Here is a 1,143,662-nt window from a genome sequence, read left to right on the forward strand (position 1 = left end):
GACAAAGCAAACAAACATTCACAACAAAAGAGGGATAAACAAGGAAACTAACAATATTATATTAAAAGGAACCATATGCAACTAACCAATATCAATATTAAATTTATATGCTCCAAATGCCTTAGTATCCACATTCAGAATGAAAAATCAAACTATAAGAAGACACAGACAGGAATACTACATTATTGAGATTTCAAAGTCCCTTTCTCAGTTTTGTATATCTATCAGAAAGATAAACAAAAGGGAAAATATAGTATTGAGCAAACTGCTAAAGAAACTAAATAAAGGTTTACATTATCTTCTAAATGGGATAAAGACTATAAATACAGGAAAAACATAAATTACTTAGAAAAGAACTCTTTGATAATAATTGCTGGTAAAAACTGGAAAACAGTCCTGCAGAAATGATATTAAGACCAATATGTCACACCATATTACATAATAAATTCTAAATGGACACATGACCTTAATCTCAAAAATTATACTGTAAAAATTTAGAATAGATGTAGATCATATCCCTTTCAAAGTTATGGGTAGGATATATATTCTTATCCAACAAGAAATAGAGGAAATTACAGAAGATAAAACTGATAACTTTGATTATATAAAACCAAAAAATTTCTGCACAGACATTAATGTACCTAGGATAAAAAAGGAAGAGAAAAAGGTGGTGGGGTGGTTGGGATAGGGAATCTATATATCAAATTTCTCAAATAAAAGTTGATATTCAAAATATATGAACAAAAATATGATATTTATTAGAGGGGAGCCTTTGCATCAAATTTCTCAGGTAAGGGTTGATATCCTAGATTTAGAGACAATTAACATATATCTATCTAATATATTTGCATATATATACATATATGTTCACTTCCCCATACTTAAGTAGTAAAAGCATTGAGTAAAAATTTTTCAAAAGAATTAAAAGAATACTCCAAATCACTAATAATAAAAGAAAGGCAAATTAAAACAATTCTATGGTATCACCTAACAAAAGATGGGAATTGTCAAAGTGAGAGGGACCATGAGAAAGGAAGCACATTTTTGCATTGGAGTCAGACTCAGACAGAAAGGAGGTACCATGAAGAGTTCTGCAGACCACATATTGATTTTTAAAAACTACAATCAATATTATATTTTGTTTGTTTATTTTGTTAAATATTTTTCGATGACATTTTAATTAGCAATGTTATGGTCTATTTGACATCTTTGAACTAGTATATTATATTTTTTTTGCAAGGCAAATGGGGTTAAGTGCCTTGCCCAAGGCCACAGAGCTAGGTAATTATTAAGTGTCTGAGGCCAGATTTGAACTCAGGTACTCCTGACTCCAGGGCCGGTGCTCTATCCACAGCATCACCTAGCCACCCCTGAACTAGTATATTATTAATGGAGCTATGAATCAATACAACCTTTTTTGTAAAGTAATTTGGACTTATACAGATAAAGTGATTAAAATGTACATAGAGATTCAGTTACTAGGCTTAAATTCCAAGGATTCCACTGATAAGAAAAAAAATTCCCATATATATATCCAAATATTTATAGCAACACTTTTTAATGATTGTAAAGAATTGGAAATATAGTAGTTGCTCATCAAATGGGGAATGGTTAAACAAATAGTGATACATGAATATAATAGAATATAATTGTGTATAAGAAATGATTAAGGGGAGCTAGGTGGTGCAGTGGATAAAGCACCAGTCCTGGAGTCAGGAGTACCTGAGTTCAAATCTGACCTCAGACACTTAATAATTACCTAGCTGTGTGGCCTTGGGCAAGTCACTTAACCTCATTGCCTTGAAAAAAAAAGAAATGATTAATATAATCAAATCAAAAGAATAATCAAAGATCTACAAAAACTGAAGTAAAAACTAAAGTATCATATTTTCCCCTGTATAAGGTGCACCTTAATTTTGGCACCAAAATTTAAAAAAAAAATATTACATAAAGTTATTGAACTCAAGTTTTATTTGTCATAAAATTCATACAACTCCTCATCACTGTCAAAACTCCCATCCATTAGCTTGTCCTCACTGTGTTTGATGACAAATCACCTTAGGAGAGGCTCTGATGGCTCCTGTCTGCATTCTGGTCTGTGGTTGACCATAAGCTCTCCCTGGGCAAATCTGGTGAGTGTACACATGCTTAGTCCATTCTTTTTCATGAACCTGCTGACCCAGCTTTGTGGACATAGGAATTCCACTGACCTTTTGCTCTACTATTCATCTCTTCAATTCCCTCTCTAACTCAGGCCCTTTGGTTGACTTGTTCCTCATGGCCTTCTTCTGCCGGGCAGTTTCAGGAGGTTTTCTTCTTCCCATAGACAGTCTCAGATTGTTTTCTCAGTTGGAGGAGGACCAAACTGGCATTCAGCACCAGGATTTCCATTCACTTTTGCAAACTGGATCATTTTGAACTGGAATTTAGCACTTAATGAAATATTTTTCTGAGCCATTTCTGGGCAGAATGTGGCAAAATGCAACCTAATATATTGATAACAAATGAGAGATAATGAGTACAAAGACAAGTGCAAAAAAGCAGGAAATGCAAGTAGAAAAAAATCTACAATCACTGGATAAGATGCTACCAGTTTTTAGACCCCAAATTTTTCAAAAAATGGTATGGTGCATCTTATACATGGGGAAAGCAATGCAATTGAGTGCTTCTAACTGCCAGAGCTCCAAAAGACCACCTTTTTAAAATCTTTCCCCCCAACTTGTGTTTCTTCACCTCTTCTCAGGTTCCTCTTCCTCTGCTGCTGCAGATGCATCTGTTGAGATGCATCTTCAGTGCTTTAAATGGGAGCCTTCTAAGTTATCTAATGGGGCAGCTAGTAGGCACAGAGGATAGAGTTCAGGTTTGAAGTCAGGAAGTTGTTGGTGGTTTTTGTTATGCCCCACTCTCTGAGACCACATTTAGGATTTTCATGTTAAAAATGCTGGAAATGTTTGCCATTTCCTTCTCCAACTCATTTTACAAGGTTAAGTGATCCTGTTTGATTTCTTACCTAGACTTGGACCTCCCACCTTTAATCTTTTTTTTTTTTAGGTTTTTTTTTTTTTTTTTGCAAGGCAAATGTGGTTAAGTGGCTTGCCCAAGGCCACACAGCTAGGTAATTATTAAATGTCTGAGGCCAGATTTGAACTCAGGTACTCCTGACTCCAGGGTCGGTGCTCTATCCACTGTGCCACCTAGCCACCACCTAGCTGCCCCCCCACCTTTAATTTTTTTTAATAGTGATCCATGAGCATTAAATTCTTCTGTACCATGTCAATTCTCTTTTTTAGTGCCTATATTTATAACATTTATTCATGAAAAAGTAAGTTTACAATTAGAATTATTTTATTTTGTTTATACATACTTTTATGTCCAACCCAAACTAGTTAAAAATAAAAGTTCATTTTATTCCATTGAACATACATGTATATATGTGTATATACATAGATATACACACACACACACATGTGTATAGAACTGGTGATTTTCCATCAAAGTTACTGGATCTCTGGTACCTTGCTGTCTGGTTACTCTAAGCAGTACAAATGAAGTAGATTGTTCTATGAATACCTTCTCAATCTGCAGTGATGTTTTTCCTTTTTTTTTTTTTTAGTTTTTTTTTGCAAGGCAATGGGGTTAAGTGGCTTGCCCAAGGTCACACAACTAAGTAATTAATTAAGTGTCTGAGGCTGAATTTGAACTCAGGTATTTCTGACTCCAGGGCGGGTGCTCTATCCACTGTGCTACCTAGCTGCCTCAAAGTGATATTTTTCTTGTTTTTTTTTTAAATTTTAAAGTTCTCTTGGTGTATTTTATTTTTACATTATGAACATTTCCAGATTACCCCATACTTTGAGAGATATCTTATAGCAAAGTAAAATAATTAAGTAAAACCAATACAACAACCCCATCTGATAGTGCATGCAACATTCTACATTTGTAGCATTCCCTAACCTTCTATTTTTTTTAAATAACTAGAAATCTCCACATTTCATTGGAAAAAAGAAGAAGAAACTCTTTACAACAAATATGTAAAATCAAGCAAAACAAAATCTCTTAATGGTTACATAGAGAAAATTCTAATATAAGATTTCAGTGTCTTTTAACTGGAATCACAAATGGATATTCTAGGAAGCCTCTAGAGCAGGAGGAGTGACCTGAAATCTTTTTAGGAAACAAGCTAGAGAGGAGAGAGATTGGATGAAAGATCAGTTTGGAGACTGTAGTCATAATTCACAGTTTATAAGGACTTGAGATGGGGTGGTAGAAGTATAAGAAGAGAAAATGAGATAGATATGTTATGTAAGATGGAGATTTCCTCTAAAGATATCTTCCTTCCCAATGAGACTTCTAAGACAAGCTGAAGATCAGGAAGGATTAAAAGACAGAGATATTGAAAAGCAAAACTGAAAGCACACAAATGAAAAATACATATTCCTTGCTCTAGAAAGAGACTGAGATTTGAATTTGAAAAGGCCAGTAAGACAAATTGACAGGGTAAATGTTGCTTACATATCTTTGCCCCTAGTTAATTATCTACATAAGATCACTCAGATGACTTTGGAGATAGAATTAACTGAATTAGAACTGATCTTTATTGAGAATCTTACTGAGGAAAGAGTTTTGAGCCAGGAAGGATTATAGAACAGGAGAGACAAGACCTCTCCTGTCTCTTGCTTGGAGATGACTAACAATGAGGTTCTTGGGAGTCCAAAGGAAGCAATTTCTATTGATCTTAAGCTAAGAACTATTACTCTTGCTATAAAAGCTCCAGTTGACACTCCAACTGAAAAGAACACAATATCACTCAATTGAAGCATAGTAGAATGAACCTGGGGATGGGGGGGGGGGGGGAGAGGACATTAAAATTCTAGATTATAAAAACTGTGGTTCCATAATTCTAAGTTTCTAAGCTCAGGTATGTTCTCCATATGGGCCTCACTGCTATTATACTTTAAGTTCATACCTACTCTTACTTGCTCTGTGTTTGATTGTAATAGTGGATCCCTGGTATTGAGGGGGTGAGGAAAGTTTTGTAATGATTGTTCTTGCTATATTATTTGAGTAAATGCCTTTATTAATGAATGAATTGATTCTACTGGTTGATTGTTAAAGGGAAACACATTTATGGGGGGTTTATAATTTAGCTTTTGGAGAATAACTAATCTAGAGAATCACACTGATAGAGGTTTATAATCTAATTTTAGGAGAATAACTAACCTAGAGTTAACCCTAAAACCTTGAAAGAAGAATCAACCACCTCTTAGAGACTCAACCTTTCAGTGTCTATGCATATTGGGCTAGTGAGCTCAGAGGGATGTGATGTAGATTTATACTGTGCAGATAGCATTGGAAAGACTGTTTGTATATGAGGGGTCAGAGAGGGGGAAGAGTTTGAGAATGTCTTTGGGTGTACAATAATGAGTTTTGTTTTTGATGCATTGAGTTAAAGATTCCTATGGGAACTGGAACTGTTATTGTTGGAAATATCTAATATGCATCTGGTGATCCAGAACTGGAGTTCAGGAGAAAGACTAGGATTGAATAAATAAATCTGGGAGTCATCTATAAGGAGATTATAATTGAACCTATGAGACCTGAAATAAAGTAGCCTCAGAAAAGAAGGTCAGGTCATTTTTTTTCTTTTGTGTTCTTCTCACTCTTGGGAACTAATAGTTCCCAAGAGATTTCTTAGCATACAAGAACAAAGACTTTATAGGGAAAAGAAAATTCATTTGAAGAAAAAAAGAGGAAAAGAAGGAGGAGGATTACTTTCCATTAAATAATGACTGGTTCTTTAATGCTTTGTCACAGTTCACAGCATATTTAAGTACATATATGAATGGCTTTGGATAGCAAAAATATAACTGATGTTGAACTAGTGTTTAAAGGTTTGCACAACCTTTTATCTCCTTTGATCCTCTAAATAGCTTTGGGAAGTGGGTGTTGCTATTATCTTGATTTACAATTGAGGCTCAGTGGGATTAAGTGCCTTGTCCAGGGGTTACCCTGCTACTAAGAACACTTAGTGCCACCAGTTTCCAATGAAAGCCACCATAATAACACACAGAGAGAGGGAGAGAGAGAGAGAGAGAGAGAGAGAGAGAGAGAGAGAGAGAGAGAGAGAAATATGAATGATTCAATAATTCAATATTGTGTTCACATAGATCTAAAAGGAAAGTCACAACTCCTGATGGACATTGTCTTCATAGAGACAGTCTATAATTATGCAGCTTTATCTTCAATATTCAATCAGAGATTTATCTAAAGGAAGTATTTCCCAGAAGTTGTTGAGATTACATTTAGAAAATTCTCCCTTTCTTAAGTAGTTCATAAGAACATGAAGGGATATTTAAGACTAGGAGTACACTCTGTTTCTTTGAGAAACACTATCTCTATTTATCTGTATTTGTCTCTTTATATCTATGTCTCTCCTTGACTGTCTCTCTCTCTTTCCTCCCAAACAAAGTGAGGATTTTGGTTAAAGAAGTTCAGAGTTGATATTCTAGAAAGCAATAATAATGTTCTAATGATGCCATCTCTTGGTATGTCTTTTACTTAAATTAGTGAAATACGATTCATTTATTTGGAGTCAGGAAGAATCGGGGTGAGAATTGAAGTATATTTCAAGCAGATAGAGTACCACACATTTTCACAGTTTCATAGCCTTCCCATGAGTGAAGAAAACAGCTGTGTTTATCTGCTCACGGCTGATGAAATCCATTTGTTGGTACTGTGCTATCAAAGTTACTCTCTCCAAAGCAAATCTGGCAGTATTTTAATTTCTAATTATCACACATGCTTGCACATATCTGTAGAGGGGGAACTGCTGATATTAATGTAATATTGGAGATACTGAAATATTCATCAGACAGGATCTCTGCCAATGAACTCAACAGCCCAACTACTTCCCCAAATCACACATAAGGTGCAGAAGATTTGGGAATGTGGAACACCAGCAAAGTATGAGCTGCTTAGTTACTTCGGCTGATATACAAACAGTGATCAGACAGTAGTAGCTGAAGTCTAGTTTATAGAGGGGATGCTAGGAGAAGCTACCTCCAGAGGGTGAACAGAGGCTGCTGCTCCCTTCTACCTTTATCTCAAATAAATTGAGATTTGTTTTGCACTCAGAATTGTAGAAGTCAAGGGGGAAAGTATCTTCTGAATACTTGTGAGGTATTCTTCTGAACATTTTGGGAGGAAAATTTGATAAATGGCTATTCAGCAATTAGCTTGTAAAGTTATGGAATTTAAAGTTTGGCATTAGACATCCTTTGCAATCTGATTCTATTCCTTCTCCCCTGCCCCACTTTCTCAGATTTATTATGTATCACTCTCTTCCATTTCCTCTAGGATCTGATCAAACTGCCCTATTTGGTTTTCCTTATGTACAACATTCCATCTCCTATCTCCATGCCCTTGTTCCCCAAGCCTCCCTTATCATGTTCTCTCACATTACCTTTTCTCTTAGAATCCCTAGGTTCCTCCAATATTCAAGTACCACCTCTTCCTCCTTTTCCCAGTTGATATTCCTTCATTTTATCTTCCATTTTGTTGTTGAATCATTCAGTCATGTTTGACTCTTCATAACCCTGTAGACCATAGCATACCAGTGCTGTCCATGGGGTTTTCTTAGCAAAGATATTGAAGTATTTTGAATATTTCCTTATCCAATAGAATAAGGTAAAAGAAGTTAAGTGACTTACCCAAGGTCACATAGGTAATAAGAGTCTAAAACCATTTCTTTCTGATTCCAGACCCATTGCTCTATCACCTGTGCCACTTCACTGCCTCCAATTCCCCATTGTCCTATATTTATTTTGCATATATTTTTATGTTTGCATATATATGCACATGTTGTTTTCCCTCATAGAATGTAAGGCACTTGGGGACAGGAATTGTTTCCCTTTTTTTCCTTATATAACCAACATCTAACAAGGTCTGACAAATACTAGGTGCTTCATAAATATTTATTGATTGCTTTTGGAAACTTTTCAAGTTCACTACTATTTTCCATTTGTTTAATTCACAGCTAGAAGTAGCTGTGAAGAATTTACACTCAGGAAGCCCCAGTCTAAGTCCTGGCCTCTCATATTTACCAACTCTGTAATCATGAGCAAGTCACTAAATCCCTTTGTATCTTCGACATTCTTTGGAACGTATCCACAGGTTTGGGACTCTCATTGATGGAGGGATCAGAGATTTTGCATAATGTTATAATTATGTATTTGCATATTTTATGTAGTGTCTTAAATTTTGCACAATAATTTCAATCATGGGCTCATATGATTCTTTTAACAGTCTTGTGAGACAAGTTAAGGGGGCAATGGGATTTTTTAGATTTATTTTTTATTTTATTTTTTTGTTACTTTTTTAGTCTTATGCTTTTTTCTCACTAGAGAAGGCCTATATACAAGATATTCTTACTTCTCTTCATCAGTTCTTTCTCTAGAGATGGATAGCAAGTACCTTTATAAGTCCTTTGTAATTGATCTGAATATTCATATAATTCAGGTTAGAGTCATCACTCACAGTTACTCTTCAAACTATATTGCTTTTACTGTAAACATCATTCTCTTAGTCCTATTCACTTCATTTCCATTATTTCATGCAAATCTTTTCATGTTTTTTCTAAATTCAACCTGGTCATCATTTCTTACAGTACAGTAATATCCCATCATATATCATAACTCGTTTAGCCATTCCCCTATTAATAAGCATCCTGTCAATTTCCTGTTCTTTGCCACTACAAAGAGAGCTGCAATAAATATTTTGGAATGTATAGATTCTTTTTTTTTTCTCCAATAGCCTTGGGAAATGAACCTAATATTGATATTGCTGGGTCAAAAGGTACATAATTAGTAAGTTATATATAATAAATTATATAATAACTCTTTGGACACAATTCCAGATTGTTCTTCAAAATGGTTGGATCAGTTCATAGTTCTATAAACAGTGCATAAGTGTAGTAATTTTTCCATATCCCTTTCAATATCTGTCATTTCCCACTTTTATCATTTTAACCAATCTGATAAGTGTGAAGTGGTTTATCAAAGTAATCTCTATTCAATAATGATTTAGATCATTTTTATATGACTTTATAAGTTTTCATCTCTACTTCCAAAAGCATTGTTTGACCACTTATCAGTTGGGAAATGAATGATCTTCTTATAAATTTGACAAAATTTTCTATATAGAAGACTTTTATCTGAAAAACTATCTATACAATTTCCCCTACCCCAATTATCTGATTTTCTTCTAATTTTGGCTACTCTGGTTTTATTTTAACAAAACATTTTAATTTAATGTTATCAAAATTATCCTTTTTATATCTTGTAATGCTCTTATTTATTCATAAATTCTTCTCCTATCCACAAATCTTTGCTTATGCTATCTCCCTTTTACTCTATTTTGTATATCCATTTTGACCTTGGTATGTATAAAATATTCCCTATAATTAGTTTTTCTTTTCCAGTTTTACCAATGATTTTTACCAATAGTGAATTCTTATCCTAAAATCTTAAATCTTTACATTTATCAGACACAAAGGGAGCTAGTGTTATACAGTAGAAAAAGTTCTGGACTTGACCTCAGAACAAGAATGTTGTGAAGGCTCAAATGAGATAATGGATGAAAAGAACTTTGCAAACCTTAAAGCATTACTTTATTATTGTTGTTGTTTATTATTATTATTATTTATTATTATTATTATTATTAGCCTTACAATCACCCAGTCTCTATTTTTGTGTTGACTTTGTTTCCTGAGCCTTTTACTGGACTCTTGCTGAGCTGAAGCAATGTTTAGAGAGTAATACAAGGGTGTGTAGATCAATATTAAATGTTAACCAGTTTCTGGGAAAGGATGGTGGTGGAAAAAATGTGCATACCCTTTACATTTTAATCTGAATTATTAATACTTTTTTTAAAACCTAAGTTAGCAGTAAAAAAAGTAAATCAAGCCTTGATTAATAGGCCAATTCTGTGGTGTAAATTCTCACACTGAAAATTTAACAATTGGCTCTTCTAAGCCTGCCAGATCCCGCTCCAGCAGACCTCTGAGTCAGGATACTGGACCCTAGTTGCAAAAAGAATATTAACTGGATTTTCTTTATCCTATCTTCTCAAGTTCTTTTTGTAAAAGTAATTTTCTCTCTCTCCTTTTGCTGAAATTTTCCCAATGACTACCCCCTCCCCATTTAGCCACAGTTTTAAAAACAGAATTTGCCTTTACAAGGGAAAAGTACAATTAAGGAAAACCAGTGAATACATTGGCCATCTCTGACAACACCTGTCTCACTCTACATGTCCAGTCCACTCACCTCTGCTGAGAATCAGGTGGCAAGAATTATTGTCCTCTGAAGTTACAAGTGAATGTTTCATTGCCTCACAGTTGTACCTTAGGAACAATGGGAGACTCCCTTGCATCTGTCTTGCCGCTGAAAAGTCCTCTGTGATTGCCTATACATAAAAATTCTCCCAAAAGAGTAACTCCTTGAAAGTAGGTTCTGCTTTGAGTTTATATTTTTATCTCCATGCCACTTAGCACAGACATTTTGTGCAAAGTAAGCATTTAACAAATATTTTTTCATTCATCATCTGAAATCTTTTGAATATTTCATGTCCATTGTGTAAATTATTCTATTTCTGCTTATCTCACACTGCATCATTTCATAAAACTTTTTTCCATGATTCCCTAAATTTCTCAGTCATCATTTCTAATGACATAAGAATATTCCATTATATTCACATACCATTATTTTTTATCCATTACCCAATTAATGGATATCAACTCTGTTTCCAGTTTTTGCTATCACACACACACAAAAAGCATCACTATAATTAATTTGGTATCCATGAGATTTTTTTTCCTCTGCTCTAAGTTTCTGAATCTGTAGAATGATGGTATAGTATTGGATGGTTTCTAATGCCCCTCTGTGTACTGAAATGCTGTTAGTATTTCATCTTTATAGATAATAAAAGTAGGTAGAAAAAGGGAAGTAATTTTCTTCAATGATCACTTTTACATAGATGAGTCTGGAACTTCCATTTCTACCCTCAATCTCTCATCAGAGTTTTTAGTCCTATATTTCCAACTTCCTTATGGATATCTTTATCTAGGTGTCCCACCAATCATCATCTCTTTCCCCAAATCCTAACTTCTCTTAGAACTTTAGAGTTATTTTTGACTCTATTTTTCTCTTCTCATCCCTCACATGTCAGATTCTGTGGGAGTTACTTCCACACTTTATTTTACACCAGTCTTTTCCTCTCCACCTCTATTATTATTCATTCAGTCCTTTATCTATTCTTTGCCTATAGATTTATAATATCTAATGGGTCTTCCCACTTGTGTTCTACTCCATCTCCTATCAATTTTTCATACCATCTTACCCTCCTGTTGATTCACACAACCACCACCCTATTTCAAGTCCTCCTCCCTTCTCTTTTGGTTTACTATAATGACATCCTAATTAGTCTTCCTGATTCATGTCTCTTCTCCACTCCAATTCATCCTTCACAAAGCATACAAATTGATTTCCCTAAAGTACAAGTCTGACCATGCCATTACCCTAATAAATAAAATAGAGTGGTTCCATAATACTTCTAGAATCAAATAAAAGCTTCTCTTCCTTATAAGAGCAATAATATTAATAATAATAACTTCATTTATGTGCATTTTAAGGTTTGCAATGTACTTTATAAATATTGTTTCATTTGTTCTTTACAACAACCTAGGAATAGGTACTCATTATTATCTGCGTTTTATAGATGAAGAAACTAAGGTTGGGAAGTTAAGTGATTTGCCCCCTCCCATACTAATCTCCTTAAGGCTAACCAGAAAAAACCTGGAGAAATGTAGCCTATTTGATTTGCAGAAAATGGGACCAAAATGATTTGTATTATACTCTGAATGAAGTCCCAACTCTGATTTTAATCTTCTGCCTCCATTTTTTCAGATTGGCTTCTCAAACCCTTAAAATTTGGTTTATGATCCCTAGCCTTAAATTGTTGACTTTAAAGTTAACAGAAGTTCTTAACTACTAAATTTGAATCTTTATCTTATTTGATCATTCTTCAGCTTCTGATTCTGTTGACCATCCACTTCCTCCTATATTTTCTCTCCTCCTTTGTCTTTAAAAAACTGTACTAGTTCTCCTCCTACCTGTCTTGCTCCTTTTCTGTGGGTGTCCTCTAAATTTCTGGACTGGGTCCCATTCTCTCCTCTCTGTACTCTTTTTCCTATGATTTTATATATTAAATAGGATTCAATTATCATCTCTCCAGGGAAAACTCTTAGCTCATTATTCCTAACCCTACATCTTTATATCATACTGTGGGAAGACACAGGCATCCCCTGCTCTTTCCCTCAGCTCTCAACTCGCTCTCCCTACCATCTCTGGTGCCCTGGCAGAATGTTCAAATTGGATGATTCTTTGAATTTAAATGTTCTATTTGCTATCATCTATCATCCCTTTATCTGAAATAGAGTTCAGCCTCATCAACTACCTAACTAGATATCTGGTTGTTATTTCATACTTAAATATAGAAAACAGAAGTCATATTTTCATCTAAATTCACTCCTCCAAACTTCTTTATTTCTTTTTTAGAATAAATGCTCATAAATTTCTTTTGTTACATTATCAGAATTTCTCATAAAATCTTTACTACTTCTTTCTCCTTGAGAGCCATTCCAGATGTATTTTTAAGAAAAAGTAGAAGAAATTCAGACATAAGCCAACTAGATGACTACATCAAAAAATTTTGAAACTACATATGTATCTCACCCATGGACTGTTCATTTCCAAAAAGGAGTGTGTGTGTGTGTGTGTGTGTGTGTGTGTGTGTGTGTGTGTGTGTGTGAGGGGGGTGGTATCTTTTCACAGCTCTTTCTTCTTGCTAACCGTGTAACATTCAGTTTCAGTGTCAGGGTTGTCCTTTTCATTTACATTGGTGTGTTCGTTGTTTTATTCATGTTTTCTTGGCTCCAATTGCTTCATTCACTTCCTTATGCAAGAGGTGGCACCTAAGCAGTGCCAGCCAAGTGATTTTCCCAGACTGGCCTCAAAAGAAAGAAATGTCTCATAGAAGATTCCTTCTGATTTAAGTTCAGGGCATATTGAGATTGGAAAAAACAACATTCATGGAGAAAGATCAGAAGAAAGATGGAACTGAGGATGTTGGAGAGATATAATAATTAAGATTATTTAAAAAAAATTAAGATTAGAACCTTTCTTCCCTTCATATGCTTGCTATTATTATGCAATCCCAGAATAATATACTGGTGAGAAATGTGAGATATCACAATTAAAACTCCTCTCCTCTCTTTTGAAAAAAAAAATCATCAGTAATAAGGATTCGTGTTTACTCTTGTATTGGCTGTCATTAATTGACCAACTACCAGTCCAGGCCAATCCCACCGGATCATTGCTTGGGCCCAGACTGGCTCACAATGAGTATATAATGAGTACAAAAACCAATTGTTTCTGTTTTGGCCAGTTACCTCAGAGTATTCCCCTCACAGATTGATTTTTTTTTTACTGTGCATAAGAGGACATTCTTTGCTTCTTTTCTTTCTTATTTGTATTAATCTGGAATGGTTGTTGCCTCAGTCAAATTGAGACCTGGGAAAGATCTTGACATCCAGGGGAATCTCCAGTCATCCTGATTCATCTCTGGCTGCTGAATCCAGATGCTTCAGAGGAGAAAGTGAGACCATTTCTTTGCACAGTCCTCCCTCACTTAAATTCAATTCACTTGCATATCAAGGCATCACTTTCCTGATGCTCTTCAAGATGACAATAACAACAACAATATATTGGCATATTTATTATCTCCAGCTTGTTTTTTTTTTTTTTTTTTAGGAATTGAGTTCCTTCAGGTTCCTTGTTTATAGAAAAGAGCTAATTTGCCTGGAAACATTCACATATTTGCCAGGAAGTATTAATACTTTGAAATAACTCCAGTAATGTCTTTCTCCTAGTAAATATTTTCTCTGTGAGGTGCTAGGTGGTGCAGTGGATAGAGCACAGGCCCTGGAGTCAGGAGGACCTGAATTCAAATCTAGTCTCAGACACTTAATTATAACCTAGCTGTGTGATCTTGGGCAAGTCACTTAACCCTATTACCTCACTCCCCCCCCCCAAAACCCAAAAAACAAAAAAACCAGTTTCTGTGACTATAATGGATTCCTCAACAGAGTAACAAAAATTAATCACTTTGTGATTAGTGCTTAGACTGGGGAAACAAGTTGTAAAAACACACTTGGCATTTCATAGCTCTTGTCATGAAATCTTGGTAAATTTAGTTTAATCTCTTAGCAGACTCAACTATCTCACATAGATGTTGAAAATCTTATACAGCAAATTTCTTTATATAATCCTTCACTGACAAATAATTACAACATTATTTGTTATCATTATTGATGTTTAATGATCATTTTGTATTATCATTAATTATTATATAATTACTTCAAGCTATTAATACAAAAATGGCATTGACTTTTGGAACACTCTGATATTAAAGATTTGCAAAACTTTTTTTTCTCAAAACAACTCTGCAAGTCAGGGCAATTTCTAAGGTCTTCTTGTACCTTAGATTTAGTGATTATTAGTAGTGATTGATTATTATTGATAATTAGCTACAATATATATAATTAGCTATAATTATATAGCTAATAAATACTGAAACCAGAATTTGAATATAGGTCTCTTATTTTAGTTCCTATGTTCTAGCCACTTAATTATAATTGATGTTGCAAAGTTTGCAGAACTCAAGAAGGTTCGGTTTCTGCCACTAATTATTTGAAAATATAATGAGTTAAGATACATATGTAGCAACTGATATGAATGTATTCATGTATTGCCATATACATATAGATCATATAACTCATATCTGTCAGCTTAGTTGTTGACAATGATAATCATGTTGATTATTAGTTCTATTGTATTTAAGAACTGAACTAGACAGTTTTCCCTTCCTTTCTCAACCTTTAACCAAATTTATACATACATGTATTCAAATCAATTATTTTCCTGTTCTCATAAAACAAAACAAAATATTGACCAAGGGAGATATAGAAATCTAGAAATGTTATGACACATCAAAGACTTCTTGAATATGCACCAATACATTCTTACATATAGATGATTAGAATGGTAAGGGAATAATAGGAAACTTAATAGCTGATGAGCTATTTGAGTAGCAAACCATCACAGAAAAGTTAAGTTCTATTTTAAAGATATTAAAAAAAACCAAGTGTGTATGTGGAAAAGAAGGAAAATTCTAACCAAATCAAATTGAAAAAGTTTTTTGATGAAAACAGTGTGAGCAAACTAAGGGAAAAAAAGTTAAGAATTTTTGCCTCAAACATTTCTGATTAAAAATAAAAGTATGATAGCCAAAATCTCTAAGGGATTGATGCAAAATTATAAGACTAAAAGCCATTCCCCAATAAACAAATAAGTGGTCATAGAGTATGAGCAAATACTTTTCAAACAAATGAAAACTAATGACAACTATATGAAAAAGTAATCAGAATAAATACTAAAAATTAAAGAAAGAGGAAAAAAGACAAATGTACAAAAACATTTATAGAGCTCTTTTTATGGTAACAAAGAATTGCAAATTTGAGTAGATGCCTATAAATTGGCATATGGTTGATAAAATCATGGCATATGGTTGTAATAGAATACTATTTAGCTATTAAAATGACAAGCAAGTTGGTTTCAAAAAAAACTTGAGAAAACTCAAATGGACTGATACAAAGTGAGTTGAAGCAGAACCATGAGAACACTGGACAGTCATGGTGACATTGCAATGATTATCTTGGTAGATGGCTTAGCTATTTTCAGCAATACAGTGATAGTAAAGAAGCTCTCATAGCAACACTATAATAGAAAAAATACTATATGGCTAATAACTAACTAGTTCATAAATATACATGAGAGTATTTTATTAATATCTTCTTATTACTGTTATTTGCCTTTTAGTTTCTGTGGTTATATAAACTGAACTGGAAATGAAGAAGATCAAATTTCGCTCACTCTAAAAGTAAAAGAATTTTATTGCTCCATAAACAATGGATATGAAGAATACTATAAAATCCTGGAACACATGTTGTTATTGATCATTTTCAGCTCTATCTGATTCTTTGTGACCCCATTTGGAGTTTCCATGGCAAAGATTCTGGAGAGGTTTGCCATTTCCTTCTCCAGTTCATTTTACAGATGAGAAAACTGAGGCAAACAGGGTGACAGCTATTAAAATGTCTGAGGCTAGATTTGAACTTAGGAAGATGACTCTTCCTGACTCCAGGCCAGACACTGCAACCACCCCACCATCTAGCTGCCTCACAGAGGGATATGATGATGATGATGATGATGATGATGATGATGATGATGATGATGATGTTTGTCCTTTGTTCTCAAAGAAGTATCTGGGTTCAAATCCAGTCTCAGACACTTAATAATTACCTAGCTGTGTGGCCTTGGGCAAGCCACTTAACTCCATTTGCCTTGCAAAAACCTAAAAAAAAAGAAAGAAAGAAAGAAAGAAAGAAAGAAAGAAAGAAAGAAAGAAAGAAAGAAAGAAAGAAAGAAAGAAAGAAGACCATGACATCAGGGAGGTGATGCCATGACAAGCAGATGAACTGGATTTGAGTGAGGGGGGACTGTGTTAAGTCACAGTCTCAGTTTCTCCTCCGGAACCATCTGGATCCAGTGGCCAAATTGACTGGAAATGGCCCTGGATGAGAGGCATTAGGATTAAGTGAACTCCCATCCTCCTGATTCCAAGGCTAGTGCTCTATCCACTGCTACATAGCTGCCCAGAGGGATATAAACAGAATCAAATAAACAATCTACATAATCATTATAATGATATGAATGAAGACAATTCTAAAAGGTAATTAAAATCAGATCAAATAAAATAGACAATTCTGGTTCCAAATTTTTAAAACCAAGTAAAGCAAGAATCCTTCCCATTAATAAATAGTGCATGAGGGGCAGCTAGGTGGCACAGTGGATAGAGTACCAGCTCTGAAGTCAGGAGTACCTGAGTTCAAATCTCATCCCAGAAACTTAAAAATGACCTATCTGTATGACTTTATGCAAGTCACTTAATCCCATTACCTTGCCAAAAAAAAAAAGAAAGAGAGAGAGAGAGAGAGAGAGAGAGAGAGAATAAATGGTACACCAAACAATGAAAAATAGCCCATTCTATCAGTCAAAATCACTACATGAGAGATGTTTTATTTTACTTTTTTATTGAAAGGTATGAGGAGAGAGGGCAGCTAGGTGGCACGGTGAATAGAGCACTGGCCCTGGAGTCAGGAGTACCTGAGTTCAAATCTGACCTGGGACATTTAATAATTGCCTAGCTGTGTGGCCTTGGGCAAGCCACTTAACCCCTTTTGCATTGTAAAGTATAAAAAAAGTATGAGTAGGGGACTGGGAAGGTGTTTATTAGGAAGTAATTTGGTATTAAAATAACATGTGCCAATAAACTTTTTAAAATAAATGTCAAGTAAAAAATAATGTGCATACCCTAATTTTTATTACAGTAATTTTAAGGTCCTATTAAAAGTATGAATTGCATAATCATAAAATTATACAAAGGGGAACTCAAAGTTAGAAAATTCAGGTAGATAAATCTAGGCTTATTGTAAAAGTAAACATTTCAAAGACAAAGAAGAGCAAGCAAACAAAATGCCTGATGGAGCTTTATAAATAGTTGAAGAAAGAAGGAAAGAGAAAGGTAAAGAAAGTTATATTCAACTGAGTGTACAATGGGAAAGACAAGAAATCTCTTCAAAAAAACTACAGATGTCAAGGAAACATTTCATGTAAAAATGATAATATAAAAGACAAAAATGATATGGACTTAACAGAAATAAAAGAGATTAATAAGAGGTGGCAAGAATATTCATAAGAACTATACAAGAAAGATCTTAACATCACTGATAACCACAAGGGCATGGTTACTGATCTAGAGACAGACAGCCTGGAAAATGAAGGCAAGTAGATCTTAGGAAACATTGCTAACAATAAGACTAAAGGAGGTGATAGAATTCCACCTATTTAGAATCCTAAAAAATGATGATGTCAAAGTGATGCTTTCAATAAACCAGAAAATTTGGAAACTAACAACAGTCATTGGATTGAAAATTTCAGTTTACCTCCCAATCCTACAGAAGGACAATGCCAAAGAATATTCAGATTACTAAGCAATTATACTCCTTTCATATACCATCAAAGTTATGATGGAGATTCTCCAAGCTTGATGTCAGCATATGTGACCCAAGAACAAGTAATATTTGCTTAGAAATAAGTGAAAAGGAAGATAACATTTTTCTCATTCAAATTCAAGTGTGCCCTTAAATCATATCAATGTACCCTATTAAGAATGGCTGAATTAGGGGGCGGCTAGGTGGCACAGTGGATAGAACACTGGCCCTGGAATCAGAAGTACCTGAGTTCAAAATCTGGCCTCCGACACTTAAAAATTATTTAGTTGTATGGCCTTGGGCAAGCCACTTAACCCCATTGCCTTGCAAAAACCTAAAAAAAAAAGGAATGACTGAATTAGAATTATCCAAAAATAGAAGAGTTGGACATGCTTGAAATGAATAAACCACAAGTTGTCTGTTGGTCTGTCTACATGTAGGTCTGAGGAAGTCTAGAATTGCTATATCTGCAGTCTCCTCTCTCTGCCCTTCTTTAAGGGGAGAGAAGCAGGACATTGAGGCCAGAATCTGGCTATCCTGCTCTTCTCAAAAAGAAGGGGTATTAAATATTAAATATTGTTGATCTAAGGGGAAGTGATTTCTAGGTTCCAGTTATGCATCTGATCATTCTCCCTTAATGAGGCAGGAGTGTTCCAAATAATAAACATGTATATATGTATGGGGGGCAAGGATGTAGCTAGGTGGGAGAGTGGTTAGAATGCTGAACCTGGAGTCAAGAAGATCTGAGTTCAGTCATTTGCCAATGTGTGACCTTGGTCAAGTTATTTAATCTCTTTGTCTCAGTTTCCTCAATTTTAAAATGGAGGGACCTGAGTTCAAATACAACCTCAGACACATAATATTTACCTAGCTATGTGACCTTAGGCAATTCACTTAACCCCATTGCCTTACAAAAATGTGTGTTTGTGTGTGTGTGTGTGTGTGTGTGTGTGTGTGTGTGTGTGTGTCTCCTTTTGGAGCAGCTAGGTGCTACAGTGGATAGGCCACCAGACCTGGAGTCAGAACGGCCTCATGCTTAATAATTACCTAGCTGTATGACCTTGTGCAAGTCACTTAACCCCATTATCTTGCAAAAAACCAAAAATAATGATAAAATGAGGATAATAACAACACCTACCTCACAAGGTTGTTGTGAAGATCACATGACATAATCTCCCTCCCAAATTTATAGCTTCTATACCTTTCTCCAAATCAGTAATCTGATCAAAGCATCTAATATTAACTATCTATGTGACCTTGGGCAAGTTGGATCTCAATGTTCCCATCTGGAGGGACTAGATTAATGGCTTACAGAATCTCTTTCAGCTGTACATATATGATCTTAATGAAGAGGTGAAAATATGAAAGAGAAATGCCCCCAAATAATTGAAGAAAGTCATTTCAATTGAAACGTTTTTGGTTTGGGTTTGTTTCTTTGTTGATTGGACATAAGATTTCATTGGAATGGAAATTTTCATCAAGGATATTTCCCTTAACAAGTTTAGCCATTAGTAGACCCTAATTGTACCATTTCTTAGAGAAAACACTAGAAAATCCAATGTCTTGGTAACAAATCCAGTGATCAGTCCTCAGATGTACCTAATTAAATGTCCTTTCTAAATCTCTCCATTTCCCTTTTTATCCAGAAAAAGCATCAATGTGTTATTAATGCATCGTTTTCCTCCATCAGCATTCTATTTTGTAGCCACCTATCACAAAGAAAATGTCAAGTCCCTTTTAAAGCACTGATCCAACCCTGATGAAACCAGCCTGGATTTTTAATGTAACATAGCAGTTTCTCCTGACATCCTACATTGCATTTAGCAGTTACATTTTACTTTTCTTTAAGGATGTAGTCACATCCATCTCATAGATAAGGATATAGGCCCAGAGAGATAAAAAGTGATTGGTTTGAAGTAATGAGACAATTCACTGATGGATTCCAGAACCTAGTCCTTTTTGTGTCTGTAATCTATGTCCCAAATCCTGGTGTCTGGGAGACTGGAACCATAAGCTTTGTGAGTCTGTGTTCCCATGTTCCTATATAAGAGAACTTTAGACAAAGGGAAAAGAGCCCTGTGCTATGAGGAATTATTGAATGTACAGTTTTCTGAAATAGCATGAAGAGTGAATTTCAATCCTTTTATAATCATAGGCAAATCACTTAACCACTCTCAATCTCAGTTCCCTCATCTATTAAATGAGGGGATTAAACTAAATAATCTCTAAGATTCTTCCCAACTCTAAATCTATGATCCTATGAGCACAGAAAATTTAAGGATTTGTAGACAAGCCTTTGTTCTTGGTTTTGTTCCTTATTCTTTCTTCTTTTTCCTTCTTCTCCTTTTCCTCTTTCTCCTCTTCCTTTTCTTATGTTTTATCCTCTTCTTCCTTCTTTTTTCTCCCTCTCCCTCTTACTTCTCTTTCTCCTCCTCCTCCTTTCCTTCTTTCTTCTCTTTCTCCTCTTCTTTTTTCTCCTCCATTTTCTTCTTTCCTCCTTTTCCTCTTTTCTCTCTTCCTTCTTTTCTTTCTTTTCCTTCTCTTCCCTCCTCCTTTTTTTCTATCTTCTCTTCCACAAATCCTTTTAAAAGAAGAAAGGAACACAGCTGCAATATGATAATTCTGGTAATTGAATATATCTGTTATGCTAAGTTGTACTACCAGAGAGACACTTCCTCTTTGAGTGGTTTGGGATGGTGTGGGAATGGGAAGGCCCCATATGGTTGGTTCAACGAGCTCATCTATCCCACAAAGATAGCTTTCTCCACAATTCTCTTAATGGTATTATCATATTTATAGTCACTTAAGTGAATAATTTTGGAATTATCTTCAATTTTTCCCTTTCTTTAAGATCCTATCTCTAATTAGTTTATAAGTTTAAAAAATTTTTATTCGTTGAACCTACTACTAATTTTGTCTACCTTTTTTTACTCTAAACCAAGGTTTTACAACACCATTAGGATGTAGATTATCATATTTAAAACCTATGATGACACTGTTCTACCATCTGCATGATTAATCTACTCATTAAAAAAGTACTGATGGGCTGCTCTAATTGGAAAAAAAATTCATTTTATTCTGAACTTAAGAAATAAAACATGCACTTCTATAACATATTAGAATAGAAAAAAGATTATGAATGAAACCGTAAATTTATTATGTACAACTTGCTATTCCTTTGAAATTTGTAATAGGATTATATAAATTTACAAATCTTGTTCTCATTTTATTCCTTTCTTTTCACTTTCATTCACACAGTCTCCCCCCCCCCCACTTAGATCAGACCTTATCACATTTCACCAGGACTACTGCAGTAGGCATCCCATTTTGTCTCTCTGCCTTAAGCATCTCCCCACTCTCAACCATCTTCCAAGTAGTGGTCATATTGATCTTGCTAAAGCAAAGTTCTATGTCACTTCCTGGTACATAAAGTTCTAGTGGCTCTATTAAGGAGAATAAGGAGGCAATAAGACTCTAGGGACAAAAATGCTAATTATGTTAAAGGGAAATTTAAAGCCCTTTTACAATCTAGCTCTGATTTGACTTTTCAGGTCTACCATATATTACTCCATTGAATGGAATAATATAAAATATCCTTTATATGCCTCACCCATGATAATCTCACTTGTGCCCTTGTACAGGCTTTCCTCCATTCCTGGAATACTATCTCTTCTCATGTTTTCTTCTATACTCCCTAACTTCCTCCAAAGTTCAATTCAAATGGCACCTCCTTTAGAAGGGCTTTCCTGATTCCACCCTCCTCCTTCCCCCACCACCTCTGTTACTAGTGCCTTCCCATCTCTGAAAAGTATCAAATTTGTTCTGTACATATTTTGTGTTTTCTTATCTGTGTGCATATCAGTTTCCCCCAGTAGAATGTAAAGGTTCTGAGGGATTGTTTTGCTGTCTTTTTATCTCCTAGCATAGTCCTGTGCCCTAATAACTACTCAATTTGTTGGCTCATTGATTGAAAGAATATTAAATCTAACTATATCCAGATTTGGTCAGCCTCCTCAAAATAAGCCAGGCAAAGATTCATGAACCAGGCCAAGTTAAGATCACAGGGGTGGCAAGAGCTCATTGTCTTTCTCCTGGAAAGGAATCAAAATGAAGTTTGTTCCACAGGTCCTCCTATCCTCCCTTCCTGTTATTATCCCCTAAAGAGGCTCCCTCTTTCCTTGGTGATAAAATACAAACTCAGTCTGGCATTTAAAGCCTTTTACAATGTGGCCCCCTGCTTGTTTGTCCTGTCATTTTACATTACTTTCATTCGTATAATCTCCATTTTTTTTTCAAAACTGGCCTGCTAGCAGTTCCATATATATATTTCTTTGCACAGGTGCTCCTCCATGTCTGTAATGCCCTCTTGCCTATTCTTTGGCTCTTAGAATTCCTGGCTTCTTGCAGAGCTTAGTTGGGTGACTTTCCTACACAAGAGCATTTCTGATCCCTCCTGAATTGTTGGTCAGTCAGTCAATAAGCATTTATTAAACTCCTGTTGTGTGATAAACACTGGGAATATAAAGAAAGGCAAAAACCAAAAAATCCCCCAAACAAAAAACAACCCAAACCACCAATCCTAGCTCTCAAAGCATTCCCACTCTAATGGGGAGACCACATGCAAATCATTATATAAATAAGATATATTCAGGATAAATTGGGAATAGTCTGAAAGGGAAGGCACTGAAATTAAAAAAGATTAGGAAAAACTTCTTGTAGAAGGTGGGGTTTTAGCAGACTGTGTGTTAGGTGGATCAATTTGTCAGCTGATTGGAGGATAGACTTAAGACAAGGAGACCAATCAACAGACTATGACAAGAGTCCAGGTGTTGAGGTGACGAAGGCTCCTAGCAGAGGAGAGAAGGGGCCATAGATAAGAGAAGCTTAGAAAGTGGAAATGACAGGACTTTGACAACTGATTGAATATTGGGCTAAGAGAGTAAAGAGTTGAGGTTAACACCTCAATTTTGAACCAAGATGATTAAGAGGATGGTAATAACCTCAATAATTTTTTTTTAATTTAAAAAGGTAATGAGATTGACAAGTGATTATAAAACAAAATTAGAAGATCCAGGGAAGGGGGAACCAAGATGGTGGAGAGAAGCTAGGAACTTTCTTAAGTTCTCCAGGGCTTCCCTCAGAAACTACATTAAACAAGCCTTTAAACAGTTTTTGGAGCAGCAGAAACTACAAAAGAACAAAGTGGAGCATCTTCCAGCAAGCTGTCAGATAGAACATGAATGTGCCTAGATAGGCAATGGAAAAACCAGTGCAGGAAGCAGAGAGACGCAGGAACCAACTGGAGGTTCTCAGCTACAGGAGAGATCTCCAGTGGAGGCCCCTAGAGTCTGGGCTCAAAGGGTCAACAACACAACAGACCAGTTGGGAGAACTTCAACACAGGTGTCCCAGACCCCCATTCAGCCAAAGCAACTGGATTAGACATCTCAACCCAGAGAGCAAGCCACTAGGGTTCCCAACACAGAAGGGTTAAATCGGTATGCAAGCTACTAGCATTCCTAATATGAATGGCCCAGGGAGAAAACTGTTGGCATTCCCAACCCCAAAGGCCTAACCCAGTGAACAAGTTAGTGGCATTCTCAACACTGGTGGCCCAGTGAGCAACCCTATGGCATTCTCAATGCAGATGGCCCCAGGCCAGAGAGCAGACCTCTAGGGCTCTCAGTTCCAAAAGTCTGTGAGCAGCCCCTCCCCAACCTTGGGACAGTGCCAGTAATAAAACTCTGAGTAAGAAAGGTCAGAAAAAAGCAAGGTCTGTAGAAAATTACCCTGAAGATCAGGACACCTCAAAAGAGAATGGCAGACAATATGACCAGAAAGGACAATGATCAATGTTGGAAGGGATGTGGGAAATCTGGGACATTAATACATTGTTGGTGGAGCTGTGAGCTCATCCAACCTTTCTGGAGAGCAATTTGTAATTATTCCCAAAAGACAACAAAAATGTGCTTACCCTTTGATTCAGCAATACAACTACTGGGTCTATACCCTGAAGAGATTATGAAAAAGGGTAAAAACATCACTTGAACAAAAATATTCATAGCAGCCCTGTTTGAGGTGGCAAAGAATTGGAAATTAAGCACATGTCCTTCAAATGGGGAATGACTTAACAAACTGTGGTATATGTATGTCATGGACCACTATTCATCTATTAGAAACCAAGAGGGATGGAAAGGAAGCCTGGAAGGATTTGCATGAACTGATGCTGAGCTAGATGAGCAGAACCAGAAAAACATTGCACACCCTAACAGCAACATGGGGGTGATGATCAAACTTGATGGACTCACTCATTCCATCAGTGCAACAATCAGGGATAATTTTGGGGTATCTGTGATGGAGAATACCATCTGTATCCAGAGAAAGAATCATGGAGTTTGAACAAAGACCAAGGACTATTACCTTTAATTTAGAAAAAAAAAAGCTGATATCTTATTGCCTGATCTTGCTATCTCTTACACTTTATGTTTCTTCCTTAAGAATATGATCAACCTTAATGGACTTGCTCATTCCATCAGTGCAACAATCAGGGATAATTTTGGGGTATCTGTGATGGAGAATACCATCTGTATCCAGAGAAAGAATCATGGAGTTTGAACAAAGACCAAAGACTATTACCTTTAATTTAGAAAAAAAACCCCAACCCATTATCTTACTATGTAATTCTGTTATCTTTTATACTTTATTTTTCTTCCTTAAGGATATGATTTCTCTCTCATCACATTCAACTTGGATCAGTTTATACCATGGAAACATTGTAAAGACTAATAGACTGCCTTCTGGAGGTAGGGAGGGAAAAGATTAGGGGGAAAATTGTAAAACTCTAAATAAAATCTTACAGAAAAAAACGAGAATGGCAGAAAAAAGCACTACATGTGAAGTTGGTTTCCAGCTCCAAAAGACATCTTTTGTTTTTAGGTTTTTTTTTGCAAGGAAAATGGGGTTAAGTGGCTTGTCCAAGGCCACACAACTAGGTAATTATTAAGTGTCTGAGACTGGATTTGAACCCAGGTACTCCTGACTCCTGACTCCAAGGCTGGTGCTTTATCCACTACGCCACCTAGCTGCCCCCCCAAAAGACATCTTGGAAGAGCTCAAAAAAGGATTTTAAAAATCAACTTGAAAAATTGGGGAAAGAAATGCAAGAGAAAATCAGTGTTTTGCAAAAGGAAGTACAAAAATTGACAAAAGAAAACAAATCACGTAAAAATACAATTGGACAATTGGACAAATGAAAAACAAATGGAAAAACATAACATCTCCTTTAAAAATAAAATTGATTAAATGAAAAAGGAGATGCAAAAGCCAACTAAAGAAAATAATTCCTTGAAGAATAGGCTGGGGCAAGTGGAGGTTAATGATGCCATGAGACATCAAGAATCAGTCAAATAAAATAGAAAAATGAAAAAATATTAAATACCTCATTGTAAAAACAACCACCCTGGAAAACAGATCTAAAAGAAATAATTTAAGAATTATTGGATGGGGCAGCTAGGTAGCATAGTGGATAAAGCACTGGCCCTGAAGTCAGAAGTACCTGGGTTCAAATCCAGCCTCAGATACTTAATAATTACCTAGCTATGTGGCCTTGGTCAAGCCACTTAACCCTATTTGCCTTGCAAAAAACTAAAAGAAAAGAATTATTGGAAATAATTCCTGAATACCTGAAAGCCATGATCAATAAAAGCCTGGACAACATTTTTCAAGAGATCATCAAGAAAATCTGCCCTGACATCCTAGAATGAGAGGAAAATAGTTACTGAAAGAATCCTCCAATCACCTCCTGAAAAGAATCCCAAAAGAAAAAAGTCAAGGAATATTATAGCCAATTTCCAGAATTACTGGATCTAGGAGAAAATGTGGCAAGTAATTCAATATCAAGGAGCCAAAGTCAGGATTACACAGGGTCTGGCCATCGCAATATTAAAGGATTGAAGGGCCTGGAATATGATATTCCAGAAGACAAAGGAGATTGGGCTATAACTAAAAATCAACTGTCCAGAAAAATTTATCATCTTATTTTAGGGGAAAAGATGAACATTTAACAAAATAGGTGACTTTCAAAACTTCCTGATGAAGATACCAGAACTGAATAGAAAAATTGATCTTTAAAAGGAGACTGAAAAAATCCATTTAAAAAAAAGGTACAGGGGGAAAAATAAAAGAACTGTTATTTAACAAGATTAAACTGGTTATATCCCTACATGGGAGAAAGACTCAACTCTTGGGAATTGTATCTCTATTAGAGGGAGTATACTTAGACTGAAGGTATGGACATAAATTGATTTTGATGGAATGATTTTAAAAATTAAGGCATTAAAAAGGGATTGTAATGAGATGGGAGAAAGAGGGAGGCAGAATGGGGTAAATTATATCACTTGAGGAGGCACAAATAACCTATTAAAGTAGAGGGGAAAGAAAGGAGGGGGTGAGAATTGCTTGAATCTTACTCCCATTTGATTTGGCTCAAAGAAGGAATAACACATTCAACTGGGTTTAGATATTTATCTTATTCTTCAGGTATTAGGAGGGGAAAGGAGAGGAGGGAAGGAGGAACTGAAAGAAAGGAAGGAAGGAAAGAAGGGAAAAGTAAATGGGAAAAGGGGAAAGAAAAGTGAGCGGGACAGAATGAGAGAGTTTTCAGAAACAAAACACTGATGAGGAGGGATTGGGTGAAAGGAGAAAGAAAAGTAAAGATAGATAGGAGATAGGATGGAGGATAATAAAGAGTTAGTAATTATAACTGTGACTATGAATGGGATGAACTCTCCCATAAAACAAAAGTGGATTTCAGAAAGGATTAAAAACCAGAATCCTACTATAAGTTTTTTAAAATTTGTTTTGCATATTATGGTCTTTTCCCCTTTTTTATTTGATTCTTTTTTTACAACATGATTAATATAGCTATATGTTTACCATAGCTATACATGTATAAACCTGTATTAGATTTCTTTTTGTCTGGGGAAGAGGGGAGGGAAGGAATGGAGGGAGAAAACTTTACCAAAAAAAGATTGTTGAAAACTATCTTTGCATGTAGTTAGAAAAATAAATAAATAAAATATTTTAAAAAAGAAAAATAAAAGGACCTAGAGCATAACCAATAGTGGATATGACATGGATGAAGAACCAACAAAGGAGAATAAAGCAGAGCAGTTAGCCAGGCAGAAGAAGCATGAGAACAATGTCACAAAAACCAGAAGGTAGGGAAGATCCAGGAGGAGAATGTGGTCAAGTAATAAATGCTTGCAGAGGTCAAGAGGATAAGCATTAACAAGATCTGGCTGTTAATATATCATAGGTCATTTTGGAGAGAATAGTTTCAATTGAGTGATGAGGTTGGAAGCCAGATTGCAGAAAGTTTAGAAGTGAGGAAGAGGATAAGAAATGGAGGCAACTAAGTGTAGACAGCTTTCTGAAGTAATTTAATAACAGAAGTAGAAACGACTAGGATGGTAGATAGTAGTGATAGATCAAGAAAGCATTTTTTAAGAATGGAGGAGATATGGTGTATTTGTAGAAAGAGGTAGTGAGGCTTAAGGAAAGATGGAATGATAAGAGATAAGGGAATTTCAATTGCAAGTACAGCAGACTGTAAGAATAGATCATTGGAAATGAGTAGATTGAGGAAACTGGAAGTTAGAGTATTTTAAGAGAGCATCCACATATAAACTAAGATTTAAGCTCTTTTGGGTAAAGTTTGTGTAAGGTTTGTTTAAGATTCTCCTCATTGTTGGAGAACATTCTCAATGTTCCACCTGTGGTGTTGCAAGGGGTGAATATTTGGGAAAAGAGAGATCTCCTAGGTCTTCTGATTTGATGATGTCTATCTTTGACAGAGGACACATAAAGTTCCAGATGTTTCAGGGAGAGAAGTCTGGAGGGAGGGGAAAAGATTGGAAAGTCAATATGAAAAGGAAGTGGTTCCCCTGATTTTGAGAGTGATATCTCATCTCAATCATAAGTGAGTCTCCAGCTTCATCCAAAGGGAAATTCCCCAACCTGGGGACAGGGAAATATCCCAAAATGTCAAATAATTTACTCAAACCAGTTAAGCCAATGCCTCTTGTTTTAATTCCTAAATGCCTTTCATAGTCTTATATTCCTCCCAAGATTTCCACAGCAATAACCCTGATGCACATACAGTTCTTCGATGCTTCCCAAATTAACAACGTTGTATGATCCAGAGCTCCCATAACACAGAGTGCCTGGGGGCTCACATTCACCACCTCCCAACACTTAATTGTGTAATTGTGTATTCAATTCAACTTAATTAAATTCAACAAGAATTTACTGGGTACCTTTTATGTGCCAAGCACTCAGCATCCTCTAGATTCATTCAAGATTTAGTTCTCACCCCCCAAAAAATATTTAGGAAAAAAACAAGATAAATTACATCAAAAATAAGAGAAAAAAACTCCAATCTCCAAGCCTATCACCCCTCACCAAAATTTATGCATTTGATAGCAATACCAGATGAGCCCCCAAGAAAAACTCACGTGGTGAACATTGAGGGGCCTCTCCTGAGCTCTACTGACTGATGTGATGCTACAGCAAATAGTTTAAAATATGCTAAAAAAATTAAACAATCCCAGATGAGCCCTCAAGATACAACATGGTGGTAGTCAAAGGACATGAATAGAATTTTGAACAGAAGAAATACAATGACTATATGAAATGACCATATGAAAGAACATCCCAAATCACTAATAATAAGAAATATGTAAATTAAAACTACTTAGAGGATCCGCCTCATACCCAGGAGATTGTCAAAGATGACAAAAGATGAAAACAGCAGTTGCTAGAGGGTCTATTGGAGTAATTCCCTACTGGTAGAGCTGTGAATTGATCCTACCATTCTGAAAAACTACTTGGGATTATATTCAAAAGTCATTAAACTATAATACCCTTGAAACCAATAAAATATTCTACTAGATAAGTACCCAAAAGAGGTCGAAGACTGAAGAAAAGACCTTGCATGTATAAAAATATTTGTAGAAACACTTTGGAAGCAAAGTGAATATCCATTATCTGGGGAATGACTGATTAAATGTGTCACATGAATATAATGGAATTTTATTATCCCATAAGAAATTATGAATATGGAGAATTCAGAGAAGCCTGTAAAAACTGGCAGGAACTGGTACAGGCTAAAATGAGCAAAATCAGAATAACAATTTACCTGGTGACTATAACCTTATAAGGAAAACATCATTAAAAGATTGTTTTCACAGATGTGGGCCAAAGGATGCCCAGTTTCCCTGTAAGCACTGTCTATAGGTACAGGACACCTTAAATACTCCATATTGCATCTTTAACAGAAAAATGCAGGAAACACATAAAGAATTCATAGTAACTCATAAAAAGTAAATACAATTCTCCTCTCTTATGATTCACACCTTTTTTCCCAGGTCCTGTGGAATCTTTGAGACTCTGGGCACTCTCCAGTGGTTAGGATTTAGGATTCCCTTTGAAATGGAAACAAACAGGTTAGGTGAAAAGACAACCTCATGAAATTCCAGTGAATTCCACTTTCACAGCAGAGATGCAAATATGACTCCAATTACAAAGTCACCCCAAGATCTAGGATTCCACCCAGGAAGAAATTGAACTTGGTGTTGTTCTCACTCCTTTACTGCTGACTGAATCTATAACATTCTAATAACTCATAGTAAGAATGAAGCGCAAGTCCAGGTCTTTTCTTTCTTCTTGTTTTGACCTAGTTCCTTACTACTACTATTACTAGATCCATTGCTATAAAGTCAAGCATTTGGGTGGCACAATGACTTAGGTTCAAATCTAGCCTTGGACACTAATTGTGTGATCCTGGGAAAGTCACTTAAATGATCTCTGCCTGAGTTTCTTTATATGTAAAATAGGGATCATACCTATTCTCTTAGAGTTGTTGTGAAGGTATAATGAGAAGTTTGTAAAGCACTTTACTAACCTTAGAGTACTATGCTAGTTAGATTAAGTTTTACCAAATTTAGTTGATTGGTTGGTTCTTGTCCTTCTCTATTGAAGAAGACCAAAATGATATTACTATGTTTGAGACAAATTACAGGGTATCCCTACTGTGACTGATCAGATCAATGTGAGCTTGGAATGCTCTACCACAGGTTGGGCACAAATAGTCCATATGAACACCTGGGGTGCTTACTCTAAACTTATATGTGTCCCATTTCCCTTGAGCTACTTCAATTCTGCCTTCCTCATAGAGCACAACAGCTTCATTGATGAGGGCACACCACACTGGGTGGTCTTGTGCCAGTGTCTCCCATGATATTTGAAATAAACACTTTAATAAAATAAAATAAGGTTTTACTGTATTTAAGAAATTTTTAAACATTCTTAGCTCACAAATATTTGCCAAAGTCTTTCAGTTTTGTTCTTGAGAAAAGAATGGGGAGATGTGATCTAGGTAATAGTAGGGCCATAGGAACATAGGCTTTGAAAGGAAAGGGACCTTAGTAGCATTGAGTCATTTTATAGATGGGGAAATTGAGACCCTGAGATGCTAAATAATTTGCCCCAAGGTCACATAGATAGAACTTGAGACTTGATTTGTACCTATTTTCACTGTGTATTGATTAAATGATGAAACTGAAAAACTAGAACATATATGATTTAATGTCTATTTACAAGGATGTTTCTAATGGAAAGTCCCAGGAATCTTTTGCTTAGTTTTGTGTTATTAAAAAAATTTTAATCAATGATTTGTATAAGGATAAAGCTAATATTCTTATTAAATTGCAGATTACACAATGCTAAGAGGAAGAATTCAGGTTTATAATGGGATCCAGAAAGATACTGAGTTATTAGAATGTTGAGTCATAAACAATAAGATGAAATTTAATTTTATCTTTATTAAATTAAAAATTAAAAAAAATTAAAAATTAAAATCTTTCACTTGGGTTCAAAAAATCAACTTCTTCAGTATCAAATGAGGAAATGTAGTTAGATTAAAGTTCATCTGAAAAAGATCTGGAAATTTGAGAGAACTGCAAACTTAATATGAGTCAAAAGTATGGGATAGCATCCAAAAATAGGGGGAGGCTAAAACTTGGGGGGTGGCTAGGTGGCACAATGGATAGAACACCAGCTTTGGAGTCAGGAGTACCTCAGTTCAAATCTGGCCTCACTTAATAATTACCTAGCTGTGTGACTTTGGGCAAGCCACTTAATCCCCTTGCCTTGCAAAAAAAAAAAACAACTAACTAAAAAATAAAAGACAATCTTAGGCTACTTTAAAAAGCATAATGTCCAGGTCTAGAGAGATGATAATCCTCTAGAATCCAGGGTACTCTGCCCTGAAATATTATGTTCACCTCATTTTAAGAAGAACCCTGATCAACTTTGCTTTTGTTGTTCAGTTGTTTTCAGTCATGTCTGACTCTTCATGGCTCTATTTGGGGTTTTCTTGACAAAAACACTGAAGTGATTTGCCATTTCCATCTCCAGCTCATTTTACATATAAGTAAACTGAGGCAAACAGGGTTAAGCACCTGGCCCAAGGTCACACAACTAGTAAGAATCTGAGGCTGGATTTGAACTCAGGAAGATGAGTCTTTCTAACTCCATTTCCAGTACTCTATCCACTGTGCTACCCTCCTGATAAACTACAGTGCATTAAAAAGAATGACAAAGACATTAAAGTCCTATAGATCATGCCATGTGAAAAGAAATTTAAGGAATTAAGGATATGTAGTGTCATAGTCAGTAGGATTGGATCAGGACTCACAGCAGACCTCATAACTGAAGTGGAGGAAGGTCAATGTAGAGAAAGGGGAGACCCAGGTGAGGGGATCTGCTGATATAGAAACCTTGCACCCTGTGAACACTGTGCTTCTGGATATATATCATTATTCCTGTCAGTGGGACAGGGAGGGGGCATCCACTGACCTGGGGAGAGGAGTAAACTGAAAAGAGAACAGTCAACCTCCAGAGATAGATGCAAATTAGTCTGAGTCTTTAAGATGTTTAATCTAAAAATGTCATTTGTTGAATTTGCATAACTTTCTATTTGGTGGAAACAGTAATCTTAGGACTGTCAGTTATAGTCTGAGACCTACCTGAAAACTATTTGGGAAATATCTAAGAACTGTGAGGAATATTGCTTGAGATTTATCAGCAACTGTGCTATATGGCCTTTATTGAAATTTTCAATGTAAGGAATACTTAAAAGAATAGTACTTAAGCTTCCTCAAAGAAATTTCCAGAAATGGGAAGATGGATAGTAGTCAAGAGTCATTAATCAAGTGCCATGTACTAAGCTCTGTGTTAGGGATATAAATAAGGGAAAAGAGACAATCCCTGCCCTCAAGAAACTTAAAATCTAATAGGGGAAGAAAACTGAAAAGGAAGTTGAAAACCTGGGGTTGAGAGAGGAGTTCTGGAACAAAGGGAAAAGAAATCAAAGTCCAAAATGAAAGTAGTCAGTTGGAAAATGAAATGTCAGTCCTGTTCCTCTCCTTCAAATGAGCAGTTTATGGCTCCACACAATACAAGCTGCAACAAGTTCTAAGGAAATGTGAATAAAAAGACTGATTGGATCTTGCAAGATGCTGAGATTTCCCTTTGATGAGTTTACCAGAGACCTGGTAGGGAAACCAAAGAGATACCCAAATGAGTGTCAAATGCAACTCAATTGATTAACTGAGATCAACCAGCATTTAAGTGGGGAGAGTGTAATGGGGACAAACAGGTACCCCCCCCCCCAATTGAGTTCTTACAAGGACCTGGGTCTTGTGTCGGACTCTGTGCTGAAGGACTAAGCATGGGGGATATTACAGCAAACTCTGAATGGATTCCTGATTCTTCCTCCTACCTCTACCCCACTTTGTCTTTGGTGAAGGACTGTGTACAGTTATCTCTTCCACATCAAGGTGGGTTAGGGCATGGCACCCCATGATCTGGAAAATGCAAGTAAAATTTTTTGCTCCTTCCTTTGTACCATTGAAGAAGTCTGATTTTTTTCTTTTTCCTTTATAGAGTGTTTACAATACCTTATTCTAAAATTTGGGATAAGTATTGATCATAGGCTCTATGTCATCTGCTAGTCTTCATGTGTCATTTGTGGCTTCTGCAAAACTTCCCAAAAATTTAATTTCTTATGCCAACCCAGGAGATATCAAAACTGCAACAGGGAAAGGTGCAATGTGGAAGGGATAATTGTCTATGTATTTAAAAGGAAGAACAATTTCCATTCTCTCTTTCTCTCTCTCTCTGAAATACATGACATATAATTCTCTCCTCTTTCTATTTTTTTTCTGGATCTTCCAGTGAGGGATCGATGAGGGTCCCTAGTGGAATGTATCACAGCACAGGTCCTAGATACACTCCCCCACAACATGAGAAATAGTGATTGCTCACATACTACAGTTAGAGAACATATACTGTTTTCAGTTTTTGTTCAACCTGAGTATAGGTGAGCAAACATTCCTGAGATAGATATTCCTAGCTATGATGACATCTCTATTATTTCAAGAGGGTTTAAGTCCTAAGGTCTCTAGTCATAAAAGACTGGCAGCAAAAGGATTTTACGCATTGGAGAAGAAAATTAAGAACAGGAAAAGGAACTCAAGCCCTCACCCAAATGGTCAAATTATTCCTCATAGTACTCCTAAACTAATCAATATGGTAGCCTAGACAGGGAGTATATTACCCCTGGTCTTTGGGCTCAGTAATGGGTAGTACACCATTCAAGCTCAACAGAAAAGACAGCATCAATGGCAGTGGCATTGAAAGAAGAGGCAAGGGCTAGTGCTCAGTCCCAGAAAAATGGTCAGTATCTGGGCCTGGCAAAGAAACAGATTCAGCATCCTGGCCAGCTCTTGGGATCAACAGGAGTATCCTATAGCAACAGAGTGGACAACAGTCACACTCAGGTCCAAGCAGAGGGAGACGTAGCTGTTCAGGCAGGCCCACTTTAGTCCCATCTTTACTGTAATCTGGAATTGCTAAGAGCTCTCCACATTGTTATTATAGGAGATTGGTCATTATTGAACAAAGTTTCCCCTATATTTGAGTCTGATTATTCTCGTTAAATACTTCTTTCTCTGAGTAATTTTGTGGATTTGGCTTTGCTAGTATACTAAAGACCAAAATCAAAACATTCCAGGACTCTTTCTACTTTAATAGATATAGGGGTATAGAAAACTCAGCCACTAATAGAAATTGCAGAGTTGCAACTACCCTTCTTTTGTACCCCCACCCCCTTTTAATGAAGGTACCACAAAAGGTCAAATGACTTGTCTAGAATCACACAAGTGGTCTCAGAGGCAATACTGGAACTCAGCTCTTCCTGACTTCAGGACCAGATCTACCATGTAAAGTCTGCCATGTAACACTGCCTCTAACTTTAATTCCTTCTTTTAAATGTTTACTATAGGGGCAGCTAGGTGGTGCAGTGGATGCACTGGTGCACTGACCCTGGAATCAGGAGGACCTGAGTTCAAATGTGACCTCACACACTTAATAACTGCCTAGCTGGGTGACCTTGAGCAAGTCACTTAACCCTATTGCCATAAAAAAATAAAATAAAATTTTTAATATATTATTTATAGACATGGACTATTGTCTTAGATAGTGAAAGCAGAAATAAAATAGGAATTGAGTTGTTTGGATTTCTCATTATGTTTCCCTTTCTTCCTCTGTTCATCTCAATTAAGCTCCCTCCCCTTGTTTTAGTGTAAAAATTCTGATTGGGGAAGTCTACACTAACCATCTTTCCTAAATCCATTAGATCCTGCAGCCTCCCAGAGAGAAGCAGAGCTACTGGACCATGGAAGGTTGTTCAGTCTGGGTACCACAGAGAACTTGATCCTTTCTCAGGATTTCTGCTTGGGGAAGGGAGTGTTGTTATTCTCAACTCTTAATCCTTCTTGAATAGGCTCAGCTAAGTGGCTAGTAATGCCACCTGGTGGTTGAAGTTACCCAACTGAAGTGTGGAACCTGGATTAGGACACAGGTTTCCTATTCCCAGCCAAATTTCCTCTCAAATTCACTTACCCAAAGTATCCTGTATCCTTAGCCTTCTCCACAAGACCAGTTTTTTTATGGCATTAAGAAAAATCCACCCTTTTTCTTTCTCTTTTAACCCCTCCTCCTCTCAAAAAGAAAAATTCTATGCTTGTTTTTAGACAAACAAAGCTGGAAACCTGAAGCCCCAAAAAAGTTTAACATTGGTTTACTTAAGGGATGCCAAAACTCCTCAAGCCCCCTGGCACTGGGTGGAAGGATTTCCTGCATCCTAAACACTAATGTAAGATGCATTAGCACATAGCTTTAGAAGTTCCAGAACTGCTGGCACCAAGGGGTTATGAATAATCCTTTCCACTCCCATTGACTGTTGGAGACCTTTTAAAATATTTCCTAACCCCCTACCTTCCCATTCTTTGATCTATTCCCACATAATGTCTTTAAAATGTGCAGTTTACACCTTAGCCAGAAAGGTAGTTGCTTGGAGGAGGTGAAAGAAATGATGCATTTTTAACATTCAATTTCAATTAAAAGATTGAATAAAAATCCAAGGGTATGATATCAGCATTGAATTATGAGAAACAAATGCTGAGATAATGGCTCATCAGCTCAGGCTTAACAAACTTTCTGTTTTGTTTATTAATAATTTGAGAATGATATTTTAAAATTGACCAGTTCTTTTTTGGTTATTTGGGACAACATCAGATCTTAAAATTTCAATAAGACCTAATTAAGACATAACAAAGGCTAATTTTAAATATGGTATCAAAAGATCATTGGCACTGAATAGTTTTAGCTCATTTGAGATGATTGCTTTTCAGAGGGCAAACAAGGAGGAAAGCAGAAATGGGTTAAGTCATACAGATTTATTTCCATTTATAAGGATTTCGTTTCTTTAGAAAAGCTGGTAAGCAAAGCACATTATTAAGCTGGAGACCTCACAACTAGTCATGCAGATACACAACACAACTCATATTGCCTCCCCACACCCTCCCCCCAAGATTTCTCCTTGTCTTTCATTTGCCTTTATAGTTTAATATTTACTAACTATTTGTATACTTGTCTAATCCGCTTGATTTGTAAGCTCCTGGAAGGGCAGAGACATGTTCTCTATTTCTTTGTATATCCCACATCATCTAACAGTCACTCAATAAATCTCTATTGAATGATTGAGTGAATGAAGTTAATAGAGCAATCTATTAGATCATCTTCACCAGATAGACTTATAAAGGCATAGAACTGATAAAGATTGGTTGGACCAGATGCCTTCCCCTGGAGGGATGAGGGGGGAATATATATAGAAAGAAACAGCTGGAATGACTGATGAATCTATGAATACAACCAAAGGAATTCTACCAAGCCCTGTGTTTATCTTCATATGATCTACTCATGATTGGCATATTCAAAGGCACATGGTATCTGCCTACACAATATTGGCACATTTATAAAAGCTAAGACTCCCTTTATCTACCTCAATATAAAACCCTACCAACTTAACAATACCCCCTTCCTCCCCACTATGTTACCATCCCTGCCCCCATCTCAAAGTCATTCCTAATCAGGCAAGAGCCTGGATTATACTTAAATATGAGGTTTTCATTCCCAATATCTGTAGCAAGACTTGAACTCAAAGGAAGGGAGAAAAGAAGGAAGGAAAGAAGGTAAAATGGATAGAGTACTGGATCTAGAGTGAGGAAGACTCATCTTCCTGAATTCAAATCCAGCCTCTGACACTTAATAACTATGTGACTCCAGGTAAATCACTGATCCCTTTTTGCCTCAGTTCCCTCATCTGCAAAATGAGCTGGAGGGAAGAGAGGGAGGAAGAAAAAACAATTGTTGAAAACTATCTTTACATGTTGTTGGAAAAATAAATAAAATATTTTGAAGGAACAACAAAAAAAAAATAAATTGAAAAACAATACACAAAAGAGAATGAAGACAATGGACATAGTTTTCAAGCCTAGAGAAGTCAGAAACAGGACCAAGATGGGAATGATGGCAGGAATAATTTGGGCCCCCCCTTCCAGAAAATGGAGATTAACCAAAGGAATTCACCAAAGAGGGAAAGGGAACATGACTTGTGAAGGGATATTCCAGAGTGAGGAGGTCTCCAGTGCTGAGAGAGGTTCCAGATTGACTTAGCAACAGAAGGACATGGATTTGAAGTCCAGAGAAGTAAATTTTAAGTCAATACTAGAGGAGAGACAGGAGCACATGTCTCCTTATACTCTTTTGAGAGAAGATAGTTTGTTTGCTATTAATAAACCCTATGGTATAAAAAAAAGCAGAAAGGTAGATGTACAACTAGACAGATCTGGGTCCAAGTCTGTGAGTCATAGATTCTCATCTGTAAAATGAGGTGAGGCAAGGTGAGGCAGTGAACTAGGTGGTCTGTAAGATCCCTTTCAGCTCTAAATCTAAGATCCTATGATTTAAATTAACTTCTTGATGCAACAAGTAATGCTTTAAGATTCTAAGTTGCACAGAGGTTGCCAATTGTCATTGGTAGAGAAGATTCCTTGCCAGGAGCTCTATACCTTGTACATGAAGATTTTTTTTTTAAAAGAAATATTTTATTTTGAATTTTACAATTTTTCTCCTAATCTTGCTTCCCTCTCCCCACCCCCCCCCACAGAAGGCAGTCTGTTAGTCTTTACATTGTTGGCATGGTATGCATTGATCCAAGTTGAATGTGATGAGAGAGAAATCATATCCTTAAGGAAAAAAAAATAAAGTATAAGAGATAGCAAAATTACATAATAAAAAATTGATTTTTTTTAAAATTAAAGGTAATAGTCTTTGGTCTTTGTTTGAATTCCACAATTCTTTCTCTGGATACAGATGGCATTCTCTATCGCAGATATCCCAGAATTGTGCCTGAATATTGCACTGACGGAATGAGCTAGTACATTAAGGCTGATCATCACCCCCATGTTGCTGTTAGGGTGTACAATGTTTTTCTGGGTCTGCTCATCTCACTCAGCATCAGTTCATGCAAATCCTTCTAGGCTTCCCTGAATTTCCATCCCTCCTAGTTTCTAATAGAACAATAGTATTCCATAATATGTTAAGCCATTCCCCAATTGAAGGACATTTACTTAATTTCCAATTCTTTGCCACCATAAACAGGGCTGCTATGAATATTTTTGTACAAGTGATGTTTTTACCCCTTTTCATAATCTCTTCAGGATATAGACCCAGTAGTGGTATGGCTGAATCAAAAGATATGCACATTTTTGTTGCCCTTTGGACATAATTCCAAATTGATCTCCAGAAAGGTTGGATGAGTTCACAGCTCCACCAACAATGCATTAGTGTCCCAGATTTTCCACATCCCTATATGGAGATATTTAATACAATAATTTTTCCCTTAATCTACAATTTCTCTTCTTATTCTGGTTGAGTTCATTTGTTCATACGAATGCTTTTCAATTTCATGTTATCAAAATCCTTTATATCTTTTCTTTTGTAATTTCATCTTCCTTTTTGGCCAAGAATTTAGCCCCCTCCCATGTAACTATGATCTACTTCTTTTAAATTTATTTTATATTATAATCTTTAACATTTTGATCACATTCACCTAGAATTTATTATGGAATATACTGTAATATACTTATTATAGAATATACTGTTAGTTTAACCCTAATTTTGGTCATTCTGCTTTCCAGTTTTCCCATCAATTCTTGCCAAATAGAGAATTCTTTTATAGGTAATTTAGTTTTTAGGGTTTTTTATTCACCAGGTTATTGAGTTAAGTTATTTCTGATTCTTCCTTGTCTAATCTGATATGCAAAGTCCAAAGTTTTTACCCCCTGATACATACATATATATATATATATATATATGTATATATATATATATATATATGTATATATATGTATATATCCCAAGAAGGTCAAATGAAAAAAGAAGTTTCTTTGTTTGTAGTAGCAGAGAATCAGAAATAAAGTGGGTGTCATTCAGTTTGGGAGTGGTTGAACAAATAGAGAACCATAGAAACAAAAATGAATCAATACAAAGTGAAGTAAGCATAACGAAGAAAATAATATAAATAATGACCACAACCATGTAAAAAATCCACTAAATGTCAAGATATTCTAATGACCAGGCTTGGTCACAAACAAACATTATAAGAAGAGTAGAACAATGAATGAAGGTGAGAGGAAGACTTGGGGCCTGGTTTGAAAAAAAAAAGACTACTTTGGGAGGTATTTGGTTCCCTCTCATTAGAAGTTTCCATGTTGGAGTTGCATTGTGGATTTAAGTGAGGTAGAGTTGAGCAAAGTCACCAACCTCACTCTCTTCCTAGGTCATCAATTTCTGGAGAAAAAACAAAAGTCAAGATGATTGGTGATGGCCCAGAATGCAGTGGACAATCTTAGTGTCTTTGACCAAGCTCTAAGCACTCCCCAGCACCTGCTTTAGCCATCTTCATGGCCTTTGGAACACATTGCTCTCACCCAACCATTCCTCCAGAAAAGGCTTCATTCACTCATCAATGGATATGAAAGTCACAAGAGCCTGGTGTGGCCCCTGCACAAGTTACAGCTTCTTGAAGACACAGGTGAGAACTGGGTGAAGGTGGACATCAGAGGTAGATGAGCAGTCCTTTTTCAGTATGAGGCAAGTTCTCACACCAGAGGAGTTAGTCCTCCCTGAACAATCCTTAAAAAAAAGCTAAAGGTTTGGGTTTTTTTTTTTAATTTTTAGCTTTTTTTGGGGGAAAAAAAGAATAATTCAAATGGGTAAAGATATTTCTAAGGTGGCATGGAATGATGACAATGGATGTCAGAATCTCTTTGCTTTTGCTTTTTATGCTTAGAATGCTCTTAGAACCAAAAGGATTAAATAAAAATCAATGATTATGAGTTGATATCTAAAAAAATGAGTTCTTTATACTCATCTCTCCCCATCTCAAGAAACTATAATTCAAAATTCCCCCTGCATAGTTACCACCACATCCCCCTTGACACTTTCCAACATTTTAACTTTAGTAATATTTAGTCTTGGTACTCTTTTCTATTCTTTATGCCTTATTGATACTCTGTTTTTTTATATCAATATCACTTCTTGATGACTTCCCACCCCCAACTTCAATAGAACCTCCTTTGATAGCAAAAAATGTGGATGGACCTTTTTTCCACACTTTTCTTTCTGCTAAGAATTCTTGTTTTTCAGAGTTGTTTTCTTTTACATGATTGAACTCTACTTATAAATTGTTCTCCTTGTTCTGTTAATTTAGCTATGTATTAATTCAGGTTTTTCTGAATTCTTTGTCATTCCTTCTGGTGATATCTTTTTCCAAAGTTTCATTTACCTTGTTTCACTCCTTATTTCTATCACCATATAGGATATTGTGAAACAATCTAGATCCAAATCAACTTTCCAAACCTATTGCACAAGACCTTTCTTCCCATACTTTTTTTTAAAGTTAATTTATTATGAGCTTAACAGTCACCAACATACAAATATTTCAAGTTACAAAGAACAGGGAAAAGGACTGATTAAGAAACTATGGGTCTGTTTGGCCTTGGGCAAGCTACTTAACCCCATTTGCCTTGCAAAAAAAAAAAAAAACTATGGACCACAGGGCAGCAGTGGATAGAGTACCAGTCCTGGAGTCAGAAGTACCTGAGTTCAAATCCAGCCTCAGACACTTAATAATTACCTGGCTGTGTGGCTTTAGCAAGCCACTTAACCCCATTTGCCTTGCAAAAACCTAAAAGAAAGAAAAAAGAAAAAAAGAAACTATGGACCTCTATTATATGTGGTTGGTTCAGGTTTTTGTTTCTTAAGACATGTATTGGGGGCTCTGACCAATGAGAACCTGGTCTTTATAGAACATGAAACGTTGTTTTATCTCTGGTATCAATCCAGGTGGAGTCTTGGAAAGTCTACCTATAGAAATGCACGATGGAAGGGCTATTTTCTTCCTCAACTGAGAGCAGGCAGGGATATTTTTCTGATTTTTTCCTATCAATTTACAGATCATTAAAAAAAATAAAAGTCTTTTAAATGACTACTAAGCCAGAACTGAATGCGCATACAAAAAATTCTAAGGAAGGACCTATCATTTTTTTTCTTTGATAGCTTTTGACAAGAAAGAACTACAAGTGGCCATCATGTGTCCATGAAGAAAATGGTGCCTCTGTTTTTCCTGTTTCTGTTGTGTTGATTTTTCCTTGATGTTAGATGAATAAATATTAAACACAGAGTGGACCAGCTTATGACCTGAGCTTCAAAAGGTCACAAGAGCTATCAAAGGTTCCCTCAGCAACAGGAAGCATTAGTAGAAGCCAAATTTGGTGAGAAATCATCCCTGAAGAGCAACTTCTCCAATTCAACCTAGCAGTAATTTGACCCAACAGTTGAGATACCATGTCCTACAAGCAAGGGAGTAACATGCCCATTGATTATGCTACTCCTAAAAGTAAATCTAGTGGGGCTCTGAAAAGGAAGAAAAGGACTCTCCTGACCAGAAAGTACCACACATACAGCCCCAAATGTTAGAGGTGGGATAATACTTTATAACAACAACTTTAAGAATAAATCCGAGGGAGGCGGAGCCAAGATGGCGATAAGAGAGGATCCTCTCTTAGGCGCTCTCTTATAAAACTAAGGACTCTAACTAAATTTTCAAGAGACAGAACCCACAGAGGGACCCAGTGAGGCAATTCTCCTACTCAAGGTAACCTGGAAAAGAGCAGAAAGGCTCTGCTCCCCAGGGATGGAGGGGCGGCCTGCCGGAGGGGTGGCCCACCATGGCTCACAGTACCCGGGGAGTTTCCTGATCTATGCTCTGGGGAGCACCGGGCACAACTTGGGAGAACTGGGGGGGGGGGGGCGGGAACCTCTGCCAGAGCTAGCACATGAAGCCCAGCCCTCAGGGCACACAGGCAGCAGCCTGGCCAAGGCAGTCCAGATCCAGGAAACAGAAGCAGGCGGAGCCAGTAAGCAGGAGCCCCCAGGGCATGAGCCCATTGAACCTAGGGAGGGGAGTGAAGAGAAACTGCCGAGCTCTGTGCTCTGTCCCTGGGACAGGACCCTGGGGTTCTGACCACATTCAGATCCTGATCGCAGTCTAGGCCCCCCAATAGAACAGCAGGGACCCCCCCCACCTCAGACCCATGGCAGAGGGGGGCACTTATGGTCATTCACAGACCAGGAGGAAGGACAGAGCTTCATACACTGAGACCCTTGTGGGAGTGTCCCAAAAGCTCAGGAAGCACCCCAAAACCAGGCTCAGGCTGAGAAAATGAGCAAGCAGAGAAAAAAGAGGAACACCATTGAGAAATATTTTGCCTGTGAGCCCAAGAAGGATCAAAATACTCAGTCTGAAGATGAGGAAGCACAAGCTCCTGCATCTAAAGACTCTAAGAAAAAACAGAAATTGGGCTCAGGCTATGACAGAGCTCAAAAAAAGACTGAAAATCAAATAAGGGAGTTGGAAGAAAAACGGGGAAAAGAAATGAGAGAGTTGCAGGTAAAACATGAAAATGAAGTCAGCAGCTTAGTCAAGGAAATCCAAAAAAAATGCTGAAGAAAATAGCATGCTAAAAACCAGCTTAGGTCAAATGGATAAAACAGTTCAAAAAATTATTGAGGAGAAGAATGCTTTAAAAAGCAGAATTGGCCAGATGGAAAAAGAGATAAGAAAGCTCTCTGAGGAAAACAAATCCTTCAGAAAAAGAATAGAACTCAGGGAGATTGATGAATTTACCAGAAATCAGGAATCAATATGTCAAACCAAAAAAATGAAAAATTAGAAGAAAATGTGAAACATCTCATTGAAAAAACAACTGATATGGACAACAGATTTAGGAAAGATAATTTAAAAATTATTGGAATACCTGAAAGTCATGATCAAGAAAAGAGCCTTGACATCATTTTCAAAGAATTACTACAGGAAAATTGCCCTGATATCCTAGAAGCAGAGGGCAAAATAGAAATGGAGAGAATCCACCGATCCCCCTGAGAAAGAGATCCCAAAAAACCAACCCCTAGGAATATTATAGCCAAACTCCCAAGTCAAAGAGAAAATATTACAAGCAGCCAGAAGGACACAATTCAAGTACTGTGGAGCTGCAATCAGGATCTCACAGGACTTAGCAGCAACTACATTAAAAATTTGTAGGGCTTTGAATATAATATACTGGAAGGCAAAAAAGCTTAGAATGCAACTGAGAATCAACTATCCGGCAAAACTGAATGTCCTCTTCCAGGGGAAAAAGATGGACTTTCAATGAACCAGGGGAATTTCAAATGTTCTTGTTGGAATGGCCAGAGCTGGACAGAAGATTTGATGTTCAAATACATGACTCAGGTGAAGCATAGAGATTGGAGGAGAAGGGGAAAATATGAGGGACTTAATGATGATGAACTGCATGTATTCTTGTATAGAAAAATGACACTGATAATACTCATATGAACCTTCTCAATTAACAGAGCAGGTAGAAGGAGATTCTATAGATGAAGCACAGGAGAAAGCTGAATTTGAAGACAAAATAGGGTGTAAAAATGGAGTCAATAGAAAAAAAGGAAATTTAATGGGAGAAAGAAAAAGGAGAGGGGGAATAGGCCAAAATATTTCATATAATAAGATTTTTCATTATTCCAATGAGCTATTGCAATGATATGGAAGGGGGGGGAAGGCAAGGGGGAATGAGGGAATCTTCACCCTCATCAGAGGCTAGGAGAGGAAACAGCATATATATATATATATATATATATATATATATATATATATGTATATATATATATATATATATATATACATATATATATATATATACATATATACATATATACATATATATACATATATACATATATATACACACACTCAATGGGGTATAGACATCTGGAGTAAGAAGGAGAGGGGGTGGAGACAGGGGGAAGGGGTAGGGATGTGAATGAAGGAGGAGAGGATGGACCATGTGGGGAGAATGGTCAGATATAACACATTTTCTTTTTTACTTCTTGCAAGGGGCTGGGATTGGATGGCCTGTCCAGGACCATAGGGCCAGGTGGATGCTGGGCCTAAGGGGTGGTATGGGGGCTTGGGGCCTCTTGGCCCCAGGGCTGGGCATCTGTCTGCTACACCACTCAGCTACCCTACAGCAGAGTCAAAGTGAAAGGAGAGAGAAAATATAGTATATGGTAGTAGAGAAATATGAAAGGAGGGAGTTGCAATAAGCAATGGCAACAGTGGAAAAATATGGAAGTAACTTTTGTGATGGACTTATCATAAAGGATGTGATCCACCCGTGACAGAGCTGGTGGTGTTGGAACACAGACTGAAGCACATTTTTTATTATTATTACATAGCAGGGTGATCTTTGGGTGTCTGAGGCTGGATTTGGACCCGGTGCTCCTGGCTCAAGGGCCAGTGCTCTGTCCGCCACCCAACCGCCCCTATTATTATTATTACTATTTTATTTTATTTTGGGTCTTTTTTTCCTTTTTGTTTTTTGCAGGGCAGTGGGGTTGGGGTGGCTTGCATATCACACAGCTGGGTGATTCTTGGGTGTATGGGGCCAGATATGGGCTAGGGTGCTCCTGGCTCCAGGGCTGATGTTCCGTCCACTGCATCACCTGGCCATACCTACAATTATTACTATTATTTTTAATTTTAATTTTAATTTTTTTTCTCTCCCCTTTATTTTATCACTCAAGTGAGTCTACATTTTGGGGGGAGTGGGTATTTTACTTTTAAACAAGAATATTTTATTAATGTATAAAAATTATTTGTACAAAATGAGAATAAAGAAATATTAAATTTAAACAAAAAAAAGAGTAAACCCACTCTCCCTGGGGACAGAGGAAATGTGTAAAAAAAGAGAGTATGTCTTAGCTAAGAGGTAATTTTGTATTTCTGTGCTTAATATACTTTATTAGTAAATATCTCTTTGTAAAAGGTAAAAAATATTAATTGGATAACATTTATAGGGGAAACACATTGAATGGAGCTCATATATGATTGTAAAAAGGTACATTCATGCTCTTAAGGTAAGTTAGAACCCTGAGGGAGTTAGCAGTAGTGTTGTTTTAGGGCCTCAACTTCCTAATTTGAGGGATGATAAAGCCCAGAATCTATCTACAGTAAAAATCTATCTATCATCTATCTATCTGTCTTTCTATCTGTCTGTCTGTCTTGTCTGTCTGTCTATCTATTTATACACACAGTAACAGACAGTAACAAGACAGTAACATAATGGATTTATTTGCATTCTCTTCTAGACTTCTATTTCTTCTGTACATTTTTGAATGGTTTTTTTGAAGCTACTTTTCATATCTATAATTATGTACTTTTATCCAGTTATCCACTTGTCTCTCCACCCAAGTAAAAGTCCTCCCTTATAATAAACATGAATGGTCAAGCAAAATAAATCAACCTACTAGCCATATCTGAAAACTCATGTTAAATTCTGACTTATTGTTCAAAGATTCTTAACTTTTTTGTAGGTCATAGACTCCTTGACAGTTTGGTGAAGTCTATGAATATTTCTCAAGATAATGTTTTTAAGTGTATTAAATAAAATACATTTAATTTAAAAAAAACTGATTATATTTATCAAAATGTCAAAAACAACCTCCCGGTGAAGACTTTACTGCTTTTTGGTTCATCATCCCTTATCTGCCAAGAGTTGGGAAGTATGTTTAATAATCAACTTTTGAAGTTCCATGCTCATAAACTTAGAACTTGAAAAGATCTTAAAAAACTATTTGAATCCAACTCCATTTTATTGATGAATAAACTGAAGCACAACAAGATTATATAGTTCACCCAACTAGTAAATCTAGGTAGATAGGATTGGATACCCAAATTTTTCTGATCCCAAGACTTAGTCATTACACTATACTCCTTCTTGGTCAATGTTTTAGTTAGAATTCTAAGATTTTTCACAGTTGTTTCCCACCCATTGTTGGTGTATTATTATATAATTTTCCTAGTTCTGTTCATTTCATTCTGCATCAATACATATGCTTTTCCATATTTCTCTGATTTATTCATATTCACTTTTCTAAGAATGTAATGAAATTTAATAAACCATAATTTATCTATCCTTTGAACAGTATTTTCTTGACAAGTCTTTGATATAATTTTTAAAAAGTATGGTTTTATGTAAGTATTCTTTTAAGGATGGAACCTCGAACTTCTTAGCATATGTGGCATACTGAACTTTCTAACCTATGAGCTTATGGTCATTTCCTATACATAACATTCCATTTACCATTTGTATCCATTTTTATAGGTTATTCTCATGCCTAGATTATACTCCCTCTTTGCCCTACCTGATAGAATTTCTAGATTCCTTCAAGTACCATTTTCTACAAAATGTCTGTTCCAATGACCCTAGGAGCCAGAGTATTCCCATCTGAAAATTACCTTAAAACTAACTACAATGTATATCATTAACCTAATTCTGTTTTACTTTTTCTTAAGGCCAAATCTAGATGTCAATATTTGTCCCCCCAAAAGAAGGGGGTCTTCGATATACATCTATATGTAAATGCACACATAGATATATGTATTTTTTATTTCCTTGACTGTATCCATGTTGTTTTTCCTCAATAGAATGTAAGCCAATTGAGAGCAGGTACTTACTGTTTTATTTTTGACTTTGTATTTCCAATATAGTATCTGACAAATAAGTGATGCTTAGTTAATGCTCATTGAATGAATAGATGCATGTATCTTCTCAATCATGAGATAAATTGTATTAGAGGCAGAAGGAAAGGAGGAGGGGCAGAAGGAAGAAAGGAAAAAAGAAAAGGAAGGAAGGAGGGAGAGAATAAGGAAGAAAAGGAAAAAGAAAGGAAGGAAAGAAGGAAGAGCCCTTTTATCAATCCCTTACTATGTGACAAGCTGGATATACATATGCAGTTGAGATAATCCTTCCCCTCAAAGAGCTCACCTTATATATCAGGTAGACAAAACACCTAGAGGAAAGGTAGGGAAAAATATCTTAGTTTGGAGAGTTACTAGGTTAGTGAAAAGTCATAAATGAATCACTCTTCCCAATAGAAATGATAATATTGATTAAAGCTCAAAAGGTGAACTGGAGGTAAAAATGAAGATAGTAATATAAATGGAAGTTAATGCAAAGCTGTTTATTGAGGGAAAGTACAACAGACTGTCTGAGCTGACTCCAAGAGTGGGTAATGAGGAGAACATGCCCTTTATAGGGCATGGGCTATAGGAAACAAGGTGGAATGGTTTCCAAAGGGATTAAGAGTGGCTTAAGACCTCCATAGAGGATGTGGCTTGTTTAGGGGGGGTCTCTCTGGAGATTGAGAGTTGTTGGGAGTTTCTATGGAGGTTCAGATCTGTTTTCTCAGGAAAGGATAATCAATGGGGCTCTACTGGGCAAGAATGAAACTCAGGCCTAGATCTAGCATTCTAGTCTTTTTGTTTTAATTTTACTAAGGGAGGTTGGGGTTGAAGAAGGTCATTTCTTCTGGAGCTGCTTCTAGCTGCACAGGCATGATGATGTCATCCAACATAGCAAAGGGTAAATGGTGGAATTGTTGTTATCCTTGGATCCAAAGTAGCATCATGGATTTGGCCATCTGAGATGTTGCAGTGTTTTCTGTCTTTTGGATGAAGAATATAAGAATCTGGAACAAAGGAAGACCTAAGAAGAGTGCCAAAAAGACCATGATTAGTGGGGGTTAATATGGGAAGGAGCAAAGGGAGTATGTAGGAAGCCGGAAACCAACTGAACCTGGTGTCAGTTGATCTTTTCCTAATACATGAGGCTCTATTAGACAGTTTTTTGGCAGCATCCTGAACCAATCCAGATTGATTAACATAGAAACAACATTCTTTGTCCAGGAACAAACAGAGGCCTCCCTTCATTGGCAGTCAGCAGACTCAGGCCTAGTCTGTTTTGTAAGATTACAATGGCTAGGGAATCCAGTTGATCTTGAATCTGTAGGAGGCTTTTGGCTCCATCATCAAGACTTTCCTGAATTTCTTGTGATAGCTGCTGAAAGTAACAAAGGAGAGGAGGGGAGAAAAAGAGGAGAAGACAGATGCTTTGTTGGCAAAACCACTGGTGAAAAGATGACCAAGGAAAGGAGTAAAATCACAATATGTGAAAAGTATTTACTAAGCTCTTCTATGTGCTTACTGTTCATTTGGGATATAAAGAAGGTTAGGAAACATCCCTTCTTCTCAAGGAGCTCACAGTCTAATAGGGATACAACATTCAAACAACTTTGTACAAACAAAATATATACAGGCTAAATTAGAGATAATCCACAAAGGTAGATCACCAGCATTAAGAGGGACTGGGAAAGTCTTCTTGCAGAAGGTATGATTTTAGCTAAGACTTAAAGGAATGGAGGGAAGGAATTCACTGGGACTGCCAGTAAAAAGGCACAATTTAGGGAAATGAAGAATTGTGAAGAACAATCAAGTCAGGAGACCAGTGTCACTGGTCCTGTAATAATACAGGAAAAGCAGGAAAAATCCAGATTAGGAAGGACTTTAAAATCCAAAGAGAAGATTTTATATTTGATCTTGGAGGTAATAGGGAGACATTAGAGTTTATTGACTAGAAGAGATGACACACTCAGACATGCATTTTAGAAAACTTAATTTGATAAATCAGTAGAAAATGGACTGGATTTGAGCGGCTAGGTGATGCAGTGGATAGAGTCAGGTGTACCTGGTGGAGTCAGGAGTACCTGAGTTCAAATCTGGCCTCAGACACTTAATAATTACCTAGCTGTGTGGCCTTGGGCAGGCCACTTAACCCCATTATCTTGCAAAAAACTAGAAAAAAAACTAAAAAGAAAAAAAGAAAATGGACTGTATTGAATATATATATTTGAATCAGAAGACCAGCCAGGGTAATTATAATCTGAGTATGATGAACAAAAGCCTGTGCCTGAGTGGTGGTGGCATTGCCAGGGAGGTAAAGGAGCATATATAAGACAAATTGCTAAGGTGGAATCAACAGTCCAGTAGAATCCTCTGACTGGGTATGAAGGGGGAGACTGAGTTGTTGAGAATGACCTCTGAGTATCAAGCCTTGGAGATAGGGAGAATGGTGGTGTCCTTTACAATAACAGAGAATTAGGAAGAAGGGAGAATTTGAACTGACAAAGAATGAGTTAAGTTCTACAATGAGTTAAGCTGAGTTTAAGACACCTATGGGACATCCAGGACATAGGAGAGAAGCAATATGTAATTGCACATGTGAAACTTGAGGTTAGGAGAGAAGTTAGATAAAGCATTGCTGCTGAGATATAGTAGCCACCTGAGGTACTTACCAACCAAGACACTGGAGCCCTAGGATGGAGTAGCAGGCATGAAAAAGATAAGTTTTCTTAGATATGGCCTATGATCTTTGGCAAGGCAGATGGTGAAATTAATCTCCTTTTTTATTTTGACAAGGTTACTAGACCAATCATTCAGGGGAAATATGTAAATATAATTTACTATATTTAACAAGACATTTAACAATGACTCCTAAGCTAGTCTTATGAAAAAGATGAAGAGACAATGGGTTAATTGAGAATTACACGGAATCATAACTGGTTGAATGGCCAGTCATTAGTGACTGGTTATCAATTTGGAATGCAGTCTCTAGTAGAGGATTCCAAGAATATATGTCCTTGATGTTTCTTATTTTAACATTGTTTTATCAGTGAGTTGCATAGATATCATGTTAATTGGATATACAGATACTTCAATGCTAGGAGGGATAGCTTAGTACAGAAAAAAACTGATTGCTTAGAATATCAGGTCAAATGTAATGAGATGAGATAAATGAAAAGTCTTATATTTGGATTAAAAAAATCAACAACATAAGTAAAAGGTAGGGAAAGCTATCAATAAATCAGTAATCAGTAAATATCACTCCATTCTGTATCTACTGTTTTAGCTGCCTTCAGCTCCAGGAAACCAGATGCCCCTCCTAGGTTAAGCTCATTACTTCTAATCTTCATCATTTCTAATCTCATCACCACTTTATTAATTCAAATCTTGATTGACCCCCCTCTCCTCAGAATCCTTTCTCCTCTTGATAATGATGATGATCATATTTGTCTTTCATTCTCAAAGAAGGCCATGACAACATGAAAGTGATGCTATGACATACACATGAATTGGGCCCAGTAGCCAGATATGAATCGGGTCATCTGGAGATGGTCCTGGATGTGGGGCAATCAGGGGTGAGTGACTTACCTAACTAATTAGGTTAGTTAAGTAACTAACTTAGTACTTAGTAACCTAAGTCTAGTTAAGTTAACCTTGACTTACCTACTTATCTAGTGTCAAGTGTATGAAGTCATATTTGAACTCAGGTCCCCTTGACTCCAAGGCTGCTCCAGCTAGCTGCCCTTATTGCATCTTTTATTAGAATACTAGAGGATAAAGTACCAAACTCCTTCTTCTTTTATATAGGGCAGAAAAATGGACTTTTTTTTACTCATTCTTTTCTGTATCTGTTGCTTTGTCTGATCTCAACTCCATGTAATAAAATGCCTCTAAGCCAATACCCTTAGCTTCCCTTCACCCTTTCTCCTAGGTGGCACAGTGGATAAAGTACAGGGTCTGGCATCAGGAAACCTGAGTTCAAATCCAGCCTCAGATACTTACTAGCTTTGTGACCCTGGGCAAGTTACTTAATTTTGAGCTTAAGAAGGCAAATTACTTTAGTTTTTTTCCCAAGAAAACCCCAAATGGGGTCACAAAGCGCAACAATAACAACACCCTTTCCCACCTCCTTTTGTATATTGTTGCCTTCATTAGAAGGCTCCTCGAAGGCAAAGGCTTTTATTAATTTTTATCATTTTTACATTTTAATGTCATTTATTGTTATTAATTATATTCCCAGTACTTAGAATAGTGCCTGGTGAACAGCAGATGCTTAATAAAGGTTCATTGCCATGGACTGGAAGTGCTTACTTTGTGCCAAGCACTAGAGAGTATAGGTAGCAGCTACAAACTATCCAACTTTTATAGAGGACAGACGGATGGAGATAGGCAACCAGTGTGACTCAGCATGAAAAAAACCTAGAATAATCAAACTGTGCATCCCCAAAGAGAGGCATAGAGAGAATCTAGGACTGGGAAATTTCCTTGTACCAAGCCCTGGTCAGACCACACCTGGAGTGGAGTGTTTGGCTCTGGGGGGGGTTGAATTTTAGTGAGAACATTGACAAGTTGTTTTAGGGTGATCCAGATGTGATCCAATATGATAAATATATATAAATATATATATATATATATATATATACACATATATAGATATATTTGTATATGTGTGTATAGACAATAGACACTAACACATATATATACTATATACACATATATGTGTATGTATGTGTGTATAGATATATATATATACACATAAATATAAACTTACACTGGTGAAAGAACTAGGATGTTTAGTAGGGAGAAGAGAAGGCTTAGTAAGGGCATGATTATGACATAATAATGCTCATCATGCACATCATAAGATCAGAGAGCTAGAAAGGATCTCAGAGACAGATTAGATATGAAATATCTTGCCCAAGATCACACAAGTAATAAGCATCAAAGGTGAAACTTGAATTTTTGACTCCAGAACCAATATTCTGATGTCCTATAAAAGAAGACTTAGTCTGAATAGACGTAGAGGGCAGAACTAGGAGCAGGGCATAAAAATGGAAGAGAGCCTATTAGAATTGTTCATCACAAACACTCATTACACATAGTAGACTTAATTGGACTTTCTAATGAGGTAGTAGAAAGAAGTGACATCCCAGTGACTCAGTGGATAGACTGCTAGACCTGGAGACAGGATGACCTGTGTGTGGTTGCAGAAGTGTGGAAGCATTGCTAACTGTAGTTACTTACAGGAGAGCAGAGTTCCTGGTTTTGGTCACAGGACAGAAGGGTAAACTGAAGCTTGCAGCCACTGAATGTATCTCAATGGGGACCCTCATATCAGTTCAGGGATAGAGTAGTGCCTGAGGTCAGGTCCCCAGATCTCATAAAACAGCATGAAAAATCTGAAGTCTGAGACATTATCCCCCATACCTCAGGACTAGAACTCTACTCTCACATAACATGAACACTTATGAAATAAGTTGCTAAAAATGAGAAACAAAAGAGAAAGAATCCAACCAAAGATAGTTACTATAATGATTGAGAAGACTGAGGTTCAAATTCAGAAGAATTTAAATTTAAAGCTACTTCTAAAGCTTCTAAAGCTAAAGCTTCAAAGAAAAATGTAAAATGGTTGTAAGACCAAAAAGAGTTCTTGGAAGATCTTAGCAATCTTTAACAAATAAAACTTTAAAAATCAAATAAGAGAGTTGAAGAAAAATTAGGGGGGGGGGGGAGTAAGAGTAATTCAAGAAAATTATGAAAATAAAGCCAACCAACTGGGAAAAAAGACTCACAGAAAAGACCAAAAAAACTCCTTAAAAATTAGAATTGGTCAAGGGGAAGCTAATGACTTGATTCAAAAGAATGAAAAATAAAAGGGAATGTGAAATAACTCATTACAAAAACAACTGATCTGGAAATGAAATCAAAGAGAGACAATAGAACTGTTGGACTATCTAAAAGTCATGATTGAAAAAAAAGTCTAGATACTGTACTTCCAAAAATTATTAAGGAAAATTTCCTGGAAGTTTTAGAATGAGAATGTAAATCAGAAATCGAAAAAATCCATTCATTACCTGAAAGATATCCCAAGATGTAAATTCATAAGAACATTGGGACTAAATTTTGAAGCTCTGAGGTCAAGAAGAAAATACTATAAGCAATTAGAAAGAAGCAATTTAAATACTGCAAAGCTACAGTTATGATAAGACAAGATATAGCAAATTCTACATTAAAAAACCAAAGAGTATGGTATTCTGAAAAGCAAAAGAGCTGGATTTGCAACAAAGAATAATTTACCTAGCAAAGCTAAATGTAATCTTGCAAAGAAAAAAAATAGATATTTAATGAATTAAAAGACTTTCAGATAGTCTTGAAGTAAAGACCAGAGCTGAACAGAAAATTTGACCTATGAGAATCAGGAGAAACATAAGAAGGTAGACAAGAAAGATCAATTATAACAACTTTATTATGTCAGGCTATTTTCTTCTTTCATGGGAAAAATTATCTGTAACTAATAAGAATATTATCATTTCTGGAAGCAGAGCCAAGATGGCAGAGTAAAGGCAGAAATTCCCAGAAGTTCTCCCACAGACCACTACAAATCTCTTTAAATAATGACTAATCAAATTCTAGAGTGGCAGAACCCACAAAAATACTGAAAGAGTTTTCCCATCCCAAGACAGCTTGGAAGATCCACAGGAAAGGACCTGTAGCAAAACTTGGCTGCACCAGAATGACCTAATTCCAGCCATCCAGGAATAGTCCATATGGTACCTGGGCCACTGGGAGCACCTGTGTTGGTAGTAGCAGTGGCACATTCCAGACTTCTCAGCCCAGGATTGCCAAGGACAATTGGGAAGGGCAGTGGGAAAACTCTGCCACACCAGAGTGAGGAGAACCTCAGTGCAGGCTTCTCTATCCCTGAACTGAGACGAGGGTCCCCACTGAGATATATTCAGTGGCTGCAAGCTTCAGTTTACCCTTTTGTCCTGTGACCAAATCCAGGAACTCTGCTCTCCTGCAAGTAACCACAGCTAAAATGCTTCCACACTTCTGCAACCACACAATGCAGGGACTGTCTCAGTGCCCCAGCCTAGAACAAGAAGCAGGCCTGGAGAGCTACTCAACAGGGAAACCCTCAGCAGCTGCTTCCAATGATGGGGAACAGGGGAGACTGCAGAAGTCTCTCTGCTATCCCTGAGATAAGACTCTGTATTTTTGTCTATATACAGATGCAGGTTACAGTCTGGACCCCAGCCTCAAGTAAAGAAGCTTTCCTCATAGTTCCAGGGCAGAAGGGAATGCTTGTGGTCATCCACAGACCAGAGCATAGGCCAGGAAAGCAGTCTGCAAGAACCCTCAAAAGCTTGGGACAGTGTATTCTTCACCTTGGAAGCAGAGCCCCACATTAACAAAGAGTTAAAACCAGGTCATAGGCTAGGGAAACGAGCAAACACCAGAAGAAAAAAAATCTGAACATAGACAATTACTTTGGTCCTATGGAAGACCAAAATATACACTTAGAAAATAGCAAAATCTAAGCTTCTGTGTCCAAAACCTCCAAGAAAATATGAATGGGTCTTAGGCTGTGAAATAACTCAAAAAAGATTTTGAAAGTCAAGTAAGGGAGGTAGAGGAAAAATTGGAAAGAGAAATGAGAGCAATGAGGGAAAATCATGAAAATTAAGTCAGCAGCTTGGTGAGTGTAGGAACACAGGCTATTCTAACGGACCACCACCTGTCAGGAGCTGGCATGCTGCCCTGAGAGATAAGGTGCAGCCAAGTCCTTGGGAGCTGGTCTTTCCACCCCATGGCCCAAGGGCACAGGACACAGCTGTGTTTTACCACCTTCTCCCTAAAATACCCCCTTATCCTGTAACACAAGTGCTGCAGACCCCACTTGCCACATCCCCCCATTCCCTCATTTTAATTTGTTTTACCCCAGAAGACCTAACAGTATATATGCAGAAGCTAAGCAGTAATAAAATTGAGCTGGAGGCATAAGACAGTGTGGCTTGACTCCTTATTCTCAGCTTCCCTCCGGGAGGGAGGTCGTCTCTGATGGGGCCCCAAGGTGAAGCAAGCCACAACAGTGAAGGAATTACAAAAAATATATACTGAAGAAAATAACATCTTAAGTGGTCAAGTGGAAAATGTAGTCCAAAAGACCAATGAGGGGAAAAATACCTTAAAAAGAAGAATTGGTCAGATGGAAAAGATAGAAAAGCTCTCTGAGAAAAATAATTCCTTCAAAATAGAATTGGATCTAAGGGAAGTTGATGACTTTGTGAGAAATCAAGAAACAATAAAACAAAACCAAAAGAATGAAAAACTAAAAGAAAATGTGAAGTATCTCGCTAGAAAAACAACTGACCCAAAAACAGATCCAAGAGAGATTATTTTAAAATTATTGAACTACCTCAAAAATCATGACCAACAAAGAGCCTAGACTTCAATTTGAAGAAATTCTACAGTAAAATTGCCCTGAGATCCTAGAAGCAGAGGATAAAATAGAAATTGAAAAAAATCTACCAATCACCTCCTGAAAGAGATCCCAAAATGAAAACCTCCAGGAATATTATAGCCAAATTCCAGAATTCCCAAGTCAAGAAGAAAATATTACAAGTGGCCAGAAAGAAACAATTTGGATATCATGTAGCCATAGTTAGGATAACACAAGATTTAGCAGCTTCTACATTGGAATATGATATTCTGGAAGGCAAAAGAACTTAGAGTGCAACCAGGAATGAACTACCCACCAAAAGTAAATATACTTTTCCAGGAGAAGGGATGAAATAACCAGAGCTGAACAGGAAGTTTGATCTTCAAATTCAAGATTCAGGAAAAGAAAGAGTACACAGGAAGGGCAAATTAGGAGGGACTTAATGATACTGAACTGCTTATATTCCTGCATGAGAAGATGGATCTTCTCATTTAGTAGGGCAGTTAGAAAAAGCATATATATAATATATAATATATATGTATATGTATATGTATATGTATATGTATATGTATACACACATACAAGGCATGGGTGGCAACAATTTAAAGGTATAATATATTAAAAAGATGGATTTAATGGCCAAGAAAGGAGATAGGGAAAGGAGAGGTAGAATGGGGTAAGTTATTTCACATAAAAGAGACAAGGAAAAGCTTTTGTAATTGAGTGGAAGAGGGAGAAGGAGAGGGGCAATGAGTGAGCCTTTACTCTCATCAGAAATGGCTCAGAGAGGAAATAACGTACACACTCAGTTGGGTATAGAAATATGAACCTAGAGGAAAATAGGAGAGAAAAGGGATGGAAGGGGGGGTTACAGGGAGAATGGAGGGAGATGTAAGTGATAGAAGGGGGGAGCATAGAAGAGGGTAGTCAGATACAACACACTTTTGAGAAGGGACAGGGTGAAAGGAGAGAGAGAATAGAATAGAATAAATGGTGTTGGAGGAAGAGGATTGAGGGAAATACAGCTAGTAATAGCAACTGTAAAAATATTGAAGCAATTTCTCTGGTGGAGTTATGATAAATAATGCTATCCATCCCAAAGAAAGAATTGATGGAGTCTGAATATGGACTAAAGTATACTTTTCTATTTTCTCATTTTATTTTTCTTGGGGTTTTTCTCTGTGGGAGGGGATTGTGTTTACTTTTGTATCTACTATTGTAGTAATGTATTTTCATAGCTACACATTTTTAACACCAAGTAACTTGTTTTCTCAATGGGGGAGTGGGGTGGGAGGAGGGGAGGGAATTTGAAACTGAAGGTTTTGGAATAAATGTTGAAACTTGCCTTTGCATATAGCAGGGGTAAAATTTTAAATAAAATAAAATATTTTCAAAAAAGAATGTATGGAGAAATTTAGAAATTAAAAAATGCAAATTAAAAACAAATACTATCTTTTCTAGGGTAGTTTGATAAAGATACATGCATATAAAGCTTGGGATTGAGTTGAGTATGAGGTGATGAGCCTTGAACATTTTATTTCATAGAAGGATACCTCAAAGAAATGTCTTCGCATTCTGTAAAGACTCAAAATATTAGTTAAGAGGAGAGTATTTCATATAAGACTGGGGACAGCTCAACTGGAGCCTTTCTGCAAGATATTATATGTCTGAGGTCAGCTTAGGCTAGGTTAGATGTCCATAAACAATCTGTAATGGATCAGAGGCCTCCAAAATCTCTTCATAAACCCATAAATAGGGCTCTGCACTATTTGATTCTAGAATAGATTTTGAACCTGTTTATGACATAGACTCCTTTGACGGTTTGGAGAAGCCTATGGGCTCCTTCCCAAAATAAGTTTTAAGTACAAAATAAAATACAGAGTATTATAAAGGAAATAAATTATATTGAAATATAGTCATTAAAATAAATACATATATACACATACGTAGATTATATATATATTATATTTACATATATACATACAAATTCATGGCTTCAGGTTAAGAATCTCTGTTTTGGAGTTAATCTTTTGCTTTCCATAAAGCTCTGAGTATGTCTAGAGCTTCTGCTCCAGGTCTACTTCAGGGCAAGGGTCTAGCCCTTCAATTTTAGGAGCCCTACATATAGGATGGGGATGGCAGCTCTGCAATGGTGTGTATTGCAAGTTCAGAAAGGTCTTGAATCAATGAGATTGATCTCTTTATTGCTGTTTCAGATGAACATGGGCAAAGATCCTTGGAGAAAAGTGCATTGTAACAAAGAAGTTACACTTGCTAACCAAGTCAGAATTCATAGAGTGGTGACAAATTCAAAGGACTGCACAGCGTAGTTAAGTGGTCTTTGGCAGTGGTACAGAGTGAGAGCTTGGGACTGGAAGATCATGAAACAGGTAAGAGAAATCACAGGCTTGTACCTCCTCCAGACCTCTTGCTGTCTCCCTGCTTGTCCCTAACTCTAATCCATCCTCTACTCAAGGTTCAGAGTAATCTTGCTAAAGAAGACCATGATTCAGTTATGCCACCCTTCTATTCAATAAATCCCAGTGGTTCTCTTATCACTTCCAGTAGCATATATATATATATATATATATATATATATATATATATATATATGAAAAAAAAAGGTCCCAATTGGTATTTAAAGCCCTTCATAATCTGACCCCTTTCTGCTTTTCCAGTCTTCTGTCACTTAACTTCCCTGCATATTGTCAATGATCCAGCTGTTATTTCCCTCATTAGATTATTAGCTCCTTGAGGCTAACAACAATTTTTTTGTCCCTTTCATTTCTATATCCTTCAACCCTTGACAAAGAGCTTAGTTTATAGTCAATGCTTAATAAAAGTTTACTGACTGACTAACCAAGTGTAGGCAAAAATGACATTTTGTTTTACCTGGGTCAGTATCCATTCTGGCAGTGAAGTGCCAGCCATAGCACCCCCTGCATTGGCATTACTGCAAAAACCTGTCAGAGCTTGCCCAAGGTCATCTTCACCCCATGGTGGGACAATTGGGGGCTATCTTTGTTTACTGAGTGACTTTATACACGTTAGACAAGTTAAAGGTACACAGGTTCATCTTCTCAATTCAGTTTGGCAGAGGTTATAGTTAGATTGTATGTCTCAGTGGTTCCTGCTTCTGACATAATCCTACCCTAATGTAGTCCCCTTTTTCTTCACTTTTCTGGTCAGAACTCATAGGGGTAAGTAAGGTGTCTTTTGGCTAGAGCTCATCTCCCATACTATTCCAATTCAAAAGTGCAAGCCTCAAAAACTGCCAGGATTAGGCACAGATCCTATTCACAGCTTCCTGAACCCCCATTTTTGGACACATGGCCTTTGGCCAGGGTCTCTGAGCTCCTGGTCTAAGGTCTCCTTATATTATCTGAACCTATAGTTTCTCCCAAAATCCAAAGAATTTTCATAACTGTATCCCTCTCTATGAATCACCAACTCACAAAGATGGTTTGGAGGCCAAACTTACTTTTTTCGAATCTCACTGCCTTCTCAAAAGGTAGCACAAGCATTGATAGATCTAAAACCTGGTTACATTTAAATTACTCCTATCCTATCCTAGTTAGACTGGGTTACTCTCAATTGGGATCTTATTTGAAGTGAAGGAGGGATTATTGCACAAATATTTCTGGAAAGAAGAATACATGGAGTAATTTATCAAGTCCCTAATATTTTAGTGTGAATAAGTTAATCAGATCCTGTACTTCCCTGACAGATTGACAGTATGAGAACATTAGACCCATGAATGGAACAGGTAGGAGGTAAAAACAGGAAGGAGCATTCAGAAATGGGAGGTAGATCTGACTGAAGATAAATTTTACCATCTTCACAATTTTGCCTAGGGCTGTCCCTGAGTATATATTTATATGGAAAATGCTAATTACCATCCTCTCTCTGTGCCTGGAAAACCTTTATTCATTCACTAGTTTGTGTATCATCCTTCTCAAGCTAAAATCCTGTACTCAAGAGTTTTTAAAACAAGTTATTTCTTGTAGATAGGAAGCAGAGTCATGATTGTAGAGGGTAATAACCCCCTCTGTTCACTGTGACACAAACCAGAATAGTCATTTTCTAATACCACCTGGAACACATTCACCAATCAACAGAGATTCCAGGGGAAAACTATACTTTTGTTGTATGCAGTGTTATTCAAACCTCAGAACAAATATGACTGGGAAATAAATTTAGAATGCCTTGGATCTATACAATGCTTTCCATTTGGGGAGAGTCCTCACAAATGTCCTCAAGAAAACAAAGGTTGCCATTGAATGTCTTCTGAGCCCAAAATGGGGGCCCTCTATCATGGATGCCTACAATTAAAGCCAGGATGGTCAAGATAATTTCCACCCCATGACAACACTAAATACAAAATAGGTTTAAACGAGAAAGAAGACACAAAGGAACTTCTAGCAGGAATCTCAGGTTAGGTTAGGGCAAAGTTTTTTCAAAGATCTGAAAACATTTTACTTGAAAAAAATAGTCCATACTATACACAATTGTTATGAAAGTAACTGAAAATGAAGCCTTCTTTCAAGAATAACATTTTTTTCAAACTTTTCCAAGAATCAAGAAAAGTTTTGAAAGAGAAGAAAGAGGCAAGAAAATTATAATGGCAATAACTATGGAAAATGAGGGGGGCAGCTAGGTGGTACAGTGGACAGAGAGCACCGGCCCTGGAGTCAGGAGGACCTGAATTCAAATCCAGCCTCAGACACTTAAAAATTACCTAGTTGTGTGACATTGAGCAAGTCATTTAGCCCCATTGCCTTGACCAAAAAAAAAAAAAAAAAGAAAAGAAAATCAGGATAAAGAACCCACTTTGGAATTAGAAAGACCTGGGTTCAGGTCTCACCTCTTAACCCTCTAAGACTGTAAGGTTGCAGAACAATTACTGATCAGCATTGACAGAGTTCTCCAGTTGAAGCTCCCTATACCCATGAAAATTCCAAGTCCAGTCCAAAAAAAAAAAAAAAAGAGTGGTTTTGACTATAATACTAGAAGATATTAAAGGTTTATCCAATGCTAAATCTTATGATAATAATAGGCAACAGATTTAATTTTCTGAGAATTTTTAAAAGCCCATATAAAATACTTTTTTTTCATGTTTTTTGCAAGGCAAATAGAGTTAAGTGGCTTGCTCAAGGCCACACAGCTAGGTAATTAATTGTCTATGACTGGATTTGAACTCAGGTACTCCTGACCCTAGGGCTGGTGCTCTATCCACTGCTCCACCTAGCCTCCCCTAAAATACTTTCTTAAAAAGAAAAATCTCCCCTACTAAAGATTTACTCTAGTTTTCAAAGGTCCTGGCAAGAGAGTTGAAGTCCTGGTAGAGTTTCCTAAGCTGAAAAGGACTTCAAGATGTTCTAAGTGACAACTGACTATCACAGTTAAATTCCGAAAGGCTTGTCACAAGAAGGTTGTAGACCAGAGGATGATAGAATCCTAGGTTTAGAGCTGTAAGAGATCTTAGAGGCTCTGTAGTCCAGTCCCTTCTATTTACAAAAGAGGTGAGAAACTGAGGCTGACAGAGGTCATATAACTTGCCAAAGCCATGCCAAAAGCAAGGATTTGAACTAAAGTTCTCTGATCCATATCCATACTCTCTTCCCACTGCAGTGCTCCCTCCCTGAGATCTTTTCCAGCTGGCAACCCCACAGTTCTTTGATCTTATGGTTAAGGTTTTAGTCTATTAAGGTTTTAGTCATAGTGAGTATCTATGAAGGTGTAGAGTGTTTGCAATCCTCACTAGTAGGAGGAGGGAGTCACCATAGGGCTGAAACCATAGTTCTATCAAAGTGCTGAAGTAAATTTTTTCAAGAACATTAGTGAATCTATCTATCTATCCATCTGTCTGTGTGTATCTGAGTCTTGTAAAGATTCTCTCATTATTATTCTCCTTGATATTGATGAATTGGAGATAGGTTAGGAACACCTGAATTCAAATTCAGCCTTTGCCACTTCCTAGCTATGTGATCCCAATGGGCACGTCACTTAATCTTTGTCTGACTCAGCTTTTACATTGGTAAAATGGGAGTATTCATAGTACCTACCTTCCAGGGTTGTTGTGAGGATCAGATTAGATACTGTTTGTTAAATGTTTTGTAAACTTAAAAAAAAAACTATATCAGGGTTAGCTCATGATTATAATGTCCTCAAGAATTTGATTATTATGTGTTTTTCTTGGGATCATTGCCTTGGATTGCATTGTCATATAACAGTCATTATTAGTCTGTGGTCCATAACCAGTGCATTATGCTTTTATTATTTTCAACATGAAGTGAATATATTGTCCACTCAATTCCTGTAAAGTGCCATAAATTGCAACTCCTTTTTAAGGCCCTTTCTCTTCAGAATCTACATCATCTTTATTTTTTTTTTTTTAGGTTTTTGCAAGGCAAACAGGGTTAAGTGGCTTGCCCAAGGCCACACAGCTAGGTAATAAGTGTCTGAGACCAGATTTGAACTCAGGTACTCCTGACTCCAGGGTTGGCTCTTTATCCACTATACCACCTAGCTGCCCCTCTACATCATCTTTAAATATTCTGTTTTAGTCTGATGAATCCATATTTCACAAAAATTATATTGATTATAATAAAGAAAGCCAAGAGAGGGTATTGAAGTGTTTTAAAAGGCTATTGACAGGAATGATTTCTAATTAACAACTCCCAAAGTATGGTCAAAACAAATGAATTATCAATTCTCCTTTTCAAAAATATTATTTTTCCCAACAATTCATGTTTTGTTCATTTATTTATTTTTAATTAATTTATTTAATTTATTCTTATTTTTGTACAAATGATGTTTTTATGCATTACTAAAATATTCTTGTTTAAGAGTAAACATAATGCCCCCCAAAATATAGACCCACATGAGTGATAAAGGAAAGAGAAAAAAATTAAAGTAAAATAATAATAATAATAATAAAAAAAATAGGTGCAGCCAGGTGGTGCAGTGGACAGAGCACCAGCCCTGGAGCCAGGAGCACCCAAGCCCAAATCCAGCCCCAGACACCCAACAATAACCCAGCTGTGTGACCCTGGGCAAGCCATCCCAACTCCATTGCCCTGCAAAAACCAAAAAAAAAAAAAAAAGACCCCCCCCAAAATAATAATAATAGTAGGGGCATCCAGGTGGCACAGCAGACAGAGCATCAGCCCTGGAGTCAGGAGTACTTGAGTTCAAATCCAGCCTCAGACACTTAATAATACTCTTGTTCAGTCATTTCATTTGTGTCCAAAGTCCCATTTAGGGTTTTCTTGGGGTATGCTATTTCTTTCTATAGTTCATTTTTAAATGAGGAAACAGGTAAAAGTGACTCACCCAGAGTTACATATCTAGTAAGTATCTGAGACCAAATTTGAACTCAGGAATGTTATTTTGTCTAACTCCAGACCCAGCATTCTATCTACTGCACCACCTAGATGCCCACATGTTAAAAAAAATATTGACCAGTTATTCACTTAATTTTATTTCCCACATTATCTATTTACAAAATTACACATCCAGTCTGATTTGAGGCTGGCACTTACATTTAGTAATTGTTAATAGAATTTGCCTTTTGATACTTTGAAGCAGACAAAAACTAAATGTGTAATGCTTAATAAAATAAATCCATAACACCAACAACTCAGACTTCAACTGCTAGGCTATTTTTTGTAATCCCTTTGTTTTTTTAGTTGTTTTTTTTTTTTTTTTTTTTTGCAAGGCAGTGGGGTTAAGTAGCTTGCCCAAGGCCACACAGGTAATTATTAAGTGTCTGAGGTCGGATTTGAACTCAGGTCCTCCTGACTCCAGGGCTGGTGCTCTATCCACTGCACCACCTAGCCGCCCCTCCCTTTGTTTTTTTAAAATTTAAAGAAACTCAATTCAGTCTAACAAGCATTTATTAAACATCTATTGTTTGCAAGTAAGCTGGATTTATAAAGACAAAAATGAATCCCTGCCCTCAATCCACTTGCAATCTACTAGGAAGAGGAGAATAAAACTATTACACAGTAATTTGGGAAAGAGAGAAAATACTAATAACTAGAGGGAGGGGGTTGAATTAATGAAGATTCCCTGCTAAGAAAGATCAGCCAAGTTGATCCTTGATAAAAGACAAGATTCTGAGCATAGGACACAAGGGGGTATCCATGCCCATAGCCAGAGGGAAGATATAGAATGCATGTGAACATAGCACCATTCAAGAGGTAATATGAGGAAGTTTATGCTCACTTGTCCCTTTCTTCTAGGGCAATTATTATTAATCTTTTGGGAATTTTAACAAGTCATTATTGTTGATATATTCCGTGACCTCCCCACCTCAATTATTAAATGTTTTGGGTTTTTTCCTTTGGTGGTGAGTTTGGGGAAAGGGGAGTGAGGGGGAAGCTTGGAGGGTGAAACATCTTTAGAAATTAATCTTGTTTTGAGAATTCTGTGACACTCATTGAAATAATTGCAGACCTTTCAAGTAAGACAATGAGAAATTCATTTTTGGGATTGTATTATCTAAAATATAGAAGATTTATTCCTCTTCTATATATACTAGTTTATTGGCACATAATTTGGGATATATGGTGACCTCTTATGAAAATGGTTGATTGCTTTTTTTCACAGAATCACAAAGTCAAAAAGAAACTCAAAAGTCATTTATTCCAAACTTTGATTCAAGTCTGGACCTATCCACAGCACCCTCAAGAAATGGAACTTCCAGATATAGGGAACCTTCTGAGGTAATCTCATTGTATATTTAGATAACTTTTATTGCCATTAAATTTTTCCTTCTATCAAGCCAAAATCTATTTCACCTTGTAAAATCCACCTATTGCTCCTAGATCTGCTTTCAAGGTCCAAGTAGTACAAAAGACTAATCCCTCTCCTATGATAGTTATCATGTCTTTCCCCAAGATTTTCAGAGCAAAACATCTCTAGATCCTTCTCCTGAGAGTATGGTTTCTTGCAACCCCTCAACATCCTGGCAGACAGGGAAGTAGACTTAGAGTCAGGAAAACCTTGAGTTCATATCTTAATACTCAACACTCACTAACTTTGTGACTTGATCTAGGTGTGTCTAGGTGTGTTTTCTTCATCTTTAAAATGAGGTGGGACTCAATGCCCCTCTCCCTTCTGGATCTAAACCTATGATTCCATTAATTCCTTATGTCTTGGAAATGTCCTTCTAAAAAGTAATTCTCCATGTTGTATATAATATTCTGGATGGGATATAAGTTGTGGACATCATTTTATCTGGCCATTACCTTCTCCTACTTTGGAGATCCTCTTTGGGCCTTTCTGTGGTTTGGAGTTGACTCTGGACTCTAGAGTTGTGCCAGTACAAATTCTTATAAATCCTACCAAAGTGCAAAGGCTGCAGGGATTAATTTAATGATTGTCTGAGGACTCAAAGATGACTTTCTAAGCCATAGAAGTATTGAAGGGTGCACATCTCTTGGAAGTGTTTGACTCATCACACTAATGACTTACTGAACACAGAGTATAATATAATCTCAGGGCCTATTCCCATGAACATCCTAGCCACAGCCTTCTGAACATCTACCTCTCTTCCAGATTTAAATTCAATATTCAAGTAGTTTGCTTTTTGAGCATAACTGTAAATTTTTATTTTTCCTATTTAATTAAAAATTAAAATTTTCTATTAAATTAAGTTCAAAGTAAAAAAAGATCAGGGTTCAAGTTCAGCTTCTGACACCTAATGTCAGTATGGTTCTCCTGCAAGTCAATTTGTCACTTAATGTCTCAGGCAATTCTCCAAAACTATGAACTAGAGAGCAGTTACTAACCTACTTTGGAAGTAGAGGTAGTTTATTCAGTCCTTGCTCCCTATTCCTATTGTTTGTTCAATCCTTGCTCCCTTTGGCCTATTAAAAATTCATTCATTAACTATATAGTGAAAGATCTTTTGAATGATCACTGCAAAGTTCTAGTAGAATTATCTGTATACTTTCATGATGATCACAATGTCCTCAGCAGTTGTTACAGGTGGCGATTTGCACATATCCTTATGTTGCCTTTTCTGGACAAGTATTCAATCATTCTCTTGATAGTTTAGATTTTTCACCAGAACAAAACACTTGAAAATCATTCAAAAATTAGCAAAAAAATAGATTCGCTTAGTCATTGCAGGAGAAGGATATACAAGAATAACCCAGAGTTGATTCAGCTGAATGAAGAAGCATCCTTACCCATTGTGATCCACCAGCCAAACATCACATCAACTGGAACTCTTTACAGGTATTCCTTACTCAGGTGAGCAGGAAATTATATTATCAAAGCCTTTGGTTTGCTGAGTTACCCAAGTCTTAGCACCTTTTGAGGAAAACTAGCCTAATTTAAAAGAGTGACAGAGTTAGGATGCCGATCCTATTCACAAACTGTAGCTTGGGTTTTATTACTTATTAGCATTTGTAATTATTAGATGTTTAGCACTTTATTCTTTATCTTTGATTTGTACAGGACAATGTGAGGCACACTGAAAGGAATCCAAAAAAAGTAGACAATAAGATTTTTGCTTCATCAGATTTTTAAAGTCTTCTGGATTTGTATTCCAATGTAGGCTTCTAGTTTCTATTATATGGATAACTGGGTAATAAGAACCTAGTAGAAGGGACCCTAGACATCCTCTAACTCAACTCTCTCACTTTATCAATGAGGAAAAAAAATAGTGCAGAGATGTCAGGCAAGCAAGATCACAAAAATAGAAAGTTGCAGACTGAGGATTGAGATTCAGATCACCAAATACAAGAATTGGAGGGTATCCCAGAAATCATCTAGTCCATTCCATACTGACTGAAAATCTTCTCTACAACAGACCTAATAAGTAATCAAACAGCCTTTGTTTAAAAGACCTCCAGGAAAGGGGGAACCCACTATTTTCTAAGACAGCATGCTATAAACTTAGATAATTCTTAGAAAACAATTCCTTATATCAAGAATGAATCTGGGGGTATCTAGGTGGTGCAGTGGACAGAGCACCAGCCCTGGAGTCAGGAGTACCTGAGTTCAAATGTGACCTCAGATACTTAATAATTACCTAGCTGTGTGACCTTGGGCAAGCCACTTAACCCCATTTGCCTTGCAAAAAAAAAACTAAAAAGATGAATCTGCCCTTTTGGGATGTTGGCTCATTACCCCAAGTCCTGTATTCTAGGATCAAATGTAATTTTTCTTCCATGTGGTAGTCCTTCCTTCAAATATTTGAAGATTCTACCATTTGTCCTTCCTCTCTCCAAGTGTTCTCATTCCAAGTTAAACATCCCTGATTTCTTCAATCTCTCCTCATAAAACATGGTCTAGGATTACTTTATTGTCTTGGTTGCCCTCTTATTATTATTTCATGATTGCTTATCAATGTCCTTCCTAAAATATGACACCAGAAATAACATATATTACTCAATATGTGGTATGACAAGAGTAAAGTGGGATGATTACCTCCCAGGTCTTGGATAACTCTTCCTAGGGCAACCTAAGATCACAATCATCTCACACTGAGCTTGCAATCCAAAAAAAAAAAAGTCCAAGATCTTTTCTAGCCTATTCCTGGTCTAGCCATGCCTTGTCACAACTTATATTTGTGGAGTTGATTTTTAAACCTAAGGATAAGACTTTATATTTGTCCTTATATTTTATCTCATTCATTTTGGTCCAACAATCTATGTTATCAAGATGATTTTGGATTTTGAGTCTACCATTTAATATATTGATGATGAATTCTCCAAATCCATTCAGTGCTTTTCACTATACCCATCAGATGTTTGGGCCTGAAAATAATTATGAAATTTATTGCTTTTGCATTCTCTTATCACCCAAGCTAGAAACTCCAGTTATTTTTTATTCTTCTAGGGGTGGCTAGGTGGCGTAGTGGATAAAGCACCGGCCCTGGAGTCAGGAGTACCTGGGTTCAAATCCTGTCTCAGACACTTAATAATTACCTAGCTGTGGGGCCTTGGGTAAGCACTTTACCCCATTTGCCTTGCAAAAAAAAAAACTAAAAATAAAACCCATTTTTTATTCTTCTTTCTCCTTCAGCCCCAAATCCAATCAATTGATAAATCTCTGATTTTATTTCTACAATATCTCACTAGTAGCCTCCTGTCCATTCACTTTGGAACTAGTCAAGGCTTTTATCATCATAATCTTTCTGATTTTATTTTCACAACATCTCTCACAATCAACAACTTCTCTCAACTTATTGTCACAATCCAAACTTAGATCCGTAAACCCTTTCACCTAGATGAGTGTAAAAGTTTATTAATTGGTTGCCCTGCCTTCAGTCTCCTCTATAATTCATCTTCCACACAGCTGTCAAAGTAATCTTACTCTTGCACAGGTCTCAACATGTCATTTCCGTGCTTAAAACTTTTCCAGTATCCTCATTGCCTTCAACTCCTTAACCAGGCATTTAAGGTCCCCTATAATCTGGTTCCTCTATACTTAGCACAGTAATTCCTGCCATACATTTTTTTATTCAAACCAAACTAGATTACCTTACTAGTTGTTTTTCAATTTCCTCCTGAGTTTTCCTACCTCTTTGCATTTGGACAGGTGGTGGAGACTTCCATGTCTGAAAAACCCAGGTCTTCTTTCTAGTTTTCATCAAATAAATGAGGCATCTTGGTAGCATTGTGAAGAGCATTCAATTGGAATCTGGAAGACCTGAATTCAAATGTGACCTCAGATACTGTATGATACAGAGCAAGTCATGTCTCTGCTTACCTCAGTTTCCTCATTTGTAAAAATGAGAATATTAATAGCACCAACCTCACAAAGCACATAGTAGGTATTAAATACTAGTTATTGTTATTATTATTATTATTTGTAGCAAGGAAATGGGATTAAGTGGTTTACCCAAGGCCACACAGCTAGGTAATTATTAAGTGTCTGAGGCTGGATTTGAACTCAGGTACTCCTGGCTCCAGGGCTGGTGCTCTATCCACTGTGCCACCTAGCCGCCCCTATTATTGTTGTTAAATGAAATTTTTTTTGGTCTTTAAGTTCCAGTTCAGATACTTCTTCCTTCATGAAACTTCTTTTTCTCTTTGATAATGAAAAGAGTTGTCTAACCCATCACTAACTTTTCTAGAGTACTTTTTATTTCTTAATTTTATTTCTTAATTCAATGGATTGCTTTATTTTTAGTTTTGTTCATCTCTACTTTGATTATTCAGGATTTCTATGTTGTTGTTTAATTGATTTTTAAAAATTTGTTGGTTTTTCTAGTATTTTAATTGCATTCCCAATTCATCTCTCTCTCTCTCTCTCTCTCTCTCTCTCTCTCTCTCTCTCTCTCTCTCTCTCTCTCTCTCGTTTAAAGATTTAAGTTTTCCCCTCAGGACTACACCACAGAAATTCTAGTATGTTGTCTTATTAATGCCATTATTTTTAATGAAATTATTTATCATTTCTCTAAATTGTTCTATGATATTTCTCTAGACTAAAAGCCTTTCCACACTTTTTCCTCTTTAGGAAAATGGGAAGATCTCCTAGGAAACAGAGTACAAGCATAAATCAAACTTAACTCTTTTTAAGATGGTATGATTATCTTCTCTTTTCCCCATGATTGGCACCATGACCCACCTGGGAACAGTGTCTTCTCTTTTGAAATTCAAGTTTAAGCTATTGATTACAGGAAGTAGTCCAGGAAGGAACTCAGTAGTGGCTTTACTGGATGGACTATTAATCCCAAATTGTATTTTAACATATTATGATCTTTTTCTTGTCCAAGATACTTAGAAATATTACCCAAAATCTTCTTAGGGGCAGAGAGTTTTGTTGGAAGGCATAGGGGACTGCCATTCTTTAACATCTCTACAAACTATAAACCAATAGGATTATAAAATTAATTTTAAATTCCATAAAATTGTTTCTGGTCAACTTGAGTCAGATTTTTTCTTTGACACATCTTTGTATATCCAGAATCTATTACAATAGTTTAATACATTAATGAATTCAGTTATATTAATGGATACAGCTTAATACATTAATTAATTCATAGTATTCAATATGTTTAAAATTTGAATTGGATTGATCTTCTACTATAGATTTAGAATAATATTTGAATTTAAAATATCAGTATTTGAAAATTTTGACTAATTTATTTTCTAGACTATCTACTTTCAATTCAACATCTGAAATCAGATAGTATGTTAGACATTTAGGTTTATCAAAATACCTTAGTTCAAATAAATAATTAGAGATCATCATTATTATTATTACTATAAATTTAAAGCCTAATTAACTAATGGAGGAGCAATGTAGAATAGTAAAATCAGGAAGACCCAGATTCAAGAGCTGCCTTTGAAAACCTGGGTTTTGTGACCATGTTCAACTAGTTTAAGTAACAGTGACAGATGAAATCTGATTTGTATGGGAGTAGGAGTAGGAGTAATCACCTAACAATCCCCCGCCCCAGGCTCATGAAATCATTGATCTAGTCCCCTCCAAAACAATTATAAGCATCAAGTCTAGTCAATGAATTGAATAATCCTTCCTTAAAGGATCTCTAGCCCTAGAAAGGATATTTTTATTATATCCCCAAATATTTCTCCAGTTAAGACTAAGAGCTTTGTTTTTTTTAGATTCTCTATTTTCATACCACTTTGTCTATACCTTACCTTCTGTCCTGTTTTATATCATATATATATATTTGTGTACAGCTTAGCTTCCTTTTAGACCATTAGTTCTTTGAATGCATCATATTATATTCTCCTCCCCCCAACTAAAATACTGTATTGTGTATAAAAAGGTGATTAATGGTTTGACCAAATTGAATATCTAAAATGGAAACTGTGTCACCATGAGAGAAGTATTTGGTCAGGTCCAAATATCAGAACATCTGGTCAGAAAGTGCTGCCCTCTATGATTGACATTCATAGAAATCCAAATATTTTGAATGAATGTATGGATAGATGGATTAATAAATAAAAGAGCCCTTATTATGCATTGAAGATACAGATTTAAAAAGTTGTTAGCCCCTTCCCTCAATGAGCTTCCATTCTAATTGAAAGAAATAACACATCTTGGAGAGTGAAGGTCAGAGAGCCATTTGGGAAATCTTAGGAAAGGTAAGTGAAGAATTAGGTGACTTGATTAATATTCCCTTTTCAGTATAAATACAAATACTGATACGATTATGCTTCCAGATTTGGAAGGGGAAGAAGAAGGGTATATGAGGGATGGCATGGAGAAGAAAATTGCAGAGATGCAATGTGAAGTGTGGCCTGCATTGGTCAAGAAGAGCTTTAAGATATCCTTCTTCCCCACACCCAATCAGGAAAGCTCAAGATTCAAGGTAAAATTCTAGAATTGGGAGGGTCTTTGATCTAGAGGAGGCAAATAGCAAGCCATGTGGGTGACAAGAATGAGATCTAGAAGCCAAGATAAACTTCTAAGAAATAGCTTTCCAAACCACAGCATGATGAAGGTAATTTTATTAGGAAAAGAATGGCATCTCTCTAGACTTCATTTGGAATTCATCTACATAAAAATTCTGTCAGTGGGGAAAAAACATATAAATGAGGGATATGTGGAAATAAAACTAGGTTATGTTGTAGTGATAAATTCAAACAGTTAACAAACGTTCAGAAGCCAATTTACTGAGTATCTCCTGTGTGCCAAATTTCAGGGATGGAAAGATGGATAAGAACAGTCCTTAAATTCAAGGAGCTTACAACTGAAAAGCAAATAAAATCAACACATAAATAACATGCAAAAAGTAGCATGTAGGGGCAGTTAGGTGGCACAGTAAATAGAGCACCAGCCCTGTAGTCAGGAGGACCTGAGTTCAAATCTAACCTCAGACACTTAATAATTACCTAGCTATCTAACATTGGGCAAGTCACTTAACCCCACTTCTTTGCAAAAAAAAAAGAGAGTAGCATGTGATAAGTGCCATAAAGGTATAATTTAAATGGTAAGAAGGTTCAAAGGAGTAAAGTTCATCTTTAAATGGAAGAATTAGAGGGAGCTTTATAAAGGAAGCAGTATTCGACTTACATCTTGAGAGGCAAGGAGATTAAATGGATGGAGATAGAGAAAAAAGCAGACCAGAGAGGACATGTCAAGCCTACTAGGTCTTTGTCTGGGCCTAGATTGACTCAGTGTGAATGTTCTATTTTGGCCCAAAACTCTGAGGGTCTTCCCCTCCCAGCACGATTTCTTTATTTATTTTTTGGGTTATGCAAAAGTGATCATTGTTTGCTTCATTTCTTTCTTACCTGACTTAATCACTGAACAGGCACTGCCTCAATCAGACAGAAACCTGTTTAAAGACTTTAGCTTAAAAAGGTCAAAGCTTCCCACTGTATCCAGGGCCTTAGGGGGAGAAAGTGAGGCTGGTGACTTTGCACAGGTTTCCCTCACTTAAATCCAATTCACTTGCATGTCATAGTATCACATCCCTGATGTTATGTTCCTCTTTCAGAGCAAAGAACAAACAACCAATAACTATAAGGTGTGGAAAATATCCAAAAAACTTAATTCATAGGGTTGCTCTAGAGATCAAATAAGGTAATTAATGTCAGTAAAGTGAGTAAAGAGAGCAACCCCAGGTTTCCAAGAAAAATCAGAGAAGGGACAGAGACAAAGGTGTGTGCATCTACTACCATCTCAAACATCAGGCAGAAGGAAGAAATGGAGCCAAGCAAGGAAACAAATCCAGTTGGTCAGCAAAAGAAGGGTCAGCAAAGTCAGCAACATGATAAGGGAAAGGAAGAAAGTCTCTAGGTTATACAAAGCTACTCTGAAGGCATCCAAGCGCTTTTAAATTAGAATAAAGAAAGGGACTAGTCTCACCAAGCTAATCTCTCTGTTCAGTTTCTCCTATCTTCATTCCTTCATGAAAGGTGGCTGGACAAGGAAAACAAGGCAAAAAAAAGATAGGTACACTGGGGCTAGAGCATATAGGGTAATGAATCCCACTCCCTTGGTAGACCAGCAGGGAGACATAGAAAGTTTAGGATCTAGTGTGAAAAAAGGAAGCCCAGCAGTGCCAGATTTCAAATTCTATTACAAATTGGTGATCATCAAATCAATCTAGTACTGATTAAGAAATAGAATGGTGGGTTAAGAGAATGAATTAGTTATAGAAAACATCCAAATAATCTAGTGTTTGATAGATGCAAAGATCCAAGTTTAGGGGGCAAGAACTCCCCATTTGACAAAAAATTTGCCGAACAACTGCAAAGCAGTTTGACAGAAACTAGATATGAACCAACATTTCACACCATATGCCAAGTTAAAGTAAACATCAATAGACGATTTATATGTGAAGGATGATAGCTTAAGAAAAAGAGAGCATGGAACATTTTGCCCACTAGATCTATGGATAAGGGAAGAATTTATGACCAAACAAGAGATGGAAAAGATTATAAGAAGTAAAATGGATAATTTTGATCTCATTAAATTAAAAAGTGTTTGCACAAACAAAAACAATGTAGCCAAGATTAGATGGAAAATAGGAAAATGGGAGGGGAGGAGAATTTACAGCAAGCTTCTCTGATAAAGGTCTCTTCTTAATTACAAAAAACTGAGTCAAAATTATAAAAATAAGAGCTATTTCTCAATTGATAAATGGTCAAAAGATATAAACAAGTAATTTCCTGAAGATGAAATCAAAGCTAGACATATAAAAATAATGCTCCAAATCACAATTGATGAAATACAAATTAAAACAATTCAGAAGTATCATTTCACATCTATTAGATTGCCTAACATGATAGAAAAGGAAAATGACAAATACTGGGGGAGGGGGGTGTGTGGAAAAATTGTGATTCTAATACATTGTTGAAGTTATAAACTAGTCCAACTATTCTGGAGAACAATTTGGAACTATACCCAAGGGCTATAAAACTAAATATCCCCACTGTTCCAGCAATACCACTTTTAGATCTGAATCCTAAAGAGATCAAAGAAAAAGGAAAAAAGACTTTTGTGTACAAAAACATTTATAGAAGCTCTTTCGTGGTGAAAAAAAAATTGAAAATTGAGATGTCCATCAGTTGGGGAATGACTATAGTTGGGCTATATTATTGTGATGGAATACTATTATGCTATATGAAATGATAAGCAGGATGATTTCAGAAAAGCCTGAGAAGACTTATATGAGTTGAAACATAGTGACGTGAGTAGAACCATGAGAACATTGTCCATAATAGCAACAATATTGCAATGATGATCATGGTAAAAGATTTAGGTACTCTGATCAATGCAATGATCCCAGATGATTCCAAAGGACACTGATGAAAAATGCTTCCTATCTTTATAGAGAGAACTCATGAACTCTGAGTACAGATTAAAATACAATTTTTTCACTTAATTTTTCTTGCTTTTTTTGACAACATGGTTAATGTATAATTGATATCATGTTGCTTGTCTTCTCAATTTTTTAGAGGAGAGAATTGAAACTCAAATGTTTTTCAAAAAAAAATAAATAAATAATGAATTTGGGTTTTTTTAAAGTTTATGATTGGTAAAGTGACATGAGTAGAACTGGACCTTAGAAATATTAATGTGAAAATAATGTGTGGAATAGATTGGATTAGGAAAAGACCAGTGTCAGGAAGGAAGTTAGAAAGTTAGGAAGTTAGGAGTTAAGAAGCTCTTGCAATTATCTGAGTCTAAATTGAGTAATTAAAAGAGGGGATAGGAATTGATTACTGATTGGGTATGGGGTACTAGGTTGGTTCAAGACAGAGGAAAATTGGAGGTGACTTAAATTGTCAGTCTAAGACCCCAAATTCATTATTTATTTATTTAATTAATTATTTTGAAAAGCATTTGAATTTTCTCCTTCTCTAAACATTGAGAAGACAAGCAACATATCAATTATACATTAACCATGTTGTCAAAAAAAGCAAGAAAAATTAAGTGAAAAAATTATATTTTAATCTGCACTCAGAGTTCATGAGTTCTCTCTATAAAAGGTAGGAAGCATTTTTCATCACTGTCCTTTAGAATTGTCTGGGAGTATAGAAATAGGGAATTCAGAAGGAAGAGGTCAAGTTTTTATGTTTAAGGGGTTTGGAGTGGGGCAGGAGAGAAAATATGCTTTATTTTGGCCTTTAAAATGGGTTATTTATCATGAACCCTAGAAAAAGGAGAAATCAAAAGGCAAAATGTGTCAATGCCACTCCTACACAATTGAGAGGAAAGCATGCCCTGACTGGCCAATGTGACTATTCTGGTGTGTGTGTGTGTGTGTGTGTGTGTGTGTGTGTGTGTAGCCACTGCCAGGTCTGGCTTATCTTCCTGAGTTCAATTCCAGCCTCAGATACTTAATAGTTGTGTGACCCTGGACAATTCACCTAAACCTCTTTCTCTCAGTTTCTGCATCTGTAAAAATGAGCAGGAAACCAATTGATAAATGGTCAAAGGATATGAACAAACAGTTTTTAGATGAAGACATTAAAGCTATATATAGTCATATGAAAAAATGCTCCAAATCATTATTAACTAGAAAAATACAAATTAAAACAACTATGAGGTACACTATCAGATTGGTTAAGGTGACCAAAAAGGAAAATGATTAATGTTGGAGAGGTTGTGGGAGGATTGGGGCATTGACGCATTGCTGGTGGAGTTGTGAATGGATCTGACATTTCTGGAGAGCAATCTAGAACTATGCCCAAAGAGCAATAAAACTTTGACCTAGCAATAGCAATATTAGGCCTATATCCAGAAGAAATAATAAAAAAAATGGTAAAATATTTATAGTAGCTCTTTTTTGTAGTAGCAAAGAATTGAAGATTGAGAGGATAGACACCTATTTGGAAATAGTTGAAAAAAATTATGTTATATGAATGTTATAGAATTACACGAACTGCTACTGAGTGAAGGGAGCAGAACCAAGAGAACATTGTATGTATTAACAACAACATTGTGAGTCAATCAACCTTGATAAATGCAGCTCTTCTTAGCAGTTCAGAGATCAAGGACAATCCTGGGAGACTGTTATGAAAAATGCCATCCACATCCAGAGGGGAAAAAACAAACTCACAGAATCTGAATGTATACTGTGTTCATTTTTTAAAAAACTTCTCTTATGTTTTTCCTTCCTATCTCATGGTTTTCTTTCTTTAGTCCTAATTCCTTTTACAAAAATAACTACTATGTAAATATGTTAAATACAAATGTACAACTTTTATCAGACCATTTGCTGCCAAGGGTAGGGGGGGAAGGAGTGAAGGATGGGAGAAAAATGTGGAACTTATGAATTTGCAAATGGATAAATGTTGGAAAACTTTCATAACATGTAACTGGAAAAATAAAATAAAATATCAATTTTTTAAAAAATGAGCTGGAAAAAAGTACAAACTTCATATCTTGGCTAGAAAATCCTAAAATGGGGTCACAGAGGTTCAGACATAACTGAATGTTACATTTTGGCTACTATAATTTAATGAAAACCCCCTTAAGGATATTTATTATTGTGGATCACCCTTTCAAGTTTGTAAAGGAATGGGAACCAGACCTGTGAGTTTTCTACTCTAGAGAACTCCAGATGAGGAAACTTCCACTACTTAGAGCCTTATGTACAATGTGTAGTTTTAGGGAGTTGCCTATGGTATTAAAAGATTAAGTGACCTAATTTGGGTTACACCATCGTTTCTGTATAGTTAGGAAGTGAACGCTGTTATTCCTGGCTCTCTGACTATCTCATACTGCTTTCCCTCCTGCCCCCACTTTGGTAATATATATATTTATGTTAGGTAATTACAAAGTCCACATATAACAATAGATTTCTTTGTGTTGATTCCATATTACCTGACCTCTTGGTTATTACAGGTAGGTTCTCCAGGAATTTTCAAAACCTAGAAGGAAGAAACAATGGAGTCTGGAATGAATGAATGCAAAAAACATTAAGTACCTACTATGTTCTAGGATTGTGATAATCACTAAAGACAAAATACAAAAGTGAGGCAATCCCTGCTCCATCTCGCATTGTGATAGGGAGAAAACAGATAGAGGAAGTTAGTAAATGGGGAAAGAGGCTTTGTTCTGAGGAGTTAGGAGGTCAGTGAGCTGATCCATGGGGCAGCCACTTGACAAGTCATTTTCAGAAGCAATGCAAAATTGACTTGATTATTGCTCCCAGAACAAGGAGTCTTGAGGAAAGGGCTTATATGCAGATGTTCATCTTTCATTTTCAAAGACTCCAGATGACACAATGTTGGGGTAAAATAGTGGATGATGGGTGATGTCTTGACTTGTGAGTGAATTGGATGTAATAGAGTAAAGTCATCAGCCATACTAAGGCATCAGCCATACTGTTTCTTTCAGTCACAGACATCCAGTGGCAAGACAAAAGTCCTGGGATGCAGGGGATGATCCAGGGTCTTATGCAGTACATGTGTAGACATCAGGTGGATGACTGAATGAGATAAGATGGGGGCAGCTAGGTGGTACAGTGGATAGAGCACTGGCTGTGGAGTCAGGAGTACCTGAGTTCAAATCCGGCCTCAGACGCTTAATAATTACCTAGCTGTGTGGCCTTGGACAAGTCACTTAACCCCATTGCCTTGCAAAAAACAAAAGAAAACCTAAAAATTAAATTAAATTAAAAAATAAAAAAAGAATGAGATAAAATGTAAGCATGATTAATCAGAGCTCAGGTAGATGTAAAGGCCTAAGTAAACCACAACCCTGGTTCAAATTCCAGTTCTTCTACTCCCTTTCTTTAGCTTTGGGTAAATCACTTCATCTTACTGGACCTCAGTTCATCCTTCTATAAAATGAGGCCAGACCAGATGATCTCTAAATTCCCTTCTGGTTCTATACTATAAGGTATTATCTGTAATGTCCTCAGTAAGGTATGTCTTCATGGCAAATTAACAAACTAATATTCTGATTTACCAATTAATCTTATTGGTTTGAACATATGAAAGACATAAATTCAGAGGACTATAGTTTTAGAACTGTAAGGGACTTTAGGGACTATCTAGTTTAACACCTTCATTTTACAGATAAGGAAACTGAGGCCCAGAGAGACTGGCTAATATTCCCAAAGTCACACAAGTAGTAAGCAACAGATGTAGCCTTGGAAAGTGTCCTATGATTCCCTGTCCTTTTCTCAAGGTTTAATAGGCATAGAGTAAACTGATCAGTGAAGTTTTTTTTTTAAATTTATTTAAGGCAATGGGGTTAAGTGACTTGCTCAAGGTGACATAGCTAGGCAATAATTAAAAGTCTTAGTCACATTTGAACTCAGGTCCTCCTGACTCCAGGGCCCATGCTCTAGCACTGCACTACCTAGCTGCCCTCATTGAGGTTTTTTTAAACTGCAATGTAAAGAGGCCAGACTTTAGACCCTGATGTCCCCACCAAATTGAAGCCTCTTTTATTATAGGAAATTCTGAGGTAGTTCAACTGGGGTCAGTGTACAGTGTTTGTATCTGGATTCTGAGCCAGCCTGACCCACAAGTAACAGAAACCTGGTTGAACACTCCTCTCTGGGGATCACATGGAGCTATCGCCATCTCAGTGGGTCAGATCTGCAGCACAATGCATTCGCCTGTCTGCAGCCGTGCAGGGTCCTGGGTCAGACCCACATCACCTTGGAGGATATGGAGCTGGGATTTTTGTGGGTAAGGAAGTTATAAATTCCATAAACAGAAATTGGGAAAGCACTGGTTGGGCAGGAACACAGAAGACAGAAATCAAAGAAAGAGAACAGACCACAAGTTGGATATGAGTCAACAATGCAACACAACTGCAAAAAAGACCAAGCTGCAAATCTGATTGCTCAATGGGAGCATTGTTGGGGAGACAATCCTACCTCTCAACTTGTCTCTGGTGAGACTACAGCTAGAGCTCTGTGTTGGGGAACTGTGCACTTGCAGAGAAGAGCCACAAGAATGTGAAAGTGAAATCTGAAAGACCCAAGTGAGAGTGAAAATGCAAGCCATTGAAAATGGAAAGGTATTGTTGCAACCTATAAATAGAGATCAAGTTGGTTTTTAGGAGGTGATAAAAGCAAAGTAAAAGGTCTTGGTCCCTGGTTCACTATGGTAACTAGGAGAGAAGGGGCAATTCACTAAAATTAGAGCAAAGTTTTCAAGTTAAACAATTCATGTTGATAAAGGCCAGGTACTATATTTTATAATTACTATATAATATATTATATATACTTTAATAAGTTCTTCAGAGGCCTCTTCTACAACCACCAGAATAAACCCTTATAATTATCTTTTTCAGTTTTCTATTTGTTGACTGAGGATCAATCAACATTAACCCCTCAAGGATTTAGATTCATATTGGAGAGAAACGGAAGAATTTTCTGATAAGTATACACCAAGTGGTTCAGTTCTCTGCTTCTATGTGAAAACAGGAACCTCTAAAGTCAGTTTGGATCTAAAGAATTAGTTATTACTGTATAAAATAAAAATTTTAGGTAAACAACAAAGTATAATCAGCAAAAGCATTCAATTGGAGTAGAAAAAAATAGGGAAAAAACCTTAATATTTTCAGGAACTAATTCAAAGAGAAAATTCCTTACCTCATTCCATATTCTCACCAGCAAAGTTGGGAAAATAAGGCAAAGTTTTAGGTACCTTCCATTAGTACTGCTGGATCATCATTCCGTCTTCTACCTGTTGTTTTCCTTAACCTTTATATAATACTGACTGACTTAGATAATTTCCTTGACTTTAATGGCCTACTTTTATTGCAGTTTTGCTGGCATTTAGACCATTAATCCCAGAAGTCTCCAAACTTTTTATTAATCACATGCCCCTTTCAGTAAAATATTTTTGAGCAAACACTACCAATATATGTCTATTTATTTATAAATTTATAATATGTACTATTGTACTCATATAGGAGTTGGCTAGTGCCCCAGCTCCATTTAAAGACTCAACATCATTTAGCCTTAGAAATAGAATTATATAAAGTAAACCCTTAATACCAAACTTCCTTACAGAAACTATGAAGCCCAGGTTTATATGTAGAACCCTAAATAAAAGGGAGAGTCAAATAGTCTGAACTGTTTTCTCTTCTATGATTCCACCAAGATTGCTATTATATATGAATCCTATTCCTCAAACATACTCCCACAACTCACTTTCATGACTCAGCTTCATCTTATGGCAAAATTGCTTCAAACCCAAGAATAACTGTGGAATATTCAGCTCACTACCCTGTTTCTATCAGCAGAATAGGGTCCTGAGCATGTATGTTGCGGGCAATGTCACTTGAAAGACTCTCCAAAGTCATTTACTGAATCAGGCTTGGAAGGAGATGAAGCAGGAAGAGTCACTGCTTAGTGGAAGACTTGGTCCTATTTTCCAGAATAGGTAAACCAAGATAAAGGGTTCTGACATTTTTTTTTCTGATTTGTGGATGGCATGGGCTTTTAGAATGGTCTCCTGTAGCCCAAAGCAGCTTCCCCAGTGAGAAATGGTCAATGACTTCAGGATAGCCAGGTAGGGTTCCTCAGCATTTTTTGTGGCTCAGGTAGGAAAAGAAGAGGAAACTATTCCCCTTGAGGATGGTGAGGGGCCACACAAAGTGTGGGGAAACTGATATACTTTGATAGTACAGCCATCGCTGGCTCTCATAATAGTTCCTGATTCAGATGGCAGAAGGTCCCAGAATTGACCACATCCTTATGCTGGAACTTGGCCAGATAGATATTGTGTTAACCCTATTAGTTTCCTGAATGATTACCAACAAAATCCCTGCTGACAGCAAGGAAAATGAAGAAGCCTTCATCACTGGAGGGGTAGAAATGGTGGACCCATATATATTTTCCTTCATTCCACTGCTTCTTTGAAGAAATCTTTTTCATCACCTATCCTTTTTGTGAAGGTTAATTTAATTAAAACAAGATAATAAAAATAGGTAAATCTATTTTACCAGAATCATGTAAACTATAACATACTGAAGTAATGCAGAGCAAATGAATATGTTGTAGTACCACTGTCAATCCTACCATGTTATCAATTACCACTTCATATACCATAGCTGACATATCACCATCTAATTATATAAACCAAGTGAAGATAACAGTATTAATTAGTATATTAAATGTTAATAAAGTTTCATTTCTTTAAATTAAAATTTCTAATATTGTTTTCTCACCTAGGTGGCTACATGGTTGGGTGGACAGAGAGTCAAGAAATCTTGAATTCAGATCTTTCCTCAGATACTTACCAGTTGTGTGACCTGGGCACATACCTCTGTTTGCCTCTGTTTCCTCATATATAAAATAGAAACAATAACAGCATGTACCTCTAAGTCTTGTTGTAAAAATCAAATGAGATAATAATTGTAAAGTACTTAGTACTGTAAATGCTATATTATTATTAACTATTATCATCATCATCATCATCATCATTATTATTATTATTATTATCCCAAACTTCAATGTTTTGTCTTTCCTATGCTAAACTTTGGAGATTGTTTATTTAGTCCCCCCAAAACTCTATTCCTGGTCAATTCCATGACTTGGGAATTCTCTCCATAATTACTACATGATCTGGCTTATACTTTTTTCTCTTTGCTGATGCTGATGATGCTTGTCCTTCTTTCTCAAAGTGATGCCATAAGAAGCACATGAACTGGATTTGAGTGAGGGGGTGCTGTGCTAAAATCACCAGCCTCACTTTCTCCTCTGGAGTCATCTGGGTCCAGGGGTCAGATATGAATCAGAAAATGGTTCTGGCTGCGAGGCAATCAGGGTTAAGTGATTTGCCCAAGGTCACACAGCTAGTAAGTGTATGAGATTGGATTTGAACTCAGGCTCTATCCACTGTGCTAGTCACCAGCACATTATCCCAAAAGAGTGTAAAGTCTCAGGACATGAGGGTAAAACTTCAGGAACCTAGGGATTCAAGGAAAATGTGTCTCCTAATGGGATGGGTGTGTGCTTGTTGAACAACACAATAGTGTTGTGTAGTATACTTTATCCACATCTGACCTTCATTAATCTAAAAATATTGATTAACTAGTTCTGGTTTGCTACTACACTGAAAATAGATGTTGCTAGACTAGATCCTAAGGTCAATCCTTGATCCATCTGGAATCAATACTGGGAAATCTAGCATAGACTTTGCTCCCAAACTCCTTGAACCCTGGACAACGTTCCTTCTTAATCTTTCAAAACAAGACCACATAGATCTTGTAAGGAGGGGGCCCCTATAGCATTGTTTCTTATCATTTACTGTTAGTGAAGGAGTCAAACCAAGAGCAGAGATTCATCAAGAAGGAACCTCCAAAGAGAAGGTTGAGGTCCTGGTGAGTAAGGGGCTCTTGAAGACAATCTCAGTTCTGGCTATGCAATTAATAGAAAAAACTTTTCCAAACCATATGATTAGCAGACCAGAAATAGTCACAGAGTGTCTACACATACTCCCAAGCTTCTCTAAGACAGTTCTGAAATGATCAGATTGATTTTGTCTTTTTTAAAAGAAAATTTATACTATTTACAATTAATTGATTTTGTCTTGTAACTAAGTCATGGTTCTTTGTCTCCAAACTTAGGTCAGAAATTCAGCTGACTTGAAATGAGATTTTTAGAAATTCAGTTCTCCTACTGATCACTGTTCTAGTCATACTGATTTTACCATTCTTCCAGGTATGATGTAGAACTATTTTAACCAATCATACCTTGTTCCCTACCTACAAAGTCCTGTTCTTTATTCTTTACTCCCCAAAACCATAAAACAAAATTGTCCTCAGGGATCTTAACTTTGCTGAGGAATCTGAGATCCTATTTATTAGTAAATGCTTACTACTTTACTAATAAATTGTTCATGCTATGAAATTTATGCCTCAGTTTACCTTATTTTAACTGTTACATTTCCATTGCATATCACCATAGCTCTCCTAGAAGGTGACTCCTTGCTTCTTCCATATGGAGAGTAATATCAGAGGAACCATTTGCATGTTCCAGATCACCATTACTCAAAGAATAAAAAAAATAAAGAGAAAAAAAGCAATTCAGCAAAAATAACCAATAGAGTAATGAAGTCTGACAGTACAGTCAATTCTATCCATTCACAGAGCTCCATTACCACAGAGGAGAGGAAGTTTGGTGCTTACAATCTAATTACCAAAAGTAGAATGTATCAAGGTAGAATTGATAGGTCTTTGCATCTAATTGAAATCCAGATCTAGGGCTCTATACAATGAACCAACAAGTCGACCCTGGACAAATCACTTAATCTCTGTTTGCCTTGGTTGACTGTTGTCCTTCAAGCTGGAAGAGGATCAAAATGACCTCACTGTGTCAGGTTCAAAGTATAGAGCATCAAAGGTGGCTGAGCAGATCAATATGAGCTCAGAAGGCTCTACCACAGGACCAGCATAAATGTAGCATTTGGTGGTCATTCAGCACCTTCTTTGATGTGAGTGCACCATACTCAGAGGTCCTGGTAAAGGTGTCTCCCACATCTCATAAACAGTGAGATTTTGAGAGTGTCCTTCTAATATTTTTTCTGACCTCCTTGTCTTGTGTGAGTTCTCCATAAAATAATTGTTTAGGCAAATGTACATTGGCATTCAAACAATTTCACTTTCTACAGTAGAGTTTGAATGGTTGGCAGTTCAGCTTTAAAAAGGACCTCATGTCCAGTTCCTTATCTTGGCAGGTGACCTTCAGACTCTTCCTAATACAATTCAAATGGGAGTGATTCAGTGTCCTGGCATGGCAGTGGAATGCTGTCAAGGCTTCAGAGGCATACACCTCCTCATAGACCTTTGGATTGCTAGGCAGCCTAATACCTCTTCTCTCCCACATTTATCTTTGGAGCCTCCCAAACACTGAGCTAGCTCCAATCTACCTCATCATCTATGTGGACATCCCTGGAAAGTATACTGCTAGGGGCAGCTAGGTGGGGCAGTGGGAAGGGCACCAGCCCAGGAGTCAGGAGGACCCGAGTTCAAATCCAGTCTCAGACACTTGTTATTAGCTGGGTGACTGTAGGTAACCTCCCCCCACACCCCCAAAAAGTATATACTGCCATTATAAGTGAACTTATACATTCCCTTTGTTGTAATGAATGGTTCCACTTATGGCTGTGCGGTGCTAGCTGGTGGAGACTTTCTGTTTTCTTGTTAATTATAGCCAAAATTAGCAGCAGAGAATTGAGACATATTCTTTTGCATCTCAACCTCAGAGACTGCATTAAACATACAATCATCAGCAAACAAAAAGTCACCCACAAATTCCCTCCATTTCAATCTTGGCTTGTATGTAGTCTTTTCAAGTTAAAAAAATTTACTATCATTGCAGTAAACTGACCCTGATATCTTAATCCACTGGAAAATGTCAAACCCCTCTAGTCTCATAAATTGGACACAATTGAACAAAAACAACTTTCTGACTACAAGCCCAGAACTCTGTCTACTAAGCCACCTACCTGCCTATATAATAGATATAGTACATCATTTATATAGTATATTATTGCATTAGTACTAGCTATTATTTTTATTTTTGTTTAGTTTCCTCTACTATAAAATAAGATTAGCCTCAATAGTCTCTAAAATCTCACCCTTCTACTTTAATCAATGACCCTATGAGTTTCAAAATATCCCCTTTGAGGTAGGTAAGGAAGGTATTTTTCTTCATTTCACAAATAGGCAAAGTGAGATTCTAAAAGATTGAAAGAGTCATCTGCCTAGAAATTCATAACTAAGTATAGTCCTGGCCAGGACTAGAACTCAGGACTTTGATATGTAATCCTATTGTCTTCTGACTATAACTTCTAGAAACAAAGTACCTTACTGTATTCAACTTCAAGTTCTCCATGGTACTCCTGAATATGATAAGTGCTCAAAAATATTTGATAAAGGAATGAAATTCCAAATCCTGAATTCTGAATGCTAAACCTAGATAAAGAGCATATTAATAATATTCCCTCAGCTTCAATGAGGAAAGTGAAGATTAGTCACTTAGTAGGACAGCAACCATGAATTAATGGAAAAAGAAAATGAAAACAAAAGTCTCCAGAGGATAACTGAGAAAGAAATGATATATGTAAACCCCATGCAAATTTTATGCCATTATGCAAATACACCTGTGGCCCTCCTGATGATTACAGACACCTGAGTAAGAGTCCTTTGCAATTTCCTAGAGAGGGACATTGCTTTAGCCATTGGCAATTCAAATCCCTTCTGACATTAATTTTTAAAGTGTACAGCAGGTATCTCAATAACCAAAATGCTCTCTGATGCAACATTTAATTATTTGCATTTCTAAAACCTTCCAATTTATTTCCATCTAACTTCCTTTAAAATAAATCAAACATCAAAGCCCAGCAGGTGCAGCCAGCCATAATGGATAACTGGATGCTTCTGGCAGTGAGGCAGTGATGAAACACTAACAACAATGTTAGCATTTAAATGATAATAATTAGGCTTGGTTAACAGGCCATTGAGATTGAGTTCACCCTTCTCCAAGAGCCATTGTTTTGCCTTTGATGCTACACACACACACAAAAGGGACAAGAGCCTGGAGGTTATCTTCCAGTCCCAAAATGATTGTTTAATATACAAGTTAAACATCCTGAAAGCACATTGGCACAATTTAAAGAGTTCAATTTTTCCTACCAACCTCAGCACTTGGATATAAGGAATATTACTGTCATGGTTAACATTTGCTACTACCACTAACAATAAAAAGCAACAATGGCAAAAACCATTGGAGATAGAGGGAAGCTTGGAGGAGTTTTAGGGAGGTGTCTGATAGAGGAGAACCTTGACTTGGGACTTTGACAGTGGCTCCCTATGGAGACTGTGGACAGGAATATAGTTCTCAGGTCTATGTCAATCATAATTATAATAACCAAGTCCATGAGCTTGAGACTGCAAAGGGGACTCACACACCTTGTCTCATTTTATCATGTTAAAGGACTGTTAAGGGGTCTTTTGAACTTGTTTTTTTTTAATTGCCATATTTTCTAGAAACATTGGACCAGAGTATGCCCTGAACATTTCAAGGACAAAGCACCCTCCAGGTGACATAATTTGGTGTTTGTACCCCAAACTAGACTTCCTGTGTGTCTTTAGAATCAAGACAGGCACCAGTCTGTGCTAGGCTGAGAAACTGCCTGTAGCTTCACAGTCTAGTAGTTCCCAAGGGCAAAAAAAATGTGACTTTTGCCACTGCCTTACTCCTCTCCTTCAGGAGGGGTTTTGTCCTTTTCTCACTTTTACAGCACCTCTCTCTCTCTCTCTCTCTCTATCTCTCTCTCTCTATCTCTTAAGCTATGCCCTTTAGGTGGAGATTTCTGATATCTCCTCCTTCCTTTGTCCTGCTGTATTAAAAATGCAAATTTCCATATGGATTGTGATCTCTTTGGGTTCCACATGCATATTCGTTTCTCTTGTAATAGACCTATTTTTCAAATAAGTTTCATGAAGTTGTGATTGCCTGTTGATAATCATCACAAGTTCTCTAGTTCAGTCCCTCATCACTTCCCAGTTGGATTATTGCAATAGTGGTTTGTTTTTTTTTTTTTTGGTTTTTTCAAGGCAAATGGGGTTAAGTGACTTGCCAAAGGCCACACAGCTAGATAATTATTAAGTGTCAGAGGCTGGATTTGAACTCAGGTACTCCTGACTCCAGGGCTGGTTCTCTATGCACTGCGCCACCTAGCTGCCCCTGTAATAGTCTTCTAATTGGTCTCACAGACTCTTCTCACTATGCCAAACCATCTTCCATACAGCTATTAAGGAGATTTTCTTAAAGCATAGATCTGATCCTGTTACCCTACTCCCTACCCAGAAATATCCAGTGCTCCTCAAACTAGGACCAGGTATAATATCCCTTGTTTGGCCATAAAGCTCTTTAACCATATTACCCTAGGTACTCTGGTTCTGTTGAGCCCACCTCCATGCTGTACCTACCACAGGACAGTCCATCTCCAGGATCTGTGCTTTCTGAAATGTTCTCCCTCCACTTCCTAGAATCCATCAGCTTCCTTCAACTCAGCTCATACACCACCTTCTTCTGCACAACATCTTTCCTGGTCCTCCTTCCATAGACTCTAATGTGTGTTGTTCTCCCCATTCGAATGAGTTTTTTAAGGACAAGAACTGTTTTTTAATTTTCTTTGAATTTTTAGAAATTAATAAACAATAAATATTTTTGATTGATTAGGTGTTCCTTGACATCAGGAACTTTTTTTATCTTTCTTTGAATTCCCAGAACTAAGCTGGCAACATTTAATAAAGGCTTATTGACTTCATTTGCCTTTATCTATTGAGCCTCATGAAGAGGCTCAAATGAAGAGATGGAACTTGATTGTCTCTGAAATTCCTTCTAGTTCTCTATGATCCTTCTATGATCCATGATCTTCCAGTTTGCTATGATTTCTATGATCTCATGATCTTCCAGTTCTCTATTTATGATCTTTCTATGATCCCATGATCTTCTACTTCTCTCTCTCATTCTTCCCCAGGGACTGAAGTCCTAGGCTCAAGTCTCTAATTTGCAAGGACCATTTAAGCAAGTCATTTAACCTTTCTGAGTTTAATCTCTCTTCGAAAATAGGAACATTTTACCCAATGACCTCATAGCGATATTGGGGGGTGGGGTGCAGAATTACAAGATTTGGCAATTGAGTTCTGCTCTGGATATATTGAGCTTGAAGTATCTATGGGGAATAAGTTCTAAATGTCCAGTAGGTAATTAGTGACATGAGACAAGAGTCATGGGAAAGGTTAGGGCTTGTTTGGAAATCATCAGCAAAGAGATAATAATTGATGAAACTCTTGGGAGCTTATGAGGTTACCAGGTGATGAAGTGTAAAGAAACAGGCAGAAAGAGAAGAGAAGAGCCAGAACAAAACTTTGGAGGAGGAACCCACAGGACTCAGGATCCTGCTAAAACTGTTTTTATCTTTCTTTATATTCCCAGAACTAAGCTGGCAGCATTTAATAAATGCTTATTGAGTTCATTTGCCTTTATGATTGAGCCTCAGTTTCCCCAAATGAATGGATGGAACTTGATGATCTCTGAAATTCCTTTTAGTTCTATGATCAGTGAGATGACATGCAAAAGGAAGTCTAGGAATAGTTTTGTGGGATCCAGGCCTGAGTTTCATTCTTAGCCAGTAGAGCTCCAAGGATTATCATTTCCTGAGGAAAAGAATCCTAACCTCCATAGAAACACAGAAACACCTTGGTGACCCACAAACAAAGCACATCCTCCACGGAGACCCCAAATGGCTTCCAGTTCCTATAGAAACCATACCACCCCATTTCCTATATCCCATACCTATAAAAGGTATACTTTCCCTACAACCCACTGTTGTAGTCAGCTCAGACCCAGCCCCACTGTACTTTCCCTCAATAAACAGCTTTGCATTCACTTCCATTTATAGTGCTATCTTCCTTTTAACCTTCAGTCACCTTTTGATCTTTCAAATTTCACAAAACTGCAGAGAGAAGAGAGTATCTGGGAGGAAAAAGTAATTGTGTAAATGTCATGTTATAAAGAGGTCAAGAAGGAAAACAGTTACATGCTTGTCTAAGGTCGCAGTAAGGGTCAGAGGCAGAACTTGAATACAGACCAGTGGGTCCCAGAAGGTAAGTGACCAAACTAGAAGATAGGGAAGATAATGAGGTTGCATCCCACCTTATTCAGAATGATCAAGGACTGTTGTTAGAAATAGTTGGGTTATTTCCAATACAACCACACCTACCTTTTACTCATTTTGTTGTCCTTCAGTTGCTTCTGTTGTGTCTGACCCTCCAAGACCTCATTTGGGGTTTTCTTGGTAGAGATCCTGGAGTCCTCTGCCAAGTCTTTCTCCAGCTCATTTCATAGATGAGGAAACTGAGTCAAGCAAGATTAAGTGACTTGCCTAGGGTCACACAAACTAGTAAGTGTCTGAGGTCAAGAAGATGAATCTTCCTGATTCTTTTTTTCTTTAGGTTTTTTTTTTTTGCAAGGCAGTGGGGTTAAGTGGCTTGCCCAAGGCCACACAGCTAGGTCATTATTAAGTGTCTGAGACCAGATTTGAACTCAGGGACTCCTGACTCCAGGGCTGGTGCTCTATCCGCTGTACTACCTAGCTACTTTTTAACTCATTGTGGCCTAACATTTCTCCACTTTTCACAGCACCTCCATTCCCAAATTCCTTCCTTCTGTAGTACTAGTCAGTCATTGGAAGTTCTAACTTAATGTTACTTGGGCAAGCAGCTGTAGGAGTGCCAGGTGGGAAAATCCAACCCCCCACATACACACCCTCACTACATCCACCCCAGCACCCCCAGATTGCCTCAAGCTTAGAAGGCAGATTCTGACAGATGAGTAAGAGTCCTGCCCCACCTGCTTGAGGTTTTGGGTGGGGCAGAATGAGTCACCCAGTTGTACCTGGACCTATTTAGCCCCTTTCACTGTTCACTCTTCCTACCTGGGCTCTCCCCAGCTGGAGGGATCCCACAAATAAGAAGCTGATCCTCCCATTCCCTTTGCCCCCTTCCCAGGAGGAAACCTGGAGTTCAGGATTCTGAGGCTTATTCTGCTCTAGTATTTTCATCATCAATTAACCATTTGAGATCAATTAGCTTTTACAAAAGATTATTTAGTAAGAACTTATATCAGTGCAGAAGTACAAAAACACCCCACCCCCAACAAAGAACATCCCCTTTCCTTTGCACTTAATGGGTTCCAGAGAAGCCCTGAGTTTAAACTTAAAAGTGGTTGTGTGTGTATGTGTCTGTGTCTGTCTGTCAGCATATGTCTGTCAGTGTCATGTATGTGTGTTGTCTTGTGTGTCTGTCTGTGTGTAAGTGTGTGTCTGTGTCGTCTGTGTGTCTGTGTATATTTGTGTATGTGTGTATACGTGTCATCTGCATGTGTTCTGGCATGGCTAATCACAGTCACTCTCTGCTCAGCTGTCTGAGCTCCCTCCAGACTATTGGTCCAGTCCTTTACTGGCAATCGTTCACACTATGACTGTGCCAATTTACCACAGGACTCACTGATGCCACAGATTCTGGAATTCTAGTTGTCACTGAGCCTTTGGATGGCCAGGATGGCTCTCCCTGTCTCCCCAGTCACTAGGACACTCCCACCTCATTAGCATTCCCCTATGATTAGGAAAGACTACAAACAAAAGTGACAAAAGAAAGAAAAGGTTCATGAATTCATGACCAAATGGTGGGACAGAGGAGGTGAACCAGGAATTTAGAGGAAACATCTCCCCCAATAAATTAACCTTAGAGATAAAGAAGCAACAACAGAGTAGAACAGATAGGGACCCTCCAGCTGGCAAGGGTCAGATGAGCCTTAACAATTTCCATTCTGAAAGAAGCCTCTGATATCTTAGAGATTTCCCCAGGATACTCTGATAAGACTAACCCAGAGAAATGCATTTCCCACTGGAACAAACCTGATCTTTGGCAACTCCTGAGACCTCAAGGTTAATGCATTCTTCCCCCAAATCACCTGATAGCCTTTCCAAAAAAGAGAAAGTAACAGAGAAGTCCCATCTGATTGTTACTTTTTGCCTTGGTAATGTCCTAAGATACAATCAAGATTGGGAAAATTGTGTTTGTGTGTGTGGGGGGGGGGGTATGGGATGTATGCGGTGTGTGGTGTGTGTGGAATGATATGTGTGTGGTGTGTGTCATGTGGGGTATATGTGTGTACACACCCACAGCTACCTTTTTATTCACCTTTGTTTTGCTCTCCATCTGACAACTGTCCATGGGCTGATGCTAATCAACCCTATTCTCTTTCAGCCTGGCCTCCAGATTTACTGACCTTGGATCTGGTGGGGGAGGAATTCCCCTTCAGGAGTTGGAGTCAATGCCTCTTGTCCACTCAGGATCAAGATGTTCGCTCAAACCCTTTGCATGCATTCTGAGTTCCCACTCAGCAGCCAATTAGACTTTCTATTTCCACATGTCTCTCAGGCCAGTTAACTACTCTTGGTCAAACAATGGCTCCCAAACTTCTGCAGTAGGCAGAAAATGCAGTCTACCCTCCAACCAGAAAAGGCAAATCTGTGCAAGCGCTAAGGACTGAGCCCTCATTGGCTGGGCCTCCATTGCTCACTCATTACAAATAGGTAAATACCTCTATTGGGATGCTTTCCCCAACTTTTTTCCCTAATGGGTGCCTATCAAAAGAACTTAGAGAACACCCTGAATCTGGCAATAGAATGTCTACAATTAGCCATAATGTTCTCTGGGTCTCCATTTTTTCATCTGTAAAATGAGGGAACTGCTCTAAACAGGTTTGAAGGTGCCTTACAGCTCTGAACTATTGAAATAGTTTAATAATGTAATCTCATTATAAATTCAATATTTTTAAAATGAGGTTTACTTTATTAAAAAATTGGACATTAAGAATGAAAAATGGGCTTATTCATTACAGGAAGAGAATAGAGAATAATTTTCTTGTTTAGAAAGGTCTGTGAACTCCTTTAGGCACTGCTTTTTCTGCTCTAAAAAGAAGATTGTGATGCAAGTTAAGAAGCCACAATTCTATTCAGCTTCACTCTGATAACCTGCAGCGCACTGCAGTTATGAAAAGTGCTTTCAGTCTTAATACTCTTGCTTTGGCAACCTAAGTTATGCAGAGTTTCTTGGGAAATAACTAGGAATTCAGAGGAACATAGTAAAGAAACCCACCAGGGGAATTAAGCCCTTTTACTTCCTATACTTGGGGTATTGTGAAGATGTGTTTATATAAGATTATTTGGAGATTTTAGCTGACTATGAATTTATCCAGCAATGACTATTTGAAACAGATCCCATTTCATGAAGGATGCCAGTAAAATTGAGTTATTTCATACATATTCATCCTCTTGCTAAGTTATTACTTAAATGTAAAGTAGTTCATTGAATCCTATCTATTTTAAAGTTAGATATTTAATTTTTTTACATTACACTTGCTAATTCACTTTTCTCTGGTTTTTCTCCTTGTTTTCATTTTCAGCTTTGGGGGGAGTGGTGGAGATTAAATGAACAGTGGAAAGAGAGCTAGATTTTTAGATAGAGGACCCAGGTTCAAAGTTTTTGCCTTTGCCACCTGTGTAACCTTGGGCAAATCATTTAATTTCTCTGGTCCTCAGTTTTTCATTGGTAAAATGGGGGTGACTCTAGATGACCTTAGAGGTAGGGTCCAGTTTTAAATCTAATAGCAAATACTTTCAAAGATCTCTGATCACATAAGTGTTGGGACTCCTTGAATCAACGCAGGTGGCAAGATATTCATAACTTTTCAACATGTATGACTTCTGTCCATGTCCTCCCATAAACCTCCAGGGCAGATAGGGTTTTCTAAAACCCTCGGGGTCCACCTCTAGATCTCTTGACATTGAATGTTATCAGTGGTATATGCAGGTTATCTTTCACTCTCATTACATGAAAGACCAACATTCTTTTCCAATCATATATAGCAGAGGCAGAAACTTCCATCCTGCAGGCCAACTGAAAAGGTAATCATAAGTAGGACTTGAAATTCAATAAATCTAGGAGCTTTTTAGGGGTGAATTAATTAAATTTTTGACCAAATACAACAGGCTAATTTTAAGTTGATAATGTTATATAGCCCATGAATGATGTTATAAATATCCAAATGGTCCTTGGCAGGAGAAAGGTTCCCCACTCTTGATTTATAATTATCCCTTCTACATCTCAGGGTTTAGGGGCACAGCATCCTCATGTGGAAACTCTGCATAAAATTTTTGGCCCTCCTTTCATATCAGAGAAGTCTGAATTATTATGGTATTAAAAGATAAAATATATTAATATCATAAAATACTATATATACATATATAAATTTGTATATTCCTAAATTGCAAAACTTTTTTCTGTGTCATATGCTAGCTTTTATGTGACATCTGTGGTTTCTGCAAAATTCCCAAAAAATTCCCATTTAATTTCTTATGCCAATCCACAATATAACAAAACTGTGAGGGAAAAAGTCATGATGTGGAAGAGATTGCTATCTCTCTGATGGCATATGTTACTTCACTTCTTTTGCACAGTTCTTCAGTAGTATTAGGCTACAACCTATTCAGACCTACCATGTGCTTCTCTACTTGCTCTTTTGATGAACCCCCCACCCCCCCCATTCTAATTCTAATAATAAAGTTACAATATTAAAGTATATATATTGTTTAATTTAGAGATCTTAAGTTCTTTGTAAAATTTCTCTACTTCCTCATTCTCTGTAATAGATGTTGGTTCATAAGGTACAATTAATTACTTTCAAAGTGAGATCATTTTGCAAATGTTTTTCATAAGCACTGCAAGAAGAGATGGCATGTCTAACAATTGTTAATGCTGCTAGAACCATGAACTGGGATGCTGCTCTCATTTTTCTCCCTGAGGAAACCTTCCACTTTTGTTCATTTGAGATTTTGTCCTGGAAGAAAATTTCCAAGGTCTTTATGGGACATGGGGTGACCTTGATAGACAAGTTGGGGGGAGGGGGAAGACCCCACTGGTATGTGGTGAAATCTGTGGGAAGAGAACATATCTGGCTCTGACCAGAACAAAGAGCTGCCTTCATTTTCCTTGACCCAGGTTGCAAGAAGAGTTATCTGGAGGGAAGTGGTGTTAAGAGTAACAAGGTAAGGACCTGGAGATGTAACAAAAGGGAAGGGAAGACCCCTCCCATAGAAGACTGTATGAACTCTCTCATTCCCATATCTAGGGTCATCCCATCTATCTGTGGCTTCCAATTTAACATCTTGTCATGGTAAATATTTTTTCTGTTATCTATTGATAATGATAAATGTTGACATTCATTAAAGAAGAAAACCATGATATCAAGGAGGTAATGCCATGACAAGTACATGAGGGGGTGCTCTGCTAGGTCACCAGCTCACTTTCTCCTCCAGAACCATCTGGGTCCAGGAGCCAAATACGGATCAGGATGACTAGAGATGGCCCTGGATGGGAGTTAAGAGACTTGCCCAAAGTCACATAGCTGGTGTCAGTTGTCTGAGGCTGAATTTGAACTCCTGTCTGCTCCAAGACCAGTGCTCCATCTACTGTGCCACAACAGAAGCTATGGATGGAGGAAGGCAGGTTCAAATACACACACACACACACACACACACACACACACACACACACACACGCACACATATCTTCCCAAGTAAGTAGCAGGAGCATGCTAAGCAGCACATTGAGGCCACTATATTATAATATTTATGTATTTTTAACTATTCATCATGTATAAAATTGTTATTTTTTTATTAGCTTCCTATCTTTTTAAAAATTTCACTGTTGTCCCTAAGCCCATTTTCCCCATAAACCCTGTCATTTTTCTTGTGCAGTTTTGAATAGCTCAGTGAATTTTAGGAAGGTATATATCAAGTTAGAGCAGAATTGACTGTATTTAATTCCTATTCACAAAAGAAATGGGACACCAAAGACCTACTACATACATTAATAGGACTCAAGTCATCAGTAACTTATAACCAGTGCTACACTTTGCTTAGAGACTTGACAAAAACGTTACATTAAAGAAGCAGTTTTCTGGACTGCCAAAGGGGCTTGGCCACCTGTGTACCTTGAGGCTGCTCTGTCCAACCAATTCCCAGATATTCTCTTACTTGCAGTCATCTTTTTTCATGAAGAGACTTCCCTTACTGCAATCAATTCAACACCAAGACTGAGGGTCTCTCAAATTCATAAGACCACACAGCCCTCTTGGAAATAACATCATCACCTAATCAGAAAAGTAAATACAAGATAGAAAAGGCAGTCAGAAGCCCAACTGAAAGTTTACCTGGTCAAGTGGCCTCAGGGTAGAGGGAAGTATGGTAACGGAGACTGACCACATGAAAGAGCTGATGGAAGACAAGGGTGGAAGCTGGGCTTCCTTTTTAACTGATGCAGCATCCCACTTCCCTGGCATTGTGGAGAGAGAGAGAGAGAGAGAGAGAGAGAGAGAGAGAGAGAGAGAGAGAGAGAGCATGATCAAGCATAAAATATTACTAAGGCTGAGTCACACCAGGGCTGAAGCTGCTCATCCTTCCCAAAGTGCCCAAGGGCTAAGTCCACGTGTGGTTGGCCAGGTGGAGGAAGATCAGCTCTGGGCATTCTTTGTTTAAAGCCATGTCCCCAGTGGCCTTTGGCAGCACTACTAAGTCTTTGATTAGCCTCTCTGAGGACAACCCTGAGCCATTCTTTAATCTAGCTACAATTTCCTTCTGTGTCCACTTATTGGCTCCTTGGACAAGGATATCACATGCTGAGTATCCACAGCAAAGTTAATGTTGTCACCAAGCAGTTGCCTCCTGGGGATGAGCCTCTCCCAAGTTACCTGGGTTTCTCCTTAGAAATAAACCTGAGGTGAAAAGAAATGAAGTTCTGCCCTACAAAGTATACTGGGCTCTCCTAGCTTGTTATCTTTGTGTAAACTCTTCTCTAGACTTGAAATGCCTTCTCTTCTACTCTTCCCAAATGAATCCTACCCATCCTTTGAAGCCTAACTCTGGACACCACCCCCTTCAAGAAGCCTTCCCTGACTTTTCCACCCCCCAAAAAACCTTCTTTCTCAGACCTTTCATAGTTCTTTCCTATGCCATTTATGAAGTACTATTATTATCACAACCCCAACCCCACCCCCACCTCTGTAGACTATCAGCTCCTTGAGGACAAGTACTGTGTCTTAAATTTTGCCTCTCAAGCCCTTAGTACCTTACTTTTTCTGCATACAAAAAGTGGTTGTGATTGTTAGACTTATCTTTGCTATATTTTATCTCAAAGTGACTTGCCCCAGATCACTCAATTATGTAACTGAGGAGTAGAATAGAATCAAGGTCTATTTTTAAAAGTTATAAATAATTTTAAAAGCAAAGATTCCTATAGTATGAATTAACATACTATAAAAGTATGTATCTTATATACATATATAAAAGGCAATATTTTAGTGTACTTAAGAATATTTAAATATTTTTTATTCTGATCAAAACAAACACACAAAACATAAAAAAGGCAAAACTCAAAAGCTATTTAAAATGTGGAGGGGCAGTGGATAGTATTTAACCTAAGTCAGGTTCAAATCTGACCTCATATACATAATTCTCTGTCTGTTAAGTCACTTAATTCTATTTACCTCAGTTTCCTCATAAGTGATCTGAAAAAAGAAATAACAAACCATTCCAGTATCTTTGCCAAGAAAAATCCACAAGGAGTCTGACATTACTGAAAACTGACATAACAATACTTAAAAAAGTAACTGGCATGTTTCCTCTTAAAATTATGGCACCACCATTAATGTCTTTGATTTCATATTTGCTCCTCAAAAAGTAGAAGGCAGGCTTTCCATCTATTTTATTTTTTTCCTGTCTTTGACTTCAAATTTTTTTTAATTAGGGGTGGAGCCAAGATGTTGGCATGAAGGCAGCATTTCCTGGGAACTCCTTCCCCAAAAACCTCCAAAAGTCATCAAATTATGACTCTAACCAAAATTTAGAAGGGCAGAACCCACAGAAAGACTGAGTGATACATTTTCCCAGTCCAAGACAACTTAAAAGTTCCATGGGAAATGTGTGTTACACCAGGACAAGGGATGGAGAAAGCCCTGGTTGCAGCACACCCTGGCAACAGCTTGAAGGGGCAGTGAGAGAATTCTGTTATACCAGAATGAGTGTGGAACAAGGAGTATCAGCAGCAGATCCTGCAGTGAGAATCGGGAGAAACTAGCCTGCACCTCCAGAGAACAGCCCACAGATGGTAAGAATGTCAGGGGAGACTGCAGAAATTTCTCTGCTCTCCCTGGGGGCAGGACTCTGCTGTTTGTCCACACTCAGATCCAGGTTGCAGTTTGGGCTTCCATACCAAGATAGCTAGCAGGGCTCCTCCTTACAGCTCCAGGGCAGAGGGGAGTGCTGTGGTCAACTACATATTAAAGCACAGGCAAGAGGAGGAATAATGGCCCCAGTGGAGTGTCCCCTCACAAAAAAAACCCCAAAGCCTTGGAAGTGTTGTAAAATAGTCATGGGCTGAGGAAATGAGTAAATAACAGAAAAAGAAGAACTTGACCATAGAAAATTACTTAAGTCACATGGAACATCAAAACACATACTCAGATGACAACAAAATCGAAGCTTCCATATCCAAAACCTTCAAGAGAAATAGAAAATGGGCTCAGACTATGGACGAGCTCAAAAAAGAATTTGAAAAGCAATTAAGGGAGGTGGAGAAAAAACTGGGAGGAGAAATGAGGGCGATGCAGAAAAATCATGTAAACCAAATCAACAGCTTGGTGAAAGAAATACAAAAACTAGGAAAGAGAAGCATCTGGGTGCAGGGGGATGGACTGACCCACTGCTGCTTGCTGCTACTGCTGCTGCTGCTGGTTCCTGGAAGCTGGGGCCTTAGGGTTTCTGTTCCTGGGGACACAAGGGCAGTGATCCCAGGGCTGGCACCATCATTCACAGCATGGCTTCTAGGCAGGTGAACCAGGTATGAGCCCCCTCATCGACTGCAGAGGAACAAGTGGCCTGAGAGACCGAAGAGGTTTTCCAAAGTTATGTCTTCTACCACCATCAACAGGAACAGGAAACTGAGGGAGAGGCTGTCCCTGCAGACCCAGAGATGGACACCCTGCCCCAACAGCTCAGCAGCACCACAGAACAGGTGGGCCACCAGCTAGCCGTCATTAGGGATGACATTAGTCGTAGGTATGACTCAGAATTCAAGGCCATGCTGCAGCATTTGCAACCCACCTCAGACAATGCCTATGAGTACTTCACCAAAATTACCTCCAGCTTATTCGAAAGTGGCATCAATTGGGGCCGAGTGGTGGCACTGCTGGGTTTTGGCTACCGGTTGGCCCTGCATGTCTATCAGCGGGGCCTGACTGGCTTCCTGGGTCATATAGCATTATTTGTGACTGACTTCATGCTCCAGCACTGCATTGCCCGCTGGATTGCCCAGAATGGGGGCTGGGTGGCAGCCCTGGACCTCTCCAACAACTCCATTTGGCATGTGATGAAAATCATGGGTATTGTGCTCTTGGGTCTATTCATTATCCAAAGATTCTTCCAACCCTGACTGCTGCCCAGAGGTGGAGGCCTTTCATGAAGACACTGGGCCAAAGCCTCTCCTATCATTCTTCTCCTGAGCCTATCATCCCCCCCACCCCAGCAGGAAAGGAAAAGCCCTGTGCTTCATGGTGCTTGTAGGCCCTTCTCTGTGGAATCCATTTCATCGAGAGGAGGCTTCTACCCCTTCCCTAACACACACACACACACACACACACACACACACACACACTCTCATACACTCATTCACTCACACACTCACTCACTCACTCCAAAACAGGGCTTTTGACTTTATCCGTCTGGAGGCAGGCAGGTTAAAACTGTTTATCTCAGAGAAGATTTCTTTCATATATTTACATATATATATATATATATATATATATATATATATATATATATATATATTTGTATATATGTGTTTTTTTAGTTTTTTATATTTGTCTAGATTGCTTACAATTACTCATCTTCCTCCTCCTCAAGCCTACATGACTCTTGATGGTGGGACATCATGTTAGCCCATAGTTATCAAGTACAAATATTAATTGTAAATACTCTTCCCAAGAGGAAGCAGGATTAGGACATTATAGAGCTGAGGTACTTTATAGATCAACTGCCAATCTCTTCATTTCACTGAGGGGGGAAACTGAGGTTCAGTAAAGACACCTGAAGATATTCCTTTCCCTGCTTCTGCCCAGTTCTGATCTGGCTGCTCTTCTCTCAGGTTTCTTGGGCCTGTGGGGATTCTACCTCTCTCACCTCACAAAAAGAACCCCCTCCCCCAGAGTCCAACTTGCTTATTCAAAAACCTTTAATCTAGCTTGCTCCAGCCCTCTACTTATTGTTCTGTTTTTTACCCTATCCCCCCAAACTGACCATGACCCAAATGTTATCACTGCAATCTATTGCACTGCCCTGTCCTTTCCTTCCTACCCCACTCCCACCCTGGCCATACCTTTCTGAAGCTTGAATATAGAGGATATTGTATATGGTCCACTGAGGCCAATGAACAGGAAGAATGGGGAGAGATCTCAACCCCAATCCTGTCTCTATGTACCTGTGGAAGATGGGAGTCTACACTAATATACAATTTCTGGGGTATCTCTTAGTTCCCCAGATAAGAGCCAGATTGGCCCAGGGCACAGTGTAATACCTGGAGTGGGGATAGGAGACATTGAAAATCAATCCTAATCCCCAGTGGTTTTAAGAACTATTTTATAATATATGTGCAATCCCATAACTGAATTAAAAAAAAAGAAATACAAAAACTACTGAAGAAAATAATATGTTAAAAACCAGTTTAGGCCAAATGGAAAAAGCAAAACAGAAGGCAAATGAGGAGAATGCCTTAAAAAGCAGAATTGGCCAGCTGGAAAAAGAGATAAAAAAGTTCTCTGAAAAAAATAACTCCTTCAAATGCAGAATAGGACTAAAGGAAGCTGATGACTTGGCAAGAAATCAGGAAGAAATAAGACTCTTCTAAAAAAAGCCAAAAATTAGAAGAAAATGTGAAATATCTCACTGGAAAAATAACTAACCTCGAAAACAGATCCAGAAGAAATAATTTTAAAATTATTGGGCTACCTAAAAGTCATAACCAGGAAAAGAGCCGAAACTTCATTTTTCAAGAAATAATACAAGAAATAAAAATTGCCCTGAGATCCTAGAAGCAGAGGGTAAATAGAAATCAAGGAAATTCACTGATCACCTCCTGAAAGAGATCCCAAAAGAAAAAAACTCCCAGGAATATTACAGCCAAATTCCAAAACTCCCAAGTCAAAGAGAAAATTCTAAAAGCTGTCAGAAACAAACAATTCTACTACTGAGGCTCCATAGTCAGGATTACACAGGATCTAGCAGCATCTACATTAAGGGCTTGTAGAGATTGGAATATGATATTTCAGAAGGCAAAAGATCTTGGTTTATAACAGAGAATCAACTACCCAGCAAAACTGACATCCTCTTTCAGGGGAAAAGATGGACTTTCAATGAAACTGGGGACTTTCAAACTTTCCTATTGAAACAACCAGAGATGAACAGAAAGTTTGATCTCCAAGTACAGGACTCTGGTGAACCATAGAGAGGGTGGATGAGAAGGACTATGAGGAACTTAATGATATTGAACTGTTTGTATTCCTACATGGGAAGAAGATATTGTTAACTCATATGAACTTTCTCATTTATAAGATATATAATATATATATATATATATATATATACACACACATATATACATATGGGGCACAGGAAAGAGCAGAATGTAATGGTATAATATAGTAAAAAAGATGGAGTCAATGGGTGATAAAGGAAAGTACTGGGAGGAAGGGAAAGGAGATGAAGAAGAAGCTAAGAAATTTCATATATGAGTCAAAAAAAAAAAAGGTTTTTCAATGGCATGGAATGGGGTAAGGCAAGGGGGAATGAGTGAGCCTTCATTCTTATCAGAAATGACTCAGAGAGAGTGAGATGAACAGAACCAGAAAAACACTGTACACCCTAACAGCTACATGGGGGTGATGATCAACCTTGATGGACTCGCTTATTCCATCAGTGCAACCATCAGGGACAATTTTTGGCTGTCTGCAATGGAGAATAGCATCTGTATCCAGAGAAAGAATTGTGGAGTTTGAACAAAGTCCAAGGAATATTTCCTTTAATTAAAAAAAAAACTGATATCTTATTGTCTGATCTTATTATCTCTTATACTTTATGTTTCTTCCTTAAGGATATGATTTCTCTCTCATCACACTCAATTTGGATCAATGTGCAACATGGAAACATTGTAAAGACTGACAAATTGCTTTCTGTGGGGAGTGGAGGGAGGGAAGTAAGATTGGGGAAAAATAGTAAAACTCAAAATAAATAAAATCTTTAATTTAAAAAAAAAGAAGGGGCAGCTAGGTGGCGCAGTGGATAAAGCACAGGCCCTGGAGTCAGGAGTACCTGGATTCAAATCCAGTCTCAGACGCTTAATAATTACCTAGCTGTGTGGCCTTGGGCAAGCCACGTAACCCCATTTGCCTTGCAAAAACCTAAAATAAACAAACAAACAAATAAATGAATGAATGAATGAATGAATGAATAGATAGATAGATAGATAAATAGGTTAGATAGATAGATAGATAAGCAAACAAGCAAATGAATGAATGAATGAATGAACAAATAAATAAATAAATAAACAAATAAATAAATAAATAGATGAATGAATGAATAAAAAGAAAGAAATGACTCAGAGAGGAAATAACATGCACACTTAATAGGGTATAGAAATCTATCTTATCCTAGAGTAAAATGAGAAGAAAGGGATGATATGGGGAATGGGAAAGGGAAGGGGGGAATGGGGGGAGGGAAGAGAGGGAAGATTGTGGGATAGAGTACTCAGATACAACATACTTTTGGACAGGGCCAGGATGTAAGGAGAGAGAAAATAGAATAAATGAGAGTGAGGAGGACTAGAGTGGAGGAAAATACAGCTAATAATAGCAACTATAGGAAAAATACTGAAGCAACTTCTCTGGTAGACTGATGATAAAGAAAGCAACTCACCCCAGAGACAGAGCCATTGGAATCTGAACACAGACTGAAGTACATTTTTTTTTTCTCTCTCTCTCTCTCTCTCTCACTAAAAACTCAATCCACTCATTTATTCACCAAACAACATCTTTGGGGGGGGGGTGTTGTTTACTCTTATAACAAAATTATTGTAATAATATAAAATAAAATTTTTTAAAATGCCACAATATTCAGGGATGAAAAGATATTGGGAAAAATGATGGTATGGAGAAATAAATGGAATCATTACCAAAAATGAAAAAAAATTTTAATCCAATTTTTGTTTTATTTTTAATTCCAAATTCTCTTCCTCCCACCTTTCCTTCCCTTATTATCTATTGAGAAAGCAATAAAAAAGAATCATTGTGTATATATATATATATGCATATATATATACATACACACACATATCTATAGATGGATGTGTGTGTATAACCAAGCCAAATAGATTCCTATATTAATCACATCAAAAAAAGGAAAATAATGAAAAGAAAAAAAGATAAGAAAATATGTTTCAATTTGCACAATAAGTCCATCAGATCTCTTATCTGGAGTTAGATAACTAGCTTGTTTCTTATGTGTCCTTTGGAATTGTGGGTGATCACTGCATAGATCAGAATTCTAAGTCTTTCAAAGTTGTTTTTCTTAACAGTATTATTGATGTTGTATGTATAAATTTTTCTTCTGATTCTGTTCATTTTTGTATCAGTTCATAAGACTTCCCAGTTTTTTTTTGAAACCATTCCCTTTATGATTTCTTACAATACAATAGTATTCCATCATATTTATATATCATTAATGGATGTCTCCTCACTTTCCAATTCTTTGCCACACCAAAAAGAGATACAATCAATATTTTTGCCCATATGACTCCTTTTCCTCTTTCTTTGATCTCTTTGGAATATAGCCCTTATTAGCTTTCTGTTTGCTTAAAATGCCAAGTAACTGATTATTAGAGATTGAGGAAAGTCCAGCTGTTGTTCAATAAGCAAGAAGAACAAAATTGTCAACACAGCTTGGAGGAACTGCAGAAAACATTGGGGCATGATTAAATATGTAAACTATTAACAGGATAAATGAGAGTTTTGGACTAGCTAAAGCAGCGAGGTGAGGTGAGGGGGAGGCAGAGGAGGCAGAGCTAAACCTTACCTCTGATTGCCAAGGCTTGATTGCATACACTAAGCACTCCAGGTGTATTCACTCAACACTTCAAAAAAAAAATCAGAGGTGCAGTACAGGTGAGGCACATCTCTGTCTCTTCTGCCTCCCTCACCACATGACCCTGTTCTAAAATCTAACAAGCTTGCTAGTTCTGAAATCCCATGATTATCTACTGTCCAGAAAAGATTTGGTTCAGAGTTATGACTGGGAAGCCTTTCCCCATTCTCAACCCAGTAGCTCTGGTTCTTTTAAGAAATAGTATTCACTAACTTTCTCCAAAGAATTCTCTCTTTTTATAGGTCCATTCCCACAGAATTCAGTTATTGAAGTTCTTCACCATGTATCTTAATTTTTCTGTTAGTTATGATAAATCTTTATAGTTTCAATGGGATGAGTAGAGCTGGTCTTGGATAGAGATGACCTATTGGAGAAAATTATGAATAAAGTCCAAACCTACTTATTTTCTCCTCCTTCTCCAGGTCAGGAGTGATTATATTATAAAACATATTTGCACTGTCTACCTAATCTCTTCCCCTTTATGACAGACCATGACCATGAGTGAGATCAGAGCTAAAGGTTGGAATCCCATCCTCAGGTGAGGAAAGAATGGTGAATAATCACCCAGACATTATCCAGTTTAAACCAGCCTAAACCATTAATCCCATTAAAAAAAATTCTCAAACAAGAAGATATGTATTCTCTGCTCATAGACCCCCCAGTGATACAGAGGCTCACTACTTATGACAAAATCTGAAGAAATTGAATACTATCCAACTCAATCCACTCATTTATTCACCAGACAACATTCTGATATTAATTCAATGTCCTAAGAAGTTACCCTTATGAGAAAGAAAATATGCTGCTATTTGATGTGAACATCATGGCTGACTTGGCAGTTATGGAACCATGATACAGAGACAGAGTTCAGATCTTGGTTATGTCACCTACATAACCTCACCTAAGACTTCCCTATAGCAATGCAGTCAAGAACACTGAATGAGGGAGCAGAGCCAAAATGGCTGCTTGAAGGCAGGGATTCCTGGAAACTCATTCCCCCAAAAACTCCAAAAACCATCAAAATATGACTCTAGCCAAAATTTAGAGGGACAGAACCTTATAGAAAGACTGAGTGATACATTTTCCTAGTCTAAGAAAACTTAGAAGTTCTGTGGGAAAGATCTATTTCTCCAGGACCTGGGATTGTAAAAAGCCAGTATCATTACCAAGAGCAGCCAAAGCTGCAGTGCACCCAAAGCAGATCCCTGGGGGCACCTGGGTCCATGGTAGAGAGGGCAGTTTCCAGACCTCTTGGCCCAGGGATCACTGGAACAGCTTGAAGGGGTGGTGAGAAAACTCTGCCACACCAGAGTGAGTGCAGAGCAAGTGTAGGCCTCAGAGCAGCCCTACAGTGGGAACAGGCAGTGGGAATCAGGGAAGCTAGCCTGCACATGCAGAGCACAGCCCACAGATGGTAAGGGGGTGGGTGAAACTGCAGAAGTCTCTCTGCTCCCCCTGGGTTAGGACTCTGCTGTTTTCTCACACTCAGATCCAGGTTTCAGTTTGGGCTTCCATACCACCATAGCCGAGCAGGGATCCTCCTCACAGATCCAGGGCAGAGGGGAGGGCCTGTGGTCATACACATACCAAAGCACAGGAAAGAGAGCAGTCAGAGCCTCTCATAAGACCTTGGAGGAATTAAGGTCCCTGTGGATTGACCCCCAAACCCTCGGAAGGTGGTAAATCAGTCATAGGTCTGAGGAAATGAGCAAACAAAAGAAAAAGAAGAATCTGACCATAGAAAATTACTTTGGTACCATGGAAGATTCAGAAGATGACAAAATCAAAACTTCTGTATCCAAAAACCTCCAAAAGAAATAGAAAATGGGTTCAGGCTATGGATGAGTTCAAAAAAGACTCTGAAAAGCAATTAAGGGGGCAGAGCCAAGATGGCGACAAGAAGGCATCGAGTCTTAGGAGCTCTCTGATAAAACTCATAAGCTAAGGACTCTAACTAAACTTTCCAGAGACAAAACCCACAAAGGGACCCAGTGAGGCAGTTCTCCTACTCAAGCTAACCTGGAAAAGAGCAGAAAGGCTCTGCTCCCCAGGGGTCGGAGGGGCAGCCCACCAGAGGGGTGGCCGGCAAGAGCGAAAGAACTTCAGCCTCCCGGAGGCAGCCCCAGGGCGCTGGGAGCCGGGGCTCACAGCAGCAGCCGGGGAGTCTCCTGAGCTGCACCCCGAGGAGTACTGGGCACAAAGTGGGGGAACAGCATGGGACTTCTGTCAGAGTGAGCACGTGGAGCCCAGCCCTCAGGGCACACAGCCAGCAGCTTGGTCTTTTGGCAACCCAGAACCAGAAATAGAAGCAGGCAGAGCTGGTAAGCAGGAGCCCCCAGGGCATGAGCCCATTGAGCTCTGTCCTCTGCCTCTGGAACAGGACTCTGGGGCTCTGACCACATTCAGGTCCTGATAGCAGTCTAGGTCCCCCCATAGAACAGCAGTGCCCCCCCACCTCAGCCCCGTGGCAGAGGGGGGTGCTTATGGTCATTCACAGACCAGGAGGGAGGAAAGAGCCTTACACACTGAGACCCTTGTGGGAGTGTCCCAAAAGCTCAGGAAGTACCCCAAAACCAGGACCAGGCTGGGAAAATGAGCAAGCAGAGAAATAAGAGGAAGACTATTGAGAAATATTTTGCAAATGAGCCCAAGAAGGATCAAAATACTCAATCTGAAGATGAGGAAGCACAAGCTCCTGCATCTAAAGACTCCAAGAAAAACAGAAATTGGGCTCAGGCTATGACAGAGATCAAAAAAGACTTTGAAAATCAAATGAGGGAGTTAGAAGAAAAACTCAGAAAAGAAATGAGAGAGATGCAGGAAAAACATGAAAATGAAGTCAGCAGCTTAGTCAAGGAAATCCAAAAAAATGCTGAAGAAAATAGCATGCTAAAAACCAGCTTAGGTCAAATGGATAAAACAGTTCAAAAAAGTTATTGAGGAGAAGAATGCTTTAAAAAGCAAAATTGGCCAGCTGGAAAAAGAGATAAGAAAACTCTCTGAGGAGAACAAATCCTTTAGACAAAGAATAGAATTCAGGGAGATAGATGAATTTACCAGAAATCAGGAATCGATACTTCAAAACCAAAAAAAAATGAAAAATTAGAAGAAAATGTGAAATATCTCATTGAAAAAACAACTGATATGGAAAACAGACTTAGGAAAGATAATTTAAAAATTATTGGAATACATGAAAGTCATGATCAAGAAAAGAGCCTTGACATCATTTTCAAAGAATTACTACAGGAAAATTGCCCTGATATTTTAGAAGCAGATAGCAAAATAGAAATGGAGAGAATCCACCGATACCCCCAAGAAAGAGATCCCAAAAAACCAACCCCCAGGAATATTATAGTCAAGTTCCAGAACTCCCAAGTCAAAGAGAAAATATTACAAGCAGCCAGAAGGACACAGTTCAAATATCGTGGAGCTGCAGTCAGGATCACACAGGACTTAGCAGCAACTACATTGGAAGCTCATAGGGCTTGGAATACAATATACCAGAAGGCAAGAGAGCTTAGAATGCAGCCAAGAATGAACTACCCAGCAAGGCTGAATGTCCTCTTCCAGGGAAAAAGATGGACTTTCAATGAACCAGGGGAATTTCAACTGTTCCTTTTGGAATGGCCAGAGCTGAACAGAAGGTTTGATCTTCAGATACAGGACTCAGGTGAAGCATGGAGATTGGAGGAGAGGGGGGAAATATGAGGGACTTAATGAGGATGAACTGCATGTATAGAAAAATGATACTGATAATATTCATATGAACCTTCTCAGTTAATAGAGCAGGTAGAGGGAGCTTTTATAGTTGAAGCACAGGAGAAAGCTGAATTCGAAGATAAAATATGGTGTAAAAATGGAGTCAATAGGAAAAAAAGGGAAATGGAATGGGAGAAAGAAAAAGGAGAGGGGGAATAGTTCAAGATATTTCACATAATAAGATTTTTTTTTATTACAATGAGCTATTGCAATGATATGGAAGGGGGGAGGCAAGGGGGAATGAGGGAACCTTTGCTCTCATCAGAGATGGCTAGGAGAGGAAACAGCAAATATGTTCAATGGGGTATAGACATCTGGAATAAGAAGGAGGGGGGAGCAGGGGGAAGGGGTGGGGATGTGAATAAAGGAGGAGAGGATGGACTATGGGGAGAGAGTGGTCAGATATAACACATTTTCTTTTTTACTTCCTGCAAGGGGCTGGGATTGGAAGGCCTGCCCAGGACCATAGGGCCAGGTGGATTCTGGGCCTAAGGGGTGGTATGGGGGCTCAGGGCTTCTTGGCCCCAGGACCAGGGATCTGTCTGCTGCGCCACTCAGCAACCTTACAGCAGAGTCAGAGTGAAAGGAGAGAGAAAATATAGTACATGGTAGTGGAGAAATAAGAAAGGAGGGGGTTGCAATCAGCAATGGAAACACTGGAAAAATATGGAAGTAACTTTTGTGATGGACTTATCATAAAGAATGTGACCCACCTGTGACAGAGTTGTTGGTGTTGGAATAAAGACTGAAGCACATTTTTTTGTTATTATTATTTGGGGGGAGGGTGCAAGGGCAAGTGGGGCTGGGTAGCCTGCCTGGGGCCACATAAGAGTGATCTTTGGGTGTCTGGGGCCGGATCTGGACCCAGGTGCTCCTGGCTCAAGGGCCAATGCTCTGTCTGCCACCCAGCCACCCCTACTATTATTACTATTTTATTTTATTTTGGGTCTTTTTTTCCCCTTCTTTTTGGTTTTTGCAGGGCAGTAGGGATTGGGTGGCTTGCATGTCACATGGCTGGGTGATTGTTGGGTTTACGAGGCTGGATATGGACTCGGGTGCTCATGGCTCCAGGGCTGGTGCTTCGTCTATTGCGCCACCTGGCCATACCCTACAATTATTACTATTATTTTTTTAATTTTTATTTTTTTCTCTTCCCTTTACTTTTTTCGCCCAAGCAAGTCTATCTATATTCATGGCGGGAGGGGTATTTTGTTTACTTGTAAACAAGAATATTTTATTAGTGTAAAAAAAATTTGTACAAAATGAGAGTAAAATAATAAATTTTTAAAAAAATAAATAAATCACATCAGGGTAAAAAAAATTTAAAAAAAGTAAGAAAAGCAATTAAGGGAGGTAGAAGAAAAATTGGGAGGAGAAATGAGAGTGATGCAAATAAATCATGAAAACCAAATCAGCAGCTTGGTGAAAGAAACACAAAAATAAACCGGAAGAAAATAATATGTTAAAAACCAGTTTAGGCCAAATGGAAAAAGTAAAACAAAAAAAGGCAAATGAGGAGAAGAATGCCTTAAAAAGCAGAATTGGCCAGCTGGAAAAGGAGATAAAAAAAGCTCTCTGAAGAAACTAACTCCCTCAAATGCAGAATGGAACTAAAGGAAGCTGATGACTTTTCAAGAAATCAAGAAGAAATAAAACTCTTCCAAAAAAAAAAAACAAACCAAAAATTAGAAGAAAATGTGAAATATCTCATTGGAAAAACAACTGACCTAGAAAACAGATCCAGAAGAAATAATTTAATAATTATTGGGCTACCTGAAAGTCACGACCAGGAAAAGAGCTGAGACTTCATGTTTCAAGAAATATTACAGCAAATTGCCTTGAGATCCTAGAAGCAGAGGGTAAAATAGAAATTGAGGGAATTCACTAATCACTTCCTGAAAGAGATTCCAAAAGAAAAACTCCCAGGAATATTATAGCCAAACTCCAAAACTCCCAAGTCAAAGACAAAATCCTAAAAACTGCCAGAAACAAACACTTCAACACTGTGGTTCTAAAGTCAGGATTGCACAGGATCTGGAAGCATCTACATTAAGGGCTCATAGGGCTTGGAATATGATATTCTGGAAGGCAAAATATTCTTGGTTTACAACCGAGAATCAACTACCCAGCAAAACTAAACATCCTCTTTCAGGGAAAAAGATGGACTTTCAATGAAACTGGGGACTTTCGGGGTAGCTAGGTGGCATAGTGGATAAAGCACCGGCCCTGGAGTCAGGAGTACCTGGTTTCAAATCTGGTCTCAGACACTTAATAATTGCCTAGCTGTGTGGCCTTGGGCAAGCCACTTAACCCTGTTTGCCTTGCAAAAACCTAAAAAAAAACAAGCAAAAAGAACTGGGAACTTTCAAACTTTCCTATTGAAACAGCCAGAGCTAAACAGAAAGTTTTATCTTCAAGTACAGAACTCAGGTGAAACATAGAGGGGGTGGACAAGAAGGACTAATTATGAGGACTGTAATGATGTTGAAGAAGATACTGATAACTCATATGAACTTTCTCATTTATAAGATCAGTGAGAAGGAGCATATATAGACAAAACCCAGGAAGGAGTTGAATATAATGGTATAATATAGTTAAAAGATGAAGTCAGTGGGTGATAAAGGAAAGTACTGGGAGGAAGAGAAAGGAGAGCAAGAAGGAGCTAAGATATTTCACATAAATGTCCAAAAAAAGCCTTGACAATGGAGTAGAATGGGGGAAGGCAAAGGGGAATGAGTGAACCATCACTCTCATCAGAAATGGCTCAGAGAGGAAATAACATATATACTTAATAGGGTATAGAAATCTATCTTACTCTAGAGAAAAATGAGAGGAAAGGGATGGGATAAGGGGGAATGGGGGGAGAGGAATGAGCAGTGGGTGATAGAAGAGAGGGAAGATCATGGGAAAGGGTCCTCAGCTACAAGACACTTTTGAACAGGGACAGGGTGAAAGGAGAGAGAGAGTGGAATAGATGAGAGTGGGAAGGAATGAAGTGGAGGGAAATACAGCTAGTAACAGCTGTGGGAAACAATTGTGGGAAAAATATTGAAGCAACTTCTTTGGTGGACTCAGAATAAAGAAGGCAACTCATCTTAGAGACAGAGCCACTGGAATCTGAACACAGACTGAAGTACATTTTTTTCTCTCTCATTATTCTTGAGGTTTCTCATCTTTTTTGGAGGGAGGGGGGTTTGTGTTTACTCTTACAACAAGATTACTGTAATAATATGAAATAAATAAAAAGAACACTGAATGATATTGAATGAATTGAGCAGTTGCACCTTTTTTCCTATCAGTTTTCTTAATCCTATTCACCCCAAGTAAAGGATCTAAACTTTTTTTGATCCTCCTTTTTTCCCCAATATAGCTAAATAAGCAAAAAATCCAAATCTTTTGGCAATACTTTGTTTCTCTCAAGGTTTATTCTGAGCTGTTTATTTCTGACTATTTTTAAAAGACCATTCTGCCCTCTTATATATTCATTATCTATTGCCTATTTTTAAATTATAAGTTGGTTGGCAAGTTCCCTGTATAGCCACCTAGATCTCTTGAGACAAATCTCATTTTTCTTTTTTTTCTAGAATTGTTTCCCTTTGTATCTGTGGAATTTCAGTTCTGTACATCTTGGTTTGATTTTGGCAATTTAGCCCCTGAAATCCCATCCATCTTTCCTCAGAACTCTTCAAAATCTGCTTTCCCCAAATCTAGGCTACATTCAGATTTTATCTGTAACTCCTGTCTTTATTTATCATAAACTCTAGGAAGAATGATCACATTTCCCCTAGGTTCCACACAATTTCCAGCTTAGCAACCAATGAGAATCAGGGTAGAAATTTCCCATGTAAATTCCTCAACCTTTGAAAAATGAGATTGTCATTAAAGCAAACAGTTATTAGCTACTCTGTTTTTGGCAGAGAGAGTTCTCCAGCAGATGTCTGGTTAATTGAAGTCTCCCATCAGTCCTATATCATACCTCTGGGCAAGGTCTTGTCATCTATTTCCCAAACTTCTTGTCTATTTTCTTTTTGTCCAGATGGTATCCTTTCCTAACAAAGTCACTTCTATTTCTCCCTCCATTGACCTGCACCCAGATATATATGTATATGCATACATATATATATATATTTCAAATGAACTACTGGTTAGCCATGCCTCCCAAGTCTTATATTTGTGAAGCAGATTTCTTGACTCCTTGTGAAAGATTTGGCATCTGAATTTGTCACTAAATTTGATCACATTAGATTCAGTTCAATGTTCTAGCTGTCCATTTGTTTCCAGATCCTGATAATGTAATTCAGTGTGTCAGCTATCCCTTCTAGCTTTATGGCATCTGCAAATTTGATAAGGATGTCATCTATCTCTTTATCCAAATCAAAAAATAACAATGTCAAACAGCACAGCCCAAGCACAGATCCCTGAGGTACCCCACTGGGGTTGACATGGTACCATTAATGACTGCTTTTTGAGTTCAGCCAGTTAATCAGTTCAAAATTCACCTAAATGTGAGATTGGTGACTACCTCTATCTTTTTTTCCTATAATAACGTGAAATGTCTTTCCAGATGCTTTGCTAAAATGTAAGCCAACTGTATTTCTTTGTTTTGTTTTGTTTGCTGCAAGGCAATGGGGTTAAGTGAATTGCCCAAGGTCACATAGCTAGGCAATTATTAAATGTCTGAGGTTGGATTTGAACTCAGGTCCTCCCAACTCCAGGGCTGGTGTTCTATCCACTGCCACCCAATTGCCCCAAGCCAACTCTATCCATAGTATTGCCTTCATATACCAGTATAATAATCTTTTCTAAAAATGGTCCCATGGTGGTATTGCCCCCACAAAAAACTTTTTCTAGTTACTGGAAATGGAAAAGACATATTTCCTCCCTTCCTTTTCTGGAATATATAAGTTATGGTTCTAAAAAGTCTTATTCTACAAACTAAATAGAAAAAAAATGTTTCATTACATTTTAATCACAAATCATAGCCAATGACTTACGAGACCCATCATTTAAAATATAACTTGCAGGGCAGCTAGGTGGCGCAGTGGATAGAGAACGGTCCCTGGAGTCAGGAGTACCTGAGTTCAAATCCGGCCTCAGACACTTAACAATTACCTAGCTGTATGGCCTTGGGCAAACCACTTAACCCCATTGCCTTGCAAAAATCTAAAAAATAAAAATAAATAAATATAACTTGGACTGTTTCTCCCTCAATGAAAGCTCTCCCCAAAATGTCATGGTCTGGACCTATGATTTCATAAGAGACCAAGCAGCATGGAAATTTCTTTCATACATGTTGATCAATCAACTGATCTCTAGATGTACTCTTAGAGAACTGGCTGGGACACTGAAAAGTGAAGTGACCTTGCCTATGATTTTCACTGCCAATATGTGACTTTCCAGCCCTATATCCATTATGTCATATTGTTTTGTATGTTTTGGGGACTAAAACAGGAGGGACTAAAACCCACCAAGTCAGAATTCTAGACTTGGGTGAATAAATATCATAACAGTCAACACTATTTTCTTCCCACAATTAAGAATACCAGACTGAATCTTTTAGGCAAAAAAGGCAACAAATGAGGTTTGTTGAGAAGTTAACCAGGTTCACCAAAAATGCTTTTAAAGGAGGCAGCTAGATGTCTCAATGTATAGAATGCTGGATCTGGAATTAAGAAGACCTAGGATCCAATCCAATTCCAGACACTCACTAGCTGTGTGACTCTGGGAAAGTCAGTTAACCTCCAGTATCCTTGCCAAGAAAAACTCATATACAGTCCTGAAAAATCAGACACAATTGAACAACAATAAAGTACTTTTTTTATACCTCTTCCATTTCCTGGTCCTTACAACAATTCTGTGATGTAGATGCTATTATTATTATTCCCATTTTCCAGATGAGGAAACTGAGACTAAAAGTGATTAAGATGTGTGTGTGTGTGTGTGTGTATGTGTGTAATTTATGAGTGCCAGAAAAATATATGTGACTTGAAGAGTGGGAAGAGGTAAGAAAGAATGGGAAGAAGCCAAAGGATAGATTTAGCTAAAATGATGAATGTAGGTGCCAGGGTAAAGTGAAAGATGAAGGCAATTAGAGCCACAGATATGAGAACTGAAAGGTAGAGGTACACCTGGGAAATATGATGTAGGAGATTATTTCTGAACACAACCCTCAATGATTCTTATAGTCAGGGATTTAGCAACCCTCATTTGATCAAATAGAATTTATCCATTCTTTGCTTTAAGAGAAAGTTTCTCCATCCTTACAAAGCACAACAGCTCCCCTCTTCCACTCTAGAACCTATGTGAAGTGCACATTGCAAATTTCACACTTTGAATGCTGTATGAAACACATCTCTTTTTTTTTTTTTTTTTTGCTTTGCTTTCAGATACCTTGAAATGTCAAGCTATTAGAAGTGAGAAACACAGCCTTTTTGTATAACCATAACGTGCTGGCTCAGGAGGTCGTCTGAATCACTGCAGTAATTAGCTAACAGCAAGCTTTGCTGAGTAACACTTCCCCAAGGATTCATGGTGACACTAGAAAATCAAGCCTTTTTATATGTTCTGCCTCTTTTCACCTCCAATGCCTGCAACTTGATCAGGAAAAATAAAGCATTGTAGAGCAGATCATTGATGTGGAAGCAGGTGGTCTGAACTTGCCTTCATGTAAATAAAAGCTCCATCCTCAAATGATTTTACTTAAATGCACAAATCATAAGGTATAAACATGGTAAAGCCAGAAAGCTAATTCAAGGAGTTAAATTTAAGCTCAGGGATACCACTGAACCTTGATAGGCTAAGACCCTTGGCTCTGGAAGGGTATAAAAATCAAAAGGAAGAAAATAAATAAAAGGTATAGCAAGGGGAGTGGGGAGGAAAATGGAATATAGCATTTTTCCATTAAAAATGTATTCACTTACATTATTGAGTTCAAGCACAAACAGAAAAATACTAGAAAATATTTGGTTAAGAGTCGACAGAGATGGAAACAAAACTCATGTAGAGGGGCTTATACTACAAACCAACTAGACAGAAGAAGGAATCAGTTGAGGAGTCAAAGATGGTAGGTGATTCTGTAGTGATGCAGTATTTCAACCATCCAATCATTGGCTGTCACTCCTATGTGAAGCAAGTCAACAAATAAACAGAAAAATTGGTACATGTGTGACCTGGCTTAAAGAGGATTTCATCTTTCAAAAAGAGGAAGAAGCAACAGGGGACTATGATTAAAATCAATGAAGAATTGGGTTTGTGAAGTACAAATGATAGAAACCTTGGAACAAATAAGGACTCCAACATAAAGGTCATGGTAGAAAGGGAAAGGAAAGCCAAGAACAGGTTGATATGCACCCAAGGTTTGGGGAGTGCAAATGACTTCCAGGTTAATGAAAGACCTAAAAGATGTGACTGCTGAGTCACTACTGGTGGCCATTGAAGGAGAATGGAGACAAAGGAAAGGACAGGATGATAGCAAATGTTTTGCCTGTGTTCAAAAGAAGAAAGTGGATAAATAAAATACAGCAATGAGTATGGCACTCTAATTTGACAAAATTATATGATATATTTTTTTAAAGGAATGGTGTATTAACCACTTAGAAAAGGAAATACAGTATTGAAAAACAGATCATATCTGATTAACTTCATTTCTTTTTTTTTTTGGAGAGGGTAATAGTACCCTGGAATTCTGGGAATGTTATAGGCATAGCATACATAGATTTCAACAAAATTTCTCCTGCAATGTTTACAAATCAGGTGGAGAGATGTGGACTACGTAACCATGGAGTAAAAGTGGCTATGAAACTAGTTTAATAACTGGACCCAGTGAATAGTTATTAATGATTTGATGTTATCTGGGAAGATAGTCTCTAGTAGAAAGAGAGAATCCCAGGCACTGAACTGAGCCTGGCCATTCGACATAGGATCATGGGATCATAATACTGCAGATTTGGAGATAGAAGAAACATTAGAGATAGGTCACTTAGTCCAACCCAATTATTTTATTGATTAGAAAACTGAGGCCCAGAAAGCATGTTCCTCCAGTTAGTAAATGTCTGAGACAAGATTCAAACCTAGTTCTTCCTGATTAAAAATTCAGCACTCTATGATTCAAACAAAAGGAATAGTAATATGTTGATCAATGACTTGAATAAAGGCATACATAGTAGATTTACAGATAAGAAGCTAATATATGAAATGATACAACAAACTGAAAAATAAATCTACAGGTTAGACTAATGGTTCAAACTGAAAAAAATTAAATTTGATAGTATAACTAAAGTTCTATACATTGATTCAAAAAATCAGCTTCACAAATATAACTAAATCATTACAGTAGTAACAGCTAACAGTAATAATAGCTAAGTAGTATTTCCCCAAGGATTCAAGGGGACACTAGAAAATCAAATTCCTATAAAATTCTTATCACAAATATAGGAAAGGTATGGTATAGAAAATAGTTCTTGGGATTACAACAGTATAAATAAAAAACAATAAAACTAAAAAATATGTAATTATCATAACCATGTTTGATCCAAGAGAAGATGTGAGAGTATGTATCTCTCTTCTCTTGGAAAGGAGGAAAGCTATGAGTGTGGAGTACTGAATGTATTAGCATACTTGGCTGATGAGCTGGTTTTGCTGAACTTAAAAAAAATCTTTATTAAAAAAGAATAGTTGCTGGATAGAGAAGTAGAAGTCAATTAATATGTATTTATTAAATAGAATGATAGAATGCTGGGCTGAAGTCAAGAAAACTCATCTTCCTAAGTTCAAATCTGGACTCAGACATTTACTGTATGACCATGAGCAAGTCACTTACCCATGTTTGCCTCAATTCCTCATCTGTAAAATGAGCAAGAGAAAAAAACTGCAAACCACTCCAGTATTTCTGCCAAAGAGTCAAACAAGACCTGAAACAACTGAACAATAATAAAATATAATTTATTAAGTGCATGAATGTGATAGGGAAAATAAGCTTTTTAAAAGAACAAACTTTTGAACAACTTTGAGTATAATGAATGCCCTCCTCCCCCACATAAGATTTGTAATCATCATCTCTAGTCTAGTAACGACTGAATTCAAAGAGTCATCATTAATGGTTTGAAGTTAGCTTGGATAATGGTCTCTAGTAGTAGATCCCAACCATGTATTGCAACAGGAAGGAAATTTAGAAGTTGGTCATTGAATACCACCTTGTTCGTTTTATAAATGAGGAAACAGAGACTCAGTTATTTTTATTGAAGTAGGCCTGGAAAAATCTCTGTTAGGAAACTACAGAGGCTGAAGATAAGAAGGCAATAACAAAGAAGCAGTTGGGGTAATTCTAGACTTTCTGAAAAAGAATTGATAAGATTTGGTGACTAGCTATAAGGAAAGAATTAAAGATGATGGGGAACTCAAGTCTAGGTATCTAGGAAAATGATTATACTCTTAGCAAGAAAAATGGTAGGTGGGGGCAGTTAGGTACCACAGGAGATAAAGTACCAGTCCTGGAGTCAGGAGGACCTGAGTTCAAATATGACCTCAGACACTCAATAATTACTTAGCTGTGTGACCTTGGGCAAATCATTTAACCCCACTGCCTTGCAAAACACCAAGAAAAGAAAAATGGTAGGTATATTATCAGTTTGACCTTATGTGTTTTGAGTTTTTCCTAGAATTCATCTTAAAATTTAAGATAGCATAGAAACAGGAGAGAACTAGAGATATAAAGATCTGGGAGTCATTTAATATTGAAGTGATAGCCAAAGCCATGATAACTGATGAGCTTACAAGGGAAGGAATGAAATGAAATCAGTAAAGGATTCCAAGCCCAACAGACTATCCCACAATCAGAGAGCAGGAGGAAAGCAAGGATCCAGAGAAGAAGCTGAAGAGGGTATAAGAAATAATCCAGGAATGCCTAGGGAGACAAATCAGTGGATGAGACTATTTCAAATTTAGACCAATTCAAAGAGATTTGTTTCTTGTTAGTCACCAGGCTAGGTCCTCGGTCTTCCTCCTGATCTTTTCTAATTATCTCTCATTGATTCCCTAGAACAATGTCCATAGCAACTGTTCCAATTTTCCTTCACTTTTCACAGGTCCCAATCCTCTTCTTCCTGGCCCCTTATTGTTTAGATGACCTCGTCTTCTACTTTGCTGAAATCAATATCATCTGCCCTGAATGCTCTCTCATCCATTGCTGCAGCATGGATAACCAGAAATAATATGATATAGGGGAAATAAACTAGGTTATGAGTCTGGGTGGGGTTGGGGAGGGGGGTGTCCTAGCTTCAAAAGCCTGGAAAAGTCCTTAAGTCTCACTGCATCTCAGTTTCTACATTTAAATAGGGGGTTTTATTATCTGATTTCTAAGGGTCTAGTAGGAGTTAATGAAATTTTACCATATTCCTTGCCTTAGATGAGGAGTGGGGGGACGAAGAGTATGCGTGTGTGTTTGTGTGTGTGATGATTGCCTTTATAGGTTTATAACTCTGTTCAGGACTGAAACAAGAAGAATAATAGATTAAGAAAAGATTTATATGCTCAAGTTTAAACAAAAAGTGTCAAAAAGAACAAATTTGCAAGAGAGGATGATAAGCTATTATAGTTCAGCAGTGTTTTTGTAAATACATTCTTTCAAGTCTGTGTAAGTCAGGGTTTCACTTGCCCAAAAGGTTCTATTTCCAAAAAAAAAAAATGAACAATAAACTGGCAATAACCAAAACTACCTTTCTTTGATACATTAATTTGTGAGAGGAGGGTGGGACCTGGGTTTTCTTTAGTTAGTTTTGAGAGGCAGTAGGACATAGTAGTAACTTGGAATCAGAAGAAAACTAGGTTTGATTCCTACCTTCCTGACTTACTAATTGGGTGATCATGGGAAAATCACTTAACCTCTGTGTCTTAACTGCTTCATTTGTGAAATGAGGGTGTAATGCTGCTTGTAGGGATTGTGGGGGAGGATGGAAGGAAGAGATGTCAAAGGGTTTGTGCCAACTTTAAAACTTTGTATATAAGCAAGTCTACAGTTTCTAGAACTGGAATCTTAGAGTTAAAAGGTTCCTTATCAGTCAAATCACAAAGTATTACAATCACTGTGCTATGTACTGAGGATTCAAAGAAAGGTTAAAAAAGTAATAAAAGGGTGAAAAATAGTCTCTCTGCTCTCAAGAAGTTCATAATCTAATGGGAGAGACTAAAATGCAAACAACTATGGTATCTTCCCATATATAATACTTATCTATTTGGGTGCCCAAAATTTGAAAACAATGTATTACACAAAGTTTGAACTCAAGTTTTATTCATCATGAAATTCAGGGACCTTCTACTCATAGCTCTCAGGCATCTTTTGGGCAAGTGGACACATGCTTAGTCCATTTCATTTCATGAACCTGAAGCATCAATTGTGTCCTTTGAAATCAATCACTTCTTTTTCATCAGCAATTCTTCTTGCCTCCTGCTGACACATCCTTGTGGACACAGGAATTCCAATGGCCCTTTTCGGTTCAATTCATCTCTTACTTCCCTCTCTAGATCAAGTTGCCTTGTCCCTCATGGCCTTTTTCTGCTGGGTGTCTTCAGTTGGATTTCTTCTTTCTGTAGCCAGCCTCAGATAACTGACATTCAGTAGCATGATATCCATTCACTATCCATTCACTGGCTCACTTTGAACTTGAATTCGCCACTGGATGAAAATCTTTTCTGAGCTATTTCTGGGCAGAACGTGGCAAAACATAACCTAATATACCAGTAACAAATGCAAAACAGTGAGTGCAAAGATAGCAAGCTTGAAAAAGCAAAAAATGCAAGTAAAAAAATCTACAACCACTGTATAAGATGCTCCCAGTTTTTAAACCCCAAATTTTTCGGAAAAAGGGTGGGTCTTAATACATGAGGGATTTCGATATGTACAAACTGGAAATAATTAGATTTCTTTATCCCCTCCCCAACGGGGGGGTGGGGGTGGGGTGGGCCGGGGATCAGGGAAATCACTAGCCCTAAATAGGATCAAAAAATGCTTCCTGTAGAAGATGGGATTTTAGCTAGAACTTGAAGGGATGCCAGGAGAATCAGATAAAGAGGTACCAGACATTTAGGGTCAGGAGAGAGTGTATCTTTCTTGTTCAAGGAACAGCAAGGAAGTTAGTGTCACAAGATTATAGAATATGTGGGGATAGAGCAAGGTATAAGAAGACTGAAAAGGTAGGAGGGGGTTCAAGCTGTAAAGGTTTTAGTCCCATATCTACTTACTTCAATTCTCCACCCATCATACAACATCCCTGAGTGATAATTTACCTTTTGCTTGAATACTTCCAGTACCTAGGAGCTTACTGCCTTTAAGACTGTCTATTTTCTATTCTATTTTCAGTTAGCTCTAATTACTGGAGAATTTTTTCTTATATTCAATCTAAATCTGCCTCCCTATAACTTTGATATATTAATTAAAACAGGGTTCTGCCTCCCTCCACAATCAGATCTTTCCTATCATGTAGTCATTATCACCCCACCCAAAGTAAAATACCTATGGGGAGCAACAAAATTAGTCTAATGATAAATTAGTCTTTGAGTTTGTAGCCCAGCTGCTTGTTTTCATAAACCTTTGGTAAATCATTTTGCCTGTGCTATGTGAAGAGTCACTAGCAAGAATGAAATCCTCCATGGATTATACATCTGTGATACCAATAGATATCACTAACTTTTGAGAAAAATTCTTGATGAATACTACCAAAATATGCTTTTTTAAAGCTAATCAGTTTATTGAGGTAACAAAAAATTAATTTATATTTAAAATTATCTGAATTCATGCCAGGCATAACTCGAGGAATAATGATGGATGTAAAAAAATCCAACTCATCTGTTATTTAAAATCCCTTTTAACAATACAGCATGAATTATTTGAATTTTTAAAAATTCTCTTCAAGGGGTGGTTAGATGGCGCAGTGGATAGAGCACCAGCCCTGGAGTCAGGAGTACCTGAGTTCAAGTCCGACCTCAGACACTTAATAATTACCTAGCTGTGTGGCCTTGGGCAAGCCACTTAACCCCATTTGCCTTGCAAAAACCTAAAAACAAAAAAACAAAAAACTCTCTTCAACTAGCTTCTGCTAGGATATTTTCTGCTGATTTGGGGATTGTAGTTCTGTTGGAAAATAGGCTTCGGGCAATGATGGCAGAGGAATTCTGGGTAAGGAATCAATAAGTCCCTTGACTGGACAAATATCGGACCTATAAGTAAAAGTCTGAAAATACCATTTCTGAGTTTTAATCATTTTTACTGTTATCCATTGTCCATGGAGAACTCTAAAATAATAAGAACTAATAGAGCAAGGAAAATCTCTGTTACCTCAAGTCATTCATACAAGTCACAGTTACTTCAAGAAATCTAGGACCCATTTCTCAAATACTTAGCATATATGCTACCAACAACTAAAAAATACCACCGAATATTATAAAATATATGGATAACAAATTTCTAACTAATATGACTCCCAGTTGAGTGCATAAGTATAAAGAAATAGAATAGCAACTTCTATAATCAGAAAACCAGAAATGTTAAGGTGACTTGATACCTTAGTATATTTAATAGTATATTCATAGTATATTTAAAATTCACTAGTATGTATATTCAAATCTTTGGAAGAGATCTATATCCCATCTTTTCCTACACAATCCAAAGTAAATTTAAGTCTTTTGTATTCAATTACACAATACATGCAATAGTGAATATGGCTGTGATCAAAATCTGAATGACCTAGATCTAAATCCTTCCTCTAACTCATGATGTCTGTAAGTTTGAGCAAAAACTTAAATTCTCAGTATTCTAGACTAGTGCTGTCAAATAGAAATAGGAGCCACTAAACCATGTGAGACCAACATAATTTGTTTATTAAATATTTCCAAATTAAATTTTAATCTGACTTGGGCCTCACTTGAGAGAATATTGGGATGCATGATGAGGGGAAAAGGGAACTCTACTTTTAACACCTCACAGACTAGAAGTTGCAAAGGTGTCATCTTGCATTGGTAGAAGGAGCTCTAGATTTCTTTCTTAAGTTTCCTTGTGAATTTTAAAATCAGATTGGCTCTTTAGGCAAGGATTAGTTAAGGAATTCAGAGATCCCAAATATATAGTATTAACCTAGAATAGCCTACAGTAGTATAGTTCCTGCCTGGGAAGGTTCCAAAATGGTTGGATAATGTAGAATTGACCTCTCAAACAAAAAGGGAAGTGTGAAGTTTGTTTAAGTGGTGGTTGGACACAGAGGGAGGAGAAAAACATAATGGGCTGTGACTCTGGGAACTACCAGCTCCCAAAGTAAATAAACCATTTAAGTGTGTACAAATGATAAGGACATAATACCAAGAAATATACAAGTATCACATAATGAATGAAAAGTTACCTTTTAGCCCTCTCTTTTAAAAGACTATGGATAGAGTCTTGGGGTTGTCCAACATTTTATCCTTTTACAAAAGAAATAGAAAAAAAATGTATCCTCATTGTACAAACTGTACAAATTAATATGAAAATGAATAGAAAATCCACAACTGCATGTTCTACCTCCTATAAAGGAAGAAGATCAAGGGATTATAGATTTAGAACTAGAAGGGAATGTAGGGAAGGAATACTTAACTTTTTTGGTGTCATAGACCTTTTTCTGAGTCTGGATAATCCCATAGCATCTAGATGGTCCAGTAGATAGAGGGCTGGATCTGGAGTCAAAAGGACCAGAGTTCAAATTTGGCCTAATTTACTGTGTGACTATGGCTAAGTTACTTCAACTCTGTCTGCCTCGGTTTCCTTACTTGGAAAATAAGGAATATAATAGAACCTACCTCTCAGGGTTATTGTGCTGATCAAATGAAATAATATTTGTAAACAGAGTTTTGCAAACTTTAAAGTACTTTATAAGTGTTAGTGATAATTATTAAATGTATGAAATAAAATACATATGACTATAAATAAAACCAATTTTGAAATAGAAAGAGAGGAGAGGGGTGGCTAGGTGACACAGTGGATAGAGCACCAGCCCTGGAGTCAGGAGTACCTGAGTTCAAGTCCGACCTCAGACACTTAATAATTACCTAGCTGTTGTGGCCACTTAACCCCATTTGCCTTGCAAAAACCAAAAAAAAAAAAAAAAAAAAAAGAAAAGAAAAGAAAAAAGAAATAGAAAATACTTCTAAATTAAATTGCAAAGGTGTCATCTTGCTCAGGTAGAAGGAGCTCTAGCCTATGGAAGTTCCATGTACTAATGAAATTAAAGACTGAAATAGAAATTGAAATAGAAAAATAAATTCACAGAACCTGGGTTATGAATCCCTGCCCTAGAGAACATCTAGTCCAGCTGATGAATGAACTACATATGAAGAAACTGAGACCCATAGAGATGAAGTGATCTGCCGAGTCTCACAGGCCAGAGGTAAAATTTGAATCCAAGTCCTCTACTCCAAAATCAACTCTAAGTAGACAAAGACCTAGTCAGATACCAATGCCTAGCATCTGTCTCATTGTCAGTAATTTATTTTTGTTAATTTATTTCATTTTCGAAATGGAGACTTTTTTGGAAAGGTGTCTCGTCCGTTTTTTTTTTTTTTTTTTTGCCTTTTATTGTAGTGTTGTGCTTTGAGTGGAAATTATGAAAACCACAAGCAGTTTCCTTTTCAATCTTGCAAAGCTCCTCAAAGATACAAGTGATTGAAACTTTTTTGTGTTATTTCTAGAAAAAATGCTAATGATGAGTGGCCATCTTAGTATTCCTGGGAAGCCTCATCCTTGCTAATAAGAAGCCACAAGGTAGGGGGCAGCTAGGTGGCGTAGTGGATAGAGCACCAACCCTGGAGTCAGGAGGACCTGAGTTCATATCTGGTCTCAGACATATAATAATTACCTAGCTGTGTGACCTTGGACAATTCACTTAACCCCACTGTCTTGCAAAAACTAATAAACAAATAAATGAATGAATGAATGAACAAACAAATAAACGAATGAATAAATAAGTAAATGAATGAATAAACAACCAAATAAATAAATGAATGAAGAAAGAAAGAAAGAAAGAAAGAAAGAAAGAAAGAAAGATGTGGGGTAGTAGAAAGAACCCTAGATTTGGAGGAAAAAGACCTGGATTTGCATCCCACTTTTCTACTTGCTTCTTGTATATGTCCTCCTTATTGGAGATGTCTCCGTCACACAGACCATGGGCAGATGCTGGGGAATCTAGTTTTTCTGGTCCATTGCCCCATTCAGAGATTATGAGAACTTTATGAACCGGCACTATCCAGTGCTTATTGTCATTTCCCTTTGCAAGTGCAGAGTTCACAAATCACAGAGAATGAAAATGAGTATCCCCCCCACCAAGGAGTTCATGGCAAATAAAACCTATCAGCACCTCATGCCTCTAGCTCCCATCATCTGTAATCATGGGGGGGGTGTGGCAAGATCCCCAGGAGTCCACGGTCCCCATTGGCGTCCTCCACATCTCCTGTGACAGTTCTCCAACATTCCAGCAGGTGGCTCCTGAGGGTGCTGCCATCACAGCTCCCTATGTCCCAGTTGGTTCTGCCTCTGAAAAGTCTTCACAACTGGCACCCAACATCCTGTCCTGAGCTTTTCAGGTGATGATGGTCCCAGAATGGGCCATCCTCAGAAGCTCATACCATAGTGTGGAAGTTAGGAAGAACTCCAGAGATCTTTGTATCCAGCTTTAAAAAAAAAAAGACCAAATTCAAGACTCCCCCACACACTCATTTCTTTAGTTGCTGTTGACTCTGGCCTCACAAAAAGTTGCTAATGATCAGGAATACCCCAATTTGCTAATCTTCCAGACAAATCTTTTTTTCCCCCAAACCAGGTCAGGTCAGGGTGACTTTCACAGCCTAATGCCTTTCCTTCCTATACCCCAACAAAGTAGTATATCTCCCTCCTACTTGTGTAGGTACCTACCTTGAGTCTAAAACGGGTTCTTATGCCCAGGGTCCAAAACAATAAAAATTTTTGATAACTAAATTTCAATATAATTCTTTTCCTTTGTAATCCTCTTTTTTTATTTTATACTTTTACAAAAATTCTAAGAATTCCATAGGCTTTCCCAGACTGGCAAAGGAATGCATAACACAAAAAGCCTTGAGAGCCTTGGCCTAGAGACTTGACAGAGTCCCCAGATCCCTATCTCCTACCCATATTCCTATCCTTCTAATGCCATGTAGGTGACATTTTTCAAACTATTTAAGACTGATAACTTTGAAGATAGGAATGGTACTTCTTGGTGGACAAGGGTAGGGAGCCAAGTATATAATCAACTTTCTAGCATCACTCTGCAACAGGTAGATAAAACATTTTACTTTTGTTATTAATATATGACCTTAACCAAATCACTTTAGACCTTTAGAACAAGATGTTTGGACTACATGATCTCTAAAGTCACTGACAACTCTAAATTCTATGATTCTTTGAATAACTTTTAGTTCTATAGGCAGCAAAGCCAAAGAAATCATTATCAGTCAAATTTGCTTCACTCATCTTTTGCCTAAATAAATGACTTCAGGGACCAAAAGTCAATGACTGACCTATGACAGATCCAGCCTCACATAGTTAGTTAGGTTCTCAGAGTATATGATCAAAGTATATAATATCAAAGATGTTGACTATAATATATGACTTCTAGGAATCTGGAAAAAAAGGCTATAAGATAAAGTTTATTAGGTTTTAATGAAAATTCTTTTTAAAAAAACATCAAAGTGTAGGTTTTTTGAAATAGGAAAATTTAGGGGTGGCTAGGTGGCACAGTGGATAGAGCACCAGCCCTGGAGTCAGGAGTACCTGGGTTCAAATCCAGTCTCAGACACTTGATAATTACCTAGCTGTGTGGCCTTGGGCAAGCCACTTAACCCCATTTGCCTTGCAAAAAAACCTTAAAAAAGAAAAAAAGGAAATAGGAAAATTTGGTGTTGGAGCTTATAGGCACTGATTGATGTCATCATGATGATGCTATCAGTGTTATTATTAAAATTTATAGCTGAGATTTCTACAGCACTTCCTATCTACAGGATTCTTTACATATATATGACTTCATTTGGTTCATATGACAATTGTGAATAGTATATGAAGTAAATATCCCTCATGAAACTAGTTTCTCTAACTGTAAAGTCTATAAGATTTGAGAAATTTTAGACTTGTGATGCAAAATACCATCTATATCCAGAGAAGGAACTGTAGAATTTAAATGAAGACCAAAGCTTATTATCTTCAATTTTTAAAAGTTGTCTTATGTATTATGTCACTTTTTTCTACTCTTATGTTTTCTTTCTTCCATTTGGATCTGATTCTTCTCTTACAACATGTTCAATATTGACCTATGTTTAACATAGTTATAAATATAGAACTTATAACATCACTTTCTGTCAAGGGGAAAGAGAAAAATCTAAAACTCAAAATCTTGCCAAAAAATGATTGGTAAAAACTACCATTGTATGTAATTGGAAAAACAAATAAAATATTTATATAATAAAAGAAGATTGGTTAAAACAAACTATCATTACATGTACTTGGATAAACACATGAATAAAATATTTAATTTTTTAAAAAAATACATAGATTTGAGAAAACTAAATCAAATTTGTACATTCTTTGAATGCTGGATTTTTGACTTTTAATAGAAATTATTTCAGTTATCAACAGTTGGTTCTTTTACATAATTCTTAAAAATTCTTAGGTACAGCTAGATCTCCAGGCAGATTTATTCATAAGATTGATGGCATTTCTCAATGCAGAGGCATTACTTGTTACTGTACATATCATTGCCTTCCCAACTTTCCCATGTCTATAAATCCTTCATAAAAGGTGGAGCCAACATACTGGGATCTGCCCCATATCTCTTCACCTTATGTGGTATTAATACCACACATGTGCTGTCCATCTGTTATCTCTAGCTCTTCCTACAATATCAACCCACCTCCTTTTCCAGATATATATCTCTTTGATGATATCGCTTACACTGCCTTTTGCATGCAACTCGTCATTGTTAATATGCTACAATTTATTTACACCCACCATATGTATCCCTTCCTTTGTCCTTCCCATAACCTATAATTTTTTTTTTCAGAGACTGCAATATTCCATAACTTGTAGCTATAGAGTATCGCCAAAGATGGATGTGGGTTTCAGGGGAAAGTCTAGGATCATTGAGGGCCCTGCTCAGTTTCCCAAATGCAATCTAATCTTCTCACTTGCTCTTTTTTAATTCCAGGCCCTGATTATTATCCATCTCTTATAGCTGTTCAAAATATGTGATGATGGAATAAGTTGTCTATTCAACAACACAGTCTTCTTCCACTTAGTTTTGCCTTTGTGGGTTTGTAGCTGGGCAGCTGGGATTCTCATGTAAAAGGTTCTGTGGTTTTCTTGGACTTGATACAATTAACAAAATGCCGTTCATCAAAAGGAACATCTGGAGACTCACAATCTAAAGGGAATTACTCTTATTTTTGGATTCTGTGGTAGACATATTCTAAGACAATAGCAAGCAACTTTGGAAAATCTACATTTTCCTGTTTCATGCCTCATTAAACAATAATCAGGTGATAGTCAACTAAAACTATCTTGATTTCCCCTACCGTAGTTGGATATGATCTTAATGTATGATCCTTTTGAAGGAGAGTCCTTAAAAATGCATTTTGTTCTACCAAATCAAATGCATTTTAATAGTCAATCAATATGAAGCACATCTTGTATTTTCTGTACCCTTCAGTCAATTGTATGACTGCTATAGGATGTTGTTTCCAAATTCTTCTATTTTCTTCAAGGATGCTCTTGATAAGCCAAATCAACAAGTATTTATTAAATGCCTTCTCAATGACACATACTTTGCTACACAATGGGAATATGAAAGGCAAACAACATCCCTTGTCCCTTGCTTACAATCTAATAAGGGAAACAACAGGCAAACAATCAGGTCCAAAAAGAGACATGTACAGTTTCAATGGGAGACAATCTCAGAGGGAAGGCACTAACATTAAAGGGGATTAGAAAAGGCTTTGCAGAAAGTAGAATTGTAGCTGGGACTTACGGCCAGGAAATAGAAATGAGGATGGAGTGAATTCTAGGCACAGTGATATAAATAATAACTCAGAGTCTGAAGATAGAGGGTCTTGTGTGAGAAGCAGCAAGGAGATGTGTCACTCAACTGTAGAGTACATAGAAGAGAGTAAGGTGTAAGAAGCCTGGAAAAGTAGGAGAGGAGCCAAATTATGAAGGGCTTTAAAAGCCAAACTGCCTCATTGTGCCGGTGAATAACAGTAATCATTACTTCTGGGGGAATCTGTGGCTAATAGATGGCTTTACCTCGGGAGCCCTGAGCTGAGATTGGGCTAAGCCAATCAGGAGTCTGCACTAAGTGGAACAATGATAAGGTGATCCCCAAGGGTGGGTGAGCCACCAGGAAATGGAAGTTGTTCAAAAACCTCTATACCCATCAACACTAGGATCAGACTAGTAAATTGGCTATTGCACTTCCAGCACATGTGGTATGGGAACCATCAGTCTCAAAACAAACAAAAATAGAGGATTTTATATTTGATCTAGTAATGAGGGGTTTTCACTGGAGTTTATTGAATATGTGTGTGGAGCATTTTCATAAAGATTTTTAAAAGGTGAGAAAATAGGCTTATGGGTTAATTTTATGGATATTCTTTTGACTGCTTTTGTCCCCTGATTTTTCAATCATTTGATAGTTTTCTTTCTTTCAGATATTTTATGATTTTATCCCTAAACATATTTCTTCTTTCTTTTGAGCTCCAATCCCACATCTCTAACTGTCTAGTGGACATTTTGAACTGGATATCCTTTAGGAATCTCAAACTCAATAAATCTGAAATAGGATTCATTATCTTTTCCCCAAACCCTTTCCTTCTTTCTAACTTTCCTATTCTGCTAAGGGCACCACCACCCTTCCTGTCTCCCAAGTTCACAGCTTTAGCACCATCCTTAGGTCCCACTCTCACTTACCCATAGAGTCACTCAATTGCCAAATCCTGTCACTTCACATTCACAACATCTCTTACCCTTCTCTTCAGTGACACAGCCACCACTCTATATCAGGCCCTCATCACCTGAAATCTGGACTATTAAATAACTTTCTAATCTGTCTTTCTGCTTCTGCTCTTATTCTACTACAATTCAACCTCCACTCAGTTGTCAAGATGATTTTTTCAAACTCAGGTCTGATCACATCACCACATAAATGCCAGTTACTCCCTATTATCTCCAGGAGCAAATATAAAGTCCACTGTTTGGCATTTGAGTCTCTTTATCATCTGCTCCCTTCCAGCTTTTATGGTCTTCTCTCCCTTTACTCTCATCCACATACTCTCCAGTCTTGTGATCTCAGTCTAGTTGCTTTTGTTTGCAAGCACTTGATCTTTCTGCTGATGGTTCCCCACAATTGAAATGATCTTCCTTTTCACCACTACTTCTTGATATTTCTGACCTCTTTCAGAATTCAATTCAAACCCATATTTACAAAAATTTTATAGTGGCTATTTTTGTCATATGAAAGAACTGGAAAGTGAAGGGGTGGCTAAGTAAATTGTGGTATATGAACACAATAAAATACTGCTTCTCCATAATAAATTTTGAAAGCCAAAGTTTCAGAAATATCTGGGAAAAAACTGTATAAACTGATACACAGTAAAGTGAACATAATAATGAAAACAATATATACAATAATAGCAACAATGTAAAGGCAAAAAATTAGAAAGGCTTAGGAAATATTAATTCAATGACCAACCATTATTCCAAAGGATAAATGATGAAACATTCCACCCATTTCCTGAGTTTCATGATGGGCTCAAGTTGAAGGATAAGTAATACATATTTTTGACACAGACAGCATGGAAGGAAATCTGTCTCAACTGCTCTCATGATAACCTTTTTAACAAATGGTTATCCTAAACCCTGTATGACAAGATGATGAAGCATCCTATGAAAACTTTCTTGACATGTGATGAAGCCAAGTTCCTCAAATCCCTCATTTACCTCTTCAAGGAGAACTTATGAGTTACCTTCCATTCAGCTGCAACTTCTTTACATCTTCTGGTTTTACTTATTTATATTCAGAATGTCAAGATAGCAATGGCTCACTTACTGTCAATGCCTCATCCAGAGGATAAAGACAACTCATTTAGGGTATGTATCATGAGTTAAATCACTGTTGTAGCAGTCTAAAAAGTTTGTGGTTCTTAATATCTTCTTTCCCCATTGCCATTGCTCTGATGCTGTCATCGCAGGAGCAAGAGGAGGGAAACATGGGACTGAGGATCAATGTGCATCTTTCTTTGTTTTATAGGATGCCAAAGAGAAGTAATGGCCAGGTTATTGGTGATGAGTGTCTCCATGCTTATCTAGGCTAGTTAGAGAACAGACATGGTCTGATCGCTGAAGCCATGAAGCTTGCCTTTTACTCACACAGTGTTTGAGAACTCATGGTCAACTCTATACCTCATCAATTGCCTCATCATTGCCTCATCAACAGACTTGTACACACAAAAAAAAATAAAGATTACAGACAGAAATATAGATAAAAGTTCTTTTGTTTGCATATTTAACCTCTCAATGGCTCAAATAAATCTCTGGGATTATAAATTGTATAGCATGTATTCATCTGTATTGGAAGGGAGTAGGTACATTTAAAAATACTTATTGTGGAAGGGTATATACAACACCAGGTACCACTCCCAAACAGCAAAATTCCTATGGATGTTGATAATGCCTCAAACTCAACATCTCAAACAATTATAGGATAGAGGAAAGAATATTGGTTTTAGAACTAGAGGACCAAATCTTGTCTCTGCTATTAACCATCTTTTTGATCTCAGGTAAGTATCTTAACCTCTTCAAGCCTGTTTCTTCATTACTTACTAATGTCAAATATATACATGTGATTCTGGACAAATCAGTGAATCTTTCTCAATTTCCTCATCTGGACAATAAGGTTAATAATAGTACCTACCCCTCGATATTGGAGATGTGAGAAAACTGAGACACTAATGAATTATGGGTGGAGTTGTGAACTGATCCAACATGTCTGGAGAGCAATTTGGAATTAGGCTCCAAAAAAAAGCAATAAAACTGTACATATCCTTTGATCCAGCAATACCACTACTAGGTCTGTATCCCAAAGAAATCACCAACAAAAGGATAAAATGTACAAATGTACAAAGATAGTTATAGCAGCTCTTTCATAATGAAAAGAATTGGAAACTGAAGTGATAACCATCAACTGGAGAATGTTTGAACAAATTGTGGTATATGGATGTGATGGAACACTATAGTTCTATTAGAAATCATGAGGGACAGGACTTCAGTAAAGTTTGGAAAGATTTGTATGAACTGATGCTGAGTGAAGTGAGAAGAACCAGAAGAACTTTGTACACACTAACAACAACATGGGGTGATGGACTTGATGGACTTGTTCATTTCAGCGGTACAATGATTAAAGACAATTCTAAAAGACTTGTGATAGAAAATACCATCCCTATCCAGAGAAAGGATTGTGGAGTTTCAACCCAGATCAAAGCTTACTATCTTCAATTTTTAAAAGTTTGTCTTAAGGTATTGGGCTTTTTCCTCTCTATTTTTTTTCTGGTTTCAATTTGATTCTTCTTTACAACATGATAAATATGGATTTAAGTTTAACATGGTGATACATATATAGCCTATATTAGATTGCTTTCTATCAGAGGGAAGGAAGAAAAATACGAAACTCAAAACCTTGCAAAAATATGATTGTTGAAAACTACCATTTCAAGGGGCAGCTAGGTGGCGCAGTGGATAAAGCACCAGCCCTGGAGTCAGGAGTACCTGGGTTCAAATCTGATCTCAGACACTTAATAATTACCTAGCTGAGGGGTGGCTAGGTGGCGCAGTGGATAAAGCACCGGCCTTGGAGTCAGGAGTACCTGGGTTCAAATCCGGTCTCAGACACTTAATAATTACCTAGCTGTGTGGCCTTGGGCAAGCTACTTAACCCCATTTGCCTTGCAAAAAAAAAATAATTACCTAGCTGTGTGGCCTTGGGCAAGCCACTTAACCCCATTTGCCTTGCAAAAAAAAAAAATAACTAAAACTAAAAAAAAAAAGAAAACCACCATTGCTTGTTGTTGGAAAAAATAATAAAATATAAAAAAAAATTCTGTAGTAGTTTGCTATCTTCTTTTCCCACTCATTTTATAGATGGGGCAAGTTACTTACCCAGGTCACAAGCTAGTTAAGTGTATGAGGCTGGACTGGAACTCATGAAGGTGAGTCTTCCTGATTCTAGATCAGGTGCTTTATCCCTCCTCTGTCAGTTAGCTGCCTATCAGGGCACATGCCTTCTAATTAATTTCTATCTCTACTAATGTTACTCACATCATTTTAAACTTTTTTGTTTTGGAAGGAACCTCAGTGAACTCTATCCTAATCCATATTTGAAAACAAATCCTTTCCACATATCTGACAAATCTATCCTTGGCTTGAAGTCCTTCATTGAAAGAGAATCTCTTTTAGCTCACTTTTAGGTGATCTTCATTGTTCAGAAATGTTTCCTTACATCAAGTCTTTTTTTTTTTTAATTAACATCAAGTCTTAATCTGCCTCTTTACAACTCTCACTAGTTCTTCCAAGATAGTAAGCAGAACAACTCTAATCCCTCCTTCAGAAATTTCCCAAATTATTCTTTCCTTTCTCTGGCCCATCATATTCATTTAGATAGAAGTGATTTCCTTTTGAAATCTCTATCGGATTTGTCCCTTCTTTTTTCATTCACATCATCCTTATTTTAGGGCAGTCCTTTTTCCATGTTTCTTTATAATTCGAAAATTCTTATAGTCAAATTGGTCTCCTAACTGCCAGTCTCTTCTGCTTCTAATTCAACCCACCTCTCATGCTTCCTAAATGTGTGACCTTAGACATTAATTTAACCTTCTTGGGCCTCATTTTCTTCACCCAACATGGACGAAACGTGTTCCAGAGATCCTTTCTAGTTCTAGAGCCAGGATCCTATGATCCTGCACATAGATGGCAGATTAATCTGCTCAGAGTATTGCTTTAAACCTTTCAAAGACTCCCTACTGCCTAGTAAATGAACTCTTTAACTTTGCATGTCAAGGCCCATCAAAATGTTTAACACTATGCATAGTCTTTTCATTACCACATAGGGAAAGTGGTCCCAGCCATCCACAGAAATCATCAAAACATGGTAGCTCTTTGGGAGAGGAGACATCCCTTCTGTTGTAAACCCTTTTCTTACCCAATCTTTTCCACATCTAGACTGAAGGGCTGTAACAAGCTAGTTATAGTCATTTCTTTTAACATTTTTTTTACATTAAGCAAGAGTTGCCTTTCGCTAACAATCACCTGAACCTTGGAAAATATTTATTAAATGTTATAAAGTTCTATGTACTTGGACAAGATTGGGGGTGGGGGTGGGTCCTTTGACAACATGGAATAAAATGTCATAAAAAAGTCGGCTTCTAAAGGCAAGTATGGAAATAACTGTATTTAATGTGATCATCTTTTAGGTCTGGTTCATAATATATAATCTATGGTATACATGAAGATTCCCAGGATATGGCTTACTTTGGTTTCCTAAAGATCACAAATTTCACACCAGGAGCCATTTGTGCCATAAGCTAGCATAGAGATAATTTACCACAGTTAAATGATGTTCATCAGATTCTAAGGCAGAAAGGGATAATCAGAGGTTAACTGATTTTGTGAAGCAACTGCCAGTCATGCCACAATAGTAAGTGATAATGGAGACAAGAGTGAATCATTTTTGTAGCCTTAAAACTTAGTTGGGTATGGAGATGTGGCAGCAAGCTTACCATTCAACTTGTGATAGGAGGTGATTTAGGACTCTTGGTCATGACAGTAAATAGAATCCAGTGTGTTCCTCTACCAGGGTTGGGGCACTTCTTCCACTAGAATCTGGATTCCAACACCTGACTGAAGATCAGGAGCAGGACCATCTCACAGAGTAGAAAGACTTCTTTGATTTATGCAGAAATAGAGATCAAAATCAGGTTTTTGTCATGTTGTGGTTATAGGATAGGTTATAGGATAGGTTATGACAATCTCCATAAATATAAGCTGAAATGGTTCAGAAGATCTTTTGGATATATATTCTTTTTTTAAATTAATTTTAATTTTTCTGGTTACATTTCAAGTTTCGAACTGTCTCCCTCCCTTCCTTCCCACCCCACACTAGGGAAGATCACCATTTAACATACATTTACCTAAATCTATACAATGCATACTTCTATTTATTAGTTCTTTCTCTGGGGGTGGATAGCTTCCTTCACAGGTCTTTTGGAGTTGATTTGAGTAGTTATAATATTCAGTATAACTCAGTCAATCATGGTTGTTCTTTGAAAAATATTTTAGGGTATATAGATAATGCAAACTTTCTATGGATGGGCAGTAACAATAGTAATTCAGGACTGGAAGCAGGACACATTTTAGTGTGGGTAGCAAACAATACAAGCATGTAGGGTCATAGAAATTTGTAAGACCCCTAAAGAAAAAAAAAAGGAAGAATTAGCAAGGTAAATATCAGGGAAGTCAAGGTGACACGGTGAAATTCCCCAATCTTGGAACGATCTCAATATTAGGGTATACAAGAAGACATTTCTCATCCCTAGAGTCATGAGGTAAAAAGCTATTGAGTTCTATTATTGAGAGAATGTGGACAGCAGGCAACCATATATATATATAAGGGGTATCTAAGATTAGATAATTACAGTTTTATCCACAAGCAAAGTTCTAGATACAACTTCTAGAAGATATGGAGATTCAGGGGCAGCTAATAGTGACCCTGGAGTCAGGAGTACCTGAGTTCAAATCCAGCCTCAGACACTTAATAATTACCTAGCTGTGTGGCCTTGGGCAAGCCACTTAACCCCACTGCCTTGCAAAAATCTAAAAAAAAAAGACATGGAGATACAGCAGCACCAGATCCAGAGGTGTGCTAAAATAAGCAATAGTGGGAACCCCTACAAGTTCCTATTAGGCATGAAACAGGTGTCTATGACCAAAATAAAAAAAAAAATGTAAGAGGTTTCTTTAACTCACACATGGGCAAAACAAGCACAGAGGAGATATGAGTCATAAGGGGGACAAAGGACTCCTCAAGTATATCAAGCAACATTATGCAGTCAAGGAAGTTATTCCTAATCAAATCTGTGAGTGGCCTAGTAAAGGCTAAAATGTTAGGGAACTCATTGTCTAAAGTAATTCATTGTTCCCAGGAACATGAGTAATTGGTTTTTGCTTTGAAATATAGGCCCACGTGCAATCTATGGTCAGGATCTTTTGAGTTTGGCAGAAGTGAAGTTTGGGTTTGAAGGTCTTATGTCCCAAACAAGACAAGGCAGTCCATCAGACTAGCACAACCTTCTAACGAGAAGTAACAATAATATCGATATATTGCACAATGATAGATTATCCTATACCAACAAAGTCTTGCCTGGTCTTATAAGGAAGGATTTCATAGAACTCCCAGGAAAGCCAAGACCAAGTTAGAAAAGAGGAACCAAACTGAAAGGCAACCCAATGAACAGACACAGGGGAAAAAAAAAGATAATTGACAGGTCAAGGTAAGTGATATACTTTGTATTTGGAGATGTGTAAGAGAGTATTATGGCTGAGTTCCAAACTGTTAGGTGGTTGTAAATAACAAAATTAGTAACAGCAAATAAGTCTTGGACAAATCTATCAACAAAACTGCGAGGATATGATTTAGTCATTCTCACTTCTGGCAGAATAGAAGGATTACACATAGTGATTTAGTACAAAGATGTCTTGAGCCCTAAGGTCATTAATGACAGTCCTACTATCATCCAGAGACTGACAGAAAGGAAGCTATTGGGTAATAAAGGTAGGGAGAGCCTGGGGTTGGAAGAAATGGGAAAACTGCATTTTTCAAAAGGCCTGAACCCACATTTTTAACCAAAATGACTGGAGGACCTGACTCAGCTAAGCATGTTTCAACAAAGGAGGGCTATAGTATGAGTATACTGAGAGTAACAGGGCCATCAAGATAAATCAAGGAAGACACTTCTGGAATTGTACATTATTGTGACATTCAATTTGCATAAGAGGTCCCCTCCCCATAAATTCAGGCCAGTGTGATCAGATAAAAGTAATGTTTGTTACAAGAAGACTTGTACTGAAACAGGACAAGAGAAGGGACAGGTGAAAAATCTTCCCGCTCACATCTTATTGCCATGACAGGGACCCAAGAATAGAAATCAGAGGAAAATATAAAATGAACCACTCCAGTATTTCTCAGGAAATTTCCAAGTATACCTGATACAATAGCAGACACGTACATTCCAAGAAAGGTAGCCAAAAAAACCCCCCCAAAAAACAAGTGAGTCCCAAATTCCCAAATAAATGTGCATTGGAATCATGGCAGGCAAGAGGGAAACTCAATTTCTAGTGGCTAGGTTTTTTCAGTAGTTATATGCATCACATTTATGGTAATATGATTGGACTGGGTAAGATTCCTTGTGCAAATCTTTTCAGTTTGAATTGGCAGAGCCAACTGTGTCCTGTCCCATGTTGAACTTTTTAACTTGTAAAAGTACACTGTTGCTGCCATGACTTTGGCCATGCATTTTGCTTCCCTTTGTGTAAAGCCTGTTTCCTAGGCTATTCTAGAGACCACTGACAAAGCTTTGTAAACAGCATTGGTTGGGATGATTTCTTTGGGTCTGGACTACTGAAATGGGGTGGTAGGGTTGTTTTTAATGGCAAACATTCTACTGTAGTAAGTCACAAATGTGCTCCTGCTTACAACCTGCTATCTGGTCCCAGTCAGTTGAGGAGAGAAGACTAGATACACTAGGATTGTGTCATGGGGAGGCTGGCATGCATCCTGGAGGCCCAATCTAGTAACTGGCCAATCTGCAGTCATGTTGAAGTTTAAGAGCTCTTCTCTGGGCAGCAATACTGACAGTAATTGTTTTCATCTTCCAAGGTGGGTTGGTATATAGCAAAAATTTGTTCTAACCTGTTTCTAAACAGACCTGTGTTTTCAGGTTTAGGGAAGATACTGGAATGAATGGAATACCTGGACTAAAGCAACCCTCTCCACATCATCAACTTGTCACTGAGGGAGCGGATAATGCCAGAGAAGTGCCCAGTTTGACCAGGTGGATCCTCATCAACGCAGCTATCTGGAGCTCTAGCCGAGAGGGAATTTGTTTTTGTATTGATCATTTCAATGAGGTTCCCCAGGAGTCAGAGTCCCATTTGTTTACCTCCAAGTTGGGTGCTTCCTCTGAAGTCAGGCTTATATCAATTGGTTTCTTTGGGCTTTGAATTGTAACGAAAACAATCAGATTACAGCTTGGCTTGGCCTAGTTCTGTGGTATATAGACACTAGACCCACAAAGAACAGGCAGAGCAGCTGGAGTCCAGATCCAAAAGGTTCTCATTAGTTGTGGCAAAGGCTACTGGGGGAGGCTTTAGGGAGTTATGGATATATAGGGTTCTGATGAAGTAGATTGGGAACTGACAACTTTTGGATCTTTGTTCTTAATTTCTCTTCATTATCTTGAAGGCTAACGATAAAGCTTGGCCGCTTTCATTTCTCTGATTCAGCCTCCTACAAAAGCCATATCTTCAACTGGCTAGGATGATATATTTCCAGATATTTATGGAGGTGTTTAAAAATTTCAAGATTTCATTGGAGAAACTGTACCAGGGATATGTAAGTATAAAAAAATCTATTTCCTTAAAAATCTAGTGAATTAATCTTTAAAAGCTTACTCCTGTACTTAAGAGGGTCCCCAAAAGGGGAGGCTATTAGATCAGTCCTGATATATTTTACAGATAGAGGTTTCTATGGGGCTGGAAGAATCAATTGGAATTATAGTTCAAAAATATGCTTACCATTGTTGTTTCTCCTGGAGTCCTGTTGGTCTCAGTTCTGAAACCTAGATAATAAGGACATTAGATCAATACCAGGAACTATTCAGAAATCACAGGGAATTGCTTTAGGAACAAGCTTTACTACCTAAATAGAGAGAACCAGCATACTGAGTCTCTCGTACTTAAGGGGATATAGACTTTTTAAAACACAAAAAGTTACAGACATATGTAAAATGATTAAAAATGCCTACATGTCCATAAATTACTAGCTAGATGAATTTGTTGGTTAAGCAGCAATCCCATAGCTGCAGAAGTCTACTGATTTTTTTAATGTTCTACTCTAGGTATCCTGATTAGTTTCATTGGTATAGACAAAGAAATTTTTAAATTTATTTTGAATTTAACACCCAAAAGGAACATTTTCTAGATTCTATATGAATTCAAAGATTCTAAATGAAATTATGAATCTTGATGTCATACCACTTGCTTAAAAAACTATCATATATTTTACAGTTTATGGAACTGAAGGTACAAGGAAGAAATGATGTGATGCAGACTCTCTTCTCAGCCTCCTTTTTTCGTGGTGCCAACAAGTCCTTTCATTTCATTTTTTTTTTTAGCATCTTACATTCTAAAAGAATTAAAGATATATACATAAATAACTGGAATAGTAAGATTAAGGCAAAGAAGAAGGTCAGGCAAAATGCTATAAGAAAGGGGAGCTAATTTTCATTAAGGAAATGGGAGGGGGGAAAGGAAGGATGGCAGGAGAAGGTGACACTTGAAGGAAGGATTATAGATAAAGATGGATTAGGAAGAAGGTTTGTATCTAGGCATGAGATGGTATGAGCAAAAGCAAAGAGATAGGAGATAGGAGAAGACAGCCTAAGGGCAGTAAACAAAGTATAAGTTCAGTTTAACTTGAACACATTATACAGGAAGGGAAGTAGTATGAGATAAAACTATAGGTTGAAGTTGAATTGTGGATTGCTTTGACTGCCAGGATCAGAAGTTTTGGCTTTACTTTGCAGGCAAAGAGGAAAGTAGGGTGTTTAATAGAAGAGTGAGTTGATCACTTTGGTGTATTATTAGGTTATTTATCAAAGGAAGAATTTGGAGAGGGAGGAGAATAAAGGCAAACATGACAATCAGATAACTTTTTCCCAGTACTTTACCAGTTAAAAAAAAAAGACATGAGACCTAAAGAATGCTAGCTGAAAATTGAAGCTGGATAAGAGAAATAGAAGTAGAATCCTGACTAAGCAATTGGGTAGAAATAAAGGAAGAGGAAAAGAGAAAAAAATTCAAGATGACCCCAAGGCTATTAGCATGGATAATTGGAAAACTGGAATGGAGAAGTTAGGAGGAGGTTAGACAGGTTTTGGGGAGATGACCAATTCAGTATGGAGAATATTGTTTCAGCAGGGAATTATCTAGCAGATAAAGATATGGATGGAACTAGAGCTTTGGGGAAAGGTTGGTGTAGAAAAACAGATTTAGTAGAACTCTTTATGTTACTAAATAGAACTGGGGGGGGCAGGAAAGGATTTTGACATAATTCTTGTTGGGAGATTTTGGTGAATTCCTTCCAATCTTCCTAATCAGCACTTTCTCTATAACTTCTAGTAATATCTAGTTGCCTGGGGGGCACACTAAGATAAGTTACTACCTGCAAAGTCACAGAGCCAGTATGTATCAGAGGCAGATATTGAATTTAGGTCATTCTGACTCCAAGGCAAGCACTCTCCTCACTTGTGCTATGGCTTCCTCTAAATAAGTAGAAATTGATATAGTACAAATTGAATACAAAGAAGTTACTTTAATACTTCAAAATTTCTGTGATCATATCTAAAATATACTTCCTCCAGAGATGTCCATCACAGCTCCTCTGAACTTAATGGACGATTTTCATGAGCTGCTATGGCCCCCAAATAATTATCACCTAGGATTTGACTTAGGTCTCCCCCAAATTTAGCTGGGTGGTCCTTGGGAAGTACTTTGCTGATTTATGATCAAAGCCTTTTTTAGTTCAGTAGGAACTTTAGGTTTTTCAGGTAAGAGCTGGAACAAGGGCAGGGAAACCATTAGTCCTGGAATTTCTCAAAGGAGAAAAATGTGCCCCAGGGCAGGAAATTTATCTGGTCTTGGACATAGTGTATACTCTTCTAAGGAAAAAGGGAAGTACTGGGAGGTAGGGGAGGAGGAGTAAAGAAGGAGGAGAGAGAATTGTACTAATTTGTAGCTGGGAACAGGATGGTGAGAATAACGGGCTCCTGTTGGAGAAGCAGCCTAACTACATTTTATTCTCCAGATGCTGTTGGGGAAGCAGGGTGAGATACTGTTGTGGAGATATTATTTCCACCTGGAGTTAAGAAAAGGTAGCTTGAAGAACGTGACAGCTTAGCAGGGCCTTGAAGGATGAATAGGAATTAGGAAAGTAGAGTTAAAGGAAAGGAAGTCTCTTGAAGGGGGTGAAGGTCAAGAGAAATTCAGAGAGTTTAAAAAAAGCAACTTTGTAGTTTAATTTACAAGAGAATTTCAAGAACATGGTAGGGGGAAAAGGATTGAATGCTTCAAATGATAAGAAATAGTCATTGGATTCTGCAATTAAGAAGTTAATGGTGACTTTCCAGAGTACAGTATTAGTGGAATGGGGGTGGAAGCCACATTGTAAAGGTTAAGCAGTAAGTGAAGGTGAATGGGGGGGGGGGGGGGGAGGAACCCACTAGTTTGACGTCTGAATTTCTGATTAGCTGCTCATTGCTTATGTTACCTTGGGCAAATCATTTCATCTCCAATTGGCTTTAGTCTCCTCTTCTGTAAAATTAAGGAATCACTTTAAATAATTTCTAAGGTCCTTCAGGATTAAAATTTTATGATGTATGATATGGCCATCCAATTCAAGAGAGGTTCTTCTTCACCTTGAGTCTCAGCTAAAATCCCACCCCCCTTCAAGAAGCTTTTCCTGATCCTCCTTTATGCTGGTGACATCCTCTGTAGATTGTTTCCAATTTATTCCGTTCATATATCTTATTTGAACACAGTGGTTTGCATGGTGTCTCCTCTTTGAGAGCAGGATCTGTTTTGACTTTCTTTGTATCCTTAGGGCTTAGCACAATAACCAGCAGATAGAAGATCCTTACTGACTTGACACTGTCCTTCCCCCCATACCTTATAGTTTCTGTAATAATAATTATTAAATTAATTGGTATTTGAGGCCTGTAAATTGTTTTCCAAGTTATCTCATTTGATCCTCACAAAACCCTGTGACATAAGTTTTATTACATCTGCCAGATGAAGATGATGGGACTGAGAGACTAAGTGATTTGACAGTTAGGCAGTTGGTATGGGATGTAGGATTCAAATTCAGATCTTCCTGGCTCCCAGATCAACACTCTATCCATTGTAAAAAAATCAAGAAATTAGAGATTCTTAAATCAGGGATTCTTGAAATGTGTTTATTACAATCTGATAAAATTGATGCTCTTAAAATATTTATTTTTTTGTCTTTTAAATTCCTGGGGTCTAGCACAAAGTAAGCTTAATTAAAAACTTGTGGATTGATTGCATAATCAATAATTCCTGCCTTAAAATAACCAAGCTTCTAAGCTATCAGGTGTGAGCAAATAACTGTCCTTAGCACCTGCTTATCCAGAATCATTATTTGAAACAGGATAAAAATTAGCTAATATAGGTAGTGTGGTTTTTTTTTTGTTCTTCATTTTGGAAGACCACAACATCAGGGAGGTGATGCCATGACAAGCACATGATTGGGATTTGAGTGAGGGGGGGGTCTGTGCTAAATCACTAGCCTCATTCTTCACCAGAGTTATCCAGATCCAGTTACCAGACATGAATCAAGATGACCTTATATTGGAGGCAAGCAGGGTTAAGTGACTTGCCCAAAGTCACATGGCTAATGTCAGTGTCTGAGGCAGTATTCAAACTCCTGTCCTCCCTCCAAGGCCAATGCTCTAGCCACTTCCTCCCTGAAGAAGCTCTCAGTTTGAACCCCTCCCCCATCATGCCTACCCTAAAATTTGTGATGCTTGATCAAGGAGCAAAAAATCCTGGGTACACCTCTGCTTTAAGAATCAAGAACCCTGCTAATTATTGATGGTAAAAAGCATATATTAAGTGTATACTATATACTAAGGCTAGAGATACAAATAGAAACTAATAAAGTTATTAGAGGATGGGGGCAGCTATGTGGTGCAGTGGATAGAGCACCAGCCCTGGAACCAAGAGGACTTGAGTGCAAATCCTACCTCAAACACTTACTAATTGCCTAGCTATGTGACCTTGGGCAAGTCACTTAACCCCATTGCCTTAAATAAAAAAAAAAACTTTAAAACATTTTCAAAAAAAGAATAGAGGACAAAGACACTGAGTAGAGGAACAGAAATCAACAATCAGATTGTTTAAAGTATGGAAACCCTTTAGTACAGTCAAGTCCTTGATAGGTTATTACATAGGAGGGGGAATCAGTTCACAGAAAGGTCATAACTTAATACCTATTGGTGTATAAACTTCCTGAAGGCAGTTGCTCAGTAGGGAAGAGAGGAAATGGGACTAGGAAGATTTTAGTTATTTAACTAAAATTTATTTTTCTCAATTTTCATTGTTTTTTTTCCCCCTCAAATGAAAAATTAAACAAAAAAGCACCTATGGTAAATGTGTATGGCAAAACAAAACAAATTCACTTATCAGCCTTGACCAAAAATGATTAATATTAATCCATCAATTTGTTTTTAGAAGATGGATAGCATTCTTCAGAATCATGACTGATCATCTTGTTGATCAGTGCTCTTTAAGTCTTTCAAAATTCTTTTGTTTTTGCAATATTGTTGTAACAAGACAAATTCTGGTTATTATGCTCATTTCATTCTACATTATTCCTTCTAGTGTTCCTAGGTTTAACTGAAACCATTTCATCATCTCTTCCAGCATAATGGTGCTTTATTGCATCAATATACAATACTTTGTTCCATTTTTCCCTAATAGAGGGGCATCCCTTTAATTTCTAGTTCTTTTCTACTATAAAAGGAACTATTATAAATATTTTGGTATGTATAGGGTCTTTTCAATTTTCTTTCATTTCTTTGGATTATAGGCCTAATATCAGTCTTAACGAGTCAAAAAGGATGCACAATTTAGTAATGGGAGAGGGAATAATTCCAAAATGGCTGCATAATTCACAGTTCTACCAGTTCAATAATGTGCCTTTTTTCTCACAGTCCCTCCAATATGTCATTTTCCATTTTTGATACCTTTTTCAATCTGAAGGGTTTAATGTAGAAACTTCAGAGTTGCTTTAATTTTCAGCTCTCTATGACTAATTTGGAGCATTATATGGTTATAGTTAGCCTGGATTTCCTTTGGGAAGATTTTAAAAAGAGCTAAAGGGATGGGGCAGGTAACAGTGATCAGGGAACAAATATTTCTTCTGGTAGTCAGGAGTATAAAAGGGCAATTATCCTTTGATACTTTCTAACTTCACAGGAGTAGGTTATGCTTAAGTTTATAGAATTTTAGAGCTACAGAAATCTTTATTCTTTAGAGATGATTTAGTCTAAGCTTGTTTTATTTTGAATTTTTAAACATTTATAAATTTTGTTTTGATATAAAAAAAAAAGACACTTCCCCAAAGCCACTCAAAGTTAGTTCTCTTTCAAGGGAAATAAGTCAGTCCTCAGAAGATTTAATCCCTGAAAAAGTTAAGTTTATCAATTGTTAACAGAGAGTAAGGATGTATCCTTTCATTTTGACTTGTGTCTATGATGACTGTATATATTTGTGTTTCCTGCTCTCTTAGTAATTGTGTATAATACTCACTGGTTCTATTCACTGCTTCATCTCACAGAGGCTCCCCTGCTTCCTATTTGTCATTGCTCAATATTGCAGGGATGTTCCATCATCCTCTCACAAGCATGTGTTCATCATTCCTCAATCACTGGGCACATGCTTTGAGGCTTTTATCACAAATGATGTTCTGGATATTTTTGCAATTATGAGTCGATGCTGATAAGCTCCTGAGTAGAGATGTGATAGAAACAGACAAAATCTAACATAGGTCACCAGGGGGCGCACTGAATAGGGGGCTTCGAAGTTCAGGAAGACCTGAGTGTGAATTCTCCTTCAAATACTTATCAGCTTTGTGATCCAAGGCTAGTTTCCTCATCCCTAAAATACAGACAATAATAGCATCTACCTCAAAAGATTGTGGTAAGGTTTCAAATGAGATAACAAATGTAATACACTTTAAAAGCCTTAGCTATTATTATAATCTCTGGGTCAAGAGGAGCAGAATAATTTAGCAACACTTGTATATTTCTAAGTTGCTCTCCCAAAAGCCAACTCTGGGGTGAGGAAACCCAGGTAGAGTGATTTGTCTAAGCTTACGAAAACAATCCTTTACTTTAGCCCATAATTCCAACTATCAATGTATATTCTTTTTTTCATTAATTTAGGGTCCTCAGAACTCAAATTAAACCCCAGGGTTATGAAATGTTATTACAAATGAACCTGCCCTAGGCTCTGTAACCTAGCCCAGTTCAGTCTTACTCCATTCCTAGTACCCACATTTCACTTTGAGCTCCCTTTATTCAGGCCACTGCTATCAGAGAATAACAACTTTGATCTCAATTCAATTCAATTCAATTCAACTAGTCTCCAAAGAGACTAAAGGCAGACAGGCCCTAGCAGAACCTATTGAAAGAGTGTGAGAAGGAGTGACTCTAATTTCAAAGAACTGAGGAGGCAGTGGTTTCAATTATTCTGCATTTCTTCTAAAGGGAATAAATATGCTGTATATCTCCATACTCCACATATCCTTTTTAGCATCTCTCATGTGTCTTCTCTCCACCCTCAGAAAAAGCTGGAAAGGACTTATAAGCAATTGAGATGTAATAACATTACTCAGACGTTATCATATTCTAAATATGTCTCTGGGTCCTAGGGGAAAGAGAAGATGTGATCATTGAGGGAGGGAAGATTTTAAAAGATCTGCTAATAAAGGGAGGGGGTAGCTAGGGAAATGGATGTTTTTAAAAAGTGTCGATGATGAAGGGACAAATCCCAATCAGTTCAAGAAGAGGAAAGACAATTCTGATAGTGCTGAGGAAAAGTTTTACTAAATAAACTCATCTCCCCTCTCTTTTACCCTGAGCCTTCAGGTCCTCACCACCCTAAACAAACCTAATAATGTAAGGATTTTCTAGAGATCCTTTGAACTGTTGCCCTCAGGGATAGATTCTGTAGATTCCCTTGGATGCTGGGCACCCCTCCAGATCACAGAATCACAAATGGAACTAGAATTGGAAGGACCTTCGGGGTCATCTAGTTCATTTCATGCATGATATTGGAATAATTCTCTAACTTGGAATTCCAAAAGAGAAAACTATTTTAATTCATCACTAAGTGTTTTTCCAGGTAAAAGACCTTCTTAACAGAAAAACTCCCATAGTGGCCTATCTATGCCTATTTTTATTTGTCTCCCTTAACAAGTTTACCTCTTTGAGTTTTCAGTTATTAAAGACTACACAGAAAGCATAGTAGTAACTCAACTTTAAACAACTGTTTCTTTTCTTGGCCTTGAGGCAGCATCAGCAGATAAGTTGAAATATATGTTCCTTCGGTTAAAGAAATAATGGTTAAAAACACAATATTAAGCATTGATCAACCACGTCTGCCAACACTCCCCTACATCTGTCCAATTTTTAAATAACATCTCTAAAACTACTTACTGGGAAAAGCATCATTGTTTGGTAGTCATTAAGAAGCTAACCCATATTCAAAAGTAACCACCCATTAGGTAAATTACTACACTTTTCCACACACACTTATTCCTCCCTCCTCCAACATCCCTCAAAGAATGCCCAATAAAATTTTAAATTCTGGTTATTTGATCCCTCCCCTCTCTTCTCCCCCAACTCAACTTGGCTTTAACTTTTCTTTCCCCAGGGTCTGGTTTCATTTGCTCTAGGCAGTTCCTAAAAATGCAAACCAATTCTGTCCCAAAGTTAGGCTCCCGTAGGTTGGGCACAGACTTTTGGAGGGTGTTGGATTTGGGAAAAGTACTGGCTTGGGCTGAGGCAGCAAGGCTTATTCGATTTTTAGGCTTTTTTTCCCCCTCTTCTCCAGCTTTCCCCCTGATTTAACTATCAACTAGACTCGATTACAGAGAGAGAGAGAGAGAGAGAGAGAGAGAGAGAGAGAGAGAGAGAGAGAGAGAGAGAGTGTGTGTGTGTGTGTGTGTGTGTCAGCCGGCTCACTACAGTGCCCTGGTTAAGAGCGGGTTGAACAGCACCCCAGCAAAGGTGGAGTACTAAAAGCCCGGCGTTTTTCCTCATCCGAGTCTGGAGAAGCCCCTGCCTGCGCCCCCTCCCTCGCCACGCGCTCTGTTGGGTTTTTGTCTCTGTTTCCAAGCTGGGGCAGACCTAGAAGCTCGCTTCTACTTTCCCAGCAGCTACTGCAGGAGGAGAAACGGCGAGTCAAAAATCTGAAAGAACATGAAAAAAAAGAGTTGGATGAAAATGAGGAGAAGCGGCCGCGGCTGGGGGCTGAGGCCGGGCTCCGCGAGCCCGGGGGAGCGATTTTGCTTGGTAACTTCGAAAGCTGCCCAGGGCAGCAGCCCGAGCGGCTTTCGAAGTTACAAAACAAAACATCTCCTCAGTAACAACTGTCCGGGCCAAGGCCTCCCTGCCATTCAGACTGTTGAGTCAGTGTGTCTGGCTGGGCAGGGCCTCACGTCACTGCTCCCGGCCTCCTCCTCCTCCTCCTTTCTCTTTCTTTCCTCCACCCCTCCTCCTCCTCCTCTACCCTTCCCCATGCGCTTAGCACTCCTAGCCGGATATGAGCCACCAATCCCAGCAACAAACAACCCTTTAAATTAAATAAAAAAGAAAACCACCACCAGAGGCCCGCCGAATGCTCGGGCGACTGGTTAACTCGCCTGATTCCAGTCTCCCCACCCCCACCCCCCGGCCCACATCTGTCCCTCGTTCTAGCTACAACAGCTGTTTTATCTCTGGCCCGGGCGGTGGAAGGAACTCTGCTACAGAAAGAGTAGCTTCCACGTTGTGTTGCGGTTTTTTTTTAAAGGTCCTGTTGTTGTCCCCTTGTGCTGCTTCGGCTGTGAATGTTCCCTTCTGTGCTGGGAAGCCCGGAGCCCGCAGGAAGGAGGAGGCTGGTGGGGAGGGCTCCCAAGGAGGAAAGCCTCGCTTGTTCATTTAAAGCGCTGTCACTGGGAAACGCCACCCTGGATTTTTTTTGAACCCCGTCCTCGGGGCATCCTCGGGGTCTCTCCCTCTGCCCGGGGGTGGGCGCCGTCTTTTAATGTACACGCCAAACCTAAAACAGGGGCGCCAAAGTCTGAGGACTTTTTTTTTTCGGGGGGGGGGGCTTGCGTGAGACCTCCGCGGGCTTAACCTTATTTCCACGGAACGGGAGCAGCCAGCATCCCAGTGGGCCCAACCCCAAACAAAAACACCCCAGTGCTTTCAACCGGGGGCGGATCTGGATAGCTTACGTCTCCGCTGGGCCACTTATTTGCGTGTTTGTTTTTGAAGCAATGGGGAAAGTATTACTATGACATGTGACAGGCTTGCTTCAGGAAAAAAAAAAGCGGAACCTATGCAGATAATATATATTAGGGAAAACACTCAATCTCGAGGAGGGGGGAGGGGAGACGAGAGTGGGTGGGCATGCGTTTCTTCAAAATCAGCAAAAAAACAGCATCTGGTATTTAAAAGGGCAATTTCATCAAGGACCTCCTGTTGGAGTCCTCCTAACTCTCAACCAAAATAAACTCGCAGGAACATGTGTTTACTTAATGGCTAGTTTCTGTTTGAAATACCGGGAGAGGAGGAGGGGGCACCCAAGCAGGGGAGTGAGTCCTAAAAGTAGGAACTGTTTACCGAACCAGATGAGCCGCCGCGATGTTTTCGCCCGCTTCCCATAAAGGCAGCAGCTGCCCCGGGGGGAGGGGGCAGCGGGGGGGGGGAGTTGGCAGCGGGGGGGGGAGTTGGCAGGAGGGGGTCCGCGCCTCCGCTGCGGCTGCAGCTACTGCGGCCCGAGTTGAATCAGGACGGGCGAAACGCGCGCGCGCACAAACATACACACGCAGAGACGTTTAAAGAGCATGTGGGCATGACAGAGTGTCTGCCGCCTCCGGCGTGCTCGGGATTTCGAAACTGCCTAGCCGTCCTGGTCCGGGGCTGCCAACCGCAGAGGGCAGACGGGTGGCGATCGCCGCTGGGAGTGTGGGTCTGCTAAGTACTTCCCCAAAGTAGGCTAGCTTTGTTGGGGGAGAGAGAGAGAGAAAGGAGAAGCGCCCAGAGCCCAGGCTCACCCAGGGGGTGAAGGGTCCTGCCCCTGCAGCAGACTTTGCCTTCTCTCCCCGCTCCATTCACAGGCAGCCTGGGGTCCGCCACCGCCGGGAGAGCTAAGTTACAGGGAGCTGTCAAAAAAAAAAAAGTCCCTTCCTTCTAGGGCAGGGAGGAGGAAAGAGAAGGGGCATCCTTTAAAAAAAAAAACCACCCTCTTCCAGTTTGATGATCAAAAGGGAGCCTAAGAAAGAAAGGCCAAAAAAAAAAGTGGGGGAGGGCTCCTCTCCTGACTGGCTGCTCGGTCACCATCGCCACGGTGCCAGTGAAGCGGGTCCCGGGAGCGGCACAAGCGGGGAAGGGTTTGGTTTCTTTTCTTTCCTCCCCTCCCCTTTTACTCCTGCGCCCTCCCCCCTTCCCCTCCCCCTCTTTTCTCTTGCCTCTATCTGTCAGAGTGACAGCAGCGAGGGAGGAGGCAAGAGGCCGCCAGTGCTGGGGCGGTCGGGCCGCGGCCGCTCTCGCTTACTCTCACTTACTCATTGCTGGAAGGTGCGGGTGTGGGGGGGTGGAGAATAAAGGGGGGGAGCTATTGAGGGGGAGAAGTTGGGGGTGGAGGAAGGACCTCCTGTACCTTCTCCCCTTTCCTTTCTCACTCTGACAGGCTGGGGCTTAAGGCGCTGTGGAGCACCGAAGCCAGGAGGGAAAGAACAAAGGACCAAAGTGGGGAGGGGAGGCCGGATTGGGGAGGGGACCAGCCCCCGGCCCGACTTGTAGGGAACGGGGAAGCCCCAAGTGTCAGTTGAATCCCCTCCGACTCGGAGGCGTCTGGGATTGTAGCGCCTGGTGTAGCCCTAACGGCCGCCCCCCCCCCCACCGTCTGCGAGAACTGTGGAGAAGAGGCAGAAAAGGGGAAAAGGGGGAAAGAGGCAGATCCCACCCTTGGCTCTGCTCCCCCTCTCTGGGCATTCAGAAATAAGAGTAACTTCCGCCCGGTGGAAGTAGAAATCAAGAATGAAAACTAAGAAAGGTAAGAGGAACGTGCGTCCGTCTGTCTGCCCGGCTGCTGGTGTGCCCGTCCTCCCCTCCCACTGTGTGGTTCACTTTGTGTGTGTGTGTGTGTGTGTGGTGGGGCGCGGGGGGCTCACCGGGGACTTCTGAGCTACTTTATTTTTCTGCCCCCAAAGTGGCCCAGTCACCATCAGCACTCCCATCCCATCCCGGGAGCCCTGGTGCTTCTTTTCCCTTTGTTGAGGTCCGGTCTACAATGGCAGTTGGTTGATGTTTCACTTCTAGACACAACATGAGGGGCTGTTGTTTAGGGACTGGTTTCTCCATGCTGCTGCTGGCACGTTGTCAAGAAGCACGCTCAACTGCCTTGTTTGTGCTCCTCAAAGTTTCATTGTCTGCCCCGCCGCCCCCACGCTGTTTTGAAAACGGGGAGCAGAAGCTCTCCTTTTGCGTCCACTCGAGACCCCTTCCCTCGGGCTTTCCGAGGCGGACTTCTCCCCCCCCCCCACCACCACCCCGTGATGAGACTTCTCTTTCCCAACTTTCAAAACGAGAGGCTGCGGCCAAACAAAGTCGTCTCTGTTTGGAGTGGGAGCACCCTGGATGGCAGAATCCACTGAGTCTTTGTTTGAAACTTAGGCTTGAAGGGCTCTCACTGAGGCTGGGCTTGGACGAGTCTCCTAGCTCCCCCCTCCTCGTGGAAAGGGGATACTTCTTTGTGTGTTTCTACCACAACTGTATCCTTATCCCCCCCACCACCACCACGTCATTGAAATGTAGTATTTCTTTTTGTCACACTAACTTTCCCCCACGTTGCAATGTGGTTTCTTTTTTGGTAATTATGCTCACTTTGTAGGCAACACTGTATAAACTTTCTCCCCTCCCCCCCAAAAAACTTTCTGGTTTGAAATGTTGGGAGTTTAAAAATGCGCCCCCCCCCAAAAAATTGGGAAGTTTTTTTTGAAGGGTTAAACTGGAGAATGGAAGAATTTTTTTTTAAATGTCAAGAAAACTGCCCCCACCCTTAAAGATTGTTTTAGGTGGCTGACTTTTCATTTTGACAGGCACAGGCTCTACTTGAAGTGCCAAAGTTAGGGGCTGAGATTGTTTCTATAAAAGCGCCCTGGAAGTTTTTTAAAAACTGAAACTTGGCAACAACCTGTCTTTAGAAAACACCCAACTTTTATTCGTGGGTGAAATGGGGTTGGGGGGGGGAAAGTTAGTGTTTTCCCCCTCAGGACTCGGAGGAACGCAAAAAAAAAAAACCAAAACAACTGGGCTCTTCGGCTTGCAGATGCTAGAGCTGAATTTTCAGTTGTGATTTATGTGAGAGGGGTTTAAAACATAAGTTAATCGGGTCCTGGAGCAAATGTTCCAGAGCGAGGTGGGAAGCCTCCTACTGCGCATGCTCACTAACTTCCTCGAGGGATGGCTTTTTTTTTTTAAACTCCACATTCTTTCAGACTGGTAATGCCCAGAGAGCGGTGGGGCAGCCCCCCCACCCCGGGGCTGGGGGGGGGGCGTAGTGTACGTTAAGAGATAGAATTTTGTTGGAACGGAACGCCCGGAGGCGGGGGCTTCTCCCCCCTCCCCAACTCTGACCCCAGGGTTCTGTTAGTTTGATTCTGAGACTTTGAAATCTTTGGCGAAGGTCGCCCCCTATTCTTCCTTCCCCCACCCCCAGATTTCCCTCGGGAAGTTTGGAGGGAATTTAACGTCTACAATTCGGTTAAAAGTGCCTTGGGTCGCCTTGGGCGCCCTCCTTCCCCCCGGCCAGGTTTCGGCATTCATAAGGTAGTTCATTGAATTCATTGATTGGTGATAAGGCGGCAGTTTCCCAACGCTCGCTCCGGGAATGGCGTCCCAGGGCGCCCCCAAAGTGAAAGAGGGGCCCCCCCGGGTGGGCTTGCTGGAGCTCGGCTGTTGCTTTGGGGGGTGGCACGTCCATTTCAGCGAAATTGCCTGCAGTTCGGGGGTCGTCGTCCCCCCACCTTTTTTTTTCGGGTTCCCTTCCTCTCTAGGAGTAGATTTCCGCCTTCTCCGCGTCCCATTGTTCGGGCTGCGCCTCGGGCTAGGGACTGTTGAAATACCCAACTGGGCTGGAAACTTCTCCCTCCCTGCCCCCGCATTCTTCCCCCTGCTTCCCGCATTCTTCCTCGTCCCTCCCCCTTCCCCCTCTCCACTTATAATAAAGAATTGAGTGTGTGAAAATGCTGATATGATTTAGTGTGAGTGTTTGGTAATCGGTCTTGTGAGCTGAAGTTCTGGTTATTCAGCACTGAAATAATGCAAACAATGAAAGGTGACATGTTGGAGGGGAAAACTTGAAGATTATAGGAAGAAGGTCACTGGTTAAGAGTTCATGTGGGGGAGATGAGCCTGTGAGTTGATGGTTGATGTAAGGACAAAAGGTTTTCTTTCTTTTTTTTTTTTTAAGGTTTGGTTGACATTGTATTTGCGGGACACTTCGCTCTTTCAGTTCTTTGTATCTTTTCTGGTTTCTAGTAATCTAAAATTCTTTTTAATTCTCTTTGGGTTGTGGTAAATTTTACTGCTTTGGGGGATGATTAAAGTTCAGGCTGTGGAACAGAGGAACAAAAGCTAGATTGCTTCCCTCCCTCTCTCCTGCCCCTCCCTTCTCTTCCTCCTCTTCTCTCCTCCCTCCTCCTCCCTCTTTCCCTTTGTAAAAACTACCTTAGGGATGAAACGGTTTTCGTTTTCTGTTAACTGGAAGATTTTAAGGATCTCTCGGTCCAACTGTTAACCCATGACATAGTCTGTGGACTGGATTTGTGTTTTTTTTAATCTTCAATTATCTGGCAAATAGTTTATAAAACTCACTTTAATAAAAGTAACTTGGACCAAATTATAGGGAACTGGAGTAGTATAAATGGATTTGCAAATTGGAGGGGGGTTGTACTTCTGAAAAATTGCAGCCTGAAAAAAAACTTCTTTTTAAATGGTTAAAAAGCAAACAGGTTGATAGTCGGATTAGAAAAATTCCAGTAGTTCTTTTAATCCTTGCCTTTTGACAGTGTTCTGTTCTTGCTTGAGAGATTCTGTTGTTTGGGCCAGCCAAACCCAGTTCAATTTGGATGACTCAAGTGTTAAAGATTGCCATTGTATCTCCAGGGAGACCATCTTAACCGGAAACTTCCCATCCAAACTTTTGTTTAATTAAATTAATGTTTAACTTTTTTTCCCCTTTAGGTTTATCAACATGTTTAGATTCTTTGCTGCCTTCAATTTTAGTTTAAGTGACAAATCTTTTTTTAAATTTTTCCATTTGTTGTCATCCTGATGTTGAGAGTTTTAAGCATGCCCAGAGCTAATCTCGCCTCTTTGGGCCCCCTTGTCAAATACTAAGTAACAAGTCCTCCTGACCCTTTTGAGAATAAGGAAGTAGGTAGAGTAAAAGCAATCTGTTCCTTTGTACTAAGCATCATGACCTATGAATTCATATTTGGGAAACAAGTCATCTCTGGGAAACTTTTCCAAATCTATTACAAAAGGAAGTGACTAACAAAGAAAAATAACATAAAATAAATCTGAGCCATAATCAATAGGCATGGTTTCAATGAAAACAGGCTTGACAGCAGCGAACGTGGTTATGCTGCACTGAACATATCAGCTGGTGTAGTCAGGGAACTCCAGTCTCCACTTCCTGTTACTGAAGCTTTTGTGCACATATTGGAAATATTTGTTAAGTTCAGAGGCCTGTCATTCATTTATTTAAATAAACGAGGGATAGAGGAAAGTCTTTCAAGGGCAGTTTGGTGTTGCCTAACTGAAACTTGCTTTTGTGTCAGTGTCACTCACCTATTGGGAAGGGTTTGGGCTTCTTGTCAAAGTAAGATCAAAGGGCAAGCTTTTTTTTCCCCCTTGCTCTTTGTTATGACCAAGTTACAGTTAGGAACCAACTGCTCTAAAAGCAGATTTTCACACTTCATGGCTGGTTTCTTAGGGAAAAGGCACCGATAGTGACAAGCCCCAAAGACTGTCTTTTCAGATTTGGGGGTATTTAAAGCAATTACTTTATTCACATGTATCTTTCTCTAATTGACTTTTAAAAAAAAAAGCTAATTGCCTGTATTAAATACTGAGTATAGTTTCTTCCTTATTTATATGAACAGGGAGCTTGTTTTGTCATTCTTAAATCATTCTTTTCAATGGAGTTATAGTTACTAAAATTGTGTTTTTTAAAAGTTTTAGCTACTTAATAAAAGTCTAGACTGGCACTATCTCTGAAGAGCAACATATTTAAATTCTACTCTCAAGGCCACAAAAGGGTATATAACATGGTTGCAGAGTTTATAACTAGTTGTTGGCTAAACTTTTGAGTCCCTCCTAAAACATACGTCTGTGCATCATCAAGTTCTTTTTCTTTGTTAGAACTTTTCATTACTTTGACTGTTTCCTGAGGTCTCTGGCTCTTCCCTGGATACCATTTTTCCTTTTCTCTTCTCTACACCTCCTGCCCCCTGCAGTCCAAATCTAAATATGTGTGTCAAAGTGAAGCAGTGGTCAATTAACTGAGAAAGGCATTAAGTGGAATCTCATAAACAAATCTTTTAAAAATAGTGAGTAGCTTTCTTGTTTTATTATGCTAAAATATTTAATTATATTCATCTGTGGGGGGAAAACTAGTTGACTAACTTTGAAGAACTGTGTCCTTGTTAGCGAATTGTAAAAGATTTTCATTAGGTCCTGTGTTTTTGAAAAGAGTAGTTTTTTTCCTTTCAGATGGGGACAAAATTCACAAACGGTAGACTTACGAAGAAACATTTAAATTATAGGGATGAAGTTGTTTAAAGAAAATGATTGTAGAAGGGAAAAAACTTATGTTCCTAAATAGAAATGCCAGTTAATGATTTGTGTTAATTGAAGCCAGTCCTATCTGTGGTTTGGATTTTACAGTGGTGTGTGAATTCCTAGAATTATTGTTGGGATTAAAGTATCTAAAACCGAAGTAGGTTTTTCTTTGGGAATTTATATTGTTTAGTTTTCATTGTCCTAGAACAACTAAAGACTGAACACGGAGGCCAATTAAAAGTATTTAATAGTATTCATTCAATGTATAGAATGTACCAGTCCCCAGTTACCAGAGATCTGCTTTGCCAAACTAATCAAATGTGACTATCAGATGTTTAGTGGGGAGGAGGAAGTGATTTTAAAAATATTTTCAGAACCAAAAATGTGAATTGAAACCAGATCTCGTAGCCAATCATATTTAGCTTAAAAGATGATATTAATTTGGTATAGGGATTAACTTTATGTGAATATAGGGTGAGGGAACAATAAAATATCTTGGAATAAAATTGAAATGCTATGTCTTTTTAAGGTATATATAAAGCATTTCTAGTTCTTTTAATCTTCACTCATAAGTACCAATAGAGTGTTTAGGGATGACTCACAATCATTTAAAAACTGATGCAATCAAAGGGAATGAGAGAGTAATGTGCTAGCATTTTAAAATGTATTTCAGAACTATTAGATTTACACTCCACCCCCTCAACTTGCCTCATACACCCTCTTTATTTAAGTGTTCTTTAAAAAAAAGTTGTTAGCCGAATACCGTTATAATGCCCTTCCTGTGCAACATGTGGCATGATATTTACTTTAGATGCAATTTGTCTGGACTGCCACAGCAGATGAAAGGTTTTTCTGGGCACCAGTTAAAAGGAATGTGTGAAGTAAAATCTTTATAGGAAGAAAGTCCTAGTATTAATGGCTTGTTAATCAGTGGGAAGACTATCCTTAATTCACTTGACTCACACATCATTTTAGGCAGCAATGTCCCTTCTGGTGACTTGGGGGGGGGGGAACGGGCACAAAAACAAAAAACTTTGTTATACTTCATCTTAATGAACTGGGTTGATAGGACTGCTCTGACTTTTGACTTTTGTGTTTTCATAGGTGTAGTTCCAGTATCAGGCAGTGAGACTGAGGATGATGACAATATGGATATTCCCCTGGATCTTTCCTCTTCAGCTGGCTCTGGTAAGCGGAGAAGACGGGGTAATCTGCCCAAAGAATCCGTACAAATTCTCCGGGACTGGCTCTATGAACATCGGTTCAATGCTTATCCTTCAGAACAAGAAAAGGCTTTACTATCTCAACAAACACACCTTTCTACACTACAGGTAAAAAAAATTCTCACTTCGAGTTGTTTATTGAAATAGTTTATTTTTTAAAAGCATTTTGATGTGTTTCACGCGTGTGTGTGTGTGTGTGTGTGTGTGTGTGTAGTTCTTTTCTCTTTCCTGAACCTTCCTCATTAAAATTAGAGAACATTTTTATAGTGTTGAAAGGTAATCAGATTATTTAGATTTATTATCTTATCAGGTAACAATTTCTTTAATGATATATCATAAGAGAACACTACTCTATACAGCAAATAAGAAAAGGAGGTTAAACCTTCCTCTATTGCCCAGGAAACTGGTTTGATATTTAAACAGGGACAGATTTCAGTGAGGTAATTCATGTTGTGTCTGTTGACATAGTCATTTGAACAGGGAAAAATCAGTAACTGTGGGAGGAGTGGTTCTTTTCATAGGGGAAAGACTTTCCTGTTGTTTATTAACCTAAATGAAGGAACAATAGGTAATAGGTTAATATACAGGAGAGTTAAAAGGTAAACTTTCTATAAAAAAACATTTTCAGACACCTGGCAACTTTTGTTTCTTCTTTTTGAAGAATAGTAAGAGTTTTCTCTCTCTCTCTTTTTTTTTTTTTTTTTTTTTTGTTACTTGGGCACTTTCCTAGCTGGCTTTTGCTAACTTAAAAAGCAAATTTTAAGTCTAAATGGACCATTTCATACTTTCTAAAAGAAAAGTAAAAACCATTAAAAGGTGTTGTTATATCTCCTAGGTCTGCAACTGGTTCATCAATGCACGCCGCAGGCTCCTCCCTGACATGCTGAGAAAAGATGGCAAGGATCCAAATCACTACACTATTTCCCGCCGAGGGGCCAAGATTTCTGAAGCTAACTCTGTGGAGTCTGCCATGGGCATCAAAAACTTCATTCCAGCTTTAGATGAGAGTTCATTTCATGCCTGTACAACCGGACCAAACCAGACCTTAGGAAGACCGCTGTCACCTAAGCCCCCATCCCCAGGATCGATTTTGGCCAGGCCCTCAGTGATTTGCCATACCACGGTGACTGCATTGAAAGATGCCCCTTTCCATCTGTGCCCAACAGTCAGTGTAGGACAGAACACAGATATGCAGCAGATATCAGCCAACGGTTTCACAGACACCTCTCTCCTATACTCGGAGGACACGGGTAAATCTGGACCAAGTGCAAATACCCAGAGTGGGCTTTTCAACACTCCCCCCCCAACCCCACCAGACCTTAACCAAGATTTTAGTGGATTTCAGCTCCTAGTGGATGTTGCCCTCAAAAGGGCAGCTGAGATGGAGCTTCAGGCAAAACTGATGGCCTAATCCTTTTTTCAAGCAGCAGAATTCTCAAAAAAATGTTTGTTATGGTTCCTTGGGTCATGTCAAAAGACCAATGACTGCGTTATTTTATATATGTTTTTCTATTAATATTTGCACAAAGGATTGCTGAAATGAAGCTTCCTGTTACTGAGATGTCTTCAATGGAATATAGTCATTCCAAGAACTGTAAACTTAAAAGCTACTGTAGAAACAAAGGGTTTTCTTTTTTTTAAATGTTTCTTGGTAGATTATTCATAATGTGAGATGTTTCCCAAGATCATGTGATTTTTTTTTTCTTATTCCCACCTTTCCCCTTTATTTTTGTTGGTATTTCTTTCAGACTGTGCAATACTTAGTAAAGCTATAGTCTTCTTCTCATTCCCATGTGGAACAGGATGCTGACATACTGTCTACTAAAGAAATTTTCAATTTTTTTAAGCAAGTATGAACCTAGTTGATTGGTGTTGCCTTTTTCATGATGTAATAAAATATTTTCTTTAAAGTAATGTACTGCAGAGTATTTTGTTGAGGAAGCACTTTCTAACATTAAGTAGGAGCTTGGATATAATTGAAAAATTATCCCCATGTGAACCAAAATAGGGAAATGTAAGATATATAATTTTTCACTCTGAAGGACCTGGGACCACACCAGGGTAGGTAAACCATTTGTTTCTATGTTATTTGAATGCTGATAGGGATGAGTCTTGGGTAGTATAACTTTTTCTGCTGAAAATTAATCATTTTATTAACCTTTAGCAGCCTAATTAATGTCACTAATTCTGTGCCATTTGAATACTGGTCTAGTGCTCAGCCATGAACATTTTTTTTTAATAATTTCAAATTGCACCAAGAACCATTTTTTTAAAAATGGTTATAACTTAACTGTGAATTTGCAAACTAACTTCTCCCTTTGTCTTCTGTAAGCCTGCTTCTTGATTTAAAATAAACTGTACTTACTGATATGTACACGTTTGCAGATGAAACCAGGTACAAAACTAGAACTCATAGAAAGAAAAGAACTTGAAAAGTGTTTAAGGCCATGAAAGAAACATTGAGACTCTGGCTACATTAGGACTATTAATAATATCTTTTAATCCTATTTTAACCACCTTCAAAGGTTAAGATTACCATACATTATTACATTGCCATCAGCTTTGTAATGGGAAACTTAGGACAGCTGAAAGGAATCTATAATGGCATTTTCACTTAATACCTTCCATCACCAAAAACCCCTTCTTTATAGTCATAAATAACATGGACTGTTTGGTCATTTAAGTGCTTAACTCGTCATCCTTCTCAGCTCTAGAATGAATGCTTAATCTAGATAGATGGGGGGGGAAGAGAAGTACATATTTTCATTAACTTCTAATTGAAACTTAGTATTTCCATCAATCAGGAATATAGGCAACAGAAATTCTGACAAAGGGACCCTTGGATCACCAGACTTGGGGGGGGGGGGGGGATCATGATAAAAAAGTTTAAGTACTCTTTCTGAGCTGTTAGATTCCAAGAGGAATTTGACCAGAGAAGATAGCTGAGTCTGATATAAATCCTTCTTTTCTTTTGATTAATGATTAATTCTGTCATGTTTCAAAATACTGTAGATTCTTTTTTAAGATTATAAAAAGAGGGGCGGATAGGTGGCGTAGTGGATAAAGCACCGGCCTTGGAGTCAGGAGTTACCTGGGTTCAAATCCAGTCTCAGACACTTAATAATTATCTAGGCATGTGGCCTTGGGAAAGCCACTTAACCCCATTTGCCTTGCCAAAAAAAAAAAAAAACCCCTAAAAAAAAAAGCATATTAAGATTATAAAAAGAATTTTGAATGTATAAAGACACAGTCAACTCTTGGGGATTATAACTTCATGCTGGTCTAGCAAGTGTTCAAGGACATCTCAGTTGATCTTAACATCCACTCTGGTTTAGGCAGGTCAGATATTTTCTCCATTTTACAGATGATCAAGCAAGCTCCAAGGAATGACTTGCCCAAGCTTCCCACTCTAGGCACTTGATTTTAGAATCTTAATCCAATGCTTTCTTTGTACTTTCTGCTTGTTGGATTATCTTTGTTACTATAGAGATCATCAAAAGTTAGTTTTCATTCCCAAATTGATGCTATCTTACATAAGTGGCACATGTAAGCTAATTTAAATGTTAACTGAACTAAAATGTAATTCCTTCACTAAAGGCCTACTCTCTGGTCTTAACTTGCCAAGGGACCCTGTGTCCTCCAGGCCTCTCTGCCAGTGAGTCTGAGATCTGTCTGGTTCTACCTCAGGAAATAAAAATGTGTTAGCCATCATTCTATCTAGCTTTAGATCTGTAAATTCAGGAATGGCTAATCACCAGAGGGCTGGTCACAAGCAATGCATTCTTGGAGTTATAACACTTCATGAAGCCTCTGCAGTGTGGAGAGATACTGAGATCTCTAGATGAAATGACATACTTAAAATATTGATAATAAAATTTAAGGTATGGTTAATTAAGCTTGTTACAGTGGAAAGAATACTAGATTTGAAATTAGTAGACCAGGGTTTGAATCCTGACTCTGTTAACAATACCTGAGCAGTGGTATTGTTTGGGCAATGTCACTTTGCAGGTTTGAGTTTATACTCCTATGACAATAAAAACTTGTAAAAGTTAAATTAATCGCCTTTTTCCATACCCTAGAGAAGGGAGTTTATAGCTTCCTACCTCCCTAATTTATAAACAATAATTGTGTTTAGGTATTAAAATAATTTTTAATGTTACTGAAAAGATCTGTTGATTTAAAGCAATTTGCAATGTCATCTAGGTAAACTTGGTTAGTGTTTGAAGTTTCTAGACTAAAATCTTTAAAATTTACTTAAAGTAACTTTGAATCAGTTTGAAGTCAAGGCACTAATGAGTAAACCCTAGGATCTTAGGGAATTGGTAAGTACTCATTTCTGTCAGAACAAAGTGGTTTACCTTTGGAAACTAGCCAGGGAATAAAAAAACAATGATCAGAAACTGGAGTTTGAGGAACAGCAAGGACATTTTTTGATGGTGGGTAACTGGTTGTTAAGCTAATTAACAAGAGGATGTGGCAAGCTTTGACCTAAAGTGAACTAAAAGTGAAATACTCAATAGATTGCTTTTTTGGATTAAGTTAAGGATGCCAGGTCTCAAAGCTAAAGATAAATGCTTTGTAACTAAAAGGGAAACAATGATTTGTGAAAGCTGTAATAGGGCCCATGAGGAAAATTTAGAATAAATAGGTATAAAATACACAAATGGCAATGATTGAGCAAATTTCGATGAAATGAAAGTCTTTAAAATTCTTTATTATTTATAACATTCTTTTAAAAGTGAGTTCCAAATTCTTGCCCTCCCATTCTTTCCCCACCCACTAAGAAGGCAACAATATATCAATTATACACGTGAAAATATTTCCATATTAGCTAGAAAAATTAAGTGAGAAAATTATGCTTCAATTTGCACTCATTCGTCAGTTCTGTCTCTGGAAGTAGCAATTTTTTTTTATCATGAGTCATTTGCAATCGTCTTGGATCACTGTATCGATAAGAATATCCAGATCTTTCATAATTGATCATTATTACAATCTTGCTGTTACTCGGACCAATGGTTTTCCAATTTTTGCTTCACTTTGTATCAGTTCAATATTGTGCTCGTCATATTTTTCTGAAACTATCTCCCTCATCCTTTCCCACAGCACAATCACATGGCACAACTTGTTTAGCCATTCAGATCATTTAGAAATGCCACTTTTGAATGAATGGCTGCTTAGATGTTTATAGACACCAGGTAGAAGGGGCAGACTCTAAAAGGTATTTCAGATCTTAAAAGAAGCCTGAGGAAGATTTTTAACAACAGCAGCAAAATAAGGCTAGAGGCAACCTTTGCCTTTTACCTTAGTAAGTCTCCAGAGGATAAATGGGTACTCTCCAACCCGGTCAAAATTTTTTTGTTTTCATGTTTTCCTTTATTAAAAAAAACTTGCTTTTCCAGGTCAGAATGATCCATGTCTTTGAAGCCTCTAATAATGTTCTTATTTTTGGCACTGTGATACTGATTGTAAAAATTTCTTAGTGGTTAAATGGTTAATTTAGTGCCGGTTATTACCTTTACAGTTTTTGTCATTTGGTTACCAAACACAAACTTGAGAGAGATTTTTTTGAGAGACAGTTTTATGTAATTTAATCTTTTTTTTAGTTCTCATGTTAGTTTGATCTATTAAGCAAGACTGAAACAAAATTGTTGAATTGTGTTGTCCGTATCAAATTTTATATGTGCAAAACTAACACATTATTACATTAGTCACCTTTCCCCCACCCCAGATGGTAGTAAGTCTGTACCATCTGGAATAGCACTTTTAAAAATTCTCTGTTCAACATTCTCAGTTTTATGTCATTATCCGGTTTCACTTGTTTCAGTTGATCTCTTCTTGTAAATCTAGTATTTAAATGAACTTGATGAGAAGTTACATTGCTGCGTTTTCACAGGTTCTCCAATAACAGTATTGACAGAATATTAGAGCTAGAAGGGGCCTCATAGGTCTTGTAAACTTCCCTTGCCTAAAAATACGGTGCCCGATGCCACACAACTAGAAAGTTGGGGCAGACCCAGGCCTAGAGAGCAACCCCTCTAAAACCAGGATCCCTAGACCATCTTGTTCTACAGCTTTCCTTTACTGAGTACTAGGATTTCTTCCAGACCACAAAACCATCTTCTCCACACTCCATTTCAGTTTGGAAAGGACTTTCTATAGGAGGCTTTCAGGATCTGATATACAGTATGCTAGTTTCCTAAATTTTGTGTGGCTGCATATTTGGTAACTGAAATAATCTTGGAATCAACCAATACCAAGAAATCAGTTTTATAGTCTTATGAAGTAAGCATTCATCTAACACTTTTCAATGCGTTTCATTTCCCTTTCTAACATAATATTGTGACCCCTGAACTTTATTTTTGGTTACATCTTAGTCCTTTTATATCTTGAAACAGCACTATTTTCAGAATAGTATTATCCCTCCAGCTAGAGTTTTTCCTAGTTTTAACCCTTCCCTCCCCTAGTTAATTTACTTAGCAATTAACTAGTCCCAGAGGCACTTCAAGCGGGCTGATGGGAATCTAGAACAAAATGAACCCAATAGATTAGAAAAGTGAATAATTTTACAAGGACTTTAGTGTCTAGATTGGTTTTCTGATTTATCATCCTAATCATTAAAAGAGGATTTTTTTAAAAAGTTGAAAATATTCAAATTCTCTTCTCCCTCATCTATTTCTGTCCTTAAGCCTACTTTATCCTAAAGGAGTTGTTAGCATCTTTTAGGACCAAAGATAATTGTTTTTTGCTTCACAGTTAATGATCAGGTCTAAAACAAATAGGACTGTTACCCAAGGATCAGTCCAAAGGAAGGAAACCAGCATTTTCCCTGCTGTGATCAGCCACAGGGGCCAGAATAGCTAGTTTTAGTTTCATAAAAGGGGTGCTACTTTCAAATTTAACTAAAAGATTAGCCTTATCAGGTGAAATGTATTGCTATTAGCAGGCAGGTGCTGCTCTGTTTTTCACAGTCTGGCTGTTAATTTGAAGTCTGTTGAGGTACCTTTGATCAGAGCTCCTCAGCTTCTGTAAGGCCTTGCCTGTGTCCATAGAGGTTGGCTCAGGGAAACATCAAAAGAACTAAGAGCCAGACTCTAATCTCAGTTTCTTCCTGTTTCTCTGCCTGCTCCACTAGGGTCAGAGAACAGCCTTTCTCTGGAAGGCCTGTCCACACTCTCCTCAAGGCCATAAGCTTTAAGTATAATTGGTTTTACAGGGAGTGTCAAAATATCCACACTGTGGAGGGATTACTTTCTTTTGTAATTCTGAGGCCTTGCAAAATGGGGATCATGACTGACAAAGGAGTTGGAAAGATATGGAAATTCATACCTAAAGGCCAGTCCTGGAAGTAACTGAGAGCAAACCAATCTTGGGGGGGGAAGTCCATTTAAATGTTTAAGCTCTTAAGGGATCATTTAATGATGCATATAATTTCACAGTCATATAGAGACACATGGATTCTTATTTGAACCTGTGAGAACTAGGTTATAGGTAACTAGATACTATAGTAGGTACAGATCATAGTGTTATGAATGAATGAATCCATTTTAAGTTTAGAGTGACTTGCCCAGGGTAAAATGCTAATAGCTTTAAGAAGCATAATTGAACATAGATCAACTTGATCCAAAGTGCTATCAATCTATATACAATACTGGAATCTAGTTGGTAGAGCACTGTGCCTGGATTCAGGAGGCTCTAACACTCAGATACTAGCCATGAGACCTTGGGCAAGTCAAATTAATATCTACCTCAATTTCCTCAACTGTAAAATCGGGATAACAATAACTACTTCCTAGGACTTTGTGAGAATAAAATGCAATATTTATAAAATGCTTAGCATAAGGTAAGTGTATTACTACTATTATCTCAGAACTACTTTCCCTATTATGCTCATGGATGTGGTACTTGGGAATGAATTTTCATCTGGTCCAGTACATATCAATCGCTGATTAAGCACCTTCTACAGTCAAAATATGTGCTAGAGGATAGATCAAAATATCTGCCCTCAGGGAGTTTAGACTTACAGCTTTAAGACTATACAAATTATTATGCAAGTTAAAAATATAAGAGTCAAACAGAATGGCATGAGGAAGGAAGATCTCTGAAAAGGCATGGAGGAAGGGAAGGTTGTAGGCAGGTGAGGAGGTGTCACGTGAGCTGGGCTTTTCAAGGGAGGCAAGGATTTGAATAGGTGAAGATTTGGAAAAAAATAATTCTGAGCATGGGTGATGCATTACATCAAGAAAGGACCACCTGAGGCAAGATTGGCGAACTAGGACCAGCCCTGCTTGCCAAGAACATAGAATGAATTAGGGCAGGAAATGTCAGTTGAAACCATATTGGCAAGCTTTAAATTTGAGTCTGTGGTGTTTATATTTTTTTTCAGTAAGGAATAGCCACTGAAGGTTTTTGAACAGAGGTGTGACATGAATAGATGTGCATTAGGAAGATTACTCCAGCTAGGACAGGAATGATGGGATGGAGAAGGAAACTAGCTGGGGACATCTGGCCAATATTCACCACCAAAGGGAGACCTTGCCCAAATGCAGGGCCAGAGAGTCCAGATACCAAGGGAATCGGTGCAGAACGAGTGCATAACAACATTAAGTAACCTGCTCAACTGGTTAAAAGGCAGCTACATCTAATAGCTAACTCAAGATGTTTTATCTGATAGATCCCAAGTCCTAGTTCCAAACAAACTTAAAAAAAAGCAACTGCCACTTTTTTAATTTTATAAGAATTTTGGCTGGAGTCAAAACTCATTAGGATTATGTAGATGCAGTGTATCAGTCCAAGTCTACATGGATTTAAAAGACGTTTCTCCTCACCCATTTCCTCCTGCCAGGACCTCCCTTAACTCTTCTCCCTTTGGTTTGTTTCTTAGCCATGAAGAGGCCAATACTGCTATTTTTCCTATTCTTTTGGGGGAGAGAGTGAAGGTCTTCTTTAGTTAACATTTTGCCATTTTCCTGGCCTTTGTTGTTCAGATAGTGCCCCCACTCCTGAAGGCTAATTTAGAATTGTAGAATGGTGACTTTTTAGGGCTGAAAAGCACCTTCAAGATCAGCTGAGACAATCAGCTTATTTTATAGATGAGGAAACTGATTTCAGAGGCTGTTTGATTTTCCTCCCATCCCCAATTCCATAGTTAGTGAATCATCTGGTAAGGATGTTCACAATCTTTAGTGCTACAGAATAGGAAACATTTAACAAAATTGATAAAAAAAAAATGCCATTAATATTTAAGTCTATATATAACTGGAAGGGAAAAAGGTACAATTTAGTGACCTCATTTCAATTGGAGTTTGACATCACTGTCATTCTACATCATATATGTCTTTAACAATTCATTTGGGTTCAATGAGGTCAGCTTTAAATGAGGTGGGACAGACCTGACACAAGCAAGTGGGGATTGGAAGGATGGTGAGCTTATAAGAATAGTTCTTGGTTCAGGGGGATATTAACCTGGGGTCTGTGAACTTTTAAAAATATCTAAATATTAAATTTAAAAGTAAAAAATATTTATTTGTTGATTTCTGTATTTCAATATAACTGGTTTCCTTTGTAGTTTTGTATTGTATTTTATTTGGAGAAGTCCATAGGCTTCAGCAGACTAAAGAAGAGGTCTTTGACACAACAGAGATTAAGAATCCATGCCCTTGTAGATTAGGTTCTAGCCTAATTAAAGAGAAGCAGAATTACTTTTTTTATTGTAATCCCTAACCTCTTGTCCCACCATCCTTCTCCAAAGAAAGCTTTATTTTCTACCTGGAGAAAAAGCTTGTCCATTGCTCTTCTCAGAGAGACAGTCTGCTGTGGGACCAGAATTATATCTATCTGCTCCATTAAATATTGTTAGTCTAGAGGATGTAGTTTTCAGGTTCAGTTAACTTTTGATCATTATTTTGGTTTTCTTTTCTTTTTGTTTTCTTTTCTTTTTAATTGGGAGAAGCAAAGACCCTAATGTTTATATCCAAAGTTTTACTACTTTCCCACCAAAAACCAGGTCCATAATGAACACTCATAGGAAGTAGCAAAGAAACCCATTCAAATCAATAGCAAAACAGAAATCATAGAAGGTATGCACAGGAGAAGATATACAGGATAATACAGAGAGGAGCTCTTCCATCCGGTGAGAGGTGAGAGGTAACGACTCAACTAAAAGAGAGTACTGGGGGGGGTGGGGGAGAATCTTCCTAAAGTCTAAATAAATAGGGCAATGAGGGAGACTACCAACTCCTCTTACATCAGCTTCTTCCCAGAGTTTTTCCTTCAGCAATCTGAAATGGGGTTGGTATCTTCTATGTTTTCTCTTAAAAGTGGAAGCCAAAAGCATCCTGAAGTCTGAAGCAACTGAAGAAACTTCAAAAGATTGAAGATTTGACTACCCTGTGCCTCATGCACTGGTCTCCACCAGTGAAAGTTCCATACCAATGAACTTGGGAGATATATACATATACAGACAAATATAAATGTTTGTATATTTTCTGTATGTGTGTATATGCATGTGACAGGTATGTGTTTACATATAATCACTTGTGTATATCTATGCAATATGATAGAACAATAACAAAAATAATAATAGCTAATATACTTTTATATGACATTTTAAGTTTGTGTAGCTTATTTATATGCCTTATTTCTTTTGGTCATTTAAATAGGCTTTGCTCTTTACAAAGCACTTTACCTATAATGCTTCATTTGATCCTCTCAACAATCCTGTAAGGTAAATGATGCAAATATTATTCTGAGTTTCACAGTTGAGAAATTAAGTGATTTTCCCTAAGGTCACAAAGCAAGAAAATTGCAGAGCTAGGACTCCAGTCAAAATCTCCTGACTCCAAGTCTAGGACAAGAAGAACATGCATCAAACTTCTGGAAGTGAGAAACTTGAATCTAGAACAGACTCCATCACCAATATGGTAAGTAACCTAGAACAAATTCCTGGATCTTTCTAGCTTATGGTGTCTTTATCTGTAAAATAAAGAATTTAGACCCTTATTTGAATAGGTCCCAGTAATATATAACTCATGATCTACTTAATGGTTTTCAGAACTGCACCAAATGATAATACTATAACCTAGGACAAATTCTTGAATCTTTCTAGGTTATAGTATCTTATAGTGTCTTCACCTGTAAAATAAGAGCTTTAGAGGGCAGTTAGGTGGTACAGTAGATAGAGCACTGGCTATGAAGTCAGGAGGACTTAAGTTCAAATCTGACCTCATACACTTACTAGCTGTGTGACCTTGGGCATGTCACTTAACCCTGCTTGCCTTGCCTTGCCATCTCCAGTCATCCTCTATATCTGGTCATTAGACCCAGATGGCTCTGGAGGAGAAAGTGAGACTGGTGACTTAGCATAGTACCCCCTCACTCAAATCCAATTCATTTGTTTGTCTTGGTATCACCTCCCTGAAGGACAACAGCATAAGGGATTTAGACCCTTATTTGGAAAAGTCCCAACAATGTGTGATTCAGGATATACTTAATGACCTTCAGAACTGCACCAATAAATAATGGTATGATACCATATCTATTATAAATGCATATAAAAAGATTTGCCTTTTTTCTTTTTAAAGAAATTGAAATGACACTTTAGAAAACAAAGATTGGAAGAAGAGTTAAACCAGACTAAATTCAGAGGAAAGAAATTGGTGCTGGAGGTGAATTTTGAAAGTATAGAGAGGGGCAGCTAGGTGGCACAGTGGATAGAGCACAGGCCCTGGAGTCAGGAGTATTTGAGTTCAAATTTGACCTCAGACACTTAATGATTACCTAGCTGTGTGGCCTTGGGCAAGCCACTTAACCCCATTGCCTTGCAAAAAAAAAAAACAAACTTAAAAAGAAAGTATAGAGAGATTAATTTTCAAATTCTTCACCATCTAAACAGGGCAAGAGTTTAAGGATTGGAAGAAAAAAATATCTGTTTTAACAAAAAAAAAGAGTTCATTGGCCTCCCTTCCAAATACCATTATATTAAACTTCCTTGTATTGATTATTTTCTACCTATTAAAATTATATTTATTTTACATGTATTGGTGTTCTTATTGTATCCCCCAACAGAATATAAGTTCCTAAGAGGTAGGAAGTGTTCCATTTTTTTCTTGTATGTCTTGGTGCCCAGCATATGCCTAGAACATAATAGGCCCTGTTGCATGTTGAGTTATTGATTGAATTACTGACTCAAAAACCAACTTTCACATTACTATAAAAACATTTTTTTCTAACAATATGAGTTTTTGGGGGCAGCTAGGTGGCACAGTGGATAGAGCACTGACCTTGGAGTCAGGAGGACCTAATTTTAAATCTGGCCTCAGGCACTTAATTATTACCTGGCTATGTGACCTTGGGCAAGTCACTTAACCCTATTGCCTTAAATAAATAAATAATGAAAATATGTGTTATTAATGGTTTTGTTTTACATCACAGCCCTGATAAAACTTTTTTTTTAAGCACTATCATTCTTCAGATGATGCTACATGGTCATGAGTATGAAACACCTTAATCTCCAGTGAATTGAGGTGTCTCAAGGGCATTGAAGAAACACGTGGTAGATATGGAATGACATCACCAACAGTGACTTGTGCTGAAGAAATAGTATATAAAAGATATTATCTAAGAAGGATAAAACATCTTCATTCAGGATGTGACAGAGAAGCTCCTAAGACTCATTAAACATGATGTTGACTATCCATTTCTGATAAATTCCCAGAATATAAAGTAAATACCATTATGAAGAATTACATATTTTAGAAGCACAGGTGGTATTTTCATCACCACCAATGATAAAAATCTTGTTAGGAAAATGGTATCAAGAGTCCAAGATTTGGATTTGTGGACCACAGTTTAAGTATAGGAATTTTGGGCTCATGACTAGGGATAGACATACCAACAGAGCACCTTGATAAATAGCTGTTAATTGATTGGTAAAACTGTTTTTACCTGAAGTTTTGAAAATCTGATCAACAGAGCTTTGGGGCACCTAGCAGAAAACTGCCTATATAATCTCCATCAATCTGGAGACCATAGTAAGAAGAAAAATAGCATTAATGCTATTTTAAACTAAAAGTAATTTCATTTACATAATACAATTTATTTAATAATAATTAATTTAACAAATTAATTAAAATAGCATTAATGCTACTGAATTTGATAAGCCCATAAATTTAAAGGAGTGTTATATTTAGGTTCAGAAAATTCGGTTTCCCAGGCAAGGGAGGTGTGGTTGGATAGGAGTTAATCTGAATAAAGCTGACTATGAGGCAACAGTTTGACATGGTAGCTAAAAAAGTCAATTTGAGGTATACTCTCCAGGACTAGGTATGTGATAGACGTATTTTGCCCTTGTCTGTTCTATATTCACCTTAAGGAAGGATTGTGGTAAATTGGAATGAATTCTAGGCAAACAGGATTGTGAAAGGTCTTGAGATTATGTCATATAAAAATAGGTGAAAGGATCCAGAGGAGTTTAGCCTAAGGGGGAAAAATCACTTAACAGGGACAGACTAGCTATTGCCAAGAATTCGAAAGGTTGTCATGCGGAAGGATTAGAGTTGTTCTTGGCTCTGTAAGACTCAGGAACGATGGGTGGGAGTTGCAATAGGGCCAACTTAGACATGACGTCAAGGAAACCTTTCTAACAATTGGAGCTGTCCAAAAGCAAAAAGTCCCATCTCTAAAGACTTGTGTTCTGTCTCCCCATCAAGCCAAGACTAGATGTCCACTGGCATGTCATGAAGGGCATGGGTTTTTCAGATTTGGGTTGAACTCTTTGGCTTCCCTAGCTCTTAGATACTGAGATTCTATGATTCAGAGGAAGGCCTCTAGGTTCAGTATTGAGAACTTATAGGAGAACATAGACGGGAAATGAATAGGAAGAAAAGATGCAAACAGATGACAATCTGTACTGAAAGAGGGTGTTCCTATCTGAAAGGTACAAATGCATGTGTGTGTGTGTATTTAAATGCTGGCTATTAGTGCTTTTATTTATTTATTTTTTTGCAACTATTTAGAGGTTGACTTGAAAAGTCAACTTGAAAGTCACTTGAATGAAAAAACTAGAATGAGAGTATCCTTCAAATTGTTAACTGTTTTGTTTCCTGAAGGTAAGTTCAACAGAACTCATCTGCATTCTTATACATTGGAGACTCACTACTGATCACAGGAATCTGACTGGAGCACCAAACTTAACCCTTGACCAGTGCTAGTAGCTCCATTCTTTTGGTCATTTTTCTTTGTGATCTCATTCTTGGCAAAGATACTGGAGGAAATTTGCCATTTCCTTCTCTAATTCTTTTTTTTTTAGGGTTTTTTTTTATTTTAATTTTTTTCTCTCCCCCTTTATTGCTCAAGCAAGTCTATATTCACAGTGGGGGCGGGGGTATTTCATTTACTCTTAAACAAGAATATTTTATTAATGTAAAAAAAACATTTGTACAAAATGAGGATAAAAAAATAAAAGAAAATAAAGAAAGAAAAAATCCCCCCCCCAAAAAACCCTAATTCTTTTTTTCAGATGAGGAAATTGAGACAAATGGGGTGAAGTGAATTACCCAGTTCCTTCACACAATTAGCCTCCTAGCTGCCCCATCATTTCCCTTAAGACGGGACATAATCTAATGGACACAGCCTTGAGTTTGATATTCTATATAAGTGTAGGTGGTGAATGGAGATTTCTTTTTTTTTCTGGTTATAGTCCTTTCAAATAGTAACTTGGATTTGTTAGGAGGTGAAGAAGGCATTTGGCAAGACAGTTCTGTCATAAATGGAAAATGACTATGGGTTAAATAGCCAGAAAATCTCTACAGGCTCTCCTGTTGTGGGGCCTGACATTGAACTACAACTAGTAGAAAGTGCTTTGTTATTTCAATGAAAATAATACAGCTAACATACTTCCCCTAAAACAGGGAAAGATGCCAAAATATTTCTCAATTTTAAGATTTCTAGACTATCTCAACTCTTTACTTCTATTCCAAATGACAGTAATATTTTAGTTTCAAACTGGGAATTTACAGTACTATGGAATGAGATGTTTCATAAGTTTGTGTTTAAACTAAAAGATTTTTTTAAAGTGTCTCTTCCTGTGGGCTACAAGGGCAGGCAATAAGGCTAACTCAGCATGAGATCAAGTCCTTTAGTAACAAGAACAAAGTATAAATTCCGAGGTATATTTTAGACATGGCCATGTGGAAATTTGCTTTGTTTAATTATGCATACTTGTGCTTGCTTTCTTTTTTCTTTTTTTGTTCAATGAAAAATAAAATTAAAATTTTGAAAATGACTTCACTCATTTCTTTGCTTTGGCTAGTTACTGAGTGTGACTGGGTTCTGAAACAACTCCTCCTCTACCTTTCATTACTCATCAGACATTCCATAATATTTATTGACTGAGAGCTAAGGATATATTCTAGACCAAAGGGAGTATGATTTCAAGATTAGACATAGCTTTTAGCCTCAGTGAATTTATTAGATCATGGGGGAGAACAGGAAATATGACATAACATCAACAGAAATAGAGTTAATTCTCAGTTATCCATTTGGGTGCTCAGTTAATTTCATTCTTTTGACACCCTTCCTGGATGAATTCCAGGACAGCTTCCTTGCCACTATGTTCCTGTTGATGGATAATGCACTGGTCTTGGAGTCAGAAGATCTGAGGTCAAATCCATTTTCTAATACATACTGGCTGTGTGACCCTGGGTAAGTCACATAACCTATGTTTAACTCATCTGTAAAAGGAGGATAATAATAATAATAATAATATCTTTTTTAGCCTTTTTAAGAATTATTTAGCTATATAAATGCTCATTCCCTGAGGGGATGAGCCACATTCTAGGAGCCAGGCTTATTTTGTTAGGAGATAGGTCTTCTGAGTCTTAGGCTCTACTGGGTTACATGAAAATCCCCATTTAACCCTGACTTGTGGTTTGGTTTTTCTCCCCTGAAGAAAATCTAAGTATGCTAATTCTCTTCTTCAGTGGGGTAATTCTTTCCCCATCCTGTGAATGAAAGAACACAAAAAGCATTATTAACCATCTGGTATGTGTCCGATTGTGTTAAAATACTGAGGGATACAAAGAAAGGTAAAAGATAGGAGCTTACCTTCTGATGAGAGAAACAATCTGCAAACAACTAAATACAAATTATATGTATAATTTGTATTTAGTGTATATACACACACACACACACAGTATAAGCTATATATAATATATCAATATATGATCATATTGAAGATAATCAACAAAGGGAAAGGGGAATCAGGAAATGTTCCTTGCTTGAAGGTGAGATTTTAGCTGGTACTAGAGGGAAGTCAGGGAAGCAGCAGAGAGGAGGAGGGAGAGAATTCCAGGCATAGGGGATAGTTGATGAAGATGTATAGTTGAGATACAGGGAAGAGTTGGGAGATCACTGTCACCTGGGCAGGAGGAAGGAGGATGAATAAGGTGAAAAAAACTGGAGAAGTAAGGGAAATTTTATATTTGATCCTAGAGGTGATGGAAAACCACTGGAGTTCATTCATTTAAAAAAAGGTGGTTACATGGTCAATCTTGGTCACTCTTTAGGAAGATCCTTTTTGACAACTGAGAGGAGGAAAGACGATAGTAGGGAGAGGCAAAGCCAGGGGACCAACCAGGAAAGGTTGTTTCATTAGTTCAGGAATGAAGTGATCAGAACCTGGACCAGAGAGAAGACAACTAGGAGATATTAAGGAAGTAGAAATAACAGGATTGATAACTAATTGGATATTGGAGATGAGAGACAGTATGGGTACCCTCCACAGATTTAGGCAAGTTAGGAAGAGGAGAAGTTTTTGAAGGGAAGGTTAATGAGTTCAGTTTTGGACATGTTGATGTTTAGATGTCTAAGAGTCACCTGTTCAAAATGTCCAATAGGCCAATTAGAAGTGCAAGTCTGGAAGTCAGGAATGTGCTTAAAGCTGGAAAGATACATATTTGAGAATTGTCCAATAAAAGCATAAGAGGGCATCTAGGTGGTAGAGTGGCCCTGGAGTCCAGAGGACCTGAGTTCAAATTTGACCTCAGACACTAACTGTGTGACCTTGGGCAAGTCACTTAACCCCATTGCCTTGCAAAACCCAAATAAACAAACAAAAACGAGTATAAGAAATGATAGCTGAATGTATTGGAACTTAGGAAATCACCAAGTGAAGTAGTATAGAGGAAGAAGAACCAAGAACCCAGGACAGAGGCCAGGTCTCAAGGACCCTACATTCTAACTACTAAGTTCTGGAGGAAGGAGATATGGATTGTGGTTGAGTTCTCCTATTCCAGGATCCTAGAGAGAATTCTTGAATAGATCAGAAGGAGCTTATAACCTATTTGACCTTACCTCTTACCTATTCTTCTCAGCAGTGAACAAACCTCAGAGTTAATAATAATGCCTTCCATTTATATAACAGCTACCATTTACAGAACACTTAGAAAATTACCCCATTTGAACCTCACCCTAACCCAGAGGGGTAGGGTGCTATTATCATTCCCATTTTTACAGCTGAGGAAACTGAGGCTCACGGATTTTTTTAAGGGACTTGCCCAGGGTCATCCAGCTGGTGGAACCCTTGTGGTTCTTTTGAATATAATTCCAAGTCTCTTTCCAGTAAGCCTTTCATCCATCACACTGCTTAGTCAGGAAGTGAGCATTTATTAAGTGCCTACTAAGCTCTGAGAATACAAAGAGAGGCAAGAGACCGGGGTAGAGGTGGCACCTCCCGAGGCTCTGCATCCTTGGATCTGGTACTTTCAGTAGCCTGTTTCCCCGGGCTATCCCAAGTTTCTTTCCTTTCCCTCTTCTAATCCTAGGCTCCCTAGGGGTTGGGCACTGCCAAGGCCTCCCTTCCCTGTGATCCAGCTGGCTGCCCCAACAGTTCCCGGTCAACTTTGCTCAGCTAGAACTAGGCTGCCCTCTGCTGGCGTCTACCAAGTTAACCCTTCACCTCCGATGCCCTCCAGTCAGACTTTGATGAGTCCATAGGTGACCCAGGAAGTCTGGTGTTACCCCAAAGGCATGAGCCTGGCACCTTCCACGGGCACAATCTGCCTAAAACTGAGAAGAAACTGGTTGAACTAAAGTTAAGAGAGAGGTTCATTTTGTTGACTCTATAGAAATTCATTTTTATTATTTGTAGAACATTCATAGGATTACAGATTTAGAACTAGAAGGGAATTTAGAGATCACTCAGTCTGAAACCATCATCTTGCAGATGAGGAAACTGAAGGCTAGAGATGTCAAGGGATTTGTCTGAATCAAGGGATTTGTAAGCAAACAGAGATGGGATTTGAACCCATGGCTGTATCACATGCCAAATTTATCTCTCTAGTTACCCAATACAAATTACATATCCTGAACTCCACTTCTGTAAACATTTACCAAGAGCCTCCTATACTTAAAGCACTGGGTTCTGGGAATACAAAGACCAAAAAAAAGGCCCTATCCTCTAGGAGTTTGTAGTCTGATAGGAGGAATTAGATATATAAGTGTGGCAATATAAAAGGTGATAAAAGGACAAATAAAAGATTTATCAAAGGGCCCCAGGAAATTTGAGAAGGATCATTTTCATCCAGAGGAATAAGTGAAAGTTTTATTTGAGAGAGTTGAGCTAGACCTTGAGAACGAATAGTAATTTTTAAAAAAATGGAAATGTGACTCAGAGAATAACCTGAACACAAATATGGTGAAGGAAAAGAGCTGATAGAGATTAGGGAATAACTGCTAGTCTAATTTGACTGAATTGTATATTATATGCAAGAAGTACTGTGAGAAGCTAAGAATTCTTGCAGTTTTGAGTCCTGAGAGATAAGCCTCAACAAGTCAAACCACCAGCACCACCTTGCCCACCATCTTCTCTCAGATCCTGAAGGAGACAGTCCAGAACCCTTATCCTAAAGATTCTGGAACTAGCAATGCTTCCAGCCTAATGTTTAACCCCATCATCTTAGGAAAAAACATGTGGCAATTTGATCCTGTAACTGCTTCTGAAGGTGCAATAGCTGTAGCTACTGGTCTCAGAAAAGAAAGTTCTTTTCACTCAAGTCTTTGTTCAAAGTCAGAAACTGATCAAAAGTTTATCAATGGAATGACCCTTCGGAAGAGGCCCAACATCTGTTTTTCTACTTTTATTAACATTTTCAGATTAAATCCCAGTGTATGGACCAAGGTGGCATTTCAAACTCTTCAGTTGAGCTGATATTTGTTATATTAAATATTGTTATTATTTAGGACCTCAATATCTTTTTGTAATACAAATGTTTTCATTGACATTTGTTATCAAAAGACTATTGATTTGCAGCTAGAAGGAACCTTTGAAGTTATCTACTCTAAACTTACTATGATAGTAATAACACCTGCTCCTCCACTTAGAGTCATAGAGTTAAAATTGGGAGGTTCTTTGGAGGTCATGTAGTCAACCTCTTCATTTTTGTAGATTTGAAAACTGAGGTTAAGTGATTAGGTGATTTGTCCAAAATCACATGTGTTGTAAATTCCAGAGCTGGGATTGAACTCGTCCTTGAAATTAATTGCTTTTTTCCCCCTAATCCTTATATTATTGACCTGATAGAGTTGTTTCAAGAATTAACTAACTCAGCAAGCACTTATATGCCAACTATGACACTGGAGCTATAAAGGTAAATTAGTCCATCTCTTTGGGTGAGACAATATGTACATATAATAGGTTGTACAAAATACATATATGTTTTGAGATGGGGAGACATATGAGATAGGAGAGTGGTTAGGGGCATGGATCAGGCCAGACATCTTGTAGGAGGAAGAATATGAGCTGCAATCTGTAGGGAAGTAGAGATTATAAGAGGCAGGGGTCAGAAGGGAGTGCAACTCCAGCCTGAAGGACATCTGAAGAGTTGTAAGATAGCCAGTTTGTCATTTAATAAATTAAAGAAAGTAAAGCAAAGTGAATCTGAAAATGTATATGGAGCCTGGTTCTTCTTTTTGTTTGTTTGTTTTGTTTTTGTTAGTTAATGGGGTTAAGTGACTTGCCCAAGTCACGAATCTAGGTCTAAGTATTTGAGCTGGATTTGATCTTAGGTCCGCCTGACTCCAGGGCTGGTGCTCCATCCACTACACCACCCAGCTGCCTGATTCTAGAGCCTGATTATAAAGGATTTTAAATACCAAATTTAAAAGTCTGTATTTGCTACCACTACAAGGTCTGTATCCCAAAGAGATAACAAGAAAGGGTAAAAAAAAAGCTACAGGTACAATAATATCTATATTTTCATAGTTTCAAAGAATTGGAAATTGAAGGGATGTATTAGTTGGAGAATGGATGAACAAATTGTAGTATATGACTGAGATGGAATACTATTGTTCTACAGGAAATCACAAGAGACAGGACTTCAGAAAAACCTGGAAAGACTTGCATGGGCTGATGCTAAGTGAAATGAGAGAACCAGAAGAACATTGTACACATTAACAGCAACATTGGATGATGATCTACTATGATGGACTTGCTCTCCTCAGCAGTACGATAATCAAAGACAATTCTAAAGGACTTGTGATGGAAAATACCATCCATATCCAGAGAAAGAATTGTAGAGTCTGAATGTAGACCAAAGCTTACTATTTCCAATTTTTAAAGTTTGTCATATGTATTATTTTTCCTCTCATGTTTTTTTTCTTTTTGTTCTGATTCTTCTTTCAAAACATGATTAATATGTAAATCTGTTTAACACAGTTGTGCACATATAACCTATATTAGATTGCTTTCTGTCATAGGGAGGGAGGAAGAGAGGAAGAGAGAAAAATGTGAAACTCAGAATCATAAAAAAATGTTGAAAACTTTCTTGCATATATTTGGAAGAATAAATAATTTTTTTTTTTTTTTTTTAGGTTTTTGCAAGGCAAATGGGGTTAAGTGACTTGCCCAAAGCCACACATCTAGGTAATTGTCTGAGGCTGGATTTGAACTCAGTTGCTCCTGACTTCAGGGCCAGTGCTCTATTCACTGTGCCACCTAGCCACCCCTAAAAAAATAAATTTTTAAAAAAATCAAAAGTTAAAAAAGTCTGTTTGATCTTTGAGGAAGTAGAGAAACACTCTAGAGTTTAATGAGTTGGGAAGGAATATGTTAGCAGCTAGATGGAAGATGAACTGGAGGGGGGGCAGAGAGAGAGAACATGCAAGGAAACCTATTATGATGCCATTGGAATAATTTAGGTGGAAGATAAAGAGGCCCTGACCTTCAGAGTACTAGTGAGGGGTGGAACTAGACCCATATCAGAACTCTAATAGAGATTAAATTTACTAAATGACAACTGATTGACTATCCGGGAGGGACAGAGAGTTAAAAATGCCCCAGAGCATTTTGGGTATATAATCTATTATTGCAATTAAAATAACAGTATTACAACCTGAGAGATTTTATGCCATTGTAGAACCTGAATCACTAACCCTTAAGCTGAAAAAAAAAAGGATTAGGTAAACATTCAACCAGTCTTCTTAGGTAACTAACTGTTTAAGAGTGGTTTCTTAAGGCCTTGTAGCAATCTAGAAAAGTTGGCTTATATTGAGCAATTATTAATGTAGGGCTATAGTTATTCAAATAGAAGCATAGATTTCAATTATTTGTAAATTATAGAGAAGTATGCTATAGATATCTGTATGTGCTATATGTAATATATATTATATATCTAAGTCTTTCCTTGCTGACATGTTCTGATAGTCTCTCTAGACTCTAAGTTTATAGAAAGCCTTTTGTTGCAAGGGGAACAAGAGACTTGTCCCTGGCTGTCAGTGGCTGCCCATGACAGCTGGGGCTAAATCTGGCATCCCCACTTCCTGTCATATGTAAATGCACCTGGGATCTATAAACACCGGCAGAGATACGTTCGATTAGCCAGACTGTCCTCTAGACAGGTCAGCCTAGTAGAGCTTTAGAGACTGAAGGGATCAACTTTTCCCCTTCCTTCATATTCAACAGTCCTTAATTGCATTAACCCTGAAATACAAGAGTTAGACAGAAATATCTGAAAGCTGCAGCTTTGCCAGTAGCACAGTATAAGATCAAAGTGCAGGTTTTCCTGAACAGGGGCTGAAACATTAACCAGACCTTGGGAAACTGTATGTAGTTGCCTGCCTGCCTACTCAAGTCTATGGGAGTGCTTTTCTAAATAGAACGGAGATCTCTCTCTCTCTCTCTCTCTCTCTCTCTCTCTCTCTCTCTCTCTCTCTCTGTCTCTGTGTGTGTGTGTGTGTGTGTGTGTGTGTGTGTAAGAGAGACAGACAGACAGATAGACAAACAGAGAGACAGAGATAAAGAGACAGAGAACCAGTTCAAAAGCATTTCCAGAAATGCATTTGAATTTGTCCTCTGGGACAACCCACAGAGGATGGCATAGAGGTGTGTTCCATCAACCAGGAAAAGGCTGTCTTCCTGTCCCTCTGAAAGCTGCCTAGATCTACCGGTCAGTGGCCGGTGGCCAGAAAGTGTACTCTCCCACTGTCCTTGAGAAAGAAAGACTCCTGTTCAGAGATCAGTGCTTTTTGAAAATGAAGGACAGGTATAGATAGGTAGAGTCTGTTGCAGAAAACAATTTATTTGTCAGGAATCCCCCTGGTTAGAACAACACAACACAAAACAATGCCCCACAGGGGTGGTGGGGAGGAACATTGTTCACTTCCTCATGGAAAAGTCACATTCTTGGATGGAATTCCAAAGGATGCCTGACTTAGCAAAGATTATTTCACTTAATAAAGATATTTGAACTAACACCAAAATGAGAGTGGGGGTGGGAAGCTTTCCTTATTTTAAAAACTTGAATCATAAAGGGTTCCTCCTGGTAAACACTATCCCTTCCCACCCCACCAATCTGAAAATCTATAATAAACCTGTAATACTCTGTAGAGGATCAAAAGAGCAGGAATTTCCATCTGGAATATTAGGTCCTTGAAGGCAGGGACAGTTTTCTTTCTGTCTTTGTATTAGTGTATAGTTAAAGTAGGCATTTAAGACCAATTCAAAATTTTGTGGAGAAAAGTTAATTTAGTATGAAGCTACCAGCGGTAATCTGACTGATAGAAATGAAGCAGTTCATTCTAGAATGTCAATCGGTCAACCGAGCCAACCCTGGGACTTCCAAGCTGTAGAACAACTAGCTTTTTGAATTTTTTTTGGGGGGGGGCAGTGTTTCAAATGGGGCCCCTAGGTGAATGTAGGGCTGCAGACAAAAGCCTACCTTTTAAAATACTAAGTTGTTTCCTGCAGTCTGACCAAACACTCCTCAGTGTGCTATGGTTGTTTTTTTTTTTTTTTTTTTAATTCTATTATGGATGGCTATGGTCAATTCAGTCCATTGATGTGGCAAAAAAGAAAAAAAGATACAGCTTCAGCATGTAGGGGCCTCTTACTCCCTCCACCTCATCCCACCCCATCCCCCTGCTTTTTTTTTGAGGGTGTGGGCTATGTTTGTACTCGGATGCACAGAGAACCTGCATTGATGCATGAACCAATCCCTGGCTAGTTGGACAGAAAGCCTGCCCTCCCACACCCTGGGGCTAAGCTTACTCCCGGTTCAACTTTTGGAATCTTTGTTGTGGGAGTTACATAAAAGATGGGGCTAAAGCCGCCTCCAGGTTTGCTCAGACCTGGAGTTGGCTTCAGAGATGATTAGATTCTCTGGTTTTTTTTTTTAAAGCTTGCCCTAAATCGGTATTTTCCAAAATGATTTGGTTTTGGGGAGCATAATGATAATATATTGTTTGTGGTGGCACATATCTACACATATAGATTACACCTGTGTTCTATAGAGGGAGAAGTGGCTTGGAGAGAAACCACAAACATAAGCTTTCATGTTTTTTAAGAATTTTTTCTTCCAGCCAGGAGTTTGGATAATTTAAATATATTAAACTAATAGGGGTGGTGAGGATTAGGAAATCAGGAGCATTTTTTTTAAGTTTAGAAAAACTAAAGTCCTATTTTGAGGCCTTATCTTGGTAGAGGAATCAACCTGGACTCTAGGAACTATCATCCAGATGGATCCTGGCAGGTACGCAGGCCTTATCAAATTAGGGAGGCTTCAGGTCATATTAGCAGATAGCAGGTCTGTTCAAACTGAGAGATACTCATTACTATAAAGCAAAGGATAGTGCAATAATCTTAAAATCAGAGAGACTTAGGTTCAGATCCAGATTCAGACAAAGCTGTTTGAACCTGGGCAAGTCACCTATCTTCTCTCTGCCTCAGTTTCCTCATCCATAAAATGAGGACATTAGACTGAATGACCTTCAAGATCCTCTTCCCATTCCTAAATCTAGGTTTGTTGTTCCATTGCTTTAGTCAATCCAATTCTTTGAGATTCCATTTGGAGTTTTCTTGACAAAGAAATTGAAATGGTTTGCTGGCTCCTTCCCCAGCTCATTTTACAGATGAGGAACTGAGGTAAACAATGTTAAGTGAGAAGTGTCTGAAGTCACATTTGAACTCAGGAAGATGAATCTTTCCAAATCCTGGTCCAGCTCTCTACCCACTGCACCCTTGAACTGCATAAAAATAACCAGGTTGGCTCTTAGCTAATGAATTCATTTGTTACAGTTACATAGAGATTGTGATCTCTATAAGTGAAGGAAGAACCTTGACCAATTAAATTGACAACAAAAGCATCAAGGAAAAGGAAGCTGCCGAGGATACCAGAAAGGCAAAAGCATTTCTTGCTCTAAAGAGACACTGATCATTTCCTTTACCTAGAAAATATAGATCCCAAATTCTAGAGGCCCACTAGTCAAATAGACCAATTTGAATTTATTAATTATCTGAGTTGTAGAATGTTTCTATCAATAAGAATTGATTCTGTCTGATCTCACTTGGTAAGAGAGTTTGAAACAGTCAAAGGGAAGAAAAACCCCAAATCATCTACCTTTCTTACTACTTTTGTATGTGCAATATAAACTGGTGAGATGTGGGTAAGCCATTGCCCAAGGATGGGCAATGGACCTAGTAAAAGATTTTGCCTAAACTTAGGTACCTTTGGTTCTGACCTTCAATAGGGACCTGTTCTCCACCTCAGCCTAACTCCCATAGAAAAACCCTATGACTTTTGGATCCCATCCTAGTCAGGTGTTTACTAATCTAGCATTATTAAATTATCTATTGATTCCTCTTGCCAAAATTAGCTGTTACCAACCACAATGCAATATAGTACAAAAAAAAATTCATCAAGTACCTTCTGAGTGCTAATCTTTAGCACTGGTGACAGAAATACAGAAAACTACAGTCCTTGCCCTCAAGCAGTTTACAGTCTAATGGGTTGAGGTGGGAAGGACTGGGAGACAACATTCAAAAGGAAGCTAAAATTAGGGGAAAGAAGTAAAGGGTATATTGGTGGAAGAAAAAATCATTAGTGCAACTGGTGAGAAATGAAGTCTTGACTGGGATTCTGAGACCTCTTTATTTTATTTATTTATTTTTTGTTTGTTTTTTATTTGTTTTTTGCAAGGCAATGGGGTTAAGTGACTTGCCCAAGGCCACACAGCTAGGTAATTATTAAGTGTCTGAGGCCGGATTTGAACTCTGGTACTCCTGACTCCAGGGCTGGTTTTCTATCCTGAGCCACCTAGCTGTCCCCCTCTGAGACCTTTTTAATGGAAGACTTTGAGAGTAGTTTTTTGCTCCACCCTCCAGTCCTCCAATCTGAGGACCAAAGGCAACTGTGTTAAAAGTTAATGACTAGGGGTGGCTAGGTTGTCCAGTGGATAGAGCACTGGCCCTGGAGTCAGGTGTACCTGAGTTCAAGTCTGGCCTCAGACACTTAATAATTACCTAATTGTGTGGCTTTGGGCAAGCTACTTTAACCCCATTTGCCTTGCAAAAATAAGTAAATAAACCTAAATTAGTTAATGACTAATATTTTCAATCAGGATTGAGTGAATGCTAATGAGGAGTGAAGGTAAGCTCAGAATAAAATGACTGCAAGTTTTTGGTGAAATTTTTTAGATGGGTGACATCATCTGATTATATAATCACAGAATCTCAGAGCTGGAAACTGTTTTGGAGGTCTTCATCTAGTCCAGTCTAGTCCAACCACGACCAGAATAGGCCCTTGATAACATTGTTATAGGCGATCATTCCACCTTGTCCGAAAGCTTCCAGTGATGTGGTGTCACCTAGGCTTCTCCCTTCCAGACCACACAACCTTAGTTCCTCCAAATGGTTAACCTTTAGCATGGTCAAGTACAGATGGGTATGAAAGGAAAAGAGTACATTAGCTGAGCCTAATTTATATAATGTCAGAAATAGTTATAGAGTATATAACAATAGTTGGGAATGGGACACCAGCAGATTCCACTGAAACACCAGACAAGGTTTAATGTGAAGTTATGGTCCTGTCTCTCTGTATTTAGAAGTGAATCTAAGTCTTTTCTTCTTTCCTTTTGTTTATGGTTAGTCCTTTTTTCCTGTAATCAGTAGTCATTAAGAGGTTATATGATAATGAACCTACAGGGAGTTTCTCTTCCCTTATGTGCAATAGAATCTTTTTTTTTTTTTTTTTAGGTTTTTGGAAGGCAAATGGGGTTAAGTGGTTTGCCCAAGGCTACACAGCTAGGTCATTATTAAGTGTCTGAGACTGGATTTGAACCCAAGTACTCCTGACTCCAGGGCCGATGCTTTATCCACTGCGCCACCTAGCCGCCCCAATAGAATCTTTTTTAAAAAGTATTGTTTCATTTTCTAATAACTCCAGTTGATTTATCCTAATTTCCAAGAAGCAGTTACTCTATAACATTCCTTTGCTAGTTCTACAATTAAAGGGTCTTTTGAGGCCTCTTAGGAGTCAAACCTAACTTTAAACATATACATATACTCATACCCTTCTCCCCTCCCCCCAATACACACAAACACTCCACAAAACACGACAATCCACCTTTCTCTAATAAATAACCCAAGTTTTCCCTGTTGAATCTTTAACTCATTTCCAATGTTCTGCCCTTGCTGGCAAAGGAAAATAGGGGGTCCTTGACCTCCCTATAACCTGTCTCTTGGTGTTCAATAGTGAAATCAGGGTTTTATTTGCTAATGAATCTGGACTGTGGAACTATGCAAAAGAATTCAAATCTCTGAAGCTGTGTTCCTCAATCCTTTGTTTTTTATTTCCCCATAATGTTTTAGATAAGTGCTTCAGTCGCTCTCTTTAACAATGCTTAAAGATTTCACTTATTCCACTTAGTCTAAAAAAACAAAAAGCAAAACAAAACTCTTTTCCCCATAAACCTCCCACTGTCTCATCTTGCAAATAAAGACCCATCACTTTTTCACTCTCTCAGAAGGGGTTTCATGCTGGAAAATATGATCAATAAAAGGAACTCTTGTGCACTGGTTCAAGGACAGCTAAGAGAAAAAATAACTAACCCCTCAAAAATTTCTCTTTTATTTCCCTCAGTGCTTATAATCTCAGTTTGACTAAGACTAAAACAACAGCAGCAGTTTTTCTGTAGAAGGAGGTTTATGGATATAGAACATTGCATCTATGGTCAGACTCAATAGATGTGTTAGCTTTTTTTAAAATGCTCTATTTTTTCCTCTTTAGCCTTAATTATGAAAATAAGGATAATATAGAGAGACAGCATTTATACAGCACCAATTGTTTACCAGATCCTGTGCTAACTATTTTACAAATATCTATCGCCAATATTTATACCTTTACCTGGCTGATTCTCAGAGAGCAGACAATCTAGATCAAGCCCATGGGTTCTTTAAATACTTATGCCATAGAGACACAAGCTCTGGAAGGCTGTACCAAGCTAGACAAAAAGACAAATTTAACAATAGATTGTCTGCTCTCTGAGAATCAGCTTGGTCAGGGATGCAAAGGATCGTCACCAGAAAAATGACATTTTTGGCCATGGAGATCCATGAAATAAATGTTTCCAAAAGTTTTCAGTCTTGTGTGGCTCCTTTCTACTTCCACAATGATGGTGCTGGAGAAGTAGGAAGGACCAAAGGATGCTAAGAATCATATGGTACACAGATCATCTACAAACAATTTAACTGTTGCTAGGTGGCATAGTGGATAGAGCCTGAAGTCAGGAAGATGAGTTCAAATTTGACCTCAAATACTTATTAGTTGTGAATCCCTGGACCAGTCATTTAACTCTTTTTGCCTCAATTTCCTCATCTGTAAAATGAGCTGGAGAAGGAAATGGCAAACCTCTAGAGTATTTTTGTCACAAAAATGCCAAGTAGGATCACACAGAATTGGACATAAATAAAATGACTGAACAAAAATCTCTTAATGCATCTTTTTTTGTTGGATCAATTAATTACTCCAGAAAACCTAAAGGAGTTAAACTAAAGGATGACTCACAGGTTCTCCCTGGAGAAGCAAATAAAAGAGTTGGTCATGTGGGCTTCATTATGTGGCCAAGGGCAGGTTGGTCATTTCACCTTAAAATTCTCATGATGACCCTCATCGAATAGAACCTCAGGAGGAAATCACAATTTATTCACCTAATTTATATATGATAAAGGTTCATAACCTTTTTTTGGTCATGAACCTCATGGGCAATTGGTGCAACCTCTAGAACCTTTCTAAGATTAATGTTTTAAATTCATAAAATAAAATATATAGGATTATAAAGAAACCAATTATATTGAAATTTAATTATCAAAATATTAAAAAAAACAAATTAGCAGACTCCAAGTTAGATTTCTATGTAAAACTTGAAAAATCCTCCAATACAAGTCAATTATACATATATATTCATACTCTGGACATGTGGAAGCACAGCAAAAATTATATCTGAAAATAATTGGTCAGGTCAAGAAATGGAGGAGTTTAAAGGACAATTGATCCTGCACCCCATTCCCCCCAAAAGGAAAATGATTGGTTATTGAGTGAACAGTCATTTCAGAAACTGATGACTCTGATTCTGGGCCATCAGATTGTCACCTAATTTGAATAACTATCAAAATTCATACTAATTTATAAGAAAGGCTAACAATGAGAAGAAGATATTATGAGCAATTATAGCAGCTCCAACCCAACCTGTTAACAGAATGGGGCATGGAAAAATAAGAATACTGACTATGACTATTACCATTTCTAAGTGAGTTTAAATTATGGAAAAACAAGGTCAAAAAAGCCCCAGAAATTAACTGAGCTTTATAAATACTTGATGTTCTTGCTAAACCAGAAGATATGGTAGCCAAAGTCAAATGATATACAGTGGAAATTTGTGAAATAGAAATTATCTTCAATTACAAAAAGTAGCATTTTAACAAAAACAAAAAAGCAATTATTGGGGAAAGAATTTGCAGAGAACTTTGTGAAATTCAACTAGCCATCCTTCCCCAAGGAAATAATAAAAAAATAAAAAATTTTATTTTACTATGTATTAATGCCAGGAAATATGTGGAATTTTAAATGGTATATACAAATATTATATATTATATGTGATATAATATATACTATATATATGTATATATATATGTAGAGAGAGAGAGAGAGAGAGAGAGAGAGAGAGAGAGAGAGGATGTATATGAAAATGAAATAGAAGTGAAAAGGAACATATGTCTTAGTGTTTTTATAGCCATCTCTTTTCTTCGGCAACAATCATGGTTGTTCAGCTTATTCTGCTACCGTGGCATATAATATTTAATGTTAGATTATGGTAATGGGTCTTTAAAAAGATGAAACTGGAAATAATGACTAGATATGATCACATAAGAAGACCTCTTTACTAGACCTAACACAAAATAATGGAGTTCTCAGATTTTCAAGATATCTCAAATAGGGACAGATTTTCAAATGAAAAATTGATGATACCTTTAGCAAAGAAGGGAAAGAAAGGAAAAGGAAAGGAGAGGGGAAGAGAAGGTGAGAAGAGAAGAAGAGAGAAGAAGAGAGGGACTGGAGAGAAGAGAGGAGAAAGGGAGAAGAAAGTTGAGGAGATTAAAGACCCAGTTTAAGTTTATGTATCTGCTTTCTCATTCATATAAAATCTTTATAGGAATGGTCTATGAATTCTTTGTGGACACCCTTAATGAAAATGTGAAAAGCAAATAGGTATTCACAGATGTTTTATTCAAAGCAGACCATATATTCATAGTCAAATAATTATCTGAAAGGCATAGAGAATATAAGAACCCTTTGTGTTTATTTTCCTTTAATTTTTGAAAATCTAACTTGGTATAATGCAATTCAGCTATAAAGTTTTTCTTCAGATAAGGTTTCTCTCATACATATGTTTAAGTCTTATTTTCTGAAACAACCACAGAAAGAACTATGTGTATTTTTATTAAGTAAGCAAGGAAGGCAAAGTCAAAGAAGCATGTGCTCCCCTGAAGATTTATCACTATCTTACACAAAGTCCAACTAGAAAAGGGATTTCCTAGTGATGTAAGGTTTTCTAAAAACTATTCTCATAAGTCATTTCGCTCATTTAAGCAGATCCTACAACTCTCAGAAGCTTCCCCTAAGAGTTCTGTGGTCATTTGAATGATATTAGCTTAATAAAACCAAATGAGTGGAAAAATACTTATTGTTCAGACATATGATGATAGTTTGATGATCAGAGCATTGAGTTAATCTATCAGTACATCTATCTTGGACAGGCACTGAAGACAGATAATGAGCTGTATACAAGAGTATATCAGACTGTATAATATTTGGGAAATACAGTAACACTTTCAATGATCCCTAGCTACTCCACCACAAAGGTCCACCTTTTTTTTGGGGGGAAGGGAAATACCAATATACTCAGTGTTATTATATCCTTGTGAATCATAGTATATAATGTTCTCAGAGGAATTAAAATTACAGGTGACCAAGGAGTCAATGGAAAGATAATGGAAGGAACAGACCAAAAAAAGAATGAACAAAAAACAGGTAAATTAAAAACCATAGAAGACTAGTGAATAGATAAAAGACATAGCATATTGCTGGTAAATATGTGCAAATGAAATGTAGCATAAAAGAAAAACATAATGGAAATTTTGGCTAGGAAAGGATGATAGTGGATCATAAAGTGATAATAAACAGTCCTAATACTGAGCTATTTACTCCCAAATGTTAAAAGAAGCTATGTGGTGGAAAGGAAAAAGGACCAAATTTGGATGCTGAGTGGATTTGATTCCCAAATCTGCTACTGATTACCCCTGTGACCTGGGCAAGTCAGTTCACTTGTTGGGGACACAGACAGGCCCTGCCCCCTAAAAGAGGGTTGGATGAATCATTCCCAGGGTTTCTAATTGTTTTAAATCCTACACCTCCCCCCCCCCAAAAAAAGAACGAGAGACATTAGATGAATCCTCCATGGAGGATATAAAAAAAAGATATAGACAGGAATCACAGAACGAGAAGGCATGGATGGATTATAAGTGATCTGCACTGTCCAGAGGGAGTATACAAAACTGAAGAATCAAATAACATGCAGAAATAGGCCTATCTTGTCTAAAAATATTTCTCAGCTAGAAAATCAGTTCTGATCCTCTGCACTGTATGTCACCAGGAAAACCACAAAAGTGGCTTCACTGGTACAAAATGTCTTTTAACAAGATTTTCCCTCTCTCTTGCCTCAGACAGTAAAAAGCTCATCTGAATCACATCTGATTATAAGGAGCAGGACCTGCCTAAGGACCTCCCCTCAAAGGACAAAGGTCTGATTCTCTATTTTCCATATAGTTTTTTCTGTGCTCATAACCTAGTTTTGGGGCAGCTAGGTAACACAGTGGATAAAGTGCTGAGCCTACTATCAGGAAAATTCATCTTCCAAAGTTCAAATCCAGCCTCAGATATTTACTACCCGTGTAATCCTAGCCAAGTCACTTCACCCTGTTTGCCTCAGTTTCCTCACCTGTAAAATGAACTGGAGAAAGAAATGATAAACCACTTCAATATTTTTGCTCCAAAAAAACCCCAAAGTGGAGTCACAAAGAATTGATGTGATGAAGCAATAATAAATAAACCTATTTTTAGATAAGTCTATCTTGGGAGTGGAGTGGAGTGGAAGAAGACTGCTCTGTTATTTGGGGAAAAGAATGAAGTATCTTTTGCTGGAAAAAAAAAAGAGAAAACAAGATTCTAGTCTGCATTTCTCATTTCTATGATTTGTTCCTGGGCTAGAGGTAAGAGCTAGAGAGCAGAGTAACTAGGAAATACTAGGTTTTACCTCTTTTCTTTGTTTCAGGGCAGATAATAGGAGGGAATCGTAAAGAAATTTAAGACCTATTGTGGAAACTTCCATTAGGAAGTGTGCTGAGGGGTAGGGGCTGGGGAGGTGGGAAGGGCTTTAATTGTGAACAATCTGAGTGCTAGCCAAAGAATTCGATCCAGTTTTGTTTAACACCTGAAAGCAAGCACCTTTTGAGCAAAATTATACATTTCTAGCTCAAAGGAACTTTACCAGTCATTTAGTCCAACCCCCTCATTTTACAGATGGGGATACTGAGTCCTAGAGAAGTTAAGTGGCCTGTCTAAGGTCATAAAAGTAGAAGTGAAACTTTACAGTTTATGTAATCTAAGAAGCAGTGGGATTTATTGAATTATTTGCTTATACCTGCATCAAGTGGAGTCAGGATAGATTTTAAAAGAAAGAAACACTCTAGTGAGAAAGTCAATTTTTTTTTCTCTTTTCCATGCATAATGGACCTTGAATCCCATCTTTTTGGAGGTCTCTTGTGTCAAGGAAGATCTGCTTCGAGATCAACCTGATTTCCACACAAATCCAAATCTTTCGGTGCGTTCTGTGATCAGCAGGTTTGTTTAGAGAGTTGCAATTAAATATAAACATGAATTTGTTAATGTGGGGAGCCCAGAAGGGCCGCCATCCCACCGGCTGCATAAATAGGAGGTGCATTCACTGAAGTAATCTGATCTTCTCTACCTCACCAGCTATTCTGTCATTCGATCATTCCTCTTTTGAAGCATTTTCAAAAGTGCATTGTGTTTGTTGGCTGAGCTGTTGGGGGGATCACATATATAAAGGGCTAGAAGGTTATTTTTCCTCTGATACTTCCCAAGTTTGGATTTATAGTAGACAGTATCTATGAAGTGATGAATTTGCTTATTTATGGATAGAAGCCCTTGGTTTTTTAGATTTTTGCTGTTTTTCGGTCATGTTCAACTCTTCATGACCCTATTTGGAGTTTTCTTGGAAAAGATATGGGAAAGATTTACAATTTACTTCTTCAGTTCATTGTCCAGGTTGTGAAACTGAGGCAAAAAAAAGGTTGAGTGACTTGTCCAAGGTCTCACAGCTCATAAATGTGTGAAGCTAGATTTGAACTCAGGAAGATAAGTTTTCCTGATTCCAAGCCTGTCACTCTTATCTACTACTCCACCTAACTATGCCTTTTCAGTTTTAGGGTACACTTAAATCTAATTTGACTTTCATTATTAAGCAAACAATCATTTCTAATTTCTCTTTTTCCTCATCTTATTTAAAGGATGACCCATAATAAAATCAGGATCAGTTAATTAAAACTTTCAACTATTTCACAGAATTTGAGTTGTAAGGGACGCCAGAGTCAATCAGTTCAGTTGGGTAGCATGGTATAGGGGGAAAGCGGACCAAACTTGGATTTCAGATCTAGGATCTGCTGTTTCCTACCTGTGAGACTATGGGCAAATCATTTCACTTCTATGGACTTTACTTTCCTTACCTATAAAATGAAGGAGGTTGGACTAGATGACCTGCAGTCACTTACAGCATCAGAGCTGTGTTTTTATGATCCTGTGATGGTAATGGTAGTGACTGAAGATAAAGGTAATATCTAACAGTCAAGGCCTGACTTCTAGTCTAAGCTTTAAATAAGGCCATTTTGCAAATATTATCTCATTTAATCCTCACAGGGTGTGGGGGGGTAGGTGTAAAATAAACCCCATTTACAAAAGAGGAAACTGAGGTTGACAAAGGTTAAGTGACCTGCTGAGGAACAGCTTGCAAATCTGCCTAAGGCAGGATTTGAACTCAGGTCTTCCTGCTTCCAGATCTAATGCTCTGTCCACTCTGCTACTTAGCTTTTCCCATTTCTAAGTTTTATGACCCTGGACAAATTACTTAACATCTCTGAATTGCTTCTTGAGTACTTGAATTCAGTTTTTTAATCTGTAAAATGAGAGTGGGTTTAACTAGATGGCCTCTAAGATACTTTCTGGTTCTAATCCTAGGATCCTTTGTTTGTAATTTTTTAGTCAATTAGTAATGTGCAATTCTTCATGGCCCATTTTGGGTTTTCTTGGCAAAGATACTGGTGGTTTGTCATTTTATGGCTAAGGAAACTGAGGCAAAGAGAGTTAAGTGACTTGCCTAGGGTCACACAGCTAGTGTCTGAGGCTTGGTTGCTGTTGTTGTTACTGTTGAGTCATCTTCAATTGTGTTCAAGTCTACATGACTTACTCAATGTCAGTTATGTGAGGATACAGAGAGCAGAGACAACAATATTGTAGGATTTGGAGTCACGGGACCTGAGTTTGAATCCTAGCTCTGCTATTTATTACAAGGATGACTTTGAACAAACCACTTAGCCTATCTTGGTTTCACCATCTGAAAACTGATGGGGTTGTGATAGATAACCTTTAAGGTCTTTCTAGTTCTAATCTACAATGCTGTTAATCAAAAAAATAGGGAAAGTAAACATTTTAAACTGTAGCATAGTTCTTATTTTCTATTTTTATACAAAAATAAATCTAACTTATTTTAAAAAGTTGGTCTCATTTCCATATGAAATTGAGAAAAAAAGTCTAATTTCATAGGATCTTACATTTAGAATTGGAAGGGATCTTTATCCAACTCCCACATTTTGCAGATGAGGAAACCAAGTCAAGGAACATGATGAAGATCATTGTTCATTTGTGTCCAATTTCTTATGATCCCTTTAACCCTACTGTCCTTGGGAAAAGCCCAAGGTTTTTCTTGGCAAAGAAACTGAAGTGGTTTGCCAGTTCTTTCTCCATTGATTTAGTCCTTCATTCTTGAAGAAGACCATGATATCAGGTGATGCCATGACAAGCACATGAATTGGATTTGAGTGAAGGAATGCCATGGTAAGTCACCAGCCTCACTTTCTCTTCCAGAGCCATCTGGGTCCAGTAGTCAGATATGAATCAGGATGACTGGAGATGGCCTTGGTTGCGAGGCAGTCAGGGTTAAGTGACTTGCCCAAGGTCACACAGCTAGTAAGTGGCAAGTGTTTGAGACTGGATTCAAATTCCCATCCTTCTGACTTCAAAGCTAGTGCTCTCATGAATTAAAGTAAAAAGAAGTTAAGTGATTGCGCAGGGTCACACAGATAGTGTCTGAGACTGGATTTGAACTCAGGTCTTCTGACTCTAAATCCAAAAACTATGGCTTTTATGCATCAGATTCCTTCCTTCATTTATTTATTTTTGCCTAGCAGTCAAGCAACATCTATGTTTGATGATGGTGTAGAAACAAAGTAGATAAAGTATTTGCAGATGACTGTCTAAAGCTACTTAAGTGTATAAAACTTTTTTGAAATATATCTGAACTTCAATGTAGTGGTTAGTCTTGGGTTTCATAGAATAAAATGCTTCATGGACTCCCTTAATGAAAGGTGTTTGAAGATCATTTTTGTACAAATCTTCCTAGATGAAATCCAAGACAAACCTTCCTTATATTCAGCACTGCTCAAGAATAAATAGTTATGGCAAGATTACACTGCAGACAAGTAGTATGTTGTTTGGTTTCTTAATTACTTATTAGTTGCTCCAAAGGGTACAAGAATGTCTATTCTGGATGGATTGTCAGTCTCAAATGAAAACCCAGAAACCTTACAAGCAGTGCATTAATTATTTTATTAATTTGTTCTTTTTTACATTATGGGAAACATTCATCTATTTACAATTGTTTTCTGTCCACACACAAACTAGGTAAATAATCCTATGAAAATCCAATTCATAAATCCATAAAAATGCTCCCCACCCCTCCATCTAAAGGCTTTCAAATTTTAATTTTTTTTCAAACCAAAATAATTTTTAAAATCACATTTGGGAATTCTGTTTTGTCAGTGATTTACATTCCAGTTATTTAAAATATGCATCTAAACATGTTTTTAAAAAAGAAATGTTAAATTCACAAGGATAAGGTTTAAATTAAATTGATAATGCACAGCAAAACATTAAGGGAACATCTATAAATAATGGAAATATATTACAAATAAATTAGTTCTATTTCCTCTTCAAATATTAAAAATCTGTAATCCGTTTCATCAGCTTTCTTTACAAAAAGATTTGTGTGAATTTATGGAAACATCCGCAAAAATATAATAAATACTTAATTTATTTAAATAACTTTTGATGTAGGAGACAAAAACTTTCTTTTAAACCCCCCCTCTCAGAAAATGCAAACAACTTTTATACCAAAGTTAAACAAAATAAGTAATTTTTCTGGGTACACATATTGGCCAGGATGAACTGAAAAAATACTATTACATTACTACAAATCACATCAAAAGGAACAATGGAACATATATCCTATGCTTATGGTAGTCACCTGAAAGTGGTAAACAAGCAACATTCTGAGGGACCACAGTTGTCCATCTAGATTTCTTTTTGCTAAATTGTTTATACTGTTCAAAACAAGTTAATCAATGAGACAAAGATCATAATGCCCTGTCCACATGGGGACAAAGAGGCATTCAGCTAAAAGATTTAAAATACATACCAAAAATATCCTATGAATATACAAATACCGTGTTTCATTACAGACAAGATTAATTAACTTCCCCACTTCTCAACATCCTGGATTGTCAGTCTCTGAAGAAAAGACTGGAGACTGGTCTGGAACCAGTTTCTCAATCTCATTCTCTTGGTCCAAAACTTAAGACTACCTTAGATCCACTTAATATCAGTTGTGAGCATGGAACTTGAAGATGCTCCATCCCTCTTGGCACAGATGAGTTCCAAAGAACCTCCAATTGGAATGTGACCAAAAATGATCAGAGGTGGCAGTTGGCACTCTTAAGATGCAAACTTTGCATGAGCTTTCATTGCTTCTGAATGTTAAATAAAAAGTGTGTTCTCTTAAAAAGGAGCAAATCCAGTCCTGTATTCAAACTGAAATACCGACCCTCTGGATGCTCTCATTGCAGGAAGCTCTAGGGGTCGAATTGTACTTCTGCTCAATGTAGTTAAAAGTTGTCTTTTTTTTTTTAGATGACAAGTTAGTAGCCCTTATCTTGTAAACCACAGCAGTAAACATTTGTGCCCTGTGTTCCCCCTCCCCCCCAAAATAGAGTTCAGATATGAATGGCTCTGAGAGGTAGCAAATTCTCTAGAGGTTTGAGAACAAGTCAATGAAAATATTTGTTGTCAAGATCCATTATCTTTCTTAATTTTATAAATAAAATTAAATTAGCACCTGGCTATGGTAGGCTATTGATAGAGAATTAAATGAAAAAAAAAAACTACCCAAAACCTGCCTCTCTGGTATGGTGAACATCTTAATAGATGTTTTAGAATGACTTTTGTTTTGCAATGGTAATTACAAATGCTTGAGCTTGTGAGCAGATAGAAAATGTCAAGGATCCATTAGGGTTGCCATAATCTGAATGTTTATACTGCTAAAAGAATAAGGGCATTTCAAGCCAAGTCCAGCTAAATGCAAAGTGCCTGCTGTCCATCATGCCAGCAGATGGGAATCAGTGTTCTATGTCAACAGACTGTATTTTTTTTCAACATTTAAGAATCACAACTTTTTGTTCCCCCTCCTTTTGGATTCTAAACCTTGTGGGTCATATTTCCCACCTCACCACCTGGAAACATGTCTATTCATGACTTCAAACGAACAATGAAACAACTATTTGTAATGATGCAGCCTTGTCTGTCTTGGAGTGGAAACAGTATTTTATCAGTATAGAACCACTAGGTCAAAATCCTGATGTTTGAAATCATGGAATGGACTATATTTACTAGGAAAAGACTCAACCCCCCTCCAAAAAAACCCCCAAGACAGCTGAAATGTGAAATATTGGGGACAAAGCAGTCTAAACGGTAGATATAATTAGCTAATGGTATAACCAAGAACTTTGCTTTGAAAACTGCTGTGGTCTTCATTTGAAGTTCTCACAAATAGTGTGTGTGTTTGTGTGTGTGTGTGTGTGTGTGTGTGTGAGAGTGTGTGTGTGTGAAAGTGTGAGAGAGAGAGAGAGAGAGAGAGAGAGAGAGAGAGATCTAATAGTCCCACCAGGATTAAAACATTAATAAATGCACAGAACCAAACTTTTTTTTTCTTTCTTTCTTTTAAAACCAATATAATCCTTACAATACAACAGGAATCATCAATACATTACAAATCTAAAAGGTCTTAACACTTGGACAAAGGAAAATCTCTTATATAATATCTTCAACTGTTCATGCTTTTTTTCTCTTCTCTTTTCCTTTCTCCATTTTATTGCCTTTCAGAATAGATTCCCCCCACCCCCCCACCCTGAAGATCGAAATTACAATCTTCTGCTGATTGATTTTTGAACTAGTGATTGATGAAATTAAAATGAGGCAGTTTAAGTAGCTGTGAGTGGTACAGGTCCCTCTCAGAAGATTGTTTTCTAGCCCTGGCATCAAGAGAATTTACTTCTCTCTTTCCCCACTACACAGCAAGGTATGATCCCATCCTCCAACCCAGTCCATTTCACCCTTTTTCTTGTCATTCATTATTTCTGGTGAGAAGGTGTGATTCTGAGGTTCAGAATAAAGTGCTCCATCTGCTTTAAAAAATAATAGCCATTTTTTAAAAAAAAGGGAATCTGAGCCCTAGTTTCCTTTCATCTTGAATGAGGAAGACTGTAGAGTCCCAAGGGATCACCCTACAATACTAAATTTCCAAAATACCCTATGGTTTAATATTGCTGTACACTAGGTGACAAGACTAGCTTTAGAGAGAACGAAGGATTGTGAAGACTTCAATGGTGCATATGCTATACAGGTGCGTTTTGTGTCCTGTCAAGAAAATAAAGGATTGGATACTTCTACAGGAGGCATGTTGACAGCATCAGTACATGAATTAAAAAGCGTGATGAGGAATATGGGTAAACTTGTCAGAAAAGCAAGGGGCCAAAGGGGCATTTATAGGATGTCTCTTGGAAGAGTGGTAACTACAGCACTAGTGGAAGTCATGGGATCCTTAACAGATAGAGGGGGGGGGGGGAGAGAGAGAGAGAGAGAGAGAGAGAGAGAGAGAGACAGACAGACAGACAGACAGAGAGACAGAGAGAGACAGACAGAGAAACAGAGAGAGAGAGAGAGAGAGAGACAGAGAGAGACACAGACACAGACACAGACAGACAGACAGAAGAGAGACAGAGAGGAGAGACACACACAGAGACAGAGAGAGAGAGAGGAAAGAGACAGACACAGAGAGAGGGGGGAGAAAGAGAGAGAGAGAGAGAGAGTTAGAGAAATGGGAATGGGAATGGGAATGGGCATGGGCATGGGAATGGGAGTGGGATACAAATACTGAATGGTGACTCAACAAGGATGTGCATGGGGACTGGACAAGAGGCCTGGTGCCTTCAGAGCCGGGTCTGGGCCTCAGGGATGTAGATCTCGATGCTCTCGGCGCTCTCGGTGGCCGAGTTCTGGCGGACCGAAGCTGCCCGCTTGGCAGCCATCAGGCGTTTGCGGGCCTCCTGGCGTTGCGAGCTTTCCAGGGAGCGCTCCCGGATCAGCGGCACGTGGCCTTTCGCCGGCTTCTTTGGCACTGGAGGAGGGACCCTTCTCTCCTGATCAAAGCAGAAGGTTCATGACATTACACAGCTTCTCAGAGCAAGCTTGGGAAAAACTGGGATAGGTCAATAGTTAGAACACACATTTTTTTTACCTAAGGGTTGTTAGTTCTTAAATCTGCATACTGTATTTTTTTTTCTTCATTGGACTGGCTTTGGTATTCAAAAGATGCATTAAAAAAAAGAATATTGTCAAGCTTAAAGGGAGAGGACAGAGTTGGAATAGCAGAGCTAGTTTTTCTCCAGGGTAACGGTGTGGATATTTAAAACATGCCGAAAAGGCTGAAACTCCCAGCACATCTAACTGTTTAGTGTGGTAGTCTCTGGGGAATCCACTCTTCCTGGTGCCAGAGATGGGGAAAGGAAGCAGCAACAGCTTAGGACTCTGCATCAGTTACTAAAGGTGAGCTCATTTGTGCAAGTTGGCTCGGTGTTCAAAACTCATGGAAACAGAATACCACCCACACCCCTACCACCCCAACCACCCCAACACTTCTGTACCCACCTCCCCAAACAACCAGACCCACTAAACTCCCAACCCTCCAATAACTCAATACCCCCAAAAAAACCCAAACTATCAAATAGGCAGTGAGCAAACTCTTGGAAGAGATTATTTCAAAGTAACCATCTGTTGGGGTGAATTGTGTTCTCTAGATGTAAAGAATGCCACAGAAACTTGGAGTTCTTTTTCACAAGACACAGAGACAATACACCATGCAGGATCACCAAAGAGGGAGGGAGGACACTGGAATTTCCAGGACATATTTCATACTGAAGGTAGAAACTAGCACACTAATGAGTCAAGTCAGCTCCAGTTGATTGCTTTGGAGTCCTAAGATGGAAATCAGAGGCCTGGAGATGACCCGTGGTCAGAAAGGCATATCCACACATAGGGAAACTTGGGGAAATTGAGCACAGTACTGAATGAGAATGAGTCACACCGTTATTATCAGCAACACACTGTAAAACTGGTAGATATTTCCAAAGCTGCTGAGAAAACATACACTATTTTTCATTTTGGCAGGAAAAAAGGCAGTGGCCAATAAGGAATACAAATATCCAAACCAAGATAAACTTTTAGAAAAAAAGGTATCTGTATAAATTGGTTCAACTCAATTGGGAGAGTGGTTTTGTGTATGATTGCATTTAAAGTAAAATTCTTTCTTTCCCCCTCACTCCCAATCCCCCAACTGCATGAAAATGGATTCTGAGAATACAGATTACATTATTCTGCACAGTACACACTCTTTAGACCATTGATCAAGGACTGGAAGGGACTTTGGAGATCATTCAGTCCAACCTTTTCATTTTACAAATATGGAAATGGAAGCCTAGAAAAATTAAGTGGCTTTGCCCAAGATAAAGTTGGGATTATTGAACACTCATGTTTACAACAGTGATTTCCTTCACCTGACTAGATAGAGTGCTGAGTTAAATTTATTAACCTCAAGTATCTCCTCTTCATTTTTAAAGTGTAAGTTTATGTGCCTCAAAGAGGAGAGAATGAGAGAAAACTGGATACTGTTTCACACGATCGACTTGTGTATTGTATTGTTCTTTAAAAAGTGAATAGGGAGCAGAAAAATTATGATCATATTCAGAAGACAGGTTGTTTAATCATTCAGGAATCAAGTCATCATTCCCTATGGTACACATCTCAATAGGTTATATAATATTTCAGTTCTTCAGAGAGTAACTTCTTTTGGATTTGTAAATTCTTGGTCCTAGAGTTGACCTTTTTAATAAAAAAAAATTAAGAAGCGGAAAGACTGGCAAAGAAACAGACACAGGACCCATTGCTTATGTGTTGTAGGAGTATGTAATGTGTAAGTGTATATACACACAACTGTGGATTGGGGAGGGTTCCCTCATGAATAAATTAATTTTAAGGAACATTGACCTGTATCTCAGTCTTAAAAAAGAAATGAAATAGAATTAAGATTGATTATAAATAGCCTCCCTTCTTCTTTTCAGGAAAAATTTCACACATGCATCAGTGACATTTCATGTTTCCCTTTCCAAGCCAAGTACTGGTGAGGGATGGGGATAGGATGGGAGAAGGAGGGAAGAATTATGTTAGCATAGAACAGGCCCTCCTGTTCTTTTGCTGGCTACACACTTGGGATAAGTGTTCTTAGGGGTCATTAATCCCAAGGGCTTATGCTCAATAGCAGCAAATTGAACTGAGTTGCTGTTAACAATGGACTGCCCAGAGGATATGCCAGGACAGGGGGTGAGGAAACCTGAAAAACACCAGGGTCACTAGGGTTACAAGGACATATCCATCAGTACATATTTATATGGTGGATTGTCAAGGGAGTTAGTTGTCTGACCCCTGGGCCAGTACTAGACAAAGGATGAAATAAAAAACAAAACAAAACCAAGACATACTAGTCTAAGAAGGTAGATTTTGTTCACATATAGGAGACTGATGGGTCCATCACAGCCAGGGCTGAAGATTAAGGTTCAACAATTTAAAATGAAAGAATGTGAACCTTTATTTCTATATGACTGTACTTGGGAACCCAGTGAACAATACCTCCCCCAAAACAAAACAAAAAACGCTTGAAAATCCAACACTTGATATATGAAAATGTGAAATTTTCATGGCATTTGTTCTTAGACTTGAACAACAGTGATTTCTTTATTACTGTATTTATGAAATGATTACCAAAGTCAGTGATGTTTTCAGTGTTTCCTAGTTTTCTCAGTAACACATCTTGGTGTGCAAGGAAGTTAAACTCTTATTCTCTGTAACCATGCACTGTTGAAAGATGTCATTTATTTTACTTTAAAAATCAATATGTAAGGCAGTTTACTTTTAATGACTGATCTTCTAATATGATTTAACTTAAAGTTTAATTAACCAAAAAAAAGCAAAGCTAAAACTAAAAAAACAAAAACAAAAACCCAAAAAACCACATACCCATTTTCTGATTCACAAAGACAGGTTTTCTTTAAAAATATGCCTGAAACATGTTACAGATAATATCCCAGATGATTACTATGTAAACATTGTCGTTACAATGAAATTAATCTGATATAAGCTTCATTTCACATTTTAAACGGCAGGACTGTATGCAGAGAGGCCTATTTAGTCTGTCCAGTGTTTGTGCAGGTTTTTAAATGAACCATACAAAATCTACATTGTTCTACCTTCTTGTCAAGAGGATCCATCTGTTTCCAATTATTGGCCTTTAACTGATGAAGTTCATCAAATTTCATACTAATATTTTCTATGGACAACTGCAGCATATCCCAAAACCCTGCTAAATCCTGGGAGGTTGGCCTCGGATGAGCATTGGGATTCTGTATAAGAGAAAGAAAAATATTCAGCTTCAGTGGATGTTAGTGTGAAGAAATTATGAAACTTTTAAAATCACAGTATTTAAGTGGCACTTTCAAAATGTCTTTTACAAAAGTCTAAAATAGAGTACAAGTGGTTTTTGGATTTTCCCTTAAACATTTGAAGTCTCAAATATCAAGGCTGTATTGTAGGACTCTTCCCTTCATCCCCCATTCCCAAAGGTTGGATGATGTTGAGTTGTGTCCGACTCTTTCCTGGCAAAGCTACTGGAGTGATTTACCATTTTCTTCTCCAGTAGATTAAGGCAAACAGAGGTTAAGTGACTTGTCCAGGGTCACACAGGTAGTGAGTAATCTGAGACTAAATTTGAACTCAGGTCCTTTAGTTTCCAGGGCCAGTACCCTATCCACTGAGCTATCTAACTGCCAAAAAAAATCTATATCTTTTTTTGGGAAACCACTGGAATATACAAATGCAAAATCTCTTGGATACTAAAACTATCTAGCTTCTGAATTTAATGCAAAGTTTAGAATGCTCACTAACTAGAGTATTAAATTTTGTGTTAGCAAATAAGATTTTTTATTACTGAAGAACAGCATTCTATAGTTGTTTTGACTATATTCTCTGGGATTTAATTGACTTAAAACTGAGGTTCTCAATTTTGTTTGTGTCCTGGAATTCATTGGCAATATGGTAAAACCTACAAATGTATTTTTAGAATATCTTTTTTTAAAGTATAAAATAAAATATGGATCCCTTATAAAGGGAATTTGATCATATTAAAATTCAATACAATTATAAACATATTTTTAAATCATGTTTATTGATGCCCAGTAAAGAATCCCTGGTCTAAGGGGCAGCTAGGTGGTGCAGTAGATAGAGCATCAGCCCTGGAGTAAGGAGAACTTGAGTTCAAATATGACTTCAGACACTTAATAGATACCTAGCTGTGTGATCTTGGGCAAATTACTTAACCCCATTGCCTAGCCAAAAAAAAAAAAAAAGAATACCTGATCTAAAATTATCTTAATTAACTAATATAGTGAATATATATGAGATTTGGATAACTGATGGCATAACTGACATGCAGCCATACTTCATTTGTTTTTTCACAATGTCAGGAAATTTAGAGAAAATTCTTCAGAGGAATTCCCTGTAATGGTGAACATGGATAACATTTGAATGGGTAGGGGGAATGCATGGATAGGTTGTGATCAGTACTGTTGGAGAATGTAACCCACAGACCATAAGAGTATATAAACAGATATATAATTAGATAACTAGACATTAGTCAGTGGGTATTCTGGGAAAGTGGTCAAAGGTTTTGTGAAAATCAAAATACCCTTTTGAAGTATAATGAATTTAATATACCAGGTCAGTCAAAGGTAAGATATACTCCAAAACCTGATGTTGCCTTTAGCTCCTTGTAAAACTGTTGCCTGTGATCCAGGCAGATTAAGTAGACATAGGGACTTGGAACAAATACCAGATGTTCTACTGAGGGCCTTTGAGTCATTCCGCTCCTGAATATAAAGCAACCTTACATCTGGTGGCAACCTGATAGGTAGAGTGAGTGTGTATTTTTCAAACTACTCCCACCCCACCCCTGTGCCTATTCTAGAAGTAGCTGAACTAACAGGGTGCAGGAAAGAATTTGATCTCCTCCTTCTATCACTAACATAAGGTTGACTTTGACAGTGTAAAAAACATCCTACCTCTATCTGTAATGTAAATGTCTTTTTAAAAATTGTGTGTGTGTGTGTGTGTGTGTGTGTGTGTGTGTTATATAATTCCGTTTGTCTGGCAATATATACAATTATTGAACAAGGAGCTCAAATTTAGAGTACCAACAGTCAAATTAAAGTTTATTAACTGTCTATAAATTATGTGCTTCTTAGCATACCTTACCCCTTTCCCATCATTTTCCTATCAACTCCATGGAAGCAAAAGGGGATTGTAAAGAACTGAAGTCCTTTAATTTTTTTTTTTTGTTTGTGTGTTTGTTCCTTTCCTGAGTGGTCATAGCTGGGGGAAAAAAGTAGCTAACCTAATGTTGATGTGTATCTGTTGATGTAGTTTTCTAGGTTGAGTCATGAAAAATACTCAATCTGTTGCAAGGATTATACATAAATGATATTCTTCATAGCATGACTGAACAGCACTTACATTCTACTAGTCTAGGCTATAAGAATTCTGAGGAATTTTTAGTGATAATTATTGTCCTCTGTTCTTGAAGAAGACCATGACATCATGCCATGATAAGCTCATGAATTGGATTTGAGTGAGGGGTGCTGTGCTGTTACCAGACTCCCTTTCTCCTCTGGAATCATCTGGGTCCAGTGCCCAGATATGAATCAGGATGACTGGAAATGGTCCTGGGTATGGCACACTCAGGGTTAAGTGACTTGTCCAAGGTCACAGTGTAATAAGTATCAAGTATCTGAGATCAAATTTGAACTCAGGTCCTCTTGACTTCAGGTCTGGTGCTCAATCGGGAGAACCACCTAGCTGCGTCTTATAAGGCATCAGAGGAAGACTTATGCAGCATTTTGGGGAGGTCATGGCCAAGAGATGCATAATATGGGCAGGTATGGATGGATAGAAATCTATATTGTTGGAAAGGAACTCTCAAAGTGATGAGATCATAGATTCATTAAAATGAGTGTTAGAGTATGGGTTTGTGTGTGTGTGTGTGTGTGTGTGTGTGTGTGTGTGTGTGTGTGTGTTTGTGTGTATAAAACTAAAGATACTAAATAGTATTGTTACTGACACTTTCTACATTATGATGTAAATGTAGATATATATTCTACACTTTGAAAATATATTTTAAATTCTGTGATTCCTTGAAATGACATAAATTCCATCTAATTATAATTGAGTTCAAGTATTGAAAATTTGTTCTTCAATCTATATTGAATTTAAGTACTAAGACTCATAAAAGTATTTACCAAATCTGATTCAGAGAAGTAGGCATCTTCAATATTTCACATTAATGGGTCATATCCTACTAAGGAAATAAAAACTAAATAGTTTCTATTTTGGAGATCAATAAAATCTTCTAGGCAGGGAACTCAAACCTTTGTACTATATTTGCAATCTCTCTATGATACAGTATATATCCCTTTGTTCCTTTGTTCAGACTAATAGAACTGACAAGTTTTTGGGAAGAGAAATAAGTATTGAGATGATGTTAATATAATAACAATCTTAGAGAAGGTTCCAACTGCATGGGTAGAAGGTCCTCACTTCATTCATAGGAAATGGGCCCTATACCAAAGAAATCAGATCTGGAAAAAATACAATACAATGGGGAAAAAAATACAATGTGGATGAGTTTTAGAAATATATATTGTGACACTAGAGATTGAGTCCTATTTTTCTAGATTTTTTTTTTTTTTTTGCAAGGCAATGGGGTTAAGTGGCTTGCCCAAGGCCACACAGCTAGGTAATTATTAAGTGTCTAAGGTCAAACCTGAACTCAGGTCCTCCTGACTCCAGGGTCTGTGCTCTATCCACTGCGCCACCTAGCTGCCCCAAGTCCTATTTTTCTAGACCAAGTGTTGGTAAACTAAAGCCGATAGGCCATATCTGGTCTGCTATCTATTTTTGTAAGGTCCCTAAGCTAAGACTCTTTTTTTTAAAAAAAAATTGTTTGAAATGCAATAGAACTTTATTTTATTTTAAAATTTGAAAACCATTCTTAGCTCATAGGCAGTCAAACTGTAGGCTGCCAACCTCTAGAACAGTAACCCTTTGCTACTACCTTTGCTTTAATGGTTCTCAAAATTTGATTTTTAAAAATTTAGGCAATTCGGCTACAGCAATTGATTTAGGCTATTACCTGTTATCTAATGAAATAAAATTCTTTAATCCAATTAATAATTGGAAACTGAGGGTGGAGAAAAGGAAGGAGAAATTGATTTCTGGAGGAAAAAGTAATTTTTAAGGCAATTTTCAATTCTTCAAGGTATAATCATTTAGTCTGTATTTTTAGAAGTATAAAGAAACACATAAATGTAAAGGATCACTATTATTATTTTTCTCCTCAGGATAAGAGCTCAGAGAGGTCTGAAAACTTTTTTCTTTCCTGGATCCAGATCTGACCCACTTTACAATCAACAAATATTTTTGGCAAGGCACCATGCACCTTACTATGTAGAGGGTAACGTACCAGGAAATGAGAGTTTCTACCCTTAAGTAGAAGAGAGAGATTTGAAATATATACAGATATAGCAGAGGAAAGGAAAGGTCCAGAAAAATTGCTCTGTGAAAATTTGAGAAGGGAAAGAATACTTAAAACTTAAAAAAGAATAGGGAAAGCTTCATAAAAGCCCTTGGGCTACAAGAAGAGCCTCAGCTTCCAGGAATAAGGAGATGGTGACTGTCCTTCTGTGGTCTGTCCTGGTCAGACTCCCTCTTGTGCATCAGGTTCAATTCTAGACTCTATAAATGAAAGGATACTGATAGACTCAGAACATTCAGAGGAGGCAAAGGAAATTTAATCCATTCCATATGAAATTGGGCTGAAGGAACTGGGGATGTGTAGTCTGAAGAAGTGAAGACTCAGGGGAAAGACATAATTTTCTTCAAGTATTTGAAGGACTAACATGTAAAAGAGGCCTATAGATCTATCCTATTGGTTCTAAAGGGGAGAACCAGAGCAAAGAGTAGAAACTGCAAAGAGGCAAATTGAGGCCTAGTATCGAGCTTCTGCAGGACAATTAGAGCCGTCCAAAAGTGAAATGCATTTCCTTTCGAAGCAGTCAGGTTTCCCTTGCTGGAGGCATTCAAATTAGAAGCTTGGATGACCATTTGCCAGCTATATTTCAAGTGGGTTTTCATTTTCGGTTATGGGATTGACAGACAACAGTTGCTGAAGTCTCTTCTAATTTCAAAATTCTATATTTTTTTGTTAAATAATAGCTCCTTGTGTTATTTTTTATACTGTTGCTTTAAATAAACTCATGATAACATTTTGTCAAACTCTTCAAAATTCATAGGATTGAAGTTGAAAGACATGTTAGAGTATGACCCTAGCCCAACCCCCCTCATTTTTATTAAAAAAGGAAACTGAGGCTTAAAGACATTAAATGGCTTACTCAAAGTCATATAAAACAAAGACAGGACAGGGAATTAATTTTCTTTTGCCACTTATGGGTTGAAGCAGATCAAGCACTGGGTCTGGAGTCAAAAAAGACCCAAGTTCAAATCTAGCCTCGGATACTTTTTGAATTATGTGACACTGGGCAAGTCATTTTACCTATTTGCCTCATTTGTAAAGTAGGGATATTAATAACACCTAACTCTCAGGGCTGTCATGAGGATCAAATGAGATAATATTTGTAAAGTGATTAGTACAATGACTTGCCCATCATGGGGTGCTACATAAATGTTAGACATCATGATTATTATTACTTTGATGGTCCTTGGACTAAGCCCTGAAGAAAGAGAATTCTGGAAGATGAAGATTAAGAAAGACTGTCTTTCGGGCATATGAGAACAGCCTGGACAAATGCATGAATAGGAAAAGACAGGTTAAGCTCAGGAATAGTCAATAGTCTACTTGATAGAAATGGTGCACTCTGCCCTTTCCAGAACACAGATAGAAGATGGTGTTCAATATTGCCTCATTTTAGGAAGCACCATGGTAAATTGTTGTGTATCCAGAGAAGGGCAAACCAAATTAAGGGACTTGAGGCCATGCCATCCAAGGCATCGAAGGACCTGAATGTGGTTAACTTTAAGAAGAGAAGAGTTGGAAGGATGGGTGATATTTCTCAAGTGCTATAGATCTAGAAGAAGCATTATCTATTCTGCTTGGCCCTTGGAAGCAAAAGTAGAACTAAACTGCTACAGATGAAGAGAGAAAGATTTAACTTTGATGTCAAGAACATCCTAATAATTCCTAATAATTAAGAACTTTCCAAAAATTAGAATGAACTGGTCTTCAAGAGAAGGCTTAGATGAGCAAGTTTGAGTTAGCCTAGATGATCTTTTTTAAATTATTTTATATTGATTGATTGATTTTTTTTTTTTGCCCAAGGCCACACAGGTAGATAATTATTAAGTGTCTGAGGTTGGATCTGAACTCAGGTCCTCCTGACTCCAGGGCCAGTGCTCCATCCACTGCATCACCTAGCCACCCCTCATAGATGATCTCTTAAGAGAATCTTTTCAACTCTATGATTCTGAAATTTTGCATAAAGAGGAATAAAGTGACTAAGGCTAGGAAGATTCATGGTAGCCTTATTTAAGGCCTCCATAAGGGAGTTAAAGATAACGAATTTTATCCCATCTGCAATTGTGAGGGGAGGAGTGGCAGAGTCAAATTTGTGCCTTAAGGAAGATTATTTTGGTCACTGTGATTGATGAGGCACAGAGATGTAGGCAGGGAGAACAGTTAGGACATTACTACAATAATCTAGGCTAGTGGTGTTGAGGTACATGTGAGGAAAGGCACCAAATGTGAGAGACAATGTAATGGTAGAATCAACAGGACTTTGCAGCTGATTAGTAATGGTGGGGAGGGTGTGGAAATGAAAATGGAGTCTTGAGCCTGGCTAGCTGGGAGTCATCAAAAGAGAGAAGGAAGCTAGGAGGAATCCAGGTTCACTTTTGTAAATTCTGAGTTTGATGTGTTAGATGGAATATGGAAATATTTCACAGTCACTTGAACATTCAGACCTGGAGTACAGAGGAAAGACTGGGGTTGTAAACACAGAAATAGGTTAGTACAGCTTTTCAGTACAATACAAAAATTCAAAAGTCATGACAAGGAGAGGATATGTGTGGCCTAGGGAAGCCAACTGAGCAAAATAAAAAAATCCCCTTTATTACTGTTTTTTGTTTTGTTTTGCTTTGTTTTAGTTCCTTTAGTTGTTGCCACTTTTGGTTAGGTTATTGCTTCCAATCCCCACTAAAATGGACAAAGGAGAAGAAAAATAGTTGAAACTCAGACTATCACCTGGTTAGACTATCACCAAAGATTCTCTTACCACCTCTCAAATATTGTCCCACACCAGCCCATATCTAGTCATCTGAAAGTCCTAGCAGTAGCAGCCTTCTTTAAGAGATTATTGAGAAATTCTAACTCAGCAGTGTTATATATTAACAAACTCCCTTACTAACATAGACTTGATTAAACCCACTATACTTTATTGTAGAAAAGTTCAAAAGAGGATCCCCCTTCTCTTCCTCCACAAAGGGACAAGGAGCAAAGAAGTTTTGCCTGGGGGGAGGGAAGGTGAACTGGTCCTTTCAGAAGTGAGGGAAGATGCCAAAAAGAGGCAGGGAAGTTAAGAAGGGAATGACAAAGGCATAAAATACAAATTTTCCCTTATTTATAGTTTTGCCCAGATCAAAACCTTGTTAAAAGTTTTGCTAAACCAGTTAGCAGTTTGTTTCCTTGTTAACAACTTTTGTGAAATGATGAAACTCTTTACTTTGTACTGGGTAGATTTCAATAATCCATGTTTTCCTCATCATCAGATAATAGTACTGGCTCTGTAATATTAACTTTCATCATTTTTTAATACATATTTTCTTTTTATCTAGCTTGCTGAGCTTTTCAGAACTGTCTAAATAAATAAGTTTTGGGAAGATATTCTTGTATGAATTTGTTTGTAGAAAAAAGAAAGTTGCTAAAAACAACAGCTTGTATTTTTTGTCACTTTAGAGTTTACAAAGCATTTTCCTCCCAACATTCCCTAAGGGAGATAACATAAGTATTATTGTTTTCTTTTACAGGAGGCAACAGAACATGAATAGAGGAAGGTCATTAGAGTAGAGAAGGCCTGGGTTCTACTTTTGTCTCTGATGCATACCCATTGGTGTTCTATAATTCTGGAATTCTAAGATGACAAAGTATATTAGCTGTGTCATCACAAGCAGATCTCTTAACATTTATTCTTCAGGCAACTTTCTATGGTATAAGTTATAGATGCATAGCTGATCTGCCTTGGAGAGAATTTTCACACCAATCAATGCTCTTCTCTGATGAAATCACATATCTGGAGCCTCCCTTCTCATTTTTATTTATAAATGGTTACAAGGTTATAAATGGTTATAAGACTCACTTTGAAAGGTCAGAAGCAGGAGGCATACTAAAGATCTCTCTGATTCTTTGAGAGCAGGTTCCATTACACTGTCTTCTTAAAGTTAGGCAGTGCTTTCACCATACCTTTTCTAGCCAAAATTTTGAGTGGTTCAATTCTTGTGGTTCAAGGGAATATTTAGATTACACAACTAATTTCTGATTACTGATATGCACTGAAAGTTCAGTTCATTAGGGTAAACCCGATAAATTCTAAAGGAGTATTCACTGTTTTAAACATTTGTGTCTAACTCTCATAAGAGCGATTAATGAGAAGAGGGAGAATGGCTTTGTTTGAAGTGGGGAAAAAGTTTGCATGAATTGTGTCTCCATCACTCCTTTCTAGGCTTCTCTGCCTCCTTTTGCTCTCCTCTCAAGGGATGAGTCATCTAGTAAAATACTTCAATGACAGAGAGTCAGAGCAGTTGAATGAGACCCAGACAAATGGCAAATCTTTCACAATGAAAGGCAAGAAGTAAGGAGCAACACAAAATTTTTTCCTCCATGACCTTCAACTTAATCCAAAGTCAGACGAATCTTGACTCTCTCCCCTGCAGTTGCCAGCCCTGCAATAATAGCTACAAGGGAGTATTACATACCAGGTTTTCTTCACACAGTTCTCTGAACTGGTAGAATTTCTGGGCCATGAGAAGTTGGGCACTGCCTACTGCGGTCCGGATTTTCCCTAGAACTGAAAAGAAAGTAAACATATAACGGTCATTATAGGTTGGGCTTCACAGAATAGATTTAGTCTGGTGAACCGAAGAGGAAGTTACGCTGTGATCAACAGAAGGAAAATGCAACTTAAATAAGTATTCCCTCACACACATACTCACATGTCCCCATCCCCACAATACAACTGGTATATTGCTGTTTGGTTTTAATTACAAAGATATTCCTTGTTTTGATGTTAACAAAAACAGCCTTTATCATACATGTGGGTTTCTTGAGGGAAAAGAGCCTTTCCTTCTTTGAGGTTAACAAAAGATGGAGTCAATACTTTTTTGACCATGGGACTAGATTTAAAGTGTTTATCACCAGCTCTAACAAAAGTAGCACTGGCTGAGAGAAAGTGCCTCTTACCACTGCATCACACCCCTTCTACTTCCTTCAGGCTACTTCCAAGGCTCAGATTTGTCAGGAAAAAGTATGTAAGAAGCTTTCCTAAATGTCTTTCACTCTCAACCCACCAGTCTCACCCAAAGCACACACCAGTTCTGTTGTTAATGAGATGTCTGCTTTCCTGTGTACTGGTGGTGTACTGGTAGTCTCTCATACCATCCCAAAAGGGACCCTCGAACAGCCACTCAGACAACAGCATTATATTAAATTCAAGCTCAAGTCATGTTCAGGTATGAGGATGAACTGGACTGAGAGTCTCCTGGAATGGTTCAGGTTGTTTCAGAGGCCCTGGCCACTGTAGGGTGTACTGTGGAACAGTTGCTTCTGCCGGAGCTGAGCCACTTGACCACTCAGAACCATCCCAACTGCCAGGAAGGAAGGGGAAAAGCCACAAGGCTTCCTCCCTCCCAACCCAAATAGAAAACTGAAAAAAAGGAAGAAAGATGAGAGAGGGGAAAAAAAGAACATGTTAGAACATTTTGAGAAATGTATCCCTAATTCAAAGTGTCCTTGGGGAGGGTAGGTACATGAGAATTGAAGACATGCTTTATGAATTTACAGAGATGGAAATCAGGATGCAGGGTTACCTTTTCCCCTATTTTTATACTATATGTTGTGCCTATTGTCATCCCCTCCTAAGCTCTCTCCAGTACCCTCACTAGTTTCTCTTTCATACTATTTGTTATCCCCCTATTCACAAACTTCGAATTATTCTCCAGTGCTTGTTGAATAAATTATAAACCTTTTCCTTTTGGTTTTTGAAGCTCTCCATAAATTTTGTTCCAACTCGCTGCTTTAGTCTCATCATATTCTAGTCCTTTTCATATACTGTCTGTTAGTATTCATTCACCCAATTCCATCTCTGTGCTTTTACCCTTTCAAGAATTCTTAATTGTTCTTTAGAAAGCTTACAAATGTCCTACCATTTGGGTCATGTGGTTCTCCCTTCCCTGGAGATCATGATGCCTCTACCAGTTCTTTCCTGGGACAAAATAATAGAATTTAGGGAGCAAGGTAGCCCAATGGGCTAGGTCTGTAGTTCAAAGGCAGGCCCCCAGACATTTACTAGCTGTAGGACCCCAGGTGGGTTGATTTACCTCTGTTTGTGTCAGTTTCTTCATCAGTAAGATGAACATAGTAAGATAATTGCAGCATTTCTCCCTCCGAGTTGTAGTGAAGATCAAATGAATATAGTAAGATAATAATTGCAGCATTTCTCTCCCAGAGTTGTGAAGATCAAATAAGATAAATATTTGTAATATACTTAGTACAGTGACTGGCAAATTATAGATATGCTTCATACTTGTCTTTCCCTTCCCTTCTCTTTCTGTTCCACATTCTGGAATGTTCTTTCCCTCCATTCTCTGTTGAAATGCCTGCCTTTCTTCAGGGTCCAAGTGAGATACTTCCTCCTCTTCCACAAAACCTTCTCTTCTTCTCTCACTCTCCTCTTCCCCATCCCCTACATTTCTTCCCTCTCCTCCTCCTACAGAAAACTTACCTGTTCCTCTACAAATTTCTCATAGCATTTGGACTGGACCTCTCCTTTGTATTTGTCATACTTTGCTTTGTTATTTATGTACAAAGCTTTTCTTCCCTGGAGAAGATAAACTTCTTGAGAACATAGTCTATTTCATATCTATCTTTATGTTCCTAGGACCTGGCACTCAGCAAACATTTAATAAGTGTTTGTAAAATGAATTGAACATAAGGAAAAGATAAAACTCCTTCATCCAGGATCTGACTTATAGATTCAGTTCTTTATTCATTAATTCATTAATTTATTTATTTGTCTGCTTTGAACACAGTAGATAATCCAGAGAAGTAAAAGTGGACTTTAGTCCCTGGGAATACACAGTCATTGCCAGCTGGTTGTTTCTCACCTCAGACCCAGAGATGGATCCAGGGTCCCTAAATTCTCAATGCTTTGACCCTGGAGAAGCATTGATAGAGGCATCAAGATCTCCAGGGAGAGGGGAACCACATGGTCCAAGTGGTGGGACACAAATAAGTGTTCACAAAATCTAGTTTTCTAGCGTTTTCTAAGAATTCTTGAGTATCTGAAGGAGTAAAGATTCTGGACAGTGTAATTCCTCTAAATCCAGACTTCTAACAAGCAAAAGCAATACCAATCTTGGACTTGACTCAGCTGGGACCCAACCTTGTAGAGGGAGAAAAAGAATGCTTGGGCAATGTCAATCTCTTTGAAAGAGGAGAGAATTAACACCCCCCCCCAAAGTTGAAAAGGCAAAAATAAACCCTGAGATGGGAGAAAAAAAGATTTGAATTTTGCCCTCTGTTATTAGCATGAATTATTTGGACAGTGCAGGTCTGATGGTAAAGGAACTTGTCTCCACAAGCCCTCAAGAATGTCACCATGAGCCTTTGAGAAAGAAGTGGGACTTACCAAAATAACTTTCTAATAAAGTGGATGGATATCTCTCCCTAAAGAGGTCTAAGTTCTAGAGGTAGCATCATAAGATAAAATGACAGTATGAATTTCTGAGATGGAAACTGGCTAGCTAGTTTGTCAAAGGTTGCCTTGCTAATAACCCCTATAGGGGTAATTTCCCTATCAAAGGGATCCTCTTCGAAGAGGTGGAATTGATTGTTTATGGGCTACTGGGAGATTTTTATTGTTTTCTGCATTTCCATGGAAACAGAATAAAGATTGCCAATATATGTTTCTACTATATATTCCTTGAAAACTTTGTATGGGCTCTGGAGTCCCTTTTACTTACATCTGAGAAAACCAATTCATAAGCCATGTTCAAGCTACATTCTGAGATTTTTTTTTTTTTTCAGAAGAAAACCTGGGGATAGGGAGTAATATAAGCTAAAGAATTATTATTTAGAGGGCTGATCCCAAATATCAAACTCTGATCTGTCCAAGGCCATAGCTTGGGAATCTAAACCATAGAATGCATGTAAAATGGGGATAACAATTTTTGTACTACCCTTATCATAGCATTATTATAAGAAAAATGCATTGTAAAGCACTGAGGGCAGACCTTGGGGGTTAGAAATTTCTGGGTTCGAAGTTTACCCTATTAGCCTTGTGACCCTGAGCAAGTCTCTAATTGTTCTTATCTGTAAACTAAGAGGCAAGAAGTTGATACAGTAGATAGAGAATCAGGAAGATAAATTCAAAAGCTACCTTAGACACTTACTAGTTATGTGACCCTGGATAAGTCACTTATCTATGTTTATCTCAGTTTCCTCATTTGTAAAACGAGATAGAGAAGAAAATTGGTAAATCTTTGCCAAGAAAACCCCAAATTCAAGTTGGGCTTGACTGAAATGATTGAACAATAAAATAAGAGGGTTAGACTCTGTACACTTGAAGGCTCCATCTAGCTCTAAATCTATGATTTCATGACTGTGTTTGTAAAGAGAATGAATAAGTTAAAAGGTTCTCCTTTGAAGGTTTGCTTTTCCACCAATCTGGAACAGTTCACCATTGTTGTTCTTTTTGATTCTAGCATCTTTGTCATCTTCTCTTTAATAATGATTCAGAAGTCAGAATTGCTCTAGAATAGCTTCCGTATTCTATATTTGCTGAGGCCTCTCTGTCTCTCTTTCCCTGAAGCCCAATAGCAGCAGAAATGTTATCTAGGACAGTAAAAAATATGCTTGCTTCACAATGGGTGTGCCCAGTTGTGAGAGCCAAACTTGACTCTGGCCAGAAAAGAAAAAAAAAAAAGGAACAAAGCCCGGATGATTTCAAGTAAGGTGACCAGACGCCCTCGATTGGCTGAGATCATCAGTTTCTGATGACCTATCCCAGTGTCTGGGAAAGTCTCCAGTGAGCATGGAGCTGTAGACAAACTGTCAGCTCTTTTGCCTTATTTGATGAATTACCATAATGAAATTTAAGCTGGTTACAACCTCGCTTCCAAAATAATTCTCAGTGTTTTATTAGTTGCCCTACAGCTTTGACTGGGGAAACCTGGTGCATTCTCCAGCCCCGCTGATCTGCAAGCTGATTTCCAACTGGAGCAGTTCAGACTAAGGGGACTCCCTGGCAAGGGTTCCTGCATATTCCTTGCTATCGTGATTGACACTGGCCCAATCTGGTTGCTACTGGAGAAATCTCTTCTGATTTTCCTTGTTCTTTCTCCTCCAATTATCATTTTAATTTCAAATATGGATTGCAGTTGCTAAGTGTTTTGAAATCATGTGTGAGTACCTTACCTGGGTGTCCCAAGGTAGCTCACAACTCAGTGAGGTAAGTGGTATATAGTCTTATTATCCCTATATAGACAAGGAAACAGGTTCATAGTCACTGTGGTCAGAAAGCTAATATAAGTTTCAGATCTAAGACTTGGACCCAGTTGCTTTTTCCTCTAAATCACAGTTCACAATTAAATATCTAAAACTTTCTATGAACAGTTTGCTAACCTTCAAAGTCCATTGAACAACATTATTCTCTATATTAGGCTATCAAAAGAAGCATTGCCTAGACTTTCTAGAGATTTTTGGCACCTAAGGAGGTAACCTCCAAATATTGACTTTAACCCAGGGATTTATAACCTACAGCCAATGAACCCTCCCAAGGGACTGGTAAATACTATTAATTTGTATTTTTTTATATTTTAGTAATGGTATTTCAATAAATTTGAGGCAGAAAGGTGACACAATGGATTGTTAGTTTTGAAGCCAGGATGACCTGAATTTAAGTTTTAGACACTTACTAGCTGTGTGATTCTGGGCAAGTCATCTAAACCTCTTTGCTTCAGTTTCCTCATCTGTAAATGAGTTGGAGGAGAAAATGGCAACTCACTCTATTGTCTTTGCCAAGAAAACTCCAAATGAAAAAGATTCAGATATGATTTGACTAGATAACAACAAATTTCAATATATTTGGTTTCCTTTGTAAACTTATGAATATTAAAAATATGATTCTGAGGAGTCACTCTATTGACTTCACCAGACTAACAAAGAGGACTGTGTCACAAAAGAAGTTTAAGAACCCCAAGTCTAGACTTTCTATAATAATCTAGATACAACTACTCCTAAAGTGACCCAAGGCACAGAGATCAACAAATAGACAGTGGATCTAAAGGGAATTGGATGGGGAGGTTGGAAAAAGAAAAAGAAAATAATGCAGTCTTCCTTGCCCTTTTCAGGTTCCTATTCCTAAGAACTATTGGGCTAAGGAAGTAGTCATTTTCAATTGGAGAAATTCAGAGTAGGAGTTGAAACTGAATCTTCCCATTAGTAGTTGGTTTCCAGCCCACAAGATTAATCACTAAGAAGGAAGAAAAAGATAGAGAAGAGGAATTATCCTTGTCTTAATAAAATAGAATTAATATGAAATAAAAGGTCCTGCTGAGAAATCACCAGGATATAGTGGTGTATTTAAGTTATAAGATCTGGGTTTAAAGCCTAGTTCAATTAGCTGTGTCAACACAGGCAACTTCCTTGAACTTTTAGCTTCTTCATCTGAAAAATGGGACTAGTAATAACACTGACTATGAGAGAATGTTGAAATACAGTAGTAACTGACCCCTTGCCACTGCAAAAAGATGGGCAAGTCATTAAATCTCATTGTCCTAGTAAATTTCCCACTCATTGATGAAATCATGGATTGAGACCAAAAACAAAAGCAAAATACAACTCATTTTACAGACTTGTGGTGAGTATATCACATTTTGAACCTTTAAATATTAGGGGATGAAATCTGTGATTTTGTCACTTTAGAGAATATCCAGTGAAGGAAATTCCTATTTGTATAGATGGACTCCTCTGTGATTTACAAAACAATTTACAGTCTGAGCATTGAAGGGTTAAGTGACTTGCTTAAAGTTACTAGGCCAGTATATACTGAGGCAGGACTCAAATCCTAGCTTTCCAGGCTCACCCAATAAGTTTCTTAAGTGTTAGAAAAATGTGAATTGTTGGTATTGTATATTATTTTCCTAATAACCACAAATCCTACAAGTTAAGAAAATATTGTTATTTGCATAACAGAGGCTCACAAAGAATCAGTGACTTACCCAGGACTATATAACTAGTAAGATCAAATTTTGAAACATAAGCTTTTAAATCCCAGAACTAGAAAACTTTCAACTCTACCATCCTCCCTCAATATAAGTTTTGCAGTGCTATAGGAGTTCTAATAATACTATCACTGAAAAAAGGAAAAAAGCATAGAGAAAGTTGCATATTACAGAAGAGAATGAAGGACAGAGTAATCTTTGCTTCGCTTTGATAGTGGTCTCAGTTTAGAGGTCAAAACTAATCCAAGGGAGTCTCTAAGGGGTCTGGGCTTAGGGTAGACTAGGTAAAGAACTCCACTATCAAGGGACCTCAGGAAAAGGAGAGATAAAATGGTTGAAATTAAACTTATTGCTTGCAATAATACACATTGTACCTGTATGTGAAACAGCATCTCCAGGGGAACAAGAAACTACTGTGACTATCTGGAAAGTTTACTGAGACTAGAAGACTTGCCTTTAAATATTTTATCACAGTTTTATGAACATTTAAAGAAAATCCTAGATGTAAAAAAATTAGAGATTCAAGACAAGTCTTTTAATTCAAATATCTTCCAAGGTACTTGAAAAATTCAGTTGGTTCTAGAGTACTTAATAAATAAATGTTTGTTGAATGGTTAATCAATTGTTTGAATTAAGAACTTTTGCTTAAATTCAGTTTCTTTGGTGGGGGCAGGAGCATTTGGGGAGGAGAGGAATTGTCTATTAAGGTGTCTTTGCTGCCCTTCCTCTATTTCTCTAGGGTATATATAGGAGAAGAGGAACACAGGAAGTTACTCTATGTACCCCTCCCACACATAAATATTGTTAGGCAGATGAAATTAGGTTAAAATGAATTTTGAAAGGAAAAAAATAACAAGTTGAGCCTGAAAGACAGATTTAGTTTAGAGGAGAAGGAGTGAATTAATAGGATGATTACATTTTATTCAACCTATAAACACATGATCCTCATCTCTGTTATTACTGACCAATTAAAGAAACTACTTTCTTTTCCCTGCCCACCTTCCTCTGCCTCTGTCTATTCATAGCCTCTCTGGAGAGGAAGAGAGATAGGGGTTGAGTTTTCTTGGGGGTTGACTTGAAATATGAGGGAAGATAGTTCTTATCAAAGATAAATTATGGAATCATAAAAATTTCAAAATACTTCAGGGGCCATGGGGTTCAACCAATACTTGATAAAGAAATTTTCTATACCTTTTCCCCCAAAGTGTTAATCACTTAAATAATCTGAATCAAACCAAAGGTCTTTGCTTCTAAGAGCATATAAAGCTAACCCAGAATTTCCTAAACTCTTATGGGAGCTAATAAAAAACAGGATACAAATAGATTTTTCCTACAAATAGAAACTGGGTTACCTCCAATTTACCCTGAATCTACCATGTACATACATAGTTGTTTGCATGTGATTTCTTTTGCTACTCCTTGAGGGTAGGAATTTTTTTTTTGCATTTATTTGAACTCCCATTACTTAGCAAAGTGTTTAATAACAATATTTGTCCTTCATTTTTGAAGAAGACCATGACATCAAGGAGATAGTGTCATGACAAGCACATGATTTGGATTTGAGGAAGGGGGTGCTATGCTAAGCCACCAGCCTCACGTTTTCCTTCAGAGTCATCTGGGTTCAGTGGCCAGAGAGGAATCAGGATGACTAGAAATGGCCCTGGATGCGAGGCAATCAGAGTTGAGTGACTTGCTCAAGGTCACACAGCTAGTAAGAGGCTGAATTCAAACTCCCATTCTCCTGACTCCAAGGTCAGTGCTCTATCTCCTGTACCACCTGGCAATCCTATATGCACACACACACACATGTGTGTGTATATATATATATATATATATATATATATATATATATATATATATATATATATTCCTTTATCCCTTTGACTAGAAGGTAGAACCATGAATTCCAAAACTTTCATTTAAGGAGGGAACTAAATTTATACATTTCATTTCTCACCTGGGATTCACTACTTTGGGACTTCTCTAATTTCTCTACAAGGCTTCCACCCCATTCTGAGTTAGATGCTTTCCTCTCTCCCCATTCTGCCTTTCAACTTTTAGAATACAATAAATGTTTATAAAGCTTGTCAACTGACTACAGAACTTGTAATCTTTCCCTAAACCTGTTAAGTGTAAATAGTGGTCTTCTGCAAGGCCTCTTGACTCTAAAAGTTACTTAGATTAATATGCTTATTAATGTGTTAAAGGCAGTTCAATAAACATCTATTAAGGACTTACTGTATTCTGAGCACATTGTTCTAGATTGAGGGAGAGGCAAAGTACAGATAAAGCCAGATTTCTACTCTCATGGAATTAAGAAGAAACCAGTGGTTGGTTTGCTTTTTTTGTGTCCCCCCCCCAACAAGGCAATGAGGTTAAGTGGCTTTCCCAAGGTCACACAGCTAGGTAATTTTTAAGTGTCTGAGGTCATTTGAACATAGGTCCTCCTGACTCTAGAGCTGGTGCTCTATCCAGTGTACCATTTAGCTGCCCATGTACTTTGTTTTTCTGTTTATCTTACAAAATGAGTCCAAAGTAGAAAGAAAAAACAATCAAATAGGACTGAAATAATTCTTGGTGTTTGTCCCAGACCGGATACTACAGGGTTATATACATGTAATTCAAGGGATAGCCTAGCTAAATTCACAGTGGCTCATCTCCCACTTGGCCAGTACAGAGATGAATTTTTTGGCCATAGCAAGTTTTAACTCATTTACTAATTTATGGAGGAATTTGACTCATGAAAGGAACCCCACACTCTGGCCCTTACAGAGTATTTAAGTATTGAAAAGTCGGTTTACATTCAGTATGGATAAGAAATGGAAGTCAAGTTGTTATTGTGACATGTGTCTGACCATTTTCATTCTGGGGTAACAATTCTGCTTATGTTTCCATTACTTATTCACTTAGATTCTATTTTCTTTTTCTTTTTTTTTTTTAGGTTTTTTTTGCAAGGCAAATGGGTTAAGTGGCTTGCCCAAGGCCACACAGCTAGGTAATTATTAAGTGTCTGAGACCAGATTTGAACCCAGCTACTCCTGACTCCAGGGCTGGTGCTTTATCCACTGTGCCACCTAGCCGCCCCACTTAGATTCTATTTTCAAAACATCTCTCATTTACTCCCTCTTCTCTCCTCTGACACTACTGCCACTCTGATGTGGACCCTCATCATATCACCTTTGGATTACAGCTTTAAAATGAGGAGCTGCATTGAATTTAAAATTTTCTCTGTCATCTTTTTCTAATTAATACCATTTAATAATCAAGAATGAGATTTTCTAATATCCTAAGTGGATTACAAGTTCAATATGAACCAAATGTAATTGTAATATGGTAGCTAGAAAATGGAATGCAACCTTAGCAGGTATTAAGAGAAGTGTAGCATATCCACATTCAGAGGGGAAAAAAACTATGGAATCTGAATGCAGAACAGAGCATACTATGTTCACTTTAAAAAAATTTTTGTATGATTTTTCTTTCTCAGGATCTTTTGCAACATGACTAATAGAGAAACATATTAAAGACAATTATACATGAAGAACCTATTTCAGATTGTTTGTGGCTCTGGGGAGAGAGAGATAGGAGAGTAATAGAAAAACGAGGAACTCAAAAGCTTGCAAAAGGATGAATGTTGAAAACTATTTTTACATGTAATTGGAAACTGGGGAATGACAACATTACAGTTGGCTTCAGGTATTTGATGGGATAGCATCTGAAAAAATGAAATAGATTTGTTCTGCCTTGTTTTACCTTAAGCAACCAAATAAGAAGAAATGAATAGAAGTTGTAGAGAAAATGAATTTGGATTCAATGTAAGAAAAAGTTTCTTCATAATTAGAGCTATCCAAAAATGATCAAAAGACTGCCTTGGAACGCAGTAAGATTGCTCTCTTTGCAGGTCTTCAAGCAAAGACTAGACGACCACTTGTCAGATAAGTTCTAGAAGGGATTCTTATTCAGGTACAGATGTGGCAGCTATTAATGTTCATGTTCATTACCTTAGACTGGTAAGCCTTGAAAAGGTTGCCATTAACATTATCATTCTATTAGAAACCAGGAGGAATGGGAATTCAGGGAAACATGGAAGGATTTGCATGAACTGATGCTGAGTGAGATGAGCAGAACCAGAAAAACACTGTATACCCTAACAGTAATATGGGAGTGATAATCAACCTTGAAGGACTTGTTCATTCCATCAGTGCAACAATCGGGAACAATTTTGGGCTGTCTGCAAAGGAGAGTACCATCTGTATCTAGAGAAAGAATTGAACAAAAAGCAAAGACTATTACCTTCAATTTAGGAAAAAACCTGTTATCTTATTATGTAATTTTGCTGTTTTACACTTTATTTTTCTTCCTTAAGGATATGATTTCTTTCTCATCACATTAAACTGAGATCAGTGTATACCATGGAAACAATGTAAAGCCTGGCAAACTGCCTTCTGTGGGGAGTGGGAGGAGGCAATCAAGATTGGGGGAAAAATTGTAAAACTCAAAATAAAATCTTTATAAAAAAAAAAGGAAGGGCTGTCATTGGGTAGGGCACTCTAATGAAAAAATCTATGTCTTACTGTATGCTGGATGGTGAAATAAGAAGCAATGGTTCTTTCACTGACTTTCTCATTTACTGGGTGACTAATCTTTTCAAATATTAGGCCTCAGTTTTTGATCTTTGAAGTAGAAACATCAGTAATCACTTCTCTCCCCAACTCATAAAAACTACAACCCTAAGTAAAGTAGTATTGTTTGAATCTGTTTCTCCAGTGGTGGCTATGAATTCACTATGTGTGGGGCAAAACCTTCCAGTTTCCTTATTCTCTTAAATGCACTGTAGTATAAAGGAAAAACTGGAGTTGTATCAGGAGACATGGGTTCAATTTCTATGGCGAAAATCTGTTTTGTCATCTGTAAATGGGATAAAGGAGGACACTAATACTTGTACTATATATCATCTTGGTTAAGTTCTATCCCATTGTTCCATGAAGTAGAAGTAATGAGGTGAGGAGGTGGCCTTGGGTTTTTGATGGTTGTACCTAGGTAACACATGCTCTAGCAGTTGTTCCTATCCAGGAGCAGATTATATTTGATTTCTGAGGACTAGACATGCTAAGAAAGGAAAAGCTCATCTCCAGCAGGCTGACTATAAAATTATGGGGCATATTTGGTCATCTTATATTGCTGTACTCATGATATGTATTTACCCATTCTGAAAAAAATGCAACTAATATGATATCAATTGTAGAAGTTAAAGAGTAGAGAATTTTTGCTAAGAACTTAATAAGATCCTCCAAATTAAATCAACATACTCTTTGAAAGGAAACCAAGGTAAGGTGGATAGAGAATTAGCCTCTAAATTGAGAAGACCTGGGTTCAAGTCCATCTCTGATACACACTGACTTTGTGACCCTGGACAAGTCACTTAACTCTTCAATGCCTGGGCAACTCTCTTAGACTATAAGTTACAGAGCAGGTGTTGACTTACATGGGTAAAATGGGAATTCTCATTAGCAATAAAATCACAGGTCAGGGGGCAGCTAGGTGGTGCAATGAAAAGAGAAACAGTCCTGGAGTCAGGAGGAGCTGAGTTTAAATCCAGTCTCTGACACCTAAAAATTACTTAGCTACGTGACCTTGGGCAAGTCACTTATAACCTCATTGCCTTGTAAAAAACAAATACAAAAAAAAAATCACAGGTCAAGTCTTCCCTTCCCCCACACCAAAAAGAAACTCAACAACTAAAATGCACACACACTTTGATATTTGATGACTTCAATGTACTGGAAAGAACATAAAAAATTATTCTGGATAATAAATATGGTTTAATGAAAAGGAATGAAAGAGGCCAAAGACTTGTATCCCACAGGAAAAACCTCACATCTATATTGCATGAATACTCTCTTCATGAAAAGAACTGGTTGATGTTGGATATAGTAAGTAGCAAGAATTACACATATTAAAAGAAAAGATTATATTTTAACATATAGTAAAAGAACTGTTACTATCATAGAAGTCATTCTTGTATTAGTTGTCTTTGTAAAAAGGAAAAGGAAGTGGGATTACAAAGAGCCAGCATGGTTTCATTAAGAACAACTGGTCACACCAGACTAACCTTATTTCCTTTTTTTTTTTTGACAGGATTTCTATGCTGATAGATAAGGAGAATTCTGTAGATATATTCTCCCTAGATTCTAGCAAAGCATTTGATAAAATATCTTATGTTATTCTTGTGGGAAAAGCAGAGAAATGTGTGCTTGATGATAATAAATTAGATGGATTTGGACCTGGTTAGATTGACCCAGTTCAAAGAGAAGTCATTCATTTCTTGCTTATGTGTTTCCTGTACTGCGGGCTCCAAGTTCTCTCTCCTTCTGACCCCTTCTTCTCAGTCTCCTTTGCTGAATGACAGTCCATGGGGCACTTCTCTAGATATGATGATTTACCAAGACTTCCTTCATCTTGGCCCACTTTTTTCTTCACTCTTTCTTGGTGATCTCATGACTTTAACTGATCAGTCATCCTCTCTATACAAAGAACTCCCAAATCTATATATTCAGACCATCTCTATCCCAGAAAACAAAATCCTGTCTTGCAAACTGCCTATTAGAAATGTTGGATAGTATGTCCTGCTAACAATCTGATAGGTCCAAAATAGAATTCAACATCTTTCCCCAAAAACCCATCCTATTTCCCCTATTACTGTTGAGGGCATCACAATTGTCCCATCATGTAGATTCATAACCTCAGAATTATCCTCAATCCTTTATTACACCTTCCATTACTCACTCATCAGCTTTCAAGGCTATCAATTCTAAGTCCTCATCATTTCTCATAACCCTCTCATAACCTTTAACTCCTCTCCCTGTCATCAGTCTCCACCCTTTTCTAATCTAAAGCTGCCCAACTGATATTCTTCAAGTACTTGAGTGAATTTGTTAACTTCTCTGTTCAAGGTTTGCTGGTTACCTTAAATTCTGGGGGGGGGGGGGGGGAAGAATTACAGTCATCTCTTTGGCTACAGTCTGTCTTTCTAGAATGATTTCCCATTATCTTCTCTATATTTTAAATTTCACAAATTCTCTCTCATGCCTTGACTCTTCTTTCTTGCTTTTCTCTCTTGGGATCCTTAGCTCCATTAAAGCATCAGCTCAAGGACTGACTACTAAATAAGGCCCTTTTTTACCATACCCTGCCCTCCACCAACATTGTTAGTGCTTTCTCCCATGTTCTGAAATTATTTTGATTTTACTTTGTGTTGACTTATCTGTGTATGTATGTGTATATATATATATGTGTGTGTGTGTGTGTGTGTGTGTGTGTCTATATGCAGATATATATCTGTATATATATATCAGTATCTGTATATAATATATATGTATATATATGTACATATATATATATATATATATATATGTATGTATTTCTCCTTGTATTTTTAGCACCTGACATATAAAAAAGGTTAGGTTAGTAGACAAAAAAATCTTGACTGCCTAGGACATCAGGCTAAATCTAATGAGATGAGATGAAGTAGAGATAAATGTAAAGTCTTATACTTGGCTTAAAAAAACCAACATCAAAAGTACAATATAGGGGAGGTTATCAACAAATCAAAAATCAATAAACATCACAGTGATAGAGTTCCAGGCCTGGAATCAAAGTTTTCCTGAGTTCAAATCCAGCCTCATATACTTGCTAGCAGTATGATCCTGGGCAAGTTATTTAGCCCTGTTTACCTTAGTTTCTTCATCTGTAAAATGAACTGGAGAAAGAAATGGCAAACCACTCCAATATCTCTTAAGCCTTGACTGACTCCACCTCCCTTAGCCTTTTTCCCTCCTGATTGGAGGGCTGAAGGATAAAGTACCAAACTCCTCCCATTGCCTTCTTTTATAGAGGCAGAAACTAGACTTTTGGACTCACTCCATTCTGTGTCTACTGCTTTGTTTGAGTTCAACCCCATGGGACAAGATATCCTTGCATTGGTTATTCTTTGGCATCCCCCATCCCCATGTTTTTCTGTCTGCTTTTGTGTGTTATTTCCCATTGTTAAATTGTGAGCTCCCTAAAGGCAGGAATTGTTTCTATCTTATTAATTATATCTCTAGCTCTTAACTGGCACATACTTGTTTCTATTTGTCCTTTGGACTCAAGAGAGCCAAAGACATCACAACGTTGGGGTTAAGGTATATTGTGTTTGACTGTGGGTCATCAGTTCAATCAGGCACAAATAATTCCTAAAAATATTTGGGAAAGAGAAGTCTCTAAATCAATGTATCTCACATTTCCTTTGAGCTGTTGTGACACTGCTTTGTTCATAGAATATAGCACCTTCTTTGATCTAGGCACTCCATGTTGGGCACTCCTATACCATGTCTCCCATAACTCACAATCAATACTGAAATTCTTCAGAGAGATCTTGAGAGTGTCTTTGTACTGTTTCTTCTGACCTCCAGGTGAGTGCTTGCCTTAAGCAAGTTCTCTGTAAAATATTCTTTAAGCAAACTTACTTTTGACATTTGGGTTACATAGTCAACCCTCTGAAGTTACACTCTCTTGCAGTAAAATTTGTATGGTTGACGGCTTGAGAGAGGACCTTAGTGTCTTATATCTTATACTGCCAGTTACTTGCCAGGTAAAATTCAAATGGAAGTGGTTCAGTTTCCTGGCATGGATCTGGTATACTGCCCAAATTTCACAGGCATGCAACAATGAAGTCAGTACAATGGCTCAGTTGAGTATGCAGCCTAATACGTCTTCTCTCCTATACTTTCTTTTGGAGCCTTCTGAACACTGAACTAGTTATGGCAAGATATGAACATCTTCATTATGAATGTGGACAACACTGGAAAGTATATTGCCAAGGTAAGTGAACTGATCTATAGCATTCAAAATTTCTCATTAGCTGTAACCAATGGTTCTATGAATAGATGGCATGGTGCTAGCTGATATGCAACTTAATTTCTTGTTGTTGTTAGGTAGAGAATCAATCCATACTCTGTTGCACCTCAGTCTCAAAGGCTGTGTTGAGTACACAATTGACCGTGAACAGAAAGTCATGAACCAGCTTTCCTTCTTCTTTAGTCTTGGCTTGTAGTTTTTCAAGTTACTTTGCCAGTAGTGTGGTAGCTGACCTTGATACTGCTTAAATCCTTATTAAAAGCATCTAACAACATTGTGGAAAACATCATATTCAAGAGCATTGTTCATTATCCAGAACCTGTGCAGGCATGCCATCATGACCTTCTCTAGACAGTCACATTTCACCATGATCTTCCACGAGCTCTATTGACTATTAATATCACAGGCCTTGGTCAATGAATGTTATGGAAAGACCTCTGCTCTGCTCTGAGCATTTCTCCTGGAATTGTCAGGCAACAAACACCACATCAACCATTCCTTGGCCCTTTCTGAAGTCACATTGGTTCTTGAGTAGATGGCCATCTTCTAGGTGAAGGATCAGCTGATTAAGTAGAACTCTGACAAGATTTTTGCCAATGGTGAACAAATTCACCCTCCCCCCCCAGTCCCCCCCTGGATAATTATCACAATTCAACTTGTTACCTTTTCCTTTATGGAGATGGACAATGGAGGAATCTTTGATCTCCTTAGGGAATAACCTCCTCTTGTCATATTAACTGGAAGATTTCAGTCAGCTTCTCTATGAGCAGTCCCTATCTTTATAGATCTCTGCTGGGAAGAAATCAGCACCACCCTAATTTCCATAATAGCATTCAATACTTCTTCAGTTGGAAGTTCAGCTACTACTATGGAAGACTTGTGTATCTCATGACTTCTCATCACAAATACTGTCTTTCATTTACCTCAATGCAATAAGGATGCATTGGATGTATCCTTTCAGCAAGCACTGGCATTTAAAAGACTACATCACTGTAAGAAGAAGAGACAGGCAGGATGTGAGAGTGATGAAGATGTGTGGCATAGAGTGCTGGACCAATCACAGACTTATCCTCTCCAAGTTAAACATTCTCATTCAACAAAGGTAGTAGTCACAAGGCAGGACTGTGGTTAGGAGATGCAACAGAAACATATTAAAACCCATTTCTGTGAACAGTTTATTGCTGACCTGGAGGGAAAATTAAGTCAGCATATAGTTAGCAATATTGGAGCAGAAAAGGAATGGATAGTTTTCAGAGACTTAGTATAAAGCAGTGAATAAATTCTGGACCAGAACAGTTGAAACAATCAGTATTGTCATGATGAAAATGATGAGAAAATTCTAAACAAAACAACCACAACAACTCCACAGAATTTACTAGCAGAACAGTTTTTCTCTCTCTCTCTAAGAAGGCAGCATTTAACACTATCAAAAGTAAAGTGCAAGCAAAGGTTAGAGAGATGTAAGATTCTTGTCTCAGTAAAAAAAGCAAATGAGATTCAGTTTTGTGACAACAGCAACAAACCAAAGAGTTTCTATGATGTTCTGAAGACTTCTGGTGCATCTCAATTACTCAGTGTTGATAGAATCGTACTGATCAGTGACAGGTGATCCTGGAGGAATGAGCTGAACATTTCCATTGTGTTCTCAACAGATTGTCATCAACCAATGCTGAAGTCATTGACCTTATACCTCAGATTGAAGTCACTTGCCTCTAACTGGCACATAGTAGGCACTTCCTAAGTGTTTTTTGGATTGGATTAGGATACTGAGTCCAGAAGGTGAAGGGACTTATCCCAGAAGAGTCCTCTCTCTCTCTCTCTCTCTCTCTCTCTCTCTCTCTCTCTCTCTCTCTCTCTCTCTCACACACACACACACACACACACACACACACACACAAGTAATTAATAGATTCCCAATTAAAATTCATATCCTTTGACTCCAGTCCCAGTTTTCATTCTGTTTGAGTTATTTACATGGTACATACTTATTTGTTACTTCTACATCCTGGTTTAAAAAATAATTCCTTACAATTTTAATTCAACTGGTTTGGGGATATACATGATCAAGCCTTATCCAATACAAGATTCAAGTAGAAAAAAGATGAATCTGTTTCATTCCTGACCAAAAGTTATTAGTTTACACCCAATCAACAATCTTATTTTGTTTTTAAACAGAAATCAAACTGTTAGTTGAGAATAAAGAAAATAATTCCCAGGTAGATATTTCTTTAACCTTAGCTAGAGCTTTCATAATACTAAAACATGGAGAATACTTTTTTTTTTAAAGGAACAAGCTTTCAAGTAGTTGGATAATTTAATGCTGTTTTTTTTTCTCTTTCATATCCCACCAGGATTCTTGTTGGTAAATGGTATCTTCTACCTTATAATTAAATTAGTTTTGTTTTGTTATCAGTCACTTTTTTTTCTAATCATTAAGCTAAAATATCAAATAAGCAAAGAGTAATTTCCTGAGCTATTCAAGACAAGTGTATGAACATAGAATTGTAGATTTAGGGCTAGAAGAAACTGCAGAGGTCATCTAGTCTAAACTCCTACTTTACAGATGAGGAAGCAGATGCCTAGGGATATGAAATGATTTGCCAAATGTCACACAGGTATAATAAGAAGAAGTGGCATTCAAACTCCAGTCTTTTGACTCCAGAGCCTGTGGTCTTTTTTTTTTTTTTTTTTTTTTTTACTGTACTAAATGAAACTAGGGTTTAGTTTTACTTGAGAGATTGGAAGCTAAGATCCTAACTTCAGAGAGTGTTGGAGACCTCAGAGAGCTAGCATATATGAAGTCAGTAGCAACTGTATTTCCCCAAAGTAATTATTATTGAATGGTCCATCAACAAGTATTTGCTGAATGTTCACTAGGCAACCAATGCTGAGCTGGGCAAATATTCTATGAGGTTGAATCTAAAGAAACTTTCCCTAACATTCCTTTTATCCCAGGGCCCGCTCTGACTAATTTGAGTCTCTTCTGCATTCATGAATTCCACATTTCTCTTGGGGCAATAATTGTCTTGGGGGGGGTGAGAAGGTTACTGTAAGAGTTGCATTCAAGATGGAATGAGACTGACTATGAAAAAGACCCAGAATATTTTCTATATCTGCATTCAAGACTACAGAGGTATCTTTAATGAATGGGCTCCTGGGTTCCCACAGGACAGAGCTATTCTCCCTATTCCCTACATCCCAGATAGGAAGGCTATAGGGATACCCTGGGCTGAATCTCAAACTGGGTTGCATGAGCTGGTCCTCAGTGATTCCAATAATATAAAGTCACAAGAACAGTCATGCAAAACTTCCGTAACCAAACCTGAAACTGGGCAAACCCCATTTCAGGTTCCATTACCAGCCCCACATTTGTTGCCAAGTCTCACAAAGCTTCTGGGGGACCTGGGGCCAAGTTTCACTAACTTGGATGCGATTACCAAGTAAAATTAAGGCGGAATTAATCTGCCTCCTGCACACGCTCCAGGTTTATCAGCTAATAGCTTCAGATAAAGCCTGAAAATTCCATATGATAAGTCGTCCTCAATTCAGGAGGCAAAGATAGATTTCTAAGTATGGTATACGGGCATTTTATCCTAGTGTTAGTGAAACCCTAGCCTATGTTTTTTTATACACGAGAGTAGACAGCACTCCTAGTTAGAAACATTCAATCCCATCTGGTAGCTTCTTTCCCAGTTAGATAATACCACACGTATCTATGTAACATGCAGACTACTGTCAAATTGCACGCCCTGAGCCATCTCTCTGAGACAGCTGTTTCACACAAGGGCTGCATTGTCTGAGGAAGGCTGGTATCATTTTACTTCAAATGTGGAGGGAATGAGCATTCTGTCAGCTGCCTTGGCTTGCAGGAAGCTACCCTCACTACAAATTTTCATTATTTTGTTATCAAGCCCAAAACACACTATCGACTGGGTGAGCAGAAGGCTCCGGAGGAAAGCCTTCACTATGCTCCTATCAGGCAGATAAGAATCAGCCTGACTCTTGAAAGCTTAAACAAATAACAATAATGACCACTTTTTATAAGAAAAAAAGACAGTTATTCTTGCCTGTAAGCTTTTATTTTCAGCTTTTCGCATTTATTATATCCAATGCTTTGGCTTCAGGTAAAGTAGGAAACAGCATCTGGAGCAGGAATATCAGATACAAGGTCCTGCTCAGGGAGCAGCTGTCAGAATCAGGAATCTCCCATGACATCATAGACAAAATAAGGGAATAACTAGCAATATTTTTAAAGAGGGGCTCGCTCTTTTCTCTTCTTTGGCATTCAGCTAGAGAAGAGACCCCCAGGTACAGACCTGAGGTACAAAGGTCAGTGCCTAGTTAGCAAGAATAATTAATTAAAACAGGAAGCAGCAACCCCCAGTCCACTCCTCCCAACCCACCCTACCTCTGTGTCCTTGGATCTCTAGCTACTCCTCTTCACCCAGACCTCCCAATCAGTTCCCATGATTTTCTTTTCAATCTTCTAGGGAACAATTTGCCCAGGACTTACAATTTCTGAGTTTGAGCTCTGACTTCAAGATTGAAAAAAGGTTATTATACTTAGGGGAAAAATGTGTCACATGCAATATATACATGAGTCTGTGGTAATAAAGTAGTTTTTTTTCTAGTTTTATTACTTGTTATAAAGCAGATAATCCTAGAAGCTTTTCTGAGGCACCAAAGTACAAACAATTCTGATTCTGACTTTAACTCTATGAAGGTTCATATGGATTTTCTACTGATCTTTCCACAACAACATTAAGGGCTAGGCCATCAGTTACATTTTTCACAGGGGTCCCCTTCTATCTCAATTTGTTCTGAAATATTTTAATCATTCTTCAAAAGTGGTAATTTTTCCTTTCTTGTGTCTTAGAATGGGTTTCTTGGGCAATCTCTCTCTCTCTCTCTCTCTCTCTATCCCTTTTCACTTTATTATTAAATACTAGGATGCAACTACAATAGAGAGGGCTAGACAAGGTATGCTTATTAAAATGATGATAACATGGGTTTCTCATTTATTCCTGAGAGGTCTGGCAAAATAGCTAAAGTCCTGGACTTAGAATCAAGAAACATGGATTCGGAGCAGTTAGGTACCCCAGTAGATAGGAACACTGGCCCTGGAATCAGGAGGACCTGAGTTCACATGTGACTCCAGAGAGTTGACACTAACTGTGTGATTCTGGGCAAGTCACTTAACCCCAATTGCTTCCCACCCACCCCCAAAAAAGAAAAGAAAACATGGGTTCAAATCCAGCCTCTTGACACTCATTGCCTGCTTGATCAGAAGCAAATCATTTACTCTTACTATGCTTTAATTTCCTCATCTTTAAAGTGGGGATAATGATATCTTCAATCCTTACCTCATAAAATTATTGCGAGGCTCAAGTAAGATATATTTAAAAGAACTTTATTAACTTTAACTAAACATCAGTTATTGTAATTACCATTAATCATAATGACTATTGGGATAAAATGATGAGTTAGAATTAAAGAGTTTTAGAAAAGAAAAGAGAAGTCTCCTCCAGCTCTGGTCCTAATAATCAGAACACCTTTATTATTATTCATTTATTATTTATTATCAGGGAGTACAAACATAATATGAGGGTATGAGGAGAGACTGTAATCTTACAAAGTAAAATTATTTTTTTTTATTCATGTATTTGGTTTTAGTCTAGGAATTCTTAAACTTTTTGTGTCATGGTCCCTTTGTCAAGTTGGTGAAGCCTCTTCTCAGAATAATGTTTTGTTTCCTACGTTCATAAGTTAAGGAAATACTAAATTATAGTTTGGAGTTTAGTGAAATAAAGATGCAATTTTTCTCCCCTCTTTGAGTTTATGAACCCTCTGATATTCATGGACTGTAGGTTAATAATCCCTGCTTTATAGTGAAGAGGTTCAATCATCCTGGAGAACTATTTGGAACTCTGCCCAAAGGGCTTTGAAATTGTGCATACCCTTTGAGCAGCCATCACTATGTCTGTATCCCAATAAGAGTAAAGAAAAAGAAAAAGGACCATATGTACACAAATCTTTATAACAGTTCTTTTTATGGTGGCAATGACAAGAATTAGAAATTGAAGGGATGTTCATTTGTCAGGGAATGGCTGAATAAGTTGTGGCATATAAATACGAAGGAGTACTACTGAGTTATAAGAAATAGTTTTCAGAAAAATAGGGCAAGACTTACATGAACTGATGCAAAGTGAACTGAAAATAACTGGTAAATCTTTGTGCACAATGACAGGGATGTAATGACAATCAATAATGAAAGACTTGACAACTTGATCAATATAATTATCCAAGGCAATTCCAAAGAATTCATGATGAAAAAATGCTGCCTACCTCCAGAGAGAGAGAGAGAACTGATGGATTTAAGGGCAAATTGAAGCATAATTTTTTCACTTTCTAAAAAAAAAAGAATTCTTGCCCTAACGAATGGATACATGTATATGTTTAGGGTTGTATCTTAGAATTCTTCCTTATGAAAATACATCTGCATACTAACACTCCATTTAGGTCCCAGTTAGAAACAACAAGGCCTCTAGAGTGGTGCCATTATTACCCTGCACATTTCCACTTTTCAACCACATTTTACATAATTATAACTTCAAATAGTGAAAATTTGAGTACCATGAGTCCACTTTGGGGAATTCATCATTCATACTAATCAGAACCTAGCTGCAAGATCTCTAGCTAGAAAGTTTCAATATAGTTGTAAAATGACTAAAGGAAATGAATGAAGTATGTGTGGTGGGAGGGGTAGAAGTTTATAGGGAAAACACAAACTTATCAATTCACTAAGTATTTTTCAAAGAATAATTACTAGAAATTTCAATAGTCACATAAAACTGCTAATCAGTACTGCTGATAAAATAGGTAACAGGAGAAAATATAAAAGAACTTTCCTTAGGAACTCCTCTCTTTGGCATGTAAAGTCCTTCATGAAATGGTGACACCCTATTTTCCCTTGATGATTATGTATATATTACACTCTAAGTTGCAGACAACTTTGAGAACTACTTGACATTCCTTTCCCTCCCTTATTGAAATTGTTTTAAATTAATTTCATATTTACTTATCTGTGAACACTTTATTTTTTTTCTAGTAAAATATAAGCACCTGGAAGGCTTTGTATCACTGGCATCTAGCACTATGCCTTACACACAAACATCAATAGATGTTTATAGAATTGCAATGTACTAAAAGAATAACTAAAATGAAATGTTTGGAATTTTAAAAGAGAATATTCATCTTTGGATAACTGATTTCATAGCTTTGGATAGCTGATTTGAGAATCAACTGCACAAGAAAATGATAGAAATGTTTAACGTGGTGTTCAAAAAAACCAAAAGAGCTCTTAGGCTTCCTTAAGAAATGCACTGTATCCAAAAGGAAGAAATTTCTAGTTCCAGTGTATTCTGTCCTGATTTGACCAAACCTAATTGTGTTTAGTTCCCAGCACTCTGTTTTAGGACAGATGTTGACAAATTTATTTAAAGGAAGGAGACTGATCAGCTTTAAAACTGATATAGCAGGAAAAGGGGAAGAAACAAGGACTTATCAGCCTAAAAGAGAGAGGGTGTTGTGGGAAGCAAAAGTTGTCATCCAATTTAAAGGGCAGTCATCTGGAAGAAAACTTATTCCACTTAGCTTACTAGGACAAATAGGGAGAAGTTGGAGGGAGGCAGTTTTAGGTTCAGCAAAAGGGAGAACTTCAAATAAATAAAGTTATTCAAAAAGGAAATGGTCTATAATGAAAAGTATTTAGTTCTCTGCCCCAAAGGTCAGTCAGTCAATGAACCAACATTCACCATTTAGTATGCTTACCATGTACTAAGCCCTGGGGATATAAAGAAAGGCAAAATGAGTCCCTGCCCTCAAGGAACTTACACTCTCTTGAAGAAGACAAGATGAAAATAACTAGGTATATGCAAAGTACAGATAGATAGATAGACTTAGAAAGAAAGAGAGAGAGAGAGAGAGTGAGAGAAAGAAAGAAGAAAGGAAGAAAGAGAAGAAAGAAAGAAAGAAAGAAAGAAAGAAAGAAAGAAAGAAAGAAAGAAGAAAGAAAGAAAGAAAGAAAGAAAGAAAGAAAGAAAGATACAGATAGGAGTGTATATGTGTATATATGTGCAGGCATACACACATATATGTATGCATGTATATACATACATATATATGTATATACATACATATATATATGTGTGTGTGTGTGTGTGTGTGTGTGTGTGTGTGTACATACACCCATTTCTTCAAGTGGAGACAAGGTAACTACTTATTGAGGGAACGACAAAAAGTTGAAAGGAGTTGGAAAATTCCCTCTTGTTTCTCAGAAGCTTTATTCAGAGAATAGGGGTACACTTGCTGGGAACAACATTCTCCAAGCAATGAATCTGTTTTATTAAGCTTCAGGGTACAGAACTCGCAAAGAAAGGTAGGGATCCAGAGAAATATGTCTTTGGCTATAATTTTGATTCCATTTATTTTACCACTTGGTAGACTAAAGTAACTGGAGGGTAAAACTGCAACTAGTCGGGGCAACTGTGGCTTGTCTGTAGCAGTACTTGTATCTCTTCAATAAGTTCATACAACTTGTGCTAGCACTTAGAAAGAATCAATCAATTATTCAGCAAGCATTTATTAGTTAAATAGGAAGCTATCAGATAATAATATTAATCTTTAACCCAGGCTGTATCCCAGAGGAGCTGCAACCTTACCTAGCCTCATCCAGCTCCTTACCTTAATGCCAGCCTCTTCCACAGCGATCCTGGGAGTCTCTGATCCATGACCAGCCTCCCAAGGTAATTGATTTTCAATATAAGATTTTTTCTGATTTCAGTATGAGACTAGCTGTTGATGCTTCCTCACTTGCATTTATTTTGCATGCATTTTCTATTATAGGTGTACATGTTGGATTTATCTCTCTCTCCCTACCCCAAGCCCATAGACTGTTAGCTCCTTGAGGGCAGGTATAGTTTCATTTTTGTTTTTCTATCTTCAGTGCCCAGCATAGTGCCAGACAGTAAAGGGAGCCCTTAATAAATAAATGCTTGTTGATTGATTGATTGCTTGCTTCCCCAGGTTCCAGAATTGCTAGTGGAGGCTCTGTTTGGAGGCATTTCTCCTTTTACCATCCCCAAGAAAAAAATAATTCCCCACAGTTTCATTTGTACCAATTAGAGATCAATTGGAATTAATAAAAATTTTAAAATTTTATTATTCAAATTATTCAAATCATTTAATATTCAACATTTTTAAATTCAAAAGGGTAAAATCCTTTCCATTTCTTAGTGTGAATTGCTATTATTGTTCAGTCATGTCTGATTCTTTTTGAACCCATTTGGGTTTTTCTTGGTAAAGATATTGGAATGGTTTACCATGTCCTTTTTCTCATTTTAAAAATGAAGAAACCAAGGTAAACATAGTTAAATAGCTTGCCCAGGATCACAGTTAGTAAGTATCTGAGGTTAAATTTGAATTGTTCTTCCTGTGCCACCAGCACATCACTGCGCTTATGATTGTGAACTACTACAGATCAATTCTTGGCTGATATCAGTAGCACTCAGGGATTGGAATTTTGATAGGGATAGGAGGAGCATCTTTGGAACAGGACAGTGTAAGGGCACTGTATATCTGGGAAAAATTAAGTGGAAAGTGGGAGAGAAGTTCCAAACGAGAGATGAGAAGACATCAGAAATGTCTTTCCAATTTTATCTGGGACCCTAGAAGTGACCATGTATAATTGAAAACTCCAAGAGTAGTTTGCCAATATCTAACTCAAAATATCACAGAATAACAGATTCAGAGCTCCAAAGGACCTCAGATATCATCTGTTCCAATTCTCTTATTTACAAATAAAGAGACTAAGGTCCAGAAAATTGAGTGATTTGTCCAAGACTGAGACAAGTTTTAAGTAGTAGAGTCGGGTCCTCTTTCTCCAAATCTTATAATTTCCCCAATTTTCCCACTAGATTATATTGCCTCCAGATTGCATCAAGATTATTTGGAAGGGGCAGGCTAGGTGGCCTAGGCCAGCCCTGGAGTCAGGAGGACCCGAGTTTAAATCCAGTCTCAGACACTTAATAATTACTTAGCTGTGTGACTTTGGGCAAGTCACTTAACCCCACTGCCTTGCCAAAAAACAAAAAAAAATTTAGTTTGGAAAAGTAAAGCTTCAGGCTTGTCTGTTCCAATACTTCCACCTTCAATTCCAAAGAAAATAGGAAACATTATAGAAAAAAAATACTCCCCTTCCTTCTACCTTTTAATTATGAGTATTCTACACTATAATACTGTGGACTTCCCTATTCTAGAATGCATCTCTACCAAGGATCTGCTTTATAATAAAAGCTTATTAATTTAGATTCTAAACATGTGGTTGTTCATTTGAATTGATCTCCCTTTTTTGGAGCTATTTTCCTAAAATTATAGAATCTTAAGAGCTGGAAGATACATTTTAAGATTTGACCAATATAAGAGAAATTTGTTTTGCACAATTGTACTTTGTACAAAACTGTACTTTTATTGGGGAGAGTGGAAAGAGTCATGGAGAATATGAAGGGATAGTGATGCAAATAAATAATTTAATGAATGAATAAACAAACATACCAAAGAAGAAAGAATGTCCATATTTCTGGATGACTATAAAGTTCTAAATAAAAAAATTTTAAGAGTTATAAAGGAACTTAAGGTCATTTAATCCAATCTCCCACCCCAGGAAGGAATGGTCAATGGCATGATGTTCATCTACTTTCAGGCACTTTCAGTAAAGTTCTATCACCAGCACCCCATATTGTTGTATGTAATTAACTGTAATTGTAAGATCATAGCAAAAGAGCTGGAAGGGACCTGAACCATTTAGTTCTATTCTGAATTTTTATTTAGGTTTTTTTTTTTTTTTGGCAAGGCAATGGGGTTAAGTGGCTTGCCCAAGGCCACACAGCTAGGTAATTATTAAGAGCTGAAGGCTGGATTTGAACTCAGGTACTCCTGACTCCAGGGCCAGTGCTCTATCCACTGAACCACCTAGATGCCCTATTCTGAATTTTTTACAGATGAGGAAACTAAGGAATTGGCTAAGTTGCAAAAGGTCATCTAGTACAATGCCCTTATTTTGCAATAAGGAAACTAAGGCTCAGAGAGTGGAATGACTTATTCATAGTGTAAATAATAGGGTCAAATCCTCTCACTTCAAAGCCTGTAATTTTTCCACTACACCATACAGAAATTATTTAAAGATGGTATGGGTTAGCTGAACTATGATATGGTCTTTTATCAACAAATCTAATATTCTTTCCATTGCACCATGTTACTTATGAAATAACCACTAGTTAATTTACGAAGAAAGTGCATGCTAAACAAATTATATATAAACAATTGTGGAATGAATTACATTTAGAGATGTCAGCCTTTATATCATTTGTAGGGCTGTGCTAGTTACAAATGAATTTTGCAACTTCCTTAAAGCAGACCTTACACATTTACTTTTACCTGTAAACTTTTAGTTAGCATGCAATTTGATTTTTTTCTTTGTTTTTGTCCTCTGATTTCATTGGTAAAGGAAACTCCTGGACAAGGTAATCCCTTCTCCATTGCAGATATTGTAGCACCAATGTAGGCCATTGAGAAGGTGAAGTGACTAGTCTTCCTGAGGTCCTCAATATGTGTTAAGAGGCACTTGAATTCACTTCTTAAGCTCCAAGGCAGCTCTATCCAACTGCTATGTAGTTAGAGGTAAAAAACTAAAATTTTAAAATTTATTTAAAATTCTTTTTAAAATTATGTAATTCAGAAATCAGTTTCCTACCTAATAAGGAAGAGTTTTTTGATTTGTTTGTTTTGGTTTTTAGTATGCCAGATATTTCATACTGATTAATTAGCTGGAAAATTGTGATCAAAAGGTTAGTGCCATGTCCTCCATTCTCAAAGAGGACTATGACATCAGGGAGGTAATGCTATAATATACAGGTGACTTGGATTTAGGGAGGGTGGGCAAAGTTGCCAGCCTCACTTTTTCCTCCTCTGGATCCAGGGGCCAGAATATGGATCAGGATAACAGGAGATAGCCCTGGATGCAGTGTTATAGGTTTAGGCTTATTCTATACATGAACCAGATTTGTTCTGGAGCCCCTGACTGAATTCTTAGCTTCATCTATTTGGAGATAATAAAGATTTGCAATTATTGGGGGAGGGGACTAAAGAGAAAAAAAACTTGCAGTATTATAGAAAGTAGAGATCATAGGTGTAATCAGTGCAAATTTGGTACTGTTACTAGGGAAAAAAGCATCAATGCATACCTTATTAAAAGCTGTGGGTGGGGGTGGAGTAAGTAGCAACAATTTTGAGCATTAAGTACAGTGTATTCCTATTCCCCTTATATGAATTGCTACCATAGCAAAAAATCTGAATAACAAAAATATTTCAAAACCCCCAAAGGATGATCCACTTACTTCAAACAATGCTTAGATACATAAAAATTCCACCACAACAACAGAATTTGAATTATCCCTTGGTGCTTAAATCATGGAAATTTTAGGTTGGAAGGAACTTTAGAGAGATCATGGACTCTAAGTTTATGGAGGAGAAAATTAAGATTCAAGGAGGTTAGAAAACTTATTTATGGTCACAAATTATCCAGTAGAAAACCTGGGACTAGAACTTAGGTTTCTTGTCCAGTGATCTTTTCTATGTATCACTGAATTCAACAATAGGGGATTTTTGATGTATATTTTTAATAATATTAGTCATATTTTTCACAATAATATTATTCCTTGATAGCAATTAATAGATTGTCTTATTATACCCCAGGCTATACAGACTAGGGAACTGGTTTCCTGAAACAACTTTAATCCTCCTTAATGACAAAATATGGCTGGATAATGAACATGTTAACTATGATTTCTGGTATTTAAAAAACAGCTTTATCTTCATTCAATTCTTTTTTAGTTGTCCAGACATTTCAGACTTTTCTTGATTCTATTTGGGGTTTTCCTGGCAAAGTGAAATGATTTGCCTTTTCCTTCTCCAGCTTATTTTATAGATGACGAAACTGAGGCAAACAGACTAGCTCAGGGGCATATAGCTAGTAAGTGTCTAAGGCCAGATTTGAACTTAGGAAGATGAATCTTCCTGACTTACAGGCCTGGCACTAAATCCACTGTGCCATCTAGCTGCCCCATATTCAATTTAATGTTTTATAAAAGCAAAGGCAAGACACAGATAGTTCTGCTGTCAGAAAGATGAATGGATAAGGGGCAGAGACAAGATGGCGACAAGAGAGGATCCTCTCTTAGGCGCTCTCTCATAAAACTTATAACCTAAGGATTCTAACTAAATTTTCGAGACAGAACCCACAGAGGGACCCAATGAGGCAGTTCTCCTACTCAAGGTAACCTGGAAAAGAGCAGAAAGGCTCTGCTCCTTGGGGTCATAGGGGCGGCCTGCCAGAGGGGTGGCCGCCAGAGTGAAAGAACTTCAGCCTCCCGGAGGCAGCCCCAGGACGCTGGGAGCTGTGTCTCACAGCAGTGAGGGAGTTTCCTGAGCTTCGCCCCGGGGAGCACCGGGCACAACCTGGGGGAACAGTGGGGGACTTCTGCCAGAGCGAGCACTTGGAGCCCAGCCCTCAGGGCACACAGCCAACAGCTTGGCCAGGGCAGTCCAGATCCAGGAAACAGAAGCAGGCAGAGCCAGTAAGCAGGAGCCCACAGGGCATGAGGTGAGCCAAGGGAGGGGAGTGAAGAGAGAGACTGCCTAGCTCTGTCCTCTGCCCCTAGAAAAGGATGCTGGGGTTCTGACCACATTAAGACCCTGATTGCAGTCTAGGTCCCCCCAATAGAACAATAGGCCTCCCCCACCTCAGCCCCATGGCAGAAGGGGGCACTTATAGTCATTCACAGACCAGGAGGGAGGACAGAGCCTCACACACTGAGATCCTTGTAGGAATGTCCCAAAAGCTCAGGAAGCACCCCAAAACCAGGACCAGGCTGGGAAAATGAGCAAGCAGAGAAAAAAGAGGAACACCATTGAGAAATATTTTGCATATGAGCCCAAGAAGGATCAAAATACTCAGTCTGAAGATGAGGAAGCACAAACTGCTGCATCTAAAGACTCCAAGAAAAACAGAAATTGGGCTCAGGCTATGACAGAGCTCAAAAAGACTTTGAAAAATCAAATGAGGGAGATAGAAGAAAACTGGGAAAAGAAATGAGAGAGATGCAGGAAAAACATGAAAATGAAGTCAGCAGCTTAGTCAAGGAAATCTAAAAAAAATGAAGAAAATAACATGCTAAAAACCAGCTTAGGTCAAATGGATAAAACAGTTCAAAAAGTTATTGAGGAGAAGAATGCTTTAAAAAGCAGAATTGGGCAGATGGAAAAAGAGATAAGAAAGTTCTCTAAGGAAAAGAAATCCTTCAGACAAAGAATAGAACTCAGGGAGATTGCTGAATTTACAAGAAATCATGACTCAATACTTCAAAACCAAAAGAATGAAAAATTAGAAGAAAATGTGAAACAGCTCATTGAAAAAACTGATATGGAAAACAGATTTAGGAGAGATAATTTAAAAATTATTGGAATACCTGAAAGTCATGATCAGGAAAAAAGCCTTGACATCATTTTCAAAGAATTACTATAGGAAAATTGTCCTGATATCCTAGAAGCAGAGGACAAAATAAAAATGGAGAGAATCCACTGATCTCCCCGAGAAAGTGGTCCAAAAAAAACAACTCCCCAGGAATATTATAGCCAAGTTCCAGAACTCCCAAGTCAAAGAGAAAATATTACAAGCAGCCAAAAGGACACAATTCAAATACAGTGAAGTTGCAATCAGGATCTCACAGGACTTAGCAGCAACTACACTGGAAGCTCGTAGGACTTGGAATATAATATACCGGAAGGCAAAAGAGCTTAGAATGCAACCGAGAATCAACTACCCAGCAAAACTGAATGTCCTCTTCCAGGGAAAAAGATGGACTTGTTTTTTTGCAAGGCAAATGGGGTTAAATGGCTTGCCCAAGGCCACACAGCTAGGTAATTATTAAGTGTCTGAGACCTGATTTGAACCCAGGTACTCCTGACTTGAAGGCCAGTGCTTTATCCACTATGCCACCTAGCCACCCCAAAAGATGGACTTTCAATGAACCAGAGGAATTTCAAATGTTCCTGTTGGAATGGCCAGAGCTGAACAGAAGGTTTGATCTTCAAATACAGGACTCAGGTGAAGCATAGAGAGTGGAGGAGAAGGGGAAAATATGAGGGACTTAATGATGATGAACTGCATGTATTCCTGTATAGAAAAATGACACTGATAATACTCATACAAACCTTCTCAATTAACAGAGCAGGTAGAAGGAGCTTTTATAGTTGAAGCACAGGAGAAAGCTGAATTAGAAGATAAAATATGGTGTAAAAATGGAGTCAATAGAAAAAAGGGAAATGTAATGGGAGAAAGAAAAAGTAGAGGGAGAATAAGCCAAGATATTTCATATAACAAAACTTTTCTTTATTCCAATGAGCTATTGTAATGATATGGAAGGGGGGGGGAAGGCAAGGGGGAATGAGGGAATCTTTGCTCTCATCAGAAGTGGCTAGGAGAGGAAACAGCATATATACTCAATGGGGTATAGACATCTGGAGTAAGAAGGAGAGAAGGGGGACAGGGGAAGGGGGGGATGTGAATGATGGAGGAGAGGATGGACCATGGGGAGAGAGTGGTCAGATATAACACATTTTCTTTTTTACTTCTTGCAAGGGGCTGGGATTGGATGGCCTGTCCAGGACCATAGGGCCAGGTAGATGCTGGGCCAAGGGGTGGAATGGGGGCTCGGGGTCTCTTGGCCCCAGGGCCGGGGAATCTGTCTGCTGTGCCACTCAGCTACCCTAAAGCAGAGTCAGAATGAAAGGAGAGAGAAAATATAGTACATGGTAGTGGAGAAATACCAAAGGAGGGAGTTGCAATCAGCAATGGCAATGGTGTAAAAAATATGGAAGTAACTTTTGTGATGGACTTATTGTAAAGAATGTGATCCACCCATGACAGAGTTGGTGGTGCTGGAACACAGACTGAAGCACATTTTTTATTATTATTTGGGGGGGGGGGGTTGCCTGGGGCTGCATAGCAGGGTGATCGTTGGGTGTCTGAGGCCAGATTTGGACCCAGGTGCTCCTGGCTCAAGGGCCAGTTCTCTGTCTGCCACCTGGCCACCCCTACTATTATTACCATTTTATTTTATTTTGGGTCTTTTTCTTTCTTTTTTTGGTTTTTGCAGTACAGTGGGATTGGGGTGGCTTGCATGTCACACAGCTGAGTGATTGTTGGGTGTACAGGGCTGGATTTCAGCTTGGGTGCTCCTGGCTCCAGGGTTCGTGCTCTGTCCACTGCACCACCTGGCCATACCTACATTTGTTACTATTATTTTTTTTATTTTAATTTTAATTTTTTTCTCTCCCCTTTACTTTATCGCTCAAGCGAGTCTATATTTTTTGGGGGAGGGGTATTTTGTTTACTCTTAAACAAGAATATTTTATTAATGTATAAAAAACATTATTTGCACAAAATGAGAATAAAGAAATATTAAATAAAAAAAAAGATGAATGGGTAGTCTAAGAGACCAGATGGCTTTACCTAAGTTAAATAAGTAGCAAGTCATCAGGAGAACCAGGGCTAAGGAACTGGGGGGAGGGGGGGGAGAGGAGAGTGGAAATAACTCTAGGTCCAATCCATAGGAAGACAGGCACAGCAGTTTTTTGAAACATAACACAAAAAAACAACAGCCTCTTTTACTTAGGCATTCTGTCTGCTAATAATTTAACAAGTGATAGGTATTCCTAGAAAGGGCAAAAGAGAACATGAAGCAATTAGTTTCCTTCTTAATGATGTCTTTCTACCCACTGATCCTTGGTTGGTGAATGGAGCTGCAAACAATTTGCTCTATTCCATTTGTGAATATCTCAACCAGCACAGGAATACAATAAATGAGCTATTTGGCAGCAAGAAGGCTTCCATATCGCTGGAATGACAAAAATAGCTAAACATAGAGGACACTCTATGTATAGATACAGAAAATAATAAAGAATGTTTGGGACCTGAGTCATTATTTTTCACAGGCAATTTTAAATGGGAAAAAAAATCATTGGAGGGGGAAAGGTCTTGGCATGGAGAATCACTCCTACTTGACTATTCATTGTAGATTAAGAAAATCAAAGAAACACTATGCATTGGAATACTCAAATAATGCACAATAGAATCTTGCATTGGGTTTAGAAAACAACCTTACATGTCCATTATAGGAATAGTCCTATAAGGCCAGGGGTCCCAATGGGTATAAGAAGTAGTCAAGGGAACAGAGGGAATATTTGATATATACCTCTATTATGTAATGAATTATTCTAAAAATAGTAGTATTCATAGAAAAATTTTTCTATTAGAGAGGGAGACAGAGTAGGAATAGGAAAAATATTATAGTAGATAAATTTGAAAGTTAATAAAATGTAACTTCTACAAATCAGAACTAAATGAGAACTAAAATAATGAATATGAAATCTTTTTTAAATTTGAACCAAAAAAAAAATCAGCAACGATCTAGAAAAAGATCTCCAGAATAGCCAAACTGATTTCATTCAGCAAAGTCACAAAATTGTTGATGTACCCTTGGAAAACCATATTTCATTCTTACTAAATATGCTTACAAGGCTTTAAGTTATCTCTGTGAATCAGTTCTCAGTCCTGTTCTCAAATATAAAGCAAGAAATAAATAAGGCTGATCAAGATATGCAGGTAAAGACTTCAAAAGCTATACTAAAAATAAAACTATTGGTTAACAAATAGAATAGAGGGTATTGATTTATATGATTGTCTGGCAAATGTTTAACAACTTTGTACTATTAAAAGATGTGCCAAATAAAGTTTTCTTTATGAAAAATCAATCTTTCTAGTTCATTTCTCACTTGGATAATATACATAGTCACTGCTAAAATTTCTTTCCTTTCATATTATCTAGGGAGTATGCGAAGGTTTTCCTCTAAGTAAAGAGGTTTGGGAATTGAAAAAGCTGATAACCCCTTCCATGGAATTAGGTAGGTTTTTAACCTTTTTGTTTTTACTTTTCTATTGACATTTATGAATATAAATTATCACTTTTGTTGTTCAAAGGCCAAACTACCATTTGACAAATGGTTTGGTTAAAAGGTTATTTCCCTTCATTCTCCAAAAGAACCAAAATGTCATTACTATACAGGGTGAAGGTAGTGACTGATCAGACCAATACAAACTTAGAATGCTCTATCACAGGTCTGGCAATACAGTAAAATTTTATTTATCAGACTCCATTAATTTAGAATTTGTGTTAATTTCTGCAGAAGTTGAGCTGAAATTTCCTGTTGTACAATCTTTGAAGAAATGTTTGTTAAACAAATTAATAATGTAAAAAAATTTGCAGGGGAAAATTTATTTTAGATTTGAAACTTTTCATATTCTCTCAATTTCTTTAGAACTACCCATTTCTCTATAAATAAGCAATGTTTTAATTATGATACTTGTATTCATTAAAGCAGAATTCCCAAAGATTGCTACTGGTCAGTCCTATGTTAGCTTAATTTTAGACACTGTATATAATTTGAAAGTAATAAAACTATATTTCTATAAAATTTACTACCTCCTTCCTGATAGAGAGGAGATGGACTCACAATGCATACTGAGACTTTTTTTTTAACATATTTAATGTGGAAATTTGTTTTACTTGCTTTTATATATACATATATATATGTATGTATATATATATATATGTGTGTGTGTATATATATATACATATATACATACATCTATAAGATTGTGACAGAAGTTTGTTTTTCTTATTTTTTTAACAGGTACAGGGTATTAAGTGAGAGGGAGAGGAGGATCTTCATTTGAAAAATATATATAAATATATTCATGTATATATAAAATTAACTTTTTAGAAAACAAAATAAAAGTTATATAGTTATTTTACTAATTCTGGCTAATTGGTCTTTCCCCAAAAAAAATCCACATGGGAGAATTACTGACTAAGCCATTTAATTACATTGTATTTATTTGTCTTTCCTTTCTGTATATTTATTTTATGTGTTTTTATATATATATATATATATATATATACATACATATATATATATATATATGTATGTATGTATGTATATCCTTACTATCTCCTGTACTTAAAATGTAGGGATTCATTGTTTTTATATTTCTAGCCCAGCACAATGCCAGACTTAATAAATGTTTATTGATTGATTGATTGATTGATTGAAGGAGTTTCCATCAGTTGAAATGAAAAGACAAGAGGCAAGCTTAGGTACACCTGGAAGCCAAAAAAAATTGTCACTGTTTGTTAGGAATATTAGTGATCTGTAGAAACACTTGTAGCTAAAAAGACCCATTATTAAATTCTTAGATTATAAGCTTCAGGCACTGTATCAGTAAATATCACAAATTAGATTGGAGAAGTGTTGCATCTGCCCAGTAACATTTTCTATGTATACCCCAATCTATGTTCCCTGTGTTCACAACTGGATTTGTCAGACTCTTCCACATGCTGTCATTTCAAAATGTAAATGTGAGAAGAATTTTCAGGTTAGCTACTGGTCAAAAGTACAATGAGATTAAAAAAACAAACACAATAATGGATGTGCAAATGTTCATTAATACTATTTTGAGCATGACTTACTGTCTTCAGGCAAGTTATTTTCCCGTTCTTCTCTTTCCATCTGCTGACACCAACCTTCCATCCGGTCCCTCTCAGCCTGAAGAAGCTTCAGAAACCAGTGACCATCCCGGTGACACACTGATCTCTGAACAGCCTCCAGGGGGTCTTCGGTGATAGAGTCAATCCAAGGATCCGGCGGAGGCAAAATGGAAGGATCGAAATCTGTATCAAAGTCATCATCTGCGGCACAGGCATGGTAGTGGTTTCCTGACCCCTGAATGCTCACTGTGGAGGTGCTGGCATCCCGGGAAAACTGCCTGGACATTGGGCCTGGGCAGGTATTGTCCTCTATAGATTCCAGAGAGTTTTCCAAGTTCTCATGGAAGTCCAGGTCAGCTTGTACTGCTGCTGTTACGCTGTTGGATCGAGTAAACCTGCGGAAGCTTGGGAAAATAGAGAAAGAATGTTTAGATGGAAAGTATTTTCAAGAGCAAAACTTTATTTTACCTCTCCTAATAGAGGTAACAACAGAAGAACTAATTCTAACAATGTGTTCAAGATTTCTAGCCAAGATGGTGGAGAGAAGACAAGCACAGTTCACCTGAATCTTCTTCTCATCAGACTTGCCTTAAAGTCCACTTACACACATACTCAGTTAACTGAAAAAACATCTAACCTCTCAAGTATTAAAGGGGAAAAGGAGAGGGGGGGAATGGAGGAAGGGGGGGGGGAGAAAAAAGGGGAACTAACAAAAGGAGGGAAGGGAAAAGGGACAAAGGGAAAGGGGAAAGAAAGGGGAGGGGGTGGATATAGGAGGGCAAACACACTGAAGGGGTGGTATTCAGAAACAAAATACTGGGGAATGTGAATAAGGGGGGTAAGGGGAAAATACAAACAGAGGGAAGGTAGCATGGAGGGCAATAAAGAATTATTAATTATAACTTTGAATGTGAATGGGATGAACTCTCCCTTAAAACATAAGCGAATAGCAGAGTGCATTAAAAAATAGAATCCTACAATATGCTGCTTACAAGAAACTCATTTGAAGCAGAGAGATACATATAGAGAAAAGGTAAAAGGCAGGAGAAAAATAAATTTTGCTTCAGCTGAAGTGAAAAAAGCAGAGATAGCAATCCTTATCTCAGACAAAGCAGCTGCAAAAATAGATGGCATTAAGAGATAAGGAAGGAAATTTTATCCTCCTAAAAGGTACTATGGACAATAAAGTTATTTCATTACTGTATATGTGCACCCAATGGGATAGCATCCAAATTCTTAGAGAAGAAGCTGAAAGAACTACAGGAAGACATAGACAGCAAAACTCTACTAGTGGAAGACCTCAACCTCCCACTCTCAGATCTAGATAAATCGAATCATAAAATAAACAAGAAAGAAGTTAAGGAGGTAAATAGATTGTTAGAAAAGCTAGATATGGTAGACTTATGGAGGAAATTGAATGGAGATAGAAAGGAATATACCTTTTCCTCTGCAGTACATGGAACTTATACAAAAATTGACCATGTACTAGGAAAAATCTAATGACCAACTGCAGAAAGGCAGAAATAGGGAATACAACTTTCTCAGATCACAATGCAATAAAAGTTATATGCAGTATTGGGCCAAGGTGATATAGACCCAGAACCGATTGGAAATTGAACAACCTCATTTTAAAGAATGAGTGGACCAAAAAACAAATTATAGAAAGAATTAATCATTTTATCCCAGATAATGATGATAATGAAACAACATATAAAAACCTATGGGATTCACTCAAAGGGCTGTCAGGAGATATAGTATATCTTTAAATACTTACATGAATAAATTAGAAAAGAGGAAATCAATGAACTAAATATGCAACTAAAAAATTAGAGAAAGAACAAATAAAAAATCTCCAATTAAATACCAAATTAGAAAATCTAAAAATTAAAGGAGAAATTAATAAAATCAAAAACAAAAAAACTATTGAATTAATAAATAAAACCAGAAATTTGTTTTATGAAAAAAACCAATAAAATTGATAAACCACTGGTCAATTTGATTAAAAAAAAGAAAGAAGAAAACCAAATTGCTAGTATCATTCAAAATTATTTTGCCCAACTCTATGCCAATAAATTTGACAATCTAAGTGAAATGAATGAATATTTACAAAAATATAAGTTGCCCAGGTTAAATGAAGAAGAGATTAAATACCTAAACAACCCTATCTCAGAAAAAAGAAATTCAACAAGCCATCATTGAACTCCTAAGAAAAAATCTCCAGGGCCTGATGGATTCACAAGTGAATTCTACCAAACATTTAAGGAACAATTGGTTCCAATTCTATATAAACTCTTCGGGAAAGTAGGGGAAGATGGAACTCTGCCTCTTTCTATGAAACCAATATGGTGCTGATACCTAAACCAGGAAGAATTAAAACAGAAAGAAAATTATAGACCTATCTCCCTGATGAATATAGATGTAAAAATCTTACATAAAATCTAAAAATATTACATAAAATCTTAGCAAAATGATTACAACAAATTATCACTGCGATAATACCTTATGATCAAGTGGGATTTATCCCAGGAATGTAGGGTTGATTCAATATTAGGAAAACTTTTAGTATAATCAATTATATCAACAACAAACCTATCAGAAATTATATGATCATATCAATAGATGCTGAAAAAGCTTTTGACAAAATACAGCATCCATTCCTACTAAAAACACTAGAGAGTGTAGGAATAAATGGACTGTTCCTTAGAATAATTACAATATCTATCTGAAACCATCAACAAGCATTATATTCAATGGGGAGAGGCTAGAGGCATTCCCAATAAGATCAGGGGTGAAATAAGGGTGCCCATTATCACCACTACTATTCAATATTGTATTAGAAATGTTAGCTTCAGCAATTAGAGAAGAAAAAGAAATTGAAGGAATTATAATTGGGAAGGCAGAGACAAAACTCTCACTCTTTGTAGATGACATGATGGTCTACCTAGAGAATCCCAAGAAATCATTCAAAAAACTACTGGAAACAATTAGCAATTTTAGCAAAGTTGCAGGTTATAAAATAAACCCTCATAAATCCTCAGCTTTTCTATAGAAAACTAGCAGGATATAGCAGGAAGAGCTAGAAAGAGAAATCCCATTCAAAGTAACCTCAGACAATATAAAATACCTGGGAGTCTATTTGCCAAGACAGACCCAGAAACTTTTTGAAAACAATTATAAAACACTTCTCACACAAATTAAATCAGATTTAAATAACTGTGCAAATATCAATTGCTCATGGATAGATAGATAGAGCTAATATAATAAAAATGACAATTCTACCAAAATTAACTACCTGTTTAGTTCCCTACCAATCAAAATTCCAAAAAATTACTTTAATGAGTTAGAAAAAATTGTAAGTAAATTCATATGGAGAAATAAAAAGTCAAGAATTTCCAGGAGCTTAATGGAAAAAAGTGCAAAAGAAGGTGGCTTAGCCCTACCTAATCTAAAATTATATTATAAAGCATCAGTTATCAAAACTGTTTGGTATTGGCTAAGAAATAGAGCGGTGGACCAGTGGAATAGACTAGGTGCAAAAGCAGGAGACGATTATAGTAATCTGCTGTTTGATAAACCCAAAGAGTCCAGCTATTGGGATTAAAAGCTCCCTCTTTGATAAAAACTGCTGGGATAATTGAAAGTTAGTATGGAAGAAACTTAGATTAGACCAACACCTCACAGCCTTTACCAAGATAAGATCTAAATGGTTACAGGACTTAGACATAAAAAAAACAATACTATAAGAAAATTAGAAGATCAAGGACTAGTTTACCTGTCACATCTATGGAAAGGGGAGCAGTTTATGACTAAGGAAGAGTTGGAGAACATCACCAAAAACCAACTAGATGATTTTGATTACATTAAATCAAAAAGATTTTGCACAGATAAAACCACTGTAACCAAGATCAAAAGAAATGAAGTAAATTGGGAAACAATCTTTACAACTAATGATTCTGACAAAGGACTCACTGAATCATATTTTTAAAAAAAAGCCATTCCCTAATTGACAAATGGTCAAAGGATATGCAAAGGCAATTTACAGATGAGGAGATCAAAGCAATCCATAGCCATATGAAAAACTGCTCTAAATCATTAATTATTAAAGAAATGCAAATTAAAGCTTCTCTGAGGTACCACCTCACACCTCTCAGATTGATCAATATGACCAGAAAGGATAATGATCATTGTTGGAAGGGTTGTGGGAAATCTAGGACACTATTACACTGCTGGTGGAGCTGTGAACTCATCCAACCTTTCTGGAGAGCTATTTGGAACTATGTCCAAAGGGCAACAAAAATGTGCATACCCTTTGACCCAGCAATACCACTACTGGGTCTATACCCTGAAGAGATGATGAAAAAGGGTAAAAACATCACTTGTACAAAAATATTCATAGCAGTCCTATTTGTGGTAGCAAAGAATTAGAAATCAAGTAAATGTCCTTCAATTAGGGAATTAGCAAACTGTGGTATATGTATGTCATGGAACACTATTGTTCTATTAGAAACCAGGAGGGATGGGATTTCAGGGAAGCCTGGAGGGATTTGCATGAACTGATGCTGAGTGAGATGAGCAGAACCAGAAAAACACTGTATACCCTAACAGCAACATGGGGGTGATGTTCAACCTTGAAGGACTCTCTCATTCCATCAGTGCAACAATGGGGAACAATTTAGGGCTGTCTGCAAAGGAGAGTGCCATCTGTATCCAGATAAAGAGCCATGGAGTTTGAACAAAGTTCAAGGACTATTCCCTTTGATTTAGGGGAAAAAAACAGATATCTTATTGTCTGATATTGTTACCTCTTAGACTTCTTGTCTCTTCCTTAAGGATATGATTTCTCTCTCCTCACACTCAATTTGGATCAATGTACAACATGGAAACAAAGTAAAGACTGACAGATTGATTTCTGTGGGGGGTGGGGTGGGGGGGGAGGGAAGTAAGATGGGGGGGGGAATTGTAAAACAAATAATATCTTTAATAAAAAAAATTAAAAAAAAGAAATGTTAGCTTCAGCAATTAGAGAAGAAAAAGAAATTGAAGGAATTATAATTGGGAAGGAAGAGACAAAACTCTCACTCTTTGCAGCCGACATGATGGTCTACCTAGAGAATCTGAAGAAATCATCCAAAAAACTGCTGGAAACAATTAGCACTTTTAGCAAAGTTGCAGGATATAAAATAAACCCTCATAAATCCTCAATTTTTCTATATATAACTAGCAGGATATAGCAGGAAGAGCTAGAAAGAGAAATCCCATTCAAAGTAACCTCAGACAATATAAAATACCTGGGAGTCTAATTTGCCAAGGCAGATTCAGAAACTTTTTGAAAACAATTATAAAACACTTTTCACACAAATGAAATCAGATTTAAATAACTGTGCAAATATCAACTGCTCATGGATAGAGCTAATATAATAAAAATGACAATTCTACCAAAATGAAACTACCTGTTTAGTGCCCTACCAATCAAAATTCCAAAAAATTACTTTAATGAGTTAGAAAAAGTTGTAAGTAAATTCATATGGAGAAATAAAAAGTCAACAATTTCCAGGGATTTAATGAAAAAAAGTGAAAAAAAAGAAGTGGTCTTAGCCCTACCCAATCTAACATTATATTATAAAGCATCAGTCATCAAAACTGTCTGGTATTGGCTAAGAAATAGAGTGGTGGACCAGTGGAATAGACTAGGTGCAATAGCAGGAAATGATTATAGTAATCTGTTGTTTGATAAATCCAAAGAGTCCACCTTATTGGGAAGAAACTCTCTTCGATAAAAAACTTCTGAGAAAATTGGAAGTTAGTATGGAAGAAACTTAGATTAGACCAACACCTCACACCCTATACCAAGATAAGATCCAAATGGATACAGGATTTAGACATAAAAAACAATACTATAAGAAAATTAGAAGATCAAGGACTAGTTTACCTGTCACATCTATGGAAAGGGGAGCAGTTTATGACTAAGGAAGAGTTGGGGAACATCACCAAAAACCAACTAGATGATTTTGATTACATTAAATTAAAAAGCTTTTGCACAGATAAAACCACTGTAACCAAGATCAAAAGAAATATAGTAAACTGGGAAGTAATCTTTACAACTAATGATTCTGACAAAGGACTCATTTGTAAAATATACAGAGAACTGAGTCATATTTTAAAAAAAAGCCATTCCCCAGTTGACAAATGGTCAAAGGATATGCAAAGGCAATTTACAGGTAGGAGATCAAAGCAATCCATAGTCATATCAAAAATTTCTCTAAATCATTAACTATAAGAGAAATGCAAATTAAAACTTCTCTGAGGTACCACCTCACACCTCTCAGACTGGCCAATATGACTAGAAAGGATAATGATCATCATTGGAAGGGCTGTGGGAAATCTGGGACACTTACACTGCCGTGAACTCATCCAACCTTTCTGGAACGAAATTTGGAACTATGCCCAAAGGGCAACAAAAATGTGTATACCCTTTGACCCAGCAATACCACTACTGGGTCTATACCCTGAAGAGATGATGAAAAAGGGTAAAAACATCACTTGTACAAAAATATTCATAGCAGTCCTGTTTGTAGTGCCAAAGAATTGGAAATCACAACAATCAGTGACAATTTAGGGCTGTCTGCAAAGGAGAGTGCCATTTGTATCCAGATAAAGAGCCGTGGAGTTTGAACAAAGTTCAAGGACTATTCCCTTTAATTTAGAAAAAAAACCCTGATATCTTATTGTCTGATTTTGTTATCTCTTATACTTTATGTTTCTTCTTTAATGATGTGATTTCTCTCTCATCACACTCAATTTGTATGTACAACATAGAAACAATGTAAAGACTGACAAATTGCTTTCTGTGGGGGGTGGGGGAGGGAAATAAGATGGGGAAAAATTGTAAAACTCAAAATAAATTAAAAAAATCTTTAATTAAAAAAATAAAGGAATTAGACTAGATGATTTCTAAGATTCTTTCCAACAACAGGTCTATGACATCATATCATGCTATTTGGATTTGCTTGGACCAATTTATTTTTAAGATACTTTTTACTTGTAGAATGGTTCATACATACAAATTACTTTCATATACATTGTTTCAGGTAATATTCACAGTAATTGCCTGTGTAAACAGATCATATGTTATTTTCTTGGAAAAAAACTGAGGCTGAAAAAAGTCTAAGTGATTAGCTCATAAATCCTGAGTGATGGAGCCTAATTTAAAAATCATGCCGTCTAGGGTCTAGTCAAGTCCCTTTACCATATACTATAATCCTTATACCTTTAGAAGCATACACCCCCATGACCCACGTACAGGGACACTGACTTGGGGTACAAAGAAGGAATGACATGTTGCTGATTCTGATATAGTAATGTTTTAGAAATGGCTATGAGAACTCTGACTGATTGCTCCAATCCAACAAATAATTACTCCTCCACTACAGATTGTTTGAACCAGAGAATACAAGATTATAATGCTCAAAGGAAGCTTTGTACAGTGCCCTCATATTTATCAAGTGTTTTGTTCACAATGTTGCTTAGATTATTCATTTTTTTTTCTATTTAAAAGGTCTAGAAACTGAAGAGTTCAAGAAGTTAAATTGCTTTCCTAAGGCCACAAAGCTAGTTAGTTAGTGGAGTACTTGAGACTCAAACCCCAGATCATCTGACTTCAAATTTATCTATCTATTTATTTATTTATTTAGGCTTTTGCAAGGCAAATGGTGTTAAGTGGCTTGCCCAAGGCCACACAGCTAGGTAATTATTAAGTGTCTGAGACCGGATTTGAACCCAGGTACTCCTGACTCCAAGTCTGGTGCTTTATCCACTGTGCCACCTAGCTGCCCCTGACTTCAAATTTAGAGGTTTTTTCTTTTGCTCTGTGCTGTCTGAGACTAATATAATTTTCTAGGGACTTGGATCATAGTAAGTTCTTTATAATAATGTATCTTACCAGACTTTCTACTACATGGGCTTTTTCTTTATCTAACAGGTCTATTCCTGTCCTTTGAATTGGCTTTATTTGGTAGCACAATGAATTTTAAAGCTTTAATATTCTCTAATTTTTCTTCAAAAAACTGCCAGTCTTTGGGAAGAAATCAAAAACTTGGCTTCTTTGATTTTTCCATAGAACCTTGCTCAGGTCTTAGTATGCAGCAAGCACAAGAGGACCTTGATAATGGAGGCATCATTGCTTAACCTCAACCAATGAGTCTTTATGGATTTCATAGGAAAGAAAGAGCCAGTTCTCAAATCCAGTTAGCCTTGGACGTGTAGGCAGTTTAGTGGTATTCTTCTTTCTGATTTGAAATAAGAAGTGAGGTGCAGTTCACAAAAAAGGTAGATCCTAATACCTAAAATTAATATTTTCTCTACCATTAGCCAGACTGTGGGAATTAGCTTTCACTTCTTTTCTAGTGTCCAATATCTTCCTCAGGGTTTGCCCTGAACTCTCCTCTTGCCATAATAACCTCTTAATTTTCCCTGGAATGCTGTCCTTTGTTCTCTTTGCCAAAATTCTACTTACCTTTCAAGGTCCAGTTCAAACAGTCCTATTCCAAGCATCCTTTCCCAGACTCCCCAGATGACAGCTATCTTTTGTTTTTTGAACCTCTTTAAGTACTTTATATCTTTATCACTCATTGGAAATTTATTATTTAGAACCATGTGCCTTTGGTTTTCTATTCTTTTATTCTTTCTCATCACCTACACCCTATATAGGCATAACTTGCCCAGTATCTTAGGATCATATGATTTAAACTTGGAGGAAAACCCAGAAATCTTCAATCCTAGTAGTTAAATTCAAGGACCCCTTGGGCAATCTGATGAAATCTTTCTCAGAAAAAAATGTTTTCAAATACATAAGATGAACAAGGAAATCAAATTATACTGAAATATAATTATGAAAAATTGTTTTAATTAGGATTCACAGAACCCAATTTAAGGACTTTTGATCTAATTCAAACACTTCATTTTACAGGTAAGGAAACTAAGACTGAGTAATAAAGTCTTCATCTAAAACCACAGATTATAAGTAGGGGAGTCAGAATTAGTTTCAATCAAATCCTTTATTCTTTTCATGAAAATATTGCATTCCAAAAGAATATTTCTTTAAAAAAACCACAACTTAACAGGAGAGTTTACTTATGAAGGGTTAATGAGAGTGACAGAAACATTGTGTACATGGGATGACAGTAAATACAAGACTAGTCTTGTATTTTGTAATTCCATTATTTCTTTGTATCAACATTAGTATCTAGCTGGTGCTTGGATTTAAAAGTGTCTGAATAATATTCTTGATGCACTGAAATTATATGTATTTGTTGCTCATCAAAGTTTTTGAATTAATAAGAGACATGCTGACCAATGAAGAAGCAATAATCATACTTTGAGTGTCTAAGTCAACTATTTATTTGTATAAGAACTTTCTTAAAGATTTTTTACTGTGTCTCAGAGACTCCAAAGTCTCTGAGTTCACATGAACTGAATTCAATCCCGGGGGCTGATCCCAGAGAGTTATCTTTTCTCTTTGACTCATTGTTTTCACCCAGGGTTGCTACAGGAAAATTTTATTTTCTCCTTATGAAAAAACTTGCATTTTGGATTCCCAAATGCAAGCTCTCCCATAATGGCTATTGAATACTGTCAGATTTCATTTTATCCCATAGAAAATAAAAAGTACTAAAAGACCTATTGAAAGCCATAAATTGTAAGTCTGTAAGCCAACTAGTATTTCCCAAATGCCTACTATTATTATGGGGGTTAAAAAAAGGAAAAAAAGCAAATATCCATCCATAGTAACTAAAGTTGAGACCTCAGACACTTACTAGCTATGTGACCCTGGGCAAGTCTCTTAACCCTGATTGTCTCAAAAAAAAATTCAGGTGTATTCCTTAAACACAAAGACCTAGAATGAGGATAAATTAAATGAATTAAGGCTTGCTCCTTGGTAAATCCTGTTTAAACTGATACTGAGAAGGAAATATAGCTCTTTGGACCTCCCATTGTTTATTCTCATGAAAGCTGTTAAAAAATTGGGTGTGGTGTAGTCCTTTTGGGAGGAGACCTGGAGAGCTGCACCTGTCAGTGTATATTTTTGTTAGTGTATTTTGTGCAGTGGTTTTTGTTTGGATTTTTTTTTAATTAGCTGCTTTATCGATTCAATCTCTCCAGATCCTAAACTTGCATTTGGGGTCTGCAGGAACTGGATCTCAAATAGAGGGTTAAACTAGGTTATATCCAATTCTGAGACTCCATGATTAGTTGATTCTAGTTATAATTGTGTCCTCATGCCTATGATGCAAACAGAAGAGCTCAATGAAGAAAATGTCCTTAAGAATAGAGATATAGTTAAAAGCACAATTAATCAATCTGCTAACTGTTCTTCCTTATTAGCTAGCATCATGTTGCACCCCATATCAGGGCAAGTTGACTGATGCTTTGGTTGAGTAGTATAAAAAGCACTAGAATAGGTCAGAAGATCTAGCCTCTCAGTCTGGCCTTATTGCTAACTACTTCCAGGACCAAGGAGGAGTCTTTTAATATCTTTTTCTTTTCTACAAAATGGAAAGTGTGGACCATTATATCTTTAAGTGTCCTTTCTTTCAGCTCTAAAAGTTTATGATTCTAATTAGGATGAAATGAATTGGCTTGAAATATGAAATATGAAATGAATCTTAGAGAACACTGAATCCAGAAGTAGTATCATTTCTATTACAGAGATTATGCAATCTAAATAGGGTTTAAATAGATTGGCTCATAACTTTTAATAACTCAGTGGGCCAAAAAACTGTTTTAAACCTGTGTAACCATCAGAGAGCTTTCCTAAAGACCTCTGAATCATATTTTTTTTTATTTTTGCAAGGTAATAGGGTTAAGTGACTTGCTCAGGGTCACACAGCTAGGTAATTATTAAATGAATAAGGTCAAATTTGAACTCAGGTCCTCCTGACTCCAGGGCTGGTGCTCTATCCATTGCACCATCTAGCTGCACCAGGAACCATATTGAATATGCAGATCAAAATTAACACCAATAGGGGCAGCTAGGTGGCACAATGGATAGAGCACTGACCTTGGATTCAGGAGGTCCTGAATTCAAATCCAACCTCAGACACTTAATAATAATCTGGCTGTGTGATCTTGGGCAAGTCATTTAACCCTATTACCTTGCAAAAAAAAGAAAAAACCAACACACAAGATTAACACCAATAAAGAACACTCAGTCAATGTCCAAAGACATGTGAAAATGTGCCAAAATAAAGGCAAAGGTCTAGAAGGATACGTAGTTTAAAATGCTAAGGAGAAAGTCATCTAAAGGAAGGAAAAGTAGAGGAAACAGGAGAACAAGATGACATAGCTTGAGGAGAACAAATTGCCTTGAATCCTTCCTTAATATAATTACCTGTATTCCAGGAGCTCAGTTGCTTGCTGTTAGAAGTGGAGAGCCCTACCTGAGAAAAGATGTAACAAAAGCTAAACAAAGGCTTGCCTTTGGTCATTGCCTAGGTCACTGACCCAACAAAGACTGCAATTTTTACTCCTTTTGAGGAGAGGAAGGAAAAAGATATTTATGGGAAGACATTTCATTTGAAGACTGAGAAATATTGATTCTTACATGTGTGTGTGTCCCTTTCTTTTGAGGGAGAAACAACACATAGACAAGAAATTATTAACCTATCTGAAAAACCTGGTATTTTATGACAGACAACTATGTCAGATATTTTTTGTTTTCTTTGTTTTTGGTGTTTTGAAGAGGGCAAGTGGATGAGAATTTTATCAGCCTTCTGTCAGACAAATTAATATTTTCTCTGAAGATTTGGGGCTCTTCAGTTACTTTACATGAAGTCCAATTATATTTGCAATTTATATTTTAAAAATTAGGGCTATACAATAGTCTATATTTTTAATGAAAAAATAAATTACTTATCTTTTTTTTCTTGTCTTCCAATATGAGGAATGTAAATTTAAATAAAACAAAAATCAGACACACCTGTTGGAGCTGTCACTATCACTATAGTAATCAATTTTCATTAAATTTGAGCAAGTCAAGACATTAGTTCAAACAGCTATTTATGACAAAGCATGATGGGTGATTTGAGTTTTTCAAATGTGACTTATTTCTCTTAGTTATTTTATCATGTTTAAATTATTTTTAACTGGTAAGATCATGTAGACCTTGAAGAGTGAAGGTAAGCTAAAGGAAGAGTTAGTTTGAGGATAATGAAATAAATCAGTGACTGTACCATTTAGACATCATTCTTTGCCCTGGGAATGCTCAGTACAGTTTTATGCCTAATCCCTACTTTCCTTCTTAAATCTAACTTTTACCTAAAAGTTTCTGATATGTACAAATTTCTACAGGAAAATGAACTGTCCAAAAAAGGAGAATAAATAAGATTTTAGGACTTCTATTTTTTCATTTTTAATTATGTTAAAAATTAAACATCCACAAAAAAGTTAGAGAGCTAGTATGGAATAATAGAAAGCTGGCCTTAATGTCAGGAAGATGTGGGTTTGATTTTTTTCTTCTGATACACTTGGCAAGTCACTTGATTAGTCAATGCAAACAACTTTCTGATCTACAACTATCAGTTGAAGAAGAGTGGGAAATCTGCACTGATGGAGGGAGCTTCCCACCAGTAGCTCCCCTTCTGGAAAGTCCAGGGGCAGCTAGGTGGCACAGTAGATGGAGTATTGGCCCTGGAGTCAGGGGTACCTGAGTTCAAATTTGGCCTGTGTGGCTTGAGCAAGCCACTTAACCCCATTGCCTTGCAAAAACTAAAAAGAAAAATGACAAAAATTAAAATGACAACATAGTTTCAATAAAAAAGTTTTTTGTTTTTTTTTAATTTTAATGTTTATGGTTAGTTTTAGAAACATTATTAGAATAGCTTATATTGGCTTAGCATCTATACTAAGAGCACTTCTTATATCTAGTCTTAAGTTCAGGTTTCCCCTTTTGGTGAATGGTAAATTGTTGAAAATAAATTCCTAAAATTTCCTGAAAAGAAAAAAACCCAACTGAATAAGGTGATGATGGTGGGCTTAGAATTAGGACTTAATTCCAGAAGAGGGTGGGTAGACTTTTCTATCTGCTTGGTATATGCCTGGCTTAATAAATACTGTCTGAAATTATATTTTCTCTCCTAACACTGACTCCCAACTAGTCAGCCAGGAGTCTTCTTTTGGAGTTTGCTGGGCCCTCACAACTTCCCAGCTCATCAGAGAATTGCTACATGTTTTCTGACTCCAAAGAAGCAGAATGAAATTTCAACAATGTGATGCCCTTCAAAAACAATTTTTTAAAATAAACTTTGTCCTGAGACTACTTTCATATGCAAAGAAAATGTGCCCAAGGACTATTTTCTCCTGTGAAAAATACCCTGAAATAGGGGTGGCTAGGTGGTACAGTGGATAAAGCACTGGCCCTGGAATCAGGAGTACCTGGGTTCAAATCTGGCCTCAGACACTTAATAATTACCTAGCTGTGTGGGCTTGGGCAAGCCACTTAACCCCATTTGCCTTGCAAAAACCTAATATATATATATATATATACTGGAGCATTTGGAATAGTGTTTTGTTTTGATTTTCAATGAAGTGATCTGACAGGTCTGACCATGTCTCCTCTTTAGCTAATAATCTCCCTTCCTATAGTCTTGTCTTTTAAAGCCTTTTATAACCTAAAATTTCCTGCTTTTGCAGTCTGTTTTCACTTTTTGCCACTCTATAGAGACTATATTATAAGAGATATCCAGCGACACCAACTTTGTTGTTCTTTGAACACTATAGTTCATTGGCCCAGAATGTTCTTTCCTCACCTCAACTTTCTGTCCTTATTCGAAGCTCAGGTCAAATCCCAACTTCCACAAGAGGTCTTTCCCAACCTTCCATATTGCTAGAACTAGAAAGGAATCTTCCTTCTGTGATTACTTCCCATTTGTCATTTTGTTAATTCATTTCAGTTGTGTCTGATTCTTTATGATCCTTTTGGGGTTTTCTTGCCATTTCCTTCTCTAGCTTTTTTGAGAGATGAGAAACTGAGGCAAATAGGCTGAAGTGACTTAGCTTAGGTCACATAGCTAGTATCTGAAATGAAATTTGAACTCAGGTCTTTCTTACTTCAGGTCTAACACTCCTATCTGCTTGTGCCCCTAGCTGCTCATTTACCTCCTATTTCTACTGTAAATATCTTATATGTATAGAATTGTTTGCATGTTGTCTCCCCTATTAGAATATGAGCTCTTTGAGGGTCAGGACAATGATTTTGCCTTTCTTTATATTGATGGTTATCATAGCTTCCAGCACATGCAGAGTATTCCCAAAATCTTAGTGCTAGAACTCTTAACATAAGAATTTTGAGACATTCTATAATAATCATTTAATAAATGTTTGTTGATAAACAAATTAAAGGTTGTCCAAGCTTCTGTTCTTTATAACCTGCCTAGGAATGTACTGTAAACAATGGGGCACAACACAGCTAAAGGCATTTTCCTCTTTTCTGTGTTGCACATGGATAGAAATGAATGGAGAGGTGTTGGTGCGTTTACATCACTACAGTTTTTTGTTTGATTCAAACTCTAATTGATAAATTTGTTTCTCATTTTTCCTACTTTCTTTCATTTCCTGTAGTAGCTATCATTTTCCTTGCCTTCTGGTAGAAAAATAGTGTTTTCCCCAAAGAAAGACTCACTTTATCCTATGGATCATTTTCCAATTGATTTTTCCACAAATGTTTCATGATTATTCTTCCTTCAGAGTTTGACCTCAGTCTTAAAAACTGAGAGGCAATGTGGTACAGTGGTCATGAAGAGAGCCCTTAAATAGCTGTGTGACTGTTGACATATCATTTTATTTCCTCTAAAGCATGGGTGTCCAATCTTTGCCTGTTCTGGGTCACATCACCCAACAAAAACTTGCAAAGGGCTGCATATAGAATTTAATATTTAATTTATGATTACAATATAACCCATATTACCAGTAAGTATAATAATAAAATGTAATGATATAATAAAGTACAACTTTGAGGTCATATGTGGCCTGAGGGCCAAGGATTGGACATACCTGCTCTAAACTTTACTTTCCACATCTCTAAAATAAGAGTTCGATTGTTTTTCTAGTTTGAATTTCCATAATTCATGATTGCCTCAAAGTACAGCACTTTAGAAAATCTTACCAGAGCCTAATGGAATGCTTTGGTCATAGTAGGCTCGGTGAACAGACAGTATTGGTGACTGTACAAGATGCACAAAAGAATTAACAATCCACAACTAAAATAGCACCATTCCATTTAGAGAAATATTTAAAACAAACTCAGTATCTTTGTCAAGAAAATTCCAAATAGAGTCATGAAGTCATGGATACAGCTGAAACAACTGACCAGTATGTCTAAATTTTGTATCTTCTCCAGAGCCCTGACATAGTAGCCTGAATAGTTGCTATTTGTCCTGTGTTTTTGAAGAGGATCAATGGCATTAAAGGGTGATGTCTTACCTTGTTCATGAATTAGATTTAATTGAGGCAGAACTACACAAAGTCATCTGCCTTCCAGTCACTGAAGTCCAGTGGCAGAACAAAAGTCAAGACAACTGGCAATGACCTGGAAAGCTGTGGATGACCCTAGTCTCTTTAATTTCTGACCAAGTTCTAAGCACTCTACGCCTCCTTCAGTCACCTTCTTGACCACTGGAACAAATTGTTCCCATCCTCCCAATCTGCTGGGAGGAGTCTTGATATGTTTGGAGTAGACACCCCCCTAACTCACCAACCACTTGAGGTATATTGATTACCCTTAACCTGGTTTAGCTTATCTACTGAATAGGCTTACCCTCTCCACTATGTCTGCTATGGCTTCTTGGAGCCGCAGGTGAGAGATGGATGAATCAGATGGATACCAAAGGAAGATGAGCAGCTTTGAAAGGAGTTCAGCAAATTATCCCTCCAGAAGTGCTAGTCCTCTTGAACACCTCATTCACCCCTGCCTGAATTGTTAGGGACTGGTATAGAGATAAGACTAGGATTTCATTGGTACAGGCAGTTACCCAGGTAGGGAAACTCCTCTTACCATTTTAAGTTAGAACCTTCTCTGTATTTTAAAAGTCCTAGAGCATGAAGAGGCTGGGTCACATAGCCAGGATGTGTGTCAGAGATGGAACTAAGAAGCCAGATCTCCCATTAAATTGTAAGCCCTATGATGGCAGGGACTGTCTTTTACCTCTTTTAATATCCTCAGCATTTAGCACAGTCTCAATAAAAATTTACTGAATTGACTTCCTGGCTGATTCTCTAACTTCTCCAGGACACTACTTCTTTTGCTCTGTATGTAGTAGGTATTTTAATACATATTTGAGAAACTGAATTACCCTATCATAAACTTATTACTAACCTTATCCTTTTATATAGTAGAAAAGTAGTTATTCACAAAGCTACAGCAATGCATTATCCTAGAAGATGAGGAGGGCAAGAATATAATCTCATCCAATATTTTTTACAATTCTATTTTTACAAGCATAAACATTGTGTTTCCTGTGACTGTTTTTCCTGGCTGTATCAATCATAAGGCAAACTGTCTTTAGTGGGTCTTTTCCTCCATCAGTGCAAATTACAATCCACCCCACTCCTTTTCATCTTATGAAATTCTTGTCTTTGTCCTCCCATTGGGGATCCCTACAATGGAGCCCTTCTTTAAGGTCTTCTTGCATTTTGCAGGTACCAGGACAACGCTAAAGTTCTCCATGGTACCACATCTTCCTTTTCTGATCACTCATTTTCTCAGTGATATGTACCTTATTCTTTGAAGTGAAATTTGCCATTTGTATAGGGAGCCAGTCTAGGAGTTGGAAAAACTGGGATCAAGACATATCTCTGACAGTACTGGTCCAGTCACTTATCCTATTAATGACCACAGGTCACTCTCTAGGATTGCAATTTTCAGGAAAGAGGTTGACCTTCTTTGAGAGAGGAAATTTCTTATCTCTCAGTTCCTTAAATCAATGAAATCACTAGTCCGGTAAAAAAAAATCTCTTATACTAGTTTTGGAGCATAGAACAACACTAGAAACAGACTGTGACTGTCAAATGTACTCTAATATGTTTTCTCATTGTTCTTAGAGTCACCCACAACTTTGATTCTTTCAATTCTGTGGTGTTATAAGACTGGCAAATATGACACAGCACTGGGAACACAACAGCATTTTAAATTGTTGGGCGTTTTTATACCAGGGAACAGCTTGGGACTCAACCATCAAGAGGGACAAAGGGAAATGAATAAGTTGGTGCTTTGGTCTACTTGTTTCATGTCAAATTGCATATTTTTAAAAAACTGTTGTGACTTGCCAGAAGTCAGTTCTTTGTTGTTATTTATATTGTCTATTTGACAGTAACAGTCAGGAATCCCAGTTCATGTGAAAATATGAAATCATGTTTAGAAGCATCATGCCACTGTGGCGAAAGAAAGAGTTGTTTTGTCAAAAGTTTGTTCACACCCAACTCAGCTGGCTGCTTCTTGGAGGAAGAAAGGAAAGAAGGAAAGAAGGAAGGAAGGAAGGAAGGAAGGAAGGAAGGAAGGAAGGAAGGAAGGAAGGAAGGAAGGAAGGGGGGAAGGAAGGAAGGAAGGAAGAAAGGAAGGAAGGAAGGAAGGAAGGAAGGAAGGAAGGAAGGAAGGAAGGAAGGAAGGAAGGAAGGAAGGAAGGAAGGAAGGAAGGAAGGAAGGAAGGAGGGAAGAAAGGAAGGAAGGAAGGAAGGAAGGAAGGAAGGAAGGAAGGAAGGAAGGAAGGAAGGCAGGCAGGCTACTTCTGCACTGCCTTCTTTAAGTTCCTCCCTGATAGGTGTCAGTTATCTTCTGATGTTCACTGGCCTCTCCTGGCTCACTTGGGTATAAGTGGGAAGACAACCCAGCAGTTACTAGCCTTCCCAGTCATACAAAATTCCAACTGTGCAGACATGAAGCTTGACTTACCAAGATGATGTATTGCTAGAGGCATTACATTTCAAAACTTTCATGAGTACTAGTTCCTTATTGTTTTCAGTTCAAGCAAAGGCAGCCACAGACTGATTCCATGCCACATATGAAATAGAATGACCTAGTTTCATATGCCTTTGTTTTGTCCATACAGAAAAAAATAGTACTACCAACAGTCCTGACAGATTGGTCTTGGCCATGGACCCTGTAAATGTATTTGCTATCTCAAGAAGAATGACTTGGCAATAGATTAATAGAAGTTTACAGCTAAGTCACCCAGAAAGAAATAAAAGTTAAGTGAAATTAAAATGGCTAGGGATTAAAGGCTGAGCCTTTGAACCCAGGCAGACCTTTCCAATTTGCCTTGCTCCTGTCAATTTAGTTCCTTAAGAAATTTTCCCTTTACCCACAGCTTTCAAAGAATGTTCCGCTCTACAAAGCATTTGATACCTTTCAAGTTACAATTTCCTCTTCTGAGAGAGGGACAACCAGCATTCTTAGGTAAACCCAAGGAACAAAACAAGATTGGGTTCTTGAGAAAAAGTATGTTATGGCTGTGTCTGTGACCCTCCTTCTCCCCAAGTACCCACCCTCTCTCCCCATGGCTTGGGATCTGGCTTCTGCAACCACTTTTCCCAGACCTGGTGCTGCTTCTTCTCACTCCTCCATACCCCAAAGGCAGGAGGTGTAATCATTCCGACTCCTGCAAACTACCAGCAGATATCTGGCCTAAGGTGCAGAAAACCATGAAACCACAGACTGGATAAACCAGTCTGGAACACAATGCGGAGTCTGTTCTAAATAGCTCCGGCTGTTGGGGTCAATCATTAGCATGCATCTCTGGAGGCTGGTGCTTTGGCTTCCCTTTATGAAACAAGTTTACGTTGCTCATGAGAGGGCTTTTTCTCTTCTCTTTCTATGCTACAGGTTGCAAATGAACATACAGATGCTAAACTGGGGAGCCATTTCTATTCATTCCAGCCCCGATTTGTGCCCTGGCCCCCCTGCTGCTTCTGCCAAAGTTGAGGGCTGCTAGGGAAACAAAACAGCTTGTGGATGAAGCTAAGCAAATTCAACATCATTGACATGTGAGCCTCATACCTGCAAGGTAGTCCTCCACCCACACAGTTTCAAGATTCATGTCATAAACCCAGGTAATAGGTTACACCTCAGCTATCAGGTTTTGAATCTTCTGGCTGCTGGTTATCTTTGCTCGCCTTCTCAGTCACATAATGGTTGCTTTTCAGGACTAAATCTGCCTTCAATGAGGGGAACCTATACAGTTCTTTGTTTGTGAGAGCCTTTAGAAATGTTTCACTGAGTCTTCTGTCCTGGCTGGGTTCTGAAAATGCCACCCCTAAGAATTGCCAAGAGTGTGAAAATGGCTCATTTTGGGGCACATGTAAAAACTCAAGACTCTCCCTTATTTTAAAACAAGGAAGTGAAGGGCTATCAACAATTGTGAATGAAAATTCCCTGAAACAAGGCCATCCTTTGTTAGGAGATCAAGCTTTCAAATTAAAGTGGGCCAAGCAGGAAGAAACACAGGTAAAATGCTTAATCATGCCATCCAGGGAAATGACAAAAAGGAAAGAAAACTGGGTCTGGAGTCAGAGGACCTTGATGTCAATCCCAGCTCTGCCAGCTATGAGGACTGGAGAAAATTTGGGGAAATCAGTGTTCTAGGCTGCAAAAATGAGGGTATTGGATCAGATTACCTAACTCTAAATCTATGATCCTATGGTCTTATGAAGAACACAGAAATAGCAGCAGGAAAAAATTGGGTGTAGAGGAAGCCTTTCTCCCAAACTTCTTTTCATATGTGCTTACTTTTTTCCCCACCAATTCATTCTTAAATATTTGCAGGTTATTTAAAATACTCTGTTTATCATCCTATTGCCAGGGTTTTGTTTCAAAGATAAAAAGCAAAACAGAATTTTTCCATGCAGTTTTCCTCTACTTCAAGGAATTTTAATTCAGGTATTTAATAAGCCAAGGAGATGGGAAGTGACAATTGTCAGACTTTGGAGTGGCCCAGAGTATGTTGGCAGTCTGCTATTAATCCCTTCCAGGCAGGTGCTAACACTGTTAAAAAGTGATCACTATAGGAACCCTTGCTGATACAAAGCAACCATGAACTGAATGGTCCACTGGAAAAGAACCTACTCTCTAGCACATAAACTAGAGGCTTGGGTCGTACACAGGTCAAGTAAGGGAGGTACTTCATAACCAATGCCACAGAGACTTGGGGCTGTTTCTAACACTCGGAATCCAATTGTGATTTTAATTTTCCCAAACTAGAGTTGTTTTAAAAGGGAGAGGGAAAGGAAGGAGGAAAGAAAAGTATGTATGTGGGATATCAGTGAATATGCCAAGTTTTAGGCTTTTGAAATTTGAAACAAGATGAATACCACACCCTGAAAACTGGTGTGTACTGAAAGGAATTATTAGGACAAGGTCATGCTATTGAAAACTTGGCAAAGAAAAGAACTATTTGTTGATTATAACAACAAGGGTGGGTACTAGAGCATGGACTAGGGAGGTATGAAGCTGGATCTAAAGCCCTTGTGCTAACAAAGAAGTGGGCTTTGACTGCTGCAAGTCTTTCAAAACCTATTGCTGAGAAGAGAGCTTTGGAAGAATAATAACCCACATTTGTAGGGTTCTTTCTGTCTAACAGACAGGTGAGGTCAGTAGTTTACAGGTATAACTAGCCTTAAATTTAAGAGATTAAGAAACTGAGGCTCAGAGAAACCTAATTGAGTTCAACAAATATTTTTTAAGGGACTATCATGTCAAGGCATCAGACTCACTCAAAGTAACGAGCTTTTCTGTACTTGATGATCTCCAGAAATTCATCATTCTACAAGATGAAATCAACTCTGAAACTCTCACCTCCTTAGCATCCCTTACCCCAAAGGCCTCTTCCTCCCTCTGGTTGGAGATGGTGGAGGGTGGACATCCTGTACTTTCCTTGATCAGACACCACTGGTAAGCACCAGAGCCAAGATTCAAACTCAGATCTATTAGATTCAAATCTAGGGTCCTTTACCCTGTACTATTCTCAATTTGAATTTTTTATTTGTTAGCATTCTACTGAATTGACAAGACAAATTGGATAAATCCATAGAATAATTCCAATCTCTTTAGAGACAAAGAAAGGGGGTCAGAAGACCTGGGTTAGAGTACTAGCTTCAAGTGTACTATGTGACCTTGAGGAAATTACTTGGATTCTCTGAACTTTAGATTACTGACTTGCTACTTGGGAAGAGCAATACCTTCATTCCTTTGTGACTGGTACAATTCTAAGCAGTAGCCTTTAAAAGTGACCTTTAAAAGGGAACTGACAGATCTAAGAGGCTAGAACTGAGAGATATACTTAGGAAGGGGGAATACCTCATATAGTTGTGGAGAGGAAAGTGACTTAGAAACCATACAGCATTACATAAATATTAGCACTCTTAATGTTGTCAATAATTTGGCAACAATAATATTTAACATTTCCTAAAAGAAAAAGAAATCCTGCCTTACAGTTTGCTACTTGTATTCAATAAACCCTATCTAATTATAAGGACAATAACTAATGCTTCAAAAGCAAAGAAGATTCAGTCTAGAGACTGAGAATAATTAATTTAAGTATTAACGATGAAAGCTAAACAAGACTGTTAGGTAGATAAAAGATTGCATAGTAAAGCTATTATTAGGTGAGGACACTGATAGTTCCTAGGATTCAAGGTAACAGGGAAAGGCTGTTGCATCTACCAGTAGGCTTGCTTTCTCTAATCCTCTCCCCAGAAGAGTGGGATTGCCCTTGGGTCCTGAATAGTGGGGTCAGACTATCCTTTTGTGACTGTTATTAGGAATGTTCATTTTAAATAGATTTTACCCACATACATGTAACATATGGCTCAGAACTGAATCCCCTGAATTATAAAAACCTGGTTTGGTCCTTGAGAGAATCTTATAAATCATACTCTGGCTTGTCCCTCCATCCAAGTTCTCTCTTGGGTCATCAGAATATAATTTATGCCTAGGACCACTATAGGAAATGTAAATAAACCCTTAGCCCCAATGTAAGTACTCTGACTAATAATACATCAAATATACAACAAACCAAACAGAATATGTAAAACAGAAAGGACTTATATTCAGATCCATAATTAAGATAATTTTTCTTCCTCCTTTAGTGAGTCTCATCTCCCTCTTGGACCTATATATATATTCTTCAAGACTTATTGGACTATTTTAAAAGTGAGATTTTCTTAAAGGGTAACTTGGTTATTGCCAGGAAGCAATCCCATTAGAGCACTGGCCTTGGAGTCAGGAGGGCAGGATTTGAATCAGACCTCAGACACTAGCAGTGTGACCTTAGGCAAGTCACTTAACCCTGATTGCCTTGTAACCAGGGCCACCTCCAGTCATCTTGATCCATATCTGGTCACTGGACCCAGATGGCTCTGGAGGAGAAAATGAAGCTGTGACTTAGCACAGCATCCCCTCACTCAAATCCAATTCACATGCATGTCATGGCATCTCCTCCCTGATACTGTAATCTTTTTCAAAAATGAAGGGCAAAAAATACGTTGCCTATATTAGCTAATTCATGTGCTTGTCATCATATCATGTGATGTTGTGGTCTTCTTCTTTGAAAAAAAATAAAGCTCAAGCAGCACTTAGAAAAGACAAAGTAAAGCATTTTTTGCTTTCACATCATGGCTCTTATTACTCCCTTGACTCTCTTCCAGAAGATCCTTAGCTACTCTTCCACTGTGAGCATTGTTGTTATATCTCTGGGTCTATAGATTTTCTGAAATGTTGCACAGATCAGACCTGTAGGCTTCGTCTCTCCCACCTCACTCCTTAGAACCTAAGTCTGCTCTTCCTATATATCCCCTCTCCCATGAACATCTCTAAGAAAAGGCTTCTCTAGATCTTTGTCTTCCCTTTTAAGATCAAATTCAAATTCTAGAATACAAATCATCTATCCTATCTTCAAAAGGATCAATCATTCCCTCAAACCATAGCTCAGTCAATCACCCTTCTTCATTGTGGAGTAAATGAGCATCCAGAACCAAAGAAAATCTTTCATACCCCATCAAGGAGACATCATCAAAGTCTCAATAGGGATGATGTTTACACATATTTATAGGGAGACACCTTCAAAGTGGTTTATATTTCAACCTTCAAGCCAAATTTGACCAATCAGATTCAGCACACATGCTCTATATCATAATAAAAAGAAAGGAGGAGGGGGTATTACAAGGCAAGATTTGTACAGCCTAACCTTAAGGAAAAAATTGGTTCTTCTTGCCTTCCTCCATGGAATAGATTCCATGAAGATATCCTTTGAAGCAGCTTTTGTTTCTATGACTGATCTTTCAGGATAAAGAATCCAGTATATTCACTCATTTCCTTAGTTAAGAGCTATAGTTTGAAAGGTATATATTACCCCACTTTAGGGTTTCATCACCAGTATTAGGCTGACCCTGGGTCCTTAATGATTATGCCAATGGAAAACAAACTCTACAATACTGGAAAAGTTTTGAGTACAGTTTAGATTCAAAGTCCTAAGTTTGAAGGAACTTATCACTGTAAGACTAGTCATCAGGTGAAGAATTTCTTTTTGTGTATGGCTATAATAAATAGATACTATCCGCTATTGGGGGGGGGGGGGGCATAGCTTAGAAGGAGAGGCTGTTTATGTGGAAGGAATATTCAAACATATGAAACTGAAATGCATTTTCACACTCTAGGTTAAAAGGGAGAATGAAGTGTTCCTGAAAGCAACAACAAAAATGGAGCTTCAAAAGTGAAGAAAGAAATCTAAAGTAGTGGAAAGGAAATGATATTTTAGGAGTTTATAGAGTAGAAGAATATCATATAGAAGAAGAAGGTTAGGGAAAAGGATGATTATATGCTTGGAATTAAAAAAAAAGAATAAATGTGAAGCTGAAATTTGGATGTTATGAGGAAGCAGCTGTTTGTCCTCCAAGGAATGATAATGTAGAACCACAGAAACTACAGATAAGGGATCATCCAGTATGGGTCAGAAGAAGAAAAGTTAGTAACTCCCTGGCCAGAGGTCCTAAGGCAGCTATTTATCACCTTGATAACTGCCACAGAGAGGTTGGTTGTCTTCCCTGGAGCAAGTATCTAAGACATAACAAAGAACATTGCTAAAAATGACTAACCCTTAGTAAGTTTTCCTCCGAAGGCATAGCATATGGAAGAGAAAAATTGATTTTGAAAGTGAACAGCTGACAAAGAAGATAGTAATTTGGATTTCAGGACTACTTCTTGAAAATACAGAGATGAAAACTTCCTAGTCAGAAGTAGAATATACCTAACAAAAACTGGAAAGTAAATCTTATCAAAATGATTTTTAAAAAAGACAAAGGAGGGAGATGATTGCCCATATACATATACATATACATATACATATACATATACATATACATATATATATATTCATCAAGCTGGATACCATAGAGAATAGCAATAATGAAGGAGAAATAATATTTAGACTACCTAGAAATTCACAGGAGACAAAAATTTAAGAAAGAAATTGGTAATAAAACCCAAGGCTTCAAAAATCCATAAAGACAGGATCAAAATTTTGACCTGAATCAATAGGATTGAGAGATTCTAAGCAAGGAGGCAATTCAATCACATGAATGTCACTGAGATTTGGGGGGAGGCATATTCCCTTACCTGGAATATAACTGAATAAATCTTGGACCTAGAAGAAGGAAGTGTAGTAGAGAGAGCATTTGGGCAAAGATTGACGGAGAGAGAAACAGAATTGATTTTGACAAAGGAATATTCCACAGATCACCTAAAATGAAAGAAGTAATAGATGAATTTGGGAAATATATTACAAATATATCATAGAGGCATGATATAAAAGTAATAGGAAAATTAAATTATCCAAGAATCTTCTGAGGTTTTTTTTCTTTGACAAAAGAAGAGTACCAATACCTTCATAATGTCACTCTTTCAAAGGAAGTAGAAATAACAAGGAATAAATGTATACTGGATCTAGATACTGTAAATTAGCTACAGGATGGAAATGATAAGAAGGAGCAAGAGAAGAGAATAAGCATTTATGAAATGCCTACTAAGAGCAAGACACTGTGCTAAACATTTCCTCTAACAATGTCAGAAAATGACCAATGCCTTTGATAGAAAGGAAAGCCAAGCACAGTCTGCTCTACAATTAAGACTTGGGGAAATTTGGTTTCAAAAGGTTCAGAGAATGCTAAATGGAATCCTGTGGAATCCAATTCTACAGGGTAAGTCAGCCTGTGAGTGATAGGAAACTCAAGAATGACACAAAGGAAACAAGTCTACTGAGGAAAAAAAGAAAGTTGTCAGAAGAAATAATGCATAGGAACTCATTAACCAACTTAGATTTTAATAAAATATGTGTAGAACATACACTCAAGGGTTAGGTAAAAGAGAATATGAGCATAGTATAATGCAGCATGATCTGAGACTTATTAGGAAAGTTAAAAACAAAAAAAAAGACTAAAAAAAGATAATATTGGGAGGAAAGAAGGACAAGAGAAGAAACAGAGCAGCTATTTGGGAGAGAATGTGATAACTGAGAAGAGAAAGGTCAAGCTATTGGAATCTCATTTTGCTTGTTCTCTTAGCCAAGAATGACCTTTGCCCTGGAAATTACAGAACAAAAATGATCAACAGGAAATTGATCCCCAAGATAGGTAATGAGGCATTAAGAGAGCATCTAGTTGCCTTTAATGAATTCAAGTCACCTGGCCAAAATGAACTACATCCTTGGGCACTGAGAGAACTAGAAGAGATGATCAATGAGCCACTGTCAGTAATATGGGGAAATTTATGGGGAACAGGAAAGGTGTAATAGGACTGGAAAAGGGCAGCAGAGTCTGGACATTACATGCCACTGAGCGTGACTTCAATTCCTGAGAAAAATTTTATCCTGGATCACAAATGTAATGGTTAATGAACATCTAGAAAAGAAAGCAATGGGTGACAAAACTTCATCAAGAACAAATCATTTCAGACTTACTTCCTTTTTTGATAGGGTTACTAAACTTGTAGATGAGGGAATGTACACTAGATAAAGTTCTCTTAGACTTTGGGATAGCACTTGTTAAATAACTGATATCCTATCCTCGTGGAGGAGGTTGAAAGACATGACTGGTCTTAAAGATCAATAACAAGTTAGCAGGAGAGGAGATCTCTAGTATGTTGCCCTAGTATTCAATACTTGGCTCTGTGCTATTTGTCCATTCATCTCTTTGAGAAAGGTATAGATGGCATCCTCATCAAATTTGCAGATGATATAAGGCTGGAGGGGATAAATAACACATGAAATGACAGGATTCAAAAACATCTTGACAACAAAGTCCTGGAAATCTATTTTTGCTTTCTCTTTTTAATTAATCACATCAAATAATTAGAATCTTGAAAGACAGAGAGGATTTCTGGAGCAGAAGCATTTGAAACTGCTGATCTACCCCTTCCTTCTGGATCTTCTCCTTTGTTAAAGTCCATGATAGTACTCCATGGCTTTCCTACCTGTTGGCTACTTCTCTCCCTCTTTTGTTGGCTTATTGTCCTAACTCAGTGTAAGTGTCCCTCAAGAGTTCTATCCTCTCAATATATACCATGGAAACAATGTAAAGACTGACAAATTGCCTTCTGTGGGGGGGGGGGGGGGGGGGAGGGAAGTAAGATTAGGTGAAAAATTGTAAAACTCAAAATAAATAATAAAAAAGAGTTCCATCCTCAGGGCAGCTAGGTGGTCCAATGGATAGAAGACCGGCCCTGGAGTCAGAAGAACCTGAGTTCAAATATGTCAAATCAGATGCTTAATAATTCCCTACTTGTGTGATTCTGGGCAAATCACTTAACCCTACTGCCTTGCAAAAAAACCAACCAACCAAAAAAAAAACCCAAAAAACCCCCAAAAGTTCCATTTTCCATGGTAATTTTCTTCTTTTTTTTTAAAATCTTCCTTCTCCCTTGGCTATTTCATCTACTCCTATGACTTCAATTAAGGTCAGCTAGATGGTGTGGTAGATAGAGTATCAGACCGGGAATCAGGAAGATGAGTTCAAATCTAGCCTCAGACACTAGTTTTGGGACCCTGGACAAGTCACTTCACCATTTTTGCCTAGTTTCCTCATCTGTAAAATGAGTTGGTGAAGGAAATGGCAAACCACTCCAGTGTCTTGCCAAGAAAACCACAAATAGAGGTCAAGAAGAGTTGAACACAACTGAAACAACTGAACAATAACAAAAATGGCTTCAATTACTACCTCTATTACAGATGGCTCCCAAATCTATATAATTCTTCCCAAAGTTCTAGACCTACAGCTCCTTAATTAGCTAATGAATATGTCAACATGGTGGGTATACCACTACCACCGCAAACTCAACAAGTCCAAAACTGAACTTTTCTATCCACCCTCTTTACCCTCGCCACTTCCTTTTAATTTCCCTATTTCTATCACTAATCACGTTTCTATCACTAATCTATTTAGAGAAATTTGTACCTAATATCCAATTAATCACCAACTTCTATCATTGTATAGGATCATAAGCTCATAGATGTTGAATTGGAAAAGGCCTTAGAGGTAATCTAGTGGAGTGTGGGGGAATAAGATCTAAGTTAGGAACTGTGCTTTATAAATATGATTTCATCTAATCTTCACAAAAAGCATATGAGGTAGACAGGTTAAGTGATTTGTTCAAGATGTTATTCTGGGAACACTATCCCATGGTTCTCTTGCCCTTGTGCACGTTAGATTTTTTGGTTTTTGCTCTGTATCATATTTGTATATGAGATGTTGTACCTTTAATAGACTATAAGATCTCTGAAAGTTTAAAGTTTGGACTATGTTTTTTTTTTTTTTATCTTATCTTTAACACCAAGCATAAGGTTCTACACGGATAGGCACATTTATAAACAAACAATAAGCATTTTAAGTGCCTTCCAGGTACCAAAGCAGGAATAGGAGACAGAAAGACAAAAACAGAAACAAGAACTTAAATAAATAAAACTCTCAGAGTTTATGTTGAATTCTAGATAATAATTGTTTATTGAATGAATGGGAGGAACAAGATGGTGGAAGCAGCTGGGAGCAGAAAGTTTGGAAATCAAGGAAACCCAGTTTTGCCCAGGGCCATAAGGCCCAAAGAAAACAAGTGAATAGAAAATTATCTACTCTGGATTTATGTAAGATGCTTGGAGAGCATTTATCCTGTTTCTGAGCCTTCCCACAATTGCACATATACTTACCATTGCCAATGGCAAAATTTCTTTGTGACAGCAAAAAAGAGAACTTTGGAAGTTGCTTTCCCATCATCCTAAACAGTGGGGATAGTCTAGGAGAATGGAAATAAAGCCCAAGTTCCCATGGTATTCTAGGTATCATGGCTACATGCAAATTTTATAAGGACACTTTTTGCTCCCCATTTCTCCAACTTTTTCTTTCTAACCAATCAGTTAATTTAAGAAACGGATAAAAAAAATTAAAAAATTAACAGTGCTCTGCTCCCAACACTTAACAGAATTTCCCTTTGTTTGGTTTAAAGCCAGGAAGAACACCCTCTTTTACAAGGCTAAGCTTTTAGTAGATAAAAATTTAAGTAGCTTTGCTAATATTTGCTTCAGTTCTCAAAATGTACAAGATTCAAAAAGAGATGATGAGAAACTCTTTGTCTCCAGTTGACTAATTCTTGTTGTTAATAAATATCTGGATGCTATCTTTTATCAGTAAGTTGACTAGGGGAGGTGTTTGATGGATAGCTATTTTCCATTCTGGGCAAAAATTATAGCCCTGTCCACTTTACTACCAGGGAATTAAAAACACCCCAAAACAAACAAATGAACAAACAAAACACCTTACAGCAGTCATTAGGTAATGCCAAGCTAGCTAACCCCTGCTGACTTGGATGGACAAAGCTCACAATTGATTGAGAATTATATGACTCCCTCTGGTTTACCTGCTCTCACCAAAGTAGAACAGGAAATCTCCACTGAGTTTTTTAAGACAATGGATTAGCTTCATTTGTCTGGGAGTGCAACAGACATCAGAACCAATTTAAAAATATTCATTCACCTAAGACTGGTTAAGTGAGTGGGGAAGAGTTAAACTCTTTAGAGGGAACTAGTTTTATATTTATGAGGATCTCAGCAATAAAGATAACCTTCCACAAAGTTTAACTCTTTTTCTAACATTCAAGTGACCTTTTAAAGATACAACAAAAATGCTTATTAGAAGTTTTTAGTTGTTGTTAAATAAGAAGCACAAATAATGCAATATTTAGCAATCTTCTAAGCAGATGGGTCAGCATCATCCCATTAATTCTTTAAAAATTGCTTCTACTATGCTGAGAGCAGTAGAAATATTTGCATGAAGGCTGGTTACATTGTTGAGATTTGTTTTTCACCTTAACTCTAACATGCATGGTTCTACAACTGGTTTCTTATATTTTTACTTTAGAGCTGTTCCCTGGTGCGAGGGAGTTGTTTCAGAAAGAAAACTTAAGATGACATAGCAGACATGAAAAATAATAATTCCTTTTGCAGAATCTATCATGCCTTGAGGTATTTCAAATTTCAAAGCATTTCCCTAAATGCTGAATTAAAGAAACATGGGTAAGAACAAATGGCTGAAAGGATTCATGATGAAAAATGCTATCCACCTCCAGAAAGAAAACAGTTGAACACTAAGGGCAGATTGAAGGACACTTTTTTTTACTTTATTTTTCTTTTGCAATATGGCTAATATGGATAATAAATGTTTTGTGTAAGCTCAAATGTATAATCAATCTCAAATTACTTGCCTTCTCAAGGAAGAGAAGTGGGAAGTGGGAAGAAAATTTAGAACTCAAAATGTTTTTTAAATAAAGAACATTAACATTCTTTTCATGTAATTGGAAGATATTTAATGAAATAAATTATATATCTATATATCTGTTCATATCCATGCATGTAGATATGAACAGATATATAGATATAAATATATGAACACATGGATGGCTTAGAAAACAATGAGATTTACTTTAAAATGTTCTAGCCCAGTGGTCTCCAATTTTTTTTTATCTTTTTGAGCATACATTCCCAGTGTCTGTAAATTTATTTAAAAATTATTCAGTATGCCCTAGGAGGCAGTGTGTAACATAGTGAATAGAGGCTGACCTTGGAGTCAGGGAGACTTGGGTTCAAGTCTTGTCCCCACCCCTTACAAAGAAGGCAGCAATCTGTATGGAGAGAGGGATATTACTCACCCAAGAAGTCTCTCTTCCAATATAATCACAGGCCTAGTTTTCATCACTTATATAGGTGTGCCATATATACCTATATATACTATATACACCTAAATTCAGGTGTACTACTGTATTATTAAATACATTATAAAATACATACCAAGACAAATTTTAAAAGGATGAGATAAAGTTAAAATACAATAAAAATATTCTTTACCAATAGTATGCAAATCATTTTTTGCTTTCACTAAAAACTATTATAGTGAGAGCAATGTGAATGAATTGATTTATTATTTTTCAAAATTTTGAAATAAAGTAATAGCTTTATAGGTGTTCCTAAATTTCCTCAAAGAAAGAGCCAAATCTCTACTATCAATCTCTCAAAGTAGAAGTTTCTATTTTTTTTTTTCCTTCAGCATAGCTTGTTGTCATTCAGTAAAGTCTTCACGATCCCCTGGACATGAACACTATCCATGGGGTTTTCTTAACAAAAATAATGGAATGGTTTGCCATTTGCTAGTCCAGTGAAATAAGTGAAACAAAGGTTAAATGACTTGATCCTGGGTCATGTCTGAGGATGAATTTAATCCAATCTTTCTGACTTTAGGTCCAGGGCTCTATCTATTGATCCACCTAACAGCCTCCAGTCAAAGAGCTAGATGACTTCAAAGGAATGAATGAATGAATAATTAGAAATTGAATAAAAATCATTTATTAAGTACTTTTTATATTACAAAAGCAAAGATTGTCCCCGTCCTAGGTGTTTGCATTCTAATAGGGAAAACAACACACATAGGGGAGTGACTTTAGGTTCAGAATAGTAGCGGGGGAGAGTTGTGTGGAGGGAGATGATGAGTAAGAGAGTTTATAGACACATCCCATTCAGAAACAAAGGCATAGTTTATTTGATCAAGGTTCCTAGTTCCAGAATTGGAAGGAGTTGGAAGAGTATGAGGCCACTGGCCAGCAGACTGTGAACAAAGTAGACAGAAAGGAGGGAGTGAAGTGAAGCATATCTGGGGCTTTCCTGTATTAGTGTTCCCGGAAACATGATTACCAGTTTGGAGGCCACAGGGTAAAAGTTCTTCCAGTACTTGATCTCTGGTGACATGTCCAGAGAAGAGGGAGAGAAGGTTGTTTTTCATATATGATCATCAAGTAATGTATGTGACCTGTGATCATTTGATACACAGATCAAATAAGGGCACCTGTGTCAATCTGTATAGTAAATAGTAATTAATTAAATGATAGTTTAATTAAAGCTTAATATCTTTTTTTAAAAGAAAAAACTCCGTACCAACATTTATAATTTGTTTTCTCTCAAGTGCATCAGATATCAATCATACCTTGCTCTAGTCACATCCTGTTAATCAACAGCATCAGATTTACTGTAAACAAAATGCCAGGGCTAATTAGAATCTGGATCTTACCCTTAGCAAGGAAAGTGCAACTAAAGAGAATCTACTTGCTTTCAAAAGTCAGGTTATAAGAATTCTAGATCAGAGAGAGAAATTGATAGGAAGGAACCCCCTTAATTTATCATGGCAGCTATTATCTGAACTACAGAGGTAACCACACTTCAATAACTATGCTAGCATCCTGATCTGAAGGTTCAAAAATTCCCTCTGACTCTGACTCTTGCTTGTATTTCTTGGCAAATTGCTTAACCTCTCTCAGTCTCAGTTTCCTCATCAATACTGTAAAATGAATAACACAGACTAAATGGCTTCTGAGGTCCCTTCCAGGTCTAAATGTGTAAACTTTTCCTGCCTGATGCTGTACCTTGCCCACTTATCCCACTGATAAATTAAAAAAAAAAGCCTAACACAATTCTTCAAGTATTGAAAAGAAAAGAAAATCATTCAATTGAGCCAATCTCTAAGTTCATCTGTAATATTTTTAGATATATTTGGTAGTTGCTCATATTCTTTTCTTCAGTCACAAAGAGTTTTGTAGGAACATTTTGATCTTGGGCCACCTTCCCATTTTCTTGTGTCTGGGGTCCTGAGATGCCTAAGCTGTTAGGTTATTTTTATCTTCCTCTCTTACAGGAGCTTCTAAATTTATCAGCAGATCTAGTTCTTCATTCAAATGGTCCTTGGGTGGCTGCAAAGGGGGAGTGATTTCCTAATAAGTCTCTGAAGAGCCCATAGCTTGAGTTAATATTTACCTGCAGGTAGGGGGCAACATCAGACACCACATCCCAGATTGGTCCAAAGGGCTGTCCCACCTGTATACCCAGCCATCTGCCATGGAATAACTTGGCACCCACATTTAGGCAGTATGATAAAGACAGTTCCTGAAGGATTCAGACCAAGACTTCAAGTTCACATAGAGAAATAAAAGCTGTTTAAAGATGAATTTTAAGGACCTCACTCTTTTTCTTCCAATAGTCTATTAACAAGTATTTATTAAGAATTTGCTATGTACTAGGTAGGGCAGCTAAAATGAACTAGAGAAGAAAATGGCAAACCACTCCAGTACTTTGGACAAGAAAACCCCAAATGGGGTCACACAGAGTAGAGTCTGACATGACTGAAAAACAACATGGGCCAGGCAACATGCTGGGGGCTGGGGTTATAAATTCAAGCAAAAAGAAAGGTAGTCCTTCTCCTTTATTCTAATAGAGGAAGACAACTCATAAAAGGAAAACTGAAAAGTAAAGGTAAGAAAGGGAGCTAACTACATAGAGAAATACTGACTAAGTCTGTAGAAGAGGGGATAGCTGGTTTGGGCTTTTCCCCAAAAGGGAAATTCTGGAATAACTACCAATGAGAGAAGGAGCCCACAGTAGCTGAGATGAAGGAGCAACTGAGGCATGGTATCATAGTTTAGAGAACATTCATCTGTGCCCTTCTCCAAAATAATGGTCTTGGAAGAACTAACCAATAGGAGAAGGAACTTGCAGGAACAGTTTGAGGAGGCAACTGAGGCAAGTGAAATTAAGAAAACTAAACTATGAGGAGTCTCAGCATACCTAAATTGGACCCAGGAAACTATCCCCTCTGATTCTTTATCTTGATTCTCTTTCTCAATATCCTGATACTGATTCCAATCAGAGATAATCTTTTCTTGGAAATAATTTTTCCATTTATTCTTCTTTTCTTCATAGTGTCCTTGGATATTTCCATATTAATAGGTTTCTGTAACACTGATCTCTATTATTGAAAGCCTTCATAATCTGGTCCCAAAACCACCTTTTTTAGCCTTAGGACACATGACATCCTGTCACATACATTATGGTCTGGCCCAACTAACCCTAACATGTGGCCACCATTCTGGCTCCCTTTGTGCCTTTGTATGGACTGTTCCCCATTCCTAGACTTCACTCCTCCTTCATTTCTGCCTTTAAGAATCCTCACTTTCTCTCAAAAGCACCAACCGCTCCGCAAAGCCCTTCTTTCTTGCTCATCTTAGCTGCTAGTACCACCTCCTCCTTTATCTTGTATCTATTTTGTATAGCAGAACAGTACATGTTATCCATCCTCATCTCCCTGTCACGGAGGAGTAGAGGGGCAGTTTCATTTATGCCATTCTATCTCCAGGGCCTTGTAGAGTAATCTATTGATGGGTTGACTGTCATCTTCCCCATCCCTGATGGACCTCACATACTAGCTTCCCTGGTCCCAGGAGTGGCCAGGCTGCTCTGGCCTCAGCCCCCGTTCAGATTCTAGCTCCTTGGCTGTTCCTGTTTCTAACCCTACAAAGTCAGGGTGCTGGCCCCAATCTGGCTGCCGCCTGCCCTGGACCTTTCACTCAGTCTACAACTTGGTCTCTATAGCCATTATTTCCCTTAATGGGCCCCATGCAACACATTTCCCTTAAACCAAGTGAGAATATACTCTCAATCTTATGATACTAATACTTGCATTATCTACCTCACTGGTTTGTTGTGAGGGGAAAACTTCGTAAACCCTCAAGTGCTTTTTAAATGAGAGTTATTACTTTTCCACTATATAAATAATACTCTTCCAGTGTTTCATTTTCTTCATTTAGAAAAAAGGATTAACACCTATGGCTCTTTGGCAAGACCCAGTCCTACAAATAATCTGGATTTTCCTTTCCTAGTAGGGGGGAGCCAGCTGACAAAGTAAGATGGAATGTTTTAGGTGAATTTATGAGGGGCCAGGCAACTGTTCTGCACTGTTCTGCAAGGGTGCAGCTGCTTTGTAACTGCCCTGGGCAATAAAGAAGCAAAAGGGGAGGGAAAAGATTACAACTATTTCTAGTGCTTATTTTAGGAGAGATTTTCTTGTGAAGAAAAGGTCCATACACACTATAAGCATGCAAAGGAAACTCTTTCTCATTTCAGGTCCTGGTTCCTGAGAAGCCTGGGTTGGTAGAGGATGGGCATCCATTGATGTACCCCAGCTTGTACCTCATTACTCTTGGCAAGATAGTGCTGGGGAAGAAGATCAATTACTTCTTTAACCTCAACTTTAGCTAGATTTACTAGGCATAGAGCACAGAGATAGGTGAAAAGTGAAATTAATAATTTGGATAAGACAAGGGGGTTATATTACATTCACATAGAGACTCATAGAGATCCATAAAAAGTTATCCTTAAGGAGAATGTAATTTTTTAGAGTTGGGAGAGGGTGTGGGAGACTTGACAACAACTGAATCAGGGCAGGGTCTTCCTGATTAATGCTGCCTTTAATCTGGGTCAGAAGGGCAGAGAGGATTTCTCAATTGATGGAGAAGGTAGGGAATATATGAAGAGGAAAAGGTGGGCTGGTCATTCAGGGAGGTTGAGAACTGGAAAGTTAGGTGGATCCCTACATCATATTAAAAAACAGAAGAAAACCCCAGGATGTTGGATGGATTCTTTATGAAGGATTTATGAAAGGGCATGGATGAAAGTTGTTGAGAATTTCTGGCTGAGTGACCTGTACATTAGGAGCACTCACAATGAGGTTATCATGGAGCAGCTGAAGGATCAAGATACTAATTATAAAGAGTTTGGTTGGGGAGGGGGAAAGGAAAGGAATAAATATGGAGTAGGGTAAAGGAGAATATACAGAATAGTGTGAGCAAGCCATAGGAAGGATGAATCACATTATGCTTGTTGTTGTTGAGCTGTTTCAGTTATATCTGACTTTTTATGATTCTATTTTGGAGTTTTCTGGAAGGATTAAATGACTTGCCCAAGGTCACATAGCTAGTAAGTATCTTGAGTCCAGATTTGAACTCATGAAGATGAGTCTTCCTGATTATATTTAGTGAGGAGGCATTTCATTTGGCCAATGCATTTAGTAGAGTACATGTGGAGAGGAATAATATGAGAGAAGATTAGAAAAGCAGAATGGCTCCATAATATGGAAGGCATTTGAGTTTTACTTAAGTGTGAAATAAGGAATCACTGAATGGTTCTGAGAAAAGGAATAATAGATCATATTCAAGCAGAGCAGCATGATTATGCATGCAAGTAAACATGAACATGGAGATACATCAGGAAAAAAAAAGAGGAGGAATCTCTTCTCATTATTCACTCCAATAAAATGGGCTACAAATTGGAGTATAGAAGGGTCAGCCATCACCACTCCAGATAAAGAGTCAATGAATTGTAGAGCTGGGGAAATTGGTTTGCTTTACAGACAATCTATCAAAGATTTGCCAAATATTAATGCTAAATAAGAAAGCTAATGGTTATTTACTCACCATTTCTCCTCTTCTACTTGGACTCCTATGGACTGGAACTTACTGGTTACTTTATTTTCCCCTGCATTGACTGGTTCATCAACATCATCAACCTGAAGAAAGAATCAGATGAATGGAGATTCTCAAGAAGGCTCCTCAAACTTAAAAAAATATATTATATTTTCTCATAAAAACCTCAAATATATATATATGTAAAATTCTGGTTTGCTTTCTGAACTTCAGGATCTGAGGAACTTAGATTGAAATCTGAGAGGAATCTCAGAGATCTTCTACTCCTTCCTTTCCATTTAAGGAATCTGAGACCAAGGAGATTAGCTGACTAGCCCAAGGGCGTATATATATATATATATATATATATATATATATATATATATATATATATATATATATATAGAGAGAGAGAGAGAGAGAGAGAGAGAGAGAGAGAGTAAATCACAGAACTAGGATTTGAATCCATTTTCTCCTCTGACTCCAAATCCAACCCTCTTTTCCACTGTACCACACCGCCCATAGTGTTTTGTTGCGAGATCTGTCTTCACATTTTCTTGGGGGTCATCACTTTTTTTTTATCTATCCACAGGTTCCTTCATTTTCCAACTAATGAAAAGTCATTGTTTACTTTCCAAATTCCAGTGAGTTTACAGATAGAGACTGATATTTCTTTCAGACCTTCCTAATGAATGTGCATTTAAGCCTGCTCCATTAAAGCACTATTCTGTTACAGTCTCATGATAGGACTATGATTCTGGATTTTTGAAGGCTAGGCTTAGTAGATAGAAGATAGGCTCTGACAGGTATTAAGAAATTGAAAAAGATTTGAACATAGACTATCACTGGTGTACCTAATAGCCTAATTAATCACTGAAAAGTTTTTTACCAGAAGATTGACCATCAAGTAATGATTATTTTTTTTGGCCACATAAACTCATGGACATGGTCTACTAAATGATATCCTTTTAGCTCTGGATCTATTCTAAGGCACATAAAGATTGTGATACATATTGGTGAAGAGAGTACCCTCAGCAATGAAAACACAGAATCCTGGAATTGCTGAAGTAGTTGAAACTATTCCTTTAAGAATATGTAATTTCAATTTGTCAGCTGTAGATAGACCCTAGGACTCATAGAATTGCAGATCTCAGAGGACTTCATGGATCATTTGGATTAGCCTGAGATCTGCCTCGGAAATGCAGATTTAGACTACAAAAGAAACAAAATCCAACAAAAGGGAACTATTTATAAACTACTTTTGTGATTAGAGTTGGTAGGAAAAGATCTTTGTAGTCAGGGAGACTTCTTTTGGTGGATTCATTTTTTAAAAATGCAAACTTCTCAAATTCCCACCCTTTTTTTTGGTAATAAAGGAATTGTCCTTTAAATATAAATCCAGAGTCACTCAGCAGATATTCAAATGTTGTGGTGCATATATACATACATACATATATATATATATGTGTGTGTGTGTGTGTGTGTATTTGATATCAAACTTGCTCATTTTAAAATAGGCTGCATCTCTAAAAATGGCAAAATGATGACTGCCCCAATTGTAGAGTGTGTGTGTGTGTGTGGGGGGGGGGTGGGTAATCAGGACTATTTAAACTATTTAGTTCTAATTTGGGACAAGTTTAATAAGACAAACCTCTACTCAAATGAGAACTAATTCTATTTTCATTCTTTGCCTTTTATTTCACAAAATAAATTTCACAAAACTTAACTGGTTTACAAGTATTCTCTTAACCACTTTTCCACATTTTTCAGTTTTTTTAGTCTTCATTTAACAAATACTAAAAAAAAAAAGAAAATTTCTACAAAGAAGAACAGAAAAAGATGATTATATATGAAACCCTAGTCTGTTACTTACATTCATTTAAAAGATTTTTGCTGGGGGCAACTAGGTGGTGCAGTGGATAGAGCACTGGAGTCAGGAGGACCTGAATTCAAATTGAACCTCAGACACTTAATAATTAATTACCTAGCTATGTGACCTTGGGCAAGTCACTTAAGCCTATTGCCTTGCCAAAAAAAAATTTGTTTATCACAAATGAGAACCAAAATTTGAGATCTGAATAAATAATGACTTGTCCTAAAGTTTATTGACAGGTCAGTGCTTTTAGATGGTTCTAAAAATCTCTCTATAAACTTATTTGGCCATTTTCCAATTGTCTCATTCCTGAAAATAAACTTATTAACTCATTGAGCTCTAATTTCTGCATTTATATTGCTATATATTTATCAGCTAGCATCACATATTTGAAAATGCTTTTATAGGGTAGCTAGGTGAATGGTTCACTGGCCCTGAAATCAGGAGAACCTGAGTGACAAGTCACTAAACTCCAATTGCCTCCAAAAAATAAAGTTTATAAAATAAAGTTTATAAATAAATAAAAATAAAGTTTATAAACTATAAAGCTTAATATCAACATAAAGTATTAACACAATAAAGAACTTGATATTTTAAAATTATTTCCTTAAAAAATTTATAAAGCTACAGACTACTTTTATAACATGTGAAATATTGAGCTTGAGAAGGTTAAACAGGATTACCTCATCTATTAAATGGCAATATCTATTGGCCAAGTAGGAAGTGAATCAGACATGGTGAGCACCTAGCAAAAGGAGGAGGAACAGAAAGATGGGAGAGTTAAGAGAGAATCTCCATGTATAGGAGACTCATGGAAAGAAGATCTGAGAAGTGATAAACTCGTTTTAAGAACCAAAAAAACAGGTTACCTCCTATTTTGGGAGGAGGTGAACTCTCAGGTGAAGCTATCATTTCTGATGTATTATAATATACTCAACATTACACAAGGTAGAACTTGACTTCAACTATTCTCATCAAAAGTTTTCAAATGCAGTCTATTTAAGGGTGTGTGTGTGTGTGGGGGGGGAGGATCTTTTCTTTCTTGTAGAAATGTATATATCTAATTCAGCCATTGATGTCAATGGATGCTCTTTACAGCCAAGTTTGCCAGCTTGCATCTTTTCTATAATTAGTTCTGTACAGGTTTAAGGTACTTAAGCCTATTGTATTCATTTGCATGTTTCAAACAGATTTCTCATTTAGACTGCTCCTCAAGGGTACAGACTTTCCTCCATGATCCTGTTAGGATCTGCCTTTAATCCTCCCACACATACCCTGGCACTCCTCACTGGAACCAGGTGAGAGCCCACTTACTTGCCTTTACCTGTAGGTCCTAGGTTGGCTACACCTGGGGATTATTTCCTGCTCTAGCATGACAACAGAAGAAGTTTCTGTATGGGAGGTAGCTGGGGAGGTAAAAAAAGTTTGCTTCAGTATCAAGGTTGATTTACTTCAGTTTATTCTAGGTCAATAAGTATTTGTTGAGTGCTTCCTATTTTCAAGTGCTATTGAGATGAGAACGATGCCATCCCTGCCCCGGGCCAGTGAAGATGATGAGGCAAGTACACAATAATTATAATTATAACAGATTGTGATAAATGCAGGATGACAAGGTGGTAAGAGCTATGGATTTGCAGTCAGGGGACCCAAGTTTACATTTCACTTCCCCTTCTGATTATCTCTCTGAACACGGGTGAGGCAAGTAAGCTCTCTGGGACTGTTTGCCCACTTGTAAGATGAGTTCAAAATTTGCTTCCAGATATAAAATGATGATTCTTTGATCAATCAATAAATTTTATTATGTACCTACTATGCATCAATAACTGGGTGTGGTACTCTATACAAATAGGGAAGTTTAGAAGAAAAGGGAGGTTGGGGAAAAAGATAAGTTCTATTTTAGATCTATTGAATTGGAGATGACTTCAGGATGCTCAGTTTACAGCATTTAGATCTCATAGAATTTTTCATGCTTCATAAAGAGTACCTGCATTAATGTGGGATATAGAACCAGAGCCAAGAGCTCTGAGTGTTCAGATGAGGACAATGTCATACTCAGTTTGGAATATTAAAAAACCAATTTAATTGTTTGAAATGAGACTTGCTAGGTAGGTTTTGATAAGTGGAGATAATAAGAATTATCAACAAATCAGTAATTATTTATCTAGTACCTACTATGTGACAAATACTGAGCTAGCTGCTATGAATACAAAGATAAAATTCAGAGTTCTTGCTCTTAAGGACCTTACATTCTGGGAGTGGTAGAGGTAGTGGAGACAACACAATCCTAAATAAGTACATATCTTAGATGGGGAAGCACTAGTATCTGGGGGCATCAGTAAAAATTTCAAGTAGAATGTGGTGTTTGAAGCTGAATCTTAAAGAAAATAAAAGATGCTCTAGGCAGTGCATTGTACACATGGGGTGACAGTCAGCCAATGCATAAGACTACAGAAGTAAGAAAGTGAGTTTGGCTTCACTGTAGACTGTAGGAAGGGGAGTAAAAATCTAGAAATGAAGATGGGGGGGGTCAGACTGTGTTAAAGTTTTAAATGCCAAACAAAGATATCTATATTTTATACTACAGGTAATCAATTTAGCCAGCCTCTACTTAAAGAGCTTCACTAGAGATGGGGCTTCAGTCCCAGGAAAGCAACTATAACATTGTCGGACAACTCCAAGTGTTAGGTTGCTATTCCTTATAGTTGGTGGTCTCTGTGTCTTCTATAAGTCGGGTAGGTGGTACAGAAGTAGATAAAGAGTTCCAGGTCTGATTAAGTTAAGAAGACTCATCTTTTTGAGTTCAAATTTGGCCTTAGACACTTGCATCTTTAATGGTCACACAGAAAAGATGCAAGTATCTGTGGTCATATTTGAACTCACAATACACTCTTCTATCTTTGCCAAGAAAACCAAAAATGGAGTCATGAAAAATTAAATGAAGAACAGTGACTTCTACCAATTGTTCTTAATTCTGTCTTCTGGGGGAGTAAGAAGTTTAAGTCTTCTGGGTGACAGACCTTCAAATATTAAAAGACATTGATTCCTTCTATCATTCAGACTACATATCCTCAGTTTCTTTATCCAGTCCTTTTAAAACCTGTTTTTGAATCCCTTCACTATTTTTCCTTTTCAGTGTCCAAGAGATGAAAGTACAATCTGAATAAAGGACTATGGAATCCAAAGGAGAATTGACTATCAGAGAAGAAATAAACAATTGTTAAATATTTCAGAAAAAGAAAAAAAAGAGTCCCATTAGATTTGTCATTGTAGTTTCAATAGTGTTGGGGAGTGGGATTAAATTTGTCATATATAAAGAAGCAACTGATGAGGAAGGGAAGCCTGTAAATGTGTATTATTCTTTCATGAAATTTCTCAGTGAAAGAAAGGGAAGGTAAACAACAGAGCAATAGTTTCGGTGACTGATAGGATCCAAATGAATTTTAAATTTTTTGAGAACAGGAACTATTTTCTATGTAGTATCTAGGGCCAGTCATTTGGTATGATCACAGATGAATTGATGGACAATACTGTTGAAGTTATCTAGTTCAACCCTTTCATTACAGTTGAGAAAATTGAGGTTAGAGAGGTCCAAGTTGTCTGCTGAAATGACAGGGCCAAAATTTGAAACTATGTCCTCTGACTCCAAATCAAATATACTTTCTATTTGCATTCCATTGCTGATCCATAAATCACAGACTATTTGAATTGAGAAAGACCTGATAGATTACCTCATCCAACTTCATCATTTTTGAGAAAACTTCTCATAGAAGTTCATTTCATTGGCTGACATTTCCTACAGGGTCTACATAATACTTTTATAATAAATTTTTATGGACACATTTTTTAAATTTTTGTTTTGTCCATTTTATTTAGTTTTTAGTTACCCCTTTCTCCTTTCACCTCAAATCTTTCAGAGAACCATCTTTTATAACAGATTTCTTAAAATATCTAAATAATAGCAAATCTGTTCTTTAATCTTCCAAACCTCAAATGAAATGTATTTTATAATAATTATTATGATAATGATAACTACCATTTGTACAGTGCTTACTATGAGCTAGGCCCTGTGAGTGCTTTACAATTTTATCTCATTTGATCCCCAATGACAGCCCTTTACATAAATTGGACAGTGTTATAGACTACTTGGCAACTTCTTCAGGATTTAGGATCACTTTCCTAGTTTTTCTTTGATGAATAACTTGGTATTTTGTTTCTTTTCAACATTCATGCAAGTATTGATTCAGGACAGGCCAAGGTATCCATTAGAACCTCAATGTTGTTATTTAGTCAAGACCAACTTTTCCTGATTCCATTTGGGATTTTCTTGGCAAAGATACTGGAGTGATTGACCATTTCCTTCTCTTATTTCACAGATAAGGAAACTGAAATAAACAGAGGTAAGTGGCTTGCCCAGGGTCATACAGCAAGTAAGTTGTCTGAGGTTGAATTTTGAATTCACAAAGAGGAGAATCTTCCTGACTTCAGACCATCTAACTGATTTATGGAATACTAAATTTAGTTTTATCTAGGCACTGTTTTTGTTAGTGTTTTTGGTTTTTTTTTTTTAACAAATATTCAGGTTGCAATGAAAGTCAACAACAAATAGTGGTTCTGTCCACTTCTTTGCTTAATATTTAATCACAAGGGAGACCCAAGTGTAGATGCTTCTTTGCAATTACTTAACCATAGTGAAGTTTCCCAAAAAGATACCTTCCACCTGTGAAGACACACAGAAAAGTGAAGAGAGAAGGGGCTTCTTTTCAAAGTTATTTGATAATGAGCTCATTATAAGATCATCTGGTTACTGTATAATTCTTTCTGCCTTTGACTTTGCAATTCACTTGCATGTCATAGCATCACCTCTCTGCTGTCATAGTTCTCTTTGAGAATGAAGGACAAATAATAATTCTTTCATATATAGGTTTGTCACCTTTTTCTTTTCTTTTTGCCTTTTCTTATCAATGAAAAGAATTGATAAGATTCTCCACACTGAAAATGCAGTCCAGGTTACTTTTCTGGGGCTTGAAAAGTTTTGTTTTGTTTTTTAATTTTTAAAAAATTGACAGAATGGTTAAATCAAGTAAGTCATGAAAAGACTGGGGGACAGCTAGGTGGCATAGTGGATAGAGCACTGGCCTTGGAGTCAGGAGTGCCTGGGTTCAAATCCAACCTCAGACACTTAATAATTATCTAGCCCTGTGGCCTTGGGCAAGCCACTTAATCCCATTTCCTTGAAAAATCTAAAAAAAAAATGAAAAGACTGGAGGGAGTGGGAGAAGAAATTCCATTGTACTATTCAATCCCTTTTTCCCCTTTGGCTCAGCTAAAAGTTTTCAGGCAAAATTTTACAAAGTGGAGAAAACTGGAGAAATTGGAGAACCTTAGCTTCTAAAGAAACTGGTAGGGTGGTCTGCCTCTTAGAGGTTAGCATTATACTTTTTAGGTCTTGCCATTATTATACCCTATCCAATGTGGCAATATTAAATTATATTGATGAGTTATCATTTTAAATGAGATTATTTATTATTACCAGATGTTGACAATAAGTATTTCAACATCCTGTGGTCCAGAACTGATTAATCAGCTCTTGACAACTTTCATGATTTCTATATTTGTGTACTATTATGATTGTTGTGGGCTTTTTAAAAGATTTTTTCATGTGATTTTTAAAATGTATTGTTGGAAATATATGGCAATAATCAAACTGTCCGTGTACATTCCTGAGCCTAATTGAAATATACAAAGGAACTTTGTACTATTTGTTGAATCAATGAATCCATCACTAAAACCCCCAACAAAAACGGAATTTTTTTTTTTTTTTTTAGGTTTTTGCAAGGCAAATAGGGTTAAATGGCTTGCCCAAGGCCGCACAGCTAGGTAATTATTAAGTGTCTGAGGCCGCATTTGAACTCAAGTCCTCCTGACTCCAGGGCAGGTGCTCTATCCACTGAGCAACCTAGCTGCTTCCAAAATGGAATTTCTTAAGAAAATTTGAAATTATTGCTGGGGGAATAAAGGCTAGGGATGTAGCAAAATATGCTTGAGGGGCATGAGAGTGTGCATTAGTTGAAAAGGCACTGGAGTCTGGGAGATGGGTTCAAATGCCAACTCAGATTCATAACTGGGTGAACCTGGGCAGGTAATTTAATCCCTCTGTACCTCAGTTTCTTCATTTGTAAAATAAAGAGGTGGATACAATGACCTCCAAAGTCCCTTCTTGTTCTAAATCCATAGCAGTATGACTTTCAGTTAAGAATATTGAGGAAATTATCTCAAAGGAAACAATAACAGAAATGATGCTATCACTCTAACATTAAAACTATAACCTTAGAAACAGAAACTAGAAACCACTTCTATTACAAATAAAAACTTTAAGCAAATATTTTTGAAAACAATTTCCCAGAGAGTAGCCATGAACTTGAAGGAAGGAAAATGGCTTAGAGACAGATAACCTGGATTCAAAATAAAAACTCTACCATTTTACTAACCAAGTTACCTTGGCCAAGTCATTCTTCCTCCATGAACCTTACTTTTCTATAAAATTACAGGGCTGGACCAGATGATATCTAAGGCCCTTTCTACCTCTAATGTTATTAATTCTAAGAAAATAGAACATCTTACTTGGGTGGCCATAGCCAATTGTGTGGTCCAAGTAAGAGTGATAGATTTGGAGTCAGAGACCCTAAGTTTAAATCTTGACTCTGCCATTTTCTCCCTATGGTCATAGACAAGTAAATTAATCTCTCTGGACCTCAGATACCCTCTCTGTAAAAAGAGGTGACCTTCAAGGTCTCTTCCAGTTCTAAACTGATAAATAAACTGATAATACTGTTACCTAAAAATCACTTAACCTTTCAGTGCTCAGGCAACTCTCTAGGACTATAAGACACAAATGAGTTACTGATCTACTAAAAGAAGAGAGTACTTAACACCATCGAAAATTTGATCCAGACCAAAAAAAAAAGAAAAATGGTGGTAGGAGGGTTTGATTAAAGTATAATTTTTTTTAATCCTAGTATTACAATTAGAATCTATTTCTGTGGCTTGAAAACTCAGTATGGCAAAGCAATAAACCAATTGATGATAAATGATAAAAAAAAAAAAATTGGTGGAACTACTGGTGCCTAGTTGGCCAAGGAGCTTGTGCTTTCAATAATACTGGCCTCTTTTAGTGGCAATTAGGCCCTTTCAAAATGCCTGTGAAATTCATTAAACTGATCGAGGAACTTATTAACAATAAGTGTAAATCCTTTTGATCCAGCTATCCAAAGAGTTAAAATAAAGAAGAAAGGCTAAATATGCAAAAATATTTAGAGGGGCTCTTTTCTTACTAAACACAAACTAGAAACTAAGGAAATGTCTACCTATTAGTGAAGGGATGAACAAATTATGATATATCAATACAATGGGACATTTATGCCATAAGAAAAGGATAGTTTCAGAGGAAACTAGGAAGACATTTATTATTCAGAGTGAGAAGAGAAGAACTAAAAGTATGGTTTATACCCTTTGACAATATTATAAAGAAAGATAACTTTGAAAGACTTTTGAACACTCACTACAGAGTCCAGAGGACTGGAGATAAAATATATCAACTATCTGAGAGAGAGGTGATGGTCTTAAAATGCAGAACAACATACACTTTTGGATGTAACCAATGTAGAAATTTATTTTGATGAACCATGTAGATGTGTTATAAGAGTTTTATTTTTTATTTTAAAAATAGGCATTAGAGTTGGAGAGATAATAAATGCTTATAGAACAATAAACAAATAGGTAAATAGATAAATATGTAGGTAAAATGTGAGAATAACAGATTTTCAAGTGGTTAGAGTGCTGAAGCTGGAGTCATCAAGACTTGAGTTTATATATGAATTCAGATACTTACCACCTGCATGACACTAACAAATCATTTTAAAAAAATCTGTCTCTGCCTCAGTTTCCTTATGTAAAATGAAAATAATAATAGTGCCTATCTCTCTAGGTTGCTTTAAGGATACAATGAAATAATATTTGTAAAGCATTTGCAAACCTTCAAGGACCAGTTATCATTTATCATTATCAATGCTATTATTATTATTATTATTTACTGGAAATCACCATTTTTATAGGAAATTATTTGTTTTTATATTCCAAGACATATGAATAAACCCATGTCTCATTATTTTTAAGTATTTCACAACTATTTCCTTTAAAAATAAATAACAATTCTTCTTATTTGAAATGTGTTTACTGAATTAGGAATTACCAAGAGTATAACTTGTACAAATGCTCACAAAAATCCTATTCTGGTTATCTGATTGTGGAATAGAGATGACTAGGGATTCTCAAAAGTTCCATTTGTGCTAGCAAAACATAGATCTTATTAAAATGGAAAAGTTTGGAATATGAGCCTCATGGTGGATTGGATATATGTGTGTGTATCTGAGGACCATCCCAGCAAAATTCATTGAGACTTTGGAGATTGGCTGTTAAATGCTGAATTGATTTTGACCACAGTTACTTATGAAACAGAACTTCTGGCTATCTAGGTAGAGAAAGGACTCAGCATAGCAAAATTACAATCTAATCAGTCTAGTAAGATCCAGGACCCAAGGGGACTTCAAGATCCCAACCTGCATGTCACAGTAATAAGCTAAAATTGTTGGGGGGGGGGGGCACAACTAGGTGGTGCAGAGGATAGAGCACCAGCCCTGGAGTCAGGCGGACCTGAGTTCAAATCCGACCTCAGACACTTAATAATTACCTAGTTGTGTGGCCTTGGGCAAGCCACTTAACCCCATTGCCTGGGAAAAAAAAACCTAAAAAAAAAGTTAAAACTGGGTTTTAGATATTAGCCATAACAACAGATGTGTTGCCTATTTCTGATGATGTTCAGGAAAGAACAATGGACTATAATGAATGAGTATGACACAAGCAATCCTTTATTTTGGGGAATATTTCAATAACTTAGAACACCTATGAATTTGATTCATAGCAGTATTTAAAAATGATTATTAGGGACAATGGAAACTGTCAGAGTATCATTTAAAAGTGGGTGACAGGAATTTTAATTGCATATTCAAGTATCTTAAAATTTATAAAATAGAATATCTTCTGTGGCAAAAAAAAAATTCTCACTCACCAAATCATATGTGGACTTGAGAGTAATCTTTCCAGGCTGGGACTAAAGTAAATGCAATAAAGAATTGATTTCAAACACATTAATTTTTTTACATCAAGTGACTTGCCAGCAGAAGTTGGTAAGTATTTATGATAAAGAAAGAAGAGAAACTGGGTATTAATTAAGGTGAGAAGAGATATAAAATTCAGTTTGATGGATAGAGTACTAGATTTGGAGTCAAGATCTTAATTCAAATTCTGCCTTTGGCATTTTTACTACTTGAATGACCTTGGATGTCTCTGTATTTCAGTTTCCTCATCTGTAAAATGAGATGTAGTCTTTGCCTTTTCCCCATTAATTCTTGACCCTAATATCAATTCTAAATTTTAAAAATCACATTAATAGCTAACATTTATATAAATAGTACTTCCAGTGTGAACAAGCGCTTTACAATTATTATCTCATTTAATTTTCAAAAACAACCTTGGAAGGTAGGTGCTAATATTATTTTCATTTTACAAATGAGGCAAACAGGTTAAGTGACTTATCCAGGGTCACACAGTTATTATGTATCTGAGGGAAGATTTGAACTCAGGTCTTTATAATTCCAGGTTCAACTCTCCATTCACTGCACCAGGGAGCAAACTGGTTCTGAATTTTGGAGGACCTATTTGAGAATTTGAGGAATAGCTATGCAGGAAATCATTTAAGTTGAAGATTGGAGGCTCAGGATCATAAATTGAACTTGAAGGTAATTGAGTTTAATTACTTTTTTTTAGCCTAGAATTTATTAAGTTCCTAGTATATGCTAACACTATGCTAAGCACTTTCATATATGAAACCAAGGCTTAGAACATTTAAATGACCTTCCCAAATTCAGATCAGCCAAAGCCCTGACCTCTTAATCTCACTTTCCACCACTCCAAACTATCACAATTCATTATGTAATTATTTGGGTACTCAATAGTCCTGGAGGCCCTGTAGTAGACAAAAGTATGCAGAAAACATTTAAGAAATGTTATAAAAATAATTTGGACTTGGGGTTTAAGAATCTGGATGGTGGAAAAACCCCAATTCTATTAATCTTCAAATTCAATATAAGGTTTCCTTTGTAATCTTTTATATTTTATTTTATACATCTAAAAATATTCTGAGATGGATTCCGTAGGCTTCACCAGGATTCCCAAGGATCCTTGAGATAGAAAAGGTAAAAAAATCCTTGCACTATATAATAGTAACAGAATTTGTAACACAGAGTAAATAAAAGTGCTAAAGATATGGCAATAGTCACTCTATCAGTGCAATAATCAGGGACAATTTTAGGGAATTTGTGATGAAGGATACAATCTCTATCCCGAGAAAGAATTATGGAGTTTAAATGAAGACCAAAGATTATTACCTTCATTTTTAAAAAAGTTTTCTTATGTATTGTATAATTTTGCTATCTCTAATATTTTCTTTCTTCCTTAAGGATATGTTTTTTTCTCTCAATGAATTCAATTTTGATATATGCACATCATGGAAACAAATGGAAAGACTATGGAGAGGGGGGAGGGAAGGGAAAAAGGGGGGGAAATTTGTAAAATTTAAAACCTTGCAAAAAAAATTATTGGTAGAAACTACTGTATATAATTGGAAAACAAATAAAATATTTATACAAAAAAGGAGAAAAAGAAATGGCAATAAGGGAAGGTTTCATGGAAGTGGGTCTTGAAGGAAATATCAAGGGAAGTAAAGTAAAGGAAGGTAGGGAGGCATTCCAGGTGGAGCAAGAAGAAATCAGATACAAGTTGAAATGCTTCATTTAGGTTTGCTATTTCCTTCTCTAACTCATTTTACAGAAGAGGACACTGAGACAAAAAGGGTTAAATGACTTAGGCCTAGAGGAATATCTAAGGCCAGATTTGAGCTCACAAAGTGGAGTATTCCCTACTCCGGGCCCATCACTTTGGGAGAGAGGCCTCAGAAGTCTGTAGTAAGAAGACATACCAAGTAAGGTTGATGGATGGACTTTAAGTAGGATTATTGGATTTTAATGCTCTGATGAAGCCTCTCTGGCACTGAATTTGAGGAAGTGCTAGTTTCCACAGAAGAATGTAAAAGGGAAAAGACCACAGTCTCTGGGGAGAGGTATTGGAAAACTTCTGCATCCTCTTCCTCTCACCCCCATTCCTCAATCTCCCAATTCTCTTGAGTAGTAGTAAGAAAATGATTCACCAATGGATTAAAGTTTTGTTTCCAAAAACAAGGCTAGGTCAATAATTGGCTCCTGTGGCTTTTTTATGGAAAACAAATAAAGTAAATGAGTATGTCCTAGGGCTTGACTAATCTGATTAACATGCAAACACTTCGGTACCACACATAAAGAAAGAAGATTAGGATTGGTTATGTTTTCCTGGCTGCACAGAACTCTCTTCTCTCTTGTCTCTATTAAGTAATTTCTTTTGTCCACTCTTCCCTCTTCCATATCTCCATGCATACCTCTTCTTTTTCACTCTATTCCTGCCAGTCTCACACCCTATTTCCCTAGTTTTAGACTTTCCTTGACTTTTCAAGGTGACAACCTGCTAATCTAATAAATTCATAGTTCCACTGTGCTAATTGTATAAGACTTCCTCAGGGTCCCCCTTCAGCTGGGAGGACAATATGGGGCCAAATTGAATGTCCACAGAGTTTTCCCTGGAGAGGAAGGATCTTCAGAGTTGGCTTGGTTAAGGTTTCCGGTCTCTGCTTCCCTGCTTAGCACATTTTAAAACTGATTGATTCCTCAGGACCTATTTCACACAGCTAGACTATTAAGTGACTGAGGTTGGATTTGAATTCAGGTACTCCTGACTCCAGGGCTGGTGTGCTATCTACTTCACCCCACCTACCCACCCCAATGCATAGATTCTTTAAAAATAAATCTGAACTTCCTTTTAATAATAATAATAATAATAATAATAATAATAATAACAATAATATCAATAACAATGATAAATTATCGAGTACTGGTCTGGAATCAGATAGAAGCAAATATGGTCTTGGATACTTGTAGCTGTGTGACCCTGAGCAAATTACTTTACCCTGTTTGCCTCAGTTTCTTCATCTGTAAAATGAGCTGGAGAAGGAAATAGCCAACTACTCCTAGTATCTTTGTCAAGAAAATCCCAAATGGGGTCATGAAGAATAGAACATAACTGAAATGATTCAACAACAAAGACTAAAGAGCTTTAAGGTTTGCCAGTACTTCATCTATTATCTCAGTTGATCCTCCCCCAAACCCTAATGTTGAACAATTTATTCAAGATGGGTGAATTACAAAATGGAGGTTCAAAACAAAATGGAATCAGTGATGCTAAGTTCTGAAATGATCTTATTAATGTAATATTAAATTCACAAACTTATTCCTACTATTCTTACTGAGGTACTAGATACTCCTGGAAGGCAGGTGGTACTATCTCCATTTTACCATTAAGGAAACAGAGGGAAAGACCAGACTGCACTCACCTGAGGCAGGAGTTATAGTTTTCATGTCTAGGTCCAATAGGCTCTTATAGGACCTGTTTTTTTTTTTAAAGGGGGGGCATTCTACAGAACTAAATGGTTGCTTCAGCAATGTACTCCAGTGTACTGGCTGGATCCCAGGGAGGTTTCTGAAGCTGGTCTGGTGTGACCAAAGTGGTCTGGTGCATGGTCTCTGATTTTCACCCCATTCAAAAATCACCTGCTAGAGGACAGACACCCAACCAGAAGAGGGAGGACAGGTTGACTTCCTTTGTAAGTGGAGGAGAAAGGGGAGGAGATTTCTAGGCAAAGGGAACTATGCTTAACTGACTTAAAACAAATGGGAATCAGATGGATCTTATCTTTTAAGGAAAAGATAGTGCTTTTAATTTTACTATGAGTTCAGCAGAATTACTAATAGTTTGATTCCATGCATGAATAATTTGGGACAATTCTGATAAACTGAATGTAAGATTTTTTCAGAGCTTGGTTTTGCTGTAAATAAATTACTGCTTTGAACTCTCTGATTTACTTTGCTCTGACTTTTCTTGACTTCATTCCTCCCACATGTGTGTGAAGTTATTCCCAAACTTGCTCCATTGCAGCTGCTAAATGAATGGCTCAACCATGAGAATTCAAGGAAATTACTTATTTGCCCAGTGTAAAACTAAGAAAAGTTCACCAGGATGACCAATTTGACATTATTGTTTGGCCACCTGGGTTCACATTTCTTTATTTGCTCTTCATTTTGAGGGAGGTGTTAAATTTATTTTTAATTTATATTGTTATTTTAAGATTTTATTTATATTACTTATATATAAAATTTATGTAAACAAGAGTATTTATAGAAAAATTATCCTTAGTCAGATGAGTACTTACGTTGAAAAATAAAAATAGCAATAATATTTGGGGAAAATTGGAAACAAAAGTTAACACAGCTCTGTATCTGAAAGCCCCAAAATCCAGAAAAGAAGGAGGAAATGCAAATTATCAAATCAGTCAGTCAACAAGTATTCATCACGATCCTACCATGATTAAGTTGAGCGTAGCTAGGCTTTGGTTAGAGATCCAAAAGACAATAGAAATCAGATTTGTTACCTGTATTCCAATAGACAGACATCGGTTCTTCTTGAAGTGATCTTTCTTTCTTTCCTCTGCAGTGACTGTGGCCGTGGTAGTGGTGGTTGAAACAGTGGCAGTATTGTTCCCCATGTGTTGACTGGCCGGTCCATGGATCTGGGCATTGGCAGCTTCGATGGCAGCGGTCAGAGCCTTCATACTATCCAGGCTTTCTGTAGAGTTGCTAAGTCCAGACTGACTGATAATATCTCCCCTTTGTCCCTGTCCATCCATGTAGGCATCCTGGGCAGATTCTGTGCTGCTCTGGGCTGTGATAGAAATGAAAGGTTTTGTGGTAGTTCTTGGTGGGACTGGAGGTGGTGTCTTCTTATAGGTTGTAATGCAAGATGACACTGGAAGACAGTGAAAACAAGGACAGTATGATTTCTGTGTGGGTTTTGTTTTCTGAATTGGTAGCCAACCATTCATCAGGAATTAAGGCACATGAAACAAACACAATAAGACACTGAACATTTTTAGCTGATGAAATATAATGATAATCAGAGCGGAGGGGACAAGAATCAGAAATAGGACTACTCTCCAGAGTAGACACTAACAAGAATCGACAAATAAAGTGTGAGATCAGCCAGGGAATCAAACAACCTAAGAGATCATTTTTAAACATCTCCAAATATCCATCATATGTCCTAAGCTACCAAACCTTAAATTCTCCCTAGGAAGATACCAAGCTAATATAATTAATATAAAGCAGGCTGTAATCTAGTCATTTGGTAAGGTTGTTAATGACAGAAGTTTTTTGGTGACTGATAAGGAATATTAAAAAAAGGAAAGAGTAATATAGTCAAGAATTGAAACTCTGGTGTTGTCCAGTACCAACCAAATGATGCTTTGTTTCGAATGCCGTCATGGACAGAACCAACTCTATAATAATGTGATGGAGAATACCAACCATATCCAAAAACTATGGAGTTTAAGTGCAGTCCAAAGTTTACTATTTTCCATTTTTAAAAAATTGTCTTACGAATTGTCATTTTTTCCCTTCTTCTTGGATGTAATTCTTCTTTCACAACATGATTAAAATGAGTCTATGTTTAACATGGTTATAGATGTAGAGTCTATATTACATTGTTTTCTCTGTGGAGGGGGGGGAGGAGGAAAGAGAGGGAGGGAGGGAGGGAGAAAAGTATAAAAAATTAATTGCTGAAAACTGTCACTACAAGTAGTTGGATAAATAAATATTTCAAAATATATCTTTATAATGGAGAAAGATATTAATGTTCAAATTTATATTGCAAATGTTTCATAAATATAATGAAGTAGGGGTTACTGCATATATTTTTATCCCTCTTTTAGAGTTGTCTATAGTGTCTAGATTTGTGTCATTGTTGTTGAGACATTTTAATCATGGCTGACTCTTGGTGATTCCATTTGGGGTTTTCTGGTCAAAGATACTGAAATGGATTTCCATTTCTTCTCCAGTTCATTTTTTACTCAAGTAACTGAGGCAAACAGGTTTAAGTGCTTGCCCAGGGTCATACAGCTAGTAAGTATCTGAGATCATATTTGAACTCATGAAGATGAGTCTTTCCAACTGCAGATCAACTTGAGTCTATTCATTGTGCCATCTAGTTGCTCACATAGATCTAGATAGTAAAGTAAATATTATCTCATTTTATTTTTCAAAACAGTCCTGATAGAGAGAGAGAGAGAGATCTAAAAGGAACCTTAGAAGACAGCTATTCTGCACAAGGAAGAAAGGAAGAAAATGAGACCTCAGAAGGTTTTGACTTACCCAAGGTAATGAGCATCAAGGGTGGGATTTGAACTCAGTCCTCTGCTGCCTCTCTCTATATAATTAAAAACTTTTGGGCCCCCAAATTTAAATAGGCTCAAAACCAGTAATGAGAATAGGGACTTGAATCCCAAGCTTTCTGATTACAAATTCACTATAACAACATTATCTTGATGTTAATATCTTTTTTTTTGGGGGGGGGGTAAGATCTGGTGTATTTTTTCCTGACCCTTTGTTCTCCAAGTAAGGATTTGGTGATTCCTAATATGCTCTTCTGAATATTTTGAACCATTGTGAAGATGAGGTGCAAAGTGTGTCTAAGTATGTCTGTATTTATTAGATATGTGCAGCTCAGTAAGTGGTGCAGTGGATATAGCACTGGGCCTGGGGTCAGGAAGACTCATCTTCCTGAGTTCAAATCTGGTCTCATGCTTCCTAGCTATGCCACCCTGGGCAAGTCACTTACACTGTTCGCTTCCATTTCCTTATCTTAAAATTAACTGGAAAAGGAAATGATAAACCACTCCAGTGTCTTTGCCAAGAAAACTCCAAATGCTTTCAATGAAGAGTCAGATATGACTGAATAACAATTTAAATACTCTATCTCACTCACTCATACAAACCTAGAAGGTAAATACAAATATACTGAAAGATCTATATGACATACATATGATAAACTAATAAAGTAGAATTCTATCTTATAAATAAGTTGATTGGTGTGATTCATTTCTCCTAGAACTTGACAGCCCTGGAAAATTTGTTAAAATCAAGTTTCTATACCCTTAAGGAACTAAGGATCATACCCCAGACCCAAAGTGAATCTTCTGTCCCTTTGGGTCCAGAGGCCAAGGGAAAAATATGGAAGTTTCAAAAAAAATGGAACTCTCCATATAATCTTAACTGCATTAAACAGACACAAAATAACTCTATTCTGTTTTAAGTTTATAGTAATATAATATAAACTAACAAACATAATAACATTTCCTTTCCCAAATCCATATTCTTGCTAGACTGCTCTCAAATATTGTTCAATCCTTATTCAGTTGTGGCTGACTCTTCATGATCCTATTTGGGGTTTCTTAGCGAAGATGCTGAAGGGGTTTGATATTTCCTGCTCCAACTCATTTTAATAGATGAAGAAACTAAGGTAAACAGGGTTAAGTGACTTGCCCAGGGTCACATCTAAGTTCATGTTTGAGGCCAGATTTGAACTTGGGAAAATTAGTTTTCCTGACACCAGGCCAGCACTTTATTCACTATGCTGCCTACCTACCTCATACTATATACTTTCTAATGACATTTTATCTACAGTTCCTTTAAAAACATGTTCCCAGTAGCCCTCATGAATTTTCCACAGCATAGTCTATGTCCAGGTCTCCTTGTTTTCCTCCATATTGCTAGGGTTGACCCTGAACTACACCTTTGAAATACATCATCCTAACTTAAGTAGTTACCATATATCTTTGAATGTGATATGAGTTTCAGTGTTTAAAATACTTCCTGAAACTGTTCAAAGGAAACATCCTATAAACATGAGCCTGAGTAAATGGTTCCTTTTTTGCTGTGATTGTCCTGTGATTCAGGATTACAGAATGATACTTGGTTATTTACTATCTATACCTTGCATAAGGATTCACAAAACTTAGTGGTCATCATGTCCTTTAAGCTCAGGGAAAAGAGGCAAAATAAAATTGTAGTTGATTTCAGTTTATCTGGTTTTACTGAGCAGAATTGGTTCTCAGATTTGTTGACAGCCTCTAATTGGTTAACTTAATTGCTTGGTCTTTTGACATCTTTTCTCCTGCCCTTTTCTTTACTTAGTATAGGCAAGTCCTTTGAAAATTCAACAATGAACTTTTTTTTTTTTGCTTCAAAAATTTGTTTGATCAAGTGTAGCCTTACTTAGGTAAGTGCTTTGAGGAGTCTCTCCTTCTTGAACTTATTATGTATTACTTTGAAAATACTTGTTTTTTTTTTTATTTATATAGGTACATATTATGTTTGCTAGTTCAGTGTAAACTTCTAGAGGGCAAGGGCTGTTTTGTTTTTGTTTTATTCTCAAAGTTCAGAAGCATCATATTTTGCAAATAGATGCTTTACTGTCCCATCTGACCCCACCTAGCTTTATCCCCATTTGTTGCCTTTATACTAAAACATTTTAACATACGTAATTATGTGCCTTAAAATATCCCAACTTCCTTCTCAGCTCTACATTCCCATGACCAATTCCTCCACTGGACTTTGGAAACACATTTCCTTATCTTGTCCAAACTCAGAAGTATTATATTTCCATGTTTAAGAATTCTAAAATTCCTTCATATCAGATAATCTTTAATCATTCCATCTTTAAATCTTATTACTCCTAACCTTATTCTCCTATCATTATTCCAGGGACCTCTAATCTCTTTGTCTCTCAGTAGTTTCCCAAGCTTTTCCTGAAGCTTTTGTATAACTTTGATTACTAGTGAACCAATTCAATATGATTAACAATCCCCCTATTCTTAATCCCTTACCTCCTAATTTTTATCAAAGATCACTCCATCAGACCCCTCCTTGGATTATTCCCACTATTTAGTCATGTGCTGCTATATCTCTTCTCCTTCCTTTATTGGCTATATACTCTTTGAAAAAACTGTTTACAATCAAGGCCTCCATTTTTTTCTCTTTTGCTTCTAGTCTAGCTTCCAATCTCTTCATCATTCATACTCTTACTCTTTTTTTTTAAGCTTTTTTTTTTCCAAGGCAGTGGTGTTAAGTGGCTTGCCCAAGGCCACACAGCTAGGTAATTATTAAGTGTCTGAGGCTGGATTTGAACTCAGGTACTCCTGACTCCAGGGCCTGTGCTCTATCCACTGTGCCACCTAGCTGCCCCTCTTCATCATTCAACTGAAACATCTCTTTCCAAAGTTATCAAACATTTTCTAGTGGCAAATCTAATGGCTGTTTCTCAATCCTCAACGTTAACCTCTGCAACACCAATACCTTTCACAGCATTTTTTCTCCTCAGATATTCTTTCCTCTGTGGATTTTTCTGATTTTTCAGGTAGGTGGTTCAGTGGATAGAGCCTTGGAGTCAGGAGGACAAGAGTCCGAATCCAGCCTCAGACACTTGACTTTACTAGTTGTGTGACCTTGGGGAAGTCATTTCACCCTGATTTCCTCACATCCAGGGCCATCTCTAGTTATTCTGCTTTATATCTGGCCATTGGACTTAGATGGTTCTGGAGGAGAAAGTAAGACTAGTGACTTAGCACAGCATCCCATCACTCAAATCCAATTCACATATCATCTCCCTGATATTTGTCCTTCATTTTCTTTTTCTTTTTTTCGTTTTTGTTTTTTAGGTTTTTTGCAAGGCAAATGGGGTTAAGTGGCTTGCCCAAGGCCACACGGCTAGGTAATTATTAAGTGTCTGAGATCGGATTTGAACCCAGGTACTCCTGACTCCAGGGCTGGTGCTTTATCCACTGAGCCACCTAGCTGCCCCTGTCCTTCATTTTCAAAGAAGATCATGACATCATTTTCTGACTTTGCTCTCTCAGTTCTCCTCTTAATTCTCAAGCTGGTTCTTCACCCATAGCGATGTTCCTTAAGGCTTTGTCCTGAGCCTTTTTCTTTTTCCTCTCTATATCTTCTCAGTTTTTGAATTTAGTAATTGCTTTGGGTTCAATTGTCACCTCTAGGAAGATCCTTAGATATATGTTGTACATAAATGGACACCCACCTCTCACTTAGATTTCTAATTTATTGCCTTCTTGTTTCTACCTTCATAAAACTGCTTATCTACTTCTCTCTCTCTCTCTCTCTCTCTCTCTCTACACACAAGCTTCAAGCTAGTCCAGACCCCGTAAGAAACTCCTTGGCTCAAATCTCTCCCAGCTGCACTGCAACCTCTACACAGCCCCCAAAGTGATTTTAAAGGCAGGTCTGCCCACGTCCACGTCCCCCCACTCCTTTAAACTTCCCTGGCTACCTATTGCCTCCAGGCACAAATATAATCTCTTCTGTTGGCCACTGAAAGCTCTTTTTATTTTGGGGTTACCATTTAAAGCTCTTTAAAACCTGACTAATTTCTCTCTTGGTGGTCTTCATACAATTACTCCCCTCACACATTTTACATCACCGTGGTTTACGGTTTATTAGGTGGAGAAAAGAAAAACAAAATCAGGGACCTATTCCTCCAAGGGATCACATTCTAATGTGGGAGATAATATGAAAAAAAGTATGTTCAAGACACAAAGAATAAATAGGGAGGTGTTCAGGTAGGAGGGTGGGGTTTGAAGAGGCTAGCAGTTGTCGGGGAAGCCAGGAGATAGAAAAGAGAGTAGTTCAGAAAAGCTTGCTTCCCTCCCCCTCCTTTGGGGTAAACTAATCAAGGGTAATAGAGCATTTTTAAAGATTTTTGAGGGAGGTGGCTAGCAGTGGATAGAGCTAGAGCCCCTGGAGTCAGGAGGACCAGAGTTCAAATCCCACCTCAGACACTTAAAAATTACCTAGCTGTGTGGCCTTGGGCAAGCCTGTTGCCTTGCAAAAACCTAAAAAAAAACCCAAAACAAAACGAAAAAGGTTTCTTTGGGTTTAGTTGATGGCCCTTCTCCAGCAAAGGAACTTTAAAATCTTAATGTCCCACTGTGTGTGTGTGGGGGGGGGGGGGGCAGGCGGTGAGAGGGGAAGGAAAAAAGGGTGGGAGAGCAGGGGAATGGAGGGGAATGAAGCAAATCCTGGGCTCTTAGCAGTCGCCTGCTGCTAGCAACCAGCATTCTAGACGCTTCCTAATGCCAGACGAATGCCCCCGTGCCTGGGCATGTCTGCCTCGCAAATCTATTCAGCTGATATTCAGGAGAGAACCGTTGCTACTCAAACACAATATTGTTCTCAGGAAGGTCTAAGGATGGAAAAGTTGGGTTCACATGCTCCACCTGGAGAGGTGCTTTGCTTTAAGTCTTTTTAAAGAGACAAAGACACCCACGTTGCTCCCAAACCTGGGCTCCCCAGGTAAGGTTACTATGCAAATCCAGGGCGGGGAGGATCTGAGAATCAGCCATTCCACTAGATCAATAAATAGAGGCCCCAGGCACTTGATTACTGGAATTGGGGCGGGATGCTTCCCCATCACAGAGAAGGTAAAACCCCTGCGGGGCCACAGCCCCTCCCTCTGCTGGTCCGACCCAGCCCGGGGCTCGGCAGCTCCCCTTTCCCCTCCCCCAGCCCGGCGGGGCGCCCGCAGCCCCGGGCCCGGGAAGGAAAGCCCTGGGCCTGGGCCTGGGGCTCCGGCAGCCCTGCTCTCTGGGGCCCCCTGGTGGCCGCCGGCGGAGCGCTCCCGATGCGCTTCAAAGCGCCCGAGCCGCGCCTCCCCTTCCCCGGGGCTGGGAGGAAGGTGTCTTGGGGGGGGGGGGGGGGGCCAAGTTTGGGAAGCTTGGGCCGGGCTTCACCTGAGTGCCACCAGGGTGGAACACTGACTCTGCCTGGTGGCCTCAGAAGGATGGACTGCCTGCCAGGGTGGGCCCTGGCATTTTCCATTTTTACCTTCCCTCTAGATTTTGCAGTTTAGCTTCTTGGGACCCTGGCTAATTTGCATACTTGCCCTCCAGCTGGTCTGACCTAAGGAATGCTTAGGTAGGTTTTAAAGACCTCCCCTCCCCCACTGTCACCAGCCTCTGACTTGTGGAGTAAACACTCATTCAGATGCTAATAGATGAGCCAGATTGGTAATCCCTTCCAAATTTAACCCTTTTCTCTCAAAAATTGGGCTTTATTTGTTTGGTGCGGCTGCTCTTTCCCACCTAGCACTATTTCAAAGGAGAAGTCCTGGAAAAGAAGTTCACCCCGGGACTCCCAACTAAATATGCATCTTATTCAGACCTTTATTTCTGTTTAATTAAAGATAAAGTGGGATTTGTGGACAGGTCACTTTTCCAACCCTGGAATAAAGTCTAGGCTTGTTTAATATTCAGTTGGAGTATTTTTAAAGAAGAATAATAATGCCTGGCAACAGGTCAAATAGTGTCAGAAAGAGATAATTATATTTAAGGCTCATTGCTTTCTCCAATGATTTCAAAAAACTACAGTGAAAAGAGGTACTATAGTGGATGGAGCGACTTTAAGCTCTGGAACCCAGTCACTTAACCTCAGTTTTATCCTTTGTAAAGTGGGGGAACAAATCCTTTATTATACCCACCTCACAGAATTGTTATTAAATTATGTAAAATGCTATGCAAACTTTTTTCCTCCATCTTTGTGTCCCCATTGGACCGGGCTTAGAACAAACAGACACTGTTTATTGAGTTACATATAAATTCTCATTTTTAAAAAAGTTAGATTGTATCTTGTATTCAGAAAGTATGTTAAAGACAAAACTGCAGCTCTGAATAAGAGTAGTTTATTGATAGGGTAAGAATCTAAAAATAATACAGTCTTCAATAGGGATCAGAGGGCTGTTTCTAACAGGAACTATGGTCAGGACACTGGAAAAACTCACCTCCTTATCACTAGTGTTCTTGAATTTGAAGGTAACACTAATGATGCCATGTTCATGTTTTGTCTGTAAAGATTTTGCATCTTTCTAAACACTTTTCATTATTTCTAAGAGAAATAATATTTGTATATCATCCAGTACTTAGTAAGCACCTAAGAAAGTCTTTTCCCTATAGAGAAGCAGCAATAATTAGAGGATACTTTGATCGCAGAAGTAGGAAGACCTGAGTTTATAGTGTTGCCCCTGATGAGTACTAGTACATTTAACCTTAGTCCAGTAGGCCAGGAATTGAATTCTTAGCCTATGTGACCTACACTATGGAGACTAGCTAAACCAAATTAAAATGTAATTGAGAAGTATTTAATAAAATACATTAAAATGCAGCAAATCAATGTTAATTTGTGTTTTTCTAAGTCAATATGTGACCTTCAAAGATCCTCATTTACAGTTTAGTGGTCCTATTTCTATTTGATACCACTAATTTTTGAAAAAGGTAGAGGAAGTTTCCTCAGCTGACTGTTTCCTATGTTATTGAAATTTTGTTGACAAATTGAAAATTTGTCACTTGTTAAAGTGAATCAGTCTCTTTCTAGCTTTAAAAATTCTGTAATCAATGAGACAGAAAAATTCTACCTGTTGAATCAGATATATTTCTGGGGTGTATCAAGGTGTTTTTTTGAGCATTGTATTTCCCCAAATGTGGTCTGGAAAGATAGTTTTCAAATCTTCTGTACTTAATGAATTGGAAATTGGAAGTTAATGAATTGGTGACTTCAATATTAACAATCCAGTTCAACTTTCTCAACTGCCATGATCCCCTGATGCACTCATAGGCAGTGGTCATATCTTAATACCTACCATCTTCTGAAACTCTTCCATCTCTAAGACCTTAACTCTGGAATCTCAATCTCTTATTCTTTTCTCATTGCCTCCCTCAATACTCCAAAACCTGATTTTTGTCTTTCCTGCAACATCTATCTTGTTCCTTAGCCTTCTAGTCTATCATCCCCATTTTCTCCTTGCTTTCTTCCTCTTAATGATCTTCCTCTGTAGTAGTCAGTCTTTTTATCCTGTGCCTACTCCCTGGTTGATAAATGCTGTTAGAGGAAGTCAGCAAACTTTATGATCAAGTCTATTACAAACCTGTTCTCTAATCTCAGCTAGACTCTCTGAACTACAATGCTTTCAGTTATCTCCATATAAAAAAAAACTCCTCATGGAGGCTATTCCAAATCTCTTCCTAACTCTTCAATACCATAACACCTCTCTCCCCCAGTGGATAACTGTTTTTCTCACTTAATTGAGAAGATTCATATAATCTACAGAGGGCTCTCTAATTGCTCTTGTTACAGATGATATAAACTTCACTCATGCTCTTTTGTTTCATCCTCAAAAGATAACGTGGCACTTCTTGCCAAAGTCATTGATGCCATTGATCATATTTCCTGTCTTCTTTGGAAGCCTTCCCCAGTGGAGCATGTCCTCTCTTTTTTCAGATTCTCCTAGCTCTCCCTGGCTATTGGCTCCAAACTTCTCCTTGTTTCCCCCTTGTCTGAGTCTTCCTTATTTGAAAAAAAAAAATCAAAACTAAAAGTTTCACTTCCCTTTGCCCTCCTATCCCCTTAGTCAATTGCTCTACAACTTTTCCATTTACTTTCTCTTTTTTTTCCTCTTCCATTCTACCCCTGTTTGTACCTTATCCACTCATTTCTCTGAAAACTCTCAGTTCTTTAATTGTCAAACACAAAAATCTTTTTCAATCTTTCTTAACCTTTCTGCATTTGACCATTTTCACCTGGGTTCTTCTTTCCTTCTAGGCATTCTTAATACTGTGCTTTCCTGGTTCTTCAGTCAAACCCAGCCTGCTTAACCTCATCTATACCCTAAGTATGTGTTCTTCAAAGTTCTGCCCTGGGTCCTCTTTACATTCTTTTCCTTTACTGATCTCACATGGGTATCATGATTACCTCTATGCAGATGATACCTAAATTCATAAATTTCTAATCTTCCTGAATTTCAGACCCACCTGGACAGCTGCCTAAAACTGAATTTATTCTTCTCTAACTCACTAAAGCAGTCTGACATTATTATTTCCTTATTCAAAAATCTTCAGTAATTCCCAATTGGATAAAATATAAGCTCTTAAATCCTTCATTTGAAACCTTTGACAATCTGGCTCCAGCCTACCTTTCCAACCTTATTTCATGGTTACTTCCCTTTCAACCTTATCCAGCTAAACTCTTTTAGTTTGGAACGTTGAGTGCCATCTGCTGCCTCTTGGGATTCTTTCAGCTGTTCCCCAAACTAGAATGCTCTGTCTCCCTTTCTCAGACATTGAAATGAATTTGTGATCTCATGAATTTTTGAGTTTTCCCCAGTGATGCCAATTGTAACTCATCTAGGCCTGTCCTTTCTGTACAACATTAATCCAATTTGTCCTAAATATTCACCATCAGGATTTCACCTAGCCCAGAAGCCTTCCTCAATTTCTTCCAACATTACAAGGATACAGCAAAACACACATTGTCATTCTCTTTTGCAATACCTCCAATCCTATCATAAATTTCTTGATGACGTCCTTTACTTTTATTTGTCTTCAGAGTTCCTTGTCGGCTTTATACACATATATAGATATATACATATCTATATATATCTATATCTATATATCTATATATATATAGAGAGATAAATATCTATGTCACTCATCTCTCCACTCCCTTCTATGTGTAATAATCATCTTTAGTATTTCAGAGACAGTGATATTTCCATTTATTGCCATATGACAACACCAGTAAAATGTTGGCATTGAAAGCAAAATCAATATTTATATCTGTTAAAATAATTTTTCTTCAATCAGGTATTTAATCTTCCAGGAAAGTTTCCTATCTGCTCCCTCTCCTTTGACTCCAGCACATGCTTATCTTGTATCAAATTTGCACATGTATGGGACTATTTTGTACTGCAGGTTTCAGTAGACTTATTTGATTTGTATTAATAGGTTTGATTGAGAAGAGGATTCACTTTGGGTGATATACTGGAAAGGAAAAGGGAGACTTATAAGATAGCACTGAGCCCAGGAGTCTGTACAAGGAGTAGGTTTTCAGAAATAGGAATAAGAGCTGTCCTGGAAGGAAAGAATTCAAAATAAAGGAAACCAGAGGTAAGAGGTGGAAGGAGACTGCCTTAAGTAGGATTTAGGTGGAAATACTTATTAATTCTCTGGAGAACTGTTTCATATATAACTTATACTTTCTATTCAAAAGAACAGAATTAAAATTTAGAATTTAATTCTACCTCTATCTCTAAGTGCTTCCTACCAACCTCTGCCCCAAACCCAGGCCAGTTTGTCCCCTCCCACTTGCCAGGTTGTAGACAGTTCATTCAGCCTTTGATGCAACTAACCCTTCACTCTATTCCCCCAGTCCCTCCCTCCCTCCTTCCTTCCTTCCTTCCTTCCTTCCTTCCTTCCTTCCTTCCTTCCTTCCTTCCTTCCTATTCACTGTCCTTCCCTTATTGCTCCTTTCCTTTCTCTCTTTCCCCTCTATTTTTCCTTCATTCAGTCCTCCTTCCCTTCCTTCTTTCCTCCCCTTTTCTCCCTTTTCCTTCTTGCCTTCATTTTGTATTGAAGCTTTGACCTATATATTTTTTTTCATCCTGGGCTGGTAGCCCACTCTCCCAAGGGCTCAACATAGTGTTGCTGAACTTAGGGAAGATACCCATTTGGTTTTAGTCCTACTGCCTCTCAGAACAAGAGCAATCCATCAACCTCAGCTTCCCCCAAATTGTTGATTTATGAGTATTTTCCCCACATCATCCTCCATCCTTTCAGTTTTGCTTTCCCTCAGATATACCTGCATGTACAGGTGGCTCTGACTGTCTTTTTCTTGATGTAATTGCTATTTAATCTTCTTTCTCTCTCTCCTTAGCTTTTGGCACACCTGCCTCTCCCTTTTCCCTCATTTTCCTGGGCAAGGAATCATAAGATGTTTGAAGGTTAAGAACTCTGTTCACTTTATAACTTCATTATTTCAAGAAAATTGGTTATCACCTGAAAGAGGTGATCTCAAAGCATGGAGTAAATGAAATGATGAAGAATGAAATCATCCCACCTATCCTGACAGCTGGTGACTAACTGAGACTGAGACAGGAAAGGGGTAATGACTAGTCAGTAATGTCATACCATGTGACTGACAACAAAGTAGAAACAACAATGTAGTTATCCCTGCTAGGAGGTTATAATCAATTGTTTCTGGATGATAGCATGTTATAACATACATATTGAAGTTCTTTCTTTCCATCAGGAAAGTGATTATGATGACTTAGAATGACCTCTGTATAAAGCATTATATAATATCTATTGGGAATTCAGGCAGGCTGAAGACAGAATCGAAACTTTATTTTAGACTTCTCTGGAACCTTTGCTCACCGACAAAGTGCCTGTAAACTAATGGACTTTTGGGAAGAGGGCATAGATAGCTCTTGTGAAAGGAGCAGTATGATGTTACATTAGGCAGCTGGGGGAGAGCGGACCTGAGGTCAAACAGGAAGGCTTTTACACAATACAAAGCCAAACCCATACATAAGCTTGGGAAAACAGGATGTTCATGTAGGTAAAGGAAAAAAAAAGAAAATGAATGCATCAAATATTCATCCTTCCTGTTGTTTAAGGCCAAGTGAAATAAATAATTATCCTGCACCAAGCATGGTGTCCTGGACCCAGTATGCTCTTAATAAATGTTTGTTGAATTTAATTATTTGAACTTGAGATGCACAGCTATATGAGGAATACTATTGTATTAAATTACTCTGTTAATTATTTATCCTACTTTTCCTTTATTAGGACACACACATACGTGTGTTTGTGTATGTTTATGCATATATAGGTATTGGTATATATATATATTTTTTTTTGAATCTAGGCCAATAAATGGAATATAATTGATATCTATGATTTAGTCCAGTTAAAATTTTCTGATCCTCAAATAATAGAATCATAGAATTTTATAGTTGGAAGGATAGGGTCTGGATCAACAATTTCATTAGAATAGAATAGAGATGCTTTATATTGGTGTTTGTTTATACCTTGTCTAGGTGGTACAGTGGATAGAGCATTGGTCTTGGAGTCAGGAGGACAGGAGTTTGAATCTGACCTCAGACAACTGACACTAGCTGTGTGACTTTGGGCATGTCACTTAGCCCTCATTGCCTTGAATCCAGGTTCATCTCCAGAGTCATCTCCTGATGTCTAGAGGACCCTGGACCCCTATGGTTCTGAAGGAGAAAGTGAGGCTGGTGACTTAGCATAGCACCTTCCCCACTCAAATCCAATTCATGTGCTTGTCATGGTATCACCTCCCTGATATCAAGGTCTTTTTCAAGAATGAGGGACAAATATTATTATAATGTAACATAGATTTAGCTGCCTTCACTGGAGCACTGACTTGCCAAGTGTCCATTTCCTGTGTGGGTCAGTCAGGACTTGACCTAAGGTCTTCCAAACTTCAATGCCAGCTCTATTTACCACACCCCAATGCCTCTCTATGATAGCTTAAAGAGACCTCAGAAATCAATCTAACTCCTTTATTTTCAAGAAAGATGAAGGAAGGAAACAAGAAATTATTAAATGCCTTATTAAAAACATTACAAACTGCTTTATCTAACCCTAATCTCACAACAACCCTCACAGCAATAATATAGACAGCTGCCATATTATTATTATGACTTTACAGATGAGGAAACTGAGACAGAGGTTAAGTGACTTGTCCAGGTTCACACAACTAGGAAGTGTTTGAGGCCAAATTTGAACTTGGGTATTCTGGACTATGATCTGAACTTCTGTTTTAAGACTATATGGTCTGCTAAGAGCTGCTATTTAAGACTATAATTTTTTGGGGGGTTGGACTGGGGTGGAGAGGGAGGCAATGGGGTTAAGTGACTTGCACCTTCAGCTAATGTCTGAAGCTGGATTTTGAATATGACTACACAGCTAGTGCTCTATCTATTGTACTACCTGCCTAGCCCTGATTCTTTGTCAATGGCAAAATTGTGGCTCTATTTCCTTACTTCTAGGTCTGAGAATACCTCTATGACTCTGGGGCTATTATGTTTTGACATTAGTTAACTGCTAAATTCAGTGTGAGAGACAAGAGTGAGAGACTACTGACACAGCAAAGGTCTGATGCCACATCAGGAAATTATATTTGTCTTAGGGACTCAGAATCCAAAAAAAAAAAAAATTCAAGGTACTAAATAGTGTAGCTAGTGTTGATTTTAATCATGCCTTCTTTAGGAAAAATAAAGGCAAATACATTGAACTTGTGATTTTACTGTTTCTTCTAAAGAAATGAGAACCATTTCACTTTAGAGCTAAAAGTAACTTTAGAGATGTAAATAGCCCAACCATCTCATTTTACAGGTGAAGAAATTGAATCTTAAGTGAATCAGTTGCTCTTGGTCAGAAAGCCAGCTGATGATAGTCAAAAGCAAGGTCTGATATCCTGACATCCTACTCTCTACTCTATTATTTCCTCTTCCTATAGAAATCTTGGTGCATTTTAGAGAAAAGCCAGCCCAGCCCTTCCATTGAGAAGATTACAGAGCTGTTATCTTCTGGGCCAGGGATTTTTAATCTGAAGTACATGAATTTAAAAAAAAAGTTTCTTGGAATGATTTTTTTTTTTTTAGGTTTTCTGCAAGGCAAATGGGGCTAAGTGGCTTGCCCAAGGCCACACAGCTAGGTAATTATTAAGTGTCTGAGGTCACATTTGAACTCAGGTATTCCTGACTCCAGGGCTGGTGCACTATCCACTGTACTACCTAGCTGCCCAGGAATGATATTTCAATATGTATTTTATGCATTTAAAAATTATTATTATAAATAATTAAATAAATATTATTATAATAAACAATATAAATAAATTATTATATTAAAATATTATTAAAATATTACTCTCCCCATTTGCCTTGCAGAAAATGTAAGAAAAATATTATTCTCTGGAATTATGCCCAAATTGTTACTGAACTCTCTATATCCTTTATCCCCACATTACCACTATTAGAATATTTATAATTATAGCAGCTCTCTTTGTGGTGGCAGAGAACTGGAAATTTCAGGTATATCTATCAGTAGTGATGGAACATTATTGTGCTATAAGAAATGATAAGCTTATTGTTTTTGTTTTTGTTTTTTATTTTTATTTAAGACAGTGGGGTCAAGTGACTTGCCCAAGGTCATACAGCTAGGTAATTATTGTCTGAGGTCAGATTTGAACTCAGATTCTCCTGACTCCACCTCTGAACCACCTAGTTGCCCCCAAGCTCATTGTTTTTAGAAAAACATGGAAAGGGTAGGTGGTTCACTGGATAGAATAACAGCCCTGGAGTAAGGAGGCCCTGAGTTCAAATTTGACCTCACACACTTAATTATTAGCTGTATGACCTTGGGTAAGTCACTTGACCTGATTGCCTTGCAAAAACCAAAAAAAGAAAAACACAGAAAGACTTGTTTGAAATAATGAAGATCGAAATGAACAGAGCCAAGAGCATGTTGCCTACAGTAACATCATTTATACCCATATATAGTATTATAAAGATTCCAATCAACCTCAAGGACTTATGAAGAAAGATGCTGACTCTGGTTCTACATCCATCCATCTATCCATCTTTGTTTATGTGTGTACACACACACACACACACACACACACACACATATTTGTGTCTAATAATAGCCATTCCTAGGGTAGGGTGGGGAGGTAGAGGAAAATATGAAAAGTGAATAGCAGAAAATAAAATTTAGAAGAAAACAAAGGAGGTTTGAAAATAGATATGTTAGGAGGCAGCTAGGTAGCACAGTGGATAGAGCACCAGCACTGGAGTCAGGAGGACCCGAGTTCAAATGCAGTCTCAGACACATAATAATTACCTAGCTGTGTGGCCTTGGGCAAGCCACTTAACCCCACTGCCTGGCAAAAAAAAAAAAAGGAAAAAAGAAATAGATATGTAGTACTTACATAGTTTTTCACAAATAGTAAACTGAAATGTAAATTCACAGTTTTATAATGAATCCTTTTTTTCTATTGTGCTGTGTACATGGAAATGTTCTTTTTTTGTCTGTGTAGTTAAGTTCAAAATAGAAAAAATAAAACAACAAAATAAAAATATTATTTTGAGAAGGGGTTGATCATAAGATTCATCTGAGTGTGAGAGGGGTCCATGATACAAAAGAAGTTAAGAATCTCAGTTTTAGGCTATGGGCTTGCCTCTTCCCTGGCCCACCAAAGGCATAGCTATAGTTTCCTCCCTTAATTTCCTATCTAAAAGGGGTTGTAAGTTTCTTTTTGTTTTTTAAGTTAAAAAGAACTGTAGATCAGATTTTAAATTACTTCTGATACTGCCAAGTTCTCATAGAAGGGGCTAGTTGGGCCAGGCAATGAGTATTTATTAGATGGGACTGCTATTTGCTAGGGATAAAAATATAACAACAACAAAAAAAAAAGACAAGTTTTTGCCCTCAGGGAGTTTACCTTCTAATTGGGGAAGCCAATACAAATTGCTAGACAGTTCAACCCCAGCTTGTTTTGCATTATTTAAGAATTCTCAGACTCAGAAACCTCCAAAATTTGGTTCATCCTTTTAGATCTAATAGTAATAGTGTATGCTACATAGTAGTCTTTTTTATGGACAATTGCTCACACCTGGCTCATTTAAAATAAGTTGTAATTGGAATAGTTTGAAGTCCTTATGGATAAAGTCTCTAAATTTACTAGCTGACATTTTTTCCTTCACCTGTTTAGCCCCAGCCCCTTGTCCCCAGGGTACAGAGCCTGTCCTATACTGATAGCAAACTAAATAATGCAAACATTCCTTTCTTTCTCTTAGCCGACCATAAACTATTACTGCTTGTTTGGACCTCTGAGAGGCTGGCTCTACCCAAGACTCTGGCTAAAAGCCAAGACTCATTTCATGTGGCTTAAGGAGGGTTCCTAAAGGTTTATCTGGAAACAGCATTCTGCATTCATTAGAGTTATAGACCTATCAGGCACCTTTTGAACGTGGACTTGGAAAATGCCCCTTTAAAAAAAAAGTGTTGCATAAGAGAAAATTGGCATTTCTGCGCACATACCTTAAATTAAAAGAGACAGACATATGAAGATATATGCCTTTTATCATGAAACAGAGACCCTGGAGCAAAAAGAATTCTATCTGTGGTTGTCTGGTGTTGCTTATTAAGTTTTCAAAAGAAACTATAAATAGTAAGTAATAAATAAGAGAAAACTATAAGTAGCAAATAATAAATAGGAGAAACTATAGTAATAGAGAAACTATAAATAATAAAATTATTAAAAACTATAGTAAATAATAGTAATTTTTTCCAGAAGCACCAACATTTAATAAATAGAATTAAGCCTTTTGAGGGCAGGGCCTGTAGTTATTTCTCATTGGGTCCCCAGTACCTAGTTCAGTCTTAGGGTGGATAAGAGCAATCAACCCTAGAGTCAAGAGGACCTGAGTTCGAACGTGACATCAGACACTTGACACTTAGCGACTGTATGACCTTGAAAGTCACTTAACCCTGATTGCCTCACATCCAGGGCCATCTCCAGTGGTCCTGATTCATATCTGGACACTGGACTTAGATTGGCTCCGGAGGAGAAAGTGAGGCTGGTGTCTTAGTCTCACATTTAATTCATATGCTTGTCAAGACATCACCTCCCTGAGGTCAGTCATGGTCATCTTTTGAGTACCAAGGGCAAACACCATCATACACAATATGTTAAACTGTGCAATGTTAAAAAAAAACAAACACCCAATCCACAAAATTTTATTTAGTTTATGACAAATTTCATTTCCTAGAGGACATTGATAAATTATGTGTTGTAGAATAATGTTTAATTTCATATCATGACAACATTTTATTAGAGTTCTATTTGTTTTTGCATCTCTCATAGCTTAGAGGCCTAGGGTTCTGTCCACTTTGGGGTAAAATAACAATGTGATGTTTGAAAAGGTAAAGATAGAATCCTCATACTCTGCCCAGATAGCAACTATGGAATTTGACTGTTTTCCTTTCCATCAACTATTCCAAGAACTATGGTATAGGAATGAAGGGAGGAAACCCTAGAGAAAATGAGAGCCTCTAATTTGGATTGAAAGGATCTGCCAGAGAGGAGTTGGAGTAGGGGTTGACAGGACTGTTTTGATGGCTGAGGCTCAAAGGTTCAACCCATTTGCAGTTACTGATAACCTTATCTTAAGACAAGTCTAGTTTGCCTCCGGCACCTGGCTGAGAGGTAATAAAACTGTTGCCTTATCTGCTAAGGAAGGAGTTAGTCAAACTTCAGGTCACTATAATTATTGTAAACTGAAATTGCCAGTCATTTACAAAAGAAGAAAAAGGAAAAAAGAAAAACAACAACAACCACTGGGGGTGGAGGTTAGGGAAAAAAAGAAAAAGACTTCAGCAGGAAATTGTATCTACTTTTCGCTTTAGGATGTCAAAAACCTAGCTAACCAAACCACCTAAAGTTTTCCTTGGAGTGAGAAAAACAAGTTGGCTAGTCTCCCCCAGGGTTAACCGGATTGCTGACAGCTCAGGCTCACGTGATGGTCTGGAAAAAGAGGATCAAATCCTTCAGAAAATCCTTGGAGGAATCTTTTTAGGAGCTTTCCTTTCTAAATGTAAATTACTGAGTCATTGCTTAGGAGGGGAGGAAGTTACTATCACACCAAATGACTCATTCATTGCAGTTAGCTCAGGGAGTTTGATAAAAAAAAAAACCTCAGCTAAGAGCAGCAACAAATCAGCTTTAAATACTGGCACCTAAGGAAATTCCCCAGCTTCAGGATGAATACCATCTGCACAAAAGAAGTCCTATTGACATCTCATTTACAATCTCCCCCAGGACACAGACAAGACTATTTCAATAAACCCAGACTCAGAAACACCTATTGTTTGGAATCATCATCTAGCCACGGGGTACCACCACTCCCCATTGTTTTGGAAAGTAAAAGATTTTGACCCGGGAGGATTGAACCTTGAATAGAGGAAGAAAAGAAAATAGCCTCTTTTTACTAAGTCACAAGATTCAACATGCACATGCATACAAATTCACACATACATACATAGTAAAGGTGAAATTTAATGGTGTTTTCCTTTGGGTAAGTATTGTATATTAGAGATGCCTCTTAGTTACAGTCACATTTTGGGACCATAGTGATTTTGAATGATACCTGCCAACATGTTTTCCAAAATTGCAGTTCATATATTCCCCAGTATTATAAAAAGACATCACAGTGACATAGAAAAAAATGACAAAACATAGTTAACTTTTGATTCCTTGTCCTGATCTTTTCCCCCTGAGGATTTATAGATTGTTTAATTGCATCTAAGAAAAAAAAATTAAGGTTCCTTGGCCTTTTAGTCTTCTCCCTATTTATCTTTTTACCACTACCACCATTCCTCATGGATCACCAAATTTAGAAGATACATTAATCTCTCTTTTTGTGGATGGGACACCTAAATAAGTAAGTTACTGAAAGTCATAAAATTACTTAATTCAGTTTTATTCACTAAAACATTGTTAAGTGTTTACTATACTCCAGACTCTTATGTCAGGTGAAAAAGATACAATAACAAAAATAGAAACAATTCAAACCTTCAAGGAACTTCTTGTTCATTTGTTCTGCTGTTTCCAAAAGACTCTTCATGACCCCACGGACAGCAGTCAGGCCCTTCCATCTGTCACTGTGTCCCAAAGTCTGTTCAAATTCATGTTCATTGCTTCCATGTCATGGAAATTATATTATGACAATTAAGTAAAGACAACTAGACTAGAGCCAGCATTTCTTGAATTTTGGGTTTTTTCTGCCTCTTCCATTTTGAACAGAACTTGAGGTTTTTGTTCAAATTTAGGTAAACTTTAAGAACTCAAAGTTTTTTTAAGGGTTTCACAAAGTCAAGACTTAAGTTTCCCTCAAATTTGAGGCATCGGACTATGTCAAAAATTTTCAGTTACTTCATATTACACAAAAGCTTTTTTCTTTCAAGCAATCATGGATATTGATTATGAAAGAAAGAATTTTCCTCAAGTGTTGATTTTTTTTTCCTGCTCAGTTTTGGAACATTAAATCTAGTGGGGTGGGGAAGAAAAGGAAAAAAAAATTACATGATAACTTTATATATTTAAAAGAAATAAAGTATACATAATTGATTTGCAGTTTCATATGCAATAATCCTTTTTGTTGTGCTATGTGATGGAAATGTTTGTTTTATTCTATAAATAAAAAATATACATTAAAAAAGTCCAGTGCATGCTGGACATGTATTAGATGGAAGATTACGAAACTCAAAGCATTGACAAGAGCTGAGATCATCTGATGAATTCATGGAATTGCCTGCATTGGACTAATAAACCAATACCAAAAGGACTTTTGTGGATAGTCACAGGAGATAAATTTAAAAGTAATTTTGGAAGGTTAGACAAGAATTGGAAAAGACTTTAGAGATCTTCAGAGGTCTCTAGAAAGGTGAATCTGGTTCAAGGTCACATAACTGGTAAATGGCTGAGGGAGGGTAACAAGCCAATTTATAGGCAAGTGATATATTTACCACCATGGGTAACATTTTTTAGTGCTTAATGCAGTACTCTGCACATTTTAATACATAATATTTGCTAATAAATGTTATTTATTCAACAAATGCCATTTGACAAATATTGTTGAATAAATATAAAATTGATAAAAATTTTAATAAATGTTTGTTGGTTGAGTTATCAAGTCCTTTCCCTATTTTATTGTAGTTCATTTATACAACTTCTTTACAAACTAACCAGATTAGGAGGGGGAATGATAATTATTAGACTCCTTAGTGTCTCATGGAGTAGACTAGAATCTAAGCCTAAAACTGACATTTATTTGTGATTTACATATCATAGGGAATTATTAAATCTTAATTACTAAATTTGAGGGAGGTTGAAATTTGAATTGGTGGGAGCTACCACCTCCAGATTTCCCCACACAGATCCTTCCTCACAATGAATTGAATATGAAATCATGGAAGGAAGGTGACATTCCTAAGATCCAGTAGAAGGTAAGTTAATAATCCTTGTTAATTGTTGATTGATTTAGAATAAGTAGTTCAGTCTGGTGGCAGTCCCGTTAGTAATAGCAATTATAGAAATAATGATAAAAGTGTGAAGGGTCATTCTCAAAATGTGCCCCACCAAATTGTCTTATATTGACTTAAGTTATCCTAGCCCAAGGGACAGCTCCTTTCCACCCTTTCCCCCCAAATTAGCATTGTTTGTTTGTTTGTTTGTTTTGCTGGCTGTCAGTTTTTTAAAGTAGAAAGTGTGGAGAAGGATCTTTGCATACCCAGATGCTTTCCACAGTTAAAGGCTGGCCTTTTGTTTTAAAAGACAAAACATTCCATGGTGAGCACTAGTCCATTCCAAAGCCTTCCCTGGGATTGAAACCCCACCAACTGGAACTGTTTGTCTAAAAGAAAGTATCAGCTCACCAGGACCAAATTATCTCTCAATTCTCTCTGCAGTTCTCCCCCACCATTCAGGAATGTTAGTCTTTGACCCTGGATACCAGAAACCACACTGAAAAAATATCCTATTCCCAAGGACAGACTTTTTAGTTATTTACTTACTTTATGGAGTTTGGGTTTAGATGACCTGCTCTGTAAAGCAGAAAATCAACTGAGAGAAGCACACAAAGCTTTTTAGAAAAAAAAAAAAGTTGTGGGAGTACTGAACTGTAAATTAGAAAATTTGCCTTTTTTTCTTGTATAGTCTGATTTTTGTTGTTAAAACTCAATATAATTCCTAGTATGGATTTGTTTTGCCCCTTTTCATTTCTCCCTAGCACCAAGAGATACTTTGTAAAAACAAATTATCTCAAGTATACAAAAGCCCAAAAGAAACTTCCCCCAAATGAAGAAAAATGGGAATTTCTGTTGGATTATTTACTTGGCTCCTTGATCTCCTCTGTGTGAGAGGAAGACTCTTTTAAAGTGTCACCACAAGCCTAATCATTCCTGTTGTTAAAAAAAAAATCAGCATAATCCAAATCTTTGTATATCACAAGAGATCTAAGCTTTAGTAAGAATCTTAACCTTACTTCTTTTTTATTTTCTATAGCAAAATTCTGATATTACAGAAACAATCTAGACAGTACCTTGGATTTTGTTATAAATTTTAACAAGGGATTTGTGGATCTAAACATGCAAAAATACGATAAAAATATAGAGCCTTTTTTAAAAAACTTGGTAGGCCTGTGATTTCACTTTAGAAAAATTTCCTTGGGGCGGCTAGGTGGCGTAGCGGATAGAGCACTGGCTCTGGAGTCAGGAGTACCTGGGTTCAAATCCGGACTCAGACACTTAATAATTCCCTAGCTGTGTGGCCTTGGGCAAGCCACTTAACCCCATTGCCTTGCAAAAACTTAAAAAAAAAAAAAAAAAAGAAAAATTTCCTTAAAGGAGACACTTTCCACCAAAACAGATTCGTATTTGTTAGACAATTTTAGAGATTTACTTGGGGTCCAGAGAAGTTAACTAGTTCTTCTGGGGTCTCACTTAGCTATCTGAGGAGGGACTTGAACCTACTTCTCCCTGGCCTCTGAGGGAGGCTGACTATCCATTTTGCAATTTTGTCTCCTAAATCTTTTTTTTTTAGTTTTTGCAAGGCAATGGGGTTAAGTGGCTTGCCCAAGGCCACACAGCTAGGGAATTATTAAGTGTCTGAGGCTGGATTTGAACTCAGGTACTCCTGACTCCAAGGCCAGTGCTCTATCCACTGTGCCACCTAGCTGCCCCTCTCCTAAATCTTTGAAGCATGATTCCTGAGAATTTTAAGCTCAAGTATAATCTAATGGTATCATGAGTTTTCCTGCTTGCCTTCTACATGTTCACTGGAACTTGGTAAGTAGAGCCTTTTGGAGACAGCTTTGTTCTTGTTGGTCCTGTGTTTGAATCCTATTTTTAGCTTCAGTTTCTTCATTGGTTTAAAACTAGGATAACAATACCTTGTAGGACCTAATCACAAGATTGTTACCAGCATCAGTCTTTAGGACTGTTCCTAGTACATTGATATTCAGTCATGTCCAACTGTTCATGATTCCATTTGGAATGTTCTTGGCAAAGTTACTGGACTGGTTTGCCATTTCCTTCTCCAGCCTATTTTGCAATGAGAAAACTGAGGCAAACAGGGTTAAGTGATTCACCCAGGGTCTCACAGCTAGTAAGTGTCAGAAGCTAGATTGAATTCAGATCTGATGATGCTTGTTCTTTGTTCTTTAAAGAGCAACATATCAGGGAGGTGATGCCATGACAAGCACATGAATTGGATTTGAGTGAGGTGGGCTGTGCTAAGTCACTGGCCTCACTTTCTCTGCAGATCCATCTGAGTCCAGTGGTCAGGTGTGGATTAGGATGACTGGAGATGACCCTTGATTTCAGATCTAGTCTCATTCTAGACCAGGTGGTCTATACACTAGGTTACCTAGTTGTCCCTTAGGAGGTAAACACAATAAATACGTATTCTTCTCCCCACAGGCCAATACAGAGAGGCAGAGAGAGAGAGAATCTGTCTGAGCCTTGCTCTTTCCTCCTGCAAATACTTTTTTTTTTTTAGGTTTCTGCAAGGAAATGGGGTTAAGTGGCTTGCCCAAGGCCACACAGCTAGGTAATTATTAAGTGTCTGAGGTTGGATTTGAACTCAGGTACTCCTGACTCCACAGCCAGTTCTCTATCTACTGCGCCACCTAGCTGCCCCTCAATTTTTTTAAGAAAGATTTTAATAATACTTTTATCTTCCACTTAATTCACTAAGGTAAAAACTTTATCCATTTTGTCTTATAATTATTCCCCCCCCCCAAAAAAAACCCCAGCCCAACTCACATTTAAGAAGTTTTGAGGTTTATTTCTCACATTTTTTTGTCTTTGTCTTTTTGTTTTTTACAAGGCAATGGGATTAAGTGACTTGCCCAAGGTCATACAGCTAGGTAATTATTAAGTGTCTAAGGTTGAATTTGAACTCAGGTCCTCCTGAATCCAGGACCAGTGCTCTATCCACTGCATCATGTAGCCACCCCTGAATTGTACTTTAATCCCACTGAAAGCAATAAATACTTGTTGCATGGAATTGGAACATTCTATAATTTGCCCATTCAGTATTCACTTGTGACATATAGCAAAAAATGTAAATATAATAATTGTAACTTATTTTATTGACTAAAAAATGTTTGTCATTTACCCTTTTGCAAAAACAAATCGTTTTGCAAGAGGGTCTATATGGTAGAATAGAAAGAACATTTATTAAGGCCAAAAGGAATTCTCCCCTCATTACAATCCCCTTTCATCCCCCTAGTAAATTAGTTTAATTTACAAAAAAAATTAACTTTATTTTATTTATCTTATTAACCCCAGTTCATTTCATATAATTTGTGCAAAAACCTTTTTTTGATGAGTGAAAGAAAATAACTGAAAAATAATCTTTAAAAATAGTCATACAAGCTTATATTGAATTGCTAATGGGTGGCTATTACTTCCTTCAACTATGATTTCTTTGCTGTCTAGCTGGCACCTAGAAATTTCAGGAATAAGATGGCAGACAGGTCACCAGTGTGATAAGAGGAAGACTCAAGGCTCAAAATGCTTATTTTATACACTCTCCTAAGTGATTTGTTAAGAGTTCAAGCCAAGAGGTAGATTGGGACACAGTCAGATGGTTGTTGGGGAAGATTTGCTACAGATTGAAAAAGCAGCAAAAAAACCTGATAAGATCAGGGCAGCTGGGAAACTGAAGGATTGCCAGTCTATGGGGATATTTTAAAGATACTATCATGAAGTAATACTTAAAGATACTAATATGAAGAAAAGAACATGTAATTGGGGGACGGCTGTCTTAAAGCTTTTTTTTCCTAAGCTGGGTGTGAGTTCTGACTCTGTCCTAAGTGAAATTGGAAATTTAGGAAGTGTCTCACTACTTTAGGTACCCAGCATCATCCTGCTGTCTTCCCTACTTAAGATGGCCATTTGGATCGTAAATTTAAAATCAGAACAAATCTTACAAATCATCTGGTATAACCTTCCCTCATCCTTAGAGGGAGGATGGGTAGCTAGTTGTCCCAGTGGATAGAGCACCACACCTGGAGTCAAGACGTGAGTTCACATCCAACCTCAGACAATTATTAGCTCTGTACCCTGGACAAGTTACTTAATCCTGTTTGCTTCAGTTTCCTCATCTGTAAAATGAGATGGAGAAGGAAATTGCATTAGGTTAGACAGGAAAATACCAAAAGGGGTCATGAAGAGTCAGACAGGATTGAAAATGGATGGATGCTAGGCTTACAATTAGAAAACCTGAGTATAGATGATCCAGTCTCAGTCACCGAGTGACTGGGCAAGTCACCTAACCCCTGTCTCAGTTTCCTAAACTGTAAAATTGGGATCGTAATAATATCTACCTCACAAAGTTATTGTGAAGCTTAAATGAGATGATAACTGTAATGACCCTGGTACATAGTAAATGATTAATAAATGTTTGTTGCTTTCTCTTAAGGTTTTCCCATTTTATAGGCAAGGAAACAGAGGCTCGGGAAGGTTCCGTAACTTGCCTGAGAGCACAAAGGGTATGAGAAAAAAAGAGGGGGGGGGGGGACTCGCGGGCTTCCTCCCTTTTCTCCTCTTCCCTTTGATCGAAATTTTTGTATTCTTTGTCCTATTTTAGGCAGGTGGGCAACCACTTATTCCACCTAAGATCCAGAACAGAAAGCTTAGGTGGGTTTGAGGAGTGAGGGGAGAGTTTCAAACCCCTGGAGCTTGGTGGAGAAAATAATCATAACAATTATATTTCACATTGTATTGTTGATAAAGGGCTTGGAGGAGGGTTGAGGCCATGAATCCAGAATAAGATAAAGCCTTAGGCTGTTCATTATCAGTGCTATGCCTTGGAAATGAAATCATTGTCTAGTAGACTGCCCCTTCACTGAGCATCTAAAGCAAACACTCTTTTATATTTCCACTGTGTCAAGGTGTGTATTGATGGAGTTACTAGGACAAGCTGTAAATTAGGTTTTAAATGAAAAATCTCTGTCTTCTGCTTTCAGTCAGGGTTATCCCCCAATATACTTTCATTGAACAAGTTTTTATTAAGTGACTCTCATGGGCTAGACACTGTGCAAGGTGATGGTTTTACAAAGACAAAAATAGTATGAGCTTTCCCCTCCAGGAGACTACATTCTACTCAGATGATGCCATAAGCTTTTTTTTGGGGGGGGGGGTGAGATTTTTTTTCTTCCCTATTTATCTTACCTTTTTTTTTAAATAGAAAACTGGGACAATTAACTCTTTAGTCACAAATAGCTTTTATTTATGATTTCTTGAAATTTAGCTACAGAAAACCGGTCTTTGATAAAATCTGTTGAGATTCAAATTGGAGTTACTAGACAGCCTTTAAATTCAAATCACTTGACTTTCACTGATTGGTGATTATTTGGCTTCTGGTGTCTCTGAATGTAAATGTCAATTTTTTCTGTTTTGGCTTGAAGGCCTTAATTCTTACTAAGTCTTTAACTACAGAATGGGCATTGTCTCAGACAAACTGAGACCTGGGAAAGATCTTAGTTTGAAAGGTCAAAATCTCTCACTGCATCCTGAGCCATCATCAGTGGCCCTGACTTACGTCTTGCCACGTCTCAGAAGACTCTGGAGAAGAGAGGCTGATGATTGCATTATCTCTGCCTTACTTAAATCCAATTCATTTGCAAGCCTCCTGACTTGAATCACCCTCCTGATATCATTGATCCTCTTGGAGAATAAAAGATGTACAACAAGGGGTCAGCTAGGTGGTATAGTGGATAGAGTGCTGCCCTGGAGTCAAGAGGACTTAAGTTCTAATCTGACTTCAGACACTTAATAATTACCTTGCTGTGTGGCCTTGGGCAGGTCATTTAATTCCATTGCCTTGCAAAAAAAAAAAAAGAGGTGCAACAATAACAGTAATGATGCATTGTAACATTTCACTGACCTTATAGGAAGACACAGTCAATTCACATTTTTAAAATATTTTTTAAATTACTGAGTAATTTCCCAGAAGAGACACAGAGAGGTGACTTGCCCAGGGACATATAGTAACTTGGCCAAGTTGGAACTTATAATCAGATTTCTTTGAATTCAAATCTTTCTGCATATTCTAGGACAAAATCCATGATTGTAAGGGTAGCCAGAAGGTGCAGTGAATAGAGTACTAGCCTTGGAGTCAGAAGGACCTGAGTTCAAATGTGACCTCTGAAACTTAACACTAACTGTGTGACCTTGGGCAAGCCAGTAAATCCTGATTGCCTTGAGTGTAGGGCCACTGCCAGTAGTCCAGATCCATATCTGCTCCAGAGGAGAACCTGAGGCTGGTGATTTTAGCACAGCATTCCTTCATTCAAATCCAAGTTCACTTGCTTGTCATGGTGTCACCTCCCTAATTCTTCCAGAATGAAGGACAAACAACAACCATGATTGCATCTCTCCTCTTCTTTCCTCCCTCCACACCTAATCTATTCAACCAGATCCTATCCAAGGTGTGCATTAACACCTTGTTAGCTTGTAAAGCTGGTGTAGGTTGGGAGTGGGGATTCTTCTCCTGATGTACCTATCATACATTTGAACTTAGGAAGCACCATTGGAAGGTAAGAAAGTTAAGTTAGCAAAATATTAGAGAAAAGTGCATGAATCTATGAACTCTTCAACAGAAGGCCAAACTGGAAGAATTCTTCACTTTTAAAGCTTGGATGCAAATTGACTTCTCCTTGAAATGGATGGTGGTAGATAGGTGGGAATGACATATAATACTCTTTCAACATCCCCCAACTTTCACCCCCTCAAGCCAAAACAGCAAAAGCAAGGGCAAGTATCTAATGTTCTCTGGCATCTCTGGGGTATGTATCAGTTCAGATAAGGCTACTACTAACTAAAGAATACTGGGACAGAGGGTCAGGACTATAATTGGGAGTAGATCCTGTACTGGGGGAGACTCTGGGTAGGGTTGAGGCAAAGGGGATTGTGAAGGCCTGGTCTCTTAGTTCTGGTTCATGTATCCTGATGTAAGTCTAAGGCAATAAGAGGAAGTGCTAATTTTATTACCAAGAACAAAGCAAACCATGATTCATCCTGGGGAGTTTTCTTCAGGCTGATAAACTAGGATAAGAAAAAACTGCTTTGACAGTCTGTCTGACTCTGAGCAATTGTATATATCCCTTCATGTCCCCTCTGGAACTGACTGATTAGAAATGTGGGCCATCCTAGCTTGGCTCTGATTGGCCAGTGCTGAAAAATTGTAAGTACAAACCATACAAGGCTTGTTGTTGCTGTTGTTGGTGATCTTCCTTTCTCAGAGAGGACCAATGGCCTCAGGAAGGTAATATCTTGATTTGTATGAATTCAATTTAAGGAAGGCAGAGCCATCAGCCTCATAATGTGGTCCTGCTGGTAGCCCAGGCAACAGCATTCCTGCCTGGGATTTTTTATGGTACAATTCTCAGTGGAGGAGAAAAGTCCACACAACAAAGTCAGTTTCTATTTCATTGGGTCAAAGCCATTGGAACTTTTCACAGCCATGGGGGGTGTTGAGCCGAGTGTCCTGACCCAGTTCCACTCTTAGTAATTACATTTTCCTTTACTATCTGAATTCCTCTGACTGCTTCAATTGGGTCTGGTATTTTTCCTCATTTCCCAATGTTTGAATACTGCCCTGGCACACTAGCCTTTTAAAAGGCAGATTTAAGTCAACCCATCTGCATGAATGACAGAATTGAGAAATGTGTGACCAAACTGAAGGTGACCAAAGTTTCCCTAAGTCTGTACAATGCCACCTTTCTTTCCCAAAGATTAGCTAAACCTAGGCTGACCAAAAACTGTGTCACAGCTAAGTCATCAACTGTGACTTATGCTTGGGAGTGTTAGTGGAGAAACTAGGGTTATGGGAGGCCATGAGACACTGGCTGTTTGTGCCAGTGTATGTGTGTGTGTGCCAGTGTGTGTAACTGCCCTGTAACTAAGAGGCACCATTCCAACTGGCACTTTGAGGTTACGGGCTCCTTCCTTCTCAGTTACCACATGATGGAATAAAAGCATTCCAGGAAATCAAAAGAGCTGGTCAAGGCTTTGGAATTTCAAAGTAAACAGCTTGGCATGTCTGGCCATTTCTGTTTCTGCAGCGTCATTTTCTCTCAGCAGAAACAGCCTTTTGCTAGGCAGACAATCAACCTGAGTGAGAGTAGTTAGTTATAAGTTGCTCTGTCCCTCGAAGGCAAAAGACCTCTTCCCACTATCTCCTATCTCTAAGGAGAGGAAGCTGATGTGATAGAATCCAAGGGCCCCCAAGAGCTGAGATGTAAAGAGAAAAAAAATGGACCTTCAGGTTATGAAGACTGTAACTTAACATTTAAAAAGAATTGATATCAAGGAAACATTCACTGGGTGGCACAGTAGATAGAGAACTGGAAGATTCCTCTTCATGAGTTCAAATCTGGCTTTGGACACATTAATTGTGTGACCTTGGGCATGTTACCTCCCTCTGCTTCCTCATCTGTAAAATGAGCTAGAGAAAGAAATGGCAAACCACTCCAGTGTCTTTGCCAAGATAACCCAAATAGGGTCACATAGAGTAGGAAATGACTGAACAACAACAAATATTATATCTGCTTTATGTCCATCAATGCCTGAAGTTCTTTGACTATAGGTACAAAATAATTTTAGTTAGAGGAAGAATACTTAAAGAAGCTTAAGGAACCAAATGTATGGTTTTTATTTCAAAAACTTACCAGCAGAAATATAGTCTATCACCAAAAAAAGGACAAAAATTGAAGGAAAAAAAAAGACTCTTCCCTTTGACCCACATTGTACTCTAATGCACAATAAAATTCAGAGCTAAGTGGTCCTGGGAGACAGGGTAAAAGAAAACCTTTTCAGGGTAGTTCTATTTTGGTGATTTTCATCATACCACCCACCAACCCAGTTGTTCCTTCCCCCAATCCCCTAACACACTTTATACCAAGGAATTATTCATTAGTCTTATATCTTTAATAATACTGAGCTGTTGTCTCCCATACCCCAAATTGGAGAAGACCACAGGAGGTACAGAGGTATTAAGAGTCATTCACTATGAGAGGATTAGTGGATGATGGAGAAAAGGGGGAGGGGTGCAACTGTAAATAAAGTGAAACCAGAAAAAATAGCCCAAAACTGGCAGTTTGTCAGAATGGCATGAAATAAAGAATTCTCCATGAATTCAGTAAAGGAAAGGAACACTTCAGTTATGTGGAAACCCTCCAGCATTTGGAGTGGTAGCAAGGGGGGGAAGATTAATAGTAAGGAAGAATAAAGTCTCTCCCAGCCAAGAAAGAACTTTCTAGAAGTTAGAAACAGCCAAGAGCTAAAGATTATATCTGAGAAGCCTTGGTTAGTTGGTTATCAACTAGAAGGAAAGGAAAAGTCTTATTGACTGGTGATGTTTACAATAGACCAGCTGCTCCCCAAACCCAAGTATGGCAAAAGTGACTGGAGCCTGAAGAGGAAGACACAAGGAAAGCAGAGAGTAGATGGAAGTGGGGTGTGGGATAGCCAGTACTTCAGAGGTTAGCAGTGATGCAGCCGTGGGAAATAGAGACTAGCATCAGACACTGACAACAGAAAAGAGTAGTCCTATGATGATGAGGGAGATTAGGTTGGGGCAGAGTTATGTAGGGTCCCTAAGCATTTCATGATGCCACAGACATTTATATTTATGGAGGCACTTCACTGAGGGCAACATTGTGCCATGCTACATGGATTATGTGTCTGTAGGGAGGAAAGGGGATGGCAGGGGTGATGGTAGAAAATTGATATGCCTAAATCAGACATAATAAAACCCAAAGGGAAATTCACTTTATTTTTATTAAGTTTATTAAGGAAAAAAAATCAAGAAAAGGACCATGAGATATTGTGATAAGATTGTAAAGATAAGCTGTTCTGGAACTGAAACAGCTGGGGTTCAAATCCCAGCTCCAAACTGTAATATATGTGGGAAAGTCAATTAACCAGTTACCTTATCCATAAAATGGGGATAATTATAACCACTGTAGGGTTAGTGTTAGGATTATATGAGATGAAGTATATAAAGTCCTTTGTAAATTTTAAAGCACTATGTCAATGACAACTGAATGTCAGAGGTAAACGTTTAACCCTGTGTCCTGCATCATTTACCTTTTCACCTGCAGCCATAGTGATGACTGCAGCAGAGAATAATAACTGATGTTCAAAATGATGACTTGGAGCTAGGAAAATGTTAAATTGGATTCCATATACTCTGAGACAGAGTGTGGAGCACTGGACCACTGGCCTTGTGGAATGAGGATGATCTGGGTTCAAATCCAGCATTTGACACATACTGGTTGTGTGATCCTAAGCAAGTCACTTATCCTCTTAGTGTTGGAAACTAAGTCTTAGACTCTAAAGCTGCAGAGAAGGAGCCTACCTACATGAAAGATAGCTTCTGCTAACAATGAAACCACAGGTCTGGTCCAAAAATAAAAACAACAAAAACTCTGATACTAGGTCAACCCTGGATAAGATACTTAACCTTTAATAGCCTCAGGGTTCTAATCTATAAAATAGGAATACTCATAAATAACTGTAGTACACATTCCTCATGGAGTTTTGTAAGTAAAATGCTCTGTAGGGAAGTAAAGAAGCATTCAGGGGCGGCTAGGTGGCATAGTGGATAAAGCACCTGCCTTGGAGTTAGGAGTACTTGGATTCAAATCCGGTCTCAGACACTTAATAATTACCTAGCTGTGTGGCCTTGGGCAAGCCACTTAAACCCATATGCCTTGCCAAAAACAAAAACAAAAAAATAAAAGAAGCATTCAGCACCTACTATGTATTAAACAGCTTACTAAATGCTTTTTCCCCCTCCTAGTGCCATGCATAGCTTTTATTTTTATTTTTATATGATTTTTCTTTTCTTCCCCCCCCAATTACATATAAAGTTTTCAATGCTCATTTTTGTAAGATTTTTGAGCTCCACATTTTTCTCCTTCCCTTGCTTCCTTCCTCCCCTCAGTAATCTAATATAGATATATGTGTGTGTATGTGTATATACATCTTTGTTAAACATTTTTTCTTATTAATCATGTTGTGAAAGATTTGAACAAAAGGGGAAAAAATCATGAGAGGGAAAAAATATAAAATTAAAACAAATTTAAAAAATTTAAAATAGTATATGCTTTGGTCTAAATTCAGACTCCATAAGTCTTTCTCTGCATGTGGATGGTATTTTCTGTCACAAGTCTTTAAGAATTGTCAACAGGCAATCCAATTTTATTAACCTTTGGGCATATTTCCATATTATTCTCCAGAATGATTGGATCAACTGGATTGGATCACAACTCCACTAACAGTGCCTTTTATTAAGGGCTTTTCAAATAACATCTCAGTTAATCCTCACAACTGAGAAATTACTTAAGTAGCAGGATGAATCTTCACCCAAACTGGTTATAGGAATGAACATAATACCTGAGTACTCAACCTCACCCAGCGAAGTCAAAGAAGCTAGGGATAACTGCACAACCTGCTAACTCCATCACCACATAGATCAGGGTCTTCTAGGGATAGTACCCTTGTCGTACAAAGAACCCATCTCAGTCCTTGTTAAGAATATCTATTGTTCCTCATGCTATTCCATCTCTAGAAGTGATTGGATTATAGTAAGTACTTAATGAAAAGAATTCATTAATGAAAAAGAATTTCATTAATTCATCTCCCTTATCATTGCATAGGTTAATTCCCATTTCTATATAAGGTACAATCCCTTTAAGTCCCTTTTTATATGGATCTTAATTTATTGATGAAGAAGAAAAAAAGTATTTCTTTGTAAAGCAAAATAATATTATTAGACTGTAAATCATTAAGTGAACATTAGTTAAAAAGTATGAAAATATTTTTAATTAAAACAAATGCCAAGAAATATAAAATATGAAGCTTACAAAAGATAGCATTCTGAAGTTTTAGACAGAAAACCTGTAGTGTAAATACAAAAACTCAAATTTCCTTATGAAAAACCTGACTCATGCTTTGCTTTTGTGTGAACAATTTAATGTTTTGAAGAGGCAGAGAAAGATCTTTTATTTCAAGAAAATTGAAGAAATATGAATTCAAAGAAACTTCCCAAGAGACCAAAGAGATATTGAACTATAATATAACCTTCTGAACTTTAAAGGATAATGCAGCTCATTTACAAATAACTATTTCATGACCAAATAAGGTAAAATTGAATAAAGAAATCATAGAAAGATTTGGAGATTGAGTAGGATATGCTTTTTAGGAAAGTAAAGTGTATTAATTTGTTAAGGGAAATTTGGGAAGTTATAACTTTTTGGTTTTTTTTTTTTTGCAAGGCAGTGGGGTTAAGTGACTTGCCCAAAGTCACACAGCTAGGTAATTATTAAGTGTCTGAGGCTGGATTTGAATTCAGGTCCTCCTGACTCCAGGTCCAGTGCTCTATCCATTGTGCCACCTAATTGCCCTGGAAGTTGGGACTCTTTAAGTGAGAGGTAAGCCACTGAGAGCTTCTTATTTAGCCTCTTGAAGTAGTTAGGATTGGGTATAAAAACTGACAGCTAGATGGTACAATGATAGGAGTCAAGAGGACCTGGGTTCAAATATAACCTCAGACATTTATTAGCTATGAGACCCTGGGCAAATAAGCAAGTCTCTTAACTTTTCTTTCCTCAGTTTCTTCCTCTGTAAAATGATCTGGAGAAGGAAATGGCCAACTGCTCAAGTATTTTGCCAAGCAAACCCCAATGGACAGGACAGAACAACAACAAATAAAAACTGAGAGGAAAACCCGAGGTAGGGACCTGAGGAGAAGTGTAGACTTGTTGCCAGGGGTTGGGGTTTGGGTGGGTTGGAAAAAATGCTTTGTTTAAGTTGTTAGTAGCAGTCAGCCAATAGAGAAGAGTTGTTCTTGGTTAGTGGGAAAGAGAAATGACTTCACTCCCTAAGAATGTCAGTGTTATCCATTGCTCTGTAGCACCACCTAGATTGCAGAGAGGTGAAGTTGGCCTTTTGCTTTCTGGGGCCACCTGCAACTTAAGAAAAATCAGAGGAGTTTTGTGTTCCATTGTATTGGCTACAATGTTTATCTGACTTAAAGAGTAGACTTGAGCTGTGATACTGTGAGCTCTATGATGTCTGGACAACCTGAATCTGTAAGTGAGTATCAGCTAGGCTGATCTGTATAGCTTTAGAGCTAGTCAGGCAAATGAATTTTGTAGTTTTTTGCCTTTTTTTTTTAAAAAAAGGAATATTAAACGATAATATTTTTTAGATTTCCTTTTAAAACTGATTGTAAATTTTACAAATTTATAAATGTTTTGTTGGAGCAGAGAAGAAGAGGATTTGCCCAACTGAAGAGTGGTGAAGGCCAACAGAAAAGCAATGAGAAGAAAAGCAGTTTCCCTGGTGCAGATGTTTGGGAATGAATGGATGATAGCAAAGTCTATGGTTCCCTTCCAGGTTCTTGAAAGTCTTTATCACAGATATTATGGGCTCCTGGGGAAGTATAATCTAAGTTTGGATGTGTATTGTGAAATATTTATTATTCATGCATTGACTTTAATAAGCATAACTATAATGCTATTATTTCTTTTGCTTTTGTTAAATAAATGGTCTTTGTTTAAGATTTGAATGTGTCATTATTTTGACTGTCTCTTTATATAACAAATGGTTGATGGAGGGAATGAGAAATTCATTAGTGGGGGCTCAATAGCTAAAGTGGTGAATAGGAATGTATTTCCTTTCAACTTGGTCACTTCTATACCAAAATTATGGTGTAACTGGTGGTCATCTCTGGTAATCAAGACCTTTGAGGGTGAAAGCAAGTTGGAGTAAAAACAAGCCAATGTAAAGTAGTGGGCATTGACATGCCTCATATAAGGGGTATTATATAGTGTATTACACTAATGGGTGATTATACACCTTGCCATACCATGTGCATCTGGTCTTATTTATACCCACCAATGATGCCACTTTTGGTGCTCAACTTTCATTGAACTGGAAAACATTATTAATTATTGCATTGTTTAAATCTAATCTTGTGTGGCTAGAAACCAGACTTGCATTGCCTAGCGACTAGACTTGTTTATTGCTTAAGTCAGGGTGTGTAGGTCATACTGACCCCAGAAACCTTCCAGAGGATCCAAAGATTAATGCAAGGAATTTTCAAATTCCTGAGATATACATTTTAGGCAATCTATGTATGTTATTTGAAAGCTCTTTACACATTGGCCATTTTCCATGCCCCTTTGAATTCTATATAGCACATAACTCATACAGGTTTGAGGGAGCAGGCTACTTATTTTGGTTCTCCCTTCTTCCAGATGACGTAACAAATACCTTTCTAGTCTTCTTACACCTTACTTCTCAACAGGTACTCTTTGATCCAGGGTCACTGGCTTCTTGGGTGTTCCACAAACAAGATGCTCTATCTCTCAGTTCTGGACATTCTTTCTGACTGTCCTTCATGCTCCACTTAAGTACTGATCTTCCTGGCTTTCTTAAAATCTCAGATAAACTTTCATGTTCTACAGGAAGCCTTCCCCAGTATCTCTTCATTTCAGTGCTTTCCCTCTTTTAATTATTATCTATTTACCCTATATACAGCTCTTTCTCTCTATGTGTTTGTGTGTTTGTGTGTGTGTGTGTGTGTGTGTGTGTGTGTGTGTGTGTATTTGCATGTTCCTCCCCCCCAATAGACTATAAGCTCCTTGAGCACAGGGGTTGTCTTTTACCTCTTTCTCTATCCCTAATGTTTAGCATTGGCTGACAGATAGTAAGCATTTCATAAATGTTTATTGAATTGATTCTAAAACTTTTTTTTCAATTCTGGTTTTGTTCTTAATTTATAGTACTCATTCCTGAACTCCACCTAGTGGAATCCCCATTTTCTTTCAAAACTCAGTTCAAATTCACCTCTTCTTTCATGAGACCTTTTCTTATCTTTCATCTGCTAGTGCTTTCCCAATGCCAAATTTCTTTGTATTTATTTATTTTGTATATATATATATATATATATATACATATATATGTATTTTATATGTACTTTTATGTGCATATGTTGTCTTCTCTAATAGAATATAAACTCTTGAGGACAAGAATGGTTTCATTTTTGCCCTTGTACCCCCAGCATGCAGCAGATATTTAATAATAATGCTTGTTGATTGAATTGGTTGAAATGAAGTGATTCTATGAGCAGCATAGAGATGGTAAATAGAAAGTTGGTTTTTGAATCCAAAAGATCTGGGTTCCAGTTCCATTCTGACATATCCTGTAACTCTGGGCAAGTTACTAAATCTCTTAGTAATTCAGGCATGTTTTAAGATTATAAATTGCAGACTTTGGTAGAGGGAGTTTCCTCACTGGGAAAGCTTTTTGCTAATGAAATACTAGATCTTGGTGAAAAAAAAAATATTAGTGAAATGATTATTTACATTCCTGAAAGATTTGAACACAGTAACCTACACATAATAGGTAGGTAATGAATGCCTTTTGATAGACACAAAAGATGCAATTAGGTTGTACTTTTAAGACTATTGGATTTTGACTCTTTTTATGCGTCTGTGTTTTTGTTGTTTGTTGCTGTTATTGCTGTTTTTAAAATCCCTTTATGTTTTCTTACTTTGGCTGTCCAATGGGTTTTCTCCTGGACCTTCAATAGCTAATAAATTTATAAACCTCTACTATATAACTGACACTGTGCTAAGTGCCGGGGATACAAATAAGAAAAAGAAAGAAAGGCCCTGCCCTCAAGAAGTTTATAATCTAGCAAGGAAAGATGGGGGAAGGTGACAGGGGGACCATGCTCAGGAGCCTGATAATCAGAGTTGATAAAACAGAGCAATTGGTGGGGGATGAAAAGCTAGAAATTTAGAGCTCCCTATAAAGGAGTTTTTTGATAGCCTTCTATCCTTCTAGTTGGAGGGGAGGAACAACTGAGGATATTGAGGAGGTACTGAGTACCAGAGCTAAAATACAATCTCCAGAATGATGAAATTCCTGGAGGAAATGAGAGGAGGACATGAAAGTGTGTTGTTGCATTTGGTGAAATAAAGAAATGAACAATTGCTTTCCTCCATATTACTTCATTTGGTGAATTCATCAACTTCCATTGATTTAAGTATCTTCTCAATGCTGATCAAACATCCTATGACTCCCTCTATTCCTCTCTCTCAAGCTAAGAACCTTGACTCATCTTGCCTCAAAAAAATTGAAGTCATTTGCTGTGAGCTTTCTCTTCTATCCTCTTTTTTATTTCCAACACTTAGATGCCTTTTGTCATTATCTCTTCCTTTACCTCTATCTCATCTGATGAACTGGACTTCCTCTTTATCAAGACTAATCCCTTCTACTTGTTCAAATGGTTCCAGTCCATTTTTGTCTCCTCCAACAGATTTCCCTGGCATCTTCACTCTATTAAATTTTTTTTTTAGGTTTTTGCAAGGCAAATGGGGTTAAGTGGCTTGCCGAAGGCCACACAGCTAGGCAATTATTAAGTGTCTGAGCCCGGATTTGAACCCAGGTACTCCTGACTCCAAGGCCGGTGCTTTATCCACTACGCCATCCTAGCCGCCCCTCAATGAATTTTTTTAAGAAAGATTTTATTTATTTTGAGTTTTACAATTTTCCTGCTATTCTTGCTTCTCTCCCCCCACTCCTCACAGAAGATCTTTACATTGTTTCCATGGTATACATTGATCCAAGTTGTCCAGTCAATTATTTTCAAACTCTCCTCTATTGGTCCATTCTCTACTGTCTGTAAACATGTCTATGTCTTCCCCTTCTTGAGAAAAGCTTCACATGATCCTTTCATCCCTGCTATTATCCTCTATCTCTTCTGCCCTTTGTAGTTAAAGGCCACAATAGGTGCCTCTACTTTCTCTCCTCTCACTCTCTTTAAAAATAATCTGACTTCCAACATTATCATTCCACCAAAACTCCTCTCTCCAAATGATCATTCGTTGTCAAATTAAGTGACCTTTTCTTAATCCTCATTTTCCTTGACCTCTGCAGCCTTTGACCATTTTGATTAATCTTTTCTGTGATAGTCTCTTTCCTTTAGGTTTTTGGGTTTCCCTCCTATGAATATGATGCTTCTTTTCTGTCGACATTAAATCTCTATTAAGACCTTGTCCCCTAGATGGACGTGGTCTTGGACTCTCTTCTCTTTTTCCTCTACTTTACTTGGTGATCTAATCAACTCTCATCCTGATCCAATCTCTCTGCTGATCTGCAATTTCCCATCTCTAATTGCTTTTCACACATCTCAAAGTGGATGTCCAGTAGACATCTTAAACTCAACATATCCCAAACTGAATTATCTTTCACCCTAAACCTCCCCCCACCCTTTATTTTCCTTATAACTATAGAAGACAAAACCATCTTCCTAATTCCTCAGACTCACAACCTAGGTGTCCTCTTGGATTCCTCACTGCCTCTTAGCCCCCATATACAATCTTGCCAGCCAATTTCAAGTTTGTACCTTCTATTGAATATGTTCCCTTCTCTCCTCTGACACTGTTAACACTAGAGTAGGTCCTCATCACCTCACACCTAGATTATTGCAATAGCCTGCTAGTGGTGAACAGGTCACTGAACTACCTTATCCCATACAAGGACTTGGTAAATCCCTACCCTGCGGCACTAGACAAACCACATCAACAAAAAACTAAATCCCATCCACCAGGTGCTGATCCTTTATATAAATCTTGGCCTTTTCCCCCAGCTAGCTGCTTATTTCCTCAGAGAATCAGTCCAATTGCAATCACTTTGCAACTGTCCTTAATTTCCCTCCTTATACTGCTCTCTATTAATGCTACTTATTCCCTGTTGGCTGCTAGGGAATCTCCACTCTCAATTATTTTCAAACTCTCCCTCTCTACTGTTTCATTCTTTATTACCTATAAACATGCCAATCTATTCTATCACTAATTACTAAATTCCTGTTACTGTTTAATCCCTTTATTTTGCTACCATAACAGAATAAACCTTTCTTTTGGCCCTAAATACTTCCAAGTTGAGTTGAATTCACATATTCTCGAACCCATAGACTAGATTACCTTCTAAATTTCTCTGTCATCAGTGAGTCAGCCTTCCTTACTCTTCACTGCAATCTATCCTACATTCAGCATCTGAAGTGATTTTTTTTCCTAAAGCTCAGGTTCACCCCCTACTGAATAACTCCAGTGGCTTGCTATTACCTACAAGATCAAAGCCTTTTATAATTTAGCCCCATCTAGCTATTGAATATTTTCATACTTTATTCCTTGAAGCATATTGATTCAGTGACACTGGGCTCTGAGCTATTTCATGAACAAGACACTTCATCTTTTAGCTCTGGGCATTTTTACTGATAGCTGCTCCCCATGTCTGGAATACCCTTCCTAGTCTACTCTGCCTATCCACCTTCCTTTTAAATCCCAACTAAAATCCTAGGAAGCTTCCCCAACTCTACTTAATTCTAAAGCCTTGCCTCTATTTTTTCCTTTTTATCTTGAATATAGCTTGCCTTGTATATATTTGCTTGAATGTAGTCTCCCCCATAGGATTGGGAGCTTCTTGACAGAGATTATCTTTTGCCCCTTTTTGTATTCCCAGTGCTTAATAAATGTTTATTGATTGATGATTCTTAAATCTACACATCCTGTCTTGTCCTTTCTATTGACCTCTAATCATAAATGTCCAATTGCTTTTTAGACATCTCAAACTCTTATGTTCAGTAGACACCTTAAACTCAATATATCCCAAAGGGGACTTTACCCCTAACTGCCCCCCCCCCCACATCCTTCTAATTTACCTATTACATGTTGATGCCTACAGCACCATCCTTCTGGACCCTCAGGTTCAATGGCATTCTTCTCTCTTCACTGTCTTAACACTCTCATACCCAATCTGTTGCTTGGGCTGTTGATTTCTCCCCTCCCCCCTTTTAAAACATCTCTTGAATATGCTCTTTCTCTCTTCTGATATTGCTACTAGTTTGATGTAGGTCCTCATCACCTCATGATTGGACTATCAAAGTAGTCTGCTGTTGGGTGTGTGTCAGCCCTAAGTCTCTTTCTATTTCAATCCTCCATTCAGTCACCAAAGTGATTTTCATAAAGTACATGTTTGACCATGTTATTAGCTTCCTACTGGATAAACTCCAACAACTCCCATTAGTTCTGGGATTAAGTACAAAACACTCTCTTAGGCATTCAAATCCCTTTTTAACCTAACTCCCTCCTACCTTTCTAGTCTTTACACTTTCCTCTCTTACATGTACTTTTTGATCTAGAGAATCTCCTGGTTGTTCCACAAATAAGTCATTTCATCTTTTGGCTCTGGTCATTTTCTCTGGCTGTTTCCTATAACTGGAATATTCACCCTCCTCATCTCTCCTTCCTGGCTTTTTTCAAGTTCCAATTAAAATCACATCTTCTGCAAGAAACCTTTCCCAACTCCTTAATTTTAGTGCCTTCTCTCTCTTATTTTCTCTTTATCCAGTATATAACTTGTTTGTACATATATGTTTGTCTGTGATCTCTGCCGTTAGATTGGAAACTCTTTGAGTGTAATGAGGATCTTTTGCTTCTTTTTGTTTCTGGAATATAATAGATATTGATTGAGGTCTTTAAGTCAGAAATGCCGCTGTTCACATAGATTAGAGATACATTTTAATAGCGTGACCTAGATAGATAGAAACATTATTCCTGGTGACATCTCATAATTCAATTAAATGTTGTAAATAAAGAGTAAATAAAAAGCACTTTTCTTCATTCAAAAGGATATTGAAGCTAAACTAAAGGTTCCAACCTCTTATTTGCTATCAAGTGATTCCTTGTTTAAATCCTTTATCTCTGGGTCAACAAGGATCTTCTGCCAGTTTAAAAAGTCAGAATTCTATCTGAACTCACAATGACTTTCTAGGCCATCAGAGCCCATCTAAACTTCTCCATCTAACACTGACAATTCTTTATCAGCTGACTCCATTGATATCTAATCCAGTCAGTAAACCGACTCTTCTCTTGTTTTTGCTTACACTACTACCTCTGCTTTCATAGTTTTCTTTTGCTTCTTGCTGTCAGAGCATGTCTAACAATATGGTCCATGGGATTTTCTTGATAAAGATACCAGAGTAGTTTGCCACTTTTTTTTCCTATAGATTAGGTCAGAAGTTAAATTACTTGCCCAGAGTCACACAATATCTGAGATGGTCTTTGAATTGAGGTCTTCTTGACTCTAGGACTAGCATGCTGTCTACTAAGCTAACTAGTGGACCCAACTGGTTTGTCATTTCTTTCTCCAAATGAAGGTTTTGACTTCCCCAAGTTAATGCTGCCAGGACTTTTCTGAGGATATATTTAGACTCAGGTTGTTCTTACTCCAGGCTTAGCACTCTATCCACTGAGACATCTAGCTGCCTCTTTTTTTTTTGTGGCTATTTCCTATCATAAACTTTCTTGAGGACCCAACTAAAAATCTTCTTTCAAGAAGACTTTCCTGACTAACTCATCCAACAATATTGTTTCCCTTCCTTTATGGTCCTTCAAAAGTTAACAAAGGGTTTGTTCTCCTGTATATTGTTATTTTTTAATTATTTTTTCTGTCATGTCTCTTTAAGAACCATTTTAGGGTTTTCTTGGCAAGTTATTCTAAGGATTTCCCATTCCCTTCTCCAGCTCATTTTACAGATGAGGAAAATGAGGTGAATTGAATTAAGTGACTTGCCCAAGGTCACATAGCTAGATAGTGTCTGAGGTCAAATTTGAATTCAGAGGAGGAGTTTTTTTTTTTGCAAGGCAATGGGGTTAAGTGACTTGCCCAAGGCCACACAGCTAGGTAATTATTCCAGGGAGCCACCTAGCAACCCCCTAGAGGAGGAGCTTTTGTAAATCCACATCCAGTGCTCTACTGTACTATGCTCCCACATACATATACATAATATTCATTATAATATGATGAGAGCTGAGTTATACTCTTATTTCCTTATTTCTACTAAAATTCTCTCCCTAGTTGTGAGAACAATTTCTCTAGGGCAGGGATTGCTTATCAACATAGTATGTTAGTACATAATAGGTACTTAATGAATTTTACTGTATGCTTGATTCTTCTGAACCTGTGCTACTAAGACCAGTTACATAGAGTTGTAGAATGTTAGAACTGGAAGGGATCTTAAAGATCATCTTCTTTGAACCCTCCAATTGAAAGATGAGACAAACTGAGGCCCAGGGAAGAGCTATAACTTTCCCAAGGCAAGTTGGAACTGGTGGGAAAACCTGGATTAGAATTTTGGTTAAATAATTCCCGGATAGTTAGTATGATGTTTATCAAGCTGAGAATGACATAAGACTAATATAGAAAACATGTCAGCATATGAATGCATAGAATTTTCATTAGCAGTGATCTTCTTTTACATGTGAAATATTTCTGTGCAGCCAAAACTTGTCTCTGCAAAATATTCAAATGATTTTATTTTTTTCAACTTTTAAAAAAATTGCATATGTTAATGAAAAGGGAGAACATTTTGTCTGTTTTCCTGATACCTAATCCTAGTCATTCTGTGTTCTATTTTTAATTTGAAATAAGCATTAAAGAAATGGTTAATGAAATAACTTTGTGTGAAGGACTTTTTTTAAAAGAAGTTTTTTGAGAAATAATCAGGGTTAAATAACTTACTCAGGATCACACAGCTAATAAGTATCTGAGGCCAAATTTGAACTCAGATCCTCTTGACTCTAGGGTCAGTGCTCTATCCATTTTACCAGGAGCGGCTAGGTGATGCAGTGGATAAAGCACTGGCCCTGGAGTCCTGTACTCCTGGGTTCAAATCCGACCTCAGACACTTAATAATTATCTAGCTGTGTGGCCTTGGGCAAGCCTCTTAACCCCATTGCCTTGCAAAAAACCTAAAAAAAAAGGGCTAAGTCTATCCATTGTACCACCCAGCTGTCCTCAAAGAATTGTTAAAAAAATCTCCCCACCAAAAGTGCACCTTTTCCAAATGCAAAACAAGAAAAGTAGGAATAGAAGTGAGTCCTGATAATTTATTTTCATACATTGTCATTTAAGTCTTAAATATTGGTTATAACATTGGATAGCTTTGGATAGCTTTGTTGGATAGCTTTTTTTTTTTTTTAGGTTTTTGCAAGGCAAATGGGGTTAAGTGGCTTGCCCAAGGCCACACAGCTAGGTAATTATTAAGTGTCTGAGACCCACATTTGAACCCAGGTACTCCTGACCCCAAGGCCGGTGTTTTATCCACTGCACCACCTAGCAGCCCCTTGGATAGCTTTTTGCTCCAACTAGATAATATGAATTATCCATCTATATTTTTGCCAAACTTACCTTAATTTTTGACTCTGCCTTGGCAAAACCATGATAGATGGCTGATGTAGTAGGGATAATACTATTCTTAGAATAAGGGTACCTGAATTTTAGTCCAAGTTCTGCTATTCTGTAGCTGTGTTATCTTGGGCAAGTCATTTAAAGTCTTAGTTTTCTCATCTATAATGGGGTGATGATAATGGTATACTTCTACTACCTACTTCACAGAGTTTCTAGGAGATGGTGATCTGCAAACCTTCAAATATTATTTAAAATTTGACTTATTCTTATACTTCAAATTTATGCTAAATTAACACTAAAAGTTAAGACTGACAATTCACAAAACTATAGGGAATTCCATTCTTGGAACTGATAAGAGTTGTGATAGTTTCAGTTTTAGACATCAGTTTTGCAGGATCAGTTTCTACAGCCCACACTGGTCTACAGATAGTTTTAATTATAAAAGGGAGTTATGCGGATGATGGATCTTCTAGGGAGAAAGAATAAAATGCATTGAAATCAAGAGTGATGTATAGGTTAAAACTAGGACTTAGGTGCAAATCCATCTATTGTACACATAAATTATTTCTAGTTTTTCAAATAAAGTAGATACATTGGATTGGAAAGTTTGTCTATGTTTGGTATATTAATCTAATATGCTTTACCTTTGGTTTCAATGGGACTAAATGAAAACACTGCTGTGTGGTTTCTCAACTTGAAGTGATGTGATGATATCTTATGGTAAATCCTCACCATATACAGCTGCAAAACTATTTAGCAAGCATCTTGGCTGAATGCTAAATGCTTGGGGTCAATGGAAGCTCATTTTATAGTTAATCTCAATGGACATTATTAGCAATTTTAAGGTGTGACTTTCAGTTCACACTTCAAACTGCACTATCAAGAGATTTTAAAAGTTACCTAAATTATGCTGTGCTTTATAGGTCAGACAGCAACTTTAGATTGAAAGACAAGAAAGCTATTTTCTGAGTTTGAGAGATTTAAATACCAGAAGTCATTGAGGTTCAAGCTGTCTCCGTTATCAATGCTGAATCAGCAGGGTTTTTTGGGGGGGCAAATTTGTGATTATATGACTGTTCTCTGAAATCTGTTTTAATGATCAATTGATTTTAAATGCTCATTCCAATAAAAAGTTGCTTTCTCAGAACAAAGTAAGAACTACAGAGCCTTATGTAAGTACTGTAATTGAAGTATAGAATTTTTGCGTTGGAAGGTTTTAGAGGAAAGTAATCTAGTCTAACCTTTCACTCAATGAAGTAGTTATTCCTAGGGTATTCTTAATAGATGATCATTCAGATTCTGCTCTAACACTTCCAGTGATGGGGAATTTATTGCCTCCCCTCAAAATCCCATTCCATTTCTCAGTAGTTCTAATTCATAAGAAGTTCTTTAAATTGAAATGAAATATACCTCTCCAAATCTTATGCCTATTATTCTATCTTTTGGAACTATAAAAAAAATTCTATTCCCTACTCTATATGACAGTTCTTTAGTTATTTGAAGATAATTATTATCATGCTCATCCCCTCCCCTCCTTGCCCCACTCTCCATCTCTCTCTCTCTCTCTCTCTCTCTCTCTCTCTCCTTTTTCTTTCTTTTTCTTTTTTTTCTTAGTGAGGCAGTGGGGTTAAATGTCTTGTCCAAGGTCACACAGCTAGTAAATCTCTAGGGCCAAGCTTTGGTGGCTGCACATAATATTTCACATTCAAAAGAAGGTTACTGCTAATGAAAATTTTATACACTGACATATTTTATATACTAGTCTTATGGCTTGGTAAACATCATACTAACTTTCCAGGAAGTCATATTGCCAATCACTGATACCTCTCTTTCTCTTTTTTCTCTCAATGGTGGGTTAAGTGACTTGCCCAGGGTCAAACATTAGATCTTCCTGACTCTAGGGCCAGTGCTCTATCCACTGTATTATCTAGTTGGCCTCACCTTGTATCTTTCAGATTAATAAAGTCTAATTCTTTGTTTCTTTGGTTTTTGCAAGGTAATGTGGTTAAGTGACTTGTCCAAGGTCACACAACTAGGTAATTATTGAGTGTCTGAGACTGGATTTGAATTCAGGTCTTCCTGTCTTCAGGGCCGATGCTCTATCCACTGCGCCACCTAGCTGTCCCTGTCTATTTCTTTCAACCATATAAATGATTTTTAGGCCTTCTGGTCACCATTATGGTTATAATACAGTTTCTTAATTTTCTGTTTTAAACTCTTATGCCTACAACAGTTAATAAAGTTCAACAAAGTTAAGGTTATAGATTTCATATCTATCCAGATAAGTTAGCTGTACATTGTAATGAACTATATTCAAAGGCCATATGACATCACTTTTCCACAAATATGTCAAGGCAAATTCAAGGGGAAGGAATATAATTTAAAACCTGTGACATGGATGGAAAAATAATTTAAAATGCATTTTTTCTGGGTGTAGTCAGTAGCACTGTCTCCATCTATACTAGCTATGCTAAGCTTTATTTGAAAGGTGTTAAGCATTGTAGAGCAATGGAGGCAGAAGTTTTTTTTTTTGAGGCAATGGGGTTAAGTGACTTGGTTGGGGTCATACTGCTAGTGAGACTGTATTGGAACTTAGGTCTTCTTGACTTCAGGGCTAGTGCTCTATCCACTGAGTCACCTCACTGCCTTGGTAAAAGTTTTCAGAAATAAAGACAAAGGAGTAAAAATTTCAATCTGGAAAATGGCACCATCCAACTTTCTAGTGGCGATTTTCCCATTATTTTCTAATTGCCAAAATATTTTTTGATGACCTCCTATTTTTATTGCTTAAACTCTCTGAGTCTGGCTTTCTAATGAACCCTTGAATAGTGCCATGTCTCCCAGGATCACAGAGTGAGAGAGAGAGAGAGAACAGGAAAGGGATCTTTGAGGTCCAAATCCTTAATTTTATACGTAAAAAAAACTAAAGTCTAGTGAGGTTGTGTTTTTCTCAAGGTCACAGGGATAGTAAGTATCTAAGGAAGTATTCATATCCAAATGTTTTAAGTTCATCATTCTATTTGCTCTATTCTGTCACTTGTAGAATTCATTGCTGTGAATAATCAACCTCTGTCTGCTTAGGATGCTTCAGAGTCACATCATCTATCTTAAATTGGAACTGTAGAGTTCATATTTGAAATTGAGTTCTAAGAGAAGTTTTGACAAATTTTAAGGTATTCCAAAATTTCACTTGAAATTTCTAATGATGGGATGTTTTACCAATTTCCTTAGGGACTGAGTGTACTACTGGTCTAAAATAAAACCCTTTTAAATCAGCCCATTCCAATTTGGGAGAATCCTGTCAGTTTCCCTCCCTTAACATTGAGTACAAATCCACTTCCCTGCAACTTCTCCCTAATGTTCTTAGCCTCAAGCAAAATAAGATAAATCCCTTTTCTACCTGAAAGTCTTTAATATATTTGTAGACAGTCACTTTATTTTTTCTAAGTTTTCTTTTCTCCAGTTTATCACCAGTTTTTTCCATATGAATGGGAATATTTTCCCATCTCTTCAATAGCCTGGAATTTTGGAATACCTTAAAATTTATCAAAACCTCTTTCAATGTGGTCCCCAAATTTAGCACAGCATTTCAAATGTGGTCTGACAAGTTCAGAATTTAGCAGGTTTTTCATCTCCCCAGTTTGGTATATTTATTCCTCTTTTAATAAAGCTTAAGAATACAATGGGGCAGCTAGGTTGCTCAGCGGACAGGGCCTGGATTCAGAAAGACTCATCTTCCTGAGTTCAAATTTGGCCTCAAACACCTACTAACTGTGTGACTCTAGGCAAGTCACTTAAACTTGTTTGCCTCAGTTTCCTCATCTGTAAAATGAACTGGAGAATAAAATAATAATAATAAAACAGTCTGGTATCTTTGTCAAGAAAACCCTCAGTGGGATCATGAAGAGTCAGATACAACTGAAATGACTCAAAAATAACAATAAGAACACACATACCTTGTCTTTGTGGATGCCATGCTGTACTTTAGTTTCATTTTGTGCTTGGAGGCTCTTTTCACACTGACCATGTTTGGGCATGATTCTTCTAACCTGTACTTTTGCAGTTGCATTTTTGAAATCAAGTGTATGACTTTGCATGTGCCTATTAAAAGTCATCTCATTGAATTTTTAGTTTATTGTTGAAAGCTTTTTGACTCTAACTCAGTAAACTATCCCTCTCTTAATTTGTGTATGAAGAATCTGCTGTCATCTTTGAATAAAGTGCTGAACAGAACAGGATCAAAGACAGATCTTAAGAGCACTCTCATGATTTCTCTGAGTTTATTTCCTCAACTAGATCAAAATATACCTGACTATACTAAAATTTAGCACTCATCTCCCCATCTTTTCCACAAGGATATCAGCAAAACAAATACCATTCAACCATTGCCAGGGAATTTACTGAAGTGGTGACAGTGGCCTCCTGGATGAGATGCCATCTGGGTTTTTTCCTTCTTTGTCTCTTGGTTTTGTTCTTGCCTGCTCTTAGAGGGAATCTAATGAGCTAGGTTGCAACCTTATGATCTTTGGAAGGTTGGCAGAAGCATCAAGGGTCTAGGAATTGGAGTCCATATCAGAATTGGCCAGGAGGCAAATCAGATAAGATATCAATAAGATTTTGAGTCAGACCTACCTCCATTGCTGTCCTGCTGCACCAAGGGACTCATATTGTCCATGAACTATATTCTATTTGCAAGTGAACTTTTGGGTGAGTGCTTTGTCACTGTTTGGATGACTGATCTCTTTAAGTTTTAGCTTACCTTCTCTTGGGACTGAGATGATATGAGGGAAAGGGTGCTATTTATCTAAAGGGCTTCTGTCAATAAAGATCTCTGTAAAAGCAGATTGATATTAATTAGTTAAAGGAAAATTGGGATGCTAAAATCACTGGGTCAATCAATGCTACAGAAAAAGATATTAATTTTAACTAATGATTGATATGGGGGAGAATATACTGGAATGTGGGCTTGAGCTGATAGAATTAGAAAGATTCCTTCATTCACTCAGGAGTATCACCAGAGGCCTGGGTTTGAAAGGGAAACAACTAGTTTCGTTCTGGAGGACTCAACTATACTATTACAAATGAGGTTTGGGGGAAAAGGTCCTCAGAGTTTATAATATTATTTTACAATAATCATCATATTATTACAAAATATATAAAATCACATAAATAGTTGCATTTATATATGCATAGATGCAACCCACAAATGTGTGTACATGTCTATGTTGTGTGTGTGTATGTATATGTTTATAGATAGAATATTTTATTGCTCACCATGTCTAGAGACTTTTTGTTCTTTTCTTGAATAAAGTGTACATTTATGTATGTGTTACTGAAATTCAGATACATTATGTTGTTAACATTCCCTGGATCTACTTTTTTATTCTTTGACCTCATTTCTTTTTTTTTTTTTTAAGGAGACATTAGGGATTTAAGTGACTTGTCCAGGGTTGCACATAGCTAGTAAGTATTTGAGGTTGTATTTGAACTTAGGTCTTTCTGACTCTAGAGTCAGTGCTCTGTCTATACCACCTATCTGCCCCTTACTTATTCCTCCCCACACCCCAGGAGATGCAATTAAACTTCTAGTTTATGGAAAGAACTTTAGCTTTTACAGATCTTTCAAGTCTCCTAGCTAGATTGTTTCAAACTTTTTGAAACTTCTCTCTCTCTCTCTCTCTCTCTCTCTCTCTCTCCTTCCTTAAATATATCAGTCTACTTTATTCATACTCTCTCTTAGAAAAGGTCTCCTCAGGTGACTGAGGATTGCCTCCTTCTTAGTCTCTTTAAATCTTTCATGTTCAATCTAGGTAACTTTATTTCTTCTATCATTTAAAGTCTTAGAAATGTACTTCTGGTTTATATCGGTTCCCTCAATGAATGAATGAAAATATATTTATGAAATGTTAACTGTGTGCTAAGTCCTTCCTTGAAAGAGTTCACATTCTAATAAAGGAAGATAATACAAATAAAGAAGTTTTGGCTAATTGACTATTCTTTTTTTTTTGACAAGGAAACAGGGGTTAAGTGACTTGCTCAAGGTCACACAGCTAAGTATCTGAGGTCAAATTTGAATTCAGGTCCTCCTGACTCTATGGCTGGTACTCTGTTCACTGCACCACCTAGCTGCCCCTCCTAATTACCTATTTTTAATCCTCTACTTTGTCTCTCCATCCCTCAGTACTTTGTCAGTACATAACAAGACTTTATTGTCTATACATTTTTTTCCCCCAGTTTTGATCCCTTATTGAACCTGTTCAGCTCTACACCATCCTTAAGTCCTTTGTTCCTTAGTGAATTCACTACAAGTTTATATTACCTTATCTCAATGGGTTCCTCATTCAAACAAGGCTAAAGAGAACCCATTATCTTTCCTTCCACCATGTTACTATATAGGCTACCACTAAACTTCCAGTCATCCAGATATCATTCTCAATTTGTCATTCTCCTTCATCCCACACACATATCCTAAAATTGCTTAAATAGTAAACATGAATGAAGATATTTCATCTCTTTTCAGTTGGAATATTAAAATTTGTTCAGTGATAGCTTTATTTTCTACTAATCATAGAATTCTTTTTTCAGTATCTCTGGATTAGATAGAATGTTGTCAAATCATGTTGTTTCCTTTTCTCTCACTCCAATTTCTAAATTCTTTCCTACAACAAACCATTTTCCACATCGTTGCCATACTGCTTTTCCTAAAGTCCAAGTCTGACCATGAAACCCCTCTTCTCAGTAAATGCCAGTGGCTACTAATTACGTCATGGTAAAATGCATATACCTTTTTAATTTTAAGTTCCTCATAACCTATTCTGTTCTGCCTTTTCAGTCTTCTGAAGACATTTTTCCCTTCCATGAACTGTATTGTGTAGTCATAATGTCCTCCTTGCTGTCCTCAACTGATACTCCACCCCCTATTTCCAAATCTTTGTTATTGTTTTAATTATTTTCCATTCCTAGGATGTACTCTTTCCTCTTCTCCTAAAGTCCTTGGTTTCCTTTAAGACTCAGCTCAAGTACTATCAAATACTCGAAACCTTTCCTATTCTAGATAGCTGCTTTAATTCTTTTTTTTTATATTATTATTATTATTACTTTGGCAAGGCAATGGAGTTAAAGTGACTTGCCCAAGGTCACATAACTAGGCAATTATTAAGTGTCTGAGACTGGATTTGAACTCAGGTCCTCCTGACTCCATGGCCAGTGCTCTATCCACTGTGCCACCTAGCTGCCCAGTTTTCACTTCTTTAGAGATTTCAGTGCTCCCTTTTCTATATATTGGATAAGATGAAAAGGAACTGACTTTTCAGACTTGGTTGTTGTCCCATATAGTCTTTTTTTTTTTTTTTTTTTTTTTTTTTTAGGTTTTTGCAAGGCAAACGGTGTTAAGTGGCTTGCCCAAGACCACACAACTAGGTAATTATTAAGTGTCATGAGACCGGATTTGAACCCAGGTACTCCTGACCCCAGGGCCGGTGCTCTATCCACTGCGCCACCTAGCCGCCCCACCATATACTCTTTGAATTGGAATATACTGAGGATTTTTGCCCTGTCCTGCTATTATCCATCTCAACTTCATTGCAACATGATCAGTAAAGGTCCTATTATCTATATCTGTATCTGTATCTGTATCTGTATCTGTATCTGTATCTGTACCTATATCCATATCCATATCCATATCCATATCCATATCCATATCCATATCTATATCATCTATATCTATATCTATATCTATATCTATATCTATATCTATATCTATATCTATATCTATATCTATATCTATATCTATATCTATATCTATATACATATCCATATCCATATCCATATCCATATCCATATCCATATCTATATATAAAGATATATATGGTCAATTCATAGTATATGAATGTAATAGAATGTTGTTGAGCATAAGAAAGGATCTGTTGGGGCGGCTAGGTGGCGCAGTGGATAGAGCACCGGCCCTGGGGTCAGGAGTACCTGGGTTCAAATCCGGTCTCATGACACTTAATAAATTACCTAGCTGTGTGGTCTTGGGCAAGCCACTTAACCCTGTTTGCCTTGCAAAAACCTTAAAAAAAAAGAAAGGATCTGTCTGTCTGTCTGTCTGTCTATCTAGCTATTATCTGATGAATTCAGAGAAACTTGGGAAAGCTTTATGAGAAATGATATAGAACAAATAAAGAAGAACCAGGAGAACAATTTATGTGATGACCACAATGATTCAAAGAAAACTAACATTGAAAGTAAAGTGACCAGTTGTTGCTTTAGAAGAGTGAGGCCTTCCTCTGATCTTCTAGTTATGAAACAGCTTACAGATCAGCCAAAGTGTTGATTAGTGCTGCTTAACTGTGCTTCTTTATTACAGGGGATAGTTCTATGATATGTGAAGAGAGGGAGTCATTGAGAAGGAAAAAAAGAGAACATCAACAAACACTTTTTAAAAATAAGAGGAAAGGAATGGAGACCATGGAATTCCAGAAAAGATACTGAAAGCAGAATTCAGAGTAAATACAGAAGAAGCTTTTGGGGATAATAAAACCACTGCTATTTCTGGTCAAATGTTATCATAGCAGCCAAAAACACGAAATTGCTTAATTCACACTTACCATACAAATAGACTGATTCTCATCTTTGAATCTGGTACATTGTAATAATACTTTGCATTTATAGAATACTTTATAACTTGAAAAGGTCTTTGCATATATGATTTCAATAATTTGTTATTTAATATATTTAACTTCTTTATTATTAATATATTATTTAATTTTTGCAATAACTTTGTGTGGCAAATAGGACAAGTATTATTGCCCCCATTTTATTGAGGAAGAAATTGAAATTCTAGGAAGCTAAATGACATGCCTGTAAGTTCAAAGCCAGTAAGGATGTGATTCTTGGTTTCTTGATACCTGATTCAGTATTTAACCATACCCTAAGATATTTCCATTTACCACAAGGGTATCTAAAATTGTCACTAAATGGTTTCCATGAGCATTATTTACAGATTCAAACTGTGTTTTCAGTCAAAAGACTGAAAGAACATACATAGATAAAATTTCCCAAAATAGTCTGGTGGGGTGGGAACAATTGATGGGATGGAGGTAAGAATGGCATCAAAAAGTCAAAGCAAATAATGAAAAGATATCAGATTATAAATTACTGGGAATATCTGATTTAAAGTTCCAAAGACGGGGGGGCAGTTAGGTGGCACAGTGGATAAGAGCACCGGCCCTGGAGTCAGTACCTGAGTTCAAATCCGGCCTCAGACACTTAATAATTACCTAGCTGTGTGGCCTTGGGCAAGCCACTTAACCCCATTGGCTTGCAAAAAAAAAAAACAAACTTAAAAAAAATAAAGTTCTAAAGACAAAGAATTTAGTCTGGGATTGACTTGCATAATTTTCCTGGAATTTCCTTTCAGAATGGCCATGTCACAAATCCATTAGGTTTCATACTTGGAGGCTCCTTGGGAAACTATAGTTTTTCCGTTAATCCATACCTTTTGTCATGGACATTATATACTGATGCAAGGCAACTGAGACACTTTTTAAGTGAATGGATTTGGGATAGGTTGTTAATTGGCAATATCATTTCTTTTTGATGTTTGATAATGAAGTTTCAAATGAAGTCAGTTTGAGATCTCATGATAGGGAAAGACCACACCAGGCACTTGCCCTTCTCCAACCCCACCCCTTCCATTTTCAGAACAGAGTAGAAAAATCTCTAGAGATTTCGGCTGAAAAAAAAAAAACCTAAGCTATGTCACTTTTGTGAGCTAATATCTAACCCCCAGTTTTGGTATCCCTTATGATTGATTTAAAAATAAATTCAAGGGGCAGCTAGGTGGTGCAGTGGATAGAGCACCAGCCCTGGAGTCAGGAGTACCTGAGTTTAAATCCTACCTCAGACACTTAATAATTACTTGGCTATGTAAAAAAGAAATTCAAAGATTTTTGATAAATGCATACCAGAATTTAATTTTTTTAATGAGCAAAATCTATTTTTTAACCCCTCAGCTCCTCTTTGGAAAACCAAAGAACAAACTACTCATTTTTTACATCCATCATCAAGTATAGTGGAAATAGCATTTGGATTTGGATACTAGGGAACTAGGAGCAGCAGATCTGGAATCAAAGGACTCAGTTCTTTTCTTCTATGAGGGCAAAGAAGTTGTAAATGACTTCACCTTAGTTTCCTCATATGTAAATTGCTGGATTTGATCATATGATCTTTCTTTAAAATTTTTTTTTAAATTTATGGAATAAGCAAGCATTTCTATAACATTTTGATAAAAAGATGTGCATGAAACTGCAAATCTATATACAACTTATTATTTCTTTCAAATATATAGCAAAATTGTCATCTAAATTCTTTTTTCCTTACTTCCCCCTCAAGATAGCTACTATTAGACAAATATATATATATATATGTACATATACACACACACACATATGAAATAAATTGTTTTTTCTTTGGATGCAGATAGTGGCTTCATCATGTTCTCTTGGTTCTGCTCATTTCACTCTTCATTATTTCATGCAAGTCTTTCCATGTTTTTCTAAAATCATTGAATTCATCATTTCTTATAGCACAGTAATATTCCATATTCCATCACAATTATACCTCACAACTTGTTTAGTCTTTCCCCAGTTGATGGACATCCTGGCAAATTCTGGTTCTTTGCTACCTTAAAGAGAGTTGCTATAAATATTTAAAAATGTACAAGTTCTTTTCCTTTCCCCCTAATCATTTTTGGAAATAAACCAAGTAGTGTTATTACACGATCTCTTAAGTTGCCTAGGCTTAGAAATTGGAACACTAGAAAATTATTTATATCTGAAAGAATCTAATGATAATGAAGAAGGTAATGCACTAAGATAAACTGTGGTTTAGTGGAATGAGCAGAGATTCAGAAGTTCCAAGACCTATGGAAATCCTGTTTGGATCTATCGAATGGGCATGTTCTTCCTTATTTGGAAAATAATGGGTCTGGATGAAATAGTTTTAAGGTTCCTCAGAACTCTGGAATTTAGGGCAATCTTTAAAAAAAATCTTCTCAGAAGAAAAGAGATAACAAATTTTCTAAAAATACAAAGATTACCTTTGTAAGCATAATTTATGTTTTATAATTCTCTTTTGTCAATGCAAGTTCTTCTTCTTATTTTTTCCAAGAAAAATAAAATAAGATAGTAATTATAAAATAGTTAACCATGTATGTTAGGGACCTCATACAATGCTCATTTGTAAACAGGATCACCTGTTTGAAAATTTGTAGATGGAATCTGCTAAACACTGAAAAATTTGACTTGGGATTTTTAAAAAAATGGTGCTAATTAGAAATTGACATTCCTCATGTGTTTTTTTAAAAACTCAATAAATATTAATATAAAATTAATTTCCGTGAATTAAAAGTAGAATATGGTATAAGCCAAATAAGATCAGAATCCTACTTCTTCCACTTACTAGCTATGGGATTCACATTAAGTTGAATCTTTTATTTGGCCTCAGTTTCTTCTTTCGTAAAATGAAGAGGTTGGGCTATGTCATCCTTAAGGTTCAATCCAGTTTTAAAAATCAAATCATTCATCAAGCTGTATCCAAAGGCAGTACATGAGGGAGAAAGAGCTCTGGACTTTGGAGTCAAAGTAGACTTGCATTTGAACCCTCTCACTAACACTTATAATTTTCTTTTTTCCTTTTTTTTATTAGGTTTTTAAAAAAATTAAAAAATTTTTTATTAGGTTTTTGCAAGGCAAATGGGGTTAAGTGGCTTGCTCAAGGTCACACAGCTAGGTAATTATTAAATGTTTGAGGCCAGATTTGAACTGAGGTACTCCTGACTCCAGGGGCAGGTGCTCTATCCACTGCGTCACTTAGCTGCCCCTAACATTTAAAATGTTCACAAGCAAGTCACTTCACTTTTAGTTTCCTTATCTGTAAAATGAGGATACCTATAAGACCTTCTTTACAAAGTTGTTGAGAGGATCAAATGGAGTTAATATATGTGCAATGGTGGTAGAATACACTCCAAGGATTATGTGTGGAGCTGAGCTAAGTGTAGCCTTGACCACTTCTGCTGAACCCTGAAAGATGTCTAGAACAGCAATTTCTTTGTTCTTGTGATGGCAACAGAAAAATGTATCAAAGAGAATTGGCCACTTGCTAAGAGAAACCTCTCCTACTCAGGCAGCTAGGTGGCACAATGGATAGAGTGCCAGGCTTGAAGTTAGGAAGACTCATGTTCCTAAGTTCAAATCTAGCCTCAGATACTTCTTAGCTGTGTGACCCAGGGTAAGTCACTTAATTCTCTTTGCTCAGTTTCTTCATCTGTAAAATGTGCTAAAGAAGGAAATGCCAAACCATTTCCAGTATCTTTTCCATGAATGCTTAATGGGGTCACAAAGAGCTGGACATGATTGATATGACTGAACAATAACATCCTACTTTAAAGGGAGAGATATTTCTACTTGAATTCTGTGAGGTTCTCTTAGATTTCCAATGACTCAGACAAAGCATTCTCTTCCCTGGCAGATATGGCAGCAACAGATCACAGAACTGAGATCACATCTGCTGACCAAGATGAACCCAAGGATGACCCTCATGTTTTTTCTGACTCTACTTTTGTGCTTCTTTCCCTAATCATAGGTGAATGCGTAGTGACCCCGTGAAGGGGGAGTTTGGAAGTGGCTGACTTGGGAATCTAGGAATTTATGGCTTCTTTAGTGCTTTTTGGTCACTAACAAGAAAATGGGTTTAATTCATGTCCTATCTTTCCATGGGGTTGTGGTAGTATGGACTTGGGGAGTTATTTAGGCAAAAGAGAACTGAAGTAAAGGCAAAATGGCAGTTGAGTAGTCCCACCAAAAACTTCTTTAAAGCTTTGAGTATGAGCCTTCTGGGAAAGTGTAACAGGCTTTGTGGCTTACTGTATCATATTTTTAGTCTTTGCCAATATGTGCTTATGAGTCTTTTGCATTTTAAGCATTTTTGTGTAGAGAAAATAAATATCTGTTTTATACTTGACCTACTTGAGCACCCTTCTGATGCCCTTTGATGAGACCCTAGACATGAGAGAAAACTAAGGCTGTTTTTAAGTGATTTTTTTTCAGGGCTTTGGGGTGAGAATGGGGAGACAAAAGTCAGAGAATGAGAAGAGCCTGAGCCCATTTTTCAAGTTGCCTCAAGATTGAAGTCCAGACCTTGAGCCATTTGGTGGGAGAAGACCTACTTGCCTCTGGGCTAAGCTGTTCTGTTGTGACATTGGTGAAGTATGTTATAAATCTTAAAGTTAACATATATGCCAGCTACTATCATCTTTTAGTCTTTCTTGTCAGCCCACTTGCAGTTAATCATCAAATTCTATGGATTCTTCTACTTCTGCAATATTTGATTCAACAAATTGAATGTTAAATGCCCATTATATTGTTGTTTTTCCATTTATTTCCAAGAAGATCAATGACATCAGGAGAATAGTGTCTTGACTTGCAAGTAAACTGAATTTCAGTTAGGCAAAGTCTTATTCTTTCCTTTAGTCACTGGGGCCCAGGGGCAAGGCATAGATAGGACAATTGATGATGGACCTGGAGAGTATCAGAGTCAGCAAGCTCTGGGTTCAAGTCCTATGTCTAGCTATTGACCTATGTGAACCTGTGGAAATAATTTTACTTCTTAGGTTGTCTGATATCTCTCTTTTGCTTTGATTGGGCAGTTGGGATTAAGTGACTTGCCCAGGATCACACAGCTAGTAAGTATATAAGACCAGATTTGAACTCAGGTTCTCCTGATTTTAGTGCAGTGCTTTATCCACTCTGCCACATGGCTGCCTCACTTGGAAACTCTCTAAGATAAAAGTGGAAAATATGTATAGGCAAAGGGAGTTTCCTCCCTACAGGAGGGGATTGATTGATTGATTGATACTGATAAAATTATAGGTTTAAAAAAATGTCACTGTACTAGACCTTGGGAAAGACAAAGTTCCAGTTCCCAAGGAATCATTAATATATCTTGAAAGAAAGCCCATGCATGATAATAATAATAATGATAATAATAATAATAATAATAATAATAATAATAGAAATTATAAATGGGAGAGATTAACAAAACAGTCTCTAGAAGTTAATGGAGTAGAGTTCTTTAGTAGAACATTGTTGAAATAAGATCCAGGATAACAATCTTTTTTTCATTTCCAAGACTAGATGATGTATTTTGTGCGGGGAGTAGGGGGAGTGGTGTCACTAGAATATAAAATATTGGTAGGAGAGAAAAAAGAAAAGCAGAATCAAAATCTAATGAGAGAGTATAGTGACAGGGAGAAAAAAAGAAAATAGGAGTGGAAGAAGAGAAAGGAGCAATCTGAGCCAGAGATGAGAAAGAGATGTGATATTATCTATACCACTGAAAAGGGTTTAGTACACACAGATTCTGAGGGCTTTCATACCAAAAAACCTTATAAATTTAAGTGAAGTTTTCTTTACTATCCTTTTACTTTCCATTTTTCTATACTGATCTGAATGCTTTTTTTTATATTCTGTTTTCAAAGGGTCTTTCTTAGTTTTGGTTTTGGAAAATTATTTGATAAACTATCAGATTTTCTTTCTTTTTAAAAAAATTATAAACTAGAAAAGTGTCAAGAAAAATGGATATTTCCGTAAACAAAGATGGACAGAAAATGAGTGTTTTATATATATATATATATATATATATATATATATATATATATATATATATAAGAAATCATTACTTTTAGTTTCTTCTTTTTATTGGAATGGAGACTGAAGATATAATTTCAATTGTATAGAAAATTGGATAAGGTGCTTCACTTTACTGATGTAGGTCAGTGCAGGTCAGTGCCTTATTTACAATTGATAGCTTTAAAGAATCATCCAGAGCCCTGAGAGGTTAAGTTTCAGACTCAGGGTCACACTTGGATTATGTTTTAGAAGCAGGTTTTCCTGTCTCCAGAGTCAATTCTCTTTAACTCCTCCACACACTCTTTCTCTTTGACCTGGTTTTATCATCATTGCTCTGCTTTTCTGTGTTCCTTTGGACTCCCCTTCAATTTCCTCTCAATATTTATATTTTGAAGTTTTATTAACACTTTTTGCTTTCCTTTCTTCTTCTTCTTCTTCTTCTTCATCTTTTTTGGGAGAAAGAGGGAGAAAGGCATTTCTATCACCATACTCCATAATCTTCCCCCTGCCAAATACAAGCTCTTCCTTCTAACAAAAGTATAGTTAGGTAAAACAAATTTGCATATTATAGTTCTGTGTAGAAGAGGTGAGAAAGCTTGCTTGATCAACAATAATTTGGAGTTGTCATTGGTCATTGTATTGATGTGAAACCTTAAGTCTTTCAAATCAGTTTTCCTTTACAATGGCACTGTCATGATGTATATATTGTTTTCTTAGTTCTGTTCACCAAATTCTGCATCAGTTATCCAACTCTTCTCAGGTTTCACTCAATCTATCTCATCAGGTCTTATGGTATAATAGTGTTCCATATTATTTATTTATTATAATTTGCTTAACTATTCCCACATTGATAAGTATCCTCTAAGTTTCTAGTTTTTGGCTGATTTAAAAGAGCTGCTATAAATATATATATTTTGATAGGGGTCCTTTCTCCTCTTTTTTGATTGCCTGGGGCATAGGCCTGAAAGTGGTATTGATGTTTTAAAGCATATTCACAGTTTAGTAACTTAAGTATACTTCCAAATTCCAAATTATTGCTTTCTAGAATGGCTTGACAAAGCTTAGTCACCTGACAGTACATTAGTGTTAGGCTTTTCATTTAAAAAGGGAACTCTTGAAATTCTTGATAAGTTTTGATATCAACAAGAATGAATCTTTAATGGTGATATTCTAGGCAAAGACTTTTTGAAAGGTCAACGTGGTTTCTATTTTTTGGTGGAGGAAGGGTAAGTTGAGATGAATCTTTATCTTTCTAGCTCTCCCTATGCTTATATCTCTTTTTCATCCAGAACCATGACATCTAATCCTTTCATCCCTTAAAATTATCTCAGCCCATTACTTTTGCTCTGGCTACAGTTCCTTCCTTTTCCAGTCTTGAATCATGGATAATAAAGTTACCTCTATTATCATCTTCCACTCTTGAGTCCCTTGTTCTCCTGTCCAATCCCAAATCTTTTCTACTTTTCTCAAGACTCACATGCCATCTCTTCCTAAAACCTCAAGTTGAAGTCCTTGACTAATATTTTACTCAAAAAATTGAGGTCATCTCACAACATTTCCCTATCTGGTTCTCCTCCTTTACTTCAGTATCTAGTGATGAAGTGACTCAAATTTTTGATCTCATCCCCTCTTGTCTCTATAGAACTTTCCCTCACTATTTAGCATTTTGAGACTTTAATTTTCAGTCTTTTTCTATCTACTAATTCCTTTCCTTGCTAAGTTCCTTTTCAGTCATGTCTGACTCTTCTTGGCAAAGAGATTGGAGTGGTTTGCCATTTCCTTTTGTTCATTTTAAAGATAAGGAAACTGAGGCTAATAGGGTTAAGTGACCTGCCCAGGTAAGATTCAAACTCAGGAAAATGAATCTTCCTGACTCTAGGCTTGACACCCAATCCAGTATGCAACCTGGATGCTCTTTGTTCTTTCTTGTTACTGCTTGCAGATAAGCCCAAGTCTACCTTATCCTTAAAAACTCTTACTAGATCTTACCTTTCCCACCATCTATCATCCTATATCTCTCTTCCCCTTTTCAGTTAAACTTTGAAAGAAATCATTAACAATGGTTACCTCCTCTTTCTCCTTCCTCACTTTCTTTTGAAACCTTTTCAAGTCTGTCTTTTCTCATTATTCACAAAGCTCTTTCCAAAGTTGCTAAAGACTTCTTAAATGTCAAATCTAATGATTTTTTTTTCTCAATCTTAATTCTTCTTGAAAATAGCTTCCTCCTGAATATTTGCTCTACTCTGTGTTTTCATGCCTGCCTTCTCTTGGTTCTTCTGCTACTTGTCCAACAATTCCTCATTTAATTTTGTTGGATTTTTATCAAGTGTTCTCACTATCTATGTGTGTCCTCTCAAGGCTCTGACTTAGCCCTCCTCTCTTTTCTCCCTAGACTCTTTCTTTTGGGGATTTATTAGCTTTGAACATCTCTCTGCATATGATTTCCAGAGCTCTTTATCCATCTTTATTCTCTCCCCTGAATTTAACCATGTATCACTATCTGTTTGAAAGGTATCTCATATAAGTATCTAAAATATAACTCATTATTTTTTTTCCTACCCTTCTTCCCTTCCTAACATACCTATTATTGCTAAGGGAATCATTATCTTTCTAGTCATTCACCTTTGCAATATGGATACCACTACCCTCTTTTTAAATCTACATATACAGTAAGTTACAAAATCTCATAATTTGTAATTCTCTTGGATTTTTCCTCTTCCCTCTACTCACATAGTTTAGGTCATCTCACCTCTCATTGGGCATACTACAATAGTCTTTTTACTAGACTTTTTTGCTTCAAGTTACTCCCTGTTCTAATCTGTCCACACAGTTGCGTAAATAATTTTCTTCAAGATATGTCTGACCATGTTGCCCCAAACTCTGTCTCCCTGTTAACTTCAGGATCAAATATAAAGTCCTCTATCTAACATTTAAGGATTTTTACATGCCATTTCCTACCTGTTTACTCTTTTCAGTTACCGCTATTATCATCTTCCAGGTATAGAATTAAAGCATATATTTTCATGGATGACCAATGTATTGATTATTTTTCTTGATTGAACTTGTTTTGTGTCTTTAGGGGTGGTAGACAGTCACTGGAAAGTGTTAGCAATATATTTGTTGGTACAGTATATAGAGTGCAGAGCCTAGAATAAAGAAGGTTCATCTTCCTGAATTCAAATCTGACTTAAGGCATTTACTAGCTGTAAGACCCTGGGGAAATCACTTCACTCTATTTTCCTCAGTTTCCTTATCCATAAATTGAGCTGGAAAAGGAAATGGCAAATCATTCCAATATCTTTGCCAAGAAAACCCCAAATGGGTCAAAAAGAATTGCACATGACTGAAAAACAACTGAAAGTGATGCAAAAAAGAAAAGAGCATCAATAAAACTCTTTAAAAGGAAAAGTAGGTTTTTTAAAAAAAGTAGTAAGTCTATAGATATTTTACCTAGAGCATGATGCAGTTTTGCTTCCTAGAAATATAACTATCAGAAACTTCATTTAAATTTGTTGCTAGCAGTAAACTGATCACAAATAAAAAGATCAATGTGGTTTATGTGATTTAATCTCAATGTGTAGCACTTTGTAAAACAACTGGGGAAATACAATGAGGAGAATCCTTTTCAGGGAAGTAATGAAACTGCCAACTTGAGATTAAAAAAAAATAAACTCTAATGTTGTATTGCCTTGTGGATACATTGCACATAAGTTTGCTGGAAGTGATATGATATATAGGACAGAAGAATGAATGAATGAATTTCTTATTCACCTGGAATACTTAAGGAAATCCTAGGACATGCTAATAGAACACCCAGTAGTTATTTATGACACAGAAAGTCAGTCAGACAATCCTATACGATTTAGGGAACTGGAGGAAAAGGGCTGAGTTAGGTTTTTGTATAGTCATGCTTATCTTCTTGAAGAGATTTCATATGTTGTACTTCAGGGACTGTAAAGGTTTTGAGGAACCCTAAATAGAGAATTTCATGGCAATTGTCAATAATCTCTTTCTCTGAGAGGGGCTAGGCTGTCCTGATAGTCTCTCAGAGAAACAAATGAGCTTTTTCCCCAAAGATTTTCTAACCAGTATTATCAGTAGAATGATCAAACAAAACAGAAACCTGTAGATGCCCAGGGGACCTTTGCTGTTTAGAAACAAAAACCACACTAGGAAACCTGTGGGCTTACTCTGTCAGATGCTGCTGAAGTCTTCAGAGGTATAGCTCCCACAATCTCACTAGGTGGAAGGTTTGGGGTTGAAGAGATCTGCTAACAATTCTATCTGGGCTAGACAAGTGAAAAAATCTCTGCTGATTTCTTCACATAAACTCATCTGTTCCCATTTTAAGAAACATGAAACAGTCATCCATAGAAGCCAAACCCTTCATCTCCCTAGTCTAGGTTTTCAAAGTACTTGGTGTCATTCTGGTATTTTCGATTCTCATCTACAGTGTGGAAAACAAATAGCCTTTCAGGCAAATCTCATCACATAATACAGCCCCAGTTATCAGTTCAAAAGGCTTGTAATCAACTCATCTGCTATTGCTCTGTTTCATCTTGCCTCTCTTGACTTGACAAGTCTCCCTCTTAATTCAGTCTATGCACATGTCTATGTGAACAAAAAGCTTCAGGCTGGGACTAGTTCCTCCCTCCCTTAAAAAGGCAAACCTGTCCACAATATGTTAAAATCATCCTAACATTGCCATGACTCAGATGTTGTATGACCCATGCTCTCATTCTATCTTGATTAAGGCAAGTGTGAGCTCTTAGTTTGAAAAAAAAAAGGATGGATTTTGCTAAGGGCAAAAAATCTTAGAGATAAAATAAGTTTACTATGCAGAAAATCCTAGATTTACAATTATTTTGGCAAGCGTATTTTATCCCCTCTCTAAACCTCACTGCTCTATTATTTAAGAAAATTCAAGTGATCACTGTTTTGAGCAATGATAACAGCCAGAATCCAAAGTACCTACAACAAAGGGACAAAATAAAAATATTGGTAGTAATGGGGGGGGGGGGAATTGTGAAATGCTTCTGCAAAAATATTTTCTGTATTGTTGGTTGATTAGAACATAGTCATGTGTCTCTAGGTGGGTGAGATCATGTTAAGCCTTTTAAAGGATGTAGGATTACTTTTAATCACAATGTCAATGCAATTGGTAAAGATAGTTCTGTTTTGCTTCACACTTCAAGGATTTCAATGAAAATCTTCTTTCTCCGACAAAAGGGAAAAAGAAAAACTGCATGATATCAAATAACAAACTTCTAATGATAGATTCTCTGTTTTGACTCAAGTTATTTTCTGTTTTTGTTTTTTTCCTCCCTAAAAGCAAACAATCCCCAAACCCAAAACTTGCTTGATATTTTCCTGGTTCCAGAGCTATCCATTTCAGAACAATTTTCAGAACCTGCTAATCTGACCAGTTGCTCTTTTGATTTTAATCTTTTTTTTTTTTTTTTAAATTTAGCAGGCTCAATAACACTGGCTAAAATTAATCTTCACAAATGGAGAATATGCAAATATGCTCATTAGTTGAGCACATATAAAGTCTACACAGCAATAGCAATGGCAGCATACTGTGTAGGTGTTGGTTTGGTGCTCCAAAGGAAGCATGTGATCATGTCTACAGAAAGGCTGCCAATCTAATACCTTTCACATGTTTCTTAGCAGCCTATCTAGCTGCTACAACTTTCTGCCAACCAAGTGTTGCTCTGAGGAGTAGAAGTAGATTTGATGCCAGAGGATGCTGTTGTTATAGAGTTCTCTGACTTTACTTAGGGCCATAAAGTGGGCAAAGTGATGGAGGAGGGAGGGACCAGGAAGGAGGTTTACCAAGGAATTAGATTGTTATCCTGACTTTTGCCCTCATTTCTCCCCAGAGTCTTTTTATGAAGAACATTTTATTTTTTGTGGGGGTATAGGCAAGCAAAATAAACATTAGCTTTAAGAAGCTAACCTTTTTGTGACTTTTGGGGGTAAATGATTTATGAAAAAGTCAAGCTGGCAATAAGAAAGTGATTACTTCAAAATCTGTCCTTCATAAAATGTCAAAATAGCCCCAGAGAATCTGCAGCATTAGAATTCCTATTCCATAGCCCAGTTTCTTAACCTGGGTCCGTGGACCCCAATGGCCCATAAACTTGGATGTGGAAAAAAAATTACATCTTTATTTTCCACTAACCTCTAACTGAAATTTAGTATTTCTTTCAATTATTCAAAGATATTATTCTGAGAAGAGGTTCATAGGTTTTACCAGACTACCAATGTCACAAAAAGATAAAACCTTCTGCTCCATAGATAATTAAACTGAAGCTCAGTTCTGAGATCCCTTATCAGAGTTGTTGCTGCAGAATACTCAGTTCCTATACATGAAATGATTTCTGGCCATCAGAATCCAGACCAGGTTTTTAAATTCTTGCTTGACCCGGTTGAACTATGTTATGGAGGACCTATACCTTTCCTGCTTCCTTTCCCTCTGTTCTCATACCCTCTTTACTAATTCTTATGTCATCTTTTCCTTGTTCCCTGTGTAGCAAGAGGCAGTGACAATTTTCCAGTAAAGTTTACTTTGTCAGCATCTTCCTTAAAAAATTACAATTCCAAACTATTCTAATATAAGAATCCCTCCCTTTTGGATGTGGTTTATCCCTTACCCCACTCTTACTCATCTACTCAGCTCTATTCCTTTGCTCTAGGCCAACATAGCATTTCCCCATTCCCATGTCCATGCATTTCCCATTCAAAAAGCCATAGCTGCTTTTAAATGAAAAACTCACCTTAAAGCTCAACACCTCCTCCGAGAAGCCTTCCCTGATTAAGCAGGATGAGGAAACCTCGGAAGCATGACTGACAACACTCTCAGTAAAACAAATACACACACATACAAAACCCCGAACAAACATAAAAACTCACAAAAAAAGAGAAAAGGACATATTCTCTGCTTTTGGATTGTATGCTCCCTTTAGATAAGGATACCGTTTGTAATAATAATGCATCAATCAGATAATGTGGCATAATGGAACTTTTAAAAAGAGATATTTAAAAAAAGAAACAAACTCTGGGGATGTGCACTATCTCCTTCTGGATTTTTTTCCCTTCTAAGTCTTCCCTTTCTTTTTTCCCTTTTTCCTTACCTTGCTTTCTCAGATTCCTCCAAGGGGAAACTAAAGAGACTGATCATTCATCAATAGGGGGAGGACCTCTCTAAATTGATACTAAATACTCATCTTGGGAAGCATATCATGTCCTCTCCACTGTCCGCCCCCTCCCCACACTCTCCATTGAGATCTGCCACATATATCCACTTAGTTATTTTGCTCATTAGGAAGAATAACTAGGTGTTATGCTCTCTGGTAAACAGGTATTTCCAGGGCAAATATGTGTGCTATGTATGAGTACATGCCCAAAGAATTTAGTGGAAGGTCCTGTAGAAAGAACCAAAGTCAAAGTTCCCTGAAAAAGACTCACATAACCATTACCCAGTATGGAAGAGAGCTCACAGAGAATAAAGGACTTCCTGAAGGTCATCTGGTAGGAGTCAATCACAAGAGAAAATAGAAACCACAGTCCTGTTTTGCTGCTTTCTCAGGTTCATGATGATACAACTTGTAGAAAAGTAAGAGACCCAGAGGCATATATTGACTGGAATTAGCAGAGGCATGAGATGGAAAGGCAACGGCTGGCACTTAGGGGAAAATGATCATCAGCTACCCAAAGTGCTCCAGGTGCCCCTTTTACCACTGCTGGAAGAATCCCAAAACCCTTATTTGGATCCCCTGAGCAAAACATTGATTTTTGTGGTTGCAAAAAAAACGTACCTTCAACTGCAGAACTCAGTTTTATGATACCTTGAACAAAAACAAAAAATGGCAGTTATATAATGGCCCCAAATTACCCTTGCAGTTTTCTATAACACATGCTTCAGGTCTAGATTTATAAGTGTTAGTAATCAGAGAGTTTGTTTTAATCAGAATATTGACTTAGAAAATTCAATTTCTTTTAATCCAGGTTAAGAACTCATTAGTTTCCTCTTCTCACTTTTACCCTTCCAAATCAGAATGCTGAGCAATAAAAGATATGAGAAAGAGATCTTAACTGTCTTTGGAGAAAGCAAATCCAAATCTGGCATGAGTAATGTGGTAAAGCACTATTAACCTGGAAAACCCCACATAGCTGGAGGCAACTCCCCAGCAAAGCTTCCTACTTTATAATGTGTTTAGAGACAAGGCTGTATTGATTTTAAATTGTGTAAGGGAAAAGAGAAGGAAATAAGGGTAGGACCTACATGGCTTTTCTCAGGTGGTCATTTGTGCCAGGCAAGATTTTAAAGATTCATTTTGCCTTCTAACCATTTAAAAAAAAAAAGGTTCCTGTTGAAATCTATCAAGGGATCAAATTTTGTTTTATGGTTTAGCAACTTGTTTTTCTGAGGTTGTTGGGTCATGGACACTATTTTCAATTTGATGTTTTCAAAGCCCTTCTGGCTTTATCTCAGAGGGGGAGCCTAGTACAATTCTGGAGGTGAATTTAGTACAATAATACAAAATTGGAATTGCAAGTTACTTCAGACATCAATGTAGCTCAATCCCCTTATTTTACAGGTGAAGAGATTGCCAATAGTGATGGAGGACCAGAACACCCAGGACTCCAGAGTCTTTCCCATCAAATATTCTACATTGTGAGAACACTCTGGTTCTGCGATACATTATATTGTATTCAAGGCTTGAAATATCTTTTGCTATTATACATTAGGTTAAAAATTTGAGGCAACTTCGGTAATCCTATAGTTTTCAAGTATGTTTAAAGTCTGTATAAAAGTGAAGGCAGAGTGTTTCTGGAAAATACTGGACTTGAGAAAATTAGACATAGTCCAGGACTTCAAGGAAAAAATAAATCCTCTGAATTGGTATCATTGGGGAAATCTTTAAAGATTCATGGGATAATCAAAAGAGTGAGGGTCTTGTTTTAGCTCTTTCATAGACTGGAGATGCCTCAAATTCAGAGGGCTCCTAAATTCTAGCAGGTGAATTCCGCATTGGTATGAACCCACCTTGATTTTTAAAGTAGATGATGCTAATTTGTCCTCCATTATAACTTTCTATCACTCTTTTATGATATATTATGTACCATTTAAATGGACTTTCTTCTTTTTAGTGTGGAACTGAGAGGAAAATCTTAGGAATGTAGAATTCCCCTCTCATAAGAAAATCTATATTTAGGGATTTTTATTAAGAGTTGTCATTTTCTGTTATTTTTATAGAGAAAAAAATGTAGCCCTACCCTTTCCTCCCCACATATATTTTTCTTAGGACTTGGAAAGGCACTCAAATGTGCCTTTGGTGCAGGAACTGTGTGGGAAACAGAAGCAGCAGACAGATCCACAGTATTTGCAGCCCAAACAGATGCAGAAGTGACTTTGTTGGAACAAGGACTTTAGACAGCCCAGAAAGCAAGCAGGCAGCGTCACAAACAGTACGTAGCAGGTTCCTTAGGCAGCAACACTGGTTTTGTACATCATGGGAGAGTCTCCATGTATAAACAGGATGGAAAGCTTGGTTAATAATTTTCTTTGTTCTTATGTTTCCTGTATCATTTTAGCCACGTCTCTATATTATGACTGTGGACAAGTCTCTTGATTTTTCTGAACCTCAGTTTCCCTATTTGTAAAATGGAGATGATAATACCTGTAATATCTACTTCATGAGACTGTTATACAGATCAGATCAGATAAGCATGTAAATTCTGGGCAAATATTAGACATTGGCAAATGTTGGCTATTATTATTATCATCATCAAAATACTGACTTCAAAAGGATAATTGTTTCTGGCCTAAGTTCAGAGCCCATTAACTCCCACTAGTCCTTTTTAACTGTCTGAATTAAATCACTTGACATAAAAAACATGACCACAACCTTGATTCCTTTCCACTACTCCTACTGACTCAAACTAACTCTCCTCTTGGCCTTGTCATAATCTTTGATTCCTTTACAAATCGCTACTGTCCCAGAATATCTCCCTCATTCTAACTTTTTTTGCCTTCCTGATTTAGCTTTAACCCTTTGGTTTAGCACTTTTATGTCTCATTAACTATGGTTTTGAGGCCCTTATCCCTTTGATTTTCCATTCTCCCTGAAGGATAAATTCTCATAGCTAGGGAACTCCCACCAAAAGCATATTCTCCACGTCTGACCCATAGGCTGATGAGCAGCCCTAGAACACTTCAATAAATGCAGATGAGTTTATCCACTCCAAATTCAAGGTCAACAACCTGAGCTGAGCTGTCTATGATGCTTACTAATATTTCTGCTTACTTAGCATTAGTTCTAAACTCTCTTTTCACTCTCCTTGCAGAGATCTTACAGCCTTCAACTTCACAGAGAAGATTGAAATCATCCATGGGAATTTGTTCAACTCCCCTCTTCTATTATTCCTGTAGCTAGGTGGTTTACAGGAGAGAGTGCTGTCCTGAAAAAGAAGACATATACTAGTTGCATGACCCTGGACAAGTCACTTAACCCTGTTTGTCTCAGTTTCTTCATTGTAAAATGAGCTGGAGAAGGAAACGACAAACCACTTCAATAGCTTTGCCAAGAAAACCCAAAAGGGGTTATGAAGTGCTGGACATGACTCAACAATAACTACTACCAGACCTATGCCTCAAAGAGATCAAAGGAAGAAGAAAAGTACCTATAGATACAAAAATATAAGTTATAGAGATGAATTATATCACCTGTTTCCTACCAGAGAAGATGATGGATTCAAAATATAGAGAGGACCATACATTTTTGGGCATGGCCAATTGTTTTGCTAGACTATGCATGTTTATGATAAGGATCTTATTTTTTGCTTCGTCTATTTATTTATTCACTCATTTATATATATGTATATATACACATATATTTATTTGTTCAATGGGAGACAGTAGAAGGGACATATTATAAAGCATGTAAAAATAAATAAATTTGCTAAAAAATGACCTAACTACTAAATTTATTTACTTCCAATTTACATTTTCCTTGACTTTCAGTAATTTTAGCATTGTTGAATATACTTTTGTTTCATTTTTTTCCCCACTTGGTTTCAGAGGTCTCTCTAACTGTTCCTGTTTTATTTCTTTTGTTGGTTCCTTAACCTCCTAAACTCTTTTTTTTTTTTTTGCAAAGCTAAGTGACTTGCCCAAAGTCATACAGCTAGGTAATTATTAAGTGTCTAAGATCAGATTTGAACTCAGGTCTTCCTGAGTCCAGCACTGTTGCTCTATCTACAGCATGTTTTAGCCACGTCTCTATATTATGACTGTGAGCAAGTCTCTTGATTTTTCTGAGCCTCGGTTTCCCTATTTGTAAAATGGAGATGATAATACCTTTAATATCTACTTCATGAGACTGTCATACAGATCAGATCAGATAAGCATGTAAATTCTGGGCAAATATTAGAGATTGGCAAATGTTGGCTATTATTATCATCATCATCATCATCAACATATTGACTGCCCTTCTCTTAAACTCTTAAGGTTGGAGTTTTCCGAAGAGTCCTAGACTCTCTTCTTGAAATATATTAGGTACATAATAAAAGTTTGTAGAGTGATTGATGTTTTTCTTTTCTTAGTTCTACCTGTAGAGATCCATGTCTCCATTTGGGAGTTTTCTTCTGTACTTTCTTTCTTTCCATTGATGTATAACACCAGGTTCATTATATTTTCCCCTAAATCTGATCCTCCTAGTGATTTCACTATTTCCATTTGCAATATCATCATTCATCCCATTTTCATAATCACATATATTAGTTACCTTCTCACTCATTGTTCATAATCAATCAGTTATCAATTAGGTTTATTAATTTAAAAAATTCTACAATCACATCTCTTGAATTTTTCTCTCTCTTATATTCACTGTCATTACCTTAGTATAGTTCTTCAATTCTATCTATGTGGACTAATGAATATACTACTAAAATGTCCTTTCCCTAACCTTTCTGACATTCTTCTGTCTATATAATCTTACATGTAAATATGATCATATCATTTCTCTATTCAAATCTTCAAGGGCTCTCTGTTTAAAACCAAGTAAAATTCATGTTCCTCTGCTTGGGATTCAAGGTCTTTCATAATTTGACAATACTTGATTTTTCTAACTTTATTTAATATTTCTTCAAACTCTATCTTCAATTCAGATGGGACAACTCTCTTCCCTTCTGAAAAAGTATAACACATTTTCAGGCTCCTTCCTCTATCTGGAATATCCTCCATTCTTTCCTTCTTCTGTTAAATTTTTAACTGTTAACAATAATAACTAGAATTTCTACAGAGTTTTAAAGTTTACATATTACTTTACAAATATTATCTCATTTTATCTTCACAGTAACCCTGAGAATAGGTATTATGACTATCTCCAATTTATTACTGAGTTTATTGAAGTAGACTCCAGAGATTAAATAACTTAACTCAGGTTCATATAGCTAATAAGCCTTTGAGGCTGGATTTGAATTTAGTTCTTTCTTACTCCAGGACCAGCACACTACCTGCTGTACTATCTAGGGAAGAGAGGAACCTAAGAGGTCATCTAGTTTAATACCCTCATTTTATGGGTGAGGAAACTGAGTCCTAGAGATGAGGAAACTGAATCCCAGAGATGCACACAGACTTTCCAAAGTTCACATACTAAGTAGCAGAACTTATCACCTCATTCCAAATGTAGTACCCTTTCCTCTACCATACCATCTTAATCAAAATTTAATTTTCAAATAATTCTGAACTCAAAAAACATTAACTAGAACTAACATTTTAATTTGGAACCAAAGCAGGGGTTGTACTGAAATTGAGAATATCTATTTTGTAGAGAATGCTATTCTTTTTAAATTACATATTCAATTCAATATGTAACTTTCAAAGTTGTTCTATTTGTCTTTAATTCCTTCTTACCTGCCTTCTGTTTTCATCTTGAGGGAGCCCAGTTTCTGCCCCCTTTTCCCCTATTATCTCTCCCAATTGAAAAGAAAGAAAAAAAGAAAAGCTAAAAAGTTCTCTCAAATATCCATAGTTAAACAAAAACAAATTCTCACATCAGATTACCACACTACTTCTTATTCATCTTTAAAGTTGAATTAAATGCCACCTCCTTCATGAAGACTTCCCCAATCCCTTTAGTTGGTAATGCCTTCTACTATCAGATCTCTTGTAGGACTGTGCTTTGAAACCTCAATGTAATATGGTGTTTTGTAGTTATCTTTGTTATGATCTTAATTTCCCACTAAGCCTTGAGCTGGTTGAGCCCAGAAGTTGGATCTCAAATATGCCATCTGTTATTTAAAACTCCATAGTACCTAATACAGTGCTATATACCTAATAAATATTTAATAAATATCTACCATATTATATTACATGACTTTAATTTAAAAGAGATTATATAGAATTTTCAATGCATGATGGATGTATGAAGCTACATAAGACCAGTAAAGAACTTTGAAGGAGAAAGAGTAAGACTCAGAGTTGTCATTAAAAAGAGAAGATGAATACATGGTATAGATAAAGAATGAAAAAAGGCCTTGGAGAGTCAAGAGTTCTCCACTGCTATCCTAAGGAGAAATCAAGGAAAACTTTCAAACTGTTGGTGGAACATTTCTTGTGAATTCATGGGAAGATCAGGGGTAAGAATTATATAGTATATAGGTAGCCAAGGAAGGGTTATCATCTGTAGAGCTGGAAGGAATTCTCAAATTGAGATCACAGATCCTTTTGTTGAATTATAAAAACAAAAATAAAATCTAGGGAATTAAAAAAATTAACTTAAGTCTTTTTGAAACTTGAAATTAAATTTAAAAAGTAACTTAAAATGACATTTACAACTCAATAAAATATATTTTAAAAATTGCTTCATAGGTCCCTGGTTCAATATTTCCTATGCACTAGGATACATCTTGTTTCTTCTTTTAGTAGATTTTAGACCTTGTAAGGCAGTGCTTGTGTCTTTATCACCTTTGTCTAATACAAATTTCTTCTAAATCTAGATGCTTAATAAAGGGGAAAGGGTAGGGAATAAATATTTCTTAAGCATTTATTATGTGTCACACTGTAACTCATTTGTTCCTCAAGACAACCCTGAGGGAAGTAATATTATTATCTTTTTTAATTGATATTTTATTTTTCCAAATACATGTTATAAAAGTTTTTCAACATTCATCCATATGCCTATGTATAATTTTTAAGTTACAAAATTTCTTTCTACCTCCTATGCCCACCCCCCGATATTGATTATCCTTATTTCACAGTCGAGGAGTCTGAGGAAGACAGGTTAAATGACCAGCCTAGAGTCCCACAGCTAGTCTGTATCTGAAGCTAGATTTGAATTTAGGCCGATTTCATTCCAGGTCTACTCTGAATTAAAACACTGATGAAAAGTGTAATGTGATATGTTTACATTTTCAAAGAACTTATCAATTTAAGTTATTATATTGTTAGTATTTTTCCACAGAAGAGGATTTTGGAGGGAGTGTGCTGAGAGGAGTAAGATTTCCAGTACTTAGAGCTCTTCCCATTCCCCTTCCTATAAATAAAAATAGCTATTCTGGGGGTTAGTAAAAACTATAGGCCAACAAAAATTAGTTATATGAAATGAGTTAAAATCACTTTACAGGAGTAAAGGAGTCATTCTACTTTGCAAGGAAGTCATTTAGTTCAATCTATTATCTATAGGCACAACCATGCCTTACTTAATGTGTGTTCATAAATATTTGATGATAATGGTTATTCTTTTCCAGTAATAGAAATAGTCATCATTACTTATATGTCTGTTTATTAAAAATATTTGTAATAAGTAATTATTTAACTGAATCAAATCCAATAACCAATAGAATCTCAGTTGTAGTGTTAGTGATGGAAATAATTCTAGAGATAATCTTGTTTAGTACAATGTACCTGTTTTATAATAAAGAAACTGAGACTCAGAAAAGTTAAGTGATGTGTCACAGGTCTCACAATATAAGAGTGGCAGACACAGAATTAGGACTGGTATCTCCTGACACTGATTCCAGTAATATTTCCATTATATCATGATGATTAGATGTAGGAAAAAGATTTCTAGGGATGGTCAATTCAGGATAGGCTAGAATAATGGTTAAAAATAATAAGATGAAATATAATAGATACAAATATGAAGCCTTTTATCAAGATTAAAAAAAATTAAGATGTAAGTACAGAGAACAGAGGAGCTGTGAACAGAAAATGGTTCAAATCTGGAGGTTTTAGGAAACTATAAGCCAAAAAAAGTCAATATGGACCTTGATTTCATAAAGAGAAGCACAGTATTCAGAATGAGGAAGCAGATATTTCTACTGTATTTTTCTCTGGTCATATCCAGGGTGCCACATTTTAACAGGATCATTAATAAACTGTAGCTTGTTCAGGGGAGGATAACTGGTATGATGAAGGGACTAAAGACCTATGTGACCTAGAGTTATGAAAACTTTTGAAAAAACTTGAAATGATTAACTTGAAGTAGAGAAGACTTTGGAAAGGGGGTAGAGAGATTGAAAAACTATCATAACAAATTTGGGTTAGTCATTTCTCCTGGACACAAGAGAACTAAACTGCAAAAGTAATGAATAGAAATTATAGTGAGGCAGGTTTAGGTGGAAATTTCTAGAAACAAAAGAAGTTGATCCAGAAGTTAGAAGGTTACTTATTTGAAGTTTTCAAGTAGGTTATTAGTTATAACTAGATATTCATATCAAGGAATAATTGATTCTAGGTAACATTTCTTGTTAGGGAATCCTATAAATTCTATATATCTGTGCAGAAAGATGAGAAGTCCTCAGGTTAATCTTAGACTTCAAGGAATAATTCATTTGTGGGACAACTAGACTAGAAATCTTGAATTTTATTGCACTGGTAATTTTATTTGAAGCAAAGGACCCTGGAAGTCCAACAAAAGACAATATTGGCTCAAAATTAATACTGCTTTTATAGGGTTATTGAGGATATTGGGAAGTATAACAGAAGTTAAATACTCTGTGGATAGTGTAGTGAATTGAGAGCTGGTCCTGCAATCAAAAAGACCTGTTTTCAGATTGAGCCTTAGATTTTTTTTTTGCAAGGCAGTGGGGTTAAATGACTTGCCTAAGGTCAAACAGCTATGTAATTATTAATTATCTGAGATCAAATTTGAACTCAGGTACTCCTGACTCCAGGATCAGTGCTCTATCCACTGTACCACCTAGCAACCCCCAGCCTTAGACTCTTAATAGATTTGTGACTCTGAACAATTCATTTAAGTTTGCCTGTTTTCTCATCTATAAAATGGGGGGATAAATAATAGCATTTATAATACTAAATAAATAATAGTATATATAACAATAATATAATTATAGCATAATAACTCAGGATAGTTGAGAGGATCAAGTGAGATATTATTTCTAAAGTACTTTGTGAATCTTAAAGTACAATATAAGTGCTATCATCATCATCATTATCATGTGAACAATTCAAAAAAAGAAAAATAAGATACTATTCTATGTATATAGCTATATGTAGTCTGAACTTTTCTAGGAGTGGAGAAGTGACATATGGGTGATGATTCTCTATTACTGAATTATTTAAATTTTTTCCTCTAAAAGCTGAAATCTTCTAAGATAGCCAAATGCCTAGATAAGATATATAAGAGCAATTTATTTTGTTATCCAATAACTCTACTAACAGAAAATTCTTGGTTTATACTATACTCATTTCATCTTGATTAATTTTCTGTGGGTATGGAAAAGCATTACTATTTTCAATATTTATTCTCAATTTCCTTTCTTCATTTTAAAGATCCTCCAGTTTTCTTTTTTCTTGTCATTTTAGATTTTGCTTTCTAATATTTAAATAATTTTATTTTTCTTTGTTTCATTGTTTGCCACAGCTAGTCTTTTCTCATTCAGTAGACATAGTGAATTGCCAGAACCATATCTGAAGCATTTTTAGCTTTGTAAAACCTACCAGTACATGCGCTCTATTGCACAGACTGAGAATCTAAAGTTATCTCTATTTTAGATGAAGTACTATCAATCAATAAACTACTCAAATGACAGAAATTAGGCTAGCCAATCATATGGGGGAAAAAAGCAACTGGATGAAAAAATGCATATTGACCAATTAACAACAAACATTTATTTAAGTTTATGCTTCATGCCAGGCACTGTACTGGTATTATAAAGACAAAAATGAAAAGTCCTTGTTTATGAAATACTCTTGTATGATGAAGACTCCACTAAATTAGCTTAAATTAGTACATATAACTTGAACTAACACTGCAAATAGACAGAGTTTGGCCTAGGATCTGAATAAGAGAAGAAGCTTAGTTACATTTGGGAAATAGTATAGTGCTCTCAACAACCTCAAGATACAATAATCCTGACACAAGAAAAACCTGTCATTTGAATACCAGTCTTTCTCCTGGTGGAGGTATATGGCTTCAATCATTGAATAGAACAATCCCTGAATATTAATAATATTTCCAAAGGACAACATCAGGGAGGTGAAGCCATGACAAGCGCATGAACTGGATTTGAGTGAGGGGATGCTGTACTAAGTCATCAGCCTCACTTTCTCTTCTGGAGTCATCTGGGTCCAATGGTCAGATATGAATCAGGACCAATGGAGACGGTCCTGGATGCGAGGCAGTTAGGGATAAGTGACTTGCCCAAGGTCACACAGCTAATAAATGTCTGAGGCTGGATTTGTTTGTGGTCACTCATAGACCAGAGCACAGGTCAAAAGAAAAGTATAGTCTTTGGATCATACCACCCTGAAAGAAATAAAAACAACTGCACAAAATCCTAGAAGTTTGGGACTATTTCCTCTTTCACCAACAAAGAGTTGATTTTTAAGTCATAGGCTGGGGGAAAAAAATCTGACCATAGAAATTTTCTATGGTGACAAGGAAGATCAAAACACACTCAGAAGACTTCAAAGGCAAAGCTGCTACAACCAAAGACTCCAAGAAAAATATGAATTGATCTTAGGCAATGAAAGAGCTCAAAAAGGATTTTGAAAAATCAGGTAAGAGAAGTAAAGATAAAATTGGGAAGAGAAATGAAAATGATGTAAGAAAATCATGAAAAAAAGAGTAAATTACTTGGTAAAGGAGGCACTAAAAAAAAAAACCCAAAGAAAATACTATCTTAAAAACCAGACTAGGTCAAATGTTAAAAGAAATACAAAAAAAACATTGAGAAGAATGCCATAAAAAGCAGAATTGACCAAATGGAAAAAGAGGCATAAAAATTCACTGAAGAAAAAGACTCCTTAAAAAAATGGTAGCTAATGATTTTATGAGAAATCAAGAAAAAATAAAACAAAACAAAAGAATCAGAAAAAAAGGAGACAATGTGAAATATCTCAATGGAAAAACTAACCTGGAAAACAGATCCAGAAAAGAACATTTAAAAATGATTGAATTACCTGAAAGGCTATGATTAAAAGAAGAGCCTAGATATAATTTTTCAAGAAATTCTTGAGCTAGAGTATAAAAGATTGGTTGGTTAGTTCTTTTCCTTCCTAATCAAAGAAAACCAAAATTTTTGTTAGAGACAACTCACAGTATATCTGACTGTGACTGAGGAGGCCAATACACTGGGAATATTCTACCACAGGTCAGGCACATATACTCCATGTGAACACTTAGAATGTTTACTCTAAATTTACAGATCTCACATTTCCTTTGAGCTGCTTCAATTTCTGCCTTTCTCACAGAGTACAGCACCCTTTCTGATGAGGGGCACACCATGCTGGGTGGTCCTGTGCCAGTGTCTCCCATGCTATACAATCAATTCTAAAGTTCTTAAGAGAGACATTCAAGGTGACCCAGTATCTCAGTTAAAATATAAACTGAAAGAATTCAATGATCATGTCCTGAATAAGATCTCATTCCAGAACTCACAGGCCAAGGAGAAAATATTGCAAGCAGCCAGAAACAATCAAGTATCATGATGCTATGGTCAGGCTGACACAAGATTTAGCAACTTCTACATTAAAGGATTGTAGAGATTGGAAGATAATATTCCAGGAAGACAAAAAAGCTTTAATTACAAGCAAACTAGAGCATACTCTTTCAGGGGGAAAAGATGGACATTTAATGAAATAGGGGTCGTTCCTACTTTCCTAATGAAAAAAAACCAGACCTCAACAGAAAATCTAACCTTCAAATACAAGACTAAAGAGAAGCATAAAAAGGTGCACAGGAAAGGGAAATCATAAGGGACTTAATGCTGATGAACTGTTTATATTTCTACATGGGAAGATGATATCGGTAACTCATTCAAACTTTTTCATAGATAGAAGGCACAGGTATGAATTGAGCATTAAGGGATGATATTAAAAACATAAGATTAAGGGGTGAAAGAAGGGGAGATAGATTAGGTTAAATTATCTCACATAAAAGAGGCAAGAAAAAGCCTTTATAATGAAGTGGAAGACAGGGGAGGTGAGAGAAAGTGAATGAACCTTACTCTCATCAGAACTGACTCAAAGAGGGAGCAGTATACACACTCAAATTGATCTTACCCTTACGAAAAAGTAGGAGGGAAAGGGAATAAGAAAAGGGATGGGGAATGGAAGGGAGGACAGATTGGTATAGAAAGTAGTCAGAAACAAAATACTTTTGAGGAGGAGCATGGTGAAGAGAGAGAGAGAGTAGAATAAATGGGTAGGGAGGAAAAGAATGGAGAGAAATAAAAGTCTGAAGCACATTTCTCTGATAAATACATCATTTTTCAAGCATATGGAGAATGGAGTCAAATTTATAAAAATAATAGTCATTCCACAACTGATAAATGATCAAAAGATATAAACATTAAAAAAATGATCTTACTATAGATTGGAGAAATACAAATTAAAACAATTCTGAAGTACTTCCTTATGCCTATTAGATTGGCTAATAGGGCAGAAAAGGAAAATGACAAATGTTGGAGGGGTTGTAGGAAAAAATGAGACATTACTTAATTGTTGGTGGAATTGTGAACTGATCCAATCATTCTGTAGAGAAATTTGGAACTATGCCCAAAGTGCTATAAAACCATTCATACCCTTTGATCTAGCAATGCCACTACTTGGTCTGTATCCCCAAGGAGATGAAAAGCATAAAAAGAGAAGAACCTATATATACAAGAATATTTATAGCAACTCTTTTCTGGTGACAAGAAATTGGAAATTGGGGGGTGATATTCATCAGGTGGGGAATGGCTGAACAAATTGTGGTATGTGATATGGAATACTATTCTGCTATAAGAAATAATGAATAGGGGTGGCTAGGTGGTGCATTGGATAGAGCACCAGCCCTGGAGTCAGGAGTATCTGAGTTCAAATCCAGCCTCAGACACTTAATAATTACCTAGCTGTGTGGCCTTGGGCAAGCCACTTAACCTCATTTGCCTTGCAAAAACCTAAAAAAAAAAAGAGAGAAATAATGAACAGCATACTCTCAAAAAAATGGGAAAGACTTACTTTAGCTGATGCAAAGTGAAATGTACTATGTAAAAAAGTATTAGCAATATTGTAGGATTATCAGTTGTGAATGATTTAGTTTTTCTCAGTGACCCAAAATAATTTTGAAGGACTTAAGATGAAGATTGTTGTCCATTCCCAGAAAAAGAGCTGATGGTGTCTGAGTGTAGATTTAAGCATATCATTTTAAACTTTATTTTTCTTGAGGTTTCTTTTTTTTTGGAGAAGGTGTCTCATGTTTTTCTTTCATAATATGACTATTATGGAAAAAATATGAATTATGAGATGGACAGAAGATGTTGCTAAATATTTAGGGAAAACCTTCAACATATTCGACAAGTCCGCTTTGGAGGATTTAAAGAGTTATGGACAAAACTGACAGAAGATAAGAAGATATATTAAAAAATTAACATAGGATGAGAAGATAAACTCTAGTTATATATCTATATGGATCCTGAGAATGCACTCACTGATGTTATAGACCCACGGAAGTGTTTAAGATATATTATTCTTGGGGCGGCTAGGTGGTGCAGTGGATAAAGCACCGGCCCTGGAGTCAGGAGTACCTGGGTTCAAATCCAGTCTCATACACTTAATAATTATCTAGCTGTGTGGCCTTGGGCAAGCCACTTAACCCCATTTGCCTTGCAAAAAAAAAACTAAAAAAAAAGATATATTATTCTCCATGTTCCTCTGGTTATTTCAGCATTGCACGTATATTAGTTATACATCCTAGCATTATATTGTTCTTTGAAAAAAAAAAGTACTTCCAGGATGCCAGGGTTTCCTACTTTCCATCACAATGATATGTTTTGTTCCTGGTTGCTTTTTGTTTTCAATTAATTTGTTCTTCCTTTCTACATGCACAATACTGCCCAAGTTGTAAAGGTGTTATTTGTTTTAGGAAACAAATAATAGATTAAAAGTGGGAGGTGGAGAAGGAGCAGCAGATGTGAACATACCTTTGATCTCTCACTCTTGGGGGATGGGATGGCAAGCACCTGGTGTTAGCAGAAGTGGTAACAAAGGCCTGGCACTGATGGGGCATGCCCTTGAAGAAGGCTGTATAACCAGTAATGAAAGTTGAATGCATTCTGTGGCCATACAAGGGAAAGGAACTCAATCATAGTGCTCTGGCTAGATTGGTCACTGTTTAAAGTAACAATTTATATATATATATATAAATGTGTCTTGGGGTGGTGATGGTGATGGCGGAGAAAGAGGGGTAGGGAACTCCATGACTGAAAACTAAAATTAAGTGTTTTGGACATTTTGTACACTTGAACCAAATATCACAAAATTCTTCAGCTGGGGATAGATGCAGAAATGCAGTTTTCAAGCTAATTTACAGAGATTTAATTGAAAGGCTTTAAAAAAAAAATTCATGTCCTTAGCAGAATTCTCTTTTTATTAGGGATTTCTTTCCTGTGTTAGAGATACCTAACCAGCCTGCTGTCTATCTAATGAGACCCTCAGGATTTCTTCAGTTCCTTTTGTAGAGCTGCATCTCCCCCTGGTGTTTATCTGATAGTGTTACTACTTCATGTTATTGGCTGGAGAAATACCAGTTAAACTACATGTTAAAAAAAAAAGGTAGCCCCAGTTGGAGAAAAAAATATAAATAGTTCAGATTTCTTAACTCTACAGGGAAAGACTGGGTGCCTGCAGAAGTACTCACTGATTAGAACTCAGACAGTCAGATGGTCCCACCAACATTTTGATCAATGGTCTTATCAGAACCAAAGGATCCTAGAATGGTAGAGCTGGTAGGGGCCTCAAAGGGTAAAGGGGTCATCCATTATTTGCCTGGAGACCTTAAAAGGAGGGGGTCCCATTATCTCTGTAAATATCCCATTGTACTTATGGACAGTTCTTACCTATGCTGACCTTCCTGCAAAAGTTGTTCCTTATTCATCTCTCTGGGATCACTAAGAATGAATTTGATCCTTTAACCACATGGTCCTCTTCAAATACCTGAAGACAACTACTATGTAGCCTCAGGGTCTAATATAATGTCTGGCACATATTAGGTGCAAAGAAATACCAGAGATAGTTGCCCAAAAATATGAAAAGAAAGAAGAGAATTATTGGAACATTTTTAAAAAATGCAAAGAACATTCAGAAGGAAAGGCAGCTGGGCAGAACAGCTCTGAAAGTAAAATTCTTTGATTAAATGACTTGTCCAAGGTCACACAGCTAGTAAGTTTCAGAAATCACATTTGAACTCAGGTTTTCCTGACTATAGGATTGGTGCTCTATCCACTGCACCTACTTGCCCCTATTATTATAATAATATACTTTTTATATATTATTATATACCTTAAAAAGCAAGGTGATTGTAAGAGAAATTTTTTTTACATAAAATATACTTTTTCTGTTCTACTATGCTTATGGAAATGCTCTTTTTGGAGTTTGGGAAGCTCATGTTAAAACAATAAAATTAAAAATTGATTTAGTGGATTTCAGCAGTTGTAGTTCAATATAAAGTTAGAAGGAAAAATAGGAAGATTTGTAAGGAAGAGTTCTAGGAAAGGGAATTATCCAAAAGGATGTTGGTCTATATAAGTATTTACATTTCAGAAATCATCAAATTGCAAATCAGGGCTTTTTTTTTGTCAATTGTCTAGACTTAAGTAAGAGGTTAGTAAAACTAAAGATGTAATTTTTTCCCCCTATCCCAGTTCTTAATCCTCCTGAAATTTATTCAAGGATCCCTCCCCAAGTTAAGTATCTGTGACCTATAAAATGCCTCAGAAATTACAGGTCATTAGATTAAGATAGAAGGATTGAACCTGTGATTACATTGGAATTCTCAGAAGAGGAAACTTCCTTTCCTAATGTACATCAGCAGTTGATAGGACACTGAGAGGTCCAGCATCTTGACTAGACTGACACAGCCAGGATGTAGGGGTGATTGAACCCATGTCTTCCTGTCATTGAGCTTGGTTCTATCTCTACAGATTCCTGGAGATAAGTGCAGATTGGTTGGTATTTTGGAGAGGAGAACATTCAATCTCTTCCTTTCACTGTTGGTTGGGGTGTTATGGAGGGCAGTATACCAGTGTTTTCTGGGAATATATATATGAAGCTAGGTCTCTATTGGTCAAGGGAGAGGGAGGAAGGAAAACTGTTATCCTGGTGATTCTAAATACCTGGTATCAGTTAAGTGCCACATAGGCTGCATTTTTCTTTGGTCTTTTTTTGTATTCTTCTGAAAACAATATTTCCTTTACTTCTCTCTTCCCATCTTTTTTTTATTCCTACACTTAATTACAAAATTAATGACTACCATTTACTCCTAGAGGAGTACTGACATTACGTAGAAAGCATTTTAAAAATCATTGTTTCAATATACTGTTTATATTTTTCCAATGTTTCAAGTCAAATAAAGTTAAATAACAATTACTAGTATTTAAATAGTATTTCATTAATCACTTCCTCAATGAGTATTCATGTAAGTCTCATTTTATATCCTGAATTATGATAGATTCAAAGTACCTGAAGGTAAAAAGAAAAACAAACAACTCTCCCTGCCTTCAAGGAGTTTATATCCTATTGGAGGAAAGAACATGCATATAGATAAATGGATTTAGAATGATGTGCACATAGATAAATAGATATAAAATACATACAAATTAAAGACTAGATAATTTTAGTGGAGTGGTGGGGTAGTAAGGAGATACTATCAGCTGGGGTATCAGGAAAGGTCTCCTTTAAGATTTGGTGCTTGAATTGAGCTTTGAAGGAGGATAGGATTTCTAAGAGTAAGAGATGAGGAGAGAGCCCATTTGTGGCATGGGAACAGTCTACTTAAAGACATGGAAACAATAGTTAGAGAGTAGTGTGCTAGGGACTAGCCACATTACCTAGAATGTAATCTGGTTTGACAGGATCCTAGAGTATGTGAAGAAGGAAGTTTCAGACCACTTTACAGGGATTATATCATTTCACTCACAAAAACCAAGTGAGTTATGTACTTATAAAATTGAATAGACCAGTAATTTCATCATTTTAGAAAGCTCTTAGTGAGGAATTCTCTTTAATCAGTACAAATGGGTACCTAACTCTGAATAGAAGAGAATTGCTGGGGGGCACTAAGAGATTAAATGACAGTCTAAGAATTACACAGTCAGTGTGCTTTAGAGGGGGACTTGAACTCAGGCCCACCCCACTTTAAAATCAGCTATATTAACCGTGATTTACAGAGGGAAAAACTGGGTCTCTGGGAGTAAAGTGATATAGACACAGCTATGGTGTGCAAGATCCACAATGAATCTTGAGTGAGTCAAATGGGTATGTCTCTCTTCAGAGAGATGCAATCAAAATCCTATACAAAGGATTTTTAAAATCATTGGTTTGATTAGGGAATTCAACCAAAGAATTCTAATGGTATGGAATCAAGAAAGACTTCCTGTAGGAAGTGGTACTTGAGAAGAACCGAGGTCTATGGTCCTCAGGTCTAGGTTTATTTTAAAAAATATTTTCATCTCATTTTTATTTCTTCTCCTACCCCCTCCTTCCTTCTTTTTTTTCCCATTTAGTTTTTTTAAGGCAATGGGGTTAAGTGACTTGCCCAAGGCCACACAGCTAGGTAATTATTAAGTGTCTGAGGTCAAATTTGAACTCAGGTACTCCTGACTCCAGGGCTGATGCTCTATCCACTGCACTACCTAGCTGCCCCTACCCTCTTCTTTCTTTGGTTCTCTGTATTCCTCTTCTGTTCCTTCCTCTTGAGACAGGGACTAATTAATAAGAATAAGAGGGTGTGTGTGGAAGAGATGGGTAGGAGAAAAAAAAAGAAAAATATGGGGATTAGACTGAATAAGAAAAGAATGATGCAATATAAATGATGTGTTAGAAGGAATACCTTTTCTTGAGAAGATAGATCAGGGCAATAATTTCCTTTTTGTTTTACTTGGAAAAGGTGAAAGAAAAATGAATAATTTCAATTTTTTATGACAGTCATAAGTTAATCATATTTGATATGGTAATGAAGCTTGCATGGTGTTTACATGATCTTCTTCACTGATATTTGGGGGACTTTTGGCAGACTTTGTTGGCCATTTCTTCTACAGGAGGCTTATCCTGAGGCATTTAATTTTGTTGAATGTAATAACCCAACCCAATCTGCTATTGACCATGTTAGGTCAGGAAAAGACATTGTAATTGCAGCTTTCCCATTTAAAGTATATCTCTTCCCTTGAAATGACATTAAGAGTCAAATACATTAGGGTCTGATTAAAAGGAATTAAAAAAAGATAAATCTAAGTGAAGAGAGAAGACCAAAACTGATAACTTCATGAAATACAGAGGACTAGTACAAAGGTTCCTTTCACTTCAGGATCCTTTGATGTGATGAAGACCTGAATAGTTATGATACTATAATTTTATAATAAAGTACTTATTGAGAACTCATGGGATTTCACTTGGATAAGCTGCCATCATCTCAAATTTAATGCGTCTAAAACAAATTCATTATTTTCCCTGAGCTGAATTGGGTTCCCTCCAGATGACTTTTCAATTTTAAAAATCAATTATCTTTACTATAGCATCAGTTTGTGGAAGCATCTGTTTATTAAATAGAGTTTCAGTTGAGTAAATACCAAGGTTCCCTCTAGTTCTTTAAAAATAAAATCTAATTCCTTTGCTACAGTCTTAATTTCCTATTTCTCATGATAGCACATAAGATGACTCTAGGTTCTTGAAGGCTATTTCTAGTCATTCAAAGATGAAAATGTTTTGAGTGCAGACCCAGCAAAGTACATGTCTATTATCTGAACCAGCTTAACTAAATTTGGGGAGACCCATCATCAGACTTGCTGCAACTGTGAATTTTCCAGCCATGACAATCCTCAAAGACCATCTCTTAGTTATAGGGGGGATGTGATCTGCATAAATGAAGGAAGGAGTACCCACATTGATGAAATGCTAGATTCTTGAAATATTCTTTTAAAGTATCATCACTCTTCCAGTTTTTCAATTGCATGTGACTTTGTAATCTCATTTTTTCTTGGCAAAGATAGTGGAGTAGTTTTTCATTTCTCTCTAGTTCATTTTACAAATGAAGAACTGGGGCAAATAGGGTGAAGAGACTTATCTAGGGTCACACAGCTAGTAAGTGTCTGAGGTCAGATTTAAACTCAGAAATATGAGTCTTTCTTATTTCAAACCCAGTGATCTATCCACTGAGCTATCTATCTGCTCCATCTACTAGCTAAAATTCTTGAAATGATCTTTGCTTCATATTTTTATTTCACACTTTTATGTCCATTTGAATCAGTTACCTTAAAATACTCACTTATTGAATCTTCCTTTAGAATATTTTTCATATAAGCCTTCCATTTTTCCTTCTTCATTTTCTCTGTTCCCACTTTAACAAGGGTCCTTAGTCCCATCCTTCTAGGTCACTGCCATAACTTCCTAGTTATTCTATACTCATAAAATTTAGAGCTGTAAGAAACCCGAGAAATTATTGAATCTAACTCTAAAATTAGAGATAAGAAAACAGGCCAGACAATTGAATCTGTAAATTGCCTGAGGATCTATTATTCCCTTCATATATACATAATATCTATGAATATATATATATATATATATATATATATACTATATGTATAAATACATGTCTATATGAATGTGAATATGTATATATATGTGTGTTTGCATATATATGAAGAAATTGTGTCAAAGAAATTAAACACTTTATTCAAGATTATAGATTAACTCTAGGAAACAGATTTTTAAATGACCATCATGAAGTTCATTGTATCAAGATGGTAGCTCTTTCATAAATATATATTGGAGTTCAGTCAATTCCAATATATAGTTAGGTGGCACAATGGATAGAGTGGTAAACCTAGAGTAAGGAAGACTTGTCTTCCTGACTTAAAATCTGGCCTTAGATACTTATTAGCTGTGTACCCTGGGCAAGTCACTTAATCTTGTTTACCTCAATTTCCTCACTTGTAAAATGAACTAAAGAAGAAAATGGCAAACCATTCCAATATCTTTGCCAAGAAAACCCCCAATAGAGTCGCAAAAAATGGGACATGACTGAAAAACAATTGACAACCAATTCCAATTGTGATTGCTATAGCCTAAGGATATCTTTGTGGCATAAGAAGTTTGCTATCATTGTCAAACACTGTCATGTCCAGTCTCAAGGACTCTGGTTAGTGCAGGTTTTTGGTGGAATATGAAACAAAAGGATTGGAAAATTTTAATTTTTGACAGAACCAGGGGCTTAATTTAATGTGGAACCATTCAGGAGCAAAGAGTGACCTCAAGTGTAGGGCTGATCCCCAGTGCCAGCTCAATCTCTGAAATTTCCAGAATGGTAATATTGATTTAATTGCTGTAGCCAAAGTAAGACTTGGAAAGGGGGGTAATGACAGGGTGGAATGCAAAACTATGCTCCTTGTGGGGTTTCAGTCTCTATATTCAACCCAACATTCTACTCTGGGGTTCTGGGGTTGAGTTTGGTCAGCCTTTACTATTTCTAGCCCAACTAAGACTCACAAGATCTTTATTGAACCATCTTGATTCCAACTTAATGTTCTCCTTTTTACTTCTTGTTATGAGAATAGTAATCAAATTACTTTTAATATAAGAACGTAAACTCTCTGTAGTTGGGGGTCTAACTAGTTTTTGATTAGCATCCCCAGTGCTTAGCATAGTGCCTAGCATAATAAATGCATTTTCATCCATCCATCCATCCATCCATCCATCCATTCATTTTTTTAGTTTTTTTTTTTGGCCAGGCAAAGGGGTTAAGTGGCTTGCCCAAGGTCACACAGCTAGTTAATTATTAAGTGTTTGAGACTGGATTTGAACTCAGGTTCTCCTGACTCCAGGGCTGGTGCTCTATCCACTGCACCACCTAGCTGCCCCCATTCATTCTTTAATTCTTTTATTTATGTGTATTTGAGGGGCTTTAAATCCCTGAGGTTGTTGCTTCTGGGATTGGTTTTCTGTAATGGGAACCCCAGGATAGACTGGGCTTTACTATACCCCACTCTATCCCTAGGAATGACTAGAATTGGATCAACTTTTAAAATGTATGACTGCAGGGAAGAGTATGTGGCACAGTGGATAGAGTATTGTCCTGGAGTCAGTAGTACTTGAGTTCAAATGTGGCCTCAGATACTTAGTTACCTAGCTATGTGACCTTGGGAAAGTCACTTAACCCCATTGCCTTGCAAAAACCAAAAACAAACAAACAAACAAATAAATAGATAAATAAATAAATAAATGAATACAATGTATGAATGCATAACTGTTCAAGTCTGTTGCTTACCTTTCTATTATGACTCTGAAGTCTGGATTCTTAATCTAGGGGTCTGTTAAGTAGAGACTACTGTTCTTTAAAAATAAGTAGGGTCCCTTTGGGTAGTCCTAAAGACCTTTTTTAGGAGCTTGTTTTTAAAAATTGATTCCTTTTATTTTTGTCATTTTCATTCCTGAATATATTCCCCCCAACTCTTGTCCTCTCTCCAGTAAGCCATTCCTTGTAACAAAGAATAAAAAGAGAGTGGGAAAAATACAGTTCAGCAAAACTAAACAAAGTATTAATAGAGTCTTACAGCATATGTGATATTTCATATCAAGTCCCCCACTTCTGCAAAGAAAAGGATTTATAGGGGCAACTAGGTGAATAGAGCACTGGCCCTAGAGTTGGGAGGACCTGAGTTCAAATGTGACCTCAGACACATTGCCTGGCAACCCCCTCCCCCGCCAAAATAAATAAATAAAAAAGGAGTTATATTTTCTCTACTCTTCTCCAGGGCCAAGTTTTAGAATCATTATAATTACAAAGTGTCAATGATTTTCTCTTTGATAATAGTTTCCTGAGTTAAAAATCTATCTGTTGTGTGTACAAAAGTTTTTTTTTTGATGCCTATATCAAATGTCATGCATTGGTCCAATGTTTATGATTGTTTTCATCAAAAGTATAATAGAATGTAAAAGACTTTTTTAAAATTTTTAAACTTGAAGAAAAATGGAAGAAAAGTCCATATTCTTCTAAATAGATAAGACATTTCTAGAATTTGACAACACATAGTGACATTGGAGACATCTTCAAAGTTAACTTCTCTGTTGATATGACTACCTGATTGGGAAAGTTGATGGTGAACTTGACAGAGTACAAATATTTTATACATTGATCTGAGAAAATGGTTAGAGTAAGAGGAAAGATAGTGTTAATTGAAAGGATATTGTGGAAAATTCACTGAAGCCATGAATCCAGTGCTAAGAGTTGGAGAGTAAAAATGAGAAGCTGGTCCTCTGATAGGATCTGTTGATTGAGAACCAAAATGTGAAGGAAGGGAGGTCATCATTCACTCACAGACCTACCTATCTAAAATGCTACCTCAGAATGATAATTCTGTTTTATTTAAGATATGAATATGGGGCAAAACCATGATAAATCAGAAGAATTTCCTGCATAAAGCTGTTGTCAAGGGATGATTAACAATTTTTTTTTTATTCATACATCAATATTGCCACAATGATACAAACCATATAGGCTTCTAGAAGCTTTTTCTTGGGTGTATACTTCAAGTAGAAAAGAGAATTTCAAAGTGAACCAGATGAGCTTTTCAGGAATAAGAACAAATGATTCTTCTTTTTAAATATTTTAGAGGAGGCCCTTTTTTTTAGGTGCTTCTTCATGAAGACAGAGATACCAATGAGACAAGACAAGGATTAGTCACCCAGGAGGTTCTTCCAAGGAACAAGTCATTTAAAGTGGGTTGGGATTAAATTTGACCTTGGGGGAACCTGGTCCAGAGGTCAAATTGGGAGGATGATTTTGGACTCTGAAACTTCTTTGGGTATACCCAGAATATAAAGATTCAGAGTCAAACTGTACATCCCAGGATTTGCTAGAGTCCATTCACATCCCATTCCATGTTGGTCAAATACAATTAAGGGATAGATCAGAATTATGTCAGTCTCTAAGAGCAGTGGAGGAAGTTTAGGTGTTGCCTATATCCTTTCTTCTTGACTGGCTTAATGTCAGAGAACATATTGGTAAATCCTGTAGAAAAACAATTCTGTTTCCTCACACCAGGAACTATGGATTTTTAATTCAATGATAAAGTGAAGGGAGGGTAACATTTAAATGTGTTCATTAGTTTGAAAGAGAATGATGAAGAATAGTGGTGTCAAAGTCAAATAGAACCAGATTCCTTCTGGCTCCATATTGACCTAGAAAACCTCAATTTAAGATTATCTATGTTTTATTGATTTTGTTAAACAATTTTCAATTACACCTTGATCTGGTTCCAGAGCCCTTGGAAGTTTTACGGGTGAGCTTGATGTCTCTGGAGTAGGTTAACTTTAGGATTTAAAATAAATACCTATTTATTATAGACATAGCCAGGATCAGGGGCAGATGAGGTAAGCATCTCTGGATGCTTTGAAACAACAATGAAGGGGGCACAACCATAGAGGACTTTTCAATGATACTCAAATAGACTGGTGATTATATTAATGTGGACATTCTCTTTAGTTATGAGGATTACATTTCATCCATGTCAACCCATCCTGGTTGGTGCTAGTCTATGTCCTCTCAGAAGTTTATCATAAGGGGTCTTCTCAGTGTGTGGGGACCTTCCATACTTTTTCTTATCAATCAGGTCACCAATGGAAGAAGACATGAGCTGTTCACCAGTTATCCCTAACTCTTACTATGTGACCAGTTTATATTCTTTTTTGATCATGTCCAAGAAAAATACAAAGGATTTTGGCTGTATAAGAGGCTGGAGAAGAGAATTGAGAGCTGAACTTAAAAAGAAATGAAGGATTTTAAAGGTTTGAGTTGAGGAAAGAGGATATTTAAAGCATGGAGAAGGGACTGAATGAAAGCTTGGAAGTGGGGAATGGAATATTATATTTGAGGAACAAAAGAGTCAGTTTGGCTGGACCAATGTAAAATGGGGAATAATTCATAATAATTCTGGAAAGGTAGCTTGGTGCTTCATTGAAAGGACTTAAAATGCCAAACAAAAGAGTTTTTATTTGATCCTGGAGATAATAGGAAACCATTGCAGTTTGTTGAGCAAGGAAGTAACTTAGTCTCACCTGTATTTAACAGAATCATTTGGGCAACTTTATGTAAAGTGGAGGGAGGCAATTAAGTGGCTCAGTAGATAGAGTTCTAGACCTGGAGTCAGGAAAACTTGAGTTCAAATACAACCCTAGACACTTATTAGCTATGTGATCATGGGTAAGTTACTTAATCTTTGTTTGCCTTTATACACTGGAGAAGGAAATGGTAAATGGTTTCAGTATCTTTGCCAAGAAAACCCCTTGGAAAGCATTGGTGTATGTGTGGGTCATGAGCAGTTGGACATGACTAAACAACAATGGAAGAGAGAATAAAAGAAGAGAAATTGAAGGTAGGGGGACCAAGTAGGAAGCTTTTATAATAATTTAGGCAAAAGATATTTTTTTAGGGGAACCTAGGTGGTGCAGTGGTTACAGCACCGGCACTGGAGTCAGGAAGACTGGAATTCAAATCCAACCTCAGATATTTAATAATTGCCTAGCTGTGTGAACTTGGGCAAGTCACTTAACCTCATTGCCTTAAATAAAAATGAAAAAAAAAGAAGATGTATTTTTAATTCCTTAGAGACTATAGTGTCCTATTATAGCTATATGACAATACTGGAAGAATATTGGTATATAAAAAAGAGGGACCTTTGTTTAAGAAGATGTTTGGAGTCATGAAAAAAATTTTGAAATTTCTTCACCTTCACTTCCACATATTTTGTATTTCAGAAAATTTGGCTCTCTAGAATGTGTGGGTATTTTTTTTGAGATTTTTTTTTTAGGTTTTTTTTTTTTGCAAGGCAAATGGGGTTAAGTGGCTTGCCCAAGGCCATACAGCTAGGTAATTATTAAGTGTCAGAGACCAGATTTGAACCCAGGTACTTCTGACTCCAGGGCCGGTGCTTTATCCACTGCACCACCTAGCTGCCCCATGTGTGGGTATTTTGTGACAACTGAAATAAAATGAATTACAGTCAAGTCTGACAGCCAGTCAGAGTGGACAATAACACACACAGGAGCCAGTTTTCAAACCTTGCTTAGGAGCACAGAGATGCCTTCATGGAACTCTAAATGAGCCAAAGCACTCTCTTGCATTAATAAGACTATCAGAACTATCTATGATCTTTTCAACTAATTTCTCACTTTTGAAACTTGTTGAGAAATTGTGGGAGATTTGAAACATGCTAGACATATACATCTTTACAAAAGAACTAAGACCAGTCAGTAACTGAAGAGATAAATGATGCTAAGAGACACAAATAATGGTGAAAATTGAATATCCTTCGGGAGTTCCCCCCCCCCCCCCCCCGCCCAAGAGGAGCTAGTACAACTTAATGTAATTTCAAAGGCTTCTAGTAATCAATGAGTTAAATAATTTTGTCATAAAGAAATTTTGGCTTCCTGAGGATTCCATGGCATTCCAAGCAAACCTGGCAGATAACAACTTCCTTGACAGCTGTTCCTCCTATTTATTCCCCCAAATAATCTTTTCCCACATTTTTCAGCTGCATCTTTACATGAGTACAATACTCACTCTGCAGAAATTAATTGTCTTAGTTTACAATTTCTTCAGAATGAGAATAGTCATTCTCTAAGAAAAATGCTAACATGAGCAGCTAGGTGGCACACTGGATAGAGTGCCGACCCTGGAGTGAGGAAGACCTGAGTTTAAATCTGGCCTCAGACACCTAATAATAATCTAGCTGTGTGCTTGGGCAAGTCACTTAACCCCCACTGCCTTGTCAAAAAAAAAATAATACTAACCCTTACAGGTACATGTTAGTAACAGCACTCAAGCAGAATATTTTAATGATCATATGAAAAATTTTTATGTCATTTTTACTTTAATATTCTAGAATTCAGTAAAAGTCTGAGTGGACAATAATGAACTAATATTATGTGAAATTAATGTATTAAAATATCATATAATGAAAGCATGCATATATTTGCCTATAAGAAACATTTTTATAAATTATCTTCAACCTGTCATATAATTTATTGTATATAGCATTAGTAATTAATATCAGGTTCTATTTCAGGTATGCTAATAATTTAGGGAACTAGAAAAATATTAAGTATGAGCTTTCTCAAAGCTTCTACTTTGTTACTTTTGTGAAAAGTAGTGAGAAGTAGATATATTTTAGAGAATGAATGTAGTAGCAGAACTGCAGCTAAGCTTAGGTGCTATATCATTTTTCTCATTACTTAACTTCTTTTTGCCTCAGTTCTCTCAAATGGGTATAAAAATAGCTTCTACTTTCAAGTGTTTTTGTGAGGATAAAATAAAGTAAATATGTAACCTTAAAGCATTAAAATGCCAGCTATTGCTTCAGCAGTCATCATTTCTTTAGCCAAGGGCTTCTCAAATTTTGCTGCTTACTGATCATATGTTGCTTAACATGCCATATTTATAGCATATTTTACATAGCATAAAAGAACTGAATAAATATTTTACTATGGTATCAGGGGATGTCAAAAGGCATGGTAAAGAAAACATAATTCAAAGAAAGATACTAAAAAAGGAAAAATGATTATAGAAGAAAAAAATTGTAGAAACATAAAGGTTTAGGGGTGGCTAGGTGGCGCAGTGGATAAAGCACCAGCCCTGGAGTCAGGAGTACTTGGGTTCAAATCCGGTCTCAGACACTTAATAATTACCTAGCCGTGTGGCCTTGGGCAAGCCACTTAACCCCATTTGCCTTGCAAAAAAACCCCCCTAAAATAAAAAAGAAACATAAAGGTTTAGACTTTTAGAGATCATCTAGTTTAATCCTCTCATTTTGCATAGGAGGAAACTAAGTTTCAGAGAAGTGGTTTATTTAAGGGTTCACAGGCTCAAGAAGTTATAGAACCAGGATTTGAATGCAAGTCCCTCAACCCAACCCTAATTACAGGGTTCTTTCCTTTACATCAAGCTTCCATTCAGGTAGCTTTATGTAGTAGATATGTAGTAGAATGCAGTTCTGAATGTAGGTTGTCAATTTTGATTCTGGCAACACATTATACTGTCTCAAGGCAGGTAACCCAGAAACTAGTCGTAGCATTAGCGCTTTCTGGTTTCCTGAATCTTCCTATAATATGCCTCATTAGATTATCCAAGATGACATGTATTTTGAATATTGATTCTTAATGGAGTAAAATGGTAATAATAATAATAATAATAATAATAACAATAATAATAATAACTACTTGAAAGAGCTATCTACATATTTGATTTTTTTAACAAATAGCTTACTAAAGATTTATTCTAAATAGATTTTAGATGTTATTCATTTTTCAAAAAAGAATAGATCAACTGAGCTGATTAATAATAAATTATTAATAAAATTGATGCAGAGATTATGAGAGAATTGTGAATGTAGGAGAAACAAATTCTTTAATTTTAATGTTGTTAAAATCTGGAAATCTTGTTGAAGGATGTAGAAGGTTTTACTCTTGAGATGTAAATTGATTCCTATTGTTTCATTGTTTTTTTATTTTTTTTTATTTTTATTTTTTTTTTAGGTTTTTGCTAGGCAATGGGGTTAAGTGGCTTGCCCAAGGCCACACGGCTAGGTAATTATTAAGTGTCTGAGACCGGATTTGAACCCAGGTACTCCTGACTCCAGGGCTGGTGCTTTATCTACTACGCCACCTAGCCACCCCATGTTTCATTGTTTAATGTAAAATTTGTACCCTGTTTCCTCGTTCCCAAACCCCAGCCTTCAAACTTCCACCTGGTTTTAGGATTTCCCATTTTGCACTCAGTGCCCAGATAAGGGGCAAGATTATAAAATCTGCGCTGGACCTTTGATTGGGCTGTCCTCTTTCTCTGACCCAGGCAGCTCTTCCTAACTGTCTTGCTTCTTCTCTTTATCTACTTGTCTGTCTACCAAGCAACTACCAAGTGCCTAGGTTTTTGTTATTCACTCTGTCCTAAAGTGCTTGTTGACCCTTTGGGAGGAAAAGTTTTTTAACCTGTTTACTTTTCTATATTTCATAATAAAATCCTGAGCAGTTTAAATCCCCAGAGAGCATGCCAATTCATTCGTCTTTCAATGGTCCCCAATTCCTATGTTTATCTGGTTACCCCTAAATCCACTGACTACAAAATGATTCATTCCTACATGTCTCAAAATAGCAACAACCAAACATTTTACAATTGACAGAGTTATCATATATCTCATATATGTCTGAATTCTCTAAGATTACGAAGTGGGTGTCAAACATGACAGAAAATGCCAGAAAGACCTGAACTTCAAATCCTGGCTGTGTAGTCTTTTGGTAAGTGACATCAACTCTCAGAGTCCAGGCAATTCTTTAAGATTATGAATTGCAGAGATACTTTGTTAAAGATAGCTTTCCTGCTGGCTATCCCTATACCAAAGAAATTATATTTAAAAAAGAATTGTACTAAACAGAATTTAAACTTTGATGATTTAGAACCTACTCCCATGTCTTCAAGCCATTGTTATGAACCTTCTGTTTTTAATGTACTGATGGTATGCATGAATGCCGATTCATACAATGTTCCTGAAGCTAGAAAGTCAGAGCACAGCAAACGTCATTCTGTAGCAAGAGGCAACCATTACTGCGGTCAGCTGGTTTGGTACTACTACTACAGGTTCTAAAAGCTTCAAAGGTAGAAATCTGCTTTTGTTTCCTTTGTAACTCCCTATACAATGCCTTGCACACAATGGGTTTGAGTTCAATATTAGGTCTTGGTAATGTAAGTTTGTTGTTGAGTTGTTTTCAATCATGTTTGAATCTCAATGACTCCATTTATGGTTTTCTTAGCAAAGATACAGGACTGATTTGCCATTTGTTCTCCAGGTCATTTGGAAGATGAAGAACCAAGGCAAACAATGTTGAATGACTTTCCCAAGGTCACATAGCTAAGTAAGTATTGGATACTGGATTTGAACTTAGGTTATCCTGACTCTAGGGCCAACATTCTACTCATTATAGCACCTATCTGACCTGATATCATTAACTTCTACTTTATTTGCTTGGGTAAAATAAAACCCTTTGAGATTCTTTGTCTTATTAAAAGAAAACTGCAATTTAGATAATGAATAATGAAATCTGTTGAGATTCTCTGGATTTTTCCATCTGTAATTTGGCCTTTAATGTATTCTCAAATTTAGGTCAAGGACATTTTCCAAGTCATCCTTAATCTCAGTGCCCTCCTTTGAGATTATCTTCAATTTATCCTAACTGTATCTTGTTTGAATGTTGTCTATCTTGAAAGTAGGGACTGCTTTTCTGTCTTTCTTTATAGCTTTACTCCATAGTGAGTAGTGTCTAGCACACTATTTTATTAAGTTATTACCAAAGTAGATGCTTTATAAATGTCTTTTGACTTGTCTTTTCTTTAGGATTAAGATAACAGTTCATATGGGAGAGATAAAATAAGTAGGAAGGAGAGAGATAACTAATGAAAAGATCTATGACTGAGACTGAAATATAACAAAAATAGAATGAGTTGCATAGTAAAATCTGTGTGAAAGAGGGAGTCGAATAAAAAAAGAAATATTTCCATAAAACTTAATCTAATAAAGTAACTTTAATGTAGCAATAAACTGGATAATCTAGTTGTTAGCCCATACCATCTGGTTACCAGTTTATTCTGCCTTTGCTCTACCCTTGTTATTTTAATTTTAATTTACCAATCTTCATATCATTCGCAATGATTTTGGTACTTAGTTCTCACCATTCTTTCCAATTCATCCATATCTACGTGAATAAACTTCCAAAACTCTGACCTTCTTTAATACCTGCTCCTCCTCCTGACTTTTCCACTGGATTCTCCCATCTTGAAATCTTGGAATAATTTTGACTTTTCCCTTTTTCTTCTTCACCTACATCTGATTTTTTTAAAAAGTTCTGTCTGGTTTGCCTTCTTTTCCATTTCTATCACCACTATCCTAGTTAAATTCTTTATTACTCCCAATGTGGAAAATTTTCAATATTTTACAATTCTACAATCTATTTCTATTCCATTTTCTATACCTCTGATGCAGAAATCAGATTAAATCACTTCTCTGTTTAAAAACTGAAATGGCTTCTCACTGAATAAATTTCCATACTCTTTCGCATAGTATTCAAGATCTCCATAGTAACACAAATTACCTTTCAGACTAGGTTTCACATTACTACCAATATTACCACCACTACCACCACCAAGGCCATTACTACACAGTTTCTACTCTTGCTAAACTAGATTGTTCATCATTCCTCAATTATATACTATATTTTCTCATCTCAATGCCTTTGCTCACTAATTTTCATTCTTGAAATGCTCTTCTACATCTGTTAATCCTACCATTAATGCTTCAAGGGCCATCTTGGCTATTGCCTCTCCAATGGATTTTTTAGATCCTCTCTATTTAGAAGTGATCACTCCTTCCCATTAAATTCATGACATTTTGGTTAAATTTTTTTATTTCCCTTCTCATATTCATCAATCAAATTTAGAATGATTAATTTGATTCCTCAGGGACCAGGAAGTTTGTTTTGGATAGCAAACATAAGTATTTTGGTTTTTGGAGATGTATGTCACCTGTTCTAATTAATTTATTGGCATTCTGATTTATACCCCAGTGTCTTGTAAGCTTGGTCCCAAAGCTGGTTAATTTGGAGGGGTATCCAAACTCTGGCTTCCTTTCTAATTTTACTCTAAACTGATTGGATATAACATGACCCATAACTTTGGAGGTTAATATGAGGTCTGAAGAAGGTTGGAAAGACAGTTTGGGGAGCAGAAGTGAGGGGCAGCAATAGCACCAGGATGAAGTCAATGGGTGTGATTAGGTTAGGAACAGATAGGACACTGGAATTAAATAGATAATAATCTATAATAAAGGTGGGGTCAAAAGGGAGCAGGAAAAGTAAGCCAAGTTGAAAAGAAAGTCAGAGGCAAAAAAGTAGAGGAAAGGAGTAACATTTCTTGCACAACCTGATTACTGAAAACTTATCAGCAGGCTCATCAATGCAACTAAAAATAAATGAGTGATTTAAGGAGGGAGAATTTTTGCAGGTTTATGTGAAGGAAAAAAGAAAATGATGAATATTTGATTGAATAAATATTGGTCTCTTTTTTAAAGGAGAAATCTGGGGTGGCTAGGTGGAGCAGTGGATAGAGCACTGGCCCTGGAGTCAGGAATACCTGAGTTCAAATCCAGCCTCAGACACTTAATAATTACCTAGCTGTGTGGCCTTGGGCAAGCCACTTAACTTCATTGCTGTGCAAAAAAAAAAAAAAAAAAAACCAAGCTAAAAAAAACCTAAAGGAGAAATCTAAAGAATCAAAGGTTAAAATAACTCATAGTTCTGATTGAAATGCCTTGCTTGGGCAAGGACATGGAGTGAAAGGATGACTTATCTCATTCATAGTCAAGGAAAATTGCTTTTAGTGGGTTCTGAATATTATTGAATGGGATTCTTTTTCACCTCATACACAAAATATCTTTTTGTTATTATTTTTAAAAGCATCATTTTATTTAACCATTAAAAAAGAGAGAGAAATCTTCTCTAAGAGAGAAGTCAAATGCTTTGGCTTCATTATTTTTAAAAAATAGTAATAGTGTACATTGTTGGTGGAGCTGTGAACTCATCCAACCTTTCTGGAGAGAAATTTGGAACTACACCCAAAGGGTAACAAAAATATGCATACCCTTTGATCCAGCAATACCACTACTTGGTCTATACCCTGAAGAGATGATGAAAAGGGGTAAAAACATCACCTGTACAAAAATATTCATAGCAGCCTTATTTGTGGTGGCAAAGAATTAGAAATCAAGTAAATGTCCTTCATTTGGGGAATGTCTTAGCAAACCGTGGTATATGTATGTCATCAAACACTATTGTTCTATTAGAAACCACGAGGGAGGGGAATTCAGGGAAGCCTGGAGGAATTTGTATGAACTGATGCTGAGCAAGATGAGCAGAACCAGAAAAACACTGTACACCCTAAGAGCAACATGGAGGTAATGATCAACCTTGATGGACTTGCTCATTCCATCAGTGCAACAATCAGGGACAATTTGGGGTTGTCTGCAATAGAGAATACCATCTGTATCCAGAGAAAGAACTGCGTAGTTTACCTTTATTTTAGGAAAAAACCTGATATCTTATTGTCTGATCTTGTTATCTCTTATATATGTTTCTTCCTTAAGGATATGATTTCTCTCTCATCACATTCAATTTGGATCAATGTACAGCATGGAAACAATGTAGAGACTGACAAATTGCTTTCTGTGGCGGGGGGAGGGAAGTAAGATCAGGGGAAAAATTGTAGAACTCAAAATAAATAAAATCTTTAAAAAAAGAAAAATAGTAATAGTGAGGAGACTGATTCAAGCATGAAAGACTAGAAGGCTTTTTAAAATAAATATAATATATTTATATATATTTTATAAGTATGAGAGAGAGAGGAATGTAGAAAAAATACAGCCATCATTTTAGGTGTATTAAATATCATATAATAAAAATTCAGAGAAGATATCCCTTAACTCCTGCTTCATAGTTAGGAGTTTGGGGAGGAGGGTGATGCATTAAATATAATAAAAATGACAAGGAAAAATTTAATTTTTGAGTGACAATTTAATAGTAAGATTAAAGAAGGAAATATACTCTGCTGGGGTGTTTTTTCAATCTTTGCTTAGTCTAGAAAAGGGTGATGCCATATGCAAAAGGAAAAATAGATCTGGAACCTACCACAGATCAATATCACAGTGGAGCAGAAGCTGCTTATATAACATTAATTTCTAAGTAGCAAACTAATGCTGTGACTCATAGGAGAAGGCAAATGTCAAAAATCTGGTGGCCATGTTGTTAATAAAGATGATCTATTTAATATACAGATTGCTAATAGGTATAGTTGATAATTTGTTACCAAATACTAAAATAGGTGAAAAAATCTATGGGGAGAATGTCCAACTTTATATCTAAAGTGGGTTTCAAGCCAAGAACTGGGGAAAATGATAATACATGAATTTTTTTTGATATCCTTTTGTCAATTGCATATCTGTACTTGGGAGGTTAAAAGTGAGCACCTCACACAGGAATTAGTTCCAATGGCTGCTCATGTTTTTAATCTCTGTCTCTCATCACACATATATGAATAGTTTGAATTACCTACGTATTTTGAGTTTGGATTTAACATCCTTTTCCTTCACTTTTTGCACTTTTAAATTCATTTTCATTGTCATAGTGAGGCAGAAGTCGTTTTATTTCTCTGGGGCCAGAGATTAGCCATTTTTACTTAGAATCAGAAGGAAATTGTAGGCCATCAAGATCACAGTTCTCCAGTCAATTCAGAGAAGGAGCTGATCCCCTGGGAAGCTAAGGTTTTCAGCAGGGCTCACAACCAAGGAAGAATTTCTCACATGAACACATTTAGCTTGCTGAGCTGCTATTCAGACAGATTACTTTGCCTTCGTTCCTATGCATTTCCCCTTTGGTTCATCTTAATCTGTTAAGATTTATTCTTAGAGGAATTCTGAAAGTATACCAACTAATTCAGCCTTTCATCAATAAGATGCTCTAGGGAACAAACACACTCCTGGAAGATTATAGACAGCTTCAGATGATGTTCTTTAGCTTTAGGCCAAAATCTTGAATGCCTTTTCACAAGGGGAGTGAATTAATAATAGGTACTATATGTGGTTTCTGGAGTGATTTTTGTTATTAATATACAATGGAATAGGACTTTTATTCCTATGAAACAGGAACATGCATACCTAAGAGGCATCTGAGACTTCACCAAAGCACCTCTCTGAGTGTCAATTAGAAAGTTTTTAGTCTTCTAGGGATCAAATAAAATTTGATAATTTTAATAAGCACTTTGTTCTCTCATCAGATAGGAGTACCTTCTAACAACACACCCTGTGATCTATCTTTACAATCCCTTAAAAGGAGCCAAATGGAGATACTCCAAGTACCTAAGGAGGAAATCCAGTCCTGAAAGTATGCTTTTGTATTTATTGTTGTTGGTGGGGATTCTGGCATTCAGTCTTGAGCTTTTGAAATATTGAAATGAACTCATCTCCACAGGCAATCCCCAAATGAATGCAAGCCAGACAGACCTAAGGTCTCTAAATGATAACTATTTGATACCTACCTGGGACTTTCAATCTTCAAAGTGCTCTACAATCATTGATTATTCCAATCATTTAACACTCCCTGTGAAATTAATATGAATATTCAACCATGCTGGTAAAGAGAATAAAAGACTCAAAGTTCAAATAGCTTAGCCAAAGTCTAAGAGCAATTACAAAAAATCAGCTAATATAACATAGCCAGGATGCAGGATTCTCAGCCTTGTGGTCTGTCCATGAAGCCCTGCTACTTTCTGGAGGTAGTCATATAGTATTAGCAATTATTTAAAAGGCATTCACAATCTTGTAAAATTTACTCTTTACCTTTTGTCAAATATATTCTCAGAATTCCTCATTCAAGCCAATTATATTTCTCCATTTTTCAAATGTCAAAAAGCAAACATAAAGGCACCTCTATTTTTTCAAATATTTGATTGTCTCTTTCCTACAAGATTCTAATCTGCATTTTGAAGGAATGCAAACTATTTAATTATACTGTATGCTAGAAACTTGTTAAAAACCTTATTTTGATGTGTGCGTAATCAAGCAGTGGATGGGAGCCAGTCAGATTAGTGGTATAGCTTCCTGCTGAATTTGATTAGATCAAGAGAAAATGAAAACTCAGGGTACCCAGAATAATTGACCCTCTCAGCTCTACTTGGGGTGTAATTATACTCAGGGCCATGCATCCTCTGTTATTTCACAGCTGAATTCTGAATGTGCTATGAAACCCAAAAGAGAAAAAAGGCTCACTTTGTAAGTGTGTCTTTCTTTGGAAGAAAGAAATTAAGAAGGTATGTTTACAAAGGACACTGGCTTTATTTAGCATCTGTCTTGGCCAGTGTCACACACTACAGATGCCTTCTGGGAATAACATGAGGAAGGAAAGAATAGGGCAAGAATGTATGGACTATCAGTGATCTCATGGATTTCAATTTTTTTTTTAGGTGAGCAAAATTGATTCTACTAAGTGTAACTGAAATATTCAGATTATCAAAAGTCAGTGTTCACTTCTAAGTCCTTCTTCCATCATTAATAATTCTTCAGTGACTGTGATGCCCTGGTTTATAGTAAAACTTCATATAGTCCATGTGAACATCTGGGGTGGATAGTCTAAACTTACATATATCTCTATATGTCCTTCCCCAATAAACTGAAAGAAAATAGAGGACCTTAGAAATATTTGAGTTGATACTAGGAAATGTATATGTGAGTTTTTAAGAATTCTAATTGTATAGAGACAGGGTATATATTTGTTTGGGATGAGGGGAAGTTGTGGAGTTTTGGATTATGGTAATCTTTTGATTTAATTAAAAAAAGAAAGAAGGAAAGAGGTGAAGAAGAGGAAGCATGAAGAAATTGTTTAAGGTTGCTGAGTTAGTACTTTGAGTCATTCCAGGTTAGTGATAGAGCTAACTGAGGATGGTTTATGGAGGGGATCCATAAATTTGCGTTGCTGAAATAAGTTTAAAGTCAATTTGTAGCCAAGGAGCTGATGTAGTAGAAATAACAGTAGGCATGTCAGAGGAACTGAAGTTGAATTTTTATTTTTGTCATCTGCTATCTGTATTACCTGAGACCATTATTTCACTTTGCTCATTTATAAATGGGAAAGTTGGAATTGATGTTCTTTTAAGGTGTCTTCCCTCAAAGTCTTGTGACCCTAGATTAGTTCTTTGTAACAAAGAGACTTCCAAGTTGTCTTGTTAATGAGGGAAGTGCACTATCAAAACCAGAGTTTTATGTAGTTTAAGTCACAATATAAGTCAGGGATATAAGGGGATTAGTGTTTAGAGGAACTTCCAACATCTGATATCTGATCCCTAGCAAACAGCACAGTGCCTTGGTCATTTTTTTTTGGTCTGGTATGGATCTATGATTTCATCAGGGTAAGGAAATTCCAATGTGGCAACTTTATAGTATCTCTCACATTGGGATCAGCTAGATGACACAGTGGGTAGAATGCTGACCCTGAAGTCACTTACTAGTTGTGAGACCTTGTAAAAGTCACTTAACCCTGATTTTCTTGCAGCCAAGGTCATCTCCAGGCATCGTGATTCATATTTGGCCATTGGACCCAGATGGCTCTGGAGGAGACAGTGAGGCTGGTAACTTGGCACAGTACCTCCTCACTCAAATACAATTCACATGTTTATCGTACCATCACCTTCCTAATGTCATGGTCTTCTTCATCATCTCTCATATGGTTGGTTGGTTGGTTGGTTCTTGTCCTTCGTTATTGAAGAAGACCAAAATGACATCACTATGTTTGAAATAAATTACAGTGTGTCTGACTGTGACTGATCAGACCAATATGAGGTTAGGATGCTCTACCATAGGTGAGCACACATAGTCCATGTGAACATCTGGGGTGGATAGTCTAAACTTACATATATCTCTCATATATAACCCCAGGGGATACTGTGAATATTAGGGGTATAGAAGAAATGCCTTTTGGCTCCCTGAAGTGGTAGCAGTGGAAAGTATCCCAAGAGAAGCCTGAGAGTAGGGGTTTTCTGTTTAGGATTTGGGGATTTCCTATTTTGAGATACTTCCTAATCATTGACCACTAGTAGCTAGAAGGACAGCTGGGTGGTGAGGTATATAGAATATGGACTTGGAGACAGGAAGACTCATCTTCATGAGTTCAAATCCAACCTTAGACATTTACTAACTGCATGACCCTGGGCAAGTCACTTAAGCCTAGTTGTTTGTTTCCTCAATGATAAAAAGAGCTCTAGAAGGAAATGACAAAGTACTCCAGAATCTTTACAAGAAAAACTTAAAATGGGGTCATGAAGAATTGGACACACCTGAAATGTCTGAACAACCACTAGTAGCCAGTGGGACCACAAGTGGATGTTTAGCAGAAGCTTGTAGTGGGGGTGGGGGTGCTTCTTTCAAGGTAGAGGATCTTGGCCTCCCTCTTCACCCTTGCTACAATGGTGGGGTCTGGAAGTGCCTAGAAATGCCTTCTTCTGTGTCTACAATTTAATCTGTTAAATTTTGTTTGTATGTAGTTATTACATATTGTCTCTCCCATTAGAACATGATTTCATTGAAGGGAAAAGTAGATAGATCTGAGAAATATCATAAAGGATAAATAAGTTTAACTTGCTAACAAATATATATATATATATATATGTATATGTATATATATAAAATAGATGGCTATAATTAGCTCAATTTTTGACCTGTTTAAGTAAATAGTGAGCCATCTAGGTTTATAATAGATAGGAGGATTGGGATAGACTTATATTGAACTCTGGACTACTGTAAGTCTGCTGGTTGAACTCCCTGCCTCAGTTCATCCTTTACTGACATTTCAAATTGATTTTCTTAAAGCTCAAGTTTGACTACATCCCTCTCACACTTCCAACCCTTCCTCTCCCTTTTCTTCAGTCAATGCTATGGCTGCCTACTGCCTCCAGGACAAAATGTAAAAATCTCTGATAGACATTTAAAATTTTACATAACCGGACCTCTTAGTATCTTTTCTTTTCTTTTCATTATTTTTTTGCAAGGCAATGGGGTTAAGCTTAGTATCTTTTCAATATTTTTGTACCTTAAAATTCCTCCCACCCTAAATACTCTGAATTCCAGTGACACAGGATCCTTGCTGTTCCTCATATAAAACACTCCATCTCCCAACCCCATGCAATTTTTACTGGCTACCCCATGGTGCCTAGAACTTTCTCTTGCCTCATCTCCCTCCTGGTTTCCTTAAAGTCTCAGCTAATGTCTCATCTTTTGTAAAAAGTCTTTCTCAGTACTGCTTAATCTTCAGACCTGCCCTATGAGATTATTTCTAATTTAGACATTTTTGTGCATGCATGTATAATTGCATGTTCCCCCCCTTCCTCTTAACCTCAAACAGTGAGCTTCTTAAGAGTAATGTCTATCGTTAGAGCAGAGCACCTAGTACATAGTTGGAACTCAACAAATGTTTGTTGACTTTATTTGCTGCTTTAAAAAAATTAAAATATCATTTGTCACGACTTCACAGAACATATTGTATTGCTATTCAGTTCATTCATCTTAGGTCCTTCCCACCTTCTCCTTCTCTTCCCTCAGTACCCCTATCCCACACAGCAAACATCCCATATGCCACTAGAGGGAGACTGAATATATGAGCTTTTAATAGAATGGAATTACTTTGTGGATTAATATGTCCTAGTCATACAAATTCCTTCCCAATTGTCACATACCACACCCTTAATCTTGATGTTTCTTAGAAAAACAGGGATTATATTTAGGCAATTAGGGTTGCAAGAACTGTTTTCTCTGACTCAAAGCATACAGAACAGGTGCTTTTTTATGCTTGGAATGGTAGTTGATCAAACCTTAGGAATTATCTAGTTCTTAACATGTTGCTTCAGTTGGTCAAACTCCTTGGGCATATAAGCCCTAGAAAAGAACTGTCCATAACATGCATCTCAGGAGCCCCAGAGGGTAGCAAGCTTAGGTTTGAAAAGAGATCAAGGGGCAGCTAGGTGGTGCAGTGGATAGAGCACTGGCCTTGGAGTCAGGAGTACCTGAGTTCAAATTCGGCCTCAGACACTTAATAATTACCTAGCCATGTGGCCTTGGGCAAGTCACTTAACCCTGTTGCCTTGCAAAAACTAAAAGAGAGAGAGAGAGAGAGAGAGAGATCAAGCTCCTTTGAGATGGCAATTCTATTTCTTAAATAAAACATACAAATCTCCAAGTCTGCCTTAGAAACAGTCATTTTGGTGATAGCATTCCTGGGTTTTATTTTGAATCTTCTCAAAATGAAAACTTCTGAGAGAACTAAACTGACTCATCCCACTCTGCACTCCCCCGATCTCCAACTGAGTGGCCTGTTGGATCATAAGTATCTTTCAGGGAGGAAAGTATTTTTAATTTGGAGTTTATTCATTATTGAGCCAATGCTATGGGACTGATTCTGGAATGAATGTAATTAGAGGAGGAAAAGAGCACTCTGGAAGTGACTAATATATTTAAGTATTTTGGGGGCGTAGAGTCGTTAGAAAGAAACTTGAGGAAAACTGGGAAAGAAATTCAGAAAACAAAATTTGCATTCAAATTGTGATTTTTTTTTTTTAGGTTATGGATATATAAGGGGGGGGGATAGAAACTTGAAAAGAGAATGAGATTTGGAGAACCCAGGCTTGCATCCTTCTCTGCTGTTTCTTAATATTGACACCTTGGACCAAGTATTTAATTTCTCTATAAATCAAGGGGAGTGGTTTTGATCTCTAAGATCTTTCCTAGTTTCAGGTCCTATGATCTTATAAGATCATGAAGGATATTTATCCTTCATCCTCCTATTAGAAGCATGGATTTAGACCTAGAAAGGATCTTACAGGTCATCTAAACCTATGTATCCAATTTACAGACAAGAAAACTGAGCAGCAGAGGAGAAAATGACTTGCCCAGGGTCACATTGTAGCTTTTGGGAACCATATTTCCATCTAAAGTCACAAAATAGTTTAGTCTATGACTGTTTGAAATTGAGTTCACTTTGAGTCTTAATTCTAACTTACAAACAATATTTTATTTTTTAAGTTAGAGAAGGTCCATCAGTAGTAGTCTGGGTAGGGCCATCATGAGTGTTGGGGGTTCAAATAGATTTTGGAGTTCTAACTATTTGCAACTCTATCCTAAAAGCAAACTGAACAAAAGAATAGGATTCAACTAAAAAAATCTTTTCACATAACTGACAAAATGCTCCTATGGATTTGGGAACTCAGTGATTTAGGATTTCCTTCTTTTGACAGAAATTGCAACCATTCTTTGCTGACTCCTATCCATGTCCTCCCAAAAGTCACTGCAGGGTGTCTACTGAAACTGCTGTAGGTCTTCCTCAATATCTCTGGACATTACAAGGATGCCAGTAGAATGCCACTGTTTTGTAAACCCCTTCTCTCACTAAATGTCTGGCCCCTCTTTTTTCTATTATGTATTTCCTTTCCAGTCAGGAAACCCATGATACTAGAAAAAAATATAAGATTAAAAAAGTCTCAATTTTATCATTATTATTTTTTACAAGATCACAGATTTTGAGCTGGGAGGGACCTCATAAGCCATCATATTACAAATAGGAAACTGAGATAGCTGCTAAGAATCTGAAGGAGAATTTGAACTTGGTTCCTCTTAATTCTATGTCCAACACTATCTACTTTGCCACATGGAACTGATCTGCTGGCTTCAACAAAATGGATATTATTAGTAGCTGAAAGGAGGTCATCAGCACCTAGCAGTTTGCCTAGTAGTCACTCATTGATTAGTTGATTCTTTGTCTTTATTCAAGAAGTACCAGAATAAGGGTTCCTGATTTGGGAGTTGACAAAGAAGATAAATCTCTGCAAAAGAATATAGCAGATACCTAGATAAATATGAGGAATTTGAGAGACGATTTATTGCCTTGTCCCAAGTTGAGTTTATGTAAGAACGCAAGTCATGGAAGGTGTTCAGTTCAGATTCTCAGGTGAATCTTCTAGGATTTACTTTCGTTTGACCTGCAAAGATCACTGAGTATACACTATGACCCTTTTTCCTTTGTGATCATTTTGTTATGAATATTTTTTCCCCCTGTCGTTCCTGAGACTAAAAAAAAAAGTCTAGGACAGAGGCAGAAAAGTAATGAACTGGAAAAATGTGGTTAAATGCTTTCTGCTCCCTCTGGATTTAACATCAACATTGGTTGGATTAGGAAGGGTTCATCAAAATAGAAAGTAGGTTTTGATATGTAAATATTGCTCCTATGGTGGAACAAGTCATGGATCTGTGTCTGTGTGTTTATGTTGCGGAGTGGAGTGGGAAAGTAGAAATTGAGGTGAAAAGTTTAAAGAAACTGATTCATCAAAATCTATCAGTAAGTTTTTGATGAGTTCATTCACTATGCTTAATAAGTTAAGAAGATATGAAAAAACTGGAAGAAATGGGATGATTTATGACTTGATGCAAGCTATTGAATTACATGAGGTAGCCCCCAAAGGAGCACATTAACTGATCAAACACATCTCATCTAGAAATGGAATTAATAGAACAGCCTTTTAGGCAATTTGTTGAGGAAGATAAAAAGAAAAGAGAACTTGACTAAGAGTTTCTGGGAGGAGCACATGGAAGAAGTTCCCACTTAGTTGGACTTTGGAGAGCTCTAGAGAACAATTTTTTAATCTAGAATCACAGGGATGGACTTGGAACCAGAAAGGGAGGATTGAGTAATCCAAGGATCAGGCCTAAATTTGTGTAGTGAACTGGAAGTGATTCACAGCAATAGTCTATTAAATAAGTGCCTGATTAATGAATGAATTGAGTCTAGTTTCTTATGGAGATGAAATACCTATAAACTAAGAAGAGGAAAGAAGTACATAACCATTCCTTTCTCCAGTCTCCTAATTTTCTTGGGTTGTTAAAGTAAAAAAGTATAATAGTAACAAAGAACATCATAGAATTAAAACTGTGCTGGACCTTAAAAGTCAACTAATTCCTTACCTTTAGATGAGGAAACTGAGGTCCAGAGTATTTTAAGTGAATTAACTCAAGTCACACAAATAGTGAGTAGCAGAGCCAAAATTTAAACCCAGGTCTTCTGACTCCAAGTGATTTCAATGCTATTTCAACTTCATCATACTGCTGCAAAGAATTTAAGTACACGTTGCATGTTTATTATCTGGGAACCAACATAGTTAAGTCTAAAGAAGGTTGTCATGAAAATGTTTGTTACCAAGTGATACTGTTTTTTTTTTTTTTTTTTGGCAAAGCAAGTTGGGTTAAGTGACTTGCCCAAGGTCACACAGCTAGGTCGTTATTAGTTATCTGAGGCCAGTTTTGAACTCAGGTCCTCCTGACTCCAGGGCTAGTGTTCAAGTCACTGTGCCACCTAACTTCCCCCAGTTATCTTTTTTGGCAATTGTAATTCATAAAGACCATCTACTAAAGCACAGAGATGTGAATTTCTTCCCATATAGATACTTGAAATATTGATGGGTGAATGATTTCCTATGTCAAGGACTAGAGGTAGAAACAATATGAAATCCTTATCCTCAAGTTATTTATGATTGAATGGGGGAGGGAACAAATGCAGAACTAACCACAAGGAAAGTTCCAATACAATAGATGAATATGGAGAAGGGGTTCATACAGAATGAATGATATGGGTATTGGGGGGAGATCCAAGAAAGTTTCATGGAAGAGTTGGCACGAGTAGGTCCTTAATGAAAAGAAAAAATTTCTTAAGTAAAGACATAAGAGATAAGAGAATTTCATTTGAGGCATGAGGGGCAAGGACAAGAAATGGCAAATAGCTTTTTTGGAATGTATAGGTCATGAATTGATCGACTATGACCCAGAGTAAGCCTGTCTTTGGGTTGCTTTGGGACCTTTTAGTAATTAAAAACAGAGACAGGAAAAAAAGACCCTTAAAATGTTTTCCAGGAAAATAAGTGATTTCTATTGTAGCATACTGTCAGCTAGGTGGTACAGTGAATAAAACACCAGGAGTCAGACTCACAGCTGTGTAACCCTGGGCAAGTCACTTTGCCTCAGTTTTCTCATCTGAAAACAAACTGGAGAAAAATACAAACTAATCCAATATCTTTGCCAAGAAAATTGCAAATAGGGTTTTAAAAAGTTGGTCATGACTAACATGAATGAACAACAAGAAAAACATCCTATCGAGATTACATGGAACTGTCCTGACAATGCTCTCTTCTCAGTCATGGCTGCAATCAGAAGAGAGTGTAGCAACCATGGGGAAATGGCAGAAATGGTTTTCACAATACATCCTTTGATACCAGCCAGATTGCTAGACTGAATGCTTTATGGATCTGACCCAGAATGATAATTCTTATTTTTTTTTGACTCTTTCTCAGTGTTCAAACTGCATGGGATCTTAGGAGAATTTGGTTAGGAAACATTGTTTTGGGGGTTAACAGTGGTTATTCCATGCCTGTGAATTTCCTTGTTAGTAGTGTCAAGACCACAGTTAAAGAAGCTAAAGAAGCTATGACATTTCTTCTTATGATACATTTTCTATTGAGAGGAATACCCATCTGAGGTGTTGTTAAGGGAAGTTAACCTGTGGTGAGGAATAAGGGGGGGCTTATATTTTTCCAGAAAAGATATGGTAGTGTTTCAGAAGGATGCCACAGTGTACCAGTTTGAGCTGCATTTCCTAGCTATATTTCCTTTTTTTTTTTAGATTATTTTGCAAGGCAAATGGGGTTAAGTGGTTTGCCCAAGGCCACACAGCTAGGTAATTATTAAGTGTCTGAGGTCGGATTTGAACTCAGGTACTCCTGACTCCAGGGCCGGTGCTCTATCCACTGTGCCACCTAGCCACCCCCCTTCATTCTATTGTTGAACTGATCTTGCACTCTTGAAGTTACTGTCAGTGGGTATGAGTTCTGTAGATTCTACTAAGTTGGAGAGGCTTCTGGCAAGATTAGCTTCGTATATAGTTCTAGGATGAACCCTGTTAAATGCACAAAGAGGACTTGCCTGAAGATTGGCAATCATCAAGTGATGACCTTTTTGGCCATAGTAACACATGAAGATTGTGTATAAAGATATGATCCTGAAATCACTAACCTTTTGACACACTGAATAAAGTATTAACTTTTAAGTCTGGAGACAATCAGAAATAAAATAGAAAATATTTTCTACAGTAAATTGGTATATTCTGTATTAAACATAGAGTTTGCTTCTTGTTTCACAGTTAAATCCTAGCCTTGTAAATGACATCTCAAATCTCTGCTAGCTACAAGTCCTGAATTTCTCTGTAGATAGAGGAGGAAAAGGCAAAAGCACCATATACCTGGTGGGGGCGGGGCAGACAAGTGGTTATGGTGTCACCACACCACAAAAAATGCCAGAGTTTTTTTTTTTTTTTGCAAGGCAATGAAGTTAAGTGACTTGCCCATAGTCACATAGCTAGGTAATTATTAAGTATTCCTTTGAACTCAGTGCTTCCTGACTCCAGGGCTGGTGCTCTATTCACTGCAAAAAAAGAGTTTTAAACAGTTTTACTAATGGAAGAAGGATTTCTATCTAGTTTATTATGGTTCAGTTATGCTTGACTCGGGGTTTTCTTGGCAAAGATATTGGAGTGGTTTACCATTTCCTTCTCGTGTTCATTGAACAGATTAGGAAACTGAGGCAAACAGGGTTTAGTAACTTGTCCAGGGTCACACAAGTGGTGGACACTTGCAAATGAATCTCAATTGAGGGCTCCTTGATATAGGGAGTTCCCATATGCATGTGCCTTTCTCTTGTAATCAAGTTATTACCAATGTCTTCTGGAGATATGTTTTTTGGTTAACACCATTTAAAAAAATGAACCTCAACTAACATTAGAAGCTATTCAACTTTCTAAGATTAGTCCATACACACACACACACACATATGTATATATATGTACCCACACACATATAACACATTTCTAGAATCTGTGACTCTCAGAAACAGGGTTGCTCCTGGATAGTGGGTAAATGGCTAATGAGTAAGGAGGGAAGGATTTAGTAGAATCCTGGGCACATATGGAGTTAATTTATGTTTAGAATCAAGAACACTCACCATTTCTTCTGTCTTTTCTTTATTCCCGCATCCCAGAGCTTCAGCATTTGAGTTTCCGGGTTTACACAGCTGTGGCTGATTGAGCATTTGATAGCCTTCTCCTGAAGAATTCTCAATAAGAAGGGAAACCTTCAAAGGTTGGCTTAACCTCAGGATTGAGATGATTAGAGATAGAGGAGTGATGGAGATAAGCTGAGGGAAAGGGGCTGAGATCCAAGGTGCATCCCATAGAAAAACTAAGGTCCCCTAAAATTCAGTCAAGAACAAGGGAGGGGAAACCTCAACTGACCATGGTTAATTAGAATAATTTATTCATGTATAAGGAAGACTTTGGTCCAAAAGAAGAGATGAACAAATTATAACAGTGGTTTATGAGGAAGATGACTATAGATTGCTAACTGAGTATGGGAAATCTTGATCTATATTATGGGTGGGGCTTAAAAATAGAATCTTCAAAGAAGATGGAAAAGATGTAGCAAATTAATTAACTGTGTTTCTGTTCATGTTCCTATTGTCAAGGTTAGCTATTTTAGTCATATAATTGATCATAAATTTAGAGCTGCAAGATCATTTAATCTAATTCCTTCATTTTACTATAAGATGAAGCTAAGACCCATAGAAGTTAATTGATTTGGCTAAGGTGAAACAGGCAATAAGTGCTAGAGATCGAGAATCTGAATTGTGTTCTACTGACTCCAAATCTAACATTCTTTCTACTGAATCAAATAAACCATATCCAAATACATTTTAGCACAAGAGGCTTTTTGATAAATCTACCTCATTGATGTGAAATATGTCTCAAATGTATTTTGAAAGAAAACATATGGAAATCATAATGAATAACAATCTTGGTTGTGGAGAATAGTTCAGAAAATGCACATTTCTTTACAAAGGTGGACTCTGGGCATGGAAATAATATATACGCTGTCAGACTCAGTGTTGAATTTGATGAACTTTTCTCTTTCTTTGTTACAGAGAGATGGATCTTGAGGAGGAGGAGGAGGTAAAAGATTTATTTAGAAGAGGTGATATAAAAATAAAAAAGCAATAAGGTTTTTAAAATTTATAATTAAAAAACATAGAATTGGAGAGAGATTAAGGTTATCTACAGCAAATGATTACCCTTGGTCTAAAAACATCATTTATAGATATGTCATATATATGAATATATATCCTCATAAAAATGTGCTTTGTGTAGATACTTGAGTGTATATATCCTTTAAACATTTGCACATGTATCTCTATATGTGCTTTGTATACTTTAAAAGTATATATTTATATATACATAGATATACACACATGTATATACATGAATATACCTTACATATAAATTGATTTGTGTATAAGTGTATATATATATTATATATATATATACTTTAAAAGCTTGCATATATATGTATATTTATATGTGTATAAAGTTTGGGAAGGGTTATACATAGCACACTTTATCTGTATTTGTAGTCTCTGTAGTCTCTGTATTTGTAGACTATCTTCTGGTCTTTTTCCAGGTCTCTGGGACTTAACCCCCTAGGTCTTCCCTTTATCTGGTTCTTTTTTTCCCTGTTTCTCTCCCTTCCTCCCACAAATTTGCTTAGGTTGCCCTCCTCCACCCCCTCCCCATCTCTATCCTTAAAAATCTTTTACTTGACACTGCCATCCTTCATGTAATTGTTCTTCATCTTTCTTCCCTTTCAAATCTCAGTTCTATATTACTTTCTTCCATTCACTTCTTATTTAATCCAACTAGAGAATAGCCTCAGCTAGAAGCTTGAGGATTAACTCACAGAATTCCTATTAAAGCTGATGGAAAACCCCTGAGATGGCATGCTGTAGAAAATGGCCTTTTGATTTGTTGTTGGGGATTTTTAAGTACTTTTACCACACAGGCTCCACTTGAATGCCATACATCTCTTAATAGCTTAAAAAAATGTTGACTTTAAAAAAAACGTTCAGAAGAGGCCTGGGTTTTTCAGTCAGGAGACCTGGTTTCAATTCCATCCTTGCAATTTATTGTTTGTGTGACCTTGGGCAAATCTCTTCAGGTCTCTGAGCTCCAGTTTCCACATCTATAAAATGAGGAGGGTTAGTCCAGATGATCTCTAAGGTCTCTTCTGGTTCTAAAACCCCATGATCCAGTCACTCACATACAACAGGGGTTTGCACGTTTCTTGACTGTGTTTAAATTGCTGCTGAAGGAGCTCATGCTGTTGTAAAAAGCTGCCAAAATAAGGCCTCCTTATGGGAAATGAATATTTTTAGCAAAGAGTAATGGAAGAACATGAACATGAGTTCATCTTTCTGACCCTCAGTTTCTTCAGTTGTAAAATGAGGGAATTGAACCAGATGGCCTCTGTGAGTTCTCTCTCAGACATGTCCTGATTACAAAGGGGTTTATAAAGAGTGACTGTAAGAAAGGAAGAGAGGTCATGGGGAAAAAAAGAGACAAAGAAGAGTCAAAGGAAGAGAAGGAAAGAGGGAACACATACAAAAAAAGGAGAAAGATAAAAAAATAAGAGGTCCCTGACAGATGATGCTGTGGTGGCATCCAAGTTTGATGTAAGCTTTATTCTAAGACTCAAGTGCTATATACAGTTAAAGAGTCAGCATCCTTAGTTTTGTTTCTGTGACACTTTTGCCTTAAAAGAAAGACTCTTTAAAAAAAAGTTTCTGTTCGACAGCATCTTCTAGCTTAATGAATAACAGTGATGATTACTCTAAGTGACTTCTCACAGCTCAAATTTTATAAACTCTTCGATTCATTTTGCTAATTTTTTTCCTAAAGGAAAAAAGACTAAAGCATAAAGCCAGATGGCACAGACTCTTTATAAGAGATCAAGCTGAGGCACAAACCTTCTCCTCTTTCCATAATTGCTTGGGGAGTTTTCTGGCAGGAAGACAGGTAAAAGCTGAAAGTTTGCCTCTGAGATTTAGGCTTTCATCAGAACAAGAACTACAAAAGCATAGATTTATGTTTTTTTTAAGGACATCATAAGCTACTTTTCTGGGACTTCATTCCCTTGGCCTAGCCTCTCTTCTTTCCTCAAACCACCTGCAACTGTGGTTTGCAAATTAATTGCTTCTGACATCCCAAAGAGAAAAGAATGCAGTCGAAAATCGACAAAAACATCATATCACCTGCCATGACCACAGAAGAGGAAGAAAGAGATCTAGTTTCTTTGAATCCTTTGAAAGTTATTTCAGGAAGATTCAAGGATGCAGTGTAGAAGCCATAGATAAATTTATCTCTTGAACAAGATGACAAGGAAACATCTTCTTGGATAATCACCTTCTGTTATGTAACCAAAATACTGATTATCTATTTATATTATCTGGGGAACTTTATTTCATGAAGTAAGAGTCTGATAATGGTTTGGATAAGACCTTGGACATGTAGGCAAAAAGATATAGACTGAAATTCTGCCTTATATACTCACAAGGCATGTGACCCTTCATCGCTCTGTGCCTCAGTTGCCTCAGTTTCCTCTTTAAAATGAAGGGGTTGGATTCCATGGTTTCTTCTAGCTCTAAATCTATGTTCTTATGATTTAAAAATTAAATTAAGACAATGTTAAAATCACTCAATGTGCTTTTAGATTGCTCAGTGGACAAAGCACAGGACCTGGAATTAGGAAGATCAGAGTTCAATCCAACTTTAGACACCTACAGGCTCCAGGCAAATCATTTAATCTATTTGCTTCAGTTTTACCAAATGTAAAATGGGGATAATAATGGCACCTACATCCCAGAGTTATCATGAGGATCAAATGAGGTAATATTTGCAAAGAGCTTAGCCTGATAGATGGTAGGCACTTCAGCAATGCTTGCTCCCTTTCCCTTCTACCTCCTCTTCCTCAAACCTGACTTGCTTCTGAGAAGTTAGGTTATTTTAATGGATAGTGTTTCTGAAACATAGGATTAGGATGGATGTAGAAGTCATAGTGCCTTAAATATAGATAGAGTGTAGGCCTTTCTCGGTTTTCTTATTTGAAAGTAATTGTAAACTTAATCTAAAATCTAAAAGTCAGAGAACTTGTTTGTCCAAACCAGTTCAAGAGTTCAGAATTTTTTTCTGAAATTTAATGGTGCTAAAATGGCTTGGGATCCACTTGGAGAGCCCTAGGGATCTGCACTTATGAACATTTTTATTAATGATTTGGACTGAAAAGAATAAGTCATCTTTATAGATGACCCAGAGCTGAGCTGCAAAAGTGTGCATGGAATGGTACTGGGTAAGTCAGCATGACCTACAGGTGTTGGATTGCTCTTGATCCTTTCCAGGTAAATGTCTACAAGCTTCTGCCACAACCATATCCTTTTAAGCACTTTTAAGGCTGGAAGTTAGAGTTAGGATTTTAAAAGATCTTGATAGTTTAGAATAATAGATACACTCTACTTAAAGATAATTTTTAATAAGGATAATTGACATTCAATCATTTATTAAGTGCTAGCTGAATGCAAAGCAATGTACTAGGATTACAAAGTAAAAGATGAAATCGTCTTTGCCCTCAAGGTACTTACATTCTACTTTGGGAATGAAAATTCCTATGCTTGGATTAAGAAAAATCAACTTAATTTTTTTTGTTTGTTTTTGTTTTTGCAAGGCAATTGGGGTTAAGTGGCTTGCCCAAGGCCATATAGCTATGTAATTATTAAGTGTCTGAAGTCAGATTTGAACTCAGGTACTCCTGACTCCAGGGCCAGTGCTCTATTCACTGTGCTACCTAGCCACCCCAAACTTAATTGATCTTGAACTAAATTGAAAGGAATAAATGTACTGAATAAAAGAGATACTGTCCCTCTTTATCTTGCTCTAGTCAGACAAGGAAAACTCCATTAATTGATCCTCAGAACAACTATAGGGAGAGGGAGAAAGATACCCCAGATACCACGTATTATAGAGGAGAGACCCTGGGATATTACCTCTGTAGTAAGAGATCCCCACATCCCAAGAAACCACTGCTTGAGGACAAAGGGTAAGGAGAGTGGGCATTGGAACTGAGAAAAAAAAATCATTTGGTATATGTAGCCAGTGTGGGAAGAAAGTATATTCTTCTACTTTAGCTAAATATTCTTGCTAAACTAGATTCTTTGCTGCTGAAAGTGTCTTCCAAATATAACTATAAAATTTAAAAATATACAATCATCAAAAGCAATATTTTAAAATTTCCACCCTCTATATCTTGCTTCTGTGGGACTAAGGCCCTGTTTCTCCACCCTGATTACAGCTCTGGTCAGACCACATTTTGAGTATTATGTATAGAGTAGGACATCATGATTTGGGAAGGACATTGACAAGTTACAGACTGTTCAGAATAGGGCAATCAGGATGCCATTTGAGGATTGGTTGAAAAACTAACTGTAGAAAAGAAAATTTAGAGGTATCATAATAGAAGTCTTTAAATATTTGAAAGATTGTCGTGTAGAAAGGACATTAGATTTATTCTGCTTGGTGCCAATAAACAAAATTAGGAATAACAGGGAGAGGTTGTAAGGGAAAAACTCCCAAATGAGTCATTACCTTAAACGGAATAAATTGTTGGAAGAGAGTTGGTTTAAGTTGGGGCAGTTAGATGGTTCAGTGGATAGAGTGCTGGGTTTGGAATCAGGAAGACCTGAATTCAAGTGTTACCTCAGACACTTATTAGTTATATGACCTTGGGCAAGACACTTAATCCTATTTGCCTTGATATGTTGGAGAAGGAAATGGCAAATCAGACCTAGTATGTTTGTCAAGAAAATAACATGGTCAGAATGGCCTGTGGGGTGAAGAAGAGTCAAACATAACTGAACAATAACAAAGGTTAAGAAGTTGGATGGGGGTGGATAATCATTTGTTTGGGATATTAGTCCAGTCAGGCTGGTCTAATTCATCTCTGAGATTGAATGAAAATAATTCAAGAAGTTTAATGTAACTATTCCTTTTAAGGTATATCATCTGAATCTTATTGAAACTATAGAATAAATGGTACTTAAGAGATTTTAAGCTGTTGTTAATAGCATAATGTTCCAGAGAATTGCACTGAAGAATAAGGATGGTAGAAACTTCCAGACAGGTATAAAAAAACTTTTGTAATTTGATTTGAACCAGTTTTAAGATTCAGGAAATTAGGTTTTTCATTTATATGGATTTTTCTTTTAATTGACCATTTTTACATTAAAGAGAATTTGCTTTGATTAAAACTAATTTATGTCCTGAAATTTATGTCCTGAATTCAATAATCTTTTTCCTTTCACTTAATGTAAGAACTGCATAGCCAACAGGTTTACAGAGGATATCAGTGGTTTGTATTCACTCATTATTCATCTATCTATCCATTCATCCATCTAACCTTTCAACAACTATTTGTCAAGTTTCTGTGCCAGAAACATGGGATACAGACAAAAATGAGACAAGACCTACCCTCTAGTAATTTATATTCTAATGAATTCAATTAATATCAAACAGTTCCCTAATTTAAAAATCTAGATGTAAGTCATTTTTTCCCCTTTAAAAGCAAATTGTAGCTATTGGGGTTACTATTCTATCTTGATTCATTTTGGATTGCTTTGTTTGGTTAATTGATCCCTTTGCCTAAAGTGTGAAAAATATTGACACTAATATCCTTCTTTAACAAGTTTGTGTCGAATAAATGCCTTTCAGTACTTTATTACACTGAAAGTCTCATAAATCTTTTGCAACTCAAGGCCAATGTTCTCCCCATATTTCCACTGCATTTTTTTCATAGAAAAAGGATTTGAAGTTTGGGAACAGTTTGGGAATAAAGCCAACTCAGAGTGACTAGATTATAGTTTAAACTAAGAAACCAAGATGTAAATGAGGTCTGAAGAATCTGTGACTTTTAGGGAATTCCCAGTTTTCCCTGAAACACAAACAGATGTCTGATTGTGAGTATTTTATTTGAGTGTCTTAGTCATCATCAATTAGAAGAGATTCTTGATTGTTCTCCTTACATTCCATATTTATTTCTACAGCTGAGCCTTTGATTATACTGTTTTACTGACCTATAATCAATCTCCCAACCCTTTCTACATTGAACTAATTCTAACCATCCTTTTAGAACTCAGTTCAAGTACCATTTTTCTATTAAAGTGTGAGGACTTTGGACTTAAAATAGGACAAGACAAATGTTTAGTAGCATTTTGAATCTTGAGTGGATCTGTGATCACAGCTATTCATGCTAATCTCAGGTTAACTGTGCCTTATAATTCTACTCTATCATTGTCCACACTTTGCCACAGATTCTCCAAAGACAATCAATGAATGAATTAATGTTACTATATGGCAGGCACTGTGTGAGGTATTTAGGGTACAAATTAAAAGAGTGAGATACTTCCTACTTGCAAGGAGCTTACATTGTGATGAGGGAGAGAACAACCTCACAGAAAAATATATACAACATAAATATGATATGAAAGGGAATAAATCCTTATGTTGCATCTTCTGGGTACTATATTAAGTGCTTTAAAAAATATCGTCTCATTTGATCCTTACAATAATCTGGTAAACTCATGCTTGGAGCTGCATTTAAAAAGAAGAGGTGTCTATGAGGGAGAATGTATATGGAACGGAGAGAGAGAGAGAGAGAGAGAGAGAGAGAGAGATGCACAGACAGACAGACATTGACTGAATCATAGAGTTTTGAGAGGAAATAATGTTCAATGAGGCTGGAAAGAGAGAGTGAGGCCAAACTGTGTAGAGTGGGGTTTAATTGAGTAAATTAACCAAAATATCTCACTCCATTTAAGTAAATAATAACTAAATAAGTGAGGGTATGTCTCAGTCAATCAATCAACCAATCAGCTAAAAACTTGAGACTAAGTGGAAAAAGTTCTTAATCAATTTGTGGAATTGCATAGGAAACATGCTCAGATTGGCTAAAAAACACTTGTTGAGCTCTAGGGATCATCTATAAAATAGCAAGTCAGTTCTAGCTGAGTGGTTAGAGTGAACACAAGCTAGGAGAGAGTGTTCCTGCAAAACCCCTGAGGGAGTGTCTCTTGCTCTCTCCCATCCTTGAATGGAGGAAGACCTAGTGGATTTTGGATTTCCTATTTTCCCATTGATATCCTAGTGGGGTCCCTGGAGCAGTTGACAGCAGTATCTACATGAGGAACAAGGGACAGACTGTACAAAGATACACTTCTACCAAGAGTCCAGCAGAAAACTATCATGCTAGGAAACCCCTCAAGGACTTGTAGCAAAAGGACTCCCAGAAGCTGTGAGATATATCTTTGCCACTTATTCTTTCTGATCTCGAGTCTGCTTTCCCCTGGATCCTTTAGGTACTGATGCAAAAGTGTCACAGACCTTTGGGGAAATATTTTGTACCAATTGTTCTTGCTATTACATTAATGTTGAAATAGTATTAACTACTATTAATATTAGTAAATAACTCTATAGCTATTTGAGTCTGGCAGACTAATGATAACAGTCAACAATTATAATATATCTGTGGGCTAATGATTCTTTTCTTTTTTTGGTAAGGCAAACGGGGTTAAGTGGCTTGCCCAAGGCCACACAGCTAGGTAATTATTAAATGTCTGAGACCGGATTTGAACCCAGGTACTCCTGACTCCGGGGCCGGTGTTTTATCCACTACGCCACCTAGCCGCCCCTGGATAATGATTCTTTAGAATGACCACCCTCTTCCCCCTGAACCCTGAAGAGCTAAGAGTAACAAGTTTTGGAGACCTGATTTCTCAGTGCAAAAACTCATTGGGATAGTGATCAAACAGCTTGTGCTACACTTTAAAAGCTAAACCGAGAAGTTTATATTTTATTCTAAGGTCAATAAAAAGCTACTGGAATTGGTTGAGTGGGGGTGGGGGGAGATCCACTGAACAGGCTGATGGCATTCCATTAGCTCGTTTTTAAATTCACAGGTGCCATTGCAGCACTTGGACATCCCTCTTGTTTACCTCTTACTCTGGATTCATGAATGGTACAGTTCTTTTGACATATCTTAGGCTACTTTTTGCCAATTGAAAGATCATCATGTGAAATAAGGCTTTGCTTGCTTATTCACAATTCTTTGCCTTTGAGCTTTAATCTGCACTAGATGAGAGAACTCATATAAAATCCCATTCTATGTTCTCAGGAAAGTTTTCTACGTAAAGATACAAGACTGAAAAGAAGTTAAAAACAATCCTGAATGGTTGACAGGACTACACTGACTTGTCTGGAGTTCAGAGTTGATTTTTCTTATGGAAGGCACTGTTTTGTCACATGCAAGGGAGGTATATTAGCTAAGACATTAACTGATTTTTAGTACAACTGTGGAGTACTTTGAGAATGAAAAACATTCTATGAATACAAACTGCTTTTATTTCTAGACTCATACGATTTTGAGCCATGTTTAACAATTTCAGACCCTTGCATTTTTCTACTGTCAAGAAGAGGTAGCCCAGGGAGAAAGGGACTTAAAACTAGATTTTTTTTTTTTTAGGTTTTTGCAAGGGTTAAGTGGCTTGCCCAAGGCCACACAGCTAGGTAATTATTAAGTGTCTGAGATCGGATTTGAAGGTATTCCTGACTGGTGCTCTATCCATTGCACCACCTAGCTGCCCCTTAAAACTAGATTTTATTTTCCCACTTCACATTTTTCTTTTTTTCTTTTTGCAAAGAAATGGGTACAGTTTAAAACCAGCTATGCAAATATGAGATGAGAGAGATGTAGCTACAAAATAGTTTGTGAAATAGATCAATTTTTTAAAAAAAATTGTACTATAAACTCAATGGGCTAACCTAATAATCACAAAAACTACTCTACTATTAACCAGCCTTAATAGAAACTAGTCAGTAAAGAAGGAAGAGCACATTCAAAATAAACCACTTAATCTCAGGCTCTTCAAATGCAAAGTGAGGAGACTAGTTGAGCACTAAGGTAACTTAAGATATGTTTCCACCTATGATTTTTACATCTTAGGCCCATTTTGGATCCAATTGGCTAAAAGACAGAAGAGATAAAATCCAAACCAATAGTTTGCTATTTACTTGTTGGGCAACTTGTTGGGCAACAAAGATTTCCATTTCCTGAGTTCAAATCTGACCTCAGAAACTCTGTGACCCTGACCAAGTCACTTATCCTATTTTCCTCAATTTTCTCATCTGTAAAGTGAGCTGAAGAGGGAAATGATAAACCATTCCAGTGTTTTTGTCAAGAAAACCCCAAATGGGATCATGAAGAGTCAGATATGGCTAAACAACAATGAGTTAACTTATTAGTAATATTAGGAAAGTATTTGGAAGGGATTCTCTTTGTAACCTTAATCCCCATCCAAATGGAACTGGACCTGAGTTTCATTGATAATAAGGAACTCCCACCACTAACACAGGTCGATGTCTATGTAGTTTGTAATATTAGATAGTTGCATAGAGTAGAGGTGTACGAGTCAGATGCGGCCCTCAGTATTCTCTGGTGCTGCTGAAACAGATTAAAATGCAACCACAAAATATTTAACAACAGAAGTTAAAAAATGTGGTTTTCTAAGGTGATATGTAGTCCTCAGATGCTCATTTAAGGTTTACTGACTTTATTTTAGTTTGATCCCATTAGCCTAGAACACTGATGGGTTTCATGACTTGTTCAGTCATGAACACAAAGGCACTTGTGGCAGGAGCAGGATATAAACCTGATCATTCTTCCTGATTCCAAGGTCAACTTTTTATTACTGAGTGCTTCAAAATCCTTTTTCATTCGTTGAAATTGTAGGTTAAAATTGATTTTTCCAAATTATTTGTGGATTTCATTTATCCATCTGACCTTTTATTCCAGCTTTAGGGTAATGGAGAAACACCTTTATAGACTTCCCCAGAGAGCATTCTTGCATTTTCCTTTTGACCTTGATAGATGTTTGAAGTAAGAGAACAGCTAATCAGTGGAATAGATTTTCAATTTATTTTAAAATCTCTTAGAGCAATATGCCCCTTAATTGATATCATTTGGTTTTTCCTTGCAAAGCCATGTTTTACAGACTGATGAATTTGAGCCCCTTATAGTTCTCTAATGGTTCTAGTCCTCTCTTTGCCATTGGATAACTGGATTATGTGAGACAAGCCATTTAAGTTCTCAGTTTCCTCATCTGAAAATAGGAGAGAATAAGAAAAGACTCCACTATCTCAGAGCTCTTATGATTTTTAATGCTCGAGTGTTCTAGAAAGGACAAAATGCTGTAAAGTATAAGTTGTAATAGTAGTTGATAACCAAGTTCTTGACTTTTTTTTTTCTTTTGGATAATTTTAGTGTAAATCAAAATCTATTTGACTTCTGCAAATAGACTTTTGGATGGGGAGTAATAGATTAAACTCTGTCATTCAATGATATGCTGTGTGACTGTTTTTGCTTGAATGAGCAATAAATAAGTAAGCATGGCTCTGCTGTCATTGTCAGGGAGCAGGTAGTGTTGGCAATCAGGAATAACAGAGAAAACATTTCCTTTTGGAAAGAAAAAACATGTCTTCTGTTCGACAAACTGACAGAGCTATACACAGCAAGGGCACTTGAAAACAGCATCCATAAGCTATTGACTAGAGAACAGACTCTGCATGTGGCCTGTGGGCAGGGGCCCACATATGTACTCACACATGGGTTGTCAACACTCAGTGAGTGGCAAAGAATTCCTTTCTCTATCCTCTCTTTGCTTGCCTCTTGTAGATATCTATGGAAGGAGAGTGAGGGAAATTGTACTTTTACTTCAAATGCTTTTGAACTATTTTCTTAATAAGCAATTAGATTATCATAGAGGCAACCCTTAAAAAGCAATATGCAATAAACGAGTTCACTTACTTTAGAAAATCATATTGCTTCTAAAAGTACCATCACTCTGGAAATAATTATTAAACAGAATGATTTCCATGGTTGATGAAGTATCATTTGACATGAAATTCTAAGATATTCTTCCTACTATTCCCTCCTATCATGACTTAAAAGTATATCTATTTGGGGGCAGGTGGGTAAGGGGTTAACAAGTACCATAGTAAGTAACATAGGTAAAATATCGTCAGGTAAATATGTTAGCTGACAAAAAACAAGAATTTAGAGAAGGAAGAAAGATTGAAATGCTCTCATACTTTATATGTATTTGGCTTCATTTGCAAGTTCCATTAATTACTAAAGTATATTTGAATAGACCAGAAGATCATGGCTCTGGATCTAAATGGAACCTATAAGGCCAACTATTACAACCCCCTCACCAACTTGGGCCTGAAACTGATGCCCAAGAAGGGGAAATGTCTTGACCAACATCACATAGACAGTACATAGTGACATGTACTGTAGTTTGCTATTTACTTGTTGGGCATGGGTTACATGCAGAATTCTTTCTCTAGTCAAAATGGATGCTATTATCTGGTGCTTCTTTATGTATAACTATGTCAGACTGAAGAAATGTATTTTTTCTTCCCAAATAGAAAGAATCATGCCAAAATATATATAGGCAATACCTTTTTCTCCCTCCAGAATAATTCCTTAAGTCATCTACTGAGGCAAGAAAAGATTGTAATCTGAATAGGCAGAGGAAATGAGCATTTTGGAAAGTAGAGGTTGAGTGACTTGCCCGAGGTAGAGAGACAGGATTTCAGTTACAGCTAGTTAGCTCTATTAGACCTCAAGAGTCAGTGTTCTTTCCATTGTACCAAATATAATGCTATTTCCCAAGAGAACTGGATATATTTTTTTTTGGGGGGTGGATTTGCAAGGCAAATGGGGTTAAGTGGCTTGCCCAAGACCACACAGCTAGGTAATTATTAAGTGTCTGAGGCTGAATTTGAACTCAGGTACTCCTGATTCCAAAGGCTGGTACTCTATCCACTGTACCACCTAGCTGCTGGAGAAATTGTTTTTATGAACTATCCCTATCCCTTTCCTTTGACCCTAGAGCCAGTATTCTTCCCATCTCTGCCATATTACTTTCTAAGAGAACTAGATTTAAGATGGTCCCCAAATCGCATTTTTCGCTCAACTTGCAAAAAATGGAGACAAAAGTATTTTCTCTACTTGCAGTCACTGGAATCATTCTTTTACCTCAGCTTTCCTCTTATGCTTCTCTATGGCTTGGAGGAGACCCTCAGTCCTTGAAGAGAGCAACGAGGCAGCACACAGTGATTAAAGTATTAGACTTGGAGTCAGGAAGATGAGTTCAAATCTAAACTCAGATACTTACTAATTGTGTGACATTGGGAAAGTCATTTAAACTCTTCTACCTCAGTTTTCTCTTCTGTAAAATAGGGATGACAATAATAGCACTTACCTCTCTTTGTTGTTATGAGAATTTAATGACATAGTACTTATGTGTATTGTAAACTTTATTTAATTGTTAATTATGATTATTATTGTTATTTTTGTCATTGAATTGCTGTTATATCAGCAAAGCTGGCCAACAAGTATTTATTATATATTATTTATTAAGATTTTACTATGTGAAATCTCTGGTAGATACTACCAAGTTGGAAAGATATCAAGTATGAATTGGGTGATGGACTGAATGTCTGCTGTTCAAGGTCCAGCCTTCCTAAATTTTGGGAAGTTTCTTTGTTAGAAGGTTGCTATTTTTTTTCCTTTACAGTCAAAATAAATTTTAATTTATTCTTTGAAAAGATATTTATTTTATTTTCCCCAATTGCATATAAAACTAATTTTTAATATTCATTAAAATAACTTGAGTTCCAAATTCTCTCCCTCCCTCCCCAAAATAATTTTTTAAACTATTGACTGAGGCACAAAAGAATTGTAATCTGCCCTGTAATCTGCCTGTGCTGGGAGACTACAAATACTTGAAGAACTAAAGTATTGGGATAACCTTTTCAGTTTCCTCCCCTTCATTTTTTTCTAGAGCAGAAATTATACCTTAAATATTTTCTAATGAATTTCTTAATAAACAATTATAATATCACAGAAACAACACTTAAAATATGCTTTATCATAAAAGGACCTAGTTTTACCTAGAATATGTCTTATTTAAACACTCTGCATACTAAATGCATGAATGAAAAAACTGAAAAAAATATGTTGGTAGCTAGGGGAAGTGGGAGATGAGTTGGGGAATGAGAGTTTCACACTTTAAGTTGATTCTAGGTTCAGAGAGAATCCATGATTCTATCAAATACAGTTAATAATAAGTCAGAAAGCAAATAAATCAAATCAAGCATAGTGGTAATCATAATTATTTTCTAATTCAGTTCTTAATTTGCTCCTACTTAAATGGAATGCTTTTAAATTTTCATTCAGCTGATAATAGCTGAGGGGTTCAAAAGGTTAATTTAGAACTTATCTGGAGAGATGGCATCTCATGGTAAAAAAAAAAATCCTGTATTTTGAGCCATAGGATTATAGATTTTCATCAGTGTTGGGAGCCAGGGTCTCTAAGCTGTTTGACAGTCACAGCAAGAAGACTCAAGGCGGTCATACCATCTCACTGCCTGATGGAACAACATTTCCTTCTTCAATATATATAGGGATTCCATGAATACCAATATTTATAGGTCTATTATTGATTGCAATACTTACTCACCCTAATAGTGGAATGACTATAAAGGGAGGATTTCAGAGAAATTCCTTGAATAAAACAGATTGTAAACTCTGTCCAAATTTAACAGGACTGCCTTTCCCTGAGGCATACAAAAGGCTTCAACTTTATGAAATCTCTGGAAAACCCAACACTGGGAATTCCAAGGAGATGTCAGAATATATATACAGGGAAAACAGATACAAGATGGGTCAGATGCAATTCCAGGGAAATTAACAGTTTTGTCCCCCTTACCATACACAGGAATATATGAAAACGATGGTGAGAGAATAGTTAGTATAGGTGACCAATATGTGAACTCTAACAGCCTTGGTTTCATGGGAAAGAATAAAAAAAAGTCACAGTAACCGTGGTTTCTACCAACAAGGCCTGAAAGGAAAATTGGTTATTGTAAGAGTTAATGGATGGGTGGACAAGTATAAAGACCCTCACTATAGATTATTAAGGGAGTGTATCAAAGAACATTACTTACACAGAAAATATAAAAAACTTTCCATTAAAAGAATTGCTTAATTAGTAACTTTAAATGAATTAACAATTATACAATGTAGTAATAAACTAGGTAACAGGTTGAGGTCATCATGGTCTGAGTAGGGATAAAAAAATCAATTAACTATATGATTGTTAATTAAACTTGTAATCACATGATTAAACTTGTAACCACATGAATTATATGATTAATGATGAAAATTGTACACTTTTGTAACCAGGGAAATGATCTCAGCTTGCTTGCTTGATGCATACATGATTCTGAGACTATAAAAATAAATCCAAGCAGCTGAGTCAGTCAACCTGCTTCTGCCTTTAACCCCTATGTTGACTCAACTCATTTCTCGGATTCTATCCCTCCTGTCAGGTTTCAAGGAACCCGCGGAGGCTGGACCCCCGCTCATCAGAAAAGGATTTCAGAGGCTATCTAGGCCTTTCTTCTCATTTTACAGGAGAGGAAATAAGGGCCTAGAGATGTTAGATGACTTATTCAAGGTCACAACTGAAAAGCAACAGAGATTGGATAAACTCAGGTATTCTGATTCCTTTTTTCCTCTTTACCACAATGACTCACAAAATTTGAAGCTGAATCTTAATTAGTCCAATGAGAGTAGGCAAGTAATTACCTCTCTGAATCTCAATTTTATCAGCAATAAAATGGTAATACTCCTTCTTGCATTATCCTTTTTCTAGTGTAGTTGAGAGGTAAGCACTTTGTAAGCTAAGCCAGGATTATATAAAGTGAACTCTTATCAGTGATATACTGATAAATATTTGGCAACTGGTTCTCCCCCCAAAACTGGGACATTTTACAGTTTAATCTGCACTATGAACATTTTCTTCCACCTTTAGACTAGATAATCAATAAAGCAATAAATCAAGCCCTGATTTATTAGGTAGAAATACCAAATAGAAAATTTAACAATCAGCTCTTTTGAGCCAGTATGAGCTAACAACATTATACCCCTGGCTATTATTTTTATTATTACCAACAATGTTATATGACTAATTATTTAAATAATTATTATATGTCTATTTAAAAGGTTATTATTATTAATATATTTCTCTGCCCCTATATTTTTTTTGTTGGTAACATTTCTTTTTAAAAAAATTTTATTTATTTAAGATAATGGGGTTAAGTGACTTGCCCAAGTTCACACAGCTAGGTTAAGTGTCTGAGGCTGGATATAAACTCAGGTTCTTCTGACTCCAGGGCCCGTGCTCTATTCAGCACCACCTAGCTGCCCCTGTTGTTTATATTTCTCTAGTAGGAGGAGAAGAGGAAATCAACAGAGAAGTTGAGAAGCACATTTTGTTAGGATATTGGGACAGATAATTGCCACAAAGATCAAGATTACAGAACATGGAACATGGCTAGCTTCATGGGGGAGTTTTAACTGCTGTATAGGAATTGGTACAAGAAGAAACTGATATAACAGAAGAATAGTAGGAGTAGGTCAGGACAAATAAGAAAACAATAGAAAAGAAATGAACAAGAAGGGAGGAAAGAAAGGAGACATCAGAATTTAAACTCTACTAAATCATGATGAACTTGAGATTTATACCTAGGAAAGAAAAAAACAAAAAGCAAAGACTAAAGCCATAAAAACAAAATTTAGGAAAGAATAAAAGCATTTTTCTTTCCCCCCCCCCCCCACTGATGAGTACTCCTTTTAGAGAATAAGTGGGACCTGAAGTCAATGTATGTATTTTCTCTGCTTTCCACTGAGCTTCGAGGAATGATTAAAAACAGAACATTGTATTGGAGACGGTTTAGGCAGGAAACTAATGGATGAATAAGACAAATGACTCGTCTGATGAGAGAAGGATAATAATCAATTTAGTATTTTTGGTATATAAAGAAAGTAATCTCTGCACAATAATTTTATGAGGAAGGCAGGGCATATACTGAGATGATCAGAGGAAATACAATGATACAGCTAGTGAGCACTGGAATAATTAAGACTTCCAAGTTTAGCGTATTCTTTCAATTCAATCTTCTGTGCTCATATTGGTTGGATCAGCCCTAGTCAAACATACTGTAGTTGACCCCAATATAGTAATGCCATTTTTGTCCTTTTCAAGGATAGAAAACCAACCAACCAACTAACCAATTAACCAACCAATTATTCAAATTCTTCACAATTAATAGACCTGTATGTGAGTGTGCACATAAGGATATTCTTTAGAAATGAATGAAAGCTATCAAAAGACAGGGTTCTTTTTGGGTGGCTAATGGAATGCTGTGATTGAATGACATGACTTATAGCTCAAATGTCAGATTAGATTATGTAGACTTTATAAGTACCTGCTCCTTACTATATGGATTAATCACAAAATCACAGAAGTCAAAAGTACAAGTGCTCTATCAATGAAAGTCCAGGTGAGGATTTACATGGACTATGCCCTCTTTTTCCCACTTTAGATACATTCAAGTCTTGTCTAGTTTCCCCTAGGGCTTCAGGGCTTAGAACAGAGCTTTGCAAATCTGACCTCATAGTTTGTTGCCAAAGAGGTGGATCATGGGGGTGCAGGTGAAGAAGTCACCTTTATATTCATTTAACTAATTTTATCTTCTACCTCCTAGACTTTTTCCAGATGCAGCCAAACCCCTAAGTTCTAGGAAGGAGCAAAGCTCCTATTTTCAGGTCCTATTCAGTCCTTATGGTTCCTTTTAATATCAGGAGCCCTTGGCAATCCAGGTTATATCTGGATCCAGCCTTGAATGCTAGTACTAGGAATGAGGGACAAACATTGATGCTGAGTCCCTGGGAAAAAGTGAAAAATGAGAGCATTAGAAGAATGCAATGGGAGCCTTACATGGACAGAGACATAGGGAGAACATTGCTGTGGGGTAAGGAGATGGGACAATACACTGGAATAGCAGTAATTCTTCTTAAGCCTCTGAGACCACATTTACTGCACGAACAAACATATGTGCACAGATATACCTAGGAATGGTTTACTTTTTGATTTTTCCTTTTCCTAAATGAGTCTTGTTTTGCTATAAATTACTTTTGTGGTTCTTGCCTCTGAATTCCCCTTAAGAGCAAAAATGTGCATCTGGACCCATCAATGTGAGGAATGAACTCAAGCATCTAGGGAGGTCCAGGCCAAATTTTTTTCTGCTTAACAAAGAGGTTATATCCTCTTTGACCAGTGGGTCTGCTCTTGAGCACTCAACCTCTGACAATCTTCTTGCCAAGGCAGGAGAGTTGTCAAAAATGATTGTCTGATTGCCACACTAAATACAGTATAAGATATTGTAGAAAAAATTGGCAGCAGCTAGCTGTAACTACTATCAGAAGCCTTCTGACTCAACACCTTAGTTTATAATGGTGCAAGGATGAAGAAACTCCCAATATGCATTCGCCTGAGGCTTCATCAAATTTACCTTTAGTCCCAAGTCTTTCCAATTGCATAATAATTTACTTAGGTTCATCAACATATTATTTTTCAAGCCTACAGAAGGTTCTAGACAGAATGATTCATAAAGATAATTATTGAAATTATCATAGCAAATAATGCAGTGTTCTTGCTCTGGATCTTTCCTTCTAGATCATTTATTATTTCTTTTAGCTCCTATATTCTCCTCATCTAAGTTATCAGGGATTTAATAATAAGGTAAGTCTAGTTAAGACATGGTAGATTTTCTTTTGGGAACCCCTGTGTTACATAAACAAACACACAGACTTCCAATGTGTACATACATAACCCACAGCTCCATTTCTGTAGTGGACTTAGGTGTCATGGTAACCTGCTAGGCTCATTTCATGGCTTCAGTGACTAAGAACTACCAATTAAAAAAATGCAGCTTGCTTGTCACCACCTGTATACAGTAGTGGGAAAGGAAATGTTCTTTTATTTTTAATGAGATCAGATGCTTTCAAATAAAACAATACTGAAATGAATCTGCCTTCTGTCATAATAAAATAAAACCTGCAACATTCAGGAACAAAATTCCTTTATCATTTCCTTAGTTCTTATTTTCTGGTCCACCTATGTGGTTCTATTGAGTTCTGATTAAGCCTTTTATATTTAAAGAAGGATTAACTGATATTTTGTGAAAGAAAAGATTGGGGGTCAGGTGTGCAAAAGCATAGCAGTCCTAAGGTATCCATCATTTAATTAATTTATTTTTGAGCTCCTCTAGATTCTCTTTTACAATTAGGAAACACACACACACATACACACACACACACACACACACACACACACACACACACAATTCTTATAACAAAGAAGCACAATCAAGCAAAACAGACCCACACATTTGGGTAACCCTCTTTTATTTTTAAATTAAAGATGGAATTGAGGGATTGACACTATTAACAAGTGTTAAATGTATCTGTAGAATTTTGAAAGACCTTCCCACATGCACAACACTCTGATAATCCTTTTTCCCTGGGTTTGCTTCTGTGATTGGAATGGGCAGCAAGGTTAAGAAGACTCAGAGAGGGAAGGGGAGATGAGCTGGGGCAGTGAAATAGCTATAGACTTAGGAGCAATGTTTTGGCACTAGAATCTCTTTTGGAGGAAGGGAATTATTTAAAAAAATGAAAATGATCCCAACCAAAAATTCAGATCTTAAGGTCAGCTGGGTCTAAAGTATATTTCATCAGCACAAGTGGATGTTGAACTTCTCAAGAGCCCAGGAAGTGCATCCCAAGAAATAAGTTTCTAAGTTATGTCTTCCAGTCTGGAGTTCTATGAATTTGCCTCACCAGCTTTGTGAGGTAATCAATCATCCCCAGCTTTGAAATGATCCCACCTTGTTCCCTTGTAGAAAAAATTGGCAGCAGCTAGCTGTAACTACCATCAGAAGCCTTCAAGCCTTACCAGTGCTGCTCTGAATGGTCCTCACGGTGGTGGTTGTTCGGGGTGGGGATGAAGATCTCAGGGACACACATTCATCATCCTGGGAACAGCCCTTCTCAATTGCCCTCACATAGCTGTGGCTCCTCATGCGGAAACATCCTGGCATTGGCAGGTCCAGGGCTTCTACTGCCTGAGATTCCAGTTCACTGAATACAGACTCACACACAGACTCAAACTGACCATTGACTTCCATCTCGCTCACCTGCAGGAGAAGAGAGAGTGTTTACTCTAATTGAGGGGGCACAAGACCCCAGGCCTCCTAAGTCCCAAGCCATCAGAAAGCTGACTCTAGAAGGTTTTTTACCATCTGGAAAGGTTGTGAGTGTGAGCTTAGTGTCCCAGGAGCAGGTTAAGTGACTTTCAGAGACACTGTTCAACCATACAGTTTTCTATGCATTAATGAACTTATTTTGGCCACATCAACCCCAAAAGACTGCCGACTAAGTTTAAAGGGAGTGTAGAATGTGTCTGAGGGGAGAGTCCTAATGAAATTATAGCTCCTTAGGGCAGCTAGGTGGCACCTTGGACAGAGCACTGACTGTGGAGTTAGGAGGACCCGAGTTCAAATCTGAATCAGACACTTAATAATTGCTTAGCTATCTGACCCTTGGGCAAGTCACTTAACCCCAATGCCTAAAATAAAAAAAAAAAAATTATAGCTCCCTTAAATATTGAACTGAAAACATGGAAGAATCAAAAAGGGAGAAGGGATGAAGGGGAAAGGAGAGGAAGAAAAAAGAGGAGGGAGAGATTGAGAAAGGATAGAAGTGAAAGGAAGTGAGGAAGAGGTAGATACAAGGGATAATGGATGCTTATACCATGTGTTTTTGGTAAATTCTAGGTATGCAATACAATTGCAGGCATAGGGACTTGCATAGGGATAATCATGAAAAAGAAAATTAAGTTACTCTTATGCTAAATTAAAAATTTTAAATATAATATTCTCCTTGAAATAAGAGTGAAGATGGAAGGAGATGGAAGTAGGCACTGAAGTGGGGCCCAGGAAGCCATTTTGCATACTTCACCATATTGTCGGACACCAGTTCAAATAGATGGATTGACCTTTTCTTATCTACAGACACAATATTCAGGAAGGTGAAGGCATTTATATATAGCTTCAACTTGAATTTCTTTGTGAATGAGGATAGATGACAAGACTTGAACATTTGAATTTATTATGCAAACTTGTTTGTTCTTTGTTCTCAAAGAGGACCAATGACATCAGAAGGATGATGTCTTGACTTGCAAGTGAATTATATTTAAGTGAGGAAGAACTGTGTAAAGTCATCGGTCTCATTCTCTACTCCAGGATCTTCTGGTTCCAGTGGCAAGATAGAGATCAGAGTAATTGGAGATGGCCCTGGATGCAATGGGAGACCTTGACCTTTTTAAGCTAAGGTCTTTCCCAGCCATTCAGTGTTTTTCGACTGGGTAAGAAATGAGGAAAGAGATAGCTAAGTTTGCCTGTTCAAAAAAAAAAAATCAAACTGGGAGAAGAACCTCAGAATTTCTGACAAGAACAGGAACAATACATTCACTCTGAGTCATCAAAACCCAAACAATGACCAAGTGAGGCTTGGGCTGAAACCTATTATTGGTCAATCTATAAGAGCCAAAGTGTTTTGAGATTAAGGTCTAGTGACTCCATTTGAATCCTAATGGACTTTATCAAGGCTTAGTTTTCCAGAGCTCTATTTCAAGAAATCATACTTGAAACTACATAGAAGAAAAGAATTAATTGTCCCAGTTTTTTTTAAAACGATAAAATAAATAAGTAGGGAAGTTAAAAAAAGGCCAAGGTCTCCTATTGCATCTGGGCTCATCTCAAGTTATCTTGATCTATGTCTTGTCCCCAGATCCATTAGGAAGAGTGAGGCTGATGTCTTTGCACAGCTCTGCCTCACTTAAATCCAATTCACTTGCAAATCTAACATGACCCTCTTGAAGTCATTAGTCATCTTTGAGAAGAAAGGACAAACAACAACAAACAATGCAAATTTAGAAAAAACTTCTTTGATTCTTTATATTTAGTATACCCCCTTAAAGGGGGAGAAATAAACCCCATGATTGGAGGTCTTCAAGTAGAGGGTAGATGACCACTTTGGGGGCATGTTACAGTGGTGAATCCTTTGTGTGTGAATTGTTGCTGAAATTCCTTCACAGAATTCTAGGATTCTCTAAAAAGTGGGGGGTAGCCATTTTATTATCTTAAAGGAAAGGACTTGTACATAATTAGAAACCTCTCCAAACTTCAGAAAGAGGTTGAACTTCAGTGATCCTGTGATCCCAGATATTATTTTTCACTCCTACCACCTACTATTTCAGAACTCTGGTTTTGAATCAGATGCTGGTACCATGATTAAATTGCATAGCACTCATTTTGTATGGGAACCATTTGATTTGGACAAGTCACCATTTTTGGGAAGGAGCTCACTTTGTATTTGGGGCCTATAGGCATATATTATTAACTGCAATATTTTTCACACCCTTTCTCCCTCCATTTTTAATGGGTTTTCTGATCTTTCATTTGCTCCCTCCAGATTTCTTTGCTAAACTTTCCTTGTTTGGTGACCTTGTAATTACAAAATCAGATAGTTTCTCAGTACGTGATAGTTCTCACCCTCTTAAACCAAAGGCACAGATAAAACTGCTATTTGAATAGTTCATAATGGTTCTCGGGGTAGATGATTAGAAAGGGTTTCTTCTTTCCCTCCATTTCCTCTCCCACCTCCAGGATATATCCTCTAACGTTCTGATTCTAAAAACAGTAGGAAGAAATAAAATTATCTTTTAATTGGAGAATGGTGGATGTTACACAACAATTTTTTTCTACCACATTCGCATCTATTCCTTTCCCTTCTCTCCAGCCAATATTTCTTGCTTTTGACAGACAAGAAAACACTGGAAAATAAGCACTAAACTAGGGCCTAGTTTGACTTGGATGATAGCCAGAGATGACTTGCCTAAATATTTAATCCAAATAAATTCTTCTGTTTGGATGAAAGTTATAGTATGCTAGTGAGTGTATGTATGTGTTTTGGTCATTTGCTAAACAGTCTTTTTCAGAAGTGTCTGGTTTTTATGAGATATTGATATAGAAAACAAATGATCAGTTATTTTAGACCAATTTCTTGATTTATAATTCCTTCAAGGAATTGGACACTGCAATGTTATAGAAAATAAAATAAAATGCAATTGAATTCTATATTCCTATTGCTGATGGTAAATTTGTAATATGTTGAGGATGATTGTGGAGGATCTCTATCATGCTAGAAATCCAACTACTTATTAATGAGCCTCTTGGGTGTCCAGTACAACTTTAGGCATGGGGACTTTCACTGGGGCAATCATCCTCTCAGTGATGGTGATGTCACAACTAGGAAAGAAAACAATAAAATCATTTGTGAAATTATTGGCTTGTTTGAAAACTGAATAAGACTGTGAGAATCATTTACCATCACATGCCCATTTAGAATAAACCCTTTTCTTGTATTTTATTTGTGGCACAAATAATTCTTCAGTTGAAATGGGCCTGTCAAGGGCCAACATCATATGTTAATACATCTTACACCATGTATCTCAACACCATCATTTCCTTTATGTCTCATTAACATGTCACCTGAGGGGAAATACTGCCTATAGTAAGGTCAGGAATAACAGTTTATGAAATAATAGCAAGTAAGTGGTGTGGCTAATGTTTCCTAGGGGAAATTGCATATTTTTCTTTGGGGGAAAATATCCCAATGCTCTAAATATAGTAACATAGTCAGAGTTGAGTCATAAAATACATAAATATTTTTCTGAGCAAAATTTCCCAAAATTGCTGATGTATTTTGCAAGTATGCCAACTAGGTTTAGAGGGTCTATTTTGACAGCTTTAGATTATATGTCTGCCCATTGTGTTGTACTTTCTAAAAATATTTAAATGACGTTAATATTTTATTGCACATAAAAAAACAAAGCCAAAACAAAATACATTTATAAATTGCCCCCATATACTCTGACAGTTTGCTATACTTTGGAAGGAGATGATATGCAATAGACAAGATATCTTGGCTAATTGTTAACCAGAAGTATAGCCTTATTTAGTAAATATATAATGTTAAGATATTTTAGTTCAGCAAATCCTCTCATATTCAGCTTATATAGGTACCTTACCTATTAAGTTTTTCTTGGTTCTTTTTTTGTCCTTGGGAACTCTCTCTTGTCTTCCTAGCTTTGCTCATAATTCCTTACTTGGTTGCTCCTATCTCAGATATCAGGGATACGGTAAAGAACAGTGGAGTCTCATTGAAACTAATTTTCTTTTTAAAGGACTTTGTTTTCGGTGCTTTTATTATCATTCCATACATCCCTCTCTGTCTGTCTTTCTGTCTCTCTCTCCCTATCTCTTTCTTCCTCTCTTCCCCTTGTCCCTTCTCTGCTTTCTCTTTCTCTTTGTCTCTGTACTGTAATCCATCTCTCTCCTTCTCCCCACTTCTTCCTCCCTTCCCTTTCCTCCTTGCTTTGCTCTTTACTCTAATTCTGTAGGGACATTCAGTAGCTCCAATTTTTTAACCTCACAAAAGAGAAAACTAAGGCATCCTTCCTATTCTATCCCAATAAATTCCACTCATTTTGGTTTATGCTCTTTCCTTAGTTTGCAATTCCTTTCCACTTTTTTTCATCAACTTAAATTCTTTCTGTCATGTAAAATCTATATCCCCCCCCCCCAATAAAACATTCTCTCTATTCTAATCTACATTGGATCTTTCTTCTTTTTGAAGTCCACTGTACTATTATTTGTCCTATATTTTGGAGGAGGAGCAGAAGGATCTTATTTCTATTGTGTCTTGTATTATCCTTTAGTGGTTTTTCTTTCTCCAACTAGACTGTAAAGATTTAGAGGATAAGAAATGAGAACAGATACTTCTCTTGTGTTTTTCTCAGTTCTGAGCATTATGTATTAGTTTTGGAACCATAGAAAACCTTCAATAATTCCTTATTGAATTGAACTTTAGTTGAACTTTTGTCTTTCTCAACACGTTCAAAGACTACCTGAAATAAGAACCAGGTCAAGGAGAAAAAAGTGTTCAATTTTTTATGAGAATTATAAATATAATTTAAATTAGTGGTATAAATTGAAATTCAAGGCCAGTAAGCAAAATTTTGGAGGCAATTAGGTGGCTCAGTGGATAGAGTACTGGGTTTGAAGTCAATTCTTATGTACTCTCAGACACTTACTGTGTAGCCTTGGGCAAGTCACTTAACCTCTGTTTCCCTCAAATGTACCAGAGAAGAAAATGGCAAACCACTACTATTTCTTTATCAAGAAAAGTTCATGTCTGGGGGTCAGGAAGAATTAGACATAACTAAATGACTGACCAACAGTAACAAAGCAACATTTTGAAAAAAAAGTCTTACTGTATCCCACTGCCCTAGGAGTGACATCCTCTCAGATTTTCCAACATTGTAGGGAGTTGTCAGAGAAGACAGAATCCTTCCCTGAGTCTCTAGCTCACCTGGCTGATTGTGCTCATGGCTCTCATGTAGCTCTCATTTCTAGAGCGAAATTTTGGGGAGGTGAGAAGTCCTGCAGGGTCCAGGCTATCCAAGCTCCTGTTGATTGAGACTTCACTCACTGCTCTCAGGTAACTGTGGCTCCGGATCTGGAGTTTTGGGGAATGTTCATTGGATATCCTGGAAAAGAACAATGGGAAAGATATAATTGGTCATTTCCCCAAATTTATGTAATTACAAGGCCAGTAAATGGTGGCTAGAGTTATAGAGTTTCTGTCATTTGGTACTAGTCCTACCTTAGCCATTTAGGAAGAGGGCTACTCATAGGGTGAACAGGGCTAGGCATCTCAGAGGACAGACAAGAATCTGTCAGATATATTGTGGGGCAATCTCCATGTTTGCACTTTTTCAGCAGGTGAAGGATGGCTCTACTTGGCTTCCCTAAGAATTCTTTTCAATTATGCAAGACATCTTACCATATTAATCATATCGTAAAAGAAGACATAGATCCAAAGGAAAAAATACAGAAAGTGAAAAATAGTATGTTTTGACCTGCATTCAGACTCACTTCTTTCTATGAAGATGGATAGTATGCTTCATCATAAATCCTTTGGAATTGTCTTGGATCATTGTATTGCTGAGAATAGCTAAGAAATTCACAGTTGATTGTTGTACAGTGTTGCTACTTTTATGGATAACATTCTCCTGGTTCTGCTTACTTCACTTTGCAGCAGTTCCAGTTTTTTTTTTTTAATCTGCCTGCTCATCAAGAAGCAGAACTTGATGGACCAAAAAAATACCCTAAACCTTTCTTATGGTTTTTACTTTACATTTATATTAAATAATTTTTTGAAAGCTATCAAATTTAAGTAATGTCTACTGATATTAATTAAATAACATATTCATTAAATACAATCTTTTGGAATATGATTTGGTAGTACTCTAAACACTAAAACTATTACTTAATAGAAGTTGAAAATATTGGGTGTGCATCCTTAATTTCCAAAGACAGAACATAAGAAATCAGTTCTAGGACTATATCACTAAGCATTACCTAATGCAGTAAGGCAATCTTTATGTTCAGTTGCAATTATTTTAAAAAATGAGACTGAAATTGTCATTATTATGTAATTTATGTGACATTTATTTTGGAAAAACACTTTCAATGCTTTGAAAAAACGGAAAGTTAAAAAGTTGAAACATTTTTCCTATTACTTCTAGGATCATGCTGGCATAAAAACTCTGGTCCTGTGTGTGTGTGTGTGTGTGTGTGTGTGTGTGTGTGTGTGTGTGTGTATGTTTATGTGTGTATAATTTCATATTGCCTCCTTTAGTTTTATTTTGAGACCCAAAGGGGAGTAGGACTTTCACAGAACAAAGCTTCTTACAATCCTCAAACATTAGAAATATCTGTACTCAGTTTTATAAAAATCAAAATTAAAAAAAATCCATCTATAATATGACACCTTAAGAAGAAAATCAACTTCTATGTTAGAGATACCAGTCAAATCCTGGCTGTTGGCAATAAACATATTGTTGATATTAATATTAATATCAAAAGGATGATCACATAACCTGATTTAGAACTGTATGGAATTTGAAAGGATTGATTTAACCAAGATCTACAAAGGTAGACATGGAATTTGAATCCAGGACATCTAATTCCAGGACTAATAACTTTTTGACAGTTCTACAATAACACTAAGACATTTCAGTCTCATTTTAAAAATAATTGCAACTGAACATAAGGATTGCCTTACTACATTAGGGAATGCTTAGTGAGATAGACCTAGAATTGATTTCTTATGTCTTTGGGAATTAAGGATACACTCCCAATATTCTTAACTTCTATTAAGTAATAGTCAGTGTTTAGAGTACTACCAAACTATATTCCAAAAGGTTTTATTTAATGAATATGTTATTTAATAAATATCAATAGACATAATTCAGTAGCAATAGTTAAATTTGATAGCTTTCAAGAAGTTATTTAATATAAATGCATTCATTAATAGGCCAATCAAAAATAAAAGACACAACAAAGTAACATCCAAAGTAAACTTTTGCCTATTACTGACATATCAGAAGGACTGATTAATATTAGAAAACTTTCTTCAAGTTCTACCAATGTTCTGGTAGCTACTAAATAAGAGAAACTTTCTCTTATGCCATACAAGTATTTTTCATTCACTAGATAGATATCTTGCAGTGATCCAGACTTAGTTATTGGGTGAGTGGCTATATTGATAACCTATCCTCCTCCCCTTACAAAGCCAAACCAAACTCAACCATAGTCACATAAATTTACAGTCTGCTTTTAGTTTTATATTAAACAAGATCTCAGTTTTGGAAAAATTGACTAGCAGGGGTACTATGTAGAATTCTTTTTCATCAAAGGACTCAAACTTTAGATGATTAAAGTTTCTTCAGTGGTTCTGTCATTTGACACAGAGCTGTGAGAATTCTATCATAAGTAATGAGGTTATTCTGGGTGGGCATGAGGCCAGAAATGATCACAGCCATCATTTCATAAATGATATGTATTACAGTTACAGAAATGAAGGTCACAGCTCTTTAGAGAATGAGCAGTGACCTGATGGATACTGCTATGATGTGCAGTTATAGCTATCTTTTGCTGTAGCTTACCTGTTAGGCAATAAAGCTTAACCCCACCATTTCCAACACAGAAAGAGTTTGAGAAGGATTGAATCCCTCTTCTTTAGAGAATCATCTCTTTTAAAAAGATGTTCACTTAATATATATATATATATATGTATAATAAATTCTTTTTTTTGTGCTTTTAAAGAATGATGCTGGACATATCTTCCTTTCCCCTCATTATTATTATTATTCCCCTTATTATGGAAAAAATGCTTTAAATGCTTTGAAAGAATGGTAAATTAAAAAGTTGAAACTTTTTTCCTATTATTTCTGGGATCATGCTGGTATAAAAAAAAACTCTGCTCTCTCTCTCTGTTTTATACGACCTTGTATCATTTCATAATGCCTCCTTTAATTTTAATTTTGAGAACCAAAGGCCAGTAGCACATTTAGAAGCTGTTAGGATGTAGAGAACTTTTCTATGAGCTTTGCTTTACCAGATTTTGAAAGACATAAAATTTAGATTGGGCAATAAGGGAAGGCAGTGGAGAGGTTTGACCTTAACCACAGTACTTTTATAAAAAATGTGTTGCTTTTCTTGCTCTCTCTTTCTTCCTTTCTCTGCTTCTCTCTGTTCTCTCTCTCTCTCTCTCTCTCTCTCTCTCTCTCTCTCTCTCTCTCTCTCTCTCTCTCTCTCTCTCTGTCTTTCTCTGTCTCTGTCTCTCCTCGCTCTCTTTCTGATTGTCTGTCTGTCTGTCTCTGTCTCTTTCATAAACAACTATGATTTAAATGGAATAGGATTACATGAACTTTCATATGGTTTCTTTTTCATGGTAAAGGGTTTGGAGAATGTGTAACTTGGTTGGTTTATGGTTGTATGTGGGTAGGAGGGGAGTAGAAGAAAAATATGATTTTCTTTCTTTTTCTTTCTTTTCATTTTAAGGTTGCTATTGTTAAAGATACCAGCATCAGGGTTTTTCTATTCTCTTATTTGCTCTTGTGGGAGTAGATTGTGCTCTTTCCCCAGTTATCTAGTGTGTAATTTATTCATAGCTTGATTCTCTGAATTTCTAAAGGCAAAACTTACACTGAAGTGAGAGACTTCTGTTTTTCATTAGGAATGAAATGAGGCCCCTTCTCTTGGACTGGTTCCATCAGAACAAAGCTTCCCAATGATTGGCAGCACAAAGCTGGGAAGACTTCTGTATGGCACCATTGCTGCTGGGATAGGTGATATTTCTTGGAATTGGGATATCACCAGCTTTAAGGGCTAAAACAATTGCACTTCTAGAGTGAGGCAACACATTTTTGAAGATTACAACTAATTTAGCAATATGACCCAACTATTATTCGTTCTAGTTGCATCTTTTAACTGTCTGTGTTTTTTATGTTTAGCTGGAGACTCAACTTTGTGAAGATTATTAATTCATTTTTTTAGATAAGTTCCTTGAGGGCAGGGGACTCTTTCATTAAATTTAATTAACAATATTTATTGAACAGTCACTATTGCTTTTTGTTTAAATTTTTTAAATTTAAGGCAATGGGGTTAAGTGGCTTGCCCAAGGTCATCTAGCTAGGTAATTATTAGTGTCTGAGTCTGAATTTGAACTCAGGTCCTCCTGACTTTGGGACCCGTGCTCTATCCACTGTGCCACCTAGCTGCCCCCACAGTCACTATTGCTAAGGAACAATACAATGGATTCTGGGGGTACATAGACTCAAGTAAAACCATCATTTGCCTCAAAGAGTTTGTGTCCTCCAGGGAATGGAATTTGCAGAGAGCTAGTGAGAATGAAAACTGTGGAGAGAGTGGGTGCTAATAACTGGAGAGAAAAAGAAAGGTTTCAGGGAGAAGGTCTTGAAGAAAGTTAAGGATTCTGAGGGGGGGTGGAGCTGAATTGAAGTTTAGGAATGGAGAACAGTTGCTTAAACAAATTTATAAGGTTGGAAAATGGAGCATCGAGTTTGGGGAATGAATAGTTATTTCACTTTTGAATCTCTAGTGCCTAATCTAGTACTTTATACAGGGTAGATACTTGATAAATGTTTGTGGAATTTTATCTATTCATGAATCCCAAATGGTACAGTGTCAAGAGCACTGCTCCTCAAGTCAGAGAACCAGTGTTCAAATCCCTTCCTGCTCTGTTAAATTTATCTTAATTACTTGTATTATTTTCACATCATGAACTATGAAGTTGATTTGAGAGTGGCTTCTTACAGCTAGCTCTGGAGACCAAAATAGCTGGTTAGGCTTTTGTCAGGATTAGAACTCAGTTCTCCTGTCACATAGTCCATAGGCATTCTTATGTATATAACATTTTACCATGTGTTATATCTGACTCATGAGTCTTCTCTTAATAGTAGACTTTATAAGGGCAAGAAGTATGGCTGATTTTCTTCTTGGTAGTATATATGATGGATAACAGCTCAGTGCATTTCAAACTTATTAGAGTGAATTTACTTGACCACTACCTCTCTGACAATACTAATCATATTCAATCGACAGATATTAACTGAGTATCTGACATGTGCAAAGTACTAATAATGACCAATTTTGGTAATTCTAAGGGTTTTGTCCATTCTGAAGTTTTAAAGAACAAAATGAGGAAAAAAATATATGACTATATATTCAGAGACATAAAATAACATGTTTAGGCAAGGTAAGGTTATCTAGCAGGCAGAAATTTTTTCTTTTTTTCATATTTTTAAGGCAGTGTGGTTTAAGTGACTTGCCCAAGGTCACACAACTAGGCAATTATTGCCTGAGGCCAAATTTGAACTCAGGTCATTCCTGACTCCAGGGCTGGTGCTCTATCCATTGCACCACCTAGCTGCCCCCTAGCAGATAGAAATTTGACCTCAAAGATGCAAAGACTTGGTTTTAGTTTCTGCCTTAACTAGCTACAATATGTAACCTCTCAATATTCCAGATTGCCTCTGAGACTGTAAGGTATATTGTCAGAGAAAAACTGTTCAACAACGAGTTGAAATCACTGGTTCAGTTACTATTCCTATCTACTGCCCCAAACAAAATAAAAGTAAAACAAAACAAAGTAAAATAAAACACCTATCATCCAGCATCTCCTTGAATATTTCCAGTGACAAAGAAATCATTTACCTCATAAGGAAGTAAAGTTCCACTTTATAGCTGATGAATATTTATATAAAGGTTAAATACTTATCTCAGTCTACTCACAGTAACCTGGCACTTTGGGTAGATCTAATCTTCTTTGGGTACCTCAACCTGTACTATTGATAGATCAGTAGATTAGGTGAAATTGGCTTCTCTTTGTGGGCTTGAGAAGGAAATCACATGTTTTACACTCAAAAATTTGTTTGACACAGGTTTCTTTTTCTAATTTTAAAAATATATTTTATGGACATCATGTCTTTATTATCAATCCTTTCTAGATTAAATCTTCTTTTAGACAAATAAAAATAATTAAGCAAAAACATCTGCTACAGAAATATTATCTGACAATGTATATAATATTCTGTTCCAGTGGTTTCCACCTCTTTTTCTCTTCTTTCTTTAACTTTTGGCAGAAGGAGTTAGTGTACACAACAGAGAGCCACATAGCACAATTCTTACAAGTCCCAAAGCGGGAACATTTATGTAAAGATCCTGAGTGTCAAATATCAGAGGTCTGCATGAGTATAGAAGTGGCAATGCTCATAAACCACCATATAGGATTGATAAAGCATCTCATAGACTCCTAGAATAATAGAACTGCTCATTGAAATTGGATCCTAATCTAGTTTCTGCTTTGTCCTTCCAACTCACAGGCTTTGATTTTCAGAATGCAGTCCCAATGAAGTAGTGAATCTGAAGTGCTTTGAAAGCCAGGACATGCCATAAAAATGTAATGACATTTTTATTAAAAAAGCACATGTATTTTTTTTTTACTAAGTAATTTTTAATCTAAGTGATGCAAACCATCACCTTCCCTTTAAATTGTTTGCATTACTTCGTCTCCACTTCATTTTAAAAAGCCCAAGGACAAATGGGACAAAATATAAGGACAAATATGTTTTGCTTTTGATCATAATTGTCTTTTAAAGCAAACAACTCTATTATTTTTGTAGGTTTCCTCTAAACACCGAGCTCTTGAATTTAATTGGATCATAGTTTTTTTTTTAGGTTTTTTTTTTTTAGTTTTTTTGCAAGGCAATGGGGTTAAGTGGCTTGCCCGAGGTCACACAGCTAAGTAATTATTAAGTGTCTGAGGTAGGATTTGAACCCAGGTACTCCTGACTCCAAGGCCGGTGCTCTATCTGCTGCGCCACCTAGCTGCCCCTGGATCATAGTTTTTGTTAATTTGATAAATAAATGAAGGAAAAGAGCAAACTGAGGAAGTCCCAAACAACAGCTTAAGTCGATGTCACCTTCCCCCCTGCCCCTCAAGGAAGGCAGACTCCAAAGTGAGAATGCTACCTGGTGTCCACAGAACTAAGGTAACTGATTTGCATGCTTCTAGAGAGAGGATACAGATTGACAAATATATATTTATAATATCCATGCACAATAGAGTGATTGAAATGACCTTGCCTAATTGTGTTATTACTACTGTGGACAAGGGTGTTTCTAGCATCAAGGAGGTCAGCATCATCCTTCTTTCTGACATGAGCACAATTGTATCTGTTCTTTCAGGTTAATATAAGTAACTGTCAGGGTGCCAAATTGATTCATAGGATTTCAGAGTTGGAAGGAAATTTAGAGGTCACCTAATTCAGGTTTTTACCTAAGTAAAGTAACTGTCCCTTCTACAGTATCATTTACAGATGGTCAATCAAACTCTGCTGTCACAGTTCTAGTGATGAGAGGCTTGCTACTGACATAATAGCCTATTTTGCTTTTTAATAGCTCTTGGCAATAGGAAATTTTTCCTTTCATTGGTTAAAATAATATTCCTTTTAACCTCTACCTGTTGACCCTAATTCTAGAACTAAACAGGATAAGTTGTCTGACTCTTCATGATGCATGGATGATACTATGCCAAACCCTTGTAGCATTTATTATCTTTCACAGTCTGTCCAAGCTCATGTTCATTGCTTCCATGACATTATCTATCCAACTCATCCTCTGCCAACCCCCTCTTTTCCCTCCAATCTTTCCTAACATCACTGTCTTTTCCAATGAGTCTTGTCTTCTTATGTAATCAAAGTATTAAACCTGCTAAGAATAGTTTAAATGAATTTCTTTTGAGTATTGACTGATTTGATCTTGCTGTCCAAGGGACTTTAAAAGTCTTCGCCAGCACCAAAATTCAAGAGTGTTAATTCTGCAGCTCACAGATTTTCTTGTAGTTCAACTATTACAGCCACTACTGGAAATTGCTACTGGAAAATCTTAGTTTTGACTATATGTTGTTGCAAGGTGATGTCTCTGTTTTTTTTTTTAATTTATTTTTTTATTCTCATTTTGTACAAATGTTTTTTTACATTAATAAAATATTCTTGTTTACAAGTAAACAAAATACCCCTCCTCCCCCATGAATATAGATAGACTTGTTTGGGCGAAAAAAGTAAAGGGGAGAGAAAAAAATTAAAATAAAAAAATAATAATAGTAATAATTGTAGGTATGGCCAGGTGGCGCAATGGACGAAGCAACAGCCCTGGAGCCAGGAGCACCTGAGTCCACATCCAGCCTCATAAACCCAACAATCACCCAGCCGTGTGACATGCAAGCCACCCGATCCCCACTGCCCTGCAAAAACCAAAAAAAAAAGAAAGAAAAAAAGACCCAAAATAAAATAAAATAGTAATAATAGTAGGGGTGGCTGGGTGGCAGACAGGGCATCAGCCCTTGAGCCAGGAGCACCTGGGTCCAAATCCGGCCAGACACCCAAAGATCACCCTGCTATGTGGCCCCAGGCAGGCCATCCAGCCCTACTTGCCCTGCACCCTCCCCCAAATAATCATAACAAAAAATGTGCTTGAGTCTTTGTTCCAACACCAACAATTCTGTCATGGGTGGATCTCATTCTTTATGATAAGTCCATCACAAAAACTTATTTCCATATTTTTCCAACGTTGCCATTGCTGATCGCAACTCCCTCCTTTCTTATTTCTCCACTACCATGTACTATATTTTCTCTCTCCTTTCACTATGACTCTGCTGTATGGTCACTGAGTGGAACAGCAGACAGATCCCTGGTCCTGGGGCCAAGAAGCCCTGAGCCCCCATACCATCCCCTAGGCCCAGAATCCACCTGGCCCTGTGGTCCTGGGCAGGCCTTCCATTCCCAGCCCCTTGCAAGAAGTAAGAAAGAAAATGTGTTATATCTGAACACTCTCCCCCCATGGTCCATCCTTTCCTCCTTTATTCACATCCCCACCCCTTCCCCCTGCTCCCCCCTCCTTCTTATTCCAGATGCCTATACCCCATTGAGTATATTTGCTGTTTCCTCTTCTAGCCATCTCTGATGAGAGCAAAGTTTCCCTCATTCCTCCTTGCCTCCCCCCTTCCATATCATTGCAATAGCTCATTATAATAAAAAAAATCTTATGTGAAATATCTTGGACTATTCCCCCTCTCCTTTTTCTTTCTCCCATTCCATTTCCCTTTTTTTTCTATTGACTCCATTTTTACACCATATTTTATCTTCAAATTCAGCTTTCTCCTGTGCTTCAACTATAAAAGCTCTCTCTACCTGCTCTATTAACTGAGAAGGTTCATATGAGTATTATCAGTGTCATTTTTCTATGCAGGAATACATGCAGTTCATCCTCATTAAGTCCCTCATATTTCCCCCCTCTCCTCCAATCTCCATGTTTCACCTGAGTCCTGTATCTGAAGATCAAACCTTCTGTTCAGCTCTGGCCATTCCAAAAGGAGCCTTTGAAATTCCCCTGGTTCATTGAAAGTCCATCTTTTTCCCTGGAAGAGGACATTCAGCCTTACTGGGTAGTTCATTCTTGGCTGCATTCTAAGCTCTCTTGCCTTCCAGTATATTGTATTCCAAGCCCTATGAGCTTCCAATGTAGCTGCTGCTAAGTCCTGTGTGATCCTGACTGCAGCTCCACGATATTTGAACTGTGTCCTTCTGGCTGCTTGTAATATTTTCTCTTTGACTTGGGAGTTCTGGAACTTGGCTATAATATTCCTGGGGGTTGGTTTTTTGGGATCTTTTTCTCGGGGGGCTCGGTGGATTCTCTCCATTTCTATTTTGCCCTCTGCTTCTAGAATATCAGGGCAATTTTCCTGTAGTAATTCTTTGAAAATGATGTCAAGGCTCTTTTCCTGATCATGACTTTCAGGTATTCCAATAATTTTTAAATTATCTTTCCTAAGTCTGTTTTCCATATCAGTTGTTTTTTCAGTGAGATATTTCACATTTTCTTCTAATTTTTCATTTTTTTGGTTTTGAAGTATTGATACCTGATTTCTGGTAAATTCATCAATCTCCCTGAATTCTATTCTTTGTCTGAAGGATTTATTCTCCTCAGAGAGTTTTCTTATCTCTTTTTCCATCTGGACAATTTTGCTTTTTAAACATTCTTCTCCTCAATAACTTTTTGAACTGTTTTATCCATTTGACCTAAGCTGTTTTTTAGCATGCTATTTTCTTCAGCATTTTTTTGGATTTATTTGACTAAGCTGCTGACTTCATTTTCATGTTTTTCCTGCATCTCTCTCCTTTCTTTTCCCAGTTTTTCTTCCAACTCCCTCATTTGATTTTCAAAGTCTTTTTTGAGCTCTATCATAGCCTGAGCCCAGTTTCTGTTTTTCTTGGAGTCTTTAGATGCAGGAGCTTGTGCTTCCTCATCTTCAGACTGAGTATTTTGTTCCTTCTTGGGCTCATTTGCAAAATATTTCTCAATAGTCTTCTTTTTGTTTCTCTGCTTGCTCATTTTCCCAGCCTGGGCCTGGTTTGGGATGTTTCTTGAGCTTTTGGGACACTCCCACAAGGGTCTCAGTGTGTGCAGCTCTGTCCTTCCTCCTGGTCTGTGAATGACCATAAGCGCCCCCCTCTGCCAAGGGGCTGATGTGGGGGGGGGGCTGCTGTTCTATGGGGGGGGCCTAGACTGTGGTCAGGATCTGAATGTGGTCAGAGCCCCAGAGTCCTGTTCCAGTGGCAGAGGACAGAGCTGGGCAGTCTCTCTCTTCACTCCCCTCCCTCAGCTCAATGGGCTCATGCCCTGGGGGCTCCTGCTTATGGGCTCCTCCTGCTTCTGTTTCCTGGATCAGGGCTGGGGAAAGACTATGCTGCTTGCTGTGTGCCCTGAGGGCTGGGCTCCATGTGCTCACTCTGGCTGAGGTCCCCTGCTGTTCCCCCACTTTGTGCCGGTGCTCCTCGGGGTGCAGCGCAGGAGACTCCCCCGCTGCTGTGAGCTGAGACCCCCAGCGCCCTGGGGCTGCCTCCCAGAGGCTGGGGTTCTTTGGCTCTGGTGGGCCACCCCTCTGGTGGGCCGCCTCTCCGACCCCGGGGAGCAGAGCCTTTCTGCTCTTTTCCCGGTTACCTTGAGTAGGAGAACTGCCTCACTGCGTCCCTTTGTGGGTTCTATCTCTCGAACGTTTAGTTAGAGTCCTTAGCTGATGAATTTTATCAGAGAGCTCCTAAGACTCGATCCCTTCTTGTCACCATCTTGGCTCCTCCATCTCTGTTTTTTTAGTATGCTGTCCAGATTTGCTATCCTTTCGAATATTAGAAGCTAGCTAGATATGTCCAAACCAGTACTCTTTTCCAAGGCAAATACTCTTCATTTTGTCACTCATTCCTTATATGACAAGATTTCAAATTCCCTGCCATCCTATTTTCTTTCTTTTAAGTCATGAGAACCAGAGCTAAAATAAATGGTCTGATGAATATATCCTTTATGATCTGGCTTCTGTTCTTACCATTTCATTGAAATTACACTGCTCTTTCTAAAGCTATCAATGAGGGGCAGCTAGGGGGTGCAGTGGATAGAGCATAGGCCCTGGAGTTCAAATCTGGCCTCAGACAGAGGCCTAGCTGTGTGGCCTTGGGCAAGCCACTTAACCCCATTGCCTTGCAAAAACTGAAAAAAAAAAATAAAGTTATCAATGAGTTCTTAATTGCCAAATCTAATGGCTTTTTCTCACTCATTCTTTTTCATTTCTCTTTGACTTTATGGATCACCCTCTTCTTCTTGATAGTCTCTCTTGGTTTTCCTCTTACCTATCTGACTACTCTTTCTCTCTTCTTTGCTGGAACCTCCTCTAGATCATACCTTTATCCTTAGGTGTCCCTCAGGAGTCTATCCCGGGACCCCTTCTCGGGACCCCTTCTCTTCTCCCTCTATACTATTTCACTTGATGATCTCATAAACTCCCATGGATTTAATTACCATTTCTATGTTGATGATTGTAAAATCTGTCCTGATCTAATTTTTATGATGATCTCTAATTTCCCAACTTTAACTGCCTTTTAGATAGTTTAAATTAGATGTCCACTAGACATCTTAAAATCAACATGTCTAAGGGCAGCAAGGTGGCCCAGTGAATAGAGCCCTGGTTCTGGAGTCAGGAGAACCTTAGTTCAAATTCAGCCTCAGACACTTAATAATTACTTAGTTGTGTGACCTTGGATGAATCACTTAATCCCATTGCCTTGTAAAGACCAAAAAAAAATCATCATGTCTAAAACTTTTCACAGGTCAGGACCCCTATTCCCTTGGGACCCTGACTACTCCCTTCTGCCCTGGGATTGTGATCTGGAACTGTTCCTGCTCCCAATGCAGGGAATGCCCTGGAATTTCATTCTTTCCAAGTGTTCAGGCTCCTTACTGTCCTTGGACAAGGCTGCTCCTCACTACCACTTCATAGTTGCACTGTTCTCCTGGCCAGCCCCCACCCCATTGCCTGGAGACCTTTCTATCTTTTCAAGTTGTCCTGGCCCGGAAAAATGACTGTGAACCTCCACCCTCCCTTCCTCCCTCCATCCCTCCTTCCCTCCCCCTCTCCCTTCCTTCCCTCCCTCCTTTTTCTCCTTCCTGCTTTCCTTCCTTCCTTCCTTCCTTCCTTCCTTCCTTCCTTCCTTCCTTCCTTCCTTCCTTCCTTCCTTCCTTCCTTCCTTCCTTCCTTCCTTCCTTCCTCCCTTCCTCCTTCCCACTAAATTCACTATGACCTAGGGAAGGAAAATCATTAGAAACAGCAAAGACTGAGATTGCAAATAACAAAAGCCCAAGGTGGTGGTGTGATGTTACCAGTTCTGGCAATCTATCTACAGGAACCATTTTTATCACCTTATGCTCAGCACATGCACTTAAGTCTTGCAGACTCATGGAATCATAGAATTGGAAAGGCCTTAGAAGATCATCTGATTTCCCTATTTGGGAAATATATATATATATATATATATATAAAATTTTTTTTTTACTATATATATGTGTCTCCTTGCTATAATTGAAACCCATTTTATCTATTTTTTTTCCCCTCTCTGGACAAAGAACAGGAGATTGTATCCTCCTCCAAATACCCTTCATATACATAAGATTTCACCCCTTTTCCTAAACAAAATGGAGTGAAACAACTTCTCAGTTATGGAGAATGTGAGTAAAATGGTTGCGCATCTTGGTTGCTTTAGGAGAATCAGACAGTAGGTAAAGAACAGCATCTGTTTCTATATTCTGACTTGCTCCTACACCCATGAATGTCTGCCAGTACCTCCTTATCACCCACATAGAGGGCCCTGTTGAGAGCTAGAGATGATGACTGAATAAATGTTCAAAAACACACTATCAACCTGCCATATAACATACATACACATAAGTGCATAGCCATTTGCTATATTTTATAGGCAGTTCAGCTACAGAAAGGCAATACTCCTAAAACTTACATGTAGAGAAAATGATTACTCATTCATTTGAAAAAAAGGAAAGAAATGTTAAGAACCATTAACATCATAGATCTTGAATGGAAAGAGTTACCCCCCACATGAGGCAGAAATGGGTTTTTAAATACTTCTCATCAAAATGGAAATAAGTTCACCAATCCATTATCATCATAGTCAAATAGTATTTAAACAACCATGTGTTCTCTAACTAAATCAATTAGCTACAAGGATAGGATCAATTAACAGCTCATAGTTGCCAGCCAAAAGCTTATTCAAAAATGTGCTTAGGTGAGTTCTCATTAAAAAGACCACTTCTATTTAAATTCATTGCTTTTCAGCTATGCTCAGTTACAGTATTTTCTTTTTTCCACACATGACAAATAATTGAAAGAAGATGATTTATTTTCTAAAGGTCAGTTTAACTTTTCAAAGGATAAACACTGGACAATGTACTATCAACAAATGAAAAAAAAAAGATTTTCTGACTCCCTTCTCTTATTGGTGAGTTCTTTCTGGACCAAGTTGGCCATACCTTCTGGCTCTCCTTTTAACTCCCTGGACTTGGATGCCATACCTCAGTTGCCTTCTCACTCTGGAATTTCTTTTAGTTTCTAAGTCCTGGGTGGGTATGTGTGTATGTGTGTGTGTGGGGGTGCTCTTCTCACCCTAAACAATTCTTAATTATTTCAGCTATTTTGTCCTATTGGTGGATTCCTGGTGAGTTTTTCATTTTGAGTAGGGGCTCATGCTGGCCTTCTCTCATTCTCCTTCTGGATCTGCTTCTATCTCTTTAGACTTCATCACCATATTCAGTCCCAACCCCATTCTGCTTTTCTAGCTTCTATGTGTTTGCTTTCTCCACTGGAATTTAAGCTCCTGCCAGGGCAGGAACTGTCTTTCTTTTTGCTAGTATTTATATGCCCTTCATTTATCACAATCCTGGCTCAGGAGCTTCCTCTTACTGACGGTTTTCAGGGAGAAGCTGGATGGGCACTTGTAAGACAAGTTGTAGGGGATTCCTGCTTAGTTGTGGGTTGGATTACACGGCTTCTGAGGAGGCTTACAGCTAGGATAACACCTGGAGGTTGGAGATAATGACTAAAGATAATAAAACAAAGTGAAGTCTTTTCTTACATCTGGCACAACATCCTGGAGGGGGTTGATCTCTCTCTCTGCCCTTCATCTGAGGCTCTTCCTCAATCCCCTCTTTCACTCTACCAAGTAAAAATGCCCCATGCTATTGTACTAATGAGTAAAGAAAAACTGATTTTGTGAGTTCCTCCTGCCAGGTAACCTTGGATCCTGGTATCATTTGACAATGTCCTGCTACAGAAACAAACCAAAGAAATAACAAAAGAAACTGTTTTGCTCAGTGTGAATTTCTTAGAACCAGTCAAATAGGAGGAAGTGGCACATGGCACCTGGGTGAGACCAATACTACCATCAATGATTACTTCCCTAGTAGAGATAAAGTAGGATTCAGAACCCAAGAGCTCTAGGATTTGTATGATCCCAGACCATTAGTCTTGCTTCCAGTTGACCCCCACAACTATTATGGAGGATAGAAACCTTAGTAGAGAGCAAGGAAGGGCAGGGTGTGGAAGGAGACAGGAAGAGAATAAGGATACATGATGCTCAATACATACCAGGTACTATGCATATCATCTCATTTGATTCTCATAACTCCTCAGAAGTAGGTGTTTATTTTATAGTTGAGGAAAGTGAGGCAAACAGAGGTTATGTGACTTGCCCCAAACCACCAAGTTGTTCAGTGACTGAGGCTAATTTGAACCCAGGTCTTCCTGACTCTAGGTCCAGGTTTTATCCATTGAGCCCAACATTCCTGCCAGTGCAAACACCAACTACCACTGATGAGCCGGTAAGACCAAGAGTCCTCAGAATGGAAGAATTGGAAGTGAGTGACCTGTCCACTGTCTGAATAGCTCCTGCCTCTCTAGCAGAAGCAGCTATATATGACTAAGAAATGAAAGTTCTTGTTACTTAAGTCCTTGGCAAAGGGTTCAAAAAACAGAGATAGGCAGAGTTTTAGCAAGAGAAATGAAATTAAAAAAAGATACCTTATCATCTGCTTTGTTGCTGCCCCATAAGGATGACTGGGTCTTTCCCTATGACCTGAAATCTCCCTATTGTGCTGTCTCCCCTATTAGACTTGAGCTCCTTGACAGCAGGAATGATTTACTTTTGTTTTTGTATCTCTAGTGATTAACATACATATTAAGTCTTTAATAAATGTCTTTTTATTCATTATAGTACATAAGTAATTACCTCATCTGGATTCTATTTTCATTTCTACCCCAAATGGTCACTTCACTTTGGATATGCTAATTAAAATTAGTATATGCATTGTATATATGTATGTATGCATATATTTTGAAATCATCGAACCTATGATTTCATCAGTGTAAGTAGTTTCTAGTGAGGAACCTCCTAGAGGATGCTAGATGGTTTCATTGGATAGAGGGCTGGGCCTGGAGTTAGGAAGATCTGAGTTTAAATCTGGCCTAGGTGTTTACCAACTCTGTGACTCTAGATGAGTCACTTAATCTTTGCCTGCCTCAGTTTCCTTATCTGTAAAATCGGGATGATGATAGCACCTACTTCCCAAGGTTTTTGTGAAGATAAAGTGAGATAAAAGCACTCAGTAAAGTGATACAGAGTAGATAAAATAGAAATGTAGTTATTATATAACTAATAAAAGGTATAATATAACTATATTATAGTTAAAGTAGTGATAATTATTATAAATTTTGAACTTTTATACATACTATCTCAGTTGCATATCATGACAATTCTGTGAGATATATGAACAGTCCTATAAGCAATATTCTTCCCAATTAGAGTGGAAACTGAGGCTAAAAAAGAATTAAGTAGATGATCATCCATCAAGTATCAGTGATGGGGCTTGAACTCAGGTCTTCTTGACTCCCAGTCTGTGCCACCTATATATATGAATATTATATATAATTATAAATCTATTATATATTTTAGAAAATACACAGTTATTTTATATAATATTTATCTCTCACTTTCTCTCTCCTTTTTTTCTCTCTCTCCTCCTCTCTTCTCCTCTGATCTTTCCTCTCCTCTCCTGTCCTCTCCTTCCCTCCCTGTCCTTCTTCCCTACTCTCTTCCTCTCTTCCTCTCTCTCTCTGTTTTTCCATCTGCAGAATGGAAATATTGGACTAGGTGATCTCTAAGGCTCTTTCCAGTTCTGATATTCACTGTTTAAGTCATAAACATATATAAAGCAGCCTGATCATGAACAATCAAAGGTAGCTGATTCCAATCTACATTCCTTTGCCATGCTTTGGTTATCCTCCTTAAAGTAATGACAATATTTAATTAGGTTCATAGAATTACCACAGATTTTCCTTTTTATTCTTTTTAAAAATTCTAAACTTAACAAACAGGAACATTTACATATTCATAGGAGTTCAAATAAGGAAAAATTCCATGTGAAATTGGGAATCTCTATTTTGTACATGTTTTTCAAAATATACAATAAATTCAAGAAGTATCAGATTTAGAGAAGTCAATTTAAAGACCAAACTAGTCTAATTCACTGTTTTTTGTAACAATTGAGGAAATTGAGGCCCTGGGAAGTTAAGTGATTTGCCCAGTGACCCATGTATAGTAGGTGACAGAGAAAGGATTTAACAGCATCTGACTCCTAGAATTGTTCTGAGGATCAAAATGAGATATTTGTAAAATGCTTAGCAGACTGCCTAGCACATAGTAGGTACTTGATATTGGAAAAATTATGTTCCCTTCTTTTCAAATGAAGTCATCTAATTCTAAATTCATCTTTCTTTCTACTGTTTGCCTCCTCTGATTTGTAGTTGTTTATCCTTTGTTCTCAAAGTCTTCTTTCTTTCTGTTATTAAGAGGAACTTATATGGTATTTGAAATCATGTAAAAGATGCTGTAAGAGAGCAAAATGTGGCTATAGTACCATGTTAGTCCTATTGAGAATGGTTGCTGGTATCAGAGCTCAGCTAAGTTATTTCCTCACTTAGGGTAGTTAGTGTTTTTTTGTGGAAAATTGTGCAACTATTTAGGAATGTAGGCTTTCAAAAATCTAGAATAGTCTGTTCAAAATTGGCATATTTAACATGGAGAATAACCCATGTTCCATTAAAAATGTTTCATCAGTTTTCTAAGAAGAATATAGAATTTTAATGGTGGAAGGAATCTCTGATATTTTATAGAGGAAGACGTGAGGTCTGGAGAATTTAAAGTGCAGTGCCCAATGTCCCATTGCTACGAACCTATAGAATCAAGATCAGAATCCAAATTTCCCAATCCTTAGATCAGTACTAATTATATTTTAATGAATTCAATTTCCAGGATTCTGCTGAATTAAAAGGAATCTTAACTTGTGTCACATCTAGATAGGCATTTCCAACTAAACTAGATCTGGTTTAACTTTTGCAAAGGGCAAAGGGCAAAATTGACCATTTTGCAATGGGCAAAGGAACAATGAAAGTGGCCAAGATGTAAAAACTTCTGCTTGCTTTTATGCACAATTTGAATGTAAATAAATTTGGTTTTGTATTCTCAGCAGCTATCACAGTATCTGACTGAAAAGTAGGTACTTAAATGTTTGTTTATTGATTGTTGAAAAGCATATTTTCCCTGAAACTGGGTAGCTTTCATGTGAATGACTATTAATGTGATCAAGCCTTGTAATAAGAGAAAAAAGTCAAGTTGTAATGAACTGACAAGCTTATTGTTATGTCTGACTTGCTTGTATCAGCTACAAAGACTTAGAGGAAGGATATCAGGAAGCTGGAGTCCTGACTAATTGGCAACCATCCAGTATATTATCACTACTTTCAGGGGCACACATGTGGGATGGATGTGTATACAAGATCCTGGGCATTTTCAGAATTGAAGACTATTATTCCTCTTCCCTGACCTCCACACCAGCAGGTTGGTTACTTTGCAATGAATTCCACACACTGCCACCAAAGAGAATTGATTTTATGTAGGCAGTGTATAGGGCGGCTAGGTGGTATGAGGGATAGAATTCTGGGCCTGCAGTCAAAAAGACTCATCTTCCTGAGTTCAAATCTGGCCTCTGTCACTTAGTTGTGAGACCTGGGGCAAGTCACTTAATGTTGTTAAATTTTCATTTTTAAAGCTAGCAAAGGAAATGACAGATTACTCCATTATCATTGCTATAAAAACCCTGAAGGGATCGTGAAGAACTGAACATGACTGAACAACAACAACAAAGATAGAATAGGGAAGGTGATCTTGAAGGACTTGCTTGCTTCCAAATCATATGGCTGATCAGTCTGATGTGATGGCTCACATTTTAATTTGGGAGATTAATTCTTTTTGGTCTTCAGGATTACCATGTTAAAATGCACATGTTCCTGATAGGTATAACATGTGAGCAGCACAGTCAGTAGAAACAATACCATATTTATAATAAAAGAATATGGGTTCATCTCCAGTTTTGTCATCTTCTAGTTATATGACTTTGAGAAAGTCACTTGATTTCTTGGGGTCTCAGTTCATTAACCATGTAAAATGAGAGGGGCTGGAATTAGATCATCTCTAAAGTCTCTTTTAGCTATAAATCCTTTGATCTATTTTCCTTTGAGCCAAGGGTATTTTGTTCCCAATTCATTTATCCAATAACTAGCTTGTAATTAAAATTCAATCCAGCCAATATTTTGCTCTGCTTTACATGAAAAATATTGCTCTGGGAACCGGCAACAAGAAGATGAATGAGGTACCATCTGCCCTCAAGGAGTTTATAGCTTCATTGGGAGACAAGATAGGGATACAAATAATTATAATATAAATTAAAGGGGGAAAATATAAGAAGGTAAAAACAGTGTGCTCAGGGAAGATTTCACAGTGGAGAGGAGTGAACAGGGTCCACTCCTGAATTATAGAGATGATGTCAACTAATGGAGATAAGAGGGAGAGCAGTCTAAGTGCAGGGATCACCATGAGCAAAGTCTAGAGGTTCTTGACTGAAAGACAGGTTGCATGAAAGGAAGTTTAAGAAATCAAAGGTAGTCAGTCTGTGGGGGACCTTAGCTGCCAAGGTTGTAATAGGGAGTCATCTAATGTTCCCTATAAGATTATGTTGTAATTGGAACTAAAAAAAGGAGACCATTTTAAGTGGTAATAATAATGATAAAAATGATGATATGATGACAATAACGTTAACAGGAACCATACAAGAGGTCTTTAGAGAACCATTGTTCTCTAAATCTCAGATGATTATTTATATGCAGGCACATTTATATATAAACATTGATGTTTTCCTTTAGCCAATGCAAATTCATCAGTATTCCAGTTCACCAAGTTCCTCTCTTCTTCTGTGTTGTTGTTGTTCAGTAGTTTCAGTCATGTCCCATTCTTTGTGATCTTATGTGAGGTTTTCTTGGCAAAAAACTGGAGTGGTTTCCTTCTCCTGCTCATTTTACAGATGAGTAAACTGAGGCAAACAGATCTAAGTGACTTGCTCAGGGACAAACAGCTAGTAAGACTCTGAGGCTGGATTTGAACTCAGGTCTTCTTGACAGCGGATTCAGTGCTCTATTCACTGGCACCTAGCTGCCCTCTTTTTCTATGCCACCTTTTATTAGACATTAGGCAAATTAATTTGGGACCTATTCCTCTCTTTTGCAGAGGTCTTCAGTCATAGAACCAGCCAAAGTTAACTGAGTCATAGATCCAATTGGTTCCCCCTGAAATGTTGGTTAAAAATACATAAATATTGGAATATAGTGTTGGCATCCTTGACCTCAAGGTGCTGCACAGCATATTCCTGCTACCTGGGGAGCCATGTGTATGTGTGGAATGTGTAGTTTTGGACCAGTCCTCTTTCATCCCTAGCTTCTGTTGTGGCACAGTGGATAGAAAGTTGATCTTGGAACCAGGAGGACAGGAGTTTGAATCTGATTTCAGACAACTGACCCTTACTAGCTATGTGACCTTGGGGCAAGTCATTTAACCCTAATTGCCTCTCTTCCAGGGTATTTCCAGTCATCCAGATTCATATTTGGCCACTGGATCCAGATGACTCTGGAGGAGAAAGTCCTCTTTGGGAATGAATGTCAATGACAAATGTCATTGTCATCTTCTCTAAAAACAAAAACAAAAACAAAAACAAAAACAAAAACAAAAACAAAAACACTTAGCTTTCTGGGTACAAAAATTAGGGACTCTGGTTCAGTGGAAAAAACTCTTACTAGCTGTGTGTACTTTGACAGATTATTTTTGTGACTGAGTTTTCTTGTGTTTAAAAGGAGAATAATAAAACCTGTCCCATCTGTACATAAGCCAAGGTTGTTGGGAAGTTTAAGTGAGGCAACATGATGAAAGCACTTTGAAAATTATAAACTGATATTCAGAGAGATTAAGTGATTTGCCTGTCATGAGCCAAGGATTTGAGTCATGGTCTTCTTACACAGATACTGCCTAGGATCAAACAATCACAGAGCCACTATCCAAATTCCTCTGCCTATTAACTCCAATGGAATAGCAGGTTGACTGAAAGGTGCTATTAAAATATTCAGGCACCTAAGCATATATATAAAATGGCATGGCAAAGACTTAATTAATTAGAATTCAGTGAACTAGAATCTTCAATGGACTGAAATTTTTGAGGTTAAAAAAGAAGAGATAATAAAAATGATTTACTGAAACAAAATCTAAACCCAAACCCACAATAAGGGTATGTTCTGATGTCATTGCATATGCAATACCATCTCCTCTTTCTTTCTTTCTTTCTTTCTTTCTTTCTTTCTTTCTTTCTTTCTTTCTTTCTTTCTTTCTTTCCTTCTTTCCTTCCTTTCTTTCTTTCTTTCTTTCCTTCTTTCCTTCTTCCTTCCTTCCTTTCTTTCTTTCTTTCTTTCTTTCTTTCTTTCTTTCTTTCTTTCTTTCTTTCTTTCTTTCTTTCTTTCTTTCTTTCTTTCTTCCCTCCCCTCCCTCTCCTCCCTCTCTCCCTTCCTCCCTTCTTCCTCCCTCCCTCCCCCCCCCCTTTCTCTAACTGTGTTCACTAAATTCACTATGACCCAGGCAGGGAAAATCATTAGAAATAGCAAAGGCTGAGATCAGCCTTCAGACATTTCAAATTCAGGCTCAGATATTTATTAGCTGTGTAACTCTGGGCAAGTTACTTTATTCTGTTTGCCTTAGCTCCTTAATAGTTGTTCCTCCTTCCTTCTCCGAGAGGACTAGTGCTAGAAGAAAATGGCAAACCACTCCAGTAACTTTGTTGAGAAAAAACACAAATGGGTCATGCATGAAGAGTTTGATATGATTGAACAACAGTAACATCAGTGAGTCAGTAAAATGAACGACACATTTTTTAGATAGTTTTGATTCAAGGCTGGAAATGAAACTCACAATAAAGTTCAGTGAAACAAAATAAACTTTACTCTCATATTAAACCATTTGAATGATAATTTTTATTACCACCTTATCCTGATATCCTTATTCCTTCATTTCCTTAGTTGATCCATATCAACATTTCAGATTCTCTTTTAAATCCATGATTAACCTTAATATTCACAAACCTCATGAGAAAAGTTCAAGTCCTTCCCTCTACAAAACTGTCCCTGACCTACCAGTTCAGAGTGATCCCAATCGTTTCTAATTCAATAGCTAATTTTTTTTCAATGATAAAATGGTGAATGATAAAAGAATAGTTGCCTCCATTTACTCAAGGGCATTTGGAATGTCTGGAGTTAATTTAAGTGCCCATTTCTCTAGGAAATTACTATGTTGTCCTGCAGAATCAAGGCTACTTACTGTTGCTGTCTCTATAGTTTTCTAAAGACCAGAACTCTAGTTTCATGGGAACTTCTCTAGGAGAAATCTCCCCTGACCATTAGGAGAATTTCTTAGACTGGACTGGGGCTGTTTAACCAGAGTAAATGACAGATGATGTTGGAAAAGTGACTCTAATGCCAATTCTCTCTTAGTTTAGGTTAAACTTTTGGAATGAGATGAAGCACTTGTTAGTTACTGAACCTTTACAAAAAGTGTTTTATTTTGCCTAAAATAGCAAGGATATAGTGGCATTGACTATAATAAAAAACATTTGGTCAGCACGTTTAGTTGACTTTTATGTTCTTAGGTGCTGTTAGTGATCCTTGAGGACCACAGCTGTGAGACAACAAGGACACACGTCTCCAAGACCCTCTTGTCCCTCTGTTGCTTCCAAATACTGCTGGCTTGGTATCTCCAGATGTTTTCATTCTCCTACTTTTGTGTTTGCCCAGGAAGGTAACTGGATTATACCAAAACTGTAAAGATAAGGAAGTATGACAAGAATTTGGACAAACAACTTAATGATCTTTTTGTATGGTTGGCTCCCACTGATTAACTGACGAGATCTGTTCGTGCTGTCCAAGGGCATTGGTAAGATATATAGAGGTTAAGGATGCTTAATAAAGTGGGCTTTTGTTCCTACAAAAAGAGGCTCCTGTCTCTCCTCCTTTCACTGTAGCTGAGAACAAATTCTTTGCTGGTCAAAGAACTCAAGGTAGTTGGCCCACTGTTTCATTTCACTTGGCACCCAACATGGTAGGGGAAGATCCTGGAAGGACTTCAACCACAGGGAGGAGCAGCCTCTGTGGATCCTGGAGGTCTCTGGCTACAGTGTATGGACTGGTGAGGTAAGAATATTCTTATCATGGGACAAGTATTAGGGGTTTCGGATAAGGACACACACATAAGATTATTATATAAAGCCTTAAAGAAACAGGGTTGTACAGTACAGATCAGAGATCTTAGGAAATATTTAGAAGTAGTTTATAAAGCATCCTCCTGGGTGCTAGAAAGAATGCCCAGTGACATGAATGATTGGATCATAGTAGGGGAACAAATGACTGAACTTCATAAGCATGAACCTGTCACTGAAGGAATATTTTTTATGCATAATTTGGTTAGGTCTGTTTATGCAGATAAATAGTACTTACAATGCCCTAGGAAGTTTAACACAGAAACACAAACTAGGTCTGGTCAAGAGATGCCCAGCTCTCTGGTCCTTAACAACTTATTGTATCTGGATTTGGGTCCATTTTAAAATGAAAGAGAAAGGGTTAACCAGGAAACAATGGATAGATTAGAAAAAAGAAGTCACAGAATTAGCGGAGAAATGCAGTCAGTTGACTACGCTTTTAATAGGTCAAAAACCAATTAAGAGCATTGAACAAACCCATAGATAGCCCAAAAGGGTTCGAGAATTCATTAACTAGTTCAGAAAATAAGGAATTCGGCTTATCACCTCTTAAAAGGGGGTTATTTCAGGCACTACAACAGGGAGAAAACCTCACAGATTTAGGAATAATAATGTCTGTCTTAGAAGACACTCAAGTGGATCCTAATAAAAGAGTTAAAGAAGGCAGTTAAAGAACATAGGGTGAAATCACCCTATGTACATTTGCAGTTAAAAAATTTGGAAACTTATGTTCTTATACCAAATGATTGGAAGGTAGTAATCAGGGCTTGTCTAACACCTGGTGAAGCAGCAGACTGGATGTCAGAATTTACAGAACATTGCAGAAACGTAGCAGCTTCATTAAATCCGGGGAATCCAATCAATGCTAACACATACTTTGAGCAAATGACAGGAACTGGACAGTATTGTACAGATGGTCAGCAGATCACCTATACTTTGGAAAGTTATTAAAGACTTGCAAAATGTGCAATAGAGGCTTGGGGTAGAGTCCCTGTATCTGGAGAAAGTAAAAAAAGCCTTTGCCACTATGATACAAAAACCTGATGAACCTTTTGTTGATTTTGTGGCCAGAATGCAGGATGCTGTAGCTAAGAGTATGGGGGACACCCGGGGTACAGACACTCTATTGAAACAATTGATAAGGAATAATTGTAATACAGATCGTAAAAAAGCCTTAATAGGGAGCAGATGAGATGCCTTGTTGGAAGAGATGATTCAAAGATGTTCTAGCATAGGTTCTGCAGCATATGCAGCCGAAATCATGGCTCAAGCTATGGCTAGGGGCTTTATTAAAAGTAGCATAAAATGTTTCAAGTGTGGGATTCGACATTTGAAGAAAGATACTGCAATAAAGGAGGAGGGAATAGACAGACCACACCCTGTCCTAAGTGTAAAAGCCAGGACATTAGGCAAGTGAATGCCATTTAAACTCAATGTCAGGCTGCATTGACCCAGGGAAACAAATGGGGAATGTTAGGGGTAGAAAAGGAAGTGAATCATGAGACAAAGGAATTAAGACAGAAATATCAGGAGTTAACCTCTCATAGGGAACAATTTTAATTGATCTCCTTTCCTGAGGGAATTATTTAATCAGGGCCAATACTACAGTTCTTTTACCCATACAAGAAATTCGAACGGATAATGAATATTTAGTGATAAATACTCCAAGTACAGATTATACTGTTTTACATGTTCAAGTAGCTATATTAAAAGGAAATGAGATTTTGGTTTTTAATCCCTTACAAAATCATATAGAAACTGATGATAATCAGGTAGTGGCCCAAGGAGCATTACTTACTAAGATCAGTAAATCACACACCGTAGTAATGTTTACTGAAAGGCTACAAGCCTCAAGACCAATGATTACTATAAAAGTAGGAAACAGAAACTATAAAGGGATGCCAGACACTGGTGCTGATAAAACTATCTTTCCTATTAGCATTTGGCCCCATAACTGGCCTCTGGAGACTACAGATAATCAGCCTTTGGATGTAGGTGGATTACAGGACACTCAGCTATCAAAATATTATTTAGATTGGGAACTTGAAGATAAACAAGATAAAATTAGACCTTATGTGGTACAAGTACTTCCCATGATTTTATGGGGAAGGGACCTGCTCACACAAGTGTGACTCACAGTCTCCACAGATTTTTCATAGGGGCCACTGTAGAAAAGGAACAAAAAGAACAATTAATGTCCCCTAAGATAAAATGGAAGTCATATGAGCCTATTTGGATAGATCAGTGGCCCCTTAGTTCAGAAAAAATACAGGCTCTAGAACAAATTATTAAAGAACAGCTTGAGAATGGGCACATTGAGGAAAGTACCAGATTGGAATTCTTCAAGCTTTGCTATTAAAAAGAACTTGGGAAAATGGAAGATACTTACTGATCTCAAGGCTGTAAACAATTCTATGGAATCAATAGGAGCTTTACAACATGGACTCCCTTGTGCCAATATGATTCTGAAAAACTGGCCTTTATGGATAATTGATATTAAAGATTGTTTTTACTCTATACCCATACATGCAGAGGCTGTTATTAGATTTGCCTTCTTTATACCCTCTGTCAATTTAAATTCACCCATGAAATGGTTTCAGTGGTGGGTATTGCCACAAGGGATGAAGAATAGCCCTATGATGTGTCAATATTTTGTGGACAAGATATTACAGCCTATCCGAAATACTTTCAAGGATATTATTATTCTCCATTCTATGGATGATATACTAGCATCTCATTATAATGTTAATCTTTTAGAGACAGCTTTACAGGAGTTAGAAAAGGCTTTAGCATGTCAAGGCCTCAAGGTAGCTCCTGAAAAGATCCAGAGATATCCACCCATTAATTATCTGGGACAATTGGTCAATCCTACACAAATAAATATTACACCTCCACATTTAGACATAAGTAAGGTAAATACATTGCATGCATTACAAAAACTACTAGGAGAAATACAGTGGATAAGACCAAAAATCTATTTGCCTTATGATAACTCGAAACCCTTATATGGAAATGTTAAAAGGTGATCCAGCTTTAAATTCACCAAGAGAATGGACACCTGAGCCTGTTCAAGTCATAGTTCACTGAAACCCTGAAAAACACTTATACCATAAGGATTGACCACAGTATTCCACTTGATATTACTATATTTAATACTCCTTATATGCCTACTGGTGTCATTCATCAAAGGACAGGAATGGATATATAAGAGTTTAAACCAAGATAAAACATTGGTTATATATGCCACTATGGTAGCTCAGCTCATACATAAGTGTAATTCTTGAGTATTACAAATTAGTGGAAGAACACCTAAACACCATATTCATTAGATATTATAAAAGGATTTATTATGGAAGATCCTTTTTGGCAAATAGTTGTTAATAATAAATTTTGTACTGGGACCCCATTGTTGATAAAGTCATTATTTCAGATGTGGCCTTGGGATGAATCAAAGATAGTGAAAACAGAACCTGTTCAAGGTTATGTTTATACTGATGCCACAAAGAAACATAAGGCCTTTATTTATTGCCCAGCATTGAAATTGTTAAAAACGATAGAAACTCCTGAACTCTATGCTACTATTTTTGCTACTTCCACCCCCCCCATCCCATCAATTTGATCATAGACAGTCAATGTGTAGAAGGTATAATAGCCTGAATAGAAACAAAGTGATAATGTAATGTTACAATTGTTTCATGATTTACAGTCTTTGGTTAGGGCACGATCTTATCCTATGTTCTGCATGCATAATCGTTCACACTCAGGGCTTCCTGGTCCCCTTGCTGAAGGCAATGATATGGCTGATAAATTGTTGGTAGGTGCAGTGGGGGAGGCCTGTGGAGCTCATGAATGGTTTCACCTCTCTGCACGGTCCCTTAGGCTTTTATATCACCTTTCCAAAGAAGAAGTCAGACATTGTAAAACAGTGTGTTCGGTGTGTCCCTTTTCAACCTCCTGATCTGTCCCTGATCCCTAGGAACCCTAGGGGTACCTTCCCTAATGAATTATGGCAAATGGATATATTACTCATGAGCCCTCTTTTGGCAGACAGAAGTATGTTCATATAATGGTGGACACCTTTTCTTCATTTATTATGGCCACACCACTGTCTGGGGAATCAGTTAAGGATGTCATTTGTCACTTAATATCTTGTTTTTCCATTCATGGTGTCCTTGCTTCTGTTAAGACTGATAATGGTCCGGCCTATGTTTCTCCATCTTTCAAGTCCTTTTGTGAGGAATTTCATGTGATACACATAACAGGAATTCCTTACAATCTCCATGGTCAGTCTGTAGTGGAACATGCCAATGGAACCCTAAAGACCTTTCTTCAAAAACAAAAGAAAGGGGAGTTTGGGAATAAACCTAAGATAAGAATAGACATGGCATGTTATACATACAATTACCTGACCTTTAATGAAGACCACATTACCCTGGCCATGAAATATCACTGTTCTCCCCTAAAAAAGAATTGTGCCAAGGGACATAAACAAATTATACAACTGAGGTATGATGAACAGGTTATGTGGAAAAATCATGATGGAATTTGGAAAGGGCCTAACAAGGTACTAACAAAAAAGGGCCAGGTTTTCTTTGTGTTTCTATAGATGAAGGAACTGAATGCTGGATTCTTCAACAGAATGCAAGGACTGTCTTTGAAGGGATAAAGATGCAAAATATGGAGGAGATGATCACATAGAAGGGGAAAAGGAAAACACAAACCCACTATGCAAAAAAATACTTTTGGGGTCAATGGGACATTTTATAATGTCACTGGACAAAGATTCTATTTTCCTTGTACTATGGGATCTAGATACTTGCATCTGGAGTTATATCCACACATGATTAAATGTAGTACACAGTGAGCTACTTGCTTCAAGGACTTTGTGTCATGGCACAATGACTCACTTCCCAATGGAACACTTTATCATGGATTCCCTGCTCCATTATACCTGAATAAGGTGGGAAAGACTTTGGGGGAAGGATGGAAAACAACTATGGTTATGGGATGGAACAAGATCATATGGAGGGATACATCCAACAGTACTACCTCAACAGATGTACTGGCCCCTGGAACAGGACTCTGGAGCTCTGACCACATTCAGATCCTGATCACAGTCTAGGCCCCCCCATAGAACAGCAGGCCCCTCCCCACCTCAGCCCCGTGGCAGAGGGGGGCGCTTATGGTCATTCACAGACCAGGAGGGAGGACAGAACCTCACACACTGAGACCCTTGTGGGAGTGTCCCAAAAGCTCAGGAAGCACCCCCAAAACAGATTTAGGCTGGGAAAATGAACAAAGAAACAAGAGGAAGACCATTGAGAAATATTTTGCAAATGAGCCCAAGAAGGATCAAAATACTGAGTCTGAAGATGAGGAAGCACAAGCTCCTGCATCTAAAGACTCCAAGAAAAACAGAAATTGGGCTCAGGCTATGATAGAGCTCAAAAAAGACTTTGAAAATCAAATGAGGGAGTTGGAAGAAAAACTGGGAAAAGAAAGGAGAGAGATGCAGGAAAAACATGAAAATGAAGTCAGCAGCTTAGTTGAGGAAATCCAAAAAAATGCTGAAGAAAATAGCATGCTAAAAAACAGCTTAGGTCAAATGGATAAAACAGTTCAAAAAGTTATTGAGGAGAAGAATGCTTAAAAAGCAAAATTGTCCAGATGGAAAAAGAGATAAGAAAACTCTCTGAGGAGAATAAATCCTTCAGACAAAGAATAGAATTCAGGGAGATTGATGAATTTACCAGAAATCAGGAATCAATACTTCAAAACCAAAAAAATGAAAAATTAGAAAAAAAATGTGAAATATCTCATTGAAAAAACAACTGAAATGGAAAACAGACTTAGGAAAGATAATTTAAAAATTATTGGAATACCTGAAAGTCATGATCAGGAAAAGAGCCTTGACATCATTTTCAAAGAATTACTACAGGAAAATTGCCCTGATATTCTAGAAGCAGAGGGCAAAATAGAAATGGAGAGAATCCACCGAGCCCCCCGAGAAAGAGATCCCAAAAAACCAACCCCCAGGAATATTATAACCAAGTTCCAGAACTCCTAAGTTAAAGAGAAAATATTACAAGCAGCCAGAAGGACACAGTTCAAATATCGTGGAGCTGCAGTCAAGATCACACAGGACTTAGCAGCAGCTACATTGGAAGCTCGTAGGGCTTGGAATACAATATACCGGAAGGCAAAAGAGTTTAGAATGCAGCCAAGAATGAACTACCCAGTAAGGCTGAATGTCCTCTTCCAGGGAAAAAGATGGACTTTCAATGAACCAGGGGAATTTCAAAGGTTCCTTTTGGAATGGCCAGAGCTGAACAGAAGGTTTGATCTTCAGATACAGGACTCAGGTGAAGCATGGAGATTGGAGGAGAGGGGGGAAATATGAGGGACTTAATGAGGATGAACTGCATGTATAGAAAAATGATACTGATAATATTCATATGAACCTTCTCAGTTAATAGAGCAGGTAGAGGGAGCTTTTATAGTTGAAGCACAGGAGAAAGCTGAATTTGAAGATAAAATATGGTGTAAAAATAGAGTCAATAAGAAAAAAGGGAAATGGAATGGGAGAAAGAAAAAGGAGAGGGGGAATAGTCCAAGCTATTTCACATAATAAGATTTTTTTTATTACAATGAGCTATTGCAATGATATGGAAGGGGGGAGGCAAGGGGGAATGAGGGAACCTTTGCTCTCATCAGAGATGGCTAGGAGAGGAAACAGCAAATATACTCAATGGGGTATAGACAACTGGAGTAAGAAGGAGGGGGGAGCATGGGGAAGGGGTGGGGATGTGAATAAAGGAGGAGAGGATGGACCATGGGGGGACAGTGGTCAGATATAACACATTTTCTTTTTTTACTTCTTGCAAGGGGCTGGGATTGGATGGCCTGCCCAGGACCACAGGGCCAGGTAGATTCTGGGCCTAAGGGGTGGTATGGGGGCTCAGGGCTTCTTGGCCCCAGGACCAGGGATCTGTCTGCTGTGCCACTCAGCGACCCTACAGCAGAGTCAGAGTGAAAGGAGAGAGAAAATATAGTACATGGTAGTGGAGAAATAAGAAAGGAGGGAGTTGCGATCAGCAATGGCAACGTTGGAAAAATATGGAAGTAACTTTTGTGATGGACTTATCATAAAGAATGTGATCCACTCACGACAGCGTTGATGGTGTTGGAACAAAGACTGAAACACATTTTTTGTTCTTATTATTTGGGGGAGGATGCAGGGCAAGTAGGGCTGGATGGCCTGCCTGGGGCCACATAGCAGGGTGATCATTGGGTGTCTGGGGCCGGATTTGGACCCAGGTGCTCCTGGCTCAAGGGCCAATGCTCTGTCTGCCACCCAGCCACCCCTACTATTATTACTATTTTATTTTATTTTGGGTCTTTTTTTTTCTTTCTTTTTTTTGGTTTTTGCAGGGCAGTGGGGATCGGGTGGCTTGCATGTCACATGGCTGGGTGATTATTGAGTTTGCGAGGCTGGATATGGACTCGGGTGCTCATGGCTCCAGGGCTGGTGCTTTGTCCATTGCACCACCTGGCCATACCTACAATTATTACTATTTTTTTTTTAATTTTAATTTTTTTCTCCCCCCTTTACTTTTTTTGCCCAAGCAAGTCTATCTATATTCATGGGGGGAGGGGTATTTTGTTTACTTGTAAACAAGTATATTTTATTAATGTAAAGAAAAACATTTGTACAAAATGAGAATAAAAAATAAATAAAAAACAGATGTACTGATGGGAAGGGCTTATTTGGGGGATAACTATGCATTTATGTCTGGATCTCAAGTAAGCATAACTATGATCGACAATTATTATAATGTATCATACATGAATTGTACTGTATCAGAATGTGTAGGTAGAAAAGTCAAAGGAACAATATTCATAGTTACTAGACCAAGATATGCTATGATACCTGTAAAAGCCCAGGGTTGGTATCAAAGTAGGGCTGATCAAGTATTTTCAGAAATGGAAGAAAGAATATCTCACTCTCCTATAGCCATCAGAGAGAAAAAGGTGTATTTTATGTGTTATCTTAAGAATATCTGTATTAATATCTCTTATTGCTTCATCTATTTCCTTAGCAATGTCTGTAAGTCCTGTAAGAAATGAAATAGTACAGGCTCAGTTTTTGGAAGAATTAGCTAAGAATGTCTCTTTGGGGTTTAAAGAACAGCAAATTATAGATGAAGAATTTTGTAAGGCTATCAAAGCACTAAGGGATACTATTGAAAATGTTGGGGATAAAGTAGATATGATAGAATAAAAGGCTAGTTTAGCTTGTGATTATCGATATTCCTCTTTTTGTCTGATGAAATTACAATATAATGAGTCACATCATTCATGGGACAGGATGAAGAATCACCTCAGTGGGATTATAGATAATGGTAATATTTCTATGCAAATTGAAGATTTATATGACTTAGCTCATCAAATTAATGATGCTTCTAAAAGTGATCTTTTGCCTGATAAGACTGCTCAGAAAAATCATTGATTATTTTAGTCATTTATCCTTTCCTTCTTGGGGACAGCATGCTCTGTATACGATTGGAGCAACTATCAGAGCCACTATTATGGTTTTGATTATCTTGTCATTTCTTGTTCGATTTGTCGTTTCTGTTATACGCTCCAACATTGATCATATGAAGTTGCATATTTGACAAAACAAAAGAAGGGGAAATGTTAGTGATCTTTGAGGACCACAGCTGTGAGATAAGACCCTTTTGCCCCTCTGTTGTTTTGCAGTACTGCTGGCTTGGTATCTCAGGACATCTTCATTCTCCTACTTTTGTGTTTGCCCAAGAAGTGGCTCATCCTGAGATAACAGGATATATACCATAACTGTAAAGATAGGGAAGTAAGACAAGAATTTGGACAAACAACTTTATGATCTTTTTGTATGGTTGGCTCGCACTGATTAACTCACGAGATATGTCTGTGCTGTTCACCAGTATTCGGAATATATATAGAGGTTAAGGACTCAATAAAGTGGTTTTTTTGTTCCTACAAAAAGAGGCTCGTGGTCCTTTCGCTGTAGCTGAGAACAAGTTCTTTGCCGGTCAAAGAACTCAAGGTAGTTGGCGCATTGTTTCATTTCAAGGTGCCAATTGAATCTGAGAGCCTTATGTGGTTGGGACTTTTTATGCCTTAGATGATTAGGAAACTACATTAAGGAAGGGAGGCAAATAAGATACCAGGGGAAGTTTTGTCCTGGACCTATCCTATGATGATGGGGGGGTAGGAGTAGGAAAGGAGAAGGAAGCTGCATCAAGGTAATGTTGGTTTTATCACCATTGTGTTTAATGCATTTAAAAATAATGTATTTAATTGTTTGGGAAACCTCAAGGTGCCACATATATTAGAGTTGGTACTGTTATTTCATTTTCTTCATCTTTTTGATATTAGTGGTTGCTTTCTTGCTATTTGTTCTATTATGTTCAGTACTCTACAGACTATCGCACAGATGGACAAAATATCTGCTTTTGGGTGATTGAACAAAAGTATTCAAGTGTAAGCTCATTCTCTGTAGGTTTTTTGAAAGTATTCTTGGTACAACTCCAGTGGCAGGCAGGACTACAGGAATAATATGTACCACATTCTGTTCTCACATAACTTTCATCTCCTCAGGCAAGAGATACTTGGAAAACTTTTTGTTCCATGTAGTTTGAGTATTATGAGGACTGGGGATGGCATTTTAATTTATTTTTTAAAAATATCATTTATTAAAATATCATTCTTTTTTAAAAAACTTTTTTTTTTAATTTAAGGCAATGGGGTTAAGTGACTTGCCCAGAGTCACACAGATAGGCAATTAAGTGTATGAGGTTGGATTTGAACTCACATCCTTCTGACTCCAGGGCCAGTGCTCTATCCACTGCACCACCTAGCTGCCCCTAAAATAGCATTCTTAAATTTTGCCAGTCAACGTTATGTTTGGAAGATTGTGGGTGAAAATTTGTTGCTAGATTATGAACCTGTGATAATGGTCAGTTAGTCAATAAACATTTATTAAGCAATGGGGATAAAAAGAAAGGCAAAAGATAGTTTCTGTCCTTGAGAAGTATAATTTAATAGGGAAGAGAGCAAGCAAACACATATGTACAAACAATCTACCTACAGGATAAATAGGAAGCAATCAAGAGAGGGAAAGCACTAGAATTAGGAGGGTTTAGGAAAAGCTTCCAGTAGGAGGTGGAATTTTAGTTCAGATAAAAAAAGAAGCCAGTGAAGCCAGTCTCTGGTTGTAGTGTGGTTTACTACTATGTTGTTTAGGATATATTGATGTCTATATTTTTAGTTTAGGGATTTGTCATCAGTTTATGAAAGATACTGAGTTTCTGATCCATAATTCTAATGAGCAGGTCATATAATGATCCGTATTCAGTAGGCATAAAAATCTTATAGTTGTAGTGATATGAAATACTGCTTTCACTATTTCCTTGAATAATTTCCACTGATCACTCTGTTTATACTCCTTAAGCATAATATAGCTTTTTTTTTTTTTTGGCAAGGCAATGGGATTAAATGACTTGCCCAAGGTCACATAGTTAATTATTAAATGCCTGAGGTATGATTTGAATTTAGGTCCTCCTGACTCCAAGACTGGTACTCTATCCACTATACCATCTAGCTGCCCCATAATATGTCTTAATTGGAGAAGGTCAAAGTTATTTAGTTATTTATCTTCATCCATTAATTCAGTGTTATTCTGAGATTCAAAAGTCTCAGTATTTTCAGTGCCTATCTTTCCTTGGTATATATGTGTCAAGAATTTTCTTCTTATGGAACTCAACTGAAATTTTGTTCTTCTAAGAGAAAGATTGCACAAAATCAAGCAATTATTTTATTTTTTTTGTGGAACCATGTAATTTTGATGTCATCCATATACATTAAGTATTTACTAAAATGTTTTCACTCAGTTCTTTTAATTTGGAAGCCTTTTTTAAAAATTTTACTTAAGAGAGAGACATTGAAATTTAGAGGTTGTTGTTGTGTCAAATCTTTGTGTTACCATGGCGAGTTTTCTTGGCAAAGGTACTGGAGTGGTGTACCATTTTTTTTCTCCAGCTCAGCTCATTTTACAGACAAGGAAACTGAAGGAAACAGGTCTAATTGACTTGCCCAGAGTCACACAGCTATGAAATATTTGAGGCTGAATTTGAACTCAGGTCCTTCTGACTCCAAGCCTGGCACTTTATCCCCCTATACCATCTAGCTACTCAATTTAGGGGTAGGCAGAACCTTAATGGGTTTAAATTATTTCCATGGAAAAAACCATGCTTTATGTGATTTGCTTTGATGTTATTGTGTTGGTGCTATATTTTAAATAGAGAACAATTTTCTATGTGGACACTAGCTACTATAGTTTTTTCACTGTGCTTGATTTAATTTTATATATTTGTAATATTTAAATAATGAATTTATAAATATTTCATGTCAATTACAAAACTTATTAGATACTTGTTTAATTGCTTGATACATGATGCATTCTCCTCTATGAACTAACTTAGTTTTATAACAGCTTCTATTTACATAGTGCTTTAGGTTTTTCACAACACCTTGTGAGGTAGGTAGGTGGGACAAAAATATCATCATCACCAATTCTATAGATAAAAGAACTAAGGTATAGAGAGGTTAAGTGATTTGCTCAGGTTTACCATATATTTGCATACAGTGATAAATCTGGTATTTGAACCAAGGTCTTCTTGTATAAATACTACCCAGGATCATGCAACCAGAGACTCATTATCTCAATTTCTCTTCCTTTATTAAGCCCATTGGAACAGTAGGTTGACTCTAAGGTGTCATTAAAATATTCAGGCAGCTAAGCAGGGTAGCTACTTAACAGCAGGAATTGGCTCTTTTATTTGTTCTTTTCAGTGTGTGGGACCCTGATCATTGTGTATATGTTTTTATTATTATTGCAAAACTCCTTTTCTGCTAGGATTTATTTCTAATAATCAAGATGATGCTTTAGTTCTCTGCTAATGAGATGCCTTGTACCATTTCACCGAGTGACTGCATACAAATAATCAAGTACACAGTGGACCAACTTCTACTTCTCATTCAAGCCCAGGTTCAATAATTATGATAATTTTATACTTATGAATCTATCCCCTGGCTTGTGCAAAAAATTGTACAGAGTATATAAAAGACTTAATCCTCACATAGTCCAAATTGTGCATACTTATAAGAAGACTAAATTTAAGCCAATGCCTCTAAATCTGTGATTTAATTTTAATTAATTACAAAAGCCTAAAATGAATCTGAGGTATAGAAAGGAAAAAGAAATCCATGTTATTCAGACAATTTTGTTACTTTTTTTTCTTTAGGTTTTTCAAGGCAAATGGGGTTAAGTGGTTTGCCCAAGGCCACACAGCTAGGTAATTATTAAGTATCTGAGACTGGATTTGAACCCAGGTACTCCTGACTCCAGGGCCGGTGCTTTATCCACCACACCACCTAACGCCCCTTGTTAATTGTTTACAAGCTGTTTTATACTTGTTTATATACTGTTATAAGTGAATTACCAATGAAAGGAAAATCAGCTAGTGAATATCCTGACATAGGTAACTATATACTAAGGAAGCTATACTCAAAGGTGAGGAAAAAGAACCCATCTGCCAAGTGAAATTTTTTATACTGACTGAATGTGCAAATCTCTAGAACAATATTTCTGTAGAATCTTTTAAATCAAAATCCATAGAAAATTCCCATCTGAACAACTGCTTACTACTTTATTTGTGACCCCAGACAAGTCATTTAACTTCTTTGAACCTCTGTTTCCTCATCTGAAAATGAGAAGGCTGAACTAGATGACCTCTAGAGATCCTTTTTGTTCTACATCAATGAGCCTATGGACAATGGTAGAGAGCAGAAGGACTGAGTTGTGACACAGAGCTATACGAATTTGTGATGGTGATGACAGAAAACTGAAGTCATCCTTTTCTGTAAAATAATCAAGAACAAACCATCCAGTAATTAATTTTGGCATATATAAAACCACCAAACCATGTATGTAAATAAAATAATATAATGACTTTGCCAGAGAGGCTGGGTCACTACTATTTTATATTTCTAATTAAGAGCCACACTATAGTTATGACATTCTCTTTAATGCATTTTTAAAGCACAATCCTATGTCAACACCACAGATAAGCCTTCATTTCATATCAAACAGCTATTGTATGTGACCGACACTACAGGTCCTGAGCAACATTATAGTAGTGCTGTGTAAGGCCCAGAGGTGTACATCTCTTACCCTGGTTGGATTTGACTAGCGAACCCACAATTCCTACCTTGGTGTCCCTGTGTTTTAATGAAGTCCAATATTCCATTTAAAGGATGAGAACATTATTGAGTGCTTTAAAATAGGGCCTAGAAGAATAATGGAAAAAAGGAGGTCAATTAGCTCTCCTGACTATTTTTAAGTAGAGTTGTATCTTATGCTTTTTGACACCTCTCTGTTAATGGAAATGGAAAGTTTGACATCTCTTAACAAAAACTGAGATAAAAACACTAATCTTTCAAGAGGCCTTATCCTACAGCACTTGACAAGTCAGGTACAATAAATTGATACATTCATATTTCAGGTTTTCAGGATATAAGAATAAGTAGCAATAAGTTAAGCAGAAGCTTTATTTTGTTCAACTTCTCCAAAAATATTGTATTTCTCTCCAACCCCAATGACTCTTTTTTCTACTCATTGGACCAGTACTCTAGTTCTGACCCTCATCATCTTTTACCTAGATTATTGCTAAAGCCTCCTTATTGGTTTTTCTGATTATAAATCTCTTTCAACTCCATTCATACTCCACATAACTATCAAAATAATCTTAAAGCATAGGTCTGACAAGGTCATTCCTATACTCAATAATTTGCAGTAACTCCCATTGCCTCAGGAATAAAATTCAAACTCTTCTGTTTGGCAATTCAAGCCTTTTATAATTCAGTTCCTTCCTACCATTTCAGACATTTCACACTACTCCCTATCATGTAGTTCTAACATTCCTGTAAATTTAGGTCTATTTGCTATTTTACTATAGAACATTTAATTTCCTTTTTTGAAGGTGGAGTTGTGAGGCAATAGAGTTAAGTGACTTAACCAAGGTCAGACAGCTAAGTGAATATTGAGTGTCTGAGGCTGAATTTGAACTCAGATCCTCCTGGCTCCAGGGCTGGTGCTCTATCCACTGTGCCACCTAGCTGCCCTGAACATTTAACTTCTTTTCTCTCTCTGTGCCTTTGTTGGGGTTATCTCCCATGTCTATAATGGACTTTTACTCATTTTAGCTCATAGAACTCATTGTCTTCATTTTTCAGTTGTGGCTGACTCTGTGATCCCATTTGGGGTTTTCTTGCAAAGATACTGGAATGTTTTATCATTTACTTCTCCAGCACCTTTTTTTTCAAGATGAAGAACTAAGGCAAATAAGGTTAAGTGACTTGCTCAAGGTCATATAGCTATAAGTGCCTGAAGAAGAGAAGTCTTCCCTGACTCCAGGCCCAGAGCACCATCCACTGTGCCATCTAATTGCCTAGAATTCTTAACATCTTTCAAGGCAATTTCACAATACTCTTCTATATATTTTCCATCTCCCACAGGGTTAGTCTTCTCTGTCTCCTCCTCTCTCTGCCTCTCTTCCTCTCTCTCTGTCTTTCTATCTCTCTTCATACTTTCTCCTTTTGTCTCTATCCCTCTCCTCTTTTTCTCTTGCTCTATTTTTCTCTTTTTAGTTCTTTACTTTTTTCAGTCTTTTCTTTGTCTCTCCCCAACACCCCACCCCTGCCTCTGTCTGCTCTTTATTAGTCTTTGTCTCTCTTCTGAAATTAGCTTGTATTAATTGGTATATAATATAGTTATTTTCCTGATAAAAAAAATTCATTCCTGAATGAGTGAATGAAACTTCAAAGAATGAATTCTCTTAAGACTATAATTACCATGAATTTCAATGTGACAAATTAATACCTATTTAACACCCATATAGTGTTTATGTAATTGAAATTCAATGTAATAAAAAAAAGAAGAAAAACCAAAGAAATATATGAACTCACAGCAAATGATATCACATCCTGCAGAAAGAAGAGACCAGAATCACTTTAATATTTTTTCATTTTAACGGCATGATGCATGAAAATAAATTGCAATAATAAAATAATATATTGCAAAAATAAATTACAACCAACCTTGGTACTACACTGAGATAATACATATAGGAACCAGTCATACAATTACAAGAATGACCACATGGTGGCTCTCAATTTGTGGGGGATGAAATAGAAATTGGTCCTCATGAATTTGAAGAAATAACCTCATATGACAAAGTAGATGTATTAAAGCAAACTCTTTGTTAACTTAAATTTTCCTAACCAAATGGGTATGTTTTTATGTAAGATTATATTTGTGTCTGAAAGGCAACATGGCAAATGGATAGAGAACTGGCCAACAAGATAGGAAGAACTGGTTTCAGAGTCAATACTAGCTGTATTGTAACTTAAGTTTTCAGGGACTTAGGTAATCTTCTAAGACAAATTGTAGAATAGTTGCTAGTCTGAATTGGTATTTGGAAAAAAGGTGGACCAAAAAAAATTTGGATTTCATTATTTAATTTAATTTAATTTAATTTCCTCATTTTATAGATGTGGAACTAAATCCTGTTTAAGTGAAGTAAACTATCCATAGCTATCTATCTATCTATCTATCTATCTATATCTATATATCTATATCTATATATCTATATATCTATATCTATATATATACTATATTTTTCTTTTTTTTCTTTTCTTTTTTTTTTTAGGTTTTTGCAAGTCAATGGGGTTAAGTGGCTTACCCAAGGCCACACAGCTAGGTAATTATTAAGTGTCTGAGACTGGATTTGAACCCAGGTACTCCTGACTCCAGGGCCGGTACTTTATCCACTATGCCACCTAGCCAGCCCCCATACTATATTTTTCAATAAAATTATAAATTATTTGAAGGCAGGAATAATTTTTTTAGTCATATTGTCAGCACCTAAAATAGTGCCTTATATATATAGAAGGTCCTTAAAAATGATAATTGAACAGTGCTCTGCCTATCATGGATGTTTAATAATAGTAGCAGGTTATGAATTTATAACTCTGAGACCTCAGAAAACATTTAATTCAACCTCCTCACTTTATAGATGAGAAAACTGAGTCTGGGGAAATTAAATGAGTTGCCTGAAGTCACATAGGTGACAGGCACTGGAGGCAGGATTTTTAACTCTGATCTTCCAATATCACTATTGGCAAATGTTTATTAATCACTGACTTATGTGTAGCATTATTCTGGGTGCCTGCAAGTTAATGTATGCTAGTTAACTACTGGAGAATGATCTGAATATTGTATACAAATTGCCAGAAAACTACACTGAGTACTCAAATACAGACTTTTTGATATATAAAACTATATTAATTCAGATTTTGTAGTATTTGAAACTGAACTAGGACCATTTGAAGTGTCTCTTACTTTGCTATAAAAATTAATAGTGCATACCTGACTAAAAGGAGGCATAGTAAAGATACTTATGAGGAAAAAAGTATTTTCATGACTTTAGACATCAATTGTTTGAATGAAAAAAAGTCATAGAATCATATTATTCTAGAGTTAAGAGAGATGCTAGAGATCATCTGGTTTTGAAACCTTATTTAGTATGTGTAAAAGACTGAAGATGTGAAGTCATTATTTCACATTTTGCTGGGATTTCTGGCAGCAGTAAGGGCATAGTTTTTTTTAATGGAAAAAAAACTCTGGTTCTGGAATCAGAAGAGTTCAAATCCTTCCTCAAATGTCAATTATCTGTGTGACTTTGGATAAGTAACTCAATCTCTCTAGACATTAATTTTGTTATCAGTAAAATGAGATTCAATTTGATGACCAGGGAATCCCATTCCGATTCTAATGTCCATATTGAGATTTTCCCTTTCCTCTGCTTAACACATTTGCTGTCTTTCCTGTTAGCCCCCATTGAAATTCCTTGGTGATCTCAAGGTTTTCAGATATGAAGAATTCTGCCAAACTCTCTGAAGATGAGAGCAGCAATATGAAAAGATGGGTCCAGGTTCTAAGCTTGCAGGGCAGTATCTTATGGGATCCCTTCTACAATGAGAATATACTAACATTAGCTTGAAGGAGCCTTTTCAGAGATACTAGGCAAGAACTCAAGAGGTTTGAGATAATCTAGATTAAAAGACAGCAAAACCCCTTTGGCAGCTAAAGGAGCAAGATCTGATGTAGAACTCTCTGTGGACTGCCCTGGAGAAGCTGTGTTCTGTTAGTCCTTTCTCTTCAGATCATAAAGCTGTCTTGAAGACTGTTTTGACATATCTACATATTCAGAGCAAGGACTATGCCACTCTTCCCTCCTATACTATCTTATTTCCCAAGGTGGGGTATTCCACTATACAATAGACTTGCCTCTAAAGCTCAATACTGTATTGCTCATACCATGAAACTGCAATTAGTACAAAAGACTGTTCTAAGTACAAATGACTTCAGAGAATGAGCAACCACTCCTCTTCCTAAAACGTTAGAAGAGTTCAGATCTAGTTCAACCCTCTCATTTGACTGAAGAAGATCCTAAGATCAAAAGAGGTAGGTGACTTCATTAAATTAGTAGCTTATTGAATTTTGTTTGTGTGTGATTGGTTTTATTTCACCCTGGGAATAATGATAAAGTTAGAAAAATCTTTGTGGTTTCTGGGTGCTCTGAAGGATATACAGAGTTATTAGTAACTTCTGTTTAGGGCTTAAATCTTGGAGTCACTGGTTTTTCCATTTTATTTTATTTTTTGATTAAGTATAATTTATTTTTTTCTCTTTTCCATTCCTCTATTAATTTGAAACAAACAGTAGATAGAGTGCCCTAGGAACAAATATGTAGTCAAACAAAACAAATCCTCCCATCCATGTCCAAAAATATTATGTCTCATTCTGCATCTTGAACCAATAACCACTTTATCAGAGGTGAGTAGCTTAGATCATCAACCAATTTCTGGAATCATGGTAAGTTTTTGCATTGACAAGAGATTGTGTCTTTCAAAGTTGTTTATCTTTACAATATTGTTATTTGTAAGAATTATTCATCTGGGGGTGGCTAGGTGGTGCAGTGGATAGAGCACCAGCCCTGGAGTCAGGAGTACCTGAGTTCAAATTCGACCTCAGACTTAATGATTACCTAGCTGTGGCCTTGGGCAAGCCACTTAACCCCATTGCCTGGCAAAAAACCTAAAAAAAAGAATTGTTCATCTGGTTCTGCTTGCTGGTTCTTCAATAGTTCATATGAATCTTACAAGATTTCTCTGTCTGGCATTTTTCTTTCTTGATATTATTCCACTTGGTGACCTCATCAGCTCCTATGTATTCAATGATCATCTCTAACCCCTTTCCTAACTTCAAGTTGTACTCCAACCGCCTATTTAAACATATTGAGATGAATATTTCATTGACATCTTAAATACAAAAATCCAAATCTGACATCATTATCTTTCTCCTCAAACCTTCCTCTCTCCTCAAATTCCCTATTTATGTGGAAGGTTAAAAAAAATCTTCTAATCACCTTGGATTGAAACCTAGGTATAATCCTTGACTCCTTACTTTCGACATCTAATCCATTGTCAGGTTCAATCATTTTTAACTTCACAACATCTCTCCCCTTTCCTTTGACACTGCCATCACCCTGGCACAGTTTTCGTCAACCTATGCCTAGACTAATGCAATAGCCTAGTGGATGTTCTCCCAGCTGCATATATCTCCCTACCATTCAGTCAGTTGTGTGTGTGTGTGTGTGTGTGTGTGTGTGTGTGTGTGTGTGTGTTCAGTCATATTTATTGGCCATTTTATTTTAGTCTTGTCTAACTTTCCATAATCCCATTTGAGGTTTTTTTGGCAAAGACACTGGAGTGGTTTGCTGTTTCCTTCTCAAGATGAGGAAACTGAGGTAAAGAGGTTTACAAGAGTCACATAGCTAATAAATGACTGAGGCTGAACTCAGGTCTTCCTGACTCCAGGCTTGACAATCTATATACTGTGCCACCCAAATGCTCCAATTACCTTGTATTTGTTTAGTATATACAAATTTTCTATATACTTATGTAATGAAGACCTGGTTTAGTCCTGGGAGTATGCAAGTTGGATGAGCCTGCTTCTGGAAATGATGTTGATATGGGATATTTCTCTCTATTTTCAAACATGTATAACTCCTATATAATCTTTCTAGTCTACTTACTGTGGGGTGAGGAAAAAGACTTTTGATTGGTTAAGTCAGAAGTTGATGTGTGTTCAAAAGGTATTAACCAGCCAAGTCTCTCTTTCTTCTGCCTCATTTTGTTCATAGGAGGAGGCAAGGCTGTCCCAAGGAGGTTATTAATACTAGTGACTTACTCTTCTCAACTAGATTGTTGGGAAGCCATAAGTACATAGTTCTGCTGTTGCTTTTGACCCTATGATTTTCACTTTTTTTTTTCCTCCTTAGAGTATTGAAGGTGGAACAGGTTAGGTTTTATATATATAACTCTGTGAATCCTGAAAGTCAAAAGAGGTCCAGTGATGGGGGGCCTGGATGCACTGTGAGGTATAACCTGCTTCAATAAACCAATAGGGAGCAACTTACTTTTTAGTTTTGTTGCATTTAGTGGGAAAAAAATGCTTTGTAGTAACTGCCTTACGTTGGAGTCCAGTCTCCACAAGGACTCACATGCTGGAGGCAAATGCTTGTTCTGTATCTTCTAGATAGTATCTGAGGTTATTTTAGATATATGAAAATAATAGTAAAAGATAATCACTATCAATTTGTAAAATGATTTGGGGCACTAATTACTAGTGATTTATATATGGAAGAGCATATCATAATGGGTTTCAGCAGATAGCATTAGAAAGACACCCCAGGGGCAGATAGGTGGCACTGTGAATAGAGCACCAGCCCTAGAGTCAGGAGGACCTGAGTTCAAATCCAGCCTCAGACACTTGATACTTATTAGCTGTGAGACTTTGGGCAAGTCACTTGACTCCATTATGTTGCAAAAGAAAGAAAGAAAGAAAGAAAGAAAGAAAGAAAGAAAGAAAGAAAGAAAAAAAAAGAAAGAAAGACACTACCCCTAGAATCAGGAGAGAAAGATTTAGTCTTGCCTTTTGGGGACCTGACATACTAGTGAAAGTGGGGGTTGGGATAAGAACTTAAAAAGGTTATGTTTATATTGTTTTCCCTAAAGGAATATAAACTCATGAAAGCTGGGACTGTTTTATATTTGTCTTGGTAACCTCAGGGCCTCATTTTGCTAAATGGTATATAGTAGATATTCTAATAAATGTTTGTTGATTGACATATCATCCAGAAGTATAATAGAAAAAGTCTTTCTTATGAATTATTAAAGTATTTGGTACATTTTATTCATATGTCAGTTTGGGTGGTTTTCCCCGGAGTCTTATCACCATTTAATAAAGTGATCTTTGAGATTCTAGAACAGTTACACTGAGACACCAGCCCCCTTCAGGGGCTAAGGAATCTTGCTTGCCAACTTTCAGAGAGGTAACAGCTAACTTGACTATTTTCCAATCAACATTTTTCACTTATCAAAATATAGTTGTTATTTGTAGAACATTTTTGAGGGATTGTCTACATAAAACCTTGAGGATCAGTAAATAAACATTTCTTATGTGCTAGATAATAATAAATAATCTCTTCCCTGAAAGAACTCATAATCTATTGGGGAAAATAAAACACAAACAAATACAAATAACATATACAAGACACTTAGGAAATAATAGAAGGAAGGCACGACAACGAGGAAGGATTGGGAAAAGTTTCCTAGTGGGACTTGAAGAAAGACTGGCAAGTCAGGAGGTAGCAATGAAGAGGCACATAATTCAAAGTATGTGACAAAGTCAGTTAAGATATTTAGAATCAAGAGACAGATTGTCTTTTCCCGGGAACAACCAGAAGGCCAGTATCATTGGATCAAAGAGTGCATATGGGGTGTTAGGTGAAGGAAGTCTGGAAAGAAGTAGCAAGGTGTGTATAATTAAAAGAGTACTAAGATTAGCTTCTAAAGCTTGATTTTTCTCAAATTCATAGTGTGACCTCTGGAAACTTACAGCTTTGGACCTCAGATTCCTCATTTATTAAATAGCAGTTTTTAACTAGTTTTCTCTATGGCTTTTTTTAGTTCAGAAGCCTATCTTTGATCTCAGAGCTGCCTTCCAGAACTAAAATTCTATAATGGAAATACATGCTTGTTAACAGATGTGTAGGAATAGATGTATTATTACTCATTATTCTTTGTGTTTTTCTCATTAAATTTGTTGGTTGGTATGTATTCTCATAGGTATCTGGAAGTTCAATTCAATTCAACTCAGTAATCAAATGATAAAAGTGGTTAGTATGGGTTAAGGTATAAGGGTTAGGTGCTGAGGATACAGAGACAAAAAACAAAAGCAGTCTTGCCTTCAAGGCGCATGTACTCTATAGGAAACTCTAAAGAACTAACCTTTGCATCAACCCAAATACAGTTTTTTTGAGGCAATGGATAGAAGCTCTGGAGTCCAGAGGACTCAAGTTTAAATTCAGCCTCAGTCACTTTCTGTGTGATACTAGACAAATCCCTTAACTCTGTTTGCCTCAGTTTACTCATCTGTAAAATGAGCTGGAGAAGGAAATGGCAAAGCACTCCAGTGCATCTGACCCAAATGGGATCATGCAGAATATGCCAAGACTAATCTACAAAACAAACAAACAACACAAAAACCCAGTTTTCTATTTGTTCTTAGTTGGGGAGAAATACAGACTGCTGTGAGGAGGACTATGTAGACTGACAACCACCTTTTAAGAGCTGTATATTTCAGAGTTCAAGTGACAACAGGAACTAATTTTTTTTCCTACCTTGGAAACTAAGTTCAAAAATAAAAATTTCTTGCCTAGTCACCTATCCCCAAATTAGTTTGTTCACATCCCCCAGCATCTCTCAGTAGTTGCCTTCCCACCACACCCTCCTACTTACCGGAACTATTTTTCCAGCAGATGTCTGGATAACACTCCCTAGCAACTATGTGTTTCTGGATTTTAGCAGCACTGATAAGCTATTAGAAGATCTTGTTGATCTACTCTAGGTGAGGGAGAATATATGTACCCCAATTTTTCAACTAAGCCTGAGAAATAACCCAATTAGAAGCCCAAATTTAAAATAGGTTTCATATTCCCCTTATTCCTTTCTCCTCCTTACTGGAAAGGTAGTTTGTTGAGTATACTTGTATAAGGTCAGACATGGAAAGAGGTTTTCAATGTCAACCAATCAACAAGCATTTATTAAGCAAATAGTTAGGTGGTGCAGTGGATAAAACACCAGCACTGGAGTCAGGATGTCCTGAGTTCAAATTTGAGCTCAGATACTTAACATTTATTAACAGAGTGACCTTGGACAAGTCACTTAATCCTGATTGCTTTATATCCAGGACCATCTCCAGTCATCCTGATTCATATATCCAGCCACTGAACCCAGATGGCTCTGGTGGAGAAAGTGAGGCTGCATCACCTCACTCAAATCTAACTCACATGCTTATCCTGGCATCACCTCGCTTGACCACATGGTCGTCTTCATTAATAAAGAACAAACATTATCATTATGTACTCACCATGTACCAGTCATTGTGTTAAGTACTGGAGACAGAAAGAAAGGCAAAAGCAATCTTTTTTTTTTCTCTCCAGAAACTAAGATATAGTTGGGGAGAACTAGGTCCATATGAAATATGCAGAATAGAAGAAAGGTGATTCAGAGGTGACAATAGCATTAGCTGTAGGAGAAAAGTCCCCTACAGAAGGTGGGATTTGAACTAAATTTTTTGCACAAGACACTCATTTCAGGTGTGAGGGCAGTACAAAACCCTTCAAAGTACACTGTCTCTGTGAAACCAGGGCCGGGCAACTTGGGTTACAGACTACATCTTAAAGGAGTGAGGGGAGAATTTCTACCCACTCTTTCCACTATATTCTTGGTATATGAATCTGCCCTCCCAAGAATCCAAGCCAACAGATTCATCTTGGAAGCCACAGTCACTGAGATAATCAGGAATTGTTTTTTTTTTGTTCTCGTTCTTTTGCTCTTAACATGATAGAATGAGTCCATTTACACCTTGCATGACAACCAGAAAAGGTTGACTGAGGTATGTCTTTGATCCATTTCTTACATCTCACTGGATCCTGCGGGGACTATTTTTATTTCTGTCTTTGTATCTCCAGCATCTAACACAGCTGCTGTCACATAGAAGGTGTTTAATAAATGTATGTGGACTGATCAATCTCATTTTACATCCCTAGCCTTTAGTTTCCTAGACTATAAAATTAAGAGATTGAACTAGAGGACCATTAAGGTCTTGTACAACTCGACATCTATAATCTACTGAATAAGTCAGGGAAGAATTATTTATATAGCTTGTCATTTAGAATAAGTATGGCTGTAACTTTTGGGAGGCCTATAATATAGCTGGGGAAACTCCTTGGTGAGAATTACTAGCTATATTTCATAGGGACTACAGTTGGTAAAAAGAGTAAGATTATTTCATTGAAGGAGAAAAAGTATAAAAAGATGTTCTCATTAGAGGACAGGGAACGCTAGATGGATGTCTTCTGTGCTGGCTAGGCATAAACTGTGATGCAGATTTTTGAGCCAGAAAGTCAGAGAATCTAGATGGACACTAGGAACATTAGTAGTTGAAATAGGAAAATTGGGGAGACTACTGCAAGGGGGCAGTGAAGGGAGACAGTTGGGAGATTGCAGAGCAACGTTATAGCCATTCTTTCAGGGATGCAGCTGGAGCTGTGGGAGGCATTCCCACGTGGCCCTAGGAGAGAGGGAAACACAGACACACTGTGCCGACCAAATGAAACTTCCTAGGCAGCTGAGCTGTCTCTGCTCCCGGGGATGAGGAGTGTGCTGAAGAGTTTCATCAAGCCCATTTCAGAACTCCCTCTTTAAAGGTTCCTTTTGCTCGCCCCCCACTTTTAACTTAATCCATCTCCTTCTTATATCATGGAGCTGAGGGAAGCTATGACAAAAGTCTGGCAAGGCATATGCAGTGAGTGAATGACAACAGGCTACTGAAGGATCTGTTCTGCAGTGAATTAAAGAGGGGCAATAAGAAAGCTTTATGAACCCATGTTTTTAATCTTGGTCAGTAGCTTGAGCAATGATGTGATAATTCAGTGATTCTCAAAGTATGAATCCTTGGGAGTCCCTGAGATAAAAAAAATTTTCATAAGAATACTAAGACAATTTAATTTCTAATGCTATAAATATTGACAGATGTAGCCCATATAAACAAAAACTCTTTTTTTGAGGGGTCCTCATTTATTTTAAGAGTATAGATGAGTCCCAAGAATAAAGAGTTTGAGAACTGCTACAAAAAGTTCTAAGCCTCTGAAGAGAGCAAATCAGCTAGTAGTTGGTTTGTGATTACAATCAAATCAGAAGAAATTTGTGAAGGGTGTGGAATAAACCTTTGATCACTAGTCTTTTGGTTATGGTTATACAAACTGATCAATGCCCCCCTCAGTAACTTCTGTTTTTGAGGGGGAAAGGACAGTAAGACAGCTTCTGTGGGGCAGGAGCCTAGGACCTAACAATATGACCAAAGGCAAACTCAGAGAAATGATGCTTTTGCTATTAAGGAAGGAGTGCTCAACAGCATTAAATGTTCAGAGAAAGAGGTAGGATAGTATAAGATCAAGAATGTAGAGGGATTGGTTTAAGGCAGGAGTATGATAGGGTCAAAGAAAATGGAAGACTGAAAAAAAGGTTATTAGAGGGGGGGCCATCTAGGTGGTACAGCGGATAGAGCACTGAGGACCTGAGTTCAAATGTGGTCTGAGAGACTTAAAAATTACCTAGCTGTGTGACCTTAGGTTAGTCACTTAACCCCATTGCCTTGAAAAAAATTTAAAAAAAGATGATTAGATATGACAATATCTAATGGTGGTCTTCAAGAACTATTTTTATAAAGTGATAAAGATAAAAACTTAAACTTCCCAATGAAGTAAGATGCTAGGTCATTTGCTAAACATGTGTTTGGAGGGGTATGTAGAGGAGATTAAGAAAGATTAGGAATCATTGCTATGGGAAATGAGATAGGGAATTAGTAAAAATATAGGAGTATTGTTGAGTGACAGTATAAGGCCTCTACTGAGATTATATGTCATGGATTCATAATGGGTGAAATTAGTTCTATTTAATGGATTTCTTCAGAGAAGGTAGATCATAGGGGTTGATTATAGCATTAACACAACAGGGCTAATGATGATGGGGGCAGGTAAGGTATTCTGGAGAAGTAGGTATTGAAACATTAATTTGGTGAATTATGAGAGCCAGACTGGTATGGAGACAAACAAAGCCTTTGTGGAGGAGATGGATTCTGAAAATAGGGAATGATGAAGGAAAACAAGTCATAATGTGTATGAAGAGTAAGTTCATTATAAGTAGAGTAGAAGAAAATAGAAGGCTATGGTGGAAGAATGGAATTTCTAGGATCTGTGTCTTGGAGGATGTCCAGTTCCAAGATATGATCAGGAGTTCTAAGATATGACATACTGATATGTGTTTAAGATGGGGTAGAGAGGAAGGTAAGGTAACTGGAGTGAAAGAGGTTAAAGAATTGTGCTATCAGCTTGTTAATTTGGAGAAGATTGAGAGAGAGAGAGAGAGAGAGAGAGAGAGAGAGAGAGAGAGAGAACTAGAGTGACTGATAAATATCCATATATACATTCTCAGACTCCAAAGGAATTCTACCTTTAGCCTTATCTGATTTACTAATGATCAGTGTAGTCAAAGATATTTGAGATTTATTTAATCTAGATTGTAAAATTGTAAAAGGTCCTGGCTCCATATAAAACTTTTCAATCTTTAATTGTTGTGGACAATACAGAAATGACTTTTTGCCTTGACAGAGGTGGCTATTTGTAGTTATATGTTTGTCTTAATTTCTCTTTTTTAGACCAAAAAGGGGACTTGGATGTCAAAAGATGCAAGTGTACATGTGTGAGTATGTTCATGAAAATTTGTGGTATAATCTCAATAAACACCAGTCAGGTCAACTTCATTATATTGTTTTCTTAATATTCCTTGAAATCTCAAACCTGACTAACAGAGGAGGCTGTCAATATCAATACTAAAATCCCTGAGGATAAGAGCAATGGATAGGGTAGAGAAGAAAGGTGGGTATCACTTAGCTGGAAAAATGACTTGTAAGTTAGAAGATAAGAGGGATTGATATAAGTGAGTTGTATGGAAATAAATGGTTATTAAGAGATGGTGATAAAGGAATGGTCTGGAAGGCACCATTAGAAAAATGGAATTTTTATCATCAAAACTTTTGTCATTCTGAGTCAGGTAGAGTGAAAGGAATACCTGTGAGGACTGAGAGGGATATGGATTATTTGGGATAGTTTGAATAGTTTTAAGATATAGGGAAGTTTGTTGAGAAAAGAATTGAAACCTTGAAAGGCACAGTAGGTTAACTGATTTGGAAAGAGGAATATTTTGAATAATGTGCTTTTGGAGAGAATAGAACCATAAGGAGTGAAGTTGTGTATTTGAATATAAACTACAACCCCAACCCCAAATCTGGCTGGTATGAAAACTGGACAGAATTAGTTGTGGATTTGTGTATAACTAGTATGGAGACTTCATTTTACCAGAATAATCAGCACCTTCTCAGCACCTTTTTGTCCAAGGTTAGGTCCCTTGTCCTGGATTATACATGTCACAGGAGGGATTTGAATCCAGGTCTCTTTGGCTTTGGGGTCAACTCTTCATCCATTAAATCACACTGCCTCTAGGCTGGGTGCATCTTCTAATAGCTAGTAGTTTTACTTCTTTGTTTCTGTCTCTTTGTCTCCACCCCCCCCCCCATATATTCTTTTTAATAAAATCTCATTTTAGGAAGTGATCTACATTCATGGGTAGACTGTATTGAGACCTATACAGTAATTAATTTAAAGTGAACATTATTTTGCCTGATATAAATTACATGGCTCAGAGTAATCATTTGGAATTCTCTTTTTCTGGGGAAGGGACAGCTTTGAAAGCAGGAATGCAAGTTTCCTTATCTTTCTCTGCTGATATGGTTCACTCTAAATTCAAAAAGTTGATCTCCAGGTTTGAATCTGGGTTTACTTTTTCCTACAAACCCAGTTCTTTTCCTCTGTGCCTAGGGACAGTGGCCACTGTTGGGCTGTGCCGAATCTCAACGACCTAGAAGTGAAAGGCTTCATATACCAATACCAATCTTCAGAGTGAGGCTATTCTCTTTAAAAATCCCACACTCTTCCTTCCTGCAACATAAAGGGGAAAATAGATGATGCTACATCAAATACCATTTCAAAGAGATCCCGTGGTAAAATGATTTTCCATAGCTGTTTAAGAATTTAGAAATCTCTCTGTATAAGAATTAGTTCAAGGTTGCAAACAACCAGTAATAGGTCAGCATGTGATTAGGTGATAAGAGGAAGAGTGGGAAGATGGGTGAAGTTGTATCTTGAAGAACAATGTCAACTGCCTTCTTTCTTTTTTGATTTATCCAAACCTGTCGAAGGAATATAGATAGAATCATAGATTTAGAGCTGAAAGAGAACTCAGAGGTCATCTAATCCTCCTTCATTTCAGATGAGAAAAACTGAGGCAGAGAGTACAAAGATGGCTTGTCTAAAGTCCCATAGATTATAAATGGCAGAACTGAGATGTGAACCCGTGTCCTAGGATTACATTCCTTGGAAGGAAATCAGATTGATCTTATAAAACTATGAAGGAAGTTAGTGGAATAGTGCCAGGCTTAAAATCAACAAGATTTATCTTCATGACTTCAAATCTGAACTCAGACACCAACTGTGTGACTCTGGTCATTTAATCCTGTTTGCTTCAGTTTTCTCATCTATAAAATGAGGTGGAGAAGGAAATGGCAAATAACTCCAGTATCTCTGCCAAAAGACCCCAAATGGGGTCATGAAGAGCTGGATATGACTGAAAAACAACTTATTTACCTGTTACTTTGTTTATTTTTTAAAATTAAAAAAATTTGTTTAAGGCAATGGGGGTTAAGTGACTTGCCCAAGGTCACAGAGCTAGCCAATTATTTAGTGTCTGAGGCTGGATTTAAACTCAGACCTCCTGACTTCAGGGCCCATGTGTGATTCACTGCACCACCCAGCTGCCCCTGTTACTTTGTTTATTAGGAAATGTATTTGTAATCATATTACCTTACTCCCAGTTTTTTTCAGGTTATAAATGTTATTCTATCTGACTTTTAATTTCCATTGTGACTTTTTTTTTTTAAAAAAAGAGTAATGCTGTCTCTCTTAATTTTCTATTTGTTCAAATTATTTAAAATGTTTTGTGTCTTTACAATAATTTTAGTTACAGATTTCATCATTTTGGGATTTCAACTATCCTGACCTGTTGCTTTGAACAAAGAAACATCTCAGTAACTTGAATTATACTAAATTGGACTTTATAGTAACTCTGTGTTTGCACTATCTATGAAAAGCATTTTTAATAAATTAATTTATATGAATACTTGACATGAATACATTGAACAGTATTAACAAGATTTCAGGGAGAATGTTTAGTTTCTTAAGGGAACAAATCCCTCAGATACTTTCAGGAAACATTCTACTTTTCCTTCTTTTCTGTTATCCAATGCTGCCTCCATCTCAGTAGAAACCTTTACCATTTCATTCCAATAGCCTCTAACTTTTCTTCCTGGTTTCAATTATGTCTTCATTATAACTCTTCCTGAATACTGCTGATAGACTGTTATTTCTAAAATCCTGATTCTTTTCTTAGTAGATCATAAACATCTTTTTTTATGTTTTTGCAAGGCAAATGGGGTTAAGTGACTTGCCCAAGGCCACACAGCTAGGTCATTATTAAGTGTCTAAGGTTGAATTTGAACCCAGGTACTCCTGACTCCAGAGCTGGCGCTTTAACCATTGAGACACCTAGCTGCCCCCGATCATAAACATCTTGAAGGAAAGGACTATATCTGATGTAGCTTTATATCTTACTGTCCCTAATTTAGTCACATTTTGAACATTACAGCTCTTTATCAAGTATTTATTGAATGAATAAATGAATAAATCATGTCAACCTCCTCCACCAGCTTTCTAATTGCCTTCAGTTAAAATACAAACTCCTTAAATTAGATTTCAAGGGCCTCAACAATTTGGCTTTATCCAATACAACATCATTTCCCATTAGTCCACAGTAGGAATTCTCCTACATTTGAACCAATCTTATGACTCACACCCATGTTTGCGTTTGTAGATTTTGTTTGTATTGTTCCTCAACCCAAAAAGTCCTTCTCATGAAAATAAAATCACTACCAGTATTTGAATCCAATCTCATTGCCTTCAGTAAACCTTTTTGAATCACTGGCTTACACTGAATTCTGTCTTCGAGTTCCCACATTACCTGCATGACTCATTTTACTATGAAATGGAACTGTATTCCTATTTTAGTGCTTGAATGTTTCACCTTTATTTTTCTCTACATCTAGGTTCCAAGGTTCCAGGGGACAGGAACAATGTTTTCACATTTAACATTATTGTTCATAATGCTAAACAGTATTTTGCATATAGTCAGTGTTCATTGAATACTTTTGGGTAAATTGTTAGGTCCTCAGGGCTCTGTGTCATAGTGGCTAGAGAGGTTGCCTGGAAGCCAGGAGGACCTGGATCCTCTTCTGATCCATATTTACCTGGGCAAATAAATCACTTCACTCTGTTTTCTCTTTTTGCTTGTTCTTTTGTTTATTTATTTTGGATCCAGAGAGGGTAAAGTGACTTGCCCTGGGTCACATAGTGAGAGTCTGATTTGGATTTGAACTGAGGTGCTCCACATTCCAGGGCTAGTGTTCTATTGCCTGCATCATCTGGTTGCCTCTGTTTTCAAGACAACTCTAAGAGCCTAAGTTTCAGAATAGAAGCTGAATTACATTTGTAGAGGGTTTCCTCAATTGAGTTTCTTATATCAATGTAATCACAAGTCCAGTTCTATTTTCACTCTTTTTTAAAGAGCATATCCTCTTAAGACCAGTAATTTTTCATAGACAGTCATTGTATTCTTAGTATAAAAATGCATCATAGTTTCTTTATATAAAACAAACTCATAATTTTTTTATAAAACTCACTTAGACTTTTCACTAACTCATACTAATCTTTATCTTCCATCTCTACCCTAAAATATTCAAAATCACAAATATCTCATTGTACTGAATATCTTGCTGTCCAGTAGATTTAGAATTGGGGTACCTGAATTCAGGATTTGACAGTAATAATGAGTTCCTTGAGAGAAGGATCTGTCTTTTGACAAATCTTTGTATCCTCAGAACTTAGTAGAGTAGGAAGCTACTAAATGTTTTTTTGATCAATAACAGCACATTTTGACCAATAACAGAACATTTCCATTGTTCAAAAAGTTTAGAAGAATTTCTTTCTCACAACTATTATGTGAGATAAGTCGTATATTATTATCATCCCTGTTTTATGGATTAGAAAATTGAAGCAGTTAAAAGAGACTTCCTTCACTTATAGAATATTTACCTATCTGGTAGAATGTTGAGTATAAAAGAATAATAGTAAGTTAGCACATCCCTGGATTGTTTCCATCTAAATGATGAGAACAAAATAATACTAAAAATATCATTATTTAATTTTTGTGAAAACACACTAAAATATAAGGGATAGTTATATTGTATGATGTCAACAGAGGATTTCAATAAATGAAAGTGTGGATTTATGTAGAATGTATTGTAATGATGATTTTATGAAATGTTCCTGGTCAAGGTAATGATAGGGGAGAAACTACAATATAATTTAACTAAATTTTCAGTTAGTCTTCCCCTATGCTTGTTATGCCTTCAAACAATCTTTTCAGTTTGTAAGCTTCTTAGTCAAATTACCATTTTACTTTTTGATTAAGGTTTGACATTAAAAAAAAGACCATTACAATGTTTGTTTGTTTTAATCTGGGGTAGCTAGGTGGCCCAGTGGATAGAGCACCAGCCCTGGAGTCAGGAGTACCTGAGTTCAAATCTGACCTCAGACACTTGATAATTATCTAGCTGTGTGGCCTTGGGTAAGCCACTTAACCCCATTTGCCTTGCAAAAACCTCAAAAAAATAAAGAAGAAGAAAAATCTTTTATTTGCTTATCCTTGTTTAGGAAAGAATATATATGTATCAATTTAAATTTGCCTTGGTATGTTTAAGGATCATATTCTCTTTAGTTTAATAATATCAATTTGATTATTGATAAATTGTTTTTACACTGTAACTAATAGTAATTGAAGCAAAGGGGTGTAGAACAAGAATAAAAGAAATTAAAAAAAAAAGACAGGTTATTCACACCCATGGTCTTCCTATCTTTAAAAAGTGCTTTAAAGTTTGCAATAGTCAGTGAGACTTAGTCTGGAAGAAATTTCTGATCAGAAAACACTATCTAAAGGAAAGACTCTCATATGAATAGTAGAGTCTTGAACTAATTACTAATTGCCTTACGTGACGCATTTTGGAAAAAAAAATAGGTCGTGCCCTGCATTTCAGCATCCTTGGGAAAAAGACTGTTCTTGATTGAGTAATTTAGGTTATAGATAAATAGAGAGAAGTTTCCTGATCATATGAGCTGTTAAACATTGCACTTAGTTTCTGAGGGAAGCTATGCAATCTTCTATCATAATGTTCTAGGGCAGGAGAGACATCAATTGACTGTGAGAATTGGAGAATCATAAAATTTTTGAGTTGAATAGAATCTCATCATCTGTTTCATCCATTACATATCTGAAAAAGAAGACCCTCTACGGAACACCTGATAGGTCATCATCCACTAGTTTGAGGAGGGACAAACAAAGTAATATTTCATCTCTGGTTCTGCCACAGTGAAGGACTTTTGAAGTTGCTTGGCTAAGATTATGGTAAAGAGGCAATATATTATGGCTATAAAGTGAGAATTTATAGGGCTTTCTTAAAGGAAATAGGGAGAATGAAAAAAGTAATCATGAATTCTCTGACACAGCAGAAATGCTTAGGTATGAAGGAGTCTGGAGAGACTTGGTCTCAGGGCTAAAGCATGTCAATGAAATGAGGATAAGTCCCCTCAAAGTTCTCTGCCTGATCCTTTTCTCCTTTCTTCCTGTATACTCTCCCTTTGTATTTTCACTCATTTCACAAACTTCAATCCACTTGTTGAAATTTTGCTGATTCATGTTTCCAGCCTCCCTCTTGATCACCAAATATGTGTTTTTGGTTGATTACTTGACATTTCAAAGATATCTCATTGACATTTCTGATTTAAAGTTTTCAAAGCAGAATTCATTACCCTTACTTCAAAACTGCCTCTGCTCTTGGCTTTCTAATTGTAGTTGAGGCCACCATGATATTCCTAGTCTCACCCCTTTAGAGCCAACCTTGCTTCTATGTTTTTTCCTTCACTCCTCAAATCTAATCTGTTACTGATTCAACTATGCCATTCAGTCAATAAACATTTATTCTCAACTCTGTTTTGGGCCAGGTACTTTGCTAGTGCTGGGGATAAAAAAGAGACAAAATATAGTCCCTTCTCTCAAGGAAGTCACAATTTAATGGAGGAGACAACATGTAAACAACTATGTACAAACAAGATAATGTATGTGTGATATGTATATCTATACACATGCATACATATAATACATATGTAATATAATACTTTAGATTGAAAGCAATATAATTATGAAAGATATGGAAAGATATCCTGTAGAGGGTGAGATTTTTTAAAAAGATTAATGAAATGAATTTAATATTACTTAAAAATCAGCAGGTAGATTTTTTTGAGCATGTAAATTCTCTAGTCTGACCCTGAATAAGATGACTAAACCTTCTAATCTAAAAGAAATAGACTTGAGCTGACACTGTTAGATTATGTTGGATAATTTTTTTCTTAAAAATTGGCATTGATTTATTTTTATTTAAAACTTGAAGGAAGTCTGAAAGTCAGGGGGTAGAGATGAAGAGGGAGAACATTGTAGTGCCAGAGCATAGCCAGTGAAAATGTCTGGTATTGAGAGATGGACTATCTTATTGTTTTTTTTTCCTTTCTCAAATCTCTTTAATGAGAGGCTTAAAAAATTGTTTATTTATTTATTTATAATTTTGCAATTTTCCCCCTAATCTTGCTTCCCTGCCCCATCCCCCACAGAAGGCAGTCTGTTAGTCTTTACATTGTTTCCATGATATACATTGATCTAAGTTGAATGTGATGAGAGAAAAATTGTATCCTTAAGGAAGAAAAATAAAATATAAGAAATAGCAAAATTATATAATAAGATAATTTTTTTAAAAATTAAAGACAATAGTCTTTGGTCTTTGTTTAAACTCCACAATCCTTTCTCTGGATACAGATGGTATTCTCCATTGCAGATACACTAAAATTGTGCCTGATTGTTGCACTGATGGAATGAGCAAGTCCATTAAGGTTGATCATTATTCCCAAGTTTGGACTGTCTTCTTTGAGCAATAGAGAAGGAGGTAACACTTGATCACAGAGTATGTAAAAGAGAATATGATATCAAAAAATTGGAAAGATGTGTATGAGGAGACCGATTATGAAGGACTTTGATCACCAAACAGAGGATTTTGTATTTGATATTAGGGATATTAGGGAATCAGTTTATTGAGTGACATGGTCAGACCAGTACTTTAGGAAGAAAATTTTGATAGCTAAAGGGAGGATGAATTGAAGTGGAGAGAAACTTGTGGCAGGCAGATACATAACGCTATTGCAATAGTTCAGACATGAAAAGAGTAATGGTGGCAGTGTCAGAGGAAAGAAAGGGGGATATCTTAGAGAAGTTATGGAAGTAAAATTTGACCTTGGCAACAGGTTGGATATAGGGGATGAGAGTGAAGAGTTGAACATGACACCTTGGTTATGAACTTGAGGGACTAAGAGGATAATGGTGTCTGCAATAGTAATAGGGAAGTTAGGAAGAGGGAAGGGTTTGGACATGAGTTAAGTTTTGGACATGGTAAACTTAATATGTCTACAGAACATCTAGTTTAGATGTCTAATGGGCAGTTGGAGAAGTAAGACTGGAGAATGGGGAAAAGTTAAGATGTATAGATTTGAGAATCAGCAGCAATAAAGATGTTAATTGAACCCATCGAAGCTGATGAAATCAGATTATATCAAATGATATTAAAGGAACAAAGAAGAGGTCTCAAGAGAGCTATTGGGGACATTTGTGGTGTTAATGGGTATGGTGTGAATGAAAATCTAGCAAAGGATCATTATTCCATTCCCATCATAACTAAGGAATCTAGCATGATTATTATCTCTTTTCTAGACTACTGAAATTCTAAACTGATAACCTTGCCCATCCCTTCTCTTCAGTTTATCCTATAAACTGCTGCCTGATTAATTTCTCAAATATACCAACTATGATAATACAATTTTCAACTTAAAAATCTTCAGTGGTACCCAACTGCCTACTGAATAAAGTCCAAATTCCTTATCCTGACATTTAAAGCTCTCCACAATCTGGTGCTCATCGACCTTTCTAGATACAACTTATTACAAGTGCTCTCTTGAGCCTAAATTATTCTTCAACCCAAATGAATATTTCTCAAACATTCTGTGTTCTTGATGACTTTGTTAATCGCTACTTCTTTCTCATAGAATACTTCTCTATTTCTGTTTGTCAAAATCTCAACTAGCCTTTTAAATCCTGGCTCAAAGCTAGGATCTTTTTGTAATTTGCAAAGTACTTTGTTTGATTTGATCATTATGGCTAGGTAGCCAGTGGAATGAGGAAGTTCTGAGTTCTGGAATCAGGAAGACCCGAGTTCAAATTGAACCTCAGACACTTGACTTAATGCTTACTAAATGTGCTGTGCTAGTCACTTAGCCCTGATTGTCTTCTCCAGGGTAATTTCTAATCATTCTGATTCCTATTTGATCCCTGTGACTTAGCACAGCACTCCCTCTCTCAGCTCCTAGTCACATGCTTGTCATGGAACAAAGGACAAACATCATCATTATAGGAAACCTCTGAAGTAAGAATTTACAAATATTATTATCCCCAGTTAAAAGATAAAGAAACTGAGGTACACAGATTAAGTGATTCCTAAGGTCATTGACCTTTTATATCAGAATCTGAATAAGGACCTAGGTCTTTTCTCTCCAAATTCAGAATTCATTCCACTAAAAAGAACTGCCTCTTGCTACACTTATCACATATTGCCATTTATTATAATTTTGGGGATTCATAATTGTTTTTATGTATAGGACATTCAACTTTGTTGTTATCTCCTTTACTGAAGTTTGACTACAATACCTTTTCATGTCTAATTATAGGTTGTATTTCTGATATCTGAGGACAAGACTACTTCATTTTGGAGAGGTTTCTAACTGGAAGATTAGAATGTTGCTGAGCAATGAATTTTTGAGCTATAACAATTCATGAAAAACCAAGGCTTACAGGGTTGACAATTTGATCTGAAGTAGTGATAGAAATGCACAGTTGATAATATCAGAGATCCTTAATGTATTGAATCAAGTATGAGGCACAGTGGTCTGGGAATCAAGAAGACCTGGCTTTATACTCTGATCTATACTGACTATATGACCATGAACAAATATACTAGTTGGCTTTCTAAGACCACAGTATTTTTTTTTTATCTTGGTCTGATTTCATTAGCTCCCATGGATTCAATTATTATATCTATGCTGATAATTCTTAAAAACCCAAAAAACCAATCAATAAACAAACAAAAAAAATCAGGTGGACCATTTATATTGGTAGCAGAAGTTTCTTCACTGATTTTTGCCTATACCAATGAAATCACATATCTGATTCCCCACCAAATATTGTTCCCCCCCCAGTCTAAACAGCTTATCATGAGAAGAATCCAGAGGAAAACCATAAGAGGATTTAATATAAAAATCCTATAAAAATAGAAATCTAAATTTCATTTCTTTTTCCTTCTCTTGTACCTCTTTCCTTTTTACATATTTATTTTTTCCTCTTCCCAAATCTAATTCTTTCTTTTTTTTTTTGCCTTTTTTTTGCAAGGTGATGGGGTTAAGTGGCTTGCCCAAGGCCACACAGCTAGGTAATTATTAAGTGTCTGAGGCCGGATTTGAACTCAGGTACTCCTGACTCCAGGGCTGGTGCTCTATCCACTGAACCACCTAGCTGCCCCCAAATCTAATTCTATTGAATCAATATTCATTATATGCCTAATTTAAGAAACTGTTAGACTCTGGGGGATACACAGAAGAGTTTTGTCTGATATGATCTCCCTTCTAGGAGATTCTTGCTTAAAGGTATTAGCTTATCCTCTACCCTTAGGCCAGATCATTCTTGATATATTCCAAGTATGGACGAATCCAGCCTGGAGTAAGGGAGCATGCCTTCTCTGACATTCTTACTTTTAATTCTTAGATTTTAGACGATTAGTACAATGCAACTATACAAATCTAGTTATGGGATAAAACTTATTCTACAAGGTAATAGCAGAAATAGAACCAAATGAAAGAGATGATTTTACATCAACATAAGAAATTCTGAACTTTAGAGTTGCTTAAAAATGGAATTGGCTGCCTCATGGGTTATCCAATTTTCATGCTAAAAGGATAGGTTAAAGGAAATGAGTGTGTTTAATTTAGAGAAGAGAGGACTTGGGGTGGAGGTGGTGGAACAATGCAGTTTTGTGCAAGTATTTGAAGGACTGTTATGTGAAAAAAACATCAGATTTGTTCAGTTGGTGCTCAAACGACAGAACCAAGGAAAAGGGGTAGAAATTGCAGAGATAAATTCATGCTTGATGTCAACAGAAGTTTCCTAATAATTGTAATGGTCTAAATGTAGACTGGATTTCCTTTGGAGGTGCTGGGTATGCCTTCATTGTCAGTTTGCAAACAAAGATGACCTGTGGATGTGACCTCTGGTGAGTTCATCTTACTGAAATTCCTTTTGGGTATGGATGGGAGTAGGTGACTGTTGAGATTTTTTTTTTCTCAGTGCTAAAATTCTGTGATTCTGTTATTCCTCATCCCTAGGTTCTTCAAAAAGAGATAGAAAATTATGTATTGGATACATTATCAATTAGATTCACATAGTGAATAAGAGGTTGGACCTTTATGTTTCTTTCCAATTTTGATGCTATGATTTTACATGGTTTGCAGTCCATAGCATTATGCTAATTCAGAGAGAATTTTGGAAATACCCAGTGATCCATTGGACTAGCTGAGATTTTCCAGAGATAAAGGGGCAGAGACAAATAAAAGACCTAAAGTAATAAATCTGAGCTCAAAACTTTAAGTGTGTATAGTTACTGCTTCATATTTAAAGTGACCTGGCCTCCTGAATGCAACACAGCATGGCTAGAACCTGTTTCTGTGATAAGCAGGGAGAAGTTAACTCACCAAAATGATGGGAGAAGTGTCAGAACTCTACCTCCACTCATCTCAACAGCATGAAAACAATTTGTTAAAAAGTAGATTTAGATCTTGTATACCAGGGTAAGCCATGTTAAATTCCCACCCTTGGGTTACTCAACCACTTGAAGTTTCATTAAGTGTTTTTGTCTTCTTTCAGCATGGACCAGTTCAATCCATTATAATCAAATTCTCTGTTTCTGTTTTTATCAAGGCTTGTTCTTTGTTTTCTTTTCCTTCTTTCACAATTCTAACTTGAAAGCTTTTTAGGTTATTTTTGTTTTCAAAAATCTTTGGAAGATTCTTTTTTTAATCCATTTGTTCAGGTGTCCAAATGATTTAAGACACGCTCTCCCAATCAATGGCAACACTCCCACAGTGTCAGTGTGTTCTCTGATTAGGCTCTGTAGTGACGGAACCAATTCACTCCTGGTGCTACTGCCTCTTCACTGCTCCCACACAGTGTTGCTCAGAAGGTGGGAGGAAAAACTGACAGTGAAAATGCATACTATCCCAAACCAGATGTGGATGGAATTCAGTGTGTTTGTAATTTTACTTTATTTCAATTCACAAAGGAAAAAAAGAAAGATTTAAAGGTTAATTGATTTCTCTGCCCTTGGTCTACATCAAAATTTCAAAGCTATTCTGAGCATCAGAAATTCCTTTTTTCAAACTCTCGTTTTCAAAATAGAAAATATATGGCATGGTTGTTCAGTGCCTACAACATAGACAACCCTTGATAAATGTTTTTGTCTGATGATTGAAAGGGAGGATGGATTGTGTATTCATCTTTGAACTTGCCAGCAATAAAGGTGGACCATATTTTGTACTGTACTATTTTTGATATACAAGAGACATCATTACTTGATTATAACAAGCTCTAGTCTTCTTTATTGAATATCAGAGCTGGAAATGGTCCTAGAGGTCATTTAGTCCACTCTCTCATTTTACAGTTGAGGGAAGGAAGAGTTAGAGATGATATATGATCTAGATAAAGTCTCAAAGTGAGTCAGAAGCAGATGTGTTAACAGACTAGAAGCCAGGTTTCCTGACTTGTCTTCCTGACTTTCCTTTTCTTCAAGTCTAAAGGCAATAGCTCAAGAAATACATTAGAGTCAATATAGTCATTCTGATACATCCATTTCATAATTCTTAAAATGTATATACAGATAAATAGAGGCAGCTTGCTGTAGTAACTAGAGAACTGGTTTTAGAATCAGGACTATCTAGATATATATAATCTTCCTCTGATAAATACTTGGATGTGGGCACCTGGATAAATCACTTAATCTCTAAGTACTCTAGGCAAAGTGTCAAGGACCCCAAATTACAGAGAAGATGCTCCCTGCATTGAGAGTAAAAATTCCTCACTGGGAGTTTCCTATAATGAAGAAATCCTAGGTCCAGTTCTTATATCTAGAAATAGATAGAACATTTATTGTTTCTTATGTGCCACTGCCCTGGAGATACAAAAAATAAGAAAACAAAAAGATTGTCTTGACTCTTAAGGAGCTTATATTCTAATAGGGGAAGTCAAAGTACAAACATCCAATTTAAGGGAATACTTTACACCTTGAAGTTTTATACCTTCCCATGCTTTCATTGATGTGGTGACATTCTCGACTGAAAGAGATTGCAATCCTTTCATGCCTTAATAGATGGCTTCATGAATGCTCTGATCACCAACATTGACCAAAGTATAGAGGATCTGAATTTAAATATTGGCTCTCTTACTTCCTGATTATGTGTTGTTGGGTAGGTATGCAGCATCATTTTAAATTATTTAATTGATAAAGTTTGAATAAAAACCCTTAATCTATGCCCACTTATCTTGTGGACTTAGTAAACTACTTAAGTGAAATGTTGCATGAAATGTTACAAATTTGTGTTCTACTGGTTATGCCTACATTTTCAGTTTTAAAATGAAAAGGCTAAGGGCTAAGTCCACTATTTTGCATTATTTAGTACTAAACCAAGTATGGATAGCAGAGAAAGCTAAAGCAACTCCATTTTGTCTGCTGTTCCTCAATCTTGTCCCTGACCCTGTTTGTATTGAGATCCCCACCCTGTCAGTAACCTTCCTTACAACTTGAATAACAAGAACAGTCCTATTTATTAGGGAAATGTTATAAGAGATAACTAATCTGAAGAAGAAGGGCCTTCCCTTTTACTAGACCCAGGAACAGACCCTGTCTATCCAGGGATATCACATCTCCTATTCCTACCTTGCAAAGCTCCAGCAACAATTATTTTCTAACCAATTCACCTCCTGCCTAAATATAAACCTACATAAATTTTGTCTTTTTCTTCTTTTGAGGAGTTTCTGCCCTTGGAGTTAGGGCTCCCTTGCAGGCAAACTCAATAAATCCCTTTTGGTTTGGGTTTGATTATTGTTTGTTTTGGCATGACATCCACAGTTTTACTCACAGAAGTAAGGAGGTTTGAGATTGATAATGATCATAGGATTAAAGAATTTGAGAGTAGTTAAAGTTCATAGTGGGTAACTAATTTAGCCCTTACTTGAAAGGAATCCTTACTAAAACACTCCCCTCAAGTTTCATCAGATTGAAGCCCTCCAAGGACAGAATAATGCACCACTTCTTGAGATAATCTGTTCCATTTTTGCTAACTCTAATTGTTAGGAAAATTTTCCCAATGATAATTGGATAATAACATGTCTAATAATGGGAAGCAATTAGTAGTTAAAATTGACAGTGATAAATTAAAAAAAATAATGACAGAGTGGTTTTTAGTCATATTATTAAAAGGGAAGTTATACCCATTTGATCAGTTATTGGTTAGTCTGTCATTATTTTAGATCAATAGCCAAAATTCCAAAATAATGAAAAGTTTAGAATTGTCCACAGTGATCCTAAATCTTTTTTTCCCCTCTATAAGGAAGATTATAATGATAACACAATTCTCTAGGAGCTATCCAACATTGGAACAGACTACCTGGAGATGTGTTGGCCTTTCACAATAGATCTGTATTGAAACAGAGGTTAGATTATCTAAGTTATATTCCAGTGACAAAATTCTAGTATTTTTATAACAGTTTGTATTTGAATTAATTACCTGCTGTTACATCAGTTTTTCAGGAACAAGAAGATGGATCATGGAAGTAGGTAAAGAGTAGTGGCAAAATCCTCTAACTGCTTTTCAGACTGTTTTTTCATTGTGAAAAAAATCCAATTTCTAAAATTTGTAGTTAGAGAATTTGTGAACAGGTCTAATTTATCTACTGCATAAAGTTGCTGACAGTTTATTATGCACTCGGATATTAACTTGGCTCCCACTCTTATCAAGAATGAGATTTTATTACTTAACCTCTCAGAGGTTTAATTTTCTTATCTGTAGAATGAGATAGTATTTTATTAGTTAATTTATATCCCTGAACTCCAGATGCTTGGAAGCTGTAAAGTGGAAGGCACACTAAGTTTTCCCAATGAATTTTGAGTCATAGGACCTGGAATCAAATCCTAGCTCTGCTACATGTTATCTATAAGAATGTGGAAAAGGATTTAATATCTCTGGACTTCAGCTTCCTCATCTGTAAAATTTGAGGGAATTGAACTGGAAGACCTTTGGATTCTCTTTAAGCTTTAGATCTAAGATCCTTTGATCTGTGAAATGGGCATTGCAATATTTGCACTATGTACTTACCAGGTTTATGATGAAGAAAACACTGTGACAATATAAATTATGAATAATTTTTCTTATTACAAATTTATCAAAATGATATTAATGTTAAAGTATATTTTATAACATAGACTCACAGAACAGTATCTAATGAATACACATCATCTAAGGAGGTGACAAAATGAATTTCTTTGTCAGTCTCTCTCTCTATATATATATGTTGCATGAAACAAAAACTCATTTTAAAAATACTTATATTTTACCACTGTTGTTATATATCTGTATGAGACATGGCATACAACAGACTATGAAGAATAGAAAATGATTCACATATAAGGCAATGAACAGGTGCATGGTATATGTGTATAAGCTGCAACATAGAACAAATAAATATCTTAAAAAAAGTAGGAGTAAATGATGTTATCAGGAAAACATATGACAGAAGATGGGTTACCCCTGCAACTCAGGTGAGGCATATCAGTGATCCTGAGTGTTTAGGGGCATATTCTTGCTGTTATAAGCAAGCAAACCAAGCCCTGAGCACATTGGATGGGTCCCATAAGCTCAACTGAGGTGGGAATATGGACAAGAGTTAAACAGATTGGGGCATGCACTCATCATTTGTAATCTGCATCATTTAAGAGAACATGAATCTTGATGAAATCACTTACATTTATGAGTATTTAAATATAATTCTTTATATTATCATAGATGGAAGCTTTATCAAATAGTTGATGGGGAAATAAATGGCAGAAACAACTAGCACTGCAATACAGCAATTAAAAAACTTTGAGAAGTTTTATTCATGTAAAGTTAAAATTAACCTCAGATTCTAATGGTAATCAAAATATGGACATCACAAAATGTCTCTACTAATTCTGTTTGTCAAAGTCACTGATGAGGGAAAAAGGGTCAATGCACACTCTCAATTTTCTGGCTTTATATTTAGAAGTCATTAACTATAAAGATGCTTAAAGCTATGGCCATTAACTTTTGAACAAATTTGTAAACAAATTGTTTTATTGGGACTCTAATCCTCTTGAAGACTGTTTTTCTTGTCATCTTATACTCTGCAAAATTAAAGGGGAAGTTCTCTAAAGTCAGAGTGATTTGATAATCTTGAAGCCTTTGTGATTGTGAAGTTCTATTACTCAATAAACAAGTATTAATTAATTATTCTAATTATAAGCAACTGTGGTTTACTAGAAATTGGGGCACTCAGCTGAGAATGAGAAAACTTGGTTTGTAATCTAGTTGCTTTTTTGATAAGCTATATGACCTTGGAAACGTTATTTAATTTCTCTGATACAATTTTTCCTCATCTGTAAAATAAAGGGGTTGAATAAAGACAGTCATAGAATTGCAGGGCTGACTGGGATCTCAGAAGCCATCTTGTCCAGTCCAAATTGAAAAGAAATCCTCTCCATAATATTCCTGGAAAATGGTCATTCATTCTGTGCTTCTTCAGTGAGGGAGAACCCATTATCTCCCAGGATAACCCATTCCAGTTTAGGATAGCTCTAATTATTAGTAAATTGGGGTTTTTCCAAATGTGGAAATCTGCCTCCCTGCCACTTTCTTCCCTGACTTCTATGACCTGTGGGATCTAGTATGATAAATCTAATCTCTGTTCACATGACAGCCCTTTAAATACCTGATGACCATTGTCATGCTCTCTCATCCTCCCTCCTCGCTTTTTCCCTCAACAGTCTAACCTTCTCCAGACTAAATATTCCTAGTTTGTTCTTTAAGTGAATGTCATGCTATTCAGTCTCTTTAATCCTGCTCACTCTCCTCTTAGAGTTCTTACTAAATCATGATTCCCAGACTTAGATATAATATTACAGCTACATGATAGCAAACTTTCATTTATCTTGTCTTGGACCCTATGCTTCTTTTTAAACTTGACATTATTTTAAACTCTCCACTCTTTCCCATTCAACATATTCAATCAATTGGGCAGCTGGGTGACACAGTGGATAGAGCACTGACCTTGGAGTCAGGAGGATGGGAGTTTGAAACCAGCCTCAGACAATTGATTCTTATCTAGCTTGAACTTGAATAAGTCATTTAACCCTGATTACCTTGCATCCAGATCCATTACCAGTCACCTTGATTCATATCTGATTCATGTACTAGTCATGGCATCACTTCCCTGATGTCATGGTCTTTTTTGAGAATGAAGAACAGACATCATCATCATCATCATCATCATCATCCAGTTGCTAATTTTTATGTCTACAACATACCACACATTTGACCCCTTCTTGCAACTACCACTCTAGTTCATTTCCAACCACGTTGTCTGAAACTCCTCCCACTCCCCCACTGAATTCTAGTTTCCTCTATTTATTGTCTTCTTTCAGAATGTAAACTTCTTGAGGGTAGAGATTGCTTATATTTATATCTTAGCACTTAATAATACCTGACATGTAGTAATTTCTAAATAAGGGTCCTACCTCCTTAACCTGCAGCCCTTTCTTCCTTTCTTCTTGCTATTCTTTTCTTCCTTCCTTCCTTCCTTCCTTTCTTCCTTCTTTCATCCTTTTTCCTTCCTGTCTTCTTTCTTCTTCCTTTCCTCCTCCTTCTGCTAAAGCCCTCTCTTTCTAACTTCCTCTTACTTAGATAACTTGAAATTATTTTATATTTTTTTTAATATTTCAATTTGTTTGAGTAGAGGGATTCTCTCCATACCTGTGAAATCTCAGGTCCAATCCTCATCCCTATTGTACTTAAATATTAACATATTTTCTTTCTTAAGAGAATATGTGCTTCTTGAGAATAGGGATAATATTTTCTTTGTATTTGTATTTCCGGAATGTTTATTGAGTGACTGATTTACCAAAAAATTAAGATCACATTTGCCTTTTTGGTTACCATCTTGTATTACTAATTCTCAGTGATCTTACAATTTACTAAAACATAATCAATTGAATGGTGAGTGGGATGCTTCTTTCTCTTATATTTGAAGCCTCTTCTTTTTGAAAAGTATGATCAGTAGAATCATTGGAAATTCAATAATAGAATAAAAGGAATAATAGAAAGAAATTGTAGGAAATAGAGCTCTGAATTTTCCTTGTGGATGTGTTACTGAATAGCATATTTTTTATACTTAGTTTTATCACATTAATATAGGGAAAGAAAAGGTTTCAAAGTCAGGAGACAGGGATTTGGATTTTTATGAAATTTGCTAGCTGTGTGATCTGAGGCAGAATACTCAACTACTCTGATAATCTTTATTTTTTTTTTTTAGGGGTTTTTTTTGGCCAGGCAAATGGGGTTAAGTGGCTTGCCCAAGGCCACACAGCTAGGTAATTATTAAGTGTCTGAGGCCGGATTTGAACTCAGGTACTCCTGACTTCAGGGCCAGTGCTTTATCCACTGTGCCACCTAGCTGCCCTTAATATTATTTCTTTATGTTCATAATGGGGGATGATAATCATATAAGTACTATTTACTTTTCATGATTGTTAACACCGTAATCATGAAAGTGATATTTACATATGAATTATTATTATTGACACAGGTAGCTCATAATTATGACTCTACCATGAATTTAATCCCCAGAATTGAGGTGAATGAGATTATTTAAAAACCAAACAGTATGATTCAATTATTATTGTCACTGTTGTTGGTTCAGTCATGTTCAACTCTCCATGATTCCATTTGAAGTTTTCTTGGCAAAGACCTTGGATTGGTTTGCCATTTCCTTCTCCAGCTCATTTTAGAGTTGAGAAAGCCAAGGAAAACAGGGTTAAATGACTTGCCCAGGGTCACCCAGTCATTAAGTATCTGAGGCCAGAATTGAGCTCATAAATAAGATTTGAATCCAAGTGCAGTGATTCCAAGTCCAGTGCTCTATTCACTGATACTTTTCAGTTTTATCTTATTCTATTCTTCTTCTAGTAGTCCAAGATTAAGTCTAGAGAATGGCAGGACAAGCTCACCTCTTCCAGATTGTTCAAGATGATACTGAAACTCAAATGTTACTTTCTATGAGATTTACAAATGATATTTTTTCTTCCTAGCATAGTCCCGTTAAGCTTTCTGATTCTCTGTGGAGATTATAATAGTGGAGGGGTGAGAAGAGAAGTCATTGGGAATTTTCAAAGAAGGTCAATAGACCTTCATTTCATTCCTTCAAACACAACAATTAACTGATGTTACCTTTATAGGAAGAGAAAAAGGAGAAACGTTATTGCTTTACTAAAAATACATTTCTGTTCAATGAGATATTAAAAATAAATTTTACTTTAAATTATTTTTTGTCTAAGGATTACAAATAATTATGAAGACAGTTTTTTTTGAATGGGAATATTTGAGCTAAAATGAGGTAAAGTTTTTCAGTGTCATCACATTTGAGCACAGACTTTTGGTCATCAGTTTCCAATTGGACTGGGAAAACTTTTTATTTTCTTTTTTTGTAAGGCAATGGGGTTAAGTGGCTTGCCCATGGTCACACAACTAAGTAATTATTAAGTGTCTGAGATCACATTTGAATTCAGGTCTTCCTGACTCCAAGGCTAGTGCTCTATCTACTGGGCCACCTAGTTGCCCCTGGGAAAACCTTTTTCTACCATTTCAAAAACATTTTGGCCCGAAATAGGACAGTTCATGTAACTATACTAAAATCACCAATATTAATTAAAAATGAATTCTTCTGTAAAGTATGAGAGAAAAGGTGTTAATATAAGAAATCAATCAAAAGCATTTACTAAAAGCTTTCTGTATACTTAGCATGTGTTAAATACTGGGGATATGAAGTCAAAGGGGAGAATAACAACATGTGCTCCTATATAAATATTTACAAATTATCTTATAAATGATTTATTTCAAATTATTTAGAAGATATAAAGTAGATGGAAATTATCTTGGGGGGAAGGCATTAGTATCTGGGGACACTGAGAAAAGTCTCTGGAGTGAGTATTATAGAAAACCTAGAAGCAAAGGTAAGGGGGGAAAAATAGCATTCCAGGCAAGTCAAACCAATATCTGAGTCAGGTTTTAATATTAAGGGAAATTCTTTTTAGGCAAGCACGTATAGCTGACTTAAAATATCTGAAATGAATTGGTGAATGCCTTATTTTATTTTATTTTTTTAGGTTTTTGCAAGGCAATGGGGTTAAGTGGCTTGCCGAAGGCCACACAGCTAGGTAATTGTTAAGTGTCTGAGGCCGGATTTGAACTCAGGTATTCCTGACTCCAGGGCCAGTTCTCTATCCACTGTGCCAACCTTATTTTTTCTAATTTTAAATAAACCTTATTTATGCCTTTGACTCTTTACATTTTTAGAAAACTCCCCTCTTCTTCCACTCCAAATTGAACTATCTTTCATAACAAAGAAAACAGTTAGTAAAAAAACCCTGAAACAGTGAATGTCTGCCAATACATGCTACATCCTGGTCTCCCACTCTTTGCAGAGTGGAGAGAAGTTTGCTTATTATCTTTCTTTGGTGGGAAAGAGAAGTGTTGATTTTTTTTTCTATTCAAAGTTTAGTTTTATTTTCTGAGTTTTTCATTTATATTGTGGTCAACAGACACATTTTAGTTTTCAATAAATATATATATATATATATATATATATTCATATATATACATATAAACTTTTACTTATATATACATGCACATATACATCCATACACACATATATACATATATACATATATACACATATATGCAACTAGGAAAACTAGATTGTGAAGTTGAGAAGGGAAAAGAATTAGGGAAAAATATGGTTGAAAAAGGCAAAATATATATACATTATATCATTAGGATTTAGCTTGCCTATTGTTCAGGCAGACACTGAAATGAGGCAACATTTAACATTTGATGTCAAAAGCAATTGTAGCAAGAGAGGTTGTTGGTCCTCTAATCTGGAGACCCTCATCTCATTCTAGCTGCTTTGATGAAAACCTGAAAATGGTCTTCACTATGAAGTAACAGAAATAAGTATAGTCCATTAACTGTGATGGTTATTGGGTCAATCTTGCATCATCCTTGTATCCTTGCCCTTTTGTGACAACTATATCCTTACTGGCTAAATAAATATATTTGTACATAGTATAAATGTGTATATGTACATAAATATATATATATATATGTATATGTGAACATATGCACACATTTTGTATGAATATATATCAATACATTTTGTGTGAAAATCTGAAGTAATGTAATTTTTATGTATAAAAGTTAGTCTGAGAAGTGTTTTAAATTACAAAAAGTGGAACTTGCTATATGAAATGGAGCCTTTTGAGTCTGGAATTCTGATTTGATCTTAGTTTGAAGGTAAAATTAATTCATTATGTAAGGGAAGATGTAATAACTCCTTATTGGCAGTGAAACCTTTGCACTTCCAAATATTATAGTGAGTCACATGGATGGATATCCTTAGGAAGATTGGGAAGACAGATTTTTGAAGTTAATAACAGAAACCTCTTGCTTCAGTTTTCCCACTGGGCTATTTTCCCTAGGAGTGAGAAAGGTTTTCATCGATTAGGTCATGGATCTGGTTATGAAATTCCTATGAGTTCTGAACCTGAATTAGTTCTTCTAAGAAATATTGCTGATTTTTACCTGGAATCAAACAGAGCTTGGAGAGTATTGTACTATTATATCTATGATAGGTCAATTTTGACCTTCATGATCAGGCCTGATCAAACGGTTTTGATATTGTTTACAACTACGTGCTTCTCACTCCTTTCATATAAAATTCCTCTGACCATCTAAGTAGAACTAAGAATGTTCTTAAATGAGTCAGCCATGTCCCTGAGCCCATAATAATGGAGGTACAGGAATGGAAAAATTCTAGTATTTGAATTTATACAAATATAGATAAATTTAGGTATTATATGTGCATATATATATAACCACAGTATATGTCAATATATTTTGTATGAACATCTGAAACAATGGTGAATTTGTTGGTATGAAAATTAATTTGAGAACTGCTTTAAGTTATTTACAGTGGAACTTGCCATATGAAGTGGAGCCTTTTGAGTCTGAAATTCTGATTTGATTTTAATTGTATTAATACAACTTCTACATTGTTTTTGGAATCACCAGTTCTAGACAACTGAAATCTATTAGTGGCCCTTGTTCAAATAGATGGCCCCATTGTCTGCCATGAACCATTGATGACTAGCTCAATATGGGAGAATATAAGCCTAAAGATTCTTGAATGATGGCTCCTGCAGTGAAGGGAATAAATAGGTCTACTAAATGTCAGGTTTTCCATTGCTAGTGCACAACCACAATAGCATATATATATATGTATATATATATATATGTATATATATATATATATGTATTATATATATTATATACATATTATTTATGGTGGCTATCATATTGAGAAATATAGTATTTTAATCAGGCAGGGGAAAATAACCTCTGAATTATCCAAAAGATTCCACTCAGTTTCAAATCCCGCCTCACCCCCGGATGATTTGGCCAGTTAAAATACTTATCAAACTTAGCCAAACAGGATATGGTTGTGGTAGAAAGTAGATACCATAAAAATCTGACTAAACTACAGAGGTAAAAACTGTTGATTAGGGAGAGGTGATTATAGAAGGAGTTAAATACTGCCTTCCTCAAGATCCAAGATGAAGGATGGAAGGTCTTAGGACTTTGACAACAAAACCATTAGGGATCTAGATAATAGATACTCCAGGACTGTATTATTTCTATTACTATTATTATTATTATTATTATTATTATTAATAGTATAGTGGTAGTAGTAATAGTAGTACTAGTAGAGAAAGTGGTGGTAGTGAAAGTGCTGGTGGAAGTAGTTGTGGTAGTAGTTGGTGGTAGTAGTAATAGTTTTGGTCAGAATGCTATACGCAGCAACTATCCCAATACACAATATTTGACTTAGAACAGAGGTACTGCATTGCTAAGTGTGATTGGGATCCTGAGAAGATTGCCATGAAAGACCATAATCAAATAGAGGAATGTACTTGTTTTTGGCCAGGCTGTATAACAGCCCTTACTAAGACCCAATTGTTTCACCTTGTTGGTGATGGAAATCATAAGAATTTAACTAATTGAGAGGAGGAAAATAGGGTTGTAAATAGATGGGGGAAATAATCAGCCAAAAAATAAATGTAAAACATAAAATAGACATTCAAATCAGATAGACTCTGTCTTGACAATTGTCCAAGTAACCACTGGGTTGATGCACATCCAGTATTTGGGTTTAAAAAAGCAATTACTGTGAGAGTGACCACTGGTCTCCTGTTCTGGCAAGACCCTGATCTCATGGTGGCTGCTGTGATTTGAGATAAGTCTCATAGCTGTGTAATAGAGAGAAAAGTGAGAAGTCTGTCTACTGACTGCAACTATTATTGTGCCCAATCATGTCTTTGCCTTACAGCCAAGTAAACACATACATATGTGTATTCATACATGTGCACATATTCATATATACATATATATGTGTCTATATACAGACTGTACTTTTACATATAGGCACATACACAGTCTCTGTGTTGTATCAGTATTTTTTTTAATCATCTCAGTACTTGAAGTTAGTAAAGCTGCAGCTACATAACAAGTAGAGTTATTGCATATACACACGTGTGTGTGTGTGTGTGTGTGTGTGTGTGTGTGTGTGTGTGTGAGAGTGTGTTCTGCTTAATTTACTTGTTTTGGTTGGTATAAATCATAAAATGTCTATTATTAACCAAAACATTATGGTTAGATGAGTGAAATACTTTTAAATTCTGGACCATCAGGTACATATTAGAATGAGATCATTTTCCCTTTGTTTACTATAAAATAAATTCGCCTCCAGCTGAATAGAACCTTTTATCAAAAGATTTGAGTCCAGATTATATGCTATTTAGGGACTAGATGCTTTATCATTTTTGAGGGAAAAGTGAGATATTCACTAGACTCACAGGAGAGGAGTAAAGAGACAATGGATTTGATTTGTATATGTGCATAGGTGTTTTTGTGTTTTTCTGTATAATATATAAATCACTAATTGTGAGATTTTCATGATAAAACCTGAGAGTGAAGAAACAAAATCTGCCTCTGATAAATTTGGGAATTAACTTCTTTCCTTTGTGAACGATTAAAGGTTCCCTTTGAAGGTATTGTTGTGAAGGTTTTTGGCAGGCCTGCAAAAACTGTCACATGGGGGATGGTAGGTAGATTTATGTCCTATTCCCAGAAGCCCCTGAACTCCCTTTCAGCATGAGATTTATCACTGTCACTTTATAGACATGCATAGACAAACATGGAGGCCATTTTAGCTTCATTAAAATGAGATAGCCAACCAGGCTCCTGCTGATATGGCTGCTGGCTCCTGAGATGACAAAATCAATTAGTGTTGGCTTCCTACACTGGCTATGCCATGGGCATGGCTTTTGGGCTGAGGGGGTAAAGGCTTGTCAAGTATGATGATGTTTCTGGAGACTGCCTGGGAAATGTGTGGCAGTTAGACAGTCTATGACAAATGAAACAGGAGATACAGAAACTGTAACAATATTTTTGACAGGCACTTTTTTTCTTAGTGACTGTGTAAGGAACAATGATAATTACTAATCAGAAATGATTTTTACCCAGTCCAGTAGTGCTCATCAGAGAGCAGTAGAGATGGGAAGGCTATGATATACAGTAATTTGCTTTTCTAATAATTTCATACACATACTTTATTACAAAGGTTCTGAGGATAAGAGAACTGAACAACAATAGTCTTTACATACATTAGGCTGACTTCTATCCAGACGTATGTCCAAAGTGATTTGTACTATGCCATACAGTTTTATCTCAACTGAAAAATGAACATTATTATTATCTTATCCAATTCTGTAAAGCAATAGTGTCAAACTAAAATAGAAACTAGGGTCACATATTGTCAATTTTATTTTATTTTATTTTATTTTATTTTTTTAAGGTATTTGCAAGGCAAATGGGGTTAAGTGGCTTGCCCAAGGCCACACAGCTAGGTAATTGCTAAGTGTCTGAGACCGGATTTGAACCCAGGTACTCCTGACTCCAAGGTCGGTGCTTTATCCACTATGCCACCTAGCGGCCCCTGTCAATTAAAAAAAATTTAATATTATCTATGTTTTATTGTATTTTTATTTAATTTGTTAAATTCTGCAAAACCATTTTGAGTTATGTAAAAATGTAACTGAACCTTAATCCAGCATCTTACCACTGGGCATATGCTCCAAAGGGGTGTAATATAGAAAGAAAGGTTCTATGATTACTCAGAACAGTTTTCTTCATGGTAGGAAAGAGGTATGCATCAAATAGGTCTCCACTGACTGAAGAGTGATTGAACAAGTGATGGTATAGGAAGGTAATGAAATATTATTGTATAATAAGAACTAGCCAGTATAAAAAATTTTGGACAAACATGGGAAGAGTTGTATGAACTGATATAGAAGGAATTAAGCGAGCCAGTGAGTGCAAAAGAAAGACAAACTTAAGTAACTATCATCAATGATCAATCTTGGTCATGGAGAACAGATGATGAAAGAGCAGTGGTAGTGGAGGAGGGACTTGGGGTTATAATATTTTGAATACACTATCAGATGTAAACACTGTGTTGATTGTATTCCTTTTCCATTTGAAATATCTTTGTGTCACTATAAAGACTTCAGTATAGGTTGCTATCATATCTAGTTTATTTGTCCTTTGTTTTTCCTAATAGTACAATCTATTACAACTGCATCATAATGCTGTTAAAAATCAGATAAAATTCACTATAAAAGTACAGTAAACGATTCAAAAGTTAAACAATGCCAGTTTTTCAAGTGGTGTTGAGGTTGAGGAGGGAGGAAGAAGTGGACAGGCTCTACATTTAACTTGTGCCAATATGGAAGCAAATTTGGCCAAGGCAAGTCATTCTTTAATGAGTCAATGAGTCAGTTAAAACTCCAACTGTTCTTGATTATATTCAGTTAGCGGTAGCAGCATCTTCCACTGGACATTGCTGGCTGTAGGCACCCTTACTCATGCCCTGTCCCCTTTCTTTCCTCAATGTTCAACAATTCCCAGACTTCCTCCAATCCACTGCTGGATTTGTGTGTGTGTGTGTGTGTGTGTGTGTGTGTGTGTGTGTGTGTGTGTGTGTGTGTGTGAGAGAGAGAGAGAGAGAGAGAGAGAGAGAGAGAGAGAGAGAGAGAGAGAGAGAGAGAGAGAGAGAGAGAGAGAGAGAGAAAGGAGTCTGTCTCGATTTGTGTTTTGTCCAAAATTTATGTATGGCTATAAATAAAGAAAATTTGTTTGTGTGTATGCATACATTTACTTACAGAGTGCTGCAGGTAGTATTTTGAAGCTTAAAATAGAGTTAATAGTCTTTTCAAGGCACAATCAAAGAAGTAAGAATTTTATAACTTTGAGTGCTAAAGTTGTTTATCATATGCCATGGCATTTATTAAAATGCTAAAACCTAGAAAATAATAAAATTTTGCTAGTCCATGTTAAAAAAATTCCAGTCTATTTGCCTATGAATGACACATAGGCAATATACTAAACTAAAAGAAATGTTTTAAAAATTGAACAAAAACCCCAAGAAAACCCAAACAAAAACAAATAAAAATTGAACAAAATAATAGAAAGCATAGGATGACTCAATTAAAAAAAAACTAGAGAATTATATTGTCTTGAATACTTATACCACCAGTTAAGAGTCAGAATCTTCCTGAAGTTGAGAATTTTGTTATGGCATTCATTTATGATAGTTTAGCCCTATGGTGTCCTTGAATGAATATGAATTGCTATATGTGCCTTTCTACATTTCCAACTTCAAAGGAATGTTCTGGTGGCCCTTCAGATAGCAAGACAATAATATATATCTATATATGTATAATAAAAATCATTAATTTTAGATATTTCTTATCTTCTCTCCTCTGTTCTCAATTTATAGTATAATAGCCAATAGGCTAAATCAGATTAGGAACTAGAACCTGTGCTTATATCCTCCTGTTTGGCACAGGAGAATTTAACCACAGGAATATAGGATGAGAATTTTTAGTTCACTAGTGAGAAATAAAACTATTTCAGGCAGGAAATAATATGTAAAATAATGTTCTAGGTTTTCATAGACATTAGTAAATGATATCTGACTTTGAAATACATGATATGGAAAACCTCCCCAAAATCCATGATCATCCATCATTATGGTCAGTAGGAGAGGAGATTTAAGGATTTGATGATGAATAATAAAACTCAGTATTCTTTTCTGCCTGTGGAGGTCATTGATAAATCCAGAGGATTAATTTTCTTTACATGCAGATCTTCTTACAACAGTTCCCCTTCCCCCCTCTTCCCCACCCCCAAGATAGGCTTAACATCTGATCTTTAATCAAAATGCAAGAGCACATTCTGGCACTGGCTATGTTTTGAAAGTCAGCACCCTTGAGAGCAGATTGTATATGCTGGCATAGGGATTCCACTTATCTATCTATGGCAACCATGTGGTTCTAAGAGAGGATTACATTTAGCATCCTAGGTATTTTAGCAGCAGAGACAGCCTCCAACAATACCCAGCACACCGGATCTGCTTCATTTCATAACATATGGTGGAGAAAAAGTGCGTCACCAGTTCCCTCTTCAACCACTGTTCAATGTGTAAAACCTCTTCACCTCCTACTGTGGGGACAGCTGTGTGTTCCTGGGTGATGATAATAGCAGCTTGCATTTATAGAATAATATTCATAATAACTTGCATTTATATAGCATGTTGTAGTTTATAAAGTGCTTTTCTCTCAGTAATCTTGTGAGGTAGATTATCATAAGTATCCTTATTCCTATTTTACTGATGAGAAAATTGCTTAGTCATCGGTTAAGTAAATTGGTCCAAGGTCACATAACTAGTGAGTAATATAGACAAGATTTGAATCCAGATATCCTGACTCTATATTTAGTGTTTTTTAAAAAAATATATATCATCTTGAGAAGAAAAAAGAAATATCTATTAATTCATAAGCTGATTTTTAATTTTTTTTAAGGCAATGGGGTTAAGTGGCTTGCCCAAGGCCACACAGCTAGGGAATTGCTAAGTGTCTGAGGCTGGATTTGAACACAGGTCCTCCTGACTCCAGGGCCTGTGCTCTATCCACTGTGCCACTTAGCTGTCCCCATAGGTTGATTTTTAAGGAAAGAAGAAATATTGTCAAATGCCTGGTGTGTTATTCTTTTTGCTCTTTAAAAGAGATTGCTAAGAATATGATATTAGCTCCTTTTGATCATATAAAATCTGTGTCTTGTGATTACCAAATTAAAAAAAATGAGCACGATAAGCAAAATGAGCATCCCTTGGGTTAGGAATGGTAGGGTTCAGGAAATACAAACCTTACCATGGAAATATTGATTCTTGTATATCTGCAAGGTTAGGAAGGGTGAGTAATCATTTAATCTTAATATCATAGGGATCAGAGGATGTAGGAGAGCATGAGTAGTTCCCATTATTCAATGCCTTACATTTTCCATCTTACTAAGTCAATGCTACCTAATAAAAATCCATCTTTCATTTCTCACTGTTTTTCCCTGTTTACTCAAGATTTGTATATGATGTCCAAAAATATGGAGAAAAGAATTCTCAGGACACAGCGAATGTTTGGTCTGGATTTTGCCTTACAGGGATTCCTTAATGATAATTAGGTGGTATGGTAGACAGAATACTGGACTTAGAGTCAGGGAGCCCTAGTTTAAATCCAGTCTAAGAAACTTCTTAGCTGCTGTATCTAAGCAAATCACTTAACCTCTGTCTGCCTCAGCTTCCTTAACTATAAAATAGGGATCATCTACCTCTCAAGGTTGTGAGGCTCAAATGAATTTGCATTGTGAAGCATTTAGCATATTGCTTGATACATAGTAAGTACTTAGTAAATGACTTGTTTTTTTCACTCCTTTCCTTCTAAGATGTAATATCTATTCACTGTGTCTAGAAGAATAGACCACTTGGATTAATGAACCAAAGTCAGAGACTTTCAGAGCTGAAGAAGACCTCTGAGGCCATCTAGACCAACTTAACTAACCTATCAGAGCCACAATTCCCTCTCTACCACTCACTGACAGAGAGCTCACTGCCTCCCAGAGCAGTCTTTTCTGCTATAAAAAATCTATTCTGTTATGAAATTTCTCTGATTATCCGATCGTACTAATATATGAAAATTTTAGGAGAGATTTTCCATAGTAAGGACCCTTGAAAGGAGCTAAGGAGGGTAAGGAGAGTACATTCCAGATTTAGGGGGGAGGAAAAGAATGTTCTAGGGAACTGAAGAAAATGTCATATAAGATTCATGTAACAATTTGACTGGCATAGGGTAGGCACTTAATAAGTTCCTACTGATTAATTGATTTGTGAAGGAGAACTGGGGGAAGAGGGAAAAACTTTAGTTGAACTTCATTATTTGGTCATTTTTTTTTGTACTTAGGAACTAAGAGAGGAAAGGACTTCATCTCTACATTTAATACTTCTGAAATAGCCTTATCTGACCACTAGTGTTCTTCACCTCTCTCTCTGCCATTCCTCATAAAACCTTACTCTGCACCATGACCTTCAACTCACTTGACCCCTCACTACTCTCCCATGATATCTTACCTGCACTACTATTTCCCTCTTCTTTTCCCTAACTTAACTCATTGATGAATTAATTAACTCTATTAAATCCTCTTCTCTTGAATTCCTAACTCCCTTATCATGTCACTGATTGTGCTCATTTGCCCTGATCACTTCTACCATTTGCTGCTTTCTTCTGGAGAAATTTATGCAACCATTCTGACTGGAGTGACTGTAAGTTTATGATAATTGTTTTGTGCAGTTTTTTTTAGTTTATATTACACAACCTCAACTGGGCCATCAATGCTGCTCAGCATTCTTTTTGTACCTTCCTTATCAACTCATTATCCTGCTAATCACTGTAGATCTTCAAATCTTTTTCTCCTTTTACAAACTTCCTCTGGTTCCCTTTCCTTAACATTCTCAGCTAAGGACATTTTCTCATATATTATGGGAACAAATTAAGGTCATTTGCAATGAGTTCCCTCTTTTCCCCTCTTCTTCTTCTTCTGCTATCTCTCAGATACTTTGTTTCTATTTCCTCCTTCACCCTTGTCTCATAGAGAGACCTCACCCCTCTACTTCAAGTGATCCAATCCCTTTTCATCTCTTCCAACAGATTGCCCCCTCATTCATCCCTAGTCTTTCACTTGTTTTCAGTTTCTTCTTTACCACTTATAAACATGTCCACATCTCCCCTATCCTGAAAAAGTTCTCACTTGATCCATCTCTATTAACTACCATCCTATATTTCTTCTGCCATTTGAGGCTAAACTCCTCAAAAAGTCAGTCTAAAAATATAACATTTTATTTCCCTCCAACTCTCTTAACTTCTTACAATTGTACTTTTGACCTTTTCATTCCACCAAAGCTGATCTTTCCAAAGTTACTGATGATCTTTTAGTTGCCAATCCAATGATGTTTTCTCTATATTCATCCTCCTATACCTTTCTGTGGCCTTTGACATTGCTGGTCACTCTTTCCCCCCTTGATAATCTCTTTTCTTTGTGTTTTTGAGATTTTACTCTTTCCTGGTTTTTGTCATCATGTTGTTTCCTTTCCTGGTTCTTTTCCAAATTATGTCCTTTAAATGTAGGTGTCATTCAGGGTTCTGTCCTGTTTCTCCTCCACCTCTAAACTACTTCATTTGGGTGTTTTCATTAGTTCTCATGGATTTAATTACCTTCTCTATGTTGATTACTCTCAAATTTATCTATCCTGCCCAAATTTTCTGCTGATCTTCAATCTCACATTTCCAACTGTCATTCAGATATCTCAAAATGGATTTATAGTAGATATCTTAAATTCAGTGTGTTCAAAATGGAACTTTTCTCCCATCCTCCCTTTCTCATTACTGTGGAAAGTCATGTCATCATCCCAATCCTTTAGGCTTGCCACCTTGAAGTCATCCATCCCTCACCCCCCCCCCCCCCATTTCCAATCTGTTGTCAAGGTCTGTTGATTTCATTTTGTGACATCTTTCAGATCTGTTTCCTTTTCCCCTCTCTAACACTGCCACCGTCCTCATGCAAGCCCTCATCACCTCATGTCTGGACTATTGAACATACTTCTGGTGGGTCTTTGTGTCAAGTAACTCTCCATTATTACCCATTCTCTATTCAGTTGCTAGAGTGACTTTCTTAAGGTACATGTTCAGTCAAGTCAACTCCCCTCCTCCCCATTCAGTAAACTCCAGTGACATCCTATTGCCTCCAGGATCAAAACCAAAATGCTCTGTTTGACATTCAAAACCTTTCATAAACTAGTCTCTAATACCCCACTCTTGCAGCTTTTCTACTCTTCTTACAACTTACTCTCTAATGTATACTCTTCATTCCTTGACATTGGCCTCTTGGCCAATCTATGAACAAGAAACTCCATCTCTCTGCTCTTCTTTGGCTGTCCCCCATATCTGGAATGCTCTTCCTTCTGTGCTACACCTAATGACTTTCCCAGATTCCTTTGTCAACTAAAATCTCATCTTTTACTAAAAGCCTTTCTCAAGTCCTTCTCTTAATTATTTCCTATTTATCCTGTATTATAGCTTGAATATTTGTTTGCATATTGTCTCTTCCATTCGATTTTAAGCTCCAGGAACTGTCTTTTGTTTCTTTGTGTATCCTCAGCACTTAGCATGATGCTTGTACCTAATTGGGGCTTTATAAATGTTTATTGATTGATTGACCCAACAGTTTAAAAAAAGGGAGAGGTTTACTTATACATGGAAGAGAAAAGATACTCAAGAAAGGTATAGTGTTTGAATCAGATGGACCTGACCCTTTTCATCTCCATATAGAATATATGGTCAGCAGGGTATTATGTTGGGATTAGTCTGAAAGACCCTGATTTCAAATGAACAAGTCTTTTTTATGTCTTTTGGTAACTAGGAAGTCATAGCAATTCATTTTGGAGTCATAAGGAATCAATGTCAATAGTGATATGATTTGAGCTTTAAGACTCTTGCACCAACCAAAACTTGGAACTAACTTCCTTGCCTTTTACAGAAGGAATAACTTAATACATATCACAGGTAGTGGGGAGGATACTGGTAAATATTCATATAATCGTACTTTATTCTTGGTGGCAAGGTCCCAGAAGTCTTCAAGGAAAACTTTAAATAGCTTTAGGGGTATTAATGAATAACAATCTTGGAGATGTAAGGAGCCTGTTACAGGTAATAAATGAAAAGAAATGAGAAGAGAGGAAAAACTAAATTGAAAAGATAGCAAAAACAAAGCAACCAAACAAAAATAATCTCCCATTGAGGGGGGGTGATCTTACACTGAGAGGGTAGAAAAGATCAAACACCAAAAAGTCCAGGCTTTCCATCTGCCCTTTGCAAGGACTTGAGATTTGGATCTCAAAGATCTGGTCTGTGTCCTAGGTGATGCCAAATCTTTGCATTTCACAGTATGTTTGGCTTAGTTTGTCTCTGGCATGGTAATCAAGAATTCTTTTTAAACAAATTTTTTTTTTTAGGTTTTTTTGCAGGGCAAATGGGGTTAAGTGGCTTGCCCACTTATTATTATTATTATTAAGTGTCTGAGGCCAGATTTGAACCCAGGTACTCCTGACTCCAGGGCTGGTGCTCTATCCACTGTGCCACCTAGCTGCCCCCTGTGCCATCTAGCCACCCCAATAATTTTTAATAGGTTAGGATTATCTGCAAGTGACCTAGTAAATAAGGTTCATTAGGATACCTGGGTGGGCAGTGAGTTCTTAAACTCAAACTATGCAATAAATTGATGGTCTTCCTTTTTACATTGTAGGAATGCAAATGTCACTAGGTCATTCAGGACAATGCATGGAATAATTTGGTTTCTTTTTATCTACTCTGTTTTCAGATATCTATATGGGAGTGGGCTGGGTTTGCTGGTAGATACCAGTCCTTTTAAATAGACCAGAAACTTGCTCAGCATTTGCTCTCTAGCATATTACTGAAGTTTGGATTCTTCTTCCCTATGAATCCCTTATTCCTCTTTGATCACATTTATGCCTTAGTTAAAGTAAAGCTTCTTAAGGGCAGGAACTGTATTTCATTGTTGCCTTTGTATTACAAATACCTAAATTTCATTGTTGCCTTTGTATTACAAATACAAATATTTGCATATATAAGACATTTAATAAATGTTGAATTAAATCCCATATTCTTAACCTTTTTTTTCCAACTTGAGTTATTTATGTATATGTGATACTTCCTTTACTAGATTGATTATAAGCCATGACGGTAGCAATTGTGTCATTTTTCACTTTAGTATCCAAATTGGACATTTAATTTTTTTAAAGGGGAAGGGGAGGGATATACTGATTTTTTAAAAAGAGGAAAGGGAAGTATATAACTGGGATATAGTGTGATTTAGGGAATTCCTCCTAAGTAAATTTCTGCTACCAAGACAGATAAACATGTGTTTAATAATTTTCAATCTTAGCTATTTGTTTGTGGTACTTAGAATATTAAATTATCTGCCTAGAATCAAACAGTCAAAAATGCAACTTGAAACTGTTTTCCTGATACATAAGCTGGCTGCATAATAAATATTTTACTTAATTGAGGAAAAATAATAAGGGTTGTGTCCCTTGTAAACTTGGTGTCAATTAAACCAGTATATGGTTAGAAGTTGTAATTGTGTCCTTAGTAAAAGTTCTATTTGAAATATTACTCTTGAAATATTGTTTCAGCTAAAATATAGGTGAAAGTGATTTTCTCCAATTTAGAAAGAATAGATTAGTAGTTATAATATAACCCTCTAAACTTCAGATAAACTGGATTCCAGTTTATCCAAGACTAGGGTTCTTAGACAAACTAATGAAGCTAGATATCCTTTCCTCAAGTTCTAAAATTATTTTCTCTCTGGAAGTGATGAGTGCCAGACCAGGCTGTAGTAAATGCCATTTTGTTTTTATATTCTGTCTAGTTATTTAACTTTTTGGACAAGAAAACAACAACTTGCTGTTTATGCTTTTAAATTATTATTTGGATTCAACGGAACTGTCATGAGATTTAAAGAAAATGCTTAGAGTCAAACAGATTAAACACAGAGGATGCTTTTGAGATAGCACCAGAACTAGTCTATGTGCAAAACAGAAGGTTGCTATGGGAAACCATTTAGGGAAAACAATGGACAGAGCTATGGTGGGTTGAGTTGGCATGTTATAGCTTACTTTGGTTTGGAATTCATTTCAACATTTATCAAATGTCTGCTATGAACAGAATACTGTTTGCAGAGTCTTAATTAGAATTGGTCAAACACTAATATTGATTTCCAGCTGGGTACACTGTTTTTTTTTTTAAGGAAATCCAAGGAAAAGGGAAGATCTATGTGTGAGTCTCCTTAATTTCAAATGATTTGACCCAAATTCAAATAAATGAGATGTGTTACTATTTGTAAGAAAGAAGTAACAAATAATGTCAATTAACTTATGTAGGAAATTTTTTTTATTGGTGAATAAAGTTTACCCATATCTGAATTTAAAGATTAACTGTCATAATGCCCCCTTCATACAAAATGTTCTCCTTCCTGGAGGCCAAGGAGAACTATTTTAATGTTCATTTGTGAGTCACATTATCTTAGAATCTGGATACTGTTTGCAGGCAGAAAAAAGAGACATATTTTACAGCTGTGCATTTGCTATTCTGGTGGGTGGAAGTGCTTTTCATTTGTTTCCTTCATCTCTCATGCTTTTTTGTTTTTTTTTCCTTTCTCTTTTAATTTTCAAGAGCTTTGAGATCCTTAAGTCTTTTTGAATATTATTACTATTACTCTTTTTGCTGACTTTAGGATCATTTCTCTACTTTTTCTCTTAAATTCAACTCAAGCCTCTTTTCTTCACATGCTTTATTTACTTTATATGGTACTTAGTTCACTGGTGGTGCAGTAGATTGGGCTCCAGGTCTGAAGTCAGTAAGATCTGGGTTCAAACCCAAGCACTTACTAGCTGTATGACCCTGGGCAAGACTCTTTTCTTCTATCTACCTCAGTAAACTGGGCATAATCATAGTCCCTACAAAGCAGGGTTGTTGTAAGGATCATATGAGATATTTGTTAAAAAAAAGTGTTTATCTCATTGTCTGGAATCATAGTAGGTGTCATATGTAAATGCTTATTCCCTTCCTCTCCCCACTTCTCTCTTCCCTTTTTCCATTGTAAAAGGAGTGGTTAACCCTGCTTCCTTAAAAATTCTTTTTTTTTTAAGAATTTTTAAGAAAACAGGGTTAAGTGGCTTGCCCAAGACCACACAGCTAGGTAATTATTAAGTGTCTGAGGCTGGATTTGAACCCAGGTACTCCTGACTCCAGGAGGAGTCTATCCTCTGCTCTATCCACTGCACCACCTAGCACAGTGTTTATACAATGCAACACATGTGTTTACATATACACACAGACACACACAAACACCAAGAAACCTAACCCTACCTCCCACTTCATATATCAAGGGGTCAGGAATGAAGTGATTGTTTAGCAAAGTAGGAAAGTAGTTATATTACGGTTTCTTTTTCTGTCCCCTTTCAGGCATTAGAATCGGATAAGACCTTTTGATCATCTGTACCCTCCCACTCAGTGCCAATTGTCCAGTTTCTCATTCATTCTGGGTCAGGAATAACATTACAGAGCTGGTGACAATATCCCAGTACAAATGCTAATTAATAAAAATTTACTCCATTCCCTAGGGATGTAAGTTACATTTTTTCCTTTTTAAGAAAAAAAAGTACCAAATTTAAAAAAACCCAAAAATTTGGGTTGAAATTCAGAAGATTGTGCAGTTAAGTTCTCTTTGGAAATTTTAAGGATAAGAAAGCAAAAAAAGCCTTTCTCCAAAACTTTAATATTAGAATTGGAGAGGACTAGAAAGGATGCACTAAGCAGAAGACAAAATGCTCCAAAATCTCTTTTCCCTTCAGTTTTCCTGACCATGAACAGCACTATTCATTACACAGAAGTAAAGAAGGCATTGGATTTGAGAAAATAGCAGAAAGAATGGAAGGATATAGTATCAAACAATTTCGCCCTTTTCAACTTCTGATCTGTTGTCCTTAGGATGAGTTACTAAACGTCTATTAGTCTAAGTTTCTAAATTAAAAAATGAGGTGTGGCTAAGTAGCCTTTTAGATTACTTCCCACTCTAAATCTATGACTCTATAATCTCATTTTATTAGGAAACTATTGTGGTGCAGAAGAAAGAATATTGGAATTGGAACTGGAAACCTTGGGTTGAATATTGGCTCTGGAATTTACCAGCTATGTGATTCTGAGTAAGCTGCTTAAATACAGTGAGACTATGTAGCTTATAGGGTTGCTGTGAGAAAAGAGCTCCATAAGCCTTAAATTACTGCATAAATGTGAGTTCTTGTCATTATTTTGAACAATGGCTGCTATGCAGGCTCCTCCTCATAGTTGACTGCTTCCGAACTGGACCAGGCAGGTTGCTCTGGGCTACCATTGCTGCCAGACTGGGCAGCCTATTCTTCCACTGGGCAGAGAAAGAATGATACTTTATAATCCTAGTTGAAAGCTGTTTAGTTTAAGGCAATATCTATGTTGTAAAGGAAGATCGTTGCTCAGGTTCCTTTCCCCTTCCACACCTAATGTTTTCCACAGAGGCAGAATAGGTTATTGATGTGATTTAATATAAGGGCCCTTGCCTCAAAACTATATTTTGCACAAAATTGAATTTCTACCAATTACATAATCATCTGGATTAATAAGCAAACAAAACAAATATAAAAGGATAATCTGGATGGAGTAAATTATCATAATACCATTTTGCCTTAATCCAATTAAATTTATTTTAATAAATTAAAAAAATACCTCATAATAGAAACCCTTTCCTTACTAGTCACTGAGGGTTTATGGACCCCCTGGACTTTATAAAATGTCATTGTTGGATGTCATGACATAAAGGAGGAGACTTAACACTACAGGATGATATACAGATGACATTTTTTACATGTTACCTTGTACCTGTCAGATAAGAATTCTTTGATGCTCAGATAGCCTGCCAATACCAAGAGGTAAAAGTTGGAAAGAACTGTGATCTATTTGAGTATTTGTAAGTTCAAAAGTAGAGGAAAGGATGAATAACATGCACCTGATCACATGAAGACTTTCACTATAATATAAAGGGGGTGGACCTGGAGTCCAGATACAAAAAGGACCATGTTTCCTAAGGAACCAGGCTTCCTGGCAGAGAGGAAAGAAAGAAGGACACAATTATTAAGTGCCTAATATATGCTAGGCATTGTGCTGAACACCTTACAAATATTATCTTATTCAGTTTTCATGACAACCCTGGGAGGTAGGTGAGAGAGAGTATTCAGCTTGGTATTAGAAATAGAAGAATAAGCAATGAGCAGGAAAGAGTAATCCTAAGGGCTGGGGTAAGAAGTAGAGATTGGCAAGAAAAAAGGAGCCAAAGCAGAGAGTTCCTAGAGGAGGTTGTTACCTAGGCTGAATGAAGTTTATCCCTAGGTAAAGGAATAATTTGAGATGGGATATCTTTAATTTGACTTAGCTACATAGAGTTTAAACTTAGAGATTTACTCTTATTCTAACAAAATAGCTTATATATTTTATAATGGCATATGTAGTATGTTTATATGACATATGAAATAGACAAGGGGAGGCCTCCACTCTCATTGGTTTTATGTTGTTTAGTATTTTTATCAATGATTTGTATAAAGGAATAGATGGTATGCCTATCCAATTTGTAGCTGACAAAATTGATAGGGATAGCTAATATGGATGACAGAATAAGGATGGAAAAAGATCTTTGGAGGCTAAACTATTGGATTGAATCTAATGAGATCAGTTTAACAAGATTAAAAAATCAACATCACAAGTAAATATTAGGGAGTCTTGGTTAGAGAGCAGAGTATCTGAAAAATGTCTGGAAATTTTAATGGACTGTGTGCTCAAAAATATAAATCAACTGCGTTATATATCATCCAAAAAAGATGTGCAATCTTACATTGACTTTAGAAAATCACATTGTCTATACCAGGAAAGTGAGAATTCCTCTGTATTCTGCCCTAGTCAGACCAAAACTAGAACACTATGTTCAATACTTGTACCATATTTAAAGTAACATCATTGATGATCTTGGAGAAGGTCCAGAGGAAAGAAACCAGGATGGTGAAGGGCCTCAAGATCATGACATTTGGGGATTGGTTGATGGAAGTGTAGAGGTTTAGCCTAGAAAAAAGAATTGGGGAGGGGGATGATAATTATTTTGACATAGGTGAAGGGAATAATCATGTATATGACTTATTTTTCTTTGTCTCAGAAGGCAGAACTAGGAATAATGCTTAAAAGTTGCAGAAAATTAGATTGAGCTAACATTTAGAACTATTCAAAAGTGAAATGGGAGCAGTTCCCTGTCCTTCCCTCCCTTCTCCTCCCTTGAGGTTGTTATGTGATGGCTGGCTTCCGTGACTCTTTCCAATTGGGAGATTCTGTTATCTAATATTGCAATAAATTTCTCTTTGCTTCCCAGGGCAGCTAAGTGGTGCAGAGGACAGAGCACTGACCTTGGAGACAGGAAGTCAGGAGTCTGAATCCAGCCTCAGATAGTTGACACTCACTGTGTTACCTTGGGCAAGTCACTTAACCCATCTCCAGTCATCCTGATTCATATCTGTCCACTGGATCTGGATGACTCTGGAGAAGAAGGTGAGGCTGTTGACTTAGCACAGCATCCCCTCACTCAGATTCAGTTCATGTGCTTGTCATGGCATCACCTCCCTAATGTCATGGTCTTCTTTGATAATGAAAGACAAAAACATCATCATCATTTGCTTCCCTACCTCAAGTTTCTTTCTCTTCAAATGTATCCTCCACACAGCTGACAAAGTGAATTTCCTAAAGCAAGTCTCATCATATTATTTCCCTACCCAATAAATTTCAGTGGTTAATTTTTACTGCTAGGATCAAATATTTGGTATTTAAAGTTCTTCACAATCTTTTTTTACACTTTTTTTTTTGCGCAATTCTTTCTAAATTCCTTGGAATTAGCCTGCTTTCTGTTTGGTATATTAAGGGCTTTTTATGTCCCAGGAAATATTCTAAATGCTGGGGATACAAGGAAAGAAAAAAAAACCTTGCCCTCAAGGAGTTTATATTTTAGTAGGGGAAACAATATATATATATATATATACAAAATACATACAAAGAAGATGAAATGAAACTTTAAAAGAAAAGATATGAAAAGCTTAGGCAAGCAAGAAAGATCTATAGAACCTAGCATTGAATCTTGAGGAAAACCTGGGATTTTAAGTGGCGGAGGATCATTTCAGGCATGCAGAACATTCTGGGCAGAGATTGAAGAACAGAAAATGAGCTGGAAGGAGCCTTAAAGAGTATCTAGTCCAATTCATTCAATGTATAGATGGGGAAGTTGAAGCCCAGATAGATACAATGACTTGCCTAGGAACACACAGATAGTAAGTAATAGAATGGAAATTTCAACTCAGATTCTCTTCCCTCATCAGACTCAGAATATATTATTGTTCTTCTACTCCCAAATTGTCCTAATTCCTCTAGAGGACTTAGTTTTTTCTTGCTAGGTCTCCTCAGAACTACAACTAGGAGTTTTTGTTCCTAAAGGAAGGGATGGAGAAGTATCTCTGAGGTGCAAGCTGCATTGGGAAGGAAGTATACATTAGGATGGTATAATGTCTACTTTAGGAAGGAAGCAAACCCTAGTATGGTAGGTGCTTTACTCAGTCAGAACTGAGTCCAAGTTCAAGTCAGAACTTAATAGTTTTCTTCCTGGGTCTGACACTCACCCCTCATTTTCCAAATCAGAACTACTATCCTCTTGATAGATTGAATGGGAGAGTATTCCCATTGGTTTTGCCACTTTCAGAAATCTTTTACAAATCTCTCCTTTTTGGGCACATAGCTTGCCTCCCTTCCACCTGTAATGCAGTTTTCTACTAGGAAGCCTCAAACTGCTCATTGGGCAATCTGACCTCTCTTTCCTATTCTTTTGCTCATATCCTATCTTTCCCTTCCGAATCTTCCCATTTTTATCCAAAGCAAATACATTTCATTTCATAAGCCATTTCTTCTCTTCTAGGGGTACAGATTGGGATTCTGCTTGCATAGTGGCCATTTGTGTCATTTAAGGAGGCTGAATCTAGGCATTATTAACTTACCACAGAGTGATTTTGTAATTCCTAAATTGCATTAAAATCATTCCTATTCTATAAAAATTAAGGTACTCCCAAATCTCACTTATATTACAATCAGAATCATGGAATTTCAGAGTCAGAAAGACTCTGGGGGGAAGTCTTTTTTCTATAGGTGTTATAATAATGAGGGATAATAATTTTTTTATAGGGAAGCATTTAAAGTCATATGAATAAGTTGCTTATTTTACTTATTATTAAGCTGTTTTTTTCTAGAAAAATGGAGGAAGAAGTTTTGGTTTATATCTGAGACAAAAAATGACACTTTTCCCTTATTTAAATTCTTCACCTTTTGCAGCAGATGGTACAGGGGCTGTAGCTAGAGTTGAGTTGGAAACTTTGTCCACAAATTCCAAATCATGGATAATGTCCCTGGAGACTTAAAAAGAAATCTGTAGTTTTCATTTGTGACCTTTAATTTTTTTGCTAATATCAAGTGACATGTGCAACTTAACTAAACCATTGGTGGGAGTAGGAGTAATTAGGTAGAAATAACAGAGAAAACAGAAAAGACTTTTCACAAAACCTAAGATGGACAAAAAGTGGCACCCTCTCTTATCATATGCTTCCCCCCTCCCCCTTCTCTGTCTGGGAAAGAGAAGGAACATGAGGAACAGTAGGTGGGTAGGAGGGAAAGCGTGGCATGTGAAGATCAGTAAAGGATATAGTGTCTCAAAAGAGAGAAAAAAAGAAAAACCCACACAAAGATTAAAAAAAAAGGGAACTCCAGCAAAAGGGCACATTTTCAGGTCCCTGATATTGAGTTTTCTTATTTCAAATCTTTATTGTTAAGAACATTAGAAGAATCCCGAAGAAACAAGAATTTTTTCACAAACATTAAGGCTTTTTGTCTCTTTCTTTTCCTCATTCTCTATTTCCTCATTCCTCACAGGAGTATAAAACATCTGGGCTGGAAAGTTATTAGATATCATTCTCTTCAATTTATTTATTCATTCATCTATCTATCTATCTATCTATCTGTCTATCATCTATCTATCTATATATCTATCTATCCATCTATTTATTTATTTATTTAGTTTTTGCAAGGCAATGGGGTTAAGTGGCTTGCCCAAGGCAACACAGCTAGGGAATTATTAAGTGTCTGAGGCTGGATTTGAACTCAGGTATTCCTGACTCCAGGGCCGATGCTCTATCCACTGTGGCACCTAGCTGCCCCCCCCCACCACACCACCTAGCTGCCCCTAATTTATTTAATTTTGCCAATGAAGAAATTGTGGCCCAGGGAAATTAATTTATCTGTTTAAAGATAGAATTATCAATGGTTCTTCAAATAATTTGGGATTCTATTAGTGTGAACACTCTCTTTCCTGATATTCATCACAAACATTTTAGCAGCTGGTGTAATGATTTACATTGAAAAAAAAAGAAATTATTACCTGATGAACATCCTTGTAGTTATGAGCCTTGCTCTGAACTTAGCTAGACTGGCCCTTAGGCCCATTCTTGAGGCCTTTCCAATATGATAGGACCTGCCTAAGTTTTTGTTCCCTTGGGATAGATCTTCAGAAAGCAAAAAAAATCATGGTGAGGTTCATTGACTAATAGACTGCTACAGTTGGAAGGAAATTTAGTAATTGTTTCATAAATCCCCTTCATTTTGTAGATGATAAAACAAAATCCAGAGTGGTATCATAAATGTACAGGAAAAAAGATGCAGGTGGTTGGCATGGATTAAGAGCATTAATGGACTTCAGAATTAGGGAGGACAAGCTTCCTTCAATAATGCAAAGGCTATATTGGAGACCCATTGGTAAACATTATATTAGTCAAAGTCTAATTTTCCAGAGACAAAGCATAATTACCAATAAATAAATCATAAAAGGGATGATCCCTTGCTGTCGAGGTCAAAACTTTTAACACCCAAAACAACTATCAGGGAAAGCAGAAAATGAACCCACAGGAAATGTTTTCACTTTGGGTTTGAAGATAGAGGAAGAAACAGTACAAATATAAGTTCTTTGAGGGAAAGGTCTTTTTCCCATTTGCATTTTGGTCTATTTCCCATTTGTATCTTGGCCTAACTCTTAGTAGCTACTTAATAAATTTGTTAAATTGAACTAAATGGGAAGAAGCTGAGAAGACTTAGTTGTTTAAGCTCTTAATTGCCTCAGGAATTGCAGAGCTCCGATTTCATCCCAGTGGGAATTATTTCATGATATGAAGATTCAATAGTCAGATTCATAAAACTGGCCATAACATTGGTGATGAGTAGTACTACTTTTGAAGGTTAATATCTATAGTATAATTTGCATTCAATTCTCATGTATATTTCCTAATTTTTGTGATTGAATTGCAGTAGAAATATTTAATATAATACCATCTCTAGGCTATAGGTTCACTGAAGATTTTGATTTTGACTACATAGTACACTTTACTCACTCTCCTCCATTTAAAAAATCTTATTTGAAAGGAAAATTTGGATAAAGTTTTTTGATTTATCAGTGTATCAGAGGAGTGGCAACTTGGTACAATAAAAAGGACTTTAGCTCTGGAGTCAAAGGACTTGAATTTAAATCTTGTATCTGATGTTTATTATTTGTATGACTTTGTTTTAGTCACTTAACCTTCCTTTGTGTCAGTTTCCCCATCTGTAAAATAAGGAGGTTTGAATATATGGCTTCTGAAGTCCCTTCTTGCTCTAAAATTATCCTCAAAGAAAAAGGAAAAAAGACATATATGTATAAAAATACTGACAGAACCTTGCTGTATGCAAAGAACTGGAAACTAAGGGGCTGTCCATCAACTGGGGAATGGCTGAACAAATTATGGCATATGAATGTAATAATGAATGAATGAATATATGATCTTATAAATGATGACTGGGTCAATATCAGAGAAATTTAGGAAGACTCATAAGAACCAATGCAGAGTGAAATGAGCACAATAATATATGTAAAGACAAATAATTTTGAAAGACAAAAATGACCAGTGAGAGAAATGATTACTTCTCTCTCATATTAATAACCAACTATTAAAATGGGAAGGATCCCAGCTGTTTTCCCCTTTCCTATTTCCTTGTCCAATCTCTCAAGGATAGGGCTGATGGAAGATAGACTTCTCCTCATTCTGGGTATTACACTACCTAAATAGATCAGACTTCTAATCTAAGGCAAAACTCCCATCTGCTCAGGTCTAAGTGGGTAATAAGTTCTTGAACAGATTGCTCAAGGCTGGGGGGTAACTTAGAAGCAAATGATAAAATTTAAGTCCATGTCTAGTCCCTTATTGTAATATTCATTCTCTCATTAATTGTTAACCAATTAGAATTAATTTCCATCTTCAGGAACATTCTTCTTCCAAAGGGCATCTTGGTCATAAGCCTGCTGCCATTATTATCTTTAGTTTATTAGAAAGATGGCCAAATGACCATACTTTTATTAAAATGCTGACATTATTAATAAAATGTTTAAATTACCAAGAAATTATGTCTTTCAAATATTTTTAATTACCACAGTAGTGACCAAACATGGTCACGAATGAAGAAGCATGCTATCTATGTCCTAATGGAGAAGTGGTCTCAAGACAAAGAACGATACACACATTTTTAGACATGGGCAATGAAGGGATTAATTTCATTTGACAGACATACTTATTATAAAATTTTTCTAATGGGGAGGAAGAGAGAATATTAATACAGTACTTATTAATTGAAAAAATCCCCTAAAATTCTATGAAATAGTCTTATTTCTGGAAGAAATATTCTATTAGATTTTTCAGTAGGCAATGGCATGGAGACTATAGATAACACTATCTCTCTGGGTTGCTGAAATTCTAGCATTAAAGGTTCATTCTTTGGGGGTTTTTCAAGAATTCCCTATTAAAATGGAAATACCTAATAGGAAAATTATTGCATTAAACAATTATCCAACAACTATCAAGGAATTAGTTGACATATGTTTGAAATCCCAGAAAATGTTTATTTTATAGACTTTAGAAAATAACAAAGAAAAAAGAAAGGAGGGGAAATAAAACAAATCTAATAATACTGTCTCCCCAATATTTCTGATAGGAAATGGGAATCAAAAGACCATAAAAGTTGCCCCAGTCCCACTTTAACTAATTTTAGTTATCATGGTTGAATAAACTCTGAGTCATTAAAGCTGTGAATTTTTGAGGAGGAAGGAGGAAAAAGAAGTTGACTTAAATGTCAGATAAGTAGGAATATAAATATAGTCTTCTCTTTGGGGAAATGATAATTCCTTAGTTATTGAGATCTTTTACTTATGAGGTACTAACTACTTCAATAATGGTTTTCAGTCAAAACATCATTAAGAAAGAAACCCCAGGGGTGGCTAGGTGGTGCAGTGGATAAAGCATGGGCTCTGGAGTCAAGAGTACCTGAGTTCAAGTCTGACCTCAGACACTTAATAATTACCTAGCTGTGTGGCCTTGGGCAAGCCACTTAACCCCATTGCCTTGCAAAAAAAAAAAACTAAGGGGAAAAAAAAGGACACCCCACAGAATTGGTGATGGATTATTCCATCTCATAATTTTATACCTGTAAAATGCACATAATAGTTGGTGTATACTTTTATTGTACTTTATAATTGCAAATTAAAAGCACCTACTGTATCACATAGAAAAATTCAAATTGTATATATAAGGAAACCATTAAATGATTTTGATCAAAACCATTGAGATGATTCTAGAGGCTTAACCTCAGAGTTAGAGGATAAGAGATCATGTATTGGCAAATAAAAAATATTTTTTTAAATGTCATATTAGAAGCCTTGAGATCTCTTTCGCAGACCTAGATCTCCCAGGAAATAGTTGTGTGATCTTGTACAACTCACAACTTACTAGACTGGATCTCAATTTCCTTAAAAACAGAATGAGAAGGCTGGGATAGAAAGGCAACATGGCCTAGTAGAAAGAACCCAAGAGAGAAAGAGAGAGAATTGGGGTGAAGTGACTTTCCCAGGGTCATACAACTAGTAAGTGTCCCATCTGAAGGTGAATTTGAACTCAGGTCCTCCTGACTCCAGGACTCCCGGACAGTGCTCTGTCCACCACACCAACTAAGCTGTTGTTATCCAGATCAATTGTGATGTGCTTTTTATTTTTTTGTTTTATGCCCTAAATGATTTACTGGAGTCTTTGACTCAACAAATGCTTAACCTATATCAATTGAAATCCTATGCTTTCAAGACCTATCTCAAAAGCTTCCTCACCCATAACACTTTCCCTGCCTTAGTGAGAAAAAAAAATCTCTTCATCCTCCAGACATTTATAGAAATTTATGTTTCTTGATGGACTTATGTCTTGTATTATTATATAGTGATCTCTTGCCTTATCTCCTTTGTTAGATTGTTATCCCTTTGAAAGTAGGGACTGGGCTTTGTTATATTTTTGATAGAGTAAGTACTTAATAAATGGTTTTTAGTTGTTAGATATTATTGGGAGAATGTCAGCTTTGGATATCATAAATGTTCACATTTATGTTGCTGCTTTTATGTTTATGTTTACAAAATACTTTACCTACATCATTTCATTTGATAGGAAGGGAAAGGATTCTGGACCTTAAAAATTAATTTAGTCTAAGCCTTTCATTGAGGAGCCTACAGTAGTTATGACATTCAAAGCCTTCTCTCACCTCTTTTGTCCTGCTGTTCCTTTCTGGGGACAATACCTTGCTTCTTGTGTCTAAACCATTAGTGACTCTAATGGTGGAAATTTTTAGCCAGAAAAAAGAACCTTGCTGGTGGGGGACTTTTACATTTCCCAAATCAGTTTATTTCAATTGACCTAGCCAGGGTAGGGAACATGTGTTATTTGTAACTTTGACTAGGCATGCTCATCAGTAATGGTTTGTGGGCATCTTTTGTTCAAGTGGCACTTGGCCTTCATGTTTAGTAATAATACAGATGAGGAGAAAATTAAAGTCATGAAAATAGAAGAGAATCTCCCCCTTTTGTTGTCAGCTTGTAAATGTCAGAGATGAAAAACAGGTGTAGGATGATCTGAAATCAGCTTTACCTTTCTGTCCCTTCCAGGGGACATTCTTGCCATTCAACCTTTTAAAAAAAATTAACCATTTCTGAGTTTTGCTTCTTAAATGAATTCTTGTCACAGTCTATAGCTATTTTTTTTTTAAATAGCTACTTCTCTTATTTTGCTAGTTTTAGCTGGTTTCCCTTGCTTTGGTTGCTGATCAAGTTTTTATTGAACTTCTTTGCTAATATAATAATGTTTTCCTAAGATGCTGTATCAAAACCATTTTACTGTCTAATTTTTAAAAATGCTACTTTTTTAGCAACATATTTTTTCATATTATAATGGAATTTCTCCTCTGCATTCAATGGATAATACTACATTCAAAACTCAATCAAAATTCTAATTTAATGCCACCAAGTTTCTTCCAAGTTAAACCAAGTCTTATTTAGAATAATAAGATTTTAGTTTCATTTTTCACAATTGTTCTCCATTTGTATCAAATATAACTGACATAAGTGCCACTTGTAGCTGTATTTTTGAAAACTGAAAAAAATCTTCACTTTTGAATACTTAATACATTTTCTTTCAAGCACCACACTTGAGGAATACATTTCAAGAACTTTAAAATCTTTTTCAATTACCAAAACAACATCTACATTATTTAAGGTCTTCCTGAATAATCACACTTTTGAAATTAACTGAAATTCTCAAGGAGTCTTGAAGATTAAAATTTAATGGCTGAATAAATTTGGACAATGGAAATATTTTGATTCTTTTGGTTGTCCTGACATTTTATGTCCTTTTACAAGCACTTTGAAAAATGCAAGCCCTTTTGAGACAGGATCCAGTCTATGTTTTTAAAATACACATCACTGTTCATGTAATTCATCCAGTCAGGAACAGGGATTCATGGACATTGTAGATTATCTTATTCCTTCAAAACAGAGAAGAATCATAATAAATATCCTAATATGGGTCCTCACATTTACTTTTTTATTTTTTACCTCTGATAATAAACTATCTGACAAAAAATTCAAGCCTGTCTTTTTGAATGCTAATGACCTAAAATATATTATCTGGATAGTATTTGCTCTTGATGATACCAGGATAAACATGAAATCAGACTCAGGGAAAGGAAAAATTAGTAAGTACATTACACCACCATTTAACATGCCATCACTTTCTCCATCACTTTCTTATTTCCCTTCTTCTCCCACCAAGTATTTTAAATCCAGAATTCCCACAGCACCTGGTATTTTATCAGTTAAAGGTTTTGTCATCTTACTTGAGTGTGGTGAGTTCTGTAAGAGATGGTTGTGTAGCTTTGAGATAGCTCTCTCTTCTGGCTGCAATCTTTGGAGAAGGCTTGGGACTGGTATCTGAGTCACCACTGTCTTCATCTCCCATTGCCTTGATGTAACTGCCACTGCGCATTCTCCGGCAAGGGATTTCATCGTCTTTGCCTCCACGAGGGGTATACCCAGTCCATTCATCTTGAGGAACCTAGTTAAATACATACAAAACAAAATTTATTACTTATAGTGATAAATTATTTTTTGTTTTTAGCTTTTTTTTAACTGAAGGAGAAGAGGAAAGATTTGTTTTTGGTGGGGCTTACTGAAAGATATAGAAAGATACTGAAAGGTAATTTTAGCTTTGAACACAAAGACTTGAGAATGTTCAAACACTTAGAATTTCTTAGCTATAACAGGTTTGATGAAAAATTCAAAACACAAGTACACAGATATATGCAAGTGCAAACATTCCACTTGCCTTGGTTTTAAAATCTTAAGTATTTTAAGAAAAATTTAAGTCATATAATTTTGACTTATTTATACCAGGCTTTTATCTACTTAACACAAAGTCACAATGGTGATGTAACATGTCCTGCACAGGGAATAAATTCCTTTTTGAGGATAGTGATTACCTTTGGATTCTCTATGCATTTAGATTTAAAAGTCACTTGATGTTTAAGAAGGTTTTTCTATGGCATTTTCCCTTGCCCAATTCACAACTCTACTAGTCTTTTTTTTTCTTTTGCTACTAAACTTGGATTAAAAGTCCACTTTTGATGTTTATTACCTGTGTGGACTTAGAAAAGTCACTCAATCTTCCTAGGCTTCAGTTTCCTTTTTCTATAAAATAAGGGGACTAAACTAGATAATTTCTAAGGTTCCTTTCAGCAACAATTCTATGAACCCCACATAACATGCAGTTGACTACAGTTTCCTCTATTTCCTATGCAACCATTCTCGGCTTAGCTATCTGAATTCTTGTGTTCTCCTCCATCACTTTAGTGTAAATACTCTTTAGAAAGTCATCATTGAACTTCTTTTGAAATACCCCATGACCTTAGTTCTTAACCTTCTTTATTTTTCTGTGGCTTTTGATGTTGTCCCCTACTCCCACCCCAGGCAAGATTGGTTGTTTATTTTAAATTTAATTGACATTGTTTTGTGAGATAAGCAGTTAAGAAGTATTCTGATAAGTGCAATTCAGACAATCAAGAAAACAATAAAGTCCTGATCTGAAGGATTTACTATTTCCAAAAGCATAAATACTCACACTGAAAATTTAACAATCAACTCTTGCAATCCCTGAGTCAGTTCTCACTGACTCTTTGGCTTCTCTTATAAAGAATTTTTCTATTAATATTCCATTTTCTTTGGATTATTCCTTCTTCCTAATTGTCTTCACTACTAAAATTATTCTTCTCTTTCCCCAAATAGTGGGTATCTCTTGAAGCTTTGTCCTTGGTTCACTGATTTTAAATTTCTACAAATGTTTCTTTTCTGAAACAATTCACTATTCTGATTTCTGTCACATTCTCTACTTAATTTACCCTGAAATCTTAGGCTTAGAAAGGCTTAGAAAACCTTCTTAATGGGGATCTGAATGTTAGCAGGCTCAAACTTCAACTTAATGTAGAAAGGCACTCCACAATATCCTGGTGAGATGGTCTTCTACACTCTGAAAACTTAAAGGGATGAGAAATTCACATTCCATTCTATTTTCGGATAGTGTTAATTATCATAAAATTTTTCCTTATGTTGGAGTGAAAGTGTCTCCCCATAATTTCCACTCATTGGTTCTAAAGATATAACTTTTCAGAGAAAGCTGTAGTTTTCTCTGATATAGTGCAGATTAAATTTAATATCCTTTCCATATGAAAGCCCTTCAAATAATTTAAAGACAGTAATACCACAACCAAATTCTATCTTTTACATGCTAAACATCTTCATTTTCTTCAATAATTTCTCATATGACATTTTACGATCCTTTAACATTGGTTGTCTTGCTGTGGGCATTTTGCAGCTTGACAATGTACTACTTAAGATAAGGTATATTTGAAATTAGACAGTATTGTAGCAGCGGTCAACCTTGTGGAAAAGATAATTTGTGTATGACGAGTTGGAACATGTTCTATTATTACTATTTAAAATAACATTTTGGGTTAATTGTTAGCTTGTACTGAAAAACATTAAACTCTTTTGCACAGGGTTATTGATTTAGAACTGAAAGGCAATTTAGTCATCAGCTAGTCCAATTTTCTCACTTTGCAGATGGGGAAACTGATGTTGAAAGAGGTCAGATAACTTGTCCAGAGTAGCTTGTTACAGCATACTGAGAAAGGTAGTTGTATATTAAGTAAGAGCTACAGGAACCCAAATCCTCCTATTCATTTTAGAGAACAATCTGGAATTAAGCCCAAATCGTTATTAAACTTCCTTTTGACTCAGCAATGCCATTACTTGGTCTATTTCCAAATATGATTAAGGAAAAGGAGAAAGAACTTACATGTTATGCAACTTTTATAGTAGTTCTTTGATGGCAAAGAACTGGAAATTGCCTTTCAATTGGGAAATTGGCTGAACAAGTTGTGGTATATGATTGTGATGGACAATAGTAATATTCCATAATATTATATCACAGTAGTGTTATAAGACATGATGAGACCAATGATTTTAGAAAAACATAGAAATACATGTATGAAATAATGAGAAATGAAAATAAGTAGACTCAAGAGAATATTGTATACAGTAACAATATTTTAAGAATGACTTTGAGAATAAGTTATTTTTATCTATTACAAATACTCAAATTAACTATATAAGACATATGAAGAAAGATGCTGTCCAGAGAAAGAACTGATAAACAGAAGTATGTATAGAACAATTTATATATATATATATATATATAAATATATGTATACATATATCCATACACAGACATAGATACATGCACATACATACACACACACACATGCACACACACATATATATATATGTTTATTTGTGTCTAATGGTAGCTATCTCTAGGGCAAATGAGGGGGAGGGAAGAAAAAAGATTTTAAAAAAGCAATTTAATTAATAATTTTGTTGTATATTTAAAGAAATAGCAAGTTGTGGAAAGCAGGCTTGCAGTTTCATGTACAATTATCTTTATTTTTTAATTGTATCATGCATTACAAATTAAAAAAGAAAAGAAAATCAAAATGAAATATCCAAAAACTTCTCATTTCAATCCAGAATTATACAAAAAAATTCTAGAATCCTAAAAAAATTGAGACAAGCCAGTCTTCTGATTCCAAATTTGATCTTTCTACCATACAATGTTGTTGTTTCTATTATTCTTCCTTTCTTCTTTCACATAAACTGTTTTTATTTATAAATTCCTCTTATGTTTGTAAATACGGATTGCAAAGCCAAATGCAAGATTTCACATTTATCTTGATCGTGCTCTTCAAAACTTTCACCAATATGCTTCAAACCTACATTTCTAGTTCTATTTCCTATTATTTCCTTTAATGATTAACTGGTGGCTATCTGGCCTAATTCTTCCTCCACATGCCAGCTTTTCAAATATTTGAAGAGCATCATCATCATTTTTTCCCCCAAAGGTCTATTTTTCTTCAAGCTTTGTGGTTATTGCCATTGTTCTGTTATTAGGTCAGGAGATTTCTTCTCTAGTGGATTAAGGCAGATTAAATGATTTATCCTGGATCAGACAGCTAAGTGTCTGAGGTGGGATTTGAATTCATGATTTCCTGACTTGAGCACTGTATCCCCTGAGATGTCATACCTAGCTGCATCTGGTTTAAAATCTCCCATTCCTATAGATAGTACAACTTGTTCTTCAATCTTCTTACAATCCTACTTTCCTTTTCTGGACAGGTTTTATCTTTTTTTCAAATATAATGCCCCAAATCTGACACAGAATCTCACACATGATCTATTGCAATACTTGTCACCACCCTTGTTTTGGAGACTCTTCTTATGCTTTTATAGGATAGTATTAGAATAATTGGTTATGTTACTTTGCTGTCATTTGAAGTTTCATTAAACTCCTGGATCATTTTTCACAAGACTTGTAGACTAGTCACACCTCTTCAACCTGCAGTTGTCCTTCTACCATCTTTAATATAGTTGACTAATTCCTGTCTGGTCCACTCTAATTTTTAGGGCACTCCATTCTTAAGCTGTCCTAAGCTATGAATTCTCTTTGCTGTTCTTTCCTTCCTTGCATAAATTCTTCTAGTTACTCTTTGGTCCTCATTGGATATTACACTCTTTCCTCTGAGGTTCTGCTTGGATTTGTTGTAGTGTTACTCTCTTCTGGGTACAACACAGGGCTTCTTTCAGTACTTAGTACTCATTGAATTCATCATTCTCTCCTGTTCACTTATATCTCTAGTTTCAGGTTTTGAATCAGGATTTTGTGTTTGGGTAGGGTGCTGCTCCCTCTTGTACTCTTGAATGGTGTTGAATGGACCGTGCTTCTTCTTGGATGTGGTAGCAAAGACTAGGACCCATCTTCTGCAGGAATTCCTGGGCTTTGGCTTAGTCTCCTTGTACCTTAACTTAGACTTTGGCTTTGGTTCCTTCTATGTGTCCTCCTCACACAGTTCTGAACTTACAATTAGTGCCTTTCTTTGCTGTGACCTCTACAGACTATAGTGAGATCCTGTTGATTGTATCGGGAGCAGACTTCTGGCAAGACCCCGAGTACCTTACTTTTCAAGTGTTGCTCTAGCTGTTTATCTTATTGTGGTTTCTGCTGTGGCTTAGATATGGGCTGTCTGGGTACAAAGCTGCTCAGATACTTGTCTGGTCTTATTTCTGTTATGGTTCAGGCTTGGAATGCTTGGGCTTTGAGCTGTGCACAGACTGTCAAGAGACTGATTTGGTCATAAATTGTCAAGTTCCTAGTTTGACCTAATCTCTTGGAACAGATGGGGAATAGGCTGCACTGTCCATTAGCTGGGCAGTAGTTTGGTCCTGTCTCCTGTTGTGGGTCTGGTTTATTTGTATGCTTTGCCCTTTACTACTTCTCATAGCTTTTTTTTAGGATTCTAGAAGTCTTTCTGAGTAGTTCTGGACTAGAGGGAGGTTTTTAGTGGTTTTAGTTATTCTCTTTGATTTTCTTTCTCACTATTCCTCTTGGTGTACTTACTTTCTTTCTTTCTTTCTTTCTTTCTTTCTTTCTTTCTTTCTTTCTTTCTTTCTTTCTTTCTTTCTTTCTTTCTTTCTTCCTTCCTTCCTTCCTTCCTTCCTTCCTTCCTTCCTTCCTTTCTTTCTTTCTTTCTTTCTTTCTTTCTTTCTTTCTTTCTTTCTTTCTTTCTTTCTGCAAGGCAATGGGGTTAAGTGGCTTGCCCAAGGTCACACAGCTAGGTAATTATTAAGTATCTGAGGTCTGATTTGAACTCAGGTACTCCTGACTCCAGGGCTGGTGCTCAATCCATTATGCCACCTAGCTACCCCAATGCCACCTAGCTGCTCCTTGGTGCACTTTCAAAGCTTCACTGGAAAATCTGGACTCCTCTAGATCTCAAAATGTTGTCATCTTCACCAAATCCTTTCCAATGACTTTCAAAGATCACTGATAAAAGCTAAGAAAAATCATACCTGCAAATACTATTAGTGCTCTAAGATGTAGTTAATATGGGCTGGATGACTTGAACTAATTGGTTCTATTTGATCTTATTTATCAAATGAAGATTGCTTAAAGGAACTGGGGCTATCTAGCTTGGAGAAGGGAAGTCTGAGGGGGACTACGATAGCTGTGTTCATATCTTTGAAGGACTGTCTGGGGAAGAATTAAATATAGATCCAGAATTAACTGTTGTGTACAGGTCTGGCTAGCAGAAATAGTACCAATGGTTGAAGGTTTTACAGAGCTAAATTTGAACTTAGTATCAGAAAAACTTTCTTAATTAGAGCTATGGAATGAGCAATATCTAGAAGTTATGGAAGTCTTCAGGTGAAGTGTGTTATAATCAGAATATCTTCTTGGTTGGATTAGATCATGCCTCCTAAGATAGGGACCATGGATACCTAAGAGGTCTATGGAGAGACATCATGAAGTGTATGAATCTGGACAGGAAAAATACACTGACTTCTAACTAAGATGTGTTATTTCCTTCAATTATGAAATAGGCAACAAACATTATTATAATAACTTGTCAAAAGCATCCATGACCCAAAGAGATTAAGACTTAGATTAGATGATTCTATAAACTTTCAAGCTCTGTACTTCAAAGATTCTGACTTACTTTCTCATCACTTATTTTTGGTTTTCTGTTTGCTGCTACCCATTTTTGTTCTGTCTTTTCTAGTTTAAATATCAATCTTTATGGAAGAGGGAACATAAATGAGAGTTAAGCCTGAGCACTGGCCCTGTTCTTTCTTTGGCCTTTCTTACCTTTTCCAGAAGTAAAAATCCCTTTTATCTTGTTTAGTGTTCATTGTCAACTTAACTCACAATAGCCTGTGCTCCTGTCCCACTTCTTACAGGACTATTCTTTGCTTTTGTATCCATCCTCAGTTGCCTATCCTAGCTTCTATCTTGTACTTATATTTTTAACATCTGGGTTTGTTGATGAATTCTATGTACATCATAGTTTTTTTGGTGGTAATCTTCATAGAGAGAATAATTAAAAATTATTACATTACATTACATTGCAGGGGAAAATAGGTCTTGAGTTTTAATATAATATTACATCTTATACTATTATGTTTCTATGGAAACTTGGGCAGCTAGACAGTACAATAGAAAGAGCACTGAACCCAAAGTTCAACTCCAGGAAGTTTTCTTTTTCTTTTTCTTTTCCAGAAGAATCATTTCTGTTTGGGTCTTTAGAATTTCTCCCATTCAAAATATTAAGCCTTACTCTGAACTCTTTGAAATCTGCTCTTCAAAAATTGAGCATGCATGCAAAACTATGTAGCTTTTATCATGTAATCAATGATGAAATATTCACATGTTCCCATAGTTCCTGTAATTTTAATTTCAGTATGCAGGCATCAAATATCTATAATATACAAAGTCATAGAAATGTAATATAAGGAACCTAGATTTAGAGATAGAAAGGAAAATAAACATCTGTCTAATACCCTCATTTTTACAGATGAAAAAATTGAGACCCATTGAGATGAAAAGACTTGCCTAGGATCAGAGATGTAATAAACGAAGAAAGTTAGAATTGAAACTTGTGCCTTCTTGCTCCAAATCCATTGAATTTCCAAGAATTTCTTGGTTTTGACTTACTTCAGTGACTTATTGAAAGACAATCATTTTCAGAGTAGATTTTTTTTAACTTAATAGATGCATTCTAAAAATGTATGTTGTACTGTTGAGAATCCTGAAAAGCTCACATACTATTGCACACCTCTTTTCTCTCAGAATTAACTAGCAGCTCCTTATCATGGCTTTGATATCAATCAAAGAAAGATGACTTTAGTGATGAAAGGACAGAAAATTCCGACAAAGTGATGATGAAACCACTATAAGTCTGTTTTAAAATATTGCTAAATTTTTTTCTATGAGGTTTGAAAGTAGGATTCTAATGTAGTTGGCCTTATAATAGGAAATACACAGAGAAAATTGCAAGCATTAGTGGCTATTATCCAGACCAACATCCAGATGATGGATTTGCATATGTTACTACTATAAGTATATCTTAAGTTAACTGTTACTAGACATCTGTTTAGGGAAAATATATTTCTTTTAGACTGAAGAAGAGCAATCCTCTCTTCTGATTAAAAAGGCAGTAGTTTAAATTTTTAAATGCAGGGATATAAGACTGCTTGTTAATTTTTTTCTTTCTTTCAATAGCTTATTTAGCAGTATGGAGAAAGAGAGGGCTCAGGGCAATTGAAGCAACAATAAACCTAGCTGATCTGCAGACTAGAATACAGAGGAAGGCAATTCCTTCAGTGGATTCTTAAAGCCTAGAATGGTAGAGAACAATCTGTTCAAGGCTATGAGGGAGCAAAGCTTCACAGGTGAGAAAAACAACCTAGAGGTTCAATGATGCCATTTAGCCATCCTTGGAAGAGATCTAGCTACAAGAGAAGGTTTTGAAGTGAGTTATAAGGAAGCATCCTCATCATACCTATGCATAACATCAGATTAGGATAATCTGCAACTGATGATGGTTCAAAACTAAAGGTATTCACAGCTCCACTTTTAGGTGAACTATTTAGGAGAATCTTCAGTTTGTGGCAATTTGACAAAACAATTTCAGTTAGTGTCTTGAGAGCTTATCTTAGGAAAGAAATACAAATGTCCCAGAAACCAAATTATAATGATAATGATAATATTAATAATAAAACTAATTAGCATTTATAGATTTATATACTGTGTGCCAGACACTACAAATATTCTCTTTTGAGCCTTACAAATAACCCTGGGATAGATGCTATTTTTCATAGATTTTTTTTTCCCTTTTTTAGAATTAAGGAAATTGAACAGGTTAAGTAATTTGCCCAAGGATCACACTACTAGTTAAATGTCTGAGGCTAAATTTAAGTTCAGGCCTTCCTGAAGTTGAATTTTAGGATTAGTGCTCTATCTGTTGTACAGTCTAGTTGTCTATATTTCCATAGCAACATAATGGTATAAGATATAACTTTCCATTATATTAAAACTGAATACCTACTTTCCCCTTCTCTCCATCTATTCAGAATGTAATAATTTTTAAGGTTTATACTATTCTCTTTATGAAGATTATCCCTATTATACCATTCCCTCTCTGAAACTCTGTAGCATCTTTTGCTTATACCATACAATCATTTACACAGTTGGCCAGTTGGCATAGTGGATAGAATAAAAGGTCTGGAATCAGGAAGACTCCTCTTTCTGAGTTCAAATCTGGCCTCAGACACTTACTAGGCCAGTCACTCAAACCTGTTTAACCTCAGTTTTCTCATCTGTAAAATGAGCTGAGAAGGAAATAGCAAAGCACATCTTTGCCAAAAAAAAGCCTCCAACTGAGGTCATGAAGAGTTGAATATGACTGAACAACAAATCAATCATTTAATCATATGCTCTCTTATTTTGAATACTGTTTCCTATGTGTTAATCTCTTTCCATCTAGATTGTTAATGCTTGATGGGCAGCCAGAATTGTTGTCCATCACACAGGAGATTCCATCCAAGTGTATTTCTACACTTTTTCACAGACTGAGGTCCCTCCACTTAGAATACACTTCCTCTTCACCTTTTAGTGTGAAAATTCCTAGATTTCTTTAAAACTCAAAGTGTTATTTCTAAATAAAGTTCTTCTTGGTCCCTTCAGCTACTTATGACCCCTTCCTCCTTCAAAATTTTTTTGTATTTACTTTTTATATATTTTATATATATATACATGTACACACATATTATATCTATATCTATATCTATATCTATATCTATATCTATATCTATATCTATATCTATATCTATATCTATATCTATATCTATATCTATATCTATATCTATATATATTTGTGCACTTGTCCTGACTTTCCCCTCCCTTGTCTCCCTAAATATTTGATTTTGTATCATTGGTCCCTATCACAGTATCTGATACCTAGAAGATATTTAATAAGTGTTTTTTGCTTGATTTAATACAGATGAACATATTTTAGATGCTAATAAATAATTCTTGAATTTCACTGAAACTCCAGGAGAGAATATAACCTTTTGCCCTTTCTTGATTTTCAATGGTAATTATTAAGGATAATTAGATTTCACAGATCAAGTAGAAACTTCATTTAAATCTCTAATTAATAATGAATTCCTCTATATTCCTAAGTAGAATATCCCATTTTCTGAGCCACACTGTCTCCTTTTAGTGGTCTATCTAAGCCGTAAAGCCCTAAGATTTAAAATTCAACTTCATTCGGATTCCTAAGTGATTTTGTTCTTGTGCTTCTGTTTTTCAGACCTCATTTTTTCCTCTAAGATATGTTCTTAGTTCTACCAATCTAATTATACAGGCCTTTCTGAAGTAGGCTATGTCACTTTTTCTCTGGGTTTTTCCTCACCTCATTGAGTCCTCAGTACTCTTGTTGGGTCAAATGCTCCAGTGAATTCTTTAGGGTATGAGGCACAAAATCAGATCAATGTTGATCCAGCTAATGAAATTGTCCTTCAAGAAAAGCAACTTAATTCGGTGAAAAGAGTATTGAATTGAGAGCAGGGAGAATTGGGTTCTGAATTTGACTTTTCACTTACCCATTGTTTGACTTCAGACAAGCTATTATCTTTTTCAACTCAACTAATAGGTAATGGGGCATAGGGGAAAGAAGTCAGAGGATCTGAATTCCAATCTTGACTATTACTTTCTCATTCGTTTGTTCAATCATTCGTTTAGTCACTTATTCATTAAAAAAGAATTTATTAAGTGCCTTCCCTGTGCCAGTCATTATACCAGATGGTGAATGTTCAAAAACAAAATAAAACAAAACAAACCCAAGCTGGTCCATGTTCTTTTAGGGCTTCATTTTGCTTGTTCTCATTTCCTCAACTTTAAAATGAGAGGGTTGGAATACATGGTTTCAAAGCCCCTTAATCTTAAAATTAAATTTGGTTGACAACTGCATAGGGAATATCCCAATTACTGACTAGTAGTAAATCCATTGAGAGCCACAAAGGTATCCAGAACCAGCTCCTCTTCTTCCCAGTCCCCCTTCTCCCCTAGCCCCCAGCTAATGTCGATTTGTATAAATTGAAAAAAATTTTGTAGAAACTCCAGAGATTAGTCAAAATATGGTGGATGCCATGCCTGAGTAGCTCTTGGACTTACTCAGCTGAGTCAGGTTAATTTGATCCCATATCTCAGATTCAGACAAGTTCTTGACTAGGCTTGCATTCTCTTGTAATTAATTGAAAGACCTTTGCAGACCTTTGAAAATTTATTTTATAATTTATTTTTTCTTTATTTCTTTTTACCTCCTTCCCTTTTCAAAAAAAATTCTTAGAATTTCAAAAATCAGGCTTCATTGTTTCCAATCTTCGAAAATCTGTCTTTCTCATATTGGAAACTCAATATAGTTTCAAATGCTAAGCCCTGAAGCCTTAAGACTTAAGAATTCAACTTCTTTTGGATTCCTAAGCAATTTTGTTTCAGAGTTTCTAATTTTTTTGGACCTATTCTTTCCTCTAAGACTCTTACAAGCTTTACAAATTTGGTTTTGATACAAAATCCCCATAGTCTAATTACTGTGGGTAGCCTCTATTCAATCAGAAATGAAAATGTATTGAATTATTTCAATAAATTTAGTTTACTACATTTCTATTTCTTTCTACTTTTGGGGGGGTAATTGAGGTTAAATGACTTGGCTAGGATCACAAAATTAGTAAGTTTCTGAGGCTGGTTTTGAACTCAGGTGCCCTGACTCTAGGGCCAGTAATATATTTACTGAGTCACTTAGTTGTCTAGTACATTTATTTTTAATAAAGCCCATCTTATTTGCACCAAAATCCTAAGTTTCCATTAAAACCATACTTTGATAATTTCTCCTGGTGAAGATGGTCCTGCTTTCTATGACAGCAGAGTAAAAGGTTCTGCCAAAGCAGGAAAGTTAGGAGAATGGATCTTGTATTTTGAAGGCTAGACAAGCTGGGCATAGACGGGATCCTTCCTGGAGGAGTAGCCACAAGGGATGTGGAAACTCATGAAGAAACACAATTAAATTGAGGAAATAACAGATCCTTGAAGTTTTACAGAATAAAATAGCTGTCACTCTGAGCTTTCTTAAGTAGTATAACTAAACAAGATAATAGAGCTAAAACACCAACAAGATGGTTTTTCATTATATTTAGTTATAGGTTTATATATCATTTGTTTCAACATTCTGTTCAAACTCTTTAGCAAAGACTCCCCTGAAAAAGAAAGCATAGGTCTGTAAAGATACTGTAAGAGTGGGCTAAAGAACTTTTGTGCTTATCATAACTGCTACATGCCAGAAGCCACAGTATATATTAGTAGTATCTTTTGACAGATCAGATAGAAGTGGGAGAGGGAAAAGAGCTTGAAAAATCAATTATAGTTGAGAAGAGAGGCATCAGAGAGAGGCAAGGGATTCTAGACAGTCATGGTAGTAGAATGAATGGTGGAAGAACTTCAAGCAGTCAATGTCCAGCAATGGGGTGTATAACGGATGTGTTGGAGCTTACTCAAGCATCTCACCCTTGTTGATTGTTAAATTTTTGGTGTGAGCATTTGTGCCTAGGAGAATTGACAAATATTATAAATCAAGGCTAGATTTATTGGTTTGTTGATTGTGTAAATAAAGTGATGCAGAAAATATTAATAGTGTAGATAATATTAAATTGTATTAAATTATATCTTACAGATATACAAATATAAATATACATTTATGCAAAAAATGTGCATGTACATGCACACACATGTGTATATGTATTAAACATTTACTAGCACATCACTGTATGGGCAGAATTCAGGTCAGTAATGGATCGAGTGGATAAATATTATGACCAAGGTTGGACCATTTTTATTCTCTAGATAAGAGGGTAAATTGAGTTTCCATAGGAAGCATTTATTCTTCAATGTAACTAACACATATGACTTGATCTATTATAAAATAAAGGTCTGTGTAAGATGAATAGTAAAACTTTTTTTACATTAAAATTGTGACCATTTTTTGAAAAGTTTCCTCATCTATATAATGAGCAGGTTGGAGCAGATCTCCAGTTCTCTTCCAACTCTATGTCCCATGATCCCATATGATTACTTGTCTTCAGATCAAAAGGAAGCGGTACAGAAAATATAATCCCGTCTTTAGTTATCGATACCTTAAAAAATTCACAAGGTAGTTTACCTGACATGTTGAGCTTTCTAGGTTAGCATACACAGATTTTAGATTCAATTCTGGGAACTGTAGATCATTAAAAGAATCTGTAGCCACAGAGATTCATTACATTTCTTAGAAATATCCTTTAAAAATTTCTCAAATCACTTACTTGGGGTTATATTTTGACACTTTTCTTTCGATTGAGCTGTGATTTCATTAGTATGGGCAACTTTCAGTGAGGGCTTCCTCTGTTAATGCTGATCTATGTCTTCTCTGATATGTGTAGTCTTAGAGAACTGCCTGGGATGTGCCAGAGATAAGGTTTGCACCCAGGATTTGTAACCCAAACCAGCTCAAAAATCCACTATGCCAGGTAACTTTCCCCCCTTCAGATTGTTTTTTTATATATTTAGACAATGAAAATATCAAAGATCTAGAATGCTGATATTCCTTTGTTGGGCATGCAGTGCTGTGAGATGCTCAGATCAATCCTACAAGCATTTATTCGGTACCTATTGTGTGCTAGTGGATAGAGCATCTGGACTATAATCCTGACCTTGCAACTAACTAGCTGAATTAGGCTAGCAAGTAAATAATTTATTTTCTCTGGATATCAGTTGCTTCATCCATGTTATGAAAGACAGTGGACTAAAACATGATGATGGTGGTGATAATGATGACAGTGATGACTGGGATGATCATGATAACACTAATAACAATGTTAACAATAAAATCTTGCATTTATATAATACTTTAAAGTTGGCAAAGTGATTTACAAATGTTATCTCCTTTTCAATTCTAAAGTTTTGTGATTTTGTAAAATTTAGAGGCAGCTAGCTGACATAGTGAATAGAATACCAGACCTGGAGTAATAAAGACCTATGTTCCTGAGTTCAAATACAACCTCAGCCTGTATGATTCTGGGCAAGTCACAATTGCCTCAATTTCCTTATTTGTAAAATGAGGAGAAGGAAATGGTAAAACTCTCCCAGTATCTTTCCCAAGAAAAACCCAAATGGGGCCATGAAGAATTGGACATGGCTTAGATGATAACAAAATTATTGGTGTGTATGTCAAATTTTTCAAGACTCTGTGATCCCAACAAAATTATCCAGTCATCCATTGTGTCTGACTCTATGTGACTTGATGAAATTATTCATGGGGTTTTCTTGACAAAGATGCTGGAGTAGTTTGCCATTTCTTTTTCTGGTGTGTCCCCTTTCCAAAGCTGAAGAATTGAGGTAAATAGAGGTTAAGTGACTTGCCTAGGGACATATGCGTATTAGTAAACATCTGAGGCTGGATTTGAATTTAGATCTTTCTAATTCCAGGCCTGTGCCAATCACAATGCTGGGGATATAAAAAAGGAGAGTAGTGAGAAAGTAAAGTAAGGATAGTCAGAAGGCTTAATGTGCCCAATAAATATCTTAAATTACATGTATGTGAATGTATTTCCTCAGAATTTAATATGAAATATGATCTTATGATCAAATTTAGCTTTTTATAACTACTGGTATTGATAATGAATTATAAGTGTCTGTATATGCTGTTAGTATAATGGTGAGAGTCAATGTGGTGTAAGGGAAGAAACAATGGACTAGGAATTTGACCTCCTGAGTCCTATCTCTGCCACCATCTAGCTATTGACATTGGGAAATGACTTTTCATCTCTGGGTCTTTGGTTCCTCATCTTTAAAATGAGTGGATTAAATCACATGAACTTAGTTCACTTCTAAGTCAAAAAGCTTTATGATTCAACCTTAGTTTCTCCTTTGTTGACTAATTTTGGAATCCTGAAGAGACTCTTCTATTAGAACTATGAATTATTAAAGATTCTCACATATTATTAGCTTGAATATTTCATATCAGTTCAGAAAAATAAAGATTTTATGTAAAGTACTACTTTAAGTCCCAGGAATTCCCCATTATTATCTGATTTCTTCTATCACTTTAAATTTACTGGGCAATTTTTACTCCAAATCATATTTCAAAACTACATTGATCCTGAATATTCTGCATTTATATGTTGTCCAAAATTAAGTCCTATGAATCATTGAATTTCAGAACTGGAAGGGACCATATAGATCCTCTAGTTCAAACCCCCTATTTTACATAGAGGAAACTGTGGGCCAGTGAGATTAAGTATTTTGTCCAGGGACAAATATCACAAGTAGTAAATGATTTAATGCAAATCTCCCAAATTTGTCAATAATCTCTTCACTTAAATCATACTCCTTCTTGAATTTCTCTCACATTAATTCAATAAAACACTAGCTTTGATATTGCATGGATTTTGAGGCTTACAAAGAGATGAAGAATGCTTTTTTGGTTTGTTTATGTAAATGTGCAATTAAAAATTCCAGTCTATTAATGATGATGCCAAGTATTTGCACTCTGCCAGGATGCTGTTCATTTCTTCTAGGCATCAAGATTGCTAGACATGGGTAGGAATAATCATATATGTGGAAATATTCAAACAAGTACCACAGCAGCCTTGGGGAAAAAGGGCATTTTAGAGGATAAGAAGCCCTGTTGCAGGCATTAGAAGAACTGACTTCTATTAGCAACTGTACAGTAATCTCTGTGATCATAGGTGAGATCTTAGAGAACATTTGGCCAGGATAATGTAAAAGAAGTCAATGGGCTGGAAATAGAAGATCTTGTTTCAAGTTGTGACACCTATGACCTATGTCATCCTGAGCAAGTCACTTTGTGTCTCTAAAACTCCTATGACTACTCTATAAAATGAGAGACTTGGATTAGATGATCCAGTTCTAACAATCTCTAAATCTACCCCAGAAATGAGGAAACTGTGACCTCAACATCCAAACTTTTGTGATTATCAGGGTAGGCTTTTCCTATACAAGGATAAACTAGAATGTTCTTTTGATAATACAGTCAAAGGAGCCTTACAGTTGAACAAAATGTTGGGATTTTGTGCATTCTAATACCTCAAAGGACCTATAATCTTATTGGCCTGGATACTCTCTCTCCTGGTATAGATCATAACCTATCCATGCCTTCTCATCCTGTGTGTCTCTTGTCTGTTTCCTCATAAAAAAAGGATCATCTCTGCATACTGGAGTCCTTCTCAGAGTCTTTGAATAGTTATGAGACTACAGTAGCCTTGGGGCCATTCCTCTCTTATCTCTCCATCGAGATAACTGGTCCTTGTGGACATTTTAAAAATAATTTTGAGTGCACAAATCTGCTTTGGTCAAGTGCTCTAACTCACATGAACCCTACTTGGCTATTCATTGGTCTTTGGGTATCCTGCAATTAGATTTTTCTCTATGTAAGAATTGTGTCCCCACCCCCCATAGCAGCAATTGTAACACACTACTAAAATAGCTTCAGTATTTTACTTCATTTCAACAAACATTTAAAGCCTAGTTTATAAAGATAGTCTAAAGTACATTGGGAATACAATAAAGAAATATGACATTCCTTGCATTCGTGGTGCTTACAGTCTGATATTTTATGCAATGAAAGAGCTATTTTGTAGATAAGTAATTTTACACATAATATAAATCAAATATATCTGAAATTACAAGCAGTAATTAATTCTGAAAGTTAATTGAAGACAATGATTCTTGATCTAGATGTCAAGTTCTTAGTTCTTAGAAGCAAATATAAAAATAATGAAACTGTGTTCTTGTAATGAAAATGATAATATGGGTGACTGAATTATTCTCTTTTTAATTCATCTATACAAGAGAAAATATATAATCATTTACAATAAACATATAATTTCCTCTTTCTTCATGATGCCTATCCATTCTACCATAACTTACATTATCTTAGTTTTCTATGAATTCCTGTGGCACTCATAAGTTATTCTGTTTGGGTAACTCAGGATTTAATTTCTACTATTATCCATTTCAAACAGGATGGCTTGGTTTCCTCTGTAAACTTCTTGAGGTTAAAGATCTAGACTTAATTTTTTTTTCTAATCCTATAATATGCAATGCAATTAGTTGAGAAGACTTTCAATCACTAGTTGCCTTCACTTTCTCTCCTCTCATTAGATTAAATACTGAAATCAGACTTGTGTAATTGTAACTGGCTTCTCCAGAATTACCAATTATTTCTCAATTGCCAAATCTATTGGCCTCTTCATATTCCTCATCCTTCTTGAGCTCTGTTAAACCTTTGACATTGTCTCTCACCTTGGGGTTTTTTTTTTTTTTTGATATTCTCTCCTCTCAAGTGCTTGTGGCACTATTTTCTCTTGGTTTAGTTCCTTATTTGTCTGATCATTTCTCAGTTTTCCTTTATTGATTCTTCATAGAGGTCATGTTTACTAACCAGAGTATCTTTCAAGGCTCTATTCTTTCCCTCTTATCTTCTCCCTCTATACTTAGTGATCTCATTAGCTTCTATGGTTCCAACAATAGTTTTAATGTAGATGATTGTCTTTAGGGATTCAGACCAGTATTACCATCTGTCTTTTAGACAGCTTGAATTGGATTTCCTGTAGGCCTTTCAAATTCAATATATCTATAAATCTCTCTCTATATGTATATTAATAAATCTACATATTAAATCAACATATCATTATCTTCTTTCCTAACCCTCACCTCTTCCTAATTTCCTTGTTACTGAGGACATCACTGTTCTCTCAATCCCTAGGCTTACAACTTTGGTGTCATTTTCTATTCCTTACACTCATTCTGCGTTATCAAATTGTCATCAAATCTTGTTTGAGGTCAAATATTTTAACTTCACCTCATTTCTCCAATAAAGCCATTTTTTTTGCTACTGTTTTTTTTTCCAGTTACTCCTTCAAACAGGGTCTCATCACTGTTTCACTGGATCAATGCAAAAGCCTTCTGGTTAATCTTTCTTCCTCAAGTCTCTCCCTACTTCAATGTATCTTCTACTGAGTTGCCAAAATGATTTTCCTAAAATGTGGGTTTCACCATGCTCCCCAATTCATAAAATACTTCCTAAATTTTAGGGGGAGGTAGTTGGCACAAGACTGGGCCTGGAGTCAGCAAGACTCATCTTCCTTAGTTCACTGGTCTCAGTCACTTAGTAGCTGTGTGACCTTGGGTAAGCTAGTTAGCCCTGTTTGCCTCAATTTCCTCATCTGTAAGATGAGCTCATGAAGAAGACGGCAAGCTGTTCCAGTATTTCTGTCAAGAAAATTCCAAATGGGTTCATGAAGAGGTTAATATGACTGAATAATAAATTATAGAATTCTTCCATGTCTTCTAAATCAATAAAGTTTCCTATTATCTCTAGGAGGGAAAAACCTCTGACTTTTAAAGCTATTTTCAACAAGACTCCTATATAACTTCTAGTCTTCTTATACTTCACTCCACATACTCTATGATTTAACTAAATTGTTCCTCCCTCACAATTCTCCATCTCCTAACTGCACACTTGCACTGACTATCCTTCATGCCTTCAATGACCTCCTTTTTAATCTCCCACTCTTAGCTTCTCTTTCTTCAAGACTGCTCAAATCCCACTTTTCCTGGTCTCTACTGTTGCTATTCCCTTCCTTCTGACAAGGATTTCTATTTCCACTGCACATAAATGCTTGTTGACAAACTGAATTGAAGTCTTTTTTGCTTTTAGCATAAGGTTTCAGCTGTTACTTTTTCCTTTTTTAAATATTATACCTTTGCATGAGAATATTTCTCAAAAGCATTTTCTCTCTCCAGATATTGTACATAATAAAGACAATAACCTGCTTTTCCAGGATAGCACTCTATTGTTGAAACATTAAAGGAAATCAGTGGTATAAATTCGAGATAAAATATTGTTTTTTAGTTGGAGCAAGTCAGTCTTTCTGATAGAATATGTACAAAATAATGGGCAAACTAACTTTGTGTGTGTGTGTGTGTGTGTAAAATTTATCAGAAATCCTGTGATCAATTTTGTGCTATATGTATATGCCATTATTCCTTTCATGTAATCCATTTTCTGATAAATTTCAATGTGAAAATTTTTTATTCATTTATTAAATCCCTTCCCCCCATTATTCTAATGAACATATTTCAAGTAAGCAATGGACTGTCACTATGAAAGGTTCTGTCTTTATAGCTTGTGGAAGTTTAACTAATATAATAAAAATTACCACAATGAGGTGAAAGAGAATCCAGAAAGTACCTCAGGTAGCAAAAACACCTCTTCTTTGTGAAATAGGAGTCATGGAATTCAAGGACAACATCTTTTTCAAATACAGGCATTTTGAAAGCACTCTTTAGGAAAATGGTGAAAGACTGCTAGTAGTACTATAATCACAAAAAACTGTGAAGAAGGGAAAATAAGGTTCAAGAAAGATTAGCTTGAGACCTGAAACAGATTATCTCAATAGCATTTAGAGCTGAGACATGGATGTCAAAAAATAGATATAAATGGTACATATCTGTCAATATTTTTTCAACAAACTCTTCATCATGGTTGACAGTGAAACAATCATTTATTTTTAACTACATTTCCTAGGTGTTCAATGTGAATCACAGACTGCAATAAAATAGTCAAAGATAAGAAGAGAAGCTGAAGCAGACCAAATATCAAAGGACAAAATCCACACAGGGGGTGATTCAATTGTAAAAAGCACTGAGATTAATTTTCAAGATATCTGAAAAAAGAGAAAGAGGCTGAAAGATTGGGAAAAATCATGGTCTTTATTATCTCTACCCCTAAAATGATTGAAAAGATGTCAATATCTATTGAACCTTATGATTTTTTATCATATCTATAAAATCTTTATGGTGTTTTTTATACATACATACAGATATATAATATATATGTACATGTTTTATATATATATGTATATATATATATATATATGTATATATATATATATATATATGAGGGGTATCCTTGCTGAAAATATAAGAAGGAAATAGTTTGACTTTTACAAATGATTTTCTATAGTGGACTACATTTTCCCAGTCTCACTATTGACAGAAAGATGTGGAAAAAAACATATTCATACTGCATTTATTGTTTGTTAATTTATAAAAAGGCATTTAGCATAAACAAAATGTAATTTTACAATCCCTTATGTAGATAGCACAATGGAGAGAGTGTTGAACTTGAAATCAGAAAGAACTGAATTAAAATCCTGCCCAGATCCTGAACAAGTCACTTAACTCCAATTAAACTTAATATTCAATCTCAGTTTCCTATCTGTAAAATTGGGATTATAGCAGCTACCTCAGAATTGTTGTGAAGGTAAAAAAGAGAAAACATGTGAAATGTCTTGTAAACTTTGCAAACCATAAAGCAGTAGATTGTATTATTATTATTTGATAATATATCTCCCAGAAAATATCAAGATAATAAGCTTTGAGAGATATGCAGGGTACAGGGCTCAGTTCATATAAATGGGCTTTTTGTCATTCAAGAGAACATAAATCAGAGGCTGCTTCCTTTTTTTTTTTACGTTTTTATGAGAAAGACCTTTGGTTTGGACCAAAGACTTAGAAATAAAAGTTTAAATATTGCCTGGTCATCACCTTGGTTACAAGGGATACAATTCAAGGAGGTTACTACTTTACAATGTCAAGTCCTGTTGATCCACATAATTTCGTATCTCTCTACTTCCTTTCATTAACCTCCTAATTGGTCTATCTGATTCCTATTTCTTTAGGGGAAAATACATTGAATTTGGAATTAGAGATCCTGTATTAAAAATTCTTTGTTATCCATTTACAAAGATCACATGTATGACTTTTGACAAATTGATTAACCTCTATGAGTTCCAGTTTCCATATTTGTAAAAGGAAGGGGGCATAGATTAGAGGATCTTTAAAGGTTCCTTCTGGCTCTGAATCTTTGCTCCTTTGACCCTTCATTCCCAACCCTTCTTATTGCTTATTCCCTTTCATGATATTGATGCTAGAACTAAAAGGAATTATGCTGTATTTCCTTAATGGAATATTTGATCACCTGTCTTTGTGCATTTGTACAAGTGGAGACTTGCCTGGAATGGACTCCCTCCTCATGTGACTCTCAGAATCCTTCTCTTCCTTCATTGTGCAAATAAATTCAAATGTTGTGACCTCTGCAAAGCTTCCTCTCATTCCTCATTAATAATGTTTTTTTCCTTCAAAATTTTCCTTGAGTTCTTTGATCCCTCCCTTGACCCCTTCATTTTGTCCTTTGTATTATATGTTGCTATGTACAAGTTCAATCCTCTCAATAGAATATTGGTGGAAATTGTTTCATTTTTTGTCTTTCTATCCCCTATGCCTAGTTTTTTATTTTATTTTTATTTTAGGTCATTTATTTATTTATTTATTTATTTATTCAAGGCAATGGGGTTAAGTGACTTGCCCAAGGCCACATGATCAGGCAATTATTAAGTGTCTGAGGCCTGATTTGAACTCAGGTACTCCTGACTCCAGGACTGGTGCTCTATCCACTGTGCCACCTAGCCACCCCTATGCCTAGCTTTTTAAAAAAAATCTTTCCTCTTCTATTTTCCCCTTAAATTATATGTAAAAACAATTTTAACACTTTTTTCAAATTTTTTGTTCCAAATTCTCTCTCTCCCTCTCCTCCCCCCACTTAGAAAGTAAGCAATTTGACATGGGTTATACATATGCAGTTATGAAAAGCACATTTCCATGCCTTGCCTAGCTCTTAATAAATATAGCCAGGTTTAGCTACATTACAAGTGCTGCTCAATAAATTCCAATGGATTCCTTCAAGATGTAATTTAAAATCCTTTATCCAGCTTTTAAAGCCCTTCACAATCTAGCCTCTTCCTATCTTTCTAGTTTACTTCTTCCCACATTCTCTTGGATCCAGGTACACTGTCCTTCTTGCTGTTCTTCCCACACAACACCTCATCTCTGACTTCTGTATCTGTACTCACCTTTCCCTTCTAACTTCACTGGATTTCTCTAATACTCAACTTAAAGCATCTTTTATAAGAAACCTTTCCCAGGTCAGGATGCCTTCCCCTCCTCCAATGCTAATGCTCCTCTCTGACGTATCCTAATTACACTAATACATCTAGTATGTACATAGTTGTTCACATGTTGGCTTGCCTGTTAGAATGTAAGCTCCTAGAGGATACAGACTGATTTTGCCTTTCTTTGTAGCCCTAGCAATTAGCAGCACCCATAATTAAGGAGGCACTTAAATGTTTTTGATGATGAAGTTGAATTGAATTCAACATTGATGAAAACATTTATTTATTTACAATTTTTAAAAGGTCAAGGGAGACTTCTGTAAAATATTTTGCTTAGGAATTCAGAGTGTGAATTTTTCCTCCTTATCTCTATTTTGGGAACCACAATGCTTCTAATCTCACATATTCACAACCTAGGCATTATCCTTGACCTCTCAATCCTTCTCACAGCACCTGCTTAATCAGTGCTAAATCTTAAATGAATAGTCTTCAAAGATATCCTGCTTAATGCAAAGTTCTGATTTCAGAGAATGTACTCTTTCTTTGAACATTTCCACAGTCAGATTCTGAGACCTAAATGAAGGGACCTAGGCATTAAATAGTCCACTGTGAATAAAACCCAAGTATGTGGCTAACATCTAAGGTTCTCTGATTGCTTTTCTCAAGACTATAATTCAGTTGTTACTGAATTGACAAAGCACAACATTATGTGACTGTACCTCTAAAATTAAGCACATCGCTACTGAATTACAGGCTCTTGAGGAAGGAAGAGGAGGAGATCTTTCCATTATACAAAATAGTTGGGCCACTGAAGCTCTTATAGTTAATTTAGGTCCAGAACACAAACATGTTTACTTAATTCCAACTTGGAGGGTCAGAAAGTCAGGAGGAAACAGCAAATTCCCTAAAATAAATTGCAATAGAAATAGTTGTAAACCATTTCAGATTTAATTGAAAAAAGTGCTTATAAATGTTAGAGAAGTAAAATATTATTAGAGATTATTAAAATTTTGATACATCCTAATACTTTAAATCAACAATAATATTCAGGTTAAAATAACGAAGAAGATCAATTATTAATTTAATCAGCCTCTCTACCAGCAGGGTAGTGCAGAATCTTTTTGATAGTGGTTGTTTATCAAATAGACCGATTGCAGATGAAGCAAGTGTTTAAGACTAAGTATAACAGGATAGAAAGTGAAATAATTCTATAATTATAAATTCTGCCTGGGAGGGAAAAGGGAGGGCATAATGTTAGAGTTGAAAGGAACCATCTGGTTCAAACTCATGATTTTACCAGTGAAGAAATTACGGTCCAGCTTCTCTGGGGCCTTTCATCTACAATTCCATGCTTCTATGAAACAATTTGCTCAACGTCAGTCAGTTGGGGTTGTATTTAAGACTAAATACCAGATCTCCTGATTTAGTACAATGCTCTTTCTAGTACCTGTTGTTGCATTTACAAAACTTATTGATAACCATCAGCATTAGCAAAATGAAAAAGGGATTAATCTATGTTTTAATTTTATTAATTGGTTTATGCAATTATCCTAAAGTTACCTAACTATGTTTGTGATATGAGAAAAGGTAGATATGAGAAAACAATGTTCATATGCTTCAATAATTAGATGACCCTGTGATGTTATTTATGTAGGCATTTCCTCCAATGGTCCAGGTCACACTTATCCATATTCACACTTATCCTTTGGGGTTCTTGTTCATGTCCTCCAAAAAGTCATTCTGCTAGACCATCCAACAATTTGGAGGTTGTTTTCTAGATCTTTTAATGTCATGTGGATATGCCTGGAACACATGGAATGTCCACTGCTTATCTCTTATTAATACTTAATTATTTATACTTATTAATTAATTTTGAGAATGCTTAATTGGTAATTGATTTTTCTTCTTGCTTTTCTTGCTCTTTTTCTTTTGTTCTTCTACTGCTTCTCCTCTTCTTCCTCCTCAATCTCTCCCCTCCTTCTCCTTCCTCTTCTCTTTTTTGTTTTTCTCTTTCTTCTTGTCCTAGTTCTTGTTCTTATCATTGTCTTTACTTCCCAGTGAAGTGCTTTCCCAATATTAGCTCATTTGATCCTCACAACAAACATGAGGGGTAGGGGCTATTATTCTTCTCATTTTATAGATGAAGAAACAGGTAGACAGAGGTAAAGAGACTTCACTAGGGTTAAGAAGCTAGTAAGTATCCGAGACTAGATTTGATCTCAGGTCTTCTTGATTTCAGGTCAAGAACTCTACCCACTCTAACAGCTCACTGAATAAGAGGTAGCAGCAGAAAGATCTGGCATATCCTATCTAAGTCATCTAGTAGCTATGTGATCCTGGGAAGCCACTTAGTTTTTGTTTACTTCAGTTTTCTCATCTATAAAATGAGGGAGTTGGTCTTATGACTCCTCCAACCTATGAAACCCTCCATTTTAAAATTAAGTACAGCGAAGCAAATAAAAACATTGATCATAAGTGAAAATGACAACCACCTTTTGTCAGTAAGTGGGATACATAGCTCATTAAAAATCATCATTGGTTATTTCATTGATCAATATTGAAACATTTTAGTATTTTCAAGGAAACTACTACCTTTGCAGTCATCCAGGTATATAACTTTGATGTCACCCTTGACTCTTTAACTCAACCCTAGTGTCTGGTCAGCTCCCAAATTTCTTTCTCTATATCTCTTGCATATTTTCCCTTTAGTCCACTCATATTGCTAGTTCAGGTTCTTATGCCTAGACTATTGAGGGAATGAGGGAAAGGAAAGAGAAGGAAATAAGTATTTATATAGTTTCTACTAGATGCTAGAAAATGTCTAAGCACTTTAAGAAGTCTGATTTTATTTGATCCTCACAATGCCATGTTTTCCTGACTTCAAACCAGAGATCTGTGCCATCAACTGGCTTATCAACCTATTTTCCCCACACATTTTTCCTTACTCCAATTTATTCTCTAGTCAGCCATGAAAATGGTATTTTTAAAGCAGAGGTCTGACCATAGGTCCCTTAACCCACCCAGTAAACTCCAATGACTCTCTATTAACTTTGGGATTAAATATAAAGTCATTTGGTTGGCATCTAAAGTTCTTCACAACTTGTCCTAATATACAATTGATGTAGGGATTTCTTTTGCTGTAGCATGCAGATTTCTGATGGGGGCTTCATTTTTCTTTTTTGGTTCAGTGGTTGGTAAGGATAGGGATAGATTATAAATCCATGAAAAATGAATTAAGAAATAAATATTTTAAGAAATAAAAATTGTTAGAAATCTGCTTAGAGTTAATTATTTTAAATAAAATATTCGACTTTCACTAAAACTATTATTGTCTATGACTAAATTAATCTTATATGTCTCATTCTCAGGTAAAATTTTCAATTGCTAATAGCCATGATTAAGTGGAATTGTTGCATTTAAGGAAACATTTGTTAATATAATAACATAAAAACCAAATTGTGAATCATGAAATTTCTCATTTTCTTCCATAGTTCAGATATTGGTTGGAATTCACACACACACACACACACACACACACACACACACACACACACACAGACAGACACACACAACTGTCCCTTAAAAAGGTGCTGACTACAGTCATGATATAGCCAAGAGGGTAATTTATTAGGACGTCTGGTTTGAGATAGATGATATTTAAGACTTCTTTTATTTTCTTTAGCTATTTGGAGCTAAAAGTCTACCCAAGTAGGGTTCTCCAAATGCTGAGAGTTCTGTCTCACATTTCTGTCGATTCTCAGCAATCAGTGGGTGATTATCAGTACAAGTGGATGATTGGATACATAAAAACTCTACCAAACTAAAAATAACCTTGTATACAGGACCTACAGTTTTTGGACAGTGAACTACTTTAATTACAAGAAATTGTATTGAATTTTGTTCTACTTATGGTATCTAATTTGTAAAGAATAAATTATAAAATTACAAAAATAATAAATTTCAAAGAATAAATTATTAAAAAATTCCTTCCTACCCCCCCCTCCAGCAAACATAGGCAGCATATCATGAGAAAAGGTTTAGCTGGTTTAGTTTGTGTAATAATAACAACTAATATTTATAGAGTGTGTAAAGTATAGGGAATTGTGAATTATCTTTCCAACAGTTTAGTATTCTTATAGAAGATCAAAAGGGTGCTATTTTTCTTTTGTTTTTAAATTTAGTATGAACCAAAAGGCTAAAAGCAACTTCCTAGAGACATCTGAATACCATAAGAATTTGAAATTTGCAATCTCTACTTTGTGAGTAATCAAGGAAGGTGGGAGTGGAAGTGGGAGGAGGTTAAATGGGATTTTTACTTGGCCCTTTTCTTTCTTATAGCTTCTCACAACTATACAAGTATAATTCAAAGTATAAATTGTGCTTACTGAAATTCATAAAGTAATTAGGAAATTTGATTTACAATTAGATATGGTTCTTCAATTTATAGAGATAACATAGTAGTGAATAGTTGGTCTAAAACCTGGGTTCTCTATTGGCTACATCACTATGGCAGTCATTTAAAAAGCATCTATTTAAGACTATAAGTTTCACAGAGGTTAACATTTTGCATCAGTAGAGTGAGTTTATACATTGGGAAATCTTAATACCAATGAAATCACAGAGTTAGATCAAAACCAGAAATTACAACTTAAAAGCAAGTTCTGCTATTGAGTTTCTCTTTTATTTAAGTACTAAGCATCCTAAACTCAATGAGATGTTATCTTTTATTTCTAATCAAACTGATACTATAAAGAAAACAATGAGACTGAAGAGAAGGTAAGAAGGTAGAAAGGAAGAAAGAAAGAATGGAAAGAAAGAAAGAAGAGAAGAAAGGAGAGCGGGAAGACAGGAAGTTGGGTAGGAGGAAGGGATAGAAGAAAAAAGAAAGGGAAGGTGGGAAGGAAGACACTAAAACTTTAAAAAAAAACTTACAGAAAAAATCTGAAACTTGCAGTAGATACTTTCAAATTTGAACATACATGCATATTTACCGAATCCTTAGATTCTATTTCTTACTTAATAAAAACAATTGTTTCTAATTCTATTTAAATTGAAATGTATTGTAATGAGTAAAGTGTTAGATTGCCAGCAAGGAAGATGAGCATTTAAATCCTGTTACTGACCCTCATTAGCTGTGTGACCTGAACAAACTACTTCCCATCTCTGGGTTAAAGTTGTTTTGTTGATTAGTTCTGTCCAACTCTTTGAGATTCCATTTGGAGTATTATTGGCAAAGATATTTGGGAGTCATTTGCCATTTCCTTCTCCAGTCCATTTTGCAGATGAGAAAACTGAGGCAAAGAAGGTTTATCTGGGGGCGGCTAGGTGGCTTAGTAGATAAAGCACCAGCCTTGGAGTCAGGAGTACCTGGGTTCAAATCCGGTCTCAGACACTTAATAATTACCTAGCTGTGTGGCCTTGGGCAAGCCACTTAACCCCATTTGCCTTGCAAAAAAAAACCCTAAAAAAGAAGGTTTATCTGAACACAGATTTGAACTCAGGTCTTCCCAACTCTAGAGTCAGCACTCTGACCACTGCCCCATCTGGATGCCCTTTCTTTGGGTCAACCTTTCTCAAATATCCAATCTGTGGGTTGAACAATGTTCCCTTTCAGTTCCAAATCCTATGAACCTGAGAAAGTCATGCTTGGCTAGAGGATCAGTAATGAAAAGGACGGCACTTTGCTTTCCTATTTTTTCACTTTAGCTAGAATCTTATACTTAAAGGTAAGAAAATATCTATGCAAAAGGATATGAAAATCCATATGTTCTTTGTCAGTCTTGTACTATGTGTTTTCAATGAGATAAAATAGGTTATTTAAAGTTTGAATTTTCCTATAGGATTTAGGAGCTGTTTATCCAGCTGTATTCTGCTTAAAAATAGATGGGATGACATTTGTGGGTTGGGGTATTTTTATATTCTTTTGAGAAAGAAGAAAAAAATGCCACATTTACCATTGTATTACATAAGAGCAACAAGCTTTATGGGTTAAGATTTAGGCATAAAAACTAACAATTTTTATTTCTAACAAATAACCATGGCCCTTTTGGAGCAGATTAAAATCATTTTTATTAGATAAATTGAAGAGAGTCAGAGTTTGCCCTCTATGCAAAGTTTTTGCTTTTGGGTTACTAAAATTAATTTAATGACAACAATAAAATAGGTCAGAAAGAGTTGAATATGGAGATTTTCTCTTATCCTCTAATATTAGTTATGGAGACACCTTAAATTGAGTCATCCTTTTGAAACTATTTTACAATCCTTTATGAATATGGTTAATTGTGTCTGGACCAATTAACTAATAAATAGGAAGCAGCTAATCTTGTCCTTAACCTTTTTGCTGAATTGTATTGCACCTTATAGGAAAATTAAATAGTACAAACTGAAAATATACTTTAACCAGATATTGCCACTTTCATAGGTATACCAGAGAACTTGTGGTAATCATGACCAAACTTCCAATTTAAAGACAAAATCTTGGCAACTCTGCTAACTACAAAAGATGCCCAAACCGGGGGAAATGAAAAGAAGTAAAGCATTGCTATCTCAGAATAATAATGATTTTATTAATAAAAATATACTTTAAAGGGAAATTGCCTTTACAGGGTATTATTAAAAAGGAAATCAAGGTTGAATGAGTCAGTTAGGGTATGGGTTAGGATCATATCATATTTTTATCCTCACTTTTTTATAAAATTTTAGACTGTCTGGCATTTGCCCAGAGAAAGATAATGTCCATGCTATATACTTTGAATAGTTAGTGTCAGAGCTCAGGAGAAGGGGATTACCTGTGCAGAAATGACACCCTTTCCCCTCATGATATGCAAATAAACTGATTTGTAATATTTTGTGCTCACATCTCCCTTTCCCTCTTCCTTCTCCCCCTCTTAAATTCTTCTGCTTCCCAGAGACTTTTGAGGATGGTGACTGGACAGCCAAAGAGGGAAAGGAGATATAATCAAATAACTCCACTCCTAAATCTCATACAAAGTGATAGAATAAGTAGCCAGCCCACCTACCTGACACATTGTTTTGACCCAACTGCATTTCCTTTTTTCCCCAGCTTCTGTGAATGCTGTTAATGGACCATGTACTCCCCAGAGAGAAAGGGTTTTGTATTTTCTATTGACAATCATTGTGAACTCCTGAGCACCCTGTAGCATGCTAGATAAATGATAAATACTAATGATGACTGAAGAAGCAAACTACTAAAGGCTCCAATTGCTAACCTAAGGAGAATTCTGAATGAGGGGAAAAAATAAATCCATTTTTGACACAAAAGCAGGCTTAACCTGGAGTTAGGACTAACCCCCTAGTTAGCCACTGTGTCTTGAAAGTCTTGGTTACATCTAATGCATATTCTTTATGAAGTGGCGGTGATAGAGTGATTTATTACTTCTCTCGAGTAGAATTTTAGATGTATATCCCACCTGTCCCATCTTTGTAGGATGTAATGGGATTCTTCTAATTCTGTGATAGCTAATTTTCTTTCTGTTTTTCTTTCCTCTCATGTTCTCATTTTCATTTTCTAAAAAAAATTTTAGGCTTTTTTTTTTTTTACAAGGCAATGGGGTTAAGTGGCTTGTCCAAAGCCACACAGCTAGGTAATTATTAAATGTCTGAGGCCACATTTGAACTCAGGTCCTCCTGACTCCAGAGTTGGTGCTCTATCCACTGCGCCACCTAGCCGCCCCTCTTATCTTCATTTTAATATGAAAACATAAGAGATAATATATCATAATATATTTTCCTTTTCAGATGAATGAGATATGCAGAAGTAATGCTGAAAAGGTAACATTATAATCCATATTTTGTGACCTTTTAAAGTTTCACATGTATCAAATTTATAATAGTCTCATAAATGATAAAAATATCAAAATTTGTATTTCCCAAATGAAAATATCAGAGTACCTGATTTTCCAAAACATTGGTGAAAATAATTAATGACTTTATTGAGCTAGGAAGTGAAAGCTTCTAGGTGATAAAAATAATGGGTCAGGTAAGAATATACAAATTATGAACCCTTAGAGTTTTTCTTACTCTTATTTAAGCTTTTTGAGGGCAGAGAGGGAGCTGTTTTGTAATATCATTTGTCCAGTTTCTACCACAAGATCTTGTTAATAAGTGTTCATTCAAAAACTATTTGTTGAATGTAAGGGTTGAGCCAATATGTAATATAGGCAAATTCCCTAGAAGAGGAGATGAATTCAATTCAATGTCATTAAATACCAATGAGGGAAAAAAAACTTCAAAAAAGAAACCTAAAAAGATTGTCCATGAAATGAAATTATCATAGGTGCTGCAGGAGATTATAACAAAGAGCATACACAGTAACTGTTTACAATTTAGATTTTTCTTTAATTTAATAGAATCATAGATTTAGAACTAGAAAAGGACATGCTACAAATGAAGAACTGAGGTCAAATGGTCAATTAAGTTGTCTTAGACTGACTTCATATCCCTTACCAGGATAATTAAGCAAAAGCCATGCTAACTCTGCAGGGTAAAAACAGTCTTGAAGTTTCTACTTCTTCTCAGAAAGTCGTAGGAAAATTGATCTTGTTTCTTGATTCCTCTCCTCACTACAACAAATTGCTTCCCTGGGAGAGAAAACCAATTTTGTTCTGCTTGACTAGATGGTAGCCTTCAAAGAATGAAGCACTGAAGAGAATGGTTTTTCAGTACCTAAAGATTGGCTTTAGAAAACTGGGCAACTGAAATCTCTAGAGATTTTATTCCCAGTCTCTTTGGCTATGAAGAGCAACATCACAATGGTGAGGGTGCCCCTAAATCTATTCTTTAAGATAAGAAGGGTGAAACAGTCTCACTGAAAGACAATTGTGGTGAACAATAAGACATGGCAAGTCATTGACAAAAGAATTTGTTTTTCTTCTGAGTGGCATGCTTTTAGTTTAATGGGATCATTTTCTTTATACAAATTACAGAACTTAAGTGTCCTTTGACAGACATTGATATTAAGTTATTAGCCAGCCACTTGTAAAAGGAGGAAATGTCAATTATCCAGAGTTACAATATGAAGGCTTTTCTTTTTAAAGGAATTAAAATCTATAGCAGCATAAACCCTTTTGAAGTCCCTGGTAGCCCAAAACTATGAACAAATACTTTCTTATTAAATTATTCTGTGGATAACTTTCATCACAATTTATTTTCAAAATCATTATCATTACTTAGAACAGAATGTGTTCCAGTGTCTTAAGTTTTTTTTTTTTGCAACTTTTGTAGTATTTATCCCAGGCAGGTTCTAGATAATAAATGGTGATCAAAAGACTGCATTATCAAACTAATGTTCCTAGTCATTTGACCAAAATGTATTAATAGCTGATTTGTGCCAATTAATTTAATGTATCATTTTGCTATATTATTATTTTAATTATTTTGCATATTATTTCATATAACTTTTTTTCAGTAGAGAAGTACAAATGTCCTTATCCTTTGAAATACATTAATTCTAAGAGCCTGACTAGGAACCCCATCATTTCTAAAATTTTTAATTATTCTAAATGGATAAGAATGAGGGTGAAGGCATTTATTTCTAATTCCAGGATATACTAAATAGATCTTCTGTGTTAGTTTATGGTGGTGGGTGGCTGTTTTAGCTATTTAGAAACTTGTTAATTTATTTATGATTTGCTTAATTCCTACTAGGGGTTTGCCTTCTAAATCTGAATTTGACAAGTTTTAAGTATTATTATTTATTCTAGTAAGGAAAACATAATAGTAACATTAATTTAAAAATTCTCATTATTGAAGACAAAATTGACTATCTTTTTCTTAGGAATATTAAGGGGGGGGTGCAGCTAGGTGGCACAGTGGATAAAGCACCGGCCCTGGAGTCAGGAGTACCTGGGTTCAAATCTGATCTCAGACACTTAATAATTACCTAGCTGTGTGGCCTTGGGCAAGCCACTTAACCCCATTTGCCTAGCATAAAACCTAAAAAAAAAAAGGAATATTAAGGGGGAAGTTTAATTTTATTTGCTCAAACATGGAGTTGAACATTCAAAGATACTATACTAAAGAAATGATAATCATTTCTTTAAATGAAGTTTTAAAAAATTCAAGGTAAAGTTTAATATGCTCCAATGTCTTTATTTCACTAGGTAAAAAGCATTTTATATATAGAGGAAAATAGCAAATTAGGAATGAAGAAAAGTTATATTTAGCTATCTAGTTCTATCATTGAGTTATGTAGTACACTTTAAAAAGAGATTAAAAGGTACTTATTACATATGAGTACAAAATTATGTCTAAAGCATTTGCTAATCTTTAGTCCTTTGATTTCAAAGAAAAGATAAATTAGGATTACAAGGAAGAAGATGTATTCTTTTATTCAACCTATATACTTAATTATTAGCTATTCTTTAAAACCATTAAATTATAATGATTTTTCTCTTTTCTTAAAGATTAGACAACTCCAACTTCACAGAGTGAAACTTTAGACACCTGTTAATGGCTCTTATTCTTTTCTCCTTTTTATCTCTATTTCTGAATCTTTCTTTCTTTAAATCTACCATTTCCTTTTATTTTATCTTTCTCATGTTTCTTTTCTTCTACTTATAACTTAGTCTGCCAGATGATACCCTATTAACATGAGTTAGCATGTTGGTCACCAGATTATTGCTAACTAAAACCATGGTATAATACAATATGTGAGTGGACCATAGAAATGTAAAAAGTATGTTAAAAAAGAACTGTAGATTGTAGATTAGATAGAAGCATTAGAAAGAAGTTTTGTACATTAAGAAGTCATAGAAGCATGTTAGATAGAATGGGAGCTCCTAAAAAGCGGAAGTTTTCTTTATTTGTATCTTCAACTCTTAGCAGAATGCTTTGTACATATTAAATGCTTAGTAAATTAATTTTAATTTATTGATAAAATGGAGAAGAAAAATACTGTGAAGAACATTTTGATAAGAATAATAGTGGAAGAAACAGACACAATACTATGCTAGTACCACATGGCCAAGAGGAAGACATGGATGATGGATTTGAGAAACAGATCACAAAATTGGAATTGAGCCAGGATATAGTAATGCTATCTGACAGCTAAGATGCCTTATTAATCTATTTCTCTGTTAAAAGCTGAGCCAAGATAAATTCTTAACTGATTTTAATGATAATTTTGTTCTTAAACCTGAAGAGAAAGTGACTGGGAAAACTGAACTTTTTATCAGTAAAGAAGAGGTAACTACTGAAATAGAAATGATGGGAAACAGGGGAAGAATGATGGGAAATTTTCCCAGAAAGTGATCTCCAAAGATTATATTCTAGAACAAATTATTATCTGAGAATTTAGAAAAGAAAACAGTGATCACCAAGATGGTTTAATCAAGAATCAATCATGCCATATAAACTTCATTTTTTTTGGAGGATGACAGTTTTTAATGCCAGACCAACTTATTTCAGTCCAGTGATTTAGATTTGACAGCAGAACATGATGAGATACTCACAGACCTTATAAAATTCACCAGAAATAAATTTACTTAATAATAAAAGATTTTTAAGTCCAAAGGGCAATAAATCTTTGCATACCCTTTGATCTAGCAATACCACTACTAGGTCTATATCCACTTAATAATAAAAGATTTTTAAGTCCAAAGGGCAATAAATCTTTGCATACCCTTTGATCTAGCAATACCACTACTAGGTCTATATCCAAAATAGATCATAAAAAAGGGAAAAAGATCAACTTGTATAAAACTATTAATGGCAAGTCTTTTTGTAATGGCAAAGACTTGGAAACTGAAGGGATGCCCATTAATTGGGGAATGGTTGAACAATTTGTGGTATACGAATGTGATAGTATACTATTGTTCTGTAAGAAATTATGAAAATGCAGATCTCATAAAACCTTGGAAAGGCTATCATGAACTGATACTGAGTGAAATAATTAAAACCAGGAGCTCATGATATACATTAAAACAACATTGCTGAAATGATCAACTCTGATAGACTTAGCTCTTCTCAGTGGTACAATGATCAAAGACAATTCTAAGGAACTTGTGAGGGAAAATGCTATCCACATCCAGAGAAAGAATTATGTAGTCTGAAAGCAGACTAGGGTGTACTATTTTCAATTTTATGTTTTAGGTTTTTTCCCCTGTCAAGGTTTTTCCCGTTTGTTCTGATTCTTCTTTCATAACATGACTAATATGGCAATATGTTTAACATAGTCATACTTGTTATAATTCTGTGTCAAGGGGAGGTAGGAGAGAAGGGAGAGAAGAAACAAACTATGAAACTCAAAATGTTACCAAAAAAGAATGTTGACAACTATCTTTCATGTATTGGAAAAATAAATACATTTATGTGAAAAAGTAATAAAAGATGTTAAAATAATATAATCACTGATTCAGGTAGATAAAATTCCCTACTACGTTTGCTATGGTCATAATGCCTAGCCAAAACAAAGCAAAACAAAAAAGCAACTTATCAGCATTATGGAATTTCAACAAATTTGAGGAGAACCAGCTTTTCATAGACTGTATTTTTTTTATCCCTAAGATAATCAGGAAACCATGCCAATAGCCCAAACTTTAATTCTGTTTTGTTATTTTAATTATTTAACATATTATTTATTAATTATCATTATTTCACTAATTTTAATAGAATAGAACAATGGAATCCTAAGACTGGCTTCTCTTCTATTTTAAAGAGAAACCAGCCTAACCTGTCTAAAATTAATGTTGTGTATGTCACAGATAGCATTTCTAGACAGACACATTATTCCTTGCTTTTAGCAAGGTGTTTAACAAAATCTTTCATATTAGAATTGAGGGCAAGATACAGATATATGGGATAAATTATCTCACTCTATAGATTCAGAATTGATAGAATGATTAGATGAAAAAATAATGATTGATGAGTCAGGATCAATTTGGAGGGAGGTCTCTATACCAGTGGCCCAGGGGTCTGTGCTTGGTCCTTAATCATTTAACCATTATCAGTGACTTAAATAAGAGAACAAATAGCCCACTTTACAAGTCTGAAGATAGTACAAAAATGGGAAACATCTAACACACACTGGTTAAAAAATAATACCTATAATGTATATAGCATTTGAAAGTTTGAAGATTTTTACATCTTATCTCACTGAATGGTGGAATAATAGATTTAGAATCATAGATTTAGAGCTTAAAAGACTTTTACAAATTTTACAAATGAAGAACCTGAGGTTAAATGAGTTGGCCAGTTAAGATCAGACAACTAATAATTGCCATATCTGGGAATCAAAGTCAGTTCTCTTGATTCCAAGTCCAAACGTTTTTTCCTTACAACACACTGATGAATAGAATGAGCTACTCCTTGACAGAAAGGGTGATATATCTGGAGTCAGGAAAACATGAATTAAAAATTTAGCCTTAGACACTTAACAACTGTGTGACCCTGTGTGACAACCCACCTAGCTGCGTTGGGAGGTGCACTGGATAGAATGGTGGACCCAGAGTTGGGAAGACCCATCTTCATGAGTTCAAATCTGCCCTCAGACACTTTCTAGCTGTGTGATCCTGGGCAACTCACTTAACCCTATTTTCTCATCTGTAATATGAGCCAAAGAATCAATGGCAAACCACTTTGGTATCTTTGCTAAGAAAACCCCCAATGAAGTTATGAAGAATTGGTTCAAGTAAAAAAATGACTGAACAACAACAATCTCACTGAATTCTCACAATAACTCTGGAAGGCAGGTATTATCTTTGTCTTTATTTTATATAACGATTACAAAGTGATAAAGATGGGAAAACTGAGGCAGAGGTTAAGCACTCTGAGCAAGGTCACTCAGCTAGTCAGTACCTGAGATACAATTCAAACTCAGATTTTCCTCACTCAAGTGAAGCTCTCTATTGTTCTGTAAGAAATTATGAAAATGCAGATTTCATAAAACCTTGCAAAGACTAACATGAACTAGTTCTCATTAGAGTCAAGACCTCCCCCCCCCCAAAAAAAAACAACCTGATATTTTGGCAGGCTAAAAGACTAGAATGACTCTAATATGATAAAATTTTAATAGGGATGGATGTAAAATTTTACATTGGATGTTATGAAATCAATCACAAAGACAAGAGGCATGGTCAGACAATGTGACTGCCTCCTCCTCTAGCCTTGATTTTTACCTCCATTTCAAGATTGAATTATTCTGAAGATGTGATATCCTCTTCTGCTCAAATAGAATCTTTATTAGGTTTTGGTAAAAAATGATTCTTTTCAAAACCACGTGAACTTATGTTCAGCAAGACGCCTGGATTTCGAGCAAGAAATTCCTTTAACCAATTTCTCACCTATGGTCAGTACTTATGTACCCTACTGAGCTCCTTGAAAGTACTCCCACCCCTCCCCCATAAATATGATTCATCATTTAATATCTTTATATAACTCATTTTTTCCCTTAAAAACACAATAATTTTTTTTTTATCACATCACATAGTATTTCTCTTAAAGCTTGCCAATGACATATTAGCACTGGAAAAAATCCTGTGGTAATCCATTTAACCTGCTGTATTACTACATTATCTTCTTTATAGTATTAGCTTCCTGAATAACACACATTGTGTAATTTTTCAATCCAAATTATTTTTTGAGAGCATAGAGACAGTTGGTAGTGGATAGAGGTCTGACCTTAGAATCAAGAAAACCTGGATTCAAATCCTGCCTCTGACCCATGTACCTGTGCAACAATGGACAAGTCCCTTAATTTTTCAGTTTCCTAGACAACTCTCTAAGATACTACATTATTCTTAGTAGGTGGTTAGAGTTTCCATGCTAGCATTGTGAAATCACTGGTCCAGGTCAAAAATATTTAGGGGAGAAAATACTCAGAAGAAGTAGACCTGGGAAATATTTGAAAGACATATTGCAAACTCCTTTTTCAGCTTTACTTCTGAATATTTATTTCACTGAATCATTTCCAAGATGATTATGGGGCTCAGTGGCAACTTGTGGCAATTTGGTTTTTTTCATTAATAGAGCCAATTAAGCTCTCTTCCCCCCCCAATATTCTCCCCCCCCCCAAGCTGAGAAACATTGGAGACCAATACCTAAAGGCTAAAACATTGCTGACATAGTAACTGTAGAACAATACCAGAAAAATAAGACAAATCAAAATAAAACAAAAGTACTATTCTGATCTGTAGGGGAAAAACAATGGAAAAGAAAGAACTCCAGATAATTTTGTTAAGGAGAAAGCTAGGATAGAAGGCTCCCCCAGAAGGAAGCAGGAGAACATGACCACGTAACATAAGGAAAAACACTTATCAGAAAAAAAAGCTTAGAAAAAGAATCTGATTGAATGTTAGAAATAAGCAATACTATGCTTCACAAAGCAAGTTGTCTGAGGAAGGTGTATGTACAAGTTTTGATGGGTCCATTATCTTATCCTTGTGGATATTCCCTCCCCAGATGCATATCATTGTCCATCCATGCCTGTTCATTGTGTTCAATTCTTGTGTTCAATTGTGTACAATATCTTTCTTTAAATCCTCCATAGAAAATTTCTCCAGTAGACTGGAGATTCTTTTATTTTCTGTGTCTAACACTGAACTATTTGCTATGCTTCTATGTTGATCTATTATTTTTCACTTCCCATTTTCTTTCCTTTTTTGGTCATAGATGTCTTTTAATGTTTTAAAAATCTATTTCTTATGTGTACATTTTTTAGGTTTTTTTTTTTTTTTTGCAGGGCAATGGGGTTAAGTGGCTTGCCCAAGGCCACACAGCTAGGCAATTATTAAGTGTCTGAGGTCAGATTTGAACTCAGGTACTCCTGACTCCAGGGTTGGTGCTCTATCCACTGTGCCACCTAGCTGCCCCATTGTGTATACATTTTTAATGATTACTTCAGCCTACTTACACTTACCATGAATCTGTCCATTGCTATGTGGGTCACCTATAATTATGATTCTTCTGAGACAGTGGTATTCTGTGATTTGGATTTATACAGCAAAAAATAATATTGGTGCTAAAAAGATGAGCTTCTTCAGCAATTAAATGTCTTGGGTTAATTGAAAACACTGGACAAAGTTAATGGGTAAGAAGGTGAAAAAGACCAAGGACTTTACAGAACATTTGTCTACTTTTAGGATCATGGCTAAGCAAAGATTCATTTTTTTCTCTGTCAGGTCAGGAGTAATTATATAGAATATTATAGGTCTGTCATAAGGTTGCTAAGGAGTTAACAAGCTGTCATCTTAAGATAGTCATTATTAATAAAAAACATTGTTTACATTTGAGTGGAGAGGAAATGAATTTCTTGAATTTTCTCCAATTAGTCAACACAGAAAGCATTCAGTATCTATCCATTTATCAAAAGGGCACATGCTTTAAACCAAATGGATGTCTTTGGAGTCTGAACCAGTTGAAGAGAAGTGATTGTTAAATTTTCAAATTGGCAAACATTACAAATCAGGGTTTGATTTTTTTGTTTTGTCAATTATTTAGACTTAAGGATGTGATGGAGAAAATAATAATTCAATTAAACTTAAAAGCATGTCATGCATAGTTTTTTTTGTGGGGGGTAGGGAATGAGAGCACCTAATGCTAAACATTCACTAGCACTCTTCCATTTTTGTAGGACTAAAAAAAATCAAACATGGAACCTCTCTTGAATTATGACCAGAAGTCACTTGAAAAGTAACTAGACTGGGATGATTTACATCCTGAGTCACTTAATGAACTTATGAAAGTCATCCTCTATTACTGATTTTTGGGAAATTTTGGAGAATCAAATAAATACTATGGACTTGGAAATCTTTTCCTGATTTTTGAAAGGGAAAAGGCAGTTAATTCAAACTATAGATCAATGAGTTTGATGTCAATTTGTGATAAAATCAGTAGATTGGACTATTTAAGGGACCATTTTTGGCATAAAGTGATTACTTGCAAATTAGCATAGGTTTAATGAGAATGATTCATATCAGATTGATTTCATTTCCTATTTTTTTTTTGCAAAGGCAATGGGGTTTAGTGACTTGCCCAAGGTCACACAGCTAGGTAATTATTAAGTGTCTGAGGCTAGATTTGAACTTGGTCCTCCTGACTCTAAGGTCAGTGCTCTATCCACTGCACCACCTAGTTGCCCCTTCATTTCTTATTTTGATAAGTTTAGTAAATTAGGGGACTATTGTGAAAATCACACATTTGAATTTTAGTAAGGGATTTGAAAAAGTTTCACATAATTTTTGATTGAAAAATTTAAAGCAGAGAGACATTTAAAATTCTTTTTCTTTTCAGTTACAAATTCTCTCCTTTCTTTTACTTCCTCCATCTGATGACTGAACAAAACAGTATCTTAGCATAGACTCTCAAACTTTTGAAGTCATCTGAGTTCTTTGGCAGGGTAAGAGATCCCATGATTCAGTTACCTCAGCCATCCTCCATAGTGTATGGCCCCAAACAATTACTACCTGGTCAACTCACTTAACCTCTGCTGCCTCAGTTTTCTCATTTGCAAAATGGTGATGATAATTTTTTCCAGGATTGCTATGAAGATAAAAATGAGATAAAATTTTTAAAGTTATTTGCAAACCTTAAAGTGCAAACCTTAAGATGCTATTATTATTTGTGAATGACACAAAGCTGAGGGTAGCCAAAAAGATTTCAAAAGGAAGAAATTGTAGAATGAAGTTAAATATCAAATTTAATGGGAATAAGCATATGTTTGGGTTTTATGCTAAAATCAGTCGTATAAGTTGTATAAGTACAAGATGAGGGATAAATGACAAGAAAGCAAAGCAAGGAGTTGTTGCAAAAAAGACCTCAGTGTTAAGGGACTTCATGCTCAACATGACTCTGTCTTGTGAGATAGCAGTCAAAATAGTGATTGTCATCTCAAGCTACATTAACAGAAATATAGTGTTAAGAGGGGGTGAAGGAGCTTCCATCCTGCTGTACTCCAGCCTAGTCAGTCCATATTAAGAGAAGGATGTACCATACTGGGAGCTTTATTTTAGAAGAGTAACAGGTAAATTGTACTGTATCTAGAGGAGAGTGACCTGGATGTGGCGGAAACATTAACTACGATTGATCAAAGGAATTGAGGACATTTAGCCTGGAGAAGAGAAGACTGGCCTGGGAGTTGGGGAGGGAAGATGATTAAAATCTTTAAATTATTGAAGGCTTCATGTAGAAGAAAAGTATGATTTGTTCTGTTTGTCTTTGGGAAGACACATAAGGAAAAACTTTTTAAAGGATTAGGAATTTACAAAAGTGGTACATTCTTTCAATGAGCTTCCTGTCAGTGAAGAACTTTAAGCAGAGATTAGATGACCATTTGGCTTATAAACTCATATATGTATATATACATATATATGCACACAAATTCATACAAACTCATGCATATATATTCAATATATACACAAACACACTGGTTCGAGACTGGGTTAGATGATAGTTGAGGGACCTCCAAAACAAAGATTCTGTTTGAAAAAATTAAACAATATTGAAATAAAATGTGTTTAATTTCACAAATGTTTATGTTAAAACCAACACATAAGATTTTACACTTCCATTTTAAATATTACAATTTCCTTTTCAAAGATTCTTTAAAAATAGTGACATTTTAAATATTTTAAGAAATTTTTAGAAATGGATATTTTTCTATGACTTTTCACTAACCTAGTCAGCTCCTAAGAGGACCCATTCCAAATGGGTAAAATAAAAGTTGATTTCTTTCCCATTAATCATTTGAGTTTTTAATAATCATCTGACAATGACTTTAAAATATAACCTTCTTCCAGTAAAAAAAAAACACCAGAGCTGCCATAGATTTCAGTCATACACACACTCATACACACACACACACACACACACACACACACATATACACACAGAGAAAAACACACACAAACGGGCAAGTGGGAAAACTAGGATTGGGGAAAATTTGAATCCTTTCTATTTTCCCAGGTTTTCCACAAGCTCTTCCTGTTTCAGAATGGACACAGTGAGCTATCTTTTCAGGTCACCTACTTGTGGAATGAGTAGGAGAGGCATTGATTTTTAAATTGCATGGCAATGAGCCCAGAATACCTGTGAGTCGAATCAGCCACCTTCCTTTTTAAAAATTTTAATTATTATCACTCTTGGCTAAAGAAAATCTTCTACAATGTTTTGCTAGCTCTCCCAGCTTTTTCTAGCTTCCGGAAATCTGGGCTCTGATGTGACTGAAATAAACCCATTCTTTCTCTCACACTGAACAGAAACTACAATGCAAAGAGAAGTCAGTCCAGCAATTGGTCCACCCCTTTATTTTCTGAGAATTTGTTTGGTCAAATCAGTAGGAATAGTGGTACTATGGGACTAAGCAACTTGGCATGTTTTAACTCTATGAACTTCAACAGCCAAGTAGGTTTTTTTCTTGTGGTTTTCATTCATTACAAAACTGGTAATCAACACAGTGCTAAACAACAAGAATCCCAATTCAATAGTTAATAGCATGCTGCTAAAATTAAAGAAAAAATACAATTTTACATAACAAAACCTGGATAGCAAAGGCCATGGAATAATTTTAGCAATGGAAACATATTACTTTTGATTCTAATTTCACATATCCAGGAATGAAATGTCTTCCTAGCAAGTCAGAAGACCACAACACTTAGTATGTTTTTTTCCTGCTCTCTTTAAATTGAATTAAATGTAAATCAGCTTGCAACAGATCGTGCAAACCCCAGTAGGATCTTATACCTTAAATGATTTTACCTGCCTTTGTTCCATTGGTAAATACTCTGATCTCTAATTTCACTTTGTTCTCAAGGTGATAAAATATACTATTCATTATCCTGTTTTTCATGGTAAATTTTATTTAGACATTTTTCTGGTTAGAAAAGCTAGACTTCCTTCTCCCCCCCACCCCTTGGTTGTCTTATAGTCTGACTATGCATGCAAAGAAAATAAACCGATATATAGTTATAGGTTTTATCATACTGCACACCCCAGGTTCACCTACATGAAATTAACTCCAGAATGAATAGGAAAAAAAAAAACATTTGTTTGAGATTCGATCACAAAGACCACATTTCTTTCCCTCCCACCACCCAGAATTGTTGTCAACTTACCTTATTAGATGAAAAGCCAAACAGAGTCTCTTTACGGAAAATTAAGTTCATTATTCATCTCAATTTGGATTTGGGTTATTGCAGCTGAAGGCATTTAAACCTCTCTCTGCGAAATGCCAATGCAAAGTGGGTGAGTATGGCAGTAAACACAAGGACTGAAGGGGAGTGGTTGGCCATCACTCACAACAGTAGATTTGTAACTTTAGCTTTCCATTAGCATGCAAATACTTAATGAAATGAAATCACCCAACTCAAGAACAATACTTAAACGGCTACTGAGAGCAGATATCCAAATCCATGCAATTTTGTCTTAGCTGTTAGTATGATTGGGCAGAGTGCAAAGTGTTCCAGCAGAATTCCACTGCTATCTTTCATTATCTGACCATATTCTCTCAGCATCACTGGATATTGATTCATTTAGTATAACATACAATGAACAATTTATATCCTGTCAAGGTGAATGGTGCGTGGGAATATCTAGAATATGCTAAAAAGGGATTGTCTGTCTTGGCTAGTGCTAGCAAAGCATATGACTCCTGGGTAATGAACATTTTATCTACATTCAAGAATTGTTGCAGTTTTAAAAATAAAACTGGAAGGGTACACAATTCAGCTACAATGCCAAGATTTATAATAAAGAGATAGTTGTCCAGGGATCTGGGGACACAACAGTAGTGATAGTGATCTAAACTTTGGTAATGAAATTCTCACAGTCCACATGCTCTCTTACATCTCTTTGCATTTTTCCAAAAGAGGAATAAACACCTCTTGGACTTTTAGGGGGAAAAAATCCCTGGTTTTTTTTTTTTATTGTGTTTCACTATGGAAAAACTTTCTAGAAAACTTCTTTTAGTTAAGATATGCAGCTCATTGCTATATGTGGGCCACACAACAAACAGCTTGACCCACTCCACCAATCACTTTGCTTCATGAGATCTGAGCCAGCAGCATTTATTTTATTTTATCTTATTTTTTTTTTTTAGGTTTTTGCAAGGCAATGGGGGTTAAGTGGCTTGCCCAAGGCCATACAGCTAGGTAATTATTAAGTGTCTGAGGCTGGATTTGAACTCAGGTACTCCTGACTCCAGGGCTGGTGCTTTCTCCACTGTGCCACCTAGCCACTCCCATAGGAACATTTATTTTAAACCCAACTCTATCAAATGAAAACAGAACCAGAAAAACAACATGGGTATTAAGTTATTAATAGCCAAGAGTAACATGAATGAGCAAAGCAGTTTCTTAGCATAGACCAAGAATTCTCAAAGTTTTGAGTCCTCTGAGTACTTTGGCAGGGTGAGATACCCCATGTTTTGGTTACATCTTCCAGTCCCCACAGTGCATTGCTCATACTAAATATTAGATTGATTCATCTATCTATCCATTTAATCCCATTTGTCCTAACAAATCAAAACCACCCCCCCCCAAAGAAACTCAAAATGCTGACCCAAATGAAGAGAAATGGAACTGTTGTCAACAAGTTATTAATTAATTAATGAACAAATCAATGAATTAAACAAATGTTTTATTGAGTATCTCCTATGTGTCTAGTTTAGGAGGATTATATAAAAAAAGACTAAGGACCCTTTCCTTGTCCTCAAGAACCTTCCACAGTCTAGTCAGGGAACATAAAGAACAAAGTCAAATTGTAGAAAAAGCTAAGAGTATTACAAAACTATATTAGTATAGGAATGAAGATATAAAAGAAAATAAATTATTAACTTGTGGCAGAAACAAAAATAAAACCTTTGCTATAAAACATTAATACTACAAGGGCCTAGAATGTGGGACTCTTGGAAGATCTGAGGAAACTTTCGCAAAAAGTAAAAAATGAAAAGAGAAAGATGAGATAACATGATGTTGGTTAGTGGGTCAAGCACAAGACCTGGAATCTGGAGGATTCTAGTTGAAATTTTACCTAAGACACTATAATCTTGGACAAACCATCAAACTTTTCTGTGTTTCACATCTTTTATTTATAAAATAAGGGATTATATCTGGTGACTTTTAAAATCCCTTCCAGTTCTAAATGTATGATTCTCTGGGAAATGTTAACATGATTTACTCTACTGAGAGATTAGATCTCTGCCTTCTTTGAAGGATCACACAGGATCAAGATTTAGAGCTGGAAAGGAAATCAGAGGTCATTTAGTTCAATCATCTCATTTTACAGAAAAGGAAAACAAGATCTGGGAAGTTTAAGTGACTGTCCTACAGTCATAAGCAATTAAGTATCGGATTTGGGATTTGAACCCAATGCTCTTTTCACTGCACCATTTTGGACCAGTTTCTTAAATTTATCTCAGTGATATACCTCAGTAGCAATACTTTGGAGTAAAAAAAGATCTATAATTTCATTAGTTTGATTATTTACTTTCAGACACAGCTGTGATAAAAAGATTCATTTCTATATTAGACTATATTAGGACTATATTAGAAGTATTTCCAACTTGGTAGGACCTCGTGCTCTTTCGGCAATGCCTTTGAATCCCCAGGCTCTATTATGCCACAGAGAAGCACAAGAGTAATATTTTAAGGGAACCAGCTATATAAGACTGTGGCAAAATCTAGACTGATCCCCTAGCCCAGTGGTTCTAAAGGAAGGAGGTGATTATGAACTTCAGGGAAAAGTGGATTTAGTAGGGTTCATAAGCAGTGTCTTAACATGAGACATAGACTTACATTTTCTTAAAAGGCTTTCCTTCATATATTGTACCCAAGTTACTTGAAATTTTTCTTAAAATCTTTCACCACATACCAAATTGCTTGCCTTCTTAATGGCAGAGTAGGGGCTGTAGGGTGAGAATTTGGAACTCAAAATTTAAAAGGAATGTTAAAAATTTTAGAAATGTAAAACAAATAATTGTACTAACTAAATATTTTGGAAAAAAATCTGTGATTTCAACAATGTAGCTACTTCCTCTATTGAAATAAGAGAGGTGAACAATGAGAATAACAAAATCAATTGGATTGGGTAGGTAGAAAGAGAGCTTTATGGTAGTTGATTAATACCATAAGTGACAAAGACTAGAAGGTAACTGACAGTGTCATGATAAGGTACAGTGCAATACACTGAGTCAATGATCTAATTTTTATTAATTAGACAAGAGAATTGTGATTGCTAAAATGAAATTTAGGATGGTGAACTCATCTAGAGTGAGGTCAACAGAAATTGCTAATGTGAAAGCTTTTTTTTCATACTTTGCCAAAAGTAAAGAAAAACTACATTATCCATAGGGACTGAATTTTTCCTGGCACAGCCAAGTGGTCTTGGCTATAAAGGTCAAAGATCATATTTGTGTTATCAGTAGCATGTTCTCCTATTGTGCAAATAAAATACTTTTCCCCTAGAAACTTGCAGGGTAAGTTGAAGAACAATTGAGACCTATGATCATGACTACCTAAAAATATTTTTTTAAAAAGGAATTTACTTCTATAGTTTGAAATCAACAATATTTTATTTAAGAAAAAAGATTTGCCTTTATTTCTTTAAATTGAAAAATTTTGACAAAATTGTTAGAAAATGAGAAATAGGAAAAATTAATGACCAAATTGGAAAAAACATGATGAAAAAGTAACTTACAATGCTAATACAAAGAAACAACATTAAAGGAACCATAAGATATCTATTGTCTTAAGTCAATAGATCAGTTCCAACTAAATGAGTATAGTTCCTTTAACACTTATCTAATGTTCCGTAAATACCGCTAAGCATGTATTGTTGAATAATGACAGATATTTCTAAAGCAATTCAAAATTTATAGAGGAAAGGAATAAGCATTTACATGGTGACTATCATATGCAAGGTACTGTGCCTAGTATCTTTCTTTCTTTCCTTTCTTCCCAATTATTCTCATTTGAGATAATGTACTTTATGTACATTATCTCCCTGAAATATTATCACAAGGCCCATATCCCAAAGAAATACACACACACACACACACACACACACACACACACACACACACACACACAAAGATAATTATACAAGTTCCATTGTGGTGGTGAAGAACTGAAAATTAAGGGGATGTGTATTAATTGGGGGATGGCTGAATAAGTTGTGATTTATAGTTGATGGAATGCCATTGAGCTATAAGAAATGAAGAGCAAGATAATTTCACCAAAAACCCTGGGAAGAATTATATGAATGCAAAGTGAAATGAGCAGATTCAGGAGATCATAGTAATAGCACTATTCTAAGGATGATCAACTGTGAAAGACTTAGTTATTCCTATCAATAAAATGATCCAAGACAATTTTGAAGGTCTTATAAAGAAAATGCTATCCACTTCCAGTGAGAGAATTGATGCAGTCTGAGTGCAAATTGAAGTATATTTTTTCACTTCATTTTTCTTGCCCTTTTTTGCAATAAGAATAATGTGGAAATAAGTAGTTGATATCACATTTCTTGCCTTTACAATGCATGGGGAAGGATAAGGAAGAAGGAAAAAATTTTATTTCAAAATGGAAAAAAAGGAATGTTAAAAATGAAAAAGTTTTAGTAAAAGACAAACAAACAACTGAAGACAGCCCTGGGAGGAAGGTACTCAGGTAGTACTATCTCTGTTTTACAAATCAGAATAAGGTTCAGATGTGTGACTTGTACCTGGCCACAAAACTAGTGTCAGATAAGAATTTCAATACTGTACCATGCATGCCATAAAGGCATAAAAGAGCTTCAAAGGTTCTAGAATGGTATAAAATGATGAATTCAATGTATTTTCCTCAAGAAATATTTATTCATCCTATACTATGCTCAATGAAATGTGTTAATCTTTATTTTCAGAGTTGATAATGATATAGAAAGACAAGATATGTACACAAATAAGTATGGTACAATGTAGGACATGAGAGGGGCTAAGGGGAAGTCTTAAAGTATTTCTCTAAGACAATCTGAGAGGAAATAATTTTTGAGTTTGCAAGAATCAAGGAAAACTTCATGAATGAAGGAGAAGCTATGGGAAAACCTCCTGAGGAGAAATCATTTACTCAAGAGGCTTCCCCTATAAGAAATGGGCTTATAGGTACAGGAAAATGAAGTTTTAAATTTGAATTGGGAAAAAAATTAGTGGATGACACAAAATTTGAAAGTCAATTTCTAGGCTGAAAAACTAATGCCCAATACCCAGGAGTGGAAATGTTGTTATTAATTATTATAAAATCTTGTCTTGCTATGAAATGCCAAGCTGAATAGAGGAAAGACTGACACATTTTAAAACTATTTTTTTCTCAACTATTCCAGTAAACACAACAGTCCATTATGCTTTCAATACATTGTCATATTAAAGGGGATTCTTATGAGATTTCAACATTTCTAGGTAATATTCATATATATATATATATATATATATATATATATATATACTTTCCTGCCATTTGAAGACTCATTTTTAGACTCCATACATTCTTTAATATAAAGGTTTTATGTTTTTAAAAATAAGGGGCAAAGACCAATCATTTGATCTGGGATGCTATGAATTCCCATGAACTTTAAGATTTAAATTGAGGAGGCAGCTGGTGGTACAGTGGATAGGCACTGGAGTCAGGAGGACCTGAATTCCAATCCAGCCTCAGACAATTTATAATTACCTAGCTGTGTGACCTTGGGCAAGTCACTCTTAACCCCATTGCCATAAATAAATGAAAAAAAATTTTTAAAAAAAGATTTAAATCAAAAAAGTGGCTTCCTAAATTTAGATTTGGACACAAATTAAGGCCATGATACTCAGATGAAATTCATTTATATTAAATATCATTGCAAAGAAAATTTAGTAATTTTCAAGCCCCAGACTCATATAAATTTCAAAGGCTATAAATGCCAGAAAACCCTTGTGAGTTCAGGGAGCTCACATTTTATTTTAATTTAATTTTTAATTTTTATTTTTTTAGGTTTTTGCAAGGCAAATGGGGTTAAGTGGCTTGCCCAAGGCCACAAAGCTACGTAATTATTAAGTGTCTGAGATTGGATTTGAACCCAGGTCCTCCTGACTCCAGGGCCGATGCTTTATCCACTGCGCCACCTAGCTGCCCCTCGTATAAATTTCAAACAATATTTGTTACCTTAATCATTAAGGTTTAATGCAATGAGAGGAAATATGGCAGGTCTTAGATTCAAGTTCTATCTCTGAAACATGATGTTTATATAACAAAGGACAAGTATTTCATTGCTTCTCCCCTGCCTCAACAGCAGTCTAAGAATGTAAGTTATAGCCATGTCCACATACCCACACCTCCCCCCACAAGCCCACATACCCACAACCCACACATAAGCCCACATATCCACATCCCACACACCCACACATAAGCCCACATATCCACATCCCACACATCCACACACAAACTCACACACCCACATACTCATATACATATGCCCAACCCTCCCACCCCACATACACACATCAAATGGGTCAAACTACCACCATCTTCAGGACCACCATTCCCTCCCTCTGATCTCAATAGAGACAGCTCCAGACCTTATATTCTAGAACAGAGGTGCAAAACAGACTTAAGTATGTTAGGAAAATGCAATTGTTAAAATACAATTGAATCTGGATAATGCTAAGATGTGGTTTTCTTTGTTATGCAACAGGCAGGGATATTTGTGGATGGTTTCTTCAGCTGTTTTCAGCCATGTCCAATTCTTCATGACCCATTTGGGGTTTTCTTGGTAAAGATATTGGAATGCTTTGCCATTTACTTCTCCAATTCATTTTATAGATGAGGAAACTGAGGCAAATTGGGTTAAGTGACTTATTTAGAAAGTGTCTGAAACCAAATTTAAACTCAGGAAGATAATTCTTCCTGACTCCAGAAACTATGCTCTATCCACTGAGTCATCTAAATACCTTAGGTGTATGGTTTAGTGACCCCCATTCCTATTTGAATTTGATATCAGTGCCCTTGTATTACAGAAACAGCAACATTTCCTCCATTCTTTTCATTCAGCTATACTTCCAGTCCTGTACTTCACAACTTGGGAAGCTGTGTGGAGACTAAACCTGACAATTGCTTCTATGGGTATTATAACACCTCCATCTCCTCTGTAGCTCAGTTATTGGAGACCTGAAAGGAGCATTTCCTTCCTCAAAGTTCTTGACACTGACCAATGATTTAATATTGTAAAGAGGTAGGTTTTTGTCAATGGAAATGAAAGTAAAAAAGATGTAACATGACCTATTTTGCAATTGTACCCTAAGGACCACCACTCTTCTCTAGTCTTCTCTATCTGATTTGTAGCTGAATAAATAGGGGGAACCCGATCAGAATGTGAGCTTCTTGAAAGTAGTCTATTTTCTTTTTTTATTTATACCCCTAGTGATGAATAGTGCTTTGTACATAGTAACCACTTAACAAATCCTTTTTCCTTCTTCCTTCCTTCCTTCTTTTTACCCAATGCTGCTGAGTTCTAGTTCATAGTTGTTAATTCCACTGCCTCTTTTTTTAAGATTTTTTTTTTGCAAGGCAAATGGGGTTAAGTGGCTTGCCCAAGGCCACACAGCTAGGTAATTAAGTGTCTGAGGTTGGATTTGAACTCAGGTACTCCTGACTCCAGGGCCGGTGCTCTATCCACTGCGCCACCTATCTGCCCCTAATTCCACTGCCTCTTAAGATAAATCAGTTTGTCCAGATTTTCTTACCACTATAAGCTCCTTAAGAGCAGTATTTGTGGTGTATCCATCTTTGCATCCCTGATACCTAGCACAATGTCTCACACACAATAGGTTGCTTAATAAAATTTTAATTGCATTGACATGGAGAAATCAATGATTGGAAAAGCTATGCCTAGAAAGCCTCATTTAACAAACTATTAACTTTCATTACCAAACAATTCATCTAAAAGAATCTAAAAAATAGTCATTCTTAATAAGTTATTAAGAAAAAGAAATGGAGTAGGAATTATCCTAATTTCAGCATTTTGGGGATAGGCGATGCATAGAGACATCACAAGGGGACTGATGAGAGTAGTGCTCTAGAGGTCGTGATCAGTGGACTTTAGCTAAACACAGTGGACACCTTGAGCTCTGGTACTCAACTATTCTAAGTTTCATCCTTGACTATACCTCCTAGTAATATCATGAAAGATATAATGACAATAAAGTAATGATAACATTACTTATGGTTTCTATTGATAGAGTGCTTTTGGATTTGTAAGGTATTTTATGTCAATTATTTAGTTTTATTTATTATATTGGTTTTTGAAATCCATTTGTGGGTCTTTTTCTGGGGACTTTTTTCCTATTTGATGATCACCATGTAGGTAACTCTGGCTTGTTTGGCAGAGATCATGAAATAATTGCTAGGCTCCCTTGACATAGCCTAAGTAGATCTCATCCTAGGTAGCAGGATGCAATAGCAGGAAATATCACTTTTCCAGAATATCTCAATAAACATATATAACAAGATATTTCAACTTGATTCTGAGAAAAAAGACATTTATCAAGCATTTATTAAGCAACTTCTATTATTCAGGCACAGAGTACCCAAAGACAAAAATAAAACAGTCACCACTCTCAAGGAGTTTACATTCTAGGGATGAGGGTGGGGTAAGGTCATGCACTTAGAAAAAGACATAGGAAAAATACAAAGTAATGGGGTCACTGACAACTGAGGGAATCAGGAAAGGTATCTTATGGGAAGTGGTACTGGAGTTAGGTTTTGAGGGGAGTGAGGGATTCTAAGAGGCTGAGGTAGGGAAGAAAAGTATTCCAGGACTGAAAGAAGGCTTAGAGGTGGGAGATGTAATGTTGTGTACATCAAATAGGACAGTCTGGCTGGAGCATGGAGTTCATGAAGGGGAATCATGTTCAATCAGCTCGGGGAAAAACCTGGATCCAGATGGTAAAAAAGACTGAAAATCTAAGGCTACAATTTAATTATGCCATAACATAGTATCTTTATAAGCCAATGATATTTTTGATTCAATATGGTCTACACTGAGATATATAAATGTCAATGTTGCTAATTTCTAATAATGAGATGAAAACATTTGAAAATGAGTGCTTTAAACTGAAGATGAGTGCTATAAGACACCACAGAATAAGATTATTCCCCTTTTCACAAGGCAGCTCTTCAAATATCTGAAGACAGCCTTCACACTTCACTTATGACTTCCCTCCTTTAGCCTCTGGGTCCCTAATTTTCTTGACTATTCCTTATAGTGTGGTTTCTAGAATTCTTATAGGGAGAAAAAGAGAGATGCTAGAAAACTCTGTCCTTAATTTGAACAAATATTTATGTAGTGTTTTAAGTGTAAGGTCTTTCCCTACAACATCCTTGAGAGGTAGAAATAGCCAGTATTATAACTCTATGTTATAGATGAGGAAACTGGCGTAGAGAGAGTAAGGCACCTGCCCAAAGTCATGCATTTAATGCACATTAGAGCTTGAATTCAAACCTGGCTTTCTCCCAACTTCAAGCCAATGATATCTCCGCCATGTTGCAACATAATCAATGATGTTCTAGATACACACACACACACACACACACACACACACACACACACACACAATTCCCACCTGTATTGGCCAAAGTGAGGAGAGGAAGCAAAAAATTTGTGACTTGTTCTGGACAGGTTCTATCATGGTTTGCTAATGTGTGAATCCATTTGTATCTAGATGCAGCCCAGTGGGGTGCCAAAATATGATAATCCACCAACAAATACGAGCCTAAAGTTTCTAGACCTGCTTTGTAAAACAGGAGGAAAGGCACAGATGGAATTGTCCAGGACAGAATTCCAACAGCTGCTGCCAAGTATTCAAAGGGCTTAAATCGAGAAGCAATGCTGAGCACCAATAGGTTGGCTAATAACAGGTCAGGTAGAATGTAGAGTACAAAATGAATTGGGCTCTTGGCTTGGGCTACTCCTACGGAAGGAGCCAGGTTAGACTAGCCCAGTGAGAATTTGGGGAGAAGCCCCAAAGGGCTTTTCAATTCTGGGTGGTAATTAATCCCTAATAGTGTCACATTGGATTTTTTGATGACCTTGAAGCTGTGCTGTCATGAAGAGTCACATAGTTTCCTGGTGCTATGGAAATATGACTATCTTATTGACAGAAAGGGCTAAAGTGTTTATAGGTTATTAGAATTATCAAAGTTTAGACTTGGAATGGCTCTCTTCATGTAGAAGTCCTTTTGTACCTTAAATATTCACAGGGTGAGGGAGCTCACTTCTTGGCAAGGGATCCAGTTCCATTGCTGGGTAGCTATAATCATTAAAAAGACTTCTATATTGAGTCAAATTGAACTGATTTGTAGTTTCTATCCATTGATTATAGGTCTGTACTTCATTTCAACTGATAACGAATACCTTAGGGAGGAAGAGTACATTCCTGATGCTATTCCTTCACTATCAACACTGAAAAAAGTCATTCTCCTTTATACAAGACATCTGAAGATAACTATCACACTTCACTTATCCTCCCTTCTCCAGCTTCTAGATTTCCATTTTCTTTAATTGTTCTTCATGGAATGTGGCTTCTGGAATGGCCATCATCTTCATCATGCTTTTTTGGATGCTCTTTAGTTTATCAAAATATTTCTTAAAGTTTAAGGATACTTGGGGCATCTGGGTGACATAGAGGATGGAGCACTGACCCTGGAGTCAGGAGGATCTGAGTTCAAATTTGACCTCTGACACTTAATTATTAGCTATGTGAGCTTGGGTAAGTCATTTCACCCCACTGCCTTATTAAAAAAAAGTTTAAGGATACTTAAGAAATGAATGAAATGCTCCAGTTTTGTACAATGCAGTCTTTTCTTCTAGGTACTCTGTTTTTGTTCATACATCCCAAGATTATATTTTTTAAAAGTCATTTTGGTCATGCTGTTGGTGCTTAATGGGTTTCTGTCAAACAAAATCCCTAGGTCTTTTTCACATTAACTGCTATTAAACCAAGTATCTTTTACACTATTTGTAATTGATTTTAAAAACTTAAATGTTGAACTTCATGTTTATGGTTTTTAAGTTTAATCTTTATGTTTAAACTTGTTTCAGGCAACTAATAACTTCTTAGTTACCTTTTTTCCTTCTAAGCTATTTTTCTTAGCTTTGTGTCATCAGCAAATTTGATCAACATGCTTTTTATGTCTTCATCTAAGTCACATATTAAAAATGTTTAATGTTACAGGACCAGGAATAGAATACCAGTGGAAGCTACTATCAATCAGACAATTAATCAGTCAAAAAATGCCTACCAGGGACTAGGCAATGTGCTAGGTGCTGGTATACCAATCTAAGAATGAAACAAAATCCTTTCTCCCAAGGAGATTACATTCTATTGGGGGAGACAATACACACACACACACACACACACACACACACACACACAAACACACACACATGTATTAAAAGAATAAATACAAAATAAATACAAGACCGTTTGTGAATTAGCTTGTATGCCACCTAGGAATTAGGTAGCATACCTGATTTGCTTAAATCTTCTAATTCTTTGAATATGCTTCTTTATCTACAAATTCACCTAACTTTCCAACCTTTTGGCTCCCATTTTTCCATGTTCCCCACAAAAATATTATGAAATGCTTTATCAAATGTGTCCTTGAAATCCAGCTAGTCATGGGGTATAGTGGATAGAGCACTGGCTTTGGAGTCAGGAAAACCTGAATTCTGATCCAGCCTTAGACAACTTGACACTTAATAGTTGTGTGACCCTGCACTTAACCCTGATTGTCTTGCCAAAAAAAAAAAAAAAGAAATTCACTTACAAGGTCCCTGGTTTCTCCTTTGTAAAATGAGAGTGTTGTATTAAATGGCACTAAAGTTTTGTCTCATGCCAAAATTCTGTGAAAGCCCATATTTCTATGGCATGCCATTATTTTATCAAAAATAGGAAGTAGTTTAATTTGAAAACATTTTCAGTGAACCCATGTCAGATCCCAGAGGTCATTTCCTTTTTTTCCTAAGTGCCTACAAATTATTTAATTAGAAAATCTCACACTTAGACATAAGCATATTAAATTTAATAAAATTATGACATTGTACAGAATATGGGAAAAATTAAGATTCTCATTATTTTTCAATAAAACCATTTAAGAATTATCAGGACAATTAAATCCCAATAATTTGTGCTAAAGATCTCTCATATATTTACCCATACTCTGAACAGTTTGTCCTTTTGTCTCATCCCCATTACCCTTTCAATTACTCACGTTTCCCTTGCAGAGTTTGTAAGGATTTAGAAGTTTGTTGATTGAGATAAATGTTCTGTGATGAAATCTAAGACTCATCCACTGAACCCCTTTTACTCCCTGGGTTTGTTGGTTCTTTTTTTTTTGTAAGGCAAACAGGGTTAAGTGGCTTGCCCAAGGCCACACAGCTAGGTAATTATTAAGTGTCTGAGACCGGATTTGAACCCAGGTACTCCTCACTCCAGGGCCAGTGCTTTATCCACTACGCCACCTAGATGTCCCACTATGCCACCTAGCCGCCCCTTGTTGGTTCTTAACATACATGAAATTATAAATCCCCAGGGTCTCTCAGGCTTCTGATACTTCCTTATATATGGTTCTCTGTCTCTTCTCCCAGCCCACCTCACTCTACCTGATTCACTTTACTGTTTCCTGCACCGAGGAGTCATTTTTGCTACCAGTAATTCTTGGGGACTAATAAGCAACCTGGATCAGCTTTGAGCTCTTGTTGTTTTCTGCCCATAGCTGCTCTTTTTTCACTGACATTTTCAGACTTTGTTCCTAGACCCCACTTTTCCCCATCTACCCACAAGGACAGGTGCATATGAAACATGGAAACCTCCAGGAGGGAATTATCACAGAATCATGAAATTGCCAATTTGGGAGAATGGACTACCAAAGTCATCCAGGGCAATGTGAACTTGAAGAAGATTCACCTCTTCAGTGCTCTCTGTCCATTGGTCATCTAGCTTTTGCTAGAAGACTCTGAGTAAAGGGGAGTCTTCTCCCTCCCCAAGCTTTCCACTTTACTTTGGTATAGCTCTATTCATTGGGAAGTTCTTGCTTAAATTTGCACTTCTACAATTTCTCTCACTCCTACCCTCCACTATTCCTTGTTCTGCCTCCTGGAGCTAAGTCCAGTCCCTCTTCTGCATGGGAATAGTTGAAATTTTTGAAGATTGTTTTATTCTCATCTCTTTCCTCCAAACATAATTCTACAATGCTTTCCATGATGGTTAACCAATATCACACATCCACCAACAATGTATTATCATACCTGTAAATCTACAACCTAACCAATATTTATTATTCTGATGTCTAGCCATCTTTGCCAAATTACTGGATGTTAGGTGAAAACTCAGAGTTGCTCTAATTTGATTCAATTTTTATTAATAGTGATAGGATTTTTAATAGTTTGCAATTTTTAGAGAATTTTTAAATTTATATTTCTGACTACTTATCTGTTAGAGAATGACTATGCTGACAAAACCATCCTCCAGCAAGTTTTTTCTTCCCTAGGTTAAATCTAGGTTCATAGATCTAGGTTCCTAAAACTGGAAGGAATCTCTGAGACCACATGGATCAAAGATCTGTTTTTCATATGAGGAAATAGGCTCCAGGAATCTAAATGTCTTGTCCCAGATCACACAGGTAGTAAGGATTAGAGGACTTGAATCCAGGGTTCTCTGACTTCAGTCAGTTAACTATCATATATTAAACATTTAGTATATGCTAGGAATTGGGGATATAAAAATAAAACAAAAGGTTCTTTTTTTTAGGTTTTTGCAAGGCAAATGGGGTTAAGTGGCTTGCCCAAGGCCACACAGCTAGGTAATTAGTAAGTGTCTGAGACCGGATTTGAACCCAGGTATTCCTGACTCCAAGGCTGGTGCTTTATCCACTACGCCACCTAGCCGCCCTAAACAAAAGGTTCTTTAAGAACCTTTTAGTCAAGCAAAAGAGTTTATAGTTTAATGGACACCATACCTTCTTTCCTCTGCTGATCCTTATATGGTATGATCTTGAGACCCTTGTCATTGTCCTGTGGACATTTAACTTTTCTTTTTTAAAAATTAAAAAAAATTAATTTAAGGCAATGGGGTTAAGAATGATTTGTCCAAGGTCACATAGCTATTAAGTGTCTGAGGCCAAATTTGAACCCAGATTCAGGGTCAGTACTCATCACCTAGCTGCCCCATCCTTTAGCTTTTCCACCAATTACTTTTTAAAGATGAATTTAAAGTCAGTAAGGCTTTGTGTCAAATACTGCCTCAACACCAGCTGTGTCATCTTGGGAAAATCACTTAACTTCTCCATGTCTCAGTTTGTTTACCCATAAAATGAAAGGATTTGATTCAGTGGTATCTAAGGTGTCCAACTGTGGCTGATCAGACCAGTTCAAGCTCAGAAGGATCTACAATAGGTTGTGAACAAATACACGGAACTTATTTAATAACTGCATGAGAGTAATTGTGAAGTCATCACCTTCCACTCATTCACAGAGAATTTTAAAGTATTCAAATAGTGTTACTCTATGGTTGAAACATTTAGAGAGTTCATTTTCTATTGAACATATTGATCATATTATCATAGTCTAAGAGGGCAGCTAGGTGGCACAGTGGATAGAATGCCAGGTCTAGAGTCAGGAAGACTCCTCTTCGGGATGAGGCTAAATCTGACCTCAGACATTTATTTACTAACTGTGATGTTGGGCCAGGTGTAACAGAGGGCCTAGGTAGCATAATGTAGCTGCATTCTGGGCATTTGGGGCCTTGGTCCTCTCTCTGGTGGTCATTTCATCAAAGCCTTCCAGTTAGTTGTTAATATTCCTCTTTTAATATGGCTTCCATGTCAGTACATTGGGAAGTCCCATTTAATATTGTTTGCCTCAATTCCTCAGCTGTAAAATGATCCAGAAAAGGCAAGCCACTCCAGTATCTTTGAATAGAAAATCCCAAATGGGGTTGGACAGAAGTGAAAAACTAAACATAAACAACAACAAAAAAATTGCAGGGGACCTTAGATAGCCTTATTGACTCTAAGTTCAATGCCTTCTATATACTTTCAAGATTTCTATTCCCCCCACTTCATATTTATTTTGTTCATTTTATCATGTTCCATTCTTTGATCTTATTTACTTTTTTATCTTTTTATTTCATGTCTTGCTTCATTCAACTCTTCTCTTCTCTCCTCCCCTGCATCCCTACTGCTTATTGTTTTCTTCATTTCATAGTTTGTTCAAGTCTCTTTTATCCTCATGTACTTTGTGTTCTTTTTCTTCCATTTGTTATTCATCCAGGGCATTCCCAAATATCCTATCTTTCATTTTAATCTTGTTATTTGTTTGCTTCAATCTATATCACAGAAAACTAATTTTCAGGCTTTTGCCCAAAGCTCTGGATTGGAGAAAGTGTTGGCAATTTCCTGAAAGGTTTTCAAGTCTTACAAATCCTTCCTCTTCTTTCTGTTCCTTCTCTAGTCTCTTCTCCTCCCAAAATTTTAAATATGGCCAAAAAAACAAATACAATTGTCTTATCATGCATTTGTCCTTTCATTTGAGGTGCTTTTGAACTTTCCTTCTCATGTTCAGAGTTAAGGTCCTTCCCATCTCATGCTCTTCTCTTTGAGGTAAAAATCTATTCCCCCTCCCCCAACTTCTGCATTTTATTTGGAATATTACTAGTAACTCTTCTATGAATTTGGAACTGGGTTCCTGGTGTACAGAGAAAGAGAATGTGGATCCTAATTCCTTTGAACCTTATTTGGAGCAGGGTCATTGCTCATATTTTCAGGTAGGGGTAGAGCTACCTGCTCTCATGAGCCAGGTGTGACAGATCTCCCTGGGCCTAGGTAGCATAATATAGTTGCATTCTAGGGATTTGGGCCCATTTCATCAAAGCCTTCCAGTTAGTTGTCAATATTGTTGTTAATATTTGTCTATTAATATGGCTTCCATGTCAGTACATTGGGAAGTCCCATGTTGCAATTTGCCCTTTTTGGAATACCTGCTATCTGTGCCAAGGGCATGAGTACTGGACTAGACTATTATCCAGGGAAGTTGAGATTAGTTCTTGTTTCTCATGTAGCAAGTTGAAGACTTCTGGTCCCTTATAAGATAATAGATTTTGGGTAATGGTCGATTTACTCTATAATGGGAAATGTTGCTGCTCTTTGAATTTAAAGTTAAGGCTCTGAAGCTCCTAGAGTTATTTCCTCAAGTTCAACTTCTCTCCTCACCAATCCAGCTAAGTGATGGGGAGAAGGAGCTCCTTCCATGGTAGTTAGGTGATATAATATAGGACTCAGGAAGAATCCAGTTCGAATATTATCTATGACAACAGTGATGTGAATGTGAGTGAATGATGGCATCTCTGTGCCTTAGTTTCCTTATCTGTGAAATGGGGATAATGATATCAAGTAAGATAACATAAGTAATGTTTTTCACATCTTAAAAATCATTATAATTGCTAGCTAGTTATAAGTGTTGGTGAGGGAACTCAGTCATCAATGGTTCAAATGCCATTGGGGTTAAAGGCAATGGGGTTAAGTGACTTGGCCAAGGTCACACAACTAGGTAATTATTAAGTGTCTGAGGTCAAATTTGAACTCAGGTACTCCTGACTCTGGGGTCAGTGCTCTATCCACTGTACCACCTAGCTGCCCCCCCCATGCCTTTTTTGCTTCCTATGCCTTTATCCTTGTGAAAACTATGGGGAACTTTGAAAATTGGTATTTTCAGTAAATTTTATATTAAGAAATCTGATAATTTTTCATTGTGTGTGTGTGTATGTGTGTATGTATGTATGTATGTTAGGAGTCACCATATAGCCCAATTCTTTGTGACCTATATTCTCCTCACAGAGGATCCTGCTAGGATTTTATCTCTAGATTTAATTCAATTAATTTTCTCAGCCCTAATGCACAAATGTATGCAAAAACTGCATCCATACCTTTCCAAACAAATACAAACTCTCCCCGTTTTCCTCCTCTTTCTCTTTCACACTTTAGATAGATGTACAGAGACCAAGGACTTGTGGACACTAGCACTGGAAAAAGAATGCCAATGAACTTTAGCACAATACAAAACAAAACAAACCCAGGCTCTTAGACATTGGTTGCCATCAGTATCTTCTTTCTGAAGAACTGAGAAAATGGAAGACTAGTATAACTATGTAACTGTTGTAGGGAGTTGATCATTTTCTGCCAGGGAAGTCTTTAGGGCAGTACGAAGCTTTGAGACCTGCATGAAGCGTTGGAGTAAACAAATGATCAAGATTTTCTTGGAACTGCCTTTTTAGAAACCTCAGGTTTGTTTTCTATCCAAAGGAGTTCAAACTACAAGGTAGTGTTTTGAGTTTGAAAGACTAGGCAGCTTCCTAAGATGAAGATAGAATTCATTGGAGAGGAAGGGATTGTATTTACTATTCTTGAGCTAGTGTGTTTTCTGTATTCTATCTATAAGATAAAATACTCTTCTGCATCTGGGATGCAGTTATCTTGAGCAATTGCCGGGGATTCCTGGTGCTTAGTTCCACTATCTGTGTAAACATAAGCTATAGTATAAGGTTTTCAGAGGAAACTGGTTGAAAGGGAGAAAAGAAACAAAGAGATGTGATTTTTGGAAAAGTACTCCTCACCAAGATTCAACTCTAGGATTATAAACTAAATTTAGTCTTGGGGGCTGAGAGATGGGGGGGTGAGGAATTTATGTACAAAAATCACATTTCTTTGGATTGTTTTGTCTCTACTACCAAGGAAATAGACCAGTACATTCTTTTTATCAACACAGGAACCCAGAAGGAAAGCAACTTGGAGTTGTTAGGGAGGTAACCCATTTTTTCCCCCCAAAAGATTTGTATCTCCTGAATTAGGTTTTAGTTTGGCTCTTTTTTATTTCTCCATCTCCATGTAATGTGCTTGAGCCTCAGTTTATGAACTCTTAAAACTCCTCTAGAAGACTGGGATTCAGCAGTTCTGGACATTCAGCCACATGCTGCCATCTGTCAGACAAGAAGTTATACTTCTGTTTCTCCATGGCTTGGGTCAGGAGGTGGTGGGAAATGAGGGGTTAGGGCAGGAACTCTCCTGGGACTACATGGTTGAAAGGGCAATCACTTTGACAAATGGTCAAAGGATATGCAAAGGCAATTTACAGATGAGGAAATCAAAGCAATCCACAGTCATATGAAAAATTGCTCTAAATCACTAATTACTAGAGAAATGCAAATTAAAACATCTCTGAGATATCACCTCACACCTCTCAGACTGGCCAACGTGACCAGAAAGGACAATGATCAATGTTGGAAGGGATGTGGGAAATCTGGGACACTAATACATTGTTGGTGGAGCTGTGAACTCATCCAACCTTTCTGGAGAGCAATTTGGAAGTATGCCCAAAAGGCAACAAAAATGTGCATACCCTTTGATCCAGCAATACCACTGCTGTGTCTATAACCTGAAGAGATTGTGAAAAATGGTAAAAACATCACCTGTACAAAAATGTTCATAGCAACTCTCTTTGTGGTGGCAAAGAAATGGAAACTGAGGGAAGGGAATTCCCATCAACTGGGGAATGGCCTAACAAACTATGGTATATATATATATATATATATATATATATATATATATATATATATATATATATATATATATATATATATATATATATATATATGATGGAACACTATTGTTCTATTAGAAACCAGGAGGGATGGGAATACAGGGAAGCCTGGAAGGATTTCCATGAAGTGATGCTGAGCAAGATGAGCAGAAGCAGAAAAACATTGTACACCCTAACAGCAAAATGGTAGTGATGATTAACCTTCATGGACTTGCTCATATCATCAGGGCAGCAATCAAGGCATAATTTTGGGATATCTGCGATGGAGGATGCCATTTGTATCCTGAGAAAGAACTGAGGAGTTTGAACAAAGACCAAAGACTTTCTATGTACCTTTAATTTAATTAAAAAAAATTGTATTCTTCCTTAAGGATATTATTTCTCTCATCACATTCAACTTAGATCAATGCATACTATAGAATTGATGTAAAGACTAACAAACTGCCTTATGTGGGGAGTAGGGGGAGGGAAGCAAGATTGGGGGAAAATTGTAAAAGTCAAAATAAATAAAACCTTTCTAAAACTAAAAAAAGTGCAGTCACTGCCTCTCATTGACACCTTTCAGTGCTGTGGGTGAGAGTACAGGCAACCAAAATATGACTGCTCCAAGGTTACAATAATTGGGAAAAATGATAGGTTAAAGTAGCTACAAAGGCTTCCCTCCTATTACTAGCCCTTAATACAGTCCTGTTCTTAGATGTCTGATACAATGTCAGATTTGTATTTTTATTTGTATCTCTAGCTTTCTCTTTGGAAAAGGGTAAAATCTTTAATGATGACTCCCGTTTATTGGCTCAGCATGGCTCTGTTGCCACCACAATCTTAAGACAACCAAATCATTCCCAGTAGCTGAGTCTTAAGGAGATATTCTCAGTCTTTTCAATGCAATACCAATGTACCAATGCTGTAATGAAGACTCTTTTTTATTGGCTCAGCATGGCACTGTCCCCTGATAATCCAAGTCAACAAAATCATTCCCAGTGACTGAGTCCTAAGGAGCTATCCTCAGTCTTCTCAATATGGTGCCAGTAGACATGCCTCAACCTCCATAGGAAGATAAAAAATCTCAAACAAAGGCTCATTTCCTTGGAAGCTCATTAACTAATCAGAGTACCCAATCAACCCCCTACACTGTTCATATGCAGACTTCATAACTTAACCTAAAACTTTTTCTCTCAGCTTCAAACATCCTTTTTGTTTGACCTCACATCATTTGGTATATTGTAAGTATATCGCAGAAAAGCAAATCACACTGGCTAATATTAGTGCTTAACAAGAGTAATGTCCCCGTGTCATATCTAGGATAGAATAAAATAGAACCCTTTAAGGCATGGATCATCTTGTTTTCGTGTCTAAATGTTCAGTGCCTAGTGTAATTTCTTTCATGTAGTAAGGTGCTTAATAATCTTTGCTGAGCAAATAGTAACACATTAATTATGACTTCATTATGAATAAAAATCATACAGTTATGTAGTTTTCTGATGAAGAGTTAACTCCCTACATAAAGAGCCTTAGGGAAGTACATCTCTTTCAGAACTCTGCAGCAGTAATTAAATAAATGATAATTTAAAGGGGTTGGTACACCTTCCAAAATGGCTGTTGCACTCCAGGGATGTGAGGCTCCTCTACCTAGCAGGTTTTTGAAGCCTTGGAAGAAGACTGCTGTTCTATTCAAAGGTAAAGGGGTAGGTTCTATGGAGTCCCAGTGAGTTATTAGAAAAACTGGGATTCAAGATTTGCTGTTTCATGTTCTCTTTGCCCTACCATTTAGGTGAAATTGCTTCCTGTGGAAGCAAACTTTTCCAAATTTAGCAATGCTGGGAGTTCTAGGTAGGTAGGTAGCAATTACTTGGTCTTAATGATCTTGAGTTCTTGTTAAAAATGTTATGGGACCCTTAATAATCTCAGTAGGGTTCCACAGTCTTACTGAATTGATAGTTCCATATCTTATTTAAATCACCAAAAGGGAGAGCAAATGCTTATTCTCTTCCATAGATTAGGTTATACTTGTTGAGTAGCATAAAATGTATTTTGATTACAAGCCAAACTTTCTCCAATAAAGTCCTATTTCATTGCCTCATCATGGACTGGCAGGAGACCTAGCATCTCAGAGACTATACTAGCAAAGTGCAAGCACTAGCAAGTTCCTACAAAAACTAGAAAATAGGTGAGTATAATCATATTCCCTGAGTATGTATGCTTTGAGGCAGGGAAAAGGGAATATGCATGCACACACACACACACACATATACATCAAATCTTTCAAAAGAAGAAAAGTCCTAACCAACATTATACTTTTCTGTCTCCAAAAGTGTAGTGTTTCTAAATTTAAAATTACTACTCCTTAGATATCTACAGTTTGATTTAGGTATAAATCCAACCGCACACAAATATATGCAACTCTTCAATTTGTTTGCAGTGATTCACAATAATATAGTTTTTCATGGTTACAGAGTATTTGAGATATATTATTTCTCTTTATCTTCATATTATTCTATAAGATAGGTCATATAAGTAATGTCTCCATTTTACAGATGAAGAAACTGAAGTTAGGTTAAGATACATGCATAAGGTTACACAGCTTGTAAATTGTGATGCCTGGACCTTTCCAGAGTTCAGGTTGATGTTCCTTATCCTGCACTGCCTTTAGTTACAGGTATTTCCATGCTATAATATTGTTCCAGAGACTGTTCTTCTGGAAAAATGAGGTCAAGCACATTTAACGCATGAAAATAAAGCTTTACTACACACAAGAAAACATATTACTATTTGTGGAGTAGTGAAAAGCAGATTATATATTCAGATTCATGGATCATAGACTTGGCTGTTCCATCCAGGAATAGGGCAACAGAGCCTGGGCAACATGGATTATATGATCTGTTATCATACATGACCAGTCCACTCTTTGTTCTTTCCATCTCTTGCTCAGGAGTCAATAATCAAATCAATAATATCAATGCTGCTTGAAAGTAGATGACAGCATTGCCCTTTGGCTCCACTCACAATTCCTATAATTGGCTAGACCAAAGCTCCCTTCCTCTAATAGGTACAGTACTCCTCCCTTTGAGATGCAAACTTGAGATTTTGATTTAACTTTCTCTTGTTTCTACTTGAATTTACAGGATCTACAACAGTCTGTGCCTAGCACTTATTTAAATTTTTGGCAATTGAGCATTAGTTTTATTGCCTAGAAAATATGAGGGTCAATTAGAGGATGTCTAAGTGCCATTCTACCTCTAAAATACCAGTATTTTCAATTACTTAGACAAGTAGGGTACAGTGGGTTCTGGATTCTGGAGGGAAAAATATACTTCTCTAAAAAACAAATGGTTGAATTGATCATAAGCATAATTAAAGCACAAAGAACAGAGATAGGCTAGTATAATTACTAAAAAACATTGAAGAAATTGAGCATATAAACATGGCAGAAAATGATCAGAAAATTATGGGGTATAATACAATATCATGTCAGTAATATTGTGACCTAGTTTAAACTGCAACAGATGATAGTTGCTATTTTATAAAGTACTTGTTATAAAATTTATAAAATACTTTGCATAAATTATCTCAACTCAGATCATATCTTAAGTGTAAGGGAATAGAATTTGTGAACTAGGCTAGAGGCCTTGACTTTGATTTATGACATAATTCTCAAACATATTACTAAAGGGATGACTAGTGAACATTCAGAAAAGAAAACAGGGATCATAGTGGTCTATTATGGTTTCATGAAAAACAGGTCACAGAATTACAGATTGTCTACTTCTTTAGTTTCTAATGACACTCAAATACCCTTTATTTATACTCTGAGCACCCTTTGTCTACTAGTTTTTCCCTCCTTTTGAAACTATGACACATGCTCCATGTGTTAGTGGTACCGTCAATAGAAGAGTTGGTCCTATAGATGGTGAAGGAGAGAAAAGAAAGGACATATAAGGGAAGGAGAATGGTAAAAGTGGCTAGTAAAGTATTGACTGGGTACTGATGGAGGTGTTAAGCTTAGAAATAGCTAATCTTGGATCTGTCTAACTTCTAATCAGAATATAGTTATCTCAAAAACTCAAAAGAGATCATTTAAAAATTATGTCAGTTTGTAAAGTAGTAACGAAAAAGCTAAGGCAAATATGATTCAGAAAATGAACTCTAACAGTTCAAAAGATTGTATAAAATGTAATAAAATATTTATTTTGGGAATACAAAGATTATGTAAGACTGAATACGGCAACTGTTACATTACAATATGCATCCTATGGATTTCTCTCTTTTCCCCCCTTAAACCTCATAACATAACATAACCCTACCAACAAGCTCTTGTTACTAGGTAGATTTTGTTCAGTTCTTTGTGAAAGCCTTAGAGAGTAGGCAGCAAGCAGGAAAATCCGCTATTTATAGGTGTTTCAACTAAAAGTGTCTGTTCAATATGCCATGGAAGATTTCCAAGAGGTGGGAGAACAGGAAGCCGCCGTCTAAAATCAACTAGAAGGCTGGGGGAGTGTTATGGGGGAAATGAGAGATTTTATATGGAAACATTTGAGACAGAAAATTGGGGAGTCATTTTCAGAGTTTGGGATTAGAAATTTAAGGGACTTCGCCCAAATCTGTTTCTGTAAGGTCCTTCGCTACATAACAAAGTCAGCTAAACTCATGATAATTTATAAGAGAAGAGAAGTGAGAAAATTTCACCTCACAGAAAACTTTAAGATAAGGATGCGCCTATTTGGAATTGCCTAAAGGGCTATAAAACTTTCATCTAACAATACCACTACTAGATCTGTATCCCAAAGAGATCATAAATAAGGTAAAAGGACCTATATGTACAGAAAATATTTATAGTAGCTTTTTTTGTGATAAAAAATTTGAGATTGAGGGGATGTTCAACAATTGGGTAATGGCTGAACAAGTTGTGGTATGTGAATGTAATGTAACACTATTATACCAGAAGAAATGATGAGCAGGTAGATTTCAGAAAAATTTGGAAACACATGAACTGATGGAAACATGAGGGAAGTGAACAGAACCAGTAGAACATTGTACATAATAACAGCAACTCTGTATGATTATCAATTATGGCAGAATTCTTCTCAGCAATACAGTGATTCAATATAATTCTAATAGATTTGTGATGGAAAATGCCATCCACATCCAGAGAAAGAACTTTGGAGACTGAATGCAGGCCAATTTTTTTTAACTCCTGTATTTTCCTTTTTGTTCTGATTTTTCTTTCACAACATGTCTAACTTGCTGTTTTGGGGAGGTGAGAGGGAGAAAAATTTGGAGCTCAAAATTTTACAAGAATGAATGTTGAGCCACTTAATCCTGTTTGCCTTGCAAAAAAAAAACCCTAAAAAAATGAATGTTGAAAACTATCTTTCGGGGCAGCTAGGTGGTGCAGTGGATAGAGCACCAGCCCTGGAGTCAGGTGTACCTGAGTTCAAATTTGACCTCAGACACTTAATAAATACCTAGCTGTGTGGCTTTGGGAAAGCCACCTAACCCCATTGCCTTGCAAAAAGAAAAGAAAAGAAAACTATCTTCCTATTAGTATTGGCAAAAATAAAATACTATTAAGTGAAAAAAAAGATAGGATCTGTCTGAGTGGTTTCATTTTAACCATCTATTTCCTCAAGAGTTGATAGATATTTTGTCTGGAAAGCTATAATTTCCTGGAGGTTTAGAGTCTGGTCTCTCTTGTATTTTTAAGATGATGTTTCATGTTTTTCTGACCAAGACTGTGAAATTCATATGTGAAGGTTTTAGAGAAATTTGGAATGACTTCTCAAGGAGGAGATCAGGATATCTAGAGAAATATCACTAAGCTAAGAATTGCAAATAGGAGTATCCCTAGTTCCTTCTAACTTAATATTCCCATTTTAACTATAGTGAAATTCAAGTTCTAGGAGTTTCAGTTTCAAGGTAATTCCCAGATCTCCTTAGACCCAGGTCTGACAGGTTCCAGGGCCTTATAATTTGATCCATAGAACTTCCAAGCTCCCTTTGAAGCTCTAGTGAGGGTTTAGAATCAATTTAAAAATCTCCCTCACCCAGAACTACTCCAAACCAATTCTAGACCTTAGTCAACTTCAGAAGGACCAGATAGAACCTCCCTAATCCCAGTATGACTTATGGGGATTCAAGTACCTGGCAAGTCTTGGCAGCTTCTATGATCTGGTCATCATTGTTTTTATAAGGTCTGGTCATCATCTGTAATTGGTTATGTAAATTATTAGCCTGTTATATGAGTAGAGACCATTCCTCATGAGCTTCTACTTCTACATGTCATACTCCAGAATATTTATCAACCTTCTCTTCTTTTTTTCCAGTCTCCAATAAAGAAGTAGGCTTCCTCCTGCCAAGAGTAATCCCTCCACTTAAACTCTTTATTCCATATTCTCTGTTAATTCTGGTATATTGTCCCTTCCATAATTTCTTCTTTTACTTTCACTTTAATTTCTTCTTATCCATTGACTCCATCTTTGCTGACATGTCCAACAACCCCCATTCTTTAAAATCCTTTACTTGATTCTTTCTATTGCTTTAAGTTATCATCCTCTGCATCTTCATTTTATAGCCAAACTCCTAGAAAAAGCTACCTAAATTAATTATTTCTACCCCCCCATTTCCTTCTCAGTTCTCTGCAATCTGGTTTGCTGTCCCTAATGAATCTAACTGGACATGACTACTGCTCATCTCTAATTTCTTAGTTCTCACATTTATTGACCTCACTCCTCTTAGTCACTTCTCCTAGTCATATACTTCTTTAGGATTCTGTGAAACTGCTCTTTTCTGGTTGGCTTACATTTAAGTCATTTTACCCCCTTAAGTGTAGGCATATTCAAAGCTCTGATCTGGGTTCTCTTCTCTCAGTTCTTTTGGTAATCTTATCATTTGCAAAGGGTTTAATTATAATTTCCATGCAAATGACTTCTAAATCTACATATCAAACAACTAGGCATCTAATAAGAACTTATTATAGGTGCTTGATACTTACTATACTTGTTCTGCTAAGTGCTGAAGCTACCAAGAAAAAATAAATTCCAATTTTAAATGTTCACCTGCCCTCAGGATATTATCTGATTGTCCCAACAGAACTTATTATAGTTTCACTCAAACCCATCCTTCCACATTTCTGTTGATGGAGACATCATATTTTCAGACTACCACCCATCTTTAACTCTTCCCTCTCTTGTAACCCTATAATCAATCACTCACTCACCAAATCTACTTCCATTATGTCTGTAGCATCTATCACTTTTTCTCTACCTAGTTCAGGTACTCATTATCTTTTACCAGTCCTAACTGATTTTTCATGCCTCTATATCTTTTTCCACTTCAGTTATCTCTAGGTTAAAATACAAAATCATAAGCCTGGCATTCAAATTCCTTCTCAATATGACTCCAGTTTACTTTTTCAGTCTTATTTTACATAACTCCTCATTCATTCATTTTTTTTGTTTCATTCAAATTGGCCTCTCTACCCAAGAAAAATTAGGTGCGTTGTTCTGGCTGGGGGTGATTAGGATTATTTTGGAGAGAGGATTGGAAAAGTTTCATTTGCCATACTTCAGACAGAATAGTGTAGGGAAAAGAAGTCCTGGACTAGTCAAGAAACTCGAGTTTGATTGTTACTTATTTGCTTGTGACTTTCTTTCTGTTTTTAGCTGAAAAATCAAGGGGTTATATTTCATGATTTGGAATATTCCTTCAGATAATATATGCCCTTCATCCTATTCCTTCCTTCTTCTTCCAGGATCTTGCTTCAGTACTCATCCTCATTCATGTATTTTCAATTATTTCAATTTAATCATTTTCAAAAAAATATCATCTGGAGTGCTAACATTCAGAATGAGTTGAGACTAGTGAGGGAAGCAAAGGAGAACAAAACAGTTTTTTATTATCTATATTGGGGAGGATAGTCAAAGAAGGGATAAGACTTATGTTTGGGATAGATGGGACCATAGGTGAAAATAGAAAGAAGAACTGCTCAATTTATATTTTTCTTCTGCCTTCTTTACCAAGGAGAATGACCTTTGAAGAAATGAGGGCAAAAAATGACTAAGAGAGAGTCAATATCAAGATACATAAGGAGCTATAAGAAAGGACCTGAATGCCCTTGATGAATTCAACTCACCTGAGCCAGAGAAACTACACTGTTAGTAATATTTGAAGGGTCATAGAAAATGGAGCATGCAACCACAAGAATGAAGAAATCCAAATAATGTCCTGAAAAAGAAAAGAGAACAGAATCTGCAAATCTAAACAAGTGAGCTTGAAATTGGTTTCTATGAAAATTCATAAAAAGAAGTGATGGAAGGAGTCAGAATAAATGATTCAGGAATAGATAATATCAGACTAACTATAAATTGATAATTGAAGGGAAGAGTGTAGATATTGTTTAACTTGATATTGGCAAAAGCATTTGATTAAATATCTCTTGTTATTCTTTTGGAGAAGATGGACATGATGATTCAATTAATGGATTAAGGACTGGTTGAATGACTCAATTCAGAATACCTGTTAATGATTCAATTTTAATATGCTAGGGAAATCTCTACTTGGAGTGCTTCTAGGATCTTTGCCTGGCTCTCTGTTGTTCAACATTATCAATGACTTGGATGAGTTGCAAATGACATATTTATTATATTGACAGATGACATCAAACTATGAGGGACAGTAACACACTGGATGGCAGTCAGGATTTAAAAAAAAGATTTTGACAGAATAGAAGATTTGCCTCGATGAAGAGAATCAAGGATCAACAGAGTTACTAAAGAAGCATTTTAGCATGATAGATATGCTTTGGAATAGACCATTGATTTTCAATTCTAACTGTTCTAATTCTAAGCACTAGTCTGGAATTTTGTACTTGTTTACTAGCCAACTCAAGAGCTTCAACTAAACTTTTTATTTCTTCTCAACTGAATTTATTACATCTCCCTCTTCCATCTTAAATCTACTCTACTTTCTTTTTAATTTATTTAATTTATAGAATAAAACAGGCATTTCCATAACACAGCTCCTCCTCCATTATTTGTTTGTAGTATTATCATTCTTCTCTATTGCCAATATTTAGTTCTTTGGTGTTATTTTAAAAGTTTTCTTTCCTTTATCTTTTGTGTTAAATCAGTATAGTCAATTCTTCTGCTAAAGCTTCTTTTGTATCTGTTTCTTCTTCTCAATTGTCACTGTCCACACTTTCATGAGTAACCCCCTGCATTAGTGCAACAATCTCAGAATAGGTCTTCCTTCTTCCACTCTTTCTCTTTTTTATCTTTCATATTGATGCCAGAATGATATGTTCTGCTCAAAGATATTCAGTAGCTCCCTGGAATTTGTACAGCAATTTTCCCAACAGAACTCAACACTTTCCAACACTATCATTGTCCATAGACAAAGTTCAAACCTTTTGAGATATCTTATGTCCGATTCATACCCTGATCATGCTGCAATAATCTACTTCACCTCCTTTCATGCTCTTCCCGCCCCCCCCCACTTCTGCTACTCCCTAGTCTAAATTGCTATCCTTCCTTTGCTTGTTGAATCTCTATTTAAACTCAACACTACTTCATTTATGGAGAACTTCCAGATCCCTCTGGCTAAAATTTCTCTTCATGCTTACACATGTAGCAACAATTCTGATTTTTTCTAATCCAATTATATAATATTTTGTATTATAATGATTTATCTTTATGCCTTATCTTCTTGCTAGCTTGCATGGTAAATTTACTCCATGAGGGCAGAGACAATTTTTATTTCTTTTCAGTTTTTCCTCAAACCACTCAATATTCAAAAGGAATTTAAAAATATTTGCTGAAAGTATAAATGAATTAAAAATCACATGAAGAGGAACTACCAAATTCATCCACAAGAAGGTTTCATGATACAGTGAAAACTGAATGGATGTATCATTGAGAAGATTGATTTCAATTTGGGCCTGGCCAATATTTAGTCATAGGACTTCGGGGAAGTTTCTTCACCTCTATGTATCTCAGTTTCTTCATCATTAACAAGCATTTATTAGGTGTTTACTATATATCTGTCACTGTGATAAGTAAGGGGGATATATCCTTTTTTTTTTAGATTTTTCAAGGCAATGGGGTTAAGTGGCTTGCTCAAGGCCACACAGCTAGGTAATTATTAAGTGTCTGAGGTTGGATTTGAACCCAGGTACTCCTGACTCCAAGGCCAGTGCTCTATCCACTGCACCACCTAGCCGCCCTTATGTTCCATATTCTAATAGGAAAGACAACACGCAAAGAATACTATTCCAAGAAGATAAGCAAAGGTAAATTGGAGATAATCTTTGATGGTGGGTACTAGCATTAAGGGGAGCTAGGAAAAATTTCTTACAAAAATTTGTTTTAGTTAAGATGAAGGAAGCCAGGCTCCTGAGATGAGGAGGAAGAGAATTCTGGCACGGGGGGGGGGGGGGGGGGAAAGATGATGAAAATGTTAATAGTTGATAGAGTGTTTCTCTGCAAGTGAGGAACAGTAAAAAAGATCCAAGGCACTTTTGAGGAATACAAGAAGAGAGAAGTAAGATATAAGAAGCCAGGAAGGGTAGGATAGGACCAGGTTATGAAGAGCAGGACTAGATTAGACTGACATTTAAAGTCATAGTCATCTTATTGGTATTTCCTCAAAAATTGTTTCATTAGCAAAATTTAGGTTAGTGAGATTAGCCCTTCTACTAGCAACACAATAATGGATTTTAAACTGCACCAATCTTGGAAGTAAAGATTAGAGATACCTGGAAGAAGACCAGGTGCAGAAGAAAATGGTTTTAGTTGTAAGATACATAAACTGGAAAGAAGTAACCTGAGGAATGTGGGCCATCTCATCAGGACTATTAAAGAGCATTTGAAAATGTGTATCTTTTGTTTTATGATTAAGAAATTGTCACCTTAAATATTGCCATAATAACAAATGAACTAATTGTTCTCTTTGATTAATAACCCTCTCCCTGTCCCCCCCCCCATCTTCTTGGAAGTACAAGTCTTCCTATTAATTTTAATGAGTTTCTGATTTATTTTTATTTGTGGTGGTAAACATCAATATGATCCATAACATGAAAAGACAGGGAAAAGAGGCTTTGCGAAAGGATAATCTTCAAGTTTAGCCTGTATTCTATGGTGTTTCTCTGCTAGCTTGATAACTAACAGGCAAAACCATTCTACATTTCATTTCAGTTTCTGTAGTCTTATGAGAATAATGCTACTAGGTTTTCAAGCATGATGATTAGTGAGTAAGCACTTACAGGTTCCAGGATTGAAAGATATACAGACTGCCATTATTTTTTAGTTGTGCTTTCTGAAGGATGCTCCTCTTTCAGAGTTGTGGAGCTGAAGCAGTCCCTAGGGAACTTGATGTGCCCTTTTAATAAAGGAGTTGTGGATGGGTGGGTGAGGTCCAGGGAGGAACAGGTCTGAAAAGCTTCTTACACAACAGAAACCCTACAGATGTTCTCATTAATTGAGTCCTATTGACTCAGCAAGTCTTGCTTGAATGAGGCAGCTGTGTCCCCACAGAGCTAAGGTGTAAACCCCAAAGCAGGTATTGTCTGAGCAAACAAAGGTCTTGAAGAAGCTAGAGGAGTTTGTGTTCCCTCTGTTAATATTGAACTATAGAAAACCTGACCCAGTGATTCTTCCCTGTTAAAGATCAATGGCTTTGTTATCACTTCATGCACAGACAAAAGCTTTATTTTGTTTGTTCACAGACTCAAATAGCCTAAGTCCTTAGTTGGTTCTATTAATAGAAGGTCATTTTTCATCACTGAAGCAATTTCTTTTCTCCCAATCATTGTTTAAATGAAGACAAAATCTAGCAAAATAAATACATGCTACATACTTTTACTTATAGGCTAATACCCTTTTGGAATAGTTTAAGAACTATTCTCAAAAGAACTCAAATTCTTTTAAAATATATTCCTTCCTTTGATTTCCTACTTTTTTTTTGTAATTAACATCACACTCTCCCCCAGTGGAAGTAAGTAAAATAATCACAGGTCTATATTATTGGTCCCATTTTGCCAATGGAGAAACTGAAGTAGTAAGCAATCTGTAAGTTGACTTTAGTCACAGTTGAGTAACATGTAGCAGCAATTCTGAATGTTTCTTGTTTGGCCATTCATTCTTCTCTCTATTAGATAACACTGTCATCTTAAGTATTTTAAGTAAGACATTAAGTATCACAATTTCCTAGTCTATTTGGCAACTAAGGGGACATATTCTCTTATATGTGCAGACACAGACCATTGCAATATTATAATTACTTTCACCTTATTAATAATGTATTTTTAGGTAGACACTATATAGCATTTCTTTTCCAGAAGCATATTGACCTGTCAGTTCTCTCACCATTTGAAGACAGAACAAACGAAAAAGCAGAAAGGATCAGTCTTGCTTCTTTAATTTGATGATTAAGAAAATCTTAAGTATATATTGTTTTGACCCAAGATATCCCTGGATAGATTTCAGGGGGTTGAACTTGAATGGGAAAAATGACATCTTTGTTTCCCCTAAATCCTACCTAAAATTTAGCACTTTCTTTGATTTGGATTTTAGATGACAAACATGATTTTGAGAGGGGTCCATAGGACTTATCAGCCTACCATTGGGGTCCATAGTACAAAAGAAGTTAAGAATCCCTGGTTTATGTGAATTAATCAAAGTCAGAGAGTGAGCTGATGGGATGACTTGGTGGTAGAGGGAAAAATAAGAAGGATCTAAATTTCTTTAATATCCAGTCTAGGATTATAGTTCCCTCCCATAATCCAATGGAATGACCATATTCCAAATTGTGGATTATGGTCACATGAATGGATATAATTTATAGTAGAGTGCCCCAAGCTTTTCTTGTATGGAGGAACCTTTTTTTTTTTTTGCTTTTGAATGTGTGGGGTGGAGGGAAGTGGGAAGTCAATGTTGCTAATATGGTCTGAGTAAAAGAGCACTTAGGAGATGAGGGTGGTGGTGGTAATGAAATTATGCTCAGGAAATCCTCACTGGGGAAAAAAACAATCCACTTACTTTATAAGGTTTTCAAAGGGACATTCTCTTCTTGTCACATCCCACTTTTTCCATACTTTCTCCTCAAGGCAATTTGAAATGTGTTCCTTTGGGTCTTCAAGAGTTCTCTTCTCCCAATAAAAATAAAAAACCTTCCATAAGAGAGGTTTTAAACAAAGGTTCTTAACTTTTACTGAGTCATGGAGCTCTTTGGCAGTCTGGTGAAGCCTATGGGTCCCTTCTGAGAATATTGTTTATAAATGCATTTAAAAAATGTAGGATTACAAAGAAAACAAATTCTGTTGAACTATAGGTTCATTTTTACCCATGAAATCTATATGCTGACTCCTAGAAATCCCATGGACTCAAGTTAAGAACTTCTGTAAGGGGATTAATTTATCATCTCTCCAACAGTGGGAACAAAGTGAAAGCTTAGTAAGGGAATGGGGGACAGAATATCAGGAGGGGAGTACAGAAAAGATAAACTTTGGAAAAGTTTGGTGAGAAATTGTAATAACAAATTTCACCATTCTGCCTAGAAAAAACCCTGAATCGAGTTTGGAGGATTGGGCGTGGGTGATTAGATAGTACAGTCCTAAATGTATTTGTTCTATTTTCTTTGTTTTCTCTTCAGGATTGACTTTCTCACAATAAAGCAGGAGGGAGCTTAGAACTGATGGGAAAAGAACTGTGGAGCCATCTTCATTTTAACCTTTTGTTAGTTTAAAATATCATACAGTCATTTGTAGATCTGTATTTACAAATCACAGGTAACTATTTAGGGAATGTGTGTGTGTGTGTGTGTGTGTGTGTGTGTGTGTGTGTGTGTATGTGTGTGCCCATTTTAAACCTTCAAAACCACAAGCATATTTCAGTTTTAACTTTTAACTTATTTTCCGATTCTTTCTCCATTCAAAGAAAAAAAGTAGGATTTTTGATATATGATCATAGATTTAGAGTTGGAAAGAAATTTAGAGTCTATTTTGTCTAACTTCCTCATTTCATAGGTGAGAAACTAAGACTCAGAGTTACTAGCCCAAAATTCATTAATTTTTAATATTCATTTAAAAATTTTTTGAGTTTCAAATTCTTTCCTTCCTTTGAACTATTCCCTCTTCCACTGAGAAGACATCAATCATATGTATAAAAATCTTGCAAAACATATTTCTATATTGGCCAAATTTTGGACAAAAAATAGCAAGGAAAATAAAGTTTTAAAAAAAGGTATGCTTGAATCTGCATTCAGAATTCATCCATAGAACTTTAATTTTGAGAAGGAAATTTGAGTAGTAAAAGGCACCCAGAAATTCACTCCTGACTAGCTGTGTGACCTTTCATAAGCCATATTACTTTCCTGTAAAAGGAGGGAGTTGAATTATAATAATTTAAAACCCCATTATTGAACAACATGTATGCCCAATGGAAATGACCAAAAGGAAAAAAAAAAGATGCAATCTCATCAATCTATGTTGTTGTTGCTGGCTGAGAAAGAACAAATCTAGTTGTATTTTCAGATTTCAAAAAATATAAGTTCGCTGGAACTCTTTGATTCTCATTAAGAAAAATAGGCCATTCTTATTAGCAAATCTATTCTTTGTATGTTTGGGCATTAAAATGATCTGTGTCAATAAAGAAATTTATTATATAAGCTGTCTTTTTTTGTAGTTACTCTTTCTTCATGTACTCTGTGTATGCCTCATTTAAACTGGGAAACTATTTCAAGAAATAGTGTACTAAAAGGACATATATTATTAAAGTGTGAGTGAATGTCTATGCAGGTGTGACACACATTAAAGTATTGTTGTTGCTGTGGTTGTTGCTTAGTTGATACAAATGTCTCCTACTCCTTGTGACCTCCTGGACTATTCTATCCATTGGATTTTCTTGGCAAAGATACTGGGTGGTTTGCCATGTGCTTTTCTAGCAAATTAAGGCAAAGAGAGGTTAAGTGACTCTCCCATACAGCTAGCAAATGTCTGAGATCAAATTTGAACTCAGTCTCCTTGACTCTAGTCTCAGCTCTCTATCCATTGAGGCACCTATGACTCCTAATATATGTATATGCCATCTAAAATATAGCTATGAATGACAACTATAAAGTTCATAGAATGTGTCTTATGAGGCTGTCTATCTCATCTTGAGCTTGAATTTTGATGTTTTCTAACTTGGGGGGGGAACAAAATTTAAGTTCTAGAGAGCTTATATTCATTGAAGGCATAGACTTTATCATTTTTGTCTTTGTTGCAGTTCCTAGTACACAGAGACTGGCATATAACAGGGGCTTAATGAATTCTTGTTGGATGAATAAAGATAGGCAAATAAGGTTCAGGAATAGAAGAATAATGCTATACCCCTGGAAAAAGTATCTCTCTAAGCTCATTTTGTAATGAAATGGAACTGGGGTAGAGTTTCTTCTTATACTTTAGCAAATGGAAAAATCCCATTTTCAGAGATACTCTTAGGAAAATGCCTATAATTAGAAGATCAGGGGACTCATAATAGTTCTTGTCTTGGTCCCAAGGGCTTTCTTTAAGAAGGAACAGAATAAAAATAAGGAGTGTGTCAAAGATAACAGAAAAAACAATGCCTTTGAGTTGCTGTCAGACCTCTCAGCATTCCTATTCTCTCCCCCATTACCCCCTTCCCTAATTTCTTCTTTCCTTCCCCAAACCTTCTGTTCAGTTTGGCAGATACAGAAAGGAGGATGGGAGTGGGGGGGGGTTGGTGGTTAAGTTATATCCTTATTGAAGTTACTGTACATAAGAATCAATATTTGACTGATAAAAGAGACAAAATTTCTGCCTATTAAGAGATTTTACTCTAAACATTAGATAAAACATATGTATAATAAGATATATATATATTATACACTCTAAACTTTAGATAAAGCACATATAAAGATATATACGTGTATCTAAACTTTAGATAAAATACACAGTAAGATAATATACATGTAAATAATGAGATATCTACAGTTAAAAATAAGGTCATTATACCATTTTGAGCTCCAAATGTCCAATACTTAGGACAGAATCTTTTGGTGGAGAGATGTTGGTAAGGAGAATGTTAGATGAGGCAAAATGCCACTGATATGCAAGTAAATAAACCCAATTTACACACATTCTTTCTCAGGAAGGGGAAGCATCTGTGTCTCAAAGTCTTTCAGACCCAGGATACAAGTCACAGTAAGGTTCACTAAAAAACTAACTCTTCTCTTATCTAGTTCATTGGTAATGTTGGATTGACTAAAAAGAATATTTTTCTTTAATTCTTTAACACATTGGTGTTTGTGGTACCACTGAGAATGCCAAGTGAATGACTTGGTTTGATAATCATGAATCTTAGACTTTTCAGGCTAACAAATATCATCTTCTACATAAATCATAAGTAACAGGTTTTTGTAACACCTGTCATTCATCATTGGCTAATTTCTTACTCCTAACAATCTTGCAACATATCACAAAAAATGAATCCTTTAACAGAAGTAAAATCATCATAGCCATCTTACACATCTTTGTCATTAGCTACAGGGGCTTTTCAAAGAACTGTGCACATTAAAAACAAGCAAACAAACAGAAAGCAAATGTATTCTATCTTTTTGCATGCTACCTCCTATTTTAAATATAATGTGAAATAACAGCATTAGAAATAATTAATATCTTCTAAAACTGACAAAAACTGTATTATCGGGGGGGGGGCAATCAAAGAGGAAAACAACTAACTCCTGATACCAAGATATATATATATATATTTTTTACTAAAAGTTAATATTACCCTTATTGATCAGATTGAAACCCAAAAGAATCAACTATAACACATTACATACAGGAAAACGTCTGACTTCAGTTTATCTTAGTTTCCTTTCAACTAGACTAAAATTAATTTCAGATATTGGATTTAGAGATCAACAATAATTCTTACATGGATTGCTTCCAAAGAGATCTTTCCCAAATACTCTTGATCTTTGAGCTATTGCCGAACCTTTCAAAATCCCTGGTTTCCCATAGGATTTGACAATTATCAGAAGATAATATGTAGCCCATGTATGGACAGGACCTTGGACAGGGCTAACAGAGGATTAGAGTGGAGGATCCTCAGATTTCTTCCACTGAGTACTGATTCCATATTCAAACCTACTTTGTAACAAGCAAGCTTATTTTTTATTCAGTAGGAAAGGAGGAAAGAATGTCTCTACCAAAATCATTAGATTGATTTCAGACAATAGTCCACCTAAAGCAAAGAACAAATATATACAAGACCATGACATTAACTTGCTGGGCTATAAAGACAATTTAAATTTTAGATAAGAACATTTATTTATTCAGTTAAAGGCTTTGAAAAAAAGCAGCAGAGAAACATCATTTTAGTCAAAGTTATTATCAGAACTGCTCAACACTGCTATAATTTTCCCAGTAAGTAGCTTCTAACACAATTAGTCTAATTCAAATTGTCCTAAAATGAGATGTGCATGTGTAGTAACAAGGGATTAAGAGGAGGGAGAGAGAAGGATAACTGGGCAAAGATCAGAATTTCCTACAACAGAATACTTTAAAATAGCAATAATTTATATCTGCAGTGAAAACAAAAACCTTGGATCATGTTTGCAATGAAGAATTGTTCAACAATCTTTTGTGATGCCTTATATAAGGAGGCAAAAAAATCCAAAATAGAATGCTTTACCGGGATATTTAATCATATAGCAAAAGAATAGTAAGCATTAAGCTTCCTGCCCTGGAAAGCTGACTGGTCCCGCTTCTATTCCCTAGCACAGATAATGTCCTCTAATGACACTTTACTAGCTCATCTGTGTCAATTAAATATTATCTAAAAGTCTCTGTGGAAATACTGATTTAAAACTATCTTATGTCCCAACTTTTTTTGTTTTACAATCTCCAAACACATTAAGTTTCTAGCTACTTTATCCTGACTAACCCATTAGTTTTAGCAGAAACAAAAATGAAAAAAGACAATATCCATAACAACACATTAACACAAATTGCAAAGGAACAGAAGAGTTTAGCTCAGACCTGGTTATTCCTTCCATTTCTTGAAACGTGAACACAAACCGAGGAGACCCACTCAGCCTTAAAAAGGTCGATCATTTTTCTCTCTTAAAATTTCATCTCTAATAGAGTGCTTTCTCTCCTCCTGTCTCCTTGCTTGCTTTCTCTTTCCCCCCCTCTCTCCCTTTCCCCTCCTCTCTCTACTTCTACCGGAGAGCATTTGTTTTTCTTTCCTGCTTCTGCTGTGGATGAACGCAAACTCCACGATTTGAGGTGATTTTTTTTAAGACTAACAGTTGGGAAATCTAAAATCCTGCTATTCTGAATGGCTTCATATGCCAATTTCTAGAAACATAGTGCTTACATAAAGAGGCATGAGGAGACAAGAGTCCTGCGATTTTTAAGCAAAAAGCTATTATCTTAAAAGAACTATCCTTTTTCCTTTGGTCCTATTTCTATTTACCTTTAGACTGCACAATTATCACTTACCCTGAGATGTGCCATAAATGCTCTATTCCAAATGTATAAAAGCCAACCACATCTCATCTGAGAATTAAACAGTTTTAATGTCTTCAAATCCATGTCCCTGCTCCAGCCCCTGACAGAGACAGTCACTGGCAGCAGTACAACAATTCTGAACACCAGACATCTGATTCTTGACATTTAAAAATAACAATATTGGTAAAAAAGAGGAGCCTTTTTTTAAATTAACTGCAAACAGCTTGTGAGTGAGGACATATTGCTAATTGTATGTGTTAATCGGAACATGTGATGATTTCAACCTTGCAATACTGGGTATCTGAATCGATGCCATAGAGGAACCATAATACCTATGGAAATGATTGGTTTCTTATACAGTCACAGTAAGGGCATCTAGAAGTCTATCTAGTAACTGTACAAAAGAATAAATCATGCCAAGTCAAGTAAAAATCTTACAGTTCTTTTGTTAGTTTGAGAGAGTTTGTATTGGTATTTATATGTATAGATAGACAACTATGCTCCAATTAGTAGGAGTAATGAATCTTCTGAAGTGGTTGCATGTATTCACATTCACACTTTTCAAAGTTACAATAATGTAAAATTTTGCTTCCATCCCAATGGAAAATGTAGTGCAAATCCGAATAATTCAACTACTTCATGAGATTCATTATTTGTATTTGGTGAGATCTGGGGATATGCACATAAAGAATAAAGCAGAAAGAGAAAATGAACAAATTTATTCATTGTTTGCTATAACTATATTTATTTGTTTCAATGACAAAAGCTAAGTATTAGCTCTTTTAAAATACTTATCTACAGAAGTTTGTCCACTTTGTATTGTTGTGTTTATCTCCTTAGTGTGAAATGGAAAACTCGAGAAAAAATGATATTTGTGAAATCTCAACCCAGTCTCAACTAATGATAATTGTTAACATTTATAGACCACTTTATGATTTTTGAAGGGCTTTTTGAATATGTGGATAGAGTGATAGACTTTTGATCCTGTTCTAGTGTTGCCTTCAACATTAGTTCTGTGATTCTGGGCAAGTCATAAAAATCTCTCAATTTCTTTATCTATAAATCAAAAGATCCTTCCCTGCCAAGAAAACCAAAACCAAACTAAAACCTGTCTCAGAAGATTGTTGTGAGGATCCATAGAGATAATAAATATATAATGTTTTGCAGACTTTAAAAGCATTTAGTTAATTAAAGCAACAAACAATTATTATTCTATTATATATCAGATACTGCTAGATCCTGAGAATACAAATAGAAAGAATGAACTAAAGCCTACTATATATGTCAGTTATTATATTATTATTATTATTATTATTAAGTTATTTATTTTGATTCTCACAACTCTCTGACATAGAGAAAACAAGTTTGCCTAGAACAGCCTCAGCCTCCACCTCTGCCAGGATGGATAGGCTAATTAAGCCAGAGACCCCCACAACTTTTTGATGAGTGGATTAGAGAGAGTCAAGTTTTCTGCAACCCTGCCCCTAATTCCTCTCTTTTTATTAAATAAGTCAGAAAACACTCTCATTTTACTGATCTTGATTATATTACTATCTTCCTCTATCCTTAATAGGGCAGTTTCCTGTTGATACCAACTGGCTCTTTGCCTAAATCTCTATATAAGTGTTCACCCCATGGGACTCTGTATCTTGATCAGAGTACAAATATTGTTGCAAGATTCCACATTTGGTACCACCTCACTCCATCCTATCCTTGGTCAAGGGCAAGGGGGGAGCTCACATGCCAAAATTTCTCTCTATTTTCATCTATTCTCCACCTCCTTTGTGATCAGTAGTTAATTCTTTTTAAATTGTTGTCTTTTCATCTGAACAATTCTGCATTATAGTATTATTATTTCCATTTTACAGATGAGTAAATTGAGGGGTCCAGAAAGGTTAAATGACTTGCTTTGAGTTAAACTGCTAGTAAGTATTAGAAGCTTGATTTAAACCCAGATATTTTGCCTGGCTTCAAGTCCAGGCAATTTTCACTATACTGTACTGCCTCCTAATTAATAATACTTGTTAACAGTTGTTAATCTATATGGTACATATTAACTAAAACAAACTATGTATATCCTCTTTCAATATTATGCAACTGGGTTTAAGATTGGAATCAGTGTTTGGAGGCTGGTGGCTATGGGATAAAATGCCCTTATATAGTCTAGAAATGTCATAGACTGAGCCAGGGAGTATCATTGTACCCCTGGGAGAATTCCCCAAGGTGTGCTAAATTTCCTTCCTTCCTTGCAGTGGAGACCTATTGATTATATTGAAGAGAGTGCTCATTCTCCTTGTTATCAGATAAACACACAGTGTTCAGGAAACCATTCTTCAATCTTTTGGCTGGGGAATAGCACTAAAGAGCTGTTATAAATCATTTTACTTTCATATTTTTTCATATAAAGGGTTAACATATACTTATAGCATCACACTGAAATTCTGAAATGTGTTATTAATCAGAATATTGTTTTCAATTTGATCCCATTAAGAATTAGGAAGGTGGGACAGAATTATAGTTTTTGGGTGTTTTTATGCTCTATTCAGGTTTGGTTGCTTCCTAAGTTGGAATTTGAGTTAATGTTTAATGCCTTTCAACAATTGCAGAATTATATGTATATGTATATATATATATATATATATATACACATACATACATACATATATACATATATATATATGTGACATGCTTAAATGAAGGCAAAAATTTGGAAATGGAAAAAATTTTGAAAAATTGGATATTGGAAAAGTTTTGAAAATTTCAAATCTTCATAGCATGAAGTTTTTTTTAATAGCACTGAAATATAGAATCTTTTATTTACTGAAATGTCTGAGACCTTATTTTCATTTCTTTAATGTGCAAAATTTTCCCCCTAAAGTTATATCTCTCCCCACTCTCCCCCACCCAAGATTTTTTCATTCTAATGTAAAAGAAGGGGAAAGGGAGAAGTTTGCATGAAATTATGGAGACATAGGCCTACCTACAAAAGCAGAACTGAAATCCACTTCCAACCTTTCATTATCCTATTAGACTTTTTCTACCTATCTTTTCATTCATTTGCTGAAGCATAGGTACTTATCCAAAGTTACAAAGCTGCTATAGGTAAAATTATCTACTATTTATACATCCTAATGCTTTTATTATCCATTTTCCCTGTCAAAAAGGCTTATCTAGATTACTAACTTCAGGGGTGAACCTGACTTAGGTTCTTAAAGAAATTCTATAAGAGTCTGACACCATATTTAATGGTTGTCCTTGTGTAACACAGTGATTTGTGACAATTGTTTTGGCCACCTTATTAGAACAGTGGGTCCTAATACTGTCAGTGGGTTCTTACTACCAGAAGGGGGACCCTTCCTCCTTGCCTTTTCTTTACCATCATTCTCTCCAGATGGCATGTCTTGGGGTGGGAAAGTGGGAGTAGGGATGGGAATATTTAAATAGGTATGTGACTACATTGCTTGGATAAACTAAAAGTCAATGACACAATTCTTCTAATGAGGTGAAAGACTTCTAGGTTTGCACTGCTCTGATGATATACCTTTCATATCCTTAGGAACTGGCATCTTACCTGATGAAATGTCCTAAAGACCCTTGGGCCTCACCATATGTATCCCAGTGCAGACTTGGGATTTCCAGATAACTCTATTTGCCAGGCAGCTATATTTTCTCATATAGGTTCCAATTAGAGTGTGAATTCCTTTAGAACAGACTGTCTTGCTTTTTTTATTTTCATGCTCAGTACTTTGCTCATAGTTAACTGCCTAATAAATGCATCCTTGATTCATTGATCTTTGCCACTTCCTCTGAATTTCAGAAAGATAGGTCATAATGTTTTCACGATGTGACCCTGAGCTACTGCTGACTGGCCCTAACAATCACCTTTCTCTGGGACATTTACTCTTGGCTTTCCACGGCGGCTTTCCAAAGCATGGTGTCTGCAGGTGGGCCATGATTTCAAAGCAGAAAAGAACAGTCAGGGAGAACACCACAAAAGGCACATTTTCTTGCTTTTCCTTTCACAATGGGAGTGTGAGGAAGGGAAAGAGGAATATATAAAAGCAAAAAAGATAGTAAGTGCAAAAGCTAGCCGTATGGATGAACCCAGGCTGCATGTACACAAGTATATGCATGCTCTCTGTGGGCTGCTGTCTTCTTTTCTCCATACTTCAATGTATGAAATTTATTTAAAATAAACAACAAGGATATGAGATAGGGGAAAACAGCAGGAGCACTTGGGCACTGGGTAGGAAGGTACTATCTGCCTTCATTGCATATGTGTGATTTTAATATTGACATTTATATATATACTGTATATTTGGTTGTCCTTTATTCTCGAAGAAGACCATGATATCAGGAAGGTGAAGCCATGACAAGCACATGAACTAGATTTGAGTGAGGGGGTGCTGTGCAAAGTCACCAGCCTCACTTTCTCCTCCAGAGTCATCTGGATCTAGATAAGAATCAAGTTTTAGATGCAAGGCAATCAGGGTAAAGTATAAATAATGACATCTTGCATTTATATGTATTTATACTTTTCAAAGTTCACTCCCTTTCTTATCTCTTTTGATTTACATAACAACTGAAATACACAGATCAGTTAAATTTTCCTAATTTGACCTGATGAGGAAACTGAGTGAGACACATAGATTTTAAGTAATATTCCCTGAGTAACAGAATTAGCTAACAATAGAGCCAAGAATAGAGTCTATTTCTTTCCACTTAGCCCCATGTTCTTTCCACTATTAGATATTGCAATATTGAAGACAGAACACCACCATAATTAAATTAGTGTTTCTAAGTAGCAGTCACTCCACAAAGACTTTACCTGAAGATATTGGCAGGATCGTTCCTGTTGACAGGTTTCTGACTTCACCAAGGCCTGGTCCACATTAACTGAAGCTTTCTGATAAACTTCACGTGCCCTGCTCACTGTCAAGGTTGAGGACCAAGCACTCTTCTTCAGGAGTGGGGCATCCAGAGTGATGGGAAGATTTGCACAGGTAGAACACTTGACATCATTGTTACTCCTGGAGGCCTTTACTGCATGTTCATTGATTGTATTATAGGCCTCCATGAAATATTGTGAGGCAGAACGGTCTGGGCACCGGCCCATTGTCATCACTGCCGAGGGGGCATGATAGAGGCAGACATCACCATCCAAGTTGTCATCAGAGCTCCACCAACCTGAGGCATTTGAACGTGTTTTGGGTTCTGGCCGTCTTTCTTTGCTCTTGCTTCGTTTGCCATACCTCATTGTCTGTGTGTCATCTGGACTGGCTTTGCCTCCATTGATGCTTCCTTTGGATGGTCCTTCCAGAGAATGAGACTTGGTAAAAAGTTTCTGGACAGAGTGGACCAGGTGACGAATCCTTCCAGGGCTGTCACTACGGTGCTCCACAGCAGTTCTCTTGTATTGCAAGGTGTGGTAACCATCTCTGTTGAGGGGAAGCTGCCTTTCAAATTGGTCCAGGAGGTTGGGAGGAAGGCGATTTGCCTTGTTAGCAAGGGTTCGAGGAACCAGTGCACATTCTTCCTTCAACTCTTGCTGGGAATTATAATGTCTCCTAGGGAAGGTGCTGCTGGCAAGGGGGTCATTGAAAGGGACCACGCAATCAGCTTGGAAGGAGTTCCTCTGAGTGTAGTATGGGTGGTCAGCAGGGTGAGGCTCCACTGGGCTTAATAAGTATGGCTTTCTGTCCGAGTGATGGGATAGAGAGTCACAGGCAGAATCACAGGTCACTCCGTGATGGTGACTACGGCTGCTGGATAATCCTTTCATTTCTGGTTCTAAGTGACTGACAGTGTCATCTACACCATGTGGCTATGTTCCAGACAGGTCTCTGGGAAAAGTCTAGAAAAATAAAGAACAAGACTGATGAGCTATTTAAACTATTCATAGAAGATAGTCATTTCTTAACTTAAATGTACTTTTTGGATCTCGAATCTCTCATAGTAATTATTGTCTAGAAGTAGTAATGATAGTTCACATTAATATAGTATTTTGGGACTTGCAAAACACTTTGTCCACTATCTCATTTGATAATTATAGAACAAAGACATTTCTTTCAATTAATTTCTAGCTTAAATTCCCTATTAAGAAAATATTTACCTTCTAAGTAGGTAAGAATTGATTCTAAAACTTTTGGTGGCAGTCATAGCCATGGAGATTATTGGTCTTTGAAAAATCTGTGGGAGTCATGAAGACTAAGATATGGCTGAAAATGAAGGTATCACAATCTGGATCAGTCCTACTTTAGGCTCTTATAATCAATTACTTCTCTTTATTCACTTTTCTTTCTATTCAGACTGATCAGTTCATCTGTTTCCTCTCCACAACATTTTAGGAATTTACTGTTTACTGCCAGTGGTTTGCGTACTTCCTAAAAAATTATATGTATTTTATATTTATTTATCTATCTATATCTGACTATTCTTTCCTTCCTTCCATCCATCCATCCATCCATCCATCCATCCATCCATCCATCCATCCATCCATCCATCCATCTTTCTATCTAATCTACCTTCCCAACTATCTGATTTTTTTCTTAATAAAATTTACCCTACTTGAGTCTAAATATTGTTTCATTTGTCTTTGAATGTCCATTACCTAGCACAGTGGCTAGTCAGCAGTTAATGTTTCATAAAGATTTGTTGATATATATTGCTCTCTTTTTGACATCTGCTTAGGAGAGGAAAATACCTTAATGTATTTGCATAGGAAAGAGAAATATTGCCACTATGGTCCTTTAGGCTTGCATGATCACAGCTATAGACATACTTTATTCTATGTTTAGCCATGATGGTAGAAGAAAGAAAAAGTTAATGGAATGAAAAATTAAATCCACAGATAACCTATAAACATTATTTCAGACTCAATGAATCAAGAACTTCCTTTCACTAAACATTTTCAATAGCTTAGGAGGAGCAAAAGCTAAATTGGCTGATTTGATTTAGACATCCTTTCCTTTCTGAGATCAAATGGTAGTAGAAATGCAGAAAAGGAATCATAGAAGACATGGATAATCTTATAATAGATTATATATAATAACAATAATAACTAAGATTTATATGGCACTTTAAAGTTTGCAAAGCATCTTATATATGTTTTACCATTTGTTTCTTACAACCTTTTGAGGATATTATCTACATTTTACAAAAGAGAAAACTGAGGTTAATGACTTTCCCAAAGTTATATAATTGGTAAGTATCGAAGGCAAGATTTGAAGTCAGGTCTTTCTGAATCAAGTCTAGGGTTCTATCTATCTTGCTACCTGGCTGCCTGAGCAAATAACCTTTTCAAAATGAAAATAAAAAAAACAAACCCTCATGAAAATATTGTTACACAATTCATACCTGTTTTTTAAATACTCTAACAAGGCACAGTTGGTATTTAAGAATGACCCAATTCATATTTCCTTTTGACTCTTTAACCAACTATGTGTACTTTAATAGTTGGCAGAGTTCAAATGCCTTGCTTCTATATCAGATTCCTACAATGCAAACAATTTTCTTTTTGAGATGTCTTGTAAAGCTAATAAGATTTTCCAAAAATACCATAAACACCATTTTGGGATATTCAAAGGAGAGATCAGTGGTTTCATCAAATAATAGTCCAGTTTAACACAGAAGGATGGTATAGGGAGACTGAGTCTTGTCAACTATTCAGTATGTCTAGGATCTGAAAGTATAATAGGATGTTTTAAGCTTTGTCAGTTTCTCTGATGATGACATAATGTCCTGGAAGAAATAAGAAATTTGAGCACTTGGGGGAATGTCTGGGTTGTGGAAAGTATACTAGACATGGAAATCAAAGAACTGGGTTCACATTTGAGTTCTTTTACTTGTTACCTGTGTGATCTTAGGAAAGTCAAAGAACCATGCTAGAGATAATTTTTTTTTTCACCTATAAAATGAAGAGATCTGTAAAGTTTCCTTCAAATTTTCAAGTCCTATTTTAACTCACAAAATAAATGTTTCCCTCTAAAAAGAATATTCATATTAGGCCTTTGAAAACAGGAAATAGTCAATAGTCCTGGAGTTTTGCTGGTTCCTTCTATATGTATGTGTATGTATGTGTGTGTGTGCATGTGTGTGCACACACACGCACACACACATCTCTTAATTGTCATATCAGGCAACTTTTTTTCAGTCCTCATACTTTTTGAGCTTTCTTCTGCAATTGATGTTGCTGACCACCTTCATGCCCATTTCACTAGATTTTCATAACACTGCTCTCTCCTCATTCTTCTATTCATCTCATAGCTTCTCAGTCTGCTTTGCTGGATATTTATCTGTCACACTCACTAAATTTGGGTGCTTCCTCAGGACTATTTTGAGTTTTTCCTTTTTTCTCTCAATTGGTGATTTCATCAGTGACATGGATTCAATTATACTTTATATGTTGACATATATATTTGTGTATGTGTGTGTGTGTGTGTGTGTGTGTGTGTATACCTAAATCTTCAGTTCTATCCTCCCTCCTGGCTTCTAAGCCTAAAATATCAGATGCCTTTTACAAATCTTGAACTGGATGTCCTATTGGCATCTCAAATTCAACTTTTCCCATCTTCATTCTTTTGCCCTATCCCCACCTCAGTTCTCTCTTCTTTCCAACTTGCTTATTGACACTGTTGGCTACCTCTCAGCAATCCAGGCTTATTACTTTGGTGCCTTTTTCTTCTTCTTTAGAGTTGGAGGGCACCTTATAAGATGTGTAGTCTAATTCTATTTATTTATTTTTTTAAAAATACCTTTTCATGACTTGAAAAATAGTTTTTTCAAGGCCTATTTTTCCCAGAAAAATATTAAAACTATTTATTAACCTCTTAAAGGTAGAATGTATATTAGAATTCATTTTTTACTGTCACTTAATCTAAATGTTGTTTCTACAACATCTCTCATGTAAGCCTTCTCTCTATTCACACATCTACTATTATGGTTCAGGTACTCATCACTTCTATAAAGTGATTTTTTTTTTGGTAAAATATAGGTATACCCACAACACTCCCTTGCTCAAGAAAATTCAGAGGCTCCCTATTATATACAGGATTAAATATATCCTTCTCTAATACTCTCTACAATGTGGCTTCTTTCTTCCTTTCCAATTTTTCTTATACATTAATTCCCACCATTAGTTAGACTAGACTGGTCTGCTTCCTCCTCTGTTTTTACACCTTTTCCTCCATTTTTCCCCATTACTGGGCAACTCCCCCCCCCCCAAAGTTTTGCTTCTCAGTTTCATGATTTTTAAGGATTGACTGAAATTCTACCTGCTACAGATAGTTTTTCCAGGCCCCCAGGTTACTAGTTACTTCCTCTATGAGGTTAGTTTCCAGCTTCTCTGAATACAGGGTGTCCCCAAAGTTTTAGTGCAGTGTAACTGCACTATGTTGTATCTCTCTAGTTACATACATTTTGCCTCTCCTGTTTCCCCAAACCATTAGAATGCACCTTGAGTACAGGTACTCTCTTTCTCTCTTTTTTATATCCTCAGAATTTTGCATAGTAGCTTACACAGTAAATTCTTAAATACACGTTGACACTCACAGATTAGTATATAACAAAGAAAATTGCGAATGGAAGGAGTACTAACAGCTAGAGGGATCAGGAAAGGCTTCATGGAGGTTTAACCTTGGTTGTACCTGGAAGAAAGACAAAGATTCTGAGAAGAGAAGATAAACAAGGTGGAAGATGGGTTTGGGGCAATCATTAGCAGTACAATTTGTGAAGGGGAACAGTATGAAATAATGTGAGAATAGCGAGTGGGAGCCAGAAGACCTTAAATAGAATTAGAATTAGAAGAACTTAAATACCAGACTAGAGAATTTTATTTTATTCTCCATGTAATGATGAAGTCTCACAGGATGGTATGAAGAGAAATGTGTTGATTCAACTCATTGATTATGTATTCGGGGCTTATTAAAATCAGGTAACATAGGGAAATGTAATATTGAGACTGGAATCTTAGGACAACTATTTTAGAAACTGTTGTTGTTCAGTTGTTTTTCAGTCATGTCCAACTCTCTGTGACCCCATTTGGGTTTATTTTTGCCAGAAATGTTGGAGTGGTTTGCCATTTCCTTCTCCAGCTCATCTTATAAATGAGAAAAGGAATGTAAGCAGGGTAAAGTAATTTGCCCAGTGTTGCACAGCTGGTAAGTGTCTAAGGTCATATTTAGACTCAGAAAGATGAGTATTCTGAACTCCAGGTCTAGAACTCTGGAACCAAGACTGGAAGTTCTAGGGAGAAATACAGGAAAAGAGAGACTGGAAGTAGATAGGACAGTTAGGAGGCTCTTCCAGGAAAACAAACAAACTAAAAACAAAACATGCTAGATCAAAACTATGATGGAGTCTTTGTGAGTGGAGAGAAGAGCTCGACATAGGGGTTATTATAGGGGTAGAATTGACAAGATTTGGCAATTTATAGAATTTGAAGAAATGAATTGAAGTAGAAGGAATAATTTGTAACTTTAAGGTAATGAACTTGGATAACTTGGATGACTAAGAAAATGATGATGTCCACAATGGGACAAATGGAAAACTTCCAAATATGAAAGTTGAAGGAAGATGGGCTTTGGGGAAGAATGATTTTGGCTTGTTGAATTTGAGATGTCCATGAGATATTTGGTTCATAGTATAATGCTGAAGTGATGTTTGACAAAGAGATTAGAATTGGATATGAAGATTTAAGAGTCAGTTGCATAGAGATTATACTTGAACTCTTTGTAGTTGATGAGATGACAGAGAGGGATAAAGAGAGAGCCCAATGATGGGACTGGTCAAAGATATGGAAAAATATGGAAATACCAATGCTAAGGGAAGGAATGGATGATAATCAGTAAAGAAGACAGAGAAAGAGTAGTCAGACAGGAAGGAGAGAGCAGTGACATGGAAGCTAAGGGAGGAGTATTCAGGACAAAGCATATGTCAAAAATATCAAAAAGTTGTGGTCAAAATGTAAAAGAGGGCAAGGATTAAGAAAATAGAATCAGATTCAGTTAAGATATTGTTGATGACTTTAAATAGGTTATTTTTAGACTTATTTAGTAGAGGGGTATAACCTAAACAGAAAATGATGGAGAAGTAGGTGAGTGATAAGGAAATGGAGGCAGGAAGAATACCTTCTAGTCGTGTGGCAATGAAAGGGAGGAGAGGAAAAAAGATGATAGCCTGATAGAGTGACAAAATCAAATTTTTTTTAGGTTTTTTTTTGCAAATGATTGTTTAAATTTTTTTCCTTTTTAATTTTCAACTAATATGTTATTTTCTCTCAAATGTAAAAACAATTTTCAACATTCATTTATTTTTTTATTTTATTTTTTATTATTCATTTATTTTTATTTCTTTTGCAAGGCAATGGTGTTAAGTGGCTTGCCCAAGGCCACACAGCTAGGTAATCATTAAGTGTCTGAGACTGGATTTGAACTCAGGTACTCCTGACTCCAGGGCGGGTGCTCTATCTACTGAGCCACTTAGCTGCTCCCTCAACATGCATTTTAAAAACATTTGAGTTCCAATTTTTATGTCTCCTCTCCTAGTTCCCTCAACTCCTCCTTCCCTGAGAGGGCAAGCAATTTGATATAGATTATAGTTGCTTGATAATGTAAAATATATTACCACATTAGTTATGTTGTGAAACAGACCAAAAGAAAAAGAATACATGAAAAAAATAATGTGAAAAATAGTGGGTTTAGTTCTTCATTCGAACTCCATCAATTCTTTCCCTGGAGGTGGATAACATTTTTTGCATTTGTCTTGGATCATTGAATTGCTGAGAATGGCTCTGTTGTTCACAATTGATCATTGTACAATATTTCTGTTACTACGTACAATGTGTTCTTGGTTCTGCTCACTTCACTTTGCATCAGTTCATATAATGTGTTCACAATGTGTTCAGTAATTCCACAGTTCATGGTTATCCCTTCAATTTCTAATTCTTTGCCACTATAAAAAGAGCTGCCCTTTTTAAAAAAAATCCTCTTTGGGATACAGGTCTAGTAGTGGCGTTGCTCAATTAAAGGGTGTCTACAGTTTTATAGTCCTTTGAACATTGTTCCAACAAATGATTTTTTTTCCTTTTTTTGAAAGGCAAATGGAGTTAAGTGGCTTGTCCAAGACCACACAGCTAGGTAATTATTAAGTGTCTGAGGCTGGATTTGAACTCAGGTACTTCTGACTCCAGGGCCGGTGCTCTATCCACTACACCACGTAGCTGCCCCACCAACAAATGATTTTTAAAAGAAAGAAGTAGACCACAAAATTAAGTTGATGGGGGGGGAGGGAGGGAGGGAGAGAGAGAGAGAGAGACATAGAGAGAGACACACACAGGTTGAGAGACTGAGACAGACAAAGACAGAGACAGAGAGACAGAAAGATAGAGATAGAGACACACACAAATGCACACACACACAGAGAAAGAGAGATCAAGAGACTGAGACAAAGACAGAGACAGAGAGACAGAAAGAGACAGAGATAGAGATAGAGAGATGCACACACACATACACACACACACACAGAGAGAGAGAGAGAGAGAGAGAGAGAGAGAGAGAGAGAGAGAGAGAGAGAGAGAGAGAGATTCATAAATGGGGGTTAACTCAATGATGGCACAGAGGGATTGGAAACCCTTTCTTAGTTAAGAATAAATAAGAAAGCACTGGTGAAGATGTAGAGAGAACAATCAAATAAATATCTAGTGACCTCCAGGATTCCCTCCATACCTTCTGGTTCAGTTTTCCTGGGAAGGAATAGAGAATATTGATGATGATGATGTTTGTTCATTGAAGACATTAGGGAGATGATGCTATGGCAAGCACATGAATTGGAACTGAGTGAGGGGATGTTGTGCTAAGTCACCAGCCTCACTTTCTCCTCCAGAACCATCTGGGTCCAGAGGTCAGATATGAATCAAGACAACTGAAGTTGGCCCTGAATTGTAAGGCAATTAGGGTTAGGTGACTTGTCCAAGATCACACAGCTAATGAGTATCAAGTATCTGAGGCTGGATTCAAACTTCCATCCTCCTGACTCCAAGGCCAATGCTCTATCACTGCATCATCTAGTGTCTCTAGAGAATATTGATAGCAAGTTACTGATTCTACCTCTGGCCTGCTCAGCCCTTAGCTCCCTTTTGAGTGACCTGCCAGAGATACATCATGAATCTGGACAGAAATTCTGCTTTTTATTAGTATCATAGGTATTTGTCTGGTTTCTTGGATTCAGGATATCTAAGCAAAGGGGATTCCCAGGCCCTGGAATAGGACATAATGAACCTAGAAATACTTAGTTCTTTCAGCAAATGGGAAAGTGGGGAAAGGGAATGGATATTCTGAAGATATTGAGATTCTTTGTAGAGAGCAGGCAGAGAATATAAAGGAAAAATGTATCCATTCGATGTGCTTAGTTGCTAAATGGAGCCATTAGTGGTCCAATCACTGTGCTAGATGATCCCTGGGAATACAATTACATTGTAGCAGGGAGGGTTAGGAAGTGTTTATATATGACTTCTGGTACATATCAACAAAACAACTGAAACAAGCTTAATTAGATGGGAAAATATATGATAAAATGCATCATAATATAACAGGTCTCATGGAATAGAGTATAGTTTTCAAAGGAGTTTTAAAAAAAGAAATGGACTACTTAGTAGAGTCACAATCACACAATATATCTTATGAAGATTACATATAATGGAATCTCAATATGCAAAATACAAAGCGGTGCTTTTAAACCTTCATTTGTAGGCAGCTGATGCCTTGGATAGATGCTCTTTTTCTGAATAAAATGTGAAACTGGCAGGGGATGAAAACATGAATTATATATCCTTGCTCTAAAATGTGCATGATTATTTAAATTGTACTCTCAATGTTTAATTATCATTGATATGCAAACAGTATTACATGTTGGATGATACCACCTGAGGCCAGACATAGAAAATTAAAAGACATATTAGATCTATTAATGGTGCATTAAGTTAAGTGCCCAGTGACATATTTTCTGTAAATTAAACATGTATAAAGTTATTTTTACTAAATATTAAATGTGTTGTTTTTCAGCTTAGTGCCAAGCACATGCATTTTATTTTAAAATAGAGCTATTAACTGCATTAAAGGAAACTCCTGCAGAACATAAATCATTTTGCCTCTTCAATTTAAGAGGATTGTGAGTTGCTGAGTAAGACTTTTGGGACATCCTATATATATTTCTCAGAAATCTGAGAAAACTACATCATGAGAGAAAGTTTATGATAGGTAACAGACTAACAGTGATTTTGTAGATGTTCATGTTTTTATATTGAAGATCAAAAAACATCTTTAATTCTAACCTCTTCTCCTAAATCTAGAGCTAGATGTGATCTCAAAGGCTGATTAAACCAACTTTGTCCTTCAACAGAAGAGGAAACTGAGTCTTGAAGAAGTTAGATTAACTTTCTCAAGGAGCACGTAGATATGTCATAATGGATTTCAAGCTTTGAGCGACTGTAGTTCATCTGTTTCACCCCCCCCCCCCATTTTTCAGATGAAGAAACCGAGATTGAGAGAAATCAAGTGCCATCCCCAACCATCAGAGGCAGATTTAACAGTCTCTAACTTCAAACATAACCCTTTTCCTTAAGCACACTTTACCCAAGATACAAGTACATCCTCCTTTATTTTCTTGAATTATAGAATTTCTGAGCATAAGGGACCTCAGGGGTCATAAAGTTTAACATGTATTTTTTTATTTTTTATTTTCATTTTTTTATTTTAGGTTTTTTTTCAAGGCAATGGGGTTAAGTGGCTTGCCCAAGGCCACACAGCTAGGTAATTATTAAGTATCTGAGGCCGGATTTGAACTCAGGTACTCCTGACTCCAGGGCTGGTGCTCTATCCACTGTGCCACCTAGCCGCCTCTAACATGTATTTCAGTAAGCATTTCTTGCATAACTTAGCCTTTGGTAGAAGATCTCTAATGAAGGAGAACACCTCTTTTGCCCAAATTTAATTGTTAAGAATTTTTTCCTTACAACAGACCTAAATCTACCTCTGAAATTTCTACCCTTTGTTAATACATGATTCTATCCTCCAGAGTAGGTAGAACATATCTAATCCTTCTTCCATGAGATAGTCCTTGAAATATTTGAAGGTCTGACTCTCCTTACCCCTTAAGACTCCTGTCTAAGCTAAACATTCCCCATTCCTTCAACTGATTGAGTTCTTTATCATCCTGGTCATCATCTTCTGGATTCTCTCCATCTTGATTATTTCTCCAGTAAAATGTGTAAATATTTCATAAGAAGTCATTTAGTAAGATTAGAGTTCAGCAGAACTTTCACTGAATGTTGCTACAGGAATGTTGGTACTGGAAAAGTCATATCAGTCCTATAATCTAGAATACCTGAGTTCACATATGGCCTTAGAAGCTAATCAGTTTTGTGATCACAGACAAGTTTTTTAACTTCTGCCTTCCTCAGTTTCCTCAAATGTAAAAAAAATTCTTATGGGGTTGTTGCGAGTATCATATGAGTTAATATCTGGAAAATGCTTTGCACAGAATCATATATATATATATATACTATCTATGTATCTATCATCTATCTATCTATCTATCTATAGTAGGTGTGTAATATATGTTTGTTTCCTCATATCCCCCTGGCAGATAGCTCCACTCATCAGCTGTCATTTCCCAAACCAAATCACCTCTCTTTGATCAACACTCCCTTAATAAGAGCTGTTTTGAGATTGTTGTGCTTTTGTATTTTTGTCCCTGATACTGAATATACTGACTAGCACATTTTATGGTGTTCAATCATGTCCACCTCTATATTATCCCATGGACAATGGGATGAGGAACTGAGGCAAACAGGGATTAAGTGACTTGCTCAGGGTCACACAACTATCCAAGTCTAGTACTCTATTCAGTGTACCACCAAGCTGCCCCACATTGGCATAAAATAATCAATTAATATATGCTATTTCTTTCATTCATTCATCAATTATACTATTGACATATTATGTTGAGCATTTTTCTGTTTCTTTCTCTCCTTTTTTCTTTTAATTATGGACTATCCTTTCCTCTGCTCTCTTTTCATTTTCTATTCATGTCCTTTGCTTAAAAGTGGAATCAAGGACATTTAATCCTATTGATAATATTCTTGTTCTCCTTTTCTTTCTCCTCCATCTTGTTTCTTTTTTGGCAACGAACATTTACTGAGGACCTATGTGGTAACTGAGTGATACCGACTGCATCTTATGACTCAATTCTGGATCTCTCTTAGCTCCCTTTCTATTCAATTATGGGTCTAGCCCAAATTCTGTCTTCTGTGACAACTTTATTACATTGTTCAAACCTAGTCCTGAATGGCTGGAGAGCCAGGTCATTTCTGTTGTTTAGAGACCCTTAACTAAGGACCTAGCTTATGCTGACCAAAAATTCAGTCAGATCTGAAGACTGATTAAAGGATTACGCATCTTAAGCAACCCATCTCTCTTTTCTGAAAACTGGTCCTTTACTGGCCAGTTAGTTTCCATGTTCCTTTGACATGGAACAAAGTGAGACATCTCTTCTAATTTCAGGAATTATACCTCTTTGCTCCTCCCTCCCATCTTGGAAAGTCCCTAATTTTTCTTCAATTAGAAATCAAGTTACTTAATTTTGTATCCTGGTTTATATCCTATTTTTTTAATGCAGAAAAATCTGCCTCCCCCCTGTATTTGGGGTTCAGTGACAAGCTGAATAGGCCTGGTCCTACTGTGTTATGTAATTAGTTTGCATTGCTTAATAAATTAATATGCTCAGAAGTTTGAACTTTTGTTTCCTCAGTCATTTAAATCAATCTACATACTATGCTCACCATATGTAATGTTCTGTATTAGTGGCTGGGATATAAAGAGATATGAACTAATCCCTGTCCTTCAGAAACTTCCAGCCTGGAGAAAAGAGGCATTTATGTACAAATATAAGAATACAAGATAGCTCAATTTTGATGGAGTAAAACTTATAACCACTAAAGGAAATTGTGACCAACTTGGCCTTTAACAGTTTTGAAAACTTAGGTAGTATACTGGAGTATTGTATTTGGAGAAAAGAGATCTGGGTTCAAAATCTTATATTGTTATCTACTATCTATGTGCTTGGGCAAGTGATTAACCTTTCTAGACTCACTGTCTTCATCTGTAGGTCTCTTCCAACTCTATAGCCTATGGTGCCATGATTCTATTAATGTTTTAAGTTGTATGGGAGAATACAAACATATTGATTTCAATGTCTTGACATGTATTGGAAGAAGTTTGGAGAAGTACAAAGAATAATAGATTGGGTGTAAGAGGATCTGAATTCAAAATCCCACTTTTGCCACTTATTAACTGTGTGACCTGAGAGGAATCACTTAACTTCTCTATGCCTCAATCTCCTCAAATGTAAGATCAATAGATTAGACTAGATAACCTTTAAGTTCCTCTTAGCCCAATATCTGTGATTTTGTTATCCTACACATCTATTCCTATTGGAGGATGAGTAGCAATTGTAGGAGAGTGCCTATTTCTTTACCAGGAATAGTTCTGTGACCTAAGAACTTAACTGGGCCATCTTTTGTCTCATTTCTTACCTAGCCCTTAGTAGTTGAATGGGTGTTGCTGCAAACAAATTAGAATTGTCAAAAATCTTACATCCTGGGCTATCACAATTTATCTTGACCTTTTTTTTTAAAGATTTTATTTATTTTGAGTTTTACAATTTTTCTTCTAATCTTACTCCCTCCCCCTACTCCAACAGAAGTCAATTTTCTGACTTTTTTCTTGTTACTAGAATTCAGTGACTTTGGAGGAGAGTGATGTTTAAGGCTTTATGAAGCTCTGTCTCACTTAAATCCAATTCACAAGCAAGTTAAGACATTACCCTTGTGATGTCATTAGTCCTCTTCCGGAATGAAGGACGAGTAATACAAGGGATCAATTCAATGTGCCACATGTCTGCAAGCTTGTGCACCTGCAATAGTGTATTGTCAGTGCAGATGATGAGAAAAGCAAGATTTATCTAACAGTATATAAAGAAGATTCTTCACAAAGGGAATTCATTAGAGTCAAGAAACAAACAAAATCAAACAAACTGGCATCTTGGAAGGTGCTGACACAAGGTGATATTATCTTGCAAGACTGATGAGGTTTGGTTTAATTTTGATTTGCATGCATGTGTCTGAGTAGGAATTTCTCAATTCTTCCTTTTATGCCTAGTAAGGAGCAAACTGAAGGCACCCATTTGCCAGGTTAGAAAGAATCACTGAAGTAGTCCATTGTGAAGACAATGCTTACTCAACGACCCTAAGAACCACAACTTCTGATTTAGAGGTGACATGGGGCTATTCTTTTCATCAGCTCCCTACAGCCTCACCAGGTCAGGCCATAAGGCAAAACAGATTCATCTAGGGGGTGGAGGTTGCCCTTCTGGCAAAAATGCCTCATTTTCCTCTACAAATCCTTTTTATAGTTTGAACTCTGACAAACCCACTGGTGGGTTTCGAAGAGCATAGATTTTTATTGATGCATCTATTTTTAAAAGGTCTCTAGGCTCTTGTTATTATTTAATGTATAAATACATACACATATAATTTCAGAAAAACTATATTTTCCACAAACTATTCAGCATAACATTAATCATATTGAAGATATGTTATCAAAAATGGCCTTTACAAACCATGTTTTGAGTCTAACTGGAGATTCAAATGAAAATTCAGTAAGTGTTAAGTGCCTATAATAACTCTCTAAAGTTTATAAAATGTTTAGAAAAATAAATGTATATATATTATCTCATTCAGTTCTCAGAACAATTTTGTGAAAGACTTAAAGATATCATCTTCATTTTACAAAAGAGGAAGATGAGGCTGAGAAGGGTTTAGTGATTTATCCAGGGACACAAAACTAATACATATCTGAGGTGAGATTTGACCAGGATCCTCTCCTTGCATCAGGTACAGCTGGATTTGTAATCAAGGAATCTCATCCTTATGAGCTCAAATCTTACTAGTCTGTAACCCTAGACAAATCACTTAACCCTATTTAGCTCAGTTTCCTTATCTGTAAAATGAGCTGGAGAAAGAAATGGCAAACCACTTCATTATCTCTGCCAAAGAAACCCCAAATGGGGTTACAAAGAATTGGACATGACTGAAATGATTCAACAACCAGAGAATATTACACATACTCAAATAACTATAATTAATGTATGCTAAAAGCATTACAGAAATGCAAAGCACTATGTGAAGTGAGGAAGAAGGGCATTACTGAGAAAAATCAGGGACCACTTTGAAATAGGGGTGACATTCAAGATGGGAATTAATGAATGGGTAGGAATTCAATTAAGAATTAAATGGCAGTGGTGGTGGTGATGCTGGGTGATTCTAGACAAATGTATTAACAGAAATGCTACTGTAGAGAAAAGAAAAATAAAAAATAGAGGAAGAATGGAAATTAGAATGTATGGAAAAGGGAAGGAAAGGAGTAAATGAAAGGAAGAGATGAATACAAATAGAATTCACTGGCCAGCTGCTGATGCACCAGCTGTTGCCACTCTCCTCTCATCCCCAGAGTGGAGAGATAGAATTAACCTACCTCATATGTAAATAGACCCATTCAATCTCTTAGAACAGCAAAATTTTAAAGGAAGGAAAAATTCTCAATCTATAATAAGGCTGCAGATTTTTACCACCAACCCCTTCTTGAACTCTCCTTGCCCAAAAATAAAAAAAAAATCCCCAGCCCCCAAACCCAATTCCATCGGAGTGAAGAGTGGAGAATGGCACAGATGCCTGCCAATGTTCTGATTTTAAATGGAACGTCCTCAAATGCACAAAGCAAGATTCCAAAGCAAGAAGTAAACAAAAACCTTAACTTAGATGAGTGGGTGAGTTAATACTGCCAAAAACTCTGATTTAAAAATATTCCTTGACCTGTCTAGGACTTAAATATACAATTGCAATAGTCACTTAATATTGGTTTTCTCTTCCATTTAATTTCTATAGTCATGCTTATTCCAATGATTGAACATGTTGTATTCCCCCAATTAAGGCAATTGTACCTTTGGAGAAGTACATTCTAAATGCAACATTTATATAACCCAAAGAACAAATGCTAAGCAATTTTATACCCACAGAATGCATTTTGGCTTTTCATCAGCATTAATTGCTATCCTAATCATCTGGAGTTTGATTTTTGCTTCTGAACAACTCCCATAATCAGCTTGCTCCCTATTAGATGTGCCATTGGAAGCTTTCCTTTTTAAAAGATTCAGCATGGTACAAACAAACTGTCTCCATCCAGCATATTCACAGTAGGCAACACAATTACAATTGTGTGTATCTTCAGACAAAGCCACAAAGAAATGATTTCAAGATAGCTTTTCAGGGTTAGAAGATGGAGGGAAGTATTTCTTAAGAACACAAAATAATGTGGGTCAGAATTAATACTGGTATACCAGTGCCAGCTGAAATAAGCTGGATTCCTTACCAAAATATCATAGGATTTGAGAGTGAATTCTCATGTGAAGTCAGTGAATAAAGAAAAGTATAAACTATTCCTGGTACCTTTGTGTGGTTAATAGGAAGATGGACAAGGCAGCTCATTCAGTCAAAAAGTTTTGTCTAAATGGCTTATCATTCAGTGATGATAAAGCTACTGTGGATCTTTGGGAAAATTCATGGAGATAAGAAAAATTGCCATGAAGTCTGTTGAAAAATGACTTGCACGGGTTTAAATCAAAATAGAATTGAAGGCAACATCTAAAATAGAGACCCAGCTTGAGGAAATGGGGCATGAGGATAGATCAGCACATCTATTGCAACATGTGAAGATAGTTATGTTGGCGACTAGAAAACATCTTGAGGGAAATAGCAGAAGCATCCTCAACTGAAATGAATACTGTTATTAGCTTCTCTCCAAAATGAGACTGTAGTCTTATCTCATACTTCACTCCTTCATGAACTATATTATCCATGAAACCCAACTTTATCCTCCTAGCCCTTTTTAAACTTCTTATGTTCTACATATTTGCCTTATTATAATTCTTTTTGTACATAGACTCAAGGACCTCAAAAGTCTAACCACTCTCCTCTTTTTTTTAACAGACAAGGATGACCCCTTATTCACAGGAAAAGATAATGATAATAACTAGCATTTATTTATATAGCTCATTAAGGTTTTAAAAGTGCTTTACAATGAATAAAATGATTTCATTTTATTCTTTTTTGTAGGTTTTTGCAAGGCAATGGGGTTAAGTGGCTTGCCCAAGGTCACACAGCTAGGTAATTATTAAGTGTCTGAGGCAGGATTTGAACTCAGGTACTCAGGAATCAGGTACTGACACCAGGGCTGGTGCTCTGTCCACTGTACCACCTAGCCTCCCCTACATTTTATTCATACAACAATTCTGGGAAGTAAGTATTATTGTAATCTATTATTGTATTCATTTTACAGATGAGGAAATTAGAGCAGACAGAAGTTAAGTAACTTGCCCAGCATCAAACAGTAAGTGTCTGTAAGTCAGATCCAATCCTGTCAAAACTTCTACCAAAAATATAAGTCCTTATCTAACTGAGAGTAGCAGGATCTTTCAAATAAATTACATACTCATTGCCAGTTACAAGTCCCCGAGTTTTATCCTCAGACAAATCCTGCCAGGTACACCAATTGTAAAGCAAGAACTCTGGAGATTTTTTTCCTTTTCTCCTGGTTGCTTTTCAGGTTCTTTATATAGGGAGACCAAAGAAATATTGAGGAGGCCTGAAGAGATTTAAACCTGTTTATTGTACAGCTGTGGTGTTGAGAGGCTGCGGGATCAAATCCACACATAAATCTATTTTCATAGCCCAAATTTGCTTATCAGTTCACCAAGTTCCTAGTTCACTTTTCCCCCTTTTCTAGTTTGTTCCATGTCTACCTTTCTCCACATAGTCTGCTGTCCTGTCGTCCTGGTTTGTTTCCTAACTGGACATTTATAGAACAAAGACAGCATCATGCCAAATCTGAGACATATATAAATATAATCAAGTATAAACAAGGTGTGTAATCTGGCTACCTGGATTTCATTTAAGGACTGAATGTATGGTTGGCTTGATTATGGGAATTATATCCAGTCAAGTTGGACCACTGTGATTAAGGAGAATTCATATTCATATCCCAGCCAAATGGTTTACCTTCCAGTGTCTAAGGTTCCAGTTGAATTTGGGTTTTTGACTTCTTGACTCCAGGTTTACTGCACTATCTGTCTCAAAATAATGATTCGTGACTGATCTATGAAGAACTTTCCCCTGAGTAGCCTGTATACCATATAAAGAATGAGGAGAAATGACTTCCAGTCTCTTTGGAACACAGATTTTAAACTTCCTTAAATTTCCCTAAACTTTTCTTAAACTTACAAGAAAAGGAGGAAAAAAATTCTTTTCTCCCCAACCCCTATCATTGCTCCCCCTCACTTCAGAAAGTACCAGTGTATAGAAGTGATAACACTTGCTTGCCAAGGTGAACCTGAGCCTAGACAACAATTCCCTAGCTGTCTGTTCTGTTTTGTGTTTCTTTCTGAGTGCAGATCACTGAACAATCCAGAGACATTTTGAGCCTTTGGTGGTTTACTTTGTAAAGTAACTGATTCTTATTAATTTCTAAATTAATAATGGGGGTTCCCAAGCAAATGTGAAATACTTGCTCAGCAGTCTCACAATGTTGTCTCTACTCCTAGGAGAGTATAGTGGGTGATGGATTAATATTTTGTGCCTTGCATTTTTGTTAACGTTTACTTATTTTTTTTAAATATTCCTTTTGTTATAAAGGGAATAAATAACTGTTCTATGTCCAGTATCTGTTTTGTACATTAACTTCCATTTTCTAGAAGGGACTCTAAATCCGTTTTAGGGAGAATCTTAGAGACAATTAATATTTTTTGTGGAGTTCTCAGTGTTCAAGGGCGGGGGGGATGAGGAACCAGAGAGTACAACAAAACATCCAATTTCCTCTCTTTGGAACCTGGCTACCACAGGGCTGGATTTAGTCTGTATGACTCCAGAGTTAGAGTACTTTGTATTGGGAATGTTCCCTGGGTCATGGATAACATACTGTATATAAAACAATCCATATCTATCTTTTTTTCTATCTGTCTCTAGCTACAAATATGTTGGTTTCATGTATTTGGTTAGGATGAAAAATGAATTGTTTTTCAGGCAATTATTTTTTGCTGAGTATTGGGATACCATATTTTCTCTTTTTGACTTGATATGGCATAGGTGTATTCCAATTTTAATTTGTGGTTTGTGGTAATAAGGTCAATAACCTCACCCTTTTAATTGAAAGGATCTCTTTGAGGTCTAGATGGGTTGGGTTGATTCAAGCATCATGCCATAAAAAGACACAAATGGTTCAATGACTCTGACTCAACAATCCCAGAACTTTAACAGTTATTTTTTTAGGTTTTTTTTTTTTTTGCAAGGCAAATGGGGTTAAGTGGCTTGCCCAAGGCCACACAGCTAGGTAATTATTAAGTGTCTGAGACCAGATTTGAACCCAGGTAGTCCTGACTCCAGGGCTGGTGTTTTATCCACTACGCCACTATGCCACCCCCCTTTAACAGTTATTAATCAAAGTTAGCTAAAGTATGGTTCCAAGGAAGGGCATGTAAAGAAATGAAGATTCATGACCCATGTGAAGAGAGTGAAGAGCAATAAAACAATAGTCCCAGTGCTACATGAGTACTGTGCAAATATATTTTAAAAAAATACAAGAAGCAGAGGAAGATCTATAGCACAGAGAGGGGTTCCTTCATAAAGCTCTTTAAAAATATGGATAAAAATAGCAAAAGATGAGAATACTTGGATGAATTTCTATCTGAATCAATAACAGTACCCACATTAATGAGATTATAATTCATCTAAGTAGCTGACTCCCACAAGACTTGAGAATGAATGACATTAGGCAAATACTTTAACTGTGGACAGGATCAAGGATGACTCTGGGTAGAAAGATCTTTGAAAAGTCATTTCCTTTGCATTTTTGATTTTCCAATGGAATGTGGTCTCTTGGTAGTTGTTCAGTCAATTTCATTACTACTCTTGATGAGCCCATTTGGGATTTTCTTGGCAAAGATACTGAAATGGGCTATCATTTCTTTTTCCAGATCATTTTTTACAAATGAGGAAATTGAGGCAAATGGGGGTAAATGACTTGCCTAGACTCACAACCAGTTAAGTGTTTGAGGCCAGATTTTATCTAAGGTTTTTCTGACTTCAGGCCCAGTAGTCTATTTACTATACCACTTAGATGCCATTAAGATAAAATAAGAGAAACTGTCAAATGAGCTAAATACATAAAAATGTTATATGAATTTGGCTTATTTTTGTTGTGGTAGCTGCTATTGTTATTAGTCCCTTGTATACAACTCCTTCCAACCAGAGCCTTTCTTAATATGGCACTAAACCATTTGAAACATGTTGATTTTTGAATGATAAGGTTTGGAACTTTGTTCGTTGCCAGTAAGATAAATTTTATGCACTCCAGAAGATAAAGTATTGTAATTATATTCTTTTGTGTGAAGGAAAAAAAGACCTCTCTTTCAAGCAACTCTTTTTTAAATTATTAGGTTTCCAATTGTGAAAACTTAATTTAAAAAAAAATTGATCCCATAGATGACTGCATAATTACAATGATTTCCATTCCAGGTGTTTTTTTTTAAATCAATCAATCAAGCAACAAATATCAAATGAAAACAACTGTGTGTAAGGCAGGCATTATGTTTTATGAATAAACTTTGCTCTTTAGGATTTAAAATTTAAAGCTTGAAACTTGTTTTATTTTACAAATATAATGAAAGTTTTCTTATCCATAAAATGATTAGGTTGGAACAGACAATCTATAAGGTATTTTCAGACTTAAATTTTTATGATTTTATATTTCTATATCTAAAGGGTTAAAAATTATTCAACTTTTACAATGGAGTCTTTTGAATATTTTCAAGAACTTTGAAAGTCTGAATATATGCATGTACATCAACACTGGAACATTCAATAACTGTTCATGACCCCATTTGGGATTTTCTTGGCAAAAATACTAGAATCATTTTCCATTTCCTTCTCCAGTTCATTTTACAGTTGAGGAAACTGAGACAGTGTTAAGTGATTTGCCCAGGATCACAGAGCTAGTAAGTATCTGAGGTGAAATTTGAACTCAGTTCTTTTTGACTTCAGGCCTGAAGCTATATTAACTTCACATGGCTGCCCATACTGGGCCTATAAATACATACATAGATACATCCATATAGGCATCCATACATTCATTCATACATACATTTATACATACATTTAGATAGAAAACCTTGTTTCAAATACTATATATATGTTCATATATCTGCAGATGTCTGTATATATGTGTTCTTTTTGTATGTATATGCATATATATATATGTTTAGCTTTTGAGATTTTGGGGGGAGGTTTCTATTCTGTGGTTTTAGAAATTAATAAGAATCATCTGTACTTGAGTCCAGATGTTTCTCATTTTATCTATCTAGCTTTATTATCTATCTAGCATTTCATTTATCTAGCTTTAAATTTATGATCAATTGACTAACATAAGACCTGTCCATTGTTGGTTTGGTACTAAAAATAGTTGTCAATTTGGTAAGACCAAAGAGAATCAAAGATTCTCTCTCCCTCTTATGCTTTGTCCCCATAAAATCTTTGAAGGCTTTTATTTTGCCTTCTGTTTTTCTTTGTGAGTGACAATTTATTTTGCTTCTTTTCTCCTTTAAAATTCAATCTCTAGACTGCAAACTCCTTTAAGGGATAACTAGTGATTGCAGGGTTTTGAAGGCTGTGCCATCAGAATGGAAGTTCATTAGTCTCTATGAAGCAAGTTTTTTGTGTGGACCTGACAGTGAACTTTGTGTAGGCTCCTTAACTTTGGAGAGGCTCATTGCCACAAAACTGGCCTTCAGGTGGAAGGAAGGTGCAGCGAAAAGAGCTCTAAGCTTAAAGTGCCAAACTTGGAGTCACATGACATGAGTTTCAAACCTTGCCTCTGCCACTTGCAACTTAAAAGACCTTGGATACACTCTCTGGGTCTCAGTTTCCTCTTTTGTAAAAGAGAGGAGTAGATTAGTTTCTAAGATCTTTTCCAGCTCTAAATCTAGAAATTTAATTACATAGCTATCGTGTTCTTTCAGAAGCTGTGAGAGGAAAAACCCACACATTCAGTAGGATAGGAACTGCACCTGTGATTTCAATGGTAGAGGAAACTTCTGGACAAGAAAACTTTCCATCAATGCAAGTTGGCACCTCCTCTAAATCCTTCTAGTATCTTTGCCAAGAAAAGTCTGAGGTCATGACTGAAACAAATGAACAACAACCAACATCAACAACTTTGAGAATGCACTGAGGGGATAACTAAATTGTTTCAAGTCACACAGCCAGTGTGTGCCAAAGGCAGAACTTGAGTCCAGATCTTTCTCATTTTATCTACAGTTCCCTATCAGTCACTTAACTAGCACCATTTTTCATTCGCACAGCACCTCCGCTGAGTAGCAACAGAAATATCAAATTTTAAGAAGTAAAAATTAATGAAAAATGAATCTTTTAAGATCTATAAAGATTCTGATATAGCCAAAATTATATTCCAATATTTTCTTTATGTATTTGGTCACTTTTGTGGATATTTCTGTGCAGCAGAAATTAGTAGCAGTTCAAATTCAAGTCAGTCAATAAATATTGTGATTTCTAGAATTAAAAGTAAAAATGTAACTAAGAAGTTTCAGAAATCCCCAAAGCCTTGAGGACATGGAAATTCTTGGAAGGTCCAGAGAATAAATAAAATTCTATAATGTAGCCAGTGCCAACAACCCATTTTCCCTCTTTGTGGTAGTATGAAACTACAAGTTGTTTTTGGTTGAAGAGTATGTTGTGTGTGTTGGGGAAAGGAGGAGTGTATGGTATTTTTCTCTGTTTTTAAGAAGCAGCTGATCACTTTGCTGCCCAGGAAGAATCATAGTGGTCCAAAAGTGGGGTGCTTTTCCCCAAGTCTCTTTAAACTGTCAGGGAGAAATGATATTGGTAGGGTTGTATTATTTTAACTAATGAGAGAAGATGCATATTGTGGAAAGTCACTGGAGTCAATGTGAAATTAAGAAGACCTGCTTGTCAGGTACAAGGGGATACAGTTCTCTGGGAGAGGTTTTGTGGGTGAGACCTGGAGTTGGGAATTACAGAGCAAAGGAAGAGGTTAAAACTAGAGGAATTTGAAACTGTTTTTGTGAGCTGTAGCAGACTGGCAGTGATCCTAGAGAGGGAAGGGGAGTTGATTCCCAGGGAATGCTTGCCTTGCCATCTGGGAAGAACTGCAGGGACAGAAGCTACAGAGATTGGGAGATGGGGGGCAATGATAACAACAAAAGGAGAGAAACTACAGAGGCTGGGAGATTGGGGGGAAGCAATGTTAACTGCAGGGAGAGAAGCTACAGAAGATGGGGGCAGTGATAATTGCAGGGAGAGAAGCTACTGAGGCTGAAAGATGGGGTACAGTGAAAACTGCAGGAAGAGAAGCTACAGAGGGAAATTGGGGGGCAAAGATAACTGCAGTGAGAGAAGCTATAGGGAAGTTCTGGACTGGAGGCCAGTGACTGTTGTTATCTGCTAGAAGCTAAGGACAGAACAATGTCAGGACATCAGTGGGTAACTCCCTGGGTTCTCCCTTCTTGTATCCTTTCTTTGTGTTCTCTTCTTTTAACTAAATAGCTCATATGCATGGAATTCACATTTTTTTGAAAAGTATTTTTATTTTGGTGAATATGCAATTAGGTGCTAGGTCAATGAGGTATAGTGGAAAGTGTTCTGGATTTGGAGTAATAGAACCTGAGTTCATACTGCAACTCTGCCACTTAATAGGTAAAGCCATTTTGTTTCTCTGGGACTCAATCTCCTCATCTATAAATAAGAGGATTGGATGAAATGATCTCTGGGGTCCTATCTAGCTTTAATTTTATAATCACTTATTTTTTTTTGCAAGGCAAATAGGGTTAAGTGGCTTGCCCAAGGCCACACAGCTAGGTAATTATTAAGTGTCTGAGACTGGATTTGAACCCAGATACTCCTGACTCCAGGGCCGGTGCTTTATCCACTGCGCCACCTAACTGCCCCAAGTTTATGATCAATTGACCAACATAAGACTTGTCCATTGTTGGATTGGTACTAAAAATACTTGTCAATTTGGTAAGACCTGTCAAAGCTTGTGCTTAACCAACATTGCCTTTGAGAATCCAAAGCTACATTGAGGAATCAGAATGGTACTACAGTAATATATTAAGAAGGAAATACCAGGTTCTCAATTATGATACATCTGTGGGATGAATATTTCCTATTATCTTTAAAAGCAAAATAGCCATTAATAGTCAAGAGATACAATGTACCCACACTAAAAATTTTCCAGTTTGGAAAGTTCAATGTTCAAAAAATAAGCAAATTAATAAAGAAAACATCTGTTTGTCTTTAATTTATTTTGGGAATAAGTTTTCATTTAACCCATGTGGACATTGCCCATGATGAAACGCTAGCCAGTATACCAATCAGTGAACATTTCATGGAAGAGTGAAGTCTGCTAACAAAACCTGTCATGCTAAACTCTTCAGCCTTACACAAGTCACAGATGTTCCATGTATTGAGAAACAAATCTTGAGGAAGGAAATAGTTGAGTGGGCATCTGGATAAATGGTATAGTGGATACAATTCTGGGTCTGGAATTCAAATCTGGCCTCAGATACTAGCTGTGTGATGCTCAGCAAGTGACTTATCTCTGCCTGCCTCATCTGTAAACTGAACTAGAGAAGGAAATGACAAACCACTTCAGTATCTTGGACAAGAAAACTCCAAATGGTGTCATGAAGAGTTGGATATGACCGAAAATAACTAAACAACAATCCCACAGCAATTCTCCCCCCCCCCCCCACATCTCTGAGTACAGAGGAACACTTAGCTTAGAATGAGGCTATCAGTGAATTCAATTGTGACATTTGTAAATATAGAATACTCTCCCCAGGTGTTCAAATGGATTATTTGTGCCCAATCTGTGGTAGAGCATTCTGAACTCATATTTGACTGATCAGCCATAGTCACATTGTAATTTGTCTCAAACATAGTGATGTCATTTTAGTCTTCTTTGATAATGAAAGACAAGAACCAATGAAACACATGGAAATTACTTTTTTTCTTTTTTCTTTCTTTTTTTTAGTCCTATTCATTGTGGAATTTAGTTAATCAGCATTTAGGAAAATGAAATGCAAAATGCTATGTTCTAACTTTAAGGTCAGTCTGAATTTTTTCTCAACCCACAAGCAAAATGTAGGTTCTAGGACAAGATTAATTGATCATATTTATGTATGAGAATCTTAGCTACACTTTTGGATGCAAGTTAAAACTAAATCATAGATTATTAACCTGAGGATCACAAAAAAGTTAATGGATAGATTTCAAGGGTCCATGACAAGCCCCTGAAATTCAATAGTTCCTTCAATTATAATAAAAAAAATTATTCCAAGGTATGCATGAGCTTCACCAGATTGCCAAAGGGGTCTATGACATAAAAAAGGTTTAAGAACTCTATAACTAGAGACATTATAGTATGGAAAGGGCCATTTGCCAGAAATCAGAAGATTTACATTCTAATCCTTCTGCTGTTAACCAGTGATGTGAGTGGAATTGGATATAACACCTGCTTCTTTTTCCATAAAGGAAAGGATTGGACTCCATAAGCCTTAATGTACTGGATAATTTATTTTATTATAATTATAATTAATACTAGCAATAAAAATACTTTTAACATCTGTAAAATGAAATTTGAATAGATTATCTCTAAGGTTCTTTCTAGTTTTAAATTTTGCAGAAGAGGTATTAATTAGCCTTATTTTCCATGATCTTAGAGATGTAGGAGGTATGGATGATAATTGTGAAGAGGCAGATTATGGCTTAATTCAAGAAAAATCTTTGTAACAGAGTTGTCCAAAATCAAGATGAATTGCCTTAAATTCTCTCTCATTAGATATCTTTTAGATGACTAATTGTTGATGTTTGTGTTGAGGGTATTTTGTGGGTCAGACCAAATGATCTCTTTAATTTCTTCTAATTCTTTCAAGTTTTAGCTCTAATAATAGTAATGACTCATATTTGTGCCTATTCTCAAGATACTTTGACCATAAAGATATCTATTAACCTGCAATTGTTGCTTGACTTTGGTACAAAAAGTCAAATTGAGGCTAACATACAATCTCAATTCAGTAATATTCTCTATCTTGATTGTGTAAAATTCAAGACTGGCTTCTCCTTATTATACAATATGTACCTTATTATCATCTATAGGGGACCCAGGAAATGCACTGCAATCTATTACAAACATAATTATGATGATAAATTTCCCAGAGGGAAGAAACTATACATTCCAAAATCAAATATCATGGTAATTCCTCAATGAGCTCATATATTTGAAAGTTGACTGAACATAATATATATTGTATATAGATGCATGTATTCAGTCCTTATGCTGTTTAAAATATGTGATATCTAATAATAAACAATTTCATGACTGTGGAGGAAAAAATTTGTGAACCTTATCCTGACAAAATGGTTTGCCTATTGCATATGTCAGAAGAATTACGAAATGGATAAAAACTAAATTTATATCAAGCCATATCTTTTAACTACAACTACTGGCATTTCTTCTCACCATCTGCTTTTGCTGGCATCTCATGCAGTCTGAATCATATTGGGCAGGTATTGTATGTTAGTTACAAGTGAAGGCCTCCATGCCAGCAGTAGAAAATGAGTGACTCCCTCACTCTCATTAGAGTCCCATAATCTATGAATGAGTGTGAACTTTGATCAATAGCAGCAGTATCTATTAGTATATTGGAGCATAACTACTGACCACTGCAATTTTGTCTTTGATCACTAAAGCATAGTTTGATCTTTAGTTAAATTTGTAGCAATGAAAGATTTAATTTAAATAGGATTACAAGTTTTGTTTGTCAGCCAACTAAATTGGCAGTGTAAAATTTTAAAAGGGAGCAGATAATGTAGGCAGGATGCTTCTGGAAGAAATGGAAGATATCAGAGGTAGGTAGATTATTAGTAACTTCAAATGTGAATATAGATTTTGAAAGGACATGTGATTGGGGGTTAGAATAGTAAATATTAGACTTGAAGAAGTATTATGGGTGCAGATTTAAGACATTATATTAAAAATTGCAGATGCTGATGCTTTATTAGATTAGAGAAAAATATCTTTAATATCAATTTGAGTTCATTTCTAGTTTTATTCTTACTTTGCCTTCTTTAAATGAAAATAAGGCAACCTGTCTCTCTTTCTACATACTTCTGTTTATGTGAGCCTCTGAACTTGCCAGGGTACTCTTTGAAGAGCTCTTTCTCTATGAACAAATATCATGAGAGTGAAGAGTTTTCTTGCCCAGATCTCTGACACATAGTTGTGACCTCTTGATAATACAATTAATCGGAATCTGATAATAGGGAAGCCCTTACCACAAACTGTTGCTACTGTTGCATGCCTGTCCTCACCAGCTGAATTCCAAAGTATACTTTGTTTAGTCTTAAAGAAGGAAACACTAAAAACTAAATTGTGCAGAAAGAATATTCGGGATGATCTAGGAGGAACGTGGCAAAAAGTGTAGGACCTTTGTGACAACCATTAAGAATCTAAATCTAGTGATATGAATAGCAAAAGATAGCTAGAGTGGAAATAAAATATTAGGCCAATAGGGCTAATTCTCAGTTAAGGAATAAGAGAACTGTAATCTTGTCTCCACTTTCTTTAAAAGTTGAATAGGAAGATTTGCATGAGTTAGTACAGAATGAAATGACTAGAAATGGAAGAACAATCAATACTATAACATCAATATTGTAAGAAAGGAAAAATTCTGATGTACTTGAGATTTCTAATTGACTTGATAATCAGCTATGATTCCAGAGGCCTAATAATGTTTCCCAGTTTTAAGAGAGACACTAATGTGCAGAAAGAGAAATGCAATTTTTGGACATAGTTGAAGTGAGAATAAGTTTTGCTTATATAATGTAAAGAATCTGCATTTCAACTTGAAAGGATTATAGAGTCTTGGACATTGGGTAAAGGCAAATAATCCAACACACAGGACTCAGATCCTTTGAGCTATCCAGAACATATTGTGTTATTATGTCAATGAAAGCATATGATTATTTTAGACAAATGGGTCAAGAGAAGACCCTAAAATTAATAAGGAATAGATTTTACTGGCCCAGGACAGCTACAGACCTCACTAAGTATGAGGCTTGTGCTGATTCTGAGGGGAAAAATACTGTCAACTCATGCTATAAAGTTGAATTGACTTGGAGTATAAAACACCAGCAACTCTTAGACCCTGTCTGCACTTCCTTTCTATCTATGAAAGAAGATAGTAAGAGCTTCAGTCATATTTTGGTGGTGGCTGATCATTTTACAAGCAGAAATTACTCAAGCAAAAATCAAAAAGCTTCCATGGTTACTAAAGTATTCTGAGAGAAGTATTTCCTCAGTGTTTGAATTTCCTGCCAGGATCCATCTGGACCATTCAGTCAATCAACACATATTTATTGAGTACTTGCTAAGTGTCAGACATTGTGTTCAGTGCTGGTATTACAAATAAAAACAGAAAAGAAGACAGTTATCTGCCCTCAAGGAACTTATATTCAAATGGGGGAAGATAACATAGAAAAGGGAGCTGAAAGTGCGGGGAGAGTCAGAACCACATAATATTGTTTGGAATTCATTTGCTATTGTTCAATTTCAATTATGTCTGATTCTTCATGGTTCATTTTTTTTTTTTTGCAAAGATACTGGAGTGGTTTGACATTTCTTTCACTAGCTTATTTATATAGATGAGAAAATTGAGAGTTAACAGCATTAAATGACAAGCCCAAGGTCACACAACTAGTAAGAGTCTGAGGTCAGATTTGAATTGAACTCTTCCTGACTCCTGACAGTGGTCTCCATTGAGATACCTAGTTGTCTGTTCTTATGAAAGCATGTGACTAAAAAAAATAATGTAGGTTTGCTTGACATCAAGAAATCTAGAATTACACCTTCAGATCTATTCTATGGAAAACTGGGTGAATTGGTACACACAGCTATCCTAAAAGGAAGGCTTGATTCCATGGTTTTTCTTTTCTCTGTCATTCTTTGTTGGCATTGCTGTTTTGAAGATACGAACTAAATAAATAAAATATTTTGACCACAAATCCAATCAGATGGGATATGTCAGTAAGGCATCAAGGAATATATTCATGTTTTTTAAAATTTTTTTAGAGCTAGTGGTTCTTTTAGCACTCTCTGGTCCAATCCATAATTTTATATATAAGAAAACTGTTGTTACAATGACTGGCTCACTTTTATGTAAGTTAATGAAAATTCTAGAGGATAATTAAAACAAAACAACACTATATCTTGTTTTGCTTGAACCTGTGGCTAGTAATATATCACTTCCTTTTGATTTCTCTGTTTTCCAGCCCTTCAATTTTAAAATCTAAAGCCATCATTTAAATAAAGTATCAGAAAAAGTACCAAATCCCTGTGTTGAAAAAATCTGGTGAACAAAAGGGAGCATCCCGTTCTTAGTGTTTTCTTTCTTTCTTATTAAAACATTTTTTTTCTGTGCCAATGTTCTAGACACTGTGCCCAATACTGAATCAGACAAAGTCCTTGCTAATTTGGTTCATAAGCAAAATAATATAGTCAGTACCCAAGGAAAAGAAAGTATTCCATGTTAGGGGAGCAATCAGCAGACAACAAAGGTCAGGAATATATCCTATGTTGAAGTACAAATGAATACTATGTATTTTTGTTCTTTATAATAAAAAATAGTATTATAACACATAATACCATAACAATGTTTGCTACACATGAGTAAAAACAAGAAATCATATGACTGTATTGACAGGTGTCATATAATATGAAATAAAAATGGGTATAATAAAAATAATTCAGATGATCAGCCTATCAAGAATCTATCAATAAAACACCACATGCTAGGCATTGTGTTAAGTTGTGGGAATACAAAAATAAGAATGGAAGATGATTCCTACTCTCAAGGAGTTTTCATTCTAAGGGAAGATATATATACATCAGCACATACAAGATAAATACAGAGTAGGTGGAAGATTGTCTTAAAGTAGAGGACATTGCATTAGCAGCTAGGTGGAGCAGGAATAGTCTTCTGGAGAAGGTGTTTGATATAAATTTTAAAGTTAGTTAGGGATCAAAAGATTCAAAGGTTGAGGGGAAGATCATTCTTTTTTTTTTTTTTTTTAAAAGATTTTTCAAGGCAATGGGGTTAAGTGGCTTGCTCAAGGCCACATGGCTAGGTAATTATTAAGTGTCTGAGACCAGATTTGAACCCAGGTACTCCTGACTCCAAGGCCAGTGCTGTATCCACTGCGCCACCTAGCCGCCCCAGAGGAAGATCCTTCTAAGCAGCGAGAATAACCAATGTGAAGGAACTGGGATGGGATATGAAGAATAGGAGAGAGCTGGAGACACACAGGATTATAATTAGATGAAGAAAATTCACAATTCATAAATGTGGTGATGGAATACTTCTGGGTAACTGCAAGATCAAGGCTATTACCAATACTTTGGGTAGGTGAGGTGGAGTGCAGAAATGGATTATGAAAGTTGAGTAAAGGAAATGGAAAGTTGGTATATTTGGACAGTAACATACATATGACATGGTTGGGAAAATGGGTAAATACTAGATAGATTAAATTTTGATTGAATGAATCTAGAGAAAGATAAGTTGTCAAATAATAATTGTAAAGAGAGAGTCTAGAGATCAAGGAGCATTCCAACTCCATTGTAATAGCCAAAAAGTTGGAATATGAATGAAAGATGAGTGGGAAGGGTGGCTAAAAAAAGCCACAGTGAAATCAGAGGAGAGCAAGATCAGAATAAGTGGCAAAAGATGAAAGGAGTGAGAAAAGCATAGATTTAAGATGAAAATTTATTTGTTCATTATGGAATAGGTTTTCTACATTGCACAGTGGAAGGTGACCATATATAAAACAGGACATTGGGGAATTAGGGTTGAGGGAAATGGGGATGAAGGAACAGTTGAATGTTCCTTTTTTGGCAGGTAGGGATTCAGTAATTATAGAAAAGGGGAGAACAGGATGAGGTGGTTATATGCCACTGGGGAATGAGTGCAGGCAAAGTAAAAATGAAGAAAGCTTGTGTCTATTCCTCAACTAACTGACTCGTATTTTTATGAATTGGAGAAAATCTAGGGATGCTATGTCCCTAATCTCAATTTTAAATTGGAAAGTCAATCAAAGAGATGGGAAATGATTTATCTTAGTCTGCAAATGCCAATGAGCAAAGTCTGGCTGTATTGTATCCTCAGGCTCTTCTGAAAGTCTGGTGAGGAAGTGAGGAATGGAATTATAAAACTATAGCATCCATTGCAGAGGAAATGAAAGGATACCTCATTTAACTCCTATCCAAACCATGAATCTCATGTGTAAGATCCTTAACAAGTGACCATCTAGCCTTTCCAGTTGAGGCCTTCTAATGATCAATTAGGCAAACAATCAATAGACTTTTATTAAGTGCCTACTATGTGCTAGGAACTATGTTAGGTATCAGGAATGGGAAAAAAACCAAAAGAAATAGTCCCTGCTTAAAAGAATTTATATTTTATAGAGGATAAACATGTGGAAAAATAAATATTAAATATATACACAGTAAATGTGCTACTTTCAGGAGTTACTTTCAGAAGTAGGGCAGATCAGGAAAGATCTGACAAAAAGAAATAAATACTGAGCTGAATTTTAAAGGAGGTTAGGGTTAAGCAAATTTGAGAAGAAGATGCATTCTAGCCATGGAAACAGCCTGCACAAATTACAGAAATGGGAGAAAGAACATCATGCATGAATGGCATAAGCCAGCTTGATTGAACTATATATTGGGGATTCTTAACTTTTTTCTTTAAGAAAATCATCCTAGCAGCAGTGTAGAACATAGACCAGAGAGGGGAGAGAATAGAGGCAGGGATTCCATAGTTTTTGGAACTACCTGAAAAGGAATATATTCAATGGGAGAGGGTACAAAATTTAGGGGTTGTCTGACATTTTAGTTTAAATTATTTTTATTCCTCCTTTTGTCAGTGGAATAGTCAATTTATACTGCTGGAGGACTAGGACCTTATGTTCAATTTCCTTTGTGTAGATACTTAGTATTTTACACATAGCAAGTTATTCCATTATTTGTGCTTGCCTACCTCAAAAGAAACCTTAAACTCAATTCTTTTCTAACTACATTACTTGCTAGAAGTGAGGTTGTTTCATTCTTAGGATTACTTTCAACTCAGTTACATAGATTTGAAGATTTACAAAATACTTTTCTCATAGCAACCTAGATAGGGAAGGAATTACTATCCCATTTTATATATAAAGAAACTGAGGCTTGTGGAGGAGAGATGAGTGCCACATGGCTAACATGTTTCAGAGTGAGGATTTGAATTCAGATTTCTTGACTCCAATTCTAAAGATCTTTCCATTGGATTAGATTTTCTGTTAGAAACAAATATAAGATGATTCTACTACTTAAGTCAAGGATAACTGTATATTTTCTTTAGGTTTTTTTTTTTTTTTGGCAAGGCAATGGGGTTAAGTGGCTTGCCCAAGGCCATACCACTAGGTAATAATTATTATGTGTCTGAGGCCGCATTTGAACTCAGGTACTCCTGACTCCAGGGCCTGTGCTCTATCCACTGCACCACCTAGCTGCCCCAACTGTATACCTTCTTAAATCTGGTAGGTATAGTAGCTAGAAAATGCAGTCAGACTCAGCTGGCCTGAGAATAGCATTATTAGCTTGTTTTTTTTCCCTTCTCTTTATATTTAAACAATTCAAACTGATGGACTTGTGAATGAATGCCTCCAATCTATCCAGTACTCCTGATTAACATCATTGAACAGAGTCCATTTCAAAATCACTTTTGCAAAGTAAGTTTTTTTACTGCACCTAGGACTGAATTCTAATGAACTTGACCCCTAACAATGCTTAAGATACCATATAACTACAGAATTGAGATGTAGGGAAAATTTTTCATTGAAACATAGTACTCATTTTCCTGTGCTTTTTTAAGGTAAAGGTTATTTTACATTTTAAAAAGTAAATGAACATAGGAGAAAATGAAATTTTGATTTTTAACTGTAACTTTAATATGCTAAAAGTCTAGCATTATTATTGCCTACTTATGGGGGAGAAGCAAGTCTGTACTGATTAATATAAAGTTACACAGGATAGTGTCAAGAATGGGAGCAGAATTTAGCAGTTCCTGGTCAGTATACTTAGGATTTAAAACATGCTGCTTTCCTAAGGCATCAATATTTAAGGAGAATGAAGTCTAAATCACCTGCTAAGTGATTCTGAGGTATTTTATTAGTTCTTTAGTGGGATCTAGAACACTTATATTGCTAAAACTGATAGATCTGAACAAGGCCCAGATTGGTGATTGGTAATTGTTGTCATCTGCTAGTACTTGCCTTGGAAGCATCTGGTGGAAGTTGGATTGTTTTTGGTTTTTGAAGCAGGCTTCAGTGAAGTGACTCAACCCCACTTTGCGTCTCCCCCCCCCCCAACCTGGAGAGAAATTCTGGTTGGGAAGGAAGATGTCATTTTCTAAAAATATGTAGACATGTAAGAAAATCCTAATAAGAATCTTCCTGATATAACCAAAAATGTCTGAATAAGCATGAGATCTATGGGGGAGTTTGAGGGGGGTGTTGAAGGAGATTTTTATAAAAACTGCAACACTGAATGCATTAAGCACAGGACTGGGAATCAGAAGGATTCAAACTCAAGTATTGGTGTTATCTAGAAATTGCTGAAGAATAAGTCATTTAAAATCCACAAGGATCAATTAATTGTACCAGTTGTGAATTCAAAGAAGCCTTACTTAGAACTATTTAAGTTTGGGAAGATGGGTATCTGTGCTATCATAGAACTTGGGAAGAATAAGTTCAACTTGGTGTCCCTGTAAAGTGCATGTCCCTTTGGGGACAATAATTATGCAAGGCTGAATTAGTGAAAAGTCAGTGTTTTTTCTGTCTTTCTGTAGAAATGTTTGACTTCATTCCATGGACAGCAAAACAATCAAAACAACAACAACAACAAAACAAACAAAACCCCTATATCTCTCCAATAGTATGTGTAAATTATATGGATTCATCAGAACAGTAAAAAAAATTGAGAAACTGATTTGTTCATATTTAATTTATTCAAATGCTTAGATGTGATTTCTTTGTGGAATATTTGGTGAGATGACTTTTTATGATAAACTAAATTCATCATGCAAGAAAATTATATACACTTTCAATGACAATCTGGGAAAAAAATCCTACAGATTGACAAATTCAGTCAATCTGCTAATTCCTGGATGATGGCTCCTTTATGAAATATTCTGCAGGAACTGAAATAAACTCTGACAGTCTTACACTGAATCACATCATTTCCCCTTCCTTTCCTATTGCATTCTGGGCTGCCAAAAGGGATGAATAGATTAAACTTGTTTCTTTGCTTCTGAATTAGGCACTGTGGAGAAAATACAACTGGATGAATAATAGTCACTAGTGTTCAAAAACTCATAAAGGGAAAATAAGACTTTCAGCTCTTTTTTGATTTTGAATAATGGAAAATTCAATGAAATCTGAGTAAGATATTGAATCATTTCCTTAAAGATTTTGCTGAATTTTACTGAGGTGAAAATTTTCTTGCTCAACTGACTAACTTCTCTTCTTTTCCTTTTCCTCCAGGGCTACTCTTACCTAATTCCTATTATCTTGTTTTCTTGTTCTATTTCAGTCATTAACCAAAATGGGATGGAATGAAGGTTGAAGAATCACCACCTTCCCCCTCCCCCAAGATGTCATGTTTCTTTTTAATTGATATCATGATATCAATATCATGTTTCCTTTTAACATTCTGGAGAAGAGGTAGCTTGTACTTTTGCTGAAGTGAGACAGGGAATCTTTAGGCCATAGATTCATAAAGTAAAATCTCAAAATGAAAAGAAGAGAAAAGCCTTGTAGTCCAAATTATTTAATAATTCCCATCAGTCTGCTTTTCATTGATTGACCTTCCACATGTAAGTGGAGGAATCAGAAGAACTATTTTCTCTTGCCTACCTGCTGAGATGTCCGATTAGTTTAGTGCTTTGCTTTTCTAGTGAAGATCAGTTTTAACTTTATACAAAATGAATAGGAAATACACAAATTGATAAATGAAGAGAATATATTGTCTGAGTTCTAATTTTAAGAAGTTCATCAAGTTAGAAGGTATTGCTAATGTTTCGCCAATTAATTCTAAAGTTTTGATTCAATACCTAGCACAGGTCTTGGAACATATTTATTGAATAAGTGTTTGCTGAATAAATGACAAGAAGGTTCATGCTCTTATGAAAAGGTAGCAGATATTTATCTACAAGCATAAATAACCGGGCATATCACTAAAAAGCAAGACTGGCTTCTTAAGTTATATTAATGTTTGCCCTTCATTTTTGAAGAAGATCATGACATCAGGGAGGTGATTCCATGATAAGCACAGAAATTTGGATTTGAGTGAGGGGAGCAGTGCTAAATTAACAGCCTTACTTTCTCCTCCAGAATCATCTGAGTCCAGTGGCCAGATATAGATCAGGACGACTGGAGATGATCTGGGATGGAACTCCAGTCCTCCTGATTCCAAGGTCAGTAGAGTATGACAATGCCAGTCACAACTCTACCTTGGAAGTGAGAGTTTGAAGTCTTTTAAAAGTTTGGGAAATTTCTCAGTTATGAGGTAACTCAATAAGTAAAAAGAGACAGAATCTGAATATTCTGAAGTTAAAAACAGACAACTGTAGTGTAAAATTCAGCCCCAAACATCAATGGTAATTTAAATGATCTGATGAATCTCTTAAAGATATGGAAATTTTCATCTTTTGGTCCCAGAAGAATCACATCATGTGAATGACATGGCTATTCCCTTCATTGATGCATTTGGCATCACTCCCATACTTCCCCTTTAATCTTATGCACTCCTATCCATGCTGAAGGTCTTTATTTTGTCGTTGTTTTTATTTTGCAAGGCAATAGGGTTAAGTGACTTGCCTAAGATCACACAGCTAAGTAATTATGAAGTATCTGAGGCTGGATTTGAACTCAGGTACTCCTGACTCCAAGGCCAGTGCTCTATCTACTGTGCCACCTAGCTGCCCCACTGAAGGTCTTTTTAAAGTTCATTTGACAAAGGTTACAAAATGGATAATATTATACCTTTGATTACCTTACTCTTGCCATATCATTGGCCCATTTTCTTTTGCAAGAATTCCTATCTTTGATAAAATCCGTTTAAAATGCATTTTTTAAATTTTAAACAAAATGTCTAAAATGTTGGACTTGAAGGGAAAACTAGGATCAATTTTTTATAGTAGCTTATCCTTACTGAGACAAAGATTATGTGTAACAACTATATACAAAAAAGTTATAAAATCATCCTCTGTTTTACAATGATAAAAGGAAAACCATCAAAATCATCCAAACAAAGTATGTAAGGATTTTGTTGTTGTTGTTAAACAGTGAGAATAAAATAACACTGAAATATAAAGACAGAAAGTTGAATGAGCATGTCACTATAGAGAAAGAAATTTTCACAGAATCAATTTGTTCTCCCCCCATTTCTATTTGATGAAAACATATAATTGATCATTTAGTTTTAAAAATGCATTATGCCAGTATACTTATACCAGTTACTTTATGTACATAAAGGAATGGGGGAAGGGAATCAAAGAAGGGAGAAAACTATACTGTAGTGGTCTAGATGTGTATGAACCAAATGTTGGTTCTAATTGTGAATGTATCATTTTCCTTGGGAGCATGGTTCTTTAAGTGGTATGTTCCTCTTACACTACCACTGAACCATCTTGTCCTGCTACCTTCTTCATTCCTCCTTTAGGCTTTTCATCAGCCATAGCCTAGGTTTGAGTCCTGGGGTCTCCTCAGCTACTGCTTCACAAAAGAACCAGGTTAATCCACAACAAGAGAATGGAGGGAGAAGCAGCAGTGGTGGACACAAGAGGAAGAAGAGCAGGAAGAGGAGGACAAGTGAATGTGAATGATGATGATGATGATGATGATGATGATGATGAGGGGAAGGAACAGAAGGACTGATGACATTCTTTATAGTATTTCTATAATTCTTGGTTGATAATGTATCACAGCCTGTTCACTTATGCCTACCCTTGTCCTTTGAGTGACTTTCAACTTAGCTTCTTCACAGAATGTGGTATTCCATGATTTAGTAGTCACATAGCATCAATGAACAGTACTTTATAAAACTAAAATATTCTTTATAAGATAAAATAGACAATATGGGCTACTTCAAAAATATCTGTTAGTCAGATCCAAGTTTTCTAAAACCTCTGTTGGTGGAATGAATCCCTAAGAGTATTTTTAATAATATGCATACCATATACTTCCAATGAGGTCATTTGATCTTGGACAAAAGGTAGGGCCTTTGAATCATAATTCACATGTTGCTTTCCTACCTTTTGAGATTTGTTTTATAATTCTTGCTTCCCACAGTCTCAACTTCAGTCATATTAAATAATTCTCTCTTTCCTGAACATATTCTGTTGCTTTCCTGCCTTAGTGTCTTTGTTTACCATGTTCTCCTTGCCATTCTCCCTCCCCTCTTTGAGCATATGAAAAAATTTAGAAATAGAAGGGAGCTCCAAGGTCATCTAGAGTGACTTTCTAACTTTATGGATAAAATAACCAAGACCAAGAGAGATTAAGTGATTTGCCCAATAAGTCAGTAAAACGCAGTGTAGTGTAATATAGGAGAGAACTGGGCCTGGGGGTTTATATTCCACATCTGATGCTTACTGATTGTGGGTCATTTGGCAAGTCACTCACTGTGAGTTACAGAAAAGATGATTTGCTTTAGTAGAGATAATTTCCTCATTTAAGAGTTCTCAAACAATGACATTGCAGGTATGGGTTTTATTCCTATCTATGTTCCCAGGAGGTAAATATTACATGTGGGATTTGAATCTAGATGGAATCCAGAGCATATGCTCTTTCTGGTCTAACACACGGGCTTCCCTTTTGGTTACTCAGTTCCTACCAAACATTAGTGAACAACTTAATTGTTGCTTTGTGAGTAGAGCACGTTCTGATTTCGATATATCAGGAAAGATTATGCCTTTCAGACTCAACATAGCACTGTTATTTTTCCCCCTCATGAACTTGTTACATAACATTGTATATTATTATCATCCTAAAAGACTTCAAAATCCATTAGGACAAGGAGATTGCTTTATCTATACTTTGTATCTTTTACTATCCTATAGAACAAGGTTATGCAGGAAATCAAGTACCCAGAAAAATTCACTCAATTGAATGGAAAGATCTTCAAGAACAATCCATAACTTTCTTCGCAAATTGTTTGCTAGCCTCCAAAAATTCTTTCAAGCAGTTACTTCTTTCTCTCTCAAGTGAGCTTATCAAATTCCTCAGAGAGATTCATCCCTGGTCTCCTATCTCAATTTTAAGGGATAAATTTCCTGTCTCTGCTGCCCACCTTGGAATATACACTGCTTCCCAGAACATTGTCTAGTGTCGGAGAGTCCAAGGACAGCGATGACGCCCGAGAGACACCCACAAGCACAGTAATGCCAGCCAAAGATGTGGTGTGCCCATGACTTCCCAGAGAACAACGAGCCATATGGACAGCTTGGGCTCCTTGCCATGAGGTAAGAGTAGGCAGCACTGTATAGCAACTTAGTTCTAATCTACATCTATGTTTCAGCAGAAACCATTTCCATAGTAAATGGTCTGCTGGTCTCAGATAAGTCCTCCTTTCAATTGGGAACTGGACTGTGAGAAGCCACAGAAACAGAAGCCATTCCTTTTCAGGGCCACGCACTGCTTTGATGTATTCATTGATAAGCTCCTTTGATGAGGAAAAAAGTCCTGGCTTTTATCTCACTTTATATGGCCAGGGTAGCAGAGTCAGCTACTTAAGAGCATCTTTCATATGCAAAAAATTAATTCATAGGTTCTGGTTCAGTAAGCCTACCTTTTAACCTCTAAAGAACTAAGGGGGAAAAACCCCCTCTATTTTCTCCAACAGTGCAATTAAATTTACTGAGCTCATTCTAGATCAATAGGAACAATTTATTCCAAAAGAAATTGTTAAAAAAAAAAGCTCAGGAGCCAGTCCTTTTCTTCCCCCCCCCTCGTATCTCTGTTTGTTTCTTTGTCTTTCTGTCTCTCTCTGATTCTGTGACTCTGTCTCTGACTCTTCCCTTTTGTCCCTCCCCTCTCTCTTTGTCTCTCTCTGTCTGTAACTCTCCTTACCTTCCTGACCCCATCTCTCACACTGATAAGGCTCTGAAAATGTTTAAAGTCAGAAAACCAAGTGCTTTCTGAATGAAAACATTATGTGAGAGGTGGGGATGAAGGCACTCTTCATTTGGTCCTACTGAATTAGTACAAAAATTGAATTATTCTCTCCCCCTCTTAGTATCCCAGTATTATTATTTACTGAATGACTTTGGAAAACCAAATTTCTCATTCAGTGGAATTAATCCATCTAATGAAATTTTTGATAAATTGAGAAATTTCTTTATCCCACAAATTAAGCTGGAGTATGTGAATAATTGGTTAACTTTGTTCTCTTTTTTTGGGCAAGGCAATGGAGTTGTGACTCCCCAAGATCACACAGCTAGACAATTATTAAGTGTCTGAGGCTGAATTTGAACTCTAGGGCAGGTGCTCTACCCATTGAGCCAGCTAGTTGCCCCTTTAACTTTATTCTTTCTAGAAATAGTATGGGCACTGATGTCCACAGATAAAATTAGTCATTCATTCAACAAATGTTTTTAGGAGAATGTAGACTCCTTGAAGGTAGGGATTTCTTTATTTCTTTATGTCTTTTGTAGTCACAGCCTAGGACAGTATCTTGATTTTAATAAGTGCTTAATAAATATTTGTTAAATATGCTGAATTGAATTGAATAGTATTTTTTCCAACATCAATTTTTTTGTTTTACTCATGAATTAGGAAAAAGAAATGGCATCATGTTTTTGTAACAACAAAATCCATAGAGTATGCACTCTTACTTCACCAGAATATCAAGGCTAGTCACATTCTGAGGTGATGTAAGGTTTTTCCTTGTATGATGTAGTATTTGGAGAATGATTGGAATATTTAAATGATCACTTGGTTCTAAAAGAAATCCTCAAAGCCTGAGTATAGCCGTTTTTGACTTATCAGGTACAGAATTTGAATAGCATATATGTAAGTGCCTAACCAATGTTCTACAAATGCTACAACAATCACAAAATTGATAAGTATGTTCCTTGGGAATCTTGGGATTAGAAGGACAAGGAAAAAACTCAGATCAAAAACCAGCCAGTCACAGTGAACACACAATTCTGTTAACATTCCCTTCTACTCATTTATTCAGAAAATGGGTTAGAGAAACCTGGATTAAGGGAACAAATTAGTCTGGAAAGATCTGCTTTTCATTTCTGAACTTGTTGATTATATTAAAAAGAAAGGCAGGTTTTACTTATTTTATCTTCTTTCACAGTAGAAACAGAAGTTATGATCAAGAAGGGTTGAAATTTTAGACTGAAGAATCTTAAAAAAAGAGGTTTATATTATATTTGGATCACTTTCGCTGCTTACAACGTCAGTAGCTGGTAAATGGTCCCCAAATTATTATTAAATAGGGGCAATGAGCTATTGTGCCTGTTGCCATGGAGACTCAACACTCCAAACTAAGATTTTAAACACATACACGAATTCTATTCACTGCCTGAAAATATTGCTAAATAAATCACTGAACTTACTGGTTCTCAATGTCCTTATCTGTAAAAGGAAAGCAATTGATTAAGTGGTTATTAGCAAGATTGCCAGCTCTAAAATATTATGAATCTATAATTCTAAGTTTTTGGTCAAGGAAAATAAACAAAGAAAATAATGAAACCAAATAAAAGCTCAAGTTCAGAAAAGCCAGACATCAATATCATCAATTGATGCATTTAACAGCACTTTGCAATCAATAGTTGAAAGAGAGAGTGAAGTCTACTACATAGAGTTACTCTTCACAGAAAAGCCTTCCCACTCAAGAGCCACCACTTTTGGTCTCCATCTTGTGCCTCTCTCTTCCTAAAACTCACTTCTGGTGAGTTGACTTCTCTAACCAATAATTTCTTCATCTTATAGAAGCTGTAAAAGAGAGAAGGACAAAGAGAAAGCAAGAACAAAATTTAAGTTGCTTGAAGGCTGAGACTGAGTTTTGTCTTTATCTTTGCATTTACATCACCTAGCATAATACTTAGCACAATTAGAGCACCTGGTGATGGTGTGCTAGATCAAAAAAAAAGATAGAAAAGAGTTATATCTGGAAGCAGGGACTCCTCTATAATACAGTATAGGCATGAAATGGCTATAGTAGCGAAGTTGTGCAGTGGATAGAATGCCAGGCCTAGAGTGAGGAAGACTCATCTTCCTGAGTTCAACTCTGGCCTCAGAAACTTACCAGTTGTGTGACCCTGGGTAGGCCACTCTATCCTGTTTGCCTCCCTTTCCTCATTGTAAAATAAGCTGGAGAAGGAAATGGAAAACTGCTCTAGTATCTTTGCCAAGAAAACCCCAAATAGGGTCATGAAGAATTAACACTGCTGAAATGAAGATCCAGTATGGTGATAATAGAAATGAAAAGGAAGGACCACTTTGGAGTTGTTACATCATAGCTTAAAAATGAATGTCTTAAATCTGAGTTTGAGTTAATAGATGTGTTTTCAGCAAAACACATCCTATAGCAGGAAAAAGAACCATCCCCTTTCATTGTTCACAGTGTCAGTGTACCTTTGTCTAATGAACCACTATTCAATCATAACTAGTCAAATAGAATGTATTTCATCATATCCCTACTTGGCTACCATGAAACCTATGTGGCACAGTGGAAAGGATATTTAGATTTGGAGTCCAAGGATTTGGGTTCAATTTCTGACTCATCTGTTTAATACTGGTATAAACTTGGGCAAGGCACAAAATTAGGGGGATATATCATATGGCATTTAAAATCCCTTCTAACTTTCAAGATATTATCTATTTCAGCAGCACAATGGCACATTTTCATCTTTCTCATATCTTTTGGTGACTAAGATAACTTGCAGTTGCTGTCAGATATCACTTTCTTTCTCTACAGCTGAATAAAACAACCCATTGCTACTTTTTCATTCTCTGACTCAGAGAGATGCTATGAATACATAGCATTTTAGTTTAAAGCCATCATTACTCTCTCTCCTTATCCCCTTCTAAGAAAAAAGTTATACTCTAATGGTAGGGAGTGTTCTTTCTATCAGGGCTTCTGTGAAAGCTGCTTTTCTGGATGCCAAAGGGTCCTATTGACCAGGTAGCTATCAATGGAGCACATCTTGCTTTTATGAAAATATTTCTCACCATCTGTCTTAGCCATTAACTGTCACTAGTTTCACTGTACATCTTGAGTGCTTCCGATTCTTTTCTCTCTGACTCACAGAAAACAAATGTATTTTATATTTTCTTTTGGAAAAATGAAGTTTTTAATGCTGAAACCTGCTAGCAAGGAAGATTAAATATACTTTCAGTTTTCAATGGCTTTCAATATTACTATGCAAATCCTGAGAATCTACATTGCCTGGTGATTACTAAATGGCATAAGAGAGTCCTTTTCATTTACTAATGCTCTGATTCAGCTTGGGCAATTCATTTTGAATCATGATTTCTATTTATAACTGAAGGTAAAGAGGTTGAATAAGTGAAGGAAGTCAGTGATGCCAGGAAGACAACACTTAACCAAGGATAGACAAAGAATGGTTGGTGACATGGCTCATTATCACAGTTGTCTAAACAGTGTCTGGTAATTAGATGCATATTCTAGTGAATGGAGCTCATCTAATCCCTGGCCAAATACTAACTGAGAGAAAATAAGAATAGTCATAGAAGGACTAGGTCTAGAAGGCAATTTGAGATGCTATTGAACTGATGATCTGGCTTTCTGCTATGATGTAACACAGTATAGTAGAAAGTATAATGGTCTGGGAATTCTGGTCCTGCTTCTGGCACTAGCTTAGCTGTGAAGGCTTCTTTTCTCATCTGCTCAATGAGGTAATGGATGAAGTGTTCAACTTTGCCCGTTTCAATCTCTAAAATCCATAAAGAGCCTAGTTACTTTCAACAGACCACCTGGAAGGAAATCCTCCAAACTAATTTAATACTCTTTCTATCACTTCTTGTCCTCTTCAGAAAGGATTTCACTATCAACTTAAATGACACCTAAAATAAAGTCTTTGAATATTCTGTCTCATCCTAAGGAGAGAAGGACAAAAAATGAAACAAGATAGAAATCAAAACAATTCTTATAGGAGAGAGCTTGGATTCAAATCTATTTTTTTAGAATTGTATAAATTTTGTTCCTCTTCTTCTGTCACTCCTGTAAGTATACATTCATGTCCCTCCTAAATGAATTTCCTTTACATCTTTTTTGCCTTCCCCTTTAGATACAATTCAAGTGCAGTTACTTCTATGAAACCTTTTTCAATTTTTTCAAGCTGAAAGTTATTTCTCTCTCTGTCTTTGTTTCTCCTCCTCTCTCTCTTCTCTCATTTTTTCACATTTTAACTTCCCCTTTAACATGATCAATTTCTACATTTTATAATAATTTCTAGTGTACATACCTTATTGCAAAGCAAAATTTCTGTGATGCTCAAGTAAACTCTATGGGAGATTTTTCTTCTCAATATCACCAATATCTAGCATAATCCCTTTCACAGAGTATGTGATTAATGATTTTGAAGTGAACTGAGTTTAGGATGACAGAGTAGCTAAGAATATTCAAGAACAATTAAATTAATATCTTTGAGATTAATTATAAACTCCCATGAAATAAATGAAGTGGTTTTTACAGAATTTTTTCTGTTTTCCCAATACAAGAATATTAATATATGGAGTGGAATCAGTCTTGCATTATGTTGCATAGAATTTCAGAGTTAGAAGGGACCTTGGAGGCCATTGACTTTCACCCACATCCCTTCTTCTGAAGGAAACATCTCTGAGAAATGACCATCCAACCTTTGCTTAAAGATTTTTAGTGAGAAAGAGCTCTATCCATCTCTTGATGCAACTTGATCTGCTTTTGACTGACTAGTTATTAGGAAGTTTTCTGTGACATCTGCTTCTCTGTAACATGATCCACTGATCTTCATTCTGTTATCTGGGGCCAAAAAGAACCAATCTGACTCTTCTTCCATATAGCATTGGTCTTTTCTCTCCTGGCTAAATATCATCAGTTCCATAATTGGATTGTCATTTGGCATGATTTTGATCATTCTAGACACACTCCTCTAGCCACATTTATCACCACTGTTCCTAACATATTGTTTCCAGAATTAAATATCACATCCAAGTTTTAATGTGATGAGTATAATGGGACTATGACCGCTCTATTCTTGAAGACTATGAATCTATATAGCCAACTAGATGGTGTGGTGGATAGAGAACTAGACTTGCAGAGAGAATCACCTGAATTCAAATTCTGCCTTAGATATTTACTTGCTATATGATCCTGGACAAATCTCTCAGCCCTCAGTTTTCTTGTCTTTAAAGAAGAATTAACGTATATGTAACACAGTAGTACCTACTACAAAGAGTTGTGAGGATCAGTTGAAATAATAAAATAATATTAAAACTAAAAATGGAAATTAAAAACAATTAGTTGGATAGCTGAAAAAAATGAAACCATACCATACTCAGCTTCTTGTAATACTGAACATGAAATCAATCCTGATTTCTCATTTTCCAGTTTTATTTCAAAATCTAAAAGGATAAGACACTTGCAGCATGATGGTGGAACATACTATTTCCCTGATTCCCTTGTCTCTTATCTTTTCACCCTTCAAACCCAAATCAAATTATGATAAAAATCAGACTTTTTTTAGGTTTTTTAAAATTTTTTTTTGTAAGGCAAACGGGGTTAAATGGCTTGCCCAAGGCCACACGGCTAGGTAATTATTAAGTGTCTGAGACTGGATTTGAACCCAGGTACGCCTGACTCCAAGGCTGGTGCTTTATCCACTACACCACCTAGCTGCCCCCAAAATCAGAATTTTCAACTACATAGGCAGTTTGTAAACTTGTTTTATTTTCATGAACTCCGTTGGTGGTAGAATGAAACCGAGGAACCTCTTTTCACAATAATGTTTTTAATACCAGTAACAATGGTATTGAAATAGAATTATCAAAATATTAAAAAGTAATAAGTTCATATACCCTAAGTTAAGAACTTTTATAGCAAAGGATATTGTTTAAGCATACTTAAACCAAAAAGGAAAATATCATCAAATATTTTAAAGTTGGACAGTATAGCTTCTTTCTTCCTTAAAACCTTTTTTCACTTTGAAATATGAAATTGTGGAATTAGTTTTTAAGCAATCATAACTTTGCAATGAACACTTAATTTTTCAGGAGAGAGAGATATTGCAACTTCAAGAGATGATACTTTAATCTTTATTACCCTGGAAAAATGGATTAGAATAATACTATAGGAAATAATATTTCTAAAATAATTTTCATTTCCTATGATTCCCCCCCGTGTCTATTTGAAAATTGCTAAAATGCAAACTATTTAAGTTAATTTTTCATGTAATGGTAGATCAAGTATTGGACTTGACATCAGTTAGAATTCTGCCTCAGATTTCTGGCTCTGGAAAAGTCACTTAACTTTTCTGAACCTCAGTGTCTTCATTTATAAAATGATCATAATATCTTTAACACTTCACAGAATTCTTGTGAAATTCAAAGGAGATAATATAAACTGCTTTGCATTCCTTTGAGGTCTATCTGAATGTCTGTTATCACTTGCTAGTTTTGCATGAACCACTTGTGTGTTTTCAATGTATAAATGCACAGCTATTTTAAAAAGCTAACTGATCTATAGAAATACTAAAAGCAAGGCAACACATAACAACTCTTATAACTGCTACTCAGCTATCCACTGAAAACACATGATGATAACCCTCCTAATGGCCTTTTAAAATTTATTATATCTTACTGATATCATCTAGCACTTTTTTGAGAAATATTGTAGACTAAAATATAAAATACTTTAAAAAAGTTCTTTGGTAAATTCACATATGATAGACTCATAAAGGTCTACATGAAAGGAAACTGTTTTTTTTAATGGACATTTGACCCTTGAGACAGGCTCATGGTAGGACAATCATACTCTTTTACTGCATAGTTCATTCAATGTTTTTGTGAAGACAAAACACAGTGCTAGAATATATATGACATTTTTATTCCATATGAATGGAAAAAAATACCTTATTAATTGCTTCCAGGCCCAGGGTTGAGAGCTGGGGATATACATAAAAGGAAGTAAGACAGTCCCTGCTTCAAAGAGTGTGAAATGATGAACAGCAAAGTGAGTAGAATCAAGAGAACATGGTATGAAGTAATAGCAATATCATTTTAAGAACAACACACACACACATATAACCACATACCTACACATATATATCTAATGGTAGCTGTTTCTAGGGGAGGAGAGAGACAAAAAAAAGGCAAAAAAAGAGAAATTTACAAGATGACTTTTTTGTATATTTGTAAGGAATAGCAAGTTGTACACAGTAGATTTTCAGTTTCATGTTCAATTACATTTTTAGTTGTATTGTGTTTTGGAAATATTTGTTTTATTCCATGCATTGAAAATAAAATAAAAATTGAAAACTTCATAAAGAAAAAAAACATTTATGTAGAAAGCTGGATTTTAGGGGTAGAATAGTAGGGATAGCTGAAGTGTGCACAACGTGATTTGAAGATGTTCAAGATGTAATTTGGAATGTTTGGGACCAGGTATGATGAAGTTAAAGCTCATCATTAATAATCTAGGACTCCAGAGGAGGGAGTTAAGTTCTGGTAGGAGGAGGATATAGAGGAGAAGGAGAAGGTTAGTAGCCAGATTTGACTTGGAGATAGCTGGGAAGTATCTTGTCTTCCAAATCTCAAGTTCTATGATTTTTCACTTCTAGTTATCTTAATTGAATTCTGATCAATATGCATATGAGCTATGCATTTAAATTCTATTTTCCTAAAAGCATTACCTGATATTTATACACATTGAAGATCATTTTTCATTTTTCAGTTTAGAATCAATCATACCAAATCCCTCAAAACAACCAAATAAAATCCAAACTCAATAATTATTTAATAATAATCACATTAACAATTGCTTAATTAATTATTAATAATAAGCTAAGACTTTGTGAGATTTATTCCCACTGAATTTGTATAATATAATCCAAAGTGAGAGAATCTTTTGGGGATTTTAGTATCTCAGGGATTTTATTGTACACTACTTCTTCCAAACAATTTATTAAAAAATTTAGATTGTACCTGCATTAATCCTGGGATTTTGCTATCAATGCTTCCCTCTCTGAGAAATGAAGCAGATAGTGTTTTACATATGGGGGGGGGAAGAATAACATTTTCCTAAGCTTTGATTCATCATTTCTAACTTTATCTATAAAACCCTAAAGTTTTGTTCAGTCTCTTCTGTAACCTGCAACCTAGTAATAATTTAGTAGAGAGAATGGGATACTCTTTAGCAAAGAACCAAAAGAAGATACAGGGGAGCACTTTGGATGAGAGATTTCCCTAGCATATTCCTCATTCTCTGGAATGAGTACTTTGGAGAGTCAGTATCAATTAGCTAAATCTTAAAAAAGTAGTAAACAGAATATATGACGAGAGGGCATGGCAAGGATTCTAATGGGAAGATGGAATTTGGGAATTGTGGTGAAACTGTAGCATTCTAACTGTTGGGACCTTATGTTTTCTTTAGGGTGATAAGGGTTGTTGTTGTTGTTATCTCAGGTCATAGCTTTGATTCTTTTTCATAAACCCCACAAATGAGTTTAAGGAATGAGTGACAGTCATTTTGAATTCAACTTAAGCCAAACACTTGAATTATTTGAAAGAAAGTTTCCACCAATTTCTCATCACTAGAGAAAGGATGCTAGCTGACATCATTATGTGCCTGTGATTTCATCCTGGCTGACTTGTTGCAAGTGAGTGAGAAGAGAATCATGCAGATAAGTGTTCAGACAAAAACATCTGATTGAAGAAGAAAAGGTCCAACTAGGAAATGACAACTACTAATAAAGAATATTACTACATAATTTCAGAAGACATCTTGTCCTGGTATACACATGCATGTGCACTCAAATGAACACATACACACACAGAGTAAAATTGCCTGTAAGAGAGACAAACCATGCTAAGCTTCTCTGCTGCTTAGAAAGTATATGTTCTTAAGAGAGTTGGATTACTAGTACCAACACTTGCATATGGCTTACCCTTTATAGTGATTTTTCTGGCTTAAATATTTACAAAAATACATGATTTTAGCTGAGAGAACAGAAGACAAAATTTGGGCAGACGGCTATTTCAGATGAATGCAGAGCATGCACTCTTGTTGCCACTGATAAGAACTTTGATATACAATAATTGCTGCATCAAATTAAGAAGAACAGAAAAGCTGTAGTGGCAGACAGTAAGGACAAGCTGCTGAATTTTTAGTAGCCCTAAGAATTTATCATGGTAATACGAGAATTTAGGAGATGATGTGTCAACTCTGCATTAAATATAAAAGCTGTGATACTGATAGTGAAGTAACATTTCTCACTGGGAGAATGGGAAGGACAAAGTTCCCTTCTATTCCTCTTTTTTACATAGCCTACTTCCAGAACAACTGGCCTGTTTGCTGTTGCAAAAATGCAATATGCCATCTTCTATTGCTGTGCCTTTTGTCTACAGATTCTCTTCCATGCCTGATATGCACTCCTTCCTCACCTCTGTCTCTTATAACTCCTAGTTCCCATGAAACTCAGAAGAGAATCATGTAAGTGAAGAAAGTAATATAAACATAGAAGGTTTGAATTCTTGAAGGCCTTTTGTCTCCAGATCTACCCTTCCTACTATCTGGACACAAGTAGTTGGATCAGGAAGGTAAGGTCAAGCTTTAATGTCATAAGTACCAATAGAGAAAATTACTACATAATCACCTAAGACATCTTACCCTAGCAGGTACACACACACACACACACACACACACACACACACACACACACACAATAACAGACACACACATAGTCTATTGACCTGTTCAAATTTCCCTAGTTGCTAGTACTTTCCTCTTTCCTCCCTTAAATTATTTTAAATGTTCTTTAAATATGTATTTTTTTGTATTTAGGTCTGTTTACTCCCAATGAAATATAAAATTCTTGTGTGTAAGGGCTGTTTTATTTTGTCTTTGTATCTCAAACACTTAGCACACTGCATAATAAATAGTAGGCACTTAATAAATGCTTACTAAATTAATGAATGAATTTTTCACTAAAGCAAATAGACTGGTAGGGAGATCTCAATATGTAAATTGGCATTTCAGAAAACATTTTAAGATGCAAATTGATCAAACAAGACTTCATTAGACAGTATTAGTATTTTAAATATGATTAATCTTATATTTTAATTCACTGCAGATGTAGACACAGATTTGAATGTTCTCTTTATCAGTGTTTCTCAGTTTGTTTTTTTGATCTGAAAAACAAAAGACTTTTTAGATCACTTGCCTCAAAAATAACTCTCTATCCCTCTAGTGCCATCATGCTTTAGTCTCTCTCTCTCTCTCAACCAGACTCCACAGAGTTGTATCATTCTTTCTGAGTTTTTACACGTAGTCTCCTCTCCCATCACCCAATCATTCAACAGATCCTTTACATTACTTTCTTCAAAAAATTTTACTCATTGGCCCCTTTCCATGTATAACCATTTCTCCCCACATTACCTCCACAGTCATCCCTAAGTTTCTATTACTTTATGCTTGCATTATTTTAAATGACTACCAGTCTATTTCCTGGTCCAACCCATTCTGAAAATGTTTACCATATTCATCACCTGATTTTGTCACTTCCTTCTTTCAAAAACCTTGAATGACTCCCTAAAGCCTATTGAGTGACACCTATATTCCTTAGTCAAGCAACTAGGGATTAGTATAGCATCACTAATAATTTATAAATGAATTTCAACTGAATTAGATTTTCCACATCAAAATCTCACATGAATGTTTCACCAGTGACCATAGGAGATCACTGTATATCAGAAGAGATGAAGAACCCTGCTGCTCAAATATTTGTTTTTCATCTATGTCAAAACTGCTTTTATAGTTTTCAGATAAATGAAAGTAGCTAAGGGCAACATTTGGAAATGCTCTCATAAAATCATCGCTCTCATCCAATTATAAAAATTCAGGAACCAACAATGAGCTCCACTGTGGATTTTATAAAGTACATAGTGAACAAAATTGCAGACTTGGTAAGGTACATACTGAGGAAGTGCTCTATGGAGTTCTCTCTGAGGGCAGGTAAAATCTTATAAAGGTTTCCTAGCCCTTTGATAAGAGTATTAAAACAGGAAAAACAGCAGCATGGGCCAAATTTATTTCTCCCGTCTGTACTTCCAGTTCTGCAGTGAGAATTCTGTTTTCCATACACGTGTAAACTTCCATTTGTGTTAATCTAAGTTACTCTGAAGGAGCTAGCTGGTCATCTTCAGATAGCAGTTAAGGAAGTCTCAGGGAGTTTCTAGGCCATGCATTTTGCCTTTGAACTATAAAATAAACAAACAAAGTAGTCCTTTTAGCACTAGATAAAAGGCTAAAAGGTCATTTTAAAGGAGATCCCAAATGGAATACAGATTTTGCAACTTCCTGTGAATTTGACTACCTTTGATACTTTGGATGGAAAAATCCTATCCATTAGAGCTGTTTCAAGGGCAGTAAACACATCTGTGGGGTGGGGGATGAACAGAGTTGTCTGTGTTCAAATATAACTCATTTTGTAAGACCATTATTTTAGAGCTGGAAGGGACATCTGAAACTATTTAGTCCACTCTCTTAATTTACAAATGAGAAAATTGAGACTTAGGAAAGTCAGGTGACATCCAAACTGTTTGAGGTAACAAGTAATAAAGGTAGAAGTTTTGAATACTTGAAGGCCTTTTGCCTCCAAATCTAACACTTCCTACTATGTTGCTTTGTCTTGGTTTTATTATAGAGTGGAAAAAGCTGTCAATTTGGAAATAGAAGACCTGGGTTCAAATCCTGAATCTTCTAGTAAAAACCTACATGATCTTAAACAGGTAACTACCTCTCTAGACCTTAGTTTTCTCCTCTGTAAATGAGAGTTGGATTAGATGGTCTCTCAGGTCCTTTTCAGTCCTATGCCTATCTTCCTTAGGAGCTTGTGTGTTGGAAAAGATGGCAAATAAAATTTTTTAATTTGCTCCCTGAATTAGAAAGAAAAAATGATACACAGATGTCATAGTTATTTTCCTAAAGCACAGGCCTACTCCCTTCATTCACTAGCAGCTCCCTATTTCCTATAGGGTCTTATATAAATTTCTCTTTGGCATTTAGATCTCTTTATAAATTGGCTTAGAAGAGTATTATTCTCTTTCATATGTTCTGTGATGTAACTATATTGGCTTACTATTCCTTTCTTCCATCTTCATGCCTTTACCCTGTCTGCCTCCTTTGCCTGAAATGCATCTCCTCCTTTTGGAATCCATGTTTATCTTGAGATCTAGTTCAAGTGCCACCTTCTATACCATGGGCTGCTTCTTAACCTGGGATCCATAAACTTGTTTTAAAAATATTTTGATAACTATATTTCGATAAAATTGACTTGCTTTGTAATCCCATGCTTTTTATGCATTTTTAACAGCATAATCCTGAGAAAGGATTCATTCATTGACTTCCAGAGAGTCCATGACCCCCAAAAGTTTAAGAATTCCTATTCTATATGAAGTTTTTTCTGTTCTCCCCAAACACTAGTGTACTCCTTTCCTAAACCACTTATAATTCATTTTGTATTTATATATATAATGTTTACCCATATGCATTTTTTTGTCTTCACTTTAGAATGGAAACTCCTTGAGACAAGGGTTATTTGACTTTTGTCTCTAAGTCCCCAATCCCCAATATGAGACAAAAAGGGAACATTTAACAAATGATCATTAATTGACTGAGGTATGGGCTAGGCTAGCTGGCCTTTGAGGTCTCTTGGATTTTGAGATTCTGAGATTTTTATGAAATTCCCTCACATTGCTAAAAAATTCTTGTGTACCCAAATCATTTGTATATATAAACATAGATGATAAATTGGGGGAAAGGAAAATGATACAACAGTAGAAGTTGATAGAATGAGGGAAAGAACAGGAGTAGAACAAAGCTTTTTTTGTGAAAACCTTGTCCCCATTTTTCTCTTCTTGCTTTTTTCTTGTTGATCTGAGGTTGCAATTTCTCCATCCTCCTCCTCTCCCAGCAATTATCCTCTGCTTGCACCTCTAAAGATATAGCATCCTTAATGTCTCACCCAGCTGGGACATTATATTTCCTTATAATATCTGCCACATGGCAATGTAATAAACTGTGCTCCAGACTGATACTTTGACCAACGGACTGTGGAACTGTGACCCGGGAGCCACAGCCCTCACTTTGCCATCTATAATCCATGTCAACTAAGTTTTGTAAAACATACTATAAACCTTAAAACACTACATAAATGTTAGCTAATGATGACAACAACAAAAACAAAACAGTAACCAATAAGAATCTGTCTTTTGGTGCTGAATGGGACCACAACATTCTGAATGATTTCTTTCATAATATATTTGTTTCATTTTCTATATCAAGGGCTGAGATCCTTCTCCAAGGATTCCAGTGCTGGTCATAGACTCAGGATGGTCTCAGTTCAAATATGGACTCAAACACTTAGCAAACCATGTGACTATGGACAAGTCACTTACTCTATTTACCTGTTTCCTCAACTGTAATAATAGCATCTCCATTGCAGAGTTCCTGTGAGAATCAAATTTAGCAGTGTCTAGTACTGAGATGTAACTTTATTCTCTTACATCATTCTGCACCCTCAAGACAAATAGAAATTTACTCTGTTTGACATAGTGACTAATATGCTAGATCTGATATCAGGAATATCTAGGTTCAAATCCTAACTCTTTGTTAATAGTTGTGTGACCATAGGGAAGTAACATTCTTTCAGAATTTATCTATAAAATATACCAGTTTTCTCTCCTATAAAAGAGGGATAAAATAATATCCATAGAACTTCCTTTATATTATTGATAAAAGGCTCTAATGAGATAAAACTTGTTAAGTGCTCTGTAAAGAACTATATAAATGTCATATTATTACTGATTAAGCCAGTGGGGTTTAGAAAGGTGCATTGACTATTGCCAATCAAAGAAAATTCATGAATGGAAAAGACTTGGAGAGTGGTGGTACCTAGAGTAATTTTTCACCATGTCCTAGAGCAAAATGAAACCAAGTATGTAGACAGATAATATAGCATTAATTTGTGCCAGTCATTGTACTAAGTGATGGGATAGTACAGAAGCAAAAAGAAAGATAGTTTGTTCCCTCAAAAATTTGCATTTTAATTGGATACTGAAAAGCAGTATGAAAGGAAGAAGCTATCTGCAAGAGGGTCTAGTAGAGAAGTCCTAAGAATTAGTAGCAGATTTCAGAAAGAGATGATAGAATGTGTAATAACTGACTTGGATACTTCTTCAAAATAGGGCTTCCTGGAGAAACTCATCAATCAGAGGAAAAGGAAGATCATCTAAGGTGAGAAGACACAGGGATGAGGTATATTCCAGGGTGAAAAAGTTACTAGAAAATGGTAGAGAAATCTGGAATGTCAGAGTAAAAATGAGAAAGAGGTGAAAAAGTCCTTTAAAAAGAGGCCCATAGCAGGATTGACGTCAGTTGCCAGCTTCAAGAGATAAACCTATCATGAGCCTTTAGGGTCTATTTCCAGTGGTATGAAAAAATCTTAATATCACATTACATTTTAGATTTGAAAATAAGCTAAAACAAATCTATAAATTCTTCAATTATTATGACGATGACTATTTTTTAAGCCACCTACACCATTCCCCAGCCTTTTCAACTCCTACCCATTTCAGAGAAATCACGTCTCTGAGAAGCAGTGAGTATTAAAAGTCTGCATTATGTTGCAAAGCACAAGGGCTGAGGATAATTTTTCTGATTTATATTAAAGCATCATTGACAATAATTGGTTATTTTGAAGCCCTCCCTCCCCAAAATTCTTGGAGAGGTGGGAGAAGGAAGAAAACCTGAATCTATTAATCATCTTCCATGTTTCAGGCACTGTGATAAACATATAATACATATATTCTCTCATTTGATCCTCACAACTACCCTATGAGATATTACAACTTTTAATCCTCTGGATTCCAAGGAATAACCATTGCAGTTGTATTCTATTATTCCATTGCTTCCAATTTAGTAACTAAAGCAAATAATGCCCTCTTTCCTGGACTGTGGGAATAGATAAAAGATTCCAGGCATAGACTAGGACCTTTGTAGATGCAAACTCTGATCAGTGGCAAAGTGACAGCTGCTATACCCCCCATGCTTATCTATGTAGAGTGCCCCATAAGTCAATTGAGAAATAAATTTTGCTGCTGCTCTTGTGGTGATGGATATGAAAGGCTCAATAACCCTCCTGAGAAATAACATGCTCTGCTCCTGTGAATATCTCAGGCCTTTTCCTCTCAATCATGATTTGTCCCTCAGAGGGACCAATCAATCAATCAACAAGAATTTATGGAATGCTAGTGCACTATAGCTAGCTCTTCTTAACTTTTTTTTTTTAAACTGGGTTTCCCTATTTTACCCAGACTGGAAGTTAAGGGGCTACTCTGGGCCCAATCCCTTTCTGATTGGCATTCAAACTTTGGCCTGTTTCCAAGCTGGTCTAGTTTACTTCTCTTTAGGCTACCCTCCATCCTCTGGTCTTCTTGAGGTTTTATCTATTGATGCTGAAATTAATAAGGCCATTTTATTTTCAAATCTCAAAGCAAATTAGAACTCCAAAGGTCTAGATCCATCAGTTTCAGTCTTTCTGATAAATGGGATAATAAGTGATTACTAACTAATGTGGCCCCTCTCTTATCTCTCTATATAACCTATTGGTTATTTTAGTGGTGGTTTAATTCCCATTTTACTCCTACCCCGATCCCACCCCTTTCTCCCCTTGCCTCGCCCCATTGCTTTCCTCTCTATCATCTTTATTCATGAAAGATACTATGGTAAATATAAAATAATATCAATCCTAGTCAAAGAAGAAGACTAAGGTATGTAAAAATGTCATTTGTCCTTATTTGCCCTATCGAAGTCTAAGGGAAGAAATGCTTTCCTGCCCCTCTTTTGCATATAAAAGAAGTCAAAGATAGTTGATGTGTCTATGCTGATGGAAGAAAAACAAGCTATTTGATGGACATTATTTCTCTCTGAATCATGCAGGTCAATTCTTTGTTGGGCACAGGGGGCTTATATGTGGCCCAACCCAAAGAAGTCATGGCATTCTTCCTCTGACAGACCAAAGAAGCCAAGTCATGACAATTATTTCCTCTTAGATGACTATTTCCTCTCTCTTGTCGATGGAAGAAATGGCCAAAAAAGTCTCTCCTAAGTCTCCTAAGAGAATCGGTGACAGATGAGAAACTTCCCCCAACATGGTTTTAGCCAGAATGGATCTATGATATCAGTATGTGAGAAGAATTGTTACAGAAATATTCTTGTGAGGCAAACTCACAAGGTGTATTCTCACAGATAGAAGAAAATTCCTTAAGACTACAAAGCCAGAAGATCAAAAGAAATGTAGTAAATTTGGAAACAATCTTTACAACTAATGATTCTGACAAAGGACTCCTTTCTAAAATATACAGAGAACTGAGTCATATTTTTAAAACAAAAAGCCATTCCCCAATTGACAAATGGTCAAAGGATATGCAAAGGCAATTTACAAATGAGATCAAAGCAATCCATAGCCACATGAAAAAATGCTCTAAATCATTAATTATTAGAGAAATGCAAATTAAAGCTTCTCTGAGGTACCACCTCATACCTCTCAGATTGGCCAGTATGATCAGGAAGGATAATGATCATTGTTGGAAGGGATGTGGGAAATCTGGGACACTATTACACTGTTGATGGAGCTGTGAACTCATCCAACCCTTCTGGAGAGCTATTTGGAACTATGCCCAAAGGGCAACAAAAATGTGCATACCCTTTGACCCAGCAATACCACTACTGGGTCTATACCCTGAAGAGATGAGGAAAAAGGGTAAAAACATTACTTGTACAAAAATATTTATAGCAGCCCTGTTCGTGGTGGCAAAGAATTGGAAATCCAGTAAATGTCCTTCAATTGGGGAATGGCTTAGCAAACTGTGGAATATGTATGTCATGGAACACTATTGTTCTATTAGAAACCAGGAAGGATGGGATTTCAGGGAAATCTGGAGGGATTTGAATGAACTGATGCTGAGTGAGATGAGCAGAATCAGAAAAACACTGTACACCCTAACAGCAACATGGGAGTGATGTTCAACCTTGAAGGACTTGCTCATTCCATCAGTGCAACAATCAGGAACAATTTTGGGCTGTCTGCAAAGGAGAGTATCATCTGTATCTAGATAAGGAGCTGTGGAGTTTGAACAAAGTGCAAGGACTATTCCTTTTAATTTAGAAAAAAACATATCTTATTGTCTGATGTTGTTACCTCTTAGAATTCTCTTCTCTTTAAGGATATGATTTCTCTCTCATCACACCCAATTTGGATCAAGGTACAACATGGAAACAAAGTAAAGACTGACAGAGTGCTATCTGTGGGGTGGGGTGGGGGGAGGGAAGCAAGATTGGGGGAAAATTGTAAAACTCAAACAATATATTTGATAAAAATAAATTAAAAAAAGAAAATTAAAAAAAAGACTACAAGGCTATATGAATGGTTGAAGGCAATGAGATTTTCTACAGTGTTAAAGTATATAGCAGATTACAAACAATATCCATACTAAGAAAAACCCCCTAGTTGTCCCATGGGTCAATTAGTAAAGATGGACTACTAGAGATCCTTAAAAGTTCTTCTGCAGGGGTGGCTAGGTGGTGCAGTGGATAGAATACTGGCCCTGGAGTCAGGAGTACCTGAGTTCAAATCTGACCTCAGACACTTAATAATTACCTAGCTGTGTGGAATTGGGCAAGCCACTTAACCCCATTGCCTTGCAACCCCCCCCCACCAAAAAAAAACCTAAAAAAAAGTTCTTCTGCCATCTCCTATTTCTGTGTATTTATACAAGCCTTGGCTCATGCCTAATTTGTACTCCCTTTAACTTTACTTATTGAGTCAGAGAGACAAAGTCTTTGAGAAGTAGGTATTTTAATTATAATTTTGGTATTCCAATCTAGTAAAGTACCTTATAGATAGTAAGTATTCAGGAAATGCCTACTGGATTGAATTGAATCCAGAATTATAAAAATTGGATAATGGTATATTCAGGTGGTTAGGTGGTATCCAGAGAGTGAAGGACTTGGAGACAGGAGGACCAAAGTTCTCATCCTGGCTAGTAAATTTACTTAACCTCAATCTGTCTTAGTTTCCTCAACTGATAAAAGCATCTACCTTCTATGGTTATTGTGAGGGTCATGTGAGAAAACATATATAAAGTGCTTTGCAAACTTTAAAACTCTGTAAACAATGGTAATATTTTTTATTATTGCACATTCATTGTTTAAAACTCTAACACGCAGAAACACACCTAATTTTAGTTTTTGGAAGTCTATGGCGGGGGCAGGGTAAGTGACTTGCCCAAAGCCACACAACTAGGTAATTATTAAATATCTGAGGTCAGATTTGAACTCAGGGTCCCCCTGACTCCACGGCTGGTGTTCTAGCCACAGTATCCCCTAGATGCCCTCAGAAACACACTTTTAAAAATCATTTGGGTCCTGTCTCTGTTTAGGGGCATTCAATAAGGTCAGTAATATGGACACTGAAAAAACTGAGTGATGGCTTAGATCCTGCAATTCAATCTTTCTACTGAAAAGAATCTTGCCATCAGCCCCATAGGAGGTAATGTAATCTAGGTAGTTGGAACAGTGTTAGGCTTACATATGTATGGGGCCACTCTAAGCAGAAGCATACTTACCAGTAGGAAAAATGACTAAATAGAAATCATTCAACATAACACACTTTCACTTAATTTAATTAGCATTCCTGCCTATGTCATTGTGAAAATGGAATTGAGTTGTCTTACAATTTCAATAAAAGGAGGTGTGACTCTGGGATTCAGGAGACTTTCAAAAACCACATAGTATATATCAGACATTGGTACTGTCAGTGGACCTCTTGGAAAGATGAGACATCTGACTATTTAATTATTCACCATCAAGTCATTATTGGCAGTGGGTTAAGCAATAAAATTACATGCATGGAATGGTGATAGATTGAGGTAAAGTATAAAGTAAAGTCCTTCTGTTGAAGCATTATATAGCTGGGGAGCTGTTATAAATATTTTTGTACATATGGCACCTTTTACTCTTTTTTTGGACCTCCCTGGGGTATTTGCTGGGAGTTTTTAGAGGGATATGTTCAGTCTGTGGGAAACAGACTGAGAAGAACAAGTGAGCATTTTGAGAGTTGAATATCATCAGCAATGTGAATATGATGTCCCCAGGTCCACTTAGGTCTTAATGAAATGAGTCAGAAGCAATAGGTGGCAGAAAAAGCAACAAGAGGGAAGAGAAACTGAAAGAATGAAGAAAGAGACAAAAAGTCAAAAAAGGAAAAGGAAGACTGATCTGAGCCAGAGAAGGAAGACTGAGGATGGCTGATTGTCTCCCACAGGCTTTGTGGAATTGAAAACTTGGGCTGAAGCTACAAGGGAAGTTCCCAAAGTCTCTTTCTCAACTTCTCTTGTTCAGTAACACACCTTCTTAATATGTTTTGCTCACCTTTTATGCCTATTTCCTATACCTTTTCCCCCCCTCAGATATAAATTAACCAAGGGTTAAAGAGAAACATAAATTGATTTTAGGCCTGAGAACCAAACCTTTGCTTGATTGTTAGAAATTTTCCTAATTGAACTATTTTGATTGTGCTAATCAATTATTTTAGTCTGATATAAACTCCATATAAACTGTATAAAATGGGAAAAGAGATAAACACATGGACCTGCAAAACCATCATATTTACCCTTAGGCTAAATAGCAAGCATTTTAACATTAGAGCTGATAGCTCATTACATCTCAGGAAAAAACAAATGGGTGAGAAGGAGAAAGTCATGATGAGAGAGAGAGAGAGAGAGAGAGAGAGAGAGAGAGAGAGAGAGAGAGAGAGAGAGAGAGAGAGATCATACTCTAAACTTTCCCCCAAATATCACTCAGGTAGGAGGTAAGAAATGTTTAGAAAGGATTCAGTTCTACCTTTAACCATTAATGAAGAAGGAGTAGAAAGAATTCAGTAGTCAAGAACTATACCTATACAATACCACTATACCACTATTGGAGTTACATAAAAATTATTCCCATTTTATAAATGAGGAAAAAGGAGGTATAGAAATATGAAGAAATATTAAGTCATATCAGTGTCTTACAGTTACTGAGTATGAGAACTGGGACTCAAAACCAGGTCTAGATGACTTCAGATTTTATCATACCATCCTAGTTCATTGAAGGATATTAAGCAGAGGACTTACATAATGTAATATTTATATAGCTTAACCTTGTAACTCTGTGCAGGATAAAAGGAATCAGAAGGGATAAACCTAGATAAACTTCAGTAGCCAGTCAATAAATATTTATTAACTACTAGACATGAGGAAGAATCATATCACCACATAAACGTATAAAAGTAGGGTGAATATGGGAGATCCCTATCAACTCATTATCAATGAGATGTTGTACTATTAATAAATAGTACAATTATACTAGTACACTATATAGTATAGTACTATAAATGTATTATTATATTAACTAACTGGATCAGAACAGTGTGCTGAACCCAAGAAGGGAAAGTTTGATTTCAAATCTTGCCTTAGACACTTATGAGCTGTGTGAAATTTTTAGTCTCTCTCTCAATAGCCATTTCCTTCTAAGACAGTGCTAGTCTTTTTTTTTTTTTTTAGGTTTTTGCAAGGCAATGGGGTCAAATGGCTTGCCCAAAGCCACACAGCTAGGTAATTATTAAGGGTCTGAGGCCAGATTTGAACTCAGGTACTCCTGACTCCAGGGCTGGTGCTCTATCCAATGCACCACCTAGCCACCCAACAGTGCTAGTCTTAATAGACCTTCTAGATTGAAATCCATGATTCTAAAATTCTAAGTATTTTGAATCATGTACTTGAGAATGTTCCATCTTCTTTCCCACTCCTGGCCCCCCAAGGATGATGGCATGCCTTTTTGAGATGACTAGACAGTGATTGGAATTCAAATTCTAAATTTGAAAGGGCATTTTAACATTATAATAGTAATGTACAAAGCTCAGACCTCCAGCCTTGGTACCATTAGCCCTATCTTCTAATCAGCTCAGCTAAACCAGTTCATAGTATCATTTTTTAACACTAAAACCTTAATGTAAAATCCATCCTGTGGGACTCCTTCCCAGGGAAAATTACCTTATAACAGGTTCAGTTAGTCTGGCTGTCAGTCAATAAACATTTATTAAGTCCCTATTTAATATCAGACATTGTTTTAAGCACTGAGGAGACAAAAAAATAAAATCTCTGCTTTCAAGGTATTTACAGTCTAAGTGGGAGGAGATAATATATGAAAGGAAAATGAAATAGGGAGAAGTTGAGATAGAGCTGGGAAGATGTGGAGAAATTGATGGTGGGTGGGAAATGGTCTTTTGATAACTAAAGTCTTTTGAATGTGGTGTGATATGGACCAAACTTATAGCAAACTCATCCCTATAGTGAATAGTGGTGTAAAGGGATCCCCAGTATACTAACTCATAAACACTATTGTTTTCCATTTGGAAGCAATATGCAGCAATGCTGTGATGGTGTAGTGGACAGAGTCCTGGTCCTAGAGTCAAAAAGACTCATCATCCTGGGTCCAAATCTGGTCTCAGATACTTGCCAGCTGTGTGGCCCTGCACAAGTCACTTAATCCTCTTTGCCTTATCTATAAAATGAACTGGAGAGCCTACTCCAATATTGGCCAAGAAAAATCCTATATGGGATCATGAAGAGCTGGACATGACTGAGAACAATTGAAAAATAACAAATAGTTCATCCAAGTATGAAGAGACTGGAATGATAAGCCATCACAGAGAATGTTCTGATCAGCATATTTCTAAAAACCGAGGTGTCCAGAAAGACAGAAAAGCATGTATTCGGCCAATATTTCCGGTAGCTATTCTGAAGTCAGCCAGTTCTGTCTCTCAATATACATTCCAGTGCTCTTATTAAAAACCAATTATGCAGAGAGTGCATGCAGAGAACACATGCAGAGTTTAAAATTATGTAGGGAGTGAGTGAGTGGAGAATGAAACAAGGCTGTATCCTGGGAAGGCCAGCTGCTGAAATAAACTTTACTGTGTGGGCAAGGGAAACACTCAGCATCTTCTGCATTATATTGAGTGAATATGGAACCAGAGAGGGAGTGTTGTGGCTCCTACTTCCATTACACAGCTCAGTTATCTGACAACTTCACTGACATGGAACAAATTCAGGAATGAAGAAAGATAGGAGTGGGGTAGGGTGAAACATTTGAGGAGCCAAAATAAAGTCAAAGATCAGCAGGATTAGAATCATGTAATATTGGGAGCATTTGGTTGGTATAGTGGATGGAGCTCTGGATCTGAAATCAAGAAGACTCATTTTTGACTTCTCAGACATCTACTATCATTGTGACCCTAGGTAAGTCACTTCACCCTGTTTGCCTCAGTTTTTTCATCTGTAAAATGAACTGGGGAAGGAGATGACAGCCTACTCCAGCATCTTGGCCAAGAAAATCCCAAAATGGTATCACAGAGTCAACAATAACAACAAAGTATTGGATGAAGTAAAGCAATGGATGCAATGATTTGTTGACAAAAAACATGGTATTGAAGTCAAGATCAGTTTTTTAGTACTTGTTTAGTGAGTCCTCTGTTTCTCAATTTCCTTATTTGCAAAATGAAGAGGTTGAACTAAGTGATCTCTAGGATCCTTTCCATCTCTAGATGCTATGATTTTTATGGATTAGTGAGAGAATAATGGAACTGGAATCAGAAGACTCAGGTCATGAGATCATGGAGTTAGAACCAGGAAGGACCACTGAGATAATTTAGTACAATCCTTTCATTTTACAAATGAAGGAATGGAAATCTAGAAAACTCAAGTGATTTGGTCAAGAAGAGACAGAGCCAAGATTTAAAACCATATTTTTCACCTACAAATCTAATGGTTTTTCTGCAACATTCTAATGGGGAAAAATCATTTCCCATATCTAGGCCTTAATTTTTTTTCATTTTCAAAAATAAAGAATTTGAGGTTTAATTTAATTGCAGCTAAAAGAGTTCTGCCTTTGAGCAAAAGGACCCAGGTTCAAATCATGGCTCTATCATCTACTACTCTGACTTAAGTCATTTAAACTCTCTTGCATCTGTTAAATGAAGAGATTGGACTGAATGATCTTTGAATGTCCCTTCCAGCTTTAAATTTTACAGTTCTAAGAAAAAAAGCGTATTATCAGTGGTGTCAAATTCATGGATATAAATGTCCAACTCTTTGAGAATCCATTTAAAGGTGTTTTTTTTTTGGCAAAGAGTGGTTTGCCACTTCCTTCTCCAGTTCATTTTACAGATGCAGAGATTGAGGCAAACAAACTTACATGGTTAATAAATATTTGAGGCCACACCTGAATTTATGGAAATGAGTTTTCCTCATTTCAGGCCCAGCATTCTATCCATTGAGACACCTATTTACTAGCATATTGATTTATAAAACCACAAATTAATATGATCTATGTTGAATTTTTATTTATTTTGTTAAACATTTCCAATTGCATCTTAATGTGATTTGGGCCATAGTCCTGAAGGCTATATATATCTCACAACTTTGATACCTCTAGAGTGGATTATCTTTAATGATCCTAAGCCCTCATTTTTTTTTTTTTTTAGCTTTTTGCAAGGTAAATGCGGTCAGGTGGCTTGCCCAAGGCCGCACAGCTAGGTAATTATTAAGTGTCTGAGACCAGATTTGAACTCGGGCACTCCTGACTCCAAGGCTGGTGCTTTATCCACTATGCCACCTAGCTGCCCTAGAGCCCTCAATCTTGATCCTATATAAAACCTCTTTAGCATATGATATTGTTGATCACCTTCAAATTATGCATATTCCCTCCCCTCTGAATATTTTTAACATTGATCTTAATAGATTCTTTTCCTATCTGTTTCACTACTTCTCAGTTACTCAGAGCATACACACTAATGGGTATCCCCCAAGGTTCTGTACTCTATCCCATTCTTAGTTGGTAATCTCATCAGTTCCCATGGCTTTATTGATTCTTTCTTTGTAGATGACTTTCCAGGTCTATGTCTTTAGCCCTAGTTCCTCCATTGAGCGTCACTTATTTATAACAAATTCCCACTTTTCTATTTCAATCTGGATAACCTATATTCAAAACCCAGAGTACTTAAAACAAAACTCATTGCCTTTCTTCTTAAACTTAACCCTCTTTCAAGCTTCCCTGTACTATTGAGATCATTATCTTTCCAATCACCCAGGGTTGTTGTCACCTTGGTGTCATCTTCAACTTGTCATTCTTTTTCCTCCTACATAGCCAATCAGTTGTCAATCATGTTTTTTCCAATTTCCACAAAATCTTTCATAGCTATTCCCTTTCCTCCATTCCACTATCCTAATTTAGACCCTCATTAACTCTCACCTGCAACTGGCAATAGCTTTCTACTGATTCAAGTCTTTCTCTGCAGACTAACTGAACTTCCAAAATGGCAACCAAGTTGATCTTCCTAAAACATGGGTCAGACTATGTTACTTCCTACCCAAGAAATTTCAGTGGCTCCTCATTACCTTTAGAATCAAAGAGAGACCTTTTTCATTGGTACTTTAAGCTCATCACAACATGGTTTTTTCCTATTTTTTTAATTTTTTTTAGGTTTTTGCAAGGCAAATGGGGTTAAGTGGCTTGTCCAAGGCCACACAGCTAGGTAATGATTAAGTGTCTGAGGCTGGATTTGAATTCAGGTACTCCTGACTCCAGGGTCAGTGCTCTACCCACTGTGCCACCTAGCTACCCCTCTAATTTTCTTATATACTACTCCCTCTAAACATTCTATGGTTAACCATACTGCCCTATTTACTGTTCCTTATAATTGATGTTCCATTTCCTGTCTCCATTCCTTTGTACAGGTTTCCCCAATATGTGGAATATTTCTCTTCTGACTCCTGCCTTTTAGAACCTCATACTGATTCAACTTAAGAGCCACCTTATATAGGATACCTTTTCTAATTCCCTCTGATTTGTCTTCTTTTCTAAGTTGACTTTATACCTACCTTGTACTTATCTTTTAAAACTTATTCAAGTACATGTTGTCTCCTACAATAGAATGTAATTTGCTTGAGGGTAGGGATTGGTTTCTCTTCTTATTTCATGTCAACAAGCATTTATTAAATTCTTACAATCTGCTGGGGGCTGTGTGACATGCTGGAGATATGAATGTATTCAAGAAGAAAGACAGGCCCTACCTTCAAGGTCTTAGATTCTAAAAAGGAGAAGATGGAAAATCAGCACTTAGAGCATCTTGAAAGTGAGCAAGCATGGTGACAAAATCAATTGGACCCTTCCTTAAAATGAAGGTTCTAGAGGAAACTCACCAAAGGGAGAAGGGTACCTTAGGAGTGGAAGGAGAAGGAGACTGAGTTATGGCAGAGAGGTCTAGATAATGAAAGATGATTAGTTTGAACCTTTCTTCAAAATGGAAGTTCAGGGAAGAACTCACTAATGGAAGTAGTATCTCTAGCACTTAACAATGCTTGTTAAATGATGCTCCATGTTCCTTCTGGTCAAACCTGAACATATTCATTCAGTTTCATTCTCCTTTTATGTAGCTCTTACAAGTGTAATTATTTGTTTTTATAAAGACCATAAAGATGGGAAAAATAAACATGAGGAAGTAGGAGAGAAGTTACCTTAAACAGACACATAGCCAGAAGCAAGGAAAAAAAAGTTGACAGCAAGGAAAGAAAATAAAACTATTAAAACAACAGATATGTGAAAGAATAACAGTGCTGTTTTGTTGATTCCTCAACATCTCTTTCATCTGTCCCTTTCTCTCCACTCATACGGCTCTGTTTTAGACCCTCATTATCTTATGTATAGACTATTACAATACTCTTTTTTTTTTAGATTTTTCAAGGCAATAGGGTTAAGTGGCTTGCCCAAGGCCACAAAGCTAGGTAATTATTAAGTGTCTGAGGTCGGATTTGAACCCAGGTACTCCTGACTCCAAGGTCCATGCTCTATCTACAATACACTTCTAATTAATCTCCCTGAATACAGGTTTTCTATTTCCCTCCCAGCTGATATTCCTAAAGTGTTTCTGAGTGACCATGTCACTCCCTTGCTAAAAACACTTTAGTGGTTCATTTTTTGCCTCTAGGAAAAAATACAAAATATAAAAAAATACAAATTTGTCTGTTTGTCTGTTTGGAATTAAATGTCCCTTATGATCAGGCTCTGGCTTAATTTTCCTGACCTATTACATATTTTTCTACCTTATTTACTCTATAATCCAGCTAATGATACCTGAATGCTTATAGAGCATTCATTCCCTCTCCAGGACTTTGAGGTCTAGATTGCATTATTATCTTAGCTTGACTCTTAGAATCCCCAGGATCCTTAAAGTCACCTGCTGCTTAGTACCTTTTGATCTTCCCAGCTACCAGCACCACCCTATCCTACCCCACTCCATTACTTTTTTTATTTTTTTCAAGGGAATGAGGTTAGGTGACTTGTCCAAGTTACACATCTAAGTATTAAACATCTGAGGTTGGATTTGAACTCAGATTCTCCTGACTTTAGGGCAGGTGCTCTAGCGATTGTCCAACCTAGCTGTTCTTACTCCATTTCTTTGGGTTTTTTTGGTTGTTGTTTGTTGTTTGTTTTTTTCAAGGCAATGGAGTTTAGTGACTTGCTCAAGGTCACACAGCCAGGTAATTATTAAGTGTCTGAGGCCACATTTGAACTCAAGTCCCCCTGATTCCAGGACTGGTGTTCTATCTGCTGAACCATCTCACTGCCCCATTCCATTACTTAGAAATGACTATGGTTATGTTATATTTTGCTTCCTTTTTTTAATCATGACTATTTTTTTGCCCCATCACCTGCTTTATCTTCTAAATTGTATCTCCATGAACCATACCTGAAAGGAACTAGGTCACTCAATTATAGACTCTCTAGGATTACAGGGCCTTCTTTTCATTGAGCCATTTCTACCCCGATGAACCTTTTCACTCTAAGAACTTATTCAAATCAATACTAAAATTGTCTCTGGAAGGAGCATTTCAATTGCTTGTCTTATTGTTTCACTCACCATTTTTGCAATTTCCCAAATCATAACTTCCTTTCCTGGTCACCATTTCCCATATGTCTTAACTTCCCAGTTTGAATTTAAGTTCTTTGAGGGTAGATATTATCTTGCTTTTGTATTTGCACCTCATTCTCTTTGCACAGGTCTTAAATCATAGTTAACACTAAATATGGGGCAGATAGGTGATCAAGGGATAGAGCACAGAGTCTAGAATCAGGAAGACTCATTTCCCTGAGTTCAAATTTGGTCTCAGGCAGTTACCAGCTGTGTGACTTTGAAGAAATCACTTACCCTGTTAGCTGCTTCATGTATAAAATGAGCTGGAGAATAAAATGTCAACTATTTCAATATCTTTGCCAAGAAAATCCCAAATGGGGACATGAAGAGTTGGATGTGACTGAATACCAAACCAAAGACTCTCCACTAAATCTGTCTGATTCATTCATTCACTGTGTATAGAATGTAACACCAATGTGATAAAATATAACATCTTCAGGTACAAGGACTAATTCCCTTTTCTCTTTAGATTCTCAGTCTAACAGAGTGTGTGGTGCATAATAAGCACTGGATAACTGCTTGCTGATTGACTGAGAAGCGAAAAGACCTGCAGACTTCAAAAGCAAATGAGGAAATCATTGTTATGATTGACTTTCATAATGATGCCTTGTCATCAAGAAAATGCTAAATTGTCTTCTGAATGTCCTGTTTACAACAGGCAGAGATGTGCAGGATATCTTTTTAAAAAGACTTTCATCTAAAATACTTGAAATTAAAAAAACACATGACAAACCAAAACTATTGCTTTAAGGCATTAATTCTCTGGTTTCTGGAAAACTTGAGTTCTGGAACCAGTAATTCTCCAAAGGGACTAAAGGAGCTAAAATCATACTGAACTTGAAATGCCTGAAAAATGAAGGGGATCCCAGTTGATCTAATTAAACTTGCGATTTGATGATAAACATTAAATTTCTGAATGCTTAGCATCTGGCATAGAGAAAACTGCCACAGAATGGAAGCATTTGCAGTCCTCAGGCTCTAGTCCTGAAACAGATTCATCAGGTGAAGATGGACAAGTCACTTAACTTTTCTTATTTTCCTCATCTATCAAAAAGAGTTAATAATAACTGACATCTATATAGTGCCATCAGGTCTGAAGAGCACTTCACATGTATTGTCTTCTTTGAGCCTTAAAGTAATAGTATAATATTATCAAGAGCAGCTAGATGGCACAGTGGATAAAGCATTGCTCTTAGAGTCAGGAGGATGGGAGTCTCAATCCAGCCTCAGACATTTACTAGTGTGACCTTGGGCAAGACACTTAATCCTGATTGCCTCACATTGAGAGCCATCTCCAGTTGTTCTGATTCATATCTGGCACTGGACCTAGATGGCTCCAGGGGAGAAAGAGAGTCTGGTGACTTAGCACAGAACCCTCTCACTCAAATCCAATTCATGTGCTTGTCATGGCATCATCTCCACTGATGTCATGGTCTTCTTCAAGAATGAAGGACAATCATTAATGGTGTAACATAGGGACTATAGGTATCATTATCTCCATTTTTATAGATAAGGAAATAAGACTCAGAGAAATCAGTGACTTATTGACAGGATACTAGGGGATTTCCACCTAGGTCTTTGTCTTTTTAGATTCATCACTCTGTAAACTCCAATGAGTTTCCTTTGATTTGTTTATATTCACCAATTAGCAGAATTGTTGTAAGGAAGTAATAAATTGGACATAAATAAATAGGACACAGTGATAGAATGAGGAACCTGGAGGCAGGAAGATAAATCCTCTGAGTTCAAATCTGACTTCAGAAGCTTACTAGCTATGTGACTCTAGGCAAGTCATTTAACCCTGTTTGCCTCAGTTTCTTCATATGTAAAATGAGCTGGAGAAGGAAATAATTTCAGGATATTTGCCAATAAAATTCTAAATGGGGTGATAAAGAGTTAAACACAACTGAAAAAGAGACTAAACAAAAACAAAAATATGAAATATGCTTATTAACAGAAGATAATACATTAAATCCACTCCAGTATCTTTGCCAAGATAACCCCAAATGAGGTCACAAAGAGTTGAACAAAACTGAAAAAGAAACCAATGAAACCAATAAAAAATATAAATACAAAATGTGCTTATTAATGGAAGATAGTATGTCAAATAATATGTTAAAATTTCCAAGACACCATAAACTGTTTGTTCCACATGTTTGGAATGTTCTTCCTTATCTTTCTTTTCTGGCTTTTCTAACTAACTTCCTTGAAGTGCCAGTCAAAATATAAATTTCTATAAGGAGAATTTCCTGGTCCTCTTAAAGTTGGTACTTTCCCTCTATTGCTTGTTTTCAATTTAATCTGTTTACATTTTATTTGTACATAATTGTTTGCATGCTGTCCTTCTTTTTAGATTATGAGCTCTTTAAGTTCTTGGGCTGTTTCCCCCCACCCTTTTTGGTGTCCCTATCATTTGACACATATGACATGGGTGCTTAATAAATGACTGTTTTCATATTTATATTTGGAAGGGAGGTATTATTCCTATTTTATACATAAAGACACAGTGTCTCAGAAAGATGAAGAGACTTGCCTAGCTAACAGTCAGTAAGATTTAAACTTAGGTCTTCAACTACTGTAATTCTAGTTCTCCAGGAGGTCATGCTGCAATTTTAATAATAATAATAATAATAATAATAATAATAATAATAATAAATAGCATGGGTAAATCATCTACAATGTTCTTGGTACTGTGCTATTCTTTTTGCAAATATTTCATTGGATCTTCATAATGACTTGTAAAGTAGGTATTATTATTATTATTATTATTATCCTCATTTTTCAGATGAGGAAATTGAGGACAATAGAGGTGAAGTCACTTGCCTAAAGTTAAATTGTTAATAAGTGTCTGGAGGCTAATTTGAAATCCTCTTCCTGACTGTAGGACCAGTGCTCTATCCACTGTAAATATACTGAATAATTGATATCCACAGTTAATTCAAACCCCATTTTAACTATAGATAAAAAATCTTTTCCTTGAAAGGACTTGAGTAGTTCCTAATGAGTAATAAATAGTATGGGTGACCTAGTTTGGAATCACTGCTTTAATCTATCCATATCTCTTTCCAGCCATGGATATAGATGCTAACAGCAGTGAAATCCATACAAGTCCAGGCAAGTTAATGGTCTGTATAAGTATTCCCTATAAAATCAACAGTTGGCTGGGTTTAAAGCAATTCGCAGAACACCTTCAGATCAGGGAATTAGTGCTAATATTACTCAGCATCTTTCATCACATTATTTTCAATCTTCTAATTTTTGAAAAAATCATCTTTTACTCTTTAGATCTTTCCTATAAATCCTGTTTACCTTCCAATCTCTTGTGCACTGATTTTGAAACATTAAAAAACATCTATCATCTTTGATCAATCCTAATGTTTGAGTTTTTGATTTTTAGTGACCTTTACATTTTTCTATCAGTCTAAAATAGATGGGAGGGATGAAAGGATATGCATGAGGTCCCTAGGGTCTTGTGTTGGGGTAGACACTGGTTCATAGAACTTCAGTGTTGAGGACCCTCGAGGCCTTGCTTACTGGGATTAGAAACTCCAGGGGATTAATCAATAGACCAACCAGTAAGGAACACCAGAAGCTTTCTCTGTATCATCTGCATTGGGGTGTCAGTGGCCCACTCCCTAGGCCTGGGGCTTGATCTAGACTGTCCCTACAACCCAGTCACTGGGCTAGGCCATCAGGGTTGGAAACATCAGAGATTCTTTCTGGATAGTCAGCACTGTGAAAGTCCACCATCCACACCAGGGCCTTGGGGAAAGGTGCAAATACCTGGGGCTGTTTCTATTTTAATACTAGAGAAAACCAGGACCTCCCACAGAAACATCAGGAGCTTCTCTGGGAATGCAGGGGTTCTGAGCTGGCCAATTGGGTGTCCTGGGCAGCCCCGCTGGAGCTCTCCCAGTCCTACCTTGCACAATACAAAGTCTTCCCACAGCCAAGTATCTCAAGTTAGTCTCTTGCCTCACAGCCCATGCTCTGGGTCTCTGCTCTCTGCCCTGGGCATGCCCATGCTCCCCCATGACACATCTTACTGGATAATGTTCCCTTCTGTTCTTTTGTGGGTTTTGTTAATCCAAAATCTGTTAAGAGGCTTGATTCTTGTTGGATCTGAGGGAAAGCCAGGGGAGTTTAAACAGTCCTGGCTTCTCTCCATCATCTTGAATGGAAAGTTGTTGGTTCCATAATGAACAAAATTCCATTCATCTTAAATTTCTATGTTTATCATTTCTTCTGTCTCAAGTATTCACTAAGGCCTGATTCCCTCTTCAAGTCAGTTTCTCTCTCCACCTCTTACATTACTGGCTTCACTTTTTCTCATATTCTCTGATTCATTAGTAATGATTTGGAATACTTTTTGCTTCCCATGCCAATTCTAGACTCTGTCCATGTCATCATTCAGCTACCTCTCTTCTTTTTAGGGTTACAGAATCCAAATTTATGCTTAATTTAGATTTTGGTGGTCATTATTTACTAAAAACTAGTATATTTTCCTTCCAAATTCAGTGAACTCTGTTCCTGACTTTCTTTCCACTTATATTCCTGCCTTGATATTACAGTTCCACATACATATTGATGTTTTCTTAAATACCCTAAAATTACAGTCCCTTGATCTATTCATGTTTGTTGTCTTATTCTGCCATTCCTTCTCAACTACATAGAAAGTCATATTATCTCTCCATCACCCACAAGTATTCTACTTCTATGTTTTGTACTCTGAAAGTCCTTTAACTGTTCATAATTTTTTAATACTCATTCTTTACCTATGCTTTATGATCCCTATCCCTGTTCTTCATTTTCATCTTGACCTCCAGGGATAGGACCAGTATTCCTGACCATGACACAGCTTCCTTTCTTTATCTAATGGGTTCCAGGATCACTGATATAGCATCCTGGTTTATAAGCCAAAGAGGACCCAAACTCATATAATCTTGACCTGTCAAGATTGATGAGTACCCACATTCAATTTGGATCTATGCATATCAGGGAAGCAAATTTAAAGATGATATCAGAGTGACTTCTGTTGGGGGGAGGGAAGGAAAAAAATTACAAAATTCAAAACCTTGCAAAAAAAGATTGGTAGAAACTACCATTGTATATAATTGGAAAACAAATAAAATATTTATATAATTAAAAAAAAAAGCTCGATGAGTACCTGAGACCATACACTAGTTGCTGTCCCCTGATTGGGGTCTGCTCTGATGGGCATGAGGAGGGGGATGCGTACAGAGAATCTAAATGTGACTTTAATCTTTATTGTACATCCTTGCTTTATTAGGGCTAAGTAAATCTTTGTTCAGTGTTTAGTGACTTGTGAGTCACTCATTTCTTCCAACTTTGAATCTGAGGTAAGGAAGTGCTGGTTTTAGAACTGTGCCTATAATAAATCCATTTCTTCCACCCTTTGGTTCTATCTTCACTCCTATACAAGCTATAATTTCTTCTCTTCCCTATATATTTTTTAAAAATAGTTTTTATTTTATTTTACTTCCCTGATTACATGCAAAAACAAGCTTCAACATTCACTTTTAAAACTCTGAGTTCTGAATTCTTTCTCTTCCTCCCACCCCCAATCCTGGACTGAGAAAGCACATCTATTTGATATAGGTTGGAAATATGTAGTCATGAAAAATGTTACCACTATAATCATGCTGTTAGAGTAAACATACCCCCTCCCCAAGAAAAGAGAAACCTTAAGAAAAATACAGTTGTTTTTTAAAAAAAGGATCAAGGGGTGGCTAGGTGGCACAGTGGATAAAGCACTGGCCCTGGAGTCAGGAGTACCTGAGTTCAAATCCGGTCTCAGACACTTTGATAATTACCTAGCCACTTAACCCCATTTGGCTTGCAAAAACCTAAAAAAAGAATCAATCTTTATTCAGACACCATCAGCTCTGTCTTAGGTATAGATAGTTTTCTTTACCATAAGTCCTATAGAGTTATCTTATGTCACAGCATTGCTGAGAAATGGTAAGTCATTCACAACTGATCATCCTACAACATTGCTTTTACTTGTAGGTAATATATTTCCCTTTGATTCAGCTCATGTAAGTTTTTTTTACTGAGAGCCCATCATTTCTTATAATAGAATAGCAATTCAGAATAACCACATACTACAATTTATTTAGCCATTCTCCACATGATGGGCATTCCCTCAATCTCCAGGTCCTTGGCACCAGAAAAGAGCTTCTAAAAACACCCATCTATCTATCTATCTATCTATCTATCTATCTATCTATCTATCTATCTATCTATCTATTCTTTTTCTTCCTGATTTTCATCTCCTCTAGTATATAGATATGGTAAGAGGAAGGCATGCTTTTATAGCCTTTTGGGCATAGTTCTGAACTGCTCTACTTCACATCTCCTCACTCCTCACTTCAGAGCAGTGCAATAATTTCATTTTCCCTCATCTTCTCAACATTAGTCACCTTCTGTTTCTGTCCTATTAGCAAATCCAATAGTTATAAGGTAATACCTCAGAACTGTTCCAACCCATATTTCTCTAATCAATAGTGAGTTAGGACATTTAAAAAATGATTTAATTAGATAGCATTGATAACCTCATCTGAAAACTGTACATATTTTTGTTCATTTATCAACGAGGGAATGGCTCTTATTTTTTTTATAAATCTGACTTAGTTCTCTATGTTTGAGAAATGAGGTCTTTATCAGAGAAACTTTTCATTATTTTTTTCCCCACAGTTACTATTCCTAACTGTATTCCCCTCCATCCTATTTACTACCCCTCCCTCCATTTATTCTCTTTCTCCTTTCACTCTTGTCCCTCCTCAAAAGAACTTTACATTTGACTACCCTCTACAACAATTTCCCCTCTCTTTTATCACCTCCCCCTTCCCCCCTTCTTCTTTCCTCTAGGATAAAATAGATTTCTCTACCCAGTTGAGTTTGTATGTTATTCCCTCTTTGAGCCAATTTCCATAAGAGTAAGGCTCACTCATTTCCTTTCCCCTCCCCCTTCCACTTCACCTTCAAAATCTTTTTTTTGCTTCTTTCATGTGAAATAAATTACCTCATCCTACCTACCCCTTTCTCTTTCTCCCAGTACATTCCCCCTCATCCATTAACTCCATCTTATATTATCCCTTCAGATTCAACTTCCACCTGTGCTTTGTCTATATGTTCTCCTTCTAAGTGCCCTAGTAGATGAAAAGGTTCAAATAACTTAGCATCATCTTCCCATGCAGGCATGTAAGCAGTTCAACATCATTGAGACCCTTATGATTTATCTTCCCTGTTTACCTTTTTATGCTTCACTTGACTCTCATATCTGAAGATCAAATTTTCTGTTCAGCTCTGGGCTTTTCATCAGGAAAGTTTGAAAGTCCCCTGTTTCATTGAATATTCATCTTTTCTCTTGAAAGAGTCTCTTCCTAGATGATTGGGGTTGTTTCACTCTGGCTATTCTGTGCTCCCCTCTTATGCTAGTTCAGCAGACCCTTCCTGCCCATCTTCAAGGTTGTTTTCAATTGGAATTTATTTCACTCAGACTCTTGGTAGGTTCTATCATTCTAGAATTTGATTAAAGTCATTATTTAAAGGTATTTGTAGTGATTTGGGGAAGAGCTAGGCTAGTCTCTGTCTTTACTTCATTATCTTGGCTCTGCCTCCTCTTCCTCATTATGATCCTCTCAATGTGCTGTTTCACCTCTATACTATCCTTTTATTTCAAGTTTCTTGGTTCCCTTTTACTATAGTTGATCCTGCCTTGCTATAACTCAACATAGATTATTTCCATTTTTAGTTTCTAGTTATTGAAGGGACCTAGAAGAAATCATGAACCTCTGTTAATTAGGCCATCACTGCAACAATTAATTTTCCATTCTACCTCCCACAATGACTATACCAAACCTTCTCATCCCTTCTTAAAACTGCTATATTCCCTTACCTCAGACTTTACAGAAAAAAATGAGACCATTTGCAAAGAACTCACCCTCTCCTTTCACCTAATATCACCTAATATTTGGATAATCATGTCCCCTTCTCTTTACTTTCCCTTTTTCCCATCAGCTTATGTTAGATGAAGAAGTTGACAAGGCCAAGCTAAGTGCAATTTTGACATTCCCTGTGGTATTCTCTAGTAGATTGCTACCATTTTCAGTTGTTCTCTCTTCTTAATCTTCAATCTCTCTGTGTCTACTAGTTATTTCTCCAGTGCCTTTAGTCATTCTCATTTCACTTTGATCCTATCAGTTCTACTAGCTATCATCTTGTGCTTGTCTACAACTCTTGAGAAAGCTATCTACAGCATCTGCTGCTATTTTCTCCTCACTATCCTCTAAAATGTCTGTAATTTGGTTCCTAACCTCATCACTCAACCAAACTGTTCTCTCCAAAGTTCTCAGTGATCTCTTAAATGGCAAATCTAGCCATTTTAGATGAAATTTTCATCTTTCTTGGGCAGCTAGATGGACAAAGTTCAGAGTCTGCTATCAGGAAGACCTGAGTTTAAATTTCACTTCATACACATACTAGCTGTGTGACCCTGGGCAAGTTAATCTTTTTTTGCCTCAATTTCCTCAACAATAAAATTGGGATAATAAAAGCATCAATCTCTCAGGGTTGATGTAGGATTAAAAGGAAATAATATTTTTAAAGTGCCTATCACATAATAAATGTGATATATATATATATATATTTTAATAGCATTCTCTTTTTAACTTCTCTAAGATCTGACACTGTTGGTAAACTTCTGTATACTCTCTCCTCATTGTGTTTTTGTGACTTTGGTTTTCCTTCTGCCTGACTGGCTATTCCTTCTTCATCTCTTTTTTTTGAGCTTTATGTAGGGCATTCCCATTAATTCTGGCTCTATTCAGACTTAAATTTTGACCTGAGTCTTCTCTTTTTTTCTTTAAACCAGGAATTCTTATTTTTATTTTCTTTTCTGTATTTTTTTGTATGAGGAAGCTCTTTGGTGAAGATTATTTTTTTCCAGAATGCTTTTAAATACATTCTTTAAAAGTTCACAAATTTACTTTTCCTCTCATTTCTGATGATATTTATAGCCTTAGTCTCCAGGGTCTTTTCCCTTTTTCTATCTACTCTCACATTTGGTGATCCCATGGGTTCACTAATCATGCTTATGCAGATGATTCTCAGATCTATAGATCTCTCTCTCTCTCTCTCCATATATATATATGTATATATATCTTCAAATTTAGTTTTTCTTCTGAGCTTCAGTTTTTCAATGTCAATTTTGTTTTGAGCATCTTGAACTGGATGTTTTTGGCAATTCTCAAAATCGAATTGTCCAAAGCAGAACTCATTACCTCTCCCTCTCAATATCTTCTCCTTTTCTTAATTTCCTTATTACTGGAGAGAGTACCACTATTATCCAGTCACCCAGACCCACAATCCTGGTATCTTCCTCAACTCCTCATTTTCATTCATTCCACAAATCTAATATCTTGACAAATCTTGATATTTCTAATTTTTCAACATCTCTCTAACACACACACACACACACACACACACACACACACACACACATAATTTCTCTCCACCCTCACAGCAACTACTTTAGGTCCTTATCACTTCTTTCCTAACATTTGCATATTGGTGATTGTTCAGTAGATTGAATCTTGACCAACACTTCAAGATCCTGTTTGGGATTTTCTTGGCAGAGATAATGTAGTAGTTTGCTATTTCCTTCTCTTGCTCATTTTACAGATGAAGAAACTGAGGCAGATGGGATTAAATGACTTGCCTAGGATCCCATAACTAATTAATGTCTGACTCCAGATTTGAACTCATGAAGATGAATCTGACTCCATGACCAGTGCTCTATTCACTCTGCCTCCTAGCTGCCCTTAGCAATTGCTATGACCTTCTAATTGTTCTTCCTGACTTGTTTCTCTCCCCTCTAGACCATTCTTTACAGAGTGGCCAAAGTAATTTTCTTAAAATGTTGGTTGGCCCATTTTACCTCCCTAGTCATTTTATCTCCTGGGTAAAATATAAAGTCACAATAGTATTGAAATTAGGACAATTGATAACTTTAGAATGACCTCTAAGTATTTATTTATTTATTAAAAATTTTTTGCCTCTAAGTATTTAGGTGAAAGGAAGATTTAGAAGATGAGACAAACTTCATTGTTGTCTTATTATAAGATATTGCCACAGCCACCCTGACCTTCATCAACCAACACTCTTATCAAAAAGCAGCCAACAACACTGAGATAAGACCCTTCATCAAAAAAAGATTATGCTTCTCTGAAGGCTGAGAGCTTGTTTAGAATTTTTTAGCAACAAAGTATTTTTAAATTAAGGTTTTTATGGGTTTTTAATAGACATAATACTATTGCACACTTAATAAGCTACAAATAGTGTAAACATAACTTTTATATGCACTGGGAAACCAAAAAAAAGGGGATTTACTTTTACTGTGATGTTTTCTTAATTGCAACAGTCTAGAACCAAATTGTAATAGCATCAGAGACCACAGAAGTAATTCTTTTCCTTCTCTAACAGTCAAGCTAATTGGAGACCAAACTTTTTAAAATCTTGATCTTGGATTCATTCTCAAGTTAACTCCCAGAGATGAAACTGAATAAACAATATCTTTTCTCCATCTTGAAGAATAGGTTTTGCTGTACTACTACCTTAGAAATTTCTTTTCTCTGAACAGGATGTAATGGTTTAGGAATAAAATTTTCCATAAACTTTTTTTTGGGTCATGTGGGCAAAGACATAAAACTCCTATGTGCTCCCCAAGAATACTCAAACTCAGTCTTGGCTGTTGTCAGCTTTTGGACCAAGAAAGCTCACTCTCAGTTTTCTGGTTTCTGGAGAAGAAAAAAAATAAAAACCCCAACAAACCAGAAGGGAACTAGGAAATTGAGGTCTATGAATGGTTCATACTTATCTTACAAAATCTCAATGATCTCTATAAAGGGAATCTTCTTCAAATTGCCAAATACTCCTTACCTTCCTTGGTGCTTGATGTTCTCATTACTCACTAGGATAGTGGTTCTCAAATGTTGGATCCCTGTGGTTCCCAAAGATTCTCTCACAATGATTTTCTTATTAATACTATGATGTTATTTGCCTGTTAAAATACTCCTACATTTTCCAACTACATATTGGTGTACAGCTGCATTTTCTTCACATACTTCAACCAAAACAACATATTATAACAGATTGAATTCAGAAACAGAAAATCCAGCTGTCTTCTGTTAAGCCAGACATTATAAAGACTGCAAAAATATGTAAAGCAACAACCATTTTCTCACTGTTTTTTTGTTTTGGAAAATGTAGATATTTTTCATAAAATATGCTATGTTTGTTAATATGGAATGGGATTGTCAATGCTGTTTTAATATGAATTAACAGATATGCTAAAATAATCAGTTTTAATTTCTAATAATGGTAAATGTTAGATATAACCCATATAAATAAAAGCTTTTAGGGGAGCTCATTAAGTTTTAATAGTTTAAAAGTATGTTAAGTCCCCAAATTTGAAAATGATGTATTAGGGAAAGACATTATAGTTGCTATGGTGAGTTTTACATTCTTGTGGGAAGAACAAACTTAACAAAATGATCCTTTTAAAACTGGATATGAAATTATTGTTGCAAGGAGCACCAGGTAGAAACTATCTCTACCAATTTAGACCAGGATTGTTCTATAATTTATAATCTAAAGCTAGGATCTGAAAACTACTATCCAGGGGCCAAGACTAGCCTGTTATTTCTTTTTGTTTAACTTGGTTCTTAGCTATCAGGCCATATAAAAATAGGCAGCAGATTGTATTTGATCCCTGGGTCTTAGTTTGCTTATCTCTGGTCCAAAGGGTTATTAAGAGATTAAGGGATTTCCTCAGAGTGACACAGCCAATAAGTATTAGAGGTGGGATTTGAATCCAGATTTTCTTTATTTGATATTTAGGATTCTTTCCATTATGGTATACTATCTTTTAAGGTGAAAGTTAATAGGGGTAAAAGAAAAGTCAACCGGTTCAAAATACAAGGTTTTTGTTGTTGTTCAGTCATGTATAACTTTTGTGACCCCCATATGAGATTTTCTTGGCAAGGATACTGGAGTGGTTTGCCATTTCCTTCTCCAGTACATTACAGATGAGGAACTGAGGCCAAGCAGGATTAAGTGTCTGAGCTCAAATGGGTCTTCCTGACTCCAGACCTGGAGAACTAGTCACTGTACCATTTAGTTATGCACCTCCTCACCATACAAAATTGCATAAATTGATAGATGTTCATTTGAAAAAGATAAGGTATTTTTAATGAACTGCTACTTTAATATGAATAAACAGTGGAATATGGTTTTCAAGAAAGCTAAAATGATCTTATACTTCATTACAGTCAATCAATAAATAATCAAATATTTATTACATGCCAAATATGTGCTATCATTATGAATAAAGATATAAAGATTGAAATATGAGCTTAATTCTAATGGAGGAGACAAGTATATACAAAATACTTGTTGCATAAATATAAAGTTTATAAAGACCAGTACTTTGTGGTATGTGTGTGTGTATGTGTGTGTGTGTGTGTGTGTGTGTGTGTGTGTGTGTGTGTGTGTGTTTATGGTAGTTTGGGAGGGTACTGGAAGTTAAGGGGAAATGAAAGTCTTCTTGCAGAAAATGATGCATGAGCTATATTGAGAGAGAGAGAGAGAGAGAGAGAGAGAGAGAAGGAGAGAAGGAATCCATGAGGTAGAGGTAAATATTCTGAACTGAGAAACTGATAGTTCCACTAAACTCTGCCCTAGCCTAATCATAAGTAGAATATTGTGTTCAGGTCAGGGCACCACTTTTTAAGAAGTATATCAATTAGTTGAATAGTATCCAAAGAAGGGCGACTGGACTAGTGAGGAGCTTCAAGGTCAGGGATGTTTGACGGGTGATCACATGGAAGACTATTTGATATGTTCTGTTCAGTCAAGAAATCAGAAGTAGGAACAATGAATAGGAGTTCTAAAAGTCTAAATTTAGGCTTGATCTAAGCAGAAAAGTCCCTAACAACTAAAAACTATTGGACTTCATTAAATTATATATAAAAAATGTTTATTAAATCTTTTTAAAAAATCAAAGCAACTTTTTACTAGAAGTCTCTCAGGAAAGGTAAGTGATCATCGCTTGGGTGTGGTGTAGATTCTTCATCATGTTTGAATTAGATCTGATGGACTCTTAAGTTTTTTCACTCCTGAGATTCTTTGATTCTGTGGGGATAGAATCTCTAGGAATGTGGAATTTTTTAAGGGAAAAGAAGGAAACATCAAGATCAATAAAGTTTGGTTTGAGACCACAGGAGAAGTCTTTCACTGATAACTAGAAAAATGGTTTCCTTATGAAGGTGGTTAAGTGGTGCCTGAAGTAAATAGTACTAATCCCAATCTACCTCAAGATGAAAGCTTGAGCACCTTTATGATTAGGGACTCTGGGCCTTGGTTCTGACACTGTATTAGTGAAGTCAGTCCATGGCTAGACCAGTTAAGTTAGAATTAGAAATCGATCTTCTATAAACTTCAATACCTTAGGATGTTGGCTTGATAATTTTTTCTAGAGGTTCTTTGGAGAATATCACACTTTATCTTGATTAACCAAAGAAGAAAAGAGATAGTTAACCCTTTGACTTGGTCAGGATAGAATGATCTCCTAAAGATTGGTTAAATAGACTAGTCCTAGAGACCCAGGAAATCAGTAGATAGGGAGTAGAATTTTGGATAAATTCTAGATATGAGTTTCTTTCCTTTCTCATGCAATCTAAGGATCAAAGATCTAGAACTGGAAGAGGCCTTAGAGGTTATTCAGTCCAAATTCTTTAGTTGTTGTTGTTATTACTGTTGTTGTTGCTGTTACCAGTAAGACAATTGAGGCCCAAGGAGAGTAAGTGATTTGCTTCATTAATGAGTTCCCCACAGGAATGTCAGAGAGCAGATTTGAATCCAAGCCTTCTGACTACAAAATCAGTGTTCCTTACATGATAATATTGCCTCCTCAGGTTGAATCTCTGTGATGAGATTCCTTCTATGGAGGAAACCACATCATGACTATGGTAGATGGTTTAATGAGTTGCATGGTCAATGCATCTGATACATCTATATAATCTTAGTGACTAGACCTCAGGTGATGTGCTTCTCTGAGAGGAATGAGACTGATTCTCAAATAGCAGACATTTCCAGGCTCATACTTGAAACTTTCCCTGGTGGAGACAACCTGCCTGAACTTTAGTTCTCTTGGCATAATTTCCAAGGATTCATGGTCATCAAAATTTAAAGAATGCAGTTTTATTTTTTGTACTCATCATGGGCTGCCACCTTTCTTTTTGCTAATTCCCTTTTCCATTTCATGTTTTCTTTCGGGTTATTCATTTCCCCTTGAGTCAGTTTTAGGCCTTCATGCTACTGATTTTTCTCTTTCATATCCTCTCTCCTTTGCTAGATTGCCCACTGCTTGATGTATTATATATTGCCAAAGAAAATTCTAAATGAAGTGATTGGAGGGATCAGATTTTGTTCAGCAATTTATGATAGATGGAGTTATCTTGTCCCCAAGGTATCCAACCTCTACTATTTTCATTTTTAAAATCAAATCTATTATTCTACTTTTATAGGGAACTCCTAATGGGGAAAATGGCCTCCACCAATGTCTACTCTATCATTTATAATCTTAAAATCTAGGCTTTTGAAGAGGTTAGATGATTTACTAAGAACTTTACAGTTTTTACTTATCTATGACAAGTTTTGAACCCAAGTCATCTTAATTCCTTAGAGGCTAGTTCTCTATCCATTACTTCATGCTAGTTTTCCTACTCAGGTTTTGATGTAATTAGTACAGGTCTTCTAAAATGTGATTTTCAGGGGCAGCTAGGTGGTACTGTGCTGAAATCAAGAGGACCTGAAATCAAGAGTTCAAATACAGCCTCAGATACTTAATGATTACCTAGCTGTGTGGCCTTGGGCAAGCCACTTAACTCCATTTGCCTTGTAAAAACCTAAAAAAACCCGTGATTTTTCTTTTTTTTTTTTTAAAAAAAACCAAAGAGCTACAAAGGTAGACTGCCATCCCATAACAAAGGAATTCATGTCTTTGAGAAAGGAAAAAATTTAGCATCATGTTTGAATATCAATGTAGGGTGCTTTTTCTCTGCTGTACAGTCTATTCCTAGGGTCACTTCCTTTGTTAATTGCATTCAAAGTATAAAGATCAACAATTTGAAAAAGGAATTGACCCAGAAACTACAATCTTTTCTCTTATGTAATTCAGGTTGATTCCTTAGGAAGCCTTATCGCAGAACAATCTACTCTGGTGAATACTAGTCCCCCAAGAAGCAAAATCACTTCAAACACAAATACTCTTATTTTTTCCTAAACCATACCACTGTTGGGTGGAGAAGTTTGTTAATTATAAAAATCACTTAAAAGGTAAGATTGGTTCAGTCTTCTAGATTTAATACTTTTCTTTTCATAGTCATGGAAACTGGATTCAGTAACTTCCTATTTACCAGGAGAGACAGTTTGATGTAGAGGATAATACTTTCTACTCAGACACCAAATAACTTGGGTTTGAATCTTGATCACCCCTGATACTTAAATGTTCTGTGACCAAACAAGGTGTTAATCCTGGCTAAGCCTCAATTTCCCTATCTGAAAATGGGTATAAAATGTCTATATTACATAGTTCATAGGACTGATGTGGGGATCAGTCTAGATGACATTAGAGAAGTGCTTCACAAACTTCTAAGTACTCTAAATGCTAATTCTTTGCCTTGTAAATTCAGTTCTCTGGGACAGAAGGGAGAAGAGTCTTCTTTCTTCTCCCTCCCTCCAAACTTGCCAGAAGTCTCTAGAATAAGAGGACTCAAAAGAGAAAGGAGGTATCATTATCATTACAAACAGGTGAACTAATTTGTACATGAATTGAACCTTTTTTTTACTACAAGGTTGTGTGTGGGTTTAGGGTATCTTGAAAACAAAAAAAATTAGGTATCCTTCCCTCTCCACCCTACAATCACAAGGATGTGGTTGAAATATGGCTAGTAAGGGGTCATTCATGATCCTTACTATGGGCTCTTGGGGGGCTGTTCTGATGAAGCATTACTTAAGCAGAGGGTTCTCTCAGTCATACTCTTCAGGCAAACTGGAGAGTGATATTTCTTTTTACCTGCTCCCTTCCCCTACAAACCCAAGGGGAGAATTTTCTAAAGAGCAACTAAAATTTTATTGAAGTCTTAATTGAGGTTTAAAATGCATTTCTTACCCACCCTACCTCTGCCTCCCAAACCTTTAATATTCTTTATGAGAAAATTTGATAGGACAAATATTTTTTTTAGGAGCACATCAGGAATTATCATCCAGAAAGACATTAATTCATTAAAACAGAAACAATTGTCTAAGCATTCTTAATTTCTCTTATTGTTGAATTCCTTTTTGTGCAGGATGGTAACAACAAAAACATCAGGATTTTTCTAGAGGTGGTGCTGATGGTGGGTGGGTCTTAAGTTAGATAACAAAAATGACAAACTTCACACACAACCAAAATTTCACTTAAAGGACAAAGAAAAAAATATCACAAAATAGCAGTTTATAGATGGAATAAAAATATTTGATTGTTTCCAACTAAATATCCAGGGGCTTTTAAGATGAGTATCTTTAGTAAAATAGGGACAAAGAGATACTTTGGCAAGTTTCTTTTCCAAACAACTAACTCAAAAATGGGTATGAAGATCTTATTGCCATCTATGCACATGGCTTTAACTTGTAGTAGAAAGCAGCATCACTTAAAGAGGTCTGACCAGCATTGGTCCTAATCAAGAATTTTCTTTCTTAGAATATATCATTCTTGCTCTGTCTTTAAACACCAATGTTTGCATCAAGATCTTAACAATTTACTTCTGATTACTCTCTAACAGCTTCATATGAAAGGTTATTAAAACATTTATATTTTTGAGTCATTTCAGTTGTGAATTGATTGTCAAAAGACAATTATGGTCACAGAATCTGAACTTTGGAAGGGACCAAAGAAGTCAACTTGTCCATCTTGTACCTGATCAAGAATCTCTAGTACAAAGTTCTGAAACACACACACACACAGACACACACACACACACACACACACACACACAAAAGTGCACACACAAATGCACACATGCACATCCTCACATTTTTATTTGGTTTCCCCTCAAGCCATGATACAAAGTATCTGTACAAGTCAGGGATATGTCCAGATGGTCTCCTTGTATCAATGATTCTTTTTTTTGTAAAGTCAAGACAGATCAGTTTGTTAATAAATTAAGTTAGAATTTGAATAAATTTATAGATGACAACATACAGCCATATTTCCATTAGTGTGAATAATAAATTTCTTGAAATGGTCATATATTTAAGTTCCTATTGTACATTTCCATTAGTTTGGAAGCAATCACTATATTTTACATAATTGTAACTTCAAATTGGGAGTGGGGAATTCAATACAGTGTTCATATTAATTGAGAGCAAGCTATTGGTCTTTGGGATCTATTTTAACTCCTTGCAGGGCTAGTACACCATTCTGCTGGGAAACTCTTGAAATCTAATGCAAGATATTATGTGCACTGTTGTTTTCTGTGTATAATAATTTGAAGAACATTTTGTACATTTGAGCTAATTTGATCACTAACTGGCATGGACAAAATTGACAGATTAAAAGATTCTTCCATTTTCCTTTGTGGAACTCGTTATGTTCATAATTAAAGCTCTCATTGCTTGCTAATAAAGGACACCAGAAAAAAAAGTCTGAGTCACAGCTAAAATTAAAACCTAATTTTGATTGAAAGAATAAACCACATACATCTCACTCAGTTTAGACCATAAAACAACCAAATTTTAGCATACAGTTTTAATATGCATTTATAGCTTAGTATATTTTTCACCAATTTCTGGAATGTTCTTAGACCCTGCTGAATTTTTCTTAAGGGTTGATTTCTATGATAAATATAGGGTACAAGTGCCTACCCTTCCCACTGGCTAGATCTCAGGTTTACTCTTTGCTGACTTTACTCAATGTCAAAACTCAGATGATTTTCTTTTAAAAACTACATTGACAGCTCATACCTGAATATCATGATTAAGTTTTTTTAAAGAAGGGAATCAGAAGGTACTGAACATGACAAGTAAAAAGGATCATAAAAATGAAAATGACTTTGACTTAATAGTGATGATACAACTATTCCTTCATGTAGGAATACTTTCTGAATAAGTTGACAGTGTATAGGCACTGTTTCAAGTTGTTTTGTTGGCAAAATCAACACTAATTTAAAGTAATAAAAATGAGATTACAATTAAATCAACTTCAAGTTGTCCTGCTAATACTGAAAAAAAAGAAAAATGGACAAAGGAATAGATATTAATGCAGACTATCACTCTTTGCTATAGAAACAATTGATTTAAAGTAAATTCCTTCAAGAAACTATTTTCTCCATTAAATGGCAGGATAACTATGATAATTGTCCCCTAATATGGTCCTTGATGAGATATTTCAATAAACAGAAATGGAATGGGGGAGGGGAAGCAAAGACAGAAAGAATATCTCAATTCCATTGCTGTTGGTGATATTATTGAAGTTACTTGGTAATTGATTCTTAAGATAAGTGAGAGGTGCAAGTCAGACAATGGAGTTATAGAGACACAAATGAAACAATCCTTGCTCTCAAAAAGCATATTATTTTAGGGGAAGGCAACATATACATTTATAAACATAAATAAAATGGATATGAATCTCCTCTGCCCACAGATGGATGAAAGAGATGCTGTGGAGGTCAAATGAATATGAATAGACAAATTATTGAATATGTCAGGTAAAGAATGAGAAGCCGAGAATGTTGCTCTAATTATAAACTTAACTAAACACAAGGATGATTATATCCCAGAGAATGATAAAGAAACTTGGGGGATGGGGAGGTAGGATGTTTTAAGGGCAAGATAATGAGTTATCTTTTAGACTTTGTGTATTTAGGATGACTACAGGGTATCCAGGTTAAAATGTTAAATATAAAATTAGTTATGTAGGACTAGACTTCAGAAGAGTAGGACTAAGGCTGAATCTATTGATCTGAGAATCATCTATGCATAGATGACAATTTAACAATTTCAACCTACTATAATATTTTCTGAATAAATAAGAACAGACCCCCAGAATATCGGGATCTAGATGATGTAATGTTCAGAGTGCCTGGCCTAGAATCAGAAAGACACCTATCTGTGAGTTCAAATCCAGTCTCAGGTGTTTACTATGCGTGATTTCTATGATAAATATAGGGTACAAGTCACACATTGTGTGACCCTGGGCAAGTCACTTAATCCTGTTTGCCTCAGTTTCCTCACCTATAAAATGAGCTGGAGAAAGAAATGGCAAACTATTCCAATACCTTTACTAAGAAAACCCCACATGAAGAGTCAGACATGAATAAAACAACTCAATAAACAGAATGCTAAGCATACACACATAGCAGTAAAACCCGTGCTGTTTATTTTTAAATCACATTAAAACATATACTTGGGATTAATGGCCTAGCTTTCTTTTTAAATTTTCTACTCCTCAGAAAGGATTATGACAAATTGGTGAGTGTTAGGAATAATTAGATTAAATGTTAGTATAAAATCACAATGAAAAAATATATCTTTAATGAAGACTGTGGTTATTATTTCATGTGTCTCCTTGATATTCTTTTCTTAATTCATTTTACAAGTTCCCAAAATACAGATATTAAATGTTAGAAAATAAAAAAAAATGTGACTTTATAAAGTTGTATGAACCACAAGTGAAGAAAGGAAAGAGCAATTTCTATGTCTTCATCTATATATTTACACATATACATATTTACATATAGAAGGAGAGTTTATAAGCATCATTGCATGAAATTCTATAATTCTTGGGAGTGTTTGATTGTTCAATTCACTTGTACAAAGTGACAATCTGAGTGCTGGCACTATATAAAGTCTTTAGGGAGCTATAATGATAAAAATAGCAGAGCATAGGAAGTAGATTTTTTATTTTATTAGAACAAATTCCAAGGGTTGTATTGCCATTTCTGTCCCACTCCCAATTTACAGAATCAAATTCTCTAGACAGAGAGATATGGCTTGAATTGGAGGTTTCCAATTAGGAAAATGATGACAGAAGGGCAATGGGAATGGTATTGTGAGCAAGGACAAAGCCCTGCTTTGACATGTCCGAATTGCACTACTGAGGGATATAAATTCATAGACAAAAACACCACCAAAATAAACAAACAGGAACTAAACACTACTTTCCCAATAAAATCTTTACTAACTCTCAAAAGTGATATCTGGTTCATTAAATATATTAGTTGTAATGTTGCAGTAAAAGTTGTAAAGGGATTAGTATAATTTAGCAATTTTAGCATTGCAGATTTACTTATTGAGACTTAGATGTGGCTGGAATAAGTAAGGAATGCAAGATACATGTGATAAAAATAATGACTGGCATTTGTATATGGTTCAAGGTTAGTAAAGTACCTTGTAGTGTTGTATACAGTATCTCATGTTGATCAGAGTACTCTCAAGTAAAATAAAAGGATTCCAGTCTTCTCAGAGGATATAGTAGATTGAGAGACCTTATTATGAGACCCAGGGCTAGGAGAATGGGAAAAAAAATTCTCCTTACATAGCAGTAAATGCAAATAAGCAACTTGGACAACAGTTCTCTTTCCTGTCCTTTAGAAGATTAGAAGATGCCAGAGAGTAGCTTAGAAGAACTCATTCAAAGACATAAGTATATAATGTTTGATTCAACAAAAAAAATTATTAAACAGTCATAATTTATATAACACTGAACTTGGAAGTGCCCAGGAGATTTAGGGAAAGTCATTCAATGACTAAAGGTGCTCCATGCTTGGGTCTAAGGATATTGTAACACTACGTCTACTGGACATTCCGAAGTGAATGTTCTGTGGGCATCTTGAGCTCAACACATCAGAAACAGAACTCATCATGTATACCACTAAACTCACAATTCAGAATGTCACCATTCATTTTGAAAGCACCACCATCTTTCCAGTCATCCAGTTGCATCATCTTGGCATTATTTTCAATTGCCCACTCTCCCTTACCCCTCCATATCCAACGAGTTGACAAATCTTGTCATTCCTACTTCTACAACACCTTTTTTCCCCTGTCTTCTCTTTCTGCCTACGTAATCCCACCCTAGTCCAAAACCTCTTCAAACTATTGCATGGACTATCACAATAACCTTTTAACTGATTTCCTAGCCTTCATCTCCCTCCTTCCTTCCTTCTCTCTCTCTCTCTTTCTCTCTCTCTCTCCTTCCCTCACTCTCTGTTTTCCAATTCATCTTCGGCATGGTTGACAAAATATTGTCCTATAGCATAATCCTGACTGTGTCATTCTTTAGTCAATAAAATCCTAATACTTTGGTTTGTCATTTTATGCCCTCTGAAATATTCATCCCAACATATTTTCCCAGCCTTATTGTGGAGGTGGAATCAGCAATCTACTGGATGTGAGGAAAGAGGAGTCAAAGATAACAGGAATTTAGAGAATAATAGCTTGAATTATGCTGTCTTCAAAAGAAACTGAGATATTGGGAAGAAGGGAAGGTTTAGGTGGGCAATATGATAAATTTAGTTCTATTAATGGGGAATTTGAGCTTCCAGTAGGACAGTGGGAGAGAGACATCCAGAAGGCACTAAGAAAAGTTTTGGGAAGAAATTGGGGCTGAAAACAGAAATTTTTGGAGTCAGTTTGATAGAAGTGATGATTGAAACAATAAAAATAGCTTAGATTATCAAGGGAAAGCAGATGTAACAAGAGGGCTGAGGATAGAGCTCTCAGAGACACTACATACTAAGGGGGTGGGAAAAGAATGATGAATCAGGAAATGACAGCAAAAAGGAGTATTTATATATGGTAGAAGAGAAGACCCTTGAAACTCAAGAGTAATTAGAAATAGGAGCTGGTGAATAGTGTCAAAAGGAATAGGAGAATGAATAAGGAAAAAGGACTACTAGATTTGGCAAGTAAGGGGTCATCAGTATCCTTGCAAACAGCAATTTAGAGATGCATATATATGGGGCATCATGGTAGATAGAACACTGAAAAGATTTCAACTCTGGTGTCAGGAAGACCTGAGTTCAAATTCTACCTCAGACTTTATAAAAAATTTTAATCATAAACTATTACAGTAGATAAATTTATAGTATATATATACTCACACAAACCTACAGAATTTATATATGGAGGATGAAGATGATAGTTGTAAAAATATTTTCTATACTGTGTTGTCACTCCTTTGGATTGTTGAATGCACAGTTAAAAATTATAGTGAAAAGTATTTTTAAATCATTCTTAATAATCTATATTATAGAATCTTTGGCATAGATGTGAAAAAGCTATCTGTAAGGGTTTCTGATCTTTGAATTTTTGCCACTCAAACATCAGAGTTGAAATCTTTTCAAATTCTTTACCACTGCAAAGCTTGTTGTAGTTCATAGTACCTGATTTCAGAGTATGAATCAGAAAATCTTATTAAGAATAATCCACACTCCTTCAAATACAGAATGGAACTAAAAGAAGCTGATGACTTTGTGAGAAATGAGGAAGAAATAAAACCATACCAAAAAATCCCCCAAATTAGAATAAAATGTGAAATATCTTATTGGAAAAACAACTGACCTTGAAAACAGATCCAAAAGAGATCTTTTAAAAATTATTGGGCTACCTGAAAGTCACGACCAGGAAAAGAGCCCAGACTTCATTTTTTCAAGAAATAATATAGTAAAATTGCCCTGAGATCCTAGAAGCAGAGAGTAAAATAGAAATTGAGGGAATTCATTGATCACCTCCTGAGAGAGATTTCCAAAGAAAAACTCCCAAGAATATTATAATCAAATTCTAAAACTCTCAAGTCAAAGAGAAAATACCAAAAGCTGCCTAAAACAAACAATTCAACTACTGTGACTCTATAATAAAGATTACACAGGGTCTGGCAGCATCTACATTAAGGGCTCATAGGTCTTGGGATATAATATTCTGAAAGGCAAAAGGTCTTGGTTTACAACTGAGAATCAACTACCCAGCAAAATTGAACATCCTCTTTCAGGGGAAAAAATGGATTTTCAATGAAACAGGGGACTTACAGATTTTTCTGTTGAAATTACCAGAGCTGAACAGAGAGTGAAACATAGAGGGGGTGGATGAGAAGGACTAACTAATTATGAGGAACTTAATGATGTTGAACTGTTTTGTATTCCTGAATGGGAAGAAGATACTAATAACCCATATGAACTTTCTCATTTATAAGAGCCATTAGAAGGAGCATATATAGACAAGGAACAGAAAGGAGCTGAATATAAGTGTATAATAAAGTAAAAAGATGGAGTCAATGGGTGATAAAGGAAAGTATTGGGAGGAAGAGAAAGCAGAGGAAGAAGGGGCCAAGATATTTCACATAAGAGTCAAGAAATAGCTTTTACAATGGAGTGGAATGGGGGGGGGAGAGGTGAAGGAGGAATGAGTGAGCCTTCATTCTCATTAGAAATGGCTCAGAGAGGAAATAACATACACACTTAATAGGGTATAGAAATCTATCTTACCCTAGAGAAAAATTAGAGGAAAGGTATGGGATAAGGGGGAATGGGGTGGGAGGGAAGGGGGGGAGTAGGTGATAGAAGAGAGGGAAGATTGTGGGAGTGGGTACTCAGATACAACACACTTCTGAGCAGGGACAGGATGAAAGAAGAGAAAGAATTGAATAAATGAGAGTGGGGAGGAATAGAGTGGAGGGAAATACAGCTAGTAATAGCAACTGTGGGAAAAATATTGAAACAACTTCTCTGGTGGATTTATGAAAAAGAAGGCAACTCATCCCAGAGACAAAGCCATTGAAATCTAAGCAGAGACTGAAGTATACTTTTTTCTCCCTCTCACTATTCTTGAGGTTTCTCATCTTTTTTGGGGGGAGGAGAGTTTATATTTTCTCTCACAACAAGATTATTGTAATAATATAAAATAACCCCCCCCAAATTCACATTTTTATAGACTTTTACAGTAGTGGGGTCAAACTCAAATAGAAATAGGAATCTACTAATCTGTACAAAGATCCTTAGGGGTCACTTATTGACTTAGTATTAAAATATAGTATCATCCATTATTATTGAATTTTAAAAATATTTTGTTAAATGTTTCCCCAATTAAATTTTAATCTGGTTTGGACTGGCTTCAGGAATGTTGTGGGTTGTATGTGGCCTGCTATGCATTTAATACCTCTACTTTCCTGTTTTTTTTCTACTTTCCACTTTAGGTCAAAGCAAACTGAAAGAGAACAACCTATTCAACAACCTAATAGAAATTGGGCTAGTACCTGAATCAAGTTGGCCATGACTTTTCCTGTTCAGTTTTCAAAGAGCACTTTGCTTACATATCTTTTTTAGCATGTTTCATGTATTTTTTGGCATTGTTATTTTTTAACATTTTTAACTCATAGTCATACTCATAATTCATGAGGTAAGAAATAACCATGTCTAATCTCAACTTTGCATCTCCCTAAAGCATTTAGAACCATGTCCTACAAGTTTTAGGAACTTATTAATGATGATGATGATGATAATCCCCCAAATAACCAACATTTATAGAGCATTGTAAGGTTCCTCAAAGCACTCAATAAATGTTATTTCATTTATTTGATAAATATTGTTGAACTGAAAATATCTTTTGACACATAGCTCAAATTTCCTTCCACTATTCTAGTCTGTCTGTTTGCAATTAAAGTGAAGATTATGATATTTTTGATTATATGGATGTATTATGATTTGTTTTATGAGATGTATGAGATGGTAGGGAAATATCCAGCAAGTTGCCCTATCTTAGGGTAAAAGTTATATTGCTATAGTATAGTCTGTTTCATTAGTGATGAGACTAATTATTAAATTTCTAGGAAGAATTAAAAAGCAAAAGTTTTGGAGGTGTTACTATTTAATAATGTGTGAGCCTAATAATGAATTATAATAATGAACCTAATGTGTATAATCTTAGGTGTGATAAAAAGAACAAAACACTTCTCTCTTGAACTGAGATTATTGGTTTGGTTGGGTTAAATGCTAACTTTTTAATACAACAGGAAAACTTAGGACATCCTTCAAGAAATTTCACTTGGCACTTCCCCCTCCCCATGATAATATAAATGTGATTTCTTCTATTTACAAAAAAATACTGTTATTTTCATAATGGTTATAGTTAGTGTGTGTCTATATATGTGTACACAATATACATGCATACATATATGTTTAGTGGAGTTTAAAATGCTATATGCATAAAAATATGGTTTGTATCACAGTAACCATTTTACAAATAAGAAAATTGCTGGTAAGTTAAGTAACTTGTCCAGAGTCACAATCTAGCTAGTTTCTCATGCAGGATTCAAACTTAAGCATTTATGATTCAAAATCCAAAATTATCTCCTGTGTCAGTGAGCTACATATCAAAGAATATCTAGCCCTCCCTCCCCATTTTCTGTCCATCAGTGGCAATAGCATTCATGGAGATATTTACAGTCTTTTTTTATTCCTAGATCCCTTCATGGTATGTATGTGTGAAATGATCTATTGGAGTTAAAGATCAATCTTCCCCCCCCCCCACAGTATTATCTAATTGGCTAACCATGAGGTATAATATTTTGTACTTTTAATCTCACTATCTCTAACCAAATGACCTGATTGGTCAAAGAAAAGGATATAAAAATCTATAGAATGTTGTCACTAAGAAGATAATTATCTCCCTAGAATCCTAGGGAGTGATTATCATATATTATATCTACATAGACATGTGCATATCTTTATATATAGATATAATTGTTTCCCCATATATGTTGCTTCCCTAATTCTTTTTTTTTTTTGGTTAAGGTAATGGGGTTAAGTTACTTGTCCAAGGTCACATGGTTACATAATTAAGTGTCTGAAATCACTTTGAACTCAGGTCCTCTTAACTCCAGGTCTGATGCTCTATTCATTGTGCTACCTAGATGCCTCTGTCTCCCCAATTCCTATTGCAATTTGAAACACAAATAGCTATGTGTAGGCAGCTAAATGGTGCAGTGGATTGAATGTCAGCAGGGAATCAGGAAGATCTGAGTTCAAACTTGACCTTAGACACTAGTTGTATGACCCTAGAGAAAGCACTTAACTGAGTTTCTTCATCTATTAAATGAATTGGAGAAGGAAATGGCAAACCATTCCAGTATATTTCCAAGAAAACCTTAAATGGGGCATGAAGAGTCAGACATGACTGAAATGACTGAACAATAGCAGCAAATAGGTACATATATCAATATATATGTACAAACACATATACATGTGTATATGTACACATATATACACATACATATACATACATTTATACTAGCCATCATTGCTTAAGCATATTTATTTGCTGCCCTTCGAATGCAGGCTGTCTCATCTTGAGAAAGAGAAGACAAAGAACCATTCTGAAACCACAGATAGAATCAGAACGGTTGAAGGGATTTTTGAGATTACTACACACCCCTTCACATTATAGCTAAGAATACTGAAATACAAAAAGAGGAAGAGATAAATTTAAAGTAGTTAAATTTTAATGTGACTGAAGAATTTATGGGTCAGGATCACACACACACACACACACACACACACACACACACACACACACAAGTACTGGAATAGTTAAATACATAAAAGATGGTGTCTTTAAACCACTCAGGACAGAGGGTTTTTTTGAGGGTTATACAATTTTCTGAAGGCAGGAAAATGTAAAAATCTCTACACAGTCTCTCCAGTCCCATCAGCCTTTTATTCAAAGGAATGATCAGAAAATACTTCTTTGTTAAATCTCTTAAAGGTAATGACTTTAGGATAGTGATTTAACTCTGCCAACCTTCAAAATCTAGTGAAAACCAGTACATCTTCATTTATGTTTTCATCGACCTCCAACTAAACTGCAGGTACTTTATGTCCTGTTCACTTTCCTTTCAGTTACTTTTTAGAACAGCTTCTCCATTAACACCACTCAAGTATAGCTCCAGATGTTCTGTTCTGCCCTGGAATTTTCTAAATGGTACACTTTAAGTATCAGATAGTTACTGTTAAGCTATCTGGATTTTCTATTTGTAGGAACACAGTAACACATTTTCTTTTTATACATAGTCACTTATTAAAGTTTTTATTTCAGTGCCTTATAATTCTCATGAACTTCAGTTTCAGCAAGCTGGGAGAAAAATGGATGAAGGGGGGAATACGACATACATAGATAATAAATTTGTTTTTATTTTTTCTCTTATCTAAATTGTCTTCTGAGCAGTGTGAAGAAAACAAATATTACTTGCTAACTTTGCACTCAAGCAAGATCTTGCCTTCCCTGACTTTATATGGCTTCATTTTTAGTTAGTGATTAATATTTGTTTCATATTTTATAATTTGCTAGGCACCTAAGTAATTAGGTTAAATAACAACAATGGACAAATTATGTGGCACAGTGGATAGAGTGCTAGCTCTGTAGTCAGGAAAACTCATCTTCTTGAGTAAAAATCTGGGCAGAGAAACTAGATATGGACCCTGGACAAGTCACTTAACCCTGTTTGTCTCAATTCCTCACCTGTAAAATGAGAAGGAATTGATAAAACCACTCCAGTATCCTAGCTAAGAAATTCCCAAATGGGATTATGAAGAGTTGGATATGACTGAAATGACTTACTCCTTATATGCCTTATGAAAATACATACACACCTATACATACACAGGTTCTAGGCTGAGTAGGAGATAAGAATTGATCATAGAAAGCTGGTATTATACTCATCATTTCTATAAGGGTGAGTGAGAGATATGCAAAAATAGATCCTTTTGCTCAGTTTGAAAATTGGTGGTGATAAATGGTGGGGTGGACAGTTGGGATGGGGATGGAATTGGAGTATGAATTTTCTCTGGTTAATAGAAAGTCAATTGTCTTCTGTTCAGCAGGTCCACCTCTCTCTTCACAATGTTGCCAAGTCATTATTAAAACATCTGTGGATACATAGATTTATCTAATCAAAACCATCTCAGTTCCTATCTTTTCTAAACCTGGCTTATTTTGAACTTCCTAAATGTCAATAAATCTTAGTCATGAAAACTGGGTTTAATGTAGTCATATCTCCGGAAACAAACAAATACATTTAGATTTATGGAGTGTTTAATCTGATTATAGAATCAATCAGTAAATATATAGTACCTAAAAAACAGGAAATCATTGCATTATAATAAAATACCTACTAATTACCTATATATTCATTGCTCTCCTAGATCCTGTAATTCTATTCAGTCATAGGATCAGTCTAAATCCAGTTCTAGAAAATGTGTAATCTATGACCTCATTTGAATGTGAAAATAGGTATGTATGAACAATACAGATTCCAAAGGGGGTGCAGTTTTCAGGGCAACTAGGTGGTACAACACAGAGAGTGCCAGACCTGATTCAGGAAAACTCATTTTCCTGAGTTCAAATATGACCTGAGATACTTACTAGCTGTGTGACCCTGAGAAAGTCACTTAACCCTCTCTGCCTTAGTTTGTCATCTGTAAAATGAGCTGGAGAAGATGTCAGTTAACTCCTGTATCTCTGTCAAGAAAACCCCATTTGGATCATGGATAGTCTGGACATTACTGAACAGCAATTTGTAGGGCTATTCTTGATAGGGAAGAGATGAATCTCTGAAGAATGGGGTTTAGCTCAGTCTGGGACATGGGACTTGTGAATCTTATGCTAACTTGATCTCTGTTATAATGTTTCCCTTCATTTTGGCAATTGGTCTCTATCAAGGGGAAGTCTACTATTGCCATCAATGATGTTGGTATCTTTTGATAGTGAGTTTGGAATCCCAATTCCATAGTTATCCTCCTTACTTCCTAGGACAACCACCTCTGTCTTAATTCCCAGTTCTTGACTGGTCCTCCCAATTGGTGGTGAGGCAATTCTACATCAGGAGATTTACACAGTGAAGAAATATCATTACTTCCTATAAGATTATTGAGGGTAGTAATTAGGTTCTTGTTTTGTCATTGCTTCATTTGTGCCTATCTCAGATACTTGATAAAGAAAATTGTCATACCTAAAGTCGATACTGTGTATTAGGCACCAAGTGCTGGGGATACACAAAGATAATTTCTGCCCTTGAGGAAATTACAATCTAATCAGGGAGACAAAAAGCAAACATATATTCACAAAGAAGATATAAATATGATAAATAGGGAATAATAAACATGAGAGAAAGTACAAAATTTAAGAGAAATTAGGAAGTAAGTATAGAAGTAAGATTTTGACTAGAATTTGAAGAATGCCAGGGAAGCCAGGAGCTGGAGGTGACAAGAAAGAACACTGCCCATGGGGGACAGACAGTGAAGATGCCCAGATCTTAAAAATAAAGTGCCTGGTTTCATAGGATACTAAGAAAACTCTGAACAGATTCAGTATGTAAAGATTAGATGGGGATTAATAACATATTAACTTTTTCATTGAAACAGGGTAAAATGAAAACAAGTCTGAGAGTCAGAACTGGGTTCAAGTCCATTTAGTAGCTATATGACCTTGGCATCACAGATTTAGAGTTGGAAGGGACTGCAGAAGCCATTTAGTTTGACTCATTCATTACAGATAAGGAAATAATAGCCAAGGGATATTTCGTGATTCAGCCAGTGCTGAACAGGTAACATCTGAGGTGGGCACTTTGACTCTTCACACAATACTCTTCTATGCTACCTATGCCAAGAATCCCTGATGTCTCCCCCCACCTCTTTCCAGCTTTCTTTTGTTTGTTTTCCCCCAGTAGGTTGTAAGTTCCTTGAAGGTACTTTTCAGGTATAGTGCATAATATGACTAGTACAGTAGGTAGCAATTTTCTTCTCTGTAAAATGAAATTTTACCCTACCTCCTCAAAAGGTAGTACCCTGCTTCAAGGTTCTAACCAGATAATGTATACAAATCACTTTGTGACTGTAAAATGCTATAAAAATGTAAACAATAATGATTAAATTATACCACCTACTTGTGTCTATGTTTGGAGAAGCTTCTTAAGGAAGGGAGAAAAATATCCAATAGGCAATTTCTTTTAACCAATTACACAGATAACTGCTGATATATTTTTTTAGAAAATTGTGATTTTCCATGCCAAGGAATATGAATGAACTTGTTTCACTTTATATAGTCAGAAAAAGGGAGTGAACCCTACAGTGATATGCCAATGACATATCTTCAACAGAAATGAAATAGAAGAGCTTAATACTCTTAAAATTAGAATAACAACTTAAGTTTAAAACCTGTGATTTAACTTTGTGATACTATATAGCTGTTTTGAAGTCAGAGCCCTGTGTCTTTCCTAATAAATAAAAGATTGTGAATATTTGGAACAATTGTCATTTAGTGATTAAAAGCATAGCAAAGTGAAAAGAAATTCTAGGATATACGATGGCATTAGACTGAGTTAGTATTGCTTTGATAATCACAATTATGGATCACAAGGCACTCCTGACTTGAAATCATTCTTTACATTTAAAAAATGTCCTCCCAATGACAAAGGGAGCTAAAGAAAAGAAAGGGTAGTGTCTGGCAACATAAGCAAAAATATTTTTTTCTTCACAAGTTTCTTTGCACTATTAAAGGCAAATGAAATCACAAGTGGGAAGGAGACTTAAAGCAAGGGAAAATTCTGGAGAGCAATTTGGAACTATGCCCAAAGGGCATAAAACTGTGCATTCTCTTTGATCAAGCAATACCACTACTAGGTCTATATCCCAAAGAGATCAAATAAAAGGGGGAAAAGATCCAAATGTACACAAATATTCATAGGGACCCTTTTTGTGGTGGTAAAAATTTCAAAATTGAGGGGAATGCCCATCAATTGGGGAATGACAGAACAAGTTCTGGGTTTATGAATATAATAGAATATTATTGTTGTATAAGAAACAATGAGAAGGTAAATTTCAGAAAAACCTGAAAAGTCCTACATGAACTAATGCTGAATGAAGTGAACAGAACCAGTATTGTCGGATGATTAGCTATGATAGACAGCTCTTTTCAGCAATACAGTTATCAAAGACACTTCTAAAAGACCTGCAATAGAAAAGCTATCCACATCTAGAGAAACAACTATGGAATCTGAATGCAGTTCAAAGCATAATACTTTCACCTCCTTCTTATGATTTTTCTTTCTCTGTTCTAATTTTTCTTTCTCAGCATGACTAATAGGGAAATATGTGTAACACGATTGTGCATGTACAACTTATATCAGATTATTTGCTATTCTAGGGTAGGGAGGAGAAAACTTTACATAAATGAATGTTGGAAATTATCTTTACATATAATTGGAAAAATAGCTAATTAAAAAGTAAGCAAGGGAAAACATTTTAAAATATAAAAATTGTTAATTTGAATTTGAAATAGTAGGTTTTAAGTTTATTGTTATAAAAATTTTATTAGCATCTAGTAACCAGAGAATGACTGCATTTTTAGACAAAAAGGGACACTCAAATAGTGGGCAGTCTGTAAGAACAAATATCTTTTGAAAATGACTTAGTTATTCTCAGCAATACAGTGATCAAAGATAATACTGTAGAATTTAAGATGAAAAATGCTATCCATCCCCAGAAAAAAGAACTGATGGTGTCTGAATATGGATTGGAGTATAATTTTTTAAATTTATTTTTTCCTTGAGGGTTTTTAAAAAATCTATATTGTCTTTTACAATATGATTATCAAGGAAAAATTAGTAGCTGAACTGATAATCCAGCAGGAAGAAATCCAAAGACTTCCAGATCAGAAGTACAAATTGTATTTCCTGAGCTCTTGAGGATTTAGGAAACAAATGCCTTTTCAAACCATATGCCTTTGACATTACAAAAGAACAGCTATTTAATGCACAGGAGATCCATATGTCTTTACTTGGACTTAAATTCTCATAGGTATCTTAGAATTTTAGAGTTGGGAGTGACCTTTGAGATCTAGTCCAATCTTCTTGTTAGGAAATTGAGACTCAGTGAGATTAACTGATTTAGAGGAATCATAAAGTTGAGAGAAACCATGTAGTCCATCAACTAGTTCCTATATAGGAATGCCCTCTACAGTATATTTAACCAGAGATCCTTTAATCTTTGCTATAACACCTTCAGTGAGAGAGAATTCATTACCTATGGAGGCAGTCCATTCCTGGCCATTTTGAATGCTTTTTAATATGCCTTGTGGTCTGAGTCATACATATTTGTATATAGTATTCAAGATCATGTTATAAATTAGAGATTATTGCCCTAAAAGATCCTAGTTTTAGTCAATGTGCAGTACAAAATGACATTATAGAAACAATGTTGCTCTGCCAGTTTTTTTATCTTTTATGGTTTATTTATTTTATATTATTAAAATAATCTTGTGAAAGTAAACATAATCCCCTCCCCCCAAAAGATAGAGAAACCTCAAGAATAGTGAGAGAGAAAAAAATGTACTTCATTCAGTCTTTGTTCAGGTTCCAATGACTGTCTCTGGGATGAGCTGACTTCTTTATCATAAGTCAACCAGAGAAGTTGCTTCAATATCTTTTCCCATAGTCACTATTACTAGCTATATTTCTTCCCATTCTATTCCTCCCCATTCTCATTTATTCTATTCTCTCTCTCTCTCTCTCCTTTCACCCTGTCTCTGCTTAGAAGCGTGTTGTATCTGATTACCCTCTCCCATGATTTTCCCCTCTCTTCTATCACCTACTCCTCCTTCCCCTCCCCATCCCCCTTATCCCATCCCTTTCCTCTCATTTTTCTTTAGGGTAAGATAGATTTCTATCACCTTGCGTCATTCCTTGTAAAAGCTTTTTCTTGACTCTTTTATGTGAAATATCTTAGCCCACTGTTCCTCTCCTTTCTCTTCCTCCCAGTACTTTCCTTTATTAATCCATTGAGTCCATCTTTATACTATAGTATACCATTATATTCAATTCCCTCCTGTGCCCTTTATATGCTCCTTCTAACTGCTCTTATAGATGAGAAAGTTCATCTGAGTTATCAGTATCTTCTTCCCATGCAGGAATACATGCAGTTCAACATCATTAACTTCCTCATAATTAGTCCTTCTCGTCCATCCTCTATGCTTTACCTGCTTCCTGTAACTGGGAGATCAAACTTTCTGTTCAGCTCTGGTCATTTCAACAGAAAAATCTGAAAGTCCCCTGTTTCATTGGAAGTACATCTTTTTCCCCTGAAAGAGGACACTCAGTTTTGCTGGGTAGTTGACCTTCAGTTGTAAACCAGATCTTTTGCCTTCCAGAATATCATATTCCAAGTCCTATGAGCCCTTAATGTAGACACTGCCAAATCCTGTGTAAGCCTGACTATAGGGCCACAGTAGTTGAATTGTTTGTTTCTGGCAGCTTTTACTATTTTCTCTTTGACTTGAGAGTTTTGGAATTTGACTATAATATTCTTGGGGATTTTGTGGGGGATCTTTTTCAGGGGGTGATTGGTGAATTCCAACAATTTCTATTTTACCCTCTGCTTCTAGGATCTCAGGGCTTTTACTCCATTATTTCTTGAAAAAATGAAGTCTAGGCTTTTTTCCTGGTCATGACTTTCAGGTAGCTCAATAATTTTTAAACTATAGCTTCTGGATCTGCTTTCTAGGTCAGTCATTTTTCCAATGAGATATTTCACATTTTCTTCTAATTTTTTTTAGTATTATGTTATTGTTTTTTGATTTCTTTTTTTTAGGTGTTTTGCAAGGCAAATGGGGTTAAGTGGCTTGCCCAAGGCCACACAGCTAGGTAATTATTAAGTGTCTGAGACTGAATTTGAACCCAGGTACTCCTGACTCCAAGGCCGGTGCTTTATCCACTATGCCACCTAGCTGCCCTCTTTTTTTGATTTCTTGCAAAGTCATTGGCTTCCTTTATCTCCAGTCTACATTTGAAGGAGTTATTTTCTCCAGAGAGCTTTTTTAATCTCCTTTTCCAGCTCCATTTCTGCTTTTAAGGCACTCTTCTCCTCATTTGCCTTTTGGGTTTTTTTTCCATTTGGTCTAAACTGGTTTTTAAGATGTTATTTTCTCCAGTATATTTTTGTTTTTCTTTCACCAAGCTGCTGACTTTCACCACTTTCTTTCTCCAAGCTGATTTTCATGATTTGCCTACATCAATCTCATTTTCTCTTCCCAATTTTTTCTCTATCTCACTTACTTATTTTTTAAAGTGTTTTTTGAGCTCTTCTATTGCCTGAGCCTATGTCCTAATTCTCTTGGAGGCTTTGAATACAGAATCTTTGACTTTGTCATCTTCTGTGTATTTTGATCCTCCATGGGAATAAAGTAATTTTCTATGGTTAGAATCTTCTTTTTCTGTTTGGTCATTTTCTCAGCCCATGACTGATTAACTGCATTCCTAAGGCTTTGGAGGGGTTTTTGAATCACCCCACAGGGACCTTCATTCCTCCAAAGTCTTAAGAGAGGCTTTGACTGCTCTTTTACCTGTGCTCTGGAATGTTGTGAGGAGGGTCCCTGCTCCGCTATGGTAGTATGGGGCCCAGACTGCAACCTGGATCTGAATGTGGGTAAGCAGCTTAATCCTGCCTCAGGGAGAGCACAGAGACCTCTACAGTCTCTCCCCATCCCCTTACTGTCTGTGGACTGGGCACTCTGGAAGTGCTGGGTAGCTCTGCTGATTCCTGCTACAGGTTGTCACCACAGGGCTGCTCTGAGATTAATGCTCCATGCTCACTCTGGTGTGGCAGAGTTCTTTCACTGCCCCTTCAAGCCATCCCAGTGATCCCTGGGCTAAAAGGTCTGGAAACCAACCCCTCTGGCACTGACCCAGGCACCCCCAGGCACCCAGGAAACCTGTGGTCAGTTCCTCAAAGACTGGAGCAGTTTTGCTCCAGGCTGCACTGTGGTGTGGCTGTTCTATGGCTCTTTCCAACTCCCCACCTCAGTCCAGGTGAAACAGACCTTTCCTGTGGATCTTCTAAGTTGTCTTTGACTGGGAAATTGTATCACTCAGTCTTTCTGTGGGTTCTGCCCCTCTAAATTTTTGCTAGCGTCATAATTTGATGGCTTTTGGAGATTTTTAGAGAATGAGTTTCCTGGAATTCCTGCCCTCATGCTGCTATCTTGGCTCTACCCCCTATTTTTTCTTTGCTCTGCTAGTTTCAACTCTAGGGAACAAGATGTTCCTCTCAGAATAGACTCATCTCTTCCTATGGGGCTAACTCAAACCTTGATATCATCTCCCTCAGTCTCCTTTTTACCTCTGATTAGAGGGCTAGAGGTTGTAGTACCAAATTCTACCCAAAACCTTCCTTTATAGGGAGTAGAAACTGAACTTTCAGCCCACTCCATTTTGTATTTGCAGCTCTGCTTGGTTTCAACTTCACAGAGTATGAACACAACCTCCATTCAGGCTATCCTTAGATTTTCCCCCAGATGGTAAACTCTTCCCATTAGATGGTAAACTCCTTGAGGGCAGGGACTCTTTTTCTTATTTATCCATAGAACTCAGCAGAGTGATTGGCATATAGATAGTAGTATTTAATAAATGTTTATTGAATTGAACTGAATCAGTGCAAGCTATAAAAATTTAACCCGTATTGGATACTTAGAAGATAAAATGTGGTAAGTAGAATGATAAACTAGAAGTTTATAATCTTTTATAAACTACAAAATAAAAAATTCCTAAACTACAAAAAGAGACTTCAATGTATCCTTGAAAATTCAATTAAGCTAATAATGAACCAGACCATTATCACAGACAGAATTTGTAACATTTAATTATCTCAAGATAGTTTTTAAAGAAAACTGTTTTTAATATACATAACCAAGTCAAATACTATTATTGTCTAAGATGCATCAAGCACAAAGCAGAAGAAAGAAAAAACACCAAAGGATAAGATAAGGTACATATCAACACCAATGACTCGAATTGTCCCAAAGATGCTTTTAGTAAGGCAACAGATTAGCTTATGTTGCAATAAGGAGGCATTTAAGTTTCAAATCCAATTGCAGATACTTACTAACTGTATGATCTAGGGCAAGTTACTTAATCTCTATCCATTGGTTACTGTGAGGATAAACTAAGATAACGTTTGAAAATGTTATTTTTATTACAACATTTTTATTTAATTGCAAAAAATTTTAAAGTTTGCTCATAAAGCAATCTGTAGAACATTACCTACAAAAGGATAGTGGTTCCCTTGTTTCTAATTTGTTGAAACTTGGTGCAAAAAAATTGAATAAATAACAATGTCAACTATAGTAAATGTAAATGATATTTAACAGCAGAATCTTAAGGTTAAAGTTCAGAAGCTAAAGGGTTAAAATCTCCAGGTTATAGTCTCTAGTCTAGGTAGCAGTTTGGTTGGTTAGAAGGTAGGCAGGGAATACAGAGTAAATAAGGTGACAAAAATCTATGAATAGAACTACAAGATCCTCCATTGTTTTCAGTACAGTCATTGATTTGTGATTTCATTCATTTGAATGTTCCTTCAAATGATGTAGATTAGTTCATAACTCCTCCATGTCTACCTAGTGACTGGCACATAGTAGGCAATAAATAATTGTTTATTGAAATGAATTGAATCAGTGCAGGCTACAAAAAATTTAACTAATTGGTGTGAGACTATACGTTCTCCTAAATTTACCACAGATTACTAGGGGCTGTTCTTGCTTTCTCTTGACATTGTGATAAAGCCAGTGGAGCAATTGAATTGTTCACCTATGATTTCTTTATCTAACTCCATGACAAAATCATTTTTTTGGGGGGGGTGTCCTACATTTCCCTGACAACATCCTTTTGCACCATTTACCTCTGAAATTCTCTGTTTTATGTTGTCACCGGTGCATTCCAGTATATGTCACTTGTTATCTGCTTATTATCTGTTTTCAATTTTTTGAGACTCCAGTGTTGCATATTTTGTAGCTATAAAGTCTCTGTAGAATATTGTTATTCAAGGTCTTTGTTTTGGGGAAAAAATTCTTTGGAGTAATTAAAGAGCATCTAAAAATTCCTTAATACAACTCAGCCTACTTACTTCTGCTTAATTCTGGGGCCAACTTGTCCATTTACTTTGCCTGCCCAAGATATAGGTATATGTGTGTGGACCATTTCTTTAAGTTGTTCATATTATTGAGTGTCATATTCAAATACATTTCAAACATTTGCTTTGTATGTTTGTGTGTTTATGTGTATGTGTTTGTGTGTATGTATGTATGGTTAGTCAAACTACCACAAAAAAGGAAACTAACTTCTTAAATGATAGAAATTACTGGTGACCAACATGAAAATTATTCATGTCAGTTGTTTGCAAACATTAAGAAAAGGAAAAGTTAAAAACCAATTAAAAGATAACAAGCATTTTGGAGAAAAGTACTGTCTTGTTTTTATTGTATTATTTCACTGAAAAGACAACTGAGAGAAATATATAAAAATATATGTGAATATTTATATATAAGATAGATGTGTATATACATACATATTTGTGTTTATATATGCATATTCACATATAGATAAACCTACTTAGGTTTCAACAAGTACAGCAATGGGAAATGAGTTTTTTCCCCCACCTCACAACACAGGCTACCTAAAGTTCATTTAATCAGTATGGGGGTCTATAGCATGCTCTTTACCTTCCTTACAATTCCTATTTCCCTTCTTCTAGTGAATAACTGACTTCTTTCACCTCATCCCTTTGTGACATATTCCTAATGGAGGTGGATCAGCTCCCCCTGCCATGGTTATAGTCACTAATTACACATTAGTGTAATCATTAATTATAATCATTCAGGTGAGATCATTAGACCTTACCATATCGCCTGTTGTGATGTCCTCCAGTCTTCTAGACACTGCCATTTGCCTTGTTGATGAACCTTAGGAAATTCTGGGCTTGCCATCTTACTGCCATCATCTCAGCACTTTATGTCTGTGCTGTAACTGAGTCTCCTAAATGTATTATCTTCTCCAGTTAGAATATGGTCAGGGATTTTAAAGTTCTATCCCAGCACGTATCAAAGTACTTGGCAAATAATCAACACTAAAATGCTTTTTTCATTCATTTCATTTGATGAAAATATGAAGGGAAGGGTCAAAATTTCAAAAATGACTTTCAGTAATGGATCATATCTTCGCAGATACATGTTTATGTAAAATAGATAAAGAATCCTAGTATTTTTATGCTTATTGATTATAATAGAGCTTTTGACTCTGTCAAGCTCTAAAGACTTTTAAATTAAATTAAATTAAAATTAAATTAAATTTAAATTTTATATTAAAATATATAATTTCTCTCATCACTGGGGAGACTAGCAACCTTGAAAACTTTCTTCCAACTAGATGTCCCCATGTGTTCATCATCCTTTGAGATTTCTTAAGATGCTCAATCACAGAGAAGACTATGTTCAATGGACTATGTTCAACATCAATGGAGACATGTTCAAATGGAGAGAGGATTGGTTATCATCAGCAGTATAGGGTACCAATACTGATAGGCTATGGATCCAATGAATTTTGAGGCTTTTCCATTATGAACCTGTCTGAATTGATAGTCTCAGGCAGCATAACTTCCTTATAATTGTGCTCAGCTTTCACTAATTATCAAATCTCTTTCTTGAAATAGAGTTGGTTGCACTGCATGTCATTTTTCAGGCCTGATACCTCTTTTCTGTTGTTCCCTTTTATGTCATATCCTTCACTAGAAAGAGAAAAGATGAAGAAATTATACTTCTTCTCTTTTCTGTTCTATGTGATATCTGTGTAAAACAATCGATCTTTCTTCTACCAATTATGAGGTGAACTTCACAACAAAGTCATCAATTAATTAATTCCCTACTTTTGTTCAATTATCAGTGAATCACTTTCATGCTATCTTAAGGTTTTTTTGTTTTGTTTTGTTTTTGTTTTTAATTGTTCAGGTCTTAAAGAGAGCAATTTTCTCCTTCCTTGCCTTTGTCCCAATACCATTGACATTTAAAAACAGTGTTTGGACATAAAAGTATCTCATAATTAAAGTCATAGGAAAGAGTTCCCTTATATTATTATTTTCTTTACTTCTAGGCTTTTCTTCTTCCCTTTAAGGGCTTCTATTCCCTCTCATAACTTTATAAAACTAACCTCTTTTCCCCAACTTCTTTTCTAGAGTCCATATACTCCATATTCTTAAGAGATCTTTTTTCCCCCTCCCTGTCCAGAATCTTTTCATTCTTTGGAATTTTTTTTTATAACTTCTCATGAGAAAAAAAGTCTTATTTTGACATTGCCTGACCTTACTATCCCATCTACATTCTCCTTTCTCACCTTTACAATCCAATTGGATTGAATTGAATGAAAAATGTAGTAGATGCTTTTCCTCTTCATCATTCATTTCCTTCACAGCATGGGTCCTCTTTGAGAATGAAGGACAGGGCAGAGCCAAGATGGCGACAAGAGGGGATCGAGTCTTAGGAGCTTGCTGATAGAATTTATCAGCTAAGGACTCTAACTCAACTTTCAGGAGACAGAACCCACAAAGGGACCCAGTGAGGCAGTTCTCCTACTCGAGGGAACCGGGAGAGGAGCAGAAGGGCTCTGCTCCCCGGGATTGGAGAGGCGGCCCTCCAGAGGGGTGACCCACCAGAGCCAAAGAACTTCAGCCTCCTGGAGGCAGGCCCAGGGAGCTAGGGGTCTCAGCTCACAGCAGCGGGGGAGTCTCCTGAGCTGCACCGCGAGGAGCACTGGGCACAAAGTGGGGGAACAGCTGGGGACTTCTGCCAGAGCGAGCACATGGAGCCCAGCCCTCAAGGGCACACAGCAAGCAGCATCATCTTTCCCCAGCCCTGATCCAGGAAACAGAAGCAGGAGGAGCCCGTAAGCAGGAGCCCCCAGGGCGTGAGCCCATTAAGCTGAGGGAGAGGAGTGAAGAGAGACTGCCTAGCTCTGTCCTCTGCCCCTGAAACAGGACTCTGGGGCTCTGACCACATTCAGATCCTGACCACAGTCTAGGCCCCCCCATAGAACAGCAGACCCCCCCCCCCACATCAGCCCCTTGGCAGAGGGGGGCTCTTGTGGTCATTCACAGACCAGGAGGGAGGACAGAGCCGCATACACTGATACCCTTGTAGGAGTGTCCCAAAAGCTCAAGAAACACCCCAAACCAGGCCCAGGCTGGGAAAATGAGCAAGCAGAGAAACAAAAAGAAGACTATTGAGAAATATTTTGCAAATGAGCCCAAGAAGGACCAAAATACTCAGTCTGAAGATGAGGAAGCACAAGCTCCTGCATCTAAAGACTCCAAGAAAAAACAGAAACTGGGCTCAGGCTATGATAGAGCTCAAAAAAGACTGTGAAAATCAAATGAGGGAGTTGGAAGAAAAACTGGGAAAAGAAAGGAGAGAGATGCAGGAAAAACATGAAAATGAAGTCAGCAGCTTAGTCAAGGAAATCCAAAAAAATGCTGAAGAAAATAGCATGCTAAAAACCAGCTTAGGTCAAATGGATAGAACAGTTCAAAAAATTATTGAGGAGAAGAATGCTTTAAAAAGCAAAATTGGCCAGATGGAAAAAGAGATAAGAAAACTCTCTGAGGAGAACAAATCCTTCAGACAAGGAGTGGAATTCAGGGAGATTGATGAATTTAACAGAAATCAGGAATCAATACTTCAAAACCAAAAAAATGAAAAATAAATGTGAAATGTCTCATTGAAAAAACAACTGATATGGAAAACAGACTTAGGAAAGATAACTTAAAAATTATTGGAATACCTGAAAGTCATGATCAGGAAAAGAGCCTTGACATCATTTTCAAAGAATTACTACAGGAAAATTGCCTTGATATTCTAGAAGCAGAGGGCAAAATAGAAATGGAGAGAATCCACCTATCCCCTAGACAAAGAGATCCCAAAAAACCAACCCCCAGGAATATTATAGCCAAGTTCCAGAACTCCCAAGTCAAAGAGAAAATATTACAAGCAGCCAGAAGAACACAGGTCAAATATCATGGAGCTGCAGTCAGGATCACACAGGACTTAGCAGCAACTACATTGGAAGCTCATAGGGCTTGGAATACAATATACCGGAAGGCAAGAGAGCTTAGAATGCAGCCAAGAATGAACTACCCAGCAAGGCTGAATGTCCTCTTCCAGGGAAAAAAAGATGGACTTTCAATGAACCAAGGGAATTTCAAAGGTTCCTTTTGGAATGGCCAGAGCTGAACAGAAGGTTTGATCTTCAGATACAGGACTCAGGTGAAGCATGGAGATTGGATGAGAGGGGGGAAATATGAGGGACTTAATGAGGATGAACTGCATGTATTCCTGCATAGAAAAATGATACTGATAATATTCATATGAACCTTCTCAGTTAATAGAGCAGGTAGAGAGAGCTTTTATAGTTGAAGCACAGGAGAAAGCTGAATTTGAAGATAAAATATGGTGTAAAAATGGAGTCAATAGAAAAAAGGGGAAATGGAATGGGAGAAAGAAAAAGGAGAGGGGGAATAGTCCAAGATATTTCACATAAGATTTTTTTTATTACAATGAGCTATTGCAATGATATGGAAGCGGGGAGGCAAGGGGGAATGAGGGGACCTTTGCTCTCATCGGAGATGGCTAGGAGAGGAAATAGCAAATATACTCAATGGGGTATAGACATCTGGAGTAAGAAGGAGGGGGGAGCAGGGGGAAGGGGTGGGGATGTGAATAAAGGAGGAGAGGATGGACCATGGGGGGGAGAGTGGCCAGATATAACACATTTTCTTTCTTACTTCTTGCAAGGGGCTGGGAATGGAAGGCCTGCCCAGGACCACAGGGCCAGGTGGATTCTGGGCCTAGGGGATGGTATGGGGGCTCAGGGCTTCTTGGCCCCAGGACCAGGGATCTGTCTGCTGCACCACTCAGTGACCCTACAGCAGAGTCATAGTGAAAGGAGAGAGAAAATAGAGTACATGGTAGTGGAGAAATAAGAAAGGAGGGAGTTGCGATCAGCACTGGCAATGGTGGAAAAATATGGAAATAACTTTTGTGATGGACTTATCATAAAGAATGAGATCCACCCATGACAGAGTTGTTGGTGTTGGAACAAAGACTCAAGCACATTTTTTGTTATGATTATTTGGGGGAGGGTGCAGGGCAAGTAGGGCTGGATGGCCTGCCTGGGGCCACATAGCAGGGTGATCTTTGGGTGTCTGGGGCCGGATTTGGACCCAGGTGCTCCTGGCTCAAGGGCCAATGCTCTGTCTGCCACCCAGCCACCCCTACTATTACTACTATTTTATTTTATTTTGGGTCTTTTTTTCTTTCTTTTTTTTTTTGGTTTTTGCAGGGCAGTGGGGAACGGGTGGCTTGCGTGTCACACGGCTGGGTGATTGTTGGGTTTATGAGGCTGGATGTGGACTCGGGTGCTCCTGGCTCCAGGGCTGTTGCTTCGTCCATTGCGCCACCTGGCCATACCTACAATTGTTACTATTATAATTTTTTTGTTTTGATTTTTTTCTCTCCCCTTTACTTTTTTCGCCCAAAAAAGTCTATCTATATTCATGGGGAGGAGGGGTATTTTGTTTGCTTGTAAACAAGAATATTTTATTAGTGTAAAAAAACATTTGTACAAAATGAGAATAAAAAAAATTTATAAAACTAAAAAAGAGAGAATGAAGGACAATTCCCCTTGCCCAACTAAATCTAGCTTCCTTCTTTATTACTCTACTGAAATTAAGTTTTTAACTGCACTTTGACTTTTTTTTGACTTAAAACCTTTTAATTCCATGATTTCTACTATATTTCATTATTTTAATCCTTTCATTTTACTTTTCTTGTGCTTTCACCTTTTCTGATACCTATTCTTCATTTTGACCCCAAAATTGTTGGCATCCCCCAAGGTTTAATCTTTGACACTCTCTACTACACTACACAGTACTTTCCATACTCTTAAGCTTTTCCCTTTCTACATTCTCATGGAAAAGTTCTATGTTGATAGCTCCTAATTTAATATATTTCCATTTAATTCTCGCTTGGGTCTCTATGCCCAGCCTATCTCTAAAAAGTTTCCACTCAATGATTCAATGTCATCTCAGAGGGAATATAGCCCAAATAGTGCTAGCTCATCATTCCTCCACCAAATCTATTTACTTTCCCAAATTTACTATTCCATTAGTGGGACTATAATTTTCCCAGGAACTCAGACCCCAAAACTAGTAGTCATTATGATTTCTATCCTTTCACTTCTTATAGAATAACAATAACTGAAATTTATTTTTCTTTTTTTTTTTTTTAGTTTTTTTTTTTTTTGCAAGGCAGTGGGGTTAGGTGGTTTTCCCAAGGCCACACAGCTAGGTAATTATTAAGTGTCTGAGGCCAGATTTGAACTCAGTTACTCCTGACTCCAGGGCTGATGCTATATCCACTGTGCCACTGAACTGCAGCTGTCTGATTCTGTTTCACCAATTTGGAATAAACATCTTTCCTATCTAAATCCTACTATCTTTCAGGGGCCATCACAAGTCCCCTTCTCTTTTATTTTCTTCCCTAATCTTTATACTGCTTATCATAGTGGTGGGCACAGATAACAGCAATAATGATAGTGATGATAATAAATATTAGCATTAATAGGGCACTTTTAAGGACTGATAAAATTCTTTACAGATATTTCTTTAAAATTTACTAAGTACTATGCATATATCATCATATTTAGTCTCACAGCCACCTGTGTGATAGTTACTATAGATATTCTGATTTTACCTTATACTTAGCAGATAAGAACTCTGAGACTTATTGAGTTGCCCTTGGTCAGAAAACTAGTTTGTGTCGTAGATTTAAATCAGATCTTGACTCCAGTCTTAGCATTCTATCAGTGTCTGCCTCTTCTATCTAATTTGTTACCAATTTCTGTAGTCAGGAAGACCTGAGTTCACAGCTGTATGATCCTAAGGAAGCCATTTTAACTCTATTTGCCTTAGTTTCCTTATTTATATAAAGGAAGTGATAATAGTACTTAACTCTCAGAGTTAATGTAAGGATAAAATGAGAATATTCATAAAGTTTGCAAACTCTCAGAATCTTACATAAATGCAATTTCTTGTTATTCCTTTGAAATATATCTCATATCCATCCTTTCCTCTTCATTTTCATTGCTCTCACTCCATTTCCAGCCACAATTACCTCATATCTGGATGATTGCAATAGCTATTTTCCCCTGCCTCTGATTTCTCTGCCCTCTAAATCATCTTCTTTTTAGCTGCCAGACTAATCTTTCTAAAACATTTCTTTCATCTTATCACTCTCCTACAAAAAAAAATGTACTTTACTTCTACATTATATATTAAATAAAGTTAAATTCCTTATCTTGACATTCAAAGCCTTCCATGACCTGGCCAAATTTTGCCTATTTTTATCTGTAAGTACTTGCCAACAGCATCTCCTTCAGTCAGGTCAATCTCACTGTTCTGTGAATTCCAGCTAAATAACTGTCAGATTCTATTTCACCAATTTGGAATAAACATCTCTCCTATCTAAATCCTATTATCTTTCAGGGCCCATCACAAGTCCCCTTTTCTTTTAATTTCTTCCCTAATCTTTATACTGCTTATCATAGTGGTGGGCACAGATAACAGCAATAATGATTATGATGATAATAAATATTAGCATTAATAGGGCACTTTTAAGGGCTGATAAAATTCTTTACAGATATCTCAATTTTTCCTGACAATGACCTTGGGATCCATTTCATTTCCCATCTGGTTGTAATCTCTTGCAACTTCTTTGTCTGAATTCACTACATCCTAGGAAGATAATTATTGGTATAATCTCATTATCCTACAAGATCCCATCAGTCTTGAAACTCTATCTTATCACTATCCTTTGTCCATCTGATTGCAGGGTGGAGCCATAAATTCAAAACTTCATTTAAAGAGGGAGTTGAGTTCAAAAATCACACCCATTTCTCACTTGACACTTCTTTAGGACTTGTCTAATTGACTTCTCCCAGGATGGTCATTATAGGGGAAAAACCTCATCATCCTGCAAGATGCCATCAGCCTTCATATTCTACCTCCTCACTTTACTGTCTCTATATTTAGTGGATGGAGCCATGAACTCCAAACCTCTATTTAAGAAGGGAGTTCAGAACATCTAATTTCTCATAATTTGAGACTTCTCTGACTTTTCCAGCATGTCCCTGAATAAGTTACCCATCCTCTCCTCCACTCCTTCTCTTCATTTCCCACTCCTTTTCCAGCTTTCTTTTATGCAGTGTCTTCCCCTATTAGATTATAAACTCCTGGTGGGGGGGCAGGGGCTGTCTTTTTCTTTATTTGCTTCATCATTACTTCGCAGTGTCTGTACTAATATTTATTGACTGACTCAAGGAGGTGCTATTATTATGTCCATTTGACAAATGAAGAAATTGAGGCATAGAGATTAAGTGACTTGCCTAGTGCTATATGGTGTGAAAATATGATTGTAGATTCAAACTCAGGTCTTCCTATGAGCCCAGCATTCTATTCCCTGTACCACCAGCCAGATTGAGAAGGTGATCAATAAAATAGATATAAAATGTTGAAAGCTGCAGCATCCATTAGGCTATAATAAGCATATATTAGCCAATCCAAGCTTCTATCTCTCAAGATGAATAGGAAGTCAAATAGGACCAGAACTTAGGGAAGATTATTAAAAAAAATGTGGAGGAAACAATGTGAAAGCTTATTGACCACACCATTATGAGATAATAGTCTCAGTCAGCAATGTGTAAAATATATAGATACTATAGAAGAGAAATGTATTGTCAGTAGCCCAGAACAGCTTTCTTATAATTGTAGACTCAGGCTAGTGTTTGTGGATAAGTGTTGAGTCTGGGGATGCCTGAATTGAATAAGAGAACATCTGTTCCCAGAAGTTTTGTTAGGATATTGCTACCTGAGATTCTTTTTTACCTTTTTTTAAGATGTCTTGAATGAATGAATGGAAGAATAAATCACTTATTCAGCACTTACTGTAAGCCAAACACTATATAGATATTGGGGATAGAAACAGAAAATGTCTCTATTTTCTAGCAGCTCAGAGTATAATTGAAGGAAATGACAAATACAAGAAAGTTTAGAATCAGGACAAGTGGAAAAGATCAGAAAACCTAAGAGTATATCAGGTACAAGGGGCAAGACCAAGAGATGTCCTAGTTACATAAGAAAGTCAATGACAATGTTAAAAGGACTATGGGACATAGAAGCAAGGGTAAATGGTAAGACCTGGTTGATCCCCCATCTTTACTTTACTTCTTCATTATATATTAAATTAAGTAAAATTTATTACATATTGTCATATTAAAGGTGTAGGGAGGAATGAAGTTGTTAACTTTCATTGGGTGATAAGAAAGATAAGGGGATGGAGAATTTCTATTGGGATGCATCTTGCTTCTGACTGACTGTCCAGAATGGATTTTGGGATGACCTAGAGCCTGGTCTAGGGGTTTGTGGGATAAACTAATCCCTGAGTCTGTGGGTTTACTGAGAGAGCTATTGTTGGGATTTCTATGATAAACTTAGAAGTGTAACAAACATATAGTAGATGTTTAATAAATGATGACAGTTTGATTGCTGATTTAGAGACACAGCAGATGATAATGATAATTGGTTGGTGTGAGGGAGTTTGTATAATTCCACCAGGGAGGTTTATGTGAAAGAATGTACATCTGTCCAAGACTAGAGGGAGATGTGCATTATTCTGTTTCACAAAAGCACTCTCCTTAGGGAGCTGGGATAAGGTGGTCAGCCAGATTTTGCCTTGTATGACATATCTGAAAGGCAAATCTGAGCCTTCAATCATCTAGACTTAGGGTAAGGTTAGTTATAAATTGGGGGAGAAGAGTGACAAGAGAATTCAGGGCATGAAATGTGTACTAGATCTCAAAAAAGTGTATAAAATAGACATACAGAATCTTGTTGGTGAGGATTTAGATTAGGTCTTTTGCGTTGCTGAGGTCGAATATGTTGGAACGTCATGATGGTACATTAAAAAGAACAATATAGTAAAACTGAGTCAACATTCCAATATAGCTTCTGCACCTATTCACCTCCTCCTTTCTTGACTCTTGTGTGACACAAGGGTCAAGGGGTGTTTTTAGTTCTATCTATACCTCAAGAGAATGGTAGTTAATGGGAAGCTTACTCTGTTCTGGCCCATTGGTATGGTTTTTTTTTTTGGCTTTTGTTCTTAGAGGGATGTGATGCCAATAACATGCAAGTGAATTTAAGTAGGGGAGGTATGTGCAAAGTCACCAGTCTCATCTCCTCTAGAGACAATGGATCCTCTAGGATCCATTGGCAAAATATAGATCTGGATGAACGGCAATGGCCCCTGATGCAGGAGGAGATCTTGATATATTTTAGTTAAGGAATTGGCAGGTCTTAGTCTGACATTCAGTGATCAAGAGTAGGTAAGAAAAGAAACAGATTGGCCTCTTTTACCTAAATTAAAAACAAAATCAAAGTAGGAGGGGAAGACCCTCAAGGTTTCTGTCCAAAACAGAAACAATTGCTATTTACATTCACTCTGAGTCAAACAAGGGCCCAAACAATGATCTAGTGGGGCTTGGTCTGGAACCCATTATTGGCAAGTAATGAGAGCTTGAGTGATTTGGAATCATACATTTCAAATCTTACCAAGTTTCAAGGATCAAAATTTATATTTCTCCAGACAGAATACCAGCATGTAAGGGGAAGGGTGTGGTGGAAAGGGATAGGAATTCAGGGAAGCCTGGAAGGATTCGCATGGACTGATGTTGAGCGAGATGAGCAGAACCAGAAGAACATTGTACACCCTAACAGCAACATGGGGGTGATGATCAACATTAATGGACTTGCTCATACCAACAGGGCAACAATCAGGCACAATTTTGGGGTATCTATGACAGAGAATGCCATCTGTATCCTGAGAAAGAATTGTAGAGTTTGATCAAAGACCAAGGACTGTTACCTTTAATTAAAAAAAAGTTATTATGTAATTCTGCAATATCTCATACTTGATGTTTCTTCCTTAAGGATATGATTTCTCTCTCATCACATTCAACTTAGATCAATGCATACCATGGAAACAACGTAAAGACTAACAGACAACCTTCTCTGGGGGGTGGGGTGAGGGAAGCAAGATTGGGGGGGATACAATTGTAAAATTCAAAATAAATAAAATCTTTCAAAAAAATTTCATGGGAGACTGGGAAAAGGGTGAGACAGAGTACCTGTGAATCTAACAGTTGAATAGTAACCTGCAGTTAGAATTTTCTAATCACTTCCTAGGGGTTGTGATCACAAGGAAATCTATTTCATCCAGTGTCAGAATATCTTTTGGGGCTATTGACTTTGATGAGACTGTCTGACGTATTCTACAAGAGGACAGACAAGCTTAGAGTAACCAATTATTTACTGTAAGTTTGAGCAAGGTCTTAGAATCAGGAGGTTTCCAAGAGTTTCTGTTCCTGCACTTTGTCAACTATGAACTATTAAAACTGCCTTAGGTTTTCCTCAAAAACATTTGGGAATCCAAAGATTGGTATTATAGTTTTTTTTATATTTCAGAAAAACAGGGATCTTTAGTGGGATACTCTTTATCTTTTTTTAGGGTTTTTTTTTTGCAAGGCAATGGGGTTAAGTGGCTTGCCCAAGGCCACACAGCTAGGTAATTATTAAGTATCTGAGGCAGGATTTGAACTCAGGTACTCTTGACTCCAGGGCGGGTGTTCTATCCACTGGGCCACTTAGGTGCTCTGATACTCTTTATCTTGATATGACTGCAAACACATTTGCCAACATATTTCAGGAATGAAGCCAGATGCCCAATTTGAGCTCATAGGATCACAGAACAATTAATTTTTAATGACACCTGATCCTGGATCCCAATGTATAAGTGCATGCTAAAGAATATTAATTTAATTCAATTCAACAAACATCTTAAAGATATCCACTATGTGCAAAACTGTTGTAGGGGCCTGACCATCTATGCTTCCTGTACCTAAGAATCTTTTCTGGTGCACACACTATTTTTCCACTCCTGCATCAATTCAGCCATGTAGTTCATACCCCTCTCTCTCCCTAGTTTTGATTTATCTGAACTCTTACACAGGTGTACATACTCTCAGAATCAAAGGACAAAGCAAAAATGCTTTGTATGTCTGAAAGGAGATCCAGGCTGTTTTTGAGCCTATTTTTAAAAGGGCCTAAACAAGTAATCACCTCTTTCTCCTTTCCAGATTGTCAAAAACACTAATTATTTCTCTCCTGTAGCCCAAGTTTGGAACACAACTAACTGAAGTCACAAAGTATATAACTGACTGATGTCAAGTACCTATGAGGTGCATCTTTTTTTGTCAACCTTAGTACTTTACTCCTCCTCAATTAAAGTGACAAGAGAATAATCTTGAGATGTATTTAAATTGCTTAAAATATCACTTTGCTTCTAGCTTTCTAGAAACTATCTCACAGAACCAGATTATATTGAATTAGACACAATGTAGGAATGGCTTTGGAAATAAACCCTATAGTGAGGGTGAAGATATGAGATTTCTGCCAAGAAATCTGAGAGATTATCTACCTGCCCATCCTGATTCCCAAGCTGACAAAGATCAATAGATTGTACTGAAGAAAGGAGAAATTGGACTTTGGGGAAAGTGGCCTTGACTTATAGAGATATGAATTCGTTTTGTGAAGAATTCACCAATCTCTGACTCAGGAAGGTAAGAAAGGTAATTTACTAGATTCTATAGAAGTTTAACAGATCGCTACAAAAAGTCCGCAAACTACTACAGAAGTTCACAATGGGTCCTTTGGAGAAGTAGCTAGAGAGTGAGTTTCTTAAAGGAGATAGTAATTACTAAGGAGATAGTAGATTAGCACCTAGCTTCAGGTATTCTCCAATGCACTTGCTACAGAGGTCATCCTCAAGGAGTGACTAAACTAGCACTTACTGAACATGAACATGCTCCTGCTACCAAGAACATGACCAAGATCAGCTGTTCAAAGTCCAAAGGGGCTTAGGAAATGGAGTTCATAAGAGTCAACACAGAATGGAAGGCTCCTCCACAGTACAGAAACATTTCCAGTATAACAAGATTGCAAATTTTTCTGTGTCCAGGCTTCCCTTGCTTCAGTATGAGTTTTTCATGAGTGCCAATACTCATTAGCCAAATATAAGTAAGGTTCTGATCAAATTATGGAATGCTAAGAAATCTAGGATGGGTGTACAGGACTAAGAACCTGAAGACTTGAGTTTCAGTTCTGGATTGTCATTAGAAAGCAGAGACTTGGGTATGTCATTATCACCCTGTTCCTTAGTGTCCTCCTAGGGACATTAATAACTTTCTACTTCCCATTTATAAAATGAAGAAATTGTAAAATAATCTAAGTTACTTCTACCTTTAACATTCTACAAAAACTCGAGCTTGTTTGTTTTGCTTTTTAAAAGAAAAAATTCAGATCCCAATCTGAGTTGATTAGGAAATTAGACTACATTGCCATAGGTTTTGACTGTCTAAGACCAAAGACATTCTTTTTGGTTCTAGCACTAATGGAATGTTTGGCTAAAGTTGGACATAGTTCTTTACACTGAATATTCCTGCTATGCAGAAGGAGAACATTATTATGAATTAAGTGGAAAGAACATGGTCATTCCTGTGGGATGAATCAAGTAAAAGATGACTAAGTGAAACCTAGAACTAACAAAATCTCATTCATTTTAACCATAATTTTTGGTCACTCCAAAATAAAATTAAGAAGAGAAGCTAAGGAGTAATATTATGATTCAGTTTTCCTTCTCCTTCCTTCTATCCAATTTCTGGTATAGGTGCTAATAGTCAAACAATCATGGGAAGCTCTGTATCTAAAAGAAAGAATAGAGAATTACTTGCTATACACAAGTTAGATGAAACTTGACTATATAAATACCTGGCAAGGAAATGCTAGATATTTCTACAATCTTCTTTTGAATGTGTGTGTGTATATTTATACATCTGCATAAGTGAGGGGAGTGTGTGTGAATCACAGAATGTATTGAATTGAATAGATTGCTGTTGTTCAGTCATCCAGTTGTGTTTGATTCTTCATGACCTTTTGAGGTTTTCTTGTTTTTTTTTTTTTGAGATTTTCTTGGCAAACATACTGGAATGGTGTGCCATTTCCTCCTCCAGCTCATTTGATAGGTGAGGAAACTGAGGTAAAGTGTATTAAGTGATTTGTCCAGGATCACATAGTTAATAAATGTCTGAGGTCAGATTTGAGCTCATTTTCCTGACTCTAGTCTTGGCAGTCTATTTTGTTACCCAGTTTTCCTAGATCGTCTTTAGAATTCTAAAACTGAATAGTCCCTAGAAGACAGGTTTTTTCTTTATATCTCAGCACTAGTAGCACATAGTAGGTATTTACTGAATATTTGTTGGATTGAAAGCAAGTCAACTTTTTTACAGTCAGGACTCTGGGGGGAAAAAACCCTTTAGTTTTTTAATTTTGCTACTGTGCCATGGGATATAAAACTGAAAACTATTTTCTGGAAAATGAAATGTTTTAATTATCCAAATCAAAGGATTTTAATTTGCACATACTACATTTTAGAACATGTCAACTATATGTAGGTATGCTATAAATTGCACTTAATTATCACCTGACTTTTCAAAACACCTAATAATTCTCACCTAAACAAAATTTGGGGCTCACCTCATCTTCTTAGCAGAGACATGATAGCAGAGAACTAAAGAGAGGTCACCTATTAGACAGGCATCATTAGTTTTTTTAAAAAAATCCCATTATAATTCTAATCAATTAGTACTCAATACTGTCACATCACTGAAAACCCAGGTTTTATTAAAGGACAGAGGAATAGAAAAGCATGAGAAAAATGCACATAGAGGAAGTGAAACTTCAAAGACAGAAGCAGAAAGATGCACAAAGAGAGGAAAGAGGGATACACAAAATATGGAAGTACACAAATATGAACACGCCTAGAAGATGTCTAAGAGAATATAAATTAATACCCACACACATTGAATGATAGGTCATTAAGAGACTGATATTTCCACAAAGAATACTGCATAAGTTCTGAAATCAGAATTTTAGCCAGGTGTTACCCATATCATTTCAAAATCATAGAATGATTGAACTAGGGTTAAAAACATTTCAGATGTTAACTAGTGCAAAATCCTCCCAAAGGCATAACTTATATTCTTCATCATTACTGAAAAATTATCTTAGAAGCAAAGACATCCTTTAAGCCACCCCTCCCCACTTGCCTCATATATTGATGGATAAGAAAACTGAATCTCCATCTTGCGTAATCTAGCAAAGGTATTTGAACCCAGGTCCTCTGACTCCAAATTCAAGCATTCTTTCTACTTTGTCATTCATCTAGTTTCTGTATGAAAACCATTAACAATGGTGAAATCATTTGTCCCAAAGGCAGTCAGATTCAATTTTTCCTGGAGTCTTTATTTAATGTGCTTGCCCTTGGTGATATCTATGGATTACCCTTATTTTCCTTTGAGGTATAGCAAGTAGACCTCTTTGTTCTAGAGCAGGTCCAGGCCCATCTTATGTGAAGAACAAAGACTCATACAGAGCTCTAAATCCTTAATACACCATCTCTAGTCACATTCTTTCAGTCCTTTAACTTTCATATGTCTTAATTTGGATTCTTCTCTGTGTATTTCTCTTCTTTCTTTTCTTCTTTCAGAGGCAAGAGAATATTATGAAAAGAGGATTGGAAAGGGAAATCAAAAATTATCAAAACCCCCCAAATTGGGCAGCTAAGGTGGTGCAGTAGATAGAGTAATGACCCTCAGGTCAGGAGGACTTGAGTTCAAATTTTACCTTAGCCACTTAATAAATTGCTTAGCTGTGTGACCTTGGACAAGTCACATAACCCCTTGCAAAAACCAAAAAAAGAAAAACAATCAAAAATTCATAGCTGGAAAGTACTTTAGCGGTCATATAGTATTAGAATAAAATAATTCAATTCCCTGTTCCCCCTGTTTTACATAGGAAGAATCTTAGGTCTAGAAAGTTTAAGGAGGTTATCCAGTACCTAGCAAATCAGGTAGTGTCAGACCTAGTACTTGGCTTTAAATCCCTTGATCTCCAGTTTTCTGTCAGCTAAACCATACTGATTCACATATATTTTATTTATGGGTCTACTTTATTTTGTCTCTCTAATGTTGGGTAAGCTACTTTTCTGATTTACACCTTTTATTTTTTATCTGCAAAATAATAATGCTTTAGGGGGTTCTTGTAATGATCAAATCAGAAAACAAATTTGAAAATATCATGGAATTTCTTATGACCTATAATATGAATGGATATTTTTATTACTTTGAACAGTTTATTACCCAAAAAATATCCATGAATTTATGCAAATGTTGACAAAAGCAGAATTGTCACAAGAGTGCTTACTTGCTCTCACTTCTATCTGTAACTAGAAAGCTTACTAAACAGTTCTCTCTACACAGTAGTAAAGTAATTGATATGTGTGATTATATTATATAGCAATTGACATTTTATAACATTTTCAAAATTGCAAAGCATTGTACAACAATCTCATTTGAGCTTTATTACAAACTTTTGAAGTATATATTTTCAATATTAATCAAAATTTTACAAATAAGGAAATGCAAACTCAGAGAAATCCTATAGATAATAAGTGTCCAAGACAGGATTTGAAATTGAATTTTTCAGTCAAGTACTCTATCTACAATATATTATTCTAATTTGAGTCTTCGACTGCTAACACCTTGTGAAGTAGGTAATATAACTTGCAAAGGTGAGGGTTTTCAACTCTATCGCCAAACCTAATGAATTGCATGCTTCTTAACTAAATCAAAGTTGTAAACTAGATATGCACAATTCTTAGAAAGTTTGAGAGGAGTAAAGGACTTGGATCATTGGATAAAGATAGATGATGCCATATGGGGAAATATTTTGAGATTTACTGAAAAAATTAGACATACCCACTATATAACCAAGTAAGTCAATCTATACTCCCACATTCTCCAAGAGTAGGTAGTCTAGTGGTGAAGCAGTTCTAGCCAAATCTCAGAGAGGGATTCAGTAGGCAGCTATGAAGATAGGGAGAATCCACCAGTCAACCTACCATCAACCATAGTAGTCATGTTATTATACTAAGGAAAATAGTCTTTAGACTCAACAACTCTTAAAGTCCAGCAGAGAATATACCTAAGGAAAGCTTCATGAGGATTTCACCAAGGGAGAAAAAGATTTCCAATAATCAGGAACTGTGAATTTACTTTCTGTTCACATGAGCTCTCCAAGTTTGAACTCACTTTTCCCAGGGACTTCATATGTACAAAGGGGAGATTGTGTCCCCAGTTTGGACAGGGGTGGAGAATGCATTGTGTTTCTATTACAATTATCCTTGCTATACATATGTACTAATAATCTTTCTAAAAGCTAATCCACTCTGGCTGATAATCAATAGGGAATATATGGATGGGGCTTGGGAATGAGTACTAGAACATCCCACAAACCTTTAGAGCTGTACTTAGAATCCCAAAGAGAGAGTCAGACATCCCCTGTGAATCCTTGTTTGTCAATGTGAGTGGGAATTGGAAAGGTCTCAGAAAGATTGCCATAAAATATCTTTATGTCTAATATAATGGGATATTATTGATCCTTGTAAGCCTGGTGCTCTTTCCACTATGTTGTTTTGATCTATCAAATTAAATTTTTTTTTAAAATGCATTGTGACATAACAGAGAGGAAATAAAAGACCTTTTTGGATTAACATCATCTCCACTGATGGGTGATAATTCCATATCAATTTATCTATCTTTTCTAGTGATTGATAGAGAAAGCACATGTAGAGAAGAACCCAGATAATGTGATATGCATTGTTTTAACCTCTGATCATTTAACTGATGTTTAATAATAGCAAATTTGATTAATGTTTGTTCATGCATTTCAGAGAAATATGAAATAAATGCACAACCCAAGCAAAATTATAAGAGAGTTTAAGATGGACTATACCTTGGATTTATAGTGTAGGATTTGATTCTCTTTATTTACTGAGAGTATTAGTTTTTTTTTTTTCCTGTGACTCTATTAAGGCCTTAAGAGACATAGCAGGAAAAGAATTAGAATTGGAGCCAGAAACCTCAAATTCTAATACTGGAGTTGCTACATATTAAGTATGTGAGTTAGGACAAAATCTAATCTCTGAACTTCAATTTCCTCAGCTTGAAAATTGTAATAACATTTGACACATCATCCAAGTCAATGGTAAGATTTTTAATTAGAAACCTTTTGAATGTTTTTGTAAACCAATTAGTTCTCTTTAAATGTCAACTATCATCATCAGCAGCATCATCACATATTGAAATCTTTCCAAATCCTATGATTTTAGAATAAGTTGGTAACCACAAATGTTAAATATTTACTTTTAGCAATTTACTTTGAATAAATATCCAAATGTAACCATGCCAAAATCAATAAATCACATAGTATTCTGAGCTGGAAGGGGTCTTCTCTTCTAGTCTAATCTTTTCAGATAAGGAAATTGAGACATAGAGAAATTAGGTGTCTTGTCCAGGGTTATATGGGTAGAAGAACTAAAATTCAAACAGTTCCTTTAACTCTGCATGCATTCCACCATTCCACTATATATGTTGAATGAAAAACCAAAATGCCTTAGTATTTATGTACTGGATGGAAAAAAATGGGAAGCAGTGGGTGGGGGGGTTGAGTCAGGGTGACAGAGTGAAAGGTCCCAACTGCCACACTTCCCCAAAACCTCTCCTGCAAAACAACTACAAAATGTACCAAAAAGAATTCTATGTGGGAAAACCTCAAAAAAAAAAAGGAGAGAGAGAGAGAGAGAGAGAGAGAGAGAGAGAGAGAGAAGATAGAGTGAGTCATTTTTTTCCAGCCCAGAGCAACTTAGGAGGACAGAAAGAGATTTGCAAACACTAGGGAGAAGTTTAGTTAGCAGATGTAGTACCTGCTGTGGATTGTGAGAAAGCATCACTAAGGAAAGCTAGGGGGATGAATACCTGGTCAGAAAAAAGATCCCAGGGGAACTTTAACAGCCCTTGGCAGAGGATCAAGTATCATTTCACAGCTGTGTCACACATTACACAATTCCAGGGTCATAGTTCCAGGGCAGAAAAAAAAAAGCAGTAATAGTTATAAGGGAGCAGGAACCCTACCTGAGTAAACAGGAGAGCACAGATCAGGAGGGCAATGACCAGATCTCTTTCCAGATGACACCACATTGGAATCACCAAAAACTTACAGGTTCCCAGATGGAGCTGTGAAAGCAGAAGAATATAAAAGAAGCTCAGACTAATCATTGCCCCAGAGACCAACTTTAACATAAAGATCAGTCAAGAAACAGACTGAAAAAATGAGCAAAGAACAAAAAAAGAACCTGACCATAAAAAACCACTGTGACAGACAACAGGGAAACCTCAAACTCAATATTTAAGACAATGACCTGATAATATCTTCAAAACCTCAAAGAGAAATACAGATTGAACAAAAGCCCAATAAACATTCCTAGAAGAGCTAAAGAAAGAGATTAAAAATAATTTAAAAAATCAAATAAGAACAAGAGAGAAAAAATGGGAAAATAAATGAGAACTTATGCAAGAATATTATAAAAAAAGAAGTAATAAATTGTCAAATATAGACACAAAAATACTGAAGAAAATAGTTTCTTAAAAATTTTGTCAAATGATAAAAGAGGTATAAAACCTCACAAGAGAAAATAACTCTTTAAAAAGAAAAATGGAAAGTGCTTGCATATAATGTTCTTCATTATTTTTCATTTACTTGAAATCAGGACCAATTTGAATAGACTTTTATATTATATAGTCTGGTTAAAATGAATGATTAAAAAAGGTTTTAGGCAATGTAATCTTACAGGGGTTAAGGAAAGATAACAGATATAATATGAGGTGAGTGAGTACAGAGGGCTAAGAACTGTAATGAGAATCTTGGAAGCAACAATAAACATTAAATATGCTATGTGGTCATCAAGATAACCTTCATTAAGTAACATATGAAGAAGGTCTAAATATCTTTAATCAATTATGAAGGAATATTGTGGTTGTGGATTATTTTAGGGAGCTTTGGGAATAAAAAATAATTTGAGAACTATGGTTTTACATAAATAAAAAGTAATGTTCAGTTGATCATAGGTCATGGGAGATGATTAAACAATTCTCTTTTCTTTCTTTTCAGTGTCATGAGGATGATAATTGTTTTCAAATTTAGGTCTCTTTTAATTTGGTCATTAAAATCCTATAGTATGAAATATACTTTTAGTTCTCAAGGAACAAATTAAGAGCTCTGAATATTCCTGATTTTAGACCTCATGAGGGTGTTACTAATTATTTCAAGAAAGATCATGAAATTCACAAAACACTTGCAAAATAAATTAATTTTGCTGCCCTTTAATTTAGGGCAAAGATACTTTATCTGTTTACTGGATAGTCACACATTCATAGTAGTCAACTGTTAAGCCCAAAATAAGATTGTGCTAATAAAATCAAAATAAAACCCTAGCATTGTATCTCCAAAGGGCAAAGATGTCAGCATGGTTCAGAGAATTCTCTAATTCAGGACCCAGATCTTCCCTTCCAAATTTTTCCAGGTTGTGACTCCTTCCTATTGTGGCTGGCTACAGTACCTGACCTTGGCAGTGGTCCAAGGATGTCAAATAGCCCCTAAAACTGGTTTGAATATTATAGAAGCCAATTGAAAATTTCAAACAGCTGAAAATTATATTTCTTAGTTCATGCCTTCCTTTCCCTTAGGAGTAGGAATCAGGTAGGAAATAGAAGGTGCAATTTATGATATGAGAAATTTACATTCTGTTATTAATAAGCTATTTTCCTTTACTGTTCTAAATGCTTCATAATGACATGATTCTGATAGAGGTCTGAGGGAGCAGGTAGCCCATGGAAGGAATGGGAGCTGACAAATAAGTGGGAGTATGAGTTGAACAATTCTACTTGTGGAAACCTACATGGCTAGTCGGATGTCACAATCTGTTTTAGTCAACCAGAGGACAGAGTCATTTGGATGAGGCTAAATTGAACATAAGATTCTAATTGAGAGAAACAGGCAGTTTAGCTAACATCCACAGTGTCCTCTGGTGGTCACATTAGTCAACTTGTGCTTCTGAATTCATTTTCTAAAAATCTTGAATTTTAACTCATGGAACTGTATGATTAGGAAAAAAAGGAAAATTGATTAATTGAGAGAAGTATGTATTTTCTTCAATTTATTCCCATAAAGCTCATTTTAGTGATAGGTAGTCTTTGGGGTATACTATGAAAACCCCATTGTTTACTCCACATTGAAAATTTGATAAATCCTCAAATGATACTATGCTATAGTTTATAACATTGTTCAAATAATAGTAACTTATATTTGTAGCATTTTAATGTTTTAAAATGCTTTTACATACATTTTATCCTCACACCAATTTTTGGAGATCATTTATACAATTCTACCTTCTAGACCTATACGGAAAAAAGGTCAAGGGTATTTTTTGATGAACTCTTTTAGAACATAAGGCTGTACTGGGGTGCCTAGGTGGTGCAGTGGATAGAGCACTGGCCCTGGAGTCAGGAGTTCCTGAGTTCAAATCCAGCCTCAGACACTTAATAATTGTCTAGCTGTGTGGCCTTGGGCAAGCCACTTAACCCCATTTGCCTTGCAAAACCCTAAAAAAAAATAAGGCTGTACTATAAGTGTAAATTTCCTAGGATTGGAGCTCCAAGGGGAAAATAACAATAAATGGTAAATATCATCATTATAACTCAAGTTTCTATAAAATATTGGAGTTTATACAAAGTTTTTGCAAGAATATTTTAGGGGTAGACAACACTTTAAAATATTACTTCCATTTTAGCAATAAGGAAAGGAAATTTCTTAGAGGTCAAGTGACCTAAATTTTGTCACAGAATGAGAAAGAATGTAATAGATGCTTAACTTGTTGATTCAATCAGCATGCCAGCTTTGACATTTCATCAGAGAAGTGACAAGATAGGCTTCTAAAGAGGTATCAGTTTTGATCTCACTAAGTCTTTAACATCTTGTTGCCTTTATGCAAATCAAACCAACATATTTGGTGAATATCTTCTATATAAAAGTGACTTTCCAATTTTAAGATGGAGGAAGAGAGAAAGGCAAGGTCCTAGCCCTCAAGGTGTTGAAAACAGTAAAACAAAATCCATTTAGGAACACTGGTTTTTAAGTAAAAGAGAATCACTAAATTCTTGTTTGGGTTAATATTTCCCCAAATCTGTGATTTTTGATATGGAGTTTCTCAATCCTCTATGGCACTTTTTAAATATGATTTGGTCAATTCAATTCATATTTATTAAATTTTTATTTTAAAAATAATTTGCTAAAGATAAAGAAATGTGTAATGTTTAGAGAAGACATATTTTAGATGGAACTTATTTTCTAAGGAGCTCATATTCTTCTACATTTTAATGAGGTAGGATATCTTCAATTTCATTAATGTGAATTTTTCCTCCACCCATGCTGACTCTTCTGAACTTTAGTAGATTGCTTAATGAGTTATACCAAAAGATATATAAAATAAAATAAAGCAAAACAAAATCTCTCCCAGTAATTAATCCTAAATAGATGAGTCACTGAGTATTTAATTTGCCTGATCTCTCATGTAATGGAATAAAGTCATTACTAGGGTAGTATTCAGAGCTATTCCTTCATGGTGGGATCTACCATAGCCTATACTTTGCTGGCATAACTTTTGAGAACACAAGATCACTCACATGCCATGATGATATCTGATAGTGGCTGTTAATATGGGTTTCATCATAATAAAATGATCAAAAATATTTTCAGCAATTTATACAAAATACTAGAAGAATCTTACAAGAGCTACAACAGTATAGATTACAATAGATATAAGAAAAGTTTTTCTAAAATTAGAGTTGCCTTCAAATGGAAAGGCTGTCATTGCCAAATAAAAGGTAGAAAAGATTCTTGTTCACATATTGGGTAGAAATGGACAGCTTCATTTCAACACAGATTCTTTGATTCATGAGCATTTTTTTCTGCTTTCCAAGTGGATTCAATGACTTAGTTTTTGGTTAAGAGTGAGAAATTAGATCTTCAAGAGTCAATTACAAATGCATCTGAGTTCACTATCCATTCTATCACCAAATAGGAAGTACTCGATCGAACAAGCAGTAACTTATTTCAGTCAACATCTAGAGGTTCAGCTAGGAGTAGCTTTGTAGGCTTGCGGGTTCAGTCAGCATAGCCTGGTTTGAAGCTTTGTATCATTTTGTTCTGCTAGAACCAGAACCAGACTGGCCCTGACTCAGAGAAGGAGTGAGTTTTCCTCATGTACTTTTTATCTGAAGCTTCCTGGATTTAACATTACCTAGGGAACATAGTGATCCTAGAATTTCACTCCATTTCATTCCCACCCACCTCCCACCCCACCCTTTGTTGTTAGGAGTCCAAATTCAACTGTGGTTCTTGGCCAAATTGCCTGCCAATTAGCTCTTTTTCCCCATTTTTTCAAATTCAGAAAATTTTGTTCTTTCTGAAAATGGAAAACTGAGCCTAGACTGAAATGTTCCTCATGAAAACTCTATGCACTGACGACATTGGTAAACAACAGTGAGCCCATGTGCAGAACAGAGAGAAAATAATTCATTAGGATTTATCCATTCCAGAAATATTTTCCTTTATATTTTTCTGCTTTCCAAGGGAGCTTTTACACTTCAAGTGTAAAAGTAGTCTACCTAAAGCAATAATTGAAGACAATTCACTTGAATAAAGAGAGAAATATTTGCATTCTCCAAGTGCATCTTGAGCATGGTGTACAATTAGTAAAGTCACCTTCTTTCTTCTCCTAATGGAAATTTTTTGAGAACTTGCTTTCATTAAAAAAAAATGAAACCCTAAGGTCATACATTCATTACTTGATTCTCCTTAGGTAGGATTGTTGACAGGGATGGAACATCAAGCCTTGATTTGAGTTCAGGGTTATTTTAAAGTAATTATGAAATCCCAGAGTTGGAAGGGACCTCTGATCTAACCCATATCAGAACAAGAATCAATGATATATTAGATAAGCAATCATATTGTCTTTGAAAACTTCTGGTAAGATGAAATTCACTACTGCTAGAGGCAATTTACTCCAGTTTTGCATATTTCTATTTTTTTAATAATGAGATTTTCTTACATTTAGCCTAAATTTACCTCTGCTTTTCCCAATTATTGTCTGTCATTCTGCGCTTTGGGACCATGCATAAAAAGCTACATCCTGCATTCTCATGGCAAACTTAGAAATACATGAAGTCCCCTTTGACAAATGGACAACTGACTCAGCATTTACCACAAAGATGTGAATAACAAAATGAAAAGGCTCCATTGAAATGTTTATAATTAGTACTTTTGTGGAAGCAAAGAATTGGAAATAGAACAAATGGTTAAACAGGTTGTGACACATGAATAGAAAGGAATTTATAACATTATTTGGCAAATAAGATATATAACATATAAGATATGAATTTTATGAATACAGAGATAGATGCAAAGACATATAAACTAATACAATATGGTAAATAGAATCAGGAAAATAATATATACAATGACTAAAACAATTCAAATGCAAATTATTTGAAAATAAATGCTGTCAAAATATTCAAACTTAGTTCAAAGATGATGTATGAGAAGGTACTCTTCCTTGCTTTCTTTGGGCATTATGGGTATAAATGCTACTTATAATGTTAGACTATTTTTGTTGATTTTTTTTACCTTTTTTATTCTTTAAATAAAAGGAAAGACTTCATTGTAAGGGAAAGGAATACATAGGGAAATGTATAGGATATATAAAAAAAGATATTAGAGAATTTCATTTAAAAATCCATGAATATAGCCTGTCTTGTTTTCATGCAAAATATTTGAGTTAGTTGATTTTATTTAGAAGACTGTCATTATTCCTGGTCTCATTGGACCCAATTCAATGATTTCTACAGGCAAGAACATTTAGAACCCCCATATAGCATAATCTTGAGCTTTTCTCCCATTTTACCTATACTTCTCTGTTAAGTTCTATAGCTTATCAGAGCATTTCCCAAAATGTGGCAGCCAAAAATCAACATAGACCTTCAAATATGGTCTGACTTAGGCAAAATACTATATTGTTCTTAGTCTTGGACACACCTCTTTTTTATTATTATCTTTTTAGATTTTTTTCAATGCAATGGGTTTAAGTGGCTTGCCCAAGGCCACATGGCTAGGTAATTATTAAGTGTCTGAGGTCAGACTTGAACCCAGGTACTCCTGACTCCAAGGCTGGTGCTCTATTCACTGCGCCACCTAGCCACCCCTGGACATACTACTTCTTAATGCATCCTAAGAAAGCACTAGTTTTCTTAGCTACTATCTCATACTGTTGATAGTTAAAGAGTTTGTAGTTAGTTAAAATCTTCAAAACTTCAAAGTACTGTCTTGCTCATTTTGTACTTGAAAAGATTTTTTTAATCTGTTTAAAAATGCCTCATCATCATTGCAAACTATATACTCAAATGGATACTTTGATGCTTCTATGAATCTATGTGCTTATCAGTATGGGTGTCATTTTCAATGAGAGCATCTTGCTTGTGATGTGTTGCAGAATATTCATATTCAATAAGATATGACTCTTCACTGCCCTTTGGATGACCCTCAATTTTACTTTCATTAATTCTGGAGAATGTGGTATTCCATGATTTGCATCCTGAGAGCATCACCAGAAGAATAATGGGATTAAAAACAAGGCTTTTAGTTCAGAAAGAATCTTAGAGCCTTTAAAAGCATTATGCAATCCTAAAAAACCCAATATATCTTGTAGTTTCCCTCCTGCTCAATTTTGGGTCTATTTCATTAATATTTTGCATTGTCAGTGTGAGAAATATAGAGGCAGCTAGAAGGCACAATGGGTAGAATACTGAATTCAGAAGGACCTGAGTTCAAAAGTGGTCTCAGACACATGATATGTGACCTTGGTCAAGTCACTTAACCTTGACTGCTTCACATTCAGGGCAATCTCAGTCATCCTGATTTTGAAAATGAAAGAGAAACATCTATAAGAAATATAATGGCTTATCCTGGAGCCAGTTTGAACTGACTTTTGAGAACTGCTTGTTAAATGTTCTTTGTGAGCATTTAAAGAAAATAATCAAATACAACAAATCCAGGGCTTGATTTATTGTTTGTTGATTAGGTTCAAAGAAGTGATTGGAAAAAACATTGCAGATTAAACTTAAAGTATTTTGTGCATAAATTTCATTTTCCAGTGCATAAATTTCATTTTCCAGAGAGCTAGGTATTAAACATTTAATAATACATCCCTGGGCATGTATACTGATGGACCAACTCTATGAGTTGGTCCAATTGCAAATTACATTCTAGAGAGAGCAGGTATATTTCATCTACCTGTTTTTTAAAAAATATAGATGGGTCAAACTCTTTTAAGAGTTAGTAGATATTACTTAGAAGATGCTGTCATTATTCCTAGTCTCATTGGACCCAATTCAATGATATCTATAGGCAAGAACATTTAGAAGACTTTTGTTTCTATATAGAATCCTTCTTCAATTTGGATTATGTAATAGGCATTCTCCAAGATGCTGGTCCGTACCTTTGGTGACAAAATGCATCCCTGGTTTATATTTCAGTTGATCTTAATAATCAGAGGATCAGAGTTGCTTCTGATGTTATAATATGCCTGATTTGGACATCTGTATGTTGGACAACTACATGTTGAAGGAGAGTCTTGTAAGGCAGCATGTAGTCTACTCAATTAAATTCTTTTATGTAGTCAGACAATAGACACAGTAGAATCTCATATTCCCCATATCTTTCAGGCAATTGTGTGATATATAAAAGAGTTATAAAAGCTTGTCTGATTTCTTCTCAAACCTTTAAGAATGCCTTACATGTATGTATGTATGAATACATTATTCTTAAAATTTTGTAGAGATGAGAAAGCAGGTATTTAAGACTAATTATAAATATTCATTAGGTCACTTTTTTCATAACAATAAGATATATATATATATAAAATATAATAATTATTTTCGTAAGGCTCCCCCTCCTCTTTTTTTTCAGAAATTTTAAGAAACAATTTCTCACCATTTTCTAAAGTGGGTCATTGGCAAAATAGATTTCATCTGTATGCATGTGATTTACACCAGCTTATCTTTCTTTGTTTTGCTTAATGCCATTTCTACTTCATCCAACACCTAGACAATGTTGATATACAAATGTGTTCTACTGTCACTAATGGTGTTAAGAATATGTTATTAAATTTTTTATGACTTTTTTCATTTTCATTTTTTTTATCCTTACAGTTATAACTGTTACAGTGATAGTAGTTGTATCATATAATGGCATGACTTGCACATTATGTTTATTATAGTGAGGGGAATGTGCAAATACATCCTTTTAACTGCTTTTTCCAGAACATCTCATCTCATGGCCTGATTTGATAAAAAAAAATGAATAGGACTTTTGGTGATGGTCTGGATACTGTAGGAGTCATTGATCTTTTGAATGTGGTTTCCCTCTCATATTGGTGAGGCATCTTGGTGCTCCAGCAATGCTGGGGAAAAATGCCAGAATAAGAATTTTTGATGACAAATTGGCAACCACATGCTATATCCAGATTTGTCTCTTGATGATCTAATTGTGATTTTATGGCAGAAAGAGTGACAGTTTACCTACAACTGTTATATGGCCCAGATGAAACACCTGATTCCTCTCCCTGATCCTCATGTCATTGATTCTCAACATTTCCTCATTTCTGCTTAGTACTACCATTCTTCTATTCCTCCAAGATTGAAACTCCAGAGTCATTTTTAGCTCTTTCCTCTTCCTCATCAGCCTGATGTATATCCCTGGTTTATTTTCACATCTAATCACTTGCTAAGTCTTATCAATTCTTTTTCAGAGTATTTCTAATATCTATTTCTTTCTCTGGCTCCATGTCATTAGCATCATTCACTTCTCATTTGTCATAATTTAATTACATAATAATTGGTCACTTTTCTTCCAGTAGCTTCCCTCTCAAACTATTTTCTATTTACTCTTCCTACCAATTTACTTTTCCTAAGATACTAGTATGGATATAACATTGCCTGATCCAAAAAATGTCTGTGCCTTCCTATTGGTGCTAGGATAAAAATACAAACTCTCCCATCTTACAATCCATTTATTAAACTTATTTAAAATTTTTCTGCATGTACTTTATCTTCTAGTCAGATTTACATATTAAATCATCCTTGATCTAGACATGTTTATCCTTCTTCCATATACTTGTAAGGATTACCCCCAGTCTTGGAAAATACTCCTTCATTTCTGTTTTTTGAAATTCCTATCTTCCTCTGAAAGGCAGTAAATGTCAACTCCTATATAATGCTTTTCCTAATCCTCCCCATTATTCATGTTATTGCTCTCCTAAGATTGCCTTGAATTACTAAGTCAGACAAGTAACATCCAAAAATACTAAAAGGATTGCTATGGCTTATAGAGTTTGTTAAATTTTGTTAAGTCTTGGAGAAAAGGAGAGGACTTGTGAAGATTACCTATCACTCTAACTGTTGGGAGAAAAAAGGAGAGGAAAGAGAAACAGGAAATATTTGAGTCCACATTTGAGTTCATGAAGATGAATCTTCTTGATTGCAGGCCCAGTACTCTATCACTGTGACACTTAGCTACTACATTTTGGGGTAGTTAGGTGGCATAGGGGTTAGAATAATGGCTCTGGACTTAGGAGAACCTGAGCTCAAATTTGACCTCAAATACTTGATACTTGCTAGCTAGGTGACTTTAGGCCTTGCATCTAGGACCGTCTCCAGTCATCCTGATCCATATCTGGCCACTGGACCCAGATGGCTCCAGAGGAGAAAGTGAGAATGGTGACTTAGTACAGCCCTCCCTCACTCAAATTCAATTCATTTGCATATTATGGCATCACCTCCCTGATGTCATGGTCTTCTTTGAGAACAAAGAACAAACATCATCATCATCATCATCATCATGACCTAATTTTCCATTTTCTTAACAGTTATCTAAAATGACCTGTAACTTTGAACTCTTGTAGCAGGTTGAGTACCTGACAGATAGCAGGTACTACTTAAATATTTATTGACTATTGATTCTAGTAAGATTCTCCATTTCCCACAGAGTAGACCCTCATTGTTTTCTTATCAGAAAAAACAAGTTACACTTCAGTTGTAACTACAGAGTGAGGTTCATTTTTAAATGCTGCTAGTTTCTTCTGACCAATGAAGATCTAAATGTTCTTTGCTCTCTTCTATTTAAAGATGACTCATAAGACATTTTGGAACTCAGGTAGGCATTGGACCACTGAAGCTTGCAACACTGTAGGGATGGATGAGTTTGGGAGAGTACTGAGAAATGATTAAGTTTGAACAAGATGTACCAACTTATTTAAAATGACATATGATGTAAGTGGAACTTGAATATATAAATTTCAAACATTTTCTTCAGGAATGGGGTTGCATTTCACATCTTTTTTCATAGTATTACAATTAGTTGGCATCACAGACTCTTTCTTCTGATGAAGTGACCCTCTACCTCTTGGGCATGTATCAAACAGAGTGACTATCCATCAAATGGCTAGAGAGCATGAGAAGTTACACGTACTACAGAGTTTACAAGCATCCTTTCATCTGGCATCCCAGTGAGTCAACAATGATCATTTTTAGAAGGAGGTGACTCTCTCGTTTGCCACCTGTGTACTTTCCCCACTAAGTTTGTTTCTCTGGGGTACTTTTTCCAATGTTAAATGTATTTTGCTAAAGAATAATAGGTTTATTGTCAGTACATCTACTTGCAATGTTACCCATTGTATTTTTTCCTTAAATACCCCAGGAAAATGTGGCCTCCAAAGGAATAATTAGTCACAACTTGCTTCAGCTACTTCTGTTATTGTCTCAAATCAGTGAGACTCCCTAAAGTCTATGGGGTCTGTGATTTGCATCAGTAGAGAGAAACTCAATGCCAGCACAATAAGATTCTTCAAGTTATTTAAGATTCAAATTTCTAGCTTGCATAGTTTTTGCAGCATTGATGAAAAAAAGTCATAAGGACAGCTAATGGAAAAGATGTAAAGGAAAGGTAAGATATTCACCTAAAAAGAAATTCCTTTGTATTCTCAGACATTTAAACAATAGAGGAGACTTCCAAAACCCTGAAAATATTAAATAAAACATAATCTTTAGGTTGTGGATACTGACTGCATTTCAGCTTAAATCAAGAATGTAACATGAGAGAGAGAGATAAATAACATACTGTTATTGTATTGAAGGTATTAATGGGTTAGGTAATCTGACTGAGAATGTAAGGAGATTTGAGAATGCTTCCTCAATCTTTACTCCACTATCTATCTCTGTACCCTGACTGATAGTAGGGCTGGCATGTAAGAGGATAAAAAAAATGGGCAGAGTAGGGGACAAGTGATCATTTTGGCTGCAGAATGAGCTTGTATATCAAGTTAGGTGGAAATAATTTAGGATGTAGTTAAACACGTGGAATCTGGGAGGGAAGGAACAAGGACAGAGAGGAAAGCATGGAATCTGTGCATTTTCCTCCATGACCTTTTGGATAAGCCTTGGCAATCTTGCTCAGGCACGTTACCTGGAGATCAGTACTTCCTACCCTTACTGATTTAGAGAAAAAATGTAATTCCAGTTATTGAGTGTCTACTGTCCCAGATTTTTTAGGAGGGACCCTGTGATGCCTGAAGGGAAGCAGTGAGAAAATCTTCCTGACTGGGACAAAAAGATCATGATGAGGACTAGGTGATGAGTTTGGAAAATCACCATGGGAAAGGAAGTAGAAAGAAGAGATTAGATATGCTCTGGTTGATTTCAATGGCATACAGACAGTCTGCTTTGGGCAGTGAATTGATTTGTGGGCAAGGTCCAAAGTGTCTAACCAGATGATGTGCCAGGTAAGAGAACACTGAAAGCTGGGAACATCAGGTTTTGGAGCTGTGCCTGATAAATGGGGGGCTGAAATATTCCATGGCACTGAAATATTTTCTTTCCATCGAGAGGGAAGAATTTGCATTTTCTCCCCATGCTAATTATATTCAACACAGTGAAAAAAATTTGGAAAAGGAGATGTGTTTTGCAATTGCTAGGTGAGTAATCCAACTTTGTAATGGTGGTGTGGCTTTGGTAGCCAAATTTCTTTTTTTTTCCTGTATTAAAATTTTAAAGCAATTTTTATATTTTTGTACTTCTAGGGTTCTGATAATGATTTCATGAGAACAATATTGTTAATATTATGGTTTTCTACTTCTATACACTATTGTATAATACTTTTGGTCAATTTTTACTTTGGGTTCCAAAACAGGCTTAATTTAGATATACAGAAAATTAGAAATCGTGTTAAATAGAGCCTTTAAAATTTTTCATTTACTTTAGAATGCAAATGATATATTGATTAGACGCTCTACACTCTCAGTGGTTTCTTCTATTCCCAATAATCATTTTTATAGAATAATTCTCAAAACTAGCCCTAATTTCTCTCCTGAATGTTATCATTACAGTGCTGAACATCTTTGCTTTAAGGTCCATTCAGTTTCTCAAACTTGACATTTTAAAAATGGAATTTATCATCTTTTTCCTAAAACCCACCATTCTTTCTTTTATCAAGATTTCTAAAATCTCCCAAACTAATCTCCATGATCTATTCACTCACTAGCCTAATGTCTTTATTTTAATTGTCTTTATTTCATCTTCCTGCTTTCAGTCTCATCTTTTTCCAACACATCCTTTAAGTGACCATCAAAAGAGTTTTCTGTCATTAGATTTGATCCTATCACTCCCTCATTCAAAACATTTTAGTCATTTCAGATCCTCTTTAGGTCTCTAATTGAAAAGAAAACTGGGTTCAAATCTTGACTAAGATACTGACTATCCATGCTAGTCACTTAATCCTCCTGAGTCTGTTTTTTCATGTGTAAAATGGAGCCAGATGACCTCTGAGGTCAATTAAACAATCAATTAATCAGTCAATAATATATATCAAGCTTCTACTATGCCTCAGGCACTTTTAGCTCTAGAGCTATGATCCTTCCTTTCCAGGCTCATTTCATATTTTACTTTGTGTACTCTTCATTCCAGGGAAACTGTTCATGTAGCTCTTACCTGAAACTGATATTTCCTTAGTGTACCCATTCATTCACACAAACTTACCTCACCTGATCATTTCCCCTTCCTTTTTTTACTTTTCAGAATATTTATCTTCCTTTAAGGCTGAATTCAGGTATATTTCAGACATGATTATGCCCATTTCATTTCTCAAATTAACTTAGAAGTATGCATGTTGTACCCCTCCAGGAAAAGGTAATGAAACCAGGGACTATTTAATGTCTTTTCTTTTATCTTTAGTATCTATCAGAGTTTTTTGCACATCCTATTACTATGAGTAAAATTCAACACTAGTATACTGAGGACAGTTTTCTCAGAGCAAAATAATAGTTTTTTAGCAGGGTTACTGACCTGTTAGTAAGCAGGTCAATAGATTTTTTTAAAGCCAAATACCCTAAGATAAATACTTGACTCATTTTTATAAGATTTTTTATATATATATATGTAATATATATATATATATATTATATGTATACCCAGGCATATTAGGTGATGAAATAATGCAACTGGTGACATCATGGGACTGAGGACAACATAACTGGTTACACGCCTGAGGCATGGGGGATTTATATGATTAGCTGGAAGTTGGGTCTAGCAATAATTCCCTTATTTCCTCCTGTGACTAAGAGAAGTTCACTTTGAATCCACATGCAAGTGCAGAGAGTGAGTTAGATTTCTTTGACTAGCCAACCAGACATCCTTGATGGATAACTTGGTAGTATAAAGATACTAGCTGGACCAGACTTCCTGGTGGCCACACATATTCCTTAAGAATAGCAGATTTCCTTAAAGCTAGAACAGCATAGTGATTAACAGGAAAACTAGATGTCTAAATTTGACTCATTACAGGTTGACTGAATTTCTGAACTAAGATAAAAACACAAGACTTGGGCAGATACAGCATACAATCAATTACTGTAAATTACTGTATCAGGATTAATGAATTAGATACAGAATCACTTTAATCTTCTCACTATATAATAAATGTCCACTGGATATTATAATCGTGTTGACTTACAAACTACTTGAAACTTTCAATGAGTGAGAAAGGAGTCTTTGTCCAAGCTTTGATTTCCATTTGCTGGATACAATGGCTCCTTTCTCTTCAATTCAGAACAATTTAGAGAGATTAAAGAGAAGAAAGTTTATTATTTTAGGGGGGGTTAGATATGGAGGGTTAAACTTTATGAACCTTGTTTCCATCCCTGCTCTTATTTTTCATGCAGAAAGGAATGTCTCTGGCATTCCAAGTTGGAATTGAGAAAGCATTTCTCTACGAAAAAACTTGTCATAGATGCACAGATTTATTTATTCTATTATTAGTACTTAGATTTCAGGTATTTTGGGGTAAAATGTGTTTTTGTGAGGTAGTCTGAGAACAGAGCTACCATTAATAAAGTTGTCTGTATGATAAAATGTACGATAAATTCCAAAGAAATACTGATAGACTTTTATAATACATTTATTGGTTGTGTAGTCTCTGTAAAGGTAGAAAATAATTAACATAGCTTATGCTTTCCTTTGTGTCCAACTCTTCATGACCCCATTTGGGTTTTTCTTGGCCTACATACTAGAGTGGTTTGCTATTTCCTTCTCCAATTCATTTTACCGATTGAGGAAACTGAGCAAACAGGGTTAAGTGACTTGCCCAGAGTGATAAAACTAGTATCTGAGGTTTGATTTGAATTCAGGTCCTCCTGAATACAGGACCAGTGCTCCATCCACTATGCAATTTAGCTGCCCCAATTACTATACCAGGTTAGTCTTAAGTGTCTGTTACAAAATAATATTGAAAATTATGTCTTAATAAAACAGTTCACATATATGCTACACTTTAATTTTACTAGTTTTTTTTCACCTAACAATCTTGTGAGGTCGGTTGTATATTTTTAAGACTGAACTTTATAGATAAAATACTATGACTAGTGAGGGTCAGGAACAGGATTTGGAGGGAGGTCTCCTGTCTCCAAGTCAAGCATTCTTTTCACTATATGTAAGACTGCCTTTCATATCTATTATTATTATCATTTTTAAATTACTGAAAGGAGATGAGTGTCTAGTCTCCATTTTCTTTAATTATCTCATCATTCTCTAAAAATACTACTAATTTAAAATGATCTCACATTCTGCCTTTTTATTAACAGAAATACTTCTGTCTCACATTGATGAACAACAGGAAGATAAAAACAGCTGGTGATACTTTCCTCTTTGTAAATTTACCAGACCTGAAATGTATTAACATTTTCCTTTTCCTTGCAAATCCAAGTTCTGTTCATTCTTGAATACCCATCTCGCATTAACACTTGCTCTGACAAGCTTTTTTTTTTTTTTTGACTGCCTTAATCAGGAGCAATCTCACTTACCTATAATCTCCAATAATAGAATGGTCTATAAAATTTCTTTGATAATTAGTTATCCAACATTTTTATGATTTTTTTCTTGTCCTGAACTGTTACTGGAATAAATTTATTATTCTAAAGATTTTCTCATGTTTCTATTTAGTACAGCTAGTACATCTCTTACCTCTTTTAGGGTAGGGACCAGGTCTTAAATTACTTTTTATTTTACACAGCATCTTGATGATTGGCTTTGTGCATGGTAGGTGTTCAGTAATTCAATAATAATTTGATGTTTTCAATATTTGCAAAACACTTTATGTGTTATTTCAGTGGCTTCTCATAACAACTCTGTAAGGTAGGTATTGTTTTTATACATAGATGAGAGGGTTTAAATGAATTGCCTCAGTCACAAAAGCAGTGGTATGGCCTGACAGAGAAGAATATGAACTCAGAACTTCCTGGACCCAAGACTACTGTAACCACACACACACACACACACACACACACAAAGAGTTTTATATATTCTCTCTCTATATATATATATAAATTGTATACATCTCTCTCTCTCTCTCTCTCTCTCTCTCTCTATATATATATATATATATATATATATATGTTACCTCTCTCTCTCTCTCTCTCTTTCTTGCCTCTTTTTTTTAGGTTTTTTGCAAGGCAAATGAGGTTAAGTGGCTTGCCCAAGGCCACACAGCTAGGTAATCATTGAGTGTATGAGGTCGGATTTGAACTCAGGTCCTCCTGACTCCAGGGTCGGTGCTCTATCCACTGCATCACCTAGCCGCCTCTCTCTCTCTCTCTCTCTCTCTCTCTCTCTCTCTCTCTTTCTCTCTGGACACTACTACACAGATATTTTCAGGTAGATAAAAGAAATGAAGAGAAAGATTCTTATGCTATTTTCCTGTTGGTTTATTTGAAATACCAGATATACATCTGTTTGACTCTTCATTATTCTGCCATTTAGAAGATGTTGGAAAATTTCAGCTGGGGAGAAGAAATAGAAACTTAGAAGCATTATGAAAGGGTAAAAATCTCCTTTTGAAGTAGTTGGAGCCAACTTGAAATAAAATTGAATTCTTAGATGAATAAAGCAACAAAAAGCTAGTGGATGGTGAATCATACTTACTATCTTAGATAGTGCTTCTCATATTCCAAATTTGAAATTTAAAAGCTATCTAAATCTTATACTAAATATAGTAATTATGGTTTAGATCTGTGATTTTCATAAGAATTGGGAACTTTTGAAATAGAATGTCTTCAACCAAAGGAGATCATCAGATCATCTATTGCTTTTGTCTAGAATTGTTTGGGGGCACTGGGAGATTAACTGACTTTTTTATTCTTTGATTTCAGAAGATCAGGACATATACTGTCATTGTGAAGTCTTCTCCTACTTATATAGACTGTATCCTTCTTTGATACTGTAGACTTTTTCATAACTTGTTGTGTTTGAAAAATTCATTGCATGTTGGCAAAACTAGTTGGCAATTCTCTGTGGAATGATCCCAATAAAGCTGAATTAATTTTTGCTAATTCTGTTTTTATTTGTCCATATATACCTTGTTTTTTCCTAGTAGAATGTAAGTTCCTTGAGGGTAGGAACTGTTTTATTATTAGCTTCATATGCCTAACGTCCAGCACAGTGCTCACTATTGTCAACATATTTAATGAAAGCTCGTAGAACTACCTTGAGTTGAATATGACAGAAACTTTTAGGATTAAGTGTTCTGGTACTTGATTCAATATGAGTCAGCAATACAATATAACAGTAATATGAGTTAATTTAATCTTTGGCTATACCAATAGAAGTTTAAAATCCTAAGAAAAAAAGACAATAGTCCTTCTGTCCTTTACCTACATCAGATGATATAGAGAATGAGAAGATTATGGATTTTGAGCAAGAAGGGACCTTAGAGTTCATCTAGTCCAGTATTATCAAAGTCAATTAGAAAAACAGGTCACTAATCCATACATAAGGATTTCTTTGGACCACATATTTAATTACTTTAAAAAAGGTAATATTATTTATCCTTTATAGTCTTTTTGTTTATTTTGTTGCATTTAAATTAAATTAAATTAAAATTGCATTTTAATCTGGTTTGGGCAGCATGCAGGAATGTTGTTGCTTCTTCCAGCCTGAGTGCATATCTCTGATTTAGTTCAACCTCTTTATTATACAGATGAATAAACCGAGGCCAAAAGAAATTAAGATGTTTCTCTAAGGTCACACAAGTCAAGTAAAAAAGTGTCAAACTCTGGCTTTGAACTCTCTGATTATTTCCATTGTACTATAATATAGAGTATTTGGCTCATTATCACAAAGCATATGGAACAGTTCAATTATGGAGTACATCTAATTTTACCTTTTTAGAATAATATTTTATTTTTTCTCAATTACATGTTAAAGCATTTTTTTTTTACACTTGAGTTCCATATTCTCTCTTTACTTCCCCCCACCTCCCTCATGTTCTCACTCTCTGAGATGGGAAGCAATTTGATCACACAATCATGTAAAACAGTTTGTGGAAAATATCTAGAGGTTATTCCTTATCTCTAAAAGGGGAACTCAGAAGTTCTCAATGGGAACCCCTGGGGTTCTCAAGCTCCTTTCTGGAGGTATATGAAGTAAAACTAATTCCATAGTCATATTGAGATGTCTGAATTTCTATTATGGAAAATTACATTAACTTTGGGAAATGTTAATTTTTAAGTTGTGACGGGGTACTGCAACTAAAATTTTGAGAATTTTTGGTTTGATATATAATTCCTTCTAGCTTTAATAACCTTTGAATATCTATAAGGAAGGTTAGTTCAAGAAACTAAGAATGTTTATACTGAAGATAAGACTTATGGGGCCAAGAGAGTTGTGATAATTCTCTTGAAATGTCCTAGGGGATTGCAATGGTGGAAAAGGATTAGATTTGTTCTAGTGGACTGCAGAAGGCAGAACCAATACCAATAGGTAGACATTGGCAGGCATTAGATTTCATCTCAATGTAAGGAAAATTTTGCTAATCATTTTAACTGTCTGGAAATGGAATGAAACTCTGTTAAGGAGTAGGGAGGTCCTTGAAACCTGGAGTTGAATGTCCATTTGTTAAGAATAGACTGTAGCTTTCATTCATCCTTTGGGTACTGGTTAGATTAGATGACTTCAGAGAGCTCTTTCAACTCTGATCTTTCAGATATTTGACACAGCACTGAGTACAATAACTTTTCACAAAGTAATCTTTCAATAGATATCTGGTTAGTGATTGATGCCGATTTAAAACAAATTACAACTTGGTAGGAAGGCTAGCTAACACAATCAGTTTAGGATCTGGATTTTGATAGGTAACTTGAAGAAAGAATAAATATTCAGTAGTAATTTTCATGAATACAGTAAGGTAAAACATCTGCCTTTTGGTCTTGGGTGGAATTTGTTTTTTGCATCTTTTATAGGCTTGAAAAATAATTATGTACCACAAATACCCTTGTATGAGTCATTTACTTAACTGAACAGCTGCCTACTCATTAGCCAAATGTTTTTTCATTTTAAGTCACATGGTTAGATGAATCTTGTCTCCTATCTACATCCATCCCCCAGTAAGCAGGAAGATAATGTACAGGTATTTTCTTGTGGAGCTAAAGTGGCACAAATCTCCTTTTGAGTTGTGGGAGGAGATGGCATTTCAACTCTATGACAGGGTGAATTTAGAAATAATTTTTTCATGAACTAACTTTGAGTTAAGACCAGCTAATTGCAAAATAAAGCGAATATAGATCTAATGCATGTAATGTATCTTTAAATTTTTTTCTTATTACTTTCCAGTCTACAACTTAGTTGTAATCATCTGGTGAGACAATTATCTTACCATCCTTGGCAGACATCAAGTTCATTTCTACCACTGAGTTTTTGCCTGTATTTCAATTTCTTTATCTTTATATCATCTTAAATTCAAAATGTTTGCTTTCCCTTGGACTAATTGTCACCCAGAGTCAAAGTCCTCTTACAAATTTTCTCTGACTACTCTTTCCCATACTTTATCCCTCTTTTCTAAGAATTTTGTAGTAATTGTCCCTATCACACATTTTGGCACTACCGTGCTCATGTGATTTAGACTTCCTTCATTGAAACTTCAGATTCCTCTTTAGAACATGGAGTTGAACTATGTTTCTGCAGACTTTTCCAGCAAATCACAGACCCTGACAAATCTTACTAAAAATGGAATGGTTTCAAGACTGTGTGACTATCTTCTGAAGAATAGCTCGACTAATTTCAAAGAGGCTGTGCACCAGAAGTTTAGCCACCTCATGAAAAACACCACAATTTTTGAAACAGTCTGCTTAAAAACCTTCCTTTATAGATGTAGAAACAAATCACTTAAGGTTAATTTACTTGCCCAGGGTTATAATTGGTATAGATCTGAGACAAAGACCCTCAAGTCCAACACATTTTCCAATTATCAATGTATCTCTCAAACTTCCTTTAAAATCCACGCAAATAAGAACACATTTTATGCTTGTTCTTCAAAATGCCTGCCACAGCTGTAGTCATAGAATCACTGCTAGACTGTAACAATCTCTTTAAGGGAAGAAATTTTGTATTTTCCAAATTTTCTGTCTTGTTCAACCCCTAGCGAGGCCTCTGTACATATATTTTTTTTTTAACAAAAGTTATTTGAGTTGAACTGTAGGCATTAAATAAGCCCTTACTGCCTGATGGTTTGACTGATATGGTTATTTATGTGAATATATCTGTGAATGGGAGGGGGTATAGAGTTTGATGCCCAGGTTTTCTATATACACACTTTAAAAGTTTACAAATTTTGCTTCTGTGAGCAGAATGATGATTATGATCTACTAAAAGATAATGATAGTAATCTCATAGAAAGCTGTTTCTAACTGATAAAGCTGAAGAAATTGGTTATGAAGTTAAGCTCCATTTCAGAACAGGAGGCAGGTCTCTGCTTACTGGTTCATATTATTTCTATTACTTTCCTCTTAACTACTTAGTGAGAGACTATGCTACATATCAGAAGCTACTGGAACACAACACCAAGTCCATAAAATGTACTTTAACACAAAGACATAGTACTGGATGACATGTACTCCAGATGGCTCAATAGCTCATTTCCCGTAATTATTAGATTTCACATTTCTCCCTGATATCTTCTACTGGCTCTGAATCATACAGAGTAAAACAATCATCTATAATTTCCATTCCAGTTAGCTATGGTTCAGCTGCTTGAATTGACCAGAGTTGTTATAACTTAACAATAGTTCTTTATTACAATCTCATTCATTGCAATGAGTAGTCTGTCCTGATTCTTCTCTTTCTTCCAAATGAGGTTGCTGGATATTATGTTTTTTAAAGATGGTGAAAATTATCATTCATTCTTTCCTTCAAAAGAAAACAAATGCCTAAAACTTTCTTGGAAAAGCCATCAGAAGAACTTTGAGGAAAGAATGCTAATTTTTAGACAGACAAAACAGGGACACGAGTCCTTCAGAACTGTTGCATTTCACTTAGATAAAGATTTTTTTTTCTTCCTGAGAAACATCCCTAAAAAATGTGAAATAAGGTTACAAAGGTGGGTTGATGCCAAGTTTGGAGGGTCTGGATACTATTTTAAGGACTCTGAATTTTTATCCTGAGGATAATGGGGAGTCATTTGATGTTTTCTGGGGTGTGGAATGATATAAAGCTGTGAATTAGGAAAATTAATCTGGTACTATTGTCTACAGTGAAATTAAGGGATAATCAACTTGATGGAGGCTCCCACAGGAAACTATTTCAATAGACTAAGCAAGAGGCAATGAGGACTTCAATGAAGATTTGAATTGCAGCTATTCTACTTACTAGATTGATTGAAACCTTGAACAAATAATTTTTCCTCTCTAGGTCTCCCTGGCAAAATAAGAAGATTGACTAAAGGAATTCTAAAGTTCCTTCCATCTTTGAATCTTAAAAAAGGTAAAAGAGAGAATACAAAAGAGGATTCATTAATAATAAGTTGGAGCTGAAATTCTTTAGCATTTGTTGTCAATTGGATTTAAAGACAGAGATAATGAGATGCAATGACATGAAAATGATTCCAAGATTTTGAGCTGTGGTGATGGCAATAATAGCACTACCATTGACAATAATAGGCAAGTCAGAAGATGAAAACATTTGTTGAGAAAGATGATGACTTCGCATCTAGACATATTAAATTTGTTTCTGAATGGCAGGAAAGAGTTTAGCACTATTGAATTTGCATAGAGATGGCAATGGATGAGGTCACAGAAGATGGATGTAGGAAAAAAGAGAAAGGACCAAGAGTAAAGTCTGTGGAAATATATTTATTCAGTTGGAAAGAGAATGAAGAAAAATAAACAAAAAAAGACAGTGGTGAGAGAAATGGTTAAAATAGGTGGAAGGAAAAGTAAGAACAACAGTGTCACAGGTCCAAGGGAGTAGTGAACATCAGGAAGAAGAACAAAATCAGCCCTGTGAAATGCAAAATTAGAGAGGATGATGACAAAGGTGCAATCTTTGGCTTCAGCAATTTGGAGATGATTGGCAATGTTAGGGAGAAGTTTTGCTAGTATGATGGAGAGAAGGTTTGAGGAATGAGTGATTGGTGAAAAAGCCGAAACATTAAATGCAGATTTGTTGTTTTTTAGGAGTGTCTGTTGTGCCCCATTCTTTATAACCCCGCTTGGGGCTTTCTGGGCAAAGATACTAGACTGGTTTGCCATTTCCATCTCCAGTTCAATTTTCAGATGAGGAAACTAAGGCACACAAGTTTAAATGATTTGATCAGGATCACATGTCTAATAAGTATCTGAGGTTAGATTTGAACTTAGGTCTCTCTGACTCCAGGTCTTGCATGCTATCCTCTTATATTATCAAGTCACAGCAAATGAGATTTTTCCCATACTTTCCCCCAAAGTTTGTAGATAGGTATCATGGTAAATAGAAGGAGGTAGCAGGGTTATAAAAACTTTAAAAATAAAGTAAATCTGAAAATAAGTAAATACAATGGGGAAGAAACAAATAGAGAGGTAGAGAATAGAGATACATGAAAAAAATGCAGGGATTGATGGAATGATGGATCAATATCTCTTAGGTGAAGAAGTCACAGGTAGAACAAAAATTTAACTTTGAAGAGACAAGCCACCTTTTCCTAGGAGACTAAAGGGAGGCATAAGAGGAAATAATAAGTGACAAAGAAATTTCAAGATTTGGAGGTGGGGACTTGACCTTTACAATTTAAAAGGTTATTGTCAGATTTAATAATTTATTGAATTTATTTATTGTCCAAGCTCATTACCAATTTTTATATTTCTTCAGATATATTGAATTTAAAGCAAACTAGTTTTTAAATGAATGTTTTTAGAATTAATTGAGAAAAATCATCATTTTCATAATCAAAGTGAGTGATCCCACACTATTCAGAAAATTAGATACAGAAAGAAAAGTCTCATTTATATCATAATATTCAAAGCAGTATTTTTTGTGGTGGTAAAGAAGTAGGAGCAAATGAATACTAATCAATTGAGCAATGGTTAAATACATTTTGATAATATGAATATAATGAATAATATGGTAATAAAATCATAAATAGGAGGAATTCAGAGAAATGTAGGAAAATATGATACGATGCAGAAACAGCAAGCATAATCTAGAAAACAACCCACATAATTATTACAATAATGTAAAAAAACAACAACCAAATAAACCCCCAAAGTCAACAATACTAAAATGTAGTCAAACTCAGTTTCAGTGATCAATTTGGTCTCAGAAAGAACATTACAAGATATATTTTTAGCTTCTCAGTAAAAAGGAGGGGATGATGTGGACAAAATATGGTATACAATATTTAATATGCCCTTTTCTTCTCAATTTTGTTAGTTTTTTTAATTCAAAAGTGGAAAGAGGGGAGGAATTTATTAGGAAATGATTGTTTTTTAAAAAGGTATCATTAAAACTTAAAATACATGAATATTTAATGGACTATGTATCATCTTTATATTAATTCAATTACAGAGTTATGGACATATGTTCATGGACTTTTTTGGCTATACTCTCTTTGACTACAGCCTGCTGTAAGTAGATGAACAGAAAAGGAATTACTTTTGATTTCCCCCGTCTTAAAAAAAAATTGAGAAAATAGACTAATGTCAAATTGTTCTGCTCTTATAGGTTAATTTAACTAGCTTTATTCTTTTCTTTTAAATAATATTTATGTAAGACAATGGGGTTCTTAAGTGACTTGCCCAAGGTCACAAAGCTAGGCAGTTGTTAAGTGTCTGAGGCTGAATTTGAACTCAGGTTCTCCTGAATCCAGGGCCAGTGCTCTATCCACTGCACCACCTAGCTGCCCCAACTTGCCCTATTCTTAAGATTATATTTAGTGGTGGCAGTGTTTGAATTGCCCTTGTGTTTGTACATTTTCTGAACCACATTTTTATGATCATTTTCATTGGTGATGTAAAAATCTGATTAAGAGTCCCAAGGAGCCTTCTTCATAACTCTTGTAAAAGGGATTCTTCCTTTTATGTGGACTTATTGAAATGAGAATAATTTCTGATTTCATTGGTATCTGAATCCACAATTGTAAAAGAAGCAAAGGCTGTTTTTCTCATTTCTGTTTCTGTGTGGAGAAAGAATGGAGTGTGGGATTTTAATAATTGACGGTATTCCAGCTGGACACCTCTTTCCTAACTTTCTACCAGAATCCCCAGGAGTGTGTGAGTTATAGAATTCACTGGGGAAATCTCTATTTTAATTCAGCTAAAGTCTTTTATATAATTGATATTTTATTTTTTCAAATACATTTTATGAAATGCATATGCATATTTTTACATTTCAAAATTTCCTTCTTACCCCCATTCAGTGGTAAACAGTTAGTTTAATATTGTACATACACCTTTGTGTTAAACATATTTTCAGATTAGTCATTTTTAGTATGAGGAATTAGGATTAAGGGAAAGAAATATATGAGATTTAAAAAAAAATAAGTGAATGTAGTGTTCATCAGATTCTGAAGGGTTAGCTAAAGTGTTTTAAAAAAGTAAAATGGAGAAATTAATGGTAGTAGAATTTCTTTTTTAAAACTTCCTTATCTATTATTTTTAACTTATAGAATAAGCATTTCCATATTCTAGTAAAATAAAAAAAGATGATTGTATGTGAAACTGTAAGTCTGCCATGTAAAATGCTATTCATTCCAAACACAGAACAAAATTATGTATATGTCTTTTTTCTCCCTCTCTTCCCCCTTTTTAGGGATAACTAACTTTAGACACAAATGTATATATATTTATATTTACACAATATATATATATAATATATGTACATGCAATATGTGTATAAAATTCTTCATACAATTCTATTTATCCCTTCTTTCTCTTGTTGCAGATGACATCTTTCTTCAAAGTCCTCTATTGAGGAGAATTGCAGACATTAGTCAACAGTGGGGAAAGTATCAGTGATTTAGTGAACTTTCCGGGATGCTCTTGAAAGCACTCTTATAAGGCTATTCTCACCAGTAGAAAGAAGTGACTTTCCTTCCAAAATATAGAAAGAACACTATTAGAGAATCACAAAAACAGGTCCTAACTGACTCTACCCCTTATTTTTATCCCCCAGCCCAGACTATGCTGGTGATATGTAAAGAGAGAATTTAATGATTATTCACAACTGAGTGTCCTTTTGTCTCTCTGCCTCTCACATAGGAAGATATTCTTGAGAAAATTTTCAGTGAAGGTGCCAATTTTCTTTATCTTTCTTCCCTAATGTGTTTTCTCTCATCATATAATGACTAGACCTGATATTTCATTGATTTAGGGAATTCTTAGCATGGTATCTGCAATTTCCTGGGCATACACCAGGATGTTAAGTGACTTTCTCAGAGTCACACTGTGTGAATATATCAGAAGCAGGACCTGAACCCACATCTTGATTCCAAAGTCAGTTCTAATATGTCACAGCTGCCTACTTCATAATATGAAAAATATTCTTTCTTTGAGTCACTTTCTCACTGCCAAATTTAAAGAGATTTAAGAGACTCAAGTTCTTATGCATGAAACCCTCACTATGTATTTATTTCTCAGAGACTGAGCTAATTAATTATTTTCTTAAGAGAAAAAATCTGGCTTTAAGTTCTATAGACATATCTTTTTCCTTCTAATGATTTCTTCCTTTATGCTTTTAAATTTTTTCTGGGACACAAAAAAGAAATATAATTAGATCCTTCACTTGATATGCCGATTACTATTTATTTTTTCAGTCAGTCATCCTGGAAACAGATATTTTTTAAATGCTTGCTGTGAGTATTACTCTGAAACAGGCATAAAAAATTTCAACAAAGCAAGTTCCTGAACTTCTTGACTTTACAATCTTGGAAGGGGTTGAGGCAGAAACGAAGATGCATAATATTTAAAGGTACATTAGATAGACATGGAACAAAGAGACATATGAGACCCAAGAAGGAATCATTACTATTGGAAAAGAATAGGGATGACCATATAAGATAGATTAAAGTCTGGGAAGACTTCACTGAGTAAAAAGGGAAATTCCAGACCTATGTAAGGAAATGTGTAAAAAGAAGTTCTGAAAACAATTGGCTTATCTGGGTATAGAGAGTAATAGAGTCTGGCTGGAAGAGATAGTACAAATTGTAAAGATCCTTGAAGTTCAAGAGAAGTTTGAATTTTTCTTTGTAAGAGGTCAACAGGGAGGCATTGAAGATCTTTGAGCAGATAAGTGGCATTACTAGATCCACACAAAAGGAATATAAGAAAGTTTGTATGGGTACAAGAGAGATCAGTAGTGGGAATACTTACTGAAAAGCTATTTTAACAGTTTAAGCCTAAAACAAGATGCTATGGAGGGTTTGCTCTAGGGTGGTGGCAGTGAGAGTTGAGTGGAAGAAAAAATTAAAGAAATGTTATAGAGATGGAATCAACAAAATTAACTGAAATTGAAAGAATTTTTTAACAGTTTATGTGATTCTGTTATTCTACAAAGCGTTCTTGTTTGGACCCACTGGCACAGATGTCTTATCATCTGGAAGTTAGAGAATTTAGGAGTTTTGTTTCTTATACATAGTCATTGGAAATTGACTCACAAAACTGTTTGTTGACCTGAGTGTTGTTTCTTACCTGACTGACCATGTAGTCTTAAAAAAGTACTCAGGTTTTTAGCTACATGTCAATCCTCATAGACAATTTATCAAATTGTGGAGTTATAGCATTATTCAAAGGTAGAGGAACATCCCAAGCAGGAAAGTCTGGAATTTTAAATTATTTCAATATATTCATTTCTCTTCAAGATTCACAGATATTTGAGGAGACTAGACAATAGAAAAGTCATAGAAAAACTCTATCTATAAAACTAGATCCTACCAAAGATTCCTGAAGCAGAAATAATTTTATATGTTTTCTAAGGAAATCAGAGTTAGTCAGTGAACATTTATTATTGAGATTAGGATATCTGAGGCCTATAAAATATTGTTAGTTAAGATACTTGTTTCTGAAACACACCCAAAGAAATATTCACTTCTATTTTATACTGTTGTACATCAAAATAATTCTCAATAAAATTTGGAGCATTTTCAAATCAAAAAGTTCCTTATCTCTGCCTACTAGCTTCCCTGGTTTACTTCAAAACCCAACTAAATCTCATCTTCTATGGAAAGTCTTTCCCAATCCCTTTTAATTCTAGTGACTTCCCTCTCAATTATTGCCTACTATCCTGTACATATTTTGTTTGTAAATATTTGTTTGTTTGTTGTAACCCAATTAGATTGTACGTTCCTTGATGACAGGGACTATCTTACCTCTTTTCATATTCTCACCACTGAGGTCTGTACCTGCCATACAATAGGGGCTCAAAAATAAATACTTATTGTCTGACTGAATTCTGCAACAAATATTATTAAAAATATATGAAATTCAACTAAGATTATACAAAAGGGCCTGAAAATTTTGAATGTTCACTACATGCTTTAGAATATAATTCATTGGAACATAGAAAATGTGGCAATTCTGTCTATCTAAAATTTGAGAATTCAATTTATTAAGTATTTTCAGACTTAGTGACGGATAATTTCTCAGTCTGGATTCCCTGAGAGGTCAGAAAGAATCTTATCCATCAGCAGGTCCCTGTGAATAAAAGTTAGAGTAACTAAATTGAAATGAAAAGATTTATTAGCTTGCTAATAAAGAGATTGCTTGCTGGGGGCAAAAGGGAAGAGGAGGGAGCTTCAGCATCTGAGGATACAGGTTTGACTTACATAGCTTTTTAAGACATGCTTAGAGTACACAGCAAATCAGTAGAATTTTGTGACATTTGAATGAACCAATGAGGTGTAGGAAAGGTGGTCTGGGAAGTCTCTAGTTATGAGTTGAGTGGAGCTCTTTGAAGCAGCAGGGCTTAGTGTATTTAGTCTGAACTGGATAGAGGCTATTATTCAATCTACTGAGGAAGGGGGTTGGAGTGGGGATGTAGCTGTGACTATTCAGCCAGTTTTTTTTAGTTAATCTGCAACAGAATGGGGAATATAGTTCAGTTAAACAGGATTTTCCAATAACAAAGTTGTTATTCCTTCACATAAGCAAAGAACTGTTCTTAGAAAACATAGACAGATGTAGTCTCTTGTATTGGGAAGATTAGACCCTTAAGGAAAAGTTATGAACCTATGACTTTCATTACAAATTGCCAACAAACTGCAAAAGTCTTTTGATCTTTTAATTGCTGTCTTCAGTATATTCCCTTTTTGGTCCTAGATGATGGAAGTTAGGTTTAAGAGTAAGTTTTTCAATGCATACTTCTTCCACGTTTCAAGAATCAAGTAACTTAATTTGTGTAGTTGCTCCCTCTACTGACATAGAGTGCAACAACGCGTCTTCTCCTCAAGGTAGCAAACACTGAGTTGTTTTGCGTGGCTGAAAAAAATCGTTGTTTGGTCATCAATCTGCTGGTAATGAACAACCCCGTGGATAGCTAAGTTGCTCCTCTGATGACAGACAGAGAGCTCATTGTTAGGACCTTCCTCATAAAGTTTTATGGGTGATTAAATCTACCAAATCTTGTTCTCCATTAGAACACTGTGGTCTTTGGGAATCTAGGGTTCTCCTTCACAGGAGTAAGTCATCAGAATGTGACTTTTTTTACAGGTACTTAAAAACTAGAGAACATTAGAATTTTGGAGTTGTTCAAAGAAAGCTGAACTGAAGGGAATAGAAAGGGTAACAAGGGGAAAGAAAATTTGCATGGCAGGGGAAGAAGAGAAATGGGAACAGAATGAAGGTAAGAGGAAGGAAGAAAGAAGAATCACCCAAATTCTACAGAGGGAATTAAATCTTCAATTCTGTGCAAATGAATATGATATATACCCAAAATCTGCAAAGCCTTTGCATTTATTATCTCATTTTAGTCTCATTACAATTCCAAGAGGAATTATACCCATTTTACAGATGTGGAAACTCAAGGTCAGGGATGTTAAGCTGACACATTCAGCTGACATAAGATGATGTGTCACTGTGATGCAAATCCATTTAGCATTGACATTTCCTCCTATTTCAGAAAAGGTAAGGGGAAAGAAATGCCTATTTGTCAGAAAAGTTAAGGGAAAGGCATGGCTATGTGGCAGGGCTGTACAACATACAAAAATGGAAAAAAAGATTAAGATTACTTCCTACCTAAATTAATTATAAAGGACATATAAAGAAAGATACTATATCTAGAGAAAGAATTGTTAAACAGAATTATGTTATTGTATTATGTTATGGAAAAAATACACTGTAAAGGACATATAAAGAAAGACACTATTTGCATCTAGAGAAGGAATTGTTAAGTTATAGTACTGTGTTATGGAAGGAAAAAGGACATATGAAGAAATATCCTGTCTACATCTAGAGAAAGGACTCTTAAATAGAGTTCTATTTATAAATAGAAATAAAATAAAACATAATTTTACATATATATTTTTATATTTGTGTCTAAGGGTAGCCATCTGTGAAGGGCAGGGAAGAAAAAATAAATTTACATGATAATTTTGTTTTATATTTGAATGGAACAGCAAGTTGTAAAGAAGGTTTGCAGTTTCATGTACAATCATCTTTTTGTTGTAATATTTTATGAAAAAAATTTTTATTCCATAAATTAAAAATTATAATAAAAAGATTTAAAAATTGCTTCCTGCTTATGGAAGAAAGCACCATGGAGCAGGAGACTTGAAGATATTTAAATGAGAAATGTTTAACTGGGAATATTTAATTGATGATGATGAGATGATGAGATGAGAAGATGAGAGGAGAAAATTTAGGCAAGGGGAAGTGATTGATAGTAGAGAATAGCAGCTTGGGCTCTAGCATCTGGTATTTCTATTGGTTCTTCTGAGACAACCTCTTCTTAATGCCCCTTCTTCACAATTATTTTTCTATATGCTTAGTAGTATTTGAAACTCTCTTAACAAATAGTTCCATTGTATAATTAGAGATACAAGTCTTTATATTAGATTGCTTTCTGTCAGGGGGAAGGGGAAGGAAAAAGGGAGGGAAAAATGTAAAACTCAAAACTTTCCAAAAAAAAAATAACTGGCCAAAACTGTTGTTGCATTTTTAAAAAGAGATAAAAGGCTTAAAATTATAAAGACCTAGAGCAGTTAACATAGTGGTGAAAATTAGTATGAGTCAAATTGGAAATGAGAGTATTGTGTCCTTTCCTATTTTGAGATTGAGAAGGTGGCAAAAGGTTAGAATGCAATACATAACCAAATGGAGGAATGGTGGGGCAAAGGGAAGCTTTAGAGATCTAAGGAAAACTTTGATAACTTCATAATGTTACAGTGAAAGAGAAGCTAGGAGGAAATATTTCTCAACATGCCTGTAACTCATTGGAGTTATAACAAGTAGAAGGATGCCAGTTGTATCTGATAGAGAAAGAAAAGGCATAGAGAAGAGGAGAGGTGGGTACTTCACAAATCTTAGGATTTTGAGCTGAAAAAAGGCCTTGGGACCATCTCCCATTTTACAGATGATGAAATAATGGGCCAGAAAGATTAAGTGACTATCTAAGGTCACAGAGGTATTAAATACTGTGCATATCCCAGCATTCCCTAGTTAAATTATATACATGTTGAAAGATCCCTATGTCCCCCAGGGAAAATTGCTTTTCTCAGATCTGTATCCTGTGGTTGTTTATAAATCATATCTGTCCTAACTGAATTTTTGTGACCTGATTTGGAATTTTCTTGTCAAAGATCCTGGAGCAGTTTGCCATTTCCTTCTCCAAATGAGGGAACTGAGGCAAACAAGGTGAAGTGACTTGTCTAGTATCACACTGTGTCTGAGACCAGATTTGAACTCAAGATGATGATGAGTCTTTCTGATTCCAGGAGCTCTGAGCACTGTGCCACAAAGCTGCCCCTGTATTTTAGCTGTGCTATTTTATTTACATGTTGGGTTTATAAAGAAGCTGAGTGATTTTCCCCATGATTAGAATTCTGACTCAATCAGCAAAGATATTTCACAATGTTAAACTACAAAGGTTTTATCTAGTTCATTTAGAATGTCCTCACTAATGAGAATAGTTTTTCAGGAGTTCCAAAATGGAAAGACTAGGAAGAAATCAAGTTATATGTACCTGGGCATGTCACTGAGGACAAAAAGGTTACTTCTGGTTTAGAAAAGAAATAAATCAGGAAAATCAATTTTCTATGAATTATTAGACATCAACATTCTCTATTAAGTTTATTTTTAATGAGCTGGAGAATTCAGCTAGAAATTTTACCAGGTTTCTTGGTAACTCTAAAGTTCCCAAGTAACTCTAGAAAAGGGAAGTGGAAGGAAGGATTCCTCCTCTTCCCTCCTCTCCAACCCTCAGATCTGTCTTTCTCTGTCTGTACTGGTCTTCCTTTCCCTCTGTATCTATTTCTATCTTTTTCTGACTCTGTATCTCTTGTCTCTGTATCTCTGTCTCTCTCTCCCCAACTCTCTATCTCTTTTTGCCCAGAGTCAAGTGATTATGAGTTCTTTATGAGACATCTCTATTTATCTGTCATCTATATAATCTCCAGTAAAAGACAGTGTGACAATCAAGCATTCAGTAAGATGTTTGGCACCTAAGTGCTTAAAATTGTCTATTGATAGGCAACAGAAACTTCCTACAAAGTTTCTCATCTTAGAAATGGATATGTTGAAGTTCTTTGCATGTCTAGAACTTCAAAAGAATACCACCTCAGTAGGGTATACTTAGTAAAGTTTTAAACAGTGTTTAATCACTTCAAGAAATATTAAACTATCATATAAAAATGAATTATCATCATTAATGATCATCCTCATTGAATTATCACTATTATTAAAATTATTATCTTCCATTGCTTATATTTTATTTTCAAAGGTATCCCAGAAAAATAGAGCATACGAAAATTTTGACTAAATATTTCTAGTCTTTTTGATTTGGTCATGCTTAAAGATGTAATCATGTAACAAAGAGTATTTATGAGCAAAAGCATCCCTAATTTTCCCAGATTAGGTCTAACTCCTGATTGAAAGAAATGGGTTCAGTACAACCATCTGGGAAATGCTTTCAGGTTCTAAACTTTTCTAAGACCACCTATTAATTCTATCCTTCCTGCATGTAATTCTCCCACCAAATACTAATAATAACTGACATTTACATATAATTTTATTTTTTATGAAGCTCTTTCCATCTATCTTTTTTATTGCAAGGCAATGGGGTTAAGTGGCTTGCCCAAGGCCACACAGCTAGGTAATTATTAAGTGTCTAAGGCCAAATTTGGACTCAGGTACTCCTGACTCCCTGGCTGGTGCTCTATGCACTGTGCCACCTAGTCACCCCCACTTTCCATCTATCTTAGTCAATCCTTTTTATATCTAGAATCTTATTTAATCTTCAAACAGCTATGTGAGGTATATTAGCACAATGACTGGCCCACAGGAGGATCTTAATAAATGTTTATTGATTGATTGATATAGGACAAATATTAGTATGTCTATTTCATTAATAAAGAAACTGAACCACTGATAACTGAAATGATTTGCCCAAGATCACATAAGCTAAAGGTCACATAAGCCACATAATCAATTCAATACTCTTCCCTCTCTATCACATAGATATTTTTCTTCCCAGCTGATGTAATGTAATATTACAATTTCTATTACAATTTGATAAACATTTACTAAGTGACAACTCTATCAAACATGTTATGCCAGGCACAGGGGAAAAAAGATTAAGGCCCAAATAGTCTCCATTCTTAAATATCTTACTTTCTGCTAGGATAATGTGTCCATTTCCACTAATATAGCAGTATCATCTCTTAGTCAGAACAGAAGATAACCTTGACACTCAAGAATTAGTCACATAAACAGTGATTGTCTAGAAGGAAGAAGGCCTGGACTGTATAATGATAAATGCTTCAGAATAACCACCAAGATCAGATTTGTTAATAAAGGAAGAGAATATTAATAAAAAATGAAGTCATCATCAGGAATCATTTTAATTTTCTTATAAAATATTTATTGGGTATCGTTGTTCAAGTCTCAAAAGGCCAGATGGATGGCAACCCAGGGTATTGAAAATACTTGCAGATATTATTACAGAATTACTATTCATACTCTTTGGGAGACCATAAGATGATTAAATATTATTAAAAATTACAAAATTGTAAAAAAGTTAATTGAAACTACAGACAAGTTAAAGAAGAAAGAGCATACTAGCTTTGGAATTCAAAGACCTAGGTTCAAATGCTGCTTCTGATGATAACTAGTTATCTGATGATAAGTCATTTTATTTGTCTCCTAATCTCATTTTCTTTATGTATAAAATGGAGATAATAATAGCTCCAAACTGTAGTGATGATCAAAGGACATCATAACATAAAGTATTTTGCAAAATTTAAAGTGTTATACAAATGCTAGGCAGTATTTGTTATTAATATTCCAAGCCAAGGAAAAATTTTAGAATGTAATATTAAATATATTACTTGTAAGTATTCATTGCTGGAGCCATCCTGTACACATCCCAGCATTCTCTAGGTAAATTATGTATATGTGAAAGACCTGTATGACTCCTAGGGAAAACTGCTTTTCTCAGATTTGTATCTTATGGTAGTGGTTAAGCCATTTCTATCATGTCTGACTCAAAGATCCCTTTTGGGATTTTCTTGGCAAAGATACTGAAGCAGTTTGCCATTTTCTTCTCCAGCTCATTTTACAGATGAGGCAAACAGGGTGAAGTGAATTGCCTAGGGTTACACAGACAGTAATATTTTAATAGATTTGTGATTTTGTTCATGTGGGTTCTTCCTCTATTGGTACAAATTGGAAATCCATCTATGTCTTCTCATACCATGGAATCCTTGTCCACAAATGCTCATGAAGTTTCCATGAAGAACTTACTTAGCTGAACATTCTGTAAGTCTCTGAACATTTAGTGGATACAGTAGCCAACTTGTTCATCTGTAATTCTTCACAGGTGTTACATTATTGTATCATCTTCTCTGATAATATATTTTTTGGACTACGTTTTTATGTCCCTTCTTGGGTGCAGGCTGTTGATATTAAAATGTTGCAACATACTTATATCTAACTCCTACAATTTTAATTCTGCAGAGATTTTGATGGTCTTTGTATTAGTCATATAGTATCACTATATTTAAAATATAATCATAAAACAGCACTGATATTTAAAAATAAATAGTATTGTCTTGGGAAGCAAGCTTAGGGTCATTATATGTACTGTAAAATTTTCCAAATGCAATCTTATTCTGTTTCTTAATCTACTCCTTTTTTCCCCACTTAGTTTATTCCTGATAAAATCTAGACCAGAGGTTGGTAAGCTATGGCAAAGGATGGGAGGGTAGAAGGAGAAATCCATTCCTTTATCTGTTTATGTACAGCTCCTGTGATTTAAGAATGGATTTTACATCTTTTGATAAAATAAAACTTTATTAAAAAATGTAAACCATTCTTAGTTTTGAAGGACCATACAAAAAATAATGAGCTAGTTTTAACTCTTGCACTGTTGTTCATTAACCCTTGATTTAGACAAAATCTGTTTGTTTACGGGGTGGACTTTGGGCCAGTCTCTCACTGAGAAGGATCTTTGGATCTTCTGTAGTCTGCAAATGAGCATTTAAATGACATAACCATATTTGGGAATCCTTTTGTCTTAGGTATTGCACATGACAGTGGGGGGGGGGTGCCTCCCTTGATAATGATCACCACAGGTTTATGATCTAGTTCAAACCTCTTATAGATGAAGAAAATGACACTTAAAAAGATTGGATAAATTGTCAAAAGTCATTCAGCAGTAAAATCAGGATTCAAACTCTGTTGTCTTATGACAACAAATATATTGTTTTTTCAGTATCACTCTACATTTTCCCATTTGTTATTGTGTTTGTTTAGAAAAACCATGGAACAAGAAGCTCCTCCAAGTATTAGCTGATCACTAGAAATTTCATCACCATATTATTAACTCAACCTTTCCAACTTCCTCAGTTTCCTTCCTCCTTTGACTGGAGAGCTAGAGGATAGAGAATAAATTGCTCTTGAAGCTTTTTTAAATAAAGGGTAAGATTTGGACTTTGCGGTTTACTCCTTACTTTCCAACTGTTCTTTTAAAGTCTATAGATGAATAAGCTCTTGGTGCACACCCCTCCCTCCTAGCTTCCTTTTGGATCTACTATTTCTTAATTAGATTGTAAATTTCTTGAGAGCAGAAATTGTCTTTCCTTTTTGTAGTTGTATAAATAGGGCTGAACATAGTGTGGCACATAGTAAGCACTTAATAAATGTTTATGGAATTATTTATTGAATTATCACTTTGTCTCCAATCTCCTAAGGAACCCTGAAAACATTAGTCAATTCAATTAATCCACAAGCATTTATTAAGCATTTGCAATGGACCAACCATGGTTCTAAGTGCTGAGGATGCAGAGGTAAATACAAAACAATTATCTTTATAGTTGTAGCTACCACAAGCATGATCTTGACAGTGCTGGAAGACAGTTTTTAATACTGTATTAAATATATCAGCCAAAAGTATTTTTCTAAATTAGAAATAATAAATTCATTGGTATTGTGTATTATGTACATCTTTCAATTAATTGTGTAGTTTGGTGTACAAAATTATTTGCAAGTACTTGCCTTGTATCTTTTATGGCTGCATCAAGGATACTCTCAATACAGGTATAGATCATTTTCCTAAATAATTTAAATGATAACAGTATTAATAAGTAGTATTTACATGGTACTTTAAGGGTTACAAAGTACTTTAAGTAAGAACTGATTCTTGAATTTATCAGATATCCCCTCTTAAAAATGAAGAAACTGAGGCAGAGTGCTAATGGTGACAAGCATATAATGGAGCAAGATTCAAATGGAGGTCTTTCTAACTCCAAGTTCAGTGCTCCATCCTCAACATTACTAAATCGCCTCAAAAAGTATTCAAATGTCTGTGACAGTCTTCTAATTATTTTTAACCATTTGATTTTTTTTTCAAATTTTTCAGTGGCTTCTAATATTTGAATCTGTTTGAAAATTGTTCCTTAAATGCCTTCAAAATTATGTTACCTTGTGGGGTAGGATAGAAAGAACAATAAAAAAAGAAATTTATTTGATAATTTTGTTGTATATTTGAAAGAAATAGCAAGTTGTGCTTACTAGATTTACTGTTTTATGTATAAGCTTATTATTCATACTATGTTATGAAAATGCTTGTTTCATTCCATAAATACATATTAATATAAAAAAAGAGAAAATATATCACAGGAAACATGAATTTCTCTTGCATGTACTTGGTTTATAGTTGTTTTTTTGATTTCTCTTATATTACCACTTCATTTTCTTCAGAAAAGCACATTAGATATTGAGATTTTAAGTGTCTGAATGAGGTAATTCATATAGCAACCTGAATTAAGTACAACAACCATAGAATTCTATCAAATAATAATAACTCATGTTTGTACTGTGTTTTAAGGTTTATAAATCCCTTTTCTTAGAACAATCTCATGAGCATTCCTTTTTCCATGTCTTTATTGTGCTTATTTCAGATTTATTTGTAAATGCTATTGGGTTGATTAGGCTTTATTGTCAGTTTTTCTGCAGACTCATTTAGTCTTCTACCATTTTTTGAAAATTCATGAGGTAAAACTACTTGCAATTTTTCTTCAATTGCAAATGAATTTATATTCTAAACTTATTATTGACAAGGAGATCAGGATTCTACTGATTGAGCTGGTTTGGGGGCTCTTTGGGTCCCCTTTCTGTGGTACTTGCTTTATTCATTTAAGTGGGTGATAATCTTATCTTTTTTTTTTTTTGATTTTTCAAGGCAATGGGGTTAAGTGTGCCTTGCCCAAGGCCACACAGCTAGGCAATTATTAAGTGTCTAAGGTCAGATTTGAACCTAGGTACTCCTGACTCCAAGGCCAGTGCTCTATCCACTGCACCACCTAGATGCCCCTGATAATCTTATCTTAAAAAATTTTGGGTACAGACATTTTCTATGGACTATTGGACAGCTAGGTGATACTGTGAATAGAGCACTGAGTTTAGAATAAGGAAGACTTAACATTATGAGTTCAAATCCAGGATCAGACACTTGCTATCTATGTGACATTTAAACCTGTGTATTTCAGTTTTTTTCATCTGTGAAAGGAATTAGAGAAGGAAATATTAAACCACTCCAGTCTCTTTGTCAATAAACCCCAAATGGGGTCATGAAGAATTGAACATGACTGAAAATGATTGAATAATACTAAGTAGAAAAAAATAGCATGATTATCATACCTAGGCTTTAAGACATTGAGGAGTTATCCAAAGACTCATTACTTCCTGAAGAAACCATGGCTACTCTCTTGGATAGCTATCGTTTTTAGAAAGTTTTTACATGATCTAATCTGTATGAACTCTTATTTTCTATATCTTCCACCCATTATTTGTGATCTACCTTCTGGACCTCAGGTACTATGCAATCTTGGGTAAATCACTTAACCTTGTTTGCCTCATTTTCCTCCTCTATAAAATAAACTAGAGAAGGAAATGGCAAACCACTTCAGTATCTTTGCTGAGACAATCCCCCAAAATGGGGTCACAAAGAGTCAGATACCATTGAAACAAATGAATAACAACAATAGATGAAAAGTAGAACTGCCTAGTCTAGATGGCTTTTTAAATTCATCAGCATCTATCTGAAAATTAGAAAGTTTTGCACACAACATTTGAGAGTCTTTCAGGTTACCTTATAAAAGAGTTTGATTCCTTTTAGTCTAAAAGGTTTATAACCAAAAGGAATTATGTGGGGGAATAATAGCTATAATTTCTTTTTTGTTCTTATTTTTCTTTTTTTTTTTGGCTTTTGCATGGCTATGGACTTGCTTAAGGTCATGCGGCTAGATTAATTATCAAGTGTCTGAGGTCAAATTTGACCTCAGGTCCTCCTGACTCCAGGGCTGGTACTCTATTCACTGTATCATCTAGCTGTCCTCATAATTTCTTTCCAATTATCTCCTTCAAAATTTTTATTCATGAAGTCAAATGTGCTTATAAAATATGTTGCCTTTTTTGAAACTTTTCTGATTTATTGGGTCATTCTCAGAGTACAGTGATTTGTCCTGGGAGGAATATGAGTCTTTTAACCAGAATTAGAGAAATACCAAGAAATATTAAATTCCTTCTTCAAAGGGAATAACAGAGGTCTAATATCCATCAATCTTCCAAAACCCCATTTCCCTCTTAATTCTTAGACCGTCACCTGCTCATGAGACAGCATTGTCAGCAAAGTAGTTACTAGGAAAGATTCTATATGCATTTGCTCTCTAATTTCTCTGTTGAGATGAAAACCCATAACTCCCTTGAGGAGATATTCAGCTGTAGTAATGTAAAGCTAATGGTGATAAAGCCTCAGATTGACATAGGGCAGACATGCTGGTGACATTGTGCGACCTATAAGAAAATGCCATTCACTCTCACAGTTAAAAGGCCCACAAAGCCCTACTCTCTTAGTCCCTCTGATATACTAATAATGTAGCATCTTTTGGCACCATCCAGAAGAACAAGTAATTAAGAGGCAGGAGAAAACCAGATAACCTGGCTAGTCTTTTTATGCATGGTTATTAATTTGTTCCTTTCTTCTTAGTTAGTATGTGTTTAAGAGATATTTATATAAAAATATAAGATTTTAGTAACATACCCAAGAGAACAAGAATTTATAGAAATCTCATCCTTTAAAAGTTAGCATTTTTGATACTTATCTCGTATACTTTAAAGGAGCAATATTGATGTCAACTACCATGGATAGAAAAATAGATTTAAATTTGAAAAGTCATTGTCACCTCATTATACACATAGGAAAGCTGAAACCCAGAAAAGTAAAGTGATTTATCTACTGTCCCATAGATGGTAAATGACAAGGTAAGATTTTAATCCCAATCCTCTGATTTCAAAACTAGATATTTTCTTACTGTATCCCATTATCTATTTGAAAACTCTGATAATGCTATGCACTCACTCATTCAAACACAATTTGTGCTAAGGAATAGTTTTGCTGATTCTATGTTTCTATTATGCTTACACTAATAATCAATTAATAATTAAGAGACGAGGCTGTAATGTCTGGTCAATGTCCTTAGAAGTTTCTGTTTCCAGTTACCACAAATGTTGAATGAGTACAAAGTAATGGGTAATTTTTCACTGTTGCTTAGTTATTTTCAGTTGTGCCTGACTCTTTATGTTCCCATTTTGGCTTTTTTTCAGCAAAGATACAGGAATGATTTGCCATTTCCTTCTTCAACTTATTTCAATAGATGAGGAAACTGAGGTACACAGGTTAAGTGATTTGACCAGGTCACACAGCTAGTATCTGAAGTCAGATTGAATTCAGGAAGATAATTCTGATGCCAGATACTCTAACCATTGAGTCATCTAGTTCTTCCAGGTAATTTTCAGAAGCCATCTAATATAAAGAGTGATTTGCTAGTTTAATTTGTTGAGTTTGATAGGAGGTATAAACCTTTGTTTGAAATCTTTGGCAGACATACCTATAGTCACCTTATTAGGAAGACAAAAAGTAACTTTTGATTATATCTCTGTGACTAGGACTGATTAAGATGAATTAGATGGTTTGAATCCTTGGGGGATGGACTCTGTGGTAAGCAATCATCCTCCTTAGAGGGTGATAGACCACCTTAGAAACTTTTGGTTATCTTTTAAAAAAAAAGCTTTTCTTTTTTGCCTCTTTCTGGAGTACAAGAAATAGTGGTGACAATGGTGGTGATAGTGGTGTGTGTGTGTATGTATGTGTATGTGTGTGTGTGTGTGTGTGTGTGTGTGTGTGTGTGTGTGTGCTTTCTTCATTCTTTTCTCTGGAGATATTAATGACTGCGTTGGGGATAGAAGTACATCAGATCTAAATTGGATCACCTGGGTAATTCCTCCCTATTTTTTTAATCTTTATTTGATCTTTATTTTTTCCTTTCTTGGCACACAGATCAAAGAACATAGGATCCTGACACTAGACCATCCAAACCCAAGAGACGGAGGCAGCTTATACAGTGGCTGAGTATTCTGGAAAAGCACTTAAGAACTATAACAAGCTCATTCACTTGTCTGGTGAAAGGAAGTTTATGGTTAATATCATTCATAAACTATTGTCTCCTAGATAGAGGAAGGATGATTTTTATATCAGTATAATTCTGGAATCTAGCTTTCAAAAGAGAGAAAAGAGATTTCTTGAGCATTATGACTCATAGGTGATACCCTGGGGTTAACTCCAGTTTCCTGAGTATCGTGTTTTGGAGCGAGGAGAAGATTGCCAGCAAAAAAGATGGAACAAGGGAACTAAATTCTGACAATCCTTGCTATTGAGTTATTGCCAACAGGCCAGGGATATTGGGAAAGGGCTGCCTATCTAGCAGCTCCAAAGCATGTTTTTCTTCTAAATGGAGTCTAAAACATGGGGTGGCATCATGTGTCTTGGAGGGAGAAATGGAAGTCAATTCTCCCTGGAGAAAATATTTACTTGAAATGTCAGGATATTATTCTGCTGGCAGACAAAATTCAGTTCTCCTTTCTCTCCCTGGTGGTCCTACTTTTCCACTAGGTTTTAAAGTCTTAGTGGTGAGAACTGGTCTCCTCTCCCCTCTAAAATAAACTTTCCCAATCAACATCCAACCCTTTTACAATAATTTAGCAGTAGATCTCTTTAGAAACAGAAAAGAAATAAATATCTTTTTAAAAATCCACCTGAGTTCAAATCTGGCCTCAGACACTTAATAATTACCTAGCTGTGTGGCCTTGGGCAAGCCACTTAACTCCATTGCCTTCTGAAAAAAATCTAAAAAAACAAACAAACAAAAGAATTCCAGGAGAATTAATTTGACTAAGAAACTACTAACTTGTGACCATTAAGGAAAATGGAGGAAACAGCTTTTATATCTCCACCCTAACACCATTTTAATAATATCTCTTGCAGAAGTTCTATTGCTCCTAACATAAATGACAGCCACATAATGGTTATTTTATTTACTAGATTATCAAAAAAAGAAGAAAAATAGTGCACAGAAAAAATGTAGCCTGGGGTTTATGGAAAGGGATAGAGGTATTTTTTTTATTTAAAAATTTAAAATATAGATATTTAAAAATGTAAAGTATTTTTATTTTTTCTTTGTTCTTACTTTCAAAATATTTTTTTCAAAATGATGCAATTGGAAATAATGTAATTCTAGCCAAAGTTATCACCATATCAGTCAGACCTCTATTACATGGAACCAGATAAATCAACTGATTTCAGAATTCTAACTGTAGTATCATTTAAAAGAATAGAAACAAGTAGAGAGAAATATTTCATTTTTTTAATGAAATAAATGCTATGTGAGGTCATGGAAAGAAGTTTCTGGGGTCGGTTATAAGATTAAACCTAGGGGTAGTGTCTAAGTATGTGTGTGCATGCCTAATATGGGGAAAATGGCACAGAATGTTACTGATGGGGAGTTTTTATTTTCAGAGATACAAATACAAAATGGTTTCTGACCACCATGTTGCTTTTCATCATAATATTTTGATGATGAAGCTGTGCTTCAGGAAGGAGCAGTTAGAGACCAGCAGTATATATAAATGACCAGAAGAGAAATGAAAAGAACACAAATGACTGTGGATGGAGAAAGGATGAATCACTGCCTGATACATATTCCTGATAGAGAATTCCTAGCCACCCTTGAGGAGGTTTGAATTTTAGCATCCAAACTAATGTTTCTCTAAATACCTCAGTTTTGATGTGCCTGCAGACCAAAAGGAATTTGGGTTATCTGTTTTGGAAAAGGAGTAGAGAAACCACTTTTCCCATGGTTATTCTTAAAAAAAAAAACTGTGTGTGTGTGTGTGTGTGTGTGTGTGTGTGTGTGTGTGTGTCTGTGTCTGTGTCTGTGTCTGTGTCTGTGTAATGAAAGTAAAACATTATTAAAACACAATAGAAAAGGGAAGAAGACAACATTTTCATTAGATGGCTTGAGATGATTATACTCCAAGTCATATGACAAAGGAAAGACAGTAAAAAATGGCATGATGGGACAGAGGTAACCAAATGTCCATATTAGAAAACTTGGATTTATTCCACCACCCTCAGGTGGAGTACACAAGTTATTTGGGTGAATGTAGAATTGAAAGTGATAGTTGACCCCTTATGGTTAAACTTAGGTTTCAGTGGTCAAAGTGCTGGACATGGAGTGAAGAAATTCTGCTTCAATCATTAAGTAGCTTCGTGTACCTGGGAAAATCATTTAACCTCTCAGCCTCAGTTTCATCATCTATAAAGTAAGGATAATAATAATAATGATAATAATAATAATAATAATAATAATAATAATATCTGCCTTCTGGGGTTTGTTGAGAGGATCAAATGAGATATGAAGTGTTTTGTAAACTTTATATTGCTATATATTGTTAAATACAATGTTGATGTTCTAGCCTGTCTTTTTTGTTTTTGCAATGTTTCCAAAATGGGAACTCTAATCAATGAAGGAAATATAAATCAATAAAAGAGGGACAATGAGTTGACTTAGTGGACAGAGTTCCATTCTGAAGTCAGGAAGACCCTTCTTTCTGAATTCAAATCTAGCCTCACTTACTAGCTGTGTGATCCTTGGCAAATCACAACCCTATTTGGAGCTGGAGGAGGAAATGATAAACTGCTCTAGGATGTTTTCCAAGAAAATTCCAAATCAGATCACAGTGTCAGACACAACTGAAACCATTGAACCACAGCAACTATCAATGAAGGATGAGAGAGCCATAGTAAGTAATATAGTAAGCTATCTCTTATTAAATAGATAAATCCAAGGCAGTAACCAGATCTACTGAGACTCAATAGCCAGAGGCTCTGAGAGCTTAGAATTTGTCCAGGATCATGCAGCTAAATCAGTATCAAATATTTGATTTTAACCAATTTTCAGCATTACAGTGGCACCCATGCTACTTAAATCTGGATTGGCAAACTCTTTTAGAGTTTAGCAGTTGCTTGTAGATCCTGTGTAAATTAAAATCATTTTAAAATAAATTCAATCAGTAATTTTGTAATTATTTTCTGAATAGGCAATGCTTTTAAATATGGAAAACAATGCATAAGCTAATCAAGTATATATATATATATATATATGTATGTATGATCTATCTATCTATCTATCTATCATCTATCTATCTATCTATCTATCTATCTATCTATCTATCTATCTATCTATCATCTATCTATCTATCTGTCTATCTGAGAGTATTTAAAAAGGTCTGTATTCCTTTCATACTTTTGAGATTCTCTCCTGACTGTCTGGATTTTCTCTATCATGCCACAGAAACCTGTTTACTCCATAAATTCATCTCTCTTGGATGTTTCACACTGGAAGTTAACTTCCACCTTTGTGTTCTTTTCCAAATTTTAAGATAACCTATATCTTCATTCCTCTCCAGGATATTTTCCTGACTCTAGACTTTCTAAACCATGCCCTGGGTGAGTTCTCCTCCCCTCTGCACCACCCCCCCAATCCCATCTCCAAGTTTTCAACTTTTTTTTTTGTATTCCCTTCTCCAATTAGAATTTAAACTTCTTGAGAGCAGGGCTGTGTTTCAAAAGAAGGGCTATATTTCTTTCTACTGTATTTTTATTCCTAGCACTTAGTAACATGCAATTTTTTTTGTGTCATTTCAGTCTTATCCAATTCTTTGTGATCCCATTTTTTTAAACTTGGGGTTTTCTTCACAGAGATACTAGCATGATTTGCCATTTCCTTCTCCAGCTCACTTTACAGATGAGGAAACTGAGACAAAGCAGATTAAGTGACTTGCCTAGGGTCACATAGCTAGTAAATATCTGAGACCATATTTGAATTTATGTAAAGGAGTCTCTCTGATTTTAAACCCAATGTTCTATTCACTGCACTATCTAGACCAGGCAAATAATATATATATTTAATAAAGTGAACATGCATTTATTAAGTACAAAGCAAATAATATATATTTAATAAATGCTTCTTTACTTGAAAATTTAGTAAATACTCTTCATGAGCTGTCATAAAAATACTATAACTTGGATACCATGTTTTGGCTATTAAATTATAAATAATGTAGCTATAACTCACAGATACACTTTCTAAACTCACAGAGAGACTTCAGATAAGTAGGACTCCTTAAGTATTAGATATATTTCAAACTTTTTTCAAACTTAAATAAAAATAGATACATTGAAATCTAGATTTTCTCCCTATTTCTTCAAAATTTTCAGAAAAAACTAAGAAATCAAGATAAAATCTAGTTGATCAAATCATATTGCTGTAAAGCTAGTTTTACTGGTTTTTCTTCACTGTTTGATCGCTTTACTAACATGACTGAATTGACTAGTTAGCTTCAAACAAAACAGATCATACTCAGAATAACAGAATTGGAAGGAACCCCAGAGGACTTGTAGTACGACCTATATCTGGCAGAGAATCCATTCTGCAGTTTCTTTAAGTGATTAAATAGTCAGTTTGACATTTAAGAATGAAAATACTTTTAATTCAAAGATATTTGTTCTGGAGCAGGAAAGAGAGTTCTGGGGAGGAAACTCTAATAATCTCATGTTTATCTTTTCTGGAAGAGCCTCCCTGAGTGTAAATATAAAGTAGAAAAGTATAAAACAGTCATATTGGCTTAGTTTTATTATTATGTTATTGATTAATAAAAGCTTAGGAGATTTTAGAATAACCATACGTGAAGACATTCTAGATCAGTGATGTCAAACTTAAATATTTCTATTTAGATTCATCCAGTCAGAATATTGACTTGGAATATTCTGTTGGTAAACAACAAAATAACATTATCTAGGTTGTGTTATATTTTAAATTTATTTTGTGAAATATTTCCTAGTTACATTTTAATCTAGTCTGGCTGCATTTCAGAGTGCCCTGAGAGTCCTGAATTTGATGTCTCTTTCCTGAATACTGGGCAATTCCCATAACAAAATTTCTGAATTCTTGTCTTTTCCTCCTCTCTGCTCATCATGTAGCATATATCATTCTGAAATATTCAGGTTCTTAGGGAGATAATGTAGGAAGTCAACTGGAACTGAAGACAGTTCAAATTCCAAATATATTACTTATCTGTTTGATCTTATATAAGCTGTAACTTTTGTGGGGTTTAGCTTAATTATCTTTAGAAATGAAGGTTTGGACTAGATCTCTAAGGACCGTTCCACTTTTAAATCTTAGGATCCTCAAAATTTGAAAAATGTTCACAGAAATTTAAAGATTTCCCATTAAACACCAGGAATTTCAAATAACTCAACCCGTTAGAATATATTAAGTGCCTACCTTGTGGTAGACATGGGGCAACTAAGTGATGCAATGGTGAGATTGTTGGGCCTGGAGTTAAGAAGACTCATCTTTCAGAGCTCAAATCTGGTCTCAGATACTTAATTTCCTCATATGTAAAATGAACTGGAGAGGAAATGACAAACTACTTTAGTATCTTTGCCAAGAAAACCCCAAATAGAGTTATAAAGAATCAGATATGACTTAAAAGATGGAAAACAACAAATGTAGCAGACGTTGCGCTGAGCACTATTGCTGAAAAATCAAAAATAAAAATGTTCCCTATCCCTTAAGGTACTTACGTTGTACTGGAAGGATGCAACATGTTTATTGATGGGCAATATGGAACATATATAAAATATGTTAAAAATGAGTTAAATGGGGGAGGGGTGGTGATTAAAAATTTAGGAAACTGAGAATTTTTGAAGGCAATATTTTTTAAATTAAACCCTGAAGAAAGATAGGAAATGGTGGGAAAGAAAGATAGTAATCAAGGCATTGGGGACAACCTATGTAAAGACAGAGTTATTAGTGATAGAATCTCATGTTTGAGGACAAGTTAGAAGATAATTACTTGTTTAGACTATGTAGATTATGTAATGCAGAATGATGTACAATTGACTTGAAAAGACAGGCTGGAAACCTATTTTGAAGGACTTTGAATGACAAATAGAGTATGTATTTTATTCCAATGACTATAATTTCTAGAAGTTTCTTAAGTAAAAGAGTGTTAATCAGGTTTGAGTTTTTAGAATATATATTTTATAGCTGTGTAGAGAATAGAATTAAGAGGGAATAGCATGGAAGCAAGGAAACCAAAATCCAGGTGGGATGTGATGAGAGAATATATTAGCATAATGGTTGAAAGACTACAAAGAAGAGTATGAATGTGAGAGATGCTGAGGAGTCAAAATTTCAGGATTTATCAACTTCTTGGATTTGCAAAGGAACAAGAGTAACTATTTCTTGGTTGTACACTAAAGAATAGTCAATCCTTCAACAAATAAAAAAGTTAGGCAAAGGTACAGATTTAATGGAAAGATAATGAGCTTGCTCTAGACAAGTTGAGATGCATTTAGGATATATAGCAAGCATAAAGAGATGTAGATGGGCTCAGAAGAGAAATGAAGGCACACGATATGTAGACTTAGGAGTTATCTGCATAGAGATGACAGTTAGGTCTGTGGGAGGTGATGGAGATTAGGACAGGGCCCTGGTTGGTTCTTGTCCTTCATTATTGAAGAAGACCAAAATGATGTTGCTATGTTAGAGACAATATACAGTATGTCTGACTATAGCTGATCAGACCAATACAAGCTTGGAATGCTCTACCACAGTTCAGGCACAGATAGTCCCCATGAGTGCCTGGGGTGTTTACTCTAGATTTACATATTTCATGGTTCCTTTGAATTGCTTCAATTCTGCCTTGCTCATATAATACAGTCTACCTTCTCTGATGAAGGCATGCCATGCCAGTGTGTCCCAAGCTGCATAATAAATTCTAAAGTTCTTAAGAGAGACCTTCAGGGTGTCCTGGTAGTGCTTCTTCTGATCCCCATGTAAACACTTGCCCTCTGTGAATTCTCCAAATGGTCAATGACTTCTGCATTGATTAATGATGGTCTGTTAAGAATACTAGGGAAGTGTTCAGCTCATCTCTCTAGAATCATAATCCTATCATTAAATCAATGTGGCTCCATCAGCACTGAATAGCTGAGATGTAACATATGTCTTTGACCCAAAAATAGCCTTCAGGGCGATATAAAAGCATAAAACTGAATTTTACCTGCCTTTTTAACTGAGCCAAGAGTCTTTCATCTCTCTAAGCTTCACTTTATTTTTGAGGGACTTAAATGTTGCCTTCTTAGAAATAGATGAACTGTCCTGCTGGTTAATGTGTGGAATTCTCATTTTTCATTTAGCAGCTTCTCTATCATTTTCATCAAACCAGGCTTGATGTTTGCCAGTGTTCTGACCAAAATGAGTAAATGCAGTACTCTACACCAGATCTCTCAAAGCTTCTCACTCTTTTTCTGCTCCACTGTTGCCAATTGGTCTTGGCTCAGTTTTTCCTCCAAGTTAGCACCAAACTATTCCCATTCAGAAAGGTACTCTAATCTTTTGACATTAATTCTTCTAGTAGTCATTTTGCCTTGGGGTTGCCAATTTGATTGAATTTGAATACTTAGTTTGGAAAGGATGAGTCTGTAATCTGTCCAGCCCTCTGTACCACACATTGCCTTTGCCATTCTCAGATCCAGGCTGTCTCTTCTCCTTACAATCATGTAATCTATAAAATGCCAGGAAGACAGTGTTTGTGATGAAAAGGTCATGAGATGTACAAGTCTTCGGTGGTAGATGGACCATTGCTCTTGCTGTTTCAGTTCTATTCTTATTTTCTTATTATTTATTTATTTTTTTAGTTTTTGCAAGGCAATGGGGTTAAGTGGCTTGCCCAAGGCCACACAGCTAGGTAATTATTAAGTGTCTGAGACCAAATTTGAACTCATGTACTCCTGAGTCCAGGGCAGGTGCTCTGTCCACTGTGCCACCTAGCCGCCCCTCAGTTCTATTCTTCCCAAGAATTCCATGCCATGTCTGGTGGTCTGAGACTACTCTAGCATTAAAGTCACCCAGAATTATAAACTTGTCCTCTTTTGGTACATTGATGATAAGGGTCTCCAGCTCTTCATAATTTTTTTTCTTTGACTCCATCGTGGTTTGTTATGGTGGGAGCATAGGCACTGCTGATGGTGGCATGGCATTTTCCTGCAAGTGGTAATCTCATTGCCATGAGCCTGTCATTCATTCCTTTTGGTAGTCATTCAAACTTGTTGACTAGATTATATTTGATTGCAAAGTCTATCCCAGCTTCATGGAACTCCCCTTCACTATTGCTACTGCAGAAAACATTTCATTAAGCTCCAGTTTCATTAAGTTGGCCTTCATTTGTCAGCTTTGTTTCACTAAGGGCTGTTATTTGGACACCTGCTGAGTTCTCTTGCAGTAAGAGCTGTTAGTCTTTCAAATCTATTGAGTCACATGTTTTCTATGAGTGTGTACATATTCCATGCTCAGATGGTGAGTAGAATCTTCTTTGAAGAAGTTTTTGTACAATTTTTGTGTTTCAACAGCAGGATTTTTGTCTTCCATCTGCCGCAGTAATCATCCTAGGGATGGATAAACAGTCAATTTTTAGGGCACCTTTTCTACCCCTTCCTCACACCAAGAGGTGAGCTGTGTGATCCTTAAAAGGGGCTGCTCAGTTACCTCTGGGATGCTGCATCCCATTACTGCTTTTAGTGTGGAAATGACCTTATAGTCTGACCACCTGTGTGCAGGGTTGTGACTACTGCTCCCAGTGGATCTGTACCTATTGTTTCATCTCTTGCCTGTCACCATAGGACTTTGAGGTAGAAATGGAAAAGTGGTATGGTAATATCTTTTGATTTGTGTATAAACTGGATTTGAGTGAGGTAGAGTTGCATGAAGTTGTCCATCTCACTCTATTCCAAAGTCATCATGATCTAGTGGCAAGACAGAATCAAGACAACTGGTTATGATTCCAGATATAGTGGATGACTTTGGCATCTTTGATGTCTAATCAAACTCTAAGTGCTCTATAATGCTTGCTTCAGCTGCCTTCATGGCTATTGGAACAAATTTTTCCCATCCATCCATTACATTAGTGCTTAAAATATACTGTCCCCAACTCACTGATGAGTTTGAGACTCCCTCTGTTACTCTCAACCTGGTTTAGCCTGCCTGCTGAAATGATTTATCAAGTTGTGACAGCTTGTGCATGCTACAACTTCTTGGAGCCACAGGTGAGAATTAGGTGTCCCAGGTGAACATCAAAGGTGGAAAGCAGCCCTGAAAAGGACCCTATACCTCCAAAGGAGCCCTGCATGCAAGGGCCTTGCATATGGAGTGGGGCATGGATGTTGATTTTCCAAAAAGACAGATAGATTGGAAGGGAACTATGAGTAAGTAGTGTCTTGAAAATTCAGAGAAGATAAAGAATTCAGAAGAAGGTGAACACCAGAGGTGGGTTCTTGACAGGTCGTGACAAGACTAAAGAGCAAAGGATTCATAGGGGGAAGAGTCAAGTGAAACTGATTAAGTGGAGGGTCAAGATTTTGAAGAAAGGAAAATGAGGCTAGAGCAGGAGTGATAGAATGCATGTTATATGAGCAATAGGTTTGTGATAGAACAGCTAGAGGCACAAAAGGGCATGATGATGATGGTGTTTGTTCTTTGTTCTCAAAGAAGACCAAGACATCAAGGAGAAGATATCATGATATGTATGTGGATTGGATTTAAATGAGTTAGTGATAACTCGTCAGCCTCACTTTCTCCTCCAGAACCATCTGAGTCCAGTGGCCGACTATAAATCAAGATGATGGGAGATGGATCTGGATGTGAAGCAATCAGGGTTAGGTGACTTGTCCAAGTTTTATAGTTAGTGTCAAGTGTCTAAGGCTGGATTTGAATTCAATCTCTCCTGATTCCAGGGTCACAGGAGGGCATAGACAGAAAGAAGAACTTTAGAGTATGGTATGTGGAGTTGGAACACTTGTAGTTGATAGAGGTGATATCCTCAAGATCAAGGTATGATGATCCATATAGTGATTAAGTGGAATGAAAGTTGTTGACAAATTGTAAAGCAAGAAAAGGTATTTGAAAAGACATAAGAATGTAAGTTCAAGTTCCTAAGTCTTAGTAGGGCAGCTAGATGGTACTGGGATTGAAATTAGGAAGAGCCATCTTTGTGAATTAAAATTTGGCCTTAAACATTTAGTCATGGTGTGATCCTAAACAAGTCACTAAACCTGTTTGTTTCAGTTCCTTATCTATAAAATGATCTGGAGAAGGAAATGACTAACTACTCCAATATTTATACCAAGAAAACTCCAGTTGGAGTCACAAATTATCAGACACAAATCATACAACAACAAAAATCTTAGAAGGATGGCGTGATTTGAGTTGGAAAGGAAGATGCTAAACTAGATCCTGAACTCTTCCTTTAAAAATCAAAACGCATGCTAAGGCCACTGATATAAATTAGCCCTCAGGATCTGTCTGAATGGAGAGAATTTCAAAAGTGAAGGAATGGAAAGATGGAAGTAAGAGGACCAATTGCCTCTTCTTCCTCCTGGCCAGGTACATGGGTTGAAGTGAGGGGGGCGGAAGAAAATGTATACATACTGAAGTAACTTTAAAAAGTATAGACCGCTATGTTGATATTCTTGTCTACAATAGACTGGTGAAAATGATTGGACTGATGATCTCAAACTCAAATTGCCTTTTTGTTTTGTTTATAATACACATTTATTTTCATTTGCTGAATGAATTTTACCCTATCTTCTGGATCTTTGCTTCTCCTCACATACTTGAAAATCAGATTGCATATTCCTTGGAACAAAGGAATCAAGGTTTACATGATATTCTTTGGAATTCTTCTCTTTCCCAACACTTTTTTTTCCTTCTTCTATCCTAATCATCCCCCTTAATATTTTAAAAATAGTAAACCAAAAGAAAGTTTTCAGGGGTATTGAGAAATAGTGAAGAGGAAATTTTCAGGTTCACATTAGCTTTTCTTCTCTTTTAGTTCATAAAAAAGAATAGGTATTTCTACAAAGTTCAAGCAGTAAACATCAGCTAAGGAAGAAGAGTCCACATTTAGTTTTCTGATGACCAAGCCTGAACTTTAAGTTTGAAAAGTACTTCGTAAAAGTTATCCTATTTGATCTTCATAACAATCTTCACAAGGAAGTAAGTACTGTCATATACATTTTACTGATGAAGAAACTGAGACTGAGAGAAGACTTGCTCAGGATCATGCAACTAAAAAGTATAAGACAGACCTTTGGCTGCACTGTATCCAATAATTTAATACTTTATCCACTAATTATTATAATTAAATATCAACATTGAATTACTGCACTGGTAATGAATTACTATAAACTGTAAAATCTCACAATAATTAATGTGACAAAAATGTAGATTTAAGAAAAAAGTCTGAGTTATTTTTAAGTTTAAAATTTTAAAAACTGCAACTGTGTGGTGGTATTATTAAGGTTCTTAGATTTGTGAACAAACTCTTTTTACATTTTCCCCAAACTGCCATGAAAGAAATAAAGGTTAACATCAATGTTATAGTTTACTTCCCCTATCTCCTTTTATTTTCAACATGCAACCTTAAGATGCATAACATGAACCTAAGTTTTTCAGGAGAGAAGATTCCACTGAACATACAACAAAGTTTGTTTTGTGTTTTTCTAAAAACAAAACAAAACAAAACAAAAACCAAAAATTTTTCCTTCTGCCTTTGATGTTATATCTTTTCCAGCCTGAATCTCAAGTTGATTATTACTTTTTGCATATAGAACTATATACTCTTGGGTACACGAATGAATTAAGGCTGACATCTATCTATCTATCTATCTATCTATTTAGATATATGTATCTATATCTTTATCTATCTGCATATACACATATATCTGGATATATTTCTGCATAGACAATGAATGTTAGATTGAATCTTTGTTAGTCTTAATAAATCTCTGAGAATCAGAATTTCAGGCCTATTGATCTGTGCTAATCCCTGTCCCTATCCTTCTTCCCTAGCCCTCCTTTCTTAAAGAATGTGACATTGCTATAATTTGGATCATTGACAATTTTTACAGTCTTTTAGCCACAATTGCCAATCTTAATTCTGTCCCTTGTTAAAAGACATTTTAATGAGTGGGAAGAAGATAAAAATAAAAGCAGAGCTAAATGAAAAACAAAAGAATCATGAATAGAATACAAAACAAACATTCCCATGAAATACAAATTTTAAGACCAAAGTGTATGTTCTTTATTTCCTTTCTTATTAATATTTTTAAAATTTCAAAAGAATTTGTCATGGGGAAAATTAGGGAGATAAGACTCTGATAGAACAGAAAAACTCCATGTGCTTGTTTTTTTTTCTTTGATAAAGTGCTATGTTCTAGAACTGTGGTTTTCAAAGTTTGACTGCTGAACCATAAGTGAGAGTACATAGGAAAGACTACAATGGAAGAAACTGACCTCTTGTTCTCTTTGAAGGCTTTTCAGTGAGGCAGACAAAAGACTGTAAGCCTTAGGGTGGGAGAGCTCCTTTCTTAGTTGGTTTCCACTTTCTTGTTTCTTTTGTCTCATAAACTCTGGTGGAAGTCTGTAATGTCTGGATAACTAAATTGATCATTTGACCTGCATATAAAAGGTGAAAGACTAATCAAACCATTTAGTAGCTAGTTACTTTCAAAATTTCCCTCTGGATAGCTGGTGTTCACACACTGGCCCTGTCATCATGGTATAGCTGCCATGAAGTTTTATTTGGTCAAGTGAATGATTAGAAGAAGTCTTGGGGCCGAAACAATCCCAACCCATTCTCAAACTCTAAATGGATAAGAGACAGGCATGGAATGTGAATGTCTAGTGGACCACTTTTAATAAATAGAACTTGTGCTACAGGATGAACCAAACATTAGGTTAAGGAGCTTGATGTTGCCTCTCATCAGACTCCAGGAAAGGTGTTGGTTGATAAAGACAGAATGATGGTGAACATGGAAGTTGAATCTTAGGGTAATAAAAATTGGAGATCAAAGAGATTAAGTCATATCCTGGTATGTTTTGGAAGAATAAAGGAGGCACTAGCAGAACAGCAAATGGAGTTCATGACAGTCAATCAGTAGTTGCCTCAGTGAAGTTGAGTGAGGAGTCAGCACAGTCAAGAGAAATGAATTGCTTAGCTCTGCAGGGAATCATCTCAACAACTAAGACAAGAAGACCTTTAAGTCAAAAAGCAATCAATTCACTGACTAAGTATCAACCAGACATAAATTTGGTGGGAGGAAATGTTTGTAGCAACCACTTTAAGTCTGAGCCCAATTCTCCACCCCCCCCTGCCCTGGACTAAATTATATTTCAGTTCAAGGTGGGCTAGAGTTTGTACTTCTGTTCTCATTATACTTTCTCAGTAAATAGCCTTTGCAAAAGCTAATCAATATTAGGTATTAATATTATTGAGATATCAATAGCTCACAATTCTATTGGAATTAAAGTCAGTGCTTTATTGGTCAAATGACATTGAATGGATATGAATGATAGTATTAGAAAGATGTCCCAGTCTATAAGGAAGTACAATTAAACCCTTAATAGAGAGAATTAGCTTTGGTCTATCAGTGAAATTAATTTAGGAGCATGTACCCAGAGCCTATAGAAAAGTATTAGTTTTAGCATCCATACTAGATGTTATCACCTCAGCAAAATATTAGGTTTTATTTCCCATCTTGTTTTTGTTATTTGTCCTTCATTTCCTTTGTCAGACTCACTCTTATAGTCAATGAAATCCAGTGGCAAGGGCGGCTAGGTGGCACAATGGATAAAGCACTGGCCTGGAGTCAGGAGTACCTGGGTTCAAATCCGGTCTCAGACACTTAATAATTACCTAGCTGTGTGGCCTTGGGCAAGCCACTTAATCCCATTTGCCTTGCAAAAAACCTAAAAAAAAAGAAATCCAGTGGCAAGACAAAAATCAATATGACTGGTGATGGCAATGGATAGCACTGGGTTGCAGTGGCTGCACTTGGCATCTTTGATGTCTGACCAAACTCTAAGTGCTCCTATGGCCATTAGAATAAATTGTTGTAATTTGTCATTTACCATGGAAAATCTTCATCTGTCTGGAGTAGATATCCCCCTAAATCACTTATGGGTTTGAGGTCTGTCAGTTACTTTCAAAGTGGCTTAATTCATCTAAGAAGTTTTACTAAAATTTGGATTAAATGGATAACTTACTTTTGTTTTTTATGACTACAATTTATTAATCATCCAAAATTTTAATTTGGTTCAACAAAGGAGGAAAAACAAAGAAAAATTTTTATATGAAAATTTGAATATATACAATAAAATTAGGGAGTGATTATTTTTATTTTAAAAGGATTCTTTACTTTGCAAAAGTATTCATCTCAAGCTTACTTTAAATGCATTTTGTATAAAACTCTTCTGGTAATATTTAAAATGTCTTTTTATAGCTCATTTTTTACTACACAAAGTCAGTGAAGAACAAAAACCTTTAAATTAAAAAGGAGTATTGTCTTTCTTGTGACTATTAGTCTGATGATAGAGCTTCTCTAAAATTGTAATACAATCACTTCTTGGCTTTTTGGATCAGATCAAGATTAAAATTACAATAAAATCTTTGGAGAAAATTTAATTTGTCTTGTAAACATCCATCTTTTCTGCTTATTGAGGAATATGACTATTTCATAAAGTAATGTATACCATATCATGTATATTATAGAGAAAACATCATTTTATTAAACTTCTGACTGCACTGGGTTATTAAATTTAAGTCTCATAAATTTTACTTGCAAATGACCTTGAAACATACCTTCATCTGATGACTATGTTAAATGAAATGGTTCCAGAGGATAAGACTTATTAATTTTGGAAATATTCAAGCAATAATGTTTTTCAAGCTGCCAAACCTGTCTCAAATTACAACTTTGAAATGGAATTGCAAAGCATTTTTAGTCACGTTTTATGTGCCAAGTACTGAGTATCCAAAAAATAAAAGCTAGACAAACCCTGTTCTCAAGTCATGCATATTAAGGGAATTATGCTCGTGTTCATGGCATATGGTTCGTGGCATATGGAAAGGCTAGTTAGTACTTAGGTATGACAGAACACATGTGTGTATAGAGGAACACATAGAGAGAGAAATACAGACACAGACTCCCAGACACACACACACACACACACACACACACACACACACACACACACACATAGAGAGACACACACACAGACTGAGAGCAAAAGAGAGAGAGACAGACACTCTGTGTGTGTGTGTGTGTGTGTTTTGAAAGAAGGCAGGAGATGGAGACAAAGCAGGAGAACTTTCCATGCATAAAAGATATTCAGTGAAAAGGTATGGAACAGTGGTCAAGATTTGTCTCCTTGAGAGTGAAACCATGAACCCCTTCACTGGTCTCCAATATCTGGGTAGCCTGAGTGGCAAGCTTCTCTCATAGAAATGGTGAAGATAGAACTAGCAATTTTCATTCCTTGGTCCAGCAGCATAGAATAGTTTCTTAAATCAACTTCATAATTTATGATGCCTGAATAGATATGCAACCATTAAGAGGGACTTGGCCTACTTGGAAGGTGAAATAGATAGGTTAAGATAGGTTTTATTTTAAAATCTAGTAGCTGTCTACTGAAATAATCAGAGATTGGTGAGTGCATGGTAGATAGAGACTGAACTTGAATTCAGAAAGACTTTCCTTTGGTCACACACTTAAATCTTTCTGGGTCTCAGTTTCCTCAATTATGAAATAAGGAGATAGGTGACTAGATGGCAGTATATAGAGTGTTGGGCCTGGAGTCAGGAAGACTCACCTTCCTGAATTTAAATCTGGCCTCAGACATTTACAAGCCATGTGATCCTGGACAACTCTAACCCTCTGCCAAAAAAACCCTAAATGGGGTCACAGAGTCGGAAATGGCTGAAACACTGAATATAACAATAAAACAAGGACAGAATGGATCATTTTGAAGATCACTTTCAGTTCTAAAATTTATGTAACTCAGTCAATAAACATTTTTATGTGCCTGCTATGTGTCAGTCACTGGACTAATTATAAAGGATATAAAGTTCCTGCCCTTGAGGAACTCACTGCCTAATTCCAGCCAGGAGTGGATCTTTTGATTTTGGGTTTAGGGCTCTGCACAACACACCGTGTTACCTCAGTTGAGCAATGAGACTTTTAACTGTTTGCTTTCCCATCTCATCATTCTCTGCTTGGCTAACTCAACTAGTTACTGCACAATTCTGATAATGAAAACTTAGGCTTTTTCTCAGTAGAGCTCAACTCATCTGTATTCCATACCCTCAGATAATTATTCTAAGGTCAGTCATGCATCTCAAAACACATTCAATCAGACCTAAAATGGACTGGACCAGAGTAGGTAGACAGAACAATGTAAATTCATCAATGCTACTAGAAATCCAAATCAAAGCATCTCCTCTATTGGCAATGGGTCAGTAGTACCATCTTTATATGAAGGACAATGCACTCATTTGTTTTCCTCCAAAACTTTTATTTTTAGTTCCTTCTAAAGTTTCTTTAACTGAAACTTCAGAATAGGAAAGTTTCACTTAACTTTTAACCTCTCTGCTATAATTTGGTTTATTTTCTGTATTGTTTCTTGTTGGCAATTAACATGTTTTTCCAAAAAAACCCAAAGCTTCACAATGTGAATCTAACTCATCTTTCTGTCCATGACAGCTATAGAGCTGTTTTAAATGACATTTTAAATTGTAAAGCAAATCAGTTGCAAATATTTTTAGAAAATGGTTACTTTGATTTGGAACAAACTCCTGGCATGATAAAAGTATGCATGTCTCTAAAATAGCATCCAAGAGAAGAGAATCATCAAATGATTAAGGCAGAATTCTATTCTCAGAAGTACATAGGTCAGAATATTGACAGTTTTGTTCATTATCATCCCACATGTGTACAAATGGCATAGACAAACCTATCTATTTCAAAACATTATTTTTTGAGTGGTAATTGTATTTACATTTATAGAAGGTAAAGATAATATTTAGATTTATGCCTTTTGACCTCTTCCATTCCCAACCAAGAAGGGTAAAGTTTAATTTAACAAGAGAGATTGGCAAAAGCTTCAGATTATGGAGGCCCTCTACTAGGTCAGACACTACCACTAAAGGGTTAATGTGAACAAGGTAGTATCATTTAGCCAATTCAAATTATCTCAGTCTAAGGTAAATGCTATCTTATCCACAATATTGGGAAGAAAAAATATTCAATTTAATTAATATTAATAATTTTAATACTTCAAATTATTTCTGCTGAATTTTATAATAGTTATTAGATACAACATTGTTGTATGACTTGGTCAGAGCCTTGATCATAGGAAGACAGTTATAGAATAAGAAGGGACCTTGGAGTTGTTTTAAATGACATTTAATTTAGCACCTTCATTTTAAAGGTAACAAAATGGAGAATTAAGATTTATAGGTGACTTCCTTAAAATCCTTCCTTAAAAAAAAGAAAGGGAGTGGGAAACAAGAACCCCAGATCTCCTGAGTCTCAGTGCAATAAAAATTAATACAATATTTTTTTACACTAAAATATCTAATTTATAACCTATTAGTGACCATTAAGATTCAATTTAATAAAGATTTAACAAAGAATCAATCTTTTCTTTCTATCAAGAAATCAATGTTACTTAACATATTCATATGAATATAAGTCTAACTTCATAAACCATAACTTTGAAATGCTTCACTAATATTTTATCTTTTGAAATTGAAGTATTAATACATTTTGCCAGTTAATCCTGCCTAGGATTACTCTACTGTAAGAAAAAAATGTAAATAAATTTAATTACATGCCATAAATACAAATAAACAATAAAATCACAACAAAATGTAATTGCTAACCAAGCTTTGTTAGGGCTGCTCTATCTACCTTATCAGTTGCAATAGTATGACAATTATTCAATTGGAGATCAAATAGTAGGTGGTTGTTCAGTCTAGTATAACTCTTGGTGACCCCATTTTGGATTTTCTAGGCAAAGATACTAGAATGCTTTACCATTTTCTTCTTGAGCTCATTTTACAGATGAGGAAACTAAGGCAAACAGAGTTAGGTGACTTGGCCAGAGTATGCAACTAGTAAGTATCTGAGATTGGATTTGAACTCAGGAAGAGGAGTCTTTCTAACTTCAAGTGCACTATCCACTGTGGCATCTGTTTGTCCAAATATAGTAGAACTTCCTTAATTTTTAACCAGTCATGTAGTCATGGATGAAATAACTTTTAAAATGTTTCCTTATTTGTAAAATGAAGATATTAATATATTTTCATACCCACCTTAGTTTTGAAGAGTTTTGAAACTCAAATCTTGAGATAATACATGCAAATTGCTTTGCAGACTTTGCATCTTCAATTGTTCTTATTGTTCTCATTTTTCTTTCCTTATCTATGAAAAAATTTAAATAGGTCTGGGAAAATTTTTGGTCTATTAGTATTTCCTTCTGTTTAATGTCATCAGATTTTATTATAGGAGAATAAAATGGCAGCTTTTTGTTAAGTAGATGAAAATGTTGGGATGTAAATTCTTCTTTGGCTATGCTTTAAATTAGCATCTTCAGTTGCAATAGTATGACAAGGATGATGTGTATCATCTCATTTGATACTCGGTACTAATATTATCTCCATTTTACAGTTGAGGAGATGGAGACAAAGGTTAAATGACTTTTCCATAGTCACAAAAGTAACAAATGTCTACCAGTTGCCTCTTAAGTATATTTGAACTCTGAAGGGTATTTTGAGAGTTGTATTTATAGTACAGGGATTTGTCATTGGTTAGTTTATGAAGGAGCATTTTGTGTATAAATTTTGCCCTTTGATCTTATGTTTCTGAGTATTTAGTAGGTACTAAATTTTTGAAACATGCAATGATATGCTACACAATTTCTGCAGGTTCCTTGCAAAAATCTGTTGCTATTGGTTATTCTGGTATCCTTAAGACCATCCTTTCTATTATTTCTGGTGGCATTAATCTAGTTTTTATTATTGTCATAAACCCTTTTTTGTATTACTGCTTTAAACCCCTCTGTATTAGTGTTATAAACCTAAATAAATCCACGTGACTTGTTCACTTGTTTCATACTTCATTGTTAATATATTTCTGGTTGAATTTATATGTATGCCACCCAAAGAAAGCCTCTCAGTTCTATCCTTGGATCTCAACCATTTCATAGATTCTCTTTGGAAGTCACCAGAAAACTCACCAAGTCCTCTGGCATGCATCTAATAGGTCCTTATCCTGTAGTTTCTTAATCAACCTCTCCATAGATCTTGGAAATAGAGCTTGAAAGTAATTTATTGGTCTTCCAGTCCATCATTTCGTGGAGAAAGAAACTGAAGTTCAGAGAAGTTAAATAAATTGATAAAGATCACATCGGTAGAGGTAACAGAACTTGGATTTATATAGCTTTTTAGAGTTAGGAGGAGTCTCTGAGGTCACTGGCTTCAAACCTAGCTTTAAAATTTTCTCTGATTCCAAATCCAGGGATTTTCCTATTATAATGTGATTCATTTTTGGAACTCATGTTACATAGTTCAGTTACATATCTACTCTATTGTAGATATCTGATTAAGTTTGCCCCTCATTATGACTAATAACCTGGGCATCTCGTAGGCTTAATTGCTTCTTCTAGAGTTAAGTTCTTCTCCTACATTGCCTTTTTTAATTTTGCAGTTTTTGTACACTGTTACATGAGTTAATTCTTGTTCATCTTAGTTTAGAAAGTACATACTACCTTCTTAGAGATCCCCACAGATAGACAAATCTGAGAATATTTGTTCCTAACATAAAATACTTTGGACAACTACTCATTTTCTTATCAAAACTGACTTTTTTCAACTGACTTTTCTTTCAATTCTCACAATATCATAGGAAAAGCCTCAATTAGGTAGTAATGGTCTTTTAACATTTCTTTTTAATACATGTTAATCTCCTTTTTAACAAGGTGAATATGCCTTCCAGCAATAGTTAGGGAGGAGTGCCGAAATGGTACTAGGGAGAGAACAAGTAGGAAGAAATGAACTTTCAGAACTGAAAGAGCCTAAGTGAGAATCAGGATGATTTTCTCTATATTACACAATAAAGATCTGTCAGGACTTGCATTACATTCAACTTTTAAATTCCTCCTTACTGTGCTTTCCAAGAAATTGCTCTCCTAGATTACAAAGTGGATTTTTTTGCTATATATTAAAAGTAGCAAAAATTGCTTTACAACATACAAAATAACTTCCCTTAAATAATTTTAAAAATTGGTAAATGCAAATATGTTATCTTTCTTGTTGTCCTTTTAGTATGTATAAATGAGGTGTGAGGTAATTCCCTTGTGTGGTAATTCCCTCTGCCAATACAGTTCTCCACATAGCCATGGTTTTCAATCATGTCCAACTCTTTGTGACTCTTTTTGGGGTTTTCTTGGCAAAGATATTGGAATGGTTTGTCATTTTCTTCTTCAGCTCATTTTATAGATGAGGAAACTAGAATTAAGTGACTTGGCCAGGGTAACAAAGCTAGTATCTGAGGCTGGATTTGAACTCAGGTCTTTCTGACTCGAGATCTAGCACTCTAACCATTATGCCACCTAATGGTCCATATCCAACCTTTCTAGGAATGTCCTAGAGAATTATCTGAGATACACAGAGCTTAAATTATTTATCCAGAATCATACAGTTAATAAATACTCAAACTCAAATTTGAACCTGGTTCTTTCTAATGTCTATTCTAGCACTATAGTACTTTGGTACTCTAGAGGCAAATAGAGGCAATAGGGCCTCAAACAGGAAGATCTGAGTATAATGTGATCTCAGATTCATATCGCTGGGTGATCTTGGAAGAGCCACTTAACCTCAGTTCCCTCTATGTAAAATGAGGTTCGTAATAGCTCTTATCTCCCAGGGCTATGGTCAGGATAACATAACATAACATTTGCAAATTTCCTGGCATATTTGTACTTAAAGAAGACATTCCTTTTCTTTCTTTACTACTTCCATTAAAACACATACTCTATTATAAATGAATCACACCAATACCTAAACAAGAATGATGCTGAGACACTGCCTACAGAAATGTTAATTAAATTATGATGTAGAGAGGCAAGGAGCCTGAAGTTGCTCTCTTTACTTCTGGGGTTCCAGTATTTCCAAATGTAGAATGGGAGGTACTACCCTGGAGGATTTTTAAGTTCTCTTCTACCTTTAAAATTCTATAGGCATATATAGGCTGCTTTTAAGATACAGGAATTTTTTATAGGATATGAAGAATCTGGATTATTTGGTAGCACATTTAGTGAATTACACTTCAAAGAATATTATTTCAATATCAACTCTCCCAATAGAGCTGACAATAGCATTTTTTAAAGTGCTCAAAACACAGGTTTAAAAAAACTTAAAGGTCATTTTATCATATGGTTGTTTTTCAGATAGTGGGAATCTGTATTCAGTGCATAAGCAATGTAACTTATACAGCTTAAGTCAAAGACACATTATTTCCATCTTAAATTAAGGGAATCACAGAAGCAAAATCATGGATTAAGAGGAAAAGATGCCTTTCAAAAGATACCTGCACTTCCAGGTATTTCTTTAACTTAAAGATATTTCCTGCTTAGTTTTTCCCTAGAGCATACGAATTATGATGTTGAAAAAAGCATCATTGAAGGATGCCAATTTGCTCTTTTACATTCTGGAAAACAATTTTTCCTGGGAGAAAAAAAAAGAAAAATCTCCTTCATCCCTTTTCCAGATAGCACTGCTAATCCAGGATAACACTCATGTTTAAAATATGCTTAAGTCTGTACAAATTCCATTTTTCAATAAAATATCTGATTATTGAGATTAGGGACTTTTTTCATTTATGTACCACTGCCTGGGACATAGTAGCTGCTTAATCATTGTTGATTGATTAATTAAATAGTGAAAATTCAGTTAGCAAGAATCATGCTGAAGTTTCCATGGTGAAACTTGATTAGAGATCTCTCTCAGAATATGCATTTTCTTTAGGTCAGAGGGCCTGAGTATAAACATGTAAAAATTGAACTGCTCCCCTAAAAATGCAGTGGGACTACAACCAAGTCTGGAAAGGTCAGACTCCATTGATTGTAGTAACATGTTTCCACATATAATGGATGGTTTTAACCATCTGTCAAAATCCTTTTAACCACCAATTAGGGTTATGATTTGTTACTAAGCTGTACTTGAGATTTTAGGGCAATTTCCAAAACCTCTCTCAGGGAGTTGTTAAAATGAATCTAACAAAAGATAGATGGTATGTGGGAAATTGTAACATTATAACATATGAAGGAAGGGATATTATAATAAAAGAAGGCAATTCAGAAAAGTATGTGATAAAAAAAGAGAATTGGAGTATAGTACTTCAGAAGCATATATGAAAAGGTACTCTAACTTGAAAAAACTAGTCAGGTCCCTTTGAAGAGAAAATCTCAAAAGGAGAATTAGCTCCTCTCTTAGCTTCATAGTTTCCATTTTCTGAATCTTAGTTCACCAAGAAATTTTCTGATATACTATCTGGTCTCTCGAATAGAATTTTAACTAAGAATTCTGGCACCAGGCTCAAATGAAGTTACACAAAAGTTTTGGGGTGCGGTTGGTTGGGAAAACCTGGTAAGATATAACTCCATGAAATGAAGTAGCCTGGAAATCAAGGCTTTTTTTTGCCATACTATTTGCCACCTCCATGACTCTCTTCCACCAAATAGAAGCCCTTTCTTATAACAACTACATATTAGCCTAGCAAAGCAAATCTTTGAGTCTGAAAATAAGTCTCTTCTTGCATTTCTAGTTCATTCATTTCTATTCCAAGAAATGGGAAGCATGCACATTATTCATCAATCTTTTGAAGTTAAAATTGGTCACTTCCTAGAGTTATTAAGTCCTTCAAAGTTTTACTTTACATTACCGTAATCATTATATCAATTTCACTTTTCATTCTATCATACAAGTCTTCCCAGTTTCTCTAAATCCATAATTATGTGCCACAAGAAATGATTTTCCATTATATATTCTATATTCTATTATATATTACATACTATATATTACATATTACATATTATATGTAACAATTGCCAATTATTATTACATTTGTATAAAATAATTTTTTTCAGTCATTTCCTAATTGGTGGGGCACTCACTTTATTTTCACTTCTTTGCTCCCACAAAAGGAGCAACTAATTTATTTTGTTTTGTGCATGATTTTTCCCCCTGTCTCTTACCACTTCAGGAGTATATTTCTAATAGTTCTATAATTGGATCAAAAGTTAAGAACAATTTAGTGGGAAATAGGTAGCGCAGTAGAGTGCTGATCTTGGAGTAAAGAAGACTCATCTTCTTGAATTTAAATTCAGCCTTGGATATGAACCAGTTATGTGACCCCAGGAAAGTCACTTCATTCAATTTGTCTCAGTTTCCTCATCTGTAAAATGAGCTAGAGAGAAAAAAATTGGTAAAATACCATTATCTTTGCCAAAAAAACCTCAAGTGGGGTCATGACTGAAAATACCTAAATTGCAGTGTAATAATTTTGGAAATATTATTTTTAATTTTTTTGTAGAAAGATTGCACCAATTCAACCTACCTTTCTAGAATGATTTCACATTAACCTCATATATACCACATTCCATTCAAATTGGCCTACTTGTTATTCTCTATATGCTACCTTCCTTCATACTTCTTCCTCAGGAAATTCTAAATTTTTTCAAGATACCACTTAGATGTCATCTCCTACAGGAGACCCTTCTCCAACTTTCTAGTTGTTAGGCCTCCTTACCTCAATTCCAACAGCAAATTGCTTTGCATTTTTTTGTTTGTGTTTTATACTTATTTTCTTATGTGCATTTTGCATTCCCTAGTAGAACCCAAGCTCCTTGAGAGCAGGAATAATTTCACTTCTGTCTTTAAAATTGTTATCACCTAGTATTATGGCTTGCTTAAACATGTTTATTGAAATGAATTGATGTTTGAGGATAGAACTGAGGAACATAAAGCAAACTAATGCCTTTTCCTTGTCCTATCTGTGAGGTGCTAAGAGAAAAAAGAGTTTCTGAGAGGTCACCAAGAAATACGGTGTCTTCAGTAGAAAATTAGGCTTCATTGATCCTTAAAAGTAAGAAAGAAGAACAAATTCAGGATGAAGATGATTTTTTTTTAAAGTAGAAAAAAGCTTATAGAGGATACAAGGGAAACCAAAGCCAGAGGATGATACTGGCTGGGGAGGACCAGGGATGAGTTGGATACAGATGAGATGGTAGATCCAAGGAGCAGGGAAAACAGGTCTTTGTTTATATAATGTGGTTATTGAGGGGATTTGGGGAAAAAAGGCAATAGAAATATGCTCATGGGGAATATCTGGTATAAAGAATTTAAACCACATCCTAGATCTTAATTAGAATGGGGATCAAGTACCTCTACAGATTCTGATGTAGGTGGAACTGACCCAGTTGATTACAGTGATGAAGATGGGAAGGGCAGAATATTTGTGTGAAAGGAAATATAACAACTGTTATCACAATCACTGACAAAACATTTTATTTCAGGGACAACAGGGAATGGTAAGTAGTACATGTTGTCTTCATCCCAGAACCTATATTGATCCCAACCATTTGATCTGTTTCAGCCATTTGATATGGGTACCCATATCATTTGGGAAAGGGAGGAAGTTAACTGGGTGAGTAAATAAGGACAGTTGTGTGGGTTGGCACTCCATCAAAGTGATTTCTATTAGTCCCCCTTTCAACCCTCTCCCTACAGTCATCAAAATGTGGACCCCTGGGGGCAAAGGTCTCATTTTCCATTTTCATAATGGGTTTTTCATATCTGAGTGAATCTACCCCCCCCCCCCGCAAAGGGGTTTTGTTTGTAGATGACTAGTTTTGAATGTCAAACCAGAAACAACTCCCACTGTAAATTTTTGAAATTGGCATTCTAATTTAAAAATCATCATCCTGAAAGTTCTGATTAGTGAGAATCAATTCTACAATACCTTATCACCCCTGGATGAAGGAATAAAATGGAGTTTCTGAACCATGACAGCCACATGGACAAAAGATTAGCCTGCCTGCTAACAGGTGCTTTTTGCCTGTTTAGGGTTGTCTTAGGTGAACCTTCCAGGTGTGGCAGTTTTTTTGCAAGGCAATGCATACATACATTTCCCCCTATACATAGATGAAAGTGATTTTCTCCAGTTTACTAGGGGTGATAACCGCAAAATATTGGTATTAAAAAAAGGGAACTTGGCAAAACTCAAGGTAAAATCCCTTCAGTTTACACAAACTAGACTAATTTACTCTAATTCTCTGCAAAGGGTAAGCAGTGGCCTGAATAATAAATGACCTTGAATTGGATTTATGCTGATTAGAATTGAACTTAAAAAAAACAGCCTTTTTGTTGCTTTGAGATTAATGATAATTTTACTCAAGTAGCATGTGATGGTAATGCCATTCACAAAATGGTCTTTGATAAACCAATCAGTTGCCTTCTCATCTGCCTCAATAAAAAAGCCATTTCACTCTGGAAGAAAATAAATTGGACTTCTTTGCTAGGCACAGCTATAAAGTGGAACCAAATAGAAAATTTCAGAAATAAACCCAGGGTAGTAAATTGCTAGCAGAGGAGATTCCAAATATCCAGTTTTTCCCATTCTCTGATGAAGTACTGTGCATGGCAAAGATTTTTGCTATGCCATAGAGTTTATTAACTATTAAAAATGCTGAATATCTATGGAATGATTCTGGTTTGTTGACAAAAATAACTCATATTCTTTTACATAATGCTCAGCATAGTTTGTTTATTAAAAATGTAAAAATACAACACATAAACAAACATTTAGAAGCCACTTGAAAGCAATAATTAACTTGGTATATGCCACTAGAATTTCTGCTCCCTAATTTGACTAGGCACTACAGTAAAAACTGGTATTAAATTCATCATAGCATTCCACAATGAAAGATCAATGTATGTATGCTAAATAAGGAACTATTATTTGGTAAGGAAATAATGTGAATTTAAAAATTAAATGTGTTCTTTTGAGCTTATATTACTTTTGAGCTTACATTACTGGATGTACCAACACATTAATAATGCAACTCAGTGAGTACATATGTATATGCATATATATATTTATATATATAAACATACATACCCTATAAATACATAATATATACATATATAGACACACATTATACACATATATGTGTGTATATATTACTATTTATGTATATATATATATATATACATATATTTTACTTAGTACTAGAGTTACAAACACAGAAACTTAGTTTAGTTGTTGTTTAATTGCCTCGAGGGACCCATATTCTAATAGAGGTGGTAGAGGAATAAGATATCATCTCTACTCCATTGTCCCCATATGTGAAAATTGCATCTCTCTACTACATTTATCCATCATCATCATTGAGGAATGAGATATTTATTTCACATAAATTAATTTTCTAGAAAACCAGAATTACAGAGAAGATATGGGAAGCTGAAGCAAAGAACATAGGAGACAATGTTCTCCCAAAGGAAAGATGTAGGACAGGATGGAAGAAAATCTCAATATATTCTGAGATTCCCTAGATATAGCAAGATATGTGATATCCTGATATAAGAGACATCTTTAAAAAAATCTATTAATGAATATTTTTAAACATTTGCTATGTGCCAGACACAGTTTTAAATACTGGGCTTTATTATAACAACATTTTGTTGGTAATGATATATGGTTATGAAATATCTATTATCATAATTTTTCAAAGAGCAAAATTATAGGTCACCAGAAAGGTAACAGTGAGGTCCATGGTAATTATAAACAAACAGAACTGTTTTTTTCCCCCATGAATTGTATACAAAAGAAGAGTTAAACAGTAACTCCAGAGAGGTACATCACTAGCAAAGGAGGTGGGGCAGTTATGTAGCTAAAGCAAGGAATAGCAAATGAATGCCTTGAGGGCTAAACTAGTATTCATGTAATATCACATGACCCAGAGGAAGGTTCTTAGCACATTGAGCGAATGTGAATGAACAAGATTTAAGCAATATTAGAAAGTGTGAGAGTTGCAACACTATTGAATGAATTACCAAAATTGATGGTATAACAGCATTTGAAGTACTGAAGAAGAATCTTAGGAGGAGGACCTGTTACTGAGAGCAGGCTTGTGAGAAAACCAACTTCAGAAGAGCAATAGAGCAAAAATTACCCACTTAGGAAAATGTCTCAACTGATTTAGTTCAATTCAATTCATCAAACATTTAATAGGCACTTGCTATGAGCAAGAGGAAATGTGGCAATGAAAGAGTTTACTCAAAAAATGCTATATTGCTACCCTAGCTAAGTCCCTTAGTCTCTTGGGACTTGGGGCAACACTCTAAGACTCTAAGGTGTGTCCTCATACAAGAGTGCTCAACACCAATGAAATAACAGGTACAGATTGTATTTCTTATCTTCAAGGCACTGTGCAAATCAATAGGGATTCAAAGACAAAAGCAAAATACCTTATCTTCAAGGGATATTCATTAATTCATTTATTCATTGAGTCAATATATATTTATTAAGCACCTACTATGTGACTAAGCACATTTTGCTTCGAAGGGGAATGAAAGTGGACACAGTATTTACTCAAGTAAATAAATGCAGAGAGAGACAGAGAGACAGAGAGAGATAGTCAAAGAGACAGAGGTAGAGACAGAGACAGAAAGCATTAAATGAGCTAATCTAAAAGGTATTGTATAGAAGTGAATGTGACTTGGAGAATGTTCAGGATTTCAGATAGAGATGAGTAGGGAGTGCATTCTAGGAACACACACTGAGGTGAGAGATAAGTTGTTGCATACAAAAGTGGGCAAATAAGTATCTTAGACTAAGACAGAAAGCATGTGAATATGTGAATAGTAGAGAATAATATAAAACTATTTCAAAGCTGGTAGGAATCAGATTGAGGATAGCCTTAAGCATCCCGTCAGTGATTTGGTATTTAATCATAGAGGTAATAGAAGCCATTGAAGGTTTGGAGTAGGGAAGAATAACATGGTTGGTGTTGTCTTTTTAGAAATATCAATTTGGAAGTTGTACAGAGGATGAATTGGCAAAAGGAAGAGACCAGAAGTGAATTCTCATCTGGGCATGTTCAGGCTATTTGGAACACTCCTTATATCCATAGATTACCTATAGGGAGCAAGCTGCAATGTGAGTGAATGTTTGTTTTCCTTTGTTACAGAATGTAAACTCAAATAACCTCTTCACCACGTATCATTTTCAATGTGCTCTGGAATATAGCTGGCTCCACAGTATTTTAAGGAATTGGTTTGTTTTTTATTTCTAAAGAAAACTGTTTCAGAGAACGGATAATAGACAAATAATTCACAAGCTAAATCTAGCTCTCTATTAAGGCAGTAACTTACTCTGGGACTGCTTAAGTACCTTGACTGTCTTGTTTTCCATCATGCAGAGTAAGTTTTTCCAATAGCCTATGTACTTAGATGAATATGTGACTTCAGAGTGGGTATTCCATTGCAGATAGCAAAGTGTCTGGGTTTTCTCATTCTTTATGATTCATGACTACATTCTCCCTGAAATCTTCCTTTAAATTAGGTAAAAAAGGTCATTCTTCACTTTCTTTCTTGCAAACCTTAATCACTGAATAGGTGTTTTCCCAGTCAAGATGAGACCTGGGAAAGAACTTAATTTAAAAAGGTCACAGTCTCCTACTGCATACAGGACCATCTATCACACTGTAAACCTTCTTACAGATAAGAATCAGGATTACTGGAGATGACCCTGGATGCAAGGCAGTCAGGATTAAGTGACTTGCCCAAGGTCACACAGCTAGTAAGAATCAAGTGATCTGGTTCTTTTCCTTCATTATCGAAGAAGATCGAAATGTTTGAGAGAAATTATAATGTGTTCAATTATAGTTGATAAGATCAATATGATCTCAGAATGCTCTACCACAGGTCGAGCACAAATAGTCCATGGGAATACCTGGGGTGTTCTCATGTTTTTCAAGTTTTCTTTCTGTTGCTTCAATTCTACCTTCCTTGCAGAGCACAACACTCTCCCATGAGGGCATGCCATTCTGGGGTGTCTTCAATATGTGTCTTCAGTGCTATACAATCAGTTCTAAAGTTCTTAAGAGAGGCCTTCAGGGTGTCACTGTATCATTTCTTCTGACCTCTTTGTGGACACTTGCCTTGTGTGAGTTCTCCAAAAAATAATTTTTTTGGCAAGTGTACTATTGGCATTCTAATAATGTGCCCAGCTCAGTGTAGTTGCACTGTCTGTAGTAATATCTGAATGCTTCACAGTTTAGGTTGAGAAAGGACCTCAATTCTGGTATCTTTTCCTGCCAGGTGATCTTCAGAATCTTCCCAAGATAATTTATTAAATGGAAATGATTCAGTTTTCTGGCATGGCACTGGTTAGACTGTCCAGATTTTACAGGTATGTAGCAATGAGGTCAGCAGTACTCAAAACTTCTCCATTTGCTGTAAAGGATGATTCTACATATGGATAGTGTGGTGCTGATTGATGGAGCACTTGTGTTTTCTTGGTTAATTGGTGGACCCAAATTAGCACAAGCAGCAGAGAATCGATCCATACTTTTTTCATCTCAGCTTCAGAGGGTGCATTGAGAGCATAATCATCTACATGCAGAAGATCAGGCACCAACACTCTCTCCACTTTGATCTTGACTTGTAGCCTTTTCAAGTTGAAGAATTTACCATCAGTGCAGTATCTGACCTTGAGATCATGTTCATCCTCAGTGAAGGCATTTGATAACATGGTTGAAAATATCATGCTCAAAAGCAAGGGAGCAATACTGATGAACTCCCAACAACTAAATTTTGACATAATTTTCCATAAACCCTCATGACAGACAGTATCAAAGGCCTTGGTCAAATCTGCAAATATTGTATACAGACCTCTATTCTATTCCTGGCATTTTTCCTGGAGTTGTTGGGCAGCAACATGTTGACTGTTCTTTGCCCATTTCTAAAGCTACAGTGGCTTTCAGGGAGGTGATCATCTTCTAGGTGAAGGATTAGTCTATTGAGAAGGACTCTGGCAAGAATCTTACTAACAATGATTAAAAGAGTAATACCCTTGTGATTGTCAAAGATTGTCTTGTCAATCTATTCCCTTTACCTTTATATAGATGGATGATAGAAGCATCTCTGAATTCTTGGGGGATAACCTCTTCATGCCATATAATCTGGAGAGTTTTAGTCAACTTTTGAATGGGCAATTGACCCCCTCTCCCAACCTGGTAGCTCTTGGCAGGAATAGAAGCAGCACCAGTTGCTTTGCCACTTGAAAGGAGTCTAATGGCACTTAACACCTCTTATTCAGTTGGAACTTTCAGCTAGACACAGATTGACTTCAACTTGAGGTAAGGGGTCAGTGATTTCTGCATTGATTGATGATGATCTGTTAAGAACTCTATGGAAATGTTCAGCCCATCTCTCTAAGATTATGACCCTTTTGTTAATCAATGTAGCTCATCAGCACTGAGTAGTTGAGATGTACCATAGGTCTCTAGTCCACAATTAAACTGCAAAGTATCACTTTGGATTGTTACTATATGAAAAAAATCAAATTTCATCTGCCCTCTTATTGGGACAAAAGTCCTATATCTCTCTAAGCTTTACTTAAACTTTATTTTTGATGGAATTAAATGCTGCCTTCTTAGAAATGGATGGTAAATCATGTGGAGTACTTATTTTTCTATTTTACAACTTCTATATTTCCCCATCATTTTCATCAAACTAGTCTTGATGTTTGTAAGTACTTTGACCCATATGAATAAATACAATGCTGTACATCAGATCTCTCAAAGCTGCCCACTCTTTTTCTGTTCCATTGTTGCCAACTATGTGTTGGTTCAGTTTTTGCTCCAAGTTAGCCACAATTTGTTCCCAAACAAAGAGGCAGTCCAATCTCTTGACATTAATTCTTCTGGTGGTCATTTTGCCTTGGGGTCCTGCTTTGGTTGAATGTGAATATTTATCTTAGAGAGGATGAGTCTGTGATCAATTCAGCTCTCTGCATCAAATATTGCTTTTGTTACTCTCACATCTAGAATGCCTCTTCTTCCTACAAACACATAGTCCATTAGATGTCAATGTTTGCTACGAGGGTGAATCCAGGAAGTTTTAATGCATTTAGATGAATGAAAGACAATGTTTGTGATGAGGAGGTCATAAGATGCCCAAGTCTTCTGTATTATCACTATTGTTGCTGTTTCCAATTCCATTCCTCCCAAGGACTCCTTGCCATGTTTGGTACTTGACCTTCCTCTTGCATTAAAGTCACCCAGAATTATATACTTGTCTTCTTTTGATACATTGTTGATAAAGGTCTCCAGGTCTTCATAAATTTTTTTCTTTGACTTCATCATGGTTCAATATGGTGGGAACATAGGCACTGATGATGGTGGTATTGTATTTTCCTGCAAGTGGCAATCTCTTAGTCATGAGTATGTCATTCAATCCTTTTGATAGGCATTCAAGCTTGTTGATGATATTAGATGTTTTTAAAGTTTTTTTTTTTTTTGCAAGGCAATGGGGTTTAAGTGGCTTGCCCAAGGCCACACAGCTAGGTAATTATTAAGTGTCTGAGGTCAGATTTGAACTCAGGTCCTCCTGACTCCAGGGCCAGTACTCTATCCACTGCCCACCTAGCCATCCCCTAGATTAGATTTGATTACAAAGCCTACTCCAGCTTCACAGAGCTCCTCTTCACTGCTGTCCCTGTAGAAAAACACGTATCCAGTTGTGACTTCAGTAAAACTGGCTTTCATTTGCCAGCCTTGTTTCATTCAGAGCTGTTATTTGGATGTGATACCTGCTGAGATTTCTTTATTTAGGTTTTTTTTTTAACAAGGAGATGGGGTTAAGTGGCTTGCCCAAGGCCACACAGCTAGGTAATTATTAAGTCTCTGAGGCTGGATTTGAACTCAGGTACTCCTGACCCCTGGGCCAGTGTTCTATCCACTGTACCACCAGCTGCCCCTCCTGCTGAGATTTCTTGCAACAAGAGCTGTTCATCTTTCAAGTCTATTGAATCTCGGTTTGTCTATGAGAATGTGCACATTCCATGCTTTGATGGTGAGTAGAATCTTCTTTGAAGATTTGTACATTTTTTTATGTTTCTACTACAGGGTGGGATCCCTGCCTGCTTCAGTAATCAGACCAAGATTGGGTAAGCAGACAATTTTTAGGGCACCTTTTCTAGCCCCTTCTTTACACCAGGAGGTGAACAGTGTGTTCATACAGGGGGCTGCCGAAATTGCCTGTCACCACAGGACCTTGAGGTAGTAGTGGTAAAGTGACATGGGTGATGTTTTTTGATTCATGCATAAACTGAATTTAATTGAGGCAGAGGTACATGAAGTTGTTGGCCTCATTCTCTCTTCCAAAGTCATCATGGTCCAATAGCAAGACAGAGTCAAGACATCTGGTGATGGTTTTAGATGAAGTGAATGACCTTGGCATCTTTGATGTCTAGCCAAGTAACCTTTAGGGTAGTAATTCACATAATTCTTTTTACACATGTAGGAATGGTAGTTCAGAAAAGTTAAATGATCAAGTCACTTGTCCACAGTCACATGGATAAGTGGCAGAACTGGGATTTGAACTTGGGACTTAGAATGTTAAATTCAATGTTCTTCCTTCACCGATTTCTTGAGCTAATGCAAGGACACATTTTAAGTGATCAGGATGGTCCAGAGAGAAGTTTCCCCCAAGTAAATCTCACTGCAAAAACTCACCAAAATATTAGAGAATTTATAACTTATTTACTAGAAAAGAAGAAACTAAATAATCTAATTTATTACTATATATGGAAATGGTTTTGAACAGAGTAAATGATTGATTACATCCTACAATTTGACAAGTAAAGATTGAGGAAAGAAAAGACTTCTTATAGAAGGTGGGACTTTAGCTGAGTATTGAAAGAAACTAGGAAGTCAAGTACATTCCAGGCATGGTGAATGGCTAGTGAAAATGCTTGGGGTCCATGATGGAATATCTTCTTTTTTTTAAATTAAAGATTTTATTTATTTTGAGTTTTACAATTTTTCCCCCAATCTTACTTCCCTCCCCCCACCCCTCCACAAAAAGCAATTTGTCAGTCTTTACATTGTTTCCATCTTGTACATTGATTATGGAGTATCTTCTTAAAAGAATAGCAGGCAAGTATCCCTGCATCAATGAATACATAGAGAAGAGTTAGTTGTAAGAAAGTATTTAAAGTATTTTCTTCATTTGAAGAAGCTTATTTTAGGAAGAACATTGATAAGCTAGAGTGCATTCCATTAAAGGTAATGGAGATAGTGAAATCATTGAACGTCACTTCATGTGCAATTTTCTTAAAGGATTTGGGATTGTTCAGATTTGAGAAAAGAATTAGAAGGGCAAATTAATTATTTGTAAGTATTTGAAAATTCATCATGTGAAAGATGGATCAACTTGATTTTGTTTGGTCTCAGTGGACAGAATTTAGAGTAATTGGGATTCTACCTCCAGAGAGGTAGAATTAAGCTAAGTGTAAGGAAAATCTTCCTTTCCAATAGTGTGATAAATTATTTCAGGAAGTAATGGGTTGCCCAATCCTTGAGTTCAAGTGAAGGATGAAAGATCAATCAATCAATCACTTGTTAGGCATATTCTAGAAGAGATTCTTATTTATGTACACATTGGCTTAGCTGGCCTTTGGAGGTCCCACTCTATTTTGTGATTTTTCTGCAAGAATTAAATATACTTAAATACACTTTCTGCATTTTATTTTTCTGCAACAATTAAATACACTTTAAACACACACTTAAATCAAGGTTTTAAGCCCTTATCAAGAATCCTTTAAATTTCCTAAAATACTAGATAGTCACTTGTCAGGAATATTATGAAGGGAACTCCCATTCATGTACAGGTTGCTCCAGATGGTCACTGATCCTTCTTAGAAGTCTGAGATGGCTACTTAAACAGGTGTCTGAAGAGATTCACCTTGGCTTTGTATTTTTCCTTTAACCAATAACAATATTATTTTTAGACTGACTTTAGCCTTGGCTAGACATCAGTTTTGAAAATCGCCAGTTTTTTCTTATTTAGCATAATGGGCTCAGAGGATCAGAGAATTCGTGATTGAAAGGCTCTTAGGGGCTATTTAATCCATCTCCTTCCTTTTATAACTGAGAGAATTGAGGATCAGAGACTTTCCCAAGGTAGCATTTGGAATAAGTGGCAAAGCCAGGAGTAGTACTCTGGTGGTCCAGTTGCAAATCCAGAACCTTTCCACTGTACTGTGTTGCCTCCTGCAAGCTTTCTGACAAGCTTCAGCATTCTATCTATCCATTTTTCATTCTCCTCTAGCATTTCTCTCTTTTTTCCAAAGTAATTATGTTTCCATTTTCATTAACAGTTAGTCTTGTAGGCTGCAATGCTAAACAAATGGGGCCTTGAAAATGGTTATGGGCTTATTAATATCATTGGCTGGGCTATAATGTCAATCAGCATTTGCCCAGAGAGTTTTGTTTTTTGGTTGGTTGTCATTTTGAGCCTGACCTGGCATTTCCCAGCAACTCAGCTAGTTTTTGATGGAGAACACAGGAGTACAGTGAGCATTTCCTTCTCTTCTCACATTTATGAGCTAATAGAACATTAAAAAGTAGGTCCTAGGTAGCATTCTGAGGAAATGAAATGTACTGCTCTAACAAAACTAAAGCAACAGCAGATGCTGTTGAATTCTCAAATTGATTCCTAATGTCTTATTCCTCACTTAGCAATTAAGCTCAAAAAGGGCTGAGTAAAGGGGATAGAGAATTATGAAATAGGTAAGGGATGGAGAGACTTCCTCTGGGGATCAAATATTGTCATATGACTCAATGCCACCTCTTTTCATTTCCTCAGTATGTTGATAAATACCCTTCCCATCATATATATATATATATATATATATATATATATATATATGTATATATTCCAATTTATCTCCATGACCCAATGTTATGTGCTAAATCAAGCTTCTAGTCTTCAAAGTAAAACGGTGAGGGAAAAGAGAATTTAATTTGATATTATCTGCATAAATTTCCTCCCAGTGAATTTTTTTCATTTACTTTGGAATTGTGGCAAAAATAATACCCATTAATTACAGGTTATAAGACTGATTGATTATGTGATTTTAAATCTGAGTCAGAGGGACAAAAATAATAAGATTCTACCAGTTAAGGGAGCTAATTGAAGCTGAAGACTACTAAGACTTTTAGGACACATTGTCTTAAGGTTTGTGTCCTGGGAATACTTTGCACTGTATAGATATTAATTAGAATTAATAGATTTTGTAATTTGTAAGGACTGAAAGACATCAAAATTGATCATCTATGCCCCAGCCATAAATCTCATCCTTGGTGAAGAAAGATGCTGCTGCATACTTCAGTGGGCTTGAGGCTTTGCTGAGCTTCCCAGAAATAAATCTGTGCAGTTCAGAACAACAGGAAATTGTTACTTCAGCACTTAGAAAACTGTCACACTGCTTTGAAGCCACCTACTCATTTAATGCTTTCTAAGTTACTAATGGCTTCTGGCTAAAGGAGCTGATTTTGTTTTTCCTAATCACCTTCGTATCACATCTTTTCAAATTGGTCCACAAGCTAGCTGGAGTTTTTCTAAGACAGCACTGGAGGGGGATGTGCTCTGGGCATTGGGAAATGCCAAAGTATTTTGACTTACATTCATTTGTTTGACACTTACTACTCAATACTCTACAAGCTTTCTCCAAAATAGCCTTTTAGGGATTATCAAATTTTAAAAAAATAAATATGAGAAGACAGATGAATTATTCAGAAACTAAGCTAATAATATTAAAATAACTATATTATAAAATTTTTTCTTTTGAAACTATTAAGATATATTACTAAGTTTTTGATAATGAATAATTGTTTGAGAGTGCATATTATATCATCATCATCATACATATGACCAGTTCTGCTTTTCCCAAAGATTTCTCCAATGGTAGATTTGATGGGAGGCATCTGAAGGTTAGGTAAAATGTAGGACAATGGGGACTGGTTAGCATGGATCCTGTAAACATCATAAGTTCTGATGATGGAAGATCGCAATGATCAGATGAGAGGTATCATACACTTTTCAGATGCACCAATGATTAGACAAAGACAAGAAAAGTTTGTTGTTGTTGTTCAGTGGTTTCAGTTATGTCTGATTCTTAATGACCTCCCTTTGAGATTTTCTTGACAGAGACCCTAGAGCAGTTTTCCATTTTCTTCTCCAGTGCATTTAACAGATGAAGAAATTGAGGCAAGCAGATTGAAGTAACTTATCCAGGATCACATAGCTAATAAGTGTCTGAGGTCAAATTTTTTTTTTTTTTTTTTTTTTAGGATTTTTGCAAGGCAAATGGGGTTTAAGTGGCTTGCCCAAGGCCCCACAGCTAGATAATTATTCAGTGTCTGAGACTGGATCACAACTCAGGTACTCCTGACTCCAGGGCCGTGCTCTATCCACTGGGTCACCTAGCTGCCCCTGAGATCAGATTTGAACAGACATCTTTCTGACTCCAGGACCACCACTCCATCCACAAAAAATACACTTCCCCAGTGAGTTCACAAAGAAGATGAAACTCTGAAAGAGGGAGGGCAAATATATTCACATACAAGAACAGAAAAGATCCACCCACTGGAAAAAAGTAGGACTAGGTTTCTCTCAAATTATTTTAGAGTAAATTTGCAATATTACCACTCAGAGCTGCCACTCTGAGAAACTCTCCCAATCTCAAGAGTGAGTGGAAAAACATAGCTCTTCCTTGATGGGTTTTTATTCTGGAAGAGTGAACCTTTCTTTTATAGCCGTGCAGATAATTACATTTTCTTTTTGATAAGGCTAGGATCCCTTACCTGTGGTCTGGGTAAGGGAAGGAGCCAAGTCTACCTGGATCATGTTGGCTTCTCTGAAAGTCTGACAATAATAATAATAATAATAATAATAATAATAATAATAATAATAATAATAATAATATAATAGCAATTATATAGAGTTTACTGTATGCTAGAAATTGTTTTATGCTCCTTACATTTTTATCTCTATTGATTCTTTCCAGTCCTGGGAGATAGGTACTATTTAGATTATGGTGCATAAATAGGACTTTATCAATGACAATAATGGAGAGCATTTATGTAGCATTTTAAAGTTTGCAAAATACTCTACAAATATTATCTCCTTTAATCTTTTCAACCACCCTGGGAAATTTTATCATCCCAATTTTATATTGAGTAAATTTTATATTGAGGAAACTGAGACAATGGAGATTAAGTGATTTTTGCCCATGGTCACAGTTAGAAAATGTCTAAGGCCAGATTTTTAATGCTGGTCTTCCTAACTCCACCTCCAACACAACTATTAATTGTGTCATCCACTTGCCTGGGTGTTTAATGGGAAGAAAATAATTCTAATAATTAAAACTATTCCAAAGGGCATTGGCCTTTATTGGGAAGCAATGAGATTTTCCTCACTGATGATCTTCAAGTAAAGACAGGATGACCACCTACTGGACATGTTGAGGGGATTCTTGGCTAAATGTGGGTTTGATTAGAGGTCTCTGGGCTCCCTTCTAACTCTGAAATTCTATGATTCTGTCAGTAAGCAACTGATGTGCAAAAATCAAAAGCAAAGAGAACAAACATTATTATGTATGCCAGACTTATTGTATTAAAAGCATAAAATTATAAAATTTTAGAGTTAGGAGAGATTGATGACTGCAACCCACTCAGTATACAAATAAGAAATCTGAGACTTGGAATAATTAAGTAACTTTTATTGCCAGATTAAATAAAATCTATAAAGCATTTAGCAGAGTATCTAGTACCTATCTCCCAGGGCTATTTTAAGGATCAAAAGAGCTAAAAATGTAAAAATCTTAAAGCAATGCCTAGCATATAGCATATATGTATCTGGTACACAGCAGGTACTTAATAAATTCTTTATCTCTTCATCTTCCTTCATGTACAAAAACCCATCTAATAGTAAGAACAAAATTGGAAGAATTCCTTGAGATTTAAAATGACTATTAATAAAGGAGACAAATTTTGTAAAGCTTATTTTAAACATCAATGAACAATACAATATTAATTATTGCTATCTTCAGTCAGTCATTTTTGCCTCATCTCCATGTTAATGCTAATGAATCTCCAGGAATTTTCAATAGTCCTCTGATGTTACTTTATAGACAGGCTACCAAAATAAGTTATTGTCTGTACTGAACTACTGTCTTCTAGGTTTAAGGTTTGGAAACTAATTTTTGAAATATTTTGATAGCTGTCTTTTAATATGATTAGTTTCTTTTGTAGTTGTATACATTTTATTTTATGTGTTTTATGCATAGGCTTCATCAGACTAATGCCTTAAATTACTCTGACTCTTATTGATTGGGCCCTGATTGGCTTAGAGTGAATGTAAATAGAACTGATTTTTGTTTTGACTAGTAACCCTGAGGGTCTTCCCCTTCCAAATTGATTTCTTTTTTTCTGATTAGATAAAGGAGGTCATTCTTGGCTTCATTTCTTTCTTGCCTAGCCTTAATCATTAATAGATGTTGCTTCAGTCTTACTGAGACCTGTTAAGGACATTAGCTTAAAAAAAACCAGTCTCCCACTGTTCCAGGTCACCCTGATGTACTGAATCTGATCTGGTCACTGAAGCCAGATGGGTCAGGAGGACAGGTAGGTTACTTTGGACAGTTCTCGCTCACTTAAATCCAATTCACTTGCATGTCATGACATCACTTCTCTGATGTCACAGTCTTCTTCAAGAACAAAGGACATATAGCGACAAAAGAGGCCATGGAACAAAAAGAGTTAAGAATCCCTGTCCTAGATTCAATTTTTCAAAAGAAAATTATGACTCTCAGATAAGCACAAAGAATGTAGGGTGCTTGGATTATTTTTTTCTGATAGCATGGATTACATATCTTTAGGCCACAGCTGTGTTCTATTCAAGATCCAATTCGAATATAGAAAACTTGAGGGTGGGGTAGAGGCCAGAGAGAAGAGTGGAATTATAAATCTGTCATGGTTATGAGTGAAATGTTCCCATTCAAGTTTTTTTAAGCCCAAAACACCAGCATGTAAGATGTCATACCTAGTTTGATAAGATTTTATTCAGACAAATCAAAAGGACTATTATTTTCTTCCTTAGTGTATCCTATCATTTAAATTTTTATGATATTTTCTTTGTTAATGTAGACAAGTTATAATGCTTTTGAACATCTGCAAGTTGAATGATTCACCTCTGTTACCTTCTTGCTAACACATTCTCAATTTGCATATAGTGTCACAAACTCATTTGACTTTCAAATCATGAGAACTGAAATCTGGCATATACTGATACATCAGAAAGAAAAGTCATATGTTCCCACACAGAAAGGATGGCAGGAATTCCTAACAAAAAAGAGAAATCTTTTCTGGGTGTTTGGAAGTTCCCCACTTTTAAGGAATTCCCAAGAATGACATTTTGTCACCAATTAGGATCATATACAGTTATTTTAATGGTAATTACAAAAATTCCATGGCATTAAATATGATTCTCTCTTGAAAGAAGAGAGTAGCTTTCATAACTCTGATTCATATACCTTTCCTTTGAGTTAAAGATTTTATTCTCTTTTTTTCTCTTCCCTGTTTGAGGATGTATTAATTTTCATTTAACTAGGCTTGGAATTATAATAAAGTCAACAAAAAAATTGTGAGAATGACACAGAGTTTTAATTTCAACCATTGGACTGAATTGGACAATGTGTAGCTCCAGGCTACCTCATGCCTCCTTTATGTCACCTACTGATTTGACAGGGTCTTCTTTTCTTTATAGGGTCAGAGATAACAATTGATAGTACAGTCTCAGAAGTCAGTTGGCAAGGCTAAGAATTAGAAGAATAAGTTTAAAGAATAGATTGAAAAAGGAAAGTAATTGAGATTGATGAGAGCAAGGAAGCAAGGAAGGCATAAATGTTTATAATGTTATTATATATTTATATATTAATTATAATAATACAATACTATATGGGGGCATAAGTCAACTGGGTGGTAAAGTCCTCAAACCTATAGTCAGGAAGGTCTGAGTTCCAATTCAGTCTTAGACCCTTACTAGCTAGGTGACTGTGGACAAGTCACTTAACCTTGTTTGCCACAGTTGTCTCATCAGTAAAAATGAGCTAGGAAGAAAAAATGGCGAAGCACTCGGATATCTTTTCCAAGAAAATCCCAAATGGGGTCCTGAAGAGTTGGACATGACTGAATAGCAACAAATGTGCCACTTACTGTGCTAAACTCTTTACAAATACATTTATGTGAATAGAAGCATGGTGTTCCTTGTTCTGGACAATGTAAATTAAGATTGGCTTAATTTTTTTATTTGCCTTCTGATCACAAGCCTGCAGGTCACTAGACTAGGACAAGTTTCTTAACAATTTATTTTCATATCAGGGACCCCCTTTGATAACCTGATGAAACCCTCATTGCAACTCTGTAAGGCAGGTGCTATGTTTATCCCCATTTTACACCTGAAGAAACAGGCAAAAAGAGGTTAAGTAACAGAAGCAGTAGTAGTTTATTTGATATAATGTTTATTATGTGTATTTGCTTTGCAATTATTATCTAATTTGATCTTTTCAACAATATCCCCATTTTAGGGATGAGGAAACCAAGGCAAAGGAGGTTAAATAACTTTCCCAGGGTCACTAAAGTAGGAAGTGTCTGAGGTCATATTTGAATTTAGGTCTTCCTGCCTTCAGGACCAGCCCTCTAGCCATAGCACCCCCCCCCCCCCCAAGCAAGGAGTCAAAGGGAAGGAAAAACTACAAGGTAGGAGGTTAAAGGACTCTCAGTTTAAATGTAGAGACTCGGGTCATTGCAATTTTCATACAAGGTTCCTACCAAAGGCAATTTTAAATAAATAAAATATGTTGTTTTTTTTACCCAGGAAATAAGGGACTTGTCAAATATATCCTTGAGACATAAATGATGGAAGGAAGCTAGTGTAGTGGAAAGAGGACTGGACTGAATGTCTAAAGAATGGGTTTGAATCATGCTTCATCACAAAAGCTTTGGGCAAGTCCCTTAACCTCACATGAGATTATGTATGTAAAGTACTTTTGCAAACTTTGAAATGTCATATAAATGTCAAGAGTTATTATTGTTACTATCCACTCTGAAAATCAATTTCCTTACCTGTAAAACAGGAATAATAGCATTTGCCCTGATCAGATAGATGGAGAGGTAACTTGAATACATATTAAGCAGTTCTTGTGTACCAGAATCAGTCTTAAGCCCTGGGCATATAAGGACATATAAATAATCCAGTTCCTTTTCAAGGAACTACAAATGATTTTGATACCCACAGCAATAAATAGTTATTGAACTCAGATAATGGATGTGGAAATGTTTTGTAATAAAAAGTGCTACATAAAATGGGCTATCATTAACATATAAGACAAATGGCAGGGGAAAATTTTAAAAAAGCATTTTTTTGGGAAAGATTATTACTATCAGGTTTCAGAATCAGGAATGATCTGTTAAAACCTTAGATTCAATGACCAGTTCAAATCCTTTGCATTTTTAAAATGAATGTGGAGAGAGGGAGCTGGGAAAGTCTCTCTAAGTGGCCTAAGAATAGGAAAAAAAAATCAACTTTCTGTTTCCGACAAATTCATTTTAATACAATGCAAACTCTTAAATGTCTTCTCATTGATTCTTCTGAGGGTACAAACAATTGGTCCTATGGAAAATCTTTAGGAATTTGTTATTACCTCTCAATTATCTATAGAATTGAGAAAAAAGGATAGCAGGATAATTAAATTTTGATTTTTGAAAAAAGCAAATTTCTCTCCCTAATGTTCTTAACTTCTAATTATTAGTTACAGAATTGAGATAAAGCAAAAACAAACAAAAAACCTCACAGACAGAAAAGATGAAGCAAGTCTAATAAGAATAAATTTATTTTGTCAGTTAAAGTCCTTTTATTGTTCTATCATGTCCAACTCTTTGTGATCCCATTTGGGATTTTCTTAGCAAAGATATTAGAGTGGTTTGCCAATTCCTTCTCCAGGTCATTTTACAGATGAGGAAACTGAGGTAAACAATTTTAGGTGACTTGCCCCTGTTCCTTTAACTAGTAGGTGTCTGAGGCTGGATTTGAACTAAGGAAGATGAGTCTTCTTGACTCTAGTTTCAGTCTCTTTCCTCTGCAACATCTAGCCTGTCCTATATTCCTTTTCTTACAATGTCTTTTATTTAGCTATGAAAAGAACTGCTTTCTTCTCATATTCTAGTAATAAGCAGCAAACCAGTCAAACAAAAGATTAGTCAAAAAAAGAATATGTAGTAGTGAAGAATATATAATTAGTTTCTGAATAATTACATTAATTAAAATATGGATCAAATATCAAGGTTTGTTGTTTGGTTTTTTTGCAAGACTATGGGGGTCAAGTGGCTTGTCCAAGGCCACACAACTAGGTAATTATTAAGTGTCTGAGGCTGGAACTCAGGTCCTCCTGATTCCAGGGCCAGTCTATTCATACTGCACCACCTAGCTGCCCTATATCAGTTTTTTTTTCAGTTAAATGGGTAAACATAAAATACTCATCCAAATAATGACAAGTTTTTTCCTTCTTGACCTCAGTGAAAAGTATGAGGTAATGTTTGATTTATACAGTTAACATTTTTATATTTTCATGAAGATGACAGGAGGGTGAATGAATTAAGTAACATTATATTTAATCTCTCTAATAAAATAATTCTAATCTCATAGCCAATAGTCTGGAAATATTTTAATTTGTTCCATGTGGTATCCCCCCCCACCTTTTTACCTAAAATCTATTGCTGACTCTAAACTTAACTTTCAGTGATAGGTTTTTTTCATTTGAAAAATAGGAGATAGCTAAACTAAAATGAGACTTTTGGGTATGGTTCTTTTTTTAATAGTCATTAAAAAGGAATTTAATAAATAAATAGATAAACCTGAAAGAAGGTCTAATCTAAGTATAAAATATTTTGAAGAACATTCTTAATTTCAGGGTTCAGTAGCATTATATCATCCAAACACTTCTTCAAGAAAGAGTTCTTCAAACATGCTCCAAAGACAAGATATGTGAAGAAACATTCCCAACTTCTCAAAAGAAGTGGAAAATTCCCCATTGCTTTCAGTTTTTTCAATCTATCTCTAGATTTTGTTGATATTTTTTCCTTTTCCTCTTTTTTTTAATTGAAAAAATACCTTGTTATATGGAATTGCTCTTTGGGAAGGGAGGATGAGGAAGGCTATGGGGGAAATTCAAGTAATATAAAATAAAAATTATTAATAAAATTTATATACAAAGAAAATTCCATAGCCATATTGTGTAAGGAGAAGAGAAAGTTAATGATAAGGGGAGAATGCTTTCTTCTGTTTTCCAAATCTCTTCCACTCATAAGTTTATTTAATTGTCTGAAAAAATGTCTGGAAGAAGGAGACATATACTATGAGAAAAGAGAATTAAAGTACTTTGCACAGAGAAAGTGTTTAGTAAATCCTTTGTCATTCATTTTATTCAGCTAGGTAGCTACTCAGCATTGACCTGTAGACATGAACATATGAATGAGAATTTGGCCTCAGACTCTTAAGTAGCTGTAGGACCCTGGGCAAGCCACTTAATTTTTGTTTACCTCAGTTTTCTCATCTGTGAAATGGTGATGATAAACTTCCCAGGTTTTTCATGAAGATCAAGGTGATAATAATTGTAAAATGCTTGACACAGTATGTGCTATATACATATTAGGTCTTATATTCAATTTCTTTTTTGTTATTATATATGTTTGCATAAAACATTTTTCATCTTTCTGAGTTCAAACATGGTCTCAAACACTTATTAACTATTTGACCTTGGGCAAATCACTTAAGCCTGTTTGCTTCAATTTCCTTATCTGTAAAATGAGCTGGGGAAGGAAATGATAAACTACTCCAATATCTTTACCAAGAAAATCCCAAATGGGGTCATGAAGAGTCAGACATGACTAAAAATGACAGAAAAATACCACAAAGTCTCTTAAGGATAGGTAGTAACATCTTTGGTATCAAGATAGACTAAGCTAATTTTCAAGATAAGTATTTCAATGTATAATTTCTTCCCTGTCCTTTTGCCATTTTCCTTGTAATCTAGAGAGGAGAGGAAGGGAGGGAAAAGATTGCAAAGAAGAGGTAGATATAGCTACTTCCTGCAATGAATATCTTATTTCCCCTTATCCTTGCCTTTTGATATATTATTCACTTCAGAGCAGAGATCAAATCTTTATCTTCTAGCATCTCATTAGTGAGTGCTCATCTCAGTAGTGCTCAGTCCTTGACTGTTGTCTTGTATTTATAGTCTGTCCTTGTATTCTTACTAGAACACAAAGCACTTAATATGTTAGTATCATATTTTTTATTATAGTATAATTTTTTTGCATCTGTAAATCTTTCATCCCCTACTAAACTTTAAGCTCCTCAAAAACAGCAACTAACTTATATTTAAATTTTTACCACTCTATGTCTTCAAGGTGAAGTTGGGTGATCTGTTTGAGGAAATGTTAGAGTTAGAATTAATGCATTTGATGAGAGTTGGACTAGATAATCTCCAAGTCCCTTCCAAATTTGAAATGCTGTGATTTTATGAAATTTGCTGATGACACTATTTTTAGTGCAGATAAAATAACCTTATTTTGTTTAAAAACTGCAACTTTTTCTTATTTCATAATGTTCTAGGATACTTCCTCTTGATAGCTAAGGATAGGTACATTTTAAAAAAGGTATTTCTACTTTTTTAAGAAAATAAAGGATAAATCTCATACCTTTGCAATGGAGAAAAAAAAATTTAGAAGCAAAACTGAAATTTATTTCACAAGATCCTTATACACCAAGGCAAATATCAAACATTTTACTCAGTTCAGGCTCAGATATCACCAGTTATCAGATAGTTTCAATAGTTCTGTCAGATAATAAAGTATTTTTGAGATAGAAGATCAAAAAGTACACCTTTTTTTTTTTGTAAAAAGAAATAGGGATATGAATGGTAAAGTACTTGAAATTTTAGATTCAGATCTCTAAACACTTTCCTAATGACTCAAAAGAATGAAGGATGATCTTATTTATAAATATGACAACCACTATGTTTAAGGGATGAGATTGAACTTGTGATTTGATTGACCTAGGTCACACCCAGGTGAGAAAATTCCCCTGTATTTCTCAATTCAGGCATTTTCTCTCAAACTAGTCACAAATAACTGCCTAGAGAGCATGGAGTTGACTTTCCTAGTGCCATCAGAGAAAAGACTTGAAACCAAATCTTTCCAAATCCAAGGCCAACTCTCTATTTACTATGCCATGCAATTCTAATTTTATAGTCAAATGCAAATAAATAAAATAAAGCACTCATAATAAAGAAATTTTTACTGATCCAGTTTCTTGAAATCAACTGCTAATGAGATTGATATAAACTTTCGGGTTCTATATATTTGTATTTTTATTCGGTCTTGACTTCTCTTTTAAAAGAATAATAGTTAAAAGAAAAAAATTTAAGATAACACAACATTTGGTTAGGTATTAGATACATCACCTTCTTAGCTCTTGGCACCAACATATAGGCAAGAATCTGACTTAATAATATCAACAGGAACACAAAAAATTTAGCACTTGAAAAAAGTCCGAAGTATATTTTAAATTTTATCGCTGTGGCACAGGAATAAAAGCTAAATATTCAACTCATAAACTTCATATGACTGTCAACATGGAATTTGTATGATTTAACTACTTATGATATGTGGAAGCATACTAAAAATCTCATTTTTAGCTTCTCAGAAATATTAAGAAGCAATTTTTTTCTAAAAACTTTTCTAAAATCCTTAGATAAGTCCCATAGAAAGGTGGGTGATGGGTTGAGCAAAAAAGAATTTTTTTAAGGAAATGAGTTATTACTTTAATTTAGAGTAACTCTTGTCTATTTCATATCATTGCCTTCTCATTCATCTTAAATGATTTGATAGTATCTACCCTTTATTTAGAAAAAAATTAAGATGTTGATAAAAGAAAGAAAGAAAGAAAGAAAAGAAAGAAAGAAAGAAAGAAAGAGATCCCTTTGTTTAATGACAGGAAGGATGGCAAATCAGTTACTTAAGAATTCTGAAGGGAAAAGGAAAAGCCAAGATGGCAGAGTAGAGAATTTCTCAGCTGAGTTCTATCAAATTCTCTTCTAGACAATTCTAAAATAATGTTTCAAATTGAATTCTGGAGAGATAGAGCCACCAAGAGATGGGGTGAAACAATTTTCCTGGGAAGACAACTTAGGAAGTCATCAGAAAAGGTCTATCTCACAGGTATGGTGATCAAAACTGGAGAACAGTGCAGACCTTGTAGCACAGACCATGCTTGCTTGCCAAGTGGGACTTAAGAATATGTAACAATTGTCATTAAATTATTTTTCTTTGTATTAATAAAGTACTTGCAAATAACTAGAACTCAACTACAAAAATAGATAATGCTACTTTCTTTTCCTTTTTTCATTTGAGGTAGAAAAATCAAAGAATTTCTTGCACTATTTGCACATTCATGTATAGTAATATTTGGTCATGCTTAATATTATCTTTTTATTGTGCTTTCTTTCAACATAATTTCTGTACACAGTATGGGCAATACTATTAAATATAATTAAAGAGAAACTTTTACATGGAATTTAAATCATTACTCTTTAGAGTCTGCAAATAGAAAAAGTCACAAAATTAATCACCACATGACTGACATTAAAAGAGAAAGTCTTCAGTCTTCCTAGGAGTTATATTGTTTAACTCCTTGGTTCTGGCATATATTCCTTCTGAATCTCTTGATATCTAGGTTTGATTTAGCAAAATCCCTTATAGGCAAACTACGGCTTATCCGATTGATCAAAGGAGGAAAAATACCATCCTTTTATGAAAGCTTTCAAAAACTTTATATTTAAAAAAATAAATCATATTAAAAAATCATTTATTTTATTTTAAAAAATTGCCCCAGTGGGGCAATTTAACTTTTATTGTCTTTAACCTTTCTGGATAACTTAAGAGGTAAAGTGCACACTAAACTTTTTATTTTCTTTTCCCCTGCTCTATGAGTTTTACAAAGGCATTTTGTTTTTCAATATTTACCTTGAAAAAAATGTATTTAAGAAGTCTAAGAGGGGAACAAAGCCCACTTGAATTTTGGTTTAGAAAAATTCACTATTATGATCATTTTATTTGACACTTAGCTAATGATATAAGACCTCAATGCATGTGGATTTGTTTTAGTTAGTATTATAGTGAAGACTAAAATAAATAGCAACTGTTGGACTCAAGGAACTAGAGCACTTGTCTTTCCTCTCTGGGTTTCAGTTTCCTCATCTGTAAAATGAGAGACTTGGACCCAATTACCTCTAAATTGTAAATTCTATGATCTATTATTCTATCTTCAATTCAAGAAGTTGCAACCAGATAGAATTGGCACCTTATAGTGTTGTGAATGTTTACAGTGACTTAGAATCCAAAGTTTTTCACAGCAGAAATGTTCTTAGCAATTTGGAACTGTCCATTGCTGAGGATGGTTTAAAGGAATCAAGGACAGCATGGTTGGCATCACATACCTGAGCTTAAAAAATATATAGGTATGCTTACTGGGCCAAAAATGGCACACTATGAGCAAAAGTTATATAATCTTAGTCCTATCTCCTGAATAGGTGGTGGGGATAATAGCTCAATGAAAATTTTACTACAAACTTTCCATCCTGGAACCAGGAACTATCATACAATCTACATAAATAAAATGAAAAAAAATCCCCACTATAAATAGAAAATGAATAGTTAAAAAACTATAAGAACAAAGTTTTAAATAAGTTAAACTATGTAGACATAATTTGGTATGTTCTGTCTAGCCTAACCAAATCCTCCACCTATCCTGACCCTGAATTTCTTTCTTAAGCCTAAAATGTAAATATGTTCTTATTATCTGAGGGATCAAAGTCCCTGAAACGTGGTTGCTCTAGTGAGAAGGCTGAATCTCCTTTCCAAAAAAAACAAATTTCGTTCTTGCATTAATTACCTTAATTAACTTGTGAAAGGTATCCGCTAGAGTTGACAAGAGTATATTGGCTTTTCACTATTTCTGTGAGTTAGAACTTTAAATATCACAATTTCAGTTTTTTCTTCCTTTTTCCTTCAGTCTGAAACTGATGATAAAAGGTATTTTGCTAATGGGATATTTTTAATTGTCTCTATCTAATCCTTTGACTTTTATCTATAGTTTTGATAGAAACCAGCTTATCAGCAAGTTTCTGCACCTCCCTTCTATGTCTCCTCTACAAACTCTAATGGGACCAAATCTGACTGTATCTTGCCTTTTGTAATATTTATCTGTAAGAAATAGTGTTCAATTTCATTTCCTTGTTGAGGTCCTCCCTCAGTTGTCTCATTTGTAAAATTTATAGGGTTGATGTTCTCTAAGGTCCCTTAAAATTCTAAGTCTATGATGCTATGATTTCATTTTATTTTAGGAAGATCAGAAATGAGAGCATCTTCTTTCCAGTCACTCAAATTAACCAATCCCAGAAAGTCATAATAGCATGAAGGATGTAGACAAGAGTATCAGTAGAGAAATTGTGGGCTGCCTTGAAAACTGTAAACTATTGAACCAGCTATGAGCAGCTGGACGTCTTTACCTCCACCTACCCATGTTATATGTAGCAGTATTTTTATAAAGGCAACTAATAACATATTCCCACCTCCCTTTGTAGTATGTTCTAAGAGAAAATAGAAATCAAACTATGTTGAATCCACTCTTTAAACAATATCATATATATGTCTCGACATTATTAATGTATCTGAATTGTTCAACTCTCCTGGTACTGCTAATCTTGAGAAAGAAAAGACAAACTGTTATTTCAAAGAAATAAAGTAGTTTCATTTGACTGTGATAACATATGCTTAATTAGTCCATTATTTCACATGGTGAAAAGTATTAAGCAAAGAGTTGAAATGTTTTCCATGTCATTTTCCTTTGGAAAGGTTTGCAAATCATTGCTAAGGTGAAAGTAATGAGGTCTTGGGTACAATCTCAAATTCTGCTTGGCTTCATAAGGGATACAAATCTGTTTCAACTACAGTTGCTATAATTTCCTGAAAAGAAATATAAGAAATGAAATAAATTTTGGAGTAAAGAAGAGCCTCAAAGCATCTAATGGAGTAAAGTAGAACCTTAAAACATCTAATTGGAGTAAAGAGGAACCTCAAAGCATCTAGTATACTTTCAAAAGTAGGATATGAGTAGTTGAGAGATGTTGAAAAACAAAAAAAACAGACATATCTGTTTTAGGAGACATGAGAGAATTTATATTTCATCCTAGAGACAATAAGGAGTCAGGGCAGGTTCTTTTTTCCCCCCAAAGCAGTGGGGTTTAGTGATTGACCAAGAAAAGTAATGTGAATTCAGATTTGAACTCAGGTCCTCCTGACTACAGGAATGGTTCTATCCACTGTGCCATCCAGCTGCTCCCTTAGGGCAGATTTGTTTAAAAGATGGTTTGGAGAGGAAAGACAAGAAGGAGGGAGACAGTTTTGGAAGCTAAGGAAATATTTATAAAAGCTATAAAGATTAGATCAATTAGACATTACAATTGATTAGAAATGGAAAGTGGGGGAAAATGAATAGTCAAAGATAATTCCAAGTCTTTCTAGCTGGGTGAATTGAAGGATGGTTGTGACTGCAACATAGATAAGGAAGTATAGAGTCATTAAAGATTTAAAAGTCAATGATAAATTTCATATTCAGCATAGTGAATTGAAGATATCTAGGGAACATTCAAATAAAGATATCCAGATATCAGTTGATGATACAAATGGATTCAAGAGCAAGATGAGGACTTATTTGGCTTTTGTTTTCATATAAATGATAACTTGATCTTTGGGAGCTGATAAGGACACCCAGAGAGAAAGAACACAGATAAGAGAAGAGAGAAGCAAGATGCAATTTTTTTTGGGGGGGGTTGCCCATGCTTAGGAAGTGGGAAATGGATTATGAGTCATCAAAATAAGTTGAGAACTGATCAGAAATGTAGAAGAAGGAAGGTTTCATGAAGATTTCCAGAAAGAGGTTCATGGTGAACAGTAAAAAGCTCTGGAGAAACTAATAAGGTTGAAGACTAAAAAAATGGTAATTAAAAAATATTTAATATAGTATGATCTATGGAGTGGAGTTTCAGGTGAATGGTGGAATTAACATCTCAATCTGAAGCATTTGAGAACTCAGTGGGAAATATAGAAGTATAGGTAAGAAGTGTAGGAGCTTTTTTGCAGAATTTTTTTCCCCATGAAAGAGAAATATATAAGTCAATAGGATAAAGGTATAAAAAGTTAAAGTATTTGGGACATGCTTATAGGAAGCAAAGGTAAAGCTAGTATATGAGTCATTGAAAATTAGAGATGATTGGCAGCATAGGTTCCTCAAGGACATGGAAGAGAATGAGATCAAATATATTATCAGAGGGTTGGACTTGAATAGGATAATTGTAAACATTGTGTGTTCCTCCAGTGGTACTCAGTAATCCATGAAGAAGGTCAGAGAAAGTTGTGGTACTTAGAAGTTTTTATGATGCATTTTATGGGTTATTATTTAGAGATATGTTAGGTAGAATCTAGTGTGTTAACAACAAATGTATTAATAACATACTTTAATTATAATTTGAACAGATTTTAATTTCTTTGTATACATATATGTGTGTGCAAATGCATATGTTCTTTCAGCCAACTATCTTCCCTACCCCCATCCAGGGATTTCTATGTGTGGATATGTATATATACATATATACATACATACATACATACATACATTCAAAGATAGATACACACATTAGTGATGTAGCATGTATCCTTTCAGCAATCCACTTAAACTGCTTAGAAGCCTAGGAACATAATATATAGTGCAGGGGTTATCATGTCTATATTTTTATGAAAGTTAATACACAGAGAATGGACCATTTTGTCATCTATTCTAGAGATATCTTTGGGGATTTATTCCTAGCTCTTTGTGATGATTTATATCATACAAAGTGCTCATTACTGCTTCCATTAACCCTAATGGAAAGATGAAATCACTGGCTTGTTGTCTTCAGAAGTTCTAACATTATTACTCAGACTGCCAAAAAAAAGCTGCTTCCTGAAACTTTTCTAAAGAACATTTAAAGTCTTGGCTCCTGCCTGAAGTTTCATTCTGGTATTTTCCTTTCATCAATAAAACTTCTTTTCTAAATTATAAAGACTCATCTGGAAATGATCTGGATTTATTCAATAATATTAATTGAGCTATTTGTTTCTTCAATCCTTCTTTCTCTTAATCTATATACAGAATTGCTCCACTTTCCTATTTAACTCTGGCCCCTTTTCTTGTTTAGAAGAGAAACTTGAATGTCACAAGTCTGTTTACTGTTCCTCTTCTCTCTTTATTCTTATTCTTGATAATATTTGCCATTGTATCAATAAACAAACTGTTCAGCTACTTAAAATTTTGACCTTCATCTGGATTCTCTTCATGTAGAATCTGAATAATTTTTTATTTCAAAGAACATTTTAAACATGTTTAAAGTTTTATTGTTTGACACTGTGGATACAAAGATTTTTTAAAATCACATCCTTCTCCTTTAGAAGTTTAAATTCAACTGGGTAAGAAAGAGGTGGTTAAGACAGAATCTCAGAATTTATAGTTGAAAAGTTTCTGAAATAACTACTATAACATACTTGAAAAGTGGTCATCTAAATTTTTTTTAAAAAACATTATTTATTTAAGGCAATGGGGTTAATTAAGTGACTAGCCCTAAGTCATTCAGCTAGGTAATTATTAAGTGTCTGAGCCAGATTGGAACTCAGGTCTTCCTGACTCCAAGCTTGGTACTCTCCACTGCACCACCTAGTTGCCCCCCTGGTCACCTAAATTTTGCTTTTAGAGAGACATGAAACCCACTGTTACTTCAGGGGATCTATTCTGCTTCTGCATAGCTCTAATTGTTAGGAAGGTTTTCCTGATGTTTATCTATTGGCAATTTCTTTTTCATAGTAAAAATAATATTACAGATGCAATACAGCAGAGCAGAATACAAAAGGATGTCACCTTAGGCAGTATGATGTAGTAAATAAAGTTCTAGACTTGAAGTCAGGAGGACTTTGGTTTGAATCCTGCCTTAGGAACTAGCTCTGTTAACCCTGGGCAAGTAATTTCACTTCACTGTCCTCAGTTTCCTCAACTGTAAAATAAGGTAGTTGGTTGCATTGAGACCTATAGTCCTTTCCAACTCTAGAAAAATTCATGACATATAGTGATTTTACTTCTAATCTTTCATTTAACATAAGGTCCTTAAAAGAACAGAGGAGAAACCATGTGGTTATGAAGGACTATTAGGTTGCTCATGTGTTTAAATGAGCTAATTAATTATTGAAATAGGGTGTTACATTATCCTCACTGAACTATAAGCTTCTCAAAGGCTGTTATTATGACTTTCTCTAGTGATTCAATATGATCACACATTGATCAAATGAGAAATAGGGGCATAAAATGCAATGGGTTTTTGTGACCAATATATTTAACAACAACATTATTAATGTAATTTATCAGATTCCATTGGGGAAGTTGTGAAACTCCCAATAGAACATCATTAAGAAAATTATTCTTTTAAAACATTTATAGCATCATTCCCATAATTGCCTGTGAGTGCCAGGTAAGAGAATGGAACTACATGAATGAATGTGTGAAGATGATAGAATGCAAAAGAAAAGGAATGTTCTAACAAATCAAAGATAAACTCTGAACTATTTCATTGTCTATCTTCTCCTATCTTCTATCTCAACCTTTCCTTCTTTTCATTGAAAAGAGTCTATGATATTGTGAAGAGCTTAGAGGTTCTTCTAATAACTTGATTATTATGTAAGAGTGATCTGAGAATACTGAACTTTCAATCTTCAAGTACATTGAATTCTGAGAACAGAATGTTCTGAAGAATCAGTTAACAAAATAAAGAATACCAGCTATATATCTATATCTATATCTATATCTATATCTATATCTATATCTATATCTATATCTATATCTATATCTATATCTATATCTATATCTATATCTATATCTATATCTATATCTATATCTATCTATATCTATATCTATATCTATATCTATATCTATATCTATATCTATATCTATATCTATATCTATATCTATATCTATATCTATATCTATATCTAGATCTAGATCTAGATATAGATATAGATATAGATATAGATATAGATATAGTTTGGATCTCCCATTAACTATATGTTGAGTGTTTAGAAAGTTCCATGCCCTCTCTTGGCTTTCCCTTTATTAAAATGGGTGGTGGAAAGGTGAATTGGATGAAGTTTCTGACACTAGGCAGCCAGAAGGCATAGGAGAAGGTATGAAAAAAAGAGGTACATAGGGTATTGTGCTTCCTTCTGCCTGGGTATCTCCCTAGATGAAGAAACCTTAAAGGAATAGAAATTACCCTGAACAAACCTTTCCTTAAGCTAGCAAAGAGTAGCAGGTACCAATTCTGTCTAGTCAGAGAAAGATTTGGAAATACTGGGTCTGTGTGCAAAACCGAATCAGGCTAGAAAGAAGGGGGGGATTAGAATCTATATGGGACTAGAACTTTCTTTCTTGGAAGTTACCTGTGGTGGGGATCAAATTTAATGAAAATCTGAATTTCCTATTCTTGGAGGAGATTGAGATAATATTTGTAGTCTAGCCTTAGAGGTAAATCTTTCATCAAAGGGAAAAAAGTCAGAAAATAAAGCCAATAAAGAGAAAATTCAGTTCAAAACTTAGAATACAAGCAGATAAATCCACAAGGAATATATTATACAACAAGGAATATTCTAAATTTAAAAGGAACAATGATTATTAAGACATCTGACAATTAAAAATCTCTAATAAATGTTGTAAAACAAAGGAAATCAATCCAACACCTGATGAAACATAAAATCCAGTGGATTCTCAAGAGAGTAGGAACTTCCAAATAATTCCAGAGAAAAATGAGAAACCTGAGAGAAGTTTAAAAGGAAACAATTGACTTTTAAGTTTCTGAGATTGGATTTGAATTCTGGTCTTTCTGATTCTAGATTCAGCTTTTTATCCTCTATGCCACCTATCCTACCTAGTGGACCATCTCAGAAGATTAGAAGGATATGTGTAAGTGAATTGTGTTGGGGGAAAAGAACAAATTATGAAAGTCTTTGAATAGAGGATTTTATATTTGATCCTGGTGGTAATAGGGAGTCACTTGAGCTCATTGAATTGGGGAGTGGGGAGTGGGGAGTGACATGGTCAAAACCTGTACTTTTTTTTTCAAAATATGTACTTTTGTAAGAACTCTTTGGTAGATGAGTTGAGGATAGATTAGAATGAGGAGAGTCTGGTGTCAAGGAGACCAACCAAGGATAAATTCAATAAATTCAAGTGTGACAATATGAAGGTCTGCACCAAGGTGGTGGTAGTATCAGAAGAGAGAAGGTTTGTTTTTTTTGTTTTTACAAAAATGTTACAAAGATAAAATTGACAGGTCTTGGCAACAAACTGGATTTGAGGGGTGGGAAACTCTGAAGAGTTTAGGATGATACTTAATGCATCTAGTTGACAGAGAGGATGGTAGATTGAGAAAAAAATTGTCACTGGATATGGCAATTAAATGGTCATTGAACAGTTTTGAAAATCCAGTTACTATTGGCCTTAAGGCCTGTCTGTGTGTCAGAATATTATCCAGAAGCAGAGACACAGGGGACCTTTGTAAACTCCATTGCTTTGCCCCATCTTTTATAAATTTCCTCATCATAGGCAATAGTAAATCTCCTTTGCACATCTAAAAGGTTGGTCTGCTGCAGAGAAGGTGGTGAACATCAATGTGATCATCTCCTCATGGGCTCCTGGAGGCCCCCTAGGGACTGATATAAATGAAATGTGGGAGAAATTTGAAACCTCATTAGGCATCAGTGAATTCTGATCTTGGCTCTCTAGACCCCTCTGAGGGTTAAAGCATGTACCCTGTGGCATGGCCAACACCACTACAACAAAACAAATCACAAGGTGGCAAACCTGCTATTAATAATGACCCACATACAAATATGCTAAAAACTAAACCTTTTTCCTAGTCTCCTTTTACTATCTGTCTCCCCCTTCTTTTGGTTCTACTCTCTCTAATTGTTTACAACATTTTCCTCCTTTTGCTTCAGAAAACAAACAACACTTATAATTCATTCATTTACCCATTCATTCATTCAGTTACTCATTCATTCATTCATGATAATAAATATTAAGAATTACTATGAGGTGCAGCTAGGTGGCACAGTGGATAGAGCACCGTCTCTGGAGTCAAGAGTACCTGAATTCAAATCTGACCTCAGACACTTAATAATTGCTTGTGTGACCTTGGGCAAATCAGTTAACCCCATTGCCTTAAATAAATTTAAAAAAAAAGAAAAAAAAACAATTGCTATGAGCAGAGTTCTGGTCTAGTCCTAAGAGAAATAGTGAATTTACCTTTCAAACAGTTTGCTGCCTAATGATAAGATATCATTATGATATTATATAATATATCATACAATATATATTATATAATATTCTATTTTAAATTAAATTCATCAGAGAGGTGCCGAAAAGAGTGCTTTGTGAGGTACAATGTTGTTATTGATACAAATTGGTATCATGAAGAAGTTGACTCTATTTGGATTTTTAAGACAGAATAGATTTTTTTTCTGAGTTTTTAAGGCAGAAGGCTTTTAAAGTTTGGAGTGGAAGGAATGGAGGAGAAGGGACATTCTAGGAAGCATAGGGTAGAACTAAGTTTTAGAGTGCCTTGAATGCACCAAATCTCTTTTTGATTTCCTTCATTGTATAATTTCACACAACAATACTCCAGGATCTATGGTATGATTATGGGTATGGCTTGGGCCATCTGACCCAAGCAGATTACAACTCTATTACATTCAAGAGAATGTTCCAGATAGGCAATCACCATTGAAGCATCTTCCTTTTCCCAGAGATCATCTAAGGCCATTTTTGGATGCAGAATGGTCTATTTCCACATCACCATTTTTTTTCAGGCATCATGATTTCTCTTTCTTTGATCAGCATTTAAAATTCTGGGTTTTGAAAGTCTCAATTATTGATTATGCTGCCCTAAGGTAGTTTCTTCTTATTTATACTGTCAAAGTTCCAGGTTTTACTTCTGATCATTTATTTTACTAAGTCTTCTTTCTGTGAAAAATGCAATAACAAGGAATACATGTTTGAACAAAGGTAATAAAGGCTAATATGATGGATGATGATGGATAAATGGCCAACCTAAAATTCAATCAGATTCATCATTGTTTCTATTACCTAGTCAGACAAAAATGACTACTTAAGATGGACATGTCATATTTGTTGTGTTATTGTAAAACAGTTAATAGAAAAAAATCTCTGATATACTAGAAAATATATAGAATAAATGACATGAAGAGAAGATTTGGACTGTTATCTCCCCAAATAAGTACAGAAAGATAAAAGTCTTAAGAAGTAACTTCAGGGACTTCCAGTCAAGATGGTGGAGAGAAGACAAGGCACTGTGATAAGTGTTCCTCTTTCCCCTTCAAAAATAACATGAGAGAAACCTCTTAAACAGAAATTTGATCAACAAAACCCAGAAAGAGAAGCTAGGAGAAGAATACCTACCAAGAGAGTCTGTCTCAGAGGATCATGGGTGAACAGGGAATTGAGAACAGAGGATCAGCATGGGGACAGTAGCTGGGGGAGGACAGAGGGCCAGCCTCAGCCATGGAGACTTTGGACCCAGCCCAGTGTTCAAAGTCAACTCAGACCCTGCTGCTGAGGACCTCAAACACTCCAGAGAATGCAACTAGCTCCCCCTACTGGCTGATCCTTGGAATTACTAAGCCAAGTGAACCAAGCCTCTAGGATCGTCAAAAGCAAACCTCTGAGAGCCAGCTCCCCATCTACCCAACACAAGATCCTAGAAAGATGAGAAAAGGCAAGAAGAAAGGGGCCCATGGAGAAATACTTAGAGATACAGATTCTAACCCACAGACATCTAGCACTGCTGAGGAGAAAATGAATTGGTCTCCAGCCCAGAAAGAATTCCTTGAAGAAATCAGGAAGGAGTTTAAAAATCAATTGGAAAAATTGGGAAAAGAAACTCAAGAGAAAATTAACATCTTGCAACAAGAAAACAAATCCTTGGAAAATGCAATTGGACAAATATAAAATGAGACTAACTCTCTCAGATCTTCAATTGGGCAAATGCAAAAAGAAAATAATTCCCTCAAAAAACTACACTTGGGCAAATAGAAAAGTCCTTCAAAAATAGAATTAACAAACTGGAAAAGGAGTTGCAAAAGATAAATGAATAAAAATCTTCTTTAAAAAAATAATGGAGGGGCAGCTAGGTGGCACAGTGGATAAAGCACCAGCCCTGGAGTCAGGAGTACCTGGGTTCTGGTCTCAGAAATTTAATAATTATCTAGCTGTGTGGCCTTGGGCAAGCCACTTAACCCCATTTGACTTGCAAATAAAAAACTAAAACAAAAGAATGGAATTAGCAGAAACTAATGACTTCATGAAACAACAAGATTGTGTTAAACAAAACCAAAAGATCAAAAAATAGAAAAAATGTAAAATACCTCATCAGCAAAACCATTGACTTTGAGAACAGATCAAGATGGGAGAACCTGAGAATTATAGGCCTTTCTGAAAACATTGAAGAGAAAAAAAGCCTGGACTTAATATTACAGGATTTAGTGATGGAAAATTGCCTTGATATCATGGAACCAGAGGGCAAAATAGGTATTCAAAGAATACATCAATCCTTTCTAGAAAGAGATCCTAAAATGAAAACACCAAGGAATTTTGTGGCCAAATTCCAGAACTATCAGATAAAAGAAAAAATCCTATAAGCAGCCAGAAAGAAAAAAAAATAAATACCAAGTTGCCACAGTAAGGATTATGCAGGACCTAGTTGCAGCAACATTAAGGGAACAAAGGGCCTGGAATGAGATATTCTGAAGAGCAAAGGAGCTTGGAATGCAGCCAAGAGTCCACTACCCAGCAAAGCTGAGACTTCTCTTCCAGGGAAAAAGATGGACTTCCAAGATTTCATGATCAAAAGACCAGAGCTAAATAGATAATTTGGACATCAAACAGGAGGCTCAAGAGACACATGAAAAGGTTAAAAAAAACTCTGCTATACAATCAGATGAAACTGGCTATGTACTCACTTGGGAGAAAGAGTCTCATAACTCTTGAGTACTGTAACGCTATCAGAGTGAATATACATAGCCAGAAGTGATGGACACTCATAACTTTTCTGTGACGCAGAATGATTTAAAAACAATACCTTCTTAAAAAGGTGGGCAGTAAGGAGAAGGGAGGTTGAAGGGAGACTGAATGGGGTAAATCTCATTACATCAAGAGGTACAAAAGACCTATTTTAATTGAGGGGAAGAAGGGAGGTGGTGAAAACCACCTGAATCTTCATCTCATCAGACTTGGCTTAAAGTTAACTTAGACACACTTAGTTAAGAAACTTATCTTACCTTTAAAGCATTAAAAGGGGAAAAGGGGAGGGGGGGGGGTGGGGAGGGGGAGAAAAAGGGGAACTAACAGAAGGAAGGGAAGAAGGGAAAAGAGAAAGGGGAAAGAAAGGAGAGGGTGTTGATATAAGAGGCCAAACACACTGAAGGTGGCGGTATCCAGAAACAAAACACTGGGAAATATGGATAAAGGGGAAAAGGGGGGGGGGGAATACAAACAGAAGGAAGATAGCATGGAGGGCAATAAAGATTTAGTCATTCATAGGAAGGAGTGAAATATAATGGTATGATGTAGTAATGGGATGGAGTCAATGGACAAGGGGGGAAAGTACTGGGAGGAAGGAAAAGGAGATGAAGAAGAAGATGAGAGATTTCATATAAGAGTCAAGCAAAAGCTTTTGCAATGGAGTGGAGGGTGGGGAAGGCAAGGGAATGAGTGAGCCTTCATTCTCATCAGAAATGGCTCAGGAAGGAAATATATATATATATATATATATATATATATATATATATATATATATATATACTTAATAGGATGAGGAAATCTGTCTTGCCCTGGAGAAGGATGGGAGGAAAGGGATGGGATGAAGAGAAATGGGGGGAAAGGAAGGTGAGGGATCAAGGGAAAGGGTACTCAGATGCAACACACTTTTGGACAGGGCCAGGATGAAAGGAGAGAAAGAATAGAATAAATGAGAGTCGGGAGATATAGAGTGGAGGTACAGCTAGTAATAGGAACTGAGGAAAAAATATTGAAGCAACTTCTCTGGTGGACTTATGATAAAGAAAGCAAATCACCCCAGAGACAGAGCCATTGAAATCTGAACACAGACTGAAGTACATTTTTTGCCCTCTCTCTCTCTATTCTTGAGCTTTCCCATCTTCTTTTGGGGGGGGGGCAGGGGGTTTATTAAACATAAACTCTTAAAACATTCAATTTACATCAATGTATGGCATGGAAACAATGTAGAGACTGTCAGACAGTCTTCTGTGGCGGGGGGAGGGAAGGGAGGGGGGAAACTGTAGAATTCAGAGTCTTGCAGAAAATGATGGGTACATATTACTATTGTATATAATTGGAAAACAAATAAAATGTTAAAATGTAATAAACAATGTTATTAAAAAAAGATTTAGTCATAATAACTCTGAATGTGAATGGGATGAACTCTCCCTTAAACCATAAACAAATAGCAGAGTGGATTAAAATACAGAATCCTACAATATGCTGCTTACAAGAAACTCATTTGAAGCAGAGAGATACATATAGAGTAAAGGTAAAAGGTTGGAGGAAAATATATTTTGCTTCAGCTGAAGTGAAAAAAGCAGTGATAGCAATCCTTATTTCAGACAAAGCAGCTGCAAAAATAGATAGCATTAAAAGAGATAAGGAAGGAAATTATATCCTCCTAAAAAGGTACCATAGACAATAAAGTAATTTCAATACTAAATATGTATGCATCCAATGGTACAGCATCCAAATTCTTAGAGGAGAAATTGAAAGAGCTACAGGAAGACATAGAGCAAAACTCTACTAGTGGGAGACTTCATCTTCCTGCTCTCATAAAATAAGCAAGAAGGAAGTTAAGGAGGTAAATAGATTATTAGAAAACCTAGATATGATAGACCTATGGAGGAAATTGAATGGGGATAGAAAGGAATATATATACCTTTTTTCCTGCAATACATGGCACTTACACAAAAATTGACCATGTACTAGGACAAATAAAACAACTAATGATCAACTGCAGAAAGGCAGAAATAGTGAATACATCTTTCTCAGATCATAATGCAATAAAAATCACATACAATACTGGGCCAGGGAGATATAGACCCTGAACTAATTGGAAACTAGGTAACCACATTTTAAAGAATGAGTGGATCAAGCAACAAATTATAGAAAGAATAAATTATTTCATCCTAGATAATGACAATAATGAAACAACATACCAAAACCTATGGGATACACTCAAGGTGGTTGTCAGGGTATATATTATATCTTTGAATGCTTACATGAATAAATTGGAGAAAGAAGAAATCAATGAACTAAATATGCAACTAAAAAATTAGAGAAAGAACAAATTAACCCCCCCAATTAAATACAAAATTAGAAATTCTAAAAATTAAAGGAGAAATTAATAAAATCAAAAGCAAGAAAACTATTGAACTAATAAATAAAAAAAACCCCAAGAGCTGGTTTTATGAAAAAACCCAATAAAATTGATACACCTCTGGTCAATTTGATTAAAAATAAAAGAAAACCAAATTGCTAGTATCATAAATGTAAAAGGTGAATTCACCACCAATGAGGAGGAAATTAATGAAATAATTTGGAATTATTTTTCCCAACTATATGCCAATAAATTTGACAACCTAAGTAAAATCAATGAATATTTTAAAAAAATAAGTTTCCCAGATTAAATGAAGAGGAAATTAAAAACTTCAATAGCCCTGTCTCAGAAAAAGAAATTCAACAAGCCATTATTGAACTCTCTAAGAAAAAATCTCCAGGGCCAGATGGATTCATAAATGAATTCTATCAAACATTTACAGAACAATTGGTTCCAATTCTATATAAACTCTTTAGAAAAATAGAAGACGGAACTCTGCCTAACTCTTTCTATGACACCAATATGGTTCTGATACCTAAACCAGGAAGAATTAAAACAGAGAAAGAAAATTATAGACATCTCTCCCTGATGAATATAAATGCAAAAATCTTAAATAAAATTAAATAAAATCTTAGCAAAATGAAGACAACAAATTATCACTAGGATAATATATTATGATCAAGTAGGATTTATCCCAGGAATGCATGAAAACCATTAGTATAATTAATTATATCAATAACATACCTATCAGAAATTATATGATCATATCTATAGATGTTGAAAAAGCTTTTGACAAAATAAAGCATCCATTCCTAATAAAAATACTGGAGAGTGTAGGAATAAATGGTTTGTTCCTTAGAATAATAAGCAGTATCTATCTGAAACCATCAACAAGCATTATATGCAATGGGGATAAAGTTGAGGCATTCTTGATCAGGGGGTGAAAAAAGGTTGCCATTACCAGCACTACCAATATTGTATTAGAAATGTTAGCCTCAGCAATAAGAGAAGAAAAAGAAATTGAAAGTATTAGAATAGGGAGGGAGGATACAAAACTTTTACTCTTTGCAGATGACATGATAGTATGCCTAGAGAATCCCAAGAAATCATCCAAAAAACTACTGGAAACAATTAGCAATTTTAACAAAGTTGCAGGATATGAAATAGACCCTCATAAATCCTCAACTTTTCTATATATGACTAGGAAGATATAGCAGGAAGAGCCAGAAAGAGAAATCCCATTCAAAGTAACCACAGACTATATAAAATACCTGGAAGTCTATTTGCCAAGGCAGACTCAAAAACTTTTTGAAAACAATTACAAAACATTCTCACACAAATTAAATCTGATTTAAATAACTGGGCAAACAACAACTGCTTATGGATAGGTAGAGCTAATATAATAAAAATGACAATTCTACCAAAACTAAACTACTTGTTTAGCGCTCTACCAATCAAAATTCCAAAAAAAATTACTTTAATGAGTTAGAAAAAGTTGTAAGTAAATTCATATGGTGAAATAAAAAGTCAATAATTTCCAGGGATTCAATGAAAAAAAGTGCAAAAGAAAGTGGCTTAGCCTTACCAGATGTAAAATTATAAAGTATCAGTCATCAAAACTGTCTAGTATTGGCTAAGAAATAGAGTCGTGGACCAGTGGCATAGATTAGGTGCAATAGCTGGAAATGATTATAGTAAATTGCTGATGAACCCAAAGAGTCCAGCTATTGGGATAAACACTCTCTTTTTGATAAAAATGGGAAAATTGGAAGCTAATATGGAAGAAACTTAGATTAGACCAACTCCTCACACCTTATATCAAGATAAGATCCAAATGGACACATGATTTAGACATAAAAACAATATTATAAGCAAACTAGAAGATCAAGGAGTAGCTTTCCTGTCAGATCTATGGTAAGGGGAAACAGTTTATGATCAAGGAAGAGATAGAGAAAATCATTAAAAACAAAACAGATAATTTTGGTTACATTAAATTAAAAAGCTTTTGCACAGACAAAAGCACTATAACTGTGATCAAAAGAAATGTAGTAAATTGGAAAACAATTCTTGCAACTACTATTTCTGACAATGGACTCATTTCTAAAATATACAGAGAACTGAGTCAAATTCTCAAAAAACAAACCATTCCCCAATTGACAAATGGTCAAAGGATGTGCAAAAGCAATTTATAGCTGAGGAAATCAAAGCAATCAATAGTCATATGAAAAAATTGCTCCAAATCATTATTTATTAGAGAAATGCAAATTAAAGCATATCTGAGATACTACCTCACACCTCTTGGACTGGCCAATATGACCAGAAAGGACAACGATCAATATTGGAGCTGTAAACTCATCCAAACTTTCTTGAGAGAAATTTGGGATTATGCCCAAAGGGCAACAAAAATGTGCACACCCTTTGATCCAGCAATACCACTACTGGGTCTATACCCTGAGGAAATTATGAAAAAGGGTAAAAAAACATCACTTGTACAAATATATTTATAGGAGCCCTGTTTGTGGTCGCAAAAAATTGGAAATGAAATGAATGTCCTTTAGTTGGGGAATGGTTTAACAGACTGGTATATGTGTGTCATGGAACACTATTGTTGTATTAGAAACCAGGAGGGATGGGAATTCAGGGAAGTCTAGAAGGATTTGCATGAACTGATGCTGAGTGAGATGAGCAGAACCAGAAAAACATTGTACACTCTAACAGCAACATTGGGGTGATGATCAACCTTGATGGACTTGCTCATTCCATCAATGCAACAACTAGGGACAATTTGGGGCTATTTTGCAATGGAGAATACAATCTGTATCCAGAGAAAGAATTATGGACTTTGAACAAAGACCAAAGACTTTTACCTTCAAATTAGAAAAAAATGTTATCTTATTATGTAATTTTACTATCTCATACTTTATTTTTCTTCCTGAAGGATATAATTTCACTCTCATCACATTCAACTTAGATCAGTGTATAACATGGAACCAATGTAAAGACTAACAGAATGCCTTCTATGGGGGGTGGGGGGAAGGAAGCAAGAATGGGGGAGAAATTGTAAAACTCAAAATAAATAAAATCTTAAAAAAAAGAAGTAGGCCAGCTAGGTGGCGCAGTGGATAGAGCACCTGTCCTGGACTCAGGAGTACCTGAGTTCAAATCTTGCCTCAGACACTTAATAATTACCTAGCTGTGTGGCCTTGGGCAAGCCGCTCAACCCCTTTGCCTTGCAAAAAACTACCCCCCCCCCAAAACAAACAAACAGAAAAAAAAGTAACTTCAAATTTACTTCTTAAATATAACATAGAGCTATTTTCAATGAGTCCAAATTCAGAAAAACTATAACTTCCTAGAGAACAGGCACTACAATATTTATCTCTAGCATTAGGTACAGAATCTTGAACATACTATGTTCTTATCTGTCAATCTATCAAATTGCACTCAGACAGTCACTCAATCCTGATTGTTTAAAAATTGACTAGGAATGATATCAACCAAGTAGAGAAAAGAGATCATAAGAGAGAAATTTATTCCTAAATATAATATGTAGATAAGTTTAGTTTTCTAGCATCACTGCTACTACCAGGTTTTGGAATAAACCTTTCTTCTATGTGATGAATATCCATTTCACACATACAATTCTCTCATAACTGGCTACTTCTTGAAATCATAATTCCCAGCTTCTCAATTTCCAGATGTTTAAAATATTACTGCCTATACTGTACTATTTAGATGCTTGCTTGCAGTTGGTTGACTGGAATTGGCATCAGTTATTCTTTTAATACATGATATCACCATATCATTAAAAATATTCTATGAATGATTTTGAATGCATTTTACTTGGGAGAGACTGCTGGAAATTGAAAAAAGTTAAAGAAAAATGTAAAGCTTTTATTTATTCCTGTTGTCAAGGAACTACACTAATTGGTCCTTGCTCTCTACTGCCATCTGCTGCTTGTTGGTAGAACAAGATAATTTGTCAAATAAGACAAAGTACATTAAAAATTCTCTTCTAGGAAACTATGCATCTAGGCTGTGCAATGTAAATGATCTGGATGTTCACATCTCATTTCATTTGTGACAGAAGTGTTTACCTTTAGATTTATATGCACATATTAAATGAGAACCATACATTCTATTCCATTTTTGTTTAACTGTTTATATTCAATATTTTAGAATGGAATTGAATTCTGACTTTACTTTCTTAGAATTTTAAGAGGAAATATTTAATTTTCCCCTTCTTATAATGTATTGTTTCAAAAAATAATTTCTGAATCTCTCAGAAATTCTAAGGCTCTTTATATTGATGATAATCTCATCCCACTACTTGGAAAGGTGAGTATCAGTTATATAAAATTTTGTTACTATTCAGGTTTTTCAATTATGTCTGACTCTGTGATCCCATTTAAGGTTTTCTTGGCAAAGGTACTGCAATGGCTTTTCAGCTCAATTTAGAGATGAAAAAACTGAAGCTAACAAGGTTAAATGACTTGCCCAGAGTCACAAAATTAGTAATGATTTTCCTGACTCCAGTTCTGGTGCTGTATTCACTGTATTGCCTAGCTGCCTACTATATAAAATTTAAAGCTAAATCTAATTACTGTGATTTTTTTTTCCTCCCTTGGGGACAAAACATATCCTAGATATTAGATAATGTTCTCCTTTTTCTTTGAGGCAAAGTAAGTCAAGGAGGCAATATGGTTGATGGAACAAAAAACAAAACAAAACAAAACATGACATTGGAGAGAGTAAGGTCTGGGTTCAAGTCTTGACTCTGATATGTAATGATTATGCATCTCTAGGAAGTCACTTAAAGTCCTTAGTGTCCCAGGTAACTGTGTAAGACAGAGTTACATAAAAACTGCAGATCTGAATTGTTGGAGAAGAGCTTCCACACTGGGAATTCCCTATATCAACAAAATCACTTCTGGTAAAAAAAAAAGTTAACATAAACACCATTCTCTGAGGCCAAATGACATAACTAATTAGCACTGGTTTAGACTGTAGACCATGAGAACTCTTAGTTTGGAGAACTCCTTGAAGACTATGAACTGTACTGAGATGAGGCACATGATCATTGTGGACTTCAAACAAATCTTAGTGGCTGAATGAAATTCCTTTTGTTAAAGCAAAATGATTTGAAAAAGCCAGTGTCTTGGAGCTTTCATGGGAGATATGAGATCTCCACAAACTTGTACAATCAGAATGTGTCTGTAAGATAAACATTACTAAAAATAAGCAAGAATGACATCTGATTTAATTGATGTGATTATTTATGTCTCTTGATCAATTTAACTCCAAAGGACAACTGAATGGACTTTAGGGCTCTTGGGGACATTTAATCAACTCCCAGAGGGAAGTAGATGATTTCTTTGAAATAATGCTAGACAGCCACTCTGACTTCCAAGAAAGGCAAGGTAGCTAGGCCATTTCAGAGAAATCGACTCAGCTGTCATTGCATACAAAAGGAGAATTACCTCCAGTGATAGTTCCATTATTTTAGTGATGAATATTTAACAATACATCATCAATGACAATATTTGTAAATTCCTTCTGCACGAACATGTCTAAGGCAATATAATATATTAAGAGGGATCAATCTGGGTTGTCTGAGGTATCCTGGAGAGAAGAGGAAAATATTCAGACAAATGACACTTTGATGCTCATTTGTCTTCAAAAATGGTCTTCCTACTTTTGTAAGAAAACCATGATATTCTTGGGAATAAGGTCATTTGGCCCCAGTTCTCAAGAAACTGCAGTGGTCTTTACTGTTCTTTCCAATTATATTATAGTCATTGAGCATATCTTTTCCCCATCTCTGCTTACTTCACTTGGAAGAAATTTGCGTAATCTTCCCAGGTTTCTCCTCAGATTTATCTTGTGTTTCAGTAATATTCCATTTTATTCATTTTCTACAAATTTTAGTTATTCTTTAGTCAATGGTTATCTACCTTGTTTCCAATTCTTTGCTATCAAAGAAATGTTACTATAGATAATATGGCACATGTGGTACCTTTCTAGCTATCTTGAACCTCACTGGTTCAACACATTAAAAATAATAGGATCTCAAGGTCATAGGAAGGATATTTTAGTTACTTTCTCAGAAAACTCAGGTAGCTAAATGGTACAGCAAGTGGAACACTGGACCTGGAGTCAGAGATGCCTAAATTCAAATTTAGCCTCAGAAACTTATAAACTATATGACTCTGAGTAAGTCACTTAACTTCTGTTTGACTTAGTTTCCTCAACTGTAAAGCAGAAAAAAACAGCCTCTGTTTTATAAAGTTATCATGAGGATCAAATGATAGAATATTTGTAAACACTTAGCATAGTACTTAGTACTTAGCATGTAGTAGATACTATATAAAATCTTAGTCCTTTCTCCTTCCCCTTCTTACCAGTCCTTTTTACTATTATTGGAAATAGTTTTGCACAATGTTTAGACTAATTCATAGTCTTAAAACCAAGGATATTTAGTTGCCCCTATTTCCACAGCTTCTCCAACAATGACTCCTTTTTTATTTTAAACAACATTGGAATTAGGTATTATTGGAGGAGAAAAAAAAACTATTACCTATAATCAGCCAGATGGAGCATTGACCTGCAAATTTAAGTCCAGCTTATTTAATAGATCCAAAGAATTCATGACCTTCAGATTACAAGGAATGAATAATTCTCAAAATATAAATATCAAGTCAAAGAAACTAAAACCTGCATATGGCAGTATAGTGAATGGAGTGCTGGGCCTATAGTCAGAAAGAACTAATTTCAAATCTGGTTTCAAACAATTATTAGCTGTGTGACACCAGACAAGTCATATAAGTTTTGTCTGCCTCAGTTCCTTAGTCTCATAGAGCTGTTATAAGAAGCAAATGAGATAATATTTGTAAAATTTTTAACAGAGCTCCTAACACATAGTAGCAACTTTCTTGTATTCAATCATTTTAGTCTTTGACAATGACTCTTCTTATCTTTTGTCAACTTAGGCAATTTTCTGAGGCAAACCCTCAGAATTATTTTGATTACATTTGTGGGAGTTAAATTCTATACTCATTGCCAAGAATATAAAGGGGGAAACAGCACATATGTAACTAAGCATCGATAAAACATAATTGAAATGAATTCACAATTTTTTTGATAAGGGAATGAATTTACATGTATTAGGAAAGGAATCATGCAGGAGGGAGCACTTGGACTGGGCTCTGAAGGAAGCTAAATTCAGTAACAAGGAAGAGGAAAGGCAGGGAGGATATCAGGTATGAAGGAAAACCTGCAGAGATAGAAGGCAGGATATAGTTTATGCAGAATTGTAAGTAGATAATTTTGTGGAAAAGTCTATTGTATGAAAGGGGAAGTGTGTGATTACTTTGGAAAAATAGATTGGAGTTAAATTATGAAGTTTTAAATTACAAAAAAGAGGAGACTGTATTTTATACTCAAAGAAATAGAAAGCCACTGAAGATTTTTAAGCAAGATAAAATGATGAGGTTAGAACAAAACTTTCTTAGTTGTTTGATCATTTTCAGTCATGTCTGACTCTTTGTGACCATTTCGGATTTTCTTGGCAAAGATACTAGAGTGGTTTACTATTTCTTATTTTAGAGTTGTGAGGCAAATAGGGTTAAGTGATTTGCTCAAGGTCACACAGATGGTAAATGTCTGAGGTCAGTTTTGAACTCAGAAAGATAAATCCTCTTGACTCAATATCCAGAACACTATCTACTGTGCGATGTAGCTTCCCAGATCAAAATTTTAGGACTATCAATTTGGCAGCTTTGTGGAGGGTGGATTAGAAAAAGGAGAGAATGGATGCAGGGAAAGAAATGAGGAGGCTACTACCATGGTCCAGGTGGTAGATGATGAAGTCCTGAATTGGAAATGGGGTGGTTCAGTGTAGGTTATGATTGCAATGATGACTTGGGGTGAGGGAGCTGACTGCACTGTGATGCCCTATCTAAAATAGGACAGGTTGCAGTAGATTGCTGGGAAGATAATAAGTGTTACTTTGTACATGGTTAGTTTGAGATGTCTATAAAACACAGAAAATGGAGATAGGTATCAGGCAGGAGTGATGTGTAATTGGAAATGGAGAAATAAATCCTAGATCTGTAGATTTCATATTTATCTGAATATATGAGGATAATTGAATTTGTAACTTGCTGGTGAGATCACAAAGGAAAAGAAGGAGGAGTGCCCAGGTTAATGCTCTGAACTACATTCATACAAAGGGAATGGGACTTGACTAATGATCCAGCAAAGACTGATGAGATCACTCCTTAAACAGACCACATCTGTTTTGCTAACATGAAAGATAAAGCCTGTACCTCCTTGCAAATAGTAGAACATCATATTAAAATATCCTGTCATTGTCAATACTGCAGATTATCCAAACACAAGATGATTTCCATTTAATTTTGTAACTTCACACACTTGCAAAATCATCTAAGTCACCTTCAGGCCCCATATGTCTAGGGAGGATGAAGCAAAATAAAGATAGCAATGTATCTAATATTCTGACACTGATGTGATAATGCATAAATCAAGGTGACTTTATTTTTAATGTTAGCTAGAAGCCAAGTTCCTTCAATTTCAGCAAACCCACATAGAGAGATTAAAAAATGAAAACATTGTAGTGACTACTAGAGAAGAAAGTGAATGACAGAACACCAAAGAATTCAGGCCTCAGGTTCAATCTAATTTAATTGAATCTAATTGTGCTTAAAGAAAGTAAATTGTTCTCATAGAGTCTGGCTTATAGTTCGATTCAAATGTATAATATTTCAACTGCACAAAGCATCCTCTTCACTACCCTGCCTTCCATGTACAAATAAATAAGTAAACTAAAACAAGAAAAACCCCAAACAGTGCTAAAACTAATTTAAATACAATTTTTTCCTTCAAAACAACTAATCAGAATGAAAAATGAAATTCACCCTGGAGAAGCTAGATCAGTATCTTTTAGTGCATACATATAAGGTAATGATTGATGTTTGGTTTTTGAAGATATTTTTAATGACCTGTTTCAAAGAAAATTAATGACTAGTCCACCTGAAGTAACAGTACACAAGTTCTGTTTGCTATGATAGATTATTTCAAATGACTTGATTAAAATCCAAGTTCAAGATAATACTTTGAAACATTCTCTTTTACAATCATATTATGAGATAGGTAAGTCAAAAGAAATCACAAGTTCTCTATTTTCAGAATTATAAGGCTGAAAATAGTGGAAAAGAGTGTTTTTAGTGAGTCCATCATCCACATTTTGGGGAGGTCTCTACCTAACCCATTTAAAGAGTGTCTTTTTTCTACAGTCTTAAAGAAAAATATTCCACCAATTCACAGCAAAATTGTTCTAAGAGATTAAATATTCTATTTGTATATAACCTTGACATATTATGTTGAAGCTAATTTGAGTATACTCTAAACTCAAAATAATTTGGGATAGCCTAAATCTCCTTATGTAGGAAGACACATCTTTTGCAAAAACTATATAGCAAGGCTGAAACAGCATAAATTATTTTCGGATTATTTGTTGCTCATGTTTGTCCTCTGTTTTCAAAGAAGACAATAACATCAGGAAGATGATGCATGACAGCATGTGAATTGGATTTGAATGAGGGAGGTACTCTGCTAAGTCACCAACCTTGCTTTCTCTTCCAGAGCTATCTGGGTCCAATGGCCAGATATGAATCAAGATGACTGGAGATGGATGTGAGGCAATCAGGGTTAAGTGACTTATCCAAGATCACACAGCTAGTAAATGTCTGAGGATAAATTTAAACTCAAGTCCTCCTGACATCAAGAAGATGACTTAAGATTTGTTAAGTTGACTCTCGAATATTGATGTGACAACCTGAATAGACTTGCTCATTCCATCAGTTCAACAATCAGGGACAATTTTGGGGTATCTGTGATGGAGAATAGCATCTGTATCCAGAGAAAGAATTGTGGATTTTGAACAAAAATCAAAGACTATTACCTTCAATTTAGGGGAAAAAATTGGTTGTCTTATTATGTAATTTTGCTATCTCTTATACTTTCTTTTTCTTCCTTAAGGATATGATTTCTCTCTCATCACATTCAAATTAGATCAATGTATACCATGAAAACGATGTAAAGACTAACAGACTACTTTCTTTGGGGGGGACGGGGGGGGGAGGGAAGCAAGAATAGGGGAAAAATTGTAAAACTCAAAATAAATAAAATCTTTCTTTAAAAAAACACAGGGGGACAAAACCTAATGTGAGGGGAAAATCCAAACTTGATAATTTTTGTTTGTTTGCTTTTTGGTAATGGTGATGGTAGTAGGAAAAAATAACAAAATACGTATGTCAGACAAGAAGTTGTTATATATATATATATATATATATATATATATATATATATATTTATATATATATGTATGTATGTATAGGTTTTTTGCAAGGCAAATGGGGTTAAGTGGCTTGCCCAAGGCCACACAGCTAGATAATCACTACGTGTCTGAGACCAGATTTGAACTCAGGTACTCTTGACTCCAGGGCTGGTGCTCTATCCACTGCACCATCTAGCTGCCCCTGTTATATATATATTTTAAAACATTTTATTTTATAGTAAAAATAACCAATGTGCTTAGCAGTACTTGAGAGTCAACACAGTGTATAAAGGATAGACTGCAGGCCTCATAGTCAGAAAGAGCAGTGCTCAAGAATCTGAGGACAAGTACCCTGACTATTCATCTTCCCCCTAACTTTCTAACACTAGATGCTACATATGAGCTCTTGGTGGCAGAGAGGTCCACAATGGGAGATAAAATCACAGTTTTAAACAACAAGATATAAAGATTCACCAAGAATACAATATACGTTCCTATCCAACCTTGATTAAGCATGGATCTATTCAATTTATATAGTAATCCAACTCCTAAGGCAAAGTTTTCAGTTGGTGGGCAATGATTATTTCTCTTAGAGCTCACAGTTCACTCAGGATTATAGTTATTTGAATATTCCTCATCTCTTCCCTCCAAGATGGTAAGTTTCCAGTCTTACTGATCTCTGTGTCTGGTATAGTATCTAGTACAGTATTTTTCTTCAAGTTCTTTTAAAAAATTTTATTTAAAGCAATGGAGTTAAGTGACTTGCTCAAGGTCACACAGCTAGGCAATTATTAAGTGTATAATGCCAGATTTGAAGTCAGGTCCTCCTGACTCCAGGACTGATGATCAATCCACTGTGCCGCCTAGCTGCCCCATATCACCTAGCTAACCCTACAGTACCATGTACAAAGCAGACATTAAAGACTAATAGTTTTGTGGAATTGAACCATGTTGTTTTATTCTTTTATCTATAGCATAACTCTTCATAGTTTGAAATTCTAATTTTAAAATTTCCATTTGGTCTTTTAGCTCTCCACTAAAGGGTTAGCAAAAGAATTTTAACCTAGCTTCTCTGAATTCAGAACTAAGATTGTTTCCACATAACTATAATATCTTACCTCAGTTCATTTTTTGGGGGCTATATAAACAGTTAAGGGCCCCTTCAGAATACTCTAGAGTAGGAGTAAACATTTTGAACTTTATTAAACTGACATTTTAAAGGTTTGGGAAGTAGCCGTTATCAAGAAAGTTTTAACAGAGACAAAACCAACCAAACAAACAAAAAATCCAGCTCACAAAGGGTTATAAAGGAGGTACAAAGAATAAAGAGAAATCTTAGGAGCTATTCACCTCCCACCCCCAAGTACAAAGGGACTTCCTAGATACCTGAAAGAACTACCTGAGATGAATAGCCAAAGAACAGAAGTTGGGCCACAGGAGAGCCTGGAATTATTCAAATTAACACAAAGACTGGATTGATAGAATTCTCTATATGAACTAATTTGACTAAATGGATTTATATTTTCATGGACATCTGAATTTGTGACTAGCAGGAGCCAATTAAAATTAGGTTTTGGGATGTACTCATTTGGGATTATGTAGATTTGAACATAAGATAGAAAGACACAAGTAAGCCTGTTGGGAGTTATCCTTTGTTCTTAGTTTTGTGCTGTTTGTGTGTCGTGAAACCATCTCTAATGCTTTGTAAACACACGCATATAAGGACAGAGGAGTATCCTGTATTCTGGAATATTCTAAATAGAGAAATTGCACTAGGATTTGGGGTGGGGGCTCTGTGCTAGAGAGTAGAGCAATATCATCGGAAAATGACTCATCCCCTTCAGGAAAAAGGAGAATCTTAAGTAAAGGGCATAGGTATAAAACGACTTAAACTTTCTATTTCTTTAGAAACATTTAAATAAAATAGAATTTATTTCCACAGATGATTTTCCTCCCTGTTTACCAGATGGGGGCAGCCATTTGACATCAAACAACTTCTTAACAGCATTAAAAAAAAAGCACGTATACACGCGCACGCACGCACATTCACACACACAAACACACACACACACACTTGCACGCACCCACGTTTTCTCTAATTATGCTTCCTTTTTTTTAAACTTTTCTTTATACCATCAGGTACTCAGAAAGCTTTATTCAAACATTTAAATTATGACTGCTAGTTTTGCTTTTTTTGTTTATTTTTGCTTTTGAGTTTCGATAAGGTCAAATTTTACACTAGAGGGAAAATAATAACTAGCTTAATGGACAAAAGAATTTTTTTCTGTTACTCACAAAACATTAACAACAATGTAAACACACACACACACACCTAATAAGGAACAGCAAAGGAGATAGATTCATAACATTCCACTCATGTTACCTCACTCTGAAATTATCTATCAGTTCCCTTATGAGTCAAAGGAAAAATCTAATGTAATTGGGTTTCAATTTAGTTTTGTTATTTTAGTCCTAGGGATATCATTTCTAAAATCTTTAAGATAAATACTGAGTGACAAAGACCTCATTTAAACAAAGCCCACAGAGACAGCTTGTTATGTTTAGCCTCATTAGTTTGGAGAAGAGCATCAGACCCAACTCTATTCAAGATATCTTAACCCTATCTATTAATAACAGCATTAAATAAGGTCTCAGTAAATTCTACTTTGGCATTTCTTTCTGCTACAAGTCAAACACCCCTTGATTCTCATTATGGAGGAGAAGCACTATAACCCCTCTATATTTAAATGCAACATGATTAATTTATGATTTATGAAAATATATAGATTGGTCAAAGAAACATTGAAAGCCATTTTTACATCATATGGAAAAATATAATTACATGCATTAAATAACTTTGGAGTCTTTTTTTCCTATTATACTCTCTAGATATGATGACTACAATTTTTGATGAGTCCTCTGTCTCTTAATCTAATGATAAAAATTCATACCTCTATTCTTTGATTGATTTTTTTGAGAGGTAGAATGGTGTAATGGAAGGTATATCAGATTTGGAATCATAGAATTTGGATTCAGTGTCATAGTTCTTTTAATTACTTTCTAGGTCACCTTGGTCAAGGCACTTAAAATCTTTGTACCTCAGTTTCTCATGCAAAATAACGAGACTGAAACTTAATATTTTCTAAAGCTCCTTTGATTTCTAAATTTGTGATTTGATGAGTTTTCAGACTTTTTTTTTTCACTTTATAACCATGTAACTACACTAAAGAAGGTCCTAAATTCAAAAGAGTACTCCTTGAGAAACTTGAACTTGGAGAAAACTTCGGTTTGAATTTAGGTTCTAAAAGTCACTAGATAATGCGCAGAATCATGGACTTAGGGTAAAAAAACACTCCAGAGTCAATTATTTAGTCCAATATTCTTATTTTAAAATTGAGGAAACCTTGAGACCAGGATGGTTAAATCATTTGCTCAAGGTCATCAACCTAATTGTCATAGGCAAGATTCAAACACAGACCTCATATTCCTCTTTCCCTTTGTATGTAAATCATTTGTAAAGTATATGAACCTAGGTCTTGGTTAGTTTGAAAAATGAATCATGAAGTATTCACATTACTTGCTGCATAATTTCATTGGACTGGAACAAATTGCCTTATTTTTGGATAATTTTAAACTTCTCATAATGCAAATTAATATATATGACTTCATGAAATTTATTATTTGCAATAATCAATAACTGTCATTATTATTATAAAAACTCTGACTTAATAATTTGGGTTATGAATGTTTACATTACAAAATAATTTTTTTGTTTTACAAAGGTTTAGTATCGTGTTTTCTTGAAAAATTAGTTCAAGGGATCGATCTGGGAAATTCCTGACTGAGAAATTTCTACCATTTGAGGATAAAACTTTATAACTTACAGTCTTTGTGAGTTGCTTAGTGCATTGAAAAATTAATTGTTTTTCCTAAGGTATGAGGAAGGGCTTCCTTCTAGGATTTCTTGGTTTTGAGATCAGATTTTTAGGCACCAAGTTGAATCTCAAATTCTTTGAGTCCATTTAAATGGAATCTCTTAGTCCACCTAAAATATAACAATAAAAAATAGCTGCATATTTTAAGAAATATGTCTATTTCAAAAAAGCAAGGAATACATATAATACTGAAATCTAGGGGAATGTAATAGTCAATTAGTTGAAGCTCTCAAAGTGGCAGATTGATGGGACAATTTTACTCTATGGTATTTTACTTTCACAAACCAATGGATTTAAATAAATAAGAGGTTGTCACAAATTTCTAAGATATCTGAATGTCCTAGAAATTTTCAAGTGTATAGCTCTTTAGTTTTCTTTTTACTCTGAAATATTGCATAAACAAATCATGTGCAGTCCATTAAGTGTATTATTACTAAGATTCAGAAGGAAAGATATATTTTTTTGAAGAAAGTGGTCATAAGACAATGAGAGGTTCTGATATTTTTTGGGTATACCTAGATGAGAGCACCACAATTATTCCTTTATGCATAATTCTGATTTTATATATATATATGGAAATACTTAGATAACAAATCCATTAAGCAAAAGTTCAAATAAAAATAAATGATTGATAATATTAATACTCCTTTCTTTTTAATTGTTGAAAGGAACAATAAAGGTGAAAAGGACTGAGAATGTACTGATAATCCTGGATATACACAAATATTTATTATTGTAAAAGTATATAGTATTTATTTTTAAGGATTCACCCTGAAGATTAGTGGCAGCAGGAGGCAGAACTAATGAATGACTAATGACCTTTAGGTGAGGAATTGATTTAACTGAATACTAGGGGAAATATCCAGTTTATATTAACCCTTGAGCATATATATCAGGTTACTTTAATATTGTTTGACATTATGTGGATACTAATGCACATGTAGCCTAGCCATCTATTACCCTTAGGCCTATTTAACACTCAAGTAAAGAAAAACATCAAGAATGAAAAATGTCTATTGTCTTGTTTGTAAAATATGAGTGGTTCTGGTTCATATATATATATATATATATATATATATATATATATATATGGAAGATACTACAGAGAAAGTGAACTATATTATATTGTATTTGGAAAATTATACAATGTTTCAATGATTCTAGACTTGTCCTGGAAATAAATCTTTTTAATGCCAAAATTCTTCTGGTCATAATCATAAAAAAATTAACGATAAAAGCTAACACAAATTATCTCATTTGATTCTCACAACAACAGTATAATTCTTATACAATAGTATAAGATAATACTTTTATTATATATCATCTTTGATTTATATCTGAGGAAACTGAGGAAAAAAGAGATTTAGTAACTTCTTCATAGTCACATTATATAATAAGGTCAGGAGGGTTTGAGTTTAGAAGTTTCTGATTCCAAAATAAAGTTCTATCAACCATACTAAATTGCCTTCAAAGGCAACTGTATGCTATGTAGTAATAGCTCAGGGAATAGTAATATTTAAGAGAACTTGGTAAATATTATGGTTACGAAAAATTCAAATGATGATCATGGTTCTACAAAATTGAATGGAGGGTATTAAAGGTATATCTCTTAGCTTGTGTGATGGAATTGAGTCTAGGGGAAATGATCCCAAGTAATCATACTTCACTTGTCCCTAAGGATCTAACTTGCTAGGTACAGTATGAGAAAAACCTATTAAGATCAAACTGTTGAAAATGTATCCTTTGGTAGTGGTCAACTGAAGTAGGCTGAAGTTTCAAAATTAAGTGTTAATTTCCTTCCTTCTTCCTTATTCTTTAGGATTATCCGTTATTTACATTTCAGTGTGATTAGGTAATCTTCTTAAATCTTTTCCTAAGTTTTTTTGATAGAGGGGAGAATTAGATTATAAAGAAAAAAAGCATAAATTCAATGGGCACACAAAGGGCTGAGAAATCTGAATGGGAAAAGGAAGGAGAAAGAGAGGTCTGGAAGTACCAAAGATAAACTCTGCCTGTTTCCCACCTTTCTTGTGGTATGGATAGTTATTGCTATCAACATTATCATCTGACTTCAATTAAATGATTATGATAAGTTGGTATTGAGTTGTAAAAAGAGATTTAACACAGGCAAAGTTCTTTACCTCCAAGAAATCATAGTCTAAAATCAATGCAAATATAGAGAAACATTAAAGATATAATAATAAATATCTGAGCAAATAGGTTAATTATTTTTCATAATTGTGTATTAATTAATTCAATATATCAATTGAAAAGATATTTTGAACTAATGAATAAAAGAATGAGAAATCATCTATCCAGTTTTTATGATGTCCTAGGGACATAATAGGGGATATTGGAATAAGCACTAGGAACAGAGGAAGCCAAAATTCTATTTCTTAGTTTGCCTACCAGCTATATGGTACCTAGGGATATAGGTACCAGAGGAAAGAAAGTCCCAAGCCTTTAGAAACATATATTCATTCCAATGAGGAAAATGACACACACAGGGGTGTGGTAACTAGGGAAAATTATAGTTTTGAATGCTAATTTATTTTATTTTTTAATTTAGAGTCAAAGATAGTTTTCAATATTTATCTTTTTTTGTAAACTTTTGAATTCTGCATTTTTCTACTTCCCTCCCTTCTCTCCCTATTCTCCACAACAATGAGTGATTTGATATAGATTATACATGTATAATCATGTTTAATATTTCCATATTAGTTATTTTGTGAAAGAAGAGTAAGAACTAAAAGAAAAAAAACAAAAGAAAAAGGAAAAAATACAAAATAAATTAAAAAAGAAAATATATGCTTTGGCTTGCATTCAGAATCCATAGCTTTTTCTCTGGATATGGTAGCATTTTCTGTCACAAATCTTTTAGAATTGTTCTTGGTCACTGAACTACTGAAAGGTCCTACTTTTCTCACTAGTTGGTCATAAAATGTACAGTGTTCTCCTGATTTTGCTTACTTTACTCAGTGTTAGTTAATGAAAGTCTTTCCATGCTTTTCTGAAGTCTACTCACTTATGATTTCTTATGTAACAATAATATTCCATAGCATTCATCTATCATAACTGGTCCCCAATTGATAGATATTCTCTCATTTTATGATTCTTTGCCACTTCAAAAAGAGTTACTAATAAACATTTTTTGTGAATATAGATCTCTCCCCTTTTTTTTATGACCTTTTTGTGATACTGACCTAGTAGATATATTGTTGGATCAAAGGGTATGCATAGTTTGATATCCCTTTAGGCAGAGTTCCAAACTGGTCTCCAGGAGGGTTGGATCAGTTCACAACTCCACCAATTATGCATTAGTGTCTCCACTGAAAAAGAATATTTTGAAGCATTTGGTGAGTTGGGTCATAGGGAAGACTATTGACACACTTCATATAGAAACAACTGGAAGGGAAAGATCTGGTTGAAGATCGGAGAACTATGAATGTTTAGCTTCCTAAATCTTGATAATGATATTTTAAAAAGAAGTGATTCAAGGTTAAAAGGGCAGGAGTTCTTAAGCTGAAGTCTGTGAATTTTAAGCTGTTTTAAATATAATTGTTTATCTTTATCATCCAATGTATTTTATTTTATTCATTTTAATTCATGCAGAATCCTTAGATTTCTACTAAATGCCAAAGGAGTGTGCAATATGAATTTGAATCCCAGATTTAACAAATCTTTTCATTTTACATATAAGATGACTAAATTATAGAGAGGTTAACTGATTTACTTAAGATCATATACTTGGTAGGAAGACTCAGAAATGGAATTTTGGCTTCCTCTGTTCCTAGTATTTATTGCAATATTCCTAATTGTGGCAAGTTTTCTCCATATACCTATTTTATGAATCAATACTATGGAAACATTTCCACCATTTAAGAAGCAAAATAAAACAAATTTTGATGTCTTGTATGGTAAAAATAGGTAAAATATAAATTCAGGAATAGAATGTTTTAAGAGAGAGAATAAAGGGGACTGAATGATAGAAAGTATTATTAATTCTTAATTTCCTGAGAAACCAGACCTGATTATGGGGTTTATGTCTGATATACTGGGCAGAAGAAGTAAAGAGGTAAGTGTGGCTCAATGTAAGGAAAAAAAGCTTTTTAATAGGTCCAAGAATAGAATGAGATGCTTTGGTGAACACTATGCTCTTCTAACACTAAAGGTCATGAAGTTCAGTAATGTTATCCAATATAGTCTCTGAGGTCATCAATTCTGAGCTCCTGTGATTCTTTATCTCCTGTGAAGGTCAGTGACACTGGAAAAACCCTGTTTGTCCACAAAGTGTTAGTGCAGTTTTATAACTTTAAACTTTAGAAGTACAAATGTTTTTAATTTACAAAAAATCACTTCATTGGGAAATTTCATTGTTTATATTTCTTATTTTTGTGGATTTTGAATAATGAACATACTGTCATTCTGTTTCATGAGCAATACAATAATTATTCCTTGACACATTTTCAGACTAGTAGACTGGCAGACAAATACTTTGCTTACCTTATCCCTATCTCTCCTTGTTGCTGCCATCCTGGCTCTGATATATGCAATTTACCAGTCATGTGGTGTGGGAGGAGGGTGGTGTGGAACAACTGGCTCTTCAGTGGAAGCTGAGTTGACAAAGGGTACACTTTTCTCTTAATTGTAAATAGTTCCATTGATTTTTGTTTGTTTAAAGGTGGGGAGGAGGGAGGGTGAGTGATATCTGTGGTATAGGCATTTCATTGAAATAAGCACCTTGATAAATAAAAATTCCCCCAAAATAGCTAAACAAGTTTTAATTAGACATTGTCTAATAAAAAACCAGGGTTTATGTTTGTAGAAGTTAATTTCTAAGAATTAGAAACATAGTAATGGGGTTGCTCTTTTGGAGTATGGTAAATTATAAATAAAACATGTAAATGGTTTTATTGATGTTTTACTTTTCCAAATACATGTTATAGAAATGTTTTTTAACATTTATCTATATGCCCATGTAAATTTTTAAGTTACAAATTTCCTTCCATTTCCCTTAGTGGTGAATAGTCAGGTTGCACATTTGTTTTAAGAATGTTTACAGATTAGCAATTTTCAATATGAAGAATTAGGATTAAAGGGAAAGAAATACATAAGAGATATTAAAAAAAAAGTGAATGTAGTGTTCCTCAATTGCTGAAGGATTTTTTGTTTTGTTTTGTTTTGTTTTGGTTTGGTTTTCTTCCTCTGGATGGGGATAGCATTGTCCGTAGTCATTCTAATAGGGTTGTCTTAACTCTCTGAATTACTGAGAGGGCTGCTTCCATTAAGGTTGTTTATCTCATAATGTTGTGGATGTGTACGTTGTTCTCTTGATTCTGCTCCCTTTGGTCCACATCAGATCCTGTAAGTCATTCCAGACTTCTCTAGAGTCCGACCATTTATTGTTTCTTATAGAACAATAGTATTCCTTAATATTCATATACCATAATTTGTTTAACCATTCCCCAATTGATGGGCATACCCTCAATTTCCAATTCTTTGCCACTATAGAAAGAGTTGCTATGAATAAAATATGTATATGTTAAAAAGTCCATTAAACATTTTATTGTAGAGTCACATCAAAACTAGCATGTATGCCTCTACATGGGACAGGTATATGGTGCAGTGGATAGACACCTGGAGTCAGGAGGACCTGAGTTCAAATTCAACCTCAGACACTTGACACTTACTAATTGTGCGATCTTGGACAAGTCATTTAATCCTGATTGTCTTACATTCAGGACCATTTACATTCATCCTGATCCAAATCTGACCACTGGACCCAGATGAGTCTGAAGGAGAATGTGACATCGGTGACTTAGCATAGCACTCACTCACTCAAATCCAATTCACTCTTGTCATGACATCACCTTCCTGATATCATGTCTTTTTTGAGAATGAAGGACAACCAGTAACAAACATTATATATACATATCAAAACCTCATGTATTGGATGATCTTAAGGCTAGAATTAAAAATACAAAATATAATCCTTTCAGCCATTGAACAGCAGCTGATGAAAACTTTTACAAAGTTTAAAAATTGGCTAGAGTGATATAAAGCTTATATTGAATTTTAATAAGATATATCTCAATTTTTTAAGAAGTTAATCAATTTTTCAAATTTTGTTCTTTCTAAGATTGTAGCATTTATATTTCTGAAGTTATAAAAGCCTACAACTGGACTAAAACTTTTTGAATATGTAAAATGTCGGATATTACTCTTATCAGAAGTGCATACCCATTATTATTTAATCATCATTTTTTTTAGATTTTTTTTCAAGGCAATGGGTTTAAGTGGCTTGTCCAAGGCCACACAGCTAGGTAATTATTAAGTGTCTGAGGCCGGATTTGAACTCAGGTACTCCTGACTCCAGGGCCAGTGCTCTATCCACTGCACCACCTAGCCGCCCCTTAATCAATGATAAAGTATTTAAAATTATTTGATGCTATTTTGACTTTTAAAAAAGATCCAGTGTTCAAAGGGAAAGCTTCATAATGAAACTCAACTAAATCAAATGATGACTCTAGCTATAAAGATACTAACCTCACTGATGATAAATATTGTTTTCCTCTAGAGAGATGGTTCACTACCCATATAGAATTTGACCTTCAAGGTTAATTATGGCAAAATATGTGAGTTCTTTTGCTTAAAGGTTTTTCTTAGTTAAAAAAGGGAGGGTTCCATGGAGCATATGTATGGAAGAGGGACAGTCATTAGATAGTAATAATAATACAAACAGCATCCCTCCTTTATCCAAAGTTTTGTCTGCTGGTGAGTCTGAAGCATTATTTTTCTATGGAAAGGACAGTGTAGGTTAGTAGCTGATAGGAATTGTGGAAGTTTTATTTACCCACCTTTCAAAGGCTTTTTAATAATACTACCCCTAATTATTTTACTTTATGAACTGGGTGACAGGAGTAGAAAAAAGGGAAATATGGAAAGATAGGGTAACTGTGACCCACTAAGTGTTTCAAGGTGGAAAGAAGGGAATGAACTAAAAGTTTTGCAAAGATCTCATCTGATCCTTTTCACAGCTCATGAGGTAGGTAATATTATAATCCCTATTTTGTAGTTTAGGAAAATGAGGCAGAGAGAAATTAAGTGACTTACTTGGGGTCATGTAGTCAGAAAATCTGTCTAAGGACAGATTTGAACTCAAACAGGTCTCTCTCACTTCATGCTTGGTGTTTTCTTCACTATGCCACCTTGAGGCCTCATTTAAGTAGGTTAAAACCACAAGACAATTTTAATGCTTTATTTTTGCTACTCTTCGAATTTATCACTTTGTCAAGGCAAAAGATACAAAGCACAGAGTTACCCAGAGAAGATAAATATTCATTAACTTGAGGAGCATAGAGAAGGCCTGTACAGAGGGGCATACAAATACAACACAATATAATATTTGTATATTCTTAAGGACAATTCATGTCCTCCCTCCTAAGAAAGAAGACTTCCAAAATTTCTCTTTCTTCTTCTAAATAAATATCTTTATAGACCTTTTAACTAGTGGAAACTTCTCCTTCATTTTATGTTTATATAGTTCAATTCAGATTATTAAAATGTTTGCTCATCAAATTCTCCTTCATAAGCTCTGTTCAGAATATAAACCAAGATAAAATCATTCTCATAAATCATGAGATTCATTTTAAAAAAAGAAACTTATTTTCTAGATTTAAAAGTTCCATTTTTTTTCCCATTAAAAATGCTTTATGATGTTTGGTGAAAGAGCTTATGTTCTCATTTACCAGGAATGTGAATTGAGGGAACAATAGATTCAAAGACTTGAGTGGCTAAAAATAGCAATTAACTTGTGGTGTTTTGCTCCTTGAAATTTGCTTTGAAGAATCAAGATTTCATTTTAAATCATATTTCACTTTGATGACAATGGCTCTTAATGAAATATCTTCAGGTAATTATTTGGAGACTAGGATTTAAAAAAAAAATTGCTGGACAAGTTGAAGACAATGAAAACCTGGACTATTCCAGAAAAATGATATTCCTTTTGTTTCCAAATGTCGCTATACAAATAAGAAGGTATAGTTAGTGGATGAAGAGCTTTCCTTCAACCAGCAAAACTAGGGGCCAAGTGCTGCCTTTGATACATACTGGCTAAGGCATTTTATCATTGAAGAGAAGACTGGAAGAGGAAGTTTCTTCTTGTGGAAATTCAGTATACCAAATAAATCACAAACCTAGTCCTATTCTCTAATATATATTAAAATGTTGAGCATATGATTAGTTTCTTAGGAAAATAATAATTTTGCATAAAGTGAACAATTCTATCATATGGCTATAAGGAAACAATATGATGGCATTTAGATATATGAATTGTTTCACATTTAAAGATATTGTACTGACTGATAATAGAGATACATGAGCAAAATGGTATTTGTTTTCCCCAAACTTTTAATATTTGTAAAGCACTTAATACAGTACCTGGTATATCATAGGCACTTAATAAATGCTTATTCTTCCTTTCTGCACAAATGTAGTTTTCTTTTTGTTCAATTCCTTCCCTTTCCAATGGCATTTTAATTATTCTGATTATATCAGAAGGTGATTTGCTCTTCTCCATATTGATCTCTCCTGTTAAGAACACTGACCTTAGCAAGATGTATCTTAGTGAGCTTTTTCTAAGAAGAAGGAGGCAGCTATGCTAGGTCAGGTGAGAATATTATACACTGAAAATGTTGAATCTACAAAGGGAAAATTTTCTGTTTAGGGAAGTATAAATAAAATATAGAACATTTTATATTTGCTCTTATAAACTTTGAAGGAAATTATTGAGGCATACTTTTTCCTCCCATTAGTGTTATTAAGTGGTAAGTTAAATGAATAAATGAAGAAAGGGAAGGAAAATAGCATTTTTGAAAATAGCTTTTCAAATGTCAGTTTTGCGAAAAAAATCAAGAAACCAATTCTTTACTGCACAGACAAGTCTCCATGAGGGGAAAAATAAATAATGTAGGCGGGTTTGGGGTTTGATTACTTAGCCAGAGTAGTGATTACATGCATCAGTATTCCTTACATGCTAATTAGCAGCTTTATCTTCATTGAAGACCCTACTTCCTTTGTTTAACTCAGCAAAGCTAACTTAGATCAAGGGCTTAGTCTATAGAAAGTCTTTGTCTCCTCCTCATCACAGCAGAAATTCCACTTTCTGGGACTAGCTTTCAAGTTTATATTTAGTCTAAAGAGTTGTACAATGCTTTTAAAAATAGAGCTGATAACAACTGAAACAATCAACTTCAAAACAAATTCTAACCGGCAAAATGTGTTTTATGAATTTTACAAGAATCTGTTCCTCTTATGTAGCTTTCAAATCATATACCTCTTGTTAGCTATCACACTACTTATTCTTGGTCTATTTGGAATAAATCAAAATATTTTCTACCTTCTAAATAGAAGGAATGTCCTTAGGTAAACCCAGAATGCTCCTGTTTTGTCTAATCAAATAATCTGAAGCTGATAGTTCTTGTCCTATTTTTTCTTTCTTGATCATCTCAGAGCCTCCTTCATGTACACACACATATGTATATATATGTATACACACACACACACACACACATATATATATATAAAATACATTTGAATGTATCTATGCAATGTGCCAGATAAATATACACATATACACACTTGACATACATTAGATACTTAATAGATAATTAACTGGTTACTTCTCTTTTTAGGCTTATCCTGATCTCTTTGTATAAGCAATAATGACACAAGGAAAGAATTAGATGAAAGAAGTAAGATGCACAATCTATATGCAGCCTTGATCCTGTCCTCAGCTATCTTCTTCAGCCTATTGCTCTTCCCTCTATGTCTAATCTTCAATCTTTCCCATTTACTGGTTCTTCCTCTACAGCCTGTAAACATGTCCAAGTGTTCCCTGTCTTCACCAAGTTCTCTAGAACTAGAGGTTACTTTCCAAGCTAACTACCTCCTTTGACCCATCATTTCTTAAACTCCTTAGCAAAAGCTGTCAGCACTCCAAGCCTTTACTTCCTCTCCTTTTATTCCTTTTTCAGTACATTGCAATCTGGTTTCTGAAATCATCACTCAAGGAAATTTTCTCCAAAATTGCAAATGGCATAATTGTCAAATCTAATGGTCTTTTGTCAATCCTCATCCTCATTCACCCTGATCTTTGCAGTATTTAAAACTATTACCTACCCTGTCTTCCTGGACACATTCTGTTCTCTAGGTTATTGTGAAAATATTTTCTTTTAGTTTTCCTCCTTCATATCTACTCCAACTCTATCTTCTTTTCTGATTCATCATCCATGTCATGACCTTTAACTACAGGTACACTCCAAGATATTTCTCTTTTCTTTCAATAGTCTTAACTTGATGACGTTATCAGCTCCAATGATTCAGTTATCATCTTCATACTAATGTTGTGTAGTTCTCAATATCCAACCCTAGACTCTCTTTTGAGATCTGTAGGATTCTCAGACTCATTATGTCCAAAGCAGAATTAATTTCTTCTTCCTAAACTCACCCTTCTTCCAAACCTCCATATTACCATTGAGGACACCATGATTATTTTGGTTAAAAAAATATTCTTTACACTGAGATCATCCTCAAGCCCTCATTCTTGCTCGTTCCATATATCAAATCAGTTGTCAAATATTGTAATTTCATAACAAATCTGCAATTATCAGTTAGGATCCAGAAATGTAGATAAGCTGACCTAGTTCTCCATCAGAATCTTTGTTTTTTGGGTTGGGTGTTTTTGCAGAAAAATCTATAGTATCATTTTCTTTTATACAGTGTTTGCAGATTTGGGGTCTATTGATATATGGCAAATAAAAGAACAATTTTTTTGAATTTTGTATGGCTAGGAGAGGTGACTATGTTGGATCTGACTAGGAAACAGTTGGACCATCTTTCTGAAGATTACCCATTATATTTCAATGAAAAAGGGATGTATCAAATGGTGGGCCAATTCATTTGCAAAAAATAATATATAGCATTTCAACAATTTTGTTTTAGAATGTTCCAGGTAAATGGTAATCAGTGGACAAAAAGAATCCAGGTCTTACTTATTCTAGGCCCGGATCTCTATTCATTATGTCATTAGCTGCCTCTGAAATGGAGGGAATTGCGAGTAGGGAGTAGGAGGTTCAGACCTTTATTTGTATAGTGTTTATTTTCTTCTTACATTCCATATGCAAATATAAGTTCAAAAATTTATTTCAAAACTAAACCAAAATTTTTGTAAATTATCTGTTCCCAAATACCTATTACTTCTTCCAATATCATAAATTCCTTATCGTATAGGTGTCACAACTGATCAAACAAGTACTATATCCAATGTAGGGTGTGTGTGTGTGTGTGTGTGTGTGTGTGTGTGTAAGAGGAGAATGGAAAATGGGAGAGCTGGGAGGAAGTACTCTATTCTTCTCAAAGCAGAGTGAAAGCTGAGAAAATATTTGATTTAGGAAAGTGGCACAAGAAATTTTATAAATAGCCATTTGTTCCTATATCATTGCTCTTCCAGGCTGGCATATACCTCATATCTATCTGATGGTGGGTGAGAGGAGAACTAAGGACATAATTGCTCAATGAAGAATAAAGACTGACCAGTCATATATTTGCTCTAGCATTCCTCCACTCTTCCTCCTGAATCCCTTTATAGGCATGGACTCTCTCTACTGCTACTATTCTCTGTCTTCCTGCATTGACTTACGGATTTTCCAGCACTCAGCATCAATCCTCTCTCAGCCATACCGACTCTTTGTAATTATTGTACTGTAATAATTTGCATGTCTACATGCAAAACAGACTCTTTTTGTCAGTCTACCACAGACGAGAGCATATATATGATGCCATTAAAGTACCTAAGATGGACTTAACAAATAAGGGAAGAGTGGCCTTAAAATCTTGAGAACACATCTTCTCCTTTTGTCCCAGAATCCTTAACCCCTGACAGTTATTGAAGGGAAGTACTACTGCATTATGTTTGACTTCTTTCCTCCCTCACTTTCTTCCTCCTTCCTTCCTCCCTTCCTTCTTTCCTCCCCCTCTTTTTCTTTCTTTCTCCCTCTTATTTCTGATATTTTATCTTTTTTTAAAAAGTGTTTTTAAGCTGATTAAAAACATTACATTTTCAAACATTTACATAATCAATCAATAAGCATTTATTAAGTTACTGTTTTGTGTAGGATAATGTGCTAAGTGCTATGGATACAAAATGAGGCAAAGATAGTCCCTATCCTTAAGGAGCTTACAATCTAATGGAGGAAACGATATGTGAACAAATGTTTGCAAAGCAAGCTATACATAGGACAAATAAGAAATAATTGACAGAGGGTAAGTACTAAAATTAAGAGACCTTGGGTAATAATAATAATGATAATAATAATGATTAACATTTATTCAGCACTTTCCATATTCCAATATTATGCCTTCATAATTTTTATAATAATTTATCATACTAAAATAACTTCATAATTATTATTTCATTTGACTCTTACAACAACCCTGGGTAAGTAGGTGTTATTATTATTTCCATTTTACAGGTGAGAAAACTGAGGCAAACAGGTTAAGTGAATTGCCCAGGGTCACACAGTTAGTATATGAAGCTGGATGTAAGTTTAAGTCTTCCTGATTTCAGACTCTACTGTGTCACCAGCTACTTTAGAGCTAGAAGGCTCTCAATAAAAGATAAGATTTTAGTTGGGATTTAAATGAAGTTAGGGCCTTTTAGAGCATTGCAGAGCACAGAGAGGAAAAAACAATCATCCAAATCTAAGAGATGGAGTGTCTTTGTTCATGGAACAGTCAGGAGTCAGTGACATCAGATCGAAGAGTAAATGTCAGGAGGAGAAAGGTATAAGAAAATCAGGAGGTAGAGGGGGCAGATTATGACATCATGAAGTTATGAAGGCACATAGGTGGTATAGTAGATAGAGTGCCTTGGAGTAGGAACATATTTTCCTAAGTTCAAATCTGGCCTTAGACAATTACTAGCTGTATGACCTTGGACAAGTCACTTAATCCTCTTTACCTCAATCTGTCTGCATCATCTCTAAAATAAGCTGAAGATGTAATGGCAAACCATTTCAGCATCTTTGCTAAGAAAATCCCATATGAGATCATGAAGAATCAAAAAGAACTGACAACAGCAAAAAAGGCTATGAAGGACTTTAAATACTGACTAGAACATTTTTTAATTTGCCTGTAGAGGCAAGTAGGAATCACTGGAGGGGGAGAGAGAGAGAGAGAGAGAGAGAGAGAGAGAGAGAGAGAGAGAGAGAGAGAGAGAGAGAGAGAGAGAGAGAGATGGGGAGAAGGAGGGGGGAAAGGAAGGAGAGGAGGAAAGAGAAGGAAGGAAGAATTAAAAAGTTTTTTCTTGTTACTCTCTCCCCTTACCTTTATGGGCTGAAAGAATAATAAAATTTTGTATCTTCAAGGGACAATGGTTGCCCTTACATTTGTCCTTTCACCCTTGCAAGTTTATTTCAATCAAGCTTACCTTGCTGCTCCTCACACATGATAGGTACTTTTTATTCGCTTTCCTACATGGCTGAAATCTTTTGTCCTCACTTCCATCTTTTTGGACTCATTGTTTCCCTTCTTGATTGTATCTTAACCTCTCAAATTTTACATTGTATAATTTTGAATTGTCTCTTATATACATATTTACATGTTAGTTCCATATTAGAATTTAATTTCCCTGAGGGCAGGCATCATTTCATTTTTGTTCTCTCTAGTGCCTAGCACCATATCTCCTGGTAGCAGGTGTTTAATGAATTCATGTGCTGTTTGATTCAATTTGCATAAAAATGATGAAGTGCTTTTTAGAAGTTGGTGAGCAATTTCTCTAAATCTCTTATATGGACTTTGAAATATTCATAATAGAAAAACTGAATTCTTTTTATTCATAAATACAAAGTCAAAGGCCTTATTTCTTTATATTAGAAATATATTATATATTTATATTTATATACACTAAGTATAAATTAGAGAAACCTATAGAGATGGAAATCAGAGTCAGTTTTAGAACATAAGAGTCTTTTATCTTTGAAGAAAATTATAAAAAATGCTTCATGAAAAAATGTTTGCTAATTGTAAAACATAGAAGTATGTGTTTTCAAGATGAGTATTCAAACAGGAAATGCATGATTATTATATTAGTAATTTAGGTTATCCACTTTTCATCAGTCTTTGAATTTCATCAATTCTTGTCAGACCTATGGTTAGCTATTCACACATTAGATTTTTTATTATCACAGATGGAACAACAGCTGATGTACTGTAAGAATAAGAAAGTTGAATTAATTGATGATCTTTTTCATACTTTGCATAATGTTTGTGAATCTTACCACCCCCTCTCCAACAACAACAAAAAAGCAATTTCTGGTGAGCCAGTAGACCATTATTATGGACTACCCTATCCCAGAGAAGTGATGGAAGATCTTTACTTAGATATTCAATGTTGTAATACAAAAATCATTTTAGAATATACTACAAAGAATAATATTTTACTAGTAAGGGGGTCAGACACTCATTTCTTCATTGTTCTTCCTACATGTTTTATCCTTTACTAGAGTGAAATCTACATAAGGATAAGAACATTTAATACATACTTATTTAATTGAATTGAATTAAAATCAAATGAAAGATTGAGCAGAATTATTTATAATTTTCTTTTTTCTCTTCTTATCATAGCCCCCTAATGAATCAGAAAGTACCACCTACAAAAATCACAGTAGTAAAATGTACTGGCCTTTTCCTAACCAACTACCATAGTGGCTGTTTTGTGAAAAGGTCATTAGAATTGATGAACTTCTTTTATACAACCAAGAACTACATAACAGAAAACAGAGCAGTATTTGAGTATAATGGTTTTCATTCATGAACATACTCAATGTGCTTTTCTTTGTATTTTCACTTTGAGAGGAGGAGGTATTCAGGCTTCAACTGAAGCTGAGCATGCATCTGAATTTATATCAGCATGGAGAATCAAATATCTATGCAATATTTTGCATAGTTTTTCAGAGTGGAAAAACAAGAAAACAAAACTAGTTTGCCAATCCAACAATGGAAAATCAAGGGTTGTAACTTCAGTGCAGTTATACAAGAATCAGCAGCAGATTATCTGTTCAGATCTGTCTAGGTTTGAAATGGATTTTGCAATGAATATTGAACATTTATTTTTGTTGTTGTTGAGTTGTGTTCTGTTCATGACCCCAGTCGAGATTTTCTTGACAAAGTCAGTGGAATAGTTTTCTATTTCTTTCTCAAGCTCACTTTACAGAGGAGAAAACTGAAACAGATTGAAAGTACTTACGTAGAGTCACAAAGTCACATAGTCATGTAGTATGTGAGGTCAGATTTCCAGGTCTGGCAGTCAAATCACTGTGCCACCTAGCTGCCCAACTCTAGAGACACTCAAATAAGATATTTGTGTCAGGTACTTGATGAGTCACTTTTTAGCCTATTGTGTAAGGGGGACTGTTGAAAATGAAATAAAAAAGATTTGCAGGACCATAGTCATAAATCATATCTAACATTTTATTCATGGTATTTAAAGCTTTATTATGATATTTATACATGGTTGGATTCGTGACTAAAATGCCTTAAAGACATATTAGAAATTTTACTTCAGCTATTAATTTTCCAAGAAACCAAAGAAACATGTAGGGTACACAAAATTGCTGAAGAGCTGGAATTCTGTCAACATGGGAAATTTTCAGCAAGAGAAGACCAATTAAATTAACAAAGCAGATTCCAGCCTTAAATTGGAGAAATTCTAAGAGTTAAAAGAAGCACAGATCAGGTGACCTGTTAACGTTTCTTCAGCTATTGTCAAACAGAAATTCTAATCCTGAGCTTCTAATCTTCTGTATAAGCCTCTGTATTCTATCCACTGCTAGGCTGCCAGTAGAGGATTGGAATGAATTAATAATAAAATTGCTAAAAAAACCCAAATTTCATAATGTTTTTCTATTAAAGAAAGGGGAGCTAGGTGATAGAGTAGGTAGAATGTTGGGCTTGGAATCAGGAAGATGAGTCTTTCCTGCATTCAAATCTGACTTCAGACACTAGTTATATGAATTTGAACAAGTCACTGAAGTCTGTTTCAGTTTCCTCATCTGTGAAAAGAGTTAGAGGAAAAAAATGACAAATGGTTTCTGTATCTTTTGCCAATAAAGCCCCAAATGGGATCACAAAGAGTCAGACATGACTGAAAACAACTGAACAGCAACAATAAGAAATACATTAGATATAATATCTATATCTATTTTATATCATATACATATATATATATATAGGGATACACACAAACACACACACACACATACACACACACACACATATATATATATATATATATAGATATATATGTAAAATCTTTATACTTTCCCCAAATTATGGTAGATTTATTGTGAGAATAACTAAAAGATAGGTAAAAGGAAAAGAGAAAAAAAGAAGAAGAGGAAGAAGATGAAGAAAGAGAAGGAGGAGAAGGAGATGAAGGAGGAAGAGGAGGAAGAAGAGGAATAAGAAGAAGGAGGAGAAGATTGTTGGCACAATCTAACTAGGCACTGGGTAGTAGACAAGAAGGCAGTCAATCTACAAGCATTAACTGAGCACCTACTTTGTGCTAAGCAATCCCCCCCTTCTTTTTAAAGTTTCAAAGACAGCAGTCACTGGTAGGAGCTTAAAGATATCCTATAAAATCCTGAGTATTATGAGATAGGTCTTCTTAAATGTTTCTCACAAACAACATTCCATCTCTTATCTCTCTTCTTTTGCATGGGTTGAACATGGAATATACTACATTTGCCTCATCAAGTCAAGTCAACAAACATTTATTATGTGTCTACTAAGAGCCAAACATTGTGCTAAATGCTAGGCATACAAAGACAAATAAAAGAAAATCTGTGTCATCAAAGAGTTCCCACTCTAATGGGGGAGATAACATGCAAACAGCCATGTACAAACCAATTGTGGGGCTTCAAGGGGTAAACTGGATAAAGTACCAGGCCTGGAGCCAGGAAGATCTGAGTTCAATTGTGACCTTAGACATTTACTAACTGTGTGATCCTGGGCAAGTCACTTAACCCCTAATTGCCTCAGTTCCTTATCCGTAAATTGGGGACACAGTGGAGAAAGAAATGACTGACTGCTCCAGCATCTTTGCCAAGAAAATCTTATGAACAAAATCATTATAGAGCCAGACATTATTGAAAGATGGAACAACAAAAAAGGCAGAAGTTACTCTCTATGAGAATGAGGAGGCACAAGGTATGGGGCAGAAATGGAAGAGGTTAGGAAAAGAAAAAAATCTCTTGCAGAAAGCAAGATTTTTCTTTCAAATTTCTCTTCAACATGAAACCCTCTCATGTGATCTCTCCACCCCTCCCCCCTCCCCCAGCTGCTAGGGCTTTCCTCTCCCACATTTATCATTTGAAAATTTTGTATCTACTTCTTTATGCACAGGTTTTCTTTTTAATAAAATGTAAGCTCACTGAGGGAAGAAAACTTCATTTTTATCTTTGCTTCCTGAGTTTCTGGGAACTGGTAGGTGCTTATTAAAAACTTGTTGATATTGGCAAGGTTGATAAATTACTCAAGATATTTCTTAACATTCTGGTTCCTGAGCTTTTTCTGAGAGTTTCCTATGTGAGGTGTCACTGGTAAAATATCCTTCCTAATGAAGCCCATGAGAGGGATGGGGCAGAGGATGGGGGTGGGGATTGAGGGGAAACAATACATACTAATGTTTTTAGATCAGCTTTGCTTTTCCTAGATCTGAGCCAAGTCATTATCTTCCTTTGCTTTAGACAAGTTGCCTTAATGGTATATTATGGAAAGGTTTGCTTAGTCAAAGGCTCTCTATTAAGATTTGAGAAAAAACAGTCCCATTTTCCTTTGAGAGATGTTAAACTGCCAGATTGTATTTCCTTTGATTCTTTAAATCATTTAGATAAGTCTTTGCTCCCTTCTGTGCTACAAAAATCCTGTACCTGAGAATAATACTTCTGTTCAGGTACCAGTAGAGGGAAGAGTGGGGTATGAGGATATACTAGTTTTTTGGCTCTATAAACAACAATTCCTACTTTCCTCCACCCTGGTTGCTTTTAGAAAAAAAATCTGAAACAGAAATTGGCACTTTTAAAAAGAAAGAAGACAATCCATGACATGTGACTTTGGAACACTATTTCTATTCTAGTCTTTGACATTTCAGATGTAGAGACTTCTAATCATCCACTACACCCCAACCATGCAGAGGCAGAGATAGAAGACAACAGCACAAAGTGAGCCCACCTCCAGTATCCAAATTTTAGTCACTCATTAGACTAAATCAGAATATGTTCTTGGGCTCTTAGAAGGGAAAAATATCCTGAAATGTTGAACTGCCACCCTATGGTACCAGAGTTTACCAACCCAATGTACAAAATTCTTTCAGAATACTCATTACTTTTCAGCTTCTTATGGATATGGCTCTATGCATTATTTGAAAGCACTCTTAGAGTTTTCACTAACTGTTTGGTGTCAAAGCTGAAAAAACAAGTAAAAAAACTTTTAAGATTTAAAGAGTTATTTTCATTGCTAGATAACAACCAGACATGGTGATAATTGCTTTTCTGCCAAAGTCATACTACTCTGCATAGTTTTTATTCCATTCTTCTTGCAACAAGCAAAAATATGCATTGCATTGTTTTTTTGTCCTTTGTGTTTGAAGAGGAGTAAAATGACATTAAGATCTTAATGTCAAGGTACAGTGTGCCTGACTGAGGCTGATCAGACCAATAGGACTCAGAAGGCTTCACCGCAGGATGGACAGCAGTAATACACAAGAACATTTGGAGTAGAAATGTCTCTAAATTTGTTTCTTTTGAACTACTGCAATTTTGATTTGCTCATAGAGCAGAGAGCCTTGCCTTTTTTGTTGCAGGTACATTATGCTGGGCAGTCTCCTGGGTCTCACAATTCATAACAAAGTTCTTCAGTGAAACATTGAGAGTATCCTTGAATCACTTCTTCTGACCACCCAAGTGCCTGCCTTTTGTGAGTTCTCCATCAAATAGAAAATATACATTTGGCATTTGAACAATGTGTCCAGTCCATGGCAGTTGTGCTTTCTGTGGTAGAGTTTAAATACTTGGCAGTTCAGCTAGAGAAAGGAACTTAGTGTCTAGTACTTTGTCTTGCCAGGTGATCTCCAAAATCTTCCTAATACAATTCAAATGGAAGAGGTTCAATTTTCTGGCTTGGTGCTGGCAGACTGTCCACATTTCACAAGCATATAACAATGAGGTCAGAATAATGGCTTTGTGGAAATTCAGTTTGGTAGGCAGTCAAATACCTCTTCTCTCCCACACTTTCTTTCAGAGCCTGCCAAATACTGAGCTAGTTTTGACAATGTGTGCATTAATCTTATCATCTATGTGCACTTCTGTGGACTTTACTCTCACAACAACCATAAAATTTATGTACATATAAAAGAAAAGGAAAAGTAATCTTGAGGGGTTGTACAATTCATTGTTCACTCTTTTCAAAGCCATATCACTCCCATTAAGTGTAAATGAGATAGCATAGTATATTTCCTAAAACCTAAATTTAGCAAGCAGAACACATTTACTTAGGTTATCTTCACTGGTGTAGGAGAATCACAGGAGACCACTTGCTCTATAAAATACCTTCATAGTCAAATTGAAACAAAAACAAAAGAAAATAAAAAACTAAGGATTTTACTTACCATGACTTTCCTATCTCCTTGTACTTTTCATCAATTTTATTATTTCATTTGTCATTACATTTAATCATTACATTTGTTGAAATTAATAATTACATTACTAAAATGAATAATTTATAGTTTAATAGTAATGAGAGTCAGAATTAATTTCTACTTCTTCAGTCCACTGTAAGAATGATGTAGTATTCCCTTCCTTTTAAAATGGCCATGGGCATATTGCTCATTCACAACTTTTTAAAGCCAAAGTTAAGTTAGAACAATATCTGTGATTGGTAGATTCCATTTCCTGTTCAATACCTAAAGATCACATTGTACAGTTAAGGTTTGTTGTTCTCCCCTCACCCTCCCATCAGATTTTCATCTTTCCTTTGGGCTAACAGTTAATTGCTTTAGTTTCTTTTCCTTCTAATCTCAAAGTAATTAACAAATAAATTAAGCATATAACTCATCCACAAAGTACACCCAATGCCATTTCATACTTATCTAAAATTTCTTTTTCTAACTTAATGATACAGAATGTTTTTTTTGTGCATCTTCCTCTATGCACATGACACTACTCCTAAATACCCAAAGCTACTGTTACAAAGTAAGTAACTAATATTTTCTGAATGATATTTGTTCAGCTCTTTTTGCAAGGTTTGGTGTAAAACAACCTTCTATTTTCCATGTCTACCACACCATCCTCAACTGCAAGGCTGACTGTAGGAGTGGTGGGATTAGGAAATAAGGGGCAATAGGAAAAAAGACATAAAGAGAAATAATTCTATATTATTTCTATATTCCTATATATTTCTATGTTCCATATAGAAGAAAAGAGGAAGTTATTTAAAGAGAACAGTGTGCATGTACTAGGAACTCATCAACTTAAAAATAAAGGTAGCAAATAGAACAATCATTCTAAAGGATGGCATAGTATAAACTGATTTTGGTTATAAATGGTAAAGGAAATAAAACAATTTGTTTTATCTTAAGGTTATAGTATATAGTACAGTATCCAAGGTTTTACTTTATTGAAAGATGAAAAGCCTAGATCCTGAAAGGAGCGTCCAAGGACTTAGTTTAATAAATACTTCAAAAAATCTTTGTGTAAAGAAAACCAAGCACAATTAACTAGGTGGTGCAATGATAAAGTACCAAGCCTTGAGTTAGGAAGACTTAAGTTTCTGAGTCTCACTAACTATGTGACCCTGAGAAAGTCACTTAAACCTCTTTGCTTCAGTTGCTTCTTCTGTAAAATGCTCTGGAGAAGGAAAGTATCTTTGTCAAGAAAGCCCCAATTGGAGTCATTAAGAGTCAGACAGGACTTAAATAACTCAAAAAAACAAAGAAAAGTAGTTTCTAGATAGATGTGAGGGAACTAATTCAATGGAATCACCCTGTTTCAATCCCTTATAAGAGTGGCGGTAGTTAGGTGGCACAGTGGATAGAACCCTGGCCCTGAATGATCTCAAACACTAGACATTTACTAGTTGTGTCACCCTGGGCAAATCGCTTACAATTGTAAGTTGAAAGAGTTTCACTGGTGTAATAACAAAAGAAGATTACCAAGCTGGATTAAGTTCATTAAGTTCAGAAGAGAAATTATTGAGAAGCAGTTTTGGGTGTTACAGATTTTCTGGATATACCAATGATATTAATATCTACATTCTAGGACTGTGAATTTCCAACACATGGATTTTTTTAGTTATATATTTTTCCCCTATGGATACTGAGTGTACTTTATGTTGGAAGAGTGTGATCCAGGTTTATGGGTTGATTGTGATATCTTTATTATTTCACAATGCCTTATATACTATATATCCCATATATTAATATACCATAATATAATTATTTATTTTTCCTTGTGTTAGGTAATTTTTTCTTTTTTAGTTTTTGCAAGGCAGTGGGGTTAAGTGACTTGCCCAAGATCACATGGCTAAGTGATAATTAAGAGTCTGAGTCCAAATTTGAACTCAGATCCTCCTGACTCCAGAGCTGGGGCTCTATCCACTTTGCCACCTAGCTGTCCCATAGGTAAATGATGTTTAAAAGATCTAAATATGTCGTCATTGTGAGTGCTTAGTTTTGTTTAAATAGAAACAAATTGGTGATCAATCAAAGTGGTGAGTAAGTAGAATTAATTCCCCCTCAGAAGTGTTATTCCTAGGAACTAAGAGAGTTTCAATGCATCTACATGATAGGGGTACTTCTAGATCTTTGTCTATGAATTCAGATTGGAGAAAGTAAGACAGTTCAAAGAATGAAGGAGTAGGTCATGCCCTGTGCCAGGGGAGACCTTTGGGGAAAGGGTTCCAGTCACTTGATGAACCTGATACATTGAGAAAAAGCAGAAGCTAAAAAAATATAGGGACAATGAGCAGGGTAGATGAAATAATGGAAGGTAACAAGAAGACACTTTTATTTTGCTTCTGTTTTCTCTTTAAAAATAATATTTGGAATAGAAAGGAGAGAATAGAACTTATTTAAGGGGAATGAAAAATATGAAAAATAAGGCAATAAAAAAGAGTATACCTTGATACCCTTGATCAAGTTACTGGATACAGAACTCTATTCCAAAGGGATTTGGTGGCTGACTCAAAGCTTTGTTTTCCTCCAAGATCCTGGAATTGCTACTAAAAGAGTTGCTACTAAACTGAAGGTGGGCAAATGGTTTCTTGACTTTTCAAAAAGGCTACTTGCAAACAAGAACCCATTTTATTCTTGGCAAAATGCAATGTGGAAAAAAGAACTCTATTGGAGTTATTCTTGGATCGCTATGCTCTACCATATTAGCAATCATTTGAATAAAGTCATGCTTTCAAATTTTTATAGGCAATGGTAATATATAATCATATAGGACTTTTGTAAAGAGCTTTACACAAATTATCATATTTTTATCTTCATAACAATCTGACAAGAAAGATGTCACATGTACTATTATTTGCATTTTACCTCTGAGAAATCTCAGTCCCAGAATGGATAAATGACTTGTCCATGGTCAATTCAAGAAAAATAGATTTTATTAAATGCTGATTATGTATCAGGCACAATGCTGTGTTGGCATTTCAGGAAAAGGGAAGAGAACATACAGGCTAGTGAGAGATCATCACTAGTACCTCTCATTCTGAGGGTCAAGCAATTATGGACAAAAACAAGAATGGTAGAGAACATAATGCCCACAAATCTAGAGATGGTAGCTCTTTGATATTCTGTTCTGATAAGAACACACCTATAGTACTGGGCTCATTTTGGGGGGTCTCATGATTATAGTAAGGACTCTGCTAAACTGGATCTGACACAAGAAACATAGGTAAGATGGTTAAAAGGCTTCAGTTCATGTCTTTTGAGGATGGTTTAAGGAAACTGATGTTTAATCAGAAGGAAAGGAAACAAAGAGGAGCATGATAGTGTTCTTCAAGAATCTGAAAGGATGTCATGTGAAAGTGGACATTGCAATGATGCAGGTTTGGAATTCATGTAAAGAAAAACCAAAATTTCTAAATAAAGCAATCCAAATGTGTGTGGTGCTGCCTTGGGAGTATCCTACTCATTGAGGGAACTTTGAAGTAAGTGGGCTCATTCATTATTTGTGAGAAAGAATCCTTGATCAGTTGCAAGTTTTCTGAGATGGCCTCTTATTTTCCATCTTGGAGAAACTGTGATCCTGTTATTAAATTTCTATTCTGTATTTAGTTCCAATTAAAAGGAAAATTCTGGAAGGACTAGTGATATGGAAGTGATGGGAACCTTGAAGTAAAATGGCTGTGTCATTTTAGATTTCTAACACTATATAAATCAACTTGCTTGTCCTTCAGTGTAAAATGGGGATAACTATATCTGCAATATTTACTTCCCTGGGGATACCAAGAGAATCAAATCCAATAATTTTTGTAAAAAAGTTTTCAAATATTAAAATACTATATAAATCTGAGTTGTCATCATTATCAACTTCATTATCAACATCTATCTCATCATCATCATCTTCATCATCATCATCATCATTATCATCATCATTCCATTCTCACAACAGCCCTTCTGGGTGCCTGAGGGTTTATTATCACAATTTAACAGATAAGGAAATTGAAGTATAAGAACTTAATTAAGCTGTTGAAGGTCATGCTGCCAAATAGCAGAGTTATAACCAGAAGCAAGGGTGCCTGAATACCAGTCCAGATTCTCTCTTGTTCTGCATCCCTGCTCTCTCAACTAACTCATTTGGAAGGATTTGGAACATTATTTAAAAGAACATTTTTTTGAATTCTATTACAATTTAGAAATGCCAATAGCAAATTGTGTTTTCAATGAGATTTCCTAGGAAATGAGTCATCATTTGTCTCTACAAATGTTTTCACTTAGGAAATGCAGGACACACACCCATTCTTTATTTGATTTAATGACTGGATTTTGAGTGTTTCCTTGGGGTAATAAAGGTTATTAAAAGCAAGTTGGGGTGTGGGGAGAAAAATCCATTGAATAGCATATATGTATGTGTGTGAGGAAGGGAGATTAGATGAATTAAAAAAATAATTATAGCTTATTCTTTAACTGAAGGATTCCTTCAAACATTCATTCCAGTAAAAATGTATGTTTGCCACGACTATAAACTAATGACAGGCAATTATAATGCTATTTATCAAGATACTTTTAAACATTCATATCTTCAGAGAAGGATGACAAAATGAGATTACTAGATTTTCTGGTATTTATCTTAACAATTGTCAAAAAATCATCAAAATGCAATGAAACATTATCAAATTTACCAATTAAATTGTTATAGGTCATCAAATAACTTCATTGATTGGATGAATAGCCAGAGGAGATTTTTGTCTGCATTGTGAAAAGAACACTCAGAAAAGAAAGGTCAAGTATTTAATCCAGTCCATGACAGAAAACCAATATGAAAAGGCTGAGTGAATCACTTATCACACTCAATTGTTCATAATCATTGCCTACAGCTTAATTTTATGGATGAAAGTTCAAAGTTTTGAAAAACAAATCTTATTTGTAAATTGAGCACTAACATGTGGGAGAGATCAGGTCTCCAAGAAAGAGGCAAGATAATACTGGGATTGTATTCTAGGAAGGATGTCTATAATTTAGATAGTCTAATGTAGTGGATAGAGTGACCATGGTGTCATGAAAATCTGGGTGCAAGTCCTTCATTTGACATTCAGCTTCTTAGTATCCCAAACAACATTACACACATAACTAAAGGTCTATGATTTGATTAGCATAAGGAACTCCCAGATGAGGAAATTCTCTTCACATTTTCAAGTTAGTGTCTCCTCTGCAACTTTTATAGTTTTTGAGAGTTGCCTAGAGCACAGAAAGGTTAAATGATTTACTTGGGGTCAAACAGCATGTATCAGAGGTAGGAACTGCACTCTATTCTTCCAAGTTCTAAGGCCAGTTCTGCATCCATCATTTCACATTGCCTTTCTGAGTCACATATATTGCTAAATTTGATATATATATATATATATATATATATATATATATATATATATGTGTGTGTGTGTGTGTGTGTGTGTGTGTGTGTGTATGTGCAAATATAATGCAATATAATATAAACACAAAATAAATATGTGTATTAAGGAGGTACAAAAGAAAGTGGAAGTCACTTTAAACAACAAAAAAGAAACTTATTGAAGGCTACCATATGAAAGATTCAGTTTAGTTCATGGATTATATTGGATTAATGAATGTTAGGGAGGTTAAAAACTGTCTAAGTATAAATTATAGATGAGTTGCTAATATGATGTGTGGAATAAATTTCTACATCAGGATTACCTAGAAAATCTCTTTCTTCATTCCTTATCCTCAGTAATGCCAAAGAAAGTGAAGAGAGAGAAAAGAGTAATAAGAAAGTTTGATGGGGCTACTTTGGGCTTTTTCAAAGTGAATTAGGTTATATCCCCAATTAGGTTACAAGCCCAAAGAAGAATAGGCATATTAGAGTGATAACAGATATTTGAGATTACCTAATCCAACCTTTTCCCCAAACCCCTTCCAACCCCCATTTTACATAGCAGGAAACTAAATTACAAGTGCATGAAATGCTTTGCCTAGAGTAACCTGATAAGATTATGGCAAAGCTGGGAGTAGAACCCAAGTTGGTGGACTCTACTTCAATTGAGCTGACATTAATTTAATTTAACCTGCCATTATTTATTTCCTGTAGTATGGAAAGTACTCTGGAATCTGGAGGGATTATGATACAAGTAAATATAAGTTTCTGAGTACATAGGTCTTAAAATCTAGTTGTGAGAGGAGGTAAGACAAGTACATTAATAACTGTCATATATAATAATAGACGTGAGATCTGATCTAATTCAACAAGTATTTATTAAATGTCTACTATGAATGGATTTGATTGGTATAATACATAAGTATATTTATAAAAGTAGCCTATTCATGCAACTTCTTATACAATCTTATTTAATCTTTACAACAACTCAATGAGGTAAGTACTATTGTCATCTACATTTTATTTATTAGTGACTTTGGTCAGAAGAGTTTAAGTGAATTGTCCTAGGTTATACTGTTAGTAAATATTTAGGATAGGATTTGAACTTTGACTTCAAGTCTTTTTCTCTGTCCTTTAGAATCTTCAGTGGGTCTAGCTGACTCATAGTCATATATTAGAGAACAATTGCTCATAGTCATCAAGCATCTACTATGTGCCAGTACCTTTGCTAAATACTTTACAAATGTTCTCTCATTTAATCCTCAAAACTCTGGATATAGGTGCTATTATTCCTCTTTTATAGTTGAGTCAACTGAAACAAACATAAGTTAAGTGATGCAGAACACTGGCCTTGAATTCTGGAGAACAAGAGTTTGAACCCAGCCTCGCTTGACTCTAACTAGCTGTGTGACCTTGGTCAAGTCACTTAACCCCGATTACCTCATGTCCAGGGCCATCTCCAGCTGTCCTGATTCATATCTAGTCATTGACTCTGGAGAGGAATGTGGGACTGGTGACTTAGCATAGCACCCCCCCCCCACTCAAATCCAAATCACGTGCTTGCTATGGCATCACCTTCTTGATGTCATGGTCCTCTTCAGAAATGAAGGACAAACATTATAAGAGAAAGTGGGCTTTAGTACAACATAAGCATTGATTAAATCTTATTCTGTATATGATCAATGAGAGAATTTTTTTTGAATTCCTATACTTATTATAAGGATTTTGTTGTTTTTATTTTAGTTTGTCCAATGGGATAGGCAGGGGATGCACAAGGGAATGTGAACTTTAAATGGGATGATGATACCTTAAAAGCACATCAGTGCTCCTCCATGGAGGAAGTGGCCTTTGAGTTGGAAGTATGAAGAAGGGTAAACATTCAATATGGAAAAAAAGGAGGGGGGTAGGATATTCTAGGCATAAGTATGACTTGAGGAAAGGCACAGAGGTAGGAGTATGTAGGATATATTCAGAGGAGAGACTTCAGTTTGACTGGTTCCATTGAGGGTGTGTTTTGGATTTGACCTCTGTCATTACAAGCCTAGTTACACCTGAGCATCTATGATTCTTGGATTTTAAAATTCTTTGAATGACAGGCAAAAAAATTTGACTTTTTCAAATGTTTATTACGGTGTGTGTACTACATTAAGTGCTGGGAGATAAAGGTATTCCTTGCCCTCAAAATGTTTATATTCTAATAGTGGTCAGAAAAGTATGTTTTGGTTAGAAAAATCACAGGGATAATGAATGGAGTAATAGAATGAAACTTTTTAAACTTATAATCACTTTATGAGGTGTGAAAGGAAAAATGGAAGAGAAATTTGTGGGAATAGGATGGGTAGTACTGGAACACTACTCTCATTGGGAATGGATTAAATAGGGAGCAATACAAATATATTTAGAAGGGCACAAAAGTGGTCTAAATTCAGAAAAAAATAAGAGAATAAGGAAAAGGATAGATAGGAGAAAATAAGGAGGAAATGCTATTCACATCAGATCTAGGTTAAAGAAAGAACATTAGATTCATTTAGAAGAGTATAGAAGTATTCTAAATTTATAAAGAAATAGGAGGGTGAATGAATAGGATAAGGGGGAGTGTAAAGAAAGGTATGTAAATTAAAGGGAATGGGATATATATATATATATATATATATATATATATATTTGGAAGCATATAAAAGACTTCTAAAATCAGATAATAGCAAATTGGGAAGGGATGGAATAAGGAATAGGAGGAAAAGGTAGAGAGTAGAAATAAAACTAAGGAGTGAGAAGGTAAAGGAATAGGGTGAGAAAGATAGTGAGAAAACAGGAAGGAGAAAAATTAAAAAAGTAATTATACCCCCGAATGAGAATGGGATGAATTCACCCATAAAATGGAAACATCAGAGTAGAAATTTGAATTCAACAATAAAACTTTCAGGGAATGCTATAAAATGAGATAAACAAACATTAAAAAATTGTCTGGAATACTATTTATTATATTGAAAAGCAGGGGATAGTAATCATAATCTTAGACAAAGTTACAATAGATTTAATCAAAAAAGAAAATCAGGAAATCATATTAATCAATATTTTATTTTAGACTTTTTAAAACAACTAGACAACATAAGGTTGGAATATCATGGTGGTATAGGAAATGATGAAGTGGTAGATAGTATGGTTTTATATATATATATGTAAATATATATATGGATATGAATGCATATGTGTATATAATTGTATATTATCTATACTTATGTGTATATATAAATATATATGTATATGTAAATAGGTACATATGGATAAAATAAATAAATATATATATTATGTATATGCTTAATTGTAGATTTTTTTGGGGGTAGAGAAAAGATAAAGAGAAACTAAAAAGATACATAGCAGAGCACAAAAGAAAACCTACAAGGAAGATCAACTACGATGTCACCAGCAAATAATCATTCAGACTTTCTTTTTAAGACTTCTTGTGATAGTGAATTCAAAACTACCCAAATTTCGTTCTACTTTTGGAAAACCTTAATCATTAGAAATTTTTTCCTTCAGTCATGGGCCTAACTCATTGACACTTCCAGATATCAGTTCTAAGCTCTTATAGAAAAAAGCTGATCTTTCTTTCATATGCAAGCCCTTGAATTTTTTCCTTTACCCCTAAATAGTTTTTTTCTATAAGCTTTCAACTAGACTTCATATGCATGATTTCAAGTCCACAAGTCACCCTGGTCACATAATTTCCTATATCTTCCAATAAACAAATATATATTATGTATATGCTTAATTGTAGCTTTTTGGGGGGGGTAGAGAAAAGAGAACGAGAAACTAAAAAGATACATAGCAGAGCACAAAAGAAAACCTACAGGGAAGTAAAGAAAAGATGGACAATTTCGAACACAAAGTATTTATTATATGAGTTTTTTCTTTTGTATTTTAATTTAAAATAAAATTAAAAAACTAAAAGAAAAAAGAAAGGAATTCAGAAAATAAGGATATGTGTGTATTGGGGGAGGGTAAGGATAACTCTAGACACTCGAAAATCCACTCATTACTGCTATATTCTTCCTACACTAATGATCCTAAGTGAGCAATCCAAAATACTGATGTTTACCCAATGTCTCCCTAAGTACACTGACTATATAGTTTTATAATGCATACGACTCCTTGGAAGGCTGTGTCAGGAGCATCATGAGCTCCCTATCAGACAGTTGTATTTTGTGAGTCCCGCTGACTTAACTTAGTATATCTTTTTGGTGGTTATCTTCCATTACAATTCCCCTTTAAAAGACTAAATCCAAAATGCAGCTCAGATATGAATTTGCCTGGCCCTGGGTAGGGATCTTCACCCAAGTTATCCTATGGGAAATTAACCTTGACAAAATTTTTTAATCTTATTGATTCATTTTATTTTGTTGAGACCCTGAGAAATTCAGGATGGTATTAAAAGATAACTACTGTGTAAACCCTCTATAAATGAATTCTTGAATTTTAGAATTGACTTGAGAAACCATTTAGTCAAACCCATCCATAAATTATAATGATCAACTATGATGTCACCAGAAAATAATCATTCAGACTTTTTTGTCATTTCTTTTTTTTCTTTTAAATTTATTTTTTATTCTCATTTTGTACAAATGTTTTTTTACATTAATAAAATATTCTTGTTTACAAGTAAACAAAATACCCCTCCTCCCCCATGAATATAGATAGACTTGTTTGGGCGAAAAAAAGTAAAGGGGAGAGAAAAAAATTAAAATAAAAAATAATAATAGTAATAATTGTAGGTATGGTCAGGTGGCACAATGGACGAAGCAACAGCCCTGGAGCCACGAGCACCCGAGTCCACATCCAGCCTCATAAACCCAACTATCACCCAGCCATGTGACATGCAAGCCACCCAATCCCCACTGCCCTGCAAAAACCAAAAAAAAAAAGAAAGAAAAAAAAGACCCCAAATAAAATAAAATAGTAATAATAGTAGGGGTGGCTGGGTGGCAGACAGAGCATCGGCCCTTGAGCCAGGAGCACCTGGGTCCAAATCCGGCCCCAGACACCCAAAGATCACCCCACTATGTGGCCCCAGGCAGGCCATCCAGCCCTACTTGCCCTGCACCCTCCCCCAAATAATCATAACAAAAAATGTGCTCGAGTCTTTGTTCCAACACCAACAACTCTGTCATGGGTGGATCTCATTCTTTATGATAAGTCCATCACAAAAGTTATTTCCATATTTTTCCACCATTGCCATTGCTGATCACAACTCCCTCCTTTCTTATTTCTCCACTACCATGTATTCTATTTTCTCTCTCCTTTCACTATGACTCTGCTGTATGGTCGCTGAGTGGCACAGCAGACAGATCCCTGGTCCTGGGGCCAAGAAGCCCTGAGCCCCCATACCACCCCTTAGGCCCAGAATCCACCTGGCCCTATGGTCCTGGGCAGGCCTTCCAATCCCAGCCCCTTGCAAGAAGTAAAAAAGAAAATGTGTTATATCTGACCAGTCTCCCACCATGGTCCATCCTCTCCTCCTTTATTCACATCCCCACCCCTTCCCCCTGCTCCCCCCTCCTTCTTACTCCAGATATCTATACCCCATTGAGTATATTTGCTGTTTCCTCTCCTAGCCATCTCTGATGAGAGCAAAGTTTTACTCATTCCCCCTTGTCTCCCCCCTTCCATATCATTGCAATAGCTCATTGTAATAAAAAAAAAAAATCTTATGTGAAATATCTTGGACTATTCCCCTTCTCCTTTTTCTTTCTCCCATTCCATTTCCCTTTTTTTCTATTGGCTCCGTTTTTACACCATATTTTATCTTCGAATTCAGCTTTCTTCTGTGCTTCAACTATAAAAGCTCTCTCTACCTGCTCTATTAACTGAGAAGGTTCATATGAGTATTATCAGTGTCATTTTTCTATGCAGGAATATATGCAGTTCATCCTCATTAAGTCCCTCATATTTCCCCCCTCTCCTCCAATCTCCATGCTTCACCTGAGTCCTGTATCTGAAGATCAAACCTTCTGTTCAGCTCTGGCCATTCCAAAAGGAACCTTTGAAATTCCCCTGGTTCATTGAAAGTCCATCTTTTTCCCTGGAAGAGAACATTCAGCCTTGCTGGGTAGTTCATTCTTGGCTGCATTCTAAGCTCTCTTGCCTTCCGGTATATTGTATTCCAAGCCCTATGAGCTTCCAATGTAGCTGCTGCTAAGTCCTGTGTGATCCTGACTGCAGGTCCATGATATTTGACCTGTGTCCTTCTGGCTGCTTGTAATATTTTCTCTTTGACTTGGGAGTTCTGGAACTTGGCTATAATATTCCTAGGGGTTGTTTTTTTGGGATCTCTTTCTCGGGGGTGGGGGGATTGGTGGATTCTCTCCATTTCTATTTTGCCCTCTGCTTCTAGAATATCAGGGCAATTTTCCTGTAGTAATTCTTTGAAAATGATTTCAAGGCTCTTTTCCTGATCATGACTTTCAGGTATTCTAATAATTTTTAAATTATCTTTCCTAAGTCTGTTTTCCATATCAGTTGTTTTTTCAATGAGATATTTCACATTTTCTTCTAATTTTTCATTTTTTTGGTTTTGAAGTATTGATTCCTGATTTCTGTTAAATTCATCAATCTCCCTGAATTCTATTCTTTGTCTGAAGGATTTGTTCTCCTCAGAGAGTTTTCTTATCTCTTTTTCCATCTGGCCAATTTTGCTTTTTAAAGTATTCTTCTCCTCAATAACTTTTTGAAATGTTTTATTCATTTGACCTAAGCTGACCATGCTATTTTCTTCAGCGTTTTTTTGGATTTCCTTGACTAAGCTGCTGACTTCATTTTCATGTTTTTCCTGCATCTCTCTCCTTTCTTTTCCCAGTTTTTCTTCCAACTCCCTCATTTGATTTCCAAAGTCTTTTTTGAGCTCTATCATAGCCTGAGCCCAATTTTAGTTTTTTCTCGGAGTCTTTAGATGCAGGAGCTTGTGCTTCCTCATCTTCGGACTGAGTATTTTGTTCCTTCTTGGGCTCATTTGCAAAATATTTCTCAATAGTCTTCTTTTTGTTTCTTTGCTTGCTCATTTTCCCAGCCTGGGCCTGGTTTGGGGTGTTTCTTGAGCTTTTGGGAAACTCCCACAAGGGTCTCAGTGTGTGCGGCTCTGTCCACCCTCCTGGTCTGTGAATGACCATAGGCACCCCCCTCTGCCAAGGGGCTGATGTGGGAGGGGGGCTGCTGTTCTATGGGGGGGCCTAGACTGTCATCAGGATCTGAATGTGGTCAGAGCTCCAGAGTCCTGTTTCAGGGGCAGAGGACAGAGCTAGGCAGTCTCTCTTCACTCCCCTCCCTCAGCTCAATGGGCTCATGCCCTGGGGGCTCCTGCTTACTGGCTCCGCCTGCTTCTGTTTCCTGGATCAGGGCTGGGGAAAGATGATGCTGCTTGCTGTGTGCCCTGAGGGCTGGGCTCCATGTGCTCACTCTGGCAGAGGTTCCCCGCTGTTCCCCCACTTTGTGCCCGGTGCTCCTCCCGGTGCAGCTCAGGAGACTCCCCCGCTGCTGTGAGCTGAGACCCCTAGCTCCCTGGGCCTGCCTCCAGGAGGCTGAGGTTCTTTGGCTCTGGTGGGTCACCCCTCTGGAGGGCCGCCTCTCCTATCCCGGGAAGCAGAGCCTTTCTGCTCTTTTCCGGTTACCTTGAGTAGGAGAACTGCCTCACTGGGTCCCTTTGTGGGTTCTGTCTCTCGAAAGTTTAGTTAGAGTCCTTAGCTGATGAATTTTATCAGAGAGCTCCTAAGACTGGATTCCTTCTTGTCACCATCTTGGCTCCGCCCCGCCCCACAGACTTTCTTTTAAGACTTCTTGTGATGGTGAATTCAAAACTACCCAAAGTTCATTCTACTTTTGGAAAACCTTAATCATTAGAAATTTTTTCCTTCAGTCATGGGCCTAACTCATTGACATTTCCAGATATCAGTTCTAAGCTCTGATAGAAAAAAGCTGATCTCTCTTTCATATGCAAGCCCTTGAATTTTTCCCTTTACCCTTAAATAATTTTTTTTCCTATAAGCTTTCAACTGGACTTCAGATGCATGATTTCAAGTCCGCAAGTCACCCTGGTCACATAATTTCCTATATCTTCCAATAGGCTTCCATAAATTTCCTGTCCAGGAGAAAACAAACACAAATAAATACGTGCCATGGTTAGTCTAAGCTTTTTTTTTCTTTTTCTTTTGGAGAAGATAGGCAATCAGAAGACATGGTCAAGGTGGGGAATATAAGATATTGTTTCTAATACACATACACTACAGAATAAAACAAAGTTACAAAAGTCATCTGTTGTTTGAACTTCCAGAGCGGCGCCAAGATGGTTGTGTGAAGCTAACATGTTCCCAGAGTTTTTCCCTAAAGATAAATGAAACTTCTGCACAGACATTAAAGCTACTGATTTCACTAAGAAAGAAGTTTTCAACAGCAGACATTGTGGAGGATCTCTTTGCGGGAGAAGGGAAAGTTAAATCAAGCAAGGCTGGGCAGGGGGAAAGCCAGCAGGAGGCTTTAAGCCACAGTGCAGTCCAGGTCCCAACAGCTTGGTAACAGAATAGGTCCCAACAGATAGAAAGATGGCAGGGAAGGTCCCAACCCAATTAAAATCTGAACCCTGGGCATACTGGAGAAAAAGACAGGACTAGGTTGGGAGCAAACCATTGCATAGGCAGAACCTGGACATAAAGGAGAAAACAAACCTTTGCAAAGGCAAGGGCTGGGCTGTATAGGCAACATTTTGACCAACAACAAACCAGGGATCAGACCCCAGTCACAGCATAAAAAGCTTGGATCTATACTCCCCCATACCCTGGGAACAGAGCTAAAACAACAAAGAAGAGCAAAAAAGATAAAAGAGTGCTCACTATAGAAAACTACTTTGCAGATAAGGATGATAATAATGCCATGTCAGAAGAAGAAATCAGTGAAAATTACAGGGGAACTCTCAAAAGATTCTATGAATTGAACTCAAATCAAAAAACTCATAGAAGAATTTTGAAAATGAATTTAAAAAACCAAAGAAGAGGGGAAGAAGAAAAATAGGAAAAAAAATGAGAGTCATACAGGAAAATTATGAAAAATTGACCAAAGAAATCAATTCCATTAAAAGTAAAATTAACCAACTGGAAAAGGAAACACAAAAGTTAATTGAATGTAAATGAAACCATTAAAATGAGAATTCAGCAAATAGAACCCAATGAATTTATGAGACTATGAAATAGAGGACTTCCAGAATTTCCTGTCAAAAAGACCAGAACTGAACAGAGAATTCAATCACCAAATATATGACTGAAGAGATGCATAAAAAGATAAATGAAAAGGAGGAGGACAAAACAAATGTTAGTGAAGACCGTCAAATTGTATACAACTCTAAAAGGGAAGATTTAACACTTTTAATTCTTTTTTTTTTTTTTTTTTTTTTTTTTAGTTTTTGCAAGGCAATGAGGTTAAGTGGCTTGCCCAAGGCCACATGGCTAGGTAATTATTAACTGTCTGAGGCTGGATTTGAACTCAGGTACTCCTGACTCCAAGGCTAGTGCTCTATCCACTACGCAACCTAGCCACCCCAACACTTTAATTCTTAAGAATTGTACTTCTATTAGGATAACTAAAGGGTCAAATATAATTGAAGAGACTGATATGGTTGGATCTTGTCTCTCCATTGAAGAGGTCCAAGATGTTATCACTAAGCTTGAGACAAAAAACCTTGATGAAAATCAGGGGTGTTTAAACTTAAATGTCTCAGTTTTCTTTTGACCTACTCTAATTCAGCTGTGCTCCTAGACTTTAGTACTTTCTCTTATCAGGGCATCATAAGCTGGGTGGTCCTGAGTGAATGTCTCCTGTAAAACATAATCCATGGTAAAGTTCTTAAGTGAGATAATTAAGAGAGACCAGTATTTATAGCCCCTTGAGATTCTTATAGTTAATTAAACCAGGATTAGACTTAATCCGTACTTTACTTAAAAAGGGGTTAAGTACCTTGGGTGGGTGGGGGATCAAATGTGGAGAAAATATGATTGGGGGAAAGGGTACAAATAGTTCATGAAATAATTTGATGATACTTTAGCTCATGAGGATTGTATATCCTTGGAGGGATATACCCTTTTGAAAAGGGGGTGAGGTAAAAATGATTATAATTTGATGTAATTCAAGACTTTTGGAAAGTGTACTTCTAATGAGACAGAAGGGGGGAGGGTATTTAGGGACTCTGTGGTAATGCTGCCAATCAATCAATCAATCAATCAATCTATAATGGTACTTTGATATCACTTTGAGTTTATTAGGCAATCAATCAAACTAGTTGTAATTCAGTGTTCCTGATTAATAATACCTGAGTGATAAATAATACATGGTGAAGCGGCACAAAGATTTATAATTTTAGAGGGAAAGAAAGGAGGATGTGAACACTGAGTAAAATCAACACTGAGTAAATCAATAGATTTTACCCAGAGAGAGAATAAGATACATTTCCACATGGGTTTAAAGATCCATCCTACTCTACAGGGGGAAGGGAAAGATAAGGGAAGAAGGGATTGTTAAAGGAAGATGAATGTATAAGTGAAAATAAACTGAAATTAAATGTGATAAGAAAAGTTAAAGGGGAAAGGGAGTAAAAGTTTGGAGAGGGGAATAAGAGGAAAGGAAAGAGAAAAATATAAAAGAGGAAAGATAACATGGAGGGAAATGCAGAATTAGTAACATTAACTGTAAATGTGAATGAGATGAACTGTTCCATAAAATGGAAGTGGATAGCAGAATGGATGAAAAGCCAGAATATTGCAATATGTTCTTCACAAGAAACACATTTTAAGCAGAGTAAATCAGGGGAAGGTAAAAGGATGGGGCAAAATATACTATGCTTCAGCTCAAGTTAAAAAAAATCAGGGGTAGCATTCTGATCTTGGATAAAGCAAAAGCAAAAATAGATCTCATTAAAAGGGATAAGGAAAGAAACTACATCTTCTTAAAAGGGACCACATGTAATATAGTTATATCATTATTAAACATGTATGGATCTAGTGGTATAGTATCCAAATTCTTAGAGGAAAAGTTGAATGAATTGCAAGGAGACATAGAAAAACTTTAATAATGGGGATCTCACCCTTTCTCTCTCAGAACTAGATAAATCTAACCACAAAATAAACAAGAAGGAAGTTAAGAAGGTGAATGAAATCACAGAATACTTAAATAAAAAAAAATAGACCTCTGGAGAAAACTTAATGGGAATAGAAAAGAATATACTTTTTTTAATGGCCATACATGACATCTATACCAAAACTGATCAAAAAAACCTTATAATCAAATGGAAGAAAGGCAGAAATAAAAAATACATACTTCTTCGATCATGATGCAATAAAATTGCAACAAATCATAGAAATGATCACTATATTTTAGAAAAGGATAATAATAATAAAACACCATACTAAAATTTATGGGATGTAGGCAAGGAAGTTTTGAGGGGAAACTTTAAATATCTAAATGCTTATATGAATGAAATAGAGAAGGAAAAGATCAATGAATTGGGTATGCAGCTAAAACATCTATAAAAAGAACAAATTAAGGATCCCCAATTAAACACCAAATTGGAAATTTTGAAAATCTAAGGAGAGAATACAATTGAAAGCAAGAAAACCATTTATCTAATAAATAAAAACTAAGAGTTGGTTTTGTGAAAAAGCCAATAAAATAGATAAACCTTTGGTTCATCTGATTAAAAAAAAAGAAAGAAGATAACCAAATTACTAGCATCAAAAATGAAAAGGGTGAACTAACTACCAATGAAGAGGAAATTATAATTCAGAATTATTTTTCCTGAGCTGTATGTCAATAAATTTGATAACTTGAATGAAATGGATAAATATTTGCAAAAATACAAACTGCCCAGATTAATAGAAGAGGAAATAACATATTTAAGTAACCCCATTTCAGAAAAAGAAATTGAAGAAACCATCAATAAACTCCCTAAAAAAAAATTTCTCCAGGTCCAGATGGATTTACAAGTGAATTCTACCAAACATTTAAGAAACAATTAGTTCCTATTCTACATAAACTATTTTAAAAAATAGGAAAAGGAGTTCTTTTAAAATTCCTTTTATGACAACAACATGGTGCTGATACTTAAATAAGGAAGAAACAAAAACAAAGAAAAATAAAGACCAATCTCCCTAATGAACATTGAAGCAGAAGTCTTAAATAAAATTTTAGCAATGAAATTGCATCAAGTTATTACTAGGATACTACACCGTGACCAGGTATGATTTATACCGCGTAGACAGGGATAGTTCAATATTATGAAAACACTCAACATAATTGAACATATTAATAGCAAAACCAACAGAAATCATGATTTCTCAATAGATGCTGAAAAGCCCTTTGATAAAATACAACATCTATTCCTATTAAAAACACTAGAAAGTTTAGGAATAAATGGAGTTTTCCTTAAAATAATAAGTAGTATCTATCTGAAACCATCAATGAACATTATATGTAGTGGGGATAAATTCAGAACATTTCCAATGAGATCAGGGATAAAACAAGGATGCCCATTATCACCATTACTATTCAATACAGTTTTAGAAAAAATGTTCTAGCAATAAGAGAAGAAAAAGAAATTGAAGGTTTCACGATTAGCAATGAGGAAGTAAAGCTTTCACTCTTTGTAGATGATATCATGTTATACTTAGAGAACCTGAGAAAAATCATCTAAAAATCTTCTAGAAACAATTAACTAATTCAGCAAAGTAGCACATAAATCATCAAAATTTATATATATATATATATATATATATATATATATATACATATGAATAACAAAACCCAAAGGCAAGAAATAGAAAGAGAAATTCTATTTAATGTAACTATAGACAATATCAAATACTTGGGAATCTACCTACATCCCAAGACAAACCCAGAAACTGTATGAACACAATTATAAAGCACTTCTCATCAAAATAAAGTCAGATCTAAATAATTGGAAAAAATGTTAATTGCTCATGGTTAGGTAGAACTAATATAATGAAAATTGCAATTCTACATAATTTAAATTACTTATTTAGTGCCATACCAATCAAACTATCAAATAATTATTTTACTGAGCTAGGAAAAAAAATAGTAACAAAAGGTCAAGAATAACAAGGGAATTGATGAAAAAAATAATAAAAGAAGGTGGCTTAGCTCTACCAGATATAAAAGTATACCATAATGCATCAGTCATCAAAACTGCCTGATTCTGGTTAAGAAATAGAGAAGTAGATCTGTGGATTAGGATAGGTTCAAAAGAAATAGTAAGAATGACTACAGTAATCTACTGTTTGACAAACCCAAAGACATTAGTTTCTTGGATAAGAACTGCTGGGATAAGTTGCAAAAACGGAAAAATAGTATGGCAAAAACTAGGCATAGACTCACATCTCACACCTTATAACAAAATAAGATCAAAATGGGTATAGGATTTAGACATAAAGGATGACACCATAGATAAATTAATAGGCCAAGTAATACTCTATCAGATTAATGGAAAGGGGATAAATGTATAACCAAACAAGAATTAGAGTACATTACAAATTGCACAATGAATGATTTTGATTATGTTAAATTAAAAAAATTTGCACTAATAAAATCAGTTCTGCCACAATTAGAAGGAAAGCAGAAAGCTGGGAAACAATCTTCACAACTAGGAGTTCTGATAAAGGTCTCATTTCTAAAATATATAGAGAATTGCAATAAATTTATAAGATCACAAATCATTGCCCAACTGACAAATGGTCAAAGGATATGAACAGTTTTCAAATGAAGAAATTAAAGCTATACAGAATCACATAAAAATGTTTCAAATCATTATTGATTGGGGAAATGCAAATTAAAACAACAATGAGGTATCATTTCACACCTATCAGATTGGCTAAGATGAGAAAAATTGATCAACATTTGATAAATGTTGGAGAGCTTGTGGGAGGATTGGGACATTGATGCATTGCTGGTGGAGCTGTGAACTGATCTAACCATTCTGGAGAGCAATATGGAACTATGCTTAAAGAGCAATAAAACTGTTTATACCCTTTGACCCAGCAATTCCAATTCTAGGTCTCTATCCAGAAGAAATTATAAAAAGTGGGAAAAATCCCACCTGTTCTAACTCTTTTTGTTGTAGTAAAGAATTGGAAATTGAGGGGAGGCCCATCAAATTGGGAATAGTTAAACAAGTTATTGTACATGAATATTATGGAATACTATTGTTCTATAAGAAACCATAAATGGTCAGACTCTAGAGAAGCATGGAAGGAACTGTAGGTTCTGATGCTGACCTAAGAGAGCAGAACCAAGTGAAAAATGTACACATTATCAACGACACTGTGAGATGATCAACCCTGATGCATGGAGCTGCTTTTGGCAACTAGGACAACCCTATTAGACTGGCTATGGACAATGCTAATCTCTTCAAAGGAAGAAAAAACAAAACAAAACAAACAAAAAAAATCGAAACAAAAATTCTTCAGAATCTGATGAAAATTACATTCATTTTTTAAAGGTTTTTTTGCAAGGCAAATGGGGTTAAGTGGCTTGCCCAAGGCCACACAGTTAGGTAATTATTAAGTATCTTGAGACCGGATTTGAACCCAGGTACTCCTGACTCCAAGGCTGGTGCTTTATCCACTATGCCACCTAGCTGCCCCTACATTCAATTTAAAAAAATATACATCTCTTATCTATTTCTTTCCTTTAATCCTAATTTCTCATACCAAAAAACAACTAATCTGTAAACATGTTTAACAGAAATTTATGTAGAATATTAACCTGACTGTTCATCGCTGAGGGGAGGGGAGTGGGAAGGGAGGGTGGATGGAAATTTTTAACTTAAAAATATACATAGGCATATGGGTGAATGTTTAAAATCTTTCATAACATGTATTTGGAAAAATAAAATATCAATTAAAAATAGTCATGTGTTGAAGATGTGGCTAACTGCCTTACTGTTGAGGTATGTTGGCCTTATACTAATCTCAAGGGCAAGGATAGCAATAGAGGTCTCATAAGATCAGAAATCTATTTGTCCTAGACTATGAAATGACAAAATGTTTTTTAAAACACAGTCAATATTGTCAAATATTGCACCAAAAACCACATTCAGTTTCATGAATTTTTTGAAACATTTCCTTAATTATTTTTAAATATGGAATGCTTGGTTCTGCTTTGATAGTATGGAGGAATGGAAAATGGAGATTTATTTTTAACCACACTATTTACAGTGTTCAAAAGTTGACATTTTTTTCCTGGAGGCTTTTCTATTCTATTATTAAGCATTCTCCTGCTCCTTAAATTTGGATTCAGATATAGCTTCTTCCTCTGTTTGAATGCATGATGTGCCAGAGAACTGTTGTATAACCACACAGGAACCTGCCATTACTATAACAGTGCTTACTTATAGTGCTGAAACAGATAGTTTTATATATAAAGTCATACTGAAAGAAAATATACATCAAAGAAATTTTTGAGAAAGAAATTATATTCCATTCATATTCCAAAAAGTAAGAATAAAATCCCCTTCAAAAGTCACTACAGATTAAGAATGAATTTTTAGTCAAGGGTAATGGAAATATCCCATAGAAAATATCAAATGGAAAAGAACCAGAACCCACAGAATTCAAATTTAATTTCATCAACTGAACTTTATTTTTCAGAGTTTTTATGATAATGTTTTTTTCAGTAACACTTTAAGGACACACACATATTGGCATATATATTTTTTAATTTTACTCATATGCACATAGTAAGTTATTGTATAGCACCCACCATTTCAGAAACTGGAAGTAGTATAGAAAATATACATATATATATATATGTATATTTACCTACATTTCTATCTATCTATCTATCTATCTGTCTATCTATCTACATCTAATCTATTTACTTCAATAATTCATAGTGTTTTACATTAGAATTCTTTCTTCACTGACATTTATTCATTACTAAATAAATCTGCCAGTTGCAGTGTACAAAAATTCATTCTCTGGTGTCCATCCTTCAAGTGGCAAACATCTTTAAACAGCCAGATTGGTCCTCAGAAAATAGAATACAGTTTTCCTTCATTCTGCTTATTCTTAGAATCATAGAATTATAGATGTTAGAACTGAACAAGAATCTAAGAAGCAATTAAACTCAATTCCATAATTTTATAGAGGAGGAAACCAGTGATCAGAAAGTTGAAGAGAGTTGCTCAGATTCACATAGGCAGGAATCATCAGAGGCAGGATTTGAACTCAGCTTCTCTGAATTCAAACTCATTGTTCTTTTCAGCTCATCATATTATTCCCTAGAGCTTGAATTCCATTATTCAATGTCCCAGGATCGCCTCTATACTATGATGAGATATTAGAATAATATTGAAGTGGAAGAAGTTTTATCAATGTCCCATAATATCTATATTTATAGGAATCTATATTTATAGATATGCACCCATATTTACGGCTGTCCTGGTCTATAGTAAGGCAGCACTAAGTCCTAAAAGTTCTGTGGTAGAAATAATCCTTTATATTATATTCCTATCTTTCAGGATATTGGGTTGTTTAATGCATTGAAAAGAGTTAATAATAAATGTAGGCCATCATAGCAGAGATGCCTACCCTGTTCTGAACTTCTTTGTTATCATCTTTATACAATACTGATTATTCCAGAAAACAGAATGATGAAACATGATACTTCTTTTCTGGCAGAGAGGTGATGAACTCAGGGTACAGAATAGAATATATATTATATCAAATATGTATATAAATACATATATATATATATATACACACACATATATGTAGACATGGTGAATGAGAGATTTTGTTTTTCTTGAATTTGTATATTTGTTACAAGGATTTTTGTTTTTGTGCTCTGGTGAGAACAGGAGGCAAGAAAATAGATTTCATTAAAATATAAAATTTTATTTAAAAAAAAGGAAGGGCAAGGAGAGAAAATGAAAAAAGAGGTAAAGGGAAGAAAAGAGTAGGAAAGAAAAGCAAAGAAGTTTTAGTCTTGACAGAATTTTCTGAACATTTTATGTGTACCCAATTCTGATTTGACTGGTTTTCAAAAATCAAAAAGAAAACCAAGTTTTCATAGCTGCCATTACTAAGGATAACTTTTTCTTCTTTTCCCTCAGCATATTGGAAGTCTTGGGTGAGTGGATGGGTGGGTGTGGTTTGAGACTCTAATATAGTAGTAGGTAAATAGATTGTGAAAAGTTTATTCAATAGAATCTGTGAAGTAGCACAAAATGCCAATTAGAAATAAATAGTAAAATTGGCACCAATAGTCTAACCAAAATTGGCAATCACTGGAAGTCAAAGTGTTAAGGACATTTTAGAGGATAATGTAGAGTTCCTATACTGGATAATTGAATATTTGTGAAGAAACTTATTTAGTACAGGAAAGTACAACATAGAAATTAAAATATGAGTTGATACTGTTATTATTTTTTCTAACAATACTAAGTTAATAATTGCAGAAAATAGGTTCTAGAAGAGGGAGTTTCCAAGTTACATATGCTAGGTATTGTAGAGGCTATGATCAGTTTTCATGTAAATTTTTTACCTTAGACTTTCAACTGCAATTCATTTATTTAGAAAGAACAGAAACATGCCACAGAGAAAATTTATTCTGCATGGGGAAAGACTGTTTAAAATAGGTTCATGTGTCAAAGAAAATCATGGAGGAGTTTTTCAGAAGCCCTTTGAATTTGATATATACCTTGTTTTTTTAATGGGGCTTTTCCTTCCTTTTGTTAGTTACATAATATTTCCCCAAGTATAGTGCTAAATTCAGTAACAGCATTCTATATCTTTTGTTCAGTAGAGGCAATTATGCATCTCTGGTAACTGTAGATTTCACACATTAAAAATATGATTATAGTGCTTACCATTTTTATGTCACTTCCTATTTTATAAGTGCTTTAACCCACCTCCTATGATTCAAGTAAGTAGAAAAAGAAAGCCTGATAGGTGGAAAATAACTTTAGTGGTTAAGTGTTTGAAAAGATAAGCCAATCTGAAAAAGTTGAGTGGGATGTGGGAAATGTTATTAGTAGACCCTGTCCAATTTACTTTTCATAATATCCTCTGAAGCAAATCAACTCATATGGTAGAGATGAGGAAACTGAGTTGGAAATTAAAGGCATTTCAAGAGTATAGAGATGTCAGTAAAGTAATTAGAAGCAGAAGATCTTTGTGCTGACATTGTATAATATGTTAGCAAATAATAGATAATGCTAGCAACTTATTTCTTTCAGAGTTCAGATCTGGTCTCAGACATTCAGTAGTTGCATGGATATAGGCAAATCACCTATCCTTATTTGCCTCAGTTTGCTCATATGTAAAATGAATTGGAGAAGGAACTTGAAAACCTTTTTTAGTATCTTTGCCAAGATACAGTCTACTGTAATGTAATTGTACTTAAGAAATACAAAGAGTGAGGGGAATGATTACTACTTAAGAACATTTGAAAATTAGAGGAGATATTTGGATGATCTATTATTTTTCCTCCTTAGAGACTGAATTAGATAAAAGAGGACATTGGTATAGATGAGCAACTTTAAGTTTGTTTGTTTTAAAACTTAAAATATGTATGGCCTAGAGCAGGCCTTACACACTTTGCTTTATGTGAGTCTACTTCACCACATTTGTGGAGAGAGTCAGTGTTTTCTGAGATGATGAGGAAGCATGATTCCTCATCAATATGTTGAAATCTTTGATAGTCACTGTATTGTTCAGAATTCTTATGGCTTTCAAAGTTGTTTGATTTTTCAGTGTTTGTACTATTGTGTAAATTGTTCTGGTTTTAATTTCTTCACGTTGAGTCAATTCATATAAATCTTCCTGGGTCTCATCACTTCATAATTTCCTATAGCACAATGGGATTTCATTATGTTCATATTTCATAATTTCTTCAGTCATCCCCCAATTTATGGCTAGTTATTTACACCACAAAATGTATAACTAATTTGTAAATATTTGAACTTTTCTTCTTATATATTTTATAGTAATATAAACATAATAGGGGTATCACTGGATCAGAGGGTATTCATAATTTACTTTGGATAACAGAGTTTCAAATTGCTTTCCAGATAGGTTATTATACCAATTAAAAACTCTAACAGCTGAATTCTCCCTCTAGCATTTGTCATTTTCCTTTCTTTTCAATTTTGCCAATCTTATATGTATAAATTCAAAGTTTCTCTGGAATCTGAATTCTCTATTGGTGATTTAGAGCATTTTTCATGTGGATATTGATAAGTTGATCTTCACAAGAAAACTTCCTGTTCCTAAACCCTATTTGTCAAGTGGGAATCTTTTAGTCTTGTTTATTGAGAATGTTATTGGTGTAATTTCTTGCAATTTTTTTCCAGTTACCTTTTCCTTCCTTCCTTCCTAATTTTAGCTGCATTGTGTGTGTGTGTGTGTGTGTGTGTGTGTGTGTGTGTGTGTGTGTGTGTGTAAGGTCCTTTTAATTTTATGTAATCAGAATTGTCCGTTTTTATCTTCTGTGTTCCTTTTCATCTTTGGCCAACAACCATTCCCTTATTCATAAATCCAAAAAATAATGTCTTCCTTGTTCTTCTGTTTTATTCATGATGCCATCTTAATGTTCTCAATCATGTATCCATTTGAATCTTATCTTGGAATATGGTATGTGATGTTGGGCTATACTTAGTTTTTGCTAGACTAGTATTCAGTGTTTTTAGTAATTGTTGAATAGTAAGTATCCCAAAATCTTTGATCTAAACTATTATATTTTTTACTGCATATTCTGTGCCTAAATCACTGACTGGTCTCCTTATTTCTTACAGAGTGCATCTTTAGTTTGAATAGAAATGAAAATTAACAGACAGGGTCCTATTTATGCAACAAGGGAAGGTTAGGAATTAGTCACTGAATTATCACAAGATCTTACTAGATGTCTGGGTTTCAGATTGTGAAGGCTCAATTTCTCTCTTTCGGTTTGACAACCATAAACTGCCTCATACTAGCAGACATAAACAGAGAATTGGGAAATCTTTTAAAATAAAGCTAAGGCTTCACCTCTTTACTGAGGTATAATTACCTTGTAGGTATTGGCAAACACATTCTATTGTCTTTTACTCTCTGTCTACAATTCTGTTCTATTTAATTATGTCTTCTCTGGGGAGGGAATACTACCTGGTAAGGCAGATTTCTGATCAAAGACCTCACAGAGGTTTAAATAACAATGAGAAATTAAAAAGTACAATCTGAAACTGATATTGAGGTTTATTAAGACATGTATTTTGATATATTCTTTGGAGATTCAGGAACTTTAAATGTTAGTCAAAGGAAAAAGGGACATAAGGAATGTTAAAAAGTGTTTCTTCATTTCAACTCATTTCTATGGGAAAAAGCAATGAAATCCTACTACTTGCATTAATGGCAAAAGCATGAATATGTGCCTGTGCATACATATGGGCTTGGTTCAGTCTTCTTTACTTGTGACAAGTCAGGATTAGATCCTGTCAACACTATCCCTTATAAGACTGTCTTTTAGTTTCTGTTCACCTTCTTGTATAATTCAGAGTCTATGGAGCAGGTCACTGGTACTTCATTTGAAAGCCCTTTTAGAACTTTGGGGATGGAGCTGGGTGCTACCAGGATTTTTCCCTTAATCATCTTAAACCTCCAATCTGTTTTTGCATTATTATTGGTCATTTCTCTATACAGATCTTTCTCTACATTCAGAATGACATACTTATTGTTCCTTTAAACCATTTTGTATTTTCCCGACTTTTAAGATTCATTCGGGCCAATCTTTTAACTTTGAATTTCTTTCATCCTCTTCTCTGCTGGCTGAAATGCAATTATACTTCAAACTCCTCTTGTCTCTTTTGATCTGCTTTACATCCCCTCATAAACTAAAGTGTCTCATACAAGAAGTGGTCAAGAAATATTTGTTTACTGATTAGTTTATCTATATTTAAGTACTATACATTAAGGATTATTTTGCTTTATTTTTGACTGAAAAATGTTTTTATCATATTATTCTTCTTCCCTACAGTGTTTCTAGGATGCTTATAGATGTCAATTCAATTCATTTAGAAGAACATTTATTAAAGGTTACTATGCAAGGCATCAGAGATATGAAGACAAAAAAACTATAGACTATTCAGTGCACCTGACTCAAGAAACTTACATTCTATTGGAAGTCTATATATATCAAGTATGGGCATCTAGGTGAAGCAGTGAATAGAGTGCTGGGGACCTAGAGTCAGGAAAGACTCATCTTCCTAAATTTAAATCTGGCCTCATATTTACCAGCTGTATGATCCTAGGCAAGTCACTTAATCCTAATTGACTCAGTTTATTCGTTTATAAAATGAACTGAAGAAGGAAATGACAAACCTCTCCAGTTTTTTTTTTCCAGGAACTCCAAATGGGGTCACAAAGAGTTGGACAAAACTGAAACGACTGAACAGCAATAACAATGAAGTTGAATCCTGGTTTCAGGTAAAATAAGGTGAAATTTTATTTAGCAGAATCCAGGAAACAAAAGGTAGAATCTACATGGATCAGGGTAGAAGAGAATATTCAAAGTAGAGACCCATAGTTTGAACAAAAAGGTTTTTCTGAGCCTCTATCCACAACTGGTGACTTAAAACAGACTTACCAGAGGGAAGTGTTTTTTCACCATTGAATGAAACCTGTTTGCACTTCAGAGAAACAGAACTATCCAATAACAGATCCATATTAGACAACACACTCAGAATCTATGCTCTTGACTGGTTGTTTCAGATGACTGGCACCTGCCTGGACACATACACTCAAATATCCATTTATGCTTTCACTAATGTGTTCATTCTTTCAATACTGCAGAATACAACTTGCCTGCTTATCAGACTCATAAAAAATACTCAAGAACTCTTGTCCACTGTGTTTATAGTGCTACACACCTCCCAAGAGTCTTACCTGACATTTACTTCTACATTTATTTGACACAACTTGCTTTGCAAACCAAATTTAAAGACAGCTTGAATGCTATTTCCATCCATCACCTTCCCTGTTTATGCCATATGCTGACTGTATTCCCATGCAAACAGAATCCAAGGGGTGTAGAACCCACCGAGACCATATCTGAAATTCATCTCAACTTTTTCCTTTCCTCCTCCCATGCTAGACCCACTTCAAGAAAATACAACATTTAGCAAATTGTATTTAGAATTGAACCTGATTAAATAAATCAGAAGTGATCTTTGACTGGAATATAAAAATAGAATTAATGTTTGATAGCCATTCATATATCTTACTATATGAGTTATTACTTTATATTGCTCCTTCTTTTGTTTTTAGATTCCACAAATTGAAATATATTTTCTTCTCAATTAAAGGAAAGCAAAGCTAAGTGAGTTGGGAGCTGGGAATTTCGTTCTCCTAAAGATCCTGATCCTTATGCTAATTTCATGTTAATATTTGCATGAATTGATACTGAATTCATCTACATATATTAAAAAATAGTCATATGTACACAGCCAAGACCTTATTCTGTTGCTGCAAACTCTATTTATTTATTATTATTAAAGGGGAGGTCTGGCATGTATGTGGATTTGAGGACACCTTTACATTACCACTGTGGTCTTCTAGATTACTGGGAACAATGGGTATGTATGAAATCTTTCTCCTTTACTTAATTAAATGTCCCTCAATTTAAAATATCTTGTGCAACCTCTTCACTTCTAACTCTCTCTTCAGAAAACTATTACTGGTTGGTAGTTTCAGTTGGCTCTGACTCTGACACCACAATGTGAGTATATGTCAAATACACTGTAGTGGTTTGACAATTCCTTCTTCAGATCATTTTACTGAGGAAACTGAGGCAAATAGGACCCTGTGCCCAGATTCACATAGCTACTAAGTGTCTGAGACCAGATTTGAACTCAGAAAGTCCTTTTCTTGTTGTAGCTTTAGTGCTATATCCAATGTGCAACCTAGTTGCCCTCTCCCATCGATTAGAGACATATATAATTTTTTCTATTAGAATGTTTACATGTCTCATTCAAGTCCAATGTAGTTTGGACAGAGTTAGAGTTTCAGAAACATGGTGGACTATATGCTCAAGTTCTTAAAGAGCCGAGAAGCAATAGGGTGTGGTAGAAAGAACAATAAGATTTTAATAGATCTGGGTTTTTTTATTTTGCTTCAGATATTTACTAGTTGTGTGACCCTAGATTCCTCACTTAATTTCTTGAACTTCACTATCATCATCTATAAAATATGTTCAATAATGTTTATATTGTTGGCTGCACATGGTATTGTGAAACAAATGACTTTATAATCCTAAAACATGATATAAATGTGAGTTATTATTATTATTCCTTTTTCAAAATTTGATTTCATTGTTACAAGCCTACAAGAAGCATCGTCAAATTACTATTATGAAAGATAATTAGCTTTACTGACCATCCAAGGAAAGAATTTTATAAAATACAAGAATAAAGCAACAATTGCTGATCCTCTGAAATTTGAAGAATTCATAGATGGAAGTGTATTCATTAATATCTTCACTTCTATTTTGACAAATCTTCATATTCACTTCTGAATTGTGTAGCAGGAATTTGGAAATCTCGGGCTTCAATATTGTAGAAGTCTGTCTTTGCTCTGTCATTATTATCAGGTCCATGAGGAATCAAACCTGAATACTTTGGACTTGTTGGGAAAATTCTTCCTAGGCTAATTTATGGACATTTACTTTCTAAAATGGTTGTTCTGGAAAGAGATAAATGAAGATTTCTCTTACTCTTAACACACACACACACACACACACACACACACACACACACACACATTAACAAATTCTCATTCTAGTAACAAACAGATCATTCATTTAGTCACAAGATCCAGGCTTGGGAAATGCTCACTTAAACAATATGTATAATAGTAAAAATAAAGTAAACTGAAGTTCAAATTTCTGAGCATGATCAACTTATTTATAAAACATGAATTTATCAATAAATATGATCACAGCTTCCTAAGACTCTGACTAGTAGAGAGTTCTTTTTTATAGTTTTGGAATACAGATCAACAAATGGGACTTTATAGGTGGGGAATTTTAAAAATTGTTTAAAAAAGCTCGATATCATGAATGGTGAAATCAATATATACGTTATATAATATATAGGTTATGCTGAGGTGTGGGGGAAAATATGATTGATTGGAAATTGAGAATGAAAGGCTAACAGCAATCCCCTCCTTTGCCACTGTGATTAATAAAAAGTTCCTTTGTTTGAATCTACCTGTAAGGTTAGAGACAGTGGAGCAGACTTCTTTGGATAGCATGGGTGGTGCAGTGGATAGACAGAACCTTGGTGTCAGGAGAGAAGGAATTCAGGTCCAACCTCAGACACTTAACACTTACTAACTATGTGGACTTGGGCAAGTCACTTATCCATGATTGCCCTCACATCCAGGGCCATCTCCAGTTGTCCTGATTCATATCTGGTCACTGGACCCAGATGACTGTAGAAGAAAGTGAGACTGATGATAGCACTGCACCCCATCATTTCATGTGCTTGTCATGGCATCATCTCCCTGATGTATTAGTTTTCTTTAAGAATGAAGGACAAAAATCATTAAGATAGCCTTGAATGGTGTAAAGGTACTAGACCAGACTTCCCAGTGTCCACCTGCATTTCTCAAGGATAACAAATTTCTTTGAGGCAAGAATAAAAGTGTGATTGGCAGAACTAGATTTCTAAACTTAACTCATTACAGACCAAATGAATTTCTGAACTAAAGTTCAGAGACAAAGCACAAAATCAATTAACAGTAAATGGGATCAATGAGAAAATGGACTGGATCCATCTGATCATTTTAATAGTCATGGGATCATAGGATCTTGGAATCATAGATTTAAAACTAAAAGATACCTTAAAAGTCTTTTAGAACATATTCTCATTTTTAGAGGAGAAAACTGAGGTAAAAAGAGCTTAAGTACCAAGGACAGGGACATATAGCTAGTGTCTGAGGCACTATTTGAATATACATAGATCTTCCTCTCTTTAAGTCTATGCAGTTTGCTATGCAGTGATCAATTAATAGTGATTGATTGATCTATCCCTACCTTATACTTGAAGTGCCTTTGAGGAACAGATAGACCCAATCATTCTGATGGAAAATACTGTATATCAGTGAAGTGGAGCTGCCACAGTACAAACAGATCTCAGTCTTTTTTTTTTTTTATTATTTTTGATGAACATCTTTACAAATTTTTGATATAAGGAATGAGGATATAGGGAAAGAGATACATAAGAGATAATTTTTATAAAGTGTTCAAGAGATTCGGAAGGGCTGTGTGTGTGTGTGTGTGTGTGTGTGTGTGTATTTTGTTTTGTTTTGTTTTTCTTCCTCAGGATGGGGATAATATAGTCCACAGCCAGTCAAATATGGTGATCCTTGCTCTCTGAACTGCTTCTATCAGGGTTGTTCATCTCACAATGTTATTAATGTATACCTTACTCTCTTGGCTACTCCTTTCGTTCAGCATCAAATCCTGTAAGTCAATCCATGCTTCTCTAGAATCTGACCATTTATGATTTCTTATAGAACAATAATATTTCATAGTATTCATGTACCATAATTTGTTTAGCCATTCTCCAATTGATAGGCATCCCCTCAATTTCCAATTCTTTGCCAATACAAGAAGAGCTGCCATGAATATTTTGGAGAGATTCTCATTGCAGAAGTGTGGAAGTATCTATAGAGCTACATGACTGACAATGGTCCACCTGTGGCCTAAAGGAACCATGTCCCTGTAGCTTCTTTATAGGTAAGCCACCCTTCCTATCAGGAAGCAGAGACATGCAGGGCCAGAATAAGATATATTTTGATGCTAGTTATAAAGAACCTGTGATCACTCTGCTTATCAGTCCTACTCACTTTGGTGAGGATTGTTGTTTTTCCATGGAATTAAAAGGTCAACTGCTATGAAAACTTTTGTCTGAATCACACCTTTTTCCCCCTCCCCCATCTTAATTCAGATGCTATCTTTTCCTTGATGCTTTTCCTAATGCCCTCATAGCAAATTTATATGTGTTTTTCTTTCCCTGACCTAATATATTGGTTTATTTTGTTGAAATACCATGGTGGTATTCAGTAGTTGTATCTTGTCCTCATCTCCTTCTGAACTTTATATCACTTACAAATCATTATTTGATTTTATATTTGTGTGGTACTAGAGCTGGGGTTCATAGTAAGGGATCCATGGATCCACAAGGGGATTGGATTTAGATTTCAGGGATCCTGAAAATTTGGATGGGAAAAAATTCATCTTTATTTCCACAAACCTTTGGTTTCCTTCATAATCCCACACATATAGAGGTAACTAGGTGGCCCATTGTGCAGCACTTTAGTTTTGGAGTCAGGATGATTTGAGTTCAAATCCTTCCTAAATGTTTGACCCTGAGCAAGACATAATATCTTTCATCCTCAGTTTCCTTATCTGTTAAATGAGGACAATAGCATTTATGTCCTAGGGTAATTATGAGGATAAAATGAGATAATGTATATAAAATGTTTTTTATAAATCTTAAAGCACTATAACTACTACCTATAATTGTTATTATTTTAGTTTATGCAACTTAAAACATTATTTTGAGAAGGGATCCATAAATTTCATCAGACTGACCAAGGATTTCATGACACAACAAAAGACTAAGCCTTCTATGGTGGAAGAACCTGGAGACGGGTTCTGGTTTTGTGGCCATTGATGAGACGTAATTTAGTCAACATGGACTTCTTATTGGAGAGTGTAGTCAGAGCCTTCCTCCTTGTGTTTGCAATCAGAAGAAGCAACATGAAGGAATGATGTGACCTCACATTGCACCTCCCATATAAAGATATGAAAAGATTTAATTTTCTATAGTCCAATTGAAAAATAAATGGAAATTTTTTATGAATTCTTCATAATTATTATCTATGCTAATGGAGCTTTACAAAGTTTTCACTAGAAATTTTTAAGTCCAAATGAACAAGAAAATAGTACATATATAGATACTTAGCTGAAATAGTAAAAGGGGAAAAAATCACACTGAATTCTAAACTTATACATTGGTTTAAATTCTGGAATAAACCAAGAACTAGACAAAAATAGTAAGTAAAATCAGATCAATTTACCAAGTTGACCACAGGATGATACACATTCAGGAGAGATACAGATAAAAATAGTACATTGTAGATCCATGAACACATTTCCTTGCAAGAAACTAGAAAATCAGCAGGCACCATTGTCAGAATTGTGAATAAATATATAAGCTGTTCAGGGGCTGCAAAACATACACTTAGGAAGATATATCTGCAATAGAATGAATTCAATAGGTGTGATTTGCTAGCTAATGGCTCTTTTATAAAGTAAGATACACAATTTCTCTGGAAAGAAATGACAATTTTTTCCAGATGCACTCAGTTGAATAATAAAAAGGATTTTGTATAGTATATTCTTTATTAAATATGATTCTATTGATGTACAGCTACTCAAGGCTTTCAGAAGATAGGATTATTCCATCCAATAAAAATCATAGTTAGTTCCCTTTTATAAAGATATGTTCTTTATAATATCCTCAAAAATGAATGAGGAGGTTAGGGATGGTAGGGCATAGTGGAAGAGAAATATCCTCTACTATCATACAACTCCCCAAATTTATAGGGTTTAAAACTGGAAGGAATCTTGGGAATATTTCAGTTCAATACCTTCATTTTTTAGATGTCAAAAAAAAGATCCAGAATAATTAAGTGTCTTGCTCAAAGTCATAAATAACTGTGATATAGGGAAGGGTTCTCTTGCTTTCAAATCCAGTGTTGTTTCCATTAGATCTTTTTTCCTTCTGCAAAGGCAGTTTCTTTTTTAAGACCTAGGGAGGTTCTCATTGAATTCTTGTTTCAAAATCAGTGGGAACTTGACATCAGAACATAGCTTTACAAGGGAACTTGTAGTTCATTTATCAGAAAACCTGAACTTAAATCTTGGCCAGGTCATTTACTCCTTGTGGGATCTTTGCTTCATCACAATCTTTTGGGGTTTCAATTAGCTCATTTATAAAATGAGAGAGAAGGATTTCTGAAATCCTCTCTACTTTGTAATTCTAAAATTTGAGCAGATTCAGAAAAATAAAGGATCTGCCCAAGATCATAAAACTCAATTTTATTAGCAGAGATAGGTCTACATTTCCTGACTCCTAGTTATAGCTCTTTATAGGGATGTTCACTATTACTCTGTTATAGAAAATTCCCTTGTATACTGGTCAGTCCTTCATCTGAAAACTGAAACAGTCCTTCGACTCAGTGCATGATTTCTATTTATTCAATTCCAGACCCTTGAACTTATCTAAAAGCAATTTTACTGTTCCTTTGGAAACCTAGTAAAGGGATTCTTCTCTTTAAAATGTTTAAAATGTTATCAAGGTTGGATTACATAAGCAGGCAGAAAGATATTTCCAAAATCCTAAGTCACAAGACAAATCTTCAGATTTTATTTGTGCGGCACTAGGACCATGTGCACAGATTCTGAAGCAAATATGGGAGAAAATACCCTCTCAATTTGAAAAAATAACAAAATAGAATAAAACCTAGGGTACTTACATATAAATGAATGGGTCTTGTTAAAATTTGTGAGTTCAATTCAGTAAATTAGTTTTTGGTTGCTTTTCAATTTTTTTGTGATTTCATTTGAGGTTTTCTTGTCAAGTAAAGTTCAGTGATTTGCCAGGGTCACACAACTAGTAAGTGTTTTGGGACCAGATTTGAACTCAGGAAGTCAGAAAGACTCTGGGTCTTTCACTCTATTGCACCACCTAGCTGCCCAGCAAACCTTTTGGGAACAAATATCTGAATGTATATTTTTTCAATTACAAAAAATGAAAAGTAAGTTGGGATCATAGTTAGAGGATATGAGATCCAATCTTCTCTTTGCTAGTTACAATATACAATGACTATAGACAGGTCACGTACTCTCTCTGGGCCTCATTTTTTTTTTCATTTGTCAAGTGAGGGGATTGGAATAAATGACCTTTAAAAGCTACCTTACAATTTTAAATCTAAGATTATATGACTTAGGGCTCTATTATTGAAAGCAAGCTGACATTTGATGACCTAAGTCCATTTCTTAGGTGACAGTCTCTCAATCTGAGAATTAACTTTTTGTTCCATCATCAGCTGTGAGAAAGTTGGTAAATACTTCGTTTTTAAGCACACTAATTTGTTCCTTAAATTTGCTTCTGACTTTTGTGCCCTCAAAATATTTTCTTTATCAGTAATGGTAATTCTCTCTCTCTCTTTATCTATATCATCTTATTATAGCTGGAAGCACCTTGATGATATAGAACCATAAATTTGGAGTGAGGAAGACCTGAGCTACAGTCCTGACTTAGACACTGTGTGACTGACCCTGGACAGGTCATTTGATCTTTCTCTATCTTTGTTTCTTCTGTAAAATGAGGATAATGATATCAGCTACCTCATAAGGTTGTTGTGAGCATTAAATTAGATAATCTATAAAAAGTGCTCTGTAGTACCCAAAAGTATAGCATCCAAATTCTTAGAGGAGAAGTTGAAGGAGTTACAGGAAGATATAGAAAGCAAAACTCTACTAGTAGGAGACCTCAACCTTCCACTCTCAGATTTAGATAAATCTAACTATAAAATAAACAAGAAGGAAGTTAAGGAGGTAAATAGATTGTTGGAAACCTAGATTTATGGAGGAGATTGAATGGGGATAGAAAGGAATTTACTTTTTTCCTGCAGTTCATGGCACTTACAAAAAATTGATCATGTACTAGGCATTAAAACCTAATGATCAATTGCAGAAAGGCAGAAATAGTGAATACATCTTTCTCAGATCACAATGCAATAAAAATCATATGCAATATTGGAACAGGGAGATATAGAGCCAAAACTAATTGGAAGCTAAATAACATCATTTTAAACAATGAGTAGATCAGGTCAGCTAGGTGGTACAGTGGATAGAGCCCTGGCCTTGGAGTCAGGAGTACCTGAGTTCAAATCCGGCCTTAGACATTTAATAATTACCTAGCTGTGTGGTCTTGGGCAAGCCATTTAACCCTATTGCCTTGCCAAAAAAATGAGTAGATCAAACAAAAAATTATAGAAAGAATTAGATAATGACAATAATGAAACAACAAACCAAGGCAGCTGTCAGGGCATATATTGTATCTCTAAATGCTTATATGAATAAACTAGAGAAAAAGGAAATCAATGAATTAAACATGTAACTGAAAAAATTAGAGAAAGAACAAATTAAAACCCCCCAGTTAAATACCAAATTAGAAATTCTAAAAATTAAGGTAGAAATTAATAAAATTAAAAGAAAGAAAATGATTGAACTAATAAATAAAACCAAGAACTAGTTAAAAAAAGTGTTTTGTAAAGCTTAAAGCTTCATAAAATTGCTGTTATTTCTTATAAAGATGAATCATTCTTTTGATTTTTGGTTTCCCTTTCTGCTGACTATCAATTAGAATCACTTCCAAGGATTTTCATTGTATGATATTTAATATCCTGAAAATAGAGACTATATATTTTAAGTTCTTTGCTATTTTTATTTAGGTACCCCATTTTATGCAATTTTTTTATTTTGCCAATAGCAAAGTGTATATGGGAATCCAGTGACCAAAGAAGCAGAGCCCCCAATAATGTTTCATTTGTCTCTCCATAGGACAAATAACAATGAAATCTAGATTAATAAGAATGCTCAGGGAAGAAATTTATTGTTTAATTTGATTTTCTGGTTGATTGAAGTTTTTCAAAGCTCAATTATTTCAACCCTTATTGTAGAAAATCTTCCCAAAATGGATTAGTTCCATTTCCCACCTAAATAAGGAAAGCAAAAGCAGACATGCTCTAATCTTTATGCATGCTTTAGAAACATGGGGATGGAGGGGGATGAGGGAAACATCTTGTTCTCTCACTCAATTGTTGTTTGTTCAACTACATACTGTATCTATATATAGTTTCTCCCCATAAAATAATGTTTTTCTTTCTCTTCCTTCAGCTTGTCTCTTCTCCTCACATATACCTCTCCCCACACATGTCCTTTTACTGTACTGTCCCCTACTCTGATCCACCCTTTTCATCACTCCTTTCATTTTTTTTCCCTTCTACCACTAATTTATTTTGCCTTCCTTGATCTTCTGCTTTCTGGGGTTTGTAAAATGAAGCTTGTTGAGCTTCTTGACTGCTGAGCCAGCTCATCCTCTCCCTCTTTTGAACTTCAGTTCTTCTAGGTCAATCAGATTGCAGTGTTTCACTAAAGTTCATTAATTTAAAAATAAATCAGTACTCCAAGTCATCTCACTGATTGTGGCTTTTCCTGGAGTCTATACTAAAAAAACAAATGAAACATTACAAAACCATACACTTACTTGAGAGTGACAGTAACATGAGATATGTGAGTTTAGAGTACCCAGCACAAGTGTTAATATGAACTATTTGTGCCTGATGTGTGGTAGAGCATTCCAAGCTCATATTGGTTTGATCAGCCTCAGTTAGGCATACTGCAACTTGCCTCTAATGTCATCTAATGACATCATTTTGTACTTCTTGAATAACAAGGACAAGAACCAAAAATCTGTACTCTACAAAGGGCAGTAGTATCTACAGTTAAATACAGATCCTTGAAAATGTGAGTTACATGAACAGTTTATAAAGACATGTAAGCTTGGTGATACAAAGTTGAATCATAACCAAATCATAAACTTACAGCACACTAGAATAATTAATCTTTCTCATACAACATGGTGAATTCTAGGCAAGACACATAGTTACTACCAATGCTGCCAATATAATGAGGATGACAATGCAGTTGTGTTAATCTACTTCATTTCTATACAAGATATGATACATTTTATTTGAAGTTATTTAATTCAGGAGAAAAATGGCAAGAGAGGATAAATAAAGTAACCTGTGATTTCTTTGATATAGAGAATTCCAGTAAGAAAACACCCTCTACCAATGTAGGTCAACATTATCCCTAAAACTTTGTGTTAGGGTATTGCCTAAAGTAAAATGGAAAAGTGATTTGTCCAAGGTTACACAGCCAGACATGTATCAAAGGGGGGGACCTGGCTTCATATACAGATCTATCCACTATATCACACTGCTTCAAATTGAATCAAAAGTAATCTTTTAAAAAATATTAAGCAGTATTATACACTCCAGAGCTTATTTAAATGTAATATATCATATTTCTAAACATGCTCCACACAGTTCTCCAATTTCAGGGTCACTTAAATAGTCACCCTTGTTATTTTGCTTCAAAAAAAAAAGAATAAAATTTTGTCTCAAACCAATCTATTAACATTTTGATTTGAACTCATACACTGACACTGTTTCTGGCTTTTCTTGATTCTCGCTTGAATCCCACAGACTACATATAGATTCCTGAATGAGTGGTTGTTAACCCAAAAAGCTTTATGCAGTATGTTACTTCCTCCTTCCACTTAATGATGAAATACATTTTTCCTCATAATATCCCTTGTTAGACTCCTCTTTGCTTCTTGACTTAGCAGTTGCCTTCAGGATTTTACACTTAAATTACTGACTTAGATGAATTAAAGTTATCCCCAAATCCCTTCCCTGAACTAGGTTACTTGCTTCTATTATTTGTATCCTATCTATATTTGGTGATTAATTGCTTCTAATTCTCAGCTGTCCTCTATTGGTTCCTTTCAGTATTAACCAATGGTGAATCTTTACTTCCTAGAATGTCCTGAAGGTTCAGAAGTTTTCAGTGTTGATATTAATAATCACAGTTGCCGCTATTCTGTGTTCAAGCTCTAGTATTCCTTTCCTCAATGCTGTGGTGTGTATTTGTTCTTTTCCTCTGATCTATACATCTTTGCATTTCTCTAGGCAAATAAAAATTTCATTCTATTTCCTATCACTATAGCTACATTTTATCTCTTTAAGCTATATAATGATCTGACTCTTTGCAGTGACATGCATCCATCATTTTTTTTGCCATTTCCTTGGAATGTTATTCTCAGAAATAACAGTTATTATAACAAAATGAGTTAACACTTAACTTTGAAAGGGTAAGCAAACTTTTGTGAACTTTTTAACAACTAAGTCAACAAAAACCACACAGTTAACTGCATACTAATCACCAAAACAACAAACTGTAACTGTTCTTATTTCTAGACCATGAAAAGTAGAAAAAAATATACCCCAAAGGCTAAACTAAAAAGAGTCAATAGTTCACCCTATTAAAAAGAGATAAAAGAAAAGATATGGGTTTTACCTTCTTTAATCTTCCATCTTAGCAAGTTGCAAGGCAAGAGAGGAGGGAAACTTTGCAGAGCTTTTAATACAGATATCCCTTATGATACTGGATGTTCAGCTCTTCTGAAAAATAATAAAAAAGGCAGTCATTATACTATAAGCTTGAAAGGAGAAGAAAAATTAATAATAATTTCAAAGAGCTACTCTATCAACTGCTAAATTCATTGCTAAGAGTTTTCTATAGAAGTACTCTTATAGGCCATTACATTTTGTGCATTTATCCTTCCCAGAAAATAAAATCAGACATGATCATTTTAATGATTCTGACACTATAATTATTTATTCACCAATGAACTGTTTTCAGTAAAGGATATTTCTGATTTCTTTCACATTTTTTTTTTAGGTTTTTGCAAGGCAATGGGGTTAAGTGACTTGCCCAAGGCCACATGGCTAGGCAATCATTAAGTGTCTGAGACTGTATTTGAACCCAGGTACTCCTGACTCCAGGACCTGTGCCCTATCCACTGTGCCCCCCAGCCGCCCCCACTGCACTACCTAGCTGCCCCCTGATTTCTTTTAAATTTAGTCAAAGAGAAATAGGCAAATATATGATTTTGTAAGCTAAGGTACACTTAAAATATTACATTTTTAAAAATTCTACCAGGAAGTAGCTGTAACTGCAAAAGAGCTGAGAAAAACATACAATGCAGCCCTACAGAAAACAAATAAGGGAGAACTAAAAAATAATGAATCATAACTAGTCATGCTGCTTTGGGCTACGAGTGCCAAACAAGCAACTATTGGCTACCAATGGCATCTCCTCAAAAAGAGGAAAATACAACAGATTAAAGCTAAGAAAAGAGAGACTAATCTAGTATATTATAAGGTATAAAATTTATATTTGTAATTATTTAAATCCTTAGTGACTAGCACAGAATCTAGACTATAGTAGGTGCTTAATATATATTGTCAATTGATGATACAAATATGAAGAAGTCTTAAATATTGCTTTATGCATTGATAATTTTCAGAGTTCAAAAAAATTGACAACTAAATTCAAGTTCAACTTTTAACACAAAGAAACTAAGTCCCCAATAGTAACACGTCTGATAATAAATGGAAGAGTTCGCATATATTTGCTCTTCCCATGTTACCAGGATTTGACATCCTTCAATAATTAATGAAAAACCATGGTGACTGTGTATTGTCAGATGAGTAGTGTCTATTTCTTATGAGGAAACGCTATGTCATGCACTTTCAAAGAATATGAAAATAGATGAATTATATGAAGAAAAGTAAATAAAAGCACCAATTTATTGAATAGAAATAAAATGGTATTTAGAAATAAAGATTTGCATATTGTATTATCAACAATTACTTCACCCGTCCTCTTTTGTTTCTTTTTTATTAAAAGAACACCTGTCTCCTAACAAGTTATTTTGCAGAATCTGTCTAAGCCACATATTAAAATGACAGATATTAGAATGAAATGTTAGGAATATTAAATCAAAGGTGGAAAAGTAGTAATGGGATCACATTTTTGTTCGATGGGAAAACATTGTTAGGATATTGCATATGGGAATATTGTTCATGAAAATGTCTGTATCCACATTTAGGTTCACTATTTCAGTCTTTAGTCACATATTCCAACTCCAGTAGTATCTCAGGAAAATGATGTCTAAACTGATATACCAGCTCTGAGCAATTTTCAATATCTTGATTTTTTATTCCATTAATTCTGATGAACTTTTATGCAAGACAAAGAGATATTCTTCTCCTTCCATTGTGGATGAAATAAGTGAAAACCAAAAGTCCAGTGAGAAAGATTAAACTTTTGTGGTCTTGCCTTCTGGTTCTTACCTCCTTCTATTAAGAAGTGGACTTGGCATGGAATACTATTGTTCTTTTTTAAATATATTTTTATTAAAGATATTATTTGAGTTTTACAATTTCCCCCCATCTTACTCCCCCCGCCACAGAAAGCAATCTGTCAGCCTTTACTTTGTTTCCATGTTGTACCTTGATCCAAATCAGGCGTGATGAGAGAGAAATCATATCCTTAAAGAAGAGACAAGAAGTCTAAGATGTAACAAGATCAGACAATAAGATATCTGTTTTTTTCTAAATTAAAGGGAATAGTCCTTGAACTTTGTTCAAACTCCACAGCTCCTTATCTGGATACAGATGGCATTCTCCTTTGCAGACAGCCCAAAATTGTTCCCGATTGTTGCACTGATGGAATGAGCAAATCCTTCAAGGTTGATCATCACTGCTATGTTGCTGTTAGGGTATACAGTGTTTTTCTGGTTCTGCTCATCTCACTCAGCATCAGTTCATGCAAATCCCTCCAGGCTTCCTGAATTCTCATCCCTTCCGGTTTCTAATAGAACAATAGTGTTCCATGACATACATATACCACAGTTTGCTAAGCCATTTCCCAATTGAAGGACATTTACTTGATTTCCAATTCTTTCCCACCACAAACAGGGCTGCTATAAATATTTTTGTACAAGTAATGTTTTTACCCTTTTTTTCATCATCTCTTCAGGATATAGACCCAGTAGTGGTATTGCTGGGTCAAAGGGTATGCACATTTTTGTTGCCCTTTGGGCGTAGTTCCACATTGTTCTCCAGAAGGGTTGGATGAGTTCACAGCTCCAACAATAGTGTAATAGTGTCCCAGATTTCCCACAATCCTTCCAACAATGATCATTATCCTTTCTGGTCATATTGGCCAATCTGAGAGGTGTGAGGTGGTACCTCAGAGAAGCTTTAATAATTAATGATTTAGAGCGTTTTTTTCATATGGCTATGGATTGCTTTGATCTCCTCACCTGTAAATTGCCTTTGCATATCCTTTGACCATTTATCAATTGGGGAATGGCTTTTTGTTTTAAAAAATATGACTCAGTTCTCTGTATATTTTAGAAATAAGTCCTTTGTCAGAATCATTAGTTGTAAAGATTGTTTCCCAATTTACTAAATTTCTTTTGATCTTGGTTACAGTGGTTTTATGTGTGCAAAAGCTGTTTTATTTAATGTAAATGAAATCATCTAATTGGTTTTTGGTGATGTTCTCCAACTCTTCCTTAGTCATAAACTGCTCCCCTTTCTATAGATCTGATAGGTAAACTAGTCCTTTATCTTCTAATTTGCTTATAGTATTGTTTTTTTATGTCCTGTAACCATTTGGATATTATCTTGGTAAAGGGTGTTAGGTGTTGGTTTAATCTAAGTTTGTTCCATACTAATTTCCAATTATCCCAGCAGTTTTTATCAAAGAGGGAGTTTTTATCCCAATGGCTGGACTCTTTGGGTTTATCAAACAGCAGATTACTATAATCATCCCCTGCTTTTACACCTTGTCTATTCCACTGGTCCACCACTCTATTTCTTAGCCAATACCAAACGTTTTTGATGACTGATGCTTTATAATATAATTTTAGATCAGGCAGGGCTAAGCCACCTTCTTTTGCATTTTTTTTCATTAAGCTCCTGGCAATTCTTGACTTTTTATTTCTCCATATGGATTTACTTACAATTTTTTTTAACTCAAAGTAATTTTTTGGAATTCTGATTGGTAGGGCACTAAACAGATAGTTTAGTTTTGTTAGAATTGTCATTTTTATTGTATTAGCTCTACCTGTCCATGAGCAGTTGATATTTGCTCAGTTATTTAAATCTGATTTAATTTGTGTGAGAAGTGTTTTATAATTGTTTTCAAAAAGATTCTGAGTCTGTCTTGGCAAATAGACTCCCAAGTATTTTTATATTGTCTGAGGTTACTTTAAATGGGATTTTTCTTTCTAGCTCTTCCTGCTGTATCTTGCTAGACATATATAGAAAAGTAGAGGATTTATGAAGGTTTATTTTATAACCTGCAACTTTGCTAAAACTGCTAATTGTTTCCAGTAGTTTTTTTGATGATTTCTTGGGATTCTCTGGGTAGACCATCATGTCATCTGCAGAGAGTGAGAGTTTTGTCTCTTCCTTCCCAATTCTAATTCCTTTAATTTCTTTTTCTTCTCTAATTGCTGATGCTAACATTTCTAATACAATATTAAATAGTAGTGGTGATAATGGGCACTCTTGTTTCACCCCTGATTTTATTGGGAATGCCTCTAGCTTCTCCCCATTGAATATAATGCTTGTTGATGATTTCAGATAGATATTGCTAATTATTTTAAGGAACAGTCCATTTATTCCTACACTCTCTAGTGTTTTTAATAGGAATGGATGCTGTATTTTGTCAAAGGTTTTTCAGCATCTATTGATATGATCATATGATTTCTGATAGATTTGTTGTTGATATAATTGAGTATACTAACAGTTTTCCTAATATTGACCCAACCCTGCATTCCTGGAATAAATCCTACTTGATCATAATGTATTATCCTAGTGATAACTTGTAATCATTTTGCTAAGATTTTATTTAAGATTTTTACATCTATATTCATCAGGGAAATAGGTCTATAATTTTCTTTCTCTGTTTTAACTCTTTGTGGTTTAGGTAACAGCACTATATTGGTTTCATAGAAAGAGTTAAGCAGAGTTCCATCTTTCCCTATTTTTCCAAAGAGTTTTTATAGAATTGGAACAATTGTTCCTCAACTGTTTGGTAGAATTCACTTGTGAATCCATCAGGCCCTGGAGATTTTTTCTTAGAGAGTTCAATAATGGCTTGTTGAATTTCTTTGTCTGAGACAGGGTTGTTAAGGTATTTAATCTCTTCTTCATTTAACCTTGGCAACTTATATTTTTGTAAATATTCATCCATTTCACTTAGATTATCAAATTTATTAGCATAGAGTTGGACAAAACAATTTCAAATTAATACTTTAATTTCCTCCTCATTGGTGGTGAGTTCACCTTTTTCATTTGTGATACTAGCAATTTGGTTTTCTTCTTCTTTTTTTAATCAAATTGACCAGAGGTTTATGGAACACTATTGTTCTATTAGAAACTAGGAGGGACAGGAATTCAGGGAAGTCTGGAGGGATTTGCATGAACTGATACTGAGTGAGATGAGAAGAATCAGAACAACACTGTACACCCTAACAGCAACATGGAGGTGATGTTCAACCTTGGAGGACTTGCTCATTCCATCAGTGCAACAATCGGGAACAATTTTGGGCTGTCTGCAATGGAGAATACCATCTGTATCCAGATAAAGAGCTGTGGAGTTTGAACAAAATTCAAGGACTATGCCCTTTAATTTAGGAAAAAAACATATCTTATTGTCTGATCTTGTTATCTCTTAGAGTTTTTGTCTCTTCCTTAAGGATATGATTTCTCTCTCATCACACTCAATTTGGATCAATGTACAACATGGAAATAAAGTAAAGACTGACAGATTGCTTTCTGTTGTGGGGGAGGGAAGTAAGATGGTGGGGATTGTAGAACTCAAATAATATCTTTAATAAAAAACAAATAGTTAAAAAAAGAAGTGGACTTGGGTATATCCTCCAAGAAGTGAATGTCAGAAGCAAAGATCTAGCATATGCCAGAATATGCCTTTTTTTTTTTTGTGGTTTCAAGGAACTAAAAACAAAGTAGGTAGTCTATCAATTAGGAAATGATTGAACAAATTGTGATAAATCCATCCAACTGAATTTGATTGTGGACAAGAGATAATCAATATAAAGGAATTCACAGAAATATGGGAAGATTTGTATGAGCTGTTGTAAAAGGAAAAGAGCAGAACCCCCCAAAAATTATAAGATGATTGCAACAATGAAAATAATAGTATCAGTAAAAAAAGTGAACTCAATAATTGAAAAACCAATAATGATCCTGAAAAACATCATAAATCATTTATTTTCATCAGAGAGGTGAAAAATATTAGAGCAGAATGTTGCATACATCATCATATTTGGTCACTATATTTAGTATTTTGCCTTGACTTTTTTACTTTGACATAATATAGAGTTTACTTTTGGGGTTAAGAGGGTTTTTCCAAAACTGATTATAATTTTTAAAAAGTTATGAATAATTTTTTACATAGCCAAATAATATGATTGGCAAGATGGTGATGCTTTTATTTATCTTCTGCAAGAAACAAAACTGAAAAATTAAAGATAAATATAAAGTAGATGAAACTAAATGAAATAAAAATAAGACTAGATTATTGCAGAATAAAAGCTTCATGAAATAAAATCAGGGAGATTTGTTATTTATAGAAAGACTCCCTACCTCCATTTCCCAGTCTGTGTCACATTTTATGTGAAGGGGACATAAGTCCTCTCACAAATTTTTAATTTAGGGACTGAGTCTGGGGTCCTTGACTAATTTCTCCTATCTCAGTGATCTGATTTGAACCATTGTTCAAACAATAAGAGATGTCAGGGATGGATGTTCCAGTCACATAAATGGAAAGATGAGTGAATGTAAGATAAATGGACTGAAGACTGCAGTATAGTGGAATTAGAATTTGCTAGAAAAGAGGAACAAGGTACCAGTCCACTGGACCAGTTTCCTCAGATCTGTTTTGCATGTCTAGCTGCTTGGTTTTTCCTCACAATACTTTGAGGTCAACCATATGGCCAATTCTGGGCATCTGTGCATCAGATGCACAGTAGAAGTAGGTGTAAACTATTGAGGAAAGAAACTAGATGCAAATAACTTAGAATACAAAAAAAGAAGACTTAAAGACCAAAAGTTCGAGGAACAAAGTCTGAATTATAAACCTATCTCAATAAAGGATCATGAAAGCAGGAGAAAGATGAGTAAAATCTGAAAGAGAATAAAAACACTAAAAATATCTATTATATTAAAATTACCAAGTGAAAAAGAGTCTCAGACTGTCCAGGTATCATGAAACAACAGTAAAACACAAAATACGCAAAAAAATCCTCCAAAATGGTTTGAAAGAGAAATAAAACAGGAAAAAATTATTGATGGAAATTTTCAGAGGACAAGACTCTCAATCCTACAACACAGAAACAACAGAGCAGGAAATTTGAATATGTGTTAGATAATTTCTCCATAAAGTAGAGAATGTGAGAAACAGTATAATAGAAAATGAAGTGGGGGAAAAATGATAAAAATAAAAGCAAAAGACATCAAATTTCAAAAGAAAAGATTAAATTCTATATACACCGAAGTGACTTTAAATTCAGATGCACAGAGATAATGATAACTGGTCTCCCAAAAGAACATGACAAATAAAAAGAACAAACCTGTATACTACATTGCAGAAAATGATTCAAGAGAACTGATGTGAACTAGTAAATAAAGAAAATTGATCAATAGAATCTACAGATCGTTGTCATGGAGAAAACCCAACAACAACCACCACATAAGACAAATACCATACCATCAATAGATCCTATAACATCAATATTAAGCAACACATTTTGTGAGCAGAGAGAACCATTAAAATAAAGACAATTAAAATATTCCAAGATTATTTCACAGCAAGGAAAAAAAAGGAGAAAAGATGGAATGATATATTCCAAAAGGAAACAGACTTCAAGCTAAAATTCAAAACTAACTTGTCAAAATGAGTTACTTAAATTTAATCAACAATGAAACAAAAGTGAATCTCAAGAAAAGAGAGGCAATAGAGGTCTTCCTTGGGAGTGAGGGTGGGGTTAAAAACAACAACAAAGGTGAAAAGATTATTTCACTTATAAACACTCCAAACAAAGGAATACAAGAAAAGTAAATAGCTTCCATTATCAAGAAAAGAAAAAAAATCTTTATATCCCATTAAAAAAAAGACAGGTTTGTGGGCTAAAGGAAAGAACAAAGAACAATCTTCCAAGGACTAAAAGGACATAAGAGATTGAATATTCAAGGGAAATATAGAGAATAAGGATAAGAGAAGCACTAAATTTTGATTTACTGCTCTAAAGATAAAATTCTCAAACTATCAGTGAATCAATATCTTTTGTGGAAAGGAATAATAAAAGTTTGTTATTGGAGGATTGGAAAGGTAAGGAACAGAGGGTAGAAGGAGTGATATATTCTTTCCAAATCATTTAATGAATCCTGAAAGATAATATTTTCTTTAGGTCTTTCAACAAGAATGGGGAGAACCCAGAATAGAATGGAAATAATGGAGAAGAGAACCTGAGATGGGTGAGAAGTAAAAAAGGGATCTTGTCCTAGAGGGAGAAAGGAATGACTGTCATTTTATATATAGATATATACATATATATATATATATACATATATATATATATGTATATATATATATATTCATTTATATGGGAGAGAGGGGGTAAGAAGTCTGGATTAATAGGAACATGTAATTAATTTTCTCTGGGAGAAATATGTGCAACCACCTTCTTTGTAAAAGAGCTTTACTTACATGGTCTTAATCCAAAAGAGGGAAAAAGTAAGGTCTAAGTCCCAAAGGGCACTTAACATTATAAGTTACAAGGGAACTTGGAAGCAAATAGATTATAATGTACTTAAGGATCATGGTAATGGCAGGGGCTAGAAATAGTCCTCACAATTTGGTTTACAAAGAGATTCCTGCCATATAATATGTTTCCATCTCAGGTTTCATGAATTTATTTTTCTAAATTAGGAGCTTCTAAATAAGAATTGTCTAAGATATACAAAGGTAGTACCATGAAAATGAGAAAGGACTCAGATTTGGCATTCAGAAACATTATTTTCACCAATAACTTCTGAAAAAGAAAGACAGAACAAATAAGGAAATAATACATAAATTGAGACATATAATTTAAAAAACTTTAAGGGGGAAGAGTGAAATAAGAAAAAGTTATATTTTTTAAAAGATTATGGGGGAAACAGGGAGAGAAGATTCTTAATTGCTTTCTTTACTGAGTTGAGAAAGAGAAAGGTCAAAGGAGTAAAAGTAAATATACTTTAAAAAGGAAAGAGAGAAAAAAAGCAATTCAAATAGATTTCAAGATCTTATCCTAGATCATGTAAATGAGATTGTAGGGAGAGTCTATGGAATATATTACCATCAACATAATTTAACAATTACAGCAATAAAGAGGAGCATTAAAAAAAAACTTTATACTCAAAAATTAAATAAATGAAGTAAAATAGTAATAGCAACCATAAATTTTAATTTAAATAGATTAAACAATCTAATAAAATGAATATTATAGAATGGACAAGGGGGAAAAACATACATACACACACACCAATGGACTACAAATAAGAGCACATCTAAAAAAAATCCCCACACAGAATGCCACTGAGAAACTCACATGAAATTTACTATTCACTATATGAGGGAATTGAAGTCAAGATGACATAGAAAAGCTCAGAAGTCATCTAAACTCTCCTCAGTTTCCCTCAAAACAATATTAATTCAAGCCTCTAAACAGATTCTGCAGTGACAGAACTCACCAAAAGACAGACTAAAGAAAGGTAAAGCAATTTTCCAGCTAAGATATTTTTGAAGAACTTCAGGAAAGATCTCTCACTTGGGTGAAGGAGAAACATAGCACAGATCAGCATCTGAGACCCCTGGGTCCCATCTTAGCAAGCTAGAGACATAGCAGTCCAGTTGCAAGATTTCTATCCCAGCTCAGAAGGCATTTTGCAAGCCCCAGTGCAAAGGGGTTCTAGGTAGGGCAGTTCCTGTACAGTGACCAAGGCAATAGCACCTGAGGTTCCAGCATAGAAAGTCAGTGACCAGACTCTCCAGCTTGGGATGGTGACAACGTTAATAACTCTGTATTACCCTCCATACAGAACAGAGACCAAATTTTAAAAATGAGCAAAAAACCCCCCAAAAAACATTTACCAAAGAAGGCTACTTCAAAAGAGGAAAGAAGAGGTAAAATGTGCAACCTCAAAGGCAAAAATGTACTGGTCTGAAGCCCAAAAAGTTCTCTTGGAAAAGCTCAAAAAATATTTTAAAAATCAAATAAGAGAGGTAGTATAAAAACTGGAAAAAAAGAAATCAGAGGTATGCAGGAGAATTATGAAAAAACAGAGTCAAGGAAAAGGAAGCACAGAAACTGACTAAAGCAAACAACTCTTTAAAAAATAGGATTTACCAATTGCGGAAAAAATCCACTCAATAAACTAACTTTAAAAGCAGAATTGACTAAATGGAAAAAAGATACAAAAGTTAATTGAAGTAAATAATTCCTTTAAAATTAGAATTGTTCAAGTGGAAGCTAATGACATCATGAGACATCAGGAATGAGTCAAATAAATTTTTTTAAAAATGAAAAAAAATCAGAGGAAAATGTTAAACACTTCACTAGAAAAGCAACTGACCTGGAAAATTGATAAACAAAAAATTGTTGGATTAGGGGCAGCTAGGTGACATATTAGATTGAGTACCAGTTCTGAAGTCAGGAGGACCTGAGTTCAAATGTAACCTCAGACACTTAATAATTACCTAGTTGGGTGATCTTGGGCAAGTCACTTAACACTATTGCCTTAAATAAATTTTAAAAAATTGCTGAACTGACTGTAAGTAATAATCAAAATAAGAACTTGAACAATATTTTTCAAAAAATTATCAGGGGAAAACTGCCCTGATATCCTAGAACCAGGAGGCAAAACTGCCATTGAAAAAAATTGACCAATCTCATCCTGAAAGAGATCCTAAAATGAAAACTCCAAGGAATATTGTAGCAAAATTCTATATTTATCTCATCAAGGAGAAAATCTTGCAGGTAGACAGTAAGAAATAATTTATATACCAAAGAGTCATAGTCAGGATTACACAGGACTTAGCAGCTTCTATGTTAAAGGATCCTGGAATATGATATTTTGAAGGGCAAAGGAGCTTGGATTACAACCAAGAATCAACTATTCAGCAAAACTAAAAATGTTCTTTTAGATGAAATTATGGATATCCAATGAAATAGGGGACTTACAAATTTTCAGATGAAATTATTAGAGCTGAATAAAAAACTTTGATCTTCAAGTATAAGACAATAGAAAACAAAAAGACTCAAGATACATAAAAGGTAAACAAGAAAGGAAAAAAAATGTCATTTGATAAAAATAAATTGTTTGTATCCCTGTACAGGAAGATACTTATCACTCTTGAGAACTGTATCTCTATTAGAAGGAGTATACTTAGACAAAGGGTATGGACTTCAGTTCATTTTAATGGATGAAATTAATAAATTCCTTGAATTTTACTCTTATCAGATTTTGTTCAAAGAGGAAATAAGATATACATTCAGTTGGGTTTGAAAATTTATTTTAACCCTACAAGAGGGAAAAGGTTAAAGAAAAGGAAAAGAGTGGGTGATAAGAGGGAGAGCAGAGAGAAGGAGGTGATGGTCAGAAGCAAAATATTAGTGAGAAAGGGTGGGGTGAAAGAAGAGAAAAAAATATAAATAGGTATAATAGTATGAAGGTTAATACAGAGTTACTAATCATAACTATCAATGTGAATAAGTTGAGTTCTCCCACAAAATGGAAGAAGAAAGAAGAGTAAATTAAAAACCAGAATTCTGCAATACATTGTCTACAAGAAATACATGTGAAGCAGAGAGAAACATCCAGAATAGAGGTAAAATTGTGAAGATGAATATATTATGCTTCAAGTGAGGACAAAAGCAAAAGCAAAATAGATCTAATTAAAAGGGTTAAAAAAGGAAACTACATCTTAGTAAAAATAATGAAAGAAAATCAATACATAACATATAATAGCCTAGTGGTATAGCATCCAAATTCTTAGAGGAGAATTTAAGTGATTTATTAGAAAACATAGACAGGAAAACTCTACTAGTAGGGAACCTCAGTCTCTTTCTCTCAGAAGCAAATAAATCCAACTACAAAACAGACAAGAAAGAAGTAAAGGAAGTGAAAATAATTTTAGAAAAGTTAGATATGATAAACTGAAAAAAATAAAATGGGAACAAAAAGGAATATGTCATTTTCTCAGAGGTATATGGAACCAATAGCAAAAAACTGACCATGTATTAGGGCATAAAAACTACAAAGTCAAATGCCAAAAGGCAGAAATACTAAATGCATACTTTTCATATTATGATGCAATTAAAATTATGTGAAATAAAGGGCATGAAAAGATAGTCTAAAATTAAGTAGAAACTAAATAACTTAATTCTAAAGAATAAATAGGTAGAATAATAAACCATAGAAACAATCATTAATTTCACCCAAGAGAATGGCAGCATTGAGACAAACATACCAAAACTTATGGGATCCAACCAAAGAAATTCTTAAGGAAATTTTATATCCCTAAAAGTTTACATGAATAAAATAGATAAAGATGAGATAAATGAATTGAGCATGCAAGTAAAACAACTAGAAAAATCTCTGATTAAATACCAATTTAAAAATTCTGAAAATCAAAGGAGAGATAAGTAAAATAGAAAGTAAGAAAAGTATTAACTAATGAATACAATTAAGAGTTGGTTTTATGACAAATCAATAAAATATATAACCCTTGTTTGGTTTGATTTAAATCAAGAAGGAAGAAAATCAAATTACCAGTATCAAAAAATGAATGAGGAGGAAATTAAAGTAATAACTCAGAGTTATTTTACCCAACATATGCCAATAAATCTGATAATCTAAGTGAAATGAATGAATATTTACAAAAATATAAATTTTCTAGATTAATAAAAGAGGAAATGAAATACTTGAATAACCCCATTTTAGAAGAAGAAATTGAACAAACCATCAATGAACTCTAAGAAAAAAAATCTCCAGGGTCAGAAGGATTTGTAAGTTAATTTTATCATACATTTAGGGAAAAATTAATTTTAATTCTATATTTGGAAAAATAGATAAGAAGTAATTCTGTCAAATTCCTTTTATGACAGAAATATGGTGTTGATACCTCACCAGGAAGAGCCAAGTAAGGGAAAGAAAACTATAGGACAATTTCCCTATTGTGTATTGATGCAAACATTTTAAATAAAATATTAGCAGAGATTACAGAAATTTATCACCAAGTTAATACACTATGACCAGGTGGGATTTATACCAAGAATAAAGGATTGATTCAATATTAGGAAAACAATCAGCATAATTGACCATATCAATAACAAAAACAACAGAAGTCATATGACTAATTCAATAGATGCTGAAAATTTTTTTTGATAAATATAGCACTCATTCCTATTAGTAAATACTAGGAAGCATAGAAGTAAAATAAGTTTAACTTAAAATGATAAGCAATATTATCTACAACTCTCAGCAAGCAATACATGTAATAGGGATAAGCTAGAAGCATGCCCAATAAGATCACAGGTGAAACAGGGATTACCATTATCACCACTATTATTCAGTATTGTATTAGAAATGTAAGCTATAACAGTAAGAGAAGAAAAAGAAATAAAAGAAATTGGAATAGCCAATGAGGAAAAAACAATCATTCTTTGCAGATGATATGATAGTATAAACAAAGCTCAGTAGCAAAAGATAGAAAGGGATATTCCATTTAAATAATTTAAACAATGTGTTATAAAATATAAAAATATTTAGGAGTCTGCCTGCCAAGACAAACCGAGTAACTATACGAATACAATTATGAAACTGCTTTCCACACACATAAAGTTGGATCTAAACAATTAGAAAAAATATCAATTATTCTTGGATAGGCCATACAAATATAATGAAAATGACAATTCTAACTAAATCTATTTATACCAAACGACCAAAAAATATTCCTGAGAACTAGAAAAAATAATTACAGCATTCATCTGAAGGAACAAAAGGTCAAGAATATCAAGGGAATTAATAAAAACATACAAGTATCAAATCTAAAACTCTATTATAAAGCAGCTGTCATCAAAACTGTCTGGTTTTGATTAAGAAATAGAGTAGTAGGGGTGGCTAGGTGGTGCAGTGGATAAAGCACCGGCCCTGGAGTCAGGAGTACCTGGGTTCAAATCTGGTCTCATACACTTAATAATTACCTAGCTGTGTGGCCTTGGGCAAGCCATTTAACCCCATTTGCCTTGCAAAAACCTTAAAAAAAAAAAAGAAATACCACTTTTAAGTTTGTATCCATAGAGATCATTTAAACAAAGGGGGAAAAACCCTATATGTACAAAAAATATTTATACAACTCTTTTTGCAGTAGAAAAGAATTTAAAATTGGGGGGATTTCCAACAGTTGAGGAATGGTTGAATAAGTTGTGTTACATGAATTTGATGGAATATTATTGAATTGCATGAAATGATAGGCAGGCAGGTTTCAGAAAACCTGAAAATATTTATATAAACTGATGCTGAATGAAGTGAGTAGTACCAAGAGAACATTGTGCCCATTAACAGAAACTTTGTGTACTGAAAAACTTTGATAGACAGCTCTTCTCAGCAACACAGAATTAAAAGACAATTCCAAAAGACTTTTGATTGAAAATGCCATCCACAGCCAGAGAAAGAACTATGGAGTCTGAATATACACCAAGGCATACTATTTTCAATTTTTAAAATTTTGATTTTTTTCTTTTTTTCCTTTTGCTTTGATTTTTCTTTAATAATATAAATAGCATGGAATTATGTTTAACATGATTGCACATGGATAACCTATTTTAGATTAATTGCTGTTTTGGGGAAGAGGTGAGGAAGGGAAAGCATGGAAAATTTGGAATTCTAGATGACGTTTTTTCAATTTAATGCATTTGCAAGTTAAACAGATTAATAATAATAATAATAATAATAATAATAATAATAACAAAAGCCCTATTCACTAGATGATTACAAAAAAGCAGGAGTTGCCATGAAATAGCTAAATCATTAGTAATCCAAGTTTGAATAATATATAATTTACTTTAATTTGAACTATAAAATGATACCAAGTCACATATAATTCAAGTCAAAATACAATTAATGCAATGTAAGTAAAGTAATCAAGGGTTTTTAACCTTACTGCTATGCTACTTGTCTATGTGGATATTCATGTGGATGTGAAGTGCTTCTGTGTGCATCATATTATGACCAGTTATATTCACTTATTTTTAAAATGTCCTAAATAAAATGGATGAAAGATTCAGATAGAAATACTACCATAATAAAAAGATTAGTCCATACAAATTTATTGACTATCTATTGTGTACCAAGCACTGTATTAAGCAATGGAATTGAATATGAAATTCAGCTAGTCAGTGTCCAAATCAGCTTTTGATTTCAAGTTTTCTGACTTCAAATTAAGACTATTCTCTCTACCATATTGATTTTTACATTAGAAAAAACAGTATTGATAATTAAAATTAATCAGTATTGTGTTATAATAACTCTAAATTTGAGTAAGATCTTAGAACACCTGACTTTATGATACAATATATTATAAAGGAAAAAAGTGCAGAAAAAATAAAAGAAAAAAGGTAAAGTTGGATCAGTTTTTTGTGGTTTGCAAACAACTATAAGAACAGAGGCAGCTGAATGGAACAGTGAATAGAGTACCAGGTCCAGAGTCAGGAAGACCTGAGTTCAAATCTTGCCTCACTAGCTGTGTGACTGTGGGCAAGTCAATTAACTTCTGTGTTCCTTAATTTACTGTACAAAGAAATGACAAAGCACTTTATTATCTTTTCCAAGAAAACCCTATGGACAGTAATGGTCCATAAGATCATGAAGAGTCAGGTAAGACTTAATGACTGAACAACAAGGAAAAAAAGTGTATAGAACTCTTAAAATGAGAGTTATATGGCTTGCAGTTGACAATAGAAAATGTATTTCTCTTAGCAGAGCTACCATTGAGTCAAAAGTTTCAAGTTTATTTAAGGAAAGCAAATATAATGTTAATGAAGAGGTAAGTGAAGAAGCTTTTCCTACAAGCATTGGTTGATTTGATTGCTTTAAAAATTGTATTTAATTACATAATGTTAAAATTACTGGAGTGGTGGCTCACACAGATGAGGATATGGTAGGCAAATATCTAATGCTTTGAAGAAAATAATCGAATCAATTGTTAAACACGTATCTACAAATCATATGAATTTAAATAATGAGTCCATTCATGGAATCTATTATATGAACAAATTGGAACCTGACTTCTCTCAGAGAATGTCAAAATAAAAATCCACCATATCTAGAATAGAGAAGAAAAATTATTTTATACTTATAGGAACCATAGACAAGGAAATGATTCATTATTAAACAAATGTACACCACATGCATATAATATCTATATTCCTAAAATAAAAATTAATGGAATTGTAAAAAGACATAGATAAAAACAAGATAAGTATAGTAGATTTTAATGCCCATTTCTGAGTAAACCAGATAAATAGAGCAGAAAGACAGCCATAAAAGGAAAATCTATAACTGAAAATATTGTTAAAGAATATAGAGATGATAGATTCCTTAATAAATATGAATATTTCTCCAAAATAAATGGTGCCTTAATAAAAAACATCATGGAAAAGGTAAAAAAAACCCTGAGAAGTAAAATTATTAAAAAGAAAATATTTAGAAAGCAAAATCCTGTCATTCATTTATATATTATAAAACAATCAAAATTTTAATTAATACATAGAACATAAACTAGAGATATAGATTTAAATATAAAGTTCATAATGATAAACTGCATAATGATTTAGAAGATAATCATAATGATAAAAATCAAAATTTCTATGATGCATAGAAAGGAAAATTATCTTGGAGGAAAAGTGTTGTTGTTGTGAAGAATGTAGATAAAGTATTAATGTGTTCTAAACTCAGTTGGAAACATTTGAAAGTCAACTAATTCATAAAATTCAAATGAAGCACAAAAGAAGATATACTGAAAATCAGAGAAGAAATGTGTAAAATGGAAAATAAAAAATGACCATAGAAATGATAATATAAGGTAAGCTAATTCAAAAGATGAGAAAAATCATATTACCAAAGTAAAATAGATGAAAAGAATAAACCTGCAACATAGAAAAGTGAAAAATAGTCACATAATTCTGTCAGCAAGCTGAGATTATAAAATAAATGGAGTATTAATATATAAAATATTCTTACTAGCATAGCATGAAATAGCAATTTAAATCCATCTCAGAAAATGAACTTGAGTGAGTTCTAAAAGAATTAAAAAAGAAAAGTCCCAGAATAGATTGATTTTAAAGGTGAATTTTATCAAAATTTTAAAGAACCAATATCTATGCTATATAAAATGTTTTCTAAGGTCAATAAAGAAAATGTCCTACCAAACATTTTAATAAGATAACTATAATACCTAACCCAGTGAAAAACTAATCAAAAAAAGATAGACTAAATGTTTTGTTACAAATGTTTTAAATAAAATACTAGCTAATTTTTATATGCATATTATATGATAAATGTCACACAATTCATATATACAAATAGAAATCTAATGCCAAATTAGATTTCTATTAGTAAAAATGTTTCAACATTAGGACAAATGAATATATTATCATGTTAAAAAGTACCCAAACCATATACTTATATAAAATGTTTTGAAAAATAACTTTTGACAAAGTATATTATTAATTTGTGCAAAAAGCAGGGCATTTGTGATGATTAAAAAGTATATAATATATATGTATAAATAGATAGATATACTATTAGAAGTTTAGTGTAATTTTCTATTGGAAATAATTCAAGAATGTCCCAACAAATATAGGAATAAAACAAAATTCCTTCTCTTACTTATTATTATTTACCATGATTCTAGGAATACTGAAAATAACAGTAAAGAAGGTAGGGAAATGTGAAGCTAAGAGAATACAAAATTATACCTGTTATCTTTGGACAAGATGGTTTACTTAAATAACCCTATTCATGCAGCAATGAAAATTAAAAATCAAAAGATGCAAAATAAATCCATGACAATTTTTAGCATTTATAAATAGCAGTAACAAAACTCAGAAAGAAATAATAAAAAGAAACATTCTGTTCAAAGTAACAGAATGCATAAAACACCCAGGAGTCAACTTACTAAGTCATACTGCTAGGTGGATATCTCAAAATGTCAAAGGTAAAAAGAATATTCCTAAGTGTACCCAAGTATTTATAGTAGTACTTTTTTATAGTAGCCAAGAACTAGGGGAAATTAGATTCCCATCAATTCAGCAATTGCTAAGCAAATTATGGTTCATGAATTTAATTTAATTTTGTTTTGTTATGTACAAATTATAAATAAAATTCCCGAGAAACACAGAAACACTTGTATGAACTGATCAGAATGAAGTGGAGAGTATCAGGAAAACATTATGCACAATGACTACAATAATGTAAATGAAAGGATTTTAAAAAACAAAACAACCATAATTGTAGTAGTCCAGAGAATTGTAAAAAAATGCAGTTTTCAAGATGTGAGGACTAAAGACATGTAAATATTATATATATATATATATATTGTTATACATAATTGATTTATTGATTGGCTTTGTTGCACTGCTTTTTTTTCTTTCTTAAAATCTCTACTGTAAATGATGACACCCTGAATAATGGAAATGTAGAGATATATTTGGAAAGTAAGGAGATAAAACAAAATCTATCTTTTTTTTTTAAGTAGGCAAAAGGGACTAGCAGTAATACTGAAGAAATAACCATGATTTGGATTGAGTAGAACTGAATTTAAAGTACAGTTCTGGAAAATATAAATGGTAATAATTGTACTGTGAACTTAGCAGGGTTGTATTGATAATCAAAAGGGATAATGCATGTGAAAGTTCTTTGAAAATGTAAAACACTAAGCAAATGTAAGGGATATTAATAATGGGAAAGGGAAGGGACTGAATATTTATATAGCATCTGATATACATATATATGTATATGTATATATATATATATATATATATGCATCCCTGTGCTGAGCTTTAACAAATATTTTTCTCATTTGATCTATGTGAAAGGTAGATGTTATCATTTCCATTTTCCATTTGAAGAAACTGAGGCAAGCATTTAGTGACTTGCTCAGATTCATACATCTAGTAGTGTCTAAGTTCAATTTGGAACTCAGATCTTCCTGCCACCAGGGAAGGTCCATATCCAGTGTGGCATATAGTTGCCCTTGATACCTTGAAACTTTGTTGACATTGATACATTGTTAGTCAGAGGTTCTTAAAATCTCTTCCTATAAAGTACAGCTGTGAATTAGTGGTAATAATGATAATGGTGAAGATTGTGATGATTATGATGAGAGTAAGACCTGGAATACTTAAATAATAATGATGCCAGGAGATAAAACATTTTTAAACAATCGGTAGAATATTAATTTTACTGAGCAGGTGTGGAAAATATAAATTCTTTTGCAATATCATAGAAGCCAAGTGGATGGCATAGCTAAAAAATCAGCCTTCCTTCACAGAATGCTGATTTTCTTAAGAAGCAGGTTTATAAGACTTTATTGACCTTGACATAGATATTATAAGCCAATGAGTACATTTTGCAGGATACGTACATCTTCTTCTTCCTGATCCCTTTATTGTCTCTTATTCAATAATCCTTTACAGCTCTCCCAAGTCTAAATTGCAAATAAACATGACCTCAATTAGTAATCATTCTTACTCCTTAAAAGCTCTTGGAAACATCTTAACTGAGTATTCCAGGTAACATTGGGATTAGGAAATACAGGCAGACCTCACTTTGTAGGGCAGGTCTAGTTCTGAAAAATTGCATCTAAAGTCAATTTTTATTTTTTTATATGGTGATTAAATATTGCTCCTTTATTTCTTATACTGGTACCTTTAGTACATAGAAATAATTTGTCTTTGGGTAGTTTCTTTATGTATTAGAGGCAAGTGGTGGAACAGAGCGCAGTACTGAAAATTAGTAAACTTTGAGTTCAAATTCTGCCTCAGAAAATTGTGATTCTGGCCAAGTTCTTTAATCTAGGTGTCTCAATCTCTTCATTTGTAAAATAGGGATGATAACAGTCCCTACCTCCTATGGTTGTGGTGAGGATATGATGATAATGTAGCTGTCCTTCATAATCAGAGAACCACATCATCACGTGCATGATGACATCATTTGTGGATTATGTTTATTATAGAGAGGGGAAGACATCCTTCTCACTACCTTTTCCTGAACAGGACTTCTGGTGTAAGTTTGGATGCTGCAGCAGTGCTTAGCTTTATGGATATAGTTTCTCTCCCATTTCAGCGAGGTACCACAGCACTCCAGCAACACCAGGCAAAAGTGCTGGTTTTGATTTTTCTGGCAACAAATGGCTGATAGCATGGTATCTCCAAACCTGTCTCATGATGACCTGATTGGAAGTACTACCCTTCCTCTCAGGCCTGCAACCATACACTTTCTGAAACTGTTGTCCTTGGAAGCTTCCTGGTTTCAGTGGAAAGAACAGCCAGAATCACTAAATTTGTTTATGTTTAGATTTATGTTGGGATCTGAGCAATTTCAAATCTATGACTTTCATTCTTGTTTAAATTTGTGAAGCACACTTTGCAAACTTCAAAGTATATTTAAATACTAGTTATTGTTATTTGTACTAGATGTTCATGGGGAAAAAAATCCTTTAGTAGATTAAATTTAAACATATTCTTTGGACACTAATTTTAATTCAGAATTAATAAAATTACCTTTCCCAAGTAAGAAACATAACTTGGAATAATAAACTAATTCAGGGGAAGCTAGTAAAGCAAAAGAGAACTAGGTCTGGAGTCAGGAAAACCCAAGACTTAGATACATGGTTAGTCACTTACTGTTTTCTTCAGTTTCATCAACTGTAAAAATGGGGACAACAACAACTATTTCACAGGGTTGTTTTGAGGATGTATGAAGCAATTAGCATAGTGTCTAACTCCACTAGGGTCTCTATATAGGTGATTTCTTCCCACTTCATTTCAGCAATGGAGGTAATAGCTATGGTTCCTTCTTCACTGGGTTGTTTTGCAAATCAAATAAGGTCAAGAATGTATATACTTTGCAAACTGTCAGATATTTATAATAATCACTTAGGTATAATGATCACCTTGAGATAATAGCTAGAGATTGCTTCCAACCCTCAAATTTTAAGACTCATGATGCCTGACCCACAGTAGGCACTTCATATGTACTTGTTTTTGAGCCAACACCCTATATCAAAATAACTCAGGATCATGAGAAACCTTAAGGGTTAGCAGAAATATTACTGTTCTTTTCATGAATTTTACAAGTGAAAAATGGATTTTCTGCAATCTCTTACCTTGGTATGGTTGACATGGATTAAAATGTCTTTCTTTTCTTTTTAAGGAAGTGTGCATAAAGACACCATTCAAAGGCAAGTTATTTACTTTATTTCAATGTAAGTCAGTAATGTGTATTTTTACATTGCATTGTAAATATAAAATGGATGGCATTTTCAGGCAAATGAATATTCAACTCGAAATTCTGCCCTAGTACCTTATACATCAATAGAATGATAACTCCAAAAGTATAGCATAGGTGTCATAAATCTTAGGGCAGGATTCTGTTCCCTATAATGGGTGAAAATCAGAGTCGATAATGATGCAGGGCACAGGGAAATGCCACATTGGACTTGAAGGTCAAGTGCATAGAACCACCACTTAACTCCAAGAGTACTGTCTTAGCCACTCCTTGGGGATCATCCCATGAAATATACTTTGGAGAATACTGGAGCCAGTGGCTAAATCATTCCTCAAACACCACCCTTTTCCTACCCATCTTGGAAATGCATTTAAACAAAATCCTCCAGGTGGAGGCCTCTTTAACCTTTGAATTCCCAGTTGGGGTACCACATTTTTCTCTCTTTAAGCTAGAACCTTGGGCTGGTCTATGTTGTTGGAGCAATTTGACCCCAACTCCATGTGACTGAATTTATGTTGCTCTAGACTTTTCTTCTCTCCTCTCTGCTTTTCCTTCTTACTTCTTTCCTGGACCTATGTTCTTTCAGGGCCTGTAAATAAGTTCTTTCCTAGATGTGAGGCATATGGTGGTGTTTGGCTTCCACAGGAAAGTGAAGGGAGATTGTTAGTTTACATTACAAAGATTAGAGTCTGCCTGTATTGGTGCCTATGGGCTGGTATATGGGTGTAAGAGAAAAGAATAAGCTTCAACCTGATCAAAACCTGAGATTAGATCAGGTCTGCCCCACCTAGTTCTGAGTTAACTTAGGGTGAGTGTTGCATGCTCAAGGTGGTTACTGTTCCCTCCCCTGTGCTCATTAGTATAATGAACAGGGTGGGGAAAACATATGGGGCTGAATGTTTTAATTAGATTGTGACTCCAGTCAATGATTGGCACAAAGGGGGAGGTACAAGCCTTTCAACCTACATATAAAAGCTAATATTTTGGGATTTGGATCCCCTCTTTCCTTTAGAGAGAGGTGGTCCTTTTATTAAGATGTTTTAATAAAAACCATTTAATCACTCTGGACAAAGTATTTACCAGGGTCTATACCCTGAAGAGATTATGAAAAAGGGTAAAAAACATCACTTGTACAAAAAATATTCATAGTTGCCCTTGTTTGTGGTGTCAAAGAATTGGAAATCAAGTAAATGTCCTTCAATTGGGGAATGGCTTAGCAAACTGTGGTATATATTATTGTTCTATTAGAAACCAGGAGGGATGGGAATTCAGAGAAGTCTGGAGGGGTTTGCATGAACTGATGCTGAGTGAGATGAGCAGAACCAGAAAAACACTGTACACCCTAACAGCAACATTGGGGTGTTGATAACCTTGATGGACTTGCTCATTCCATCAGTGCAACAATCAGGCATAATTTTAGGGTATCTGTGATGGAGAATAACATATGTATACAGAGAAAGAATTGTGGAGTTTGAACAAAGACCAGACTATTATCTTTAATTTAAAAAACAACAACATACTTTTATTACGTAATTTTTGTAATTATGTAATTTTGCTATGTCTTATACTTTATTTTTCTTCCTTAAGGATTTGATCTCTCTCATCACATTCAACTTAGATCAATGTATATCATGGAAACAATGTAAAGACTAACAGATTGCCTTCTGTGGTGGGTGTTGGGTAGGAAGCAAGCTTAGGGAGGAAATTGTAAAATTCAAAATAAATAAAATCTTTCTAAAACAAAAAAAGAAAATATAGTCCAAAACATACTCAAAAACTAAAGTAAAAAAAAAGTGTGCCTCAAACTTTTAAAAAAAAATACTCATTCCCCAGGCTATGCTTCATCTTCAGGGATAAGATTTGCCTTGCTGTGAGTGAGCAGTAAGTGAATACATGAGTTGATCTAGTTTACCTTCCTCTTCTGTAAACCCATTCTGGGCCCAGGCTCCCACCAAAGGGAGGAAATCCTCTACCCCTTACCCTCACCCCAGCAGCTTATTAGAGGGTTAAGGATGTGTGCCTCAGAACAACAAATTTTATTCCATGGCAGTAAGGAAAAAACAAGACTATATAATAAAGTAAAACTTAAAGTCACATACATGAAAAAAATGAAAGGTCCTATAAAATATGAATAATACTTAAATAAATATCAGATTACAAGGCTGCTAAAGTAATTTTTTCAGTTGAAAAAGTAGATTAAAAACCTGAATAAAAAAAGCAGAACCTTACATATTGCTCTCAAATGTCATTTAGTGTCTAACAAACATATTACTTTTTCATAGGATTTTGAAAATATTTATTTGTTCAGTTTTCCAGTATTTTATAGAAGCTGTTCACTTTTTGAAATTGAAAATAAGCTTTGAATTAAAGTTAAGAGAATAAGGAGAAACCCAAGAGAGGTAGTAATTTAAAGCACATAAACAAATTTAGGAATAAATTTACCATAACATAAGACTGAGAAGTCCTGGAAATTCTTTAAAATTGAACCTAATGCTTTGAATTACTTCCTTGTCCATTCCAGGCAAGTCTTACAGCATCATAACTCTGTGCTATAGATTATTCTCAGCCACAGTCATTGCCTTGGTCTGTCCCTGGATTTGCCCTCAGTAGGTTCAAGAGAAGACCATGAAACCAAGGATAGCCCAGAGAACAGTTCTCAAGAATGCTACCAATGAAGAAGGAGCAAACTATATTTTGGGCCTGGGACCAGTTACCTTATCTGTAGAATGAAGATGGTTTATCATATGACCTCTAAGGTTTCTTCTTATTCTAAATCAATAAATCTTTGGTTCAGTATGCCTGCTGGAACTGTTTTAAAGCAGATTTCAGTAGAAGGAATTTCCCATTTCTTTTATGTAAAACTTTTCTCTGATACTTTGTAGATATATACTTTCAAGTGGGGAGTTTGTGCCTGCCTTCTGGGTTGCTTTAGGTTTCTAGGCAGGATCAGTATTCTAAAATGTGTCCTGGATTTTCTAAAGTCAAAGACTCCATTGATACATGGAGTACCCTGAGCCCTTTTTGCAAAATTACAATAACTGAAAGTCATCTTTGTTGATATTATTCAGTTATGTCCAATTCTCCATAACCCTATTTAGAATATTTTTGGCAAAAGTATTGGAGTGATTTACCATTTCCTTTTCTAGCTCATTTCACAGAAGAGGAACTGAGGCAAACAGAATGAGGCTCAGCACCCATGAACTAAGAGCAACATCCTTCATACTGCACCTTCTCCTGCCCCAAAAGGTGTGACCATAAAGTCCAAAGTGGCTTAGGAAATGGAGATGGCAAAGAGTCAACAATGAATGGAGAAAACCCACCAGAGTACTGAAAAATTTCCAATATAAAAAGATTACAACATTTTTCTTTATCCAAAGTCTCCCGCTACATCATTATATCACTGTCCAACATTCACTTTTTCAAAACTTTTGTTTTTCATTCCTTTCTCATGATTTCTCTCCTAAATTATAATTTGTCTTTCATAACATGATTAATATAAAATTATGTTAAATAAGATTGGACATGGCAATTTGTTTGCTGTCATGGGGAGGGAAGAGGGAAAGGAGACTGGTAGAAAAATATGGAATTCATAAACTTGCAAATGGATGAATGTTGAAAGTGATCTTTGTGTGTATTTGAAAAAGTAAAATAAAATTTCAACTAAAAATAAATTAAGTGCTAAGAAAAACAACAGAAAATATAGTGGGATGATTTTGTAAGAAGAGAAAAAGGTAACTCATGTGCTCATACACATAATGTAAAAGGAAACATAAATTTTTTAGTGTTATAGACCCCGGGATAATCTAGTGATGTTTACAGACCCCTTCTCAGAGAAATGTTCTTTAAAAAGATTGAAATAATTGCTAAATTTCAGTGGTAGGTTAGTGAAAATAAAAATGTTGTTCTGCCCTCTTCCCTTTCCTCCTAAGTTTAAAGTCCTCCTAAAATCTATTCGTGGACTATAAATCTCTGATTTAGAAGAAAGTCCCTCATATACTCTGTGATCCAGTGACATTGGATTTCTTGTTCTTTCCAGAACTTCTCTCCCTCCTTATCTCTACCTCCTGACTTCCTTCAATCTCAGCTCAAATCCCACCTTCTACAAGGCTTCCTTGACCTCACTTAATACTAGTGCCTACCCTCTGTTGATTGTTGATTTATTTGGTAAGTATTCTGTTTGTACATAGTTGCCTTCGTGTTGTTTCCTCCATTAGATATACTGCTTAAGAGCAAGATTTATTTGCTTTTCTTCATATCCCCACTGCCAGCACAACATCTGATAATTGGTAGGTATTTAATAAATGATTATTGACTGACCAGTGGACCAATGTAGCCATAGAACAGGCATGGAGTCAGAAGGATCTGAGTTCAAATTTGACTTCAGACACTTGACTTGTGACCCTGGGCAAGTCACTTAAACCTGATGACCTCTCATCCAAGGCCATCTAAGTCATCCTGATTCATATCTGACCACTTGGATCCAGTTGGCTCTGGAGTAGAAAGTGAGGCTGGTGACTTAGTACAGCATCCCCTCACTCAAATCCAGTTCAAGTGTCTGCCATGACATCACCTCCCTGATGTCATGTTCTTCATTGAGGATGAAGGACAAACTACAACAACAAAATGCAGACCCATTGACTATTATTGTTTTATCTCCCAACTTTGGGCTTCTTAATTATCTGATTCAACAGGATAAGAAGGCATGAAAGTTGCATCATTGGCATAATTATTGACATCATTGAGATCACAGACACAATGAAATGTTAAAGTGACTTTTCAATGCAATTGTCAAATTTGTATTATAATTAATGAGCATTGAGCATACATAAAAGTATTTTCAGATCTATATTGTAAGAAAAGTTGGCAACTAAACATTTAGTATGTTGTTTTTTATTGTCTGTTCCACTCTCTCTGCTTCCTCTCCTCTTTCCTCCATCACAGGCTTTGGCAGGTTCTCAATGGTATGAGTATACCCAGAAGGACTCACCATGCTGAAGCTTAATGTACTGCTGCCACACCCACTATGCACTCTGTGAGCAAGATAACTTAGCATTCTGACTGAACAGAAGGTAAATAATGATTCATGGTGAAATCACAAATGCGCCCCCAAACAAACAACCTTACAATAGTTTTTTTTATTATTTATTGTTAGCAATCTATCCACAATCCACAATGCATTATTTAATGAATATCTTTTTCTTCATTGGAAAATGAATAAGAGATCTTAGGATCACTAGATTTCTGAGGTCCAGGGATGGTGGACATAGTTAGTTATACTTATGACAGATGGACATATGGAAACTGGTGATATGAATGTACAGTTATAGCATGTTGACTTTTCTAGTCTTTATTTTTATTTATTTATTAAAGGCAATGGGACAAAGTGACTTGCCCAAGGTCACACAACTAGGCAGTTATTAAGGGTCTGAGGTTAGATTTGAACTCAGGTATGCCTGACTCCAGGGCCAGTGCTCTATCCACTGCACCACCTAGCCGCCCTGCATGTTGACTTTTCAAGGAGATTGGCTGTGTGGAGTGTGTGTTTGTGTTTATCCCCTAATGCAATTTATCTTTAAAGGAAATCTGCTGGTAGGCAATAATTACTCTTCTGAGAGAAAAAAAAAACAAAACTCAACAAACTGTATCAGAACTAAAGAAGAAATAATAGAGATTTATTCATATTCTTAATTTTTAGTGATAGAGAAGACACCAGAGACCTATTAAACCTGTTGAGGCACCTTTTAGCATCCCATTGACTTGTATGCCTATGTAGCTGCAACAAGGAAAGGCATTCTAAATTTATCCAGTGCTCTACAGTAATTATTGCATTAACTAAATGTATGCAACTACAATATTATTAGTAGTCAGAATAGTTGTGAATAGACCTTGAGTCTTATCTTTTCATATTTCAACCTTTAGTTGGTGAGGAAACAGATGCTGGTTTATAATGGGAGGATATGAATCTAAAAACTGAAAAATCTAAATTGTGATGAACCTAGCTATTACTTGGATAATAATATGTCATATTCATTTTTCTACTTTGAAGAAACACTTTCCTAGTGGGATGACATTGATAGAGGTGACTCAGTAAAGAACATGCTGGGAATTAAAAGAAAAATTGGAGTGGCTATAAGGTAGGCCAAATGAGATGCAAAATTGAGCTGGTGAAGAAACAAACATCACTCTCCCAGCTGCAAATATCCTGGGCAAATGGACAAGAATTAACAGGTGTTAGTAACCAGATGCCCTGAAATTCTGACAAAAAAAAATAAGATTGGTTGTTATGGTACCCCTTGATTCTAGTGGGAGATCAGTACACGGATACACAGATACCTCCTCTCCTAAGACTGAGGAGAAATTATAATGTCTTTGTAATATTTTTTATCAATAAGAAAATTAGAAATAATCATTGTCATGTCACATAACTTCAAAATATAAAACTCTAATCCTAATTTCTCTTCTGAGTTTCAGTCCCACATCATTATCATCATGCAGAACATTTCTACTTAGATCATCAAATTCAATCTATACAAAGTGTATTATCTTAATCATTCAAATGACAAAATTGATACAGGGAAATTAGATACTTTCCCAAAGTTTTATAGAAGTTCTTAATTAGGAACAAAATCCATGTTCTCTAACACTAGTTACAGTATTCTTCATATTGTCACTCAATGTACTAGGTGCTTGGAAAAAGTGTAATTCAATTGCAGTCCATAGAGAACATAATCTCTCTATTTAATTCTTTTTACATCTTTTTTTTTTTTTGGTAACTCAGTAGGGGAGTTTTGGTGTATAAATGTCATGTATTCTAAAAGAATGTGTACTTTTTGATTTTCCCAATTAGTTCACTCTAAATATCTTAGATCATATTTTATTTTTAAATTTATTTTATTTTATTTCAACTATCTTAGATTTTTATTTTATTTTTTGTGGGGCAATGGGATTAAGTGATTTACCCAAGGTCACACAGCTAGTCTCATCAAGTCTCAGAGGCCAGATTTGAATTTAGGTCTTCCTGACTCCAGAACTGATGTTCTAGCCACTTTGCCACCTAACTGCCTCTTTTAGAGTTTATTTAATACTCTCTTCTATTCTATAATTTCTCCCTTATTTTTTGGAATAATAACACTTTGATAATTATATTATTATATTACTATGTAATACTGCTATTAATATATTAATTTTATAATCTGAAATAACTATTACTAATAAAAACTAAGAACTATATGAGTAATATTATAAATTTAATATAATTATACTATTGATGTAGTAATGGATAATTAATACTTATTAATATATTGATACTATAAACATAATATATATGGTATAGTATATAATATTCTACTATTATTATTTTAGTTATTAGTCTCTGAACTACGAACTTTTCTGTTCATTTAAAATTTACCTTGGTAAAAGGCAAAATTTATCTTGTTCTTTGAGAACAAAATGTGGGAGGAGCATCAAAGTCTAATTGAAACCAGAAAGCATTAGAGGAGATAAGCAAGAATATTATTTTGCTACTTAATTAATTCAGTGATATAGTTACCATTTGCCTCAATGATCCATCTTCCAACACCTGTTGCCTATGTGATCCTAGGCAAATCACTGTCTAACTCAGTTTCCTCATTTATAAAATGTGGATAATAATGGAATAGCCAGGATTATTGTAAGAATCAAGTAAGATGATATTTGTGAAGTGCTGTGTAACATTTAAAGTGCTATACAAGTGTAATGATCATTATTGTTGTCAATAATAATAATAATAATAATTACTCTTCTACTATATCATGCTGCTACTCAATTACAAATGTGTGACAAATTGAATGAAAACATATTAATTACACTTGATTTCTTCAAGATCTCAGATTTTATCAGTGCGACTAGTCCCTCCACTGATGTAGATTGAAACCATTCTCTACCTTGGTATATGATCTTCATGAGTTTCTATGGCTATGGTGTCCAGTCTTTTAAGAAGGTTCCTCTCCCAACTGAGCTAGACTGGTCCTTTGAGCTGATTAAATCTAGGCTAGTCATTTAATCCTGTTTACCTCAGTTTTCTCATCTGTCAAAGGAGTTGGAGAATGAAATGTCAGACCATCTCAGTATCTTTGCCATGAAAACTCCCAATGGGGCCACAAAGAATCCGATATAACTGACAAACAATTAAACAACAACAAGAAGAAGAACCTGCCAATATTTTGACTGGGTTGTCTTTCAAGTCATGATTAGTCAGAAAGCACTGATTAAGTGATTTAGTATATTTCACGGGTATTATAGTGAATCCCAGAGACTGTTCATCAAAAAATCTCAGAATAAGTGGATTGGAAGGAATGTTAGTAGGCATCTGGTCTAAAGATGAGTTGACTAAGAACAAGACTATACAATTAGTTAGTAGCAAACTTATACAACCTTTTCGATAAGTAATCAGTAAATTGCTTTAAGGGATGGGGTTCAAAAATATGACTCGTTTTTATCATCAATGTTTTTCTTTTGCTACTATATATCCCTTTGCTGTGATAAATTTTCTGGTCTATGCAGATTAAGAAAGGCTCCATGATTTGAATAAAAAGCTATTCTTGAATTCAGGAAGATCAAAGTTCAAGGATCACTTTTAATGTTTATTGGCTATATGATCCTAAGTAAGTCATTTAAAATCTGAGTGGCTGTAGGCAATTCTCTAAGAATATAAGGTGCAGACTAATTACTAATCACCATTGGTGAATGATGTTTAGATTGTATAGAAATCACAAGTGTGGAACACAGTCACCATTTCCCTCTTTTAAAAAAACAAAAAATATGGGCAACTTGTAGTTCCTGTTAATAAGGAGCTTTATGATCTAAATGTAAGATAAATTTTAAAAAATTCATTATAAAAATAATTGATTTTAAAAAACTTCCCACCATGACTATTAGAACTTAAAGTCCATATTTATGGAATTTCATTAAAATATAGGTATAATTAAATATAATTAAGAAAGATATTTGAAATTATAAATACCCAAATAATTTTCTCAAATTCAGTTACTTAGATCCTATATTTTATGTTTACACACACACACACACACACACACACACAAACACACAAACACAAACATGTTATTTCATTTATCCAGAGTATTACAAATAATAATTTTGGGTTTGAATTTGACTGGAACCATTACTTCATTGGTGCAGAGAACTCATGGCAAGAAATTTCCAACATATAGCAATAGGTGAGTATTTTCTCTATAGCATATTGACTTAGAGAATTCTATGGACTAGTGATTCAGTGACCTTGTCAGGGTTATGAGAAGTAGGATTTGATCCTAAGTCTTCTTGACTTTAAAGCTAGCTTTCTAACTGATATATCATACTGTGTCTCAGTATCCATAAAAATATACATTTTTATCTGCTGATCCTCCCCCATGATAATAAAAATAATTATCTAATAGCTATAAAAGAGAAGCTATATGAAACTTTGCTTTCAGAAACTGACTGTACTTGCTACCAGGGTCAAGTCACTGTAAAATTATAAAGAACCCAAATCAAAACATTTTATAGAGTTCTAAAAAGTTTATTCTTTAACTGTTACCTTTTCAAAATGTCATTATCTACCACTATTTGCAATCACTAGTTTCTGTAAGCAAATACAATTCAAAGTTAAATATAGATACTTATTTGGCAGCTCAGCCTGTAGACTTTAGTATTTCTAATTACTGAAGACTCAAAATCTGACCCTCATTCAACAGCATACAACAAAATCCTTCAATCTAAACTTTCTGTCTTTGGTGAGACATAAAGAATAGTCCTTTCACTCATGTAATAGTCACTTCTCGGGTCTGTCTAGAGTAAAATAATGCCTAGTTTCACTCTAAGTATCTTTCGAGTACCAAATGGCAGCACATGTTACTTTGCTACAGTGGTTTTCTGGAATGGTATTAAGACATCTGCTAGTCAATATACAAAGGGAGTAAAAAAAAAATCACAAAAAACTATAAACTTCTATAAATTTACAAATTGTCTTTTTCCTTAGCCAATGTACTATTTGCTTTCATATGGCAGAAGTCCTGATGAATTAACCACTGATATGTACAAATTTTCTACACTTAGAAACATAATCTACCCTCTGACATAATCCCTGAACCCCAGTTTTGAGACATGAATAGATGCCATTTTTATATGAGCTAATTAATGCCTAATGATAAGGGAATAGTGATTAGGTCCTTTATTAATACTCCCCTCAGCTGCCTTTCCTGAGTATTAAGAGGCTCTCCTGGGGAAAATTAATGCTCTGGGCTATGGATTAAGCTTTCTTACAGGCAGTCCTCTGGGGTTCTCTACCATCAGCAGAGGCAGTATAAGCCATTTAATTCATATAACTCTCTTTCCCTGTTACAAGTGACCTGTCTGCTAAAATCAAGAGAAAATATGAAGTGATATAGGAATTAGAGGGAAAATGTCTAGTCCAGTGGCAAGAATAAAGACAGAAAATCATGACACAGTTTTCCCTCTACTCGGATCCATCATTCCATTATTCAGTGTGCATTTATTAAATGCTAAATGACCGAGAAGATAGAATTCAGGAAGATATGACTGCCTCAGACATTTACCAGCTGTGAGTCCCTGGGCAAGTCATTTAACCTTTGACTTCTTTAGTTTTCTCATCTGTAAAATGGGGATAACAATAGCATAGTTTTGAAGATCAAATGAGAGAATATTTGTAAAATCCTTAGCATAGTGATAGATACCTAATGAAGACTAGTTCACTCTCTTTCCCTTGTTCCTGCTTACTCTGAGCTACTGTGCTAAGCTCTAAGGAGATAAAGAAAAGCAAAAACATGGTTCCAACTGTGATATTTGTATACTGTACATATATATGTGCACCGGAAATAGGAAGCCATGAGCAACTAGGAGACTTGAAAAAGCTCTTCTAGAAGGTAGCTTAAATCTTTAAGAAAAGAGAGGAAAATAATTTGGGGAATAGTGTTTGCATAACTGGAAGTCAGACAATGGAAAGACTCAGAGTTGGGAGATTAGGATTTGCAAGGCCAGCATAATTGAATTATGGAATTATGGGAATATGAAGAAAGGAATAAGAAAACTGGAAAAGCAGAGATGGGCCACGTTAAGTGTCAAATGATTTTTTCCATTATCTTTTTTTGGGAGGAGTTAAGTATGGAGCAATCCTAGAGTATTAAATTAGAATTTAAGAAACTTGGGAGATCATATGCTATGGGAGGCTTGACATGACAGAAAATTTACAAAAGTATGGCTTTGTGAATAAATTAGGAAGGAATAGAATATTTTCTGTACTGCAATGAGGGCCCAGTTGAGACTAGTTGAGTTGGTTTATTAACATGTTGAGATGGAGAAGGGAAGAGAGTATATCCATTGCAGGGGTAATGGCCTGAGGAAGAATTGAGGGTTTCAGGAAGATTAAAATGAAGATGAATAACAGGTTTAGAGCTTAAAAGACATAAGCAAAGATGGAGAGATAAAAGATTATATTCAGATAAAAGAATTTCAAATTCCACAAATGTAGAAGTGGCATACTTGTGCTTTATGGCAATATCAAAAGTGTGACTATTTTGGTGAGTAATTGAAGTGGAGGAAAAAAATGATGGGAATTTACTGAGGGACTGGGAAGTTAGATTATTTGAAGGAATATACTTCCATATTATAATGGTAGGAAAGGGAGAAGAGAAAAAAAAGTTTTGAATCAAATACTGAAATCCATGAGGAAGGAAGGAAAATGTTTTTAAGGAGAATGTTTTTAGATAATAATCCACCAGGATCTTAATTAGGTGATAATCTTGATTAGTTTGAAAATCTAAGGAGTAGTGATTGCTTAGAGAAAGGTTGCAAGAAGTATTCCAGTGCTCTTTCATAACCACTGAATTGTGAAGTATAGGGGAAAGAATAAGTAGTTCAGAATAAGATGCAGAAATGTCATATCATTGGAAAGGAGTCATGTTTCTGTGAGGGGCAGCAAATGAAAGGAAGTAAGAATTTTAATATAAAAGTAAGTGTTTTTAATTGTTACAGAAGATGTGGTGGAAGGGGCAGACTGATCTGTAGTTTGATATTGTGGGGGAAAGAGGAGTTGGAGTAAAAAGACATGAGGGAGTGGAGATATTAAAATGGACAAGGGGGTTTGTAAATAAGTTGCTTGGTTTCAGAATTTGGGGGATGGAGAGAGGCAAAGGTAAGGGAGGATGAAAACTATTGAGCAGTGGTCTAGAAAGAAGATAAAAGATTAGAGAGAAATTTATAGAGAAAAACAAGGGTTTAGATTATTTGAGGCATTACTATGAATATTAGCCTCTTGATAGAGAGAGATGTATTTTAAAAAGAGTAAGACGACTTAAATCTTAGCAGGAAGAAATAAGAAAGAAGGTATGAGAGATTTATCAGGATACAGGATGTGGGAGTGCCTTGTTTGTCCTAGAGAAAGCACTAGAAACAGATGATGTGGTAATCCTTTCTGGGAAAAGGCCCAGGTGGGGTGGGAGCTGGGCAGTGACCCCAAGTGTGACCTCCCTGGAAGTCTGGAGGGGTAATAGGGATCTTCCCCTGTCCCTGATGCTATTTCTCTGTTTGCTAGGCTCATCTTAACTCAGGGCCTAAATGGGGAGAGACTAGCAGGAGTACTCCTCATGTCTCCCTCATTCTGTGGAAGGTCTGGTGCTGGATTATAGATTATAGAAATTGGAGTTACAAGGGATTGTGGAGATTACCTAATACACCTCCCTCATTTGATAATGAAGCTAAAGTTTAATGAGGATATATCCAAGGTCATTCATTTAAAAAAAGGGCTAGAATTGTAGGGTAACATTTAGACAAAGTATAAAGTCAGCCTGCCCTTGTTCTCTAATGATGACCTAACTATGCTCCAAATCACTACCATGTCCTCCTTCTCTTCCTTTTATAAAATACCCTGTTTTCTTTCAGTGTTGTGAACTAAATAAACTATCAAAGAAAATCATCTGATAAATTGATTCACATTAGATATGAATGACCTAAATGAACAACAATGTTACCTTTCCTAACAGTATTTGCATTTGAAATTCTTGTTAACCAAAAATGTCAAATCTCATAGTAGAATTACAGGCAGTGTGACAGGCAGAGAAGATCAAGATTTCTGAAGGTTGGTACCTCCTCATGTCCCTCACATATCATCACACAAGCCACTGCCAATACTGATTGTCTCTTAGTTTTCTATCTGAAGTTGTGATAAAATATTCCTTTATTCATTTCCATCAGAAAAAATAATTCATGTATTCAGAAAATCTTTTAATAAAGATCATATGAATTAAATGTAAAACTCTGATTTCTTCTAAGAAATGCAACATAAGAGTCTACGGAACTAACAGAAGTTAGGACTGGGAAGGGGCTCTTTCAGAAGGTAAGATTTGAGCTTAGACTTGAAGGAATCTAGGGAAGTCAGGGGATAGAATTAATGAAACTGAGCATTCTATGCATTGGGGGACAGTGATGCCAGAAGATGGAGTATCTTGTGAAAGGAGTAGCCAAGAATCCTGTGTCTCAGGATCCCATGAGTGGAGTAAAATGTGAACACCAGAAATGTAAGAAAGGACAAGGTTCAAAGGTCTCTAAAATCCAGGTAGGATTTTATATTTGATTCAGAAGGTCATAGGAAGCCACTGGATTTCAATGAATAAGGAGATGATGATGTCACACCTGTGCTTTAGAAAAATCACTTTGGCAGCTAAGTGGAGGGTAGACTGGAGTGGGAGGAGACTGGGACCATTGATACCATCCATCAGCCAACTATAATTCACCAGATGAGAGGTCAGGAAATGATGCACCAGCATGATGGCTAGATGATGGTAGGAAGATATATACAAGGGATATTGTGAAGGTAGAAATGACAATACTTGGAGACAGAATGGATTTGTGGGATGAGTGGGAGTAAGGTGTTGAAGATGACAAAGGCATTATAGCCTGAGAAATTGGGAGGATGATGGGGATCTTAACAAATGAGGTGATTTTCCAAAGAGGAGAGGCTTTTGGGGAAAATCATGAATTCTGCTTTGGTCATACTGCATTTGAGAAATCTGTAGGCTATCCAGTTTGAGAGGTCTAAGAGACAATTGGTGATATGTGTCCTGGATTTGACCAGACAGACATGAGAATCTATGGCTCAAGACCATCATTGAGCCCATGGGAGCTCATAAGTTCACCTAGTGATATAATAAAGAGGAAAAATAGGATCCAGAAGAGACCCTTGTCTGATATCTTCAGTTACAAGGTGTGACCAAGTAGAAGTTTCAGCAAAGGATATTGAGGTGGAGTGATCAGATAGGGAAAGTATTAATATCTCAAAGACCTAGAGAAGTGTGATGAAAGAAAAGCTTGAGGGACAGAGTTTCCTTTTAATTAGAAATAAATATATTAATTAGGCTAATAAATAATCAGCAAATTGATTTACAGTGGTTTCTTTCAGTAAACAGAACAAAATCATGGAGATCTCTGATTACTTAAATACCTTTGAAAAAGGAGGTGCCCCTGACAGTTGAAAATCAACCCTGATTGGTGAACAAGTAATGAAGTTAACATATTAATAAGGATCTGGATCAAAAATCTTCAGCTCTTCCTATTGAGATCAACTTGGTCATGAGATTCAGATACTTCCAGTAATTTGGTGAAAGGAATTCAAATCTACTAAGATCACTGCTTGATTTTCTTCTTCATAGACTAGGTTACCCAAAGGACAAAAATTCATCTAGAATAGATTCTGTTTATAGGGTCTTCTAACTGGATGGGGTCCTGCTCAAGATAATAGAACATATATTTGCAGGATCTGGGCAATTTCATTTCTGTCTTTCAGAGACTGACTGAATGACCTATGAGGGCTAGTCTCCAAATGAAATAGAAAAACCTCAATCCTAAATTAATAAATAGTAATTACTATAATAAAAATAATAATTTCTCCTAAGAGAGAATATCCAGATGAAGAGGGTGACTAATAATGTCAAAAACTGGAGAGAGGTCAAGATTTTTCTAATTCAGCCCTTTGACCATGGGCTTATATAGTTAACCCTACAAGCTTGAATTTCCCCATCCTTAAAATAGGGATAATAACACTCTACCCATATCATAGACTTGTTAATGATGAAAACACTTTATTAATCTTAAAGTATTGTATCAATCAACCAATAAACTGTTTATTATGTGCTTACTACATGCCAGGGGCTATACATGCTAAGTGCTAAGGATAAAATGAAAAAGAAAAAAAGAGCATCAATTTTCAAGTAGCTTACATTATGTTGAGAAATTCAACATCTTTATAAGAAATGCATACAAGATGCATACCAAATAGACTGAAAATAATATTTGAAGGGAAGTCATAACACCAGAAAATGCCTTCCATAGAGTTGAGACCTGATGGAAGTCTTAGAAACATGGGGGTTGATCAATGTAAAAGCAGGGAAATGAGATTTGCTTTGCCATCTACGAGGAACAGCCAGTAGGTCAATATGACTGAAACATAAGTGGGAGGGGATGGGGAATAATATGCAAAAGACTTGCAAGGCTAGGAAAGGGACAGGACATAACAGTAAGTTATCATTTTTATTCCTTTGTTGCTTCAGTAATAAGTAAATTTGGTTGTTTTGTGTTTGGCTTCCTCTTATGATTTTATTGGTCTTGTGGGCAAGATGTTACATTAATATGAAATATAAGATAAACTCAAACTGAAACATTAAGAGAATTGCTATAAAGTCAGTGTTGGAGTGTGCAGCACATTCAGTGTAATAGGAAGTGTCTGCTTCAAATTTTCAACCTGTAAATGAGTCATTCTGCAACTATGATCTCAGGTATCCATCTGCTTCCTAGCACTGTAAACTTTTCTATGTTAAAATGAAGATGCTCTGGCTTATCCCTACCTCAAAGGGTGCAGAAAAGAATATATCACTAGAAATGTTTTAAAATTCTTAGAAGGAAAGGTACTCTTTAAATGCTTTTTTAGGGGTAAACCCACAAAACAGAATATTCCCTGACAGCACAAAAGGCCATGCATTTTCACTTCTGTTATTTTCATACTGTCTGTGCATCCTTTTTTTTTCCTGTGGTTCCCACATGCACAATGAAGCAGACATCAAAGTATACTCATATTTACATTGACATATGAATTTTTAAATGTCTGTTTGCTTTACCAACAGAGAAAAGGCTAGGAAAGTTTCATGACCTCAAAGGTCTACTTTGCTATTATTTCCTAGCTAGGATGAAAAGCTCAGTATGTATTCAAGAATGCATTATGCATTAAAGAGTAGAAAAGAGAAATTTTTTTGGGGGACTGGAAGAACCCATATCAATTAATTCCTTGAAACCATCCCTAGATGTATGCAGAATACATCAAGGAACAATAGAAAGAACTCAGACTCCATTTGGAGTGACAGAGCCAGTGTTCAAACCACAATTTTGCTACTCAGACAAATTGTCTTAACCTCTCTTATCCTCAAGTTCCTCACATGTTAAATACAGGGATTGAATAAGATGGCCTCTAATGTTCATTTACATCCAACAGTTTGAAAATCCACTGCTTTAGGGAGTAACACACACACACACACACACACACACACACACACACACACACACACATATATATGTATATCTAATGCACTTCAGATCTAGTAAAGTTTGCAAGTGAGAATGTGGGTCTGTAACTGATGGAATGAAGTTTAGAACATGTTTACCAAACCCAGATATAGTTTTCCAACTTTAGATGGGTGAGAATAATTGAGACATTGCTAATATATAGATTCTTCCATAATAATAATCAGAATCTAATATTTCAAAGAAAATATAATTTTTGAAATTACTCATTCTCAAGTAGGGGTGATTATCTAATGGACAGGCTTTGTTGATTAATCTAACACTAATATGCAGGATGAAATAGGGGAAAACCCTTTGAATTTTGTACCCAGAAGTCTTGACTTTTACTTTACTACCCGGATACTTATCTTTTGTGGACCTTGCTATTCAGTCATTTCAGTCATGCCTCACCCTTCAAAACTCCATTTAAGGTTTTCTTGGCAAATATACTAGAAAGCTTTGGTATTTCCTTCTCTAGGTCATTTTACAGATGAGGAAATTGAGGCAAAGAGGTTAAGTGACTTATCCAAGGCCACATAACTAATATAAGTGTGACTAAATTTGAACTCAGATCATACTGACTTCAGGCCCAGAACTCTATCCACTGAATCACTGTTACACTCAAAGTCTGTAGATCTTGATTTTTACCTTTATTTGAAAAATTTTAATCTTTAAAAAGAGGTAGTTGTACTAGATGACATCTGAAGTCCCCTTTAGTTTTCAATCCAGGAGTACATGAATGAAAAAGATTAAGAAAAGAAATTTTCATGATGACAAGTAATCTTTTACTGGATTTCTTCTCACAAACAATTTATTAATACTCCCATAGATATTGATTAGATAAAGAACAAAAGGAGATTAGCAAAATCACAAAAAATAAGAGGTATAGAAAGGGTGACCCATACACTAAAAATGCTCTGTGTTTCTTTGACCCACAGAGGAACAAAGAACTGAAATTTGGGAAAATGAGCATTAAACTATGATTCCAAGGTATCGGTGATGATAATAGATTGGAATTTACTGAAATGATTACTGTCAACTAAGTTGTCTTTCCTGTTCAGGGGACTGTATCTATATCAATATAATCAAATTCAATCAAAATTTTGAATACCTGCTTTTGAAATATACACATATGTGACTAAAAAATAATGATTTTTCCAAGTGAAGTCAATTTCCCTGGTTAATAGTCATATCTTGGGTGTGTATGTATATTCAATGCGAGTTTCTAAATATATAAACATTTATACTAGTGTGTGAATTTGTAAATTTATATATGTTTGTTTCACACAAATTCTTTGAATGCGTGACAGCCTTCTACAAGAGAGGCTCTCTGCATCTGTCTCTGAATAGCTAACTTTAGCTTCTCCAAAGCTGATCTATTTTATTGGGTCTAACAATCAAATTAAGTCAAACAGCATGGCTCAACACAGAAAAAATGTCAACCAAGAACATAAGGGCACTGAAATAACCAGTGCTGATCTGGCAAACACCCAAGGTATCCCCCATAGCAACAGAGCTGATGGCATAGCAACAGCAGCTCCACTGCCACAGAAAAATTAGAAAAAAATATTCTGAGAGAAAAGCATATTCTACATTAAAGTCAAATATGACATTTATCTTCAATAAAAGGAATTCTGGAAGCACATGTGTTAAATTATACTATTCCTTGGCACAGCCTAATAAAATTACTTTCCATCACAGCTCTCAAATTAAATTCCTTTTAAACTAGAATGTTTCAAGTTGCTCTCTACCAAATAGAGGCATTTCTTGAAAAAGACTGAAACATTCCTTTTCTTTATAAGAGAAATTGAGACAGAGTCAGAGAGAGAGAGATAGAGAGAATTTGTTTTTGAACCAGGTTGGTAATTTCCCTGATAAGAGGCATTTCCAGTGTGGCAATTTCCTCTACTCATTCTTATTATCACTTACTCTACAATTTGCAGTCTTAGAGAACTGCTTGGGATATTGAGAGTTAAAGCAAAATGACTTTTAAGGATATGCCATTAGTGGGAATTGAATTTAGGTATTCCTGAATTCAAGCCCTGCCCTCTCTATCTTCTACAGCAGAAGTGTGAGATTGAAAAACCCATGGCCAGAACTAGATGAAAATTACAATTTGGAAATGTTTAGCAAAATCCATAAAAATACAACGTAGTTAATGTTAATTTGTGGCTTTCTAAGTCACATACAGCCAACTGGGGCCTATTTCTAATTGACACCACTGCCCTACATCATATGTAATAGAAATTGTACAATCAAACTTTAAATCCTTTGTGGCTTAGAACCTCCTAATGACCCCGGGCTCATACATAACTTCTTAGTGAGAAAAGATTTATTCAATATTGTGTCTTTTACAGAAGGAAGAGTATTTCCAAGAAGGAAGCCCTGGAGCTAAAGGAAAGAAATCATGTTTTGAGGGAAGGAGGTGAAGATTGAGAGCTCTGCATCTTGCCAATGTTACTATGACTTACTCTTTGAGGGGGTTGTGTGTGTTCAGGAACTTGCAAAGTGTGTTTACCTTCCAGGTGGAGTCTAATGGACAATCTGAGTCATCTTTTTTCTATCTATTATAGGAACCAATGTTTTTATGACTCCTTTGAGTCATGTGTATTTTCTATGGGGTAAAATAAAGGTTGAACCATACCCCATATGTTTTTTTTAGATTTTTGCAAGGCAATGGGGTTAAGTGGCTTGCCCAAGGCCACACAGCTAGGTAATTATTAAGTATCTGAGACCGGATTTGAACCCAGGTACTCCTGACTCCAGGGCTGGTGCTTTATCCACTGCACCACCTAGCCACCCCACCCCATATGTTTTTTAGAATATCCAGCTCCTGTGGGAGTTGGAGACCCTATTTGAGGAAACCAGCACAAGATCTATATATAAAAAAAAGTTTTATATTTAGAGATTTTCCTAGAGAACTGTGGGTTGTTTCAATGCCAAATGAAAAAAATGGCCTTCTTTTTTGGTCAGGGTTCCAAAATCTGACATAATCCTTTTCTTCTTTTATATTCTCTCTGGAAAACTTCAATAGCCACAAAAGATATGTTTATCATATCTATTAAGATACATCCCAAATCTATGTATACATTTCTAATCTCTTCCCGGAAAGTCTGTCCAGCATCACTGATTAACGATGAGGCATTTCATATTTGTCTCAGAGACTTTTCAAATTCAATATTTCTTATTGTCTTACCCATTAGAAGGTCAGCTTTGTGTAAGTAGGGATTATTTCATTCTTTGTACTTGTATCCCCAAATCTCAGTACTCTTGGTACAGATTGGTGCTTAATAGTGGTTGATTGCTGGGCGGCTAGGTGGCGTAGTGGATAAAGCACTGGCTTTGAAATCAGGAGTACCTGGGTTCAAACCCGGTCTCAGACATTTAATAATTGCCTAGCTGTGTGGCTTAACCCCACTTAACCCCATTTGCCTTGCAAAAACCTAAAAAAAAATTAGTGGTTGATTGTTATGGTCTATCAATTTCCAGTCAATCATAGAGTTCTGACTTCTTCCCAAAATATTTTGACCAGTTAGACACTGAGAAGGGCTCAGGAAATCATTTTCAGTGAACCAGCAAATTATTCTGGGCTAAACCACTTGTGGAGAAATTTTTTTATCAGGCTCCAGATATCACTAAATGTGTCCAGCTTTCCATTTTCCTCTTATTGTCTGCAGAGTATTTGTCTACTTGGTTGCTTATGTGGGCAAAAAGGTCCTACTCTTAAGTTACCATATTCCTAGGAATTAGCGATGAGATTTTGTTCTCAGGTTTGAAAATCCAAGTTCCATTATTAAATAAATTTTAAGAACAAAATGGCCAATACTCTGTGTACAGAGTTCTCTATTCATAGGTCTTTTTAGCCTTACTCTTCAGAAGCTATCTTATTGACTTCTGATGATTATCAGGTTTATGTAGAGTTTTTGGTGTCCTCTTTTGAAATACTCTAGGGTTAAGCCTGTTGTAAGAATTGTTGCTTAGGCAATAAGATAGTTTAGACTAGGTATGTTCAAATTATATATTGTAGAAAGCCATTAATTATAAGTCCAGGATGTTGAACTTTATTCTAATTAGTAATAAACATTTTCCATATTAAATATAAATAATACTATTTTCCATTAAAGTGTCTATTATTTTGACTGTCTCAATTCTTGTTCAGTCATTTTTCGATCATGCCTGTCCTTTAATGACTCTTGTTTGGAGTTTTCTTGGTAAAGATATTGAATTGGTTTGCTATTTCCTTCTCCAGCTCATTTTGTAGATGAGAACCATGGAGGCAAACATGATAAAGTGACTTGCCCAGGGTCACACAGCTAATAAGTATCTGAGAGTGTATTTAAACTCAGGAAGATGTCTTTCTGATTCAGGCCCTAAACTCTCTCCATTATGCCAACTACCTGCTCCTTGATTATCTCACCTAATGTTATTTATAAGACTAGTATTTTCAAATTTGTTTGAACATGGAAACTCATTTATCCAAAAAATATTCTTATTGCACTTATGAGTAAATAGAATGATAAAAACCAAGGACCCTGAAGAAAATTGGACCCCTGCTATTTCATGGGATGACTCTAGTTTCTTGACTTGGTTATGCAGGAGAAGTTAAGAAGTTGAAAACATACTTTACTCCTTAAACTTTGAAATCTAGATTTCAATTATCACTGAAATTTGTCCAAAGATCCATATAAACAGCTTATTTTTTTGTAAGACACAAACAATCCATATCAAACTGATACAGGGAGAATTTTTTAATTTAGTTAGTTGGAAAATATACCAAATATTCCAAAGAATAGAAGATATAATAACATAAATATCACAAAATTAGATATCAACAGATGACAAACATATGATTCTGGCTCATGAGGTCTTTGTTTATACCAAACTCAACAATCCATTTTTCAATTCCTATACAAGTAATATGAAGCAAAATCAACTTAAAGTTATAGCTCATATAGTTTATGAGTCTTTTTCCTCTTCTAATTGTTTCATATCTGACACTCTCACTTTTCAGATGGGCTCTAGTTAAGGCTGTTCAATTCAATGTGAAGAATCATATAATTACAGATTTGAAGATTTGGAAGGGTTCACAGCAATGAGGAAGTCTAACTGATGAAGGAAAGAAAGAATACTAGAAGGTGAGAAAAAGTGTTCCAACTTTGGAAAGTTCAGAATGAATTCCTCACATGGACTTGATTTGGAAGTATAGGGACGGGGCCTCTAGGTGGTGTAGTGGATAAAGCACCGGCCTTGGAGCCAGGAGTACCTGGGTTCAAATCTGGTCTTAGACACTTAATAATGACCTAGCTGTGTGGCCTTGGGCAAGCCACTTAACCCATTTGCCTAGCAAAAAAAACCAAACAAACAAAAAAAGGAAGTATAGGGACAAAGTTTATTACATTTTACTATGACTATTAAACAGGTTAAGGAGTTAGTGAATTAAGCAGTAATAAGGGCTTGATCTCTTAAGGAAATCTAGCAAAAATAGAAGAGAATGTCAGGTCTTTTAAGGAAAAAAGAACAGGTATTTCATTTATTCTTGGGTGTAGCTTTAGGGAAGATGTTGAGATAATTTCTATTATCTCAGTGGGTTTGTATCTCACTATCCCTTTTGGTGGATATCTTTCTTCATATAGTTTCCAAGTCATCCACAATAGGAGCTATTTATCTAGATAACAATGGGATAGAACAGCACAAAAGAAAATAATATTTGGAATTACAGTTTTTTCTGTCTAATATTTCCTCTGTTTCACAACCAATATTCAAAAGGACTCATCCATTATAAAATACTTTGCAAGGGGTTGCCCAGATTTCATTTACACATTCCACCTTCTTAAGTAGCCATTGATAGGTTTGACTACCTTTAATTATTTAGAAATTTGTTGAAAACGATTTATTAAATATTAATTCTGCATAAGGCATTATATTAGGTATTGAAGATAGATAGATAAAAATGCAACACTTCAGACTTCAATTAACTTAGAAAAATCAATTTAGAGTTTAAAATGACTTTCAAATTCAGTTAGTCTATTCTCATGGTCCCCACTCCATTTCCAACAAACATACATTTTATAGATGAAGAAACTGATTCATAGAGGTCAAGTTGAAGTTGAGAGTAAATGGATTTCAGGGAAAGAGTCTTAAAGATTGATCTATTTGGGTTCATTTTTGTTAAGAAATTACCAGTCTTTGATTCAGGGAGATTAGAAAGGCTTAGACTTTAACCCAAAGGTCAAAGGATGCAGAAATAGTTTACAACTCACTATAAAGTTCACAGGTTACAACAAAAGTCCACCAACTGCTACATAAATTCACAAGTTAAGTTTTCTGGAAAAACAGCTGGATAGTGAATTTCTTAAAAGAGACAGTAGCTTCTAAGGAGATAGTTTCTTTAGAAATTAATGTAGTTTAAGCAAAAAAGATATGATTGAGAGTGAATAGCAAAGGGGAAAATTTCAAATTGGGAAAGGAGGTGAGCAGTAAAGTTAAAAGGAAAAAGGGAAAAAAAGCTTCTTTTGAAGCTTAGATCAAGATAGATTCAGTCACATGGAGTTGAGGGTCATATTGATCCAAGTCAAGTTAGAAGGAAAAGGGGAACAGAAAAGAAGCTTGCACCAGCATAGATCCAACAGCATGAAACCAGGGTCATATTGGTTCAAGTCAAGTTTTAAGGAAAAAGGTAAAAGAAAAGAAGCTTAGATCAACATGAAGCTGCTTCAGTTTCTTCTTCCCTCTCTTCCTTTTTCCATGCTGGATCGTTATGTTCTGTCCCCATGCTACTGGACCAATATGGCGCCAGCCAACATAGATATGGATCTATGTTGATCTAAGCTTCTTTTTCTTTTACCTTTTTCCTTTAAATTGAGTCAGCAGGAAAAAGAGGCCCTATCTGGGCAGATCTTTCCTCAAATACATTTCCATGGTGGATGGAACAAAGGTGGTGCTTGAGGAGTGATTTAGAACCTGGCTCCATGTATTCTTCCAATTCCCATGCCTCAGGAGCTGTCCTCAAGGAATGGAAATCCCAAAGAATCAACACAGAATGGAGAACATCCCCCACAGTACAGAAAAGTTTCAAAAACGATTACATTTCTTTGAGTCGGATCTGCCCTGCTTCAAAGTGATTCATACAATGTCACATAATTAATAAATGGCAGAATAGGGAAGATTTGAATCCATGGGATTTTGTTGTTTGTTGTTATTGTTGTTCTGGTTTAGTTTTTTAAAATCAAAATCCAGCACTTTTTATCAGTCTTTTTTTAAAGAAATGAAAATGAAGAACAGTCTTTATTGAAAGGTGCCATTGTAACTAATTGATGAGGCAATATCTACTCAAAACTATATTGTTAGTAGTGTTTGATTGGTCATATCTATAGGTTGTTAGATACTAGAAATATGTAAAAGAAGCTAAAATGTGTTTATGTGTGTGTGTGTGTGTGTGTGTGTGTGTGTGTGTGTGAGTATGAGAGAGAGAGAGAGAGAGAGAGAGAGAGAGAGAGAGAGAGAGAGATGAGGGGAAAAGTGAATAGCTTTTAGAATTCTCTAGCCAGCAGTTATTACTATTTGCATAGAATGAAGTGGTTCCTGAGGTGAGATTAAAACAGTTTCCTTACCACAAGAGCTTTCATTTCTTTCTTTATTTGAGAAAGTAGAACTCTGAGGAGCTTTATTTCAAAGAAATATTATAAAAACTGAAATGTGTTTTTCATCATATGTTAGATGACAGTTGAAATAAAAGGCTGAAGGTGAATGGTAGAGGTCAAGGCAGCTAAAAGGATATTCAGATTTGACACTAACTGAAGAATTCTAAGAAAAATTCAAGAAGCAGTCCCAAATTTACTTCCTAATATAGTTTTTCAGAGAATAGTGCTTCATCATAATCATATCATCATCATCTTCAAGAGCAATAACAGGAAAAATCATTTATTGGACCTAATAAATCACAGGCACTGTGTGAAAGAGCTCACAATATTCAAGCAACTGCTTCTATATCTATAAATCTGTTTATCATAGTTTTTATTATATACACATATAGATATACATTTGGTAGATAATTTCAGAAAGGAGGTACCAATATTGCAATGGAGGGGGGATTATGGGGTACTGAAAAAGCTTCCTTTGGTAGGTGGAATTTCAGCTTACTCTTGAAGGAAGCCAGAGAAGCAAGAGATAAAAGTGAGGAGGCAGAGTATTCCACACCTGAATGAGAAGGCTGAACATTTCATATCCATTATATGTGAATACTGCCTGATAAAAACTGTAGTCTTCTCTCTTAGGGAAAGAATTATTAATCATAGCACCTCTCTCAAATGGAAGATTGAGTTGCAGTTAGCTCTCAAGTCAACACTTCCCTTGAGGGGAAGGCTGCTAGAACAAATTGAATGAACTCCCTCCTTCACCAGGAGAGTCTTATAAACTACAACATACTCAAGTGACCAGTAGAGGTGGCTTAAAACCTTTGATGGGGGTGCAGCTAGGTGGTGCAGTGGAAAGAGCTCCGGCCTTGGAGTCAGGAGTAACTGAGTTCAAATCCTGCCTTAGACACTTAATAATTACCTAGCTGTGTGGCCTTGCAAGCCACTTAACCCCCACTTGCCTTGCAAAAACATGAAAAAAAATGTTAATAGAAGAGGCTTAGTATAGTTTCCTTGTGGATGGTGCATATCCTATTAGATGACCATGAAAATGGATAGATTCCATGACCAATTGGAAGACAAAGTTGCACCTAGCAGTGAGCAATGAAGAGCAATTCTTGGAATGAAGCAAATCAGAATCAATGATGAGGAAGATGATGTTAGAGGAATAAATTGTCCCTGTTTACTTATATTTGCTCTGAATTGTGAATCCTATAATTGTTAAAAATAATAACAGAAAAAATATAATAAATTTAAGGTCACGTGAATTCATTTCAGTGAATTCATTTTGTCACCTGTTTTAGACTACAATAAAAGATTCTAATTTCTGCTTTTGTCTTTAATCTCTTAAACATACTGTTATAATTGTTATTTAGCCTCCTTGAAACTTTAAACTGCATTACTTCAAAATGAGGCAAGGTTCTTGTTAGACTTTTTATATGTTACTCAATTCAGAGACGTTGATGTGATTACCATCTTGTAAAGGAAAATAGATGTATTTCCTCTATACCTTTGTTTTTTTTGGTAGAATTAAAAACTAGCTCCATGTTTTTGCTTATATGTTTGTAGGTGTTTATAACCTTTAAGAGCTATGGAAGGTCATTTTTAAGTTAGTTGTTCATAATAAATTATGCATTTTCTCAAAGAAACATGTAAAAATTGTAGACTCCTTATTTAGCAAGCAAACTGAAGTCTTGACAAAATTATATTAGGTCTAGGAACAAACCCAAAAATTCAGTGATAGTTTAGTTGTTTACCATTCCAGGAAAGAAAAACAAAAGATAAAATAGATTGATAGCATGTAGCCTTGTGGAAATGATTTCCAACTTCAGGCTGGGATCCAAATTAGGGTCACGATAATAATAAACAATAATTAAGCACTTTTTTTTCTTCTTGTACAAAAGCATTTTGCTGGAGTAGAGCCAAGGTGAGCAAGAATTTGATTGAGCTCTCTCAAATTCCCCTCCAAACAACTTTAATGCCTTAAAATCAATTCTAGAGTGACAGAACCAAAAAAAGGGTAGGATGAAAAAATTTTCCAGTCCCTGATAACTTAGAAAATTGGCAGGAAAGTTCTTAAGAAACAGGGGAATAAAGTCTAGAACAGGTTAAGCCATGGCAAACCAGCAGCAGGTCTTGGGAGTAAATGAATTGGCTCAGTGACTTTTGAAGCCCTCATGGTAAGGGGCTCAAACAACCAGTCAGATGGTTGTGGACTCCCCTGCTGGCACTGAATGATGGACTCTGTTGCATGGTCCATAAATGGGTCTGATTTGCAATCTCAGGGCAAGAAGGAGCTCATCAAGAATATATGACTACAGGGGAATGGGAACTTGGGTCACCATTCCATGATGGGAAAGATTGCTAATGATTTTTCATTGACCAGAACACAGGCTCTTCCTTAGATCATACCACATTGAAAGGAAACTTACAGACCCCCCCAAAATAGCTCTGAAAACAGTTACACAAAAAATCTAAAAGTTGGGACAGTGCCCCCAGAAGCTACTTTAATATAAAGTTAAAAGACAAGAAATATGTTGGAAAATAAGTTAATATTTTTAAACCATAAAAAACTATTGTGGTGTAATGGAAGATCAAAACATAAACTCTGAAGACAATAAAGTCAAAACTTCTATATCTAGTGCCTTAAAGAAAAATGTAAATTGGTCTCAGCATGAAAAATGATTTTGGGAAGAACTCAAATTGTTTTTTTTTGAACTCAAAAGCAGAAGTATAAGAGAAATTACGAAAAGATATGAGTGATGCAAGAAAATCATGAAAAAAGTCAATAGGTAAAGAAGCAAAAAAATTGAAGAAAATAATACCTTAAAATTCAAAATAGGGCAAATGATAAAAGAGGAACAAAAATCCACTACAAAGGAAAAATTTCTTAAAATCTAGACTTGTCCAAATGAAAAAAAAACAGTATACAAAATTTACTGAAGCAAAGAACTTCTTAAAAAGTAGTATGTACAAATAGAAAAGGAGGTACAAAAGCTCACTGAAGAAAGTATTCCTTAAAAATTAAAGTTGGGTATGGGCTGGAACAATATTGTTCTATAAGAAATCATGAGGGATTGGAGTTCAGAATAGCATGGCAAGACTTCCACAAACTGATGCTGAGTGAAGCGATAGAATCAGAAAAATATTATACAAACTAACAACATGGATCAACTATGATGGGAATGATAATTTCTGCAGTTAAAAAATCAAGGACAATATTAAAAGTCTTGTGAGAGAGAAAATCATCCATATCCAGGGAAGGAATGGTGGAGTTTAAATGCATACCAAAGTTTATTATCTTCAATTAAAATTATTTCATTTTTCTCTCCATTTTTTCTTATGTTTGGATGTGATTATTCTTTCACATCATGATTAATATGCACCTATGTTTAGTATAGTTATAGATGAAGAGTCAATAATATTGTTTTGTTTTTGTTAGAGGGGAGGGGAAGAAAGGAAGAGAGAGAGAAAAATGTAAAAGATGCTGATAGATGGGAACTTGGATGGGGAAGAACTCAGAAGTAAAACACTTCTGAGGTAGACAGAGTGGAAGAAGAAAGAAAAGAATAAATAAAAGATAAAAGAGAATGGAGGGAAATGAATACTATTCATAACTGGAAAAGAAAATTTTATAGCAAGTTTTTCTGATAAAGTTCTCATTTCTCAATTATATAGAAAACTGAGTCAAATTGATAAGAATATGTCATTCCCCAAATGATAAATGGTGAGGATATGAAAAGATAGTTTTCAGATAAAGTAATCAAAGTTTTCTATAGTTTTGTGAAAAAGTTCTCCAAATTACTACTGATTAGAGAAATACAAATTAAAGTAACTGAGATTCTACTCCATACCTATCAGATCGGCTAAAGATAAAAAAAAGAAAATAACAAATGTTGGAGGGGAAGTAGAAAAATTGTGACACTAATGCATTATTGGTGAACTGAGTTAACTGTTCTGGAGAGCAATTGGGAATTATAACCAAAGATTGCATATCCTTTATCTTAGTAATACCATTACTAGGACATTGCATAAAAAGATAAACAAGAAAAAAAGTAAAAAGACCTATCTATATGTAAGCAAATAGCTATAGCAATTCTTTTTGTGGTGGCAAAGAATTGGAAATTGGCCAGATTTCAGATTCAGGAATGGCTACAGAAGTGGTAGTATATAATAAAGATGGAATATTATTATGCTATAAGAAATGATGAGCAGGATACTCTTAAGGGAAAAGAAGACTTATGTGACCTGATGCAAAGTGAAATGAGCAGAACCAAGAGAATTCTGTTCACTGTAACAATAATATTATATAATGACCAATTCTGAATTCCTTAATTATCCAAGAACAATTCTGATGGATTTATGATGAAAAATGTTATCCACTTCCAGAAAATAACCGATGAAGTTTGGATGCAGATTGAAACATGCCTTTTAAAACCTTATTTTTCTTGTTTGTTTTTCACTTTTTTTTGTTGGTTTTCTTTCACGACATGACTGATATGGAAATGTTTGCCTTGATTGCACAATTACAAATTGCTTGCCTTCTCAATGAAGTTGCAAGGGACAGAGATATGAAAGGAGAGAATTTGAAATTCAAATTTAAAAATGATATTAAAATTAATTTTACGGCTAATTGTATAAACAAAATATTTTTAAAAACCTAGTAGCCCACTCACTTCCTCTTTTGAGAGCATCTTGAAAAATATTAATATATAACAAAAATTAGATCAGATTTTCAAAAAATAGTAAAGCCCATTTAACAATTTTAAAGAAAAATGTTGAGAACAAAACTTTTAAGATACTCTTAAATTAAAAAATATTTTTTTAAAAAATTGGTGCTAAGCCTTCAGGATATAAAAATTATAAAAAAATGCACTGTCTGCCTTCATTGAACTTATAGTTCATTAAGATATGGCATATGTATATCTATAAATATGATAGAAGTTAAAGTTATTTAATATATAGGAAGTTTTAAAGTATATTTATAGATGGGAAGGTCCTCACATGGTCTTATTTAAAAATTATTTTGTCAAGCTATAGAGCACTGCAGAAAGGGAAGACTAAAGAGAAAGTGAGAGGGGAAAAAATCATACTTCTGTCTGTGTTCAGAAACCATCAGCTCTGTCTCTGGGATGAGTTGCATTTTTTTTTTTTTATCATGTCTATCAGAGAAGTCGCTTCAATATTTTTTCCCACAATTGCTATTGTTAACTGTATTTCCCTTCATTCTATTCCTCCCCACTCCCATTCATTCTATTCTCTTTCTCTTTTCACCCTGTCCCTCCTCAGAAGTGTGTTGTATCTGACTACACTCTGCCATGATCTTCCTTCTCTCCTATTAGTTACAATAACCCCCTGCTCCTCCTGTCCCCTTTCTCCCATCCCTTTCCTCTCCTTTTTCCTCTAGGGTAAGATAGATTTCTATACCCTATTGAGTGTGTATGTTATTTCCTCACTGAGCCATTTCTGATGAGAATGAAGGCTCAATCATTCTCCCTCAACTTCCCTCCTTCCACTCCATTGCAAAAGCTTTTTCTTGACCTTTTTATGTGAAATCTTATTCCATTCTACCTCTTCTTTCCATGTCTCCTAGTACATTTCTTTTTTACTCATTGACTCTATCTTTATAATACATTATACTATTATATTCAGCTCTCTCCTGTGCCTTGTCTATAAATGCTCATTCTAATAGATATTTTTACAAGTGAGAAGATTCAAATGAATTATTAGTATCTTCTTCCTATGCAGGAATACAATCAGTTCAACATCATTAAATCCCTTATAATTTATCCTTTCTGTCCACCTTATCTTTGCTTCACCGGAGTCCTATACTTGGAGATCAAACTTTCTGTTCAGTTCTGGTCATTTCAACAGGAAAGTGTGAAAGGCCCCTATTTCATTAAATGTCCATCTTTTCCCCTGAAAAAGGATGTTCAGTTTTGTTGGGTAGTTGGTTCTCGGTTGTAATCCAAGTTTTTTTGCCTTCTGGAATATCATATTCCAAGCTCTACAAGTCCTTAATGAAGACACTGCCAAATCCTGTATAATCCTGACTGTTGTGCCATGGTAATTGAATTTTTTCTTTTTGGTTGCTTATGATATTTTCTCTTTAACTTGGGGGTTCTGGAATTTGGCTATTATATTCCTGGGAGGTTTTTTTTTGGGGGGGGGAACCTTTTTCAGGAGGTGATTGGTGGATTCCCTCAATTTTTGTGTTACTCTCTGCTTCTAGAATATCAAGGCAGTTTTGATGGATATTTCTTGAATAATGAAGTCTAGTTTCTTTTCCTGTTCATGTCTTTCAGGTAGCCCAATAATTTTTAAATTATCTTTTTTGGATCTGTTTTCCATGTCAGTTATTTTTCCAATGAGATATTTCAAATTTTTTTCTAGTTTTTAATTGTTTTGGTTGTTATAAATGGCTCATAAATATAAATACTTAGTCCATAGTGATAAAAGTAGTTTTTATAAGTAAAGTTTTCTTCAGAAAATGGCCATTTCTCCCAGTCAGAAAAGCAGCACATTATGACAATGTACAATCTTATATACAGTTTGAAAGACTTATTCCTTCCCTTCATGCCAGTCAATGGTTGGGGCTTCAATCTAATCAATAAACTCACCCTTATACCATTCTTTAATAATATTTTCTCCCACCCTGATCATTATAAGAATGTGCACAGGGGAGTGTATGGTAATATGTTACTTGTAAAAGACAAGGACCCTAGGTCAAACTAGAGGACCAGATGGAATAGGCCTAATCTAATCTCAGGTCTGATCAGGGTGTGGTCATTTCTTTTTTCTTACACTTACATAGCAGCATAGAGATACCAACAGCCACAGGCTCTTACATTCTGTGGAAGCCCAAAACCCCAAGTTCCTCATTTTGATTTTGTTTTTATTGTTTCTTGACTCCTCACAGTCATTAGCTTCCTTTAGTTCTACCCTATATTTGAAGGAGTTATTTTTTAAGGCATTTATCTCCTTATTGATCTTTTGGACCTCTTTTTTCCATCTGATTTAAAATGGTTTTAAACATGCTATTTTCTTTGCTATTTTTTGTTTATCCTTCTTAAAGCTGCTGACTTGGTTTTCATGATTTACCTGTTTCACCCTCATTTCTCTAACCAATTTTTCTCTACCTCCCTAACTTGCATTTTTTATCTCTTCCTTAGCCTGAGACCAATTCCTATTTTTTCTTGGACTCTTTACAGAAGCTTTGATTTTGTCATCTTCTAAGTATATAGTTTGATCCTCCATGGAACCAAAGTAATTTTCTATGAACAAGTTCTTTTTTTTAATGCTGTTTGCTCATTTCCTTAGCCTAGCATCTTATTTTAACTTACTTTCAGAACTTTTGAAGCTTTTGACATTCCCTGCCCCTTCCCCCAACCTTTATTCCTCCAATGTCTTCTGAGAGGCCCTGTGCTCTGGTCTGTGGATGACTACAAGCACTGTCTTCTGCCCTGGAGCTATGAGGAAGGTCCCTGTTTCTCTTTGATAGTAAGGAGGTCCCAAACTGTGACCTGGATCTGAGTATGGACAAAACAATGGAGCCCTGCTCCCAGGAGTGCAGAGATCTCTGTAGTCTCTCCCCAAACCCTTATTGTCTGTGGGCTAGGGCTCTGGAAGTAGCTGCTGGGTGGCTCCACAGATTCCTGGGGGTGCCCTGAGACCTGTGCTGTCCTGGGCTTCATGTTCACTCCTACTGACCCTCCAAGCCATCTTGGGTGATCCCTGGGTCCAGAGGTCTGGAAATCACCCCTGCTGTCATAGACCCAAACTCCCTGCAGTCTGTTCCTGAAAGGCTGGAACTGGTTTGTTTTAGTGTGGTTCAGCTGCAGCCCAGGCTGTGCTGCAGCTCTTCCAACCCTGGTCCTGGAGGAATAGACCTTTCCATGATTCTTCCAAGTTGTCTTGAGCTGGAAAATTGTTTTACTCGTTCTTTTTGTGGGTTCTAATTGGGTTAGATGCTAATGTTACAGTATTTGGAATTTTCTGGGGAAGAGTTTCTGGGAATTCCTGGATCCATGCCACTATCTTGCCTCTGCTCCTCCTATTTAGGTCTTAATGTTAAAAAGGAGCTCAGTCTAACTACACAGGAAGGAGTAAGTGGATGTGAATTACCCATTACATACAATTACCCAATTGTGTACAATGCAGATGAAAGGGCAAAGCATAGGACTGATTCTTTAGTACATATACCTTGAAGAGACATTGTTTATAGAAAATAAACTAGGACCAGAATTGAATGAGAAGGCTTAAATATGAACTAAGAGTTTTGAAATATCTTGGCTGAAGGTTATAGCTAAAGACCAATTCTTCATTTGGGTAAATAGCTGGTGCCTATCTAGCAAGTGATAATTCCCCTATGAATTGAAAATCTCAGAATGCAGACAAGAATGATTCTAACATAAAGCAGAGGAACTGATTCCAAAACTCAAATATCATGTTTTAAGAAGGAAAATAGCAGAATTACAGAGATATTCTAAAAATAGGCATTTATCCATGGAAAAGAATCCAGTGGTGTTCTGGAAAAATTTTAATAATAGGCTTTTGAGAAAGAGGGGAATATGACTGACATACCTTTTGGTTTAAATTACCTTATTAACATTTTTCTATTATTTTCTTAGGTCTGAACAATCAGCAAAACAAAAAATTGAACTCAATTTTGTAGCATTTTCTCACTTCCAAGATGTAAAAGCTCATGTTAAAAATTAATTATTTGTTTTTCATTTTTTAAGTAGTTCCCAAAGATAAGGAACAACAGATGAAGATTTTAAATAGATTTCTTCCCCTGAGAGTTTCTAGACTTAATCCTGCCTACTCAGTCAACTAACATTTTTGAAGTATCTACTAAGTGTCAGATAATATGTTAAGCATTGGTAACTTATTTCATTGACTTTCACTTCCAATATCTTTTTTTCTCATTATTTTTCTGTCTTTTGCAGATCTCCACTTATTCTGAATAATACTTATCGTAGTGTTTAAAAATGTTTGAAAGACATTGAGAGAATATGTCTATCCTGTAGAGAAAAAAAAACATCACTAAGGTTAACCCTTGCCATGAATAATTCAACAGTTTTAAAGATAGTTATCAGAGAAATAATCAATGTCTAATGTAATTTATTAACTACCTTAAGTTTTATGAAATTTCTTAGAAATGTTCCAGTATAGGCAGTTCACAAAGAAATATGAAACTTACACTTATTACTAGAAAAGAATTAAATTTAAGATTTTTAAATTTCTATGTTCTGTTTCACTGCAGTATTAATTATCTGCAAAAGTTTTCTTTGAATTCTTATAGATTAAAGATCATTTTATTCTCTTAAGATTTCCATCTATAAAAAAGAATAATTAAAAAAAACTAGTTCTATGTCAGTTGGCCATAATAACAATAGTGCACTAAATAAGTAGAAAAAGGAGACAATTCCTTTTTATCCTCCTCTGCAAGTTGTCAGTATATGGTTAGCAGATTGGCTACTCTGAATACATTGCTTTTTAGTCAATTTAGTCAAATAATGAGTTTGATAGGTCCTCCTCATTTTAACCAACTAACAGATTTGTTTAATTGAATTGACAAAAATTTACCAGCTATTTTGGTACCCAATTGAAATGGCCAAATTCCTTTCTCTATGTAATTAAAAACTTTAAATGGGATATCCCTTTGGAGAAGATTAAAATTTTAGATTATTATATGTTGAATATTATTTCACTTATTTTATTCTAAATGTAAATTTAAGTATAACCCTGCCTAAGTACATGTGGTACATTGGAAAGACTCTTGTTCTCCCAGTAGAAAACATTCTACTCTGGTCAAGTATTTTCATTCTGCTCTCTTTAAAATCAGCATTAATCTCTTTACTATCAAATTCAGTCATTAATTTTTTTTGACCTTTGCTAATATTATATAATGATGATGATTCTATTCTTTTGTATACTTTTTTCCTCCCCATGTTTTCATGACATTATTCTGTTATATTTTTTCTATTTTTTCCATCAGTTCTTGATCTCTTTTGCAGGTTCATAAGTCATATTTAGTTCTCCTATTTATAGGACTCTTTCTTGGTCGTTGACTTCTATTTTTTGCTACACATTCTCTTAGTGAACCCATATGTTACACTATTGTCTTTCTAGAACAATGTCTGAATCAACATATACAGTCCTGACATACCTCTTCAGCCAGGTCTTCTAAATTACTTCTGTTCTTGGATAAGTTGCTTGAGAAAAGTCATCTATTCAATGCCCCCACTTCTCAGTTGCTTCTCTTCTTATTATTCAACTAAAACTCTTTTCTCCAAAGTTACTTTAATGTATGGGTAAAGAAATGCAGCTTTTGTTTGGCTGAGACTTCTGAGAAAATTCAAGGTTAGAGTTAAGATGAAACTAAAGGAAACACCCTCTATTCCACTGAAAGAGAAATACCCTTGCTGTCTCCTTTTCAGTTAAGATTCTGGAAGAAGTTCCACTGATTTCTCAAGGTCAGTGCTATAGGAGGCAATGGGAGGGTGATTTGATTGTTTAAATGTTATGAAATATTAAACCAGAACTTTATTTTTACATATTGTAATTTTCTTCTTTGGGATTCTTGCAAATTGCTAAAATTGTCTTGAGGCAGAGACATGTTAGAGGGCACACAGAAGCTTTGTCATTTTGAACATCTCTTTCTAAGCCAATAATTGCTTAGTATTATATTAATCTGAAATTAAATAATATTGTACCTGGCAAACTTGTGCCTAAACACAGAGTTTAGCATTAAGAAATTTTTTGTTAGGCATATGTTAATTGGTCTACTTGTATCCCTGTGACGGGTTAAATATGCTATCTGTAGTCATGTTAGATGACCAAAGATCTCTTTTTTAAAAAATAAGTTTTGATTAATATTTTGTTTCTTACATAATCATCACATCCCATGTATCCCTTCCTTTCCCTTTCCCAGACAATTATCTCATATGACAAAGTATTTTTTAAAGAAGAAAAAAATGTCATAAGGACTTATTGATATGTTGAAAAAGATAAAAACACACTAAATGTTTAATACTTGTGAACTTTCCACCTTCATGAAGGGATCTGATAAGGGTATATTCTTATATTTCTTCAATTTAATCTTTCTTTATTTTTATAATTTTGTTACATTCACTTTTGTTTTTTTGCTGTGTCTTATTTCCTTTTTGATTATTGAAATAATTATGTATGAAGACAGATGGCTCAGTAATAGGAAGATCTTAGTTCAAATTGGGCTTCAGACAATTACAAGCTATATGTCTCTGGGCAAATCTCTTAACTTCTGTTTGCCTTAATTCACTCGAGAAGGAAATGGCAAACTACTCTAGTATCATTGCCAAGAAAACTCCATGGACATATTGGCATGCTATGGTTCTTGAAGTTATAAAGAGTTGGAAAGGACTGAACTACTAACTGAATTTTCCATTCAAAATTTTTCCACTTCCCTAATACTTTTCATTCATTCATTCATTCATTCATTCGTTTGTTTATCTATTTATTTATTTATCTATCTATCTATTCATTCATCTATCTATCTATCTATCTATCATCTATCTATCTATCTATGTAGTTATTTATTTATTAGGGTTTTTTTTTGCAAGGCAAATGGGGTTAAGTGGCTTGCCCAAGGTCACACAGCTAGGTAATTATTAAGTGTCTGAGGCCAGATTTGAACTCAGGTACTCCTGACTCCAGGACTGGTGCTCTATCCACTGCATTGCATAGCCTCCTCTTTCCCTAATACTTTTAAGCATACCACTAAACTCCAAGTCACTCAGGTTTGCAACCTTGGCATCATCCTCAATTCTTTACCCACCTTCACTCACATACTCTGCTATTAAATCTTATTTCTCCTTTCTCACATCTATCATATACATCCTGTTTTCTCTGTTCATTCAGTCACTACTCCAGTAAAAGCTCTATTCACTTCTTGCCTAGATTATTTTAATAACCTTCTGATTGGTGTCACCGAGTTGTCTCAACCCACTCAGCTGCTATTCTGATTATGTCACCTCTTTCATTCCCTTGGTCTCAAATAAACTCAGTGGCTTACTAATAATTCAAGGATCAACCTTCGGTTTTGCACTCAAAGACATTAAAAAACTGGCTTATTCCTATCTTTTATGGTCTGCTTATACTTTACTCCTCTCCATATAGTCCTAAAATCCAATGGCAGCTATGTGGCACAGTGAATAGAATAGTCAAGAAGACCTGGGTTTGAATCCTAGCCTCAGACGTTTGATACTTTCTAGTTGTGTGACATTGGACAAGTAACTTAATCCTGATTTCCTTGTATCCAGAGTCTTCTCTAGTCATCCTAATTTATGCCTGGCCACTGGACCCCAATGGCTCTGGAGGAGAAAGTGAGGCTGGTAACTTAGCACAGCAACCCTTCACTTCAATCTAATTCACTTGCACATCATGGTATCACCCGTTTGACGTCATGATCTCCTTCAAGAATGAAGGACAAACAACAACCATAAAATGTAGACAGATTATTCTACTTGATATCCTTCTCACATAATGTCTCATCTCCCATCTTTGGGTATTTTCATTGTCTGGTCCCATTTCCAGAAAGTACTTCTTCCTGATTTCATACAATCAGTCAATCAATAGACATTGCTCCTCACCTAATAGGTGTCAAGTACTAAGTTAGGGAAATATAGAAAGAGGCAAAAAACAGTCCCTGTCCTTAAGGAGCTTCCTATCTAAAGGGGAAGACAACATGAAAATAAGTATATATAAAGCAAACTCTCTCTCTCTCTCTTTATATATATATATATATATATATATATATATATATATATGTATACATATATATATATATATATATATATATATATATATATATGATAGTAAATGGCTGAGAAGAGTTGAGCAAGGATTATAATAAAAGAGGGCTTGTTGTTTGGACTTTTTTTAAAAATAAAAAACCTAGAATAATTAGTACATAAGACTCCCTCCTCACCTCTACCTCTTGAAATCACTCTTCCTTTGTTTACTCAAGAGACACCTCTGAGAGCAAGGTTATCCTGATCCCCCTCGATCCCGATGCAATTTTGTTGAGTTGTTTTTTCACTTGCTTCTAAGTCTTCATGACTCCATTTGGGATTTTCTTGGCAAAGATAGTAGAGTTCTTCTCCATGTCCTTCTCCAGTTCATTTTATAGATGAGGAAACAGAGGCAAACACGATTGAGTGAATTGCCTGGATCTAACACAACTAGTAAGTATTTGAGGCTAAACTCAGGTCTCCCTAAATCTAGATCTGATACTCTAAACCACTATACCTCCTAGTTGCTATTAAGCCCTCAAAAAAATCCCTCATGATCTCATTTATTTTACCTTTAAATTTGCTTTTCTGTGGACTTCTCTCCTGTATCCTTTTACAATAAAACTTTCTTGGGGGCAGGTAGGGACTGTTTAACTTTGTCTTTGCATTTCTGTATATAATAGTCACTAAATATATGCTTGTTGATAAATGGATAAATGAACGAATTTTTTTTGGGGGGATAGGGCAGTTCAAGGCCTACAATTTCCTGGTGTGGGAAATGTCAAGTGGAAATGCCCTTCAAAAGATGCAGACCAAACAAATTATCTATTACTGACCCGGGGGACTGTGAGAAGTAAGTGACCTGACCACAATTCTTTAGATAGTACATGTTCAAAGGCTAGATTTGAAGGGGGAATTTTCTTTGACTTCAAGGCCAAGATGTTAGCCACTACTACTTCTATTCTTAATAAAATATTCAAATTTATTAGTATTGCTCTAAGATATTTCAATAGTTAACCTAAAAAAGCATATTACTTAAAAGTGACAAACAATGATTCTTTCAGCCTTTATTTTGAATCCCCCCAAAATTAGTTAAGTTTTCATAGCACTTAAAATTATGTCTAAGTTTTGATGATATTAAAAATAACTATTGTTAAACCTACTTAGCCTTTTGGGGCCTGTTACTTCATGTATAAAATTAGGTAGCGGGATTAGCTGATTATATAATTTCCTTCCTAGTTCTGTCATTCAAAGTTTAGAAAAATAAATTCTGGGAAAACATTTATAAAAATCACAAAGGATAGAAAAGCCTCTACAATGGTTTTGGGCTATGCTAGAGGAAGGCTACCCACAGATGACATATGAAATCTGGGAAAGAATTAAATTATACATCTTCATCTTTAGCTATAGCAAATTAAATTTTATTCTGCTGGCTTGAAAGAGTTAATTAGTTTTCCAAAGTACCTAGTTTATTTCCAGGAAATGACATTCCTGTTCATTATAAAGCTGTCTTTCAGTAATTGACAAAATGTCTTCAATTTTTCGTGAAGGTATATATTTTTTCTTCAAAATTTTTCTGCTATATTTAACACATCAAAAGACACATTTAGGGAATCAGATACAAAAGACTATTTTCTGATTGAACAATTTGCTTCTACAGCACTCAGGATCATTATGAGTCTTGATATTAAATGTTCTTTCCCTCTAACAAATCAGGCTAAACCATCCCCCACCCATTTTTTTATATCAAATTAAGTCTAAACAATGTACTATGGGAAACATAAAGGCATCTTTCTTAGCAAGACTAGACAAGTGAGTGGGGTAGGGTGCCCTTTTCCTCCTTCTCCTACCCTCAAAGAATCACACAGTGAGGAGCAGAAGTATGAGTCAGGTGTAAATAGATAACATAATTGGGAACAAACTGCACCAAATCTGGCTTGGGTCATCACTACTTTAACTGATTTCCATTGGTGTGCTTATGAACACCCGCCCTCAAGTGATCTGTTTGACTTTATTTCCTCCCACATTATCATCAACTCTCCAGTTAAATAAAACCCAAGTCCTATTTCTATTCTTTGCCCCTTTTCCCCACGTACTTGATGAGTTAATTGACTAAGAGAAAATATAAATGTCTTCCTGAAGCAGTGGTAGCAATTATTTTGGATTACAGGAGTGGGCTGTTCTCAAAGAGAATGAACAGTATTTGATTAAAAAAACCCACAATAACAATAATAAAAAACCCAAAGGCTGTTTCACCTTTTCTCCCAAACAAACAGTACTACTTTGAGGTACACTACACAGCTTAATTCACTTCTTAAAAATAGAAATTTTCTTCCAATATACATTTCTTCTTAATCATATACTTGAAATAATGTTTGGGAATTTGTTTCCATTTTATATACTTCACCCACCCAGGCACTGCCAGCCCTATAACTTAGAATAAAAGTATAATATCAGAGTCTCAATAATGATTTATGTTCTACAATGGGAATATTTTTATATCTTTAATTTAAAACTTGATGCTCAAGATTTGCTTATGACTCTATAAGAACTTAGGACTGATTGGGTTAAATAATTCAGTGTGAGAAAAGTTATAGTGTTCTCATATGTGTATCATGGATCATTAAAGTTGTACCATGATTACATAAAAACCATGTATTTATAATACTCTGAAGAGCTCCTTCATATTTTTATTAAGTAGCTTAAACTCCATTGAATTTCTCATTTGCAAAATGGAACAAGTAATTCCAATATCATAAAACAGGATGATATAAAACTAACTACAATGCTCAAAATGAAGTAGAATGTGATCTTTCTATATAGGGATACAGGTTTAACTTCCAGAGTTCATCTCTTACACAGGAAAGCTCCTGCTTACCCAGCCAATGAATTGTTCTGGAAACTGATTTATTCAATAAAGTTATTCCAAAATGAGATTCGTAAAGTCTCATCAGTCTCCAGTCTCTGTTATGGAAAATATTTCTTTGGAGCAATCTGAAGAGACTGAGGAGACACAAGCCCCTCCTGGATTGCAAACCATTAGAATCCTTTGACTAGAAAGTACCTTTGATGTCACTTCTGATATTTGCTCTCCTCTTTCTCTGCATTGAGTGTAAATATTTGAAAATAAGTCTCAGATAAGGATGATTTAGAGTGTAATGCATTTGCTGAATCAAAATACACGAGATTCCTAGAAACCAATTTTGTTTTTTTGCAAAAAAAAATAGTTAAACCAAACCAAAATTACCACTCTGTGAAAATGCTCTAGTGAAATAGTATGAGTAGACCTTCATTTTTATTGCACCTAGCATTCATTTTGATAAGGCTATGGAAAAGTAACATCTCAATTACAAAATAAAATAGTTTTATATTCTTTTCTGAATAATAAGAGCTATAAAGGATTTGATAAGTAGTATGGATGGTTGACAGGACAGGGAGACAGATATGTGGCAAATATCAGAGACAATGGAATAGTACTTCTCAAACAATGTATCTCACAGAAGTGTACAGGTGCTATGAGTTGCATGGAACTTAATAGTAGCAAATGAATGTGCATGCATGAATATTTTCTTTTTTCTTGCAGAGAATCCAGGATCTTTCATGTGAATGAGAAGTCCTGCTATGGATGGACATTCCTTTGCTAACTCTGAGATATTAAAAAATGAGGCATGTTTTTAACTAACACTATGGGTGAATTAGGGAAGAATAACAATATAAATGCTTAATTAAGAGATAAAGAAAGGTTTTGATCTACCTTAGAGGAAAGATTACCCACAATGATGAGATCACAGATCTTTGGAAAGTATGAAGACTGGTAGGATTTTGGTAATGCTTAAGAATGTGCTTAATAAGATTTAAAAGTTATATTCAATTTTGATATATATATATATATATATATATATATATATATAAAATTATGGAAATAAAACATAATCTTTTTACATGCTCATCAATTTCTGTATGATATCATTTTCCAATGCACTCAAAAGATCATGTGATGGCATTGCTCAAAAAACCTTCAGGGGTTCCTTATCAACTACTGAATAGATTCCATCTTCCTTACGTTGGTATTCAAGGCTCATTGCAGTCCAATTTTAAACTACCCTTTCAATCTTATCTCATAATATTCCCCAGCACATACTATATACTGGAAAAAACTGACTCATTTGTTATCACATTTGTGCCTCTAATCTTGCATCTCTTTAACAGGAAGACATTCCTATATCTTAGAAGTTTCTCTAAATAAATAGGCATAAGCAAGTTAGATGTCAACCTTTTTTTGCAAGGTCTTTGTACCATATTTGATTTTTTTTTAGGTTTGCTTGAGATAGCTTCCATTATGTTTCACTCTGTTTTACTAACATGGGGAAAAGAGAAAAAGCAGAGAAGAGCTCACCATTAGGACGGCAGATCTAAAAGGTATCTGAGAGCACATCTTACCTAATATATTCATTTTGCAAATGAAGAAACTGAGACCAAAGAGGCTTATTGATTTCTCTAAGGTCATCAAATAAAAATAGTAGAAGATCTGGGATAGTCAAGCCCACAGGTCTACCTCTTTCTATTATGCTGTACTGAGTCTTTCTCTGAGGTTTCTGCTCTTATATCATCAAGCCTTAGCAGATTATATATATATATATGCTTACTTCTTAAAATGTTCAATTCTTTTCCTTGGCAAATGGACATTTTTTCAAGAGGAGGAGGAAGGTTAGATAACAAAGAATAGTTTCGTGGTGAGATATAACATCAAATTCAACATAAATATGGGGATTTTTTGGTTTGATTTGTGTGAGTTTCTCAAGGGGGATAATCTGAATGGAGCTTCTGAAGGCAGGTACAATGTTTGTGTTATTTATTTTTTTGCTATTAACTAGGATAGCAATAGAATAGAATAGACACTGGTAAATTTGAACTGAATGTAAACTCTTTGGGACAAAGGAAATTTCTGTGACATATGTGATCAACCTATTTGCCAAATGGATAACATCCAAATGGGAAGAGTCATAAGACTGAAGTATCATAAGGTCATAGATTTAGAAAGGAAGGGAATTAGTATTTACTAAATACCCACTATGTGTCAGACACTGCTAAGCACTTTACAAATGTGCATTCATTTGATCTTAGAGCTAGAAGGGCATTCAGAAGTCATGTGGTTTGAGTCCCTCATTTTATAGATTATGAAACTGAGGTTCAAAGATCATACTAGGATTGTCCAAGGTCATCTTGGGATTCCCATCACTTGTCTCTGACCCTAAATTTATGTTATTTCTATTACCCTGCCTCCCTCTCACAATATAGGTAAGATTAGTCATCTGTGTGGATGAAACTTAGAAGTAAATACATATCGCCAATGACAACTCAGGTTGTGTGTCTGAACATTGATGAGAGCCAGGTTGAAAAGAGGCCATCAGCACTTAATGTTGTGAAATCCTTCTCTTAACTTTATTGTTGAATATCTGGACTCTTATAACAAAACTTATCAGACATGACAAGTCAGACAGATGCATAACTTCCCTGGTTAAATTTATGATATTTATCCTTTGAAGTCTATGGACTTCCTCATCAGAAAGTTCTCCCATAAACTTCAAGCTCTGCAGATGTTTAGGTCAGGGTTCATTGGTGAGCCAACCAATCCTTTTAATGAGCAAGAATACATGCTTGTCTTTGGTGATCTTCATTCCAGGGACATCTGTGTCCTCACTCCTATTGAAGTTGGCCCTCAACAAATACAGAACAAAGAAAGTCAAGTCTTTGATATAATTAAAGGTTCTAAGACTGATGACATGCAGCACCAAGGCATCATGGTGATATGTGAAAGACTTACACCTAAAATGTCAAAGTTTCCCATTATATTCAGATTGACACCAGTCATCCTGTTTCTACTATATCAAGTCAAAGATAATGAGAATGATGGCATTGTACAACACCCTCTTACTTTAATCCAAATTATGTGTATTCAATGACATCATTCAGTTGATATCCTTTTCGAGATCAAAGGAAAACAGAAGTAACAAATGACCTCTAGGCAGTAATTCTGTATTACACCATTTAGAAAACTATGAAGAATGTCATTTGACTATAGCACATCACCAACAATGACTTGCCTATGAGGAGTGGCATAGGAGGTGTCCTTGATTAATATGTTCAATAAAAAGAGATGAGGTTAAAATATAAAGTTTTCAAGATATCTTATCAATACAGTGTATAGATGCCATGATACTTCCTTCCTTCATTATTTAAAGGGACATTCAATGTTAACATCAACTATGAAAAAGGGCTATATGACTCTGGCCAAGATGGCAGACAGAAGCCATGCAGTGTTTCAAGCTTTCCTGATTTTCCCTCAGAACTAAGATGAATCAAGCCTCTTAACAGATTTTGAATCCACAGAAGCCAGAGAAGAACTGAGGAGGACATCCCACAGTAGGGCCTATCACAGGAGGGTGTGGGCATGCTAAGGGTAGAAAGCAGTGACCCAGCAGAGGTGCTGAGACTGGAGGACTGACCTGAGAACAGCTCTGATTGATGATTAAGTTGATTAACTTCCTAGCCCAAGGGCCCAGCCCACATTGTGTGAGGACAGCTCAGATCCTGCTGCCCACCCCACTCCAGAACCAGAGAATGGGACACTAATCAACATCACAGGCAATCCAGAGAAAGCTTCTGGCATTCCTTACAGGCCAGCCCACTGAGTGAGCAAGGCTTCTAGAAATCTCAACACCAAATTGCACCCCCAACATAAGACCATAGGGAAAGGGCCCAAAATGAAGAAAGGCCAGAGCAAAGAAAAGTCCAATGAATGTTACCTTGAAGATAAAGATCCTAATTCAGAGAGGAATGGGGCTTCAGAGGAGAATATGAATTTGTCTCTAGCCTAGAAAGATTTCTTAGAAGAGATCAGAAAGGAGTTTAAAGATCAAATAGAAAAACTTGGAAAAGAAATGCAAGGGAAAATTAACATTATACAAGAGAAAATTAACATCTTACGACAAGAAAACAAATCCTTTGAAAATACAATTGTACAAGTGCAAAACAATAATTTTCTCAAAACCACTATTGCATAAATGGAAAAGACAACTCCTTCAAAAATAGAATTGATTAATTAGAAAAGGGGCTGCAAAAGGGAAATGAAGAAAATTCTTCTCCAAAAGAAAGATTGGAATCTGTGGAAACTAATGACTTCATGGAAAAACAAGAATCTGTTATCAAAATTTTAAAAATGAAAAAATAGAAGAAAATATAAAATTCCTTGTAGGCAAAACAGTAGACCTGGAAAATATATCCCAGAGAGAAAATTGAAGAATCATAGGAATTCTTGAAAACCTTAAAGATAAAAATGCCTCAATTTTAGTATATATGGTGAAGGAGAACTGCCCTGATAGATTGGAACCAGAGGGTAAAATAGTAAGTGAAAGAATACATTGATCCCCTTCTGAAAGGAATCTCAAAATAAAAACATCAAGAACTGTTGTGGCCAAAGTCCAGAACTATCAGGTCAAGGGGAAAATCCTGCAAGCAGCCAGAAAGAAAAAATTCAAATACCTAGGAACCACATAGTCAAGATTAAACAGGTCCTGACTGCATCAACATTTAAGGGATCAAAAAGCCTAGAGTATGATATTCTGGAGATGAAGGGAGCTTGGAATGCAGCCAAGAATTCACTATCCAGAAAAACTGAGCCTTTTCTTCCAGGGGAAAAGATGGAAATTTAACTAAATAGGTGACTTTTTTTTAAATTAAAAAATATTTATTTATTTTCATATATATGCACATGCATATTTCCAAGTTATAAAATTTCTCTCCACCCTCCCTGTCTACCCCCCCCAGCAGGGAATAGTTAGGTTGGCATTTTAAATACATATTTTGTTAAACATGTTTACCAATTAATGAGTTTTGGCATGAGGAATTAGGATTAAGGGAAATAGATACATAAGAGCTAATTTTTATATAGTGTTCATCAGATTGGGAAGGGTTGTTTTTTTCTGTGTTTTTTTTCTTTCTCTGGTTGTGGATAATATATTTTGTAACCAGTCAAATACAGTTGTCCTATCTCTCTGAACTGCTGAGAAATAGGTGACTTTCAACTTTTCCTGGTGAGTTGAACAGAAAATTTTGTTTTCAAACAGGAGACTCAAGAGATACATAAAAAGGTAAACAGGAAAAAAGAAAAAAATAACTATTATCCAATAAGATGAAACTTGGTTATATCCCTAACTGGGAGGAAGATTCTCATAATTCTTAAAAAAAAATTTTATTTTAGTTTTTGCAAGGCAATGGGGTTAAGTGCCTTACCCAAGGCCACAGAGCTAGGTAATTATTAAGTGTCTGAGGCCGGGTTTGAACTCAAGTACTCCTGACTCCAGGGCTGGTTCTCTATCCGCTGCACCACCTAGCCAACCTCCCCTGACCTAGCTGCCCCTGATTCTCATAATTCTTGAGAATTGCAACTCTATTAGAGGGAATATTCTTAGCCAGAAGTAATGGACACTCATGACCTTTCCATGACTCGGATGGAATGATTTAAAATTAATATCTCCTTAAATGGCAGGACAGTAAAGAGATGGGAGGAAGGGGAAATTGAATGGGGTAAATTGCATTACATTAAGAGGTGCAAAGGACCTATTGCAATAGAGGAGAAGAAAGGAGGAGGTGAGAACCATCTGAATCTTACTCCCATCAAATTTGACTCAAAGAGGGACTTAATTGAGTTTAGAAACTTATCTTACCTTTTAAGTCTTAAGAGAGGACAGGGGCAAGGTATGGGGAGGAAAGGAGGAAGTGACAAAAGGAAGAGAAGGATGAACGGTCAAAGGGAAAGGGGAAAGAAAGGGGAGAGGGTTGGGTAGAAGGGGACCAACACACTAATGGAGCTGGAATTCAGAAGCAAAATACTGGGGAATAGGGATGAGTTAAAAAAAAGGGGGGAAATGCAAATGGAGAGAAGATAGCATGGAGGGCAATAAAGAGATAGTAATTATAACTTTGTGATTGGGATGAACTATCTCATAAATTGTAAATGGATAATAGAGTGTATTAAAAACCAGGATTCTATAATATGCTGCTTAATGAATGAAGCAGAGAGATACATACAGAGTAAAGGCAAAAGGCTGGAGCAGAATATATTATGCTTCAGCTGCAGTGAAAAAGGCAGGGGTAACAATCCTTATCTCAGACAAAGCAGTTCCAAAAATAGATCTCATTAAAAGAGATAAGGTAGGAAGCTATATTCTCCTAAAAGGTAGCATAGACAATGAAATAATTTCAATAATAAATATGTATAGCATTAGAGAAGAAGCTGAATGAGTTACAAGAAGACATGGAAAACAAAACACAACTGATGGGAGACCTCAACCTCCCTCTCTCAGAATCAGATAAATCTAAATATAAAATAAACAAGAAGGTAGTTAAGGAGGTTAAATAGAATGTCAGACAATTTAGATATGATAGACCTTTGGAGAATATTGAACAGGGATAAAAAAGGAATATGTCTTTTTTTTCTTTTTCTTTAGTACATGGCACCTATACAAAAATTGACCATGTACTTGGGCCTCTTAATCAAATGCAGGAAGGCAGAACTATTGAATACATTCTTTTCAGATCATAATGCAACAAAAATCACATGCAATTATGGACCATGCAGAGATAGACCAAAACTAATTAGAAACTAAATAACCTAATTTTAAAGAATGAATGGATTAAGTAACAAATGATAGAAAGAATTCATTTCATCCAAGACACTGACAATAATGACACTACATAACAAAACTTATGGGATATAACCAGTGCAGTTATTAGCATATATATATTATATTTCTAAATGCTTACATGAATAAAATAGAAAAAGAGAAAATCAATGCACTGTGCATGTAACTAAAATATTTAGAGAAAGAGCAAATTAAAACCATTAATTAAATGCCAAATTAAAAATTCTAAAAATTAAAAGAGAAATTAATAAAATCTAAAGCAAGAAAAATATTGAACTAATAAATAAAACCAAGAGTTGGTTTTACTAAAAAATAATAAAATAGATAAAACTTTGGTTAATTTGATTTAAAAAAATAAACAAGAAAATCAAATTTCCCTAATGAATATGGATGTAAAAATCTAAAACAAAATATTAGCAAAATTATTACAGCAAGTAATCAGTAGGATAGTACATTATGACCAAGCATGATTTATTCCAGGAATGCATGATTTATTTGTTATTAGGAAAACTGTCAGCACAATTGACTATATCAATAACAAACCTAGTAGAAATCATATGATTATCTCAATAGATTCTGAAATAGCCTTTGACAAAATACAGTACCCATTTCTAGTAAAAACACTAGAGTGCATAGGAATAAATGGATTTTTCATTAAAATGATAAGCAGTATCCATCAACAACATAATATGCAATGGGGATAAGCTAGAAGTTTTCCCATTAAGATCAGACATGAAACAAGGATGTCCATTATCATCACTACTATTCAATATTGTATTAGAAATCTTAGCTTTAGCAATAAGAAAAAGAATAGAAGGAATTAGAATTGGGAAGGAAGAGACAAAAGTCTCACTCTTTTCAGATGATATAATGATATACCTAGAGAAACATTCATCTAAAAAACTATTTGAAACAATTAGAAACTTTAACAGTTGCAGGATATGAAATAAACCTAATTAATTCCTCAACATTTCTAAAATGACTTCAGATACCATAAAATGCTTGGGAGTCTACCTGTCAAGAAAGACTCAGAAACTCTATGAAAACAACTATAAAATGCTTTTCACACACACACACACACACACACACACACACAATCAGATCTAAGTAACTAGGCAAATGTCAACTGCTCATGGATAGGCTGAGCTAATATAATAAAAATGACAATTGTACCTAAATTAAACTACTTATTTAGTGCCATACCAATCAAACTTCCACAAAATTACTTTAGTGAGCTAGAAAAACTGTAACAGTTCATATGGATAAACAAAAAAGTCAAGAATATGAAGGGATTTAATGAAAAGAAAATTCAAAAGAAGGTGGCTTAGCCTAACCAGATCTAAAATTATATCATAAGGCATCAGTCATCAAAACTCTCTGGTACTTGCTAAGAAACAGAGTGGTGGATCAGTGGAATAGACTAGGTGCAAAAGAGACAGCAGGAACTGATTGTAGTAATCTGCTGTTTGATAAACCCAAATAGTTCAGCTTCTGGGATAAGAACTCTCTCTCTTCCATAAAAACAATTGGGGGAAAATTACAAGATAATATGACAGACACTAAAATTAGACCAACATCAATACTCTATACCAAGAAAAGATCAAAATAATGCAGAATTTAGACATAAAAGGTATTATTATTATTATTATTATTATTATTATTATTATAAGCAAATTAGGAGGACAAAGACTAGTTTACTTGTCATATCTATGGAAAGAGGAGTAATTTATGACCAAGGAACTGACAGAGAAATTATAAAAAAATAATAATTTTGATTACATTAAATTAAAAAGCTTTTGCACAACAAAACCACTCTAATCAAGATCAAAAGAAATACAGTAGATTGGGAAACAATTAGTGTTTCCAACAAAGGACTCATTTCTAAAATATATAGAGAAATGAGTCAAATTTATAAAAAAAAAATCTTGCCATTCCCCAAGTGACCATTGGTCAAAAGATATGCAAAGGCAATTCACAGATGAGGAAATCAAAGCTAACTGTACTCATATGAAAAAATTGCTTTAAATCATTTATAATTACAGAATTATAAATTAAAACAGCTCTGAGGTATCACTCCACACCTCTCAGATTTGCCAGTATGACCAGAAAGGACAATGATCAATGTTGGAATGGGTATGGGAAATCTGGGATAGTACTGCATTGTTGTTGGAGTTATTTAACTGATCCAACCTTTCTGGAGAGCAATTTGGAATTATGCCCAAATGGCAATAAAAATATCCATACCCTTTGATCTGTAATACCTCTGCTGGGTCTGTACCCTGAAGAGATCATGAAAAAAGGGTAAAAACACCACATGTACAAAAATATTCATAGCAGCTCTGTTTGTAGTGGCAAAGAATTGGAAATTGAGTGAACATCCATCAAATGTGAACAAACTGTGGTGTATGTATGTGATGAAACACTATTGTTCTATTAGAAATCAGGAGGGATGGTATTTAAGAGAAATTCAGAAAAACTCAAATGAATTGATGCTGAGTGAGATGATTAGAACCAAAAGAAAATTGCACACCTTAACATCAGCCTGGGGAGGTGACCAACCTTGATGGAATCCTTACTTCATCAGTGCAATCATCAGGGACAATTTTAGGGGACCGATGTTAGAGGATACCATCTGAATCCAGAGAAAAAATTACAAAGTTTAAATGAAGACCAAAGATTATCATCTGCAATTTTAAAAAAGTTGTCTTATGTATTACATAATTTTTCCATCTCTAATATTTTCTTTCTTCTTTATGGATATATTTTTTCTCCCAACATTCAATTTTTTTAAATTTTGTTTTTTTATTTATTTAAGGCAAGGAGGTTGAGTGACTTACACAAAGTCACACAGCTAGGCAATTATTAAATGTCTGAGGCCAAATTTGAACTCAGGTACTCCTGACTCCAGGGCCGGTTCTCTAACCACTGCACCACCTAACTGCCCCAACACATTCAATTTTGATCTATGCATTTAATGGAAACAAATATAAAGACTATCAGATTGTTTTCAGGGGGGGAGGGGAGGGAAGGGAGGCAGGGGGAAAATATAAAATTCACAACCTTGCAAAATATGATTGGTAGAAACCACTTTGTTTCTAATTGGAAAAGAAATAAAATATTTATGTAATTTTTAAAAATGAAAAAAGGGTAACATTATCTAGTTTTCTACGACCTGGAGTACAGATGTATAAGCAGGCTGTTGCAGCATCAGAGACAATGAGTTTAAAATCCAGGCTGTGTTCTTTGAAGTGATTTCTCAGCTATATTTAGTTCCTGACACCTGGAAAAGGAACCTCAACTCAAACAGAGTTAAGAAGAAGGATGAACAGCTGGCTGCTGAAGCATGCCACCATACTAAAGATGACAAGTGAGTATTTATTTTCCTTTATTTAAGTGTGCAGGGTTTATAGGAGAAATTAGTAGATTAGAGATTGTAGAGATTGTATTTGAATAATATATTAGGCAGATGACATTATTTATACATCTTTAAAACAATACACAGGGTGGCTAGGTGGCGTAGTGGATAAAGCACCGGCCTTGGAGTCAGGAGTACCTGGGTTCAAATCCGGTCTCAGACACTTAATAATTACCTAGCTGTGTGGCCTTGGGCAAGCCACTTAACCCCATTTGCCTTGCAAAATCCTAAAAAAAATAAAACAATACACAAGGATTATTGTTGATCATAATTTTCAAATAATTAACCTTAAAAATGACATTGATCAAATTTAATGGATTGCATATATTGCTTTAAAATGTCAGTGAATTCCTAAAATCTTTTAATGCAATCTTTTCTGCTAAAAAGTTCAATTATTATAGAACTATTGTTGTCAAAATAGATAGAAATGTATCATGATTAAACAGCAGAATTAGGGGCTTTAGGTCAAAGGAGTCTTTAATTTCAAAACAAACCAAAAAACCTGCAGGCCTATTATTAAAAGTATTAAGCAAACAGACCTGAATTCAAATGTGATCTCAGACACTTAGTAACTGTGTGACTATGGTCAAGCCATTCAACCTCAGGTTACCTTAGTTTTCTCATCTATAAAAGGGCTGTTGCCAGCATCATATGAAATAATGATTGTAAATTTTTTAAAAATTAGGATAGTGCCTTTCACAGAGTAAGAACTATGTAAATGTTAGCTATTATTATTATTATTATCATAACACTACATAGATTGGGTTAAGATTGTCAATAATAATAATGTCAAAAATGAACAAGAGCTTTTACATTACAGCTTCTGGCTCCCTTCACATTCTGATCCTAAAATAAACATCAGAAGCTGCTTTGGTTTCCTATTGAATTATTTCAATTGCTTTCAGAAATTCTAATTCTTGAAGTGTATCTAGAAAAAAATTGTTGAAAGATAAACTAGAGGGACTTTTTTCCTGCCTCTCTCAATTTCTAGGGCATTAGAGAGATAGACAAAGGCAGCACCTTTTGCTTTTATTATATGTTGTAAACATGAATCACAGGTATATTTCTTTTCCCTGAAAATATTCTTGTCTCCTGGAGTTTCCAAGATTTAAGTAAATAATAACAGAGGGTAAAATTATGGTTGAAACACTTTGTCTAAAGTAGAATATGAAAGAGAAGTTGAATAATTTGCCAAACTTCTTTCACTTTAAAATGTTCTTCCTGCCCCTATATCTCCTTTTTGCAATAGGGCTATATTTGTTTCTAATTGTAAAGAATGATGTAATGGATACAGTCTTTAGACTGTTTCAACGTAATTCAATTGTTTACATATTTATTAGATTTAAAGGGTTTGGTAAAGCATCTAGAAAGGCAGAAAAACATGTTAAGTAAGGGCCTTGGACAAAGGCCTCTATTACCATCTCTATCACCTCTGGTCTAGTTGAATTTACATTATTCTCTATGTGTCAGTTACTATAATCTGTTGCAAACATCTGATCTTAGATTATATGTTGTTCTGTCCACCTCTTCTTGACCATATTTGGAGTTTTTCATAGCAAAGATACTTGAATGTTTTGCCATTTCCTTCTTCAGTTCATTTTCTAGATGAGTAAATAGAGGCAAATAGGATTAATTGACTTGTTCAGGGTTTTATAGTTAGGAATATCTGAGGCTGGATTTGAACTCAGGTTTTCCCAACTAAGGCCCAGTACTCAATCTATTTAGTGGCCTAGATTACAATCTAGCTAAAAGAAATACAAATTACCTGAATATAAAGGAAAACAAGCAGGACAAACAGCTATAGACAAAAACATATAACACACACTGGTGCAGAAGCATGTGTTTTAATGTGTTTGAAGGCATAAATTGGACACAGGTTAAAAGAAATCAGTTTATGGACAAAGTAATAATTTTCAAAGAATCAAATGTATTTTTGATGTTGACTTGGAAATTTATTGTAGTTGCTGAAGACTGAAATTCCCCCCATGTCTGTTTATCCTTGAATCTTTTGTACTTAACCTCATTTAAATTTGTTGTAGCCAGTCATTCCCACATTAAAGTAGCCTTCTTTTATTTCAGTTGTCATTTCAATATTACTGGTAGAGGTAGAGTCAGGATGGTTGCATGAAGCTAGGAAGCTTCTGAAAGTTTCCCCAAAAACAACTTTGGATGAAGTTTCTAAACAGACCCTAAAGTAACAAAGCCCCCCAAAACTCCAGAGTGAAACAAATTCTCAACTCAAGCTGTGGGGAGGAATTTCTGAACAGGTCTGTCACAAATGGGTAAACGGGGAATATAGCCCAGTGTAGGCAGGAGAGCTGGGAAGACAGTGGGAGCACAACTTAGGTCTTAGCTTAGCAGACCAGTGATGCAATTTGTGTCTGGTAGTGTTGCAGGCAGGACTTGGAACAAATACAGGGAACAAACCCCAAGTCCCTGAGACAGCAGAGCAGAAAGTCAAGGACTAGTCCCTAGGCCTCAGAACAATAGACTTGGAACTATACTCCTGTACCACAATAGCAGAGCTCAACTATAAAAAAACTGAGCATACTCCAAAACCAAAAAGAGTGCTAACCAAAGAAAGCTATTATTCTGATAGGGATGATAAAAATGCCATTTCAGAATTGTAAAACATATCAAAATGTCTACAGGTGAATCCTCAGAGTAGTTTGTGAATTGGACTAAAATCCAAAATGACCTCTTAGAAAAATTTAAAAAGAATGTTAAAAAGTAAGAAGAAGGAAAAAAGAAAAATTGAGACAAGAGATTCTAAACAATACCTTTATAAGTGAAATTGACCAAATGGAGAAGGAAAATTGTTTCTTTAAAAGTAAATGGAGGGGTGGCTAGGTGGTGTAGTGGATAAAGCACTGGCCTTGGAGTCAGGAGTACCTGGGTTCAAATCCGATCCCAGACACTTAATAATTACCTAGCTGTGTGGCCTTGGGCAAGCCACTTAACCCCATTTGCCTTGTAAAAAAAAACCCTAAAAAAGCAAATGGAAAAAGAATACAACTCATCAAAAATAAAATTAATCAATTTGAAAAGGAAACACAAAAACTAACTTAAGAAAATAGAAACCTAAAAATTAGAATTGGACAAATGGGAAACCAATGACTCCATGAGACATAAAGCTTCCATCAAACAAAGCCAAAAGGCTGAAAAAATAGAAGAAAATATCAAATATTTCTTTTTTATATTGAAAAAGTTACTAATTTTTAAAAATTCATTTATTTTGAATTTTATAATTTTCCCCCAATCTCACTTCCCTCCCCTCATCCCGTAAAGAAGGCAATATTAAATACTTATGAGGGAAAATTGAAAATATATCCAAGAGAAATAGTTTAGGAATTATCCATTTACCTGAAAGCCACAATCAGAAAAAGAACTTGGACAATATCTTTCAGAAAATTAACAAGGAAAAACTGCCCTAATATCCTGGATAAAGAAGACAAAATAGCCTTTGAAAGAATCCATCGATCACCCCTCCCAGAAAGAGATCCCAGAAGAAAACTTCTGAGAAATAGTATAGCCAAATGTCAGAATTCTCAGCACAAGAAGAAAATTTTGAGAGAAGCAATTTAAATACAAGGAAACCATAGTTAGGATTATGTAAGACTCATCAACTTCAGCATTAAAGGATCAGAAGGCCTGGAATATGATATTCCAGAAGACAAAGGAGATTGGATTACAAACAACAATCAATTACCCTGCAAAACTTAGCATGTTCTTTCAGGGGGAAAGATAGATTTTCAATGAAATAGAAGACTTTCAAACTTATCTGATAAAAATATAATTGAATAGAAAATTTGATCTTTTAATATAAGACTCAAGAGATATGTGAAAAGGCAAATGAAAAGGGGGAGGAATATTAGTCAATAAGATTAAACTGTCTACATTCTTACATGGAAGATAATACTTGTAACTCTTGAGAATTATATTTATCTTAGGACAGTTGAAAGGAACATACTTAAGAGACTGTGTGTATAAATTGATTTAACTCATGAAGGTTCTATTTTTATTGGGATATTTGGAGGGAGTATAGTTAGAGGTGTGTGTGTATAAATTGATTATAATTTGATAATATTTATGGTTCTTGAGAATTGTATTTGTATTGCGACAGCTGAGGGGAATGTACTTGGACAGAAGATGTAGGTGTGAAGTGATTATGATGTAAGGATACTTAAAAATCAATCAATCCTTGAGAATTATACTTCTATCAAATAATATAATAAGGATATACTTTTATAGAGGATACAATAGGTATAAAACAATTAAGATATAAAAATGCATTATGTTGGGAGAAGAAGACAGATGTATTAGGGGATAAATAACATAAAATGAAGAGGTACTAAGGACCTATTATAATAGAGGGGGAAATGGAAAAATATGGGCAATAAATAAATCTTACTCTCAACAGATTTGGTTCAAAGGGAATAAATTACATTCCCAATTGAGTTGAGAAGTAGGGGGAAAGCAGGAAAAAGGGGGAAGGAAGGATTGATTATAGAGATGGGAAAGGAAAAGTAAAGAAAGTAAAAGTAAAAAAAGTAAAAGGGAAAAGGGAGAAGAAAAAGAGGGCTGATAGAAGGTAGGGCAGATTGTAAGAGACAAAATATTGGTGAGGAGGGATAAAAAGAAAGGAGATAGAAAGGTAAAAAGAGGAGGAAGATAGGATGGAGGGAAGTACAAAGTTAATAATCATAACTGTACTGTAAATGGGAAAACTCTCCCAAGAAATGAATCTTATAAAGCAATGGTGTTTAGAAGAAACATTTGAAGCATAAAGATGCATATGGGGTAAAAGTAAAAGACTGGAGAAGAATTGATTATATTTTACCTGAAGTAATAAAAAGCTGAGTAGCAATTCTGATCTCAGACAAAACAAAAGCAAAACTAGATCTAGTTAAAAGGGATAAATAAGGAAACTACATCTTCTAAAATTATATAGGCAATGAGGTAATATCAATATTAAAGATTTATACAACAAAGGATATAGCATTCAAATTCTTAGAGGAGCTGTTAAATGAATTAGAGGAAGACACAGTAAAACTATATTTAGTGGGGGATCTAAACTTCCCTTTCTCAGAATTATAATAACCTAACCACAAAATAAACAAGAGTGAAGTTCAGAAGGTAACTATAATTTTACAAAAGTTAGATATGATAGACCCTGGAGAAAATTAAATGTGGATAGAAATAAATATATTTTATTTTGTGGTTCCTACACCTACCCAAAAATTGACCATGTATAAGGGCATAAAAAACTTACAATAAAATGCAGAAAGGCAGAAATTTTAAATGCTTCCTATTCATATCATGATATAATAAAAATTACTTGAAATAAATTGCATTGGAAAATTAAAGTAACACTTAATTGGAAACTAAATAACCTAGCTTTAGAGAAAGATCAAACAACAAATCCTAGAAACAGTCAACAATTTCATCTGAGACAAAAACAATGATGAGATATCACATCAAAGTTTGGGGGATGCAGCTAAAGCAGTTATTAGGGGAAATTTTATATCTTTAAATACTTACATGAATAAAATAGAGAAAATAGATATCAATGAATTGGGCATGCAACTAAAAAGCTAGAAAAAATTTAAATATCATGAATTAATTACCAAATTAAAATTATGAAATCAAAGGAGAAACTAATAAAAATGAAAGTAATAAAGCCATTGAACTAATAAATAAAAGTAAGAGTTTTCTAAGAAAAAAACAATAAGATAGATAAACTATTGGTTAATCTGATTTAAAATAAAGAAAACCAAATTACCAGTATCAAAAATGAAAAGGATGAACCAACCCCAAGAAGGAGAAAATTAAAATAATAACTCAGAACTTTTTCCCAACTGTATCTAAACAAATCTGACAATATAAGTGAAGTGGATGAATATTAACAAAAATGTAAATTGCACAGATCGGTTCTTGTTCTATGTTATTGAAGAAGACCAAAATGACATCACTATGCCAGCATAGATTAACAGAAGAGGAAATAAGACACTTTAATAGTCCCAATTCAGAAAAAGAAACTGAAGAAAGCTATAATATACTCTGTAAGAGTAATTCTCACAGTTCAGATGGATTTACAAAGGGAATCCAAACAAATATTTAAAGAATTATTAATTCCAATTTTATATGAACTATTTGAAAAAAAAGGACATCTATCAAATTCTTTTGATGGTGTTGCTACCTAAACCAGGAAAAGTCAAAATAAATAAAATTATAGACCAACCTCTCTAATGAATATTGATGAAAAAAATTAAATAAAATCTTAGCAAAGAAATTATAATAAGTTATCACCAGAATGAGACACTGATCAATCAGGTAGGATTTACATCAGATATTTAGGGATGGTTCAATATTAGGAAAACAATTAGCATAATTGACCATATCAGCAACAAAATTAACAAAAATCACATTATTATCTCAATAAATGCTGAAAAAGTCTGAAAAATACAGCTCATGCAACTATTAAAAACACTAGAGAACATAAAAATAAATGGAGTTTTCCTTAAAATGATTAGCAGGATCTAAGTAAAAGTATCAACAAGTATTATTGTAATAGGGATCTACTAGTAGCATTTCCAATAAGATCAGAGAAAAACAAGGATGACCACTATCTTCACTATTATTCAAAATTATATTAGAAATGTTAATTTTAGTAATAAGGAAAGAAAAAAGGAAAACTAGTGATCTTCTGTTGGATAATCCCAAAGAAATTGAAGGAATTAGAAGAGAAAAATGAGGAAATAAAATTCTTAATCTCCATAGATGAGATGATGGTATATTTAGAGAAACCTAGAAAATCAACTAAATAATTACTTGAAGCAATTAACAACTTTAACAAACTAGCAGGACATAAAATAAACCCATATAAATATCATCATTTCCATATATGACTAACAAAGCCCAACAGCAAGATATAGAAAGAGAAATTCATTTAAATTAACAGTAGAAAACATAAAATACTTGGGAATTTAAATCCCAAGACAAGTGCTGAAACTAAATGAACACAATTACTAAACACTTTTCATACAAATAAAGTTAGATCTAAACAACTGAAGAAATTTCAATTGCTCATGGATAGTCTGAGTCAATATAATAAAAATGAAAATTCTACCTAAAATAAATTACTTATTAGGTTCCATACTAATCATACTACCAAAAAACTATTTTACAGAGCTGGAAAAATTTTTATAGAGGATTACAAGTGCTTAATAATATCAAGGGATTTAATGGGAAAAAATACAAAATAAGGTGTTCTAGTCATACCAGATCTAAAACTGCATTATAAAGTGGCATTCATCAAAACTATGGTATTGACTTAGAAATAGAAAAGTGAATTAGTGGAATAAATTATGAATCAAAGAAATAATAGTGGTCTACTATTTTATAATTTCAAATATTCTAGCTTCTGGGATAAGAACTCAACATTTGACAAAAATTGCCAGGAAAATTGGAAAATAGTATAGCGAAAAGTAGGCATAGACCCACATCTCACACCCTATACCAAGATAAGGTTGAAATCAGTACAGGATTTAGGCATAAAAACATATGATACCATAGGCCAATTAGGAAAACAAGGAATAGACTACCTGTCAGATCTAGTGAAGAAGGGAGAAGTTTCGGACCAAAGCAGAGATAGAGAATATTATAAATGGCAAAATGGATGATTTTGACTACATTAAATCAAAAAAGGCTTTGCACAATCAAAATCAATACAGCCAATATTAGAAGGAAATAATTTTTACAGCTAGTAATTCTGATAAAGGACTAATTTCTAAAATATAGAATATTGAGTCAAATTTATCAGAATATTTTTCATCCCCTAATTTATAAATGGTTAAAGTATTTAAACAGGAAGTTTTTAGATGAAGAAATTAAAGCCATATGTAATCAAATGAAAAAAAAATGTTCCAAATCATTATTGATTAGAGAAATGCAAATTAAAACAACTCTGAGGTACTACCTCATACCTATTATATTGGCTAGGATGACAAAAAATGAAAATGATAAATTTTGGAAAGCATGTGGGAAAACTAGGAAACTAATGCCTTGTTGATGGAATTGTGAATTGATCCAATCATTCTGGAGAGAGATTTGGAACTATGTTCAGAGGACAATCAAGTTATGCATACCCTTTGATCCAGTATTACTATGACTAGATCTATATCTTTTTTCTTTAATTTATTTATGCATTACTAAAATATTCTTGTTTAAAAGTAAACATAATGCCCCCTCCCCCACAAAAATATAAAACTTCATGAGAAATAAAGTAAAAGAAAGAGAAAAAAATCGTGTTTCAGTCTGTGTTCTTTTACTATCAGCTCTGTTTTGGGTGATCACTTTCTTTATCATAAGTACATCATAGATGTTACTTCCATATTTTTCCACTGTTGCTATTGCTGATTGTAATTCCCTCCATCCATTCCTCCCCACTACCATCTAGTATATTTTCTCTCTGCTTTCATTCTGTCCCTCTTCAAAAATGTGCTGTGGGGCAGTCGAGTGGTGCAGTGGACAGAACATCAGCCCTGGGGCCAAGAGGCTCCAAGCCTACATCCCAACCCAGAGACCCAGCAACCACTGGGTCTCATGGTCCTGGACAGACCACCAAATCCCAATACCTTGAAAAAATTAAAAAAGAAAATGTGTTATATCTGACTCTCCTCTCCTATGATCTACCCTATCCTCTACCACCCATATCCATCCCTCCCCTCCCCTTGTCCCCCTTCTCTCTCCTTACTTCTCAATGTCTATACCCTATTGGGTATGTATGCTGTTTCCTCTCTGAGACATTTCTAATGAGAAAGAAGACTCCCTCATTTCTCTTTGCCTTTCACTCTTCCATACCATTGCAAAAGCCACATGAAATATCTTAGGCTATTGTAACTCTCCTTTCTCTTAGTCCCAGTATATTTCCCTTTCACCCATTGACACCATTTTTACAATATATTATATCTTCAAATTCAGCTCTCTCTTGTTCTTCATCTATAAAAGCTCCTTCTACCTTTTGTATTAAATGAGAAGGTTCATATGAGTATTATCAGTATCATCTTTCCATGCAGGAATACATGCAGTTCATCATCATTAAGTCCCTCATAAATTACCCTTCTCACCCACTCTCTCTATGCTTCTTTACCTGGGTCCTGTACTTGAAGGTCAAACCTTCTGTTCAGCTCTGGTCATTTCAACAGGAACAATTGAACCCCTGTTTCACTGAAAGTTTATCTTTCCCCCTGGAAGAGGATGTTCAGTTTTTCTGGGTAGTTGAATCTCAGTTGCATTCATAGCTCTTTTGCCTTCCAGAATATTATATTCCAAGCCCTATGAGCCCTTAATGAAGTTGCTGCTAAGTCCTGTGTGATCCTGACTATAACTCCACGACATTTGAATTTTGTGCTTCTGGCTGCTTGTAATATTTTCTCTTTGACTTGAGAGTTCTAGAACTTGTATATAATATTCCTGGGGGTTTTTTTTTTTTGGATCTCTTTCCAGGAGAGATTGGTGGATTCTCTTAATTTCTATTTTGCCCTCTGCTTTTAGGATATCAGGGTAATTTTCCTACAGAAATTCTTCAAAAATGAGGTCAAGGCTCTCTTCCTGATCATGACTTTCAGGTAGCCCAATCATCTTTAAATTATCTTTTCTGGATCTGTTTTCCAGATCAGTTATTTTTTTTAAATGTGATATTTCACATTTTCTTCAAATTTTTCATTGTTTTGATGTTTAATTATTGTATCTTGATCTCTCACAAAGTCATCAGCTTCCTTTAGCTCCATTCTACATCTGAAGGATTTATTTACCTCAGTGAACTTTCTTATCTCATTTTGCATCTGGCCAGTTCTGCTTTTTAAAGCATTCTTCTCCTCAATAACTTTTTGAACTGTTTTAGCCATTTGACTGAAGCTGATTTTTAACATGCTAGTTTCTTCAGCATTTTTTTTGAATGTCCTTGAATAAGCTGCTGACTTTGTTTTCATGGTTTTTCCTGCATCTCTCTCATTTTTTTTCCCAATTTTTCTTCTATCTCTCTCTTACTTGATTTTCAAACTCTTTTTTTGGGCTGTATCATAGCCTGAGCCCAACTTCTATATTTCTTGGGGTCTTTAGATGCAATAGTTTGGACTTTCTAATCTTTAGAGTATGTTTTTTGATCCTCCATGGGATCAAAGTAATTGTCTATAGTCAGGTTCCTTTTTTTCTGTTTATTCATTCCCCCAGCCTGTGCCTGGTTTTGGGGTGCTTCCTGAGCTTTTGAGTATTATTGGGATACCCCCAACAAGGAACTTCTTTTGTGAGGCTCTGAGTCCTCTCTTGGTTTGTGAATGCTCACCCCTCTGCCCCAGGGCTATGAGAAGGGGACCCTGCTCTATGGGGGGCCCAGACTGTGACCAGGGTCTGAACGTGATCAAAGCTCCAGAATCCTGTTCTAGGGACAGAGGACAGACCCTGGCAATCTCCCTCTTCTCCTTTACCTTCAGTGGGCTGAGCATTCAGGGCATAAATGTCTGGAGTCTCCTACTGGGCAGCTCCTAAAGACATATTTAAAAAGGGGGAAAGGCCCTTTTGTACAAAAATATCATAGCAGTTCTTTTTGTAGTTGCAAAGAATTGGAAATCGAGAGTATATCTATCAATTGAGTCATGGCTGAACAAGAAATAGTAGATAAATGTTATGGAATATTATTGCTCTGTAAGAAATCATGAGCAGCTAGAACTTTAGAAGAGCCTGGAAAGACTAGTATGAACTAATACTGAATGAATTGAGCTAGGAGAACATTGTATACATTAATGACAACACTGTGAGATAGATCAATATATTGGATACAGCTCCCTTCAGCAATTCAGTGATCAAGAACAATGCAGAGAGCCTATTATAGAAAAAAATGACATTCACATTCAGAAAACAAAAGAACAAAAAAGAAACAAACAAACAGAAAACTATTGGATCTGGGGAATCTACCTCCCAAGACAAACCCAGAAACTGTATGAATACATTTTAAAGACGTCTCACCCAAATAAAATCAGATCTAAATACTTGGGAAAATGTCCAAAATACCCAAATTAAATTACTTATTCAGTACCATATCAAACTACCAAATTTTATCAAGCTAGAAAAATAGTAAAATTCATCTCAAGAAACAAAAGGTCAAGAATATCAAAGGAACTGATGAAAAAATAAATATAAAGGAAGGTGGGCCTAGCTCTACCACATCTAAAACTATATTGTAAAACAGCAGTCATCAAAACTGCCTGGTATTGGTTAAGAAATAGAATAATGGGGGGGGGGGAGGCGGTTAGGTGGCACAGTGGATAGAGCACCGGCCCTGGAGTCAGGAGGACCTGAGTTCAAATCCAGTCCCAAATACATAATAATTACCTAGATGTGTGACCTTGGGCAAGTCACTTAACCCCACTGCCTTGCAAAAAAAAGAAATAGAGTAATAGATCAATGGATTAGGATACATTCAAAAGAAACCTCAGTAAATGAGTATAGTAAACTATTGTTTGACAAACCCAAAGACAGCTTCTGGGTTAAGAACTCACCAGTTGACAAAAATTGTTGGGAAAACTGCAAAATAGTATGGCAAAAACTAGGGAAAGATCCATATTTCACACCCTATATAAAAATAAGGTCAAAAGTGGGTACAGGATTTGGACATAAAGAGCAATACCACAGATAAATTACTAGACTAAGAAATACTATATCTATGGAAAAGGGATAAATTTATGATCAAACAAGGATTAGAGTATATTATAAACTGCAAAATGAATGATTTTGACTATATTAAATTAATGGTTTTTGCACTAATAAAATCAATGCTGCCAAAATTAGAAGGAAAGCTGAAAACAGGGAAACAATCTTCATAGCTAGGAGTTCTGATAAAGGTCTCATTTCTAAAATTTATAGAGAATTGTATCAAATTTATTAGGTTACAAGACATTCCCCAATTGATAAGAATATGAATAGATAGCTATCAAATGAGGAAATTAAAGCTATATATAATCATGTGATTTTTCACATTTTTGAGTAGAGAAATGAAAATTAAAACACCAATGAGGTATCATCTCATACCTATCAGATTTGCTAAGATGAGAAAAAGGGAAAATTATCAATGTTGGAGAGTTTCTTGGAGGATTGGAATATTAATATATATGTTGGTGGGGTTGTGAATGTATCCAACTATTCTGGAGAACAATGTGGAACTTTGCCCAAAAGAGAAATACAGTTGTTTATTTCCTTTGATCCAGCATTTCCAATTCTAGGCTTCCATACAGAAGAATTCATAAAAAAAATGGGAAAAGTCCCATATGTTCAAAAGTATTCATAGCATCTTTTTTTGTAGTGGCAAAGAATTGGAAAGTGAGGGGGAATGGCTAAACAAGTTATGGTACATGAATACTATGAAATATTATTGTTATATAATAAACCATAAATGGTTGGACTTTGAGTTACAGGATCTGATGCTGAGAAAGGGAGCAAAACCAAGAGAACAGTGTACACATTAACAACAACATTGTGAGATGATCAACCTTGAAGGAATCAGCTCCTCTCAGCAGTTCTGAGAACTAGGACAACCATATTAGACCAGCTATGAACAATGTTTTTCCCCATCCAGATGAAAAAAAAAGAAAAGAAAACAAAAATCCCTTTGGCATCTGATCATTATCTCTTAAGTATTTATTTCCCTTAATCCTAATTCCTCATACTGAAATGTATAATCTGTAAACATGTTTATCAAAAATATGTATGTACAATGCTAACCTGACTGTTTGCTGCTGAGGGGAAGGAGGTGGGAAGGGAACGTCGAAGGAAATTTTGTATCAAAATATATAGATGAATGTTGAAAAAACTTTCAAAACAAATATTTGGAAAAATAAAATATCAATAAAAAACCTACATACTATTATCACTTTTTAATTTTTTAAATTTTTTCTCCTGGTTTTTAACCCCTCAGTTCTAATTCCTCTTTTACAACATGACTAATATAGATACATGTTAAAAACAATTGTACATATACAACTAAAACAAGATTGTTGGCTACCAAGGGAAGAGAAGAGGAGGGGAAAGAAGGGAGTTTGGTAGAAAATGTGGAACTCCTAAACTTGCAAAAGGATGAATTTTGATCTATCTATCTATCTATCTATCTATCTATCTATCTATCTATCTATCTATCTATATGCATATATAATAAAATATAAAAGTGGAATACCAGTGGAGCATTCTATTTATCCACCTGATTAATATCCATTATCTTCACCATGTAAGAAGTAAAGCACCTATCCACTCTCCAATAATTCACTTGCTTAATTTTTAGTTCTTTCAGGACATCTTTTAAATTTGTTCTTCATTCATAATATTTTCAACATATTCACATTCACCTTGTATTTCTCCATTATCCTCCCTATCATTTTCTCTATTTTTATCATTCCCTGCCTCCAGAGACTGTTATAATGCATTTCTTAGTACTACACGTGAACATTAGTGGCATCTTAGTTTTAAAAAATGTCTTTCTATGAGAAGTTTGTGATTATGAATTCTGAAGTTTTCTAAGGCTAATCTGCCCATATCTGAACCCAATTTATTCAACTGTCCTATTAGCAACAGATATGCTTCCCAAGGAATAAACTCTTTAAGTTATCCATCTGAATCTATGTTTTCCTCTGAGTAAAGATTTTTCATCAGTTTGGTCTTTCTTGTGTAGTATTTTTTTCTTTTAATTCTCAGACTGCAACATTCCATATTCAAACTCAAGTTCCTGAGATTGACTTTTATCAAAATGTGTTTCATGATTGACATGATTGGAATGCCAATAGCAAAAAGCTAATACACACACACACACACACATATATATATAATACACACACACACACACACACACACGGGTAGAGTAACTAAACTTCCATGATCGTTAATAATTATATTTTTATATTTCAATATCACTTGATTTTTGCTTTTTATGTAGGATTTTTTTTTGTTTTGAGGTATTCTTGGGGAATAATGGGATGGGGGGACAGGAAGTGATAATAGAGCAAGATAGTTCTCAACTGTAGAGAAGAGTGACTTAATTCATTCTTTCCCTTTCTATAATAATCATGCTAAAATAGCACATAATAAAACTTATTGAAATGAATGCTTTGAAAAAGGTCAACAAATAAAATGATAAGGAACTGTGTGTAAATAGAAAGTTGCTCCTGATCTGCAGAAAAGTGGGGAAGATGTTATGAAGCAGAAATGTGTGGTGGAAAAAGAAAACCAGCCCTGACTGTGAGAAGAGTGACTCTTCTAGGAAGGAAAATCATATCAAAGGGCTAAGTCTACTTGGGATGCGTGTTTCCTCTTCTTAGAAGAAGCTAACTATATTGCACTTCTCCAAGTTTTTCATTATACTGTGGGTAATTAGTACACTATCTATAATGAATATTAATAAAATAGACTGTTTTCATTATAAATAAACTATATCTTCCTAAGGGAAAAAAGGTGATTAAACCCTATCCCATATTCTTTCCTCCCAGGAATGCTGTGAGGATTAATTGGACATATCCAAACAAAAACTAATAATATTTTCGTTTCTCATAGAAAACAGTCAAAAAGTGAGGGAAAGCAAATAATCCAATGGCTATCTACACTTGTGGGTTATTCAGTTCAAGTAAATTAAATAAAACATTCAATATCTATAAGCCCTCTGCTATACTAACTACTGATAACAATGAAACTGTTCCTGTCCTCCAGGGTCTTGTATTCTACTCTGATGTTGCAGTATATACTGAGAGAAAAAATGAAAAATTGAATGGCCTGGAACTTCATAGATAACTGGGACTTGGTATTTTTCCTCTATTTACTTAGATAAGGAAACTTGATAGTTTAGGGCTGGGTCAGGAGAGAGACCCTTAAGGAGGCAAAAGAACAGAGGAAGAAGAAAAGGTGTAGAGTTTTTCCTTGGATATATGGAGCAGAAGCAACAACAGTGAAATAAAATATGAATTTTTCATCCTCAAATCCTATATTATTGGAGCAGATGAAATCTACAGGGGCAAATGATAAGGTAGAAGACTAATTTTTTTAATCATAAACATACACAGGTGATTAAAGTGAAAAAAAAGATGCTGAGGTACATTCAATCTTTATTCTCTAAGCAGCCCCCATTTTAATTTCAGCTGGATAAAATAGGCATCTAAATGTGGTTGATCCCATCCTATGAATTTCCTTTTTTTCTTGGTATGAGGGCACAGGAGAACTCTGGGAGTCATATAAATAGACAGTGACATTTTTTTAAAGCCTATTTTATTAATTGTTAGAGGATTTTCTCTACCTGGAAGCATAATCTTGAGCCATTCATGTGTTTTATAAATGCACTTATAAAGGTAGAATAATTATACACTTGGGTCTTTGAAAGTCTGCCTTGCAATTCCTGGTATTACATATATAAAGTACAGGAGAGTTTAAAATACAACTATCACATGTAGGACTTATGTGGGGTTGAATGGATCATTAGGTACACTATCCTAGTCCACTAGTCCTCTTACACCCAATTTATTACTTTATTAATTTTAATTCTGAATATTATAACAATCAAAAATACATTCAAAAATTTTGTCAGAAATGAACCAAAGAAACTTACATTCTAATTAATTTGATAGGTTTAAATGAATAATAACTTAGACATTATTTACTTAGGTATCTATTTATTGGGTTAACAAGATATGCCATGAATTACATTAAGGAAATATTAACTAATATTTTGTAATAATTATTTATGCAATAGAACAATTATTTGATATGTCTGTGATTTCATCAATGTCAATACTGTCTCCAATTAGGTATCATTTAAAATTGTGGGATTTTACTCTATATTCCCTTATAAATCTGCTACATATCAAAGTAGAAGCCTTTCTCTAACTCTCTTGATTCATGAAATATGTATATATATGTGTATATATATATATATATATATATATATATATCATACACACACACACACTCATACATACAAACACAACTACTTCTCTTGAAAATATAATAGGGCTTTACATTGTGCAATTCCAGATCACTTAACTTGTAAGCAGCCACATGGTGATGCCAGGGACTTGATTCTGGGAGAAATTCTATATTCTGCTACTACTTGATTGTGAACAGTAGCATTCTTCCATTGGCATAAACACTATTCTTGGGAGTGTGAGCCAATGTCAGAGAACCTAGACACCTTCAAATATTTTTATGTATATTGGAGAACCCAGAGGAAACGTAAAATATACTATGTATGGCCTTCAAGCAGCAGGGACCAGAAAGTCAGAGATATACTCATGAGCTGTAATGAGATTTCTATTCTTGTTTGTTTCTGTATCTCTGAATATATATGTATATGTGTGTGTGCGTGCGTGTGTGTGTGTGTGTGTGTGTGTGTGTGTGTGTGTGCACATATATAAGTAGAGGCTAGGTAGAACAGTGAATAGTGTATGAGTTCAAATCTGACCTCACACACTAGAAGAAAATGGCAAACTACTCCAGTATCTTTATCCAAAAAATGCATAAATGGGATCATGAAGAATTGGACACAATTAGCAACATAAGTACTAAATACTTTTAAACTCCAAGAGAAACAATGTATAAAATTCCAGTTTTCAACATTTTTAAAGATACTTTGCTTGTAGTCAGAAGTTGCCTTCTATACTTGTTTCAATTTCAGTTGAAGTAATATCATATTTTCTCTTTTTTTCTTAGAACTCATAAAATGGCAATTTCCCCAACTGGTCATATGTTTTTACATTTATTTCTACTAAAACTCTTTTTGAAGCATAATATAGACAATCGACAAGGAAATTGAGTAGACTATTCTCTCCCTCTTTCAATTTTTATTTCCTATAAATAATAAGGAACCAGACTCTCCTCTATTTTTAGCACTAGATATAAGAATTTAATGTGTGTCATATATTACCTAATTAAAAATCTGGTCAATAAACATACTTTTTTTCAGAAAAAAATATAAACTAATGAAAAAAGCCACCCCACACAATATATGTGCATTTTCTCCAATATCCAATTATATTTAATATGCATTATTCTTTCAACAGTCTGGAAATAATAGCATCAATGAAACTAGAATAATTTGACTAAGTATTAAAGAACTGAATAGCTAAATATCCATTTGAAAACTTTAATAATAGCAGATCTCAAAATCATAGTGATAGCTTTGCTTTCCATAGCAAAAGGGTAAGGGAGGGAGTCTATACTTTTCATTCTCAAAGGATGGGAGTCCTGCCAAGAAAATTCAATGAACAGAAAGTCATTTTCTCAAGAAGTTTCAAAATGAATAGAAATTCACTCTGATTTTACAAAAATAATAAACTTTTATAAGGTTGGCTTGATAAAGCATTTTTAAACTGCAAGACATTTTCCTTTGGTATTGAGACACTTAAAAATAATTCCTCTATCTTAATCAGCTTACTAAGGAATGCCTAAGTAGAGTATTTTTATTTCTATTTAAATTTGAATAATACATAATTGATATATAGAAACATTAGGAACCGAAGAACAGACTACTTGGAATTACAATGGAGAAAATTTTACATTCTATTAAGATCAAAATCTGTTCATCTCAATATGTCTCTTCAAAGCATTCCTTCACACTGTTGCAATCTCATTTCCATCCTGTTTCTTACGTTTAATCTCCCATTATCCATTACAAATGCTTAAGCTAAAATCTTTCCTTCTCACAACTGTGATGAAGTTATATAAGTTGAATATGACAATGTTCTCACCATGGACAGAGTCCAGAGTTATGATAGGACTATATTGAACTAACTTACAAAAGTTGATCATTAAATTTTCATTGTGAGCATTTATATTTCAGAAATAGACAAATGCCATAAACTAGGTTTTGATTATTTTATTAATTGCTTAGACTTAAGATTTTCATGGAGAAAAATGTTAATAATACAGATTAAACTTAAAAACTTGTTGGGCTCTTATTTTTTTTCCCCAGAGATATTTGTTAAACATTTGCTAGCATATTTTACCTATAAGCCTCATCCACCATTCTTAGATTGGGCTCAAAGCCAATTTACAATCTATAAAGAGAATGTTATCATAATTAGAAAAATTAGAAATTTGGAATTTCTTTCCATAATTGAACTTGAATGTATGCAAATACAAAAGTTTTCTTTATCACCTTCTCTGAATATTCGAGTCAAAGAATTGTCTAAACCATGGTTTGCTTTTGTTTTGTCATGTTTGTCCCTTTTTTTGTATCTCTAACATATAGCTCAGTAACTTGCAGATGAAAGGGGCTTAATAAATGGTCAAGGACTAATTGAGAGCTCTCAGAAAATATATACCTAAGTGGATAAATATTTGTGTATATTTGTATTGTATTGTATTGTATTGTATATATACTTGATTATATATGTGTATGTACATTTATGTGTATAATTGTATATTTGGGGATCTAGGTGGCACATTGGATAGAGCACTGGGCTTGAAATCAGGAAGATCTGAGTTCAAATCTGATCCCAAACATTTACTAGTTGTGTGACCCTGGAAAATCATAATCCCTATTTGTCTGAGTTCCTCATCTGTAAAATAAAGATACCTCGGAGAAGGAAATTTTCTTTGTCAAGAAAACTCCATGGAGTGTGTCATAGGGTTGCAAATAGTTCAACACAACAGAACTATTTGTATATTTAGATGCATATGTGCATTGAGCTTGTGTTTGCATGTATTAGTGTATATGCTTGCCTATGTATGCATATGTCTGCATGTGGATATGCTTGTGTGTCTCAAAGGTGATTTGTGCATCTGACACCTGGTAACTGGGAGACCCTAGGTAGGTAACATAATCTCCCAATCATCAAAGCAACTTTTTAGACTCTAAATTGCATGAAAATTTTTAGCCTGCTCTGGTGGTGGTGGGGTTTCTTTACTCAACAATTCCTATGTCAATGAAATCAAGGGTTTGTGCTCTATCCCTGTACTTATATATGTAAAAATGATAATTATAATAATGATGCCAATAATAATACCTTACATTTATTATGTGCCATATCTTGGACATTTGTGAGAAAGATTATAACTCAATATAAGCATAAGGGTAGAGCTTCTCCTTTACTCCTAATCAATCAATGAATCAATGAATAAAAAGAAGTTTTCAATGTATAAGAAACATAGTGTGCAGTCTGTGACTCTTCAACTTGCAAATTTCTTTGATTGGATGCAAGAGAAAATTCAATAGCTGAGATTAAATAGTAAGGCCCATTGAACCTATGTATAAATGACCAGTCAGTTCATTGGTGAGTCCATTTCAACAACAGTAGATTTCAGTTTTAGAATTTAGTATTTTAGTCCAATACAGTTTCTGAGAAGGATCTAGTCTTGGACAGAGGAGAAAGGTTCTTTCTCTTTTCCTTCTCTACTTACAATGAGCATATAATTATCAAAAGGGACCAACAGGAGGTAGTACATGCAATCTGGGTCAAAGAGAGACACCAATGACAAAAATGAACAGATGAAGAAAGATATAGACCCAAAAAAGGAAGCAGATTCAGCAGGATTCTTTGCAATATTAAAATAATTCTGGCTACAGATTTAAGAAAGGGCTTTCCCTAACCAGGAGTTGTGGGATTAACCCTTTGGCCAAACATGTCCTCTACACATGTGCCTCACTATCATCATACTCTAAATTTATGTCACTCTTTCCTTGTATTCTGTGTACTTGTGTGAGATTGTGAGCCTGAGATGTTTTTGGAGAAAATGGTTGGAGTCAACTCTTCTTATCACAATATTTTGTCTTAAGGATGCTACTGACTGGTAATCACTGGAAAGAATATCAATGGTGTCTTCTGAATGACCATATTTGATACCCTAACTTATAAGCGTTACCTTATAATCTTGAGGGGAGAAGTAATCCATGGTCCTTTGGGGCTACAATCTGCTGATGTGAGAAAAGTTGAAGTAGCCCCAGAGGAGGTGATATATAAGGAAGACATTTTAGAGTATATAAAAATGTAGTGAACTGCCTCATAAGAAGTGAAATCACTGAAATGTTCAAGCATAATTTAGATGAACACTTGGCAGGGATGTTGGAAAATAGGCATCAGGTAGCTGGTTGTAAAAGATTGCCTCTAAATTTCTTTTCAAATCTAAAATTCAATGATTGAGAGTGCTCACAGGAAAGCACTGCATTCTTGAAGGAAAATAAGGGTGGAGTAGATGGGGCTAAAACAATCTTGACCAACTATCAGGACTTGTGATGTCATTAATGAAAATCTATCTCTCTATCTCTATCTCTATCTCTATCTCTATCTCTATCTCTATCTCTGTCTCTGTCTCTGTCTCTCTCTATCCATCTCCATCTCCATCTCCATCTCCATCTCCATCTCCATCTCCATCTCCATCTCCATCTCCATCTCCATCTCCATCTCCATCTCCATCTCCATCTCCATCTCCATCTCCATCTCCATCTCCATCTCCATCTCCATCTCCATCTCCATCTCTATCTCTATCTCCATCTCTATCTCTATCTCTATCTCTATTTATATCTCCTCTCTGGGGGAATGAATTGAAGGAAATATAATGAACTAATAAACCCAGGGTCATAACATAGAGCCATTCTGTGGAATACTTAAATCACTTCCAGTGAATCATTATTGAATATTGTTATATCACACTCTATTAATATAATTTTCATTATTGTTTAATTTGATCTTTTCATGAGTACTTTTGTTCCTTTTGGAAGTAAATATATTTTATTAAGAAATACAAAAACAATTGTCATTATTTTGTTAAGAAAAAAAGTATGAGATAGCTCCCTCTTCTTGGCAGAGAAGCAAGAGAATTGGCTAGAATACAGTCAGATAGAATGACTTTTTGTTTTAGCTTAGATGTTTTACTCTGTTACAACTTACACTGTTCAGGTATTAGTTTCAAGAGAGTGAGGCATACGTGGAAAGGACCATATTCTAAAAGGAAAAGACATTAATCTATTTTTTAAGAGATAGAATGACTAGCTGTGTGACCCTAGGCAAGTCATTTAACCCAACTGCTTTACAAAAACAAACAAAATAAGAGAGAGTTTGAGAGCTCACTCATGGACAGTCAGGTAGTGTGGTGGACAGTGTTGGGCCAAGAGTCAGGAAAGGCTCATCTGCTTGAGTTGAAATCTGATCTCAGACACTGTATGACTGACCCTGGGCAAGAAAGACACTTAACCTTGGTGGTCTCATTTTCCTTATCTATGAAATGAGCTGGAGAAGGACATGAGAAACCATTCTAATATATTTGCCAAGAAAACCCCAAATGGTGTCAGGAAGAGGAATATGACTGAAAAATGGATAAACAAGAACAGGCAAAAGTCATCAGTTGCATATTAGATAATCTTAATTAACCAAATATTCTTGTTAATAATTGGAACTTCTGACATATACATAATAAGATGACCAAGACTTACAATTCAATAAAAAGACTTACAATTCATTTTCACACGGAGTGATTGTGTATATGGCAATTTTTGTTGATTTGTTTGTTCCTAGCAATCTAAAAAAATTCTTAGAAATGAAAACCAAAAGGGTTAACATTCTTCAATGCAGTTACAAAATAGCTATTCTCATTGAAATGGAAGGGTACTTATCATACAGAGCTCTTCTTTATTAGTACAGTCAGATGAACTAGGATTGATGATTAGTTCTGGCTGTCACCACTGTGGGAAACCTGGGTAATTGGCTGCATAATTTAGGGGAAATAACCCTTTAATTTTTACCTCCATCATCAGAGCGATTATGTGTTGTGTGCAATATTAAGGAGAAGCTGGAAAAAATTTTAAACCATAATAAACCTAACTTCCTTCTCTCTCCCCAACTCTTCTACCCAGTAAAAAAAAAAAAGAACCAGACAGAAGAGGAAAAGAAACAGTAGGGATAAAAACAATTGTTGAAAAAGGAAGGTAACTGGGGCAAATTTTTTGTTTTTTATTATATCTGATTTATTTCTTAGAAGTGGGCTTTTACTTCTCATTGAGTTCACTGTAAATGTTTGATATGTTAACTTCCCTATCTGTAAGATACAGGATACAGTCATGTCCTCTGTGCAAAGGCTTAAGGTGCTCATTGATTATTGATAAACATGGTACAATTATTACCTTATATTTATACTTGAAATTGCAGTTTTCCTTAAAGAATTTCAATTAAATGACCCAGAAATTTTTGCTCACTGACAGAAGCAACACCATCATTCATTAAATCCTTTAAGCATGAGATGCTACTATTTATCTCTATTTCTGTTTTTTATCTGAATCTCCAACTTTATCTTTATGTCTCGCTCAAGCTGTGCAATGTGGTTTGACATAATGGGTAGAAGACTCAGGAAAAATATATTTCTGGAGGGCTGGGATTTTTTATTTCATTTAACTTTGGTCTAAAAGGTAATGTTTGGTTTCATTTCTATGACTTAAAATAGGAGCTTTTAGGATAACGAATTATTGGAGAAAGAAATAGCGCCTCTTTTTTTTTTTTTGAGAATTCTCTTGGGTGACTTCTCCCATAACCATTGTGTTACAAGATAGTTAAAATGATTTACCTTAATGAAACTTAAAAGTGAATAATTTTTGTAAGGGAAATCATCATTAATTCTGGTATTTTTAGTTCTCCATATTTGGTAAAAGCAGTCTTTTTAGGTTCATTAAAATAGATTGGTACGGTTGCATTTGTAGAAACACAAACAGCAATAATTCCTGCCCCTATGGATCAAAGATACCAGTAGATTTTTAATGTTTCAAAGAAACAGACTCACTAATAGAAATTTAACAACATAAATAAAAATTACCTGTGTCAGTACAATTTCTCCTAAACTTGCTTGGAAATAGTCAATAGGATGATATTCTTGTCTCATCTAAGGAAAGACAAGGAATTATTTCATTTGTGAGGTCGGGTTGTCCCTCTAGAAGTGTGTTCCAAACCACAAAAGTCATGAAAACATTGCATCATCCAAAGCAACTTTTCAAGCCACATATGACCAGTACTCTTTAAAATATGGCAACTAGGTGGTGCAATGGAGAGCATGGTAAGTTAGCCTGGAGTCAAGATGACCTGAGTTCTAATTCAACTTTTGACACAAGCTGATCCTGGTCAAGTCACTTAACCATTGTATGCCTCAGTATCCTCCACAGTAAAGTGAAGATAATAATGGCACCTTACAGGCTTTTTGTGTCTCAAAAAATATAATATTTATAAAATAGTCATATATATATATATATATATATATATATATGTATGTATGTATTTACCTTATCTTACAGGATGTCTACCTTCCATCAAAGCACATGTCAGGTATCAGCATGAGGACTGTCCTGATCTTCCTGGGTCAGGGAGAGGGAAATATCCCTTCTTCTTGAAACTATATAGTATTACAATGGCACACATTTGCATGTACTTACTTGTATGCCTGTATATCCTAGTAGAATGGAAACTCCACTTCATGGCTTTCTATGGCTAGTAGGAGTTGAGTAGATGCTTAGTAAAAGTTGATTGATTGATTGTACAGAGTAGATATTTAATCATTAGTTTTCAGTTGACACAATTTTTCAGAGGAGGTTATTTAACCAGGATTTGAAAGGTATCCAAAGAAGAACTCAAATCAAATCCCAAGTTCAGGGATGAAGTGGAAAGTTCTCTAGATCTGGAGACACATCTAGGTCAAATCTTGTGTAATCTAGACCTAATTGATATAAACTTACAGGAAACAGGATAAAAAAAAACATGGATAGGATAGTTTTACTGTTTTCCACTCTAGGAAATCAACATGATGAGATCACAGATCACTATTTATTCTCACATTCTCTCTCTCTCTCTCTCTCTCTCTCTCTCTCTCTCCCCCCCTTTACTCTCCCACTCCTCTTACTCTGTCTCCCTTTGTGTCTTCTTTCTTTCATTAATGAAGAAATACTAGAGATATGAAAATTCTTTAGTATTACTACTTATCTATTATTATTATTAATATTATATGTACAAATTTATATAAAAATCTATCTTGACAAGTAAGTAGCCCAGTGGATACAGGAGTGCAGGGCCTAGAGTCAGGATGATTCATCTTCCTGAGTTCAAATCCTGCCTCAGATATCAACTAGCTGTGTGATCTTAGACAAACTACTTAATCTTGTTTGCTTCAGTTCTTCATCTGTAAAATGAGCCCAAGAAGGAAATGACAAATCACTCCAGTATCTTTGCCAAGAGAACCCCAAACGGGGTCATGAAGGGTTGGACCTGACTAAATGATAGAATAGCAACATCTTTACAATTGGCCATTTAGGGTAACACAAAGAACTATTAAAGTGATCCTCCATAAACTATATAACTCTTTAAGCACTTACTATACAAGAAAAAAATATCTACCCAAACTTTTGGCAATCCGGTTCAGTGAAAATAGGGATATATTTATGGAGCTGGGAAATCTGGGTTAGAGTTCCAAGTCTACCACTTATTATCCGTATAAGTTTGGGAAAATCAATTTACCTCTTTTGTCCTCAATTGACCCAGATGAGGAATTGAACTTAATAATATCTAAGGGTTTTCCAGCTCTAAATTCTATGATTTTATGAATGGCAATGTGAGTTCACAAAATGAAATTTAGGGAGTAATAAGAAATCTTTTACTTGAAATCTTTTTAAATCAGCTATAAAAGTATTAGAAATAGAAGTATATACAGCTAGATAATTATCTATTTGAGATACATCTAGGAATACAAGAGCACAGCAAGTTCAGTATGAATCTACCTTGCTATCAACATTCAAAAAATAAAAGTGATTTTATTCTAGGTTGTACTAATTAAAGTATAGTGCCAGAAAAAGGCAAGTGAGAACTTTACTCTTTTCTGATCTAGTCAGGTTTTATCTTAAATATTGCATCCAGTTCTTCATCTGTAAAATGAGCCCAAGAAGGAATTGACAAATCACTCCAGTATCTTTGCCAAGAAAATTTAGAAGGGACATTGACATATAAAACAGCTCTAGAAAAAGTCAGCTAGGGTAGTGAATACAGATCATGATATATAAGGATTTAAAAAACTGGGGTATTTGGTTTAGAGAAAAGACTTGGAAGAAGAGCACAAAATTGTTCAAAAATACAATATGGCTTTAAATTTTTTCCACTTGTCTTTTAGAAGGACCAATGAATGAAATTTTGAAGGAGGCATATTTTGTTATATAAGGCAAAATAACTTCAAAAATAGAATGGACCATCTGGAAGGGAGTAAGTACCTTTGGAACTAATGTTTGGAAAACAGAGGTTGAATCAATCCCTGTGTTTGTAGTTGTAGGGATATTTCAAGGGGATTCACACTTTGAGCAGAGACTTAATGAGACATCTAAGATTCCTTTTCCTTTTGATGATGAAACTGTTTGTTTAGAAAGTTGATCTGACAAGGAGCTCATCAAATGCAATCAACCCTAATCCCAAAACAACTTCAAGGAATGTTGAAAAGGTGGAGGAGGCTAGTTTTTGACAAGAATGTTTTTTATAGACTCCTTGAGAATAAAATACTGTGCATCTCCTTTGCCTTCCTTTTCACAGAATTCAAAACACTCCTAATAGTTATAACTGAAAACCATCAAAGGGCTCTCATCAGAAAATGAATTCATGGCTTTCAGTTCTTCTCTCAAGCCTGATAGCAGGATATTCTGCTGTAGTCATATAGCCATGAGAAAAGATAGTGAAAGTTGAGGTTAGGCCATATTGAGTATTGGGTGACCAGGGCTACATTCAACTCAGGTGGAATAGGCATCATAGCAATTAATGACCTTTTCATTGACTTCAATTACAAAGTTATATGTTCCAATATGATTTTATGCATTGCAAGTACAAGAGCACTGTCAAGATTGAGAATGGAAAGTTGGTGATCAATGGAAAAGTCATTACCATATTCCAGGATCAGCATCCCATCAATATTAAATGGGGAGATGCTAAGGCTGAGTATGCTGTAGAATCCACTAGCATCTTTATCACTATGGAAAAGGTAGAGGTTCACTTGGAGGGTAGAGCCAAGGGATCATTATCTCTGCCCCTTCTGCTGATACCCCTGTGTTCATAATGGGAATGAACCCTGAGAAATATGATAATTTCCTTAAGAGTATCAGTTATTGCTACTATAATACCAACTGCCTGATCCCCTTGACCAAGATCATTTACTATGGATTTGACATAATGAAAGATTCATGACCACAGTCCATGACCCTCTGGAAAGTTGTTGAATGAAGGGTGTAGTTCTGCCCATAACATTATTCATGCTTTCACTGGTACTTGCTAAAGCAAAGTCATACCCAAGTTGAATGGGAAAGTCACAGATATGACCTTCTGTGTTGTCAGGAGAAACTTGCCAAATGTGATGATATCAAGAAAGTAGAGAAGCAAGCATCAAAGGGTACATTGCAGAGCATTTTGGACTGCACAAAAGACTTAAAAGTAGCTTCCCCTCTTTTACTTTTGATGGTATTGCCCTCAGTGATGATTTTGTCAAACACATTTCCTGGTATGACATGAGTATGATTATAGTAACTACTTAGTAGGCCTCATGGTCAGCATGGCTTCAGAGAATTAAGTGGAAAACCACGGATCTTCATCTCCAGTCAAAAAAGGAGGTCCGGGGGAACCTACATCTCTAACCTGTTTTTCTTTACTAAGGACCCCATGCCCCCTTTATATTTTTGCTCCAAAACATCTCTGTAGAAAGGAGAAGTAATGAATCCTTTATTGTGCGCCAGCATTAATCACTATATTCACTGCCAAAAAAAAAAAAAGGAGAATTCATTTATCAGATCATAAATTAACCAAATTTGGGTAGATACCTGTCATTTTAAATAGCATTATAGTTATATAAAAGGTTAATTCCAATAATTAAAGAATTAGTTACTCTGATTCATTTATCTGGTCTAAACACATCCATTTTTTTTTTATCTATGAAATAAAGAGTACATACTAGATCCTAGAGTATTCATTTAGTGTAAGGGATGATTCTTGACTATATAATTTGAAGTTGAGCAGAAGAATGAGATACAAAGAAATAATCATGAGATATTATATTTGCTGAGAGATGCAAACTGAAGAATTCCTTGAGGTCAGAAAGAGAAGGGGAGGCATTATGCAGGACAGAGCAGTTGTGAATCTTGGAAAATATCCAGCAAATGGAAATACTATGGTTCTATCTCTCAGTTAGGCTAGACAAATGGAAGAGTTAAATATATATATATATATATATATATATATATATATATATATATATACACATATATATTTATATATATATATATATATATATATATATATATATATATATATATACTAAGCCACAAACTCTACCCCAAATATGAGCTAATAGACAATATATCTTGTTGCTCACAAAAGTTATTAAGTACATGAATTAGCAGAAGTCTATTAGAGAAAAAAAATCAATCAAAAGTCACATTTTATTTTTGGAAGGTTAATGAAAGGATTTTCCATATAGAAATGGGAAATGACACTTTTAAAATTGAGATTCACCCCCCCCCAACTGCTTTTACAAACACGGTGGGGGGTGTGTGGCTAAGTGGGGTAGTGGATAGAGCCCCAGCCCTGGAGTCAGGAGTACCTGAGTTCAAATTTGACCTCAGACACTTAATAATTATCTAGCCGTGTGGCCTTGGGTAAACCACTTAACCCCATTTGCCCTGCAAAACCCCCCCTAAAAAACATAGGGGGGAATGTGAAAATCCATTTTGAATAAGGGGGTGGGAAAGTGAAATGAATTAAAGCATTATTTCAATACTGGAGCATCTTGCTCAATGGTAGAATCTTTGAACAGTATGTGGTAGGGAAGCTAAAACACCCATGGGATCTTTATAGTAGAATTTATGATTAAAAATGGAAAAGTCTGTTGGCAGAGACAAGCTTCAGTTTTAATTAGCAATGACACTTGCATCTACTTTCTGTCTGATGAAGTGCTCTTTAAACTAACAACCCTTAAGAACCTCTGCTTAAATTTAATTGGTATTTCCATTTGACAATAGCAAAGAAAAACTTGTGATTCAACACCAAGCAATGTTCAAGTGGCATTGGTTTTCAGTATAGTTTGTAGGTATTCATCCAATTCAATTTGAAAAGCACAAACACATACATATTCTCTTCTGTTTCCCCTTATGATGGAAAGTTTTATTAGTATTTTAACTGAAGATACCCATCAAATGGCAAATCTTTTTTGTATCCTTTCCTTGAACCAAGTTTCAGCAAGTGTTCATTCTCTTGTGAGCAGGAACAAGCAAAAAAGGACATTATTCAGCTCTGATCTTTTCATTATTGGAGTGCTTTTGAAATGTTGATGAACCTTCCAAGCATCAATTAATTCTTATCCAATTGATCATTTCTCATAATATCTTTGTTAGATATGGCCATTCATTATCCCTTCTCCAGTTTCCTCTTCTCTCACTCCAAGATAATGAACTGAATGTAGAAGCATTAAAGGGTACATTGAGAGAAGTGACAAGAGAACTGCAATAGTGGAAACTGAAGCTTTATTTAAAAATGGATCTTTTTTTGTCATAAAGAGTGTGCCGTTCTGGACTTAGGCACTTTTTCTGAATGATGAGGATAGTATTTCTTGAACTGTTTGATATGGAGGAAAGTGCTTTGCAAACCTTAAAATGACATATAAATGTGAAGATTATTATCCTTGCTACAGTTGTTGCTATTGTTATTTGTAGCCAGAGCTTGATCTTGAGCCCTGGAATACATTTGCTGTTTGTATGTTGATATTCCTCTTAAAAAACAAGGTCAAAGTGATATGCCATTTTGGCCTTTTTGACCAGCTGTTGGATGATACCACTAAATGGGCTCAACCAGAGCTATAAAGTAATATCTGAAGATTGCTCAGGACACACATCAAATTAAGCCAAGTCAATTATATATCCATCCATTCACATGACTTTTCAAGTATAAAAGTTGCTGTCTGTCCTTAATTCTCAGAGAAGACCATGACATCAGGAATTGGATTGAGTGGGGGAAGGCTGTGAAAAGTGATCAGTCTCATTTTCTTCTCAGATGCCATCTTGGTCAAGTGGCCAGATATGAATCGGGATGACGAGAAATGGCCCTTGATGTGAAGCAATGAGAGTTAAGTGACTTGCTCATGGACATTCAGTTAGTGTTTCAAATATCTGAGAAAGGATTTGAACTCACGTTCTCCTGATTCCAGGGTAGATAATTTATCCTCTGCAAATTTGCATCTGGCCTACAAAGTTGTGGTGTAGAGGAAAATATGTTGTATTTTAATCTATTAACCCAAGCTCACTTGACATTTTAATGGGGTGTATGCATACAATTTTATATTCTTGCTTGAGGCTCAAAATTATCAATTAAGTGCTGGGCACACCCAAAATAACTATATGTTTTAAGGATACAATGTGTTGTAGATGGTAAGACCCTTAGTTGAGTAAAAGGAATAGGAGAAATTCAGGTTATAATAAATTCAATGAACATATATTAAACATCTATTACATGTCCTTCTGCATTACAATGGAAACTAGGTGGCAACAGTGGATGCAACACTAGATTGGAATCAGAAAGACTCATTTTCTTGAGTTCAAATCTGACTCCAAACACTACTTGGGCAAAAATCCTATTTGCCTTAGTTTCCTAATCTGTAAAATGAATTAGAGAAAGAAATGGCAAATCACTCTAATATCTTTGTCAAAAAAAAACTAAATGGGGTCACAAAGAGTTAGATACTACAGGACAGCAAAAACAATAAAAATTCTTTCCCTTATTTCATGCTGTCTTCCTTTTTTTTAAATTGGATTTTTCCAAAATTTACAGAATTTAAGTTTTAAAAATAAATATAATTATAAATTCTTTATATAATTAACATTTATTTTATCTAAGTAATTTTCAATATATTATTTTATTTCTCTGAGTAATTTCTAAGTTTTTGCTCTAACAAATATTGTTATAATAGGAAAGTTTGCATAGTATGAAATCTGATGGGATGATGGGATAATACAATACTAAAATTTTTTAATACTAAAAACACATTCCTTTAGTGCCTCAAAAATCATTTTCTCTAGTCACCCCAAGAGATGGGTAGTGAGAGTGAAGTTATCCTTACTTAGCAAACAAAGGTATTCTGGTTCAGAATGAAAATAACTTACGCAGATCATAAAGCCAGATCCAATAAGAAGAGAATTGAATTTAGGTATTTAATCTAAATACAATACTCTTTCCCCTACAAAACTTAGGAAATATCAGTCACCTCCCTTGACTATTATAATATTCCCTTGGAGATCTGAAATAGTAGGACAAGACAGTGAGGGTTTATATTTTCATTTTATACCTACTGTGATTATTATTCATGCTTCATTCTTGACAAGGACCAATCACATTAAAAAGGTGATGTTTTGGTTTGAAAGTGATTTGAATTTAAGTGAGGCAGAGCTTTGCAGAGCCATCAACCAATTTCTCCTCCAGTCATCAGAGTCCAGTGACAAAATTTAGGTCATGGTCACTGGCATTGGCCCAGATGTAGTGTGAGATCTTGGCTTTTTTTTTTTTTTAAAGATAGGCCTTTTCCAGGTATGTTTTTCTGAGGCCATTCAGTTGCTAAAGGTTAGGTTGGGCAGCTAGGTGGTACAGTGGATAGCACACTGTCCTTGGATTCAGGAGGATGGAAATTTGAATCTGACCCTTGAAGCTTGACTCTTTAGTTTTCTTCCTTCCTTCCTTCTTTCCTTCCTTCCTTCTCTCTTTTTTCTTTTTTTGGACTTTGCAAGGCAACGAGGTTAAGTGACTTGCCCAAAGCCACAAATCTAGGTAATTACTAAATGTCTGAGGCCGGATTTGAACTCAGGTTCCCCTGGCTCCAGGGCTGGTGTGCTATCTACTGTGCTACCTAGCTGCCCCAATGCTTGACTCATACTAGCTGTGTGACCTTGGGCAAGTCACCTAAAACCTGATTGCCTCACATCTAGGGTCATCTCCAGTCATTCTGATTCATATCTGGTCACTGGACCCAGATGACTCTGGAGGAGAAAGTGAGACTGGTGACTTAGCACCGTAATCCCTCACTCAAATCCAATTCATGTGCTTGTCATGGCATCATCTCCCCTGATGTCATGGTCTTCTTCAAGAACTAAGGACAAACATCAAAAGACTAGGTAAAAATTGGGGCAAAACTTGTCCTACTTTACCTTCATATAAGATTCAGTCTGGGAAGACTAGATGCTCAGAGTATCTGGCAAGAACACTACTGTAGAATCTAAGACCATAGAGAACAGGTAATATTACATTTCAATCTTTGCACCCCCTAGTACCTATGCTAGTGCCTTTCTTATAGGAAGTACTCAGTAAAAGTTTTTTTTTGTTTGTTTTGTTTTTAGGGTTTTGCAATGCAATGGGGTTAAGTGGCTTGTCCAAGGTCACACAGCTAGGCAATTATTAAGTGTCTGAGGTTGGATTTGAACCTAGGTACTCCTGACTCTAGGGCCAGTGCTTTATCCACTGTGCCACCTAGCCACCCCTCAGTGAAAGTTTGATGAATCAAACTAATTGTTGAGATCTAATATTTACTAACCCCTAATCTTTCAGATGACCTCTGTGTAGATCAATCTGCACTTGGGTCAATTAATAACTTATCCTACCTTTGGACCTTACGTTGTTCTACCTACTTTTGTTTACATATTTTCCCCATATTATTTTTTATGATCTATGTCCTAATAGATTGTAAGCTCTATTAGAGTAAAGACCATATTTTTACTGAACTTTGCATTTCCTTGAGCACTGAGAACAATACTACACATGCAAAATCTCAACAAATATTTCCTGAATAGTCTTACATACCTAATTCTTGAAAAATTTCATCAACCACTATTTAATATAAAATTCAAACATTGTAGCTTAGATGTGTAAGAGTCAGAGACACTGGGGAATGGAAAGAGCATTTTACTATAGTTGACATGCAATATAAAAAGGTAGAGAATAACTATGCTTTAGAGAAATAATGGTTATGGAATGATCCATGTAGAGCAAAGTAAGCAGGAATTGAGTGGACATTTTATGGCAAAGGTTTCAGGAAAACTCCAAGTCTAAAAAAAGCAATGTTATAAACAGAGAACCAAAAGGGATGTCCTTTGGGGTTGTTGACGACATGCTGTGGGGAAACCTGCAGTAAGGATGCACTAATAGTCCCTTAGTCATGAAATGATGAATATACCTGTCTAGGTACCATATTTCACTCACCAACAGTGAGAGTAATAAAAATAGACACTGAGGATTAAGAAGCCCATGGTTTTTGGCAATGTTATTCTAAACAAGCACAACATTCAAAGAAAGGTTTTACTTTTGGTGTTTATAAATGACATAGAAATATCTCAATTATTTTTGTATTTAAATACTAAATATTTGAATTATATTTAAAATAGATAAAGACAGTGTGAATTCTGAGAAACTGTTTGACTTTCCTGTTTGTTTTTTAATAGTTTTTTCATTGACATAGTATAGATAATAAACGAGAAAGAAAAATGAATAAAATCCTCTTTTAGTGACATCTTAGAGAGTTACCTTATCAGATTCTATCCAGTTACCAAGTTGTGTGTTGATCTATCTAAAGCATCACTGGAGAAGAAAATGACAGAACACTCAAAGGTCACTGCCTTCATCATGGCACAGCACAAAGTGACAGCTGGCAGTTGCCTACAGATTTTCAGTATTTTACTGTGATCCAAGCTGGTTACCAAATCACTGAAGTAATAAATATTTATTAGATTAAAATGAGGCCTAAAGCCCCTCTGTTCTGACCTTCTTTTGTGAAGTTGAAAACATGGCATTGACTTCCTCTGGTTATCAGAGGTTATTGTCCACCAGGCTGGGTGAAAACAATGGTCCCCATCTGGATGAAGAAACTATTGGTGACAGAGCATCAGGAGATGCTTTGAAGGAGGCAATGGTTATTGTCCATGATTCTGCCAATCACCCTACTCCCACACCCCTCATACTTAGTATTTCTGTTTTGCATAGTCTTATATATGTATGCCATTTCCCCAGGCAAAATATAAACAGAATGTATTTCTTTAGAGTATGTGTTTGATTATATGTGTGTAAACATACATATATACATATATGTAATATGCAGTTATATATTTTAAAAATTATACATTGTAATTTGTATAATGTAAATTAAAAAGTAGAGTGGGGAAAGAGGTAAAATCTAGGTTCAAATTTCATCCCTGATATATAATGGCTATGTGATTCTTTCTAAAACACTGAGTTGAATAGAAGGTGCTAACTTGCATGTATTGGGGTACTTCTTCACTGGGAGCTCCTTACAAGTCAAGTCACAGGTCCAGGTACTATTCCTGTCCCCTATACTTCTATTATCTAATTTTATTTGGCCAAACTCTCCTTGAAGGTAGGTTTTAATCATCAGAATCTTTTTGTCCCCTTAATCTGAAATTACTTTTGTATAGTTCAATGATTTTAATAAACCAAGTATTCTTTATTATAATAATATACTTCAAGTTTTAAAATAGTTTCAGTATATATAATAGTTACTTAAAAGACATTGGGTGAAAAATATACATTAATACGCACACATATGAAACTAGAGATAAGTAAATAAAATGAAAAAGGAAGTATATTAATTTTCCAAAGGGTCATGACAAAGAGTTCCAGAGATGGCTGCAGCAATCAAGCCTGACCCCAGGCCATTTGTTATCTCAGATTCTGGCTATCATGTTGTATGTTGTTAGTGAAATCTGAATTAGCAAAGGGAAAGGGAAGGAAAAGTGTGTGTGTGTGTGTCATAGAAGTCAATGGACAAAGTTAAAGTAACAAAAGAAAATAGGCACCTATTTATAAAGAAAAGGGTAGTAAGCATGGTGTATGGTCCAAATCCATCTCAGATATTTGGTACCTATGTAACCTAAGTCACTCAGTTTCTTACTCTGTAAAATGAACTGGAGAAGAAAACCCTAAATGGAGTCATAAGACTTAGACATAAATAAAAAAAAAAACAACTGAACAACAAATTCCTAACTTTAGGCTCGGTGCTCTATCTATGAGCCACTTGGATGCTTCCAAGGCAAACAGAGGTTAAATGACTTACCCATGGTCACACAGCTAGTAAGTATTTGAAGCAAGATTTGAACTCAAGTTGCCTGAGTCCAGACCCAGCATTCTATCTACTACATCTCCCAGTTGCTTCTATTCTTCAATAAACCAAATTAAAATTAAAAGAAAGAAAAAAATCTGTTCAAAGAAGATACAAAACAAAGTAATATGTATAAGATGGTGAGAATTTAAGAATGAAAGATTAAAACATAAGCCAAAGAATGGTAACATGAATCACTTTGCAATTATGTCATAATTGTGTCTAAATGACTATGAGCACCGTGACTAAAATGGCATATATCTTACAATGAAAGATACTTGATTCATCAAACAAGAGTTTCCTTTAAATGCTTCACCTGTAGCACAATCTGCAGATCCCATATGCTATGCATGAATAAATCTAAACTATACTTCATTGAAAATTGGAGTTTAAATTATTCTTTTTTTTCCTGTCGATAAGGAACAAGTTCATATCTTTTGCCAAATTGACTTTAAATAGATAAACTGAATGTTTATTTGAGGACATTCTGAAGACATTGTTTCATTTTTTAACCTCCTTTAAAAAATATGAGCAACCCTATAATTAAAGTAATTCTTTCCATTTCTACCTCCACTTATAAGACTACCACCTTAGTTCAAGCTTTTTGTCAATTCCCTGCTAGACTACTGCACTAAATTACTAATTAGTCTTTGTCTCTAGTCTCTCCCCTCTCCAATCTATTCCTCATGTAATTGTCAAGTTGATATTTTATAAACATGGGTCTGACTATCTTACTTCCATTGTCAAAAAATGACCAGTGACTTCCTATTGCCTCTTAGACAAAATTTAACTCCCTTGTTTACCACTTAAAATCCTTCATGATGTGACTCTAACAATTTTTTTTTCTCAGATTGATTTCACATTTCTTTCTTATGTATTTTAAATTCCAGTCAAAGTGACCTACTTTCTGTTGTCATACCCTATTTCAGTTCTCACCTCCAAGGCTCTGCACTGAGTGTTTCTGATGTCTAAAGTCTTTTTTTTGTCTTCTTAAACTTCATTAAGACAACTCAAGTGGCAGGTGTCACCAGAGGTCTTTTCTGAAATATAGTTGCTAATTCCCTTCTTCATTCAAATCACCTTGCCTTTTTTTCATATTTTACATTAATTAGTTTATGTACACATTGTTTTTCCTCAGTATCACACCTACATTGTATGATTAAGTCATGCATAATTGTAATGGATTTGAACAGAAACTGACTATTCTTCAATATTGTTGTTCAGTTATTCATTGGTGGCTGACTCTTCATAACCCCCTAACCCCTTAAAGTTGGTGATTTTTTTCATCTTTGTTTTTGTATTCTTGGTTTATTGCATAATGTTTCATATATATGTCAGATACTTAATATATGCTTGTGCTTGTCTAATAGGTGAATGAATGATGGTTCTATTAAGGTATGTTAGTGGAATATAAGTTTCAGCATATCCTATAAAACTAAAAATTACAGGTCTATAGTTCTGTCATTCAAGGATGAATATAGCTAAGTTCAGAAAGGCTCTGAAAATAATTTTGTATGTATTAAAAATTATTTTCCCCTTTTGCCTCCCATTGCAAATTATTCCAGCTGGTCCCACTTCAGAAACACAGAAAGTATTTTCAATTTGGATGTGGTTCAACAAACCACCACTGAATCTATTAGCCATCTTTAGTATCATTTTCTCACCCATATCTATTGAAACTCTTTCCCCATGCTCTATTCATCTATTTTAATCTCTTCTTTCATCTTCTTAGTCCTTCAAGCATGTCATATGTGTCCTCTAAAGGGATAGTTCCTCTTGGGTATAATGAATATGTTATGCACAATATACAACAGCCATGTGATGAAAATTCTCAATTAACAAAAAATAGTTCTTTATTGAAATACAAACTAGTTGATAGGTTAAACGAAGCTTAAAAACCAATGATTTTTTAAAAAGAATGTAAATCTCAGAGAGATTCCTTTTGAATTGCATTCCAGTCACTATTACTTTTTTATTATAAGATTTGTATTTCCCATGTTCCAAACTTAAATGCATATTTAATACACCCATTTATTCAACAAAATTCAAATGATGCCTGCTAGTCAGCAAGAATTATCAACACTGTACCTCAATTCTTTATTTACCATGAATTCTTCTATTATTACAGAAGCATAAAGGTAAAAATTATAGTGTTTTTATTAAAATAATGATATTTGAATAATAGATGTTATAGTCTTTTATGAATTTTTTCCCTCTGGCAACAGGAGAATTCTAAAAACCTTAAGTGGAAAAAAGTCATTAAAATTAATTTTTTTGTAAATATAGAATTTAGTTTACATTTGAGGCAAATAATCTCAAAGAAGCAAAATATAGACTATTTACTTAAGCAATTTATGTTAAGTAGTTCACTGCACATGGGAATGTTGATAACTGAAAATAAGACAAGTAAAATAAAATCATAAGGATGCTAATATCACTTATACTACCTGGGAAATCTAGAAACATCTAACTGTGATCCTTAAAATAACCTAACCTTCAGTTCTGGTATGCTAAGGTGTTGAAAGCACTGGAATTAAAAAAAAGTTGTTATGATTGAGTGGAGAATTTCATCTCTATTTCAAGGGCAAGCTGCATACCTACAGAGAAGGTAGATAATTTATGGGAATTTCTTCTTTGAAGCATGCTTCTTACATGGTGATGTGCCCTTATGTTTTCATTTTTGTTAAACATTCATCACTAACAAAAATATAATTGACATATACATGGCTTCTGACCTTATCAATAATGAGCCCTTTTTCATTGTCACATTACCATCTATTTGCTTAGAAATGCTGAGCATGAAAAAAAGTAAAATCTAGACATACTCATTGAGTTAATAAGTTGAGAAATATACTGAGTTCCTAAGAGTAAAGGCATATATGACAGGCTTCCATGTTCTGAATCATTTAACTCCAGTGGATATAGCTGAAGTTCAATAAATGTATTTTTCCCCTGTACATTATGGACAGATCTTAAATAGACAGAAATATCAATAAAGACATATGATAAGTTATATAACAGAGCTGTCTCACAATGTGACTTTGTTTAAGTCCTCTCTTCACTCTAGACCCATTTTCTCATGAGAAAAATGAAAGGGTTGGAATTGATGATTTCTGCTAACTCTTCTAGTTCTAACATTTGATGATTTTAGGAATTCAGAACTCCACTATGTTCATCTCAAAAGCACAGTGAGGTATTCATTTCTTTGACCTTCAGGTGTAGTTTGGAGCACATCTGGAGAAATAAAGGTTTTATTTTGTATTAGAGGGGCTCTAAAAATTCAATCCAACATTGCAATATCCCCTAGGAAGCAGAGTATTAGAAGGCTAGATTGATTCCAGAGAGCTTAAGCTCTTATATTTGTTTTTACTGGGATAGCTGATACTCTATAGAGAGGGAGAATAAGTTCAATCTTAAAAACATTAATGTTTTAATTTTATTTATTTATTTTTTCCCAAAAATGCAAAGATAGCTTTCAGCATTCATCCTCTTGCAAGCTTTTGAGTTCCACATTTTTCTACCACCTTTCTTTCCCTCCCCCTTCCACTGGCAGCAAATAATCTGATATAGATTGTACATTTACAATCAAATTCAATATATTTCAACAATAGTCATGTTGTGAAAGAATAATTGGAATTATGGGGGGGGGAACCCAAGAAAGAAAGAAAGAAAAAAACAAAAGAAATTTTTAAAAAGTGATCACAGTATGCTTTAGAATCCATAGTTTTTAAGCCATGGCAGGGTGACCTTAGGCTAGAACCTCTGAGATTACTGGAGAACTTTATTTGTATCCTAATGCCCATAGACATTTTACTTTCTATTATATATCATCTAGTATCTTAGCAAGTCAGAGTTAAAGTGACATTTATTCCAATCTTTTATTTTACAAATGAATAAACCAAATTTAATGAAGATTTTCATAACCTTCTACCTAGTTGGTTACAGTGGAGAGATTACCAGGTTTGGAGTCAGAAAAAAATTCATCTACCTGAGTTTCAAATCTGGCCTCAGATACGTATTAGTGACCCATGGCAAGTCACTTTACTCTCTTTGCCTCAGTTTCCTCATCTGAAAAAGGAGCTGAAGAATGAAATGGCAAAATACTCCAGTTTCTTTACCAAGAAAATCCCAAATGGAGTCATGAAAAGTCAGACACAACTGAAAAATGACTGAATAACAATCTATAGGGCAGAGCTAGCAGTAACTTTGTTATGGCTGAGATGTGAAATCTGATTAATTCCATGAATATTTGATATATAAACTAAATGGGTTCTAGTATACTTTGCATGTAAGAACCTATTCAGTCCACTTGTGAAAAAGACAAGAGGAGGAATGCTCATTTGTTCCTAAGGAGAATAAAGACTAAGTTAAACTCTATTATAGATAGAGGGATTTCTTGAAGATCAAATTAAATAATATATGTAAAGCATATAATTAAATAATATATTAGGGGTTACGGAATAGATCTGTCATCTCATTGGTAGAGAGAAGTCCAAGATGGGAAAATTCCCCTCCAATAATGCAGATAACACCTTCTCTATCTTGGAGCATTGATAGAGCACTAAAGGGTATCCAGGGTCACTTAGCTAGTATTTGACAGAAGGATACAAACTCAAGTTTTTCTGTCTGTGAGGTTAAAAATGTTCTATCTACTGTATCCTGCAGGTTCTCTTATAAATCTAAACATGTTTTTTGTGTCTATTAGTATATTTTATTAAATAATTTCTCTCCTTGACTATATCATTTGACTACAACATGTTCTATAAATTTTATAAAGTTTTTACTTATAGGAATTAGAAAAAAATACATCTCGTGCTCCTAGAAGCTAGAAGAATAGTCCTGCTATTTTTCCATCTGTGTAGCCTTAAGTGCCTTAAAGCATAACAGGGATTAGAAATGTTTGTTCAATAGAACTTGTTTATTTGAAATACTGAAGGAATAAATTAAGAGGAATGATTACCATAAATATTACAATTTATGAGAAATGTATAATACACAATCACTTAGGCTGCTTGATAAGGGATGCTATAAGCAGGTGGAAGACTGCAGGCTAAAAATACTATTCATCTCTTTTGCCATTTAACATATACCAAGCTTGCATAATGATTTGAGTTTCACTCAATGGCACAACCACATTGTCTTGCACCTGAACTATCTAGGAAGGTAAGCATATAAATATATTGATGTCCTCAGGTAGCCAGATTGCTAGCGCTTTTCCTCCTGTATCCATTTATCTAGCTACATGCTAAATAAATGAGATCTTTCTTTGGTTCTGTAATGGAAAATAGCTCTTATTCAGAAGTGACACCTTCCTTCTCTAGTAACTTCTAACTTTAATTATATAATCCTATATATAATATATATTTGTATATATATATATAGTCATATATAATATAAAATTATTAGAAAATTACCTTAGTAACAAATACATTCCATTACCTTACAATATTTCCTCTTCAGACTGTCTTGTGACACACAATTATTCTTTTCCTTCTTAATAACAAACTTTTAAGCAATTGACTGAAAATACTTTGGCATTAAGATTCTTCACTTAGTGGAGTCTAGGTAGTTAACATCACCTTTCAAAGATGAAGTTAGTGCTATTTCAAATCAACAATCTAATACTCAAACTTAACATCTAGAGATCTTGTAGCATTATGGTAAATATTTTCAAAGCAGTACTCCCTGAATTTCCCATAAACACAATCTATCAAAAAAATACCAATACATTAATTTGGTGCTTTCTTAACAATATTCTTCATTGGGGACACCCAGCTTGTGCTTGAAGAAGACCTCAAAATGGGTAATTCACAATGTTCTAGAGCAGATCTATAACTCATCCTTCTTGATAATCTTAAACAACAATTTAAAGTTTTCCAGAGTTCCTCATGAATAGCCAGTGGGCTTATTAAATGTTTGTTGAATGGAATAAACAGTCATCATGTGTTATTCATCCCATATCATCCCAACAACACCATCAATTAATATTGTTCTCAATAATCTTTAAGGAAACTATACTTGAGTCATGCTTCTCAAATTATAATATAGGACCTCTTGGGGATTCTTTCCTTAGGTTTTATGAGGTCAAAATTATTTTTATAATATTATTAATATCTTCTAATTTTAAAATGGTAAATATACACAAAAATGACTAATGTAAATAAAAGATGTTTGAGAGGGCCCTCAGAAATGGTTAAGATTATAAAGGGGTCTTGAGACCAAAATATATAAAAACTGCTGTTCTAAAGAGACTTTTTTTTGACAAGTTTCTTAAATAATTAAGGAACTTGGAGGAAAGAGATGGATAGTTTATTAACATTTATTAGTGTGACTTTTTTAAGAAATGAAATAAAAAAGAACAATTTATCAGGAATCTTAATCATGGAAAACTTCTATTTATCTGTATTAGCAAGAGGTTTGAAGTTTAAAATAAGCAATAGTTTGTAAAATATAGTACAACAATAATAACATATTATATCTTAAGAGAAAGCTTTACAGTAGCAAGCCATAATGCATGCCACTGGTATCATATCTAGTAATATATGTCTCTCAACAATAAGGAACAATAGGGTTCATGGCATTTTTCTTAACTTTTTTTTCCCATATGTGTCATAGACCCTTTTGGAAGTCTAGTAAGCCTACAAATTTCTTCCCAGAATAATGTTAAAAATTTTGAATAAAATGCATAGGCTTATAGAGAAAATTATCTTCTAAGGCAGTAATTAAAGTATTATTTTAAAAACTTCATGAACCCCAGGGTAAGGAAGCAAGTTTTTATGTAAAATTTGATTTTTTCATTTTTAAATAGTTTTGCATAATTAATATAAGTGATATGAATATACACTATCATATATAATGTCATATAAATGATAATATATACCATTTAATACCATCTCATGAGACTTTCCTTTTTAAACAAAGTAATCTGACTAGAAAAAATGACACCTATATAAAGTATTAGTTTTTGAAATCTATTTTCAAAGATCTGAAAAATTTATTGATAAAGAATGATTGAAATAATTAGAATGTATATACAATACTGTCATCCAAATTAATTTAAATGGGTAATTCTAAGTATTGCTACTTGGAAAGTATTTCAATTTATTTTCTGAAGAAATACATGTAACTTTGAATTTGATTAAGTTGTTTTTTATGTCTTGTCACTGTTGAAGAAAATATCAAATATCTACATTCCTTACATGCAAGTGTAATAAAACATATAAAAGTTCCTGTCTATAAAGTTTTTCCTGTAGAGATATACTAGATGACCTTTTAAGGCTTCCCATACTAATAATTAATAATAATAATAAAAATTAAAAGTTTTGAGCATATAGAAAACTATATTCAAAAAAGGGAAATCAAAGTTTATTCATAATCTTAAAATAAAAACTTCTTTTTTTCCTTTTTAGATACTGGGGTAAAGTTCATTTTTCTCACTGATAAAGGTTAAGGCAGGAATTATTAACCTTTTTTGTTTTGCTTTGTTTAATAGACTCTTTCAGTAGTCTGATGAAGCCCATAGACTTCCTTCGGGGTATGTTTTTACATAATTGTAAGAATTATTAAATTTCATTTAAAGGTTAGTGAAAATCAAGATGTATTTTTTCCCAACCAAGTTCCCTCCATTTAAGTTGTCACCAAGTCTTGCTTATTCTACCTCTGTAATATCTCTCACTCATACAACTATTACTCTAGAATTTTACTGAGGGAGAAGGGTGATTGAATAAATCAATAGAGTCATTCTACAACACTTAAATGAAAGGACAAGATCATAATGAAAGTCACTGGAGTAAATGAAAGAGTCCTTGGAATTGGAATGGTGGTGTTTAGAGAGACTGAGAAAATTTGGTCATATTCTAAGTCTTGCTATAAAATAACAAATGAGTTGAGAAGCAGAGCTACTCCAGAGACTAGATCAATTGCTATATCCCAGCAAAAATCCCTGAAGATAAATCACTTGCTGAAAAAGAGGTCTCTGCTTTGACCTAGGCCTATTATTCCTTTTGGCTGGAGGAAGACCTTGTGAAATCTAAAGAAAATTTTGAACTTATCATTGATGTCTATGAGTATCTCTGGATCAGCAATTGACTATTTCTGCATTAGCAGTCAAGAATAAGCTACATATAGACTCATGTTTTCATAAGCATCCCAGCAAAGACCATATATCATGCCTAAAAAGGAGCTTCTAGAGAACTACCCAAAAGAAAGAAAAGGACTTCTAGTGACCAGGAGCTTGTTTAGTTACCCCTTGGTCACACCTGTTCTCTAAACCTGAGGTCAATTTCCCCTGAGCTATAGGTAAGACAGTGATTCACTTTTGTGGAGGAGAATCTGTATCAAATCTTATTACTGAACTACATGAGTAAATTTTCCTTTAGAACAGAAAGGACAGAACATAAGGATTCTCAAAAGAACAGCAATTTTAAATTGACGAATTCAAATCACTTGACTCAAATGGATCCGTTTTCACATGAAATTTTCAAGGCCCTCTGAAAGACTGCATTCCTATAACTAGCTATTACAATCCCCTACTGGTAATTATCTCATGATCACAAATATAAAAAGAGGAAAAAGTGGAATATATATATATATATATATATATATATATATATATATATATATATATATATAATTAATAATAATTCAACTGGGCTTTCTAGGCTCTCTCTGTAGCTCAACTTTGGAAGATAAGGAATGATTATCATTTTGATTCATAAAAGCCATACTTCTCAGAGTGGTCTTTAGTCTTGCCCAAATGGGCCTGTTCATTGCAGTCTATGATTTTTCCTAATGGATTACTAGCTTCTCCACATGTTCACTGGGATAGGCAATAAAGGAAGGAGAAGGCTCTGAAAATAGAAGTCAGATGGCTATATACTTCTTTAGAGAGAAACACTTCTCAATTTGGGGGAAGGAAAGGAGGGAGTACTCCTTAGAGTGTGTGGATCACTTTTTTATTTATTTTATATTTTTTTGACCATTAGCTAGTTTATTGCATGTATTTGAACTGGTGGCATCATTATCTTTATGTACATTCTTAACTGAGGAGGAGTCCAAGATAATTGCACTACTAATTGACACAATGATTATAATGCAGTCTATCTGTTCCTTTCCTTAACAAAGAACCAGTCCCTATTTTTAAAGTTTAGAAAAGGTATTATACAGTTGCTTATTGAGAATTATTCAAACTTCTATATAAGTAACTTGTCTGATCTACAAAAGTAACTGCATGAGCTGTGTCCAGCTCAATGTAGTGCTTATATTTGTCGCAGGTGTTCTACTAAAATGGCATGACAAACATAAGGGTTTATATTATAACCAACTGTGTGGATCACTTTTTAAAGGACTACCAAGGATATAAAATATTCTTGGCCACCAAATGACTAAATGCCTTCTAATTCCATCAATTTTGATCTGAGAACTTCTTGATACCATGAAAAACCTAATTTTTAGTCAGTTTATGTACAATTTATACACTTTTCCCCTCTCTTATCCCCTCTCTATATCTATATATATATATATATATATATATATATATATATTCTTTGATTTCATCAACTAGGTTGAGATTGAAATACATTTATTATTATACCTCCTTGAATAGGTATGATGATTTCATCATTAGAGAAAAATTCTCTAATAGTATAGCTTGTCATCTTTTCTGTAAATTATAGTTTTAGAGGGTTGCCTAGAGACTGAGAAATTAAGTATTTTTTTTCCACACAAATACATGTTAGAGGTGAAACTTGATCCCAGGTCTTTCTGTCTCTGAGGTCAAACCTTAGTCTTTACTCCCTCCCACTCACTCCAGGAAGCATGTAAAAGAAAACTGCAGTCTAAAGCTTGGAGATGAGCAAATGCCCTGAGTTTTGAAAAGGGGAAGAGAACTGAATCTCCATATATGATTTTGATTATTCAAAATATTCCTTACTGTATTACCAAAAATGATCAAGGAAAGGAAAAGGTGATCACAAAGTATCAGCATACTTGCATTAACAACATAGTATTTTTGGACTAACTTCATTTCTTTGTTTTTGGAGAGTTTTACTTATCAAATATGGGGTTTGATGGGCTTCCTTGCCCCTCAATCCAATGAATGTAATGACAGCAGTCCTAGAATTTTCTATTGAATTAATCAAACATGCAAACTAAGTGTGAAGAAAGTCTTCTTTTTTTTTTTTAGGTTTTTGCAAGGCAAATGGGGTTAAGTGGCTTGCCCAAGGCCACACAGCTAGATAATTGTTAAGTGTCTTAGACCAGATTTGAACCCAGGTATTCCTGACTCCAAGGCTGGTGCTTTTATCCACTACGCCACCTAGCTGCCCCGTGAAGAAAGTCTTAATCAGTTTGCAAGAAGTGAAAAACTTTGAGCATTGAATTAAATTGAATATCACATAGGATTGGTCAAATTGGACACATCTATAGGCCTATGCATATTACTGCAAACCAGTTCAAAACTGGTTCAATAACAGATCAGTCTAGTGGTAGTCAAGGTGCACTAAGGAGGGTGTGGGTAGAATTCTTTGTACTCTATTGACAACATTATGAATCTAAAAAATAATTTTAAAAAATTTGAACTTCTTATCAGTATCAATATCAGTGTTCCTGGAGCAGCAAGTGGCTTGATAGAGAGGAAACTTCAAAAGCACCAGTCTTACAATTCCAGTGGAGAACTTTACCTAAGGAGAACTTTATGAAGATTCCACAAAAAAGGAAAGAGAAGTTGTAGTACTGAGAAGACATGAATATGTTCTTTTGTCATATATGTTATCTGGTAACATGAGTCACTTTTGTTGTATTTTAAGGTTGTGCCCACTTCCTCCCCACACACAGACCCTAGTGTGTTATTTATGAAGAATTGCCGTGGATTTTTGAGTGCGTTGTGTTTTGTAATCAGTGTTCCTCTTATATTATTTCAATTAATACCCTTTACCAAAATCTGATCGAGATTACTGGCTGATAACCACTGGAGAGTATACTTGACTGGTAAATCAGGAAAATTTTATTTATTTTGCCAACATTTCACTTGACAAAGCTTATGATGCTATCTTTTGTGAACAAGATGAGGATATAGGGGTTAGATGATAGAATAGCTATATGAATTCATTCAATCATTCACCCATTCATAAAGCAGGTGTTGTTATAAACAAGGCACTCTTTATAACATGCATATATGGAAAGGACAATTAATGTCATATCTGCTTTTTCAGCCATGGTTTCACAACATGCTGATCTCCATAATTAGCATCACATTTGCATATGAAAGCTAAAAAGTACAAAGCTTGCAAGTTCCATTTGAAGAAAAGTGCTAAAGGCCACTCACCTTGGGGAATGAGCAAAAATACTAACCATTGAAATAGAAGCATAATGTTCTTAGCAAATATAACATATGCAACTGAAGAATGATGGGTTGTGGTGCATGTTACCTCCTAGATGGAAGCTACTCCATTTGTGAATCAGAGTCAAAGTTCTCCTTTGACAGCTGGTGATTGACAGAATAGCCAGGGCTAACCCAAAAGACAGACAACTGTTCCTTTCTAGTAGTAGCACTAGAGGCACTAGAGAGAGGATATGGCCCTTCTCTGAAAAAAACACAAAAAGCAGGTCTTCCAGCAAAATTTGTCCTAGAGTGGAAGTGAAGGAAGGGAGGGTAAGGGTGTGGAATGTGGAAGCAACAGGGGAGAAACCTTGTGTAGACTGACATTGCAAATGATCTAATTTCTAGAAGTTCAAAACATTCTACAAATGCTCTATATTCTTCTCAACAGTACAATAAGGAAGAACACCAATCAGGTATTTTATTCTTTATGTACTGAGGAGGAAATTGGGAAGAAAAAATAGTTCAAATGAATTTATTAATGATATGATAAATGAAAAATCAGAAATAAGGGTGTTATGATCTTCCTTAGGTCCACATTCTACAGACAGACTTGGTGGCACAGTGGATAGAGCACTGGTACTGTTCAAACTGAGTTCAAATCTGGTCTCAGACACTTAATAATTACCAAACTGTATGACCTTGGGAAAGTCACTTAACCACATTGGCCTTACAAAAGCAACTAAAAAAGACTAACAGTGAAAAGTCAAAAGAACCTTTTATGAAGAATTCCAAGTGCCTCTCAACTAGAAGTGGTTTCTTGACATCCTCCTTATTGCCAATCATCATTTCATTAGATAGTTTATTTTTTAAAATGAGAAACCAAGACAAATGTTGATTTTAAAACTCAAAGGAAACAATTAAAAATGACCTTCACTTTGAGAAAGAGAACAGAGACACAGGGGACCATTCCCTGTTTTCAATCCCTTAACAGTATTTACTCCTTGAAATCTGAACAAAATTTGCAAATATAGTTTAAGGATGTGCTTTCTTCCAAAGAGGAACTTTCTTCCCACAATGTTAACTTATGGGAACCAAAAATGACTTTCTACCTTGTTAATTATACAAACCTATGAAAAAAAAAACCTGCTGATTTTGCTAATTTATTTAAATTTAATTAGTGAAGAAAAGTAGAAGAGGACTTAATGAAACTATGTCCTTGACCAAGACAAATTAATTCTTTGGAATGAAATTTGAATGATCACACATTTTGAATCACTTGGGATATAGGAAGGTTGACAATTCAAAAGGAAAGATGGAAAAGCTGTCATTAATGGCTACTGCATTTATACTCAATTGGTAATGTATACCCAGAAATATCACTGATATTTTTAAAATCTGTGTTATATCACTCATCTAATGGATTCTTAAGCCCTGCTGATATTACATCTACCCTGGAGTATTCAAGTGACCACTCCCTTTCTTTCTAGTCTCTTTTCCTCCTTCCATACAAAAGTCAAAATAGACCCTGCTATGTTCTCTTACATTCAGTCCTTCTAATTCAGTTTCAACAGATTGTTTTCTTTAGAGCAGGACTTCTTAACATTTTTTTGCATATCAGGTACCCCTCTGGTAGTCTGGTGAAGTCAGTTGATACCATATATATATATATATATATATATATATATATATATATATATATATATATATTTTTATATATATATATATATATATATATATATATATATATATATATTAGATTTTTTTTTTTGCAAGGGAAATGGGGTTAAGTGGCTTGCCCAAGGCTACACAGTTAGGTAATCATTACGTGTCTGAGACCAGATTTGAACCCAGGTACTCCTGACTCTAGGACCCGTGCTTTATCCACTGCGCCGCCTAGCCGCCCATTTATTATATTTTTAAATAAATTATATATTAGTTTAGAAAGTATTCAAACTACATTGAAAAAAATGTTTCCCTCCATCCAAGCAAAAGAAGGGGGGGACCTGTTCTAGTCACTGTAAGTGCCATTATTAGCTCCATTTTATAATTGAGGAAACTGAAGTAAACAGTGGTTAAATGAGTTAATGTACTCAGGATCAAAGATCTAGTAAATGTACGAGGCAGGATCTGAATATAGGTCTTCCTCATTCTAGACCGAACTCTCTCTCATCTGCACCAATTTAGTTGTTTTCCAGTTTATGGATCCCCCTGATCTATTGATGGTATCCTTGTTCTGTAGACCCCACATTAAGAGTTGTTGTTTTACATGATTAATATCGATCTATGTTTAGCATAAATACACATATTGAGCCTATGTTAGATTGTTTCCTGTCGGGGGTGGGGAAGAAGGGAGGGAGAGAAAAAAATGTAAAACTTAAAACTTTGTAAAAATGATTAGTTGCTGCATGTTGGGAAAAAATATTTTAAAAAGAAAAAGAAAATTCTTCATTTTTTTTAGTCCTTTTACCAAAAATGTGACTGTTTAAATGAAATGTCAGACAATGAAGAAAGAAGGGTCTTTTATTTATTATTTAGGGAAGAGTTGGAGGAATAGTGAGAGAAAAATAAAAAGAACAGAAAAGATGAAAGGAAAGGAAAGAACAATGAAATATTTTAAAAGTACACCAAGGAGAGAAATAGGATCAGAAGATACAAAATGGACCATATTTGTACTAGCATGCTAATTATATATATATATATATATATGTATATATATATATGTATGTATATAGTATATATAGATTTAATATATACACTTTAAAATGTCACATTGAAGGTTTTTCTTTGTTCTGTTCTTTGTGTATAGCAATGATCATGTTTGTTGAAGATGGTCAAGTTCCTAGTTTAAAAATGGAAAATAAAAGTATAATAATATAGAAAACTTGCACTGCCCTATCTTTTTTTTTTGGTAGTTGTTGGAAATAAAGCCTGAAGAGGGAAGCCTTTCTTTTTCAGTAATACTTCTGGGCATCTTTCTTGTCCTTGGGTCTAAATAACATTTTGTGATCATTTAGTAGTAGCTATTAGTGAGCATTTATATAACATTTATGTATACCATTTAATCCTCAAACCACCCTTGGGAGGGAGGTATTATTATCCACACTTCACAGATGAGGAAACTGAGGCAAAGAGACTTGTTTTAAATCACCTAGTTGGTAAGTATCTAAGGTCAGATTTAAACTCAGGTGTACCTGACTCTAGGCCTGGTACTGAAAATATCGTAACAGCTGAAGATCTGTCTTACAAAAAAAAAGATGATTAAGTTGTTGAAAACTGAGGAGTTATATGGTAAAACAAACAAAAAATAAACTTCAAAAATCTATGATTTAATTATTTCATTCAGGTGGTGCAGTGGATAGAGTGCTGGGCCTGGAGTCAGGAACACACGTCTTCTTGAGTTTAAATCTGGACTCGCTTGCTTTGGGACCCTGGGCAAGTCACCTAACCCAGTTTGCCTCAGTTCTTCACCTGTAAAACGAGTGGGAGAAGAAAATGGCAAATCACTTCAGTGTCTTTCCCAAGAAAATACCAAATGGGTTTACAAAGAGATGTGACTGAAAAACAACTGGATAGCTTTAAAATGAGGGATGCACATAATTCTGATATGAAGGCATGGTCCCTGTAGCTTGCTGTAACTTTCCTGAGTAAGTTAACACAGACAAAAACAAAAAATAAACCTGTAAGGTTCAGTGTCACACTCTCTATACTTGAGGAAGAAATGATGCAAATCTTTGTGAAGATTACCATCAAAGACTATTTTTTTGTTACTGAGTTTAATGAATTATTAAGGAGCTAGGATCTCTTCCCTTTCCCCAACTACACCCCCCACTCAACCTTTTTTATTTACACACCCAGCATTAGTCTCTCTCTTATTTTATGTGCCAGTTTTGTGTTCTTCTACCTGGCAAAGCTTGTCCCACTTATTCTGAAGCAGAGAAATGGTGATGAAGATTAATTTATTTCAAACAGAGGAGAAAAGTGTGTTCTTTGTTCCTATTATTTATTATTGATTCATCTAATATAGAAAAGTTTGGGTGTATTAGGGGTTTTCATATAAACATTTTTTTTTAGTTTTTTTTTTTTTTTGCAAGGCAAATGGGGTTAAGTGGCTTGCCCAAGGCCACACAGCTAGGTAATTATTAAATGTCTGAGACCGGATTTGAACCCAGGTACTCCTGACTCCAGGGCTGGTGCTTTATCCACTGTGCCACCTGGCCGCCCCTATATAAACATTTTTTAAGAAAGACCTGGGATGTCTTTTTTTAAGAGAGCAAAGATATACTGACTTAAGCACAGTTATATAAAAAATTCATATTTGAGGAAGTCTAAAATCAAAATGATAATTAACATTAGATTACTATAGACATTGTGCTTACACACTTCACAATTATCTTATTTGATCTTCACAATAGTCATGGGGCTATTATAGCCCCAGGTGTTTTGTCTTCATTTTTCAGATGAAGAAAATGATTATGATTATGATTATAATTAAACAATTATAGCTTTGTTTATTAAGTAGAATAATAGGAGAAAAATATCTTGCTCGAGGTGAAATAGTAAGAGTTTAGAAGTCTCAGGCCTTTCTGACTTCAAGTGCAATATTCTGTTGCTATTGTTTGTCCGTTCTCAAAGAAGACACAATTTCAGGAAGGTGATGCTGTGACAAGAACCTGAGTTGGATTTGAGTTAAGGGGGCTATGCTAAGTCATCAGCCTCACTTTCTCCTACAGAACTATCTGGATCAAAATGACTGGAGATGGCCCTGGATGCAAGGCAATCAGGGTTAAATGACTTACCTAGCGTCAGTCACACAGCTAGTAAGTGTCTGAGATTGCAGGGCTGGTGCTCTATCTACTATGCCATTTAGTTACTCAATTCAACTATAATCTTTACCAGAATGTTTTATGAAATATGTAAAACAGCATAGTGCCTTGTAAAAGAGTGTGCATTTGATAAGTAAGATAAAATTGAATTAAAATACCTTGTATACCTCTAGATAATAATTTGTTTTTTCAAAGGTCATAAATACACAACCATAATTCACAGTGAAAGATTTTAGGAACCTATAGTTCCTAGATGAAGAAATGGGTAACTTGTGAGACCTGGAGTTAAAAGGATCTGAGTTCAAATCTGCCATCCAAAACTTACTAGTTATGTGATGCTGTGCACTTTACTCTGCTTCAATTTCCTTCTCTATAAAATGGGTATTAAAAATAATTTTAAGCTCCAAGGGTTGTTGTGAGGATCAAATGAGATAATGATAAAGTCCTTATCACAGTGCACTATATACTGATGAACAGTTGTATCTCAATCTCACTCTTTATATATATATATATATTTAGCAAAGGTACTGGAGTGGCTTGCCATTTTTTTCACCAATTTATTTTACCAATGAGGAAACTGAGGCAAATATACTTAAGTGACTTTCCCAGGGTCACACAGATAGCAAGTGTCTAACATTAGCTTGGAATTCAGGAAGATGATTCCAGGCCTCTACCACTTGGCTGCCTAGTACACACTATATACTTGTTAACTTTTATTAGTATTAGTATTACTATTATTATTATCAAACAAATGTGGTTTTGCTCATTAGAGAATTAAATAGTCGTTAGAAATAAAGGGATAATGCATCTGGTTAATTTCTCTGTCTCTAGGGAAATATATGGTTAAAGAATCTTAGAAGTAGAGTTGACAGGGACCTTGCAAAGATTAGGGCAAAGCCTTCATTTTATTGATGACCAGAATAAAACCCAGATCAATCCATTACAGAAGAGGAATTTGGCTATCTTTTAACAGTCTTCAAAGAATGATCTATAGATTCCTTAATGGAAATTCATCCTAATATGGATTTTTAACTGAAAATCACTGGAATCTGACTCTTTTAGATTACAAATGTGAGAGGAATTTAAAACTCTGAGAGGTTAACACAGAGATTAAGTGACACACAGAGAAAATTAACTAACCACAACTAGAACCCAGAGTCCTTAATCCTAGTCCTTTGAATCACATTTACTGAGTCCTATTAGGTGAGATTTTTTTTCCCCCTAAAATAACTAGATAATTCTACTTATTTATAAGTAAGAAAATGGAGCCCAGAGGATACCCTTAACTTCTTCCAAATACAGTAGAAATAAACAGCTGCCTAAATTACTTCTTTTTATTTTTCTAGATAAGCAGAAATTTTCTTCAAATGAAATAATTTCAACTACTTCTGCATTTACTCAGATAAGCTCTTTCTACATCCTTTCATTATTTTTCAAAGCTGCTTTCTCCATATCCTTTACACATTACTAGAGTTTATGAATCAGAAATTTTGATTCCTCTCAAACTCTAGTACAGAATCAATACATTCCTAGAGCCAATGGTTTATAAATAGATTCACTACTGCACAGGGATTTATTGTTATTATGATTGACTAATCTTTACCTTTGTTTAGCAATTTTTTAGTAGTAAACATCCAAAGATGGTGAGTTTTCCTGATTGGTTTGAATTATTGCTTTACAGCTTAGAACCAACATGACTTTGGGCAAGTGCCTTAACTGATCTGGGATTCATTCTGTTCATCAGTAAAATGAAGGAGTTGTTTTAATCTCTTAAGGTCACCATCAGCTCTGTTTCTAAGATTCTTTGCTCATGTATTTCTAAATAACTACAAAGTACAGCATAAAAATCATATTTTAAATTTTTTGGCAATCTTATGAAATATCTTAGAAAGAACCATTTAGGGGAGGTGCGATACAAATTATATATATATGAAATTTTTGTCCAAGGTCCCCTTATCCAATAAAATAACCAATTTCCTCACAAATTTTTAGAAAATAAAACTATTCAGAAATTCTTAGCAATACATTTTTAATACTATTTTCTTGAAAAAGAGGCATTTGGAAATTCCACTCTTCTATCACTGCCCTTTTTCTTAAGTAATGGTGTCTGTAACTTTTTTTAAGAAGTAGAAGTGAGAGATTTAAAAAAAAGTAAACTAAAACAATCCTAAAGGAGTAACATCAAGGATGAAATATTTGTGGATGATAAAAAGAGATAGCATTGCCCCAGATGTCAACACTACTTATCAACAGAGCTGATTCAATCAGAAACAATTCTCATATCATATTGATGTTCCTTCTAATCATGAAAAATCATTTCTTCTAAAACAAAATAACATTTTTTCTAAACATTCAAGGGCTTTATGAATCCACATTCTCTTAGAAGACTTGGAGATTGTCAGATTCCAAAAACTAATGCAGTTATCACTTGGCCTAATATAGGTGACTGACACATGAAATTACAGAAAGGGGACTAGAAACAGCCAATTTCTATAATTTGAATCTTAGGTAGTCATATTTCAGCATATTCACTCACTCTGTTTTGTAAAAACTGGAAAATGACTATTTAATAAGTAAAGTTGCAAAAAGAGAATGCTCTCAAGGGATAACTTTTCTGTGCCAGAGAAGAGAATAGGAGGTTTAATCCTGTAGGGGAATTCCCTGCCATGAAAACTCTTTCCAAAAATGCCACTTCCCTATAAGATTCCCAGGTTAATAAAGTTACTTGCCCAAGATCATGTTGCTTATAAGTTGTAAAAGCATTATTCAAACCAATCAAGAAAAATCATCATCTTTAGATTTTTACTACTAAAAACTAAATATTTAGTCAATAATGGTAACAACAAATCTTTAAATAGGATTGAATCTCTTTATATGTCTATTGACTCTCTTTCTCTGTATATACACACAGACACACAGACATCTATCTATGTCTAATGGTTGTCATCTCTAGGACAGGGAGGAGGCAAGAAAAAAAAAAGAAAGAATTTTATATAATTCTTTGAATATTCAAAAGAAATAGAAAGTTGTACATGGATTTGCAGTTTCATGCATCCCTTTTTATTATACTATATTATGAAAATACTTGTTTTATTCTGTAAATTAAAAATAAAATTCAAAAAATAAAATTATTATGTGTACAAGGCATTCTAATTCATGGGGCAGCTAGGTGGCACAGTGGATAGAGCACCGGCCTGAAGTCAGGAGGATCTGAGTTCAAATCCAGCCTCAGACACTTAATAATGACTTAGCTGTATGGCCTTGGGCAAGTCACTTAATCCTATTGCCTTGTAAAAATGCCCAAACAAGCAAACAAACAAACAAAAAACCTAAGACATTTTAATTCAATCTAAGAATTTGTGTTTTTTCTACCATTCACTGGATTTAATTTTTTCAATTTCAGTTTTATCAGTTTTGTTTTTACATTGTATACAGTTACATATAGCTCTCACTTTATGAGAGATCTCTTGTAACAAGTTAAAACAATGACAAAGGGACTTCACAAAATACATGCAATATTTCATATCTGTAGCCTCCACCCTATGTCCTCTATTTTAAAAAAACAAAACAAGACAAAAGTATTTTCTCTCCCTCTTCAACATTGAGAAAAAATGAAAAGTAAAAAGGGCAAATTTTTTATAAAATATACATAGTCAAACAAAACAAATTTCTTCTTTGCCCTGCATCACTTCATATCTTTCTACATCTTTTTGAAACTATGTGTGTCTCATTTATTTCAGCAGAACTTTCAACAGAAATCTAATACATTAATATACTAAAATTTGCTCAATTGCAAAATTGTTGAGTATTCTCTCAGCTTTTATTTTATTTTATTTTACATCAAAAAGAGCTTCTGGAAGCACCCCAACAGAAACATACTAATGAAGACTATTTTCCACTTTCTTGATCTCTTAGTTGGGTCAAGGGCACACATTTTTTAGTTACTTTTGTGTAAAATTCCAAATCGTTTTCTGGAATGGTCCACCAACAGAGAATCAATGTTGCCTGATTTACTATAGCCCCCCTTTACATATATCATTTTCCATCTTAGCCTCTTTGATGGGTATGAGATGGAAATTTAGAATTGTTTTAATTTGTCTTTCTCTAATTAATAGTTATTTGGGTTTTTTTTTCTTATAGCAATAACCTGTTTTTTTACTTGAAAATTGTCTTTATATCTTTAGACTATCAAATGAGAGATTGTTCTTTTTCTTATGAATCTCAATCAGTACTTTATAAATTCTCAGAATGAAATCTTTATCAGAGAAAATTCTACAAATATTTTGCCAGTTTGTTTACCTTTTAATCTTAACTTATTTTTCCTACCCATTGGTCTAATAGATAACTGTACTCATGTTTCTCAAATTTGTTTATGATGTGAACTTTTTTATTTATGCTATCTATCCCTTTGCAGTTTATATAAACTGTGAGGCATTGGTTTAAAATATAATTTCTTTCATACTGATATCAAATTTTCCTAAAACTTTTTTTCAGGTCAAATAGTAAATCTTTTAAAAGTTGGAGTGGGGTTTTAAATTTTTTTTTAATTTAAGGCAATGGGATTAAGAGTGACCTGCCCAAGGTCACCCAGGTAGGCAATTATTAAGTGTCTGAGGTCAAATTTGAACTCGGGTCCTCTTAACTCCAGGACTGGTGCCCTATCCACTGTGTCACCTAGCCCAGTAGGTGGAGTGTTGGTGTTTATAAGGGTACTACAGAGAACCCTTTGCTTCTATATGAAATGACCTAAGTTCTTTCATTGATTGATCTATTTATTTCTTAACCAGTATTAAAGTGTGTTAATAACTGCTTTGTACAAAAATTTTAGATAAATTGCAGCTTGGTTCCATTCATTCCTGCTTTCTTCATTTTCTTTTTCCTAAGATGACCTTTTTTCCTTTCACATGAATTTTAAAATTTCCTTTTTGGTTTTATAAATTGATTCATTGATAGTTTGATTCGTGTGGCATTGTGTAAGTTAATTTAATTTAGGAAGCATTTTATTTCATATCATATTGATTTATTGTACTCATTAGCAATGAATATTTTCCAATTATTAAGGTCTGTTGTTATTTTTTAAACATTTATTTGTAATTATATTTATATAATTCTAGTCTATATTTTGGAAGATAGACTTTGGGCAAGTCACTTTAGCTCTCAATGTTCTGGACAATTATCTGAGACTGTGTTACCTACATAGGAACATTGCAAGATTTCTAACTGGAAGCTCCTTGGATTAATGAAACAAAGTTTACATCACTTTCCTATCCTTAAGTTTAAAAAAATGGGTAATACTTTAGATAAAATTATATGCAAATTTTAAAATAATATAGATATTATCCTCAAAAAATACTCCTTACAAGAACCTTCTATAAAACCTGAAGCATGACATTAAATACACCCCTAAAAGGCACTAAATATTATAAATCAAGCAAATAAGTTAGGTCAACTTGATCTAATTTAAGTCATAGCACTAATAGAGCAAATTTCACTGTGATAATCTAAATATTCCAAAGGAAATATTAAATTATATGTTGGGATTCCCCAGTGAAGACTGATATATGAAACTCAACCCTCCTCAAAACAATTACATTCAGTTTAGGTCATTTATTCAGAACTTATCCCTTTTTCTTTTAAAAGTTGTCAGCTGCACATGACCACTTTAAATACTAAAACAGATTACTAAGACTATCCTCCAAAATATTATCTTTTTAAAATGCTATTTTATTTTTCCAATTTCATGCAAAGATAGTTTTCAACATTCATCTTTTCGTAAGCTTTTGAATTCCACATTTTTCTTTCCCCTCCCCTTTCCTCAAGATAGTGGGTAATCTGGTTTAGGTAAAACATATACAATCATGTTGAGCAGATTTCCATATTAGTCATGTTGTGAAAGAAGAATCAGAACTAAAGAAAAACAAACATGAGAAAGAAAGAAAAAATAAAACAAATTTTAAAAGTGAAAATAGCATGATTTGATATGCATTCAGACTCCAAATTTTTTTTTTTTCTGCTTGTGGGTGGCATTTTCCATCACAGGTCTTTTAGGATTGTCCTTGCTCACTGAACTGCTGAGATGACCTCAGTCCATCACAGTTGCTCATCACACAATGTTGCTATTAATATGTACAATGTTCTCTTAGTTCTAGTTCACTCAGTTCACTCAATATTCTCCTAGTCCTCCTAGTTCACTCAGCATCAGTTCACTGTATAATGTATATTGAAATACCATGATCACATTATATTTTTGGTATGTTATAGGAAAAGATAGCACTGACCTAAGAATCAGGAGTCTTGAGTCATTACTAGCTTTGGCATAAATGAGATATGAAATCTGGTCTTACAAGGAAAAAAATCACCTAACATCTCTGGTTTCAGTTTCTCTTCTATAAAATAACCATGTTGAGTTAGGTGATTTATATAGCATTTTTTTAGTTCTAGAACCATTAAGTCTGTGTGTTCAGAAGATAGGAATGTCAATAAAGTCTACATTTCAATTCACCTGAATAGACATCTATTCAGTATCTACAAAGTACAAGGCATTGTTCTAAAGACTGAGAATAACAAAGATAAATATGAAAAGTCTTTGACTTTGAGAAAACTGTACTCTAAGAAGGCAAGAGAGATAAAAAAACAATGTATGCAGGGATAAGTAAATTTAAAACAATTTGATAAAGTAGAGAGTACAAACAATTGGGAGTGGGAAATCTATCAGAAAAGGTAGGCAAATCCTGAGCTGAGACTTTGAGAAATATGAATATACAAAGAATCTTAGCTCCTTTTCAGAAGATTTCATGGAGGAGTAAGAACTCCCAGCTTCGATCTTGAAGGATGGAAAAGCTTTCAGGATTTTGAAGGGAGAAAAGAAGTATAATCCTGGTGAGCAAAGGCAGGGGGAATGGACTGTTGTGTTTTGGGGATTGTGAGGATAAGAACAGGTAAATAGCACAGGAGGGAAGAGGGATAGATAAGGTTGAAGCTATGGAGGTCTTAAGACTGGAGCAGAGAAAATATGTTTTCACTGAACTTGGAATCATGGGACCTTAACTGTAATCCTAGCTCTGCTGTTTACTACTTGTATGACTTTGGGTAAATCTTCCATCATTTTGGACCTTAATTTCCTCATTTGTAAAATATAGTGGGTCAGAGGTTGGACTAGATGACCAGTTTCCCTTCCATTCTAGAGATCTATGAATTTGTGAAATCAGGAATATAAATTTGTTATCTATTTGGAGTGCATTTTCCTTCGATGGCTTATAACTATGTATAGACTTGGGGTAGGATGAGACAAATGATAAATGAGCAAAGGTAACAGAAGTTTTGATTAATTTAATCATGTACATTTCTGAGATCTTGGTGATGTGACATTATTCTATATAGGACCGCTTCTTTATCTAGTTCTATTCCCTCTCTTCTCATAGATTCTTTGTTTTTAGATCTACCCCCTTTTAATTTATCTATTTATAGTAATTGTTATAATTAAGTAGACTAATGAAGTCTCATTCTTTGTGACCTTTTGGGGGTCTCTTTGCAAAGATACTGGAGTAGTTTGCCAATTTCTGCTTCAGGCAATTTTATAGATGAGGATAAAGGAAGCAAACAGGGTTAAGTGACTTGCCCAGGGTCACACAGCTAATAAACAGGCTGAATTTGAATTCAGAAAGATGAGATTTCTGATTCTAAGCCTGGTGCTCTTTTTGCTTCTCAGCTATAGGTATAAGGAATAACATTTTGGAAACTTAGCTGTTTGTCCATTAACATGTTCACATCTAAGTGTAAGAACAATTTATGGTATTTGAAGAAAATATAGAATAAGGTTTGATCATTCAAAGTCACCGACTCCTGCCTAGCTTCAAGCAGGGCACTAGGTGGATTATTTTCTATACCATCCTTGTAGCAAAACAAATTCCAAAGCAGAATAGGAATGGAAATAAGGTATACAGTTCAGTTTGCTCCATGTAAATATAATCTATTTCATTCTAACATTGGGACTTTTGCTGAATAACTTATTTGATATAAAAAGTCTAATTTAGATTCCTTTTGGTGATAAAGGTGTCGTTTTGACCAAGGACTAAAGCTAATTTATTTTCTGTCCTTTATTTCTTATACCAGAAATTCTGAAAGATATTTTAGCTATCAGAAATTTGTAGCCTTGATCATCTCCCATAGCTGATATTATCCAGGAAATTTTAATAAATCAATTTTAAACTGCCATCCTTTAATCCAGAGCACTTTAGGCAAATGTGCTAGTGAAGATTTCTTCCTATCATTGCTATATAAACTGCAAAAGAGTGGAATATCTTAGGACCAGGAATAATATCGAGATTAATTTTAAGAAGGGAGTTGTTCCGAATCCAAGGGCTCTTCCTTCCTACCAGTGGTGAGCTTCTGTAAATAGCACAGTATAGACTCCCCCCAGTGTGTCTCTCTGCTATTTGCCTCTGGCTAACAGAAGGAACATAAGTTACATGTTGCAAAGGGAATGCAGTCTATTCCCATATTCAGTGGTGAAGTCATTACTCAAGAGATTTAGTTTTCTGAAGGGATAATTATTTTTAGACCTCTAGAAATATTAAGAATGAACATATATCCTAAATTTCTTGAGTGATATATTCACTGTTAAAAAACATGCAGCATTTCAATGAACAGTACGTTACCTCAAAAAGAATATGTATGGATGCTTCAAATAAAAATCTGACTAAAGATGTTCTAAGATTTAGAATTGAGGTTTCAGGCATTTTCTCTAGCTGTTCCCCATTCTCAGAAGACTCTCCTTAGTCCATTCCTTAAACAGACCTCCCTGATGTCCTTTAAATCTCAACAAAAATTCCACTTTCCACTGGAAATCTTTGCAGTCCCTCTTAATCTCAGTGCCTTCTCACTGTAAATATTTCCTATTTAGTGATAGATAACTTGCTTTATTATTTTTTGCGTGTTGTCTCACTAATTAGATCACAAATTTCTTGAGGTCAGAAACTGTCTTTCTATATCCTTAGTGCTTAGCATAGTGTCCAATAAGTGTTTGTGGTGGCTGGATTGATTATAATTCTAGAAGACATTTTTCTAATATCCTTCAGGACTAAAAGATAAATATGTAATGTACTAATTAATGTTATTTAAATGACTTGTCCAAAACCACACAGCTAGGCAATTAAATGTCTGAGGTCGGATTTGAACTCAGGTCCTCATGACTCCAGTTCTCTATCCCCACCTAGCTGCCCCAATGTTATTCTTGACATTTACACCATCAATCAGGGATATCTCTTCGTCTGTCTTGCTAACGAATCCCCACTGTCTTCGACCAGAGTGCAACTTTCAATCTGGACCAGCAGAGACTATATACTCTTTCTACAGAAGTTAATCCATTATGTTTGGGAACTTCCCAAATTGTCTTCTGACTTGGATATCCTGATTAAAGAGCAAGTAAATCACTTTATTCACTACATCTATTATTCAGTTGTTCAGTCTGTTCAATGCTCCATGATCCCATTTGATGTTTTCTTTGAAAATATTCTTGACATTTCCTTCTCTGGCTGTCTTTATAAATGAGGAAACTAAGGTAAACAGTTAAGTGACTTGCCCAGAGTCATGCAGATAATTGTCTGGGGTCAAATTTGAGCTCAGAAATAAGTCTTCCTAACTCCAGGTCAGGTGCCTTATGCACAGTTTGACCTAAATGAAACTAAAATGAAACTTAATACATGTAACTGGCTTCATATCTTCATATCTAACTGCTTCATATCCACCTACCCCAGGGATCTTGTCATCTGCTCTGCCATAGAGCTTACCTCTCATTTACCTTCCTCCCCACCTTTCTCTTCTCTTGCCCTTACAACAGGAATTGTATCAATACAACCATTGCATCTGGAAAAAGATATAACAATAATACAGCCTGGATTCCCATGTTAAAATGTAAACTTCTTGAGGCAGATACTGTCTCACTTTTGATTTTGTATTTCAAGTGCCTAACTTAGCAGATATCAGGTGATCTTTTTAATTCATTCTATTCACAGATATTACTAATAGACTGCTGAGAACCAATATGTCTGCTAGAATTTACATTTTCTAAGGGTGAGACTTATTTATAAAAAGTGTGAAGATGCTCATTACAATGCTGGTTAGATGGTGACCTTTTTTTTTCACATATGGTAGCCCCTGAAGACCATTTACTAAGATGGAGATGGGTTAGGAATTGTTTCAGGGAAGGGATAACCACAACGAAAAAATAAGACCGTAATGTGCTGAGGTACAATAATTATTTATGTCTCAGATATGTTTAGGCAGACTAGAGATAATTACTTAATTTAATATATCATCTTAGGGAGGAATTCTGAATACCAAGTTTAGTTCTGACCCTTAATTAGGTAAGATCACTTTTTGGTTGAATAAAAAAATCAGAATTACTTGCAAACAGGATCTGTATAATTTCTTAAATCAATGAAAGTAGTTATGTGAAAGAATCAGTCAGGCTCCCAGAAAAATGCAAAAACAAAAAAAAGGAAAACCCTGTCTTAGAAATAGAGGAAGAGAGATTCTCTGGGTTTGCATTTGAGAGGGTGGACCAAGAATGTTTTTTCTACTAAAATTTTGAGGAGACTGAGTTGTGGAAGAAAAGGGAAACTTAGAGGAATGACACAGGTTTTATAGGTATCTCAAAGCAGAGGTTCCCATCTGAGGGAAGCGTCAAGGATAGGTCAACTCTTTATCCAACCTACCCTCCTGATACTTATCTATAAAACTATGATATAATCTGCGACTTAATGACCAAAACATTTCTACAAAACTGAATTGTGCCTCAATCACAATGATGTCATGCATTAAATAGAGACAGTTTTAAATGCAAGTTTAGACAGAGAGCCCTGGATGTCAAGAATTTTTGTAACTCTAGATTATGACAGAATCCAAAATTTTTCACCTAAAATAAACTCTTCTATTGAAGAAAAGAAAATCAAATGAACCCAACAAACTATTTTATTGTCCCTTAGGTTTAAAAGAAGCTGAGTATTTTTTCAAGGTCTTCCAATCAAATAAATAAAAAAATTGAAAGTATTGACGATTTCTTTTATTTTTCCCTACAGAACTTCTAAGTCTAGCCTATCTTAAATATAATTCACTTTCCCCAGTTGACTTAATTTCCTTCTTCATTTTGAAACATTATAGAGTTAATACTAACATTCCCCTCCCCAGCCAGATAGAGGGAGATGAAAAACAGAGAAACTCTAAAAACTGAACCAAGTGCCTTAGAGCCTTAGGGAATACTGCAATCTGCAAGATGGTTAATATAGCAAGTAGCCAGGTATCTAGTGTAGTTTGTCCTTTAAAAGAGCATTGTAAGAACTATATGGAATTGTTCACTTATTCTTCCTTCTGTTTCTATTCTCTCATATCACAGCCTATATTACAAGAGTTTTGTCATAAATCTATGTTACATTCTGTTAGGAAACACAGTTTCTTTTCCTTGGAGAAGCACCTTCTGTTCTCATATCCTATACTGCCACCAATACTTTGAAAAGTTTCTGTATAAAATCTAAGATAGAATTTTATATATTAAGACAAAATATAAACATATATGATCTAAGCAAACTCAATTTAGCGAATACACCTTTATAAATTGCACTTATTTTCCTCTGTCGGTCTCTGTCTCCTCTTTCTCTGATTCCATCTCTATCTTCATTTTTCACTTGCATTCACATTTTATTATAATTCCCATTTACCCTTGAGCTAGTATGCCTTATCACAATCACTTGAAACTACCACATATATGAAGTATATAATGCTGAAAAATAAAGTGTGATGTAACCATGAATTTCCTCTTGCTTACAGACAAGATAAATTGAAATATCCAAATCAAATGAGAAAAAAGAATAAAACAAATATGACATTAAAAAATTGTTGAGGACCAGCTCCTGGGAGTGATTTACACATATCCTTGGTGATGTTTTCCATCATATATATGTATATATATATATATATATATATATATATATGTATGTATGTATTATATGCTCATTAAATGGATTTGTTGGCTTTCCAGTAAACCATGACCTGGGACAATCTGTGGCTCTGGCGGTGGTTGTAAAAGGCTTTTCTGATAAAGAAGTATGCAGATTTCTAAGAATAAATATTGTAAATTTACCCTAGAAATTGTGAAACTGGGTCTCCTTTAACCAGTCATTCCTGAGATAAGTTTTTGTTATAAAAAGTCTGAGTTTCCAAAAACAAATCAGTAGATTTGGTATCACAACCTTGCGTGTACATTTCTACTCAACCTGACTCTCATAAGTCAATGTCCAGATGCATACCAGAGCTATCGCAGGTGACAAAAATCATAGTAGGTCAACTTCTGCAACTATTAAGAAAGTTACAACAAAACTTCACTTAAAGAAAAATGTTTCTAAATTATTGTTGCTCATCTAGAATACTTTGATAATTTAAATGAGGTAGAATAGTGGATAGAATGCTGGTCAGAAAGACTTAAATTCAAATTTTGTCTTAAACACTAACTAGCTAGCTATTCCCAGGCAAGCCACTTAACCTCTGTCCACCTCAGTTTCCCCCTCTGAAATATTAGGATAATAAAATCACTTCAACAAAGTCATGAGGCTTTAAGATTTGCTATCTTAAAGTGTCATATAAAAAAACCATTATTATTATTATTATTATTACTATTATCATTATTGGACATAAGGATTTACATCTTAGTAATGATGTGGATCATAATTCATTCACACCCTCTTTTACTATATTAATCTTGTCACTTTCTCCTATAAATGCTCCACATTGGTAGATCACCCAATGTGCTAGGGACTTTAAGTATGATCTTCTGATGTCGCGGTATGTCAGTGCACATAAGGATGCCTATTCATCAATTATCATCTCATGCAGATGATTTCGTCATGTTCTGGGGCATGAGTTTTTACACAGCTTCTCTTAATGACATAAGTCATTAATGATAATCTACACCAGGGGTGAGGAACCTTCTTTCTGCCAAGTGCCATTTAGATATTTTTAATGCTATTCTCAGGCTATATTTGGTCAAACATCTAATTCATTTACTTCTACTCCTAAATTTATTGAATTTTGAATTTCAACTGTGTTGCAGACCAATACAACCCACTGGCTAGAGGTTGCCTGCCTCTAGACAGCTCTTGGGAAATTTGATGAAGAAAAGACCACATTGGTAGAAGCATAGAGAAAGAAAGATTAGGCCCTATTCATTTACAAATTTGCAAATGTCAACACTGACATTCACCAGGGGGCATTTCCATTGAATTCTAGCTTTCAGTAAGAGACTATGACATTCTGTATTTCATAACTATAGATCAACAGTGGAAAAATACTGATATTTAAAAAGTGGGATCTTTAGAGAATCTTGTAGTTATTATATGATATCTGAAAGAAAATGTGTCTCATTTGCTTTATCCTTTTCAATAATGAGCTGAGTTTATTGCCTATGAGGACTATCTGTATTATATAAATGTAATGATAAACAACCTTTATAAGTTGCCCATTCAACTGCATATTCTTGCCTGGATAATAGATATTTTTCATCCATTTATTTTTTTCTTGTATGGATGATTAGATTGGAATCATTTGAATTATGGATCTCATTTAGGAAGTCCTTAGACCTAGTTCTAGGGTTTAATGGAATCAACAATGACTCTTCAACTTCCTCTCTTGATGCTTATATACCAGGTTGCTTCTTTAACCCTGAATATCTATCTATCTCTATCTCCTCTATCTCTATCTCTATCTCTATCTCTATCTCTATCTCTATCTCTATCTCTATCTCTATCTCTATCTCATCTATCTATATCTATCTATATCTATCTATCTATCTATCTATATCTTTCTATCTAGGTGTTTGTGTCTATATATGTGTGTGTTTTTATATACACCCACATAATCAGGCTTAAAACTCAGATTCCTAGAAATGTTTCAGTATATATGTGTATATATATATATATATATATATATATATATAAATTAAGACAGAGAGTCAAAATTTGACAAAAGGTAAAGAATTTTCTGAACTAAGTACTTAAAGTCCTTGTGATTGTACTCAAGAAGCAATGGAAGGAATCATCTATCTCCTAGGGTTGTTGTAAGTATTAAAAAAGATAATACATGCCTGGCCTATAGTAGGCACTATATAAATTATTCCTTCCCCTTTCCCTTTATGTAGACCTGGGTAAGGGGTAGCATTACAGTGACTGATTATAGCAGGGTATTATAATATGAAAGGATAAAACAATCAGAGAAATTTTAGTTCAAAGAAAGGACTCAGTGAATGGGTAGGGACAATAGCTAACTTCAAATGTTATATTAAAGAAGAATTAGACTCACTTTGCATAATTTAGCATGACAAGGCAGAATCAATATAAGGAGCTACAGCAGATATTTGTTCCCTATTAGGGATTATATTGCAGTTGGAGCTATTTTCAAATGAATAGGGCCTAAATCTTCCTTTCTCCATGCTTCTACCAATATGGTTTTTTCTTTCTCCAGTCTTCCAAGAGAAGTCTAATTTTTTCCCCTTAGTTTTCTAAGATGTATTATCAGCTTCATTGTTAACTTTTCCCCAGTGCCCAGTATAGTATCTTGCTTATAGAATATAGTGTTAAAATGAAATATCTTGATTTGTTTGATGGAGAGTGAAGAAGTGATCAATATGTTGTTGGAAACATAGGATGATGAGATGGTGAGAATTCCTATGTCAGACAGGAGACCAGACTAAATGACTTCTAAGTTACTATTTCAACCTAAAATTCTAAGGCTTACACACTGAATATCAAACCCCGATCCTACCACTTTTAGGTCCCTCTTAGCACATGACCTCATTTTCTATTTTAATGAGAAATTTGTGGCCATCAAATATGATGTCCTTCAATTGTTCTCTTATGCATTTCTAACACTCTCAGTGCTTCTCTTTTATTTTCTTTCTCTATTACAATCTCTGGAAAGATATTACCTATCCTCCTTATAAGGGTTATTCCCTTCCCTGTATACTCAATTCCCTGCTCTCTATAGCTTCTGTGGCCTTGCTCCATTGATCATTCCTGCACTTTCAGTCATATTTAATTTGCTCTTTTTTTTTCCTGGTGGGTTCAATTTCTCAGCCTACTAATATTAGGAACCTTAAGGAAATAAACCCTCAAAACCATTTCCTTTGCTTTGTTCATTCACTTAAAAGTAAGAGATAGTGCTCTGTACTATAAGAACTCAAGTTGTCCTCAGTTTTATTAATACACATATTTGAACTGTACCATACAATTGATTTCCACTATGATATGGAGAGAAATTATATCTTTTTTTCTTCTTTTTTTACATGGTTGTATCCCTAAGCCTTTAGTATACAGCTTTTTACATGGTAGATATTCGGTTGAATGGAATCCAAGTTTTTGAGTAAGTTATAGTGATGATTACATTTATGTATAGATTGAAATAAATGCACAATGAGGTTCCTTCCAACTTGCCACTTCTATGATTGAACATTTATATATGAGAATTCAAACAGTACATTCTTAGAATCAGGTAGAAAATATTCATGGGGCTTTTAAAGAGGGTGGAGTTAAGTAGTGAATTGTACAGTTGGCAACTCAATGAATAGCACTGCTGTTCTTCCTAAGGCCTAAAATTGTCTATTGTGTGTGTGTGTGTGTGTGTGTGTGTGTGTGTGTGTGTGTGTGTGTGTTGCTAAGTTTATATATCTATCACCAAAATTTTCTAGATGCAGTTTTCTTTTCTTTTTTTTTTTGTGACAGTAAAAGATGATCACTTACAAAGAAACTCCTTGCATTACAGAATTGAAATGAACATATTTTAGAGTTAAAATATATTAATTGTCTGCCTAATAATTTCTAAACTGAAATTATACTTATCGTTTCCAATAATTATTTGGATTTAAGTTCATACAAAAAAAATATAAAATGGGGTTCTGAAAAATAGAGTTCTCTACCCAGTTTGATTCCCACAACTTCTGAGAATAATGACCTTGGAGAATTCAAAGGTTAGTAGCGAGCTGAATTATAAAAAATTATTGTGAATACAAGCTTATGGCTCGTTATCTAGCTTTACTGAAGAGAGTATAATTGTGTATAAACTATTGAAGTAGTGAATAGTGAATAGTGAAAGAAATTAAGTATGGATTTTACATATTTTTTTGTAGCTAGATTAGGAATGACAATTTTAAGAGACAGACAAACAGAACATATGCATAAATTTCTTTTTTTCCCCCACTGGTGGGAAGTAGATCCTATTAATCCTATTAATCACTAATTTCAATAGTTTATACACAATTATGCCCTCTTCTATAAAGCTAAATAATGAGCCTCAAGAACAAAAGCGGTTTCGGAGTACAAGTTGTTTTCAAACACAGAAGACCTTTGGCCAGCTATTTTCTGTCTCTGCAAAGCAGAGGGAAATGAGGTTAAATGGCAACAAATATTTCAATTAACAAGAATTCAAGAGTCTCCTCTGTATGAGTCCTTGTGTTCAGGAGTTTCCAACCTATGGGTTGATTTGGGAGATAATATGCATAAAATTAATGAATGGAAAAAAGCATTTAATAAACATTGTGTGCTGAGGATGCAAATGGAAAAGTAAGAGTGCCTGCTGCCCTCAAGGAGCTCACAGTCTAATGAAGGAAACCACAAGTAGGGAAGGTTTTAGCTGCAGTAAACTGGAAAGATGCAATGGCCCTTAGGTACAGTAGCAAAGCTGAAAAGGATGTTTCTCAACTATCCAGAAAAATCTACTTGCCAAGATTGATCGATTTACCAAGTTTAAGATAACTGCATTTTTTTGCTGTATTTCAAATGAATAAAAAGGCATTCATTTAATTATGACATAATTTAGAAATTTTGTTAATAAGACTTTGTCCTCTATTGACATTTTTAACATTACATTGTAAGCTTCTTGAGGGCAAGTACAATTTTTACCTTTCATTATATATCAGGTACTTAGTGCACTGCCCTGTACACACATTAGGCATTTCATAAATGCTTGTTGACTTGAATGAAAGGTAATGCATCATCTTTACTGCAATTTTCCCTAACGTTGAACCCCCTGGACAATGTCAAAGACTTTGGGGACAAACGTTCTCTCTCTCTCTCTCTCTCTTTCTCTCTCTCTCTCTCTCTCTCTCTCTCTCTCTCTCTCTCTCTCTCTCTCTCTCTCTCTCTCTCGGTTTTCAAAGGAAAGTAGTTCCTGCAGGAACAGGAGATGCCAGGCTGCATCTCCATGGGATTGCTTTCTGGGATGTTGGTCACATGATTGTTATGGGAGTACCAATTTTCTTGAATTTCTGGGTTCAGAGCACAGTGCCATTTCTATCAGGACCTGATAGTAATGAAGGGGTTCGTGGTGGTGAAATTTGTTTGGCAAATTTGGCAAATTTGCTGCCTCTTGGCTCACTCAGGGTGACTCGCTGCTTTAACTAGGCTGGTTTGTCTACCTTTGGTAGTGGTAGTCTACTGCCAACCAGGCTGAGAATGGCTGGATCCTTCTCTACAGGAATTACTTCTCCAAAGAAAGTCATTTGTACAGGGTTTTAACCAGAATTGGTGGTCTGAAGTGTATTACCGTTTAGCTCTTTGGTGCCAATCTGCCTGTGGGTGGCAAGAGGCAGAAAGAGAGGAGGGAAAAAACTTCCAGGTGATATCAGCTATAATTCTCAGCAGAGTGAGAAAGCAGGCATGGAGGTTCTTAGAGAGTAATGGTCCCCACAAGTCCATTTACTAGAACAGAGTAATATCAAAGCCTTGATCTAAGTCAGTCCAATTAGAATTCTGGGCCAATCAGGACATAAAACAATAAGCAAAGTCGTCCAAATAGGGAAACTCTGAGCATAAAGAGTATCAGTGATTAATAGTGATTAATAAAAATTATTAAAATTTATATTTTTCCTCATATAAGATTCCTCCCCATCCTGTACAACTTAGGGAGTAGATAGGACTTGGAGATATAATGGAAGAGAAAGTATGGGGAATGAGAAGAGAGTACTTGGGTAGGCACTGTGTAATACATCTGGGAACAAAGCAGAGTTTGGGAGGTGAAAGAGAGGGAAGAGACCTGTGGATAGATAGCAGAGAATAGAGTATTGGACTTGGAGCCCTGAGAATCTAGGTTCAAATTCTACCCCACTTGCATGATACTGGTCAAGTCACCTAACATATCTTCAGTTTCTTCATCTGTGAAATATGGATAATAATAGTAACCACCTTACTCAGTTTTTGTGAAGATCAAATAATTTAAATGTACTGTAAAGACTAAAATACTACTTAAAAATATTAGCTGTTATCCAAGCCATGACAATGTTTCTCCTCTGTGGGATATAGCTAAAGATGAGAGAAAATGGAATAGTTTATTAAAGTCCAAGAGTCAGGAAGACTCATCTTTCTGAGTTCAAATCTGGCCTCAGACACGTATTGACTGTATGACCTTGGGCAAGTCACTTGACCTTATTTACCTTAGTTTTGTCATCTGTAAAATTAGTTATAGAAGGATATGGCAAATCATTCCTGAATCTTTGCTAAGAAAACCACAGATGGGGGTCAGGAATAGTTTGCCACAACAGAACAACATCAACTAAAGAAAGCAATTGTATTATTCTCAGAGAAAAGGATAGGACTGTAAGCTTGATGTCAGCTAATTGACTTAGACTGAGAAAGTGACCTAATCTCTTTAAACTTCCATTTTTCTCCACTGTTAAACTGAAGGAAGCTTGAGCTAGTTGATATTTAAGTTCTTCTTTTGCTCCAATATACTATTATTCCCATCATTCTGTGATATCATAAGAGATGGACTCAAGGTCATTCATTAGGAATGATTTAGTAAAAGATATTGAAATCAGAAGGGTACATCATTGGATCTTTCTAGGTTCCTTTTCACATTTGTTTCAATTGTACAAATTGTTATAATGTTTACATTTAAGGTTGAAATGAAGTTTTAAAAAAATTAGTAGCTAATTTAAAAATGTTCAATTCAATTTGATTCAATAGCAATAATGAACCTAATATAGGAGAAAACGACTTCTCCAAGAATTGGCGATAGGAAAATGAAAAAATGGCTTAGTGCCTGCACTCAAAGAAGTTATATTCTACCAATAGAATAGAAAGGGAATGACAAACATACAACTGTACATAATGCAAAGAAGCAGTGGTGGGAGCAAAGGAGAGAAAAGATTAAGTGCTCTCAGAAAATTTGAGTAGGGAGAATAGGGAAGGTGTCTGCTAACATTAGTCTTAAAGAAGGGAAAGGATTCCGATAAGTAAAGGAGAGAAGGGAGCATGTTCACTTATTCAAGGAAGCCTTTGAAAATGCCCAGAGGCAGGAGACAGCATGTCAAACTCAGGGAAAAGCTAGATCAGTATAATTGGAACATAGGAGATTGTAAATATGTCAGAATTCACAACCTAGTGGCCTTCAACTTGCACTAGTGATAGTGTATGGTTCATGTCCCTAAGAGGAAAAGAAGAAAAAGGAATATTTGTTTAAATTATGTCTTAATGGAGAATTTCAAGAGAGTAACTATTAAGTAACCCCCAAATTAATGTAAAAACACATAAATATGATTAAATTGAGGGAGTGGAATGTGGAATATCTTTTAAATCCAGAAGCAATAGGTTTAAATCTAAAGAGAATCCACACAGAGTCCCAGGGCAGGGTTGTTTGCTTATTTTTTTCTTATACATACTGATTTACTCTAAAGTAATATTTTTATGACTGTATGCAAGCCATCTTCCCAATTCATTAACTGTATTGAATATGAAATGATCTTGATGACATAAAATGAGTACTTCGTGAAACACTCATTGGAATAGTTGAGTAGATATTTGGAAGTGGATAGGATTTGGAGTTATAATGGAAGAAATAGTATAGGGAATGAGAAGAGAGCACTTTTCTAGACAATTCCTTTTTTAAAAAAAAATTTTTATTTAAGTCAACATGGATAAGTGACTTGTCCAAGGTCACAGACCTACATGATTATTAAGTGCCTGAGGTCACATTTGAACTGAGGTCCTCCTGACCTGAGCACCAGGGCCAGTGCTCTATCCACTGAGCCACCTAGCTGACCCAACATATACTTTTTCTAAATTAAGGTTTTTAAGTATTTACTTAATTAGGTTTCTTAAAATATGCAATATATTATGGCAATAGAAATTATATAGAAAACCAAGGTTAATTTTTTACTAGTTATTAAGATTTTCTTGAGGGCAGCTAAGAGGTATAGTGAATAGAGTTAGGAGCCTTGGAGTTAGGAGAACAGGAGTTCAAATTCAACATCAGACACTTCACTGTTACTAGCAAGTCACTTACCTTTAATGGAGGATGTCCAAGGCCATCTCCAGTCATCCTGATTTATATCTGGTCACTGGATTCAGATGATTATGGAGGAGAATGACTTAGCACGGCACCCCCTCACTCAAATCCAATGCATGTGTTTGTCATGGCATCACCTCCTTGATGTCATGATATTTTTAAAAATGAAGGACAAATATTATAATTGAGATTCTTTTACTTTACTTGCTTGACTTATTTTCTTTTCTTAACTAGAACTATTCTCCTGATAAGGAGAATTAGAGATGGATCAATATTTCTGAATCACTAGAACATTACTGATAAACAAGAAAAGACTTTTTGGAATACTATTTCAGAAATTGGGAGACTCTCAACCACATCCTGATTATAGAATTAATAAGTCATATATCATAAGAAGTTGGCCAATTAATTTCCATTTTTGAACTATGGTTTCCTCATAATTAAAATGAAGACTGGAATATATAAGATCCAAGGTTGCTTCCAGGTCTATAGTTCAATGATAAATATATATTGCCAAAATGAAGTTTTACTCCTATATTGTAAAGAGCAAACTGGGTAATAACTTCATTACAATTCATTCTCAAAAGTATATGCTGGTGATTTCTTGGAAGAAAGAAAAAAAAGTTTTCTGAGGCAACCAAAATCCAATTTATAAACCTAGAATAAATACTATTATGAAGTGCTTCAATCATACTGTGGGTCAAATGATGCCATGTAGCCCTATATGGCATCTCTTTTTCAGTGAAATAGAGGCAACATCATATAGTTACTAGAACATGGAATCAGGAAGACTTGGCCTTGAATACACCTTTGATACTTACTATCCATGTGACCATAAAACATTTTGGTAGACTTTGGTGCCTCAGTATCCTTATCTATTAAATGAGTATAATTATACCTTAGAAAGTTGTTGTAAAGTTCAAATGAAAAAAATGTATATGTGGATATGTTTGTGTTCATGCATATATGAAGCTTATATATATATATATGTGTGTGTGTGTGTGTTCACATATATATATACATATATATAGTTCATATATTTTTCAGCCATACATGTATTTTTTTTTAAAAAATAGTCATTTGTGGGGTATGGGGACCTCATCCAAAATGCAGAAAGAAAAAAATACTAACCTCATTATTTACTAGTCATAATGAATTTTTTTAAAAAAACTAAGAAATGGCCTTATAAGAAAAAATTAAAATTTATTCAAGATTGAATAACTTAAACCTAAAGAATTAATTAGTCAAAGAATAAATAATAAAATGATAGAAAATGTCACCAAAGATTATGGCAATAATGAGATAACATACTAAAATTTTTAGGATTGCAGTCAAAAGAGCCATAAGAGAAAAATCTGCATCTCTAAATGCTTTCTGAGGCAGGTAGATGGCTTAGTGAATAGAGTGCTGATTCTGATGTCGAGAAACCCTGAGCTCAAATCTAACTTTAGATACTTACTAGCTAGGTGACTCTGGACAAGTCACTTAACCTTTGTGTGCCCCAATTTCCTCGACATATAATGAGAATAATAATAGCACCTACTCCACAGAGTTATTAAGATAATATTTGCAAACAGCTTAGTACAAGGCCTGACAGATAACTGGTACTTAATAAATGCTTATTCCCTCACTTCCTTTCATCAACAAAAGAGAGAAAGAACAGATCAATGAACTGAGAATACAACTAAAAAAAATCTAGAAAAACTTTCAAATACCCCCCCAAACCACAATGAAATTCTAAAACCCTAAAGAATAAATTGACATTATAACAATAAATTATTAGAAAATAGAGTCCTATTCATGATAAAAAACTAGAAGAAATAGCCAAAGAAATTCCATTTAAATTAACTAAAAATGTATTAAATCCTCAGTCAAGACATATACAAAAAAATAAATCTACCAAATTCTCTCTACAGATATCAAGGGAGTATATAGAGAAATATTGATTTGTCAGAGGCATGTTTGCTATTACAATAAAAATAATAGCAGTACTATTATCAGTGGATTCATTTAGTGTCATACTGATCAAATCATCAAAGGATTATTTTATAGAAATGATGATGATGATAATGAAGATAAAAGTTATCCAGAAAAATATAAAAGTTCAAACAACTTAAGGAAAATAATTAAAACATGGGGAGAACTAGAAGTCTTAGTATTACTAGATCTTATAGTATCCTACAAAGCAATAATAATCAAACCAATTTGCTACTAGTTAAAAATTAATAGAGAAATTCATCAATGGAACAGGTTGGGGACATACCATATAGACATAGACAAGCATGATGATCAATAAGGGCCTCAAGGTAATGAACAAAGAACTTATTGACAAAAACTTCTAGTTACACTGAAAACCAGTTGGGCAGAAATTGGTGGGTCAAAATCTCTAATCACAAGATGACCTACATATGGGCATGCAATTTAGATATAAAATGTTTCATAAATAAATTATAGGAGCAAGGAAGAAATTACTTTGCACAGTTGTCAAAATAAAAGAAAGAATCAAAGAAGATAAAATGGATGATTTTGTTAGTATAAGATTAAAAAAATTTGAACCAAAAATTCATACATTTAAATTTTAAAGGAAAACAGATAACTAGAAAAAATATTAAGTAAGTTTCTTTGAAAATGATATTATATCCAAGATATGGACAAATGAATAAAACAATTATTAAGGACTTATTATGTGCTAAGCACTGAGAATAAAAATATAAAATTAAGGTAGACTCAGTTTTTAATGTGCTCATATTTTAATAGGGTAAAAAGTACAAATAGTAGGTATCTGCTACAAATCAGATTGAAAAGACCTGTGGTCCTTAGGGTAAGTGGCAAAGCAGATATTAATATCCATTCAAAGCATAGCTTAGGAAGATAAGAAGCTGATTAAAATCAACTATCACATGAAAAATATTTTAAATCATTAATAATTAGAGAAATTTAAATTATTATAACTCTGATGTTCTAAGACCCATTTGATTATTAAAGAAGACAAAAGAAGAAAATGACAAATGTTGAAGGGGCGGAAAGAAAGTATACTCTCTAATGCATTTTTTGGGGAACTATGAATTAGTAATCCATTCTTGAAAGCATTTTGAAACTTTGTTCTGAAAATTCTCAAACTAAACAAATGCTTTGATCTACTTATGCAACCATTTGGCCTATAACTCAGAGAGATCAAAGATAGAGGGGAAAGATTGTACACATAAATATATACATATATAATACATATTTATATATATATACATATATACATATATTAGTTATTTTCATGGTAGAAAAAACATGGAACCTAAGGTACCCACCTGTGAGAGAATGGCTAGAAAAAATGGCACATGAATGAAAAAGAACACTATTACAGAAAATAACAAAATGTACAGTTTCAGAGGACTAGACAGATTCTTATGAACTGATACAGAATCAAGAGAACAGAATCATAAGTAAAATTGATACAATAATAATATTGAAAGAAAAAATAATGTTCAAAGAAGTAATAATTGTGGTCCATACAATGACAAGCCAATATTCTAAATCCATATACACATATATGTGTATATATTGAATTGAATTAGAGAAACTACTGATACTTCTCAGAGCTTTTCATAGGTACACAAGCAGTTGTAAGGGCTGCAGGAAATCAAAGTAGAAGTCTGTATTGATTCCTTCTTAGTTCCCTTTCTGAACTATTATTTTACCATTTGCCCCATTTATTTTTTCTGATTCTTAGGACATGATTATGCTCATATTCTCCTCTCATGTTTCTAATTCCACTATTCCATACTTCCATAATCCAATTAATTTATTTATTCTTTGAGAGTTGCTGTTGATATCAGTTAAGTGAAAGGAATGTGGCAATTTGGTTGCTGGCAAGTCACCAGCTCCATCCCACTTCTAGAATCTTCCTAAGTTATGCTCCCAAATATGATCTGCATGTAGCTAATGACAGCAGCCAGATCTATAAGAGGAGTTAAAAAGAATTTCATTACACTAACCCAAAGAGTAGGTTTGAGGAAGGTGGAGACAGGAAGAAACTTCAAAATACAGACTTGAATAAAGGGTTTTTCTGTGTTTGCTTTGCTATTCTGGATAACTGAGTGGAGATATGGGTCTAATTTACAAAAGATTTTAATGGTCCTATTACCATGGCCTAGATTGACAAAAATTACTTTGACCTCTTATAGTATAGGCAATTCAGTAGAGAACCAGTGAGTGGCAATAGCAAAATTCAGACACAGTAGATAGCAGAGAAAAATCACCTATTAGATGACACCAGCTTATAAGTTCAGTGAAAAAAAGTAACAAATATCTTGAGAGATGTCATCACTGAAATCAATAGATCATTTGGAAAGCAATAACTGGTAAATCTGGAAGCAGAGAGGTGTTTCAATTGGGTCATAGTCTTAGGAACTTGTTATTGCTTTGGTTATATATATTCTCTACAATTATTCTCTCTCTCTCTCTCTCTCTCACTCTCTCTCTCTCGCTGAATATTCATTATTATCATAGTAATGAAAGGTACTCCTGAAGACAAGTAGATAACCAGATATGATAACCACAAATTCTGGAAGTTATCTTTTACCAAAGTAATATTTTAAACTACCCAGGGACTTAGAAAGTTTGCCCACTGGTTCTTTTCTTTGTTCCTGGAACCTGCCCATTGGCTGTGTCACTTCTTATTTCCATCTCAGAAAAAATAAGCATATACAGAAGAGAAGACTCAGAAGTGGAACTAAAATTCCTTTTACTGTAACTGTACCTTAACAGAAGGAATGGTTTGGTTGGGGAAGAGTTGAGATTCATGACTAAAATGAAAGTAAGGGGTTTTTGGGTCCATATCTTTTGTGCATTTATCTATTACAATACTATAGAGTCAATGATATTTTTTGGAAGATCTGATTGCCCACGATGATTTTATCTTATTTTATGAAATCATTATGCTCTTCTTGGATTACTATGAAATAATAGCATTTTTACAAATAGAACTATCTATGATTTTGTACTCACAAGACAGTTACATTGATCGATATTTTTGTTTCTAGTTGTTTTATCACTATGACCTAAAGCACAAACCTAACAATGAATCAAGTATTTCAGTGTATTCTATCCGAATGCTATGATTAATTCTTTGAAATACCTCCAGTCTCCTTTTCTAATCTCTAGGTCTCCCAATTTATAGCAGAGATGGATAGGCTATCAGTAGGGAATTTTAAGGATTACTTGCTATTTATCTTTTCCTTGCAGAAACATTATACTGATCACTGAATTTCTTCAGTAAAACCTTTGCAGTTAGAAAGTCTTTTTTAGCCTTATCTGGACTTCTTTTAAAACACACAGACACAAACACATTCAACTGTTTTGTTTCTACAGTGTTTTATAAACTAAATTGTAAGAAATTACTAGGGAAGATAATTTTGCATAGTATATCTGTCTTGCAACAATAGTACTAATATATATCTTTGTAAATGATATTATCTTTCAGAGAAACCTACACTTTGATCTTGTTCCCATCCTTCAGAGTTTGGTTCAAAATAAAACTTAATTTCAGGTGTCAGAGAAATTTACTCTATGAGTACAAAGTGCTCTGCCCTTATTGTGTTCACCAAATGTATAATTTCCACAGAGAAGTATAAAATCTCTTTTCTTAAAGATATAATTTCAACAATGCTATATGGACAAATATAGTTAAAGATTTGCTAACATTTTCATGACAATTTAAAAAAAATCAGAACTAAAGCACTTAGCTGCCAGCATAAATATGTTCTGCAATCTCAGTTCTGAACCTAGAAGAAATTTATTATTTGGATTGGAATGGAAAATGATAAGTCCACTTTAAGATGAATTTATGTACTTGTACATATTTACCAATTCAATTTTTCAAGGCCAATTTTACTGAAGCCTGTACTATAAGGAAATACTTAATCTGTTGAAATTATATTTGCACATAATTTTGAGTAACTAAGATAAAAAATGGTACCTATTTTTTCTAGTTTTGTGGAAATCTATCTATCATCAAAAGCAATTTGGAATACTGATCATCTGGAATACTGATCATTAACCAGGAAAAACTCGGGTCATATTAGAATTTGGTCTCAATAAATGGCTCATGGGAAACCAAGTAGCCTTGTTAACCAAAATTTCAAATATCTCTTTTTTGCTATAGTATTTTGTTAAGGAGATACTGTTTTCAAACATGTATCTATAACAATTTAAAAGAATTCAGATTCAGAATCCACACAAGAAAAAAAAATGTTAATTGTCTATCTTCCAGACTATACTATTCAGTTGAATGTACTGCCTCCTTTATTTTAGACAAATGCTGAGAATAGACAATATACTGCATGGAAAAGTAATAAGGTTGAAACCTCTGAAAATAGGTTGAGTTGTATTTAGGAAATCACATAGTGCATTTAATAACCTCAAACTTCTTCATTAAACAATGGTTGGTTGATTTTTTTTTAGCATTTTTATTCCTGTGATGATGTGGTTTGGCCCAAAGAAAACTGGGGAAGCTTTTTTGTAGATCTTTTATTTAATTATGTATTTACATATTTATCTATTTTCAATCACTGGAATAATCCAATCATCAACAATTAGGAACAATTCATGGCATACTCTTTCTTTTAAAATGTTTTTTCAAAACTTTATGTATTTTTCATTATATTCAGACAATGAGTTAATGTTTTTTAATTACAATCACAGAAGTGATTGTAGTATACAAAATAAAGTAATTAAAAACCACAAGACACCTAAGGAAAATGGAGTTTGGGGCAAAAAAACTTGAAAACTTCATCAGTGACTCATTTACAAAAAACCAGGTACCTAACAAAAAATTGCAGCACAATTTTTAAACATTTGTGAACAATTAAACACTACAAATGATAACTACAGCTTTCATAACTTCAGGATGCTTTCTCACTTGTTTTCTGGATTCCTCAGGGGAGGATTGGCAAAATCAAGTGACTGAAGGAGGAAGGGTGACCTTACTGAGTTACAAGTTCAGGGCTAGGGGGGTCTCTGAGTGATGGATGGGGAAGAAGAGGGTAGAGAAAGGTTAACCTTTCTAAGGCCACAGTTCCAACTGCACTAGAAAATAGATAATAAATAAATTATTTGCATTTGAAGAATACTTGAAAGGTTAAAGAAGGGTTGTAATTTGTGTGTTATTGTGCTCTTGTTCTTTCTCTCCCATATGAAATTGTGCATAAGCAAACACAAAATTCAAGTTATACCAAAATCATTCCCTAATATAACAATTGTTTGGGAACAAATTAATGTTTTCAAAACAACCACTATAGTAGAACTAACTGTACTTTGGTCCTTGATTATGTGTTATTCCTCATCACTTTTTAAACTAGTGCCATATAAATTGGATAACTATTGATTTATATTATATCTTGAAATATAGCAATGCTACACCCTGCTCTCTCATAGCTTTTATATTTAAATTTTGGACTTTTTGTTCTTCAAATGAATGTTGCCATTTTTTGTATAATTATATTGAGTATCAAATTGGCAAATTGATTAGTATAGTGCCAAATCTGTACATTTGCAGTTATTTTGTAGCTGTATTTGTACATTTTTTGTACATTGACTATTTTGTAGCTATTTTAAATATAATTTCTTTTACTGTTATTTCTTCCTGGGTAGTGTTAGTAATACCAAAAAACCTGGTGATTTATAGGTTTTATTTGTATACTATTATCTTATTATTAGTCCTTTCCCCCTCTGTTATGCTGATTTTCAGGGTTTTTCTAAGTTTGTTATTTTATAAGTTATAGATAGGGATAATTTTACCTCATTGTTGTTGATATTTATATATTTGATGCTATTCTCTTGTCTTGCTGTTATAGCTGATATTTCTAGGACTATGCTAAATAATAGTTGAAAGAGGTTTCCTTGCTTTATCACTTTTTGTATTATGTAGACTTCCAGTATTTCTCCTTTATAAATAGGTTTTAAATAGACACTTTTGATCATATGAATTATGCTTCTTCTAGTTTTAAGATAAAGGACTGGTTCTAAGGGGCTTTTATGAGTATATTGAAATAGTCATATGATTTTAAAAATCATTTTGTTTATATGATTAATTATGATAATTGGTTTTGTGAAGTTGGGTTTTTGTTAATTTTGAACAATCCTTTTCATCTCTGAAATGAATTCATCTTAACTAGAATGAAAAATTATTTCCCATCTACATTTCTGTAGTGTTCTTGCAAGGATTCTTTTTTCTTAATTTTTTGCATCAATACTCACAAGCAAGACTAGTCTATACTGCTCTTTCTCTTTGGTTTTCATTATTAAAACCATATTTATGTTTTAAAGAGAATTCGCTAGAATTTCTTCTGGTTTTAATTTTGGGAGTAATTTTCAAAGCTTAAGTGTTAATTTATCTTTATATATTTAATAGAATTCACTTGCAAATCTGTCTGCATTTCAAAACCATTGACCTTATTTCCCCTTGTTTCCTCCTTGATTCTGGTCTTTGATGAAGATATTCCTGTTGAGGTCAGTCTCTCCTCCACTATAGATTGATTCCATCCTTTCTTTTGTGTTCTAGTAGAATGCTGGTACAATCATCTCACCTGTCTCCAATTTTCAATTTCTCCTTATCTATATGCTCCTTCTTTCCTAAAAACATGCCCAAGATCCTGTCACACATAAGAATGCTTGAACTAGATCCTAGAGTTGAAAGCTTCAAAGCTATATTTTTTGGTACCTTGCAAAGTCAAATATTTTCATTCAATGACCTATTTCCTGTCTTCTTTTATACTTTTCAACTTAATCTGTCTTGATTTTATCACAGCCAAAAAATGTTATTTCCAAGGTTAGCAACTGTCTCATAACTACCAAATCCAGTGACTTTTACTAGTACATCTTTTTACAACATTTGACAGTGTTTACCTTCATCTGCTCTTGGATAATTTCTCTCCTCTGGGTTATGTGACACTGTTATCTTCACTTGTCTGGTCACTTCTCATTCTTATTTATAGAGTTTTCATCCATCCCCTATCCCCAATTATCAATAAATCTTAAGGTTTTATCTCAGAACCTATTTGCTTCTCTCCTTATACTCTCTTGGTGATCTCATCAGGTCCCTTGGATTCAATTACCATTGCTTGCTATTTGAATAAACTTCAAGATTTAGGTAAACAGCCCTATTCTCTATCTTGAGCCTCAATCCCATATTATTAAGTATGAGGCATTTTAACTGGATTTCCCATTGACACCTCAAACTCAAGTCCTATCTATCTTTTTAACATTCATATTTATGTCAAGGCCATCACCATAATTCTTTTAAACCCTGACATCATTCTAGACTCTTCACTTTCCTTTGTGCCACATAGCCATTTGCCAGATCTTTCTACTTCTGCAACCTTTATTGCATTTGTCCTGATCCACTCTTATGTCTATCATCCTAGTGCACACCCTTATTTACTTGTGCTTGGATTATTGAAGTAGACTCCTAACTGGTCTTAAAATTTAACATTCCCCCCTCTCCCTATTCATCTACCACACAGTTGCCAAAGTGATTCTCCTAAAGTGCAAATAAAATCATTTCATTTTTCAACTAGATAAAATCTGTGAGTACCTATTGATTCTAAAATTGAATATCAACTTCTCTGGGTTATGTGACACTATTATCTTTCTAGTTGCCTTTCAAAACCTGGCCTTAGGTCTACTCTAATATCTAATCTCATTAAACTGGCATACATCTCTTCCCTTTATATACCCTACAGTGAGGCCAAAATGAACTACTTGTCATTCATCACACATGATATACCATGCCTTTGCACAATGAGTTTTCTTTCCTCCATGTTAAGGAACCACTCCCTCCTGATGATTTTGACAATTCTTAGTTTCTTCCAAACTCAGTTAAAAATTCAAATCATATCCAAAACCTTTCTGAACCCTTTCAGCAACTATAGTACTTTCCTCCATTAACTTGGACTTATCTTTTGCATCTATTTATTAATTAAGATAGAACAGAGACTTCTGGAGGGCAGGGCCTTTCATTATTTCAATCCACAATGCTTAGCAGAGTAATTGGCACTTAAATACTTTTTGTTTGATTGCATGCTTGAGGAATGAGTATGTTCTAGATGTGGGGAAACCACTTGTGTAAATTTATTGATATTTAAATTCCAAACTGATTCTTTCCACTGTTTGATGCTCAAATATTTGTTGACTGTAGAAGTAACCAAATTAGTAGATTCCTGCTAGTGTTAACATTGATACTTTGTTTCTTAATTTAATGGTTACTTAACTATATTCTGCTCTATTAAGTAGGAGAGTGTTCCTAGACTGATTGAATCAAGTAAGTGTTAATTGATTATTTGTCACTATCATTTATTCTTATTGAATTAAAATGTTTTGGGATGGGAAAGAGGAGAAAGGGAGGGAACTTTTGTTTTTGTTTCTGGTTGGGCCAATAGTCTTTAAGGTGATTCCCTTTCTTCAGATCATTGTTTTGAGCTTGAGAGTGTCATTAGACGTTATATTCTCAACTGCTGGTTTCAGCTATGATGAATATACTCTTTAAATTCAAGAGGATTTTAACTTGAGAGTTTTGTCCTTTACTAAAAATAGCAACATTCTTCTTTTTCCAATACTTATTTGAACATAGCTGGCAGCCCTGAGAAAATAAAAGACTCTGAAGAAGTATCATGCAGTCAGGGCAAGATGACTAAAAGGAGTTTGACAATAGGCCTAAGGATTAGACAAAGACTTCTGGGATATTTCAAGCTCTTGCTAAGGCTAGAAGCATTATGAAAAATTGGATTTTCTAATGATTTTCATGAATTAAAAACTTCATTGGAAAAAATACTTCAAAAAAAGCTATCTGCAATCTCTTTTGAGCTCTTTTCCAGTTTTATCACAGTAATGTCTCCAGGAATTGTCTGGATTTTAGTAATAATAGAAAACAATTTATGGAAAATAATCAGCATTGTCAATCCTTTCTTCACTCTCTCCTCCGAAAAGATGTAGCAGTAACACAAACAATAGCAAAATGAGCAGATAATGGTTATCATTCTAAAAAAATATCAAAACTGATTGAAGAGAGAATTAAACACGCCCCATTAAGTTCTTTAAGTGATTTCATAGGGATTAAATTCTTCCTTGCTATTTGAAAGGGCATTTGATTAATAATGAAACAGGTACCAGTTATTAAACTCTTATTCCTTGCTACGTATTTTGCTAAATCATAAATAAATAAGGAATTAAAGAAAGAAATATATTCTAATGAGGGAACAACATGTTATCCATAATGATTGTAATATAATGCCTACTCTATACCACACACTGTGCTAAGCTTGTTATGAATGTTATCTCTTTCGATGCTCACAGCACAACCCTGGGAGGTAGATTAACTTCATTTTACAGATGAGAAAACTGAGGCAAACACTAGTTAAGTAACTTGCCCAATGTCACAAAGCTAGTAAACGTCTGAGACAAGATTTGAACTTAGGTATTCCTCACTCCAGGCCTTATGTTTTATCCACTGTGCCACCTTGCTATAAATATATAGGTAGAAACAAGACATACAAATTATAGCCAAGGTAAATCTAGGGTATATGGCTCAAATGGCTAGGGAGGGTGGGTAGGGGTGGTGGAGGATAGGGGACTAAGAAGGGAGATGTGACATTTGAGCTGAATCTTGAACGAAACTAGAGAAAATATTCCAGGTATGGGCATATAACAGATGGTGTCCTATATAAGCAAAAATAAACTGAACTGGTATGGCTAGATTGTAGTCTGTGGTAGTGAGTAAAGCATTAGACTTTAGGAATATATATTTAAGTATAAGGTTGCAAAAAATCTACAATTACAAGCTACAATATTTTGCTGTATTTATAAATTGAAGATGCATTTACTAAGTAGAAAAATTTCCAAGTCTACTTTAAATGAGTGTCTGTCTGTTGAATTTTAAAGTTACTATGAACTTTATTAATACATTATTAAAGCTTGCCAATATAAAGATAATGTAGGCATAGGAAAAATGAGATATACATTGTGGGCTACTAGAAAGAGAAAATGGTGTTAAAAAGCAAAACCTAAGGGGAAAAAACCTATATGCCTAATGATTAAGGGATGGCTGAGTAAATTATGGCATAGCAATATAACATAATATGATTTTTCCTTCAATGTGGCAATTATAAAGACTAAAAATGTGCATAAGGACTGATGAACTGATACAAAGACAGAATAGTTGATGTAGAATAATAGGAGAGTTGATATAGAATAATTAAAACCATATTTATTTTAATGGCTACAATAGCATACAGCACAGCTGAAAAGATATTACTGGGCACAAAATAGCATATGTATCATTACTATTTTAATGAAGTTTATATTAGTATTATTATCTTTTTATCTTAATGTAAGTAGTTGAGTTCTATTTGGGGTTCAAGCCCATACACTCTTTTTGTTGTTGTTTGTATTGCTGAAATTGCTATTAATAAACAAAAGTTCCAAATGAAAAAAATGCACTATGGAGAACTAGCTTTTTTGTCTTCTATATCAACATATCAAATTTAGTGACAGACACTCATTTAAAGTAGACTTGGAAATTTTTCTACTTAGTAAATGCATCTTCAATTTAGAAATACAGCAAAATATTGTAGCTTGTAATTGTAGATTTTTTGCAACCTTATACTTAAATATATATTCCTAAAGTCTAATGCTTTACTCACTACCACAGACTACAATCTAGCCATACCAGTTCAGTTTATTTTTGCTTATATAGGACACCATCTGTTATATGCCCATACCTGGAATATTTTCTCTAGTTTCCTTCAAGATTCAGCTCAAATGTCACATCTCCCTTCTTAGTCCCCTATCCTCCACCACCTCTACCCCCCCTCCCCAGCCACTTGAGCCATATACCCTAGGTAATTACCTTGGCCATAATTTGTATGTCAGTTTCTGAAATGGTTATTTGGTTACAGCGTTAAAAAAAGTAATTTTGACACCTGCCTCCTTATGATATATCTACATTCAGTATTCATTTTCATTTAGCTTTTCTTTCATCATTCTATAATACGTCAAAAAAGGAATTTCAAGTTAAGAAAGAATTGACTCTGATACTAGCCAGTTGGAATTCATTTATTCAAAATACTGAAGACTTCCACCATCTGAAGAATTGTTATAAAAGTTAGAACATTGATATAATGGAAAATTGATTTACCATTAGAAATGCTAGAAGAATTCAGAGAAGCATGAGAGGACATATGATTAATATAGAATGGAGTAAGAACAACTAGAAAAACAATAAATATGTATAGTAACAATCATGTAAATGAATAATATCTGAACACTGGATGTTATGTGATTATAATAACAAAGTTTGTCCTCCAAAGAAGCTATCAGGAAATGCAACTCCTCTAGTTTGTGGACACGGGAGTCTGTTGTGAAGCACTGTCTGATTTCATTGATATATTAGATATATTTGGTTAGTTTTGCTGAACTGCATTTTTTCTTCATTTTTAATTTTTTTAAATAAGGAATAGCAAAATAAATAGGAGAGAAATATAATTGGAAATGAGATTAATATTAAAAAATAACATTTTGAAAAATTTTGGGCTGTTTCCCCTTTAATACAATTCCCAGTTCAAAGAAAATATACTACATAAATAGGTTGCTCCAGGAAGGGTAATTGATTCCACTCTAAGAATTTCTCAGAGGGGAACTAACTACTTCACCTATAGCCTTTCCTAGACCAGTCTTTTCTGAGGATACTGAGACTTTCACAAAGCAAATATTCAGAAGCAGGAGTTTGGACAAACCATGTTTTCAGCTGTTAAGAGAATAGAAAAAACTTAACAATGATGGCATTAGTTAAAATTATGAATGGCCTTTTATGAAGGTTCCCTTGAAGTTTGGTCATGGGGGTTGAATATAATAGCTAAGGACTGACATGCATATTAGATAACCCTGTAACATAGTAAAGCCAATTTTATTCTTAGTAACGCTAGTCTTTGCCTGAGAATGGTCATAGAATATGGGTTTGAATGTAAAAATATTTCTAGATTATCTATACATTTAACTATATCCAAATAATTTGATTTCTTCAATTATTGAACTTTTTATTACAATTGCTAAAAAATGTCAACAAATTTACTATAGGTTTCATTCTTGTGAACAGCCTAATTAATAAGTAGTGAAACTGGTCAAACAATCAATCATTAAAGAGGAGAAAGAAAAGGAGAACATGGTCTGCTTAATAATAAAATAAAAATACTAATAACAATCCCAAAACTAAGATAATAATTATCCGTATGTGGCCATATTGCATGGAAACCAAAATCTTCCCTGTACATGCATTGCAAACCCCACCCAAAAATAAATGTTTTAGATAGAAAGTGAAGTTTCCTCGGAAATAACATCAGTAAAAGCCTGCATCTCCATAAACAGTCAAGCCATATTGGCATAAAAGCAACATGATCTTGTAGAAGGATCTCTGTGCTATGATTCAGGGGACAAGAGCTCTGTCTAGTAACAGCCCTGACATTGACTGGCTGCGTAACCTTAAGCCAAATATTCAATTTGATTTAACAAGAATTTACTAAGGGGCTGCTGTAAGCACTGTTCAATACCTCAGTTCTTTAATATGTAAAACACTTTTGATAGCTGCCCTTTCACATGGTCTGTGTGGAGTACAAATAACTTTTTTTTCAAAATGAAGCACAGTAAACCTTCAGTCTTACAGCATTCTTAACCGTTTTCTGTATCATGGGCCCCTTGGGCAGTCTGGTATAGCCTATGGACCCAATTTCAAAATACTGTTTTTACATAGATAAAATAAAATACATAATATTAAAAAAGGAAACCAATTATATTGAGATAAAGATACAATTCTATCCCTATCTCCTTCAAGTTGATGGACCCCTGAAACCTATCCATGGACTCCTTAAAGTTTCATGGATTCCAGATTAAGAAGCTTTGACCTAGATAGAATTCATCCCCTTCCACTTCAGTATGCAGATGTCATGCCATAATATATCCAATTTTTTACCTCCAAGACATTCATTAATGCAACATCAGCTAATTTTCTCAAATAAAAATCAAAGCATAAGTCTTTTATTACATCTTCAATAAGTGAGAATTTCTTTTATAGAATATTTTATCTGAAGGAGCTTTCATTTTTTTGTGAGGGGGAGGTTTATTCAACTAACATAGAGATATGCCTTACCCCAAACTCTACTTGCAATAACTGGGGGAGAACCAGCCATTGATGTCAACTGTCATTGCACTTTAAAACCTCTAAGAACTGATACCAGGAAAAGAATATTTCATTTTATTAAATATTTGTACTGTTTCAACAGATGAATCCACTTTCAGAATTCTCTGCTTTTGTCCAGTTTGTGACAACCCCATTCCTTACATATTATTCTGCATTCTGAAAAATCTGTCATTGTTATTCTACCTCAAAACAGCTGAAATACACAACCTGGGCAAATCAGGAGCATAAAGTACAGAAATCAGGAAGCCTTTACTACTTTCTTTGTAGAAGACAGCTTGATTTATCTACTAACTCAGTTCTAACAGTTGTTACTGCTCACTTGACATTGTCTCTGGAGATTAGGATGGTTTCCCCTGCTGACAAGTGAAGATGAAGATGCCTTGTGCTCACTAAACCACAGCTCTAACCTCCTCTGACCACAAACTAGATATACACATTTAGGGTGACTATAATTTGTTGTCAAATTAGAATTAAAATTACCATAAAGAAACAGTAGTTTAGTATACTGGATTAAAGACATACTCAATATGTTGGAAATGAAATTTTAGCACTATTCTCTAATTACTACTTTCTGTGTGATTTTGATAGAACAAACTGCTCAATTATTCATTGTATTAAATAAAAAAAAAACATGAATTATATCCTGTATGGACCCTGCTTATCCAGATGTTTGTTTTAGCAAAGCAATTTTTCTGACTTTTTTCTATCCCTTCACCTTAAGGACAAAATATTTTTTCATTTTATATTCATATGAATGGTTACAGAGAAGACAGAGAACAAGACTCAGGGTTTACTAAGAACAGTGTAACAAGCTGTGTGACCTGAGTAAGTCATTTAAACTCGCAGTGCCTTCAGGCACTTCTCTAAGATGGGAATAGTAAAAAAAGAAAGAATTCAGGGAATTTCCCAAACAGAAGTTCCCTAAACCAGAAAGAGTGGAAAATCCATACATAGACATCAGCTTATTTAGGAAAATACTGTAATGTTAAAAATGTCTGCTCTCTTTCATTGCAGAAGTAAGTCCTGAAAAATCTCACCATATCATTCAAAAGTTTTGAAATGGTACAAATTATCTTATTTAGTAGTCATACTCCTAGTAGTCTCAATAGCTACAAATCCATGTGTAAGTGAAAAAGGAAAAATCACAACATTAAAAAAATTACCACAAAACTCATTCACCTAATTCTGTATGGTAAGTGTATAGATATCCCATTTGCTCTAGTGTTAAATCCTATTAGAGGAGGAAGGCTATTGATTTCACAATCTGTTTTTCCTCTTCAAAAATGCTAAGATCTTCCTTAGTAGCAGAGAAGAATAGTGAAGTTAGGGAGCACAAGAAACTGATCAAAGGAATCAAGGATTTCTTAATCATCTACAGGAAAGCAAATACAGTGAAGAAGACAATCTCTCTTTTAAATGATTTTACATTCTAAGGGAGAATGTATGTTCACAGTGAAGGAGACAGAGAAACCACCAAGTAGAAAAGCGCAGCAATCTTGGGTAATTGAACAAAGGGGCAAGTAGTCATCATACAAAGCAATTCCCCTCCAGTTTGTCATAGTGTTATGGGGCATTGCAGTCATATATGTTCATAATAATGAATCTGATTCAACAAGAAAAACTTGAAATCTTGTGAAATTCCTTGTGTTAGGAATGAGAACCTTGTTGAAAGCTTTGAAGAGTATAAACTCTGGCAGACCATCACAAGTCAGAATCACATTGAATACAGTCCAGTAATAGATGGTATGCTTTCTACCTGAGAGCTAGCTTAACTAATCTCAGAGATGGCTAATACCAGAAGACTAATCTCTAGGTGACAGACCCTATTTTTTTGGTGTTAAAGGACTCTACAGCAAAATATGGAGTCTTTTTATTAAGGCAAGGTAAACATGCAATCTGCACTGACAAAGAGAGTAATAACATGATAAAACCACAACTTCTTAAAGCATTGATGACAATGCAATTTTTTTTAGTTTTTTGCAAGGCAATGGGGTTAAGTGACTTGCCCAAGGTCACACAGCTAGGTAATTAGTAAGTGTCTGAGGTCACATTTGAACTCAGGACCTCCTGACTACAGGACTGGTGCTCTATTCACTGTGCCACGTAGCTGCCCCAAGGCAATGCAATTTAAAAAGAAAATGTAATACACACAAACAAACATATATATGGACAGTTCAGAAAATTTTTACAGAAAAATATTTATTTGTAAAGTTTTCAATTATAAAGGAATGTTTTGATTAATTACAATACTCCATTCATATTGAACACCTTAGTTTCCGAAAAGGCTAGATAAAGTTTTATTACTACTAATGATTTATCAATCCAGGTATAAGATTTACTATTGTACAAATTATATAGGGAATTGTGATGAGTAATTTTAATGACTTTTTGAAGAGATTTTTAATAACACTCATATGCTAAAGAAGAATATTCAAATGTATCTAATTATTTTAGATGTTACTTCCATGAAGACTGTTATTCATCTATGTAAGACAAATCTTGGTATTATTCAATGTGCTTGTGGACTTCCTTGTAGTCTACCATATAAGCTACCATTGAAGCAGTCTGTAAACTTGTCACCACTAACCCTTGCCACCTGACTAATTTTATCATGCAATTCCTTGCTGACATCTTTTACTTGAGTTCTTCTTTGGAATTTACATCAATTATATAGCAAAGCTTACTCATATCCAACATGTAATCTTTCCATTATCATCTGATCTACAAGAGCTTATGGTTTTTATAAACTTCAACAATCTAGGTTCTTGCTCCCATCCCAATGGAGGATTGAAATAGTTGGAGAAAACCAAGAGTTCACGTTTTTCTTGTTGAATCAGATTCATTATTATGACCGTCTATGATTGCAGTGTCCCATAACACTGAAAAACTGGAGGGAAATTGCTTTGTATGGTGATTGATTACCCCTCTATTCAATTATTCAAATTTGCTGTGCTTTTCTACCATATTAGTAGTAGAATGTAGGCATTTGAAAGATGTGTTTTTGGTTTTTATGGGAGTGTTGAAGTTGTTAAATGATATTTTCATTTATCCAAAGGCAAACTGTCCTTTTGTTCTACTCTGTAATCAAGGCACTGATCATTTTTACAGAGAGAGAGAGAGAGAGAGAGAGAGAGAGAGAGAGAGAGAGAGAGAGAGAGAGGAGAGGAGAGGAGAGGAGAGGAGAGGAGAGGAGAGGAGAGGAGAGGAGAGGAGAGGAGAGGAGAGGAGAGGAGAGGAGAGGAGAGGAGAGGAGAGGAGAGGAGAGGAGAGGAGAGGAGAGGAGAGGAGAGGAGAGGAGAGGAGAGGAGAGGAGAGGAGAGGAGAGGAGAGGAGAGAGGAGAGGAGAGGAGAGGAGAGGAGAGGAGAGGAGAGGAGAGGAGAGGAGAGGAGAGGAGAGGAGAGGAGAGGAGAGGAGAGGAGAGGAGAGGAGAGGAGAGGAGAGGAGAGGAGAGGAGAGGAGAGGAGAGGAGAGGAGAGGAGAGGAGAGGAGAGGAGAGGAGAGGAGAGGAGAGGAGAGGAGAGGAGAGGAGAGGAGAGGAGAGGAGAGGAGAGGAGAGGAGAGGAGAGGAGAGGAGAGGAGAGGAGAGGAGAGGAGAGGAGAGGAGAGGAGAGGAGAGGAGAGGAGAGGAGAGGAGAGGAGAGGAGAGGAGAGGAGAGGAGAGGAGAGGAGAGGAGAGGGAGAGGAGAGGAGAGGAGAGGAGAGGAGAGGAGAGGAGAGGAGAGGAGAGGAGAGGAGGAGGAGAGAGATTGAACTAAACTTGTGGATTACAGAATTTTTCCTAGAAGTTCTGCAACATTCCAGGGTCTGATACAATAAGTACATTTTCATCTACAAACAGTAATGTCTGGAGGAATTCATCATCCACAATAAATCGTTCTTCAACTTCTATTCTGCATTGAATTTCTTTCATTATAGTAACAAATATCTTTAGTGAGTGTACAACTTCCTTATAGTTTTTAATCAGAGGTTTATGAATTGAATTGGATTATATCCATTATTATATTTTTCAATGATGTTAACATATAGATAGAAGGTATTGTTGAAAAAAAGACCATAAGGTGACATTTTGATCAATTTTTTTTTTGCTTTTTTTGCAAGGCAAAGGGGTTAAGTGATTTGCCCAAGGTCATACAGTTAGCTAATTATTAAGTGTCTGAGGCCAGATTTAAATTCAGGTCCTCCCGACTTCAGGGTTGATGCTCTATCCACTGTGCCACCTAGTTGCCCCAATCTTTTTAATAATTAAAAAATTAGTATAGTAGAAGATGATATTCTATTTAATTTTGAGTCAATTTAAACTGCAAATATATATTCTATTAATGAATATTGCTTAAGAAAACCTGCTAATTTTATTTTCTTCTTAGTCCTTCATCAATAATACCCTCTATTTGTGGGCTATTAATTTGAATACTGTACTTTAAAGAAAGAATTGAGTAATTGATGTTTATCAATAACTTTTAGTCACTTATTTTTGATAGTAAACAATCAGATTTTTTTTCTCACATCACTTGTGTCTTTCTCATCTTCAGTCTCTTAACGTGTATATGTCTATCATATCCAGCATAGAGCTTATATTTATTTGGTGAAACATAGTTATTTCTCCCATCTTAATCCTCCCTTATAAGCATATCTTCCACTGACTTTGAAGATTATAATATAGCTCTGTCCTTTTTCAGTCATCTCTTCTCATTTGGCAGGTATGTCATGTGTTTACCCACCAAATGATCTGTGAGCTCTCTCTGTCTCCTTATTGTGGCAATTAATTTATATTTTTTTATTTTTTTATTTTTTTGTTTTTTCTAAGGCAATAGGGTTAAGTTACTTGTCCAAGGTCACACATTTAGGTAATTGGTAAGTGTCTGAGGCTGGGTTTGAATGGGCCAGGCCATCACTAGCTGCCCCCTAATTTATACTTGTTAAACTTCTCTATAAAATTATTATAATCAATATTGTTATTTCTGTTGGTCATTTGAGATTCTAAACTGGCCCCTAAACCTTCTATAAATTGTTTTCCTTTCATACTTCTACTACTGAATCCTGATGCACTAGCTTTATTAGCAGCTAGCTCATATTGACTCATATGTGGTTGGACTTATTTTTAGAGATTTCATTTTCAATAAATTACTGTCTAATAACTATACTGTACTTTTATACATTGATTTTTTGAACATAAGAGCAAGTCTTTATTTCTATTAAATTTCATCTTGTTTGATTTATACCATATCCTAAATTGCCAGGAAAATTAAAAAAAAATTCTCATTGTAATGCAATTAATTTCTCCTTTCAATTTCATGCCATCTCTACTACAAAGTAGGTTATATACCTATATAACTATGTCAATATTTGTCTATATCCACAGTGAAAATGTTGAATAAGTTGAGGTCATTTAAAGAATCCTATGCATATAATAAGGAACTCTTTCTGCAAACTGACATGAATTCATTATTTAACACATTCTGGATATTGTGGCACAACTAATTATGAATATATCTAAGCGTACAGTTCATATTTTTCCATTTCATCCTCTAAGACATCACAACACTTTGTCCAATACCTTGCTGAAATAATGAGGCAAGACTTCATAGGATAATAGATTAGAGAAGGGAATTTTCTCAATAGTTATCTAGTTTAAATTCATCTTATAGTTGAGAAAATTGAAGTCACCAGCCATTAACTGACTGGGTTCAAATTACATAGCTTGTAAGTGGTTGAGCTGAGATGGAAACTTCAGTCCTATATTATGATTCTAAATCTAAATTTCCAGTATACCACAATACCTTCCTATTTATCCTTAGAGAAGTCATTCTGACTGCTACTGGTAACTACTTTCTATCTCAGCAATTACAAACCAGTTATTTAAGGAACTGTCTGAGAATTTACAAGAAAACTTTTTTCCTTTTGAAGAAAAAATAATTAGGAAATGTGAATGTTTCTAGTTTTCTATCAGTAATACTCTTCTCTATATTTCCTCAAAATCCCTGCCATGGGTTCAGTGAGACCATATGCAAATTACTTTAGTACCCAGGCTTGTAATTAATCTAAGACAGGAGACATGAGCCCATTATTGAACAAATAACTGACCTTAGTTGTACTCACTCATGGAATATATATCAGGGGGTTTAGATGCCTCATATATCTTTTTAAAAGTGCTTCTTAATTTGTCAGATTTGTCAAATACAATGAATCCAATTTAAAAGAATTATGCTTCATTGATTGCAAAAGTCATTATAGGTTTTACTTTTTTTTCCTTCTGAAATATCATTTACTCTTGAAAAAAATTTCACTTCAGGATTAAAAAACACAAAATATTCTAGACATTCCCCTTTTTCATGATGTAACAACCAAAAATTTCAATAAAATGAGAAGAAATAATATTGGCTACTAATGGTTTTACATAATGAGAGTTATTTAACAATCTTTGGAAATAGTAATATTTGAAATACAAAAATACATATTGGCAATTGACATCAACAAGCTAAAAGAAAAAAAAAAGGTTGTTGGAGAAGAGCAGAGTGTCCCTAGTACCAGCAGAGGGGTGTTTTGTTTGCTTTTTACTTTAAATAGACTGCAGCTGTGAGAAGGGTGAACAGAAATATAAACTTCCTAGGGATGATCTACTTTTTTAGTGTGCTTTTTTGCCATGTATTTTTCTGCCCTACTTCCTCAGTAATGATGCTGTGTCCAGTGCAATGAATGACAGTGAATACAGAATATGACATGAATTTTCTTTGGGAGTGAACATTCAGCTTCTTGTTTTCACTGCATTCCTGTTCAATGGGATGTCAATGTCAATCAAGACACTTGATTTGGACATTTTTTTTTAGAAATGTAACATTTCATATAAATAAAGCCTCTGAACAGTTAACATTTCAACACTGTGAAAAAGTAAAGGCTTCTTTGACAAATAGTTTGAATACTACATTATAATCATTAGCTTGTGACAGTGAAACAAGCTGTAATAATGAAACTATTCCTACTGAAGTGCTAGAAAGATCATATTAACAACTGAATTTAAAAATAGAATGGTAAAGTTTTGGCAGAAGAACTCAGGAGTTTTTACAATTGACATTATCTGATTCAATTTCCACTAAAGTGACAATGATTTATGGTGTCTATAATCCTCAATAACTTCATTCATTATTTGATCAAATTTCACTTTGGAAATGCAATCCTAACCACAGAATTGAGTTTTTTAGGGTACCTCACTGTCCACATAAAAATGTTCTTTTTCCTAAATTCTTGATGAAATTGAAATAATAATAATAGTATGAAAAAGGTACATAGGATTGTATGCTATTTCCTTAGAGATAAATGACCCTTGCTTTCCTGGAGCTGATTTATTACAGAATTCTTTTTTATATAATGATACACAGATAATATAATAAAGTAATAATCTATGGTCACCATAAATATTTTTCAGATACATTTATTATGGTACCTTTATGACAATCATCAGTAATTTACAAATCATCACTTAAAATATGAAAAAGATTTCTTACTGGCATGGTTATTATCCAGTAATAATGATTTAACTTCTACATTTTAAAACATTCATCTGACTTTTGTTATGAAAAACACAGAACTATGTTCATTATCATTTTCTTTGAATAGGTATCTTTTCACGAGGAAAAATAATCACAATAACTGCACACACAAAATCATGAAAGTGCTTTTTTCCTACTTTAGTGTTTACTTTTGTTTTGTGTTCCTGATATATCAGCACTGAAGAAAAATATTAGTGAATGTTCCTGAGTCAAATACTTGTTTTATTATTTTAGGTAAGAAATAGATGTATAAGTTCATAATATAATATATGAATATTTCTCTGTGGATTGAATTTTAAGTTGAAAAAATCAAGACTAAAATTCAAATAATGTCACTTGATATCTCAAAAATTGTGGCAGCCACCGTCCACACCTTTTTTCATGTATAAGTGGCAAAGGAAATAAAAAATAGAAAGTCAGGGGAAGTTTAGAAGGGCAGTATTTACAAAGGCTTTCTAAGATCCACTCTAGTTTTAAATTGTAATATTATTCTCTACTCTTACTATAAATTATTTTTGTCTTTAGGAGAAGGTGAAGTGGATAGAGAAAAAGGAGAGGAGATTAGATATTTGGAGGGCTGTGATTACTGACAGTGGCAGGGTGGAGAATAATGAAGTAGATGTGGGGTCTGTGGGAACATCACAATATCAGAGTGATACCATCTCTGATACTTCTGTGTTTTTGCCCTAATGTTATCACTGCACAGTACATAGCTTTTTGTATTTTTCAACCTTAAACGATTCTCTTTTGGCTTTCTTATAATCATTCATTTAATAACTTGCTTCGCTTTTCCTGGGGTATGTCACAGAACTTCACTGGATTTAATAAAATGAAATACTTTTTATGTTCTTTTCACAACTACATTAACTTTTCAATCTGAAAAATAAGGTATGAAGAACCTTCTTGGATTCATTGCATCATTTAATCTTATCCTTAGATAATATTACTATGGTTACAGTTTTTTCTAAAATGGAGAATTCATTTTCAATCTACAAATATTCCTTGGTGTCTGCATATTTAAGAATGGATCATTTTAAGATTAAAGGGCAACTAAAGATCTGTAAACAATGGTTAATCATCTACTATATTTCAAAGGAAAATGCTACCAGAACATTAGCAACCCGTAGCCCAAGTGAACAAGATTAAAAAAAAAAAATAACGATAGCCAGAAAAAAGCTCAACTCATAATCTCCAGTCCCTCTTTTCCCCTTATATGCCTCATTGAGCTCTATCCTTTCCTATGTCTTTCTTTCCGTTCCTTAACTTCTTCTCAGACTACTCCTTTTTTACTATTAGTAATAGAGTTGAAAATTTTAAATTTTAATTGTTTACATGCTATGTTATCGTTCTTATCTAGAAAAATAACTGAACCAAAAAAAACCCTCATGCGTAAAGCAATAAAAATACATTAGTTTTAATGAACTGATTTGTTTGCCCTTATAGATTATCACCCCACAGAACTCAGTAATTGCTTGATGTAATGGCCTGCCTTCCCTTTTCTTTCAAGAACCTTTCTCTATGAAAAAAAAATAATCTGTCCATTTGGAAAGATTAAACAATTTAACAAGAATTCTTTAAGGGACTATTACATACAGAAAAAAAGAGAAATGGTCCCTGTCCATAAAGAGTTAACATTACATGGGAGGAACAATCATTCTTAAGGCAGCATTCCTAAAATGATAATAAGAAATACACATTTTTCTAGATATATATTTTAGTTGATTCAAAACCCCTGCTCTGTCATATACTTTCTGTGTACCATTGAGCAATGATAGATCTGGGTCTCATTTTCATCATCTATAAATTAAGGAGGGCAGACTAGATGATCCTTAGTTCCCTTCTATCTATTATATATGATCTCATTATCACAATTTTATGCTAAACATATTGAAATTCATAATTTTAAGTACCTATTTTGAAATTCAAAAGTGGATTCAGTAAAGTACAAAGTTTTCTTCAAAGTATTGATTATGCAATTAAGGAAGAAACACAAATCAAATTATGGGATATATAAGGCTCTTTAGTAGAACTTAATTCCTTAGTAGAACTTAAAATATATTTGAATGAAGAAACACATTGTTTGATAAAAAAGCTAAAAATTCAGTTTCTGTACAGCATTTAATAAGTGATTTTGACTATTAAAAATATCCAAATTAACTAAAAAACAAAACATATGAGGAATGTCACTATCTGCATCCAGAAAAAGAATTGATAACAGGAAGTATGTATATAATAACTTTATACACACACACACACACACACACACACACACACACACACACACACATATATATGTATATATATTTACCTATTTGTGTCCAATGGAAACTACTACCATTAGACACAAATTAGATGGGGGAAGGGAAAATTTGCTTGATAACTTTATTATATATTTAGAAAGAATAGTAAACATTATGTAATAGATTTGCAATTTCATGTATAATCATCTGTTTATTATAGTTTGGAAATTCTTATTTTATTCCATAAATTAAAAATCATGTATATATGTATATATATGTATACACACACACACACACACACACACATATATATATATATGTATATATATATATGTATATATATGTGTATATATATATATACACATACATATAGTTCTGGTTCTTCAATTCCCTATCTTTATCTTAGAAGATTTGATTTTTCATTAGTTTTCTCATCTATTAAATGGTGAGATTAAATTAGTTGATCTCTAATTTTCTTCCAATTTTAAATTAATCTCCATTGACCAAATAGGTGTAGCATTATCTGAACCATGTTTCTGTCAAAATGTGGGCTAAATAATCACAGGACGGAGAGAGTAGGAAAAACTAATATTAAAGCCCCAAACAGGTCTGGAATTGGGCAAAGGCGTGAATATAGAAACATATCCATTATTCTAAGGAATGATTACTTGGGAAAATAAGTTTCAAAGGGATTCCAAAACTGGGAGATCAAAAGTAAAGGGCATGAATTGTTTAAATCAAATCCCAGAACCAGAATCTTGTCCAACTAAGGGTTAAATCAGGGACCATTATAAGGCCAAGGGGCCAGAGTATAAGACAATGAATAATATCAGGAAAGTCTAACTGATCTTAGGGAACCAAACAAAGAAAGACTTTAAAGCTAAGAAATCAAGTTACTCAGATGACTTGGCAAGAAGGGCTCAGAGAATTTTAGTTCAGAATTTAACAAAAAAAGAATCTAGTCCTATAGGCTCAAAAACAGAGCACCTGATTATCAAAACAAGAAGATAATTAACAGAAAACTAGATTTCAATATTAGAATGCAACTAGAAACAATACTAAAACTCAATACTAAGCCAATGTTTCCTATCTAGGACTTTTCCTATTTCTCTTGATTCAAAACAAGATTTATTCAAGAATCTGGGGCACAGTTGAAGCTAGAGGTGGGAATTTAGCAGGTCCTCAATCCACAGTTATTCAAATACTTGCGCCATATAAAAAAGCAATAAGATAAGTTATTATTGGAAGGCTCCAGTTAGAACTGACATTATTGTGTTCATTCAGCACAATGTCTATACCTGACTGACTGAATGGATGAATTCTATATTCTGCTATTTTAATGAACTATGGTCAGTTTCCTACTTGTAAAGTGTCTGTTCTCTTCATTCAGGTTTTTGTTCATGTTTTAGAAACAGCTTTGCCCTTATTAAGTTTACAATAAATAAAGAAGTCAAGAGCATCCTCAGTAGAGTCATTCAGAAACACACACACACATTTTTTTTTGTCTTTATAAGAAATTGCACTTCAGTTTATTGCTAGACTTTGTGACAGGAAGGAAAAGAAAACAGAAAGAAGGTATGGGGACAACATATGAGTCCATAATTATTTTAACATGTCTTTTAGGTTTTTAGGTTTTTTTTGCAAGGCACTGGGTTAAGTGACTTGCCCAAGGTCACACAGCTAGGTTATTATCAAATATCTAAAGCTGAATTTGGCCTCAGGTCCTTCTGACTCCAGGGCCAGTGCTCTATCCATTGCACCATCTAGCTACCCTTTAATATGTCTTTTAATGTTTATTTATGGAAAACTTTTTATCTCTCATTCTCCTTTTCTCCCCTCAAATCTAAAGAGCACATCCTGATCTGGAACTAAAGTAATTATCATTAGGAGTTAAGTAGCGATTAGGAATGATGAACAGAATAGTACTTTGGAATTTCTAAGTAATTCAGGGAAACAAGATACAGGAAAAACATTATTTGTCAATAAATGAACCAAAAAAATACTTGGATCAATAGCAATCAGACAGTATATATGGATTCTCAGATTCAGTGAGTTTTCAAAGGAAATGTTATAATAGAATTTAAAGTTGGATGGAACCTTAGAAATTATTTTAATGTTTCTATTTTACAAATGAGGAATCTGAATCCAAAGAGATGATTGACTTAAAAATATTGATGTTTTATTTTAAATTAAAACTTTTAAAAATAAGAAAAGTCTCACATGTTCAAAAATATTTATAACAGTTTTTCTTATAATAAGAGAAAGGAGTTAAAGAGTTTCCTAAGTAGCCTTATTCAGATACATAAACATATTTAGTTCATCATAAGAGATAGCACTTCAGTTTCTTGCTAGACTGTGACAGGAAAGGAAAGAAAATTGGAAGAAGAAGAATTGGAAATTGAGGGGCGGTCCATCAATTGAGGAATGGCTGAACAAGTCATGGTATATGAATGTTATGTAATACTATTGTTTTATAAGAAATCATAAGTGACTGGACTTTAGAGAAGCATGGAAAGATTTGCATGAACTAATGATAAGTGAAGTGAGCAGAACAAAGAGTATATTATACACATTAACAACGTTGTGAGATGATCACCTATGCTAGATGAAGCTTCTCTCTGTAGTTCAGAGGTGAAGGACAACCTTAGAGAACTGCTATGGACAATGAAATCCACATTCAGAGGGAAAAAAAAAGGTATTGAGCCTGAATGCAGAGCAAAGTATACAATGTTCACTCTTTAAAAATCTTCATTTATTATTTTTCTTTCTTTCTCATGATTTTTTCTTTCCCCTTTGTTCTAATTCCTCTTCTACAACATGACTAATATGTAATTATGTTAAACACAAATGTATATGTACTACTTTTACCAGATTATTTGCTGCCATGGAGAAGGGAGGGTGGTAGAAAAAATGTAGAACTTAGAAATTTGCAAATTGATGAATATTGAGAACCTACCATTGCATGTAATTGGAAAAAATAAAATGAAATTTAAATGAAAAAAACATAATTTTTCCCATCCTTATACATATAATAAATAATAAAAACAGCTACTGAATTAATAAATGAAATTAGGGGATACCATTCAAGATCATATCACATTAGTTCTAGAGCCAAGATAGGAATTTGATCTTCTGGTTCCTAGTCAAATGAAATTTATAAAGGCATATAAAACATTATGAAATAGAAAGTGATAGCAGCTCTAAGAGACTCCTGCATTGGGCTATATGACCCTTAATAAATCAGCTAACCTCACAATACTCCAAAATAAATCTCAAAGACTTTTAACTGAAGAACTATAATGATATGTTTTTCCTTGTTGGGAATTTTTTATACCAATGAAATCACAGGCAATATTATACATAGCAGCTACTATACATAGAATTTATATGACAACTACAATGGATTTTTTGATTATCACCCCATGTGATCCTCACATCAACCTTGGAATGTAGGTGCTATTATTAAAAGACTGAGGCTAATAGTTAAGTGACTTGCCCAAGTTCATACAGACAGTGTTTGAGGCAGCATTTGAACTCAGTTCTTTCTGACTCCAGATGCCACCTAGATGCTTTATGCATACATCTATGTATATAGTCATGTAACATATACATGTAAATATGCTTACAGTATAAATTGCATTATTTATGTATTTGTACATACTGTGCCTGAATACATGTATTATGTATACTGGCATTCATATTTTTGTGGATAGGTTCATTCATTTAGAATTGGTATATTTTTTGCAGCTATGAATTTAAACAAAAATACTTAAAGTTTTAAAATACTTTCAAGTTATCAAAATCTTTAACATTAGTAATTCAGCATTATTCAATGTATATGCTTCCTTCACAAATACTAAATTAGGAGATGATTATTTACTCTATAGAATGATAAAATATGATTTTATTTATATATCATTCTTCTTGGAGCATATACATTACCTAGAGTGATATACTATAACCCAATACTGCTTTAGTTTGACAAATTGTGAGAAAAGTTCAAATTCAGTCTACTGTTGTCTGGTAATTCAAATCATTAAATTAAGCAAGAGACTGCAATCAAGAAAGCAAGCAGAGCTTAAAAGCAGGACTCCTTAATCGATTTATATGAGGGGACAAGTATTAAATGTCAGACATTCCCAGTACAGGAAGGTAGAGATTTCATTGTGCTTCTAAAGTAGTGGCCACTGAGGCAAAAATAACTCAATGAAGCATACTTCATTTCAATGAGAATCACAATTTTGCACAAATCACCTTGAGAACTCTTTTCCCTCTGATTATATCTATTACAGATGTTATGCCCTAGTGAAGTACCACAATTTATGACAAGTTGTTCTAAATTATAAGTAGAAACAAAGCAAAAGTGACATAAGCATACATTCTTTTCATGATTATCAATCTAATTAAGCTTATTTTGACCACTTTTGTTTCTCTATATTTTGAATTATTGCTAAGAGTTCATCAGTATTATTTTCAACTCTATGCAAATTCTTATCAAATGATTTGTGATATTTTCCCTCCTTTCTAAATTCCAAGGAGTTGGGAATGACCAAGCAGGTAATTTGAAGTATAAATTCAAAGATTTTCCTGATGAGTGATTTTATCTCCTTCAAAAAAATTACTTTATGTTTGAATTGAATTGAATTGAATTGAATTTGAATTGAAATAAAAGTGAATAATAAAGTGAATAAAGTGAATATAAAGTGAAATTTTTACAACTATTGTGGAATGTTAGACAATTAGACAAGATATAATGAGAATAGCATTCTAAAAGTTTAAAATTTCCCCAAAATTTCTCTTAATTTTTCCTTAAACAGTTTTCTTTCTATTTTTTCTTTTTTTTTGCAAGGCAATAGGATTAAGTAACTTGCTCAAGGTCATGTCTGAGGCTGGATTTGAACTCAGGTCCTCCTGACTCCAGGGTCAATACTCTATCCACTGTATCACCTAGTTGTTCCCTTCTAACCACTTTTCTTACTTCTGAAAGGCCACATTATCCATACCACCAACAAAAACCACATATCATCACCCCTCTTCCAGCCCATTATAGTCTGAGGAAACTCTTGTTAAAACTGTACATCCTTCACTACTGATATTGATCTCCCACCCATTGCTTACTTGTTTATAGAGTGTTTCAAAAAGCAAAGAGAATGAGCCTTAAGCAATCAAAATCATTGTGACCTATTTACAGAATGTCTTGGGATTTTTTTCCTATTTAAATTCAGGAGGGAAAAGCATAAGTTAGATACTGAGAATTAGTTATTTTGTTGCCCATGCATATATTAAATGCTCAATTTGGATATTCAATTTGGAAACTGGAGAAATGGGAGAGGGAAAAGGAAAGGATCCCAGGATAGATATATGCACAAATATATCTGTCTAATTTATCTGTCTGCATACCTGTCTATCTGGCTAAAGAATATATAAATGAATATCTCTATATAAATATATGTATATATCTCTATATTATATGGAGAAGAAAAAGATAGAATTTACACCCATAAATATAGTTAGATTTTAGTCAATCTACAAAGGTACCCTTTTCACATAAGATAACTCACACTTTGATTGGCATATGCTGTCTAGATTTTTTCTTTTCTAGTTTTTTAATATTCAAAGTTGAATGGTATACTCATATAATATGAAAGTATATTTCTATGCAAGATATAGTGCTATACATATACATACACACATGCATTTGGATGACTGAGCGTTAATTGAAATTGCCAAAAAAAAAAGAAATAGAGTCAAACAGAACATTTTAGTAACACCAGAATCCCCATGCCAAGACCACTCCTTACAATTTACCATTGGAGACACTCTATTTTTCAGACCTAAGGCCATCAAGCAAACTTTGCAATGACCTTGGCATAAAACAATTCTTTGCACTCTCCCTCTGGATGAACTCTGCTTCAGCAAAATCAAAGAACTGTTATGCTCCAGGTAATTTCTTGAGTTTGGGCAAAATCTACAGCAACTATATTCGAATAAAGAAGTCCTATTATGAATCAAACTTACCTCATGATCACTGCGTGAGCAAGCCATAGCTATAGCTAACAAAATGTTTCTTTTCTTTCTTTTGCTAGGCAATGGGGTTAAGTGACTTGTTCATGGTCATACAGTTAAGTAAGTATTAAATGTCTGAAGTCAAATTTGAACTAAGATCTTCCTGACTCCAAGGCTGGTACTCTATCCACTGCACTATCCACTGTGCTGATTGTGTGTTTTTTTACTCTTGCCACTTGTATATGTATCAATGCTCTCAGCCTTGCTGCTGTGGGTCTCCTCTTAGAAGAGACTCCCAGCATGCATGCCTATTTTCCCTCCTCAAAGGAATAAAGAAGGCTTTTTGCCTATTGCCTCTGTGAGTTCTTTGATCATTTAATTTTCAGAAATTGTCAGTAAGATACTTGAAGAAAATGAGTTTAGTTACAGAATGGGATTACATAGATACATTGTGGGTAATTGTTTCTATGAGCAATTTTCTGCTTATAGACAGCAAAGAAAAATATTTATAATTTTAAGGAATTGGAAGAAATTTTGACCAATAATTGAAGGAATAGTAATTTCTTGATTAGGTAGTATCAAAGAGAATAGATAAACTTATATTTGGGAATTGAACTTGAAATAATACTGGTTTTTGCTTTCTGAAAGACAAACTGAGAAGCATCAAATTGGTGCCAACCACTATTACCATGTGTATTGCTTGAGGGAAACCTGAAAGGGAAACTGAAAATCTGGGAAAGGAAATCCCATCTTGGCATGGGACTACTTATAACTTTTACTCTTAATCATTGTCTTCCCAGTTTGCTATGAGGAGATGCTTTTAACCATTGGCTTAACTGCCACACCAAAAAAGTGAAGTCAGGTGGATTCTGTCCTCCCAAAACATGAAAAATATTTCATCTTATTTACTATTTCAATGATTTGGCACAAACTTCATTTCACTGAGTAGTTAGAATGTTTCCTTTTTCTCCAATAATACCCCATTACATTAATCCAGTATAGGAGTCTATTGACTTGCCTTTTATATGACTGGTCCTTTCATCCAAGATGATGTGCTAAATAACTTTTGCAATAGGAATTTTATCAAGTTTCAAAGTTCTCTTAATTAGAAAGAATTCCTAATCAGACAAAACGAACCTCAGGAGAAAAAAATTTATATAAAAGCTATATTTATTCTAGTACTTTGCAATTTTCCTCACAACAGACTTAGGAAAGAGTATAAAACTATTTTACTTCTTTCATTCAACTATATAGGTTCTCAAGTGAATCTATGATTTCAAACATTTGAATATTTCCTCCAACATTTAGATTTTAATCCATCCATGCTTGCCCAACCTGTATGATACTTGGTCATGTCTTCCCACAAGTTTGACCCAACACATCCTCCACTTAATGTTTAGGTAGCTTTATTCCATTTTTGTGATACTTGGAGATATCAGTGGAATACAAGACCTATCAAGTATCCAAAGCCCTCCTCATGTGACCAATCCATGTTCTTTTTTTGAATTTTATATATATGTATATATATATACATATATATATTTAAATGACATATATTATTTCACTTTATAGATTGGGAAACTGTAGGTTGGAATGATTACTATAAATTAGCTACTGACACAGAGAAAATTATAAATTCTGGATCTAAACACTATTCTTTCTTAATATCAAATTCCTTGCACTTTCAACCATACCACAGAAGATTATAGTAATAAAGATTATAATAAGCTCCATTTATATACAGTGACACTGGCTGATGACTTTGCACAGCTCTGCCCCACTTAGATCCAAATCACATGCAAGTCACGTCACCCTCATGATATCATTGATCCTATTTAAGAATGAAGGATCAATAACAACAACTACAACTTTATTATCTATTTGAATCCTACAAAAACCCTGAATTAGAGATGACAAGTGGTATATCTTCATTTCATAGATAAGAAAACTTAAATTGAACTAATGTGCCCATTGTCCCAAAGATAATATATACAATTTTTAAAAGGATGACAAAAATACTAATTAAAAAAGACCAATCAAAAAATATAGTTCCGGGTTAGTTTTAAATGACTAAAATTTAGTAATCATGGAATTTATAATATTATAGTGTATGTTACTTTGAACACACCCAAAATATTACTTGTTACCTCCAAATACTATCTAGAATTTAAAAACAATCTTTACATTTTTTATGACGGCACAGATAATGATAGCTGAGCTTTTTTGCTTTCAGTCTAGCTCAGACAAGAGATATAAATGGAAACTGAATTATAGACAGACTAGATGCCAAGAGCTATTAGAAATAATAGATTGTGAAGGTTCTTTTTAATGCTCACTATAAGGACCCAGGCATATTTCCTGTCTGGTCCAGGGAGATAGAACCTTAAGGGCTTTTGCTTTTTAGTGATGTACATATGTATATATAACATATATATGTACATACAAACCATATTTTTGTGCATATATATTCCTATATTTATGTGTATATGTATGCATGTATATGTAGATAGGCATGAATGTATATATAAATATAGTCATGTGGTTGTCCTAAAAGTCATACTGCAGTTTTAAACTTAAAACTAAACTTAGAATAGCGCTAAGACTTTTGGGGGCATCACACACACACACACACACACACACACACACACACACACACACACACATATATATGTATTGTATTTTATTTATAATCACCTGGCAGGAGAAGATACAAGACAATGAGGTCCTTTCTCAAACTAATCTGCAAAGCATTTAAATATTACTACTGAACATACAATTATGATGGATTGATCATGTTGTTAGAATGTCAAATGTATGCTTGTCCAAAAGACTAATTTTTATGGAGAACTCACAGAGTGCAAGAGCTCTCAAGGGGGTCAGAGGAAGTGACATAAGGTCACCCGAAAGTTTCTCTTAAGAACTTTAGAATTGATTGTACAGTATGGGAGATACCAGTACAGGATTACCCAACATGGTGTGTCCTTATCAGAGAGAATGTTGCTCTCTATGAGGCAGAATTGAAGCAGCTCAAAGGAAATGTGACATATATAAGTTTAGAGTACCCAATCCAGGTTTTCACATGGGCTATTTGTGCCTTATCTATAGAGTCTTCCAAGCTTGTTTGAGGCTGATCAGCCATAGTTGTAGGCACTGTAATTTTTCCCTAACATAGTGTCCCTAACATTGCTCTTCTTCAATAAGGAGGGGCAAGAACAAGTACATCTTGATTTCCATGTTTTTTTATTTACCTGCCTTTATAAGAAACACATAGGCTAGTATTATGTATAATTTAGAACTTAAGGTAAACATTTGAACTTCTTTTGCTATTTTATTAAAGGACTTTTCCTAAAAATGTCTTGTTTGTGTAATTATTAGTTATGTTAGTGCTGATACCTGTATGAAACTATTTCATTCATATGAAATCTGGAATTTTTGATTTTTTAATACAGATAGTATATGCCTTAAAGTTCCTTTAAAGTCTAAGACCCCCCCCTCCAAAAAATTAAAAAAAGTCTAAGACCAAAGCTTTTCTTTATTCCAGCAAACTACACAAGTTGGGGAGAGAAAGACAGAGAGAAAGAGACAGAAAGAGAGAAAGAGAGAGAGAGAGAGAGAGAGAGAGAGAGAGAGAGAGAGAGAGAGACAGAGAGAGACAGAGAGAGAGACAGGGAGAGAGAGACAGAGAGACAGCGAGCGAGAGAGAGACAGAGACAGACAGAGACAAAGACAGACAGAGAGAGAATAGAGCAAAATGAATCTTATTGAATACTATGAAGTATGAAATATATAGACTTATTTTCTAATGATATGAAACTTATAAAGAAAGACATTTGATACTTGCAGAAAGGATTTTAAAATTCATAATAAGATAGATAGACAGACCATTTTTCTATCTTGTCTATTGGTGCATTCTTGGTACATGGAAAACATTCCAAACACATAATTCTTCAGAGTTTAGTTTTAGTGATTATTTTCCCTTTTCCAAACTTGTCCTTTCTGCCTGAAACTGGGTGCTTTAACATTAAAAACATAATTTTTATCTTTCTTTTCAACTTTCATGTGAAGATCTTAAAATCTCAAGGGAAATTGACCCACCTCATCAGAAACAGTCAACAGCAATAAAGGGAATAGCATTAAATATACCTGTTCTTGGAAATGAACATGTTTTCTTTCCTTTATTCATAAATTAACTCAATGTCAAAATTATTCCTTTGATGGAAGGAAGGGCATAGCTGGGGAGCAAGTTACATGATTTCCCTCCCCTCACTCTTAAGAACTTTTGCACTAGGAACAAATTGTATTAAATTTGGTTAAAATAAGTGTAAAAAATAAAATGTGACAAGGGAAATTCTAAAGGTCAAAGAGATCATGAAACGACAGATTTCTGATTGTAAAGTTGGAGATAGGGCTGAAGAGGCTGGTTAAGGGGAATAAGAGGGTGGAGTTTAACTGACTTGATTTTATGGATGTGAATAAGATTATTTTAAAAAATTTTCTTTTTTTTCAAAATTAACTTGAGATTCTATCATATTTACAAATGGGTAGTGATAGACTTAATAGATTTTCTACTTAGAAGATGACTCTGGATCTTTGAAGAATACAGACAATATAAAAAGATCATGATGATACATGGATATTAAGGAGATATAGAGCACAGTAATAAAGCAAACAAGCAAAATTTCTTTCCTTAATTAAATTTCATTTTATCTATATCTGGGTCCTTATATCTTCATAGACAACTTAGCTTGTTATAGCAGTAAAATAAACAATCTTACCTGATATGAAATTCAGGGAATGAACCTGATGATATGGTTTAAAGACTTATCACTTATAGACTTTCTTCTTTGTTTCTAATGACTAGGAATAGTCATGTTCTAGAGGTGTTGGATTGGGGGAGTCTATTTGAATGTGAAATAAAAGAGGAAAATGGAACTAGTTACTATAGTGGAGAAAATAGATCCTGTCCCACTTCCAAGTTTGAGAATAGGAAAGACTCTTTTGTATAGGACAGTAATATGAATACTTGTATAATTTCAGAATGTCTAAATCTTACAATGAGTGAATCTAGTCATGCATGGACAAGGAGAATTTTCAGAGTGTTCACTTGTCAGAAAACAGGTAAAATGAAATTTTATATTTGAGATGAGTATCTTCATTTGTACATTTCTAGAAGAAAAAGTGTTTGTCGAATTTACTTGTTAATGAAATTCAGCTAGAAAGGAAAGGAAAGGAAAGTGTTTGACAAAATCAAATTCCACAAACATTTTTATATCCACAGTTCTTGGGTATAACACACTGAAAGACAACGTTCATTAATAGATTTCACTTTGCAGAGTCAAAGGAATCAACAATAGGACATCAAAGTCTACTGAAAGTAAAAACAAGGTTGTACAGAAGAATTTTACATTGATCACATAGAACAGAAAAAAATATTAAGCACTTACAATGTACCAGTTTCTAGGAACACAAATAACAAAGCAAAATAGATTTTGCTTTCAAAGACCACACTTTCTAATTGAAAGACAACACATATAAAAGAATTCAGTTTAAGGACTATTAAAAAGACTGAAGTCTCTTTCTGGTGCATATCCTGTTAGTATATTACTGTGGTTCAAGTTGGGCCAAATAGAGATTATCTGATCATGTCATTTTCTTAGGCCATACATAAAATATAACAATTGAATGTCTGAGGTGCCTGAGTTCAAACCCTGCCTCAGCCACAACTGCATGTATGACCATGGGCAAATTATTTGTCAACTATGAAACTCAATTTCTTCATCTATCAAATGAAAACTTTTGACTACATCATGTTTCTTAATCTTTTATACTAGGAGATCCTTCTCTTAATGTTGAATAATTTTGTGTATACTTTCCCCCCAGGATAGTAGTTATATTACTACCATCTGTTGGTTGAGAAAATACTTAATTAACTAGAACTTAATTAACTTATCAAAATAAGAGACAGATCTGTAACTGTAAAAAGCAATTTCAACTGCATGAAATTTAAAAACATTGATTCAGATAATATCATTGCTGTTATTATAGGAAAAATTAAGAGGAAAATGATCTTTGCATCAAGTTCCTCAGGGACAAAATATTCTGACAGCCAGGATGTAAAGAAAAGTGACAAAAAATATAGACTACCCAAAATCATTCTTCAATATATAAATGCCAAGATAGGAACAATTTACAGAAGAAAAATTGAAAACTATTAAAATTATATTTAGATTCTCCAAATCACTAATAAGAGAAATGTCAAATAAAGAAACTCTAAAGTTTTATCTCCACACACAGAAAAACAAACAGGCAAATATATTTCATTATGGAAGGGCTATAGGAAATATGTATGCTAATAATAAGTTGTTGCTGAAGCTATTGAATTATGTTTGAAAAGTCATTAAATTGAAATTGTTCCAGTCTTTTGTTATATTTCTCTGTCTCTCTATCTCTATCTCTCTATTTCTAAAATGTGTAGCCAACATCTATAAATCTATATCTATATATCATCCATGGGAGACAGTTAACCAAATCATAAAATCTGACTATAATGGAATGATAATGCACAAATAAGAATTGATGAATCAGGAATTCAAGGAGACTTAGGAAGACATATGAACTAATGCAGAATGAAGTAACAGAACCATGAGAATAATATGTGCAAGGATATGATGATAATGTAAAGAAAGAGAGGAAGCATATGTCATGTGGTGGACAGGGCATCTATTTGCTTTGATTCAAGTAGGGCTGGGTTTAAGACCTGCTTCTGACAATGCTGTCTTTATGATCATAAATAATTACTTAAACTCTCAGTGACACAAGCAATTTTTTTTAAGACAATTGACTGATGTGTTGCCAATCTACCATGGTGGAGGGTACTCTTTCATTGGGAGTTCCACAGAATGAGGAACTTTCTTTCTTCCCCTACCCACCAAAAAAAAGTTCCAAATGTAAACAACATTGAAAGGGAGCCAAATTTTGCCATGCTTTTAGAGATGATGAAACACACTTCTCTTTTAAGGAGTTCAATATTGCAAGCTCTGTCAGATGTGATTCTTATATTAGATGGTTTTTCTTCACTTTTTTTGTCTTTGTTATATGTTAGAGATGAATGGAGAGGTATTCATTGGCAAAATACAGTGCCAGGCATCAGTACAACTTTGAAAAGATTTTTTTTAAAGTAAATACACATTTCCAGTTGATAAATGGCCAAAGGATATGAACAGACAGATTGCAAATGAAGAAATTAAAACTATATATATAATATATATGAAATCATATGAAAAAATGTTCCAAATCATTATTGATTAGAGAAATGCAATTTAAAACAACAATGAGGTATCACCTCAGATTTATCAGATTGGCAAAAATGAGAAAGAAGGAAAAATAATCACTGTTGGAGATGTTGTGGGAGGATTAGGACATTTATGTGTTGTTGGTGGAGTTGTTAAGGGATCCAAACTTTCTGGAGAGCAATACAGAACTATATCCAAAGAACAATAGAACTGTTTATGCCCTTTGATACAGCAGTTCCAATTCTAGGGCTATATTAAGAAGAAATCATACAAAAGGGAAAAGTCCCACATGTTCCAAAATATACATAGCAGCTCTTTTTTTGTAGTGGAAAAGAATTTTGAATTGAGGGGGATGACCATCAGTTGGGGAATGACTAAACAAGTTATGGTACATGAATAGTATGGAATACTATTGTTTTATAAGAAGCCATAAATGATCAAACTCTAAAGAAGCATGGAATGACTTAAGGGATCTGATGCTGAGTGAAGGGCATAGAACCAAGAGAACAATGTACAAATCAACAATAACATTGTGAAATGAATAACCCTGATGGAAGCGGCAACTCTCAGCAGTTCAGAGAGCTAGGATAACTGTGTCAGATAGGCTATGGACAATATTATCCCCATCCAGAGGAAGAAAAACAAAAGAAAACAAAACACAAAAAACAAACAAAACCCCACCCTTCAGAATATGATGAATACTTTATAAAAATTTTCTCTTCTATATCTCTTTCTCTTAATCTTAATTCCTTATATCAAAAATAACTAATCTGTAAACATGTTTATCAAAATTATGTATGTACAATGCTAAGCTGACTGCTCCCCACTGTGGGCAGGGGAGTAGGAAGGGAGAGTGGAATGAAATTTTGTAACATAAAAATATACATGTGCATATGGATGAAAATAAATAAAAAAATAAATAATAAAGTAAAAATAAAGTAAATACAGAATAGCAGAATAAAAAAGAATGATGTGTATATGTATTTCCAAACATCTTGGGTCCATGTTCTATATAAGAACATATTCTTATAAGGTTCATATTCCATATAAAAATTACTGTACTAAAAGTTCTTTAACATTCCATCTCCAAGATCATAGAGCTAATCCTTTTTTATGGGGTAAGGGGTATAGGATGTGGTCTATGAAGATTAGAACCTCTGGTATGAGGGCTGCTGAGCCCTTTTAAGAGTTTTCACCTTTGATGTCCACCACTCTCACCTGTTGCTCCAAGAAATTATAGAAGGCACAGTGGCCACACCCTGATTAACCTTTTCAGTTGAAGGACTAAACAAGGTTGAGGGTAGTCAAGGGAATACCAAACTCATCAGTGAGTTTGCATGGGGTGTCTCCTCCAAGCATGTGAAGTCTTCCACTGGGGAATAGGTGGATAAGAATACTGTGTTCCAATGGCCTTGAAGGCAGCTGAAGCAGTCATTATGGAGTGCTTAGAGCTTGGTTAGAAATCAAAGATACCAGCGACATACATTGCATCTGGAGTCATCACCAATTGCATTACTCTGTCTTGCCACTGTATTATGATGACTTTAGTGAGGTCGATGACCATACAACTCTACCTCATTTAAATTCAATTTATGCCTACATAAAAGACATCACCCATTCCACTTTATCATTCCTGAAATTCCTGTGGTGTTAGGTAAGTGATGAAGCAGTAGGTGCAGATACACTGGGAGCTGTGGTCATAACCCTGCACACAGGTGACCCAGGTTATAAGGTTGTTTCCCCACTGAAAGAAGCAAGGGGATTCGGCAGCAATCTGGGTGACTGAGCAGACCTTTTAGGGATCATACTGCTTACCTCCTGATATGAGTAAGGGGCTAGAAAAGGTGTCCTAAAAATTGTCAACTTATCTAACACTGATCTGATTGCCATAGCAGGTGGGGATTCCCTAGTGAATTTGAGACATAAAAAAATCTACAAAAAACTGCTTCAAAGTACATTCTATTTTTCCATTGGTACATAGAATGTGTACACAGTCATAGATGACACCAGATCATGAGAGAACTCAGCAGGTATAATATCCAAATACCAGCCCTGAGTGAAGCAAGGCCAGTAAACAAAAGCCAGTTTACAGAGGTCAGAGCTGGATATACGTTTTTCTGGTGTAGATTAAGTGAAGGGAAGCTTCCTGAAGCTGGGATAGGTTTTGGAATAAAAAATAATCTACTCAACAAGACTGAATGCATGCCAAAATGAATGAATGACAGGCTCATGACAATGTGATTGCTACTTCCAGGGAAACTCCATGTCACCGTATTAGTGCCCATGTTCCCACCATGATGAGCACTGATGAAATCAAGAAATTTTTTTAGAAGACCTGGAGATCCTTATCTTAAATGAACCAAAGGATAAGTTCATAATTCTTGGTGACTGTAATGCTAGAGTAAGCTCAGATTTTTAGATATGGCAGGGAGTCCTTGGGATTAATGGAGTTGGAAACAGCAACAGCTATGATCACCTAATACTGAAGACTTGTGCATCTATCTCATGACCTCATAACAAACATTGTCTTTTGTTTACCTAAATGCAAAAAAACTTCCTGGATGCCCCCTTGTAGCAAACATTGGAATCTAATGGACTATGTGATTATAAGGAGAAGAGACTGACAGGATATGAGAGTGATAAAAGCAATGCGTGTTGCAGAGTGTTGGACTGATCACAGACTCATCCTCTCTAAACTAAATATTCATGTTCAAACAAAGCAGCAGAGCCAAGGCAAAATGAACATTAGAAGAATTAATGTCAAGAGATTAGAGTGTCTCTCTGGGTGGGAACACATTGTTGAAAACTTGGAGGAAAAACTGAGCCAACACATAGCAACAGTGGAGAAGGAAAAGAGTTGGTGGCTTTCAGAGATATGGTGTACAGCCCTAAATTTGCTCATCTGGGTCAGAACATTTGCATTCATCAAGACTGGTTTGATGAAAACGATGAGGAAATACAAAAACTGCTAAATGAAAAAATGAGAACACAGGGGTTTACCAATAGAATAGTTCATCCATTTCTAAGAAGGAAACCTTTAATTCCATCAAAGGTAAAGTACAAGTAAAGCTTAGAGAGATGCAGGATTCGTGGCTCAGTAAGAAAGCAGATGAAATCCAATTTTATGCATATAGTAACAAAATTAAGTTCTTTTAGGATGCCCTGAAGGCTATTTATGGGCCAAAGACCTATGGTGCATCTCAGCTACTCAGTGCTGATAGATCCACATTGATTAACAATAGAGACATGATCCTGGAGAGTTGGGCTGAACACTTCTATAGTGTTCTTAACAGACTGTCATCAATAAATGCAGAAGTCATGAACTGTTTACCCCAAGTTGGATATAATCAATCCCTAGTTGAAGTTCCAACTGAAGAAGAGGTTTTGAATGACATCAGGGCTTTTAAGTAGCAATCTCCCTGGGTGCTGATTCTACTCCAGCTGAGAATTACAGGTGGGGGGTACATTACTCATCTAAAAGTTAGTTGAAATTTTCTAGGTTATATGACATGATGAAGTTATCCCTCAAGAATTCAAGATTGCCTCCATTGTCCATCTCTATAAAGGTAAAGGGGTACTGTGATAATTGTCCTGTGATAATCACAGGGTTACTTCTCTTTTAGTCATTGCTGGTAAGATTTTTGCCAGAGTTCTTCTCAATAGATTGATCTTTCATCTGGAAGATGGTCATCTCCCTGAGAGCCAGTGTGGTTTCCAAAAGGGTTGAGGAACAGTTACTATGTTTGCTATCTGACAACTCCAGGAAAAATGCTGGAAGCCAAACAGATCTCTGCATACAACATTTTATATCTGATCAAGACCTTTGATGGTTTATGGAAAATTGTGTCAAAATTTGGTTGCCTGGAGAAGTTCATCAGTATTGTATATCATTTTCATGATGGTAGGCTTGCCCAGGCTCTGTATAGTAGACTATACTCTTGAGATTTTCTGGTCACCAGTGGAGTGAAATAAGGATATGCCCTTGCTCCCATGCTTTTTAGCATAATGCTTTCAGTCATATTTTTATTGCCTTCACTGAGGATGAACAAGACATCAAGGTCAGCTACACTACTGATGGCAAATTCTTCAACTTGGAAAGATTACAAGCCAAAACCACAGTGGGCCGAGTATTGGTGCATGATCTTCTGTTTGCAGATGACTGTGCATTCAGTGCAGCTTCTGAAGCTGAGATGTAACAAAGAATAAGTTGATTCTCTGCTGGTTGTGCTAATTTTGGTCTAACAATTAACACCAAGAAAACACAGCTGCTCCCTCATCCAGCACCACACCATTCATATATGGAACAATTGATTACAGCAAATGGAGAAGTTTTGAGTACTGTAGACAAGTCCAGTTACCTTGACAGTGTCCCTTCCAGGAAGGTACACATTGACAATGGGGTTGACACATGCATTGCCAGAGCTCCAAAAGAAAGTGTGGGAGAGAAGAGTATTAGACTGACTACCAAACTGAAAATCTACTGAGTCACTGTGCTGACCTCATTGCTGCATGTCTGAGAAACCTGGAGAATCTTCTAGCTCCATATCAGGCACTGTGCTGACCTCATTGCTGCATGTCTGAGAAACCTGGAGAATCTTCTAGCTCCATATCAGGAAACTGAATTGCTTCCATTTGAATTAAACTTGGAGGATTCTGAAGATCACCTAGTAAAAGTTACCCAACAGTGAGGTCCTTTCTTGAACTAAACTGGCCAGCATTCCAACATTACTACAGAGAGTGCAAGTATGATGGACTTGTCATGTTGTTAGAATGCCAGATATCTGTTTACCAAAAAGACTATATTATAGAGAACTTACTAAAGACAGGTGCTCATAAGAAATACTGGGACACCCTGGAGGTCCCTCTTAAAAACTTTAGAATTGATTGTATAGCATGGGAGGCACAGGCACAGGATCACCCATCAAGGCATGACTTCATCAGTGAGGGTGATGCTTAACAAGGAGGGAAGAAATGAAGCAGCTCAAAAGTGACATACAGAGATTTACAGTAAGCCCCCACCCCAGGTGGACTATTTGTATTGCAGAACATTCTGAGTTTGTACTGTTCTGATCAGCCATAATTGAATATACTGTAATTTGTCTCAAACATAGTGATGTCATTTTGGTCTTATTTAATAACAAAGGACAACATACAAGAGGTATGGATTATGGGTTGCTAGGTGGTACCCATAGACTACTGGAGTAAGGAAGACCAGAATTAAAATCCATCCTTAGATACTTGACATTTATTAGCTGCATGACCCTAGAAAAGTCACTAAACCCTGATTGTCTCTAAAAGAAAAGGAAAAAAAAAGAGAGATATGGATGATAAGCTCTACAGAAGTTCAGATGAAAGGGAAATCAGGTAAAGTATCACTGAATGGTGGTTAGGATTTGAATAGCATTTTGTGGGGGGAGTGTAGGTTAGGAAGATGAGCAGAGTCTTGCATTTGGAAATGACCATGCTATTTTGGGTGGCAGATGATGAGCATAGGATCTATAGCTACCCCTGGAATGGATATCAGTGACCATCTGATGGTCACATTTTGTAGGTGAATAAGCTGAGTCAATGCAGTGTGAAATGACCTACACAAGTAGAAAAGATAGGTTATAAACTGAGATGTTCTACATCCAGATTCAGATAACTAAACTCAATGAAGTACTGGGTTATCTCATTTTAGGGAACTGCAGGAAACAAGGTTAAAATTTTATTGCTGAGAATATATTATTGAAGGTCATAAATTCCAGGAAAAGGTATTTAGAAGTAACTAATTTTTGTCACTGCATTAATGTCTTGATCTGATGGCTTTTTGGGCATTAAGGGTGATCACTGGGTTCTCAAAGGCTGTTCCAGAGGAGAAATGGTTATATCTTTAAGAATGGGCCTGATGGGTTAGCTAGGTGGTACAGTGGATAGAGCACTGGCCCTGGAGTCAGGAGTACTTGAATTCAAATCTGGCTTCAGACACACTTAATGCTGTGTGGCCTTGGACAAGCCACTTAAACCCATTGCCTTGCAAAAAACTAAAAAAAAAGAATGGACCTGATGATGCACTGTAGATAATGGCTTTAGGACTAATCTAAATAACTGCATGGAGAGTGAGATTATTACCCATTGGTTAATCATTATGTGATAAGATTCTGTATCTCAATGACCATTGAGAGATGCAGAAGGATTATACCTTGGTAGATGAAATCAAATGTCCTTCAAAATATGGATCTGGCAGCAATGTACAAGATGTATTGGGAAGTGGTAGTGATTGAGTAGGTTGGAAATAAGGATCAAGTGACTACAAGAATAATTCAATTTCTGAATAGGCCATGTGTTTTCCTCAGAGACCTGTTTCTTTCCCTTTCTATTGACTTTAAATGTGTCTGTGTTCTTTGGAGGAAAAAAATAACACTTTACCTTACCAACTCTTTGTTTGCCCAGATCTTTCTTGAATGATCTTCCATTTAGGATTCACTCTGTCCAACACTGTCTCATTAGGAAATCTATCATTAGAATTGAAAGTAACATTTCCAAGGCACAGAGACTAAAATATTATTTTCAACATTAAGAACAACTTAATCCAAAGATATTATTCTAAACAACAGGAAAACCAATTCCAAGACACTCAAATGGGTCATATAGCAGATTGAAACACTATCTGTTGCAATTTGCAAAATCCCTAAAACCTGAAATTTGGCTGGTTCATTGGTCTTCAATCTTCACTTTCTGTTTGGCTATCTTGATTAATACAGCTATGAATTCTACATTCTCTGTTGGATAGTTTATTTTATGTTCAAAAGTAATCCACTTCCTTTATACTAGTAATTTCAGCATCAAGGAAATGAATCACTAGAGCTTGACACTACCATTCACACGGCAGTATTGTAGATATAATAATTAACATCCTCTATCTTGTGTCATTAGCTGTGAATAATCCTAGTGAAATAAATGGTTTCCAACAATATAATGCACCTATACCTGCCAACAAGAATATTTTGTTTTGAGATTTTGGATAGATTTTAATGTCTCTAATATCACTCACTAAGGGACACTAAATATTTGGATGAATGTAGAGGAAAGGAGTTTAAAAGCACTCCTCAGCCGCATGCCAGGACTTGAACATTAAAATTCCTCATTTGGAACAGAAGGAAGATTTTTCCTTCCTATATCAAATATTCATTGATCTTTACATACTTGGAAAAGCAAAATTTTAAGAATGTGGTAACAGAATACATTATAATCACAGTGTGATCACTGTTTAGACTTCCTAGGGAAGATCATCATGTAAAAGAATCCATGAGAGGAACTCCAAAATGGGAAATTCATGCAGTCTTCCATCAAAGTACTCAAAATACTTAGAAACTTTAAAATTAACAGACTGCTGGGAAACATAACTATTGATATCCTTATTTTTGTAACTGAGTAAGCCCTAGATCAAAGAAATCACAGAGCAATTTCCCAGAAATAATTTCCAGTGGTATTTAGATGCAGAACTAAAAACTTAACACTAGTATATCAATCAATTATAAGCATTTATTAAACTCTTGCAACATACTAGTTCTAGGCCCTGGGAATACAAAAACAATGACCATATCTACCTTCAAGTAGCTCACATTCCATAGAGAAAGACAACATACTCATATATGGCTATATGGAACATCTAGGTCGCACAGTGGTACTGGACTGGGAATCAAGAAGACTCATCTTAGTTAATTCAAATCCAGCTTCAGATACTTACTAGTTATGAGACCCTGGACAATTCACTTAACCCAGTTTGCCTCAGTCTCTCATCTATAAAATGAATTGGAGAAGGAAATGGCAAACTACTCCAGTATCTCTGCCAATTGTCACGTAGAGTCAGACATGAGTGAAGTAATAGAATGCAACATTGGCAATATATAAAAGGCACTCAAAGGAGTTAAACAGCAACATTGATAAAAGAGGAAAGATGCTTCATTAACATTTGGAAGGATGAGGAAAAGCCTTATGACCTATGTTTAGGTTGCAGCTTGAAGGAAACCAGGGGTGATAAGCTCTTAGGTGATAAGCCTGAAATTGGTCATTGAAACTAGGCCAGATAGATCATGGACAGGAGCAAAGTATATGATAATTGGAAATGTAGGAAATGACCAAGTTATAAAGATTTTTGAGTGTCAAAGAAAGGAATTTAGATTTGATCCTAGGGGTAATGGGGGAGCTCATTGATAAGTTTGGGGAAAGGGTGACGTGAATAGAATTTTAAAAATAGGAAAAAATACATTTGTACCAGAGTGGAGAATAGATTCAGTAGGAAGAGATTTGCATTCTATTTTGGAGAAATTTTGGAGAAAAATGAATCTATAGATTTGGGAGACATCTTAATAGCAAAGATAATTAAACCTATGGCAGTTGATGAATACACTGTATTAATAGAGAAGAGAGTCCCCAGGACAGAGTTGTTCTCACAGTCCTACACTACACTGATATCTCCTTACTTCAAATATTTTTTTCTTATCTGTCTTCCATGCCTAGAATACTCTCCCTTCTCATTCAGGCCTCTAAGCTTTTTTGACTTCTTTCAAATTTCAAGAATAGTTCCATCTTCCAAAAGAAACTTTTATCACTTCCACAATCTTAGTACTTTCCCTCTGAGATCTTTTTCAAGGGCTCTCAGTATGTACATACATTTCTGCCAATTGCCTTGTCCTTAGCCCATACACTATGATGAACAGAAGTTATCTTTTGTATTTATTTTGTATTTATTTCTTTTTTTCAGTGGTGCATGACAAAATGTGGGCACTAAATTAAGGCAAACAGACTAAATGACTTGCCTAAGGACACATAGTTTGAAAGTGTTCAAGGTCAGATTTAAACTCATGTATTCCTGATTCTAGATCCAGTATTGTAGTAACTGTGCTACCTAACTATCCAATAGCATAGGAAAAAAGCAAACAAATTGTTAAACAATCTAACAGAAATAGTGGGAGATCTTACACTAACTTAATATTCCTCTAAGAAGCTTAAAAATTCATATATGCATCTTTCATATATGTGCATATATTTTTCATATATCTATATCTATATCTATATCTATCTATCTATATATATATGATTTCTCCAAATTAAAAATAAAGGAAATTTTAGAAAAATTGGATTTGAAAGACCCATGAACACATCTGAAGTAGGATATTAAAATTATTAATGCATAAGGCATTCATAAACTCATACCATACCCCCAATTTTAAATGACTTTGTGATACTGTAAAGCCTATAGTATTATTAAAATCATAATCAATAATGAAAACAGAAAAAATAGAATTCTAAATTTAGACTAAAAACAATATAAAGAATGAGTGGTTCAAAGTAAAACAAACCAAAAAAGAGAGTAAAGATGATGAGACAATTGATCCTTTTCTGCCCTTGGCAAGTACTTCCTGGAATATTCATTTTGAAAAGCTCATGTCACATCCTTCATTTCTCTCCAGACTTCTTTCTCTATCCTATTTCACTTTCCAGCTCCTTTTGTGTGTATCTTTTTCCCATCATGTAAACCTCTTGAGGGTAAGGATTATCCTTTATCTTTGTGTTCATATTCCCAGTATTTATCATAGTATGTGATATACATAGTAAAAATTAAAAATATTTCTTGACTTCCTGTTGATTTATGAATTGCAGAAGAATGCTTAGTGTCTTCATGTGGAAGAGGAAAATGTTTGGAAAATAATCACTTAACCTCATATGATTACATATTAAATTGGAGAAAATTTTTCTTTTAAAAAACACAATTTTTTTCTTTCACCTTCTATTTCCTTTGTAACTTGGTATATAATAAATTATTATCAAAAGCTTTACATCATAATGAATTTTCTTGCCTTTCTTATCTTTTTCTTTCTAGACATAAGACAAAATATATAAAGGGTAACAAGTACAGAAACTTAGATTGAGCAATGTCTGATGTTCCTGTTACATTTCAGTCAGAGGAACAGGTATCTCCCGTAAAAATAGGTCTAAGTAGACATGAAGAACATAAAAATCAAGGCAATCAGTAGTGTATAACAGGAAACAAACTGAGATTTGCTGCTGAGTTCTCCAGGAAACATTTTATATTTATTAAGAGGGGAAATATATTTTATTACAAATACTATTGAGAAGAATATATTCATTAAATGAAGTTGAATTTATGTGAAAGTAATAAAAAAAGCATACTTGTATGCACTGAAAATTTTACAGTGAAAGTAATATTTATGGAATTTAATTTAGTATTTTGATATTACAGCTTTGATAAAGGAATAACTAGGAAAGATCAATACTTTCACAATGACTCAAGATATATTTTTAGTACTAATGGAAGTCACATATGAATTCTAGTTAAAGTCTTTTATTTCCTAACATATTAAATGAAACAGGAAAGTATATCTTACTAGTATATTTTCATACTACTTAATAAAAGCAGATTTTTTTTCTTGGTTTCTTACACATTTAATTACACATTTAATAAACTTTTTAATTTTATTTTGAGTCACTCTGTAAAATGGTGTCCTATGCACAGGATTTGAATGAACTGATATTTAATGAAAGAAATAGAACCCAATAGAACAATTTATAGTAAACCATCAATATTATGAAAGAAACAATTTTGAAGACTTTTAAAGAATGAAGTAAGCAGAACAAGGTGAATAGTTTAAACTATAATAACAACTTCATAAAAATAAACTTTTGAAATTTGTAAGATCTTTGCTCATTGAAATGATTATTAATGATTCTAGTGAACTTTAGTGTTTAGGTGAAACAAGGGATTAGAACCAGAAAACCTGAATTCAAATTGAGCCTTAAATACTTTTATGTGTATGTGTGTGTGTGTGTGTGTGTGTGTGTGTGTGTGTGTGTGTGTGTGTGTGTGAATGTAAATTATCTATGAATCAGAATGACTAGAGATAGCCCAGGATGCAAGGCAACGAGTGTTAAGTGACATGTCCTAGGTCACACAGCTAGTAAGTGCCTCAGTCCGGATATGAACTCAGGTCCTCCTGACTTCAGGCAGTGCTCTGAATCTGGATAAGTCAATCAACTTCAGTCTGCATCAGTTTCCTCAAGTATAAAGTGGGGTATAATAATAGCACCTACCTCCCAGGATAGTTGTGAGGATGAAAGGAGATAATATTGACAAAGTATTTATCACATAGTAGGTGCTTAATAAATACTAGCTATTTTGAAATGATGATAATTGAATCAAGTTAAACACCTCCTGAACAGGAAGATGATCAATACATATTGCAGAATTAGATATAATTTTTGGAATATTGTCAGTGATGGAGTTTTGCTTTGGTATATATTATGGTTTGATTTTCCTTTTTTTCAATTAGGTAAGAGTGGAAGGGAGCAAAAAGAGGTTCACGTTAATTAATTTTTTTTGTTAAAAAAGACTTTAATAGCATTCTCATATAAATACTTTCCTAAACCATTTTTTTGCTAAACATATATCCCCTTCATCACTTTTTACTGATCTGCAAAAATTATAAACACTGGCATTTATAATTGTCTAAAAAATTTGTCTCAATAATCATGGACAGCTGGATGGCACAATGGATAGAACACTGGCCCTGAAGTCAGGAGGACCGGAGCTTAAATTTGGACTGAGTTACTTGCTAGCTGTGTGACCTTGGGCAAGTTACTTAATCCTTATTGCCTTGCAACTGGGGCTACCTTTAGTCATTCTGATTCAGATGAGTCTGGAGGAGAAAGTGAAACTGGTGACTTTGTACAACATTCCATTGCTTAATTCTAATTCACTCATATAACATGGCATCACTGATGTCATGATCTTTAAATGAAGGAGAATTCACCAATTGGTAAATGGTGAAAGGATATACACTGTTTTCAAATGAAGAAATTAAAGCCTTATATAGGCATATAAAAATGCTCCAAATCATTATTGACTAGAGAAATGTAAATTAAAACAACAATGAGGTATCATCTCACAGCTATTAGATTGGCCAAGATGAGAAAAAGGGAAAATGTTCAATGTTGGAGAGGTCGTTGGAATTGGGACACTGATGCATTGCTGGTGGAGTTGTTAAGGGATCTCTTTCTGGAGAGCAATATGGAACTATGCCTAAAGAGCAATAAATTCTCCATATCATTTGACCCAGCAATTCCAATTCTAGGTCTATATCCAGAAGAAGCTGTAAAAAGAATGGGAAAAGTCTTACATGTTCCAAATTATTTTTAGCAGTGGTTTTTGTAGTGGCAAAGAATTGGAAATCAAGGGGATTTCCATCAATTGGGGAATGGCTAAACAAGTTATGTTACATGAATACTATGGAATGTTATTGTTCTATAAGAAACCAAAAATGGTCACAGATTCTAGAGAAGCATGGAATGACTTAAGGGATCTAATGCTGAGCAAAGCGAATAGAATCAAGCAAACAATGTACACAGCAGCTCCTCTCAGCAGTACAGAGAGTTAGGACAACTGTATTTGACTAGATATGGACTATATTATCCCCATTCAAGAAATACAAAACAAAACACACACAAAAAAACCCCAACCCTTTTGAATTTGATGAACATTGAAAAAATTATCTCTTGTGTATCTCTTTCCCTTAATCCCAATTCCTCATGCCAAAAATTACTTATTTGTAAACATGTTATCAAAATATGTATGTACACTGCTAACCCGATTGTTCACTGCTGAGGGATGGGGGTGGGAAGGGATGGTGGAAGGAAATTTTGTGATTTAAAAATGTACACGTTCTTGTGGATGAAAATAAATAAATTTTATAAAATGAAGGAGAAACAAATATCACAATAACCATGAGAACTAGATGCTATAGGTATTATCATCTTCTTTTACATATGGAGAAAACTAAGGCTCAAGGAGGTACTTGCCCACAATCACATAGTAAGTAGTTGGAACCTAAGACTAGATGTTTATGACTATGGTTACAAAACTTCTGTTTACCTGTCCACTTGTCCTTTTTCATAAAAATCTTCTTGGTAAAGACACTAGAGTGGATTTCCATTTTTTCCCAGCCCATTTTACAGATGAGAAGCTAAGACAAATAGGATTAAGTGACGTGCAGACTTAAGGGTCATGCAGCTATAAGTGTCTGAAGCCAGATTTGAACTCATGAACATGAGTCTTCTTGATTTCAGGCTCTGTACTTAATCCACTGTGCCATCTAGCTGTCCATCTATTTTGAGTATTCCATATATACAAAAACACGCACATTATGTATATGCATGTGAATATGTAAATGTGATTTTATTCTGTTTCTTGGGGAAAATTTATTTATCTAAGACCATGATGACAGATCTTTGTGAGGTTTCAAATCACACAAATTCTTACCTCTGGCATTTTTATATAGTCAAAAGTTCTCAGTTCTAACTTTTAAAAATTTGTTTTTCTGAAGCCTCTTAGTTCTATTTGCCCACTCACAGCGTAGGTAGCCTTTACTTTTCACATTCTTATATATTTTTACTAAGGGAAAGCTCAAATCATATTTAGTTTCTTCTGTTTATATATTTCAAGTCAAACATAGACACCACCAACTTAACTAAGTGCTTCGATATGTTACTAGTGAACATTCTGTACTGCTTGAGGTCCCTTTTGGCACTTGAAGTAACTTGTATTATATAAATGTTTTTACAAAGACTAGAATTGGAAGAATTTGAATTTATTAGAACAGGTTAATTGAATCAAAATATCTGCCTTGATTATGATTCAATTGAAAACTTTCAATTTTATACTTCTGGTTTTACATTTTCTTTAAAACCTTGACTATATTTAGCAGGAAAAAAATCAAGGGTTCATTAATTTCTTACCAAATTCTGTAGGGGGAACACTATTTATTTATACCTTGAGTAAAGTAAGTCATTTGCTAATGTGGGAATAGATTTAAAAGATTTGATTCACTTCTTACTGAAACATTTTGACATTTCTTTTGTATAGATAACTCACATTTCTAAGTTATAAGGTAATATAATTTGAAATAGACATGAAAAATGCCCAAATTAGATTCAGAGAAGACTGTCAACTAACTGTATCAGGGCAATTCCTATTAAAAATCTACTTTTTCAGGAATAGCCTGAAGTTTTCATCTAACTTTTGTACTAGCAAAAAAATGGTTTTAAAGAAATGCAGTGGTAAGTAACAATAACCTCCATAAGAATATCATTAAGTTCCCTGAAATACAGCATTCTAACATGTAAATCAATGCCACACCAAAATTTAGACTTACTATAGAAAAGAATAAGTATCAGAAAAGTCTCAAATTTCAATTTAGAAACTCTGTATGATTGAGTCAATTCAGTTAAACATCCAATAAAGAAACCATGAATAGATACAAATAAAAAGAATTTAATGATAAATGAACTACAATTAACTTATCTTTTGCTAATTTTCTCCTATCTTGACACAGAATCACATAATCTGGAAGTGGGAAGAATCCTAGAAGATCACTTTGTCCAACTTGAACAGGAATTGCTCCTGCCTCTCCAAGTGCTAATCCAACATTGCTAAAATATCTTTAAGTTAGGGGGAAACATTACCTCTTAAGACCATCTATTGCAATTACTAAGATATATCCTAAAGAATATTTGATTTACATTGAGCCTATATATGCATTTCTGAAACTTTCTGACCTTTTATCTTCTGAGGAAATCAAATCAAATCTACATTCTACATTTTCACAGGTTGGTTTTCTCAAACATATGAAGTGATCTACTCTGTGTCCTCATCTTTTTTTATAAGCTAATTTATATTATGTTTCAATGAATCCATTCTTATATAGTAGAACTACTGACCTAATCACTGTCCCCTGGATTGGTTTCTATTTGTGTTTTAAAGACAAAATTTCTAAAATTTAAGAGATAATCACCTGTCTTGTTCTGGATGTTATCATTACTTTTATTATTTCAAAAATTTGAAGGATTGCCACATGGAAGACATAAGATATTTGTTTTTCAGGCTTCAGAGAGCAGAACTAAGATCAGTGAGAAGAAGTTGCTTTGGATGAAATGAAGACACAAATGTATGCTTCATATACCTACTATATAACAGGCCTTACACTGTGCACTGTGTTTATAAAGACAAAGAATATTAACAACTAACATTTATATAATCTAAAACCTATGTTTTTACAAGTTCTGGGATTTTCCCCTCACTTCCATTTTCTATATTCCCTTATTTCCTTCACACACAACTCAAGTGCTATCTTCTACCTAAAGTTTTTCCTGCTTACCCTAGGTTCTAATGCCCACCCTCCAAAAAGTTAAAGTTTATTATTATATGTATAAAATACATTGTGAATTTATAATTATGATATAAATATAAACTGTTCTTTGTCCTTCATTTTCTAAGGAGAACATTGACATCATGATGTGAATGATACCTCAACATGGAGGTGACTTTGATTTAAATAAGGCAGAACTGTGCAGTCATTAACTTCACTTTCTCTTCCAGAGTTTTCAATGTCTGGTGGCAAGACACAAGTCAGAATGACTGATGATGGCCTGGGATGTAGTCGAAAACCTTGGTGTTTTTGATGTTTAACCAAGCTTTAAGCTTTTCAAAGAGTCTGCTCTAGCTATATTCATAGTAGAAAGAACAAATTATACTCCTCTGTGCATTCCACTGGGAGAAGTCTTCACATGGTTTGAGTAAGCATCCCCTGGGTCACCAATGGACTTGAAGCCTGGTTTAACTTGTCTACCAAAAAGGTTTGTTGCTGCTGTGAATACTACAGTTTTTGGAGTTACAGGTGAGAACCAGATGAAAGGTGGACACCAAAGGTAGGTGAGCAGTCCTTAAAAGAATTCAGTAAGCCCTCAAGTATGTGTATATATATATATATACATAAATATAAATATTTATGTATCTATATTTGTCTGTCTGTCTATCTATCTATCTATCATCTATCTATCTATCTGTTTGTCTGTCCATCCATCCATCCATCTATCTGAATATATTTATCCACTGATGGATTATTATATTCTTGAAATCAGAAACTATTTTCCATTCTGTATTTGCATCCCTAGTAATTAACACAGTGCTAGCACATTTTAGTACCTCATTAAATACTTTGTAATATATTGATAAAGATAAAAAAAAAGTTGTCTAAAGGTACCCAAAGTCCAGTGGACATTTCAGTCTTCATGTCAGGACAGTAATGTTGTGGCCCAGATTTGTATTACCCATAGTGGTGGGAAGTCAGATTGAGAGGTAAAAATAAAGCCTGCAAAATTGCATCTGGGATATTTTACACCTAATTCTTGTGGAATTTAGATTTATGACCATTATATTGTGCCAAGTGAGTTCTGATACAAATTTTAGAAACAACATTCCATTTCTTTGCTGAGGTTGTAGGGACAGGTAGATGCTCAGTCAGTATTCTGATCCAGGAAAATAAAAATACCTGATGCCTCCAGCCTATAGACGCCTTTCTTTTCCCTTCATGTACACCCAGGAGAGATATTCCAACTTTCTAAAGCATATAAGAACCATCCTTAGTCAACTGCATATTTTAAGATGTAGTTTTACTGGAAACAAGAATTTTTGTAACCAGATACTGATACTTTACTAGTTCTATAAAGTGGACTATAGAGGCTGATGGTAGGTATAAGGACACAAATCCAAATGCTTGGAAAGGTTAATATCTTAATTTGTGATTCTCACATGAATTGTTTTGATATGAACATTTACATTTATTTTTATCATCGATTAAATTCTTAATGACATTGGAAGAAGGATGAAATGAAACACAATCAAAGGACCAAATAAAAAAAAGAGAATGATGGGTGTATGAAAGAAAAGATTATAGGAATTTGTTTGGGAAAGCTACAAAAATCACCCCTAGAAAGACAAGAGAGCTCAGAACCACTCATGCATGATAGAAATTAAGTGGTGATTTACAACCTGACAGAGAGGAAAGTAAAGGTTAATTATCTTTATCCGCCAGGATTTAGCTAAAGCTAGAAATTTGCTTTGTTCCTTGTAGCTCCCTACTTGTGACTACCAGGAACAGCAAAACTTCCATAATTGGAGCTTTAGAGAATGGAACAAAGAGTTCTATCTCTATAAATATTATTAAGAATCAGTTTCAAAACAGCAATCCCCTTTGCTGTTTACTCCTTGGTAATGAAATGACCAAGTAAAGAATTTATTGCTACACTGTCTTTGAGATTGCCTCCAATAGATGTATCTATAGTTTAATTCTTCCAATATTTATTACATTATGATTCTGTGATAGCTCTTTTAAAATATTGCCAAAACCCACAATCCATTTCTTCCTTCTGATCATTTTATATTCATCACAATATATGTTAAATTTCTCCTTCCATTAATGTTCACCTGACTGTTTTCTATGCTAAACTACTTTTGTTTTTTTAAACATTTCCTCACATTAGAATATTTGTTAAAATAGAAAGCTATAACCATTATTATCTAGATTGTTCCTTTTGAAAAATATATACACTACAATTTCCGATTACACTTTGTGTGAGGTGTTGCTGTTGTTTAGTCACATCTGCCTCTTCCTGACTCCATTTTGGAGTCAGGAGCCAAGATAATGGAATGGTTTTCCATTTCCTTCTGCAATTCACTTTATAGATGAGGAATTGGAGGCAAACAGGATTAAATGACTTGCTCAGGGTCACACATCTAGTAAGTGTCTGAAGCTAGATTTGAACTCAGGAAAATGAAGTCATGAGTCTTCCTGAATCCAGACCTGGCAGTTTATTTACTATGCCACTTTACTAAGATCTCTATGACAAAACTGTTATCTAATTAATTAATAAGTCTGATTCACCCTGATTATTTGCAAAACTTTATACATTTTTACGTGGGGGTCAATGTTTTTACTACCAACTCTCTTCTTAAATAATTGTTTCCTGAAAATTATTCACTTTGCTATTGATAATTTTTTCTACCTTCCTACCTGTTTTTCTCTTTACTATTTGAAATGGCAGTTTTGATCAGATCCTCGACTTGAAAGAAATAGCCCTGTCTACTAGACAATAAGTTACCGGTAATTTTTTTTAGCAAGGCAATGGGGTTAAGTGACTTGCTCAAAGTCCCATAGCTAAATAATTATTAAGTGTCTGGGGCCAGAGTTCAACCTAGGTCCTCTTGACTCCAGGGCCAGTGCTCTATCCACTGCACCATCTAGCTGCCCTGTTACTCATAATTTTTAAGCAGGGTTATGACATAGTCAGATTTGTGCCTTAGAAACATGTCTGTGGTCAAGATAAAGATCAAAGATATCAGAAGAACTGAAGTGAAAGATGACTAGTATTTGAGACATGATGATATCAGTCTGAGGGAAAAGAAGCCCCATATATGTAGCATTATAAAGGTAGAATCAAAAGATTGATATGGGGGTGAGAGAGGGGAAAGAGTCAGGTTATTCCATAATTTTGAACTGACTGAAGGGGGGGGTAATTCCATTATAGAAATTGGTAATTTGGGAGGAGGGACACAGGGTGGAAGATGATATTTGTCATAATCCCTGAAAAACAGCATATTTTCCTTAGCATAGCCTGGTGCAGAGTAAGTGCTTAAAATAAAGGTTTATTGGCTTGTCGATTTACTCATATCAGGTTGACATATGGATGCCTTAATGCTAAGATCGTGTTTGATTCCTATGGTCAATAATGGATATCTTTACTCTCCTTGTGGAATCCTCAGATGATCATCACCATCCTTTTGAAGACTGTGAAGTTGTTCCTCTTCAGAGGGTCCCTTTATGGAAGGAGTCTTTCTTTTTATCCTTTTCCATATCATGTTCTTCTATTCCTCAGTCTTGTCAGAGGTAATGATTTTCCTCCAAAATTCAGTTCACTGGAAAATTCCTCCTGCCCTTCATACCTACTGAGACTGAGACCTTCAGTTCTTGGCATGCTTGTTGCCAGTCTTTTGGCTAACTCCTGTAGCAAATGCACCTGCTTACTTTTCTGGAGAATCAATCATTCAGTGATTCCTGAGTAAGGGTTTATATTTATTGCAATCTTTCTAATGTTTGGTCTTCTTCACCTTTTCTTAAGAATTAATGTATTTTTTCTTTTGCTCAGCTGCAATTGATCTGCAAATAGAAGATTCCAGACTTGATCACAATGCAAAGTGAACATCTTCTCAGTGATTGTTTTCAAAATCTATTTTCAATACACTTGCTTTTTTCTTCCTCTTTTCTCTTCACAGTGTTTATTAGATGTCAGGCTCCTTATGCCCCTATCTCATATCTTTTTTCCCCCAGGAGGTGAGGAAATAGGGATGTATATTTATTTGTCCACATAGAACAGTATATCAATCCCCCTCTATTTCATATCTTGGTTATTTTATCAAAATTCAATTTAAAGCTTGAAGATTCATTAGAAATAAACTAATCCAATTCTTTCATTTTATAAGTAGTGCATGTGGAGGCAAGACTAGACATTTGACTCGTCCACTGTTAGTGGAGGAGCTGACCCTTGAACTCATGCTTCTAAATTCCAAGACCCTGAACTATATTATAATGCTGGTCATTGTGATTATATATGTGCCACAGAGAAAATTAAGCTTTTGTGGAGGATAGGTGGAATAGTGGATAAAGCACTGGCCTTGGAGTCAGGAGTACCTGGGTTCAAATCCGGCCTCAGACACTTACCCTAGCTGTGTGGCCTTGGGCAAGCCACTTAACCCCATTTGCCTTGCAAAAACCTAAAAAAATAAGCTTTCTTTTTTCTTCCTTCTGTTGGCTACCTAATGCAATTTTGCCCATCTTTTAATTCCTATCACTTTATGAAGTCTTTGACGAGAGTAGCCAACAGTGATCACTCTTTTCTTAGAGTATACTTTTCCAGAGTATCATAATCATAAAACCATTGATCTTGGGTTGAAAGGTATCCCAGGAGGATATGTGGTGCTGATCTCTGCATCAGGCAGACGAGGAAGATATTAGCTTTATATTACAACTGTTGCACCTGAGATCCAAGGATGGTAAGTGATGTGCCAAAGGTCATAGAGCTATTAAGCAGCAGGGAGAAATACAAATTCATCTCTTCTGCCTCCCTTCCAGTCCACAGTAGAAAATTGAACATTTGATCTGATACTGTTTTGGACTCTTGTACATATTTTTTTCCTACAATAAGTCTTGACTCCCAGATAGTCTGTAAATTTTTTGAAGGTAGGAGCTATAGTTTATACTTTACCTATACTTTATGATAAGCATATGACAAGTACTTGTTAAATACTTGCTGATGGCTTGGTAGTTGAAAAGCATGAAATGACAATCAAAATAATATATTTAGCAATTGCTCTAGAGAGTCCTTCATTGAGTATTCATGGCCAAATCTACATGAGGAACAACTTTCCTTTTATGAAAATATTGGGGCAAATATTTAAAAAAAAACCTCACATTTTTCTTGTAACCTAAAATGCAAAAAACTTCCTTATGAACATGACAACATCAAAGGAATCCTTATTTTCTTACAAAACCAATATAATAAACACTGTGCTTCAAAATTAGAAGGTTGGATTGCTGCAAATACTAATAGACCTAGGATTGAGCTTCAAGGAAAGATGCTTCCCATTGTTGCCTTAGGCAAAAGAGCAGATTTTGTCAGATAAAATGAACATAACTTTTAAAAATCTCCAACCAAAGGCAAATGAGTTATCGAATATTAAGATATATGTAATCCCAACCAGAGTAACGTATAGTTAGTATATTCACTGGTTACTGAGAAGCTAATTAAGTAACATCTCTCTCAAAACAAAAGATCCATTGAATTTGTTAAGAAATGAGCAATACATGCTTAAACATATTAGAAACACAATTTTAATGTGTTAGCCTTCTTTAAAAGTAGGTTGCATGTCATAGATCTAGAGACTTTTGGAGTTGGATGGAACCTCTGAGGTTCTCGGTGCCTGAATCTCTTCTATTATGTTCTTAAGAAGTGACTCTGCTTAAAGATCTCCAGGGCTAAAGAACATTATCTCTAAAGGTCATCAGAAAAATTTCCTTTGGTATTCTTCCATGTAGTTTTGAGCCACTGACTTTCACTTTATAATTTAGGGCAAAGCAGAAGTCTAATATTCTTCTATATGAAAATTCTAAACTACATGATGATGATTTTTGTTCTACAACTCTTATCTTCTCTCTCATGAGTATGGAGGGAAGGAGGGAATTACTGGGCTCAGAATCAGGAGAGGCTTGAGTTCAGGTATTTCCACTGACATATAATAACTGTGTGATAATAAGACAATCACTGATTTTAAGCCTTAAGATGCTTATTTGTAAAATCTGCATAATAATGCCTGGAACATTTACATCATAAATGTCTTGAGGTAATCAAATACAATGTAAAAGTGTCATATAAATAACTATTATTCTTATTATCTGAAATGATTTAGTGGGAGAGACTGTGTGGTAGAGTGTACAAAGTGGGGGACTTGGTCTCTGGAAACCACTACCAAATCACATAACTAAGGATGTGTTACATCCTACTTAGATTACCAGGGAAAAATTACTCAAGTTTTTTGAGTCTCAGACTACTGTCTGACATAGCCAATAAGGTAGATAATGATTGCCACTGATCTCAGGATTCTAACAAATGAGATGTCCAAAAGTAGAATGGGCTTCCTGTGAGAACTGGTAGTTTCCTTTTTCTTTGGTGGTTTTTAAGGAGAACTGGATTAATCAGTTGTCAAGAATGATATAGTAGGCATTCCTTTCTCATATGAGTTGAACTAGATGACCTCAAAATATCTTTCAACTCTCAAATTATATAATTCCAGACTTAGCCATACTGTGTAAAGTGGCCCTTTACACATTCATGCCACTCATTTGTACTTGTCTTCTGTTGCATGTCCTCACTTCTACTTTTTAAAGACAATCTTTTAAAAATTGGTTCATAATCAACTCCCCATATAGCCTCAAAGGTCCCTTTAGATCCCACAAACTTTATTCATGATTTCATTCATCTGGGACTGTTTCCTCAGAATAAACTTTTTTGAAAAGTCTTCTGTTCCTCTTGAGTCAATTTCCTTTTTATAGCAAAAGTCAATTTAAATTAATATATCTTATATTTTAATTTTTGAAATCTATCTCCAGATACTAAGATACATATTAGACAATGCCCAGAATTCCTCACATAATTCGAATGGAGAAGATAGTGCTAAGCATAATGATGTAGTAAAATGTACTTTGTTTCTGAAGACTCAGAATAGAGGAGAGTGCCTATAGTCTACATACTAGGTACTAGGATACATTTACTACATACTAATATAATCCAATAGGCAATTCTTAAACTCCTAAATAAAAGGCCTGAGAAGGTACATAGAGAATAAGAGCTGATTAAATTGACCTGGGTTCAAGTGACATCTCTGCCATCTCCCAGTGGCTTCTCTTAAACTCTCATTCAGAGTTGTTAAATTCAAAAAATCACCAAAGTGATCAGTATCTGATAAATATGTAGTAGGGGAATTTTAACACAATAAATAAATTATAATAAAACACAAATAATATTAATGTCTTTTAATATGTGGCCCTGCAGGAATATATTTCTATTTGGCACCATTGCTGCTTTTTGTCATGGTTGTAAATAAAATTGAAGAGAAAGTGTTAAACTGAATTATCAAGAGATTCTTCATCCAGAAGTTCCCTGTGCCAGCACAATCACAGATCTAGTCTCTTTTCTTGCCCCCACAGATAAAGTCCTATACTAAGTACAGAAGAGACATGTCACTATAGAAAAACAGCTCTGGCTAGAAACAATTAATCTTTCACTGACTCTAAGATCCTCCCCCCCCCAACCCTTACTACAGGCAGCCATTTGGCATCTCTAACTTTCAATTTCTTCCTCTGTAAAAAAGAGAATAATTCTCATACTCCGATCTGACTGTATTGTTGTAAGGAAAGTAGTTTTATAGTTGGAATGCACAACTCAAAAAGGAAATGTTATTATTATTGTTGGAAATGTCACAATTAGTGAATACTGAAAGACATTTTATCACCAGGGACTAAACTCTGTGTTTTTCATTCAAAATTAAATATGATACCAGAGAAGGAAAAGACCAATGTTGACTGGAATAATATAAGAAGTTTATAAAGATTCTAACTCAGAGTGAATTGTATCCATAGGGTTTGGAAGAAGAAGAAGAAGAAGGAGGATGGAGGAATGACCATCAATTATTAATGTAAAGGGTGGTGGTGGCATGTGTAGGTGTTATTTATACACTCATTTAAATTCTCTTTCTCTCTGCCTTTTGAGTTAAGGTTACTTTAGTTACAAAGGCAAGATGATGCAAAATTTTGCTAAAAATTAGAGGGTTTTTTGGCATGGTTGTTGGAATTGTGAATTAGTGTAATCATTATCGAAAACAATTGGAAATTTTGTAAATGAAATGCCTAAAAATGCAATACACTTTGACTCAGATAATATCTTGCAAGAAACATTTCTCAGGGAGATTAACAACAACAACAAAAAGAAAAGCTGTATATATACTGAAATATTTATTGCAACACTTTTTGTAGTAGCAAGGAACTGGAAACAAATTAGATTTCCATCGATTGGGAAATGGCTAAACAAATTGTGGTACATGAAAGTAACAGAATCTTACTTTGCTAAAAGAAACTATGAACATGATGAATACAAAGAAGCATGGAAATTCTAATATGAACTGAAGAAAAGTAAGAAGGCAGAGCTGGGAAAGCAATATATACAATGACAATATCAATGTAAATAGAAAGAAAAAAAATCACAAAACAAAGATGAATATTGTTCAATTATTAAAATCAAACTTGATCTCAGAAAAGAGATTTGAACAAACATTTTCTATTGTTCCTTTGCTGAAATGAGTGTTAGGAGTATAGATTTGGAATATTTTATAAACCTCAGAATTTTTTAATCATGTATTAATTAAAGAAAACAAGGGAATTCCAGAAAAAAATATCCACTTCTGCTTCACTGACTACACTAAATTCTTTAACTATGTGGAATCACAACAAAATGTGACAGGTCCTCAAAGAGATGGGAGTGCCAGATCGTTTTACTTTTCTGCTGAGGAACTTGTATGCAGTTCAAGAAATAAGCTAGAACTTAATAGAGATCAACAAATTGATTTAAGATTGGGAAAGGAGTACAACAAAGTGATATGTGTCACCATATTTATTTAACATATATGCAGAGTATATTAATTAAGAAGAAATGAAGTGTCAGGTTTTATATTCTTGCAGTCAAAGATCATTGCAGACAGTGACTGCAACTATGAAATTAAAAGCTCCTTGCTCCTTGGAAGGAAAACTATGACAAGTCTAAAGAGAATACTCAAAAGCAAATATCACTTTGCCAACAATTTTAAAAATCTAAACAGAGAGGTCTCTATTTTCCCCATAACTTTGCCAAAGTTATGTTTTGTCCAGTAGTAATGTATGACTACAAAAGTTGGACTATAAGGTACATTGAAAATCACAGAATCAACATTTTTGAAATGTGGTTCTAAAGAAGACTTTGAGAGTCTCTTGAACTGCAAGGAGGTCAAATCAATCAATTCTTAAAGAAGCTAATTAAGACTACTCATTGGAAGAACATACAATGAAAAAGCAGCTTAAATACTTTGGCCACATAACGAGAAGGCAGGACTCAATGAAAAAGCAACCTGATGTTAGGAAAGATGGATGGTAAAAGTAGAGTGGATGGAAGAGGATGACATGGATAGATTGTGTCATGAAAGCAATGAATGTGAGCATTGGGAATACTTAGAGAAATAGTGGAGGATAGAAAGATTTAGCATACTCCAGTCCAAAGGACCATGCAAGTAGAAACCTAGGCAATGTAAAAACAAAACAGAAGACATCAAGTAAATAAAAAGGGTTTCTTCCTTTAAATTTTAAACTGTGACTATGAAGAACTATTATCTAATGGTTTATGCTTTTCCTTCTCTCGTCCAGCTTCTTAAGGAATCAATAAAGAATTGTAAAGTTTTAATGTAAAGAGTTATCAGAGGCAAGATACATACAAATGATATCTGGGGGAGTTAAAGAGAAATCGGGGTTTCATATTTGTAGGATATTTATCCAGCATCTCTCTTATTAATTTCTCTTTTTTCATACAGTGAAAAGTGTAAAAAAAATAGTTCTACGTTTCATACAGTCTTGCTAGTCAGATATTATGTTACAGAATAGCTCTTTTTAGAAGTTCAGAATCTGCTCAGTGTTGGTGGAGGGAGTTTCTACACTGAAGAAATCATAATTTCTTGAATTACTGGCATTAATTCAAGTCAATTCAATTCAGCAAGCATTTATTAAGTATCTATTATGCCCTAGTCTTATTGCTAGATGACTGGGATTTAAAGACAACAATGAAATAGTCTCTTACCTCAGGGACCTTGTATTTTATTCTGGAAAGAAGAATAATATATACAAAGAAAAATCTTCTTAATGTACATTTTTATGGTAGAATAATTGCATTAAGGTGAGTGTTGAAGCAAGAAGTTTCTATGAAGTAGAGGTGCAAGGAAGGCATCAAAGATATGAAAAGAAAGATGGAATATTTCATGTGAGGAATAGAAACAAGGATATTTTGTTTAGAATGTACAGTGTGAGAATGATATTAGGAAATGAACCTGGAAATGTATGCTCAAACCATTTGGTGAAGAATTTTAAAAATCTAAACTGAGAGGTCTCTATTTTTCCTCTAGAGGTAAGCAGAACCATTGGAGCTTATTAAATTAGTTATTAGTTAACAGTTAGGCTATTAGAAGCATGTGGAAGATGGTTTGGAGAGGAGAAAGAAGAGAACCATAGATACTGGAGAGGAGATGATTGAAATATGAAGTAATATGGGGGAAATATGAATAGAGAGGAGACCAATGCAAGATAAGTTGTGGTGGGTAGAATTGGTAGGATTTGACAACTGATTAGATGAGAATGAGAGGTCAGATGACTCCAAGGCTATACCTGGGTTACACTAAAAAAGTGATTGAAAGGTGAGAACATATAGTCAAAGAATACAGAATTTTTTTTATAGATGCCTGGATGTAAAAGAAAGGAGTCACTGGATAAGAAGAGAGAGAGAAAGAGAGAGAGAGAGGGTGATCCACTTGACAATTTTCTTGGAGAAGATAGGAAGGAATAAGAGCATAAATAGATGAATTTGCACTGATAAAGAGGAAAATTCTAAGACTGGAACATAGAAAGAGGAAATAAAGGATGTTAAGTTGATATGTGATTGTGAATCATAGAGGAATCAAAATTTCATTTTATTCAAATTAGATTCACTGTCAGAATAAGTAGCTTGCAGCATATTGCCATAGATAACTTGCATACCAGAATCATGAAAGCCATCAATAGCAAAGTGCATGTTTGAAAAAGAGGTATAGTAGAGACAGTTATCACAGAGGATGGAACACTGGGGTTATAATGAGAAGACTCTTCTTCATGATTGGAATTCAATCTCAGACATTTACTAGTTGTGTAACATCAGACAAGTCACTTAACTCTATTGTCTAGTTCCTTAACTGTAAAGTGGATTGAAAAAGGAAATAGGTAACTCACTACTCCAATACCTGTGCCAAGAAAAATCCAAATTGGGTCACAAAGAATCAGACATGACTAAAAATGACTCAACAACAATAACAATATATGCTAACAATATTTTGCAAATGCAGGTTTTTAAGATTTGTTTGCCTAGAGATATATACATTTAATGTCATAAACTAATTGATATTTCTAGTCTTATTAAAAATTCAACTTTTCCTTTTTGTTTTAACTCCTCGAATAAGCTTAAAATGAAGCAGATGGGGCACAAAACACCATAATCAAAGACTTGATTATCTCTGGCAAGTTATCAAATGTTTCTATAAATCATTCTGTAATTGACTTGGTCATTTTCTTCAAAATGAATTTTGAACCATGTAGATTCTTCTATAGTTCTAATGATCTGAATATCTGTTGGTCAAGAACAGACTCCAAAACATAAAAATTTAATTATGTCAGTTCAGTAAAAAAGGGAGAGCTAGAAAGTTGTATGACTATCCCACAGTCCCTGTGAAGTTTATATCATATGTATTTTGAACAAGGGTATAAGAACAAGCAGTTGTGTGGTCAACACATAGAAAAAAATGCTCTAGAATATAGAAAAGATTGCTCAAGATGAATATCAGAAGAATTCACTAAAAGTCTGAACAAAACCAAAGTTATTGGGTGGATCAAAGTTTCATATTTTGGGTTAAACAATATCTAGCCATACAAAACTCGGTTTAAACAATATCAATAAATCATAATTCATAAAGTAGTAACCCATATATTATATCATCTAATCTGAGTCTAGAATTTATAGAACATGCAGCAACTAACATCACATTTCTGTACATATTTTCTACTCTCTTGGAAGATTAATTTGATATAAACATTTTAAGAATTCATTTTTCCTCTGAGTCCTGCTCTGTTAGATGTTACTAATAGGAGATCCCTTCTACCCTCATTTTTCCAAGTTCTGGTTTTATTTTATCCAAGAAATTTCTAAAAACTCACCTCCTTTAGGAAATCTTTACAATTGTTAAAATGGATTATGATTTCCTTTTAAATACAATTATTATCACTGTCTTTGTACTAAAATCATTTAACCTACAAATATATACTAAACTGAGAGGAAGAAAAGGAATTTTGCCACTATAGTAGGAATACAGCTTAATATTTTCTAGGTAATTTGCATGTGACCAGAGTGCTGATTGTTGGATTCAAAATGATAAAAGCAGTATTGTGCATATGTTTAATACACCTCCAGAGGAATCTCACAGGAATTGTGGACTTTGTGAGGAGTCACTAAACCTGCTCTCTGGGGCACAAATGAAATGAAAGAAATCATCCAATCGAATTTGGAATAAACACTATTAGAGGGTATGGGGTGAGGTAGCAAGTAGAAAGAGTGTTGGCTGAAGTTTAGAGTGAGCCTTTAGAGTGAGACTAAGAAGGTTGAATATGGGTTGATTAGGCTCAAAAGCATGTTAAACTGGGACTGAATCACCAAAAAAAAGTTACTACTTCATTTTCATCCAATTCCCTTTCCCTGCCTCCAAGAAGATGATGTAATTGCAGCAAAAGTCCATTATTGCACATGGTAACATCTCAAAGGAAGAGAAGTCAGCACATAATATTATAGGAGCAAGGGAGTTATTACTATCAGAGTATAGAAACAGCAGGGCATATATGGCTGCAAGGAAAGTATCATGAGAGTTGTTGCTCCAATATTTAATCTTCCTATCATCTCTCAGCTAAATGTTTTTCTAGGTGACTTATGTCTCCTTCCTAGTCTATTGATATAGAATGCCTTAACCTGTTCAAATCTCAATAGGGCTTCAAGTCATAGTTATATTATTACAATTATTCAAAATACTACAAACTGAATCTGGAACAGGCATGAGTTACAAAGTAGAGGGATCAGTGTGCTATAAGAATAAGTCATATTTATTTTTTCTCTCAAAGGATGCATTTTTTGTTTTCATTCATTCATTCATTCATTCATTCATTATTTGTTTGGGCAAGACAATTAAGGTTAAGTGACTTGCCCAAAGTCACACAGGAAATATCAAATGTCTAAGGCTAGATTTGCACTCAGGTCTGTCAGACTCCAGGGTTGGTACTCTATCCACTACACCACCCTACTCCCTTAAATGAATGCATCTTATGGAAAATTAAAGTTTACAAAGTTCATATAATATACAGGAAGAATAGGCAGTATCTTGAGAGAACTATGTGATACAATCAATAGAGTGCTAAGTCTGGTATCAGGAAGATCTGATTTGAAATCCTATTTTAGACGAGTTGGTGACCTTAGGCAAGTCATATAACCTCTTCTATAGTTTTCTCAACTGTAAAACATACATCAACCTGACAGGATTGTTGTGAGGATCAAATGAGGTAATATTTGTGAAATTCCCAGCAAATATCAGTGCTTTAATAAATTTTTTAGCACAGTTAGTTCTAAACCAGTTCTTTAGGTATTTGCAAAAAATCTGTTCTTAAGTGCATGTTCTTTGATTAGACTACATTGGGAATATCCATACCATGGTAGAAACATAACCTCAACAGAATAGCAAGATCATTTCAGTATTATTCATAGCAAACTGAGACTTTCAAATTAGAATAAACTTTAGAGGTCACATAGATCAATGCTCTTTTTTACCGTGGAAAATGAAGATGTTTAAAATCCCCCAAAATCATAAAATCTCTGACTTAACATTTTAACCTTGCTCCATAAATTGATGACAGTCATAATGGTGATGTTGGTTTCGATTTTGCCTGATTTATTTAGAGGGTAAAACAGAGAAGTCAGGGAAACACCCCAAATGCTATCTATAGTACCAAGTACAATGTGAAGGAATAACTTCTGTTAAAAAATTATTTGGTTAACTAGTACCCTATTATAAACCAATCTGAAATAGTATAAGGGGGTGAAATTATCTTCAAATTTTAACTATGTTCTACAGATCCTTAGACATGGATTCCTATGTTGGAAATTATAAGTTATGTTTGTAACCATTCAAAATTTTCTTTCCCTGAATGCTTTTTTTGTATATGCATAATAGGTGCTTGCTGGATATGGAAGCAGATGTTTTCTTTTTAAGTTCAATACCAAGACATTTTGAAAGGCCTGCAAAACAATAGGAAAAAATGCTAATACTAAGCATTCATAGTTGTGGACCCAAAACATGGAAGAGTAGACTTTTTCTTTATCCTCCACTTTTTCTCGATCTTCCAGGAAGATTTTCCTCTTTCAGGGAGAATTATATACCACATGTAGAAAATTCACAGTTGAAATCTCAGGAAGAGAAAAATATAACTAAAATTGGCTCCCCAAGAGATATAGTCAAAGAGAAATAGTTCTCAAATAAAGACAAGCAAAATATTAATAGCCTTATGAAGGAGTTTTCCAAATCATGAAAAATTAAGAAAAATGCAGATCACAACATCTATGAAATTTTACCTCATGCCCAGAATATTGACAAAAATGACAAAAGTTAGGAATAGTTTTTTTTTAGCATTGTACATACATATTTTTGATAAGCATGTTTACATATTAGTCATTTTTGGTATGAGGGATTAGGATTAAGAGAAAGAGTTACATAAAAGATAATTTTTTATAAAGTGTTCATCAGATTCTTAAGGGTAGAATTTTTCTTCTTCCTTTGGATGGGGATAACATTGACCATAGCTAGTCTAATAATATAGCTGTCCTAGCACTCTGAACTAGGAGAGGAGCTGCTTCAATCAGGATCGATCATCTCATAATGTTGTTGTTAATGTGTACATTGTTCTCTTGGTTCTGCTACCTTCACTCAGCATCAGATTCTGTAAGTCATTCATGCTTCTCTAGAGTGCAACCATTTATGGTTTATAGAACAATAATATTCCATAGTATTCATGTACAATAATTTGTTTAGCCATTCCCCAATTGATGGTCATCCCCTCAATTTCAAATTCTTTGCCACTATATAAAGAGCTGCTGTGAATAATTTGGAACATGTAGAACTTTTCCCATTTTTTTATTAATGCTTCTGGATATGGACCTAGAATTGGATTTGCTGGGTCAATGGGTATGAAGAGTTTTATTGCTCTTTGGGTATGGTTCCATATTGCTCTCCAGAATCAATTCACAACTCTACCAACAATGCATCAATGTTCCAAGCCACCCACAACCTCTCCAACATTGATTAGTTGCCCTTTTCTCATCTTGGTCAATCTGATAGGTGTGAGGTGATACTTCATTGTTCTTTTGATTTGTACCTTTTTATATGATTATATATAGCTTTCTTCATTTGAAAACTGTCTATTCATATTATCTAATCATTTATCAATTGGGGAATGACTTATAATCTTATAAATTTGATGCAATTCTCTATATATTTTAGAAATGAAACCTTTACCAGAACTCCTAGTTGTGAAAATTGTTTCCCAGGTTTCTGCTTTCTTTCTTATTTTGGCTGCATTGATTTTATTAGTGCAAAATCTTTAATTTTAATACAGACAAAATCATTCATTTTTCAGTTTATAATGCACTCTAATTCTTGTTTGGTCATAAATTTATCCTCTTTCCATGTATCTGATGGATAGATTATTTCTTGGTCTATTGATTTATCTGTAGTGTCTCCCTTTATGTCTAAATCTTATACCCATTTTGACCTTTTTTTTAGTATAGGGAGTGAGATGTGTGGTGATATAAAGAACTTTTAGTGAAGCTGTGAATTTGCCTACTCATTCTCAAAAGTTTGTGCATATTCTTTGATTGCTCCATCTGTAAAACCCCATAGTTATACTAAAAGAAAGATCCCATAAATATCCAAATTTTCATATCAGCCCTTTTGGTTGTAGAAAAGGACTATGAATAAAATAGATGCCTGTAAATTGAGGAAAGGCTAAACTCCTTAATGAAATTCATTTCAGTTCCCCTTGCCCATGTCTAATTAAGATGCAGTTGTTCTCAAGTATTACTAGAGTTCTATATGGATCCATCTTTTTAACATATAAATGCCCTCAAAAACTCACTCTAACCTAATGTGCCAGGTTCCTCGTTACATCCTCTTCAATTTAACCACACTGACTTTATTTCTCTTCCTTATTCATAACATTGGTTATCTCCTCTCTGTCCTTTTGTATGGGTTGTCCCCCACCACTGGGCTAATTTCCTTTTTGATTTTAAAATCTAAAAATTTTTAAGCTTTTTCGAAGTTCACATCAATAACTACTTCCTATGAGATGGAATTCCTGATATCACCTAGCTGCTTGTTATCTTTTCCTGAAATTATTCTGTAATCATTTTGATATGGTTCTATATATGACTATATCTCAAAAGCAATTATTAAATACCTACTATGACCCAGATTCTGCCAGGATTCAAAGACAAAAAGGATATAGCCTTTGGATACAAAACATACTTTTGGAAGACAATATGCATGTACTGTATGTATGTGTGAAAATACATAAACAAATATCTATACATATATACATACACACATATAATATATATATATATATATATAATTTAGTGTGTGTGTGTGTGTGTGTATGTGTGTGTGTGTGCATGTGTTTGTGTATATTCATAGGTTTATACACACAGGACAGAAACAGTTTTATATTATAAAGCCTGGCATATATAAGCATTTAATAAATGTTTGTTGAGACATCAATATATTTTCTTTTCTGTCCTATATAAGATGAGTCACTTAAAAGTGAAACAAATTCTGTTTTCATTTATAGAATAATTTTATGACCTAATAAGTATTTCATTAAAACCTATATACTCCAGATTTTAAATGCTCTCAGAATATTTTATTGCCACAATCATATATACTCAAAAATCTAATTGGGAAAGAAATAAAATTTTTCATGAATTACAAGAGCTAGGAGAGATTTTCTGCATCCCTACATAATATGTAGGATTTGGTTAACTCTTACAACAAGACTATTTTAGTAATATGTAAACAAATAAAAAATAAAGTTAAATACAAAAAAATCCTTTTAATTAGTAATAAATAGTTTTGATAGTTTTTGTTCAATAAAATAGTTTGACATGTAAGAATTATTTTCTCCCTTCAGAGTTTGGTGGTATTACTTCTCTAATGTCACAGTTCTCTTTGAGAACAAAGGACATGATATAGACTAATACAAAGAATAACTTAGTTACAATTTGTTGATCTTTAACTTCATGACAGTTGGAGCTTCTGTGTATTTTGGGCAACTTGTATAGATACACTCTAATATTTATGTGTCATAATTGTTATTTCTAATCTAGTATTTTATGTATGAAAGAGTGGAGAGTTAAAAGACAGAGCTATAAATCTTTAGATATCAATTAAAATAGGAGTAAACATTCATTTGAAACTTTACTTTTCAAAAGTTAACCAACATTGAGGATCAATGACATGTAATGAAGTCATTAGATCCTATAGTAGCAAAGAATTCCCTCCCTCCTGTGAATATCAGGCTGGGTGTTCTGTAATTTGACTATAATATTCCAGGGGGTTATTTTTTGGATCTCTTTCAGGAAGGGATCAATGGATTGCTTCAATTTCTATTTTACCCTCTTCTTCTAGGATATCAGGGAAATATTTTTTCTGTAGAAATTCTTTAATAATGATATCAAGGTTCTTTTCCTATATCTTTTCTTTTTCTAGGCTCTTTTTTTGGTCATGACTTTCAAGTAGCCCAACCATTTTAAAGTTGTCTCTTCTAGATCTGTTTTCCATGTCAGTTCTTTTTCCAATGAGATGTTTCATATTTTCTTCTAATTTTTTTTCTAGAGATTCCTCACAAAGTCATCAACTTCCCTTAGCTCCATTCGACATTTGAAGTAGTAGTTTTCTTCAGAGAGCTTACTTATCTCCTTTTCCATCAGGCCAATTCTGCTTTTTTATGGTAGTCTTCTCCTCATTAACTTTTTGGACTTCTCTTTCACACATAAAATACTAGATTAGAAATAACAATTATGTCATATAAATATTAGAGTGTATCAATACAAGTTGCCCAAAGTACACAGAAGCTCCAACTGTCATGAAGTTAAAGGTCAACAAATTGTAAATAAGTTATTCTTTGTATTAACCTATACCATGAATGCTAACCTTGCTACATAATGGCATCTCCAGTCTAGATCATTTTCAAGGTGAACTGAACTCAACACTTTTATTATACCCTCAGCTACATCTCTAGGGTGATAGAAATGAATCCCAAATATTAGCTATGAGGATATTTCTAAATATCTAAGACATTACTGTTAGAGATATGTGTCTTCTGATTAAATAACACTCTCTCTAGGAAACACCTTTTGAATTCCAAAGGCATTTGAGAGAAGTAATATATTAACTTGTTATGCATTATTGACACTCAAATATGAATATAGTTTATGCATCCAAGAAAGAAGACATTCAGAATTATATGAAAAGAATGGTGGGAAGATGGCCTGCTAGTGGGAATAATTATGTTTTCTCTCAGGTCAAACTTGGTTAAATGGTACTTATATGTTCTATACCATTCCAACAGTGTCAAGTCTAGATAGAAGCATAAAAACTTAGAATTTAAAGTGTTCTTTATAGAGGTAGACAGAGTCATAACAATTCATACAGAGGAATACACAGTCTAATATAAAAAAATAAGCTAATAACCAATGGTAGGAATGAAGTTTTTTTTTTTAACCACTTTTTTCAGTCACATCCAAATCCCTGTAATCTCTATTGGGATTTTTTGGCAAGGAAGCAGGAATGGCTTACCATTTTCTTTTCCAGCTATTTTTAGAGAGGAGGAAACTGGTGTTTAACATGTTATTTTCTTTGGAATTTTTTTGGTATCTTCTTGACCAAGCTACTGACATGGTTTTCATGATTTTCCTGAATCACTCTCATTTCTCTTCCCAACTTTTCCTTTACCTCCCTTGCTTGACTTTCAAAATCTTTTTTTGAGTTCTTCTATAGCCTGAGCCCAACTCCTATTTTTCTTGGAAGCTTTGTTAGACTTTGTCATCTTCTGTTTTGATCCTCCAAGGACCCAAAGTAGTTATCTATGGTCAGGTTTTTTTTCCTTCTGTTTACTCCTTTCCCCATCCTGTGCCCCAGTTTTGAAGTGATTCCCAAGCTTTTGAGTGCTATTGGGACACCCCCACAAGGACCTAAATTCCTTCAATGTCTTATGAGAAGCTCTGATTGCTCTCCTTCCTGTGCACTGGTCTGTGAATGACCATAAGCACTCTCCTTTTCCCTGGAGCTATGAGGAGGTTCCCTGTCCTGTTATGGCAGTATGGGGCCCCAGATTGCTACCAGGGTCTGAATATGGATAAAGTACAAGAGTCCTGTCCCAGGGAGGGGGCAGAGACCTTGACAGTCTTCCCCTTACCTTCTGTGGGCTGAACATTTTTGGAAGCAGCTGATGGGTGGCTCTCTGCTGGGTGGCTCCACAGGCTTGCTTCCATTTCCCAGAATCGGGGATGCACTGAGAGCTCCCTGTAGCCTGAGCTCTGTATCACTATGCTAGAGGTTTGCTGTCTGATATTCCTTGTTGTTCTAGGTGATTCCTGAGTTGGGACATCTGGATATGATATCGCTTAGTGCCAGAGCCCCAGGAATCTAAGTAACCTGTGGCCTGTTCCTGGAAGTCTGGAGCTCTTTCACTCCAGTTCAGCATGGCCCTTAATATTACTTAAGTTTTATTGTATTTTTCTATATTCTGCTATATATTTCCCAATTGTATTTTAATCTGCTTCTGGCAGCACATGTAAGTATTTTGGACTGGACTGTTTGACACCTCTAGTCTAGAGGATGTGACCAGATATGCAAACTGCTGGAAATGTTCATTATTATCCTCAGCTAGGTTTCTAGAGATACATGGTGAATTAGCATATCTAACTTCCCTAGGGAAGGGAGGGAAAGGGGGGAAAGGAAGGACAGAAGGAGAAGGAAAAAGAAGGAAAAAGGAAAGAAGAAAGGAGATAGTAGAGTAAAAGAGAGGAGGGAGAGAAGGAGAATGAGTAGGGAAAGTGGAAAGGATAGAAAAGAGAAGAGGAAAGAGAAAGTGTAAGGAGGGAAAAGAAAAGGGGTAATATTGGAGGAAAACAGGAAGAAAGGAAGAAGAGGGGAAGGCAAGATCACTCTGACTACTTGGTAGAGCAGTTTATCTATAAGTCTTTCAGTGTGATAGATAAAGAGATTGTGGCTTTCAGAATTCTGGACACAGCAGACAAGCCTGCAAGAACTCATTTGGGAAATAATTTAGAAACAATGCAAGAAATTGCTATGGTGAGGCAGCAAAGAGCTATGGCAAGTGGTTATTTCTAGGAAATTTTTTTAACTGAATCTTTTTAATTATAATTTCTTCTCGTTAAGACATTTTAGACTGTAAAGTGATTGAAACTCCTTTGTATCATCCAAGGCAGGGAAGAATCAAAGAATTTTGGGTTGAATTTGTATATTTTCTGTAGTGCTAGAAAAAGGAAAAGTAAAAAAATCCAAGTTTATAAACAATTACTGGATTATAATGGGCAATTAATTTTCTGTATTGTATACCCTAAAGTGAACTGAGGGGAACCTTGGCCAAGTTGAAGTGAGAGTATGAAGAGAGGCAAGTATCTCCTGAAGTTAGGGCAATTTTATAAACTCTATCTACAGCAACAGAATGTAGGAAACGTAAGAAAGTTATTTTCTTTGCATCAACAACCCATGGGTCTTGCCTCTATTAGACTTTTGGAGTGTATTTTACCTTAATCTCTTCCCATGTGGATCACAGTTCTCATTTCACTCTGAATGGGACTACTCCTTAATTGAATTATAGCAACTGAATTTCATTTTAATAATGGCAACATAGAAATGATAAGAATACATATAACATATAAATAAGAATGTAGAAAGATCAAAATCTTCTTTAAAATGAAGAGATTCTGGTATATTCTGATCCAACCTAACCACTTTCATAGGCAAAGCTTTGACCCTATATGATTACTTTTAAAATTGTTATTGACATCTTTGTTTATATATGACTGACATTTCTAAGCTCCCTTACCAATGCATAAAAAAAGAAAATAGAGGGAAAAGAAATAATTTGATGACACTAACAAAAACATAGCAAAAAGTCTAACATTCTACAACCTTCCAAGGAGTGTGTATGTGTGGCGGGGTGTCAATCTTTTTGTATGGAATCAATTCTGGTCATTATATTTCACAGCAATTAATTTTTGTTGTTTTATTATTTTTGCTATTTTTCATTGTTGTCAAGCCAAGTGATTGCTGGAGCATGTGGATTTGATATGTGACACAAATTCTTTTCACAACTTATTATGTTGAAGAAATTTGCAAATTGTTGATTATAATGCATTTTTAATTTATATCTGTTTTTATTATTTTAATATTTTATTAAATTATTTCTCTGATTTAAAGCAAAGATACTTTGAAAAATGTAAAATATCACAAATATATTCATCATTCTAAAAAAAAACTATATAGTTTTTGAATTCAAAACACTGAAGTTCTTTTTATTTCAACTATCCTGGAACTTCTTTCCCAAATGTCTTAGTGTAATTTCTATGCTGTGATAAGCAAAGTACTCCAGAGATGATGAAATCTTTATTGTACCTTATAAAGTATGCCTATTATCAACATAAAAATTACATTATCCAGTTGAAGGCATAGATGGTAAAGTTGATATTTTCAATGTTTCCTTTTAAATAAATTTCTATACATTCTAATAGCAGAGGATCCCATATATTGTTTTTAGCATCATTTCCTACTCCCTTTTCAAATTTCTCTATTTCTGTTGAGGGTAAAACCATTTTCCTAATCACTTTGGTTTGTAACATCAGTCTTCCTTTCCTTCTCCTTATCTAATCAGGTGTTAATTCTGTCAACTCCATCACTATAATTTTAAATCAATTTCCTACTCTTTTGATGGCTACCATTTTATTTGAATCCTTAATATGCAATTTTTGTATATTTTTAATTTCTATAGTCCATATTTCTATCTCTAATTAAATATTCTTTCTAAGGCACAAATCCAATCATGTCACTCCTCTAATTAAAGACTTTCAATGACTGTTGATTTTAGAATAAAAAATAAATTCCTCTTCACATAATCTTTCAGTCCAATTGGCCCAATTGATCTTCTCAACATTTAACATTCTACCTCTTGTTCAACTTATTTCTACATTCTATTCCCCATTAATGTCCAAAATGTAGTCCTTTATAATTTCTGCTTTTCAGAGTCTGATATTTCTGCAGAGACTCAGGATTGGTTTTAACATCCTCCATACCATCTTAACTTTTCCCCTCACCATGTACTTTTCTCTCATTCCTCAAATTCAATTTTTTTTTATTTTGATACCATTATTACTTGTTGCATCCCTCCCCCTTTAGAATATGATGATGATGTTTATCCTTAGTTCTTGTAATAGACCATGACATCAGGGGCCATGGCAAGCATGTGAAATGGATTTGAGTAAGGGGGGATGTTATGCTAAGTCATCAGCCTCACTTTTTCCTCCAGAGCCATCTGGGTCCAAAGGCTAGATATGAATCAGAATGACTAGAGATGGCTCTGGATGAGAGTCAATCAGGATTCAATGACTTTGACAAGGCCATACAGTTTGTGTTTGAGGCCAGATTTGAACTTAGAGTCTTCTGACTCCAGGGCTAGTGCCCTATCCATTGAACCACCTAGATGCCTTACATAAGAATATAAGCTTTTTTGAGAACAGAGAGCATCTCATGTTCATCTTTTCACTACTAGTTCCTTCAAAATAGTAGGATTACTGAATTCAGTGGAATGCTGCTCTGATTAATAAAGCATAAATTTATTTAAAAGTATTTCAGAATTCATAGTAGTCTTTTTATCTTCATGAATTTTCTCAATCATTAGAATCCAAATTGTATAAATACCATAACATGTGGAACTTAGTGCAACTATTTAAATTTTAAACAGGTATCTGTGCTTAAAGTAGTTTGTACCTAGTGTTCAAGGATTCTACCGAATTTCAGACCTTTTTGATAGGATTAGCCACAAAGTAATATGTTTCTTTTAATACTATAAGAACTTAATCTTTTGTAGTGAGAATGGCTTTCCCTAGTTTGGCCTGTGACCTTTGTCTTTTCAAAAAGATTGTGTTATAATTCCATTTTCTGTTTAATTGAGGTTTAATTAAATTTTTTGAAACCAGATTCTTTCACTTTTTGAAATTTTTATTGTCTTCCCTTAAGTACACATCAGTATAGTTAGCTATGTCTGACTTAACATAGAAACATCTGGTCTTCAGCTCAAATTATAATAAAATTTAACCTGAAATAGCTCAATGTAAAAATTGCAAAAGCAATTTCCAGATGAATAGCTCTCAAAATCATTGTGGAAGCACAGAAGTTTCAAACACCAAGGTTTTTTTTTTTCTCTCTTTAACATAGCAAGCTTTGAAGGCATGTGGTAATGATAAAGACAGAATAAAATGTCATGTAGTATTTTTCATATTTCTGGGTCTCTTTACTTCCTCCAATCATATATATTCTTGTTTATAATATTATAGCTGCTGTAGCCTTCACCTGTGTAAGGAAATGTTCATTTGATAGGTTTATTTTTCTGCCAAATGATATTCAAAGATTAACGCAAACTGGATCTATTTTATGCCATCTCATATAATTATTACCAAATAAGTGACACATTTTGTAATAGCCTCAGGAGTTGTAATTCTCTCCATCTCTTGAACACCCCCACAGTACATTCTGACTCTGTTCTTACCCAAGCAGCCCCAAAACTGAGTAGGCGGCCAATGCAGGCAGCACATGGGCAACTTGGTGAATGTGGAACTGTGTAATAAACATGCTTAAGTGTTCCCCCACTCTTTCTCCCTGTAAACACAGTCACAGGCTATGATTTTAATTCATTCTTACCTCATTCATAATGAATTCAAGTTGTCCTTTCTGGGCTTTTAAAAAAGTCATCTGTAGAAATCCTTAATTGTAATACATACATATATGCATATATGTGTGCATATATGTATGCATATATGTATATATATTATATAAATATACTTAAAATAAATGAACACCAGGGATTCTAAGTGAAAATTAAAGAAAAAAATGGGATTGACAAAATAAATTTCATTTTTCTTCTCTGATGTTTCAGGGAAGTGGAAAATTCAAATCTTATTGACTCTTTCATATCAATTTATATAAGCAGGGGATTTGAAAATTTATTTCTTGATAACAGGAGGAAAATAATCCTTAAAATATCTTCCTCATACAAAACTGAAACCCATTCACTTCACATAGCAAGCTTGTATATGATAAATCTTTTTAAAAGTTGAAATCATTACTTGCCTTTCCCTCTCTTCTCAGACTCACTAAGAGGATGCCTTTGTCATTAAAGAGACCATCAATTCCTGCTGGCATAGAAAGCACATATAATACATTGAATGGAAATATTCTGACAGTTTTTCTACAGTATTGTCAACATTTATCTCTAAGATACGCTGAAAGGTTTCTTGAAATATAGAAAAGATTAGTCTTCATACTCAGGCAGGCAGAAATTATCTGGGCCATGATACTTTGGGTTTTTTGGAAGGAAGAAGTTAGAGATTGAAAAGCACCAACATACATCATCGGAACTACCATTATTATAGATCACTGGTCCTGACTGTGTCTTGGCAGCAGGATCCATTGGGATTACTGGCACAGAGTCATAGCCAACATTGAACATCTAACTACAAAGAGCTTTGGAACTCCCTGTCATTTACTCATACTTTCTACTGTGCAGAATAAAATAGCTGCTTCTGTTACAACTATCCTCTGAAAGTATTCCAATTGGGAGTATACACTACTCTATACTACTATTCTTAAATCAGTATAAATAAAACTCTAAGGTTAATAAAATGAATTCTAAGGTTACAATAAATGATTCTAAGGTTAATAAAATAAATAAATAACAGTACTGAACAGATTTACCCTTCACTAAAATTCAGTTTTATAAAGGACCTTAGATGAGCTAGAATGGACCAATAGGTCACCAAGGAACACAGTACTGAAAACTAATCCTACCCTAACAACATGAAATTTAATAAAGGATACAGCCTTACTGAACACTATAGTCTTGTCTATTTCTGTTGAGGGTACCACCATTTTTCCACTTGATGCTAGGCTGGCCTATAAGAAGTTAGCATGGAGAGATTTAGAGAATTTTGAATTACTTTATCTCCTCTTCTCCTCTTCTCCCCTTCTCTCCCTTCCCCTCCCTTCCTCTCCCTTCCCCTCCCCTCCCCTCCAAAAAGAGTTGGAATGAAAGTTCCTCTAAGGCTGCCATAAATTAATCTAATCATGCCTCATTTTCCTATGCATGATGAACCTTCAGTAAAGCTGTTTTGGGACAATTTAGTCTTCCTGGGCCTGTCAAATTATATTATTTAGACAAATGCTTATTGAATACACAATCCAATCCCTAATGTAATTCTTCGAATAATTAACTTTTTTTTTTTTTTTTTTTAGCAAGCAGATCATATCCTGGAATGTACTATTACTTCAAACCTGTCTCTTAAAATCCTTATCTTCCTACATGTTTCAGTTTAACTTCTATGGCCTGCTAAGAAATTTTCCTGATTCCTCAGGTTGTAATGATTCTCTCTTTCTTACCTTATTAAAAATGTTTCTGGGGTAGCTAGGTGGTGCAGTGGATAAAGCACCAGCCCAGGAGTCAGGAGTACCTGAGTTCAAATGCAGTCTCAGACACTTAATAATTACCTAGCTGTGTGGCCTTGGGCAAAACCACTTAACCCCATTGCCTTGCAAAAACCTAAAAACAATGTTTCCCTACTTTTCCCATCCTCCACTATGATGTAAGTTTCTTGAGTAAGAATTTTTTTCTTTCAGGCATCTAGAACAATTAACTCACATAAAGGAATTTCTTGTTGAATGAATGAATGAATGAATGAAGAGATCATGACTCATGTAGGTAAGAAAATCACAGCTATAAAGGAAATGATTTAATGGTGGTTTTAGGCTAAAATCCAGAAGGTCAATGAGAGTTTTACCACTGTGAAATATAAAGTGCAGGAAACCTCAGTTTAGGGATGTAGGTAAGGGATAGTTAGGATTCTGAAACTGTCAGGTCTCCTACTGATACATAAACTATCAAGCATACCACTAATTGACCATAGACTACTGCCACAGTAGGCGAATAAGTTGATAAGACCTTTCATGTTAAAAAGTCCAGATGGCAAGTTTAAATTCAACAAATATTTGGTGAGGAATTTCTGTATGTTAGGTGCCACAGTCAAAATAGAAAACATTAAAATATTCAATACTCATCATTACCTATTCATCCTACATAATGTCTTTTTGCTTTTACCCTATGAGGACAAAAAAATTGAATAAAAGTAACATTGAGTTTCATCAGTGTGAAGTAGACAGGATCTTACACTCTTTACTGTGTTCAGTCAGATCTGTTTCTTTTACTGCACACCACCCACCTTACAATATGTGTGTGGCTTTTAGCAAGTCATTTAATCTGTCTGTACTGAAATTTCCTCCTATATGAATTTAGGATTGTTTCTAAAATTCTTTCTATCTATAAACAATTCTTTAATTTCGGCTCTGGTATCTAAAACTCATCACATGACTTGTTCTTTAGTCCCCTGAGGAAACTCAAATAAGTTTCTAAAAAGTGTCCAATTCACTATTATGAGAATTCTCTAATTTTCTTAATAATATCAAGCATTTATATTGTGCTTCAATACTTACAAAGAATTTTACAATTTTATGTCATTTGATCCTCATACCAACCCTGGAAGGTCAGTTGCTATCTCCATTTTACATAGAGGAAAATGAGGCAGATAGCATTTAAGTGGCTTGCTTAGGGTCACACAGTTACTAAATGTCTGAAGCCAAATTTGAACTCAATTCTTTCCTGATTCCACTCAAGTCTTTGCACTACCTAACTGCTCTCTTATCAATCATTGGCTTAGCTTTGAGTTCACAGAAACTTCTTCTAGGTCTTAGCTAAATGAAGTTTTCATGTTTAAACTTTATATCACAAAATCTCATTATAGAATACCAACAATATAATGAGTTGACTTCTCTGAATGCCTCCACCATATACAGTGATTTATATCATATCTTGGATTAGTATATTTGGTATTGGGTGTTAATCCATCTATTCATCAGTCAATCAGAAACATATAATTAGCAACTACTATATGGCAGGTGATTACTAAGGTGTTGGTTACACAAAGACAGAAAGAAGATAGTCTCTGCCTTCAAGAACCTAATATTCTAATAGGGAGGCTCCATATGCATGTATTGGTTGTTGTCTGTTCTTGAAGAGGACCACAGTGACATTACAAAACTGGAATCAAATTGCAGTGTATCTGACTATGGCTATTCAGAGTTTCAGCATAAGTATTAACATTTGGGGTAGATTTCCTAAAATTTGTGTGTCTCATATTCTTTGAGGTACTAGAACTCTGCTTTTCTCATAGAGCATAGGACCCTTTATGATGAGGATATGACAGCTGGGTGATCTTGTGCCAGTGTCTCCCATTAAAATCAATTCATATATAGATATATAAAAAAGTCAAGGCTATATCAATTCCCTTATAAAGGTGAAGTGGTCATCACTATGATTATCAAAGGTAACAATTTCAATATCAAACAGCACAGGCATTTTGTATAAAAATTATACCTATAACTTTCTTCTATAAAATCACATTTATGGCCAGTGAGGAACAAAACCATCACACTGATGCAAGTCTTAGTTCTTGAGCATCTGCATTAATTCCTTAGTCGGTCTCGCTTCCTCAAATCTTCCCCTCTTTAGTCCCTCTCCCCTACAGTGACCAAAAGGACATTAATGCATATATCTTACAATGTCAATCTCTAACTAAACAAACTTCCATGGATTTCTATTATTTCTAGAATCAAATATAACATTCTCTAATTGACTTATAAAGACCTTTACAACATGGTCCTCTCACATTTTACCATTTTTATACTTTATTCTCCTGAATTCAATCTTCAATCCAGTGACTGATTTTCATACTATATTTAAGCACTATATTTTATCACCAACTCCCTGCCTTTTCACTTCCTTACTCCCATAGTTAGAAAGCAATTCCTTTTCAAAACCTCCACCTTCTGACTTGCTTCTAGATTCTGTGCTAATGCCACCTTTTACAAGAAGAGTTTGCTGTTCCCCTCACTTGGCTATGAGAGTCTACTCTTTGAAACCATCTCCCACTTTACATTACATATTTTACATACGCACAAAGTTATTTGTGCTATTTCTCACAGTAAAATGTCTGTTCCTTGAGGTCAGTAGGACTCTTTTTGCAATTGTTTCCAATTTTATCTTTCACCAAGCACAAAGAAATAAATTGTTGTTGATTGACTTTTGTGGGGGAAACAATATATAAATTGCCCTTGAGTGAAAACATGAAGGAAATTAGAGACACCAAAACATAGATGAGTGGAAAATGGACATTCTTGGGTGTAGGGACAGTAAGTACAAATGCATGAAGATAAGAGATGGAGAAGTTTGAATGAGAACCAGACCAGTTTGTTTGAACTTAGTAGTAAATGGATGGGATTAAAGTGAGGCAAAATAAGACAGGAAGGATGGAACCAGTTTGAAAAGAATTTAAATTCTGAATTCATATTTGATCCTAGAGGTAATGGGCAGTGACTGGAAATTTTGGAGTCTGCATGAGTGTGTGTGTGGGATGGGCGTGTGAGTGTATAGATTTTATCTGGGATAGGTTAGAGAAGGGAGAGAATTATAGCTGGAAGATCAATGATAAAGCTATGGAAATACAGTTTAGAGAGAGGGGTTGAGGACTTGTTAGGTAGTGGCCATGTGAGTGGAGAAGAAACATGTGAAAAGTATAGAAACACCAAATTTGGCAAGAGAATATATATTAAGTAAAAAGTGCACAGCAGAGAATAAAAGAGAACCCACAATGAAGCAAAGAACAGTTTCAAACACAATGTGTAGTGTTTATTATAGAGGCTTTCCTGAAATAGAAATTTATTGCTTTATATTTTGAACCCTCTCATATTCTGCTGAAAACATGGTGGGGTTTTTTTTTCTTATTTTTCATTTAAGCTCAAAATTAAATAAAAAGAGTATATCTATACATAGGTGAGAGTAAAGGGCTGAGGACATTGGAAGTGTTTTTGTGGGTAACTGGAAGAATAGTAGTGACCTTGACAGTAATAGAGAAATTCAGAAGACAGTTAAATGGGCTTAGCAAGAGAAGATTCTACTTTTAAATGCTTTAGGTATGTAAAGTGTGAGACACCTTCAGCATGCCTATAGCTGGAAATGTCTAAGTGGTAGTTGATGAGGTGGGGCTGAAATTCTGAATAGAGAGATGCTAGAAGTTTGGTGAGTAAGTTTTTAAATCAACAGTACAATATGAAATCTGTCTGCTAAGAAAGGGAGGGGTTGAAACTTATGTCAGTGCAGGGGATTTTCAAATTATTATCCTTTAAGAAATAATATATAATTACTTTATTTCCCAATTCAACATAAACCTCTCATACTTATTAAAAATCATTTTTGTCATCAGACACTCAATCCCATTTAAATATTATTTGTAACTCTTCTCTCACTCTGTAATATTGCTAAACTAATCTTATGATAGAGTCATTTATTTGCTTCATACAAAGGGAAAGGGAGGATTTTTCCCCCATATGAGAAAAGATAAAAGCTAAGGAAAAAAGAAATGACAAAACTATCTACACTTTATTACAGTTTTCATTAGAATTCTAATACCTAACTAGATGCAGTTTCTGAAATAAAGCAAGCTCTCTATGGTTGTAAAAGCTATCTGATGGATAGAAATGGTGTACTTAAGGGGGAAAGGAATAGCATCATTTTACAATCACCTAAATATGACTCTCCAATTCCAACCTCTGATAAGGGATTCAATCAGAGTCAGACAAGGAATCTTAAAGCACTTAAAATCTGTTCTTGGGAATGCAATCTGAGAAAAGATGGGTGGGAAGGAAAGAAACTACTTTATATATTTCATGACATACAAATTTGATGTACATCTGCTAATAATTTAGGAATGTGCTTAGTTTTTGAAGAAGACCGTGACAAAAGAGAAGTGATGTCATGACAAGTAAGTGGATTGGATTTAAGTGAAGGGGTGCTGTACCAAGTCACTAGACTCACTTTCTGCTTTAGGGACATCTGGCTCCAGTGGCCACATATGGATCACGATGACTATATATGGCCCTGAATATGAGACAAGCAGGGTTAAGTGACTAGTCCAATGTGACACAGCTAGTAAATGTTAAGTGACTGAGGCCATTTTTGAAGTTATGTCCTCCTGACTGTAGAGTTGGTGCTCTAATCACTGCATCACCTAGCTGCCCTGTTATGTCAGATAAACAGATTATAAAAAGGAAATTCCACCTGTTTAGTCCCATTTCCCAACTCATTAGGTAAAAGTAGTTCAAACCCTGAGAAAATATAATAGGCACTCTATTATATGCTCATGTCCATTCCTTCTCCCAATCCCTTTCTGGATTTCTTGAGAATGGTTTTCATTTGAAAGTGACTATCCTTTTTTCCCACTTGGAATGTCCTCCTTCCTACTCTCTTCATCTCATGTTTAAAAATCCAGTTCATACTACCAGAATCATATATGTAGAGCTAGAAGAGATCTTAGAGATCATCTTATCCCATCTTTGCAATAATCTCTTTTTTTCTCCAAATTCTTGTAGCACTTTTCCATGTATTATTCATTTTTTATATTTGCTTTACATGATTACTTACTGGTTTCACATATGTTCTGTTTACTTCAACTAGGTTGTAAGATCCTGAAGGATTAGGGATTGCGCCTCAAGTTTTCCTTGATGTCTTCATCAGCACTCTCATGTCATGCTATGTTCATAATGTGAAAAAGTAATGAATCAACTTTATATACACAAGAAGGGTTTGGAAAAACCCCATGGAATTTTAATCAGTAACAAACAGTACCATTGACATAGGATATGTTAGTCAAATGAAATAATGTAATTTTTTTGTAATAATGAGAAAGAATATTTTTCTTTTTCTGTCATATGAGGCAATCTGATAGTTATGAGGTGGTATCTCAGAGTTGTTTAATGTGCATTTCTCTAATCAAGAGTAATTTTGACCATATTTGAAAGTAATTAGAGATTGCTTAAATTTATTCATCTGAAAACTGGTCTGTTCATATCTTTCTGACCATTTATCATTGGGAAATGACTTCTAATAAATTTGACTATTCTCTATATATTTTAGAAATGAAGCCTTTTTTCAGAAGCACTGGCCGTAAAAAGGTGTTTCCCATCTTATTGCTTTCCTTCTAATTTTGGCTATATAGGTTTTTATTTGTGCAAAAGCTTTTTTAATTTAATATAATCAAAATTATATATTTTGCACTTTATAATGGTCTCCAATTCTTGTTTCATCATAAATTCTTGTCCTCTTCATAGAACTGGCAGATGAACTATTCTTTGTTCTATTAATTGACTTATGGTTTCATCCATGTCTAGATATAATCTATTGTTCTGTAAGAAATCATGAGAAGGCAGATTTCAAAAAACCTAGAAAGACTAAAATCAACTGATTATCAGTGAAGTGAGCAGAAATAGTAGAACACTGTACAGAATAACAGCAACATTTTGTGATGATCAACTATGATAGATTTAGCTCTTCTCACCAATACCATGACCAAAGATAATTCCAAAAGACTTGTGATGGAAAATACCATCCACATCTAGAGAATTTACTATGATGTCTGAATGAAGACCATTTATTCTTTCTCTTGTTTTTTCTCTTTTGTTCTTGGATGAAAAAGTCTAATCTAGTAATTGGAAATTGATTTCTAGGAATGTACTTATAATCTATATTGTCTCTAGAATAAAGAATTAGCAGTCTTTCAATTGATTCAATCACTGAATATTTATCAAAGATCTGTTATGTATCAGGCACTGTGCTAAGAGGCAAAAGATAGTTGCTGCCCTCAGGGGACTTAAGATGTAATAGGGTAAGACAAAATGCAAGCAAATTATTCAAACTATGTTATTTACAGGATAAACAGGAATTAAGTAACAGAAGGAAGACACTCAAATGAACAATTTAAGTCCTTCATGATCTGGCTTCAAACAACTTTTCCAAATTTATTTCATATATCTTCTCCACACAAATCATACTCAAATCAAACTGAATTATCCATTCCTATTTGAATTTAATGTTTCATTTCTCTCCTTTGTGCATTTTCACAGAATACTGTGCTTAGAAAGCACCCTAAGTTCATCTTCACTTCTTAAAATCATTTTCCCCTTAGAGAATGAATTTAAATCCATAAGCCCCCAACTTTTACTTTTTTTCTTTTTTTTTCTTTTTGCTTGTTTTGCTTTTGTGAGGTAATGGAATCAAATGACTTGCCCAAGGTTACAAAGCTAGTAAATATTATATATGTCTTAGGTTGAATTTGAACTGAGGTCCTCCTGACTCCAGAGTTGGTACTCTATTCACTGCACACCTAGCTGTCTCTAATGTTTACTTTTTTTTAGGTTCTTTTTGCAAGGCAAATAGAGTTAAGTGGCTTGCCCAAGGCCACATAGCTAGGTAATTATTAAGTGTCTGAGACTGGATTTGAACCCAGGTACTCCTGACTCCAATGCCTGTGCTTTATCCACTGCCACCTAGCCGCCCTTAATGTTTACTTCTTAATAGCCTTTCCTTTTCTATTTGCTTTGTTTTAATTTATTCTTCCAGTAAGGATGTGAAATTCCTGAGAATAGGTACTATCTATAATACCTAGTCCAGTGCTTTGAGACTAGGAACTACTTAACATGTTTGTTGAATTCATATTGAAGCTAAAATGCAGTCTCACAAGTTTCCACAGAAACAGACAATTCCTTAGGCTCATAGCTTTCTAAAGGAGCATCAGGTAGAGCAGTGGTTAATTAGGTCAGACCTTACTGTGGTATAATTGTCCAGAACCAAGGAGGAAGTGATTGCCCTAATATGGTCAGAAGGAATTAGGGTGACCTTTCATTATAAATAGAACACACATACTTTCCTGCTGGGGTAGTGCTTTCAATAGCCAGAATGAGCAATCTCATTATACCTCCTTATTTCTAAATGTTCTTGTATGTGAAGACTCAAGAAAGGTTAGAAAAACTGAGATGAACAGTCCTCTAGTTAGATTCTGTCAAACAGCTTTATCAGGATGTTGGTTGGATAACCATCAGACTATTAGGGTAGGGAAAAACAAAACAAAACATGTAGCTTTCTGGATAAAGTAGCTTCATTTCTCCTCCTTCCCCCTATCCACCCCCCCCCATCTACCTCCAAGATCCTGAGTGCCCTAGATCTGGGGAAAACAAAAAACTTTTATATCAAATACCTGGTGTTATCACACATAAACACATGGATACATGAATATGTATATTCCTACATGCCTGTTTGTATATTTAAATATATATGTAAATGCAAATATCACATACACATATATTTAAATAACCAGGGCAGGAAAACAACCCTCCCTTCTAATTTCTGAGGATCTTAGATATTTCAAATGAAACTAAAAGGCAAAAAATCACAAAAACACAGCAAATAATATCAAGTTATCAGCAATGATTGAGTTGTTTAAAATGCTAGATTATAATGTTCCTTCATTTTTTGCAAGGCAATAGGGTTAAATGACTTACCCAAGGACTCACAGGTAAGCAATTATTAAGTATCTGAGACCACATGTGAACTCAAGGTCTCCAGATTCCAGAGCCAGTGCTCTATCTACTGTGCCACCTCTAATGTTCTTTCAAATTAAAAGTGACCATTTATTACTTCCAGATTTCTACACTATTCATTAAAAAATACAGATCATAAATCACTGAGGTCAAAATATTTATGCCAGTTCTTTCATCTATACCAATGATATTACTGCTTGGTATACAACAGGAAATGGGCTGAATGATATAAAATTTATCTTAAAATAGGGTAATTATCTCATAATTTGATTGCACTAGGATACACTATATTTTTTTGACTATTAACATTTGTCTTTAAGTGACATATATTTAACAGCTCAGTACTGAAAAATGGAGTCATGGATTTCAGAAAAACCTGGAAAGACTTACATGAATTGCTGCCAAATGAACCAAATTGAATCGGGTGAATATTGTACACAGTAACAGCAATAGTGTATCATAATCAATTGACTGACAATACAATGATCCAAGAAAATTTCAAAAGACTCATGATGGAAAATATCCATATCTAGAGAAAGATCAATGGTGGTTAAATACAGATCAAAACATATAATTTTCCCTTTTTTGTTTTGGGGGTGGGCTTTTCATTTTTGTTTTATTTTTTCATAACATGACTAATGTGGAAATATATTTATGTGATTGCACATGTATAAGCTATATCAGAATGCTTGCCTTCTTGGGAAGGGGATTGCTAGGTAGAAAAATTTTGAAATTCAAAATCTTATAAAATGTATGCAAAAACTATCTTTACATGCAATTAAAAAAAATACTAGAATACTAGAATGCTAGAAACAAAATACTATAGCAGGAGAGAATGCTCAATAAACTCCACCTATTGGTACATGAATACTATGGAGTACTGTTGGTTTATAAGAAGCCATAAATGGTCATACTCTAGAGAATGATGATCTGATGCTGAGAGAAGAGAGTAGAAACAAGGCAACAATGTACACATCAACAACAACATTGTGAGATGAATAAACTTGATGGAAGCAGCTCCTCTTAGCAGTTCAGCAAGCTAGCACAACTTTATTAGATAAGCTATGGAATATGTTATTCCCATCCAGAGAAAGAAAAAACAAAACAAAACACACACACACACACACACACACACACACACACACACACACACACACAAAGACAAAACAATCCTCCAGATTCTGACGAACACTTTATAAAAATTATCTTTTATGTATCTCTTTCCCTTAATCCTAATTCCTTTTACTGAAAATAACTAATACTAATCTGTAAATATGTTTATTAAAATATGTATGTACAGAGGGGAGGGGCTGGTGGAAATGGAGGGTGGAAGGAAATTTTCTAAGTCAAAAATTTGCATGTGCAAATGGATGAAAATGAATAAATTCATTTAAAAAAGAAACAGAAAAAATAAAATTCATATTTCATCTGTCCATCAAAAATAAAAAATAATAAACTCCATATATACACATATATATATTTCAATAAAGAAAGAAACAAGCAAAGAAAGAAAGATGGAACCATTCCAATTAGCCTATAATCTAAATCTCATTTGAATTTTTCTTTGGATTGTATCTTTTACACTAATCTCTATAAATATTTTATGTCAAAGTAATGAAATAAGTACAGGAGATAACTACAAAGTTATTGAAATTAAAACCTTTCTCCATCTTTTATCATATTTAAGATTCTAAGATAACTGAAGATTATCATCAAAGGTGACAAATAGCCTCCTGATAATAAAAAAGCTAGTTGTACTTGTATCCTTCCCATTTCCACATATCTACATTACTGCACAATACAGACATATGTGTGTGTGTGTATATATATATATATATATATATATATACATACATATATACATGTATGCATAGGTATATATTTATTTTAGCTATAGGTCACAATGCCTACAAATTTCTCTTTATGTGTTTCAACTAAAGAGAATTATCTAAATTAATAAGATGATATGGTGAGTTATAAGTCAGCTATTATCAGTTGAAAAAGATAATGAGAATTTACAGTCTAAGGCATGAAAAACTAAACATTATCTTCTCAAATAATCTTATTATCTCAAATTATCTTTTTCACCAAAATCTCTGGTAGCTGTACCTACAATTTCAAGATTCTTCCGTAGAATAACCATCTTGAATAGGAACAATTATTAATCATTAATTTTGATATCTTAACGCTATCATTTTTATTTGTTATTTCATCCAAAGTTGCTTCTCTATTTTCCTTTCAGTGTTTTGTTCTTTTATTGTTTGCATCACATAGCAAATTAAATAAGAATTAAAACCTGTGAAATTAATTAGCATAAATGTAAAGGAGAGTGATCTATTAGAGATCTACTTTCTTATTTATAATTCTAACACCTTATCAGAAATTTCAGCATTATGTACCTCTAATTATTTAGTGAGCAAACACATTTTACAGATCTAAATAAGTTCTAATTTAAATTCAGTTCTGATTTTATTAGCTGTGTATTATATTTTTAAAGCAAAATCATCACATACCTTTCATCATTTCAAGAATTATGCATTTTTCTTTTTCTTCTTTATTGATGTTTCATTATATCAAAAAAGTTATGAAAGCTTTTCAAGATTCATCCATATGCCTATGTATATTTTAAGTTACAAAATTTCCTTCCACCTTCCCTTGTTATCCCCTCCGCTCAGCGGTGAACAGTCAGGTTAATATTGCACATACAAATTTGTGTTAAGTGTGTTTACAGATTAGTTATTTTTGAGGTGTGGAATTAAGATTAAAAGAAAGAAATACATGAGATTTTTTTTAAAAAGTGAATGTTCATCGGATTCTGAAGACTTTTTGTTTGTTTTGTTCTGTTTTTCTTCCTCTTGATATTGATGGCTTTGTCTATAGCCTGTCTAATACAGTTGTCCTAACTCTTTGAACTGCTGAGAGGAGCTGCATCCATCAGGGTTGATCATCTCATAAAGTTGTTGTTACTATATATACTGTTCTTTTAGTTCTACTCCCTTCACTCAGTATTGGATTCTGTAAAGCATTCTATGCATCTCTAGAGTTCGACCATTCATGGTTTCTTATAGAACAATGGTATTCCATAATATTCATGTATCATAACTTGTTTACCCATTCCCCAGTTACTGGACATCCCCTCAATCTTCAATTCTTTGCCACTATTTCTATTTTTTTATGATGTTTTCTGGATATAGACCTAGAATTTTAATTGCTGGGTCAAAGGGTATGAATAGTTTTATTGCTCTATGGGTGTAGTTCCATATTGCTCTCCAGATTGGTTGGATCAGTTTACAGTTTCACCAGTAATGCATTGATATCCCAATCCTCCCACAACCTCTCCAACATTAATCATTTTCTCTTTTTGTCATCTTAGTCAATTTGATAGGTGTGATGTGATACCTCATCGTTCTTTTAATTTGCACTTCTCTAATCAATAATGATTTGGAGCATTTTTCATATGATTAAATAAAGCTTTAATTTCTTAATTTGAAAACTGTCTATATCCATTGACCATTTATCAAATGGGGAATGACTTATAATCTTATAAATTTGATGCAGTTTTCTATATATTTTAGAAATGAGACCTTTATCAGAACTCTTAGCTGTGAATATTGTTTCCCAGATTTCTACTTTCCTTCTAATTTTGGCAGCATTGATTTGGCAGCAAAAACTTTTTAATTTAATATAGTCAAAAATTCAGTTTTCACTTTATAATGTACTCTATTTCTTATTTGGTCATGAATTTATCCCCTTTTCATAGATCAGATAGGGTCTTTCTTGGTCTATTAATTTATCTATGATGTTGCCCTTTATTTCTAAATCCTATACCCATTTTGACCTTGTTTTGGTATAGGGTGTGAGATGTAAATCTATGCCTAGCTTTTGCCATATTATTTTCCAATTTTCCCAACAATTTGTGTCAAATAGTGAGAGTTCTTATCCCAGAAGCTAATGTCTTTGGGTCTGTCAAACAGCAGATTACTGTAGTCATTTACAACTATTTCTTTTGAATTTATTATCCTAGATCTACATATCTATTACTCTATTTTGTAAACAATACCAGGCAGTTTTGATGACTGCTGTTTTATAGTATAGTTTTAGATCTGATAGAGCTAGGCTACCTTCCTTTACATTTTTTATTGCTATTTCTTGACCTTTTCCCTTGCTATTTCCCTTGTTATTCTTGGCATTTTTATACTCCAGATGAATTTTATTATTATTTTTTCTAAATAGGTAAAATAATTATTTGGTATGGCACTGAATAAGTTATTCAATTTGGGTAGAATTGTCATTTTTATTACATTGGCTGTATCTAACCATGAACAATTGTTATTTAATTTAATCCAGTTATTTAATCTGACTTTATTTGCGTAAGAAATGCTATATAATTGTGTTCATATAGTTTCTGGATTTGACTTGGGAGATAAATTCCCAGTTATTTAATGTTGTCTACAATTATTTTATGTGGAATTTCTCCTTCTATCTCTGGTTCTTGGACTTTTCTGTTCATACATAGAAATGTTGAAGATTTATGTGGGTTTATTTTATAGCCTGTTACTTTGCTGAATTTGTTAATTTTTTCTAGGAATTTTTTAGATAATTTTCTTGGGGTTTTCTAGGCATACCATCCTATCATATGCGAAGAGTAAAAGTTTTGCTTCCTCGTTGCCAATAATGATTCATTCACTTTCTTTTTCTTCTGTTATTGCTAGAACTAATGTTTCTAAAACTATATTAAATAGTAATGGTGATAATGGTCATCCTTGTTTCACCCCTGATCTTATTGGAAATGCTCTGAGTTTATCCCCATCACATATAATATTTGTTGATGGTTTTAGATAGATATTACTCATTATTTTAAGGAAAACTACATTTATTCCTAAACTTCCTAGTGTTTTTAATGGGAATGGATGTTGCATTTTATCAAAAGCTTTTTCAGCATCTATTGTGATAATCATATGATTTCAGTTGGTTTTGCTATTGATCTGTTCAATTCTGTTGAGTGTTTTCCTAATATTGAACCACCCCTGCCTACCTGGTATAAAACCTACCTGATCATGGTGTATTATCCTAGTAATAACTTGCTTTAATTACACTGCTAAATTTTTCCCTACAAATGCTTTACTTTCACCACTGAGGCAAAATTAATCAGTTTACATTTATAAGGCACGTTTTTTAGCACTGGATTTGTGATTTCATCAGTTCAGGGTGATGGTGGTATTGGAATTCCCACCACCAAAGCTCTTTTTAGCAAGTTTTATTCATGTAATAATCTTGGTGAGTACCCTGTGACAATGGGAAGTCAGGGTACTTGCTTGGGTTCACACAGAGAGAAAACTCAAACAGATTCTTTCTTGACTCCAAAATTGTCTCTAATAACTATTATGCCACATTGCCTATCAGAAAGTATTTAAGGGCTATTACATTATCTCTAAATGATCTCATTTGGAGACTCATGGCAATCCTTTGAATTGGGTGTTCTAAGTATTATAATATCTATTTTAAAGAGAAGAAAAATGTACAAAAGGATAAATTACTTGTTCTCAGGTCATAGAGCTGGTAAATTGCAAGTTAAGATGGAGATCCAGGTTTTCCAATGCTAAGTTCAGTGATCTTGCCACAGTATCAAACTTCTTGGAATAGTAGTTCATACAATGCTTCAAACTATATTTTCATTTCTTTTTTTTTTTTAGAATTTATTTAAGGGGCAAGGGGGCTAAGTTACTTGCCCAAGGTCACACATTAAGTGTCTTAGGCTGGATTTGAACTAAGGTCCTCCCAACTGCAGGGCTGGTGCTCTATCCACTGTCCACCTAGCTGCCTGTCAACCCATATTTTCAAAATTATTTAACCTATTGTTATTCACACATTTATAAATTTCAGCCAAACTGCCTTGCTTGCAGTTTCCTGAATTTATAATTACTTCTACTATATGCATGACTCTGCACAGAATGTTTCCTTTTTCAGGAATACAATGCATCCTCAGTTGGGACTCTTAGGTACCAATCTCCTATCAGAATCCTTTCCTGATTCCCCCCAGAAAATTAGTTTATTAGTATTCTCTTCAGTCTAATAGCGGCTTGCTCTATGACTTTGGATGTAATATTTCTTATTTGTAGCACTAGTCCCCAATATCCATGAAGAAGACAATAGGTAAGATAAGTTATTTCCTTGATATAATCATTTTGAGGTCATGCTATCATATTCTTTTTAGGTTAGTAGGATACTACTCAGCTTTGCTATTTACTAAATGCAAACGGCCTAAAAAGGTGGCAGACTTCCAAATAGACCTGAAACATTAATCTATTTTCTTTATGAAAAAACATCACTCATACATTGTAAGCAATTGATTGATAATCTGTGGACTCTTATGTGGAAAGGTAAAAAATATTAAGATCTTAAACGTTTATCTTTTGGGAGAGGGAGTGAATTATCACTACAATATTTTGATAAATAGAAATATTAAGTGAGAAGTGAGTCAAAGGTATTTCATTTTTAAAAATTACAAGAATATTTTCCATAAATCTTCATAATAAATATCTACAGTTTAGAGCTCAAGAATAATTATTGAGTTTTATTGAGAAAAGTACTAATTTTCTTTTTCATTGAATAACATATTGATGAATCAATAAGCATTTTACAAGTGCCTGTGATATTCCAGGCAGTATACAAGCTGTGATGAATACAAGACAAAGCAAAAGAAAGTCTCCATTCAAGGGAATTTGTAAGTATATTTATCTCTATCTCTATCATCTCTATCTCTCTCTCTCTCTCTCTCTCTCTCTCTCTCTATCTCTATCATCTCCATCTCCATCTCCATCTCCATCTCCATCTCCATCTCCATCTCCATCTCCATCTCCATCTCTATCTCTATCTCTATCTCTATCATCTTTATCTCTATCTCTATCTGTCTCTATGTCTCTATCTCTATCTTCATATCTATATCTATATCTATATCTACACACACACGCAATGTACAGAATAGATACAGAGTAACCTTAAAAGGTAATGTTTCTAGCAGCTTTGGGGCAGGTTTGGGGTTGGGGCCAGACAGAGATATTGGAAAATCTTGAGAGGGCAGAAGTTGATGTTTGAGCTGAATATGAAGGAAACAAGAAATTCTAAGAGGTGGAAATGAAAGGGAAAACTTTTGCAAAGACATGGAGATAAAAGAAAAAGACTGTATTGTATGTAAAGAACAAATGAGTGGCTAGGGTTTAGAGTGCATTAAAAGGGGGGGAAACTATTAAAAACTCTGGATAGGTAGGAAGCATAAAAATGCAGGAATTTAGATTTGATCCTATCTATAGCTTGCTTATCTGTCTATCTATCTATCTATCTATCTATCTACCTATCTAATCTATCCATTCATTCATTTATCGATCTATGTATCTGTTCATTTTGTTGGAGAAAAAGATTGATGACATAGTCAGACCTGCAGTTAAGGTAAATCTTTTGTTTGCTAGGAGAAGGAGATAAGAAAAGTGAGGTGGGGAGAAAAATTATGATAAGAATCTGAACTAGAGTGGTTAGCTATGTGAGTGGAGAAGAGATCTTGTAGAGAAAAAAACAAAACAAGGATTGACAAGTGATTAGATATATGAGGTAAGTAAGAATGAGAAGTCATGGATAGTGTTGTAGTTGGGAACCTAAAGACCTCAGATAGCTAGAAGGAGGGAGGTACTTTAAAAAGTAATAGAGGGGTAGCTAGGTGGCTCAGTGGATAGAGCACTGGCCCTGGAGTCAGGAGTACCTGAGTTCAAATCCAGCTTCAGACACTTAATAATTGCCTAGTTGTGTGGCCTTGGGCAAGCCACTTAACCCCATTTGTCTTGCAAAAAACCTAAAATAAAAAGAAAGAAAAGAAAAGTAATAGAGAAGTTAAGAAGAGGGGCAGAATTTTCTTTTTGATTTTTATAATTTGGACATGTTGACTTTGACATGCCTGAGAGACATCCAAATCAAAATGTCCAAGAGGGCCAGTCTATCATGTCAGAGCAGAGAGATATAGTATATGTCCTTAATTTTTGAAGAGTACTAACAATGTCACAGAGTGATATTTTGACTTGCATGTGAATTTGGATTTAAGTAAGGTAGAGATGCACAAAGTTGTCTGTCTGTCTCTCTTTTCTAGAGTTATCCAAATCCAGTGGCTCAAAAAATGTCAGACCCAGAGTGCAGTAGAGGCTTTGACTTTTTCCATGTCCCCCTGATACCAAATCTAAATTTACTTGCTCCTTATTCTGTCTTCTGAATTCAAAATGAATAAGTGTAATCTCTTCTCCAAATTTTTACCTTCCAAATGTTTGAAAACAATTATCATTCCCCTTAGAGTCTTCTCTTCTTTAAGTTAAAAATTCCAGGTCTTTCAATATATTTTCATAAGTCAGTCTCAAAGACTTTCACAAATCTGACTATACTCCTTAATGATGTCCTTAAACTATTGTGCCCAGAATGGAACATGATGCTTCAGATGGGGTATGATGAAGTAGAATATGGGGGGGATTATCATTTTCTTATACCTAGGAATGATATTGATATTAATGCAGCCCGAGACTACATTAAAGTTTTGGTGGCTATATCACTCTGCTGATTCATGCTGAACATGCAATCTATTAAAATTATTAGCTATCTTTCAGAATGAATTCCAAGTTGATAGCATGAAGATGATTTTTATACCCATGTGTAAAACAGTTATCCCTATTGAGATTTCACTTTCTACATTTTACCTAATACTCTAGTAGCCATTAATTTCCAACCTTTTGTCTTTTCTGGACTACATTGCCAACAAAATCTTGACAAGGGTCACATACAGAATTTAATATTTATTAATGAATACAATGTAACTCATGCTACCAATGAACATGATAATAAAATATAATAATGCTGCATGAGTGTGCTTTGAGGGATAAATGTATTCCATAGGCTGTGGATTGAACACACCTCCTAGCCTATCAAGAGCCTAACTGGATTTCATTCACTGTGTTAATTATATGTCCCAGTATTGTGTCATTTGCCAATGTCTTTGTCCAAATCATTGACAAAAATGTTATAAAGTTCAAGGTCAAACACAGATCATTTAAGCCCTCCATGGATACCTGTCACTTTGACATTAAACTAATAACATCTCTTTTTAGTAAGGATTATCTAGATTGATATAGTGGATAGGACCCTGTACTTTGAGTCAAGAAGCCCCAAATTCAAATCCTCCCTTAGTCACTTAGGAACTATGGGACTCTGGATAAATTGCTCAATCTCTCTAAATTTCACTTTCTTCACTTGTAAAGGGACTCTACTTGATGGCCTTGAATGTTGCTTTTAGTTCACAATTCATGATCCTATGATGGTGGAGTTTTGTCATCGAAACAGTTTTGAATATATCCTGCCATTATCAACAGCATTCTTCTTAATTATAAATTCAACAGTTTCACGAACTCTGTTATTTTTCCAGGCTTGATGCTGGTATCCACTACCATGGCTACATCTAAGTGATAAGATAGTAAAAACTGAACTCAGTGGTTTTGGTCATTTTGGATACCTGGTCACCAGGACTGTATGTCATTGTATATGAACTCTGAGGTGATGAGACAGAATAGAATCTTTCATTGGTTTATGTATTCCATTATTATTTCACTATGGCAGGTTCAAGGTCATTGTCAAGGATGAAAATTGAAGACTAACCATCTTCCCAAGAATAAGAGTCAACAAATATTAAACAGAAAAGTACTGATTTTAATGTAGAGTTGTAGAGTCCACTGGTATCTTTAGCAAAGATTTTGACAAAGATTCAGGATTATCTGAAATATGGAATTATGTCATTGTCTCTGTCTCCTCCATATATATTTAATATGTACCAGCTGACAACTTAGAGTTTATGAGAGTGAAACATAAAAAATAAAATAATTCCAATAAGACTGTCAGTTATATCACTGTAATATCAACTATCCCTCTCATTTCAATTAGCTCAGGTCATCCATGACAAGTTTTACATGGTAGAAAGGTTATTATAATCCATGTGATTAATGGTACTCAGAAAACAGAAGATGGTCCACCTGGCAAGTTGTGGTATCAAGGGTATGAAAGTATCCATAATGTCATCCCAAGGTTATTTCTAAGATCAATGTGAAATTAAGTCATTTTTCCTACTTTCATAAATCTATTGTGACCTGCTTCTTGGATAAATATACCAAACATAACTATATGAAGTGATAAAATAAGCAGCAGAGAGACACTTGAAGAGTGTCTATACAGGACCAGGTTATATCTTTACTCTCATTCTCCATAGTGGTGAAGATTTTCAGCATTCTTTCTTTGATCGGCTTGTAAGGGGTTAACATCTCAACCCAGTGCAACTGACTGAATTTTTACAACCCCTTATTCCCCTTTAATAACTAAGCAACAATTCTCAAATTGCATTCCTTTATCTTAACAATTCCACAACCACAGTTATCTTAGCCTTCTCTTCAATATGGCACCAATATTATGACTATTTGTTCCCCCTAGAAATCAACCACCAATTTTCTTAACCTTTAGTTGTTTTGTTAATATTTTCTTTCTTATTTTTCCTATTCTTACCAACTACCTTGTTCTTACCCTTCATGAGTCTATCTCTTCAAGTCCTATTTCCTAATTCTCATCTTAAATCCTTCTTAATTTTTCTTCATTGTTTATGCTTTAACATGAAAGTAGATCTGTATCAATATGTAGCCCTGCAGATTGTACTTTTTCAGGTTTTCTGAATACCTCCTCAAACCTTACAAAATATATTCTTCCCAAATTCATCCTCTTACCTATTTCACCTCTCTAAGGCTCATTATTTTTTCCTTCTTATTTATCTCAGAGCCTTTCATGTCTTCCTATTTATTCTCTCTCCCATGATCTTTCACCCTAAAAATGAGAAGTCAAATAGTAGAGGGAACTCAACGCAAATGGCCATGATTTTCTTGATAAGGTTATGAAGTGAGGCTTCAGCTTAGGGGGTGGGGAAAGGGAACATTGGGATATTCTCCAGGAGAAAAATGGAAAGTTTGAAACAGTCTCAGTTATGAGTTGGATTGACAATCATTTAGGAAGGAGTAAAAGAATTGCTTAGATTCAGTGAGGGCTCATATGAGTTTAGATAATAATAACTGTAATAAACACAGTCAGCAAAATTTTGTCATTTCTTCTGGTTAAGTTTGACAGCATGTCAACAAAGGAGAAAAATGAAGGCAATAAGCAGTGTTGTGGTTGGGCAAAGAAATAACAAGACAAGGGAGCAAGGGTATTTGAGAGTCTAATTGGTCTACTAAGGAGCTACTGGGAGAAAGAAAGAAGAATGTAGATAAAGCTGGTATGATAGGAGGGGGGAATG

General features: G+C 35.6%; 2 protein-coding genes, 4 long non-coding RNA genes and 1 pseudogene across 16 annotated transcripts; 5 read left to right on the plus strand and 2 right to left on the minus strand.

Moving 5' to 3' along the window:
- The first annotated feature begins 96,641 nt into the window (after positions 1-96,641).
- On the plus strand, positions 96,642-97,265 carry LOC141503226 (bcl-2 homologous antagonist/killer pseudogene; annotated as a pseudogene).
- A 19,812-nt stretch (positions 97,266-117,077) lies between these two features.
- On the minus strand, positions 117,078-145,670 carry LOC141503287 (uncharacterized). 3 transcript variants are annotated; one of them, XR_012472803.1, is made up of 4 exons: positions 145,592-145,670; positions 135,696-135,739; positions 131,624-131,787; positions 117,078-117,503 (listed from the first exon to the last, which is right to left on the minus strand). It is a non-coding gene; the product is annotated as an uncharacterized LOC141503287 (long non-coding RNA). The 3 variants fall into 3 exon arrangements; XR_012472802.1 differs by having other exon boundaries at positions 141,510-145,655; XR_012472804.1 differs by lacking the exon at positions 131,624-131,787 and having other exon boundaries at positions 141,510-145,655.
- A 304-nt stretch (positions 145,671-145,974) lies between these two features.
- On the plus strand, positions 145,975-154,954 carry TGIF1 (TGFB induced factor homeobox 1). Of its 3 annotated transcripts, XM_074208501.1 has the most exons (4): positions 145,975-146,548; positions 146,661-147,026; positions 152,924-153,150; positions 153,878-154,954. In XM_074208501.1, the coding sequence occupies exons 2-4, from the start codon at positions 147,011-147,013 to the stop codon at positions 154,451-154,453; spliced, it is 819 nt and encodes a 272-aa protein (XP_074064602.1). In that variant the 5' UTR covers positions 145,975-146,548; positions 146,661-147,010; the 3' UTR covers positions 154,454-154,954. The 3 variants fall into 3 exon arrangements, with proteins under 3 accessions (XP_074064602.1, XP_074064604.1, XP_074064603.1); XM_074208503.1 differs by lacking the exon at positions 146,661-147,026; XM_074208502.1 differs by lacking the exon at positions 145,975-146,548 and having other exon boundaries at positions 146,604-147,026.
- A 36,552-nt stretch (positions 154,955-191,506) lies between these two features.
- On the minus strand, positions 191,507-973,604 carry DLGAP1 (DLG associated protein 1). 7 transcript variants are annotated; one of them, XM_074203979.1, is made up of 14 exons: positions 973,298-973,604; positions 902,924-903,027; positions 729,555-729,656; positions 607,551-608,576; positions 523,932-524,149; positions 427,224-427,401; positions 421,684-421,924; positions 357,480-357,509; positions 291,302-291,675; positions 275,754-275,845; positions 239,873-240,294; positions 204,750-204,841; positions 195,908-196,060; positions 191,507-192,748 (listed from the first exon to the last, which is right to left on the minus strand). In XM_074203979.1, exons 4-14 carry the CDS (start codon positions 608,502-608,504, stop codon positions 192,539-192,541), a joined length of 2,964 nt encoding a protein of 987 aa, XP_074060080.1. In that variant the 5' UTR covers positions 608,505-608,576; positions 729,555-729,656; positions 902,924-903,027; positions 973,298-973,604; the 3' UTR covers positions 191,507-192,538. The 7 variants fall into 7 exon arrangements, with proteins under 7 accessions (XP_074060080.1, XP_074060081.1, XP_074060085.1 ...); XM_074203980.1 differs by lacking the exon at positions 357,480-357,509; XM_074203984.1 differs by lacking the exons at positions 607,551-608,576; positions 729,555-729,656; positions 902,924-903,027; positions 973,298-973,604 and adding exons at positions 571,895-571,900; positions 602,249-602,323.
- LOC141500622 (uncharacterized) lies at positions 302,275-326,271 on the plus strand. Its single transcript, XR_012471980.1, has 3 exons — positions 302,275-317,187; positions 325,319-325,438; positions 325,975-326,271. It is a non-coding gene; the product is annotated as an uncharacterized LOC141500622 (long non-coding RNA).
- LOC141502407 (uncharacterized) lies at positions 645,291-662,862 on the plus strand. Its single transcript, XR_012472520.1, has 4 exons — positions 645,291-645,532; positions 657,947-658,031; positions 660,489-660,537; positions 662,242-662,862. It is a non-coding gene; the product is annotated as an uncharacterized LOC141502407 (long non-coding RNA).
- On the plus strand, positions 741,387-892,931 carry LOC141500623 (uncharacterized). Its single transcript, XR_012471981.1, has 3 exons — positions 741,387-741,559; positions 891,047-891,129; positions 892,200-892,931. It is a non-coding gene; the product is annotated as an uncharacterized LOC141500623 (long non-coding RNA).
- Positions 973,605-1,143,662: the final 170,058 nt, after the last annotated feature.

The sequence above is a fragment of the Macrotis lagotis genome, chromosome X (genome assembly GCF_037893015.1).
Source record: "Macrotis lagotis isolate mMagLag1 chromosome X, bilby.v1.9.chrom.fasta, whole genome shotgun sequence".
NCBI lineage: Eukaryota > Metazoa > Chordata > Mammalia > Peramelemorphia > Peramelidae > Macrotis > Macrotis lagotis.

Excerpts from the sequence above, each read along its gene's own strand:
- TGIF1 (XM_074208501.1), top strand. Across the intron at positions 153,151-153,877 it reads CACACCTTTCTACACTACAG|GTCTGCAACTGGTTCATCAA; the intron begins GTAAAAAAAATT and ends TATATCTCCTAG.
- DLGAP1 (XM_074203979.1), bottom strand. The coding sequence starts at position 608,504 with ATGAAAGGATTATCCAGCAGCCGTAGTCACCATCACGGAGTGACCTGT. Across the intron at positions 275,846-291,301 it reads GTCTGTCTATTGGAATACAG|GTTGATGATGTTGATGAACC; the intron begins GTAACAAATCTG and ends TTCTTTCTTCAG. Across the intron at positions 204,842-239,872 it reads AAATAACTTGCCTGAAGACA|TTCTAGGGAAAATCCGGACC; the intron begins GTAAGTCATGCT and ends CTTTCTTTTCAG.